This window comes from Canis lupus, chromosome 26 (assembly GCF_011100685.1).
Source record: "Canis lupus familiaris isolate Mischka breed German Shepherd chromosome 26, alternate assembly UU_Cfam_GSD_1.0, whole genome shotgun sequence".
Taxonomy (NCBI): domain Eukaryota; kingdom Metazoa; phylum Chordata; class Mammalia; order Carnivora; family Canidae; genus Canis; species Canis lupus.
This window is the reverse complement of record NC_049247.1, coordinates 33,986,108-35,139,540: the sequence shown is the minus strand read 5'-3', so window position 1 is coordinate 35,139,540 and position 1,153,433 is coordinate 33,986,108. Positions and strand designations below refer to the sequence as shown.

The window sequence follows — 1,153,433 nt, the reverse complement described above, 5'->3', positions numbered from 1 at the left end:
GAGGGTGGGTCATTGGGAATGATACCTATCTCTAAGTGAAAAAAAAATTTAGAAAATTAATACTTAACACTAATTATAAAAAAACACTAATTATAAATATTACTTATTTTTGTGGAAAATGGAGAGAAGAGGTGGATCACTGGGTAACACATTGTAAATAGCTACATTTCTTGCTAGGTAAAATTATAAATGACAGAAATGCTTACATCTGTGTAAATGCGAACAATCACTCTGTGGAGGCCAGGATGCTCATGACTACTGGAATTGTACAGAGGATAGTATTTGTGTGTGTGTGTGTGTGTGTGTGTGTGTGTGTGTGTGTGTTATTCCCTCTCTCAATTCAAGTTCAGCCAGGTTTGTCAGACACATTATGTACTTTCAAGCTATTTCATATCACAAGAGTATCAAAATGGGCCTATTTAGATATATTAATTTTTCCCTACCTCGCATTGATGTAAAATATTTGTTTTATAAGCTTACAAATGTTTTAATATTACAATATTTTCCCTGAATGAGGTTGCCAGATTTAGCAGGTGACAATCCAAGATGATATGTAAAATCTTAATTATTTCAGATGAAAAATGAGTAACTTTTTACTATGAGTATGTCCCAAATACTGCCTGGGGCATATTTACACTAAAATATCGTTGTTTATCTAAAATTCAAATATAACTAGACATATTCATTTTATATCTTATGACTCTAGTCCTGAGGCAAAGTGCGAAGAAATCATTCTTGGAAATCAGATAAATAACACACATTTGTTACTGAAGGGTAAACTGGCTAACTGAGGGTTTACTCTTTGATACACTATCCTGGGATTGATGATAAAAATTTGGGGCCTATCATATTATTTTTCTATTGCTGTAAAACACCTGACCAAATGTAATGGCTTGAAACAACACCTATTTTCTATATGTCAGAAGTCAGGGTGCAGCTATGCTGAGTGCTATGCCCAAGGTCTCACCCTCAGGGTTCCTTACACTAGAGACTCAAAGGTCATTCAGGTAATAGAATCTAGTTTCTTTGCAGGTGTAGGACTGAAATCCCCATTTCCTTGCTGACTATCAGTTGGGGACTGTCCTCAGCACTCTAAGTGATCTGTTATGGATCAGGTGTGATAGAACCAAAAACAGTATGAAAAGAAAACGGGAAACTTGCCAAGGCACGAAAGTGTATACGCACTCTTGAATGCATTCATTAGAACTACCTGTGCTTCCTCTTCCCCATTTGGAAGATGGACATAATGACTGCCTGTTTCCAAGGGCTGTTGTGAGGATTCATATGGATAAAGCAGTTAGAGCAATGTCTGGCACATAAGTAGTGTCATACAGATGCTGGCTATTACGAGGCCCAGGTGCACCATTAATTCTGGTTACGTAAGGATAGTAAATGACAAAGGAGTAGCAGAGTACACTAGAATAAATGATGGGAAGTTAAGGAAGTAACCATCCTGCATGTGCTAAATCCAGACACGCTTTCATTGAGTATAGACATAGCATATAGATATAGATGATATAGATAGATATAGATATAGATATAGATATAGATATAGATATAGATATAGATGTAGTATAGAGACAAAACACATGTGAAGACACACTAATCACCATTCCTGTAGCAGCTGCATCATAGAATACTCCCCATTATTTAAAACTATAATAATTTAGCACTAAAATCCTGACAAAGAACAGAGTAGTGTTGATCACTAGCTACAGTGGTTTTAAGAGGTGGTGTCGATGCAAACACAGCTTACATGTACTCATCCAGGCTTCCTTGTAGACATAAGGTGAGCAATTATTATTTTTGGGGGTGAGGTATCAGTGGAAATTTTAAATCATATAGAAATTTGTACATAAAGTAAAATTGTATCAATATGTTCCATCAGGACATTTCAGAGTAGTGGATTTCTGAGGCATGGAAGGCAGTCGTTCTGATGAATTGGTTCAATCCAAGTGTTTTGTTTGTTTGTTTGTTTGTTTGTTTATTTGGTTTTGTTTTTTTTTAAGATTTTATTTATTTATTTGACAGAGAGAGAGAGCCAAAGAGCATAAGCAGGGGGAGCAGCAGAGAGAGAAGAAGCAGACTCCACGCTGAGCAGGGGGCCCAATGCAGGGCTCAATCCCAGGACCCTATGGTCATGACCTGAGCCAAAGGCAGATGTTTAACCAACTAAGCCACCCAGGCGCCCCAATCCAAGTGGTTTTTAGCTTACACCAACTTCATAATAGGATAGTATTTACTAAGTACAGGTATGATGTGTAATTAGAAGTCTTGGTAAATGAAACAATGACATATTATTCTTAATACAATCTTAGTTATTTAGTAATAGCTGGGAGTTACTGCTTAATTGTGGAATTCACATAAACTTGCTAAAGACCTAATTCATCCAGCTGTCAAAAGCCCTAATAATGGTAGCATTAGGCAACTGGTCTGATTAATTTTAAGAAATATGTACATTTAACTGTAATTAGTATTTATAATTTCCCACTCGCAACCACTACCTGACAACTCGCTTAGAGCCTCAAAGAAGAGTAGAAGAGCTGTTCTCAGGCACTTACTCCAGTAGATGTGATCCTTATAAATAGAACATGCCAGAAGCCAGTCAGGGACCGTAAAAACAATCCCAATTAGTCATAGTTTCTGATGAAAATGGTTCAATCTTATTTTCCCTGTCTTTATTTCTATTATGTACACATGAAAAATGAAGTATTTCATAAACTGAAGAAATTTAAGGAATTAGAACAATGGATATTTCAAATTAAAGAGTCATGAGTACAATATTGGGTAAGAAACAAATTCTGGATCTCAGTTTTATCATGTGTCAAAGGATGTAATAATCCCTCCATCGCACCTTAGTGTGCAATATTTGACCTATGAAAATACGAGAGCTCTACTTATTTCAAGAATGCACAAGAATCTCACATTACCTTATACTGATTTTTATTTCAAGCTTGTTCAACACCCCAGTGATAGAAAAATTCTCTTAACTGCTTCTCCCACACACAATCGCTTTAAAATTTCACTTAAAAATTCTGGAAAATCAATAGTTGAAGTAACACTACCTTTGATGTTGTCTTGGGGCAACCTCAGTCCTCTAGACCATGACTCTGGACCCTGGAAAGTGGTTGTGAGCACTCAAACTCATGTCCACAGTTTTAACTTTTCCACCATTGATTTTTTAAGTGTGAGCCAGAGAACCAGTATTATGAAATTATTTGCCCTCAGGACAAAGAATAAAATGTAACCAAAGAACAAGGCCAATGTGTGAAAGGAAGTGGCGAGGCCTGGGAGTCCAGCTGCTATCACATCCATAGCTCACAATGGTTTTCTTGAATCATTTTATAGATGGAAATAATGCTCTGTAAATTGCTTATTCTATATAAGATGGCAATTATTTATCGGAGAGAAAACATGTAAGAGGATTAGTAGCATTATTAATATATATTCCCTGAGAACATCAAGGCTCTACTATAATGCATTTTCATTGAAAAGAGTTTAATAAAACAGTTAATATTTTTAAAACTTAATTTCACATCAGTGGAATAGATTCTTACCTAGAGAATGATAAGAGTAAATGGAGTATATGTTTAGATAGTCATTTCTCCAACGGGGTATATCTTTGGAAAGTCATTTATATACAGTATAATTATAAGGGCGTTGCTATTTTTTTTTAATTGACCCAAAAAGTTATGGATTAGAAAATTCAAATTTCAATTCTTATGAAGCCGAAATTGGGAGACAGAAAAAAATCTAGCAAGCTTGAAATAAGCATATAAATAGTAGACATCATTTTACAGTGAAATTAGATTTTCTTTTTCTAGAGGTGTTGTGAGGATGTGTGTGGATGCTGCAAGGAGTCTAGTGGCCAGGCACATGTTTCATATTGTTAAGTGAGAAACTCCCCTTGGCAGCAGCTGCCCACAAATGATGCTAGAAAGCTGATGATGGCAATGAGTTAGGTTAGGGTGGAAATCCTCATGATGGCCAGCCCGTCTCTCTGCTCCTAACATGCTCTGTCCCCCCGGGGTTCTAAAGAGAACAGAAAAAAATTGCTTCATGGAGAGTCCTTTTTACTGAATTCAAACTAAATATCCTAGAAATGGACAGAATTTCCCAGAAGGATATCAGTCTCTCAGCCTAGTGATGTGCTGAAGTTTATCTCTGAGAAGAAACCCACTGGCTTCCCTGAGCACCCCAGCCCATCCTGATCTCCCCCTTCTGTGAACATTGTAGCATTTTCTGATGTCTTACAGTGTGTACCGTGATTGTGTTTCTTTGTGAGCTATTACTTGTTCAAGTCGCAATGCTCTCCTGTTAAATGACCCAAGAAACAGCGTCTGTACGTGTGTGTGAGTGAGTTATGTGCATGCCAGATGGGTTTGTGAGCCTTCCAGGCCCTCTCTGAAAATGTCTCTTTATCACCTCAAGCCTGAGAGGCAGGGTGACAAAGGAGGAGTGCACACAAGGGTTTTTAGAAGACCTGAATTCCAGGAGAGATTCCTTCTACAGCACATCGTCCTCCATGCTTCCTTTCATGCACACCACCCCCTACTCACCAGACTTTGGTTTTACACCTATAAAGGAAAGATTTTCGACCAGATGCAATGAAGGTCCATTCTAGATCCAGCAGCACATGAGTTTCATCATCAAAGAGGTACCTGGAGGGCAAGGACATCGTTATGTTCCCTTTAGGTTTCCTCCAGGACATGATTCCCTGCCATGTGTGTCCTTTGGGGGCACCTTACATACTGGGGTCTGTAATGTCAGTAACACTGTGGGTAAATAGACACGGTTGCAAACAGTCTGTCTCTTTTATCATGATGCATCTCCTACAAAAGAAGCTGAATTCTGTTGGTTCTCCTCCATGTGGGGGCTCAAAGCAAGAGCAGATCCTTAACGAAGGAAATTGCTGGTAGATGTAAATGTCTTCCTTAGATTAAGAAGCTCCTTGATTGTAGCTGCTGACGCATAAGAATTGCAGGTTACTACAGAGCTGAGTCGTCTTTTCTACATCTTCAAAAGCTTATCTTGCCCCATTGCCCTGGAAAGTACTTCGCACAGAAATGTTACTCAATACATTTTTGCTGACTTGATTCTTGGCATTGATGGGTTGATAATGTTAGTACGGATAATGGAGAAAAATGATGAAGTCATTTTTATCCTGGTGGGAGGGCTCTAAATCCTCCAGTAGAGAACTATTTCAGATTTAGATACAGGGTTGATCTACAAGTATAAAGCTAGCAAGATGGATCTTGTTGTTTGTTGACTCCGCCAGTTTCCGTACTGTTAGGTCACACTGTGCATATGCAGCACAGTTAAGAGAGTAAAAGATTGGAAATCACAGCAAAATGTACTTTACTATGAACCACAGCAACCAGCTTCCCTGCATAGTGTTGAAGCACCACCTTTCCAACATTCAAGCCTATTAGCAGACCAAACAATGTCACGCATGTGAAACAAGTACAGTGTTTATAAGGATGACAGAGCATAGGATAGAAGGATACATTAACTATTTTCTAGATGGAATGTAAACTCTCACATTTAATAAAATTATGAAATGACCTAGTCTAGAATGCTTATAAGTATATAAAATATCTTAAATCCATGGAATACCAATTTTTGAGAATCTAAAAAGTTACTAATCTTATATAAACTGACTTTTTTTTTTCTTTCGTGAAGTAGGCAGTAAGAATTCTATTTTTATAGTGATTTTCCAGAGGTCTGCAAGATCTTGAAATGCCCTGGGAAATAATAAATATAAAATAAGCTTTTTTTTCCTCAAACTAAGTGAATGTCATTGAATGCTAAAGTTTTTGTGACTATCAAATCATAGATTATGTTTAATCAGATACTGATTATCTTCCATGAAAAAAAAAAAGGGAAAGTTGTTCTGAGAATATAATTTCCCATTTCAAGTTGCTTAATAGTAAAACAATGAAGTAAATTTGCAAATATTCCATAACGTTATTCTCAAATAAAACAAACATGTCAGATCATAGTAAATCTCATTATGTGATATGAAAGGGACCTGTAAATATTCTTCCTAAAGGAAAACTTTTAAAATGTCTTTTGTAGATTAAAGAAATTATTAAAAAATTAAGTATTTTCAGTGATATCTATTGTTTTCTTATATAGAGTTTGCATTTGCTATGAATGGCCCCTCCCACCACAAATCCCGACCTACTCAAGTTTCTTCCATTACTGCCCAAGACTTTGTATTTATGCCACAACTAATGGCTTGTTTTTTTGTTTTTTTAATTTCCTAAATACACTCCCTGCTTTCCAAATTCAGTGTATTTGCTTGTGTTGTTTACTCCACCCAGGACATCATGACTAATCAGTCAGTCAGAATCCTGTTGCTCTTCAAATATTCATATCCATCTTCACCATTTCACAAACATTTCTTAATCTCCCTGCCATTCCTTTTCCAAAATTATAATGGGGCTGTGTTCAAATCTCTCTCTCAGGAGGCATTTTTCAGAGTGAAAACATTTTATATATGCAACACTATGTAAATACTAATTTTTGGCTAATTAGAGAAGCATCTTGAAGTGCATTTCTAAGTGCATTAGAAAAAGAAAAGAGAGCAGCCCTGGTAGCCCAGCGGTTTAGCGCCGCTTGCAGCCCAGGGTGTGATCCTGGAGACCCGGGATCGAGTCCCACGTGGGGCTCTCTGCATGGAGCCTGCTTCTTCCTCTGCTTGTCTCTCTCTCTCTCTCTCTCTCTCATGAATAAATAAATAAAAATCTTAAAAAAAAGAAAAAGAAAATAATTTTACATATATATGTATATACTTGAGTATAGGGGCATCTGGGTGACTCAGTTGAGCATCCAACTCTTGGTTTCAGCTTAGGTCATGATCTCAGGGTTGTGAGATTGAGCCCTACATCAGGCTCCACACTCAACAGGGATTCTGCCTGAGATTCTCTCTCCCTCTCCCTCTGTTCCTTCCCTCTCTCCCTCTAATAAAAAAAAAAAAATCTTTTTAAAATAAGACGAGTATATATGGCTCAAGAGTTCTTTTTCACTTGAAGTCACATAGTGTTTTCCTATAACTTCTCCTGTTATCTGTGTCTGTCTTCTTTAAACAGAAAGGAGCTTTCAGTATTTGATGTCTTCTATATGCATGCAAACATACTGCTCAGTATTCTCCAAGTTTAAACCTCTTCAGTGTCTTCAACATCCTAGCTATTCATGTTGTTCAGATCATAGACCATTCTGGTTTTATTTCTTCATTTGATTTTATTGCCTTCAACATACAGGAGCCAAAAGAAGAAGGTCCCCTTCAGCCATGATCCTATCATCATAGGGTTGAGAAAGATTCTGAGCCTCCCTTGCTTGGAGAATGTACGTCTATTAGAGCTATCTGTGATGAAATTACTGGCTGGGGAATGAGGGGCGGTTCAACTGTGGGACTCCAATTGAACTTTCAGGGAACCAGAATCCTAAAGGCTTTTTAAAACATGATACTTTAAAAGTATTTTTCATAGTATTTATATTCCATCATACATATGATGTATATATATATATATATATTATATATTTATAAATAAATATATATATTTATGATCATTTTTCATTTTATAATCTCACAAAAATTCTGATGAAAATGTTAAGATAATGAAACAAACCCAAAAAAGGAGCTACTGCATGTATTGTAATAATATATAATTCTCATGTTCAAGTCAGAGAGCCATGCACTGAAAGAATCCAGAGGCCCAGGCCATCTGCAGCTATGTTGACTCCAGAACAATGAGATTGATTTTAGTACCAGAAGACAACATGTCATGAATAAATAAAGCATGTATAGATAAGACAGACAAGTTCCCGTCTATCAATTCCTACCTCAAACAGGAACTACTCCCTCAGAGACCCACCCACCTAGCTTTCTATAATCATCTAAGAGATCATGAATCTATATATCTGCTATTTGTATGGCATTTCATTGTTTACATATATACATATATATATGTATCATTATAAGCCTATGGATATGACAATGAAAGAATTATTATTCCATTTCGTAGGGGAAAAAAGATGGAGTTTCAGAAAGATTCATTGAATGACCCAGGAATAGACAGTGAATAACTGCCAAAAACCACGTGTTGTCTTCTTCCTAAATCATTTCTGAAGTTAATAGAAAAATGTACTTATTTACTTACCAGGAAGAGGGAAGTCATTTCAATTAATATATTAATATCATTAGTGGGGCAAGACATGAAGCATATTGAGTCTTGACTATATGAATGTTATAATGTTGATGGGATCAGAAAATGAGAAGAATAGAAATTCTGTGTCCTAATCCTATGATCATGACTTCAAATCAACATGCTCTAATTTAACGAGGGTAAGCTAATGTTAGCAACTTTAATATAAGCAAACATTGTTCAATACATTCGATATATATTGACTTCTCTACTAGCTTTGCCAGAACAAAAGGTAGCTTTGAAAAACCACATCTGAAACTATTTGAAACGCGAAGCTGATTGACCTTTGGAGATTATGAGCAGTAGATAATTGACTTCATAGTTGTGTTAAACAGTCAAAGTGCTTGGAAAATTTTTGTACTTGTTTTATGGAAATAGAGTTTGATTTAATTTTTTTTTCGATCACTTTGAATCCACAACAGCAGTGATTCATTTTGGAAGCACAAGACAACATATGTCATTAATAAGAAAAGCATGTGTAGACAAGGCAGTCAAATTTGTATCTACCTACTTTTATATCCCCAAGGAGATCCTTTGTTTTATTATTGAAAGGACAAGGGAACTTAAGAGTTTCTTTTCAAAAGAAATACTAAAGCAGGGCATTCCTGAGGAGGCAAAATGGAACCAGCAACAAGACCAACTAAGACAAGCAGCCTCGTTCACATATTTTCCTGAGGGCTGGGGATGTGTGTGTGTTTGTGTTTTAACTCATTTTGAATTGAGGCTTTGGTCTTGTTTCTTTGTATTTTTTGCTAGTACACTGAGTCAACAAAACATAGGGATGCTCCCCCCCCTTTTTTTTTTTTGCTCCCTTTTTATTTAGGGGAAATATGCTTTCTCTTTCCACTAGAGTTAAAAGAAGGGAAAAGGAAAAATATACATCTCCTTGTGCTAATGCACAGCTGGGGTTTATCCTGGTGGTCCATCCCGAGGCTACAGTTGTCATTTTAATCGGATGCATTCTGCTCTGAGCAATAAAAGGCAATTCTATATTACTCAGAAAATCTCTTACTTAATTACATTTTAATTAACTCAGAGATGCTGGAGAAAAGGTAGGACTTGATAATCAACTGATTTATTTTCCAAATAAAATTCATTTTCGAGAAATTATGTTTTCTGTTTTAGTTTTTCCCTGCTGGACATTTTAGAGTTTTAGATCTTCATATTGAAAATGAACTGAATTTCCTTGACTTAAGCAACCTTCCAAACTCTTTTAAAATTTAAATTTAATTTAAAATATACACAATTGATGATCACAATCTTTAAATGCTTTAGTATTTTAGCAATTGCTTAACAGTTGTGGGCAGAAATAAGAGAATTCTGTTCTTTTGTGATGTTGGTGGGAATAGGAATAAGAGTAACAGTCATACTGATGTAGGGGAGGAAAAATAATTTTCTCTCCACCCTTCTAGGTTCTTAGCTGAGACCACTTTGTAATAAAAAAGATTCACAAGAGAAAAACAGAACTTTATTAAACAGAAATTTAATAACATGTATACATGGGACATACCCAGGGGAACTGAGTGACTCCCAGAAATGGCTCAAGCCAACACCTTAAATACCATCTCCAACTAAAGACAAAAGACGTATGTGAGTATATTGGGGGGCGGGGATCGTTATGGAAGGTGACCAGGCAGAGCACAGTGAGCAGCATATGGTACATTTGTCCGTTGACTTCACCATTGATAAGAGTTTCCAGAGATTTAGCCATCTTCCTCTTCTTTACAAATAGTGATTTATTTCATAGGCATAACTGCCCCTTATAAAAGATACTTTCTTCTCAGTTTCAGAGCTCTCCTTCCTCTGATGTTCTTAGAAATAACCAGCTCAAGATAATCTTTATGCCAAAGAGACAAATTCCAGGGTGGCAAGTTCTCCTTCCATAATGACAGCAGACTCTAAAATACAATTCTATATTTAAATAAATCTGAATTTAATAAACCCTGGGGATGGAAGTTTTTATTTTAAGAGCTAATATAAGCTAGTGACCATATCTTATCTCTGATGGTGGACAATGGGGAAGTAGGAATTTTTTTATTAGTGTATTTCTATATTTTGACCCAGGGATTATTTCCTGTTTTAGGAAAATCTGTTTCCATGGAACAAAACTTAAAATCTTTTCCATGAGGAGGTGATGTGCTGTAGTAAGGGGGACATAGACATTAGTGTCAGAATAAGGTTGTTCCCAACATATATCCCTTTCTAGTCATGAATACAGATCTTCCTCCAAGGATGGGCTGACATCCCTATAAATACATTGTAAATTGAAAATACTGTTAATGCATTTAATATCTTAACCCACTGAGCATCATATCTTAGCCAAGCCAATCTTAAACATGTTCAGAACACATACATGAGTCTACAGTTGGGCAAAATAATCTAACACAAAGTCTATTTTATTTAAAAAAAAAACGTTAAATATCTCACATAGCTTATTGAATACTATATTGATGTGAAAACAGAATAGTTGTATCAGTATAGGATGGTGGGAAGTATATGCAGATGTTTACGTGGGGGCGTATGAGAAAACTTGCTAGCGAAAACTCCTAAAGTACTAAGTATTATCTCTGTTAATATTATGATTTGTAAATGTAGTTAATGACTTAAAACAACAGGCCCCAAATGGAGTTACCCATGTTAAACCCCAGCAAGACTCAATGTTTGAGGCAGTGAGTTGGGTTCTAACAAGGAGGCCTGCGTCCGTCAATGAGGAAGCCATGGCCAGCTATCAGGAAGGTCAACGGCCTGTCCTGGAAGCACTCCAAAGCAAAGCTATAAGAAACCGGATCAAACCAGACAGACCCTATGTGGCAGGTGCCATGACAGGAAACACCTGAGCAAAGAAGGAAGGGAAAACCTTGCTTCCAAGGAATCCCTGCCTCAAGAGCTGAATACTCCATCCCCTAGTTAACAACTGTTCACAAAAGAAACCTAACCCCCAGCGCATCAGCTCCAGAGCTGCCCCACCTCTCCCTTCCTCTCTCCCTCTCCCTACCTTTCTCTCCTCTCCCCCCACCCCATGTGCACGTTAATGAACTTCCCTGCTTCCATCACCTGTCCACTGTACTGTGTCTCAGTCCTTGAATTCTTTCCCATGGCAAGTTCGAGAGCCTTCCCTAACATCTTTAGGGCAGGCTCTGTGGAGGCCCCAGGACACAGGGTCTCCCCATCCTCCTGCAGGACTAATGACAGTTTCAAGCTCTCGCAGGAGTGGAATTTTAAACCAATCATTGTGGAATTTCCGGATCAGCACCAGTGAGGTAATCTGCTTGACAGACACTTTGGTCCCTTTTTTCTTTCCTTGGTGTCTTCCTAGCCCCACTGCTGTCTGCGCCCTTAAAAACCTTCCATTTTGTGCAGATTTTGGAGCTTTCTTCTGTTTGCTAGATGGGACGCTGTCTGATTCATGAATCGTTGAATAAAGCCAATTCTGTCTACATTTACTCAGTTGGATTTTGTTTTATTGTTATAAAACAAAACACTTAGATAAAATTGAATCATAAACCTGAATAAATAATACCAAACTATTGTATAACATTATTTTCCTTTTAAGGAGAGTCTTTTAGAAAAAAATCTTTTCAGCTTTGATGTCATCATAGCACAGATACATCACGCTCTTGGTCGTGAGTCGGAAAGCAACGAATATCATTAATCGTAGTCATTCCGATTTAATTTAATTCTAATTTAATGTAATTCTAATACTCATAGTACATTTATGAAGCATGTCTTTTGTTTCTGGTTAATCTTATATTCTCAAAGTTATTTTTTTCTAAGAAAAATACATGCCTTTAGGTTCATAATTAGAAAAAGAGTTTTCAGAGCTAAAGAGTTTGGGTTTCTTATTGTGGGATACGCAGCCAGGAGCAGACTCGTCCCCAGGTTACCCTTTCTCATCAATGCTGTGAAATTTGCTTAGCCACAGGTCTAGAAGGTGAAATGGAAATAAATGCGAGCTTTAAGTGCTCTTACCATATCCCTAACTTCAGACTGAATGAGTTTTCCTCTTAAGTATTTTCTTCCATCATTAAACATTTCTAAGCATTTTGTTTGACTCAAGAAGTGTCCTACTGCTCTGCCTACAGGGAGGATGGGGCACTCTAATTCCAGTTGAAAGCTGAGGTTTTCCTAAAGCCCAGTGTGCATTTTGCCCTTTGTTGAATCTGTGATTTAGCCGAATCTCCTAACAGACAATGCAGATGAGAGAAAGGGGGTTGTTTCTGGGAGTGGAAAAAAAATTTTGCTGTAATGATTTGGTTTGTTGCTTGGTTATAAAATATTGTAATGTCTTTCTTTCTTTTTTTTTTTTTTTTTTTAAATTTATGATAGTCACAGAGAGAGAGAGAGAGGCAGAGACATAGGCAGAGGGAGAAGCAGGCTCCATGCACCGGGAGCCCGATGTGGGATTTGATCCCAGGATCGCGCCCTGGGCCAAAGGCAGGCGCCAAACTGCTGCGCCACCCAGGGATCCCAAGTAATGTCTTTCTAAGATAAAGAATATATATAGTCCCCAGTCGGATGCAGTAGTGAAACAATTTAGTCAGTACACTATGAAAAAAAAAATAGCCCTTCACTTTAAATCCATAGAAAGTCTCAGGAAAATAATTAGCTTCTTGGTAAAACTTTAACATCTAAAATTAATAAACTTTAATGTCTATAAACCTAATGGCCGTTTTAAAATATAGATGTACACATTATTTTCCTAATTATTGTTCTTGAGATATTGTAATTGATAAGAAAAATATAAACATTTGATTGTTTAGATGACCAGGAATATACTTCTCACATACATTTGGTCTTCCTCCACAGTTCTTGGCTCAGAGCTCCCCAAGCCCCTGGAATTTATTAAGTACAAAGAGTGATTAAGGTGTCTTAACCTAAGGTGTCTTAGGTTATGTTAATGAAATGACTTTTGAGAAGCCTCTAGGGATGGAAGCCCAGTGGAGCCAACCCTGTGATTAGAGGTTTGGAAATTTCAGCCAGATCCCTTGACTTTCAAGGAGGATGGAGGGGCTAGAGATGAAGTTCAATCACCAATGACCAACAATTGTGTATTATTATTTCCTTTATACAATTTTATAGACTTTGGAAGAGCAGTGGTATAGCTGTGGTGAGTACAGGTAGAAATGAAAACAAACAAAAAATGTATATCTTTTTGGAATTGAACTACTTTTGATTGAATACATAGATATTTTTATGGCCACATAGTAAGATAGTGATGAAGTTTTGGAATGTGGGTGAGGTTTGGTGGGGTGAAGTCTGGAGCTGATGATCAAGAAATAATTCTTGAGACGTCTTTGGTGCAAAATGGTAGTTTTATTGAAGCCCAGACACAGGACCTGTAGGCAGGAAGAGCTGCTGCCCCAGGCCTGGGAGGGTGGCTGACTAAATACCTGGAAGTTGGGAGGGGTTTGAGGATAGTTCTCTAAGGAATTTTGGAATCGAGGTTTCCAGGACCTCGAGGGGCCTAGTTGTTGTTGGGAAAAGGTCACTTATTACCATCTACTAAAATCTTAGTCCCGAGACCCTTCAGTTGTACATCAATGGGCCATGTGCTTGGGGGACGATCGCCAACATGTATCTTGGGGGTTTAGAGATGAAGGAAATTTCTAAAGGAATTTTTACATGTTAAAGTAGATTCACAGGATCCTGGGGGTCAGGCTAAATTGACTTTGGCCCTTAGCAAAGTATGAACAGCTCCAGGCAGCTGAGTCCCTAGACGAATGTCCCTCTGCCTCTTTCAAGGACTTGTCAATGTGTTGCCCTGGGCTTGTGCTTTGTCCTCAGCTAACCCTCTGTTCCCCATCGATAGTACTTGAAAGAATGTTGTTAATTAAGCGGTTGAGTAATTTATGACTTTCTAAATACTGGTTACAAGGTTAATTTTAGAAAAATACTCTGGCTTCCCATCCCAACTGCCACATGGACCATTCAGGGAATTAAGGGTCCCAAATCCTATTCCAAGTAACTTCCACCAGCAGCCCTGTGATTCCTCCCTGCTATGAAGACCAAAAGAAAGAAAGAACCATAAATTCTGGATGCTCATGGGATGGCTACCCCCCACCCCCCGCTATGACAGTGATGATGCTGACCATCATATGACACACACCAGGCTCTATGTCAGGCTCTCCATGATTTAGGCCAGCAGCTCTGTGTGCTAACATGTGTCAGAACCAACCTGACACACTTCAGGCTGCTGAGGTCCACTCCAGAGAGATTCTTGTCATGGGGGGTCTGGGCTGCAGCCCGAGAACGTACATTTTCACACAGGTTTCTGGGTGATGCTCAGGCACCAACTCAGGGATTAGTAGGCTTTGAAGACTGTTAACCTCCACACACATGCAAAGTTAGGACGCGATGCCATTACTCTTACTTTACAGATGATGAATCTGAGCCGCAGAGTCATCAGTGAACAGGCTATCCTTCCTCTGTGATTCATGGAGAGACACCTGCCACTGTAATCTCTGAAACCACATAGTGAATTCAAAATGAGGTCAATGATGTCGAAATAGCTTAAAGCCAGTAAAAATCTTGGTCTAGAGAGAATTGGGACCGTTTGATGTATCTTGTTCCCGCTGTCCTCTAATGAAATCTCATTATCTGTTTAATTTGACCAGGGTAGATAACTCCTTGGCCCTTTAAGTAGAAAATAACCTCATTCTTAATAGCTTGTGGATGTGAATTAGCCAAGTGATTTCATTTTTGTAATTTCACCGTGAACAATACTCTGCTGAAAGGATGGGATAGAGCATTGGTTCTCTAAGGAAAGTACCTCTGGCAGGACTTTGACTAGTCTGACTGCTGGGATTCGCTCACAGGTTGGAAAACTCACTGATCGTTTCAGTCAGGGTCACGATTGTCAGCACACCCTTGGCCAGTCGATGACCGGGATTACGAAAGATATTGAGACACATTTATTTCTGAGTTAAGAGAAAGACATACTTTCATTACATTTAAACTTCTTGCATTTTAACTCCCACAGAGAAAATGAATTCCTATCAATCATATAGATTCTGGTTGGAAAAAAAAATAATTTCAGTGTAATTACATTTGTGCAATTTTAATCATCTATGTGATTATGGTTGAGTTGAATTTTGTAATTCAATTAGTTGATAAAGAACTCCCCCCACCCATAACCTGGCATATGAAAAATCACAATTTAGCCTTTAACAAAAGGCTTTATAAAGTAGATTAGGTAGAAACAAATTAATTGAAATTACAACAATCCACTTGTTCTATGAGTCTTTCAAGCACAAAACCTTTTACCAGGTTAGTAATGGATTTAACAAATTAAAATATTATTATTTTGATTTTGTACTAAAAAATTAAAGAATATACTTCTATGACATCTCCACGAAAAATATAAACGTTGATTTTTTTAGAGAGGTGATAATGTGAAAATCTGTTCTTTGGTTTTTATAGCTTGAAAACTTTTCATGTTATGGACCTAATGAGTCTTTTTTTTAAAGATTTTATTTACTTGAAGGAGAGAGAAAGAGAGAATGAGAATGAGCAGAGGGAGAGGAAAGGGGAGCAGGCGAGGAGAAGCAGACTCCCCTCTGACCAGGGAGCCGGATGTGGGGCTCCATCTCCAGACCTTGAGATCATTGACTTGAGCCAAGGGCACAGGCTTCACCCACTGAGCCACCCAGGGGCCCCCCATACTTAGTGAGTCTTAATCACGTAGTCGCACAAAGTTTAGCACTGGGTTCTTAAGCTATAAATTCATAATTTATTAGTGAATCACGAAGTCTCAGCTGTTTTGTGCAATGCAGTCCTCCTTGAAATCTGTAAGTTCCCATATACATAGATATATGTTGGACCTACGCTCCCTGCTAACCAGATTTCTAACACCCTGATGGATGCAGTCTCTGCTCCTTTCCAAGAGATAGGATATCATATTTGCCAAACACGTCTGTGTTAGTGAAGGTTGAGATTTTTTGCTGGAAGGTGAATAAATGCCCTTGAGAGAAAGGTACCCAGGTGTGTTCTCAGTCCCCTCCTTGCATATAATGCCTCAGTGAAACCTGAGAAAAATTTCTGCACAGAGCAGCTAGGGAGAAAAATGGTGATGTAGGCTGCTTGGAATACCTATCCCTCTCCAGAAGAAGCACCCCGACGCAAGCAGACACGGCAGGACTCCGGAAACAGGCAAAGGTTCTACAGCAACCAAGTGGACAATAAATTCAGAAAAAGGCATTGAAATATGGTGGGAAAGCTTTGTGGCTGTGGTGTTCCTGCTTACCCCACCTCAGCCCTCCTGGCCCAGCACTGGAGCTGCACCACATGGTCTGTGTCCCCCGGCCCTGCCTTGTGCCCCCGTCTGCAGGGAGCAGAGCAGAATTGACTTGCACTTCTTGTGTTTGCCTGAAGACTGATACAAGCTGATTGTCTCTGTTTTACCTATCGTGGAACTTCCCCAGGAGGAAAAACTGTGGGCCTTACCAGAAAACATCATTAAGGCAGATGAAAAACCCGCAGCTGTCTATGACAAAGGGTATAGTCCACACGTATAATAGGCAGCCCAGAGCTTGGGAGGAAAAGGTAAGGGACAGAGTTTCTTCCAGAAACTAGGTCACTCAAAAGCATTGAGGCATTGTCCTGAGGGCATTGTCAAAGCTAAGGCATGTCCCAGGCATGGTAGATGGCTAGAAAAGAAAGGAGAAAACCCTAAGCTCTCACAGAAATGTAAAATAAAGATTTACTCCTGTGTTTTCTCTACAAGTTTTATGTTGTAAAATCTTACAATGAAGTCTGTGAATAATTTTTTTAAGCGGACACCATGCCCAATATGGAGCCGCAACACAGGGCTTGAACTCATAGTCCTGAGATCAGGACCCAAGGTGAGATCAAGAGTCAGGTGCTTAACTGACTGAGCCCCCCAGGTGTCTCAAGTCTGTGAGTAATTTTAACTTTATTTTTGTCTATTCTCTGAGATAGGTGTCTGGTACTGAATTTAGGATTTTCTTAACATTTCCAACCTAGAGGTAGATGCGTCGTGTCTTAAAGTCAATGTCTGCACCGTCAGAATCAAACCTGTATATCTGCATTACCCTCGAGTTATGGTTTTCTCCAATGTGTGTCTTCTTTATTGAGTATATCAACCATCCTCATCCTGCCAGATTACATGGTGGAGTGGCAATGAGCTCTTTTCTCATTATTCTAATTCAGTTCGTTGCCAATTTATATGGAATCTGTTTGCAGCACCATGGAGACTCTTCTTTCCTCTGAATTCATGTCATTCTCCCAACTCAGATCTCCAAAAGTTCTTCCAGGAACCACTGCCATAATTCTGTGCCTGCCAAAGTCGCTGCAACTATTCAAATTCCGAGCTTAAAACTTTTCAATGTCTGTCTATAGAATAAAAATACATTTGTGTGGCATTCAGTGCTCCCTCTTTTTTTATAATTTCAGCTCACTTTTCCATCTTTCTTCTGTGCACTGAGCTAAATACTCCCCAATTTTCAGATGTTTTAACTACTCTACCACTAGAACTGAGATTTTTTTCATTTACATGGATTACTTCCTGTTACGCTTAACTCCTTTACTCTTTCCCGTAATTTCCAACACAGATGACACCTCACCTTTGAAAATTTTCCAGATCAATTTGGCTGAAACGTCTCTGTATCATTATTGTTTTTTAAATTTTTATTTACTTATTTATTTTGTCCATTTCTCTGTCCTTCATTATCTGAACATTCTGTGATACTAATCAGGGTGTGCTTTGCCAACTGCTTGTGTATGTTTTATGCCACTTACTACACACCACAACGTCCTTCAGAGATAGATCTATATACAAGTTACAATTTCCACCCCTATTTCCAAAGGTAGTATTTTAACATAATATGTTGATTGCACACTATGCATTAGGCAAAGAACAATTCTGTGTGCAGCAAATGGATGGTTCCTCAAAGATGAAATGACCAGACACATACCTTCATCATTTCAGTGACATTAGAAAAACACCCCAGCAGAAAGGGCTATGCTGTGAACATTATTGCTATTCCTACAGCTAAAGTCCTCTTCAATTACTTGTCCGCGCTGGTCACATTATCAAATGTTACATCTGCAGGTGGGGTGGTGCTGTTTGTAGGCTCATGTTGATTTTCACATGTAGGAAGTGCAGAGTCTCAGCTACATATCCGAGAGGAGACACATGTATACTACTAGGTTACAAACTAGTCATGGGAACAGCTTTATTGCTCTAACACTGGAATCAACGTTCTTTCAATCAAAATCTCTGATTTAGTCTTACAAGATGGCATGGGGTCTGTCTCTGTCTTTCCCCCTCTGTGTCTGGCTTGGTCTGGTCTAGTGCCAGTCACACTGGCCTCCATGGAGATTCCACAGGATGCCAAGAAAGCACCTGCCTCGGGGCATTGCCCTGGCTTTCATGTCGACAAGAGTGCTCTTTATTCAGATATTCTTTTTTTTTTTAATTTTTAAATATTTTTTAATTGAAGTTCAATTTGCCAACATATAGCATAACACCCAGTGCTCATCCCATCAAGTGCCCCCCTCAGTGCCTGTCTTCAGATATTCTTAGGGCTTACTTCCTTAGTCCTCTGTGTATGAACTTGAAAACTGTGTACATTTATCTAGATAGGACTCTCCTTCATCCTCTTCTCTGTTATGTTTTTTTTCATAGTTCTTATACTTAACTGACATCCTATAGCTTGCTTATTTCTTTAGTTTAATATATGTATTGTTTTCATTAAGGTATAACTGACATCTAGCATTGTATGGGTTTTGAGTCTATAACATGATTCTGTATCTGTGTCTGTTGTGAAATCCTGACCATGCTGAGTCTAGTCAGTACCCATCACCACACACAGTATTTTTTTTTTCACACACAGTATTTTTTTCTGTTTCTCTCCATGAGGATCCTAAGGATCCACCCTCTCAATGACTTTCAGATACACAGTATGATAGCATTAACCATAGTCGCTGTACTGTGGGTTATATCCCAGTGGCTGGTTTATTACAACTGGAGGTCTGTACCTTGACACCTTCACCTCTTTCCACCACCCCAAGCCCTGCCTCTGTCAACCACCAGTCTGTTCTCTGTATCTATGAGCATGGGTTTTTGTTTTGTTTTCTGTCATTCATTCTCTTGTCTATTTTCTTTATAGTTCTTATATCTAACTGGCATTATATCACGTATTATTTTTAACTTGTCGGCTTCTCTCTCTACACCAGAAGCTCCGTGAAGGAAAAGATGCTTCTCATGTCTGGAACAGTACCCATCACAATCCATCACCTGATTGTGTTCAATGTATTTGTTTGGAAAATGGATGGATGCCTGATGGTTTTCCTGTAAGTGGTCCTGTCACCGTGTGCTAGAGTGATTTTAGTTCATGCCAACCCAGCAGGGCATCATTGAGGAAATCAACAATTACTGAGAAGCATGAAAAGATTTCTTACAATACTTTCCAGATAACAAGATATTAATATGGGAAATAGTCTTCAAGGTACAAGCTCCCCTGGAAGGAAATAACTGTAAAACTTTTTCAAAGATAAGAAAGTATCCAAAAACCTAGTAGTGTGGATCTCATTAAGAGAAGTTAAACAAAAATTTAGGTAAAAAATTTCCTCTTACCGTAGTCTTCAGAAGACAAAATAAGGGAAGCAACGGAAGTCACAATGCCAGTGCTGTCACTAATCAGAGGCCAGCAGTCATGGGAAGAGAGAAGGCAGAGAAACACTCAGGTGGGCCTTGTCAAATTATCACTCACAGCTGGGACTGAATTTTATATTTTTATTTTATGTTTTAGCCACAGGTCAGTAGTGTTCAAAGGAAGAGGCAGATTTGAAGCTTAGCAGAGTCATGCAAACCCGGCCTCCCTTCTGGTCACCCCTAGACCCTTGGGATCGATCCTCCTTCTCTGGAGTCCAAGGATTAAGTCCAGCAAAGAGGGTGGAGTCCAGTCCTGTCTCTGAATGGGCAGCTGGCGCTAGGTCACGGGGAGAGAGCTGGCAATTCTAACCAGGGAGTTGGACAAACTAACCATCAAACAGCAGCCTAGGGAAGAAAGCCAATGAACAAAATAAGCATTGGGGGAGTGAGCACGGAATAATTAGGGTGGAACTGGCAGTTAAGGACACCTTATCCATCAGCCAGTATTCTGGATGAGCCACAGTGCAGATTGCATGGCTAGGAGCCCAGGTATAATGACTATTTCAGACCCCGGATAATAAGCTCTAATCAACCACTTGGGATAGAGCATAAACACTAAACTGCATGTTAGCGTTGGTCCCAGAGCACACAAGGTGAGATAGAATGGAGTTGGTAAAAATCCCTAGTAATACAGGAGATGCAGTGGATTGGTGGTTATTACTTCCATCTTTCTCAATGTGCAAACCCATTTCCAAATACTCTATTGATAGCATGTGCCAAATTTCTGCTTGTATTATATGTAAGAATGTATAGCAGTGGAAGATTATGTTAATAGGACATGTTTTCTGTGCAGTCTCAAGGACCTTATTATTGTTTAAAATGAATATTTGACTAATATTTGAGAGGAGTTACTTAGAAATGGTTGGAAATTTTCAGAGGAAAAAGTAACCACACCTCTTTGCTTCAGTACAGGAGCAGAGGGGAAGCAAATATCTAAATAATAATAAAAAAAATTGTTTAGTAAATCCCAAAACTCCAAAAAAATGTGGAATAATGAATTAGGTTGGATGTTTCTTCTCTCTTTGGCTTTCAAGGTTATCCTTATCTTTCATTATGTGACATTAACAACATTGACGTCCTTATGATAGCTTTTTCACTGAATAAGTGGGTGAGGGTTAAAATATAATATAAATAAATCTATTTAATACATAAATTGGAAGTATAAGCCGTAATAAAATTTTAAAAATAAATTAAAGATATCAGATGAGCCTGGCCAGTAAGTTAACAACATAAGATCTAAAATATAATAACTAGGATAAGAAATGTCAGCAGAAATGACTTTGTCATCTCAACAAATCAGGTTTATGTGACTGTCATTAACTTTTTTTTAAAGTCAGTCTTGGAAAAGGACACAAGGTGTGCTAAAATGACATATAACACAAAAATATGATTCTAAAAATGCAGAATCTAATGGGTATAAAAGAAAGAGGCAAATCTTCATAGTAGCTCCACGCCTGCCTGAACGGGAGTGAATTCCTAATTCCAGGAACATGAACAAAGCCAAGGAAGTTCCTGTCTACCTATCACGACATCACATGGAGATAAACCAAATGTGGTCAAATGGCATTTAACCAAATATGGTAAATTAGTGCTTCATCTGGAGGTCACTGTTGAGAGAGAAGAAACAAAAGATGGCATAATTTAAAAAGACACTGCAAAAATCAATTCAAAAAGTCAGGCTAAGGGATCCCTGGGTGGCGCAGTGGTTTAGCGCCTGCCTTTGGCCCAGGGCGCGATCCTGGAGCCCCTGGATCGAATCCCATATCGGGCTCCTGGTGCATGGAGCCTGCTTCTCCCTCTACCTATGTCTCTGCGCCTCTCTCTCTCTCTCTCTCTCTCTCTGTGTGACTATCATAAATAAATTAAAAAAAAAAAAAAAAGTCAGGCTAAAATGCTATTTAGAGATATATGCTTTCTATTTTTGTCATAATTGCTTGAGGGTTGGAGAACCGATGGATGATATAGTACAGGGAGTACACAGTAATGTAAGCAAAGTTCTAAAAACATCACAAATGCTGGAAATCATAAAAAGAAAAAAAATGCTGGAAATCAAAAGGTTGCTGCAAATTATAAATAAGAAGAGAATATAGCACAAAATGTCAACTATATTCTAAAAATTGTTGAATAACCATGAAAGGTAGATACCTATCATACTACCATAGGAAGTGGCTTAAGTCATTTCAATGTAAATATACACAATTGATCCAGAAAACAGAAAACCATTAACCTCCTGGCCCAACTCAAATAAAGCAACTTCTAATTGTACTAATTTAGCTAAAGCTAGAGAAAAGAAAACACAGTTTTGAAACTGCGTCATGCAAGTGATGGGTCTTTTTCAGGATTTGGTCAAGGAATAGCCTGGATTACACCATCATGTCTAGATGACGAAGAGCGATGGGCAACGTCCTGAAGGAGTGGGGGTTGAGGGATGCCGGGACTCCAAACAGAAACCAGAGCAGGGCGTGTATATTGGGCATCCATGTAATATGCTTGTGAAGAAGAACCAGCAAAGGGTAGTGGAAGATTCAGAATTTTAAGGAGGACGCAAAGGAAGAAAAATCTGTACAAAGTATACAGAAACTAAGTCGTTAAGAGGGAAGGCAAGAAAAGTATTTTTATGGAAGTAAAAAAAGGATATACAGAGGTCCAGGAATGTCAAGATATGTGCATATGACAACAATATATCAAGTAATATAAAGGCCATAGGATCTCTGGATAAAAATTTTATACTGTGTTCAGATGGCAATTAATATGCCCTTTAGGCCAGTACGAATGCATTCCTGAAAGCTCCCCCTGTGTGTTGCTCTCGTCTTTCCTTGTTTTTCTCTTGGATAACATTTACACAAAACACACACAAACATACACATGCATCAAGTAAATTTGAGAAATATTGAATAGTATATCCTGTACTGTGCAGCGTGCAGCCAATAACATCTGTGGCTATTTAAATTTATACTAATGCTAATTAAAGAGTATTAAAATTCAGTCCCTCAGTTGCACCAACCATTCCAGTGTTAACAGGCCTTGTGGCTGCTGCCGATCCCATTGGAGAGGGCAAATATAGACTATTTCCAACATCGCAGGGAGTTTTGTTGAACAATTCTGAGGAGCTGACAATGCATTTTATCATGTTAACCACTCTGTGCCGTGTACAAGACAAAGCAAAACAAGCAAACGATGAAATGTTATTCGGCCATAAAAACAAATGAGCTATCAATACAACCACATGCGTACGTCTCAAGATAATGACGCTGTGTGAAAGGAGTCATACAAAGGAGTAAATTTTGAATGATTCCATTCATATAAAACTCTAGAAAATACAAATCAACCCACAGTGACCACAAACAGTAGCGGCTACCTGTGGAGAGCAGCCGTGGGGAGAGATAGCAGGGGATAGGGTGGGCTGCATGTGTGTGCCCTCTCTTGATTCAAGTGATGGTTTTATGGGACACGTGGATGGTGCAATTCATAAAATGGCACATTTTAAGTACCCTGTTTAATGTCTGGCAGTCATATCTAAATAAAATTATTCTTAAGATACACATGGATTTGGGGAGATCAGTCTTGCAAATGGTGTAAAGAAAGCCAGGAAGAGGGAGTTCATCCCCGTGGCAGGGGCCAGTGGTGTTTCTTTGGAGGTGGGATGGAGGGATGAGAACACGGAGGAGATACTACATTGTGTAAAAGGTCCCAGAGAATATTTGATGGAAATGTTCTGTATCTTGGTCTGGGTGGGGAGCTACACGGGACTATATGTGTATAAAAAATTCATTCATGGTTTGCTTATATAAGATAAGCAAAGATATATAGGATAAGATAAGATATATCACAATAAGATATATCACAATAAACCAAGCCATGCAGAACTGGCCATACTATGGGTTGCAGAGAATGTGGGGTAACCAGTATTTTTAGAGAATAATGGTGAGGGTATAAATTGATATCATTAAAACTAATTGTCAATGTCTACCGGCCACATGACCAGACCATTCTACTTGTAAGCGTATTCCCAAGAGAAGTGCTTTCAGGTGTGTCCCCAGACACATGGGGAGAGTATCCATAACAGCCTGCTTCCTAATGGCCGAATAAGGAAACAATCCAAATGTTTGTTAATTGAAGAGCAGATAAAATAAATTGTGGTATATTCATGTCAATGGGATACTAGCCACCAATAAAAATGGGTGAGCTGATGAACAGAAATCTCACAGGGGAAGACATAGACATGGCCAACAAGCACATGAGAAAATGCTCCGCATCATTGGCCATCAGGGAAATACAAATCAAAACCACAATGAGATACCACCTCACACCAGTGAGGATGGGTAAAATTAACAAGGCAGGAAACCACAAATGTTGGAGAGGATGCGGAGAAAAGGGAACCCTCTTGCACTGTTGGTGGGAATGGGAACTGGGGCAGCCACTCTGGAAAACTGTGTGGAGGTTCCTCAAAGAGTTAAAAATAGACCTGCCCTATGACCCAGCAATTGCACTGCTGGAGATTTACCCCAAGGATACAGATGCAGTGAAACGCTGGGACACCCGCACCCCGATGTTTCTAGCAGCAATGTCCACAGCAGCCAAACTGTGGAAGGAGCCTCAGGGTCCATCGAAAGATGATGGATAAAGAAGCTGTGGTCTGTGTATACAATGGAATATTCCTCAGCCATTAGAAACGACAAATACCCACCATTTGCTTGGACGTGGATGGAACTGGAGGGTTTTATGCTGAGTCAAGTAAGTCAATCGGAGAAGAACAAACATTATATGGTCTCATTCATTTGGGGAATATAAAAAATAGTGAAAGGGAATAAAGGGGAAAGGAGAAAAAATGAGTGGGAAATATCAGAAAGGGAGACAGAACATTTCCTAACTCTGGGAAACGAACTAGGGGTGGTGGAAGGGGAGGTGGGCAGGGGATGGGGTGACTGGGTGATGGGCACTGAGAGGGCACTTGACGGGATGAGCACTGGGTGTTATGCTGTATGTTGGCAAATTGAACTCCAATAAAAAACAAAAAATGGGTGAGCTGGAGGTAAATGCACGACGGGTGGAGGTGTAACAGTTCCCAGGAGAATTGAGATATAGTAGAATGTCATGTGATGAAATGTACACAATACTCAACATCATCACACGTTACATAAGGTGAAAGAAGTCAGAAAATATATTAGGGTATACACCAGGGTAATGAGAGGTTCTGAAAGGCAGCCTCTAGAATCTTACTAACATCCTATTTGTTAATCTGAATGATGATGATGCCCATGTGTGTGCAGTTTTTTAGAAAATTTATTGTGCTGCACATTGATGGTTCTTGGACCTTTTTAAAGCATGTTTTAAATCACCAAAGTTTAAAATATTTGGTATTTGTTTTAGAATTCAATATTTTTTCCACACAATACAGATTAGTCAGACTCATAATGCAATTAGGAAATTGAGTTAAGGAATGCCTGGGTGACTCAGTGGTTGAAGGCTTGCCTTTGGCTCAGGGCGTGATCCTGGGTTCCTGGGATCAAGTCCGGCATTGGGATCCTTGCAGCGAGCCTGCTTCTTTTCCTTCTGCCTGTGTCTCTGCCACTCTCTCTACTCTCTCTCTCATGAATAAATAAATAAAATCTTAAAAAAAAAAAAGAAATGGACTTAAATGCTATTATGTTGCAAGACCCTGCAATGAAATTGTTCACATAGTTCTGTTCTGGACTGGACGTTTGTGTCCTTCTAAAGTTTATATGTTGACATCCCAAAAACACCCTGTGTGATAGTGTCAGGAGGTGGGGCCTTCGGAGGTGATGAGGTCATGAAGGGGGAGCCATAATACACGGGACTCGTGTCCTTCCAAAAAAAAAAAAACCCCAAACCCAGAAAGCCATCTAGTCCTTTCTCGGCCATGTGAGGACCCTTGAACAAAAGACAGCTGCCTGTGAGCCAAGCAGGGAGCCCTGACCAGACAGCGAATCTGCCAGCAGGTGCCTTAATCTTGGGCTTAACCTCCAGAGCTGTGAGGAATAAATGTCTGCTGCTTAAGCCTCCCATTACTTTTTATATTTTTTTGGTGATAGCCATGTGAGAAGGCTAAAACATGGTCTGATCTCCTGGAAGTTTAAGAGATGGAAGCAGCTTTTAATACAACTTATGGGAACTAATCTCTTTACTTTTAAATACGACTTTGCTGCTGCCCGAGCAGGCTAAGTCACAGATGATTAGCTGCAAAACTGGAGCTAGACACAACTCCTGCCTGGAATCCCAGGGGCTCTCTGTACACACCTGTGTGTCGACATTAACTCCTTGGAGGCTGGTATGAACATACAGGACGAATGGCAAACAGTGTTCACCTCCTGTGTTTTTTAAATGGATTCTGACAAAGCTGACCCAGTAGGGAACTGATTTCAGTATTTAACTTAGGACTTATATTGTACGCATTTTAGGCTTACGAATACTCAACAATATCCACAGCCATCAGTCACTAAAACCGTATTCTAGTTTTATTGGAATAACGTCTTCGAATTATCACCAAAAAAAAAATTGTGTATGAATCTGTAAAGCTTGTCATGGCTGGAAATCATTTAGTAAATAAATTTATAGTTCAACAAAACTGTGAGTACTTGTTACCTAGCAGAGCGTCATGCCAGGTGCTTGGGATACATGACGAGCGAACCGGGTGACACTGTGCTTGCCCTCCTACCGCTGGAAGAGTTGCTATCAGTTCAGGGATGCAACACAATCTCACACACGCAGAGACACAAACTAGGAAATTCTGTAAAGGGCATTTGGAGGGGGTACGACATGGGCAACAAGAAACGGGAGCTTACGAAACTTTGTGAAGGTAACAACTTATGTGTTATACCACCCAGAGTTAAAATGCATATGAAAAAAAAAAAAAAAAAAAAAAAAAATAAAATGCATATGAATATTCGCTTCATTTTCCTGCCACATGGTCATATAGGGAATGTACTGAAGAAGACTGTCACTTCTTTAAACCAGCTCTTCAAAATCCTTAACACCTAATCCTTAGTGTCAGCGTTAGAACACGACTGATTTTTCAGACTCTTATGCCTGATGCTTATAAAATTCCCTTAAAAATCAGCACCATTTACAAGGATGGTTTCCGTTACTACCCTTAATATTTCATCTTTTCTGCCAAGACTGAACTGCCTCACACTGTTACCCGATTGAATTTGCCTTATCTTTTAATAAATGCACACAATGTTTACTGTCTCATTCATCAAAACGTGTCAAACCGTATGTTATTAACTAATAAAAGGAAATCGCAATTGTCCTCAAATAGGTGTCCCAGACATTTAGAGTTTCCTTTATTTATTTATTTTTAAGATTTTATTTGTTCATGAGAGACAGAGAGAGACAGAGAAAAGCAGAGGGAGAAGTAGGCTCCTTGTTCCTGATGCAGGATTCGTTCCCAGGACCCTGGGATCATGATCTGAGCCAAGGGTAGATGCTCAACCTTTGAACCACCCAGAGATTCCTTTAAATCAAGGTTTTGAGTGTAAATGGAATGTCTCTCATCATGGCTTTGTGTTTCTTTTCAAATGCCCAAGTGAGACTCTTGTTTAGTTTTTAATACTTCCAAGGAGAGATATGATTCCAAATACATATTCCAATGAAATACTTGAGGGACTTTGTGTGAAACGCTTCTGTTCTATTCATGTATCAGTCAGTGAACAGAGAGAGACAGAGACAGTGGGCAGGGAGGGAGACAGAGAAGATGGTCCATTGCAAAAGAGAACAGATAGAAACCAGTTCCCATGATGTTTATGAACTAGAGCCTCAGAGATTAAAAATGAAATAAGGGCAGCCCCGGTGGCCCAGCAGTTTAGCGCTGCCTTCAGCCCGGGGTGTGATCCTGAAGACCCAGGATCGAGTCCCACGTCGGGGTCCCTGAATGGAGCCTGCTTCTCCCTCTGCCTGTCTCTCTGCCTCTCTCTGTCTGTCGTGAATAAATTTAAAAAAAAACTTAAAAAAATAAAAATAAAAATGAAATAAATATACAATATAATTCAAAATATGTCTATTACTTGGAAAATAGTTCAATAGGACAAGGACTTCAAAAGTCACTGGATGGATAGCAGGTCTATTAGATAAGGCAAGGGGCAGAAAATCAAGAGGCGGAACGTTATGTGAAAATCTGGAGGAAGAGGTGCTCTAGGCCGAGGGGTAGTAAACACAGCAACTCTCGGAAAGGAATAAATCCTCCCTGTTTACAATAGGAAAAGTCAAATTGTGCTAGGGAAGTATTGGGGGAGCATGGTAGAAAGTAAGTTTGAAACAATAAAGACACACGTAGGTTCTCATAAGGTGGTTGAGAACTTTGGGTCATATTGTAAATGGAGAGAATACCAGGGAAAGAGTTTGAGAAAAGGAAGGTGATAGGATCTTGTTTCTCTTCACAAAAGATCTCTGCGGCTGTGTGGGGGAAGAGGCTGCAGAAGAAGAATCCCAAACGGACCAAAACCACTTAGAAATCCATGCACTTTCCCAAGTTTACTGTGACTTGGACCATGTCGGTGAGAATGTTGAGAATTGGTCAGACGTGGGTGCATTTTGAAGTCAACCTCAACAGGACTTGCCTATGGGGTTACCTGTTCATTGTGAAAGAAAAAGAAACCCAGAGAGGGTCTTCTAGATTTGAGGTGGGAGGAACCAGAGGAAAGACGGTGCTTGGGATACATGATGAGCGAACTGGGTGACACTATACTTGCCCTCATACCACTGGAAGAGTTGCCATCAATTCAGGGATGCAACACAATCTCACACACACAGAGAGACACAAACTAGGAAATTCTGTAAAGGACAATTGGAAGGGTATGACATGGGCAACAAGAAACGGGGGCTTAAAAAACTTTGTAAAGGTGACAATTTATGTGCTGAGAGAACTTATACCACCCAGAGTAAAAATACATATGAATATTCACCTTGTTTGAAATGATATACATGAAAAATAATAAAACTAAATACATCACTGACGTCACCGGAGCCCAAGGCCCATCTCCTGAAATGGGGACAGAAAGGACATTGGGTTGTCTGCTTTGGTGAACGTTGACACGATGATTACGCACCAGAATAAAATGCTGTGCTTGCAGTTGGTATTGAAGTCAGACATCCAGGGGTGATGTTATCGTGCAGCTGTACCACGGTCTCAGTTTTCACGGGTGGTCTTTTTATTTGCGTTACTTGTGTTTTGTTTTGTTGTGCTTTTCTGGACAGAAGAAACCTAGATGGGAAACAAGAATAGATAGGTATTTCTTCTCTGGTGACTTCTGTGCTATCCAACTTCTTTCTACAAAAAAAAAAAAAAAAAAAAAAAAAATCATAGAAGACAATCATACTCAATTATATTAAAACAGAAGAAAGGGAAGAATCAAGAGTCAGGAATATGAATTTAGGAAAGACCCATGACATGTGCGCTACATTTTATCTTTAAAGAGCATTTCTCATGGTTAGCACTGGTGTATATTGAAAATAACATCTCTTCAAAGATATAGAAAACAGCATCATCTAGTCTATTATGCTTCATATTTTAAAGCTTTTGAAACACACTGAGTATATTTTACTACATGCTATTGAATCATCATCCTTGCTTGAAAAAAAAAAAGTCTAAAAATAGCAAAAAATCCCATCCACACAAGTCTAAAAATAGCAAAAAATCCCATCCACTCAAGTCTAAAAATAGCAAAAAATCCCATCCACTCAAGTCAAAAAATCCCATCCACTCAAAATGATCCCTTGGTTCCATAGAAATTAGGCTTCATGGTTCCATGACAATTAGGTTTTTGTTTTTTTTGTTTTGTTTTTTTGTTTTTGTTTTTGTTTTTGTTTTTGTAATCATTCCTTTATGTTACCAGCACCTAGCAGGAAGCAAACAGTTATTGAGCACTTACTGGGTTCTAGGTGCTTTATATATAATATGACCTTAAACATCCCCCCAAGTTTTTGGTGTGGATACTCCTTTACTCTTCTCATCCTCATTGCACAGAAGATGCACAGAGGCAAGACCCTCATCCACAATCACGCAGCTTGTGGTTACGGGTTGAATGAGTTGGCTGTAATTCTCATTCTGTAGTACATCACCGTGACACAGTATTTTGACCAGATTCTATTTAAGTAAATTAAGAATGACTGACGAGAGGCCAGATTTTTCTAGCATCAGCCAGATTATTAAGCCTGGAATAGTGGTTCCCTTTTCTCTGTGGTTCTGGGTTACACCCAGCCAAAGAGCAACTTATCCAAAAGGTTTGGAAAGTAGGATTCAAACAGAAATCTTTGTTTTCTGAAAGTTGTCATGCTTAGAGTTCATGACCGACAGAAGTTGAAGTGTTTCTATGGGTTCCAGCTCTTTCACCTCAACCAGAGCCCAAGGCCCACCAACAGGTGCTCCACTGCAGTCCCGAAGGCTTCCCCACACAGCTCTGTGGGTAGGGCCGGGCGTGCTCGCTTTGTCAGTTAGGATGCCTCTCTTAATTCAGCTCCTCCTTCCAGATGTTCCCTTCTCCAACTCTTCCCATAATTGAATAGGATCTCATTCCTATAATAAATCTCTTATCCTATTATTCATAGTGGTTATGCTTCTCTGATTTAACTCTGAGTAATATATCTGTCAAGATATATTTATCCAAGAAAAAATGAAGGTCTTCATCTTGTCCTCAAAGAAAATATTTTTCATTTCGAAACTATATTTACTAAATGAAGCAATCATTTTGGGAAAAAAAAAATCCAAAGGCAGAAAAAAAATCCATTTCTATATCTATGTAATGGCTACCCCTTGAGGAGTTTATCGGATGTTTATCACGTTTTATGAATGTTTCTGCATTAAGTGCTTTTAAGTACTCCTGTTGCTCAGTGGTAAAGGAAAAGTTCACAATGCGTAAGAGGAATGACTGCTCCTGACAAGCCCCCAAATTGTCACTAGAAAGCTTAAAATAGAAGACCATTGTAAGAGCCAGTAATAGTGCTGCCTGGTGACAGTAGCTACCCCTGCAGGGAGCGAAATACAACGTATAGACGTGTGGAATCACTGTGTGCTGCACACCTGAAACTAATGTCACATTGTGTGTCAACTATACTCAGATAAAAAAAAAAAAAAAAGGAAAGAAATGACACTCAAGCCATCTAAGAAAGAGTCAAGTTAGTAAACATGTGTCTGTCTGTGTTATCATTTAGGTTGTTTTTTTTCATAAAGATTTTATTTATCATTCATGAGAGACACAGGCAGAGGGAGAAGCAGGTCCCATGCAAGGAGCCAGATGCAGGACTTGATCCGGGGTCTTCAGGATCAGGCCCTGGATTGAAAGCGGCGCTAAACCACTGAACCACCGGGTCTGCCCGATATCTTTTAGGTTTATATATATTTACTACAGGGAGGACCTTGTCAAGAGCAATTATACAATAGTATTTATAGCAACATAACACCTCATTTGAAATGATATACCTGAAAAATAATAAAACTAAATATATGGCTGACGTCACTTTAAATTCCTTCCTTACAGATTCAAAATAGCATAAATTAGAATCACAATAGGAACTAATTAATAATCGTAAATAACTATAATAAGTATAAACATATACGGCAGTGTGACATGTATGTGTGTATATTTATATACGTGATGTATTTATAAACTTTAGTAACACGATATACGTTATTTTAAATATTCCTGCTGAAAATTATTTTGCATGTGTGTTAGTTTCATGTTATTGGCTATCGAGGCAAGAGGAGGACACCAACCCAAACCCATGAACAAAAATATGTCAGTTCTATGTTTGTTTTGATAAGAGTTAGGGGAGTTCTCAGGTTGGGCTGTGTTCTTTGTGTTCAACAGACTGTGGCTTGTAGTCGAATAGACTTGGAAAAGCAGAGTGAGCACAGCTCAGCAGGTGTCTTTAGAAACGGAAGGCTGCCTTGCTTTGGGGTTGCCAAGGTGGAGGAGGAAACCAAGTTGCTTGATGACAGCTTTCCTTTCAGAGTCATGTTCCACTAAATGTGATTTGGTTCATCGTGGGATAAAAAGTAAATGATTTGTCCTCTGCTATCAGGACTCTCCATTGCCAACCCAAGGAAGATATTTTTGTCTTCTGCCCATAAGAATAACTACACTAAAGTTATAAATTCTTATTTCTTTTTTTGCAGCTGTAAAAGTAGCTTCCATTCTGCAGTTCATTTTCGGTTTTGACCTAACGGTGGTGTTGGCACAGTGGGAAAGAGCTCCGAAGGTGTTCTCTGAATGTCTGGGTAAATTAACATTAAACCCTAGACTGAGACTGAGGAGCTCTCAAGTCGGTAACAGCCTCAAGCTCAGTTTGCTTCTGTAAAATAGGACAGGCTCGCAGTCACCAGGTCATCCTGTGCATTTGCTGAACATTCACTGTGGTGGAACTTCGTCCTCCAGGGCCACTGGACGTCCTCCAGGTCCCCGGTCTCCTCTCGTGCTTTACAGTCAACTCAGAAAATTAGGAGCAGACTGAGATGCAGACTCTGCTCCTCAGGGACCATTCTCCTTTCTAGCACTGAATCGTTTTTTTTTTTTTTTTTTCTTTTTTAAAAGATTTATTTATCAATAAATTTTAGAGATTGAGAGAGCATAGGTAGTCTGGGGGAGGAGCAGAGAGAGAGGGAGAATTTCAAGCAGACTCCCCACTGAGCTCAGAGCTGATGGGGCCCTAGATCCCAGGACCCAGACATCATGACCTGAGCCAAAATCAAGAGCCTGCTGCTTAACAGACTGAGCCATCCCGGCGCCCCCCAACTGAATCTTAAAATCTTAAAATCTTAAAATCTTAAAATCTTAAAATCTTAAAATCTTAAAATCATCTTACAATCTTAAAAAAATCTTAAAATCTTAAAATCTTAAAAAAATCTTAAAATCTTAAAAAAATCTTAAAATCTTCTTAAAATCTTAAAATCTTCTTAAAATCTTAAAATCTTCAAATCTGACCAAGAAGCTTTCTTCCTTGTGAGTATGCAATTCAGTTTTATTGGAGCACATAGAAGTATCCTAGTGGCCTGGTATCACTATTTCCATATATAGAGTCCTTGCTTAATAAGGACACGAATCAGCCTTCCCTATACCACTATTTATGTGATCTTTCTAAACCAAGACCGGCCACGCTTGACTCCAGCAGATTCCATGCCCTAGCACCAGGCTGTTTAGTTTTCAGTGGAAAAAAAAAAAAAAAATTGCGAGTAGAGCCCATTCTGCATCATGAACTCTTTTGCATTTTCTTTGAGCCTCAATATGCTTGTGCTCACTTTTTAAAGATACAAATGCCTCCTTATATGACATGGCGTCCAGACATGTCTGTGTCACGTAAAACAAACAAACCTGTTTTTCCCACTTCCCATCTTCCTTATCAAAGAGATAGAAAATACTCCCTTGATGAAATAGTTCTGCAAGGCATTGTCATGCAAACCACCTTTCCCTATGGATACCTCTTATTGCATTTTCAAGTCGACAAATGGCATAGGGTTTGCAACAAATGAAAGGCTCTGCGTTTCTTGCACATTCTTTCCATCTTCTCTATGATTTTCTATTTAGTTGCAACCCTATTGGGCCTTTCATTTGTTTTGAAAGGTGGTGAATTCGATTCCATAAATCTTAATCAAGTTAAAATTGCCCGAAAATGTAATTAAAGCAGTCTGAAAATGGCTGCGTCCAAAAGGCGTCTTTGTATAATGAGAACGGTAGTAAGTGGCCTATTCTCTGGTCTCAAACACTCCCCCAAAGATAAATTACAATATTTTGTGAAAGCCATCTTTTAATTACACGGCCGTCATTAATCACTGAGCAAACAATAGCTAACTGACAACTTAATAAAAATGCCTAATAGAAATTATTAAATCACTTGTATTATTCTTTTTTTTTTTTAATGTGAACTGTGGTAGTTTCCTGAGGCAGTGAATGTCCATGAAAAAAAAAAAAAACTTAATATTTGAAATTCTTGTAATTCTATTAATTACGACCTTCTTATCAGTGACCCACTTACATGCAGGTTACCAGGACTGGTGCCTCCTCCCCAGACTCCAAGACAGCTGAGGGTTGTATAGCACCCGCCGCTCTACAAGGTGTTTCTTCACTGCTGCTGCCTGGGCTTTTCTTTTCACTCCTAGAAATCTGGCCAATCCACGCACTGGCACACAAAATTATGATAAAAGATCTCCTGTAGAATTTTTGTGCATTTAATCCTCTGCTCGGATAATTGTTTGCATTTCTGTCTCCTTTAAGTACAATTTGAGTTGACCGATGGCACTTACATGACTTCATTTGTCTTTAAATCTGTTCAATGTGATTTGAGGGCAGGGGTTTTAGGTCCCAAGGTGTCAGCTCACTTCCTGAGGGGCTGGAGATGGGAGCCAGCAGCCACGCTTCCGTGCTGGAGGCTGGGGCAGGACTGGGTGCACACCAGGGTTCCCAGGAGCTTCCACAGCAGCTCCGCACAGTGACACTGGTCTGAGCCCCTGGACAGGACCGCTGGACTGCACTTGGCCCTGTGATGGGTGCCTGCAGCCACGGGGATGAAGCTTGTTGAGTTCTGTGAGTCCTTCCAGTGAATTGAACCTGAGGGCCACTTTTGTGAACTTGCCATACCTGCCAGTGGTGCCCTAAGTGCACGTGGTCTTGTGGGGATGCCTCCCCTAACTTTCCAGCTGGCTAACTCCTCTCCATGGTGAATTTGACCTTTTGCTTTCTTGCCGTACTCCTTGGCGCCTTAACAGAGTATGTGCTGATACATCTCAACTCACTATTTACCCATAACTTTCCTAACCTTTGACGCTTCCTGATGAAAGGACCCAGCCGTGGAGGCAGCACGTTAGGGAACTGCGTGGGAACCAAGTAGCCTACTGTGGCCTGAAGATGAAGCAGAGAGACGAAAGAGGTCAATCAGTCATTTTTCACAAACTAGATGAGAAGAAAAAAAAGTATTCAGGGAGTATGTAATGCAGAAACTGAAAGTGTACGAGAACGCATGTTTTATTTAGCACCTGAGCAAAGAAATGATTTGAATTCAAAACACTTCCATTCTGTTTGGAAAGCCCGGGTTAGAGACCTGGAGGTATGTGCTCCCAGGAAGAGCTGGTCCGCGGGGATTTAGACAAAGCACACAAACACTTTCCATATTCCAGGTTCAGAAATATAAGATCAGAGTTCATCAGTGAACAAAGAGTTTATAAAAGGGAAAGAGTATGTCCAATAAGAAGGATGTAAGAAGGAGGAAATTTTCGTCGACATGTATAAAAACAGAGATAACAGAGATATCATTAGTACTGGAAAGTGGAGAGAAAGGTCTCTGAGGAAAAAGAAGTCGAATATATCACACATATAGAACTTCTTTTAAACCGCAATGTGATGTAGAAATCCCATAAATAAATCATGTGATTTATTAAAAAAAAAAAAAGAAGTCGAATAAATCTTTAAATCAAGAGCAGAGGAACCCCCAACCAGTCTCCTTTATTCAGAAACTTACTCTCTGGGATGCCTTTGCCAATGAGTGACTAGTAACTCCTGCATCACTGGGAAGGCTTGTCTTTATGGAGCTACAGCATCAGGGCGTCAAGTAGCCGGGATGCTTTGGGAAGTTATAAAGACGTCCTCTGTTCCCACTCAGACATAATCTCTCACCATGGAGCCCACATTGTCTAATTGTTGACAAGCCACCATCTCAAGGGCACCTGTTGTCCCTCAAGCAAAAAAGAAAGCCACATATTTTTTGGGAATGGTAGTTACATTCCAAGCTCCCACTTTAAATGGGTCTTCACTAGACCCACACTCGAAGTCTGTGAGCTCCTATCCTTTTCCTTCCTCCTAGCAAATACAGAATAAACCTGAAAAGAAGTGAACTCATTATGCTGGTCCCTCTGAAGTGAAAAGAACAGCAGTACCACTCAAGCAGAAGCTGATTTTTCTACCTCGAGGCGGTTCTCTTCCTATTTTTCTATATTTCCTCTGAAGTCCAAGCATATGAATTGGCCCAAATTCTCCAGTTTAAGCCAACTCCCTGTTAAACTTGTAAGAAGTTCTGATCAGACCTGGGAAAACTCCCAGGAGTGAGGATTATATGCGTGGCCTTGACATCCTAACTACTTCCTGTTACGAAATTTACCTTAATTTTTTGCTTCTCACCAGCTTCATTACTAAGGGCTCCTGTAGAGGCTCTTCTCGTGGCAAAACTAAGTATAATCGCCTCCTTGAAGAATGACTCTTTCCTGATTTTGTGTGTAATGTAAGTGGGACAGGAAATAGGGAGTTCACACCAAGATTGTATTCATCTAAAATCTCATGGAACTGTAGTCTCATGGTGTCTAAGTGATTCCCACAGGTGAGAGCAGGAACTCCTTTTTTTTTTTCTTTTAAGATTTTATTTATTTATTCATGAGAGACACAAAATGAGAGAGAGAGAGAGAGAGAGGCAGAGACCCAGGCAGAGGGAGAAGCAGGCTCCATGCAGGGACCCTGATTTGGGACTCAAACCCGAGTCTCCAGGATCAGGCCCTGGGCTGAAGGCGGCGCTAAACTGCTGAGCCACCCGGGCTGCTCAGGACCTTTTGATAGAATGCATTAATAGTTTATTTCCCCACCTTTACTGACAAAATAATTGACAAATGATAATTGATAAATGGAATTGTAAGATATTTAAGGTGAACAGCATGATGATTTGACATGCATAGACATTGGGAAAGGGCTCCTTAGCATCAAGTTAGTTCATTCTTTCTTGCAAATTACATTGTGAGGGTTCTAGGAACCAAAGTATGAGCATCGGTGTAAGATGATAAGGTCTTGACTAACATTAGGGCATTTGATGCTAAGATTCAAGAAATAGTAATCATTTTAAAACCCAAAGGTTTATAGGGGTATAGGATTATCACGTGGTATTAAAAACCATATTGAAAAAAAATAAAAAATAAATAAATAAAATAAATAAAAACCGTACTGTACTCATTTTAATTTGTCATGAAGTAAAAATCAAAACTCCTAGAACTGATCTAGCACCAGGAAAATAATATTACTCGATAAATACAATAAATATTGATACGATAGTAGTAAATGTCTACTGGTAGGAGTGATGACAAATTTATGAATTACGTGAGATATTGTCTCCACCCCTAAGGAAAATCAAACATGATTGAGATTAGACCTAAAAACTGTACCTAAAACCAAGTTGTAAGTCACAGTGATAATGTTACCAGAGCACTTACTGTACACCAGGAATTAGTCTTGGGGCTGCAATTACATTATCTAATTGGTTACCACAACCAGTCCACGGGCTAGTATTACCCATAGTTTAGAGATGATTCACCTGAGGTAGAAAGAGGTTAACTTTCTCAAGGTTGCACAGCTGGTAGATAGCAGGCTGAGATTTAAGCCAGCAGTCTGGCTCAGGTCGCTATTCATTGTCTGAAAATTACAAGACGGTAAAATCATTGGCAGCAAAAAGCTAGAACAAAATAGAAGGAAGAGCATGCTTTTAGTGCCAAGAAAACCTAATTCTGAGTCTTGGCTTCACTATTTTTAACTGTGCGCCTTAAACTCACTGCACCTTTGTTCCATCATTCATAAAATTTTAACAGCTAACATTTCCTAGACACTTACTGGCACTGGTTTAAGCAATTTGTATGCATCATCACATCTCATACTTTTAATGAGACCGTGAGATAAAAGCTATTATTTCTTTTCCATTTTACAACTGGTAAGGAAACTGAGGTTTGAGGTAATGTAAGTGGTGGTCCCTCCACCTCAGGAAAGAGTATTATATTCTTTATTTACTATGCTATCAACACTAGTGCAATGTAGAGGCTCAAAACAATAGAAAGTATTATCTTTATTGTTATTTTTATATTACATTATACATGATTATAAATTCATACACAGAAATGTGGGATTTCTGTGTTGAGAGAGCAACTTGCCTGGGAGAAAGGGGTTGTGAGTCAGCCGTACATAAACCCACAATACATTTGACTTTGTGATGCAGCCTTTGATTAACCTCAAAACACTCCCAGTTCCAGACTCACCCTAGCTACACACCATGGCCACCATAGGCACCTGCTGATCAGGGACCTCACAGTCAGAGATGAAAGGGACGTGCCCCAGTTTTATTTATGAGGGATTGTGGGAGAATCTTGCTGTTACTGGAATGTATTGGCAGCCTCATTATGATCTCCTTGAAGCACCTCAAGAGTAGGATGGTAAGGGGTACCCACCCAGTGTGGGGGCTGGAAGGACTCGGGATAGGTGGAAAATGAGAAAGAGAGTCTTCCTCAAAAAAAGCTTCTTTCTCTCCTGTGACTTCTGCTCAGAAGAGGAAAATAGCTTACAAAATCCCATCCTTTGACTTGTTAACTATACAATGTACGTGTGTGCGTGTGCATGTTGACTTAGATGTGTGTCCAATTTGTTATAGCGGAATACGTTGCCTTACTTGCGGGGACACAGACTTTGGGAGTCCCATTGTAGCATGTCAGGAAGTGTGACTGAGGACGTCATTCTGTGAGGAAGCCAGGTCATGTGGAGAGAGCCCAGGTATGTGTCCTGGTGGACAGAGATACCATGAAGCAGCAGGCATGTGAGTGAGGTAGCCTCTAGATGGCACCACCTCCTCGTTTGGAGTCACCTGGAGCTGTTCAGATCTCAGCTGACATCCCCACATGGTGGAGCCAAGGATGGGTCCCATCTGAACTTCCTGAGCCACAGAATCTGTCAGCCACTGAGATGCAGGTTCATTTGTTACACAGCAGTAACAGCAATCGTTGATAGTCACGCGATGCCGGGGATGAGTAACCATCAGTAACAGACTTGGAGAGTTACCTCTTCATAGTCCCGAAGCACAAAGCTCAAAGGCACGGGTTGCTTGTTGGTTATAAATGTGCCATTTTGCAAAACTCAACCTCTGTTAATTAAACAAAAGAAAAAGAACATTCTTTGTCAATTTACCATTCTTCTTAAGCCCTTTCCAATCATAGACTATTCAAATCACAAACAAAAATACTCTTTGGGGGAGATTAAGCAATTGAAACATTCTCTCGTTAAAATGAAAATAAGACATCCACCTTTCCATATTCACCACATTGGAATTGTTAGGTATAAAGTGTTGAATTCAATGCCTTCTATACAGGGAACTCGCTTCTGCTTAGAAAATTCAATTAAACTCTTGAACTAAGATGTTTGTATTCTCAATCACAGCATAGCAGTTGTAACAGAATCCTAAGACTTGATCGAGCATTTATCTGACTCGTACCTTGCCAATGTTAATAACGTGCTGCGCTTCTATCTTCATTACCTTTAAACAGATAACACACTTGCCTACTTGACATTTTAAGCTGATTTCCATTGTTTTCAACATTTAGAGTTCAAAATCATGCGGTTTACCTCCAGAGAATTATTGAACCTTTGCAAAATCCAAACAGGATGGTACATTTCTCCCTAAATCAATATACAAAAATCCCAGTGCTCTGTGTATAGGATCAATTTAAGAACCATCTGCACCAATGAAGTGAGTAATGGTAACCGAAGATAAAGGTTTACTGATCCTTCTCGGTTACAACAAATCATAATTAGTGTCCATTTAAGTTTCATCTGTACATCCTCTTTGGTTAAATGTCTGTTCATTTCTGAGCTTTGTCTTGTGGAAAGCAAAGCACCACGTGTGATTCTACTGGGTTCCCTGCAAGACAGCACATTTGCAGATGCTCCATATTCCAGCAGCTGAGGCTGTCACAGTCAGAGCATTGTTGCCCTTTTCCTAAACAAAGAGAACAGTTGCACCGAAGAGATACATTCAGTTGTGAAAGACAGCAGATTATTTTATTTTCCACTTTGCCTCTTTTCGGGTAGTGGAAGACCTGTGAACTTGAAGTTGGCAGAGCCTCAGTACGACCCTGACTGCTGAAAATCTCAGGAAAGGTACGTGAGTGCTTGGAGCTTCTGTGGTCTCATCTGTGCAGGAGGATAAACAACACTGTCTTCGTTCTCATGTAGGTTAAAGTAAGAATGTTTGACATCGCATTACGTCTGGCCCTTGGGGAGAACCAAAAAAAAAAAAAAAAGACTACAATTCATCTCTTACCATGACATGTAAATCTAACTGTGGACAAACTCTGGGAAAGTACGATCTGTACTCTTAGATTCTAGTGGGTTCGTTGTACCGTGGAACTCAGCTGGGAGAGGGTGTGGGGTTTGAAACCCAGCCCAATCCCCTCCCAAGCCCTGTTCTCAGACTGGAGCTGCTTCTCCCAGAGGAGTTCACAACTTCTGCTAATCTCTTGAAAAGCACCATAAAGGCCAGCAGCGACACGAGTCCTGTGTTTCACAAGCTAATATCTCAAGCACAGATTCAGAGCGTGTCCCCGTGAAAAATTTCTTCAGCTTAAAATAATTTCATTACCAAAATAATTTGGGTTTTTGTTGTCATTGCTATTGTTTTGTGTTTTTTTTTCCCAAATAATTTGTTTTTAAACAATTGAGCATATGCTCCTCAAAAGTTAAGTCAGAATCGACTACTCACTCCCCCACTGCCATGAAATGACTAATTTTTTAAAATGTTATGCTACTGGAGATATATGATAATTTTAAACCATAAGTTAACCTTAGAAACCATTTTTAGAACAGGAAGTAATACTTAAAGAACTCCCACTCTAAATGTTATGAAATTAATGAGTTCACCTTTGCTACTCTAGGATTGATGCTAACTCGGGAATAAACTATTCTTTTTTTCCCTCCCTGAACCTATTCTGATTCTCCATATGTGGCCTCTTTAGCAATCAAGTACTGTCTATGTTTGATGTGCACTTTGATATTTATAATAGTTTTTTTTCCCTGGTTTTGAACCTGTTTTGACATTATGTTCCAGTTCCATGTATGGCTTACCTCTTCATACTTCTTGATCCATTTTTCTTTGTTCTGCAAAGAAATGGTGATACTTTTTATCTACCCCTGAAACTATTGCATCCTGAGCTATGACTTTCATTCCTTCATCAATGAATTGATAACTAAGTATGATTATATAGGCCCCTATCCTTGGAAGCAACAGGATTTATATTTTAAAACAGTTAAATAGATAAGGATCAAATTAAATGAAATTTCTGTACAGAGTTTTGGCTTGACTCAGGGAAACTTGACACCACTTAGAAATATATTACTTACATCTGTATTTAGTGGCAGTATTTGCCGACCCACTTGACTTTCTTAGTTTTAATCATATCTTAGTTTTAATCATATCACAGCTTCCTTTATGCCTTTGTTGGTGTTGACAGAATTAATCCATATACAATCCAGGTTTGGGATCTGGGTCCTATTCTAACAATCTTTGCCTTTTATGTGGAGTATTAGGGGCATTTATATTTAATATAGGTCTGTTTAATTCCATCATCTATTTTCTCATTATACCATCATGTAACTGTCACCTTTCCCCCTGCTTCCTATATTTTTAGGATCAATCGAATATTTTATATTCTGTTTTAGTTCCTCTACTTGACTTATCCTGTTTTGTAATCTTCATTAAAAAAATTATAACACATGGAAAGCCTGGGTGGCTCAGGGGTTGAGAGTCTGCCCTCAGCTCGGGGCATGATCCTGGGGTCCTGGGATCGAGTCCCACTTTGAGGTCTCTGCATGGAGCCTGCTTCTCCCTCTGCCTATGTCTCTCTCTCTCTCTGTGTCTCTCATCAATCAATCAATCAATCAATCTTAAAAAAATGATAACACTTAACACATTCCACAAAAAAAGATTTCAGAATTGTGCCTTCTATTTTCCTCTCCCCATACTTGGTGGTATTTTGTCATAGCTTTGACTTCAACATGTTACCAATGCCAAAACTATCAAGTATGCATTTAAAAGAAACTAAAACCAAAAATTTCCTTGTACATTTACACTTATATGTACTACATCTGGTTCTATACATTCTTTGGAATAGATCAGACTTTATTTTGTAACATTTTCTGTAGCCATAAAGCTTCTATTCACATTCTTTTATGTTCTGATTCCCACAGTTTTTCATAAGACTTGGGTCATTTTCATCTATGTTCCTTTCTTCATAAGATACGTTATTTCTTTACTTCACTCTACTTTTACATTTTTTTCTTCATCATTTTTTTTTCAATATTTTTAAAAAATATTACATTTTTAAGTAATTTCTACACTCAAGGTGGAGCTCAAACTCACAGCCTTGGGACCAAAAGTTGTGCACTCTACCAACTAAAACAAGGTGCCACATTCATCACTGGTTTTCAACAACTTAATTATGAGGTACTTTTGTGTGGCTTTCTTTTTATTTACATTTCTTTAATTTCATTGAAATTCTTGTATACTGGGGTTTTAGAGTTTTCCTCGGGTTTGTATACATTTAGTCTTTTTTTCTTCCAATGTTATTTCTACCCCTTAATTTCTAGCCTGTTCTTTTTCTCTCATTTCATGTATATATATATATGTATACTAAACCACTTGATGTCCCACAGGTACCTGGTCACATCTGAGTTATTTATCTTTCTCTATTTATGCGTCTCAGAATCTTTTTGTTATTCCCATTGTCTACCTTAGAAAAACCTTAACCAAGTATAAGGTAATATCGTAGGTTGAAGGGCTTGAAGAAAACTCTTATAAAATAGTGAATGTACTAGAAATTAACAAGGAATACATGAATCAAAAGCCTGGTGTAGGAATACCAATCCCCAGGAGGTAGAAAGTAGGAAAAAGAAATGGAACAAGTTTGAGGCTCAGGAAAATAGAAACTAATAATTCTTAAAAGCTGGAGGAAAAAAATGTCTACAGTTATTTCTCTGAAACCATTGTGTGATACAAAACCTATCCCTTATTCCTTTATGCTACTTATGCACAAGTTGCAAGTCCCCCAGTTATGTAATTATTTATTATTCTAATTGTCAATATTCATAAAGTCTTTTATTTTCCAAAATAAGCCGATGCTTCTTCAATCTTCCTGTGATATGTCACATGTTCTTATTTTTACTTTTTCCAAAACTTATCCTTGAAGTACTGGTGATGTTTCCTTAATCCACCCAGCAAATACTTAGGAGACCCTTCAGTGCTCTCTTCCCTTGAACACTCCTCGGTAGAGTTTTCTGTGGTGATTATTTGGAAACTGCTAGTCTACCTCATTCCATTGCTCTCTGCTGTCAGATTCAGCATTTGATAACGCCCTTCTGTCTTGACTAACCTCTGGGAGCTCTTTGACAGCAATTGGCATTCCCCCTCCTCTCTCCAATTCAGAGAATTCTTAAATTTCTCCCATCCTTGTCAACCTTCTTTTTTTTCCTGAGAATTTTCCATTTATTTCTTATTTTTAAATTTTAAATAAAAACTTTATATACTTAAGGTGTACATGATGATTCGACATACATATACATAGTGAAAAGTACTACTACAGCCAAGCTCATTAGCTTATCTATCTCCTTGAGTAGATACCATTTGTGTGTGTGTGTGTGTGTGTTACAGCACCTGTAATCTGCTCTCTTAGCAAATTTCCAGTATTCAACGTAATATTATTAACTATAGTCATCTGTATTAGCTATAGTATCACATCTGCATAGTTGTCCATCTTACCTAATTGCAACTTTGTGCCTGTGGGTCAACATCTCTCCATTTTCCCCAAGCCCAGGCCCTGGCAAACACCCTTCTACTCTCTGTTATAATGAGTTTGACTTTTTTAAGATTCTGCATAGAAGTGAGATCCTTAGTATTTGTATTTCTCTCTCTGGCTTATCTCACTTGTATAATGAAGGTTCATGCATGTTGTTGCACACGGCAAGTTTTCCCTTTTTCAGGGTTGAATAATACTCCATCGTATGTATATACCATTCCTGCATCAATGGACACTAAGGTATTTCTATATTTGGCTATTGTGAATAATGCTGCAATGAACAGGGGAGCACAGATATCTCTTCAAGACACTGATGTCATTTCTTCTGAGTATATACCCAGAAGAGGGATTGCTGGATCATATAGTAATTCTAGTTTTCATTTTTTGTGGAAACTTTATACTGTTTTTCACAGTGGCTGGACCAATTTACATTCTCACCAAAAGTAAGCAAAAATTCCTTTTTCTCCACATCTTTCCCAACATTAATTATATCTTAACATCTGACAATAGCCATCCTAATAAGTGTGATATGATCTTTCATTGTGGTTTTGATTTGCATTTCCCTGATGACTCGTGACATAAACTTTTTATGGACCTGTTGGCCGTTCATTCATATGCTATCTTTGGAAAAATATTTATTCAGGACCTTTCCTACTTTGCAATCAGGTTGCTTATTATTTGCTATTGAATTGTATGAGTTATTTATATATTTTAGATCATAACTCACTAAATATATGGTTTACGAATATTTTATTTCCCAATCTGTAGGCTGCCTTTTTATGTTTTTGGTTGTTTCATTTGTTGTGCAGAAGATTTTCAGTTTGACAGTCTCATTTGTTTGTTTCTTTGTTTGTTTGTTTGCCAGAGCTTTTGGAGTCATATACTCCCACCAAAAAGATAGACTGCCAAGGCCAACATCCAGGAAATTTTCCCCTATGTTTCCCTCTAGGTGTTATATGGTTTCAGGTCTTAAATGTAAGTCTTTAATTCATTTTGAGGTGGTTTTTATGTATGTTGTTAGATAAGGGTCCAGTTTCATTCTTTTGCATTTCGATCTATTGCCAGGTAGACTGAGAAAACCCCAGGCTCTGGGACCTCAACCCAGCCTGTTCTAAAAATGTCCCTGAAGGTTCTTGGTGGTGTCAGGAAGAAGATTTTACGGATAGACAAAATGGCATGACACAAGCAGGAAAATGTATTAAAGTGCAAGTATACTTTTAAGATATGGGAGAAGGTGAGAGAGAGAGAGAGAGAGAGAGAGAGATGCACCCCCTGAGGTTTGGGTTCTGTCTTTTATGGTCAGTTGTTAAATAGGAGATAGAATATTCATTACTTGAGGCAGGATTTCTTGGAAGAAGGTTTCCCTCTCTTCCTTATTTGATGAGGGGTTTCCTGTCATGGCACTTGCCATTTTGGGTCTGTCTGGTTTGATCTGGCTTGTTGTGGCTTTGTTTTTGAGTGCTGCCTGGACAGGCTGCTGACCTTCCTGATAGCTGGCTATGCCTTCCTCAGTGATGATGCAAGTCTCCTTGTTAGAACCTAATTCACTGCCTCTAACAGATTCCCAGCTTTGAATATAATGAAATCAGGAAGTTGAATGTAATATAATTAAAATAAAAAAATATGATGCCTCCAATTCTGTTCTTATTTCCCAATATTACTTTGGCCATGTTGGGTCTTTTGTGGCTTCATACAAATTTTGATATTCATTTTTCTATTTCTGTGAAAAATACCATTGGATTTTTGATAGGGATTACATTGAATCAATCTGTGTATTGCTTTAGGTAATACAAATATTTCAACAATATTAATTCTTTCAATCCATGAACACGATATAGTTTTCTCTTCATTTGTATCTTCTTTACTTTTTATCATCAACTTTCAACCTTCTCCTTTTCTTTTGTAGCAAATGTCTTTATTCAGTTCTCTTGTTTCAGAAAAGGAAGTTACCCCAAAGTCATATTTAACTTTATTGTATAAATGCAAACTAAATACCCTCCACCAAAAAAAAAGAGAAGAAAGGGGAGGAGGGAGAAAAGGAAAATCAAAGAAATACAACAACAACAACAACAACAACAACAAAAAAGAAATACAACAGTGTTTCAGTTACATGCACCTTGATGATCAGCAGATAATTCCATGGAGTGTGATGTAGTTGTCATAACTCTTGCCTTTGCACAGTCCATCTCTATTTGTATTTCCCTCTCATTCAAAGTATTTTACTACATTGATTTACAATCTATTTGTAGCTCTAGCATAGCAACTGAGCACCATTGAACAACTTTATTTGCTGCTCAATTGAAGAGAGCTCCACTGGACCGGTGCTAGAAGGAGAAAAAAACCCACAACAAATGGTTCTGAATTATTGAATATGTTGCCTTACAAACTGGCAATTCTAAGGGACTTTAAAAATAAATTTGGTCTACACAATTCTGTCCATTATTGTCTTTACAAAACAAATTTAGAATATGCCCCCCTAATAGGCTCTTATATATGTTTCTTACCTGGGCTCACCAGCTTAATCACTAAATCAGACTCTGCTGCAACTGGAGTTATTCTCCCAGACTTGTTACTTTTACATAAAAATAAATGATCCCAGTGGGTATCCACTTGAAGCAACAGGGATACAGTTCTCCCTGTCTAGGGTTAATGTCAAGAATTTGGAGCGCACCCTTTCAAAAGGAGCTCTTTTTTGTGTGTGTGTAGGTAAATTGTAAGCTTTGGAAAATTTACACCAGTATTTTATATTTCTTTAGGCACTTAGTCATTGAATCAATAGGCATTTAATCACGATCTGTTATCTGTTGGGCCTTTCTTTTGTGCTTAAGACATTATATAGTCCAGTAGATGAGTAAATGCTTATTGAGTGAACCACATATTCATTACTTCATCCCAACATTGAAAACCAATTATGGTATGCAGTAGTCAATAGATAGTCTATTTGAAAGAGAAAAAACACATTAATGAACACTGTTGGTTTCATGAAGGGTCAGAAAGGAAAAGAGTGTATGTAGTTAACAGACTGGACCCTGTTCTGAGAAAGTAATTCTATTTTCTGGGACCGTCCACAGTTACCTAACTTCTAGAACATGTCTACAAACTTTCTGAATAAATCAACTTCACAGTCAAAAGGTATAAAATAAACACTAAATTATGATAAAAAATTTTTGAGATTTTTTTTTAAGATTTTTTTATTTATTTGAGAGAGAATGAGCAAGGGAAAGGGGGAGAAGCTGCCCCCAACACGGGGCTCCATCTTAGGATCCTGAGATCATGATCTGAGCCGAAGGCAGATACTTCACTGACTGAGCCACCCTGGAGCCCCTGTGATAACATATTTAGATCACTATTTTCATCAGTGACATAGGGTGTATAAAATGTTCTTGAGAACATCACCTTTTTAAAACTTTCAGACATCGGGGAGCTCCAGCATAATATTGAAAATAAGTTATAAAGACCAAAACAAAGAGTGAATATTTGTGATTCAGAATAGATGACATTTTATAGGTCATTTTGTATAATACAATTCCTGTACTGTGGCTAATTTAAAAAAAAAATTGACATATGATTTCCAAGAGAATATTTAATTAGAGTAGGAATATAACTATTTGAAACACAGGAGTTATTTGGATGTGTCATATAGCCCTCAGACATTTGCTAACAAATGGCAAAACAGTGGGGAACAATGTTTTTCCAGGAAGACATGTTCAGATTGAACTCTGATAAAGTAATCGCTCTCTCTCCCAGGTGCCTCTGTCTGTGGCATGTTTAGGGCAGCCAGTCATCTTCTTTCAGGACGGAAGTTTAAGTCTGTTGTGAGGCTTTCAACCTTCCTAATCTAACAGAGTGAAACATTTGTTGAGGCTGCATAAAAACTGAAGTCTATAATATCAGATTCAATGGCCGCTGTTCAGGTGCACCATGATTATTGCACTAGCAAGAAAAACCTTACCTCCTGTATTCCCCTCAGCTTCATTCTGAAATACACAAATTACCTTTTTTTCTATAAGGGAATTGAAAGGTCAATAAGAATTTTGCCTGTACTGAGCTCTTTCTCCGTGATTGAGGGGGGGAATGTGATTTTCTGATACTCGATAAAGGCTTTAGTTAAAGGTTAAACACTCCTGTTAGCTAAATTTGGTTGAGGTGACCTTAGACTTTGATTCTCTATTGCACGAATATGATTATATTTTGTATGTTTTGAAAGGCACAAGCTAAAAGAAGTCAAAAGAGAAACTCCTCCGTGACATCCAATCTCACAAAGACCACAGGCTGCTTCTGTTTCTCTTGCCTGAGGATATACTGAACCTGCGTTCACTTCCCAGGACACGACTAGGCCATTCGTCTGATTATAAATATTGGTACAGTGTGCTGTGCTGAACCACCAGATCTGATCCTTTTAACACATACATCATCCCAGATTAGGTGAAACCAGACTCCATTTTTTAATGCTTTTAAAATTCGAGTCTCACCTTGGGGGTGGTGGGGAGTGCTGTTTATCCAGTTAGATCCTCCAGAATTGACATTGGCTCGTGAGGAATTCCTGGTCTTGTCTGATTTCAGTTGTAACCCTGTTCTCTAAACCCATTACAGTCGAATCTTATGACTTGCATGGATTCATCTTTTGGATATCTAATTATTCATCATTTCTCTATAAAAGTATATAAGATATTGAATAAGTATAAATTATTTTTAAAGATCAATATCATGGTATAGGAGACATTAGACAGGGTAAGACTAATTGTTTAAATTTTCCAACTTGGCTTAGATTCCTAATTCTGAAAATACTCTCTTTACCAGTTCAACTTAAAAGTACAAAAAAAACCCCCAAAACAGATGAAATACATTTCCAAATTTCATGTTAGCAAATAATTTAAAGCCTTTCTTCTGTTAAGAGTCAATTTCAAAGCATATTAATCTCATTTGTAGCTTCTAACATTTTCTACCCAGTGGATGGTGCCAGAGATCAGTGCTAGTTCTACTTACCAGCTCCTGGGTGCAGCCCAGAGTCAAATCTGTCACTTAAGATTATTTAGAAGCAGACAAATCTGGGCCCAACTGTAACGTAATTAAAGCTTTCCTTTCAGCCACCTCCAAATTCTCTTTCAGCACCCATCTCCCTATTTCTGGTTCATTACCCTCTCCTTCCTGGCATATGGTGCCATAGGGCAGCTCAGCCCTAGCCTCTTGAAGACACGAAGCCATTGCCTGGAAAACATACCTTTGGGCACTCTTTTCCACGGAATAAATAACTGCCTTAAGACATATTTTCAGGGGCATCTACGTGGCTCAGTCAATTAAGCGTCTGCCTTTCACTCAGGTCATGATCCTGGAATCCTGGGATCCAGCCCTTCATCTGGCTCCCTGCTCAGTGGGGAGTCTGCTGCTCGCTCTCCCTCTTCCCCTGTCTATGCCCCCGGCATGTGTTCTTTGTCACTCACTCTCAAATAAATAAATAAATAAATAAATAAATAAATAAATAGTTTTAAAAAAAAGACAAATTTTCAGGGATATGTTTTCTAAGAGGGCAATTTGCTGTACGATGAAATTTTTTTCTTATCTTTGTTAACAAGGGATTCATCAACTAATTATGCCTTCAATGAAAGTAATGATCCTCAACACATAGGCTTTTAGTATCACATACAGAACAACCTATGGGTGATTCCCACAAATCACATAACTTTGGTAGTAACCGAATCTATTTATGCTGTTGAGTGCTTCTCTTAAAGATGTTGGAGATCAAATCAAGTTCTATGATTCTACTAATTGCCATTCTAGTTCATAGGAAACCAAATTTATGGCATACTGGTTTGTCTAATAAATGATTGATTTTGTTCTACCATATATTGTGCTTCTCCGTGATGAAATTCTGCAGGGAACACTGAGCAGCTATCATGAAACTTCCTAGATTAACAGGTTAACTTTATTTTACTTCCAGTGAAAGGACTTTCTTCATCAATGGGACTATCGTGAAAAATAAATGGAGTGACAAGGCCAAGTAGAGAGGTCCTGCTCAGGCATTCCAAAAATCGAAAGAAGACAATTGAGAAAGGAGTGCTCCATCCACTTCCCAAACCACTCGGACTACTTCTGTGAACATTTGAAGCACAGAGAGCACCGAGGTGCACCTACAGCTGCTGAAGTGTGTGATGTCTAAATCTAATTGAATGTTTAAGGACATAGTTTTGAGCAACTACACAAGAATACATTTTTTTTTTTTACATTGAGCAGATCAACATTTTGACCAGAAGAAAGTGAGACTCATGATCTGAGAACATGTTCAGACCCTCAGCATGGGGACAGTGGCTTGTAATGGGACCTAGGACAAGAGCCAAACTCTGGTCACTCGGCAGCTACTCTAAGAGCTCTCTCTGCTGTCTGGTGATGGAGCACTTGCATATACCAGCAGTACCATGTCATAGTTCCCACTCCATTTCATTTATTTATAATAACATTAGTCATTAGCATCTATGAAATCTTCACTTTGTGACAGCCATTGTGCTAATTCATTTGCGTTTATCAAAGACTCTCAGGTTGCCTACTGGATACTTACATTAATATCAGTATGGCTCTTGCTAAAAATCCATTTTCTTATAGGCGTCCCAGATACCTTGCATGAGAATATATGGGCTACAAGCCAGTTCTTCATTTTAACATGTGTACCAGGTGATTCTTTTACACACTAAACTTTGAGGAACTTGGAAATATTAATTCATGAAATTACTACTTCGACAAAATGACATAGGTCGTATTATCCCTTTTTTATAAATAAGGAAACCTTTGAAGAGATAATGTAACTGAATTTAAATGATAAACACAAATACATTTAGTTATTTGAATATAAAAATAAGAACTCTAAATTTAAAAGGCTAATATTTAAATACTAATTATTTTTTCCAGTGTTTGTTTCTTTGACTTTCTGTGTGTGTTTTGCTCTATACTTTTTGTTGAACTAATAATATGTGATAGGGTATCATCGAAGGGATGATGAATCGAAGATATACAAGAGACACTGCACTTGGCCCCCTGGTCGGAGCTCACATTCCTCCTTCCCTTACTGGGGGAGAGCAAAAGCTGGTCCTCACATGTGGATAAGTTACCTATTTTTATGAGCCTGGAAATGAACCAAGTTGGGAAGGAAGGCCTGTCATGGGAATGAAAAAGCTTGAGCTAGGAGCCAGAGCTCAAATGCAGGAGACAAAGCAGCATTGGAGATAACAGATTGTTCTTTGACTTCGTATGCTAAGCTACCAGGAATATGGCAGCTCAAGTGGCAGTCGCATCTGTTGGCTGGAACACAAAAGGATCTTGCCATTTCTGATCTGTACCAGTCAACGCTGGGCAAGTGGCCGTATTAGAGATGCCTCTATCCAGGCAATTTAGATGATGAAAGAGCAAGTGAGACACCAGCTCTAAACCCAGGGGGATTTTCTAAAGTCCACAAAGGTACAGGCTTGATGGACACTTCTGAGGCCGTCTGCCGGGAGGCCTGGAACAAAGGGAGTGTGTCAACAGTAGCCCTTCCCTGGCAGAGGCTTCAGACCAGGGACTGAATCCTTTCATACATGTCATGGTGACTAGTTCACGGATAAAGAGTAATTATAGAAGGCTACAGTTATCAGGGCCTGGTGGCTGCTGAAACAGATTGAGCTCCAATGGAATAGTAAATAAAGTAATATTTGATAGCGTCCATTTGATGGCTTGCACCTATTTTGCCTGCTTTGTTCTCAGTCGTTGGACGCCGTCCATCCCTTAGGATCCAGAAGGTGAACAGCGGCCGCTAACATGCAACATCATCTTTTTGCTGACAAGCGGTAGAATTAAATAGAGAAGAAAGAATGCCTCAGTCAAACCACATGATTATTTTTGACTGAGGCATAAATTTAAATTCAGTAGACCTGGCAAAGAGTGGAAGCAGTGTTTCACTGTGGGTGTGCCTCTGACAGGAAGCGTTTGTTCATCTGGATGGAGGTGATAGTAGAGGGATTCTCTTCAGCACTAAACATGTGAGTTTAGTGAGTCAAATTTAGGCAGCTCAAGCTTTGGAAACGTGATGGCCTCCCCTTTTTTGCAATAATTGTGTATCTTAGGACGGAAATGTGAAATACAGATGACGCTTAATCTGTGTTCCGTTAAACGCATTTATCAAAACCGGTGTATCTCAATTTGGTAAATTAGTGTTAATGTTCAAAGAATTACCTTTTGCATTTGCCCAAATGCATAGCAGTGATAGAAAATAGACAGAGAAAATTTAAAAATACAGTCATGAGCAATAAAAGAATACCTTTACCAAGGATGAGACTGCAATAGCCTTTTTGTATTTTGAGTCCAAAGTGTCAGATATTAAAACCTACTATAGGGGCACCTGGGTGGCTCAGTGGTTAAACATCTGCCTTTGGCTCAGGTCATGATCCTGGGGTCCTGGGATCAAGTTCTGCATCAGTAGAACTTCCCGCAGGGAGCCTGCTTCTCCCTCTGTCTATGTCTCTGCCTCTCTTTGTGCCTCTCATGAATAAATAAGTAAAATATTTAAAAGTAAACACAGGGGCAGCCCCAGTGGTGCAGCGGTTTAGTGCTGCCTGCAACTCAGGGCATGATCCTGGAGACCCTGGATCGAATCCCACATCAGGCTCTCTGCATGGAGCCTGCTTCTCCCTCTGCCTGTGTCTCTGCCTCTCTCTCTCTCTCTCTATGAATAAATAAATAAAATCTTAAATAAATAAATAAATAAATAAATAAATAAATAAATGTAAACACAAAAGTTATTATAAACTTGTAATATTAAAATTTATTATAAATAAGCCAGGGTGCCTTTGGAAAGGTATAGACACATAAAATAAAAAAATCCAGTTTCAGACTCCAATATATGGGAGGTTTCACGTATCATACAAGAGACGTGTTGCTATCACTAATCTTCACCAACATCCAATGGTCTTTCTGTTGAAGTCACCACAAAGTCTTATATTTCTCTGCACTTCTGCTATGGGGTGGGCCCTTGCCAGTGGGTTATGACTGAGGATATTGAAGTGAGAAGTCCTTGGAGACTTCTGCAGTTCCTCCCTTCTCCAGCTGCAGCAATCATGGATGGGCCTCTCCATCAGTTTCTGAGGAACATCTATCTTGGGGAGCTACATGAAATCACAGAAACATTTATGTGGGTGAGAAATACAGTTCTCATCGTGTGAAAGCTCAAAGATTGAGGACTTCTTTGCTACCACGACATACCAGAGCCCCTCCTGCTAATACAAAAAGGCATGTTATTCAAATAATCGGTTTTATTCACGGTTAAATTTGAAGGGGATTGATCAAAAATTCGGACACACATGCATACACTCATAAATGTGTAGAGTTTGTAGAGGGCGCAAGGGCTGATACAGGGAGCAAGAACCCTGTGATGATTGTCCAGCTAAAGATTTTAAGAAAGATGATGCCTACAGTCCTGGGGGGTTTGCTTTAGAAAACATCTCTTTTTGTTCCACATCAGTGAAATCTTCCACGTTTGTGAGTGACTGGGCATGAAATCATAGGAAGGGTTAAACCTTATATGGGTGCCAAAATAATAAATATCAAAACAGTGCATGTTGAAGCAGGGGTCTATCTTCTGAAGCAGTTTAAGAAGGTTGAAATCCCCTTGGGTATTTGCAAGTGCAGAGGTCCCTGGATGTCTTCAGGCCACAGTAATGAGAGTTAGGGGAGAACTTCTGAATAGTTCTCGATCTTGAAAGACGGTCAAATTGTAGCTGGCAGTTAAGTTATTGAAATAGGATGGTTGAGAGGGAAGAGATTTTTGGGTTCTTAAGTGGTTGACTGTGGCAACACAGCGACTTGGCCAAAGACCTTGCCGTTCCGTTGCATTGCCTGGCCAGGGAAAGCAGAAAGGCAAGAGCGGACGGAGCCAGAGCATAATTGGTTTTCTTTTGCTAAGTGAGTGGTCATCCTAAGCTCACCATCTGTTCAAAGCGAATATTACAGTGGGGGTGTCAGGAGATCACAGTAGAATATGGCTCTGCCAGTTTCTTCGTGGATAATGGTATCTTGCATCGTGGATGAGGTCAAGTGCGAGTCTGCGCTTCCCATTCTTCTTTAGCTATGTCTCTCTGAGTTGTTCACACTTATGTTGGTACATCCCAATTTGGCTGTGTTAAAACTTACATTTCTATGGGACAGAAGTTATCAGGCCGATTTTTCAGGAAATAAGTCACATAACATGTCATTTCCAGTAAGTTTTTGATGGTCTCAGCTGAAAATGATCCTGAATCCAAAGAATTGTCTAAATAAAAAAAAAAAAAAAAGAAAGAAAGAAAGAAAAGAAAAGAAAAGAAAAGAAAAGAAAAGAAAAGAAATCAAGAAAGAAACTGGCAATGATGCTTTGGATTGAATTCCTGTGAAAAAACACATTAATCTGTCTTTGAAGTACAATTTATCATGGTTAAGGAAAACCACTTAGGTTATGTGGTTCTTGTCTTAATTTCAATTCATAAGAGAAGGAAAGAAAAGCACACATAGTTAATGATGTCTATTCATTTTTCACCTTAGTCGTGGGGTTTTCAAAGGAGACTCCCATAGCTATAAAAAGCTTTAGTGCCATACACTGGATCATCAGTGTGAAATAAACACTTTTTCTTTAACTGCTTTCACTGGAGGAAAACATATTGATCAGTGCCTATCAGTTTCCTTTGACGTGGAGTATGCTCTTTGTGTGGATAAATAAATCATTGATGTCTCTCACTTGTGCATGTTTAGGGGCTATTTTTCCCTTTCTGTTCTGTCGTGATCTGGCTTTTAAATGTGACCTGTCTGACTGAGGCTTGCTATGGATTTTCCAACATCATTCAAAAGTATCCATGATTTCAGAGAAACCGTATCTTGACACACTGGAAATCTTAAATAATTGCTAAACTCTAGTGTCTGCCTTTGACGGAAAAGAGGTTACTTTTGCAAATTGACTTATCCATCTGATTTTGTGTTTTGACACCACAGCAGGCAGAGAGTCATGTAAGGTTCAAATGTGTTTTTTTGTGAGAGATAAATTAGCAAGTATTTTTGTAATCTCAGTTATATATATATATATATATATATATATATATATATAATATTTTATTTATCTATTCATGAGAGGCAGGCAGAGACATAAGCAGAGAAGAAGCAGGCTCCAAGAGGGATCCCGGGATCCTGGGATCACTCCCTGAGCTGGAGGCAGATGCTCAACGACTGAGCCACCCAGGTGTCCCATCAGTAATATATTTAGAAATCTATTTCCATCTCACTTTTTAAAAAATGACCCAATAACATCCTATCTCTGACTGAAAAAAATATCCATTTACATTCATTTATGAATCAAGCATGGGAATCACTCCATTTGGGGTCACATGCAATGCCCACGCTTATCATCACTCACCCACTCTTCTAGATGGCATTGAACCAAAAGCTTTAAACTAAGTTTGCATTAGTTTTAATCTACTATTAACTGTGATCTATGCTTTTAATTTATGATGTTTCCCTATTTGCAAAATTCCAAATTCACATCCTTTTTTTTCCTTATAACCTTCCATTACTCACTCAACTAATAATTATACGATTGCTAATCATCTGTCATCCTGTGAATTAAGTACTCATTTTTATATTTATCTGTTTATTTAGAAAGATAATTAATGTAATTATCTCTATATATAATTAATATAACGATCTATATATAATTTAATATAAAGGTAGTTGAAAAGCAAACTTGGATGGGACATATATATTTATCTGATTAATCCACAACCCCCTTTTACTTGTTTAGAGGAACTGCATGTCTTAGGTTAATATTCTAAAAAATCACTTTGATAGTCATTGAGATCATATACATGAAGTTTCTATAAGATCAGATGTCTGTTTACCTTCATCTGTGACACTTCTGAAGTGAGTCAACTCCAGTGTCATAATAGGAATGTGGACTCAGGAGTCAGATGTTTGATATCTGATGTTCGTCGTTTGAAGACTGGATCTACCACCTATTATGTCCTTCTTCTGTGTTGACACAGCTAGTTTGCATCCCAGTTTCTTCCTTTATAATTATTATTAGGCAGACTATTTATCCTCCTTTCTGAATTAAGAAATAAGAATGCCCCCTCCCCCGAAGAATTTTAATAGTATTATGTTGTGATAATAAAATTTATCAGTGAGGCATTTTGAAGTGACCATTCCAGATGAAAAAAAAAATGATAATCTTTTCCTGGTGGGTTCAGCCATTTACAAGTATTGTACCAATGTGAAGAAAAAAAGAAAAGAAAAGAAAGAAAAGAAAAGAAAAGAAAAAAGAAAAGAAAAGAAAAGAAAAGAAAGAAAAGAAAAGAAAAGAAAAGAAAGAAAGAAAAGAAAAGAAAAGAAAGAAAAGAAAAGAAAGAGAAAAGAAAAGAAAAGAAAAGAAAAGAAAAGAAAAGAAAAAGAAAAAAGACGTGAGGCTTCAGATTTGTAGATTAAATACATAGATTGTAGATCTCCAAATGTTCAGGTGTTCAAAAAAGTATTACATTATGGAACAATAACCTATTTTTTTATTCTTAAAGATTTTATTTATTTATTTGAGAGAGAGAGAGAGAAGCAGGGGGAAGGAGAGGGAGAGGGACAAGCCAAGTCTGTGTTGAGTGCAGAGTCTGACCTGGGGATTGATCCCAGGACCCTGAGATCATAACCTGAGCTGAAATCAAGACTTTTGATTCCAATGCTTAACAACTGAGCCACTCAGGCACCCATAACCAACTTTTAAAACTAAATGTTCATAAGGATGGCTCAGTTTTAAAACGCTGCTAAGTTGAGCTGGAATTAAATTAGCCAATAGATAGTTTGATGACTAGGAGGAGGAAACCTCTTTTTAGAAGGCAAAAAGAAATGAAGAGACACAAGACAAATCTGAAAATAGCATTCAAACTAAATGGGGAGATAAGATGTATTAAAACAATAATAACAAGCAAATATTTACCAAACTAATGATTAAAAAGAAAAGAAATCTAACCACCATGTACATATATTTTTTAAAAAAGATTTTATTCATTTATTCATGAGAGACACAGAGAGAGAGAGAGAGAGAGACAGGCAGAGACACAGGCAGAGGAAGAAGCAGGCTCCATGCAGGACTCGATCCCAGATCGCCAGAATCAGGCCCTGGGCTGAAGGTGGCGCTAAACCGCTGAACCACCCTGGCTTCCCTGTCCATATATTTTAGACACATATTTTTATTTTATTTATATGTTTCCTTACATTATATTAATTTATGCATTTATATATTTATATGTTTATAAATGTATATATGTATCACTTTACATTATGGATGTGTATATTTATATTATATTGTATTATAAGTTTATTGTACTATTAATAATATTATGTATATCTGTACAATTATATATTATGTATATTATGTGATTATAATAATCATAATATATAATAGTAACACATAATATATGCAAACATACATTATGTTTTTATTTTAATGTATAAGTATATATTACTTATATAACTATATTATATCACTTTATACTTATTTGTAAATGTATATTTACATGTCACTTTATATTATACACATGCATATTTTTCTTTGACTCTCAAAAAATTTTTTGAAACTCAGAAGATTCATTGTGCTGTCTTCAAAAGAACATAAAGGTAGGCTGACCTGGATTCAAATTCTAGTTCTGCTGCTTGACAACTCTGTCTTACAGGAAGGTGCCTGCAAGACACGTGAGCTCAGTTTCCTTCCCTGGAAGGGGCTGGATAATCAAAACTCAGAGCTGCTGAGATACCCTAAATAGAACTGCATGGCTCATCAGAGCAATCCACTAAATCACCCCGACAGTGTGGCAGGTGCTGTGCTGGACTATGACCATCTCAGGACGAATGACCCATCGTGGAACATACAGTGTACTTAGGTCAGAAATTAAGCGTTAGTGAAAACAGCTTTCCCTGTGTTGCCCAGTAGAATTAGGAACCTTCATGGGTTATGGAAATCCTGCTGCCTTCCCTCGGAGTGCCACATGTCGTTGTCCGCAAGTGGAGCTGCTCCACAAACTTGGACCTCTGAGTTCTTCTGGTGAGTCGATCATCCCTTGAAGTCCCTCCAGAGTGTCTCAAAGTACATGCATGTGTGTGTGCATGCATCATGCTGTCTCTCCCAAATTTGGAGAAAATGCCCTCAGTAGCTCTTGAAGGATGCTATAGTAGACAGACAGACTGAAATGCATCTGTTTACAGTAGTAATGAACTTACTTAGGATCTGTCCTGGGAAATTTGGCACTCTTGGTTCCTATATCCAAATCTTCTGGAGGAGATCTTTGAACTGGGGCTGAAATGAAGGAGTGGGAATTGAGGCTGCCTGTAAGAGGGAGTGAAAATAATGGAATTCGTAGTAATCTGTCTTTACTGCAAATTAAAAATACATGTTGAATGATCAATGAATGCCAGATAGTGTGTCAAATACTGGAGATATAGTAAGAAAAAAAAAAACCCCAAAACCAAAACAACAACAAGACAAAAACACACTAAAAAATATCCTGTACTTTAAGGAAAATTACTTTAGGGAAAACAAGAGATAAGTCAGTAATTGCGATATCAAGTGAACAGTACTTTTATGGATTGACAACAGAGAATTTACACAATTGTGTATTTAGCGTGGAGCTGTGTGATCAGGCAAGAGTTTTTCACCTATATCTGGGCTCAAGGAGACTTCTGAGGGAAACACATGTGAGGACATGCATGTATGCTTAAGAGCAGGACAACTGGTGAGTGAACCACATTTTTAGTAGGGCCAGGTGCCTCTCTGCATCCTGGAATGTGTGATGAGTCACCTATAATTTTCGTTTTTCTAACATACTGACTCTTTAGGAGAAAAAAGCTTTCCCTCCCACTTTTATAACTTGCATTAGTCTTCTTTAATGATTTTCTCATTTACAAAAATTGCCTCTATAATAACCACTGCCCCTTATGAGATAATAGAAAAAAATATATATCTATGTATATCTGCCCCCCATTCCTGGCACAGAGCTCATAAGATGTTTGTATTATTTCCTAAGTGATTGGGATGTCTGATATAGAGCTCCTAAACCCCTGGGAATTTGCTGAGTTGTAGGAACATCTGTTTTAATGGGGAGACTCTTGGTGGGCTGCTGGTAGGGGCTGGCCATCAGAAAGAACAAGCCATAAGTAGAAGCTTGGAGGCTTCAACCCACTGCCCATCCTCCAGAAGGGGGAGAGGGCTGGCCATTTAGTTCATGATCGATCATGCATTCATGATGAAGCCTCCATAAAAATCCCCAACATACAAGGTTCAGAGAGCTTCTGGGTTGTGAATACACCAACATACTGGAAGGGTATGTCTCCAACTCCATGGGGACAGAGGCTCCCGAGCTTGGGACACTTCCATACCTCACCCACCATGTCTTTTCATCTGACCATTCATCTGTATCCTTTATTACATTGTTTACAATATACTGGTAAATGTAGGCAAGCACTTCCCTGATTTTGAGAACCATTCTAGCAAATTATTGATCTCAGAGAAGGGAGTCATGGGAAGCATGATTTATAGTTGGCCGATCAGAAGGAAAAGTAACAGCTTGGGGATTCCTGGGTGGCGCAGTGGTTTAGCGCCTGCCTTTGGCCCAGGGCGCGATCCTTGAGACCCAGGATCGAATCCCACGTCGGGCTCCTGGTGCATGGAGCCTGCTTCTCCCTCTGCCTATGTTTCTGCCTCTCTCTCTCTCTCTGTGTGACTATCATAAATAAATAAAAATTAAAAAAAAAAGAAATGTTTAAAAAAATAAAAAGAAAAGTAACAGCATTGGACTTGGAGTCTGAAATGGGAAAGTCTTGTGGGACTGGGCCTTCAACGTGTGGGACCTGGAGCCCACTCCAGGTAGATGGCATCAGAGCTGACCTGAAATGCGGAACACCCAGCTGGTGGCAAAGAGCCTCTAGGTGGGTGAGAAACCACACATCTGGTGTCAGGAGTGAAGTAGCAGTGTGAGCCCCCAGGAGAAATTCAGAGTTTTCCCATATGGCCCTGAAGCTCACCCCCCAAGGTGGTCTTCCCACAGGCTCTGTAGCCCTAAGTTCTTCAACTAGCTGGACAGGCTGAGCATACAAAGCCACTGCGTAATTATTGTCTCAATTTTATCTGGGCCTTTTATTAAAGTTCTATTTTTAAGCATCATTTCATTCTCTTTTATAGCTTTCCTTAATGCATCCAACAAGGAACCTTTGATTTACTACTGTGCTGTGCGTATGTGAATGTGCTGAAACACAGGTCAGATGCAGAGCATTGTTTAAAAGGTTCTCTTGTGCGCTAATGTACAGGCGTTAAGCATGAGGTAGCAGCGGAGATGCTACTCAGTGAAGAGAAATTGCTTTTACATGATTCAGAGCAGTAAATTCTTAAAACCCTCTACCCCTAAAATGATTAAATAAATGAGTTTTTCAAATGTTGAGTGAGACATCTTAACTCAGACCATTGCAGCAAACTCAAAACAAAATGCATTACTGCAAAAATCCAAAAAGTTAGCGAAGGAAGTGGAAATGTTCGACCAAATGGCCTCAAGCCTAACTATTATTTTTGTTTTACTTAAATGTTCCTCATACTTTAAAAAGCTATTATATTACCGGTACACATGTTCTAGTAATATCAGAGGTGTTTTATGGAGCGTGGGCTATTCCATATCACTACTGAAATTTCTACTCAGTTTAACACAGTCTGTCAGTGGCACAGGGGGTGGCCTCCTGCCAGGTGTAATGGACTTGTGTCTGACCCTGTTGCAACGCAACGACCACCGAATCCAGCCAGTTGTGTCTCCTACCAGATTCTCCGATCATCCTTCCCTCTCCTTTTCCGCTCCCATGCCCTGGTCCATGCTAGACTTATTTCTTGCCTGGCTTATGGAATAATTTCCAGACTGATGGCTACCACAACCCAGTGTAGAGCTGTGACTCAGTTTGCTAAATTTCTCTTTCATTTGCTTTTCCGGTGCTCATATTCCAGGCAAGGAATACCTGTGAGACGTTTCACTGGAAACTACATTTTCCCCCACCCTGTATGTGGTTACAGTTGACTGATTTCACTATGGAGTATGAAAGGATGAAAGTGAAGTCATAAAAGTATACTTAAAATTTGAATACTTAAAATTTTCTGAGCCTGGAGGCTTTACATCTACTATCTGTATGTGGGAGTTTACATATATCTGTGCTCTCTCTCTCTCTCAAATAAATAAATAAAGTCTTTTTTTAAAAAAGAGACCTCAGCCAAAATCAAGAGTCAGCTGACCAACTGACTGAGCCACCCAGGTGCCCCAAAACATTCAGTTTTTTATAAAATCAACTCTAGAGCTGAGAACTGTGCTTGCCTTTTGGAAAGTATTAGATTTCCTCCAAAAGCATAGATTCCGTTTTCCTTTATTTATCACAACAATTTTAAAGAATTTTGGGGGCAGATTTCTGTATATATTTTTAATATGTTCTTTTAAAGTTTGGATAGAGGGCAGCCCAGTGGTTTAGCGCCTCCTCTGGCCCAGGGTGTGATCCTGGAGACCCAGGATTGAGTCCTGCGTCAGGCTCCCTCTGTCTGTGTCTGCCTCTCTCTCTCTCTCTCTCTGTCTCGCATGAATAAATAAATAAAATCTTTAAAAAAATAAAGTTCGGCTAGATATTTTTCAGTATTAAATCAATCAATTAATTTTGAATTTCTAAATTGATTTCTAAATTTCTAAATTGACACCTAGGCTTTCCTGTGTATTTTTTTCAAAAATGAATTTTTATGTAAAAGTAGAAAATACTTAATAGTAACAACTTACTCTTAAGGAGTGGGACAGTAGGAAAGGAAGTAGGAAATGCCAACTGGAAGTCAGTTTTTCTTACTGAAACAAGAGTTCATGGAATTTTTAAGTATGAAATGATAATCTCAAATCGCTTATTCACATGCAAGACATACTTTCTTTGTATTTTCTTCAATTTCTTTACTGAAGATTAACCCTAAACTAAAAATATTTATTCTTTAGAAATCTGGAAAGTCTGCACAGTGCCTTATTTTTAAATACTAGAATAATTGAAATGGAAATTTCAAAAATATCACAGAAAATTTGAATACCTAGACAAATAACTATAGAGTCAAAGACTATAACTACCTCTCATTGATGAGGATGTTTTACTCCAAGGTAACAAATTGACATTCACAGTTATAGTCTCAAAATGTTGTATGGAAATGATATTGACATTAATAAGACCAAAGAAGACTGGAGAAGCACCATTAATTTTAACTATATAGGCAAGTGATTAGGTGGCCCACACTGGTGAGTACCCAAGGGAACTTCTATGTGATTATATAATATGTAATTTGTCCGGTTTATAACATGCCCACTTTCAAAGTAATTCTTTTAAATTAATAACTTTTCTAAGGAAGGTCCCTTCCTTGGGAGGCAATTTATTCATATTCTCTGGCAGATTTAATATTAATTTAATAAACTTACCTGTTTTTACAAAGGTGCCTTTTGGGAATAGAACATAGATCTTGCTAAAGCGAGGAAGAGTACAAATAGAAAATATTATTATCTGAATTACGCCAGGGAAGGCAGAAGTATGGCGAGGCAAGCCCTGAATGTCAGAAGTAGTCTAATGATGTCTAATACCGTGACAAAGTTGGGAAATGGGAGAAGATGTACAGTAAGAAATTAAGTACATTTTTCATTTGGGAGTAGCAGAAGGCAGCCTTTCACCATTATGTAGGGTGCTGTGTGTGTGTGTGTGTGTGTGTGTGAGAGAGAGAGAGAGAGAGAGAGAGAGAAACAGACCATATGGTATTTTTCACATTAAACGACTTAGCTATTCATTTAGCTCCTATTTTGCTGAGTCATGTTCACCTTGTGGTTGCTCCACATATGGAGAGCATGTCATCTGGAGAAGTTTAAGGAGCCAGTAGCTTTTACATTTGCTCTACCATAAGTCTACTTGGCTCTGCTTCTCTAAGAGTTGAACCCAGGGCCAAAGGAATATCCCATGCTCTACGTAAACACATATAAAACACATTCAAACAGGCAATTATGTGAACTGTAGCATTTTACTTATTTGCATCTTGCATCTCTTGACTTTTTTGTTTGCCTAATGCCACTGAGTGTTCTTGCCATCAGTTGATTTATTGCAGTACTATTTGTAGTATTTTTTAAGACTTCTATGATAAAGTACCACAGATGAGGTGGCTTAAGCACTCAAAATTTATTTTTTGCACAGTTGTGAGGGTAGAAGTCTAAACTCAGGATGTTGGCATGGCTACTTTCATTGTAAAGTTTCTCTCCTGTGGGTGACCATCTTATCATTGGGCCCTGGTGGGATGTGGCCTGTGTGCATGCACACTATCCATCTTAATCTCTGTCCGGAAGGACACCAGTTGTATTGGGTCAGGGTCACTCATATGACCTCATTTTAATTTAATTACTTCTTTAATGGATTTATCTCCAAGTGCAGTCACATCCTAAGGTATGGGGGTTTAGACCTATAACGTATAAATTTGGGGGAGGACAAAAAAATCTCAGCCTATAACATTATTTTCCAGTTTTTACTCATATGAATCAATTATGCACTCTCCTATGATTGAACTCTTTCAGGTGGCATCTTGGATCGATTTTTATGAATGTGGTATGAATTCAAGATATTTTGCTTCTGTGGGGAGACAATGACTTACAAGGGGTAGACCTCCTTAAAAAAATGTGTCTTCACACCCTGGCTTCCTTTTCCATTGTATCCCACTCCCTCCTTGTGGAATCAAGGCAGAAACTATTTTTTCAGTAAGATTTTAGGCAATTTGAATAGCATCTTAGTGTCATTCATGCTATGGATATCAATCAATATCTGGCCCAAATCTCTTGGATTGCTCATTCTGTGCAAAGCCAGTCACCATGCAACAAAAACATTCACATAACTATAGCGGGGTTTATGTGGAAAGGGACTGAGGTCTCTTGACTTGTGAGTAAACCTCCATAGTGGTTACTCCCTCCCCAGTCGAGCCTTCGGATGACCATAACCTCCTCTGACAGCTTTGGTGTAAGCACATGAAAGGTCTCCTTGCTAGAAAGATCCAGTAAAGACATTTCTGATTTCTGGGTCCAGGAAACTGTGAGAGAGTCATTTCATACGTGTATTTTTATGTGTATTTTTGTGCTTTATGTGCATTTTTGCCCCTTATTGACAACGGAACCAGTTTTGAATAACAAAATGTGATAGGAAGATTTTCCTTTATCTACTTGTTTTTAAACAATTAAACATTCCCCAAGTTTGTACTTCAAGTCATCACAAGTTATTCTTATTTTACATTTCCACTGAATACATTCATTATGATTTTTAAAAACCTCATAAGGGTTGTTACTGGTATATTTATCCATGAGAAAAGTCTGAGCAAATCAGAAAGAAGGAGCAAGATGGGAGTGGTAGAATGAAATATGGTACAGAGAAAAAGAGACGGGGTGGCAGAGAGAGGAGAGGGAGACCAAAAGAAAAGAGAGGGGGGCAGAGATATTTGAAAAAATGGAGAAGAAGAGGCAGAGAGAAAGGCAAATAGTCTCAAAATCAAGAAAACTGGATCAATGCATCCTGTCTTGACCTATGTTTAAATTACCTAAAATGAACCATAAAAATATATATGGAGTTCAAAAAATTATTACTTCCCAAGGGGGCTTTTTGCAATCTGGATCTCATCTGTAATTTTACAAAGGATGCAAAAAAAAAAAAAAACCCACAATTATTAATTTCAATTCTTTTTATTTTTTCTATTTTTAAGAAAGAGGGAGAGATTGAGAGACAGAGAGAGAAAGGAATTCTGATAAACTATTGATTTGTTCCCTGCATGAATTTGGGAGAGTATTACAGGCAGCAGTTCCCTTAGGACTCATCGGGTGAAAATCTTCAACTCAACGTAATCATTATCCTTTCATAGTTGAAGGAAAGACTGACTATGCCGTTAAACACCCTGTTTGCTGACTGAATCAATAATACATGTGCACAGAACTTGTACATAGCAAATGTGAAATAAATGCTGGTTTCTGTTCTTACCAACAGATACATTTTTCTATCTAAGCTATCAGTAACTAAATTTATGGGCAAAATGTATTATAGAATGTGTGGTTTAGGGGCACCTGGGTGCTCAGCCCATTGAGTTTCGGCTCAGGTTGTGATCTCAGGGTCCTGTGATCAAGCCCCGAGTTGGGCTTCATGCTCAGTGGGGAATCTGCTTGGGATTCTCTCTTCCCCCCACCCCCCAAATTAAATAAATAAATCTTCTTTTTTAAAAAAGAATGTGTGGTTTAAATGAAGTTAGAAGGTGTATCTCAATATATGCAAACTAAATCCATAGAGAAAAAAATGTACTATTAAATGTATCTCTAAGATGGGTGAATGCTGCTTGTTTTTTGCTGTTTAACCTGTGAAATAATGTAATAGGTAACATAATTATGATGTCAAAAAACAATTATTTTCCTTTACTTATTTATTTCCAACAAAAGAACCTAGGAATGTGTCTGAAATATGTAAAGATATTCAACCAAATGCCTTCTGAATGAAGAATTACATGTGTATATGTGTGTGTGTGCTTGTGCTTGTGTTGCATGTGTATGTGCGTGCACGTGTAACTACCAAAGAAGAGTAAGTGCCTCAGTTGGAGAAAAGGTGTCAAATTTTTTTAAGTACCTCTGGCTGCAACCATGTCACTAAAGGAAGTAAGCTCTCTATTCATGGCAGGTGTCTCTCACAGCCACTTCCCATCTCTCCCCTTTTCTGTCCCTAGGGGGACCCCGCATCAGTGTCCTTAACCATAATACATGGGCCAATGGGGATTCGAGGAGGCAGATTAATTTCTCTAATTGTCTTACAACTTGAGTGATCTACAACAAATACCAACGGTGGTACTAAGGTACTCACATCATGCAGCCAGGTGCCTCCTGGTTCAGTCTCCTCATCTTGAGAGCTCCTGCTACTGGATGCCGAGAGGTTTGCAGCTCTCGGGCAGTGCTGCTATGCATTTTGTGCAAGGGTTCAGGGCACAGTCATGGCTCTTGGTGGACCTATGGCTGCTGAGCTCTGTGTGCACAGTTAGGCTCAGAGGGGCTCCATTCAGAACCCTGTGTCTCTCATTGAGGGTTGAGGCTGGATTGGAGGCAGGAAGAGAGAGGGCCCTGAGAATGAGTCCATGTTATCATACAGTGGGGACTGTTATTTTCATATCATTACTTATTTATTTTTCACTTGTTCAAATTTGCCAAATCTGAAATAGATCCAGGGCTAGAACAGAGCCAATACAATGCTAATAGTAATTAAGATAACATCGATATTGTATTTCCACTGATTTCCACCTGGATTGTGTCCGAAAGAGCCACAGTGACAGCCTGCCTTCCTGTGTCCACTTGGTGATAGAAATGCTTTTCTCAGAAGAAATACATTGGGTTAACTCTTGCATTCTTAAGTGCAAAGACATCTACCTGTATTATTTATAACCAGGAACAATTACTGTTTGGGGAGACACTGCCCACTCATAAAAAGGTCTTCTTTAGCTGGTGACTTGTGAGGTACCTTATGGAAAGTAATTTCATTTTTGTATAAAATATTAATTCTGATAAAATTGTATTTCAGCTTCTCAATCTTTCAGCTATTAGTACCAAAATTTGAAAATCTCAGCCCCTTTGCTCCATATTCATTTGATTTGCATGATGTCGTGCAAATTAAGAAATCTCCTAGCACAGGGCAATTTCATGTGGAGGTCGTAGGCTGATATGCTGTTTTCTCCTTTGAGAACATTTTCTTGTACCCTAGTTTTTTTTTTTCTATAAAATGGAAATGCTTTTACATACAGCCTGTCACTTCATACTGATATTGAATAAATAACTAAGACATATCTGAATTTTTTTTTCTTTTTCTTCATAAGAAAAAGACAAACTGAAAAGGTGGGATTGTGTTGTTGCTGGTTTTCTGCATTACAATGATTGTGTATTCCTTAAGGTTATTGTTATTTAGATCTGTGATTTGATTTTTTTTCTTCATTTGCTTCAATATTCAAATCTAAGTTCTCCTATCTCAATAATAAAAGTCTTACTTGGCTTTTTATTTCTGCCTTTATAAGATCCTTATAAGTACATATCACACATCTTTTCAACAGAGGAAAACCTGCCTGTCATTCACACAGTCAGGATGGGAGGGAAATTTTTATATTACTGTCCAGACTATTTCACTGAGTCCAATTTCACAAGCCATTAACACTCTGAAAGGGAAAATTAATTTGAATGTCTATCATAGTCTAGAAAGGGGGTCAAAATATTGGGAAATATTATTCAGTTGACCTCTTAGAAAGGACAGACGATTGGAAGATGAATTCATATTTTTAATAAATAAGGTGGGGGATTTTCTCACTTAATTATTCATTAAAAATCTCAACAGTTTCCTCTTTGTCCTTGGTACAATACTAGAACAGATCCCAGGAAGCAGTAAACTAGCCGCACAGAGCTATGTCCTGAACTCAGAGATAAATGAGAGTATGCACGAAACGTGGAATGGGATTTGGGTAACTAGAAAGAAACTCAGGGAGCCGTGGAGTTGTGAACTCAGTGTCAAGAGTGTCTACAGACAAGATTCCCTGAATGTACATTGTTGACGATCGCATATTAAATGTATTAAACAAATAAGACGGGCACCTGGTGGGGGTGCTGCCCCTGCTGGTGGCCTTTGCTCAATAGCTATTAAAGCCAAATGTAAATTGTTGGCTTTTCCTCATCCTCCTCTTCCTCCTTCACCTTCCGTCCTCTAACCCTCTCTTACATATTCATCTTTTCAAAGCAGAGAAAGACTTTGTGGTAAAAAGAACAGAATCTATGATTCTCACATCAGAAGCCACAGATGTGGGATCCCATCTTAGAGGTGAGCGAGGAGGTCCCCATGTGAAGCCAGCAGCCTCTCGGGGTTCTTGCACAATGATCAGTGTCAGAACAAGAATGTGATAGCAAAGCTGACAGATTCCAAAGCCCAAACACTTCAGCACTACAACATACCCTGTTACTGGGAGATTGAAAGAGTTGGAATTGTTTCCAGGGGAGGAAGGTATTGTTACTTCTTCAGCAAGGAGTCCAGAAATGCTTTGCCTTTTAAACTAAATTTTGAGGGGTGCCTGTGTGGCTCTGTTGGCTGAGTGCTAGACTCTTGATTTTGGCTCAGGTCATGATCTTGGGGCCATGGGATCAAGCTCTCCAACCCCACCATCGTGCTCCACTCTCAGCATGGAGTCTACTTGAGAATCTCCTTCTCCATTTCACTCTGTTCCTCTTCTTGCTTCTCCAATCTCTCTCTCTCTCTCTCTCTCTCAAATAAATAAGTGTCCAAAAAAAAAAAAGACAACTAAATTTTGAAACTTTATAGAGGACCCTGAAAAAATGAGATACTTCAGGGAAAGTTATGGTTCAATACTTGAAATCCTATGACTTAGACCATTCCTTGCCCTTAAGTGTGAAAGAAAAAGCAAGGCCTGAAGAAGGCCCTGGGGTGTGCATGAGCCCTGCATTCTCCTCTGCATTTTTCACTTTTATTTTCCTGTTTATCCCTTCAGGAGAGGGGGACTTTGAGCAGCACTTGTTACCTACCAGTTCCCTGGGCCTGAGTGGATAGGAATGCTCTCCCCATTGTCCACTGTGTGATCTGCAGCTGCTGGGATAAAGTTCTGTCTTCTTATTAATGACTTACACAGATAACATCAATGGCATGAATTTCAGAGAATGTGAAGGCAACAGGAATAGATAAAATAATAGTTAATAAATCAGATACTCAAATACCTTAACAGTTGATTTATGGATAGAGTATACCAAGATTAGAAATAGAACAATATAGGGGATCCCTGGGTGGCTCAATGGTTTGGCACCTGCCTTTGGCCCAGGGCATGATCCTGGAGTCCCGGGATGGAGTCCTGTGTCGGGCTCCCGCATGGAGCCTGCTTCTCCCTCCTCTTGTGTCTCTGCCTCTCTCTCTCTCTCTTTCTCTCTCTCTCTCTCTGTCTATCATGAATAAATAAATGAAGAAATCTTTAAAAAAAAAAAGAAATAGAACAATATAACCAAAGTGACGTAGTTCTTCATTTTTGTCTCGTTAAATGAGCACAAAAGCACAAAATAATGTGGCAAGGCTTAGCAGGTGCTTGCATGAAAACTTAGAGGTTCTATATGATACAGCTATAGAAATTTCACCAGAAGAGATCATTTATTATAAATGTATACAGCTTCTGACATAGAGCCACCATTCAAAAAATAAATAAGTCTGAGCTCTGTGACTATCAGATAGGTAACACTTAGGCAAAATGAGTGTGCATTTGAAGAAATTAAATGCTGAGTACAGGGCAGTCACAATCCTGATGTATTGAGAGGCTGAGGCCAGCAAGAATGACTTCTGAAGGGGCTAATCTTTTTGATAAGACTCTCAAAATCTTGCCACACAGCAAATAGGGGGAAAATGAGTATGTCAAAAGGATGGAAATTGTGTACATTGAGTGACATTCAACCCAAACCTCTTGTTGTACAGGATACGCAATTGAGACCTGACCTCTTCTTCAGAAGGAAAGGAATTTTTCCTTTGGCCCTGTGTCTATGTGAACCGGGAACTCATTGTGAAAGTGTAGGTTGATATTTTAGAAATAGGGGTCAGACTGTGGTTGGTGGTGGACTGGGCTGACCCGGTAAGACGCCATGATCATCGTCACCATCATGGATGACACTGGGAGAAGCCAGAAATACGTGCACATCCTTGAGGCCTGACCATCTGCCTCTGTCCTATCAAACTCTAGGGGCAAGTCTGCCTCCCACCCCTCTCTTTCCCTCTCTGCCTGGTGGTCTACAAACTCTTATACCTGAACGCTTCCAGAGTAAACCATCTTGAGCAGCAGAAGAGCCAAAACCTTGACACAAAGCCTACACTGACCACAGAAGGGATCTCACGGTTGTGCGTGTTTCTAGGGGAGACACTGGCATGTGTTCCCTGATCATCTTGGGTCTGTAGATAAGGACCAGCGTGCTGTGTCCTCCATCTGCTCTCAAGCAGGACAGGGGGGTAGAAACGGAAACACCACCACCACTTGTTAAAAGCCTGCACGTACATACTGCTAATTCCTCTGTCAAAAACACTTGTGTTTACGCAGTTGCCAGTTCATGCTCACCCTCGACCTACGAGATCACTGGAAGGGGAGCGTCCATGGAAAGGACAAAAACACAAAAATGGATGGAATATTTTGGTGTGGTATTAGCGGACGTGTTTTATGGCTCCAAAACAAGTTATTTATTTATTTATTTATTTATTTATTTATTTATTTATTCATTCATTCATTCATTCATTCTTTCTTTCTTTATTTATTCTTTATTTATTTTTAAGATTTTATTTATTCATGAGAGACACAGAGAGAGAGAGGCAGAGACACGGGCAGAGGGAGAAGCAGGCTCCATGCAGGGACCCTGACGTGGGACTCGATCCTGGGTCTCCCAGATCACACCAAGAATACTTTTAATGAACAGAAGCGTCTTCACTTGAGGAGTTGACCCCAACTGACAGGCCGTTTGGCTCATTTCCATTAGGAGTAAGGTCCTCGTCTTCACAGCAATGAGAGCACAGGACAGAATGAGCCCCAGAGGCTGTGTTCATTTGAAGCAAGGGGGTGCTCTTGAATACAAGAGATGATCAATAGGCCAGCTCTTTTGCGTATGATACAGAAAAGAGGCCATCTGTGGATTTTAGCTTCTACACACAATTCAATTTAAATAAAATATTTTAATGGACATAAAGGTATGTATGGCATCTCCTGAGAACAAAAGGAAGCATCTAATTTAAGTCCTCTTGTTTCTCTTATTCTGTGGAATCGACCGTGTCGCAATTCGATGTACAGGTCTGGGCTTTCTTTCCAATGCCTCCTTCCCATGGGCTGTAACCCACCACAAGTGGAGTCTTCATTAATTACAAAGCATCACTCACCACAGGTTATTGCAAGGATAATATGGAAGGTCATATTTCCTCTGCTTTTTTTTTTTTCATATGACCAATATCTCCAGGGTGATATAAACTACAGATTTTGATGGGATTCTTGTTCTAAAATATTGTAATCAGTGAAATACTGTTCACACTTTCTGCAAAATTGTCTATTTGCCATTACATGCAAATGAAATCTATTTACATCCTTCGGTTCTCTTTCCATGGATTTTTATTGCGCTATTACTAACAATCAAAACGAAATGTTTATATTAACATTAATAGCTTGGATGATAGTTAGTACAACATATAATAATTTCTCTAGGTAAATTGCATTTTTTTTTTTCTGACTGCCTTAAAAAAAAAAGTCTGTGCCTGGGAGGAAAATTTGTTCCTGCAAAATAAGTTTTGGAATCAGAAAGTGTTTTCTTGCTAGTTTCTTTTCAGAGTCAATAGTGTTTTGTTATCTTTTAAAAATGAGTTATTTTCATTGTTTTTTTTTTTTTTTCATGTCAGGAAAAGTATCTGAGGAGAATTTCTGATAAAAGCTTGTTTATACGAGAGACATGTACATACACAGACATACCTAGAAGGAGAGGTGGTACTGTTTGCCCCCCACTCTGAGACCCAGAAATGTCTGGACAAATCTGTTGTGTGTTTGGGGTGGGTGGTCCCCAGCTCTTGGTTAACACGGAGGGATTTTCCTGGGCTGATGAGAGCAGCGTGGCCTGGGTGGCCTCAGGAAGTCATATCTGAACCTTTTGAAGAACAGAGTTACATGCGCATCCTGGAGGACCACTCTCTACGTGCCTCTTCTGGGAGGTATTATGGGACCTTTTTGTAACTCTGCTACTTAGTCAGATAACTGAGACCTAGAAAGTGATCAGTAGACATTTGTCACATGAGCACATTATTGAATGAGAGTTCATTAAATGAGCCGGCTGTATCCACAGTGACTGCCTTCGTCCTTGAAATGTTTCAGATGCTGCCCCAGTATGACTGGAATGTTGTTCAAGGAACTAAGCACCTGCCGGCTGCAACAGCAAGAATGTGCAATCTTCCAGTGTTGCCCAGGGAAGGAATTATGAACCGCTTCAGAGTGACACGGCCATGTGATCTACTGGTCTAGGTCTAGGGAGCTTGCCTGGTCAACAAGGGGGGGCCCTGGTGTTCTACAGCCTGGGCTTTCAGGGGGGGCCTCCATGAGCATCAGCACCTGTAGATCTTGTGAGACGCTGTGTCTTCCATTCTTGCTGGAAGCTAAAGAACAATCAAAACGTAACCACTGTGCACTGTAACCCACTGAGGCCTGCAGCACCATCTAGAAGGTACGTAGCTCTACCTTGAGGGCGACTTGGACGGCGTGATGCTCAGGCCCCAGAGCCCAGGAACACAGTCAGTGGAGGAGCCAAGAAAGTCTGCTCTGGTTTTCTCAAAGAATATAATAGAGATGCTAATTTACTTCATCTGCAGGTAAACCAAGCTGCAGGGTGGGAGTCAGGGTCACAGGGTCATAGTTCCAATGAGCTTTTCTTTCCTCTGTCTGCGAGACAAGCCTGTGCTTCATGCTAAGTGATGAGGGCAGTCCTACCAACTGTTGGGTCCCAAGGCACCGTGCTCTGCAGCGCTTTCCTGTCGACCCATGTGGGGAATGTGTTCAAATAATGGGCTCGGCAATCCCTTCCGACACCTGCCCCTTCCCACCTTGAAAGAATATCCCTTGGCAGAAAAGCTGGTGTGTGTGGGGAGAGCTCACTGTATTATCCTAGTCCGATGATCATGAGACTGTCATTCAAGGCCCATTTAGACCTTTTGGGCATCAGAACAGTATAAGTAGCAAATCTTGAACAGGTTCCTTGGTGTGGTTTGCAGCCACAGTTTTCCTCTCAGCAGGTCAAAAATGTGGAGGATTACTCCCCTTCGACATTTTGGTCCTAGAATCAATTTTATTTTTTAATAGTAGAGTAGACATACTTAGATTATAGATAAACACATTCTGAGATCTGAAGGGGAGCAAATATGAAAATGAGGTGCCAATTACTGTCCAGTGTTCAATAAAACCAGAAAAAGGTAACTGTATTAACAGTAATACATAACCATCACTGCAGAGGATTACATGCAACTGACCCTATTATGGTCCATCCGGGGCCCTAAGGAAGGCAGGTTTGAAAGAAGTCATTTACTGTGGGGTTTGGGGTTCAAGAGAAGGGTTAGGGGATGCAACAGAAAGTAGGTGATGTCTGAAGGATTCAGAAGGAGTCCTTCATTAGGCAGAAATGATAGGCAAGACTTTCCAGGCTGAATAGCTATTGAATGCATTAAAAAGAAAAAAAAAATGAAAAAGAATAGGAAAAATCAGGTATCATCCTGTGCGGGCTAGCTTTAAAAGGCTTATTCCGGATCCCAGTCCCCTTCAAAGCACCAGTGTCCTGACACACACTGCCATCTCCTCCCTGATGCTTATTTATAGGGCTGCAGTAGCGGGGCTGCAGTGTTTTGATGCAACAGAAATGCCTCTGCTGGAGGTGTTTCCTAAGCCATTAGGGGGCTGTGGAATGCGTTAGGAGGTAGTGTTCAAATGCTGCCAGGAAAACGACTTTCAGGATGCGGTCCAGGATCTTCCATAAAACCTGTTTTTCTCACACCTGCTTTGGTTTTGTTCTGTTTGGGTAAACGTGAAAAAGTGAGACCTGATACTCAGTTATCTGCACAACGCGTTCATGAGTAACTATGACACCCAGAGACTGCAGAAGGTTAATAGGGGAGAGATGGGATTTCCTATAGTGTAAAGCTGTCACTCTTTCAGGGTTCTTCCAATGTGGGAGCACTGTGACCTTAGCTCCCCCCCAGGCTTTAGGCACTGTGCCTAAAGAACCCGGGTCCCCCTAAGAGGAGTAATGTGTTTCCTGTCTTCTTCCCCCATCACTTCTCACTGGCCCCCACTGAGCTGTCCTGCTGGAGAGGGTGCAGCTGGAGCTCACGCTGAGATGCCAAACACCTCCCTTAGATGGCTAGAATGGCACCTGTCTCTCTTCCCCCCAGCTCTGTGGGGTTGGGGGTTGGGGGGATCCCCCCAACTGCAGCAAGGTACATGTGGATACTCACCTGGTAGGTATCTGTTTGCAGGCACTATGTCTTGCCTCTGGCTGTGCGGCTAGCACCCATCACTGCCTTTCTGCCTGGAATGTGACGTAGAATTCACAGCCAGGGAAAATGACCTTCCTGGGCATACGGTTCAGGGAGTGTTGGCAAATGTTTATGGTGTAAGCACCACCCCACAATCCAGATCCGGGGTATTTCCAATGCACCAGAGAATTGCTCAATGCCTCTCTTTCATCAGGCCTCTGCCTCTGCTCTTTAGTCTCTGACAACCACTGTCACGTCCCTGGACCACTGCCTCTCCCTGGGAACATCAGGTAAGTGGAGTCACACCGTGCAAATCCTCCTGGGTCTGACTTCTTCAAGCCACCGTGATGTTTTTGAGATCTACTCACTTTGTTGATCATGTGAGTTTTATGTGTTCACACATCTCATTTATTGACCGAATGGTATTCTGTTTAAGACTATTGGGATCCCTGGGTGGCACAGCAGTTTAGCGCCTGCCTTTGGCCCAGGGCGCGATCCTGGAGACCCGGGATCGAATCCCACATCGGGCTCTCGGTGCATGGAGCCTGCTTCTCCCTCTGCCTATGTCTCTGCCTCTCTCTCTCTCTCTCTCTCTCTCTGTGACTATCATAAATAAATAAAAAAATTAAAAAAAAAGACTATTGCACATTTCTTTACCCATCCACACCTTGGTGAACATTTTTCCCCCCAACACAAGTCTTTCTGTAGACATATATTGTTACTTTTCTTCAGTAAATAGCTAGGGTGGTTGGTTTGTATTATAAGCATCTTTTTTAAAAAAGATCTTATTTGTTTGAAAGAGAGAGAGAGAGCATGAGCAGGTGGGAGAGGGGCAGATGGGGAGGGAGAAGCAGACTCCCCATGGAGCAGGGAGCCCAACCGGGGCAATCCCAGGACCCTGAGATCATGACCTGAGCTGAAATCAAGAGTCAGATGCTTAAGTGACCGAGCCACTCAGGCGCCCTATTATTTATTTTCTTTAAAAAATTCGGCATAGTAGCCTTGCCATCCATCCGGGTCATGTTGTATAATATCTATGTTCTGTTCCATGGCTTGGATGTAGCACAGTCGAACCACTCACTCTTCGAAGGACACCTGAGTTGTCTCCAGTTTGAAACTATCCCAAAGGAAGCTGCTGGTAACATTCCTGTGGAGATTTATGTGAGATCGATTTTCACTTCTCTGCAATAAATGTTTCGGGAGCACAGTTTGCTGAGTCATATGAGTGGTTCCACACTCAGATTTTCCAAGAAAGTGCCAAACGGAACCCTAGATTCCCATTTTACATTCCCAGGAGGAAGGGATGGTGATCCCGTTTCCCCACATTCTCACCAACATGTGTTGTAATCATGACTTTTAATTCAACCTTTCTCATAGGAGTGCAGTCATTTCTAATTGTAGTCTTAAGGTCCATTTGTGTAGCGATATTGGACATCGTGTTTCTATGCTTGTCTGCCATTTGCTAAAATATCTGTTCCTGCCTGTTATATATTTTCTTTTTTTTTTAAAGATTTTATTTATTTATTCATGAGAGAGAAAGAGAGAGAGAGAGAGAGAGAGAGGCAGAGACACAGGCAGAGGGAGAAGCAGGCTCCATGCAGGGAGCCTAACGTGGGACTCAATCCCGGGTCTCCAGGATCACACCCTGGGCTGAAGACGGCGCTAAACCACTGGGCCACCCGGGCTGCCCTAGATTTTCTAATTAGATTTGTTTCCTGTCACATCGTGGGTGATCTGTTTATATCCTGGACATAAGTCCTGTATTGAATAAGTGGTTCAGAAATATTATCTCCCAGTCTATAGCTTGTCATTTCATTCTCTTTTTTTTTTTTTTAATATTTTATTTATTTATTTTTGACACAGAGAGAGAGAGAGAGCACACAAGCAGGGGGGAGCAGGAGAGGGAGAAACAGACGCCCCACCGAGCAGGGAGCCTGACGTGGGGCTCGAACCCAGGACCCTGAGATCATGACCTGAGCCAAAACCAACAGTCTAACACTTAACTGCCAACCGCCCTCCCCCCTCCGGGCACCCCTAGTTTTACATCTTAAATAAAAATATGAATCTGTGATCAATTGTGGATCAGTTTTTCTATTAGGTGTGAAGATTAAGTAGAATTGCTTCTTTTTTCTTTTTAACCTGTGGATGTTGAGTTTTTTTGTTGAAATTCTGTCTTTCTCTATGGAATACCTGTTTCACCTTAATGAAAAATCTTCTGGGCATATCTGAGTGGGTGTCCTCCCGGGTTCTCTACTCCATGCCATTGATCCACGAGTCTGTGCTGCCCCCATACCACTTTGTTTTTTTTTTATTTATTTATTTATTTATTTTTATTTTTTTCCACTTTGTATTAATTATTATAGTTACGTAAATAGTAAGCTTAACACTGGGAATATTTGTTTCATTGTCAAATTTATGAGCATTAACATTCATATTATGACACATTTATTCTTCTGATGACTATAAGACCTGTGGTAATATCTTCTGTTTCAATCCTTATGTTGGTGACTTGTGTCATTTCTCCTTTCCTATTTGTCAATTTTGCTAGAGTTTTATCAAGTAATAACTTTTTTTGAAGAACTAATCTTTTATTGATTTTCTGTTTTTTCAAAGTTCTACATTTCTGCTCTGCTTGTTACCTGTTTATTTTACTCTTCATTTTCTATTTTCTTCAGGTAGGAACTTAAATTATTGATTTGAGACTTCTCCTCTTTTCTAAAGTGAGCAGTTAATACTATAAAAGTTTTGCTTAGTATTATCTTCAATGCGATCCGTAAATTCTGATTTTTGTATTTCTGTTTTTGTCAGTGTCTGTTTCTTTAACATCTTTAAGGCCTTCTATTTGACCCATAGATTATTTAGAAATGTGTTGCTTCGTTTCCACGTGTTTGCACATTTTGCTATTCTCTTTCTGGTTTTGATTTTAGCTGTATTCTGTTATGGCAAGAAGATATGCTCTGTGTAATTTGAAATGTGTAAAATTTGTTGAAGTGTGTCTTATGACCGAGGATAATGTCTATTTTGGTGAATTTTCCACAGATGCTTGAGAAAATGTGTTTTCTGCTTCTGTTGGGTGGACAGTTCTATGTGTCACTTACATTTTGTTGTTGCTGGTGTTCGCAATTCTTCTACGACTTTGCTGACATTCTTTCTGCTAGTTCTATTCTTCACTGAAAGTGGGTGTTGAAATCTCTGACCGTAATTGTAGATTTGTCTATTCCTCCTTTCAAATACATCTATTTTTGTTTCAATAATTTTGAAGTTCAGAGTTCAGATTGCTATACCACTATTTCTTCTTGCTGGATTGATCCTTTATTATTATATTATGTCACTCTGCGTCTCTTGTAATTTTATTTTGAAGCCTACTAGATCGATATTCAAATACCCACTCTTGGTTTTTTGTCTACTAATTTTCACACAGTATATCTTTTTTTCATTCTTATCCATCCACCTACCTGTACCATCATGTTGAAGCGAGTATATAATGTGTATTTTTACATATTCCACTTTTTCCCTTTCCTATCAGAAATTCTAAGCTTTCTTGAGTTACCATTTCCTTTCCATTTTGAGAATTTCCTTTAGCCTTTCTTTAGCAATATGTCTGCTACTGGAAAATTCTCTTCACTTTCTATTACCCAAGAACTTCTGTGATTCCCTACTCATTCCTCAAAAACATTTGCATTAGTAAGCATCTGCAAGAATCATTTCATTTTTTTCAGCACTTGAAAAAAAGTTTTTTCTGGATCCAAGGTTTTAGATTAGAAATCTATTGACATTTAAGTGGATATTTCCCTGTAAGTAATGTGTTGCTTTTCTTTGGCTGCTTTCAAGATTTTTATTTTGCTATTAGTTTTCAGAAGTTTTAACTATTGTATCTCTTATTGCAAATTTCTTTAGGTTTATGTTCTGATTGGAGTTCTGTCATTTAATGTATATGTTTATGCCTTTTGTCAATTTTTGGAAAGGTTCAATCCATATTTCCTGAAACTCTTTCTCAACCCCACTCTTCCCCCTTCCCTCTGGGATGCTGATGATACAACATCAGATGTTTTGTCATTGTCCCACAGGCCCTCGACCCTCTTTTGCTTTCGGCTCTTGTGTTTGGTTCTTGTCTGTTTTTCAGACTGGATGATTGGTCTTTTTCTGTGTTCCAGCCCAGCAGCTCATCCCCATCATATTTATTCTGTCATTAACTTCATTCAGTGAGATTTTTTTTCTGTTATTTTATTTCCAGTTTTCTAATTATCATTTGGTCCTCTTTCATATCTTTTGTTTATTTGAAGAGGTTGTCAGTTGTTTATTTCTTTCAAAGACAGTTATCTGGGATCCCTGGGTGGCGCAGCGGTTTGGCGCCTGCCTTTGGCCCAGGGCGCGATCCTGGAGACCTGGGATCGAATCCCACATCGGGCTCCCGGTGCATGGAGCCTGCTTCTCCCTCTGCCTTTGTCTCTGCCTCTCTCTCTCTCTCTGTGACTATCATAAATAAATAAAAATTAAAAAAAAAAAGATTTCAAAGACAGTTATCTTTGATTAGTGAAGTACTTTTTTTTATGATTGTGTTTTAAATTCCTCCAAGATAATTCCCACATGTGATTCATTTCAGTGTTGCTTTCTGTTGGTTGGGTTTTCTAATTCATGTTATTATTTTCCTCATCTTTGGTGTGATAAATGATTTAGGATACTCCAGATCCTACTAAATCCCCATTTCAAGAGGTAGTCACTCTGATCAGATTGGCCTGTAGGCCCTGGATTAATTTTGTGGGCTACTGGTCTCCTGAAAATTTAGTTTTCAAAACCCTTACAATGATAATCTCATCTTTATCCTCAGGCTGCTACTAGGGTTCCCATGAGTTCCCTACTGGCTCCGTTCACAGGAGCAAATGGACATTGACAGGAGAGAACCCAGGCCTGTGGGCATGGAAATTTTATTCACAGGCCCCTGGGGCCAGGGGAGCTATTGCTGTCTCTACTGAAGCTACCTGCAGAGGCAGGAGGTCATTTCCAGGCTGTCCAATGCTGTTACCTGGGATGGAAGATGCCAAATTCATAGTATGGAGAGCTTTCCTCTCAATTCCCTGTCTACATCATCCACTGCCAGCAGGATTGTTGTTTAATCCACACTGGTGCTGTCCACAGGCGCAGAATATTTATAATGATGACTGAAACAAGAATAGCATTGTCATTAAAACCCAGAGAAGTAAAAATAATGCTCTATAGTCTCAGTGTTAATCAAGGCAAAATCCTAAGTTTCTTTTTTTTTTTTTTTAATTTTTATTTATTTATGATAGCCACACAGAGAGAGAGAGAGGCAGAGACACAGGCAGAGGGAGAAGCAGGCTCCATGCACCGGGGGCCCGATGTGGGATTCGATCCCGGGTCTCCAGGATCGCGCCCTGGGCCAAAGGCAGGCGCTAAACCGCTGCGCCACCCAGGGATCCCAAAATCCTAACTTTCTTTAACTTCAGTAATATAGTTTCCTATTGAACCACATGGTCTCCCTGGTATGGACAATGCACTACTAACATATGTCAACTCTCTGCGATGAATTCAGATGTTTTACATATGGTTAGACAGAATTTCATCTCATAGGTAAAACTAAAAATAATTATGGACAAGCTGAGAGAGCATCTGAAGAAATACCAATAAGTTCAATGATTTTTAAAACATCTCAAGATCTTAGTTCCTTGATATCCTCAATGAACTCTGAAAGGATTTGGAGGCCTACCATGAGCTTACAAATAGAATGTGAAAAATAGTCCCTTAAAGATTTTTTATTTTTATTTTTCAATTTTACATTATTTTTATTTTACTTTATTATTTTTATAATATGTGTTTGTAAACACATATTTAAAAAAGATTTTATTTATTTTTTTGATACAGAGAGAGAAAGAGCACAAGCAGGGGGAGGGTCAGGAAGAGAGGGAGAAGCAGACAGCTCGCTGAGCAGGGAGCCCACCATGGGGCTCGATCCCAAGACCCCAAGATCATGGCCTGAACTGAAGGCAGATGCTTCGTGGACTGAGTCACTCAGGCACCCCTCCATCTACAGTCTTGATTCCCCTTTAACTGTGGAAGGTATCATGTGCTGGAAACTGGGGTGTGGACATTTGGTGGTGGGCATTACTCTTCCTACCATAGATGCTTATTGGACAACCAAATGAAGCCACAATACAGTCATACATGCCTTTTATCTTACATACCATTATATTCTAAAAGAAATATATTAAGAAGCCAGATGGGAATGGAAGAGCAATAAGTTTTGCTGCTCTATAAAAGTGCAGAATTACCAAATCATCTCTCTTTAAGAAAAATAAATGAAAGCATCAAAAACTATAAAAGTTGGTTTTGGAAAAGGAATTATTGTAGGGCTGGGTGCCACCTAGGTGCCCCTGTAAATATACATTTTTATTCTATCCTCAAAGAGAAAGTAATCATGCACCCAACCCTACAATAGTTCCTTTTCAAAAACCCACTTTTAAATTTTTTGATGCTTTCATTTATTTTTTTTTTTAAGATTTTATTTATTTATTCATGAGGGATACAGAGAGAAAGACAGAGACATAGCCAGAGGGAGAAGCAGGCTCCATGCAGGGAGCCCGATGTGGGACTCAGATCCCAGGACTCCAGGATCATGCCCTGAGCCCAAGGCAGGTGCTCAACTGCTGAGCCACCCAGGTGTCCCAAACTTAAAAATCAAGCAAATGACTCATAGTAGTGAACAGAAAATCATTACATAACACAAAGTAAGAAATAACTAGAAATAAAAATAATGATAGCGTAAAAAAAGGAATTTTTCTATCTCCTGAGCTCTGATGCTGGAATAAATATGATAACCCTTTTCATTACCTTAAAGTTGGTTGAATTTGTACTTAGTTGCAGATATCTCATAACATGAGAGCTAAGTATTTGACAATGAAGTTTGTCCTCATAAATTTCTCATGTTTTATGGAAACTGCCTTGACTTTCTCTTAGTGAAATGCATGATTATAACAAGTCTGTGTAATATCAGGAAAGGAAAGTGTCCACCTGAGATAATTTATCGATAGGTACTAACACAGTAAAATACCAACCAAACAGATACAACCTCCAGAATTGGCCTCAGGAGAGACCAGACTCTGTTGAGGGGTTGGTGGTAAGGGTCATAAAATAAAAATGCCAGGAAAAATATGCATGTATATCATTACGGATTATGGTAGGTTTTATGAATTACATTGGTACATTTATGCTTTAGTGATTAACCGGTGGGACCTGGTCAGAAAAAGCTTCTTGGAAAAAGTTGGTATCTAACCTGTGACCTAAAGGATAAAGAGGCCTCATAGTGAACAGTTGAGAAAGAACAATCCTCATAGGTAATATGAATATAGAAGGTCCTTATTATGCAGAGCTTACCTTGACATTTGAGAAGAACTCAGAAAAGAACTGGTACAAACAGGTAAACAGGAGGTTGGCCAAGATTAGGCTGGAGATAAAACCAGAGTGAGATCACACGGTACTCTGTTCAGCCCAATGTATTGTACTATTATCACTAGTACAGCTGCAAGTCGCTCAAACCACTTGTGTTTGTTTGTGATGTAACCAAAACTGTATTTTTTAAAGATTATTCTGCTGGTTGTGAGTGAATGGATTTGTACATGAAAGTCTGAAAAGAAAACTTTACTTATTTATACGTATAAACAACACATTAAAATATACTATATAATACACCACACACACTGTATAATCTGTATTAATATACAACATATGCACTCAGGGGCCATTATGATTCTCCGTTGGAGAAGCAATGATTCTTTGGGTGATAACAGTTGAGATGAAGAGAAGAGACTGAATTCATGGGGTGTTTTAGAGGTAGATCTCAGGTATGCAGATCTAAGAGGTTATAATAACAAATGAAATATTTTTTCCCTCTAGATCTCCAATATATTTGAAATTAATTAAATGCCTGTTTGTGCAAAAATACAAAACAAATAAAACATGTGAAATTGTGGGGGCACGTGGGTGGCTCAGTGGTTGAGCGTCTGCCTTTGGCTCACGTGATTCCGGGGTCCTGGGATTGAGTCCCTCATCGGGCTCCCTGCAGGGAGGCTGCTTCTCCCTCTGCCTGTGTCTCTGCCTCTCTCTCTCTGTCTCTCATGAATAAGTAAATAAAATCTTTTTTAAAAAATGTGAAATTGTATTAAATTGCAGCAATTGACTTCATGTGTAAGAGATCAACGATGGCTCTACACATACCCGAAAGCTCAGACAAAAGGATATAACGAGGGACTATCCTTTTATTTTGTTGGGTGACACATTGACTTCTAATGCTCTGAAGATCAACTGATTTCAGTTTTATTCATTGTACATACAACTATTTTAAAAATAAATTCAGGCTTTATCCTTGAAGCTCTTTGGTTCTCTCTCATTTCCTTTCAGTCTGCTACTTCTTTGTATTTTTAATAACTAACTCAGGAACATTTTCTACTTTGGGTTGTCTAATACACGCTGTACAGTATAATACTGCGTTATTTGAAGAGAGCAATGTTACCCTGGTGACCCTAATATTCTGTAGCAGACACTGAGGAAAGTGAGAGAGTGAGGTGCCTTCACCAAAGACACCAAATTGGCTTTGCTGCAAGCTTAGCTGGCATTCCTTATATACTCTTCCTCTAATTGTGTCTTTATCTTCATAATACACAGCCAGGAAGAAATATGATTACAGAGTCAGAATGCATTTTTTAATTTTTTTTTAAAAAGGCATTAACCAGCACTACATCAGGTTAGTGATATTTTTTGTTGTCTCAAAAGTAGATACCAAAGAAAGTTGGCTACTTTTTATTACCTCACTGTCTAGATGACAAGGTATCTTCCCAGGGGTTTATTTGGAATCCAAGTTACTCATTTGTGGATACACCAAAAAATTACACTGATGTGAGAAAATTGATGTCTTTCCTACCTAAATCCCTATGCTGAAAGGATTATCTTGTCTTCTCCTATTATTATAATCGGTATAGATGGTCTGGGCAATTAAGATTATGTCATTGGAATGCAGGACTGATTAGAAATGAACACTATATTAAGCTCACAAACACATATGCAGAAACACACATTATCATAATCAGCCTCTTGGTCATCCTCTATGTCTAGAGGTGGTGTTTTGTATAATTGTTGAATTATGTCCATTTAAGTTATCTGATTACTTTCTTTTCTTCCAAAACCTTAACAAAAATCAAGTAAATAGACAGAAAAGAAAAATAATTCTCAGCTAACAGAAAAAAAAAAAAAAACCATTTTAAATGATTCTCTATGCATGGAGGAAACACAATGTCCTGGCAATGCAATGTCAAAATAAATTTTGTTCCTGCAAGATTACCATCTCGACCAAATATTTCCTGACCTTGATGTTGTCAGAGATATGAAGAGAGGAAGGCATTTTCCCTCTAGAGTCCTCTGTTTACTAAGTCTGAATGAAAAATAAAATTCAAAAAGAATTATTAAAATGGACCCACAGACTGTGGATGACTAAATTTTATGATATTTATAATAGAATTAAGACAAAATTTCAGTTGTGTATTATTCTCTTAATGTAAAAATAGTTTAAGACATAAAATATATATTAAGTATGTTATTTGGCCTTTCTTAGAGGATAATAAAAATGATAGTTTGTATATTAATATATATACTTTCCTTTCTACTCTGCATATCACCATAAAAAGAGTCATGTGTTTTGTTGCATATTTACTTAATTTTATAAAATGCAGCCCTGTCCTATTCCCAAATTACTTTTAAAGATTCTAGTCAGATTTTTGTTATAAACTCTCTAAATGTATTTTTTTTTCTCACAAGAGACTTGATTCTTTGCAACTTAAAACAAATTTTAATTTTAAAAAGTCAAAATGAGATTGTTAATGATTTATGAAGGAAAGATGTATTATCCTACAGTACAATTTTGAATTCTATTGCTTTCCAGTCCTATACAGAAATGAAAGAGAAATGAAAAGAAAAATGAAAGAGAAAAGATTATGTCTCATGTCTGTTTGAAATTCAAAAACTTTTATTCAATTCAGAGATGTATTAATGTTCTCTTTTAGAACTTAGGTACTTGAAAGGATGAGCCCCTTGCCAGCCTTTATCCCCATGTAAGTGGATCCTGGGACATGAGGTCTTCTGGGACACTCACACGTGGATCACCCCTGTAAGGCTTCTTCAGGCCACATGAGCATTGGAGGAGACAAACAATGACAGAATTTGCCTGTTGAAAGCCATTCTTTCACCAGACCAGAGTCTTGCATACTGTGGACAGCAACAAAAGAGGTCAAGATGGTGGTGATGGCACATCATTGCAAAGAAGGTAAAGCCTGCAGAGCAGGGAATGTATCCTTGGCACTGGCTATGGGAGAAGATTCTATGAGCCATGCATGTAAATTATATATCTGAATAATGGAATCTGTGCGATAGATGTCCACATTTTGCTGAGATGGATCATTAGGACCATTTGGTCAAACCACCTAAATCCTATTTCATATTTACCAACCAAAGTTCTAATTTGAACTTGAATCCTCCTTGAAATTTGACCACAAATATTTAAATGTATATCAACATTGATCAATTTGGAATTAATTGAAATATTAGCTTTTTAATATGGGTTGTTACTTATTAATAATACACGGGCATGTGGAGTGTCTGAGTTCGAATGTCTGTGTGTTTGCGTATGTGTCATGGACGGGCAAGTTATACATAACTTGCAGCCATGTGTATTGAGGAACACATAAGTGATTTAAATTGACAAGCATGGCTGTTCCTTTCCTTTCATTGGTAGAGAAGAAGTAACATATTTTCTCGCAAGTTTGGTGGCTGTTACCTCCCGCCATGGGCAAAACAGTGAATGTTGTATCGGTTCTAGGTGTCTTGTGAGAACCCAATGCTCTACAGATGGTAGGAGAAGTTATCCTATAGCGGGAAAGGAGAGTTTTGGTTTTCCACACTCTCACTGGCACTTGTCAGTGTTTTAAATATTACTTTTACTAAATGGTATTTAGTGGTATTTCCTTGTTTACATTTACAATTCTCTAATGACTAGGAACTATGAGCATCTTTTCATATGCTTCTTTGCCATCTGGTGAGGTCAACGTTGAGATCTTTTGCTTATTTTTTTCAAACTGCTTGCTTCTTGTTGTTCTTAAAGAGTTCTTTGTATATTTGGGGTATCATCCTTTATCATATTTGCATTGCAAGCATCTTCTCCTACACTGTAGTTTGTCTTTTCATCTGCTTCACATTAAATTTTTTTATCTTAATGCAATCCTAACTCATTGACTTATTTCCCGTAGATCTTACTTTTGGCCTTATATCTACAGTCATCCCCAAACCCAAAGCCACCTAGATTTTCTCTTATGTTATCTTTTAGGAGTTTTATGATTCTGTATTTTACATTTAGATCTATAAGCCAACTTGTGTTCATTTTCACTGAATGTATGAGATCTGTGTTTATATTCTTCTCTTTTTGAAAGTAGATGTCCAATGTTTCCAGGACCACTTGTTGAAAAGACAGGTCTTTATTGAATTGCCTTTGCTTGTTTAAGATTAGTTGACCATGATTGTTTGGGTCTCTTTGTGGGGCTTTCTTCTGTTGCTTTGATCTATTTGTCTATTCATTCATTAAGGACATGCTATTTTGATTACTGTCCTTGTATAGTAAATCTTGAAGTTGAGTAATGTCAGTTTGCTAACTTTGTTCTTCTTCAGTATCCTGCTGGCTACTCTGGGTCCTTATCTCTACATAAAACTTTGGAATCGGTTTGTTAATATTGATGATAAAATTTACTTATTTTGCTTGGCATTGTATTGAATCTATAGATTAAGTTGGAAATAATTGACATCTTTACAACACTGAGTCTTTTTATCCATGAACATGGAATATTTCCCCAGTTATTTAGATATTCTTTGATTTCTTTCATCAGAGTTTTTTAGTTTATCTCACCTTACATATTTATACTTTTGGATTTCTTTTCTTACTACTGTTGGTACTCAAGTAAACAATATTGAGCTTTTATTTTAAAATTTCAGATCCTTTTTTTTTTGTTGTTGTTGTTAATGAATCACTCTCTTGATGTACTGTTCAATAAATCTTGGCCAATCCAAAGTCACAAAGATTCTTTTCCTGTGTGCATTTAATTGTCTGTTCATCTTTGGGTTCTAGGTGAATGGACACTCTTATCACTATGTAGTGCTTCTATGGCCTCTATTAATATTTCTTTCTCTGAACTAGACTGATATTAATATAGCTATCTCATCCTCCTTTTGATTAGTATTTGCATGGTGTATCTTTTTCTTTTAATCTATATATTTCCTCGCGTTAAATGAGAGGTTTTTAAACCACTCAGTGGTAACGAGATAAATGCTCCAAAAAGATATCCAAAATATTGTAATACATTTTGCAAATGACAGTGTCTAAATGGTCACAAAGCATAAAACAGTGCTCAGCTTCAACTATTCATAAGGGAAATGCAATTAAAATCACAATGAGGTACCAGTGCACAACCACTAGAACCATTAAAACTTAAATGACTGGCAATACCAAATGTTGCCAAATGTTGCAAAGGATGTGGGACATGTCCTTCCCTCCAGAGCATTATTGTTAGAAGGATAAAATGTCAACTCTTTTGAAAAAAAAAAAAACAGTAATTTCTCATAAAACTAACCATAAACCTCTACTTATATTCACTTATTCCTTTTTATAAACATTTAAAAGAAATTTACAAGAATTCATAACAGACTTGTTCATAAAAAAAATAAGAAATTAAACAGCCCAGATATCCATCAATAAATAGAATGGTGACTTGAACCGCAGTATCTTTAATGGAATAATAGTCAATAAAAATGAACCAGCTACTCATATGCACAACAATGTGAATTAGTTTCAAAAATATTATGCTATATGGATAAGCTGTGTAAATAACATATGATTTACATAAAGTTCTGTAATGGCAAAACTAATTTAGGTTGGGAAATCATCAGAGCAGTGCTTGTTTTTGAGAGTGAGAAGAATTACCTGAGAAAAAGCATCTGTTAAATTTCTTGTGTCCTCATACACTGTTTACTTCTGAAGCTGATGACAGAAATGGTGACAGTGATTTGAGTCCATTTTAGAATCATGTTTCAAGGTCATGGAAATCTCATTGGAGCAATGACAGTGTATAAAAGAAGCTAAAAGACTGTTAAGATAATTAACTCCTTAAGAGTTTTTACAACTCTGAACACTTGGAAGGACCTGTTTTAGTCCTGAGTGTGGTGGGCAGAGCAATGGCTCCCCAATCTGCTCCATGTCCTAATCTCTGGAATCTGAGACTATGTCATCATCGCATAGGAAAAGAAAAACTTCACAGATGCACTTAAACTAAATGGGACGATTCACCCTGGATTGCCTGTGGGATCAGTGTAATGATAAGGATCCTATAGTCAGGAGATAGGAGGATCAGAGCTTTTATAGGTAGGAGAAATGTCAATGACAGCAAGGGGCTGGAGATAGGAGGAAGTTGCCATGAACCAAGCAATGCAGATGGCCCCTACAGCTGAAGAAAATGGTGAGACTGATGGGGAAGGTGGACTGCCCCATCTGTCTCCAAAAGGAACCAGCCTAGCTGACACCCTGACTTCAGCCTAGAAGGGCTAACTTTGAATTTCAGATATCCTGAACTATAAGATAATAAACTTGTGTTGGGTTAAGCCACCTAAATTTCTTAATTTGTTACAAAAACAGTAGAAACTTAATACATCTACCATATTTTTTATTTACTCTTTTAAACTCTGGCTATAAGGATGATATAGGTATGGAGGCTAGAAGAAAAAAACATTGGCATATTGAACATCTTGATTCTCTTATTTTCTTTGTTTCAAACAGATTCCTTTAGGCCAGTCAACCTTAGAATACTTAAAGCATAGAATTTTAGAGTGGAAGAAACATATAGACTACTTAAGTCACATTTTTCATTTTATCATTGAGGGAGTTGAAATCCAGACAGGTAAATTCACTTTTCAAAAAGATCCACAGAGGATCACCATAACTCAACAATTGGTGTTCTGAGGATTTAGATGTCCAATTGTTAGCATCTCTTAAGGAAAGAACAAAGACTAATGGATAATTCATTTGTATTCTACTTGAAAATTGCATTGTTTTCCTAATTTAGCCTAATAAATATATCTGAAAAATTGTAAAGATTGAATCAAATGGGAATTTTATTTTATTTTTTTAAAGATTTTATTTATTTATTCATGAGAAACAGAGAGAGAGAGAGAGAGAGAGAGAGAGAGAGAGGCAGAGACACAGGCAGAGGGAGAAGCAGGCTCCATGCAGGGAGCCCAACGTGGGACTGGATCCCGGATGTCCAGGATCATGCCCTGGGCTGAAGGTGGTGCTAAACTACTGAGCCACTGCCCCCAAATGGGAATTTTAAATTAAAGTATTAGATAAATTTTAAAACTGATGTCAGATTCTGTTTTTTTTTTTTTAATTTGTAAATGAAATTAATTTTCCTGTGAAAATAGACTGCCATATAACATTAGATAAATTTTTCTTGGGATTAGATGGACCTTTATTGATCTGATCATTACATTCCAATGAGTACAGCTGATACATTTTGGACTCTGAGGCCACTCCTCGTTCTGCTCTAAAATAAATGTCATCTATTTCTTCATGTGATGATACTAATTTTCAATATTAAAGATCTGGAAAGTTAGTAAGGGATATTTGTCACAAGTATGCCTTCTTTTTTGATATCTTTATGTTAATAAAAGATTTCTGTCATTTTCTGGTCAAATATTTTAATGCAAATACAACTGTGAAAGGCCATAACTTGGTTGACACTCTGAATGCTTTGCATTGTGAATGACCACTTCTTTAATTTGCTAAAAATGCTATGAAAAGCCCCTACATTTAATCTTTCACTGGCACATTTGGATAAATTGAAAGGAGTGAGCCTGAAGGAAATGTCAACTTTAGATCAAACAAAAAAGGATATTCCAACTTATTGTTGACAGAATGTCTCTAAACCCATTTAAGAGAAACTGTGTCAGCTCTCTGCAAATGCCAAACCTAATACTGGTATTTCCTGACAAGTGAAGAGTAGGTCTCATAAAATTGTCAACAACCAAACAAAATTCTATTTTCTCCAGTCCTCATCCTTCTCCTTCAAAGACTTTGTTTTTTATTTACATCTCTGTAAACTATCAGAAATATACATATATATACACATATGTGTGTGTGTGAGATAATGACACTTAGCTTGTGATTCCAGCAATAATAGTGTGTGTGTGTGTGTGTGTAGCCATATTGCAGGATTCACAAGTCTACAAAGTCAAAGCACAAAATAATGAGAGAAATGCTTAGAATATGTACGTTTGTTTGTGTTGCTTTATGAGTAATTGAAATTATGGTAAATTTTTCTTTTAAATATCAATGCCTGTGCCATTTGAATCAGGAAAACACATTCCTCAGTTACTTCTATATTTGATTGTGTGTAATGTGTTGTTGTACATTATGTGTGGTTAAGAGACACTAACATTAATGTTTTTGTGTAAAGTCTGGTTTTTAAATGCTGACCTAATTTTTTTATAAGATACTATTCTGGGCACATAAAATGTTTTGGACTGTAAAATTATACCAGAAGGCAGCCAAGTTGACACCTATAAAAATAAAATAATATCATATTCTTACTAAATTAGTTTTATAAATGTAATGTTATATGGCCAAGGCATAAAATGCTCTCTTATTATCCTTTAATAGAGCTAGCTAAATTATCTAATTTTTCCAGACCTAGAGGAATTAGTAATGATGAAATTGAGTAGCTATTTGTACAGGAAAATGTTCAACACACTTCCAGATCATTCAACAAGAATAACTAATTGTTATATTGTTTTTAAGGCTAGTGCACAATCTCTAAACATAACAGTCTCCTGTAGACTAATCTAATAAAAGGAAATAGCATTTTTGCCTTGGGCTGATATGTTTAATGGTATGCCATAATGACTAATGAAGATAGAAAACTTTTAATCTATTTATTAGTTCCCAAACATAATAAACTCATAAGAACTAGACTATAGATAGATTGGTAGTTTATTGATTCAAGGAAATGATTGCTTATTTAAATCTTGATAAGATAATCTCAGGCTCATCACTTCTTGTCACGTGTCCATAATTTGCAGCAGTAAAAGAATACTCTTAATGAAACTTGACAAGATTGTAACTTTAGCAGTTTAGTCGACATGACATAGATGTTGAAATTCTAATTATTTCTAATTAGCAAAATGGAGTTTTTGAAAATGGCAGTTAACAGTTTTCTAAATTCTTAGATGAGTCATGAGGCTTTCATAAATGTTACAATTACATATATTAAATCCCTTTATTAGTAAGGCAAATCACTATACATTATTATTTAAATATTTTTGTTTAAATGAGTTTTTTTTCCAACAAAGATTTCCTAAATGCTAAAATACTAAAATGATTTTTCTCTCTATGTGAATTTATTGTTTTCTATAACAAACAATTTTGTAAAATTGTCATTCTTATAAGTATATTCCATAGATTTGGAAAGAGTGATACTTCCCAAAGGTTCAAATTAAATCTCTCATTATAACTGTAATTATTTAAGTTTTATTTTTCTTAGTCACGATTTCTTTTAGAAAACTGCATTTGTCTTAGAAAAGTATTTATTTTGTTTTTCTTAATCAGTAGCAAAATTTAATATTATTTAGTTATTAAGAGAGTAAGAATAGATGTGTAGGGGCACCTGGGTCACTCAGTGGTTGAGCATCTGCCTTTGGCTCAGGGCATCATCCTGGGTCCTAGGATCAAGTCCCACATCGGGTCCCCCCAGGAGCCTGCTTCTCCCTCTGCCTGTGTTTCTGCCTCTCTCTGTGTGTCTCTCATAAATAAATAAAATGTTTTTTTTAAAAAGAATAGATTGTAATGCAAGATAAAATAATGATTATCATGAACATGTAGTCATTCAAATATAGGACAAAAATCTACATAAATAGAAAATATAAGGGAAAATAGGACAGGACGTCATTATTAAGTATGTAGGTGAAAAAAAGGAAATTAACTTCTTTTCCAATTATCAACCAAAACCTGCTTTTTAAAATTTGCTATTTATATATTTATTTACTGTTTCACAAGTCTCTTCCCAAAATGTATGCTTCAAGTAGTTTAGAAGCTTTCTTTACATACTGACTAAACCTAATAGGACAAAGTATCAAAATAGTTTGATCCAAATGCCCGATTTGAGCTCCCAGAGTGCAAACTTCATATAAGTGAAGACTTCCATGAATTTGTCAAGATCATAGGCACACAGCAATGCACCTTTTTTTTTTTAAAACTTAATTGGCAAATACAGTTTTAGAATTTGAGACAGTACAACTGGACTTTGTACTGAACATTTTTATATCAATTACTGTAAAACAACAATGATGCTCTACTTTCAGAATTGTTAAAGCAGACATTTGGGGATCCCTGGGTGGCTCAGTGGTTTAGCACCTGCCTTCGGCCCAGGACATGACCCTGGAGTCACTGGATCGGGTCCCACGTCGGGATCCCTGCAAGGAGCATGCTTCTCCCTCTGCCTCTGCCTGTGTCTCTGTCTCTCTCTGTCTCTCTGTCTCTCTCTGTCTCTCTGTCTCTCATTAATGAAATAAAATCTTCAAAAAAATAAATAAAGCGGACATTCTTCCATGAGCTTGATGCCAAAAAAGGGCACATTTCAGGCACAAACAGAATTACTAGGTATACACCAAGAGAGATCAAGGCCACTGCCTACAAGTGTTCTTGCTGGGAACTTCACATGGTCCCATCTCCCAGCTCTTTCCCCTTCTGAATTATAACCTGGCCAGTGTCTACCTTTTCCTTTGGGACTACACTTTTGGACATTGAGAACACATTCTTCAGCAGTCCTCTGAGTTTCTGCCTCCAATGGGCAACAGCTCATTCTATTGTGCTCCACAGAAGAAGAAGTGCAGGTGCACACTCTTAGCTGTGTTCTCTACATTTTGATGCTGTCTTCACTACTTTCTAAGCCATGACAGATATTGCAGGGACCATACCGAATTTAATCACATCTCTCAACTGGCATGCCCAATAGAGATTTCTTAACCAGCTGCTTGTCACTAGCTGCTTGTCACTAGCCACCCTGTGGATCTGGGGCTGCTGCAAGGGCCAAAAGAGATTAACGTCTTAAGATGAAATTGAAATCTACTCGCTGGACATTTGATCTAGGCCCAGTCTGAATTTAAACATATGGGTTGTTTTCTCTGGGCAATCTTAATCTTCATGGGCATCCATAATAGAATAACATAAACTGGGTGGGTTTAACAGCAGAAATTATTTCTCATAGTTCTGGGGGCTGGGAAGTCTGAGGTCAAGATGCCAGCTGATTCAGTTCCTGACAAGGCCTCTGGCTTGCAGATGGCTCCCTTTTCACTGGACCTTCACTTGATGGAGAGACAACCATAGACTCTCCACTGTTTCTTCAGAGGCTCCCATCCCATCATGTGGGGCTTACCCTCCTGACCTAATCACCTCCAAAAGGCTCTAGTTCCTCATATCATCATTTTGAGGGTTAAGGCCTCAAGATAGACATTTTGGAAAAACACAGTTTAGTCCATAGCACCATCTTTAACCATTCAAAATATGCCAAGAAAAAAAGTTATGCATGAATATAGTTGCATTTGATTTTGTATTTTTTCTTCACTATTTGATTTTTTCCCACTTTTTCTGGCTTTTTCTGTCTTGTGAGTACATAGTTATGGGCATGAAACTTGATGTGAAAGATTAATAGTTTTCTCTTGTCAGTAAGTTTTCTATAATGCATTCTCTTCAGCTTATATGCAATATTTTGGCTATAATCTTTGTTTCAGAGCATTTAGTTCTTGTGTCTGAGTTTTACATTTGTCTCTGTGTATATGTATTTATGCATGTTTGTGTGGGTTTGTTTGTGGGAAGGAGGAGTTTCTTTCTAATAGAAATAACTGAAGTTAAGTTTATAAAACTCAGATGAATCCATTTTTATCTATTCATTTCCATGAGATTGGTTTGAATATCTACTTTTACTACATATAAAAGATTCATTAGATAATCCACTAACCCATTTATGTGCAGAGCATAACTCTTTTCTCTCAGTAGGAAACATATAAAATTGGTTCCTCCATTTGAAAATGTTCTGTGCTTTTTTTAAATTAGCATTTCAAAAAAGTAATACATTATTAACCTTCTGTTTGAATGTAATATTTCCAAGTATTGCTATCTGTAGTGCTGCATTCTTCTTTTAAATTGAGTGACAAATTTCCCAACATTGAAACATTTTAATAAATATCACAGAATTTCAAGTCAGAAAATAGCATTTGCTTCCCAAATACTTAATTATGACAACGACTATGAAAAATACTTATAGAGTTTTAAATTGAGAGAATTACATCTCAGTTTTAATAAAATGTGTTACCTATCTTCTTTTTGAGACTATTTAAAGACAACTTTATTTATTTATTTGAGAAAGAGAGAGAGAGAGAGCACAATCAGGGAGAAGGGCAGAGGGGGAGGGAGAAACAGACTCCCCGCTGAGCAGGGAGCCTGATGCAGGGCCTGATCCCAGGACCCTGAGATCATGACCTGAGCCCAAGGCAGATGCTTCATTGACTGAGCCTCCCACATGCCCTTTGTTGCTATTTTAAACATACAAGTAATTTTTTTAGAATATTACTTTGGAAAGGATTTAACTTTTGGGTCTCAGTTTTACGATGTTATTTTAAACCTAATTAGCTAAAAATGTTCTCAACAATATAATCATAATTATTATAATGAGGGTGGTGTTATTGATGCATTTGTGTAAAGGATTTTCTGAATCTAAGAGAATAGTATAATACTATACAAGTGGGAGTTTTTTTGCATATTTTTTAACCATGGCTTATCATTAAGGTTTTAGCCATTTCAAACCCCTCAATTCTCCAATTAAACAATCGACTAAGACAATATTCGATTCTAAAGTCTAAGCATTGTGTTATATAGTCTTATTATCAACTTGCTTATACTGGGAATTATTTTCTAGAATCTTCTTCTTGTATGTTTCTGGTTGACTAGAAAAGGGACATGTGCAAGATTTGACAGGTCTTGCACTGAAGGTTTTTCTGATCAGGCACAGTGATGGACAGATGCAGAAGTGACTGTCCTTGTCCTGACCTTGGCCTTGCTAACCAATAGCAACTCCATGCACCATGGACACAAACCACCGGCTCTAGTAAAAGCAGGCTGAATAAAGATGAAAGCACTTGCTAAATCTTTGCAAAACCAACTTTCCCTTTGGACAATTCAACAGTTTCTCTGTGATTATCACTTTCTTTAGCTACAAAATAAGGATATTAAAACTACCATTTAATTACCTGGGCACTTGATGGGAACCATTTGATAAAGCAACTTGTATACTATTATCACAATAAAACACACATATTTAAATCCTCCGGTAGAATATGCTCCTAGGCATAATAAAGTCTTGCCTAAGTTGAGACTTCTTTTTAATTCAAGTTTTCCGACTTGTGTTATTTACATTAGGTTTTCTTCATTATTGAAGCTTGTTCTCTGACTTGAGGTATTTTGTCGGACTGACAACATAAGACCTTATGCCTGACATGCTTCCTACTATATTAGTCTCCAAAAGATAAAAGTGGAATGCAGCATTATTAACTTAAGGTGAGGTTTTGTTGGAGGACATGTGGACAAAGAAAGCCCACACATTGGTAATAATGATTGTTATAATATGATAATACGAAATAATAATTTTACGACAGTGATGTGTCCCTCTTAAGATATGTTGAAGCCCCTAACTCCTACTAGTTGTGTATGTGACCTTTTTGGAATGATGTCATTGGAGATGTAATCAAGTTAGAAGTCATATTGCGTGGGGGTGAGGCCCTGATCCAGTGACTGGTGTCTTTATATGAGAAAGATGAGGGATATTGACACACGGAGACATAGGTTGCCACCAGCCGGGGGGAACCTTTTATCACGACCTCTGGCAGCCACCAGAAACTAGGAAGAGGCAAGGAAGGACTCCTCCATGGAGCCTTTGGAGGGAGCATCACCCTGCTGACACCTTGATTTCAGACTTTGACTTCCAGAACTATTAGAGAATTAATTGCTGTTGTTTTTAGATACCAGATTTCTGGTAATTTTTTTACCATGGCCTTAGGAAACTCACACAGCCAGTTTTTGCAAAGAGCGCTCATTAAAGCATGAGATCAGCAGGATTTTAATATATTATTTCAGCAGAAAAAAAGATCTTGTAATCACACAAGTTTTCTATAGCCTGAGTTTTATTTATAAAGTTGACTGGATTTAATTTTGCAATATAGTACATGTGTATGTAAATTGTTAAGTTTATGTAGCATTTTCAAAGCCATTTGGAAAAGGAAGACAACTATAACATAGTATTTCCTATAATTAGGTATCTTTTAAATGATAAACTTCGGAACACACTACTATAAGCCAATCTGAATTCTCAACAGAAATTACACGAAAAAAGATTTCAACTTAATCAAGTAAGACTTATTCCAGAATTGCAAAAATCTTTTAGAAAATTGGGCAATATATTACTGATATAAATTAAATACTTGAGTAAAGTAAGCATCAACATCATAATCATAAATATAGTAATGAAATTTTGCAAAATACATTGCAGGTTGCTGTCCATAAATTCAGGAATAAGTGAATACTAATGGTAAAACACAAGGACTATTTCAGTAAGATCAGAAATATAACAAACTTCTTATGAATAATTTTACACCTTGCTAAATATTGATTTGAAAACTCTAGTCTATTTTATCACCAAAAACGTATTAAAGAGCTGTAATTATTTAAAATGAGGAGGTGAAGCCACATTGTGTGCAGGGAGTGCTGTCTCACTGGTTGAAAAATAATAAAATGGTATGTAGTCATTAAGATATTTGATACATTTTAATGATGTATTCAATTTATTTTTATATAATAAATGAAAAAGGATACAAGTGTTTGTAGTATGTAAGCAAATATGTAATATAGTATATGAAATGCAAGTTTTATATTAACAATATCTTAGGTGGAAAACTAGAAAAAAATCTCAAATATTTAATATTAATCTTTTTTATTGTTGAGTAGTGGTTATTTTAATTTTCTTCATTGTACAAGTTAGTATTTTTCAAATTCTTTACTTGGAATATGCACTAATTCTACATGTATGATTTATAAGAAATGACAAAAAATCCCCAAATGTAGAAATTATATTATTTTTCCATTTAAATGACACATATAAATGGAAATTATTTTCATTCAATCAAAACGAAGGATAACAGTTTTGTCTCATGCGAGCCCTGGGATTCTCCTTTTCTCCTTCCCTTTCTTCCTCTGCTCTTTGACCCTCTTCCTCCTCCTCTTGCTTTGTCTTCTTCCTTAAGAAATATTAATATGGAAAAAGATTTGCATGTGACTATTCTTTGAGTAATGTCAGTTATTCACATTGTCATTCAAATGTAGATTTTTAGATATTATTAAATTTATCCTCCAGTGCACTATGGAGAGATTCAGCTGGTTAGTTGCATCTGAGCTATTCAAGGGACAAGATGAAATTCTGCATAAAGCCTTATGGGATGCTCTCTTTCCAGTTTCATTCAACTTTCCCCTCTCTTTTCAGCTGTTTTCAGGATCTGGAAAAGAGGGAGGAAATGGCTGGGTATGTTCAGGCTTACAAGTGAATCTGGGCTCTGATGGCCACTGGGAGGTGACTGAGCCTGGCTCTCCCGCCTGGCAGTGATGGTGGAGGCTGTGGCTGAGGAGAGGCATCCTTGGGACTCATGGTGGCAGGGGCTGGGGAGGCAGCGATTCTGTGTAACCAGAATGACCATTCAGGAGGAGAGAGGTTTCACAAACACTGTAGAGCACAATTGTGCACCTAAGAAATGATGTTTAAATTCATGCAGAGAACTGCTTTAGGTTTTGCTTCTCCCCTGGGCTGGTCATCAAATGGGATAAAGGAATTTTCATGGCCAAGTACATGCTGCAATGATGTACTCGAGACCTGTTGTGATCAAGTGGACAGATACAGGAACAGCTGATCAAGACCTGAATGGGTTCTACTATTTAAACTTGGAGTACAGAAATGCTTATGCCTCTATAAGTGGACTTCTTTGACTTTCTAGATCCAAAACAATCTCAAATGCTCCTAGTCATGATACAAATAAGTTTCATTTTATTAACTTGTTGAGGCTTAGGGAGCTAAAAAAAGAAGTGGCAAAAGAAAGGTGGAATAAAACTAAAGAAAGCAGAAGTCAGAAATTAATAAAGATAAAAACTCACATAAATGGTATATAAAAGGAAAAAAAAACAGTAGACATATACTATAAATCCAAAAGTTCTTAGAAAAAAACAACAACAGGATAGTGTGATATTAATTAGCCTTATCAGATACTTGGATTAGAAATGAAAAAGGTTGATGATAATTAGAGAAAATTTTTAAATTGCAAGAGATCCATTTGTACAAATTTGATACATTTGTAGAGATTTTCTAAATTTGAAAATCTAGAGCAAAGCAATTTTTTTCTAGGAAAATGAAGCTTCCCCAAATGGAATATTGTAAGAAAAATAAGTATTCAGATTAACTGTGATACAAGAAATAGACAAAATTGTTAAATGCCAAATAACTCATCACCAGGAAAAGACCAGACTCAAATTGTTTTGTTTTTTTTTTTTAAAGATTAGATAATGCCAGTGCTACTTAACCATTCCAAACACAAATGACAATTTCCATTTTAAAAGATCAACGTTGTTCTCCAAAACTGATAAGATTACACAAAAATATAAAACTACTGCCAAGTTTCACTCATGAATATTGATGTAAATTAGCAAATATGATGATATTAGCAATAAAAAATCAAACCAGCAACACATTAAAAAATAATAAACCATGAAAAAAAAATCACATTTATTTCATGAATGCCATGGTGGTTCAATATTAAAAAATACATTCACGTAATCCACTTATTAGGAGAGCTAAGGTGAAAAATCTTGTAATTATCTCCTTAGATGACAAAAGGTATTTGACAGACTTTAACATCCACTTGTGTTAAATGTACTCAGTGAAACAGAAATTGATAAATCACATTTGTAACATAATTTATTTTCCTCTGCCAAAAAATCAGTTTTGAGGAACAACAGAAGAAGGGCCACTCTTTCTACTTCTATTTAACTTTGTGTTGGGTATATGAGCAAATTCAATTGAACGGGAGAAAGCCACTAGTTATAAGATGTGGAAAGAAAAAAGTACAACTATATCTTTTTTGCAGATCATGTAATTTTTATTTTTAGAAAGATGAAGAAAATGTATGGAAACGGTATTGAACACAAAATAATTTAACCATCTGGAAGCTTATGAAATAAACATGTAAAGACCAGATCTGCAATTTATAAAAACAAAAACTATTCAGGAAGAATAAAGTAGTAGGAATAATGTCAAAGACACTTCCCCCCTTTAACAAATAACAGCACACATTAAAAACAAACCCAAAACTTAATCAGACAAGGAAAAGACAACTGTTCTGCAGCACATCAAAGTAGATTGAAACAATTTGGAACTCACATTATGATCTTGCATAGGAGGATTCCTATCATAAAGATGTCATTGTTTTCCTAAAATAATTTAATTTAATACAATCCCAACACAATACAGCCACCTCCGCCCTCCCCACCCAAAATTAGATAAGGGAATTAACATGTTGATTTGGAAGAAAAACAAAAGAAGACTGGAAAAAGGTTAATCCTATCAGTAATAGAATTAGACATAAATATTTTATAATGAAAACCAATTTTTGTTGCTTGCAGTAATTAAACCAATTAGAATAAAATGTTTAAAAATGAAGAAAAACACATTGGAAATGTAGTTCCTGATAACATATTTCAAAGTAGTGGGAAAAGATGAGTTTTTGAATAAATGGTACAGAAATAACTGAATATCTATGAGCAAAAAGGCAAAATCTTTTCTGCTTTAATTGGGCTCCTCCTTAGTCTTGGAGCTTTTCGTCCTCATGCCTTTTGTTTGATTTGCCTTTTTTCTGTGTCAACTCAGTACCCAGCTCTGCTACAAAATCCCAATTTTATTAAATCAGTTGTCTGAGTCTATTGCTACTCTCAGTTGGGGATGTTACTATGAGAGAAAGTAGGCCCGAGTACACCTTGTCTTTCTCAGACGTTTAATGTTTGCATACCCTAAAATAACATGCTTTATTAACAAAGAACTTTGGGCTTAAATGAAGTGTCTCAGTTTCTGGATACTGTCTTCATGAGCCACGCTCTTTAATTTTACATTATGTTTTATTTAAACAGACCTGGTTGTCTTTGGTTGAAGAAACAAGAATATTTGGGACTTGTAAAATTTTGAATATAATTACACTTTTTTTTTTTTTAATGTCTTAGATATTTTCTCTTACTGCTGAGGGCCCCAGGAAGCACAGACTCCTTTATTCGTTAACAGATCTTACCCATCTATTGGATTATTTCAGTTGAAAAGAAGCCTCCTCTCTCAAGGCCAGCATTTCCCAATGTTTGCTTCCCTCCATTCTGATCCGAGATTCAATTTGTTCTGCAGGCAGTTATCTGTATGGTTCTCAAACCAGCAGGAGGCATCATTATGTTGCATTGAGTGAGACCTTAGCTATGTGCAAGAAAGTAATCGAACCCAGTGTTATTAAAATAAAATACAAAAGGGGCTTCAAAATTCCTCTCCTGACTCAATATAACAAGCTTAATAGATGATGCAAAAAGTACTTGTAATGCAGCAGCCCAGAGGGTCTTGTTCAGTAGTAATTAAATTTCATGAAAAGACTATTACCTCGTAAATTATAAGACTACACCAACATTGAGTGTTTTTGCTTTATTCTAACTCTGTGTCCTTTTGTTTAAAATATTTACAACAACATACTTTTCAGCAATTTTATGAAGACGTAGTAATGCCGCAGAAACTAAAATATACCAACCCTGAATAGAGTGAATTTTGTTAAATAACAGTAACACACAGTTCTAAAAACATACTCACACAGAACCTTGTCTCGCCATCAGTGACACTAGGAAGAAAGTAAAGTAACAAAAGAAATGATCAGTCATAGAGAGGAAATTAATTTTAAATAGTCATGTGTGATCCTGAAAAGTTTATCTTTAAAAGATAGAATGTTATGGTAAATGACTTTGTAGAAATCAACACATTAATGACTCAAAACCAACACTGCTGAATAACAAAAATCCAAGTGAATAAGTATGAAGATCTAATAGGCTTTATTCAATGATTTATATATTGGGCATCATCCCGTCTAGCAAATAGGAACTCTGAATAGCAGTACAAAACGGAAGGTTTAAAAACCTTTAAAAAAAAGGCAGAGTGGACAAGGAAGTCATAAATGAGAAGAAGGATTATTTCAGGCAAGGTGAACTTCCTCTGGGGGATGTAAGGATCTATCAGGCATATTACTCCAGGGGGGCTGACCAGGAATTGCAGACTGACCAGTTAAGATTATATTCCTGGGAAAGGTGGGATTTGTAATTAGATCAGGTCTGGTGACATGGATTTACCGAGCACGAGGAACTCTCTTTTGGGCATGTTGTTTTTTTTAAATAACATTCATATGCTAACTTTGACCTCTATGTAAACTTTGTGTCATTTTGAAAAAAGAAGAAGCCACACTCCAAAATGTCAGTACTAATTCTCTTGTTTTATTGGGTCACATGTAAAATTTTGACAACTTCAATGTCGAAGTCTTTTTTTTTTTTTTTTTTAGCATCGTGTATCAATTCTAAACTTCATCCAAGACTAAATACAACTCCCATCAGAAAACTCATTTTGACCAAACCACCATCAGCACCCCTGGAATCTCACTGTTGGGTGTTGTCTTTTCTAATCGCTAATGAAAACTTGTGATATGTTTTCATTTTTTATGTATATTCTTATTATCCTGATCTCCAAGGTGTGTTTCAATACTCTCTCACAATATTTGATATGACAATTAGAGATTAGGGTATATCAGAAACTGGGACAGTGCTCTCAAACACTTTAACCTAATTGACCTAACAATAAATACAAAATAAATATAAGAATGTAATATAAGTAACAAAAAAAAGGCAAAAAAAAATCATTCTTCTTAAGTGCACATGAACTATGTACCCAGATACTTCTAAATTATATACTAAATTTAAAAAGTATTGGACAGGAGAAGTTAGAATGTCACCTTTCTTAACAGAATGAGACAGTGCATGCATGGTCTGTAAGGAGAAGAACTTGCCGTAATTAGAGTGGGAGGTAGAAATCAAAGTTACAAGGAGATGCTACTTCACACCTATTAGAATTATTGTCATTAAAAAACCTGAAAACCCAAAATTGTGATTGGAATAGGAATTAATTTGCACTCTTCTAGCTTCCTGCTGAGAGTATAAAGTGGTAATAGCATTTTGGAGAATAACTGGGCATTTATTATAAATGTGCGTCTCCCTTGTGACTTAGCAATGCTGCTCCTAGTTATTTACCTCCCAGAAATGATTACATGGGTCCATTAAAAAGCTAGTAAAATAATATTTACAGGAGCTTTATTCATAATACTAAAAAAAAAACTTGAAATAAAATATCAATAGCGTAAACGTTTTAGCATAGTCATACATTGAGCACCACTCAATTCTAGTGCTGCAAAACTGATGCATACAACCAGAATAAATCTCAAAAACATTTCACTGCATAGTTGAAGACAGACAGGAAGGAATGCACACGGCATAACTCCATGTATATGGAACCTATGTTTATCTATCTTTTATCTATCTATCTATCATCTATCTATCTATCATCTATCTATCTATCATCTATTTATTTGTTGGAATCTTAGTTTAAAGAAATAGGAATATTTTTTACTTCATGGAGGATATGGATTGGCAGGAAAGAGACAAGAAAGAATTTGTTGAGTTGATAAAAATATTTTACCTTGAAAAGGATATGGGGATATTTGGAAGTATACATGTGTTCATAACTGTAAAATTGTACATTGAAGATTTATTTTTCTTCCATGTAATATTTTCCTCAATTAAAAAAATGATTAAAAAAAAAAAAAGCTTGGGGGATTGGGGGAGAGGAGAGCCAGTCCTGCAGAAAATTATGAAGTCAACAACACATGAAAAATGCCATATTGTTTGACTTTCTCTCTTTACTGAAATTCTATGAAACTGTTCCCATGTAGTAAAATTATAAAATGTAAGGTGTGCTTTCCTTTTTCTCAACTTTCAATATAAATGTATTTGTATTCTAAAATTATCAAAGAACAAGAAATGGGTTAAGTGTTACAAAGATGAAAAGAATAGGTCTCACTAATCACTATAGCAAGTATCTGGATGCCATCGATGGTAATGAAGCCAACACTTCTCACATTAAGATTCATATCTCTCTCATATTCATGAAGCATCTGGTCTAAAAGTTTTATGACCTACATGTGGCTTAGAATTAAATTTTCTTTAGGAAGTTTTTCCTAATAAAATTCATTTAAAAATATTAATTCATCTCAAGTCAATAACTTTGTAACTATTACCAATGTGTTTCCAACCGGTAAAATGGATGGACTCCCTATATTACAAACCAGAGCCTATTGTATCTTTATTTTTTTTCCCACTTAGATAAATATGTGATGAAAACAGGTGGCACAATCTACTTACTGGCATTTGGCACACTAGGTAAGAGATGAGAACTTTTGAGGGCTTTTGAAAGTAGGGGGCAATTTTCATTCTGGCACTTCGGGAATTAACCATGTGACTCCCATTAATTTTAACGGGAGGAGTGTGGATAATCCATGAACCATTAATGTATCCTGGAAAGGTTCACAATGGAGCAGCACAAAGTTGCACAGCACAGGTGTTTAATTGGTGATGGATATAATATCAGAGCTAAATGTGTTAAGACCAAAGAATAAAAAATCAATTACTTGCAAAGATAGTAAGGTCTGAAAAATAAAATGGTCGTGTTAAATGTGGCACAGATTTGAAATCTGTTACTAACGGAACCAGAGGTGACTATCAAGTGAAGCTAATCTGCATATCACTTGGTGGATTTGTCTATTTTCAGCATTTTGCCATATGTGTAATTTAATTTACATAATAATTAATTTTCACTACAATAAATTTTATAAAGCCAAAAAACCAAAAACACAACAAATTAAAAAAAAAAAAAAAACCCTCCCAAATTTCAATTTCGGATATTGGGCCTCAAAACTTCCATCACTATTATATCAACAATAAAATATTCCCCAAAACACATAGAAACATTCTTCAGGACTAAAATTACTTTCTATGGTGAATAAAATTTCTTTCTATGGTGCTCGATGAATGAGGTAGCAGGGCCAGGAATATTTGATATTGATACTTGATATGCTGGGCTCAGAAACCAGAGCTGCCAGACATTTATTAGGTTATCTTTCATTAGTCATATTTGTCCAATGGTCTTTCTCTCTTTTACAGTCAAAGGAATTCAGATATCAGCCAGTCATGTGAAAATACTTCCTAACTATGCCAGATAGAAACTTTTACTTAGTTGTGATTTTACAGCAGTGATAAGGTATATTACAGTGAATTTACCAATTTTTTAAAAGATTTTATTTATTTATTCATGAGAAACACAGAGAGAGGCAGAGACACAGGCAGAGGGAGAAACAGGCTCCCTGCAGGGAACCCGATGCGGGACTCGATCCCAGGACCCTGGGGTCACGCCTTGAGCCAAAGGCAGACTCTCAACCACTGAGCCACCCAGGCATCCTGAATTTACTAATTCCGAATTTGTTGCCTACACTGTCATGTGATGAACGGGGGAGAAACTTTTCAATTAAAGTAAATCTGACACACAACATTACAGTAGTTTTTGGTGCACAACACAGTGATTTTAGGAAACTCTATGCTACGTTATGCTCAACTCAAGTGTTGCGACAGTCTGTCATCATACAACAGTCACGACAACCTTGAGTCTATTCCCTTTGCTGCACCTTTTATCCATGTGACTTGCACATTCCATAACTGGGATCCTGTATCTCACACTCTGCTTCTCCTGTTTTGCATGCTCCCCACATCCTTCCCATTGGCAGCTATCAGTTTCATCTCTATATTTATAGATCTGGTTTTGCCTTTTTTGTTTATTTGTTTAGTTTTTTAGATTCCACATATAAATGAAATCACATGGTATTTTATCTTTCTCAGTCAGACTCATTTCACTTAGCACAATACCCTCTAGGTCCGTCCATGTTATCAAAATGGCAAGATCTCATTTTTTAATGAATATCATTATATATATATATATATATATATATATATATATATACACACACACATATATAAATACTCATTGATCTACTGATAGACACTTAGGTTGCTTCCATATCTTGGCTTTTGTAAATAATGCTGCAGTGAACATAGGGGTGTATCTTTTTGAATTAGTGTTTTCATTTTCTTTGGGTAAATGCATCAGACATCCTTGCCAATACTTCTTATTTACTTTGATTCTAGCCATTCTGATAGGTGTAAGGTCGTATATCATTATGGTTTTATTTGCATTTTCCTGATGTTTAGTGATGCTAAACATCTTTTCATGTAACTGTTGGCCATCTATATGTCTTCTTTGGAAAAATGTCTATTCAGGTCTTCAGCCAATTTTTAAATAAATTATTTTGGCTCTTTTGGTGTTGAAGTGTATAGAATTTTTTACATTTTGGATATTAACTTTTTATTTGATATATCACTTATAAATATCTTTTTCCTTTTAATAGCTACCCTTTTGTCTCATTGATAAACAAAGTGGGTTTAAGGAGAACATTATAAAGGCCAAATATGAAAAATCTACAACTAACATCATACCCCATGGTGAAAAATAGAACTTTTCCCCTAAGATCAGGAACATAATACTAGAAGTCCTAAACAGAACAATAAGATGAGAAAAGGAAATAAAAGTCATCTAAATTGGTAAGGAGGAAGTTAAAACTGTCACTATTTGCAAATGACATGATACTAATAAAACCCTAAATACTTCACTAGAAAAACGAATAAAATCAATGAATTCAGTAAAGTTGTAGAATATAAAATTAATATACAAAAAATGGCAGAGTTTCTATACACTAGTATTTATATGCTATAAAGTAGCAGAATGAAAAATTAAGGAAATAATTTTATCTCAGAATGTTTAAGATACACATATTATCACCCTCTTTGATCATAAAATAAAAGCTCATATAGAGTATGTTCTTCTATTGCATGACCTTTAAGTGAGTTTTTAAAATCATGTTTGCATCACTACAGAGACTATTTAACCACACAAGGCATAGCCATAAAATTTTGGTACAATTGTACCAAAAATAATAAAATCCCTAAAAACAAACTTAACCAGGGAAGTGAAAGACTCATACTCTGAAAACTATAAAACATTGCTGAAAGACATTGAAGATGAAAATATACAGTATATGGAAAGATACTCCACATGTATAGATTAAAAGAATTAATATTGTCAAAATGTCCACACTACTCAAAGTACTCTATGGATTCAGTGCAATTCCTAACAAAATACCAACAGCATTTTTCACAGAAATAAAACAAATAATCTTAAAATTTGTGTGGAACCACAAGAGACCCTGACGAACAAAAGCAATCTTGAGAAAAAAAAAGAAGAAAGATGCAAGTCACAATCCCAGATTTCAAGAATTACTACAAACCTGGAGTATTCAAAATAATATGGTACTGGCATAAAAATGGGACACAGAGATCAGTAGAACAGAATAGAGAGCCGAGAAATAAACCCACAATTATATCAATTAATCTGTTATAAAGGAGAAAGAACATGCAATGGGGGAAATACATACAATCTCTTCAATAAGTGATTTTGGGATAATAGGACAGTTGCAAACAAAACAATGAACCTGAACCATCGTCTAACAGCACACACCAAAATAAACTCAAAACAGACTAAGGCCCTAAATGTGAGACCTAAAAACATAAAAATGTTTTATGAGGGCACATCTAGTAATTTCTCTGGCATTGGCCATAGCAACATTTTTCTACATATGTTGCCTAAGAAAAGGGCAACAAAAGGAAAAATAAACTATTGGAACTACCTCAAACTGAAAAACCTTTGCTCAGCATGGAAACACTCTTTGCAGAATTTAAATGTGACCGCTTTATTTCCCTCATTTGTCTAAGTAGTCATAGTCATATATGACTTAATAACAAGAAAACAATCATAATCATTTAAAAAAACTTTGGATATACACAATATGTTTTGGGAATGTGGGATTTGATTTTCTGGAGCAAAGCTAATCTGATCAATTCATTCAAATATTTGTTTTTTCACTTTGAAATTTTTTTATGGCTACTATGCCTTACGTGGTCAAATAGTCTCTGTAGTGATGCAAACATGATTTTAAAATACTCACTTAAAGGTCATGCAACAGAAGAAAATATTCTATATGAGCTTTTATTTTATGAGAGAAGAGGGTGATAATATGTTTATTTTAAACAGTCTGAGAGATAGAAGATAAACAGTATTTGGCACGTGAGTGCTCAGTAACTCCCGGGTCCTCTTCTCTTTGTCACACTTTCTAGAGCGTTACGTAACAATCCCCTGGGAAGACTATAAACATCCGCATTAGGGTTTATATCCCAAATCCAAAGATTCTGATTCAGTGGGTCTGAAGTGGGAGCTGGGAAACTATAAGGTTAATACGTACCTCCCAATGTTACCCCGATGCAGGTGGTCTCTGGAGCACAATCTTAAAAATGTTGCCCTGGGAGGGGGATGCTGCCTTTATTTGGAAGCAAAATAAAAATCCATTTTAGTATGGATCCTAATCTAGTTGAGAGAAGTCCAATAGTCTCAAAGGCAGAAAGAAAAATAGACCTCGTAAAAGATCTATTTAAAATCTACTTCTAAAAAAAAAATAAAATAAAATAAAATAAAATCTACTCCTAAAAAAATAAAAAAATAAATAAAATAAAATAAAATAAAATAAAATAAAATCTACTTCTATAGCCAAGGCTATCCTCACTTTTCATTAATACAAACAGTATTTCACATCCTTCTTGTAGTCACCAATTCTGCAATTAATTAGAGACAATCACTTTATATCAGTTTGATAATCTCTTGTCTTTTGCTTATATTTTAGTATTGTGTCATGATTATAGGGACATAGTTAATTTCTAATCAAATGAAAACCAATTTATGTTTTATGATTTTCTGGCATAAACTGAGGACCTATAATTTTGTTTCTAAATATATGCTTAAGTGGAACTGTAATACCTGTGCTTCTATCAATGCCTTTTCAAGTAAAAATATTATACCACAGTGGTGTTCTTTGTTAAAGATTACTAATGAATTTTGCATGAATCAAATGCAAGTAAGTTGTGCGCAACTAGGGTTGTGCACATACACACACAGTCACACACTACAAATATACACACATTGAAGGAGAATTTTTAAATCATCCAAAATATATTTCATGAAAAGTATTTCCCTCGATTTTTAGCATTTATAAAAGTATAAAATTCTCATTTTCCTTTTTTCCCCCACTGTCTATTTTATATGCCTCTTTCTGAATGAACAAATTTATTAGGAAATTACAAGTCATAAAACGTTTGTGGTATCTTAACTTTCATTATAATTAGCATATCTAAGATAAAAATTTCACTACGGAGTATATGGTCTCTCAATAGAAAGGCAAACAAATAAACTGATGTTTATGTAAAATGTTACTTGACTTTTTTTTAATAAACTGAACAATCTGACTATAGAACATTTAACTTATCTTCACGTTTTAGAATATTTTAACACCGGTACAAATTCAAATTTCTTGGGAACTCTTAACACTCAAGTTTATCTTCAATTTCAAGAAGAATTTTATAGATAACCAACATGTATCCAGGTTGGAATAGTATTAAAAGTAGTTATACTAAATGAAAATGAGGGGGCTTAAATTATCTTGCTACTTTGACATGAGAAATGAGGAAGTTTTACATTTACCAAGAAAAAGAAAACTCAGATTCTTTTAAACAAAAATAAAATGAAAATCATTTTTGTCTATGTGTAACAAAATGTAGGGCTTGTTTACTATTATTTATGTTATCATTACACACTTAAATTTTCATGTTTTGATATAGAATTGATTGATCCATATTTCTGTAGAGCTCAGGGATTTATTCCCTACCCGTTCCCACTTTCTATACAAATCCTCCGACACATGACGACTTGTCTTGGCACAGGACTTCTAAAAATGGCTGAATTCAAGGATCTTGGCAAGTCTTGTTCACTGAAGCGTCCATAAAAATGTACAGAAATGATCAAAACAACCATTTAAAGTTTCTGAAAATTTGCCAAAGGTCATGTATTAAATAAAGAAGAATTTACACCCAATTATCTATTCATATTGATAAGGACAATGGGGGTCAGTGATTTTAGGGCCTGATGCTCCCCCTCCTCTCTGTGTTGCTGGAGCTCTACACTGGTGCTCTCCTGGCAGCTCCCACCCTGCTCCCCATGGCTCCAGGCCCCATGTCGTAACATCCTGTCCAGGCTGGACGTGGTTGACCACAAAGACTGGTATCTGTCACTAAGGGAATGGACTTTATAGAGGAGAGTGAGGAAGCCTGCACAGGGGAGTTGTTGAAAACAAGGGAGAGCAGGATGGTAAGACGCCTGGGAAGGCCAACTTCTCTTGGATATCAGCAAAGGCACACAAAATGGCAGTTCTATCAGAAACTCAACCGAGAGATCTGAAGAGCGAGACAGCTAAAGAGCAAACCTTCATAATCCCACTCATATCTAGTAGCCCAGGGTGGTGCTTGCACGCGTAAGATGATTGCTGTTGAGGAGCAAAGTGGCATGCATGCAAGCTGCTAATCCCTAGCTGAACCTGCAGCCAATTTAAGAACTCCCCCAACTCCACTGAAACGAAATCCACCGCTTATTAAAACAGCTTTGAATTCTTTGAGGAGCAGTGAGTTACTTTTTATTATTATTATTATATATATATTTTTTATGGAAAAGTTAAGGAGAAAGAGTGTATCACATTTGAAGTTCTCATTTTGTGTTGCTGACAACAATTTCTCAGAATCAGGAGACATTACTTGAACTCCAGGCTCTTTTGTGAATGGGGATCGTCTTGGAAGTCACCAGGGTCTGAGACAAGACCCACAACTTCTGGAAGCAATTAGATCTCATCACTCAAGGACCTTTCAATTTCTAACATGACGTGAGAATAAAGTTCTGCTCTTTCTGTTCCTTTGCATTTCACAAAAGTTCAACTTCCATGATTCCCTGATGCCTTTCACATAGTAGTATGGATACAAAAGCCTGGATGGGTTATTTCCCCTTTTGTTCTTTCAACATGACTCTGAAAAAGACGGTCTTGAATAAAGTTTACACCATTAATCTGACTAATTTTTTTTTTCCCTTCAGGTGACCTCTTTTTTTTTTAATTTTTAAAATTCTTTTTTTTAACATTAAAAAAAATATTTTATTTATTTATTCATGAGACACAGAGAGGCAGAGACACAGGCAGAGGGAGAAGCAGACTCCTTACAGGGAGCCCGATGTGGGAATCGATCCCAGGACCCCGGGATCACACCCTGAGCTAGAAGGCAGATGCTCAACCACTGACCCATCTAGGTGTCCCTAATTTTTAAAATTCTAAATTCCTATATAGTTAACATACAGTGTTATATTAGCCTCAGGTGTACAATATAACGCTTCAACACTTGTATACATTACTCAGGGCTCATCAAGATAAATGTACTATTAATTCCCTTCACCTGTTTCACCGACCCCCCCCACCTCCCCTCTGACAATCGTCAGTTTGCTCTTTATAGTCAAGAGTCTGTTTTTATAATTTGTCTCATTTTTTTTATTTCTTAAGTTCCACATATAAGTGAAACATATGGTATTTGTCTTCCTTTGACTCATTTCACTTAGTATCACATTCTAGATCCATCTATGTTGTTGCAAATAGCAAGATATTATTCTATTTTATGACCGAATGGTATAAACATATATATATATATGTACACACTAGTGTATACATCCACTCTCAAACCAGTCAAATCTGGTTAAAATCACACACCCAGTGATCCATCCAAAACCAAGGACTGCAGCCTAAATTCCAAATACCAGAGACTGAAATCTTCAGCCTTGCCTAGGGGAACACCTCAATCTTCGAACCTTTATTGTGTTGTTTTGTACAGGGCATTCTTTCCATGAATTTGTTGTGGTTATAAAACAATTAGAAAAAATTCTTACATTTGTATTTATTTTCTATTCCATACCTCTGCCTCATGTTTTTTCTCCTCAAAATCCATTCCTTAAAAAGAAAAAAAAAAAAAAATCCATTCCTTTCCAAATAAATCTGTTGGAGAAGTGAAAAAAAAATACACTCTCTTTTAAAGTACACGTTCACTGAAAACCGTGAACCGTGTTTATTCATTAACACATTTTTCAGAATAGATTTGATTATATATATATATATATATATATATATATATATATATATAATCTCACAACTCCTTTATCCATTCACCTACTAATGGACCCTTGGGTGGCTTCCATAATTTGCCGATCATACATAATGCTGCAATAAACGTAGGGGTGCATGTATCTTTTTGAATTAGTGTTTTCATATTTCATATTTTTGTGATAAGTAACCAGTAGGGGAATTACTGGACCAGGTGATAGATCTATTTTTAATATATTGAGGACCCTCCCCATAATGTTCTCCAGAGTGGCTGCACCAGTTTGCATTCCCGCCAACAGCGTACGAGGGTTCCTTTTTCCTAACATCCTCACCAACATCTGTTGTTTCTTTTGTTTTCGATTTTAGCCATTCCGACGGGTGTGAGGTGGCATCTCATTGTAGTTTTGGTCTGCATCTCCCTGATGATCAGTGATGTTGAGCATCTTTTCAGGTGTCTGTTGGCCATCTGGATACCTTGCTTGGAGAAATATCTGTTTATGTCTTCTGCCCATTTTTAACTGGATTATTTGGGGTTTATTTTTGCTTTTGTTTTTATTTCTGTTTGTTTTTTGGTGTTGTGTAAGTTCTTCACATATTTAACTTACTGATTCTTTATCAGATATGTTATTTTGCAAATATCCTCTCCCATTCCATAGGTTGCTTTTTAGTTTTGTTGTTTCCTTTGCCATGCAGTTTTTTTTTTTTATTTTAATGTCATTCCAGTAGTTTACTTTCCCTTTTTTTTCCTTGCCTCAAGAAACATATCCAGAAAAATATTGTCTTGGTTGATGTCAGAGAAGTTAGTGCCTGTGTTATCTTCCAGGATTTCTATGGTTTCAGGTCACATTTATAGTCTTACTCCATTTCGGGTTTATTTTGTGTACTGTGTAAGAAAGTGGTCCAGTTTCATTCCTTTGCACGCTGCTGTCTAGTTTTCCTAAGACCATTTGTAGAAGACACTGTCTTTTACCCATTGCATATTCTTGCCCCCTTTGTTGAAGATTAACTAACCATATAATCTTGGGTTCATTTCTGGGCTATTTTGCTCTATTGATCTATGTGTTTTTTTTTGGTTTGGTTTGTTTTTTGTTTTTTTGTTTTTTGTTTTGTTTTGTTTTTGCCAGTACCATACCGTTTTGATTACCATAGCTTTGTAGTATATTTTGAAACTTGGGATTGTAATTTCTACAATATTGTTCTTTTTCAAGAATGTTTTTGTTCTTTCAGGTCTTTTGTAATTCCACACAGATGCTAGGACTATTTGTTCTAGCTCTGTGAAAAAAGCTGTAATTACAAGCTTTTTATAAGAATAATTACACTTGTAATTGCAATTATAACAATTATAATTGTTTCTTAGTTATTTTCTGTTATTTCGTTATTAGAAATGCAATGGTTTTATGTGCTTTGATTTTGTATCCTGCAGCCTTACTGAATTCATTTATTGGCTCAAATAAGGTTTTTTTCTTTTGCTTTGTTTTTGTGGAGTCTTTAGGGTTTTCTATAGTATTATGTAATCTGCAGATATAAAAAGTTTTACTTCTTCCTTACAAACTTGAATGACTTTTATCTCTTTTTTGTCTGAATCTGTCTTCCTTCCTCCCTCCCTTCCTTCCTTCCTTCCTTCCTTCCTTCCTTCCTTCCTTCCTTCCTTCCTTCCTTCCTTCCTTCCTTTGTTCCTTCTTCCTTCTTTCCTTCCTTCCTTTTTCTGCTGCAGCTAGGGCTTCCAGTACTATGCTGAATAAAAGTGGTGAGAATGGATTTTCTTGTCTTTTTCCTGATCTTTAGGGGAAAGCTCTCAGTGTTTCCCCATTGAATATGATGTTAGTTATGGAGCTTTTATATATGACCTTTATTATATTGAGGTATGTTCCCTCTAAACCTACTTTTTTGTATGTTCCCTCCAAACCTACTTTTTTGAGGGTTTTTCCATGAATGAATGTTGTACTTTGTCAAATGCTTTTTATGCATTTATTGAAGTGATCATATGGTTTTTATCCTTTCTCTTGTTGATGTGATATATCTCACTGATTGATTTGTGCTTCTTGAACCAGTTATATCCAGGAATGAATCCCCTTGATTATGGTAAATAATTTTTAGAATGCATTAAATTTAATGTATTGTTGGAGTCAGTTTATTAATATTTTGTTGAAGATTTTTGCATCTCTGAAAAAAAAAAGATTTTTGCATCTCTGTTCATCAGAGATAATGGCCAATAGTTTTTTTGTTTTTTTGTTTTTTTTTATTTTTATTTTTTTGTGTGTGTGTGTAGTGTCATCTCATTTGGTATCAGGGTAATGCTGGTCTCATAGAATGAAGCTTTCCTTCCTTCCCCTTCTATTTTTTTAGAAAAATTTGAGAAAAATAAGTATTAAATCTTTAAATGTTTGGTAGAATTCACCTGTGAAGACTTCTCACATGGATTTTTGTTTGTTGGGAGGTTTGTTGTTGTTGTTGTTGTTACTAATTCAATTTCATTGCTGATAATTGGTCTATTCAAATTTTCTATTTCTTCTTGATTCAGTTTTGGTGAGTTATATGTTCTAGGAATTTATTGATTTCTTCTAGTTTGTCCAATTTATTGACATAATGTTTCATAGTATTCTCTCACAATACTTTGTATTTCTGTGGTGTTGGTTGCGTTTTCTCCTTTTTCATTAATTTTGTTTATTTGAGACCTCTTTGCTTTTTTTTTTTTTTTTTCCATAATGTTGACTAAAGTTTCATCAATTTTGTTGCTATTTTCGATGAACTAGCTCCTGGTTTCATTAATCTGTTCTATTGTTTTATTTTTTTTTTTCAGTTTTAATTTATATTATTTGTGCTCTAATCTTCATTATTTCTTTCCTTTCTTTTTCTAGCTCTTTTATGTGTAAATGTGGGTTGTTTATTTGAGATTTTGCTTGCTTCTTGAGGTAGGCCTATATTACTATAAATTTCCTCCCAGAACAGCTTTTGCTGCATCTGAAAGATTTTGGACTGTTGTGCTTTCATATTCATTTCTCTCCATTTAATTCTTTATTTCTTCTTTGATTTCTTGGTTACTTATTAATTGTTTCTTAGCTCATTATTTAACCCTCATGTATGCTCTGTCTAGATTTTTACTTTTGATTGATTTCTAGCTTCAATAGCATTTTCGTTAGAAAAAAATGCATGGTATATCTTCCATCCTTTTGATTTTGTTGATACTCATTTTTTAGCCTAATATGTGATCTCTTCGGGATGCACTTGAAAATAACGTGTCTTATGCTGTTTTGAATCTATTTGTTAGATCTATTGGGTCCAGTGTGTCAAAGCCATTTCCTTGTTGATTTTCTTTTTGGATTATTTGTCCATTGATGTAAGTGGTATATTAAAGTTTCCTACTATTATTGTATTATTATTGATTATTTCTTTTAACTCATTTTTAGATGCTTTATGTATTTGGATGCTTCAGTGATGGAAGCATAAGTATTTACAACTGCTATATATTTTGGTTGGAGTGTTCCTTTGGATTAAATAGTGTCCTTTTTTGTCTCTTGTTACAGTCTTTGTGGTAGCCTACTTTTCTGTATTGCTACCACAGCTCTCTTTTCACTTTCATTTGCATGATAAATGTTTTTCCATCCCTTTACTTTCAATCTGCAGCTGTCTTTAGATCTCAAATGTGTCTCTTGTAGGCAGCATATAGATGGGCCTTGCTTTTTTACCCATTCTCTTTATTTAGATTGAGTATTTAGTCCATCTACATTCAAAGTAATTATTGATAGGTATATACTTATTGGTATTTTGTTACTTGTTTTATGGTTGTTTCTGTAATTCTCATGTGTTCCTTACTTCTCTGGCTCTCTTCTTTCACAATTATTTGGCTTTCTTTAGTGATGTGTTTGGATTCCTTCTCTTTATTCTTTCATATCTATTACTGGTTTTTGATTTGTGGTTACATTATGTTTGTATATAACATTCTTCATATAACAGACTATATTAGGTTTATGGCCAATTAAGTTTAAGCCCATTCTTTCTTTAACTCCTCTCCCCATCCACATGTTTTAGGTAAATGGTTTCATACTTTACAGCCTTTTATTTCATGAATCCATTGAATGATTTTTAGAGATATGCTTAATTTTACTGCTTTTGTGCTCCTACTTTTTGTTACTTTTTATCATTTTTCTTTTCTACTCATAGAATCCTCTTTAATATTTCCTATAGGGCTGGGTTAATGGTGACAAATTCCTTTAACTTTTATTTGTCTGAGAAACTCTTTATTTTTTCTTCTATTCCAAATGATAGCCTTGCTGGATAGAGTATTCTTGGCCCAGATTTTTTTCTTTCAGCACTGTCAGTATATCATGCCACTCTCTTCTGACCTATAAAGTTTCTGCTGAAAAATCAGTTGATAGCCTTATGGGGTTTCCCTTGTGTGTAAATGTTTTCTTTTTTCTTGATGCTTTTAAAATTATTTCTTTATCCCTACTTTTTGCCAATTAAATTGCTAAGGTCCTTGGTGTTGACCTTCTTGGGTTGATTTTGTTGAGGCTTTTCTGTGCTTCTGGATCTGGAATTCTGTTCCTTTCCCCAGATTTTGGAAGTGTTCAACTATTAATTCTCGAAATAAATTTTCTACCCCCTTCCCTCTCTATTCTCCTTCTGAGATTCTAATGCAAATATTATTACATTTGGTGGGGTAGCTGAGTTTCCTGAGTATATTTTCATTTTTTAATTATGCTTTTGTCTTTAATCTTTTCAGCTTGATTGTTTTCTAATACTCTGTTCCCTGGGGCATTGATCTGTCCTTCTGCTTTTCCAGTCTACTTTTTATTCCCTCTAGTGTATTTTTAATATAAGTTACTGCATATGTCATCATTGATTGTTTCTGTTTTATGTGTTCTGTCTTTTTGTTCAGGGTCTCACTGAGGTTCTCCACCATTTTCTCAAGTCCAGTGAGTATCTTTATCACCATTACTTTAAATTTTCTATAAGGCATGCTACTTATCTCCATTCCACTTAGGTCTCTTCTGTGGTTTTGTCCTGTTTTATTTGGGAGCTTTTCTTCTGTGTCTTCAATTTGTCTAACTCTCTGTGTCTGTTTCTATGATAGGAGAGTCAGCTATGTCTCCTAATCTTGAAAGTAGTAGCCTAATGAAGAAGAGGTCCTTTAGTGCCCTGCAATGCACTGTCTCCTGTTTAGCAGAACCTGGCACTTTAGGAATTTCTCCTATGTGTGTTGGGCCTACCCTGCTATTATGAGCTGTTTTTGCCTTCAGTCCAGTTATCTTCAGTGGTTCTCTTTCCCTGTTGTGAGCAGTGTTTGGCCCCTGTGGTGTTAGTGGACCAGTCTGGGGTCACCTGGGCTTGAGCTGAATCAGACCACGTATTCCAGAGGTGCAGGAGCTTCAAACTGTAGGGTGTTTTACCTGTGCTGGTAACATGTGTTGGTGGCTGAGGACTGCAGTCAGACCAGATGTCTGTCCACAGACCATTGTTAGAGCCCTGGTCATTCTGGTATGTGTGGTTATCTTCCCCTTCACTCAGGGCAGGAGTCACTTGGAGTGAGGCTGGCCTCTGTTGTAACTGCTTGCACACTGCCAGACTTGTGCCTCCACTTTGGGTGGGCTCCTGATGAGGGCATATTAAAGGCGGCAGGTCCACAGGAGAAAGTATGGATAGTGGAATCATGATTTTAGTATGTTAGGTAGCAACAGTTAGCAGTGCACTGGTTCCTTCAGGTGTCCATGTGTCTAGACTGGGTGAGGGGAAGGAGGGAAATGATGCCTGCCAGCTCTTCTATTCCTGGAGGAGTCTTCCAAAGATTCCTAGCCCTCCAGCACACATTATGTGATTAATAAACATATCTCCCTCCTGTACACCTTGGGATTTTCTCAAACTGCTGTTTCTATGTTGTATCCCCATGGGCTGTTTGTTATGCTGAGTCTTTAAAGGTGAGGACTCAGGCTTTTGTGCCCTCCTGGCTGTCCAGAGTCAAGCCTGCTGATTTTTAAAATTCTATGTGTTAAGCCTTGGTGATTGTAAGAACTCTTGACATTCAGTTCCTCTGATTTTCAAAGCAAGTGTTATGGGGATTTGTCTTCCCTGTCTGGTCCCCATGCCTGGAGCGCTTAGTGTGAAGGTCTGTTCCTTTCCTCTTTTCATGCCCAATGCATCCCTCCCTCTTTCAGACAATCCCAACGACAGTTACTGCCTGCCTCTCTGCCCTTCCTATCTCTTCAATGTGGCGTCCTCTCTATATTTAGCTGGAGAGTCTGTCCTGCCAGTCTTCGGGTCATTTTCTGAATGATTTACACTGATGTGTGTGTTATTGGGTTGTAGCCATGGGACAACATGAGTTTTGGGTTCTCCTACTCCACCATCTTCCCTGGAAGTCTTCTCATTACACTCTTAACACTATTATCTGTGGATACTCAGATCCTTAAAATTAAATAATATCATAGGAGCACATACTTATGTAGCTTTATTTATTTATTTTTTTTTTCTTATGTGGTTTTATAGAATTTCTGCTTTTCTCTTTGGCTCTGGACTTGAGAAAAAAAAGAATGGCCAACCTACAAGATAAAATGCAGTTCCTTAAATTTTGGTATATGCAGTCTGCTCTTTCTGACAATTTATGAAAGTGGTGGACAGTGAATAGGACATCAAGCTTACTTACTTGACTTTAAACAAAAATTGGGGGCAGCCCTGGTGGCTCAGCGGTCTAGCACCACCTTCAGCCCAGGGCATGATCCTGGAGACCCAGGATCGAGTCCTATGTCAGGCTCCCTACATGGAGCCTGCTTCTCCCTCTGCCTGTGTCTCCACCTCTCTCTCTCTCCTCTCTGTGTTTCTCATAAATAAATAAATAAATAAAATCTTTAAAAAAGTAAATAAACAAAGATTGGTATTTTGATTACAGGATATTGGCCAAGACTTCTTGTAATTAAATAGAAATGATGCTAGAACAAGGTTAAAAGATGTTGGAAAGTGATAACATATAAATTAAGAATTCTCTAAAGAAAGATGTGTTTTCTTTATTAGAAGTCACTAGATATTTTGGGATAATCATTATGCTATCAATTCCAAATATATTTGAGAGTTTTGTTTGGTCAAATGCTGTGTACAAGAATGATTTTTTTTCACATATAGACATTAACAGTTAACACTGTCTTTATTTCATCTACACAAAACCTTGAATGTCAAATCTACTACTCTTTTTAAATATTGGCAAGTCACTTATTATAGAAATTTTTGTCATTATAATTGTACACCTTCACTTTGCACAGAAGATTTGTTCATGGAATGCTGTGAACTTTGAAATGAAAATGTGATTTTGGAACATGGGTTTAAAAATTACTAAGAAAACAACTCATGGAAATATAATCTATTCTTGATGTACTTTATCTTGTCACAATTGGCAGTCATGTAGGGATGTGCATCTGTTATGATGTATAAATCTATTCTGTATGGATGTGCATCTATTAAGCAATGACAGAGTTCTCATAGACTCAGGTTTATTTATCCTGTAATCACATATTTACCTTCATTACTATGTGGCCAAATTTCTGAGAATGAACTTTAATGCCATGTTTATCTGAAGTATGTGCAAATATTATTGTTTAGCTTGTATCCTAGAAATATATTTAGAGATAGGAATAGAAATTGGATAGAAGTGCACAAAATTAGCTGACCAAGGTTTCTTCAAATAGCTCATAAACATTTGAGGAGATAGCATTACTTATCCAGAGTAAGTAACAAACAATGATATAAAACATTATTTCATAAACTGTTAATTTAACAATTATAACGTGAATTAGCAGAGCCAAAAATTACTAAGATATACACGGAGGTATTTGGATACTTTCAACCCATGTTTTCTGCAATAACAAATTGCTTATCTCTGACTTACATTCTTGTTTCTGTCCAGTTATAAAAGAGTCTTTATCAGTAGTGTGGTTGACAGTGTATAATGATTTGGATGGAAATTAGGGTCTTTGGCATGAAATCTTCACCTCAGTACTGTAGACACATAAATCTCTAAGAAAATTTTGATGACAATTACTGTTGAGCTAAATTGACTCTTTAGTAAATGTTTATTCCCTTCTGCCTTATGTGTTTCTTATTAATAATCATCTTAAGATTTGTGATGTTTAATACGCTAAGAGATTCAGCCCAAGTGAATAATTACAAATGTCTTAACTCATATTGAATATAAATCTCTTTGGGGCAATCTGAGGAAAAAGAAACCATGCAAGTAAAGAAATAGAATTTGAATACTCAAAAACATAATATACGGAAAAATACATTTATTTTCTTACTTTTGATGATGATTGTCTTTGAAAATTATTTTATCTACATTGTCAAATTGTGGTATGATTTCAAGGATTATTCCACTTTATCAAATACTATTTTTTAAAAAGCAATTAGCATTATTTTTTAAAAGATGTGTGTATTTTAGAGAGAGAAAAAGAGTGTGGAAGGAAGGAGCAAAGGGAGAGAAAGTCCTAAGCAGACTCTGCACTGAGTGCAGAGCCAATACAGGGTTCAGACTCAGGACCCTGAGGTCAGGACGGTAGCCAAAAACAAGAGTCAGTCGCTCCACCAACTACACCACCTGATAGCGGAGTTAGTATCCAAACGATTGGCATTACTCACTGTAATAATTGCCCTTTTGTTAACTATGAAAGGGAAATTGCTAATAGAACTAGAATAAAAATAAATCCTTTTGTTAATTGTGAAAAAAAAAGGCTACTAGTAGAACCAGAGAGAAATTAAATACTAAAGTATCCATGTTTTCTCTTTCTTTTCCCCTCACTTTTGTCCATTAATTCAACATAGGCAAGCAATACAAATACCATTTTAACAAATATTCTATTCTGGTTACAAAAAGAAAGATAAATTAATAATCTAAATTGAATACACAATGGTCATTTTATCCACAGATATATCTTAGAGTATAATTAGTATGCAATTAATTATAGTCTTTTTAATATTTTAATATATAAAATAGAAAATTTAGGCCATCTAAAATTTCTTTGACGGATCTGATTTTGTAATACCCCTTCAAATGTGTCTCACACATTTCAATATAAGGTATTCTAATTTTCAAAAGTCAAGAGGTAAAACATATATACAATCGTGCCCTAATGCTGTCATATTATTTAACAAGAACACATGTTATAGATGCCGAATATGGTATGGGTATCATCTCAGGAACTGTATAATTTCCTCCTAGATAATTTGCTTCAATATAGTTAATTTACCACCAAATAAAACCTGCCAATGTCTTCATGTCACAAATACTTAGACTTCCTGAGGGTGTATTTAACTGTAAACTTAAGTGATCATCAGTTTCACTTAATAATGCTCTTTATTTAATAAAAATAAAATTCTTTCAAAACCACCACCAACAACAAAATAACCAGTTATTAGATTACATGTTGTCCTAGTGTCCTTAGGTTGCTATAACAAAATACCCCCGATGGGGTGGCTGAAACAACGGGCTATTAGTCTCTCATGCTTCTGGAGGCTGGGAAGTCCAAGATGAGGGTGCCAGTGTGATTGGGTTCCAGTGAAGGTCCTTTTCCTGACTTGCTAAAGACCACTTTTCTTCACATAGTGAAAGAGAGAGACAGATATCTTTATCTCTTCTTTTTTTTTTAATTTTTTAGTTTTTTATTTATTTATGATAGTCACAGAGAGAGAGAGAGAGAGAGAGAGAGAGAGGCAGAGACACAGGCAGAGGGAGAAGCAGGCTCCATGCACCGGGAGCCCGATGTGGGATTCGATCCCAGGTCTCCAGGATCGTGCCCTGGGCCAAAGGCAGGCGCTAAACTGCTGCACCACCCAGGGTTCCCTCTTTATCTCTTCTTAAAAGGACATTATGAGGATAAGCATCTTCATGACCTTATCTAAATCTAACTACCTCCCAAAAGTTTTATCCCTAAATACCATTACATTGGGTGTTGCGTCCTCAACATATTAATTTTGGAGACATATAAGTGTTCATTCCATAATGAATACTTTAAAGAGGTGGCATGTTTTTGAGCAATATTAAATATACATTCAGCATGTATTTATTATCACCTGTTAGAGTAGGATAAAATGAGATATATAAGAATTAACAACCACTAATCCATTTTCTGTCTCTCTATATAAAATAAGCAATTTTATATCAAAGTCTATACCTCATAGTGGAGTGCATGGCGGGATATATGAGTTTGACAGATATAGACAGGACTGAAAGTCATGGAGAGAGAGTTTAGACCAGGGGTTGGCAAACTTCCTATAAAAGGCCAGGTAGTAAATCTTCTAGATTTGAAGACCATATGGTCTCTGTCACAACTACTCAAGTTGGCCCTTGCAGCATAATAACAGTGAAATATGACATAAATTAGTAGGTATGGCTGTGTTCCAACAAAATTACATTTATAGAAACAGTCAGAGGGCCAGATTTGGCCCAGGGGACATAGTTTGCTGATATCAGCTTTAGACAAAAACTACCTCAGTAAGTGCAATGACCAGTTCTTATTACTCATAAAAGGAACAGTTATTCTAGTTTAACTGTGACTCATCTCTCCACTTTCAATTACATGTCCTTACAATAACCCCTGTGTTCACCAAATTGTGTTTCATACTCCAAAAGTACTCAGTACCTCTCTGTATCTTGGTTGGGCTAACAGAAAATTTTAGGATGGATTAAAGTTGGTTTTGCTTTTAGATAGAGGAGAAAAATAAGGGGGGGGGGTGAAATAGAAATAGAAAATGGAAATTTTATGACTGCTAGATCAAACTCTTGAGTGGCAAGAAAGCATATTAAACAGGAAATTCTATCTTACAAATCCAAATTTAATTAATTAAAGCCAAATCTAAAAAAATACATATGTAAGAACTATTTTGACTCACAATTTATCATTATGAAAGGAATTGAGATTTTTGCCAATCAAGGAAATGGAAGAACGATACTAATAAAGAATTAGGAATGTCAGCCAAGAAGTGGGACTATACTAGAACGACAATAAGGTTTGAGTAAAGAAGAACCAAGGCACACCCACATTGGCTGATACCCTGCCCATATGCGTTGTGGTAGTTGCCAATATATTCAAATGTTTTTTATACTCTTGGCAATAGAAAAAAATACTGCTTTTCCCCAATCTGTCAAGGTCCCTTTGTTGCTAAAACCTCCCTGCATTCTCTGTAAGAACCCCTTAACTCTCCATGACCCCTCAATCCAGGCTCACTGCGAAACAGGGGCTTAAGGATGCCAGCTCCAGCTCTCCATTCTGGGTCATTAACACAAACCCCTGGAGTGTATTGAACACCAGCCCTGATGCCACTAAGGCAAGTTTAAGTGTGGCTGTGCCTTAGGGATGTTCACTCACTCACCTGGCCAATGGGGGGTCATGGCTTGCAAAACAAAGGCCTGGTGTTAAGTAGAAAGCAGAATTTAGGAAAACAATCTGTGTAGACCAGTCCCAGAAATGGGATCACAGAGAGTAGCAGAAAGCCGGATGAAAAGTGGTAATACGTGTCTGCAGATGGGGGCCATCTAGACAACTCTTAAGGCTGCAGCCTGGGATTACCAATTGCTTCCTGGCTCCTGTGGGGTTGCTGATAAATATGGCACCTCATAAAGGGATGTGAAACTACATCTATCAAACCTACCAAGAGCCATTAGGTGCTTGTTCCCCAGGGAATATTAAATAACCGATACTTCTTTCCTTATCCATGAACTTCAGTCACCCTCTCCACCTCCCCCCTCACTCCCATTCCAGGGAGTCAGGATACTTTGGTTAAAATGATAAAAAGACCATCCTTCTGGGGGAATACAAAACCCAGAAATCATCCTCATCCAGAAAACCTAGAGAGGTGGTGCCATCCTCTCAACTGGATCCAGAAGCCAAGGTCTTGTAGACCACTGTACCATTTGGGTTTAGAGGCTTGCCTGCCATCACAATCTGGCCATCCCAGGACCTCGTGGGGGCATTTCCATGCAGGACGGAACCCACATCTTTATACACAGTGACTCTGATAAGCCACATTTTATTCATGGCATCCAGGGTTTGGCTGTGTTGATTACAGTAAGTGGTAATCTTGGCCTAGAATAATCCAGCCTGTGTAAAGGTTATGTCTGAGCGATGGTGGAGCAGCCAGGGCAAAATTCACAACCTTTACATACCTCGTATTTTTCTAAGCACACACAATTACTTATCTTGTCCTCATTTGTTTTGTGGTGATTCTAGTTTTTCCCTCAAAATACTCTTTGGGCAGAGAGGCTTGAAGCTTATTTTAAAGCCAAAAAGCTTTCACTATATCATTTCTTCCCGTGGTTGCTTGCACTCTTATGGAGACTGGTTTTCCTGTGCTCGGATGTACTGCTTTCATCAATCTCCTGGACCATAATCACACTTCATCTTGCTCCTTATGTCTGCCCTTCACTGCAAGCTACTTTCCTCCAAAAGTTAACTAAGTTTTCATATATATACACAATACAAGCAAAATGAATTATTTATGAGTTTGGATTGCCTAAGATTACAGCTATCCTAGGCAGTCATTGCGATCCTAAAATTATTAGGGAAAAAATTGATTTTATTCTTCAAATAGGCCCATGGCCTGGCTTTGGAAATGCATTCTTAGATCTCCAAGACCCTGTGAAAGTTCAATACATCACCAAGGAAATGACTCTCTGGTGTTTTATTTCAATGCATCACTGGTACCATGATTCTTTAATAATATATTGCCAGGTGTCACATATCAGAAGAACACTGCAGAGCACAGATGTCACTTTATTTATTTATTAGTGCTGTGTGTCACCGCAATGATGCTCAGGGTCATGAACCCAGATAGGATATTGTGCATCATTTTCATTATGGTAAGTAATATCCTTTATGCCAAGTTCAATATAACTAAGTTTGCCTGGGGGATCCTTAAAGAGTAATTGTGAGAATTTTGATGGGGAGGCAAACGTTGTTTGTCAAGCACCAAGCAGAAATTTTAACATAAATCTCACTTGAATTATTTGTAGATCTTATTTAAAATCCTATTCATATGTGGTAATTTATTAGATTTTTCGTGGTATATTTGATTATGAGTTATGACTTGCTTATTTTTTCATGATATCTGTTGATAACGTTTACTTTTTTGACTGAGGAGATTTTATATGCTGTGTAAATGACGTTTCTGTTCAATTGCTACTCTTCTCTTTTCTACCTGAAAAAATCAGATATTTTTTTCCTCCTAAGTTTGAAATGCAAAGTCTATGTTGTAAGACTTTCCTTGAAAAAAAAACACATTTAATTGATTTATACTATTTGTACAATAGCTTTTCTCTATTTAGTTATTTATTTACATTATTTCTACATCACTCTTTCCAAAAGACCAGTTTTCATCTTACATAGTCCTATAAAAACCTTCCTTAGAGAGAAAGAAGAAACCCTCATATTTCAATCTTCCACTGAGAAGATATTTTATGATATTTTTGTGGCCTCCTCCTGAGACCAATATAATTATTCCTATTCCATCAAAAGAGTGCTTAGAGAAGATATATACTCTCAAAAAATGATTGAAAGAAAAAAACCATTCAAGTAAAGAATATTGATTTTTTGAAAAGCAAGAGACATTCATTATTTTGAGAGTAGAACTCTCCCTGGTACTATTCCCACTCTGACATTAAATGAGTACATATTAAAATGATGAAGACAGTAATAATATAGTAGAAGAAAATGTCTTCTAATTGCTTCATATTAATATTAATGAAACAATAATTTCTTCCATTGAGACTCAGCATGACTCTGAACAGTGTTGCTCACACGGAGGTCCATATATTCACTATGATGAGGTACCCAATGGAAAAATCCTTCGTTCTCTTCCTCCTTGGCCCAATAGGAATGTGCTTGAGGCTTCATGAAGTTTCTCCATCTTTTTAAAAGATTGTGTGTATAAACGATGAATTCCATCTCTAATTTTGAATATTATATTACAGAACTGCATTATATATCACATTGCCCATATTTGTGTGCTTATGATCAAGCTTCTGTCAAGTGAGAGCCAGAAAACTGTCCACTGGGAACATAAAGCTTTTGAATAGTTCACATAGCATACACAGATGTGTAGGCACACAATTTAAAACAATAGAATGAGATAAAGTAACAGAGGTTTTTATAATTCTCCTACCTCAAAAGCCAGGCAAATACTCACAAAAATGGGAAACAGGGGTTTCAGATATTGGTGGTGGCAGGTGGTAGAACATTGTGATTCCTGAGATGAGGGAAATGGGAAAGCCCATAGAAAGCACCTGCTTTGGAGGTGATTTCTAGCATGAATCCCAGGAAATAGAGCCCAGAGAACTCAACATTCGTGATGAGTTGAGGAGACTGATTTCCAAGGAGCCAAAGAGCAGAGGAGTTGGAATGTGTGGAGAATTCTGGAGATCAGCAGGCAGCAGAGAAAGAGAGTTCCAGATCTGCATGAAGATACCAGCAGTATTTGGTTAAGCATTGAATTGTGTGTTGGCAGGAGGTATCTAAATATTCCAGGCAGGAAAAACCACAGAAAGGGATAAGTGGATCCTTTTCTGGCCGGCTGGCAATATTTTCTTTCCATAAGTCAGGGGATAAAGAACTTATAACACAAGAAGGCATCAGATAAAGTCCTCAGAAGTGTGTTGTCTAAGTAGGTTACAAGGTGGGTCCCTAACACAATTTAATAAAAGAAGCCTCACAGATGTCTAATTCCAACTCACTTAACTCTGTGCCAGAACAAAATGTAACACTCTGTAAAGGAGCACAACAAAATTAAGCAAACAACAATGTATAATTCACAATATCTGACATCTAAACACATATTATAATTCTTGCAAAAAAAAAAAAAACCTCAGAAAAATAAGACCAATAATTGGGAGACAATTGATAGAAAGAGATACAAAAATTGTAGAAATGATGGAACTAGCAAACAAAGGTATTCAAAGAACCAATCGAGTTTTTATAAATGACTTTATATGTTCAAGAATGTAGAGGGCATTGTGAACAATACATGGATAATGCCTTCCAAAAAAAATGCTAATATTGCAAATGAAAACTACAACACCTTAAAAAATTCACTGGCTAGAGATGAAAAGAATACTTCAGAAGCAACAGTTCATGAACTTGAAAACAGAGCAAAGGTCTTATCCAGAATAAAGAACAGAGAAATAAATCTTTAAACAATCAACAGAGCATCAGTATCATGCACCTAACACATATTTTTAGTGTCCCAGAAGAGGGAAGGCATTACAAATATATTTGAACTAATAACGAATGAATTTTTTCCAAACTTGGTGAAAATAAGAAGCTTACAACTAAAAGATGCTCCATGAATCAGGAGCAACATAAACTCCAGTACGGAATACCAGAATCAGAGCTCTGAAAACAAATGTTCAATACAAAACAGTTTAGAAAGGAAAAAAAAAATCTATATACACAGAGGAACAAAAAGAATGACAATAAAAATTTGCCCATCAGATATCATGGAATCAGAAGACAGTGGAGAACCACGTGTAAAATTCTGGAGAAAGAGCCAATTTATAATTTTTTTTTTACCCAGCAAAATTATCTTTAAAAATGAAGGTGAAATAAAGACTTTGTCAGACAGTAAAAGCAATACAAGACTCAGGTAATGAGGTAATATAGTGCCAGCAGACTCGTGCCCTATGCAGACTCAGTGTTATTAAGATGTCACTTCTATTAAGGTAAATCCAGGGCAAGCCTGACCCAAATCCCAGCAGTCTATTATGGTTCAAACTTTGCAGGTTGAATATAAAATCTCTATAGATCCCAAAGAGCTACACCAGCTGAAACAATTCCGAAAAGGTGTAGCCTAGTGTAGTCTGATTTCAGAATAGCTACAGAAATCCAGACAATTTTGTTTTGGCATACGTTTAAATATGTAAAGCAGCCGAACAGAAAAGAGGGTCTGTAAATAACCTCCAGTATATATTGCTACTTGGTATTTTTTTTTTATGAATGTCCAAGATATTGTGAGAAACAATAATCAAATGGTTTTGGACCATGTAGAAAACAACGAAACCTTATTTTCTCCATGTAAAACCTAATTAGGCATGGATCACAAATCTAAATGTAAAGGACCTGAAAATATAACACTTAAAAAGAGAAAGGATGTTTTTTCCTAATTGAGGTAGGAGTAACTTTCTTATGTACGGTACAGAATGAAGAAATCACCGGAAACAACAACCCATACAATACACCTCATCAAAATTTTAGAATTTGTTCTTAAAATGATACGCTGTGAAGAGTCAAGCCTTGTCATGAATGTAGATTATTTTTGCCAAATATACATCCAGTAAAGAATTGCTTCTAAGACATATAAAGGAACACATCCAAATCTTAAAAAGGCACAAATCCGATAAAAATGAGTAAATATTTGTTTTCATTTTACCAAAGAGTATTTTTAAATGACAGGTGAACACAGGAAAATTTGCACAGCACCATTTGTCACTAAAGAAATGAAATGAAAACCACAGTGTATTTTTCTACGCATGTACCAGAACGTCTAAAATGAAAAAAAAAAAAATGCCCTAAAAGTTGCGATCATGGGACAGGCTGAAGCCTCATATGTGCATAAAAGCTTCTTTCCTAGTTGCTGGAGAGGAAAGAATCTAGAAAGACAAGAAAAGGAACAGACCTCTGATACATGCAATAAAATGAATGAATCTCAAAACCGGTCGACGAGGTGAACAAACACATGCAAACCACTACACCTGCTCTGATTCCATTTGTATTAAATTCAAGCCAAGTCTAACTATAATGACAGAGAGCCAGGAGCGGGAGCAAAGAGGGGGCTTGACCGCAGAAGGGCACAGAGGACTTTCTGCCTGCATGACAACTGAAATATTATAGGATTGTTTTGGCGGTAAAAGAACTGGAAACATTATTCAAATTGTACTCTTCAAGTTGGTGAATTGTACTCTGTGCACCTTATACCTCCATAAACCTTAAATAAATCTTACTTTTCAAATAGCAGCATTGATTTACATTCTGAATTGGGACACGTCTTGAATCAATCACCTACTGAGATGTATCAATTTGCTATATTTTCTTACAAAGTTGTATTACATATGTATTAGGTCTTTTGCTCCCAAAACAAAATTTGGATTCAGCATTCATTTAATATATTTTCCACTGAGGCTACAGTTTAACAGTATATTGGTGGAAAATACACTTTTAGTGTTAATAAATGGCAGGTCCTAAAAATGGCAATTTCTTCTTAGTGGGATTTTGAAAAGTTCAAACCCTAACTTTTATTTTTCCCTAGCAAACAAAGACATAACATGATTAATTTTATGAGGTAGGGCAGAGATATGTAAACAGGATAAAGTATAATATCATTGAGAAAAGAAAAAAAGGTCAAACCAAAAAAAAATAATAAACCAACATGGTCCAAGTTTTTTTTTTTCTAATTTATATCCTAAAGCAATGATTTATTTCCAATTAAAAAAATCATCCATCATGCTAAAATATTGTTCTTAATTAGAATTTTACATGCCTTGGCACTTTTGTCTGTGATTAATTTGTAAAATTTATTTTGATCTTTTTTTTTTTTTAATTTTTATTTATTTATGATAGTCACAGAGAGAGAGAGAGGCACAGAGACACAGGCAGAGGGAGAAGCAGGCTCCATGCACCGGGAGCCCGACGTGGGATTAGATCCCGGGTCTCCAGGATCGCGCCCTGGGCCAAAGGCAGGCGCCAAACCGCTGCGCCACCCAGGGATCCCTATTTTGATCTTGTAGCTGAATAAGCGCTATGTATAAGATGTTGAAACTTAATTTATACATGTGGCATTAACACTAAAATCAATAAAATTTAAGTCACTATTGAGGGAACAATATATTTACATGTTGTTTATTTTTTTATTTTTTTAAAATATTTTATTTATTTATTCATAGACACAGAGAGAAAGAGGAAGAGACACAGGCAGAGGGAGAAGCAGGCTCCATGCAGGGAGCCAGATGTGGGACTCAATCTGGGGTCTCCAGGGTCACACCCCAGGCTGCAGGTGGTGCCAAACCGCTGCACCACCAGGGCTGCCCTATTTACATGTTGTTAAAATCACCCCTACACTGCTCAAGTTTGGGGCCATTGGGTTAAAAGAAGGATTAAAAATATATGATACACACACATATATAATTTACACATAAAATATATAAACAAATAATGCATTTTAATTGAAAAAAAATAGTACCTTGCATTATTTTGCTCTCAAAATTCATTTTGTAAGGGGGTGTTTCTTTGGCACTGTCCTGAAATAGATGCCGTGACCTTGAGCAAGACCCATATCTGAACTTTAGTCATTGGTAAAATAGAAATTATTATACCTTTTTCCCCGTGCGTGCTGATTTATTATAGCAACACACAGTTAGAAGTGGCCCATTCCTATACAACATCTGTAGAAAAGGTGTTCATTTCATGGATTCCATAGGTCATTTAGTGACAAATATGTAATAAATCAACCAACCTGGGAACAAAGAATACCTGCTTCTTGATTTTTTTTTTAAATTCTTTTGTTTTCATTATTGCGTTTTTGGCTATCTGACGTGGTGAAGATGATCATCAGCTTGCTAGTAGGAGCTCTTTGAAAAGAAGGAAAGCCATCTTACACAGATTTGCATCATTTACAAATTATTTAACTGGTAACTCTCTGGAAAAAACCAAGTCAGCTAGCCATTAGACAAGACTGGTTCTCCCTATCATTGCTATTATTTTTCCCTCTTTGAGAGAATCTCCTGTGCATCAGAATTTCAAAAATAAAATGACTACGTGAGGACACGTGGGTGGCTCAGTCGGTTAAGCGTCCAATACTTGGTTTCGGCTCAGGTCATGATCTCAGGGTCGTGAGATCAAGCCCCACATCAGGCTCTACATGCAGTGTGGAGTCTACTTCAGATTCTCTCTCCCCCTCCCTCCCACTGACTCTCCTCTCTCTCTCGCTCAGATAAAAAAAAATAAGATCTTTAAAAATAATGAAATAAATGACTACATCAATGTAAAAGTTCACATACAATGAATACACACACATGTTGTTTTATTACAAAGTGTTCTTCAAGGAAAAACATTCATTTTTTTTAATGATTTCGTTTCTGAATGGTCATGACAACCTATCATTGAGTACAGTTCATTTTGATATTTTGTTTTCTGGATTAATTGTTGCCTCTCCATAAACTGTAGTTAGCATACAGAATCTCTTCTTGATAATTTTACCAATTGTTAATGAAAGTAACAGATGCATGTCAGCAATTGCTTGACTGAAGGATTTAATATTTTCCCTCTCCATGACTTTTATTTATGACATACCAGCAGTACGGCATACAGCCAGACCGTTATACACCACCGTGACTTAGCTTTTCTGAGTTGTCACAAAAATAGCCATAAAAATCACTTTTAAAGCTGTTGCCCCTGTGATATTTCTGGATTGATTGTAATGACAAATTAATGCCTTCTCTTAAAGGAATATTTTCCCAAAGATTTCCCTCACACTTAATTTTTTGAGTGATCAGTAGGAAATTGGGCCATTTTTCATAAAATTTTGAGGAAAGATTGTAGATAACCCTTATATAAACATAGCATGATAGATGGTAGTCAGATAATATTGATGACTCACCTTCAGGAGGAAGTGTTGGAAAGTTGGTTTATGGCTTAATTTGATGGGAACGAAAGAGGAAGAGTAGCTATTTGCTTGAGTTCAAGATATCAAAACCAGAGAGGCAGGAAAAGCTCCAGTAAGACTTGAGCAGGTTATTTTTGTCATTTTTTAAAAGGCAAAAATAAAAATTAATCATGTAGAATGACAATTGTGTGCTCAGGATTATAGAAGTAAATATGCACGTTTGCATGTCTATGTATCTACAGCTCCTTAACCTTTATAAGATCAGTGAGTACAGCCGTATTTTAATCTTTTTATTATGAAAAATACAATCAAAGCCCCAAAGCAATTATGAGTAAAAAGAGAATAACGAGCACACAATCTTTCTCAAGATAATATAGGCACACCATCCTCGCCTGCAAAATTGATCATGATTTTAGGCTAATACTATATTTTAAACAAGCTAAAACAGTTCTTTTTTTCCAATCACACAGGTCTCTATCTCATTTCTGAGTTTTTAGTTCTGATTCATATTGTTTTCATAGCTTCTATCTTTTTTTTTTTTCCAGAGCTATCAGAATTCAGACATGAGAGAGAAAAAGAAATAATATATTTTAGGTTTGAAAATGAAATCATAAAAGTGCACGCACACACACACGATCAAATATACACCGTGTATAATTCCTTATACAAAATGCAAGTTGAAAGGAAGAAAATAAAGGTAAATCCAAAAGATATGAAGGGAGAGATAAGAAGGGCTTGAGAGAAATAAATACGTCCTAGTACCCTCGTCTAGAGAGAGCTGTTGTGCATCCTGTAGATGAGAAAAGGAGGGGGAACAGCATCCCTGTTCCAGAAACTTCCAGGGGCTGCCACACTTCCAGCTAAGAGAATGCAGGCTTCCTTTTTCCTAGCCACTTTGGACTTGGGAAAGCAGAGATGGATAAGGGGAATTTAGGATTTACATTTTCCATGGGTTAAAAAAACAAAATGTGTTTAAAATGTTGTGGACAGTTATGCTAATTCTGAAATCTTTCTGTTTTTTTTTTTAATATTTTATTTATTTATTTGAGAGAGAGAGAGAGAGAGAGGGAACACAAGCCAGGGAGAGAGGGAGAGGGAGACACAGACTCCCCCTGAGCAGGGAGCCCAATGCAGGACTCGACCCCAGGACCCTGAGATCATGACCTGAGCTGAAGGCAGACGCTTCACCGACTGAGCCACCCAGAGGCCCCTGAAATCATTCTTAACAAATAGACAGTATTTGGGATTTCCTCTCGGCTTCCGTCTGCATGAATCCCATTAGCCCTTAGTGTGAGCTTTACATGCACAGAAGCTAAATCCGGATTCAGAAGGGGTCTGGTTGTTCAGTATACACTGCCTCCCTTCCCCCATGTCCTGCTTTATGACCCCGTTGGTGGTCACCGGAGCTGTGGCCTGCTGTCCTCGCTCCTCCACTCTTCGTCTCTCTCTCTCTCTTTCTCTCTCTCTCTCGCCACATCTCCTTGCTCTCTGCATCCATCTGCAGCTCCAGTTCGGTCTCTCTCCTTGCTTCTGCTCCTTTCTCTATGACTTTTTTATACTTATTTTCCAAAAACAAAACAAAACAAAACAAAACTTTTTTTTTTTTTTGCATTTAAATAGGCCCCAAAGACATCCTACACTTTTTTTTTTTTTTAACCTCCGACTGTACCTAATTTTGATGGCTGTCTCTATCCCGAGCTAGCAATGAGACCTTAGCCAGGCTTTATAAAAATTGTTTAGAAAATTGGTCAACGTTCACTTTACAGGCTAGAATGAAATGCTCTAAGGGAAAGCATCTAACCTGGTTTCCTATATGATAAGGATTCGATGTATCTCACTTTCAACATTGGGGCTATGGTTTCCCCCGGTTCTGGCTGCAGGAGCATCTCCCTTGTCCACGCCGCTCCAGTAGCTCAGTAGTAGTGCTGAGCAATGCTCCCCAACGTCAAGCCATGGAAGGCACCCTCCGACCCCAGGGCAGAGCTTCAGTGAGATGGAGCAGGGACAAATGGGAGTGGACATGTCCACAAGGGCGTGAGCCACGTCTAAGGAGAAGCAGGTTTGAGTCCAGGAGGCAGCACCAGCAGCACACCTGTGTCTGGGGTGGCTGGAGAGTAAAGCTGATGAAGCCGGGAGCACATGCACCAGTCAGGGGTCCCCCAGTAGTCAGCCCCTCAGTCATGCGTCTTTGTTGACCGTCCCTTTACCTGCTGTCCCTTGCTCTCTGCCTCAGGGACTGGTGGCCCAGTCCTCCTTCCTTTGGCCCATCCCAGGGCTCCCAAGCCGACTTCTCTTTCCACTGGTTCATCACAGAAGACAACGTTCTATCTTCTCTCTGACTTTCCGATGGAAACATGTGTTCCTTTTGGACATGTCAAAGGTTGTATTTTCCTCTTCATGGCAACACCGTAGACGACAACGACCGAAGCCCTTTGCCAGGGTGGCATCCCAGGGACGCAGAGCCAAGAGCTGGCCGTCACACCCCGGTGTCAGGGCCTCAGACCTGGGACACATTAATGCAGTAGGAAGCATCTGGAGGCTCCTGAGAAATTCTTGCCAGAACTTGAATACCGGGAAGCGCACCATGGGAGAATGGTGAAGAACCCAGGGTTCATTATCGGAGAGATTTTGTTTGAGCTGAGTCTCCATTTATCAGATTGTGTGATTTTTGATGATAATAAATCCCCTGCATGCTCTGATGTCATGGGTGGGTGAACCACATCAGGCCCATGAAGTCATCACGCAGATTAAAACATTCGTGCACGGCCTTTAACATCGCGTCTGAACCATTGTTTAGTATGATTCATCATGAATATTCATTATGACTATTATTCATTATGACTATTCCCCCCCCCCAGTTTTAAATACTCACGTGAAGCCACTCTTCAGTCAAAGTCCCCAAAGTATTTTCTCTAACGATACTTTAGAAAAGTCCAATAGGACTACCCGCCTATTCCAGTGGTGATGACGTCAGACTGCCTTCCTGCCAATTGCTTTCAATAATTCATGTTCTCTCCATGTGGTCTCATGTCACAAGCACTTTGGGTGTCAATAAAATTGGTTTAGAAATGAGCTCCTCGTGCTGAAGCGACTGACAGATGCAGGGACATAGGGTTGGGTGTGACCGAGGGGAGGAGCTGGGGGGTTAAGATGTGTCACTCACTCTATCCATGGTGAGAACCGTCTTCTCTAGGCTACAGGTGGTGCCCCCTGGGTCCCTGGGTGCTGATGGGGAGTGATGGGCACCAGGCAGTGGGACCGCATAACAGGGCAATGTAGCTCTCTGCTGCCATTTGGGGGGAGCTGATTTTGTTGTCACGCTGGTGAAAGAAGGGCACAGAGTGTGGTTTTCAGGCAACATAGGTTGTGGGGGCAGCACGGGCCTGTAACTTTGCTGCCGCTCTGATTTAAGAGGACACTGTTCCGTCTCTTCATTCCATCGTAGGCCAAGGCCGCTCTGGGTACTCATCTTCCCATAACGTTCCCCTTGTGTCTGACTTCGTAGCTCTGTCCCCTGCCACCCTCTCCTCAGCAATGTCACCGCAGTTTAGATGACTTCACACAGCTCAGTGCAGACAATGCTACGCTCTCATTCAGACTGTTTTCAGGCTTCCAGAAGGAAATGCAGGTGGTTTGGCCTGGCATCCATGCTCCTACCCAATCTGCCAAAACCCAACCTGCCATACTTCCTTCCTTCCTTCTTTTTTTAAAAAAGGGTTTAATTATTCATCTGAGAGAGACAGAGAAAGACAGAGAGAAAGAGAGAGAGAGAGAGCACACAAGCCAGGGAAGGGGGCAGAGGAAGGGGGGAAAAGCAGATTCCCCGCTGAGCAGGGAGCCCAAGGTGGGGCTGGATCCCAGGACCCCAGGATCATGACACTTGAATGACAGCCACTCAGGCGTCCCGACCTGCTATACTCCTGTCCTCACTGCCTATCTGGATGTGACTAATCACACGCTCATGATTATTCTAAACACACCACTTAATTTCAGACCTTCACAGCCTCCCACCTGCAAACGGTGTCAAGCCGCCTCAAGATCACCATCTCCATCGAGGTGGCTCAGACTGCTCGTGGCAAAGGCCTCTCCTACCTCTCCCCACTGAGCGCCCGCATCTTAGAACACAGCACCAGACACCTGTCCTGTAGAAGCAAAACTGGTCCATTTCAGCCTCGACATTCCAGTTGATGGAGGCCCCTCGGGTGAGAGACCACAGCTGCCCCGTGTCCCCAGATCCGCCCGGCGGCCCAGCATGCTACTTGGCACCTATTAGGCTCTCCGACAAAATCACACACAAATTGCCACAAAGCTCACCGTTTAAAAATGAGACGTCAATTCAGATTATGTTCAGCTAAATCAATTTAAAATATTTACACATATGGAAGGGGATCAGCTGATAAAATTGTGTGATGGTGAATTCTGTGCTCAAATTGACTAACAGCTCCTCCCTGTCGGAGTAGAGCACTTCTGGGGCCCAAGGACTCTGCGGAGAGATTTTGATCAACTGGGGTGGGGGTGGAGGGGGGTGATTCTTGGTTATATTATCCTGAAATATCTAAAAATAGACATGTATGCTTCTATGGGAAAAAAAAAAAGTCTTCAAAAAAATGTTTATAGGCACGGAGTCTGATTGACCTCTTGATAATTATGTGCCCTGTTGAGAAATACGTTTTATTCTCGGAGTTTGATTTCACCTCTCTCCAACCTTAGTCAAAAGAAGTTTCTCTTACACACACAAAAATGTCTTGCTAATGAGATTTCAGTAAAATCAATACCATGGCACCCGGAATAACAAGAGAATATTCTTGAGGAGCCTGGGTGGCTCTGTGGGTTGAACATCTGACTCCTGATTGCGGCTCCTGTCCTGATCTCAAGGTCATGACATCGAGCTCCCCCTGCCCCCAGTGGCGAGTCTGTTTGGGCTTCTCTTGCTCTCTGCCCCCCACTCACATGCTCTCATGCTCTCCTTTGCTCTTTACAATAAATAAAACTTTTTTTTTTTAAGAGAATATTCTTTAATTTCCTAGGGACAGTTCTTATGAAATAAAGGCATATGAATTTTACTAAAATGCAGGAAGGAAGAAAATGACAGGAAAATGACACATTGTTTAATGTGTCACATATTTGTTAGTAATGGTGAATTACTGAAGTTTGCAAATTATATATATGTGTGTGTACACACACACAATTTAACAGATAAGAACCAGCATCATCAATAAATCACTTGTTTTGAATTTCAAGGGGGAAAATGGTCGTGTTTATGCACAAAGAATTGCAAAAATTCTCCACTTCTGCATAAAAACTGTGGAGAAATGCAGGTTTTTAAAAATTATTTACTTCCTTTCAGGAGACTATTAATTTATGCACAAATTACTAGAAAATTGCTGAGCACCTGCTTTATAGAGAGAATGATTTTATTTCTTTGGTGGATAATTGAAAGGATTGAAAATATCCTCCTCTTCTTACATGATTTATACAGAATGGGGAAGATAGAAAGTCACACAAAATAATATATTATAAATGTAAATAAATTGAATAAAATGTTATATATATATCATCTATCTATATAATTACATTTATGTGTATGTATGTATAAAATAAATATCATACCCAAGTCATCTGGGCTGCCCTGCTGAGCACCTACCCATGGTCAGCAATGAAAAAAAAAGAAGAAGAAGAAGAAAGAGAAGCAAGGGAAGGGAATTCAGTGTTTGTAACTCAATGTGTTTTTCTGGAAATGAACCATGGCTGCCTTTGGAATATTTTTAAAATTCCTTCTTCTAAAACAGGAGTTTTATTAGGGCTGTGATGAGCATTTAACTACTTTTATGTGGCTAACACCGAATATGGCAGTAGAAAATCGATAAACCTCTGCCGAATGAATAAATCTATTAATTAATGATTCCCCTTACTGGCCTTCCGTGTGTATTTAGGCTCAACCATTCCTCTTGCGTTGATCGCATTTGGCCTGGCCTGGTCAACACATAAATGTTGAGTTGGGATTCTGTTGCACCCAATTTTTCTCTTTTGTCATGTAGTAGATGAGACCCAATATGCATGTGGAGGGTTTCCGCCCAGAATGGAGGGTAGACAGATCTTTTATTCCTTTCTTATAACTGACCTATCACCTGCAAATATGGTGGGCGATGACCTCAGCAATAGTTTGACTTCCCTCTAGGACTTAGATTCTAGTCTAACCTGAAAATCTATATTTAATCATCAATTGTGGCTAATATGGGGACATAATCTCACTAGTGATTTATATTTTCCATCACTATAGCCATTCTTGTAAGATTGAATTAGGTGATCATTTATCAGAGCTTTCACTTCGGAGAAATAACCCAAATGACATGCTGCAACAGGTAGAAACATGCACATGCTTGCAATAGTGCATTCACTGCATTTTTATAGTATGTTAATACAGGTTCTCTTATTATTCTAAGCATCTCAGCGTAAGGTTCAAACCATTACCTTCCAAAATGATGCTTTAAAATAAAATATTGATTTTTAATGCATACTAATCACTGTGCTTTAAACAAGGTAGAAAGTGTTGTAGGAAACCCAAGGAAATATTTTTAAAAGTTTTACTTTTAAGTGTCTTAAACTGGAAACACAGACTAATCTAGGTGGCACAATAAACAAATCTTGCAAAACAACACATTGTGTTATGATAAAAATGATGAAAATTTTAAATCATTTTTTTATAGTTTTTACTTAAATTCCAGTTAGTGTACAATGCAGTGATTCAACACTTCTGTACATCACCCAGTGCTAATCAGGACAAGTGCACTCCTTAATCCTCATCGCTTATTTTCCCCATCCCCCCCACCGCCCTCCTGTCTGGTGTCCGTCAGCATGTTCTCCATCGTTAACAGTCTGTTTGTTGGTCTGCCTCTCTCTCTATTTTCCCCATTTTTCATTTCTTTTGTTTCTTAAATTTTGCATATGAGTGAAATCATAGGATATTTGTCTTTCTCCGACTGACTTATTTCATGTCGCATAATACACTCTAGCTCCTTCCATGTCGCTGCAAATGGCAAGATTTCATTCTTTTTATGGCTGGGTAATATTCCATTGTATAGATAGACCACATCTTCTTAATCCATCCAACAATTAATGGACATCTGGGCTCTTTCCATATTTTGGTTCTTGTGGACATTGCTGCTATGAACATTGGGGTGCATGTATCCCTATCACTTAGTATTTTGTATCCTTTGGGTAAATACCTACTGGTGCAATCACTGGGTCATAGAGTAGTTTTATTTTTAACTTTTATGAGGACGCCCCATACTGTTTTCCACCATGGCTGCACCAGTTTGCATTCCCACCAACAGTGCACAAGAGTCTTCCTTTCTCCCTATCTTTGCCAGCACCTGGTGTTTCTTGTGTGTTTTTTTTTTTTTTTTTTTTTTTATTTCAGCCACTCTGACAGGTGTGAGGTGATATCTCATTGTGGTTTTGATTTGTATCTCCCTGATGATGAGTGATGTTGATCATCTTTTCACGTGTCAGGTGTCCATCTGAGTGTCCTCTTTGGAAGAATATCTATTCATGTCTTCTCCCCATTTTTAAACTGGATTATTCATTTTTGGGAATATTGAGTTTTATAAGTTTTTTCTATATTTTGGACACTAACCCTTTATCAGATATGTCATTTACAATTATCTTCTCCCATTAATAGGAGACATATCTTAATAAAATAGGATACAACGAAGCTAATTTATAATTGCACCCCATGCTAACAAGGACAGTGACCTTTGTTCTTCCAGCATATCATGGGAGTCTGACATAGGAATGTCAAGTAAGTCTCTATAGAAAGAAATGATGTCAGATGCTGCTTAGCTGATGGGAAATGCTTTTTTTTAAAGATTTTATGTATTTATTCATGAGACAGAGAGAGAGAGAGAGAGAGGTGGAGGGAGAAGCAGGCTCCCTTTGGGGAGCCTGATGTGGGACTCAATCCTGGGATCTCGGCGTCATACCCTGGGCTGAAGGCAGATGCTCAACCACTGAGCCACCCAGGTGTCCCTGGGCACTATTTTCTAACCCATCTTCTCCTTTCCTTATGTCTCTTATGAAACTTTTTTTGAGTTAGATTCCCTCAGTAAACTACTCTTTACTGTCCTGCTGATATTTCCAGTTAATGAACTGAGAAATGGAAGAATTCTAGAATTAAGCAGAAATTAGATGACAGAACTCATTCTCTGTTTCCTTCATCTGGGATGCAAGTGTGATTCCTGGGGCTGCAGCAGCTATTTTGTCTCCACGAGTTAACCACACACACCTATACCACGGGAGGATGGAAAGATCCTGGGTTTGATTACATTGTTTATCCCCTGCATCAGTCCTAGATTGCCTACTCCCATGTTTCTCTTTTGTGAATTTTTTTTGATATTTTATTGCAAAAAGTACTATTATATAGTTTCTATCATGTGCAATTTAAAACATCAATTCACTATGATACGGATGAGCTGTGGTCAAAGGATGTGGGGAAGAAACTGAAACTAACGTGGTAAGGGAGAAAGTAGTCAGGATAGAATATTTCTATGTAATAGTAGTTTTTAAAAATATTTTTTCTGGCCTTATTAAAGCTCTTCTCATCTTGCTTATAGTGCCGTAATTAGTGTATGTGGCAAATAAACATTTTACTATTAAGTGTATCATTTTGGGAATAAAGCAAACAAACAAAGTGGGAAGACTTCTATTTTATTAAGCCAACTAAAAACAAAGCAAACACACAGTAAACGTTTACATTGAATTCTTCTTCCATATTGTAGAGAAAATAAAATCATTTTGAAAAAATCCAAGTTGATTGCCTGTTACTTTTTGTCTTATATTTTCTTTTCAGTTCTCTCATAGTTATAAAATTACAACCCACTTTTCTAGGAAACAGCCTAGATAATTTCATAGTGAAATTTATAAGTGAGAATAGACAACATGGAGAATGTTTATTGATTATGGTTTGTGGTAAAACTCAGTGATAGGAGCCTCCTGCTGTGTTGCGAGTATTAGAAGAAACTCTCAACTATTCAAGCTGTTTGTATTATAGAAGCTATCGAAGCTCACTCATACCCATGAACAGAGTCCTTAAATGATGCTTTTAAACATTTTGCCTAACTGGACTTTTTTTTATTATTTTGTTTATATTTTCTAGTACACATAGTAGGCAAAAAGATTTGTGGATTATATAAAAAAGAAAATTAAAAATACAAGAAAGGCATACGATAAACCTCATCGTCTTATAGTTTCAGACAATTAGAAAAGAGGCTTGAAAAGAACAAAGAACCCAAATGTAGTGTAATATACAGGATATTTTTGTCTTTGGATAGACTTTGAGGAAAATTATATCTCTTCTGCTTTTAGTTTCATGCTTCCTTGGAACCTAATAAAGAGAGAAAATCGTAACCAGTATTCTATGACTACATCTATCTCATTTAGCAACCACAATGATTCTACAAAGTGGATGTTTTGAAAATTATCCTCAGATAAGTAGAGTCTTCATTATCATGACAGGTACACAGTAGACTTAACAAAAATTACTTTACTAAACTCCTCCCAAGATATTCTTACCTTTTCTTTAGACCAAGACTAAAGCATACAGCAATAGGGTTAAGCTAAAGACGAAGAGATAAAGTTGACATTTAACATTTAAACATTTAACATTTAAACATTTAGACATTTAAATGGACATTTAAACACTAATTACTCAAATTAATTAAAACTACTATTGATATAGCTATTATCAAAAAGGCAAAACATAAATATTTGTGAGATTGTGGAGAAAAAGCACTGTTGGTAAATATGTCAACTGGTACAGCCACTATGTAAAACATTAGCGATCCCTCAATAAATTAAAAATAGAACTACCATATGATCCAGCAATCCTACTACTGGGTATACATCCAAAGGAAATGAAACTAGTATCTTGAAGAGATGTCTGTACATTATAATAGTCAAGGTATGGAAACCTAAGTCTCCATCAACAGATGAATGGATCAAGAAAAGATGCTATATATTTGCAACAACATGGATGAATTTTGAGGGCATTATGCTAAGTGAAATAAGCCAGATGGGGAAAGACCAATACCTATGAGTTTGTTGAGAGCAGACATGTTTAAGAGATTAACAGATAATACATGAGTAATTTTCAAGAAGACAAAAAGAAATTACTTCAGAAAATGTTAAAGAATAAGACATAAGAGATAAAGAAGAGATTTCATATAAGAGATGTTAAAGAAGAAGATTTCCAGGCAGAAGGAATATAATACTATATGGAAATTTGGATCTACACAGAGGAATGTAGGGAACCGAAAAGGTAAAAAATGAAAAAGAATGTAAAAAAGATCTTTTTCCTTATTTTTAATCATTAAAAAATAATTGACTGTTCAAAGCAGTGTTTACCAGTATAGCCCATTTCCCAAATCAGACTATGGTGCTAGAAGCAAAGATTTTTTTTTTTATACATTTTACATGATTGTAAAGATGAATACAAAAAAAAAAAACAGAATAAACATATCACATGCGTATGTGACTCACAAAGCCTAAAATATTCACTGTGTAGCTCATTTGAGAAAAAATTTTCTTATCTTTGACCTAAATCTAAAGTAAAAATGGTGGCAATGTATTGTAAGGCATACAAGGGACACATTATGACAGTGATAACACAATGAATAGGAGAGAGGAAATGGACACATAATATTGTGACTTTCCCACACTATACATAAAATAGTGTAATATTATTTGGACATAGATTGATTTGAGTTACATATGTATATCTAAAACCTTGGAATAAGCCAATAAATAAATAAGTAAATGAGTAAGTAAATGAATTAAATAACTAATGAGCAATAGTGGAGTTGAATTGGAATCACATATACCCAATCGTAAAAAAGGTAGGAAAGAATGACAAGAGCAAAGAATAGATGAAAAATTTTTTTTAAAAAGTTATCAAATGATATATTTAAATCCAACCATATCAATAATTTTATTACTATAGTTGGTCTGAAAACCCTGGTTATAAGTCAGATATTTTCATGTAAGATAAAACATATACTGTGTAAAAGATACTTTAACTATAAAGACATAGATAATTTAAAATTAAACGTTAGAAAAAGATATCCAGTGCTTACACTATATTAATACAGTTGGATTGCCTTTATTAATATAGCACAAATTAGAATTTAGAATTAGGAGTATCATTAAGAATAAAGAGAGGCAAAACATTGATAAATAGGTCAATTCACCAAGAAACTATACCAATCTTAAATGCATATGTACTAAATAATATATCTTAAAAATTCATAAAGCAAAACTGATAAACTGAAAAGAAAAATAGAAATAGAGAAAAAATATAAACTCCTTCAATATTTTTTACTTTAATTGGACTTGAAAGATAATGCATTGGATGTATGGTATTAAAGAAAAATATTATTAAAATAATTTTAAAAAATAATTTTATCTGCTAATATTTATGTGTTTTAATACAGTTATAGAAAACTTTATATCTGTGGCTAACAATATATCTCTATTTGACAATGTTTCATTAGAATAACTAAATAGTGCATTAGAACATATTCAGATTATTATATACAATAATCAATTTCTAGGGTGGTCTCTTCACTGGGTACTCAACTACCTTATACTGTAGTTAATTTACTATCAAAGAGATTATGGTTCAAAAGTACAGAAAACTGCTTCCCCCGTTACCTCAGTACTCTCCTAAATCCCTTCTGCGATTGAAATATTTTTACATGTTTCTATATAAACAAGTTCAAATGAGAGTGAGTGTATCATTTGAAACTTTTCCAAATGGGGTATGAAATTACTAGAATCAGATATTTTTATTGATTGTTTTCTTGTTGTTTTTTTGATTGGTTTATTTTTAAGAAGGTGAGTGAATGCAATAAATATGTTTGTTTTAACTTATTTAAAAAATTTTGTGAGTTTTAAAAAAAGAAAAGTGAAACAAGATACAGAAAATGTATTTGTAGCTGAGGTATGAGAGACACAAAGAAAACATAGATGGGAATATCAGATGAAGCTAGTAATAAAATTTAGCCCTCAAGGCACATGTCAGGAGATCCTGTAACTTTCACCATCTATAGGTCAGAATTGGGCTTTGTATTTCCTAGCTGCCCCAGAATAAAGAAAACACATTGATTTACAAGATCCACAGTGTAAAAACAAAAACTGAAATAAATAAATGAAAATATAACTTGTTCAGCAGAAGCAAAACTTACTTTTACTAAGAACTAAAATATATTTCCTTATTTCTTAGAGGATGCAATATAATTAGGAAACATAAGAATAGCATTCTAGTCATAAATACATAAACCAAAATCAAAAAGCTATTTTCCAGGGCCCTTGGGTGGCTTGTAGGGTTGAGCGTCTGCCTTTGGCCCAGGATGTGACCCTGGGGTCCTGGGATCGAGTCCTGCATAAGGCTCTCCACAAGGAGCCTGCTTCCCCCTCTGCCTGTGTCTCTGCCTCTCTCTCTGTCTCTTGTGAATAAATAAATAAAATCTTTAAAATAAGAAGGCTATTTGCCATTGTGCTCTTCAACACATATCTTTTATTTAAGAACAAAGCACAATTTCATAAATCCCATGAATAGGAAAGATAATATTTTTTTTTTCTGAATGTGGGCATCATGATCTGGTGTAATGCAAGGATACAAGGCAAACTACAAGAACGATGGATTTCATATCACATAGATAATCCATTTATTGATGACCTCAGTTTTGGTTAGCATTATCGAGTGCAGAATTTGTACCAAAGGGTTGCTAACAGATAGCAGGGAGCAACACTTTTTCAGTTTGCCAATTCATTAAAAGGAAAGCAGAATTAACATTTCCTAATGGAAATTGAAGACATCTTCCAAAATAAGAGTTCCTTCCACCTCCACTAAGGCGCAAAAGGAGAATGAATAAATAAAATTGTCAATAAAATGCTTGTTTTCCTTTACGAAAGCATATTTATTCTCTGCCAAACATTTTCACCTTTATAGAGAATTTTTTTAAAGATTTTATTTATTTATTCATGAGAGACACAGAGAGAGAGACAGAGAGTGGGACTCGATCCCGGGACCCTGGGGTCACACCCTGGGCCGAAGGCAGCGCTAAACCTCAGAGCCATCCTGGCAGCCCAGAGAAATTATCTTAACTAAGAAGACAATTGTTCAAAATTACAGGGAAATAGAAAGCACAATGGCAGCTTGGTTTCTTATTTTCTATTGACAAACACATTTAAAAATTGCCATACTTTCTTCCTGTCCAGAATGAGTATCCCCTTATAATTGCAATGTGGCAAGATGAAAGAGGTAAAGAAAAAACTCAAGAAGGAAAGAATGTTCCTGGAGGCGTTCTATCTAGAAGCCAGCTAGAGTCCCTGAAAGTCGTGTAAGTGTAACGTGCCAATACAAATCATGGTGGAAGGCCCTTCCAGGGCTCTGAATGAATAAGGCAAGACAGATCATGTGTTGCAAATGTGTTGTTGTTTCTTTGAGTTCAATCAACTTAACATGTATGTTTTCAAGGTTCTCTAGCCTCAAATTAGCAAGCAGCACTTCACTATTGATGTTGTATGAACATATTTTGCTTTGAGTGATTCGTTTTTCTGAAAATGGAATATGCAAAGCCAAGATCATGCTGTGTGAAGATATCTAGTTTATATTTTTAGCCAATCTGCACACCCAGAGAATATGAATGCTTGAACTCCCAAAACACACCTGAGTTGTATGAATATACCATGTTTCTTTTCTGCACCTGTATAGATTCCAACTAAACCATGCTGAGGAGGGATTATTGTATTTCCATGGTGCTTTTCCATGCATCCCTTGTCTTTGTGGAAATCGGGGATTCTGATCATCAGAAAGAGCTCATCCGTATGCTTAGGGTCAACCAAAGCACTGTGTTATCTGATGCAAAAAAAAATAGGGAATGTTTTCATTATGTTAAAGGAAATATGCTAGAGAAATGTAATGTTCCTATGAAAATATTAAAAATATTTAGATGCTAATTCACTGCCCGCCCTAAAAAATCTTTAATAAAAAAGTATCAGATTTCATTATTTTAAGTTATTTAGGCACTAAAGTTTCTGTAACATGGATTTTTTTTTTTTTTAAACCAAGGTACAACTAATTGACGGTGAAGTCCCCATTTGGCATTATGCTTCAGAAACACATGTAGTGGCTGACAGGAAACAATGGGTGTGTCCACAGTTTTTAGCATCATTTGATAAAAAATCTTATTAATATAGAGATATATTGTGTCAAGTAAATAATCATTTGTGCTTGTCTCTTAATCAAAAATACTGGGGGAAGATTGTTTTTATACTGCCCATCATTCTTGAACATACTGCCTGATGCCAGACACAAAGTAATTGTTCATTATATTTGTGTGCTGAAAAAATGGATTTATGACAATTTTTCTAACCAAACATCACACCTTAAGGAACATAATGAAGTATAGCAGATAAATACATGTTAGAAAGACAGATAAGGGAAGCCTAAGTGGCTCAGCAGTTGAGCATCTGCCTTTGGCTCAGGGTGTGGTCCTGGGATCCAGTCCCACGTCCGGCTCCCCACAGGGAGCCTGCTTCTCCCTCTGCCTGTGTCTCTGCCTCTCTTTCTGCGTTTCTCATGAATAAATTCATAAAATCTTGATTGACATGTATACACACGTGCATACAGATGTACTTTCATGCCTGTATACTATGTCACAAATCATATGTGCATAGATCCATGAATTTTGCAAAGTGAACAGATTGCTGCAAGCATGTAAATCAAGAAATAGAATCTTACAAGGGTCCAGAAGCTCTCTTACTTTCCTTTCAGTCATTTCCAAAAGTAATTTCTATTAAGACTTTACCTATAAACTAATGTTGCATGTTTTTGAGCTTTATATAAATGGAATCATATGGTTAGTACTATGGTGACATTGGCTTATTCCACTCAACATTATGTTTGTGAGAGCCATCCATATTATATGTAAAAATGCTTTTATTACATACATATTAAAACCTCAGCGCTAAAATAGTATTTTCCATTTTGTAGTTCCCACTTTCAATGGTGTCCTTTAGAGCAACAGAACTTGTAGAGTTTTTTTGGTTTTTTGTTTTTGTGGGTTTTTTATTGTTTTGTTTTGTTTGTTTTTAGAACTTGTAGTTAAATTAAATAGTTTGATTTATCATTATTTTTTCTTTATGTTAGTACGATTTGTGTCTTGCTTAGGAAATCTTTGCCTACCTCTGAGATTATGTCTACATTTTCCTACTTTTCCTCTAAAGCATTTTTATTTCTCCACTTCCATTTAGATTTATAATATATTAAGAATTATGTTTTGTACATAGTATAATAGAAATTCACAATTCCCCCCCCCCTTTGTGGACATAAAATTACCTATTAAAAAGACCTATATCTACCTATTAAAAAAGTGATTACCTATATCACCTATTAAAAAAGACCATAATGTCTCACTCTTATGCAATGCCATCTTTGTGTATATGTGGGTCTATTTCTGGACTGTTCTATTCTACTCTTCTATTTATCTATACTTGTACCAATAGCATGCTTTCTCAATTAATGCAGGTTTAAAGTGTCTCAGTATTCAATCTTACATCTATAATATCTATACTTATAAATGTCCAGATTTGTTGAACATAGTGTTTATAGTCACAGTTAAGTATATTACATTTTATCTGCATTTTTAATTTTTTATTTATAAATGAAAGCTAATGTGGTTTTAATTGGAATTCAAATATATCTATAGATAAATTGGGGAGAATTTCCATCTTGAAAATATTGTGTTATAAATCTCTTTGTCTATTTTACTTTATGTCTACAATCTTCTATTATTTTCAATTTCTGAATGGCCCATGTCAGTCTCAGAATTAGTGCAAATATTATTAGGAGAAATTCAGTGACAAGTGGCGCTCAGCTCTCTATTCCTCTAGTGTACTGAAATTTTAACTCACTAAAGTCTCTGATAGTTTCTCTCTCCATTCTGTAAGACTGGTGATAGTTCCATTGAGTTTCCCCACCTCTTATCAGATAACTATACTATGGAACATCCATACAATGGAATAATATTCATCTTTTTAAAAAATGAGCTGTGAAGCCATGAAATGACATGAAGGAACCTTACATGCATATTAGTAACTGAAAGAAACCAATATAAAAAAGCTTCATACTGTAAGATTCCAATCATACAACATTGTGGAAAAGGCAAAACTATGGAGACAGCAAAGGGATCAGTGATTGCCAGGGGTTGGGCAATGGATAAGAGGGATGAATAGATGCAGCCCAGAGAATGTTAGAGCAATGAAAATACTCTCTGCTATATTATAATGATAGACACATTTATTAAACATCTGTCCAAACTCATGGGATGCATGATACCAAGAACAAACTTTAAGGTACCACCTTCGGATGAGTAGGATGTGTCAATGAAGGTCCATGGACTGTAACAAATCCAGCCGTACTGGAAAGGTTATATGTGTGTGGGTCACGGAGTATATGGGAAATCTCTGTACTTTCCTTTCAGTTTTGCTCTGAACCTAAAATTCTCTTAAAAAATAAAGTCTTTATAAAACATTAATAAACCCTCAAAGAATACATAACAGAGCACTGCTTCTAGACAAGATGTGATTGCTAATCCTACCTAAGTATGATTTTTACTAACTGAATCGACATTACAATGATTCGATTCCACCTAAAAACATTCTTCCTGTTGCTACTCTTTTTCTCCTTTAAATACAGACCTCAAAGTTGCTAGTTGCTATGGTAAGACTAATTACTTTTAATGACTCAGAAAACCTGTGACAACCCTTGCTCTTAAATGTGACAGAGAAAAAAGAGCAGCTTCAATTCACTCCTTGCTTAGTACGTTCACTCTGAATACATTGTCTTTCCTCATATACAGCTTGAGCTCTGAGCCAGAGACGGATTGAAAGACATCCAGTCATCAGCGTGGGACTCCAAAGCGATAGAAACGTAACCAGTTCAAGCAAAAATAGAGGGAGGGAGGCCTTTTTCTCTGAACAGAACATAATTCATCATCACAAACCATCAGGAGCAATTTGTTCATGGGAAATCAATGCGGTCCTTAACCTTTCCTCTACACTCTGTCTCTCCCTGCAAACACAGTACTTGGGACTATGTGAAACTCAAGTGATAAAAACAAAGGAATTTTCACACTGGAGAAGGCACTAGCTCATTTAATTCAGGATCTTGTTTTTATAATACTGTTAGGGGTCAGTTTTGAGAAGTCTGTAATGATATTTTAGTAATTCTTATAGCAATTGAATTGCTTTGAGTAGGCTGCTTATGGCTTGGATAAGGATTTGTGGACTACTGTGTCCCTGGTCCCTAAAAAAATGCCTTATAAACTGTCACTCAAATATTTTTCATGACTAGAAGTTGAAACTGTAAGTACATTTTTATTCTAGCTTTAGTTTTCTTTTTGATAATTTTGCCTTTTGCCTCTAGAAAGCCCAGCCATGGACTGATGCATTCTGAAAATTGTAATTTTTAAAGAAAGGCAAATGACAAGTGGATAAATGCTATCTTGTTTACACAATGGAATACTATGCAGCCATAAGAATGAACAAATCATAGCTACAACTGACAATACAGATGAAATGCACAAGAGTAGATGAATAAATAGAGCCATATATAAATAAGTAATTATTCCATTTATATCATTCAAATGATTGGAATCATTAAAAATTATTCAAAATGATTAGGGTCTGATTCCATTTATATAACATAGACAGTGTGAAAGTCAAGGTAGTGGTACCTCGGGGTGAAAGGAAAGTGAGTAACGAATTCTGTGTTGCTAGTAATTTGGGTGCTGGTCATGTGAGAATGCAGCTAAGATGTACAATGATAATTGTTACCTTTTTGATGTAAAAGTCAAGAAGTTATTTAAATGTTTAGCATTTAAAATATGTTTAAAACAAGGCTATTTAATTTTGTATGGAAACAAGTTTGTTCTTACTACAATTGCTTTTTTAACAAAAAAACCCTAGAAGAAACAATACAGTCATGTCATCTGATTAAATTTATTATGTTCATATTAGAATTTAGCTCTAAATGAATTTGGAAACACTGATTTTGTCCATCATCTTCTGTGTTCATGCCAAGAAGACACCCTATACATTTCAGATTAATGAGAGGCAGCACATAGGTTGCAGGGAGCTCGTTTTCCTCTCCAGCTTTGCTGAGAATATTATTCTCCCAAGTAGTCACTTCCCCCCATCTCATTGCAGTCAGGGAGCTGAGTAGCAGAGCTACTGCTGGGTGGTGAGTTGTGTACACTGGCGAGTTGTGGGCTCTACAGTCATGCTCACCACAATATCCTACACTTGCTTGTTCAGTATGGTGGAAGGGCCTACGGTAAGTGCTCATGCAGTTTGTTTCCTGTCATTTGTTTTCAACACCAAAGACAAAATCATATGATGCAAATATATATTTTGCTTGATCTTCAAAGTGTCTTAAAGTAAGCGGAGGAAGTATTTTTAACATCTGGATTGTTCACACTTTAAAAAAATTAATATTTTTTATCTTTCTTGAACTAGCAGACATTTTGGCATCCCTAGGCCTATGTTCCCAGGAAGTAAAATGAGCTTAATGAGTAAACACCACCTCCTTGAGAAAGGGCATTGTGCATTTCAATTCAGGACATACCATCAACTCTCTTTTAACTTCCTAGCAGTGATGCCAAATATCAGTTGCCATTTTTCCTGAACAATTATTTTTTTTATAGAAGAAAAATATGTTTTATGACAAAATCCCTCTCACAAGCAGGAAAGTAAAATTTAGACTTAGAAGCTACATATTTCAGGGAGGTTTGGGGAGCACAGTCTGTGTTATTCCAAGTGAAGATGATTTTTAGAATTGAATATGCAAACAAAGACATCATTTATCTTAAACTCAGACTGTTTCACTCATTTGGAACGTGTGTGGCCCCTAGAGAAAGCCAGATTTAAAAATTTTCTCTGAAAAATATCTTATATACCTTGCAAGTGGTGCCCTTCCTCTAGCTCAAGTGAGTTTATAGAAAAGATGTATGTCGGGGAGAAAGAACAATCACAAAAAATGTGAATAGTGCCCTTGTAAAAAGATGAAAAATGAAGAAGGATCCAGAGCAGCCTGAGGAGACACTGAAAAAGCAATAGAAGCATATCCACAAATAACTATAGAGAACAGTTTTTGCCTACATTTGTCTTTAATAAAAAAAAAAAAAAGTCAAATGAAAAGACTGGTACGTATGAGTAGGATAAAATTACAAAATCCCCTGCAGGTATACACAAAGGAAGAGAAAAAGTGGGCATATAGATTTCCAAGAGTATGTCTCAGAAAGAGCAGTTCAGTTTCTGTATGCATGTAGGGTATGGCAAACATATGTCTTCAAACTTTACTTTGACCTAGAATTCCCACCCAGTGAAGATGGGGTCTGATCATCAGAAACATATCAGAGCTATAGACCCCGGGGCTCCTTATTGATCTTAATTAAAACAGTCTCAGACCTGCCCTAAATAGAAAAATGCTTGGGTTGGGCCCTGGGGACAGAGTTGTTATGTGAGGACCCAATGTTTATTTCCATGCCAGAACAACAAAAAAATACTTTTGGTATAGTGGCACCCCAAAGCCTGGCTGCAAATTGCTTTTCCACTTGTGTTTAAATAGAAGAATGAATCCAAAAGGAAAAAAAAAATAATCTGTTCTTCCCAATGAATAATTTAAGTTAAAATAATGTGAATGTTTATAACATCGTTTTCTGTGACAGTTGATTGTTTTGCATGCTTTATGCTGGTGTAAAGTTAAAACATCCCCAGAATTACAAAGAAAACACCCAGTAAACACTCTCTGCTTCCATGTAGGACTTTACATCTTCATTGATATTATTTTCAGCTATCTTGCATTAGATGGACAAAGAGTGGGGGCAGGCAGTGATGATGGAATACAGAGGACTTTGGTCTCCTGGGCACTTCTTCATCTAAATTCCAGTGAAGGTGGAAACAGTGACTTTTTACTGAGGGCAAAGCTTACCCACCAGATTAAAGCTTTCCTTGGTTAAAAAAAAAAAAAAAAAAAAAAAGAAGAGTCACAATGATAGTAGAGCCTAGGAAACAGTAACTTGCTTATTTTGTATAAAGTGTAAGGAGAATTACTCCTGAGACCAGTGGGAGAAGTGAATTAGATTCAAATTTGATCAAAAGAAAGCAATCCCACCATTCAAAGGTCATTCTATGCTGATGAACATTGGCAAAATCCTTTTAAATTAGCAGTAATCCCATTTGATTTCAAGACCTTATTTGGACTTACCTCCTGAAGCATTTCTGAATATAGGGTTAGGAATTGAGAGTTGACTTGTCAAAGCAAAAATTACACTGGATAAATTCAAACCAACAGGAAGCCTTTATTCAAGACTATTGCAACAGGGAGAGAGGCCAGAACTAGTATAAACTCAACTCCACTGGAGCAAAATGTAGTAGAGCTTTATGAACTGGGGTGAAGGGGAGATTATAGTCTGTCTGTGTTTGGTAATTGGCTATAGCCAAAGGAAAAGTAAACTTTTTCTTCTTGAGAGGAGGCCTTGTCACAGACTGGACCTAGGAATCTGCTGAAATCCCATAGGTCCTGGAAGGAGGGACCCTAATTTCCTTGATGATGACATACATTTCAGAGGAATGGCTCCTTTGTCCTTGAGAAAGACAGCCCCAGGTTGCAAGAGCCACAAGAGGCTTTTTAAAAAGATTTACATCTCAAAAGGCAGAGAAGGATTTACAATGACTGGTTTTCCAAAGTAAATGTTCTAAGAAAAGGGAGGTCAGTGTCCTGAAGTCAGGAAGACGCCTGAGATTTAGTCAAGCTCAGGGGAACATTAAGGCTACCTGGTCAGACTCCAGACTCCAGATCCCACTTCAATTCCACTTCTACTTTTATTTGTTCTATTTCCTTCTTAGATCCTTGCTATCATTTAATCTCATCATTTGTGTGAACATATCAAATATTAACACATCTGTCGCACATTTTTGAATGTTCAAAACAGTACCTAAGGGGCATGGGCTATAGTTCATGTTGTCAGAGTATCACAAACATGTTGGTAAAGCAAGATTTTCACAAATGTATTTGAAATTGAGCACTGGGTTCAGAGTCTTGGCTCTGAATATCACTAGGCACATGCCCTTGGATAGTCTAAGTCAGTATAGTTTTCAAGTCCACAAGAGAGTGCTAAAAAATAAAAATAAAAAAATAAAAAAAATAAAGTTAAATAAAAAATAGATAGTCCCCAAACCCTATCTCTTGGGAACTCTGGTGAATGGACCCTCCAGGTGTCACCCCTCCCCACCATGATCCCCACCTTCTGGAGTTCAGGCTTTTATGTAATTCCCTCCCCTTGGAACTCTATTTGCTCCTTGGTGAAGGAGGTGCATTTTGTCAAGGAACTTTGTAGCCTCTGGGTGCTGAGGGCAGCCTCCAGCAACGGAACTAGATTCTTATCTAGGGAACATCTTTTCACTCCTTGTGAGCCTTGTACTACCTTGCTGAATCTTAATTTACTCACCCATAAAATGCAGGAATGATTCCAAAACTCCCATTCAGATCAAGAGATCAGGACACTGCAAACACTTGAGAAGCTCATAGTTGGAAAGTTTAGAAGCAACACCTACCTCTTTTCTGTGGACAGATTAGTTGACGAAATTACTTAAATTTTTTTTTTTTTTTTTTTTTTTTACATTTCTCTATGCTACTAATGATATTTCATTTTCCTTGAATATTTGGTGCTATGGGATTTCTTTGATGCTTGACATTGTACTAGACACACAGAAAAGAAGTATTGCTTAAAACAAAAAAGGCAGATTGTAAATCACACCATTTGTTGCTATCCAAAATATGAAATGGAAGAGTATAATTAACATGATCATGTTTAAACATAATTAGGGAAATGATGGTGGAAGTTCAGAAGGTGATACTTCTCTTGTACCAAGAATAAGGAAATTATCTTCTCGAAATGTTTTATCAGAGTAGCAGACCCTCTTCAACTCTTAGATGATTCTGAAATCATGGAGTCTTTTACTGTCTATAAAAGTTATTCAAAATGTATTTGTTCCAGAAACTCCAAAAATATATATAAAAAAAAAATGTGTATCCTGTCCTAAGTTCAAGTCAGCATCGAAAACTCTGTATTATGAGTTTAAATAATTTATAAAGTTGTAAAAGCAAAACTATCCTGTTTTTAAGAAATTTATGTAATAAAATGCACATAACATATTGGTTTGATACTTCCAATTCAATTTAAAAAAATAAATGGTGGAACACCTGGGTGGCTCAGTGGTTGAGTATCTGCCTTTGGCTCAGGTCATGATCCTGGTATCCTGGGATCGAATCTTGCCTCAGGCTCCCTGTGAGGAGCCTGCTTCTCCCTCTGCCTATATCTCTGTGTGTCTCTCATGAGTAAATAAAATATTTAACAAAATAAGTGGAATGAGATATTTATTAGCAATTAAAAATGCTACATCATTTTCTTATTTTCCTGTACTCATAATTTTATTTCAGATTCTATCAATGATTTAACAACCTTTTAAATTTTAGAATAGTTTTAGATTTACAGAAAATTTAGAGAGATAGTACAGAGTCCCATGTTTCCCACTCAGAGTTTAACATATTACTAACATGTCCAGTGAGTAACATCTTACATTAGTAATAATGAACCAATACTGAGACATTATTTTTAGCTAAATTTGGTACCCTATTCAGGTTTTTTTAGTTTTTAATCTAATGACCTAGTGTTCCTTTTATAGTTTGGTATCCCGTCTTGAGTGCTGCATGACATTTGGTTGTTAAGTTCTGTTAGGGTTCTTTTGGCTGTGATAATTTCTAAGTCATTTTTTGCTCCTGATGATCTTAACAGTTTTGAGACACGCTGGTTGGATATTTTGTACAATGTCCCTCAATTTGGATTTGTCTAATGTTTTCCTCACATACACACACACACACAGAGATGGCTTTTTTTTTTTTTTTTTTTTCCTGGGAGGAAAGCCATTCTCATTGTGCCACATCAAGGTGCATAATAGCAAACTGGCTTCTTACTGTTGATAGTGACCTTGATCACCCACTGCAATTTTGTTGTATTTGTCCATAATAACGTATTCCTACACTGTACTTTTTGGAAAGTGGTCACGATTCATAGCCCACACTCAGGGACAGGGACAGGCACTATGCATGCATAGAAGCAATGGTCTGTAAGGGAACCTCAGCTGTTTCCATTCAATTTTGCTGTGCATCTAAAACTTCTTTAAAAAAATAAAATCCATTTTATTTTTCTACTTTATTTTTTTAAAGATTTGTTTATTTGGGAGACAGAGAAAGGGGGGGTGGTTAGAGGAAGATAATCTTCAAGCAGACTTCCCACTCTGCTTGGAGCCCCACTTGGGGCTCAATCTCACAACCTTGAGAACATAACCCATGAGATCAAGACTTGAGCTGAAACCAGAGCTGGATGCTTAACTAACTGATCCACCCAGGTGTCAAAAATCTATTTTTTTATTTTAAAAATTAATAGGACTCTACCCTACTGGAAGCAGCTTAAGACCTATTTGGAATATGTTACCCAAAGTGAAAATATTCACTTGGAGTTCTTCGTTAGATTTTTCCAAAAGAAAATATTTAGGAGTTGGTTAAATAAGGGAGAATCCTTATTTAAAACTTTAACTCTGAGAAAAGACAATGATCAGATAAGAAGCACTGAAATTATGACTTACATGGAATGGAAATCAAGGGATTTGAGGCGCATGAAGTATAGACAGGGAACTGGTAATGCTGGTCCACACATTTTCTTAAGATGTAATCTTGTCTTCTCATTTTCTAAATCACAAAGCCTTGAGAACTTTGAATCCAACCTCTCACATATTCTTTTTTTTTTCAACCTCTCACATATTCTTACAGTCATTGTTTTAACTGCCATTCTAACTTTAACCGATGTATTTTTAAAAATATGTATTTATTTGACAGAGAGAGCACATGTACTCATGGGTTGGGGGATGGCAGAGGGAGGGAGACAGAGACTCTGAAGCAGACTCCACCCCCAGCATGGATGGAGCCCCTACCCCTTGTAGGACTTGATCTGACAACCCCAAGATCATGACCTGTGCTGAAACCAGGGATCAGATGCTTATCCGACTGAGCCACCTACACATCCCTTAATTGATGCTTATTAAATTGCTAGGTTCTGCACTAGTAGTTGGCAACAAGATGATGAGAAAGAGACAATTCCAATCGTCAGCTAACAAGTGTTTGTTTCTCTTTTGCCCACACGCCATAGGGAAAAATGCATGCAGATACCTCGTGCCTTCCTCTTCCATCATTTCCGACCCTCTGAATTGGAATGCATTCAGTTCCCCATTGATCACCATCCAGTTAACCTTCATGCAATTAGTCCCAGCCATGCATGCTGTCATTCAGGAGGGGGCACCTGGAGGTATGTGTCTTTATGGGGTTGTCTCTCTTTTTCCTTTAAACCACCATACTGGAGGTCTGACGGACACAAAAAGCTTCACATGTGTAATGCATACAACTCAATGAGTTTGACAGTAAGCACACACTCATGAAACCATCACCACATCAAGGCTGTAAACTTATCCATCTCCTCCCAAAGATTTCCTGCCTCCTTTAGTTTTTTTAAATTTATTTCTTAAAATATTGTGTGTGTGTGTGTGTGTGTGTGTGTGTGTTAACAGTTCTGTATTGTGTAGTTAATTTACTAAGATGAGAGATCTTATGTTAAGTGCTCTTACCACAAAAGAAAAACAGGAACAACATGGGGCTCTCTCGTAATCAGAGGCTCTTCCGGGGAGCTGTCAGCATGACATGATGTGCAGCCTGGTTTGGATCCCAAATATGTAATGTGTTAACTTGCAAGTAACACCTGTTGTTTATTGCCTTATCACAGCAATCCTGCCAACTAAATACTACAGTAATTATCATTCCTACTTTACCCAGGAAGAAACTGAGGCAGAATAATTAAAAGGATGGTCTGAGATCTCTGAATTTTGGTTAGTTATGAATCTAAGCAGAGACCTATGGATTTTCAGTTCCATATTCACCATATTCACGTCACTGTTTCTGAGGGGTTATAATTACACTACCTACTTTTTCACCTTTGTTTTTATCTGGGGACATATATTTTTTGATAGGATCATCTTTGAAGTTAAATTCATGATCCAACAATGGTTGAGGACTCTAACTTTCAATGAATTAGCTTTTATCACCATGCTCAAAATGGCAGGATGGGGTATGAGACTTTTGCTTTTACAACCTTCTATCTTATGCCTCCCAGTATCTTCCTATTTTTAATTTCTTCTTTGCAATATAAAATTACATATATTTCCACATATATGGTTTCTTATGTTCATAATATACTCACATTGAATTTAGTTTTTGCTTCCAATCACCAACTGTGTGAGGTGCTTTAGACCAATGAGTAGTGCTTCATAATGAAATTCCCTTCTGGCTTAATTTTTCTACAGCTTTTATCTTTATAATTTATTTTAAATGAGTTCTTGGTTTCCATAAATAAGACTCCTTTCAGTGCCTCTAAAATTCCATCTTTCTTCTTAGTCCAAATGGTCCTTCTGTATTCTGTTTTCCACCTAAAATGATTCACATTTAGTTATCATACAGAAGAGGGAATCAATGGTGTGTGTGAATGGCAGAGAGCAGAGGTTGGAGGTGTATATATAGGTTTGAAAGTTTTATTCAGATCTCAATCCTAGATATACTTGTGATATGGCGTAGCTGTACTTTCAAAGGTTAAGTTTAGGGAAAAGGGATCTGTTTGTAATTTCTCATGGAAATTCTTTTAGATTAGTTTGCACATCATTGCCTTGAGCTCTATGGTTCAAACCCCAGCTTTATTGTCCCAGTTCTGTGTGTGCACTTTGCAGTATAAAAGTCTCCATCAATACACATTACAAGGATGAAATTTATAACAACCAGTAGGCTGTTACAATCACAGTAAGCTGGATCATCCAGCATATTTATTTAATAATAAAGAGCCCATGCATATCCTTTCCTGTGGAATTGGAAATTAAGCTTGTGTGATGATTTTTTGATACTCATAAAATAGCTTTACACTGGGATTTAAAAAATGTTTTACAAATACTAATCCTTGTAACACTTCAACAGATAAGGATTATAAATTGTACTTTCTGAGAGGAGCTAAGAGATCATCCATTGGTGCCCCAAATTGCCAGAACATGAAGCCAGCATAAGAAATAGATTTTCACTGCTCGCCACTCTCTGGTACTCATTCTAATCAATGGATGCCGTGCTCTCAGTAATGTCAGTCACCAGCCTGATTCAAAAACAAACCTTGAGAAAGTCGATGTTTCCCAGAAGAAAGGAAGATAATATATGAGAAATAAGCAATGAAATGTCCTCTCAAAGACACAGAAGTACACTGTTGTAGATTATTTTGAGAAATGTTTATTCTGTAGAGTGTTTAACAAATTACTTAACCAAAAAGTGTCTTCGAATTCATGGTTGTTAGTAACATGATTATCTTATTTTTCATATAATTATCGTAACAGTGAAGTGCACTGTATTCTTTGCTATCCCCCTGGAAGGAAGTCAAGATTCAAAGACATAAAATATGTCTCAGTTAGTATCTCAGTTAGTCGGTCGTGACCCCAAGATTTGAGGTCTTCACTCCATCATTCTGCCTTTCTAGGGGGAATAGCTATCATTTATTAATTTCTTTTAAAATCCTCAAGCACTCAGTATTTGTATGTTTACAATTTACAATCTCAAACTTGGTAGCTTACAGTGGATGGATAAAATCACAACTCGCATGCTATTCTCAGAAGCCTTCTAGAATTCAAAATGTAAGGCATGTAGTTAAACAGCAACACACTGCATGTCTGGGAATTCACCTCTGATGTTTTGTAACAGAGCAAAGTGAGTGACTGTTGAGAGACAAAGCACCTCCAAGTAAACAAAGCTGGTGTCATCAGAGACAGGAACTAAAAATCCATTAATGGTGCATATTGATGGGGCTTCTATCTGCCTTCATGCAGATTTAGAATTGAAGAGAAATTAGAAATATAATTTTGAGAAAAGGCAAGAAAACTACTGTAGGTATTGAAAATGGTGAAAATGAGAGTTTATTACAAAGCATGAAGAGCTTTTTGGAAAACTGAAATGAACAAGTTACTTTTAGGAGCAGCCATTCATATTTTATTTGGAAGTGTTTTGACAAAAAGACAAAGAAATATGTTCCTCTTAATAGGATTTGTGGGCATCAACGTATTGTAACATAAGTTAATTGCGAATGTTCATGTGGCATGCAGAACTCTCTCCTTCTGCTGAACATGCCCTTCATAATCCCTGGATCTATAGAGATGATGGTTTTACCCCCACGATTAGGTTATATTATATGGTCCAGTTGACCTTAAAATAGGGAGATTACCCAGGCTTATTTTAGTTACATAAAATAGAAAGTCATTCCCAGCTGGTCAAAAAATAGAAAGTCACTCTGACCTGGAAGAAAGCAAACATTCATGCCTATTGGGTTACATGAAAAAGGACATGAAAATGGCCCATGGAGGAGAGAGCAGCTGCTGGCAGACAGGCCAAGAAGGAGTCTCTATCCTATAACCCAAAGGAGGCAATTATATCATCATAACAAGGATTTTGGAAGTGGCTTTTTCCCCAAAGCCTCCAGAGGAGAGCTCAGTCCAGCTGAGATAGTTGTGTCAACCCCACAGTAATATCCGGAGCAGAGAATGCGGCCCTGCCTTTCTGGACTTCTGACCTGAGAACTGTGAGCTCAGACACAGGTTCTGTTTTAAACTTTGACGCTTGCGGTGACTTGTCATACAGAAACAGAAAAGTAAGGCAATTTCTGCTAATGAAACATATTACATTGCTTATAAAAAATATGGGCTTTTAGGGGTGCCTGGGTGGCTCAGTAAGTTGAACAACCAACTTGATTTCAGCTCAGGTCATGATCTTGGGGTACTGAGATGGAGCCTCATATTGGGCTCCATGATCAGTGGGGAGTCTGCTTGAGATTCTCTACCTCTCTCTCCACCCCTTCCCCTGCTGTCTCTCTCTTTCTAAAAACAAAACAAAAAAACCCACAAGAAAACAGGGATGCGTTTTAAATTTTTTGACTAAACACTCATTTGTCATCTAGAATGATTCATACCCTGGAGGGTGTGGATCCCTCAGTAGGTGATATCAGAAGTTTTTCATGTACAGATGTATATGATATACATGTTCAAATCTGATCACCTCGTCATTGTTAAAGATATATCTGAGTATTCCAATTAAATTTGATGTATTCTTTCTTATTTAACTGATTAACATAAATATTCATATTGGACTTGATAAACACAAAAATATGTTTGTATACATTAAACTTTGGTGCTTACCACAATGAATAACATTTATAATACACAGTTCATTCTAAAAAAAAAATGCTTGATTTACTCTCATTTGAGTTGCAACAAATACATTAGTTGAAATTTCTGAATGAATTTTAGCAATCCTTCTACAGTGTTATAAATCTATTTCAAAAAACATTGGTCAGCTGCAATTAAGACAATTTAGCATTTTTTAATTATGAAAGACTTTGCACTTATTATCAGAGGTAGACAAGAACAAAGAGTCTGCAACTTAATGTTTGCAGTTCCAAATAGTCTAGGGATTGCTGAAGACATCAGAAAACAAGTAAGCAACTGAAAGGTCGACCAGAAGTCCATATTTCTCAATGGCTGAACCTTAGTGTGGGAGCAATGAACACATGGAGGTCTGGAAAGCATACAATCTAAGATGATGGCAGCTCCACTCAAACTGGTTGTTGATGTACAGGAATGTATGATCTCATCTTGGGATTTTTCCAATTGAGACCAGAAACCTGGATCTTCAGGTGAAACTTCCTGTTTTTTAAAAGTACTCTATATGCCAAAACTCCATAAAGGGAAAAAAAAAAAAAAAAGATAGGAAAACTTGTCTTCAACTGCATATAGTATAGTATAGTTTATGAGTTGTGAATATGCCCTCTACTTTTCTGTGTTTTATATTCTGAAGAGTCTATTACAAAGAAATCCAGGTAATTGAGAGCAATAAATAACTGAGTTTGGCTAAAAAATAATCATCCCATATGAAAAGGTGACTTTTTGTCACTCTGCATGTATGTGGAAAACTGCATGAATTTAGATGCATTTTTCAAGATTCTTTTCAGAAGCAGCTATTTTGAATTAAATTTGCGTGATTTTATATGTTAAATGTAACACTGAGCTCTATTATACTGCAATTTACCATATTTCTAAAATATCTCAAACTTCTACAAGTACATTATTATGCTTCCATTTTTTCAGAATCAAAGCATTTGCTGTCTTTTGGGATACAGGGTACTTTTTGAATACAATGTCTTTTTCTTTCCTGTCAGGGTCTTAGAAATTTAGAACAGGAGTTAGAGTGAAAAACAAATATTCATGTGATCAGCCAACCTATAGATTATTTATAGATAATAAAATTATTATTAGCAAATATTTATTAATTTGGGGAAATAAGGATTCATAGGACAAAGAAGTTTTTCTAGGTCATCAAGGATCAGATATGATAAAAACTGAATGATATCATATTGTATTATATCATATGCGTTATATTACAATAGAAATAGTAATAATTACTAATAATAATGTAATAATATATTACAATAAATAATAGATGTATGTATTATCCACATAATAAAAATAATATATGGATATACTCACATAGCAATGTAATTTAAAATGTGGCAATTTTATTTGCTAAAAAGTTAAAGATAAGATGAAAATCTAGTGCACTAAGAATACATGACTATTTTAAGAGCTAGGCGGAGTTGCTCTCATAAATAAGGTAAAGAGAAAGACAAAAGGAAGAATCTTCAGAGTCTGAAAGAAATAAGAAATGGAAAGAGAAGACAGGAATGTTGATGTGTTATACTGCAGAAGTGTAAGAAGCCGGGAAGAGCTTGGCCAATCAAGGCAATGATTTTGGCCATCAGGAGCCCATAAGACATCTTGTCCAATATTGGGTTTTACAAGAGTCGTAATAATACATTCTCTTCTAAACTGGCGAATGCAGTTTTAGCTTGGCAGAAAGGCTGAGAAATTGGGAAAGGTTTGGCAGTAGACAAAGAAAAAATGAGATCAGGAGTCAAGAGTCTGTATTGTCAATAAAAGGGATTGTCTTGGACTCGTGTGGTGAAAACCTTCTAGAGAGTTGTAAATGTTGTTACTCCTCCATGTGATATTGTGTCATTCAGTGTAAGTGAAGTAAATGCTTCCTTGTACCCAACTAACCCCGCTGGCCCACATCTACCAACGAGTACAGGGAAGGGATCTGGCAGGAATGATAGTCTGGTGGGGGGTGCAGAGGATACGTGAGGGTGTGTGTGTGGGGGGGTGTAGATAGACATGCATTCACCAATTGTATTTCAGCCGTTCAATAATTTAGGTTTTGGATAAATTCTGCACTAGTGATATTTGTTGTAATTATGTAAATGAATGAACTCTTATAATAGCTAATTGATTGCAAGTCTTAGGAAGAGTAAAAGGTCACCTTACAATGGTTAAGTCTCAGTTTTTACATAATGGATAGGCATTATGTAAAATGGGAGGAGAGCATGTGGATCAGGATACTAGCAATCATTAGGCTAATCAATGGAAATAAAATAGCAGCTCTCTTGACACTTAACTCAGCATCATTAAAATTTACAGGTGAGATGGTTATTTGAATAGATATTGGTTGCAAATTAAATTTCAATCAAATTTAAAAGACACTAGATTCATATTGATAGTTGACTAAATTGGTCTTAAAAAAATCAATAAAATAACTACGAAACCTTCACTATAGAACAGAGTGACAAATGGAGATAAACTGTTGGGGATTTGGAGACAGGAATTAAAACTCAGATCTCAGTGAGTTTATTTAGCTAATTAGCACTTCTTTGAAACTGAAATTGAGGTCTTTATTTTCCTCATCGACATACTCCAGGGGTTTTGTTTGTTGGCATATTTTGTTTTGCTTTGTTTCACTGAATGTGTTTACTTGGAATGCAGGGGGATGAAGAAGCCCAGTGGAAGGTTCTGTGACAGCCTGAGTAGGATCTCAGCCATAATTGCAGCCTGAGCTATGTCACAGGAGGCTCATTGCATCTCCTACATAATTCCATTTAAAATTGATAACATGTTTTGCCCAAACATGGGGCTTTAGTTCTGTCAGAAAACACAGTTGACAAGTTTTGTTAGGAACCCACCTACCATCTCACGTAAAATGTAGCCATTGCCACATTTTTAAAAAAATATTTATTATTTATTTTAAAGAGAGAAAGATTGAGAGAGAGAGAGAGAGAGAGAGAGAGAACAAGAGTAGGATGAGGGGCAGAGGGTGATGGAGAAGCAGACTCCCCACTGAGGAGGGAGCCTGATGTGGGGACTAGATCCCAGGACCCTGACATCATGACCTGAGCCAAAACCAAGAGTCAAACCCTCACCAGACTACACCACCCAGGTGCCCCAATGGTGGCTATAGTTTTAAACAAACAAAAAATAACTTACCTGAGCAAAACTTTCTCATTTGAGGAAAGAGTAGAAAGTAGGTGCTGCCGTTTATTCAATTGTTGAAACACTTAGTAAAATTGAACAAAAATGATGAAACTATAGATAGAAATACATCATTGTTGGAGGGCTCTAACAAGATACTTGGTGTAGCTTCTGAGTGCCATTTGTCTTTTCTTAAATATCTGATATTTAAATTTGAGACAGGAAAACAGGAAGAATTCCAATCTTTCTCTAAATATTATTCTTTCAAAATGGTTTTAATTTCCACAAAATAAAAGCTGTAACTGTCTGAATATGTTGTTTTAGTATGAATCATAAGTCTATGAATACATGTGAACATTTGACCATAATTATTGTGTGCTTATAGCTTTCTGATATCTATTCACAGAAAAAGCAAAATGTGGATCAGTTTTTAATATCCTCTTATATGAACCAAAGAAAAAAACTGAGTTTTTACTAACAGGATCTGTTGTCTCAAGGCTAAAATAATGTTCCACAGTATTGGAATGCATGTGTTCCTTCACTCATATATGACATCCATGGAGATTTTCCAGTAAAAGAAACAGTAGTGTAGTGTGTGTGTATGATTTCTAAGGTCAACGATATACAAAAGTGTTAATGTCAGTAAAATTTATAATTTCAGTAATTCCATATATTTCCATTTTAAGAATATTACAGAATTTAGGACCATCGGGGTATCTCAGTTAGTTAAGGGTTAAGGGTCTGACTCTTGGTCTCGGGTCAGGTCATGATCTCAGGTTCATGAGAAAGAGCCCCTTGTTGAGCTCTGTGTTCAGGTGGAATCTGCTTGAATTTCCCTCTCTCCCTCTCCATCTGCCTCTGTCACTCATGTGTTCACTCTTTCTCTCTCTCTCTCAAATAAATAAATAAGTCTTTTTAAAAAAGAATATTATGGAATTTATTTAACCAAAACCATTATCTTTGGGTGTTGAGATTTCCCTCCCATTTATATCTAATTAATTGAAACAAGCATTTTTTTGTCTAAATAACTATGCCCGATCATAATTATTGTCCTTAGAACACACAAAAGTCAGTTGAGTAAAATTTCCTGACATCTCTAAAGCCTGTCATTAACATTTTTCTTTTTTTTTCCTTAAAATTCTCTTCTGGCTTTAAGTGAAGTCTTACCAGTTTGTGTCTAGCTGTAATGAATAATAGCACATTCTTCCCCACTCTCCTTCATTGAAGGAAAAGAAATAGCAATTTTAGTAGTAAGTAGAGATTAGGAGTCCATTGTCTCTGCTACTTGGACAGGGAAAAATTGTTACTGCATTTTCACATCCACAATTAGGAGTATATTTTGTGTTGGACTGGAATATATGTTCTTGAAGCCAGGGGTTATGTCGTGTTGTGCTTACAGCTACATTCCAGACTCTTGAGTGATGCCTAGTGTGTAATGTAGATGGTGCTCTCTCAATGATGCTTGAGAGGCAGGTGTGGGAGGCATGTAGATGCAGTCATCACATTGAAGGGGGCAGATTGCAGCTATGAGGAGAAGGCACACCTGGTGGGTGAGGTATGGGACAGGTGTATGAGACAGCTGGTGAGAAGCCAGCTAGTGGGAGAAGTCCCGTGATGAAACAGGCTCCCTGAGCACGGACCCAAGCAGGCTGGAGAGCCACAAAAGCTCCAAGTGGCCTGTACGCATCAATACGTCTCAGTCATGGTGAATGGTCCTCTGTAATGAAGAGGTCCTCTGCAGGTGCTCTACATTATCCACTGCCTCATGAGCGTCTAGAAAGTGGCACTCCAACACAAGGTACATGGTTCAATGGGAGCAGAACAAACACCTAAGATTGGCATGAGAGGTGACAGTCAGTAGATCAAAAATGACAGTCAGTAGCACATAAAAACATGGTGCTTTTTTCAACAAAGATCTTGAGCCGACTAGGATTTTGAGAAGGCAGCTTTAGTGATAGGCTTTGCTAATAATGTCTTCCACAACAGCAATCATTAAAAAAAAAAAAATCAAGTGGGATCTTTCTTTGAAATAACATTATGAGTGCAGCAGAGTCCTTAGACTCAACGCTAGCAGTGAACACTGTTGGCCAACTATTTCTGATTACGAAGAGCAGTACAAAACCAGTACACAAAGTTCTGGGGCAAGCAGAAATAGGATTCCTCCCAATTTTTAACTTTATTTTTTATTCCAAGACATGCTTATTACACTTGTGATTAGTATGATTCTATTAAACTGCATGTATCTGCTTTAACAAGCTGAATTGATGCTTTCCTCACATTAGTTGAGTCTATTTCTGTAGTGTTCATACATTGAGGCATGACAAGTACCTCCAAGTTCAGAGGAACACAGCAGTAGTGTTCCTTCTAGTGTTTACACATCAGTGGGTCAGCTGATGTGGCTCTTCTCACTGTGTTTCTCATTCTTCTGACAGGAGCAGCCACCCAGGGCATGTTATGGTCACTGTGATGAGAGATGCAAGAGAGCAAGTATATTTTGAGCCTGTGCTAAATGCACATCCAATAACAGCCCATTGACCAAAACAGGTCACCTAGCCAAGACCAACGGTCAATGAGACACAGGATCATTCTCTGCCCACAGGAGGAAAAAGAAGTAAGCAAATATTTACTGATGGATGTTCAAACTGTCCTAGTCACTCAGCCAGTTATACAAGCTACTTGCAATTACACAATTTAATTAAGTGTTGTGCAAACCAAGCATATGTAACACAAGAAAGAGAGTTGTTTTTAAAAATCCAATGATTGGTGTTGACTCAATAAAAATAAATGCCAAAAAAAAAAAAAAAGATTTTGTCAAATCGGATACAAATGACTTTATTGTAAAAATATATTGGGGAAATGGAGAGAAGAAAAAATGAAGTTCAAGATTTTTTTTTTTTAAGAACATATCAGAGAAGAGCATGAGTTGTGGGTGGGAAGGGGTAGAGGGAGAGGGAGAAGCCGACTCCCCACTGAGCAGGGAGGCTGATGTGGGGGGCTGGATCCCAGGACTCCAGGATCATGACCTGAGCTGAAGGCAGACCCTCAACCGACTGAGCCACCAGGTGCCCAAAGTTCTAGATGATTCTGCCCCCAGATTACTTTGGAATAATTTTTAACTTTTTAACTTCTCACTGCATGCTTAGAAATTGATTCATAATTGGTGAGTGACTCTAGTTAATATGAAGTCATGTAGCTCTCCAGCTGGGAATTTACAGCCCTGGAATGACCTCGGTTGGACATCAAATGGGGTGTGTGTGTGTGTGTTTAAATTTAAAACAAAATATTTAAAATATTTATGCATAGAGAGCTGTGATTTTCTAGATTAACATACTTTTTAATTAACTAAAAAAGTACTGGCCTTGATCATATGAGAAATAAGGACCTCCTGGTACTCAAAGTGGAGATTTAATCATTTAAAGGGGAAAAAAAAGAGCCAGATTTTAGCATGTTTACACCTTTAGCTAAGTATCAAATCTTCAGAAACTCACTTGACCCTTCTTCTCTTGAGGACAAGATGATTAAATTAGAAAAGCAGTTTCAAGTGAATAGAATTCCCAATGAGATTTGAGCACTTTGATCTCTTTATTACTCTGGGAACATTAGCAAAACAGCCCTTTATAAATGCCTCCTTTCACTTAGATCACCTTCTGATCAGTGTGTTCAAACAAAGGCACTGTTCAGAGAAATTAATCAAATCATGTCCTCACTCATGAGACCCTCATTTGCAACTGAAGCTTAAGACAATATGCTCCACTGCTTGAGTGGCTTTTGCTTACAGGTCATGAGTTCATGGACAGACTAGGGTTTTCGCCCTGGGAAAACCACCCAAGAGAAGTGTGTGTACTTAATTTCCAAATTGAATTTAAGCTTTAAAAATTGATCTAGATATATTTTCTTGGCTTTATTTTTAATGATTCCCCCCACCCCTACCTCCAGACCAAAATGCAATTCCTTCATTTTTTGTTTTCTCTATACTAATAATAACTGACACATTTGGTTAGGGTCATTTTCTGTGTTTTCAACACCGTCCTGCTTTTCTTTTCTTTTCTTTTTTTTAGAAGTGACCTCTTCAATTCTGTTTTTGTATCAAACTGCTTTAGTAGAATTGATCCTTTCGAACAAAAAGCTACCACATCTTCTTAGAAGTTTCCATTCTATTTCTTGTTAAATATCAAATTAAAGATGCGATTACTGTATTTCTCTAATGGTTTCCAAGCTAGCATTTTCCAAGCAAACCGAGTACTGTGAATCAATTCATTTCAGAGTCTCCAGTTTCTTTTCTTTGCTGATGGATGATATAAGATGATTCTACAATCCTTGAATCACTGCTTTTCTATACACTGTCAGCTGCATCTTCTTAAACACACAGTCTTAATTTCATCCAGAAATCTTTTATTGCTTTTCCTTGATGCTGCTAGTTAAATGCTTTGCAAACATACAGATTTACAGTACCACATGCTGGCTAAAAATAGATCTGCCATCATAAAGGAAGCCATCATAAAAGAAACCAATATCACGATGAGCTTAAACAGTTATGTCTACCATTTACTGTCTTATGTTGTCACAGAACCTGAGGTAAGGAAAGGATATTTACGATGAAACATTTATTGGCTGTTCACATACACATATATACTCTTTATCCTGACAAGAGTCTTTCTTAATGATCTTAAAATAGTTAACCACAATACCAAAGAGAAAGAAAAGATTTTTAAAAAGTCTTTGAAATATTTTTATTATCTTCCTGGAGTGAGTTTTACCAGCTTATTACTGCCTAGAATCGGCGAGGCATTTAAGATGTATCAGGAAATAATTGCGTTGGTCCCTCCTGCCCTGTAGCAAATCACTTTTGTTTATTTTTCTTTAAGATGTTTTTTTGGAAATCAGCACGGACAACTAAAATTATTGTAGAAACTCATGGCAATTCCCTTTTGAAATTGAATTCCTTAGAAGACTGTCAGGGAAGTAGAAAAATGAAATAGAATGGCTCTTATAGTTTGAATTTTCTAAATTTAGTTGATTATTGCTTCTTCCATGTGGCCTTTTAGATGGGGTAAGTGCTTACAAAAATACCCAGGCAAGAAAGTAAAATATTCAGCCTGACAAAACATAGGTCACTGCAGTGGTTTTTATTTTGTAAGCTAATGATTATGGTCATTATATTCAAAATTAGAATCATTGTATCCTTTTTTTAAGTAATAGAGCTTACAATGTATGAACTTAATAAGTGAGGTGCCTCCCATAAATTTTAAGATTAACTTTATATCATTTTTTCTCTGCTTTTTGATTCAATCTTTAAGTCCTGGAGAACAAACAGTCTTTTGTTCAAGATACTCAACTAAATTATTCTAATAAATAGTGAACAGTGGAAAAATCAATGGGCTGGACATCACCCATCAACTGGGTCCTATCTCAACCTAATACAGTCTGGCTGTATGAACCCTAGCAAATGCTTTCTTTTCTGATGTTTCATTGGGGACCATACTTTGATTTTTTTATTTTTTATTTCTTTGTATATTTTTTGTTGGAGTTCTATTTGCCAACATATAATACAACACCCAGTGCTCACCCCGTCAAGTGCCCCACTCAGTGCCCATCACCCAGTCACCCCGTCCTCCTGCCTACCTCCCCTTCCACTACCCCTTGTTCATTTCCCAGAGTTAGGAGTCTCTCATGTTTTGTCACCCTCTCGGATTTTTCCCGCTCATTTTCTCTCCTTTCCCCAATAATCCCTTTCACTATTTTTTATATTCCCTGAATGAATGAAACCATATGATGATTGTCCTTCCCTGATTGACTTACTTCACTCAGCATAATATCCTCCAGTTCCATCCACATCCAAGCAAATAGTAGGTATTTGTCATTTTTTGATGGAGACCACACTTTTAAAAGAGTTGAAATCCCAGATCTCTTTCAAATCTGAAATTTTTGGATTCTACTTGATGGCAAATAATCTCAAGAGATCTTCTCAGAAAAAAAAGGAAAAGACTCTCCTTAAAAAAATTCAGGCACTACAAGTGAAATAGCTGCCCTCTTTTTTTTTTTTTGATGCCAGTGTCAAGAAAAAGTCCTCTTACTTAATGTTTTACAAAATCAACCAATTATATGTTACTGACTGAAAAAGAAGAAGCATTTATAAAAAAAAATAATGTAAAACTCTTCTAATTAATCGGGGCATTACTGTCAAGGTTCAACCACATGAAAATGGTTGCATCTGGGTGTCAGCTGCGGGGGCCCTGTGTCAGCAGGGGGCACTCTAATACTGTTATGTTTTAGGTTTATTAACAATGGATTTAGGAAAACCCTCATTTTTAATTTGGTTGTGAAAATTAATATTTAAATCTGGCAAACCTCCAACTATGATGGTACCACCAGAGTGATCCTGTTTATTCAAAATGCCATTATAACATTAAAATCGTAGTGAAACTTGTCAACTATCTTCACAAAATTCATCTTTGGGATGATTCTATTGATTATCCAAAACCTCCATGAATCATAGGAATACATGTGTGTTAGTGTATGTGTGTGTGTGCGTGTATTTCCAATGTAAAGATGAAGAAACTGAGCTGCCAATGTGTTCTTATTCTTTCAAAATGGTCAGAGAAGCAAATTTACCTGCTCTAATTGGAACAATTTTTCACCATCTTTACCAGAATATTTTTCATAATCCTGCATACAACTTGTCCAACATCATTGAAGATATTGTTTTTCCAGAATAGTATTATTTAAACCTGAACACAGAAATATTAAATGTGTTTATTTCCATAAGCTAAAATCTTATATATCCAAATGTGCTACAGAGTAATCCGTCAGCAGGGATCCAGTGAATGCTAAGATAGCAAGATAGTCATTTCTTGTGCTTTTAAAACAATAACTGGCGTGTGAAAAATATGGCATGTCCAGTGCAACAGAAGGAAACAGGAAATCATTTGTGAAACTCTTCATTTCCTCTCCCTTATCCTAATCCTGAAAGATAATAATCTTTTGAAGTGTAACAAGTCCTATTTGGCCAACAACATGGCCTATCTCTTGTCTAAAGCATGGCTTCTCACATGTTAATATGAATGTCATTCACTTGGGGGTTATATTAGAATATAGATTCTGACTCAGTCTGAAATGAGACTTGCACATTGGATTTATATCACCATTGAAGGGCTGCTGCTGTCAGTGGACCATGCTTGGGTGACCCAAGGTGGTGCACCACGCTCTGCATGAGCCATAGAAACCTCCCGTGCTCCAAATCTTCACCCTCCTTTTCTTGCTGTCAGCTGAAAATGACCTTGGAAGCCAAGTGATTAAGGTGGGAAAGTTTTTCTTCCACAGCCTGAGTCTCTGACTGCCTGAGCACATTTCTTTCTTCTTCTTCTTCTCCTTCTTCTCCTTCTCCTTCTCCTTCTCCTTCTCCTTCTCCTTCTCCTTCTCCTTCTCCTTCTCCTCCTCCTCCTCCTCCTCCTCCTCCTCCTCCTCCTCCTCCTCCTCCTCCTCCTCCTCCTCCTCCTCCTCCTCCTCCTTCTTCTTCTTCTTCTTCTTCTTCTTCTTCTTCTTTTCTTTTTCTTCTTCTTTTTCTTCTTCTACTTCTTCTTCTTCTTTCTTTTTTTTTTGACTATAGTTGACACATGAAGTGACATTAGTTTCCGGTGGACAACACAGTGATTCAACATCTCTACATGTTATGTTATGCTCACCACAAGAGTAACTACCATACAACACTTATAATATCATTGACTCTTTTCTTTTCTGTATTATACCTTTTATTCCCATGATTTATTTACAGAAAGGAGTTTTTAAATAACTCAATATTAAATATTGAATTTATTGAGTGATTCAGTATTGAATTGAGTCATTATTGTGAGTGATTTATTTATTCCATAACTGGAAACCTACATCTTTAATGCTAATTGGGAAAAACCAGTTGGATTTATGTTTGAGAAATAAACTTTTATTGTGTTAAGCCACTGAAATTTGAGGTATATCTGTTATATCAGCTAACTTTATTTTGTTGATAAATGTATACTGATAGTATTTTGATAAAAGTCCATTCTATAAAGGTTTATGCTTGTTTGCTTTTGTGAGAAAGGTTATATGATAAATTCTAGGAGACTTCTTTTTACACAAAATGAAATAAAAATTTTAAACAATAAATATTACCAAATTGACATTTTAAAATACTGTATCAAATAATATATCTTTTTTTCAAATAATATATCTAAAAGGAAAAAAACACTCTACTTTCCAAAATCCTCACCTCCGTTAGATAATTCTGATGATTTGTGTGTATATGGTTTAAAAAAAACTTATAATCATGCTAAAAACTTATAAAATGTACATCTTAACCATTTTTAAGCATATAGCTCACTAAAAGTTAAGTATGTTCATTGTTTTACAACATATCTCCAAAATGTTTTGTGTGTGTGTGTATGTGTGTGTGTGTGTGTGTAAAACTGAAACTCTGTACCCATTAAATAATGCCCCATTTCCCCTCTTCCCAGCCCTTGGCAACCACCATTCTACTTTCTCTTTCTATCAATTTGACCATTTTAGATACCTCAAATAAGTTAGAATCACACAGTATTTGTCTTCTTTCTGACTGGCTTGTCTTACTTAGTATGTCTTCATGGTTCAGAAATGTTGTAGAATGTAACAGGATTTCCTTCCTTTTAAAGGCTAAATAATAATATTCTATGCTATACCACATCTGGGGTGCATATGTGTATGTGTGTGTATGATGTTTTTTTAAAGAGAGACAGAGAGAGAGAATGGGGGGAGGAGCAGAGGGAGAAGGATTGAGAATCTCAAGGAGGCACCACACCCAGTGCGGAGCCAGATGTGGAGCTCAATCTCAAGACCCTGAGATCATGACCTGAGCTGAAATCCAGAGTCACCCACTCAACTGACTGAACCACCGAGGTGCCCCAGGGGTCTATTTTTCATATTGCCTTAGAAATTTGCTAATTTTTCTGGTAATTTACATATTTCTGTTTTGTTCTCATTTTTAGCAATTTTTCTATTGGATATTTTGTGTTGGTTTGCATAAGCTCCATTATACTCCACTAATTCTTGCTCTTTAGATGTTGCATATTTATATTCATCATGACAGTTTAAATATGTAGTCGGACGTGGCGATATTTTCCATATGACTCCTGGACAACAGTTATTTTGGTTTTATATGTAGAAGAGAACTGGGCTCCATGATTTGATTTTTAAATGGACCCTGGAATTGGACATTACACTGCAGAAGAAATCTTAAGAGGCTATTCTAACCCTATGCTTTTCCCTAGCATCAATTTTAACACATGGGAACTCAATAAATACCCAATGCATTAAAATTTGAACCAATATAATGTATCATGAATTATATTTAGAAATTCCCAGTAACCATTTTATGGAACAGCCCACACACATTTTCCTAAGCATCAACTCTTTTTTACTTTGTCTCATGTTGAATACAGAATCTCCTTTAAATGAGAATTAGCTGCAAAGGGTTGGCTACTCTCTTTTTGTGAATTGTACATGCAGTCATCTTGAGGATAGCCTGCCTGCTTGGAGACTTTCTGCGTGTGATTTCTGAATCTCCATGTTGAACTTAAACCTACTTATCGTTGTTCTGTGCCTAAGCGGAAGAGAGGACATCTGGCCATCAGCCTCCATGTAATTAGCTCTCATATTAGAAGATTAGAAGGTTGAGCCTTTGCCTTCTGCTTATGTCAACCCATTAAAATCCACTCTATGTCTTCTTATCACAAAATTTTTAAAATGGCTAAGAACAAATTCTTCTTCCTATGGTGGTTTGATATACATAATAATGGGAGTAAGTGGTTAAGAATCAGGAAAGATCAGACCACAGAGGATTTTCTTTTATAGCTAAGCATAAATTCAGAAGCGAGAAATAAATTTCATCATCTGCCACAAGGCTCAAATTTCAATATGATGGAAATTCCAGATAAAAAAATATGTAAACTAAATTGGATTTACAATGTCTGAATATTTTTATAGGGGATAAGAGATGCGAATATCATCATTTCCAAACCTCTCTACTATACAACGTCAAGAAAGATTTCAAAACTCTCTGTTTTAAGGATGACTGAGATCCAGTTAGAAGTTAAAAAAAAAAAATTAAGGAAAGTCAGGTTGTCTGGCATTTGTAAAAATTAGAAGCAGAAACAGCCTTCATGTACCAAAAAGTTAAAGTTGCATTAGGCAGCCAATTAAGCCAGTCTGACATATATATATATATAACAAAAAAACACTAAAATCAAAATGAAATGAAAAATGTATTTAAATAAAGTGCTGCTCCAAATCTACACCACTCCACTGGTGGCCCACAAAATATTGGGTCACAGAGCTAGTTTGGTAGAAGGTTTTCTTAGGAAATGCACTGTTGCTCTTCTGGTTGGTTTGGGTCCCTGGGAAACACTGAGGTGGAGATTAGCATGCAGAAGTTCTAGTAGAAATGTTCTTCTGATCAGCATCTGTGGAAAGGTAGAAAGATTGGGCAGAGGATGAACTGGAACAGGGATGATGTTTATCTGAAAGTCTCAGCCAACCCCCAGTCCTGTGATGGGATAACCCTTCAAAGCTGCCCCAGATTGGGCAGACAGCGAAGCCTTTGCATTCCCATATGGATGAATTACTGGATGCTGGCTGATAATCTGAAGGGGGAGCAACTGCAGGTGAATTCCAAAAAGGGATGACAGCCAGGGGCTCTCTCAACAAAAAGTAAGGGGTATGCTCTGATGACAGTAACTACAGACATCCATCTTTGAGATTAAAAAAAAATCCAACAATATTTTATTCTTTTTTGATGTGTAATTGAGACCTGCATTTCCCAACAAGATTTTTTTATTATTTCTTTCAGAATTTACTCTGCTTCTTCACCTGAAGCATTTTGAAGAGAGATTATTGAAGATCAGTTAAAAAGAGACTGTTTTAGAAATCTAGATGAAGGCATTTGCATGACCTGGAAAAGCTGTCCAGACCGATGCTGGGAGGGTCCCTAGCACGAACTGGGATAGACATTCTCTGGTTTTCTTACCAGTCCTGGGATAACTCTTCCACCAGCCACCAAGCGGTGGCTCAAATCATCACCAGCTGACCTTATGCCTAATCTAGGCAATTTATAAATTTTGGCCTAGCTGGGTTGGACTACCACTTAATAGCCCTGTCTTTTTCCAGGTGACTTAAATTATTTGAGTTTCAGTGTTTTTATCCAGAAAGTGGGAATAATTATTCTTTTCTTATGGGAGTGACATGAATTCCATTTATTTATTTTTATTTTGAGAGAGAGAGAGAGAGAAAGAGAGAGAGAGAGAGAGAGAATGTGCACAATTGCAGGAGAGGGGCAAAGGGAGGGAATGAATCTCAAATAGACTCCCCAGTGAGTGTGGAACCCACCTTGGGCTTGATCTCACGACCCTGAGATCATGACCCTGAGATCATGACCTGAGTTGAAACCAAGAGTCAGACGCTTAATGGACTGAGCCACCCAGGTGCCCCCAAACTGAGGTGAATTTTAAAGGAAGTAACACATAGAACATGAGAGCAACAGGTGATAATAGCTTGTACTTTTTAAAGCCAAATAGCAGATGTGGTCTACATTTGACAGAGTCTATGTTTGATATTTTCTCTCTAGAGAGACTTCCATTTTCTTGGAGGGGAACCAATCTGAGACATTTTTTTTTAAAGTCCAAGATGATTCCGAACTACTTTTTTTAAAAAATGCATTAACATAATGTTAGTCTTATGACAGATCTGTGAGGCAGCTATTATTATCTTTTTTGTATAGATCAGAAAATGACACACATAAAGTTCAAGCAATTCTTTAACATTCACACTATTTGTTAGTGGTGGGTGGATCCAACCCAAGAAATTGGTGCCAGGGTGCACATGTTCAACCATGATACCATCTTATCTCTCCAAAAATAAATTCCACCCATTGCTAGGAGATGTGATTAATGCTAGTCACTTACTTCACATTAAATTTTATAAGTAGGCTAAAAAAATTAGTGTGCATGTATACAAAGGTGATAACATGACTTGATCATTCTTAATATGGAAACAAGTATGATTACAAGTATTTTCTTGCCATAATTTAATATTAGCTAGCAGCATAACCCACTTTATTTTTAAATTTTTTTGCAAGGTCTTTGCCACTTTATGACAAGGATAACCTTTCCTCCTGTTTTCAAGAACACATTCCTCACTTCCATCAGAGTCTTCATCAGAAGCACTCTGGATATCCATGTTTCTATCAACTGTCTCTTCGAGGTTTGGTGGACAGTTCCCAGTTTCTTCATGATCAATGGCTCCTAGGACTTCCTTGAATCCCACCCTTGAACTCCCTCAAACCACAGAGCAGAATTGAGGGGCAACAAACTCATGGTGCGGCAGGGCCTCAGGGCATGGTAGAGGGTACAGCCAGGAAGGTAGAGAGACCATCCTGAGCTCTAAAGAGGATGCCAGGTTATCATCTGCTTGGGTAGTGGTGGTGGAATTGGACAGCCCAATGGCTTAGAGGATAACCCACTTTATAACAAGGAAAAAATTGCCCCAGAAGGCATTAGTACGGTTGAGATCCATATCAAAATTATAATCGTATCATGCTTCATACCAATCTTATGTCATCTGAGCTGTTGTGTTTAGCATAATGTAAAAAAAAAAAAAAATCAACAGTAACAAAGGTATGTCCAAAATATGGAGACCAGGCAAGGAGGAGTCCAGAAGCCAGGTCCTTTAAGGACTAGCATGTAGAAAAAAATGAATGGATCTCCAAAATGACTTCAGTCTTATAAGAAATTTTTTAACTAGTGAAATTCGACATAGTATCATGAAAGGAGTGGCTTCCATGTTCCTGGCATGTCCAAGGCAAGGGGAGATCATCTTTATTCAGAAGCAGTATATGATGTGGAAAAGTTAATCCCATTAAGGCCCCCAACTAAGGCTTAAATCATCATCATTGGCTCTTCTAACTAGCCAATTCATGTCTAACTTACTCTTAACTCTATATTAAATAATACTGACATTCTAAGATAATTGTAAGAATAAGGAAATCTCAGGGCATGTGGGTGGCACAGATGGCCGTTGGGCATCTGACTCTTGGTTTCAGCTTGGGTCATGGTCTTGGGATCGTGAGATTGAGCCCGTGTAGCGCTCCATGCTTAGCACTGAGTCTGCTTGAGGTTCTCTCTCCCTCTTCCTCTGCTCCTCCCCATGCTGCCCGACGCACTCTCTCTCTCTCTCAAATAAATAAATCTTTTTTTTAAAGAAATCTCTCTCTCTCATTGTGTTCCAGGCACTGTGCTAGTGAACATGTATCTACTTGACATTTATTAATTGTAATTTTGAACTAGTAACTGCTCTCAACCATTAGTTCTTTATTTGCAAACTGGAAACAGTGGTAAAGCCCACAACTTATGGCACAATTTATATTCCTGCCAAGGTTCATCCAACCTTGTCCGTCTGAAAGGCAAATACTTCACCCTGTAATACCATCAGTTTATTTTGTTTCCTGGGTGAGCAGAGGCTTCATGAAACCATTTCTTTTAAAGATCTCCTTTTCTTGCATGTCCTTAAATCTTTACTAGTTGTGTCCCAGCGTCAGCCAAGGAAGCATGGTACAGAGATTAAGTGATTTTTCCAAACTAGCATGTATTTTTTTCTCTAATGATCTGTTATGTCCTTTCTTCAGTCTTTCACAGTACAGGATATTGCCAATGTCACATGTTACAGAAAAATTTGTAGTATTAAACCCTGGATGCCTGAGACATGATTCTACTTCTAAAAAGCACTGTCAAATAAATTGACTGAAGACAGGAGTATTTTCCATTTTACAGGAAGGAAAAGTTTTCCTCTTTTAGTTTCAGACTTAATTGGAAACTTAATGTGCTGTCACAATTTTATAAACAAATGATACAAATGATGAGCAGAAATCCAGAATTTCTCTATGGAAATGGCTCAGGAGCAGCAAATGATTTGGAATAAGCCTTGAAGCTGCACTCAGCTAATTCTCCTTGTGGAGTAGTAATGGTAGTGCTGATTAATTCTTGGAATAATGCATTCTTAGGAGTCATAAACAGAATAATTTTAAGAAAAGAGAATAAGATTGAAGAATAAATACGTCTCACTTTTTAAGGGCAAGCATTTGTTCTTGGGAAACATTTATCTTCATTTACATTTTAACATCTGTGTATATTGGGTGAGTGGTTATCTATTTTTTCATAATAAATCATTCTCCAAAAGAACACCCTAAAACAATAAAAATGTATTAACTCATGGTGGGTCATTTAGTCAAGAATTCAGGGATGCCTCAGAGTCTCTCATGAGGTTGTGGTCAAGATGGTGGCCAGGATTAGTCATCAGATGCTTTGACTCGGGCTGGATGGTCTACTTCCAAGATGACTCAGTTCCTTACAATATGGTAGCTGGCTTCCCCTAGAGCAAATTTTCCAAAGAAAGAGCAAGACAGAAGTCTTGATGTCTTTTATGGATCCTTTTAGGATGGTACATTCCATCAACTACACCATTTCCTTTAGTTTTGGACAATAGTCATTCCTATGTAATGTGGGAAAAAATGATGGGATGGTGAAAATACCAGGATGTAGTGATCAGCACATGCTTTCTGTGGGCTGGCTGCCACAAATGATTGCAAGGTAAATATTTCCCTGACTATAAGTCACAATCAAAATTAGTTCGAAAAACAAAATACGCAGCTTGTATAATCAGAAGACTTCGCTTTGAAAACCAATTCTTTAATCATGAGCAAATTATTTCACCTTTGAGGCTAATTTTCTTATCTTAAAAATGAGAATAAAAGTGTTTCCCTTTCTTTTTCTGCATTGATGATTGTACTGTTAATCAAGACTATGAATAAATGCTTTGTTATAGGTTAAAATTAGTTTGTTCCCTTATACTCTCCAGATTATTAGCAGTACTATTTATCCTTAAGTAAAATTTTAAGTAAAAGTATCACAAAGGACAAATGTTGGTTTTATTATTGCAATGAGGATTCAATAAAAAAAAAAACAAAACAGAAAATTTCTAATCTTAAGGATTGATAACATGTGAAAACTAATGCTATTCTTTCATCATGCATATCTCATCCTTTTTTTTTCTTCTTTATCCTACTGGGTTTTTCATATATTTAATGTTTGATTTTAGGGTCACCTGAGTGACATATCGATTAGGCATCTCCGTCTTGGCTTTGGCTCAGGTCATGAACTCAGGGTCATGAGATTGAGCCCTGCATCACAATCTACACTAAATGCAGAGTCTGCTTGAGAGTCTCTCTTCCCCTCTCTCACCACACACAATTTCTCTTTCACAAATGAATAAATATTTTTAAAAATGTATCTGATTTTATGTCCCAAATTTAAAAAAAATCTATTACTGAATTTGGACATATACTTCATGTGGGCTGTGATTAACACAGTAGTATCCAGAAGTAGAAGAAATATTTACTTTTGCACAGGCCACTGGTAAAAAGGAATATCCTCCTGTAGACATTTAGCTAGCTAAAATTTATCTATACTTTGTGACAAGAAGTATTAAAGTATAGAAAGAGAAAGGAAGAGATAATCATAAAGAATTTACATTGTGTGGACAATCACACCTGCCTTTCCCATCAGTGAACTCCTAATGCAGCATCTACTGTATTTTCTACAATTAACTTTAAATTTTAACATAGCCAGAGTATGTAAGTCAACCTTAATCAATCCCTAGGGAAAGGAAACACATGCACACTCTCAGAAAAAATTGAAATGAAATGAAATGAAGAATAAAATAGTGGGCACCTATTTCTAGAACATTGCCACTCAACAGGTAGTTAATAAATATTTGTTGGATAAATGAGTGAATAAGTATTCCCTTTGTCTCTCTTTACTAATACACCTTTTTGTATCTAAAGATATATATTAAGGGTATCTCTAATTTATGAAGGTTTTATTTCTTCTACTTTAAAATTGTCCTTTATTTTCCCCTCTGTGATGAACCTTCCTGGTTTGCAAATATGCCAGAGGTTGATTGACAGGAATTTTCCACCCTATAGAACAGTAATGTTCAAATGTTGGTGTGATAAGAAAAGAGAAGTCTGCTAAAATTACAAAATTTCAGTTGAAATTCCCCAAATGCCAACTCAGTAAGTTTGGAAAGGGACCCAGACATCAACAGAATAAACGACCAATCCGGATGATTTGGATACAGGTTTCATCTGATAATAGTTTGAGAGATACTTTGGGTTGATCACAAACTGGATATAAAAAGCACTGTCTCTGGGTGATAACCATTCCTATAGATTTTTAACTAGTAAAACTGCAGTGCATTTGCAGTTTGTTTTATGTGGGGTGGATTAAAAAAGAAAAGACAAATAATTTCTTTGTTTTCTGGTGCTTTATTGATCACTTATATTGATTTATGTTAAATAGCTATGTGATAATTAACAAAATAATTTCCAGTTCAGCGAGAAGTTTTTCTCTGTCTTGGCTGATTTTCAAGTATAAGTAAGATTTAAGTTCTACTTTTAAGAGTTAAACTTGCAGTTACCCCCAAATCTTGTTGTTTTAGAACTGGTAATTAAAATGCAGTCATTTATTTTCCAGAGAATTCCAATGATTAGTACAGATGAAACATACTCAGGTCAAGGCTGCTGTAACTACATTACCAATTCAGACTCTCATCTCAATTTATGTAACTCTTTGCAAAGTTATTATGTTCTATTTTTTTAGGCTAAATTCCCTTTTATTTGCAGCAGTAATTATTGTAACTGATCTTGACAGGAAGATGTAGATGAATCTCTCTGTTGGAAAAGACAATTTGTCATTCTTGGCATACACAGAATCTATCCTCCTGTCCAAAATCTATTCAACTGTACGAAAAAAAAAAAAAAAAAAACTGAACTACCATAGAAAGATAAAATAAATAACAATGTGACATAAGATAAAAGCAAGTTAAGGGAAAGACATGAGGTACAGTTCAGACCACTTTCCAATTTATGTCAAATTCCCTATTATTAACTTCTTGGCTTTCTTCAATAGAACTTCTTAAAAACGTGAGCACTACTGAATTCACTGCAGAACTACTGAATTTTAAAGTACAGAGCAAAGGTTTATGTCTAAAAATTGCACTAAGAATACAAAAATTAAAGATTGCATTAAAAATATGAATGTGCTTCCTCCTGGTTGTAGACATGAAGATAGTTCCCGCAAGGACAAATGAAGAACACTAAATGCTTACCTCTTAAACTAAATGCAGAAAAAAGTCCCCTTTAACTGAGATATGATGATAAATATATTTGAATTATTCAGATTTTCTCAGAAATATCCCACTTAACTGTGTTTAGATCCCACCTACAGAGGTCATCCTGGAATAGTCATTTTAGGTTTGGTTCCTCTGTTCTTCAGTGGAGGGACCATGCTGCTGGGTGGGAAATCAACTTTGTTAGCATCTATCGATCACACCTCATGCAGAAAGTATGAGTTTAATGCTGGCAAGGAAGAGGGAAACGCAGATGAGTGAACAGACCCTATAGTAAACAGTCTATTAAACTAAGTAGTACAACCAGAATCAACAATGAGTCTGTAGACTGCTGATTCTACACAAATAATTATAATTATATAGAGTTTCAGCAGAGTGTAACTCTTATCCTTATAATGAGAATTAGCTCGTTATAAATGAAGCCAAAAATAAATTGGTTCCATTCACATCATTGCAAATGGCAAGATGTCATTCTTTTCGATGGCTGAGTAATATTCCATCACACACACACACACACACACACACACACACATCTTCTTTATCCACCAATAGACATTGGGACTCTTCCCATAATTTGACTCTTGTGGACATTGCTGCTATAAACATTGGGGTGCAGAAGCCCCTTTGAATCACTATGTTTGTCTTCTTTGGATAAATCCCTAGTAGTGCAATTGCTGGATCACAGGGTAGTTCTACTTTGAACTTCTTGAGCAACCTCCATACTATTCTTCACAGTGGCTGTGCCAGTTTGCATTCCCACTAACAGTATAAGAGGGTTCCTCTTTTTCCACATCCTCACCAACATTTGTCGTTTCCTGACTTATTAATTTTAGCAATTCTGACTGGTGTCAGGTGGTATCTCATTGTGGTTTTGAATTTCATTTCCCTGATGATGAAGGATGTTGAGCATTTTTTCATGTTCTTGCTGACCATCTTGAGGTTGTCTTTGGAGAAATACCTGCTTATGTTTTCTGCCCATTTATTGACTGCATTTTTTTTTTATTTTTGGGGTGTTGAGTTTAATGAGTTCCTCATAGACTGGGTAATTGCCCTTAATTCTACCTATGGAAATAGGTTGCCTTTTAGTTTTGTCAACTATTTCCTTTGCTGTGCAGAAGCTTTATATCTTGATGAAGTCCCAATAATTCATTTTTGCTTTTGTTTCCCTTGTCTTTGGAGACATGTCTACTCAGGCTATGGCTGAGATCAAAGAGGTTGCTGCTTGTGGTCTCCTGTAGGATTTTGATGGATTTCTGTCTCACATTTAGGTCTCTCATCCAGCAGATATGTTCTTTGCAGTGGCCAGTGATTTGGGCGGTAACTGCCCCTTTTGGGGCTGCAGGCACTCCTGACCATTGCTAGTCCCTAGGAGGCAAACTGGAATCCCCCCACCATGCCTTTGAACAATTTGTAAGCACTGAATTCCTGGTATAAAATTCCTTTCTTCATGAATCCTGGAAGATTTATGTTTTCTGGAGCATACCCTTACACTGATTCTTGTAAACTGCTTTCTTTGCAGTAAGTTTATTTTTAAATTTATTTTTTTAAATATTTTATTTATTTATCCATGAGAGACACACAGAGAGAGGCAGAGACACAGACAGGGAGAGGCAGGAGCTTTCTGGGAGCCTGATGTGGGACTTGATCTCCAGACCCGAGATCATGCCCTGAGCATAAGGCAGATGCTCAACCACTGAGCCACCCAGGCATCTCCTTTGCAGTGAATTTAGGCATGTTTAAACTATGTTCAGATTCAATCAAATATTTCTTCATCTTCTTTTTTCTGTACAGTCTACTATACCAGAGTTACCTCAGACCCGAAAAGAACATGGTAAATGTTCATAACAAATGTTTGAGTGGTCCTTTTTTATAAATAAAATAACCTGAAGATGTCACTGAGTCAAAATAGAGAATGGTATTCAAATCAAAACCTTTATATTAGGGAAACAGTGTAAATGGACTTGCTCTTATTTGCAAAGTTTATAGAAGTTTTTGAAATATTGAAAGAAAAGATCTCTAAAGATAATAGGTAAATTTACTTATGTTTAGGTTAAATGGAAAGAATTCAATAGTAGATGTGCAGAATTATATTGGCCTTTAGGTATTATATCATAGGTCCTTTTGATCTGTTCTGCCAACAAAATGCTCCAATGATATTGTGTAAATTATATCTGAGTTCAGATGACACAGGAGAGTCACAAAGGGTAGCATATGCATGTGTCCTCAAGCAGAATCTGGAATTACATTTGATAGAAATATAAGTTAGACTTTAATACCTATTGTTTTTTGGATGGTCTTGCTTTTATTTATTTATTCTAACGCAAATGTGTACAACAGACAATATCACCTATACCCTAAAGAGGTTCAAATATTATTTCCCAATTGCCACTTTCTTATTCTGTGGCCTGACTCAGAAAAGCTCCAGCAAGCACATTTGCTCAGATGTTATAATGGTTAGGATACAAATTATTTGACAACTTGGTCCTATAGCTGTAGTAACATGGGTAGGCTCTGTTTCAGCCCATATCCCAGGATGTATAGCTCCATCAAACTAAGGAATGGCAGTAATATAAGAACATGTGTTGTAAATGGGGCAGTTTAGCAAAGCATTTAACGATAATTTTGCTGGAGATTGCAGTAAAGGGAACAAGAAGTTCACATCTCAGGCCCGCAGCACTCTCTCTTGTAAACATTTACAATGAGGTGATTAAAGGATCATTTGCTCTTTATGTCTACCATTCCACCATTTGAGGCTTTGTACACCAACTTTTAGCAGCAAATGATTATAGTTCAGAAGACAGCTACCTTTTATTTTCCGTGATGTATTTTCAAGGGAAGTGCTGAAGGTAATTTATCTATAGTGAATGCAAGAGTTGAGATTATTTGTTGGCTGGAAAACTAGATTACAGCTGCTAATCTGAAGTATGCATAATAAAGTGCAAAAGATCTTAATGCAAAAGAGCTTTCACCAAGTATACTAGAAACTGGATGTTGCTTTATTTAATGTTTAAAGAAATAGCTTCAGTTTCTGAGTTAAATGTAGAGTTTGCAATCATTTTCTAAAGCAAGAGAAAATTTAAGTATAAACCACAAAAACACATACTTAAAGGTGTGTTCATTATAAGTTTTAAATCGTTCTCTATGTAGATGAGTAGCACAATATAAACTATAAGAGGTAGCTAAATCTCTAGGATCTCAAAGCTTTAAGTAGTCATGTGTGATGAATACTTCTTTTTTTTTTTTTTTTAAATCAAAACAGTGACATTCAGAGTTGAATTCTAAGATGTGTGTCTATGTGTAGACACCCAGATTAGAAGTTAAGCCCCTTCCAAAGACAGTGCCCTGCTGGAATCAGAAGAGGAGGAAGGGGTGGAGAACCAAAAGGTTCTGTGGTTGAGGACGTAGTCCAGATTTATCAGATATAGAGTTGTCCTGTCTTTGGTGCCATTGTCCTGTCTTTTAAACACAGACCCATGGTTTTCATTCAGAAGAAAGAAAAAAAAAATACAGGGTGGCCTATCAGTAATAGTAGAAAAACTATGAAGCCCTCTTGCCTTAGAGTTCCTTTCTCTGAAAGTATTTGATAAACCTGTTTTAGGAGCTCACCTTTGAAGCCAAACCATATTTTGGTCCAAGTTTCTTCTTATGTATCTCCAGGTTGGCTGCTGGTGTCTCTCTTCAAAAGACTTCTTTCCAAAACATGAATAGTAATTATATAGCCATGGACTATCTTTTTAAAATATAAGAGTTTTATGAGGCTTTAACTGTTTGATTGGTTTATTTTTGGTAATTTTTTTCTCTAGTTCTTGAATTCTGTATTATTGTATTTTAATTTCTCATATTTTCTGCTCTTTCTCTCCAAATTCTCTTCTGGAATCTGTTTATGCAGAACAGCTCTAGTTTTCTAAAGGGGGTAGTGGTAGAGTCTCCTTCTTCTTGGGTTTCAGTGTTAAACAGATGATATACTTGTGCTTTTCCAACCTTGGGTTAGCTTCTTGTGAGACTTCTTCCTCTGAGATTTTAAAAATCTTCTGTATATGAGGATCCCTAGGTGGCTCAGCGGTTTAGCACCTGCCTTTGGCCCAGGGTGTGGTCCTGGAGTCCAGGAATCCAGTCCCACGTTGGACTCCCGGCTTGAGTCCTGCTTCTCCCTCTGCCTGTGTCTCTGCCTCTCTCTGTGTGTCTCTCATGAATAAATAAATAAAATATTTAAAACTAATCCTCTGTAGAATTCATATTTCCATCAAAATTCACATTTAAATTATTTTTATATTCTTTTCTCTGTTCCCAAATTGACTTGAAGATTTTCTGTTAGAATATTTCGAGCCCCTTTAGTGTTTGATTAAGCAGAGACACTTCCTTGAAGTGAATATTTTATCTTGTTTCTCTAAAAACTGTCCCTACAAAAAAAAATAAAAAAATACAAAACAAAAAAATAAAAAATAAAAAATAAAAACTGTCCCTACTCTTCAGTTGTCTAAAATCACATTATGAAGTTCTTTAATTCTTTTGACATGATTGGAAACATTTTCCAATTTACTGTTCATGAAGATGATAAATTCTTTTTATCATCAGAAGGAGTTCTGACAACAAAATAGTAATAATTACAGGCTCTCAGAAAATTCTGGAAAATCAGGCCCCATGCTTGGTGCTTAGGGTTATATTTTATACTTGTCACATATTACATTATATATTTTAATTAAAAAGAATTACATTTAAACATGTTTTGAGGCTTTGATCTCTCTTGGTCAACATTATCTCAAATGGTCACCTTCCTCCAATACATATAAACAATCTCTAGATATTTCCATTCCAAGATTATTATTCAGCTCTCTGTTAGCCTTATTTTTCTGCTGAGTATTATACCTCATTCATTAACATTGGCTTTCAGAAGTGTCCTTTGGGTTATTTCTTTGTTGGCCACAACTGGTCAGGGGGTCACTTTCTTCCTGTGAAGCCTGCCTCTAATTGTACTGTGGAGATTTGCTTGGGGCACAGAAGTGTTGTGCTTCTCATTTCTATGGTGTTTCAACTCTGGCTCCAGAGCTAGTGCAGCTGTCATGGTGGCCCTCATAGAAAATCAGATCAGGTTGTGAACAAGTGATAGGGAGGTGGCTGAGACATTAGAAATTCCACGGAAGCACCACAATAGCCAGGGTGGCAAAGGTTGGCCTGAAGCCTGAAACCATGACCTTCTTAAACTCAGCCATGTATGCCCAAAGACATGTAACCAGTAGACGCATCAATGTTGTTTCAATAATTCAGGGGCATCTGGATGGCTCAGTGGTTGAGCATCTGCCTTAGGCTCAGAGCATGATCCTGAGGTCCTGGACAGAGTCTCGCATCAGGCTCCTCATAGAGAGCCTGCTTCTCCCTCTGCCTATGTCTCTGCCTCTCTCTCTGTGTCTCTCAGGATTAAATAAATAAAATCTTTAAAAAAACTGTTTCAATAATTCAAAGGAAAGCTGGAAGGGGAAATAAACTAATTTTTAAAATAATGGAATAAGTATAAAGCAAGAAATAATATGGGGATCTAAATTCAAACATATAAATAATCACTCTAAATGCAAAGTATCTGAATCTACTAGTTAAAAAACAGACATTCTTAGATTGGATAATGAAGTAATACCTGACTATATGTAGTCTACAAGAACCTGATTTTATGTGTAATGAAAGAAGTAGGCTGCAAGAAGAGGAATGGGGGAAAATATGCCATCCAAACTCTAATTGAAGAGCTGGAGAGGCTCTATTAATATCTGACAATATTGACTTCAGAACAAAGAAAATCTTCAGTTATAAAGAATCATATTCTATTGTGATAAACGGATAAGTTTGCCAGGGAGACATAACAATCTTAAATAATTATGCAAATATAAACAGAGCTTCAAAATGTATTTAAAACTGAACATAAATGAAAGCAGCAATAGGATAATCCACAGTTGTAGCTGGAGACTTTAACACTCCTCTGTCAGTAATAGAACTAATAGACATAAAACCAGCAAGGATATATAAGAACTAAAAATACCATAAACCAACTGGATCTATTAGACATTTATAGAACCCTACACACACCAACAGCAAAATATTCTCAAGTGTTTCCGGAACATTTACCAAGTTGGATCATATCCTAGCCCATAAAACAAATGGTGAAAAATGTAGAACTGAAGTCATACAAAGTGTGTTTTCTGACTTTAATAGAAGTGAACTAGAAATAAATAACAGATCTCCAAACACTTTAAAATTAAACTGCACACTCCTATACAATACATTGATTGAAGACAGTCTTTAAAATAAATTTGAAAATACCTTTAACTGTACACAAATGAATATATAGTATATCAATTTTCGTGTGATAGAGTTAAAGCAGTAACTAGCAGGAAAGCCATTGCATTAAAATGCTTATACCAGAAAAAGAAAAAAATCAGAAGCAAATATATGAGGTAAGAAACTAGTAAAAGAAGAGAAAAATCAAGAAAGCTGAAAGAAGGAAATAAAAATAGGAGCTAAATGAATAAAATTGAAAACAGGAAAACAAGAAAATCAATGAAATAGAAAAGGTGATTTTTTTAAAAGATCAATAAAATTGATAAGCCTCTAGCAAGATTGACAAAGATAAAAGGAGAGAAGACACATGTTGAAACCCACCTATACCAAGGATAAAGAGTAACACTGTAAAAATCTCCGTGTACATGACTACAATAATTTACATGAAATCAGCAAAGTCTTTGAAAACTGCAAACTCACAAAACTCAACTACAAAATAGATATTCATTCTGAATAGTCTTATAATTTCTAAAAATATTAAATATGTAACCAACAAGTGGGTGGTAGGTTAACAGATCATCAGTACTGAAGATAGTAAATCAAACATGACCATTGCTTCTTGTTCAAGAATTCTTAGCCAATCCTTTCATTGCTGTATCAGATTAGTGGAAAAATAATAGACTAAAACTTGTATATATATGAGAGTTATAATTTTACATTAAAAAATATTCTTGAAGAACAAGTTTAATCATGAATATATTTAGAACCAAAGCAAGCTAATACAAGATTGTTAACAAAGGATAAAATACAAGATGGCCAGTTAAATGTGAATTTCTGATAAACAGTGATTTCTTTCAGGGTAAAAATGTCCCATGAGACATTTTGGACATACACCAAATAAAACCAGACGGGCAAAATCACATACTCCAAAAATTAAAAAGCATCTGCTTAAGAACAAAGCACTCATAGTACTTCACTCAACACTTTCAGGAAATCCACAATTTATAAATAATCTATCTAGAAAATGTTTTTTTTTTAAATAGATGAAATAAAGAAGAGTAATAGTACTTCCAAACACAGGTATCAGCTAATCTCAACATTGATGCTATTGCCACCAAGCATAAATCAGATACTGAAGAATAAAATGTCTTTAAGATGCTGAAGAAAGCATTACTGAGTAATAAAAATTACAAAGCAACCAAAAAGTGGCTATAAATCATTCTGCAATATCTGAAAACACGTGACAATATCCAACATCTACGGGCAATGTGCTGATATAGCAGAAGAGACGGCCAAGGCAGATAGTCACCTGTGGTGGTGCCCCCTTATGTGTGATTTTGCTTTCTAATGGTTTAAGTGACCTGCAGTCACATGGTCAACCGAGGACAAAAGCATAGGGTCCTCCTCATATTCTCAGGTTACTAGTGGTCTAACACTATTGATTCAGCCCTCTTCACAGCACTACGTGGCATCTTATCATGTCACATCATCACGAGAACAGTGAGGGCAGCACAAAAACCTATTTAGAGAGAGAGAGAGATCCCACTCAGTATGTCTCTATTCCAGTAGATTGTTGTAATTGTTCTATTTTATTATTATTGTTAATTTCTTACTGTGCCTAATTTCTAAATTAAACTTTATCATAGGTAAATATACATAGGAAAAAAAATATAGTACATATAGGATCTGGTACTATTTGTGATTTCAGGCATCCATTGGGGATCTTGGAATGTGTCCCTCATGGATAAGGGGGATTGCTGTTTTTTTTTTTTTTAACTGACTTATAATAAACCAGCTCTTATTGTTTCTAGTTCTTTGTGGTCACTCTCTATTTCCTACCATGGGTATTGCAAAAATGAAAGATTCTAAGGCTCTTCAATTTGTTCCTGGGAGAAAACAATCACTTAATAGCTCATGAGCTCTGTTTCTACATAGACGGTGTTGTCGATGGATAAGTTAGTTCGTGAGGCCTTGGTTCACTCTATTTCTCTGTAACTGGGATTAAGTTTATTATATACTTCTTAAATTGAAGTATCAATGTCGATGGGGGTAAGAGAGAACTTTCATGGTATCCAAAGGGTCATAGTAGCAAATGTGAGCAGCTCGTTAAAACGCTGAATGAATAAAGGACAGTCGTTGCACAAGTTCCCGGTGTGCCAATGTATAGGGTTGTTGAAGTTTTATCAGAAATATGAAATCAGGTAATGTTATTCAGAAAAAAAAAACATTATTCAAGTGTTAAAAGAATAATACCAAAGGTCATTTTTGTTTAAGTGGAAGGCTAAATTGTGTTCTAATATGATGAGTGTCCATTTGTTGAACATGGATGATTTAGTTTTCATTTTGATATAGTTTTCATTTTGTCTAATAGGAAAGTTAAAGTTTGGATGGGGAGCCTAATGTTTTTGACACAAGAAGTAACTGTCACTCAGTGCTATGACCAGATTCCCTCTTTCTCTACTTTTGTCCAATGAAGGACTCAGCTTCTCCTCCAAAAATGTGCTGAATATGATTATTCCTTATCGGCTTCAGGAATGTAAAATTATTCATTCGTTCAATCTAACAAATTTTTAGCCTCCTAATTCTTTCATCTGTGTTGATCATTCTGAGGTCTCAATAGATTTGTATGATAAGATACACACTGGGGATATTTTTAGTTTCAGAAAAAAAGGATGTGTATCAAAAGAGAGTCATCCTGCCACTGTTTTAAGCTCTGTCTTCAGGGACTCAGGACTGTGATTTATCCTTTTTTGCCCTTACAGGCACTCCGTAAAGGAGTCAGCAATACCAAGTTCCCCTGCAGCTGAATGACTTTGTATGTACTCACTGGCTTTACTAATTTATGAAATCACATTACACTACACTTGGATGGGGACAGAACTTGAAATTAGAAACTGTAAGTATAAGGAGAAATGTTATATATTTTTCATTAGTGTAACAGATTCTGATTGTTTTACCAGATTGACAGTAATCTTCATATTTATTCATTTGCTCATTTTTTAAAAGAAACCCTTTATTGACAAGGCATGATGCAAGGCCCAAGGTGTCCGTTGGTCAAGGTAGACAGACTCTCTTCCCTTGCTCAGGCTATTGGTAAAGGAATGATGTTTCTACAAGGAATGACAATTGGTTGGTATAAAAACCACAAGGGAAACATTACATTGTGTTATTATAGTATTTTGCTGGATCAGCTAACTGTGTCCAGGACTGAAGGAAGACTATTAGAGAGAGATGATACTTTAGTTAATACCTGAGGGATGTTGGACCCCTGGGCAGGCTAAGAAGAGGAAAGGAACACTCCAAGTGGAGGAAACAGAAATGTGTTCACAGCATCTAGGATTTGACAAATCTATATTTAGTCCATTTTTATTTTGTACTCCGTAAAATGGAAGAAGTTTAATTATTTTTCTAATAATCTTAAATTTATTTATTTATTTATTTATTTATTTATTTATTTATTTGGGGGTAGGGGTAGGGCCAGAGGGCAAGTGAATCTCAAGTAGACTCCATGCCCAGTAGGGAGTCTGACACAGGGCTTCATCTCATGACCCTGTGATTATGACCTGAGCCAAAAGCAAGAGTCAGTCCCTTAACTGATGGAGCCCAGATGGCCCTATTTTTCTAATAATAATTATAATAAAATGTCATGCTTTTATTGTCTTTAAGCAATTCCTAGACAAGATCTAGTAGTAGAAGATTAAAGGAGAGGCAGTTAATAACTAGGAGAAAACAATATATTAATCCCTATATCTATCTATCTATCTATCTATCTATCTATCTATCTATCTATCTATCTATTATCTATCTATCTATCTATCTATCTATCATCTATCTATCATCTATCTATCTATCTATCTATCTATCTATCTATCTATCTATCTTTTGTCTATCCATCTATCTCTATCATCAATCTGTCATCTATTAAGAAACACAGAGAGTTGAGCCTTAAGGAGGTTACTGATTCAGAAACCAATGAAGTCGATTCTAACCCGAGGGAAAAAATGTGAGGCTGGTAAACTTCACTTAAGGAAGATACAAGAGAAAACAAGCATGTGGAAGACATGGATCTGACAGGCATGAGTTTGGATCAGGTTGAATCAAGGAGATTCTCTTTCCTATGAAATTCTGAGCTGTGAACTTTGAAAAGTGACAGATCTAGAGGAGAAGAAAAGACCTGCTACACAAAAGACCTGTCAAGTGTGTTTGGATTTTTGCTTTGTTTTCTGAGTAAATTTTTCTTATTCTTCTTTGCCTATTTTTCTTAAATAAAGATCTAATTAGAATCTATTATGAGACATACCAAATGACAACTGAAATATGAAGATTTATGCATTTAGTCTGTAAGAGAGGGTGACAAGTTTATAAAAGAAGGCAACTTATAATGAAAGATATATTTTGTATTTTGATATGAGGGGGAAAGAGGGATGTTAAATTTCATTTAAAAAGTCTTCACCAGGGGAAGTCTGGGTGGCTCAGTGGTTTAGCGCTGCCTTCAGCCCAGGGAGTGACCCCGGGGTCCCGGGATCGAGTCCACATCGGGCTCCCTGCATGGAGCCTGCTTCTCCCTCTGCCTGTGTCTCTGCCTCTCTCTCTCTCTCTTTCTTTCTCTTTCTGTATCTCTCATGAACAAATAAATAAAATCTTAAAAAATAATAAAATAAAAAAAAAAGTCTTCACCTGTTTTATTCTTATGGTTTCTCTGATTCTTTTTCTTCTTTATGATTAGGGGATAACAATTGCTAGAAATGAAATATCTCTGCTTATTTTTGAATCTTCAGCTGAATATATTGTTCTGATTCATTCCCTGTATGCAGTTTTGGCTAAAGAAATCCAAGCACTACTTTGCCTCTAGGACTTACCGATTCACTGAAGAAATCATGCAAGTCAGAGTGACCTGGATGAATTATTTTCCTATGGAGAACCAGACCACCTCAAACTCCCTGAGATTTTTACTGGCATTTTCAACTCCTCCTGGAGCCAGTTTTCAAAGCAGAGGAATCACAATGTTATTCATTTTCAAATCGTTTTTCCTCCACCCAAATCTTTCAATAATGTGTGTTACTCTAGGTGACAAAATGGCTGGCTGCCAACACTTTCTTCAACAATTTAGAGTACAGTATTGTGTATTTTGGCCTTTGCTCAGATATTTATCTGGAATGCAAATGTACCTTCTCAATAGTTTTATTCTAGAATGATAAGACAATGATAACAGGGCAATGGTACACCTTGACAGCAGTGAGTCAGAGAATCTAAGGAAGGAAGGGCCCCTTGGGCTCTCCTCTGGGCCAGTTTCTTTTAACAATGAGCAGCTGAACACCCCAAACAACGGAAACAGGTGGCTTTCCATTGTATGTATGATACAGAGCCATCACACAAAATGCATGTTCCTACAACTCTTGGGAATCCAGAATTGTATGTCTTCATCAGGCAACCTGTCACCAAAAAGAACAATTCTGTTTGTACTCCAATCTTCAGACAGCATCTCTGCCTGATTTGGAAGACTTTGGGTTATTGGTAATACAGGACTGGGCCACCGGTCTTTGGCCACTTATCGAAGACAAATGGCATTCTTTGTGACTCCTCTCTTGTCGTTGGCTGCAGAGCTAACTGGTAAAGGGAAGAATCAGAATGGCAGTTCAGTAAAACAACAGAACACGGAAAAGATCTAAGTTGTACAATGAAGTGTTATTTTGCAGGGGACAGATGAGGGCATAAAATAATTAGATCTAGCATCTAATTCCTGTGACAAAGCTTGTAAAAAGAAGAGAAAACAGTGCATCGTAAATCCAGCCCTCTGCCACTGACTGGAGCAGAAGAGAACTTGGTACAATTCCATCTTTTTTAGTTACAAGGTTAAGAACGTAATCTTGTGAAAAACAGTTCTATAATCACGACTAAGCTTCAGTGTCTTTCAGATAAAGAGCTTTGGGTTGGAAAATTATAGAGCAGTTATAGAGCAGTTTTCTTAAGCAATCTTTATTTCCACTGTATTTATTTCTTTTAAGGATTTGGTTGGGGTTTTGAAAGAAGCTCTGAGATGTAAAACATTTAAATTGGGATCATTTAAAATTTCTAATTATATCAAAGGGGATCATAAATATAATAACACCCAGTGTAGGGGTGTGTGGGTGGCTCAGTTGATTAAGTGGATGACTCTTGATTTCGGCTCAGGTCATGATCTCAGGGGCCTGAGATCAAGCCTCACTTCAGCTCTGAGCAGAGCATAGAGCCTACTTAGTATTATCTCTCCTCTCTCCTGCTGCCCCTCCACCGCTACTCACATTTCCTCTCAAAAAATAAAACTAAAAAAACAACAAAAACAAAAAACAAAAAACAAAAAAAAACAAAACAAAAACAAACAAAAAACAATCAATATATATATAACTGCCAATTTACAATATAACTACCAATTTGAAAAATAATTTTCACCTAATCACGCTCACTGTTTAGGTGTAATTGCAAATATTTTGAGAGGGAATGTATCAATTTATGGAGACATAAAATTGAATTATCTTTGTGATTACATCTGGGTTGCCTGAAGCATTTTGCTCTTGTCGATTTATCTGTGTTTGGTTTAGTATTTTTGCTCCCAGCCTGAAGACATTGCCAGTCAAAATTCCAGAAAAGTCATTCCTGTTTCAAAATGTTGAAATCCCTTGAAGTTCTTTCCATTCTTAGACTGCTTATTCCATCTGTAATGGAAATCTCCTAATTTCATTCATTTCCATGATTTCATTTGCCGTTTAATAACTTCTGAATCTATACCTTCAACTCTTATATTAATTTGTTCCTAGTCTTGCATTAAAAAAAATATATCCTGAAACACCAACCTCATTGTCTTCTTTGTACGTAATTCAATGTTCATATATCATATATTCCATATGAGTGAAGGGCACTGCTGCCCCCCCCCCCCCAGTGGTACCAGGAGGGAAACCTGGAGCCATGTCTTAATCGTTCCTCTTCCTAACTGCCCATGTCCCATAGATGATTAAGTTCTGTAACACGTAACTCCCAAATGTTGTGAATCACTGCACTACTTTCCACCATCATCATTCTATCATATTTCAGATCGCCATTTTCTCCTACAGAAAACACCGCAATAGCTTTTTCACTGATCTTCCCCTCAATCCAGTTTCCATGCTGAAACAGAATTGTTTGCTCAAATCTGAACCTGCTCAAATAACCAACATTTTTCATCTTTCTCATCCTCAAATCTATGTTTCAAACACACTATTTTTTTTTTTAATTTCCTGAAAAAGCTTCTCTTGCCTCTAGGAACAGCTCCGCATAAAGCTGTTCCTCACATGCCGAATATTCTCTCCCTGTTTTCTAAAATACTTACTATTTTTTTTTAATCCTCTTTGGTAATTCCACCTACTAATTTTTTCCCATGTCTATTCCCCTACCCCAATTCTAGACTAGTACCCCTTCATTATTCATTTTTTGGCACCTTCTCAGCAACTTTCACTTCTCTTCCATATTTAGCAAAATCTATTGTAATTGTGTGATTACTTGGTTGAGTTCTCAGTAAAATCCTTTCACGGAGAGAACATGTCTACCTAACTATAGCACGCTCAATAACTAACACATAGTATCTAAAATATTTAGCACTCAGTAGGTGTTCGGCAGATATCAATAGAATGAGCGAATGAGCAGGTAAGTGAAAAAATAGTTAAATCAAAATGAGATTTGATTTTACTACAGAATAAAATGGTTGTGTTCTGAGCTTTAAGACATAGAGTCTCTTTAAAATTCAATCCCTAAGGATATAAGTCGTCCAATTCTTTAGTCCTTTGTTTCATTTGTTTCTTTTGGCTATCTTTGCTTTCAAGAAGGCAAGGAAATGGGTTCATCATTTGTCTTGCATAGTTGCCGCCAAGTATTTCTCCACTAAAAATCAAAGCCAGCTCTAAATCAAGGCAACAGCTAATCTTCTTCCTTAGCCTGATATCTCCACACAAACCTAATATACCTTTTTAAAATCAGTAGACTTTATCTTTAAAGCAGTTTCAGGTTTATGGAAAAATTTAATGGAAAGTATACAGAATTCACATTAAGTCCTTCACCAAGTTTTCCCTATATTATGCACATAACGCATTAGGGTGGCACATTTGTTTTATAATTGGGGAACCAATATTGATTCATTATTATTAACTTGAGTTAAGAGTTTGTTTACATTAGGGTTTGCTCTCTGTGCTGCACATTTCTATGGGTTGTGATGAGTGTATAAGGGCATGTAGCCGCCATATGTTACCAGACAGTATAGTTTCGCTACCCTGAACACCCCCTGTGCATCCTCCCTCATGCTTCCTGAGCCTTTAGCAACCACTGATCATTTTCCAGTTTTCATAGTTTTTCCTCTTACACAATTTCATGTAATAGGACTAATACAGTTCATGGTTTTTTCAGATTTTTTTTTTCCCTTTAGCAACATGCATTTGCATTTCCTCCATGTCTTTTCAAGGCTCTATGGCTATTAATAGCTGAATAATATTACATTGTATGGATGTAGGTCAATTTGCTTATTCATTTGTATATTGAAGGACATTGTGGTTGCTTCCAGACCTTGGCAATTATGAATAATGCTGCTATAAACTGTTCATGTTGTTGTGTGGACATAAGTTCTCAACTCACCTGAATAAATACCAAGGCGTATGACTACTGGGTCTTATGATAAGAGTATAGTTAGCTTTGCAAGTTGCTGTCAAACTGTCCTAAGAAGTGGCTGTACCATTGCTTTCCCACCATGAATGAATGAGAGATCTCGTTGCTTCACACCATCCTCAGCATTTGGTGTCTGCAGTGTTTTGGATATTGGCCATTCTAATAGGTGTGTAGTGATATTTCATTTTTTGGGGTTTAATTTGTAATTCCTTAATGCCATATGATGTTAATCATCTTTTCATATGTTCATTCGAAGTCTTTGTATCTTCTTTAGTGAGATGATATTCACATCTTTTGCCCATTTTTAAATGAAACTGTTTTCTTACTCTTGAGTTTTAAGACTTCTTTGTATATTTTGGAAACAAGGACTTCATCAGATACATGTTTTGCAAAGATTTATATCCCAGTCTTTGGCTTATGCTGCCATCCTCTTAAAGGTGTCTTTCACAGAATGAAAGTTTTTGATTGTAATGAAAAGTCTTATATTCATTCTTGTTTCAGGGATGATAACCTTTGGGGCTGTGCTTCTAAAAGGACATTATCAAACCCAATGTCACCAAGATTTTCTCCTATGTTAATCTTCTAGGAATTTTAAAATGTTGGATTCTTCCTTGAGGCTTATGATCCTTTTTGTTTTATTTTTTTGTGACCAGTATAAGATCTGTATCTAGATTCACTTTTTTTTTTTTTTTTGCATGTGAATATCTAAGTATTTCAACACCTTCCGTTGGAAAGACTAACTCTTTTCCATTGAATTGTCTTCATTCCTTTGATAAAGATCAATTGACTATATTGGTGTGAGTCTGTCTCTGGCTTTCTGTTCTGTTCCATTAATCTATTTTTCTACCCTTTCACCAGTACCACACTGTTTTGATTCCTGTAGCTTCATAGTAAGTCTTGAAATCATGTTGGTGTCAGTCCTCTGAATTTTTTCTCCTTTAATGTTATGTTGGCTCTTCTGGGTTTTTCACCTTTTCATATGACCTTTATTTTTAAGATTTTATTTATTTATTTCAGAGAGAGAGAGAGAGAGAGAGCAAGAATGAGTACAAGTGGAGAAGGGAGAGGGGCAGGGGGAGAAGGAGAAGCAGACTCCTGCTGAGCAGGAACCTGATGTGGGGCTCAACCCCAGGACCCTGGGATCATGACTTGAACTGAGGGCAGATGCTTAACTGTCTCAGCCACCCAGGTGCCCCTCATATCAACTTTAGAATCAGTTTGTTGATATCCACAAAATAACATGGATTTTGATTGGGATTGCACTGAGTCTATAGATCAAGTTGAAAAGAACTGACATCTTTACATGGAGTTGGTCTGATAGCTTGAATTCAATATTTTATTATATTTATGCCCTGCTTTCCCTTTCAGTAATAGAGTCATGTATGAGGGAATTATAGTATCGAGATAGGAAGGACTTTATTTTTTATTTATTTTTTATTGGTGTTCAATTTACTAACATACAGAATAACCCCCAGTGCCCGTCACCCATTCACTCCCACCCCCCGCCCTCCTCCCCTTCTACCACCCCTAGTTCGCTTCCCAGAGTTAGCAGTCTTTACGTTCTGTCTCCCTTTCTGATATTTCCCACACATTTCTTCCCCCTTCCCTTATATTCCCTTTCACTATTATTTATATTCCCCAAATGAATGAGAACATATAATGTTTGTCCTTCTCCGACTGGCTTACTTCACTCAGCATAATACCCTCCAGTTCCATCCACGTTGAAGCAAATGGTGGGTATTTGTCATTTCTAATAGCTGAGTAATATTCCATTGTATACATAAACCACATCTTCTTTATCCATTCATCTTTCATTGCACACCGAGGCTCCTTCCACAGTTTGGCTATCGTGGCCATTGCTGCTAGAAACATCGGGGTGCAGGTGTCCCGGCGTTTCATTGCATTTGTATCTTTGGGGTAAATCCCCAACAGTGCAATTGCTGGGTCGTAGGGCAGGTATATTTTTAACTGTTTGAGGAACCTCCACACAGTTTTCCAGAGTGGCTGCACCAGTTCACATTCCCACCAACAGTGTAAGAGGGTTCCCCTTTCTCCACATCCTCTCCAACATTTGTGGTCTCCTGCCTTGTTAATTTTCCCCATTCTCACTGGTGTGAGGTGGTATCTCATTGTGGTTTTGATTTGTATTTCCCTGATGGCAAGTGATGCAGAGCATTTTCTCATGTGCTTGTTGGCCATGTCTATGTCTTCCTCTGTGAGATTTCTGTTCATGTCTTTTGCCCATTTCATGATTGGATTGTTTGTTTCTTTGGTGTTGAGTTTGATAAGTTCTTTATAGATCTTGGAAACTAGCCCTTTATCTGATATGTCATTTGCAAATATCTTCTCCCATTCTGTAGGTTGTCTTTGAGTTTTGTTGACTGTATCCTTTGCTGTGCAAAAGCTTCTTATCTTGATGAAGTCCCAATAGTTCATTTTTGCTTTTGTTTCTTTTGCCAGGAAGGACTTTTTTAATGACTTAAAAAAATCAATGTTTAGGACAAATTTTGTAGAAAAATTTGAAGACAGTATAGAAGGTTTGCATAGTGAAATGTGAATTTTAATATAATGATAAAAAGAACATGTAATTTGATAAATACATGTAATTATGAGATCAATTTCTCTATACTTGTTTCAACAGTTTTAAAGTACTTGTTGACATTTTAAATTATATTTGTGTTGTCTTTATTTTTTTTTAATTTTTAAATTTTATTTATTCATGACAGACACAGATAGCAAGAGGGAGAGGCAGAGACACAGGCAGAGGGAGAAGCAAGCTCCATGCAGGGAGCCTGACATGGGGACTTGATCCCTGGTCTCCAGGATCACACCCTGGGCTGAAGGCAGCACTAAACCACTGGGCCACCGGGGCTGCCCTATATTTGTGTTATTATTAATTATTCTAACAGGAAACTTCATGTCCCTCCCCCATATATATATATGATATATTTATATATGTATAATATATATATATATATTTGATTAGCTCTTTTACTGATTTGGACCTTTTTTTAAAATTAAAAACACACATCTAACTAGATTGTATACAAAAGACTTCTTAGATTTTTTTAAAGATTTTTAAGTTATTTATTCATGACAGACACACAGAGAGGCAGAGACACAGGCAGAGGGAGAAACAGGACCCCTGGGGGGAGTGGGATGTGGGACTGGATCCCAGGACTCCGGGGTCACACCCTAAGCCAAAGGCAGAAGCTCAACCACTGAACTACCCAGGCCGCCCTACAAAAGACTTTTAATACTGGTTTGTTGTGAAGCACAAACTAAAGGGGAGTAAAAGATCAAATGGAAACATTGTCTTCTAATGGAGAAATCTTTATAGTCAAATGTTCTTTAAAGAGAAGTCCATAAAGTTTCAGCCTCCTAGATATAAAAGTAAATTCTCCTTCCAACAAATCTATACCTAGCTTTTTCTCAAAATTTTGCTGCCACTGGTGGTGAACCAAATTGCAATTACCTTTGATAAGATTTCTTTCAAAGTACTATAATATATGACACTGTAGTGAGTGGCAAACAAGGAAAACAGGATTTATTTTCCTTTACCTTGAAATAAATAACATTTTAATTTTCAATTTCAATTTTTTTTTTTAAATTTAGTAATTATCTTTGGTGATTCTTTATCCTGAGGCTTTGATGCATTTCGGTGTTTTCCCTCCTTTGTAATTAAACTTCCTGTGCATAAAAAAAAAAAAAAATACTTCTATTTTATGGGTAAGGTTTGCCATGCATTTAAATGACATATACGAGTAAGTGCTTTAATTCTCTGCAAATGTGGCTTGCTTTTATGGCAAATCTTTCTCATGTTATGTCCTTATCTAGGATTTCATCTCCCTGTATTATAGATTGGTGTGACAAGCAAATATTTTTTAATAAGTAATTGATTTTTTTTTCTCAGATTGGATGTGACTTTTAGACCCTTGGTCTTTTGTTGCATACCTCTTTGTCAATACCAAACAGGTATCAGCCCAGTACTAACTTAAGTTCCATACCATAGTGGAGGGATGTGTAAAGAAGCCCTTTGCAATTTGATGTCCAACTGACTTATTTATACCCAAGATAAACCATGGACTCCTGGGCTGGACATGGAAGCAGGAGGAGAGCAATAGATTTAAGAGGGACCATAGATGGGACCCAGTGTCATTCTTTATGGACTAATGCTTGAAGCCCATGAACATGAGAGTGTAGACAGATGCCTCCGAAGACCCTTCACTTCCCTTAATCCCTTTTCAACATTATGTGCTGTAAGCCCTCTTTGGATCTTAGTCACAAACGTAGGGAATGAGTGAGAATACAAAATTGACTGAATTTATTTATTTATTCACTCTGGTGAAATAAGAGTTATCAAAATTATAAAAAGGTTATTACAGAAATAAATTAAAATGATGATCTATAAAATGATGATCTATCATGATGAGCTTTCAATCAGTGCCTAAAGTTCACTTCCAAACACACCCATTAATTGGACTGATATTTATCCACTCCTTGGCCTGATGTTTGGATATTTCTGTAACCTGCCATGCTCTCTGCTCTGTATTTTCCCCCTTCTCAGATACACCGGGTCTTGATTAGCTTATGACATGTACGTCGTCCCTGCCTTTACGTTTATGCTCCTTGACTACCCTGCGTGACAACTCAATTGGGCATGTTCTTGGTGTTGCATGTGGAACATTAATCAAAAGCAATCAACCAACCATAGGAAAAACCCAGGGAAAGCAAGTGCCAAAGTGAATTTGGTACCTGTTCTTTCTTTATGTTATTAGTGGGTGTTTCAGAAACACACAGAAATTCACAAATGCAGATGGTTTAAAATATTCCAGAAATATTGAGTGCATTTAATGGATGTGGATTTCAGAGATGAATATGCTATATGGTTATAAATATAAATCTAATTTTATCCTTTTCTGTGTGCCTTCTTTATCCACGTTGGCATAGCATTGCCTGATCTGGCGTATGCCTCCCCCTCGGCCTACGTATCTCTGACTCCATGGTCTGTAGGCATCAGGTATCTCAGCCTTTTCTCCTCCTATCTCAAACATGCAAGTGTTAAGACACTTTCTTACACATATTTACTACTTATGATACACTTTGCAGCAATCCTCTGTATGGCTCTCTTATCCTACCTGAATCTGACACATAATTCCTTTACTCTGATCAGTTGATTTCCATAGCACTTATATGTTTTTAAAATTTACTTACGTATTATGTAATGATTGCTAGAATGCAAGCTCCATAGGATAGAGATTTTTATCTGCTTCATTTAGGGTTTTATTCCTAAGGGGGACTCAATAAATATTTCTAGAGCTGTAATTAATGACTTATGACTTTTTGTTATTATTAGCCTATTTATTGGTTTATTATATGCATTCCACCCTTAGAATTTAAGATCTTTAAGGAGATCTGTACCTCTCATAATAAATTTTAAGCCTATGGGATTTTGCCTGCCTTTTTTTCTATGTAGGCCCAGTGTTTATTTCACGTCTAACAAAGTAAAGACTCCGTGAGTATTTGTGAAATGAATTATTTCATTTTAATTGTAGTGAGCAATTTTTTTCAGTTCAATTTCAGAATTTATATTTTTCAACCCCTGTTCCCAGAAGGGACAACCCATGAATACTCACAGTTTATCTGAGAAATTAAAGTTCATTTTCTTAGCTTCTTCTGAAATGCTTCAATACGCCATAATCAGATATTTAAAACATGATAGCAATTCAGGCTGGCAAGGACACGTGTAGGTAGCTACTGGCACACTTCACAAAGAGAATGTAATTGGCACAATTATGAAAGAGGGCATTTAAAATCATGCACCTGAACTTACAATGTTTTTTCTTTTTTTTTTTTTCTTAAAGATTTTATTTATTTATTCGTGAGAGACACACAGAGAGAGGCAGGGACACAGGCAGAGGGAGAAACAGGCTCCCTGTGGGGAGCCCAATGCGGGACTCAATCCCAGGACCTGGGGATCACGCCCCGAGCCAAAGGCAGACACTCAACCACTAAGCCACCCAGCAGTCCCCTGAACTTACAATGTTAATACCCATGGTATTGGGGGATTTGATATCAAAATGATTCTACATCTTTAGTAATAGAGACAATTTCAATCAGTGCCTTAAGATTGTCTCAAAAGTAATATACCTGGCATCTACCTTAAGAAATCTCCTGATCCAAATATCCCAACTGGGGGCAGAGAGAGGAAAACAGAGGGAGAAAATGTACAATTTGTGGGGGTAAATAATCTTAAACATTTCAGTAGAATATGTTTATTAGGGCAGCCTGGGTGGCTCAGCGGTTTAGCGCCGCCTTCAGCCCAGAGTCTGATCCTGGAGATCTGGGATCAAGTCCTGCCTCCGGCTCCCTACATGGAAACTGCTTCTCCCCCTGCCTGTGTCTCTGCCTCTGTCTCTCTCGCTCTGTGTCTCTCATGAATAAATAAATAAAATCTTAAAAAAAATAATTTATTAATGAATGATTAGTAAATATAGCTATATAACTATAGTTATTATAGTTATATGTCATATAACTATTATATATAACAGCCTTAAATAATAACCTTATAATATAATTGTACTGAATTATCAAAAAAAAAAAGCTAAAATAAGATCTGTTGATTTTTTTAAAAAAAGTCTCAAAACAACTCTTATATTAGTACTTAGAGAAAAAATTGGCACTTAAATTGTGAATTTCAGTTATCTATATAATTCATTTCTCTGGAAAAACAATTTTACTAATGATTCTACTTAATTATTATATTCCTGTAAATAATCATGCTGGACTTCCATGCCCTTTCTCAAAACAAGACATAAGAATAATTAACTTTTACCAAAATTCCTCTGGTATTTTAACACTTGACTGAAATCATCTATCACTTTTTTTTATTGGAATAATAATGCTAAAAAAATAAACATACCTCATACCGACTCATTCCATTCTCTTTTGTACTAGTTCAAGAAGTACATCCTTATAACATATCATTAAAAATAATTCCTGCTGCTTTCAGCAACAGTCAGCCAGAAAATAGACAAGGAAGCCAACTTCACGTTGAGGGAAAAATGCTGTCTTCCCTGGGAGGAGCAGTGTAGACCCTGTCTTGGAGGTTACAGCTGCTAGAGCTAAACCATACTCTCTCTCCCCTCCAGACTATTCTTCATTTATTCCATCATAGTTCTCACAGTTCTCTACAACTAAGGAAAATGTCCAGTTGAAATAATTGACTAATATTTCTATTTCTTGAGCACCCACTGTGTGCGTACCATCTTAGTAATGATAACGACACTTACTATTAGACATTTGAAGAGAAACTTGTGTCATGAGGGCAAACTTATCTATGTTCTACCTTTGGAAAAAATATGAACACTACATTTTTTTCTAAATATCTATTTGCCATCAGTTTTATCAGTAGAGCATTTAACATTCAAGCTATGGCTCTGTTGTCTGTTTGCATGACATATGTATATGCCCATGTATCTACGTATTTCATATGCATTAAGCTCTAACTAGATCTAGGTAAGTCATTTAACACATGGTCTCTAAGCCCCCTTGATAAAGTAGCCCTGCCCACCAAGCCTCCCTGAGTCTTTCTAAAGAGTGTACTCTGTGGGTAAGAGCAGGTGTGGGAGTGGAGGCGGGGCCGTGCATCTCATGTAAAACCAAGGCCACTTCCTCTTGCCCTTGCACACCCTGCTTGGTTGCTGATATAAAATATAATTTTCCTTTTCCTGTGCCAGAATCCAGGCCATGCTGGGCGGCCCTTCATTAGAGGTCCCCCCACTTCCAAGAAACAGACTGTGAGTCTTACCACCCTGCTCTCTCCCGCCTTGAATAAGTGTGCAAACTAGGACCCAAGACAGAGTAGAGTGAGTTCATAAAGCAATTTCACACCATACTCAGGACAACTGAGTCATCTGGATAGCTAGACTTCTTGGCTGAGTTTATTTTGCACCAGATTCCTGTTTTTCCATGGGAATTTTTCTTTTTTTTTTTCCTTCCAACATCTTGCATTTCCTTCCTATGGTCGGGCTTTTTCCAGGGCCCCACTAAAGTCTTGGCGCCCATGTACTCGTGTCTTAGCTCTGACCTTTCACCTGACACCCATTCTCCAAAGTAAAGCGCACTGTAAAACAGCAGAGTCTAACCAGCTTTTAAATGTACATTTTATTCTAGTATTTATGATATAAAGATGACGTGGCTCTGAGGAAACTTTCCATTGATCAAATCTCCTATAGTCAAATGCTCTCTCGGTGTGCATTTCTGAAAGATAATTTTCTTCCAAATTATGTTTGACCATGTGTGAGAATATATGTCGTTCTGAAAAGCTATAATCTAGTGCAGACGTTAATACTAGGAACTCTTTTAATTTTTACTGTTTTTGAGTTCATCAACTCTAAGTGTTTTCAGTGTCAGCTGACTTTTTCTCAGTGGGATTATGTCACAATGACCTCACCTAGTAAGCAGTGGAAATGGCATTCCAACCTGGTCTCTGTGGATTTATAAGGAGCTGCCCTCTGACCCTCAGCACTGCCTTCTGTGACAGCCCGGGACTTCCAGAGCACACAGCGTCCATCAGAGATGACAGTGCAGGGCTGTCCCCCCTTCCTCGATGGTTGACACTTACTGGGAGCTAACTGTGGGCCAGATAGTGTTAAGTGGACACTGGAGTATCATTCAGGATAAATATAACCATCTATCCCTTTTGGAGTGTACATGTGCCGGCCAAGTTGAGACAACTTCTGAGTGACTGGGTGAGGGTTTGAATTCAGGCAGTCAGATTGCAGACATTTCCACCCTCCACCCACACCCCCCACTCTTCTGCAGTGAGTGAAACCCCAACACCTAATGCATACAGACAAATTGACTGGGTTTTACCTTTTTAATCAACTTTCATAGCAGGCCAAAACCAGAAAATATAGTGGCTTTAAAAGGTGAAACATTGTTTTTAGCAAATATTAACAATTAGAATTTGAGAATATGTTCGTATTTACATCAGTTTGCCCCAGATAGGAAATTTATCAAAAGAAACCTTCTTGGGATCCCTGGGTGGCTCAGCAGTTTGGTGCCTGCCTTTGGCCCAGGGCCTGATCCTGGAGTCCCTGGGATCCAGGCCCACGTCGGACTCCCTGCATGGAGCCTGCTTCTCCCTCTGCCTTTGTCTCTGCCTCTCTCTCTCTCTCTCTCTCTGTCTCATGAATAAATAAATAAAATCTTAAAAAAAAAAAAAAACCTTCTTTAGCTTTAAGTTGGAGTACTTTTTTTACTCAAACTTGTCAGGGAACATTGACAACCTTAACTACATGGCCTTGTTTGGGATCCATTAAAATTTCTTTAGGATGCTGGACCCAGGACAGGGTTATCTGGAACTGGAGCTTGATTAGCAAGCACCAAAGCTACTTACATTCACCTATCTTAATTTTCTTTCTGGACATTCATAATATGAAAATGTATTTCCATTTAGGCAAAGACAGCCATATATGGGATAGAGAGTGCTTTACTGAGAAACACACATACCGAATGATTTGTGCATTTTAAGTATTTCCTGAAACCGTCATGCAGGACTTGAAGGGTTTGGGAGGCCAAATGGGAAGCCCACAGACCCAGGTGCATCAGGGTCTCTCAGTTCTGACACTATGGACTTTTGGGCTGAAGAGCACTGTGTTACAGAGGGCTATCTACGCATTGCAGGGTAGTTAGGGAACTCTTGGCTTCCCACTCACTGGATGCCAATAGCATTTCTCTCTATGTTGTGGCAATGACGACCATCTCTAGACATTACCAAATATCTCCTGGGGCACAAAATCACCCCTGGTCAATAACCATTGATTTAAATATTCACATCTATACAATCATTCAGGAAACTATAATTAAAATTATCCCATTAAAAAAAAAAAGTAACAGGTTTGTGAGAGAAATTCCCTCGGAAAGTATTTGCCCTCAAATAAAAACCACAGTTGATTTTACTTAAAATAATTTTTATATGTGATATCGTGCTATTAAAAATATATAAAATCTAAAAATATATAAAATACACAGAATTTTTATGACAAAATTAGTACAAATGTAATTTTTATTCGTTTGAATTGGAACTTTTCTATCAAAGACATCATTTGTTTTATTATTATTGATTTATTATATATTTCCATCCTTCAAATAAATCAGGTTTCAATTTTGCTTCAATTTCTAAATAAAGAGTATATATATCATTTAGGGCATATACTTCTCAGTGAAGACATATCTATTTTAAGGAAGATATAAATCAAAGGACTCATCAGTTTACTTAAATATTGGAGAAATAGATCGTCCTAGGGAAGTCTTTATTTGAATGGATTTATTTTTATTTTTTTAAAATAATTTTATTTATTTATTCATCAGAGTGAGAGAGAGAGAGAGAGAGAGAGAGAGGCAGAGACACAGGCAGAGGGAGAAGCAGGCTCCGTGTAAGGAGCCAGACGCAGGACTCGATCCTGGGTCTCCAGGATCATGCCCTGGGCTGAAGGTGGGGCTAAACCCTGAGCTACCTCAGCTGCCCTATTTGAACGGATTTATTTTTTAAATTTTATTTATTTATTTATTTTTTATTTTTTATTTATTTAATTTATTTTTTATTGGTGTTCAATTTGCCAACATACAGAGTAACACCCAGTGCTCATTCCATCAAGTGCCCCCCTCAGTGCCCATCACCCAGTCACCCCCACCTCCCGCCCACCTCCCCTTCCACCACCCCTAGTTCGTTTCCCAGAGTTAGCAGTCTTTCATGTTCTGCCTCCCTTTCTGATATTTGAATGGATTTAAATGCAAACTATGTAATGTCTCATAGGTAAGGTGAACTCTCATCCCAACTGAGACCCTTGATATTCACTGGAAATTTGACCATGAGTATTTTAATATCCCTTTCCTCTACTAATTTTCTCCCCCTTAAGATTGATATAATGATACATTAATAGTCCCAAGGCTCTGGTTGATTTGATTCTCTGGTAAAAGTCACTTCACTTGTCTCTATAATCACACCTTCCTTTTGTGATCCAGTCGCCCTGAACCAGATCCTGTCCTGACCTTCAGCTCAAAGGACAAACTTGATTTCCCAATGTCACTTCATGTCCTGCCCTCACTATTGATGACCCCAGCTGGATACTCTTGCTCTTTATAAGGTTGATGTGAGATATTTCACATGATGTTTCTACCAAATGCATGTACTAAAGGCTCAGTATTGTAAGTAGGTAGAACAGAGTGTTTGTGGGGTTTGCAGAGTCATGTCAGGAATGGACGTTCCTCTATCACCGCTGCAGACAGATCATTAATGCTTAAATCACTGATACTACTGCTTGTGCAAGGTTTGACAAGAGGCCCTTAATACATGCTGCCGAAGTAGGAAATTTGCTCTTGTGGTTTACTTCTGTGTGTTTCCATTAACCAATGGATAATAAGCCTTTAAGGGCTGAAAGAGCCATATATTTACAAACAGAAATAGTCACCACATTTTTGTCATTTATCCACCACTCAACAGTATTTTTTTTCAACTTCTCTTTTTCCCCTCTACTTTATGCTATTAAAAATCATTAGTTTCTTGATCAATCCAGTGATCACTAACTTTCCCAAAATACACTACAGGACATGGTCTACAGTGTCTGTCACCAAACAGTGAAAAGATTGGTAATGAGTATATTTTATATAAATGAGCAGAAAGAAGCACACAAGAAGCCCTACACGTACACATATACAAGTTTTAAAATCTGTACTAGTTCACCAACCACAGGACGGAGCTTAGAAATGAGAGCAAGAGGCCTCGTTTTTAGATCTTACTGTTTTCCAGCAAATTAATGTTCATCCTCTACAGGATTGCTGCACACATTGTTCGTTTTCTTAAAATCCCTAATTCCTTTGTGCTGCTTAAAAATAAGTTCATAACATTCAGCTTTAATAGTTGTTTCCATAGTTGATGAACTACTTAGGCACTCTGACGTAAAATAGTATAGTATGTTATATTCTCTTTGACAGAATAGTTTCTCCATTAAAATGACCAAATTTATATATGACATTTTGCAACCTCAGTGAAGATTTCAGTGAGTACTTTGCTGGCTTTATACATTTTTTTTTTTTTTGGACTGGAAACAGACTGTTACGATACTAGTTTTTTCACAATTCATACAGGAAATTATATTAAAGCTTTTGGTTATTTAATTAGTCTATTACATAATAAGCTAATCCTTGACAGAGGGAAAAACGTGAAGGGCAGTCAGTACTCACTTGGAAGCCATCTCCTCGGCTAAATACGTGGAGTGCCTCTGCATGCATATTATTATAGTTGATAAGGAAATTAAGATAATTTAAGAGGGAAATTATGCACATTTAATGTAGGCTCCTGTTTAACACAGAAAACACCAAAAACTAAATTCCTTGAAGACCTGATGCTGCATTAAGTGATAATTTAGACATGACATAGCATAGAATAAAAGTGAAGTAGTGGCCTGACAATATATTTCATCAGACTTTGGCAAAGAGGAGCATGGAAGTGAGTCAAATTATCTCCAGTTGGAGGGTAAGACACAAGAGCAATGCTGTCAGTCTTTAGGTTTAGGGTGATGAGGTTGGGAGTTTTGGGCTGACATAAATAAAACCAAACAACCTGCAGCCACCAGTAAGTAGATCCTGGAAACAGCCTGCAGCCCACCCAGAACTCCACTCTTAGAACTCTTGTTACACTGACCTACGCCGCACCTGTATGGGAACTGTGGTGGGTAATGATGACCCCCTTTCACCAGCTTTAGGACATAGACTATTAAAGAGCTCAGACTTTAGTATATACATTTTCACTGCTTTCTAATAAAAGGCTTTATTTTAAAATATTTTATATTTTTCAATGATAAAAAAGAATAAGACTATGATTTAACCTGGTATCACACTGACATTTGGTCATGTAGCCTATTTACTATAATTTAAGGAGGGGTTGAGGAAAATAGTTTTCTAATCTAAGAAGAGACTATCCCTGCCTTTACTGTTAAACTCAATTACAAATGTTTTTCCTTAGCATAAAGTATATAGATGTACTGTGCTATTATTATCCATCCTGAAAGAGGCCACCCACTCAGCTTTGTAATTCACTTTGCCCATGATATTAATGTGGTATAGTAGTTTTTTTTTTTAAGATTTATTTATTTGGGAGAGAGAGTGAGAGAGTAGGGGGGAAGGGCAGAGGGAGAAAATCTCAAGCAGACTTTCCCACTGAGCTCAGAGTCCAATGTGGGGCTGGATCTCATGATCCTGAGATCATGACCTGAGCAGAAATAAAGAGTGGGATGCCCAACCAACTGATCCACTCGCACCCTTATATGGTGTAGTATGTTGAGAATATGGGAACTCAAGTCTGCCAGGCCTGGGTATAATCAGTAGCATCTCCCCCTTAATATGATATTTTAAAAGGTTCCTTCACTTTTCTCAGCTTCAGACTCTTCCTTGGTAAAGTAGAATTAATCCTACTTCTGGCTTTATTGTAAGAGCCACATGAGACTTTATATAAAGCACTCAGCACCCTAACTCAGTGAATGGCTATGATTATGAGTATATGATATCGCCACTATCATTGTTACTCTATTGCTACATATTTCGTAAGACAATATTTTTAAAACACAGGGTGGGAAAATATGATATCCTTTTGAAGTTTGATGAAACCTTTTTATTTATCCCTAGATCCCTTAAATTCACATAGAAATATGCAAAGTTTTAGAAAGTATTTAAATATGCCAAATCCTACTTGGTGTTTGCAATTAGGTCCATGGACATTAGGCTAAGAGACACTATGCAAGAGCTGGTTTGCCTAGAAAGTAAATGGAAGAGACATTGAGAGCTGTTTGTGACATTGAGCATGGAGACTAGGGCAGTGTGTAGATGCATGATGGATTCTGAATCAAATCAATATGGGTTCTAATCAAAGAGATATGATGAAATGGGAAGCCAGTATGAACATGCATTACATGAAATTTCATAACAGAAATTTCTTCTGGCCAGTGAACCACAGAAAACAAAGTCTGTCCTTGATCCAACATTACTTCCCACATAGCTCCTCAGCAGAGTATGTGCATAGAACCACAGCAGGAAAAGCAAAGCACCTCTCTGTTGTTACCCAAGACTTTGACCTCAAGAACCAGTAGTTCAATCTAGTGGGCTAAACTGGATTAGATTCTTTATCCACTTTTAGTTAGGCCTTTGTAGCCTGGTCCTACTGTATCTTTAGACATACAGAAAGGAGCTAGGAGGGAGGGAGGGGTAGTAAGAGGGAAGGGAGGAGAGGGGAAGAGAGAGTATTGACCTCCCTACCTTGATGCTAACTGTCTTAGGATGGAGACTGAAAGTTTCCTCAAATCAGGAAGAATCTGGACACCACTATTCCTGTGCATAGGGTAGCTCTAATTTTATAAGTTTTGTTTAGGTTATTAAAATTGTATGTTCATTTGAGGGGGGGAATGTTAAGGTGGCTTTATGTGTACAGTGCGTAAACGTGGAAAGAAGGCAAAGAGTCAGTATTAAGTGATGAGCTTTCTCTCTCCTGTAGAATGGGCTCTACTTGACTAAAAATGCCAGGAAAGGGTGTGGAAGGGGGGTGCAGTGGAGAATAGAGAAACATATGCCGATTTTTGAAATAATTTTAAAGTTCCACCTTTAGATACTTAGACACCATCAGTGTTCAAATTTACAATATCTCCTCCTTTGAGGGGCGGCATTTTGCCCTTGATTTTGATTCATTCTTTTATTTATTTTTTAAAAAGATTATTGATTTATTTATTCATGAGAGACAGAGAGAGAGAGAGAGAGAGAGAGAGACAGGCAGAGGGAGAAGCAGGTCCCATGCAGGCAGCCCGACGTAGGACTCAATCCCGGGTCTCCAGGATCAGGTCCTGGGCTGAAACCAGTGCTAAACCGCTGAGCCACCCAAGCTGCCTTGATTCATTCATTTGAAGCAACAGTGCTGGGATGGAGGTGTTGAGCAAAAGAAGAAAGTGTGAATCCCCCCAAAGGCAAGTTGATGTCATCTGCTTGTTTCCTAGTAGAGACTGTGGAAGCAATTAGCTTTGTGCATGAAAGACTAGAGGCACTATCACACACACTATGAAAATGTAACATAACATAAATTCATTATTTTATTAACAAATCCCAAAGCATCTCTTAGGAGACTTACACGTGGCAGGAACTCGGCAATGATATCTTTTTATAGTTGACATTTTGCTGTTGAGTTGACTTTTTCTGCATGTTTTCAGTATGAGAACCCAATGGAGTATGGCGGTCTGTGTATACCACGGGGCATATCCCCAAAACAAAGACAAAAAAAGTCACTGTAAAAGTTCATATTAAAAAGACCTTAAAAAAAAATAAATAAAAAATAAAAATAAAAAGACCTTATTTGTTGTCTAAAATCCCTGAGTAGAAGTTCATGACATCATCCTTTGACATCATTTGTGTGTTTTTGTGAAATATGTGTACTTACTTTGGGGAGTTCACTAGAGTAGAATCATTCTGAGAACAGTAACTACAGAACATGTCAGTATCCTTTCATGCTTATGATGGAAGATACTAAGGTATCATAAGCTCTTTCAGGAAACCATTTTCCCCAGTAATTAATGTTAATATATGACACAATTTCATTTCCAGGAATCTATTATAAAAACCAATCCATGAAATTCTTATACAAATACATGGCTGTATATCATGTGAAAATTCTCAGAGGCCAGAGGATGCTAATCATATCCTAATTCTTACCATTGGTCTTGACTGTAATATCATGGAAGGGGGGGGGGTTGTCAGATGTCAGAAAACAACTGACTATTTCTCCTATTTCTCAAAGAATTCTTACCACCTCTGGTGTTCCTTAAACTTTCCATAGTAAAACAAATTTGTTTCAGGTCATCTAACAGAAAACTCAAATAATAGTGGCTTATGTATAAAATATTGTTCTCCACCTAAAATATGCCCACAAGCCAATGGTGAAGGATATTGGCTCTTCGGCATCACAAAGGGTCCTACCTCTTTCTTGCTACCTTTTTTTAGGATAGATGCTAGAAATCCACCTATCGCATTCATAATGTACAATTTGTTTTACTGTTATAAGAGAATGCTCACAATAAGAGAGTTATAAAGATTTTTGAGATTCTTTATTATTCAGAATAAATGCTCAGAAGTGTAATTATTAGCTCTAAGAATTGGGTCCCCTAGTAAAGAAAAGTACCTACCTTTCATTAACTTTTTACATCTTTGAGAGTTAGCAAGCTATTTAATCACTGACATTCAGACAGGGAGATGAAAAATGACATTTAATTATTGCTGTACTCTGAATTAATTTAATTATTACTGGGCTTTGCAGGAGAAACTACTTTAATTCTAGCAGATGGTGTGGAAAGATCCTGTATAATATAATGCTTACAACCCCACCACATTGTTAATATGAGGGTAGCGCATACTTGTTCTGGTCCTGCTACGTTAAGAATTATTAATATCATATTTTTCAACACAAATGAAGGCAAAATAGTTTTGAATTCCCCAATTATATAACATATTTGAGAGATTAGTGAACTTATGGAAGTGTATTGAAGAAATATAAAAAACAACAGATATGTATTGAGAGTCTCTCTCAAAATCATTATAAGGCTACTGCAACAATTTGAAATCTAAATAAAAATTTGCATCTCCCTTAAAAAGGCAAATAATACAATTCAATGCATTGAGGATGAATGCAATCAACCTGAAGCACTAGAGGTATTTTAAAAAAACAGCCCTCAGGGCAATCAAAGACAATCTGATTAGTATTTGAACAATGAACTTTAAAATTTTCTCACGAACTGACTAAAATTCTCCCCTTTCTGCTCCCAGAGATCATTTGCAACATGGGGATTATGAAAGGAAGTATGAGTAAGTTCCTCACTTTTCCCCCATTTTTTTTCTTAAATTATGGATGAAAATGTCTTCCTTTGCTCTCCTATGAGATTTTATATTATGAATACCAATGTTTTCATAGTACTATTTAAATTTAAAATGCCATTCAAATTCTAGGTTCTATGATCATTTAAACAATAGAACTTTATTGGGTAACTGCAATCAAGCATAGTGGTTTTATTAAAATGCTGTTGTCTCATAATATTTTTATATCTGATCTACTTTTCTCTCTAATAACCAAAACTAGAATCTGTGAAAGTTAACCCGATGTAAATGAACTAGTAAACACATAGTTATAAAGCATTAAAAAAAAAAAAGACTTTCAGATAAGTCTTTATATGTTAACAGAAATTTTAACTTTTCTTTTTTTTTAATGGGGTATAAGGGCAGAGGGAGAAGGAGAGAGAGAATCTTAATCAAGCTCCACACCCAGTGCAGAGCCCCATGCAGGGCTTCATCTCATGACCCTGTAATCATGGCCTGAGCCAAAATCAAAGGTCAGACGCTTAACCAACTGAGCCACCCAGGCACCCCATATGTTAACAGAAATTTTGAAAGTGTGCCACGGCTGACATGAAATTTCAATAATGCAATAAAAATTGCGAACAATAATGTATAAATCATTTCATGTCTTCTAGATTTATTACAATACTAGTATTTTTTTAACAGACCCTAGAATTAATGAGATTTCTCCACAATTTACCATGAAAACTATTTATTATCACTATTAAAGCTCTAACCTAAAAATATTTTTCAAATTGACCTAAGAAAACTCATTTTAATCCTAGTACTGTGAGCATCTCTATGGTTCTTTTTCTCGTTTTTTTTTTGTTTGTTTTGTTTTTGTTTTTGTTTTTGCTCTGGCATCAGCTAAAGCACACCATGCTGTTGTAGAAAGTTTCAGCTAATAATTTTAAGGCATTCGATGTGTGACAAACACATAAAATGTGTGATAGTTTCCCCAGGAAAGAACATTGGCAAAAGCAACAGTGCAGTTGATAAAAATACTTCAATACATCCAGCAGTGAGTGTTGATATAAAGTATAAACCATTTGTAATCTGTTGTTAGGAATAAATACAGAAAAAATAAATCAGATCCCCTCATGCCGATTCCATGTGCCAATCGCATCGATTTCCATCCAACAGCACCACGGCAGAGAGCTCGGGATTCAGGCAGAGTGAGTTACATGAAGTAGGGATATTACTCTCGGAAGTGGGGGCCCCCATCTATCAGCAAAGCTGATGGTGACGTCCCTCCTGGCACCACTAGCAGAAGGGTGATCAGGACAAGTCAACTTCCCCCACTGCAGTTTAAGGAAAATGATTCAGAATACCTCCCAAAAGTTAAAATGAGAAGATAGCAAGGGTTTATTCTAGAAACAGAGAAACTGGACTAAATTACAATATAAAATAATTGTATTTTTTATAATTGGTAGAGCTAAGTCTTACAGGCAAAGGGTGTGTCATATTTGAGGTAACACGTTTTTAGATATTATTTTAAATGTCACCACTGCATTTTGCCCTTGTGAATAAGCCACTTTGCCTCGTGGGCTATTTTTGTGTTTTAAAGGGGGTGTGTGCATGTGTGTTATATGTTACAGGTGTTGTGTTATGGGACTTGCTATGTACTAGGTGCCTACTTTGTGTCGGGCTTTCACATTCACGTGCAGCACCATCTGCTAAATGGGCAGGATGGGGACTGCTGAAAGGTAAACTGAATATATTACAATTGTTGAGACTACATCTGAGCCAGGATGGATTTGAATTGAGCAGTGATTAGGAGCTGGGGGGAGACTTTTATGAAGAAAAAGCGGAAGCCAAGCAAAAAGAGACGTTACTGAGTGACTGTTACTCAAAGCCAAGCTGGCTGTTTGTGATTGGTTAGTCCCAAAGTTTCCATTTCGTGACCTCGAAGCATTTATAGGATTAGATCTCGGTTTGCCTACGTAGACCCCTGCAGCAGGAGAGCCACCTCAGTCTGGGGGCTGCCTTATTTAATTAATAACAATGTCTTTATCTCCATTTAACAGGGCTAGGGAGACACTGAGGATTAAACACATTCCATACTGCTAAGTCATCCTACTAGAAAGTGGCAGAGACATTACTTGTCAAACTAGAAATTCATATTTTTCCAAGCAAATACAAAGACAGTTAACGACTCCCCCAAGACACCATGAAAGTGATTGACAGGCAGGATTAGAATTCTGGGCTTTGGCTGCAAATTCAACGTGCAGAGCCAACACTGAATGATCTGAAATGTTTGTGCAGCAATAAGCCAATTTCCACAGTGGGACGGGGATACTTGGGCAGATGGACCCAAGTATTTCCTGCTCAGGTCACGAGATGGAGCACCGCGAGGGGCTCAGCACTCAGCCAGGAATCTGCTTCAGGATCTCTCTCTACCCTTCTGCCCCCACTCACACGTGCACATGCACACACACACTCTCTCTCTAATATAAATAAATAAATATTTTTAAAAAAAGAATGAGAAAAATTGTTAATCTTTTTGATTATTCAGTGATAGATATGAACATTTATTGTAAGGGGAAATTCTAAAATAAGAGAAAAACTTTAGTCATAAATATGTGCATCGCACTATTATTTCTGGAATAAAACCTGAATGTCTAATGATAAAGGGAAGAGCTTATTAACATGATGGGAGTCTCTGCAGACTTTCAGCTACTAAATTTGTCGGTGATGTAACAAGCAGCCTCCTCAATTATGTCCTTGGTGGGAACGCTGCCAGCCCCTTCCTCCACCCGCTATGCAAATCTTTGAAGAGGCTGCAAGGCGTGGATTGTGACAAACAACAGGGCAGAAAATTTCCCATATATTTTGTCATCTCATTCACACTTCTGTTCCCTCAATTTTCTCTGCCCTGCCCGCCTCTGCTCTTCCCTCCCTACCCGGCTAGTTCTAGCCAGCACACCTCCAAATGCAGTCTCCTATAAAGGATCACAATCAGAAGCATGGAAGCCTGTCCCTACAGATGCAGGAGGGACATTTGCAATTGTTGTGACCAAATATATGAATATTTATAAGGCTCATCACACATCTTATTATCTGGGAAGATTATACCAAAATAATATAGATTCATATGTTAATGCCTTAACCCCCATTATGACTGGATGTGGAGATCTGGCCTTTAAAGAAATTATTAATTTCACTGAATCATAAGGATGAAGCCCTAATCCAATGTGACCCTAATCCAATATGAATAGATGTGGAACTGATACCAGGGATGTTCAAGAACAGAGAAAGGGCCAGGTGAAGACACAGAAAGATGGTGGCCCCATCTACAAGCCAAGGAGAGAAGCCTCTGGAGAAATTGATCCTGACAGTACCTCAATCTGGGACTTGCAGTCTCTAGAAGTGTGAAATAAAATAAAGTTCCATTGTTTCAGCCAAAAAAAAAAAAAAAGCATTTTCAGTATGTACCTTTTCACGTTATTTCCATCACATAGTTGTGAATGATCTTGATTTAACGCTGAAAACCCTGTTAACAGCTTAAAGGTGTAGCATGGTCCTGTGTCTCTCCAAAGGAGTGAGTTAGAAGCACGGTTGCACTTCTGTCATTAAAACGAATAATTTGTAAAGGAAATTACAGATGACATGTGAACTTTCACAGAATGTCGGATGCTCGGTTTTCAAAACAAGAAGAATAGTAAATGGAACAAATGATTTTTTTTCCTTTCGTATTAAAATTCAAAATCTAGGGGCACTGAGTAGCTCAGTCATTTGAACGTCCGACTCTTGATCTCAGCTTAAATCTTGGTCTCAGGTTCCTGAGTTCAAGCTCTGCTTTGGGCTCCACACTGGGTATGGAGCCTCCTTCAAACAAACAAACAAACAAACAAAAAAAACAAACAAAGAAATACCCCAAATCTAAAAATCTGAGGTGATGGAGTTAATTTTTCTACCCATGATCTTGGAAAAAAGTGGCAGTTGTAAATAATATGAATCAACTTTATTCTTATTAAACATTCATATACACAAATTTAAAATATATAAAAACAAAGGAACTATTTTAAAAAGTGGAGGAAAACAGAGGCTAGGACTGATTTATTATTGAGAGGAAAATTTCATAAACACGAAAAGGACCAGTGATGGGTAATAAGATAACAAATATTGGCATGATTATTAAAGCAAATATCAGACTGGAAAACGTCTTTGGACCAATATCATAGATAAAGGTACACCTGTGAAGATCCTTATAGATGAATAAGAAATGTCCTATCACCCCATGCACATAAACAGACAATTCTTAGCAGAAGAGTTAAAATTACCAATATGGCATAAATTGTTCATTCTCATGAATTAAAAATATGTTTATAACATGATGCCAATTGTCTAGTATAGTTTGTGAACATAATAAATAAATGAATATAATTCAATAAGGAATAAGGAATGAATAACGGATATCCTATATGTTCCTGAGATATTAAAGATAGAGATACATGCCACCAGTTTTAAGGACTACAGTTTAAATATTTCTCATAAACAAAAACATTTACATAAAGCAGTATTTGGACCTAGAGTGTTAACATTTAACCGATATAGGGATGAAGAACAGGGACACCCGCAGATTCCTCTAGAGGTTTTTCTTAAAACAAATTTCTCAGAACCTCACTTCTAGCTTAAATTTTAAGGTTCGACAATTTTCCTATAAACGCAATGCATAGTATTTTATTTTATTTATTTTTTTAAAGATTTTATTTTTTATTTTTTTTTATTTTTATTTATTTATGATAGTCACACACACAGAGAGAGGCAGAGACACAGGCAGAGGGAGAAGCAGGCTCCATGCACCGGGAGCCCGACGTGGGATTCGATCCCGGGTCTTCAGGATCACGTCCTGGGCCAAAGGCAGGCGCCAAACCTCTGCGCCACCCAGGGATCCCAATGCATAGTATTTTAATCCAAACTGTATCCACAGTGAACCCACCAGCTACAGGATACATAAAATCTTTGGCCATCTTTATAAATCCCCTCAACCTGCTGTGCATGTAATTTTAGATTTATCAGGTTATTAAAATGATACGTTAGCTCATTTACCTCTTTGAGCCTCATCCTACTTTAATTAAACTCACTGCTTGCTCATATGCACACCCAGCCCCAAGCCGATCCGCCTGCATCTGTTACCTGCACAGAGTGCCCATGGGAAAGTGCTCACATCGCAAACTATGTTCTGCTTGGGTAAAAAACAAACAAACAAACAAACAAACAAAAACAAAAAAACACAGAAACTTATAAATGACAGCATAGCCCAGCAAAGAGTCAAACACTCAGCTGCCTACAACAGGATTGCTAATTTCTCTCTGTTTAATCTGGTCACCAAGCTCTGTATCCACAGACAGAATTTCCTGTCATTGAAGGTTTTCCTGAAGGCCCTAAGCAATTTCCTGTTCCAAGTCAGCTACTGAGTCACCAGAGTCGACAATAGTGCAGAACTGGGTGCGCACTCAGATGATTTATATACAGCTCCAGAAGGAAACGAGAACGGCATTGAACTTGATAATGGCCGATACAGAAAACCGTATGAATAGAAAAATGTGCACATTGTGTTCTTGCCCCACAGGAGAGAACCAAGATCTATTCTGAAGGCACGCAATTCCCATGTTCCTATATGAATGCTAGCAAGAGAGTCAGTGAGGAAGCTGCAATCAAGAACAATACCCCCCCAAAAAAAAAGAAAGAAAGAAAGAAAGAAAGAAAGAAAGAAAGAGAAAAAGAAAGAAAGAAAGAAAGAAGAAGAAGAAGAAGAAGAAGAAGAAGAAGAAGAAGAAAGAAAGAAAGAAAGAAAGAAAGAAAGAAAGAAAGAAAGAAAGAAAGAAAGAAAAAGAAAGAAAGAAGGAAAGAAAGAAAGAAAGGAAGAAAGAAAGAAAGAAAGAAAAAGAAAGAAAGAAAGAAAGAAAGAAAGAAAGAAAGAAAGAAAGAAAGAAAGAAAGAAAGAAAGAGTAAAACCATTTATATTAAAACATGAGACTAACTAGTGATGGTGCCTTTAAGAGGACTTGAGACTAACTCTCCATGTGCTCTGGTTTTGCTAATTCATTTGTTGTTCTATCATTGCTATCAACGAGTAAGACATTGGAAAAAGATGCGTAGTTGACGAGCACCGATGCAAATCATTTGAACTGGGAAATTGCAAAACAAATGGGTGGGTACAAAGAAAATCATGTTTAAAAATGGTATTAACATCAGAGCAAAGTGTGATGAATTTGATAACCCAATTCGGCAGCACAGTAATGAAGAGCTTAATTAAAAACAGATGTTGGAGGGAAGAACAAATGGCCTCGTGTGGTGGGCTCAACAGGATGTCCCTGTGGATCGATACGACCTTCCTCTCTCTTCTCTCTGTAAAACAGAGATTTTCTCGATGCTTCTGCAAATGCTCTCTGCTATTTTTCCTTGAGTCCCATCAGCAGCCAAGATGCAGCCAGGTGTCCAGGTATCAGGTCTCAGAAGACCGCCGGGCCAAGAGCATTTTCCTCTGCGTCAACTTTGCTGTGTCCTGCGTTTCTTCTTGTAGGGTGTCTCCCAACACATATTTGCCTGGCAGTCCTGACGGTGGCCTCCTTCTCTCCCTTCAAATTCTATTTTGTTCTCTGAAGTCCTAAGAGCACACCTGTTGCCTACCACCACCCACACCTGCCTTCCACCTCCCGGGGACCTGTGGGTAACTTTTCTTCTTGCTGCACATTCTCATTCACTAGAGGTTGACAAATTAATAGCAAACAAGGCACCATGCAGAAATCCCCTCCTGGGGGAAATATATATATTTATATATTTATAGATTATTTATATGTATATATGTTAAATATCTGCCATAGCCTTACAGAACCATCGTATATAGCTGATATTTTATTAAGGTTAATTCATGTTTCTTTTTATTCCCTTTTTTTTTAAAAGATTTTATTTATTCATGAGAGACACAGAGAGAGAGAGAGAGAGAGAGAGAGAGAGGCAGAGAGAGAAGCAGGCTCCATGCAGGGAGCCCGATGCAAGACTCGATCCCAGGACGCCGGGATCATGCCCTGGGCCGAAGGCAGGTGCTAAACCACTGAGCCACCCGGCATCCCCTCTATTCCCTCCTTTTTTTTTTTTTTAATAGCCAAAAAAAAAAATTGCCTTCCATATTCTCACTTCATTTATGCAGGACTTTTGTGTCCTTAATTACTTCTCCTTGACTTTGAATTTGGGGTTGTATATTTTGAAATGCTTGCTCTTTGGGTGTGTATATATGTGTTTTCTCACCTCTGCAATCACAAACTAACATCTTTCCACATTGTTTGAAAGGAAAACTTCTTTACTCCATGGTCCTCCCTAAATGAAATTCTCCAAATCAAGCTGATTGAACACACATACCTGTTTAAATTCAATATAATCTATCCCTGTTAAAGCCCTACTTGCTCCACAATTTGATTTTAGGTTTATTACAATATTGATTGCCCATACACCTGAGCTCCCTTTTACCTTCCATTTTTGTTAATTCTTTAATGCTTTCTTTGAACTCTATTTTCCAGTTGCTTCCACTTACTCCTCCAAACATGAACTGCTTCTATAAAGTTTTCTATTCCTGCATTTACATAACGACTTCTTGGCTATTTTGAGGGTGTAAATTCTGCTCACCTCAGTTTATTTTCTAAAGTTTGGTTCTTTTTACTCTATTTACAGAAGTTTTTGAACACATCTGATTTGAGACAAAAGAGTTATCTGTGATTCCCGGTTGTCAATCCAACATCGCGGCCACTCTCTTCTAAGTTTCCCTTCACTGGGAGGAAAAGGCATAATTATATTTTCCAAGACCTTTTGACTGTATGGCTGTGATTTTTTTTTTAAGATTTTATTTATTTATTCATGAGAGAGAGGCAGAGACACAGGCAGAGGGAGAAGCAGGCTTCCTTGGGGAGCCCGATGTGGGACTCGATCCCAGGACCCTGGGATCATGCCCTGAACCAAAGGCAGATGCTCAACCACTGAGCCACACAGCTGTCCCCATATGGTTGTGGTCTTAAATTTGTCAATAACAGGTGCTCTGTAGAGTTTGGAGGGCACAGGAGAAGGTAAAGCCATTTTTCTGTATAGGTCCTACAGCCATACGTAAGGCTCAGCTCTTCAGTAGAGATCTAGAATTCTCTAGATGCTAGTTCTGTAGTATATAATTTCAACCGCCTTTCCCCTATGCCTTGGAGTATATTCAACATACCTTTTTCCCCAATATATTTGTCCTCATATGATGTTTCTTCTCACTTGATAAAGGCAATACTTTCCTTTATGGATTGTGTAGGAACTCATCTTCTCCACTTCTCATGTTATTTTGGTCTATCTGAGCTTATTGTATTTGTAGTAAGATATGGTGAACCAACACTTTTTAAATCCTCTGTAGGGGACCCCTGGGTGGCTCAGCGGTTTAGCACCTGCCTTCAGCTCAGGGTGTGATCCTGGAGACCTGGGATCAAGTCCCACAACAGTCTCCCTGCTTGGAGCCTACTTCTCCCTCTGCCTGTGTCTCTGCCTCTCTCTGTGTATCTCTCATGAATAAATAAATGAAATATTTAAAAAAAATAAAATCCTCTCTATGCTTTTGTATGTAATATTCAAAGAAGGAAGAAAGAAGCTTCGAACTTGATGTGTGTTAGCAAAGACAGAGTGCAGACAAAATTTTAATTTTGATACTATGCACCAACATGTCTTTAAAATAGAGCAGGAAGGGGAGGAGTAGATCAGTCTGTTCGGAACAAGGAGACTTTGGAGAGAAAGGGAGATCTGCAGATTTGCTCATGGCAAGTAGATGATCTCAAACTATTCAGCCCATCTCACCTGTGAAGATGACATGAAACATACATTCATAGAGTGCCCTGTGGTTAGTGTGCTATGCTGAGCCATCAGGAATGGATGGAAACTTGTCTCCCAGTTGTGTGTGGACACAATTGTGGAGCTGCAAATAAATTTTGAATGAAAAATGATCCTGCTATCTGGAGAAATTATGCATACTTGACTATTTCTGATTATCTAAAAAGGGAAGAGTTCCTGCTTTTATGTATGTAAATACATTGGAAGGTAAGGCATTGGTTTATTCAAGCTAGACTTCTGTCTTCATATTTTCAGATTCCTTGCCATAACTTTGCCATGCAATTCAGATATTTTATATTTTTGTCTAGGGTTATAATGGCATTTGTGTATAACTAGAGACACATCAGATACTTTCTTTTTTTTTTAAGGATTTTATTTATTTATTTATTCATGAGAGACATGGAGAGAGAGAGAGAGGCAGAGACACAGGCAGAGGGAGAAGCAGGGTCCATGCAGGGAGCCCAATATGGGACTTGATCCTGGGTCTCCAGGATCACGCCCTGGGCCAAAGGCAGGCGCTAAACAGCTGAGCCACCCAGGGATCCCCCCAGATGCTTTCTCTGTAAAGAATGAGTTGCTTCTTCGGTTCCTTTGCCTAAATTGTAAAGCTATCCAAGGCAAGTCACAATAATTGTCCATTTAATTTGGCATTTTCTGGAACATTGGTTTCTAAAACAAAGCCTCTTCCAATTAAATTCAGTGGCATTTTTGTCCAAAACATTTTTGTAGGGAATTGGTTTCCTGCCATGGATCTGGGTCTTGCACCATTGGAATACATTAATCACAGATTCGGGCCAACCACCGCAGACCCACACAGTCCTCCCAGCACCCTCCCCACTTGGCTCTGCTCTTCTCAGCACAGGGTTTGATTCATATCATACCTTCCCACACAGAAAATGGTAATCTGAAAAGAATCTTAGAATATCAGCATAGTAGAATAAAAGGCCATGTACACACATACACACAGTTTTATATATATAAATAAGCCAAAGGAAATAGTCAATGTCTTATAGAAATGGTCTTCTTTTGACAATATTAAAGAAAATATCTATGCATCTCTCTCTCTCTTTTTTTTTATTTTGGTTATTGAGCGATATTACTTGATTAATGAGGAAGGTCAAAGCCTAAATTCTGTTTGGATAAGTTTATTTCAATTCTAGCTTTTCTTTTAATCATATAATAATGAAAGCCTGATTTACCTCTGCATTACTCTGTGTTGATACAAAATAATCAGTTACTTTTTTTTTTAATTTGGGAAACCAATGTAACAAACAAACATAATCTAATTAAAAATGAAATCAGTAGGGGCGCCTGGGTGGCTCACTGGTTGAGCATCTGCCTTTGGCTCAGGGCGTGATCCTGGCATCCTGGGATCGAGTCCCACATTGGGCCCCCCACAAGAGGTCTGCTTCTCCCCTTGCCTATATCTCTGCCCCTCTCTCTGTGTCTCTCATGAATAAATAAATAAAATCTTTAAAAAAAATGAAATCAGTAACTAAGACTCTGCAGGCCCCATCCCCAACCAGCACAAAAGCTTCTTGGCTTGACCAGAGTGTTACAAAAACACTAATTCAAAGGGATACAGGCACCTCTATGTTTATAGCAGCATTAATTACAAGAATCAGATTATAGAAACTGCCCAAGCATCCATCGACTAATAAATGGATAAAGATGATGTGGTGTATATGTATAATAGAATAATACTCAACTGTAAAACGTTGTAAAATCTTGCGATTCACAATGCCATGGTTGGAGGTAAAAAATATAATAAATGAAATAAGCCAGTCAGAAAAAGACAAATACCATATGATTTCATTCATATGTGGAATTTAAAAACAAAACAAATGAGGAAACAGGGAGAGAGAGTGAGAGACAAAGAATCTGTCTTTTAATCTGACAGAACACACTGATTGTCACCAGAGGGGAGGTAGGTGGGAGGTAGGGAAATGGGTGATGGGATTGAGGGAGAGAACTTGTCCTGATGAGCACAGTGTAATGTCTAGACATGTTCAATCACCATATTGTACACTTGAAACTAATATCACATGGTACGTTAACTGTACTGGATTTAAAATAAACTTTAATATATAGGGGTGCCTAGCTGGCTCAGTTAGAGTTTGTAAAGCATACAACCCTTGATCTCATAGTTGTGAGTTTTATCCCTGCGTTGAGAGTAGAGTTTACTTCAAAAAACAAAACAAAACAAAATCTTGACATTAAAAAACAACAACAACAACCCATAGATGTGCTACCTATAGAAAAGGTCAAAGATGCTTTTGCCAAAATTATTGACTTTGGTTACCATATAAAATATGTCTGTTAATGTGTATGCTCCTTCTAGCTGCGCAGGTAGACTTGTCTTCAAACACTGTCTTGGCAATTTATAGTTGTCCAACCTCACCTCTGGTCCACACAGACAAACCTCACAATGTTGCAACACCTTACGAGGATGAGAAAGCATGTCAGTACAAAAGCGGTGGCTATAATAATGTAAGAAATCTAAGATGTACCAAGATCTATAAAGAACTTGCCAAACTCAACCCCCAAGAAACAAACAATCCAGTCATGAAGTGGGCAGAGACATGAACAGACATTTCTCCAAAAAAGACATAGACATGGCCAACAAACACATGAAAAAATGCTCCTCATCATTTGCCATCAGGGAAATACAAATCAAAACCACAATAAGATAGCACCTCACACCAGTGAGAAAGGGGAAAATTAATAAGACAGGAAACAAGTGTTGGTGATGATGTGGGGAAAGGGGAAACCTCTTGCACTGTTGATGGGAACTCAGGCTGGGGCAGCCCTTCTGGAAACTGTGTTGGAGGGTCCTCAAGAAGTTAAAAATAGAGCTACCCTATGACCCAGCAATTGCACTACTGGAGATTTACCCCAAAGATACTGATGTAGTGAAACGATGGGACACCTGCACCCCGATGTTTCTAGCAGCAATGTCCACAATAGCCAGACTGTGGAAGGAGCCTCGGTGTCCATCGAGAGATGAATGGATAGAGAAGATGTGGCCTATATATCTGAGTGGGATATTACTCAGCCATCAGGAAGGACAAGTACCTACAATTTGCTTCAAGGTAGATAGAACTGGAGGGTATGATGCTGGGTGAAGTAAGTCAGTTGGAGAAGGACAATCATCATATGGTTTCACTCATATGTGCAGTGTAAGAAATAGTGAAAAGGATTATAAGGGAAAGGAGGGGAACTATGTGGGGAAAATTAGAGAGGGAGACAAACCATAAAAGACCCTGACTCAGGGAAATAAACAAAGGGTTGTGGAAGGGGTGGTGGGCAGGAGGACGGGGTAACTGGGTGATGGGTACTGAGGGGGCCCATGATGAGGTGAGCACCGGGTGTTATACTATATGTTGGCAGATTGAATTTAAATCGAAAAAAAAAAAAAAGAAATCTAAGATATAAGCTGTAAAAGATAAGAAATCATATATGTATCTGTGTAGTGACAGGATAAGTATTGCATCATTTTTAAAAATAAAGAGGGTCGTTGGTAGAATGGTGTCTCCTTCTCTAAGGTCTACTCACAATACCCTCTACCTCTGCTGTTAAATGAAGACAGTGGATTATGAATGAGGGGTATGGTGTTATACTCTGATTCTCTTCTTCTGTCAAACACATATATAATGTCACCTGAAATGGCATTTTTTCTGGATACTTCTGCATGATTTATTTTGTGGCTGCAATGGGTTTATTAGCTACATTGGGCAGAAGATATCTTAAAGGAACTGGTTATATTTTAAGAGATAAGAGGACAGTGATTAAAAGTCCACAAAATGTGGTATCAAATAAAAATATAAAAATTAACCATTTGCAACAGAATTTTGGCACACGACGTGAACAGATAATTCACAAAATGGTAGATAAAACAAAAATGTGACAAAACCCAGTGGTAGTGAAACTTCATGAAATAATATGTAAATTAGATCCCTGGTAAAATGAAAACTAGGAAGCCTCCCAAGAGTCTTTTTTTTTTTTTTTTTTTAATATACAGGACATGTCCTTATTTTTTTTTATTTTTATTTTTCTTAAAGATCTTACTCCAGAAGCATAGAGTGATAAAACACTTCACTTATCCCATGGAATTTGCCTTTTCAAAAATAATTTCCAGGGGCACCTGTGTGGTTCAGTGGTTGAATGCCTGCGTGTGGCTCAGGTCATGATCCTAGGGTCTTGGGAGCCTGCTTCTCCCTCTGCCTGTGTCTGCCTCTCTCTGTGTGAGTCTCTCATAAATAAATAAAAAAAATATTTTTAAAAAAAAGAATTTCTAGAAATTTCTATAGATCCCTTTATAAGAAAACCATTTTTCACCATAAACCAGAACAATTATACTTGGTTGTGAAATTGATGTCCTGTTTATATGTCCCCTTACTTTTTTGTCTGGTTATCTGTTTTAATTATAGCTTCTCTCAAGTCAGATTTTCCTTTTTTTCTTTTTTTCCTTAGGAAAAAATGTTTGCAGCCAAAATAAATACACTGACCAGGGAGTCTCAAACCAATTAACTGCCCTACTTAAGAAAATCCAGCTTAGTTTTTGCAGCTGAACCAGCAATAGAAATGATCTTATGATAAAATGAAATACAAATGGATAGATTATATGACCGCACGTAACTACATTAATTTTTTCATGATCTCTTGTGAGAATAGAGCACAGCAAGACTATATTTAATTAGACTAGAAGGTAGCATAACCCAGTGGGTTATATATGCATTAACTGAATCAAATGTTACTCTTAAGTATTATCTACACTTGTTTTAATGCCGAGGTTTTGGCTATGCGTCAGAGTGTATTCAATATCCATCGTGTGCCAGCAAACTCTGCGGTCTTCACACTTCATTATTGATAAGATAAGCACCATTTCAAAATATGTTGCAGCCTGTCTAAAGGAAAGGCACATAATAAGCCTAAATTTTGGCTTTAATTATCAATGTTGGCTGCCTACAGATTCACTAGGTCACAGTGACATTCTCAACTTACTTATCTTAGGAGGGTCCAATTCAGTGTCTTTTCTTCTTTCTAGAATTCTAAAGCCACAAGACTCACAATTATCCATGTATCTATCTGTGATTTAAACTGTAGAAGAGAAAAAAAAATAAAAATAAAAAAAAATAAACTGTTGAAGAAAAATTCCTCTGTATATTTAGATACATGTTATAGATTCAGCTGAGGTTTTCAATACCGATCGCATGAAACTTTTTTGACAATTCACTATGTCAGATGCAAAGGAGGCAAAGGGGTGAATTCATGGTTTCTATTCTTCATCTAGCAGATTCTTGGAGACAAAAGACCAGATGGATCCTGTAGCTAAATGGTGGCTTAATTCCACCCTCATTTCCTGGTTAAAGAGGCTTGTTACCAAAGGAGGTAGGAGAAACTTGGATGATCCAGGATCTTTGCCTGCAGTTCAGAAATCTGAAGGATCATAATTGCAAGAAAGTACTCTTTTTTTCATTCTTATTGTTTTATTTTTTTTAAGATTTATTTATTTATTTATGATAGACAGAGAGAGAGAGAGAGGCAGAGACACAGGAGGAGGGAGAAGCAGGCTCCATGCCGGGAGCCTGACGTGGGACTCGATTCCGGGTCTCCAGGATCGTGCCCTGGGCCAAAGGCAGGCTCTAAACCGCTGAGCCACCCAGCGATCCCCTATTGTTTCATTTTTTAAGGATTTATTTATTTATTTATTTGAGAGAGAGAAAGAGAGAGAGAGAGAGAGAATGAGCAGGACGGCAGAGGGAGAGGGAGAAAGAATCTCAAGTAGACCGTGCTGAGCCTGGAGCCTGACGTGGGGCTAGATCTCATGACCCTGAGACCGTGACCGGAGCCAAAACCCAAGAGTAGGACACTTAACTGGCTGAGCCACCCAGGTGCCCCAGGTATTGTTTTAAACCATTGAACTGAGACTCACGCCCTTATCAAGATCGCACTACAAAGGGACACCAGGCCTGCTGAGCCTTTTATGAGAGCTGTGCATGTGAAAGGGTAGAGTCTCTTTATCAAATGTCTTCATTAAACTGCTTACATTTCCAATAAATTTAATCTAGGATATCTTACTTTGGTGTGCAAACCATTCATTATTTTCATTTAAAAAACTGTCACTTAAAGAACTATTAGATGCAGTGGAGGCTATCCCAGGCAATTTCCTTCACTAAAGACCTGTTTTCATGGATTTAAAATCTGGCCTCAATTTTACACATCTTTACAGGGATTCACAAATGAAGCCCGTTAAATACATTTAATCCACAGCATTGTTTCACTGGCCGGTGAAAGGCTTCTTCACTCCTTCAGAGGGAGAGAAATCTATGGAATGGCAGTCTGTAGTTTCTAGGTTAGGTTTCGGACGAAGGAAGAGATCACACTTGCAGCTGGAGTGGGAGCAGTTTTTAAAACTAATGGATTCATCATCTCTTTCATGTGATAGTAAAGCAGCAGTTGTCCAAGACCCTTCCAGACTTCTGTCTTACGCTTTTGCTTCCATTACAACTGATTCTAAACTCTAAAGAATAACTTTATGCTCGATCACAAAGAAAATGCGTGACCGTGCAACATAGGGATGCCACTTGAGGAAAACGATCACAGCTACCGTAGGAGCTACCCTCAGGGCTTGCCTATGCTAGATAATTCTCTTTTAAACTATGCTTTCGATTTGCCTCTTGAGAAAGCAGGAGCAGCCTCTTCCTATAGAATGTGGTCAGTCAATGAAAGTGGACACGTTGCTTACCGGTAAGTTGGCACATAGGTTGAAAGTACTTTTCAACCTACTATCCGACGATTGTGAGGCTGTGGCCTTTGACTATCTGACATTGACAGATCAAGGGCCATCTTTCTGAGATCTAGCCAACTATGACAGTTCCTCTCCACGGCAGTTCCACTTTGTGCCTTCCCCCGCGCAGTCTGGCAAGGTTGTCTGAGGACTGTTTTTCTCAAGAATAAATCGATGGCATGTTGTTATCAATGTTTTCTTCTAGTTTCGTACTGCTCTATGCATCTAACATGGTGTCATAGAGTTAGTACGCGGGAGCATGCTTGATCTCCTCATTAAATCTAATTAAACATTTCCCTTCTTTTCATCATGACTGCTATCTTGCAACATGAGTGTATTAAGACTACTTCTTTCACTATTCCAACCATAGATGATAATGATCAGAAGCCCTAAGACACAGGATCCTCAGATGCCAAGTTATGCATATTAAGATGTTAGAGGCTTGTATCCACAGACCCTTTTAGACTACATCTTTAGAATTCGATGAGTTGATTTTCTGACATGCAGCCTCTCCGAGAAATGCAACTTTTTTTTTTATACAATTCAAGGAGTTGCCCACAGATAGCTCAGTCTTCAAATAAGGAAATCGAGTTGAGTCTGCCCCTGTAGCAAAAGTCTCTATCAACTTGACAAACACATAAAAAATCTTGAGTTCAAAGGATGACCCTATAGCAAATTCTTAAGAGTTTTTCTAGACATAGTTCCATCCTGGGTGTTAGCATATGAGAAGCCTGAATTATATCCACCACTACTTGGTTCAGAAGGCAACACTCAGGCCAGCTTCTGGCTGCGTGCGATGATGTATGCGCCGCCCCTTGGTCTTCTGCTGAAGCACATAGCTAATGGTAGCTGTCGATGATTCTTCTGGGAAATATCCATTTGTGGGTATCCCCAGACGTTTTTTTTTTTCTGCTGCCAATTTTAAGTCTCAATTATTTGCAATAAAAAGCCCCAATAAAGTTTTTAAACTCAAAGTGAATGCTGCGTGTAGGGCTATGAGCATGTTTATTTGAATCTCTGGATGAAATATCTTATAGGAAACAAAAATTTGCCATCAGCATAATTCCTATTCTGCATTCTCTTCATAATGAAAACAAAAGTTTTTAAAGCCATTTAAAGTGTAGTCTGGGAAGAAAGGAGATTACAAAAACGGTAATGGGTCTTTAAAAAAAAAGTTGAGTAAACAACATATGTAATTATTTTGCAGGGAAATGCAGCTAATTAAAACCAAAATTGTTCCTATTAGTATACACACCTGCTACTGCACAAACAGTCCGTTTCTTACCAAAGAATTTAATTCTGTAACAGAGCTGAATCCCAGTTCATTACTTTAAGGAATGTCCATTTTAAAAAAACATCTTTATTTATTTGAGAGAGAAAGAGAGAAGGAGGGAGAGTGAGAGGGAGAAGCAGACTCCTGGTGAGCATAGAGTCCAACATAGGGGTTGATCCCAGGACCCTGAGATCATGAGCCAAAGGCAGATGCTTAACTGGTTAGCCACCCCGGCACCCCTCCACTTTATTTTATCATTATTTTTTTAGATGGGGGAGGGCCTTAGGGAGAGGAAGAGAGAGATTCCAAGTAGGTTCTACACCCAATGCAGATCCTGATGTGGGGCTCCATCTCACAACCTCAAGATCTTGACCCTGAGCCAAAGCCAAGAGTCCAGTGCTTAACTGAGCCACCCAGAGGCCCCAAGGAATGTCCACTTTAAAATCCTGCCTTGGATTTACATTGCCTGGGCTGATGGCTGATCTCTTGGAGTCATCTGTACAGGGCACCAAAGGGAAAGCCTAATTTTATCACAATAGTTATCTCTGCAGACTTTACTGTTCTGGATGGGAAAGAAGTAAGAATCTATCTCTTCTCAAAATATTCAGAACTCAGTTATCTCTGCTCTCAGGTCACAGATTTTTCTTAAACACCTCAAAGCATAGACTTAGTATTTTAGTCAATGGAAGAGGAGAAGAAACCAATGGGCCTTTCCTTTTCTGAAGCAATAGTCTTTTGGCATTATATTTAGACATATTTTAAAGATCACTGCTCTCTTGAAATCATTACCATGTTAAATGAGCTTATGTTCTTGCCCTTGTCCATTGTTATGCCCTGTTTACACATATTTAAAACACTGATGTAAGTTGTGGCTAAATGCTCACAGCAGCGATAGGACAACAAAAATAACAAGTGTGAAGATGCATAAAACATGCATGTATCTACACAGGTCACTATACCAAGTAATTTAATTGCATGCATGTCCCTTTCCTTATTTTTTGTTTGCTTTTTGTCTATATGATCATATTCATTTTCATTCATTCCTATAAATGTCAAAGACTCACAAGAACATTTTTCAATTTATAGCCAATCCCTGGCATCAGTACTATTAATAATTTATTCCCTTTCATAATATATAACTAGAACATATATTGGATTTTTTATTATGTAGTAAACTACAAATAAAATAAAAATTACCCGTAATTTCACTGCCTATATATCCCTTAGTCACTTAAGCAGTAAGACCATATTATGTGGTTGGAAAACCTGAACAGTGTGAAAAGGCACAAAATAAAAATGAGAGCCTTCTACCTAGTTCCTTAATGTTATATAATCAAATTTGGATGGTTCTTCCCAGATTTAAATATGTACATATTAAATATGTATTTATAAATAATTAATATCTACTTACAAAGAGTTTATATGTTAAATATATACAAAAAGTTCTTTGCCTTAATAATAGCTTTTCTAAAATCAGCAAACAAAAACATACATAATTCATGTAATGACCGCAGAGTATTGTATAATTTTCATGGTGTATTATTAAGTTAAATAGTTGATTATTGATGGCCACTTTGTTTGTGTCCAGGCTTTTTACCGTAAAATTGCTGTGATGGCCACATTGTGAATGACCATGCAGTAGGTACCATTGTGACTGTCATTAAACCCTGGAAGAAATAAAAGTGCAGGCCTTCAGGTAGCTTTCCTGGCAACACTTATTTGTCTAGTGGAGCTTCCTTGCCTAGTGAAACTACAAAGCCAGGCAGTCCGTGTGCCAATCACAGGCTCTTACTGCTCATGTATTTCTAGTGGGCAAAGGTGGCTCTACTGGTAGCTTTGTTGTCCAGTATTTCAAGATGGACTCTGAGTTTTATAAGTTCCAGAGCTTTTTCCTAAGTAAAAATGTGTGTAATAAATATTAGTTTATGACTCAATAAATGCCATATAGCTCTTGTCTACCTGGAATAAAAAGAACGGATTCCTATAATTTTATGCTGAAAGGTGAGACTCCAGAAGCAAGATATCTTGTAACAGAGACATTAATGATGTTTTGGAAATCCAAATGTCAGTCTAGACCTGAGGATATAGAGTGCACATCCCTTAAAAACAAGATAGGAGGAACTATACTTGTGGGAGAAAAGATCTAAGGAAAGAGAGGGACAATCACGGATCTAGAGTGCATGGAGAAATATAAACAGTATGCTATCCCTACAGTGCAGAGTATGATAATAGAAAAGCCTTGTGGATGAGGGATAGATAATCATCTATCATCTTCATTTTACATCTTCTCATTTGGCACTGTGTGTGTGTGTGTGTGTGTGTGTGTGTGTATAAGGTATCTTGGAAAGGACGCTGAATTCCAGATGCAAGCTGGTAAAGAATAGAGGAATAAATACAGGAAGGTTTAGTGATACAAGTGAAATGGGATTTCTGCCACACAGGAAGTTGATGTTTTCAGAAGGGATAATGAGGATACCTCCCCGCCATGAAAACTTAAAGACATCTTATGGACAGTGTTAGATTTCCTACAGAACCTGAAAAAGGAGAACTCTTGACATTTATTTAATTACCTTAAGGCAAGTGTGCCTCTTCTGACATTGGGAATTAAAAAATGATTTAAGGGGCCGTCTAAGGAAAAGAGATCCGTCTAAGGAAATATAGCCAAAATGGGGTGGGGGAGTGGCATTTGGAGAAAATAGGACAGAGCAAAAAGGGCAGCTAAGCATTTCCCCCTTCACTTTCCTTTGTTAAAATTTTTGATATAGTTTCAGAACTATAAAATTTGCAAAAATAGTACAAAAAATTACTAGACACCTTGATCCAGATTCATCAAATGCTACCTAACAGTTAGCTACAACTTTTACCATAAAAACTTAATCATCCTGCTTTCTCTGTCCATAATTATCTATCTATCTATCTATCTATCTATCTATCTATCTATCTATCATCTATCATCTATCATCTATCATTTATCTATTGAGATATATATAATTTATATATGGTAATTACTTTTTTTCCTGAACTATTGAAGAGCAATTTACAGATAGGATACTCTTTCATTCCCCCAATTTTCCTTGTGTATTTCCTAAAACTAAGAAACTATTTTACATAATCATAGTATAATTATCAAATCAGAAACTTAACATTGATTCACTTCCACTATCTAATCCTGGGGGTAGCAAACTTATTTGCTTAGGGGTCAGGTGGTAATTATATTAGGCTTTGCGGGTCTTTGTTGCAGCTACTCATCTCCCTGTTGTATTTCAAAAGGAGCCAGAGAACATATGTGAATAACAACCCATGGCTGTGATCAATATAAATTCATTTTCAAAAACCAGTGGTAGGATGGCTTGGCTCATGGGCCATAATCTTCTGATCTCTGATCTAACACATTGATCTTACTCAGATATTCTTTATTGCCCATGGAATGTCCCTTACAGGAAAAGAAAGAAATCTTACTTTTGTAAATCTCAGACTTGGAATCAGTCATTTCTTTAGGAGAGCCTTCATTCCTTTTCGGAAAGAATAGTATTTGGAAATGAAGATATATGCCCAGGTACAGCCATTGCTGTTAGGTTTTTATGGCTTCTAGTTCCTCTTCATGAGCAGAGCGAGAAGCAGAGAACATACATGTACAGCATATACCCACATATATCGATACCTATCCCCACACATCTGTTTATGTATCTCTTCATGTATGTACGTACGTACGTATGTGTGTATCTGTCCATCTATCTGTCATCCGTCTTTCTTCTCTTGAGTTCACACTGACATATTTAATTCCAATCCAACATGGCAGGATTTACTCTGTCCTTTTTTCTTTACATAAGTGTAACTCTCAATAAGAAAAACCTGGCTGTCATTATCCATGACATTTTTACTTACTTGCTCAACCCTCAGATGGGCAAAACTAGTTTTAGCATTGCTGATACACATCCGAGGGAAAAAAAAAAAAACCCTAAAACTTAAATCTTAATATTTGATTAAAATTATTTTTGCCTTTATCCTAAGGGGATTACTCCAAACACTGCCTTGAAAGTTACCTGGGTTAGCCCTTGCCTTGCACTCCCTGTGGTATGTTTATATTCATTTGGTTCCATGATCACAGCTTTTAATTTCCTCCTATATTTGTTAGCTTGATTTATTTAGTTTTAGAATAAGTGAAACATTGCCATGATTCAAAAGTCAGTATGGTAACAGAAAGAATCAAGGGAGAATTCAACTCCTTTCCATTCTGGCCACTGCTTTCTTACTCATGCCCATGAACTGACCCATCTAGTTATTCCTTGGTTCATTGTTTCTCCCTTTCTTCTGCTCAAGTGAGCAGATGCTTGCACATTTATTTTTATTTTGTATTTCTTCTTTTCATGATAAAGGTGGAACAATATGGCAATTTATCATACTTTGCTTTCTACATTTAACAATACCACATGGAAATCATTCCACATAAGTTCACAGAGATCTACATCACTCTTTTTTTGTAGCAGCCTAGTACTCTAATTTTGGATGTGTCAAGTTGCTTCCCAGGTAGGAGCACTGAGATTGTTTCTGATGTTTTGTGATTACAATGAAGGCTCAAATGAAAAGCTTTCTGAACATGCATTTTGATAGTGCCAGAGATGCGACTTTAGGAAGATTCCTAGAAGTGGGATCATAGGGTCACTAGAGAAACGTACTACATCTTCTCTCCCTTTATCTCTCTAGACAGATATATTGCTTCTCCTCTTTAGCAGAGGTGGGACCAAATCCTCCTCTTCTACTTAATCTGTGCAGAGTTGGGCGTATAATAAGACCATAGTATATAACTGATAAATGGATAAAATTCTTCCGGGTATGGGAGATTTGTTGAGCAGTGAACCTACCCTGCCTCAGAATCCTGGCAAGGAGAAGTGGGTTGTAGGGGAAGCTCCGAAGGAAAACTAAGATGTGGGCCTCACAGACATGTGGCCAAAGGAGACAAAGCTTTCAAGTTGACTGGGCTCAGCTACGGGTTGCAAAGGGGGTTGTAAACAATATCCGGGCAGAGCCAGCAAACAAGGGATGGATGTCACCATTTTCAGTCCTGTTGGTGCCCACAGGAGCAACATCGGCCACGGAGTTTGTCAGATAAAAAATACCCTGCAGAAAAATAGCTACGAATTTAAATCCTTTGTAGAAACTGAACCTGGGCTTCAGAGAACACAACACAGCAGCTTATGTAAATTTCTGCCAATTAAATTGGCAAAAAAACCTATGAAAGTTGTTGAGTCCCATTGGATGGATTTTGTGCCCTTTTTTTTTTTTCCTAAAGAAAAAAATAATTAAGGTAGTAGGAAAATCAGTCTCCAAAGTAGGAAAATCTGTTACCTTTTCCCCAAAAGAAATGGACAGAATCATAATGCTCACACGGGCTCTCGTGCAGCAGAGGTGCATCGATTTAACACAGGCCTGTACCAGCTTAAAAAAAAATCTATTACAAGCTTCTCCCTTTCATTATTTTTCATTGCTTAGTTCCGATTCAGAAAAATGTGAATAATGCATAAGCTCAAATGCTCTCCCCATTATGGTGAGTAACTCCACAGTGAAGCTGCTGCTTGTGTTGGCAACTGCATATTGCTAAGAAATCTCTCTGAGACCTTGCACCACGTCTCCCTAATAAGATGCCTGTCCCTTTCTAAGGCCAATGCATGTGTTGTGAAATCCTGATGGTTTCATTTTCTAACACTTCGATTCATTTAAATACTCTCCTGTTAATTCTCTGATTTCCCTTGACAGTCTTTTTCCATAATAACATATTGCAAGTGCTACCGGCAGCCCTATCTTCTACAATTCTGAAACTGTATTAGGTACCCGTATGCTACCTGACGTAAGTGCCCCGTTTCCTGAACCCCCTTAAGGCCCCTGATGTAGCTGTTGTTACCTGCATTTTGCAGATATGGAAGTGGAGGCAGGTGAACTGGAGTTTCCCTGTGATGACAGCGTCCCCGTGTAACACCTAGGTGGACTTGCCTCTCCTTGTCCTTGTCGCATGACGACGCTGTTGGACTCACAGAGGTCTTTTGGCCAAGCCAGACGGTGAGGACAACTTGTGAGCATCACTCTTCCTACTGTCCTTATGGAAATGAAAAGATAGTCGTGTGCAAGAGGTACAAGTGACATCCTCTGCCTGCTGTTCGGCATTAAAAGTCCAGATTTAGAAAATTACCAAATATTTCATTTGTCTGTAGAGCTCACTTTTTCAATATTCCATTTTGTAGAAGCGTGTTGTTACTACGTTCATAGTACACACCAGGCCCTGAGCTATGCATTCTGTGTGATTTGTGCCCTTTTGCCTTGATTACTCCCAAACCCTGAGTGCGTCCAGGAGCCGCCTGCCCAGCGACAACACTTGGATGCCTAGCTGTCACTTCCAACTGTGCACATCATCCTTCCTGACAACCTATTTTCCTCCCCTCTCCTCCGTCTCGGATTTGTGCCCCAATGTGGCCTCACTGCTTGGGCCAATACCCTAGGGGTGGGACCGGATGGGGTATGTACGTTCCCTTGTCTCCTACGTTCAGTTTAGTGTTAAGTTCTGTGGATTCAAATCTCCAAAGTAGATCTTAAATCCAGTGGCTTCTCTCCATCTTTGTCACCCTAATTCAGGTCCAAGTAACTCTCTCTCTCTCTCTCTTTTAAGATTTTATTTATTTATTCATGAGAGACACAGAGAGAGAGAGAGGCAGAGACACAGGCAGAGGGAGAAGCAGGCTCCCCATGGGGAGCCCAATGTGGGACTCAATCCCAGGACCAAGGATCATGACCTGAGCCAAAGGTAGATGCTCAACCACTGCGCCACCTTTCTTACCTTATACTGCTGTCACCACTTCCAGCTTCTGTGCCTTCAGGCTGGATTCCTTCACCTCTACGTGGCCAGAGTGGTCTTCTGGAATCATCTGTCAGGTCACAGCCATCTCTTGCTTGAACTTCTTCCTACTTTTCCTAAGTGGAACCCCACGGTCCTTATCAGAGCCCCTGCCTGATTTCCCAGTTGGGTTTCCCTTGCTTGTTTTCCTCTACTCATAACATCCAACTCTTCATTCCTTCAATAGTCTAAGATTTTTTTTCTTGAGACAGAGACTTTTTATTTGCTCTTCTTTTGACTTGGAGCACTCCTCCTTCAAGCTTCTCACACAGAAGACGTTCTCCTACTTGTTCAATCATCACCTTCTCAGAAGGCTTTCCCTGGTGCCTCCTTCACTTACACTGTCGTATCACAGCATGTATCAATACATAGGCTAGAGGCCACCATCCTTATATTTCTTATTCACCTCTTTAGTGGCTCTCGCCATAAACCAGGATGCAAGCTAAAGACAGAAAGGTCTGTCCACCACATGTAGCGAGCAATAAATAGCTGTTCAATGTAGGAGTGAAGAGAAGCTCACAACACCTCTACGAGACGTGAATTATTGTAACCTCGCTTTGGGGGCCAAGAGAATCAAAGCTCAGAAGAACATCACAGGAAATTTCCGCAGATCATAAATCTAGTAAATGACAGTGCTGTGATTTAGACACAATTCTGCTGACTCTGCAGTCCAATCACTAATCATTTTAATCATGCGTCCTGCTTAAAATTATTCTGCTTCTAAATAAAGGACACTGGGCTGGCATTTTTCAGTCACCCTTATCCCGGGCTTGCACTTGACCTGCAAATGAGTTCCAGGAGGTAAGGAACATTATCCCGACGTAGCTCAACAAGCCCTTGGCACTACGTCTGTCATTGAGGGCATCAGTTAGTGTCTAGGGTGAGCCCGTGATGCCACCACGTCTCCTCCAGCTCAGTAGAAAGTTCTGGAATGGCCAATTTATTTTCCAGGTCATTACTAATCTGGGCAGCCTAGGCCTGCAGGTAGCTCTGATAGATCTACTTGTCACAATAATGAGTCACTTTCTTACAGTAGCACAGATTAGGGGGAGAGTGTTTTTCCACTAAATCACTAGGGAAACGATTTTCTGAAGATATACCATACATCATTTCGGGTTATAATAAATCTTATAACACCATAAAATACCATAGAATTTGCCTACTATGGAATTACATTTCTCCCTACACCCACCAAAGATAGAATAATTTGTCAACAAGGCCTCCACATAGAGTTTCTATTAAAATGGCTGTAACTTCCAGGATCATCAAGGAATTTTTATAACAACTCAAGGGAAATAATTTTTCTTCTGCAAGACATCCATTTGATTAATTTTCCCATACCTATCTTTAGATGGTTGTTGGGCAGTTTTCATGGAAAGGGTGAGAAGTTTCTAGCTATCTATCAATAAGTATATAATAAAAAAAATGAGTAAAAGTGTTGTTAAAAGTTTCCATGTCTAATTGTCACTATTACTGAAAGGAAGCATTCATGGTAGGTCAGGAGTCCCGGATTTATTCTATACTCTGCTGGCATAGTTGTCTCATCTTAGAAATGCAAGGCCGACAATAGAAACCGGATACCTATGCTATAAGGTGGTAGATAAGAACATGACTCTCTCAATGCAATATGCATTTTCCTTTCTTTTTTCAGCTGTGGTAGTGACTCTCCTGAATTGCAAAAGCTTTCTGGCTCCTGTGGCCCCTTTCGTGGACAGACTCTACCAAAATTTAGAGTGAAATATCGTGCAGTGGATTGTAATGGCCTATTTACCGGTCTCTGTCACCACTAGATGCTTAGTATCCAAGGCAGAGAGGTGTCTTGGCATGATTTAAGTCAATTGGCCTCACTTGGAATACCTGGCACCACCTCTGCGATCATTAGTCAGTGAAAGAACGAACACTTCCTCACCTCTCCCAATTTCTGATATATATGCATTTGGCAAGCAGCAACCATTAATGGATTCAAGTTTTAGGTAACCAAGTGAAAAGGGTTGTTGTTGGAAATTAACAGGGCAGACATGAGCTCACTGATACGCAGTCTCCATTATGGAGATCATCTTACTGCACATATGCAGGCTAATAGCTCAGGATTGCTGCTTCAGCAACGACAAGAACAACTTTATAGCCTACTCACCTTAAAGATTAAGTTTTAAACCCAAGGGAGGGACACCTGGGTGGCTCAGTGGTTGAACACCTGCCTTTGGCTCAGGTTGTGATGCCAGGGTCCTGGAATCGAGTCCTGCATTGGGCTCCCCACAGGGAGCTTGCTTCTCTTTCTGCCTATGTCCCTCCCTCTCTCCCTCTGCGTCTCTCATTAAGCATAAATAAAATCTTAAAAAAATACAAAACAAAACAAAAAATACTAAGGGAGCCAATGAGGCAGTGGATTCAGATATCTAAATCCAGTCATATTCCTCTTTTTACCTCATGAAAGAGGTAAAAAAAAGAGAAAGAGAGTCTCAGTTCAGGTTTTCGCAGAGCTAGATATTTTCTCACCACTAAAAGTAGTGTTCTCTGGAATATAAGTTTTGAAATGAGTGATCTTTCGCGATTACTTCATTAACTTAGCTGGAGCTAGAAAAGTGTAATATAAAAATAATTAGTGTTCGGCATTTTTAGTCTCTTCCATCAAAGTCTCTTCCATCAAAATCAAATCCAGGACAAACATTATATGGTCCCATTCATTTGGGGAATATAAAAAATAGTGAAAGGGAATAAAGGGCAAAGGAGAAAAAATGAGTGGGAAATATTAGGGAGGGAGACAGAACATGAGAGACTCCTAACTCTGGGAAACGAACTAGGGGTGGTGGAAGGGGAGGTGGGCGGGAGGTGGGGGTGACTGGGTGACGGGCACTGAGGTGGGCACTTGATGGGATGAGCACTGGGTGTTATTCTGTATGTTGGCAAATTGAACACCAATAAAAAATAAATTTATAAAAAAATACAAAAAGAAAAAGAAAAAAAATCATCAAATCCAGAAGAGCTGGGTAATGTGAACAAAAACGAATAAGAGACACACAGTGATGTCCCTCCATTTCACAAGCGAGCTAATTTATAGAAAACCGAAGGTGAATTTTTATTACTCAGAAATGTTTCATGATCACATCTGTAACAGAAGAGAACTTATCTCGTTAGTAAATAAAAATCACGGGATTGAAACCACTAAGTTCCTGGGCAAAAGGACACTGACAACTTCCCTCTTCCTTTGACACCCCTAAGAAAGCTAATAGCAATTTATGCATTGAAGTGTGTTTTAAGATATTACCTTGATTTAAGAAAATATATATTTTTAAGAGGACGATGCTGAGACGAATGATGTTTTATGACTGAGGGATGGACGTTTGTCCGTGGCTGGTAGGTCTAAGAAACGATGATGGGGAGTGGTCAGAGCTCATTCTCAGGCTCATGTCCTGAGGAGCTTCATCCTTAGCTTGCAGGCATCCTATTCCAGAGGCAGGTGATCGATATATGTGTGAAATGTTCCCTTCCCTTGCTGGCATCCCATTGTTGACGGGGCCGCCTGTAGTTAATGGAGATCGTAAGTGGCTGGCACTCTTCCTGCTGCTGACCTGGCTGTAAGTTTCTGGAAGGAAGTCAGAAGGGCCATGCCATCACCTGCCAATGAGCCCCCTTCTCCAACAGTCGGGCTGATAGGGCTGAGCTTAGTTTAGCACAGCACAAGTCTCTGTTTGGTTCCTTGGTTAAGGTTCTGTGCATATTGACCCATGACAAAGGGAGGTCTCCTATTTTGGCCCATATGTAGATGAGGACACTACAGTATTGAAAGGTCAACTACTGGCGGAACCGTAATTCAAGCCGTGGCCCTGGAGTCTGTGTTAAAACACTGCTCTCTGCCAGTAAGACTTTTATATGGTCATAAATTTCAGTAGAGAAAGTTCACTGGCTTCAGGAGGGTGGACACTAAGAAAACTCTGTAAGGATATGTGGGAAAATCGAGAGTTCTTTCTGCTTGTTTTGTATTTTTTTCCAATCAAATGAAGGAGCCAAACAAATACCCTGCAAGCCATCAGGTAAATAGAACTATAGCAGAATGAACTCTCCATGCTTTTTCCTCTCCTCCTCCTCCTCCTCCTCCTTCTTTCTCCTTCTCCTTCTCCTTCTCCTTCTCCTTCTCCTTCTCCTTCTCCTTCTCCTTCTCCTTCTCCTTCTCCTTCTTCTTCTTCTTAAACCGGGTTGCTCCATGTAGTTGACATCATCTATAATCCATAAGGTCTTGATCTATTTCCTGAGGGTAGGTTTCTACTTTGCGCAGGGCAGAGCCATGGATTGAATCAACACCCACAAGAATTGGGGAATGATGTTAATGGGGAAAATGTCTCTGTCCAGCAGTGTCCAAAACGGAAGCCGTGCTCCAGGATGCCTTAGCGACATCCAACACAGCCCTACTGATGACACTTTAAAGCCTCTCTTGCTCTGAGAATAATTTCCCTTCAATTATTTTTCCAGTCCCACAAGGCACAAAGGTATTGTCCCTTTAAATACAATTAGATGAATTTATTTTCACCATTTCTGTCAAGACTTATTTAAATGCCTTTTTCTCTTTTTGTTATTCGATGTCTTTGCCTACTGGTGACAATAGCATTGTGTGGTTTGTTTGAATAAGTTTCGTTTGAGCTGATTCACAGGACCCATACACCACACCCCCACCCCCGCACACGCACATACACACAGGCAGGCACACACAGAGGCTGCCCTTGTTCCAGCTTCAATTTCTCACGTAAGCTTATTCACAGCTTTTATGTGTTGAAATTAACGGCTTTTGGAAACACTCATCACGGGTAGTATTTTTTTTCTGTAATTAGTTTTCTTTTTTACTGCTTTAGTTTATCCATCCATAACTCTTCTATTTTAGGTCAAATAAACTAGCAGTTAGGTCTGGGACGACGTGGTTTATGATACTATATTTCTCTTATTCTGAATCTGCACTGACTAATTCATTTTTAGCTTCATCACTGTAGGGTGGGTTGGTTGCTCTCATTAACTTATGAGCCTCTAGGGCAAGGAAGGTGCTCTGTGCTCCACCACGGCTGGAAGCAAATGTCCTCTCCATTCCTTTCTGAACACTTAGGAGGCAATGGAAAAATGTTTCTGACAGATTTTATGTGAGTTTCCAAGGGCCAAACTAGGTAAGTTCTAACATCAGGATGATCATCTCACAGATAAATAATTCTGAAATGCCACCACAGGATGGGACCGCCATGTAACCAGGTCCTAACTTACTTTCCACAAAGATGTGGAAATCAATGATTGGTGTTATCACATCCAAGCTCTGCATATACCAACTTGCAATCCCCTTACTTAACTTCCACTCAGTAGATGATATCAAAGACAGGTGAGTGAGAAGGAGGGTTGTCCAGTGATAAAACTGCACACAGGTGTAGTCCATTGGCTTTGGAATTAGACTGCTTGGCTCTGACTTACCTGTGACCAGAATATTCCTTGGTCTCTGTTTTCTGATTTTCAGAACAGGGATAAGAAAGTTATCGAATTCATAGTATGTCTGTGATGATTAAAATAGATACTGAATCTGAGAAGCCTTAGTTCTCTGTCAGATAGGAAGGATGAACTCAGTAGGCATTGTACATGGCTTTATATTTTTCCCTTCTAAATAATAGAATTGAATAATATATGTTCCAATATGGTTTTGATTTCTTGGACTTTTTCATACTCTTGTATTAATAACTCATCCCTGGAATGACACGATCACAAATGACACTGGAGAATTTCTGGCTTAGACAGTTTTGTGCCTTTCAAAGGCTATCCTATGGGATAACAGACTATTTTATTTAAAACGACATATCCTTAATGAAAAAGAAAGTGTCTAGGTTGTTTGGAACTTAACTGCAGAAGGATGTGACTTATCAAAAGAGTCAAAATGCCCCCATTTTAAGGTCTGTCACTAACTACCTGTGTACTCCTGGGTGTATTGCTTATTAGATTAACTCTTCATTAGTAATGTGAGATCGTTTTGCTAGATGTACACCAGCTTAAATGAACTGCTGGGGTCCTGGCAGTTTCTGCTATCAAATCAGACTAAAGAATTCAAAAAACTCCAGATCAGAAGGGATCTTACTTTATCTAGTCCAAAGATAGAAAACCGGAATGCCTATAGAGCCATGTGGGTTATTAAGGTGAAGGAGAAACTATAACAATAGCTCGAATAACAGGGGAAATGGCAATTAGTAGTTAAGGCTGGGTACGGAGGAGAAAGCACTTTTATCTGTGGTTACCTGCAGACAAGAAAATTTGTCTAAAGGAGCCAGTAACTCCTTGGCTCTTATTTCTTCTTGCTGCAAACAACATAGTTCAATTTTGCCAGATTTTCTGATATTCAAGTACCAAGAGATATACTACGACATGCAAGAAATTAATATTTTCAGGCAAAATATTCTAAATGTTATATGGAGACAAATTTGTCTTTTTAAATACTATGTTACAGCCAAACAAAGAAACCTCGGGGCTCCACTGAGCCCCCAAACCACCCCCTTGCCACCTGCTCAAATACAGTTTCTCATTCAATGCTTGCATTCAGCCGCAGCATCCCTGAGAAGTGACAGGTAGATTTATGCCTGGACAACCTTACAGGTGCTGTGCTTCTTACTATTTTGGCCAACTCTTCCCATGTCTGGACAGTTGGTGGTAGAAAGTGGGGTGGGTTTTTTTGGTTTTTTTTGTTTGTTTGTTTGTTTGTTTTGCATTGTTTTTGCTAAAATATAGCCTCAATTACTCATATGTATTTATTTTGTTTCTTTCTCTCTCTCTCTCTTTTTTTTTTTTAGTTTTTATCTATTTATTTATTCATGAGAGACAGAGAGAGAGAGAGAGAGACGCAGAGACACAGGCAGAGGGAGAAGCAGGCTCCCTGTGTGTTTCTCTTAAACTCTAGTATGCTTACATTTTTTCTACTAAAGAAAGTTATCACATTTCTGCCCCCACGATAGTGCCTAAGTTTTTTCTTATTTTAATGATTTCATATACATTTAGAGTTTCTTCACCTTTCTGGTTGAAACTGCTGAACTGACAGACTGTATTTTACGAGTGTTCTCGCAGCTAACCACTGTGGTCTAGGTGTGTCCCACCAGCACAGAGCTGGAGGGCTATCTCATTACCACAGCACGGGAGCACATAAAATCCTCGTTGTTTCTGGAATGCCTTTGCTATTCAAATTAATTATTGCGACTATTATATGCACACTACTGTCCTCTTCATTTTGTGAATTTTCTTTATAACTTTCGCACTTGATCCCACCATGAGATACTTTCAGGTTCCTGTGGTCGGTAGAACTTGGTAGGGCTTAGCCTCAAAGAATACAATATCTCCCCCAAATTCAACAGTTTGTTTTGCCATTCCTTTATATTTTTTTAATAATGATTTATACATTTCGTGAGTGGTTTTGGTCATAGTTTTGGATGACGACGTAGATTATTTTCAAAGTTAAAGACATTTGGGACACCTGGGTGGCTCAGTCGGTTAAGCATCTGACTCTTGATTTCAGCTCAGGCCATGATGTCAGGGTTGTGAGATCCAACCCCACATCGGGCTCCATGCTCAGCAGGGGAGTCTGCTAGGGATTGTCTCTCCCCGCCCCCCCCAGCTCCTGCCTCCTCTATTCTCTCTCTCTCTCAAATAAATAAAAATAGATTTTTAGAAAAAGTTAAAGACACTTTTACAAAATCATTTTGTAATTTCCCTGTAAAACTGAAAATGATTTCAACTCTGCAGTGACAAAACAGTGCAGGCTCTGTTTGTTTGCTTGTTCAGCTCATTAGGAGTTTGGCATAGCTCCCATCATCTTAAGAAGTAGCGTAGAGTGTGTGTGAGATCCCAGATACAGAATCAGGGGTAATATTGAATCATGTGTCAAAGTCACAGTCTCGTCCTGCTCTAAACCAAGGCCAGTTTATGTTTGAGAAAAGGGCTCAGTGACCAACCTGAGAGTGGCCAATTACATGGGTGTCTAGACTCCACACTAGTTCCTTCCCACTGGTCTTTTATTTTATTCTATTATCTTTTTTTTTTTTCTGTCTTCAGATTTTATTTATTTATTCATGAGAAACACAAAGAGAGAGAGAGAGGCAAAGACAAACACAGGGAGAAGCAGGCTCCATGCAGGGAGCCTGATGCAAGACTCGATCTCAGAACTCCAGGATCACACCCTGAGCCAAAGGCAGACGCTCAATCGCTGAGCCACCCGGGCGTCCCTAATTATTTTATTTTTCTTTCTCATGTTCTCCATATTCTTCCTCTGTGGGAAACAATCTACGAGTCCCTGAGAACAGTTCTAGGTTCCATTTTCTGATTTACTAATAAGTCATTGTGGAAGAGACGATCACCCTACCAAGGACATAGGGATCCCTATGAACTGTAAGGTGGTGAGGTAATGCTACCCTGAGTGAGTCACATAACATGACATATTGAGCCCGTAGCCATGCATCATCTGCATCTTCCCTGCAGCTCTGTGTTGAGGGCCTAATGAGGTCGTTCAAGGGCATGAAGCTTTAGCTACAGCTTTGAGGGAAACACTGGGTGTTTCCCCTCTTATACTTCTGTGGGAAATAGCTGCTATGCTGACTGTTCATGTGAGTAAATTTTGAGTTTTACATAAATCCCATTATGGGGGGGGCAGGGAATAAAGACAGGGATTTGAGGCCCCCTCCCCAGTACCTGAGTTTACAAAAGAACAAGAAGGAGTGATAAACTTTTCCATGCAATCTCCAAAAGGAACAGATTCAAGGTAAGAGTCCTCTGTTTTAGTGGTAGGAACAGTAAGTCCGTGGATCAGTACCTCAACTCCCTGTCTACTCTTTCTTTACTGAATTTGTACGTGAGAGCACCTGGGTGGCTCAAGTGGTTGAGCTTCTGCCTTCAGCTCAGGTCACAGTCCCAGGGTCCTGGGATCGAGCCCCACATGGTCCAGCTGCTCAGTGGGGAGTCTGCTTCTCCCTCTCCCTCTGCTCCTCCCCCTGCTTGTGCTCTCTCTCTCTTTCTCTCTCTCATTCATGCTCTCAAATAATAAATAAAATCTTAAAAAAATAAATTTTGCATTTGAACTGGTTCTGAATCCAGTCCCTCAGGACTTCCATAGTCTCCTCACAGCTCTGCATCCAGCTATCCCAACCCGTTGTCTTCCTGTCTCATCTTTGCTGTTTCTTTACCCCACCAAACATTTCAGGAGAAAGTTGGATCTTTTTGCTAAGTGGGTTTATTTACACGGGGGAGCACACCCGGGAGACGCTGGTCCAAGGGCACACACTTCCAACTAGGGGACTGACTTCTGGGGATGCGAGGGGCAGTGTGGTGACACTGGTTACCAATATTGTATCGTGTCCTTGAAAGTTGCTGGCAGAGATCTGAAGCATTCTCATCCATGTTTAAAAAAAAAAGGGACTCTTCCATCTTGACTTCCTAAGATGTGTTTGTTGATTTATAGGTGAAGGTTTCCCTTTCTCCAGAGCTGCAGCTTCCAGTATTTACCATTGTTCTCAAATTCCCAAACCATTGGCTCTTTTTCTAAAGCTCCTCTCTGCCTTCATTCTTGTTTTGATTCATCCTGAGCCGCAGCAATTCTCTATTCTCTTGAATAGAATAAAACATGCTTTAAACTCTGTGGGGATTAGTTCTTTCCCCAACACCCCCCTCCCCCTCTTACAATGGAAGATGGTTTGTTTGGTCAGAGGCAGGTCCCAGTGACTCCACAAGGCAGGGCGCAGGTGTACCCGGGAGGGCTCAGATGCACACCTGGGAATTCACAGGAGCATCACACATCCCCCCAGGACGCAGGTGCACCCAGGAATCTGAAGGTGCGCCCCACATCCCCCCAGGACTCAGATGCACCCGGGAATCCAAAGGTGCGCCCCACATCCCCCCAGGATGCAGGTGCACCCAGGAATCCGAAGGTGCGCCCTGCATCCCCCCAAGACACAGGTCCATCCCTGCAGCTCTGTGGGGCTCACACTCAGCAGCCCCTGGCTGTCCATTTGGGACCCAGTTCTGGTTCCTCTGTTCAGTCTTGGTGCTTCCTGTGGGTCACGGGGCCCATTGGAATGTGGGGCGTCCAGCCGGGGTTTTGGGGAAGCAGAATCCTCCTTGTGAGCCCCCATGACCTAGGCTACCTCTTTAATGCCTTGAACTCACAGGGCTCTTACTTGCGAAACTGAAGGAAACGTAAAGTCCCAAGGCCCTTCTTAGTTTTCCGTTGCTGGGGAGTAACTTTTCCTGGCAAGAGCCTTTGAAAACCTTACTGACTGGTCATGTCACAGTCCCTGTCTTCCCAAGGGGACAGATGATTATCATCTGCTAATCATCATCACCCCCGATCCCTTCCTCTACACACGCTGGGAGAATGAAACTCAACCCAGTTTTCCAAACTCAGAACCCTCCTTCTAGCCTGGTCGCTACATCCTGGGTCCTAGTACTCAAAGGACTAGTCAGCAGATTACTGACTTATGAATTCCATAGTTTAGGTCTCGGTGGCATTGGACCTGTTTTCTTAAAAACAATAAACCTATATATTTCAAAATTTGAGTACGGCCACATTTCTGGTACATCTTCAAATAAGACAATAGACTACCAGTCAAACACAACTCGGTGGCATTAGTTATCGTCTGAATAACCGAAGTGGAAATCTGGAAAAGAGATTAAAAAGTGCCCCAAAGTGAGGGATTTGAAGTGAGGGGGAGTAAGGCGAGCTGGTGTATGGAAGGAGCAGGCCAGCGAGAGGCAGGTCAAACTTTAACCTACTAGTGATTACTCCGAGGCTTCCTCTGTTTATTGGCAGTTTGATGGCTCCCTTGAATCCGTTTTGCTAAAAAAAATCAAGGCCAATTGAAATGATTAGTGTTCCCCCCTTCTCCTTGTAGAAACAAAGGAAGACTTTCTGGGTTTTGAGCAGAAAAAAAAAGCTTTTCTCGCATTATTGACACCAGAGCAGCTGTAGGTCACAACTGAATGTTGGGGGTGACCCCTTTTGGGGCCATCTGCTGTGTTTTCTTCCTAAATCATCACTTTGGAAACAGCACTGTTGTTTCCTGCTCCTTACAGTGACCGTTGTGACGTGGAGAGAGGCCGACAGGGGCCGCACCTGTCATACCCCGTCCTTGGCGGTCTTCAGGGGTGTGACCTGGGCTCTACTGTGAAGACCTGATGCAACATCACCCAGGGATCCCTCAGCTTGTCTTTGTGGCCATGAGAGATGACGACGCAGACCCGAGCATCAGGAGTGGAAGTGGCAGGACATCGCTTCTGGGGAATCGAGCCACGCTGTTCTGCCTCAGTTGGAAAATGGACCAGGGGTCATGATAATGAGATCCCGCCATTCAGATCTGCCCTGGTGTCAATAATGGGAGAAACTGAGTCTTTACTGGGGTTGTCCTCTAGGCCTCTGAAGCATCACATTTGAACCATTATCATGACCCCTGGTTCCTCGGTGTTATTGTGTTTTCACTATTTATCTCCCTCTACATCTTCGATGGCATGTGACTTCCACTTTATGTCCCCATTGCCTTGTCCCACACGTGGTACCTGCAGGTGCACACACAGTGCATCCAAACACAAATACCAACACTTGCCTTGCACTTGCAACTGAGAGGTCTCAAGGCTACCAAATCCCGGGGCTGTAACATGCTCAATTATATCAGTCATTTGTAATGTCTGGCTTTATGATGAGCAGGTCAATAAATTGTAAGATGCTCTATTGTGGTGCTAATTTTATGTACAGTAAACTAATAAGGCAGCAGAGCTACCCACCTTTCATTGGAGCAGTTTCTGCAGGTAACAATTCCACTATTCTCTGGGGCCAGCCTGACAAATACAAATAATCTCCTCTTTAGAAATGGAGCCTCTTTACCCTCCAGGGCTCTGATAAATACTTCAGGGACCAGCTTCCCCATTTTAGGGCTAGATTTGAGATCAGCTGCAGGATTGCTTACAACTGCAATGAGACGTCAGGGGAAGGAGGTTTCAACGGGAAAGCCATCCGGGATGCGCCTAGAGGGCAAGTTTCATCATGGCCACTTTCTGCAATAAAATTAATATTTACCAGCAACCTGTGGAGTGCTATCAGCCATGACAAAAACAGTTAACTGCGACCATGGTGATTTCTGACTTGGCATCCACTTATTTGAAGAGTGTAAGTCAATGGGTGAGAAAGGAAAGTAGACTCGGTGGGGAAGAAAACAAAGTCCTTCTCACAGCTATGAGAAGACTGGAGCAAAAACCATCCCAGGGTTAAGATAGATGTACTCTTGGGGCTTTTTACCTTCCCTGCAAAACCAAACGTAGAACAATCCTGTGACATGCGCAATGATGGACTTGCACGGTTACTAGAAGAAGACATTTAGGGATGTCGATGGAAAACACTTCAGGTTCTAACATCAATCGTAATATCTAAAAGGAAAACAAAAGCGATGAATATAACTCACTACATGCAGCGCTACGTTATTTTAGAGGAGAAATCCATTAGTCACCCATGTGTGATCTCTCTTTTTAATGGCAAGCAAAAATTCCTTGGTGAATGGGGGGTGGAATTTCTTTCAATAGGTGGAAGTTTATTTTGAGAATATAAACAGAAGAAAAGGAAATTAATACATGTGTACCATCCTGCATCAATAGATACAGCTCTGAGGCTGGGAGAGCCTCTAAGTCAGGTGGAACCAAGAAATTCTTTCTTGAGAACCAGGTTATTTTTAAGGCTGTCCTCAGGGCAGAAGTATGCACTGGGGGAAGAAGAGGGGAATCAGGAATAGTATTCTGGAAAGGTTCTTGAGGAATGGAGGTAGTGAGACACCAGGGGCAGGGGCCCAAGGGCCTCTAGAGAGAAAAAGTGACTCGAGATTGATGAGGTGTACCCACTGTGGATGTCCTCACAGAGCTGGGTGTCATCACAGGGAAGAGCTCTATGCTGTCCTGCAGGCGAGGGAAACACAAAAGGAGCTTCCTCAAGATGATAATGACAGCTCACACATACACAATGTTTGCATCCCAAGAAATACCTCTTAACTCCCTTCTCATGGCAGACCTACATGGCAGGTGCCTCATTGATCCATTCATTCCATTTCATGGAAGAAAACAATTTCAGGTCTTCCCCCAAAGACAGAGATAATTAGTGACAGTGGAGATTCTAACCCCAAAATTCTGCACCAATGCCTCATAGCATCACCATGGGGCTGCTGGAGATCATCCATCCCTCCGGTGGTCGGCATCAGATGGAGATGGAGGGGTCAGATCTGAGTATCTTATTACACTGAAATCAGCTTAAAGCTCAAGGCAATCCACCTCCCACTCCACCGACCCTCCAAAGGAAACAGCCTTTCCAGGGAGAAAAACATCTTCTTCACCCTGAATGATGTAGGCCTACCATCTCCTCCACTAAGTTGCTGCTGCTCCTTGTCATGGTGAAGAAATTCTCCTTTAGACCCAAGAGCTGCTAGATTGAAAATAAAGTGTGGTTCAAGTCAGTGCAAAATAAACAAACAAAGAATGCAGGGTGCAAATCTAGCTAGAAATTCTTCTCAATAGAGTAGCATTGATTCCCTCTCCGGATGTAGAATTAAAAAATAATTGGCGGTCTTCTCATCATTTCTCCTTTTTGGGAGAATATGGGATTATTTATTCCCTTCTCTGCCACATGGAACATTCGACTTCAAAGACATAAGCACATTGTTCACCAGGTATATTAGGTCATGACTTTCTCCCTTTGAATACCAACAGCAACAGAACCATAAGGTGTCGTGTTCTCATTTTTATGTTCAGAATTCTGCTTTCCACCTTGATCTCAAAGACTTTCAAAATAATCTACGCCACTGGCCGGTTGCTCGGGTCCTTTTGGCTAATGTAGTTCCTCAAGAAAGGTGCTGTCTTCCTCTGCTTGCCACAACTTGGGACTTGGAGGCACTCAGGGGACCTTCAGCGGGTGAACGGGTAAATGGACAGTGGGATTTTAGCCAGCCCTAAAAGGAGATAGGCTACAAACCGATGACAGGATGTGGAAGAAACAAACTCCTATTGCTGAGGGAAGAAGCCTTCTGAAAGACTATGTACCATGGGAGTCCAGCCATGTGGCATTCTAGAAAAGGCACAGCTGTGGGCACAGGAAAAGGATGGGTTAGGGGTTGTGGGGGTTGGGAGGGAGGTATGGATGGGAAGGCAGGGCACAGAGGGTTTTTAGAGCATTAACATTGTCTCTGCAAGACACTTTATGATGAATACCTACCTGTCCATACGGGTGATGAAGTATAACCTCTAATCCCTAACGTTCTATCTGCCCCAGCCCCTAGGATGTACGACATCCCAGTGAACTGGGATGCACACCATGGACTCTGGCTGATTTTGACGTGTCAACGGAGGCCTGTCAACATTCACCATGAGCCTTCTGGTGATGGGGGTGGGGGGTGGGGGTAGGTAGCTGATGATGGGGGAGCAAGGAGCATCCAGAAAGATCTCTGCACCTGGTCTTCATTTTTGCTTTGAACCTTGAACTTCTCTAAAAAACAAAAGACTGATAAACACATTCCCAAAGTTCTGGTCTTTGTGAAGAGTGAGTGAAACCAAAAGAGCACTGACAGTGTGTGAACTGTTCCTGTGGAGGGTTAAACTGTAAACTGTAAAGATGCTCCTTTCAAAACTATTAGATAAGAAAGTCCCAGAAGTCTACGAGCTCTAGAAAGAGCAGACTCACAATTTGAAATGAATCCACTAATAGAATCAAGGGGTCATATATGTAGAAAGTTTGACATTAAGCAAATGTTAAGGTGCTAAAAATTATGTGGTAAATTTGACATTTGTTCAAGAGGTAAGCTAATTTTAGATTCATAGACTCTCCCGACAGGAAGTAAATTTAAAAGTCATCCTAGTCAAGCACTCCTCCTTTTTTTTTTTTTTTCCCTGCCATTACATCTGTAACACAGAGCTGTCAGATTTGATTTGAATGCCTCAGAAACTTGGAAATTCATTCCTCTTAAGGCAGATCCATCTTTGGACACCTCTAATTTATGGCAAAGTTTTAGTTTTATTGAGAGGAAAATGTATCTTGGTCCCCTTCTGTAGTGAAGACAAATTCCTCCAAATTATTCATTTCTATAATGCCTCCACTGTGCTTTACTTTTTATAACAAGGAAATCTGGGAGAGCAAGTTGATCATGAGACCACTTTAACACCCAATATTAAGTTTAAACTTTGACATTATTTCCAGGTGATGTGACTGTAAATTTTTTGCGTGTAAAATTTGTTGATTCCTTAATATAGCATATATGGCACACATGTTATTGTCAACATTATCCATTGCTAAGTTTTTAAATATACTGAGATACTCAAAATCAAAAGTGGTTCTTGCCTTTCTAGACCTTGGAGACCACTGCTTATACAAACTGCTTATGTGATTCATAACTCTCCAGTGTGTTCCTAAGAATGCGGCAAATCTTCTGCACTTGACATAGATATAAATACATGAGAAGCTATTTTTTTTGGTATTCTATGCCTAAAAATAATATTCATTTAATAATTTCACACATTTTAATTGATTTCCTGTTATGATTCTGGAAGATGAGGACAGCTATGAACAGAACAAATTCCTGTTCTTTCAGAATTTTCATCTGATCACTGAGCATCACAATATAAGCACATAAAATAAGTAAAACAATTACATAACAGAATTTCAAATATTGGTAAAATATATGAAGAAAAATATTCACAATGGAATAATGATATGTAGGGTTCATATAGTCAAGAAGATTTTTCTGAGGAGGAGACTCTTAAATGGTCTGGTAAAGAGTCAGCCCCGCTATGCCTCAAGTTAGAAGCCTCCTCACAAAGCATGGCAGTGAGAGCAAAGGCCCTGAGGCAAAAGTCAGTTTGGTCCATTCAAGAGGCAAAAGTCAGTTTGGTCCATTCAAGAAAGAAGCTAATAGGTCTGTTGAATGTTAATCAAGGGAGAAAATATTAAGACCTTACGATGGAGAGGTGAGTAGAAGGCCCCTCTAAGGGGGATAGGAAAACACAAAAAGCAGAGGGAGGTGGGATTGCATTGAGTTCTCTAGATGGGAATTTCTGGAAGAATGATGATGCCATTAGCTGGAATGGGAAGAAAAGGAACCAGCATGGTAGGGGATTGTGGGGAAGGGTGGTGGATAGGCTACATTTCATACAAATATAATTCATTTACCTGGGGGGTATACTAATGCTTATTGTGGATAGTCCAAGCATTGTGAACTCAGTTTAGTGGGATGTGACCAGGGCCTTTTAAATCAATCACAGTGCCGGATTTCAAGTTGTGCTACAAAGCTGTGATCGTCAAGACAGTGTGGTCCTGGCACAAAAACAGACACATAGATCAATGGAACAGAATAGAGAATCCAGAAATGGGCCTTCAACTCTATGGTGAGTATTAACTCGACAAAACAGGAAAGACTATCCACTGGAAAAAGGACACTCTCTTCGATAAATGGTGCTGGGAAAATTGGGCATCCACATGCAGAAGAATGAAACTAGACCACTCTCTTACACCATACACAAAGATAAACTCGAAATGGATGAAAGATCTAAATGTGAGACAAGAATCCATCCAAATCCTAGAGGAGAACACGGGCAACACCCTTTTTGAACTTGGCCACAGCAACTTCTTGCAAGATACATCCACGAAAACAAGAGAAACAAAAGCAAAAGAGAACTATTGGGACTTAATTAGGATAAAAAGCTTCTGCACAGCAAAAGAAATAGTCAACAAAACTAAAAGACAACCTAGAGAATGGGAGAAGATATTTGCAAATGATGTATCAGATAAAGGGCTAGTATCCAACATCTATAAAGAACTTATTAAACTCAACAGCAAGGAAACAAACAATCCAATCATGAAATGGGCAAAAGACAGGAGCAGAAATCTCACAGAGGAAGACACAGACATGGCCAACAAGCACATGAGAGAATGCTCCGCATCACTTGCCATCAGGGAAATACAAATCAAAACCACAATGAGATCCCACCTCACACCAGTGAGAATGGGGAAAATTAACAAGGAAGGAAACCACAAATGTTGGAGAGGATGTGGAGAAAAGGGAACCCTCCTGCACTGTTGGTGGGAATGGGAACTGGGGCAGCCACTCTGGAAAACTGTGTGGAGGTTCCTCAAAGAGTTAAAAATAGACCTGCCCTACGACCCAGCAATTGCACTGCCAGGGAATTACCCCAAAGATACAGATGCAGTGAAACGCCGGGACACCTGCACCCTGAGGTTTATAACAGCAATGTCCACAATAGCCAAACTGTGGAAGGAGCCTCAGTGTCCATCGAAAGATGATGGATAAAGAAGATGTGGTCTCTGTATACAATGGAATATTCCTCAGCCATTAGAAACGACGAATACCCACCATTTGCTTCAGCGTGGATGGACCTGGAGGGTATTATGCTGAGTGAAGTGAGTCAATCAGAGAAGGACAAACATTATATGGTCTCATTCATTTGGGGAATATAAGAAATAGTGGGGGGGAGATAGAGGGGGAAAGGAGAGAAAATGAGTGGGAAATATCAGAGAGGGTGATGGAACATGAGAGACTCTGAACTCTGGGAAACGAACTAGGGGTAGTGGAAAGGGAGGTGGGTGGAGGGTGGGGATGACTGGGTGACGGGCACTGAGCGGGGGCACTTGATGGGATGAGCACTGGGTGTTAGCTATATAGAACTCCAATAAAAAAATACACAAAAAAAAAGAAAACAGAAAAAAATAAATCAATTATATAGGATAGGATAAGAAATACATGATCTTATCACATGCAGTAAAGAGTAATTTTGTGAACTTTCTGTACCATATATGTTTTTGTCTCATATATATTTTATGTATCGTATTCATATTTACACATATAATGGATCACAATCTAAAGTATGTTCCTTATTGTGGATCACAGTTGAAGAAGTCTAGAAACCACTGACCTAGGAAGGTTTTAAAATAACGATGGGAAAAAGCCAATGTGGTGTCCCAGAGCCCCTTGTGCCTGAGAGGTAGACCAGAGGAGTCAGTGGCAAGTCAAGTAGGATGGAAACCTTGAGTCTGGAGTTGACTTTGTGGCATGCATGTGGGCTGACATGACCATCTGACACGAGCAAAACCACCCAACAATGGTAAGTCGTCTTCCCAAATCAGTGCCTCCCTCAGAGAAGAAAGTGGAAAGAATGGACTGTCTTATTAAAATGTTGACTTAAGCTTCATGCATGTCTATACTGAGGTGTCAGCCTGCTTAGAAAATGCTGCAATGGGACTTCTAATTTAAGCTTAGGAGGGAATCCCAAAGACAAATTTTATAGCAAATGTTGTGTAAGACCTGTGTGCTCTTATTGACATGAAAAGCCAAATATAGGTTACTCAGTGAACACGCTGTTCTCCATTAAGTGAATGCAAAGTTCCAGCAAGATGGGACCATAGTGGATCATTTAGAGAATACTGAGTTGGTGTCAGAAGGCCAGGGACACAGTATGAGTCCTCCCCACGGAACTTGGAACAGAGCAGGACCTGGAACTCCTGGCTCATTGTCTGAAATGTCCTCTGATGTTGACATTGTCTTGTTGGTGAAGGATTCTCTTCTGAGGTCACAGTGCTAAGTCACATCAGCTAGGTCACATCTCTAGCTATTAGAGATGACAAAGACTGGCCCAGTCAGTTTTCGTGCCTGCTTGTACACCACAGGGGACCACAGGCAACTTATCCTGAGACGGGGCTCCCGAGTTCTGCGGGCATGGAATTTATTCTTGGAATTTATTCAAACTTCCAGAGATCCTCACTTTCCTGATATTGAAAAGGTTAAAGAAATGGAATCAGTCTTGAGCTTGGGTCTGTGTAAGAATCCAACAAACGCACGATCAATCCAGCCATAAGATTATCTCCAAACTTCCAAGGCCTTTCTTAACATACTAATAGTTATTTCGTGAGACCTTTTCGCTAGTGCTCATTTGATGAGTCGGTGCTAACTGTGTAAGTCAGATTCTAAATCAAGTCTTTGGGATGACGACGTATTCCGGGAGGCTTGCAATCCATCCGAATCATTCATCCAGTTAATGCTCAAGTTATCAATTAACCACTATTGTCAGAACAGGTTAATTCAGCTGTAACTTCTGCTTTGACACTTAAAAACAGGGACATTTGCCCTAGGACCTCGATTCAGACATGGTGTTTTCCCCTAAATTCAACTTTCCAACTGTAGTCTGGACAGAAAAGGACAGTATCCAGGAAATCAGGAAAGAAGTATCAGATGCCATATGGCTCCAGCCCAACCTTCCAGCGCTCTGAAAAGTGAAATAATTTTCCAACTTAAATCTGTGTTACATGTTGTTTGTATGTATCAACTAGTCTAGTGGAAAATAAAGCCAAAATTCAATAAAACTTTGCTGAATGAGTACGTAAATAAATGAATGATTAAAAAATAAGTTCTAAGGTATCCACAGATAACTACTTACCTTATTAGGAATATAAACTTGAAGGAAAGTATTGAATGATATCTTCGGTTACTAAACTTCTGTACATCCCAGTTTCATCATCTGGAATGTGGGGATGGGATGAAACACGCTCCACTGCGCTCTTGCAGTGATACGCACCACCAACGTTTCTTTATCTTTTGTATCATACATCCATATATTCATGTTCCGTGACTAAGCTTCTAAGCATCCTACGCAGCAGGAGAGTTATTTTTAAGCACTTTAGTCCACTTAAGCTTCAAAACGTTGCATGTATATAAATGGGGAAACTGAGATATGTCCATAGCCTTAGAGCCGTGAGATTTGAACTCAGAACTTCTAGCTCTAGGACTAGGATTGTCTCCATTACACCACGTCACAGTCCCGTGGTGTTCCATTAATCATGCCGACGTCTGTGGCTGACAAATGCATATCACACAGCAAGGTGGAAGGAAAGTGAGACGGATTTGGAATGCATTCATTCATTCACTCATTCACTCATTCACCAAAAACTGGGTCTCCTAAGTGAAATGCACTGCTCTAGATGCTGAGGATAAAGCAGCAGTCAAGACCATATCCCTGATCTTATGGGTATTTCATCCGGGCCAGGGAGCTGGGAGAGAAGCACGCTTGATGAGCGTCAGAGGCAGCAGCACATCGTCTTGCTGGAACTCTGAGCAAGTTGGAGAACGCAGGAAGCAAGGCCAGGGCTGGGCCAGGTGGGCCGGGCTCTTGCACCCCCTCCAAAGCCCTTGGAACATACAAAATATGAAGAATATCCTTGGAGAGTTGAAGGAGGGATGCCGATGCATGATCTGACTTTACATTTTGAAAATACTTTTTTGTCTCTGCCTCTCTGTGTCTCTCATGAATAAATAAATAAAATCTAAAAAAATTTTTTTTTTTCTGACTGCAATAACCCTTTCTGATTCTCAAGTACTAAAAATGAAGACACAAGGCCACAACTGCTTCATGAGCGCTTAGAGTGTGTTTGGCTGCAGCCTAAGCACTCCACACGGAGTATCTAATTTAATCCCTGCCAAGGCACTGGGGCCTAGGGTGTGTGTTTATCCTCCGGGTGAAGAACTCCCTCCGCACCTGCATGGATGATGACTGGCCAAGGCGGGATCTGAAACCTGGCCTCCCTGATGCCAAAGTCAACCGCTGACAACTGTTCAGAGCCCTGTAGGCTGAGGAATAGCCCCTGCAATCTCACACACGTCAATCAACAAAAGTAAATATCCCAGTACAGCTAAGCACGTTTATGGTAAGGAAAGAACTGCGGTGAATATTCAATGAGCAAAAGGTCCAAGTTGTCTTCATTCCGGTGGAGCCTCTGTGAGATCTTCAACGACTTAATACAGCAGCACTGACAGGACACCGTGGCTTCCGAGTTAAAGACCTGGCACTTCTAGGAGCACTCATCCCCACAGCTTGTCCCCACGCTAGGTAGCCTGGCCTGTAGCACTTTTCCCCTGACTGTCAAGTCACAATAAACAGAAACTGTGTTGTCACTCGGTTGCTGACAGGTGGAGTGAGCACCGCGTGTTTATTTGCACGGTCGAGTGAGGGTGCAGGATCAGAACCAACGATCCATGGATGGGACGCCTGGGTGGCTCCGCAGTTGAGTGCCTTCGGCTCAGGGTCTTGGGATCGCGTCCTGCACTGGGCTCCCTGCAGGGAGCCTGCTTCTCCCTCTGCCTGTGTCTGCCTCTCTCTCTGTGGCTCTCATGAATAAATAAGTAAAATCTTAAAAAAAAAAAAAAAATCAATGACCCCATCTCACCCTCACCCTTAGAGCATCGCCAACCCAACTTGTGACACGTGAGCTCTGCCTATGGCCTCCGTTAGAAACCCAAATCACAGTGCTCAACCTCTCAGAATAGAGCCTGTATAGAGGACAACATAAGCACGCGTGCCGATAGCTGTAGCTGAATAAACTGTGCCTGAACCTTTTATGAAATGTGAAAGATTATCCGTGATAATAATCAGAGAAAAGTGGGAATACTTTTGAGCTCTTCACTATGAGTGCTAGCCATATAAAGCTGATAGACGTGGGAAGGTTCAATGCAAATGTGGGCTCTCTTTCTTACTACCAGCACCAAAAAAAAAATAATAATAATTAACCTGAAGTATGATTGTTTTAAGTACATTAACCATGGGTAACTGCTCTGTATGAGTGTTCAAGCTCGCGAATTAAAGATATTCTAGGATAAGAGATTTGTACAACTCTTCAGCGGGTTTAATGAGCACACGGGCCCTGGGGACCTGAGATTAGCAACTACAAACCTAGAAATGTTAATTGAAACTTAAATGAACTGTCTTTTGCCAAGGGCACAGGGTTTCCTACATGCTCACGTCGGCTGGCTGCCTTTGCTGCGCTAACTCCCACCTGCTGCCGTTGCTGGATGCGCGGTGCACCCGCCGCTGGCTTCTCTGTGTCTCTGCTCCAGCTTCTTTCTCCAGAGGACGGGAGCCGTGGCGACCCATAAGGATGCTGAGTCAATATTGATGCTGGTATCTTGAAAATCAGCATCCCAGGTAGGAAGACACTGGGTCACCTTTCCAACCCCATTGGCAGGACCAGATGTCAGGTCTTGGCACAAAGGCGGCTCTGCAAAGTCGGTCTTGAGTTCAAGCACACAAGGCCGCCTAGGCCTGTGGGTGTTCAGCTCTGCCAAAAGCCATCAAGCCTGTCACTTGTAGGGTGGTAGTCATCATGCTGGGCCGTCTAACATCATTTCATTCCACGTGAGTACCTTCTTCACCATCTCGGGCGTCAGTGTGGCCATTCATCAAATCATACTACAAAATCCGGGTACGTTTCTACACTGGCCCCCCTCAAATTTGTTTTGAAGCTCCGTATTGACCGCAGTGCATATTGAAGTGGAAATTTGTTAATGCATTTGATAGCAACTTGGAATTACTTTGGAACGCTTAGGACCCATTTTCTCTGCATCAGTCTCTTGGATTCCTGGGACCGCTGTGACAAATTACACAAATGGTGGCTTAGAACAACAGAAATTTATTCTTTCATGGTTTTTGAGAGCAGTCGTCTGAAATCGCTGTGTCAGCACAGTAGTTCCTTCTGGAGCTCTGAGAAGCATCTGCTCCATGCTTGCCTCCTGTTTTGGTGCTGCCTTCAACCTCTGTGCCCAAGCTTGTCGCCCCGTGGGGCCAGTCTATGCCCACTGCTGCGGAGCCTTCCTATTTTCCTCTCTTCTGTCCGTGTCTCTCCTTTGCCTAAAAGGACATTGGCATTGGATTCAGGACCCAACCAACTAATCCAGGAAGGTCTCACCTTGAGATCCTTAGTTACACCTGCAAAGGCTCTGTTTCCAGATAAGGTCACATTCATGGTCCTGGGGGGTTAGGACTTGGATGACTCTTCTTTGAGAGATAGCATCAAATGCACTACAATTTGCAGGGTAATAACAGTATAACTGATATATGGGCCTTAGGTGATTTCCTTTCAACATCTTTTTCGAAAATATTAGGGGGAAAAAAACTTTCATCGAGGGGCTAAGCGATCATTTTTATCAATACGCTACAACTACTTGGGACTTCCACAGTAGGATACAAGTGCTTCCGAGTCTCGTCAAATGTGTTTAGACATGATCTTCAAGAAAAGCGTGGTTTGGTTCATTTTGTTTTCTTGTTTGGCATATGTGCGTCTTTAAATTTGCTAGTATAATTATTCTTTAATTGTGCAAAAGCATCTCTCAAGAGGTCTTTACTCAACCTTTTTTTTTTTTTAAATAAAAGAGAGAATATGAGCAGGAAATAATATGGCCATAGCCATGGCAAAGGGGTAACTTCAATCTCGGCAATAATAAAACTAAACATAACACGTCCTAGAAGAAGCGAGATGGGAAAGATAGCTTGAAAAAGAGAGGCAACCGAGAAATACAAAGAGGAAGTGAAAATAAGTGATGGTTTCCAGTAATGAGAAATTTTTTTTTTTAATTTTTATTTATTTATGATAGTCACAGAGAGAGAGAGGCAGAGACACAGGCAGAGGGAGAAGGAGGCTCCATGCACCGGGAGCCCGATGTGGGATTCGATCCTGGGTCTCCAGGATCGCGCCCTGGGCCAAAGGCAGGCGCTAAACCGCTGCGCCACCCAGGGATCCCAGTAATGAGAAATTTAAATAGAGGAAGAAAAAAGCAAATGAACCGAAAGTATCCTCGTTATCCCTTCCCCATCACTTCACATCTTTGTGGCCTCACCTGATTCTGTGCTCTGCTCTGGCAACTAGCTCACAGAGGCTAGGCCAGGGGCTCCCGTGTTCCAGCGGGTATGTGCCCCTGGGAGTGTGCTCGGTGGCCACGCAGGAGCAAGCTGCAATTGTTGGGCAAGGAATGTCCTGGGGGACCGCCCTGGACAATGGGGAACAGGAATCAATTCAGAAAACCCATACCTCTCCCTTCCCTTGAGCAGATATTTCTGAGAAACTTATGATGAGCCTTAGGGAGGCCTTTCACGCAACAGATCAACTATAACTACTATAACTGTAACTAACTATGACTATAACTAACTATAACTACAGCTATGGCCAACTTAACAACACGATCCTCTATTGGCTGTTTTTTTTTTTTTTTTTTCCTATTGGCTGTTTCATTGCCCTGGTTTCACTCACGCTTCCAAGCATCAAATTCCCAGATTTCTGAAGAATAAACCCGTGTCTCAGGGTTTTGAAAACCCAGGCTAAAACAAATGCTATCTTTTTATCTGGTTCGTGAAATAAATGGTCGTTATTTTAAAATCATCTGCTTCCGGGGCACCTGGGGGGCTCAGTGGTTGAGCATCTGCCTTCAGCTCAGGTCATGATCCCGGGGTCCTGGGATTGAGTCCCACATTGGGTTCCCTGCTCAGTGGGGAGCCTACTTCTCCTTCTCCCTCTGGCCCACCCCCTGCTCAGACTCTCTCTCTCTTAAATAAATAAATCCACTTTAAAAAAATCAAAATAATCTCCTTCTATATTAAAATAAACCTAATTTTTAAAAGTAGCTTGTTGAGAAATTCATGCAGATAGAAATGATGAAGTTTTATAGCAGTTTAGTTTTGGTCCTGAGTAGAATAGTAACGACGATAACAAGTACGAGGTAATGAAGAGGCTATCATATCTTGTGTTCTTCGGATGGAGGTTCTTCTAGAAAACCCAAGTTCATGAAGGTTATATACCCTTAATTAAATGTTTACTCTCTTCTCCAACCACTTTTATCTTGATTGTTTACATTTGTCTTTAAGAGCTATTTATCTGTTCTTAACGACAGGAGAAAGAAGTGCAATAGGTAGCATGACAACAACTATGATGCTTTAGATTATGAGACAATCTATTTACATCACAGTGACTCAAACGTATTTTGTAGCAGGTGTTGTGCTGGATATTGAGAATTCAATGGTGAGTATGGCGCTGACAAGTGTCCTCGAGAAACGTGGTACTGTGGAGTGACAGGCAAGTAAATAAGACTCCGGAATGATGGGAAGAGAAACTAAATGGGATTGGGTGGCCTGAGGATTATTTCAGGGGATCCTTAGTCTCTAAAGTGAGAGGCAAAAATTCTGATGAGATTAATGTTTAAAAAAAAGGCATTGACACAATAAGCTAGATAAATGTCTTCTTATTAAGTTTTAATATACTCCCAGATAAGGCAATTAGCTTGGGTACTTAATTGTACCGAATTAAAATTCTCAAGGGTTCTAAGAACCATCACGTCAGATTTCACATGTAAATCAGAGCCCAGTAGGAGAGATAAGATTTGGCCTATTGAATTCTTGGGGAGTTGATGTTTCTCTAATCCTTTACTTATTTTTCTTGGCTTAATTACTTTCTCAGTGAACGTCTAACATTTTATTTCAAGGAGGATTATGCTTAAAAAAGACTGTCACCCATTTTTTATCCTTTCCCCTTTATTGCCTTTCACTATTTTTTATATTCCCCAAATGTATGAGACCATACAATGTTTGTCCTCCGATTGACTTATTTCACTCAGCACTTGATGTGATGAGCACTGGGTGTTATTCTATATGTTGGCAAATCAAACACCAATTAAAAAATAATAAAAAAAAAGACTGTCAGAACATGATGTGAAGTTTTAAGAAATCACATTAATTTCCCCTACATTGAATTGCTTATAAACAGTCTCTTCTCCATTTTTCTGTTTCCTTGTTTATAATAACTTCTCTACTTTTACAAAGTAGTCATTTTCTGTGAAAAAAAATTAATTCACACCACATATGAGTCTAATCTCTCCCTCATGAGTTTGATAATAGGCACTTGTTATTTGTACTTAAAATAATTGCTCCGTACAGTCTTTTTCCTAAGAAATTTGGAAGTTAGTCCTTTGAGGACGTCCATAAATACTTCTCTTGTAAGACCATAATTTTAAAGGGACTAACGTATTTTAGGTAACCGGCCTCTGCATAGCCTTTGGATCAGGGCAGACGATTGAACACTTAGTCTTCTTCTTATCTAGAAGGAAGAGGTAGAGCCAATTGGGTAACATCCTGGCGCCCATTGAGACTTGTCCTATTTGTTCATGGGTGTTGGGCCTCAGGGGCAGAGAACTCGCTTCCTCTCACACCTGCCAAAGCTTTTGGGACCATCCTTGGTTCCTGTCAACAGCTACACATCGAGCACTTCTCTCTCTCCCTATGTCCCCCCCACTCCTCCATACAACCCCCCTACCACTACCCCAGCTTCTTTGCCTAAAAGCAAGAAATCAAGGCATTCTTTGCTGCAAATTGTTCTCTTGTTAAGGTCACAAGAAGTAAAAATTCCAAGTTCAGCTTCAGGCCTAAGCCGGGTCCCACTAGTCAGTTTTTTTTCCAGCCAGAATCTGCACTGAGATTTATTGAGTGGCTCTATCTCTTACATAGTTTCAAGGCTGTGAATATGTTTTTGTTTTTGTTTTGTGACAGAACTCAGGAAGGAAGGATGCGTAAGGCTTAGGCCCTTGATGTCTAATGTGATGTGATAAAAGAAGTATACTCATTAATTTGGGAGAGAGGAACTGCACAATCAATCACACACAAAATACAAATTCACCCCTTATTGTGAATAATGGAGTTAATGAGATTATCAAAGCATAATCCGGAAGCTGAGGTTTTTAATCCCAGGCATCTACCTACAGAACAACAGAAGAACATGCCGGCGAATGCCCAGCTGGATTTAAGGGAGTTTTTCTCCAAAGTGGAATTTCTACTGAGCCTTGGAAAAAAATGGTCTCATGTAAGAGGACAATTGGGTTGAGGAAACTGGCTTGACTTCCATTTAAAATGCAAATCTAGCCCCTTCAAATGAAAGTTTGGCTGGTCTTGAAATATTGTAACTATGTAAGATATGATCTCAAAAAGACATACATGAAATATTATTAACATTTTTTAATTGGCTGATATTTAATTGACTCCTTGGAGAAAATGCCTGAAGTTCATGTCAAGAAATCTACTCCTCTACACTTGAATGCATTCAAAGTCTTCAATTAAATACCACTGATGAATCATGAACTAGCTCAAACTTAGTTTAAGTAATATAGAGTGGTCTAAGAGAATGTTCATTGTGCTGTGAGATTTCTAAGAAATTTATCGAGGGGGATTTTTTTTTTTTTAAGAGAGAGAGAGTGTGCAAGAGTAGGGGTGAGGAAGAGGGAGGGGCAATAGGAGAGTGAGAAGCTCATGCCAGTTCCAAGTCCAGTGCAGAGCCCCATGCAGGGCTCAATCTCACGACTCTGAACCCATGACCTGAACTGAAATCAAGAGTTAGATGCTTGATGAACTGAGGCAACCCATGCACCCCCACCCCCCCATGGAGAAATCTCATCCTCTAAAGTTTCATCTAGTGAAAAGTAGATATAAAAGTGCAATCTAAGTTTCTGGATTATAACATGATACTGTGCGTCTATCCCTGATGCATCAGTTATTTCTATTAGGGAAAAATATTTTCATTCGTTTCATAAAAAGTAATCATTGTGGATCAAGTGGCATAAAAAAAGTGCCACTTGTCATGAGTCATAAGAAATCAGGTGGTATCTAAAAGTAGGTTGTAAGAGCCCCACTTGAGTTGATACAAGATTGGGTCAGATGCATCGCTTGCCTGTCAGTGGGTTTGCTTCTTTTGAAGAGCGTTTGGAGGCACACGGGAATTAGAAAAAGCATGCAAGTTACTGTACTGTTCAGGGTTAGTTGACTTTGCCAAATGTTTTTGTGCAACAGCAAATATTCCTCATTCTTTCTCTTACTAAGTAAAAAAAGAAAAAAAAAATTTAGGATTCCAGAGGTTATCCCTTTATGATGGTAGTTCTCAACTTAGGCTGCATGTTAAAATCCCATGGAGAGGCTTTAACTGGAATGCTCAGCCCTCCCCCCAGATGGGGCGGATCAGAATCTCTGTACAGAGGACCAAAGCATCAGTCTTTTTTAGAGCTCCTTGATGAATCCCATGTGCATCCAGATCTGAAAACCACTCCTGAGAGTATGAGGACTTCTTCAATTGACAGTTATTTAGAACTTCTCAGCCCTGTGTCCAAGGAGTTTTTAAAAGATGGTTTTGCATCTTATCCTAAAAGTAGCACACAAATATTTCATACATATGTGGGGTTAGCTCTTAAAAATAAATGTAGACTAGTCCCCCTCATAGGAGTTTAAAAGAGGTTGCCTCCTCTCGATTCAAGACAAAGGGTTTCTGTATCTTTGAGAGGCAAAGGTATCTGCTTGCCCTCCCACATGTCTTGAGAACCCTGCTTCCTCTAACTCACTTCACACATGGCAGAGATTTGGGGGAGGATCACCGAAAGAAAGGGGGACCATGCAGAGGACCACCAAACAGAGGAACTCGGAAATGTGAGTAGCAACATGGGCTTTGGTGTGCGGTGTACTCTGACCTGGATGGTCTCTGCCTTCCCCTCTGTTTCCCTAAATTGTAGACATTTTTGCCTCTGACAGCCTTCCCTCCTTTCTAAGAACATCTACTAAGGACACTTGCAATTGTCCCTTTGGAAGCAGTACATGCTCCCCGGACTGGCCAGTCTTACAACCCTAGAGATGGCTTTCTCAAAGACCTGAGGACTCTGTCTTTGAAATGCGAGCACTGAAGGTGATATAAGCCTGATCTTCCAATCTCCAGGGGGGTCCCAGGAGCCCAGTGGGGTAATAAATTACAATTAACAGGCACAGCTGGCCCAATCACAGAGAAAAGCATCTACAAACTCAACAATGACTCCTGTGTTCCTTATGTCCCAGTGGGAGCTCCTGCTGCCCCCTGGCATCTTCAGTGTCCCTCCCCAGGCTCCCTCAGGCCTGAAAACCCTCCTGCTCTTTGTTTCACTGGAGTTGAGTTCAACCTCTGCCCTGTTGCAACTGTCTGGAACAGTCTTCCTCGCCGGCTTAACTTGTCTGGTGCAATTCATACTTTCACTACCTGGAGGCCACACCCGTTGTATCACTTCCTAGCAGCGAGGAACCAAGCAACGTGTTCCAGATCTCTAACCCTCCTTCAGCAAAATGAGGGGAGAAGTAAAGATAGTCGGAATTACGTTCCAGGGTCATGGGGAGGACAAAGTGGTTTCCATTCATGCTCTCATGATTTGACGTCACTCACACACTGTTCACAAGCCTGCCTTAGCATGTGGGGGCAAGCATGTGGGTCCTTGGAGTCAAATCTGGGTGGTATTGGTGGAGGAAGAGGAATAAGGCATGATCAGACACAGAGAACACATAAGGCTAGGTGTTGTCTGAGTTGGCACCATTGCTCCCAGTGGGGAGCAGCGAAACCTTCTCTTCTCCAACATGAGGCCCTGTCACTTGAAGTTAATTGCCTGTTCCTGTGTACAAAATGCCTCATGTCATCAACCATAAATGATTTGCTGGCTATTTAAGGCCCTGCCCCATTGAAATACATGGCTCCAGAAATGGAAAGTGACTGAAAATCTAGTTGTATTTTTAGTTGTAATGACGCTTGGAGATGTCCACGAGGAATCCCTGGTGCACAGGTCATGGGCAACTTGTGCGAGCACCTCCGTCACTCCCCATTCATGTGCATGTGGACAAGTCATGTAACTGCTCTCGATCTTGCACCCGGGTGGCTCAGTCAGTTAAGCATCCAACTCTTGATTTCAGCTCAGGTCATGATCTCAGGGTCCTGGGATCGAGCCCTGTGTGGGGCTCCCTGGTCAGCGTGGAATCTGCTTCTGTCTCTGCTTCTGCCCTTCTCCACTCACATTCTTTCTCTCTCTCTAAAACAAAACAAAACAAAACAAAAAATGTGCTATTTCAGTCCTCCTTTGCAATGTAATTGGATTGCAATAAATGGTATGTGACTATTATCTTGCAGCTTTGATTCTGTCTCTGTAGGGGACACTCACATCTTCTCAAAGGTTAGATGCAGAGCCATGTTCAAAAGCAAATCTTTTTTTAATTTTTTTAGTTTAAATAATTCATAAAATTCAGTCACACAAAATGTCCTTTGATTCTCCCTTCTTACTCTGGCCTATATTATTTTATAAGAATCACATTGTCTATTCCCAAAAGTTTGAGGTGTGTTGGTTTCTATGCCTCAGAAAACTTGGCTGGCTCTCCATCTCTTATTACTCTTCTGCTACGCTTCGCCTACTTGATCGGCATTTCCTATTGCTCTCATCAAAATCACTGAAGTATTTTATAGTGGTTCCTTTCAATTTGACAGTTTGTGCATCTAGTCAGATGATGAAATAAGATAATCTTCAAATTGACAATAGACAAAATATGAAATGCTATTTATTCAAACTGAACATATACACCACAAATATTAAACGTGTACACCATAGAGTTGGATCAATCTGGGATAACACCAACAAATTATCAATCTCCCACTTACATTTTTAATTTAGATATTTATTTGTTTAGTGCATATTGTGTTCCTGGGACTAAAACACTACAGTTCTTAAAATTCTTGTAGTGCTTTCATAGTAATGGAGAGGTAAAGCACAAAGACAGATAAAGGTCAAGTAATTATTCAACTGCTCTTATAGCGAGTGATAATAGGGACCTACCTGAGAGTCCAATGAAAGTCTGTAAAAGAAAGTCCAAGACCCATGTAGAACAAAAATTTCTTTGAGGAAATTATTTTTAAATTTCAAAAAAAAAAAAAAATTCAGAGCATGGTCATTACTCTTACACACACACACACACACACACACACTGATGTGTTTCAGTTTCTAAATTCAAATGTATGTTGAGGTTTTCTACATTCTTTTAAGTGTGAGAGACTCTGTGAGGGATATAAAAATATTCCTATATCCAAGGAACTTGTCTAATCCAAAAAGAAAGTTTCTTTGAGACATGTATCATTTCAAGAGAGTCTATTATGAAGAGTTAAATAGTACAGACAGGAAGTACAGTACTTTCTGGAAAAGACGGCCTCGTCTATGCTGGTGGTAATTACCTTACAGCAGGGAACGCAAGAGGAAGTGGCTGTGCAGAATCAGCTGCATGTTGATTTCTGGCCAGAATGGAGAAAAGATAACAAACAGTAGGAAAAGCTGGAGTAAAACTGTATTAGAATCAGCTATAGAGGGGCACCTGGGTGGCTCAGTCGGTGAAGCATCAACCTTTGGCTCAGGTCATGATCTCAGGGTCCTGAGCACATCGGGCTCCCTGCTCAGTGGGGAGTCTGCTTCTCCCTCTGCCTCTCCCCCTGCTCTCTGACTTCTCTCTCTCTCTCTCTCTCTCTCTCTCTCTAACAAATAAAATCTTTAAAGAAAAAAAATAGCTATGAAAGGAAATATTTCACAGAGGTTACTGATTGAAACAGTTACGCTATGAAATTGTATAGGCCTAATGATAAGTATCAACTTCTGTCTGTATATTTTGGGGAAAAATCAACACATCCTCAATCTGTTCTAAAATCATCATCCTGTAGTTTGACATTACAGTCAGGACATCAATGGGGAGGGAGCTTATGTGACAAACAGACGGGATATAGTTTTCCCAAGCAACCTATCTGTCGGTGTCTTTTGGACGTCGCATCAATAAGTTGATGTGCAAAAGGTGAAAATCGGCACCCCAAATAGCAAAGTGTGTGTTGAAGTTGCACAATGACTACCGCTTGAAATGCCAGGTTTGCCCTTTACCGAAAGTAGCATTTAGAAAATCACAGCTTTGAATAAACCTTTCATGCCTTGATTTTCATAAAATAGTTTCAAGCCTCAAACAAGGGTTCAGGCGTGTGTGGGAAGAGGCCATCGAGAGAAGCCATAGATAACTCAGGTCACCAGGGATGCAAAGGCCTTTCAATGTGAACCTGCCATTTACCGTTCTATTGGACAGAGGCAATTTTCTTTACTTAGGGTAATAGACAATGTTATGTCTTCCAGTGAAGTCTGAGAGGAGTTAAATTATCCTTATGATAATAAACCTATTTACTCTCCCTACTCCAATGTAATAAATCCAGTAAAGCAAGCAAAGGGACGTTTGCCACAAGGACATCCATTGTTTTCTGTGGTATCAGCATATGACCTTGCTACACGTACACCAGTATATGAGAAGAAAATCATTAAGAGTCTTAAGCACAGGCTCCTGTTTTCGTGCTTAAACTGGTTTTCTCTATCTGTGTCTATACACGTCACCTCTCTTCCTACTGAGATCATGAACTGTCCTTGCTTGGATTATAAAGCCTGTATGTAGGAAGCCATCCATTCTCACTGATTCGGGATGCTCTTCTGCCAAAAAGTTTGCCTGCATTTCCTAAATTATGCTATTCCCACTTTGACTCCTCTTTTCCATCATCATGGAAATACGTCGTAATTTCTCATATTGAAGTTTTCTTTAATTCTCCATTGACCACCCCCAAGTACACTGCCAGCAAATGCCCTATTTTTCTGTAACATTTCAGAGCTAAGGTCTCCAAAGAAATTCTCTGTATTCACTGTCTCCACGTTGTTTCCTTGCATTTCTTCCTTCGAGTGCTCTCTCCTCAGGCTTCTGTTTCAACCATTCCATTGAGATGGCTGTTCTCAAGGTTTCCACAAAACCATGGAAACATTCATATTTTATCTTACTCATCTAGCAGCAGCATTTGACACAACTGGTTTGTGAGATTTCAGGCCAGTGGCTCAGCCCCACTGAAAGAGAATTAGCCATAAGTTTAGGAAATGCACCCCCTTTCCCCATAACTTATTTTGAATTCTTTGTCAGGCAATGCGTACACCTCCATTTCTCCATTTCTTTGGCATTGGTTACTGGAAAATCACTGTGTTCCTTTGGTGGTGTCATTTTCCTCGATCTTTCATGTTACTTGAAGTCTTGTTTTGCTTTCTTCACATTTGTAGAACTGGTCACTTTCTCCACTTTCAACAGTCAACCTAATCTGGGATCCTGAGGCTCTCTTAGACATCTTACGTGGATTTGTCTACACCACACGTCTTGTGCCCTCTTGTGGCTGTGCGCAGGGGGTGGAGTGGGGGGGGGGCGTAATCCTTAAGAATCTCTCCCAATTCTGCAAAGCCAAGCCAGGGGCTGAGAGCCTCCATTGTGCTTTCCCTGGGGTGGTGCTCTGAAATGCCCAAGTTCTTGTGCTCACTCCCCATCCTGCAGATTGGCAGCTGGAGCCAGCTCTCTGTGCACATTTGTGAGCTATCAGCAAATGCTCATGCTGGCCACCTGCATGAGCATGTGCAGGGAGCGGGCCATAGAAGCCAAGGGAGTGGGGCATCTCAGGTGACACCTTGAGCCTCAGGGACACCTGTGGGACATTTGTAGGTGTCTGCAGTGAGGCGGAGGCAGGGCCCCCAGATGGCATCCACACAGTACTTAGAAGCATCCATGGCCGCTTCTTGATTTCCAAGTCCTGGCTCCCTGCTCTCATCCCGTTCCCAGGTCTTGTCCCTCTCCCTGTTGCTCAGCCATGCCTATCACCTCAGTATTCTGGGTGATGCAAGAAAGAAATTCCCTTTGTGGGCAGCACCTTACACAGCTGGGGAGTTGGCTACATTCATTATGGTCCCATTTTCCCCAGCCAGAGAAATCATGGCCTGAGGGCTCCTCTTGTGGATCTGACCTGAGCTGCACAAGGGAGGGGTCATCTTGGATAAGGTGATACTTCTTACGTACTTCAATGTCTGTTTTTTTTTTTTTTTTTTTTTTTTTTTTTTTTTTTTTTTATTCTCCAGTGGTGTGCTGGCACTTCTTTGCTGTATTCCCAGACTTCCACAAAGTCTGTGGGTGGCTGTCAAAATGGATGCTCCAATAGGGAGATGATGATAGAAATTCTTGTTCTGTCATCTTGTTCATAACTCCCACTTTTAAAGGTGAGCTGTGCCTGTGACTTCTCAAAGAGCAAAGAGTGCAAAGAGGGGTAGAAAAACCATCTTACTATGAAGAAACCTAATGGATGCTCCTTCCACTAGGTTAGCAAGGGCAACCCCAGAAGTAATAAATCATTTCCATAGTGTGTCTCCTTGATATGTATGATGATAATGGCTCTTTACCTCTGTGGTCTCCCTCTAATAACCCATAAATTCAGCAAAATCATGTGGGAACATTAGATAAATTTATATAGAAGGATATCCTACAATACACCTGAGGGGGACTCCTCAAACTGTGGAGGTCATCAGAAACAGGGGAACTCTGAGAAACTATCACAGCCAAAAGGACCCAAGGGAGAAATGACAACTAAATATAGAATGATATCCTGGATGGGATTCTGGAAGAGATAAAGTACATTGCTTAGTCAGAACTTAGGAAATCTGAATAAACTATGGACTTAACGATGCATCACTATTAGTTCATTAATTTTAGCAAATATATCACATATATGTGTTATTAAAAGAGGAATTGAGCGCAGAGATATAGGTGAACTCTGCAGTATCATCTCAATTTTTCTGTACCTCTAAAATTGTTCTAAAAAATAGTCTGTTACCAAAAAATCATTATATACAATTCACATTAAGCAGTAAGGAAAAAATTCTATGACTATCTCATTAGACACAATGAATTCAACACACATTCTTGATTAAAACCCATCATTAAATCAAGACTACAAAAGAACTTCCTTCGCCTATAAACCTCTAATCAGCAAAGTACAGCAAGAAAAAGAAAATCTGGCACATTTCCATGTTGGAAACAAAAAGTGACATTGTTTTTATTTTTATAAAAGGCCTTATGGAACCTATAAAGAAATCTAACAAAAAAGCTACTTAAACTAATCTAGGAGTTTAGTAAGGTTGCAGAATGCCAAATCGATACACAAACATTAATTTATATGCTAGCAATAATCAGAAATTGAAATTTAAAAATACCATTCACAGAAGCACCACACTTAGCAGTGAAGATACAGTGGTGACAAATGAGCACATAAAGGGATGCTTGATGCCGTTGGTCACAGGGGCAGGCACACTAAAAGCACAGTGAGGTGTGTAACCTTTGCACACATCCCAGGAAGGCTGAGTTTGACTCCACCAAGTATTGGGGAGGATGTGGGGCAGCTGGAACTATCATCAACTTGCGATGGTCATACAGAAAACTTAACACCTGCCCTATGCTCCAGCCATTCCACTCCCAAGTGCTTATTTACCCAGATGCCAGAAGGTAAGTGCCCATAAAAAGACTTAACATCAAAGCTCATGGCAGGTGCATCCGTAACAACCTAAATCAGGAAGTGACCTCGGTGTTTCCCGTCAGGTGAACAGGAAGCGGCCTGGATGTTCATTGTCAGGTGAGCAGGAAGTGGCCTGAATGTTCATTAACAGGTGAACAGGAAGTAGCTTAGGTGTTCACTGTCAGGAACAGGAAGTGACCTGGGTGCTCCCTGTCAGGTGAACAGGAAGTGACCTGGATGTTCATTGTCAGGTGAACAGGAAGTGGTCTGAATGTTCATTAACAGGTAAACAGGAAGTGGCCTGGGTGTTCACTCCCAGGAAGACAGGAAGTGGCCGGGATGTTCATTGTCAGGTGAACAGGAAGTGGCCTGAATGTTCATTGTCAGGTGAACAGGAAGTGGCCTGAATGTTCATTGTCAGGTGAACAGGAAGTGGCCTGGATGTTCACACTCTGGTGAACAGGAAGTGGCCTGAGTCTTCATTATCTGGAGAATGGGAAGTGGCCTGTATGTCCATTATCAGGAGAACAGGAAGCAGTCTGGGGTTCACTCTCAGGGTAACAGAAGAACAAACCGTGCTATATCCATATAATGAAACACTCGGCAATAAGAAAAGAAGGAGATATTGACATAAGAGTAACTTGTGTTATTCTCAAATAATAATGCTGAGTACAAGAAGTCAGACCAAAGAGAACAGGAAGTCTAGAAAATACAAACCAGTCTCTGGTTACTTGGGGATGAGGCATGGCGGTGGAAGACGGGTTACCACGGGGCACAATTTGGGGGTAATAGCCATACAATGACTGTGAGAGCTTTACAAATGTGTCAAAATGTATCAAAGTGTACAGTTTAATTTCTAAAACCCTTTTAAAATCTAATAATAGTATTTGTGGAGCAGAGTAAAAGCAAATAAAATCCCTCTCTTTAAAGACAAGATTAAGTTGAGCAGGCCAAAAGCAAATCTTGTGCAAGTGATTTCCATGAGTCTGTGTGCAATTCCATCCTCAGGATTGACTCCCAGCCTTGGCGAGACTATCTCCCTAAGATTCTTATGGTTATTTCTTGGTTCCATATGTGACTCTTCAAATGAGAAAATATTCATCACATGTAAACCTTTCCTGTAGTAGAGTTCTCAATGGAAATTAAACTGGCAAATATAATTTACATTTATGGGTTATTAATTAGCTCCGCAGTCAGAGTGTGCTTATTTTAAAAGGTTTGCTTAAAACAGTTAGTTTAGAAACCAAAATTAAAGATGCTAGCAGTGTATTTGTTTGCTTCACAGGGTTTTCTGGAACTGGACATCATCTCTTTGCAATGATTCCCCATCTGTGTTCAAGCAACGTAGAATTCAAAAAGTCCTTGGAGGCTAATAGGAGGACAGGGCTGGGTAAAGGGATCAACAGAGGCAATATCCAAACTCGGCCTGTATGACGTCACTAATAACAGAATCATCTTAATACAAGGAATCTTTCAACATGAACATATCTGAAAATAAACTATATGCTTATTATAATGAATACTGCTGTGTAGCTTTTTTTTAAAAGATTTTATTTATTTATTTAAGAGAGAGAGAGAAAGAGAGAGAGAGATCACAAGCAGAGGGAGCAGCAGGAAGATTGAGAGGAAGAAACAGGGTCCCACTGAGCAGGGAACCCATGTGGGATTTGATCCTAGGACCCCGGGATTGTGGCCTGAGCTGAAGGCAGATGCTTCACCGACTGAGCCCACCAGGAGCCCCTATAATATTTTCTTTTTTAAAAAATTTTTTAAATTTATTTTATTTATTCTTTTTTCCTATAATATTTTCTAAATGTGAAAAAGTGATTTGTTGTTGTAGTTGTTCAGCCAGATATTGGAGCCACAATATAATTACCTCGGTGAATTAGCTTGTCAGAGTATTTGGGGACACTTTCATTTTTTCCTGTAAAAGAACTTACCACCAACTCACATTAAGATGTTTTTGTGGCAGGAAGATTCAGAGATTTCTCTTATAACTTACATGTACAGTAGCATGATTCTGAGATAAAACTGATTAAAATTGAGACTGTAGGTACCGAGTACATTATGAACATTACAATATCATCAATTATGCTTGGATTTTTTCCACTGTTGAATAATAAAAAATAAAATCTGGCACAGAAAAAATTAAGCAGAATAAGAAATTACTCACTCTTGAAAATGAGAGTTTTATTAGTACATTTGTCATGGGTTTTTCTATTGTATCAGTGCTAGGCATTAAACTGTTAGTAAAAAGTTAATGAGAATTTAGTTACACTGAATTAAGTCTGTTGTTAAATGTGTTACACACTCTATAAAATATTATAAAGACCTCTCTGAACACCATGCTATAACCGGTTTTTCAGAGGTTAACCCACGCCATAAATATTTACCTTAATGGTTATTAGAGAACTAACCAATATTTTTAAAGCATTCAAAATGACTAAATGCTTCTTTTTGCAAAAAAGTATTGTGACTTTAGAAAAAATATTAACTTATTTAACTAAGGAATAATAAATAGCTGGAAATACATGCATTCTCCATAATAAAAATCCTATTTTTTCAGGGGGTGGGGGAGAAAGAAAAATGAATTGAATTCCCTGCTTCAAAACCTTTATTATTATTTGCTTTTTTTTAGCAATGCAGAATCCACAAATATGTAAAATGTCTGTCTTATCTTCTCATATTTTGTACTTACTCGATGAAGACAATATATTTTTTAAAAATTGTCCTATCTTTTATCCATTTTTTTCCATATCAAGCAACACCTTAAAGTAAATGTCAGAGAAAAGTAATATTTTCCCCTTAAATGACAAGACCTAACTACAGTCAAGGGTTTGCAGTGCTAAAGTATGCAGTAGGATATACAGCAGTATACAGTAGGCACTTCTAGCTAAAGAGCTGCGGAAGCCAAGCGGTGAATCGTGTGTAAAAAAGCAGCTTAAAATAGATGCTTAGAAAGGGTTTTATGCTAAATATTAGACTCAAAATTGATGCTTTTATGACTTTTCTACTAGTGTTGAAATTTAAATTCTAACCAGGAGATAATTTACCTTGAATCAAATGCACCTATAAAGCAATGACATTTTCAGCAAATAGTTAATTCTGGGGGAAAATGATGAATTTCTCTATCTCATGCCAAGATAATTTCAGATGATTTGTAACTAGAGCTTTGCAAAAAGAAGGGTTTTGTTGTGTAAAAATGTTGCTGTAATTTGATCACTTAAGTCACACTTTATGCTTGGCTATTGCTAAATGACACGCTCATTACGAACATTGTCAAGCATGTTGAAAAGTCTGTGGTTTTACTCTGTATCTATGGCAAGAATGTCAGATAAAAAAAAAAAATTGTCTACTTCTCTCAAAAAAGTTGAAGTCCCCAAACTAGGGTCACAAGACCCCAGGGCAGAGAGAGTGTGAACCAGTCACTACACAATGACGTTGAGTGTATTTTCCATGGAAACAATGAAGCAAAATAGACACACACTCCACGCTTCTTGATGATGGTCCTGGGTCCTGGGTCAGAAAGATTCATACTCAGATTCCTACCTGTTGACGGTCGGCATAAAGACAAAGTTTTGCATTTATTGAGGTAGTTAGAAATTCAGAGGACGTAAATATTCTCTGACAACTTATAAATAATGTCTTTTTAAACTTTTATAAGAAGCACATAATAAGCAAGAGCAGTTTTCTGAGAAAAATAAGTCTTCTTTCTCTATTTTTGAAGAAAAAAGAAAGGATGGAAGAAATCATTTGTGCATTGTTAAAAAATATAGTAAGACCCCACACTGTTTCTGTGAAAATCCTTCTGATGACTGCTGTGGACTTTTCTGTGCCCCCAAATCCATACAAATGGGTTTTAAAGCCCAAACCCATTTGTGGTGCTATTTGGAGGCAGGACCTTTGGAGCCCTCATGAATGGGATTCGCATCCTTGCAAGAATCCTGAGAAAGGTGCTCTTCCACCTTTTTGTGAGGACATAGTGAGGAGTCATCCATCAGCAAACTGGAAGATGGGCTTTACTAGAAATTAAATTAGTCTGCACCTGACCTTGAACTTCCCAGGCTCCAGAGCTTTGGGAAACGTGTTTCTCTTCCTAAGCCACCCAACCTATGGCATTTTTGCCAGAGTGGCCTGAACAAACCCAGCAACTTAAATTACTATCTTGATTTTAAATAGTAATGATTATATCGAAGCTGCGGCCCTTTTTGCAAAATATTGATGAGAAATACGTAGTATATATATATTTTTTCAACTCAATGGTAAAAAAAAAAAAAAACAAGCAATCAAGGAGATTTATCATACATGAGCACAAAGAAACACACTTCAGTTTTGCTTTCATGTCTGTGCTGATTAGCTACCAGGTGAATTCGTTGTTAAAACACCCGAATCTTGAGCGTTTTATATCCTCATCTCCTCTTACTGGCACAGAAGTGTTTTATAATCAAGAGCCTGATAAACAAAGCTTTCACAGGGCCCCCCTGATTGGTTTTATTGTTTCTCCTTAATTGAAGCTGATTGCATGCTTACAGGGGTATCTACAGCTCTTATTTTCAAAACAGATCTATTGAGGAATAGCTGAGAGAGAAAAAAAAAACGGGTGTAGTTAGTGTGAGTACGAGTTTAAGAGTTTGGAGATAACGCATGCATCTGTGATGACCCACGACCCCCCTCCCCCCAGTCAAGGCAACCAACAGAGCTATCACCTCCAAACCTTCCTCTGCCTTCCTGGGATTTCTGTGTGTCTGTGCACGTGCAGTAAGAACACTTGACGCTTCTGTTTTGTAATTTCCTTGATCAAAGGGGAAGGAGCATAATTGGGTTTACATCTCTCCTAAGAGAAATAAGATATAAGTTTTATTTCCACAGCTGCCTACCAGATGCCCGACCTTGGGCAAAATCCTTCATTTCTCTATCTTGTTTTCCATATCGCTAAATTGTGGACACTGATGGTATACTCTTGAATGAACTTTTGTGAGGATTAAGTAAAATAATCCTATAAGTGAGGTGCTTAAGTGCTGGCACATGCTTTAAAATGTCTTTTTTTTTTTTTTTTTTTTGGTCCTATGTGCCCCCATGGGTAAGCAAAGGGAAGTAATAGATCTGCTAACACACCCTCGAGGAGTGGCCCACCAAGGCACTATCAAATGATCTCTGAATCTGGGGCTGTTATTAAACCACAAATTAAGTAATTAAGCTGGGGGGAAGGGGAACAGACAGACCAAAGCAGAAGAAAAGACAACATAACACATTGTCCTACTTCCAGGCAAATGACAAGTAGTCTGTGTACATTTTTCTCCTTGATGGACAGGATCCTCCTCGGTGCTAATGTCATTAAAAAAAAAAAAAAAAGAAAGAAAAAGATGGAAGTGTTTCTGCTTCAATGACAACAATGTAAAAAGAATATAAACAGTTTTTACTTTGAAATGGATATTTTAGCTGTAACAATTACGCCTATTCGTGTCCGTGGCTCTTGAACTTGAAGAATGACCCTCGTGGGTTGAAGCACCACTGAGCTCTGAGCACTTAGGAAACTAGAACCACTTTCAAAAAATCATTATGAAGTATGCCCATAGTGCAGAAGGAATACATTTAAGAATTATCTAGCAAAAAAAAAAAAAAAAAGAAAAGAAAAAAAGAAAGAAAAAGAAAACAAAGAAAAAAAAAGAATCATTGTCCTTGCTGTGGGAAATGTGGTTAGGTGTTCTCGCTCACTGCTGTAATAATGATTCAAGTGTGTACTATTCTGTTTAATTTGGCTGACTTTGGAAAGTACTGCCTTGCAGAAAAACAGATGTCTCTTCGGGGAGTGCGTGAAATCACGTATTAAAGTTATCTATGGCTGCGGGACGCACCCGCTGATCTCTAAAAAGCGATTCAGACTTTTTGAATTTGTATACTACACTAAAATCGTATCTTTCAATATCATGGTACAACCACTGAACACAATGATTTTCCAGCCTCCTTCCAGCCATACCCGTGATGTTGTATATGGCGTTTATTTAAGTGATGCTGGTAAAGTGGGATGTTTTTTTCCCTTCTATTTTTTATTACAGTATCACATAAGGACAATAAAATTCATCTTTTTAACTTTATGGGCCATTGGGTTTTGATGAATGTGCATCCAAGAGACAGAATGGTGACATGGCTCTAGGTAGTTGACCTCCCTCGATCCCTGGCAGTGGCAACTACCTACCTGGTTTCTGTGGCTATAGTTTTGCCTTTGCAAGAATGTTCTATGAGTGCAATCCCACAACCTGTTAACTTTGCCATCATCACAGCACAGCCCATGTGAGATTTACTCATGTGGCTGCACATGACCGTGGTAGTTCATTCTTTCGGTTGCTCCTAGTATGCCCCTAGGTGAGAGACCACTTTTTGTTTTCTTCTCAATCGCTTACTTGACTCCATGTGTCTTCTTTGGTAAAGCAGTCAAGATTCGTGTCCATTTATTATTGGATGCTTGGCTTTCTTATTGAGTTTTTGAATGTTTTTTAAATATTCAGGATGCAAGTCCTTTATCATGTATGTGATCTGCAAATATTTTCTCTCGGTCTGTGGCTCAGGAGTCTCTTAGGAGCAGAAATTTTAATTTACGGTATATCGATCGCCCTGTTATCATATTTTCCTTGGAACCAATAAGCTTCCCGTTCCTTGTCATGGGACTGTGTGTATGTGTGTGTGTGTGTGTGTGTGTGTGTGTGTGTATTTACCTTAAAGCAGATACTTTGTAATTCTGCTTCAGTCTTCACTTCCCACTTGCACAGAGCCTCAAGATCAACCAAGAAGAGATCAACCTATTCTCGAGGAAGGATGTTCTCACTCCTTCCTCGAGAATAGAAAAAGCCATGAGCATGTGCAAAGTCTTATGTATGTGTGTGGCCTTCTAGAGTCCCCAGGACATATTGGAGCTTTTCAAAGCCCTTAAGGGACATCTCAATCCCAAAGTTTTCTATATTTTTTTTTTCGGGGGTGGGGGCAGCTTTCTGTTTGCTCCAAGTGTTATCACTGCCACAGGCTGCTGCAATATTAAGCAATTGCTTCCTACTGGTTTTGACAAATGCCCTCAGAGAAAAGGCCTTTGCACTGACTGATCTCTCAATTAAGTCAAATAAATATAAGCCATAAGATGAAGATTTCCAGGGACCTGCCAGACAGTTCCCTGAATAATGACAGTTCTCTGAAAATAATGCTTTTAAGGAGCTCCAAACCTATTTTGCTACCTCCAGTGGCTGCTAGGCTGCTGGTGTTCACCACGACTTAGCAGGCATTGGTTTTTATGAATGCCACAAAGCTTGAACAAGGGGATGGAAAGAGGGTCAGTGTTCTCACCAAGAGTAAACTATTTTATTTCATAGACATCTTTCTGATCATTACAAACCTTTGGTTATTGTCTGAGTTTTGAGAAAGTTTATTTTGACCATCCCCCCACACACACAGTTTTCTCACTGTTCTTATGGAGAAACAACGATTTAGAAGTTCTTAATCCACCACCCACACTGATGTTCCACATATGATTTCTTGTTTCAAGCATCTGAAAAATGCTTTTGTATTTCAGCTTTTTCTAACTTCATGGACTTGAAGGCAGTCCAGGTCTGCTTTCCAGGACCACGTCTCTTGGCCTTAATATAAAGTTATATAACGCTTACAACAACTGAATTTTTACATGAAAAACCTCCTGTGTTTCAGATGAAGCCTTTGGGGGAATCCTCAGATTCAAGCCACTCAGTGTCTTATCATCTGTAACTTTGATCTCTCAGGGCAGGTGGCCCACGGCTCAAAAAACTTGTGTTGGGGACAAGCCTGGCCACACAAACAAGGACATGTCTGCACACCAGCACAATGTACCTTTTTTTTTTTTTTTCAGTGTAGCTAACGGAGTTTACAGAAGTTTGCATACAAGTAAAAAATATAGATAAAAACAAACAAAAAAAACAAAAACAAAAACAAATATATATGTATAATTATCCCTTGAAAATATTTAAATAAATATAAGGAAAAATACTGTGCGATCTGAATTTTTGGTGCAGGGTATTTTTCTCTGTCACTACACAAAAACACACTTGACAACATACTGGCATGAAACAAAATGTTATTATCTCTCTTGATCCTGTGGGTTTACTGAGCATGTCTTGGTAGATCTTGCTTGGGTCTCAGGTGTAAGTGCTGTCATTTTCCACAGGAGATGAAGATGTCTGAAGGACTGAGTGAGCTGCACGTCTGGAATGGCTCAATACTGTGGTGGCCAGTTGAAGCTGGCCATGAGCTGTGCCCCCTCTCCTTCCCTTCCTCCCTTCCAACCCCCACCCCTGTAATCTATGCTTATGGTCTGGTCTTCTCACACCGTAGGAGCTTGGTTCCAATGGGAAGCATCAAGAGAGCCCCGGGTGGAAGTGTTAAGGCCTTATATGACCTCGACTTGTGAGTCTCAGGACATCACCTTCACCATAGCCTATCAGTCAGAAGGGTAGCCAAGTGCCAAGATGTGCAAGGCATAGGAAGAAATGTGCCATTCTCCCTGGTTGAAATGCAGGCTATCAGCTTTGAGAAAGGGTTGATACTCTCATACTCCCCTTTTACACAAAATCTCCCAGGGGTGGCTTTTTAAAGAATGCCTCAGTTTCTGGAGAGAGCAACAGAAAGAATGGTAGTATTGTTTACTGAAATACGGATTCCTAAATGAGCATCAGGATTTAAAGAGGGTGGGGCTAGAGAGAGTTGAAAGCTTGGTTTTGTTTAACTCTCCGTGTAGTCTAAGAGTATAACATGAAGATAGATCATATCTATTGACCTACTCTGGATTGAGCAATACATAGACTGTGAAGATATTTTTTTTTAAGTAGAAAAAATTGCAATTATTCAAGCATAACATTTGTAAGTAGTGCCTTTTGGAAAAGTTAATAGAATCTTTACACGAGTGGTAGGTGTGGAACCTCCCCGGCTCTGAAACTATTTAACCAGGAGAACAAAACGATTTCAGAAATGTCTCTGTAAAAGTGCACAGAGTGATTCATCTGGCTAACCACAACTTCCATGCCTGTTTAAGTCACACTCCCAATGGTGTGTTTTACTGCTCATTTTCAGTTTCTCTCCCGCATACTGTTTATCAGCTAGAGCCCATAGGCAAGTTTCGTAAACTCTTAGTGTTATTCTCACATCTATGAAAGAATAATAAGTAACTCACTTGTCTTTTTTCATTTTTGAGATTTAACGATAATTATAATACTAATACGATGATATTCTAATACCAAAATCACTTACCTCGACTTGAAAATTCTAGAAAATTTTGAAAAGTGAAAGTTCAGAAAGATGTATTTGACATCAAAGTCAAACATGAAATGACAAGACACTAATAAATATATGTCAAATACGGCATTTCTAGGAAGGACGTGTACATATATAATGTATTTATGTGTGGAGTTCTGTCCTAGACTGAACACTAAACTCACTATGTTGCTGTGTTATAGGTAATAGGTTAGAGCTAAACTTTATATGTAATACTTCTAAAAATCTCAATTACTAAATCCCCAATTACATCTGGTTCAACATTTTTAGAGAAGAGATTGGTCGTTTTATTACAGGGTACCTTTAATTATTTTTATTGTTTTTACTCTTCTTTCAATAGGAACAAACAAGAGGGTGATCTCAGTAGCAGCTGGTCGGTCTCGGGGGATGAGAATTTAGGCCCCAACTTTCATAAGGAATTAGGAGACAGGGCTTTCACCTCTGCTCAGGCTTCGGTGCCTCTTGGACAATGATGCCCAAAAGCATAACAGGCAAGACGATGTGGCTATGCAACATTATGATTTATTACCTATGCTAATTTGACCTGAAATAATGGAGGTAACAGGGTTCAGCAGAATTCAGATGATCTTTCAACATTCTGGTTCACCTGACCCTCTCTTATATAACCAATTTCTTCCTTGTATTTGCTTGGATTTTGCTACGGCACAAACAACTCTCTAACTTCCAGTCAGACCACACGTGGCTTCTGGGTTAGTTCCTGTTGTTCAAATTTCAGGCCTCCCTCCCCTCACTAAAAGTCTTAAAAAAAATGAAGGTTTTGCTTCCAAAGCCTCATGTGAGAACTACGCCCTTTATAGCACCTTCTTCCTCTCACTGGTGTGCTATCCTTCTTTTGTTCAACCTCCAACTCCACAGTCTTGGTGCCCTATATTCTTGCACTTATAAATGTACAAAAATTATTTGGTTTCTCCTTTCTGATACTGCTGTCTTGCCATAAATTTTTGATTTGTACACATTCTCCTGAATTCTAGTTTTACTTGTGATATTTCTCTTCTTAGTACTGGTACTATTACTTTCTTGACATTCAAATGAATCCTATTTGTTATCATAACAATATTTTTAATCAGGGCTCCTGGGTGGCAGAGTTGGTAAAGCATCTGCCTTCAGCTTAGGTCATGGTCTCAGGGTCCTGGGATCAAGGCCCAAGTCCGGCTCCCTGCTCAGTGGGGAGTCTGCTTCTCCCTTTTCCTCTACCTCTTCCTCTTGCTCGTGCGCTCTCTTTCTCTGTCAGATAAATAAATAAACTCTTTAAAAACTAATAACATTTTTAATCAGATGGCAAAATCTATGGAATTCAAGACTTCTTCTTCTTTTTTTTTTTTTACCTTTCAGGAACATTGCCAAATCCCATGAAAATGCACAAAAAATAAATAAATTAAAACCGTGATCTTAAATGGATTCCTGCTTTATAATAGATTCTAATCAGGCTAAATAGTTTCTAATTAGTCCTTAGGACAAATACTTTTTTAAAGTATAGAAGAAAAACTAGTGATAGATAACTTATGTTTATATACTTAATTGTCTTAGAATTGGGCAAATTGTGATTTAATTAATGTTCATAGTAAACTACAACTGTTCAATTCAGTTGACACACCATACTTGGAACACAAATCTGAGTACACCAAAGATAGAACCATTATACAGTATTTTAAAATGGGATCTACCATAAAAACACTGAAAATTACCATTACATGAGAAGAATATATCTGTTTAATGAAAATTTTAGTGTGATTTAAATATTTAAGGACAGATCCATTTATTACAAACAGGCCAAGGAAACTAAAACCAAAAACAATGCCCCAAAATGTTATGCTGCATGTAGAAATGGGCAGGTGTGAATACAATGAGCTTAGTGTTCTTATATGCTAGCTGAACATCTTAGAGAATTTGGTAGTTAGTCTGTGCATATGTAAAATCAGAAAATAAAATTTCTGGTTCTATGGTATCTAGTTAAGAAATCCTTATCAAGGGATATTTTTAAAAATATAACTCAAAAACATTGATATAATTTAAAGCATTAATATTGAATAATATCATTTCTTATTATAGATAATACAAAAGCTAATAATACAGTATCCTAATTTTATCTATCTAAGATAAAGTTTTGAAAATTAGTTTACAAAGTAATTGTCTTTCTTCTTTTCTTCTTTTTCTCTTTCTTTTTCTTCTTCCCACATGTTTTTATTACCCTACATCATTCTTTTTTTCTATTTAAACTTTATTTCTGATAAAAAATAATTTATTAGGGGACAATGACTTCTAAGCACTAATTTAAGTTTAGTTTCTTTTGAAAAATTTTATAAATTTTAGAATTTTATGTTTTTTGTCCATTGGCAAGTATTTATTGCAAGCTTCCATGGAGGTTTTTATATTTATCAAATGAGGGCTTTCTGTGACATCTGTTTATTTAATTAGGTGGCCTATTTTCTTTGCATTTGTAAGTAATTTATAACTAACTTCTAGGTGTAGTTACACAATGACTACCAAATTTAACACCAACTTCTACATGCAAAGTCGTACAATAAATCTCAATTCTAACTACCTGTGCAACATTTTACCATGGAATAATCTTCTGGGGTTTCAAAAAGTTGAGAGCTTCAGGCAAATATGTAGATTACTAGGAAGGAAGCCAGAAGTTCTTTAATCATGGGTTGCAAGACACCAAGACTGAAGACAGAAAGAAAAGAGAGGGAGAGGGAAAGAGAGAGAGAAATGGGGGGGGAGGGGAGCCCAACTATCTTCTATATTAAAAAATATTCACAAATTTTTCACCCCAAGAGGATAACTTGAAACAATCTTTTAAGTCTAATATTGATCAAAATATTAGAAAATATTTAGTTTCAGAGCAGAAAAGGTATTTTTTATGATGAATTCTAACCAGGATGGAATGATAGAAATTCTCAAGCACACTAGCCTCCTATTGCTTAAATTACAATCATGCAGAGCTGTCAGGGAAATTACACAAATCTTGTTACATCTCTAAGAAGATGCTTTGGCCAAGTTTCATTAGTTATTAGTTTATTTGTCCTGAAATATTTTTTCTTGATGATCAATCTCTAGACATGGCTGTCTTTACCAAAAAACAATAAAAGGTATTACTTCAATATGACGGACTTAGTGCATGTAATATGGCAGCTCTGGCTCCATGTGGTACAACCCTGCTATTTATAAAGTACTCTTTTGGTTTTTTGTTTATTTTTTACAAGTCACTGGTTAAGCATTGTAAAGAACTTTATAATCAGAAAAAAAAATTTTAAAGGTAAAAAAACATTTTTTTTTATAACAACAAAAAATTTGAGATTTTTATATTTTAGGGATGCTTCCTTTAGGTGTTATTTCACAAGTTATCAGAAGTTATTGATTCCTAAGTGGCTCCTACTATTCTTAATGCTTTCTCTCCTGATAGCTTCAATCAGAAGAATGCAAAAAAGATTATGTAGTAAGTGCATCATTTGAAGTATTTTTACTTCCTTAATTTGTTTTTCCATGAGCTCTTCAGCTCATGTGAATCTAGTCATAACTGATTTTTTTAAGTTGTACAGTAAAATGGGGACTGCTTTACAGCCAGAAGCAAACTGGTTAAAATGGAAAGGTTAAAACCCATCTATAACTAGCAAACAGTCTTTCTACATCAAGTATAGCTGCGTCTTTTGTATAGACAGCTTGTAGAACCACAAATAGAATCATAATTTTGTTTTAGCAATTATCCATAATAATTTTAAAAAAGATTTTATTTATTTATTCATGAGAGACACGGAGAGAGAGAGGCAGAGACACAGGCAGAGGGAGAAGCAGGCTCCCTGCAGGAAGCCTGATGTGGGACTTGATCTCGAGATCATGACGAGCCTAAGGCAGACCCTCAACCACTGAACCACCCAGGCACCCCTTATCCATAATAATTTAAAACCTAACTCTGAGTACTATTACTGTGCCAAATACGATGCCCCTAGTAAATCACATGCTATTTCATATACGTGTTACAACCACCTTAGAGTAGATCTTACATACACACGTTCAATAGAGTAAAAGTAAAATCAAAATGACTAAAATAAATGCTATAAGCTCTGAAAGTTACTGTGTGAATTGCCAAAAGTCATATAGAAAGGAAGTAGCAGATAAAGAATCAAAGCCAGGATTTCTATTCCACAGCCAAGTCTTTCAGGGGTTCCCAAATAGATAAGTGTTTCTGTTAGCATATGTTATTCATTAGATGTCTGACCTATAAGTATTTCAGAAGAAAATATCATGTATCATTTTCATGTCAGATTCAATTCACTTGAGTCACTCTCCTCCTTGAACCAGATATTCCCGATGTAAAAATAATATAACTAAGTTATTTCCCTAAGTCAGAAGAGGACACAGTTTTATAGTTAGGGTGGTACACACAATCTCTTTGAAAATCCCTGATGTATAAAGCCTAGCCTCACTTTGGGGACATTTTCCAATTATCTTTTGAGAAGTATAATCTGAAATACAGAGAAAATATTTCATTTAGTTATAAGACCATTTTACATAGTTATTTATTTCATTAGTGATTATTTTTTATTTATAAGAAAATGCAAACTTCTCTCAAATATAACCATGTCAGAAAATTACCTATTGACAATTTTTAAAAATAAAATATGAACATAATTCAGTACAGTGGTGTACAATGAGCCTGAGTCAAGGTGCATTTTTGACATCTGATGAGTTACTAAGACAACTTACAAACAGGATGTATCTGAAAGCAAAAAAATTCCTTGATCCACATAATTGTTCCTTTGGTAACAAGCTTGAATTGGTAGAACTGGACATGTCAGCAAGCACCCCAGTAGAGGGACACTCACCTCTGTGCTACTATGATACTTAGCATCAGAGTATAGAGATACAGGTTTCCTATGTTCCTGGCCTGGGAAATTCCACTGTGGAGCCTTCATTGCTCAACCAGGAGGCATTCATAGCAACTTAGTCATGTTGGGGGAAGAAACTTCTGTCTTCTGTGATCTGGCTTGTCTGGCAATACAGCTCACATCAACTGCTCCAGAAAAGAGAAATCATGACCTTGCCGGTCATTTCTCCTAATGTAAAAATGTGAAATTAATTACAAAACACGAGTTCCTTAAATAGTAAATCAGTTGCATTATTTTACAGTAATGCCATATTTCCTCCTAATTCGGGGTCAACTTTTAGTACTCCAAGAAAGAAGTGAGTGATACCACAGATGGTGGCTGGAATGAGAAAGGAAGCAGCAGCATATGTGGCCACATTGCATGGGTAGCAGCCACACATAAACCAGTCTATCGTTAATCAGTATTAACATTTGTTGGGTCAGCAACTCATGGATATGCTAGCAGTTTGAAAACCTCTTTTATCCTCTGGGCCCGAAGCTAGTTTTAAGTACCTGATAATCAGACTTGCTAACCTTGTTTCAGAAAGACATTCTCAAAAGCAGTACCTCCTTGAGTGAGATTTTGAGGAAAGATCTATGTAAGTTTAAGCCTAAAGGAGAGATATAATCTGATAGAAAAGTATTAGGAGGTGATTTATGTTGAAGGTAGAAATATTTACAGGAAGGGGGGAAGAAAAGCAGAAACTAAGAGTGAGAATGGAGTGACTGAAAAAAATCAATACATTTATTTCAAAATTAAAAGATAAATCCCTATTTAGGGACAGAAAATTTCTGTTTACATTGTAAACATTTGGACCTTTAAAAAAAATTGAGTAACAGATGGAATTCTTCATGGAAACAAAAGTGAAAATCTCACCAGAAATTCTTAACAACAGGGAGAAAAAAAGCTTAAAAACCAGTGTTAAGATACCTGGATTGCTATCTGTAAAGAAATAAAATTATTTCATTCTTCTACAGTAGACTCTACTTAAATTTCAAATAAATCAGAATTTTAAATGTAAGAGACTGACTCCATGCAAATATTAATGTTAAACATTTATGAACATCTATATAACATGATAGGAGAAAAAAAAACATGATAGGAGAAAAACATAGTCTGATTATAACTGTAATTCCAGGAACAGTAATGTTAATGCTTTACGTATACAATTCCTTTAAAGTTTATCCCATGGCAAAAAATACAGACTATAGCAGAGTAAGAGACAAATTAAAAAACTGAAGAAAATATTGGCAACTTATATGACAGAACAATGGCTTCTAACTAGGAAAAAAAAAAAAAAAAAAACCTCCAACCCCTAAATCCAAAAACCAAAACACAACTGGGCCAGAAACATGATTAGAGGGTTTTTCGAAAAATGAATGCAATGGGCCAATCATCACAAAAAGTGATGGATTTAATATGACAGCAAGTTACCATTTCTCATGCTCCTATGGCAAAAATACACAGAAGTTGGAAAATATCTTCTGTGACTGAGACACATGGCTCTTGTGGGAATGTGAAATGGAGCAAATCTTATACAGGGACTTTAGCAATATTGAGAAAGATTACCCTATGTCTTTCCCCTTTATATAAGCAACCCCATTTCCAGGAATCCATGTGCAAAAATATACTAGCAATTGTACAAAAACTATGTAAGTCAGGACATCCATTGCCACAGTATTTACAACAGTGAAAGACAGGAGGAAAACTGGTATTCCATAGGGAATTGCTTGAAAAAAAAAGTATAGTATGTCCCAACAATGGTGTGAAAAGTAATTAATATTATTTCTACATACTGCAAGGAGAGTATAGGTAGGGTATATTGTTTGGGGAAAAAGAAAGAAGGAGAGACAAGTTTATATAAAATGCCCTTGCTTATTTAAAAAGGAATAGGAGAACTACACTTTTGCAAGTATGTTAATAAATAGAAAAAGTTAAATTAAGAGCTGTGGAAATAATGCCATGTGAATGGGTTGCATAATTATAATGCAGAGATAAATACAATTTAAGAATGAAATCTAGACATTTTGGAATAAAAACATAATAAATGCTTTCATCTATGTATTGAGTTGTTGGCTTAACCATGTTGAGAAGGATTTTCTTCAAGAGATTTTAAAAAGCCATGAGTTAACTGTACTTTTACAGTAAGATATATCACAAAGACAGCTCAACTGCTTACATAAATAAGTAAATAACTAAGTGAGCAGGAGAAGAAAAAGATAAAGAGAAAGAAAGAAAAGAAGGAAGGAAGAAACGTAAGAAGGAAAGAGGAAGGAAGGCCTTCAACTGTTACTAGTGATATTATTTCAATTTCACTGGTGCTGTTGTTCTAATATCCCTATCTATATATGTGTGTGTGTTTCTATGTCTTTATTTAAAATAAAAAAAACCTCATAAGTATTCATGTTAAATGTAGTTCAAAATCAATATTTCGGCATAAGAAAAACCAAGAAAATAAAAGGCCATAAAGGGAGGTGCCTCAAATCATGGGGTCGGCAGTCCTGAATATCTGTGTAGGAAGGGAGAAGCTAAGGATGTCAGAGCAAGGCAGTACCTGGACAGAGAAAAAGCTGATCAAGGTGTCCAGATCATCCAAATGTTAAAAAAGTATTCTAGTTGAAATGTCACCAAGTTAGGGACATTGGATAAATGTTTTGGGTTTTCTTTGAAATCCCACGATACCCGTGTCCCAGTAGTAAGGATCGTATTCCAGAATTAAGAACTATGCTGGAGATGTAAGTGAACAAAGAAAAAAACTCACAAACAAACAAAACACCCATGGACAAAATAAGAAAGGGGATAGGATGTGCGACTCTTTTAGCTGAGAAGATTGGCAGTGAAGGTGACTTGGGGGCTAGGAGCTGGAATTACTTGAGGGTATCTCTCTTCACATCTAGTAGTTGCTGCTAGCTTTCCTGGACTTAAGCTGGAATTTGGGGGTGGAGCACTTACTCGTGGCCCTTCCATGTGTCCTGGGCTTCATAAAAGAAGAGAGGAACTCAGGGTTGTTGGATTGCCCACGTAATGGCTGAAGATGTCAAGTGATCTAATGAACGAGATGGAAGCTGACCTACCAGACCCACGTGTCCTTAGGTGAGTCTCCCAGAAAACAAGTGAGACACTCAATCTCTTTCTCTGACCTTGCCTCAGAAGTCAATCAGAATCAATCTGTCACATCCTTCCCCAATATAAGCAAGTCAAAGTCCTATCCAGACTCCAAGGAGAGGTCATGGGCCACATCTATCAATGGGAGAAGTCTCAAAGAGCTTAAGGATATGTCTAAACACTGTCCAGAAAAGCTAGACCAAAAGCCTCTACAGCTTTGTGGTGATCCAAGAGTCATTTCAGTACCTGCTAATAAAAAACAACATGTTTCAGGAAAGAGCATAGATTTTACAGTCTCTACAATGTATCATCCACAGTGCTCCATATACAATTAAGATAGCTCTGAATCATTTAGATGAACTTAGATAAAAAGTGACCCAGGTTTAATAGAAAACCCAGAAAATCTTTCTGGACTTAGCATAAATTAACTATAAAATATGTTTAAGAGCCTATAGGAAAATACAGATGTAATGAATGAATATATGAGGAGGATTAGAAAGTAAAGTAAAAACCGGGGGAAAAGAAGAAAACAGAAAAACTCTACTGAAATATACAATATCGGATATCGAAATTCACATGATGATCTACAGAGCAGATCTACAGGGAGAGATTGGTCAGCTGGAAGCCCCTGCAATAGAAAACACGCAGGCTGTAGGTCAAAGAAGAAAGGTATGAACATAGCAAACTTGGTGCTCAGCAGACGAGGAAAGTAAAAATAAATCAAGCGATTTTGAAGAAACAACTGTCATAAGTTTCTAATTTGGTTAAAAATATCAGCTATGTATTCAAGTACCAGGGTACAACCACAGTAAAAAAAATAAATAAACAAAAGGACGATTTTAAAAAGAAACTATGCCTACTGTTTCGGAAACAAATTACTGAAAACTCAAAGACAGGATCTGAAAACATTATTAAAATCAAGACAACAGGAGCAAAATTGAGTCACTTATGCTAAGTCCCAGGTCACTAAACCAAGATTTAATTTATGGAGTCAACCTCTCCCAGAAATGGAATCTTTAACCCATCAGCCAGGAGTCACCTGGTGACCACTTGGGTGGTCATCGGCCTGGTGGATCCCAGCCATTCCTGAAGGAAAGTCACCTGGCCACAGGTCACTTTTTTTTTTTTTTGTAATTTCCTTGTCTCTACTTCCCTCAGCTGTGAAAGTCTTTTATTTTGTGCAGCAACTTGGAGCTCCTTTTTATGTGCTAGATGGAGTGCTGCTCGACTCATGAATCATTGAGGAAAGCCGATAAGATCTTTAACATTTACTCAGTTGAATTTTGTTGTTCAACAGCACTCATTGAGGAAGGCAAGAGCAACAAGGTGAATGGCAGCTGCCTTTGATCCAGAAGCAATGGAGGCCTGTTACTGAACACACTGTCTCCGTTTCTGTCGCCTCCCTTCCTTGGCATAAATGTCTCATGTGAGTCTCTGTGTTTCCTTTTCAATTTATTCTAATATTTTTTGGAGCAGAAAGCCTAGATCTCCCTGAATGCTGAAGTTTATGGAACAGGGGTAACCCAGGAGCTCATGAAGGAGTTAGCTAAGTGGAATCCTGTTTGTTCTTGGCACCGTTTTTCCCCTTCTGACTCCCCTGAGTAGTTGGTTCATTGTAACAATTCTAGATCGGATTGATCGTAAACCCTGGGGGCATTATCTAAAATTGCAGATAGGAAAATCCACCTGTTCCCTGGGAGGAGGCACTAGACTCTAATGGTAGTTTGGATGGTTTTTCCAGGAATGAATTATGATGAATTGGTTTATAAAGACTGGCTAATTGTTGACAGGAAAGTCACAGAGCACCCAGCTGTATTTGGAAGGCATTCACAAAACTCAACAGATAAGGCTTGCGTTGTTATCCAAAGCCCTGGAGAGGGAGCATGGTATGCTGCTCGAGATGGGCAGGGTCAGGGGTCAGGGTGCCCAGGTCCCCGAGAGAGGGTAGGGATGGCGGTGGAGACCCGGTTAGGACCACCGTGGCCTATCCTGGGCTGCCAGAGCCTGGCATCAGACATCACCATCCAGACCCTGGACATCTCACCTTGAAACAAAACCAAATGCGTGCTCCCTTGGGGACTCACCAACCTTTCAAGGCAAGGAAGCTGGCAAATAAGGTAGGCATTTCCAAACAACGAAAGGCATGCAAGCACACAAATATGTCCTTCAGTACCGCATTTTTCTTATTGTCTTGCTCTCCCTATCCAGCTGGGGGAAGAGCTCAGCTCTCACTTTTCTCACTCCAAGCATGTGTTACCATTCCAGAAGATCTTACACGCGTGAGAGCACTCCTCCATTTAATGGGATAGTTTACACACCTCCTGATTTTCTCATGTCATGCTTCCTGTCAGCAAGGCCAGAGTCTTATCGAAAAGAAGGGAAAGGATCTTGGCTCCAGTGGACTTCAGCTGCATTTCCAACTCCAGTTTCATAGTCAACGATACTGTAGCCCACTCCTCAGTTCTGACTTATGACTCTTTTTACCTTGGGGGACGTGCGGGGGTGGCACTGAGTTTGTTTCCAGAGCTCTCCTTCCAGGAGCCTTCCACACAAGTTAAAATAATCCAGAGAGTATATATCCAAGTTTTCATCTGTGCAATCTCTGCATCTCTCCGGGGTGACACATATTATGTAGCCTTGCTCAAAAGCACATTTTTATTGTTTTTGCCCCAGGAAAGCATTTGGTTGCAACAATAGAAGCCTGTTCAAATTATGTAAAGGTGAATTTGGTGTTTGGAAATAGGTGACAAGGACAAGTGATGGAATGGGTCATGATAAGAGGGATGCTCTTGTGATCCAAGGTGGCATCTCATGCTTACATGGGTTCAGATAATTAGAAGGACTCAGACTCCACAGAACACATCCTTGAGAGACTTTAATAAAGGTGAAGGATGTGGTAAAGCAAAGGAATGGCAGGCACACATCTGGGCCGAGCACCTGCTAGGAGAGACTTAGTAGGTTTTGAGTCACACGAGACACACTTTGTGGATCATGAAACAGCAGTTATGTGCAAGAAATCTTGGTTTCAGGAGACACCAGGCATAAGTTTCCAACAGGACATATCAGGCCCCATTGGTTACATACCCAAGTCAGGTTTGTAACCAGTTACATGATATGCAAGCCATCAATTTACACATTGCTACATATCTGAGAATCTCTAGGAAATTTTTGAGGTTTAAATAGCACGATGAAAAATCACTAATTAACCCCCTGTGCTCTTGATTTGGTCAAGAGTGACCATCAATCTTTCTGGAGCTGGAAAAGAACTCTATTTTACACACAATTGCTTTCTTTCTTTGTCTCTTTCTATGGCAACCTCGTTTCCCTCATCTCTTCTTTAAATCTTCTGTTTTCACAGCCTCTGTGTGGACCTGGTCCAGGACTGTTACCAGTGCTGACCGTACTGGTCCAGTGCCCTTTAGCGTCATCTTAGAATTCCCATCTGAAGGACGGTTACTACTGGTTGCTGACCAGCAAATGGATGACTTGCCCTGGAGGTAGGTGTCCCCTGACAGCCCCCATGGCTTTGGTGGGTGGTCTGGATCACCAACACAAACGTATTTCCAAAAAAGTTCTGAAAATGTGCAGGCTCCTTTCCAAAATGCCATTGCATTTCAGTAACCCAGAAGAGTTGTTCACGAACTACTCTGTGGGGGTCAGGACAGAATTCAATGCCCAGAGTGAAATGACAAGTGATGTAAACCAGGTGAGCTCTGGTTTACTCAAGCCCCAATTGCAGTCAGAGAACTCCTCCGCTTGTATCTATTTAAAAAAAAAAAAAAAAAAAAAAAACTTTAAAAAATAAGTTTAAATTTCACCACATACCATGGAAATCCTTCTGAGATACTACATAAATCGTTTTGATAGATTAAAGCAAATTTGAAAAATTATATATCCTATTAATTAGAGATCTCATAGTACGAGGTTATAAATCAAGTCCTTAATTATTCGAGAAAATTGAAGTCAGTATCCCTGCCTTTGCAGTTTGCCCTGATAGACAAATATGTAACTCATTATGGACTGCCAATAAAATATATCTGCATTTATTATTAAAACGCATACTTAAGTTTATCTAAATGAGATTAACATGAGAAAAGTAAGAAAAATGGTTACTGATTAAGACTAACTCTGTTCCATTAGAAAAAAAGAATGAAACAGTATGGAAAATGCTATTCTTGAACCCATCCTCAAGCCCATCGCTTTAGAAAAGGGGAAGGATGTTATCTCATGATCCCGAGGTTTTATTGCTCTTCTACATAGCAGAAAAGAAAGCATTATCTAGAAAAGGTCAAATGAAATGGAAAGAATAAATCCCTTGTGGAATTCCAATGAAAGATACATTGATTATCCATAAAGGCAACTCATAATGGAGGACTTAAGACAAAAAGGTGTAAAAATTAGATGAAAATATGTCAGTTACCTGAGAAAACATGCACTACTCTTCTCTCCCCTTTGCCTGGAATTATAAAAAATGAGACATTCTGTGGCCCTATTGACATAAACTTAAAAACACGCAAATGACCCCCAAGTGTTAGAGGTCATAACAACGGTTACCTTCGTAGGAGAAGTGGTGGCAACAAGAGGCTGAACAAGGGAATTCTGAGTCAGTGGTAATACCCCTTCTTTTCTGGGTTGTGGCTACACTGGTATATTCACTGGGGAATTTCATCTAGCTCTGTGCTAACAATCTTTCCACTTCTTTGTATCTATACTATTTATCAAAAACAAAAGTTTGTTTTAAAAAAAAATGCCCCCAAATGGAAACTTTCAGCTGTTCATTTTTTATCCTGTTTCTCTTGACTCAAGAGACAGTAGAAGTTTTCCCAAGGTTTTCAGAAGCTCCAGACTCTGAAGTCTGCACAGGCTAGTGTAACACCCAACACACACACACACACACACACACACACACACACACCATTGTGTGTCCCAGGATGTGGTTTCAGAGTCCACAACAAGCGTACACTGAATGACTGTTTGCTCAAGGACCCAGTGCATGGATGTGCATCAGATGCCCTAGAAAGCTATTAGGCCAGGAAGCAACAAGTAGATTTAACACAAAGGACGTTGTCAAGAAAAAATAGAACAGTTTTAGTGAAGTGATAGTTTATAGTTTAAGAAGTGAATAGCAGGAGCACCTGGGTGGCTCAGTCAGTGAAGCGTCTGCCTGTAGCTCAGGTCATGACCTCCAGGTCCTGCAACTGAGCCCCACATCGGGCTCCCTGGTAGGTGGGGAGTCTGCTTCTCTCTCTCCCTCTGTCCTACCGTCCTGCTCATGTGTGCTCACTCTCTCCCTCTGTGTCTCTCTCTGTTTCTCAAATAAATAAACAAATTCTTAAAAAAAAAAAAAAAAAGAAATGAAATGAATACCAGGTGAAAAAAATCAGCCATTGGGAGCCAGGGCTGCTCTCAAGAAGAGCCCCCTCATCCTTTCCTCCTGTGAGAGCCTGGGGTCACGATCCAGGAAATTGGCCCTCCTCTGGCACCTGATCTTGGACTTCCAGCCTCCAGAATCCTGAGAGTGGCTGAACTTATAAGTCATAGCCTATAGGATATAGTCTATAGGATTTGCTATAGTAGCCTGACTAGACTATGATATCATCCCAATTAAGAAAAAGCTAAGGGGATTCCTTAGTGCACTTAGCTAAGGGTGGTGCAGTGGTTTGGCGCCTGCCTTTGGCCCAGGACGCGATCCTGGAGACGCGGGATCGAATCCCACATTGGGCTGCTGGTGCATGGAGCCTGCTTCTCTCTCTGCCTGTGTCTCTGCCTCTCTCTCTCTCTCTCTCTGTGACTATCGTAAATAAATTAAAAAAAAAAAAAAAAAAAAAGAAAAAGCTAAAAGGAAGAGACTGAGACTCCGAGCAGCTATGTGATGGTTCGCAGATCCTCAGGTGCCACTTATACCGAACCTGGCACACAGGGCCTGTTCAACAAATACTTGATAAATTCTAGATAAAACGAGTAAATATGATAGAGAAAGAGAATCGGAAGAAGGAAACTAGGACTCTTTGAATATAAAGTCCGTCCTCTTTCCCATGCCCTGCTTATGGTACATTTAGATTTTCCATATAACAGAAAGGAGATCTTTGAATCTTCAATCACGTACGTTAAAGTAAAAAGAAATTCTAAAATATCATCATATCATCGCCTCTTAAATCCCGTTAGCCTCCCGAATGTGCTAACGTTTGCTACGGAAGCGAAAAATCTCTTGTTCTTATAGTGTCTGTGTGATAAACTTAATCTACAGGCTAAATCTCAACCATAAGCTTCAATTAATACACACAAGACCGATTCTTTCGCCCTGAGTCCCACAGTAGAACAACTGGAGTTTAGATTTTGAATGAGATAAACAGCTTTATGAAAAGATAGAAGCTGGGATTATGACAGCTCAGCATTACTCATTAAATATTATAACGAGCATATGCTGTCTGCGTCTAACAAAGAGAGTAAGATAAGAAATAATCAGTTTTGGCTCCTGTGTAGTATTTTATCCACTTTCATCTTCTATAATTCATAAAGCTACTTGATAGCATTTTGGAGCTTATAGTCTTAAAATTATAACTGTTGTATAATTTAATTGCAAATAACTGGGCCATCTCATTTAAATTCTCATTACTTTGACATTTTCTAAACCCATGGAGTCCTTTGAGATTATCTTAGTTTGCCAGAAAATTATCAGACATAGTTTGGAACCATTATAAAAGTTTGAGAATCATTACCTTTGAGATTCTTTTTTTTTTTTTTTTTTGTTCAGTAAAATCACTGATGCTGAAAACTTTCAGCTGTTCATTTTTTATCAGTTTTTTTCTACCATTGATCTTAGCCCAGAAACTTGGATCCAAAGAACTGTCTGAACACTAGATTAAATATTTCTCAGAGAGAAAGAGGGACAGAGACAGAGAGAGAGAGGGGGACACAGAGACAGAGATGGAGGGGGCGGGAGAGAGAGATGCATTGTACTCAGCATAGCACAGACATGGTTAACTAACCTCAATTTAAATTGAGTTTTGTTGTTTGATAACTTTTTCTTCTTCAGGCTGGAGAAGTACTAAAGCTGCACTGATTATCTTAGCTCCCTTTAGTTACCAGGAGACAAAAGAATTAGAATACAAATGATTCCAAGGTGTTGACACGGGGAGGAGGAGACTTGTGACCAGGAGCAAACACAGGATTTTTAGCTTCATTTCTTGAAATGCATTCCCAGATGCTTCTTTTCAGGCACCAGATGATTGGATGTCAGCAGATAAACCACCTAACTCTCCTCTCCCCTGCTGAACACGGGTCGGCCCCTTTACTCACATATTACGTCGTCACAATCGGCTAAGACCCTCATCACAGAAACTTGTGCTGATATTCACACGTGTCCACAAAGTAGGTCGCACTTTGCGAGGCGACGTCGAAGTTAGGAAGTCACATGTTGCCTGTGGTGGAGCAGACACAGCTACACCCGGAGATGCCTCTTCAGCCTCCTCAGATGCCGAAATGTGTTTTTCTAATTGGTATGGTTGGCCACTTCCCGACGTGCAGCATTGAAGTGGGCAAGCTAGAATTCCTATCACATTTAAGAACAAAAGATCTGTTCTTTCCCACAACATATGTTGCTTTTATTGAAGAGATTCTCATTCCCTATCCTAAGTAAAAATTACATCTTGTCTATTAAATAAGGAACAAAGCTTCCTTACTGAGTATGACATTCTTGGCCTGACTTGCAAAACAATCAGATACATGTAAAGATAGAATTTAAAAATCGTGGAGAACAAAAATTCTGCTAAAATCTGAGAATATGGAAATTCCAGTAATATATTTCTTGAGATTAGTATGACTTTGATAACAAACTAGACAAAGATAGGAGGATACATTAGCAGGTTAATTTTATTTATAAATTAGGGACAAAACTCAAACAAAACCATGGTTAGCCAACTTCAAGTGTGTATTTTAAATATATATATTTATGTACATGATACATTATGCATTATGCATACATCCCATTATTATCTATATATTGACCAAGGCTTGCTTATCCACCAAACATAAGACTATTTTAACATTAGAAAATTTATTATTATAATTCACAAAATCATTTAACCAAAGAAGTAAAACAGTATGATAAGTGAAATACATTACCTAAGACACTGCCTGAATTTTCATAATTTATTTTGGAGTCAGTGTAATGAATTAAGAAAGATTCTGCTTATACTTTCATATTCACTTTTTATAGAACTTTTAGAAAAATAAGAATTTTTTAAAAAAGACTTTATTTATTCAAGACTTTATTTATTCACAGATAGAGAGAGGCAGAAGGAGAAGTAGGATCCATGCACGGAGCCTGACGTGGGACTTGATCCAGGGTCTCCAGGATCACACCCTGGGCTGAAGGTGGTGCTCAACCACTGAGCCACCCAGGCTCCCCCAAAAATAAGAATTTAAGAAAATGTCCATGATATGTACAAACTAGCTAATACAAAGCTACAGTAAACATCATTTTCAGCAGAGACAACCCTTAGAAACAGTTTCATTAAGATAAAAAAACAAGATACCGGCACCCATTATGGATGGTCTTGTTCGCTATATCATTTAAGAGATGGTCAAAATAATAAGGAAAAGAAGAAAGACAACGGGATCACCATCTGGAAGGGAGATATAACGGTATAATTATACCATCGTCAGTAACACTGTTATTTCCGTGTCAGTAACATTGGAAAATGCAAAATCTGTTAGTTTGGGAAATTCCCCTACACCATGGAAAAACCTTTCAGAAAATGAAATGGAAAAGATTTACAGTTCACATCAGCAACAACAACTTTAAAGTACCCAGGAACTGACTGAACCAAATATGCAAGTGTGTAATGGTGGAGAAAGTTTTCGCAATACCTTGTGAATGTGAAAATCCTCTCAGTCAACGGACGGATATGCCAAATTCATAAACTAGAAAATTTAAGAAGATAAAGATATTAATTCTCCTCAATGGGATTTCAATTGAACTTCAGCAGGTTTGGGCTGGGCCGGAGAACTAATTCAAAAGTTTACAGAATGGGTACGATCCTCCAGAAAGCAAGGTCATTGTGAGGAAGAAAAACTCATCTACCCTAAAAAGCACAACCTATTAAAAGTCTCAGGAGGTAAAATTTGTGACCAGACACTTGAAAATTAAACAAAACAGCTGGTCCTCCTGGGAGCTATGCTTCCCTGTGGGTAGAAATTCTTTAAAATCATGATGTAGAGAAATAGTACTTTTTTCAAGAGCGGGCCTTCAGCCCTCTCCAACGCACTCAACATCCCAGTATTTTACAGAAACTCCTTTTTCACCTAATCCAGCCCAAGTCACCCTGCGTTGCTTAAAATTAAGAATCCTGATGGACAAAATACCGCTAACCAATGCCGAATCCTACAAATTGACAAGAACAAGACAAACAGTTCTTTAAAGAAAATAAAATCTTGGAATTAACTATGAAGTTTTAAATTCAGTGCAGCAGATCCCTCTGCCTGTCAACCCAAGTTAGCCGAGACCATCTGTTTCACATCTTCCCCCGAGCTCACAAAATACACATAGAAAACAAATGGCTTTTCTTTCTTTTTCTTCATAAAGTGCAGCCACAGAGTTAATATGCCTCTGTGATTTCCTCTTTTCCTTTGGAATCAAATTACAGACCCTCAACCAAGCCTTTCCCCGACTTATGGATATTAAGGCTGCAGGGTGTTTTCCCCTTTTACTCCTTTTCTTTCTTTCTTTCTTTCTTTCTTTCTTTCTTTCTTTCTTTCTTTCTTTCTTTCTCTTTCTTTCTTTTCTTCTTTCTTTCTTCTTTCTTTTCCTTCTCTTCTTTCTCTTCTCTTCTCTTCTCTTCTCTTCTCTTCTCTTCTCTTCTCTTCTCTTCTCTTCTCCTCTCCTCTCCTCTCCTCTCCTCTCCTCTCCTCTCCTCTCCTCTCCCTTCTCTTTCCAGAGCAGTCTCAGGTTTATAGCAAAATTGAGAGGAAGGTACAGAGATTTCCCATATACCCCGGCCACACACACACATAGCCACCCCCGTTATCATTGCCCATCAAAATTTTTGTACATTTGTTATGTTGATGAACCTATATTGGAACGTCTTTATCACTCCAATCCATGGTTTACATTAGGGTTCCCTTTTAGTATTGTATGTTCTGAGTTTGAACAAATGTATAGTGATATGTATTCACCATTATAGTGTTTCTTTCTTCTCTCTGTAGGAAAGAGGTGGTAAAATTAGTGCTGCAATAAATATCCTGATATGGATACTAGAGGCTTTTAGAGTGTCTATCTTCAGAAATGGACTTGCTGTGTCATCCCAGTTAGTGAGACAAAGCAGAATGCATTAAAAAAAAAATCATAGTCTCCTACTGTCACTGATTGATATGACTTCATACACATGTTTTCCGTAAGAGGAGAAATATACATTTTAAGGTAAACTTTTAAAAAAATCTGGCTCTATTTCTAATTGTTTTCTCTTTTTCTAAAGATTTTATTTATTTATTCACGAGAAACACAGAGAGAGAAAGAGAGAGAGAGGCAGAGACACAGGCAGAAGGAGAAGCAGGCTCCATGCAGGGAGCCCGATGTGGGACTCGATCCCAGGGCTCCAGGATCACTCCCTAGGCCGAAGGCAGGCACTAAACCGCTGAGCCACACAGAGATCCCTGTATTTCTAATTTCTTAATGTGCAGGAAAGACATCCATTGATGCAGATAACATGGCACAGTGCTGGGTTTCCCACTAGAATTCCTGGTTCACCCTTGTGATCACCACACCCTGAAACCTCACCAGTCAGTGAAGAGCACTCAGGTGCTCCAGCGTCTGCAAGGTGATTTGCACTCTTGTCTTTACTAAATGTTGCAATGGCTCCCATTTTTACATTTTCAACAGCTTTTGTGCCACAAATAGCAATCAGACAATTCACTACTCAGAATAGATTCAACCTCATAAGGCCTCTGCATTCAAATGAGGGACCCCCCCCAGCCCTTCGGTGTGACACTTTACATCTAGAGGGTCAATTCTTCCCAGGCTCACTCATACATGCTCAAGTTTTCATTGTCTTTCAGTGTCTTCCTTTGTTTTTGTTTTTTTTTTTTAATTTTTATTTATTTATGATAGTCACAGAGAGAGAGAGAGAGAGAGAGAGAGAGAGAGGCAGAGGGAGAAGCAGGCTCCATGCACCGGAAGCCCGACGTGGGATTCGATCCTGGGTCTCCAGGATCGCGCCCTGGGCCAAAGGCAGGCGCCAAACCACTGTGCCACCCAGGGATCCCCCTTTGGGGTTTTATTTGAATCTCCTGCCTTCATTTCTTTCTTATAAAACCCATAGAGGCAGCACCACTTAAGACAGGTGCACTGTGCCCAGCATTGCTGATGGCATTTCAGATGGTTTGAGCAGCGTGTTTGTGCCTCCTGGGGCTCCCAGTGCTCTCAGGAACCCACGAGGAGGCCGGCGCTGTGGTGGGACAGCTCTGTCTCCAAGTATGTGTCCTGCTTTATTATCTGGTCCTGACATTCGTGCTTCTTCCAAGAAATGGGCTCAATCCGTCTCTGTCTTAACCTCTTTCCCTGAGATCAACACTAATTCAACGAGCCTCCTGAAGGGAGTAATGTCACCCCACAGCAATTGGTTTTACAGGTGTTTATGGGAACAATAAAACATGTTCCCTCCTCTTCCAGCCCTAATTGCAATGCAGCTTTCTACTTACCACAAATACATCTAGGTATGTCTTTTTGGGCTTCCCCAGAATACTAATACATTGGATAAGGATTTTATTGGAATAAAAATTTTATTTTTTGGTTGTTTAATTGGGTGATTGGTTACTTTACTCACAATGTTCCTAAAAACCTCTCAGCTATTTGATGTTGACAGTGAGGTCTTCATGGGCGAAATTTTCGACCTGCAGCACAACACCTATTTGACAATAATCATGCCGCTAAATTGGGTGGGCATAAGCATTTTTTGGTTAGAAGCTTTAGGAAAGAATCTTAGACTTATTTTTATATGAGTTTATCTGAAGTATAGTGTTCGAAGCCGACTTTTAATTTCATAAACAGCTTCATTCTGAGAACACAAATTCAGTAGGTGAAAAATGGTACGCATAAAGAGAGGCAAAGCAAAAGCATGCCACTTGACAAATTAGATGTGAATAATTGATCTCTCCATCTGACTTGCTAACTACAAGCTTGAATCATTTGGGAAAAAAATGTGGAGACTGAATACAGAAGTCTCACCAAAAGTCTCTTACGCAAAATTGCCATCAGCAAAGACAAAGGGAAGAAGGGAAGGAAAGAAAAGAAATAAAAGGAAGGGAAGGAGAGGGCGTTAAGAAAATGAAGACATAAAACCTAATTGGTGGTATCAATAGTGTCTGGTTCTCTTCTTTTTTTTGTTAATGTTTAGCTACCTCTTTACTGTTTTAACGTTGGTTAATGTGTCATTTCAGTTTTAATCTGCTTTCTAATCTTCTATCTGGCTCAGCTAATAATATTCATCCCCCTGTCTATATGAGCAAAATACACAAAAAGTGTAATTCAGGTAGTTTGTTGCTCATAATTGATTACTTTGGTGTCTCCAAAACCCCTTTGGTATTATATCTTCTTGCTTTAATACTTTGAATAATTACTATCAATTATTCATTTCACATTTTCTACTTAGTCATTGCCTTTGTTATTTCTATGTGGGATAAAGAAAAAATAATTATCAGCTACACAATATCTCCAAACGTTTGTTCATTTTTACCTACTTGAAATAGTGCTAACAAACTAAACCTCTTTGTATATAACTGCTTGTTGAAATGGAGCTTAGTGTCCATTCTATTCTTATTCTGTGATATGAGACTATATATGCAATGTGTGTATAATATAATATGAAATAGCTACCATATATACAGTATATATAGATACCACATCTTAACACTAGAGTAGTCTTCCCACACACTCCCATTTCCTTATTCATTTTTTAGACCCAGATGAAAATATCCCACTTGCATGTGACCTCCTGAAATGCTTCCTCCTGTTATTTGTCCCCTCCATTTTATTCCACAGCTTTGCACGCTAATATTTATACACTTTGTGGCACATAACTATGTCTCCTTCCCCACTACAAGATACTATCTTTTGGGTGACATCCTGTTTTAATCCAATTCAACCCCATGAATTCTCAGTCCCTAAGGTGTGAATATGAAGATGCATAATCCTTCACCAGGCGGAGATCACAGGCTTCAATTGAACGTGATGACTATTTGCATGATCTATGTCTTTTTTTTTTTTTAGGTAGATGGATGGTTTTAATTTCATTTTATTTTATTTTTTTAATAAATTTATTTTTATTGGTGTTCAATTTGCCAACATATAGAATAACACCCAGTGCTCATCCCATCAAGTGCCCCCCTCAGTGCCCGTCACCCAGTCACCTCACCCCCTACCCACCTCCCTTTCTACCACCCCTTGTTCGTTTCCCAGAGTTAGGAGTCTCTCATGTTCTGTCTCCCTCTCTGACATTTCCCACTCATTTTTCTCCTTTCCCCTTTATTCCCTTTCACTATTTTTTATATTCCCCAAATGAATGAGACCATATAATGTTTGTCCTTCTCCGATTGACTAATTTCATTCAGCATAATACCCTCTAGTTCCATCCACCACGTCGAAGCAAATGGTGGGTATTTGTCGTTTCTAATGGTTGAGTAATATGATCTATGTCTTGATTGCTGTTAGATGACATTTCAGAGCAGCATTTTAAAAATCCCCTCATGTTCTCAGGGCTTAGGAAGTATGCTGAATTATATTTTACTTGAATGAGATATTATCTAACTTAAAGAGGCTGTAATTGCCATGATGTTTCAGAATCATTTGTACAATACCATAGTATTTCCAAAGGTTTGGTTAAAGTTCTGGAAAAACAAAAAGAGAATATCATAGAGTTGATGGTATGTTGTTTTTGTAAAAAAATAAATAAATAAATTACCTATGCAGAATTAGAACTATATACATAAACTAAATTTATATTTTCCTTGAAGAACATTCTCTTCTACAAACATCCAGAAAAAAATACTATTAATTAAGCCCAGTAATGGAATGGATGCTATTTGTTCACTGAGGCATCCAGCTTGTGAGACAGCATGAGTTCTCATCATGTGTAGGGATTATCAAAGTAGAGTCGCTATTAAAGATAACTGTGAAAGGGACACCTGGGTGGCTCAGCAGTTGACTATCTGCCTTTGGCTCAGGGTGTGATCCTGGAATTCTGGATTGAGTCCCATTGGGTTTCCTGCATGCAGCCTGCTTCTCCCTCTGCCTACGTCTCTGCCTCTCTATTTCTCTCTATGACTCTCATGAATAAATAAACAAAATCTTAAAAAAAAAAAAGATGACTGTGAAAATGACAGCCATTTTTAAATTCTGACAGTTATGTAAATGGAAATCCGAGAGTTTTAAGCATGTTGTAAAATGGTACTCTTTGTTATCTTATTCTTGCTTTATACTGCTAATCTTTAACCAGGCAGAGATATTAGGTGTAAAAAAAAATATATAAGTGAAAAAAATTTAAAAACATAGGATCATTTAGAAAAATAGAAGAATAGATATAGCTAACTAAAAACTCTTTTCGAAAATAGAAGTTTAAATTAAGGACATTTCCCAATTGGAAGAAGGGACAAAATCATAGGCAATATAAAAGAAAAGGTTAGAAATAAATAAATTAAAATTACTAAAACTTAGAACAATATAATTTCAGAAAAAGAAGTAAATATAAATAATGAGAAACAGTTACTGAAACAAGAAAGAGAAATCTCCCTAATTTAAAAAGATGAAAATTTCAAGTTAAGGAAAAGAACATAATCTAATTATTTACAGAGGGAAAAAAGAAGATCACATACAAGGAAATAAGATTAATATTTTTCAATGATAAGAGTGGATGCAAATGACAATAGAATAAAATTGTATTTGTGACCCAATTTTTGTTTCTGTGACCCCAGAACAGTGACCTGTTCTCTTGGGATATCTCCCCTAACGATGCCAAACGGTCATTGAAGTTTAAGGTACAAGTACAGTTGAAAAGTTCAGAGGTAGATAAACAGACTGGCATAGAATTTTCAACATTTTGAGAATAGGAAGCTCAGGACCTAGAATTTTATATCCAGGCAAATTGGTCTTCAAATATTAATCATACATGTTAGTTAATGATATATAGTAATGATACACTCAGGCATACAAGGCCTCAGAAGGTTTGCCAAACACACTTCCATCAAAAATAGTTTTGGAGGGGGCACCTGGGTGGCTCAGTTGGTTAAGCATCCGACACAGTTTTGGCTCAGGTCATGATCTCAGGGGTGGGGGATTCAGCTCCAGGTAGGGCTCCACCCTCAGTAGAGAATCTACTTGAGATTTTCTCTCCCTCTCCTACCCTTCCCCTCTGCTCACACACTTGTGTGCTTTCTCTCTCTTTAGTAAAAAAACAAAATATTAATAAAACGGTCTTGTAGATGAGGCAAATATAGGAGATATTAGAGGAGATATATTAAATAAAATTGATCACATATCTTGGTAAAATATGTCTTAAAAATAGCTACAACCAAAGAAAGAGTTTGGAGGTAAACAAGGAGCCTTAAAGAAATTCTTGGTACCATCTCATATACTCTAGATACTGTGTACCTTCTCCCTTACCAAGCGCATAGCTCTGGTGTTGTACTATTATAGATCTCTGGATACTTAGCTCATGGAGACCCACAAACAACCCCAACACACTACAGTAAAAATACAAGAATTTAAGCCTTTTGTCCTTTTTGTACTATCCTTATGCTTACTGAAGTAACTGTCACACAGTGTTTAATATTTCTTTCATTGAAATGAAAGACTGACTCCCAGGAAGTGAAGTCATTTGTTTGCTTGGTTGGTTTTGTTCTACAGTCTTCTCTCTACTAAACAGCACTCAAGTGAAAATCTGATGTCACATTTTAAGGTTAATATATCTTTTTACAAACTCTTTAAAATTATCTACATAAATTTATGTTTATTAATTTGTGCAAAATAAGACTCTGTTTTAAACACATAATTCTAATTTAATTTGGAATGACTCATTATACCTCTAATTCCCTTTAGCTTTCCCATGCCAATAGGTTCATGAGTCTCCTCATAATGAGCTGCCAGCTTGTTTCATCAACGAAAATCTTCCATTATTGTACTTCCTGACTACAGTGACTGCTGTATTTTGGCAAAAACTCTGGTGCTTTTTCCCATACATTTTCAGTATGAATCATAGTCTCATCATTTTTTAATTTAATAGTGAGGCATCATAATAAATTAAAAATAACCATTCACCAGTAGGAGGTCTGCTATTTATACTTCTTGTGAAGGATATTCATTTCTTGACTACATGTAGAATTATTCTTTCTGGGATGCAAATAGAAAGGTATTTCTTCCACAGAATGGAATTTCAACTAATGTAGTTGATAATGGGAATTGGAATTATGAAGTATTTACATTTTTTGTAAAATTCTGAATTAAGCTAGCTAGTGGATGCTAATGTGATTTTAAGCGTATTTATTCTCAACATGACCCTAAATATCTGCATGATTAGCCTATAATCAACGGAATCTGTAGTTTCATTAGAATATGTTTGGTTTTCTCTGTGTGATTATTATAATTTGGTACAAATGTACCAAGAAAAGAAAAACAGGGGCAGCCTGGGTGGCTCAGTGGTTTAGCGCCTGCTTTCAGCCCAGGGTGTGATCCTGGAGACCTGGGATCGAGTCCCATGTCGGGCTCCCTACATGGAGCCTGCTCCTCCCTCTGCCTGTGTCTCTGCCTCTCTCACTCTCTCTCTCTCTCTGTCTCTCAATAATAAATAAATAAAATCTTTAAAAAAAAGAAAAAGGTATATTTCGAAACTCAGACTGTATCATTCTAACTTTTCAGCTATCATAGATCCCTCTCCTTATTCCTGCAAAATGACAATAGATTATTGTAAGTTGTTGGTTGGCTCTTCCATTCAAACCTAAGTTCTACATCTTATTTGTTCTGGAATCAAGAAGATCTCATAGGTTGTGTGGTTAAGTAGGAAAAATGAATGGAAGAAGACTTTTGCCTGAAATATCATCAAAGAATGGCTTCTGTTGATCTGCAATGTAATTCCATTCATATGACTCTGGGGTTAAAAAAAGCCATGGAAGCATCAAATTCCTGTAGGCTAGATAATTTGTAAATTGATTCCATGCGCTTCTCCACTATGTTATTTTGATATTGATAGATCATAGAAAATGACAGAGAAGAATAGATTTAGAAGTTATTGGCTAAATTAAAAAGCATTTAAATTATTTAAATTTTAAAATCTTTTAAAAACTACTCTTGGCTATTTATTTGATGAATTGATTAAATAGAATTTGCTTTTTTATCATAAATATGTCTTATTAACAATGAAATATTGTATTTTTTAAAAATATTTTATTTATTTATTTGAGAGAGAGAGAGAGAGAGTATGAGCAGGGAGAGGGACAGAGGAAGAGTGAGAAGCAAGCTCCCCGTTGAGCAGGGAGTCCCATGCAAAAGTGGCTCGATCCTAGGATCACCTAGCTCATGACCTGAGCCCAAGACACACTTAACCAAATGAGCCACATGGGTACTCCATGAAATAGTTATTTTAATAATAAAAATGTTCTTTATCAAGTATTTAATATGATACAAACATCACTTTTACCACTATAGCTATCAATATAGATAGAGGAGAATGAATAGTGCTCAGATATATTTCATTTCTCAGTATAATAGAAATTAAAGGTAGTTTGCAATGGGATAAAACTGAAATTCAATTGTAAACTTTGAATAATATATTTTGGCAGATGAACAATAGCAAAAATTAATATTCAAACTATTCACATATCTACAACGAAAAATCTAAGACCATAATTAATTATTATTTTAATAAGCTGGGGATGTGGTTGCAGGATATGGGAACAGAGACAGTCCACACTCAGTATGGAAGCAGAGGCTGGACTATTGAGGCAGCATAGATGAGTCTTGTGAGTAAAGATATAAGAAGTTTGGCCTAAGACCCATGAGGAGCTGTCAAAAGATTTTAACAGAAGGTTATTAGAATCAGCTGTGCCTGGATATCAGATTTCAAGTAGTTCATGCCAATGCTTAACTAAGTTAAACAGTTAAGCACCATTTCTGACAAATGCTATCTGTTTTATTTATCTCACAGGTATGGACTTCATCCCAGAAGGAGGTGAACAAAAAGGGGCAGGATATGGGAAGAGAAATTGAGCCTCTGTTTCTCCATCTAAAAATAAGTGACAAAATCAGTATCATTTTTACTGTGAATATCACTATTTTGACATACTGGTTTAAACTGAAGGAGGTTAATGTGGTTGTTAAAAAAATTTGAGTACTTTAAACAGATAATGAAAAACAAACTATTCAACTAAACCAACGCGTAAGTCAGGACAGTGGTTACCTTTGAGAGATCAGCAGTGATGTGAGGGATTTTCAGTGAGTTTCTGAGCTGTTGGCAACCGTGTGCTTCCATTTGGGGCTTGCTACCATATATGAAATATGGCATAAATGTCAAACATAAATAAGTGGAATCTTAGAGGCAAAAGAGAAATAAAAAATGAGCAAAAATATGTGTGGAGAGATATGCCTGAATTTTTTGTAAAAATGATGGAAGATATCTAGCAACAGATTTAAAGCACTGCATTTAAAAAGCACCAAAGCAGGGGGCAACTTGGTGAGTCAGTAGATTGGGCCTCCCATTCTTGATTTCAGCTCAAGTCACGATCTCAGGGTTGTGACATGGAGCCCTGGGTGTGGCCACACTCGACATGGAGTCTGCTTCTGCTTCACTCTCTCTCTTCCTCTGCAACACTCTCCCTCCCCTCGCACCTGTGTGCACGTTCTCCCTTAAAAAAATCATATAACATTAAATTAAAAAGGCACCAAAACAAGATAAATGTAGAAGAAACCAAATCTAAGCACATTGTGACCAATCTTGGAGACAAATCTTAAATAGAAAATTTATTGTTAAAAAAATGCATCAATAATATACCACCTGCTGACTTATAAACAATAACAATAGTAAGCAGAAGGCATAGGACTCATATTTGCAGATTACTTAAAAAAGTAATTACCAACTGTGCAGGAAAACATACCAAACTTGCGAGTGCTATGTTTAGAAAAGCCTCCTTCTAACGTTGCCCTTGGGTGGCATCTTGAAATGTGGTTTTCAGGACGTCTCAGTAATCAGTTAACTGGAAAGGTGTTTATCATGCCTAGTCTTTTTATGAAAACATTATGGCTTATGTGGAACAACTGCTCTCCTGGGAGTCTAGAATTTGGCATGTGCTAGACAGCAGGTGTCAATGGAACCAGCCCAATCAAAACGTTGAGTGTCAAGTCTCTTACAATCTTCACTGCACACAAAATCACACACATGTTGCTGCAATTTTGTTGCTAGGGAAGAGTGCACTCTGTGAATGCAAAGAAGAGAAAGAGCCAAGGAAGCCTGTACGTGGATTCCTCTACACTCTGGTCTTGTCTTTTGCCCTTATGATGGAGGTACATATCCTCACAGGCCATGGGGGTAAATCTCAGTGAGGAGTAGACCATATGCTGAGGTCATGACTCCTTCTAGAGCATCTTCAGGTGACAGGGTGGTCTTGGGGAACCTAACAGCCAAGAATCATATAGTTACTGAAATTATCTGTCAACATTTGAAATTAAAAGAAGGTCTGAATAAGGAAGTTTGAAGACAAAAGAAAAAAAAAACTCATTGTCACCAACAGGACGACATTACAAATACATTGAGCAGTATGCTTCTGTCAGAAACAAAATGATCTCAGATCATTGCTGGTGCAGGAGATAATACAAACTAGTTGAAATAGTAAATACGTCAGTGAGTTTAAATGAATAAATGATTCTATAGAACAGTAACATTGGATATATTCACATTGTAGAGAACAACAAAATATGTATTTAAGCACATAAACATACCTAAAGGGTCATACATAAGCATACACATGGTATCTATAATATGTAATTTGGGAGTCTGCAAAAGCAGTTAAGATATTCTACAATCAACGATTTTCCTGGGAAACAAAGAAGGTATCAAGGAAATACACTGACCAACCTTTAGTATAAACCAGGAAATAGGAAGATTATAATGGGTTAGCCAACAGAGGGGGAAAGTGGAATAATAAAAATAATTTAATCTTAAATAAAGAAGAGGAAAAATGGGGACACAAGAAAACAAAAAGAAAACAGTAAAAATGATTATAAGCATAAATTCATCAATAATTTTATTAAATCTGTTTTTTAAAGATTTTTATTTCTTTATTCATGAGAGACACACACACAGAGAGAGGCAGAGACACAGGCAGAGAGAGAAGCATGCTCCATGCAGGGAGCCCAATGTGGGACTCAATTCCGGGACTTAGAGATCAAGCCCTGAGTCGAAGGCAGACGCTCAACCACTGAGACACCCAGGCATCCCAATTTTGTTAAATCTAAAGAGAGAAGTAGACTACTCCAAATGAAAAGGACTTATCAAGCTGGATTTTTAAAAACTCACCTATCTCAATTCTAAGAGGACCTAAAATATGATGATATACTGGGGTTGACAGCATAAATTATGTAGATATAACATTATGAAAACATGAAAATTGGAAAACTAATATGGCTACATCAATATCAAAACATAATTTAAGGCAAAAACATTGCTTGACACAGAGACACTTAATATTGATAAAAATATTAATCTACTCATAAAATACAACATTTTTCTATGAGTGCATATATAATAGGTCTTGATACATAAAGCAAGAAATTGACAGGGTTGGGAGAAATATTAAAAACTATAATGAAAAATAATGTATTTCTCTTAGTAACTGATACAACAAGCAGGCAAATAATCTACAGCATAAAGTTTTGAATTGGAAACAAACAAATATACTCTGATTGACATGATACATCACCCAAAAACTTCAGAGAATATGTTTTTGGGGGCACATAGTACAGTTTAAGAACTATGTATATCCTAGGTCATAAAAAAATGTCTCATTTTAAGTGATGGAAGTAAACTGAGTCTGTTCTCTTGCAAAATAGAATTAAGGGAAATATCAACAACATCAAAAAAAATATAAACATCTCATATGTTTCTACAGAAGCAATTCACTTCTAGATAACCTGGACACCTTCTTTAAGCTGGAGATTAAAGAACAAATATGAATAACAATTAGATTAGATTTTAAACTGAATGATAATGAAAATAATGACAAAATTACCAATTGCATAGAAACCTGGGTATTTTGAGGGAAATTTACTGTTTGAATGCATTTATTGAAAAAAAGGATCCATCTAAAAATTTATAAACAACAGCCCATTAAAATAAAATAATTGGAATAAAGAAATAATTGACATAAATTAATATAATTGCAACAAATATAACCATTGATGTCATACACTGATTCTTTGGAAAGACTAGTAAAATTGACAAGCCCCTAATAAGATCAGTATAAAAAAAATTGCAAAATACCCACTGTGAGGAATAATAAAGGGTATAACAGATTCTGCAAACATCAAAGACATACTGAAGGAAAATGATTAAAAATCTTGTGCGGGTACGTTTGCAAATTGGATGGAATGAAATAGTCCATTGCTTAGAACTAGCACTAGGTCATCAGCACTGAGCCTGGTGCTGTGTGTCACTGTCTCTGGTCCCAGGTGGTGACAGAAGGCAAAAAGGGCTTTGAAGAAAGTGTCAGAAGAACCAGGGAGGAGAACCTCCCTGAGGAGATGCTATTGGAGGATGATAAAAGAACTTCCAACTTTCAGTGTTCCTGGGCTCTGCACCGCCCACCCACCCCCACCCCCCAGGATCCCAGGGATGCTACACTGGCACATTGACCAAGATTGGAATGACTCAGCATAACCTCAAAGGAGGCGCTCAATTTCTGCTCAGAACACACACTGTATGTCTGCCTCACTAAAGAAAATAACCAAAAAAGGAGTGCTCTGAGCACAAAAGATAAGAAAATGGAAGAAACTTCCCTGGTACCCATAAGATGAAAGCCATATTGCCCTGCATCTACTAGAAACTTAAAGTGTGTATCGTTCTGAACTGTTCTTAGTCTAGTAATTTGTAACTCTATATGTAAACAATGTGTATAATCCTGCACAGAATGTTCCTTCGGTGGAGCCTGTTCCCTGTAAAGATGGTCTGTCGCCATCCCGGAGCAACGGGGCTCAACTGGGCCCTTCCTTCCTTCTTCCTTCCTTCCTTCCTTCCTTCCTTCCTTCCTTCCTTCCTTCCTTCCTTCCTTCCTTCCTTCCTTCCTTCCTTCCTTCCTTCCTCCCTTCCTCCCTCCCTCCTTCCTTCTTTCCTTCCTTCCTTCCTTCCTTCCTTCCTTCCTTCCTTCCTTCCTTCTTTCCTTCCTTCCTTCCTTCCTTCCTTCCTTCCTCTTTTTCTTCTTTCTTTCCCTCTTTCTCTCTCTTGAATTTCTAAAAGGTTTGCTTATTTTGCCTGGACGAGGGTCAAAGAAAGGATTTCTTGCACTGTATTCATGGATGGTTTATGTCACCTGTTGCATGCAGTTTCATGGAAATTAGAAAAGGTATCTAATATTTTTTTTTATTTTTTTTATTTATTTATGATAGTCACAGAGAGAGAGAGAGAGAGAGGCAGAGACACAGGCAGAGGGAGAAGCAGGCTCCATGCACCAGGAGCCCGACGTGGGATTCGATCCCGGGTCTCCAGGATCGCGCCCTGGGCCAAAGGCAGGCGCCAAACCGCTGCGCCACCCAGGGATCCCTAGTAAAGGTATCTAAAGAGCTGGTTAGATCTACCCGAAAAGATTTCCAGGGAGAATCCGAGAAACCAATCTCCTTTAGGGATGTACCATAAGATATGAATAGAAATAAGCCAAATACATTATTTTTCAAGTAGAATGTAGAGGATTATATAAAGGATATATATAAAAACGTTCTGTTTTTAACAACAAACTATTTCCCATCCCCTGTTTCGCCAAACCCCAAATATCTTAGGTGAACAGAAAACTGAGGTCTCAGGACAAACTTGAGACCTTTGCTAAGACCTAAAAGAAATCTAAAGTGGCATCTACCAGGCTTTTAAGGCAAAGAAAAAGCCTTAAGGAGATTTTAAGGCTGTGCGGGTTGTAAGGACTTCAAAGACTTACAATGTCACAGTCTTTGGTAGCATCACTGGGAGCCCAAGAGAGAAAACTATCATCTCAAGGGCACTTGTCCAATAGAATGATTTTCCAATAAAATTCACAGTAAACCTATAAAAGTTTAAAATAATTTTATTGGTGCAAATGCCTTTGTATCAAAGGGTCAGATAGTGAACAACGAAAAGAAGACTTTGGACCTCATACCTTTTCTGAGCAAGAAATAGGCCGAGAAAGCAACTTTGTTGTAAAAACAAGGTATTGTTTATGGAAAGATACACCAACTGAGAGAGTGAAATCCAAACAGAATCAAGAACCACCCAGAACACAATCCTATAGACTAGGACTTCTCTTCTACCCAGGAACTGGCCAGATTTCAGTTGGCGTATCAAGCAGCCAGTGATGAGTGTGCACCTGCTGCCACACTGATGCAGACCTCGCGGGCCTTGCACTCCTGCTCTACTGTCTGGGTTGAGGATGGTGGGCGTCTACTTTATTCCATGGGTGATGGAACTTCTGATGCAAAGGTGTATGAAGAACACACCTGAGGAACCTCAACTAAACCCAGATGGATGTAAGTGAAGGGATCTCGGACCTTAAACTTGAATTTAGAGTCATAAGGGGACAAGATCTTTTAAGAGTTTCTGGACGAGTGAGCATAGTTTGTGTGGAAGGAATGGAGATCATTTGTGATCAGATGGTGAACTACAGCTGTTTGAAAGAAAGGCCGCAACATTTTTTTACTCTCTTCCCATTGAAAAGAGGGCTCAGGTTCCTTTAGCGTGAATCTGAGTGGATTTATTGTTATATTTTTATGGTATGGTAGATAGTAGGTACATGCCATGTAACTTCTGAGGTACAGCATACAAAAACAATGTGGCTTCCATCTTGCTCCCCAGTGATACCACATGGGATGTGTGACTATCAGCATTATGGAAATAAGCCCAAGGCCATGACAGAGGCAATGGGTTGATCTTTTTGTCAATAGTGCCAGCAGACTTCAACTTTTGGATCATCCCAGTCAAGATGCCAGATATGCTGGTGAAGGAGCTTCCAGATGATGCCAACCCCTACCTGTCAAAATGAAACCAATTTCACAAAACATCTATACTCAGTCTGAGATGCAATAGTTTATAGCTTAGGCCACTATTTCCTTTGGAAAACAGCAACAACAATAAACTCTGGTTAAATTTTGTCTCTATGTGAAAATGGTTCATTATTTCTAGAAATTGACATGTATGTATGTATCTCTGTATGTAGCTTTAGCTTTCTATTTAGTTATGATTTTTCTTTTCTTTTTACTTTATTTCAAACGAGTTAATTGAACAATTTTGAATGGCCACCTTTTTCTCAATAGCATATTAGGCCTTAAACTTTTGCATTGCTTTCTATGAAATATTCCTCAATTTGAGATCCACCCCCCCCCCCCCCCCCCCCCCCCCCCCCCCCCCCCCCCCCGCCAACAATGTGACTCCAATAAAACCTGTCCCTGGTATATATTTTAACCAACTCCGTGGAAAGAAGAGACAATTCCAAGAGAAAGCAGACTTGTACCTCTGATACTCAGGTCCACTGAACAACCTTAAACATACCCAGGCAATCATCAAATTCATCATCATGAATTTGGAATAAGATGGAGAACAAGGGGTGGCCGAGAAGATCAACATGCACCACGTCTCTTTTGTATCATTTTCCTTGTTACTTAGATGTGCTTGATTTCATTTTTCTGTTAATGATAAGCACTGATCATAACTCCAGGAGGACAGATGCTTTGTCTTAGAGCTCTCTTTCTAGAACCCCACACCTGGCACGTGGTTTATGGATTAATACTCAAGAGTAAGTGAATGACTGAATGAGGAAGTGAGTGAGTTAGTTAATTAAAAAACTTTGGGTCAGAAGCATTTCTCTATATTTGTAGCATCTACTGTAAACCCAAAGCAAGGTGTTTTCAATGATGTTTTCATAAAGGATACTCGACAAGTCTCTTTAATGCTTCCGTTTCCTTATTTGTAAACTAAAAAGGTGATTTTACTTAACGTTTCCTTGTAATCCCTGTTTGATGATTCCTTTCTTCTTTAATTGTATCCTGAGATAAGTCAGTTCTGTGAATAATCTGCAAGAAAATTATGTAGTATTCATATTTTTATGACATTTTACTTTGAGAAACTTTAAGAGGAACCCAGAAATATGCATTTTGTACAGGATTCCATTTTGTAATTTAATTTAATTTTTAAAAGATTTTTTTATTTATTTGATATATAAATATATATATTTATTTGACATATGCATACATAATATATATATATATATATATATATATATATATATATATATATATCACTTCATTCATTCCTTTACTCTTGAGTATTAATCAGTAAACCATGTGCCAGGTGAGAGAGAGAGAGAGAACACAAGCAGGAGAGGCAGAGGGAGAGGGAGAAGCAGGCTCCCCACTAAGCAGGGAGCTGAACGTAGGACTCAATTCCGGGACCCTGAGATCGCCTAAGCTGAAGGCAGATGCCAAACCAACTGAGCCACCCAGAGGACCCAGGAATCCATGTTTAATGTAAAGACCAAAAATAAAAAAAATAAAAAATAAAATAAAATAAAAATGTAAAGACCATCCTCTGACTATTCCTGGAGAAGCCCTGGGTATTATGTTCAGTGTTCAGCTCATTTGCCGCCCCCCCCCATACATTTTAAGGTCCTTCTGAGATGAACAACCTACTATAAATATGAGGTAAAGGTGAAAGAGTAGGAATGAGACTTGTATCACCATTGGATATTGGGAAAAGAGCAATCTCCCGGAAATTTTGCCTCGCATCTCCACAATAAAGAGTGAGAAGATGTTTCGATCTGGCCTCCAGGACAGTGAGAAATATCTACACAGAGACACCTGTAAATGGCAAAAAGTACTCAGTGCAAATACCCCACTCCCAGGGGTGATGCAGCTGTGTTTCCTACATTCTTCTTTCTATACCAGTCAGTGGCCAAAGACATTCCTGAAGGAGAGACCTATAGTGATTGTATTATTTTAAAGAATTCTGCTTGCCTAATAGAAAGTCTTGTGTCTCTTAGACCAACAAATATCTACTGTGAATCTTCTAATTTGCAGATGATTTTAGCTTCTCTGTCCAGGTTGAAACCAAAAAGACCCAGGTTAGCTCATCGTTCAGTCCACAGGAGGCATAAAAGCTCCAAGCTTGTCAGAGGGTCTGATAGTTACCGCTTTTCCTTCCCTGGGTTTATTCCTGCCGGTTTATTTGTGAATGCATAATCTAACACTGTGAATCCCAGTTGTCACAAAACAATTTGCAAAACTGCTTCATTGAAGATGTGTATGCCACTTGCCATAATCCTGCCTGACAGTGTGTGAAAAGATATACAAACCTAACAAGTCTCCTGATGGTGTGTCAATGTCCAAATGCAAAGGGATGGAAGACAAAAGCAGGCAATTACTTATTCACATTTCACGGGGTCAGCCGGGGCATAACTAGTTTCTTTAAAGAGGATTGTTATTTTCCCAGCCAGTCCAAGTGAAGTTAGACACGGAAATCCCGAGCGAGCTAGAGGTGCTCAGTGCTGACATGCATATTAGCTGAAAGGCTGGATGTGACCGTTATTTGGAAGAGTAAGGCTTTCATGAGATTTTAATTCCTGTAACACTAAGGAGAAAAGCATGAGCATGAAAAGATGTTAAAGAAGGGTGCCTGGGTGGCTCTGTCAGTTGAGCATCTGACTCCTGGTTTCAGCTCAGGTCGTGATCACGGGGTCATGGGATCAAGCCCCGTGTCCAGCTGCACACTCAGTGAGAAGTCTGCTTGTGTCCCTCCCTCTGCCCCTCCCCCTGCTGTGCTCTATAAATAAATAAATAAATAAATAAATAAATAAATAAATAAATATTTTTTTAAAAAAATAAAAGATGTTAAAAATAATATGAGAAGGACAATGAACTGGTCCAAACCATTACTTATCTAAAACTTTAATATATTGACTAACATTATTATTTTAAAGATGGTGATGGCTATTTAAAACACAGTAGTCTTTAACTGATGGAAGAATCAGTCAATAGACTTATCAACTGATGTCAATTAATAGACTCAGGTTTTTTGAAGTGGGTACAAGAAAACTTTTTTTTTTAAGATTTTATTTATTTATTCATGAGAGACACACAGAGAGAGGCAGAGACACAGGCAGAGGGAGAAGCAGGCTCCCTATAGGGAGCCCGATGTGGGACTCGATCCCCAAACTCCGGGATCACACCCTGAGCTGAAGGCAGATGCTCGACCACTGAGCCATCCAGGCATCCCAAGAAAATTTTTATATAGACTATATTTCTGTATATTCCTAATAAGTCTAAGGTTGACTTGGCATGGCACATCTACTGAGCACAAAAATCCGTCACCAATGTGCCTTGGCCAGATGACCAATGTGCCTTGGCCAGGTCTCTGTGATTAGGGATCCCTAGCTGAAAGCCTGGCTCAGATCTGGGGTTGCACCTGCTGGTACAGAGAGCCTGAGCTTCTCCTATGAACCAAGTTCTTATTCAAAAACTGCCTCCTCCATACTAGTCCAGGGCCATTTTGTCTATCAACATACTGAGTCAACTCAGATTCTGGAATCAGGCCACCTGCCCCCAAATCCTTCCTTTGCCACTTAGAAGATATGTAACCCTGAGTAAAAGATGTAACCTCTGTGTGCCTCTTTTACTTCACTCTTTTAACTACTTTGTCAAATAGAAATACTAACAGTAGCATTGTCATAGGGCCGCTGTAAAGACCACGTAATTTCATGCATAGCGGCTGGTAGTTGGCGCTACGTTGGGAAGGAGTAGCTGTTGAAGTTAGGGGTGACTTAGTTTACAAGCAACCACCATGATTAACCTTGAGGCTGTGGGGCCTGAGGTCTCAGAGAGGAAGAAAAAAGAGAGCCCAGAAGACTCATTGAAGAGCAGAGAGCAGGATCAGAGGAGGACAGTACCGTGCTAGCATGCCCCCAAAGCAGCGGTCATCTGCGATGCGCTTCCGATGATGGGAGCAAAGTGCTCCTGAGTGGGGATGGAATATAAGTAGGACGTGCCATCAGAAGAGGGGTGTCATGGAATAAAAATATGTAATGTTTTATGGCACGTGGATGATTTGCTGAAAGAAATGAGATAATGCATTTGTACATAAGCTATTGTGCTATAGGCTTTTTGTGGAGTCTTGGCCACTGTGTTCTGGCCCAGGGTGTTGAATCCAGGAAAACTTGAGCAGATACCCTAGGACCATAGTGAGGGAGTGTCAGGGGCCAGTCAGAGGCCCACCTTTTCTCCACCAGATACTTTAGTGAATATTTTTAAAGGAAATATGAAGCCTTTAAAGCTACAGCATTTCCTATGACAAGTGGGCTCCTCATCAGCCATGAATTTATTCTTGCCATGACAATAAACTGTACGGCTCAGAGGTTAGTGTGATTCTCTGTGTGAGAGGCCGATCATTCAAAAGTCGGTTGCTTATTTTTAATAAAATATGGGTTCGGTTGGATTGTTCTCAACCAAGAAAGTCTGGCACTTCATCAAGCATCCAGCATATTTTTGGCACTTTACCTATAAATCTATCCATCGGCACCGCCCAGGTGATGGATCCCAGTTGATAAATAAGCATGTTATTCAAGTTGAATGGATTTTGCAGTGTGATTGGTGAAGGTGAAAGTACTCTGATAAAAGAAAAAAATATGAAAGAGGACATAAATAGAATTTCTGCTCCTGAAAATGAAACCATAGGTGGATAGAAAACAAAACAGGGTGACTGTGTTTCTGAATTTCTTACAGGAAAGGCACTTAGTCACAGCAAATCGACATTAAAATTTTTATATTTTTTTGAAGTTCAGCTCATTTTTAAAATAAGGAGTCAATTACTGTGGTTATTAGCAACTCACAGAAACATAAGAATTTTGACTATTGGGAGTGAGTCCTGGGGGATGTAAGATCACATAACTCATTTGGAAACAGAATAGGAATGTGGAAACATAGCAAACCACAGGCAGATAAACCAGCCTATTGAAGACCCCTCAAAGTCAACTGGAAGCCTCTCTGAATATCAAAGTCAAGTTTTAAAAAGTCTCTTAACTGAATTTTTTTTCTTTGCCATACTTTAACGGTTAGTTTTCAGGAAGCCGTCTGGGGTGTAGAAAGCAAATGTATTTCTTGAAATCATAAGCATCCCTCATATTTTCTAGGGCATAACCCCCTTTTCGCCCTTGATGATCCCACTCCATGTCCCAGTCACCTGTGCCTGATGGCTGTACGCCCAGACCTCCCAGCCCTCCGGCCACCCCCAGCTCCCAGCCACTGCCAACCACTGGAGAGCTAAAAACCACGCACCACACCAGAAATGAGAACCTCACCCAAACATGGACTGTGAAATATTCTGGGTACACTCTGTGGATCCACTGATGGGCTATTTCCGCTGTCTCTGTACAGAATTCGCTCTCCCTAGTTTTTTTTTTTTTTTAGGTTAAAGATGGGATGTGCTTCTTGCCTGCTACTTCATCACCATGCTTAAAACTGACAGTCTTTAAAATAAACATTATCAAAAAAAAATAAATAAAATAAAATAAAATAAAATAAAATAAACATTATCATCTCCATTTCACAGTGTTAGGTACTTGGACCAAATTTTACTGGCTAGTAATGACAGGCCCTTGAATCAGTCCCGTGACAAAAAGCCAAGTTTTTCTACTAATTTATGAGGATAATTATGGTATGAAAAGGGAGCTGAGACAGGACCTGGAACATTTGAACTAATTAATTAATGGTGAACTCTAATATTCTTTTAAAATTTATTCAAGTACAACTCACTCTGTGATGTACCGATATATGGCACTGGATAAAATGACACAGTAATGTTAATTATTAAATATATTGATAAAATTACTTCATATTTCCAAGGCAGTGCATTTTGAATATCTTCTGTCTCACTAATAATAACTGGCCTTGAGTCACTAACTAGAGCATCTTTAAAGCAAAGATCCCTTCTCCTTCCATCATTATAACCCACTGGTCTCACTAAGAGAGATTAGAAACTGTGTTTTACAAATTTGTCATGAGGGTCAATAAATATTTAATGAGATCAGGCTCTGCTTTAAAGGGAATAAATAGTGTTTTGTTTTATTTTGTTTTGTTAGTTGTAAATTAGGCAATGCCTTTCCAGCAGGAGACCTTGAACTTGAATCAGAACCCAGATGGGTAGAGACTCTTATTTGTGCTTTTCAGGGAACATTCTGATCCCCTACTTCCCCATCCAAAGGGCTTGGCCAGATGTCCCAAAGAGCTCTGGGATTCAGAGCCATGGCAGATTTTTCCCAGCACCTCATTCCCTTTGAAGGATCTCATGAGACCGGGCACACAGAGTGTAACGGGTTGATGAGAGTGATTCAAATTGATGAGTTAGGGACAAACAGGGCTACATGGGGAGAAGTCGGTAGGGGGCCATGGAATCTAGCTCACAAAAATCCCCAAAATGCTGAAGTGCAAGGAAACCAGAGATAAGGAAACAAGCCAGACCATCCTGCCCTAGGTGTGGGTGGGCAGGGTGTCCTTTTTATGACAGTCTCTGAGACCAACAAAGAATAACCAGACCCCAAAGAAGGAAGCCATTAAAAATGTTATCATCAGTCATCACTCAATGGTGGTATCAATAGATATGTTAAAAGGATATAGGTTCCTTTGTTGGCTTTCAATAAAACACCAACTCTACAAGCCCCCAGGGGCAACCCTGTTGGGACCCCTCTCACCTCTGAGAGGTGTCCTCTGTATCCTCACTTTAAAAACTTATATGGCTTTACTCACTCTCCTTTGTCCAAGAGGTTCATTCTTTGACTCCCTGAGGCAAGAACCAAGCTCTCCGGGTATCACAGATAAGACTCCCTTAATAAATGCATTCCTAGGGATACACATCCTAAGGATGAACTGTGTTTGGTGGAATATAGACCTAATCCCATTAAAAATTTTAGAAACTAAGACTCCAGGAAATTAAACATATCACCCAAGCTCATACAGTGAAAGCAGAGCCCACAACTAGACCCTCGTCTTTCGACAACAGTTGATGTTCTTCTCTTTAGGCCACAGTGAATGATTTCTGTGTCTCTTGGGCTTATAAATAGCTATAGGCACATCTGTACAATAAATAAATAAATTCATTTCAAGTGCGTTATTAATCTGTTTTTAAGATTAGGATAAGATATGGTTTGATTTAAGCATGGAGAAAATTTCTTTAGCAAAGACAAAAAAATATATAAGGGGAAGTAAATATATTTAACACTTACATCTTTTAAATGGTATGATAAGAGCCCATCAGTAGAATCATAAGGTACACTGTACACCAGAATAGGTAGTTATAACACACATGACAAAGATTTAACATTCCTAACATACAGAATTCTTAACAAAAATTTATTTTTGGAAATAAGAGGAGAAACCTAACATAAAAATGAGCAAAGTATACAAGCAGGAATACTATAAATGAAGTAAGGTAATGTAATGTAACCAACCAGTGAGAATATGGAAAAATGCTCAATTTCATTAATAAAGAGGGAAATGTAATTTAAAACCATGAGATATTTTCATCTCCTATGAGACTGATAGAACTTTAGAAGTTTGATAAAATCAAATTTTGGGGGAATTAAAGAATTAGAATTTTCAGATGCTGCGGATGGGGAAATGGATGATGGACTCACCAAATAAACAAGTAAGGATAGTAAAAATATAAAGATAAAAGAACTTCTATTTTGTTACAGGAAGGGGTGGTCAGGCGTTTAACCAACAAAACGAAACAAAACAAAAAACAAAACAAAATCCAAAAAACAAAAACAAAAACAAAAAAACAAAAAAAATAATTTGCTATTGCAAACACATAAATCCACAAACTCCAAAAAGATAGGAATATTGGCATTTAATCATAGCACGTCCTGGTAAACATGCCAGTTTCTCTCTCAATGTGATTGTGCCTTTTGCTAGTATAGGAACAGTATTTTCATTTCATGTTTTTAAAGTTACTTTTTAAAAAAGATTTAACTAATTAATTAATGAGAAAGATGGAGAGAGCAAGTAGGGGGAGGAGCAGAGGGGAAAAAAAAGAGAGAATCTCAAGCAAACTCCCCTCTGATCGTGGAGCCCTACATGCCAGGGCTCAATCCCATGACCCTGAGATCATGACCTGAGCCAGAATCAAGAATAGGACGCTTGACCAACTGAGCCACGCAGCTGCCCCTCTAAGCTATTTTTCATAATTTATCTGCTTCTAATGGTGTGTTTAGCACCTTTCAAATTAGTCCTGCTAGATATTTCATTAAAGGCCATGTTCTTCTGTCTTCCACGTCATATAATAGTAAACAAATCTATTTCCAAAACACTGCTCCCTAGGGCACTCATTAACACTTTTGGTCTGAAGATAATTATGATGAATAAAATTATTAACAACTCTCCTCCTTTTATTTTGTATTCACATAGGCCAACATGAAGAACCTCAAGAATTCTGTTCACCACACTTAACGTAAAAGAAATATAAATATAAAAATACAAATAACACCATCAAGAGTTTTTTTCCTCGGAATATATACACACTTAATGGGAGACACTTTCCTCCTGAACGGAGATCCAGATCACGTTGGAGAAGAGAAGACACTGTTGAGGGCACATTGGCAAAATGGACTGGAAATCCACCATTTGTAACTTGTATCAATCTGCCCTCTCAGGTTCTGGGGAAAGTCGTTCACGCAGGGAGGTGTCTCACTGAAAGTACTTCATTCTGAAACCAAAAGACCTGAGGGTGAAACTAGGCAAATCCAAGGCCTCAAGGATCTTTACTCAGAGCCATTTCTCAGGGTTGTGTTTGCAGTGAGCAATCTCGAGGGATGCTCCTGAATCTTGGATTTCCTTTATCAACATCTACAACTGTGTCTGATTTGTTCTTGACTGAATTTGAAAATCCTAGGAATGTGTCACTCCACTGGCCATTCTAATTAACCCAATTGACAGAGGACAGAAACAAATATGTCATAAGCACTTAATTAAGGCAATTATCAACAGGATTCCAATAATTAGAAAGACAATCTTTGCCCAAAATTATGGTCCCCAGGGTACCAGACACAGCTAACAATTACTAAGTCCCACAAAGGATTAGTAGTTCTCAAGCCAGACAGCCACAATGCAGTCCAAGGCTCAGCTATTACTTAATGTGACCTGGGCAAAAAATTTTAGATTGACCTGCCAATCTTTGGGGCAATAAATGGGCCAAAATGAACCTCAATCTTAATGGAGGTAATATGTGTCCCCAGAGAAATACATGACCTAAAAGGGCTCAAATAACTCTGAGATTTGTTCTACGACTATGTTTGGACCACTATCTCATTGATTTGGGAAGGAATATGTGTATCATCTTCACAAAGTTAAGGCTTAATTCTCATGTTGGCTTTCAGAAAGAGCAGAATGACTCAGGACCCACTATGTTCACATGCAGTGTCTTGTTTTATGGCACGTGGGGAGGGTTGATGAGTCCAGCAGCAGGGACCTCCTAACTCCTGGGGTCAGGCCCCAGGAGCTCGGGACAATGTTCCTCCTCCATCACTGCAGTTGTTGGTGTGGCTCATTGTAGTGCCTATAATTTCACCTCTCCTATGATCACCTTTTATTTACACCCAAGCCTTTCAACCATGAGTGTCCAGTGCAAGAGGAACCATGTGTTTTTAATCCAGAGGTCTGGCTCCTTTGATCACCTTGCCACTTGGAGAGTATAAAACCAAGCTGGGCTGTGGTTCCTTTCACAGGTAGGAAAAACCAAGGCCAAGAATTATCAAAGCAAAAATCTCAAAATTTAAAGTAGGTTTATGCAAACTCCACCTCTTGTTCTGTTCATTATTCAGAAAGCAACCAAGAAGACATGACCGTTTTGTGAAGATAGGCGCAATTAGTGACCAAATTGGTCCTGAGGTATGTGAGGCAGGAAGAGGACAGGGAGGTAGAATTAGAAATATCCTTGAGTTCATTTATGAGGTTGCCACCCCCAATTGTGCAACAACTCCAGATGCGTTGGGTGGTAGGGAACACACAACGTCCATTGGATTCCTTTACTACTGGACAACCCTTGTGAGAAAGAAAGCTTGTCAGACTGAATGGTCCAGAACCAGGAACCTGACACAGAGGAGTTTCATAGCCTGTGACAGACTGACTGGGCTAGAGAAATAACCTGTAAAACTGTTAGTAGTGGAGACATCCCATTCATAGCCCCAAGAAGAGGTAAAAAAATATATGTATATAATATAACTGATTTATCCAGAATGAGTCATAGCAATGCCCCAAGGCAAGACAGATGGAGGAACTTTGGGCAGGAATCAAGCTTGACGTGTCCTGGTGGCTTCTCTACTGGAATCACAGCACTGATGGAAAAAAAAAAAATGAATGAGAGGATCTGGGATGAAATCCGCATTGTAAGAGAAAGTGATGTTAATTAAAGAAGAACGGGAAGAGTGGGAAGATGACAACATGGTCCCCGGTCCTTAGGTCCTTGGGCTTACCAACAGAAGGACTGTTAGCATATTCACTGATAACCTGAAGTTTGAATCCATGCCTTTGGATGAAATTTTTTCTCTCTCCCTTACTCATAACCTTTTCGTTAGGAATGCTCCTCCTCATCTTATACCTAAAACCTCTTAAGTGAACTCCTGGGTAAAGATCTTGCTAGGGGTTTTTTGTTTGTTTGTTTGTTTGTAAGTGGTTTCCCATTTGTCTGTGTGATAAGATGGAAATAGATTCTTTGGTGTTTGATGATCTAGCTCCTGCCTGACACACAGACTTATCCTACATTTTCTGACCCCTACCGCACTCCATTGCATTCCATTAAAATGTGAAATTGAATTACTGGTCGTTTTCTGAATATATAATTTAATTTTCTTCCATTTCTGGCCTTGGCACAAAATGGTCTTTTTGTTTCACTGGCATCCTCCTGTCCCCTTGTGGTCTCTCCTCCTCCCCCCACGGATGACAGAGACTTGTCTAATGGATCGTTTTCGGTTGTTCTTCAGGCATGTCCTTCTCTAAAGTCTTTCTTGGCTTCCAGAAACAATTTCTGCTACCTTTTTTGAGAGTGAAAGTAGATGCTCTTATTCACTGTGCTAGTACAAAATATGCAAATGGGTCCAGCAAGCCAGTGAGGCCGAGGTTGATTGCAGAAATTTGGAAAGCTGGTTAGGAGGCCATCACTACATGCCCGGTGGGAATCTGAAAATCCAATGAATCATTTTGATTCGTTTTGTTTTTATTTGTTTGTTTATTTTTTTCTGTAGGACCAGTTTATAAGACATCGCTGAAAATAACACTACTTGTACCCATTCTTGGCCAAGTATATAAATATTAATATACTGGACATAATTAGGCTAAATTAGTCCAGCAATTAAGATGATAGTGTATTCCTCATCTTTTTACCTATTTGTATTATATATTCTTTTTTTTTAACCTATTTGTAAGAGCTAGTTTCATTCATATAAAAAAAAAAATGTTCTCTAAATTCAGGCCCAAGCTTCAAGGGGAGAAAAAGTCTATGTTCTGAAGAAATAAAGAAATAGGTCTGCATTTACATATGCCATCATCAGCGAATAGCACAGCCACGGAGCTGTGAAAATTGCAGACCTTTACAACCCAGCATTTGATTAATGACTTAATTAAAGTGGGATTAATATAAATCTGTGGGCAAGACAGAGTGCTAGTGGAAGGAAGTAGGAAATATTCCGGCAATCTACTCTTCCAGCAATCACTGTAGGAAACGCTGATAACAGGGGAACAGCCAGTGCCTTAAACACTCGAAGGAAGTATCGATGTTTGTGAGCCACGCAGGAGAAAGCAGAGACGTACAGAAGTGAGATTTGAACCCCGACAACTTAGCCAATACATCATATAGCAGAATTTTTCTAAAGACCCTTAGGACAAATTTCTCTTGGGTCTTGGCAACAAGCAAAGCTGACTTCTCTCCAATAATTGTTTTTCAACTTTATGCACACTATGAATCTTGTAACTAATTCTACTTTCCCTTTTGGTCTGACAGCTGGGAGAGAGGAGGGCTCAACTTGTGGCTGGAATGATTCATGTCTAGGAGCATGGGGCGCGTAAGTCTAGGTGCGAACCTCACCACTGTGCTTCTCTCGTCTTTATTTCCCTTTGTCTCATTCTTTCAATCTTCCTCCACCTCTTGTAGTCTTTGCATTTTTTTAGATCCCCATGACACCTTTCTGTTTTGAAATGGGATGTAAAGACACAACATGTGGGAGATGGCCACAGCTGCGCTTGTCAGGCTTGCTTGCTTCCAGTAATGTTGTTCTCATGAGTTCAGTTTCTCCTCAAAATGGCCCCAGGACTGATTTCTTCTTTAGGAAAACTGAACCAGAGATTCAGTGATGTGACTGATATAAAATAGTGACAAAGAAATGACTAGAACCAAAGTTTATTCTTTAAGCCACAGTGGGGAACTGACTATGCACGCACTGGAAGATTGACTAGACAATGATGTGTTGGTAGCTTAGGACCCAAATTATTTCGGCACTAAAGTCAAAACTGAGGGTCTTTTGGATAAATCTGTCTTTTGGTGATAGCAAGGACCTATCCAAATCTAGTAATGCTCCTTAGATACTTGTTTCTGGCCTATGCTTCTTGCTCACCAAGCACGTTATAGCAGTTGTGATATCTCAGTTATACCCACTAGCATAAATAAGCCTTTAAGGGTTAGTTTGAAAAGGCATACAGTAGGGGATCCCTGGGTGGCTCAGCGGTTTAGCACCTGCCTTCGGCCCAGGGCGTGATCCTGGAGTCCCGGGATCGGATCCCACATTGGGCTCCCTGCATGGGGCCTGCTTTTCCCTCTGCCTGTGTCTCTGCCTCTCTCTCTGTGACTCTTATGAATAAATAATAAATAAATGGGCTCTGTGAAATTGCCTAGTGAACAAATTAGTCTTAAAGTTAAAAAAAAAAAAAAAGACATACAGTATATATGCCTTACTTTTAAAAGGCAAATATCTTTTTGTAGCAGGAATGCATGTGTTTGGTCTCTCCTTTGCCGCACCACCCAACAAATAACTGTCTTAATATTATACGCGTGAGTACTTGTCCCCCCCTGGAAAAAATACATGCGAACTGATGCTGATGGTGAGTTTAATAGTGTAAATAAAACTATGTGACATGTGAGAGACAATAAAATATTTGGATAAATATATTGTTTTATTTATATGAATTGTTTTATTTATATGAATTTAAATTTGTCTACGGGGATCCCTGGGTGGCGCAGCGGTTTAGCGCCTGCCTTTGGCCCAGGGCGTGATCCTGGAGACCCGGGATCGAATCCCACGTCAGGCTCCCGGTGCATGGAGCCTGCTTCTCCCTCTGCCTGTGTCTCTGCCTCTGTGTGTGTGTGTGTGTGTGTGTGTTTGTGTGTGTGTGTGACTATCATAAATAAATTAAAAAAAATAAAAATAAAAAAATAAATTTGTCTATGCAACTAAAGTGACTATGTAACTAAAGTAAAACAATTAAAATATATGACATGGGCTCATCCCATTTATATATAAATAAACACAATCTCTCTCTCTCTCTCTCTCTCTCTCTCTATATATATATATATATATATATATATATATATACAATCTCTATATACCTATCTCTGTCTCTATATGAAAGCTAGCTAAAATTTCATTTTCTCTCTTCATTGTCCTATGAATGGTATTTTTATAGGGTTTGAAAGATGAGAATTGTTTATAGAAGATGGCAGAGGGGAAGAAATCTGCTGGGAAGTAGGCAGCAAAGGGACACAGAATCACAGATATTGACATTTCAAGACCATCTTTTGTCAATATACTCCTTAATGTAAATCATGATGTTGAGATTAGGGCTACAGGGCCAGATTTTGATAAAAACCTCCTCTTTCACAACAAATTCAAAAGATCCATTGTTAATTCGGTGATTACTCTATGTGAAAGATGCGTTTGAGGTAAGTTTTTAGATATAAATGAAGTTTTGGATGAGATTTCTCAGTGGCCCCCTACACACATTCCCATGAAAGACTTGAATAACCTTCCTGTCACCCGGGCACTACTGCATGGTAGTCTTTTGACAGGTGCTTTTATTTTATTTTATTTTTTTAATTATACAGAAAATTATACTGAAACCCAAGTCCAGGGGAAAAATTCTAGAAATCTATTTTCTCTTTGAAGATCTATACCTGTAACTTAGACTATCTACCATGTGGACGAGATCAATAACATGTACACTGGCTTTTAGGTGGTAAAACACTAGAAGGCCTGTTTGTGAAGAAATATGCAAAGGAAGTTGTCTAATCTCTTGTTCTGTACATACAGCTTTACATATAGATTCAGATTAACAATCGATTTCTTCTCGTAGTTGAAGTGAGTGCTATTATCACCATATTCGAACGGAGGAGGCAAATAGTAAAATGACATGCCCAGAGTTACGCAGTGACAGGGCAAGGATCCACTCACTCAATGTCTTTCTCAACAGCTGTTGTTCACGCAGGGCATGTGGGCCCTGGAAATAAAGGCTACACAGACTTCTGTCTGTCGAGTGAACACTGGAATGGCAAAGGACCAGGAATTCTCTCTATATTCAATGGTTGTCTTAGCAAATTTGTTCTTCTCGATCTGATTGTTTCAGATGAAAGGCAACTGAAATTATTATATCATCAGCTGCATTATAAATTTATAATAAGGGAAATACAAGCCTATTCCATATAGTCAGAGAGGTGGATGGACAGATGGATAATTAGATATGGATACAAGTGTACAAATTGTAAATCTCTGAAATACCAGCCTCTATCATGTTAAAGTCGTAACGTGACTTCATGTCGACTCTGCTTTTTGATTTCTTTATTCTATTTATTCAATTTAGCATTTCCATGAATGTAACAGATTATATATAAACGCCTTCCTGCTTAAATGATTTTATATATTTTTTTAAAATAAACAGATAGCTAGTATTTTAGGAAAACTGAAGTGTCCATCCTTCTTAGAACTTGATGACTTGTATGCAGGACTGAAAGGTCTACAAAATGATGAGAGTCTCAAAGTACACTTCCTTCCTCTGCATTATTCTAAGATAAGAGTCTGCAGAGCTGGCTTTTCTTTGTACTTTCAAACTAAAATACTAAAAACATGTAAATGGGAAAATAGTTACTGATTTTTATCCCCACTTGACAGAATAATGAGAAACATTTTTTTTCAAATGGAAATTTATTTTTGAAACATTGTGTAGTGAGTAACAATGCATTTTAACTGAAAATTTCTGATTCATATTCCTCATACAGCAACGTAATATTTGTGAAGGAAAAAACAGGTGTTTGGTTAAAGAAATTGGGAAAGCAGTGAATGTGTTGATAATTTACCAAACTATAGACAAAGCTCAAATCTTCCATACATGTGCTTCACTTACCCTAAATTTAAAGTCGATTTCAATAAAAAAAAATAATAATAATAATAAATAATAATACCAAAATAACAAGTAAAGATTGTTCTAAAAGATCAAGGTTCACAAATGCAAAAATAAGAGAGAAAAAAGTAGAACAAAGGCATTCACATTATCATGTGAGTAGAGGGAGAAACTATCAATAAAAATAGAGGTCGTCAATATTATTTTGAACCTATCCCTCAGCCTATCGCTGTGTTTTTTGCAGGCACCAGGGGGCATCTGCCCTGAGAATAGAGTATTAGCACTTTCTGCCTATTTTACGAATTAATCGATGTGGCATACAGAAGCTCCACTTATGGGACGAGTGCAGAAAGTGGAGCAGAACAAGAGAAAAAGCAAAGCTCATGAAATAAAAGAAAGAAGAGGTCTTCCCTCAAGCATTAATATTCAATATTTTTTCCCGGCTCTATGATACACAAATGCAGCTAATGATATTTCCGTGGTGGCTATCATATCCCACGTGGAAGGACCACCTAGGATAAATAACATGTTGTAACCTCCCTATTAATAATGGGGCGTAAGAAAAAATAATAATCATGTGGCCTAAGAAACAAAACAAAACAAAACAAAACCCCAGCAATGTGATCTAATAACACGGATGGCATATCCCATATAAAATTCAAGGCAAACTTCTTTTTTTTTTTCTGGATTTAAAAAGATGCTTTTGGCTAACCAACAGTTAGGATGCTGTAACAACTTGCAGAGTCTATAATTAAGGAAAAATGAGAAGGCTGGGCCAAGACGTTCGCGTCTGTGAGCTGCAGGCCACAGAGGCACAAATGGTCCGTCACCAAAACTTTATTTTTTCATTCTCCCTCCCTCTGCCTTCCCTGCCCACCAGACCTTCTGAAGTCTGCAGGTTTTAGCATATTCCAGTCCTACCCCTTCGTTGTCACCTCAACAGCTGGGATCTCCTGTTTCTCTTCCCATGGGAAGCCAAAGGATTACAATCACTACGCCTACCTTGGAAAAATAACCACCAATTTCTTTATATGCATTTACATAGAAACATCATTTATATCAAGTATTTTTAAGTTTAAACTACCTGGACATCTCCCCTGGGTTCTACAATTTTAATCCTGAGTCAGAGTGTTCTAGGATAGTGAAAGTCCTAGCAAAGTAACTCCATCTGGTTGGATTCAGTTAGTTGGTACTGTTCTTGCTGCCGTGTAGACTTTACCTCAAAATATACTGACCAAGGGTTCGGTTGGGTTGTTCTGTGTAAATACTGATCATCTGTACCATCTCCACTCACTTAGGGACAGGTTAACTTCATAATTCTTTTGACTGAAACGGTCAACTTGAAATTGCTGAAATATGTCTACTACGAAGCCTATAATATTTTGACATTTCCTTACAAAAAGTTGAACCTTAAAATACAGTGACATCTCATATTATGGAGACATTACTCTTCCACCGACTTCAGATTTCTCAAACAGTGCTCAGATCCCCAAGAGCGATTCCCAAAAGCTTGAGAATCGCCCAACTTTTGTTTGAAGTTACATACTTGATCCCTGTCTTAGCTTTAAGGATTTTTCAGTAACAAGCAAAAAAAAAAAAAAAAAAACGAACAAAGACACAAACTTTCTCACCAGGAAATTCGAAGTACACTGGAAGATCAATTTTAGAGAGAGGCACAGTGACAAAATTAGTTAAATATCACAGCCTGAAATTGGAGAAAGAGAAAAAAAAATAGATAAAGCTCTTTGCACAGGGACCATCATGGGATGTTAGTTGAGATGACCCTCGGACATCAGGGAAATAGTAAATTATAGTTAGTGGCCTCTGACTGAGCAAGTAGGAAAATATGTGCGATCTAACTTCTATCCAAAATATGTTATACTAAAAACAATTGCTTTGGCGCAGTAAGGAGTAGGCCCTGGAGTTCAGTGGTATAGGTCATTATTGGCCAAAATTTAATATGCATACGAGCCACCTTGGGATCTTGTGAGAACGTGGATCTTGTGTAGCAGACCTGGGGGCGTGAGCAAGATTCTATATTTCTAACAAGCTAATGTTAGAATGCCATATTTCTTTCCAGTTAATGCTGGCAGTTTTTCCAGCAAGGGTATAGAAGGTATTGATTTCCCATAATGTCAGATAAATGAGATGTTCCTGCATTTGATCTCAAGTACTTTTTGAAACCTGAAATTAAAACACACTACTTCTATACGTTGGCAAGTTTATGTTACATACAGTTCATTCCCTTTGGAAATAAGGAAAGAGCATTATAATCAACTATTTTTAAACTGTGAAACATGTGAGATAGAAATTAATAACAGTGCATTTTTCAGTTTCTTTCAACCGTATAATAAGCATGCATGAGTGAATTTTATTGAAATCTGAACTTGGTCAATACTGTGCAAAATTTGAGGTGAACTCTATAGCATACGAAGTCATATTCAATAAAATTCTGAATTTTCTCCTAAATTATATTGTGTCATCCTTTTAACATCTGGAGAGTATGCAACACACAAGGCAAGTTTCTGGGAGTCTTCTTCTTCTTCTTCTTCTTTTTTTTTTTTTTTTTTTTTTTGGTTGGGGGGGAAGGATGCTTGGTTTTCATTTCGGTTAATTGTGAGACACTGTGCTTTGTTCCATGGTGAAAAATCAAGGCTGTGTTCTTTGATAAAAAGAAATGCCCAGGCAATCATTTTCTGGTTCTGCAGTTTATGCACATAAATATTATGGGTATTAAAATATTCTATAAATAAACTGTAGGGGGGGGAGTGATATACTGTAATACACTCAAAGCTGTGGATTTATACCTTCCGTAGGCATTTCACATATTATATAAATTCTTGACCCTGCCAAATTCCTTTACAAAATATTCATGACCAATGACATTAATGTGAGACTTCTCTGATCTTACTACATCCTCCAAACTGAAGTTGTGGTTCTAGATGCATTATTGCCTATTAGATCCTTTCCCACCTCAGGAAGCTTTTGCTGAAGGTGAGATTTCTGTGATGCTCCAAATTATTATTTAACTTCCTATGGCGAAACTAAATCACCTGCTACGTTTGGTGTGGATGGAGTGTTCATGAAGCGTGTGTGCACAGGGGTCAGGGTGAGGAGACATCGGGGAAATCACGAATGGCATTTATAAAAAAGATGTGATTTCACGTGTTCCTTCAAAGGGCCACGGATTTGTATGTAAAAACCTAAAAAAACTGTATATCGGACAATAAGGAAAATAGGCTCATGATTCTAAATAATTTACAGAAGATTCTCACATTTGCTATCACTTTGTAATTCTATCTTTCCTTTAAAAAATCAGGATGGTATAGACAGCAACTGTATAAACCCAATACCTGTAAAATCCTCTAATATAAATTTTTCCCTTATTTGTTTTTTTATGAAAAGTAAATTCACATGTACCAAAAAAAGTTCTGTGAAGCTAGAGATGAAGAGTAATCTAGGTTAATCGACAAAATATAAATGATTACTTAGTAAATTACTTCTTGTTTATTAAAATGAAAAAAAATCAAAACCCAACCAAACAGCTTGAACGATAAGTTTAAATGATAGGTTATTTAGGGACTTGAGAATCTGTCCAAAAAAGATTTTTCTGGGAAGAACAGTTCATTAATACAAAGGCGAGTGCAAATTCGTCTCTTGTCAAACTTTAAAGCATATGGTTCAAAGTTTTAGCTTGTGTGCCTGATATAAATTCCATACCTTTTTTTTTCTCAGTGACAATAAAAAGCACAGTTTATTAAAAACTGAAGTAAAAATCAAAATAACTTGTTAAAAACGCTGTCACAGTTTTGTCATTGGTATGTGGAGGTTGTTCCAGGGACCCATCCAAAGCTCCTCGTCGTCGGAGTGCGTGTGGTCGCCGTGGAATTGCAAAGGCTCCTTGATGTTCATAGTGTCACCCATGGGCACCTGTTCCCCTGGGCTTCTCAGCCTGGGCCCCAGCGGCTGCCCTGCAGGACTGTCGGCCCCCACGGGCCCGGGGGCAAACGTCACCAGAGTCGGCCTCGGGTTCATCTTCTCCGTGGAGAAGGGCCCCTTGGACAATGTGTTCAGGGGAACATTCTCTTCCTGTGTCACCGCCAGCCTGTCGAGTTTCTTAAAGTGCCTCCCCAGGCGGCCCGGGGAGGAAGCTTTCAGGGTGTCAGCGAGGCAGGCCCGGCGGGTCCTCACCACCGACCCGTTCTGGGCGATGTAGATGTTGCCATTGACGTGGCTGTGCACACTGGGGTGCTGCAGGCGGTTTGGCTGGCACTCAGGCGCACTGTCCTCCCCGGGGGAGCTGCCTTCATACCCACGATCCACCACCAGCTTGATCATTCTTTTTCTCGCCCACTGCCAAGGAAAAAGACACAAAGGAGTCACCATCTCAGGAATTGGTGGGGGGGGGGGGAGCAAAGGTCACAAGGCCTGGAAACCTCAAAGACATGGATAGGAAGCTATGGAAGGCTTAAAGAACTCAAGGGAGAGAGAGAGAGAGAGAGAGGCAACTCTTCATGAACATCAGATTCTTTCCTGCCAATGGTCAACTGGTTTTAGAGCCTACCTTCTTTTTCTTTTAATTTTTTTTTAAGATTTCATTTATTATGAGAGACACACGGAGAGAGAGAGGCAGAGACAGAGGCAGAGGGAGAGGTAGGCTCCTTGCAAGGAGTCCAATGTGGGACTCGATCCCGGATCCCGGGATCATGCCTGCCCTTCGGCCCGGAGCTGAAGGCAGACTCTCAACCACCCAGGCATCGCTAGAGCCTAACTTCTGAAGAAAGTTTGTTGCTCAGCTAAGAAGCAGACATATCAGGAAGCACGGGTGTTCTTTTTGATGAAATTACTGCTTTCCATGAAAAAAAAATTAAAAAAAATTTATATTTAAGTAAGGATCTGATCCAGTGTGTGACAGTTGCTCTACTCTTTGAGGAAGTTAAATTGAAGGGGGCGCACAGTATTAGGATATTATGTTCATACTAACACTTCCTTTTCCCAAATGTTAAAGATATTTTTTTTTTTACCCTACGTTATTTTAATTCCTAATTCATACTCCAGTATTAGCCAGACTTTTTGTATTGACTTCAAGTATCCTGATTTTCTGGATCATTTCACTTAAATATATGTGACCTAGAAAGAAAATACCTTCCCATCCCCAATAGTTTATCCAGTAATACACAGAAATGAATTATTGTCAACTTTCTTCTAGAATGCAATGGACATTGCCATAAATTTATAAGATTTTTACCAATCCACATTAGAAATGGCAAAGAGGAAAGGTTAACCGATGCTAGGTTACTCTCAAAATAGTATCACATTTTTAGAATATGTGAACTACCAACGTGTGGTACTAAGTAAGCCATTCTTTTTGATTTCCAGATCTATATTTCAAACTTAATATGTTTACTTACCCAGAAAAAAGTTTTGTAAACATTTAATTATATTCACTTTTTTTTTTTTCTAAATCCATCTTAACCTATATGCACCATGGAAAAGAAATAGTATAAATTTAATTTTTAAACTCCGTTTCATTTATCTCCTAATATTTGAAATGGCCATCTACAAACCTATCTGAACATGTTTGTGACTTTTTTTTTTTTATAATACTTTTGCCAAATGAAAGATACATATATGCAAAAGTAGAGTCTTCGAGATCTCATTTGTTGCAGGTTTGGTCCTGAGGATTTACTGTCTACAGATGAAATAACCGCCCCCCCCCCCCCATGCATTCATAAAATTCATTGCACTAGGCAGGACATCACTGGTGATATAATATTGCCAGACAGCATGAACAGAAACCCCACTAGGGAGTATTAAATTTTGATGAATTGCTGGTCTTGACAATTGCTAACTTAAGAAAGAGGAGTCTGTTCTGCCCTAATACAGTGTAGTGTGCAAGTCTGTTGTAGAGAATCTATGCTCACTTTAACAGCGTGCTTCCACTCTTAGGTCAGATAAAGATCAAGACCATGTTTCTCCCCTCAAGTGTCATTCCAGAAAGCACACAGAAGGCACTGCACACAAGAGGCTGGTCACTGCACACTCCCACCTCCTGGTCCCCGAATCAGAGTGCCGTGTTGTAGCCCTCAGAGCTGGTTCCTGGGGACCTCTCCCGGCGTGCGTCCCTGCTGTTGGCATAAGGGGGCACCTGAAAGCCCCAGGGGCCCCCAGACTGGCTCTCGCTGCTGCTGCTGCTGCTGCTGCCACTACTGCCCGGCTCAGACTCCTCCTCACTGTCCACACCTCGCTCTACCGAAGCAGACTCTGTGCTGGCCTCCTCGGTGGCCTCTAGAGCCACTGCCTCCTCCGCGGGGCCCAGCTCACTTTCCTCTCCTGCTGTTGGTTCCTCCTCCTCCTTCTCCTCTTCCACTGGGGGCTCTTCCTCTGGCTCTTCAGGAGGCCCCTTTTTTCTACTTTTGACTTCCTTGACCTCTTCCACAACGGGCCTTCTTCTGGCAAGAAAGATGTTTTTCCTGGCCTTCTCCCCTTCTGACTCTGTGGATTCTGACTCTTCTGACTCTGGAGTAGAGCTCTCCTCCTCCTCGGAGGGCGTCTCTGACTCAGACTCCTCTTCTGTGGTCTCTGACTCGCTGAACTCGGATTCCTCTTCACTGTACTCAGTGTAGTCACTGGAGGACTCCTCCTCAGACTCCACCGTGCTTTCCGTAGCCTCCTCCTGGTCCAGAGTGAGCTTTAAATAATCCTTCTCTGCCTCCTCAAGGCGTCTCTGCCACTCTTCCCCCTCTAGATCGGCGAGGGCCCTTCTGTCCGCTAGCCCTCGAACTTTCTTGAAAATCATTGGGAAGATCCTGGCTCTCTTCCATGTCGTGTATGTGGGCTCGGCTGGTGGCGGCTTCTCAATGGTGACAACTACTTCTTCCTCCTCACTAGGCTCTCTAATTTCAACTTTGGGCTTTTTAATTTTCTTTGCCTTTTCCTGAAAATCATGAAAATGCAATTGAACTGTAAGCTGGGGGATGGTTGTGAGGTGACCTTGTCCCACACAGGTCAAGCAGAGGTGACTCTGCAGGGTTCTAAGTAGTTTCAAAGAACAACCACACAGTTCTCCACCTGCTATTCCCACTGCATACAGTTGGAAAGTGATCACGAGAAAATATTTTATTTTGGCTTGTACATTAGAATACTAAAATCTAAGGCTTTGCCATTGTTTTCTTATTCTGAGTTTATTTTACATCTTAGATCAAAGGAGAAGGAAGCAATCATTGCCTCTCCTCTTCTCCCTCCCTACACTTTGATTAATAGTTTTATGTGTTTTCTTTAACAAAATCGTAATCAGGAGATTATGATACTTTAATTGACTAATTTCTGTGATATGTGGCTATATTCTTAATTTGGCACAGGGTAAAGCTATAGGGACATGTATTTGTTTTCATTTTTGTTTTGGATAAATGTTCCATGTAAATTTTACAGGCAAAGTATATAAATGACTCGTGAATTAAAACCTACATGACATAATTCTATTAAAATATTGGTGTCATATTCTGTTTCAGTCTGATAACTGTGCTTTTTCATGATTTTTAGGTACGCTGGACAATGTGGGAACCAAAGTAACCATTGTTTTGCAACATGATTTTTATGTGTTCCATTGTAATGTTACATTTATGAAGTGCCATTTAGGATTTTAGAAAATATAAACTTTATGGTGGCTTTATTCCAGATAGTTAGCATTTCAGAGAAGGAAATAAATTAAGCTTATACAACAATTAATTTCCTTCTATAAACAAGGCAGTGAAATGGCCCACGTTATAAATTTCTAAGGGAAGCAAGTACTAAGTGAATAGGATTTCTGATTTTTGACATTTTTTTGCAGCCTGCTATTCAAGTGGGGTTCAACATTATGGCATTACCTCTTCCTCCTCGTACTCCTCCTCCTCCTCGGCTTCACCAACTACCTCACCATACTCCTCTGGTCCAGCCGGTGGTAACAGGCGGCGACGGCTCCCATACTGCGGCATCTCATACCTGAAACAGAAACTTACAGCCTTCAACATGTTTCCATGTGGTCTTTGTAACCATGACTCATTTCTGTTTTCTTCGTTGTTTTCATCATTCCATCAACAGATATGTATATAGCACCTGTTGTGCTCCTTGTCAACTAGTCACAAAACCATAAGTAAGAACTCTAAGTTGATGGGCCAGTGGTTTTTACCACGATGGTACCCAGGGATAACAGTACAAAGAGTCAGGTTATTTCAGATTTAAGTTTGGGGAGAGACTAGGGTTTAGAGAGGGGCATATCCCACCTTAATTAGTTGAAGAATTTAGAACATGAAATAGGATCTTTGTAAACTAATAGCTTATTCAGAACAGAATGTCTCTAACTCTACACTGAAGATCTGCTTCAGACATGGTCTGGAATGGTATTTACATTCCTCTTCTGTATTTTTAGAAAGCAGTTAATATGTGTGTAGAGTGACCTGAAATGCTTATTACTGGCTTCTGAAAGATGGTTTCTTCTTAATTTCTCTTGGGCAAATCTTGAGGCTGACTAGTTAGATAAAATGTTAAAAATCTCACATGTGAGAAATGGTGAATTCAGGAATTGAGCAAATATGTTTGACTTCTATTTCTCATGTAAATAATTTTGAATCATTTTACTGCATCATTAGCGTTATAGTCGATATCACCATAGAACAGCAAACCAGAAATGAATACAGAAAGGTGGATAAAACTTGATTGAAACTAAAAGCAGATACGTAATTCTTTTCCAAAGATGAAACTGATGAAGTGGTATTTATAACGCAAATGCTAGTAATAATGATAACTCCTTATTATTCACAAAAATATTGATACCGGATAAAAAAAAATCTGAAGATGTACCCATGCTCATAACTGTAATAATCTTGTCCGTATTCCTGGCCAGGATCAATTCCAGACTCCATGGATAACTCCTATTGTTCAGAAAGAGAAATTGCATTTGAAAATAAATTCTTATCACATTTCAGGTCAAACGAATTCAGATTTATTTCCAGACCTAGATTCCCATGACTCTCAGAACGCTCCTGCCAAAAAACTTTAATTACAAGTGTTAGTCAGACATATTCAAAACTTCTTTTTCTGGCTATAACTATTTTACATGAAATAAAGTTATGTTTTTACAACTGAGGGGGTAAAAAAAAGTACATTTTTCTAATGGTGACTCTGTTAGAGATTACAGATGAGCTTATTCCTTGTTCTTGGGTAATTTTTATTTTTATTTTATTTATTTTATTTTCTTGGGTAATTTTTAAAACTATCAATAGACAGTTAATACTTCACTCTATTTTAACTTGTATTATTAATGGACTTTAGCCTTGAGAAAAATTACAAAGTTACCTTCAGCATTGTTTCACTTCCTGATAATAGCTTCATAGCATGCATAGCACTTTTATGCATCACATTTATTTTTATGAAAGGATCTGATGATAATCATTTATATGTTAATTAAATATGACATTAATGTGTGGTATCTCTCAAGGATGTTTACATTTTAAAATATACTGCTAGTTCTGGATTTAATTATTTAAAAAATTGTCAGGTTGGCAGCCCTTTCAAAGATTCCAGTTCTAAATTCTAAGTAATACTGATTTTTGTCAGTCTGTTCTTAAAGATATTTTTCCTGAGACACACAGATATAATTAGTTTCAAATAACTATTACATTCAATTTCAATATATTTTCATGTTTAATTATATTTTAACATTTCCAGGAGGCTGAACTGCAAAAGTGCATTAACCACATGAATTGTGCAATGACATAAAAGGGAGGGAGGAAAAAGTGTAGGTACCCCTAGGAAAATGGGTGGGTATTTATGCCTAAGATCACCATTATTTACATAAGAATTAATTTTGTTGGTCCAAAAAATTTTTTTTGTTGGTCCAGATTTAGTAACAAGTCAGGAAAAAAGTGTCTTCTGAAGGCACATGTGTCATTAAAAAGTGTGAAACCACAGCCTTCGTGGTGGGTATGGACAATGACCCTCCCTTTGCTTTGTCACTTTAAACAACTGATTTAGTTGCCAAAATTCTAATCAGAAAATGCTATCCAAAATCTGAATTTGGATTTCTCTTGAAAATTAAAAAGCTGGCAGCATTGGGCTCTATTTCTATGTCATGAATTTAGTTGGTGGCACTACTCCTTGCAGCGATCATGTTCTCTCCGGGCCACTGCCTGTCCTCTGGCACAATGTTTGCACCCATCGCCAAAGTTGGGTCTTCCTTGTGCTCTTCTTTCATATCTAATAACCTCCATTTGCTTCTATCACTTCCCTCCATACTTCTTCACATTCCTCCTCTCTGGTGACTTTACAGCTTACAAATACCATATGCCGAGGAATCCAATTTCAATGTTAGAACTGCTACAGTGTACCCACAAGATTGGCTCAAACAAACAGACAGGAAGATCAGCAGTACCATGTGTTAGCAGGGACATGGAGCAACTAGAACTCTCATACATTTTGGGGGAGATTATAAATCCACCAAATCCTTTGGAAAAATGGCAATAGTAAGAAAGTCAAATATATGCATATCTTTTCACAAAAATCCAATATAGTTTAGTTGATATGCTAAACATAAATGGGCACAACTGTGCACCACAGTACATCATTTGTGACAGCTGAAAGCTGGGGCCAATGCACAAGTCCATGAGATACACATGACTACCTCACACGGTAGCAGAGATGACACTCCCAGACAGAATGAGGAGCAAAACAAGTCAGGTACACATGAAACACATGATTCTATATAATCTTATTTATATAAACTTTTAAAATAGACCAACTAATGTGTGTCTTACAAGCTAGGCAAGAAGTTTTCAATCCATGATAGGTGTAACTTGGATAAACCTCATTGGCTACACTATGGCTACTGTGCAGTAAAAGTCTACATTTTGACAGAAGAAAATCCTGCCATTTGTGTCAGCCTGGGTGGGAACTGAGGATGTTACACTGGAGAAAACAAGCAAGACACAGAAAGGCAAATGTGGGATGGTATAAATTCTGTGTGGAATAAAAAAAAATACATAAAAATAAATAAAAAGTCAAATTCATAGAAATGGAGGTTAGAAAAGTAGTTGTCAGGGGCTAGGGATGAGGGAAGTAGGGAAAGCTGGTAAAAGGGTGCAAATCTTAACTACAAGATGAGAAAGTTCTGAAGACTGAATGTGTCACATGGTGACTGCAGTTGGTAACAATGAATGTGTAATTGAGATTTGGTAAAAAAGAGAAGTTAACTGTTCTTACCAAATAGCAAATCACCACAATGTAGACTTTAAATATCTTACAATTTTGTCAATTATACTTCAACAAAGCTGAAACTTTTGGATAGATAGATATAGATACAGATATGGATATGGAGAGATATAGCCTTAAAATACTTCTCTTAGGGGTTAAAATAGAAGCCTGGTGAATGGTTAAGGAAAGGAGAAATAATATCTTCATGTTGACAGGGAAAGGCTTGATTTCTGGAGACCAAGCTTTGTAAAAATTTATCTAGTTGTGCAGTATGATCTGTATACCTCTATGTCTGTAGTTCTAATTCAACAAAAAGTGTTTATTACAGAAAGGGGATGGGAAATGAGGTCAACAGAGGTCAGTAAGAATTGGGGCAAAGTTAAAGTTTAAATTTAAGTTATTCAAACTAAATGACTTTATATACGTGTGTGTGTGTGTGTGTGTGTGTGTGTTTCCATATTGGTAGGCTTAGACTTTTGAAGCATCTAAAACCCAATGTGATTATACTGGCTTAAAAGAAGTAAATTGATCTCAGAACTAATACTTTGAAACTGCTGGGCCAGTGTGTGCTTAATCTAAAATGGAGACTATGTATTATGAAAAGACCACCAAATGTTTCTGAAGTTGAATCCTAAATTTTCATCAATGGAAGAATGGATAAAGAAAATGCAGTATGTAAATATAGTGGAATATCAGTCAGGCCTTAAAAAGGAAGGCAGTTGTCACTATATGCAACAACGAGGATGCACGTGGAGGACATTACACCGGGTGAGATAAATTGGTCACAGTGGGACAAATGCTGCATGATTCTGTGGTGCAAAATATTGAAAATTATCAGTCTCAGAGAAGCAGGAAATATAATGATGTTGCTAGATGGTGGGGAGTGGGCAAAATTTCAGCTGGAATAAAGTTTCAGTTAAGCGGGATGGAAAATCACACTGTGTTATGATAGTTAACCACACTGCATTCTACACTTAAAATTTGTTAAAAGGGAAGAACTCAAATTAATGTGTTCTTACAATTAAAAACAAAAAAAAAACTATTTTGAAGTTGAAATTCAATAACTTTTAGCAATAATGAGGGTATTATGCTGAGTGATAGAAGTCAATCGGAGAAGGACAAACAGTGTATGTTCTCATTCATTTGGGGAATATAAATAATAGTGAAAGGGAATATAAGGGAAAGGAGAAGAAATGTGTGGGAAATATCAGAAAGGGAGACAGAACATGAAGACTCCTAACTCTGGGAAACGAACTAGGGGTGGTGGAAGGGGAGGAGGGTGGGGGGTGGGGGTGAGTGGGTGATGGGCACTGAGGGGGACACTTGATGGGATGAACACTGGGTGTTATTCTGTATGTTGGTAAATTGAACACCAATAAAAAATTAATTTATTAAAAAATAATGAAAACAAATATTTATAGAAACATAATGAAACTGAGCGGATTTCAGATGTTAAGAGTTAGAATCCAGTAATTTTCTTTACACATACTTATCTTTTTTTTTTTCCTAAAGGGAGAATAAAGCTCAGCTTGTGCTAGTTCTGATTATATATATATATACACACTGGCCTCAAAATGGCTTAAAAAATATTATAGAAGGATGGAAGCAACTGGGAAGGAATCCAGGGAACTTAATCTTTGATGCAATTAGTCACTCTGTAGTCTGAGCTGGGCAGAAAAAGACAGAGGATGGTAGAAAGGAATAACCTGAAAGGTCCCTCTGGGATTCTTGTTCCACCCATTACTGAAGGGCAGAGCATCAACTATTCAGAAAAATATAATAATCAATAAATGGAGGAAGCGCGTGGCAACCATTATGATCCCTAACTGGCCTGATCAGACAGGAATGTGGACCCTCTCTGCTCTCCACCCGTTTCCAGCTGCCACACATTTTTGCTGACCACACAGAGAAGCCAGGATTAATTTAGTATTTCACTGACGAAGAATAAACATGTATACTAATGCAAACAAAAGCAACATATTACTACCAGTTACGGAATTTCCTTCCTACCATGCTCCAGCTGCTGAGGTAGGAGCTTGTACACTAAATATTACCACCAAGATTTTATAGAAGATGAAAATGCTTCTCAGGAAGGTGCAGATCTTGGCTAACATCTTGCATGAGGAATTGGCATCTGGATTTTAAGTCTGATTTGTCTGATTCAATCATCTATGGAGATGCCTTCATAGAAATTTTTACTCAAATTTTATAAAATTTGGATATTCCTGTCACTCAACCTCCAAATTTTGGAGGGTAACTTCTCATCACAAAATGCCTCTCTTTAGCAAAGTTAAGATCCTGTTGTTAAAAAAAAAAGGGGGGGGGGATAAGAAGAATAGTTTTTAAGTAAAACTTATAGAATACTAAATCTGCCAAAAGAAAGAGACATTTAAAATTAACGTTATTTTTTAAAAGGGTAGAGAGTGTATGAGCATAATAAATATGAATTATAGGCATTTGTTGTATAATTCCGAATATCTTTTTCTCATTGTGGAAGAAAATGTCATAGGCACTTTGAAGTAGTAGACATGTGCCCAAGGGTAGTATATTTTATTTAAAGCACCTGAAATGATTAAAGACTATTTATCACGACCCAATTTCTACTTTTCCTTATTTCAGTCCCGATGCCAGCATTCCTTCCTCAAACATCGCCTAACCCAAAGCTCTCATCTCAGGAATGGTTCTGATGAATCCAGGTTCACCAAGACAAGAGACTCATCTGGTTCATGATTGGTCTCCTTCAATGATAGCTTGTTTTCAATAGGAGCAAAGGTCTTATTTGTCTAACTCCAAGAGAATGAGGCTGAAAATTTGGAATTTCAGCCCGCAGCAAGCAAGAGAAAAGAGACTTGCTTGCTTACTTATTTTATATATTTGTTTTCATTTTAAACCACCTCTTCTCTGTCTTGTAAAATTATGCCACGTGGGCAGCCACCCACTCTGCCTGAGTGTAAGATGAGCCTTAACGTGACATAAAATACCATGGAGACTCAGCGAGGTCGAAAAGAAAAAGAAAATTGATACCTCTGGTTTAAGAAGAGAAGGCCTCAGCAGTTGCTGTTGCTGCCAAAGGAAATTAAAACAGAAAAAAGGTTTAGAAAATAATTCAGGTGGAAAACGGAGATGATGATTGAAAAGAGAGAAAAAAAGGCCACAGCTTAAAACTGGTTACCTTGGGATTATGATTTATTAATCATGTGATAGCTACCGATATTTTGACGATTTATGGTAGAAAATGAAATAACAAATTCTTTGTTTCCATTTTATCATGGTTTTAATCAACATCAAAGTTAATTGCGTTTAATAAATAAAAACCCATAAATAACTTTTTGGTTCCAACTTCTCAGTACAAAAAGTTATTTATGATTTGAAAAGCACTTTAAGTGCCACGGGATCCTTTTGAACAAGTTTAACCTTGTTTTAAATTGCCCCTCTTTTTTTCTCCCCAATCGCATTCAATGTAATCAGGTTCATTTGTGAGGAGGGTAGAGCACATGACATAATGATACAGTCGCAACGTACACATCATCATATTTAAGAAACGTCCCTGATCTTTTTTTACCAAAACATGGATGGCTTACAGTGGAACATTGGGTGTGCTTCTGGAAATTCTTTTGTGATCAGGGAAATCACCCTTCCTTGGATTTTGCTGGCATCACTCCTTACTGCCTCTCAACCTTACTCATACTTATTTAAAGGGAACAAGGTCCCTACTGCTCTGTTTTCTGATAATTTAAACAGATGAGAACAAGAGACACAGTTCAAATTTTGGTTTATCCAAGAGTGGATAAACCACACGAATCTGAAGTGGGAATGGCATTGGGAATGTGGGCAGAGAAGTTCTGGGAGACAAGTTCACCAGCGGAGCAGCTGTTGGAAATGGCCAGGGAGAACAGCTATGTGGCTGAAGAGGTAGATTTTCCGTGACACGGCCTTGGCCCAGGTAAGGCATTCATGGAAAGGAGCGGAAGCTGAAGTTAGAGATAGTCTGATCCAATCTCTTAGCTATTATAATTGTCCCTGAAAACTGGTTATTCTTAAATGCATTCATCTTGCTTTCCAAAGATGTTAGGACTTGTGCATTCTCAACTAACGGCCAATGAGGTCGTGTGCTCATTTAACTCTCTTGACTGGGAAGCTGTCTGCCAAACTCTGCTAGGTTCTTGGTGGCATCACTGACAGCAGCACGTTCAGAGCAGCTAGCCAAATACCACGGGCCAGGATGAATGCCTACCATCTTCTCCGCAGACTGAGAATCAAATTAACACGATGGTGTGAGATTTCCCACAGTCTGGCTTTTTAAGATCTTAAGCTCTAATGTGTTAGGAAGGAGACTTGGACTGGTAAAAAGGAACAGAAGTCCCAGGTTTCTAAATTAGGTCTCTAGCCTTAGAAAAATAAGTTTGGGGGAATGTCACAATGCCGAGTAGAGGCAATTTAGGAAAAAAATAAATTCATCCTTGGAAAGGTGAGTATTTGTATTTGTTCACCCACTTAAAACCCCAGAACAAAACAGCAATAGGTCTAAAAGAGAGTAAACAGCATAGCATACTTATAAGTTTTATTGAAATAAAGGAAAATACCCTAGTTATGAAAGAATATAAATCAGTCCTGCCTGTAATGCAAATATTTTCCTAGTAAGCTTGATATAACACCATAAAGCCCTTACCTCTGATGCATAACCTCTCCTGCAAGGCAGAAACAAAGAAATCAGTATTAAACAACTTAGAGTTTCAGATCAAATAAAATTATAGATAAGGGTGTTTTTAAAAAATCTGAGAAAAAAGGAGAAGATAATTTTTACTAAAAATTGTCTCGTTGAGAAATACATTTTATCAGAAGAATCGAGGTTCCATGTCTGCATTACTGAGAACAATTATCAGCCCAGACTCTCGTGCCATATGAAAACTAAACTTTACATGGTCAATTTTATCTCAAGGGTGTTTAAAAGCACATTTGACACTGTTATTGCCAACTGGATTAAAAATATTCCATATCATCTCTAACCTAAACAAGTTTTGATAGATATTAGATACTTATTTGGGGGAAGAGATGTGTTTTATACATGAAGAGCATATCGGTACAGGATAAAAAATGATCTCAGTGACTAAAATATATTCTTCCAAGCATTTGTAAGATGTTTTTTTTTTCTGTCTGTTTGCATCAATTTATTCTAAAACTAATGAATGCAAAGTACTTGCTAGCCTTTAAGAGTCACTGACCTTACCAGATATGAGAGCTGAAGATTTTCATTTTCGTTTTCAATATTACATAAAGATCTATAAAGTTCATGGACTGTAAGTTGGGGAAATGTTCAACTGTACTTGAGAGGGGGAAAAAAAAGTCTAAAATGCTTTTTGCGTTAAATGTCACTAATTATAAAGATTTTTAATTTGTTATTTGCTAAACAGTTGACCTAAAGTCCTATATATTATGAACCAAGTATACAAAGCCGGTAACTGCTATAAAGAGGCACATACATAACTTTAAAGTCCAACAAAACAATCTCTGTAGCAAATTTCTTTAAAATATTACAAGGGCTTACGAAATAAGTCTACTTATCTGAACAAATCTTAAGTGGCTAAGGCATTGCTGATTGAAATGGTTGGTCATAATGGTACTAAAATGCTTACTTAATCCTGTTGGCAATTTGTTACTTGAAATGGTTCTTTAGTGAGTTTTGCTTCTATGGTTCTGCCAATAGTTATGAGAACAGTAATCCTTCTAAAGCATTTAGGAGTTTGTTAATTTGCATCTGAGATAGAGAAAGCTCATTCTCTGGTTTTAATAATGAGCATCGAGTCACATATGTGACGTGAAGTGTCAACCAAAGCTGGACTTCATTCTCCAGGATATTTAAGCTGACTTTTTTTTTTCATTAGTTGTATTTTCCCTAAATATGGAAAATAAAAGATCAAGAGATGAGCTACACTGTTTCCATTAACCTTTTTGTTATCTCTCATGTGATTATTTGTATTGTTTGTTTCAGCTTGAAGGCAGAAAGCAGCTTGAAGAAGGTTCACAACAGAATCAATATGCATCATTGTCTGTATGCTTTCGATTAACATGACTTCCTGGTGCTCTTTATAAGACCAATCGTATAATATTGATGCGTTTTTATGTAGATTATATCCAATGGGTATTAATTATTCATTTTACACCATTTGTATGCCCTAAGTTTACTTTTAACAGTAAGGAAATGTATGGTAACCTAATTTCGTCATTTAAAAAGATATCTAACAATTTCTTATTCTTCTTTCTAATTCTTTAATTAGAATATATTGAATGCAGAAGATACAAAATGATATTCTTTTTCTGGAGCTTGGTTGTCAGGTTGTGGGGACTCAAGATTCGAGAACAGGAATATCATGGCCTGTGTACTCAAAGAATATAGGTCTCATGAAGAAGGCATTCTAACTGACTTTTATGATGAAGAGAGATCTCTAAATAGAATGTGCAAGTAAAAAACTAGATATAAAACATGGGAATGGATGTTTCATTTGAAAAGTGTAAGATACTAATAAAATATTCAGGCTAAACAGATATTATAAAAATGTTACAGAAAGTATTATAAATTCAGTAAGGCTGTAGATACCTACATAAAATTGTTATTTGGAGTTTCTATAATATTTGTTTGAAATTAGAGAATACATTATCAAAGAATTTCTTTCACGTATTCAAAAAGCGGGTACAAAATAGCTTTAAAAAACACACAGTCATATTAAAGGCTTACACAATCATGAATAATACCTTGTCAGAGTCCGCCAAATAGCACAAGTTCTCATGCATATGACCAGCTGCCAACAAAAACTCCAACTGAAGTGTTTCAGTGAAAGAGAGAAAAAAATCATGTTCAAGAACCCCAAGAAGGAAATTACTCTTGATTTGGATGAAAAGAATCTGAAGCAGAGGAGCTAATGAAAATAATTAGATTTATAGGCTTTTTAAAAAAAAAAAATCTGATACTATCAATTCGGGGATGACAAACCAAATTCTTGAAGGAATATCACATAATGTAGGAGCTGAACAAAACCTTTGAAATGATGCACTACTAGACTCTGACCCTATATTAATATACTTACGATGGAAGTTATCAAGCAAGACTTTTGACTCTATTTTGAAATTGTGCTTTGTTTTTATGTGCAGACTTTTATCTTCTACAATATTAAAACTAATAGGTCACATAATTACACTTGTATTCAAAGTGGGGAATTCCAGTAAATAAAATGTATTCCGTGTGTTACATGGGAAAACAGCCTAATTACTTGTTGGTCAAGTGTAGCTTTCATTAAAGAGATAGGAACATAGCACTTAGCTGAGCTGATGCCTCCAAGAATTTAATTGAGTTGAGTTCTGAAAACAACTACAACATAAAATTTCTTTCTTAAGTATAAATTTTCATCACCTTTGCCTAACAAAGAGTAAAGGCCTATAAAAAACTGATGACTGTTCACTAGATATATTCCTTCTTGATTTCTATTTAAAAGGTTTAGATTTTATTTGTACGACTAAATTCGGATGATTTATCCAGAGTAACAAAAGGTAACTAGAAATGAAGCCAATATACTTCTCTAAAATTTTGGTAGGTAAACATTTTATATTAATGATAAACTTCATAAAAATATTTATAATTTTCATCAATCACATAATAAATTAACTCATACTAGATAAGCCTTTGTAGACATTTATTTAACCTCATTTTGATGAAACTGATGAGAATTTCTTTATTAAACTGGAGATAAATATTTTCTTTGAAGAACCTCCTGATAAAATTATAATTATGAGATGTTATCATCATAATGTGGTCAAGCAAAACTGAAGACCTCTTTAAACATCTGTGGGAACAACGAAATGTCTTACAAAAGCCAACAAGTCAAGATTTATTTTCATTATAAAGAAGAGAAGAGAAAGCACAATGAGAAATAGAATAAGACAGTTAATTGAAAAAGTAAAAGATTTTTCAAGTGTATAAGCATACTAGTAAGATAAAAGCAAGCCAGAGTAAAGACTGTTCTTGTAAGAAAACAGATGACTACATCTTGTAGCACCTGGGATTTATTTTGGAATATCATCATGTCTGTCAAATCCTACATTTCCGGTTACATAACATTTTTACTTTGGGAATGTTTAATCTTACCAGATACATAGGCTTCAAGGAAAGAACAGAACCTATAATAGCATTTTTTAGATTATTTTAACAGTTTGCTTTTTTTTTTTTTTTCCTGGAGCAGTAAAATAAAACTATGATCAAAACATCAATGTAGACATTACTGTATTAACATGCTAAGAAGCCATTGGTTAAAGCTGAATATCTAACCTTCTTGCCCACATATTCCCATTGAAAAATAGATTGAAATTACTTACTTTTTAAATAAATGCAGACAAATAATGCTACTTCGTAGTTAAGAAAATTATAAATCTATAATATGAGTTAGAAATGATGAGGTTAATAATCTTTAAAAGTAAAAAAATGAGGAAAAAAACAGCATTGCACTGAGTTTAGGGTAAAAGAATGGAATCTTCTTTAATGTTCGAATTTGCCTGCGCTCGAAAATTTTGGTCAACAGAAGAGTTGTCCAGTTAAGATAGGAAAAGCAGCATTACAGTGAAGTAGATTGACTGTGAGATTGGTTCTCCGTTTCCTCGGCAAAACTGTGCAAATTCCCCTGGGGTTGTTGAGACGTCACGTCCACATTTTCTCTCTCTGGAGGGCAACTTGTCTCTAGTTTCCAGCTGTGTGTTGCTGGAAAGTTTTTTTCTATTTGACTGTACATGTTAGCAACTGACTTTTCAAGGTCCGCTAAGTTTTTTATATGCTTGAGGATGCCCTTTGGTTGTTTCTGGGGGTCTGTGTCACACACGCTCGTGGATGCTGGTAGCTGTGCGACAGAGGGCTCCACGTCCTCGGTAGGTGTCACACTGACAGTGTGCTTCACAACTGGTACACAGACACACGTAGTGGATGGAGCCCAAGACGGAGGGGACAGAGGAGAAGGAAGAGGAGGGGATGGTGGGGGGAGGGAGGGAAGTGAAGGTAGAAGAGGTGATGGAGAAGAAGAGGGAGGAGAAGGTGGGGTGGAAAGTGGGAGAAATGGAGGTGGAGGAGGAAGAGGAGGAGGAGGAGGAGGAGGGGCAGGCGGAGGAGAGATGTTTGGTGGTTTGGGAAGGATTTCGAAAATGTTCCTTCCGGCTTCAACTGTCAACAGACATGTGGGCATCTCTCTCCTAAAAACCGGGGAATTTAAAATGCAGGGCATTGAAGGAGAAAGTTCCAAAGAACAGTCCGCGGGAGAGATGATGACATCAGGTTCTGCCTGGAGTTCCACAGTTCTCGAAACAGTTGTCAAAGTGGAGTAGGAGGAGTGAGACGAAGGAGAGAGAAATGAGGAGTCTGAAGACAGAGATTCCACATGCTGTGCTCCACGTGGGAGCAGGGGCTGGCCTGGCCTTGCTTCTCCTGTCTCGGGCACACTGGATTCTCCAGCTGCAGGCAGGGGGTTCCTACTACCTCTCTGGTTTGGAGGGGTTCCAGGGCTTTCCTTCCCACCTTCCGGCCTGCGGCTCCTCCGTGGCTCCAGCTCTAGGGTTTCTGGCCTCCTGGGAAGTTCCCACACTGGTCTCTGAGGGAAGCACACTGGCTGATGCCATATCCTCTGAAACATTTCCCTTGGGCCCCTCAGGGACTTACTCCTGGCTTGTGTTTTGGGCAAAAATGAGTCTATAAAATCTGTTCTTAGTAAAAAGTCGGAGTTTGTTGGTCTTGGATCTACAGCTTCCTTATAAAGAGTACTGTGGAGACTGAAGGCGTCCTCCTCAGACATCAGTGTGAACTTCCTTGCTGACTTGGGCTGGTTGTTCCTAAGGGATCCATCTACATGAGCCTGCTTGTGAGCCTCAATAGTGCTGGAAGGAAAAGGCATCACACTGTGTGGACTTTTCCTGTCTTCTGAGACTGACTTATCTCCCCTGCTTTGTTGGAAATGGTAGAGAAGGAAAAGACTTGAAAGAAAAGAAGATAATGAAATGTAAGGAAACAGGTCGTGACATAGCTTTCATGAGAAAGGTGTCTTTATGGTTCGCATTACTACTTCAAAATATAAAAGGCCAAATAACACTAATCTACTGAAGCAAGACATTACTTTCATGTCCCTGTTCTCAGAAAGACAGAGCAAGAAAAGCTTGAGAGCTGTGCGTAGCATGAGACATTTTTTTTCTTTCTTTTAGAAAATGCAACAATCTGTAGACTGTTTTTTGTTTTGTTTTGTTTTGTTTTGTTGTTTTTGTTTTTGTTTTTGTTTTCCAGTTAGTTTGATACAGCCAAGTATCCCTGGCCACACGTAACAGTTCTCTTATGTAGAAATCATGATTTTCCAAATTGCAAACCAGCATTTTGGCTAATGGTTTCCCATCCTTTGCTTTGGTTGAGGATGCTCAGAGCTGACTGGGGAGAAGGATCCTTAGCTGTATCTGATTCAGTACCATTATCTCTCATCTCAGTAATTCTGTCCTGGAGCTAAAGTACACTCTCATCTGAGGATAAAGCTTACAAGAGAATACAGAAAGGAGTTTTCTATTTCCCAGATTAGAGAATCAAAGTCTCCAAGGACAGGTGGGAGAATTTCTCACAGAGGTCAAAATCACAATTGAGGAATTGAATTTATGCTATAATCTTGAGATTATTTCCTTTTATTTTGGTTTTAAGCTTAATCAGTTTTAAAATGCAATAAACATTACAAATAAGAAGAGGGGCTGTTGGTATTTATTTTGAATGTGATCTGCATCAAATTTTGGTCAAGACTGACTTTAATGAAAAGATTTATGTTCAAAGAATGTAATTTTGATACCCCTGGATTTGCTCATACACTGACGCTGACTTAGGGTGGCCAGAGTGATAAATAAAATCTACTAAGTGAAGGGACATAAGCAAGTGTCTCCAATGAAAGCAGCGGGACCTTTCCCCAGGAAGGCTGGCTGGTTTTGATTAGTCTCTCATCAGACTTTGCTCTCAAGCTCAAACCGAGTAACATTTAATATTTACCAACACAGAAGGAATGAAATTAAAGGAAATACTGTGAATAAAAATTAAGTGACCACTTTGAAAAATCAGAATGACAGGGGAGGCAATAAAATGCCATATAAAGCCAAAGTTGTCATTGTGTCAGTTCACAAAGATACAAACTATGAAGGGAGACTCCTCACAGGTGGACTTGCGGTATCAGGCCCATCTAGATAATTTGGGAAGGATAGACAATTTTGATTAAACAGACAGCAAAGTCATTTTTTAGAAATGGACTTGGCACATTATTGGGTAATTTTTGAAATGGATTTGTTCTTGGTTTAATTTTTTGTTGGAAAGAACTGTGTATATAATGGAACTGCATCACTTTTGACTGAGAGATATCTTGAAATACTTTTAACAAATTAAAAGTGAGAATTTCGATACACTTCTTGGTAGGCACAGGTTTCCAAGATACCAAAAGGGAATGAGATACGGAAGATAGAAATTTCTTTTTAAAAGCAAACGACTCCATGGGAAAAGACGAAGATTACTATGTTCAGAGTAAAACTTAATCTATTCTCTTGTATCTTTTTTTCCCTAATGCCTTGTATTAGAATGATATTATTTACTTACTTATGCCTATGTATCCACAGGTGGGAAAGAGAAAACATGCGACAGAAAAAAAAAAAAAAAAAAAAAAAAAAAAAGAAGAAGAGTTTGAACTATAGTTAAATTGAGGTGATTAGGAAAATATTAACAGGAACTTGCTTTAAACATTTACTATGTATATCCAGAAAAGAAAATGCATGTTTTTATATTTTCTTTGTATTTACTCCTAAGGATGATATGTAATAATATTTCAGATAAAATCATCTGGCATTTATTTGGTTGTCTCATCACATAAAATAGCCAACTATCCATTTCCTATACATACCTAAAATTCACTTTCATTATACATGGCTGATTTCAATCCCAAAACAGGTATTTTAAATGAGATTCTAAGAATTGTTTCTATGTCCTAACTGAAAAATTAGTCACACTGATTTATAAAGAAGATATACAAATTGTCTACAAGAAAGTAAATATACGAGTACTATAATGACTGTCACAGAGCGATTGTTGAATCTGTATGAAGTTATGAATTAGATCATTAAGATTTTTTTCAAAATGACCTTTGATTTTTTTTTCTTTTAAATTTGATAATAATTCATTTGGAGTTAGTCCATTTTCTAGTAACTTATGTTCAGAATCCCTGTATATAAAGTTTTTAAATAGATAGGTTAAACATTTGTTAAAGATATTTAAATGTGCAGAACTCAAAACACTTCATTGAATACATATTAATTGCAAAATACTCTAAGTCTACCACAATTTTTTCAAATAAAAGTAGTCCTTAAGTGTTGCTATTTGAAAATGATCACATCAAACTATATTGATTCCAGATGATGTAATAGTATACTTTCTTTTGTTAAGTAAAAATGAATATATATCCCTCACTAATTTCAAGTGAAACAACTTTACACATAAGTCTTTTTTTGTCTTCTGAATATTTTTTGCTGGAGAGAAGTGGTTAATATGAAGAGAATCAAATCGTATTGGCTCAATTCCTGCATTCACCAGTAATTCAAAAAAAAGACCATCATTTTCAATTCATCAAAAGATTTAAAAACTATATTTAAAGCATGAATCCTGCATTATATCATTTTAAAAATAGAATCTCAAACACTAAACTCTCAAGCATTAAATTCAATGTTAGTGTTAAGATATGCAACATTAAAATGAGTTTTGACATTTTTAAAACTTCTTAACATCACCTTGTACGGTAGTATTAATATGGCAAATAATACTGATACATGTGTTTAAAACCAGTTTTCCCATGAAAAGGTAAATTTCATAATTTTTGCGGCTTGCTTTATTCCTACTAGTAAATGCTACAAATGTAACACAGTAAGTAATGTCTTTTCATCCTTCAACTCCACTAAATTCCAGTTAATAAAAGGTGTCTTTGATATAATTTAATTCAGTAATAATCAAAATTTTATACTATCCTTTGTTTGTTTTGCATTTCATGTCCAAAAACTGTTTAAAGCATCAGCAAGCTGAATAAGTCCGAAAGGAATCAGGCTATGTGGGTAGCGTTATGGAAACATCTGTGACATCTTTTCATGGCAATTTAAAAGTTTTCCAAATGTGTATGATTTAACGTTGCTTAGAGGTTCCAAATAGCATGGGAGCAATATTAAGCTATGACAGCAGTCTCTTTTAAGAGGAATATAATGAAAAGCATATTCTTTAAGTGGTTGGATATTTACTATTTAATTATTTATTTGGGTTTCAGATTTTCATGCAGATTTTAATCACTCTACCTTATGACATCCCAAGATAGTATCTTTAAAAAGTGTATGAGTTTAGACCACAATATTGGTTTTAAACTACCAAATAGGAGTTGGCTTTTGATACTAAATCAGGAATTACTAGTTTATGGTTATGCCTTATTTTTCCTTATTTCCTATGAGGAATAAAATAATCTTTCTCCTGAATGTGTTTTTAATTTGGGAGAAAAGACTATAACCTGCTTAATTGTGAAGGTTTGCAGATTAAAGCTCGTCATCTGCAATGTCACCTCCATTGCAGTACTTCTTTTCTCTTATTCAGTTTTTAATGTTGGCTTTTTTTTCTTCTCATGTTTTGGTTATTTTCTTTTTGTTTTGTTTTTGTTTTTTGTTTTGGTTATTTTCAATGCAACTTTTCCTTAGGTTCTCATCTTAACGATTTTGTGAGTCTCTCTCTCTTTTTTTCAAGAAACAAGTCGTAATTAGCGTGCATTCCCGCATCAGGTGGCAATGACATACTCACCCCCCAGCATCCTGCACACACACCTGCACACCTGTGTGTCAGCGGCTGCAGGGTACTTACATGGTGCTGTCCCCCAGCTCCTCGTACAGGTGCGCCCCGGGGGGCGGCGGGGGCGGCGGGGGTGCGGCCACAGGTGCAGGGGCGGGCGCGGCGGGCTTGGCCGCGGGCAAGGCCGACTGGATGCGCGCCGTCTTGGTGCACTCGGCTTGGCGGCTTTGGTAAGGCAAGGATGTTTTGGAAAACTCATTTTAGAAATTACACGCTGGCCAGTTAGCATAGGAACCCACCAAACACACCGTGAACACGAATATTCGGACTTAGAAATTGGTAAAATTACAGAGGCGGCCACGCAGAGTATCCTTCTGGTATACCCCCATCCCCTTCAGATCTTTTTTAAAAATATTTACCCTAAAATAATAGGTAGAACTCATAGAAATATCTGCAAGCTAAGTGAACTAGTCATAGTAGAGGTAGGGGGCAAACTATCTATAAAAATGGGATGGATGACTGGTGCTTATTGATGGGATCTCTTCCCCAGTGGGAGGCATGCTGCAGATGCCTGATGTTGAAGATACACAATTTTTCTTTATCATTCATCTTCCATCTGTTTAAAGAAAGCTATTTCATTTAAAATGATTTGGAACATTTTTGACATGACTTTGGAGGGGCTCTGCAGTTTACGGAGGGTTTCTGTCCTAAAGTGGAGAGATGCAGCTGGGTTTTGTTTCTTTGGATAGCCAGGACAGCTGTGATTCTTGCCCGGGAGCCTCCCTGCTCTTTCTGAATATCCTGGACACCAGCCGTTTAGCTCCTTCCTTCCTCAAAACCAAGATCTCAAAGTGTGCAAACTATCAGAGCAAACTGTCTTTTTCACATTTCTTCCCTTGCATCCCAGAGTGAGAAACCAGCTCGATTCCACATATCCAAAAAGCACAAGGGAATTTGAACTAAAAACTATACACACCCTGCAAATAGAAGACAGACAAATAGGTCTTGGTGGTGGGCAGGCTGACTGCTTTATCAGTAGTATCTGGGATTTTTCTTTTTATAGTATATAAAGTCATATACAAGATATTAATTATACTTACACTTTAAACCTGTTTTCGAAAAGCAATGAGTAAGAAAAAAAAGAGAGAAAGCTACATTAGAAGGACTGCATTCAAAATATTTTAACATCTGATATAGTCTAAATTATGAATAATTTACTGGTTAAACTCTTAATGACACACTAGGGAAACCAAGTATTTCAATTCAGAAAATAAGAATGAGGGAGCACCTTATTATGGCTGTCAACACCACACAAGCTGTGAAAACACTCATTACAGGGAGACAAAGAAATGAACTAAATGGAGGAAGAAAACCTGGATGGAAACATGGATAGATGAATTTGAACTCTGATAGAAAAATGGAATAGTGAGGATGATCTGATCTCAGTAATTGGCTTCTTGGCTTCCTGTGCCTGGAGGATGTTACAGGGATGAATCAGGCAGCAAGTCTGGACGAAGATTAAACCCTGAATATTGAACCAGACACTGGAATTGCAAGGTGACACTCCTGGCGTGGTGAATCCATGGCACTTTTTTTTCACTTCTGCCCCTTACTTTTCCATGTTCAATGAATTTCACAACCGAATGTTAATATGAATGAATAGCCATCCATTCTGGTCTAATTCACAAGCAGAGTATAAAAGTACGAAAGTTAGATCTTTTAAGTATTAGAATGTTACTTTGAAACATGAGCAGTGCAAAACTCATTTTGCTTCATTCTGTTAGTCTACAAAAAGCAGCAACTAAAATGGATTCATTGACTGTTGAGCTGATTACTGAACTTAATTGTTTAAAATAATTAAATCCATCTACAAAATGTTTAAAGGCTAAGCACCTTAGTGGTTTGTTAAATTTCAGACCACTGAGAGTATAACGTCCCGGATGCTTTAATTTTGATCCCTGCATTGTGTGCCAAATATAAGAAGTCTCCTCCTTGATGCTGTTGTGAGCAGGATTGCTTTGAGAAGTATGGCAATGAACAAGAGTAACTGTAGTGTAGATTATCTTTAACATGAAAATTAATACTGGCTTGATGGCTTAATAATTTAAAAGCATTTGCCCACTCTTAGGTTTGTTCATAGGCTTTAGATTTGGTGTATCAACTGATTTGTTATGGATACTTCAGATTCCGATATATCACACTAAATGTTGGATTTGCAACTTTGCTATTGCTTTTGTGATGAAAAATATTCCTATCGCATCTTCATACTGTTCAATAAGTTCAAATTCCTTGCCTTGTTGAATTCCAAAGAAAATTCTGTGTTAGAGAACAAAGAACAGTTTAAGAACACATAAGTGTTATTTCAGTGCTTTCCTTGTGGGAGTTTCAAATGAGAGGGACAGTTCTATGATCATTTCTTACTCTCTGTTCTGTCAAGTAATTTGTATGATTTACAATCACTGCCTGTTATTTATTTGCATTCTATGGCACCCTTAGGGCTAACCTCTCTTCTTAACTGATTCCACAACTGTTTCCACCAATCACGATCAATTGGGATATATTTTAAATGCCTAGTCCTCAAACACAAAGGCTCCCCAGGTTCCCCACACCTAGTGTCAAATAGAGAATAGCAATGAAATTCCTTCAAATACAAAGGCTAAAATTAGCTATGGTTACTTAACTCTTTTGAAGGATCTACATAAGACAAATTTCGATATTTTAAGTGGAGGTATTGGCCTGTAGGAACAATGAAAATGTAAGGCCTTCACAGCCAGGATATCCTGTCCTATGTTACAACATAGGTCCTAGTAGGATTATCCAGGAAGGAAGAAACCTCATGGAAAATCACAGATGGCATACTACGATTTTTAAATGATTTTACCAACACCGATCATTTACACAGATGCAAATTTAAAAGCCCGGATAAAATGCTGTTGTGACAGTGTACTTAGGTTGCACACCATCCTCTAGACGGGGCATATCTGCATGTGGCATTCCCCTGCAGATGACGCTTCCCTAAGATCCCTATTACTTTTTTTTTCCTGAGGCTCCAAACCTGATGAAGAGCATGAACACGGCCACAGGAGCTTACCTGATGGTCCCATCAGATGAGAACCGATCAGAAGAATGGGAACGCTGAGTAATTGGTGGAAAATGTTGGAAGTTTGTTTTATTTTCCCTTAAAGGAGGGCCATTTAATGCAAGGAGGATATAGCAGTCCTCAAAAGATACGCACCATTTCTGTCCTACAACTACAAAACCATGTCACTGGGGGTGGCCTTTTGATGAGGCTATGTTCCAATCGAAGAATACTTACTGTCTGTAGCTGACCAGAACGACCAAAATGGCAGGAATGCAGCAGAGGATGATGATGAAGGCAAGCGCCAGCAAGGCCCCTTCTGTGTAGCCCAGACTTTCTCCTCGCTTTTTAATGCTGGTCACTGCCTCTGGAGTCCGGATCTCCAAAATGCGTCCTCCTTCCCCATAATGCGGCTGAAAGTCTTTATTGATATCAAGTAGTTTGCCATCCAAAAATCTTTATTGTTGGATAAATAGTCAAATCAGTGACGTTAACATACAAAAAGTTTTTTTAAAGATAATTTTGTAGTGTCTTTTAGTATTTTCTTGAAAATATTTTTGTGAAATATGAAACATATTTCAAAGGATAATTTTATAATATCTTGTTATGATTTTTATTAAATGTTTAATATTTAAAAAATAAATTTGTCCTAACTTTTAACATTTTCTTTAATTGAAATACAAACTGAGTCAGTCTTATGAATATATAAAAATATATAAAAAGCAAGAGCAATAAAAAGCAACAAACGGCCACCTATCTACACGTATCAAAGATATTATTAATGACTCTTACCTAAATATGCTCACAGACTTGAAAAAAGTAATTATCAACATCATCAGACTTAATATCACTATGTTGAAATCACTTACGTTATTAAGTTATTTGGGTGAATAAGTATTCTAAATTACAGATAGCATAGGTGAACATTATATCGTGCATTGTGTCTGCTTGGGTCCCCAGAATAATCCTGCAGAACAGAACATTATAATGCTAGTTTGCTGCAGGCCATAAAGCTACACAGTTAGGGTCACAAATCTGAGACACCGACCCAGCCGTTAGGCTCAAAAGTCTCCATTTGTCTTATATGTGGATGCTCTGAGATCCCAAACCAAAATGACATTTTGTGGGCAAAAGGTGAACAAAGTAAAAGGTGTTTCCTGCCTAGAAAGAGAAGACGGTATAAATGACACAGATAGCAAATCACTCAGGAGGACAGGAATTAGGCAATTTAACCAAACAGTTCTTGCAAGCCTTTCCCCTAAATAACGTAGTTCCTACATTACGGGCATTATACTGGGGTAGAGGGGATAATTAAGGAATAACTGTTATTTAATTTTATTAGACTGAATGATTTTGTTACACGTAACTATTATTTTAGAAATCGATTGCATAATATAAATCACCACACTTACATTGAAGATGTGAAAAACACAAAGAAATGGGGAAGAGGAAATTTTAAATGGCCCCAAATTTCACCATCCTATGATAACAAAGAGCGCCACGCTCATGTATCTTACAGTCTGTTTTATCCCTTTTGACATTTACAATTTTAATTTTCTGACTGATCACGTTGACTTTCTATCCACTGCACAGGGTGCCTAGCTTCCTCACAGAAAAATTAAAGAGATAACAGATACCAGATACGAATTCCAGTGGCTTGTCTATTCGACATTGCATTTAAGAGACCCGATGGAGAAAAAAAAAAAAAAAAGAAAGAAAGACCCAATGGCTCAGATAACTGAATTTTAGTTTGAGGGGGAGCACATGTTTTTACTCAAGTTTTCATATGATAATGTAAGACAGGATTTTTGTCCTATTTCTTATTTTTTACAAATATTATTTTGTAGATATAAAATACACTTTTATAGCAACCTTCCTAAGTTATTTTTAGGCATGTTAAAAAATATAATAAAGATTTAACTGTTGTTTCCAAGTGCTAGGATTGAATGGTACAACATTTTGTTTGGATTATTTATCAGATAGAGTAAGAAGTTCCAGATAAAGTACAGATTAAGAGGTCATGTTGCAAGAAGACGCTATTAGAAACTAGGAAGAATCTAAAGTAGAGGAAGATGGTTAGTTTGGGGGAAAGAATCCACCCAAAGCCTGCGGGATCCTCTAGACGAACCACACATCTACAGGATTCTTGCATTTGACATCCTCCCACCCGGGGGAAGATTTGATAGTCTTGTTACACTACGAGAACTCCGTTATTTCCATATTTATTTTGGTTTATTTTCAACTTAGGTAAATGTCGTCACTGTTTCCTGGAAGAGTTGATTGCTTTGAACCCATACCTACTCTAGAATATCCTTCTTTTTGCTTTCTCCACACAGAAGAGTTTACCAAGGTAAAAATTCCTAAGACATAATAGGTTTCCTTAAAAAAAAAATTGTGGATTTGACTCCTATCACCTTTTACCATTTTATCGTGGATATGGGAGGTCTAAGGCTTATCTGATTTTTTGTTTCTTTATAATTGAGTCACTTTTGTGTTTCAATGGTATTAAAACATATTCAGATACTTTTCAATGGCACATGACAACATTTTCATTGATTTTGTCTGGGAAAGTAATGGAATCTTTTCATTATATTTTTGGTTTATGTTTCTGTGATAAGGACTACAGTGTTTTACCTCAGAGACACCCGACAATTGTCAGGTTGTATCTTCATTGTCTTTTAAATTTATTTTGATCTCTTTTATAATTTGTATCTTTTTTTTTTCTTTTCCTTAATGTGCTCTGCGGTTATGCATATACTTTATACTGTCCATTTGTTTTTCAGATGTTTTCTCTGAATTTCAGGCAAGTTTGGAGGTTTCCACCCTAAGGTGGAAAACGTGGCCTCAGACCTTTAGGCTTTTGTTTTATACTTTCTCTGATTTGGGGACAGAGCTAGCTTCCATGTGGATCTTGGGAATTTGAAAGAAGCTTTATAAGAACTTGGTATTCAGATTCTATTTTAAAGTATAAATGTGTTCTTATACACTGTATTATAAATGCAGTTTGTAGAGTATCCAGGATTTTCCTACCTTCTCCATTTCTCATTTGCCTTCTGGACAGACAATGTTAAACAGGCTGAATGTACAAAAAAGTGCATGAGCTAAAATTGTCTTTGCTTTTTTAAACAAATATTTAGTTAAGTTCTATTTTAAAGTAATATCGTCTGTTTCTGTTGAGGGTACAGAAAGCCATAAGAGCCTGTGGCTCCCATGCTGATGACAAAAAAGTCAAATAGATAATCATAAAATAACTTTTTTTTGCACATAAAATGCCAAATTCTAAACAGTGAGTTTCCTGCACAGGGAGAGACCATGCATTGTTTCACCTTTCACAGAACAAGGTAAAGGTGGCTGCCAAAAAAAAAAAAAAAAAAAGAAAGAAAGAAAGAAAGAAAGAAAGAAAGAAAGAAAGAAAAAGAAAAAGAAATGAGCTATTTTTTTTAAGGATTGTATTCATTCATTAGAGAGACAGAGAGAGAGAGAGAAAGAAAACACAAGTGGGGTACTAGACGCGCAGAGGAAGAAGCAGACTCCCTGCTGAGCAGGGAGCCTGATGTGGGGCTGGATCCTAGGATCCTGAGATCATGACCTGAGCTGAAGGCAGATGCTCAACAGACTGAGCCACCCTGGTGCCTGGAAGTGAGCTAAAATTTTCATAAATATTTAGAAGATAAATATGCACCAACATTTAACATCAGCATAAGAGACCCACGCACACAAGAGGGGCTGGCATTGTACTCCCTTGCAAACTGTTTTCCAAGGACCTCCATAAGGTAACCTAGAGACAAGGCCGGAGACAGAAGAGGCATCCCCTTCTAGTGCATGGTTACAGGGAGCAAGCAGCTCTGGCTGGGGCACCCTGCACTTCTCCCATCCTGTATCTCCTACAGAGCAAGGGCCTTAAGCCACAGAAGGAGGGGGGAGGAAGGATCCCAAGCCCTAGGGGTCAGGCTAAACCCACTCTTCTGCTTCTGGGGACAAGGTGTAAGCAAATACCCACCTTGGTGCCTCTCCACCCTGAGAGGGGAACCAAGCAGTAAGGGAGAGAGTCTGCCCTGAAGGGAGGATGCAGAGAGGCCCCCAGTGGCACAGGCTCCCAGGGCCTGCGAAGAGATAGCAGTGAAGCCAGACAAGACACAGCCCAGATGCTGGGACATCACACAGACTTTGATACAGCTCCGCTTAGTACTTCACAGAAGCCAGCAGAAAGCGACAAACATGCTTGAAGTGATGGGAAGTTCAATAAAGTGGAAGAAACAGTAAGAAGAACCAAATGGAAATGAAAGACTTTGTTTTAAAAAAAGAGAGAAAGATGAAGAGTTCCTTTAATGAGCACATCAACAGGCTAACAGATAAATCCGTGAACTTGAAACCAAGGCAACAGCAATTATCTGAGGTAAAGCACAAAGAGAGAAGAGGGCGAGAAGAGGAGGAGGACGAGGATAGGAAGCATCCAGAAACTTGGAAAAAAAAGAATTTTAATTAGAGTTCCAGAATGAGAAGCAAGAGAATATAGGTTCCAAGAAATATTTTAAAAGATGCGGTCTAAGGATATTCCAGAAATGGGAACAATGTTAAAAAATAATAATAAAAAAAACCTAAACCAAAATGCAGATTCAAGAAACTCGAAGAACCACAAGTAGAATGAAAGCAGGATAACGTAACGTATATTTACTGCAAAAAATCGAAGTGATTCAGATAACCGAAGACAACAAAAATCAAAATACTCATAACCTTACAAAACAAAATAAGTAATGTCATTTTAGTGATTCTAGTCTCCTCCGCATTTATAAACTTTAAAGTAACATTTTGAAATAGTTACATCGGTTTATAAAAGTCAAAGTGAACTCTTTGCGGAGAATATGTTGTTGTTTGTTTGTTCCTAATTCTTTGGCCAGAGAATTCCAACATCTCAGAAGCTTAGGTTTTAGGATCAAGGGAAGTTGAAAGAATAATCCTATTTCCATTGGTCTGGGCATTAAGGGATCATCTTAATGTTCTAGTATATTTGTTCAGTGTTAAAAACGAATAGTTTTCATAACTACAGGAGAGATAATATCGGTGCATTATGAGCCTTGGATTATGAAATATATCTCTATAAATTCATTATGGAATGTTTCAAGGAACCATTCTAGGGCTTAGATTATTATATTAATTAATAATTAATAGCATATTAGACTTCTATTATTATAGTGTCTTTCAGCTATTCGCTCAAGCTGCTAAGGGAAAGCTTTAATACTTCATGGTCGTTCCATCCTCTCATCAATACAGAAAATTTTGACTTATAGTTATTTTCTATTTTTCCCTTCTTTCCTGGCTATAATAGTTATTCAACTGAATTTCTATCCTTACTCTTTACAGTATAATCTAGGTTTGGGAAAACTTGTTTATTTTACTGTTTTAAAGGTTTTATTTATTCATTCATGAAAGACCAGAGAGAGGCAGAGGGAGAAGCAGGCTCCCTGCAGGGAGCCCGATGTGGGACTCGATCCCAGAACCCTGGGATCATGCCCTGAGCCAAAGGCAGATGCTCAACCACTGAGCCACCCAGGCATCCCAGGAAAACTTGTTTAGAATGAACAATGTTCATCTTGTACTTCCTATGCCAGTTGAAAACCAACTGGCTTCGGTTTGCAAACTGTTTCCCTCTAAAATGTTTACATGTCCAATTCTCTTTAAAGCTACACTAACAGCCTAAAGAAAACATGTTTTTATAGGTAGGAAAAACTCCCTACATTCAAACAACCTAACATCATATTTAAAAATAAGACCAATGTTTGTAAAAATACACCTTGTGTTTAAGATAAATGTTAATGACAGTTCAATAGAATATATGTAGTTTCTCAATGATTGTAAAATTAATACAATATGCAAAAGTTGGCTTGGTAGATCTAAAATGCTACTTCATTTGGAGGTTGGTTGTAGAATTTGAGAGGAAGTCACTACTCCGTCATCTCTACTTTCCACTGTGATTAACACACTATTTGCCTATGGGCCAAATGTCTATTAAATTTACGTTGATGAATAACATACTTAATAAATATGGCTCTTTTATAGTTAAATTGCTATTAAATCACTATCTCATTGTAGCTAAAATAGCAGCAGTGAAATTTTGTTGAAGAACAGCTTTAAATTCAGAACAGACTGAATTCAGAATGTGTGTTTTTTTTTTTTTTAAAGATTTTATTTATTTATTCATGAGAGACAGAGACAGAGACAGAGAGATGCAGACAGAAGCAAGCCCCATGCAGGGAGCCTGACGTGGGACTCGATCCTGGGTCTCCAGGATCATGCCCTGGGCTGAAGGCAGGTGCTAAACCGCTGAGCCACCCGGGTTGCCCAGAATGTATGTGTTTTAATAAATAAACGGGTAGATAGATATTTGCTAAATATGTAAATGCAGCCACATATGGAAATATATTTAAATTAGAATATGTATATATTTATTTAGTGCTCTTTAGTGTGTATATATATACATGTATAGACCAAGAAAAACTAACATCTGAAATTATGGATTCAGGTACATCTATATGCACCAATACCAATAAATATTTAGAATATATACATACATTTATATATCAATATATACTGTTTAAGTAAAAATATATTTCAATTTAAATAAGAATTGCAGTCCAACAGTCTGGTGGACACTAGGTGTCAGCAGAGCAAAGCTGAAACTAACAACAACAACAAAGCGCTCTAAGTGTTCTAAATAATTTGAGAGAGAGAGAATAAATAGCAGCGTTTTGCTGAGAATTCTGCATTTTCTTTATTTTTAGGATTCGTGACTCAATTATTCAAATTCACCAGAAATGAAATAAATAGATGGAAGGTACAGACTGAGGTGGAAGGGGTTGTCCCTTCTGTCCCCCACTGCCAAGTCAAGGGAGAAAAGGATACTAATTTTTGCTGATTCAATAAAACCTAGAGGCAAGCTAGATTTATTCTTAAAATTCATGCCTACCGACACTGTCACGGGCAAACTGCCACTTGCAGAAGGATTCAGTGCTTTCCCCCTTCTGATGGCTGGGGCGTGGGAGCAGGAGTACAGGTCATCTCTATGGTGTGAGGCCATCTCTAGGGACTGCATCTTGCTCATAATGGACCTTCTGACCTCCAAAGTCACTCTCGCCCATACCTGGGCCTGAACACCTGTAGGCATGAGGACCCTGGGTGCTATCTCTGGTTTTCCTGCTCACACTTCACTTTCAACAACAATTTGGTGGGTTTTAAACTTAAAGATCAAGATCATCTATAGGTGATATTGTCACCAGAAAGCTGTTAGAGACCATAAAACAACTTACTTAAAAAGCTCATTTCTGTCGATGGCTCTGTTGGTTTGGGGGTCGATTGCGTAGACAGTCAGGTCACATTTGGTGTAATCTTCTAGAGAAAAGGCATCCCCATGCCTGCGAGCACCAATGGACTCCACCACCACCTTGGCACCAGGGATTTGCTCCTGAACATAGCGATCCAAAATCCTATAAATCAAACAAAGTACAAACATGACATTCTGACGGGCTTCCTGGGGGAAAAAATCACTCTCAACTTGAAATGACATTTAGTAAATGAAAAATGATGACAGCCTGGTTTTTGCTAATGTTTACTGACTATGAACACTTGAAAAAAATTCTCTATATTTTTTCAGCATTTAACTTCCGATGATGCTAGAAACTGAATAAGGTAGAAAGAGGTCATCAACCATGTCCTGTTTGAATCTAGACTTTTTGAATTTATGATACCATTTGAGCTTTACATGTCTCATGGGAACTGCCAAGTATATTGTATAAATGGTGCGATTTACAGGAGCCACGGGTCTTAAGAACTCTTGAGTTCACGTGGTTGATGTTATAAATTCAACATTCCACCAGATTCTGCGAGACATGGCACATAGCTGTACATCAAGGTCCAGGACTAGGATACTTGTTTCCCTGAGGGTATGAAGACTCTTAGAGCTTGACAGCAATGAGAGAAGGCAGAGGTGGTTTGCAATGGCAGGTTTACCAGGTTAAGAGAAACATCGCATGCAAATCTCAGAAGCTATTTGGCTGAATACAAACAACTAAAAGACCTATCTTTTGGCATAGAATCAATGCTATTCAACAGAAAAGACAGAAACAATGTTAATCTATAGGTAATTTTCTGGAAAATACTTTTTTTTTTTCTGATTGCATGATTTGATTTTAATTGGAACTACAAGTTATTCCCACGTAAGTGTCTGTGGTCTCTATTGCCACAAATGACAATTTCCTTAATGTCTTTTCCTTATTAAAAACTTTATATTAAGTTCATATCTATATGTAGATTAACATCAGAATGTATATTATTAAATATTTATAGACATTCAAATGTAAATGAATTGATTTTAATAACTCTGCATGGCAAGTATTTTAAAATCCATCTATAGATTGGACGCTCCGTTTGGAGTCCCCCTTGTGAGGCCCTTTCCAAGGGGTGGGGGGCAAGAGGCACAATATCATCTAATGTCCTTTAATACTCCAGGAAATAGCTTTTACTTCAGAGGCCAACACTGACCTGCTTTCTGCTCTTTTAAAAAAAGTGTTGCTGTAAGGGGCTGGGTGCTTGGCCCTTGTCCGAAGAGCAGCACTGACACTGAGCCTTGGGAAGTGGCGGTGCCATTGGGGGCAGGTGTGTGGTGCCCACACCGGGGGACACGACCGATGGTAGTGAAGGGCTCTGTCTGTTTGCTTTTATTTTCTTTTTAGTTGTTTTGTCTGTTTGCTTTTAAGTGGATATGGACCAGCAGAGTCAAAGTCCCTTTCATTAAAGTACTATTCATTCTCTTCCTTTTCTCACCAGCTCACACCCACAGGTCTGTGTGCCTGACAGTATCTTTTCTGATGAGATCTTTGCTGAACAATGAAGAAAAGAAGAATGCATTTTTCCCAGAACCTGAAGAGAATGGCTGCAGGAGGAGACAAGAATGTGGAACAGTGTTCTGTCTGTGTTTTAGGATTCTTTTTCTGAGAGACTTATGCTCCCTTAACCAAAAAAAAAAAAAAAAAAAAAAAAAAAAAAAAAAAAAAGAAAGAAAGAAAGAGAGAGAAAGAGAGAGAGAGAGAGAGAAAGAAGAAAGAAAGAAAGAAAGAGAAAGAAAGAAGAAAGAAAGAAAGAAAGAAAGAAAGAAAGAAAGAAAGAAAAAAAAGAAAAAAAGAAAGAGAGAGAGAAAGAAAGAAAGGCAGGCCTGGGAATCAAACCCCATTACACTCTTGACAGTTCAGTTGGTACAGGCATGAATGATTGTGGTAAAGAGAACACAGATGTTTGGCTTCGGCTTTCCGCTCCTTTACTTATGAAATGCAAAATCTGAGACCAGTAAGAAGCCGCCAAAGGCTCAGTCTCCTTAACCACAAAATGAGGAATTCATCTGCCACGAAGGATGATTGTGTGCAATAAATGCACTAATGCTTGTTGTCAAATCTCCGCACAGTTTTGAGCACACAGTTGCTGCTCCATTAAAGATGATTATGCTTATTATTAATTTGGCTTAAATGTTTGCATTAATAAACTCCTCCCCAGCCTCTAATTCATTCAAGACATTTAATGATATTGTGGAATCGTAAAGAAAGCAGATTTCTCACCAGTAATATCAGTTCACAAATCAAAAACCAAATACGAGCACACTGTTAAATATATGGCAGAAGGTGGCTATCTGTCCCAGGACCGGATTTTAATAATTTATGACTGCTGCGGTGCATTTACACATTGATTAAGCATGTTCCAAGGAAATCGTTTATATGTGCATAAACCACGTTTCCCTACAATGCAGAAACCTGTCTATTGAGCTTGTGTTTTTTTTTTTTTTATGTATTTCTCGGAATATTGCAGAATCATGCATGACTAAGACTTCAAATGTGGAATGAAATATAGCTGTATTAATTCCTTTATCATGTCAGGGAATCATAAATTAATGAAGTCTAAATATGTGTTATGTCGTTTAAAACATGTAGCAGTGTCTTCTCCCTGAATTAATTCTTTTCTCTTAAAAATTAAGAGATCCTCCAAAATGAAATATCTCTTATGATAAAGAAAAAGGTATCCAAACGTGAACGCCTTCCTTATCTTTTCTAAGATAAATATATGTTAAATTAAATTTGAACTTTTTAAAACGGGAACATTTTTGGCTCTTTAGCCTTGCTCTTCAAATGTACATGGTTACACTGGTGCATCCTAAAGGTTTCCGAGCTCACGATTTTTTTTTTTTAAATATGGCTTTCTAGTCCCTTACTTTGAACTGCCTCATATAAATTAGTACCGATGTTTAAATTGCCTTTATGTTTATGTTTTGCTTTAAATTATTAGTACGTCAAACCAATTCATACATATGGTTTGGAACCAAGTGTCCTGAGAATTTACTACATGTAAATTCATTAAGAACAAATTATTTGCACACTACCATACAGACACATACGTATACAGAGAAAACGTTGTTTATGTGTAATATCTGTATTGTGCATTTCTCCCTATATCAAGGGAGATGTCTGCAACGATATTTATATAGTGTTACTAATGCTTAGGTCCGGGTGGTGTGATTTTGAGTGTGCCATAAAAAAGTTCATGAAAACTTTCCTCTTTATATTACATTACTTGAATTTCCTATAATGGGCATGAGAAAACCATGTAGTCATATTTTTAAAAACTCTTCAGCTTCCTATTTCCACTTCCCCAACTTCTTAAAAAAATCTTTTTTTTTTTAAATTTATTTATTTATTTGAAAGAGAGAGTGAGAGAAAGAAAAGGAGGAAGGGGGAGGGACAGAGAGCAGAGAGTGGGCGAACCTCAAGCAGACTCCGTGCTAAGCACGGAGCCCGACTCAGGCTTGATCTCACCACCCTGAGACCGCGACCTGAGCTGAAACCAACAGTCAGAAGCTTAACCAACTGTGCCACTCAGGTCCCCCCTCCCAAAAAAAAAAATATTTGCCTAAATTTTCAGAGTTTAAAAATGTAAAAGATTAAGTTGGAATCATGGTTTTTATTTTATTTATATATATATTTTTTGGAATCATAGTTTTTAAATAAATTTATAGCAACACTCAGGTAAGTGGTAAGTGGAAATTTTCATCCAATCATTCATTTATTTTCATTCTTTCATTCCATAGATATTTATTGAATGCACCCTCTGGTGCAGGCACTGTTCTAGACACATGGAATATATCAGTGAGCAAACCCATGATCTCCGACATCACAGAACTTGCTTTCTAACTGAGCAAGATAGACAAGATAATAAAATAATAGAATTGGTTAGGAAACGTCGCCATGTGAGCAGACTCCGAGGAGACAGTGAGTAAGGTGGACATTGCCGGCAGGAGCCTTCCAAGAAGAGGAAATGGCTAATGCCCCGTGTGAAGTGCCAGGTGTACAAGTGTGGCTGGAGCAGAGAAGGTAGGGGCAGATCACACAGGGCCTTGTAAAGGCTGGACGGGCGTTACCTTTTGTTCTGAGTAAAACCAGGATCCATTGCTGGAGTTTCAACATGGAAGTAATGTGTGCGGCCTTACATGTAACGGAAGCACACTGGCCGCTGGGTGGTGAACCATCTGCAGTGAGGCCAAGAGTAGAATGGGGGAAACAAGGTAGGAAAGACTTTACGGAGACGAAGAACTTACTACATGCCCAGTCAACTCAATAACTCAGAGGAAGAAAAGACACAACAGAATCCCTGATTATTAGCCACGCAAGAACCACATAGTCAAGTATTAATATCTACATATTATTAATATATAGATTAATTCATATTAATGAATATGAATATATGTCTGGCGACATATGCAAGAGGCATGAATCTTTTGAAACCAGATCAATACATGCAATGCTTAACTGCAGAAACACTTCCAGTAATTATCTAGTTGACCTAGAGAGGCTCTGACCTTTTCTGGTTGTTCATTTTGGAATAAGTCAATGTTTATGGATTATTCTTTGTTTAAAGAAAAGCATAAAGGAAAGACTAGAGCTCAGAGGTCAATTTCTGATGCTTAATTATTTCCCTTGAAGTGTCGACCTAGGCACAGAGGGCTCTTGAAAGAGGGTCCCACTTTTTTCAGAGAGCCGGCTGCTTCTTTCAGTTGCCTTTTGTATTGCACGTGGAGCACGGACCCCTTCTCTGCATCATCCTGTACCATCTGGGCTGTTTCCTTGCAAAGTCCAGTATTTCGTGTATGAGCAAAAGTTATGGTGGCAGTGGTATAACCAGAGTCTTACACGGCAGGCTATTAAAGCTGCCTGACACCTCAAGAAAACTGGGATTTATGCATAGCCACCAGGTACTATGTGATGATACAGTCTGCTGGTGCTTTAGGTCTACAATGTGGAGAAAAATGCACTCAACTGCAAAAATCAAAACAGCGAGAGAGAGGTATTTATTGAAATACGATATTCTGAGGGAGACCCCGCAGGCCTGTGGGTTTTCCACCGTGGCCCGCGCAGGTCTACCCCTGGCACATGAGCTGGGCCGTCCTGTTTTCCCCAGACTACTCACACAGTGGCTGCTTATCCCTAGAACAATCCTGTTCTCAAAATCAGCTGAACCTTAACCAGTCCTCTCCAGCTGACATCCTATAGGACATCCTGTCCTCTGTCCCCAGGGTCCTTGGGAGACTTCCATGCCTGGCACTTTCAAATAAGAGCTTCCATGAACAGTGCTCTGCTTTCCTCCCACAAATTTCGGTCACCTGCCCTCCCCCTCCCTCTGGTGTTTTATAGAAGAAAAGTTTCAGAGATGGGCTGATATCACATTTTAGGAAAAGAAATCTAGGGCTCTGTTTTAGATTGGAAGGGGATGGGGCCTCTGTTTTATAATGTCCTGATTGCCCAGTGGTTTCATACCTGCCATCAAGTGCACACTGTTTGGCATCTCTAAAGAAATAATACTATGTGGACACCGAACAAGGAAATACACTGGAGTATGTTGGCTACTTCCGTCCCTGGAAATAGGGAGGAGAGTTCAGACAACAGCCCCGTGTACAGGTGGCAGTGTTGGATTTTACGGCAGCTCTTTGCTCCTGGACAACAGCAAGACGTCCTCCAGCCAGCTGTGTTCCTGGAAGCCATTTGTTGCACAACCATCCTTCTCTAAGCCATGGGAGGGAAGCCAGGCACAGATCCTCCGAATTCCCATTCTTTGCCTCAGACATGATCAGCAGATGAACTGCTTTGTCCCAATGGATCAATCAAACAAACCAACAAACATTCTTGTTAACCAAATATCAGTTGAGCTTTGCGCCTCCCTTCAAGTTTCTGGATTCCGAACCATCTGCTCAGCCTCTAACAGTGGACAGGCCGCAAGGCCGCTCCCAGAATACCTGATGCTGGGGTAAGACATGCTCTGGCCTGGGTCCACAGACCTGTCACCCCATTGGCCTGCAGTGGTTTTTTCCTACCCTTGCTCATGCCCCCAATCAAAGAAAGGCTTTTTCTTCCAAACCCTTGTGTCCTGTGGAACCTCTGGGTCAGACCGTTCTAGTACAATGGTTCTCCTCCCTCGTCTCTTATGTCCTCTCTCTGCCCTTAGAACAGTCCTCAGAAATACAAGTTTCTCTTCCGAATCCAGATTTGTTTTCACTTGACACACAGGTAGACAGCTAAAGGAGATGGCTTCTCTCACTCCTCTGCAGTCTTATGCAATGAGTGCGTATTACCAGCCAAGGTGGGGGATATGCAAAGAATTTTTAGCAAACTACACTAGACTAATGATTACCCATGATCCCCTTTCCTGGACCCGCTAGGTCCGTGGTGAAACAGCCACGAGGCCCCACATTTCCAATTGCATTGGCTGCTTCTCTCTCAATTAAGACACACAGACTCGCATCAGCACTGCTTAATTATAATTGAAAACTGTTCGAACCAGCTAGTGTGTTCGAAACACACTAAGTTTCTTCTGCCACCAACAATGACAAACAATGATGCGCACGGCCTAAGCGAGCCCCCCGCCGCCCACTGTGGTCATGAGCCGTCATCCTATAGGCTGTGTCCTGATGGCACGTGGAAGCTCAGCTCTCTGAGGGCCAGTTATTTCCATGACAGACTGTGCTGTCCATACCACAAGACTCGTACTGAGTCCTCATCACATACACGAAAAGAAGGCATCGACGACAAAGGCATTATCACCCCCATGGCCCATTTGAACTTTGTTGGGTCTTGGCTGCAGGGCTTTCCTTTCTCCCCCTACAACCCTCCTGATCTCAGTGGAGGCATTAGCCTGGTGCCCACCACGCTCCTGTCCTGCCTCATCTTGCCCAAACAGGACTGCCGGGGACTCAGGCCAGGCCACTTTCTCTCTGGAGTTTGTTTCTGGAGTTGAAGATGACCCCGGAGTGTAAAATGGTTGGAACTCACTCACTGAGGACCTCTGTGCTCCTCAGCCTGATGTCACTCACAGGACTCGCTCCCGCAGTCCTTGCTTCCCAGGCCCTGCACCTGCCTTTGGTCTTGACCTTTCCTTAGTGGATGTTCCTTCCTCTTACAGACACTGTTAGCTCAATAGCTTCCAGCGCAGTTCCCTCCACGGCCTGAAGCCTCAGCCCACTGCCAAGGTGTACTGCAAAGGTGTACTGCACGTGTCTCATTTTCCTCGTCCTGGTCTAAGTCATCCTGCTAGCCTCTCTCTGTCATTTCACTAGCCCTTTAATTTGCTTTCTGCCTAAAGTTGCCAGGTTGCCCATTAGAGAGTTTCAAAAATAACATGCATTCTGGAAAAATGTGGTCATTTATATTTACCTTGACTCTAAGTTCTTGGGAGCAACACAGCAACTTCAAATACAAATAGTATAAACAGATGTATAGCAGAATAGTACTTTTTCTTAAATTTTATTTATTTATTCATTCATGAGAGACAGAGAGAGAGAGAGAGAGAGAGAGGCAGAGGGAGAAGCAGGCTCCATGCAGGGAGATTGACGTGGCACTCGATCCTGGGTCTCCAGGATCACACCCTGGGCTGAAGGCGGCGCTAAACTGCTGAGCCACCTGGGCTGCCCTGAATAGTATTTGATTATAACAAACTTTCTCCAAAGAAGGGATAGTCTTTGATCTTCTAAGAACCAAATATAGTGCAAATGAATTAATATAATAGTTACAGTCATTAAAACCTAAATTTTTATTTGGGGTTTATTGTTCTACTTTAGTTTAAAAGATCCGTTATGTACTCACAATACTTAGTAATATGTTACTAGGCCACCTCTAGACAAATTTTCAAAAACTGCAAAGTTCTAAATATAATTAATATGTACATTTTAGATGCATATAAATATACTTTGTATATTTAATACAATATGTATTTTTATATGCATATGTAATATGTATACATATACAATACAGGCATATAATATGTACTCCTATGTATTTATATAAAATAAATACCTATGTATTTGCCTAAAATATGTTTAAGTGTGTTATATATGTGTATTTGTATATAATTTGTTTTATACACATATAAATTTTTTGTGAAAATACATGTATATAAAACATTTTTTGCAACACCACATTAATTCATTAAAATTTAAACTAGTTTATAATTTAAACAGGTAAAAGTTTATTTAAATAGCTTTTTAAAATAATGTCGGGTAAATTAATACATTTTACGATAAATATTGAAAGGCATATTTAACTGATTTTTTTTTTTTTTTTTTTTGTATTGTGTGAATAGCTTTTTCCTTTAAATCGCGAATTGAAGTCACCGATCATGAACCGGCTCACTTAACTTATTCTCAAGCCAAGTTTTTTTGGTAGATGACCCTAAATTTTAATTTACAACATCACTTTATCCAGTTACCTATATGCACCTCTTCAGTGAGTTTCAACTAGACATTGCATCATAAAAAAATTAAGTGTGGAGGCTTACAGAAATAGCTTTGTAGCTGAAGTAGGTATTTACTCATGGTTGATTTACCTTTTAGTTTTTACACTAAAATTATTGCAGCAGTCATCTTCTCAATTACCCATTTGGGCGAAGAAGCCAACCTAAAGCTACCATTCCACGAAGAAAATTTGTGTGTGAGGGAGCAGCCCACGCCCAAGAAAGGATGCACTGGATTTTTTAATTCAGTTTCCCTCTTAAGAAGCCTTGTAAAGAGGGAGTGGTTAGGAACCCAGGCTGCTGCTGCCTTTGGTTGGAGATTCAAATTAAACCTCTACCACTTGCTATCTGTGTCTTTGTGGACATTACTACGTCTCAAAGCCTTAGGGAGCTCATCTGTACAACGGGGAAAGTAATCAGACCTGCCATAAAGCTATCTACGAGAAGTTAATTAGCATCCACTAAGGGCACAAAACCCGACAAGTTGGAAAGAGCACGCAGCAAAGATGAGTTTTTTGTTGTGGTCCTTACAGAAACTCCTCGCATTTTCTGATTGCAAACCCCATTCAGCCTTTTGATGAAGTAAATGGATTGCATTTAACTAGCAGCATCATAGGGACTCACCCCACATACTTGTCAGAGATTTGCAGAAGCCTGGCTAAAGCACCCCCAGGCACTACAGATGGCTGCAGGGACTCAACACAAGCTTTCCTGATATGCCTGTTAATACAGACCCTCAGAGACCCCACCCAGACCACTCCCAGGTAACATTTTAAGAACATGGGACACTTTGTACATCACACTCTGTACGTCCTATGATGTCCTTGGATACGGACATTCCCTTCCAATCTGGCATTTCACTCAGAAATGGTTTTGTCTTTACACCAGAAGTGTTGTTGTTTTCTGTTTTCAATTTTGTAACTTGTTTGTTTGTTTGTTTGTTTGTTTTTTCCTTGGTTTGGTTCTTTCACTCTGGCCCTAACACTATGAAAACCAAGTTCAGGACTCCTCTGGTGATTCTGTATGGCTTGGTCACATCATCCCTGTGATAGTCTCATTCTTGACTCTTATTTTTTTTTTTTTTTCTATTCTGTTTGCTTTATTTTAAGGCTCATGTTAATATATATTACTTTGTTTTATTGTATGCATCATTGTAAAATGCTTGAAATTCTCTTTGAATAGATGGAACATTAAAAATAATTGTATTTAGCATAGAATACAATTTAGATATAAATGAAAGTATCTAAAATCGCTGCTGATATAAATTGAATTTTCTTATCTAAACTTCGGTTAAAAAAAAACTTTGGTTGAATTTATTTTTCACGTTAAAAAAAAGCTGCACCATACCGAGAGGTAAATTGTGCACAAATTGGATAAAGTTAAGAGAAGAACCGTCTGTGTAATTAAGAGAATAGAGGAATTGGCTCTTGCTCATCAGATGTCGGAACTGAGTGGGTGCACAAGGAAATGATCTATTACCTTGTACCACAGGTTGGGTCTGATTATAAAAAATAATGAGCTGTTTGGGGCACCTGAGTGGCTCTGTCAGTTAAGTGTCCCACTCTTGATCTTAACTCAGGTCTTGATCTCAGGGTTGTGAGTTCAAGCCCCATGCTGGGCTCCACACTGGGTGTAGAGCCTACTTGAAAAAAAAAAAAAGTAAGCTGTTCTATTAGGTGAAATTTCTGCACCATGAAACTTAAAAGAATATGATAGAAAGAAGAATTTTGAAAGGAACAAATGCTCACTATGAATTTTGAAAAGCTTTATAAAGCAAAAGTGACTCATGTTTTAATGGAGTCACACATAATGATCTTTCACCCTACCTCCACATTCTACTTCTATTTGGTGCAAGCAAAATCTCTGAAAAGGAAAATGAACTGAATGGTGTGATATTTGGGAAAAGTAAAACAGAGGTTATGGCATTCTACTTGTTTCTACTTCTCTCTCCAGTCTCCCCAGTTGTTTTTCCAAAGATTTTTTGGATGAAAAGATAAGTACAATAGGAAGCTGGAAAATGCCTTTCTTCATTGATTTTGTGAATGGATTTTACTTTTGGAGTATAAAAAGCACTTTCCTCAAATCACAGGATAGACTATATAGCTCTGTATAAATTAACTTTGCCTTTTATTAACTGCCATTGAACTTTTTAAATTCACTTTAATACTGTGTTAATAAGTACCCATCTATCTATCATGTCACAAATCATAAGTTAAAATAAGAATACTAGAGCTAATATGCTGGTACCTTCATTATAATTGTCTTATAAATTAAATTGATTTCTCCCTCAATCAAAATCTAGTCTTCAAGCTTGCTATTTTCTTTCTTTCTTTCTTTCTTTCTTTCTTTCTTTCTTTCTTTCTTTCTTTCTTTTATTTATTTGAGAGAGAGAGAGAGAGAGAGCATGAAGGAGAGGGAGAAGCCTACTACCTGCTGAGCAGGGAGCATGATGCAGAACTCAGTCCCAGGACCCTGGGATCATGTCCTGAGCCAAAGGCAGACAACTGACTGAATCATACAGGTGCCCAGTTCAAATATTTCAAGCATTATTTTAAAATAAAAGTAAAATTAAAACATCCCCAATGGAGTTACAAGACATATTTTATTTGCTTTGGATTTTTTTCATAGTTTTCAAAGGTTTGAGAACAAAACAAAACAAAACAAAAAAAAAAGAAATGAAAAAAGAAAAAGAAAAAAAGAAAGAAAGAAAAAGAAAGAAAAGACAAAAGGAGAAAAAAATACTGATTCTGCCAAAATGTATCATGTAAATTTTACAATTAAGCCCATTTTTTTTGTAAATGCATATTGCTGAGAAAAATGGGAGAGTGGCACAATTATATATTTAAATTTTTCTAGATTACATGTACCAGATGGCAAATATTAACTGAGAAAGTCGATTTATTATCCCTCGGTACTTTTAATTTTTCCCAACAGGAACTAATATAGTTTTCACTATAAAGATTCTGAAATTTGTTAATGAACGAATGATGTGTATTCTGATCATTATAATACAAAACAAACCTATTGACAGCAGGACGCCAGCACACATCATTATTTACTGAATTACTATACAATGGAATCTTAAGAAAAAGTAAAGTCTAGTTGATAAGTCACTTGTTTTTGGTTAATTCTGCATGGAGGAAAATATACACATGACCCCTGAACACCACAGGTTTGAGCGGATCCACATATATATGGCATTTTTACAGGATAGTACCTTGAATGTACGTTTTCTTCTCTATGATTTTCTTACTAACATTTTCTTTTCTCTAAATTACTTCATCATAAGGATGTAGCATATAACACATATAACATATAAAATATGTGTTAATCAACTGTGTTTTTGGTAAAGCTTCAGTCAACAGCAGGCTATTAGTAGTTAAGTTTCTGGTGAGTCAAAAGTTATACGTGGACTTTCAACAGTACAGCATCCCCGAGCTCTAGGTTGTTTGGGGTCAACTGTATATGAATTTGGAAAATCCATGTGATATGAAATTTAAAAATTAAGAATTTACCCTAATATATCTGAAAGCTATTATCAGAAACAAAACACCAAGTCCTGTGAATTTGAGCCATTTTGACAGAAGTTTAATCTTTAATGTAAATAACTTATTCACATTGTGCTATGATGGCATACCTCCAAATATTAACTAAGAATTTAGACAAAATTGGGCATTGTAATGCTCACAAATAGGACACCTGAAGTGAGAGTCAAGGAGCAATCCTCTTTGTAACTATGATTCCATGTGTTTAGCTCAATACTGACATATTGAGGATAATTAAAAAATTTGCTATGACATGAAGTACAAACTGGACTTCAAATTTCTCTACTTTTCCACATTTCAAGGAATTAAGCATTAAAGATATTACTAGAATGTGCATGAGTAACAACATGAGACACTATTTTGTAAAAGTCTAATTGCATTCTGGGCTAGCTTCAATTCTGTAAAGAACTATGACTTCTTACCACAAATAGAAAGTAAGTATTTGCTCTCGCAAAAAAGAGATTACTTCTCCTTCTCTGCCAAAATAAAGCCCCAAACTGAGTATTTCAGAAAAAAAAAAAAAGCAGCTGAATTTGCTTCGTGTTGAAACAAAGAATCACCAAAGCTTTGAATAAAACCAAATCATACTTATGCTTTTTTTCAAGTAATAATGAATTATAAAAGTCATATTGAATATTAAGAAGTAGAATTTCATTTTATGTTAAGTTAGTGTTTTATTTTTATGCCCGGTTTCAGTTTTTATAGCTATTACATACCCATTATAGAAGATGTTGTTTTTGAGTTGTATATTAAGATGTCTATATTTCATTCTTTTAAAAATTAGATCATTTATGATGAGCTTCTGGTGATAACCTCCCCAGTTTCAAACACACAACCTTTTCCTAAGTACACTTAAAATCAGTGTGTGATTGCCAAGTGTGAACTTACACCAAGTTCATTCAAAATACAGCAGACAAGAAAGATGATGGGAAAAAAACAAATCTTGCTAAATAAAGTCAACGCTCACCAAGAACAGAATACCATGACTTTCTCACAGATCATGCTATCAAATTCTTCAGTGGCCAAATAAGAAAAATATTATTTTTATTTTTTCCATCAGCTCAGACCTCAAACCAAGGAGTCATTATTGCTTCTTGCTTTTGCTCACACATCTAATCCTTGACAAGTTTTAAAGGCTGTACCTGGAGAATATACCCTTGATCTAATCACCTCTCCTTGTGTCCACTGCTACCACCAGTCCAAACCACCAATGGCCTCTCCTTAGACCCCTGCTACAGACTCACAGCTGGTCACTCCATCTTCTACTCAACAACCTTTTAAAACTTAAGCTGGAACATTATTTCTCTGTGCAAAACTTACAGGCAGTGTAGGCCAAAAGAAATATAATGCAAAATATATATATATATAAATAAAAAATATATATAAATATATATATATATAATGCAAGTCACATGAAAATTCAAAAATTTTATTTTATTTTACTTTTTTAAAATTTTTATTTATTTATGATAGTCACACAGAGAGAGAGAGAGAGAGGCAGAGACACAGGCAGAGGGAGAAGCAGGCTCCATACACTGGGAGCCCGACATGGGATTCGATCCCGGGTCTCCAGGATCGCGCCCTGGGCCAAAGGCAGGCGCCAAACCACTGTGCCACCTAGGGATCCCAAAATTCAAAAAGTTTAGTACCCACATTAAAAGATTAAAAACAAAAATGGTGAGATGAATTTTAATATGTTTATTTCACTTAATATATCCAAAAATTATTATATCAACATATAATCCATCAAAAATATTCATGATATTGTCTCTCTTTTGTGTGTGTGGGGGGAGCACCAATTCTTTTAAATCGGGTGTGTATTTTTATACTTAGATCACCTTCCATTTGGACCTGCCACACCTTTCAAGGACTCAGATGCCTAGTGGCTACTATACTGGACCATCAGCTCTAAGGACTTTGTGTCTCATACAGAGTAAGACGTTAAATCCTCCAGCTGGCCTGTGAAATCCTATATACTCATTTCCTATCTCGATAGGACAGCCATGCTCCTACAGCTGGGTTTTCACATCAGCAGTATCCTCTCTCTGGGAAAACACTCTCCCCACATCACCCCCCACCTCCCTCATCAGAGTAGCCACATGGGTCTCTCTCTTAATGTCTTTCTGCTTAGACCTCAGCTGATAAGAAGGCTTCTCTCAAAAAAAAAAAAAAAAAAAAAAAAAAAAGAAAGAAAAAAGAAAGAAAGAAAAAAAGAAAAAAAAGAAGGCTTTTCCAGTCATCCCATATTAAATAGTACCTTTCTTCTATCATTTCATATTGCCACTTGTATTTTTGTTATTGCCCACATATTATATGTTATATATATAAATAATGTTATACTTTTGTAAATATTTTTAATAAAATTAATTAAATGTTTTAATTAAATAAATTAAATTTAAAAATAATTATTTTTATTTCCTGTTTTCCCCCAACAGAATGTAAGCTCCAGGGGAACAGAGACTTTGCTCTGTTCACTGTTACATCTCCAGTGCTTGTTTACAACCAGTAACTACTTTTTATTTAATGAATAAATTTCCAGCTTCACATATGAATATTAGGACTTAAAGAGTTTAATTGACTAGCCTGATACCTCCCAGCTGGTCACTGATGGGCCAGGCACTTGAGTCTAGGGTTCTCTGAACTCAAAAGGAATCCTGGGTAGGGGGGCAGTTAAGACATCACTTAGGAAGTTTACATGAGATGTTCCTCAAGGTGTTTTCTTAAAGGAATTTGAATAGAATAAATAAGTTTTTTTTTTCTTCTATCTGGAGAGTATAACACTCTAAATTATGACTTGGCAAGCATACAGGCTAAATTCAGACTATTATATGTTTTTGGAAATAAAGTTTTACTTACACTAGTACTGTCATTAAAATCATAAGTATTGTTTTTATTTATTTTTATTTACTTATTTTTATTTATTTATCTTTTTAATGATTTCATTTATTTATTTGTGAGAGACCCAGAGAGAGAAGCAGAGACACAGGCAAAGGGAGAAGCAGACTCCTCGCAGGAAGTCTGATGTGGGACTTGATCCCCAGACCGGATATCATGTCCTGAGCCAAAGGCAGATGCTTAACCACCCAGGCGTCCCAAAAGTATTGTTTTTAAATTACTGTTAACATTTAAAAACTATAATGGAGAAATAATGTAGTAAAAATGTAAATAATACTATAAAGATTGTTTTTAAATGTATTATTGGTCTACTATCATTAATATTTACAATATTAATGTCTGTCCTTTTATAAATGGTGTCCTGAACTCCCACCTCCAGCTCTAACTAAGGAGACCATAAGAATGATCCAAGCTAACGTATTTATTGATTTACCTTTCCATTTGACCTGTCCCTTCAAGGCCAGTCTTTATTACACTGATTTAAGAAAATATAAGTGCTAGCATATATTGTTTGCTGTTTCATAGGTTCTCTTTCCAAGAGGCTTCATAATTCTCCTCCTAGAAATGTACATCTTGGCTAGATTTCTAAGTATGTTTTGTAACCTTAATCCAAGGAGCTGTAAGTTACTTACACAGGTACATTTCAGATGCTGTATAAATATATCATGGAGATGGGCCCTTCTACATCAAATCAACGCCTACTTCAGTAAAATCCTACTATCACTGAATATTCATTTTGCATTTAGAAAGTAAGTGAAGTATTTGAGCAACTCTGTGACCTCAATGATCATCCCAATCTCTGCTGTACCACCCTGTTTCTAAAAAGTCCTTCAAGTATAGTTTTCAAAAATGCCATTTATGCAGATTCTTAAAGATTTACATTTTAGAATCCCACGCTTCTTTTACTCATTTGGGTTCCATGAAGAAGCAGAAGGAGAACAGAGACACGGATGCAAGCATTTCCTACCTTCTTCTTCAGACACTGTTGCCAGTGGTTTGCTAGTAGGTAGAGTTTTCCAATCCTTACCCTAGCAGTCATTTATCCCACTCCTTAATCTCAAGAATGTCTAAGTAAGAGAAACAAAAGGCCCAGGAAGAGATAAATCCTAAATTCCACCTAAATACTTCAGAACATAGACATGAAAGGCCACCTGTGAGCACAGATTCTCAATGGAACATGCTAAATACATTAATGCAATTTAAAAGAAATATGTTTCACCAGAAAGGCCCATTGGTTAATTCTATAAGCCCAAAATATCAAAAATGATAAAACAATTTTCAGCGCAGGGCCATTTATGCCAATTCCAGGGGAATGGGGAATAATCATCACCATCACTATGACAACACCCATTTAAAGGTGCTTTCTGTTTTCTGGGCATTGTATTCTCTGCCATCAAAGGATACAGATCCCCTCTGCGAAACCTTCTCCATCATGAAATGAATGTATTAGGCCATTACATTTTTCTTTTATCGACCCTCCCAGTTTGCACTGATTTTACCCGTACTGAGAAAACTGTGGATTTATGATCTGGCCTCACGTACAGGGCTGCCTACAGGAAGAAATAAAAGTGATGATCATATGAAATTCAGGTTCCCCACTTCGTAGGGTAAGGATGTTTCATGGGATACAGAAAATGGCTTTGGTGATGGTGTGACTTGCGATCTGAGAACGTCTACAGGGAATGGGGGTGTTGGTTAGCCTGGCCACTGGAGCAATGAACTCCTATAAACTGTCATTCTGGTGTCTACTTCCTTACATGTGTTTTTCTTCTTCCTCTGGCTGCTAAGGTGCTGAATCGTGTGGAATCAGATCTAACCGTTCTTATCACTACCACTCGCAGCTTCCAAATAGGAATCGGAAAAGCTACACATCTTATCAGTCCAATCATATGACGTTCCGGAAAAGGCAAAACTATGGAGACAGTAAAGGATCGGTGGTTGCCAGGGGAAGAGAGAAGGGAGAGATGAACAGGTGGAGAGAGGACTTGGAGAGCAGTGGATCTACTCTGTATGGATACTATAGTGATAGACAGATGTCATTACAAATTGGTTCGAACCCACAGAATGTATGCCACCAAGAGCAAACCTAATGTCAACTATGAATTTTGGGCGATTGCCATGTGTCAGTGTAGACTTGCTGCTTGTAACACACGTGCCAGCCTAGGGCCAGATTGATAGTGAGGGAAGGGGCCATATGGGAATTCTCCCTATATCTTCTGCTTAATTTTGCCGCTGCAAATATAAAATTGCTCTACAAATAAATTCTATTTTTTAAAGGGATCACAAATTTTTGTTATCTAAATTAACCCAGATTTTTAAAAATCTACGATAAGGAATCAGGTATGTGCCTGCTATGCTTACTGCACTAGCAAGTTCCAGCGTAATTCTTTCACAAAGCAACGAAGATGGTCATCATTGTTCTAATTTTCAAGATGAAGATGTGTGGCCCTAAGTGTTAAGTTTCTTGCTCAGAGGTCACACAGCTATAAGATTGCAACTTCTCTGTTTGAATCCATAATCTGAGCTCCATACTAAACTACCCTCTTTGGGTAGAATGGAAAACCTGGGATCTCTATCTCAATCCTCCTGACTGGGTCACTAATCTCATTTGTCAGAATATCTGTTATCCATTGAACAGGCACAATTCCTGTGGTCCTCAATGGACCCCTCATGGGGTCCTCAACAACCCCATGATATTAGCTTTATTATTTTTATGAACAGATAACTAGAAATGGTGATGCAGTCTGGGGAAGGGGACATTATTTGCCCCAGCTCGTGTTTCTAAACTAATGTTACAGAAGCCAAAGCCCCTTTCACAGGGATACATTTCTCTCAAGACTTGAAAGGCGCCTGGTTTTTCTCATTCAGATCTTCATTTCCACATAAGAGGGAAAAAAAATATAAACTCCTAAGGAATTATACTTCTTTGTTGTCATTTTTTTCAGCTTTCATAAATTTTGTTTCAGTATGAGAAAGGGGAATCATGATTCTACTTGTATAAAATTTTCATTCAATAAAGTGCTTTGGGTGCCCACTCTATAACTGGAATTATAACAATGAAAGATAGATTTCCTAACCTCATTAAGCTTGTACTTTGGTGGGAAATTGACATATAATGAAAATATTAGATAATACTGTGAAGAAAAATGGAGCAGAACAAAGGGCAAGAGGTTGATTATGGTTGTACCACCTTCTTGATGCTACAATCAGACAAAGCCTGCTTCCATGGATAACATTAAAGTGGCTCAGAGACAGGTGTGGTTCCTGATTTTCTCAGGTGTAATCAGCTATTATTTTAACAGACACTAAATGTGTATAAACCTATTTGCAGAAGTAGCTCAGACACTGCATAATTGATATTCCAAGCATAAACATTGAGAATGACTTTCTCCATAGGACACTGCCCATGACACGGAAAGGTTAAGTTGTGAAACAGCAAGAAATAATTGTTACAGAGCACATATGTTTTCATTACTGGAGAAGCACTCAAGCTTCCATCAGTGCTTTACCTGTTGTATTTGACACATAATTACAGAAAATTTAGCTGTCTGATATCTGAAGCTTCTTCTGGCAACTTGGAAATGAGGGATACTTTGCCAGAGAGAAGCAGTGATGATTGACCTCTGTCAGCCTGAACTCAAGGGGAGACACAAAATAAGTAAGCGCCCATATAAAAATTATGAAATGATGTCAGGCTAGGTTAGAAGAGCTCAGAGTGAGCTAGAAAGGCATTTTAATCATCCTCTATAGCATTCAGAATATTAGAGAACTGTAGCTTCATAAATAGTCACGACTTTGAGTCAACACTGACATGTTCGGTGTACACAGATCAAAAGGTACAACGTGGCATGTATTCAGGAATAATTCAAAATGTATATTGTTTAAAATTAGTCTTCATGGTTTTTGAAAGAATAAGCTTTAGCCACCTAGATACATCACTTTGAGAAATGGCATTCTCTGGACTAGCTGGGTCGCTGAGATAATGAGCTTTTTGAATAATTTGGGGCCGCAAAATCAAGATATATACTCTAATAATGAATGTTAGGATTTATTTCTTATATGCAGGGTTTTGAGGTTCTGTTGAGGCATTAGTCAAAGCATCCTGAATAATAACATCTTCACACATCTACTTTTCATACCTCCTTGAAGGCACTCTCGGAAGCTTCGCGTATATTAAATGAAGCCATCTGTTTCAGGAAAAGGGTAAGCTGAATTATTAAGATGGTGTTTTATAATATATGTTTGATCTGAACCTATAATGATTAAAAGGACCTAATCCCATAAAATTAGAGGCATATGAAAATAAATATATAAGAAACACAAAACCATTACTCTGTAAGATCTTCAATCTTTTTTTCCACCAGAGTCGGGGGCACGTTCGAAACGATGACCTGCATGTCCAGCTGATTGACCACGGAGACCTGGAGGGAGGAAAACCAGAACCCATTCAGAACCAGTTCTAGCACTTCTAGAACTAAAGCGTTGACATGTCCAGTTCTTCCCTACTATGCAGAGACCCCAGGCTTCCCCATTTTAATGTAGGAATAAATGACACTTTTAGTTACACAGTGTCTACTCCTTATTGGGGCAGGTGGAGACTGATGGACTATGGCTGTTGTCTAAGAAGTTCCAGGACCCTCAGTGACTTCCACTCTGCTTGGTTTGTGTGTCTTTGTTTTGTTGGTTATTTTCTAAGACATGGAAGAAGGTATGCAAACTTTCCTAATTGGGATATTTAAGGACACCCAAGATAATGGATAACACAGGTTTTACAATCTTGAGGGATCACTTATCCAGTGTGACTATGAAGTGGAGATATGACTAGTTAGAATAATTCATCCTATGGGGAATCATCATATATAGTCTTCATGTCTGCTTTAGTCAGGTCTATGTTTGTGTGAATAAAGAGATCACATTTACATATGGGACTAAAATGAGCTAATTTAGCAGCTGTTTACAAATCAATTCTATTCTGCTAACATTTACTGAATCCTTTCTTTAGAAAAACGGAAAAATAGTATCTATTCAGTGTGTATGACCTATCACGTATTTTTTTCCTCAATACTCTATAGTTTTTCACTCATTTAATTCTAAATACCACATATCAGTCAGTTATTATTACCATTCCACTTTTTATTTTGTTATTTTTATTTATTTATTTTTTAAAAGATTTACTTATTTGGGGAGGGAGCAGAAGGAGAAGGAGAGAATCTCAAACAGACTCCATGCTGAGCATGGAGTGGGATGCAGGGCTTCATCCCAGGATTCTGAAATCATGACCTGAGCCGAAATCAAGAGTCAAACACTCAACTGACTGAGCCACCCAGGTGCCCCCATTCCACTTTTTAAATAAATAATAAAAAAAAAACTAATAAAGAGACTTTTAATATCTTAGACCAGATTAAGTGCAGGCGAACTCAAGAATGTGTGTTCTTAACTATTAACCAATATGGAGATAGAAAATGTAAAGTTAAATCACATATTTTCATACACACACATTATACACAACTGAAAAATGTATAAATGCATATTCATCAGAAGCATGAACTGAATGTTCTGGATTAACATATTTAGCACCGCACATCTGAATATAATTTATACTAGGGGATAATTTCATATTGGCATGTATTTTTAATATAGGCTTTAGGTTCTTTACATAGGGTTTCCCATCAATACCCTATCAAAAGTCAAAAAGTCAAAGAGCTTCAAGGACCAGGCAAGTAGCTTAAATGGGGGAAGTAGCCAAAAGCAGAAAATGATAGTGAGAAATGGGAGTGTGACAAATCAGAGATCCCACAACTCATTTCTAATGAATATTGCCACCTGAGAGAAAAGGTCCAGATTTGCTGAATCTTTGTATTTTTCAAGAGAAGAAAACCAAAATATTACATGAAATATTTCAACTAAATAGAAATCTTTCAAACTATGTGTGAGTCTCATAATTTGTGCGAACAGACTATATTAAGCCAGGGGTCTGTCTGCTTTCCATGTAGACTCAAACAGGTCACACCGCCAGTTCCAATCCTGTACCTCTAGCTCACTATTGCCATCCAGGTCCATGTGTCCAAATTTCCCACAAACATGTACATTGATCCCGATTATGGCTTTAGAGGAAAAAAATAATCTGACTTCATTAGAAAAAGGGATTGACGCAATTTTTGTGTAACTTTGTCTTTTCTTATGGGTCCTGAGTAAAAAAAAGAGACGGAGGTAAAACTGAGGTATCAAAAATACATTCTGTTTACATTTGACCAGAATTTCTTTTTTAACCTGTCACCAGACCTCATCTTATGGCCTCTGGAGCCCCCAGAGGTGCCAGAACCATGGCCTCAAGACAAAGGATCCATCCTCCTGGACTGGTGCTGAATTGGTTCCTAATTCCACTCTCTGACTGAAAGGCTCCTGGGTGATGACATGGGTCATGGGTGGGCTGAGCAGTGGAGAACATCAACAGAATACTGGAGAAGGGAAGAAATGAACAAGGGTAGTTATTCCTCATATATGGTTCCTTCAATAGAGGGTTGCCATGGCCATCCATCCTGTAGGGTTGTCCACTCTGAATATAAGAGGTTCGGTAAGCGTTATCTCCCCCTGACTTCGTCAGGCCAGGAAGTTCTAACAGACCCTTGTCCCCATGATCCTCCACTATCTCTTATTTCCTTGCATCCACCCTCCATAAATTGGCCTTTCATGAAACCCTCTTCAAATTACCCAGTCAGCATATACATGAATTTCCTGCCAGATTCTTACTAATACAGATCCCCAAAGTACAAGCAGGTATCTGGAGTATGAAATAGAAAGAGGGTTCACTTTCCCAATCTTATATTAGATGTGAACAAACGTGAAGTGGGCAAGACACTACATAGGACAGGACAGGAGAGATTCAGTAGTCATAGAGGATGACCAAACTCGAGTCCTCAGACCATGGTGGTAGAAATAGGGTTTAATGAAAGAAATTTCCTAAACTGAGGATTCTAAGATAACTAAGAATTTTCAGAATTGGCATGGAACGGTGACTTCTGTGTACCTGCCACTTTTGCCCTCTTCAAATGCGAGTTCCTACTAGATATCCTGTTTCTTCTCCAGCATCTATAACAGGTGAATATATTTGTCAGATCGCTGGGCCACCAAAAATTCCTTCTGAACCTGGCAAAGAGGACAGAATGCAACAGCACAGCTGTGATCCAGGACTTTCTTCTAAATGTGGGGAAAGGAATGAAGTAGATGACCGATAATCAGAAATACAGACTGTGGCAGAGGCCGCTTAGCCGCTCACCAGCTGTTTCTACTTTCCTACTGAGAACCCAGTGAGAATGGATTTCTCAATCTCCTTTGTAGTTTAGTGGAGCCATGGGATGGAGCTCTGGCCAATTTAAAGCGGAAAGAAAGGGATATTCTTAAATCTTCCCCATGTGCAAACCTCCCTTTTCCTTCCCAGTCTCAATCTGAATAAATAAGCGATAAAAAATGTCAAAGACGCAAGATGGAAGGAGCTTGAGTCCCTAAATCTCCATTTTCTGGAATGCGATCAAAAATACCACCCAACCGTGTATATTCTTGTTGTGTCCCGTGAGAGAAAAATGACTTTGTTAGGTTAAGCCCTGAAATTCTTTGGGGTTTTTGGTTACAAAATCAGCCTACCATGACAAACACACAAGAATCTATTATGTATAAGTATTAGATTCTTACTAGATTGTAGGGCTATGGAAAACTAGAATGTTAGTTTTATGTGGATGCAGGGAAATGCTAGTATTTCCTTTTATATAGTTGTGTTTTGAAGGTTTAGAAGCTCATTTACAAGTAATCTTTTTGGAAAGAAGTCAATTGATGTGCTAGGGACTCTATTTGGGAGCAAAATTTGGCCTTGATGATAGTAATAACTCTATCATTTGTCTTTTAAGAACAGCTGGTACTTTCTCTTTATTCAGAAGGATAAAGTACTTACTTAAGATAATTTTTAATTTGCTAATGAGCTTTGAGGCCATATTCTACTGAACTAACAAAATGAATTAAGATTTAAAATCCTCCAGGGGTGCCACAGTTGTTCAGTCAGTCAAATGTCTGCCTTCAGCTCAGGTCATGATCTCAGGGTCTTGGGCTCAAGTCCCAACTCGGGCTCCCTACTCAGTGGGGAGTCCACTTCTCCATCTCCTGGGTCTCTCCATTGCTTGCATGTTCTCTCTCTCTCCAATAAATAAATAAAATATATTCTTAAAAAGATTTAACTTCCTCCAGAAAATATTAAGCTTAATATTACATACTAAGCTTACAATTTATCAAAAAGATTTTCTGATCTTAACAACTTTTGAAGACATACTTTTGCATTCTTAAGATAAAAAATAATGTAGTTAAAATTCTGATATAATAGATTTAATGTAACTTCAAAAGTATTTATCTCAGACTAACCTATAAATAGTTACTCTAAAATTTTAAAATTTCCTTCAAGTATAATATATGATTTATGGAGAACAAACACATTTTTCATCATGTCGACCAAGAGAATAAGCTAATATCATTTAAATTTTGATCTTTCAAATGCTACATCTCTGAATCTTGGCTTCATCTATCATCTGGAAAAAAAGGTATTTAAATGTTTAAATTCCTAGATTTTATTTAGGTTACTTTTCCAGAAGTCTTTATGCAAATATTTCTGGAAATATACATGTCAATTTATTATACCAACTATAATAATTCCACTTATAAGATTCTACTTTAAAAGATTTTTTTAAAAGCATATTTCTATTATTGTTGGAATCAATCTCTATAATGGATTAAAATTACAAGAGACAGTCTAAAGAAGCAAACAGTATTTGTGATGCAAAACGTTCTAAAACCAGAGGCTGCCAGTTTACATATTCTATTATTTCTAAGTCTTTTTAATTCTCCCTCATAAATTTCTTAGCTTTCCTTTTTTTCCCTTTCTGATTATCCCCATAGAGTTTAGACAGTGGTGTCCAATGGAAAAAAAAATAATGTAACTCACATATACATGCCAGATATATAATTTTAAATATTCTGGTACCCACAATAGAAAGATGAAAAATAGTGGAAGTCATTCAATAATACACTTATTCCAATATATTAATATATATTTATTCTCACACATAATTAATACAAAACAACATATTAAGGAGACATTTTTATATTTTTTATACCAAATCTTTGAAATTTTGAAAGTGTATATTTTATACACTTTATATAACACATCTGAATGTGACATAGCCACATGTCAAGGGCTCAGTGGCCACACAGGACAAATAACTCACACACTGGTCAGCGAAGCTCTAGAGGCCCTCACCATCTCCTTCTTAGACTGGTCACTGTGTCTCCTGAATAGTCTCTGGTGCAATATCATTTCTCTTGAAAAGGAAGAGGCAGCTTAATAATCTTTTTTTTAGAGAGCTTTGTATAGTCTTTGATACTACACAAAAACTCAAGTGGTAGTCTAAGATTAGTTTTGATGTGAAATTGAAAATTGGGTTCACTTCTGTTAAAACCCACTTCTCTATCTTGCACTTTGAATGGATCTTTACCCACAATGATATTTTAACATCATGTATCAGTCATTTGGAAAATACTGGTTCATTGAATAACGAAGATTTTTCAAATATTGACACATTACATTACACAATATCAAGAAAAAATCACATTCCTTAAAACGACCACCCATCTCATGGTCTTTAAGTAATGAGAAGCGGTCAGGCTTACAGTGGTGAGTGAATACAGGTTTCCAGTATTCTATTTTGTGCTGTCTCACTTTGTTCATTTTTGTTTAAATGCCTATCAAATATTCAAGTTCGAATAATCATATTTTATTTCTTTTTTTTCAAATAAAAAGCTATTCCTTAAAACACCCCAGGAAATTCAGCTTACATTGTGCTTTTCCTTGAGACTACCATCATACTTCCTTTTACAGCAGAAGTGCTTTTTGCATACTTCCCATTTCATTACAGAAAATTTGAAAAGGTGTTTAGTCAAGAGTGGGGATTTGTTAAAACTATTAAGTTTTACTACATGAGTAAGGGCACTCTTCAGGCTTTTTTTTTTTTTCCTCTTTGTGTATGACTATGAAGGATACAATGTGATGCGAATACAGTATAATAAAAACCAAAAAATGTCTTACCATTCTCACTAAAAGAGTTCTAAGCCTACTAAACCCTGAAATGATTTGTGAGATCCTCAGGATTCCAAGGACCATACTTCAAGAACTGCTAACCTACACTGTAAGAGAGAGGCCGTTCATACATTGAATAGGCATTGAGTGCCCATGATACGTCAGGCATTATTCTGGGCACTTGAGGTACATCAGGAATAAAACAAAATCAAACAGAAAAAAGAAACATCTTCATGGAGTTTTCATGGGGAAATATGAACATAAATATAGGTGCATTGTAAAGAGTTAACAATAAAGAGGTCTGAGGTGATACCATAGGCTGCAATACTAAACTGGATGATCTGAGCAGACTTCACTGTGAAATACATCCTTGCAAATATTTACAAGAGATGAGGGAGCTAGTCATGAACACGTTTGGGGAAAGAATATCCTACTCAGCAGCACTGCAAAATCCCTAAGGTGAGGACACGTCTGGCTGTTTAGAAAACAGTAAATTGGACAATATTATGGGGTCTGAGTGGGTTAGATGCGGAATAGTAGAAATTAGATCATTGAAGGCCTTCTAACTATAGAAAGTAGTCTTCTGAAATGACTTATTCTCTGAACGAACGGGGGAATATGACAAGATTTTGAGCAGGGAAATTACAAAACCTAGATTTCCTTTTAAGGGATGCTTTGGCTGTTAACACTGGACTTGAGTAGGGCAAGAGCAGGAAGTATGGGGGCAATTTAACAATTCAGGTGAAGTATGACGGTGGTTTCAACCACACTGTATCAGGACAAGTGTTGAGAATATGCAGATGGTGTATAGAAACCGTATGTAAACACAACAGTTTTTACTAAGGAATTCAATGTGTGGTTTAGGAGAGAAAAGAATCAAGAACTTTTTAGCCGAGGGAACTCAAAGATGACCTGATTATCAGTGAAATTGAGGCATTTGGAAGGACAACAGAGGGAAGAGATGTGATGAGGAGCAGGGGATCAGTTCAGGAAACATTGAATAGGTATCTTTGTTAGACATCCTGGTCTTCCTGTTGCATGGGCACATAAATATACAAATTTGCCCTTCAGAAATGAGCTTTGGGGCCAAGACATAAATGTGATATTTTTTAGAATGTTGATACCATTTTACAGTTCTGGTTACTGAATGAGTTCACCGAGTCAGTGGTATAGATAGAAAAGAATGTCTGTCGAAGAAACATCTATCTGAAAAGGTCAGAAGAAGAAAATGAATCAGCAAAGGAGACCGAGAAGGGATAGCACTGAGGTAAGAGATGAACAAGGGAGAATGGTGACCTGAAAGCCTCGTGAAGAATGATAAATAGTTAAGTGTTGCCGATGATCAAATATGATGTAGACTGGAACAACCACTGTGTTAGTGACACGGGAGTTGTGGAGGGTGGTGACATAGAAGTTCTTGGTAAGTGTTGGGAATGGATTTATAATTAGAGATAAGAGAGATTGCATGGTGAGAGATTAGAGTTCACTCTGGTAGCAAATTTTTTCTGGAATCAAGAGCATAGCAAGGGAGTGGCAGTGGATCCCTGGGTGGCTCAGTGGTTTAGCGCCGTCTTCAGCTCAGGGCATGATCCTGGAGTCCCGGGATCAAGTCCCACATAAGGCTTCCTGCATGGAGCCCGCTTCTCCCTCTGCCTGTGTCTCTGTCTCTCTGTATGTGTCTCTTGTGACTAAATAATAAAATCTTAAAAAAAAAAAAAAAAAGAAATGGAGTGGCAGTTGGAAGATTATGTATTTTTTTTTGAAGATAGGAAAAAAACATGGTTATAGGAATAATCAAATAAAAGGGAGACTGATATTGCTAATGAATAAGAAAAATGGGAGACTTGCTGAAACAATATCCTAGAGCTGGTGGGTAGGAAGTTATCTGTCATACAGGTGGAAGGAATGAGAGAAGCATAGAGAGCTCATCTCAATGAGCGGGAAAGAAGGCAAAGAATATATTGACAAAAATTCTGTTATGTAAGTAGATTGAGTGTTGAGGGTCATAGAAGTAGCCTTCTAAAAGCTTTGATTTTATTTTTCAGTAAAATAGAATGCCAATTAATTAGGCAACAGCAAGGGTGAGGGAATATTGGAGGAATGAATGGCAGGGGTCCTTCTAGGAGAGAAGTGTAGATGGAAGTATAGTGTGGTTACTGGACCACATAAGTGTCACTTGGGGGCTTTCATCACTAATCAAAAGCAAGAGTATACTTGGGGCATCTGAGTGTATCAGTAGGTTAAGGGTCTGCCTCGATTTCAGCTCAGGTCATGATCTCAGGGTTGTGAGATTGAGCCCTACATCAGGCTCTGTGCTCAGTGAGGAGTCTGCTTGGGATTCTCTTTCTCCCTCTCCCTCTTCCCTTCCCCTCTACTCTCTCTCTCTCAAATAAATAAATAAATAAATAAATAAATAAATAAATATTTTTTTTAAATAAATATTTTTAAACAAGAAAGTCAGACTATATAATTGCATGTTTTTGCAGACACATTAAGAGAGTGACTATAGGGCAGGAGACAGGAGAATGTTGGAATTAATTAGAGTCATGGATATGATGTTGGGAGAAAATAGATATGATGTTGGGAGAAAGGGAAAGGAAATTGAATTCTGATGTGACTGATTGGTTATGATACTCATTACCGTACCATAAAGCTAGTAAGCAGGAGAGGGACACTGAGTGGTATGGGGTCGTTAAACTATATTACGCCAAATAGTTCCTGGTGGAGACTCAGAGCACTGGTGCTAGTGGGACACATTCAGTATAACGTTCAGAGTGGGAGGTTTGAAATGGAGGCTACAGAGGGGATGCATTGACTGTTAACGGCAGAAATCACTGGTTTTCAGTGGTTGCAAGAGAGAGTGGGTAAAGCCATTCATTGCAGGAAAGGCATTCAAGGAACTGGAAATTCAGAATACGGGAGGAATCGTCTGTGTGTGTCATAAAGTTGCCCCAAATTGGGACAATGGAATTTCTGGAAATGGTAATAGCTACCAGAAACTAAAGTCCCTGAGTGTATTGGGGATGGATGCATGGTTTGGGAGATCACAGCAGTAATGTCAGGGAGGTGGTGAGTGATGGGGCAGACGGGGAGAATGAAGGCTGGCTTCTAGGGAGACGAAGGCCGTTTCTAGAAGCAGCCCTGTCGTGCACGAGGGTCCTCCTCTGGCAGCCTGTGATCTGCAGACCAGGACAAACAGAAGCAGAAAAGGAGGCAAACAAAGGCCCCTGCTCCAGAAGAGAGCCCGGGAAGCAGTATCCTCAGGGGAGAACCAGATTCTCCTTAAGCAAGAAGGTTTCATCCAAATTAAACATCTTACCTTCACTCACTCCTACTAAAGATTTCCCAATGCTTTCTCACTCTGTGTAGGAAGGAGGTCCGGTATCAGGGGAGCCACCTGCTGCAAGTCCAGCCTGCCTCTCATTCACTCTCCCAGCCTCCTCTGCCAGGCTGAGTAAACACCTGTTGTGTCTTCAGGCTGCCATCACTTCCTCTTCCAGCACATGCTCTTCCCTCCACATCAAACTCCTATTTCTCTCAACATCTCCCTTCTCTATTTTATTTTTATTTTTTTAAAGATTTTACTTATTCAGAGAGAGAGAGAGAGAGAGAGAGAGGCAGAGTCACAGGCAGAGGGAGAAGCAGGCTCCATGCAGAGAGCCCGATGTGGGACTCGATCCCAGGTCTCTAGGATCACACCCTGGGTTGCAGGCGGCGCTAAACCACTGTGCTACTGGGGCTGCCCATTTTGGGTAATTTTGAAGGTGCACTTTTTAATTTCCACACAATAGTTTACAGGGTCCAAATAAGAAACCCACAGACTTCACGCTGCTTATGTACATATTACACAGCTAATCTCTGTAGTTGTGTTTTATTTATGCTATTGTAGTATTTTAATTATACTTAGTGTGGTGACCTTATTGTCTGGCCTGATAGCACCACATCCTGCAGCCCTGAAATAACAGGAAGGGAAGAAGCAACATTATTTATATTAGGTTTACGGATCTTAATTTGATTAAAAATCTATGTCACCTTTAAAATCTTCTATATCTAGGCTTATTTATATTAGGTTTACAGATCTTAAATTGATTAAAAATCTATGTCACCTTTAAAATCTAAAAAAAAAAAAATAAAAAATAAAAAAAAATAAAATCTAATATATATCCAGGTTTCTATATCCAGGGAGCCTGCTTTTCCTTCTGCTTGTGTCTCTGCTTCTCTCTGTGTGTCTTTCATGAATAAATAAATAAAATCTTAAATAAAATAAAATAAAATAAAATAAAATAAAATAAAATAAAATAAAATATTGTATGTCAAAAGATTCTCAGCTTAGATTAGCTTTCATTTATTCTAGTGCAGCTTTCTTTCTCTACATGAGGACATCCTGGCCTTCATACCAACCACATTCGTGGTCATTGGTCTTCAGAATTTTCTAGTTAGAAGAAAAATATTTCATCTGTGATGTCTACATACATGAGAAGGTTAAATTCACTCAGAGAATTAACTGAGGGGAACTGTGAAAATGAAGATTTAATAAGGTGTAAATAGCAAAAGAAAAATTATACTTGATTCTGTGTTCATGTGACAAGTATATCCAGTAGCGATTATAACTTAATTTTTTACTAGATTCATGAAAATCCAAACAATCCATGCTTCCAAGTTGGCAGAAATTCCTTAGGATAGAAGCATTGGTATTGAATATCATGAATAAACAGCAATATCAAACTGCCTTTGGGAATATTGTACCACTGAGATTGTGTGTAGCCTGCGAAAAAGAAGAGAAAAGTGGTATTTCTTGACTGAAGCCAAACATAATGGAGTCAAGGATCATCCATGCTGTCATTGAGGATTTGGGTAAAATAAGGAAATTGCATCTATTAGAATATAAATTTGCTCCAAAACATTTCTTTTTGTTTTCTTAATCACAAAAGGTCTAAAAGGCATTTAAACAGTAATAACAATTTTCATACATTTTAATTCCTACAGCATAACTCTGGAGCATTAGAAAATCTTAAGTTGCTCAAGCCAATTCTATATATATATATATATATATATATATATATATATATATATATATGTCTTTTTTTTTTTTTTAAGCCAATTCTATATTAAAAATGAGATCTGCAGACCAGTAGAAATCCGGTGCTTGTAGAATTGCCTTCATGGTCATATATAAGAATGTATTATGATGTATTTCCCAAATGTCAAAAAATACGAGCACTTCCTCTAATCTGGACTTTTATCTACTTACCAGTACGTCTGCTTTGCCACTGAGTCCCTGCCCATAGTTGTCCGTGGCGATGACCTGGAACTTGAAGTAGGACCTCCTCATGTTGTGGAAGAGCATAGCAGTTTTTATGAGCCCGGTGTACGTTTCCACCACGAATCCTTCTTTGCCCTCTTTAATTGGTGGGATGATGAGTCGGTAGGCCATGGCACTATAGTTGCCAGTATCTTTGTCAGTAGCCTAGGAGGAAAACAACAACAACAACAAAAAACCCACAAGGTATAAATAAGCCAGAGAGAAATTACCTGTACTAGAGGGCTTATTTCTGTTTGTAAGACTGACATTCTTTGGTAATAATAACACAACACAACCCTCCTCAACGTCTATTGTTCTGGGTATTGTTATGTAGATCAACAGGCTTTGTGTCCACGGGGACCAATGGCTGTTATTAGAATGGTATTAACTACCCAACTGTGAATACAAAGGACACAGACTCTGTTATAATGTGAGTTCAGCCTGCAAAATAAGAATTTTGATTGGCATGTTTGATGGGTTCAGCTCTGGGCTGTGATCCAAATTGGTTTAAGGATGGGATGGATTGTTTACCTAGCTATTGCCTTGTGTAATAGGCATAGCATGTGATAGTGGTTTTGACCTCACCTGTTTCCCGGAGGAGAAAAAAATAAAATAATGCACTGAAAGATCTCATATGACAATAAAAGTTCAGAGCTTTTAACCAATAAATCTGGAGCTACGGAAGGAGATCCTAATTAGTTAATACCATGTCATAATCAGAGATTAGTTTACTAATCCAGGTTCTTTTTTAATGAATCTATATCCAATTCTCAGATTTGTTCTTAGTTGCAGGTACTCACGATCTACAGGTTAAAGTTTCTTAATATTTAGAATTTAAAAAGAGAAACAGTTGTTTAGTTTAGTTTTTTTTTTTCTTTTTTTTTTTAATGAAGCTGTGAGTATAATCTATTAGTTTGTCTCTATGGGTTCTACTTCGGAGCTTTTTCAGAATGCCAATTTGGGAATTATTTCATAGTGGCGTATTTGGAAGAGGAATGACGGATAGGAAAGTCTCAGTGAATCTATACCAGGCTACATAGATCTTATTCATGATACTGCATATGTATGTTTTATATTATTATTATTGTTGTTGTTATTATTATTATTATTATTATTATTATTATTATTATTTTCATTATCTGGTTATTCTTATTTTTACCAAAGATATTATTAAACATGTATCAAGCATTTTTGATTTTTCATTACAACACTAAGGATTCCAAAAAGCATCATCTTTTTTAATAAGAACTCTGAGGAATGTATCATTACAATCAGGTAAATTAGTGCTGTCCAACAGAACTCTCTGTGTTGATGGAAACGCTCTGTGTTCTGTCTGACACAGCAGCAACCAGCCACATACGGCTAGTCAACACTTGAAATGAGGCTAATGGGACTCAGAAATTGAAATTTGAATTCTAATTAAATTTCAAAAGCAAGGGCTACCTAGTAAGTGGTAAAGTTGGGATAGACATAATGATAATAATAGTAAATAACAGTGAATATATTAGATTTTATCAGAGAGATGGAATGCTATAGATTATAAACTGCTTATAGTACACTATACAGTTGAGAAGATGTTTAAAATGCTTTCATATTTGCTGTCATCTAATTGAAATATATAGTTTAATTATAATTTTTAACCTGAAAGTCAAGCAGTATGACAGTTAATTTGGAAACTCAATTACTTGTACATGTTATTAGCATCTTAATAAAACTTCAAATCTACATTTACTTCTTTTAAAGATATTTACTAATGCAAGTGGAATATATAACAATTCACCTTAACTCTCCAACTTTATTCTGTGTGTTGATACTGTGTTCCATCAATTTGAATGACCGTGCTCTATCTCTAAATAAATTAAGAGGGAAAAAAAAAAGAGCTTAACTATTAAGCTTCAAATTCTATATGTGTGCTTAACCATTGAAGACATTTCAGGGTAATTCTGACTTCCTGTCAAACAAGGTAATTTAAAGTAAAAAAAAAAAAAAAAAAAAAGCTATATTTAACTTTGTGATAAAATATTTCTTGAATTTTTCTAAGAAGTCAAAATTCTCAGCTTTAGAATAAGATGGGCTCCACTATCAGCTCAATTCTGTAGATGGTCTGCATGTTTCACAGAATGGCAGGGCCTAGTTCTGGCATTCAAGGGAAAGTAATTAGATTTCAACATTAGATCACATTATCACTAAAAGGAGAAGAACAAAGAAAAAGTAGTTATCAAAGTGTTTCTTTTTAAGCTTTGAACTCAGGGTTTTTATTTATTTAATAAAGGAAAGCACAAAAAATAAAAAGCACTTTCCCAGATAAAATTAAAATCAGAGTTTGAATCAAGTAATCAAAGACATTTCTTTTATATACTATAAGCAAATTTGGGACTAATGCCAAATAGGTCAGAGATCTGTTTAAGTATTATCTTTTAACTTATAATTAGCATGAGTGTTTCCACTGAAATAAATTTTTTACTGTAATTGCAAATGGCAGTGAGGTATAAAAATGTGCATAAAAATAGATCATAAGTGTACAGATCAATAAAATTTTGCAAGCTATACACCCATCCATGTGACTAGCACCTGCATCAAGAAATAAAGCACTACCAGCATCCCAGAATATTCTGTATGTCCTTGGAGCCATACCCACTCCCCACTGTGTTTATGTATAAATGAATTGATTAGTTATGCTTAATTTTTAACTGTATGTTGATGGGATTACACTGTATATTTTCCTTTCTGTCTGAATTCTTTTACTCAATTTTGTATTGTGAGTTTCTAAATCTTTGTATTTTTAAAATTTTTATACACATTTTGAATCATTTTACTTCATCTTTACTATAATACTATGAGATATATATATAATTATTCTCTATCTTACCTGTGAGACTCTGGTAGTTGCATATCTTATCCACTATGCTATCTCTATGCTTCAGGATTTGAATTCTAGTCATTCCAACTCTAGAATCTAAGTCAAATTCACCTCTCCCCGGCTCCCTTCCCAAGTATTTACAGCTACCAGTGCTTTTCTAAAAGGCCTGTGCTTTTTAGAAAATGTTTGAATTTTTCTAATTTGGGTATAGTTGACACACAATCGTGTATAACACAGCGATTCAACATCTCTATACATTATGCTCTGCTCACAAGTTACAAACCCTGTAACATGACACAATCACACTTAGAAAAGAAAAGGTGGCTACAAGAAAATCATCATGACTGCTTAGTCCATTAAGTTTCTTTGCACAGTTCTTACTGATTAACCTCCGATTTCAATAAACAAGTAATTTCACTGTCTAGTTTTCCTACTTTATTAAATTCAAGATTGCCTATTTTATCTTCACGGCTTAAGGTGCATTTTAAAACACACTGAGGTAAGAGGGAAGGGGACTCAGGAGACAAGTCCCTGTTTTGGGACAATTTTGGTTTTAGGTTGACTTCTAACCTGAAAGTCAGGTCACCAAAAAACAAAACAAAACAAAACAAAACAAAACAAAACAAACGAACAAACAAAAAAACAGGTCATAATAAGAATCACATGATCCGACTAATGGAAGATTACCAGACCCCAGTCCCTCTGGCAATAAAAGCCACAAAGCCTGGACCTTCTTAAAATTGCTCCATGTGGGTGATTCCACAACCCCAAAACAATAGAAAAATGAATTGCCCAGTAAGTCATAAGCCCAAAGTGAAACAGTAGACATTTCCCTATTTGGTTAGCTAATTTTTAAAAAATATATAAAACTCTTTGTTAGATGCAATGGGGTCCTCTTCCCCATCAAGGAGGAGAGATACTGCTTTGTGAAGTCTCTTCTTTCTCATTTCTATATTTAATGAATCTTGGTCCCATCCTCTAAACATCTTGCTCTTGAATTCTTTCTCACACAAAGCCACATCGCTCTTGGCAAAGCCCTCCCTCTCAGGACCTCTCAGGTATTCTGGCATCAATACCTTTCCTGAAGCAAATATTCATTTAATACAAGTTTGGATATGGGATTAGCAAGTACAACTCAGAACTATGTATTTTCTTTTATGATTTTTCACAGTGCATTTGGAGCAAATTGTCAAAAATGAGTTACAGGGTTTAAAAAAAATGTTTACTGGAGTTTTTTCCAAAAATATAAGACTACTTGTCATATATACATTTTCAATAATAATTTCAGTTTGATTTTCTATTTCTTTGAGTGGGCTTAATCCTCTTTAAATCTCAAAGACCTCATTTCAAAAAGCAGGCATTGATGATGGTTGCCAGGATCATCAGCATTCTTTCAAATCTCCCCCTCTCTCCCAACTACATCTAGTTGAATATAACAAGTTAAACAGCAAATGATAAACATTCCAATAGGCACTACAGTTAGAAGCGATATAAAGGATTTTCAAGTTCAATTTTTAATCTATTCAATTTTCAGCAAACACATGATTTCATATGGAAACCCGTATAAAAGATGTGACTGATCAAAGCTGGGTGTGTACATTAAAATCACACACTATAAACAAGCAAATGTTCCTTTATGAAGTTAATTAGAAGACACAGTATATTTAAATATACACCCAAAATACTGATAACAAAATTAAGAACACAATTTTAAATCTGGTTACAGATGTGAAAAGTGAGAGTTTCAGTACAGATTGTACTGCAACTATTTGCTTCGTACTTTTAATGGTTTTAAATTCACTTCTTCTGTGTGTGTGTGTGTGTGTGTTGTGCTTTAGAGGACACTCAATCAAAAGTTGGGTGTGATTTTGGAAAAAAATATAATCACTTTGAGTTTCAACTTTCCTTATTCACAAAATCAAAAAAAAGTATTGATCAACAAGCATTATTTTCAAGACAAATACATATATGTAAAAAAATACCCAAGTATAGTAAAACCATTATAATTTAATTTTTACCATAATATTCAAAAACTTTAATTTTTCATATCAACGAATATGCAAATTTAAGCAAAACATTAATTTAAACTTATTACTCCAGGCATGTTATTCTAAGATTGTAATTTCCTTAAAAAATCCATTAATCAATTTTTTCAAAATGTGTATACTTTGCTCTCCTCTTTCTTTTATCTTTTACATTTCTCTTTATTGCTTCCAGACCACTTCTGAGTCAACCTTGCAAAACCTCTTCCCCAACTGAAATCCACGCATCTATTATGTGGTACACACTCTACACTTTGTTGTTGCTGAATATAATGGGGCTTTGGTATCTGACTCTTGGTGTGCCTCTTCTACTTGGACTTTGTCCCCCTCTGTGAATGTCAGTGTTCATGTAGATGACACAATCAATGACCCATCTTTATATTCTCAGGCATGAATAACTGTCATTGACCTTTTTTTTTTTTTTTAAGATTTGATTTATTGATTCATGAGAGACACACAGAGACACAGGCAGAGGGAGAAGCAGGCTCCATGCAGGGAGCCTGATGTGGGACTCAATCCCAGGACCCTGGGATCATGCCCTGGGCTGTAGGCAGGCACTAAACTGCTGAGCCACCCAGGCGTCCCTGTCATTGATCTTTGAACTGTCTCATTGCATTGATTCTATCCTGTAAGCACACACTAGTCTTCTGACTTATAGAGATACTCCCCCAAAGGAAGCACACGATCTCCGGAAGTGTAAACTTTAAGGTATACATTTCTGACTGCAAACTCCCATCACTTCCTTATTCAATTAAGAATTCTTTGATACCAGGGAATTTTCAGTTCCACAAACACCTTTCCTGTTTTCATTACTTTGGGGCTTATGTCCCTTTCCCTTCCATCATGGATGTCACAGGGGTCATGCTGTTCTCACTGCTTTGCCTTTTCACAATACCTAGACCCTTCTCCTTTAGAACCAATATAACTGGAGCAGCCCGGGGGGCTCAGCGGTTTAGTGCCACCTTTAGTCCAGGGCGTGATCCTGGAGACCTGGGATTGAGTCCCACGCTGGGCTCCCTGCATGGAGTCTGCTGCTTCTCTTTCTGCCTGTGTCTCTGCCTCTCTGTCTCTCTCTGTGTCTCTCATGAATAAATAAACAAAATCTTTAAAAAAAAAGAAATATGTTTTAAAAAAAAGAACCAATGTAACTGCCAACTGATGACTGAGGAATTCTGAAGATTAGTCAGGTAGACTAGTGCTTCACACAGTATCTCAGTATCTTTCCCACTGAGTATGTTTTATTGAAACTACTTTATAGGTAAAGGAACCGAAGCACAGAGAGATTAGTCACTTTCTCGTAATCACAAAGACGGTTGATAGCACATGTCGGGAGGTCTCACTCTAAAACCTATACTGAAACTCCTATCCTCAGTATGTCATACTAAGCAGCAGGACTGGGACCCCAGTGAACACAGCACTAAGAGCTGCATAAAAGACATGTCAAGGAGATGAGAAGAAAATAATAGATATGCAGGCCAAAGCCCAAATGAAGGCAGGAATACAAAAATCTCAGCGCTGATGGTAATAACATTCAGAGGGTATTTTGCTGAACCAGGTGAACTTAAAACTTAATTCATGAGGTCATGAGTGGTTCTGAGAAGAGGAAGCAAGACCCTTCTTAGGATGATAAATCTTCACATTAAGGGCAATTGAGAAACTCACCTCTCCTTTCCAGCCACCACCACTGCCACCACCCCAAAACTGCAAGTAAACCTCTTGGCTTAAACCTTGATGTTTAGTGGAATGGGAAATAAACCTTCCTTGGGAATTAATCCAACCAACACAACCGCCCTCACTGGAGTCTGCAGCCATTATTCACACACTACCAATTTGCTCAATTCTAGGAGAAATCATAATATCCTGATTTTGAAAATGCAGTGGCCCTAAATTCTACCTGAATGAACAGAAAAACCAAAACTGAGAATTTGAGAAAAGTGACCTTTAACTAATAATGGCCTAGCCTCCTCACAGAAGCAAGTCCTTTTTCAAAAAAGCCCCCTCTAACTTATGCCTCAAATTATTCTAACAAACAAGTTCCAAGAAAGATAAAAAGTTAGAGTAAAACAATCGTCAAAATGAACAAGCAATAAAATATCATAAAAGGGAGCTTGTTGCAAAAAAAGCAAAGTCATAGTGCATAGGGAATTAGCAGGCACAAGAGTATAAAGCAAATATGTTCAATGTTTCAGTAAATAGAGTCTTAAAAATAAGAAAAAAAAAGAATGAGAATAGTTGAAAATAAATAAAAAGTATCTTCTGGAAATGATGAAATAATTGAAACAAAAAACCCAGAGATGAAGCTGTTAGCAGCCTAAGCATCGCTGATGAGAGAAATTAGTGAACTGAATGATAGGGATAGAAGAAATGATGCAGAATGCCTTACAGAGCCACAGAGATGAAAAATGTAAAAGCAAGTCTGAGATATAGTGTTTAGAGTCATCAAGTTTAGCAAACATCTCATCAGAGATTCAAGGAGAGCAGACAGGATAGAATTTTCCAGAACCGATAAAAGACAACTGTCGACAGATTGAAGCCCAATAACCTACCAATAGAATAAATACAAAGTGACCTACACAGAACATGCAACAGTGCCCCCCCCAACGGAAAGGGGAGTCATGGAAGGCCTTGGCACACTCAAGCGTGGCCTGGAAAGGTACCCACGGAAAGTTCTAGACTGTGCGCTTTGAGTGAAGGGCATGTGATTCCAGTGGGAAATCTAAGATTTAGGAAGAGGTGGAAAAAGCGAAGATAGTATTAAATGTCTGAAAAAGTCTACTTAAGCAATAACCGTAGTTATTGTGTGGCTAAAAAAAAATAGAGTAAAATATCCCAAAATAATAATCCATAAATATCAATGGGAGGGACTCAATTTAAGCATCCTAACATTCTGAAGAATATTCGGGATGGAGGGGACACTGGTATTTTTAGGTACGAATGTGTTATCATTTCTAAGGTAAACCCTATTCAATAAGAGCATCTAACTTCTCAAATACACTAAGTATACGTGCATGGAGCAAGGCAAGAGAAAACCAAAATAAAATGATAGAGGGCAAAATCTTATATCTGCAACTATCAGGAATGTAATTCAATCTTCTAAACAGGCCAGGTCGATCACATTGGATGGAATATAGTCTAGTCTGACATATAATATATCATCCCTAAAAGAAGAAAAGTGATTGGAAATGTAAGTCCAAATTGATTTATATTTTAATCTAGAACACATTTCTTTTCACATAGAAATTTACCTTTCTGGCATTTTGGGGAGAAATGCAGAAAGAACTGATATTTTTAAATGTTAATAATATTAGAAGTTAGTCTTGATGCGTTCTGTGTGGCTACGAACAAGTTCAAAAGGAAATTATTTGCCAAAGAGATCACTGATGAATGTGTAACCGTGGATAAAGCAAAACAGCTAAGTGGTTTTGTTTTTGTTTTTTTAATAAATCAACTGCTATGAATATAGCTTGCCTTACTTTCTAAAATAAATGGGAAAATGAGGAATATTCCTAAAAATATCCTAAGAAAGAGAAAAAAAGTAAGTAAAAATTACAGGATCCATCATTTTTAGATAGTGATAAGGGGACATCTAATAGGCTTGGTTAAACTAGCACTTAAAAATGAAAACTGGCTCATCAAGAAAACTATAACAGAATCAAATTTGCTAAAGAATCAATGTCACTTTGCTTAATTCCATCAGCTTCTTTTTTTTTTTTTTAATTTTTATTTTTCCATCAGCTTCTTTATCATCAAAGATATACCCTGGGATCCCGGGCACAGTCATTATTATCTGGAAGAGGTAACCCTGCAAGACTTGATTCGCAGACTTCTGGGAGTTTCTGTTAGTGAGCAAAATCAGGAAAGTTATGTCTAGAGTAGTTTTAGAAGAATGAGAATCAGAAATGAATATTATAATTATACCTGCTGTAATTATATTTCTAAATGAAAGCTAAGACACAGGAAGCCACTTATGCATTTCTACGACCTCATCTGGAAATTTTAATGCACACAGGTGCCCAACATTAAGAGAAAATCACCAAATAATTGCCTCTATCATACAGGGGTGTAGGTGAGCCCATTAATTTTGCTGCAGCTAAGTAACTGTTCCCCTCTGTTGCCTAAATGAATACTGTGGATACAGAAATATTAGTGGAATAATTAGTGAGGTCCTAAGAACTTCCAAAGCCCATTAAAGTCCAATAATGCTAACTTTTAACTTCAGCTTTCCAATTAGACCCCATTTTAACATTTAACAGCACTGAAGGCTCACTTTCCCCGAAATAGAGTGGAAGGTTTTTAAGAATGTCAGGGTAAAAATGGTCAAATCCCACATTTTCACCTACTGGAGTCAGTATGTCGAGCTGTGTTTGCCACGGGCAAAAAGGACAGATCTTCGGCTTCGTAAACTATTTTAACTTGGCTCTTGTATTTGCAGGAACTACAAAGAAATCTCCACTTTCAAGCACTTCAAGACAAGGCATGTGTCCAACATATGATGAAATATGAACGAGGAAATGAAAATGTCAGGTGGACTGCTCTCTTTACAAGTCTATTCAAGATGTATGCAAAGAAGCAGAAGAAGAGAGGGGAGAAGCATTTTATTTTTTATTTATTTTTTATTTTTTATTTATTTTTATTTATTTATTTATTTATTGTGGGGGGGGAGAGGCATTTTAAATAAGAAAGCTTAGTGCTTGGGTGTTTATCAGGATGCCAAAAAAGTGATCACTCCCCCACAACTCCTAGTTTTAATGTGTGCACTTACTTTTTGTAGAGTTAAGTAAGAATCTGATATTACATTGTATACATAAACCACATCTTCTAGAAACGACAAATACCCACCATTTGCTTCGACGTGGATGGACCTGGAGGGTATTATGCTGAGTGAAATAAGTCAATCGGAGAAGGACAAACATTATATGGTCTCATTCATTTGGGGAATATAAAAAATAGTGAAAGGGAATAAAGGGGAAAGGAGAAAAAATGAGTGGGAAATATCAGAAAGGGAGACAGAACATGAGAGACTCCAAACTCTGGGAAACGAACTAGGGGTGGTGGAAGGGAAGGTGGGTGGGGGGTAGGGGTGACTGGGTGACGGGCACTGAGGGGGGCACTTGATGGGATGAGCACTGGGTGTTATTCTATATGTTGGCAAATTGAACACCAATAAAAAATAAATTTATAAAAAAAAAGAATCTGATATAATTTGGAGATATTCTAATGAGTGTAATGCAGCTGGCTGTAGAAACAACAATTTAATAGTGGTCTGTTGACCCCTGCAACACCTTTCCAGGAGCTTTACTGTTGTTTTGTTATAGTTAGCGTCTGCCAAAGTTTACTCTTTTTTAACGATTTTATCGATTTTAGAGACAGACGAGAGAGCATGAGCAGGGGGAGGAGCAGAGGGAAAGGGAGAAAGAGACTCTCAAGCAGACTCCCCTGCTGAGCACAGGGGAGCCTGGGGTGGGCCAGGATCCCAGGCCCCCCGAGATCATGACCTGAGCCAAAATCAAGAGTCAGACGTGTAATTAACCCATCGAGCCACCCAGGAGCCCTGGCGAAATTTACTCTCAAAGGGTGGTGCCAAATATCACACGATAACACCCATTTGAAAAATCAAAGAAACTGAAAAACAGCAAAACCTTCTTTTTATCACTTTTACAGTTTTTCATTTACATCCCGAACTATGTTTTATCACAGAAGGCATGAGATTTAAACATCGGGAAGACTCGCATTTATGTGATAATCGTCCTTTCCTTGTAAAAGCTTCAGAAAATAAATATTACCTCAAAAAATAATTGCTTTGTCCTTTTCCTCATTATTGCTACGGTCATGACGGATCATATATTCCTCAGTGCTGTGAAGGGAACGCTAAAAAATTTGCCCCACCTTTTCATTCACATGGAAAAGAAAGGAATTATGCTCCATCCAGAGATGCAGTAACAATGGGAAACGTTCAATCCGAGAGATTGAGAGAGAGGAAGACTAGCTTTTCATGTTGATTCTGAATCCCAAATGTTCAGGACTTTTCACAAAAGCTCACTTATTATGGAAATATTTAAGAAATCTGTGCCTTTGCACTAATTCCGTAGTTAGGAGTTCAAGTCCTTCAGCATTCCAAGCAAATTGAATGACACACTCATCATTTCTAACTCTGTGTTCCTCCCCAGTGACATTAAAACCAACAACTACTCCAAACCAAATAGAGTTTCATATGTCCCCTGCTCCTGGCCCTCTCCGGGCTACCATGGTTGTCCCTCTGGCTGTGGTCTTCCTGCCTGGCAAGGGCCTCCACCTACACAGAAACTGAGCGAAAGATCTCAGCATCCATAATCTCATCCCTGGCCTCCTGACGTCCAGGACATCAGCAAGCCTTCGGCCTTGGACTCTGCAGGATGCCTCAGTGCAGAGACTATCTATCACGCGGACGCTGCCCAACGCAGGCTCTCCTGTCTCATTTTTCATTCCAGCAACAGCTGAAAAGCCATTCGAGAGCTTCCACCTGCCACAGGGGGACATTAAGACAAGTCCATGAAATATCCTGTCTGAGCCCAGTTCACCATTCCAACTTCTCACCCTACATTTAACTCTACTGATATTTCCCCCAAACTACACTACTTAGTTTTTTTTTAGAACAATCTATGTTGCTTTAGGATTCCAACCCTTTAGGATTCCAAAACTTTGTTTTAGGAGCAGTGTTTTCTAATTTAAAACATCTCTTGTGGGGCACCTGGGTGGCTCAGTGGTTGAGCATCTGCCTTTGGCCCAGGGCATGACCCCGTGGTGCTGGGATCGAGTCCTGCATAGGGCTCCCTGCATGGAGCTTGCTTCTCCCACTGCCTGTATCTCTGCCTCTCTCTGTGTTTCTCATTAATAAATAAATAAATATAATCTTTAAAAAATGAAAAGAAATGAAATAAAAATAAAGTAAAATAATAAAATAATAAAATAAAATAAAATAATAAAATAAAATAAAATAAAATAAAATAAAATAAAATAAAATAAAAAAAATAAAAAGTCTCTTGTGTACTAGGCCAAAGGATGTTCCCGCTTGGCCTATACTTGGTACACACACACACACACACACACACACACACGCACACACATTGAATATATATAATATTAAGCAACGTAGTCAACCCTCAGTTTAAAGGACTAGTGTTCTGAAGGCTGTCCTGACTCCAAACTAGGGGTAGTGCTACTTCCACCTGTATGCTCCTCATACTTATATCTTATATATCTTATATATATTTTACTAGAGCATTTACCCTGGCATATTATAATATTTGTGTGTCTCCATTACATATAAAATTTGTTTCTTAGTTTTCTTTTTTTTTAGTTTTCTTATAATATTTTATGTCACTTGATTTCCAGATTGATCACTAAAATGTATTTTGAAAACAAAAATGAAAATTTAAACTAGGATATATACATGTCTTCAAAAAAATCCTCTTGAATAGAAACTTTTTTTTTTTGTTTTGTTTTGTTTTTTTTAAAGCTTACTTTTGTTCCCGTCATTACACTATTTAAGACAGGGTGTCCTTTGTGCGTTGAATAATTTGGACCACCCTGCTTCATAAAAAGATTTGAGTGTCTTTTCATTTAAACATACTCATATGTAATTTTTACAATTTTAAAGCAAAGTTAATATTAAATAATGGCATTTTCATTATTGCAAAAAGGTTTAGAATATGAATAATGTATAAGAAGCCTATTTATCCTTCAATTATTAAGTTTTAGAGAAAATCCAGGGAACCAGAGAGCAGGGCATTTGCAAATTAAATCAGAATGCTGAATCTTCTTTGCATTCTCTCCGACAATGTTGGATTGCCCCCATCTAAGAAGAAAACAACAAGCACAAACAGAAAGCTTTACTACAAAAAAACAAACCTCTATCATTACTTTTTAAAGAGTAATGTCAAAGGAAAATAGAATTCAATTTATAAACCTTTTACTTTGGAAAATGAATGGAGAACTTTCAAAAATATATTGAATATAAAGTACTAAGATGAAACCAATGATTAGCAGAAGAAAAGCCTTGAGGACCAATAAGGTGACACTAATTATAAAGAAGTCTGTGTTTACAGAATGGTATGGTGCTATTTACCCATGGGACAATAAAATTTGTCTCCTTGACTATATGTAAAATGCAACATTTTAATATAAACAACACAACACATTCAACAAAAAGAGTTGCTCTCTGCAATGTCCCTCATTTAAATTGGAGGTATTTTAGAACCCTCCATCTCTTTATATATATATATATTTTTTTTTGAATTTTGTAACAATGTATTTTGTCTAACATCTGACAATTTTGCTAAGAAGAAATAGCTGTAACATTAAACTGAAATTCCTGATATTGTTTTTTTGTTGGATGAAATTCTAAAAAGAATTGGCCCCGGAACAATATGGTATAAAGCAGAGTGGCCAATATTACAATCCCATTTTGAGATAATATGATAGAATATTAGCATTGCCAATTGCTGATTTTTAGAAATATTGTTGTTTTTTGAGAACCATGGATGAGAATATAATAATTTAGGAATCTAATTTTGCAAAATTGCTTATGTGCTTTTGTTTTCCACTATGTTTTCCTGATTAAAAATTCCTAAATCATTCTTTCTTTTTTAATTCCAAAGTTGTTTTCATCTAATTATTCTCGCTCTGTGTTATTTGTAACGATGAAAAATTACAACAACTTAAATAGCCAACGGTCTTTTATAATGTGTCTAATATACAAAGTATTTGATTAATTCTTGGTTATTACAGAAATATCAGAAGATGTATATTAACAAAGACATACTGAAGACCCTATATTAGATCCACTTATAGTCATAACGAATATCTTTATATATGTATCATTTTATATTTTCTATATATACATAAGCTTTCCGTGAAGGGGATCATACCATCTGTATGGCATTATAACCTATTATTTGTAGTCGTTAACCAGTCAATATAGAATATTTTGTATTTCATACAAAAAGTATATTTCTATTTCAAACAACATAATAGTAAGAGTAGGATTTTAAAATATTGTAACAAACAAGTAATACTATTTTTAAAAATAGACATTTTAAAAAATTTTTATTTATTTTTAAATTTTTTAAATAAACATATTTTTTAAAGGACACATAAAGTCCATAAATTATTATAGACCCATCCCAAGGAACACCAACATTATTAAGCCTCGAACGATAGTTACTAGATGGTTTCTATACCTTGGCCATTGTAACTAATGTTGCAATAAACATAGGAGTGCCTATATATTTTTTAATAGGTGCTTTTGTTTTTGTTTGTGTGTGTGTGTGTGTGTGTGTATGTGTGTATGTGTGTGTGTGTGTAAATACCTAATAGTGCAATTGCTGGGTCATAGGGTAGTTCTGTTTTTTTAGAGTAGTTCTATTTTTAATTTTTTGAGGAGCCTCTGTACTGTTTTCCGCGGTTCCAGTTTGCATTCCCACCAACGGTGCATTGAGGGTTCCTTTTTCTCTGCATCTTTGCCAACACTGGTTGTCTTTTTGATTTGAGCCATTCTGACTGGTGTGAAGTGATATCTCATTACGGTTTTGATTTGCATTTTCCTGATGCTGAGTGATGTCGAGCATCCTTTCATGTGTCAGTTGACCATCTATATGTCGATAGACAAATGGGTAAGGGAGATGTGATACACACACACACACACACACACACACACACACACACACTGGATTAGCACAGCCTTAAAAAAGCGATGGGATTTTGGCATTTGCAACAGGACGGATGGACCCAGAGGGTGGTATGGTAAGTGAGGTAAGTCAAACTGGGAAAGATGAATACCATATAATTTCACTCATAGGCAGGATCTAAAAAAAAAAATGAATAATAAATTAAAAAAAAACAGAATCAGACCCATAAATACAGAGAACAAGCTGATGATTGCCAGAGGGGTGGGTGCAGGAAATATTGGTGAACGGGAAGGGGAGACATAGGCTTCTAGTTATGGGATGAATAAATCATGGGCATATAGTCACTGGTATGTAATAGCATCATGTAGTGGCAGATGGGAGCTACACAAGGGTGAGCACAGCACAATATATAGGAAAGTCGAATACTATGCTGCACACCTGAAGCTAATGTCATATTGTGTGTCAACTATACACAAATTAAAAAAAAAACACTTACTGGAAAATATTTATATTTGATAAAATGGCTAGTTTTTGTTTGTTTTCTTTTGGCCAAGAAATAGCATTGGCTAATCTGTTTCTAGCCTTGTTACCTTTGGCCAATCTGCTGTAATCTAAATAGTTCTTCAGCCAGTTGAGAACTAGCGTTGACAATGATTGGGATTATTAGATGCAGGTTGAATGTCAGCACTGAAAAACTGTAATGAATAAATGATCATATTCAAGAAAGACCTGGGAAAACATAAGGGATCATCAGAGTGTGCACCAAGTCTTCTGTATTGGGCTCAGGACTCTTAAAAATAGAGTATCATTTAACATTCTTAACTCTGGCGAGTAGAAAGAACAAGATCCCTTCTACAGAAGCCATTCCTGAAGTGTGTATGTGAGAGTATAGCTCTGCAAATGACCCAAAATCACACATTTGGGGAGCAGGACCTGGAATCCTTGACTTTAAGGTCCCTATAAGATTTGCCAGTAAACTGATTGTGTGGAGGGGCACCTGGGTGGCTCAGGGTTGAGCGTCTGCCTGTGACTCAGGGCAGGACCCCACGGTCCTGGGATCAAGTCCCACATCCCACTCCCTGCAGGGAGCCTGCTTCTCCTTCTGCCTCTGTCTCTGCCTCTCTCAGTGTGTCTCTTGTGAATAAATAAATAAAATCTTAAAAAAAAAAAAAAAACTGTGTGGAGGAAAGGATGCACTGCACTGAAGGCTATTCCCAGGGTCCTTGCTTCAGAGAGATGACACCTGTACCCACTAACAGATTTTCTTAAAAATTGAAATCTAGCATTTCTCCTTCCATCAGAATCAGTAGGAATTAAACAAAGACAAGCGGCTTTACCTGTGCATCTCTCTTGCAGGACAAAGCAGAACACAAACACTGGCAAAGAGTAGTTATCGTTTGTACCGTTTTCCTAGTGACGCTGCTCCGTTAAATGACACAGTAAGATAGAATTCAATGTTTTAATTGCATTTAGTACTAATGAGACCCTTATAAACATAGGTGAGATTACACATTTTCATTGTGTCCTGTTCCTTCCCTCATTAGTTATCCCTAATTTTCATGATGACTATTAACACAACATAACATTAATATGCTCAGGAGGTGCCAGAAAAGATTACGTGTCATGCTGTGATTCATTAAAGCCAGAGAAAGGACTCTTTCATTTTTCAACTTTTTAACAGATAATTCATTTTATAATCTTGAAAGATAAATTTTCTGAGGTTCAGAACATTCTATTAATACTTTTTCTTTGAAAAATGGCATTATTTCACCATATCTATCTACAAAGGGAGAATTTAAGGAATCTATTTAACATCCTTAAATTGCTGGCCTTTTCTGGTTAGTGATTATTATTATTATTATCATTATTATTATTATTATTTGGCTTCAGTGTCTTCTTTCTGAAAAAGTCTATTGAAGACATTTTACTGACTCCTTGATTATTTTCGTGTTTTATTTAAGAGAATTTCAAGAATGTTTTCCACTTGTCAGACATTAATTAATCACTAGAAGATAACCTCACCCAGTGTTATGGCTGGCTGTAGTGAGATAAGGACCCAAAACCCCAACACGGCCTTCTAAAAATACTCTTTTTTAAACTTTTCTCTGGATATGTTGATACTGGCACTGCCTGAGGGCTGAAATTTCCCCCTAGCTGTGCTATTAGGGGATATGAGGTCAGAACCTCACATCTACCTATGTGCAGATTATTTTTTTCTTAAAGTTGTTATGATTTCCTGAAAGGGAAATACCAAGCCATCGATAATTACCAGCAAAGAAAATATGTACAAAGATACTTCATAGCACAGGGTTGAGATAATACTGCTCACTTAAAGCATACAGATATGAAAAAAAAAGCATACAAATATGTCTCATAAATACCAATCTGATCATTGCCAATATAAGAACTACCACATTTAAACTACACAAGTTGATTTTTCTCAAGACAGCTTTTGTGACTATTCAGGGTCTTTTGTGGCTCCATACAAATATTTTGAATTATTTGATCTAGTTCTGTGAAAAATGCTTTTGGTATTTTGATAAGGATTGCATCGAGTCTGTAGATTGCTTTGGGTAGTATGGACATTAGAATGATATTGGTTTTTCAAATCCTTGAGAATGAAAAAAATCTTTCCATTTGTTTGTGTCATCTTCAATTCCTTTCATCAATATTTACAGTATTTGGAGGACAGTCCTGCTCCTCCTGGTTATGTTTGTGCTTAGATATGTTTTATTTCTTCTGGTGCAATTAGAAATGGGATTATTTTCTTAATTTCTCTTTCTGTTACCTCATTATTAGTGTATAGCAAAGCAATAGATTTGGGTACATGAATTGTGCATCCTACAACTTTTTAAAATTCGTTTGTCAGTTCTAATAGTTTCTTGGTGGCATGTTTAGAGTATCACAATCCCAGATTTTAAGATATACCTCAAAGCTATAGTGATCAAAACAAAATGGTACTGACACAAAAACAGGCACATAGATCAGTGGAACAGAAAAGAGAGCCTAGAAGTAAATCCATGATTATACGGTCAATTAATCTGTGACAAAGGAGGCAGAAACATACAGCGGGGAAAAGACAGTCCCTTCAATAAATGATGTTGGGAAAACTGGACAGCTGCATGCAAAAGAATGAAACTGGACCACTTTCTTACATCATAAGCAAAAATGAATTTAGAATGATTTAAAGACCCAAATGTGAAGCCTGAGACCATAAAGTTCTCAGAAGAAAACAGAGGTAGTAATTTCTTTAACATCAACGGTAGAAACATTTTTCCAGTTGTCTCCTGAGGCAAGGGAAACAAAAACAGAATTAAACTCTTGGTACTACACCAAAATACAAGCTTTTGCACAACAAGGGACATGATCAACAAAACAAAAATGTGATCTACTGAATGGGAGGAGATATTTGCAAATGATATATCCAATAAGGGCTTAATATCCAAAATATATAATTAACTTATACAATTCTACATCAAAAAAATCCAATTAAAGATGGGCAAAGGACTTGAATGGGCTTTTTTATAAAAGATTTTATTTATTTATTCATGAGAGATGACACACAGAGAGAGGAAGAGACACAGGCAGAGGGAGGAGCAGGCTCCCTGCAAAGAGCCTGATGTGGGACTTGATCCCAGGACCCTAGGATCATGACCTTGAGCCAAAGGCAGATGTTCAACTGCTGAGCCACCCAGGCATCCCTTGAATGGACATTTTTCAAAGAAGACATACAGATGGTCAACAGACACATGAAAAGATGCTCAACATCACTCATCATTAGAGAAATGCAAATCAAAACCATAATGAAATATCACCTTATAGCTATTGGAATAGCAAAAATTAAAAAAAAAAACAGATAAGACATAACAAGTATTGACAAGAATGTGGATAAAAGGAACACTTGTTGGTGGGAATGTAAATTGGTGTAGCCATTGTGGAAAACAGTAGGGAGGTTCCTCAAAGATTAACATGTAACTACCATATGATCCAGTAATTCCACTATTGGGTATTTACCCAAGGAAAACAAAATGCTAATTCAAAAAGATACATGTACTTCTATGTTTATTGCAGCATTATTTTCAAAAGTCAAGATATGGAAACAACCTGCGTGTCCATCAGTAGATGAGCGGATAAAGAAGAGGTATATATAAAGAACTCGTAAAACTCAATGTGCAAGGACACCTGGGTGGCTCAGCGGTTTAGTGCCTGCCTTCGGCCCAGGGCATGATCCCGGAGTCCCAGGATCGAGTCCCACATCAGGCTCCCTGCATGGAGACTGCTTCTCCCTCTGCCTGTGTTTCTGCCTCTCTCTCTCTCCCTCTGTGTGCCTCATGAATAAATAAATAAAATCTTAAAAAACTCAATGTGCAAAAAAAACCCCCAAATAATCCAATTAAAGAATGGGCAGAGGAAATGAATTAACATTTTTTCCAGAGAAGACATCCAGATGGCCAACAGATACATGGAAATGGAAAGATGCTCACCACCACTCATCAGGGAAACGCAGATCAAAACTGCAATGAAATATCACTTTATACCTGTCAGAATGGCTGAGATCAACGATACAAGGAACAACAGATGTTGGTGAGGGCGTGGAGAAAGGGGAACCCTCTTGCACTGTTGGTGGGAATGCAAAGTGGTGCAGCCACTGTGGAGATCCATATGGAGCTTCCTCAAAACTTTAAAAATAGAATTACCCTATGATCCACCAATTGCACTAGTAGGTATTTCCTCAAAGGACTCAAAAATACTGATTTGAAGGGATTCATGCACCCTGATGTTTACAGCAGCGTTATCTACAATATCCAGATTACGGAAAGAGCACAAATGTCTGTCGATTGATGAACGGATAAAGAAGATGTATAGATATGTACACACACACACACCCCATATATATATATATATATATATATATATATATATATATACACACACAATGGAATATTAGCCACAAAAAGAATGAAATCTTGCCATTTGCAACAACATGGAAATTGGAATGGAGCAAGAGAGTATAATACTAAGTGCAATAAGTCAGTGAGAGAAAGACAAATACCATAGGGTCTCACTCAAATGTGGAACTTCAGAAACAAAACAAATGAGCAAAGGAAGAAAGGGAAGAACAACAACAACAAAAATCAGACTCTTAAATACAGAGGACAGACTGGTGGTTGCCAGGAGGGAGGTGGATGGGGGATGGATGAAATAACTAAAGGGGATGTGCTCCAATAATGAAACAAAATGCAAGTGAAAAAAATTAAAAAGGATTATTTCTCAGTGGGATGATAGCTAGTGTATTACAAAGACTGGATATACCTAGTCATTACACAATGGAAGGAATTGTTCTTATATTAATTTTCAGTGTTTTTTTTTTTTATAACTATTCCTTATTCCATCCTTCAGATAAGAAGAAAAGTAAGTATGCTGTACTGATACTAAGGTGAGCTCTAGAAAGATAGGCCCACTATTATTTAGTTTCAAGGGCAGTGACGAAATATCCGGGTTTTCCATGGAATTGTGTTTTGACAACTTAACATGCACAACGCATGCTGAGCGGACAATATTGTGATTATTATTATCTTACAGGTCGAAAGAACCTACTCGGATAAAATAATTCACAGTGACAATGGATGTTTATGGAGAGATCTGTGTGAGCCAGGCACCGTACTCAGCGCTTTGCATGCATTTCTTATTTATATTCATGAGAAATTTGTTATATAGTCTTATAACTTGCAGCTCAGGAGTGGGTAAAAGATAGCAGTGCAGGGGCCCCTGGGGGGGCTCAGTCTGTCAAGCATCTGCCTTCAGCTCACGTCATGGTCTCAGAGTCCTGGGATCGAGTCCCACGTCATGCTCCACGCTCAGTGGGGAGTCTGCTTCTCCCTTTCCTCTGTCCCTACCCTCTGCCTGTGTTCTCTTTCTCAAATAAATGCATTTTTAAAATTCTTAAAAAAAAAAAAAAAAAAGAGGTAACAGTCCAGGTGTGTCTTCATCATGATGCTTTTGGAAAAGAGAGATTTAAACATAAAAACGTTGAAAACAATAAATAATAAAACTTTACCTTTATGGCCTTTATGTTTGGTATTAATTTACCTTATTTTTCATGCTCTTGGATTTAGCATATTCATAACATTGGATTAAATGTTAATCAATAGTGACTTAACGTGAAACTTGCCTAGTTCCCTTAGGGATTCCTGTCACCCAGAGGGAGCAGGGGCCAGCATTCATTTCCTGCCCACAGATGTTGTCTGGGTTTTTTATTTGTGTTTTTTTTTTTTTTTTTCTTCTTTTCTGAACCTTTCATCTCAGCTCCATCCCACAGTCTAATTTTGCTCTAACCCAAATCCACAAAGAACCTGTCCCTCAAAAACGGCTGCTCCTGTACCACCTGGTCAGGGCTCCTCGATGTTCTGAGCACATCACCAGGGCTTTCTAGGTCTGAAGGCACCCTGTTCTTTTCCTGGGATGCCTGTTCTTACTGAGTGCCTAAATCCTTCTTCCGTGACTTCAATCTCTTCCCTCTAGTTGATTCTTCCTACCTAGCTTGGATTCTTCATTTATGCCCAATATTGTAGAACAGCAGCCAGGCCTTGGCCTGTGCCCGTGTGCTTTGTGGGAACAGGGACTGGTCAATCTGTTTCCGATCTGTGGGCATGATCATAAAATTTTCAGGTCCATATCTCATCTCTTTGCCTTTATATTCTGGATTCTGGAACCTAGAACCAGATAGAACCATGTGCTTATTTGGTTGTGTTGTCCCCATCAACCCCATCCTCCACATCTAACCAACTCTACGTCACCATTAGCATTTCTCTGCCACCACCACAGATTACATAGTCACTCTTCCAAAATAGGCTTCCTTACTAGAAAATGTAAGAAAACTATATAGCATTGTTTCACTGAGCAATAAAAATAATTTTTTAAAAAATATTTTATTTACTTATTTGAGAGAGAAAGAAAACAAGCAAAGGCAGAGGGACAGGGAGAAGCAGACTCCCTGCTGAGCAGGGACCCTGATTCAGGACTCGATCCCAGGACCCTGAGATCATGACCTGAGCTGAAGGCAGATGCTTGATTGATTGAACCACCCAGGTGCCCCCCCAAAATAGAAAAAATTTAATTATTAACAGAGAAGTAACAAGAAAAATATAACCCCCCTTCTGTAAGAATTATTTTATTATACGTTGCAAGAATCGCTTAAAATGATTAGAAATCTAAGTAAATATCTTCCCTTTGTTTTTGCATTTTTAAATTTTAGTAACATTTTAATGAACTTTATTTTTTTCGAATTATATCTCTAGAGGTAGCCATCGTCCAGATCAAGAAATGGAGCATTATCAGTCTCCTCCCTGCAAAAAAAAAAAAAACTATTCTGATTTGATTAGTTCTTCCTGTTTTTTTGAATTTTATATAAATTGGCTTAGGAAATTTGCATTTTTGTCTAACTTCCTTTGCTCACATTATGTTTCTGAGACTCACTGGTGTTGCATGGGGCCATAGTTTATTCTTTTTCCCAGCTCTATAGGATTCCATTGTAGAAATATACTACAGTTGACGCATGTGGTGTTGCTGGACATCAATGTTGTTTTCAACTTTTTCAGCTTTTAGATGTTACAATAAGGAATGTATCTCTTATGAGCCTATGTATGCATTTCTGCCGTGTAGAAATTCTGAGTCGGGTTACGCATACGTTCACACTGAATAGAAAATGTCAAACTCTTTTTCAAAATGTTGTACGTCCCATCAGCAATATCTGTGAACTCTGGTTGCTGCAAAATTGGGCTTTATCTGTCTCTTCTTTTAGCCATTTTGATGAACAGAGGGTGGTCTCTTATGGTTTATTTTGTAATTCTCTATGAGTTAATAAAATTGAATCCCTCTTTATGTGTTTTCTGCCAATTTTTATATCCTCTTTATGCAGGGCCTATTCCAATCTTATTCCTATCTTTTTATCTTGGGCGTTTTGTTTTGTTTTGAATCATCATTTTGTTAGAGTTCTTTATATACTCTGGATTGGAGATCTTTGATATTAGTTTGTAACATATCTTGGGGGCTTTTGGCTTCAGGTGGTAATACAGTCTTTCAAATTACTATGAACCTCATTGACTTTGTGTTTTTATAGAATACTCAGATCATAAGAGGCCATGACTGCCTAAGGGAAAAAAAAAAACCTGGGAACACATAAAAAAAAGCAGTGTGAAAAATAAATCTGTTTACAAAAACTATCATGGTTACCTCATAAAGTTTCAGGATCTGCTTGGTGGGAATCTCTAGTTTACAGTTTTATTATTCCTATGCATTACAATGTTACACTGTTGGTGGGGATGCAAGCTGGGGCAGCCACTCTGGAAAACAGTAGGGAGGGTCCTTGGGAAGTTGAAAATAGAGCTACCCTATGACCCAGCAATTGCACTGCTGGGGATTTACCCCAAAGATACAGATGCAGTGAAACACCGGGACACCTGCACCCCAATGCAGGATGTCCTACAGCAGCAATGTCCACAATAGCCAAACTATGGAAGGAGCCTCGGTGTCCATCGAAAGATGATGGATAAAGAAGATGTGGTCTATGGAGACAGTGGAATATTCCTCAGCCATTAGAAATGACAAATATCCACCATTTACATGGATGTGGATGGAACTGGAGGGTATGATGCTGAGTGAAGTAAGTCACTTGGAGAAGGATGATCATCATATGGTTTCACTCATATGGGGAATATAAGAAATAGCGAAAGGGTTTATAGGGGAAAGGAGGGGAACTAAAAGGGAAATATCAGAGAGGGTGACAGCATATGAGAGACTCCTAACTCTGGGAAATGAACAAGGGGTGGTGGAAGGGGAGGTGGGCGGGGGGTTGGGGTGACTGGGTGATGGGCACTGAGGGGGGCATTTGATGGGATGAGCACTGGGTGTTATACCATATGTTGGCAGATTGAATTTAAATAAAAATATTGTTTGTGAACTCAGAAATTTCTGCGCCTGTTTTTGTTTTTTTTTTAAATTAAAGTGTTTTGGCACTTCTCAGATGTAAAATGACTTATGAACTAACCAAAGTAAATTATGTTCTCTTCATGTGCATAATGTTGCTTCAGGCTTGCTGGTTTTCATTAAGGAAAATTCATTAAAACTACTAGGAAGAGTCATCCATTTTTTATGACTTATTTGGATCTAAGTTTTCTTCATAATACATATTAAAAGAATCTAGTATTTTACTCCTTACTGTCAATATTAATAGGCAATTCAAAATTAAAATATATTTAAAGACATATGATTAAACTTTTTAAAAAAGATGATTTATCATTTTTGCTTTGATTGGCATTATAGGTCTTCCGTGTTGGGTCAGTATGACATAAAGTCAAATAGAGATTTAAGGACTTAAGGACATTTTCAGACAAAAGTCATTCTTATTTGTCTGAATTATCTGTGGAATTGTATTTGGAAATGCAGTCCTCACTTTTACAAGGACTCTGAGATTTTTTTTGGGGGGGGGGTTCTGAGATTTTTAAGCTGAGTGTCCACATTCCTACCAATGATGGAAGACATGTCCTTGGAATGTAATATAGGAGCAAACACACAGTCATCGCTGCCCTACGGCATATAAAATCTCCTACAAGAAAATGCAAGCTTGACTCAAAAGATGATATTCCACATCCACACCTTGGATTGTTATGCATTTAATCATCCGAAAGACACGCAGGCATTAAATACACTTCTAATCCCAGTAGAGTGTGATCCAACTTTGAAATATATGAGCCACCAATGAACTTGGGAAAGGCAAAAATGATTTGGCCATTCATTGAATAAAGAATTTTCTTTCCATGTATCACGTCCAATGGCTTAAGACCCCATACAAATTCTTCAGGCTCTCCACTTTCAGGGAAATTTCCAGTTATGAGAGCCACTTTTCTTTTTTTCTTCTTCTTTTTTTTTTTTTTTAAGATCTTATTTATTTGTCAGAGAGAGAGAGAGAGAGAGAGAAAGAGAGCACAAACAAGGGGAGCAGCAGAGGGAGAGGAGAAGCAGGCTCTCCACTGAGCAGGGAGCCTGATGTGGGGCTCAATCCCACAACCCTGGGATCATGACCTGAACAGAAGGCAGACATTACACAGACTGAGCCCCCCAGGTGCCCCGAGCACCACTTTTCATCTAGTTTTAAGGACCCAAAGCCTTCCTCATTCTTCAGACACTTACCGCGTGGAGAAAAATAGCTCCCTTTTATTTGAAGGGAGAAATCAAGACACTTTTTAATTAAGTCACATTCAAACCAAGAAGTGTAAATGTAGTTACTACCATGTGGATGGGAAGATTTTTAGATGTCCCTTCTGCGGTAATAGAAAGGCTGATTTGTATAGAGAAAGAGAAGAGAAAGAGAGTAAAAGTCATAAAAGCAAAATTATTTTATCTGGACATTCCATTTGCAGGAAAAAAAGACATGATCTTGCCCATTTATGCTAATAGTAATGGGACTATGATTTTATATTTGTTCATACGAATAAACACACATGCTAGGTATCAGAAACTGGCAATGACACATCACGTATCTCAACTTGTACAAGGGAAAAACTCAGGCTTAGACTCCCAGAAACAGAGTATTTAGTGATCGTTTGTTTGCGTATACTGCACAGATTTCCAAAATAGGAATGAGGTCATTTCTGAAACTCCATAAGGTATAACAGTTAAAGGGAAAGATGACAGAGAATAAATAAGCAGAGCATCTCAAAGAAACCAGAGAGAATGTTAGCATGCCACACGTGCATTGCATTCATCTTCTAAAATTACTAAAGATGAATCAAATATTTTACTTTTGGCTCCATCCAGCAGACAAACCAAAAAGAAGACATCATTCACTACAACATAATCCAAGATCACACTTCAGCTTAGCCAAAAGGCCTAGAAGCGATAATAATCCAAGATCACAGAAGAGAATTGTACCAGTTGTTACGAAAAAACAATTTTCTTGACAATTGGAGCCTCCATTGGGGTTAAATAAATGGAAAAGTATGAGGGATGCCTGAAATTAAAAAAAAAAAAAATTAAACCTAAGCTCCTAATTTTGGCAATAAGGGAGATTCCCAGGGAAATGAGAGGTACTGTTATTCTGGGTGTTGTAATCAGGCTCAAAAAAGTTTCAATGAAAGAGTATTTCTACTTATTTGAAAATTGATAATTCATTCACACAGTTCATGGGACATCTTGACTGAAAAGGCTAAAGACATGGCAATATGTAAAAACACACAAATGAAATTTTAAAGAAACACCTCTTACATCTCTCTTAGAGAGAGCGCCGACTTGGGAGAAAACGGTCATAAAATAATCCACCAGCTTCAAAGGGCACAAACCACAGAAACGGTGAGACATACACGGTGCTCTGGATTTCGGAATCAAGTCATCCTCACTATGGAGCTTTAATTGGAGCTCTCGAATATGACAGCTCTTTCAGGGCACTTGGCATCTTTTCCCGCCATGCCATCATCCCTTTTTTTTTTCTTAACAAATATTTTATTTATTCATGAGAGACACAGACAGAGAGGCAGAGACACAGGCAGAGGAGGAGAAGCAGGCTCCACACAAGGAGCCCGGTGTGGGACTCGATCCCGGGAATCTGGGATCAGGCCCTGAGCCAAAGGCAGATGCTCAACAGCTGAGCCACCTAAGCCATCATCCTACTACCAGAAATGGTTAAAGGCTTTAAAAGGCACCTAGTTCAAAGCAACATTTGCATGAGACAAGACAGGAGTGGCCAGGAGAGCTGAAGTGTGATGCCCCAGAGACTTCATTTCTGGGACCCAATCCAAGGGTTGTGGGCCCGGGGGTGCATCCTGGCTGCACACCTGACTCCCAGTATACCCTGGGAAGGTGACGTAGGGCTTCTGTGCCTTTGTGGTCTCATCTTTAAGTCGAGGATAATACAGCAACCTCGTGGAGCTTCCGAGGAGTAAGAGTGAGAAGTGCTTAGAGTACCTAGCATAGTGTAAACATAAGGCGCTGGTTGGCTATGGGTACACTGGTCTGGCCTAGCGCGAGGTGCCCCACTGGGGAGACACGCTAACCCCTCACCGACGGGCTGGGATTGCTTTCCAACAGGCCTGCACGAGCAGACACAGGGCTGGCGTCCAGGAGACTTGGAAGCACCGGCCTGACCACAGGCCAACATTCGCCCTTGACCTTGCCTCTCTCCTACTTCCACATGCTTGGCCCCCAAGGACGTCTGAATCACAAGATGCACACTTTGCCCTTGGCTTTTTTTTTTTTTTTCTCAACACCATCCTTCTGCTAACTCCTCTTGCCCGTCTCATGCTTCTTGAGAAAATGCAATAAAGAATTAAGGATTTGACAGGGAGAACCGTTTCTTTGCTGATGCTTTTTCAGAACCGTGTTTGCTTTTAGGCCATGGCTTTCTTAAATTTGGCTTCTCTAATGGCTCAAAGATGCCGCGTTCATAGAGTCTTCTTGACATCCAGGAGGCATCAAGTCAACACTTTAATTCAATCTTTCTGACACTGAGTTTTTCCCATCTGCAATTGGGAGAGAGAGGAACTTATTGAACTAAATTCTGGAAAGTATCCTAATAACTCAGAGGGTTCTTGATCATATTTAGCCCCTCCCTGCATTTGCATTAAGTCAGGCTCTCGGTGGCCATTAAAGAAGACATGCAGTAAACTTGGAAAAATTAGTTACTAAATCAAGTGGTGCTTCTCAGGCCAGATCTGATTAGTTAGCGTAATAGAGGGAATCACAATTCACAGAGGCCACGTCAATTCGAAAAGCAATTAGTCGCCTTGTTAATCGCCTCCTAATTTTTCATAGAAACTTAATACATTCTGTTATTTCTGCCATGATTTTACTCCTCACTTCCTAGGAGAAGCAGGGGATGTGGAAGTTATATATATATAACTTTTATATATATATAAATACCTTGAAAAACATAAACTGAACTGAATTCTGACTTCAGTGGTTATGGGCTGAGTGACACCTGGAAAGTCACTAAACCTTAGGAACTATTTCCCCCGACAACGCCATAGAGAATCATTGTGCCCACCGTAGATATAGGTGTTTTATTTGATTATTTATTTGCTTGTATTTGGTTAAATACATTTCACAGGCTAAAATATGAAGGGTTTCTCACAGTTCTCAGAAAAACAATAAAGAAAAAAAAAATGACAGGCTATTGTCACCAGTAAAGAGTTACTCATTGATCCACATCTTCCAAAGGACAACGAGGAACCAAAAAGTCCCTGTTCACAAGCCCAGCTTAGTCTTACTTAGCTCACACAGAAACTTTTAAATAATATGACAAATACTCGAGAATTTTTCAACTTTGTTTTTATTGGCTATATTGTTGCTCCCAAATAGGTTTTTTTTTTTTTTCTCCTGTATTCTGGACACTGCTTCTTTGACTTTAAAAAATATATATATATATGTTGCAAAATATTTGCTTTCAGCATATTGCTTTTCTTCTCTTCCTTTATAGTGTCTCTGTCGAGGAGGTGGGTTACATGGATGTAAATGAATTTATCAGTCATTTTTTGCCTTAGCACAGGGCATTTCAGGAAGTGATATTCAACTAATGGCCTCACCCCAAAGTTAAGGGCAGATCTGAATTTCCTGGGGGCTTTGCCAACACACAGGGTCTGGAGATTTCTGACACGAACCCCCTGGCGGCCGAGAGCGCTAGGGCCAGACCGACGGCTGCAGCCGGTAACCCATAGCGATGACCCTGGTTCAACACCAGGGCTAACCTAATCCATAAAAATAATCGGACCAACACAAATCTTTGCTTGGGAATCTGAAAGTCAGATCCCCACTCAACTCAACCTCAACGGGACGGATGTCACCGAGGAATCTTAGTTTGGGAAGAAAGAGTGGTCATTGTCTGCCAACAGTGGAGATGCCCTTCCTTTCCCTTTGCGATTTATCCCCTACTGAGTGGAAAAACCCATCACATAAAATTTACCATTTTAACCACTTTTCAGTGCACAGATCAGTTGCCTTAAGTACATTTACAGTAGTATGTGACTGTTACCACCATTCCCATCTACCATTTTTGTTTTTTGTCTTCCCACCTTGAAGCTCTGCAACCATTAAATGTGAACTCCCCATCCCACCCTCACCCCCCGACCCATGGGTCCAGGCAAACCACCATTCTCTTTGCTGTCTCTGCCAATTTGACTCTTCTTGGAACCTCATACAAGTGGGATGATTTGTGTCTGGCTGGTTTCACTCAGCCTATTGCCTTTGGGGTTTATTCATGACCCAGCCCAGGTCAACAATTCCTTCTTTTGGAAGACTGAGCCCTACTCCAGGTAGCTACTGTGAGTGATGCTGCTGCTATGAACACCCCCGTGCCTGTTGGCGATTCTGCCCTGGGCTCTCTTGGGTCTATACCACAGGTGATCCTTTTGGCTGATGTTAATTCCTGTATCAAAGGCTGGAGAGACAAATTACTATTGATTTTCTTACTCCCTGCCCCTGCAATGAAAATAACTGATTGCTTGTGACCAGTGGAAATCAATTTGATGGAACCAGTTGCGACCGAGACATCAACACGAAACCATAGTAAATGTAGATATTCCCAATTAATACTCTGTTCTGTGTCCTTTGGACACGACCACAGACATCCTTTGACATGACACGAATGTTCAAATTTTTGAACCAGAAACCTGATCTCTACATGGATGTATGAATAAAAGTCTTATTTATTTACTTTTTTTGTTGTTGTTGGTTTGTTTGTTTGTTTAGTTACTAAAATGCCAATTCTGCAAGGGCAGGAGACAGTCTGTTTGGTTCGCCTCTGTATTTTCAGCACATGCTAGGAACATACTATATATATATTTTTTTTTTTTAATGAACTTTGAAGCTGTCTCTAAGCATATTAGATACGCTACTGCAGAGCCTATACTCATGATTTTCTTATACTATCACTTATATCGCATAATTCGTTTCGAATAAATGCTCTCATCGTGTTATTTCTACCTTAACGTATTTTTAGCGACACCCTTAATCCACGCTTGGTGTTTTAAGCTAGTAAGTATGGTTTTACTCACTGGTATTTCAAAGTCTCCCCTTTCTTCGTCAGGTCTATACATGTGTATCCTATTCCCCTTCCCACATGTGACACAATTTTTTACATTTAAAATTCGTCATTACGCATTTCACGGTGAATCACACGAAATTAACTTGCACGTATAGTAGGCAAAATGCTGCTGCACCCCACAGTCACTGTCAGTGGTACGAGAGCCCCCTTCCCAGTCAGGGGGCTGCTTCCCTGTCCTGCTAGTGGTCTTTCCATCCAGCACCCGTGCTGGGCTGGCCCCGAGTCACCACTCTTTCCAATAAGAGTGAATTGAAAAGAATCGCTTAACTCACTTCCACTCTGATTAGATTTGGAAAAGAGAAGATTCCGGGCATTGAGGCTAAAAGCATCTCCCGAGAACGTGTCCACCAATTTAAGATTTATAACTCCCGTCACCCCAAGCTCCCTGCTCTCCATCTGTTCTGCAGACAGGCTGGGTGCTTTCTGCTCTGGGTTCCGGCTCCCCATTTCCTCTGGGGCCACACTCGGGCTCTGCCTCCTTGAAGCTTCACTGGGGAACATCCAACCACCCCTGAGCGCGATGCAGATCCTTCCAGTTCTTCGTGTTCTTTCACCCTTGAAAGGTCTCCTTCCTCCTGAATCCACATGGCAGTTTGTGCTTTGCTAACAGCATTGGTTATTACAGCCCAGACTTGCATCTGTACATCGTTACAGTCCTCTCTCTCCCTCCCTTTCTCTCCCTTTCCTCCCCCTTCCCCCCCTCCTTTAATCCCCCCCTTTCTCTCCCCATCTTCCCCTCTCCCCTCCCTTCTCTCTCTCTTCCCCTCTTTCTCTCCATCTCTCTCCCCCTCCTCCCCTCTCCCTTCCTCCTTCTCTCTCTCTCCCCCTCTCTCTCCCTCCCTTTCTCTCCCCATCTTCCCCTCTCCGCCTCCCTTCTCTCTCTCTCCATCTCTCTCCCCCTCCTTCCCTCTCCCCTCCCTCTTCTCTCTCTCTCTCCCCTCCTCCATTCTTCTTCTCTCACTCATGTGGAATATCACACTGCATAAAGCCAGCTTCCTGGAAAGAACCCCTAACCCGGCAAGAGTGCCCCCTGATATATCAAAGGCAGGGGTGTCCCTCAGGGTTCCCAGGAGTCCTGAAGAGGCAACCACACCCATCCTGTCCTCCTCACGGTTTAAGTCCATGTGTCCACCTGAAGCACCTGCCAGCACCCAGCTCCTTCCGCCCACGCAGGCCTTTGCCTACTACGTTGACCCAGATTCCCACTGCACTTCCACCATGAGACCTTCCCAGGGACCCCCTGGAGCCCACTGTCCATCATCAGCAACATCCCCTAAATATCCAGGCTTCTCTCAGCCTATGTCACCTTTCCCTCCTGATTCCTCACCCCAGGAGGCATGGCTTTCTGCAGCTGTCTCAGGCAGCGGCCCCCACACTTTACCAGCACAGAGCCTGGGGGCAGATGGGTGGCAGGTCTCTCTCGGTCTGAACGGAGGCTTCTGGAATGTCACTGCACCTCCTCTGCTCCCCTCTCCCAATCCCTCTGAAGTACATGCCATCATCAGATTATATCGCTCACCAAACAATCTCACTACCATCATCTATAGGCCTCTTGAAAAGCCCCCCGTGTTAATGGGATATTTTCAAATTTGGCTTCTCTCTCTTTCTCTCTCTCTCTCTCTCTTTTTTATCCTTTCCACTACAAGTGCTCTCTTTATCCTAAATGGTCATGTGAAAGTCCTCAGGGCAGTCCATTCCCAGCAGCATCTGACTTTTGATCACTCCCTCTCTTTCCAGTCTTGCTCTTTCCAGGGGGTGCACAGATTGCATCCTCCTGGCATTCCTGTGGCCTCAAGGCAGTCTCCTTTGAAGGATCCTCTCTCTCCCTGACTCTAAGTGGTGAGTGTCAGGGCTTAGTCTTTGACGTCTCTATCTACACCCGTAACCTCGGTGGTTTCATCCCGGATCATCATTTCTTCCCTGCATCTCCGTCAGCACCTGCAGCTGCCTTGCCATATTAAAGAAACCACCACACATAAAGTCTCCAGAAGTGAACTCTTGATTGGTACTGCCACAGTACCTGGGGGAGGGGTGGGGACCTGTTCGGAACAAAACATTGGGACCATTCTTGGTTTTCTCTAATGCCCCTCGTATGACCCATCGGTGAATCCTCTTGGCTGTCGTTGAGCCCCTCCTGACCATCGCTCCAGCCAACTCTCACACCTCTCCTGGAAAGTACTGCGTGGGGCACTGTGGCTGCTCTTGTCTGCGATCACTCTTAACCACCTCCACTCGAACCCTGCACAGCATCCTGAATGATCCTGTTATACCAGATTATGTCATGCCCCTGAACAAAAAACCATTCAAAGACTTCCTTTCCAACACATCTAGGATAAACCCCATATTCTAGTCCCGGGCTACATTTCCAATCTCATCTCCCACCAGTCTTCCAGCCATGCTCACCTCCAAGCTCCCTCTGGCTTTGGGGACTTGAGAGTGCAAGGAGCAGAACCTCCTTACCTAGGAACCCACAAGTCTTGCTCTTGACCACATGACTTGGTGTTGAATCCCTATGGATTTTACCCACCAGTTATTTGTTTCTTTCACTGGTTTGTATTACTTTGTTTTTGAACTGCTCCATGTCCAACTTTAAGAATAATCCATACGGTCAGTACTCCCAAAACATCTGCTGACTAAATGAACAGATGGAATCGATCAAGAGTTCATAGGACTAAAGCATAAAATAGGATACAAATCAGCTCCTTTGGAGTTGCTTTTCACTTGCGAATCCTAATGTGGCGTGGATATAATGTGACTGACAGGTTTGTGGCTCTCAGGGGTGATCCAGATCAGGAGCCAGTATCTGGCACTCTGAACGAGCTGTTCTGCAAGCACACTCCACACGTACCTTTGCTTGGTTGACTCCTCTTTCATGCTCAGTGTGCATAAGACGATAAAGCTACAGGTAAGGAGGGCTCTAATCACGGTTCTCCAGGTAACGAGAAAAGAAAGCCAACCAACCGCTCATGAATGCAGGTAGAGGCAACCAACAGCCGGATTTGCTCAGGGTAATTCAGCTGTCATGTGTGTATGTTAATAGCTATTCAGGAAAATACTTTTAAAAAACTTTTAGAAAAAAAAAAACTGTAATGAAGAGTCTGAAAGGCTCTAGCCTCTAAACTTTCTCCCCAACGCAATCCAGTATTTATCAATTTCTCAGTAACAAACCTATCGCAACTTTACGTACCCTAATGATTTACAAAATCTTTCAACATATTTGGTGATAACTAACTGGAGGCAAATGAAGAATGATCAACATTGGTCCTGGATATTGTGCTTTTTAAAAATTCTAAGTAGGTTTGTGATTTTTTTTTTCTGACATATCTGAGGGTATTTTTTTTTTAACGTTTAGTAAATTGTTAAAATTAGTAGTTTTATGTTTTACGTTTGTTCCGGATTTTGAATTTTAAAAAAATATTGCAGAAAAAATTATTTATTACATTATTTATTTTTTTACATTGTTTCTTCTATTAGAAAACAGTAATTTTTTATTTTATAACAGCCAGTAGATACTCTCTCACTTTTAAAATCTTTGGAGTTATCCTAAATTAAACCTATGAGAGGCATAAAAATCTACTGACAGCCATATGTTTTAGTGACTTCATATCTTATTCTGTATAAATTACCATAAGTAATTTTTCCTATTTTCGTAGTAAAAATAAACCATAAAAGTCGCACAATGTTCTCCTCATAATTAATCTGTATTTAGTTTGCCTAATTAAACTCGTGTATCTTGGAGTTTCAGACTTTTGTTTAAACAACATGAATAAGGACTCAGTCAATACAAACTACATGGTTACAGTTTATCTGCAGAGTCTGAGCTCTTTGTTTTAACTTTAGCTCGGTATCTTAATAAATTTTCTCGTACCTTAACTCTGAGCACAGAAGTAAACATTCTTGCATCTTCAGATACACCTCCAATGTAGAATTTTTTCTGAAACACTGGGGGATGATCATTTTCATCCTGAATCTCAATATACACTTTAGCCGTATTGCCTGGAGGATAAGAAATAATATATTTTTAATTGGTGGCTATTCACTAGAAAAAAATGCACTGGAGTAAATACTTATTACACTTTTTTTTTTCCCCTCTGAAACAATGGAAATGGCTTAAATCAGAAAGTCATTCCTGAATGGCATGTCTAATATCCCAAGGTCCACAGAGGACACGGATAATGATGCTTCTGGCATAATAACGTAAAGTTGTTGTTATTTCTTTTAATTACAATGTCTTGGTAATTCATTTTACTTGATTTAATAGGCACTCAAGTATTGTGTTCCCCTAATTTTAATGAACCAATTCAACTGTTCATTCTCACAAACAGTCATAAACACTACCAACTACGCCAAAGTGACACACATATATAAACTCCTTATGAAATAAGAGAAACTGCCATCAACTAAAAACAATACTTTTTCTTAAGTGTAAAACTAGCAACGATATTCTCTTACTTTAAAAGTGGGCAATATATATATATATATTTAATTTTAGGGTAAACAGTGGTTGGGGGAGGGACTTACTTCCACAAAGAGAAACCAAGTTTAATCATATGTTACAGGCTATCATTCACCCACTGAACAGCCGTAGCTGGAGAGATGACTGTGGTGTGACTCATCAACACCGGGTGTGTAATGTCTGCCAGCGAACTATGCCATAAAGACATTTCATCCCCAAATGTTAGAATCTCACATCATCATCCTTTTAACGAGAAATGTCGAGAAATGTAGCACCTGTCACTTGTCCACGAATGACTCTTTACAAATAATCCAATATGTAAAAATAACTCAGGGCCGCCTAGGGGACCCAGTCAGTGAAGCATCTGCCCTCAGCTCAGGTCATGATCCTGGGGTCCTGAGGTCAGGCCCCACATCAGGCTCCCTGCTCAGTGGGGAGTCAGCTCCTCCTTTCCCTCTGCTTCTCCCTTTGCTCATGTGCTCTCTCTCTGTCTCTCTCTGTGACTCTCTCTTCAATAAATAAAATCTGAAAAAAAAATGTTTAAAAATAACTTACAAACCAGAAAAAAGTGAGGACTAAGTGGGTAATCATTTTTTTAAAAGGTAGATTCAAATTATTATCTATATCTATATCTATATCTATATCTATATCTGTATCTATATTTGGATGTCTTACCCATGTGAACTTCCCTCTTATGTTTCAATTAGGACCAAATATAGGGCAATTGAGCTACAAATTATTTATCAGGGATACTCTAGATTTGTTGCTTCTTCATATCCCCAACTACAACTAATTAACACCGGTCTACGAGCACAGTAGGTACGTTGTGCATGTACAATATATCTGTGTGGATTAAATACCTGAAGGACTAACCTGCATTGTCTTAGAGAGAAGTGGGCTTTTCAGGGCTTTGCACTTGCCCTGAGAAAGGTCAGAGAGGTGAGGGAGTTGCTGTATCTGTGAGGTTTTAACACTATACCCTGCTGCTACCTACTGAGTTACCCTCTTCTGGTCTCTTCCTCACCACCCCTGAACTGGGAGAGTCAGAATCAAGAGGTGAGTGTGCTAGGGGGACGGAGAAGGTGCCAGCAGGGAAGCAGGGCTAATGGCAGAGTGCGTTCCCCATCCCGCAGCGCGGGGACCCGGAGCTGTGCCCTCTCGGCCACCAGCGGAGCTCATCCAAAAGGAGAACCACTTTCATCTTAGTAGCTGACCATTTTATGTCTGGAATCAAAGGACTTAACTGCTCTAAATTTAATATTTTTTGTAACAAAAGGAATTCTAAATTACAATATCACCTTTAAACTCTTTTTGTTGTTGTTGTTCTTAATGACATTAGTCATGGTCCCTGTTGGCAATCCTTGAAAAAGTAAAGGTGGATTTTACACTCACTGTAAAGGCATAGATTTATGCTCTGAAACTTACCTACTTTTCTCCTGACACTTTCTAAGATGATGACAGAAGGTTAAAGCCCAGGCACAGATGTATAATGCCGTCGGAAACAATCTGTGCTTTGGCAAACCTTTTAAAAAGCTAATATTTCCTTAGGTATTGGGAAAAATAATGTGAGAATCAGGGTTGTAATTTTAAGTGACAATTACATGCTAATAAAAGGATTACATGAGTACATTTTATAAATTCCAGAGACACTGCAGTAAAATCATTCTTTAAAGTATCAGTTTAGTTACTAACCTGTTACTACAAATCTCTAAAATTAACATCCTTGGAAACATCTAGATACATATGTACTTACACTAATGATATTTAATTGAGTGCAAATTTTCTGTGAAATAATTTATCCAACTTTAACAACTGGACTAAAGTTTTTCAAGGTTTCCTTTTATAAAATACTCATCCCACAAATATTATTACCACGTAAGATACCATGCTTCCGTATCAACTGTGCTTAAGTCCACATTTGTTGTGAGACTGGTACAGAGTTTAACCATCTTTCATTTGGTGCTTTAAATAAACCATAAAATAAATTGTGATAGTAATTCCATGCCATAAATTATATGAGGAGAGCAAGCACGATGATGGGAGAATAATAATCAGAGGACTGAAATACTGGTTTAAATTTTTCTTGCAATTTTCATCTGTCAGGTTTGGGCATCTTTGACTTACATAATAATAATAATAATAATAACAATAATAATAAATATACGTCTATGTAACATACCTACTTCTCTAAATTGTGGGTTTTTTTTTTTTTTTTGGTTGCTTTTCTTCTTACCTCTAACGTCTTTCCAACATGATACAGGTTAGTTTCTCCTCTTGACTTTTGAAATATTTGCCTAACAACCCTGCAGTTTAATACAATTGTACTGGAATTGGATCATAAATCTACGCTACTGAACTGCATAATTTCTAATTCATCTGCCCAAAAAAAGAAATGGAAAGAATATACTACAGATATTTTATATATACTCAGTATATAATGCTATCGAGTTCCATGGAAGTCTGTCTCATCTTGGGCTATTTTTACACCCAATAACTCTATCATCATCACTACCACCTTTCTGCATTTCACCTGCTGGAGTTTTGTACAATCACAATTTTATTTAATTTTATTACTTTATTTTTTTAAGGATTTTATTTTTCAGTAACCTCTACATCCAAAGTGGAACTCGACCCCACAACCCCGAGTTTGAGAGCAGATCTCCACTCACTGAGCCAGCCGGGTACCCCCCAAATTTTATTGAAATAGAAAAAACAAAAGCAGCACCAAAGAGTGGTGAATAGTATTAATAATTCCTTTATACATGTATAGGAATCTATTTAAATATATTTTTCATTCTAATCATGACTTTGTCCAAATTTAAAACCATCAACATAAACATTTTATTATTTCGACAGTTCCTTATTTCTCATTAGAAGTTGAACTTACACCCAGATTCATTGGTTCACATGGCCCTCCCATGTTTAGCCAAAATTCAACACTGGGAGCTAAAGGTTACTGGGCAGTTTGCAGCAGGCACTGTTCCCAGCTGCACAGGAGAATCCAATCCTATGAGATGGAACTATTATCGCAACTATTGTTATTGTCATCTTCGGATAGAAAACCAAAATGAGGATGCTTGGGTGGCTCAGTCGGTGAAGCATCTGCCTTAAGCTCAGGTCATGATGTCAGGGTCCTGGGGTCGAGTCCTACATCGGGCTCCCTGCTCAGCAGAGCATCTGCTCCTCGCTCTATCCTTCCCCCCTAGTTGTGTGAAAAGAAGTTTCATATTTGTTTGCAGGCAACACTTATTTATTCATTCATTCATTCATTCATTCATTCATTTATTTATTTATTTATTGCAAATAACACTTTAAAGATTATAATCACAAACTCCTTGCCTTTCTTCAATTTCTTACAAGGAGCCTCTCCATCTAGCAGGTACCGGCCATGCCCAAGATGCCCTCACAGAGTCCCCGCCGGTCACTTCATCCCTCTTTTGTTTCAGATCCACACAGTCCTCAACACTGTCCCTTTAGTCCAGTATTTGTGATTTGATTCCCCAATCAGGATAGGAAGTATCAGATGGCCTGTTCTCTATCACATTTCTATTGAACAAGCAAACACATAAATACATGAACTGATTAATAAATTTTAGTATTTTGCCTTTGCTGGTGATGACTCCAGTCCAGTCATCCCCCTCAGGATGCTAAGTTTTCTGAGTTCACAATCTGCTGTGTGAAACAGAGACCTCTCGTGTGCCTGGAATTTACCTAGACCCACTTTTCGAAATGTCCTCTAATGGTCAGGTGTCAAGTTGAGTCAGAAGTTTAAAGAATTACCTAAAGGATACAGTTCCTAAGGTATAAAATGAAGTGGGGAGGCTTGAGGATGAATCGGCAGGCATTTTGCCAAATTAAATAAGTCAGACAGACAGACCGACACTGTATGATCTCACTCACATATGCGATGGGGACAAGTAGAAATTATGGAAACAGACCAGACTGGCTGGAGAAGTGGGGAGGCATTGTTGGTCAAAGGGACAAATGTCAGTCACCAGAAGACTCAGTTCTGAGGCTCTCGAGTACCCCACGGGGACCACAGTTTATCATCCCGTCTTGTATATCTGCTGAGAGTAAATCTTAAATGTTGATTATGTTCTTAAATGAAAACATTTAAGATTTTCACGACACACATGCACATATGCACACGTGCCAGTGAGTTAATGGATGGTAACTACGTAAGCTGGTGGATGTGAGAACTAACTTGATTGTGGTAAATCATTTCACTATATCTCTATCTATCTATCTATCATCTATCTATCTATCTATCTATCTATCTATCTATCTATCATTTATCTATCATCTATCTATAAAATCACCGTATTGTACACCTTAACAATTGTATTGCCAATTATACCTGATAAAGCTGGAAAATAATTTGGATAGATCCAACCAAAGAATGTAAAACAAATACTGGGCAATTACAAAATAAATAAAATACACCTGGATAGTTTAATCCCTAGAGTGATGTTCACTTAGATTTTCTGCTTCATGGACACACAGTGTGTATAACACCATCGACTTCTTTGGCCTGCACGCTTTCACGACGCTTGTGTCATGGGGCTCTATCATGGTCTTCCACCAAATTTGGGTTTTGATTATTTCAGAAACCCAAGGCAGAAACTTGAACAACTCTGGGGCTAGTGCACTAACCAGATTTTTTGAGATGTATCGTCATGCCGGTAAATGGCTTATATATTCTCCAATGATTCTACTGTAGAGAACTCTCAAAATGCTTGGATTACCAGGCCTACTTCATTATTTTGCTGGTGCCAAAAAAAAAAAAAAAATTGATTTGTTCCTCATGATATCACTTGCAGCCACACACCTTTCTAAGCTGCTTTTCCATTGATACTGTTTTTGTATATGCTTTACTGACAAATTAATTCTTGAGAAGCACAGTGACTCCCACACAGTAGGTGTTCAATAAATGTTGATTTAGACTGGAATCACTACCACCCGCCTCACTCCCAGTAGCCAATTAAATAAAATGAATCGTTTTATTTTATCCCCATAAATGAAATGGGATAATATATTGCAGGCCCTTAGAAATCATAGTACCAAGCAAATGCCTGTTGCTGTTACAATTAAGGGTACCTCTCTTAAAGATAACAGATTTTTAAAAATATTGATATTAGGAAAATACTGACTCTGAAACTATCTCATAATTCTATGGGCTATTTGGAATGACTTTGAGGATTTATGGTATTTATATTATTGTCAATTTTCTCTGTGTTCCTTTGCCCTAGTTTATATACCAGATAAATGACTGGTTCTTTAGATAAAGTAGTGTTTAAGAACAAAAGGATCATCTGAGATAAGAACTTAATCTGATCTTACTAAGGGGTTTATGGATAGTTATTCATTTAAGAAAATAGGCTTTGATTTAAAAAAAAGCACAGAAGAAGTATGTTTTGGTATGTACATTAGATGGAATTTGCAGCAATACAATATATTTACATGCTCTTTAGAAAAACAAATTATTAAGTATGTTAGAGTGAGCAAAACCGCTGTTTTTTATTTCTCAGCTCTCTGCAAGAATCGTACTTAGTTGTATTTATACACACCATTTATTTTCAGTAGCTAGGCAGTGAGAGAGATTGAATCTTTTGAGGTTCATTTTAATAGTTCTGTAATTGAGCTTTGACGTTGATTTAATTAGCCTTTGCATGATTTTAATTGCTTGTATCTGAAACATACATTTTGTGTATGTGTTTGCCGAAAGGGGAGAATCCACAGTAAGGAAATAACCACGTGTAACCACCGACTTTAGAAACGGACACTCAGATTACTCTAATATATCCTTGTTTTGGGGCTAAGTCAAGAAAATGATGACATTGACAATTCTACAATGACAGTGATGGGAGATAATCAGAAGAGTAATATTCTCAATATCAACCGAAGTTTGACTTTGTATTCATATAACATATTTTCCCATTAGGAACATTTAATGAAGTTTCCCTGTAAACACCAACCAGAAAAACAGAAGCGAAGAATGCAATACTGTTTCTCTTCATTGGTATCGCTAGCATTTTGCGTTAATCCTGTGAGACCGAATTGATGCATTTAGAGGCTTTGCCAGGCAATGATTATGACTTTTAGCTCAGTCTGTTTCCAACAAGAATAAACAGAATAAGCATTACTTTAATTCATTTGTGTCTATTAAACTCCAACTCTCTCCGCAGAGCAGCTTAATAATACAGGCCCTATAAGGACTGCAAAAACTGCTGTAGTTGTGAGCCAGCAATAAATAAGCATCAGCTGTAGAGCCAGAGTCTGGGTCAAATCCCAATACTAATCCACGTACGCTGTGTGACCCTACACAGGTTACTGAGCTTCTCTGAACTACGGTTTCTCACCAGTAACACGACAGCAATCATACGGAGCCGACTAGATTAAATGAGCAAATACATGGTGGCCTCCTGATTCTCAGGGCGGAGAGGGGAAGTATTAGCAAATTGTTATTATCATCGGAAGGAGGAAGAGTACCAATGCCATGGAATTTAAAAGTAAGATTTCCTAGCACTGAATTAAGAAAGAAAATTGTTTTAATGGGCAGCCTGGGTGGCTCAGTGGTTTAACGCTGCCTTCAGCCCAGGGCGTGATCCTGGAGACCCGGGGTCAAGTCCCACGTCAGGCTCCCTGCATGGAGCCTGCTTCTCCCTCTGCCTGTGTCTCTGCCTCTCTCTCTCTCTCCCGTCTGTGTATTCTCATGAATAAATAAATAAAATCTTAAAAAAAAAAATAAAATTGTTTTCTTACGGGATATTATTGAGGGAATATCAAATAATGTATTAGGAAATACACTTTTTTTCCCCTGCAAATAGAAGAATTTAAGTAGTACTGAAATAATATTGGAAATATAGTAAAAGGGCCTCATTAAATATCCATACCTTCATTTACATGACAAGACTACAAACTTATGGAACTCATTTTGAAGGGCTCTCTTTGAGAAAAATACACAGTATTTGACGTAAAAATATTTTTGCTGACATTATGAGCTTAATATTAATCATTTTATCCCAAAATGTAGAACCATAGCTGAGAACAAATAGTTATGCTTGAGCAGACCATTAAATTAACTTTATATGCTTTTTTAACGTACAGTTAAAAAGTACACTTTAAGCCTAAAGCTGTTTTTTTAAAACTTTTATTTTTTTTTAAGGTTTATTTATGAGAGAGAGAGGAAGAGAGAGAGAGTGCACGAGTGAGCTGGGGGAGGGGCAGGGGGAGAGAGGGAGAGGGCAAATCTCAAGCCAACTCTCTGCAGAGTGCTGGGCCAACCCGGAGCCCCATCATCTCTCTGCTGCTCAACTGACTGAGCCCCCAAGCACCCTAATTAAAGCTGTTTTATTTACATAGAAGCAATGGCTGATAGATTTGGTAAAATATCTAACTAAAGAGAAAAAAACCAAGCCAACAAACAACAAAAAAATCCTGTGTCGGAAATGCAATTTCCTAAGCACTTGAAAAGTAAATTGACTGTAGTGAATAATGTCACATAGGCAGCCTTGAATACGTGACCCCAAACACACACACACGACCCCAAACACACACACACACACACACAACCAGGAAGAAATATGGTCTAGTCTTTCTGTGTCTAAACAGGTAAAGAAGAATCCGCCAAGAAGAAATTAATAAGCCAACTCCGTTTTACCATATTTTAATGGAAGAGAGAGAGAGGCGCATTCCGCCCCGTGGAATAGTTTCTCTGCACTAGCTGATTTCTTTCCAATATCTCTTTTAAAATCTCCTAAATGATCCATGAAATAGATGCTGTCATTTCTGCCTTTCAGATAAAGAAACTGGGACTGAAAGAGATGAAGTCAACTTCTGTACGGGAGAGCCAGACGTTCCTTCCAAGCATGGCTGGAATTCATGTCCATAACAAAAACAGAATTTCTAATAAAAAACCAGGTAACTCTCCTTGAGAGACTACAGATCGCCTCCCCCCACCCCATCCTGGGTTCTAGGATACAGGCCAGCAAATAGAAATGAAATGAAAGATTTCTGAATGAAAAGATAAGTCTGTTTTGGGGGCAGACCATTGCAGTCACCCCCTGTACAGTTGGTGAGAAGTCTAAGAATAATGGCCAATGATTTGAAGGAGTTACAAACGCGGGAGGGAGGGGGTATTGCTGAAAGAGGAGAAAGAGCGGGTTAAAAATAATATGCTAAAGTAGTCGATCCCAGCGCAGACATCGGCCTCTGCTCCTTATGCAGTAATAGGCACGTATTGCATTAGTTTCCTGCGGTCTCTGTAGTCAGTGCTCACACAACACAAGTGTATTAGATTATTATTATGGTTTTGTAGGTTGGGGTGGGTCCTCCTGGGTCAAAAGTAAGAGGTGGGCGGGTCCTCAATCCTCCCGGGGCTGTTTTCTTGCCCTTTCCTTCCCCAACTGCCTCCCTGCCTGCACTCCTTGGCTCCTGTCCCCTTTCATGTTCAAAGGCACCTACAGCCAAGCCAGGTGAGTCTTTCTCCACCTCCATTACCCTCACACCGATTTTACTTATAGGGACCCTTGTAATCGCATGGTGCTCAGATAATCCTGCACAAGCGATCCATCTTGGATCCTGAGCTGCTGATACTTCTGGGGACCCCTTTGCCCCATAAGGCAGCTTATCCACCTCTCTGAGGCGCAAGCCACGGGCATCTCTTGGTGGAGGAAGCATTCTTCAGCCTACAAGAGGTATACTGGTGCTTTTGTTAAAAAAAAAAAAAATGTAAAATTCAGGCAAGACACTGTATTTACGAAACAGGAAGGTTTTAGGATGCTGGCCAATGACAAATTCAAGAAAAGCAAAATGCTGGGATATTGCAAACACGGTAATAACTGTGGCTTTTTCCATTTACAAACAGCATTATTGGCTGCAGTCGTTAACAGAGGGACTGACCTGTGACTCCCCTGCCTTTGTATGACAAAGCCCCGACCCCAGATGTGACTGCATTTAGAGATATGGCCATTGTGAAGGTAATTAAGGTCACATGAGGTCAGGGGGAAGGGTCAGAGTCCTAGTAAGAGGAGACCAGAGAGCAGCACACTCTCCTTCCTTCCCCCCAACCCCATCTCTCTGTCTCTGTCCCTGCCCCTGTCTCTCCTCACCACCCCCTGTGAGGACACAGCAAGAAGGTGGCCATGTGTGAGCCCCGGGGGGTGGGGGGGGGAGGTGTCGCCAGAAACCAACGCTGATGTCACCTTGATCTTGGACCTCTAGCCTCCAGAACTGTGAGAAAATGCATTTCTCTTCTGTAAAGCCCCTGGTCTGTGGGATTTTGCTACGCGGGCCTGAGCACACTGGTACAAGGATGATGCTAACTCCTGAAAAGTTGTGACATTCCTGAGCTAAACGCTTTTCTGTGCATTACTTCAGTGTATCCCCATACTAACACTGGCATCGATTATCCACATTTTATCCATACAGATAATGGGCCTTGGAGGTTTTAGGGTTGCACGATCAGAAGACACGGAAGATTCAGACCCGAGCCCCTGATGACAAATATTCCTAACCATTTCCCTGTATGGCCTCCCTTCAGTGTGGGTGGTTTTAAAAACCTAATGTAATTCTTAAACCTCTCTTAGAGTTTGTGATTTATGGGGAGCTAGGACATTCTGGGTCAACTGGCAGAAGTTTTTAATTTATATTTAAGCAGACGTACATTTATGCCTAAAACCACAGGAAGAACTGGCAGTTTACTCAGCGATGTCTAAGGTTTTTCAAGTTTTTAGAACTGTCCCAGTGGCTGAGCATATAGTGATAGAATAGGGCAGGCAGGGAGAGCAAGGCTGCTTCTCAAAAGCATCAGGCAAATGGTTGGAAGACTACAGAGATAACCCGGTTTAAAACTAAATCTGCTTGGTGGAAGTGGTTCTACATATCCTTTGCTGAAAATATCCTTCACCCCTGCTTCATGGGAACTTCGGGCAAAGTAGAAACACCATGACTTCAAAATAGGAAATCTGGAGGCACCTGGGTGGCTCAGTCGGTTAAGATCCTGACGGTTGGTTCCGGCTCAGATCATGATCTGACCTGCAGGATCGAGCCCGAGTCAGGATCCATACTGGGTGTGGACTCTGCTTAAGATTCTCTCTCTCTCTCCCTTTGCCCCTTCCACCCCTGCTCAGTCATTCTGTCTCAAAAAAACAAAACGAAATTAAAAAAAAAAAAAAAAGAGAGAGAGAGAGAGGGAGGGAGAGAAAGAGAGAGAGAAATCTTTTTTCCACATACTGGAGTACTTTTTGAATGAATTTGGACATGAAAAAAAGCCCTGATTTTTGTTCATCTGTAACATTGTTGAAAACCAACAGGATTACTTTGGTCATGAAATGTTATAACAGACATGTGCTCATCATCACCATAAAAAGGTAAAGCAATAAAATTGTCGTCCATAAAAACTGAAAAGTGTTCTGGCCATAAATGCTATTTTTTAAAACATGTACATAGCAGGTAAATTCTGTATATACGAGTACTTACATATGCACCATACGCATATATCTGGATAGACATATGTGAAATAATAATAACCAATAAGTATGCATATTGGTTTCTGGCCCTGGCTCCTGACACAGAGCTCCTAAAACCCCATGTAAACAGGGGCCCTAGATGAATCTTTTCATCTGACACTTATGCTTTGACCCCCTTTCCCGACACCAAGCTCCTAAGGGAGACCTGATTTCCTGAGTAATGGGAGCATCTGACACCAGCTTCTAAACTCCTGGGGATTCCTGGGTGAAGGGGAATGTCTTCTGCTCTAGGGAGGGTGACTCCTGGTGGGCTCCAGGGTGGTGCGAGTCACCTAGAAGGCCCAGCGTCATGAGAAGCTGGGAGGCCTCAGGCCCACCACCTGTTCTCTGGGGAGGGCAAAGGGGCTGGAGATGGGATTGATGACGATCGTGCCTTTTACATGACCTGCTATTTTCAGTCGGCATCGGAGTAGAGGCAGACTCCTGGGGCCCAGCCTGACGTGTGGGGCCTGTTGTAACGCTGGCAGGTGTCAGAGTCGAACTGTGGGACATCCAGCTGGTGTGGAAGAGGATTGCATGAGTGGCAAACACACATATCTGGCATCAGGGGTGTTTAAAGTGTGGCAGGAGCATGAGAGAGAACGAGAAACACACACTTGGAGTGTGCTTTCCTCTGGTCTAGGGTGAGGATCCTGGCAAACTTACTTGATCAATATAATAAATCATTTAGAAAGAGGAAAAAAAATGACTTTACATCTTTAGCATCTACATCAGTAGCTGGATTTATCATTTTGGGGTAAATACAGCTTCGGAATTTTTTGTGAAAATTATGGATCACATCTCCATAAAAAGGACTAGCGGTTATCTGAGTAAAGATTTTGCATTTTACAGCAGTCCTCAGCTCCAGGGATCTCACATTAAGAGCAATAGCTGCTTCTAAATGCCACTTGGAAAACAAACTAGATTTTTCAGGAGAGTGGAAAGTGGTAAATAAATCATGATATGTGCACATGGTTGGATATTAAGCAACCAAACCACTAAAACGGTGTTTTCTGAAGGGTATTTAATGCCATAAAACTATTTTTGATATAACGCCAAGCAGAAATACAAAGTCCAAGATTCTAAACAGAGACTGCATGATCAAAATGTGCGTGTGTGCAGCCACAGAAGAAAAAACTGAAAAAAATATGGGCATTTTAAAAACACTCAGGAGTGTAGAATTATAGATTCTCTTCTATATATATTACATTTCATGTGGCAATCATACTTTTTATAATTAAGAGAAAGTTAATGCTAGGTACATTGAAAGGAGAAAGGGAAAAACAAATCATGAAAAACATAATGAAAACTCTTGAAAGAAACTTCACTGATTCCTTTGTAGGCCTTTCCCAAAATATCACGTCTCGTATCTAAAGAGCCTGGGGAGACGCCGTGTGCATCTCTACTTTTTCTGCACGGACAAGCTTTGGCAGATGCTAGTCAAGCATGTATTTTTCCCCTCAAATAAAATGAATTTGTTTACTTGTTTGCTTGTTTGTCTGTAAGATGATATTTCCCAGGCATAAGTGATTTACGCGTGAACACTTAACCAAAAAGCAATGAATAAAGAGAAAGGTGACCTTGCCCAACACAATCTAATTACTCTTTATCTGTAGATCTTGGCTTCACTCATTAGTCATCTGCTGCACAACATATTTAATAATTAGGCTTTTGCAGAAATTTTAGAAGCAATTTAACAACAACCATTTAGTGCAACAAACAGGCTAATTTTAGTCCTTAGAAAGTACTTAATGAATACTTGTCAGATAGGGGTTCTTGGTTCTTGCACCATGTCATTACGTGCAAGCATTATCTTTAATCTCTTCCAAAACTTCTCAGAGGAAAAATAACTTTTTGAAGCAACATATAAATGTAAACTTTCAGAGTTCAAGTAACCAGCTACTTAAACGTTCAAGCATCGGTCACAGTATAAATGGAAGTTAAATTTTCATTATGATAGAACAGGAAACCAACCTAGCGCTGTAACTCAAGTAACATGTCTCTCTTCAGTCAACCACATTTGGGTCCTAAATTGATTTTTGAAAAAGTAGAGTAGAATTTTTCTTTCTTTCTTTCTTTCTTTCTTTCTTTCTTTCTTTCTTTCTTTCTTTCTTTCTTTCTTTCTTTCTTTCTTTCTTTTTTTTTTTTTCTGCCCGGCATCCCTTCCTCCCTTATTTTGGACATGAGACTCCATTGTTTCCACTTTGAGTTACTACTACTATACCTCCCTCTGTCTTATACAAAGGAACTGTCATCCACTGCTCTACACTCCATTCTTGTTCAAGGGAACATGTCTCAACTCGGATTAATTAGCTCTCCCCTCAGTCTCTGGACCTTTGGGCTGATTGCCAGTTGCTTGAAGGTGTGTGACCCCAGGTGTCTTGATGGTACCTTCTCAAAAAAAGCAGTGTTTGAGTTTCTGGTGTTTTGTCCTTCCTCAGATCCTACTCAGCTTCTCCTTTGATTACGCAAGCCACCAAGTGCTCTTCTGATAATTTTGTTTTAGTATAAGTCAGTCAGAGGAGATTTCTTGCTTCTGACCAATTAGGAACAATCAATTTAGTCCACGTCAGAGAACGGTGACCATATCTTTCTAACTAAACGGAAAGGTTGGATTTTCTCTCTCTAGGTACCAAAAGACATTCTTAAACGCAAATCTTCCATTCAGTGTTGCAAAATTTAAGTATTAAATTTTAGCATATTTTCTCCTTTGTCATCATGGGCAATTACATTATTTCTACCACCCTTTTTGGGAAAACATTGTCCAGTGTTTTGTATATACATTATCTGGTTGTCAATCAAGATAAGGATATCCAAATCTAAAAATGCCAAAAGATGGCCTGACGACATTTCTAACATATCACAACCAACAATCACTGCTTATATGAAGAACTTTTAGAGAAATATGGAATTTGTCTATGTAATATAGTAGTAGGAGAATATAGAATGGTTACAGCACTTTTATGTGATTTCAGTGTCACTTAAACATATCACAGCTAGTAATAACAATAAAAACAATACTGATAATAATTACTATAACTTTTTTTATTGGGTGTTGCCAATGTTTTAATAAGTATTTTTTAGATATCACTTTGCTTAAAATTCTCAAATAGACATATTTCTTTTCATATAGTGTTGAAGATTCCAGAACTTAAAGATGCAAGTCAAGATCAGAGATGTATGGAACCCAGGCCTGTCTGATACCAAAGTCAAGGATTTTCTTTTTTTTTAGGATTTTATTTATTTATTCATGAGAGACACACAGAGAGAGGCAGAGACACAGGCAGAGGGAGAAGTAGGCTCAATACAGGGAGTCTGACGCAGGACTCGACTCTGGAGACCCCAGCATCACATCCTAAGCTCAACTGCTGAGCCACCCAGGCATCCCCAAAGTCAAGGATCTTAAATAATTCATCATACTAGACTTTTCAGTATCTGCCTTTTCTCTGCTGTTCTGTTAAGGTAATTTTCATTTTGAATGGTTTTACCGGTAAATTACCCTGTTATAACATTTTCCTTCAAAAGTATTTTTTTACAGAATTTCTCTCTACCTCTGATCCTTTATCCTCATGAGTATCTCAGCATTTGTGGAATATCATCTAATAGGAATCCTTCATAAACGAAATTGAGCTGCTGGACTAGTTAGAGTCTGTCTTGTGCATTTTAATAAAACATACATATAGCAATCTCTATTAGGGAATCTTGATGCAAGCATATGCCATAAATTAATAAGTGGAAACAGACTTTCAAAATTGAAAGTGACAACATTTAAAAAAATGATTTCCTTTGAATTGTTTGTCTGTAATTATTTTTAAGATACTGTGTAGGGAACTAATTAGGTACAAGATACCCAGACAGAGAAGGGACAAGATTGATGAATTGAACTCATAAAAGTTCCTGGGGATAAAGAATGAATTAGCCTTGGAAGAAGAATTGACTACTAGACTTGCATTTGAGTATGATTAAAAAGAATTTCAGGCTAAATTTATGTTTTTTATCTCTGGAACCTAGCATTTTTGGCACTGCCTTTTTAATGCACATAATACATAAATTAAACTGAAAGGCATGCCTCATAAATATATAAAACTAATAAAATCAGGGAAAGCTTTTGAATATACTAATTGTGTCGGTTATATAGATAAAACCAAGAAATCCTTTACTTTCTGTAATGTCCCTGTTTTCTTCCATAGACAAGTCTTCTCTTTTTATTCAACATTAACCATCATCACTGCATGGCCCAGCTAAGTGCCATCATCATAATTTCTTTAGCTGCCAATTTTCTTGAATATCCATGATGCTTGACATTTTCATCATCTGCTACCTTTCTTGAAACCCCTCTCTCCGTTGGATAACAGGCCATGATTACATACATTTTACCCCTCTCGTCTATGGTCTCTTCAATTGGCTGCTCTTTTCTCTCATTCACTAAATGAAGGGATTCCCTTCAACTCAGTGTTTCTATCCCTCACAGAGACAAGGGCAGAGGGCCCTGGGAATCATTAATTCTCTTCTTTGGGCAGATTAACAGGTAACCAGGTCATTGGATCTGTGTTGGGTCAATGGATCCCAAATGCCTCTCCTTGGTACAGCTGCTTGGCTTCATCAGCCCCCATGCTTTAGGGCTTGTTTCCTTGACCAGGAGGTCCACTGTTATGAGGTCAGAGAATTTTTCCTTTTCTTCATTTCCAAATTCTCTTTAAACATGCAGATTAGTACCATGACGAGTCCCCTGATTTTAGCTCCTCTTAGGAGTTCCCTGATTTTAGCTCCTCTTACGGTGTGTTCAAGTATGTACAGATGAAAGTTCTCTCTGTGGGTTACAGAAGGTAGAGAGGTGCTTTTTTTTTCCATTTGATGCTTTTCTGCCTAATTTTCCTAATTAAAACTCATTTACACTTATACCATGTGATGCTAGTGAGCCTTTGCATAACAATCCCTTGACTTAAGTAATCATTCCATATGACATCTTCCAAAATCTAGAAGCCAGGTCTTGAACATCCTTCAAAAGCTCAGTTCTTTATTTGCAACTACTTTCTAGACTCAATTTATGTTACCCAGGATCAAAAATATAAAATTATCCTTGATTTAATTCTTTCTCTTTATGGCCAGTCATCAAGTCCTATCAACTTCTCTCTTACATGTGTCCTACATTTTCCCCATCTCGCTGAGTGGTGGTGGCTACTTTTATATGCCAATTTTACTGAACAAAGAGAAGCCCAGAGAGAATGTAAAACAATTCTGAGTGTGTCTGTGAGGATATTTTGAGATTTGAATCAAAGACCGAGCAAAGAAGATCACCGGCACCAGTGCGGGTGGGCATCTTCCAATCTGTTGGGGGCCTGAACAGTAGAAAAAGATGGGGGAAGAAAGAATATGCTCTGGGCATGTCTTGGTCATCCATCTTCTTCAGACACTGGTTCTTGAGCTTCAGACTCAGACTGGAGCTTACACCATTACCAGTAGCTCTGTTGGTTCTCAGGCCTTTGGTTTTGGACTGAGACTCCATCACCAACTCCCCTGGGCCTCCAACCTCTGGACAGTTGATCATCGGGTTGCATAGTCTCCATAACTATGTGAGCTCATCCTTTATAACAAATCCTTTCTCTATATTTATACATGTATCTTAATCAGTTCTATATCTTTGGAGAACCCTAAGCGCGATACTGGTTCAGGCCTAGACTATTCTTTTAACATCCATTCTCTCTCTCTCCAAGCTATCCTACATGCTGAGTTAGCCTCTGTCACATTATTTCTCTGCCCCCCTCCCAAACAAACAAGCAAAGACTCCAAACATTTATTCTCTTCATCAGTATTTTAAATAGTTGTGAAAATGCACACACATAGACAAGCACACATGGATGCACACACACGCAGGGAATTTCCTGAATGTTCATATTCATATTTTGATTATTTCCAGATACCTGAATCCATGAGGGGCGGAAAAGCACAAAAAACATATCTTTAGACAAGTATCTCAAGTGATTGTCATCAGTTCATTCAAAGACCATATTTTTTAATAGCTTTATGATGTTTCTTTCATTTCTTCCTATTTCTGGTTTCATTAATTCTTTGTTAACCACTATGCTGCTCACTGTCCTCTGGACTCAGTTTATAAATTCCTTCCCCCAAGCTTTTCCTTCCAGTTTTCCTCCTCAATCCTCTGTTCTTCCCTCTTCTACCTGCCCTAACAGAAAGGATTAAGAGACAAAACCAGTTATTGCTTTAACTAAGTCTTCATTTCCCAGCTCGGTAAATGACTTAATCACAGTGATTGGATGCTCAAACCATGCATATCTATGCTTCTCTTATAACAATTAGCCACATACTTTTGTGTGTGTGTGTGTCACTACTTATTTTTATACTTATGCATCATGGTTTCCTCACTAAAATACAAACCCTTTGAAGACCACAATCTCACCTTGTAGATATTTATCCCTTACAGCATGTAGAAAAAACAAATATGTCTTTCAAGTACGCAACATATTTTTTTTTAATTTATAGTTTTATCATGACCCCTGTAGCAATAAGATAATGTTTCAGGGGCCATGTGGCAGGAAACATAATCATATTAGCTGTGTTTAAAAAAATAAAATGAGTATAGTTATTGCAAGTAAAGCAATAACTTAAAAATTATCAGTCTGTTTGAAATTATATATATATAATTATATATATGTCTACATCATGATATGTATATATTACTTTGAAAGTTTATATAATATATATAAATATATATTATATATATTATATATATTATAAATATATATATAAATATAAATATACCCCCTCACATATATAATTGCTTGGCTTCCTTTGTTTATATATATATATATAATATATATATAAATGTGTCTATTAATATAATTTAAGATACTATTCTGAAAAATAAGGTATACATCTTCCCTACATAATAAGCATTCTAGTCTAGGTTCTCATGTCTTTTATATAAATTATCTTGGCTACATGCTCTAATTATGAATACCAGCATCAGTCAAAAAGCAATAATAATTACAACAGGAAGCACAAAGCCTTACCAGTCCATGTCATGTAACCGAAGATAAGTGATAACTGATTCCAGGATCACAACAACACAGTGTTCTGTATTCCATGCTGTACATCTATTTACCATTTTCATTTTGGAATGCCCTAGGTTCTGTCATTTGGCCACATCTCTAGCATTTTATCATCACTTCATATGCTTAACTCATAAAGTGTCTTTGTGATACAAGTCATAATTGTTGAGAATAGTAATATTATGCTTCTATTAATAATTCCATCAACGTTGGCCAAAGTCAATCATGACAAGATCTAAGAAGAAAGTACAATGTGATTTTTAATACAAATAATAGGTGTTCAAAAGGTAAAGTTGAGCAACAGAAAACACAATAGTAAAAAAAAAAAAAAAAAAAAAAAAAAAAAAGAAAACACAATAGTGTTTCTTTGATAGACAGCATTACAGCATGGCATCAAATATAATTCACCAGGAAAATTCTCTGTCTCCCTGACAAAAAAGTATGCACTATTTTCCCATGAAATAGATTTCCTCCGGACTGTCATTCATACTACTCTTTCAGGATCCATCTCAAACTTCCTATTCTCTGAGTTTCTGTGGCAGAAGCTGAAGCACTACAGAATTGGATATCACCTCCTTACATTTGAGAACTCACAGACCTGCCATAGTTATTCCCCAGGTGACAGGGACACTGGGTGATTAAGGAAAGGTGAAAAACGAGACGAGTTTTACAATGAGCCTCAAAAAAGAATTAGGGATTTCTCTGGAGAACGATGGAGGGAATAGTGTAAACAAGAACAGCAAGTTGGACCAATTCCTTGAGATTAAGGGAAGATTCCTCCACTGATATGGAGACTGGGAAATGTAGTGACCTAGCAAATGCTGAGCAGTATGGAGAGACCCTTCCAGGTGAGCCAATGACAGCTACAGAAGGGTTATCCTGCTCACATTCCTTCTGTGTGGCACTTTTCCCCATATGCTTTTTATTTTTTAAACATAATGCTGAAATCTATTTTTGTCTAGTTTTTGTTGTTGTTGTTGTTGTTGTTGTTGTTGTTGTTTTTGTTTCTTCTAAAAATAATCCGTCATTACATTTGTCAGCTTGTTAAAGCTGGTCAAAGTAGAATATGTCACTAAGAGAAAAGAATGTACACTTTCCATTTGTGACAAGAGACAAAAATAAAACAAAATAAAATAACAGCTACCTAAATCTTCAGCTAAATATTAAAAAGACCTGTGCTTCCTTACTCTATAGAGAATAGCTGACGTCAATCACGTAACAACAGGGTGTGGAAGGCCAATGGCCAAATTCGTCAACAATATGAAGAATCAGCGTACTTAGCAGAAAAATTCTGATAATTTCTCCCATACTTTTAGTGGCTGAGATAAATTTTATGCTTATGTTATGCAGATAGTTGTTTCTGTTTTCTATTTCCGGAAATGATGTTTCTCTAATGTATATGACTTAAGAGATTTCACTTCTATGTGTAGTTTCACATGCATTTAACAGAGCTTAGTTGACCTCTGTGGCAATGGGAGTTTTTCTGAAAAAAAAAAAGGTATATAGTTTCTATTGCATAGTTTTGGGCCTCAATTATTAACCAAACGTATGTTGCTCTCAGAAGCAGAATATAAGGTTGCAAACATATTTGTGAATCAGTGAATGGGCTCCATCTGAATCTCAGTTTAAATTCTGCCTGAGAAGGCAAAGAAAAAATTAGATTATTAACTATTAATTAAACAGAAGTTTTCAATAATAAGGAAATTATATCGCCTGTCTTTAGGCCCTGGGGCTTAATCTTAGGTATAAGATAAAGAGAACAATTTTATGCATTCCTAGACTCTTAAATATTTTAGTTTTAATTGACCATGGAAATGATACAATATGTTTTCTTTATGGGGGTGCCCAGGTGGCTCAGTCAGTAAAGTGTCTGCCTTCAACTCAGGTCATGATCTCAGGGTCCTGGGATCGAGCCCCACATTGGGCTCCCTGCTCAGCAGAGAGTCTCCCTCTTCCTCTTCCCATGCTCCTGCTCTCCCTCTCTCTTTCTCAAAGAAATAAATAAAACCTTTAAAAAAATGTTTTCTTCATGGAATCTGATTTTTTCTTCCTAATACATGTGAAGAAATACGTATCATAATCTGTGCTCTCGTTTAGAAGTATTGATCACCGATCTTTGTCATTGGTTCAACACATCACTTTTGGGGTCAATGGAAGAACATTGCCTCGACACACTTGGTTTCTGAAATGGATTAATAAAATTTCATAAACACTTTTAAATCACATTTCCAAGCAAAGCTATTTTGCACAATTCAATTGTTTTCTCGGACAGATAAATTTTTGTTTCATTAAAAATGTAATTGTTTCAACTGTGTATTTATATAAGATGCCTAGAAGGTTAGAGACAAAAAAGGCAATAGAGGATATGATGGTATTAGCTTTTAGAAAATAGTCTCCAAGTTTTAAAGTAATAAAGTATAGGTGTAGTTTCTAAAGCATGGTTATATTTTCATAGAACAAATATAAGACTTTGACCATATCTGGGATTTTCGGACTGAAAAAACGAATGTGTGAGATGCTGCAATGTTGTCACCCACCTTATATGAGGAACGCCTTTAAGTCACTCAATCACGGATAAAGAGTCATTAGAGTTACTTGTCACAGACCTTCTGTTTGGAACCCGAAAAGCCAAGGAAATGAAATGTATTACAAGCTTGTACCCTACAGCAAACTATAAAATGAAATCAATAGCGTTTGAGTTGTTTTATCACTGGTTTAAGGTTTATCTTAATTGTCCTGTCATTTATTCTTGATTGAAAGGCTAGTTATTAAATCAAATCACCATAATCTATTTATAAAAAGCTGGGTTTTTTTTCTGCATTTGAAGATAATTATAATTTTACCATAAAAGAAAAATTGCATTGCACATTTTAAATGTGGAATTCCATAAATCAAACCATACAGCTATGAGCTAGCTATAAAGGTGCGTATTATTGCTTTTGCTCTATATCGAGATAAAAAAAAATGGTGATGACTTTGTGGCAGAAATATTGATATATGTTTCTGTGCAAGTTCTCCTGGACTCAGGGCCCTTGCGGTCTCTGGGAACCATGCTTTTCCATGCTGAAAACCTAGAAGACATTGAAGTGGTCTGGGGAGAACAGAGAACAATGACAGGCACAAAACAGGACTCTTGATTTGGAAGTAACATGAAAGACATTAATGCCTTCACACTTGTCTTTCACTCACAAAATCAAGATACACTTATTTGATCAATGTGAGTGCCAAGCAGAAAAATATGGATACCTGACAGAAGAGGGTTGGAGAAGGGAATAAAACCTGGGAACCTGGAGGATCAAAGAGTTTGTCATGTGGACTGAGAAATCACCCTCCAGAACTTTCCAGAAGCCCTACAACATGGCGCCCCAGGGCAGCTCCAGGCCCACTCTCAGGATCGAAGCCTTGTGCTGGCCCCATCTCATCTAACGCCTCCCTGAATCCTGGCAATGGAAAGGGAGCAGGTTTGTTACGATGTAGGGCCTCTGGGTGGCACATACGCTGCATGATGGGTGCTGTTCACCTCCTAGTGAGGTCCCTTCACCAACTGGCCTTCGTTTGCAGACGTGCTCATTTCCTGGATAAATCTCCACTGAGTACATGGTTGTGCTATGCCTTTTAGTTACTGGAAGACATCAATCCCCAAAACAGACAAAAATACCTACCCTCAAGTAGCTTAGATTCATCAGAAGTGTTTTAACTACATTCTGCTCTCCAGCTGTGCTCACATGGTGCGCCTTAATGTGGCCCTCGGAACACAAGGATAAAAGTCTACATTATCTTTTCTTTTTTAAATTAATTTTTAATTTTTTTTACATTATCTTTTTCTACTCTTCCTTTTATCCTGTTGATTTGAGGCTTTTTTTCCTGCTGCTGAATAAATGCTCAAGTTACCATGATATTAAAAAAAATTGGTTAACAGAAAGTACTATAATCATGGTTAAGTTAAAAATGTTCAATATATTAATCAGTATTTCCAATTTATTTTATTTTTATTTTTTTAAATTTTTTAGTACTTCCAATTTAATTTAAAGGTAAAAACTGCTCTTCCTTCCCATCTCAGGTGTATTCCTGAGAAGCCTGCTGCCTGGGGGGAGGAGGTTATAAAGAAGCTCCTTTTTTCTTGATCAATCAAGCTCCTCTCTGGATCCAGCAGCTGTTTTCCACACACAGGCTGCCATCCTCTGGCCCCTGAGGCTGAGGAGGAAAGGTAGGTAAGGGAGGCAGGGAAGTTCTGATGGACAGATCACTGTTGGGAAGTGGCCCGACACTCTTTGGACAGGACTATGCTCTGGGCCACAACTGCACTTGGGGTGGCTGTTTCACCTGCTTTTATCTCATTCCCTTAGTAGAAAGGCCGGCCTCTCTCCAGCTTTAATTTTTGCTTTTCTTCCTCATGCAGGTGCTCCTACTGCACATCCACAAAGGCTGGCATTCACCTGTGTCCCAAACCTAGACCTTGGGTGGTATTCACTGGCCCTCTGATGCAGGCTGGGCCTGACGTGGCCGTGGTTCCTCAGTGCTCCAGCCCCAGGAACCGCTTGTCAGCACCCCAGATCCCTCCAGCAGCTCCTGGATATGAATGCTCTGTGCCCCCCCACCCCCGAGACACAGCCACCCCAGTCTACTCGGTCCTAACATGACACCCGAGATAGAACAGTTTACGCTCTTTTCTGGGGATGGATGTTGGTGGAACAGAATGCAAACACCACTTGGCAACCTTTTCCTCCCAAAGGAATACCTCAGATAAGATCATTTCGAAACCTCCATTCACTTGATCTTTATTTTTATTTTTATTTTATTTTTATTTTTATTTTTATTTTTATTTTTTATTTTTATTTTTATTTATTTATTTATTTTTTATTTTTATTTTTTATTCTCCTTGGGAGTCAGAGTTCATAGAGTGGTGAACTGCGACCTGTAGGTTTTACCTTAAATACCTTTAACAACTTCTGCCTATTTCTCACACATCTCTTTGTTATTTTAGATCTATCATATCTTGGTGGTTTTTCTCAATTTCCAATTTAACTCTGGTTTTCTCATCCTTTCTAACCATCAGAAAGGGAGACAGAACATGGGAGACTCCTAACTCTGGGAAACGAACTAGGGGTGGTGGAAGGGGAGGAGGGCGGGGGGTGGGGGTGAATGGGTGACGGGCACTGAGGGGGGACTTGACGGGATGAGAACTGGGTGTTATTCTGTATGTTGGCAAACTGAACACCAATAAAAAATAAATTTATTGCTAAAAAAATAACATATGGGGATCCCTGGGTGGCGCAGCGGTTTGGCGCCTGCCTTTGGCCCAGGGCGCGATCCTGGAGACCCGGGATCGAATCCCACGTCGGGCTCCCGGTGCATGGAGCCTGCTTCTCCCTCTGCCTGTGTCTCTGCCTCTCTCTCTCTCTCTCTGTGACTATCATAAATAAAAAAAAAAAAAAAATTAAAAAAAAATAACATGTTCACTTGTAGTATTTGGAACTGTCCTTTCAAAGCTCTTCTGCTCATGCTTCTGGGTATGGCTTACAGGTCTATGCATTTGAGAAGACTTCTCCAATCATTGAGATGTCAGCTGCTTGCTCTTCTGTGAACACGTCACTGTGTCACCAGCAGCCACTACACCCCGTGACAGAGGAGTGCTTCATTGTCACCAGCTGCGAACGTGTCTGTCTGGCATTGAACAAAGGGATCTCGAAAGTAGCAGCTTCATCTCATTATCTTTATATCCTAAAATCCTATTACAATACCTGGCATATTATAAATGTTAAGAATCAATGTCAAGGCCGTGGAATGGCCTAGCGCTCAAAGGAAAACAAATCTCTGCAAGTCCTGGACTAGTCAGTGATATGCTAAGTCTAGAGCTTATTGAATAGGAAGGAAGGGAAAAAAAAAAAAAAGAGAGAGAGAGGAATCTATCATTCCATCACATTTTTATCTTGTTGGGATACATTTTTTCCACCTACTTTTATTTTAGCAGTAAGCTCAAGAACTAGGTAGGAGACCCATTCTCTTCATGTTTATTTTTCCATCCTGTGGAAAATTTACTCATTAAAAATGCTTTCCATTAATTTGGATTATTTTATTCATCATTCGTTCATTCTTTTGGTCATATGTTTAGTATAATTGCCCAATATGATTAATGGAGTTTAAAGATAAAAACAGTTAAGAAAGGCAAAATATATTCAGAAGCCCTATATGAGAAACCTAAAGCACATGAATGAAAACTTAATCCTAAACTTGGTAAGAGCTAACACAGTATGAAAACCTGAGAGGGTTACAGAGCTCTTGTTCTCTAAATTTCATCAACTGTGAAACAATTCCACCGATTCAACAATTATTTCTAATACCCTTGGGTTAAAATGTGTATTTAGAGAATTGAAGATGATTAAGGTGAAATGTAATATTCGAATCTTCCTGAATTGTCCTACAGATAGGAGGTCCTACAGATAGTCAAGGATTTGAATAGCCAAGTATTGGGGGCAGTATACCATGAGTCTTGCACCCCCAAGTGTCTTGCTGAGTGTGTCAAAATTGCACTGCTTGGACCTTTTTCTCTTACCAGGGACACAGAACTATTTATGCAGCAGCAGTTCTGAAAAGTGAGAAAATGTTTTGCAGAAATGCATCATGCAGTCCAGCAATTTCCCTGATCTCACTTTCTAGGAAGACAGCCAATGCTTGCTATAAACGTGGCAGAGTCTCTGAGCTCTGTGTCCCCTGCCCCCACTGTGGTGCAATCCACTCAGGGCACATCTTCCCTGGCCCTACACCTGCTGTGAGGTGTGGAGCTCAGGGACCCTGTTGCATGCTGAGTGCCACGCTGATACACCTGCTAATACTTTCCTTGTGAGTAAGGAGGCCCTTAGTCTCTGACCCAGGAGTCTCTCTTTAATCAGTGGCTATAGAACTAAATCGTTAACATGTACAGTTATTTTTGTGGGAGTCTCTTGCTTCTAGATCTCCTCACTATCACATTTATGTAATTAGGATAATATCCTAGCCATCAACCCAAAAACCCACAGATAATATCTCTAAGTAAATGTGGCAACAAGCTAACCTCCAAATCACAGAGTATGAGCACCTGGAGAAAACAACGGATGGAAACAAGATCTCTGTATTATTAGCAAGTATAAAAACAGCGACTGTTTTTAGGGACGTTGAGGAAAGGCTAAACATTACTGTTGCCCTGAGAGCCAGCAAGTCTCAAAGTTGCCAACATTAAGTGGAAAAATGACTCAGAAAATCTGAAAGTAATAGGCAAAACTCCACACTAAAGAGAGAGGAGAAACTCTAGCAGAATATAACCTGAGTAGGAGAGGCACAAGAGGACAGAGAGAGAGAGAGAGAGAGAGAGAGAGGTTGTCCAATGAAAGTGGGAGTGCAGAAAAAAGCATGCAGATTTCTAAAAGTAGGAAAATATTTCATTACTTTGTAAAAATAACTGAAAACATATTCTAGAGCTAGAAATGCTGTCTTAGCCCACCTTCCTTTTTGTAAGACTTTGGAAAAACTAATTTCACTGAAGCATGAAAAATAGAAAAGATGGTCAAAGCCCACAAGGTAAACAAAAACAAAACGGTGATCAAAACAACAGCTCTTAAAAAATAAAGGTATTTGAAAAAGAAATATGCAAACTGTATCTTAGTATGTCGAAACAAACTAGTTTGTAAAGAGAAGCTGTGAAAGAAAAACATATCGGAATTTAGAAAACTCATAAATTAAACATCTAAAAATCTAAATGCAATAAAGAATGATATAGATAATGAGATAGAAAGGGATACAATAGATGGGATATGATTCATTACTTGTGTAGTAGGAGTGTCCAATGATGAAAAGCAACTTAACAAAACAAAAAAATACAAAATTTAGAATTCAGGAAAATTTTTCTGAAACAAGGAGTTGAACACATATATTCTGTAAATGGGCAGAAAATGACTCACAATAGCCAAAATGGAGACACATTACAATACAACTACTGAACTTTAAAGAAAAAAAGAGTAAATTCTGTGAAAATTCAGAAATAAAACCCATACCCATTGGAAAAGAAAACGAGTTTGTCATTTTCCTTCTAGACAGTGATACTTTATGGGAGAAGAAAAAAACCAGAGCAGGATATTTAAGATAAGTAAAGAGAAAATATGAGTCAAGGCTTTTTTTTTTTTTTTTGGAAGATTTTATTTATGTATTTGAGAGAGAGAGAGAGAGAGAGAGATTGAGAGCACGAGTCAGGGGAAGGGGCAGAAGGAGAGGGAGAATCAGGTTCCCTACTGGGCATAGACCCAGACTCTGGGCTCCATCCCATGACCCAGGGATCATGGCCTGGAGCTGAAACCAAGAGTTGGACACTTAACCGACTGAGCCACCCAGAAATCCCAAAGCTTTTATATCTTGCCAAATTTATGTTCAATGTTCAGGTACACAGATAAACTGTCATTAATGCACAAAAATATAGGAAATGCTGTTCTTGTAAGCCTACTGTGTGGAGTCTACTAGAGGACAAACTGTAGACAACTAGATGACATTATCTTATTGATATTAACAGGAAGAGAACGGTATTTCTTCAAATGGGATGTGTGGGAAAAGGAAGTAGATGAAGCAGAAGTATTGCTCACAGTAGGAGATACACAAACAGTAGGGGAGGTGCCAAGTGCACTGTGTAAAGTAAAAATTAGAGAATAAAGTCAAACTCTGGCCCACAGATTGTTGCAGTGAGTAGAATTTTGTTGGAGCACAGCCATACCCATTGCTTCGTTGTTGAACAACCTGCCGTTTTGTTTACATATTGTCTCTCCCTTCTCAGCTACCACGGGACTGAGTAGTTCCACAGAGACCAAATGGCCCTTAAAACCAAAAGGAGTTGTGATCTCAGTGGTCGCATTTGGAGTCTGATAGTGAATCAATGCTTTACTTTGAAAACCAGAAAATAAAAGGGAAGAATCAAACTTTTGTTTTTTCCTGTCTTTCCTATAGGAGGAGAACCTCAGGGTAGTCACATATTTGATGTGGAAATGTTTCTTTTTATGAAAATATTTGCGTAAAGATACAGAAGAAATGGAAGGACGGAATCAATAGCTAGGACATGACTACCAGGGGTTGCGGCCAGCAGGAAGGGAGAGTCATAGGGACTGGTGTGCCTTGCTGAGAAAGCACTAAATATCACCTACAATTTATTTGTTTAAAAAACACACATACACACACACTAAATCTAACCAAGCCTCGGGCTCTAATTACCATTTTACAGAAAACAAAGAGATAGAGAACTATATGACGTGACCTCTTGGAGGCATGTTCATTAAAACCCAGGCTTCAGAAATCTCGCTTCTCAAACAAACAAACATTAAAGGAAATTAAAAGGTGTGGTGAGAGAGAAGCCTATATTTTAAAAGAACACTTGAAATACTTTTCAACCAATTGCAATATATAGACTTTATCAGGATTCTGATGGGAATAAATTTTTAATGTAATATTGACTGGACACTCAATGATATTGAAGGATTTTTATTAACTTTTGGGGAGTAATAATGATATTGTGATGAAGTCTTGAGCCCTTATCTTTAAGAAATACATATTGAGATATTTGCAGATGAAATATCGTGTTTCTGATGTGCTTCAAAATAATAAGGGAAGGAGCGGTTGAGAGCCCGTCCCAGGACTTGATAATGGTGAAGTTGGGTAGTTGACACTTGGAGGTTCATTATACTATTCTCTGGAATTTCACGTACATTTGAAACATCCATACTAAAAGAGTAGAATGTTCTAAAGACCGCTGGTTTCAAAAATGAATTCTGAAATTGTTCCGTTTTAATTATTAAATTGCTTTTAAATGTTAAATCCAGTTACAGCATAATTTAAAAACTCACTTTGAAAATGATTTCATTAACAAATTGTTGGCAAAGAGATTATAATAAAATACTTCTTCAATGAATCGCCTCTTTTGTTTATTGCCTCTGTTCATGTGACATATGGCGGAGCTGAAGACCATGGTGTAGCTAATTCTAAAGCAGGGATAAACATTTAGACAACTAATTAATTAACCTAATTTACATAATGGTTGTATTTTTGCGTAGCTAATGAACGAGGGATTGAGTAAAGGTCATTAACAGTCATTTATAAATGAAACTATGTTTTAAATACATGAGTTTGTATTTCGGACTCAAGAGGCGGGGATTAGTCATGAAATGGGAATAACAATAGTAAAAGCATCAGGGATTAAACAAACTAATGTTTAGCTTCTAGACTCCATGCATGTCTGAGAGGCCACTTCACAAATCTGCTAGCTGGCCTCAGCGCCCCATGCACACTTAGGCACACGCAAGTATACATGGGTTTACCAGCTAACCTTGCATTAGCCTTAGATTAGATTTCCATTCAAATAATGAGAACTAGTTACCTCATATTCACCCAGGAGTCAGCACCATGTCTTTATTCCTAGAAATTGGAGCTACTTCCTGAAAAATGCTAAGTTCTATGACCTAAATATTGAGCAGATTTTTCTTTCTAAATCTAACTTTTTTTTTTTCTTTTAAAGAAAGATGACAAATACAGTTTTGAAATAGCTCCCACGTTTCCCTCAGTTGCACTACGGTAGTTTGCATTATACAATTTAGAACTACTCTCACCTTTTGACTCCTGGTTGAGTCAATTCAATCGACAATGTGAAGCTCCCTCTATAGTTTGTTAAAATATAATTGCCCGCAGTTTAAAGATTTTAAGAACTCAAGAAACGGGCCTGCTAAGTTTTGAAACGATTTAATTGTGCAAGTGATGAATAATCATTGAAGATGACTGAATTCCCTTAATTCCAAAGGCATACAGTGTATAATCTGATTTTTTTTTTCCCAAATGACCTGGTGTGCCTTCTAAGCAACTGTGTAGCCTTCTATGCCATGTCAGTAGGTGATATAAATCAGTAAGTGAAATAAATATAAAGGAGTGATTACTTTTAGGATCATCAATTACTGCATTGGTAGAGAAATTTCTAGGGTACATCTTTTGCATAATCCATCCTCCTTGCTTTCCTTTCCACCCCCACCTGGGCTCTTTTGCTCTAGCTACACACCTGCACCCTCACCTGGGTTCTCACAAGCCCTTCATTTCCTCTCCTCCCCTTCTAAAATGCCAATGGATAGGGTGCTGGCATAGGATGTCCAGGAAGGGCCCGGGGGCTGAAGGAAACTGGGTCCCAGCCTGTTTCCCGCCTCATGCTCTCTCTGAGGCTCCATTCCACTAATAGTTAAATTAAATTTGGTCTTCTCGGGTCTTCTAGATTCTAAAAGAGTTGGTGTGATTATAAAAAGATGAACTGCCTGAAGTGCAGAGGAGTATTGCCTCAATGGATGGAAAAGAACTGCAGTTATCTCATTATCAGTAATATCTCCCAGGATCTCTGCTGGCTCCCTTCACAAATTGGCTTTTCTTGTTCTCGTGTGTCAGTAAACTATACGACACAGATGTCGGAGAAAGATTTTGGAGTCAAAAGATGCCAGCTTAAATCTCTGGGTTTTCATTTACCCACAGTGTCATTAAAAAAAAAAATCTCTTAACCTTTTCTTATCTTGTCTTTGTAAAATGGGAATAATAATTTTCACCTCCTAGAAATGGATGCGAATTAAATAATGCCACATACAAATTACAGTAAATGCTAGTCGCTCTTTTAAGAGGCATTGTTCTCTGTGCTAAGAAAATCCCTAGGTACAAGAGGCCACACAATATCCATTCCAGAGAAGTCACCAGAGCCTTCCGGTGGGATTAAGAATAGAGTTTGCTCTAACAATATTATAAACCAAGTTTGAAGACGCTGTGCTATTGCCTTGATATTTCAGGAGTATGAAATCGCTCCCCGCACGGTTCTCTATCAGCTGCTAAAATAGACACACAGTCAGCTCCGAGGACTCATGATCTCCCCATGTTCTCTACTGATCACTTCTAGACATATGTACTGCATTAGAACATGAGCAGAAAGTTCCACAAACTTCTCACAAAATGCTTAAGTGACATAACTTACTTTTCGAAGGAACTCGAAGATTGGCGAGGACCACTTCTAGGGAATCAGCCTGGACGCGAAGTACATAGCTGGTCCTGGTCTCATAGTCCAGGGGGGCATTCACATAGATGACACCCGTGATGTTGTTAATTCCAAACATATCTGTAATCAAAATACAGTTTTTTTTGGTCATTTCCTTCATGCTATAAGAAATAATTCTCTTTAAAAGGCATTGTGATTTTTTAAAAAGATTTTATTTATTTATTTATTCATGAGAGACATAGAGAGAGAGGCAGGGACACAGGCAGAGGAAGAAGCAGGCTCCCCTGTGGGGAGCCCAACGTGGGACTCGATCCCAGGACCCTAGGATCACGTGCTGAGTGGAAGACAGACGCTCAACCACTGAGCCACCCAGAGGCCCAAGCATTGTGATTCAAAAAACACTTCTTATAACAGGAGTAATTAATGCATGACAGTGACAGGATGCTGGCTTTTGGAAATGATGTTCCAACTCTTCAAATTATCTTCAGTGTATCCTCAGGTGAACGTCACCTTAATTTTCTGGTTATGTTGAGATTCTCCTGGAAAGCATCTGTCAATTAAGTTTGGGAAGCAGCGCATACTATATCCACCACGGTAGATTCAGATGGTCCTTTACATACTGAAAGGCATTAAAAGTTTGTGAAACTCAGAAAAAAAAAAAAAAAAAGTACGAAAAGTAAGATGAGGACTTGCTAGGGCAACAATTTCTAGGAATGGTTGGTCACTGGAATTCTTAAAAAGGGCCCTTATGATTTCATTGCAAATTGCTTAATAGCATTTATTTTACACTCATTCCCTTCCTAAATATCAAATATTGAATATTCATGTATTAATTACACGTATATTGACTATTTCTTGACCACTTGTGATGCTCCAGGCCAACCAATTTATCAAAAGGGAAAAACAAAGGATCACCAATGTGGATAATGGTGAGCAAAAGAATGGGTGAGAAATGCAGCTTGAACTTGTTCCCAGAAGCCAGCAAACTACCCTCTTCTCAGTGAATAGTGGTTGGTGGGCAAAACTCAATTTATTTGTTTACTGACACCTGTTAATTGTGTATCTAAGTCGAGCACTTGAGGAACCATATTGTACAGTGTATGGTGGGTTTTATCATTCATGTGGCCCTTGGGCACTCAAAATTATTTATGATCCTAAAATCTCTGTAGCGTTAGCATAGGTAGGACGTGCCGTATGCCATGGATGGTCCGGAATGGTGGGAAGAGACCCCTGTAGGCAAGAAGTATGACCACAAGCTGAAAGTATGATGCATTGATTTTGAAGAAATGTCATTAAAATATCCCTAAATGAGGGCAAGAGGAAAGCTTCCAGAATTGGATAGTTAGCATTTCCTTGGAGGTGGGGGATGGGGTCGGAGGGGGTAGGGATCTTGTTTGTTAGTATAACCACATTTTTAAATCAGACTGAGCACAAAGGTACCAATTGCTTTCAAGCTGGATAGGTTTTTATTGGCAAAAATGAGGGAAATAAAAATTCAATGTGAAAGGAATCCCAGATCCAAGTGTGTTAGTTTACGGTGAAGACACCAGTGGAATATCCACTCACCCTCTTCATTTCCTGCAACGATGGAGTACACAATGCTCTGGTTGATGGCCGCTGCAGAAATCACGCCCACCATGGTCCCTCTGGTTGCAAGCTCACTCACCGGAGGGGGTCTGCAAGTTTAAAGAAGAGGATTCATTTTTTTCTAGTTCATTCGTCATGAGGTAGAGTTTGGAACTTAATAGAATATGCTAGTTCAGGTGTGCATGCATTTGCTTGAATAATACCTTTTCTGAAGTTTTTAAGGAAGTGCCACAAGAAGATTCCAGCCCTAACTAACTGTGCTCACAATTATGCAAATGCTCCTGGTTGCAAATGACTTGTCACCTGTGTTATTTTTAATCTGAGATATAATTTAATTTCAGATACTATTTTGTTATCTGCCACACATCAGGCAAACTCCTTCCCACCTGTTTCTCTAAATTACTTTCTGAACTGAAAGCAGTAGAATTAGGATACACTTTGCTTCCTCAACTTGCTGAAAGTGAAATGCTGCTCTTGTGTTGCTGCCATCAGCGTAGTTAACCAATAGTTTCCAGATGACTCCTTTTAGTCTTTATTCTTGCTCTAGTGTGAAGCTCTAGCTGTATGAAGAGTACTTGAGCACATGGCATCGCAACACTCTCATTTTTCCTGAATTCAATGGTTTTGCTTACCTGTAGCCTTGTTATGCCCTCAGTCCTATGATATTTACTTAATTTCCAAGTTATATTTTCAACGACAAGTCTCATTCTCAACATCTTCACTTATTTTACAGTATTGGTTACTATAAAGAGGCTATCATAACTTTAATTGTAAGTTAAGGCCAATAATCTCACTTTTATAATATACAGTTATTATATTACCCAGATCCAACAGATTTAAAAAGAAAATAGTAAATAGTCCAGTCAATCTGTCTAGCGCATCCAACTTCTGCAAACTTCCACCTCTTTCCTCAAGCTAATAAGACAAACTCTACCATCATTTCCTCCACATGGCTTTTTATTTTAATATTTACTCTTCTAATATTGCTCCTCATTTGTATCTCCAACCTCAGTTCTTCCAGTCTGGATTACACAGTGCAATTGTATTGTGCCTTCACCGAAACCTTTTATAACAAATCCTGAACTACAAACATACAGTCTGGATAATTAATTACATACAACTCTTTATTTTTTTTATTATTATTTCTTTATTTTTTTAGATATTTTATTTATTTATTCATGAGAGACACGGAGAGAGAGGCAGAGACATATAGAGAGAAGTAGGTTCCCTGCGGGGACCCTGACATGGGATTCGGTCTCAGGACTCTAGCATCACAACCTGAGCCAAAGGCAGATGTTCAACCACTGAGCCACCCAGGTGCCCTAATACAACTCTTTATTAACATACCCAAATTGCTATGTTCTTTGCCATCATAGTCCATATGCTTGGCTAAGTTACTGAAATGTAAAGTGATCTATTGTACAGATGCTCTAGTGCCTAATGGTGGTCCATATATTCATTGCATGTTCAATACCTATTGTTTTGGCTAAAGAATAAGAACTAAAACATACAAATTTTAATGAAAATGATAAAGTAGTTATGTATGCATGCATGCGTGTATTTTGTTTCCCTGCATCATTTCGGCCTTCTTTTGTTACCGTGGATAACCACACCTCCTCCCTCCCCAGTCTACATGGTTTGAGTAAGGCTGTTCCAGTCCCCAGAATGTGTGGATAGACATAGTACCCATCTTTGGCCACTGAGGGTACTTTCCCTTCTTTGCTCACTGTTCATGTCTCATGGAACACCAATGAAAGCCTCAGCCAGAAATTTTATTTTAAGTACTAGAAAAATATGTTTCCAAGAATTTTACTATTGCTTGATGTTACCCTATGTGAACATTCTTGTTGATCATGATACCAACACAAATAAAAAAAAAAAAAACTAAAGGTTGGAAATAGGTCTCTATACATTGATTAATATTCTCAGTTCTCAGTGCTGCTGTATTTGAAGCTAGGTAAGTTCACCATTTCAGCTACTGAACCAAATTGTCTTTTCTTTCTCCTTTTTCTAGGATTGTTATCATTTCCCACCCAAAACATCCCCACTAATTGACAAGAACATGTTTAGATTAGAAAAGGATGGGTTTGCCTAGATAGACACTTCTAAAGTAAGATACTGGAGATGACAATTATATCCTATGACCAATTTATTTACACACTGTCATGGTGTCAGCCTAGTGGAATACAGGCTCCTTAGGTAAGCCTGAACAGAAAAGATAGTAGTCTATCACAAAGAGGAAGATGGTCACAAAAATGACTCTATGGTTGGTTTTGACGGATGGCTTTGATGATGAATAGATACATTTTTGTACAATATCTTAGATTATAGAGGAGACATTAAGACAATTTGCTGTTTGTCGCATTTCTCAGTGATTGACCAATCCTGATACTCCGACTCCCGTGCACTGCTCTCCTCTTGCATGGCGGCCAGACTGCAGCTTCCTTGTAAACAACAGAATACAGCACAGAAACCCGGGATGTCACCTCAGTGATGCTGCTACATACGACTGTATTCCTGCACGTTCCTTCTCGCCAGCAGACTCTAACCCTCTCCTTGCTAGGTTGAATGAAGGGGACCTCCGGGATTGTCCATATGGCAAGAAACTGATGGTGATGTCTGACCACCAGGCAGCAAGGAACTGAGGCCCCCAGCCCAACATCCCACTCATAACTGGGTTCTACCCTCAACCACACGAGCTTGGAGCAGACCCGTCTCCAGTCAAGCCTCAGATGAGACAGGAGCCCTGGCCAGCACCGTGATGCAAACCTGAGTGAAACAATGACCCAGAATGCAGGCAACTCATTTCTGACCTACAGAAACTTCAAGATGATATATGTGTTGCTTTCAGTCATTAAGTCTGTAAAAATATTATTTTGTGCAAGAGAGAACTGATACATGGCTTGAATGTTAGGAGCAATGAATTGTTAGCTTATGACAGATCAATATACCATACAAGTTAATTCTGATATAGGAAAACATGTTAGCCATATTCTGGGATCACCTCCATAAACTGAATTTCTTTTTGTGAAAACAAACATTGCTTAAATTGTTTACTTCTCTATCTTGTTACTGCTCACAAGAACTAATTTTTATGCTTCCCATAATTAATTTGTCTCTTGATCCTTATAATGTACAGAAATAGAAGGTCTGCAGCCAATGTACCTTCAGCTTTAACGTTAGAAAAATGTCACCATTTATCTCAAACTTTAAAAACTTCACTTTATGCATGTTTTTCTACAATTAGGATGGAAATGATCAATACTGAAAAAAAGTAACTGGCACAGTTTTAAAAGGAATTTAAATCCAATGCATACCACTGAAAGCACTTTAAATTCTATTTGTTAGTAAATGTTTAAAACAGTTTCACTTTCTAGAAAAAAACATCTCCTCATTAACCTTTGTGTTAATTGTTCCAACACACTCCTTTCTACCAGAAACAAAACATACTATAAAAATGCAATTTTCTCCTGGCTAGAACTAAATGAACCTCTATGATAATGAGCATTAGATTACAAAATTTCAATTCTTTTCTATTTATTGCAAGGCAGTACCCTTTTTATTTTTGTTTTATGCCCCGGCAAGTACCAGTTACATGATTGGGGCAAATTACTATTTCCTTAGGAGTCACATGTTACTTGAATGCAAAACAAAAGAGTTAGTGTCAGTCAGGAAGTGTAGACCTAGCTGATGGAGAGGACAGAAAGGTAAGGAAATGGAATGACATGGGCTGGGCATCAATGAAAAAGAAGGGTGGATAAGGACTCAGGTGGGCACTGTGTGCTCGATTGAATGAGGCCAGCTGCCAGCACAATGTGAGTTTAAAATGGGAAAAAAGGAAATTCAAATTTTTATGTGAATTATTTGAACTTTTATATTTTGGAAACCAGTGGAAATTTATTTTTTAAAGCATTATCTGACTTGGCTTGATCTATGGGCTGACACTTTATGATTTTTAGAATCCTGCCTGTAAGGTATTTTCTGGTCCTACCCCACTCTGAATCTGATGTCATGTGATTTATCATTATTTCCCCTTCTTTCCATGGAGTCCAGTCAAATGTACTGATTCATTTCAGAAGCAAAGAATTATGGCCAAAGAAAGGATTCCTCAGAACCTTTTTTTTAAAAAAAAAAATTTTTCTTGTTGTTCTTTCATATACTGGCTATTCATTCATTTTATAATAAACAATACATCAATAACCCTCTTCCAATTTAATTCTTTAAATTAATTTATTTCTTTAACCCTCTTCCAATTTACAATTTAACACCTCACTCAAAACAAATAGTTGTCTAGTGTCTGAAATTCAGGAATTCCGCTTTTTAAAGCTAGATTTACTGCCAATATAAATGGGAAAAAGCATTTTTTTACAAAAAAAAGAGCCAGTTGAATCAGATGGGGCTCAGGAGTGGAGCTTCATGGCTTTCCTATGGACTTTCACGGTCAAGAGAGCAGCTGGATCCCCCCCCCCCCCACCCGCAGGAAGACTGCTAAGAGTATGGTAACGATGATGGTTATGTCTTTAACAGATATGGACCTTGAAAACCAGGGAGACTCATGGTTTCATACTTACAAAATGCTGTCAGGAAGGGCCTTCATAGAGTCTTTCACAAAGCTTGATCCAAACTGGGTTTGAGGCCCATGTTTACTGACACACGCCCAACATTTTGGGCTCTATCGGCCATTTTATTTTTTATTTTTTAAAAGATTTTATTTATTTATTCATGAGAGAGAGAGGGGGAGAGACATAGGCAGAGGAAGAAGCAGGGTTCCTGTTGGAAGCCTTATGGGGACCTTGATCCCAGGACCCAGGGGTCATGACCGGAGATGAAGGCAGATGCTCAACCACTGAGCCACCCAGGTGTCCCTCTCTTGACCATTTTATTTAAAAAAAATTTTTTTTTAAAGACTTTTATTTATTCATGAGACACACACACACACACACACACACACACACACACAGGCAGAGACAGGCAGAGGGAGAAACAGGCTCCATGCAGGGAGCCCGATGTGAAACTCCATCCCGGGACCCCGGGGTCACGCCCTGGGCTGAAGGCAGGCACTAAACCACTGAGTCACCCAGGGATCCCCTCTATTGACCATTTTAAACAAAATCCCCAGATTTTGACTAAAATTCCAAAAATCACTTAAGGTAATTCTTAAACAAAGCCTAAATAACATTTCAACTGAGAAAACTAAACTCAATTATGATAGATATCACATTTACATTTTATTAAGTCATTAATCTTGCTATTTGCATTGGTTGTGCCTCTCCTAAATTGTACATGTAAAACAGCTGTATTATTATTATTATTATTATTTTGACGGCACATTTTGGTTTTTAGAGCACTGTGAGGTTCACAGAAAAATCGCACAGAAAATATAAAGCTCATATATGCACCACCCCAGGTTGCCCTATTATTGACATCTGGTATTAGTGTGGTGCATTCGTTAAAATTGATGAGCCAGTTGATGACACAAGGCCTCATTTTTGCTGTGTATGGTTCTATGGGTTTAAACCGATTTATAATATCATGTATCCACCATTATATTATCATGCAGAATAGTCTGGGTGACCTAAAATTCTCCTTTTCTTCAGTTATCCATCCCTCCTTCCCCCTGAAACTCTGGCAAGTACCCATCTTTTTCTTGTCTGTATCCTTTTGCCTTTTCCACACTGTCATGTGGTTGGAATCATACAGTATATAGTCTCTTTGGGACTGGCTTTTTATCAATATGTACTTAAGCTTCCCCTATGTCTTTTGATGGCTTTATACATTTTATTGCTCAATCACATTAGACTGTATGAATGTATGATGAACAGCTGCATTTTAGTAAGAAAATTGATCAAAATAACTCCAAACATGTTGTTTAGAAATAAATCTTTGCAGATAAAATGCGACCCAGAAAAGTTAACTGCTACATAATTTATATGCAAAATGCTTTCAACATAATTTTCTTATGGATTATAAATTAATTCATAGATATCTGTTTAACATTTCAAGTTTTTTTTCTGAAAATACAGATTACAATAAATCTGTCTCAATTAAACACATTTTAACATATCTGAATCATCTGAATAATGACTATACTAAAATAACAGACTTTGCAGTTCTCAAATGGTAGACCCCATTTTTACAGTATAAATATAGATGAAACAATTATTCTACAATTTAAAATCTACTTTTATTGTTGGGTTCAAGAAGTAACAATAAAAGTAAATGTTGTATGTGTCGCATAAAGCTCCTAATTATTTTAAATGCTGTGCAGCTTAGGATATAAAAGTGTTTGTAAATAGAAGCTATAAAATTTCACTGAGATTCAATCTGGCTCTATTGCTTTCTTTCTACTGAGAGACAAATCTAATTTATTTTGACATGTTTGAATTCAATATATTTGCAAATCAGTGTCAATTAAGGAACTGTTTTTATATCTACTATGAGGGAATTTAATGAAAATGGGAAGGAAAAAAAAAGCATTCACCAGAACTCCTATTATTTGTAACCTTGGAGCAATTGCATCAGAGTGATCAGATTTTACTTATTTAAACAAGAAAAGCAGTTTTAAAAAGACATGAATCAGGAGAGAAATGCCAGCTTTCCCAGAATTCTTAGGATGGATTGTAAATAAAAAATTTATAAAGGACCAAAGGGTTAGACACTGTACTTCTACAGCTTTTCCAAAGCATCCTTACTATTTTAAGAGTTTTGCTTCTTTTAAGATCCATGAATCGTCCTCATCTTGAAGACAAGAAACCTGATGCCCTGGATAGTAAACAATTTCTCAAGTCCAGAAAAATATCTGAAGCTAGATCTGCAACCTAGGGTGTATGTTCATTTGTTTCATTTATTATTTGCATTAATAGAGTTTATCTATTCTCGCTTAGTCATCGGCTCTCAACTTTATTAGAAGTACCTGAAGAACTTATTAATTTTTCAGATTTTTCTGGATTATGCTTAAAGATTCTGATTTAGTAGGACTATCACTTATAAATCATTTATAATCACTTATAAATCACTTATAAAATTCTGGCTCTTATATTTACTACCTATGTGACCTTGCAAAAGTTCTTAGCTTCCCTGTTCTTATTTCTTTATCTATAAAATGGGGACATCATTTACTTCAGAAGATGGTGGAGTATACTAAGGGACATAATGTGGACAAAAAGCTTTCATTAAACTTAGCATATACTAGTTGTTCCATAAATGATTGCTTTATCAATATACTACTTTATGGGTTACGCTTCTGGAAGTTTAGCATAAATATTATACGATAGACAAGTTTGTCTCATAGACAAGAGGAACAAAAAAATAAAGCTTGAATACTTTTTTTTTTAAATTTATGATAGTCACACAGAGGGAGAGAGAGAGAGGCAGAGACACAGGCAGAGGGAGAAGCAGGCTCCATGCACCGGGAGCCCGACATGGGATTCGATCCCGGGTCTCCAGGATTGCGCCCTGGGCCAAAGGCAGGCGCCAAACTGCTGCGCCACCCAGGGATCCCCAAAGCTTGAATACTTTTAAGTTGAGTACTTTTAAACAAAGAAAATAATCAACAACAAAAAAGGGCAACCTACTGAATGGGTAGAAATACTTGCAAATGATACATGCTTAAGGGGTTAATATTCAAAATGCATAAATAATTTGTACAAGTCAACATAAAAAGATAATTCATCTTAAAAATGAACGAAGAACAGACATTTTTCCAAAGAAGATGTACAATGGCCAATAAGTACATGGAAAGATGCTCAACATCATTCATTATTGGGGAAATGCAAATCCAAACCACAATGAGGGATCACCTTATACAAGTTGGGCCACCTTATACAAGAAATAACAACTGTTGGTAAGGATATGGGGGAAAAAAAGGAAGCCTCGTGCACTGTTGGTGGGAACGCAAGCTGGTGCATCCACCGTGGAAAAGAGTATGGAGGTTCCTCAAAATGTTAAAAGTAGAAATATCATATGGTCCAGTAACCCCGCTACTAGGTATTACAAAAGAAAATGAAAACACAAATTAAAAAAGACATGAGCATCCCTATGTTTATCACAATGTTATTTACAAACACTAAGATATGGAAGCCGTTTAGGTGTCCATCAATGATGAATGGATAAAAAAGATGTGGTCTATATACACAATGGAATATTCCCCATTCGTAAGAAAGAATGAAATCTTGCCCTTTGCAACAATGTGGATGGAGCTAGAGTGTATTATGCTAACTGAAATGAGTCAGACGGAGAGAGACAAATACCAAGTGATTTCACTATATGTGGAATCAAAACAAAACCAAGAAAAAACATAAATTTCAGACTCACAAACACAGAGAATAAAGTGGTGGTTGTCAGAGGAGAGGGATGCAGAGGTGGGCAAGATGGCCAGACGGGTTAAGAGGCCCCAACCTCCAGTCATAAAACAAATCACAGAGATGAGAGTATAGCACAGGGAATATAAGCAACAATACTGTATAATGTTGTGTGCTGACAGACGGTGACCACACTTATCATGGCGGCCACTGAGTGAGGTCAGAATTGGTACGTCAATTGAGGCCATGGTCCGTCAACTAGTCTTCCATAATGAGAAGAAGTAACTTTATCTAAAATGCTAACAAATACATACAAATGAAATATCTGTAGTTATACATATAACATATCCTTGTTCTTTGGTGCAAGTCTATGCCGAAGTGAGGCTTTAAAACTTGAGTATGTAATTGTTTACTGTGATAAAAATAACATGATGAAAATAAACATAGTAAGACTGTTACACATATTGATTATTGTAGGAGTCCCCAAAAAACTTGGTAACTGTTTATTTTTAGAGAGGGAGAAGCAGGAAGGGGCAGAGGGAGAGAGAGAATCTGAAGCAGACTCCCCTACTCAGCACGGAGCCTGATGTGAGGCTTAATCTCATGACCCTGAGATCATAACCTGAGCTGAAACCAAGAGTCAGACGCCTCACTGACTGGGCCATCCAAGTGCTCCCAAACATGGTGACTTTAAAAAATTGTCTTCAAAATTCTCTTTGTACTTGTATGGGGGCTACACAGTTTTATTCAGTACTTCTGACTAGAGAGCTTATTTCTACTACACTAGGCATTTTTACTTGCTATGTTGATTGGACCTCTGATGTTCTGGGTTTTCAGTTGATCTGGGAAGGGAAAAATAGGGCCTAATGGTACCAAAGAGAACCCAAAACCTCAGGCTTCATGTAGCCCCTTCCGGGGTTAATTAGTAAATGCAGTTATTTTATTCACTTTATCAGAGCTTCTACTGGGAAAGGAGAAGAAATGTAAGTGTACCTCGCCGAATAGTGAAACTGCCGTGCAAACATCCAGCCATTCTTTCTGAAGTCTTCTCAATATTCCAACAGTTTAAAGTCATAAAATGATAGACATAGATATCCCCTTCTCGGCAGATTAAATGACCTCACTGAATTCTATTAATATTTATATAATATCTCAATAAACTTATCTGCTAATGAATATATGAGAAAAATAGGAATACTTTTAATAAGTAATATTGCTCTAAGCTAATATTGTAGATTATGTCTTAAGCACTCAGAGTCTCCCTTCCTGGTTCTTAATCACAGAACAATTTTACATCTGAAGTGACGATAATACTTTTCCTCTTAACGATTTTTATAGCTTTAAATCTATAGATTTTTTCCCGTCTTCATTCAAAAATAATGGAGTAGGATTGGTATAGGTAGAGGTGGGCTCTGACTTAAAAAAAAAAAATCACTAAGTGATTAAAATCCAATGAGTTTATAGAAGTTCACTCACTCATTCATGGAGTGGAGTAGGATTGGTATAGGTAGAGGTGGGCTCTAACTTAAAAAAAAAAATCACTAAGTGATTTAAAATCCAGTGAGTTTATAGAGGTTCACTCACTCATTCAATAAATACCTATTGAATCTATATTCTGTGCCTGGCATCCACTAGGCAGTAAAGATAGAAAGACAAGAGAGAAGAGGTGGATTGCACATTCATTAAACGTATAGCCTTGCAGGCAAACGAGACAGTTGTGGGAATAATTATAGTAAAATGTGGTAAGTGCATTAATATCGGTTCCCTGATTATAAGTTCAGTGGTAGACATGGCGCTCACCATTCATATTTTATGTTCTTCCAATATTTATAAAGTAATTGATGGAATCAGGGGCTGTATGGTTTGATGGGATATGTTAGACCGGGCACATTCATTTCTGGCTGATCAATCTACACAATAAAAATAGTCACACACATACACACACACTCTTAGTAATTACCTCTGAGAAAACAGTTTTATGTTTTGGCTCATTTACCTACATAGGGGTAGCTCTTTCTCCTTTATAGATGGATTTATGCATTTGAACTTTTGAAAGCCATGACAGTAAATTTAAAACAGGACCTCTAAGGCTTCTATTTGTTATTTTCCATTGATTAGGTTCAATGGCTTTGGGATGAAATAGTCATATAAAGGTGAGAAATCACCATAGAATCTTGAAATCTATTAGGACACTCAAACAAATAACATCAAAAAGGAGAAAATAGTTCTTCTAGAGAGCATTTGATATTTCAATTTATTTCTACTTTGTTGGCTAAATGCACTACCTCAAATATATGACTAAATAATAAAATATAGACATAAAATAATGAAAATAGACATTCAAGGTCTTCCAGAATTTTTAGGACAGAAAGAAGTCATTTTTTTCCATTAAGCGTTATTCATACCTTAGAAAAAGAGTACACTAATGCCACCTGGGAAGAAGGGTGTATAGTCAGTATTCAATACCTTATCAGATAAATTCTTCACTATTTAGGAAGTGGGGGTACTCTGGTTTCATTTAGATTTTTGCTAAAGAAGTTGTAATATATACATTACTTCTAGACTTACTTTTTATTGGGATCAGGGTAACTATAAGCAAAATTCTTCACCCAGCACAATCATTTGATCATTAAGCCAAAGACAATGAAGAAATAAAAAGGGAAAAAGAGTTTTCTGGTTTTCTTTAAATATTTCAAATGATGAAACTTTATATTTTAGTTTTTTTTTTTAATATATATATTTTTTATTTACTTGAGAGACAGTGAGTGAGAGAGAGCATGAGCCGGTGCAGAGGGAGGGGGAGAAGCAGATTCCCTGGTGAGCACAGAGCCTAATGTGGGACTTGACCCCAGGACCTTGAGATCATGACCTAAGCTGAAAGGCACTTCACTGACTGAGTCACCCAGGTGTCCCAAAGACGAAACATTGTATGCATATTTAAAATAAAGCATTTAAAAAAAATAAAAAATAAAAAAATAAAGCATTTACTATAAAATATGTATCTGATCTCAGACTTGATTAATTTCTAAATTTTTTGTATTTGCTTTTTAAAAAAATTACAGACACCATCAACAAAATGAAAAGGCATTTATGGAAAGGGTGAAATATTTGCAAATCATATATCTAATAAGGGTTGATATCCAAAATATATTTTAAAACACTCAAAAAAAAAAAGAAATCCCCCAACTGATTAAATAGGCAGAAGGACTTTTGGGCAGAGTAGATTTATTTTCCAAAGAAGACATCCAGATGTTCAACAGACACATGAAAGGATTTTCAACACCAATCATCATCAGGGAAATGCAGATTAAAACCCCAGTGAGATGTCACCTCTCACTATTATCAGAAGATAAGAAATAACAGTGTCAGTGAGGACGTGGAGAAAGAAGATCCCTCATGCACTGTCGGTGGGAACACAAGCTGGTGGAGACATTGTGGGAAATAGTATGGAGGGTCCTCAAAAAAATCAAAAGCAGAATTACCATATGATCCACTAAGGCCTCATCTGGGATATATATATCCCATAGAAATCACTGTCTTGAAGAGTTATTTGTACCATATCCACTGCAGGACTGTTTATCATAGCCAGGATATGGAAATAGCCAACAAATGTCCACTGATGGATGAATGGATAAAGAAAAAGGTTATATAGATAAAATTCGGTCATAAAAAAGAAGGAAACCCTGCCATTTGCAACAACATGGATAGACCTAGAGGGTATTATGCTAAGTGAAATAAGTCATACAGGGAGGCACAAATACTGTATGATCTCTTATCTGTGGAGTCTTAAAAAAAATCCTAACTCACAGATACAGAAAATAGATTGGCGTTAAAACGGGTGAAAGGTTCAAATGGTACAAGCATCATTATAAGACAAGTTCTAGGTACGGGATACACAGTGTGGTGACTATAGTTGATAATATTGTATTTTATACTGGAAAGTTGTTAAGAGAATAGCACTTGAAAGTTCTCGTTACAAGAAAAAAAACTGTAACCATATGAGGTGGTGGATGTTAATTAAACTTATTGTCATCATTTCCTAATATATACATAGACCAAATCATTATGTCATGCACTTCAAATTAATACAGTGTTGTATGTCAATCATATCTCAGTAAACCTGAAAAAAAGATGTCTAGATTCCCCCCACCTACTTCTTTTACCCACCCCTAGTTATTAAACTTGGAAAAAAGTTTAAAAAGCCTGAGACGTTGTTTTGACAAACAAGACTTAGTGTCAGAATTTCTCCATAAATATAATAACTTATTATTTGGAATCCATTAGCGAAGGGTTGTAAACATCCATTTACCGAAAACAGATTCACTAAGCTTATTATACCTGCTGGCAACTTGATTTCCCTTCTTTCTTGAATAATACTTACTTGACACATTGAGAACAAAATATACAAATATAAATATAGATATATATGATAATCATGCAATCCTGGAAGTTATCCTGTAAAATTTGAGATGTTAAAGTCATCTTTTGTAATGTGACATTTCGTCCCATGAAATATTTTATGGGAGGAAGATATTTTACTTTTCTAATCCATCTATTCTCCCACTTTTTTTGCAGAAGAAGTCAAGAGACTCTTTGGTATGGTTAACAGATTAAAAACAGACAAAATGTCTGTAGTTTTTCCTCCCACCCAGAGGTGGAGTTTATGTTTCCTTCTCTTGTCTCTAGTCCTTCCTGTCATTGCTTTGACCAACAGAAATTAAAGAAAAATTAATGTGATGTCGTAGCTCTGTTGAAGGTAGAGCCCTGTGGCTTCAGCCACTGCACAGGAGCAAAGAGGACCTCTCTGAAGTGCCACGTGTCAAGTCCCAGTGTAACCCGTTTAAGTATGAAAACAGGCCATCCCAGCCACTCTGGCTGCAGGACAATGCCCAGGTGACACTGATCTGGACAAGTCACAGGATAGTCGGAAAATATAAATTGTTTTTGTCTTTAGTCATGAGCCTTGAGGAGAGAGAATAGATAAAGAGATTCATCCTTAGAAGCAGGGCTGCCAGAGTAAAATCCCAAATGCGTGGCACTGGCTGGGGTCTGGGGGTCAGGTGGTGACAGGAAAATGGGGTGGTCAAAGAGCTGGAGGATGGGTGAGCAAAGCATCGATGAGGGCTGTAGAGGGAATGATGGAAGGGTTACTCAAGGTTGGAAGGATGGCAACTTTTGTTGTATAGTTGCTAAACTCTCAGCAAAACTGCCGAGTGTAGATCCGTGGAAGAGGTGAACTTGGGAGCTAGCGAAGTGGCCGGTTGGGCCCAGGGGATTTGCGCCTCTCCTGTCCCCACCCATCTCGGCACCAAGGGCGGGTGTCTTCTGTTCACAGGGGCTTGAATCAAGAAGAGGGATGCTGTCCACTTTTGGACTTAGTTTAAATGATGTGACCCCAGGGATCCCTGGGTGGCGCAGCGGTTTAGCTCCTGCCTTTGGCCCAGGGTGCGATCCTGGAGACCCGGGATCGAATCCCACACCAGGCTCCCGGTGCATGGAGCCTGCTTCTCCCTCTGCCTGTGTCTCTGCCTCTCTCTCTCTCTCTCTGTGACTATCATAAATAAATAAATAAAAATTAAAAAAAAAAGAAAGAAAAACATCCTCTTTAAAAAAAAAAAAATGATGTGACCCTGAGCTACAACCATGATGCCATGGGCGGGATAAGACTTCTGTGGATCCTAAGAGCACCAGTGTTTGCTTGCTTCTTTGTGCGTGTTGGGGGGGAATGCAAATAATCGTGGATGGAAGACAGGTTATGTATGGCAAATTAAAAAACAGAAGCGGACTTTTTTCTGTTCTTTCAATTGGGAAGTGGAGTCTATTTTTCCCTCTGAAATTGGGTTGTCCCTGTGAATGGCCTTGATCAGTAGAAAGTGTGTGTGTGTGTGTGTGTGTGTCTATGGGAGTATATGTATATATGTGCAAGTGAGGGCCTTTGTGAGTGTATGTTTGTGGGTGTGTGTTTGTGCATGTGTGTGTGTGCATATTAGGGATGGGCAGTGGTGCTTTATGTGACTTTGAGCCTCAAGCTCAAGACACCCTGAGGCTTCCGCTCTGTCCTGAGGCTGCAGGGGAGCCACCTGGACGAGCCTCCAAAAGGGTGGAAGAGTCCATGAGGAGAGAGGCAGGGCTGTCTCCACCAGAATTTCAGCCACCGCCCCACTCCGCAGCCGAATGCGTGTTGGCCAAGACCGCCCTGAAATATCCCTCTGCCTGACTCTAGGTCCCTAACCTCTCTCTCCTTACTTTGGAGAACTCACACATGTCGTTGATTTCTCTGCCTCTAGGAATTATGAATTTCTTTAAAGGCCTCTTGCCAACTTCACAACCCTCAAGGAGCTGGGAGCCTCTGAAATGTAATCATCAGGGGCACCTGAGTGGCTCAATCAGTTGAGCGGCCAACTCTTGGTTTCAGCTCAGGCCATGATCTCAGGGTCACGGGGTCAAGCCCCATGTCCCATGTCGGACTCTGTGCTCAGCAGGGAGTCTGTTTGAGATTCTCTTTCCCTCTCCCTCTGCCCCTCCCCCTGCTTGTGTGCTCTCAATCTCTCTCTCTCTCTCTCTCTCAAATAAATAAATAAATCTTAAAAAAAAAAAAAAAGAAGAAGAAGAAGAGGAAGAAGAAAAAATGTGACCATCAGGGAAAACAGAGGCCCTATGGCCTTGAGGTTAGGGTCCAGACTTTGGTGGCAACTGTTCCAAGTTGTGAAGTCATGCGGATGGGAGAAAGATTTTGTTGTGGGTGGGGCTCATCAGCAAACACAAGTGGCCGGTCCTCGGCACCCAGGCTCATGACAGTTCTCCAGCCTTCGCTTCAGCAGAAGTGAGTTCAACACCGAATTCTGGCCTCGCTCCCCTCTTGCAATAGCCTCACACGAATTCTTCCTTGACTGTTTACATTCATTTGTCCTGTACATGTTGAGCTTTGACAGTCGCATAACTAACCGAGCCTAGGTGAGACCGGCCGACTCACAGAATCATGAGAAACAGCAAATTGCTCTTGTTTTAAGCTACTACATTTGGACAGGGAGTTCTGCAGCAGTTGATGATTGATGCGCATAAGAAGAAGCCCGCATTGAATACAATTCTGGTCATAAATATCCATCCAGGAGTCGCCAAGCATTTGCAGGAGCAAAGTACTGCATTTATAGGTTCCAAGGATCCTGTGACTCATTTCCTTGTGACAGTCCCCATTCGTGCCCATCGCCCTAGCTTAACTATCATAGGGTGTCCCTTTACTCTCATTAGTGCCCTGCTTTGGGTAATAAATCCCATGATCTTCACAACACTACACAGTCTGTGGATGTAGTTAAGGAGAACATGGAGCTCTCCCACTTAAGAAATCTACCTTCTATTTAGTGAGATGAAGTCTATACCTACTCAAGTTTAGTTCTTTCTGCTTTGAATTGCACATTTTGGGCAATTAATATACTAATCCCCGCTTTCCCTTACTCGCAATCGCCTGGTATATCTTCCCCATCATAGTGTATGTATATATGTGTGGTTTAATCTTAACTATGTTGTTTGATGGCACAGAACACATGTGAAAAGTTTTCCAGAAAAAAACCGGTATGAGAAGAGGCTGAGGCAAATAGCACAGCTGTTAAGTTCCAAAGCAGTCTGGAGATGAACGACTTCACCATTATAAATGTGCGATAAGAAAGCTGTGATTGCAAATCAACATTTAAATAGTGCAAAAAAAAAAATCTATTTTCCACTTAGAATGTGGAAGCAGAGCGATTTTCCATAAAACGCCTCTGGTCATATCTCCTGGTTAACACCGTGTTCAGATGCCCCTGTGATAAGGAGCAAAGTTGGTAACGGGGCCCATAGGAGCCTTCATAGTCTGACTCACCACTGACCAGTCTCCCCCAGAGTGCCCTGCGCTCTAGGCTAAGACTTTGATCTTAGGACATTCTGTAAGCACATGGTAAGCAATTTGACTCAGCGTGAGGCTCTTTTTATTTTCTTGCTCAGTAACAATGATCATTTGACTAATTTCTGCCTACCACGTAGATGATAAGATCTCTGAGGAGAGACCATGTACACTTTGTGCAGCATTATTATTTCTATGTGCTCAATACATATTCATGGACAGGATGAAGAGAATACACGCTGTTTTAATAGAACAGTCATTTTCATCTAATTTGTACGTATTTTCAATTTTTTGTTTACTCCAAAAGATTGTACATTTTAAAGATTTGTGCTTCAATTAAAAAAAAAGTTTGTTGAATAGAGGGATGCACAAAGATGCTGGATGGATTAGTAGAATTCCAGGAGAAAGAGCTTTAATTATTCTGCTGTACCTATTTCATCCTACTCTCAACTGAAATCACAGTGTGCAGAACATTCTAGAAACTTCTGCAGATAAGTCAACTATAGCATCAGTGAGATAGAAAGAGGCTTCACCAACAACTTTGTAAGGGGCCCTACTCTCGGCTGTGTTCATTGAACATTAGGAATTTCAATGTGTGGGATTGTATCTGCATGTGACAAGTTGAGGGAGTTATTTTGTTTAGGAAGATGGGGGAGTGATGAGAGCAAGAATAACAAAGCCATATCCAGTAATGAGATCTATGTAGTTTAAACATCACGTATAGATTTGAGGTATTATTTTTTAAACTAATGTTCAAACTGAGTAGAAATCCATTCTCCGCACTGCAACTAGAGTGATATTTCCCCAGGATTCTTTTTTTTTTTTTAATCAAGAAATTGGTGATGACCTATTAACCAATAATGGTAGAAAAATGGGCTTGTGATATTTTGGTTTGCTTAACATCTTCCTTTCCTTCCGCATATCAAAATTTGCTCTTCGACAATTTCTCCTTTCCACTTCCGTTGTTTTGATACCATGGTAATTGTGGGTCTTTCTTCCAATCAGAAGAGAAGCTTCTGTACCTCATCACTTGGGGGCAGCCACAAGAGTGCCATTGGTGTTGCCTCTTTTCTCATTGTGTATAAACTCCTGGAGAACAAGGCCTCCGTCTTAAAATCTTTGCACAGCCAACACCTGGGATAAGCCTATTAAATAATAATATCATGGCTATTTATTAAGCAGGTGCTCTGTACTAGGGTCTTTGTAAAGCTCTTTCCCTCACATATAAAGTAACTATGGTATCTCTAGGAAAGCTGGCCTCAGGGAGCTTCAGCAACTTACTCAAGTTCAACCAATGTCTGATATTCCACAGCCAGGATTCAAACCCTGGTACCTATAGTGTCGTTTTGCCTAAAGAAAGGTCTACATTAACAATTAATAAAATAGGGATCCCTAGGTGGCGCAGCGGTTTGGCGCCTGCCTTCGGCCTAGGGCGCGATCCTGGAGACCCGGGATCGAATCCCACATCGGGCTCCCAGTGCATGGAGCCTGCTTCTCCCTCTGCCTGTGTCTCTGCCTCTCTCTCTCTCTCTCTCTGTGACTATCATAAATAAATAAAAATTAAAAAAAAAACAATTAATAAAATAAAAATAATGTGTCCTATTATATGTTGGACTTGAACTAAAAACTTTCCAGAGATAAAATGCAACGAAAGAAGAATGGAATCTCTAATACTACTCTTTGTAAGGGAAAACTTGTTTCAAACTCTACACTGCTCACACTTGTGTCCTCTGTTGCTGGTAGACTGGCTTCACTCTGCTCTGCGAGCAGATGTCAGACTCTACCATAACCTTGAATACGTGAAGGAGAATTATACTCCAGGTGGATGTAGGGGGAGCCTGTGAAAGCTGTAATGAAGGATTGCCAGAGTCACTCTTTCAATAGACCCAAAATCTATTATCTTTGAGGCAAGATTTTAGTAGTGCCATAAAAAGACAGGAAATGTTATCTTCAGGTAAAGTCAACTCTCATATTGGACAATAAATCTAAATTAAACAGTAAACCACTAGAGCAAACAAGTAAGGCTATCTGCAAGTGGATTTATTTAATATTAATAGTTTTTTCTTTTTTTTCATTTTTTTGAAACCACGATGAATAGTTCTCCCTAAACTATTGTACTTACTGATTTAAAAAAAGAATCTCTTCTCAAAATCCCAAGTCCAAACTTGTGTGGTTTATGTAAGAATAATGGCAATGTTCTTCAATATAGGTAATTTTAATTCTCTTGAATAATGTGATGCTAACTAGAACTGCTCACTCACCATTTCCTTGGCCATTCTGATAACATTGTTTTCATTTTTTTATAGTATATAAAAATGGATTTCTGGAATTTAAATTATGCTTTCTCTCTGTTTTTGCATATCAGGAGATAGACTATTAATCCTTTTCCGTTCTTTATAAAATCTACTCTTTTTTATTCTTCAATAAGAGCCTCCTCAAACTTACTTTAAATATAAGTTGTATTTAAATTTTTGCATTGTCATTTGTCACAAGGTTAATTCAAGCTGATCAGCAGAGTATCAATTTTTTATTTTAATAAGGAAACTGAAAAGATGATTATTTTATTCAAGGTATTTGAATTTTTATAAGATGTCAAGATATTTATATGTGCAATATTCTTATTTTGGATTTACTATATTAAATTTGAATAATACTGGAAATTAAATATGACTCAATATTTTTCCAAGAGTTAGCAAATATCAACTTGTTCAAGAGGTTAATAAAAATACCTTAGCAACATTTGCCCCTTCTATTTGGTATACATACAAATATAAATTTTAAGTTTCTGTTTTTATGGAAATTACATTAAAAAATACACAAATCCCTAAAAATGAATATAAATGTGGCATTAAATCATGCAAAGTTTAATAATCAATGTTGATATACTTCCATTTTAAATGAATACCCAAAGTATGTCTATATTGATAGCATATTTGTTTGGAAAATTTGTAAATAATTGTCTTCGGTAAAATTTTTGATAAATTGTGTGAGGTATTGCATTTCCCACTCAAAATCAATATTCACATTTAGACTCCATGATCTATTCCAGACACGCTGACCTTTCCATGATATTTACCTCTAGAACCGAGGACAAGTGAGTCCCTGTGTGTTTAGTCCATCATCCTGGGATGAAGGTCAAATATTCTTCCAATGCTAACTCACTTGACATACAGGAGTCAATCTATTCTTAAGTAATATGTGTTTGAACTACTATTAGGATTTTGATATTTCTGTCTGGATTAAGTGAAAAACGTATAAAATGTATTTTCGGAATATGACACTATGACTGTTTTCCAGGAGATCCAAGTAGATAACTGACTCTTATCAGATATGGCCATTCAGTGGCAATGGGAGTGTGCCCCACAGATGTCCAATTATAGGCAGCACATTGACCAAGGTTCTTTTGTGGTCTGAAGTCTACCACTGTGTTTCTATGCAAGTCATGCTTCCTACGGGCTGCTTGCAGATCCTAACTGAGAAAAGCAGAGAGGTTAAGGTAGATCCCCTCCTGGGAGATTTTGAACTACCCTCACATCTGACTATGGTTTGAGGGCTCCTGGATCATCATGCAGAACTTATTTAAATGACACAGCAGTCTCTTCAATGGCACACTCACCTAGGATGTTCTACGCAAACCTCTCTCCCTCTTCTTTGCTTGGGGTAAGAATGAATGTGCTTTGAAGATTCTCTAGCCTTACTTGACTTTCTCCTCATTTCTCCCACCTCAGTATTTTCCCTAAAGAACTTGTTACATCTCATCTTGATGTCTAATTGTCAGAGGAAGAACTAAAACAAACACAGAACTAGGGGACTAAATTTTAAAAAGGAGTATTTGCATTCTAAGAGATATGAATTAAATTTAAAATATCCATGAGCATTTAGAAAAACATTTCTGGGGAAAATAATGACATTTAAAAGATGTTAATATAGAATTTTAATATAGGATAAAGTAAGTATTAACATACAGATATATTAAAGATGAATGAATTGAATAGGCTTAATATACATTAATTTACATAGAGACAATAAAGAAAATCTTGGGGGTTATAATTAGCCATTATTTAAATATTTTAACAAGATAGAGGAGTTTGTCACATGTTGTAATATATAATAAACTAGTATAAGAAACTGGATTTTTTTTTTAAGAAACTGGATTTAATGTATCTTTCAGATCAGCAACTCGATGGTTAATATCACTCTTTTTTTTCCCACCTTAATGGAAGATAAAGCCAAGTTCACAGAATTCTTTTTCTCAATATGAACAATCTTTGTCAAAAAAAAAAAAAAAAGAACAATCTTTGTCAAGATACCTGCTAATAATTGATAGAAGGGCATTATCTGTCACCTGTCTTAAGTTAGAAGTTTAGCTCAGTTTCAATTAAAGGGCAGCAGAATATGCCACTTCAAAATATAACCATAGGAGTTGAGGACACGTCACCTAAAATATGCCATTTTGGTATATTGATTATTTGAGCCATAAGCACTCAAAAATACCAAGTGCAGGAAGATGCTTTCTCTGAGCTCCCCTCATCTGCCTAAAGACAGTCCCTCCAAAAGGAACTCAGTTGCTAACGATTCCATCCCCAGGAGTTTCACTGACCAGGGAAATTAAGTGACCACAGGAGAGGACATCTGAAGGAGACACCACGTCCAGACAAACCTTACCACAATCATATCTGAAATCGATTCTTCTAAGAACCCAACTCATCCTCCCTAAAAACCACCTACTCTCCCCTGAGAGACCTAAATTCCCCCCTTTGCTGCCCCTGTTAAGAGGATATTTAACCCTGAATTCTAAAGCCACCATTTTGAGTTACTCACTTTTCCTGGTGTCTTCCATGTATCCATGAAGTATACATGTTATTAAACTTCTTTTTGTTTTCCTTTTGTTACTCTTTTATTACAGGGATCTCAGCTAAGAACTCAGAAGGGTAGAAGGGAAGTTAATTTTCTTCCCTGACACAGTTATGCTACTCGAAAGAGGAAGTGAATGCCAAAATTTATGAAGGCAGGGAGAGAAATGCATAGAATATAATTTAAAAGAGGTAAAATTAATTAAAATAATAATATCAGCATCAGGAATAACTTTGCAATATCCATAACTCCCTAAAGATTGAAGAGATGGGCTCCTTGCAACTGAAAAAGAGACTAGTCAACTTTGTGGCAGGGATATTAGAAAAAGCAAGTATTAAACTATTAGGCTTATTAAATGATTCCTTTAGTCTCTTTTGTCTATTACATGATATGACTTTGAAAATAGAATTCTTATTAATATTAACCCTTTTATTCTGCTTCCAATGCCAATCTGGCTGTGGGAAGTGGTTTAAATTAAGATACAAGATTGTATATGGATATAGAGATACTTAATCACCTGAAAAGTAATAACTCAAAAATAATCACTTACATGAGGTAGTAAGGGAAGCGCTAATAGTTGGACTTAATTCACTGAAAAAAAAATCCAGCTGAAGACATTTTTGAGAAGGGAGAGGTGTTTTAAAAACAAAGGATTAAGAGGTGCTGTAGACTCTTTAAGAAATTTGTTTCAAGGATAGGGAGAAGAATAAGAATGAAAAATGATGATTTGAGGGCTGTAAACTCAAAGACTGAAATTTCTAGTATTTCCTTGTCTGTCAGAAAGATAGACTGGAAAACCCACATGAACAGGATGATACATGAAAATGCAAATTTGTGAAACTGTGAAATTACGGGTTGTGTGTGCGCTTCTAAATAATACAAATGCTTGTTTATAGTTGTAGAAAGGAGTATTACACAGTCTGAGGAGCTACATACTTTTCTAAATTTTGAGAAGAACTCCGTGTTTTCTGGAAAATAGAAGTGTTCATCCAATGACAAGCAGATGAAGCAAATTGATGTCTTGATTCTCCATTTAACCTAATTAAATGACTCAAGGGGAACTTGAAGTGGGCATGAAATGAGCATAATAAGTGTTTCAAGTATTACAACCACCAAAGGGACCAGAGAGAAATAAGCACACAGTTACCTTAGGAAGTACCGTCAATCTGGCCATTGTAAAAGTACCCATATAACTGTATGGGGCAAATAACTTTCTCATTATGGGATTAATTACTTGAGGTCGGCCCATCAAGGAACAACTTCAGTTCACAGGATTTGAGGAAAACCAAAATTAAGTCTTCTTTCAACACACAGAAAGCATTCCAATATTGCAAATTATAAACGAGAAAAGAATGTGAGAAATTTGTCTTCTAGTCTTGAAAGCCTATGTTTGTTTGTTTTTTTTTCCCTTAATATAGAGTGGTTTTTGTGAAACCCTTGAGTAATTTTACACACTTCATTATTTCTTTTTCAAAGAACCATTAGGAGAAAGCGAGGAAGTTTCTAGGTAGGACTAGGAAACAAGAGACATAACCGAATATGTGAAAGGAGGGTTTTGTTTTTTGATAAACTGCACTTTCAACATTGGTTAGCTAACCTGCGAGTTATCCTTCATCAAAAATGTCACTGGAAGTCAAGGAGGCTTCTCTGTCAGTAAATATTAAAGGATTTGCTATGATGTTTGTTATTTGTTGCTTCCCACTTGTACTTTTATGATTTCAGAAAAGGCAATAGACCTATTTTTGCACTCGAGCAACCTGGCAATTACCAGTAGCTCGATATTTAAACGTTTTTAATTCTGTGGAGAGAATAATGGATTTTGTTTCTCAGTGTAGAACTGGCACATTGGAAAATGTTTTAATAAATAGTAAATGCCTCCTCTCACATCTCTTTGATGGTCTCTATAAAGTGAGTTGACAGCTCGTAACTCTCACACTCTGCCACAATGTTTTTTTTTTCCTTTTCCCCTTTTTTCCCTTTTCTTTTTCCTTGTAATTAAGACAATTACACTCCTCCGGAACATGGACAGAATAATGAATTATAATCAGGTAACCAAACGTCAGCTTAAAGTCCAGAAAGGTTTGGTTTCAAATATGTAATATTAACATTTGATATGCTGAAATCACTAGAAATAATTTAAAACATCCAAAAACAGCCATCTGAGATTTTCTTTGAATTCAAACAAAAAAAGGTACGCATTCTCTTTTCTTGCTACTTTAAGAAGAATCCAATCTATTTCACCAGTACATATTTAAAAACAGAAATGTTTCTGAACTATTCCATCATTGTTTCATGTACCCAATCTTGTATATTCCTAATAAAAACCAAGTCATCTTAAAATGACTGCAGTAATGAAAATCTGTAACTTGTCTAAAACTACACATTTAATGTAGTAATTCTCTACCAACACTATTTTCCCTTTTACCTCAGTAAGAGACGTGGAAGGGAGGTGCAGCTACGTAGCAAGAGAAGCATCTGTCTGCCCTTTCAGAGCTAGCTCTGGACATTTGCCTGGACTTTTGAGAAAGAATATGAGTGGAGGTAAAATTTGCAGGCCTTCCTCACTTGACTCCAGAAATCTCTGGATGTGGATTTCTTCTCTTTTTGCCTTTCCGGGGACTAAAATGGCAATCACTGGGATAATTCTGAAACACAATCTTGAGGATGGAAGACCCTAAATTGGCTTGGGTCCCTGATGGCAGCATGAAGAGCTACTACCAACCTGAAACACTCACTTTAGACTCCCATGTGAGCCAAAATGCATGGTTTCTTATTCATGAAACTATTCTAATACAAGGTTGTTGTCTGTTTATTTGTTTTAATAGAAGCATAACCTACCCTAACGAATCCTATTAGCCAACATTTAAAGATTTAATGATTCACTGTTCCAAACACAAGATAATTGGGTTACGGGAGGGGATCAGTTGAAGAATCCAGTTCGATATTCTACAATAAATGAATATTTTATCTTTAGAGTCTTTCTTCACACCTAGTCCTTTGTTGAAAATTAGTTTTTCATAAGGAACCCAAGAGTCAATATTGAAATGAAGGCATTCCTGAGACGTAGACGTAAACATGGTATGTACCTCGGCTTGCAGTGTCACTTACCTTGGATCACGGCTTTCCATCTGCAACCCATGAGCATCCTTTCCCTACCCTACCAGGGACAGAAATCTCGCTTATCATTTGGTGTCTCCCCCGAGAACTGATCACCTGAGAAAGTTTTTCCACCAGGAGCAATTCTGTAATGGAAGTAAAATGTTACCTCCACCCTGCCAGGGATTTTAGGCCACGTCTAAGTATTAAACTGACATTAAGTCAGAAGAGTAGTAGAAAACATACACATTTATATAAGTGTGCATGACATGAGAGCCCTCGTGAGGAAATGAAGACCCCTGCATGTGGCAAAACCCACATACTTCTGTAGTAGGATGAGCAAAGACAGGCAATTGTGGAAAAGTAAACTATGGAAGGAGGCTAAAGAGAGCTGTGAATTGTTTTAACAAGGCCTGTCTATATCACTTCTCTTGGCTTCGACCGCTCATTAAAGAATGTGTTTTTCTTCCTGGTACAGAGAGGGCATCCTTCATATGAGAGTTTATAGGTCCTGTTTTTGAGAAGGAAAGGGGAGATTAGAATGTCCTTCTTACAGCTGCTATTTTTTAAGCACTTTCAGCTCAAAATATTCTCTATGCCCAAGTGGCACATTCTGCTGCCTTTTGACTCCAGCACAAGGGAATCCAGGTCTGATAGCATCATTTAGCATCTCCGGGAGTTATGGGCATCCAGCCGAGGAAATAAGTGATTTTGGAGAAAAAAATATTTATATATATTTAGGGCATTCCCTAGTTAGGTGGCACTCTTCCAGTGTGTGATTCAGAGGCCCAGGCTCCTCTCATATTATATTTGTACAGTTGTCAACATATGGGTCCCAAGGGTCTCCACTTCACCCATCCATACGGGGCCATATGGGGAAAGGTTAAATCAGGCCGAGAAGCAGTGCAGGACAGACTGTTCCACATTTTATTGGCCAGAACTCAGCCCCAGGGCTCCACCGAGCAAGTGGGGCTGGGAAATGAAGTCTAGCTGGGTGTCCAGGAGAGCGAAGAAAGGACTGGGAGGCATCCAGACTCTGGTGTATACGTCAAAAACCTTCAAGGGCACGGAGAGGTGATTGATTATGATTAGCCCTAGACCTTTTATTTATTTTCAATAATTCATTCCATACTTTAGGTCAAATGTAAGCTTCCTTAAACATTTAAATTCAATTATTGGGACTTACTCAAAATAGTGTCTTCTGCTAATGTTTGATATGGCTTTTTTATTATTCAAGTTTTCTAAGAATCGGATAAAAAAGAAAACAATCTTGCTCAGTGCCCAAGTCTTGCTGCATTCATTATAGCAATTAAATCACTTCTTAGGACTTTCTTCATAAACCGTAGGATGCAACTAGATTACCTAATTGCCTTTATGTATCAGGGTAACAAATGGACGGGGATCGTCAAGGGCAGTATTTGCAAATGTTAGAAATGTTCTTCCAGAAGGTCAAAAATTCTTCCACATGCATTCATGTGACTCCTCTTAATTTTAGCACCAAGTAATTGGCAGGGTTTTTTTTTTTTTCTTCTTCTCTAAGTTAACAACTTTATTAATAGAATCTATTTGCAGCTAGTAGTTGGATGCAGAGAAGGTAAGAAACGGTAAATTATGCATTGAACAAAACATTTTTATTTTTAAAAGTGGCATAAATAAGGCAATTTAAAAAAGAAAGCTAAATGAGCAAAGCCCCGATGAGATCTATGACCTTGGCTTTACTGCCACAATATTTTAGCTAAAAGAGTTAACAAGCAATGTGCCGCGGAAGTCTGGAGGCACATTGCTATTAGTAGGAATGAGCTGCGGATGCAAGCTAGGAGAAAAGGGACACCATTTACTGAGCTTATTCAGAGGGACAGTGTTGGGCACCACCACCCCTTCCCTCTCTGGCGCCTCCAAGGAAGGCCTGGATGGGATGAGAACTCTGGAGGAACACACGTGGGCCTTTGGTTCAGAGGGATTTTTGGACCCACTCTGAATAGTAAGTACATCTTTTGTGAGCATCAAATCCAGCTAAGTTGGTGAGAAACACAGTGACTTTATGTGTCCACTTTGGTTCTTGAGAAGCCACGATGAACACATTCAGGGAAGGTCGCTAGAAGCAGAAGACTGCGCATCCCATAGCAAGGAACTGGAGTTCACAGTTGCCATGCCAACAAAAGAGGAAAGGATTGGTTAACTATGGACAGAGGAAGAAAATGGTCTTTCAAACGGACTGAATGAGGATTCTTCCTGTTTTAAATATGGTTTACATCTCAGTGGTTTACATATGTGTGCTATGTACTGCTTGGATATTGCAAAGGCAGCTTTCCTTGAAAGGTTTTATTTATTTATTTTAGAAAGACAGAGTAAAACACATGAGGTGGGAGAGGGGCAAAGGGAGAAAATCTGCAGCAGATCCCCTTTGAGCATAAAGCCCTACTTGGGCTTGATCCCACAACCCTGAGATCACTATCTCGAGATCATGACCAGAGCCGAAACCAAGAGTGTGACACTTAACCAAGTGATCCACCCAGGTGCCCAAGGCAGCTTTTTATAAAAGGAAAACACTACATGGTTCAGTGTGGTAAATGTTTCCAGACATCACTCGCCTCCTCTCCCAGGATCTTAGCCCTGGCTCTAACTTAACAATGCTTAGGTAGTTCTTAGAAATTATCAAAGCAAAAACAAAAACAAAAAACAAAAAACAAAAAAACCCAAAAATTATCAAAGCAATGAAAATCTAAATATTAGAATATGATCAAATATTCTATGAAATCTTCATTTTTCTTGAGCCTTAGATAGTATCATTATGTAATGCCTAATTTGTCTCTACGCAGACTAAACTATGAAAATATCCCAGAAATCAATACATCCTCCCATATTGTTTACTTCTATATGTACTAATTCTTTGGCATGGAACATGCCTTCCGTATTTTTGCAGAGTTGCTAAACCATATTTTCTTTTCAAGAAACGGCTTAAAACGATGTTGTTCATGTTTAGATCCAGTGAAACATTTCTCTAGCACACTTCCCCTGCACAGTGAGGTTCTATTATTGTGTCTTCGAATAGTATTGTTATTTTTCATTTGTGTAGTTTCCACTCATGGCTGTGAGCCCCTGGAGCACCATGCCTAGATGCTTTTTAATGCTATGTCCAAAATAAGTAAATAGTAAACATGTAGTATGTAGTGAGTCTCCTTCAAATGTTTGTGGGAAAACTATCTCTTATGGGTTCTCACATTCTAATACAAGAATATTCATGTTTTAACTCAAAACAGTATCATGAAAGAAAGATCTACTATATTTTCAGGAAACCATTATAAATCTTTCACTCATATGCATTCATGAAGCAAACATAAAATAAAATAAATTTAATTATTTTTTAAATAAATTCTTCACTTCCTAAGAATATCTGACTGCTTATGCATCTATGTATCTGCATGTCCCTCTATTTATTCATCTATCTATCTATCTATCTATCTATCTATCTATCTATCTATCATCATCTATCTACGTGCATGCTGTGTACTGAATTGTGTCCCCCTAAAAACCGATATTTTGAAGTCCTTAACCCTCAATGGCATGGTATTCAAAGATGAAGCCTTTGAGAGGTAATTAGGTTTAGATGAGGTCATGAGGGTGGGGCCCTAATCTTGGGATTGATGCCCTTTCAAGAAGAGGCAGCAGAGATCTTGCTTTCTCTCATTCTCCTCTGTGTGAGGACTCAACAAGGAGGCAGCCATCCACAAAGCCAGGAAGACGGCTCTCACCAGAACCCGACCATGCTGCCACCCTGACCTCAGACTTCCAGCCTCCAGAACTGTGAGAAAATAAACTTCTGTTTCAGCCACTCAGTCTGTGATATTTTGTTACAGAAACCCGACTTGAGACACTAGCTCTATAGCTATACATATAATATATATTATACACATAAACGTACACGTACATCCTTACTTTCTCTTCCCTGGTTATACAAAAAATATCATTTCAGATTCATGTCAAATTATGTATCTGGTAATAACAAGAAACTAAATATCTACTACTTCCCACTATTGGGATCATTAATAAGGTGCAGTTTAAACCCCAAAATATAATGTTGTATATTTCAAAGATTGCATTAGTTATTTTTAAAGATTTTATTTATTTCTTTTAGAGAGAGGAAAGAGAGTACAAGCAGGGTGAGGGAGAGGGACAAGCAGACTGTGTGCTGAGGATGAAGCCTGACAAGGGTCTAGATCTCATGACCCTGAGATCACAACTTGAGCCGAGATCGAGAGTCAAACGCTTAACGACCTGAGCTACCCAAGTGCCCCAACACGTTAATCATTTTTAAAGGATCCATTATTCACTAAACATTATTAAAACTGGTATTTTTAGGCTAAATTACTTTAACCATACTAACTTTTTAAATAAATGTAATACTATGCTAATTTAGAAAAAAAAACTTATAATTGGAAGGCCACTTCATTGATCAATTCATATTGAATTAGTCTGGAGGGCTCAAAACAAAGCAGCACAAAAAATCTTTACATATTACAAAAGCCAATAGGAATCAATACCTATATTCCTCTTGTGTGAAGCGTGGGATTTCTCCAGGATGTAAGACGAGAATTTTCACTGTAGCACTGCTGGACATCACAGGCTCACCATCGTCAAAAGCAACAACCACCAGCTTAAAAAGTAATAAAAAATCATGTTAAAGAATATTAATAAGAAGAAAATAAAGCATCATTTTTTAAATATAAAGCATCGTTTTTAATTATTGGTCTGCCTGGTCCAGGAGGGGGAGTGATGATCATTTCCTCGCTGTCTTCCAGGCAGTAGTCATTGTCTTAGGGTACGTTACATATATTCTCACCTACTCTTCACAACAGTCCCACCAGGTGGAGGTTTTATTTTCATTTCTGAGACAAGAAAACTCAAAGAAGTGGAGTTACTAACCCCATGATAGAGCACCCAGCAAAACAGGTGTAGGATACTACATCTCTCCAATGATTAAACAGATTTCTCTTCCACAGTCCCACTGGTGCCTACAGTAAAAACATGTGCCATTATGAGCACCGACACTTATTTAAAAAGTGTTAAATTCAGTCACATCAATAGCAAAAAGCTAATTAGCTTGCTTATAAAAAGAAATTAATTTTTCCAGCAAATTAATTGTCTGCAAGATTATAGGGCAGAAATACTTCACTCTGGAGGATAAAACTGTAAACCTTTATAGTTTAACACACTCAGATATATACTCTCTTAAAAGTATATAAAACCAAGTTCATACTGTATAGTAGAAGCTGTTCAAATGATGCTAACTGCAGAAAAAAGCTTTTGTTTGAAGACATCTCAAGTAATGATATTTATTACTACAATGTTGTTTACGGTTGATATTTTTTGGATAAAGTATATCATGTCAAGAATAATTCTTCTACTTAAGAAATGTTAAATATTTTCAATATTATGTGTTTCTCTGTAATGTGCATAATTTTGGATGCTACCGTCTACTAATTTAAACCAATTCAACCTAGACCATGAAACCATAACCAAGGATCATCCTTAGGCCCATGATTTATCTTTGGGTTAATACTTTACAAACAGAACAATTGCTCCCAACAGTGGTAAGCTTATGTGAGGCACAGTACTCACTGACCCTTAACAATGAGGGCATTTCCTCAATGCAGGGTCAAAGGCTTTATTCACAATGAAAAAAATATTCTAAGTAATTACAGAAAATGGAAACTCTAAAACATTTAATAAAATAGATTATTTATGAAAATAGTGAAAGATAGTAATATTTCAAATTTTCCTGAGGCATAATTTATCATGAATCCAGAAATTTGACCCAACAATACTGCCTCTCACTACTTATCTTAAGGAAAAAAAATCAGATAAGTGGCAAATGATATTTGCACAAGGAGTTTCACAAGCAAATATTATTATAACAAAAAATTAGAAAAAAGCTAATTATCCAACAACAAAGTATTAGACAAAAAAATAGTGCATTCACATACCAGAACATCATTCAGACATGAAAATAATATCATCAACCATATTTATTGTCATGGGCAAAATATTATTAAGATAAAAAGCAATATAATAATAAGATAATATTATTTTTGAACACATATATATGTATAGTTGCATTTTCATGGAATGTCATCATAAGAATAGATATTAAACTGGTAAATTCTAGTTATCTCCAAGATGTGAAATATCAAGTGTGTTTTTTATTTCTTTGCGCTAACCTGTACTTTCTAAGTGTCTATGTGGTAAAAACATACATTATTTTGTTTTGTTGTTGTTGTTATTGTTTTTTTTTTTTTTTTTTTTTTTTTTTTTTAGTTTTTAAAGCCTTTTTATTTAAGAGAGAGAGAGAGAGAGAGAAGCAAGGAAGGAAGGAAAGGAAGGACATACATTATTTTGTAATTTAAAAACCATTAAAAGGAGAAAAATGGAAATAAGTATGGTCATAGGTTAAAGTGTACGTTCAAATGTTCAATATCAAATAGATCACAGTAAGGGAAACACTACACTGACCTTAAAAATTGTTGTAGGCTCTTCATTAAGATTGACTCGAGTTATTACTCTTCCAGAATCTTCTTCTACGTCAAAAATACTGGCAGGATAAGGAAACTGGACATCATCCACTCTGTACCTCACACGACTTGCAGGTAATCCCTAAAGTGAAATTATATATTATTAATTCACTTTCACAGAATTAAAACAAAAGGTATATGGTGCCAAACCGGTCTATAAAATGCATGGCCTTTAGAAGTGAAAAATCATATTTAGCATTCACACCTCTAGGCTTCAAATGCAGCAGAATCTCTGTTTCTTTTGGATGACTCAATCTTAATCAACGAAGTATCTTCACTCCCTGTTATTGAAAATTATTTATGCGAAAGAATAAATTAATGGTTGTCGTGGGCATCTCCTCTTCCATTTTCCTTTAATTATAGGACTCTCACCTGACCTAAACACCATGTCTGCTGAAGAGTGGACCTTCTGTGACAATTATAAATTATATTCTTTAGTTGTGCTTATTTGAACTCTGACACTAAGAAAATGATGAAGCATGGAGGACTCTTGTAAAGTAGAGGGACGGGTATGAAAGTGGAGGAGACAGAAACTATTTACCATCTGCTCTTTGTTGTTAAACAGGCTAGGTTTTTTTTCATAAATAAATTAATCCTCACAACAATCCTCTAGGGTAACATTAGTAATGATGATGAGAGCAATAATAGTAAAATAATGAGAGCTAACATTTGTTGAATGCTTATTATGTCTAAGGACTATACTAAAGATGATACATGTATATGCTACTGCCCATTTTTTTTTATTTTTAGTTAATGAACTTGAGGCTTATAGGGAGTGAAAGGATGTTGCATTGCCCCAGATATAAACCAACATAAGTCTAGATATTTAAAAAATCATTTTCTTATGAGAAATAAATATTTGATATAGTTTTTAAAGACTACAATAAAAACAGTCAAAACTGCTGGACATCCTCAATTACATTAGGGTTTACATTGGTCGTATTTTGAATTACATAAAGTGTCACCAGAATTGCCTAATGTTTTCAGTGCGTAAGCCAGCTCTGGAATTCAAGTAAACAATTTAGGCACAGAGCTAGTATGTGGTAGATTTGACCACAAACTGGAACAGATACTACATGAACTACTAAATTTCTTGGAGGAAAACACTGCCAAGGCTCAATTCCGGGCACATCTACCTTTTCTACCTCTATTTTCAGCCTCTGCAATCTCGTCCAGTCTCATACCTCTAAACCACTTCTATTTGTTCATAACTCCCAATTAATTCAGGCTACATTCATCCTTTAAACACCACAGTAACATATACAATGATCAACTTAGATATTTTATTTTTAACTCAACGCATCCCAAACCAGCATCCTGATTTTTCTCTCCTACATGCATACATTCTCCACTTTAGGTCAATGGCCCCATCTTTTACCAAACTGGTCTTTCTGAAAGCCTAGGGATAGCCATTGACCCTTCTCTTTCTCTTGGTAACTGCAACTGGAATAACTCAATGAAAGCATGCCTAATGTGGATCATCCTCATCTCCTCTATCCACCTGTTTCCTCCAGTGGACTCTTTTTCCTACTAATTGACCTTCTACTTCTACTCTATTAAAATTATCTTTAAAAATGTAAACCTTCCCTGAAATGTAAAAATATAAACCATAAACTGAGGGGTTTCTACCTAAGATCAGGAATGAGACAAGGGGGTCCATTCTCACCACTTCTATTCAGTACAGCACTAGAAATCCCAGCCACAGCAATCAGACTAGAAAAATAAATAAAAAGGCAACTAAATTTGTGGAAGAAGTAGAACGCCTACTATCTACAAATGGCATGATATTATATATAGAACCCTAAAGACTCCACCAAAACAATTTATCATCAACTGATAAACGAATTAAGTGAGGTCTCAGGACACAGAGTCAATATGCAGAAATCCTTTGCATTTCTATACATTAATAATGAAATAACAGACACAGAAATTAAGAAAATAGCCCCATTTACATTTGCACCAAAAATAATAAAATACCTAGGAATAAACATAACCAAAGAGGTGAGAGACTTGTACTCTGAAAACTATAAAACACTGATGAAAGCAACTGTAGGTGACACAAACAAATGGAAAGTTATTCTATGCTCATGGATTGGGAGAATAAATATTGTCAAAATGGCCATACTACCAACAATCAACAAATTTCATGCAATCTCTCTCAAAATACCAGCAGTATTTTCCATAGATCTGGAGCAAACAATCATAAAGTGTGTATAGAACCAGAGAAGATCTAAATAGATAAAGCAATCTTGAAAAAGAAGAACAAAACCAGGGGCATTACAGAGCCAGATTACACAAAGCTCTAGGAATCAAAACAGTATGGTACTGCTACAAAAACAGACACATACATCAATAGAACAGAATGGAGGGCCCAGAAATAAACCAATGATTATGTGGTCAATTAATCTTTGAGTAAGGAAGTAAAAATATGCAATGGGAGGGTCACCTGAGTGGCTCAGCTGGTTAAGCATCTGACTCTTGGTTTTAGCTCAAGTCATGATCTCAGAGTCCTGGAAACGAGCCCAAGTTGGGGATCCATTCTCAGTGGGAAGTTGGCTTGAGGATTTCTCTCCCTCTTCCTCTGCCCCTCCCTCTGCTTGTGTGTTTTTTTCTCTCTTTCTCTCTCAAATAAATAAATCTTTGTTTTTTAAAAAGAATACGCAATGGGAAAGAGTCTCTTCAATGCATGGTATTGGGAAAACTGGACAGCAACGTGAAAAAGAATGCAAGTGGACCACTTTCTTATACCATATATAAGAATAAATTCAAAATGGACTTAAACATTTGTCCTCAAACCATAAAAATCCTAGAAGAGAGCACCGGCAGTAATTTCTCTGACATTGACTCTAGCAACATTTTTTCTACATGTGTCTCCCGAAGCAAGGGAAATAAAAGCAAAAATAAACTATTGGGATGCCATCAGAATACAAGCTTCTGCACAGCAACGGAAAGGATAAACAAAACTAAAAGACAACCTACTGAATGGGAGAAGATAATTGCAAAAAACATAAAGGGTTAGTTGGCATCCAAAATGTATCAAGAAGTTAAAGAACACCAAAAGCCTCAAATAATACCATTAAAAATGTGCAGAAGACATGAATACAGATGGCCAAGGCACACACAAAGATGCTCAACAACACTCAACATCAGGGAAGTGCAAATCAAAAACACAATGAGATATCTATCACCTGACACATGTCATAATGACCAAAACACCCACACACACACACACACACACACACACACACACACACACAAAACAGCAAATGTTGGTAAGGATGAGGAGAAAAAGGAGCCCTCCTGCACTGTTGGTGGGAATGCAAACTTATGCAGCCACTATGGAATACAGTGTGGAAGATTCTTCAAAAATTAAAACTTCCATTACTGGAATTACCAAAAAATATAAAACTAGTAACTCAAAAAGATATATGCACCCCTATGTTTATAGCAGGATAATTGCAATAGCCAAGATGCAGAAGCAGGTCAAGTGTCCACTGATTATTCCGCCACAAAAAGGCTGATGTATCCATAGGATATTATGCCATTTGTGACAACATGGATGAACCTAGAGGGTTTTCTGCTAAGTGAAATATGTCAGAATAAGAAACAGCAAGCACCATATGATGCAGTGGCCTGTGGAAACTGAAAAACAAAACATAAACAAAAAGCAGAATCAGACCCATAAATACAGAGAATGAACAGATGACTGCCAGAGGGAAGGCAGTGGGGGGGGGGGCAAAAGGGGTGAAAGGGCGCAGGAGAAACAGGCTTCTGGTTATAGACTAAGTCATGGGGATGAAGGCACAGCGTAGGGAATGTCATCGTTCTGAGAGTGTCACGTAGTGACAGATGGGAGCGACACTGGGGTGAACACAGCATAACCTATAAGGGTGACTCACTTGTCATACACCTGAGCTCATCTGACATTGTGTGTCAGATATGATCAAATTAAAAATGTTTAAAAATGATGATAATGACAGGGGTTGTTGGCGGTCCATTCGCGTGCTCTACTACATGATCAAATAATGTGCAATTCACGCATTCTCAGGTTTGTGCAGACAAGAAATCCAAGAGATGGTGTGAATAGTAACCATACCTTATAAAAAGGAAATCAAGGCTTTAAGAGTTAGCTCATTGCTGAATTTCCTCAGCTAGTACATTCCAGTGTTCTCACTCAAATGAAACATGACACATAAAACATAAGTCATTACCCATGAACCCAACTTGACATTTACCCTTGGTCTCCTCAAGGCAAGCGTCCTTCCCCATGAGATTGAACAGCCATAAGATTGAGCAAAGGTAACTTGGGAGACATGCTCTAGAATCGGAAGCCCTAGTAAATCCTGCCGTAGGGCCCTGCCCAGGAAGTTACCCCAGCACGTGTTCCATGAAGAGGAATGAAGGAAGAAAGGGCAAAATTACGGAACAAACTTTCAGGAACAGAATTCCCAAGTTTCTGTTAGATTCAGCACCCATCCCATCTATGGTATAACAAACTCTTCCATCAATCACAAATTAGTTATCCAGGAACTTAAAGCATGTTCCTTAGACTCAGCACACTCCCTTGACTCAAGTTGATGTATCCATAGTATATTTTTATTTACACCTTTACCTGATAAAAAGGAAAGAGAAAAAGGTTTAGTATTTCTGAAGGGTTATGTCTCACATGTGTAAAATACTTCCAAACTCTTTTTACCTAAATCCTACTTTATGCTTAAATAATTAAGCCACATATTAGGCAAAGGTAATTGCTTTGGGGAACGCTTCCATTAACATGCTTAGCATTGTCCCTAGGCCATGTATGACGTGAATCAGGTCAAATACGTGGATCCAAGAAGTCTTAAGTATTAGAATTAATACAGTTAATCTGGAAAACAATGTCATTGTAAAAATTCATAAATTCAACCATACTTAAAGAAGCCAGACCATTGTAAACTTTATCACTTCATGTTATTCATCATTACTATTTGTTAAACACCTAATGCTTGATTCCACTAAAAATTTGAGATCTGATCAAAGTTTTCTAATGGAGAAAATTCACTCAATTGTATTTTTAAAAATAAAATGAAATAGCTCACTGAGTTTATGAATTATATAGTTCAATAACTATCATATAAAATGATATATAGATATTCAAGCTATCAATTAGTAAATACCAATTTAAATATTAATATTAATTTTGGACCCCAACTATTTGGTGATTTTGATAAATATTAACTTACCAAATATTTTGTTTTTTCTTAAAATTTAAATTGTGCTAGAAATAGAGGGATCCCTGTTTATGCATACATTTTCCCAATAAGTTCCTGGTTTTCCAGTTGAATCCACTGATCATATTTATTTTTTACAGTAAACCAACTATAAAAACACACAGTTGAGATGAAAATATTTATTACTTTGCATTTTAATTCACAATAAGATAGCAGTACATACATTATGCTGTATCTGTGTATGCATTTATATGCGTATTAAGAGACATTTTTGGACCATCAATACTGAAGGAAGAGCTATCTTTTTATAAAAACGTCAATCTTTTAACATTTTATTACTTTGGCAATAGACTCTTTTTCTATGGCATTTCCAAATTATAATAAAGTCACTAACACTGCGAGCAATTTACAAAAACGATCTTCTTCAAGTTCATAGTAAATTAAAACTAGGCTATGGTTTGATTTATAAATGATAAGCAGATGACTTCTTGGTCCTGTACTCTGATCAAATGAATGTATTGGTCTTTATTTAGGACCAAAGAAGTCTTGCGAGGTTACCAGTTAGCCCCCTTGTCTTTAGGCAATACCACCACAAAGACATGGCATCCAGAGTTTGAAAAGGTTTTGGCAAAAGAAAGTTCATAAAAGTTGTTCAAACCAATGGTGGCATTTCAAGACTTGGATGATCTGAAAGGCTCTTCCTCATGGCCACCCTTGCTGAAAGCCAACCTGTTTGTACCTGCAGTGAGGGAACGACCTTTCCTTCTCCTCAAGGGACTAGAATTCTTCAGAGCTGTGAAGGCCAACGCTTTACCCCTAGCCTCACTTTGGCAGGATAGATCTAATTCTTTTCATATCATCTGAAAGATTCTTCCCTTGATTTTCTCTCCGTGTCCACACCTTTACTCATCATAGTTGTTTGGAAATGTATTACAACTGTAGGCTCAAAAGAATAAAACAAATTGTCTATGTCAAGAAATACTTGAGATAGCCATAGTGGAATCCATTTAATTTCATTATTTTTTTTTTATTTTAAAGATTTTATTTATTTATTTGAGAGAGAGAGAGCTAGCAGGAATGAGTAGGGGAAGATGGAGAGGGAAAGGGTGCGGCAAATTGCTCACTGAGCAGGGAACCTGATGTGAGGCTCGATCCCAGGACCCTGAGAGCATGACCTGAGCTGACGGCAGATGCTTCACCCACCGAACCACCCAGGCACCTCATTTAATTTTATTCTCTAGTCAACTAACTAAGCTATAGTGTCTCTTCCTTAGTACAGATATTTTAATATCATGAGGTGAAATGTATTTTGACATTCCAGGCAATGTAAAATTTTGGAAAGGGTCTATAACATAGACTATTTCTATAAATCATGTGGTCCAACATAATTTATAGAAAATTAGTGGGCAATCTCATATATGTATGCAATATCCCATAGAAAAAGAAGACTAAACAGTTTTGGAATTTGGCTCTATTTACCTAGCCACCACGTAGACATAGTGTCAAAAGAAAAAAAATTGCAAAAAAAAAAAAAAATACAGAACAAAACCAAAACAAGACATCAACATTAATTCAATAGGACAATGGTAAAATTCTTTGCAAATATTCTCTTCTCAGCAGGCTAGGATGGCAAAAATAAAGTATCCTGTCATTATGACTCTTGGAGTCTTTTGAAGGGTCAATACAATGGGTTCCTTCTTAAAATTTTATGGAAAGTGAGGACATGTGAGAAGCGTAGCAGGACAGCTTTTTTGCAGTCTCCTCACTTACTGTGACAGTGCTTTCTATAAATCCAGCTGACCTTATCTATCTATTGGAGCAAGAATGACTTCAGATAACCATGATTTTGGAAGACTAATGAGATGCCGGTACAGCAATCCTTCTTAATGTCACTTCCATTCACCACAAGAGCTTGAGATATATATATATTTTTTTCCTCAATTTTCAAGTAAGTGGCACATTCTCCTCTAGAGGGATATATTTCCCTAAACAAAATGTTCAAATAAAAAAAAAAACATGATATGAGCAGAAACTTAATCATTCAATGGATGCAGGAAACTTTGACGTGGCATCACAGAAACTATGGAAATTAAAAATTATATACATATAAATTTAAAAATTATATAAAATATCAGCAATCGAAGATGTTATCAATTATCTCTTTGCTCATACTTAGCAACTTGTTTTTATGTTATGTAGCATAGGAATTAATTCATTAGATGAGGGATTCATTCATTCATTCATTCATTCAACACATTTACTGACTAGACACAGCTGAGTTCTGAGGGTACCAGAAGAACACTGATTGGGAAGATAGAGTTCACCTCATATCCCTGCCTTCTTCATGATCATTGAAAGTAATTCAGCAAGAATGACCTCATTAAACACCAAGCTCACACATACCCCGATACTCCTCTGTTATTCACTCTGCGGCATCACACTCTGCGGCTAGTTCCTCCCAACATCCAGGTCCAGATGACCCCTCCTCTGCCTCTAACCCCTCACAAGCCATTTTAGTCAATCTTATTCTATTTTCTTTAGGCTAAGTATCCTTATCTGAATTTATGTTACATATTTACTCATTCGTGGATTTGCAGTATATCTCTGTCCTTTGATTATGAGCTCCGTTAGAGCAGATGATTTTTTTCTGCCTTGCCATTAAGAGATCAAAAAAAAAAAAACAAAACAAAAACAAAACAAAACAAAACAAAAACAGACTTGTTAAGTGAGTGCTTAAAATATGATCAATACTTATGCATATGTGTATTCTGAACTGACAGGATGCCCAAACCTAGGTCCCTCACTTACATGGTGGCAGTGACTGTAGGTGGGACACCCACTGTAGTTGAAAATGTACATCACCTGAGTCCCTACTCACAATGGCCATGTGCACATTTTTTGAGAGCAGAAAGGAAGTAGAGATTACATCAGTGATTTTTGTTTGGGGAAGACACTTCAGAAAAGAGATAATAATGGGCCTCTGAAAACAAAGCTCCCCAAAGTGGAAGATGGGAGGAGAATAAACATTCTTTCAGAAAAGATCCTCGAGTACAGTGTGTGTCAGAAATGAAAATATCATCATGACAAAATTTTTTTAAATTTTTTAATTTTTATTTTTTTTTTAAATTCTGGACTAGCTAAATATAAAGCATATCTTCCCTACTTCCCAGCGTCTGTTCTTATATTCTGTTACTCCTTTAATTATTTTGTAATACATCCTGTTGTTAAGCCAATCCTTTAAAATAATGACATAATCCTCTGGATTTCTCCAGTAAAAAATCCTCATATGGCCTATATTATTAAGATACAGATGATGTTTTCTTACACTAACTGCATTGCACAATGTGTCAAATCCGACTTACATTGTGGGTTAACCCATTGTTGAACAAGATTGAGATCCTTAGTAATATTTTTGGTGACTGTGAGGATCATAGTGACATAGGTAATTTTGTACATGGCTTGGAGGACCTCTAAGAATTTAGTTACCTTAGAAAGCAGCTAAATTGTTGGCATATTTTCAACTTAAAGCCCACTAATATCTGCTCAGAGATTCTCATCTATAGTTAATAGTTATCTCTCAGGATGAAGGCAGTGATGAGAAAGACAGATGTGCCTCTCTACTAAGGGGCCTCACAACAGTGTGTGGGCAGAGGGGCGGGGGACAAAAGGCACACGGATAAACACAATTGCCTACTAACATTTCTGATAAAAGCTATAAAGGAGACGTATGGGTGCTATGAACTGAAGGTGCTAGAACTAGACCACACGTCTTCAGGTTTATAATCAAGTAGACTTCCTACCTCACTGTAGGCACTTACATATGAACAGGATATGTGCCTTCAACATGTATTCTGGTTTACAGGGATCATTTGAGTATTATAGTGACAAGCTACGTGCCAAGATTTTGGATGTTTTATCTTAGACTCAAGAGAATGGAAATAGAGATGCATCATTATGAAGTGACATAAATTAGTCTATTTAAGCAAAATATTTTGCTAATTATTGGTAAAAAAAATTTTTCATTAAAATGTGCACATGTTTATGGGGGGGGGTTGTAGAGACCCAATTAGGATGGTGTTTTCGTGAAAACTTTATTCTCAAATTGTACACTGCCGTAAATGACACTAGAATTACTTCATGAGTCCATGTATTGGTATCCTAAGATTTATAAATGCAGAGGATATAAGCTCTGTACCGAACCAGAGGCAAAGTTTGGCAAGTTTGCCATCTCCCTGAAAGCAAGGAGGATGGGAGGAAGTATCAGTTTACATCTCCATGCCTGACAATGGCCAACTGCTTCCATTCTTCACCAAATCCAAGTACCAATTTAACAAAATGGTTTTATTACTCTTACATGGAAATGAGGTTTAAAGGAAGCAAAGTAACTGCAGTACAATATCATTTTTCCTGGTTAAACATAAATGCCAACCCTGCTGACATTAGTCAATAGCTTTGAAGGACTTGGGAGGTTTGCCAACCCTAATTGCCCTCAGGAAGGACACGATTTAATGACATCTATTAATAAATGAGTTAATTGATTTGTTTGTTCATGTATTAGGCTTCATTCCAAATATGATTTGAGGTAGTATGTGAACTTATTTAAATAGAGTGTGGTTTCCAAAATGTGAAAGGCATTTCAACATTGTAATGTCCTTTTATCTACTAAATTTGACTATGTAAGGCTCAATAAATATTAGTATGAGATAATACTACTGGAAGGGTGGTTTATTCAGCACATGGATAGCAATGTGGTGATACACTCTGAACCAGGCATGTTTTTTAGATGATGGGAACACGACAGACAAACAAAACAAAGCAAAACAAAACAAAAAAACAAAAAACAAAAAAAAACAAAAAACCTGGCATCATAATGCTGACACTAGATTTTTTTACATCCAAAAGTAACACATTTATGTACAACAACAGGGTAGGTATAATTGATCTGAAGAATCAATGTAAATTTATATCAAGAAAGTGGAACCTTAAGATTTCAATTATTTTATTAGTCCATTTTTACTTTTGACTTCCATTCTTATAGTGAGCATTAAACACAATATGTTTTGACTTAATGATGGTGAGAATATAAATAATTACTACAGAAGGTAGTAATTGCAGGTCTGTATGAAAGATGTTCCAAACTTGCAAACATAGGGAATTTCAATGAGCCTATAATGGAACAAAATAATTAAGTTCTTAATATCAGGGGATATCTTGATTTAGTAATTTTTCTTATATACATAATTATCAAGGAATTACTCATTCAGACCCACGTAATTTTCTTTGTAATAATGGCAATCACATTATATCAGGGAATACTAAACCTATTATTACCGTTATACACAAACATTAAGTAATTTGTTTTCAAGTATACAAAGATTTTTCTCCCTGAAGTGGTTTCCAAAATTCTTTTTCCCGATGTCTTCAAAAGCAACTAATCTGATTTATTTTGTAACAGTGTAATTCACAAAACCTCCCAAGTATGATTTAGCATTAGGGATTACTATAAAGTGGTTAGTATTGTTTTTTGCAATCATAATGACTTTTTTAGTGGATCTGACCGATGCTAAGGCATCTTTTTTATTTTATTTTATTTTATTTTATTTTATTTTATTTTATTTTATTATTTTATTTTATTATTTTATTTATTTTATTTTAATTTTTGCCTTCTGGCTTTTTAAAAAAACAATTTTATTGGAGTTCAATTTGCCAACATATAGCATAACACCCAGTGCTCACCTCGCCAAGTGCCCCCCTCAATGCCCATCACCAAGTCATCCCAACCCCTCGCCCCCTCCCTTTCCACTACCCCTTGTTTGTTTCCCAGAGTTAGGTGTCTCTCATGTTTTGTCACCCTCACTGACATTTTCACTCATTTTCTCTCCTTTCCCTTTATTCCCTTTCATTATTTTTTATGTTACCCAAATGAATGAGACCATATACTGTTTGTCCTTCTCCGATTGACTTACTTCACTCAGCATAATACCCTCCAGTTCCATCCACGTCAAAGCAAATGGCGGGTATTTGTCGTTTCTAATGGCTGAGGAATATTCTATCGTATAAATAGACCACATCTTCCTTATCCATTCATCTTCTAAGGCATCTTTAAATGACACTGGGAAAGTCAAACTCTCCGTGTGGTCCCTGAGGAGATGTATGCTTTTCTTTCTTCCTCTCCCCTCCCCGCTGTCTCACACCTGCAGTGACTACCACGTGTTGACAGCCTAGTGGGTCAACACTGTCCCAGCCATGTTCCTCGAGCAGATGTCACTGAGCTAATATAGAATGTGCATATAGTTCAGTTTCTACAGATGTGGTACCAACATACTTATTCAAGATCCTAAGAAGTGTCTGCTTCAGGGTTACTTGATTAAATCTTTTGAGAAATCTGTTTCTTAAAAGGAAACATAACTCAATCTCCTCAAGATGTCAAATGACTACCTATTCCTTGTAAGATTTCCTCATTTAGATACATTTTAGAAATTCCTAAAAATAATTGTGGGCACACATTCAACTTTCCTCACAAAAAACCAACTCACAAACCCAAAGGAAGTTAAAAATAGGGATGAACCCAAGTGAGAGCTAGAAATCAGTGATCCTGTCCACTCTGTCTTAAAATCTTCCCATTTTTCTTAGGATGAAACAAGAAATATTGTCATGGTCCTCATGGCCTACCAGACTCCATAGGTTCTGACTCAGGTTTACCTCCCCAGACTCCTGGCAATATTACCTCCTTTTGGTTTTTGAAAATTATTTTTCTTCCTCCGACTATTTAGGGTCAAATACTGACATATTATGTTGCATTGGAAACACCTCTTTGTCATTCAGATCTCAGCTTTCCAGAACATTCCTTGACCTTCCAGACAAAATCAGACTTCCTAACCTTGGAGCACCCTAAACATTTATTTCTTATAGCTTTTTTTATGGTTTGTCATTTCTACTTACTTGATATCCAACTCTTCAAGTTTGAAATTCTAAGGCAAGGAAGCATGATAATTTAAATCCTTAATACTTAATGCAGCACCCCTAATTAATATTGGATGCACACACATGCAATAAATATTGAAGGATTCTTATTTTGTTTGGAACATAAGGACAGAGATTTAAGTCAAACATAATCCACAGTTTATGAAACATTGTCATCAGCGGATCAATAGACATATTTACTTCTCATTTCCTTGTGTCCTTTTATCCTCACACTTCACTCCTACCTCCTTTTTCAAAGGCAACCATCTTAATGAATTTCTGGAATATTGTGTAACTAGACTATTGTGGTACATTGTACTATCGTTCAGTAAATATCCATTCCTTCTTCCTCCACTCCTGGTCCCATAGCTTCTTTCCTTGGTCATGGGACTTGCTTTGGTTAATGGAATGTGGAAGACTGAGACTCAAAACCAGCTGCTTGACATGTGACCATGTGGTTAGGCAAGTTGTCTTGCAGTCTTGTCCTTCATCGTACACAGAGCAGGCTAGCTTATTCATGGATCCCTGAAGAAAGAGGCATGTGGACCCAACTTGAGGCCAACCTCAGCTTGAAAGCAAGGTCAGCCAACACCTCAACTGCCTCAAACCTCTACATATAAGAATATGTCTTTGGTATAATGAACAAGTGGTATTCTGGTATTGTTCATTGTCCAAGCATTTTGGGAGGAAAACCTAGTTGTTCCATATTGCATGCATTTTGGGAGGAAAACCTAGTTGTTGCATATTGCATGCATTTTCCGCTTTTAATTTTAAATAATGGCATTATTTTATTTTTCTTACTATATTCCCTGAGTATCATGTCCTTATAATTTATTTTTGTTGCTATGTGCTCATAAAAATTCTGCTGTGCTAGAAGTTCTCCAGATCTTTCTTTCACTCTTAATAAAGATCATGGCTGTATGGGAACCTGCCTGATGGATCAGTAGGGATGATAACATTCCTGTCACAGAGATTGTCCTGATTGTTCTGAGTCTTTGACTTTGCAGTAAGGACAGCTTGGGGCTGGGGGGGGGGGGGTAGGCGTGAAGGGCCCTACATTATCATGTTGGGTGGAAGAGCCAGTTTGAAGCTACATGAGCAGTTGCATGCAGCTGTAATGTTAGTTGGTCTGATCCACCAGAATTCTGAGTACAGAAAACTCAGCTCTAGTACATCTATTGCAAACACATCCTCAGGAGAGATCAAGCTGGGAAAAAGTTGTCAGAGTGACAGGTCGGAGGCCCAGCTTCTTCTCCACTGCACCACACCTTACACATCCCCCAACCCATGCTCAACTTTTACAGGCTCTCCTTTACAGGCTGCCCCAGATCACAGATGAAAAGAAAAGAGAGAAAGTAACAGAATGCAAACAATAACTATAGAAGACAAATATCAGAGACTCAAAGCCTGAAAAAGACCAGAATAAATATAAAAATAGATAAAATTTGCTGACTATTTACTATATGGCAGGCACCATTTGCTCCACATAAATGCTATCATGTAACCTTCATACAGATCTGACAAAGTCAGTACTTTCTTAAAATTGTGTTGAGCATGTAATGTGAGATCTGCTTTTTAAATATATTTTTAAGTATAATTCAGTGTTGTTAATGGCAGTTTCAATGTTGTATAGCAGATCTCTAGAAGACCAACAACAAAAAACAGAACAAATAATCTGGTTAAAAAATGGACAAAGAACTTGAATAGAGATTTCTCCAAAGACGACAGATGGCCAACAGACACTTGAAAAGATGCTCAACATCACTCATCAGCAGGGAAATGCAAATCAAAAGCACAGGGAGATATCACCTCACACCAGTTAGGATGGCTCTTTTCAAAAAAAAAAATCCAGAAGATAACAAATGTTAGCAGGGATGTGGAAAAATTGGAACCCTTGTACACTGTTGGTAGGAATGCAAAATGGTGCAGCCACTATGGAAAACAGTATGGAAGTCTCTCAAAAAATTAAAAATAGGACTGCCCTACAATCCAGCAATCCTACTTCTAGGTATACATGCAGGAATTTTTTAATTGAAATCAGGATCTGAAAGTGATATTTGACTTCCATGTTTACTGAAGCATCATTCACAATGGCTAAGATGAGGAAAGAACCTAAAAGTCCATCAGCAGATGAGTGAAAAAAAAATGTGGTGTGTTTATATAATGGAATATCACCCAGCCTTAAAACATAATAAAACATAATAAAACCTTGTCATTTGTGACAACATAGATGAACCTTGAGGATATTATATGAAATAAACCAGTCACAGAAGTGCAAATACTGCATGGTTCTACTTATATGAGGAATCTAAAAGAGTCAAATTAATAGAAGTAAATAATATAATTGTAGTTGTTTGGGGAAGAGACAATAGACAGCTGTTGGTCATGGGCTATAAAGTTCAATAATGTTGTTTTGTCTTCATTTTACAAATTCGAGAACACAGGGAGACAGTGACAGTGAATTACCCACGGCCACAGGCTGGTCAGTAGGGGCTTTAGTAGGTGAGATCAGCCCATCACTCTAGGGCCCTTACACTACTGAAAACTATCCTGGGTGATGAACTCTATAAGTTTGCAGGCCGAAAGAGGGCATCATACACCCAACACGATTAATACAGACAAAAGAATTTCTCAACATATACTAGTGAAAACACTTACTTTTAAGAATAGAGAATCTTACAAGAAGAAGTAAAAAAAAAAAAAAAAAAAAAAAAAACCTCAAAATTAAGAAAATTACTATGGCTTCATGCTTGTACAGTGTTAAAAACCAGAAAATAGCGGGCCGTGGGTGGCTCAATATTTTGAGCAATGACTCTTGATTTGGGCTCAGGTCATGATCTCAGGGTCGTGAGATCGAGCTTTCCCAGCCCTTGTGAGGCTCCATTCCCACTGGGGAGTCTGCTTGAGATTCTCTCTCTCCCTTCCCCTCTGTCTCTCCTTCTCCCTAAATAAGTAAATACACAGAAAATAGTGGAAAGGCATATGTAAAGTTTTAAAAAGTAAATGTTTAAACTCAAGACAGTAATAGTCTGTCAAGTTGTATATGTATAAGCAAAAGACGCTTTCATACTTGGAACTCACAACATATGCATCCTTCTTAAAAAGTTGAAGACATAGAGGAGTGAACTACCAGAGGCAGCAAAGACGTTAAAAATGGATGCATGAGAACGTGGAAAGATTGGCATCAATCACACATAAGCTTAAATACCAAAATAAACATAGGCAGTTGTTATGTCTAGGAAGTATCATTAAAATGCCATGCATTTTCATATAGAACACACGTATGTAATTCTTCAAAAAAGATGTAATAAAAATAAATGGGGTCAAAGACAAAAAAGTGACCTATACATAAAAGTCATGGCCCCAAATAACTCAGACACATGACAAATAAAGGGGACAGGGCAGCCCAGGTGGTTTAGCCATTTAGCACTGCCTTCAGCCCAGGGCCTGATCCTGGAGACCCAGGATCGAGTCCCATATGGAGCCTGCTTCTCCCTCTGCCTGTGTCTCTGCTTCTCTCTCTCTCTGTCTCTCATGAATAAATAAATACAATCTTTAAAAAAAAAAAAAAAGGGACAGCCAGCTGTAGGCAAGCAGAGGCCAGGTTAGCATGGAGGTTCCTCATGAAGGTCTAATCCACAGAACTATGTAAGGTCCTCCACTCAGCTTCATTTCATTCACCTTGCTCTGTCTATAAATAAAGAAAAATAAAATAAAATAATAAAATAAAATAAAATAAAATAAAATAAAATAAAATAAAATAAAACAGTAAAATAAATAATAAAATAAAATAAAATAAATAAAATAAAATAAAATAAAAAATTCTTTACCTTTTAATTTCCTTCTCTGCATTGAAAACTTTTTTTCCTCTAAACCCCATCCCTTGCTGGTTTCTCTTCTCCACCAGTCTTTCTCTTTCTCTCTCCAGCCGCTGGCCCATCCCCAAAAGGGCATAACCTAAGGATTTATTTCCAAGGTTTTGTTTTATCTGATTATATTTTCCTTCTTGGAGAATGGGTTTATCACTCTGAGAGCCTCGACGGCAATCCAAGTGGCTCCCATTCTGCGTTGTTCCTTGCCACCCATCCCTGGCCCTCTCAACCCGGCCTGGCTTCACATGGAAGCAGCCTCTGCCCCTTCCAACCCGTGGTGTTGCTGACCCTGAGCAGGAATCCCGGCCCCTTCCTGCCATCTGCCTCCAGCCCCTCTCACACTAGGTGTTGTGCACTCCCTTGTTCGGTGAGCCTATGATTCTGAGCAAGAGTCAAGCTTCCTGCCCATCTTGGCACTGGGCTCCTACGCAGATTGGGTGAGGATGGCGTAGCCCTCTGGGCCTCCACACCTGGGGAGGGAATCAGAGTTCTCTCATTCTGTAGGTGCGGGGGGCACGTACGTGTTCTGAAATCATTTCAAATGTACCCTCTGCTAGTTTGATCTCATTAGAGAGATTAGATGATCACTAAAATGATCTCATTTTCTCCTTAGAACAGCTTTGTTCTCTGTCTACTTTATTTCTACCAACTAATATCACCAACGTCTTCATTACTGAGCCAGAAGTCCATGATTCACCTTTGATTTTTCCTTTATTACCTCTGTCATCCGCTTCCGGCCCCATCACTGTTAATTCTTCCATTTTAATGACTTTACATATTTCTGTTTGCTCCATTTCTTTTGTTCACCCTTTTTTTTTTTTCATGATTAAATGAAAGCAAAGCTGCTAACTAATCTTCTGGCTTTCATTATTTCATCCAATAAAGACCACATCTCAGAAGAAAGTCATTGTTCTAATATGCAGCTCTGATTTTGTCACTGCTTTTTGTAAGTCTTGAGTAAACTTCCATTTTTCTATATGATAAAATGGGTTTCATAAAACCGTATTTGCCACATTTCCTGTCTACAAATGAGTCTCTAAGACAACCCTGATGTTTTGGGGGCTATTCCCTTAGATAGCTAACATTTATTTAGTCAGACATATTCAAGTCATGGCACACAAATTCATGCACATAAGAGATATTTTTGACTCTGCAAGTGTTCAATACATTTCCTCTGGCCATTTCTTCTACCCTCACTAAAATGAATCTCTTATTCTTTTTAGTTGAATTCCTGTCTAGAGCAGATTCCAACTTCACTGGGACACAATCTGTCCCCCCATTCTCGACATAGCTGTAGCATTTCTTGGCATCTTTGACACACATGCTGCTATGGCTTTATCTCTGTCTGTCTTGCCATGTTCTTCATTGTTAAGTCCACAATAAACGTGTTCTGATTGACTCATGCATTCAGAAAATATTATGAGGTGTCTGTGTTGCACCAGGCACCTATTGGATTGTAGGTCTACTGTCGTTACATTGCCATTGTGTAGTGGGAGGTAAGGATCGTGTAGTGGGGATGGTGAGACCACGAGTTCCCAGTGGCTTGGCTCTGAGGGTGTTAAAGCCAAGAATCGCCATCATGAGAAGCAGGGACCCTATTTATTTATTTATTTATTTATTTATTTATTTATTTATTTTTACTTGGTTTTATTTTATTTTATTTTTTTATTGGTGTTCAATTTGCCAACGTATAGAATAACACCCAGTGCTCATCCCATCAAGTGCTCTCAGAGGGTCTCTTCATTTTCTCTGGCAAGAACTTCACAATAAAGCACATGATCTAAGTCTGAAGGGAGACCTGTGGGTGAGCTCCCAAGAAGGCCTGCTATATTTCACTCAATTGCCTTGGAAACCTTCTGTTCATGTCTACTAGGATCCTAACCCCAGGAGGTTTATTGTCTTCAAAAAAGTCACTGTCACATACCATTTGGGTGACACTTTTGTGAAGGCTAAAAATAAATAAGTAAAAAAAAACCCTAAATTTCACAGTTGTTACCATTTATAACAAAAGAAGCGTCCCTTTAGTCCTAGTAAAATGGCAGGTTTTTAATTAGAAGAGCAATATTTGCTTCTGAAACAGTTAAATCTAATATTGATCTCAAGTAATGCTAACAATGTAATTGTTCTTGAAAGGAATCAATAAGCCACAAAAAGAAAATGACACAGATTCTTAAAACATTAGATAAGCCTTTTCTAGACATTAATCATGTATAAACTTTCTCATAAAACCTTCCCTTTCCTACTCATTTACACTCTCAAATCTAATTATAGCTCATTGTCATTTTAAAGATCAAGTCCCCACTGTCTCAGTGTGTGCTTTCTTTCTAATTAAGTATTCGAGACCAGAGGGACCCAGGTTGGGGCTACATCAACTCAATTTGCACAAGCTGACATGCATCACAGAAACAGTTTTTGATAACTATTTCCCTGACAGCTTTGATGGGAGGGGAAAAGAAAAACACCCCCACTGAGCGGTGTGCACTCCCCCCTCCACCCGCCCCCGCAAGCTCCAGGGTCAGCCAACCTGGTTAGTAGGCACCGAGCATCAACAGCAGAGTTTTGCTACCTTGCTAGCAGTAATCTAAATCACTACAGCTTAAAGGCACAAGCCAGTATGTGGTGAGTGATGAAAATCAAATCATAGAGACGTCACTGGAAAATAACGCAGGGCACCCATGTTATATGGAGACAAAGATAGAGCCTCAAACTCCTGGCCCTGAAGAATTTTAACTCTTGCCCATGAAGCAAGCAAGCAAGCAAGCAGCAAATCAGGGATGCAGACAGTTCTTGCTTTTGTTCTACCCTCTGCTAGTAGACTGCCACAGAGTGACCAACTGGAGGGTTCATTATTTTGAGAAGATCACCATCATTCCTTGGCATTATTTGGTGACATCATGTCACTTTAATAAAATGGAAGGTAAAAAAATAAAATAAAATAAAATAAAATAAAATAAAATAATAAAATAAAATAAATAAAATAAAATAAAATAATAAAATAATAAAATAAAATAAAATAAAATGGAAGGTATGCCAATAAAAATGAAAAATAAAATAAAATAATGAAATAAAATAAAATAAAATAATAAAATAAAATAAAATAAAATGGAAGGTATGCCAATAAAAATGAAAATCTGACCACCTGTTTGCTCTCTAGAGACCCATGAAACCTGAATGAGGGAGAAGGATGTTAAAGCCCCTCGTGAAAACACTTTAAAAATAATTCCTCAGGCAGCTTGTGTAAACTCTGAGTGGCTGGTAGTGCTCTGAAAATCTCAGCAGAGAGAGAGAAAAAAATATCTCACAGTCATGATGATGGGCCTTCTCTAAAAATTATTTCCAAAACAATATAGTGAGAATACTTAACTGATTTTTAAAGTCAATTACTCTTGAGACCTTCTTGCAAGATCTCTTTTACGGAGCACATGCGTTTCAAAAATGAGTATCAAAACCCGAAAAAAAGAAGTCTTCGAAGTCAACAGTGCACTAATATAGGCAAAACAGAAAGTTTGTCACAATCGCTAATATTGAACATGCTCCAATTACTTTATTTATTTATTTTTTACTACTCTACTTTAAAAAGGAATCTTATCAATTCCTGAAATGTGTCAAGTGGAAAGAATAATATAACCACGAGGGAAAGGATCCTCCGTGGAAATGAGACAAATGTAGACTTCAATGATTTATGCCAACTTTTCTGCACCCACGTGCTCACCAGAGATACTATTTTGTCAGGCGCTCACCCTGCCTAGGGAGAGAACTCCAGCATCCTGGGGTTTGGCCTTCCAGCTTCTGGAAGAATAAAATATGCAAATGGAAATTACACTTGCAGTTTTGTTTTGTGAAAGTTTGGAGTGAGAGGTCTCTGGTGAGCAGAAAGAAAAGGTTAGCAATTTTTAATATCCAAAATGATCAGTCATTTCCTATTCACATCTCTGGTGAACTACATAATGCCAAAGCTGTCACAAAAGCGAGGCGGAAAATAAAGTCTTAACAGCTTTAATTCAGTGGGGAAAAAAAATATCCCTGGAAGGTTTTTTTTTTTTTATTTTATATATTTTTTTATTTTCTCCTCCTCCCTCTAGAGCACTTTAGTTTTGCACAACACGCATTTTATAATTCTTAATTTATATTCAGCAACGGTGTTCTCTCTGGCTTTGAGACCTTACCCAGTTCCTCCATCTGATACTTCAAAGGATTTTGTTTTTGCTATTTTTTAGGTTAAAATGGGTGGTTCTCCCTGCATTCAGAAGAAACATGATGTCTTAAAAAAGAGGTGGCCAGCCTCTCGAGGTGGAAATTACTACTGCTGAGTTACAGCAATGCCCACTCCAAGAGGGCGCAGAAGCTGGGCTCCATGGGGCTCACACATGACCCTCCTTCATCCTCACAACCCTCGAATGGCCAAGCTAGGGCTTACAGAGAAGCACAAGTTTTCCCGAGGTCACCAAGAACTAAATCTCTGAGTATCTGGCACACTTTGTCAATTCTGGAAAGCATAGAAATTGCTGTTAATTTATTCATTTATTCAATTATTTAACAAATGTTTCCTAACAGACCATGGAATCTCAAGCATAGCATTGGATGTGGAAAGGCAAACCGGAGTTCATTTGTGATTCCTGTCCTCAAGGACTTTCCCTTTCAATTTGAAAAAAAAAAAAAAAAAAAAAAAAAGACCATTATGTAAACAAAGTGTTTCCATGGATACTTAAGCACAGGAGCCCTGAATGGTATCTTCTAATTACTAAATGTTTATAATAGCGAAAAAGGAAAAAATACTCAGCAAGCTCATTCAAAAAATACATATTCTGGATTTATGGCACCGACATTAAGTAACAAAAGTAAAAATCAATCACAATCTTTTTGAAATTTGAGTACTGTGAAATTCTTGTTCTGAAAATTGTCATGGAATTGAGCTTTTATTTCTCATCAGTGCCAGTGTAGCTTGATTGCAACTCTTAATTTAAGGGATCCAGCTTGCAGGGATAACTGGAAAGCTCAGTGGAGAAAACTAGTTATGCTGAAGACTGCTGGTGTGTCAAGGATCAGCAACGGGTCTGATAAACCTGTCAGAATGGCTAAAATCAGCAACATAGAAGCAACAGGTGTTGGAGAGGATATGGAGAAAGGGGAATCCTCGTGCACTGTTGGTGGGAGTGCAATCAGGTGCAGCCATCTGGAAAACAGTATGGAGTTCCTCAAAAAGTTAAAAATAGAGCTACCCTACAATCTAGCAGTCACACTAGTGGGTATTTACTCAAAGAATACAAAGACGCTCATTCAGAAGGAAACATGCACCTTTATGTTTATAGCAGTTTTATTTATGATAGTCAAATTATGGAAGAGTCCGCAAATCCATCAACAGATGAATGGGTAAAGAACAAGTGGTATGTATACACAACGGAATATTACTCATCCAGGAAAAGAATGAGATCTTGCCATTGGCAACAACATGGATGGAGCTAGAGAATATAATCTCTATATATTTTATAAGTAAATTAAGCCCATCAGAGAAAGACAAATGCCATGTGATCTCACTCATCTGTGGGATTTAAGAAACAAGCAGAGGAAAGAGAGAGAGAAATCAGGAAACAGACTCTTAACTCTAGAGAACACACTGATGGTCAACAGGGGAGGTGGGGGGATGGGGGAAACACGTGAAGGGATGAAGGAGAGCACTTGTGATGAGCACTGAGCAATGTACAGAATTGGCGACTCACTATATGGTTCATCTGAATCTGATATAACACCGTATGTTAACTACACCGAACTTAAAATAAAAGACTTAATAAAAAAAAAAAAAGTCCGACAAAATACATATTCACTAACCAAAATAAATACCCTCAGGTTTTCAATGGAATGACCAGCATCTGCATTTCATCCTCTGAAAAGCCAGCATTAGATGTTAATTGTGTGAAACTACTACTGGGGATGCAAACCTAGGAATGTCTTAAAACAAATATGGAATTCGAACCTGGTAAATTTCCATGAAAGAACTTCAGGGTGTGAAAACAGGGTCTTTTCTCTAGATACTTAGATAAGGAACAGCATTTGTTTATGGAATAGCTAACAGACCAAGACAACTTCTCGCATCCGTAGGGTGATCTGAATATCAAGCCAGGTATCAAGGTGGCAAGTGCTGAAAGTAAAGTGAGGGTTTTGCCATCTGCCATAAGACGTGGAGGCCTGTCCCACGTAGGTGATCAGTGTACGTCTCGATTTTTAGTCTGTCATCATTGATTCCGTTCATCTTAACACTACCTTCGATTCTGTGCTAATATAAATTTCTTAGAAACACGAATAGTTTGGGGTGTCTGGGTGTTTCAGTTGGTTAAGCACCTGACTCCTGATTTAGGCTCAGGGTCGTGATCGTGGGATCGGATCGAGCCCTGGGTTGGGTTTCCCACTCAGCAAGGGTGTCTGCTTCTCTCCCTCTGTCCCTACCCCCACTTGTGCTCTTGAGGGCAAACTCACTCTCTCTCTCTCTCTCTCTCTTTCTCACACACACGCACACGCACACACTCAAATAAATAATCTTGAAAGAAATATGAGTATTTGAAGATACTGTACTTGTTTATACTCACTTAGTACAGTGAGTTATAATTTCTTTGTGCAGTTCTATTTTTTCCTCTAAGACTTTCAGGTCTGGAGAGCAAAACCTGCTTAGCACAATAATCAGTATAGACTTGGTGTTCAAAACACATGCCATGAATAGAATTGAAAGTGTATTCTTAATTTCAAAGTATTTTCTATCTCTGACTGTTTACTTAAAAAGCAGATGAAACACCAATTTCATGTTCACCACCTCTACTGGTATGTTCAAATGTATGAAATTTTGCCTATCACATTTCCCAAAATGCAATAAATCAGTTTCAAAGACATTTTAACACACTTGAGAAAAGGAGCTTCTGAGTGAAAGGTCATTGCTTTCATGTTAACATTATTATTTTTCAAGACCTTATAGTCACAAAAGACTTTATAGGGCCTGTCGCAGTTGAAGGTGAAAAATGTTATGATTGCCATTCACTTTTTTATTAAATAAACAGCATTACACAAAAACTATTTATATTAGCAATATGAACAGAACTCTTATATTACTTATAAAATTCAGGTCTTTTTTCTCTTTTCTTATTTTTCTAGAGTGGCTTGTTTAATATTTCTATTGTTTTTGTAGAATATATCAGGCACTGACTAATAGTGGGAGTTCACTCAAAAGTAAAATATTTAAATCTTCATCATTCAGCTATTAAGAGAATAATTAATATCTATAAAGCACTCAAATTATTCATAGAAAGCATTTTTAGGCAGGTACTGTTATTTCCATATGCTACTTCTAATACATTAAAATAATCACATTAAGGAAAATTTATCTCATTTCTGCTATAATAGTGTTTTCATTGAAAACCCTCTATTTGGGAAGGCAATCTGGGGTATCTCAAAGGAGGCAAAATTCTAGACAATAAAGACTGCATTAAATATGCCCTGAAAGCAATGTTAATAGTTTAGTTCACCAAAATTAACCCATTCAACGTATGAAGTCATCCGTTGGTCTACAGCTGGCTAACAAAACCGTCATTTGTGAATAAAGTGGAAAACGCGTAAGGATAAAACATAACCCAAGTAACCTAAGCCTACACTATCCTAAGAATCCAAATGATACCGATTCTAAATGCAGATACTGATTTCCACGCCTATGTATTACTAGTATGAGATAAATTGGCAAATAGCACATTTTGAATTCCAGCAACACAAAAAAGCATATGCTTAACTGTGTGTGTTCAGTGATAATCATGCAAAGAGTGTGTGTCCCCGTGAGCACGAAGGGGGAGCACACGAGATGCCCGGGTGAGGACTGGGTGACCTCAGACTCTGAATACGCTGCCCATTGAACTGGGCCATTTGTGAGCGTGCAAGGTTCTCTTCCCTACGGTTGAGAGTATTAACCATTGTCTTCCACTTACAGGGGGGTCTGCATCCTCGGCATAAACGGTTGTGATAGGTGTGCCCTTGACAGCATCCGGAGCCACCATCCCTTTGTAGATTCGTTTACTGAACACTGGAGGATAATCATTCATATCCTGTAAAACACAATTAAGAGTTTTAGAGCTTCCGGTGAGAGCAGGTGAGGGCCGCAGACGCTAGACTGGCTCCATCTCTTCCTATCACACAAGCCATTTGCCACTGTCAACCTGCCAGCCTCTCAAGTGCATTATCCTCCCTGCACAGTGGGGCCCGAGGGACCTCGCCGAGCTGCTCTCCAATATCGAGTGCAGGGGGATCAACTGAAGGCCACTCTGCTCCAGCAAATGCGCTGAAATGATGCCTTCTGGACACGGCAGTTGTGCTCGAAATTCTCCCCAGAAGATACTTCCAGGGGTAGGAGGTGGTTTTGAACTTTGGAAACGGGGATGCACAACTTTTATGAAACGTGCCCTTCCGTAAGACAGGTGTAAAAGATGGTGGCTTTTTGGGTTTGTTCTGCTGTTGTTCCTTTTCAAAAAAAAAAAAGCCCTTTAATGTTTCTGTTGCAACTGAAAATTCTGGAGATACTTAGCAAAATGGGATGATTAGCGCATTTCAAGTGCAAACTATGAAACAGCCTTTGATGCCATCATACATTTTCACAAATGTAAAGTGATTAAATAATGTTTTCCCTATAGCACAACGTCAAGAATGACACAGAGAATTAGATGTTCCCATAGCCAGAAAATAATGGTGATTTGCTGCAGGATTTTTTTCAAGTAACTCTAGAGGCATCTTTTGGGTTGTTGTTGTTACAAACCAGTGATGGAAGTGCATTGTTATTCCTGTAGTGTCACACTCTAAACAAGTATTTATCAAGTCCCTCCCTCTTCTCCTGCTCAGTACTAGGCACTGGGGCCACTCCAGAAAATGGTGGCCCTGACGTCATGGCACTGACCTGCCACCTGACAGGTAAAGATACGGATTCTGCAGATACATAGTGACTTTGCCTAAATTAATCTACTTACTTGGTGGAGCCAAACTAATAAATCTGGTCCCTGGAGAGCAAGACCATTTTTCCCCCTACCATTTTATCCTTTATGAAGAAATGTGTTATCTTTTTTTTTTCCTCAAAAATAATGCTTGTTAACATGGCTGATTCATATTTCTTAATTTTACTCATTTTAAAATAATTACTACATCCCCACATTATTTTGGGTACTTTGGGTCTAAAGTTGAATGTGTTAATTATCTTACTCCCCAGGTCATCTCTTTCTCACTTGCCATCAAAAACAAAAGAAAAAAATTATTCTACGTACTCTTTAATATTTGCTCTGATACAACCATTTCCCCGTACGACGTAAATTGGAAACCCACTAATTAACTGATCATAAACACCTCCTTTGGCAAAGAGGTCAGGATAATTATCTGTTACAGTCAAATAGCACTTGCTTTTATGTTCACAATAGAGTTGACATCTGAGTTGTAAATATGAGAAAACTTGCAGACTTTAATAAAAAAATAAGAGACCTTTAACTGTAAGCAAAACTAAAAAATACAATTTCCTCTGTTTTGATGTATTGTATTCATCACCTTCTATGAACAACAACCAAAAAGCTTCCTTTATAAATTATGACTCAGAATCTGAACACGTACATGAACCTGAAGGCTCTCGTTCTCCATAACGAGCGTGGTGTTGAGTATTGATCTTGAGGTTCCAGGCAGGGGGTAAATACGTAAAACATTTGCATGCATGCTTTCTCCTGCTCTTTTCAAGAGTGCCAATTAATGTAATGAGTGAATCTTGTAACTAAAGGGGTGGAAATCCTTTTGCACCCTAGGTGGGAACTTCTGAAGGTCAGAAAAGAAGGAGCCCAGCAACTGATTTTTTTCTTACACGAGATCCAAGGTCACATAAAATCGATATATTTAATGAATTTTCTTTTTTCTTCTTCTTCTTTTTTTTTTTTTTTTCATCTCAAAGGACACTTAAAACCTTCAAGGTATCAAACAATTTTGGATAATTTGATTCTTTGGAAAAAAAAAAAGCCATGTGATTTTCTAGTTATCATATAGCTGTTAACAGCCCTGAGTACGGGGTCCCCATTTCTTTCCCTATAGCAAAGTATTCACTAGATTCATCTTCCTTTTTTTTTAATTATTTATTTGAGAGAGAGAAAGAGAGCATGAGTGGGGGAGAGGCAGAGGGAGAAGGAGATGCCCCGCTGAGCAGGGAGCTTGATGCAGGACTCGATCCCAGGACCCTGAGATCATGACCCTCAGGTCATGCTGAAGGGAGATGCTTCACCAACTGAGCCCCCCAGGCACCCCCAGATTCACCTTCTAACTGCGTGCATAGTGGATTTTTTTTAATAATCTGGCCTCACAAACTGATTAGCCACAAACTTAAGGTTGTAGTACCTGGAGGCCTCCAAGGCCTGCTACTTCTTTCCTCCGCTCCCCACTGGCAGGACCAACAGTAAGTCAATGCTGCCAAGGTGGCAACATTCCCTTTATAGTACATTGTACTCGTTTTGGGGTTACAATCTTTTATTGTACCTAAGAAGCTCTTGCACAGTGCATTATTTCAGATGAGAAAATTTATTGAAATGCGATGCCAACAAGCATAATCAATAGTTCATTATATTTATGCTCCAGGGATGTCTGAAGAAAAATGGACATAAATCTGCTTCTGTGCAAATGCTCTGTTATGCAGCAAACGAAGAAGTTCACCCTCCAAACAGCAGCTCATTCTGTTGCCCATTTTCCACTAGAGGGTAGTATTGGCAAAAAAAGAAGCATATCCTCTTCTGTCCTCTTAACAATTTTATCATAAAGACCAATAATAGTTTGCTTTCTGTGGTTGTAGTTTTCGTTGGTCTGAACAGAAATTGCCATTCATGTTTCCAAAGAGTGCTCTAGATGTTAGCACGGTTCTCATCTAGGACAACGCTACGCCCCTCTTAGGGAAAAAAAAAAAAAAAAAAAGAAAAGAAAATTGTACTAGTTGATGTATAAGTTGTTTCCATCTATTAAGCAAATGAAAATGCACCTGAAGGTACAGTTTTCTAGAAACAAGAAAATAGGAGTTCCATTTATTTATTTTCTAAATGAAAGCCTAAGTTAACCAGAGGAACCATTTCCACTTGCAAGACCGCAGCACGCTTTGTAAATGAGCATCTCAGGGGAACAGGCCCTGGCTGGGGAGATTGCAAATTAATGACAGGTTTGCCACTAAATGTAGGGACGGAGGGGGTAAAGATTCTGATTTTTCTGGAATCACGGGTAAGAACTGTTCTTGAGAAGAGACTTTCTGCAGACAGAAGTGTATGAGATGTTTGTGCTCCGATCCTTTTTTTTTCTTTTTTTGTTTTTAAGGATGAAAATACAGTGAATGCCAGCCCCCATGGTCAGCTGTCATGCATGCCCTGTGAGGGACCCGGATGGGGCACCTGTGGCCAGGGTGGCTTCCACTGCTCAGCACTGGCACCTGGAGCTGTCTGCTGTCCATCCTCCAAAATGCTTTGAGGCCTGGGGAGCTGATGCCCGTCTTTCCCGGTGCCCCGAGCACCTGACTTCTTCTCTGCCTGTTCCCAGGTCCTCTTTCCACTGCTAGACACTTTCTTATGCATGTCCCAGCTGCTGTTTCCCCTGTTAGCTGCCTTCTGCTATTTCTTCCCTCTTGCAAACTTTCCTATTCTCTCTCTCTCTCTTTTTTTTTTTTTCCACAAACTTTCCTTCTCTTTTTGTCGTGTCTGACTTCTCTTCCCTCTCCTTCCGCAGAGGACCAAAAAGGCCCCGTCTCCAGCCAAACAAATCTTTTTTTTTTTTTTTTCCCCAAACAAATCTTTTCTTCTGTTTTGCATGGGGTTCTCCTAAGTACAAACTATAAACTGACTGCAATGTTTTATTTTTTTTCTTCCTTTTTTTGGATCAAAACCTGCACGGGAGGCTTCTTTCTTAGAGGTCCGAGTTTGGTTTCCTTTTGTTTTGGTTTTATACCCAAGTACTTAGTTATTCTGGATTTTTTTAGGGGGGCTGCGTACCCCTGATGTAGGTCATCAAAGCTGTGCTTTGCCACAGTAACAAAATGTACGCAGTGGCATTCAGGTTCACAAATACTGATGGAGCTCCCCCTGGGGATGTGCTTTAGATGTTGGGGATCCTGTTACCACCAAGAGAGGCACAGTTTCTGCTGCTACTGAACTGACAGGTAGGAGCAAAAAGCGGAAATTAAATACATAATGTAGGGTGCGATGACTTTTATGCAAGGAGTACGAGGATGCATGAGAGTGCCGAGTAAAGAGTTGCACTGAACTTCACAGAGGATGCATCTCTGTCTCCATCACTCATGCCCACCAGCAGGTGGGATCATCCTTCAAGGTCGATGGCTGCAGGAGGAGGAGGAGCACAGCACTGGGCGATCTTGATCAATCCACAGCGATAATATACAATTATCCCAGGGTGGGAATGGTAATGCAGGGAGAAGGGAGCTGAGGAGCTTAGGGGTGGGTCCCCAACCAGGAGGCAATGGGCAATTGAAAGCACACGTGCACATCCTGAGCTAGAGGCTTTGAGCCCATTCCCTGTAACTGTAACACCCACCTGGACTTTTCCCCGTGTTCACCATAATGACATTACGTGTGCTTTGTGTTTGCTGTGCATCAGGCATTACGCCAGGTGCATTCGATGTGTCATCTCGTTTAACGTGTCTGAAATATGTTAAGTCTTTTATTTCTATTTTGAATATAAAGAAATCAAAGCTTAGAGAGGTCAAGTTGCTCACGGTGAGGCAGCTAGCAAAGGGCAGACCCGTGACCACATGCTGGCATGTCAGACCCTGGAGGAGCCTTTCAGATATTTGCACATGAAGAGAAAGTTATCAGAAGATCATATATGTGTATGAAGATTGGAGTAGGACTTTCATTTAAAAAAATCCACACATAACTTTTTAAAGGTCTCTGTTCAAGAAACTTTACAATTTAACATTTTTTTAAAATTTATTTATTCATGAGAGACAGAGAGAGAGAGAGGGAGAGACACAGGCAGAGGGAGAAGTAGGCTCCATGCAGGGAGTCGACATGGGATTCGATCCCAGGACTCCAGGATCACACCCTGGGCAGGCAGGCGCCAAACCACTGAGCCACCCAGGGATCCCCTAATTTAACAATTCTTTCAAGTAGCTATTATATTTTTATCTTGGCAACCTGGTAAGCTTCTAAATGTTGCGTAACACAAATCTATTTCCCTGAAGATAATTTTCATAATTATTTATAAAGCTTTTTTTTTTTTTCTGGTTAAAAAAGAGAGACTTGTATCAGTTGAATTTGTACACTTAAAACAATAATTGACTCAATATTTAATCCTACAGCTATTTTCACTAAAACCTAAGGAAGTTTTCCCCGGGGCACCTGGTGGCTCAGCGGTTGAGCATCTGCCTTCGGCTCAGGGCGTGATCCTGGGGTCCTGGGATCGAGTCCCGCATCGGGCTCCCTGCATGGAGCCTGCTTCTCCCTCTGCCTGTGTCTCTGCCTCTCTCTCTTTCTCTCTGTGCATCTCTCATGAATAAATAAATAAAATCTTAAAAAAAAAGTTTTTCCCAAATTTCATTCTTTAGAAAACTAATCCTACCAGAAGCTTTATAAGCAAAATAGGATCCCTTAATCAACTATGGAAAATGTGGGCAATCGTTTTTTATTTTCCTGAGATTCACAGTGTGCATCAGCATATGAAGGGCTCCTGTATGAAGGCATCCAGTGGAGACATCTGTTCACCTCTGTGTGTCCCAGTATTTCCCAAATCCATTTGTCTTTGAAATTCTTTGTATATGAGACAACGATTACCATCTCAAGGAGCTCGTGCTGTGAAATATATGCTGAGCGGCCCCGAAGACAGTGCAATATTGAAGGCACAGACTGTAACTCTTTGGAATATTGTATGACTTTGGTGAATTACAGATTTCACACAATATATTGAGAATCCTGATGCATCAAGAGTGCCCCTCGTCTGTGGCAGCCAACTCATCAGGGATGCCCGGGGACAGGTGGCAGTGGGGGCGGTATCTGCCATCGACAGGGCTTTATCAGCATCTCCTGCCCCTGCTGGGAGGCAGTTCTGTTTTGGAGACTTCTGGCAAATGGGAGAATGTGACAGTCGCCGATGAGTAAATGAATGTAATTGTGAACACAAAGTAAGGCACCTTCCTGGGACTCCCAGGAACCAGTGAGAGATGTTCCAGGAGCCATGACGGAGACCCGCAGAAATGTGAATTATGACTGCTATGAGATACTACTGTTAACTCTGGGCAGGTACATTTTCATCTGTTTCCTCTAGTTTGGTTGTTGAGAGAAAAATATGCTCCATCTGAGCCATAAAACTCTAGAACAGCAGAGTACGAAGACACTTTACGAAATGATCTGACTCGGCCCCGTGGCACGCTCTTCCCGACACATTCACATTCTTGACGCTTGGCAGTGAATATATGAGAGAGAACATGCCAATATTCTTATCGATAATGCAGAATGTGATAATGCAGGAGAGAATAAAGGGTAATATTTGAAGGCCATAGTCCAAAACTAGTATTTTCTCCAGCTCAACCAACTCTCAGAGAAAAGTCAGCAAGTGGTAAAAAATAACGATCACTTGATTAGCCCATACTCTCCCTAGCTGGCCCCTTGGAATCCTCTTATTTATTTATTTATTTATTTATTTATTTATTTATTTATTTATTTTCAATTTTTCTCCCTCTAGAGGAGGAGAAGGAGGATGCCATAAATCTTGAACAGTCCACAGTTTCCTCTGACCAAATGAAACCCAGGACTCTACCAGTATGCTCACCATGGAGCATCCGTGGCACATCCCCACCTGTCAGGTGTCCACGGTGTGACAAATGCTGCCTTGGTACCAGGCATTGGGTTTCTATCTAGAAAAGCTATCTTCATTCCTATATTCCATGGGGATAGGGACATTTATCTTCCTCCTGGGGAGGAAACACCTCTCAAAGCTGAAAACTAGCTCCATCTTCCAAGGCTCACTGTATTTCTCAACAGCCTTGGCCCCTCCAGCTCTCCCTGCCCACATCTTCAGGTTGTGGCTTATCCTACAAGATAGACCTTTCCTTTCTGTGTATTTTCTACATTATATCACAACTCAGTTTGTAAGGACAGATTTTTCTCTGGATTATAGGTTTTAAACTGTATGGAATTTTATTTATATTCCTTGGAAATTTACTCATATGATCTAATTTACTATTATATATTCAGTTATTGGTGTATTTAATAAATGTACAGAGGAGAAGGCTTTTTGCTCTGCAACAATTCTGCAACAAAATACATATTATTTGTATGATCATCGTAGGTTTTTTTATTTATTTTTTTATTTTTTATTTTTTTTATTTTTTTGATCATCATAGGTTTTATTCTGAATCACTAAGAAAGCCCTCTGCAAGTGTCTGTGATAAAATTCTGCTTGCTTTCTACTGTAAAAATATCTTTCCTTCCAAATATCACTTCAGTTCTCCCATTCTCACTCCAATTATAAATAAGTTTGATGGACTAGATATTAAGCATTTGATTTTTTTTTCTTCTTCTTTTGAAAAGAAAATTATGTTTCTTCTCATTTTCAAAGAGAGATCTTCAAGACACTTTCCCTGTGGTGACTGTTTTGGGTAGAAATATCTCTCAGCAAATACTATGCAATTATGTTATCAGCAAAACAGCTTGTCATACTGCAAGTAAACAGAACAATAACAAAAAATCTGCATGCTTGGGAAAGACCTACATTTGTGGAGAGATGGGAATTATACTCCATCCTTCCCTTCGAAACAGACAAGCATGATATTTTTATGGGGCCCAATATTATGTAACAGTTTTAAAGCTCTTCTCTGTGATAATCTCACCATGAGTGATCCAAAGAAAGAAAAGCAAGTGCCACCCTGCATTTGGGGAAATGTCCTGCAAATCTTATTATGCTTATATCACCTTGAAAAAAGAAAGTGGCCTTGAACATGTCTAGAATTGGGGCACCTGGGTGGTGCAGTTGGTTACATGGACAACTCTTGGTTTCAGCTCATGTCATGACCTCAGGGTCTCGAGATCAAGTCCCATGATGGGCTCCACACTCAGCAGAGAGTCTGCTTGAGATCCTTTACCCCTCCCCTCTGTTCCTCCCCCCATGAACATTTGCATCCTCTCTTTCTCTCTCAAATAAATAAACTCTTTAAAAAAATCTATAATTGAAAGTTGATTAAATATAAATATAAATATATGATAAATTAGAAATAATTTAGTTTAGACCTGACCAATGAAAGTGTTTGACTTCTCTAAATAAGATAAAGCAACTGATACAACAAAAATTAGATCAACACCCTCCTATTTCTGAAGAAGGAACAAGTCCATCGATGTGCAAATCCTTTCCACATGTCGATGTGTTAGATGCTTAAATGATACCCACATATTAAAATAAAGGGGTGGTCAGGGGACATGAAATGCATTTTAAGAAACCGCAGTCCCAGATAGAGAATGAGAGTTATTTAGAGCACATTTTGCTTGATTAGGTGATATTTTTGGACCCAATCTGACTCCAATGACTTCTATAAAAAATATAAATAAATAAAAAATAAATAAATAAAAAAAAAACAACAAGCAAATCAATCTACACTGAATCCAGAGCAACAAACTCAGAGTCTGTGGTGGTTTATAACTCTCCATTATGAACCATATCCATCCTCAGAGACAAGGTCATCTCATTTGAGTATCCATCTGTGAGTCTGGGGAGAATGTGCGGAAGGTGATTAGTAACAAGTCTTTTCTTTCCTTACTATCCAAACAGTCAAAAAATGACTATTTTTCTATTCTAGATTACTTTTGTGGTCAATTCCACCAAGCCATAGTACTAGGCAAGTGTAGACCAGGTAAGATGGCCTAAGATTCCCCACCTGGTTCTGAATCATTCCGATATATTGTTGGTTCACTCAGGTCAGTCTCATCATAGCCTTCATTATCGTGTTCCTAAAGTGCTTCTTCTGTAAACAGATTTCTAAATTTCTAAATGTCATACTACAATAGTGTGGCAAAATAGTATTTTAAAATATGAATCAAAGCCCCTCAGGCATTGGTGATTGTGTGCTATCCCTTGATCCTTCTCCAATCTACCAACATCATTGTCTTGGGAAAGAGACACAGAAACTGAAATTCAGGTAACCCAAGGAAGGATTCTCTAATAGCTGAAATTTCTATCCCCAAAGAGGACTTAATGCTTAATAAAAATTTAACTCCATGAAATATCTAATTTCTTAAGCTAGAGATACACAATGAAAGAAGCAGGTAAAAAGCCATTTGGGGGCAACCTGGGTGGCTCAGTGGTTTAGCATCGCCTTCGGCCCAGGGTATGATCCTGGAGACCCGGGATCGAGTCCCACGTTGGGTTACCTGCATGGAGCCTGCTTCTCCCTCTGCCTGTGTCTCATGAATAAATAAATAAAATCTTAAAAACAAACAAACAAACAAACAAACAAACAAAAAAACAAAGCCATTGTGGATACCTGAGAAACAAGGAAGTCAAATTCTGATAAAACTCTCCAAATCTGATAATGGAAGGGACTGTCCCAAGGTAGTTTAGGGGAAACGGCAGGACCCCAGGGAAGAAATATCATGTGTGTACTTTCAGATAAGCTAGGTCAAGGGTGAAAAGACAGTGTAGTAATTTCTGTGTCCTTTTCTGATTGCAGGATTACCTATTAAACAACAAAACAGAATAAAAAACTAACACTCAGACCCAAAGATCTTATAGTTAGGGACATCAGAGCAATTACCTACATGATAAATAATGTCATGCTAATTGTATACTGGAACAGTCGTCTGTGTATTCATACCAGCATTTTATTGTTTAAGAAAGCCAGTAGTATGTATTAGCTATTTATCAGTTAAACTATCAAACAAAAATTCAAAACAGTGATTCTTATTCCACCTTGCCCACATTTCAGTAACCTACAAAAATGAACACAGTAAAAAAAAAAAAACATAAAACAAAACATAATAATAATAATAATAATAATAATAATAATAATAACTAACAATGAGGACAGTATAAACGTTGTCTATGACCTTGGGTAACTGATGACCTTGCATATATCTACTCCTCTACTTACAGCACCTTTAAGAATTGCAGCCATCCCCAGCACCTGACTTCCTTTCATTCTAAGCAAAAATCCATCTGCAGAAAAGCATTTGTGATGCCTTCTCCATGGAAAGAGGGTTCCTTGGGGAAGGAGCAGAGGAATCTGACAGTTTAGGACACAGCTCAGGTGACCTTTACACTAAAGTTTGGGAACTGATAAATCTCTTCTCGTATCTTCTTTCAAAAGTGTACCTTAAAAATAACTTGAATCCTTTCGAAGTTACCATGTTCTTTCAGGCCATCACCTGGCACAGGTTATGACAATGAATGAGATAAGAAATCTGGAGCACTAACAAAGTCCTCTTGGTCATAGACCCTGAACATGGCTGAGCCAGAGCGTGACCCCAATTCCATCTGATTCCAAAGCTGATTTCATTCCAGAATTTCCACTTACAAACTAAACTAATTAGCTCAGGGGCCTTAGGACTCTTACATTTTCAGTAATCTATTCTTTTTTTAAAATTTTTTTAAACTTGAGGGGTTTGGATGAAGTTATTATCCCTGTGCTGTGAGATTTGGACTAAATTGTAGTCTGGAGAAATCGTGACTAGATTAAAATCTCAGAGCTAAGGGAACATTGGGCAGCTACAGCGGTTAAATTCTTATTTAGAGTTTCATTCAGATTTATCCTTTGTACTTAATATGGTCATTTCTCAGGTCTTACACATTCTAAACTCCATGTTCTGGGTCTGGTACGACTGTGTTATTATGAATTGTTGCCCCCAGATATTTAGTATGGGACAAACTCAGAAGAGAGTACTTACCTTTACTATCACTGTGACAGTAGCAATGCCAGGTGGCATTGTTCCATAAATATCGAAGGCCTCCACGAGAAAAGTGATGCTTGCTTCCTGCTCTGGAAAGGACTCATAGTCCAAACTCCTTAAAAGGGAGAGTTCTCCTGTAAATGGGTGCAGTGCAAAAAAGTGCTTTACTTCTGGGCTTCGTATCCGATAAGACACATTTGCTCCAAGGTCGACATCTTTGGCCTGTAACGAGTTAAGCAGAAGGATGGTCGTATCAGAGGTGTTACCAAACCAGAGGAGCGCAAGGCTGATGGAAGTCACGAGTCAGTACCTAGGACAGTGGGACCTTAACGATGACCATAAGTCGTGCTTCAGAGAAAAGCATGTTTGTTAAGTAATTGACCAAAGAGAGGAAGGAGAGAATCAGAGACAGAGGAGACAGAGACCCATGGCATTTTGTCATTTTTAAAAAATCTTATTACTATATTTATTTTTCCTGGAAAAACACCAATTAAAAGAATCATACTACAGTAAAGAACTGAAGATTCATAAATTATTGTTTATTATTTCCTGCTAATTATATAACCTTGAAAAATAATATTTTAAATAAAAATGCATTTTACTGTGTTTTTCATAAACATGATAGATTGTTAAAGGAGTATAAGGAAACTGAGGGCATTTAAGTAATAACTTCTCCTTACAAGGATCCTATAATACATTTCTACTATAGTCCTTTCATTTAATTAACATTTATTGAGTAGTTATTATGCACAAGAAGCATACGATGAATCAAGACACAAAGCCTGCCCTCCAGGTTAATGTCCTCCCAAAACAAGAAGACATAAATACCAAAATAGAAGGAAAACAGGGACATGGCAGTGGAGAGGCATTCAGAATTGGGGGTGAAATGTTCTAGTTGTAGGTCTCATGGGACAGACCTGCAATGGTAGACCTGCAAAGTCAGCTCTGGTGGAAGAAATGGAATGGGGTGAGGGGAATGGGGAGATGAGCTGTGTTAGAACATTCATGCAGTAACACATGCACCTGCTACCTCAACTTTCGTCTTGGCTCCCTCCAGTCGTTACTGATGTCACAACCAGAAGATATCAGGAAAGCACAGATTTTATGGTGTCATTTTCCTATCTATAATCCTTCTTGTTTTTCATTCCATTGTGTGTTAACCCCAATATCTTGAATGTGGTGAGGAAACGCCATACAATTTCTAGCCTATTAGCTCCTCTCTATCTCCTTTTCTCCAGGATTTCAAGCAGGTATGTTCCAATGTCTTGAATAATATTTCTTCCTTTTTGCTATAGTAACTCTTATTTGCTCCTCAATTCACAATGTACAAAGCAACTACCTAAATCACAAGACCAGATTTCCAAACTCTCAAGATTAGGGTTAGGGTTCCTCCTATTGTCTCTGAGGCTCCTTGCTCTGAAAACCTCTATTGCACTTAGGGATTTATTTACTTGTCTGTTTTCCACACTAGACTGAGAACCCTGTGAAGGCAGGAAACCTGTCTTGTCCCCGTTGGAATCTCCAACGTCTAGCAGAGGAGTTAGCCCGCAATAAACACTGGAAATACATGTGTTTAATAAATGAATAGATGAACAGTAGAATAAATGGATAAATATGGCCCTTTCCCTGTTGGCATCTGCCTTTCTTAGATTATGTTTTTTGCCTAAATATTTATTGAGTTGAATTAAGAAAAAAACACAAGTTAAAAAGTCTACGCTAATAAAGTTCAAGTTGTGGTTGGCAGGTCAAGGAGGGACTAGAATCTTCCCCCCGCCCCCCAAAAAGCACCACCTGACTCAGAATTAAAAGGAGTGGTTGCTTAAAATGCAGATTGCTGAGCCAACCAAACCTACGGGATCAGAATATCCATAGCTTCTGGTAGTATTGCTGTTGAGGACTGAAAAAAGAGGCTTGGATGTGGGGACACTGTTCAAAAGGGGAGTCGGACCTATGGAAGGATGCCAGTTGTGCATTGAAAGTGAAAAAAATAATGGGTTCAGCAATGTCCCGTTTCTGTGAAATACAGAGAAAATTTCTATGTGTGTGTGTGTGTATATATAAATATTGCATTGCCAATGTACAATGGTTATTTACATATATGCAAATATGTATTTAAATATATGCATGGACATATATGCACAACCCTCATAATGCACATTTACATATATTAACTATGGAAACATTTATGTGAATATATAATGCATACATACATATGTCCATACCTGCATTAATGAATATTTATATATGTGTAAATATGGGAATATTTGAGTATATACATATATATGTGCACACAGCTGCATACACATGTATTTACATATATGTAAATATTGAAATATTTTATTTGATATTTTGTGAACACAAAGATAAATGTCACAGAACACACATAACAATTTAATACTAAGTACTCTGGAGGTACAAAGTGGGAGATTATATTGATTTTCTTTCTTTACAGACTATGGGATTCACTTTTTATAATAAGTATTTAACATTAATTTTGTAAATTAAAAAAATGTATGAAGATGTGTTATTTGATTTTTTGGAAATGTACCTCTTCTCTTCATTACTGGGGTATCCCTAAAGCAGGGATATAATTAGCAAAAATATAATACACAATATTTGAAAGATACTTCTATTATAAATTTACTCGTTTACCTGAAATTAGAACTTAACTGGGATGAGCTGTGTTTTTATCTGCAGCCTCACCCTAATGGCAGATCTTATAATGCGGAATTCAGGAAATTTATGCTTCCTGCACACACCTCTATCTGAAGGAAGGTGGTCCCAGCTGGCAGGTTCTCTTCCACGACGACAGTATACGTTGAATTGGTGAACACAGGACTGTTGTCATCAATATCCAGAACTTTGATTGCCAGTGTTAGAGTTGAGTGGCGAGGGTGTACCGCTCCATCGGTTGCCACAACGACAAGCTGGTAGGAGTCCCTGACTTCTCTGTTCAGCTTCACTGCTGTGTAAATACTCCCATTGGACGTGATGCGAAAGAGATTATTGAAGTTGCCCAAACTGTAGTGCACCTGCCCATTTATTCCAGCATCAGGGTCTGTTGCCTGAATAGAAATTAAACACAAAGCAATTCACAGAGTATGTTTAGTCATCCTTTTTTCACACTATATTTTGTTATCTTGCCCTGCTAGCAGGGGATAGTTGACAAATTACAGCATCTTTTCAATTGAATATTATTTTTTCTCTAGGGAGAAAACTTAAAAAAAATAATGATGAAGATTTGGCAAAGATATGGGACATGAAACGTAATCCCGTAATCCACTAGAGTTTAATTAATTATTCGTCATTCAAAATGACCATGACATAAATTGATAATATCACAGCAATAACAATATCGTATTATGTCAGAAAACTCACATTGTGAAAATTTTGGAGTTTCCCTCTACTATCATTCCTTTAACATTTTTTAATTCGAAATCAGGAAAAAAACATTTAGTTTTTAATTAATTTAACTTAATGCACTAGATGACAACATACCATGCTATAGTTTTTGTTCAAACACTTTATATATTAATTTTCATATATATTTTTTCAGGCACTATATATCTCAATTAATCCTCACCATGTTCTTATGAATAAATATAATTGTCCCATTTTGCAAGTGTGAGAACTGTGGCTTATGGAATTTAAAGCTCTTGCTTGGAGTTACATAAGAAATAAATATGCAGTGCCCCAGTTCTTGGTATGTATAAAGCAATCTGATACATTTTTGTGGAATTAATGAATGTTTGAATAAATAAACACATGAAACTGAGATTTAAAACCAAATCTGCTCCCAAACCCAAATGGGAGTAAAAGTATCCTAACTGCAAAGCACCTGCAAGAGTCTCATCCTTAATTTTGGAATACAATCTCCAAATGATAACTGAAAATTAATGATATTATAATAACATATTAACTAAACAATTTAAGTCACCTAAAAATCACTTTACATCAAATAAAATGTGTAAATTTTGAGTGAATAGTCAGTGTTATGAGAATTGATCTTATCCAAACCCAACAATGATATAAATTATGACTCTCATTATCAACTTGTGCATTTTGCATTAAATAATGTCATTGTCTTTTTCTTTTTCTTTTTTTTTTTTTTTTTGTCATTGTCTTTCAAAGAAACTAGAGTAAATCCTAGGAGCCATGAAGTCTTATATAATTCTACCCTAAACTGTTACTAAGGAAAGGAAGGAAAATAAGACACTTGACTGCACTATGATCTAGGCACACAATACAATCACCTACACTCCAGAAAGCCTGGAATGAAAGGAGGTGTATTTTAGCAGTCTTGATGCAGACGTGTATCTAGTTTTACAAACTCTGGCAAAGCACATCAGGGCACTGATGAATGTTTGAAATGGTAAAGTCCAAGATGTGGAAGTCATATTTGCAATTGTGCTCCTTTTCTATGTCATAATGCCAAACGTTCCAGTAGGTTTTGCCCCTTTGACTCATCAAAATACAAATGCCCAATGTTTAAGCCTGAGAACTGATGGAGGACAGATTGCTGGAAGCCCAAAGAGGAAGAAACACAGTGACCAAGTTGAAGACTTTCCATAGACATACATTCTTCCACATTGACATTGTGCCTAGCATTGTCCATACAAGTTATTGACAAATTAGTCTAGCTTCTCATTTAGAAGAAAAACCAAATGACAACACTAACCCCCTTGGTGTGGGGGGGAACCCTTACTTTTTGTCTGAAATCACTACATAAGTAAATAGAAAAAAAACATAATCTGATAATATAATATAAATAGGTCTTATTTCTTAACACCCACATTCCTGGAACATCCAGTGACTTTTCTGTCTGTGGGATTTCTTGAGATCACAAAATAAATCATTTATATAACCTGTAATTTAAATGATTCTTGTTCAAATTTTTTTATTCATCCATATAATGTAAGACGTATTACATATGGATTCAGTGTGACTTATGTGGCTATGTGTGTGCACACGTGTATATGCAGGTGTTGTGTACACATTGTTTTATATGCTGCTAGTTGCTTAGCTGATATCTCCAGTAGAATGCCTCATACATATCTGTGTTAGTTTTTTTATTGCTGCTGTAACAAATGACCACAAATTTAGCAGTTTACAGAACACAAGTTTTTATTGTATAGCTCTGTAAGTCAGAAGTTCAGCATGGGTCTCACAAGGTTAAAATCAAGGTACAGGCAAGGCTGTGTTTCTTTCTAGGGGCTGTAGGGGAAGCTCCCTTACTGGAGTTCCTTGCTCTTTGTAATGTTGACTAAATTCCTTGAGTTGTAGGATTGAGAGCCTCACCTCCTTTTTTGATTGTCATATGAAGACTATTCCCAGCTTCTAGAGGCCAGCCATAGTCTTGGCCCATGGCCATCTCTTCCATCTTTAAAGCCAGCAATGGTGGGTAGAGTCCTTCTCACACTGTGACCCTCTCCTTTTTCTTCTCCCATCTCATCCCCCTGACCCACTCTCTTGCCATCCTCTTCCACTTTCAAGGGCTTGCATGATTGCATTGTGTTTCACGTAGACAATCCAGAATCATCTTCCTATCATACGATCCTCAACCATAGTCACATCTACAATGTTCCTTTTCTCATGTAAGATAATATATTCATATATAGGGCATATTTGGGGGCCATTATTCTGTCTGGCTTGGAATCAGAAGTTGACGTGCCCCTGATTAAACTCTGGAATATTTACTTCTGTTTCCAAATCTTGTTCACCACCAACCTTCCCCATTTTAGTTAATGGTCCTTCTGTCAACATAACAGGTTATATAAGAAATAAAGTTAGAGGGCTTCCTGGGTGGAGAAGTTAGTTTTGCATCTGGCTCTTGATTTCAGTTCAGTCAGGTCATGATTTCAGGGCCATGAGACAGCCCTGTGTTGGGCTTTGCACTCAGTGGGGTGTCTGCTTGAGATACTCCCTCTTCCTCTGCCCCACCCCCACTTGTGCCCACTCTCTCTCAAATAAATAAATAAATCTTTATTTTTTTAAAGAAGAGCTCTCCACTTACTAAAAAAAAAAAAACAACAAAAGTAGATATTTCTGAAATCTCTTTTTATCTTCTCAATTATCCATTTACCTGGTTATTTGAGAAAAGTTTCTTTTTTTACTTTTTTAAAGATTTTATTTATTTATTCATAGAGACACACACACAGAGAGAGGCAGAGACATAGGCAGAGAGAGAAGCAGACTCCACGCAGGGAGCCTGACGTGGGACTCAATCCCAGGACTCCAGGATCATGCCCTGGGCTGAACGCAGATGCTCAACCCCTGAGCCACCCAGGCTTCCTGGGAAAAGGTTATTTAATACTATGTATGAAGCTCAGCTCCAAGCTGTAAGATACATATATATATTAAGTCCCAAAGCCCAAGACATAATGTCATTTATAGAATAACCCCTATCTACCCATAATATGGTGCTTCCATCCGTATATATATCTCAGTCCTAAACACCTTGGTCTGAGCCACCACCAACCACAGATTAGATCACTAAATTACTTGTTAATTCTTATCTCTCAGTTATATCTCTTCAGAAAGACCTTTCATGAAAGAGAAAATGATCTGACATCAGACTCTCCTGTTGTATATACCAAAAGCTCCATATACCTATCACTTATTCCCCTTTCGATAATTTTAAATTATATAGTTATCAGTGAGCTTATTTGTTTAAGAACTGGTTTCCCCTTTAGAACAAGGTAAGCCATATTGAGTACAGTCTGGGATTTTCTGTTTTCGCTGAATGCTCAATGCCTACTATAATGTCTGGTACACAGTAGGCATGCAATAAATACTCAAAATCATAAACAAATTTTATATATATATATATATATAACAAATATAAATGAATGCAATATATACTAACAAATATACTAACAAATATAAATGAATATAAATGAATAGCATTGCTATGTAGTAGCTGTTAGAATTATTAAATTTTATTCATTGTATAGTTATTGTTTGGTTTTTGAGTCTTGCTTTATTATCGTTTATGATTTTGGTTAAGAATTTGAAAACCGAACCTATGGACTTATTGGAATTGCATCTAGGGCTTTGATCACATTGATGGAAGTACTGATTCCATGTCTATGCTTAAAAACACCATTTTTTAGAAGAACACACTGGTATTTAATCATGACCCAAACAAACATATAACAAGTAAGTATTTTTGTACTTTTAGCATTTTGTGGAAGGACAGAGAGGGATTATGCAGGTTAAGATGGCAGATGACTCTTAATAAGAAGAAATTGCTATATTGTATATGTGCTGATGGGTCTCAGTGTTTCCAACATACTATTTTTTAGTGTCATTAAATTTGGTATATCACTTTTTCTCTCTAGGTCTCAGCTATCTCAACTCTAAAGTAAAGAGTAGTTTTGAATCCCTTTTCCTACCATTACACACGGAAGAGATGAGATTCACAAACATGGTACAGATTACCAATTATAACATGAACAAGATAAACTATAGCTACAGAAGGATTTCCTAGAGTTGCAATGCCACTTTTCCATTACGTTGAAGAAAATATTTGCAAATTTAAGCAAATGGACATGAGTATAGATTCAACTTAATAATTGCTATTGTAACAATGCAAATGTAGTACCTACATTGGTAGCAAGACTTCACAAATGATTGTAACAACTCATGCTTGCAAAGGGCTGGTGTACTAGACTGTGAGGACACTTGTTCTGACAAGGGACTGGGAGGTAAGAACAGACCTCCATTTCAGAAGGAACCACCTGCAGTGCTGGCATCATGACGGCAGCAAACTGCCACATTAACCATCTTTTCCCTTGGGTACTCCCCAATGCACATGGACTCAGAGAAGCGTTTTTATTAAAAAAGTTATTTAGGATTGTTGAATAGGAACTTCTTCCTCTCATGTTTCATCTTGCTAAGCAGAAGGACATTTTAGTAAGACAACTGCCCTGTCTCTTCCCTCTTCCAGTTAAGAGTGATGAATTGGGTAGGAAGAATTTGGGTCACTCTCTTCTTTAAGATCTGTTTGCAGAGACATCCTGTGGTTTGCCCATTTAGCCATATGAGCTCCTCCCCATGGAGACCAACAATTCCAGCCTCACCCAGACAAGAGGAGATGGGTGGGTGAGTTTAGCTGTAGTGTGCAGCATTATTCAACCCACCTGGCCTCCACACTAAGCCCCTTTCCCTCCAAAATCAGTGAAATCCATCTGCCAGAGGAGAGGAACCTGAGAAAGCTACAGGATGTTTGCTATTATTATCTTCAAATCCCACAGGTGTTTATAGCACAGTTTCCAAGTGAATTTCATAGCACACCTTTTTTCACTGCTGCTTGTTTAGCAGAATACTTACTAATATCTCAAATGGACATACAATTTGTTAAATACTGCTACAACTCACTGAGCAATGGCAAGAACAAGACTTCCCTTTAATAATCTGTGCATGAAAATTTTCACATAGTATTTCTCCTTTGCACTCTTTATTCTCTAGGACACACTTGAAAATGACTATGGTCATGACATATATTCTCAGCCACGTTGGGATTCTGAAAATGGACTATAGTGAAATAATAAATGGTAGAGAAAACCTAATCAAAAGAATATATGCTTTCAGCAGGACAGTGACAAGTTTTTTCAAATGGTAGAAATTGATAGAAAAGGCCATGGGGAGAGAAAGAAATATTGGGCTTCAGTCATGGCTTTGATAAAATAACTCTGGGTGTGAGTTTTCTTTATGATACATTTTATGGAATGTTAGGTAATGTCCCTTAGAATGCGGGTATTTTTTTTTCCCCCAGGGGAAAAAGTTAGAGGAAGTAAAGAAAGACAGGAACATCTGGGTTCAAATAAACAAATTTGGGCAAATGAGATTAAAGAAAATTTGAAATGTTTTATGACTTCATAATTCCTGATGTGTCATTACTATTTTAGTGAATGAGGTGACGTTCTCAAGGCAGACCCCTTAGACACCAGACTAAGAAATTCCAAGTGACAGAAAGGTCTCCTCCTTTCAACATATTGTCCAAACTACAGAAAGAAGCTGAGGGACCTCTGCCTGACATCTCCCCACCCCACCTTTTCAGCTTCCCTTACTATGCACTCTCCTGTACGAGCTCTCTGCTCAAGGCAAATCAATTCTCTACATTTTGACATTTCCCTCAAGGCTTGCCACAACAGTTCCTTGTTCACCTCTGAAATTCCAATCATCCACCCATTCTTCAAATCCCAACCTCAGGTCTTCCTCTTGTAGGAAAAGTCCCAGCATTTGGAGATCACATCACAGATCAAAATTATATCCTTGACAAAGGCCTCTTTGTATCACATTTACTTTAAACCCTAGTCCCACAACCACAGGCCCTTTCGGAAGGAACTTGTCTCATTACTCTTCATGTATTGGAGCTTTTGAAAACACAATAGGCTGACTTGTAGAAAGAAAAGATCCAAATACATATCCAATGGGTTGACTGAAAATAAATGTTGCGGGGGGCGTCCTCATAACTCAAAGTCAGCTGAAGTATAAAATGTGGGTAATATGTTCAGTAATAATCAGTGCCCCTCAGCCACCTCCCCCCACATACACGTTTTGACCCAATTTGCCAACAATTTAATTCACCGAATGTCTAGCTGCCATGAAAGGAGGTACACTTGATGCTTATGGAGCAAAAGACTAAAATTTCTAGGAAAATCCTCTAAAGACTGTAAGGTCACTGACACTCACATCTAATAGAGACAAAGGAACTAGAATGTTTATAAAATCTACTTCCTTCCTTTTCCGTCTCTTAATGCATGGAGGAGTATAAATAAGGTCATGCAAGTTAAGTGACACGAGCTGCCTAAGCCAAGTAGTTGCATTTATTTACTATTATAGATGAGTATGTAGATGTTAGACAAGATAACCAAACATAAAGTCCCTTATTATCAGCAGTACTGTCAGGAAGTTTGCACCGAGGTTTAATATCTAGCCAAGGAGCTCAGTGTGTGATACTATAATGAAACCATTTATCTTCCCAGAAATCAATTAAAAGTTAATTAAAATGGTTAATAAGAAAAATCACACATCTCCTCTTCTCTTGTACTACCTCAAAGCGAAGAACAGTAATAGCTGCGACTTTATAATCATCTGTCCACGGTTAACACATTTTGTGATATACCCCTTACCATGGGGCCTGATTTGCAGTTACTTTGTGAATGCCTATTGTTTGGGAAATTGGCTGATGATGCGAGGTCAAATAAAGACCTCACTAGATAAAACTTTGAATGTTTGCTAGAAAAACTTCTGGAAAGTCTTTAATCATCAAAATCAAAGTTAGGATAGAGTAACCAAGTACTTCCTTAAGAAAGAAATCAGATGATATATAAGAGCATCTACCAAATAGTTGTCAGGCACCATGGTGTAGCATACCACTTGAAAGTAGAGCTGAAAAATGCATCTTTTACACATTATATTCATCTGTTCTTTTCCTCATTATCTTTTTAGAGTGGCCTGCCGTGCATTCTATCACAACAATTGAAGAAGAAGCGCTACACTGGGGGCTACTAATTCTATGGAGACCTAAAAGCCTGCCTCTCACATGGCCAGAAAATCCTGGGACAAAGCCTCACAGGACAGTCTGAGATCTATAACCTCTTCCATCGAGAAGTCTCTGGATAGACTACTTGTGCATATTTTCAGTGATTAATTCTGATTTAAAATATGTTTTGTAATCATGCCCGTTAGGATTAATGTTTAGATATAAAATAGTTTGTTTATTCTCACAAAACTCAAGTCCATATGGAGAACATTGAGGACAAGAAGAAAACACAGCTATTAGAGAAGTGTGAACTCCCAATGTGGCACCTAATTAGCCCAGTGTGAAGCCGGGAGGGAGCTTAGTTCTACTTTCTGCTTGTCCTTTACAGCAATGAGGAGAGGATATGAGCTCCTTTCTCACCTACAGGTGGGAAACACAGAAGCTGTTGAACCGGGGGTCAGAAATAGTGGAGCAAGGCATCCTTAATGACATGACTAATGGAAATGCATTTTTTAAATCACCTAACAACTTCAAAAAGATATACGATATTTGTCTTTAATTCTTCCAGGAAGCTAAGGTATATCAAGGGCTGTGATTATCAGTGTAAAAAGAGACAAAAGTGAGTGAGTCAAGCTGTTGGTGAAATATTCCTCTCTCCATGCAGATGCTTTATATTCATTACTGAGCCATGGTGAAGAGACCAACTGTCTAGCAGGTAGCAAGTGTATGTGAGCTCAAATCACTAAAATCATAACCATAACGAATAATTTTTATAATCAAATATTGGAACTCTCAAGTACTGAATCCCTAAGAATCCGGAAAACCCATATATAAACTTATGATTTCTTACAGGCCTCGGCTCTGGGTTAGAAGCCAAACTTTTCTCAAACCCTCAAACCCTGTCACTTTGGGGAGTCAGTCACTATCAGCTTCCAACCTTCATCTTTGAAATAATGATGATGACGATGACAAATATCTATCTCACTGTCTCTCATGAGAGTGGAAGATACTTGCAGCATGCTTGGGTCATACTAAGTAATCAGTTAAAAATAGCATGGTGATGGCTACAGGTTTTTCAATATCTACTTAGAAACTATATTTAAAAAAAAACCTCCATTCTGTCCTAAGTTTCTATTTTTTTAGATATATTTATTTATTTGAGAGAGAGAGAGAGAGAGAGAGAACATGAGTAGGAGGAACAGAGGAGGAGGGAGAGGGAATCTCAAGTAGACTCCACAGGACATGGAGCTCAAAAGGGAGGCTCTATTTCATGAATCCAAGATAGCAATCTGAACAGAAACCGAATCAATGCTTCGCTAACTACACCACCCAGATGCCCCATCCTACAGTTCTTAAAGAATATTTTTTGGTAGGAAACATCAGTTTATTTTTATTTGGCTTATTTATACATTTCGTTTTCTTTGGAATCATATTTAATTTGGTATAGTGGGTATACTGGGTTCTATTAACATTGCTGTTTTCAACATTTTTTTTCTGACAATTTGTTGTCTGCAATAATTAAAGAATTCATATGTGAAAGATCATGAAGCCTGTCCGTAAACTGTTTTTAGTGCAATAAATACAAATAGAAGGAAACCTTACACGAACAGATGATAAATAGCGGAAAGGGAAGAGCGCTTTAGTTATTATAAACAAAAATGATGAATATTTAAGGATTTTCATGCATAAATTAAGGTAGTATTCTCACATGATAGAGGGATTTCTATGAAAATGTGTGTCTGATGACTTTATGGACACTGCCACATTGAGAAATGTTAGCAATGTCTGGCTTGAGAAAGCTTAGTTGCGTTTTTGTAAAAATCAAAACTACATTCCACGGGAAAGTAGAAGAGATGATAACTTTGAGTCGCATTTTAAAGTGATTTCACCACGGATTGGGAAACAAATGCATATGTCAATGGGTGACTCATCATAACCTGATCATAAGTTGTGAGGATTTAAAATCGTTATAGTGAGAGTTGAAAGGGGCATGAGAGTTATTTCACACTAAACATTTTCTTACTTGTCATTACTGCAGGCCATCCTTCCAAATCTGAAAAGATAAATTCTACCCAGAGAAATCAGTAAATAGTATTTCCCTGCATAAAAGATTTGACAGCTGCCCATATTTTTCTCCAAACCTATGTCTTTTTTAGGGTTTTTAAATTCTTTGCACTCTACCAAGGAGAAAAACCTCAATTAAACTATCTTTAAGGGCCCTGGAATGCCATTCCCTGGCCCCCCAGGCAGGACAGCTACCCAACCACTAAGATCGCCCGCTATTCCCTTTGTATTTAGCTCTGCAACATAATGCAGTTACCCGTTTTTCTCCTGCACTTCCCTGGCTACAACTTGAGGGCCTAAGAAATAATTGCTCATTGTGACTTTCTAATGCTTATTCTTCCTAAGTGGTCAACGGATATTTGCTGAATAAATGTCGAATTGAGGACTTCCTTTCATCCGGCAATACGTGCCTTTTTTGAAAGTTTTGTTGAATCTACCAAGAGCCAAAGCAACTACTACCAGTTACGGAGTAAATCACATTTTCTCTGAACACTCCAGGGTCTCATGCTAACCTTTCTGTACTTATCTCCTGTAACTTACCCTTTGATACCAACCGCACACTTTAGCTGAAATAGTTTACTTATTGTATATCAGCTTTCACACACTTCTGACACTCAATGGTCTGCTACCATTGATGCTTATTTCTTTTCTCCCCCTTTTTAAAAATTGAATTCAATTAATCAACATACAATGTATCATCAGTTTCAGCGGTGGAGCTGTGATTCATCAGTCATATATAATGCCCAGTGCTGATTGCATCAAGGGCCCTCTTTAGTGCTCATCAACTAGTTACCCCATCCCTACCCCCCCTGCAGTGACCCTCAGTTTGTTTCCTTTCCGTTTTTTTTTTTTTTAGATTTTATTTATTCATGAGAGACAGAGAGAGAGAGAGACAGAGAGAGAGGCAGAGACACAGTCAGAGGGAGAAGGAGGCTGCCTGCAGGGACCCCGATGTGGGACACGATCCCAGGACTCTGGGATCATGCCCTGGGCTGAAGGCAGGTTCTAAACAGCTGAGCCCCCCAGGGATCCCCCTCAGGGGACATTTCCTATGATTAAGGGTCTCTTATGGTCTGTCTTCCTCTCTGATTTTTGTCTTATTTTTTTTCTCTTTGCCCCTATTGTTTCCCCCTTTCCCCTCTGTTTTCTTAAATTCCACATATGAATGAGATCATATGATAATTGTCTCTCTCTGATTGACTTATTTGCTTAGCATAATACCCTCTAGTTCTATGTCGTTGCAAAAAGGCAAGACAATTGAAAATAGAGCCTCCGCACAACCTGGCACTTGTACTACTAGGTATTTACCCCAAAACTACATATGTAGTGATCCGAAGGGTCAGTGTTTATAGCAGCAAAGTCCACAACAGCCAAACTATGGCTAGAGCCCCAATGTTCATCGACAAATGAATGGAGACACATGTATCTCAGCCATAATTGATTATTTCTCACATATGCAGCATCAGTCCCGAATTCCTTGCAGCTCTATTCTGATGGTCTCCACTCTGGGAAAGAGGCAGAAGGAGCAGCCTTTATAGGAACATGCCATTCATGTGACCAAGGGGAAAAAAAAAAAAAGAGAGATGAGATAACCAAGCCACATCTCTCTATGCTTCTGGTTGAAAGTGGAACATATCACCTATACCCCCTCTTGGCTGGTCAAGACAAGCTTTGTATGGCAAGGCTGATGCCATGCTGGGGATGCACATGCTCTCACAGTGTGGCACAGAACAAACTGGGAAACAATAATATGGTTCACCATCCTCATTGTTCTTGAAACATACCAATCTCTCCTACTTTCCCTGATAGTTTTCTGTTTGTAAATCCTATATAATTCTTCAAAACCTGCCTCCAGGGTACTTATCCTCTTTTTGAGAAGCCTTTCCAACCAGGCTTCTGACCCCCCTTGCACCGAACACAAATCTACCTTTCTCTTCTTTATCTCTTTCTTTCTTTCTTTCTTTCTTTCTTTCTTTCTTTCTTTCTTTCTTTCTTTCTTTCTTTCTTTCTTTCTTTCTTTCTTTCTTTCTTTCTTTCTTTCTTTCTTTCTTCCTTCCTTCCTTCCTTCCTTCCTTCCTTCCTTCCTTCCAAAATTTATTTATTTGAGAAAGAGAGAGCGAGCACATGGTGTGGACAGTGGGCAAAAGGAGAAGAAGCAGCACAATTAGCAGACTCTGTGCTAATTGTGGAGCCAGACTGGAGCCCCACCCATGACCTGGAGACCATGACCAGAGTCAAAACTCAGAGTCAGCTGTGTAACTGATGATGCCACCCAGGTGCCCCAGCATGAACCACTTTATGTTGTTATTGATGCCTGTTGTTCAGTCAAACATGAAGCATAGAAGTAATTTGCCCACCCATCAATAATGGGAGGCACTGTGAGGGAAAAGACTCTGTAAACTCTGGCAAGGGAAGAAATGACCAGTTGGAAGCTGGAGCTTGGACAGAAATAAAGAAGAAAAGCAAAAAAAAAAAAAAAAAAAAAAAAAAAAAAAGAAGGAAAGAAAGAAAGAAAAGAAAAAGAGAGAGAGAAGAAAGAAAAGAAACTACAGAAAAACACTAGACAGGAAGCAAATGGAAATAAACTATCTTTCTAGAGTTGGGTGATATTTAATGCAAATGAACCAAATGTCAAATTAAGCCAGCCAGTTTAAGCAGTTACAACATAGCCCACAGCTCTCTTAATAATAGAATGTAAATTAACTCCAGGTGATTAAAAAGTAAGCATTAGGAAGAAGCATGTAGCCCTGTACTAAAAAATTTAAACATTCATTTTTCACAAAATGGTAAACACTCAGAGATTAGGACTTGGATGCTTCAGGAAAAGAGTTTCCTCACATTCATTTTCATACAACAAATATAAACAAAATAATGTTACATGTTCATTAGTGTCTTTATGTGGTTCTATAGTAATTGTAGGAGCCAAGGGCAGGTCACCCCGAGATGGGGCACTTGGGTAATATTGATTATTTTAAATAAATTTCTTAAGGAACAACTGGCGAGGACACTCAGGTCCTCCTCTCCCTTTGAAAGCAGGGAACAAATCTTTCTTATGAAAAATATTCCCTGTACTAAGAAGTAGAAAGACATCTTTATCACTATCAAGAGGGACTGTAAAGCCAAGAAAGCTGTAAAAACAACTCTCACTACATTTTTTATTACTCTACTATCTCTGCCTAAATTCTGCTTAGGATTCCCTCCTAATTAAAGCTCCCAAACACCTGTTTTCTTTATCCTACCCATTTTTCACAAATGTATTGTTCCTTTGAAAAGTATAAAACCTATTTTGGTCATTTATTTAGGTCTCAATTTCATTACTGGGCCTATATACACATGTAATAAAACTTGCTTTTTTTCTTTCTCCTGTTAAAATGTCTTAGGTAAATTTAATGGAAGAGCCTTGAAGAGTGGAGGAAGAAATTTTCCTTCTGTACAAGCTTTCACCTTTCTCAAATATATAGTCCTGGAAGGGGACATGAAGACCTGGGGCTTTTCGTATTTTTCCCTATTTCTTTGCATTGGGTAATTCTGCACTTTGTGTCTGTTGTGCATCACACCATTTTGTGCAATGGTGACAAGTTGTGTATCAGAATTAGATTTTGTTTTGTCATCCTCTAACTTCTATTCATCTAACATTTCAAGCTCATCTTTTCTCTGTGGGCAAACATATTCCAGGCCCTACACTGAGGATTTCACCTGACTAACCATGCTGCCTCTTGCCTGCTTAATTCTGGCTCCATATCCTCTCTCTACTTCCAGACCTGACCACCCTCAGCCCTCTCTCTGCCTCCCTCAGAAACACCTGAACATGCAGGCTCCTGAGCCCCACTGTACGCCCTTCACCATGGACCATGGACCTAACTGCTCCTCCACACAGTGTTACTACCAGAGACACACTGTGTATCTGTTTATGTATGTAGGTTTACCATCTGTGATAAATAACAAGAGTACATTTTTTTCCTCTCAATAACTTATTTTTTTTTCCCATTTTGGAGGTGATGTTGAGAATGAAGCTCCAGTCAACACAAAGGCCTCTGTAAATTCCTAAAATACCATAAATAAGCATTTTATTTTATTTTATTTTATTTTAATTTTTTATTTATTTATGATAGTCAGAGAGAGAGAGAGAGGCAGAGACACAGGAGGAGGGAGAAGCAGGCTCCATGCACCAGGAGCCAGACGTGGGATTCGATCCTGGGTCTCCAGGATCGCGCCCTGGGCTAAAGGCAGGCGCCAAACCGCTGCGCCACCCAGGGATCCCAAATAAGCATTTTAATATAAGTATTGGTCCTTGAGCACTCATTACATTACTTTCTACAACATATCCCTAAACTGTTCTGTAAAGAAATCTTTCAAGGCATCTCTGGAGATGTGGGCAATAGATACTTCTTAAGGAAGGAGGGAAGACAAAAATGTCACCTTATGGATTGCATTTTATATGATCATCTGCTTGGCTCAGGCATTTCTGTTTTCATTAGTGCTCGCCTAATCTGTCAGATTCTGACACAACATGCTACTTTCCTTTCTTTTATGCAAAGTCTTCTAAATTGCTTCCTCTATGCTTGTTGAGGATATAATATTTTCTTCTCAAATGTCTTTCTGATCCTCTTTATGAATCATACGTTTTAATTTTATTTTTGTCTGGCATTTTTTTTGGATTAAATATAAAGGTGCCCAAGGATTTCCCCAAAGAGGCAAGAATAATCTAATTCCTAAATACTGCCCTTCTGTCTGCTAAATAGTTTTTTGTTATTATGGTATGTTCTCTCGCAAATTATTTGCTCGTATTGGTGCTGGAAGAAAATCATTAATGGAAACTAGAGAAAATTGACAGTAAGTTTGGATTCTCTGTGAAATTCTCCATAATTTTATTTTCTGGAGAATAGTCAAATATTAGATTATCAGATGCAGATCTAAGACAAAAGAAATAAAAATGTCTAATAAATATGATATCCACCTAATGAGAGAAAAATATCACCTAATTCCCAAGGACTCTGAATAATGCCTTTCACTAGACACAAGCACACATTATTTCCCAAATAACAGATGTAAAATGAAAAGGCCTTTCTCCATTTTATATACATTGTCACAATCTTTTCCTATTCATCTACTCTGTGAATGCCCAATATAGGCTCTGATCCCATGGTTTTATTTTATCATTCATCATTCTTTGGGCTAGGCCCCGACTTTTGCCATCCTAATTATGTTCCATTCCCTGAATCTGGGATGTCACCAAATTGGTAGGTTTAGAAATGTATGTTTCCTATTCATTTCTCTGCCGAAAATGTATGGAAGTAACTGAAAATTACATTGTCTACTGTCTTATCTATCACATCCACTTAGAGTAAGGGACTAGAATGAGTTAGAAGGAATAACTCAGCTTTATTTACTCCCTTAGGGTAGCATTAACGTGCAGATGGACCAGAGAAGACACACAAAATGTACAATTGCCTTTTGAAGGAGAAATGTTTGAAATCAAGTTCTGCTGTGCCCTTCCTTCTCCAGCCACCTTCCTTCCATTGTGACTTTCAGAGCACAGCCCTGTGAGCTACTGATTGTATCAACCATCAGCAAGTGTTTTAGAATGAATACCCCACAGTGGGCATTGTGCAAGTTGCTAAGATAGTATTGGTGTTCACCTGGATATTAGAAATATTTATAGATTTTTAAAGGTTAGGAATTTATAAGAGATCCATATTTTATCAACATCCTTGGGTTTTTGCTTAAATGAGAGAAAATAAGCCTGATTGGAGATTTTACAAAAATAAAGGAAAACTTCAGGACATATTTCTTTTGCGTTAAGATAGTTTCAATATATCAAGAATAGTTTAATAGTAATTGGTTCAGTGGAAGGTTTTTTTTGAGAATAATGGGATTTATCTTATGAAATTATGTTGATGGCCAACAACAGTCTAGTCACTATGCTTAAGTGATATAAAAGAATCAGAAAAAAATAGTTAAAAATTGGAAGTGAAAATAAAGTATATTACTCTGAAAGCTGAAACTCTATAATCTATCTGCCAAGAACCTTTGCAGATAATAAAGAAGAAAGTTATTGACTCATTTCAAACTTAAAGTCTGAAGAATCTAAATGGAAACTGAAGGTATCGTCCAACATGACAAGTTGGAACCACTTTGATTTGGTTTGCCCAGAGGAAGCATTACTCTTACTACTTTCACGAAGACTGATCGCTTTTGACAGGAATCTGTCTGTGCGGACTTGGATGAGTATGATACTGAGGAGTCATAAAAACATTAGAGTAGACTGTAGGCTCAAAGGAGCTCCTCATAAAAATGTTCAGATAGAGGGAAAAAGACAGTGAAAAACAGACTGTATTTGCTATATAACCACATGGTGAATTATGATACCCACAGAGAATATTTCCAGTCCGGGTCTCAGAATCCCAATGAACTAATCCTTCTGAGATATCATAAACTAAATAGTGAGAAAACAAGCCAAAGAAATATTGCCTGTTTTTATTTATATATTTTGCAGTCTGTATCTAGATTAAAAAAAAAAAAGACAAAAATATCCTCCCATCTTTGATTCTTATAGGACTTGAGGAAAACCACTTCTATGGAAGGGTCTTTGTTGACAAATTTTGTTTCCAGGAAGTAATGAGAGGCAAATTAGTTGCAAATGGTTTTACTGGGGTTACCTTTAGGATAAATGCATGTGGAAAGCAGTGGAAGAAAGCAGAACGGGACTGAGAAAGAAATTCCACTATTAAGCAACACCAGTGCCGGCCTAGTCCCGAGGAGCCTGGAGTTAGGACTGCATGTTGGAGTTACTCTGAATGGCCAAACCTCCAGGTCCTCACGTTCAGCCACCAGTCAGGATGTGGGCTTCACTGGGAAGGATGTGACCTTGGGCAAAGCAGCTCTTTGTAGCTGAGTGATCCTTGAAGCAGCTGCTGCTGAACCATGTCTGCCTACATTGGAAGCTAGAACATTCCATCCTCCCTGAAGGGGCATCTGAGTCACCAGAATGAGCCTATATCTGTATGGCCTTTTTGTCACATCAGAGACTCTTTGGGGCACCTGAGTGGCTCAGTGGTTGAGCGTCTCCTTTCAGCCCAGGGCTTGATCTTGGGGTCCTGGGTTCGAGTCCTGCATCAGGCTCCCTGCATGGAGCCTGCTTCTCTCTCTGCCTGTGTCTCTGCCTTTCTTTCTGTGAGTCTCATGAACAAATAAATAAAATCTTAAAAAAAGAAAAGATTAAAGACTCCTTGTTTAACAGAATGTAATGAATCGCATACGTGCACATGTGCATACCTGGAGTCATTACGATATCACTTATTCATTGCTTTCAAATTAAATAATCATCTACAGAGTGATAGTATCTGTACAAAATCTGTAGTTTGATTGTTCTGACCTAAGCTAATGACAATCTACTCCTACCCCCTTGCCCAGAGATGTGACTCTTTTTTTTTTTTTCCTTTTGAATCTGGTACAGTGGTACAGTGAAACTCCTAGATGTGGTGAACTTTACATCTTTCTATATTTTAGTTCTTACAAACACTCAGTAAGACAATTATCATTGACCACATTTTACAAATAAGAATATTACAGAAAAACTAAGAAACATGTCCGGGGGTTCCTACAGCTAGCAAATAAGAGAACTTGAATTTGAATTTAGGACACTAATATGTGATCTGTTTGTGATCTTTCTTAAGGGGAGGGGGCTGCTATATTTGGTGTAGCATTACGAATTGCCCTAGCTTAATGATAGATTGGAGCCCAGAGGTAAGTGTTAAGATGATGTGCAAACAATTTAGAATCCACTGTGAAATACTTTACTGATTTTAATTTTTAAAATTAAGAGCCATATCACGGAAATCCTCCCCTTGGAAATTATTATTACACAGCATCTCAGAACTTACATGAATTCAGTGAGAGAAATAAAACCTTGGTTGCAGAAAACTCACATTCCTCCTTACCCTGCAGCCAGCTCATCTGAGATGATATTAGAGTGAAAAACAAAAACAAAAACAAAACAAAACTTTAGTAAAGTCAATGGAAGCCGTACCATAAAGTCCCGGGACAAACAGAATGCAGTGTGTCCAGTGCTATAAAATTTCATTGATTATTTTTAGACATAGAAGTAATCATTTCAAAATAAATCTACAGCTTGTCCAAATCTGCCCTCATCTTCTCCATTCTCCTGCTGCTGAGACATCAGGGCACACACTTCTCTCTGACATTCTCAGGGGCCATGTTCTCAGAACTATGTTGTGCCTCTTTCCAGAATCTTCCACATCCCTCTTTCTTGAATCTATCCACATCATCCTTCAAACCCGATGGAGAGTTTATCATTACAAAAGGAATAAAGAATAAAAAAAAATCATCAGTTCCTATAATGTCTTGTCTTGCTGCAATCCCTCCACATCTCAGACTTGTGGCGGAAATCAGAAGGTCAACATACATCATGTATCTGCACCACTTCACACATCCCTTCATGAGTTATTTACTGAGTTATTTATTGTCATGCCAAATTCTTTTTATCTATTTTTATTTTTTATTTTTATTTTTAGTGTTTGCATTTTCTTCTATTTGGAGCTGTCTTCTCAGTAATCCACTGATCCTTCAGTTCAGAGCACACACAGCGCCCCCTCACGGGGTCTTCAATATGCAGGAGGGCCCTGATTATACACATACAGAGTCCTCTCTCTGTTCCCCCACTGTGCTCTGAAGAATGTTGATGTTTGTAGCTAATGGTGTGTTCATGTACGTAGTGTCTGACACACTGTGACCTGAGAGGTCCAGGGGAGCAGACACCCTTGTATTTGTCCCTGCACTATGCTCCACACATAATAGACCCTTCATACATATTCAACCAATGAACAGATAAATGAAAGCTAGAAATGACCACAGCCACCAACTAAACTAGAAAATATATTGATGCAGTCTATATTAAGCAGAAAAACATACTGACAACGTGCTACCATTTCCTCCTTTATGATGTAAGACTCTCCCTCTTCAAAAGGAGGTGGTGCAAAATATAAATTAACCTATGATCAGAAACATTTGTAAATGCGTTTGTGTTGGGTGAGGAACAATATTCTGGTCATGACATTCTTGCACCTCCTGGATTATTATTTTAGCATCACACCAAATTCTTTAGAAAGAATGCCAAATGGCCTGAAAAATCCACTTTTTAAATTCCCAATTATTCTACTCTTCAGCTATTTTACAGTTCTCTCCCACTTACTTCTGTCAGAGATGCCATGACAGTAAAGTGGGAAAATAATTCAGGTTTTAAAGTGTTTTATACATGCTCCCTGCCTCAAATCACTGTTTGCAGTTAATCTGTAAATTTTGAAAAGGTAACCCTTAACCCAACTGATGGGGGTTAAAGCCAACTGATGGGGGTTGGAGTTGTTATATTACTCTGTATTCTTATTATCAGAGCTGTTACCTTAATCGATCTTTGATTTTACCAACATGTATTAAATATATAGTATTTTCCAGGTAATTTGCTTTGTGCTAAATATACAGAAGCATAAGATACGTTCCCTACTACTAGTTACTTAATTGTCCTTAAAGATGTCACAATTACTTATTTAAAAATAAAACTAAAATACAAAGTGTGTCCGATCTTTGCTATATTGTTACTAAATATGTTCTGTGAATAAAGTTGGATGTTAAATGCAAATATTAATGAAGCGCCACATGCCCATTTGACATGATTATGTAGATGTCTGTATATGTACATAGAAATTTAGGTACTTGATTAGTGCCTTCTAATTTAAAAGTTGCTTTTATGTTCATTATCTTTCTTCATCATCACATAAAAAAACTATAAAAAATTATTGTGATCACCTTCATGTCACAGAAAACTGATGTTATAAGAATTTAAATAAGTTTTCAATTTGTAGAGCTAGTAAGTAGCAGAACTAAACCTCCCTCTCAGACTTTTCCACTATAAAACTTGTGCCTTTCTTACTATATCAATTTTCCTCCCTGTCACTTTCTCTCTTGCTCTCTCTGTTCAGTATAGTAGCCTGCTAATTTCTACAAAAAAATTAATATACTAGGGAGGTTATGATACCATATTATACATGCCCTACAACCTACACTTCACGCCAATCTGCTCAGATTACCTAAAAGTAACTTCACTGAAAATGACAGAAGCATGAAAAAAAAAAAAAACAATTATAAACTTTACTTAACTAATAAGGTAATGAACACTAGTCTTAGATATAAAGTGAAATTAATCTTCATCAGTGTCAAAAAGAAAACAATCGCATCTAAAATAACCCAAGACAATCCTCTTCCTTGTCTGAGTTGATTTTACCTGAATAGACACTTGATAAAAGCATGGCCTGTCAGGATATACTACAAGGTTCAGAAAGATAATGGAAAAACATGACCTTCAGACTAACAGTCACATTTCAAACCTGGATTTTGAGTTCTACATAAAATTGTCAGTGATCCACATACAGCTTATATGTCTACCCACGTACAATGGCAGTTTTCATAAAAGCTGAGTGTGTCAGTATATGAAGATTTGGATGCAATTATTTGCTCTAAAACTTAAGCAATATTCTGTTGTTGCAGATCTCTTTTTAACCAGACCTTTTGGGATTTCATAGAAATCGAAGCAGGCAAGAAATCCATGGGAAGAGGCCTTGAGGTAGAAGTATGCACTTTATACTAAACATTGTTTGAAAATAGAAAGTCTTTGCTGGAGTATATGGAAAGGAAGAATAAACACCGAGGAGATGGAGACACAGAAAACCCTTTTTGCCTTGCAAGAAAGCACAGTATAAACAACGGATGTTTTCTCAGTGGAGCACTTTCCTAAAATACGTTTTTGTGCAGATACAGAGCAAAATAATGTTATTTTTAACATATTGTTATTTTAATGTTACTTTTATCAAACAAAACTAAATGAAAAAAATTAAACGTATATTTACATAAGCATTTAAATGCTGAGAGTTGAATTAAATTAGTTTCCATTTTCTGTGACCCCCATAGCACTTCATACACACTGGTCTCTGCACTTTTCACTGGGGGTTGTATATAATTATTTGCATTTGTACCTCTGTATCTAAAATAAATTCTGAAAGAGTGGAGAATACACTTTGTTCACAGCTATGCTGTAGCCTACAACTGAGTTTCCACCCCGGGATATATTAATTTAACTATTTTAAATAATGTTACATTTCCCCATTCCTATATCAGAAAGAATATATCAATGCATTAAAAATACAAAATAATTTTGGGTAGATTTAATTTGACTCCATCACACATGCTTTCATTCATTCATTTATCCTACATATTTATCGTCGCATTTGTGCTGGACAGTGTCTTGGTGGTTAAGACAGAAAAAGTATGTTTCCTAGATGAAGGAATGGTGATTTAGATTTGGAGCTGATGATGGATGACTCATCCTCACGTTGAACATCAAACCAGACAAGACTCTGATGGTAAGCAACAAGCTTCGTAGGTCATTAGAGACTTCTGCAACGTTGCCAGCCACTTTTACGAAGGCATAAAGGACATGCTTTTGAAATGTATGGATGATATGAAGCCCAGCAAAATGGTTCAAGCCATAAGTGGCTGAATCAAGACTGAGATAAATCTCAATATAGGTCTGAAAATCAAATGTGGAAGATATACTGCTGCCACTGCTACTACTACAATCACACTACCTCGCAGAGTTATTACAGTTGGGGGATTATAGGTTCTCTCCTTTAAGCCTTAGAGGACTCTATAACTGGACCAACTCTCTCCCTTTTGTAGATGAGGAAACATGAGTTTCAGGTAGATTAGATAATTTGTCCCAAGTCCTAGAGTTGCTAAGTGATACTGATAGAATTTGAACCTCAGACTGTCTAATGACATGCTCAGTGCTCTTATTCAGAATTTTAGGCTGCCTCCAATTAAGATAAGTACAGGCTCTTTAGGTAGCTCACACCTTGATGCAACTGATCCTGCTACTTGCCAGTTACATGGTTGTGGTGAATGTTTCACTTCTTGGAGTCTGCAGGTCAACTGATAATATTGTTAGTACCTACTGCACCAGATTTTGTGAGTGTTGACTAAGCTCATCCACTAGAAGCACTTGGCATGTTGCAATAAGTACATGTTAATAATGGTAGTATTATTTTTAAAATGTTTGCAATCAATGTTATATAATGAATGTAGCTGAATGTCCACAGATGTCTGTGGAATCCAGACAATTTCTCAAAAATCCATTTAGCACTTACGTATTGTCGCTTGCTTATTCTCAAGAAATCCTAACAAGGTCCCAGATATTCTTTTCATTTCTCATTTCAAAAGCTGACAGTCAGCCAAATACAGGAAAAAATAAAATTGTGGAAAATATGATGCTATTGTTCTAGAATAGCTACTTTTTTTTTCCTTTTTAAAAATGTATTTATTAGCGACAGAGAGAAAACATGAGCAAGGAGAGAGACAGAAGGAGAAGGAGAAGCAGATTCCCCCCTGAGCAGGGAGTCTGACAAGGGGCTCAATCCCAGGACCCTGAACTTAGTTCATGACCTTAGTTGAAGGTAGACTCTTCACTGACTGAGCCACCCAGGTGCTCCTAGGATATTTTCCCTGAATATTTTTATCTACAACATTTAAAGAAAAATAAAGATTGAAAGTACCAAGTGTCCACATTAAATCTGTGGAAGGTTTTACGTACTTGTGAATTATCCCTGAGCTCATGGGATTTGCAATTTCCAACTGAGTGACAATCAAAGAGAAAAATCAGAAAAACAAACTTGCTTAGAAAAGTCAACTAAATTTATGTAACCAGTGCTACTTTGTTGAACTGTGTTAATTCATTAATTTCTTCTTGTGAATGATGTCATTTCAATGCCTTAACACTGTTTTTTCAGCCTCTTTAGGACCAAGACTACCCGCCATTTTTAGTGAGATCAAAAATAGGATGTCATGTTGTCTAGGTATGCACAGTGCCACCTGAAATATATGTCCCGTTACGTAGAGGACAGTAGGGTCAAATAAATTCAAGATTTCCTAGGGGAAGGTAGATATTCTTATCTTTTTTGGAATTTTTTTAAAAACAATTTCTTGTTTAAAAGGACAAAGAAGAACCTGCTCATTGTGATATTATTACATTTCTATCATTTGTGTTCTTTTCAAGTAATCTACTACATTATTACTAACTATAGTTATACATCAGTTGTACATAAGATCTATGGAACTAACTCCTCTTCTAACTAAAAGTTTTCACCCTTTGGCCAACATTTCCCCATTTCCCCACCCTCTAGCCCCTGGAAAACACCATTCTACTCTCTACTTTCATGAGTTGATTTCTTTAGATTCTAGTTATGTGTGAGATCATACAATATTTGTCTTTCTGTGTGTGGCTTATTTCATGCAGCATAATGCCCTCCAAATTCACCCCCATTGTCAAAAATGTAAGGATTTTGTCGTTTTTAAAGGCTGAATAATATACCACTGTACATATATACCACCCTTTCTTTATACATTCATTGGTCCATGAACACTCAGATTGTTTTTATATCTTGGCTATTGTGAATAATGCTGCAGTGAACATGGCAGTGCAGATATCTTGTCAAGATGCTGGTTTCATTTCTTTTCTTTTTTTAATATTTATTTACTTATGAGAGAGAGGGAGAGGGAGGGAGAGAGAGAGAGAGAGGAAAGGCAGGTGGGGGCACGGTCAGAGGGTGAGAGAGAGAGAATCTCCAGTAGACTACCTGTGGAGCAGGGAGCCTGATGTAGGGCTCCATCTCATGACCCTGAGATCATGACTTGAGCCAAAGTCAAGAGTCCCAGACTTAACGAATTGAGCCACCCAGGCACCCCCGCTTTCTATTTTAATTTCCTCTCTCTACCACTATGCTGCCAATTCTTCAGCCCATGCCTCCTCCTTTCCTCCTACCAACATTAACCACTATTCAAAAGAAATGTCCTGCAAAGCAGAACTTGTTTAGTTCCATTTGATAAAAAACTCAATTAAATGAAAAGTGATGAAGCCATTCATAAGTAACCAATTTGGGGTAATTTAATTTCACTGTCTTATGGTTAATTTTTATCTGCAATGAAATGGCGAGAAGAATCTGGTGTTGATAAATTTCTCCAAATGTGCTTTTAGTAATCTCATCATTCTGCCAGTATCCCTTAACTATATTATTTTTTCCTGTATATTATGTTGCTTTTATGTCCCATGGACTCTTGACTGTATAACTAAATAATAAAGGAAGTCAAAGAAAGAGAAATGGATGATCCCCTAATGCATAGTTTTAGCTATAAAAATAATGGCCAGGTGGTAAACATCACAGCCAATTCCCAGCTTCCAAAGAAAAACAGTAAATTGTGCTCTGAAGGGACATGCATTTGAAGCTTGTTGGGCTACATGGTATGGCATCTTGTCCTTAATGTGCTGGAGCTGACTAGAGGCTACTTTGAATTTCCTATAAAATTTAAATCATTGTGTAATGAACCTAATGAGCTCAATAGCATTGACATCACATGCCGTTTTAAAGTATTTATTTTATGAGTAATAAACAAAAAGATTTCTCCCTTCATGCATCTTTACTAAATATCAAAAGTGAGTTATACATTATTTGGGGGAATCCTTTCAAAATGTATACATATATTAAGTGGTCATGTTGTATACTTCAAATATCATACAATTTTGTGACTAACACCTCAATAAAGGTGAAAAAAATGTGTCCTACAGAACCCTTCAGCTACGTGATAGTACAAACATTTAAACTATTACCTTTTCAATGGTTTGGTCAAGATTTGCTCTTTGTACATAACTTCTGGGTTTTAGAAACTCTCTTAGGTATTTTATGGTAATTTAAATTTTGAATTTTTTTTTTTTTTTGTAAAAATTCTTTGTATTACCCATGATGCCAATGTCAGGTTAGAGAGCTCCTGCAATCAATCAATCAATCAATCAATAAAAATTTTCTTTAAAAAATTAAATTAGTGGATATCGGTAGAAATAAAACATACAAGCAAAATCATACATTCCTTTGTATATAAATTAATTTCATCATTACAATCACATACTATGGCTCAAGCATAAAAAATAAATATAACCACCACAATGCAAGATTATATAACTGGGTTAACAGAATCAGATATAATTTAGATATCAAACACACAGTATACTATTAAGATGTATGAGAAGATTTTTACTGGGCACTAGAATGTGGGTAGGGTCCTTCTTTGTTATTGTAGTCAAAAGTATACTGAACTTAGAAATGAAAGATCTTGGTTTGAGCCCTCCTTCTAACATGCTAACTATATTGTCTTTATTCTCCTTCTCTTAATTCTTAAAATTAAAAGGTTGTTCTAGAATAGTTATTTGTTTTTTTTTAGAATAGTTATTTGAATGGTGCTTTCCACCTTTAAGATTTTATGCTTTTATAATTTATTTTAGTTGCTATACTTATATTATGCCAAGCTCATGATGATATAACTGATAGAAGATTTGTTCAAGGAACCACTGCAACTTTGAATAGATAAAAATGAGAGATATTGGTTTCTACTGCACAAGCAACAGTTTATGAAAAATATGACCAATACATATAAATGCATAAGTTCATTTAGGTAAACTATGCTTTTAAAAATGGACTTTTTAATTAATGGATGTATTAATTTCAGAGAGAGAGAGCATGCGCGCAAGCAGGAGGGGAAGAGGGAGAGAAAGAATCTCAAGCACACTGTATGCTAAAGATGGAGCTGAATGCAGGGCTCAATCTCAGGACCCTGGGATCATGACCTGACTGGAAAACCAGAGTAAGATGCTAAACTGACTGAGCCACCCAGGTGCCCCTATGAATAGACTTTTCTTCCCTCTTTAGCTGCTAGGAAACATCATAAAAGTAAGCGGGGCTTTCTTCTCTGAAAAGATCAGATTGAAACATGATGAATATATATGTGCAATTGAAAATAAGTATAAAAATACATTTAATGCAACCTTTTACATATTTATTTGGCTTAAGATCAGATTTTTATTTTTAAAGAATTTTTTCACCTCCTTTCTCATAAAATTTTTTTCTTTGCTTTGGAAGTGGATAGGATGAGATGTGAAGGTTTTCAACAAAGGCAGTGCAGTGTGGCAGAAAAATATAATTGGCTTTAGTAGCAGGAACATCCAAGTTCAAGTGGTATTTGAATCAATAAATAGATGTGTGAAAATGGTCAAGCCATAAAACTTCTAACCCCCTGTTACCTTATCTATAAAGTTAGCTAATATATTTTTTTAAAGTTAGCTAATATTTTGGTATAATTTCCCCTGCTGTATTATAAGAAAAAAGTTACTAATTAATATTCATTTATTCATCCACATTCATATTTTGCATTTTTTTCAATTGTGGTTCACAATGCAAATAGATGGTGAGGGTAGTAAAAATAACAAGACAATTTAAAGTATCAGCATTTTGGTGAATATTTTGCAGCAATATACTTTAAAATATGTAAATTTTCCTCTCTTGCATAATTATAGTAGGGGTTTCAAATTACATTCAACAATTCAAAAGTAGTATATGGACAATTGTATAAAATCATCTCTAATACTTTCTACAACCATGACTCTCAAGAAGGAAATACACTTTCCCCTCAGAGGAAAATATACTGATTTGCTATTGTTTAGGTTAAAAAATGATGGTTGCAAGAGTCTAGTCAAAAGATAATTATCAAACAGTTGTGTAACTAAAAGAAAAGCTATTCCTTTCTTTTCTTTGAAGAAGAAGAGAAGATATGGAGAAAAGCCAGAAAGATAGGCTTTGGGAGGGCTCTGTGTGGTGTGGGTGGAGAGAAGAATGGAAGACTACCTGTGCTCAGACATTCAACAGAATTTGAAGAACAATGTGTCTTTGGGTTTTTTTTAAGATCAAAAAAAATATTTTATTTATTTATTTATTTGAAAAAGAGAGAGAGAGTGAGAGAGCAAGTAGGGGGAGCAGCAAAGAAAGAGGGAGAAGCTGGCTCTCTACTGAGCAGTGAGACTGATGAAGGACTTGATCCCCAGACCCTGGGGTCATAACCTGAGCCAAAGGCAGATGCTTAACCAAGTAAGCCACCCAGGTGCCCCTGAAGAACATTTTTTTTAAACTTTTATTTATTTATGATAGTCACACAGAGAGAGAGAGAGAGAGAGGCACAGACACAGGCAGAGGGAGAAGCAGGCTCCATGCACCGGGAGCCCGATGTGGGATTCGATCCCAGGTCTCCAGGATCGCGCCCTGGGCCAAAGGCAGGTGATAAACCGCTGTGCCACCCAGGGATCCCAGAACATTTTTGAACAATAAAAGAAACTATTTGTATTTCCTAAATGCTCCCACCTCCTCTAACTAGCCTGGTCAAATAGAATCTCTGATGGAAAGTCTGTATAAGCAGATTTTAGTGTAAATTAAAATGGATTATCATAAACTGAATTATTGTTCTGATTTTCTACTTTCTCCCTGTTATTGACTATTTCTCCCCATTCCCTTCACCAAGTGACACTGCAGGAGCTCCCATTCAAGAAGATGTATGTTATATGCACATGTGTGGTTATGTGTGTAATTAGGTGTGGCCTCTTGTATTCTTGACCTTCATAAGGAAACATGTCCAAAGTAGGTGCTGGTGCTGAGTAAGACATTTGTGAAGCATGTTTCAACCTGAGCTGGACCCACACCTGTTGGGGGCCTGCTAAGATCAGTCAACCCAAGCTGACCTTCCCCTACCAACCCTTACCAACCTTTGCCATCTATTCCCTACCAACCCCACAACCCTTACCAGTCACTACCAACTCCTACTAATCCCTACCAACCTGAGGCCCAAGAGTGAGAGAAGTGACTATTCACATTGTGTGTCATGAAGAGATGATATTACTTGTTACATAGCATCACTGCAGCATTGATGACTGCTGCAAGGGTTAAATTTTACATATACAGGTTCAAGGTATAAAACAGAGAGCATTCACTGAAGTAGGAACTCAGAGATAGAATGGTCTTGTAAGGATATAACTTCCTCCAATTGGCCAACCCCAACCAGAAATCTTAGGTTCCATTCAATCTGATGTATATATCAAGAGGGCTAGGGACTCCAAATGACAAATGAAAAATATATTTATATATACATGTTATCTGTAGAAAAATAGGTCATTTATGTTAAAAAAAATTCTATTATTTGGTGTATCTTTGAAGTCTATCTGAGATCTATTTGTTATAGAAACAGTCCTAAATGATAATGCTCTTCTGTGGAAAGTATGAAGTCAATAAAAGATGGAAACACAAACTTGCATTATCTTTTCTCAAAGCAAGCCAAGATTTGCTAAAAGCAGTGTAGTTTTTTTGAAAAAGATAGATTGACATAGAGTGAATCAGAAATTCACTAAGCAAGAACTCGATGAACCATGTGTCTTTTTAATGTAGAGAATAAATATTTAGTAGTAGAAAAGAAAGGAAAAGAAAAAGAAGGAAAGAAGCAAAAGAAAAAAAAATATGTCTTCCTTCAGACACACAATGTAGGTAGTCCAATATGTAATCAGGAACTTAAAAAGTTGATAAATTCTTCAGTGAGGATCTCTGAAACCTTTATGAGTACATGAATCATATGGAGAGTCGGAGTGGTCTAGGCAGAGGTACAAGTGGAGAGTCCATTTATGGATTAATGCCATGTCCGTGTAGTTTGAGGTTTATCAGTCTATAGTTATTTACCAAAAAAATGGTGATTGTTAAGTGAAATAGAAGCATTAAAAAGGAAAATTAAGCTTAGGACCACCCAGTATCAACTCAGAGCATGAGGTAAAAGCCACATACTTCTACTGGATCATTAAAAGGAGCCTTTTACCTGTAGTTGAGGATGGAATGTACTCAAAATAACGCTTAAGATGTAATAATAAAGAAAGATGCATCCACAGCCCTGACACATCTTCCACTCCAACTCAAAGTACTTGGAAGCACTTCAAAACCTTAAACATCTTAATTTTCTGGGACTTCTGAATGAGACATTTATCATCTTTTTATTGCTATAAGGTAGCAGTCTGCCCTTCCCAGGAGATTATAAAATGACCCCATGTAAAGTAGGTGTCTCACGAGATAATGAACACCCTCCTCAAGATCTATCACTATCCACTTTCACTGCTTTTGTAACAATAACCAAGGTCAAGGTGCAGCAGAGCTAATTGTCCCTGCTATGGGAAGAATAAGATTATCTACCAAAAAGGACAGCAGGATATGGTTAACAACTACTGGTGGCATCTAGGGGAATATACCTGAGAATCAATCTTCCTTGTGCTGGGGTAAAGGGAGCAAATTACAGCTCTGAATGACAAGAGAGTTTCTTGATATATAAGGTGCTTAAAACTGTGGTAAGGACATCTGGAGCTGATCTTAACTCACTAGCAGGTTATTCCCTGATGCTCCAGAAAAAACAATGGCTTACAATGAACAAGGTATAAATTCTAGAACTGTCAGAGATTTGAAGAAGTGGTCAGAGACTCAAGGCTATGAGCATTTTAGTATAAGTTGTTAATGTGGGGTGAGAGAAGACACCACTTAACTTTGCTCCCCAGGAAGGCCTCCGTAACATCCCTTCCTTGAAGCAATGAAGAATGGCACACCTTGAGGTGCAATGGCATTACCAGGGTATTCACGGGTGGCTTTCCTCTGTAGGCCAAGGAGGGAGTACGTATCTTGCTGCTATGGAACTGCATTTCTTAGTGTCAGTGTGAACAGCAGAATTCTAGAATATGGGTTCTGAATCCAGGTGGCAGTACTCAAATGTCAGAGGCAGATGGAGGAAGTGTTTCATAACAATTAGCAAGGCTCGAATGGCAGCTGAACTGCTATGAAGCATAGGGATCGTGGTGCTTCTAAGGCAAGATAGTAGGGCAGCCAACAAGGGTAGTGCTTGATTTATAGAATCAAAAACTGCTGGGATGCCTGGGTGGCTCAGTGGTTGAGCATCTGCCTTCGGCTGGGGTCATGATCCCAGGGTCCCGGAACTGAGTCCCCACATCAGGCTCCCTGCATGGAGCCTGCTTCTCCCTCTGCCTGTGTCTCTGCATCTCTCAATCTCTCTCTCTGTGTGTCTCTCATGAATAAGTAAATAAAATCTTTATAAAAAAAAACTGCCAAAAGTAGGTGAACTCAAAGACTCATTTACTATGATCTATCTTCACAGTGATTAATGCATATTCTAAATGTGGTGTTAAATAACTAATTAAATTAAAGGGTATTAAACACCTGATTTATTGTCCATGAGATTCCACATGGCCATCATTTCAGGCCAAGGGGCTCATTTTATGGCAAAAGAGGTACAGTTATGTGCATATAACTATAGGGTCCTAGTTGGCCATAATGTACTGTACCATCCAACAAGGCTGGCCTGGTAGTATTGGAATAACTTCTTAAAGAAAAAGCTAAGGGCAGATTTGGGGATGAGTTTCCATAGGGCTAAGGCAGTGATGGCCATCATACAGCACTTTTCTTGATAGGGAAACAGGTGAAAAAAAAAAAAAAAAAGACCAGGTGAGAATGAGAGTCAGGGTTTGAGATATGAGTGGCCTCTATCACCATCATCTTGAGTGAACTACTTGGGGAATATATGATTCCTGTCCTTGCAAATTGAGGCTCAGAGGTCCTAATTTTTTTTTTAGGGACAGGAGTCATGCTTCCACTAAAGAGACAGACTAAGGTTTCCATTAAACCTACACTAACAGTTGACCAAGTGTTTTTAGTTCTTTTTTTTTTTTTTTTTTTAGATATTATTTTATCATGACAGACAGAGAGAGAGAGAGAGAGAGAGAGGCAGAGACACAGGCAGAGGGAGAAGCAGGCTCTATGCAGGGAGCCTGACGTGAGACTCAATCCCGGGTCTCCAGGATCATATCCCAGGCTGAAGGTGATGCCAAACTGCTGGGCCATCGAGGCTGCCTGTTTTTGGCTCTTTATGCTGGTAGACCAAAAGGTACAGAAGGGAGCTGTTACAGTTATAAAGAAAGTTAAGAACCTCTTAAAGAAAATGTGAGAGAGCTTGCTCTACCACACATCAAGACTTACTGGGTACAATGGGGATTTTAAAGGTATTAATTCTTCCAATCCATGAACATGGGATACCTTTCTTTATCTGGGTCCTCTTTTATTTCTTTCATCATTGTTTTGTAGTTTTCAGGACACAATTATTTCACCTCCTTGGCTAAGCTTATTGCTAAGGATTTTATCCTTTTGGATGCTGTTGTAAAGAGATTGTTTCCTCATTTTGCCTTTTCAGATAGTCCATTGTTAACATACAGAAATGTAATTGATTTTTGTATATTGTAACTTTGATCAATTTGTATGTTAATTCTAATATTTCTTTTCTGTGGAGTCTTTATGATTTTCTACATATAAGATTATGTCATCTGCAAACAGAGATAATTTTACTTCTTCTTTTACTGTTTGAATGCAATTTATTTTCTTTTGAGGTCTAATTGTTCTGGCTACAACTACCAGTACTATGGTGAATAGGAGAGCTGAGAGTGGGTATCCTTGCCTTGTTCCTGACCTTTTTAGAGCTAAGATTTCTGCTTTTTTCTCTTGAGTATGATGTTAGCTATGAGCTTTTTATTTATGGCCTTAATTAAATGGAGGCCCATTCTTTCTGGACCTGGTTTGTTTTTATCATAAAAAGATTTTGAATTTTATCCAATTATTTTTCTGTATGTATTGAGATGATTATGTAACTTTAATTATTCATCTGTTTATGTCGTGGATCACGTTATGTGTGTGTACGTTGAATTCCAGGGGCTCAGTCAAGGTATCATGGTTTATGATCCTACTAATGTGGTAATGAATTTTGGTATGCTGATATGTTGTTGGGGATTTTTGCATCTATATTCATTAGAGATATTGGCCTATAGTTTTCTTTCTTGTCATGTTTTTGACTGGCTTTGGTATAAGGACAATCCTGGCATAATAAAATGAGTTTTGACATTTTCTCTATTCTCCAACATTTTGGGAAGAGTTTAAGAAGGAATGGTATTAACTACTCCTGTAAATGTTTGGTGGAATTTGCCAATGAAGCCACTTGATCTTGGATTTACATTTGACAGGAGTTTTTTTGTTGCTGATTACTCTTTATTAATTATTAGATCATTCAGGTTTTATTTTTCTTTATGAGTCTTGGAATTTATCCATCTCTTCTAGGTTATCCAAATTGTTGGGATCCCTGGGTGGCGCAGCGGTTTGGTGCCTGCCTTTGGCCCGGGGCACGATCCTGGAGACCCGGAATCGAATCCCACATTGGGCTCCCAGTGCATGGAGCCTGCTTCTCCCTCTGCCTGTGTCTCTGCTTCTCTCTCTCTCTCTGTGTGTGACTATCATAAATAAATAAAAAATTAAAAAAAAAACAAAAACAAATTGTTGGCTTATGATTTTTCATAGTCTCATGACTTTTTGTATTTTTGTGGCATCAGTTGCAATGTTTCTTCTTATCTCTGATTTTGACTTTTCTTTTTTTCTTAGCTAAAAGTTTGTCAATATTTATCTTTTCAACAAAGTAACTTCTAGGATGTATCTTGCAAGAAGTTACTGTAGCCGAATTCATAAAGGGCCACAGTAACTTCTTGCAAGATACATCCAGGAAGGCAAAAGAAACAAAAGCAAAAATGAACTATTGGGACTTCATCAAGATAAGAAGCTTTTGCACAGCAAAGGATACAGTCCACAAAACTAAAAGACAACCTACAGAATGGGAGAAGATATTTGCAAATGACGTATCAGATAAAGGGCTAGTTTCCAAGATCTATAAAGAACTTATTAAACTCAACAGCAAAGAAACAATCCAATCATGAAATGGGCAAAAGACAGGAACAGAAATCTCACAGAGGAAGACATAGACATGGCCAACATGCACATGAGGAAATGCTCCGCATCACTAGCCATCAGGGAAATACAAATAGAAACCACAATGAGATACCACTCACACCAGTGAGAATGGGGAAAATTAACAAGGCAGGAAACCACAAATGTTGGAGAGGATGTGGAGAAAGGGGAACCCTCCTGCACTGTTAGTGGGAATGGGAACTGGGGCAGCCACTCTGGAAAACTGTGTGGAGGTTCCTCAAAGAGTTAAAAACAGATCTGCCCTATGATCCAGCAATTGCACTGCTGGAGATTTACCCCAAAGATACAGATGCAGTGAAAATCCGGGACATCTGCACCCCGGTGTTTTTAGCAGCAATGTCCCCAGTAGCCAAACTGTGGAAGGAGCCTCGATGTCCATCAAAAGCTGAATGGATAAAGAAGATGTGGTCTATGTATACAATGGAATATTCCTCAGCCATTAGAAATGACAAATACCCACCGTTTGCTTCAACGTGGATGGAACTGGAGGGTATTATGCTGAGTGAAATGAGTCAATCGGAGAAGGACAAACATTATATGGTCTCATTCATTTGGGGAATATAAATAATAGTGAAAGGGAATAGAGGGGAAGGGAGAAGAAGTGGGTAGGAAATATCAGAAAAGGAGACAGAACATGAAGACTCCTAACTCTGGGAAACGAACTAGGGGTGGTGGAAGGGGAGGAGGGTGGGGGTGGGGATGAATGGGTGACAGGCACTGAGGGGGCACTTGACGGGATGAGCACTGGGTGTTATTCTGTATGTTGGCAAATTGAACACCAATAAAAAATAAATTTATAAAAAAAATAAAAAAATAAAAATAAAAAATAAAAAAAAGAAACCTCAAAAAAAATAAAGATACTTCATGTCTGAAAATATTAAAAAGAAGTAACTTCTAGTTTCATTGATTTTTTTTTCTATAGTTATTATGTTCTCTGCTTGATTTATTTTTACTCTAATTTTTATTTCTTTCCTTGTGCTTACTCAGGGCTTTGTTTGTCTTCCCTTTTCTAGTTCCTTGAAGTGTAAAGTTATGTTGTATATTTGAGATCTTTCTTTTTTTAATTTAGACATTTGCCATAAACTTCCCTCTTAGTATGCTTTTTCTACACCCCTTAAGTTTGGATATGTTGTGTTTTTGCATTTGTCTTGAGCTATTTTCTACATTATTGTTTGCTTTCTTCTTTGATTCATTGGTTGCTCAGAATGTACTGTGTGATTTCCAGATATGTGTGAATTTTCCAGATTTTTTTTTCCTATTATCGATTTCTAATTTTATTCCACTCTTGTTGAAAAAGTACTTGGCATAATTTCAATCTTCTTGAATTTGTTAAGGCTTATTTTGTGACCTAATATGTGATCTCTCCTGGAGAATGTACCATGTCTCATTCAGGAGGTAGGTGTATTCTGTTCCTTTTGGGTAGATTATTCTGTCTGTATCTATCAGGCCAGTTGGTCTGCAGTGTTGCTCAACTCTGCTGTTTCCTTGTTGATTTTTCTGTAGATGTTCTATCTAGAATTGGCAGTGGTCTTTCAAGTCTCCTACTCTTACCTCACTGTCTAATTTTCACCATTTGCCTATATATTTGGATGCTCTGCTCTGTATGAATTTATATTTATAATCATTATATTATTCTAATGAGTTGAACATTTTATCATTCTATAATGACTGCTTTTGTCTCTCATGATAGATGAAACATTGATGAAAAAGACAAACATTGATGAAACAGATGAACATTAATGAAAAAGAAAATAAAGAAGACATAAGTAAATGGAATGACATCTCATGTTCATGAATTGGAAATGTTAATATTGTTAAAATGTCCATCCTGCCCAAAGCAATTAGAAATTCTATTAAATGTCTACCAAAATCCCATTGGCATTTTTTTTACAGAAGTTGAAAAATAGTTCTAAAATTATATGGAACCACAAAGACACTAAATAGCCAAAGCAGTCTTGGGGAAAAAAACAACAAAAACAGAGCTATCACAATTCCTGTTTTCAAGGTATATTGCAAAGATACTAAGCTAAAACAGAGTTGCTCTGGCATAAAAACAGGCAAATAGACCAATGTTACAGAGTAGAGAGGCCATAAAAAAAAAAAAAAATCCCTGCTTATACAGTTACCTGATCTTCAAAAAGAATGAAAAAGGCAATGGAGAAAGGCTAGTGTCCTCAACAAATGGTGTAGGGAAATTTGGATATCCACATGCAAAATAATGAAATAGAACCCTATATTACACCATATACAAAGATCAACTCAAAATGATGTAAAGACTTATAAAAGCTGAAACTGTTAATGCATCTATAAGAAAATATAAGGAAAATAATTGCCTACTAAATAAATATTTATGTAGAAGAAAATGAAATGAAAGTGGATTTGTCTGTGACATCACATGCAAAGATCAACTTCAGATGACAGACCGAATACAAATAACAAAATAAAGTTTTTCACAATATAGAAGAATGCCTTAAAGATCTAAGGATAGCAAGTCACAATTAAAAATAATGGCTAGGGTGGCTCAGTTGGTGAAGTGTCTAAGTCTTGATTTAAGTTCAAGTCATGATTGTAAGATTGAGCTCCACATTAGGCAGACACTGAGCATAGAGCCTGCTTGAGATTCTCTCTCTTTCTGTCCTTCTCCCTCTGCCCTTCCACACCCTGGTCACGCACAATCTCTCTGTCAAACAAACAAACAAACAAACAAACAAACAAATAAAACTCTTTTTATCAAAAGACTCTGTTCAGAGAGTGAAATACAAGCTCCATAGTTTGAGAAGATGTGTGAAATACATGTAACAAGGAGTGAGTCATAGATGGAACATATAAAGAGTCCTACAGATGAGAAAGAACAGGCAAGAAGAAAATCAATAGTAACCCAAAAGATCATTGGATATGGGATTCAAAAAGGTACTTGGGGAAAAAAAAATGGAAAATGGCAAGTAAACAGATGAAAAGATATTCAATCTCATTAGGAAAATGCTGATTAAGATTATAATGTGGCACCACTGAAACCACACCTCAGACTGGCTCAAATTAGAAAGATTGACACAGCAAAACTGCAGACAGGAATAATCAGTAACTCAGAGAATCATCACATTCATACGGAAAACAATTTGGGCTTTTCAGTAGAGTGAAGTATACTCATATTCATAACAGAGAAATTCAGGCACATGTGCACCGAGAAACATTATACAAAACTATTCACAGCAGCATTGATAACAGCAGCCTCGACCTGGAAGCCACTCCAATCCTCATCAATAGTAAGAATGTGAAAATGAGGTGTAGCACAGCCACATACTGTCAATCAAATACATGAATAAATAGGCCGAAAGTTGGCTCTAAAAAGATAAAGGGGAATAAAAGAGGGCAGATACTAAAGCATACATACTCTATAATTCTATTTATAGGCAATCAAAAAAAGACATAACTCAGCTGTGTTGTTTAATGGGTATTTATGGAGTTGGTTAATCTACAAGAGAAACCAAGGAACTAACCCCCACAGTTAACCGAAGGTGGAGGAGAGTATCACTGGGAGGGAGCACACATGGGGCTCTCTTGGTCATGGTCATATGCCCTGGCTGCACTTGCACATCTTTACTTTATAAAAACATTGTGCATATATGTTTTGATCACTTTCTAGCTATTACACATGATTCTTAAAGTTTAAAGCACAAGATTTGGTATTAATAAAAAGCTTCAGAAATAGTTGGAATCCTCCCTGTAAAACCAAAAGTTGATTTGCCGAGCTTCCTCCTGAGTTAGGCAGTAAAGTCGGTGTAAGTAATTGTAGTGAGCTATAACGTTTGTAGAGAAGGATAACTGAATCCAACTAGACTGAATAGGCCATGAATTTTCATCAGTCTATAAAACAGAAGTGCAATTTGTATTAAGTTGGATCTCATAAATAAGCAATGTAGCATTAAAAGGCGCAGCCAGATGAATGGAATGAGGGTTTGTGAGGCACAAATAGTCCATATTTCTTCTTAGACAAATATTAAATAATTTAAATAGAGTATATATTGTAAAGGGGTGGGTGGAAAATACAGCTCCAAGCATGTGACCGAACAGGCTGGTAGCGTATCTGTCACAGGGTTCCTGCGCATGATCTTCTTAGACCTACTGTTTCCCTGTCTCCATGTAGTAAAGATTTTGCCCTGTTAGAAATTCCACTTGTTCTCTGTATTTACATTGCTTTTTAAACGAATCCTATGTGTTCTATGCTACATGCTGAAATTCCAAAAGTAGACATGTATCCAGTAGCAAAACTTTGTCAAGATACTTTCTTTATGCACATGTGTGTGATACGCCACATATGTACTCGTACACGTTGACATCTATTATATCTCTTCTCTTTTTACAACACTATCTGAGTCTTCATTGAAAAAAAAATGTACCTTTAGATCATTTTAATCCATTACGTCTAGTTTAATTCAGCATCTTCTAAAAGGCAAATATTGGGCTGAGTAATAGATTTCTCAGATCAACATGACGTGTCTCTGCTTCCCGTAAACAGATAACTTCAATATACTTTGGTAAGTAATATCCAAAACGCATGCACAGTATAAATGGAACCATGAGGATGGGTCATGTAAGATACAGAAATGGTCAGGTGAGGTTTTCCAGAAGAGATTATGTTTGACCAGAATGCTCAAAGGTAATTGCTCTAGATAAAGAATGGAAAAAAGAAGAAATCAAGGCAGGGGCATGACCCTCTGGACTCGGGAGAGGACCCAAAGGACTCGGGAGAGGTACTGAGAACGCGTATTAGTAGCTGCAAGCAGGTTTGCACTGATGCAGGTAAAGCTGGAAAAGAGCAGTGGGGTGTGTGTGTGTGTGTGTGTGTGTGTGTGTGTGTTTCTTTGCTGTGCTGAGAGATGTCTCCTGTGGCGGAACTGTTGGCTAGAGACAGCATTCCAGCAGGTACACCAAGGATAATTAAGTGGTGTTAAGGCCAGCATCAGGATAATCCATTAAGTGAGAAAAATAGCAGCCAAGGAAACAAACTATAAAGATGTATTTTAATGTAGTGTGTCCTTTAAGGATAGCAGAAAAATAGACTCTGTTTTACTAAGAAAAAAACCAAAAAGACGTTGCGATGTGAATTTGGTGAGAAACAGCAAGAGCTGGACCGTAGTTGTCTGGAGGGAGAAGGAAGGAATCTGAGAAGACGAGAAATGTGTAAAATGATCAGGACTGGAGACGGGCTGGGTGTGGATAGTGGCGGTGGGGGGGAAGGGGGCCCAGGGCTCCCCAGCACCCGGCTTGCCATTGGGAAACCAAAGAGCAGCATCTGGGAGAGGAAGCCCTGTCCAGGGAAGGTGATGCTGAAGGTCGAGTGCTAAGAGGTTGAACAGGGGGCACCTGCAGGACACGTGGGTGCGCTAGTTTGACAGGTAAACATCTGTTCGAGGCTGCAGCTTCCAGGAGCAGGGGGGGCTAAGGACACAGCTGTGGGAGACACGAGCGTGCATGTGTGATAGAGACCATGCGTGTGGGAGCCAGGAGAGTGCCCCCAAATGAACGTGTAGCGTTGGAAGGACACCTGAGAAGCCCTTTGTGAGATGCAGTTAGTTTGGCAGGTGGTGGAAACTTCTATCACCGTGATCGTGGTGACGGAAACACGAGGATCCGTGTGTCCCAGCTCCAAACCTCACCAGACTGCATCCCTGAGTCGTGTGTGGTTCTTTGAAGGCCAACGGTACCCGGGAGAAACTAGAAAAGGAGTGTGATCATCCAGCAGAAAAAGAAAAGGTCTAAGAAGCAAACAGATACAGGAAAAGGTAGAAAGAACCAGACGTGCTACAATCGGAAACCAGGAGCCAACAGGGAGGGGAGGCCTCTGGGGGGGGGGAGACCCATTTCCAGTGTGGCAGCGAAGTTATTCAGATAATGATAGATTCAGCAATAAGGAGGTGACCACGATCATCCATTGCACATTTGGGATCATACAAGTGTGGATGTTTACACACACACACACACACACACACACATGCAGACACATGCACATGTATTTATCATGACCTCGGCCACTAAGATGAAAACTGCTCTAAGGATGGGCCCTCGGTAAATATTGTGAAAACACACGCAGAGAATGTTCTCATTCATTCATCAACTGCTGATTGAGTAGCTGAAAGATCACGAGCTTTCAAAAATATTCACAAAAAAAACAAAACCAAACAAAAAAAAAAATCACAAGCCCCAGGTAAATCTCCACGAAGAATATTTTTCGGTAGCAGCATTAAGATACATTGTCACCCGGTTTTCAAAGTGTGTGGGCTGCCTTCTTGGCCGAGTCCAGCGCCTGCGTGGCCTAGTGCGACTTGGCAAGAGAACCTGTGAAATTCCCCACCGGTGACCCACTTCAAAAAGAAGCATTAGGGTTTCAGGCCCTGTCGAATGCCATCCTGAGCTACAGAAAAATCAATAAAACACCCTAAAGCTCCCACCTCCGTTTCAGTTTTAGAGCCCCACATAGGGAGGCGACAAGTACATCCAGCAGAGACACACCCTGGGGGCTCAGATTTATCTTCCTTAATATTAAATTTCATAGTTAGCATCCCACCCCTTCTGAACGCTGAAGTTCACTAATGATTTGAAAACTGCTCTCAGGAAAAAAAAAAGAAAAAGAAAGAAAAAAAAAGAAAACTGCTCTCAGGGTTTATTTTATTTTATTTTATTTTATTTTATTTTATTGTATTGTATTGTATTGTATTTTTTTATTTTATTTTTTATATTTTTTATTTTTATTTTATTTTATTTTATTTTATTTTATTTTATTTTATTTTATTATTTTATTTTATTTATTTTATTTTATATTTTGCTCTCAGGGTTTAAGCGGAATTGCTACCACCTTACCGCAGCTGGCGTTCCGCACATAGGCCTCACGGGGGAAGGCACTTATGTTTCAGGTTAAATAAATTCAGCCTCTTTTGTTTTTAGAACTGGAAGGACATTTTGTTGACTCAGGGCTCTATCTCTGTTACTTAGAGCTAGAGGAGGTCAGTTCAGCATAAGGGTCTCTACAAGGCATTGATGGGGAGTTTGCAGGGAAGCAGCTCCCTCCATAGTGTAGACACTGCAAAGAACCCGGTTGAAACGTAAGAGGAAGTGTTGTCCCAAGTGTGCCTGCTCTGCCTCCGTGTGGGCTCTCCTGCCCAGGGCTGTTCTGAAAAACAGGACGAACTGGGATTTAAGGGGAGCTGTGGCTCCTAAGGAAGCCCTCCAGGGGACGCTGCAGGAAGCCTCCCCCCTCAATTTCCACTCACCCAGAACATGCAGTGAACGGCCTCCTGGGGCACCTGGGCCAAAGTAAAAACTTCTCACCCTCCCTCCTGCTATATTCTGTTAGACCATCACAGACGCTGTGCGGGAGACGGTGCTTCTGAACAGATGGCCCTTCATCTCCTCCTCACTCCCCATCCAGACTCAGGGTTGAATTTATTGGGCCTTGGTTGGGAAAAATAAATGGAAATGGCATGCACCATATTGAGCGGAGTGTCTCCATTCCCCGCTCGAGACCCGGGGTGTATGGTGGGATCAAAGTCGTGCACTTGACTTAGGCATCAGGACGGATCATTCCTAGCTGGTCTTCTGATTTCGGAAGACATGGGATCTGGGAGACACATCTGAGCAGTTTAGCATCTTAGCATTTTAAGACAAAAAGAGACATAATCCTAACAGAAGACTCCGCTTCCTTACCCTCAGCTATTTAACAGTAATATATGCACGCGTAAATTGTTTATATATATGTAGTGTGCATAAATATCCTCTACTGCATAATGTCTCTCTCCCTCCCTCCCTCTCCCCCTCCCTGTCCCTCTCCCTCTCCTTCTCCCTCTCTCTCTCTCTCTCACTACACCACCCCTCAAGTCTTCTGCTTCCTTGGGATCTGGGAGGACTGGGGATTTTGTGCAGCAGGTGTGAGGTCTCTTACACCTGAGACCCACTTGGAGATGAACTGTTGGCAGCTTGTGGCCCAGATTCAGAATGTGCATAAAGACCCTCTAGACGCAGCCTCCTGTGACACGTTGTAAAGGGCACTAAACAAGATTTTATGCGGGTGCGCCAAGTTGTCAAGTCTTCCATCAGCAGCTGTGTCATTAGGCCTCCCTGGCCTTTCCCATCAGAACTCAACATGTTTCTCATCAATTTTCTACAACTCCTCTGGACACATCTTCCATTACTGTCAAACTATTGACTTGTTCTCCAATTGCCTCTTCAGCTCAACTCTGTCCTCTGTCTCCTCTATCAGATGCCTGGCATCTTTCTTTTTTTCTTTCTCTTTTTTTCAACCTAGGATCTCACTTATTTGTCAAGATACTACAGATGAATACATTCTCCCATGAACCCCGACGCAGCTGACTTCGTCCTCCGTAGTGTTCCTCATCCTTTAGGAAATCATCCAGATGACACACACATTGGACACTTGATATAGAGATGGAGTCTGTTCTTACTCAATTTCCCAGGTTTCATTCTGCATCTGTTCTTTTCTCCCCAACAATGCTGCTGCTGCAAATGCTCTGAGAATTATGCAAATGGTTTCCAAAGTTAAGTGTAGTATATCATGCTTGTGTGTAGTGGGTTCTACGTTCAAAAATTACTGGTTGGTAGTTTATTTTTTAATATGCTGATAAAACTTCTTTGCTTGGCATAATCCATAAACATTGCTTTGGAAGTATTTCCTATTTAATAAAGTTTGCTACTACAGTCCTACTTTAATACACTAAAAGAAAGTGAGAAGTTCCTTCAGCATTTGAATGCAAATACTGGATTGTGCATGCTAAAACACCATTAGAACAAAAACTCCTTAAGTCAGTAACTCAAATTCAGTGCAATAACTAACCATACGTATCTTAGTTTTAAGTGTGTCCTAATCGTTTTTTGGTGACAATTAAAATTAAATTTTATAAGCAGAGCATGAGTCATTTAGTGAAATTAATGTATTATATAATTATCATTAGGTAGCAACAGGAGACCATTATGATGCATCAAAATTCCATTCTCTGAACATTACAAGTTCTCTGGAACTGTGCAGAATCAGTAGGATGCACCTGCTTTGCATGTTTTTCTGTTCCTTTGTACTTTCAAACTCATTTTAGTTTTTTATGAAAACACGCTATTGCCTAAAGACCAGGACAATTACTGCTTTGTCAAATTACAAATGCTAAGGTTAACATTTCAATTTTTAATGCTGAAACAAACTACAGAGACCATTTCTCATCTAATTTAAGAACTAGAAGACAAGAAACAACGTTAATGCTCTAATTCCTTCGAAGGCAGAGAACCACTAGGAAAAGTAACAATAATAAAAAGAAAGAAAAAGTAAAAATCATTAATAAGTAGTCATTATGTTAACATCTACTTACATATTATTAATTATATATCCAAATGGGTTTTCTCTTTCCTATGCTAAGTACATTAAGAGAAATGAAGAGGAAATTTTTCCTAAATGATTTCAATACCTGTTTATTTTAGCGGAATAGTTGGTAGATGTGACTACATTTTTCAGTTTTCATCAAAGTGGCAACTAGAGTGATAACTGTAATGGTATTTTTAAAAAGATATTTTATGTATTCATTTGAGAGAGAGAGAGAGAGAATAAGTGAAGAGGTGGGGCAGAGGCAGAGGGAGAAGCAGAATCACCATTGAACAGGGAGTCTGATGCAGGATTTGATCCCAGGACCCTGAGCTCATGACCTGAGCTGAAGGTAGACACTTAAGCACCTGAGTCACCCAGAAGCCCCCAATATTTAATCATCATCATTATTAGACTAATATAATAGTTCAGGCCTCTAGATCTGGCCTATTATAACTACCTTCTGAGCTGGCAATCTCCCATTACAATCCACTCAGGAGTAATCTTTATTGTAAAAATCTAGTGGTGCCTGAGACCTTCCAGAGGTCCCCCTCAGCACCTTCTCCAACACGCAGAGAGGAATTTTTACAACATGGCACATCCAATTTGCTGTAATATGACATGTCAAAGCCCTGTATCTGTTTTTATTCCTGCAATAATGTGCTGGAAATATTCCAACTCCTTCCAATTTTCTTCTCGCCAATATTCGTCCTTCATGAGCCAACTTCAGCACAATCCCCTTTCTTATGTTTTCTGCACGTGCTACTCAGATTTCACCACCTTGTTTTTGCTTGGTATAAGAGAAACTGTCAGTGCTTCATGTGTGTCTCTCAGAGCACATATACTTTCTGGCCGACTTCCATCTGCTGCTATCTGCAGTGTGACTAAATGCCCTTGAATCCAAATATAAGAGATCTGGCTGCTTGCCTGCACTTGGGGCAGAAAGTACCAAAAATGGCTCCTCCACAGCATCAGTGACCAAGAACTCTCAGGATTTCATGCATGAATTTGCCAGTTCCATCACTTCTCAAGATCGATAATTTTGGGACATATGTTTGCAGAATTTCCTAGATATGCTCTTGAAATTGGGCTTCAGTCTTCCTAATGACTAATTTAGTTGCTGTCCATTCATTGGCAGCTGTCTTTTTCCTTGAATTACTTCCTACTTTCCTATGAGTATCACTTGAACTTCTCAAAAATTATTTCTACCTCAGTCTTTTGTCTACAGGTCTTTTCTTGTAGAGTCCACAAGAAAACTTGTGACACTGCAGGTATTATTACACAGAGTTCTGGAGTTGAATGGCTTGCTGGCTACATGGCATCAAGACTCTGTGGCTTGTTGCAACAGCACAATGACCAATCCTCTCCCCTGTGGTGAGCTTGGGTGGCATAAAGGCATAAAGGGAATGTATGCTTCACAAAATATCTCTAGGATTTGAGAGGCAGAGGGACAATGATGATGATGATGACTATGGAGTTGTAAGTATTTTCAGAGCTCTGAGGGGGAAAAAAACCTGATGAGCTCACGTGACTGATGAGCTCATGTGATATGTCCAATCAACACCTCAGGCCATGGTATGAAAGTCAGAAGGTCTCTGCCTTTAACAACATTTAAAGAAACCCTCATCTTCGGTAGCCAGAGAGAACACTCTATTGAACACCAGACCTTTGTCTGACTGGAAGAGCAGCTGGCTTGTAGAGAACGCTTGCTTCAGAGCATCAACAAAACTCTTATTCAAGACTCAAGGCTTTAGTAGGGTAGTGGTGGGAGCCTGAAGTCTGCATTCACCTTCTAGCTGACCCAATCCTGTGAGACAAGGGTTCTTTCCTTGCCTGTAGCTCACAGAGATGCCTTATCTCAGGTAGATACTGTGAAATATATGTGCCTTTCTCAAAATCTGCCCTCAGATTATGGCTTCTAAACCATCAACCATGTTCAAAACCAAGGATGGCCCAACTGAGGAAATACTGCACTGCTATAAGAAAAATGGGATTATTCATCAAAGGAAGTACAGAAACTGGCTGATATACCCAGTATTAGAATCAGGAGAGCATGCTGGACAAGGAGTGTGTACAAATATAGGTACCAAGAAAATCCTAACTATATGTTTAGACAAATAATTTATGTCTAAACATCTATATTTTGAGGTATGCACTTACAAATTCACACATAATGGTAAAGCTAATTACATATATCTCTCTAAATACCTTATTACAATTCCAGAAAAAAAATATATATAAAATAAGAAAAGAATAGTCTCAAATGAATCAGTGTTTAAATCACCTAAGATTCATAAGATGCAAATTCACAAGCTTATAAATAAGTGAAATCCAGTGGACGCAAGGTGATTTGAAAAAACAAAACAAACAACAACAACAACAAAAAACTTGAGTATCTCATTCACTGATCACTACTGTATGTTGCATTAGCTCAATCTTTTTTCAAAATTAAAGTGTTAGAAACACAGTCACTTAAAAATACATTTAATAGATATAGTCCACTTACCCGTACTTGACCCACAAAGGCATTGGCTTCTTCTTCCACCACAGACAGATTTCTAGGAAGATAGGGGTCAAACACTGGAGCGTTGTCATTGACATCTGTCACCACAACATTTACAGTAGCAGTCGAGGTCTTAAAGAAGGAAAAAAAAAAGATTAAATGCGAAAGGAGTTATTTTCATTTTGATGTCAGCTAGTTGGTCATCTTGACATTTGTCTATCAGAAATACAGTGAGAACTTGCATCATTCCAACTAAAACCCAAAGCATCTCATTGCTATTCCTGCTCTTAGCTTTCCAAAAATGAATAATAATTAAAAAAAGACAAAGAAAAAAAGAGTAGGTTTGCAATATTTCAGCACCTCTCACTGATAGAGAAAGCAAATGATATTACAGGGCAACCATCTTCTTGAAAATGTCAAGTATTTCCTGGAGGCTTACTTTGAGAAAGTGATTTTACCTGTACCTTGTTCACATTTTATGGGTGGGCAAGCTTTTGTTTGTACACACATCTACTTCTTTTTCTCTGAAATGTAACATTTCTGTAGTTTATATCACATTTCACACTGTTTAAAAATAAAAATGGTACATTATAAAAAGGCACAGTGCATCAAATGGGTATTTTTAGGTAAGTAAACACTGTCAGAAAATACTACACTCACCATTTTCTGGGTTCACCTCTAAACCAAGACTTTGAGCACCGCATGTCACTATTTAAGTGGTTACCTTATGATTATGTAGCCCAAGGAAATAGTAAATAAGCAGGTCCACCTCCCAGTAGTATGTGCTACCTGGTTAAGAGGTAAATCCTCAGCCTGCTGCAACCAGAGACTATTACGTAGGTCAACGACTTTTGCACAATCAAGGAACATTGTTAGATGTGAGTCAAGCTGGAAACTGTTTACTCTAATCAAAGCCTGAGAGCAGCAGCTGCCCTGCACTGAGCTCTGTGATGGTGTGGGACAGATCACTGAAGCCTGGGGCCAGAATCAGAGAAAGAAAAGGCCCTTGGCTGGCAAAAGAAAAATCCATTATGCTACAATAGTAAAGATGTGACAAGATGTAAGGTAAAAGTAGGAGAAAAATGCAGGATGAAATAATTGCCCAACTTTTGTTAAAAACAAAACAAAACAAAACAAAAAAGAATGCCTGGGTGGCTCAGTCAGTTAAGAGTCTGGCTCAGGTGATGGGCTCTGGAGCCTGGGATTGAGCCCCACTTTGGGTGTGTGTGTGGGGTCCCTGCTTAGCAGGCAGTCTGCTTCTCCCCCGGCCCTCTGCCCCTCTCCTCTGCTCACGCTCTTTCTCTCTTTCTCTCTCTCAAATAAATAAACTCTTTAAAAATTAAAAAAAAAATAAAAAAAATACTGACAGAATTTATTCTAACTGTACATGATGTAGAGTGAAAGGCTAACATGCCGAGCAGCAACCCTTGGCTCAGAGAGAGTGAATCTGAGGAGCTCCTGTAGCCCTCATGGGATATAGGGCCAAATACTGTATTCCTAGAGAGCAAGGAGGCAAAGGCCTGGTAAATTCCCTGTCCTTCCTGTTGGGATCACTGCCATTCTGCATCTAGCAGTAACGGTGCATGGGGTCTAGATCTTGCCACACTCCAACTAAAACCCATAGCTCAAACTCCAATTGAATTAAGGTTGTCTGTCCCTATTTTAACAGAAGCAAAGTATATCCTCCTTTGAGCAATATGACTTTACCCCAAGCTTTTAAGGTTTTTCCACATGCAATATTCAGCAGTCATTCAAAAATCACCGTGCACAGCGGGGAATTCTTGGGCATTCATAATGGGTTCTTTCTCTATTTGGTGTATTGTCTACATTGGTGGGCTCATTCGGTGAAAATTCATACAGCCATTCAGTATCATTTGTACATTTTTTATATAAACCCCAATAAAAAAATAAAATAAATAAAAATAAATAAATAAACCCCAATAAAAATTTTATCTAAAGGCATGCCAAAGGGGTGTCTGGGTGGATCCATCAGTGAAGCATCTACCTTCCGCTCAGGTCATGATCCCAGGGTCCCTGCACCTGGCTCCCTGCTCAGTGGTGAATCAGCTCTCCCTTTCCCTCTGCCCTTACTCGTGTTCTCTCTTTCCCTATGAAATAATTAAATAAAATCTTTAAAAAAAAAATAAAAGCATGCCAAGGATGACCAGAATAGTGCTGTCTCATCAAAACTTGGGAACAGTCTAAATGCCCACCAGTAGGAGATGGTTTTATGAGCATAGCAAAATAATATATAGTACGGAGGATGAACAGAGCACCGTTACAAGTACCCACAGGGATGGGTTTCACAAACATAGGTTGAGTGTAAGAAGTGACACACAAAGAAGCACATGCTATAGGATTCCGAGTCTATGAATTTCAAAGATGGGCAAAACTTCTCCATTGTGCTAGAAGTCAGAAGTCACTTTGTGAAGAAGGTGGGCTGGAACCAGCATAGTCCTAAGTCCGGGTACTGGGGTGCTAAGTAATTCTTGTTTCTTGCCCTAAAGGAGGTGGGGGTAGTGATGACATAAATGTGTTCACAATGTGAAAATGTATTAAGCTGCACAAGTAAAGTTCCTACATTCCTTTGTGTGCATATCTTCATGAAACCATGTAATTTAAAAGATGCATGAGCACAAACCCACTTATATGTAGATATATATGGAGCTGTATGAATTCAAACATTACCTGATGAGATGAAATGCAGAAAATTTAATTTGCTCCTTTTAACTTGTATATAATTTCCACATTTCCTCCAATAGGGCTACATTGCTTTTATAATAAAAATCAGTGAAACAAATGTTATTTCTCTAAAAGTTGTGTAAGAGTTAAAACCAGTAAAAGGATGTTTTTACAGAAATAAGAGTTCTCCATTTGCCTGAGGGTCAATAAGACGTGGAAATTGATAGCCTGGAGTAAAAATCTGAGCAGTCACAGTAGAATTTGCTGACTTCCTTCAAGTGGCCTGATACTCTTTGTGCCGGCCTGTCCATATTTTCCTGTCACTCTACTATATAGGTTTTCATCATATTCTTTACAATCCTCATAGCTTGATGCTGTGATGTGGGATGTTTTCAGCCTGTTTTGGTGCTCAAAGACCATGGACGGGAGCTGAGTAATGCAGAAGAGAGCAGGGTCACCAAGTAATCTGCAAAGTTAAATGATGAGTGCATTGTTTTTGTATTAAGAGGGGCCAAAATCAAAAAAAAAAAAAACAAAAAAAAATAAAAATAAAAAAAAAAGAGGGGCCAAAATCTATGGACCATGTTGACATATTTTTCCACATCTTAGTGACCGTATATGACATGAGGCATACTCATGTCTCTTTTTACAGAAATATTAAGTAATAAACACACATAGAATAATTTCCAGTTTGTGTTTTTCCTGAAAAGTCATCCAAAGACCATTTGCAACAGAATCATTTGGTTAATCATTAAAAGTGCCCAGGCTACACATTAGACCTATTGACTCTATCATTTAAATCTATTGAAATAGTTGTAGATTTGTTGGTTGTAAAGCGCAATCTTGTAGATTTTTTTTGATTGGTTCAGAAAGATGGTGACAATGCTTCAATATGGATTTGTGCCCTATAGGATGTCTATGTATCTTATCAGGGACTGATTTTTGGTTGGTTAATGTTGAATACTTAGGACATCAGCTTAGGCCATTTTAAGTAAAATCTATAAAAAGAACAATACGTCAGCGAATACATGTTCACCATTAATTTTAAAAATCAATCTATATTATGCCAATTAAATAAAAAAGATAAGACACCAAACTAATAAACCTAATCAGTGCAAAGCTATCTTTCCCATTAAGGGAATTTGCCTTATTGCCTATTTTCTAAAAAGTTGTATCAACTTACAGTTCTACTAGCTGGAAGAACCTGCAGTTTAGTACTACATTTCATAAATTGTTATTTTGGGGATCATTATTTTAATTATAAAGTGTCATAGAGTTTATCATGGCTAAATCCTCACAATCCAATTAAATTCTCAACAATGCAAGCAGACATTTCTGTTGCAGCAAACAGTTTGAATACACATTTTCATAAACTGGTATGGTCTTGAAATAAAAACACTAATATGGCACCTTTGGTTTGGTATAGTATAAAAAATGTGAGATGTAGAGTCAAAGTAAAAAAAAATGCAAACATATGTACATTTATCTACACAAATCATTTTTTAGTTAATGAGAACTTTTTTTGAAAGTATTTCGTAATCTTCCTTAATTTTATATTATGGACTTTATTGAATCTCTTGAGCTAATTTCTTAAATTATTGAAAACCTGGGGTACCTGGATGGCTCAGTAGTTGAGCATCTGCCTTTAGCTATGGGTGTGATCCCGGGATCCTGGGATCCAGCCCTACATCAGGCTCCCTACGAGGAGCCTGCTTCTCCTTCTGCCTATGTCTGCACTTCTCTCTCTGTGACCCTCATGAATAAATAAATAAAAGCTTTTTAAAAATATTATTGAAAACCTGGTTTAAGAAGAAGTTATTTAGGGTGTTAAAAAATGTACTCAATCAGGCAGCCTGGGTGGCTCAGCAGTTTAGCGCCGCTTTCAGCCCAGGATGGGATCATGGAGACCCAGGATCGAGTCCCACGATGGGCTCCCTGCATGGAGCCTGCTTCTCCCTCTGCCTGTGTCTCTGCCTCTCTCTCTGTGTCTCTCATGAATAAATAAATAAAATCTTAAAAAAAATGTACTCATTCTCTAGTTACTGAAGATACAATTATGATGACTTTCCACTGATATAGATCTAAATGAAACTATCTACTCATAAACTGACAAACAGAAAAATGTGTGTAATATGTTATATAACTGAGACATAGAGAATGAAATGATGTAGTTTTTTTTTTTTTTTTTTTTGGTCAATTTGGAAATGCATCCATAGACACATACATATACAAAAAGACCCTTTAAACATTTTTATAAACATGTATGTTCAAACTGATGCTTATTAGCACATTTAATTCCTTCTGCTAAAAATGGAGTTTGGAGTCTGGAACAATGATGGTGTGTTGTTTAGAATCTGACCATCATTGTTTTCATCTAATAGGACAAGGAAAATATATATATTCTGTAACGGGCATTCTTTTTCGGCTATATTAATCCAAAACGTATATTCATAGATACAAATCATCCTGTGGCTACAATATCAAGAGCCAAGCACTTGATCGAGATCATAAAGTTCCTTTGATGACATAGACTGGGTGCCCTTCATACTAGGGAGGCTCACATGGAGGCTTCTTCCCCCTTTGAGAATGAAAGAATAGAAAATATCTCCCAGAAAAGCAGAACAGGGGATGGCTTCCTATTCTGGATTTTGGGGAAGGGAAAAGAAGGGGGCACAGAGAAGACAAGGAGGTGGGATGCAGATCTCCTTCCTTTCATCCCCTCCCCCAACTGTTCTGGGTCACACCTACAGAGAGGAGGCCTGGGAGAAGCACCTTGGGGAAAGTAGTTGATAGCTATTGAGAAAGTAAGAGAACTTCAGGTGAAACAGTGGCCGACTCTTGTGAAACATGGAAACCTCCAGAGAATTTCCATGGCAGTCCTATCTAATAGGACATGGCGGTGACTATGCAGCAGTGACAAAGACAGGTGGCCAAAGAGAGAAGCTTGGTTTCTCTGTGTGTGGCTCAGGAATTCTAGAGGCTAAGAGATCACTAATGTGAGAAGGCCTTGGGTGAGGACAAAGGACCCTGACGGTCGCAGTCAAGTTCTCGTCAATGCTAGGCAGCAACAGATACACCAAATACTCAAAGGAGTCATTAGGGCTCTGGGCAGAATTCAAAAGCCAGCAGTTGAGAGGCCAAACCAGACACACCAGACAAACAGAGACCGGCAGAGATGGAGAACATTCAAGCTGGGTACCCTCCTGCCAACATCAAGAACTAGTAAGCATACCCTGCACCTGTACAATTTTAGGATGAGGGTAGGCAAGAGAGGAAGAGCACTATTAGCAGCGTCACTGGTGATCATATGTTTACCTTGAAAAGAGTGTTTTAAACAGAAGAGGCTGGGATGTTGTTTCAAGAAGTTAAGTGTGACCTGACCCAGTCCAGGTACACATTAGTGTCTAGGCAGTAGAGTGCACTCAGGAAGATTAGATTAGGTATAAAAAAAAGATAAGCTTCGAACTCCATGTATATTTGAGTGCAGTGTGAGGAGAGTATATCCTTTATAAAAAATATATTGCAATAATATGTCATAAAATATAATTCATTTTATGTAATATAAACATAACAGAGACTAGTAGAACATCATAGATTATGTCACAATTAAAAAAAAAAACTTCTGGAAGATTTACTTCAAAAAACACTAAAATGTCAGTATTTTATCCTCCCTCAAAAAATGAGAAACATAAATCTATGGTTTTTGAAGAGAATGAACAAGTACCTCATTCTCTTTTAAAATTACACGGTCATTTTTTTTAATGAGTATACACCCAAATAAACCCACTGCAGTTTTGTTTTTTCAAAAAACTACCAATATAATTATTCTCTTCTAAAATTTTATTACATGGTCTATATTGAAATTCAGTTATTTGCATTTCACACACAATTCTTCTGGCATATATATTTTTTCCTTTTGCCAATGTTTCCTATAGTTTGATTAAATAGTTAAATGTTCAACTTCTAGATTCTAAATGCTTATTTATACTATCATGTTTAAAAGACATTCAGAGAATAATGCTAGTTAAAGACCCAAGCATAGATGCTAAGACTACTGACAATTTGAAATTATAAAACACCCCCGATATTCACTAAAAAAGCCATAATGGAGTAAGTCAAGCTAGGAATTCTAGAAAATTTTACAGGAGCAAAAACCGTGATATAATCAAGTCATCATCTATTTCAAGAAGGAAAACAATATTGCTGAACTCATGGAATCTGTTCAGAAATATTCACACTATAGAACGTCTTTGCATTTTGAGTAGGAATGTTTGCCTATTGGGAAATGACAACTGATAAATTTGTTTAAAAAAAAAAAAAGAAAGAGAAAATCCTGAGCACCCTCTGCATATTTACATCTTTCACTGTGATTTGCATATGCATATATTTTGCTGTGCTACTGGTTTATTGACAACCACAATCCATAAGCCCTACTTACTAGGTTAGTAATCTTTCAGCCTGGTGTAGATAATAAAAAATAAGAAGCATGATGCCAAGTGTGGTCTCTGGAAAAGCTCGAGTTCCAGGTAGAAAAGAGGGTGGACTCTCCTGGGATTCGTCTTTGCCCTCTGCTCTTGGCAATGGAGAATAGATGCCTAGAGTGGCATTAGTCATCAGAAACTCATTAGGTAACCATGAAGATGAAAACAAAATGGCAGAGCAGGAAAGAGACAGTGGTCATCCCTGATGAGTTGTTGAAGTCCTGTACACAAGCCCTTTCCTGTCCACCTCTATGTTTCCTTATATTTGAGACCAATAAATCCTGCTTCGGTTAAGCCCCTGCTGCTTGGCTTCCTCTTACCTCCAGCCATCTTCCTAAAGGCTCTTGCTACCAGTGATTGATGAAGGAGTTCAGAAAACAACACCCCAAAATATGCCTCTTTGGTATATTGACCCTTTTGAGTTAAAGGCCCTTGAAAAACAGCAAATGCAGGAAAAACACTCAGTCCTTCCTTCTTTTTCTTAAAAGCAGGACATTAAATTCCCACAGAAAGATGTACTCCCTGCATCAGAAGGAAGGTAACATTTTTATTATCAACAAGAGCAAGAAGTTGAGACAGAGAGAATTCTATACAAGCAGACCTTGTCCAAATAATTCACACCTCCCTTTAGCTTCCCGACAGAGCTTAGCTGCTTTTCCACACCCGCCTCTCTTCATTTAACCTCCTATTAGAGCAAGCAGGTTTCACCAATTCTTTGGGTTTTCGCTTCCTTATGGGGGCTCCCACATCCTGTAAAACTTAAATAAATTTGTGTGCTTTCCCCTCTTAATCTCTCTTTGTCACTTTTAATTTTTAGACCCAGTGAGGGACATTAAAGGGTCAAGGAAATTTTTTTCTACCCTGCTGATCAAACTATATCCATGAACATAATAAAGTTTGCCCACATTTTCCATGAAAATATTCCAATAAATTGTATTTTTAGTTCAGATTGGTTAGACTTAGTTTAGATTAGAAGTAAATAATGTTACAAAGAAGCCTCCGAAAAGATGTTGTGTGTGTATTCCTTCAAAAACGCATTTGGGAGCTATTATTATAAATAAGGTGAAATGTAGGTGCTTACAAATGCAAGTGCTATATAAAAGTTTCAAAGTCATTTCAGCTAAAATGTGAAAATATTGGAATAAAACATGGTAGAAGTTTTCTTAGGGAGTTTTCGACTATATTGATTTGCAAGAATTTCAAGTAAGTGTAAATAGCTATGAAAATATAAAGAGTATGAGTTTTTCTGTATTCATGGTAGACAAAGAAATCTCATTATTTATAATAATGAGATATTTAACTTGTTTAGGTTTTTCCTGCTACTATTGACAAAATTGATTTAGAAAAAGGAAAAAACCCAAGAGCATCAAGTAAAATGTCATCAACTTCGTCTACAAAACATTAGCAATGAGCAATAAATGTTAGCGTTCTTCTCCCCTAAAAACACAGTGTGGGGAAGGGTGGGAGAGGTGGTGTTTCCATGATGAAATTATCAAATCATATCTTCCCAAGCTGTTTCACACAAATTGCTGGTAATAATTTTGATTTAAGAAAAATACCTCCACCTGGGGTCTGTGCTCAGTAAGTACCTTTCTTGAAAACCACGATCATTAAGATTAAAAGGTTAATTTTCCATAATTCTACAAAGGACATAAGATTAAATGTATAGATAAGAAAAGCACATCACAACACGACACTCTACTGGTTGTATTATCATTTTCTCCTTCAGATACATGGAAGCCCATCCCTAAAATTATGTAAACAATGGAATTAGCTAAAGAAGCTTTTATTTGAAATCTAAACATCCCTTTCTCTACTGATATTCTCAATACAAACTTTAGAAAATGAAACATATTTATGGGGACACCTGGGTGGCTCAGTGATTGAGCATCTGCCTTTGGCTCAGAGTGTGATCCCAGGTGGTGGGGCTGAGTCCCACATCGGGCTCCCTGCATGGAGCCTGCTTCTCCCTCTGCCTGTGTCCCTGCCTTTTTCTACGTTTCTCATGAATAAATAAATAAAATCTTTAAAAAATAAAAATTTAAACATATTTATGTGAGAGGCTCAGAATTTTAAAGCTGAATGAGACCTTACTGATCATAGGATTGTAAATACCTGAGTAGTGGTGGGACCAGAAATGCTAAGTGACTTGGCCAAGGGGCCTGAAATTACCAAGAAAGTAACTGGGGGAAAAAAAAATGCTCTAGAAGAAATTAACCGAGAATTTAGTCTCAATTTTTGATGTGGTAAACCCATAATTAGTAGATTGAGACTATGCTGGATATCTTAATATACTCTATTTTTCACTTCTGTTCTCTTGCCTAAGAAATTATTGTTAAGGGCAGGTTTAAAGTGTCTTAGCTAATATCACTGCCATGAATCTCTGATTTGTAATGTGACATCTTCCAAAGCTGTGTATTAGGTTTCTTTTTTTTTTTTTAAAGATTTTATTTATTTATTCATGACAGAGAGAGACAGAGAGAGAGAGAGAGAGAGAGAGAGAGAGAGAGAGAGAGGCAGAGACACAGGCAGAGGGAGAAGCGGGCTCCATGCAGGGAGCCGGATGTGGGACTTGATCCCGGGACTCCAGGATCATGCCCTGGGCCGAAGGCAGGTGGCAAACCACTGGGCTACTGGGGTTGCCCAGTTTTCTTTTTTTTTTTTTTTATCTTAATGAATTTTTTTCTATCCTAATGACTGACCTGAGTGCTACTCATTTCTTTTCCTTTTCTAATAATACCTCTTCCTCCATACTAAATAATGGCTCCCCAGGACCCTCCTCATTATCTCCTAGGCAAGTTGCCAGTTAATCTTCCATGTGTCAAATTCTTCTCTTATTTTCTTCTTGAAAATAAAATGCCAACTTCTTTATATATACGTAACACAGGCATACTCCTAATCAGGAATGCTGCATATATAAAATTGATCTTGGTTTTATTTTTCTTTGTAAATCTAAGTACCTTCTAGTAGCCCCACTAGTGACTCAGATTTTTCTGCATATTTTATTTTCTACATGTAACTAACTGTTTTACCTAATGTTTGAGCAATGGCAAATGGCTTACTATGGACAGATCATCAAGTTTAATTAATCATCTTTATGTATTTTTCTAACTTTTACTTAGAGTAATAAAATTGTACAGGTAGCAAGCTTATATGTTTTTATATGATAAGATTTTCTGAGCAATCCTTCTCAAAGATATGCCTCCAGCAGATCAAACAGGTCATCTTAAGTCAAGCGGAGCCGTGTTGCTCTTTTAATTGAGTGAGCCTTGCCTATGCTCCTAAAGTGAATTTGAAACTACTTCCAGAGGACAGTGGGTTGGTCTATAAGCATGTGACTAAAGAAAAAAACTACTTTGTGTCATACAAGACATAAAAACCCAAAACCAAAACAATCTAAGGACCTGTTACCAACAATTGATATATCATAATGTTAAAAAAATTAGAACAGTAGTGGTTGTAAGCAAGTTGGTTTAAAGAATACAGTTCAATGATTTTAAAACACTCAGAATGACTAAACAGTTGATTTATTCTTAAAAGCGATTTTTAGGTGCAGAGAAAACAAAACTTATCCTCTTTGGTATGATGGGCCCATTTAAACCACTCCAATCAGCAAGGATTAGTCAGGATCCTGAATGCTGCTTACAAACAACGCGCAGAATCCATCAACGTGGCTTCCTAAGAGCTTCAATACATGTATCCACACACCTCTTCCAACCCCCTCAAAAAATGACATTAAAGGGAGCAGATTCCAAACAGAGGAAAACTGCCAGGACATATTTCTGAGTGCCATGCTCATGATGACCACCGTGGAATGCGTTTTAGACCGTTAGATTTCATTTTTTCCCATAAGTTGGGTAAGAATGCCAATGGCAGGTACATACTCTGTCAAGGTGAGAAGTTCCAACACTGTGACAGGTTCAGAGCATGGGTCCCACTCTTAAAAGAGCCCATTAGAGACAAGAGCACTTCTCCAAGTATTAAGGAGCTGCTCCGGGTGCAAAGGGATGACTTCCCAGACTCAGGATTGTGATGCGTTGTGATGCATCAGGCTATAAGGCTCTCTTGCTCCCACACCGTTCTTGCCACCTGTCCCCAGGCTGGGTACTCACCCCATCGGGCCTGCCATCCGAAGCAGTGACGATCAGGATGTAGCGATCGGTGCTCTCCCTGTCCAGGGCTTTCCCTAAGGTTAGAATCCCAGTACTAGTAACAAAGAAAACAAACAAACAGATGAGACACACAAAGATCCTAAGTCACAGGGAATCTTCCTCCCATTGGGAACTACTTTCCACAGGTTCTTCCCTGTCGGCAAATGTTGCCTGAATATTTAAGATGCAGGAATCTAGGATTCATGTGGAAAATTGAAAAAAAAAAAAAAAAAAAAAAGCTTTTAAGGCTGTTGAGCTTCTTAGCAACAATGAAAAACTGCCAAACTGAAGGAGATAACCCAGCTGATTCTCCAGGCTCCAAGAGAAAAATAAAACAGTGCTTGATTCATTACGGGAAGAAAGATATCTATCTTGTTTATGATTATTTCAAAGGTAAAAGACTCCATTAATCTTTTTAGCTGTTTCATATTCCTTTGAATCAAGGAATAGTTTCTTAGAACTCAAACTCATATATATCGACATTCCCATCCATTGCCACTTATGTGTCCATACTGGAAATGCAAACATCTGAATTCCACCTTTGACAAACACTAACAATTAACATCTATCTCATCCTTCTTTTCTCATTTTGAAACAATTGAGGCTCATTGTAGACAATCAGAAAATATGCAGTGGAATATTACAACTTTCACAGGTATTGGGATTATTTTTGTAATATTTGTTTTTATTCTCTATAATGATCATTTCTAAATATGTTGTTTTCCAGAGAGGAATCAGACTGCAGAGTTTACATTCTTTTTAAGAAAACATAATTTTATGAGCCTTCACTCTCTCATTTTAGGATTTATAAAAGCAAGTTTTTGTCAGATACACCAACAATTTTAGAGTTTAGTTGTTCCTTTGAAATTTAGATGCTTCTTAATTTTATTATGTATAATGGGAGATGAATAGCCTTTGGACAAATTCTCATAATTAGACTATTTTAATACTACTTCTTGCCCTTTCGCTGTTTAAAACAAATGCCTCCAAATATTTAAGACTTTATTCTGCAATGTAATTTGTTTTATAACAGTTTGGTCACTTACAATGTTCTTTAAAGCAAGTTCCACATTTATGTCTTAGATACTACAATCTGATGCTGTACTTGACATTTTAGTAAAGTCCTAACAAGCATCTATTGTAGAGGACAGGTTATATTAATATAATAAAACACGAAAATATTTATTCAATCATAAAACCAATCTATTTCTGAGTGATAGAAGGCTTTCACATTTTAATCCAAGTGTTTTATTGTTATAGTGGAATTTAAGCCATTCATACCACACATGGTAGTTGGGTAAAGAGAGTCAACACCAATGAATCAAAGTCAGAGTTACAGTTTTATTGTGTTATTGTTGATCAGATGGACTTGGAAAAGCTCTAAACATGTGGTATAACTATGAAAACTAAGTCCACTACTTGAACAGTTTTTAAATGTTTTGTCAAAATAACTGAAAATCAAGCCCCAGAGTAGTTCATAACAATGGCTTTTGGAGTAACTTTCCACAATGCAGGTAGTTCTTATAATCTCAATGTAAAATGACTTCAAGAGAAAACTAAGACATTTATTGCTTCTGAGATGTATTCACAAGCTGTTTAAGAAAAGGAAGGAGGGCACCAGGGTGGTTCAGTCGGTAAAGCGTCTCCCTTCGGCTCAGGTCATGATCCAGGGTCCTGGGATCGAGCCCCAGTTTGGACTCCCTGCTCAGTGGCAAGTCTGCTTCTCCATCTCCCTCTCCCTCTGTGATCTCTCTGGCTCTCGCTCTCTCTCAAACAAATAACATCTTGTTAAAAAATAGAAAAAAAAAAGAGAAAAGGAAGGAAACCTGAAAACCTAGCCATAGTACAATGAAAGAAAAAAGAAAACTGAGTTACTGCTTTCCATTTTCTCCCCTCAGTTTAAGGTTCAAACATCAATATTCTACTCCGTACATTAAACTAGAAAATCTCTAGAACCTTATACAGTATTCCCATATTATACATAAACAGCTAATTTTTAATTGTCAGGTGACTATTATGTAGATATCCCTTCTCTTGAGATGGTGTGTGCCTTGTGTCTCAGAACAGTAGGCAGTTGGACAGGATATTTGGGAGATGGAAAAGGAGAGAAAGAATAGGTCATATTTTGTGGGTTTTATAGACTAGTGGATGGGTACACACAAGCACACTTTCCTGAAATTTCTGAAATAACTAGCAAAGGTGAAATTTCTGAAATAACTACCAGCCGGCTGGAAGCTATAGAGCCGGACACCCTGGGCCGCCTTTATGAATGCAGGAATTCTTGTAAGTTCACATAATAAAAATACATAAGAATCGTACATCAATAATAGTGCTCCTTATATCTTACATGATTGAAAATATATCTCACAGGAGTCACATCAGTGGTCTTGAATACGGCGGTCAGGCTTCCCAGGGTGACACTCTGGTCCCCATTTCTAGTGGGAGCAGAACTATCCTTATTCATAAATAATTCTGTTTGCTGGTCTGGAGGAATAATGCATGCTGCTTGTCTTTATTTTGCCTAACTCAGAACTCACTGGATGCAGGGAAGCAGTTTGTTTTTGTTTTTGTTTTTGTTTTTGTTTTTGTTTTTCCTGGAACTCACTGGAAGGCGTGAAATAACCTGCAGTCACCTGAGGCAAAAGATTACAGTTGAGGTGTACCCTAGTGCACTGGAAGCCTGGAAGGAAAAGATGGGCAGAAAGTTTCTTGGGAAATCAGGGCATATAAAAGCACCCATGTATCCTTGGGAATGGAATAAAATTGAAAATCCAGAGATAAATCTATATATCTGTGGCCAATTGGTTTTAAACATGGATGCTGAGGTCATTCAATTGGGAAAGAATTGTCTCTTCCACAAATGGGGCAGGGGCAACTGGAGATGTACATGCGAAAGAATGAAATTGGGCTGTTTGACTACACCATCTACAGAAATTAATTCAAAATAGATCAACCATCTAAACCTAAGTACGGAGACCATGAGACTCTTAGGCAAAAAACTTGAGGATAAATCTTCATGATCTTGGATTTGACAACGGATTCTTAAATATGACACTAAAAGCATGAGCAGCAAAAGAAAAAAAATAGGTATACTAGATTTCACCAACATTAAGAATTTTTGGCATCATAAACAAAGTTGAAAAAAACCCTAGAAAATGGGAGAAACTATTTGCAAATCATATTTCTGATAAGAGACTGGCTCCCCAAATGTGCCAGGGACTCTTAAAACCCAATAACAAAAATACAAATGACCCAATTAAAACTTAGTCAAAGGACTTGAACAGATATTTCTCCGAAGAAGATAAATACATGACAAACAAGTCCAAGAAAATATTACTCAATGCCATTAGTAGTCACAGAAATAAAAATCAAAGCTACAATAAAATACCACTTTACATCCACTAGGATGGATATAATTAACAAAAGACAACAAATGGGAAAAAACCACGTTGACAAGGTTTACAGAACTGGAACCCGTGTACATGGCTGATGGAAACAGAAAGTGGTCCAGTCTCTGTGGAAAAGAGCCTGGCAGTTCCTCAAAAAGTAAACATAAAATGACAATATGACCCAGGAATTCCAATTATGCAAATATACGTGAAAGAATGGAAAACAGAATCTTGAATACATGCACATATGTGTTCACGGCCGCAGTAGTCAAGGAGCCAAGGCACCGGAAAACAGCCCAAATGTCCATCAATGTATGAATGGAGAAACAGATTGTATCATGCAAACAACGTGATAGTAGGCACGCATCAACAGGAATGAAGTATTGAGATTTGCTCAACGTGGCTGAACTTCCAAACATTGGGCTAAGTGAAAAATGTCTGACACGAAAGGCTCCATGTTACATTCTTCCATTTATATGAAAAATGGCAATTGGTCAACCCACAGAGACAGAACCTAAATTGGTGGTTGCCAGGGGTGAGAGGAGAGGTGACTGGGGAGCAGCTGCTTATTGGGTCAGGTCTCCCTTTGGAGGGATAAAGATACTCCGGAACTAGATCTAAGTGATAGTTGTACAACCCAGCGGGCCTTCTCAGTGCCACCGAGCTGTTCACTGTGAAATGGTTGATGTTACACCACGCGACTTTCACTTCAATCAAATTAATTGGATTACACGGAATTCTCTCACCAAACCTGAAGGCTATCTTTCTGAAAAGTACTGTACTGAACAAAATCAAGCTTTTTTAGACAATGGGGTGCTTTGCTTAACCCTAAAAATGGGTGTTCAGAAGTTGTTCAGGCCATGTAACTAAAACATGGTAGAGGGGGATCTCCTTCCACATAAGCCAGTCTGCTGGCACTTAAAATCTGATGCTCCAAGCAGTCATTTTTTTTCCCAAATTGCATGGTGGATTAGGAAATATTGGGGCAGCAACACTGTGGGCTGACAGAAATTACCCCACAGCTCTCGCGCTCTGTATCTGAGGCCTCCTTTAAACATTTTCAATATATTCCACCGGCTGTGATTTAATATCATTTATCCTTACAAGTGTCTTGAGTCTTTGAGAGATTTCCCGTGCTGCCGGTGGGCATCACATTACAGGCCTCACGATGATATTTAGAGGCTGGAGTATCCTTGAAGATGTGTGATGTGGTGTTTGGTGTGAAACAGTGATTGGCGGGGAGCAAACATAGGCCCCCACAGAAGAGGCCGGAGTTGGGCTGAGTTCAGAAGGTGGTGGCAGGAGCCACCGTGGTCCAGCGAAGGGCATGAGGAAGTGCTTCCATTCAGATGTGTATTTTGAGAGAAGGGGAGACAGAAAAGCAAGTGCATATCCTTTTCTTCAATGTTACGTAATCTTCAATGTAGTTGCAAAGTTCACACTGACTTGTCACAGATAATAAGCTTTAAAATCGGTGTCAAAATGAATTTAGTCATGTAGGGAAAAAAAATAAAATGCCAGTGAAGATAAAAAGAAAGCTTTTCCCCTAAAATTCTAATAAGGGCCAGATAGAACTTGGAGGTTCTTCTGCTTAGCGTTTTTGCCTCTCCGTGTTATACACGATTCCGTCTACAGAAAAGTCCTCACCTTCCTGCTATAACTGATGTAGATATTTGGCCATCACACTAGAAAGGAAGTGTTCTTTATATCTTGTTCAAATGCTTACTTATCTGTGAGTGTTTGATGAATAAATATTTGCTGGGTCACACGCAGCTCTCAACAAAGATACTATGAAAAGTTATTAAAATAATAGAATGCGTTACAGAACCTCACAGATCTGGTCATTTAACACGTGGTGAGGAATGACTCATTTATAGGAACAAATCATTTTCTTGAAAGAGTGAGTGAGTTTCTTTCGTGGCAATGTGACTAATCCAATACACTAATATGAGATAAAAATCCAGCATCTTGTAAATACATACTATCATTGAAATGATTGTTTATTACTACTGATTGTTTTAAGGGTTTATGAAAAAGTTTGGCCTATTTTTTTTTTTTGGCCTATTTTTATTTCAACAGAACGAGGTAGACTAATGGTAGGATTATGATGATTAGTGCTAAAATTTGTATCATAGCATAAAATAATATAGTATTTAAAGTGAACAATGAACATGTACTTTTTTTGTTGTTGTTTTGAGAAGGAAAGCGTAACCAGAAACATTATGTGTATAGATTATAGTGTCTGCTAAGGTAGACCATTCTTTCCTTTCTATTATTCTCTAAAGGGTACCTGAAGTATTCAAATTCTTAAAACTTACATAGAAGCAGTGGTGCAAATGTGCACAGGTAGCCCAGAAGTTTTGAGAGGGAAGGGATTAAAATTTCAATTTTTCCCACATTTTTCAAATGTGTGGAAATACATTGGTCATGGGCTCGGGTAGCCTGCAAATATATAACAACAGCAACAGCAATGAAGTGGCTGAAGTAAACTGACCATAGGATAGAAAGCACTGGACCCGCTGTCTGGGACCCCGAACCAAGGATGATCATTGAAAGAGACCCTGCGAAGGTCACAAGGACGTGCCCTGCTCTAGCTGTCCCGGAAGCATTTTGCACTTAAGGAGATTGGCCTTAAGTGTGTGTGAGTTGATGAAGGAGCTGTAGTGTTAGGAACTGGGGTCAGTGTAGACAACAAGGATGCCAGGTTGACATCTTTTATACCTTAAAGAACCTCTATGACCTAGTTAGGTGTTTCTTTGGTTTCAAAAACAGAGATGAGAGAAAAAAGGAGAGAAATCCTTGCTAGGGTATCACCACGAGGGGAGAATTTCTTTGGTAAAATTGGTGGCTCATCCAATTTCACAGCCAGTCATCGAAAATTGTTCAGACTCAGGGGGAAAAGCAGATAGACAGGAATGGAAATCCTTAATAGAGCATAGGGTTGGGCCTCCTGCTTGCTCTGGCAGGGGAGGTTCACTGCTGTCTTTTTCAAACACAACTTTATTAACATACAACTCACATAGGATCAAACTCAGCCATTTGGAGGGTGCCATTCAATGACTTTTGGTATATTCGTGGAGTTGTCGAATGTTACCACAATAAGTTCTGGAACACGTTCATCACTCTTAGCATCACCCAGTGGCAGTCACTCCCTGTTCGCTCCCACTCCCTAGCCCCAGGCGACCACTCGTCTACTTCCTTTGTCGCTATAGATTTGCCTGTTCTGGATGTTTCGCACAAACGGAATCATACCGTGTGTGGTCCTACGTGAATGACTTTCCACTCAGCATAATGTTTGCAAGGTCCATCCATGTTGTGACAGGTGTTGGGACGATGTTCTCCTTTATTGACAAGGTTCTCCATTGTATGGGCCGACATTCTGTTGACACACCCACGTCTATAGATGGACGTGGAATTGTTCCCATATGTTGCAAATAATCCCACCGTGTACACTCTTGTACCACTCTTTCTGGGGATGTATGTTTTCATTTCTTGAGTAGATACAGATAGAATTACCAGGTTATAGGGTAACTCTCCATCTCACAGTTAGAAGAAATCACACATTGTTCTCCAAAGAACACAGTGACCTTACTTCCCCTCAGAAATAGATGAGGACTCTGATATCTCACCCATGATTCTTTTTTTTTCCCTTCCTTTTTCATTACAGACATTCTAAGTAGGTGAGAAGCAGCATCTCGTGATTTTCATTTGCATTTTCCCAGATGGCTCGTGATCACAAGTGCATCTCCAGATGCTATTGGCCACGCATATCGCATCTTTGGAGAAATGTCTATTCAAATTCCTGTCCATTTTTTATTTGGATTATTTCTCCGTTTATTTTGGTGTTGTAATGGTTCTTTGCAAATTCTAGATATTTGTAGGTCCTTTATCATCTACATAATTTAAGCATATGTTCTCTCAGGCTGGGGTGGTCTTCACTTATTTGATACTGACCATTGAAGCATATATATTCCAAATTTTGAATGAGGCCCAACTTACCCGTCTTCTTATTAGTCACTGGGCTTTTGTGTCATATCTAGGGAAGCACTGCTTAGTTCCCATTTTGAAGATTTACTTCTGTATTTTCTCTTAGAAGTTACATACTCTAATCTCTGGTCTATGATCCACTTTAATTTTTGCTAATGCTGTGAGGCAAAGATCCAACTTCATTCCTTTGTACACAGCCCCAAATTTCATTTACTGTAAAGGTTATTCTTTCCTGGTTGGATTGTCTTGGCTGTTTTTTTTTGGGGGGGGGGCTTGAGTGACCACAAATGTTATAATCTGGTTATTTCTGGACTCTTAGCTTTATCATAGTGATCTATAATATACTCTTATACTCTTATACCAGTACCATGCAGTCATGATTGCTGTTAAAGTGTTCCTTTAAAAAAATTTATTTCTTTCAGGATGATTATAAATCATAGCTAACTTAGATTTGTATTTATCTATAGGAGAAAATTCTGAATAGTTAAGCCTTTCCATTTTTTTAAAAGATTCTATTTATTCATTAGAGACACAAAGAGAGGGAGAGACACAGGCAGAGGGAGAAGCAGGCTTTCTGTGGGAAGCCCAATGTGGGACTCGATCCCAGGATCCCGGGATCACGACCCGAGCCACAGGCAGATGTTCAACCACAGAGCCACCCAGATGCCTCAACCTTTCCATATTTTTAAATGGAAGTTTATTCATTTGTGAAATCAAAAAGTCTGAGCAGTACTGTTTCCAGGCAAACTAACTCATGGTTGGAACAACCTAGTCAACGTGAAATTACAGGTGTTCCTCCCAAGACCAGCGACCATCTATCGTTCCCTGGAATTGACATCATGCACACATGTTCCCGAGACGAAAGCAGTGTCTGATTCCTTTGTGAAAATTCTCACGTTATAATCATGGTCCACGTTGAGTTTTCCATTCTTTTAGGGAGGAGAGCCACTTGTGGCTGCTCAGAGTCAGAGTCCGAGACATAGGACCAGCCACAGGTGACCACGGCACTGGTACATGGCTCTTGCAGAAGGGAAGCCAGTGACCCCTCTGCAAACCTCAGCGCCTCCTTCAGGGGCTCTGGCCTTCCTCCTGGGGGTGACTGCTTTTCTCTCTGCCACCCTGGGAGGGGAGTAGAGCCACAGTGATAGAGACCCCCAAAGGCTGGGCAGGGACAGGTGATGCTTGTGTGCTAAGCTTTTTCAGAATACACCTACACGACTCAAAAGCCAAAGGGTAGACTTTGTTGGTACTTTAAATATGTCTGAATTATGCTTTGTCTTACAAAACTCTCTTTGAATGAACAATTTAGCGCCACATTACTCTCGGCAGAAAGGCCTTTGTTATTATGAGTACCTGGCAACTTTAAAGGGATCTAATTAATCCCAGTCTACAAATAAAGTGTTTCCACCTCAGTGGATTTTACCTAGTAAAAATGTTTAAAATAAGTAGTCTCCTGGGTAAGATTTCTGAATTCAGAATTATCCCCCGCCCCCAGATCTCATTAGCATTCTTAGAGAAAAATAAAAAAAGTAAAATAAAACTACAAACAGCTGAAAGCCTCTGATTAGAAGTCTGTTCCCCTGCTACCAGGAATAAATAAAATAAATGCTGAGATCATTTGTAACTTACGTTTCTGAAAGATTAAAAACTCGTTGAGGGTCTCCATTCTCAATGGCATACGTTATCGGGTCACCCTCTCGATCAGTTGCCTTCAGAGAGAAAACATGATTGAATTATCGAGTCATGGACACAGATCCTGGTTGGTACCCTGGAACACAGGAGCGGGAAACCAACAGCACAGAACATCCCCGAGACACCTGGACACACAAGGGATAAGAAGATGTGCCAACGGCAAGAGGTAAAATTCAGAATTTCCTATCACCCCAGCATGTCTGTCATTTCCTCTTCTCTGAAGGTGGTGACAGTGAGTAAGAGGAATATCGTCCTAATGTGCACATAATCTTACCTGGTGCAGAAATAGAGTGATGGTTCGTGTATTTAATTTTTACACGAGTGTATCTCTACAGTTAAAACAGATGTGTTAGACTCTGTGTCCATGTTTACAGGGTAAAGGCATTGTGTAGTCCACTGGTTCCCTTTTCTGCTGGGAATATGTCAAGTCAGGAGGCTTCATGGTTTAAGAATCCTGAATCTGGAGCCGGGGCACTTGAATTCGAAACTGGCTCCGTGTCTACACATGTGATTATTTTTCAACGTCTGAATTTGGAAATGAGAATGGTAACAACACAAAACAGTCAATCAACACTGAGAGGTTTAGCTGAAATGACTGGTGTCCAGGCACACAGGCCAACATCTGATGCGTTGAAGGTTTCCCATACATTCTTCTCTCTCCTTCACCCAAGTCAGAGGAGACCGGGCCAACAGCTTCTGACTTGGAGGTACACATTCCCAACCCTGCCTTTTCCTCTGAATTTCAGCATAACCTGTGGCCTCCTTGAGCACCCAGCTGGATGAGGGACAAGCATCCCCAACTGAAAATGTTCAAACCCCCAAATCCTGCTGTCTCTCCATCTTCCACCCTCAACATAACTGCAGGCTGGTGCTTTCAGGCTCCATCACATCATAGTGACCCCTGCACACCTCTGTTTGCTCAGCCTCATATCCTGACTGTTCATTCCTATTCTCCCGTGCGCCCCCCATCAGCAGATCCCACTGGGCCGACCCTTCAACCGTCTGCAGTTATGTGCTTATGTCTGAGCTCCATCCCTACCACATCTTCTCCATGGGCCACGGGAATAGCTGTCTTCCTGGTGGCCCTGCAGTCAAATTTAAGTGAGCAAGGTGACCACTTCCTTCAGGCCTACCTCTTATTCTTTTTGAGTCATGCTTTTGCATTATTACGGATACACAGTCACTAAAAGGCAATGAAATAGTAAACTACCCAGGGTAATACCTTGAAGCATTGCATTTATATCTAAATCTGACATTTTAAATTTCGTTGAATTCCTTATCGTAGAAATCTAAGATTTATAGAGTAAGAAACAAAATATTTTTTAAAACAGTCTCAATGGAATTGAGAGTAGATGCTTCATAAATATCAAGCGATATCATCCTCTTATTTTCTGTTCTTTGCCAGGCAAGTATTAGCCAAAAAGATGAAACAGAACTGCAAATAATGACACAGGGAACTTTCTGAAGAAACACAGAACTATGCTATGTTAGTGAGACAGGGAGATTGAAGGACTCCATAAAAATCTGTTTTTTGCTCATTTTCTGGCTTCTATTCTTCCTAGGACCTGCACCCCACCTTATACATGCCATGCAGGATGTCCTCCTTGTAAGGGACAAGGAATTAATGATTTCTTTGGACTTATCTAGCACAACATATAAAATCTAAGGAGTGACCGGGCAAGAAAGACCAGATGAGGTCATCCTGTGTATCTACCCGACCACCCCACTAGACATCTCAACCCCAAGACCCTTGGATCCAAGGAATGTGACTTATGGAGGACACCTGGGCACCTGTTCTTGCTCTGACCCATTCCTGAATACCCTAGAGGACACGACAAGCACACTAGACCCTGAATAAAGATGAGACTCTCTCTCCTTTCCTTTTTGTGTCTTCCAGACAGTCTGGACCTGCACTCTCTCTGTATCTTCAATAAACTCTGCTCTCACCTCCTGCTGGCTCGCATTTGTTTTCCATCCTGCGCACAGCCAGGGGCCCTGTTGGTTGGTCCCGTGGGAGCCCCTCTGGGTCCTCGGTCCTGGCCTACCTATGTCATTAAGAGACTGCCTGTTAGCACTGAAAAGCTCATACTACACTTTTTTTTTCTGTTTTTCTCTTTCAGTCATTTTTCCCTGTCATACTGTTATAGATATTACCAATTTCTTTTTGTTTGTTCGCTGGCATGTGGTAGTGGTTATTTTCTGAAAGATGGCTGATGGTCTTGTATTTTCATAAGAGCCAAAAGAACTGGATTCTGGAGCACGATAGCTCTGTGTAAATAATGCTAAGTCCAGATTAATGTTAACCTTTCTTCTAATGGATTGGATCTACTCTAATACTTGTTACTGTTGCTGTGGGATGAGAACACTGTGAACGCTGTGCCATCTTACGTATTTAAGTCATTATGTTGTTATGTTCCTAAAATAATGCGAGAGAAATTCCTAGAGGATTTTCAATTTTTCATCCACATTAATTACTTTCAATTCCTGAGATACCTTGAAACACTTCTTTCCGTTTTCTTTGGCCATTTAAATACTTCTGGTTTTTAAGAGATGGGAGGGGCAGGAATGGGCCTACTTCATTCTCACATGGGGTTGCACCCATATGGAAACTCGACTCAGGCCCAGGATTTGGAAGGAAATCCTTTTTTGATTGTTTTATTTCTTTCACTCTTTTAGCCAATCCTCTGTGGTTGTTTGAGGATCTGTGGCCAACGGTGTAGTAAGTAGTGAGGATTCATCATTTCTCAGTCAACCAAGGGAGGGGGAATGGTGCTATCTGGATTAGAGCTCTGAAATCTATCCACTACATGTGTTAGCACTTGTGTAAACACTGTGTGTCTCTACTTGTCGATATTGAAGGAGAGAAATTATTTCAAGTTTTAAAATTTATTTTAGAGAGAGACTACAAGTGGGGCAAGTGTGGAGGGAGAGGGAGACATGGAATCTCAAGCAGACTCCCCGCTGAGCACAGAGCCCCACGCAGGGCTTGATCTCAGGACCCAGATATCATGACCTTAGCCGAAATCAGGAGTCGAGCACTCAACTGATGAGCCACCCAGGTGGCCCCAGAAGAGAAACTGTTTAAAGGAAGAAATAACACATAAGGGCAATAACTAGAAAAATCAGAAAAAAAAAAGCAATGATTCTTTGAGTATCTAGATTTGATCATGTGAATATTTCTGACCTAAAATACATTTCTAAAAGCATTTTATAGCTTTTTTCCCAGGGTTGCCTGGATGGCTCAGTTGGTGATGTGTCTGCCTTCGGCTGAGGTCATGATCTCAGGGTCCTGGGATGGAGCCCCATGTTGGGGTCCCTGATCAGTGGAGAGTCTGCTTCTCCCTCTCCCTCTGCCCTTCCCCTGCTACTTATGTGCTCTCTATCTCTTAAATAAAATATTTAAAGGATAAAAACAATAAAAATATATAGTTTTTTTTTCTACATATGAGTCTAGCCAGTCATCTCTAAAAGATGGGAAGAAATTCAAATATGATCAAATCCTTGAGTTAGAATTTATTGACTCTTTACTGTGTGTCAGAAACAATATTTTCATCCTTGTCTTATTTATTTTTTTAAATATTTATTTTTATTTATTTATGACAGACATAGAGAGAGAGAGGGAGAGAGAGAGAGAGAGGCAGAGACACAGGCAGAGAGAGAAGCAGGCTCCACGCAGGGAGCCCGACGCGGAACTCGATCCCGGGACTCCAGGATCTGCCCTGGGCCAAAGGCAGGTGCGAAACCACTGAGCCACCCAGCGATCCCCTCGTTGTCTCATTTAAACCTCACAGTAACCATATAATAAATGGGAAACGCAAAGGACTTCAATTAGAGGAGTCTTTCTGTCACCACTCCAGTTACACTTCTCTATAATTTACTTAATTGAAAGATACATTTTTTTAAAAATTTGGAGATTATAGTAACTTTCATCTTAAAAAAGGGAGAGAGTAGTGTGAATGTGTTCCATAAGAGAAGAGAAAGGCATTTATCATCCTTTATGCAAATATAATTTCAATGCCTTTATTTCTGATCAGTCAAGTCCAATCTGAGCCCGCTGTGCAAGGTCTGCAAAAGTATGGGAGCAGGGGTCTTCTGGGGGCTTCCTGGGTGGGCTCCGGAGCCAGCCACCTGGGCTGCAGCCCTGGCTATACCCTCTCCTCCTAGGCAAGGTGTCTCAGCACAACATGAAGCTAAAAACAGTGTCAATAATGGTTATTAATCATCTGCACTGTGTTCATAAGCACTGGGGCTTCCACACACACAAAATTCTGTGAGCAACACAGACGAGAAATTCTCCCTTTGTGCAACTCACACCATAGTAGGGGGAGACAGAGACAAAGCAAAATAATTCATGAAACTAGAGCTTTCAGGTCTCTATAAGTGCTACTAATATCTAAAATAATCAGGGAGGACACTCAGGGAGGGACAGGGAGGGCTTGCAGTCCTATGTCGGTTGTCAGAAAGCTATCAGGAAAATGTGAAAATTTGCAAACATTTGTGGAGGGCGAGAGAGAGCAAGTCATGTGGGGAAGGGCATTTTGGGAGAGGGCACAGGGAAAGAACAGCTGGCTCCTGTTTTCTTTGGCCTCCAGTAAACAAGCTGAGGTTAAACACCTCAGGTTAAATAACTGAACGATGCTCACGTTGCACAGCTAGCAAGTGATGGAATTCAGTCACTGGTCTGGTGATAGAGGTTGAACAACACAATGAGCTACGATACAGCTAATTGTCCTTTATTTTTTGCTTGCAGGTCAAAGAATATCTTTACTTTTATTTTTTTTTTCTTTAATTTTATTTAAATTCAATTTGCCAACATAGAGTCTCTTTGAAGATCAAGGCCACCACTATTTCTAGTCTGCTCAACCAGATAACTTCGCTGCGTATAACTCAGGTCTCCCATTTGTCAGAAGTACCAATAGGGACACAAAGGTATTTATCTCAATAAGCGCGGTGCTTAGACACTGGAAAAAAAGGAATTTGGAAAAAGAAAACAAATCTTCTCTAAACTAATATTCCATTCGTGTTAAAGATGAATACAGCCATCAAATACCATCTGGTAGAGTGCACTTTATGCACACAGAATGATTCTGCACATTTCACAGGACATTAAGACAAAGTACCTGCCCCGAGGGGTTCTAAAATAGATAAAAATCAACAGATTTAGATGATCTTTTCTTTTTCTCACTTAGGCAAACGAGTTCTGATTTATGTCATTAAACTACTTGACAGCAAGAACTGAGGTTTTCAGTTCAATACAGCAGTTTTTCCAAAAAATGTGTATGTGGGCACTCCTGGTGTGAAACTGCTGGCCCTTTGACAAAATCTTAATGTTTATCAATCTCTTTTGATGAATAATTCAGGCTTTTCTTTTTTTTTTTTTTTTCAGGCTTTTCATGTCAAGAAGCGCTGTTTTGTCATTTACGATCCTGATATAAAATTTCCTTTTTTGAAATAAGTTCATTGACGTAAAAATGTCAGAGTATTCAATTTTCTAAAAAAAAAATAGTTTGATAAATAATATGCAGCGTAAAATAGCTAAACCTTGGAAATACAGCTAACGTAGAATGCTCCGGTGATTCACGAGCGCAACTTAAGACATTCCATCCTGTCCAGCCATTAACTGTATTTCTCACTGCCCTCATTCTCTCTTGAAACCATTTTGAACACGTTTCCAATTCTCCCAGGACTACTGTACTGAAACTGCTCCTTTAAATATCCCTAATAAATTCCATATTAGTAAAACCACTGATCAATTCACAGTTATTCTGTTGCTTGGTTTTGTTTGCTTGTTTTTAACATGATCTCTCAGTGGCATTAGACATAAGTGATCTCTCCCTTCCCTTTAATACACTTTTTTCCCCTAAGGCAACTTCAAGACCTGTCCTCTTTTGGGTCACCATTCCTGATCCTTCTCATTTCCTTGGCACCTTAAAATCAGTCTTTGGATGTCTTCTACATTAGCCCCCTTAAGAAGTTCATCCAACTTCAATATTCTAAGTAGAGCATAAATGCTCAAGACCCCGAATGTATATTTCTAGCCCAAATTTCTTCCCCCTACTCAGTAGCTTTAATTAGATGTCACAAGACATTTCAAGTTTAATATGTCTGAAACTGAATTATTCTTCCTCTGACATCCTTTTCATTCTGGCTAATGGAAATTCAATCCTGCCAGTGGCTCGGGCTTATCTCAGTAGCCACTCTTCACTTGTCTTCTGTCCCAAATCTAATCACCAACAAATCTTCTAGTGTCTACCCACGAAATATAACAAGGTGGAAACCTCTCTCATCATTTCCAGGAATACCACTCCAGGCTCATCTGGACTACTGATATAGCACCCTAACTAATTTGCTCAATTTCTCACATCCTCAAAAGAGAATCCATATGATCCTTTTAAATATTGTTTATTCGTGACACTGCTCTATGCAAATTCTTCCATTACTACACGATTTCACTGAGAGTAGATATCTCCACACATCTCTGGTTCCTGGGTGCCTTCATTTCTACAGATTTCCTCTTTTCTTACTCTGTTCCTGTTGCACTAGTGCTTCATTGTTCCCGAAACACACCAGTCAGGCCTCAACTTCAGAACACCAGATACCCACAGCGCTCATCTTCTCACCTTCTTTATTTTATTTATTTTTTTTTGCTAGTGTCACCTTAGCAAAATCATCACTGATCAAATTGTCATCCTCCATACATTCCTCTCCATTTTTCCTCATGTACATTTCCACATAGCATTTATTACCTCCTAAAATTTTATATAACTCACATATATTTTGTTAATTGTTCTTTTTCTTACTAGAATGTAAGAAAGATTGCTTGTCTGCTTTGTTACTTGTGTGCTTTAGTATTTACAGTTTGCGTTTGCCTTTGCATTTCCTGTGGCTGAGAGGGTAAGTTTAGTGAAAGGAATATAGGGATCCAGTTTTGTTTTGTACTTCAATCAACTATATTAAAAGACAAAAAAACAAAAGTACTTTGATTTTCATCTTACATACTCCACATTTGTCTTTCTCAGTGTCTTTCAGACTTAGAAAAGAGCTTGTGACAGAACACTGGTGCTCTTTTACTACTGCCTATTGGTGGCTACTATTAACTTCCAAGGATAATCTAATTATTGTAGAAAGATAGTTGGTTACTGTCAATTCTCAACACTCAAGATTTGGTAATAAACTGAATAGATATAATTCAGAAACAATATTTTTGATGCCAATATAGCTAAACAAAATGATTCTTGTTCAGTTTTAAATAAATTGAAGTGTGTGTGTGTGTGTGTGTGTGTGTGTGTGTGTGTGTTTTCAGGCCTATGGATATTTGAAGACCTACAAAACCCCTACTTAAACTGTTGCATATTAGTTCAAGGGTTTCTCAAGCCCTCCCTCACAGTCTATGTACTAGTTCCCAGACTTGAGCACATTAAAACTAGATTTTCAAAATAGTGGAGTTAATAGAGCCAGGCCAACTGAATGGAGTAAGTATGCAGCTAATGGTCTGACGGTACTGAGGGAAAAAGACAGAAAAATCTACTTTTAAAAAAGAACATAGGGATCAATAAACAGGGATCCATTAAGCCTCATATACCACAATACGATCTGTTGGTATAAATATAGAATCTAATTTAGAAACTAATAGTCACATTATCCTGTGCTCAGGAAGCCAAAAGATGTATTAGGAAACCATTATAAATAATATATTTAAAGTCAAGAATCAGGAATGATGTGTCATGTATGACAGTCCATCCTTACCTTTGAGAAAATTCTGATCCTTTATGATATTAATACTGAGAAAGAAATAATGTTCAGCATATATTGTTTTAAGCCTATACTTATTAAAAAAAGACCCCAGAACTAGTAAGATTGAGGGCATAGTCCTAATTATCTGACTTTTAACTATCTGAACTAGACTCTGTCACTGAACCTATACTCCTAAACATAACATGGGTGAATAACACTTGAAAAGTATAGTCTATATAGTTGATGTAGAACCAGATGGAGCAAAAGATATTTAGAAAGCTCTAGAATTCTACTCAAATAAAAAGTATTGTCTAAGGAATTGATTTAATTTGGTAGCTAAAAATCTTAAGCTTTAAAGCAAAATATAAAAGGTGAAATCTGCCACTTATTAGCTATGCAAATGATTAAACCTGTTTGTGTCTCAGTGACTCCATGTAGGATACTGAAATAGAAAGGCATCTAATTCAAGGTTGTCATGTTGATTCAACTTCAACACTACTAAAATAGTTCATATCTAGGATGCAGCTTAGTGCACAGCATACACTTAATAAATACAATTGGTATTAATATCAAGATGAAAATTGCATCATGCAGTTTTTAAAAAATCTGTAAAGTGTTTTTTGTTCAAATTTTTAAAATTTATTTTGAATTTTTTTTTTGAAAGGGAGGTGGGGGACAGAGGGAAAGATCTCAACCAGACTTCCTGCTGAGCATGGAGCCCCATGTGGGGCTCTGTCTCATGCTGTGAGATCATGACCTGAGCTGACACCAAGATTCAGACCCTCAACCAACTGAGCCACTCAGGCACCCTGTATAGTGTTTTTAAAGGTCAGTCATCAGTAGAACTCACTCCATGGAAGACTTGATAAAGTAACATATATGACATGTTACCAAACTCAGCAAGACATAACATTTAAAATGTAAACATAAAACATGACATTTCTCCCTGGTCACTTATGTATTGGCATGTTTAATCATAAGGCATCAGAAAGTGTGATATTGATTAGTTAGTAAGTTAATCCTGAAAGAGGAGGGATGGGCTTAGTAGGGGTGGGACATAAAGAAATGATAGGGAAAAAAAAGTCTCTCAACATTTGGAGACAGAAAGGACAAATTCAGTTAAATCCTTAATTCAGAACAAATAATACCCAATATGAATTATTATAAGTCAATAAACAGGACTAACATGTCAGGAAAACTTTCTTAAAACATATTTTGCAGTTGTACTTGCTTTTTAAACTGAACAAGAATAGAGCACATGAGGGGAATACTTCAGGGTTGGTCGACTTAAGAGCTCTGTAGACCCTCTCCCATGAAAACAACCATGACTAGTAAAAAACAGTTTAAAAAATTAAAGTCTGTAGAAGTCGTTCTAAGACCATACAGCAACAGGAGAAACATTTATTTAAAAAAAATCTACAAAATCTCAGTAAGAACAGCAAGAGTCTGTGGCATTTGAACAATAAGGTGTTTCCCCTCCAACTCTCAGCCAGCACAGCATGAGAAAAGCTCTACTTGTAACAGGTGTAGGCAGAATCATTGCCTCTTGCTCCCCTACAGCTCCAGTGTGAGACTATGGTACTTGCCCTGGAGGGACAGGCCAACAGCAAACATTTCTTATCCTCTGCCTGTCAATTCATGTTGCAGAAACCCACTGTCTGCCATCTGCTAATCCCTTCTCTGTCCATAATGGAATAAAATTAGAAACAAACAACATAAAGTCTCAAAATTCACAGCTATACAGAAATTAAGCATTGCACTCAGAAGCGGAGACAATAATATAAAGCAAATTAGAAAAAGCTTCAAAATGAATGAAAATTATTTTAAAAATCCACACAAAAATTTATGTAATAGTGCAAGGCAGCTCTTGGAGAAAAATGTATAGCTGTAAGCATCTGTATCTACAAAACAGGAGGTTTTCAGGTCAATAACTTTTCAACTAAGACAATAGAAAAAGATGAGTAAAATAAACTTAAAACAAGAAGAGGGAAATAAATAAAAGTTAAAGTGTAGATTAATGAAATAAAAAGAAACAATAGAGCAAAAATCAGTTAAACCAAAAGTTTATATTTTGAAGAGATCAATAAAACTGACAAACTTCTAGTCAGACAGATAAAGAAAAAAGGAGAAGTTTCAAATTACTAACATTAGAAACAAAAAAGGAGCTATCACTACTGGCCTCATAGCAATAGAGAAGATTTTAGGGAAATATGATGAAGAACTGTATCCCACCATATCAAATAACCTAGATGAAATGAACAAATCCCTAGCAGTGCACAAACTACCAAAACTGACTAAAGACAATAGAGAAAATCTGGGTACATGTATAATAAGTAAAAAGATGAAGTTAGTAATCTCAAAAACAAAATTAAAAAACTACATTAAAGGGATGCCTGGGTGGCTCAGCAGTTGAGCATCTGCCTTTGGCTCAGGGCATAGTCCTGGAGTCCCAGGATCGAGTCCCACATTGGGCTTCTTGCATGGAGCCTGCTTCTCCTTCTCCCTGTGTCTCTGCCTCTCTCTTTGTGTCTCTCATGAATAAATGAATAAAGTATTTTTTTAAAAGGCCCAAATAGCTTTACTAGTAAATTTTAGCAAACATTTAAATAATTGACACCATTTTCACAATCTCTTCTAAAATACAAAAGAGGAAACACTTCCCAATTATACGAGGCTTATATTACCCTCAAACCAAAACCAGACAGAGGAACCCCAAGAAAAGAATGCTGTAGGTCAATCTATTCAATGAACATAGAAGTAAAAATCCTTAACAAAGTACTAGCAATTCAAATTCAGCAATATATAGAAACAATTCTACATAATGACCTAATGTGATTTGTCACAGGTATGCAAAGTTATTTCAACATAAGAAACTTCAATTAATGTAATAAACAGATTTTTTTAAACAAAGGGAAAAAAAGGATCATTTAAGAAAAATCAGGAAAAGCATTTGAAAAAATCCAATACTACTTTGTGATAAAAATGCTTAATGAAGTAGGAATTTAAAGGAACTTCCTCAACTTGACAAGGGACAACTACACAAAACTCCCAACTAGCATCGTAGTGAAGTTGAAAGACTAACAGCTTCTCTAGTAGGGTCAGGAATAAGACAGAGATTTATCCTTAAAACTATTACAACATTCTACTGAAAGGTTTAGCAGAGTAATTAGGCAAGAAAAAGACATAAAAGTCATCTTGGAAAGGAAGAAGTAAAATTATCTCCATTTGCGGATGACATTATCTTTTAAATAGAAAATCTAAAGAACCCACTCAAAAACTATTAGACTAATAAATGAGTTCAGAAAGGATGCAGGATACAAGACCAATATAAAAATATCCATAGTATTACAATATATTCATGATGATCAATCAAAAATAAAATTAAGGAGGATAATTCCACTTCATACAGTTAAAAAATAAAATTCTTAGGAGTAAATTCAATGAGAAAAGTAGAAACATTGCAATCTGAAAATTACAAAACATTGTTAGAACTGCCTGATGTGGGGAGTCAGAGCCTGAGTGGGTGTTGGCGTCCTATCATGGAGCATCCCTATCCACGTGAGGCAAAGGGGGTTTCTCAGGATGCCTGGAATGGGATGGTAGAGCCCAGGGGAGGAAGCCGGGCTTCTGTGAGAGAGAGTGGTGGCCTGGGGTGGTTGCAAGGTCCAAAGAGGTTTTGCACGATCTGTGTGGGGTGCTGAGCTACAGGTCATGAGGCCATCTACACGGGAAGGGTGCTAGTAGGACATCAGTGTGCCGGGGACTCTAACGGCACAAGTGGAATGAAGAAGGCAACCATTTAGTGTATGGTGGTAGCAGCTGGTCCTGAGATGTGCTGAAGTCTGGGCTCAATACGGAGGGTGTTTCCATGGCCCTGTACAGCATGCCAGAGTCCACATGGGGTGGGGAGTGCATCTGTGCTGGGAGAAGAGGAGGGACAGGCAGGCATTTGGCACGAGAACATGGGTAGCCTGAAGAGGACATCAGCATGGGAGTCAACAGGAGACTGGTTACCTTCAGTAAGGAAATATACTAAGTGATGGGCACTGAGGGGGGCATTGGACAGGATGAGCACTGAGTGTTATACTATATGTTGGCAAATCAAACTTCAATAAAATTATATATATATATATATAATTTATATATATCCTTAGTATATATCCTTAGTATATTTCCTTTATATATATATAAAGGAAATACACTAAGGATAAAAGAGCCAGTTTTCTCATTGTGACATACTAGTGAACTAATACATACATACATATATATATATATATATATATACACATATATATTTCATAATATATACAAATGTATAATATGATATTGCATATAATAGGTACATGTTGGTATAGAGATGTATATGTAGGCATAAAATTAATATAAATGCAAATGAACATGCATGTATATATCATGCACATGTATGTGGCATGTGTAGAGACACGTGTGTCTGTTTGAGTACATGCAGGTGTACTCATACATCTATGCCCGTATATTGCCTAACTTTGGCCATTGAGAAGGCCTGGAAGCAGAGATAGCCAATAATCATGAACATTCTGTGCCCTCAGGTCTTGGTTCCTAAATGCCATCTGCCCCACTTAAAGAAACCAAAGCTTTTTAGAAAAACGGTTAGATCTGGAACAGGAATAAGAGAAGAATAAAGTGGATCTGGAACATGTTGCTGTGCTGGAAAATAGCTCGGGGCTCAAAATGTGACAGGGCCATGTGACAAGGACTTGTAAAGGACAGGCTGGCTCATCAAGACGAGTTCTGGGACAATTTGAGCATAAGGATATATAATGATTGTAATGGACAACAATCAACTGAAGAAGATAAATTTTTGAATTCATATTTGGTATTGATAAATAAGAATAAATACACAGGGGAGCAGAGATAGCTTTTCTTTTAGTTGAATGCCAACTAATCAATGTCAAAGAGGTGACAGCATCAGAAAATCATCATTTGGCAGCAATCATAATAATAATTCAGCCAAAGAACCTCAATAGATATTAAAAAAATAATGAGGGGAAATAAATAAGGGAAGGACATTTGCATAATCTCAAATCATCCACACACTTGAAGGCTGGGGCAATTTAGAACAGGTTACGCACCTTGTCACTGGAATGGGACCCAGGTAAACCATCTGTCATCTGATAGGAGGCAATGAGATTAACACAGCATCACCTCAGGGATACTCTTGCCGAAATATCAGGACTTAACCAGTCACGGAGAGACACCAACGAACCCAAATTGAAGGAAAATGTACAAAATAAGCAACCTGCAATCTTCAACAGCATGAAGGGAGAATTGCTGCAGATTGAGGAGAGAAACATGCTATCCTGCTTTGGGTCATTTTGCCAAAAAGGACGTTGCAAGCATAACCGGCAAAAATTGACTGGAGTCACAGGTCCAGACGGTAGTAATGCACCAAAGTCATGGCCTGATTTCGACAATGGGGTGGAGGTTACATAGGAGACCGCGCTGTTCATAGGGATTGGAGATCATACTTGGTGAATGCCCAGCATGCTGGTAACTTATTCTCAAACATCCTTGTTCAATTCTCATATTTTTTTTCTGTCAAGTCTTATAGCATTTCAAAAGCAAAATGAACATGAAACAAATATGTGTGCATGATGACAATGGTGAAATCACCTGTATGTGTATCACATATGTCCTTTACAACACACACACTCACATGATTTACACAATTGTGTGTGGCCAGGATGGGATGCACACCAGGGGGTTCAGGTGAGCTCTCCCATGAGGAAGGGCTGGGGAGTCACTGGGGTGGGGGAAGGAGGTGAGGAAGGGGAGGTGAGGCAAAAACAGGAAACAGAAAAGAAAGCTGCATAAAAAGGAAAGAGAGCGGGAGATGATTGCACTTATGAATATATACATATTAATTGTAAAAATAAAATTACATAAAGGAAGAGGAAGTGTAAACAGCTAGTGTTGGCATCAATCTGCAAATTTTTCTTCTTGACACACATAGGCGACTTCTGATTCAAATCACCCCACTCATGCTGGTTAAATTAGGAGAAGTGTAGCTGCAATCAAGCCTTGCTGCTCTTTGTAATCATTTGTTTATTGAAATCAAAATTATCTACTTTTATTTGAGGGTAGGTAGTGGGGAAAGCCTCTGTGGCAAAGCTGAGTTAATTTTTATTGCTAGGTAATTCCGCCTCTGTCTCTGAAATATGTTTTCTTCATTTGGAGCTTCTCTAAATAATAATTTAAAAAAAAAAGAATCTTTTTGTGTATGTGGAATGAGGTGAGTATGTGAATGAAGATCAAACAAATGAAGACTTTGTCCTTCACTTTCTTTTTCGAACTGCTACAGGATTTCGTGGATCCATGTAAAATAAAAAGAGTTCAAAGCTAGAACAAGAGACATGCAATTGAATTCTTCAGTTTTCTTAAGTAACTCTTCCGAAGCAAATATTGCTTGTCTTTTTATCTAAAAAACAAACAAACAAAAAAGTTTTCCATGCTCCAAACCAGCTAATTCCAGGCAGTTAAGTGGAGAATCACCACGGGCACTTCTCAGCATCAATTTGATTCCTGTTGTTTTTTCTCTAGACAACTGACACCTATTAGCTGTTTATCGAGTATACCTCAGAAGCACTGTTTCTGTTCTCCTCTAATTTATCAAAATCTCAGGGAAATAACTGCATTTGCATACTGAAGCTTTAATCAACAGTAGCTGACAGAGTGTGAAGCAATAAACAGCTTCAAGGCATGCAATAAACTGCGGTTTATTTACAGAACTGCACAGAGAATCCTTTATTGCCAGTTACTAAAGGTAATACTGATTACTGCTATTATAATACCAGGCACCACCAAAGAGTTGCTCAGTTGAAAGTAATTCTACATCCAAATCCACATTTCAAATTAATCTTTTTTTTTTCTTTTTAATCTAACTTTCAGGAAGAGCACAATGGTTTAATTCTGGTCAATTAAAACAAACGAAAACCCCAGAACTCTTTTTATCAAGTAGTTTAAAAATTCTAAACTTGTCTTTGAATCATAATAGTCCTTTGGCCTCAAGTAAATGAAAATCATCACTTTCATACTCTAGTAATAAACCTTTGTTGAAAGACCTTACATAAGAAAGAGATGACAAAAGCAGGGTTCCAAGGTTTCCACAAAATCTAGCTGAAAGAGGCTAAGGGGTGTCTGTGGACTCTCATCTAGAACACGAGGAAGAGTCCTCCCTCCATGGCTTTAGGAGACATGATAAGAATAAGAAGATTAAAGATTAGAAACCCAGCAGTAAATGGGAAATAAAGGTCGGTGTGAAGTGTCCCTTGCTCAGATCTCCAAAATAGGGCCCTATGGCTACATAGGCTCCCCCAGCGGTTGTCCGTAAAACTTCATTAAAGTTACAGATCTCACAGTTTCACTTATTGCCCCGGTGACCACCGCCCTGTGACCCAGGGCTTCATTAGAGCCTTGGAAACTGAGCCTGAAATTCCTCATCGCACCACCCTTCCCATGCGCCAGCATTCCTGTGTTTAGAAATGCATGGCAATAATTCACTTGGAAAGGCACGCAATTATTGGAAAGAGGGAAAAAAAAATCTCTGGAAAAATGCTAAACTATATTTTCTTAAAATTTGTTCTTCCTCTTCTGAATGAAGAGCTTATTCACCTGAGATAACGTTAACGATGAAAGAGTCAAGTCATTTTTAGAACTTTTGCTTTAATTTTCTTTTTCTTCTTCTTCTTTCTTCTTCTTCTTCTTCTTCTTCTTCTTCTTCTTCTTTCTTCTTTCTTCTTTCTTCTTCCTTCTTCTTCTTCTTCTTCTTCTTCTTCTTCTTCTTCTTCTTCTTCTTCTTCTTCTTCTTTCTTCTTCTTTTTGGATCTTTAGAGGGCTTATGTTATGTTTCATTGCTTGCGTCCCAGAAAACCTCCTACTTGTTCATTCCCCTTTACTTCATCTTGAGGCTGCAAGCCCCCAGATACCCATTTCAGATCGAATTAAGGATAAGATGGTTTTTATCATCTCTGTGTGATAAAACTCTGATATGCCTCCCAAATGCCCCTTCAAGGAAGTAAAGAAACTATTCCCCTATATGTCAGAAACGTCACCTACTGAGGCCCTTCATCTGTTGCTCCATTTGAAGAGAGCCATCATGTCAAGGCCAACCTGTTTTCTTTTTCTTTTCTTTCTTTCTTTCTTTCTTTCTTTCTTTCTTTCTTTCTTTCTTTCTTTCTTTCTTTTCTCTTTCTTCTTTCTTTCTTCTTTCTTTCTTTCTCTTTCTTTCTTTCTTTCTTTCTTTCTTTCTTTCTTTCTTTCTTTCTTTCTTTCTTTCTTTCTTTTCTCTTTCTTCTTTCTTTTTTTTTTTGCCAACCTGTTTTTTAAGGCAACCTGCATCTGACTCTTGCTTGCATACAGGTGTATGAAGGCCTGCCTCACTGTGCCGACCTTCCAACTCGAAAGGGCTCTCTTGACTCTAGAGCTTTCCACTATGGTCAGCTGAAGCTTACTTTCTACCTAAACTTAGTTCTGCTTTGCTTTCCTCACCTTTCCCACAGGAGTCAATTCCAAAAACACTCTTTAATAGACACCTGCAGCTGAATCTTCATCTCAAAGTCTCTTTCTCTGGAAACTCAACCTAAGACAGACACCTATCTATGTAGCAACCCCCCCTAAAAAAATTAGATCATACCGTCGGCCATGGGTTTAGAGTTTTAGGGCAGGGAGTTAAGGAGGAAATATGAATGAATCAGATGTATGAGCATTTAGCAACTTAAATCCAGGAGAACAATGAACTAATCTCAGGAGTGAATGTAAACAAAAGAAGAAGATGAAGAAGAAGGAGAAGAAGATGAAGATGAAGAAAAAGAAGAGGAGGAGGAAGAGGAGGAGGATGAGGAGGTGGTGGTGGTGGTGGTTAGGAGCTTGAACTGTGGAGCATTCCCACTTTTAAGAGTCGGGGCAGGGATCCCTGGGTGGCGCAGCGGTTTGGCACCTGCCTTTGGCCCAGGGCGCGATCCTGGAGACCCGGGATCGAATCCCACATCGGGCTCCCAGTGCATGGAGCCTGCTTCTCCCTCTGACTATGTCTCTGCCTCTCTCTCTCTCTCTCTGTGACTATCATAAATAAATAAAAAATTAAAAAAAAAAAAGAGTCGGGGCAATGATTAAAAACAACAAATACCCACCATTTGCTTCGACATGGATGGAACTGGAGGGTATTATGCTGAGTGAAATAAGTCAATCAGAGAAGGACAAACATTATATGGTCTCATTCATTTGGGGAATATAAATAATAGCAAAAGGGAATAAAGGGGAAAGGAGAAAAAATGAGAGGGAAATATCAGAAAGGGAGACAGAACATGAGAGACTCCAAACTCTGGAAAACGAACTAGGGGTGGTGGAAAGGGAGATGGGCGGGGTGGGTGGAGGTGACTGGGTGATGGGCACTGAGGGGGGCACTTGATGGGATGAGCACTGGGTGTTACGCTTATGTTGGTAAATTGAACTCCAATTTAAAAAATATGTAAAAAAAAAAAAAAAAAGTCGGGGCAATGAGGAGAAGTCATTAGAGTAGACTGAGATGGGATCAGCCAGGGAGGATGGGGAGCAACCCAGGACACACAAGGTGGTGTGCTGGAAATCAAACCAGTGAATTTCTGAATAAGAAAGGCATTCTCCACCCTATCACACCTTGCTGATGGGCAGGGAGATGGGGGAATTCACTGGGTAATGGAATAAGCACTAAGGCAAAAGAAAAGGCCCCATCCATGATGGAGAGAGCAGCAGGGAACATGACCAAGGCGCTCTCCAAGCCAGCCTGGCTATGTGATCGGAGTAGCTTCCACAGTGAAGGGAAGCACAGAGATGGGTAAGCAGCTGGGTAGGTTATGGGATCAAGGGCATTTTGTGTTGTTCACTTGTATTTAATTGGGAGACACCACTGAGGATTTTCACATCGCCGGAAATGGTCAGATAGAGCAGGAACCGTTCACGCTGTAGGAAAAGGTTAAAAGGGTGATTCTGGAGCAATGTCCTTGGAGCAGCCCAGAGTGGGTGGGATCTAGGAGAGTGCTTTCGGATCAGCGCAAAGCACTCACACTTGAAAGGTGCTGTGTTTTCATTTTTCACTGGGCCTTGCAAACGGCATAGCCAGTCCTGAGTGCTGCTCTAGTGTGGTCCAAGGTCACAGGGTCATTCCACAAAGTGGTTATTATGGATCATGACCATATAAGAAATTTGGAGCAAAATCCTCTAGAGTAGAATTTATAGTAGCTTAGGAAGAAAAAAAAAAAAAAAGAGTGATGTGACAGTGATTTTATATCTTTTGAACCCAATAGGGGAAAAAAAAATAATAAAAGCTTGTGCTTTTTGTCTCCTATTTCCTTTTTCTAGTCATTCATTTAGATGCATCCTCCATTTCGGAGGTTCTGAAGAAGCCCTGATCGAGTATGCAAGTGACAGCTTCAATAGACACAGGAGTGCTAATTTTTAATCACAGGAGTAAAAACAAAATGTACAAATGCAGGTGCAGAGAGATTGGTAGATGTGGTGACAAAAGGCTGTAAAAGTCTTCATCCACAGGTTTGATGAAAATATGGGGCAGGAGAAGTGCTCCAATAAGGCTCCTTTGCTTGCCGGGGAATCTCTGTCTCGGGTCTGCACACAAGCCACAGCTCATCATCTGTGTCCGTCTCTACAACCAGCCCCAGCTCTTCTGCTTTATGCTCGGTGATATCAGAAAAGACCACTTTATCTTACTAACTTATTTTTAAGCACTTATTTTTAAGAGAATTTGAGAATGTGGCTTTATTTCTTGCACCATGTCAAGAAGATCATTTCTCCCCACTTTTTATATGCCCTACTTCTCGTTAAGGCTGAGGCAGGAGTAAGCCTAAGTCCGCTAACACAGGCCCTTAAGTCATTTATCCCATATCTGTGTATATGAGAAGTAGATAGGATATGAGATAAAGTGGATAGCGTACAACTCCTCTGGGGCGAGAGCTCACATATTAACCTTTTATATTTCCTTCTTGAGGAAGGAAGGGTTGGGAGAAAAAAAATAATTTAGAAGCCACCTGTTTTAAATGCATCAGACCTCGGTTTCTCCTTTCCCTGCCCTCCCTGACACTTCCCTGGCTTTCTGCCTATGAGCATATTGTGGCCTATGGAGGATTTACAGGGGCCGAATTACTGTTTGAGAAGAGGAAGACACGTATATGAATAGAGGATAGATTTAAAAATAGGGTTTTCTCACTATTGACAGCTTTATATGCCTGTAGATGAAAAATCATTTCCTATAATATATATCCCATAATGTCAAGGGGATTAGACATTTTTTTTTGGAGGAGGGGGGGACTTAAGCCTATCCGAACACCTATTTTAAAGAAGAAGAATTTGCACTACAAATGAGATTTAATTTTTGCAAGAAGGAATTGCTTGGCATTGTGAGACATCTCCCTATCTCTCAAATTTATCTGTGTCAATCCATCCAGCCATCTCTTCTTCACCCCAAATACAAAGTATACATGGGAGCCAGATGACCAGTAGCAGTGGTGTGTTTCCAATTCCTTACGTGCGCCTACAGTGAGCTTATTCACCTGAGATAACGTTAACGATGAAAGAGCCACCTGAGATCTAGGGTAAGGAAAGACGAGAGGCAACTTGAACTGAAAATAAAGAGGAAAATAAATGAGACTTCCATTCCTCACTCTTATCAAAATCAGGGAAACCTAAATAGAGTGAGTTATAGATCGCTAAATTGAAGGGAAAGCAGTCATCTTTTTAGCACACTGTGCGGCATTAATCTATGCACTAACATGAAAGAATCGGAATGTGTTAAGAAAAGCTTCTTTGATGACAGAAGAGCAAATCTGCAAGTGACAGATCCAAAGCGATCCCCGTAATATAAATGACACTGCAGATCCTATGGCCCGGGGCTCATGATTCATGCACAGTGTACCTGCGCCAGCTTCGAGACATCCATGAATCATGAACTCTTATCATCTTCAGGGAAAAAAAGTATCCTGTTTTACAAGAAATATTCATCAAAAAAAAAAATAAAAAAGAAATAAAGAGAAGAAAGAACCCCCAAACCTTCTAGAACATTTGAAGGAAGTCAGAAAAACGAATTAGCACCTCCGACAGGACCTGTTAATGCAGAAGGGCATGCGATACAATGGCCTGCATTTCTTTCAAACTGTTCTGGAAATGGATCAATTCTGCATCAAATCAAGGCAGCAGGCATTTTTCTTCAGGACTAAAATTAATAATTCCTTGAGGCACATGGTTTAAATTTTACAGCTTTCAGAAACTATTAAAAAGGAGAAGAATGGATAAGGGTGCAAGGGAACTGCATGTGGCCAGCTGACCCGCCACTGCCTGACACTCCTCCTCAGGCACTTTCATTAGAAAAATGCACGTTTTTCCCTCAGGTAGGCAGACATGCAACGTCCAACTTCTCACACCTTTCTGTTTTCTCCCGTCATCTGTGTCCAAGTTGTCAACGGGCCACTGCAGCTCTGGGCACCAGGAGCCAGGAAAAGGAAAGAGACTCAAACTGCAAGAGCCAGCTCAGCTCAGGACACAAATTGGGAATGAGGGCGAAATTAGGTTTTCCAGCTTCGGTGGTCATTAACTCCATGCTACTATTATTATTTTTTTACATGCTATTATTTTTCACTTTTGTGCAGAAGCAAGAAGCGACCACAAGAAAATGAAATCAAGTCAGATCAAGCCGACCTTAAAAAGAAAAGAAGCATTTGCTCTGTGGGCGAATGAAGTGACTACAAGTCCGAGCAGCGCCGAGGGCCCCTGAACCTGTCGCCAGGAAGGGCAGAGCACTGACTATCGGGCTTGATTTGGGCTTGATTTGGGACCAGCACTCCCCAGCAGGCTTCTCCTGGACTTCGGAAAAGCGACTGCACTGCTTTGTTAAATATATAAAAGACCAGGAAGCTTTCAAATGCCTAGAGTAGTTCCTGGCTAACAGTGCCAATTACAATTAGATGTTGTGTTTCTTTTTTTTTTTTTTACTTAAGATTTTATTTATTTGTTCATGAGAGACACACAGAGAGAGGCAGAGACACAGGCAGAGGGAGAAGCAGGCTCCAAGCAGCCCAATGTGGGACTCGATCCCAGGACCCCGGGGGTCACGATCTGAGCCCAAGGCAGATGCTCAACCACTGAGCCACCCTGGTGTCCCTACAATTAGATATTGGTGACATTATTACTAATATGGATCTGTTAACCACCTGCCTCTTGGACTGCCAAAGTGTCACTTTGTCCTCTAAATTGCAAGTGATCACTTCTTCTTGATGGAACAACTAGTAAAACCATAAAGGGGGCGAATATCTTTGCAATGCGTCCATTCTCCTGTGTTCTTTGACAGTCCACTTTCCTAGTCATCAATCCAAATGCCTGGTACCTTCTTGCTCACCTTTAAAGCCCCAAATCTTCAGGTGAGTTAACAGAAAAACGATGGTAATGAACAGGAATGAGAATGATTACCATTCTGACACTGAGCTACACAATTTACACTATTTGTCTAATCTGGGCTTCCTTAACCCAAGACAATCATCTCCGTCTTGTTTCCCAAGCTCTTAAAATTATGCTTTCTGGTCTACACCTAAGGGCGAATTAGTCCGTTTTATTCAACTAATATTGATTGACACACAAATATTGACCTATTATACACACATAATACCTTGGTAACGAATGTTGCTTCTGTGTTCAGCCAACTCACGTGAGACCCAACTCACACAACAGATTATTCTGATGAAGTTTATTTATTTATTTATTTATTTATTTATTTATTTATTTTTGACGCAGTTTAAATTATCAAATGTAATATATGAATCTAATGTTGGGTCTTAGGATTGTGAAGATATGTATTATATCTTATCTCTTTTAGCGGTGCCATTAAACTTAATTTAAATATAATGGATGGGCACGATTATGTGCGCAAAGGTTGCTTTTTGGTTTTGGCTTGTTGTTTGTTGGTTTGTTTCTTTTTGAATGACTAGTCAGGGCATATGCAGAGCACAGCACAATTTTTTCCTTCTTCTGTAAAAAGACAGAAAAAATTTTGTACTTTGGGAGCTATAGCTGGTTGTCTGCATATCATTCTTTATTTTTTGTTGCCATTTCATTTGATTTGTCTATATTTTATCAACAAACCTTTAAAAATGTAAAAACGAAACAAAACATTCTCTGTTTACCAGCCAGCCAAACAGGTTGCTTTGCCCACAGGCTATGGTTCTTCACCCTATGCTGCACTCCACCCATTCCTCATTAAAAAATAAATAAATAAATAAATAAATAAATAAATAAATAAATAAATTTCAATAATGGCGATATGTCAAGTAAATTATTGTTTCCATTACCACCCGTTTTCAGAAATAAGTTCACATATTAATAAAATAGAGGCATGGTGGCAAAAATCGAGAGAAGGCAAAAGACATTCTAAATCAAGGAACAATTGCCAGCACTTGCGCTGCCCCAGTCCCTATTCTTCACTCCTCAAGGAACATGTGTGCAAGGAGGGGCATCCTTTACGCCATTCCCATGCATGTGTTTGTTAACCATTTTGTAACACGTACTTGAACTTTCTTTGGGGTGTCCTCACTGACAACAGGTAAATGGATCATTCGATTCCAAACTTGTTTATGATTAAGACTTGTTTTCTTACAGTCGGGCATAAACTTACAGCTGCTGACTAGAGATCTGAACTATTTCTACAAATGTAAAAGATACTAAGCGCCCCATCGTTAATGAGCCATGTTAGAAACAAGTGGAGGTGGATGCGGAGAAAAGGGAACCCTCTTACACTGTTGGTGGGAATGTGAACTGGTGCAGCCACTCTGGAAAACTGTGTGGAGGTTCCTCAAACAGTTAAAAATATACCTGCCCTACGACCCAGCAATTGCACTGTTGGGGATTTACCCCAAAGATACAAATGCAATGAAACGCCGGGACACCTGCACCCCGATGTTTATAGCAGCAATGGCCACGATAGCCAAACTGTGGAAGGAGCCTCGGTGTCCAACGAAAGATGATGGATAAAGAAGATGTGGTTTATGTATACAATGGAATATTACTCAGCTATTAGAAATGACAAATACCCACCATTTGCTTCAACGTGGATGGAACTGGAGGGTATTATGCTGAGTGAAGTAAGCCAGTCGGGAGAAGGACAAACATTATATGTTCTCATTCTTTTGGGGAATATAAATAATAGTGAAAGGGAATATAAGGGAAGGGGGAAGAAATGTGTGGGAAATATCAGAAAGGGAGACAGAACGTAAAGACTGCTAACTCTGGGAAACAAACTAGGGGTGGTAGAAGGGGAGGAGGGCGGGGGGTGGGGGTGAATGGGTGACGGGCACTGGGGGTTATTCTGTATGTTAGTAAATTGAACACCAATAAAAAATAAATTAAAAAAAAAAAAAGAAACAAGTGGAGGAGTGACGTGAGCCAAGGGCCAGAGCCCCTTGTCTTCAAAGCCAGACCCTGCAGACCTGCATCTCCACGTAACCTCTGAACTCTTTGCTTCCCATGTGCTTTCATTCTAAGTACAGAAGTTCATCTCTGCATTATCCTATGGCTGGTTTGAATAAGGAGTCTCCCGGGGAAGAAATTAAATGGTTTCATGTCTCCCAGGGCTGCCATCGAGCTGCTGTGTCGCTTGCTGCCATTTTCGTCCTACAGCCAACTTCCTCAGCTGTGTCTGGGTCTGTAAGTCAACAACTGCCATTTAGTAAGATGCTCTAAGTCTTACTAATATGACATCTTCCTTTTAATTTTAAAACCAACTTCATTTCTAGGCACTTCCAGTGAGTGTGATTTTTCTCATTCATATTCATCTTTCTTACTCTTGTTTCTCCTCTGATGCTGAGATAAGAGAGGCTACGGAGGGAAAATCACACTTCTTAGAGGGACTGACCATGGGGAGGTTGCGTAAGGCTCAGTCAGGCAGCAGCAGACCTCACGGTTACAGGGATGGACTGGATCTCAAGCGGCCATCCTAGGGACTGGTCGTGGCTGTGACATTCTGAGGTAACTCGTGCATCATGCTCGGTTGGTGGCCTTTGGTTGTACATCTTGTTGAGTGTACATGTGTCTCTTTCCCACATGCTACAGTCCTTCATTTTTACCTACACTTAGGAACCCCACCTCTGAGATCTAGGGCCCTGGGTGGGATCCATCTTACCTACAATGCAGGCAGCAGTCCATGCTTCCTTGCCAACTGCCCATTCCACCATGACACCTCTTTCCAGTGTCCTCCTCACAGAGTAGTTGCACTGACTCAAGTCCCAGCGTCCAGCCACTTAAAGAACCAGGTAATAATGTCCCCTTCTTCCTCTTGGATTTTCTTCTCTCAGTCTAAGACTAAGAGAAACACCAGACCAGCAACGACCAGAGCACCAAAAAAATGCCCTCTCCCCTATTTCTTTTTTAATTTTTTAAAAAATTTTATTTATTTATGATAGTCACACACACACACAGAGAGAGAGGCAGAGACACAGGCAGAGGGAGAAGCAGGCTCCATGCACTGGGAGCCCATGTGGGATTCGATTCCAGGTCTCCAGGATCGCGCCCTGGGCCAAAGGCAGGCACTAAACCACTGCGCCACCCAGGGATCCCTCTCCCCTATTTCTAAGGTAAAAGTCTCCAAAACCATATGGGGTCTCTCCTTCCTGTTTTATTGGATGGTATTCTACTAAGAACCAGGAATTCTTCCTCATTTGTAAAATTACAATGATAATAGCTCCCATTGCTTTGGGTTTTTATGAGAATCAAATGGGGAAATGCATGCTGAAGTTTTTTACTTATTTATTTTATTTATATGAAAGTTAGTAGGTGCATATATATTTATATACTTTAATGCTTTAAGTCAATATTTTGAAAACATTGGCAGTTCATCTCTAGGGAAAGTAAAACATCCCTGTTCCACTCACATCATCCTTTGCCAAGTAACCTGTGGAGCTATTTGCCTACAAGAAGATTATACATTCTTGACCTATTAACTCAAGAGTAGCCGATTTGAATTGCTCTGGCCAATGGAAAAAAAAATATGGTAGTTATTACATGCCTGACTCGTGGGTAACAACGAAGAACTGGGTTTTGTTTTGTTCTGTTGTGTTTCCCGCAGCAAACATTGCCCCCAGGAGATCCCTTGTCCTAGCCAGAGGCCACTTCATCAGCTGGATTATGGAGTGAAGACTGAGCACACTGCAGTCTCTGATGACTTCTGATGGCACTGACTGTGGGATTTGGCAACTTGAACCAAGCTATCCAAACTGATCTCAGCTTGACACTTAAAAGTATAATGTGCCCAATAAACACCCAAAAAATAAATAGCGTGGTTTCAAGAGACTGGAAGCTGGTGAGGAAACCTCCTGGAAGTGTTCAGTATGGGAATCGTGGTTGGCAGTGAAAACTCACTTAACAAAATGGTTGCCTGCAATAGCCTGGAAGGCAAGTGATGAACCAAAGAACTCACAGCTCTTGACATCAGAGTAGCCAGGGAGTTAGTGTGTGCCTCCCCCGGGGCGGATTACGCATCCTTGAGGTGAGGAGCTCAGGAGCAGCCTGCCTGGGTTTGGTGGAGGAACCGCAGGAAGTAGGGTCAGGTGTCACTTCTGGAAGAAGCAGTAAGATCCATATTGTGGTTTACTGTGCCTGTCTTTTCACTCTGTCAGAAGAACAACACTGATCCGCACAGAGGCTGCCCCTTCAGTGTGACACGGGTGAAATGATAGAGGATTGAGTGGGATCTGATCCATGGTAGATATACAGTCAGAGTGAGAAATCACCCTTCTCAGTCACAGATTGTTGGCATTCCAAGTCGGGCTGTGTGCAGAACATAACCTAGCTATCTGTAGAGGCGGGTGCCCCATTAAGCGCCATACACATGTTATCTATTATTATTTTTATACGAGCACCAGGGGAAAGGTGATAGGATGAAGGGATTTCAAAATGGGGGGGGGGGGTCCCTGGATGACTCAGTGGTTTAGCGCCTGCCTTCAGCCCAGGGGATGGTCCTAGAGTCCGGGGATCGAGTCCCACATTGGGCTCCCTGCATGGAGCCTGCCTCTCTCTCTTCCTGTGTCTCAGCCTCTCTCTTTCTTTCTCTGTCTTACATGAATAAATAAATAAAATCTTCAAAATGGTGTGGGGGGGTAGAGATGGAGGAGGCTGATGAAGTTAATACATTCTACTTAAGTCTTTGAAGAGACTGGCTTCACATCCAGTGGTGTGAAGGGTTAACAAGTAGCTATGAGTGTAGTGAAAGGTGCTGATTTGGTGCATCTGCTTATTTCTGTAGCAGAAATGTTCCCAGCATGGTTGATTTCAGAGTAACGATGAACATGATGGCACAGAGTGGGGACAGCTGGGCACAGGGGTCCCCGTGATCCCATGATCCCAGTGCACATTGGGGCACACACTTCTACTAGGTTTCACTGGCAAGTGGGGGTGATACACAGTCATGCTTTGGAGAAAGGTCTGACCAACTCTGGAAGAAAAAAAAAAAAGATGCCACCTCATGCCAACCCTGCTCAGCACAGGAAGTTTGGGAAAGCAGAGCTCTGGGTCACATCCTGCTCCACTGAATGCCATGGATGCAGGAGCCACTCAAGACAGCCTTAATAACCCGAGGAAAATCACAGCCTCCACAGCAGCTCCGAGACAAGAATGAAAGGAAAATGCTTTGAAGGGGCAGGGGAAGAGGAGAAATAAGGATTGTTTTCAGAGAAGAAACCACTTTGATCTCAGTCAAAACAGATCATTCTGAAGCCAGGCTGCTGTTACCTTGGAAAATATATTTCCCCACAAATCCTGTCTTTCTAAATTGAGCAGTGAGTCAGCAGTGGGCAGTGAGGCATGTGAAAGGGATGAGGACAGAGCCAGAGGTATCTCTGATGCGTTCTGTTATTAGAAGTCTCTGGGAGAGTAATTTGGTGGAAGCTTTTCAGCTTTTAGGTCACTAGTTTAAATTCAATCTCAGTTGATCATGAGCAGAAGTGAATGGCTGGTGGTTTATGAAAAAAGCCTTGATGATGACATCCTCATTCCCTCCCATAGAGACTGCCACTGCAATTGGCACCCTTTCTTCTGCTCCTACCAAAAGCAGAAAGGGTGAATAGAAATGTCATTTCACGTATTTGCTCAGCTTTTGCAGTAGAGAAATTTGAGATATGAAAAAGCCCAACTTTTTTTTCATCTTTAACTCACAGGTAGAGTTATTCTCCTATAATATGGTTCATGGACCTTCCTGAAATGAGACCTAGGGCCATCTTGTACGTAAGACCATGTTACCTCATAGAAAGTTAAATCTATGTGTACCTTTAACCTAGTTTCTAATGCTAAGTTCTTCTAAAACTGTGGAACAATAACAGCCCAAATATATGACATTGGATACAGTCAAGATACAGAACACTACCATCATCACGAGGATCCATTATAATGCCCTTTTCAGCCATACCTAATTCCTTCCTGCCCCTATTACCTCCCTCCACTAGGGGCAGCTAATCTGTCTTCATGTCTTTAATGTCATTAAAAAATGCTATGTAAATATGGAATCATTTATGTAACCTTTTGAGGTGGACTTTTTTAAAAAAAGAAAAAAAAAATCCCGAAACCAAAGTGCAGGTCCTGAGGAGGAATATACAATGGCATATTCGGAGGAGATATTTAAATGTGAAACACGTACAGTTTCTTAGGCTGAATCTCACTAATCTAGGATTTATTTACTTGTTCTTCTTGTTTAAACAAATCCATATTATATATATATATATTTTTTTCATTATTCCATTAAATGTACTTGTCTTCATATTTGGTTTTCAGAGACTCTGGGTTTCCTTTATTTTGTCCATTAAAATACTCCACATTTCCTTGTTGCTAATATGTCTACCTTTACATAATTTCGTTCCCCACATGTTTTAACGGTAAATGAACAACAGAAACAAAGTCTATAGCTATATGGGAAAAGCCACAAAATGGATAGTAGAGCAGAGCACAGAGGAGTATCAGGTCATGTAAGACAAAGCTCCGGGCAACCTCGGGGACTAGGAGGGATTTAAGGGAATGAGGCTAGTTTTGAAAATGATGAAAATTGAGTCAACTGATCTAGGCCTCATTCACTTTTCAGGAGGTTCACTTTCCACATCTGGAAAATAAGGCTGATGTGTCTCATTACATTTACATCCTTTCCAATTCAAACATTCGGTGCAATCTCCACTTGTAATGTACCTCATCAGGCTTTCAGGAAGAGGGTGTCTGCCTCCAAACGAGAGGTGATCAAGATGTAACTATGCTCGTGTCACCTCATTTGGTGGTAAAGATCGATTGTGGCATTTCTCTGGAGTCTCACATCAACATCTCTCCTAACCGTCAAGGCGAGCTTCCAGAACTCTCGTCTGGGGCTCAGGCTCAGCCATTCCCGTGTAACAACACCGACAGAAGGGGAGTTCCCTGTCCTCTAGACATCCACAGGTCAAGTGATGTATCGTGTGACGATGTTTACAGCAAGGGGCAGTTACCGACACCACACGTAGGCTGATTTGTAGATTCAGTTGAAGATACAGCCTTTTCTGGCCAAATGTGCTTTATCCACGAATATGTAAACAGTGAAAACCAAGCAACCATCCTGCAAGTAACTCACATGCCCATGAAACTGGAGCTGCAAACAGAAATATCAGCTAGACCTCCTCCCTTCACCTAAACGAATAAAGGAGGCCCAGCAATTACAAGATTCGCCCACAGCCTCAGAATGGAGTTGTCTGCCTCAGAATTAGGATGCCTACCGTCAGTCCGTGAACCCATAGCTATTTTCTCTATACAGCACTGCAGCAAAAGTAAATCCTGCTGGGCAAAGGAATCCGAGACAGAAAATAATAGTCAGCTGCAGACTCTTTGGGTGCAAAGCACAAAATATTCAAGTGCGTATTTCGAATCCTTTCATTTGCTCTTGTAATGATTGCAGCTAATCCCCGCCAGATAATGTTAGTCCTTCCGTTGTGGCAATCAATAGAATAGATTAGCTGAGGAAACCCTCCATCCATATTACCCCATTTTCCATTCCAAATGGAAATTTCCTTCACTAGGGTGCAAGCAGATGTGCGAACCCCCCCCCCAACATGTCCCCATGGACAAATACAGACCCATCAGCCTTCAAGGCTGTCCCCCTAGAGCTGCAGGTATATAGTAAGAAGCATACCTGTAGATTTAATAAAACAGCACCAATCCTCATGGCTTCGCTGATTTCAAGGCTGTACATCAACTGTGGGAAGCGAGGAGGGCTTTGATTATTGGGAGGAAGCACTTCAATGTACACGGTGCAGATGGAGTGCCTGCAGAGAAAGACGACAAAACAGGCCGGGTAAAAATCTTCATCACCTTTAATGACAGACTGCAGTCCGCATTCCGTCGTTGGGCTTCCAGTGGAGGACATTTTGAATTTTTAGAGAAAACTATAAAATAATTGAAAATGAAAGGATGGCAAAATAAAAGCTACCACCAAGACATCATGTTTCTATGAAATTATCTTAGTAAAAAGAGAAATGCCTCAGGGTACCGATTTTTCCTACTTAGGTTAATAGGGCGAATTAAAAAGGAATAGCTGTACAAATACAGCTAATAAATTAACAGGAGCCTTGACTCCTGACTTTACTTTTTAATGTCTTTCTAATAGCAAAAAGCATTCTATAAATATCCGGTAATATGAGCTGTCCTTGGGGCTCTCTTCCTATTAAACCAGCAGAGGGAGTATTGATTAAAATAACACACAAAACAAAGTACGGGCTGTGTTTTATTAGTTTTCTTGCTGACATCAATGGGTTCCCGTAAATGCACGTCAAGAGTCAGGCCCATAAAGTAATCATTGTATAAAATAGTTGCAAACAAAACTAAAGGTGTTTTTAAGTCTTGTTTGACAAATATACTATGAAAAGCTAGAAATTAGATTTACTTAAGCCTTACATTGGCAGGGAATTCTTTTTTTTTTTTTTTTTTTTGAAGGAAAAGAGGTGCTTCTGTAACTATAAAGACAAAAATACTAGCACTAACATAATCAACTTTTTTGGTATCTCTGAACTCTGAAATTCCTTTGTTCCACAAAAGCTAAAGAAGTAAGACATTCAAGGTTTATGGAGAAGCGACACTGGCTAAAATTATCGTAATGAGAAAGATGGAAGAAGATGCCACCACTACCGTTTGACTACGGAGTCAGCCTTCCGTCTTGGAGAACACACAGCCACTGTCTGTGCTGTATGCTTTGAACTTATTTTAACAAAATCACCCCTGTTTACTAAAAAGCACATTTGTTGTCATTTTTATTTGGGGTCTAGAATTTTCTTTTTTTTTTTAAAGATTTTATTGATTCATGTAAGACACGGAGAAGCAGAGACATAGTCAGAGGGAGAAGCAGGATCCCTGTGGGGAGCCTGACACAGGACTCGATTCCAGGGCCCTGGGATCACGACCTGAGCCGAAGGCAGATGTTCCACCCTAGTGCCCCTAGAATTTTCTTACAGTAGCCCAAAGTTCTCTTGGGGAACCTGGGTGGCTCAGTGGATTAAGCATCCAACTCTTGATTACGTCTCAGATCATGGTCTCAGGATCCTGAGGTCGAGCCCAAGTTAGACTTTGCCTGAACATAGAGCCCATTTCAGATTCTCTCCTTCTCCCTCTGCCCCTCCTCACCAGCTCACCTGCTCACTCTGTCTGTCTGTCTCTCTCTCTCTAAAAGAGATCAAGGTTCTTTTTATTAATTGCTTCCATTAAAATGCCTAAGTCCAAATTCTTCCTGGACATGCCCTCAGTAGATAAGATACCTACAGAATATAAGCACCTCAAAAAAGCCGCAGTGACTTAAAAATCATCCTTAATATTTATCACAATGTTGTTCCAAAATAATCTCATTTTAAGTTAAAGTCTTTACTTTTTAATCCTTTAGAATCAGCCAATGTATCTGTATTTATTCTGGCCTCTGGATTTATCACTGTACTGTTAAAATTAATCGATAAAATCAATCAAATTGTAATCGTTTTTCTTTTCAAAGAAAAAAAATATATATTACAACTGAGACTTGAAGAGTAAGATGTTTACGGTAGGTTAAAATGGTTGATGAAGTGTTACTTATATACTTGTAGGTATTAATCTCAGGATTATATGCAAAAAAAACATGGTGTGAAGAAAAATATCCACGTTACCGAATTTAATGTGCATTCCAGAGCCCCACTGTCCTCTTGTGGGAATGCAGGAGCTTCTGTTTGAAGTGGATCTGTTATATCCCAGCCAACGACCTCGCTTCAACAGTGTCCTCGAGATACATACTCGCCCTGATACTACCCTCATGACCCTGACTTCTTTTAACACCCGTTATTCATCAAGTCATTTAAACATTTTATAAATCTGTTCCTTTTTCTGGCCAGCACATTGTCTGTGCACAATAAACCTTACAGTGTCTACCCTCTGCCATATTGGTAATGACCCTGGCTGAGTGATGTTGTTCAACACAGGCCTGTAACCACACATTCCCAAGTTAGAATGTGGATGCTACCACTGTGTGATCCCGGACAAATTATTTCAGTTTTACCACTGCCATCTAAACAATGAAGATGATACTAACATCCAGGTTAGCCTAAGGGTTAGATAAGATTACATATATGTGTGCGTGCGCACGTGTACGTATGTGTATTGTGTAATATATGCTTATGTATGCATCTATAAAAACATTTATCCATTTTTTTTAAGATTTTATTTATTTATTCATGGGAGACACAGAGAGAGACAGAGAAGCAGAGACACAGGCAGAGGGAGAAGCAGGCTCCATGCAGGGAGCCTGACGCGGGACTCGATCCCGGGTCCCCAGGATCAGGCCCTGGGCGGAAGGCGGCGGTAAACTGCTGAGCCACCCGGACTGCCCAACATTTATCCATTATGATTGATAACTTCAACATAAGGAGTCTTATTTTTTTCTGTGGAATGGGGGTAAATAAGCTTACATATACCTTATTAATTTTCCTTATAATATTTTAAGCATTTTAATTGCATCTTTTCACTTTTCTAGGCTAAATACATATGGGCATGATACCCCGGTCGCCCCCCCACCCCAAGTGGGGTGTGGTAGTGTTCAGGTTAGGACATATTAGGTCAGAATCTTCTACTGTGGGACAGAAGAGTCTACATTTGCTCTGGATGGACAATATCCTGACACGCACTTGGGTTTGAAGACCACTGGCCCCGGAAGCTCTTGGCAACAAAACATGTGGACTCACCTGCTTTTTAAGTGAGCAGCCTGGGGGGTTCCTCTGTAAATCAGCCTAATGCTCTGTGACCCTGGGGGTAAGAGATTCCCTCACTGATGAACATTTTTCTTTGACCTAGAACACACTTCACCTCCATACTCAAACTTCTCTTTCAAAAAGTTAGGCCTTTCTTGCTTTTGACATTTTTTACCGTTTCTGCCTACTGGTCTGGAGGACTTTCTGATGTCTTCACCAGAACATGAGCCTCCTCCCACTCATGAAAGTCTGGTTCACACTAAGCTGATTGTACTCTGTGTGCTTCCGCATTCTTCCCCCTTTGGCTGTTTTCCCACAAGAGGACTAAACTACTTACACCCACGGTACCGCACAAAAGACCTCTACACCCAAAGAGCCTGGTGTGTCTGCTGCAGAGGAGACAACTTTAAAATGCAAGACAAAAAAAAAAAAAAAAAAAAAAAAAAAAACAAGACAAACAGAGACCCTCTACCCCTAGGCAGAGGACACACAGAACTTCCCGTGGTCCGACACCAGCTTCTCCTTCCCGCAACCTTATATCCTCCTTTCCTCTGCTCCTTTCCACAGAAATTCAAATGCTGAAGTTGCTAATTACACGTGTTTGTGGCCCCCCACCCCCACCTTGATCTTGGAGTTGTTTGAGAAAGAACATGTTTCAAGATCTAGCATTTTTCATCTTCAACTTCCTGGCACTTCCTACAATGGGTTGAAATAAGGACCTGCCTTCTTGAGGCTGACTGCCTTATAAAAAAAAGCATGAGAGACTCTTAACTCTGGGAAATAAAAAGGGGGTAGTGGAAGGGAGTTGGGTGGGGTGGAAGGGGTGCCTGGGTGATGGGCACCGAGGGGGGCACTTGATGGGATGAGCACTGGGTGTTATACTATATGTTGGCAAATCGAACTCCAATAAACAATATACAAAAAATAAAATAAAAAAATAAAATGAGATCTCCTTTTTCTCCCTGAAGTCAGCATGGTGTCAGAGTAAGCTTTTCTGAAGCTAAATACCAATAGTATTCACAATAAAATGATACCATTAGGGTTGTAATAAATACTAGTAATTCAACAGCATCAGTTAAGCACATAATAAAACAGGACAGTCACTAGATAAATAATATCATTTTATGTGAACATTTTGTATTAACATTTTATAGCTAGTCTTAAATGTAAAAAATAATCGAAGTTATATAATACAAATTTTATTTTGTAATATAGCTGGTGTGATGTAGATAAATCTCTATTTCTAAAAAAAAATGAAAATCATAAAGCTTTCTCTTTCTCATTTGGTAATGAAGGTCAAAGTAGAACACAAGGGTTGATGTGTTTTCTCGTGTAATCTTATGATTTTAGAAGACCCAAGAAACCATCTAATTTGACTCATTTTACTAAAGAGGATTAAAAAATCAGAAAGATTAAGTGACTGAATCAAGGTTAAAAAGTTAATTAGGAACTGCAGATAAGCCAAAAGGCCAGGCTTCTAAATTTAAGATCAGCCCACGCTTCCTCCCCCCCATTCTATAGGAACACATTTGGGAAGCAAATTGGAGATTTTTGACTTATCTGATGCGTGTGTGTTTCTGTGTGTGAGTAGAAGACATTCTGGTACAAAACTTCTTAATGAAGGATGTTATCTCATAAGAAATCACAAATTATTTCAAATCAATCATGGGCTTACAGTATGATACCACAATTAATTTTGATTTTACCATGAATGAGACTTCTTGGATATTTTTTTTTTTGTAAGACCAAAATAGAATTTGAATAAAGAAGAGGTTGGCAAGACAGAGTTATGAGGCTTTAACCTTGCAGAAGTATCTCCAAAGATATAAAGTCCGTTCATTTTGATATGGCGATAGCACTCAGTGGTAATGAGATGATGTTCCGGAGTGTTGACCATACAATCCGTCTTGTAATATTCTTTTGATGTGTCCACCTATGCTACTGGTATTCATTTGTTTCAACTGTGCCTTCCTTTTCCTTTGTCTCCCATCAACACTGTGCTAGAAAGGCTATATTTACAGTCCAATGTTCCCAGGTTCTATTTTCCTATTTTTGCCTATAGGTATCTATAGGAGGAAAGATTTCACATTTAAAAATTCTCAGGGGAAGTTACAGGGACAGAGTTTTAAGATGCAAAGATGTATTTAGGCTTAAAGGCAAGAGGACAATCCACACAGGGGAAACCACATGTGCAAATTCACAGGGCAATAAACAGGAAAACTCTAAGTTTTGTAGCACTAAAAAGAAGGGTGAAAACAGGGAAATGGTAGGAGTTGAGGCCTGAGAGGTAGCCAAGAGTCCAGGTCAGGCAGGGACTCATGCACTATACTTACTGACCTAAGCCTCATCTTGACGATAGTGGGGACTGGTTGAGAGACTTCGAACTGGTTAGTGATAGGCTCAAATGTGTCAAGTAACGCATGTTCTCACGACACACCATTCTTCATCAAGTGTCTCAGTCTTTCCTTTTATCACTCCCTCTTTTTGGATATCCCACTATCATCCCTGCAAAGTTAACCTTTATGGTAATCACCTACTATGGCATGTGGAGTCTTACCTTTTCCTCACCTCCATGTGAATACTCTGAGGGCACAGATCTCAGCCTACCGGTCTTATATTTCCAGGGCTTCCCCAAGAGGCTAAAAATTGTGAGAACTCAGTAAATTTTTATGAAAAGGAGTACTTCTATTTTCTTTTATTAATGTTAAATATATCATATTAAGTTTTTTAAAATAATAAAATCAGTGATTAGCATAATTTTATTGGAGAATGGACTACTTAACCTTGTATTGGTTACATAGAACCTTGGATTCCATGAAAAAAATATTGGGAATCAAAAAATGTATGCCATGCTATGCACCAATTATTTTATCATACTTATATTATGAGATATTTGGGGACAGGGCTGTCCTTCATTCTCCGTCTTTATAAATAAGTAATAGTTGTACTTTGTTCATATTAAAATAATAAATATTAATTTGATTTAATTCAATTCAATAAGTATAAGAAGACTTACATTCACCAGTTGACTGGACTAAATACTGACTGAGAATGCAGTTACTTAAAAAAAAAAAAATCTTTTTTTTTTTTTTCGTGATGACCATTTTAATCACAAAGTGTTAAAAAAATCTTTTGGTTTCTATCTGTCCTCTTATACTCATGAGAGACTACAACAAAACAGAACAGTGATTACAGACTCTCTCTCCGTTGACTCTCTAGCAATTTTACTTAATCAGAATAACAAATATATAAACAGTTAATTCATAAAGGCTTTATTTTGTGATTTTAACTTATGAATTAAAATTTCCAATCTGAACAAAAGAATAAAATGGAAAATTTCCATTGCTTTTTGTGTTATGATGTAAGTAGGTTCACACAGCACTGTTGCTGGCTGGGTCAATTTGTAAAATATATCATGGTCTGCACTTCCATGCTGATAATTTTCAAACAGCCTCTTCCTTTTAAAGGAAATAGTGAAAGCAAAACAGCACGACTCTTCGGTTCATTCATCAAGTCAATGTGAAGGCTTAATTTTCCTCCAGAAAATAGCAAATGTCACTGTCCTACGGGGAACGTGACGTTATCCCAGCAGGGAGAAAGGATGTATCCAGATTGTCCTCTCTGTAGGTCCCACTTGATATTTGACCAAACATTATAAGGTGATCTTTCAGTGCCCAAACCATTGTCTATAAGGAAGACAATGAAGCCAGGTCAACTAAATACTTAGTGTCACTGCAAAGACCTGTGATTCAGATTCTGAAGATGGCATTTTGTTTGCTGGAGTGGAATGCGATTTTACTTAAGTGAAATCCTCGTGCAGCGCTGATTACTGTAAGCAGCAGCTTATCCAGAAAAATCAGTGATAGGACTTGCAAATAGGAACTGAGTAAGAAGGAGATTATAAAATCTCACTCATTATATCATAAAATAGTTAAAAAGTCATCAATCATAACATACAAGTATATATAGATTACTGGATCCAAAAAGCATAGGGCTATCCTCAATGAAAATAAAAAGTCATAAAATAAACTGCTGGCTATTAAGGGACTTTAATAAGAGTTTAAATTGTAAAAACAAATTTTAATTCTTAAAATTACCATTATTAGTACTGATATTAAGCAATTGTAGGTTTTTGTTTTGTTTTGTTTGTTTGTTTGTTTGTTTTTACTCTAGAATAGTCATGACAAAATGTCATGGCTATAGGACAAGTGGATGATAAAATCTTAGAATCCAATAGTCCTAGTCCAGATGAAGGTTCTACAACTTGTTTACAGGGTGGATGGGAGTGTGCAAGGGCCATTACCCAAGTCAATTAATCTCTTTCAGCCTCAGATTTCTAGTCTGCAAAAATAGAGTAATGCAAAAGTCACAGTGTTGTCAGATTAGAAATTATGTATAGAGGGAAGCCCGGGTGGCTCAGTGGTTTAGCACCGCCGTCAGCTCAGGGTGTGATCCGGGAGACCCGGGATCAAGTCCCATCTCGGGCTCCCTGCATGGAGCCTGCTTCTCCCTCTGCCTGTGTCTCTGCCTCTCCCTCTCCCTCTCTCTCTCTCTCTGTGTGTCTCTCATGAATAAATAAATTTTTTTTAAAAGAAATTACATATAGAGAGTAGCCTGCATGATGTCTATGCATCCTCATTAAATAGTATCAACCATCTTTAACTCCCCTTCAGAATAACCCATTATGAATAAGGCTATTCTTTAAATCCATTCAAACTTTGACTCTAGGCCAATGTATAAAAGTATTCTACATTTCTTCTCAAGGAACGGCCCTTAACTATTTTCTGATGTGCAACCATATACATTGATTTGATTCTGGGTTATATGAACAATTGCCAAATCTGGCTAAATGTGTCCAAAATTCAGCTCACCTCCTTCACCCAAATGGCACACACCAACTTGATATCACGACCTTGTCACGCTATTTTTTTTTCTGATGATTCCATCACTCCACTTTCCAACATGCCTGGATCAAGCAATTAGTCCCTGGATTTTTCCAGTGGGGGATTCCTACATCACTTCCCTGCCTCCAGCTTTGGTTCCTCAAATCCATCTCCCAAAAGGACACCAGAGGGATTTCCTAGAAACCAAACTCATCTAACTCACTGTAAAGTCCTTCACGAATACCGTCTACAGACTGGATAATAAGTCCAAACTTCTTAAAGTAACAAATTAAATTTTCCATGAAATGACCCTTTACCTTTCTGCCCCTGCTAGAATGAGTTTACGCACTGGTAACACTGACTAGGCTGGTAATTACCCGTAATGACCAAGCTCTTTCAGACTTCTCAGGCTGTGCAAATAATGTGACATATTTTTTTTTTTAGCTGGTCAACCTTTACTCATTCTCTGGAACTCATCTGCTTGGGAGGCCTTCTAAGTACTCCCTCATTATAACAAGTGCCCTCCTCAATGCCCCAGAAAGCAGAGAAATTGGCTCAATCACACATCTACCATGCTGAACTGAATTTAATTATTTATAGTCCTACTTTAAACCCTTTACTGCAATTTTTTTTTTTTTTGGCCTGCACATGATGATACTGTGTTTATCTTTGTATTTCCATGTCACAGTAAGTGGTGGTTGTGTAATAAAGGTTTGGTTGGACTGAATAGAAACTTTTATTATCATAGGCATCTTTTTTCTAAAGATTTTATTTATTTATTCATGAGAGAGAGAGAGAGAGAGGCAGAGACACAGACAGAGGGAGAACTTGACGTGAGACTTGATCCCAGGACCCCGGGGTCACACCCTGGGCCAAAGGCAGGCGCTAAACTGCTGAGCCACCCAGGGATCCCTAGGCTTCTTTTTCTTAAACTTACTAGTGACAACATTAGACGGGATTCGTGTGTATTACGAAAGAAGGCAGAACAATTTCAAATCTGCCTTCTTGTTTCAGGGGCTCTTTAGAGTTATTTGAGTTTTATATTACAGTGTCTCATTTCTTGATTCATTTGTTTAAGAAACAGAAAAAAAAAGACATTCTTATGAACTTAGGAAAACAACAAAAACATGATATTTTTTTAAGAACCTAGGGCATTCCAGGAATTGTTGAGCTTCTGCAGACACAAGAGACAACTGGACCACAACTATTCTTGCCCTTGTGAACCAAAATTCCAGTGGGGAAGACTCAAGGCAGACAATAAACATCATACCCTAAATAATAGCTCATGGTGGTAAGTGCAGTGCCATAGAAGGATGGAAAGCCTGTTGCAGCTGCAAAAACTCTGTCTGAAAAGACTTCACAAAGTGATAGTTGGGTTGGGGCCAGAAGGACAGGAATCCATGGACAAATGGAAAGAGAAGTGATCCGGGCTGAGAAGGCAAGGTCAAGGTTGAAGGTCGAAGGTAGCTGCCAGCCTCAGGGATGAGAGGACGTAGTGTGAGGGCTGGAGTGGAGTAAGAGAAGCAGGGTGCAGCAGGAGATGATGTTACTAGGAAGAGGTGACACTAGGGAGTGTCCTGTGACTGGTGGCAGCAGGTGAACTGTGCTGGGCTCCACTGGCCTTTTCAGTGATTATATCTTTATTTATTTTTTTTTAAGATTGTATTTATTTGAGAGAGAGAGAAACAGGGAGAGAGAGACAGAGATAGTGACTGAGACAGTACAAGCAGGGAGGAGAGGGAGAAGCCGACTCCCCACTGAGCAGGGAGCCCGCTGCAGGACTCAGTCTCAGCACCCTGGGATCATGACCAGAACTAAAGGCAATGCCCAACCGATGGGGCCATCCAGTTGCCCCATGAGTTTGTCTTTCACATCAAGTCATATGTGAAACCCCAGGAACAAAAAGTAAGGGTGTTTCCTATGTTACCAAAATTTCTCAGGCCCCTGTACAGAGAAGGGACTGGAGGACAGAAGTTTTTAAGAAGAGGTTTCAACAGCTGGGACCACAGAGAAGCGTGGCGTGAATTGGGATGTCAATAACAAGAGAAGGGAATCATCGGTTTCTGTATGTGCTTTTAGGTCAGAGCTTAGATGCGTTGATCGATTGTACTTGGAGTTTGAGAGAAAGGGAGGCACTGAGAGTGGCTCCAGGGCTGTCTGGCCAGAGGAGCTGTGGGACTGGCCATAAGACACCAAGTGGCACAGGTGCCGCTGAAGTGAATGTAGGGCCGTCAGGAACCAAATCCCTCTGGAGGGACCTGCTGGTCTGTAAGGACAGTGGGAGATGAGTTTATAGGTTAGGTTAGAAGAGGAGATAATGGGAAAGGGGCCCACCATCTGTACAAGGGGAAGAAAGGAGGAAATATAGACAGCATGAGGATCAACAGGAGAACATGAGGGAGGAGGAGGGACAGTCCACTGATATCCCTGGGGAGCAGGAAGTCCTCCAACCACGTCTCCACAACCTAAGGTAAGAGAGAGGTGGAGTGTGGTGTGGGTGTAGGAGAGTGCACTCTAGGCGATGGCTAAACAGGGAATGACCCCCTCCCCCTCTCCCCGGTTGGGTTACAGTCCTCCTGTCAAATTGCCTGGCCCTGGTGTAGTTTTGAGACATGGCTCTATAAGGTTGATCTCTTTAAAATTTCTTACTCTTTGGGATCAGTTTTGATAAGCTGTATTTTCTAGAAAAATTATCCATTTCACTCATGTTTTCAGATTTTGCATATATTAAGTTGAAACTTTCAAAGTTTGCATATATTAAGGCCAAGTTGTCTGTTACGATTCTTTTCATTTCCTCTGTTTCTGTAGTATTTCCTTCTGAGAATTTATTGTTGTACTTTCTGCCTTTTTATTTATTTTTTATTATTATTTTTTTAAAGTAATTCTTTTTTTTTTAAGATTTTATTTATTCATGATAGACATAGAGAGAGGCAGGTTCCATGCAGGGAGCCCAACGTGGGACTCGATCCCGGGACTCCAGGATCACGCCCTGGGCCAAAGGCAGGTGCTGAACCGCTGAGCCACCCGGGGATCCCACTTTCTGCCTTTTTAAAGAAAAGATGTATTTATTTATCTTAGAGAGAGAGGGCAGGGAGGGGCAGAGGGAGAGGGAAAGAGAATCTCAAGCAGAGCCCAACATGGGGCTCAATCTTATGACCTGAAACCAAGAGCCAGATGCTGAACCAACTGAGCTACCCAGGTGCCACCTCCTTTTTTTTTTATTAAATAAACTGGTTTATGCTTTTAATTTTTATCTATTTTTTCAAAGAACAAAATTTGGATTTATTTATTGATTTTAGAGATGTTTAGTACTCATTCATACTTGTTATTACAATTGTTAATTCTTTCTTGCATTGTTTTTGTGGTTTTTATTTCTTTTACGAGGTGTCAGAAAATCTGCATGGCATCTTCATAAAAATCTCTCAAAAAGAGAAGAACAGACTAATTTCACAAAATAAAGGAGCAAACATAATCTAGCAGTTTAATTCAAGAATAAAACATCACAGCCTAGTGGCATTCACACCAAAAATGCAAAATAGATTGATTTAGGAACCGATCAAGATCAAGATCAATCATCATATGATTAGCTCAAGAAGGAAAGTCATTACTGTCTTCATAACGTGATGGATACTGTTGTCTTATTTTAAAATGCCAATAAAATTGGAATAAACACTTTCTTACCATAATTTTAAAAATTCTTTTAAAAAACATAAATCGATATAATAGGGAAATCTGGGAGACATTCCCACTTGAGTTAAAAACAAGGCAAGCAGGACACCTGGGTGGCTCAGGCAGTTAAGTGGCTGACTCTTGCTGTCAGCTCAGGTCATGATCTCAGGGTCAGGGGATGGAGCCCCGTTTCAGGCTCCATGCTCAGCAGCGAATCTGCTTGAGATTGTCCTTCTCTCTCTGCTCCTCTCCCAATACATGTGCTCTCCCTCTTTCTCTCAAATAAATAAATACATACGTACAAAAGAATTTTAAAAAAAAAAGACAAGTGTTTTTATTGAAATAATTAGCCAATGAAATTAAAGGAAAGAAAATGGAAAGAAAGATAACAAAATTTTCACTATTTATAAAATATAATCCCGGATAACACTGAAGAATTGAGGGGAAAACTAAAAAGATAATAAAATAATTAAAGAAGAAAGTGGGTTGAGATTAATAATAATAGCTTTCATAGATAAAATAACAACCGGACAAAAGAATAAAGAGAAAAGAGTCTATGGACAATAACAACAAAAGTCACAAAAACAGACCAACAAGGAAATGCACAGGACTCATATAAAGGAATGTTTTAAAAAATAAAAACTCCTGGGATCCCTGGGTGGCGCAGCGGTTTGGCGCCTGCCTTTGGCCCAGGGCGCGATCCTGGAGACCCAGGATCGAATCCCACGTCTGGCTCCTGGTGCATGGAGCCTGCTTCTCCCTCCTCCTGTGTCTCTGCCTCTCTCTCTCTCTCATGAATAAATAAATAAAATCTTTAAAAACAAAAACAAAACAAAAAAAACTCTTGCAGGACACATAAGAAAGAATGGGCAAATAAAGAAACAGAAAGTTCTCACATAGAGTCAACATCAAAAGCATATAATTTAACCCTAAGTAATTAATTTATGAATTTAATGTGTTCCTAATAAAAATATGGTTAAAAAGACCCCACTGTGCTAGCTTACATATAATCCAAAAAATGAACTGAAAGAGTAACCAGGACACTTTAAGGGAAAAGAGCATTGAGGTAGGTTAGCATCACCATATTATGAAGACAGTTTAAAACATTAACAACTAAATGTGTGACAACAGCTCATGAAAAGCTGGGTGAGTTAATGGGATAGAAGGGAAAGTCTCAAATCAAACTCAAAGAAACGAGAAAATGTATGATATAATTCACGTAACATCTCAAATCAATGAGAAAAGGATGAACTATCTAGCAGATTGTGTGGGAAAAATGGCAGAGCAGCCTAAAAAAAAAGTATTGCTGATGGATGATACCTCCTCCTGTAACCTAGGATAAATCCTAAATACAACAAAGATCTAAACCTACAGCATGGATCTATAAAATCACTCATAGCAAATATAAAATACCTGTGGCCTGGGCTTGATGTATCAATAGAAAGACGGGCAGAGATTAGGAACCAGGCTTTATAGGAAAAGTAACAGAATCAGCTCATAGGCGAACTGGTCAAACTTACTCTTAGGCAAATGGATAAAAAATAGATGTTATTTTTTTTACTTATCAGATTGGCAAAAATCCACAATTGATATGGCACACAGCTGGGGAGAGTGTAGGATCACCCACTGTCAGGCTTGACAGTTGGAAGAGGAAATTGTTAGGAGCCCCACGGAAGACCATTTGGCAGGTAGCACTGCGACCTACAGTCGCGTTTGCCCTCTGCTAAGTGAGCCTTTACTGGGGCCATACGTTTGCACATATTCAAAATGATGCTTGTTCAGTGTTATTTATTTCTTGTCAGTTAAACTGCAGTTAAAAGTCCATGGATAGTGTTTTTTTGTTTTTTGTTTTTTGTTTTTTGCACTAGTCCACCCATTTGAAAGAATACTATGTAGCTGGTAAAACCTAAAACCGTTTTGAAGGCATCATTCGGTATCACACTGAAGGAAACACCAGGGTGTGTTGTGAGCCGGGAGACAAACCCAGCAGGTGCCGCGTGAAGGACTATTCATTCCTACTTTCTTTAAATGCATACTGAAAATCTGGAAAGAAGCAAGAAATTAATAAAAAAATAAATAAAGATATCTCAGGTAGGGCCCGAAATAAATGCAGTTGTAATAGTGGGGAGAGTCCTTTGCTTTTTACTTCTGCACACCATGTACGTATATGTATATACGGGATACGGGATACATATAGATAGAGTTTATAGGTTAATGATCAATTCTATTCATAAATCCTATAGATAGAATATATATTTGTGTGTATGTATATATATATGTGTATATGCTTTGTATAGAGGAGATATATATAGATCCACATACTCATGTATATCTATCACCTATCATCTATCAATCATCTATCATCTATCAATCTATCATCTATTATGTATCATCTATATAGCTATCATCAATCAATCTATCTATCTATCTAATCTATCTATTTATGTATATATTTAAGTAATTAAATACATTTTACTCGCGGGACATTGCGAGGTGGCTTCGGACCCTAGACCTTTCCTGCGGCCGCTGTGGAGAGTGTAGGATCACCCACTGTCAGGCTTGACAGTTGGAAGAGGAAATTGTTAGGAGCCCCACGGAAGACCATTTGGCAGGTACCACTGCGACCTACAGTCGCGTTTGCCCTCCTCTACACCTCCAGCTGCCCTGGGACAGCCCTGCATCCCGCACACCTGTGCAAGCGTCTCACCTGTTTTGCGGGGTAAGCTGCTCCTTATTGTCCTTTCCCTACAACTTCTCGCCGTAAGAACGGAGGGTCCCCGGGACCCGGCCCCTCTCATTTTCTGCTCTAATCTCAATTACAGGATGCGCGGGATCAGAGGACCCGGCTGCCCTTCCTCAGGGGCAGGGTGCGGATTATGGGAGGGGGGAAAGAAGGGGGTAGGCGAGGGGGACCCCTGGGGGAGGTGCAGGAGAGCCCCAGGGGGTGTGCGGGGGAGCCCCGGGGTAGGTGCGGGGGAGCCCCAGGGGTGTGCGGGGGAGCCCCGGGGTAGGTGCGGGGGAGCCCCACGGGGGTGTGTGTGGGATCCCCGGGGGGAGGTGCGGGGATCCCCATGGGGGGAGGTGCAGGGGAGCCCCAGGAGGTGTGCAGGGGAGCCTGAGGGGGGAGGTGCAGGGGAGCCCCACTGGGTGTGTGCTGGGGAGCCCCGGGGGGGGGAGGTGCAGGGGAGCCCCATGGGAGGTGTGCAGGGGAGCCCGGGGGGGGAGGTGCAGGGGAGCCTCACGGGGGTTGTGCGGGAAGCCCTGGGGGGAGGTGTGGGGGAGCCCCGGGGGGAGGTGCGGGGGAGCCCCATAGGGGGTGTGCGGGGGAGCCTCGGGGGTGTGTGTGCGGGGTATCCCCGGGGGTGCCGGGGCCCTGGGGTGTGCAGGGGAGCCCCGGGGGGAGGTATGGGGTATCCCCGGGGGGTGCCGGGGCCCTGGGGTGTGCAGGGGAGCCCCGGGGGGAGGTATGGGGTATCCCCGGGGGGTGCCGGGGCCCTGGGGTGTGCAGGGGAGCCCCGGGGGGAGGTATGGGGTATCCCCGGGGGTGCCGGGGCCCTGGGGTGTACAGGGGAGCCCCGGGGGGAGGTATGGGGGAGCCCCGGGGGGTGCCGGGGCCCTGGGGTGTGCAGGGGAGCCCCGGGGGGAGGTATGGGGGAGCCCCGGGGGGTGCCGGGGCCCCGAGGGGTGCAGGGGAGCCCCGGGCGGGGGGCTGCAGGTGCGTTACCTCCTCTCGGCGGGAGGCGCGTTATCCGCGGCCTGGACGGTGAGCGCGTAGGTGCGGCCGACGGTGAGCGCCCGCCCCGGGGCCACGGTGACGAGCCCGCTGGTGCGGTTGATGGCGAAGTCGCCCTGGGCGCCCACCAGGATGTCGTACGTGATCTCCCCGTTGGGCCCCTCGTCCGCGTCCACGGCCGTGAGCTGGAACAGAAGCCCCGCGCGTCAGTGTACCCGGGAGACCCAGAGGCCTCGGTTGCAGGTCGAGACCGACTCTGCCGCAGGCCTTAGGTAGAGCCTACACGTGCTGCGTGTTTGGAGACGCATCCGCGGTCCAGCCGAGTCCGCCCTCCCGACGGAAGGACAGCAGGAGGCATCTCTGGGCCCACCTGCTCCGGCCGATTCAGAAGCGATCCCAGCAGGAAGGGTCATCTCCCCCTCACCCCCCCTTCTTATGAACGAGATAAAGGTTGGGTCCTGAAGACTGGCCTTATTTCAATGGACCACAGGGAAGAAGCGGAAAGCTCCGACAGCAAATCCAGTATCACTCTGGGAAAGTTAATTTTTCCCTCCACCTTAGCCCCTGTTCTGGACACACAAGCACATATTACTGCCCAGAGGCCGAGGAAACCCAGTGGGTGAGGTTGGTCTTTCTTAGGGGCACCCTCCCTCCTGCTCTGGCTCTTTAGGTCCCTAATGTTCTCCTTCCCCCTCTCAGAGACCTGCCTCTTGCGCCCTGTCACCCTTCTCAGTCACACTTCTCTTTAGGAAGGTGGAAAAGGCCGAGGTATCCTTTTTCCAAAACCAAAGAAATGCACCTCCAGTTGTAGAATAACTTATTAAAAAATTAGACTGTCAAGCCCAAGAAAGTTTTTTTTCTTTTTTTCTTTTTTTTCTTTGTTTTTGAGAAAACGGAATAAATTTCAGATGCCCTGCAGCAACCCCACATGATCAGTGTTAAGGCTAATTTGCAGGTGTTCATAGTCATTTTGAAACAGCTTTAGTTATGACTCTCTTTGGGTCATGATGTGTGAAAATGGAATGACCATTATTAATTCAATAAAGCAAAATAAAGTAAGAATTGTTTAATGTGTTAAATAAGGCTCCTTGACTTGCTGATAAATATAAATTTATGGGGGTGAGGGAGCAAAAAAATAAAAGATTCTAGTGGGAAATCTTATAATATGCATTTAACAGACATCCACAGAATTTTCTTTTTTCTTTTTCTTTTTTCTTTTAAGATTTTACTTATGAGAGAGATAAAGCAGAGCACAAACAAGGGAAGGGGTAGGAGAGGGAGTAGCAGACTCCCAGTTGAGCAGGGAACCTAGGAGCTCGATCTCCTGACCTGAGCAAAACCAAGAATCAGACCCTTAGTTGAATGAGCCACCCAGGTGCCCCCAAACATTCACAGAATTTTCTGTTTTCCTCATTCCAAAAGTGACGGATACGGAAGAAGAAAGGTGGCCTCATAAATTTTCACATAAGAAGAAAACAACTAATAAAGGATAATATATATTTTTTTCTGATAAAGAAAATAATTTTTTAGAAGATAATTTTAATAAGTAAATCTATAGAAAAAAACATTTTCTTATTTATTGATATTTTCATGTGTATTTCTAACCCCTAATTTTCGCTTTTATAAAGTAATCATTCTTTATCATTCACAGACCCCTTTGGGTGACCACTGGACACTCTGGTGTACCTTCTTAGATCAAAGGCAAGTGTGCACATACCTTGAAACTTGAATTCAATTTCAAGATCGCCATTTTAATTAATGGCCCATTCAGATGTTCATGCTCACCGTCCCTATAAGATGTATACAAAGTGCCTTACACACACCATCAGGTCTAGGGGGATAATCTGTGCATGTTCTGTTTCTATTTTTAGTATCAACTGCATTTAGAATGATAATGTGCATAGAAATAGTAGCTATGAAAATAATTGAGAGGAAAGAAGGGAATTTGAAAGATTGGCATTCAGTTAGTTCAGATTGGGTATTTGGGGGTGGACAGATGTGGTCGCCAGAAGGAAATGCATTTCTTAAAATGACTCTGGGACTTCCAGGAGGATGACAGACATGCTCCTAAAGGCAAAGGAGAAGGAAACTATTTGCAGAAACAGAACAGATGAATGATGTATATTTATGGAGAATGAGTCAAGCCAGACCAACTCAATTCTCTTTCGCATGTAGATAAAATTAGAAAATTAAGAGTGGGGGTAGCAGAGGAGATATCAATTTTGATTATAGTAAATCACTTAACATAATGTCTCAGGAAATCTTAATTAAAATTTAGCTCAAATTGGATTCAATATTAACATTCTTCCTGGGACTTAAATTGGTTAAAGGAATTTAATGATAAATGGCAATGCATCAAGTTAAGAAGTGTTGAGGAGCATGCTTTGGGGATGTAGGTATTATGGCTGGCCTTATTTAACATTTTCATGAACGATATTGGAAGGGAGGATAAACTGGATAATATGAAATTGAGAAAGGCAACCCATTTGGGAGGTGCTATAAATACTGGAGAGTACTGCAAACCGCAGGTGAGTAAAATAGTCCGCAGACTGCAGAGCCAAGCCAACCACAGATGAGCTGATAGATTTGGGGAACACCACCTCACCAGCTCCACGGAAACCAAAGGCAGGTAGAAAGTTTAACGAGTAAATCAAAAATCGGTTCCACATTTAGGCAATTTTATTTTATTTATTTATTTATTTATTTATTTATTTATTTATTTATTTATGCCTAGACAAATATATTTATTTATTTATTTATTTATTTATTTATTTATTTATTTATTAATGATTACATATATTTATTTGCAAATCTGCCTGCTGTTACCTAGGGCATATGGTCACAGGAGGGAGCAGTGTCAGTTCAAGATCCCCATGGGCCACTTAGCCATACAGGATGGATGCCATGCCAGTAATATCATGGAGTGGTTTCCCTAAACTTTTTAACAGCTGGTTATTTTTTTTTTCTCCCATTCCCACACATTTCTTCTCCCCATGTAGGCGATTTTAACAGATTGACACTATTTTCCAATCCCATAATACTAAACCAGAACACAATAGGCTAAATATCAACATACCTGAGTCCCCAGTGTGCATACAAAACTATGGTGAAGAAATTATTGGTCATCCAAGAGTTGAAACGGGAATGGAGACACTGCCTGAGTATCCAGAAATATGGCAATGTCCCCTGTGAAAGGCCCCAAAGCTGAGGAGTTTAACCTTACCCTCCCACAATTCCTTCCTCTCACTATTCCCATATACACCTGTTGCAGACATCCTGGGCCACTCCTCACTCCCACAATAAATAAAAATAAAATTGAATAAATGCATACAGCATTCTGATTTGTCCCTGTTCATCCCTTTTTAGGTCTGGCTGTGCTTTATGTCTCTCCTCAATCTCCTTCCTGTGTCTAAGAAATTGAAAAGTCATGATTTTATATAAAAGGACCAATATAACTAATGCTAGATCATAAAACAAAATGAAACAAAACCCCTTAGATTGGAGTATCACAAATGAAGCAAGGATTCAATAAAATTCATAGTTCATACAGAAAGAATCACCAGACTTAAGCAATAATCAAGTGTGAATGTGGTATTTTTATATGAATGATGGCTAAATTGACCATGACTAAGCATGTTGACCTGCTGGGTTTTTGGCTCCTCAGCATCTTGGGCTTTGCTTCTAGTAAGAGCCTCTCATGTTCCTTGGAGAGATAGATGCTCATCCCCTTCACAGCCCATGCTTGGTTCCAGCAAAAGCAAGGAGAGTCTGGCCTGGACACTGTCTGGTTTAAGAACTGGCAAGTTGTCCAAGTTGATTTAGTCAGAGTGACTCCTCGGACCCCGGGGAAGAGTGGCTCTTAATTATGAGAGCTAGATTGGTCAGTTTATATCTAACATTTGCTCATCTGTGTGCCTGCGTTGGGTCCTTCCAAGCCAGAGGACCATGAGAAGAAGACAATGCCAGGAAATGGGGACAGTCTCATTGAAGATACTGTTTCCAAATATGCCTGATACAAATGTACCACTGACTTTTTCTGATATAGGAACCAAAAATGTACTGTGTTTTATTTTTAAAAAGAAAAAGCTAGCTTAATTTGAAATTATGTATCTTCAAAATTGGAATCCCAAATATTATAGGAAAAGTTATGATGGATGATTCTCCTTGGCTTGCTTTGTGCCTGTTTGTTCTTCTAGGGGTCTTGTACTTTGAGGTTTTGGTACGTGGTGCCATGTGGTCATTAAGACATCAAATCATCCTTGATTCAGTGTATGATTATTCATTACGATGGCTAAATATCATGCTATGGAAGTGGTAGAGTTGCCCTCATTTAAAAACCATAATTAGCTATTTAACAAGTAATAAAAATATGTGTATATAGATAAATAACAAGTTTATATATTTCCCTGTAATAAAGCAATTGTTTTTTAAGCAAAGAAATTACCTAAATAAATCAAGCACTTTAAAACATATAAATTTCTTAGAATGTTCTCAATCTTTTTATTATTCATGTTAACTACTCAAATCAGGTAGACAAAGAAATAGATACAGATGCGTAAGTTTGGTGATATTTAGTACATGGTAAAATCGTGAATACTCATGTTTCGCTCTTTTTAAAATGATGTTCAATTTGCAAAGTAAAATCTAGATCGATGGCAGGTGGAAACATGCAAATATGAGTTTGGAAGAGTATGGGAAATTCTGTATCGTTTCCACAAGAGTGATGAAGTAAGCCAGCTGAGATCCCTTGGTGATAATAGGAATTAATTCCTAAACTTGATTTAGGGAAAATAATAATCTGGAGAAAAATACTCATTTCTAGATAATTATTGAGAGTCTACAATGGTGCCAGGCACTGTGGTAGGAACTGGGGGTAAGTTAAGGCTGGTAAATAAAAAGTGGACTCCACTTCTTCTCTTCTCCTTATGCCCCTCTCCCTCCTCCTCCTCTTTTTCCTCTTTCTCTTTCTTCTTCTCCTTCTCTTCCTTCTCCTCTCCTTCTCCTTCTCCTTCTCCTTCTCCTTCTCTTCTCCTTCTCCTTCTCCTTCTCTTCCTTCTCCTTCTTCTCCTTCTCTTCCTTCTCCTTCTTCTCCTTCTCCTTCATCTTCTTTTTGGAATTTACCATTAGAGAAGGAATATTATTAAGAACACGGAAACCTATATTGCTCTGTTGTGCAAGCACTAGTGAAAATGGACATAAGCAATAGTGAGCTGCATGGTAGGCATGGACGTCCCCAGGCCTGGGTCACATTCCAGCTTGCATTGAAAGATGGGTGCGTATTGGAGAATAGGGATTACACGCATTTCATCGCAAAGGGAAGGGCATGTGCCAGGACCCTGAGGAAAGGGAAATGGATAAAGGTCTCAGGGACACTCAATGGGGCAACTTGGATAGAGTAGCACATGATGAATCTGAGCAACAAGCAGAGGCATCAGGAAGGGTTTCAGGGGCTTTGATGACAAGTGAGTTGGAGACACAGTGTGTGACCACTCAATGCTGGCAGGATTTACTGGTATTCAGCATTTTATGTATAGTAGTCTCTGTACTCTTTTTTCCCTCCTTTTATTTATTATTTATTATTTTTTTTTTGAAAGAAGGAAAATCTGGAGACAGTGCCACAATTTTAGGGAAAAAGATTTCAGAAAATAGCAGTGGATTTATTTGATGGTTCTTATTTATAATAAAAATTACAATAGAACTGTGCTTGCCTCCAAAAAAATGGATTGAAACATTTCACACCTGACTTAGATAACAAAATGCATTTGAAGAAAGGGAAGCTTTGGTTCATGGTGTAGACCCCAATAGAATAATGAAGAATGAGCCGCCCTGCTTCCCGGGGTGCTCACAGATGACCAGCTCTACCACAGCCTTCTGCTGCTTAGCCATACAAAGTGTTTTGTTCTAGAAACTTCATTATCTGGGTATCTGCTTCAGTCCAGTGTCATCAATGACTAGGAGATAATCTACTAAGAGGGATTTCTTTGTATTCTAACTTCAGCCAGAGAGTATAGGGTGAGCATTGGTGCTGCGGTGGGGAATTCCTCAGGAAACATTGAGGAGACACTCTCTGCCCTTTCCAGAAGCTCAGATAGTGTCTGTGGCTTGCTTTTTTTGATTTTTGGTCAAGGCAGAAAACACCACACGGGGCTTGCAGACATTCACTTCTCTTTCCTAATGTATCATGATGACTCCTTCCATTTTGTATTTTGCATTTCATGTGGATTTTTTCTTTTCTGTTTTTTCCTCGGTCTATTTGTGAAAATATCAGAAGTGCATTTTTTGCAGGCTTGTGTAATAAGTTGCAGAATTATTTTTTTGCTAAACGATTTGTGATATTGCAATTCTCTTCAGACAGTACTTCCTTTGATTATTGTAATTCAACAGAACACAGATTCAGTGCCCTGACACAGCTGTTGTCCTATAATTTTTATGAGACACAGAGATGATGACTAGTATGAAATTTAAGGTCTTATAAAATGAATCCATTTGCATAGTAGAGCTATAAAGACATATGGAATTTTCCTTTGATAAAGGTAAATTATAATCCATCACTTAATATTGATTTGTGAAAATATTCACTTAAATTATTTCAATAAAAAGAAAAAAATATTTTCTTCTTGTTAATACAGTGCTTTTATTTAATTCATTGGTTTCTCTCTAATTCATCATAGATATCTCTATTTTAAAAATTCTGTCCTTTCCTTTATTCTATAAATGTGGTCCCATCTCTACACCTGTCTGTAACCGCTCTTTCAAACTGGCAAAGAGGGGCATTAGGAGGCAGGATTTTTGGTTCCAGTGGTATGAGGAGCCTAGACAATTCTTTTTCTCCAAAAGTAAAAATCTAAGCAAAACATGGGGTGCCTGGGTGGCTCAGTCAGTTGAGTGTCTAACTCTTGATTTTGGCTCAGGTCAGGATCTCAGGGTCATGAGATCTGCACTTAGAGGAGTATGCTTGAGATTCTCTCTTTCTCCCTCCCTCGTCCCCTGCCCCTTCCCCTGTTCACACACTCTCTCTCTTTCTCTCAAATAAATAAATAAATAAATAAATAAATAAATAAATCTAAGCACAATGATCAAAAACACCATTTAGGGCTCTAAGAGCTCACTGAAATGGACAAATTGAGAGAAACTGTTGCAACAATAAAGAGGAAAAAGTAAGAGTCAGTGGCCTTCTTGCTTGGTTATCACTCGACACCCCTGATGCCGCATGTACACTTGACACACGTTATAAAAGTAGGGCTGGCCGTGAAAAGCAGCAGATTTGCTTTAAGAGAGGACATACCGAATATGTTGTGAAGTTAATAAAAGAATCATCACAATGGGAATTGAATGGGGAACCACCTCAGCTCTGCCAATATGAGTTGTGGTCTCAGTTGCTGTAAGTAAACAAGCCAGAAATTCAGCAGAAAAAGACAGAAAATTAGAGTCAATAGAAGGGCTGGATAGGCTCTCCGCACATCTCCGAAACAACTGCCATGCATAGAAGAGAACTGGGGAAATATCCATGCCAACATGAAGGCCTGAGCACTGCCTTAACTTTCTGTGCTCACCCTAACCCACGTTCAGATCAACAGAAAGCATGTGAGAAGCCTATGGGCTTTGGTGCTTTTGCAAATCCCTGGCTGACATGAAGCCACATGGAAATAAAGGATCTAAGCAAAAATCATGCAGAGACATTAGGAATCACAAACTTAAGAGAAATAGGCTCATCAGATGAAGTCCAGATATGTTATTAAAAGATTCCATAGAGACAATACCAAAATCCAGAGGTACTATAATATAACACGAAAACAAACACAATAATTACAAAATAAATTGGAGATTGTTAAAGAAAAACTTATTATGACACTGGCTAAAATGGTAAGGAAGGTATGGTTCAGGCAGGACTTTTGTGATGGGTGTCAGGACTATTACAATAGGGGAAGAGAGAGTGTTCAATTCAGCTCCAAATGCAATAAAGGCAGTTGAGGATTCACAACAAACCAGCGGAAAATTATTAAGAGAAGACATCAAGGGTAGGGAGCTTCTCGTTAAATCAATTTAACAGGATTTTTGTGGAAGCCAGGCCACGGTGATCAGACATCAGGGGTGGGTGAGGAGCAATTTTCAGCCTAATTTCAGAAAGATGAAAAATATGTTCAGGGCAGCAAAAATACTCGTTTGATAAAAGGAAATAATGTATCATTTACGGCTGACTTCTTATTACAAACAATAGAGTCCAGTAGGCATCAGAATGACATATTTGAAGCATTGGGATGAAAAACAACTACCTGTCAACCAGGGATAATATATCTGGTGAAACAATCCTTCAAATTGAAGGTAAAATAAAGTCATTCAATTGCTTTACATAATACATCCATATTAATAAAACAAAGGACGTAACCACATAATAATCTCAATAAATACAGAAAAAGTAGTTGATAAAACTGAATGTCTATTTATGGAAAAAAAATGATTCAACAGACTAGAAATAGAGGGAGACTTCTTCAACCTGAAAAAACGTCAAAACAAAGGACAGCTAGTGTTGACTTGATGATGAGGGCAGAATGCTTTTCATCAGATTGGGAACATGAAAAGGATGCTCTCAGCAATTCTATTCAACATTTTACTGGATGTTCCAGACAGTGCAAAAAGTAGTAAAAGGTCAAATAGGGGATCTGATTGGTAACATGAAGTAAAAACTATACTTCTTTGAAGAGGATATGATTAATTATGTAGAAAATAATAAGTAATCTACAAAAAACAGTGAAAACTAGCCAATGATTGCCAAGGTTAAACAAAATCTGTTGTAATATATATATTACTGCTCAATAATCCAAAGATAAGATATTTCCATCCACAGTAGCTTAAAAATGACAAAATTACTAGCATGTGCAAAATGCACACACCAAAATCTACAGGATTGCTAAGATAAATGTAAAAGTACATGGAAAGGCAGTCCATGTTCATGGATTAACGGTTTCAATATTGTTAAGATGGAAATCCTCCACGATTTATATGATTCATAATTTCAATATAACCCCTACCAAGATCCTTATCAGGTTTTTTTTTGTAGTATTTGTCAAGTTAATCCTAAAAAAATTTTAAAGATTATTTATTTATTCATTCATGAGAAACACACAGAGAGAGAGGGAGGCAGAGACACAGGCAAAGGGAGAAACAGGCTCCATGCCGGGAGCCTGATGTAGGACTCGATCCTGGGTCTCCAGGATCACACCCTGAGCCGAAGGCAGTGCTAAACCGCTGAGCCACCCAGGCTGCCCAATCCTAAAATTTATATGGAAATATAAAGGACCTATAATAACCACAGTAATTTTAGAAGAATAAAATAATTTGAAAAGATTTACACTGTTTGATTTAAAATATACTATCATTCTCCAGTAATCAAGACAATGTGGTTTTAGCATAGTTATTAAAAACATCACTGAAATGCACAGCAATGACAAGTGTGTATTAGGTCATGTGAATTACGCTCAGTGATGCTCTCAAAAATTGCAAAGAAAATTTTAGCCACCTATAGAATCTTTACTCATCATTATACATTTTGCATTTCTACTGCATTGACAGGATACCATTCAGGGTGACCAGAACCCTTGTAATGGTTCATTCGTTGTTTTATGATTAGACATTCTTCTCTCTTCTGCCTCCCTTCCAACACACATTCCAAAGTTTAGGTTTTATAAACAAGGGTTTCAATCTTTCTCTTTTAAACCTTCATGTCCTGCTCTACACTCAGGTAATTGACTATCAGCAACATGCTACTCCATGACACCTTTTTAAACCTACTCCTTCTACCTGGGAATGGACAGGAGGGAAAGTTCTGGAAAACAAGGAAGCACACCAGCCTTGTAGAAGAAAAGTGGAGTATAATCAGCAAATCCTACTTTGGAAGAATGAGTCTATGTTAAGAGAATAATAAAAGGCAAATAAGGTGAGAATGTGGAATATGGAATGGGAATAAGCAAATATTTCAATGAAGGATGTCTTCTGTGAGAACATCTTCCGAAGAACATTTCAGAGCAAGAGTATAACCCTGTCAACTGCTCCTCTCAGATGTGATATTGAGTCATGGTGAATGTGAGAGGATGCCACTGCCTTCGGATTTTTCATGACGCCAAAGTATAAGACCTACCTGGGATCACTCGGAAATATAGTTCTCCATGGTCCCCTTGGTGAGGTTGGGGCAGATTGTGGTTCAATGATGTGTTGCCTCATGAGAGACAAATGCTTTCTGCACTACAGTGGTGCCCAGAAGTTTGTGCCAGTGAAGATTTATACCCAGGGGATGGTGTACAGTTATGATGCTAAAGCAGATAAAACCCAGAGTTGCCTGAGAGATAGTCTCTAATGCCAACCCTGGTAAGGGAAAATGCATGAAACCTGAGAACAATTTTTTTTGGGGGGGAGGGAGCTGAAATAATAACATGGCATTATTAATTGAAGCATGTTGTGTTTGACATTCAATCTCTTGGCCTCCAGTGTATAATATAATAAAGGGGCTTTGGTTCACTTCCGTAGTTAGATAAAAATGAAGCTTGAGGGGATATTGATCTCTTTGATAGAAAGATTATTTGGAAAGGCAATCTAAAACTCACCAGCTAGGTAATGACCACGGAGACAGATTTGTTGGAGGAAGAATTTAATTTATGTTTGAAAAACTTATGCAGTTGAATGTCTCTATCAGCATCAATAAAAAGTTAGAAGCAATAGAAGATGAAGGAAAGACATAACCTTTAAAAAATGTTAAAGAAATATCAGACAACTTAGGAAAAGGTATGGTTGGAAATGTATTTTGCAGAGGGAATTCCAACTCCTCTAAGGATAAAAGATATTCTGGAGCTTACCAGTGTTTTAATAAGTCTGCTTTTATGCACTAGGTATTATAGAAGTTGCTATAAGAAAAAGTTTCAGGAAAATGCCGATATACATAACAAAGGGATAAGTGCCGATGATTTAGAAGACATTAGAAGTTATATTTAGAGGTCGCAAGACTTCCCCTATGCTATTGCCATAAGAGTTATGATGTTACCTGCCCTGTACTTGAAACTAAAGAAACTTGGCGCTACAAGAGGTCTATTGGTTCTCAAGGTTGGCGGTCAGTCTGAACCTAAGAAGATGCCTGCTGATCTAGCAAAGAGGGCAATGCATACATTAGTCACGTCCAGATTATGCTCCCTGCAGCCTCAATCTGACCTGGAAATTCTTTGCAGCTAAAAAAGCTTCCAGGGCTGCTGGTCATCTCTCTTCTGTTCTGCACGCCCTAGACCAATCTAAGATGTCAGCCACCTCAATAGAGCAGGTATTTAGCAAAGGGATCTTTCAGGTGTATGATTCAGGAGGAGCTCTCAACACAACCAACACTACCATGATCATCAATTTTTTATGGACCACTCAAAGTATCGTCACTGGAGATGGGGCTCTCACTTAGGAGTTCCTCTTCCTGATAAAAAGTCAAAGGATAAAAAAGCAAAAACACTTTGAAAGTGTTTTTGTTTTATTTTTAACATTGTTCGAGAATTTGGAGAACTAGCTCCTCTTCTGAAGCAACTTCATAATCCTCTTGTAGAGGTTCATTGGGTCTCCTCCCTGAAACTATGAGACTGTAAACTGGAGCATTACATGCTTTCTAGCTGCTGCACTCTCTCACACTCACTTCTACTCTCATTTCCCTCCAAGAAAGATTTCCTCAAAGACGGCTTCCAGCAAATGTCATAGCCCAGGCTTTAACTCATCAGTTTGAGGGCTCAGTCGACTACATCCTCAAGGAGTCTTACATCATCTACCATGCCAAATCTAAATCACTCTGCTGTGCAGGATATGCCCTTAATTGAGATGTAAATGGATATATTTATTTATTTATTGACCTTCACTTGTGGCAGACACTGTGCTCTAAGGTGGTGAAGATACATACAGAAGAGTTTCTGTCAACTTGTGGTCTAGAAGAGGAGGCAGCAAAGAAGAGTATCTTTAATAGATGGACTAGTAGAGAAGGATGTGGAGACATTAAAACATGTGGAAATGCCTGCAGTGAAGAATAAAGTGATGCCTACTTGACTTTGTAAAAGCAAGGCAAACCTTTCAGCACCTGGTTCCCCCCTCTCCAATAGCATTCAGGGTGGTCTCGTTAGGGCCCCATGAAACCCCACACCTTCAGTTGTAGCTGACAACACTGCCAGACCCTTGCCTGTCTGAGTATGGATCACCTTGATAGGATCATGGGGTTCTCATCACCAAGGAAGCCTCCCTTGCCATCCAAGCCCTCATGGACTGTCCTCTCCACTCACGTTTTGATGAACACTAATCATTTTCTTACTCCATTCCATGTAATTTAAAAAATCAGAGACGCCTGGGTGGCTCAGTGGTTGAGCACCTGCCTTTGGCCCAGGGCGTGATCCTGGAGTCCCAGTATCGAGTCCCACATCAGGCTCCTGCATGGAGCCTGCTTCTTCCTCTGCCTGTGTCTCTGCCTCTCTCTCTGTGTGTGTCTCTCATGAATAAATAAATAAAATCTTTAAAAATAAATAAATAATAAATAAAAAATCAATAATGCTTTATGATATTTTTTGATTATTTCACTGTCAATAAGGATCATCCCTTTATATATATAATGCTTCTCAAGGGTTAGCACTGCATCTTATTTATCCTTTTTTTTGAAGCATCCAGCTTCAAACATGTACATAAAAATCTAAACACATTAAATTATACTTTGTCTAAGAATATACACATCTGGATGTGTTTGTAATATGCACCTACTGGAGGACCTTCTCAGTAATATTTTTGCTAGTTTTATTTGCCAAAATGAATGAGCAACTTTCCTAGGCTTTCAGGAAATGCCTCCTGCTCTGTTTGGAATATTGGCTTTTTTCTAAAATTCCCTGTCTTTGAAACATCTCAATATGCAAGCATTTTTCTTGTACGAAAATGGCTATGCTTTGACATCATAACATAATTTACTGCAAGAGGGAGTTGACAGGGAAGCAGATTTTTTTTTTTCTTAAACAGCAGCTAAAAAAAGTGAACAATCTTTGGTGATACACAGAAAAGAAAAATATATAAGATATATTACACATTTTGTTTCTTCTAGTTTTTCCTGGTTTCTTAATTTCAAATAAATTATCTAGTAAGCCAGCAATATCTAGAACTGTAACAGTGAGAAAGAACATTGTCAAAATTAAAACTGTCCAATGTAGATGATATTAAAACCAATCATATAAAATTAAAAGCTTTATAAAAAATGCAAGCACTTAAGCACCAGTTATTGAAATTGAGCACGGACAGTTTTCACCGTGTCAACCCAAAATCTGCTAAATACATATAAAAGCAAATTAATTTAATTGCCTTTCCAAATACATTTTCTTTGAAAAGCAGGATTTCTGAATATATCAGGGAAGAAGGGTGGTGACTGAAAAATAGTATAAAAGCCAAATGCAAGAATTATGTTTACTTATTTTTTATGTATACAAGTTCAAAATGCAGATGCTTATGATCACTCTATTGATATCATTAGTATTTTCCTCAAGTTTATCAAATGGGAAAACATCTACACAACATAGCTCTTAAGGTCTTAAGAGTTATTTAGATGTTAAAAAATTCATGTCTAATTGGATGATATGAGCCATATTTATCATCATGATAAAACAAAAATATTATATGCCTTTCTTTCCTATTACACTAGTAATTATTGAAAGTCAAAAACTTAATGTTAGTAGTTCCTTTATACCTTACGATTTACACAGCACTAGGCACTGTAGACACTCAACAGAGTGAATGATTTTTTTTTTTTTTGAGTGAATGATTTTTGAGTTAAGTGTGTTAGTTATTTACTTTTGCTTCTCCAAAAGCACGTGAATACCTTCTCATACCATGTTTTCAGCCAGACTGTTCAGTCTCTCAAGAGCCTCCATTGGAGAGATTCTTCTGGATAATCAAGCTAGGAAGCACTATATCCTAGGGATACGAATACACCTGCACTTTAGATGATTAATTTTTAAGTCACTTTAAACTGAAATACGGGTAATTTCCCAACACTCATACACAAATTAAAGAACACTTATTTCACCTGCACCCATTAGTTCCTTTATCCACTTGTTCATTAAACAAAAATTCATAAAAGATTTACTATATACCAGGTGCTGTTCCCCAATATTAAATACAAAGAGTTGTGAAACAAGACAGAAAATAGAGAAACTGACAAAGTCTACACTCCATTTGAGCTTAATTGAGCTTCTTAACTACTAGGAGACACACAATTAAAATTATAATAAATTTTGAAATATGCTATGAAGGAAGATTCAGGATGCTCCGGGATAACAGATGGCGTATAATTTAGGAAGGGGGTCCTGGAAGGCTTCTTTGAGGAGGTGACATTTAAACTGAGATCTTAGTGATGAAAAGCATGTGAACTGAGCAGACACATTAAAAGAGCAAGATAAAGGCACTTTGCAAGAAGGAAATTGGACAGTAATAGCAGACTGGTCATGCAGGGTAGTGACTGGGCCTTATTCTTATAGCCGTGGAAGATTGCTGAAAGCACCAGCACGGAAATTATTGCTTTACCCTCCAATTTACAAGAGTCCTGGGGCTGCTGAATGGAGACGCAGGAAAGAGGAGATACACATGGAGCCCAAAGGAGGGTAGTGCTTGGTCCCAACAAGAGCTGATGGCAGCTGACGGGAGGATGACTCAGTGAGAAGAGACTCCAGTAGATGCGCTCGGTTGGTACAGAAGGAGAAATCAGTGGACTTGGCAGTTGCTTGAGAGGAGAGGTCAGTGGGACTGTGTTAGGAGTAACTCTGGTTTCAACCTGAGCAACTACATGGAAGGTGTTGTTTTGTCACTGGTGGGAAGTGTCAGACCCATGAACAAACTACAGATGGTGTGACAGTGTTTCAAATTTACCACGAGCGAGCGACTGACATACATTCAGAATGCTTTCATTCTTTTTTTTTTTTAAATTTATTATTGTTTTTTTATATGCTTTCATTCTAATGCAAGTGGTTTTGGGTAAGAGATCGGATGGTCCTTGGTAACATTAAATTATTTCAAATATCAGAAATAAAGGAAAATTATGTAGAATGTAAAAATATACTTACATTTCTGTACAGTTTGCTCATCAAATCATTACCTGGGATTTGCTGAAATACTAAATTCCACCAGGACTTGAAATAAATATAACCCTCCCTCAGACTTGAGTCATGATAGTCTAAACCCTACTGCCCCACAGTGAACATTCATCATTTTACATAAAATAAATAGTCAAAAGGCCTCAAAATACTACGTGTTTTTTTTCCCTAATTTTGTTTATAATGCTGGAAATAATAAGAAGTAATCTTATTATATAATTTTACATGTAGTCTATGTGTCCTCCGCAGAGTACTAGCCAATACACAGGACACACAAGGATATACACAGATAAGGCAGTAAAGGTTATTAATAATCATAAGTGGTTTTATATAATCCATGAGAATAGTTTGATAATAATAACTAGATAACATTTATATGCAATGTATTTGCAAAGTGCACATTTTGTAACAGTACACAAAACTGATTTAATACTCAGAAAACCTTTGTGAAGCTGGTACTGTAGTTATGACCTTTTTGAGGATTAAAGAACCTTCGTAGAGATGACTAAGCTATTTGTCCAGAGTCACATCAAGGCACACAGCGGCTGAAGGGGAAACAGCTTGTCTCTGGATCCACATTCCATCATCCTTACCTTGGATTCAACGTCATCTCTGCCACTTCTACAGTTTGTGATTTTGGACCAACAATTTATCAGTGCATTAAGTCAAATTCTTTATAAAATTGGGGTGTGAACGAGAAATAGTTTCAGAGTTATTTCCAGCTGTACTGCCCCATGACCTATGACACAGCCTAAGTAAGAGAAGTGGATCAGTGTTGAGTGTCTTCCATCTGAAGAGCAGGAAAGGTGTAGCCTGGCTGCAGCCTGGAGTTAGGGAGAGACCCCCGGGGGTAATTCTGTATGACAGGGGGCGTTCTTAAGCCCAACAGAAGGCATTTCCAGAATGAGACTTTTTCTACACTGATGGAGAGAGTATTGAGGGGATAAATTCCACGGCTATTTGGTAAACCCCCACCACTGGAAGTGACTGTACCCAGCACTGGTGGTTAGACGACATTAAGAGTTCCCACCCTATGGGAATTTACAGGTCGGCAGGGTAGACAGACACCTAAGAGCTTAGTGCAATGCAGGGCATGGTAAAACGTGTGCCAGATAAGAGCTGCTCGCTGGATATGTGGGACGATGATAGAGGGAACAGTTACTTCTGATTTGCTAGGAAACTGAAGGCTTTATTTAAAAAGTAGCATTTGAGTGGTTGTTGAGGAATGAAAAAAAAGAGATATAATTTATTTATTTTTTTAAAGATGTATTTTTTGCATTTTGAGAGAGGCAGAGTGGGGGTAGGGTCAGAGGGAGAGGCAGAGAGAGAATCTCAAGCAGTCTACATGCCCATTGTGGAGCCCAATGTGGGGCTCGATCCCACGACCCATGAAATCATGACCTGAGCTGAAACCAAGAGCCGGACACTCAACAGACAGAGCCCTTTCAGCCATCCCACCCCCACTGCAAAGATATAATGCAGACCAAATCTTGAGACTTGAAAGAGATGTCAATAGGCACAGAGTGGGAAGGGATGCTCCCATGCTGCAGTTAAAGAAAAGGAATCTCAAAGTCGATTACGGGGAGGGACGTAACAGGAGGTGAAATAAGTATTTGAGGTATTACAGAGAGGTTCTTCAGGGCACCTGTAGAAATGGGGCCATTCCTCAGGTAAGGTTGCCAGGAGGATGAGGGCCTGTCCTGACAAGGGCTGTGGAGTACGCACCAGGGTCTGTGTGATGGGACATCTGTGGAAATGGGGTTGTGGTCAGAGTGCACTATGCAGCCCAGTTCCTGGCAGGGCACAGACATAGAAAAAGAAATGATACATCTGGAGGAAATAGTGATTTCAACACCTGGACAGTCACCTGGGTACTGGCAGGTAAAGGACGGGGATGAAAAACAGGATTCTGAGGATGCTGCTGCTAAAGTCTGTGGGGTCTTCGATTAACTGGGCCCTTCCCAACACAGCAGCCTCTGACGGAGACCGGATGCATCTATCTGTGTTGGATGAAAGATAATGGATTAGCTCATCTATGTTGGAGTACGTCCAGTTCAAAGTGCCTATCTGAAACCTGCACCGCCACATACAACAGATACTTGTGATGCCAGCTGGGTGTTCAGGTCGCTCCAGGGCATTTCACTTGGGGAGACATGAGTATACATAGAGGTAAATGGTAATGACTCAAAACATGGAAATACATGAAACAGAGAACGGCGTATTGATTTTTGGAGCATGTTAATACTTAAAAGAGAACAAGAAGTGAACCAAGGTCCAGCAACAAAGTCCCTTAGTCACCAGGGAGGTATGATCAGAACCAGTTTTCCATAAAATGGTACAGACCAGGGGTGCCTGAGTGGCTCAGTTGGCCAAGCATCTGCCTTTGGCTCAGGTCATGATCTCAGGGTCCTGGGATCGAGTCTGCACATAGGGCTCCCTGTTCAGCGGAGAGTCTGCTTCTCCCTTTGCCCGCCCCCTCCCCCATTCTCTCTCTCTGTCTTACCTATCTTTCAAATAAATAAATAAAATCTTTTAAAAAATGGTACAGATGAGAGTTCTACTACCTAGATAAAAAAGTGCGAAATGCTTTTGTGTTGGACAATTAAAGAGAGACTCATCAGATTTATGATTTTGTATGATTCTCATGGTTTGATGTGAGTAAAATAATAGAGTAATAATTAATAATATTAAAGTAATAAATTAATAAATTCTCTAAGTGTATCAAATTAAAGTGCCTAAATGTACCAGACTGGGACAGCAGCATGAGGTCTTGCCTGGGAGGAGTGTTACACCAGTACGTGGGGAGACCTCAGGGTGTTTGATTGATTGATTGATTGATTGATTGATTTTTACCTCAGGGTGTTTATAGGCCAAGAAGACAGAGTAAGTAGAGATGAGGACTTTGCTGCAGGGAAAGAAGTGGAAGGAAATGGATTATTAGTAGAGCCCAGGTGATGGTGAGGGGAGGGGGATGATTTTAAAGAAGTGAAGAGGAGTAAGACATGGGACAGAAGGTAGGGCATGAGAATGAGAAGAATGGAAGGAGGTGAGGTAAGAGTCCAACGACTCAGCTCCATGCAAGGCTCCCATCTTAATAATTAGGAATTCCAATCCGAGGTAGGAAATAGCGATAAGGTTAAAGATGAGTTTTCTCAAATCTGGCCATGCATTAGAGCTGCTTTGTTCTGTTAGGTAAAATCTCCCTATGTGGAGCTACTATAAGTAGCCAGATTGCTTAAAGAAAAACATGTCAAAAAAAAAAAAAAAAAAAGAAAAAAGAAAAACATGGCCTAATGGAAGCATCTCTATTTTCAAAGGCTGCTCAGGTAAATCTCTATTAAATTAGGATGAAGAACACTGATTTGGGGCATCTGGGGGACTCAGTTGGTGAAGCATCTGCCTTTGGCTTAGGTCATGATCACAGGGTCCTAGGATTGAGCCCCAAGTTGAGCTCCTTGCTAAGGGGTGAGTCTCCTTCTCTCTCTCCCTCTCTAAGTCTGTCAAATAAATAAATAAAAATCTTTGAAAAAGGAATACAGATTTATGAAAATTGTAAGAGTTTAAGTGCAACATTGATGGAGTGTGGACTGGGTTGTTAGCTATTGATATGAAAATCTACATCTTCAAAATATTAAAACTGTACATCAACATCTATGTCTTTTATATAGAGCAATTAGTTTTTTGAGAAAACCAGCAATGTGTGAAATAAGACGTAGGAAAATAGAGCATGATACCCATGAGCGTCAACCTGTAGGATTTCATTGATGGTGTACAAGTCAGTCTTTCATGCAAAAAATATACCAATAATCTGATTACATTTAATTTCCAGCTACGAAAGACACAGATGCTGTTTTAGGGCCCTGCCCCTCCTGGTGTCGCTCATGGACGTGTATACCACAACCATTCTGTTCCTACAGACAACACTCGGGCATGGGAGCTATAAAGTCAGAGGACCAATTAATAACCTGGTTACTCACATCTTTATGACCAACTTCTTACAGGCTCCTCCTTACAACTAGGGGGAGGACTCAAATGGTTGAGTATGTCCTTCCATCAGACCGAGAAAGGCTCGGGGCCACGTTGGAATGATAGATGAAAAATGATCCGATTAAAATATACTTAAAAAAAATTTAAAATAAATAAATAAATAAATAAATAAAATAAAATATACTTAAAATAGGGACGCCTGGGTGGCTCCGTGGTTGAGCATCTGCCTTTAGCTCAGGGTATGATCCCGGGGTCTTGGGATCAAGTCCCACATCAGGGGACTGCTTCTCCCTCTGCTTGTGTCTCTGCCTCTCTCTCTGTGTCTCTCGTGAATAAATAAATAAATAAATGAATCTTTAAAGAAATAAAATATCCTTAAAATCAGTTATCTGAGGCACTCTCTGCTGGAGAGTGCTTCCTGTCGCTTTGGCTTCTAATATTCTTACTATTTTTGACATAAGAATACTAACCAAAGTAAGCTAGGTGATCTTGGGGTCTGTGGGGAAAGGCAGGGCTGGTGAGGGCTGGGGTGGAGGCAACTCCGAACTTATTTCGTGGCTCTTACAAGGCAGGTGCTGGTCACAGTTCTAAATCATTTTGCTTTGTTGACCAACTTTTCTCTCAATGGGAAATCTATCTCTTTTTATTTCTAGGCCCTTGGAGGGTATTTTATAGGCACATCACTCTGTAACCACATAGTGGGAAAAAACATTTGAAATACTAATTATAAGGCTCCATTTCTTGGTGCTTAAATAATTTTTAAAAATAGAGCCATATAGATGCAAACAGCACTCTATCTTCATAATCTGCATGGTTCAGGGAGAGATATAAACTATGAATCTTTAAAGGCAAGGGGAGATTATTTTACAAAGAAATACATAAGGGAAATTAACTTTTGCAGGCTGAAAATGCCAGAAATAAGCTTTTGATCCCCCAAGGCAAACATTTTTTGAGGTACGGTTCCACCATATAATTGCTATCGTTTTCTTAGTTACACTTTCTAGTTCCCTGCTGGCTGTTTGTGTGTACGTGTGTGTGTGTGTGTGTGTGTATAAATACATAAACATACCTTTATTTTCAATTATGTTATTACAGAGATGAGAATCAGGTCTAATTAAATAAGAACATGACAAGGATTGTCATTCCTTTATCTGTATAAACTGTAATTTTGCTGCCTATGTAGTAAGTGCCTCGGTAAAGATAAATGTAGCTCTCTAGGTCAACCAATTGACCAGAAATAAAGTCCAATAGGGTTATGCCTTCTTGTTCATTTATATCTGCTTGTCTGTGAGTCACCCCCTGTCACCCCCTGCCATCCTCGAATAAACATTTATTAAGCCTCTACTATATTGAGTATGTACTATATGCTAGGCACCGTAGGTACGGATGCTGTGGATGCAGAAATAAACTAATTAGAGTTCTGCCCTCAAGACAAGTGGTTGAAAGGGTGGATTCCATTGGTGTGAGACATGCCACAAGCAAAGTAGGAATGAAACGTAGCGTGGCTTTTCCCCCACTACCCCATATGGCTGACAATGTTCACGCATGCAAGTACGTACAGGCAAATTTCCAGTCTTTGGATAACCTTTTTTAAAATCCTATCTGATGATATAATGCAATTATTAAATAATATATGGCATATAACTTAGTAATAATTTGGAGCTATTCAAATATTCTAAAGGCATAGAGACTCATAGCTTTCCTAGCCTGAAAGTAACTTAAAATTATTGAGTCTGACTCACAGATGTAGAGGATAATCTACGCCAGTGGTCTTTATATGACTGGACAACTGAAACTCTTGGGGTTTGTTTTTCTGTCAATAACCTACATATCGCTTGTAGAGCTTCCAATCCAGGAAAGCTGAAGTGAAAACTTGATAACTTGATTACATTTCTTTTTTTTTTTTTTTATTGCATTTCTAAACAGCTCCTTAGATAATTCTGAAGTACAGCCAGTTTGGAAAGGACTAGACTCAACTATTCTCCAGATTTCTAAAAAACCCTCAAGGAAGAATATTATGACTTCTGTATGACTTATACTCAAAATACATTTAAAAAAACATTTTTAAGATAATGTAACTAATGTAAATATACTAAATACACAGTGAATATTAAAAATAAGACAAATCAAGGAGAAAGATTTTGGCTGATTTCTGTGTTTTCAAAGACACTATTTACTCTGTCATTCTAATTTTCGTTGTTGAAACGATCTGTTTTTGTCCCAATAACCGCTAACAGGTTTATCCATCAATTTATTAAGGGAGGGATCCCTGGGTGGCGCAGCGGTTTAGCGCCTGCCTTTGGCCCAGGGCGCGATCCTGGAGGCCCGGGATCGAATCCCACATCGGGCTCCCGGTGCATGGAGCCTGCTTCTCCCTCTGCCTGTGTCTCTGCCTCTCTCTCTCTCTGTGTGACTATCATAAATAAAAAAAAAAAAATTATTAAGGGAGTCTTCTATCTTTATCAGCAAGGGAAATTTAATCCCTATTTACAGATGTTCAAGATAATTTGAAGTTTTATTTTATTTTATTTTTTTGATAATTTGAGGTTTTAAACTATATGTCTAATACCTGAAACTTCAGTAGGTTAAATATATTATTATATTAATTAATGGCATATATTGGATATATTAAATCTTAAAAAATCAAGTATTGACTGGTCGAGTAGCTATGTTGACATCTAATAATGAGTTAATTCTACTTTCAAGTGCATATAAATGCATTTTAATTTGAAAAGTTGACATCAAGCTAGAGCTTTCTAAGCTAAATTATGCCATCTCAAGAGTTTGAAGTTCATTTTCATTTCTTTAGCATTTGCTTGACCTATGTGCTGTAAAATGCCCATGGAAGTAACTGCTTTGCGTATATCCTCATCACACATAGGGGGGTTACCTGTATGACACTGTCGCCAGGGCTCATGTCGGTATAAACATAGACATCGTAGGATATTTCAGGGAAGGTTGGAGTGTTATCATTTGCATCCATCACTCGAATATTGACGATAACTGGCTCGCTCTCTTGCACACCATCAAATGCTGTTATCTTTGAGGATAGAAAAATACATGTAATTGAGAACTCAGTCATGCAAATACAAGCAGTGCAGAATTCAGTCTTATGATTTAAGACACTTCTTATATATAATTTCAGTTGGAATGGGTTCCAAAATGTTTTGTTGATAAGGAGATAAACCTACAACAGTACATATAAGCAAAGTATTTTAACGTGTTGAGAAGCAATTACAGAGGATTCTGGTTTATTTTTAATGAATTCAATTCTAAGCACATTTTAAATAAACAGATATATAAAAATGTCTTATAGGCTTGGAATGGGCCGGTAACATTGCTGATTCTTAGGAGTTAACTACTATTTAATTTTTTAAAGCTAATAGGAAAATATTCTTCACTTTTCCATATTTTGCATATGATGCCATAGATGCTTCTATAGCCACATGCTTGTATCACTCAAGAAAGTTGGTGCCTTAGAGGTGTAATGTATTTTTCTGGTACACAAAATGACATTTTTTTTAAATGACAATTTTTAAAGGATTTATTGCCGTTAGCTGATAGTGATGCCTTAATTACATCATTAACATTTTAGGAAGGCTTGACCAACCATATCAATGAATGCTATAACACCACCATCTCTGTTCTGAATGACTTCTGAAATCCACTCTGTATCTGTTTTAATTGTCATGTAGGGTTTCTGGAAGCTCTGGCCCTGCTGTGTTAGGTTCTTCAGAAAGAAATCCTATGTCCCACAATCTGTGTGTTCCCAATAGTTCATTTTTCTCTTATATCTGAATAAAATCTAGTTCAGAAATTTGGATAACAAAACCTTCTTTTTATCTGTATTCACCTCTCAACCTAAAGAGTCATTCATAGAGATAGATAGATGATAGATAGATAGATAGATAGATAGATAGATAGATAGATAGATATAGATGATAGATTTTTTTATTTTATGATAATTATTTACAATCACAGGTTTAATAATCTCTCCTCACCCTTTTTTTTTTTTTCTTGATTAACCTAAACTAGGATCTCTCCATCAGATGATTGTTTGTTTGGGGGGCATCCTGTGTATTATAAGATGGATAGCATCATCCTTGATGTATACCTCTCAGATGCCAATAGCAGCCCCTCACAGTAGTGATGGCCAAAATATCTGCAGACATTACCAAGTGTTGTGGGTTGGGTGCAGAGAAGTGGAGAACTCCTCGCCTAACTCAAGGACAAAATTGAAAATGGAATAACAAAACAAAACATATTAAATAAGATAAGAGGAAATAATTCTTTACTTATGGATTCTATTTGGTAATATCTCAATTTAAGTTAATTACAAGTGGATGGTGAAAAATGAAACTCTCATTTTCCTGTTTCCATCTTGAAAATGGTCTTTCTTCTGGAATAACACAGCTACAGAAACTTATAAAACAAAAGAAGGAAAAATACATGTGAAGAATTTTATCATTGAGATTCTCAATTCTCAATCACTTGAAAATATCGCATTTTTCCTCTTAGATCATTGACGTCTTCAGCTTAAACAGGTAACTCCTTCTATTACACACACACACACACACACACACGCACATAAATATGAAATCTTTTTACCGAAAAAGTGTATGTTTGCTGTTCTTCCCTGTCCACTGGCTGAAGTAAGGTGAGGTAGCGAGTGATGCCAGTCTGCGTGACGGTGAAGACTGATGTATAATCATTCAGAAAAAGGTGAAGCTCTGGGTCTTTTGTCTTTGAAAAAAAATGTCATTATTATTTAAAATGTTGAATAAATAATGCGGATATTAGTTCATTAACTGGAAATTAATTTTGTAAATCTATAACAAAACTATACATGACTGTAATTAGAATTTCCAAAGACAAGATAGGTTTCACTAGACATGTACTCATCTCTGAACTAAATTATGCAAAGACGATGACTCCTTTTGTGGAAAACATCATAGTGGAATAAGTACAAGTATAATTAATGTGAATAAAAGGAAAAGAATAGATAGCAATCCAACTGAACATATTCTTCTTTCTTATTTAATATCAATATTCTCCAGAAATTCATTCATTAATTGTGAATAAAAGGGATAGAATAGATAGCAATCCAACCGAACATATTATTTTTGCTTATTTAATATCACTATTCAAGAATCAATATTCTTCAGTAATAAGAAACAAATGCAAGAAAAGAACATTAGAGCCCAAAATTTTAGCTGTAGGATTGTTCAACTACTTCATTTGTAGTAATAAACTTCACATATGCATATCACTATTCTGTTCTCACATTTAATGTAAAATAGAAATAAAATTGGTTATGTATAATTCATTGCCTATAAATATCATGCTTGCTTCTTCTTATTTTTAATGCTGTAAAGACTCTCCAAAGGGAAACATAATGTTTATTTTAATTTAAAAATTTCAGATGATTAGATTGAAGATACATGAATTGGCTGCATTGTGTCTGATAAGAGTTCAGAAAAATGACACAGGCATAAAGAAGAAATGATTGCAAAAGTTCAAAACAGAGATGATTGACAAAGCACTGGAAACCCTTCCCAGTCTGACTGAAAGAGGAGACATTTATCTCTGCATTTTAGAGAAAGAACAAGGACATAAGTGGGGAGGCATGGGCTGGTGTCTGGTGGTGGGGTAAGAAGGCAGGTAGGCAAAGAAAAGAGCTGGAGTGAGAGAACTACAGATGAGGCTTTATGAAAACAACAGCAGCAGACATGACACAGGGAGGTGAGGTGTGTCTTTCAATTTTGGCAACTATCAAACTGTGCATTAAGAGGGATGGAGATACCAGTACAGATGATAGCTACTCATGTGCTGAGTGCAGCATAACGTTCAGAGAAGGCGAATCACTACATCACACACCTGAAACTCATGTCACAGTGCATGTCCATGAAACTCAAATGAAAATATATATATATATATATATATATATATATATATATATATATATATATCATGCTTAGGTTAGTGTGCAATGTAATTTCTTATAGATTACTTTTCTGAAATCAGGGGCTGAGAGCAGAGTATAGAGTCTGTTGTTAAGGGATAAAGACACGTTAATTTGATTTAAAAAACTTAGAACCCACATTTAAACAATTTCCATGTGAAAATGAGAAAGTTGAACTGTGTCCTACTATATTAAAAGGTGGGCATGATTTGATCCACGGATACTCTATTCTCTACATTTTTTGAAGACTCAATATGTGTATATTTCAAGTAACTTTGGGATGAATGGTTTCATTTGAACTGAACACAAGTTCTGGATTTGCAATATCTCATTAGGAGATAGGCACTTAGCTATGTTATTGTAGCTTCTATGTCCATAATTATTATTATTATTTTTTTAATATTTTATTTATTTATGACAGATACAGAGAGAGAGAGAGGCAGAGACACAGGCAGAGGGAGAAGCAGGCTCCATGCACCGGGAGCCCGATGTGGGATTCGATCCCGGGTGTCCAGGATCACACCCTGGGGCAAAGGCAGGCGCCAAACCGCTGCGCCACCCAGGGATCCCTATGTCCTTAATTATGATGTAAGTCCAGTATGTGCCACCTATTGATCCTGGAACAATAAAATTAATACTATATATAATAATTTCCATTGGTCTCTTTATTATAAAATAATCAAAGTCGTTAAGAGTTGTGAAAAGGCAGAGGCTTTACATGGATACTTTCAAATAGGAACCTCAGACTCCATGTCAATGTCGTGACCCCAATTTCTCAGCATGGCTAGGTGGTGGGGTGCTTTGATAATTAAGTATATTAGTTAATAAAAAGTTAAATTATTTATTTTAAAAAGTAGATTAAATGCAAATAATTCAATATATGATGAAACACATTTTGAGGTTTCTTCTCACTGTGTACTTTAAAGTCAATTGCAATAAAATCCAATGATCACTTTTAAATGATCAAAAAAGTGAGAATGCAGCTTCAATTAACAACAATAAAAAAAAAAGCTAAGTGTGAGTGTCTTTCATTTATTAGTGTTTATCTTTGACTTTACCAACAAAGGTAAAATCATGAGTCTGTTAAATTCATATATTTTTCCTATTCTCTGAATGTACCAACAGTGGTGCCAAAGAGAAGCTTCCTTTACTCAAATCTTCACACAACCAGTAATCCAAGATAAGCAAGATCAGTTATGTGACTTCGTATATCAAATATTGACTTCTTTCCCTTTATTCAAGACCTTTGGTCATTCTCTACTTTCTTCATAACTCATAGTCTCTCAATTTCCTTTCTTCCTTTCAACTGTAACCTTTGTTAGTAAATGTGTTAGGTCTATTCATCCGTATGCTCACCACGTGTTGTAGGCATTTTTTATTTAATGTCAGGAGTAAGACTGCAATGAATGTTGAGTTGTGAACCAGCATGTGCATACGTGATCCTGTACAATACGGTTGTATCACAAACAACACTGTTGGTTTCCCCAGTTTATCAAAGCCACAAGATTTTCACTGCCAAATGCTTCCCATTTGAAGATGACATACATACCAGGACTTCATAAAGAGACAGAAATATTAAATACCTTTCAATAACCTAACTGTCTCCACTTCAAGTCTTGTTGTAACTATTAGCTAGAGTCTAAAATAGCACTTTCCAGACATGCAGATGATTTTTTGTAAAAATACAACATAATACATAATGCTACGATTATCCATAGCATTTTACAGCCCATTCTAATCCACCCTGCTTAGTTAATCTGATTCAATTTTAACTTGTGACTATTATGAACACTACATGAAGTATCTTTTTAAAATCTATATATTGGATATGTAGATGCCATTGGTGAATATCTGGATATTTCTTTGAGGACAAGCATTTAAGGATGCAGATTTGGAAATACTCAGCCAGTTACTACTCGAGGCTTAATACCTTGGATTTATTTCTCAGGTGTTATTTTATTAGTTACTATTTATTTTAGTTTCAGGTGTGGCATGTTATGAGTGTAAATGGATAGATACATCTCTGGCTTACTATTCTGACAGAGATAGTAGATTTTATGTTGTCCTTATGTCTATAAATTTGTTTAAAAACATTGCTTTTTTTTTAAAATCAGTACATACATGGAAGGCTGAATAATAAATGTTCTTCTTCCATTTGACAAGTGGTAATGTTATTTTTATCTAAGGTATACATTCAGTACATACCATGAGTACCTCATTTCCTTAATTTGCATCTTATTTTCAGGGTAGGTAAAATAAACTCTGATATTCACTCATAGCACAGAAAAAAAATAAAGGCAAAAGTAAACGCATATGCAAATGCAAACATAAGCAAACGTGAATGTAAAATCAAAAATCAAAAAATCCCAACATATAGAAGAAATCCATTCAAATATAACAATCAATTGGATTTAAAGCCAATTTTGGAAAAAATAAATAAATAAAAATAAAAATAAAGCCAATTTCGGGTTTCCACCCGGAATCAAAATATTGTATCACACACATAAGTTTACATGCATCCTCGTATATATATGCATATAACACAGAAATGTGTGTATATGTGCACATAGATACGTAAGCATAGCTATGCATATACACATAAAGTGTAACAAGAAGTGACAAAAAATTAATCTCATCTGTCAATTTGAATTGGTTAGCAGTGGTTGTCTTCAGACAACCTTGTTCAGAAAGGTTCAGTTTCACACTTAGAATCTTTTAGACAGACTATAGTGATGAATTATTAACGTCTGTCATAGACTGAAAAAACACTTAACAATGGAATGATCTTAGTTAAAGTTCGCATGCATTTTGGATTCCACACAATTCTTTCTACTCTAACCAATAATACGAGGAACATAAATGTAAATTACATCCACACGCATCATGGATTTAAAGTATTTGTACTTGTCTTTATAAGTGATAACGAAGTAAATGTAGACAAGAAAAAGCGCTAGGAAATGAACCACAGCAATGCACAAAAGAGCAAACAGAAAATAAACACCTAGTACCTACAGGAACTCCACCCGGTGGAACCTATATGCAAATTTAACATTAAGACAAAAAAGAAAAAAAGTAAGCTTAAATGACCACAAACATACATATGGTGAACAGGTATACACTAGTAAGAAACAAACAAGGAACAACAACAGAATTTTCCAGTATGTGTAAATTAGTAACTTTCTCAAGGTGTATTTTTGTCTTCATATTCCGACATTATATGCATACAATAGCATGACAATATCTATAAGGCGTATAAGCACAGATTATCTTTAAGAATATATTGTTTATTAGACTCAAGGATACCTTATCTCCAAAACATGAGCACTTTATGCAGGGATGGGAACCCAGCGGGAATTATAAGTGACTCACTGCCTTTCTACAAGCCAAGTGGGTAACCTCTGTTGAGTACTATTTATTTATTTATTTATTTATTTATTTATTTATTTATTTATTATTTATAACCAGAATTCCAGAATCAACTTTTAGTAGTTTTGCTACTGAAAGCCTGGGGGATTCAGATATCCTCTTGAAAACCTTGGGCATATCTTGCTCTATAGATCTTCTGAGATATTTTGAGAGTATGAGCTAAAAGTATTGAAAAAATACACAAAAATGGGATTCACTTATATCTCTATGTATAATATATGTATCTACATGGTTTTTTTTAAGATTGTATTTGTTTGTTCATGAGAGACAGATACATAAGCAGAGGGAGAAGTAGGCTCCATGCTGCGAGCCTGATCTGGGACTTGATCCTGGACCCCAGGACCATGACCTGAGCCGAAGGCAAACACTCAACCACTGAGCCACCCAGGTGTCACTATATGTATCTATATGTTGATGTTTATATAACTATAGAAAAGAAAGACTAACACAGATATTTTTTACTTTTTTTTATTTTTTACTGTGACCCTTAAGATTCTTTCTGACTCAAAATCTACACCGTTAATAACACCACAACTCCCCAATCCCTGCCACTGTGTTTTAAAGCTTTGTCTTACTTTCCACTGAATTGAAGGAAGCAACACAACTAAAGTTTTGGGCAAATAATCCCAATCTGTTCTCTTCTTGGCATGTGCCCGGTGGCATAGCTATTTTGAAGCAACTCAAGAAACTGACTCCTGCGGTGCTGACCTCTCTTTTCACACCCGACACTGAACCTCTATTTCTGTTATAGGACCTTTATGTGGTGACATGTCTCTGCCTTTTTTCTTAAATCCTTTATCCCTATGCTGATTAATCTCACTAATCCTGACACTCGAAACAGCAAGAATTGACCATGTAGTAAAATTCTTGCCTGTGAACAGGGCCTTGGAGTTTCTTTTGTTAATAGAGATCTTTAAATAACCCAGCAATGAACATATTTTACCTTTTAAAAATAAACAGTACTTGGCCTGGAAAAGAGATGATTCAGAAGGACATCAATACATCTTGAAACATATTAATGACTCTTCTACTAATTTATTCTGCATGCTGGCAAATGGAAGTTGTAAGGAACACCGGGTGAGTTGCAAGGTTAGTTTCAACCCGGTGTGATGAAGAACTTTCTAGGAATTAATTGTTGAATGATGGAATGGGCCATATTGTGATACAGTTTAATCAATATCACTGGAAATTTTGATGCATATGTTCGATAAACTCATTCCTTTACTCATGCGTGAGTGCATGAGCTCATTAAATAATCACTAGAACCTACAAAGTTCTGGGAACCGAGTTAGATCCTCAGGATGCAAAAGCGATGAGCTCTTGGCTCTATCCTCCATCTGGGTTCAAAGAGGGACCAAGGCCCCTACGGTAACGTGAGCAGAGCAGTAGAGCAATGCATACTCAGGAGGCTACAAGTGGTTGCTATACAAGTCGTTGTGATACAAGTAGTTGCTGAAGGTTACAGTGAGGTGAGGAGTTTCAGGAAATGAGGTGTTAGGAATGGTCGGGCATCGAGCGACAGCCAGTCATGCTCTCCTGCAGGGACAGTGAAGTCACACAGGCATGTTAGGCAGATGTGGGAGGCAGACCCCATGAGCCTTGCACAGATCACTGCTAGTGGCTGGGTGAGAATGGGGCTCGAGTAAGAAAAATATATGAGGGAAAGGACATGAAGAGGCAATTCTAGTGGGGGACGAATAGGGTACAGCTAGTAAAGAGAAAAAGAGAGAGTCGGGGAATACTCAGAGGACAAAGCAGGAAGGATGAGAAGGACGTCGGCTATCACCAGCACACGGAAATCATCAACTCCTAGGTTTCAAGATTGAATGGTACAAAGAGGTCTTATGTCCATTCCTGGGAAGTGGGTTTTATGGGAACATTCCACATCATCTGTCAAGTTCGATTGAGCTATGTTTAATATTCTGTGGACTTGGGGCACCGGGGTGGCTCAGTGGTTGAGCATCTGCCTTTGGCTCAGGGCGTGATCCCAGGGTCCCAGCATCGAGGCCCACATCGGGCTCCCCACAGGGAGCCTGCTTCTCCCCCTGCCTGTGTCTCTGCCTCCCTCTCTGTGTCTCTCATGAATAAATAAAAAAAAAATCTTTTTAAAAATTTTTGTGGACTCGTTTACAGTATGGATACATAGAAGCTGTATCTGTTATTTAGAATCATTTATCAGTAGGAGATTCGAGATCCTGTTCCTTTCTAGACACTTCATGGCACTCACTGTAGCTAAAATTAGGAAGAGGATGGGCCTCAGTAAGAAACCAATGCCACATACACCTTGTTCATTGAAGTGAGTTTTGTGTGAGACGTGTGAAGGGCGCCACTGTCACGTGCATGGGGTCCCCACTCTGCCCATCTCCCAGCCCCAAGAGAAGGAGGAGGCCAAGGAGGCAACCTGTGCTCTCGTATAGCTTTTTGGATCATAGGTGATTGAGCAAAAGGGGCAACTGGTGAAGACGAGCCCATCGGTGTCATACAACTACAGCACAGTAGGGCCTAGAGTCAAACTGGGGGTGTCAGACTCCAAAGCACACACTCCCAAGAACCCCAGCAAGCTGGCCCACCCTGGAAACACTCAGGGCATCTAACGGGCTGACTGGAACAGTCAACTCTGACAGCACCATGCTGATAGTGTTTTCCCAAATGGTGGAACCCTCCCCACCTGCCTCCGAGACACCCTCTAAGTCCCAGCATCCTTTACAAAGTCTCCTAGAATCCATTCTTAAAGTCTTTAAAGTGGATGACAATCCAGAAAAGTTGGAATGTACACAAACAAGCATAGGTTTTAGGATGCCACCATTCACTAATATAAATACATCAAACAAAGTAATAATAATAATAATAATAATAATAGTAATGTAAATATATCAGCAAAATAATGATAATAATAATAATATAAATGCATCAAAGGAGTAAAAACACCTAAATTTTGCAATTCCAGAGAAACCACAGCTGCACTTTTTCTTCAGGATTTAGCCTTTGCTCACCACTCTGTTCAAGAGGGTACGACACAAACCGCTATGATTTTCCAAACTGACTAGTCACTGCTTAGAGTATGATTATGCATTCTCATTTAAAAAAATGAAATATAATCCACACCAAAATTTATGGGACTTCACCAGGCCTATAAAATACAGTAGCTGAGCTTCTATAAAACTTATTAAGGTGGCTCTGAATTTTCTAGCGAGGATTCAGTAAATGAAGACAATTCAGGGGACCCTGGCCCCCTAAGCCGAGATGGGAAATTGTGGATGGACATGCATTTTTCTGGAAGAGAGTCTGTAGCATTCATCAGCCCTTATCACCGTCAGACCATAGCAAACAGTTAGGGGCTTTCTAGTCTGGTGCTTAAAATCAAGGACTTTGTTTCCCATAGACCTTGGCTCAAGGACCAGCTCCACCATTTATGAATTCTGGGATCACAGGCCTTTAAAACAGCCTCAGTCTCCCCTTTTGCAATATGGGAAATTGCACCTATTTAATGTTTGCTGTGAGACTTAAGGGCATCGGTGCAAGATAAAGCAGTTACTATATTATCCGGCGGGTACTCAGAACTCAGTGACAGCCCCTGTGTAAAATGTGATGAGATGGAAGAGGAGAGACGAAGGAGGGCCGGGCGGGTGGGACGAGAGAAGACAGCAAGCGGAGGCACAAGGCATGTGGACAGAGGACAGTGCACACAGGGCTGTCCCGGCCTCTGCAGAGTGTCACACACTTTTTCCAGGAAGAGGGAAAAAAAAAGTCTGAAAGTTCCCTCTTAATTTACTGGATGGGATGACAAAGCTCCATGTAATGAGATTTGGGGGACACTCAAGAGCAGTGCTGCCCAATTTGACAGGTGAGGACTCACTCTTAGATTAATTAAGTCAAAGGAACGTTACGATCTGGTTCTCAGTCTCGTGTCCCGTCCAGCGCTCCCCGCAGAGGACAGCGTGGGTGCAGAGCCCTTCCACCCCCCAAGAGGTCTTATCCCACAGCATCAGGGGAGAGGGAGGAGATGCTGCAGCCGGACTTTTGCAAGACACAGAAATCAAACTCAGAGGAGGCTTGAAAGGGAAGAGATGCGGGGAATTTCTGTGCTGGGTCAATCAAGGGCACCTCTTTAGAGATGAGGACAGGCCTGGGGATCTGGTAACCTGGGCAACAGGACCCCAGCGGGACCCTTTTCTGCATGTGTTGGGGGGATCCCTTCCCACCCACAGGCGACAGGCCTCCCCCATGATGCCAGAAAACCTGGCTCCGGGGGTTCTAGAATCATCCCCACTGCTCTAACATGCAATGCCCAAGCCTTCTGGCTCCAATTCCTTGTTTGTCCTTCTCTGGAAGGGCTCTGACTGGCCTGCTGGAGATGTTCTTTCCTCCTTTCACAGCCACAGAGGGAGTGAAGAGGGGAAAGTGCTCTGACCCACCCACCCTGGACCACTTCCACTCACGGAGCTGGTGTCCATCCCACCCTCACGGGTGGGCAACCGTGTGTGCAGGGCACAGAGTCTGAGCATCCGCAGAAGTGTGAGAGGCTCAGCTGCCCCCAAGCGGGTTTTTCCTCGAATAACATAGCATCAGAGAAGTAGACCCATTGTGTAATGGCACGATTATTCCCTATCGGCCACTGTCTAAACACTTTTTAACTCACATTAATAAAAGCAAATGCCCTGCGGGTTTAGCAAACTCTAAATGAAACATTCATTTTCCTCCTTATACCCAGTATCTATAAACCAAAAAAAAAAAAAAAAAAAGGTCACTGAATCCAAACATACTTTTCTTTTAGTGTTCTTAAAGTAAAATGAAATTACACCACTAAGATTCTCATTTATAAGACTTATTCAAATAAAAAAAATGAAAAAAATATAAGACTTATTCACGGGGACTATGTGCTCTAGTCTACAGCTCATGTCACCATGTCTTTGCACAAGTTCATGTTGGCACAGATACAACGTAGACGGTTAACAAAACAAGAGCAAGGTTTATAGTGAACTTACATCTTCTATATCCTTGTCCAGAGCCACGATTCTCAGCGGGGTGGTCAGATTTAGACTGTCGGAGATGGTTGCTCCCACTGGGGCAGATTCCAGGATATAGCCTTGGTAACTGGGCATCGTGAAGTACGGGCTCTGGTTGTTCTCGTCCAGTATTTCGATATGTAGACTGGCGAAGGCAGGGAGCGGGTGACCATTGTCCTGTTCAGCCTAGGAAAGGGTTTTCACAAAAGTTAAAAAGTGGTATGTTATTGGGTCCTCCTGGAGCGGCACTGTTCATACTATATATGAGGATTCGCTCTTGAACTGGTGTCATTTCAGAAAGAAGAGATGCTTTATTTTTATTTTATTTTATTTATTTATTTATTTATTTTTAGAAGAGATGCTTTAGAGTGGAGGGGTTCAGAGCCCTTAGAAAGTGTAAATGAAAAAAAAAAAAAAAAAAGAAAAGAAAGCGTAAATGAAGAAGAGAAAGTCCAGAGAGGTTTCATCAAATTTTTGGTCTCCTGTCCTAAAACTTGTTTTTTTTGTCCTAAAACTTAACATAAATATATATATATATATACAAAAAATACTAATCACTGCAGTGAGTTACTGTATCTGCCATGGTATGTTGTTAGAAGAGATAACTGTGGGGCAACCACAGTGGCTAGCCAACCTAGGTGGCTCAGGGGTTGAGCATCGGCCTTTGGCCCAGGGCGTAATTCCGAGGTCCTGGGATCGAGTCCCTCATCGGGCTTCCTGCGTGGAGCCTGCTTCTCCCTCTGCCTGTGTCTCTGCCTCTCTCTCTATGTCTCTCATGAATAAATAAAAATAAATAAATAAATAAATAAATAAATAAATAAATAAATAAAAAGTTAACTGTGCTTTCATACAGGTAGACAGAAAACCAAGAAAAAAAAAGATATTTAGTAAATTGCTGATAAAATATATAAGTAAAACAGAAAAAGATTTATACTTAAGGCATTATACTTACTTTATTCTCCTCTGTGTCTTCTCTACATTAATGATCAAATCCCCAAATAATTCATAATTTCACATAAAGTTAACAGATTAAGGCCACATTTCTGCCCATGGAAAGTCCTCAAAAGCATCATATAAGGGACAAATACATTTCAATGAAATATTTTTAGTGGCTGAAGAATTTCGATTGTTATTTAATTATATTCAAGTAAAATTAGTATTTCATGTCCAGGAAATATGTCTGTTTTCTTTATTTTTTTTTCCTCTTCAGTTTATTTTTTCTTAATTTTTAAAAATTTTTAAAATATTTATTTATTTATTCGTGATAGACAGAGAGAGAGAGAGGCAGAGACACAGGCAGAGGGAGAAGCAGGCTCCATGCAGGGATCCCGATGTGGGACTCGATCCCGGGTCTCCAGGATCGCGCCCTGGGCCAAAGGCAGGAGCTAAACCGCTGCGCCACCCAGGGATCCCCTCCTCTTCAGTTTAAAAATTGATGGCAATTTATATTTCCAATGCATTTTCTTTCCATGACCAGACAGTCATTTTGGGAATTGGGAAACACCAACACTTGACTTTCTGTTTTATTAAGAAAATGTACCTTATTCTACAGCAACCCAAAAGTTTCACATAAGGGAAGATTTCATCACAATTGACTTCTAGAAAATTTCCTCCAAATGTTAGGAGAAACCTTGACACAATGCAATAGAATGCTTATCTATTGAAATAGATTCGAATTCCCTGCTGTCAATTTTTATTGATAAGTTTTTCCCACTAGCTGTATTTTGAAATCAAGTTCAAGTGCAAGTTAAATATTTTATATTCAGTACCAGGGTGCTTTCCTGGCTGAAATAGTAACATTTTGGCCATGAAAGTTTTTGAGTAGTTTGGAGAGGTATCTCTGATTTTTCATTCCAGAGGCAAAATCTTGGGCTTTCTAGAAGATAATTGCACACTTTCCTTTGATTGTAATTTAGCATTTTCACCAACTAAGAGGGTAAGTAACAAATCACAGTGATGTTTGGCAGTACTGGTAACTTCGGACCAAGAAAAACCACAATATTTTTTCACTTCATGTTATTATTCATGTCAAAGATATTCCGAAATATCATTTCTGGTAATCACCAATCCGAAATTATGGTCATCCATAAATATAACTGTAAAATTATGTTATTTAAAGCATTTTTGAAAACTACCTATTTTTTTATTTTTGTTTTTTAATATTCTTTTTTTTAAAGATTTTAATTTTTTATTCATGAGAGGCACAGAGAGAGAGAGAGAGGCAGAGACACAGGCAGAGGGAGAAGCAAGCTCCATGTGGGGATCCCGATGCAGGACTCGATCCGGGTCTCCAGGATCACATCCCGGGCTGAAAGTGGCACTAAACCGCTGAGCCACCAGGGCTGACCATTTTTTTTGATATTCTAATAACTACTGAACGCATTAGATTCTCTTTATCATGTCAGGCCATTTATTTTATGCATTTGAAGGGTTTTTTTTTTTTTTTTTTGCATTTGAGTTTTTTGTTTGTTTTTGATTTTTGTTTTTGTTTTTGTTTTTTTTGCATTTGAGTTTTGTTTTTGTTTGTTTGGTTTTTGTTTTTGTTTTTTGTTTTTGCATTTGAGTTTTCTTTGGGAACAATCTAATCTGCCAGGCACAAAATGTTTATGAGGCCCGCTCCACACTAAAAACAATCCTGAGATAATACGAAGCCTTTTCTGGAATTCTGTATTCTTCTCGCACATAAGCATACGTGCTCCTGGCACCATGGGTAGCTCCCTTCTGCATCCAGGGACTGTGATTAATTTGTGCTGAGCCAGGGACCCTCTTCCGCACACAGCAGGCTTCTTGCACGCAGCTGATTGGGGTGAGAGGTACAGTCTATGACCAGAAAATATTGCTTTTATACCGCATGGAACTAACCGGTCCGCATGGGGTTCCCACCTGGCAACTGTGACCTGGTGAAAGCAGTTCATACATGCAAGTCATCCTGAATAGGACCTTTTCTCTCTCTTTTTATTTGCTAATTATTCCAAAAGCCATCATGGCATATCCTGGGCATACCGGTGACATCATGAAAAGTCACAAAAATCCATACTTCGCCCCATCCTTCCCCCAGTGAACACACACAGACACACAATTCATGGGTGGCAAGGGGGGGAAACAAAGAGCTAACTCTCTTTTTATTTATTTATTTATTTATATTTTTATTTTTATTTATTTTTATATTTTTATTTTTATTTTTATTTTTATTTTTATTTTTATTTTTATTTTTATTTTTATTTATTTTTTTACAAAGAGCCAAATCTTATAACAGGGAAAGAAGCTTATGTTTTACATTCAGCTCAGAGCTTGTTACTTTTTATGGCCATCTGTGAAGCCAGGGAAAAACGTGCATTATTTGCATGATGAAAACAAAGTGGCCCAAAGAAAAGGAAATAAAACTCAAATTAGATCTAGGGGGAACAGTCCAATTCCATCTTTATTTAAACAGAACGTGTAAAGATCTGCTTTGACCCTCACATGAGTTCGTTGTTAATACAGCTGGTATTTTGGGGTTGCTACTATGGACTTCACCCAATTTCAGTGTTTCTGGTGCGTTCGCCACGAGTCTGTCTCCAACGTCCACATGCCTAACCTCGACCCTATTCTGGGTACCCCTCTCTAAATGCAAAAACATACACTTTTGTGCTGATGGAGAAGCAAAAGGATTAGTTTCAAGTTCAAGGCCACATCACCTGTAAGAAACAGCCAGAGAAGCACCCAACCTCAGGTGTCTTGATTTAGGAGAGGCTACCCAGGGAAATCCACCACATGTTTCTCTAATTCAGAGAATGCAAATGAACATCCAAGTGTAAGACGGATGGAAGAAATTAGTGGCAGGAAAGAATATTAATAACGTCGATACTCCAGATTAATTACACTTAAAATATGGCACTTAACACAAATTAATACTATTACCCTTGGTGCTCTGCGGGGAGACCATGCATCAAACCTGCCATCCGAACCTCTCTTCTTCTCTCCAATATGAATAGGAATTCTCAAAAAATCTGACTTATCCTGTCCCCCTGTAATCAGTAGTGAGTGCGATGAGAAGCACAAAGGAGCAGGTCAAGCGACACGAGGTGGTGTTTTTAAAAAACTCATTTAATCCCATAAAAATAACTTTATTTCTATCCACAGAGTAGTTCCAAGTTAATGTTTAACTTGTTAAACATTATATTTAAAAGCCAGGTTTTGTTTGGAGAATTTCTGGGCATGAGGCCCACTTTCAGTAATGCGACTGAAAGCCGAGAAAGCCAAAAGCATAAGAAAAATATACCATTTAGTCACTTCCGAGGGCAAAACACTGAAAGAGACAAACTACTCTGTTTTCAGCATTAAAACAAGCAAGTGTGGATAACCCCACAGCTCCCTGCACCAGAGGACGGAGAATCCGAACAACCCTTCCTGCCCGGCCAGGGGAGAGCGGCTTCACGGATCCCACCATCGTTGATAGGAACCCTTTCAAGCAGATAGAATGATCTGGGGGGAGAAAGGGAAAATTGGGGAGATCATGGGGACATTTAAACAAATTCTTGGAAAGAAGGAAGAAGTTATTTTCTCCTGGGCGCCCGGGAGTCTTGCGGTGCACCTGTAGAGCATACTGGTCCCATTCGCGGGGCCCCTTAGTGGATGGCCCTCCTCGCAGGTGGCCCCGAAGCCACCCCGGCCAGACTTTGCCCTGCCCTCCAACAGCTATCCTTGTCAACACCATCGGCTCCTGAAAGCAGGATTTATCTTCAGGCCTCACCCTGAGGCCTCTCTTCAGCATCTAAAGCTCTGTTCCCCACTTTTTCTTGGTCTGGTTTTACTGCCCCCCACACCCCACCCCACCCCCACCCCCACCCCCAGGAGGAAGGGCTTGGCTGCCTCCTCCTCCTCCTTGCACTCAGGTCCTGGAGGATCCCGACCCCATGTCCCTGCCTCAGAGATGTGGGTAACGTCACGACTCCCCCGGGACCTCCCCTGCCCACCCTGGCACCTCGGCCCACCCCTCACCTCTGCGAGGGGATGGGGAAACACGTCCCCCTCAGGGACCCACTGCACGGTTGTTGAGGATGCTCGGCGGCTCCTGCTGCCAGCTGCTGGGGCAGGGCTTGGGCCTCACTGCTAACCCGTGAGTGCACTTTATGGACTGGACACTGTAAACTAGAAGCAGGATTGAAATACTTGTCACCTCCCCCACGGTCACCGCCCTGACCCCACTACCACCATCTGTGACCTGAGGACTGTCACTTCTCTGTCCGCTTCCCCCTGGGCCAGAGGCCCACTCCCATAATGGAGCAGTGCTTTCACTAGGGAACAGCCAGGTGGGGTCACCTCTGTCACCAAAGCCTTCTAGGATGTCCATTCCTCCCCGGCCTCCATCGTGCCCCTGTTCTTCTCGCTCAGCATGCTCTGCGCCTCCTGGGCGCCACGCATTCAGGCCTTCATACCAAGGATGCCCCCCCCCCGCCCCAGCACACCTCTCCCAGGAGCACAGGCTGCTTCTCCACACCCATCAGAGGCGGACTCTAAAAACCCAGAAAGCCCCTGTGGCCCCCCAGGCTCCACGCACAACCCTTCCCCACCCCCCCACTGCCTTATCTCCACTTTTGAATGCGACTTGCAAGTAGACCCAAAGGAGACTCTTTGCTCTGAGGATTCTGCTGGAAGGCTAAATGTATACTTCCATTTTCTCTTTTTGATTAGAAATTACATTCATTAACTTTTTTTTTTTTTTTCCTAACTGGTTTAGATGGTTCAACTATATTTACTCAAGCTTTCAATCAATGAATTTATTTATTAGCATCAACAATATTACTAGTTTACAACTTTTAAACTCGCCTGCCTTGGGATTCAACAAAAGAGGACTTGGACTTTTATTTGAAAGCAAATGTTGGGGACGCCTGGGTGACTCAGCGGTTTGCCCCCGCCTTCAGCCCAGGGCATGATCCTGGAGACCTGGGATCGAGTCCCATGTCGGGCTCCCTGCATGGAGCCTGCTTCTCCCTCTGCCTGTGTCTCTGATTCTCTCTCTCTCTCATGAATAAATAAAAATAAAATATTAGGGATCCCTGGGTGGCGCAGCGGTTTAGCGCCTGCCTTTGGTCCAGGGCATGATCCTGGAGACCCGGGATCGAATCCCACATTGGGCTCCCAGTGCATGGAGCCTGCCTATGTCTCTGCCTCTCTCTCCTTCTCTCTCTGTGACTATCATAAATAAATAAAAATTAAAAAAAATAATAAAATAAAATAAAATATTTAAAAAAAAAGAGAAAGAAAAGAAAGCAAATGCTTATGAAAGTCCAAACACGAACACTGGGAAGCCTGGGTGGCTCAGTGGTTGAGGGTCTGCCTTAGGCTCAGGGCGTGAACCTGGGGTCCTGGGATCGAGTCCCACATTGAGGTCCTGTCAGGAAGCCTGCTTCTCCTTCTGCCTGTGTCTCTGCCTTTCTCTCTGTGTCTGTCATAAATAAATAACTAAAATCCTTGAAAAAAAATAGAAAAAAAGAAAGTTTGAACATATTCTTGACAACACATTGTTATTGAATTCTTTCACCAGGGGAAAATGTATGGCTGTGGAAGGTCTACCTTCTAGGTTAGCCACAGTATAACAGAACAAATCAAAATGAAACAAAAACAAAACAAAACAAAACAAAAAAAAAAAAACAAGAGGAAAGGTACATAACCCTATTATGATTCTGATACAAAATATGATACCTCAACGCAATTATAAAAACAATTTAAGAGGCGCCTGGGTGGCTCAGTCGGGTGAGTGTCAGACTCTTGATTTCGACTCAGGTCATGACCTCAGCCCCACACTGGGCTGCGTGCTCAGCAGGAAGTCTGCTTGTCCCTCTGCTCCTCCCCTGGCTTGAAGTCTCCCTCTATCTCTCTCAAATAAATTAGTAAATACAATCTAAAGAAAAAACTTAAAACAGACAAAAGTAATTTATATTATAACAATCACTCAGAGGAGGTTCTTGGGTGTGTGAGGGGAGCAGCCAGGAGAAGGTGGTGAGGCATCTGGGGTGATCCTAATATCCTTCTTTTGGTATATCTGAGTGCTTCAGTTTGTGGCAACTCACCAGTTTGTATGTTTTTTTTCAATAAAAAGGTCACTAAAGACCGCTATGAGGTTGCTTCTCCCAAAATGCACACATAGGCCAGCACCGCGGTGAACTAGTAAATTAGTTTATGACCACCAGTTATAGGAAGGTAGTGAACTAATATATACTAATTATATACTAATAGATACTAATGTATGGCCACTCGAGCACAAATGATGCAATTCAATACAGTCGGATCTAGGGAGTGACCTAAAAAGCCAACCTTATAAGGTATATTTAAGCATTGCAGACGCTTGCCTCTTCCGATACATCATTTCATTAAAGGCAGCCTCCAAAGTGGACTCAGCCTTTTGTGCTTTTCCATCCCTGTTACTCCAGGACCGTGGTTTCTAAAGCCCTCCCTGTGGGACGCCTCCGTGTCACCTGGGGTCGCTGTTAAGGCACATCCCTGGGGGCTCATGTCAGGCTTTCTGGCTCGTATTTATCTGTCTGCTTCCTTACTTATTATGTGAATGTTTCCCCACCTTGCCGGGTTCGGAATGATGTTACTACAGGGTTGGCTCTCATAGCTCTGGCCCTGGAAGGCAAACGGGTGTCGTGGGTCAGTGAGATCTGACTTTTCGGAAACAAGCGCATCCCGTGGCCTTGATCTACCAAGCGGCCCTCTGGGAACCAGTCAGGTCTGGCACTTTGTCTTTTCTTACTCAGGCTCCTAGGAAGCTGAGACACTAAATACAGCCGAGGTTGGACAGCTGAGGCCGACACTGCTCTGGCCTCGTATATGAGTCATTGCTAGTTTTTCAGCTTTAGGCAAAGTTTTCAATGTCAGTCGGACTGAGCAGTTGGAAATGAAAGTGGAGGGACCTCATGTGTACAAGGGACTTCACTGTGGGATCCTGCTCAGCTCACTTTTTTTTTTTTTTTAATTTATTTATTCATGAGAGACACAGGGAGAGGCATAGACACAGGCAGAGGGAGAAGCAGGCTCCCTGCAGGGAGCTCGATGTGGGACTCCATCCTGGGACCCCGGGGTCACACCCTGGGCCAAAGGCAGATGCTCAACACTGAGCCACCCAGGCGTCCCTTGCTCAGTTCACCGAAGCCCTCCCAAGTTTCTAGGGACAGCCTTAGAAACTGTCAATAGGCGGCATTTCCTTTCCATGTAAATACATTTTTCTTTTGAAATACCTCAGGGAGAGATGGCTGTGGCAAGCAGGTGTGCCCTGGGTCAGAGATTATATTAACATTACCAAGTAATTAATAATTAGAGATAAGCACATTCCCATTGCTTCTTGGCTCTTCTTATAAAATTACAGTGCCTTAAACCTAGAGAAAGGCTCCTTATTTAAACTTTAATATTCTTTTTTTTTAAGATTTTATTTATTCATGAGACACAGAGAGGCAGACATAGGCAGAGGGAGAACCAGGCTTCCTGTGGGGAGCCCCATGCAGGACTCGATCGCAGGACCCTGTGATCACAACCTGAGCTGAAGGCAGATGCTCAATCACTTGAGCATCCTTAAATTTTAATATTCTAACAAATTAAAGAATGCTTAAAGATTTTGACAGCAAGTGCCATTATAACATTACTAAAAATATTCAAGAACTTAAAAAAACACACCATAATTTGTCAGATAAAATAGATACAGACCAAAAATTTGTCTGTATACTATACAACTGATTTGTCTGTAATGTCCTAAAAATAGTGAAGAAGAAGGTTCTTGGTTGGAAATAAATAAGTTTTCTGTTTGACCAAATAATGTCTTCACTAAACAGAATAGAGACAATGCACACCCAACAAGGGTTCATAATATGACAACAAAATCATAGTGACACACTTCCCACCAAAGCGATATTTTTAATAAAGTGAAGCATATCGTACCCTTACTTGAAGACTATGCCTGTTCTGTTTATAATTTATTGCATTGAATCTTCAACATTCCTGGCTTTCAACAGCGAGGCTAGCCAGCGACAGAATTACGATGGTGAGGGAGTGGTCACTTTTCCCCCAAATGCTTCTAAAGGTTTTATCTGCCCTCCTTTGCCCTGCTGCCTGCCTCCCTGACCAGCCCATGCAAAGTTCTGATCCCATCCGCAATGAATTTCCTCCCAACCAGGACAAAACCCCCATGAAGTGCCCTACGTAAAAAAAAAAAAAAAAAAAGAATCAATCAAGCAATAAATACATAAATAAAGGAAAAAGTCCTACATGAATTGGTGGACTGGAAAAGTCTGTCTGGGAATATTTAAATTTCAAAAAAAATCATCAGTAGCCAAAACAACTGCTCTCAGAGTGGGTTACTTCTCAGAGCCTGGAAAACAGGGAGCGTGAAAGTTTCTAGTGTTGCACCCAGGAACCAGCTTATTCTTGAAAAAGAAAGAAAAAAAAAAAAAAAAAAAACCACATAGTGAGCCGACCTATTTAGCTTGCAAGTTTTTAGAGTGGATCTAAATCCTCCCTGCAACAACCCAGACCCTTATGAAGCTGCATTGGGAACGGTTGTGCAGGAGGCCGGCAGTAGCTGGCGCGCGCCAAGGTGAGGTATGCAAGGACTGCTCGGCCAGTGGCTTCGTTAGAACATTTTCCAGGAGTTGGATTTGCCGTCCCACTCCTACAATGACCTTTGCAGACAAGGGGGGCTTGCCAAAATCAGGACACTGTGACGAGATTGGATAAATTGCTTTTCTCCTGCGGGTCCCCGTGTAAAGGAGGAAGGAGTCCAAGAAAAATATCACCGCTGTGTGCCCTTGGTCAGCCTGCACATTCGGAGAGCCGCTATATTCACCTGCTGCACTCGGTTTCGGTGCCAACCAGTCGGGGTGAGACCTGAGACAAGAGGACCCGATACCTTCTTCCCTCCTATTAATGTCCCTCGCTGGCCTATTAGTCAACGCATTCAGCTTCGTACTTAGAAATTTTAGAAACGGGGCGACCGGGGGGATATATGGGAATACATTGTTCTTTGGACGAAACAACAAAAAATAATGCTTTTTTTTGTGTGTGTTAATCTGCTTTTTTTTTTTTTTTCCAAAAGAAAGGAATGTAGAGGATGAGCATGTATCAAATCGTGTTGGTGGATTTCTGATGGTGTGTTTTTCATTACGAAATCCACGGAGAGGTTGCTGTTTCATTATTACTAAGGACTAACGCCTGAAATTTCTGTGGGATAATTTCTCTAAAATGTAAAAAGCTTTTCGGTCTTTTTTTTTTTTTTTTTTTTAAGCTTTTCGGTCTTAATGGGATGGAACTCCTTGACCTAGAGATTCTGCTGCTGGGGCAAGTCGGGTGCCTTCTCCAGCGACCCGCTGAATGAGACGTGGGGCTCAGCTGGGCCTCACTCTCCAAGCAGGAATCCACTGGGACAGGGAGAGAGTATTTCCGACTGTGGCACCTGTCTTGCCACCTGCAGAGGGAATTGACAGCTCTGGGCTTTTCCATCCTAAACCTGGCTCCCTGGAGGCTCCTGCTCAGTCTTTCCTAAAGGGAGTATGCGTGCCTTTCTTCCTTACTTTTTTTTTTTTTTTCTTCCTTCCTCTTTATGTCTCTCTTTTCGGGTAGCCTGACGATACCCATAGGGAGGCCAAAAGGATGGCAACCTGCACTTGAGGGTCTCCTGCAGGGACTCAACTCATTTTTGTAGTTCTTTTTCATTTTTGCGGAAGGTGCCACCCTTTGTAGTAAGCTGAGATGTGATGACTGATGGCCTATGATGTGCAGCTCCATCTGTCTGTCCGCTCCCAGCACCTGTGATCTGTCAGGCCCCCGGAGTCCTCCGTGGGGCATTCAGGTGCTGGGCACATGGTCCAGTGTCCTGAAGGCAACGCCCACTCTTGCTTTAGGGACACCCTGTTGGCAACATGGGGAGGTGGGGAAGATGCGAGGGGACGTGGCTGAGGTTGGAAAGTCCATCTGTGTGAGAGGGTGACCTGAGACAGGGGACCCTGAGGATGGCCACAGGCAAGGGCCCCAGGAGACGTGCAGAGGCTACGTGGAGGGGACCTGACAGGGATGCACGGGGATGCACGGCAGCAGGTGCCCTGGGACCGGCATCCCTAGAGCTAGATGTCCCCAGCCTTTTTTTTTTTTTTTCTTTCTTTTTTTTTTTATGATTGAGAGCTTTATTTTCAATTTTGAATAGCAGGAAACAAAATCTGTAAAATCCTGAGAATTTGATTCAACATTCAATCTTCAAGTCACTGATTCTAATGTTAAATATAGGTGCTTTAATTTTACATTCACAAAACTAATTACAATATACTCTAATGAATTTTGTTAGGGTTTTCCTCTGTGTGTGTGTGTGTGTGTGTGTGTGTGTGTCAGAGAGTATAAACCTTCCTCTAATTCTTCTGTCCAACAGAGTCTCTACTTTCAGATGACTGTCGATGCCGAGGGGACAGCAGGAGCAGAAGGCTTTGGGCCTGCAAAGGTGTAGTTTGCTGCATCTGTGACGTGACCCAACTGCATGATGCGAGGATGTTACCCAGCCGGTAGGTGGAAATATGGATGTGGACATCAGGAGGGAAGTAAGTCTTGAAGGGTCCTCTGGCGATGTCCCCGAGGCGGGCGTGCATGCCTTCCTGTCCCTTGGACACCAGGCAAGGTGTCAGGCAGCCCGTAAGCACTCGGAAAGGACTTGGCCAACTGAAAACTAGCAAATGCCATATGCCTCTGAGTTTTCCCCCAAGTCCCCGTGAAGTAGAATATAATTGATATCATCGTCCACATGGCCCAGCACTCTCCAGCATCTTGGCATCAGAAATCGGCGTGTAGAGTAGCTGGTCTCTCACCCCCTGAGCATTTCCCGTCCTGTCAAAAGGCCAGAGCAAAGCACCTTTGCCAGGAAAACCATCACAACAGCACCTGTAATTAAGCTCACCACTGTCAACACCGTGGCTCAGGATCTGTATCAAAATATCTATTATTATTATTATTATTTATTATTATTATTATTATTTTAGAGGGAGTTTTTGTTTTTCAAATATAGTCATATGCAGCTTTAAACTCTGCCTTCACATAGGTCTGACCCTTTTTTTTTTTTTTCCCCCAGGAGCTGAATTGACTTGAGAAGTTTATTGCATCCTTATTCTGGACAGACACCCAAGATGAGGTTGTATCAGATGCCTGAACTTTCAGAAGTGTGTGTTTTATAAACAGCAAGGATGTAGGTGCACACACCCAGGTGCTTTAGAAGTCCGATCATGCCAGGGAGAAAAGCTTCACAACAGCTATCTCTCTGTCCTATACACGGAGGGGGGGGCGGCTTGGGCCACAGCGTAAAGAGGGATATTGCCATCTGCCCTACGGTAAAGGTCAGGAGAAAATAAATAGAAAAATTGAATGCAGAGCCATCAGAGCCACCACGGGGACAAGCAGGGTGCAGGGAGAAGCTTCCAGAGCAAGTGTCTTAGCATCTGAAGCATCAGTGAAGCATGCATGCTCATCGCCGATGCATCGATGTGAACTAGACTGTCCAGGGAGAAAAGAAGGGGTGATTCAGGAGGCTGGAGGCACGAGAGAAGACGGCAGATTGAGAGCAGGGCAGGTGCTTCCAGATGGCCTGGCAGGAAGTGTGCAGGGAGGCTGAGGAGGGCTCAGGTGACCAGGCCTGCGGTGTGGAGGGACAAGGACTCACAGCTTGGCCTGCAAGACGGTGTCCGCAGGCCGGTGGTAACCAGATAAAAACCAGGGAGACCGTGACACCAGCGTGTCCCTGAGCCTTGCTTTAGTTGTTAATCCACGGGATGTAGATAAAAACACAATTGTGCTTGAGCAACTGTGAGATGGTGAACTACTAATAATTTAACCATTGGATGTTTGTATTAGGTGCCCAGAGCATAAATATACCAACTAATAATATTTTTTTAAAATAATGCACTTAAAATAAGAGTTTTCTGGGCTTGGTTGTAGATACTCCATGCATGCACTAATTCATCATCACTCAGAAAATAAAATAGGAAAAAAAATAAAATAAAATAATAAAAAAAGAAAATAGTCTTTCATATTTCTATCTCCTCGTTGTTTTTTGCTTTGTAACTATGGTGATCACAAGACTTTCCATCCAAATGGGGACAGTTTTGAGAGCGAAAGAGATAGTTTGAATAATTATACAAAGACAACAGGCATGGATAGGAACCATCCTGGGCTAACCAAACATATGATTCTTATTCAAAACGTGTATTCCATTTTAAAAATTCTTAAGTGAGGGATCCCTGGGTGGCGCAGCGGTTTAGCGCCTGCCTTTGGCCCAGGGCGCGATCCTGGAGACCCGGGATCGAATCCCACGTCGGGCTCCCAGTGCATGGAGCCTGCTTCTCCCTCTGCCTGTGTCTCTCTGCCTCTCTCTCTCTGTGACTATCATGAATAAATAAAAATAAAATCTTTAAAAAAAAAAAAATAAATAAATAAATAAAAATTCTTAAGTGATTACAATCATTTAAAATTTGGGACGGTAAAAATAAATAAATAAATAAATAAATAAATAAATAAATAAATAAATAAATAAATATAAAAAAAGTAAATTTGGGACAGTGTTTTGAAGTGGAACATCCTTTCCTCTTTTAATTGGACTCATTTCGATCCTTTAATATTCTAATGTTAGTGGACTGCTCCATTTTGTTTTCCTAATTTCCCCTTTACATTTTGTCAGTATACTGAATAGATCCCTGGCTGAAATAGATGAAATAAAGATGATAAATCTCTTAACCATGACACCTAGCAGATGTTAAATGTACATATAGCTTTTTAAAGCAGAACTTTCAAAGATCGGGAGAAAACACTTCACTTTATTTTATTTTTCCTTAGCTCCTGAAACAGAAATTGGGATCAAATCCAATAAAAACTTTTATGGCCAATGAAAAATCAAGCGTTATTAAAATTTTTAAAAAAAGGAAGAAGTTGAAAGACTTACTACGGAAAACTGCCAGATTGTAGCATGTCAACGGATCCCTATACAAAGCCTCAATATTCAGCTATTATTCAAGCAGGTAGCACATAATTATTCCTATAGATTGATACCTTTGCTTATTATCCTCTTGACTGCACACAAAACACAGTAATTTGAATCTAATAATGTCTGTAAAAACTTCCATTAATAATATAAAGTGTTATTAAAACATAAAAAAAATTATCTATGGCCTGTTCCAATTGATTTCTGTTGCTGTAATTGATGGGCTGAGCTTCACTGTACCCAGGTACACCTGGACAACTAACTTTGAAAATAAAGGAAAATAATTGATTTCAGGTGTGAAATGAGGCAGTTTGGTGACCGTGCTTTGTCAGCTTTCCTAACTCCCACAGAGAGCCGCACCGCAGGGCTGCGTGTAGATCAACAGCAGACAATGGATATATATTTGCGAGTTTCATATAGTTCCGTGATAATTGAGATAGTCCATGCAAGGAGATAAATCTCATGCATGGCCCTTTTATACCAATGGTAAAAGGGGTCTGTCTTAGTTGAATGACTCCCAAACCCCTACTGAGTAAGATCCAAGGGGAAAAGCCACCTCACCTAAGGCCTTCCTCCTGGTCTGGCCCTATCCCTCGTTTCTCCATTAATTGCGTGTGCCTCCAGGCTTTCACTCTGCTCTTCCTGATGTTCGAACATACTTTCCACTTTTTCCATTGGCCAAACCCTTCTGATACACCAGCTTCTAGCTTGAGGTAATCTCCACAACATCTTCCCTGAGTCCCCAGATTAATTTCCATGTCCCGATTAATTACTTTTCACCTGTCTCCTATTAGAAACTGACAGGACATATTTGATTTATCAGCCTGTGGGACTCTCTACCCTCATAGACTACAAGTTCTTCAAAGACAGAGGATGACCCAATAATCTCATGACCCGGTAATGTGTAGTGTGATCGGTGCTCACAAAAGATGTCCTAATTCCAGCTAAAATTAAATGCATGTCGCATAGTATTGTTTGCAGTTGTACCGACCGTTAAACCAGATGACCATTTCCAAGCAACTGCATCTTGGTGAAGTGAAAAGAGTTATGGCCCTTGCTTAGATAAACCTAAGTTTCAGTCTCAGTTCTGTTGCTCATCAGTGGGGTAACTCCGAGCCAGGCCCTTACCCTAGTTGAGCTTTACTTTCCACATTCGTATTGATGAGCTTTATGAAGGGTATGGCTCTAATTCAATGAAAAATGTACTTAACTTATACAAGCTCAGTAAGCTTCCTCATCTTACTTCCTCTTATATTGGCACTTTTTAATTAAAAATATACCCTAGGGCTGCATTTCTATAGCTATTGTTCTGTATGTACAGCTATGAGAAAGTCATATCATACAGACCAGACCCACTCGATGTCTTGGTTTGGTTCCGTTCTATTATTTAGAGTGAGCTTCTCTAACCCTCATCTCTACTCCAAAAATTGCCATTATTCCTTCACTGTCCAGCTTAAATCTTCCCTGCCCAGCAAAGTCTATCAGAATTGATTGACAGATCATCCTGGTTTCCACAATACCTCTTAAGTGATTTTATTACAATGCAGTAGGTATTATTTAACTGCAATTGTAATGCCAAATGCATTCCCCTAGCTTTCAGAATTTCTCCAGTCTAGGATCATTTTTCAAAATAAAGAAAATAATGAGACATATATTAAAATAATTTTTGAACAGGCAGGATCTTTTCTTTTTATGTTAGAAATACAATATTTTAAAAATAATATGATATTAAAATAAAAACATGTATAAATTCATACACATTTAAAATATATTCATGACTTCAACCTTTGTGGTCAAGAATTGATTCCTTTTAGCAAGAAAAAAATTAAATGGTAGAAGATGTAGCAAAGTTACATTATGTAGCATTATATACATCTGACCCAAGCATTTATTACATATAAAAATACTCAGTATTTGAATCACATCATAATATAAACAGGTATATTAAAGAAAGTAACATAACTTAGTAAAACAGTTGCACTTCACTTTTTTAAACAAAAAACTGGCTAATTGCAGATTAATTTTAATTTTTATAACATAAAAGTGCCTATAATAGCCACTACAAGTTTCTTTGATCAGTACTTTACAAACACAAAGAAATAAGAAATGAGTTTAATTTACCTTAATAACCAAATCAAATTTCTGGTGAAAGTCTCTGTTTACTGGCTCCAGGAGACTAAGTTCTGCAGTCCTAGGATGCATTTGGAAAAATCGCGGGTAATCCTCAGGAGTCCCTGAAAGACATTGAGATTTCAGCACATAATTGAGAACAATGAGTAATATGTGTGTGTGCTATATCTATTTCCCTTCATTAACTGAAGAACAAAATCACAATTTCATTAGTAAATTAACTTTCAAAATTATGCAGTCTAAGGAAAGGAGACACAAATGTGGTATACAATTAATTAGCTTATGAGAAAGAAGACGGAAAATATTTCTTATTTGGATGATTCTCCAAATATCTTTTATTAGGAGAGTTCTTTAATTAATTTGAAACTTCACCACATGAAAAGAGATATTAAGTGTAGGGAGAGAAAATTTTGAAGTATAAAATTGTGTTTTAATGGTGCATAAATCTTAATTATAGCCTGCATGGTCTTTCACTGTATCTTGTAATAAACAAAGACTAGTAATTTGTACCAAATATTAAGCTGCTTGAAAATTAAAATGAACATATTCTGTTCCAGCTGGGCAAATATTTTTCTTAAGGCAAGAATCCAGCTAATTATATCAATTATATTAAATAAAAATATACTGATGATACTCTTAATGCCTAGAGAGAATATTTCTTAAGTACAGGCATTTTAGTGATTTGAAATACATTTCTTCCTGCAGAAATATTCTTCAGTTGCATTATCTTCTTTTGTATTATGTGATATTCTTTTTCTCAAATTGATGAATAAGTAGAAGTCAAATAGTATAACTATAAAGTATATGTATGCATTTGGCACAAAAATAACCATAAGAATAAAATAACTATTGCTTACAATAATTAAAGCCTACTGTATACTAAATGCTTTATGTTAATAATCATCAAGAAGTTTGTAAATAATTCCCATTTTACAGAGACGGACTTAGCAATTTCAAGATGTTAACTAATTTGTCCAAATCAAAAAGACAATATGACAGGACTTGCATTCAAATCCAGATTCTTGGAGCTAGATATAGCCAAAAAGGGATTAATTTCTATTCTTCCTCTGCTTCAACATTGAGACAAGAAGAGAAACTCTCCCGGGGCATTATGTGAGGAGAAAAAAAAAAAAAAAGTTTGCCAGTAAACTAGACTTGAAAATACAGAAATAGTCAAAATTGCACATGGCAATTTAGCATATGATAAAGTAGTCATCTCAAAACAGTAGGGGAAAATGGATTCTTGAATACTAGCATTTATCAAATAGAACAGCCATACAGAAAGTGATCAAATTGCATCCATTTTTTATACTAGAGTAAACCCCAAATGGAGAGGATATTCATATATAATAAACAATGAAACAATACAAGTGATAGCAATAGATGAAAACACAGATGAATTCTACTATAATGTGAGAGTGGGCATATCTCTCCTAACTATGGCTCAAAATCAAGAAGCAATCAGGGAATAGAGAGATAAATTTGATGACATTACAAAATGGCTTGGCAAGACACAATAAAAAAAGTAAAACCACAAGTGACAAGCTAGGGGAAATATTTGCAATTAACAACAGACACAAAATGTTCATATCCCTAACATATGTAGATTTACAAATTAGAAAAGAAAAAGATCAGCAACACATTAAAAAGAATGGGCTAGATAATGAAGAGTTCATAAAAAGAGAAAGAAACGACTCTTGACCATTTACAAGATGCTCACCTTTATACACAGAGGAAAAATTCAAATTAAAGCCACACTGCGATTCCATTTTATTTTATTTTATTATTTTATTTTATTTATTTATCAATGAGAGAACAGAGAGAGAGAGAGAGAGAGAGAGAGAGGCAGAGACACAGGCTGAGGGAGAAGCAAGTTCCATGAAGGGAGCCTGATGTGGGACTTGATCCCAGGTCTCCAGGATCAGCCTGGGCTGAAGGCGGCACTAAATCGCTGAGCCGCCAAGGTGCCCTCTGATTCCATTTTGTATTTATTAGATTAGCAATGGTCCAAAGTGGACACCATACTCTATTGGTAAGCCTGTGAGAAAATATGCACTTTCAGACATTTCTGGTATTTTTAAAAGAGTGCTATGAAACCTATCATGGTAATTTAGCATAGTCTATGAAAATGATGTATCAGGAGATTCTAAGAAGAAGGCAAAGTAGGAAGCCTCAGGAATCTCTCTCTTCATGTAGACAACAATTAGCAAAAATCTGTCTGATGTAACTATTTCAGAATTCTGGAGTCCATTGAAATCTTCCAACTTCCAGAGTAGTGTTTGGGCAGTAAAATATGATTAATTTCTATCAAGCACAGTAGTGGCTACCCATCCCCCATCCCTCTGCCACTTGGCAGGCAGCTGAGCATTCATTCCTGGAGAAACTTATACACAGCTGTTGGGAGCAAGGATGGGCAAAAAGGACCATGTCCTCAAATATCAGAGATCTGTGCTCTCACTGGAGATTGTTGATTCTGTTAACAGAGGTGTAGGCAACTATTCTTGTGACACACCACCTCCATTGGTGTAAGCCCCTCCACTTTGGCTGCAGTAATTTCCAAGAGACCTGAAGGGTCAGCATATTTTTCACCCTGGTCATTTTTCTCTTTGTTTTCCCTTTAGAAGCCAGGCATTAAAGACAAGACATCCTATATGGGGCTGGGGGCGGGGGGGAGACATACATACCCAGGGGAAGGAATAGGCTCAGAAATTACTTGAGAAGACCTTAAGTTTACATTTCAGACTAGTCCTTAGCACAGAAATAGACTACAACATTAAAAAAAATTCAGTCAACAAAAATAGAAACAAAAATCAGTAAACCCTGGAAAAGTGAAAAAATCTGATTTTTAGAGTTACCATATTTTATTAGATTCAAATGTCCAGTTTTAACAACAACAGAGTGTACAAAAAAAAACAGAAAGGTATGGCCCATTCAAAGGAAATAAACCAAATCAACAGATATTGCCCCTGAAAAAAAAACCTGGTTGATGACATACTAGAAGAAGATGCTAAAACAACTGTATTAAAGATGCTCAAAGAACTAAAAATAAGTGCAGAGAAAGTCAAGAAACTAATGTATGAAATGGAAAATGGAAATAACAATAAAGATAGAAAACCTAAAGAGAAACTATAAGAAATTCTGGAGCTGAAAAGGCCAATACTGAAATGAAAAGATTACTAGAGAATTTTAAAGACAGATTTAAGTAGGTAGAAGAAAGAAACAATAAACTTGAAGATAGGGTAATGGAAATTATTGAGTCTGAGTAAGGGGAAAAAAAAAAAAAAGATTAACAAAAAGTAACAGTGCCTGATTGACCTGCAGGGTACTAGTAAGACCAACATTTGCATTGTGGGAGTTTCAAAAGGAGAAAAGAGAGAAAGGGGTAGAGAAAATGTTTGAAAAAATAATGTCTGAAAACTACCAAAGTTTGATATCAGATATAGATATAGATCCAAAAAGCTCATTAAAATTAATGTAAGATGAATTAAGAGAGACTCACACCAAGACACTTCATCATTTAGCTCAAAAGACAAAGACAAGGAGAGAATCTTGAAAGCAGCTAGAGAGAAGTGACTCATCATATGCAAAGGGTGCTCAATAACTTTATCAGCCTTTTTGCTATCAGAAACATTGGAGGCCAGTGGACAGTGGCTCATGATAATCAAAGCGCTAAAAGAAAATAAAATGTTAGAAAAGAATTCTATAACTAGCAAAACTGTCCCTCTCAACTGACAGAGAATTTAAGACATTCCCAGGTGAAAGCTGAGGGAGTTCGTCATCACTAGACCATCTCTACAAGAAATATCCCTGGAGTCCTGTGGGTTACAGTGTGAGGACACCTGGCAATAACTTGAATAGTAGGGAGAAATAAAGTTTTCAGAAAATATAAGTATATGGGCAATTGTAAAAGATAGTATTATAGTAACAATGGTCTTTAACTCTACTTTGTGGTTTCTGCATAACTGAAGAGACTAAGAGATTTTTACAAATTACTGGTTTATGTTTTCAGGCACTCCATGGGCAAATATGTGACTTTGTTACACAAACAACCTAAAAAGGGTGAGGACAAGCTGGGGAAGCACGGAGTTTTGTGTGTTATTAAAGTTAAACTGTGAGAGTTTAGTTAGAATGTTATGACCTTAGGATTTCAATATAATTCCCACGATGAAGAAAACGAGTATAGAATATACACAAAATGAAATAAGAAAGGAATTTGAACACTACAAAAAAACCCACAACTAAACACAACAGAAGATAGTACCGAAGGCAATGAGGGATGAGAAAGCTGTAACATATGTGGAAAACAAGTAGCAACATGACCGAAGTCCCTTCTTATCAGAAATTACTTTAAATGTAAATTAATTACACTCTCCACTCAAAAACAAATGGTTTGGGCAGCCCGGGTGGCTCAGCAGTTTAGCACCACCTTCACTCCAGGATGTGATCCTGGAGACCTGGGATTGAGTCCCACGTCGGGCTCCCTGCATGGCGCCTGCTTCTCCCTCTGCCTGTGTCTCTGGCTCTCAATCTCTCTCTCTCTCTCTCTCTCTGTGTGTGTGTGTGTGTGTGTGTGTGTGTGTGTCTCATGAATAAATAAATAAAATCTTTAAAAAATGGATTAAAAAAAAACATGATCTGACTATATGCTATCTATAAGACACTCACGTTAGATTCCAAGACACAAATAAATTGATAATGAAAGGCTGACATATGGTATATCTTGAGGGTAACATGATAAATGAAATAAGCTAGTCGTAAAAAAGACAAACATTTCATGATATTAATTATATAAGGTAGTTAGTCACAGAGACAGTAGTTAGAATCTTGTATTCCAGCAGTTGTAGGAAAGAGGAGAATAGGGAATTATTGCTTCCTGGGCATAGAATTTCAGTTTGATAAAATGAATAAAGCTCTAGTAATAACTTTATGAATGTATTTAATATCACTAAAGTGTATGCTTATAAATGGTTAAGATGGTAAACTGCATGTATGTGTATTTTACTACAATAAAAATTGAAGAAGGGACACCCTGGTGGCTCAGTGGTTGAGCGTCTGCCTTCAGCTCAGGGTGTGATCCCTGGGTCCTGGGATCAAGTCCCGCATCAGGCTCCCCACAGGGAGCCTGCTTCTCCCTCTGCCTATGTCTCTGCCTTTCTCTGAATCTCAGAAAAAAAAAAATTCTTGGCAGGATGAGCACTGGGTGTTATGCTATATGTTGGCAAATTTAACTCCAATAAAAAATAAAATAAATAAAATTGAAGAAAATCATATTAGCATTTATTTTTGACCCAGAACGTCTATTTCAAGGATTTTTTTTTTTTTTTTGCATTTTAACAGTAAAAGATAAGTAATCACCTACATATACATCAATAGCAGTTTGGTTGAGTAAATGCTGATATATCCTCAAGTGGATAAGAATTGAAATGAAAAAAAAATGAATGTTGAATATCTTTACCTATTACTGTAGAGGTATCTTCAGTTATATTAAGTGAAAAAACTTGGAGAAAAGTGCATATAGTATTACTTTTAAGAAAGAAGAGCATATAAACATATAAATAAAAGGAAATATATATATGAGTGAATATAAATAAAATGATAAAATATAACACTAAAAAAGTGTTACATATGAGAGAGACAGAATGTGTTGAGGGAATAGGCAATGAAGCTAGATTAAATTAACTATATCACTGGTTTTTTTGAGTCATATAAATATTATATATCATTAGAAGACATTGAATATAAGGGCAGATTAAAATATTGAAATAAAGTAATCTAAATGTTTATTCAGTCGGTGTCATAAACACAGATAAAGATTATTCCAGATAATTTTAAGAGATAGCACCCTGATGTCACATTCACAGTGCAATGTAGTTCTAGAATAATAGAAATTACAAAACACCTGGTTCATGATATTCATATGGTTCATGTTAGTGTTGTTATTCGAAGATGGTCATGGATGTATTTTTCCAGAAGTTAAATGAATAAGTATGCGGTGTCTTAATTCTATCATTTTCAGTGTTAAAAGCAATTCTCATCATAGAAAACTGGATTGCTCTAGAAACTTAAGGAAATTTATGGCTATTCTCCAAGTTTTGATATTGCAGATATGTAGGAATTTATGATCAGCCTCAGTCAAATGTTACTGATGGATAAAGCTATAACTTCCTTTGGTAGAGCAAAAGCAATTATGATATACAACTTATCTCCAGATGATTTTCAATGAAAACCTTCAAATGACCCTTGGATGTTAACTACTTTGCAAAAGCCAGGCTATTACTGAAGTATAAAAATGTTTTCCAAGAACAGAAGTTCATGTCTAAGTTCAAGGACCCTACAGATTCACTTAATTTTCCCATTTAGGAAATGCAATACTCATTCCATTTAGCAAAGGTATACTTAATTCATCCCAAAAGTTTGCTCCTGGGTTTTCAGTTCAAGATGGTGACATAGGAAGACCCTGAACACAACTTCTCCAAGGAACACCCCAAATTACACCCATTAATAAAACAGTTGCTCCTGAAGGAGAATGGAGGGCTGACTGGATAGCTACTGAACATCCAGAAAGAGTGAACAGCAAGAGAGATGGAGACACGGTAAGGGAGGGAATCCCACCCCCTGTGTTGTGAATGGCAGGGAGGAGGCTCCCTGATGAGGGGCCTGGAATAGAACCCTCTGTCCTTGGGCACAGAAAGTTTAAAAGAGCAACTGGCACATAGAAGGGACAACACTAGAACTCCTCAGAGCACCAGAGGAGCCACCGGATGATCCCAGGTCAGAGAGCCTGGAGAATGACACAGTTCGCATTCCCACCACACCTTACAGGCCTAGACCAGAGCAGGGTCCAAATACCGTCACAGGTGGGTCCAGCTATCACAGTGAGCCTGTGACGTCAGAGAACCCAGCGTCCATAGGCCCACAACAGTGCTGGTCACACTGGAGCACAGAAAAAGAAGCCAGGGCTTACAAGGGCCGTGGAACTCTGGAAATGCTCTTTTCCTGTCCACCTTAAAAGTTCAGACTGGAAGAGGTCTGAAAGCCATAAGGGACAGGCTCAGGTGCCATAGTTAGTGGGTCTCAACACTGTCACTGAAAAGTCAAAAGCTTGCAACCTCAGCCAGCCTGGGTTCTGCAAACACACACCAGCCCCAGTCACACTAGGGCACAGAAAGAAAAGCATCACTTTAATAGTGCCAGGGACCTGAGGGAACATTCTCCCCCCCCCCCCCCAACCATTAAAGCTCAGACTGGAGCAGGGTCCAGCTCAACAGTGAGCTGGCAACTTCAGGGAGCCAGGGTCGACAAACCCACACCAGTCACCTTGGGATGCTAAACAGAAGAAACAAGCTGTGGCTTTGTGTTTGCTTGTTTAAAAATATATTATTATTATTATTATCATCATTATCGTTAATATCATTATTATTATTTTTACTTTTTAAAAATTGTCTTATTTTGTTTTTATTTCTTGTTTTTTTCTTTTTCTCATTTTTCTTTTTCATTTATTATTATATTTTTCTTTTATTATTATTTTTCCATTTTCTTTTTTTATTTAAATATTTTATTTAAAAAAATAAAGATTTTATTTATTTATTCATGAGAGAGAGAGGCAGAGACACAGGAAGAAGGAAAAGCAGGCTCCATGCAGGGAGCCCAATGTGTGCCTTGATCCTGGACTCCAGGATCCCACTCTGGGCTGAAGGCAGGCACCAAATCACTGAGCCACCCAGGGATTTCTCCCTTTTCTTTATTAAAAATATTTTATTTATTTCAGAGAAAGAGAGAGAGAGAGAGTACAAGCACGGGGAGAGGCAGGGGGAGAAGCAGACTACCTATTGAGCAGGGAACCCAAAGCGGGGCTCAATTCCAGGACTCTGGGATCATGGTCTAAGCCAAAGGCAGACGCTTAACTTACTAAGACACCCAGGCACCCCTCCATTTATTATTTTTGTAAAAAGCCATAGTTTAAGAGGATAACTTTCATTTACAACTATAGCTCCAACCAACCAGCAAAATTCACCAAGCATACACAATCTACACAGGGAACACTGTAGACAAGACCATTTGTTCAACTTTAGACAAGAAGTCATTTTGCCCAATCCATGGAAACACAAAAAGAAAGTCAAACAAAATGGGGAGGCATAATAATAGGCTTTAAAAGAAAGAACAAGGAAAAAGCCCTTAAATGAAAGAGAGATAAACAATATGCCTGATAAAGAATTTAAGTTAGCGATCATAAAGATACTCACTGGGTTACAGAAAAAAATTAATTAATTAATTAAAAATTTTAAAAAAAAGGAAGCACTCAGTGAGACCTTCAAAAAAGAGATAGTCATCTCTTTATGTCTTCCTCAATTTCTTTCAGAAGTGTTCTGTAGTTTTTAGAGTACAGATCCTTTACCTCTTTGGTTAGGTTTATTCCTAGGTATCTTATGCTTTTGGGTGCAATTGTAAATGGGATTGGCTCCTTAATTTCTCTTTCTTCAGTCTCATTGTTAGTGTCTAGAAATGCCACTGACTTCTGGGCATTGATTGTGTATCCTGCCACACTGCCAAATTGCTGTGTGAGTTCTAGCAATCTTGGGGTGGAGGCTTTTGGGTTTTCTACGTATAGTATCATGTCATCTGTGAAGAGGGAGAGTTTGACTTCTTCTTTGCCAATTGGAATGCCTTTTATTTCTTTTTGTTGCCTGATTGCTGAGGCTAGGACTTCCAGTACTATGTTGAATAGCAGTGGTGAGAGTGGACATCCCTGTCTTGTTCCTGATCTTAGGGGAAAGGCTCCCAGTGTTTCCCCATTGAGAATGATATTTGCTGTGGGCTTTTCGTAGATGGCTTTTAAGATGTTGAGGAATGTTCCCTCTATCCCTACACTCTGAAGAGTTTTGATCAGGAATGGATGCTGTATTTTGTCAAATGCTTTCTCTGCATCTATAGAGAGGATCATATGGTTCTTGCTTTTTCTCTTGTTGATATGATCTATCATATTGATTCCTTTACGAGTGTTGAAGCAGCCTTGCATCCTGGGGATAAACCCCACTTGGTCATGGTGAATAATCCTCTTAAAGTACTGTTGGATCCTATTGGCTAGTATCTTGAGAATTTTTGCATCCATGTTCTTCAGGGATATTGGTCTATAATTCTCCTTTTTGGTGGGGTCTTTGTCTGGCTTTGGGATCAAGGTACTGCTGGCTGGAGAACAGTGAAAATTAACAAGATAGGAAACAACAAATGTTGGTGAGGATATGGAGAAAAGGGAACCCTCTTGCACTGTTGGTGGGAATGTGAACTGGTACAGCCACTCTGGAAAACAGTGTGGAGGTTCCTCAAGAAGTTAAAAATAGATCTACCCTACAACCCAGTAATTGCACTACTACTGGGTATTTACCCCAAATATACTGATGTAGTGAAATGCCAGGACACCTGCACCCCAGCGTTCACAGCAGCAATGTCCACAATAGCCAAACTGTGGAAGGAGACATGATGTTCTTCGACAGATGAATGGATAGAGAAGATGTGGTCTATATATACAGTGAAATATTATTTAGCCATCAGAAAAGATGAATACCCACCATTTTCTTTGAGGTGGAGGGAACTGGGAAAATAAGTGAAATAAGTCAATCAGAGAAAGACAATAATAATATGATTTCACTCATACATGGAATATAAGAAATACTGAAAGAGATTTTAAGGGAAAGGAGGGGAATTGAGCGGGAAAAAATAGAGAGGGAAACAAACCATGAGAGAATCCTAACTCTAGGAAATGAACAAAGAGTTGTGGAGGGGAGGTGGGTAGGGGGATGAGGTACCTGGGTGACAGGCATTAGGAAGGTACATGATGGGATGACACTGGGGGTTATACTATATGATGGCAAATTCAATTTAATTATTTTTAGGTTTATTTATTTATTTATTTATTTTTATTTATTTTACATATATATTTTTTTAATTGGAGTTCAATTTGCCAACATATAAAATAACACCCAGTGCTCATTCCATCAAGTGCCCCCCTCAGTGCCTGTCACTCAGTCGCCCCCACCCCCTGTCCACCTCCCTTTCCACCACCCCTTGTTCGTTTCCCAGAGTTAGGAGTCTCTCATGTTCTGTCTCCCTCTCTGATATTTCCCACTCATTTTCTCTCCTTTCCCCTTTATTCTCTTTCACTATTTTTTACATTCCCCAAATGAATGAGACCATATGTTTGTCCTTCTCCGATTGACTTATTTCACTCAGCATAATACCCTCCAGTTCCATCCACGTCGAAGCAAATGGTGGGTATTTGTCGTTTCTAATGGCTGAGTAATATTCCATTGTATACATAGACCACAGCTTCTTTATCCATTCATCTTTTGATGGACACCAACGCTCCTTACACAGTTTGGCTATTGTGGACATTGCTGCTATAAACATCAGGTTGCAGGTGTCCTGACATTTCACTGCATCTATATCTGTATCTTAAAAATTTTAAAAAATAAAGAGATAGACAATATTAAAAAGAATAAATAGGAGTCAAAGAATATAACCTATAAAACAAAATAAAACACACTACAGGGAATCAACAGTAGATGAGAGGACACAGAAGAAAGTATCAGCCATCTTAAAGACAGGATAATGGAAAGCACACAAGCAAAACAGCAAAAAGAGAAAATAATTTTAAAAAATAAGGATGATTAAGAAATCTTTTGGACATTGAGTGACCAAACATTCACAGTATAAGAGCCTCAGAAAAAAAAAAAAAAAAAAAAAAAAAAAAAAAAGAGCCTCAGAAAAAGAAGAGAGAGAAAGGTGTAAAAACTTGATTTGAATAATAATTGAAAACTTCCCTAAGCTAGGAAGGGAAATAAACATTCAAGTCCAGGAAACACAGAGAGTTCCAAACACGATAAACTCAAAGAGATCCACACCACAGCACATAATAATTAAAGTGTCAAAGATAAAAGATAAAAGAGAGAATCTTAAAAACAGTGAGAGAGAAACACAGAAGTTAACCATAAGTTTATCAGCTGATTTTTCAGCAGAAAATTTGCGATGCATAGAGTGGCATGATATATTTGAAATGCTGAAAGAAAAAACCCTACAAACAAGAATACTTTACCCAGCAAGTTTATCACTCGGATTTGAAGGAGAGAGAAAGAGGTTCCCAGACAAATAACATATAAAGGAGTTTGTCGCCACTAAACCATCCTAACACAAAATGTTAAGGCCACTCATTTAAGTGGAAAAAAAAATAGCCACAATTAGACACAAGACAAGCATTAATAAAAAGATGTAAAATAGACAACATATGCATAAACTGTGGAGAAGGGATTTGATAGAGAAGGGAAAAATAAAGATTTTTTCTCTTTCTGTTTTATTTTCCTTTTCAGAATATATTTGAGCTTAAATAACCACCAAATTAATTTGGATGGCTATTTACTCACAATGTTATATGTGAACCTTATGAAAACCATAAACCTATAAAAATAAAGAGAAAAGAAAGCCAAGGAATCAGTATAGATATTAACTGATTTCAAAAGAGAGAGAGAGAGAGGAAGAGAAGAAGAAGAACAAATAAGAACTACAAAAAACCCAGAGAACAAATTTTTTAAACATCAGTAAACACATATTTATCAATAATTAGTCTAAATGTAAATGGTATAAGTGCTCCCATCAAAAGGCACAGGGTGATAGAATGGATAAACAAAACAAGACAAGACCCATCTATATACTGCACCTCTGACATAGACACATACATATTGAAAGTGAAGAGATGGAAAAACATTCACCAGGCAAATGGAAGGGAAAACATACAAACAAACAAAGCCAGGGTAGCAATACTTATGTCAGATAAAATAGACTTCGAAACAAAAACTGTAATGAGAGACAAGGATGGAAACTACCTAGTCATAAAGAGATCAATCCAACAAGAAGATACAACTGTGGATATCTACACTCAACACTCAGCACTCAATACATTAAGGCAGAGATTATCAGACATGAAGAGAGAAATTGATGGTAATACAGTAATAGTAGGGAACATTAACACCCCACTTACATGGACAGATAAATCATCCAGATGGAAAAATCAACAAGAAAACAGTGTCTTTGAATAACACATTGGACCAGACTCACAGATATAAACAGAACATTCCCTCCACAAACGTCTTTTTAAGCACACATAGAGCAATACCCAGAATAGATCACACATTAGATCACCATAAAACAAGCCTGAATAAATTCAAGAAGCTTGAAATAATACCATGCATCTTTCCCATCCACAATTTTTGAAACTAGAAATAAATCATAAGAAAATAATTGGGAAAAATACAAATATGTGGATACTAAACAACATGATACTAAACTACCAATGGGCCAAAGAAACAGCCAGAGAAGAAATTTTAAAAACATACATGGAAGCAAATGAAAATGAGGACTCAGTAGTCCAAAATCTCTGGGACACAGTGAACACAGTTGTAGGAGGGAATTATTTGTCAATACAGGCCTACCAGAAGAAACAAGAAGAACTTCAAATAAACAATCTAAATGTATACTTAAAGGAACTAGACAAGAACAAACAAAGCTCAAGGTGAGTAGAAGACCGTAAACAGTAAAATTCAGAGCAACAATAAATGAATAGAAAAAAAAAAAAAACAAGCAAGCAAGAAAAAAAAAATGAATGAAACTAGGAGCTTGTTCTTTGAAAATATAAACAAAATTGACAAACCTTTATCCAGACTCATTGAGAAATAAAGAGAAAGGACCCAAATAAGTACAACCAGAAATGACAGAATAGAAATAATAATTAACACCACAGAAATACAAAGGATTAGGGGCACCTGGGTGGTTCAGTTGGGTTAGTGTCCAACTCTTGGTTTTGGATCAGGTTGTGATCCCAGGATCATAAGATTGAGCCCTGTGTCAGGTTCTGTGCTCAAGCTCAGTGTCTGCTTAAGACTCTCTCTCTCTCTCTCTCTCTCTCTGTCTCTCTCCCCACCCTTCTCCCATAAAATAAATAAATAAACAACTAAATAAATAAATCTTATAAAAATAGAAATACAATGGATATAAGAGAATAATATGGAAAATTACTTGGCAACAAACTGGACCACCCAGGATAAATGCCTAGAAACATACAATCTTCTAAAACTGAAACAGGAAGAAATAGAAAATCTGACAGACTGATTAATTAAGTAATGAGATTGAATTAGTAATGAAAATAACTACCCAAAAATAAAAATCCAAGACCAGATGGATTCACAACTTAATTCTATGAGACATTTATACAAGAGTTAATACCCATTCTTCTTAAACTATTCCAAAAATAGTACAGGAGGGAAGCTTCCAATACATCCTATGGGGCCAGCATTACTCTGATACCAAAATCAGACAAAGACACCACAAAAAAAAGAAAATTTCAAGCCAATATCTCTGATGAACATAGAGACAGAAGTCCTAAAGAAGATATTATCAAATTGCAAGAATACATTGAAAAGATCATTCATCACAACTTGATAGGATTTATTCCTGGATTGCAAAAATGGTTCAATATTTGCAAATCAAACATCATACAACACATCAACAAAATAAATGATAAAAATCATATGATAATTTCAATAGATTCAGAAAAAGCAATTAACAATATTCAATATCCATTAATGATAAAAAATTATCAAGAAAATGGGGTTAGAGGGAACATACCTGAATGAAATAAAGGCCATATAAGAAAAACCCATAGCTAACATCACACCCAATGGTGAAAAACTGAGAGCTCTCCCTCTAAAGCAAAAGCAAGACAAGATGTCCATTTTCACCACTTTTATTCAATATAGTACTGGAAGTTTTTGTCACAATAGTTAGAAAAAAAGATAAGCATCCGTATTGGTAAATAAGTTAAACTATCACTATTTGTAGTTAGTATAATACTATGCATAGGAAACCCTAAAGACTTCAACAAAAATCTACTAGAAGTAATGAATGAATTCAGTAAAGTAGCAGGTATAAAAATAATAATCAGTAGTGTTTCTTTAGAATAACAATAAAGTTACAGGAAGAGAAAATTTTAAAAATCCACAAAATTTACCATCATATCAATAATAATAAATTATCTAGGAATACACTTAACCAAAAAGGTAAATGATCTGTATCCTGAAAACTGTGAAACACTGATGAAAGAATTTGAAGATGACACAAACAAATGGAAAGATATCCCATGCTTGTGGACTGGAAGAATTAATATTGTAAAAATGTTCATATCACCCAAAGTGATCTACAAATTCAATGCAATCCACATCAAACATCAAAAACATTTTTCACAATACTAGAACAAATAATACTAAAATTTGTAGGAAACCACAGAAGACTCTGAATAGCCAAACCAATTCTAAGAAAGAACAGACCTGGAGGTATCACAATTAAATATGCAATTACAACAGAGCTACAATAATCAAAACAGAATGGTCCTGGCACAAGAATAGAAAAATAGATCAACAGAACAGAATAGAGAGCCCAGAAATAAACCCATAATTTATATGGTCAATCAATCGTCAACAAAGGAGTCAACAATAAGCAATAGGGAAGAGACAGTCTTTTCAATAAATGGTGCTGTGAAAACTGGACAGCTACACATAAAAGGATGAAACTAGACTAGTTTCTAATATGTTACAGAAAAATAAACTCAAAATGGATTAAAGACTTACACATGAGATCTAAATCTTAAAAATCCTGAAGAGAACACAATAGTGTCTCTGGCATTAGCCATTGCAACATTTTTCTAGATAATGTCTACTAAGGTCAGGGAAATAAAAGCAAAAATAAACTGTTGGGACTACAGCAAATTAAAAAAAAAAATCTACACAGCAAAGGAAATAATCAACCAAACCAAACTAATGGCATCCTGATGAATGGAAGAAGGTATTTGCAAATAACATATCTGATAAAGGGTCAGTACCCAAAATATTTAAAGAACTTATAATACCCCAAACCAAGAAAACTAAAAATTCAATTAAAAAAAATAAGCAGAAGACATGAACAAATATCTCTTCAAAGAAGATAAATAGGTGGAGGTGGCCACCAGACTCATGAAATGGTGGTCAACATTTCAATATTATCATGATAAATGATATCCAACATCACTCATCATCAGGGAAAGACACAATGGAATATTACACAGCCACAAGAAAGGATGAGGTTGTGCCATTTGCAATAATATGGATGAACCTAGAGGGTATTTATGCAAAGTGAAATGAGTGAGACTGAGAAAGGCAAATACCATATGCTTCCACTCATAAGTGGAATAAAAAAATGGGTAAACAATCCCAAGGCAGAATCAGAAATGTAAATACAGAGAATAAGGTGATGGTTGGGGAGGGGGCAGTTGGGGGGCTAGGGTGGAGGCAGGGTAAAGTTGGACAAATAGGTGAAGAGGAGTAGGAGATATGGGCTTCCAGTTACAGAATTCGTAAGTCATGGAAATAAAAATCAGAGCATGAGCAATATGGTCACTGATGCTGTAATAGGAATGTAACAGGACAGATGGGAGTTATACTTGCAGTGAGCACCGCACAGGGTATAAACTTGTCAAATCGCTATGTTGTACTCTTGAAACTAATGTAACGTTGTATGTTAACCATACCCAAATTAAAAAAAAATAATAATAACCATAGATAAAAATGGAGACTGATCTGTTCTCATAAAAATAAATAAATAAATAAATAAATAAATAAATAAATAAAAATTTTCCTCTTTCCAAACATTTCTAAATCTCTGAGTTTTCTTCATTTAGTTCTTGTCTTAATTTTAATCTTGAGGCCAACTGTATTAAAAAGTCCATCCCCTTGATATTCAATTCACCTTTTAGTCTGTTTATATAACTAAAATTTTGTCAGCGATTTCAACTGTGTTTTCATCAATGTCTTAAAAGAACTTTTCAGAAAGATTCTATTTGTTTGTTTCTATTTATTTATTTATTTATTTATTTATTTATTTATTTGACAGAGCGAGAGAGAGAGAGAGCAGATGCAGGGAGATCTGCAGGCAGAGAAAGGGAGAAGCAGGGATCCCTGGGTGGCACAGCGGTTTGGCACCTGCCTTTGACCCAGGGCGTGATCCTGGAGACCTGGGATCAAATCCCATGTCGGGCTCCCAGTGCATGGAGCCTGCTTCTCCCTCTGCCTGTGCCTCTGCCTCCCTCTCTCTCTCTGTGTGACTATAGTAAATAAATAAAAGTTTAAAAAAAAAAAAAGGGAGAAGCAGACTCCTCACTGAACAGGGAGTCCCGTGTGGGACTCAATCCCAGGACCCTGAGCTCATGAGCTGAGCTGAAGGCAGACACTTTAGTGATGGCCAACCAGGTGCCCCAGCACATGTCTTTTTATATCAAATTTTATCCCTAGGTTCACATCTATATAATAAGATATTGCCTCTAATTTCTTTTTGTTCTTAACTGTTCACTTTAAATTTATCATTTTTTTGCCTTCTAATTCTCCCACTTTCTTTGTGGTTTTTTTGATATTTCTAACTGAAAACATTAAGCTCTCTTTGTCCCACTTCCACATCTGCTGAATCTCCTCAGGTCTAAATCCATTCTCCTTATCATTTCCTTTTTAAGCTCTTTCTGATGAACAAGAAATTCTATTTTCTTTTCCAAAATGTTGCCAAAAACTCTATAATCCACCCCCGCCTAAAAAAAAAAAAAAAAAAAAAAAAAAAAGTGAAATCTCAAATTCTCTTCTACTTGTCTCTCAAGAAAACCAAATTTACTCTATTAGTGGCCTATTTCTCAATTTAGGGAAATACTACAAAAATTTTCCTGGGTTATTTTCCTGATGCATTTTCATGGAAGTGCTTCTAAGAATACAGTTCTTGATCTACTCATGTGGGAAAGACCAAGATCCCACCCTATCTCCTGAATCAGAATCCCTGAAAAGCAAGGTCAAAAATATCTACCTTGGAAAATTTCTAAAGTTTGAGAAACACCATGTTATGGTATACAAAATGCCCATACCTGTTGTTTAAACATAAAAACAAATATAAAAATCGAGAACTAAATGTTTGTGATAGTACCACCAGTTTTTCTGACCATGCAGATTCAAATCCTCAAATTCCTCTCTTCTGATTCCCCATGTGGTGCCCATGTGACTCCTCCTTGCCAGTGTTCCTGCCAGTCTCTCCTGTGTCCTACTCTGCTTCCCCATCTATAGCCTTGTCCTCACATGCTTGTACCCCTCCAATAGCCCCCTAAGTCTTGTGACATTCCATCCATTTATACCAAGTACGGTAAATGTACTAAAAAATCACTTCAATCTCCCAGTCATGTAGACAAAATTTTACCTATCGTTTTTGTTAGTGATCCCCAAAGTGTGATTTTATTTACTGGTGTAAATTACGTACAATTAAGTGTACAAATAAATTTGACAGTTTTGCAGAATTGTATAGACTTATATAACCAATGCCCATATTAAAACTTTAATTTTGCCTTCATTTTGTCCAAAAATAATTTAAAAGTAACTATAATATTTAATATTCAAGGTGACACTTGCTGCTCTTGAAACGTGTGTAGGGACACAGGTAAGGAGTCTTGAGGGAGGCATGGAGACCATGTAGTGTGGACAGGAGGACAGAGGTACTTCCCCTTGTGCACACTGCAGGGGGTTTTGATTCCTATCTGTCCAGTTAAAGTGACCTGTATTTTGTAGCATTCATTTTTCACCAAACTAATTCAAAACTGAGTAACCAGCTGAGAAATATTTCCTTTTTTTAATGAAAGGTAACTTTATTTATTTATTTTTTTTATTGGAGTTCAATTTGCCAACATATAGCATAACACCCAGTGCTCATCCTGACAAGTGCCCCCCTCATTGTCCATTATCCAGTCACCCCAACCCCCCATCCACTTCCCCTTCCACTACCCTTTGTTCATTTCCCAGAGTTAGGTGTCTCTCATGTTTTGTCACCCTCACTGATATTTTCACTCATTTCTCTCCTTTCCCTTTATTCCCTTTCACTAATTTTTATATTCCCCAAATGAATTCCTCAAGTGAACCTGAGATCAAAGATAACACTGGTGGTGTATGCCAAAGTGAACACCAGGAAAGTGGCAGGATGCTCACTCCCAATGATCCTAGTACAAAGACTTACTAAGTCCTGTTATTAGGTTACATCATGAAGATCCAAGCAGAGCAAGTCAGTCTGGCAATTTTTAAGCAATTTGTAGAAGATCTGAACTGCAGACTTATGTCCAGTATAATTCATGATAATTAGTGCTCTGTGCAATTGTTGAGCATTGAAATTTTAACTAATGATAATGCATGCATATTTATTAAATATCAGAAGGCTTACTCAACTTGTTTTTAACTCAGGGGACAAGGTATGAAAAAGTATGTTTTCAATCCAACATGTGACTAACTTAAGCTAACATAAGCACAACAGATCAGAGATAGCTACAGATTTCATGCTTCCTGCCAAGAAACAGCATCTACTTTCCCTCTTCTAGAAGGAGGGCTAGACTCCTGCTTGATGTGTGACCCATGGTTGGTACTGGACATGATGTCATTCCAGCTTTGGGACTAAGTAGCCTTCACTTTTAGCTTCTTAGAGGTCAATGAGCAATGCTGTGAAGAAGGCTATAGAATAAGGTGAGGCCCAGGGGAGGGGAGGAGTGAGTAACCACCCTGTATGTCCATAGGCCTGTCTAGCTCCCAGCTGAATGCACATCATAGAGTAGCCTCAACTACACTGTGTGAAGCAGAAGACCTGACCTGTTGACCCCAATCAATGCACAGAAATATGAAAAATGCCAACTTGCTGCCATTTCAGGTCACTAGACTTTTGAGTGGTTTATTGTACAAGAACAGACAACCAGGCTGCTCGGGGGGTTCAGTGGTTTAGCGCTGCCTTCAGCCCAGGGCCTGATCCTGGAGACCCAGGATGGAGTCCCACATCGGGCTCCCTGCATGGAGCCTGCTTCTCCCTCTGCCTGTGTCTTGACTTCTCTCTCTCTGTCTCTCATGAATTAAAAAAAAAAAAAAAAAAAAAAAAAAACAGACAACAAAAGCACAACCTACTGTCTCTACAACCTCCCTTATGCTTACTCAGTTTATATTGTTTTCATAAATTTTGGCTCATTTCCACAAAGTTCTTGGCCTGAACTTTATCATTTTTCCCACTGGCTGTAATAGGTTAATGTAGAGTAACAGAGTAAACCAAGTATTGAGAAAGGTAAAGCCTTCCCATAAACCCCAGATCCTAATCTTTTGGGCGGCTACTTGAGAAAGAGACACACTTCTATTTGATTTAAGCTACTATGTGTTGGAGGTTCTTTAGAGAAGTACTTATGCTTGTACCTTTACTAATATGTGCCTCCCCACCCCACTACTATAGGTAACATGACTTATCTTTGGATTCAATCCATGCTCTCATTTTTAGCAGATCTATTTTCGTGAGTTCCAGTATCTGTAGGTTATTATTCTCCCCTGTGTGATCTCTATGGGGGACAGGACAAGAAGTTCAATGCACTTGAAATGAATAGTTTTCTGGAACAATTTCCAGGGGGAGCCATAAAACTATGAACGATACTGATACTCAATAGTATGACTCAGAGAGTAGGAGAAACATCTCCCAATAATGTGTTCCATAAAAATCAAACTTCTCACATGCTTCCGGAATAACAATAACGCTTCACAATACTCCAGTTTATTAGGTGGTAATAAGTTCCTGATGATAGAGAAGAATCACCCAACAAATCCAAACAGGAAAAGAAGAAAATTTCTGAATTAGTTGGAGGTTATTCAAAATTAGAATCAACCTCCTGGAACATAGGAAGGCCTGAGGGAAGAAAACTAAGAGACTGTGTGTGAGATTACTTAATGTTTGAAAGGCCAGTGTGTAAACAAGGATGCAGTTATAAGGTGTATGGCACTGGGAAAGCAAAAATATACAAGAAAAGTAAAAGCAAATAAATAAAAATTCTGGACTCTCCCTCCAGTATTTGTAAAATCTGCTTTAGACAAAAGAGGGAATTTGGGGCCCAGGACATGTTTTCATTCACTTTTCAACTTAAAATACATAGTCAAACCTAAATGTTCCTGATTGCTTTTCCAACATGAGTATCCTGTACACTTGAGCATAAAAATACTAATATTTAATAAGGCTTATCAGAGTTAAGGCGTGCTTGTAAAAAAATGTTTAAACCTAAGTTTTCTGAATTGGTGTCTCCATTCTTAAACCGTGTGTGACACCAACTCTTTAGTTGCTAGAATATTCATAATATTAGCATAAGTACCATACTTACTTTGGATATTAATGAGAGGTAGCTATTAATTATATTTTAATCTTTACATGTTGGTATGTAACATATATCTTATCTATATGCTATATTTCTTTTTTTGATATTTATTTATTTTATATATATATAGAGAGAGAGAGAATGAGAGAGAGGGAGTGTCTGCAAGTAGGGGGAGAGCTAGAAGGGAAGGAAGAGGAGGATCAGACTCCCCCAGAGTGCTGAGCCTGATGCAGGGCTTGACCTCATGACCATGAGATCATGAGCTGAGCTGAAACCAAGTCGGACCCTTAACCAACTGAGCCACCCAGGCGCCCCTGTATGTTATATTTAACACATATTACTTTCTCATACAGGAGGCACTCGGATAAGAGTACTCACCATTACAAAATAGTAATATTCCAAGTTCCTATTATAAACTAAAAGTTAGTAGACCTTATATTATTGGAAGTAAATACACATTCTGTTATCTTTGTTAATGATGGTGCAGAAATTGTCATAGAAATATCCCTTTGTCTCTTGTTTGAGCTCCTGACTTAAAGTTTATTTCATCTGATGTAAGTATTGCCACTCCTGCTCAGTTTATAATTGCCAGAAATACCTTCCCATCCCTTCGCTTTCAGCTCTCTAGTGTCCTTAGGCTTAAATGAGTCTCTCATTGGCAGCTTATAGTTGGTGGGTTTTTTTGTTTTTGTTTTTGTTTTTGTTTTTTGTTTTTTAATCCACTGAGACACTCTAGGTCTTTACAAAAATAAATTTATCTATTTATTTATTTATTTTTGTATATTTTTTTGTATATTTTTTTATTGGAGTTTAATTTGCAACATATAGTGTAAGACCCAGTGCTCATCCTGTCTTTTAATTGGAGACTTTAAACCACTTACTTACATCTGGAGTAATTATTGATGGGTAATCATCATTTTTAAATTTTTTAAAAAAGTTTTATTTATTTGAAATAGAGTGAGAGAGGAGAAAGATATATATATATATATATATATATATATATATATATATATATATATAACACAAATAGGGGGAGGTACAGAGGGAGAAGGAGAAGCAGACTCTCCGCTGAGCAGGAAGCCTGATGCAAGGCTCCAACCTAGGGATCCTGAGATGATGACCTGAGCCAAAGGCCGATGGTTCACCCACTGAGCCACTCAGGTGCCCTATCACCATTTTGTTAATATATGACCTGCAGCGCAGCCCAGTGATGAATCATCCTCAGAGCAGCAGACAGACTGTGACTTAGGACCCCGAGAGCTGGGCACAGCAGTGACTGCACCCTGGGGCAGGTCTCACTGTGGTGACAGCTCCAGCTGCAGATGAAGCTCCAGAGAGGAGACCCAACAGCAGGGTTCTGGGTAGCCCTGTTTGCAGGTTCAGCACTAGGGAGGACGGTAGGGTCCTCCCTCGCAAAGGCTGCAAATGCCCAGGGTGATGAGGTTTGCTGGGATTCCCCCGCTCTCCTGGTCCTATGATGTGGAGTCCCTCCAAGGGCACTGCTGTGCCACCAAACTGCCCCTAAAGCAGGTAAAGTACTCCCTGTGCTTTCTTACATAACCATTCTCAGTCTGTAGGCCCTGCAGAATTTCTGCTGTTTCATTGTTGTCCTCCAGAACTTTCCCAGAGCTATTTCCATCAGTCTGCCGTTATTTATTGTTTTGTTAAATTTGTGTGCAATGCAACTGTTGCCCTAGCCCTCCATCTGGCTAATATCGCCTCCCCTGTATTTTTACTTATTAAAAAAAGAAAAAAATCTTCCTTTCACTTGGTTGAAAATTTTATTGCTTCCCTTAAGTTTTGATCCTGTGGTTCTATGGTTTTCAAATTTAAACAGAATGAGCTCTAGTTTTTGAAACTTATCAAGATTTTCTTTGGATTTGGGACGCCTGGATGGCTCAGTGGTTGAGTGTCTGCCTTCAGCTCAGGGCCTGACCCCGGGATCCCAGGATCAAGTCCCACATCGGGCTCCTGACAGGGAGCCTCCTTCTCCCTTTGCCTGTGTCTCTGCCTCTCTCTGTCTCTCATAAATAAATAAATAAAATCTTAAAAAAAGAAAGATTTTCTTTGGGATTTAAACACAATTTAAAAAAATAAAAAATAAAAAAAAATAAACACAATTTTTAAGTAATTGTTTCTTGGGTTTTTCAAAGTAATTTGAAAAGAATATGTATTTCTTTTTTCTTTTTCTCTATTTTATAATCCTCTTAGTCACTAAATCACTATATGGTTATTTACTTTTTATCAACCTCATCTAAGTTCCAAGAAGGTCACTTTAAAATCTTTCACTATGATAATGGTTAAATAAAAATATCCCTGTATTTCTTTTTTTTTTTAAGATTTTATTTATTTATTTGATAGAAAGAGAAAGAGCATGAGCAGGGGAAGGGGTAGAGGCAGAATCAGACTCCTCAATTGAGGAGGGAGCCTGATGTGGGGCTCAGTATCAGGACCCTGAAATAAGGACCTGAGCTGAAAACAGATGCTTAATGCATTGAGCCACTCGGATTCCCCTAAATCTCTCTGTCTCTCATAGTGTTTGTTTTATATGTGTTTCAAAGACATGTCATTAGGTAAATTTATAGTTAATCAAGGGTTTGACTTTGTCAGATTTTGTTTCTGCATCTTTTGAAGAAATCATGGGTTTTCTAATCCCTTTTTGTCTATTAGCATCGAGTACTGCACTGACTTATTTGTAAATCAAACCAACCTTGCATTCCTGGGGCAAATTCTATTTGGTCACAGTGCATAGTCCTGTTTATAAAGCCACTGGATTCGATTTGCTGGTATTCAAATGAGAAATTCTATACCTATGTTCATGAGGAATATCATTGTATAACTTTCCATTCTCGTGATGTCCTTGGCTAGCTTTGTTATCAGGGTGATTCTGGCCTCACGGAATGAGTTAGATAGTATTCCCTGTTCTTTTATTTTTTGCAGGAGTTTCAGAATGAGAGGTGTTAAATCTTTTTCGTTGGTCAGGGCATCTGGTCTTGGGTTTTTCTTTGAGAAGTATTTATTTATTTATTTATTTATTTATTTATTTATTTATTTATTATTTTTATTATTATAGTTTTGGCTTGCTCACGTCCACAGTCTTGGTGTGAGAGACTGCATTGTTGATTAGATTTTCCTTTTTTAAAATTGGCATATTGAACTATAAATCTCCCTGTAAGTATCTCTTCATCTTTGTCCCATAAGCTTGGATGTGATGTGTTTTCATTTTTACTTATCTCTCTTAAATTTTTTTCTGACTTTCTTTGGCACTTTTCCTTTGAACCATTGGCTATTCAGCAATGTGTCGCTTAATTTTCACATATATGTGAGTTTGCAAAGTTTCTTTGTTAGTGAGTTCTGATTCCGTTCCATTGTGGTCAAAGAATATAGTTTGTATAATTCCAATCATTTTCAATTTGATGACACCTATTTTGTGGCCTAATATGTGGTCTATATTGAAGAATATTCCAGGTGTATTTTAGAAGAAAGGTCGATTCTGTGTTTTGAGTATTGTATGAATATCTCTAAGGTCTGCTCGGCTTGCAGTGCTGTTCAATTTTGTCCCTGCTCTCCCTCTATCTAGCTGTTTAATCCATTACTGACAGTAGGGTATTAGGGTCTCCAACTATCAGGCTTGAATGATCTATTTCCACCCTCAGCTTTGTCAGTTTTTCTTCATCTACTTTTGGGCTCTATTATTAGATGCATATATATAACTATTGTACCTTCTTAATGGATTGACTTATTGTTCTAAGATGTCCTTTTTTGTCTCATGTAAAAATATAATTGTATATTCTATTTCTGTAGATTATACTCATATTAGTAGTATTACTTTTAGTTACCATTCTTATGGGCTGCCTTTTCACATTCTTTTATATTCCAACTATTTATATATCCATATCTAAAGTTTGTCTCTTGCAGACAGTGTGTAGCTAGATCATGTTTTCCTTTCTTTTTTATCCATTCTGCTAATCTCTGCCTTTTAATCAGAATGGTTGGTTGACTTATATCAGTTGTGATTACTAAAAAGGTAGGATTTACATTTGCAATCTTGCTATTTGTCTTCTATATTTCCTGACTTTTCTGCTCCTCTATTAGTCTATAATTGATTTCTTTGTGATAAATAAATATTTGTAACATATAATGTTTAAATTCCCTTGTGTCTTTTCACATAAATCTTTAAATTGGTTAAGTAATATAAATATTTAATTTCTTTATAGTTATTGCAAATCCATATTTATACATCTCATATCCACCAATGTTGATATGCAAATATTGCTTCATATTATTTTCTTTATATCAGATAGAAAAGGAAGTTACTAGAAAAAAGCTACACCTGTGGTGTCTTTTATACTTACTTATGTAGTTGTTTTTACCACTAGTCTGGATTTCTTCACATAGAATCGAACTACTCCCTCTTATATTTTAACTTCAGCCTTAGTTTTCTCTACAGTATTTCTTATAGAGAAGGACTGTTACTGACAAACTCTCTCATATTCTTTTTCTGGGAATGTCTTATTTCTCATCCATTTTTTGAAAGATAGAGTTTGCATATTTAGAATTGTTGATGGGCTATTTTTTCTTTCAATACATTGAACATGTTACCCCATGTTTTCTGTTATCCATGGTTTCAGACAATACACCACGTTATAGTCGTATTGAGAATTAATATCCATGAGAAGCTGTCTTTTTGTTACTTTCAAATCCTTTATTTGTCTTTGCCATTTGATAATTTGATTGAGATGTGTCTGGATTTCTCTGAGTCTATACTTTGTGAAGATTCACTGAGCTTCTTAGATGTGTAGATTGGTTTCCTGAAATTTAGGATATTTTTAACCATTATTTATTAATTTATTATTTTGGCTCTTTCTTCTCTCCTGGGACTTCTCTTATGCATATTTTGGGATAGAAATAGTATCCTATATGTATCTGAGGCTCTCTTCACTTTTTTCACACTTTCTTTTTCTTTCTGCTTTTCAGATTTGATCATCTCAATTAATCACTCTTCAAATTGGTCATTCCTCTTCTTCCTCCTTGAATCTTCTATTAAATAGTGCTAATATTTTTTTTTGTTTCAGTTGTTATATTTTTCAATTCCAAAATTTCTAATTGGTTCTTTTTTTATAATTTCTGTTTCTTTGTTAATATTCTCTATTTTGTAAAATATCATTCCTGTATTTTTTTTTAAAGGAAATGAATATATTGCAGAGGTTTTTTTTTTTTTTAAGATTTTATTTATTTATGATAGTCACAGAGAGAGAGAGAGGGGCAGAGACACAGGCAGAGGGAGAAGCAGGCTCCATGCACCGGGAGCCTGACGTGGGATTCGATCCCGGGACTCCAGGATCACGCCCTGGGCCAAAGGCAGGCGCCAAACCGCTGCGCCACCCAGGGATCCCTCATTCCTGTATTTTAATGTAATTCTTCGCACATGGTTTTCTTTAAGCATATTTTAAATAGCCAATTGAATGTCTTTGATTTTTGTTTGTTCGTTTGTTTTGTTTTGTTTTGTTTCCCTAATTGAAAGTCTTTATAAGTGCAATATCTGGGCTTCCTCAGATATTGATTTATTTCCCTGTGTATCAATCATCTTTCCCTATTTATTTATAGTCTCATAACATTTGTTAAAAACTGGCATATCAAACAGTATTATGTAACAACATTGAAAATCAGATTTCATCCTTTCCCGTGGTCTATTGAAGATGCTGCTTGTTTTAGTCGTGCTCATTTGTTTTCTCAACTAATGATATCTGAACTAATAGTCTAAATTCTATATTTTTTCTGTGTGGAGCCACTGAAACATGAACTTAGTTTAGTGGTTAGTAAATAACTGGACAGAGACTTTTTACATTTTTGGAAGCAATAAATCTTCTAGTCTTTGTTGAGGAGCACTTTGTGCATATTGGATCACATTTTAGTCCTCAATCCTACTGTTTAAATTCCATCTTAGGCTTTGCATTCTGCTTTTCCAGAAACTCAAGGTAAGCCAGAGATGAAAACCTAAGGCATGCTCAGGTGTTTTTTCTGAGAATACACATAGCATTATTCTTACTGTTGTCTTGATAAGATTCCTAGAAATATATCAAAGCTTTATACAGACCCTCTGGATATCATTCTTAGCTTTCTTTTCAAGTTTACTGTTTAGTTGATTGCTTGCCCCAATTGTCATCTATACTTCAGGCAGCAACAAAGTAAAAACACTTGCCTGTAATTGTTTTTTTTTTTTTTTTTTTTTAAAGGTATTTTTTTTTTAATTTTTATTTATTTATGATAGTCACAGAGAGAGAGAGAGAGAGAGGCAGAGACACAGGCAGAGGGAGAAGCAGGCTCCATGCACCGGGAGCCCGATGTGGGATTCGATCCCGGGTCTCCAGGATCGCGCCCTGGGCCAAAGGCAGGCGCCAAACCGCTGCGCCACCCAGGGATCCCTACCTGTAATTGTTTTTGACAAACTTTTCTCCATTTCCCCTCCCACCACCAAACAAGGTTTTTTGTGCTGGGTGAAATCTGAGTCAGCTTTTTTTTTTTTTTTTTTTATAATTTTTATTTATTTATGATAGTCACACAGAGAGAGGAGAGAGGCTGAGACACAGACAGAGAGAGAAGCAGGCTCCATGCACCGGGAGCCCGACGTGGGATTCGATCCCGGGTCTCCAGGATCGCGCCCTGGGCCAAAGGCAGGCACCAAACCACTGCGCCACCCAGGGATCCCCTGAGTCAACTTTTTATGTGGGTTCTTCCAGAGAACCACCAGCAAGGTCATGTGATGATTCTTTGGAAATGAGGCTTTCAAAGACCTCCAGTTTTGTTCTGCTTCTTCCAATGACTGCCAAGTTGCTTTGAGAATGCAGGTTGTTATTTTTTAGTGCTATGGCTGAACTAAAGAGCAGGCAATGGGACTTAGACAATTAAAAAATTCAACTAAGCTAAAAAACAAACGTTATTACAAAGAGTCAGTTGTTTTTCTTGAATAGATATTCCCTGGGGTGTTGTAAGCCCTGGTTAATTCAGGAATTAATAATCAAAAAGCATGATTTAAAAAAACAGTTTTCCATTGTTTTTATGGAAGGGCAAATTTTCAGAAATCTTTACTTGACTATTTTCAATGACTTCACCTGGGATATGTCCTTAAATTATTAAAACTTTAATCTTAAATATACTATGACTTTATTATACTGAATATAATAAACTTAAAGTGATTCCTTAAATATGTAACTTAGTGTTTTTGAAATCGTAAGTATCAAAATAAAAATAATTCAGTTCATCAAAATTTATGTTGGTTTAATGGAAAATTTTAGTTTACCAGAGTTTTTTATTTGCACAAACCAGTTAGATTTTATAGTCACCTTTTTGTCCTTTAGTACATGCTCCAATTTAAACCTAAATTTCGGGATCCCTGGGTGGCGCAGCGGTTTGGCGCCTGCCTTTGGCCCAGGATGCGATCCTGGAGACCCGGGATCGAATCCCACATCGGGCTCCTGGTGCATGGAGCCTGCTTCTCCCTCTGCCTATGTCTCTGCCTCTCTCTCTCTCTCTGTGACTATCATAAATAAATAAAAAAAAAATTAAAAAAAAATTAAAATAAAATAAAATAAAATAAACCTAAATTTCATTTTCCTAATAGTAAAACATGAAAGGGGCATAGTATGGACTGAATATCAGAGTTTTACTAATTCCTCCCCCCCGCCCCCCCAAAAAAAAATCTACTTCCCACTTTGGGATAAAAAATTTCCATTTTAAAGCAGGAGTCAATTTTGAGGATTTTTTTCAATTATGAATTATTGATTTTGCTTATAGTTTGAATATCTTTCACTCAGATTATCCCTGCCAGTCCCATTCCCCACAGATACAGTGGTATAATTTTTCTTAGAGAAAACCAGTAGATACATCAGAGGAAATAATGGATCGAGGTGACATAGGGTCGAGTTGCTGGAGGTGATCAATAGTAGAAGCAGTAATTCCATCATTGATGATACTTACGGTAGGATGAGTGAAAGGATTGTTAATAGTCCTTAGATGGCCTGTTTACACACATAGGATCGATAACCTCACATTTCATAAGCAGACCACCAACAATGTGTGAGAGCAGGAGGAGAACTCTCCACATGGTCACTGGGTAAACTAGCTTTGAGGAACACACACATTCAGAATTATTTGGGTGGACTTAAGGAAAATTAAGAGTTCTGGAAAAGTAAGTATAATCAGAGCTGTGGAAATCTTGTTTTGTATGTTTGGTTTTGGTTTTTGTGTGCTTCTATTCTTACCAGTTTTATTTAACTTAGGGGACATAATTTTTCTTCCTAATGGCAATAACAAACAACATCAACTAACATTTATTGAGCACTAACTTTTTTCCAAGCACTATTAGATTTTTACCTGTATTAAATTAAATCCTCGGGCAGCCCAGGTGGCTCAGCAGTTTAGCGTCGCCTTTAGCCCAGGGTGTGATCCTGGAGACCCCGGATCGAGTCCCATATTAGGCTCCCAAATGGAGCCTGCTTCTCCCTCTGCCTGTGTCTCTGCCTCTCTCTCTCTCTCTCTCTCTCTCTCTGTCTCTTGGGAATAAATAAATAAAATATTTAATAAAAATAAATCCTCAAAATTATTTTATAGAGGGTCTGGTTTTTATCAATTCCATTTCAAAGAGGAGCAATCTGAGGCACAGAGATTAGTAACTCACCTTAGCATAATCATACAATTATGATTAGTAAGTTTTAAAGTGAGGATTTGAACATAGTTCATAATACCCATATAACACCCTGCTTTCAAAAAATGTAAGTAGTATGAAATTATATAATTTTATTTAACTTAGCTGTGAAAGCGAAATTAGTGCCAGTGCTTACATCTATTATTTAGGATTATCCATCATTTTACAGGTGGCTAATGATACAGAACATCAATTCATTATTCTGCTCTCATTACTATATTGGCTTCTCACTTCACTTAGAATACATGGTAAAGTAGATTGATAGTATACAAGATTCTGTATTTTCTGGCCTCCTCTTATTTTTCGCACCCTCTGTCTTTTCTTAAAAGATCTATTTACTTTTTTTTTTTTTTTTTTTTTATGATAGTCACAGAGAGAGAGAGAGAGAGAGAGAGGCAGAGACACAGGCAGAGGGAGAAGCAGGCTCCATGCACTGGGAGCCCGATGTGGGATTCGATCCCGGGTCTCCAGGATCGCGCCCTAGGCCGAAGGCAGGCGCCAAACCGCTGCGCCACCTAGGGATCCCCCTATTTACTTTTTAAGACAGAGAGAGAAAGAATGAAAGAGTGCAGATGCGGTAAGAGTGAGGGAAAGAGAATCTTAAGCAGGCTCTGTGCTGAGCATGGAGTTAGACTTGGGACTCTATCTCAAAATGCTGAGACCATGACCTGAGATGAAATCAAGAGTTGGATGCTTAACCAACTGCTCCACCCAGTCACTCTCACATCCTCTTTCTACTTTTCTCTCCAGTGTTACTGATATCCTTGATGCTTCTGAAACCAACAGGCAAACCCCAGCTTTTATCTCTGCCTAGAAACTATTCCCCCAGATATAAACATGGCTAACTCCATCAACTTCTGTGAGACTTTATTCAAACCTCACTTTGTCAATGAAGGATGCCCTGATCATCCTATTTAATACTACAATTCATACTGCAACACCCCTTCTGTACTTCTACACCCACTTATTCAGCTCTATGTTTCCCACAGTGTTGGCCACTCTCTATCATGTATAAAAATACATTTTATATTTATTGTTTGTTGCCTGTTTCTGCTGCCAGAGCACCAGCTCCACAAAGTGAAGAATCTATCTTCCTCCACAGAGTAGTTGCCTATTTATTGAATGAAAGAATAAATGTAATTTTTGAAAGTGAAAGAAACTCATGAATACCAATGGACTTCAGCCCACTTTAGGTAGCATGCTTCTCTACGATTATCTTTAGATTTCATCCTTTAGACTTTGCACATGCTATGTCATCCTTCTAGGTAATTTCTCTCTAGTTTTCTACATAGAAGCTTTGATCTTTCTGCTGAAATAACTGTAAGCAATTTTCTCAGAAATACCTAGAACTTTCCTTCCAAGATCCCATGTACCTTATTTCTGGTGCTTAAAACTACTTGTTTTAATTTATCTTTTGACATATTTCTAACCATAGACTCGACCCCTCTCTAACCTAGAGCATTCATCTCTCATCTTTGCATCTATGGTACCTACCACAGTGACTGACAAACTGTCAACTCTTCAGTTAATGAAATAAACAATGATTAATTCTTTTTATCTATACCAAGGACCTTACAGACTTAAAAGACTATTGCTTATGTTGATAAGGGCTTTTTAAAAATGTAATAGTCTAATATCTGCAACTGGCTTATGATATGAGTATAGTTCTAGAGACCAAAAGCTTGAAACAGAATCACTTGAACTTTCTTTACAGATTGCATTTCTAAATAGGATATAGCATCATATTTGGAAATCTGGCTAAGGCCTGTAGGCTGTTGTATTGTTATGTATATGTGCATACACATAGGCTGAAGGCTCAGGGATAAAAAGAGGTTGAGAGTAACGCTGAATTCCACTGAATAGTCAGTCATTCTGAAGCACACTTCAAAAGCAAGCCCTTCTTCATTAAGAGATGTATGATCTGTCTCACATGCATCTGTCTCTCTAGAGACTATAAACCATGCAAAGCAGCAACTTTCATATTTTAACAAAAGCAATGTGCGAAGAGTAGCATAAACAAACCCTCATCATTTTTTTCTTTGGCACAATTGTCAGTATATGCACAAGAATAAACTAGAAGAGCTCCTGTGAAACTTTTCAAGGAAAAATTAGCCAACAGTATAATGGATTGCATGCCCTTGGGTAATCATGATCCTTCTCCCATATGGTTCCAAAAACCTTTAATTAGTTCAGTCAAATATTTTCAGAATTATATAATTGTATTCAACCAATGGTAAAATACTAGTAGAGCAAACCGTTCAATTGATGTTTTTTTTTTTTTAATTTTTCTTAGAGAATCCTTAATGAGGTTAAAGAGAAAACTACCATTATATAGATTAATATTCATTTTTTGAAGTTGTTTCACTTTCTCAATAAAAATACTTCCCATGTTTTCTTCTACACGTTTCACTAAACTAATTCTAAGGGGATGTTATTTTTGAATTTATTTTTACATAAAAATAGTTTCCAATAAGATCAACTTTGTTATTAAAGGTGTTTCCTTTGATCTGAGACAAGTTTTTCAATGATTCTAGAATGATTCTAGAGGGCAGCCCGGGTGGCTCACTGGTTTAGGGCCTGCCTTTGTCCCAGGGTGTGATCCTGGAGTCCCAGGATGGAGTCCCACATCGGGCTCCCTGCGTGGAGCCTGCTTCTCCCTCTACCTGTGTCTCGGCCTCTCTGTCTCTCTGTGTCTCTCATGAATAAATAAATAAAATCCTTAAAAAAAATAGAATGATTCTAGAATGATTCTAGAATGGAGAGCGTAGAATGCTAGTAGATACAAACCAACAAGGATAGAGTAGAGGATTCCTGGTCTATCTGATGGTGGTTGAATATTGCGATCCTGGTCAACAGCTTGGATGGGCGGGGTAACAATGATGGGATTCAGTTCTTCCTGGAAAAAAAATTCAGAGAGTTTAGTTCAGCTTCATTATTAATGCCTCATGTAGAATTGACACTCGGATATTAGATATTATAGTTTGGACAGCTAGATAATATCTGAGTTAGTTCTTAAACTCAGGTTTCAAAATTTATAATTTAGCATATAAGACTAGTTAATTTTGAATCTGAAGAGGAAGCAGTGTGTCCTCTAGGTCAAAATGAAAAGACATAGTAAGTACATATTTAGAACTTTCTATCAGGAATTTCTCCTAATAAGAAAGTAAGGAAGAAAGTTATCAATAAAGTTTGAATCTTCCCTAGATAAACAAATCAGAAGAAATATGAAGCTATCACGTATCATTTTTTTTATCTTTGTCTTTGGACAAGATTTGTAAGAATATTTACATTCTTTTTCTTCCTAAGTCATGTTTTAAAGCTTTGCATAAATTAATTATATTAAAATTTTAAAACTTGATGCCTTAATTGAATAGAAATCAATGCCCTATCGATGCGAATTTCATACAGATAAAATTAATTATATATCACACATATATGTACATTTAACTTATAATCATGTGTAAGAATATGCATTTAAAATTGTAATGCATTTGTCTAAGTCAATGTTTCCAAATACAATGTCCAGAGGTATTCTGTTCTGCTATCAGGTTTGGGAAACACTTTTCTGTTAAGAACCAGATAATAAATATGTTTATGCTTTGCTGGACATAAAGTATCTGAGTCAGCTTATCTATTCTGCCATTGCAACACAAAAGCAACAAGTGGGCATGACTACATTGCAATAAAACTTTATTTATAAAAACAAATGGTGATGTAATTATAGGATGTAATTTGTTGACCCTTGTACTAAATTAGAAACTATTATTTAGGGACGCCTGGGTGGCTTAGTGGTTGGGCATCTGCCTTCGGCCCAGGGCCTGATCCTGGGGATCCGGGATCAAGTCCCACATCGGGCTCCCTGCATGGAGCCTGCTTCTCCCTCTGCCTGTGTCTCTGCCTCTCTCTCTCTCTCTCTCTCTCTGTCTCTCATGAATAAATAAATAAAATCTTAAAGAAAAGAAACTATATTTATAATAGGTTTGTTGAAAAAACTGATGTACACTCTGTACAGATAATCTTAGGATACATAGTCTTAAATAAATTTTCAAAAAGCTAATCTACTCGACTACAGGTCTTTTCAGAGGCTTATGTGCCAATTTGCATAATGACTGTACAAGAATGGGGTATATTTGTACATTTTCTAGAATCATCTATCAATCTCTTGAACTCTTACATTCCCTTAGAACAGAGATTGAGAAATAATTGCTTTAAGTCTCTACAATTCTCAGTCCAAATATAATAGTAATTCTAAAGGGAAATAATGTCTATTTCATTTTTTTTAAAGATTTTATTTATTTATAAAAAAAAAGATTTTATTTATTTATTCATGAGAAACACGGAGAGAGAGAGAGAGAAGCAGAGACACAGGCAGAGGGAGAAGCAGGCTCCACGCAGGGAAGTCCAACGTGGGACTCCATCCTGGGTCTTCAGGATCAAGCCCTGGCTGAAGGCGGCACTAAACCGCTGAGCCACCCGGGCTGCCCAATAATGTCTATTTCAATAACTGACTTCATATTCTAAGGAATCACTGCAATGTTACCTTATTTTATTTCTTCTCAAATGATAGAACCTTGAAACATATCATGTACTTTCAAATAAAATCAGTCATTTCTAATCTCAGCAGAAATGTATAGTGGTGGCATGCTAAAAATATGCAATGATACTAACCTGTGATGTATAATACTTAATTTCGATTAAGTTACCTTAAGTGATATTAAGCATTGGTACAGTACCAAAATATATTGCTACTGAACTTGCAATAATTAAAGATGATCATTGACCAATAATATGGAGCTCACATACATCTTAGGCCTCTGCCCATCCAATGGGCTCTAAGTAGACTGAATATTGTCATTATCTTCCTAAAAACAAAGAGCTCCTGATAGGAATAACTTTTGGATACTCTATTCACTTGTTCAAATGTGGATTCAAAACCATGAAGATGTCAAATCAATATTAAAATACCTCCATTAAATCCAGATGACTACTGCTTTGTTGTTGTTGTTCTTTACACACAATACGACACATTAAACACAACACTCTTCTTAAATTCTTCCCCTCGCTCCATTTCTGTCCCTTTTTCTCTGTTTTGTTCTATACTCCCCCACACCTCTCTCTCTCTCTCACTCACACAGACACACACACATCTTCTCAATTTCCATTTTACTTCCTCTGTAATCCTTTATTTCTCTGGAACTGAAAATCCAAAGCTCTTCAAAGTACGTATGTTTGAATGCAGGAGTTACGGGCTGATAGCTCATCCTAGACATTTTTCAGGGGAATCTGACTGTATCAGCTAGACACCACACAGCTAAGCTACTTCAGTTCTGGTTCAACTAGTAAATCTGTGCTAGCTTTTCCAAAAGTACAGTTCTTCTCAGACCTTGTGAAGGCATTTCATTTTCTGGCAATCCCATCATCCTCCCCATGTTAAGGGAAATATACTAAGGGATCCTAGGCTCCTGCTGTTTGAAATGACATACCTAAAATTAACAAAAATTGAATCTGAGCTCTTCTGGGAGAGTGTTAAATGTGAACAGATCACTTGAGAGTATCTCTGCTGAACACCCTCAGTCTGCTATGTCTGTGGAGCTGCTAAGTGACCAACATGTACCCAGTTTTAGTTTTGGTAATGAGTCACGTAGCTTAAAAATCCTCTTCCTGTACAATCTAAAGTTGTTGGAATGAGCCATGTGGTTTTAGTCATATTATTTAAAAATATGTGAACAATAGAGAAAACTAAATATAACATGATAAACAAAACCGAGAGAGAGGTACTAATAAAGTTGCTCATCTTTCATAGATGGTTATTAATAAATGTATGGTGAGAACTGAGGAAATAAAAATAAGCAAGAGTGCTATTTAGAATTATGTGCTGTTTAAAATCAGAATTAAAACTGGAAATAGCAAAATGTCAATATCTCAGGAGAGTGGCTTGAGAAGTGAAGGTAGGTGGGATGAAAGGTATTTATTTAAAGCCATTCAGTCCTCTTTCACTATGTGAAACTTTCACTATCTGAACTGCTTTTAATATTATAAATACATAAATTATACTACTGAGAATAAAATAAACCCTATTGGTGAAGGCTTCAATAAGTTTCTGGAAATTTGGGAGAGGCATAGCTGTCTTAAATAACTTGTTAGGACTGACTTTTGTGCTATAAAGACTAGCAACTTATCTTAAGAAAAACTATTTTTCTTTTTCTTTAAAGATTTATGTAATCCTTCGAGAGAGAGAGAGAGAGTAAGAGAAAGAATGAGCAGGGAGAGGGGAAAAGGAAAAAGGGAGAGACAATCTCCAGCAGACTCCCCGGTGAGTGAGGAGCCCCATGTGCGACTCGATCTCAGGATCCTGAGATCATGACCCGAGCTGAAATCAAGAGCCAAATGCTCAACCAAGTGAGCCACGCAAGTGCCTCAGAAAAATTATTTTTCTTATATTACCATTAATGAGTTTTTCAGAAAATCTAGGTTTAAATGAATTCTCAGATACAATTTCTAAGATTATCTCCCAAAGTAGATGGGGCTCTTTGAATCTTGAGAATTTTCATTCTAGCAACACATAACATTAAAGGATGTTGTGTTCTGGTCAGAATTATACTGTTAAAATGTTTAATATAATTTTTCATAAAGATAAGTAACATTTAAACCAGAGCAGGAAAATTATATATGCATTCATTAGAAACACCATGATAACATGAATCATTTTTTGAACTTTTCTCTTGCCAAAAATCTCTAAATTAGATGCAGTCAGGCATTGGAAGAGCATACAAATAAGCAAGAAAATCCCAGAGGGACGAAACTCCTTAGAGTAAGGAAGAATTTTATGGAAAAAAAACAAAACAAAACAAACACATGTCATCATTTACAAGGTTTGGCTAACAATATGCATTCATTTAGTACATTTTTGTCAATTTGTATGAAACTGAGTTACACAGGCTGGTAAGAGATCACTACTCTAAAGTGGACTCTAAGGGACAATCCAGCAGTAGCTACTGCCAAAACACCTTCCCCGGGTCTTGTGAAAAGGCACACACCTAGGAGATGCATTTCCTTTGAAGAAGCATGCTCTTCAAAAAATAGTAACTATTGCTCCTTATTTCTCTTCCCCCTTATTTCTCTTAGTTTCTAATTTTACTGTTGGATTTCAGATAAATTATGCTAAAGTAGAAATTCACCCACGGCTTAAATATGCTTGGGTGTCCTTAAGGAAAGGATGAAGAGGTTCCTCTATGATGGTTTAATTACTGGAATTAGTCTCCACCAAAATCTCCACTGGCTGATAGGCACACATATCTTATAACCCACAGCCTAGTGCGAACAGTTTACAACAACATATTTGCTTCATCAAGTTGAGTTCCAGGAGGTCATATAGAAAAGGCCCCCAAACACCCTGCCCCCAAAACACATCTGCTTTCTCTCAGTCTTATTTGTCTTTGAGAAAATCACGTGTCCTGAATTCTGTTCACGCCAATGGGCACACGCTGAAAGTGCACAGAGGAGCAGGCTCTCATTTCACTGCTGTGTGAATCAGCAGAGTTAAATTTCCTGACATATTTCCTAATGGTGATTCACCCTGAAAATGAATTCAGTCCATGTAATGAGATTCATGTCATGAGGATAATCATAGAAACTATTAAACAATAACAAAAAGGTCTGTCTCCAGTAGCAATGCTGTATGATTCTGTGATTATGAAACCCAAGCTTGTTGTATCAGGGACGCACGCTTCATATTCAGTAGCTGCACGGGAAAGGTGTCTTGTCTTATCAATAGATCTAAGAGAATGTTTTCATGTTCAACTGTTGAATTCTTTTGAGAAAATAACAGGAGGCAATTAGAGGGTTGGGGTAGGTGAGGGTTCGTTATTCCTTCCATGAGTTTCTGTCCCAGACATTGGATGTCTATGTGTAAATATATCTGTATCTATTTATATGCATAATAATTAGCAAACAATCACAAATGATTAAGGAACCTGTTCTTTAGATTTGTGGAAGCCCCAGCTCTTTGTTCTTTTAGGTGTTCAGATTATTACCTTGCATAAAAAGAAAAATACATTCAAGGGAAACACTGAGGTTTCAAAGGTAGGGTATGTTTACCATTTTAACCAGCATCAAACCAAGAAGCATCATAGTCTGCAGGACTGTAAGATTCAGCCTATTTCACCCCAAAGTTAAAGGCACACATAATTCATTTGGTTTCCAAATCTGTTTCCTGCATGGATAGAATGCCTTCACATAAATTTTAGCCAATCCTTACATCTTAAACAGTTTTCATGTCACCATTTATCATACAAGTCAATGGGGTAGTGAGTTTTGAAAATAAAAGCCTACATTTGACATTTAATAGCCTGATTAGTAAGGCTTTCAGCCTCAGTGGAGATACCGGTAACAAAAGTACTCTTTAAATCCTAAATATTCCTTAAAAATTGTAAATATTCTTCAACTCGGCATTTGAGTAATAGCTTCAAATGAGTAAGAGAACACATAATACCACACTGAAACAATCAGAGTATTTTAAATTAAATGGAGACATTATAAAAGTCTCCAAGGGTGGTCTGTAGGAAGACTTGCTCTGTTATACTGGAAAACCCAAGAAAGGGTAAGTAAGAAATAATATTCAAAAGGTAAACTGAGGGCAGCCCTGGTGGCTCAGCGGTTTAGCGCCGCCTGCAGCCCAGGGTGTGATCCTGGAGACCCGGGATCGAGTCCCACGTCGGGTTCCCGGTGCATGGAGCTTGCTTCTCCCTCTGCCTGCATCTCTGCCTCTCTCTGTGTGTCTCTCATGAATAAATAAATATAATCTTTAAAAAACAAAACAAAACAAAAAACAAAACAACAACAACAAAAAGAAACAAAAGGTAAACTGAGCTCAAAGTACCACATGTGTCTCTGGGTAAGACTCAGACTTGTATATTATCTTTTAATTATTAAAATTCTTAATTTGGACCTTCAAATGTTTTACCCTTCTATTTATAGAATACTAGATTCATCATTGTTCAGTTACATGGTCTATATTTTAATTAAATAATCTTATTGTATTAAGAAAGCAGATAATTATGTTAAAATAGCAAAAACTTCACCATCAACTATAAATATATTTAAGCACTGACAATTGATTTAAAATGTTACCAAACTATATAATACCTAACTATTGAATTTATTATTTAGTTTTAAATTACTGCTATTAATTTGTATGTGTTGTTTACACTTGAATACTTCCCTTTTCCAATATCCTTTAAAAAATGTCTAACACCAAATTTGTACTTTATATCTATTACACACTTCCTTTAGTGAAGAGATAAGGTTTAGAGGATATGAAAGAAAATTTGGTGGACGGTGTTATTCTTGTATTTTACTGTATATGCAGCATTGTCCCAGAAGCTTTTGAAAATTGTTAAATCAAATTGTTGTTTGTTTCTATATATTAATGATCTAGAAAGGAATGACAGATATGTTCACACATGCTCTCATACAAACGCATGCACACTTAACATGCTCCCTTAAGATGCCAAACCACCATTTCTACTTTTTCTTTGACTCGTTTTGCTTTGTTCAAGTGGCAGAAATACCAGATTGCTTGAAAAAAAGTGTAAGATATTTTGAAATGTCCTATTCTCTGTGAACATTAAAAAAAAATAAAAGGCAATATTAAGGTTGGTGGCAGGGGCCAAATAGATTACTTTAGACTTTCTATGGGGTCACAGAGGACACACAAGTGGGAGATTCCCATACAGCTTGGAAGTTTATATATCACAACACATGTAGTGTCTGGTTCTTTTCAGTTTTGATAATAATCATCCCTAGAATGGAAGAACAAAGAGCACAGCGAAAATACTCAGTCACGATCCAGGAAGAACACCAGCTTCTCCTGATTGCTGGAATTTTACGTCACTCATTAAAGGAAACAAGCAAAAACACCTTGCAGAGCTAATGCAAATGCTTTGTTGTATCGTTTTCAAGAGCAGACTTCATGACTGCTTCAATGTCAGGCTCTTTTTTATTCTAGTGTGTCTCTGAAAAAAAATTGAGATACATATTTATGTATATGCTGTGATGGAGTGCTGTATTGTGCATTTGAACGTCCTTGCAATTGCATATTTGACCTTCTTTACTAATATATACCTTGTTTTCAAAAACATTTCTTTGAATCTTTGCCTTTTAAATTTGCTTCTTGCTTAGACTTAAGAAATGTAGTTTGAGCTATTTTACAAAAATAATGAAATGTACGCTCAGAGATGTTGTCTACAAGGATTATTTGTTGCCGTATACAACCGGCCTTTTAAGAATAAACTTTGCATGGAAGTACTATCTATGACAGACTTTGATAAATCACAAACTCATAGCCTGATGAACTATCACAGTTATATTTAATTCTAAATACCACTGACATTAAGAAATAGAATATTGGGGATGCCTGGGTGGTTCTGCAGTTGAGTGTCTGCCTTTGGCTCAGGGAGTGATCCCAGTTCAGGTATCAAGTACCACATCAGGCTCTCTGTGGGGAGCCTGCTTCTCCCTCTGCCTATGCCTCTCCTCTCTTTGTGCAATAAATAAATAAATAAATAAATAAATAAATAAATAAATACACAAATACATAAATAAATATTTTTAAAAAATTAAATAGAATATGATCATTTTATCAGAAGCCCTGTATTCTCTATATTTTCTATCAATCGCTACTGCCACTTTCATCCTAAAAATGATTTACCTTCTAATATCATAGATTTAATTTTACTTGTTTTAAACTGTATACAAGTAGAATTATACAACATGATTTGACTGCTGACTTTTTTATTATTATGTCTTACATGGTATGCCTGCCTGCGAGAGTGACATAACATGCAGTGTCGACTCCGCACATTCAGTTTAACAGATGTACTGAGACAGACATCTCCAACTTTCTTTCCTCTTCACACTGGAGATGGTGTGCGTTGTTTCCAGCGCATGTGAGGAAGTGTTGTGCCCTTCTACATGTCTTCTGACACACAAATGCATCTGGATTAAATGTAAGAATACAACTGCTGGACACGCATGTGTTCCGATGAGCTAGGTCCCTGTCTCATGGCTTTCTAAGCTGGCCGTATCAGCTTACAGTCTATCATGAGTGAGCGCTCCCCAGCTTGCCTGACAGTTGGTAATCCCAGTTGTTTTAAAGGTTAGTCATTCTGGTAGGTAGGTATTGTCACCTCAGAGTGATTTGAACTGTTTTATGATGTGGGACATTTGTGAGGTGTTGGTTCATATCTTTTGTGCATTTTTCTATCGTTTTCTCCCTGGCTCATAAGAGCTTTTTATATACCACAGTGTAAGCCTTTGTAAACATGATATCCCACTCTATGACTTACATTTACACTCTATCAATGCTTTCGTGTTAAAGAAAAGTTCCTAATTTTAATATAGTCCCATTTATCACTTTCTCTTTTCATGTACACTTGGCTATTTCCTCTACCTGAACACATACTTTGACCCAAGGTAGAGGTGATAATTTCCCTTACGTATTTCTATATAGAGGATATCACACTCTTCCTTATTAAAATTTAGCAAACACTCATGTTAACTGTATGTCTGAGTTTCATTGCCTGTTGCTTTCCTGAGAGCCCAGAAAGTCTGTGTGGATAACAAGGGGACATATGTGTCGCACAGGCACTTCACAAGTGCTGAATAAAGGACTTCTCTGTTCTATATTATTAGAGTATTCTTGAGCCTCACACACCTAGACTTGCTCCCTGGGTTCCTGTAAGACATCAAATACACATACTGATGTTTTATGAGCATCTTTTTAGTACACCAAGATCTTATTTATGCTCATAAAGTTAGTGTACCCAGATAAATGGGGCGGCTATGAGAGTGGCTCAAAATACACAGATGTGGGATCAAAGTGCATCATGGAGACGGCCTTTTGGTGCAATAAACAGTCTCATAAACATTCCAATAGATTGAGTGGTGAGCTTCTGCATCCTATAGGAAAACATTCCAAACTTGATATATGAGTCCCAATGTCAGCTTTCAAGAAGTTAATCTCTCAGATCTTGAATCATAATTTTCACAGTGAGGTGAGCAGTATCTATATTCCATTAATTGGTATGAAGATTCGTGAAGGGATCTTATTATTATTTATATAAAAATAAAACAGTAAGTGCCATGCTTAGCAATGGATATAGTATTATTAAAATTAATTTATATTTAATTGTGTAATAATGGCATTAAAATTGACTCCAAGTTATAAGCAGAGGGATAGAGACAGATGGAATTTTTTTCATGTCAAGATGGAAGCTAATTTGACCATATCTTGCCTATTTTCTTCAAAACATGATGCTGACATGAATTTTGAAGGTTTTATTTAAAATTGCATAACTGATCAGATGTTTGAGGGAATCAAGGGGGTCTATCATTACCATTTAATCTTAAACCAATATTTAGATGCAAAACCTGTAAAGCAAATTAACTAATGTTTATACTTAACCGTAATTTTAAAATAGTGTATCAGAGAATTTGAATATTCACTTAAAATAAGCTGAATTTCACTTAATTAAATAGAAGCTTTGGTGAAGTTCTTTTCTATACACTCAGACACATTAGTCTTACATCCAATTTATAAACACATTCCCTACCCTTTGATTACAGAAATTTTGTGATAACTCTCTAATTTATTAATAAGCTCCTATGGAGAAGCTCACAGTCATCACGACTCAAAGTACATGTATACAGTTTCATTTAGAATTATTATTATTTTTTAATTTTTTTGAAGATTTTATTTATTTATTCATGAGAGACACACAGAGAGAGAGGAGCAGAGACACAGGCAGAGGGAGAAGCAGGCTCCACACAGGGAGCCCGACATGGGACTCGATCCCCGGTCTCTCGGATCACACCCTGAGCTGCAAGAGGATATATGTGTATGTGATGGAGGCTGGAAAGGGCAGTTAAAACAAATAAACAAACAATAATCTTTTTTTAACAAACAATAATCTATAGACAGAAGGATGATAGATTGATAGATAATGTAGGGATTTTGGGGGGAGAGTCATCAAAGTGCCTTAAAACATTATAGTTTAATTTTCATATGATTGGAAATGGAAAACTATAAGTAAATACAAAAAAAAAAATTCCTTGTGATGAGGAAAATCATCATAGAATATCTGGTAAGGACAAATACAAAGAAAAAATATTTTAAGCCCTGCAACCCAGCGAGAACCATTGCCAACATGTTGACATATTTTCTATCAGTGTTTGTCTCCTATGTATCTGTCATCTATCTTCTTACACACGGGATATTTTAGGGCTGCATGTATACATTTTATTGACTATTTTACCTCTCATTACTTCATAATCCTTGTTATGAGCCAGTGAATATGCTTCAAAAACACAATTTGCAATAATATGCAACCTGCACTAGCATTATGAATTAGGTTCTGTAGCTGTACACTTGAGTTGCTTATGTTGTGTTCATTACCGCTCTGTGTCTCTAATTGCATTCATGGGTTGGATTCTTGGATGTGGAATTTCTGGATCAAGGAAGTTCTCTGTACAAACAGCCAGATGGCTTTCCAGAAAGACTCTGATGTTTTATTTCTTCCTCAGCAGTGTATGAGTGTTTATAACAGCACATATTTGTCAGTACTGAGGGTGAGAGATGCCTAGAGGATTGCTAAATAAATGTGAGGTTTAATTTTGCATTTCTTTGGTTGCTAGCATAATTTATGTGATATATTTATCTCGGATTCTTCTGTTCGTTTACTTTGCCTAACTTCTTTTTTAATTTCGGTATTTTAAAATTTCATTTCCATGACATATGCACATAGAACAGAAATCAGCACTTTGTTCGTAGTCTTACAATTTTTTTTTTTTGTATGTTGTTTGCCTTTTAATGTTCTTGGTTTTTGACATCTAGAAGCATGGCATTTTTATGTTCCTGAATATCTCTCTCTCTTTTCCCTTTTGATTTCTGCTTAGTCTTTCACCATCTGAAAGTTATATAAATGCCGATATCTATTTATTTCAAGTATTATGGTAGCAACATTTTAAATTTAATGCTTCAATCTATCAAGAAAGTTGAATAGTAAGAACTTAATATTCATCAAACTGTGGCTGGAATTTTAACTTTTTTTAACAGAAGTAAAACTAGTTCTAAACACTCTGCTTTCACCCTTCTTCTCTGCCTTAAATGGACTTCTTCAGAAAGTTTAATCTGTTTCAAAAACCTAATAATCCTACATTTCTATTACATTATTTAAAAAAATCTTAATTTGTCCATGACTACAGTGATGGCTCCCTCTCATACAAGACCTTTGAAGTTCAGGATTGTTCGTGTGTGGGAAGTAGGCATTGAGAACACATATGGTGACTTACAATAAGCAATTATACCCAAACAATCTGGGCTTATAGAAAACTAGTAATGAACTTTGTAGAAATAAAGATGATAAAATTCCAAACAAGACAATACCATCTAATTGCATCTGATCTCTCTAATTTGTGACACTTCTACTTTCCAGTCCTGGACACACACACATACACATGAGATTGCTGCCCTTGTTAATAAAATTTGAGAACTGAAAATTACTATTACTATTTTTTAAAGATTTTATTAGTTTATGAGAGAGAGAGAGAGAGAGAGGCTGTAGGAGCAGGGGGAGGGGCAGTGGGAGAAGCTGGCTCCCCAATGAGCAAGGAACATGACTTGGCCCTTATCCTAGGTAATAGTTCCTTCCTTCCTTCATTTGTTTAACTCTCTGATAGAAATTTGCTTTCATCTTGAAATAAACATAGTAGGGATCCCTGGGTGGCCCAGCGGTTTGGCGCCTGCCTTTGGCCCAGGGCGCGATCCTGGAGACCCGGGATCGAATCCCACATCGGGCTCCCGGTGCATGGAGCCTGCTTCTCCCTCTGCCTGTGTCTCTGCCTCTCTCTCTTTCTCTCTCTGTGACTATAATAAATAAATAAAAATTAAAAAAAAAAGAAATAAACATAGTACACCAGGGGTGTTCCAAGTGTTAGTCTCTTGACCTTCACTGTGTTTCAGGATCTGAACATCTTCAATCTGCAAATGTAGCTGCCTTACAAAATTCTAATGGCTTATTCTTATTCTGATTCTTTCTAGGGTATTTTTGTTATTTATTGCCCATGCTCATTTCCCCCATTGTCTGTGTCAATACCAGGTAGTTCTATTTGCATGGTCACTTCCTGACCCCTGTGGACCCATTTGTGCTCTGGAAGATGTGACACAGGTGAAGGAGGCCCAGAGGGTGGGACACGAATCCCATGTTAACCAGGACCAGCCAGACCGAGTCCCACCCCTGGGGTCAGCTCTCTTCTGCAGGCTTCACCTTTTGCTGGCCCATAAAGTAAAGGAGTACCAGTGTTTTCAGTAGGTGGTTTGTAATTAACTGAGGGGTGCTTGTACAAGCCCCATTATGATGCTCCTAGCAAGTTCTAAGTAAGTACTAATAGTTATTGGTAAATTAATAATATTAATTTCTTCGATTTCTGCGTCTTTAGTCCTAACCCTTACTTGATGTCTTACACAGTGTAGATACTCAAATACTGTTCACTCAATGAGAATAACAGGTTTTTGGCTATTGGGTAAATTCTGAAAGTAGAAAAATTACAGGATGATGGAGCTGGTATTAGGAGAATCCTAAGAAAGAGATGATGTTAGGAAAAAAGAATGGTGATACATTTTACCGAGAGGTGGATTTCCTGGAGCAAAATTAATTTTAAATTCATAATTCACAGGGACGCATGGGTGGCTCAGCAGTTGAGCGTCTGCCTTTGGCTCAAGGTGTGACCCCAGGGTCCTGGGATCGAGTCCCACATTGGGTTCTCTGCAGTGAGCCTGCTTCTCTCTCTCTGTCCCTTTCTGTGTCTCTCATGAATAAATAAATAAATAATAAAATCTCAAAAAAATTCATAAGTCATAGCTGGAAACACTGAAGAGAGAAAATAGAATTAATTCAGCATTTTTAATATTAATTTTCAGATATTGATTAGTATAATAAGGTTCTAGCGCTTTATAAAGTTTGCACCACGTGAATTTCCTGAAAATATGAGGTGAGAAAGAGAAAGACTCATCGTTCGATAGATATAACCATCTTGTTATGTCTTGATGGAATTGGGTCTGCCTCAATTAACAGAATAAACACTTGCCAGAGCACGTATGATAGCAGGTATGGAATGGTTCCCATGCACTTTTGCCCCATTCCAATAGCCAGCTTCTGGAACACTGAGTATGAACTTCCCCAAATGAAACTGTAGGCAACATTTAAATCCCCAGAATAGGGAAGGACCCTGGAAGAATAGAGTTGTTTTTGTGGAAGCGCAAACTGAAATGCTTGGTTTTAATGTTTAGAAGAAGTGTGACCCAGGCTTGTTTGGAAACTTCTAGTTTGTCCTAGCCATGAAGGTTACTGCAACCTCAACAGGGGAGCGTAGAAAACTGGACGCTGATACCTGCGGGGCACTGTAGATGCTTCTTATGTCTTCCTCTTCAAATGGCATTCATGATATTTGCTACAGGGTCTCTGGGACCATCTGCCAAACCTTTCCATTTTTCTTCAGAAGTTCAATATAATAGTATTTTTTTCTTTCCTGGTCCCACTTTGGCAGCAAGGCGGTCTTGCACATAGAATGTGCTCATTTCCAACTAGGTAGACATTTTTCGAAGTGTGTGTAACATCACCCCTGCACGAGGATTGCTTGTTTAAAAAAAAAAAAAAAGTCTCAACTGTTGGGCCTGAGTCTGGAAAGTAAATACAGACATCATGTGTGAGGATGCTGGTAATCATTCAGGTCATCTGCATTTGGAAATACAACTCAGGACATTTTTGCGCACAACATAGATTTATGCAGATCACTTATGTCCTTCTAACCCTTTCTGACAATCTCTCCCAAATTTTGACCTTGGGCAACGCCTCACGTTCTGTGGTGAGCACTTGGTATTTCCTTTACAACCTTCCTGAAAACAACATTTCACACTGCATTTCAGCTCACATTCTTATGTAGGACTCCCGTAGGAATTCTGTTTATTCTTTTTCTTGAAAATATGATTATACTCTGGTGGTGAAATGTTTCCAAATATCAAAATGTAATGATAATAAGCCTAATTTCAGAATCCCATTGCTAAGTTTGTATCCCAAAATACCAATTGGAAGTATTCAAATTGGGAGAAGAGTATCGAAAGACATCTACGGACCCACAACTTAACAGAATTGTACACGATACTTTTCAACTTATAAGCTAGTTATAAGCTAGTAAACAAGCAAGCACAGCAACAAGTAGGCCGGTAATTCAAAATGGGGGAAAAGTGGAGTTTTAAATGGAAAAAAAAGGGCAGCCTGGGTGGCTCAGCAGTTTAGCACCTCCTTCAGCCCTGGGCCTGATCCTGGAGACCCGGGATTGAGTCCCACATCAGGCTCCCGGTGCATGGAGCCTGCTTCTTCCTCTGCCTGTGTCTCTGCCTCTCTTTCTGTCTCTCATGAATAAATAAATAAAATATTTTTAAAAAATGGAAAAAAAATCTGAACCATTCCACACTGATCTAATAAAGAACAAGGAAACTAATAAACCAGTCATTTAAGTGAAAGGGAAGCTAATGATCAGCTTTATTTACTTAGAAAATATCTGAGATTAGTTGTTCTAATCAATTGACTCAAAACTGCTTATAGAAAGAAAGTGAAAAGTAGAATCACTTTTATCAATATTTTATCTGTGACTGGTTCTGTTTAATTTTCACATCATTGTTGAGAAACCCATCAAAAACCTCGGGACAGTGCGCCTTGAGGAGGAATCTTGAGCCCTGTGATGCCCCCAACCAGTGGATGACCCACTGTCCCGGGCCCTCACTTGCCTGTCCACCTGTGCCTCCCTCCGTGTTTCTACCCACCCTTCCACACACTCAAGCATCTCTGGCTTTGTTTCCATTTTTTCCCCGAGAATTATTATTGCTGAAAACTTGACATATAATAATAAGAGTACTTTTTTTGGTGATGCAGATCCGTTCAAGAGGAGAACAAATTCTTTTCTCAGAGAAGATAAAATTTCACTTAACTGGGGTTCAACGTTCATGTTCTGTATCCTCAAACAGATTGCAAATGCCCATCTGTAGAACCCACCCTTTCTTCATGGGTCTAACAGAAACAAGCGTCAGTCCAGACTTGGCCCCGTGGGCCACAGTCTGCCAACCCAAGGAGTAATGCTTGAAGTCTGTATTCCGAAGCTTGGTGTGCAAAGGGTTTCCAACAGTTGGCTCCAACTCACTACCTCTCCGTATATATTTGTCACTGCTTCCACTCACACACTGCTCTACCCAAACAACAACAAAATGTTTACCACTCACCGTAAACCACCTCACTCCCTAACTCCACCTCCTTGTCCCTGCTGTGACCTCTTAATATCAAGAACGTTTGAGGATCGGGACGAAGGACACCACCTTCTTAAAGCTCTTCATGAACCTCTAGCTGGAGTCAATCTTTTCTTCCTCTGAATATTCACAGAACAGGCACTGCCTCTTTCTGATCACTTGGACATATACTATTCTTGCACTAGATGCTGAGATCCTTGAACACAGGTACGAGGTCTTGCTCGTTTCTGGGTCTCCCTGGGCATGGGCCTAGAGGGACGTTCCTCAGATGGCTGTGAACTCATGGATGAGCATGGAGGGAGAAGGACTCAGACCAGAGGCTTCCTGAGTTGCTTCCCCCTCTCCTGGCCCACTTTCAAGCCATGTCTCACCAGCTCCCTACCCCAAATCCCTTCTCTTTAACTGAACGCCATGGGCTCTGTTTCTTTCACTGGACCCTGGCAGATGTAATTAACCCAAGTAGAGCAGCAAACCATGAGAAGTAATGCACTCAGTCATCCATCAATGTACCGGGAAGGGCAGCACAAAGACCATGAAGCCCTAGAAGCCGGAAGTTAAACAGAAGCTTTCCACAAGTTTTGATCTTTCTCATTAAAATCTGTTAAACATTTTCATCCCCAGGGATTTTGCATTTGCTCTCTCTTTAGCCTCCTCCCTGACATATCAGGTCTCAAAGCCCCTTCCTGAGAGGAGCTTTCCCTGACCTCTCTGCCTATGAGCACTCCTTCGTTCGCTTGCATTCATCTTATTATTTGTCATGTTCTCCATGGTAGGTATCAGTGTCTGCATTTATCTTCTTCATTTAAATTTCCATTTTCTGTCTCTTGTATTAAAATGTAAGTTCCCTGAAGGCACATGATCACAATATCTATATCCTTAGCACTCAAAATATTGTCTCGCAATAAAAGTCTCTTTTATTCTCTCATTCCCTTTTTCTTTTCTCTCCTCCTCTAGTTCTGATACACAGATAGACAGATATACTATGGATCTATCTACAACTGATGGATTGATGCATTTTTTTGATTGATTCATTTTCTAAGTGATACCAGAGTGAGACAGGATTTCCTTTGTCAAGGAAAGAAATGTAAGATAAAATCAACTGATATTAAGGTATATCTAATAATTAAAAGTACATCCTGTAGGGTACTAACTTATACAGAATTATACAGAGGACAGAGGGTTGGGTAGTAACTATAAACCCTAGAAATGTGAATAGTACTTCACATTTCTGAAGAGTTTTACAGCCTAGCATATATTTTATTTCACTTGTGCCTCATAGGAGCAGTGTAATAGAAAGAGAATTATCCTTTTTGCTGTTCTTGCTGCTAATAGAAAGGCTAAATGACATCAAAAGCACAAATCCAGTGGTAATATAAAGCTCCTTAATGAAAAGGGAACTTGTGGAAATATTCCCTTCTTTTGTTTATTTTTCAGAAATATAGAGCTACTCTTAGTTGCACAAAGTAGGCCAAATGAGGTGCTAAAATAGGAAATCTGCCACTGTTACAATATGCATGACATCTGCTGGTATTTAACTGGGGGAAAGCATCACAGACCTATTTGCTAAAATAAGAAAATCTGTGGGTTTCTATGCGTATGTATGGGTAGAGGGCATGTGCAAATGCTTTCAGCATATTCTAGTAAATCAGTGGCATGGGATGAGATGTCACAAAAATATATTTAGCCTCTGATTTAAAATAGATTGTACAATAGAAGCATTTGTTGTCAAATAATACACATGCTGAAGTTATATAACATGGAAGAAATACATATTTTCTCATTTTATATGTACAGATAACTAATACAAGGATAGCTAAGAGCAGCCTCCATGTGCATCATTCTGTGCATCAGGCCGGCCCAGAACTGACCTATCAGATGTCATCTGTTCAGTGTTAAAAGCCTAGAGATGAAAAGAATCTCAGGTGTTTCACGTGTAAAAGATAATTGGTAAATTGGCACATTCACAGTCTGTCACTGATTCTTTTCTTTTCTGGGGACATCTCTCTGTGCTCTGATTTTTACCCAATATTCCAGAGCCACTCCACCAGTGATGAAAAAGTAGAGATGAGGTTGCTTAGATACAGCAAATCCTGGATAGCCGAGGGGAACTTGAAGGTCAAAGAGTGAATTAGATTGATGTCTTGTTCTTGTTTGAAAACAGAATTTATTTGTTTTGCTGACGGAGTAGGAGAATATGGAGAGTCAAGGAAGGGAAGATATATTATTTTTGCTGTAGGATGAAATTCACTAAGAAATAATAGATATCAGGAGAAGTACACTGAATATCATTATAGTAATAATCCATTTAGAAGAGAGGGACTATGAACCTACACATTTACTATTTCTTCTGCCAAATGGATCGAGTGACAGTTTCATTTGAGATGAATTCCCAGACTAACCTTCAGTATAAATGAGTGCTAAAGGGCAAGCAGAATTACATCATCACACTGCATTAAGGGCAGAGCCAGAAGCACAACGGGGCTAGGTCCTAAGTTCTCTCTCTATAGAAACAACTTGTGTGTATAAAGTTGAACAGCACAGGATTCTCTTTTTTTTTTTTTTTTTTTTTGAGACACTTATTTCTGTACTTGATTTCTTTTCTAATAAAAATAAAAACAATTTGATAAAAAATAAACACAATAATAATAACCAATATGACTAACATCCCCAAATTAAAAGGGAACATATTTTTCAATAACTGTAATAGCCATATTTCTCCAAAAATCTCATTTAGCAAATGTTTTAGAACACTAATTATATTGCAAGAGCTCACAACAGAAAACTTTGACATAAAACATTAAAAAAAAACCGATTTAATTTCCATTTAGCATTTCTGTTTATTTCTCCATAAAATAAGAAACACTTGCTAATATAAGCAAATCAAAATGACTCTTTTTCTTTTGCTATGTATCCTTTAAAAGTTTCTTATTCACTTTCAATCTTATAAAACGTATGCATTATAGAAAAGCTATTTGAGAAAATAGAGAATTGCTGTATTTGAGGACACAGTGACCTAGATGACTTTAAAAGTAATCTTTACCATAATGGAATGCCACAGAAGGGCTAAAAGTCTCACTTTTAGAGAATAATAAATTGCACTGCATTTAATAGGCCTTGACTAAATAGGCCACGGCCTTGGAAAGAAAATTACTCTCAACACCAGGGCTCTTGCCAGAACTGAATTCTCCCACTTGCCTCTGGCAGGTTTTCTGGAGCTGTGTCCTGAGGGGGTCAGAGTCAGGATGCATCTGGCGTGTGGGGGCAGCACAGAAATGTAAGAAGGTTTCATGAACAGGACAAGACCTCAAATCAGAGGAAGAGTGAAGGCAATCGATTCCAACCATGCCAGGTCAAGGAGAGCGGTAACCTGGCAAAGCCATGTGAGATACAGGTGGGCAGCAGAGGAGAAGATGGGGCAGGAAGCAAGGGAGGCTCATGGCATGAAGTCAGCAGAGTTCAGCAAGTTTTATTGTAAGTCTGATGACTCTTTCCACTGACAGGATGCACCACCATTCCAATAAACCAAGTTGGAAAGGGCATATGCATTGCTATAAATGCATTCTTCTCTGGATGCTTCCCGGAACCTACAGGAGTCTGTGGGATATGGACTCAAGTTTGCTCTAGAAACTCATTTTTCAGGTTCTATTCTTTATTCTCTACCATTTTCAGAAATCCCTAGGCCAATAGGGGTAAATAAATTAACCAACGATAAGTTTCACATCATTCCAAAGAAGATCAAGGAAAAGGAAATAATGATTATTTCTGCAAGAAGCATAAATATGACCTCAATCTAGTCTAAAATTAAAAAAAAAATTCTTAAGAATTGTAAGGATTAAGGGTTAAGATAGACTTTCCACGATAGTATGAACAGCATAGCTGTCAATTTCATGCCATGAGAAGCAAGGAAGAGGAAAAATTATTCATTCTGAAGAGTCATTTACTTACACAATGACAATGATAATAATTATAAGTAATATACAATCACAATAAGCTTTTAAATGAATATTAAAGAATAAAATATTTTAAACACAACGATTACTAGATTACCATATATTGCATTAACTTTATGTTAAAACTTATTATGCGTTTGTCACGATTATGATTTATGTCATGTCCATTCCTAGAAAATACAATAGGAAGCCTATTAACATTTTTTAATGTTTAATTTATATGCAGCGAAGGGTTACCGAATGAAGTTCACTTTATTGCAATTACTTTTAGCAGTTTTTTTTTTATTATTTAAGAGTATATTATGGATATTCAGATTTGCCATCATCATTGCCAATATCTGCCTTTTTTTACAGTTTAAAAAGAGTATGTTCTTTTCTTTATCTTAGCAAAATCAAATGAACTTCCAAAACATTCTTCATAATAGTTTTAGTGGACATCTCTGTCTGTATTCTTAGGTTCTTGTGTTTTTAAGTAGTTTAAGGTTTCATTGCCTTTCATCAACTCTTTGACAGTTAACCTAACAGTTTACTTATAAGCATTTTTATCTAAATATTGCCTATTTGTGGTCTTAGACTTTAAGAGACAAAAACAATCTACAAAATTAGGAAACAATTTAGAAAAAATATATAAGGAATTAGAATTCTAGAAGAAAATATAGATTGCTATGTACAAACATAAAATTTGGGAGATCTTATCCATAGCCAATGGATAAAACAGACAGTCAACAGCTATTTTAAAAGATGGCAATTTTTAATTATAAAAAGTTGAAACATTTGTATGAGAAAGATGTTATAACAACCAATCAATAAGTTATAGATTATGGAAAAATATTTTTGTCTACCAGAATAAAGCCTACTACTTACTAATATAAATTTAATAACAATAATAATACTATTTTAAATAGGTAAAAAAAGCAAATGACGAATTGGAAAATGGACAAAAATGAACGGATAAATCATGGATAAGTCATACAGCCTATGTATATCTTTTAAATGCTTAGATTCATTAGATTTTTGGGTATAATGGATGCAAGCACTAAAATGATGTATTAGATGTATGCCTGGGCAGATGTAGGGATTTTCTATAGATATTTCTTAAAAGGAAAAGCAGGATACTTAAAAATGTATATATAATAATTCTATTCTTAAGAAACATGTACACACATTACACTTTTTAGTATACGAGTGTAAGAATCAAATCCTAGAGTGCGTATCAGTCAGTATTAGAGAAAAGAAGAAAGAAGATAACAAAAGGAGGAAACATCCAGAAAAACAACTTCTGTAAATGAAACAGCAGGTAAGAGTCTGTGGGAAATTACCTGATTTTATGTATATAAATGCATAAATGGAAAAAAAAGTGACTATTGGTATGTGGTTGAATGTCAAGAAATTTTTGTTTCCCTCCCTGTAGATTTTATTTCCTTTCTTATAACTTGTAAAATTAATGATTAAAAAAACAGTAACATGGTTTTGAAATAGTTTCCACCCAGAAGGTTCCAAGTGTTTAAATTTCTACCCTAGTTAAGTTAAAGTCATTTATCAAACAAATCAAAGTCATCTACCCACTTTCCTGTTCCTGGGTCCTAAGAACCCATATGCCAGGGGCAATAATATACTTCCCTTCTCACAACCCTGGTCTTTGTTTAGCATCTTTGGGTAGAAAAGAAATTGGTCAAAAGGTGGTTCTTCTGTAATAGACAAGAGAGAAAGATGGAAACTTTGCATAGTCTAAGCCTCAGAAATGGACTGAGACCATTTTTACGTTGTGTATTGTGTTCAGCGTGGCATTTGACTTGTCAGAACAGCTCCTACATTCATCCTCCCAGGACGCTGGATGTGAGAACAAGGTCTACCCTGTTGAGGCATGAGTCAGGAAGACCACAGACTCACGTCTTTCAATGTTGCCAATCTGGTCAAAATGGAAAGAGATGAATATGGCAAGGGAAGCGAGCACCAATGCCGCCCTTCCTTCTGCTTTACCTGTAATTCTAATAAATACCCTGCATTAGTAAGTTAGTGCTTAGTGCTAGAGAAGATGAATAGCCAAATTTCTGTGGTCCAGCACAATACATGCTTCTTTGTCACTGAGAGAAAAGTTTAAGGTCTCACTTAGTGGCTGATGGAGACTCCCATTTCCTATTCATGGCTTCCCACATCGCCTGAGGGATGAGTGGAGGATATTATACAAGATGGTACAGAAAAGAGGGAGTTCAGACCCCAGAAACTCAGTCCTGATTTACTCCCTGAGTAATCATTTGTTGGATTCTGGTGTACTAATCACTGGGCTGGATGCCAGGATACAAGAGGAATCTCTAACATATGCCCCAGCTTCTCATCACATATGTTTTATTGAGTGGAAGAGTTAAGAACACCACTAATTGTGTCTTGTAGTCAAGGGAACTTTCATTGATTTCAGCTGTTCCTGAATTGATAGGATTTTTTTCCCCAAAAAATCATCAGAGGAAGAATACCTAGGATTTATTTTTGTTTTTTAAGAGAATATCCTTACCTGCCTTGGATAACAGACACTTTCATCTCTAATCTGCGTTAGCTACAACCCAGTATGTGACACTTTCTCTATTTCCAAAAATACTCAGAACATATCCCACACTAAAACCCAAGTATGTCTCAGTATTTTTTCTTTTCCTACCAAGTAAAGCCATCTCTCTCAATATCATAATCATGGCAAAGTGAGCCACTGGAAATGCAATTTAGAGTACAAGGAAGAAACATAATTAGTTCAAGTTGTTGTCAAGGTACACATGAACAGCCTTCAGCTGCAAAGGAGAAAAATTCAGATAAGTGAGACACTGAAAGGAAACACACCAATGTGTATTTTTAAGAAATAATATTATTAAAGGGTATGTGTTTTTATTGAACAAAAGCAACTGACCTTTTCCTAAACCTGACAGTTAGTGAGGCGTTCCAAAACAACTTTGTAGAGAACAGTGAACATGGTTTAATGAATCAGAGTGAAGAGGAAATAATGCATTTTATTCTAGCAATGATATCCTGGGCATTGAAATTAAAAAAAAAAAGATGAAATAAATTGCAGAGGTATCTGATCATAGAGTTTATTAAATTACTTTTTCTATATCAGACAGACTCTACAGAAAAGTCTCCACCAGAATCACTACGTTGGAAGCCCAATGAAATGCATTATGAAATATGATTCTTCACTTGGTATGCAGGCATAATCCCATGTGCAATTCAAGCAAAGTGAGGAATTCAATTGAAAGTTCCATTTGTTACAATTTGATGCTTGTGATTAAAGAACCATAAAATTTTTCTCTTTGACATTTCATTTTTTCTTCACAAAAGCAGTCTATCGCAATTTCTTTAGTTTTCTTTCCTCTTAACTATGATGTTATCTATAAATGTTGAATTTCTCCTTTTCAGGAATAGGGAACCCACAACCAACTATTTCTGGAGAACCGCTTGATTCCATGAAAAAAAAAAAAACAAGGCCCATAAATACATTAAAAATTCAAAGTGTTCTGTAGAGATTTTTAAGTGATATGTATAATAAATGATAAAATTATTATCATTATTATGATTGTGACCAAGAGTGTACCTATAACTTTAAAATATGTCACCTGCAGTGAATTACTGCACATTTTATCTCAGAAACGTTTGTTCTATCTATCTTTGAATTCTTTTAATCCCTTGGACTGAGTGGTAATAGAATAAACTAGTTTATCAGACAGTCATTTATCTTTGCTATTATATTCCTTACTAGATGCCTTTTCCATTGAGTGGGGGTTTTCTCTCCATCATCATACCCAATGCAGCAATCAACTCATTGCCCGGAGCATAGTAGAGATTTGATATCGTCTCTTAAATAAATGAACACATTCAGAATTTTGACAGCCATTATTCTTGATCTTCCCAAATAAACACTTCCCAAATTGTACCAACTATTTCATTTCTTTTTTTAAAGATTTACTTATTTGAGAGAGAGAGAATGAGTTTAGGGAGCAGGGAGGGGCAGAGGAAGAGGGAGAGAGCAAGAATCTCAAGCAGACTCCCAGTTGAGTGCAGAGTGCCACAGGGGGCTCAATCTCCGGACCCTGAGATCATGACCTAAACCGAAATCAAGAGCCAGAAGTGGAACTGACTGAGCCCACCCAGGCACCTCTGCCCAACTATTTTCCGAGTAGCGCTCAGAATTCTTTGGAAGAAAGTAGGGATCCGAGGGGATTCAAGCTATAAAGACACTGTTTCTTCCCCCAAAAAACTTCCATTGGAGTTTCTCTATTGTGGCCCCTTTTTAAAGGAGGTCTAGCAACAGCATAAATACTAATTCTATCAATTTGATGTCCCACAATTGTTTTAACTGATGTGTCATATAATCATGATAATATGTTCCACTCTATTGCTTTGTAAAAAAAATTAGTAAGATTTGACTTTATTCTCTTCTTTCTCCATAACTATTATTAACTCAATAAAGAGTATTTATCCTGGTTACCAGGATTACCAGGTTACCTGGTTATCAGGTGACCACTGAGTGCCAGGACCGTGTCAGCTACTTGGGTGACAAAAATAAACAACATAGGCCTTGCACTAATGAAAATTCCATTGTAATGAATTTCAGGAGTAACGTCAGAAAATAACAACCACAAGATAAACATATAGTATGTCAGGTGCTTGTGATGAAGGCCATTTCCTGGCTGATAGATGGCTGTGACCTTAAAGTGGGAGAGGGAGAAAAAGCTCTGGCCTTTCTTTTCTTTTCTTAAAAGCACGTAGCATAAGGGGGCCTCAGCATCTGAACCTAGACACCCACCAGGGGGCCCTCACTCCAAATGCCATCACACTGAGAGCTAGGGCTTCAGTTTGTAAATTTTGAGGGGACACAGTTTGGTCCATAGCACGTTTACTTTCAGTTTACACTGAAGCTAAGTGTGTGCCCCTTACAGTGGTTATTTACAACTTCTGACTACATTTCTTTTTTTAAATACTTCCTTTGGACAAGAAAATTTCCTTAATAAGATTTTATTGCAGGAGCATCTGGGTGGCTGTTGGTGAAGCATCTGCCTTCAGCTCAGGTCGAAATCTCAGGGTCCTGGGATCGAGCCCCACATCGGGCTCCCTGCTCAGGGGGAGCCTGCCTCTCCCTCTCTCTCTGCTGGTGGCTTCCCCCACTTGTGCTCTACCTCTCTCTGTCAAATAAATATCAAATCTTTCCTTAAAAAGATTTTACTCCATTGTCTACAGTCTTCAACCTCAATAATCAAGTAGAATAGAAATTATTTTCCAGTTATTCCTAAATTCTGACAGATGATCCTAAAAATAGTCATTTAAATATTAGTTTGTAAAGAAAGCAAATATACAATTTGATATAATTTCCTTTCGTTTACATTGACATCTTGATAATGGCTACATATATATATATATATATATATATAAAACTAAAAATATATATAAAGGTATTATATATATGAGCTAAAATATATATAATGGTATTATATATACATATATGAACTAAAATATATATATATAATGGTATTATATATATATGAACTAAAAATAATATATATATTTTAGTTCCAATAACTCACACTGTCAATAAGTGTATAAATTGGCTGTCTTTTGTATTTGCTTGTAAATATTATACATGATCAAAATGTTCATCATATTATATAGGAAAATAAGAATTGAAAATATTCATCAGAAAAAATAAATAAAAAGAAAATATTCATCAGTGAATCCCATCAAACAGCTAAATATCTTCTAAAAAATGAAGCACTGAGAATAGTCAGACAACTGATTTTAATTTGACCTTCTTTGATGACTGCTGCTATGATTTTATTCAACAAAAATATAATTATTTAGATTTCATTCACATTAACACATGGTTTTCTAACATACAGATATCAGATATCAATCAGATTCCCTTCTCCCCACTATAAGCACTGCATCGTTTTCCCTGAATATGAGATTTTATTTTTTTTTCATTTTTAAAAAAGCTTTAAAATTTTCCCTTTTTTAAAGATTTATTTGTTTATTTGAGAGAGAGAGAGAGAGAGAGAGAAAGAGCAGACAGGAGTCAGAAGGAAAATCTCAAGCAGACTCTGTACTTAGTGCGGAGCCTGACGTGGAGCCCCATTTCACAACCCTGAGATCATGACCTGAGTCAAGACCAAGAGTTGGAGGCTTAACCAGCTGAGCCACCCAGGCGTCATGTGATGTGACTTTTAGTTAGGTACTGGACTTAGGCAAATATCTTCTAACAGTTCCTTGTCTTTACATACTTAAACAATAGAGGACATATATAAAACACAAATGAATAAAATTTAAGGCTCTCACATTCACTGTTTGCTCTTAAATCATGGAAGAATTCAAACTACATGATTTTTATATTCTAAAACTTAATGAGCCAATCAGAAAAAGACAATTATCATATGATCTCTCTCAGAATTTAAGAAATAAAACAGAGGATCATAGGGGCAGGGAGGAAAAAAAAAAGGACGAAATCAGAGAGGGAGACAAACCACAAGAGACTCTTAACCATATGAAACAAACTGAATGTCACTGGAGGGGAGGGGGAAGGGGGTGGGGGGACTGGGTCACTGAGTGATGGGCATGAAGGAGGGCGTGTGATGTAATGAGCATTGGGTGTTGTATATAACAACATGATGAATCACTGACCTCTACCTCTGAAACCAATAATACATTATATCTTAATTAATCAAATTTAAATAAAATAAAAAGAATAAAACAAGTTTTTATATAAAATAGGCACAAAATATGTGCATTAAAACAAAACAAATGGAGATTTTTGATATTATCTGAATTTAAAAAAAAGTAAAATAGCTATTCTTGATGTATATAGTCATATGTGTTAATTGCATCTTAAAATTATCTTTATTTGGTACCATGTCCATGATATTTTCCAAAAAAATATGTTTTAATATACCCTAATTGTTATTAATTTTTCATAAAATTTTCAGCAATTGTCTTGATTGTAAAAAAAATAATTAGAAAGGGAAACTTAGAAAAATTTTATAAACAGATATTATAAATCTTTGTTTTAAAATATTCTGGGGTAAAAATAAAATAAAATAAAATATTCTGGGGTATTGGACAATAGAAATAAAGTCTTTTGCTCTGGCTCTGGCAGGTGCCCACCACATAATCTGATTATCATTCTTACAGCCAGATTGTACTATTCTTATTTCCAAGTAAGAAAGAAAACCTGCTACCAGACCTCCTACCCAGTAGCAAAGAAATGTGAATGATCATTTAAATTCATGCCTGCTGGTTTTTCATAGCATTTAGGCTCTAGGGACATTGAAGATAAAATTTTAATTTTGTTTACAGCTATCCACAGATATATTTTCTATTTATAGCTAACTCAGATTCAATTAGGTAGCCTATTATTTGATTAATTATATAGCTATCAAATTATTCAGGGCTCTCACTGTTTCAACAACAGTAGGATAATTCTCTTTCACTACCGTATATATGCAGGTATTTATGGTCTAAATTAATATTCTGACAATTGATGCCAAAATTAAAATGATTTCTATCAGATATGGTAATTTGATGGCAATGATACATTCCTAAAATAAAGTCAATGGGTAAGTTGTTATTATAAGAAATATTTCTCAAATGTAATCCTTTTAAAACTTAAAATATAATTTGTGGATGAAAGTAGGGAGCAGCATTTTGTTGACTATTTTAAGATAAATCCTGACTTTGGGACACTTGGGTGGCTCAGTTGGTGAAGTGTCTGCCTTGGGCTCAGGTCGTGAGCTCAGGGTCCTGGGATCGAGTCCTACATCGGGCTCCATGCTTCTCCCTCTCCCTCTATTCCTCTCATGTCCTTTCACTCTCTCTCAAATAGTTAAATGCAATCTTCAAAAAGTAGTATAGTTTTAAGAATCCAAGTCATATTAAGAAATACAAGACACATGGGTCAGAAAAGATATAATATGTCAGTATTCATAGGCAATAAACTTGTCTACCTGGAGATTATGAAATGATAAACTATTATGGCCAAAAAAGACAACAGCAAGTTTGATAAAAACTTCCTTTGAAATGCACAAGGTGACATCAGCAGGATGGCAGAGTCAGAGATGCCGGCCTTCATTTCCCCCACAAGAAACAACAGTTAGATGGGCATCCATGAGAAAAGTAGATTGGGGAAGGCTTGAGTGTCCGGGCAAGAGCCTCCAGCAACACAGTGGCACAAAATGCAGAGTATAACCGCATGGGAAGTGTGGGTGGAGAAACAGGCATAGCTGAGATGTCCGTGGCAGCCAGGAACAAGGACAAAGGGTGGGGTGGTCAGTATCAGCTATGTGGTGGGTAGGGGTCCTCATGGTCTATGCTGTGGAGGACCCTCAGAGCTCCCAACGGCCATAGATTCCCCATAGTGTCCAGCAGCATGAACCTCAATGGCCTGCTCTGCAGAGGACACCAACAGCCTACAGCTGAGGCAATCAATAGCCATCGCTGTTGAAGACCCCTGGGAAAGGAGTCGCTGTTGCCCCTCCCTTGGAAGGAGCTGCTGCTGCACTGTCTGGGGACCAGGGCTGCCTGCCTCCACCATCCTGTGCGTGCCTCTCACACCAGAGTTGTGGTTATTTCACATGTGCCTGCACTTCAGATGCTAACCCTGTGGTCCCTTTGTTCATGTCCATCCATACTCTAGTCCTCAACTTTGCAGCCCCTCTATGTGAACTGGTGCTCCATACTCCAGCCCTGCCACTGCTTCACATGCACCTGCATTTCAGGCATCAGAGCCAAAGCTGCTGTAGGCTAATCAGAGCTCCTACCCCCAGAGCCACTGTCATATCACACATGCCCAGGCTCCAGGCTTTGGCTTTGTGGCCATTCACCATGCACCCAAATCTTATGTATTATTGCTGCTGCAGGCTAGTCAGTACTCTGGACCCTGGAGTCATTGTCACTCTGTGAGCATCAGTCCTTGGTTCCAGGGTAGCTCTGCATGCACACATGCACATGTGTCTCAAGCACTAGACCTATCACTGCTGCAGGATAGCTGCTGTAACCTCATGGATATTGTAGTTCTGCAAGCGCTCATGATCTTGTCCCTCATTCTGGGGCAATTCTACAGGAAGCTCTCATCAGAAGCAGTGCCACCATCACTGAGGATGCCTGTAAGCTAGATTCCAAGCTTCAGAGCTAAGAAGGATCCTCTGGCCACATCATGCGCCTTGGGAGAAAAACAGATGATCACTAGCAGCCTTTGTCACCAAAGACCCCAACATCCCTCACTGCTGCCGGCACCTGCAGCCTTGGTCACTGAAGACCACTGTGATCTTCACAATGCAGACCTCAGCTGATGGAGATGCACAGACACCATGCTGCTGGACCTTTCTTAGAGATGGAACTGGAACTGGTACAATCTCACCACCAGTGCTCTCACCACCACCTACAGATGAAGGTCCTTCCCTTCCAAAACAGTCCATAAAGTCTGAAAGAGGGTATTGATCCATCATATATGCAGTTATCAGGACACCCGGGTGGCTCAGTGGTTGAGCGTTTGCCTTTGGCTCAGGTCATGATCCGGGTCCCGGGATCAAGTCCCACATCGGGCTCCCCACAGGGATCCTGCTTCTCCCTCTGTCTCTGCCCCGCCCCTCTCTCTCTCTCTGTCTCTTCATAAAAAAATAATAAAATATTTAAAAAAGGAATACAGAAATGCAGTTATCTATGCAAGACTACAAGAAACACAAAAATTCAAGAAAATATAACACCAGTAAAGAACACTGAAATAATTTTCCAATAACTGATTTCATAGAAATGGAAACCTATGAGTTGCTAGACAAATAATTCAAAATAATTAGCCTAAGGCATTTGTGTGAGCTCAAGAGAATATAGGTAACTCAACAAAATCAGGAAAACAATACACCATCAAAATGAGAAGTTCAACAGAGATAGAAATTATAAAAGGAACCAAATAGAAATTCTAGAGCTGAAGAATACAATGAATGAGATGAAACATACACTAGGGAACATCATGATGGACTTGACTAATCAGAAGAAAATCTGTAAACTCAAAGACAAATCTCTAATTATCCAATATGAGGAGAATAAGGAAAAGAATGAAAAAGAGTGAAGAAATATGTAGGGATTATGAGATATTATAAATCTAAAAAACATTTTCATCATAGAAGTCCGAGAAAGAAAAGAAGAAGAGAAAGAAGCAAAAAGATGTTAATTAGTAATATGAAAACATGAACATATAAATCTCACTGGTAAAGGTAAGTATATAGCTAAAATCAGAATATTCTCAAATTATAATGGTGATCTATAAATCACTTAACTAGCATAAAGGTTAAAAAGATAAAGCATTAGAAATAACTGGAGCACCTGGGTTGCTCAGTGGTTGAGCATCTGCCTTTGGCTCGGGACATGATACCGGGGTCCTGGGATCAAGTCCCACATCAGGCTTCCAGAAGGGAGCCTGCTTCTCCTTCTGCCTGTGTCTCTGCCTCTCTCTGTGTCTCTCATGAATGAATGAATGAATGAATGAATGAATGAATGAATGAATAAAATATTAAAACAAGAAATAACAGTTATAAGGACTTCTATATTGATATACAATATAGAAATTGTGACATCAAATGTAAATTGTGACATCAAAAACAAAATGTGATGGGAGAATTAAAAGGGTAAAGTTTTTTATATGATTGAAATTAATTTGTCAGTATGAAATACCCTTATAAGATATTTTATAGAAGTCTCATGGTAATCACAATGTAAAAACCTTTTATTTTTTTTAAAGATTTATTTATTTATTTATTTATTTATTTATTTATTTATTTATTTATTATTTAAAGATTTTATTTATTTATTCATAGAGACACAGAGAGAGAGAGGGGGGCAGAGGAACAGGCAGAGGGAGAAGCAGGCTCCATGCAGGGAGCCCGATGTGGGACTCAATCCAGGGTCCCCAGGATCACACCCCAGGCTGCAGGCGGCGCTAAACCGCTGCGCCACTGGGGCTGCCCTGTAAAAACCTTTTAAAAAGTAGATACGCAAAAGATAAAGAGAAAGGAGTAAAAAACAAACATATCACTATGGAAAATCATCAAATCACATAAAAGAAATAGCAATAGAGAAAGAACCAGAGGAACTGCAAAGCAGCCAAAAACCATGAAGAAGATGGCAATACCAAAGTCCTTACCTATCAATAATTATTGTAAATGTAAGTAGACTCAGTTTTCCAAATGAAAGACACAGAGTGGGTGAATGGATTAAAAAAAAAAAAAAAAAGACCCAACTATATATATCTATAGGAGGCTTGTGCTTCCTTTAGGGATGCATATAGGCTAAAAGTGAAGAGATAGAAAAGATACACCATGCAGATGGAACTAAAGATAGCAGAAGCAAGCTATACTTGGAGTAAACAGGCTTTAAGTCAAAAAAGTTAAGAAGAGACAACATGGGCACATAGACAGAGAGCCCCAAAATAAGCTCTACGTATATAGTCAATTAATCTTTAGCAAGGGAGCTAGGAACACCCAATAGGAAGGGGACAGTCTTCTTCAATAAGTGGTGTCTGGAAAACCGGACAGCTGCATACACAATGAAATAGGACACCTTATGTTGCCACCCACAAAAATGGACTCAAATTCGTTAAAAACTAAAATGTCAGACCTGACACTTAAAACTTATAGAAGGAAGCATAAAAGGGAAATTCGTTCACATGGATCTCCCCAGGAATTTTCGGATATGACAAACCAAAGCACAGGCAACAAAAGCAAAAATAGATTAGTAGGACTACATCAAACTAGAGGGGATCCCTGGGTGGCTCAGTGGTTTAGCGCCTGCCTTGAGCCCAGGACGTGATCCTGGAGTCCTAGGATCAAGTCCCTCATCGAGCTCCCTGCATGGAGCCTGCTTCTGTCTCTGCCTCTCTCTCTCTGTGTCTCTCTGTGTGTGTCTCTCATGGATAAATAAATAAAAAATCTTAAAAAAACAAACAAACAAACAAAAAAAAACAAAAACAAAACTAGAAGGCTTCTGCACGGGAAAGGAAACAACCCACAAAATGAAAACCCAACCTATGGAATGGGACAAAATATTTGCAGACTATACGTATGATAAGAGGGTAATATGTAAGATCTATAATGAACTCCTATAACTCAATAGCAAAAAGAACAAAGAAACAAAAAGCCATCTGATTAAAAATGAGCAAAATGGTATACAAATGCTATCAACTACCTGAAACATTGCTCAGTATTTTATTTATTTTTTTAAGATTTCATTTATTTATTCATGAGAGACAGAAAGAGGCAGAGACATAGGCAGAGGGAGAAGAAGGCTTCATGCAAGGAGCCTGATATGGGACTTGATCCCGGGTCTCGGGATCACGCTCTGAGCCAAAGGCAGATGCTCAACCACTGAGCCACCCGGGCGTCCCAAACATTGCTCAGTATTGCTCATCATCAGGGAAACGCAAATCAAATCCACCATGAGATATCACCTCACACTTGTTAGGACGGCTATTAGCTAGAAGACAGGTGATAACAAATGTCAATTTTTTGTGAGTATATGGAGAAAAGGGCACCCTGTACACTCTCGGTAGGAATACAGACTGGTACAGCTACTGTGAATAAAAGTAGGGAGTTTCCTTAAAAAATCAAAAACAGAGCTACCTTATGATCTGATAATCCCACTTCTGGGAATATATCCAAAGGAGGTGAAATCAGTATCCCAAAGAGATATCTGCACACCCATATTCATGGCCACATTATTCCCCATAGCCAAGATATGGAAACAATCTAAATGTCTATCTAGTGTGTTGACAGAGGAATAGATAAGGACAATGTAATAATCTATCTTACATAAAAATATAAAAGTATATAAAAGCATTTATATATATCTATATATATCTATGTTTATCTATTATACATGTATATATGAGCATAAAAGTATCTATATATAAAAATATAAAACTATCTATCTACATATAAGCAATCTCTTATATAGAAGTATCTATAGGGGATCCCTGGGTGGCTCTGCGGTTTAGTGCCTGCCTTTGGCCCAGGGAGTGATCCTGGAGTCCCGGGATCGAGTCACACGTCGGGCTCCCGGCATGGAGCCTGCTTCTCCCTCCTCCTGTGTCTCTGCCTCTCTCTCTCTCTCATAAATAAATAAATAAATAAATAAATAAATAAATAAATAAATCTTAAAAAAAGAAGTATCTATATAATGTAGTAATCTATCTTACATAAAAGTATAAAAAGTATCTATATATTTTAGTATCGCTAAAAATTAAGGAAATGCCATCATTTGTGACAGTGTGGCTGAAACTTGAGGGCATTAGGCTAAGTGAGGTGAGCCAGACAAAGACAAATACTGCACGGTGTCACTTACATGTGGACTCTAAAAACAATACAAACACCCCTGAGCAGAGAATAACACGGTAGCTTCCGAGGCGTGGGGGGCTTAGGGAAATGCTCATTTTAGACAATAAGCTTTCAGCTATGAGATGATAAGATCTGAGGATCTAATGTACAGCATGGTGATTTTAATTAATAATAATGTATTGCATGCTTGGAATTTTCTAAGAGTAACATAGTATGTGTCTTACCATCCCCTCGAAGGTAGCGATGTGAGGCAATCAATGAGGAATTAACTTGATTCTGGTGATTATTTCACAATGTATATGTAAATATAAAATTACCATGTTGAACACTTTAAACATACAGATACAATACAATTTTATCTATCAATTTTATCTCGATAAAACATATTTTTTAAATTTTTTTTTATTTATTTATGATAGTCACAGAGAGAGAGAGAGAGAGAGAGGCAGAGACACAGGCAGAGGGAGAAGCAGGCTCCATGCACCGGGAGCCCGATGTGGGATTCGATCCCGGGTCTCCAGGATCGTGCCCTGGGCCAAAGGCAGGCGCCAAACCGCTGCGCCACCCAGGGATCCCTAAAACATACTTTTTAAAGATAAAAAATAAACTTCACATACATTGCGCTTAGTATGTGTCAGAGCCTGGCTCAAGTGTTTTATACATGGTAACTCATTTAATGTTTCCCGAGACCTCATGGGGTAAATGGCACATTATTTCCTTCAGGAAACTAAAGCCCAGAGAGTTACTGACGTGTATGAGGTTAAAGTTAGCAAGTGGCACAGGTGGGTCAAATGCAAAGTCGATCTAGATTACGTGCTCATATACATGATGATATGCTATGTCTCTAGACACCATGAGTACACTTCATGAAATAAACTTGAGAAAAAAAATTAAGTGCATGGATTGAAAATGTTAGCTCATTTTCAATGAAATAAAGAATAAAGAATAAATAAATAAATAATTTATTTCCATCAAATTAATGTTAAAATGTGTTCAATACCATAAAAAAGTCTTAAGGATTTCTCAGGCTTATCCTAAAGTTAATGTGGAAGTAAATTCAGTAGTATTTCAAAGAGGAATAAAGAGCAGGGTGTGTGTCCCTTCTTAACACCAACCCTTATTGAAACTAAAGTGTTCTTAATGAAATTATGAATTTGACACAACACTAAGAAAAAAAGCCAAGGAAAATTTTAAAATGCTCGGAAACAAACAGAACTACATTAGGGAATTTGTGTTATCACAGAAGTGACACAAAGATCAGAAAGGAAATGAGAAAGTATGAGAGAGTTGGGGCAAGTGACTATTTGTGTGGAAAAAGTCAAGCTGGACCCTTACCTTACATAATACACAAAACTCAATTCCGACGGACTTAACACAATACAAAAAGTAAAACTTTAAAATGTGCATAGAAATACAGGGATCTATCTTTGTGGCATTGGACTAAAGAAGGCCTCTTAGGACAGAAAAAAATAAATAAATAAAAGCCATGAGAACAAAACATGGATACTTTAATGGTGTCAAATTTAAGACATCTTTCTGTGACATAACCCACAGCAAAGTGAAAAGGAAGCAGAGAGAGAGAGAGAGAGAGGTGGTGGAAAATGGATTTTGTGTCCAGAATACAAAAGAGAGTTCATGAAAGTGTTCCACTATCACGTTATAAGAGTTGTACAAATTAAGTTGCCAATAGAAGGCATGTATTCCCTTCATCTCGGCAACAATTAACAACCCTAAATAGCAGATGGCGGAGAGATTGTAAGTGAGGATACAGCCGTCGGGACACAGTCTGGCAGCATGTGCTACGTTTGCAGATGTACACACTCTGTGACCAAGGAATTCCACAATGGCGTGTCTACCTTAGAAGGATGCTAGCATGCGTGGACAGAGAATTTCTGTAAGAATGCATATTGCAACATCTCTCAATGCAGTGAAAGATTAAAAAAAAAAAGAAAAGAAACAAATACTTTTTTTTTAATTTTTTTTTTTTTTTTTTTTTTTTTATGATAGTCACAGAGAGAGGGAGAGAGAGAGAGAGGCAGAGACACAGGCAGAGGGAGAAGCAGGCTCCATGCACCGGGAGCCCGACGTGGGATTCGATCCCGGGTCTCCAGGATCGCGCCCTGGGCCAAAGGCAGGCGCCAAACTGCTGTGCCACCCAGGGATCCCCAAAAACTTTTAAATGATCCCAAAGAAAGAAAAGAACACATATGTTGGAACACATTCATACAGTGGAAATCAATAAGTTGGTAAACTGGAAAACATAAGGTTGAGTAGAGAAAGAAAGATTGCGGTGGACTTGTTAAGTATGTTATTTATCCAAATTAACAAAATGGAGATTGCTAGGTTTTTGTGGTCTGGTGGATGAATGGTGGATGTATAAATATTCAAAGGAAAAATACACATCAACTTCAAGACATTCCTGATCTCTCATAATTGGAAGTAGAAAGCAGGATTAAGCAGGAAGGGTGGTGGCTGCATGCATTTCCATGATTATTCTCATCATATTAAACTGATATGATTCAAAAGTTTAAGATCTGGTTGGGATTCGGCATGATTTTTTCTTTTTCCCTCCTACTTCTGCAAGCATGGAAGCCCAGGGGTGTTGTCCCTCTCCTCCTGGGGCTTGAATGAGTACGACACGTAGAAATGCTCCCTATCTGACCTGATATCGGGAAGCAGCACGAGTAAAAATAACCTTATTTTGAACCACTGAGATTTAGAATGATACTAAAATTCCTACCACAGACCCTAAAATATGTGGCATTGCTGTAATGGTCATTTGGTCAATGGCAAAGCAACCATCGTGGAGGCTGGAAGCATGGGGATCTCCGCCCTGCGGTGGCCAAATACCTGAGAAGACTTTCATCAGCGGGCGTATGGAAGGCAGCTAACATTCCTCATAAATTTGAGGGTCCAGTGGAAGGATCGCTAGATTTAGCAAATAAAAATGCAGTGTACCCAGTTAAGTTTGAATTTCAGATAAACGACAAATAATGTTGTTTAGTGTATGCCCCGTGCAATCAATATGAGACTAAATAATTATGCACACTTCTACTAAAGAAAAAAAATCTTGTTTATCTGAAATTCATACTTCTACTAAAGAAAAAAAAAATCTTGTTTATCTGAAATTCAAATTTGACTGGGGGTCCCATATTTTACCCGGGAACTTAATCAAGAGCAAAATTTGTAAAATAGAAATGTAACAGTCTCTGGTACTGTTAAATTTATTCAACCAGATTCTAGGGGTGGCCATAAGTCAGAGAGGGAACGGGCAAAAACACTAGTTGTTTGAGAAAACATGTTTTTTTTTTTTTTTTCTAATTCAGTGGGAGACCATTGAAAAATTTTGAACTGAGGTGTGACACAGTGGGGTTCAGTTTCCCAGGATCACATCAGTGGGTGTTTGAAAGCAAAAGTGGAGAAGGTACAGAGACAGCAGAGGCCAGCCAACTGAGATTCTGCAGGTAGAAGAGTGGTTTGGACCCAGGTAACAGTGGTTTGGGTGGGTCGATTCTGGAGGTGGGGTTGACCAGGTTTCACAAACATGTTTTGGAATGAGAGGAACGTACAGGAACCCAACATAACACCAAAGTTTAGGGCTTGAAGAGTAGGAAAGACAAAAATCTCTATTATCTGAGATTGAGAAAACTCTAGATATGTTGTATTTGAGATGCTCGTTAGATATCTGGATGGAAATAACACATAAAGAGTTGACTATATAGGTTTGGGTTCAGAAGGGAGGTTCAAATTGAAGACATAAAGGTCAGTATTGTAGGCATATACATGATAATATAATCAGATGTTAATAGAGATAAAATAATTTAAATTAATGAAATAAACACCAATACTTATGAAGCATTTGTTATGTATGGGTCTTTGATTTAAATTTTTAAAAATATTTTATTTATTCATTCATGAGAGACACACAGAGAGAGAAGAGGGCAGAGACCCCAGGCAGAGGGAGAAGCAGGCTTCATGCAGGGAGCCCGATGTGGGACTCGATCCCGGGACTCCAGGATCACGCCCTGGGCCAAATGTAGGTGCTAAACTGCTGAGCCACCCAGAGATCCCTGGTTTAAATGTTTTATATGGCAGATCACTTAATCCATATAACAACTCCATAATGTTGGTTCTACCATTATTACTTTAAGGCATCATATTAGGAAGTGGGACTCCACTTACATTCACCCCAAATCTGTGTTAGTTGTAATCGATCCGATCTCTGAGATTATTTTTAGCAACTGCTGAGGCAGTGAGTCCTGCAATAGTGCCTGGTATTGTAAATTTCCATCACATGTTGTAATTCTCTCATTATCCATGAACCCTTAATATCATCCTATAAAAAAAATTAGTCTTGATTAATTTATATTGTGGTACATATTTAAAGAGTCTCTTTAGGATATTGAAAGGGACAAATTTGCTCTTCTCCCCTCATACTTCATGGCCAACATGATAGTAAATTAGCAGCACAAGAGATCTCTGCACTGTCTTTAAATTGCAGAGAAAAACAGAAGTAAAATGGAGTCATCTGGCTTAAATAAAATGCATAATTGAGCCATCATCTTCATGGGGAACCTCCAAAGCGAAGCTGGGATGAAAGGGAGTTGAGCTCACTTGTCAGCTACAGCAGTACATTTTGGATTTAATTCCATATATATGTGTGGCTGAGGAGGCTGGCCACATGCTGGAGTGAATGAATCTCCATCTATGTACCTTGTCTCATGTCATTCTATTTGCTCAGAATGAATGTTCAAGACCCCTTTTCTATGTTATTTATTTACTTATTTTGTAAATATGTATTTATATAATTAATTTGAGAGAGAGAGAGAGAGAGCATGAGTGGAGGGGCAGAGGGAGAGAGGATTTCAAGCAGACTCTCTGCTGAGCATGGAGTTCAACGCCGGGCTCGAACTCATGACCATGAGATCATGACCTGAGCTGAAACCAAGAGTTGTATGTTTAACCAATTGCCCCTGTCAGGTCCCTTCTTTTCTACTTTTTTTTTTTTTCTTTTCTTTTTTTCTTTTCTACTTTAAACATTTTGCACAAAATTCCTAGTTTGAGATCCATTTCAATCTACTTCATGTATAGTTTTCTTTTTTTTTTAATTTTATTTACTTATGATAGTCATACAGAGAGAGAGAGAGGCAGAGACATAAGCAGAGGGAGAAGCAGGCTCCATGCACCGGGAGCCCGATGTGGGATTTGATCCCGGGTCTCGAGGATCGCGCCCTGGGCCAAAGGCAGGCGCCAAACTGCTGCACCACCCAGGGATCCCCATGTATAGTTTTCTGCACTCACTTGCCATATCTCCAGAATTAGACCTTTCTGTATTATATACATAGCAGGACACAACTTAGACCTTGATACTAAAACTTATTTAAATATATTCCCATTTTTTCTCTGCTGCGTGTTAGTGGATGGTAAAATGAACAAAACAAATAAAATTAATATTAAAACAAATATTGATATTCAGATATTAAGTGATCAATATAAGTATAATAAATAATAAGTAAATGGATGTTAAAAATAGCTAGATGTGCTAAGTTGGGAGGCTTTTTTCTAGAGCAAAATCTTATTATTTCAGTTTTAAATTCCATAACATAACAGGAGCGTGTTCTGTTGGTAAAGTCATTCCTTGTTTCATGACGAAATTAAGAACTACATATTGGTATCAAGATGACTCCAACTTCTAAATATGTTACTTAAATTCTCTCTCATTGCTCCAAACTGTATAGGTTTGTGCTTTTTTAATAATCAAATAACGTTGGAAAGTCACAATTGAAAAACAAAAAGATCCCATTTGTGGGAGGGCTTAGGGTAGAGAAGAGTGTTGATGAGTATCAGTTTTAGTCAGCCGGAAAACTATGGTACTAATTTAAGCTGACATTTCAGTTATTTGCCATCCCAAAATGGTAGAAGATACTTCCCATTGCTATAGGGATTTCTAGATATATTTCTAAAAGAAGTTGCGATACCTGCTGCCTTCTCAAATCTCCCTCACTTTGCCCATTAGCAGTTCCTTTTAATCATCCCTCCCCTTCCCAGAGCAGTATAAAAATATATAAAAATTAATTATGTGGAACTCACATCTATATAATTTTAACCATTTTATGCCTCACTTGTTTACAGTGACATTTATTTAAAACAATTATCAGGTGACTGCGTATGGTAGACATCTGATTTATCAAACATGGGGAGGAGAAAAAAGAAATGTAGGTCATTAAGCTTTCTATGGTGCTTCGAGTCTTTCCTAGAAATTATTAGCTCATCAAATCTGTTTTGACATAGCTGAGAGACATATCCCATTAAAATGGTATTAATGCAAGATCACTGCTGTCATTAAGCCATCACCTCACCCATTATACATTTATGGTGAAAATGTGTTCAAACTCCCCATTCCCTATCTTTTAATTATGATAAGGAATTTTGCAGATTAGAGACAGCTAATTCAAAATAATAAAAGCAAGGTCATCTAGAAGGTCACAGGATTTAGTATAACCCTCTACTTGATTTCCTTCAAAACACCTTTGCATTTTAGGGATGAAGTAAGATTGCCTAATGGTGTAGTTACTATATTTTTGTTAGAATACAATTAGCCACATTTCTAGCTTTTCTTTACTACTATAGAAGCTCAGTGGAATAAAAGACCTTTTCTCAACTGTGTCTCTAACCACAGCTGGACACCTCTAATCTAAGGGAGGGTGATCAGGTCTTTCCACATAACCTGTTCTCCACCGTCCCTACTGCCTTCACCAAGCCCTGATTTCTGAGCCATGCACAATCTCAACTCTTGATCTCCGATTGTCAACCTTCTTTCTTTTACTCCCAAGTGTTGGAATGAGTGATCTATGACAATGGCTTTATCCGCTCTACTTCTTGTTCTCTACCTCCAAACCTGCTGTCTTTACCTCAGAATTTTACTCTCAGTGGGCATATATTATCTTCATATAGATGGGTTCTTTCTTCCTACATCCCTTTTCATCCTTATATATTTATACTTCATAAAGTGCTCAGCTCTATGGATTATTTACTATCCCTCCTCAAGGGATTGTGATAGTCTGTTTGTGCAGACACTCCTGCTGGAAGGGGGTCTTTCATATTGACATGTTAAATCAAGTTATTGTCCTATTTCACCATTTCTGCTGGCCTAGAGATATAACGAATATAAGTAACCATGGTAGGTATCATAAACACCTTGTTTTTGAAAAATACAATGTTTGCCTAACTAAATCTTAGTACAACCCCAGGGGTTAAGCAAAGTATATATATTTTTTTAATTTAAACGCCTTTACTTAGGAACACCTGAGCGGCTCAGTGGTTGAGCGTCTGCCTTTGGCTCAGGTCGTCACCCCGGGGGTCCTGGGATCAAGTCCCACATCGGGCTCCCTGCATGGAACCTGCTTCTCTCTCTCCTATGTCTCTGCCTCTCTCTGTGTGTTTCTCATGAATGAAAAATTAAAATCTTAAAAAAAATGCCTTTGCTTAAATCAAGGGTAGTTTTTTTCTAACTTTAAAAAATATGTTTATAAATTATAGGGTGCTTCACGCGAATTTCTCCCTTGCCAATGTGGCAAGCTTCCCAAAACTTAAGTTAATTGTATGAAGGAACACAGGCTTGTTTTCAATAAGAAAAGAAGTTCTCAACCTACCTAAATGGATTGCTCTCAATTTGGAGAGAGAGGGCTAAATTTCTGATATTAGCAACAACTTTGTAAACTTTTTAAACAAATTACCTACAATATCTACTTCCATATTTTCCACAGTGTAAAAAAATACAATAAAAATTCCAGAAAAACTCACAATGAAAAGAAAGCCACCTGGAATCATCACTAAAAATGTATGAAAGCATAACAGAAAAGGTTTATGAATAGGGCAACCATTCTAATATAAGAAATAATGGAAACAGGGAAAGGAGGGAAACTGAATGGGGAAAAATTAGAGAGAGAGACAAACCATGAGAGACTCCTAACCCTGGGAAACAAAGGGTTGTGGCAGGGGAAGTGAGTGGGGGGATGGGGTAACTGGGGTAACTGGGTGACGGGTACTGAGGAGGGCATTTGATGGGATGAACGTACTACATGTTGACAAACTGAATTTTAAATAAATAAATAAATAAATAAATAAATAAATAAATAAGGCAACCATTCTATCTGGTTCTAAAACTTAATTTATGCTCTTCATTTTGGGCCAAACTTAATTAAATAAGAACAGAAGAACTGATTCTATTAATCTCCTCCATTGAACATCTGAAACACTATTCTAAAGTAAAATTATCATAGAATATTGTCCGAGAATGAACTTTACGTGGTCAATAACAACGAAAGTCATAACTAACCGTATTCAGATTGTGCAATGGAGCAGAATCTGCCTCTAGGAGAAGTTGACCTTTTGTTTTACAATTTGTTTTATAATACTCCTCAGTGTAGTATTTTTAAATCATATTTAGCTATACCAGGTGCCAAGACAACTGCACACCAGGAAGGATAATTTTAGTACTACCATCTATAAAAAAAGATTCATACATATAGAAGGAAGGCACTCTATAATTAAACTGTAACTCTTACCCATGCCAACATAGCATAACTATTATGTAATTGCAGATAACTATCAGGCCCTTTATTTATTTATTTATTTATTTATTTATTTATTTATTTTTTAGGCCCTTAATTTAAAGTAATATTGTAGCAAGGCATTAAATAAAACATCTAGTAACTCACCATAAATATTCTCTTGTCAAGGTAGTAAAGGTAATAACATCTGCCTGTGTCAGTCAAAGTAGAGTATAATTCCGTTATTCAAAGGTGTTGAAACCAAAGAGTCTTAAATAAGAGTTTAATTTCTGGAGCCAACCATAATATTTGGCTTTCTGGGCCGGTTCAGTGCTCTTGATATGCACTACTGGTAACCTTTGTTAAGTCAGACTTCTGTAGAACTGTTGTATCTGCTTCTTTTATCAGTGGTAACTTATCTAACTAGTCATTGATAACTAGACCTGTGGTTCTCAGCAGCACCTCAAAACCTACAGATTCTCAGGCCTCACTTCAGTACTACTGATTCAGAAACTCTAAGGGGGAGGCCAACAATCACCATCTTATTAAGTTTTCCAAATGATTCCAACACACATGAAAGTCTGAAAATCACTGGAAAATTAAGGTAACGAGTCTTTTGGCAAAAATAAATACTTTATCATTCTTGTGGTGAAATCTGGATTTTTTTGGACACTACTAAAAATGAAGTTAGAAGTCTGAACACTCTTTACCAAAGACAGAATCAAATGATTGTAGATCAGAGTAATGAAAGAATTCAGATATTTTATCAAGTTGTATCATGTTGATAGGCATATGATTTCTGTAATCAATGGTCAGTGCCTTTTGGAGGGAGAATAATGTGAAAAAATTCTTTTTGGATTTTTTTTTATTTAAATTCAATTTGCCAGCATATGGCACATCATTAGTTCATATGTCGTTTTCAATAATTCATCAGTTGCGTATAATACCCAGTTTTCATCACATCATGTACCTTCTTTCATGCCCATCACCCTGTTACCGTATCCCTCCCACCCATGCCCTTTCTGTGTGAGGTTGTGAAGAAAAAAAAAAAATCAAGAAAAATAAATTGAAAAGACAGATGAAATGATAGATCTGTTGGATAAAGTTAGAAGAAGTAGACCTCACTTAGAGAAAAATGTAGCAAAAGAAACTCTAGTGCTTACCATTAGAACCTGTGTGGAAGGCTCCAGAGATACTTGAATGTGATGCATAACCAGCAGTGGTTGATGGAGTAGAAAAACCAGAGCACTAGTTGTGCGGTATTTTGGAAGGCTACACCTTCATTCCATCACTGCCTGATGAGACTTCAGGAAAATAGGATTATTGAATGGAGGGAGTATTCCTTACACCTTTCACCTGTATCTTCTCACTTTTTACTCAGCCACCTTCTTTCATAATTCTTAGGCAATATAACTAACCTGAACTTCCCGCCCTTCTTGTAAGTTAATCACATTTGTTATTTAATTCAGATTTAATTCAGATTCAGGCTGTGTAGGCTGTGTAGAAAGCACAGGCACAGGCAGTTGTATGAAAATGAGGTCAGTGTGGGTAAGAGGAGGCTCAGAGTTCACATCTCACCAGCACTGAGATCATAAGATTGTTCTCAGAAATGGTTACACGTGTTGGTACAATAACAGCAGTAACGGTAAATAATCATCTCTTTGTATGTTCATTATAATAATCAAGAACATAGATGAAGAAAAGCAAGAAATGAAAAATACTGACCAAAACTCCTCTATACTACAATATTATATCAAAATCAAAACAAAGAACACGGCGTCTTCAGTGAGAAGAAATAGATTAAGTGATGCGCCTCATTGGATGCTTCCAGGGAAAGTGGGAGAGTGCATGGGTTAAGTAAAGAAATACCAAAATTAAAACCAAAATAACGGGTTTAAAATGATCTTTGATAAAATGGACCAAAATGAACAAGAGAGTAAGGGCAGTTAATCAAAGCTTGGAGGAGTACATGTGTGTAGGTGTATGTGTCTGTGTGTGGATGCCCCTCAGATGTTTTCTATCCCGTCCCACAAATAACTCCCTGACACCCAACTTATTTAACTTTCAGAAAAGTCCACACTAAACTGAAGAATGTAGACATGGTTCCCTCCCTGGGGTTGGTTGGCTCTGCTGCTATAGCAGAACTGACCTGTGGTAGAGCTGGCCACCATTCAAACTTGATGCCCAGGTACACAATCCCAGGAGCCTCATCCCACCTGAACATTCATGATACCAAATGTCATCTAAAACCCATTTTGCCTTGAAAGGGAAGTAGACAATCAGATATAGAGTCTCCAAGAGATCCAGTTTCCTGGTACATGGGGTAGCACATGCCTCTCTACCATCTCGACATTTCAGTAAAGCCAAAATGCTTGAGGCAAGTGATAAATAAAGCAAAGGATGCATAGTACTCATCAAATTCATACAAATTAAAATAGTTTTATGTTGCCAACAAGGTTTTAGTATGAAACAAAATGCTCTCAACAAATGTTACTCAAAATTCAAACAACACATATTTTCCAACAAATTTTCTTCAATAAACATTTATTGGGAACCAACTGCTTGCTTGGCCATACTCTACCTGTGGTTTGAGAAGTCAATCATCTATAAAGAATGTATTTCTTGGCTCCTAGACCCATGGTGTCTTTTTTTTTTTTTTAAGATTTTATTTATTTATTCATGACAGAAAGAGAGAGGCAGAGACACAGGCAGAGGAAGAAGCAGGCTCCATGCAGGGAGCCCGACGAGGGACTCGATCCCAGGACTCCAGGATCACGCCCTGGACCAAAGGGAGGAGCCAAACCTCTGAGCCACCTAGGGATCCCTGGTATTTTTTTCCCCTCATTTTCCCAAAAAGTCAGGTTTTACTTACTAACAAAGATAATTTATTGTAGCCTTTCAAAATACTGCATTTCAATGGCATCAGCGGATTCATCAAACGATGATGGGATCAACACAATAAGAACTGGAAAGGTTTAACTATCTTACAGTAGAAATTTATGCTCTCAGTCTTCTGAAAAATATGACTATTTGTGGTATGCGAAGGAAAAAAAGGAGTTTTAGATGTGAACCTCTACCATTATATTTTCTCATATTCTTTCTGTACGCTTCACAAACTGTCGGTTTCCTAAGGTCTTTGTTTAAAATATAGCTAAGATGGAAAACAAACTGATAGGATAAGGTCTGATGCAGATCAACATATTACAGGTTAAGTATTTCATTTGTGCCTCAAATCTCCAACCCTTCAGAACCTTTGGTGGTTGATGTTAAAAATAGTCCTTTTTCAAGGTTTGATACACACTTTCGGTAAAATTTACTGACTCTCAAAACGTTTCTTCGAGTTTTAATGAGCTATAACACCATCTATGCATTAACTAAAATTGTCACCAAAGCATGCTCTTGGCATCTGTAAACAATTAGACTTCTCTCTAGCTATTTATCAGGATTTCTTATAACATATGACAATTCTATTTTCTTTATTTGCTTGCTTTGTAGTACATGAGAATATATTAGAAGAATTAAAGTTCAACACAGTGTTGCTCATTTCTTTTTTTTCCTGCAAAGCTGAATTCCATTATTTAATTTCTCTAGTTGTTAATTGGATGAGTCTGGAATCCTTTCTAGGTGAATAGTCATGTTTCCCTCATCAGAGGGTCTTTTATACCTTCAAAAACTCCATTTAACCTATGTATATCTGTTTAAGTCTTTTTTTTTTAATTTTATTTTATGATAGTCACACAGAGAGAGAGAGAGAGAGAGAGAGAGAGAGAGAGAGAGAGGCAGAGACACAGGCAGAGGGAGAAGCAGGCTCCATGCACCGGGAGCCCGACGTGGGATTTGATCCCGGGTCTCCAGGATCGTGCCCTGGGCCAAAGGCAGGCGCCAAACCGTGCGCCACCCAGGGATCCCTGTTTAAGTCTTTTTAATGAAAATTCACTTTTTCCTATTTTTCTTGTTTTGGGATTAATCATGACATGATGTTTGAGGACTGAGGGTAAAGAAGGAGGTTTACAGGTCCTTCTGTTTTTTTTATTTTGTTTTGTTTTGTTTTGTTTTCATGCATTCTGACAAAATAAAGACCACTAATTTCCATGCCATTGGTTTCATTAACAGATATGAGTTCTTTCTGAATCTAAACAACACATGGATAGAAATTCAGGATTCAATTATATATATATATATATATATATATATATATATATGTATATATTTAAAGATTTTATTTATTTATTCATGAGAGACACAGGGAGAGAGAGAGGCAGAGACACAGGCAGAGAGAGAAGCAGGCCCCACACAGGGTCCCAATGTGGGACTCGATCCCGGGTCTCCAGGATCATGACTTGGGCCAAAGGCAGGCGCTGAACCACTGAGCCACCCAGGGATCCCCAGGTTTCAATTATATTTAAGATAATTGAGGTTCTCTCCACTTGGGGTAGACATACATACAATCTGTTCTGGCTAAGGATGGATTCTGGACACTGGTTAAAATGCCTAAGATTGGGATCCCTGGGTGGCGCAGCAGTTTGGCGCCTGCCTTTGGCCCAAGGCGCAATCCTGGAGACCCGGGATCAAGTCCCACATCAGGCTCCCGGTGCATGGAGCCTGCTTCTCCCTCTGCCTGTGTCTCTCCCTCTCTCTCTTTCTCTGTCTGTATGACTATCATAAATAAATTTTAAAAAATTAAAAAAAAATAAAAAATAAAATAAAATAAAAATAAAATGCCTAAGATTAAAAATTTTCCTTAGAGGTCATCCCTCCATATGCCTCTTCACATAATGGGGAGAACTGGAACCTGAAGTATTGTTTATGATATGAATTTTTGAATAGTTTGTAATGATGATGATGATGGTGATGTTGATGATGATGGTGATGATGTGTGTGTGTGTTTGAGAGAAAGAGAGAGAGAGACCTCTCCTCAAACCTACAGAAGTTGATGAATATTCCATTATGCAAGAATGCAAGTGTTATTGACAGAAGCTCTAATAACAAATAAAAGGGTGAGAATGGACTAACTAGTCTAAACTTCTCTGGTAAAATGTGAACATTGTTACTCATATTAAACTTGTTAAAGCAGATCAAGATGGTGAAAGATAAAACTCCACTAACTGAAAGGTATAATCACCAAAACCAAAAGTCAGCCTGCATAATTGATTGTTTTAGGACATGACTAAGCACACTCTTGGCATAATTCAAAGATGCTTACCTGAAAACAAGAATAAAAACAAACACACACTCATACTACTCATCTGAGAATTACACACCACATTTTTAATTACTCTATTGGATCTCAGGATTTCTGGATCACTGGTATTATTTTGACACAATAAAAATATAAATTCCTAACTTTAACTTCTACTATTAGTGATGATGGCATTGAGGTATGATTATCACTTCAAGATACACATTGCAACATATTCAGATAAAATGATGTGATATCAGAGATATGCTTCAAATCATGGGTGAGAGAAGGATGAGAGGGAATATGGTTGAACCAAGAACGCCCACAGATTGATAACTGAGTAATGACTTCATGGGGGTTCATGTTACCCTTCTCTGTTCTTGTATATTTGAAAGTTTCTGTATTAAAAAACACAAATCCTTAGGCCCCGTCCTGGACATACTGAATCAAAATTCCCTAGGGCAGAAGCCTCAAGCTCTCAGGTCTCACCCAAAACATATATAACCAGATTCTGGGGGTTGGGGATGCATATTAACAAACTCATTACATGACTCTATGACCCAGTTATAATGCTAATTGGTTGTGTCCAGAATATGAGTCTTCCATCATTCTTTTGCACAAAATCAACTTGAGTATTTCTTTAGGGACCATCATGAATACAGTCCCCTGTCTCAGAATGATTTCTTTGGAAACAGACTCAGGTGGATTGGTACATAGAGAATTTATAGGGGGATAAACCTGAAAAGGAATAAGGAAGCAGGATTGGGCAGAGTTAGGAATTGAGAAGCATTACCATCCAAGTGGACACAACAAAACCAGAAATCTCAAGGGGCTACTTTCTAAAATTTCACACATTCAGACCAGATGACTGGATTTTTGCCCCTTGTCCAGTCCTGTTGACAAGCCATTGAATGTGGTGCTCCCAGAAATGAGGTATGAGATTGGGGGAAGTGACTCTCCTTGAACAAAGGACGATCGCTGTCGAAGCACTCAGTAGCTAACACCTGGTGAAGGGGTAGTTAGGAAGGGGGGAATTCAGTACCTCTTTCCTGAAGGGGACACCAAGAAGATGATGCTTTATGGTATCCAATGTATCTAAGAGGAGCCCAAATATTTTTACTGGATTATTTTTTTCTGATCTTGCTTCATTTTTTTCTCATATGCCCTATTAAATCAACACAGCAATGCTGCAATGGCCATTACAACAGCCACATTGTGGTTTTGGGTTGTTTTTGTATTGCCCAAATTAAATACTAGTCTTCAGCTAAAATATAAAACCAATGTCTTTGAATTTCCTTCAAAATCAACACAACACACTGATTGTCTTAGCGACAGACTACCTGTAACTGCTCAGAGGGTGACAATTAGCAGTCTGGATTTACAAGTAATTGTTTTTGTGATTTACTTCAAGCTGATATTTACTGTTCAGATCCATGAACCCTGCTCTCTATTCATCCACTTCCATAAGTGTGGAATTGATTACTGCTTCAAGATAGTCAATGCCAGGTCTGTTATTTATGTGGGATCCATAGTTGTTAAGTGTTGTTGTATCCAGAAAAAGAAGTGTAACATATAAAAGCGTGCGTGATGTGTACTTCAGTTCTGTTACTACGGATTCTGAGTTTTTTTTTTTTTTTTTTTTTTTTTTCGGATTCTGAGTTTTAATGATTCTTTGTTGTGATCAGAAACTTTATATAACACGTCTCACACAAAGGAGGCATTCCACTCGTTGGCTCTTCCTCTGGCCTCAGGCCACTCTTTGAGAAAATATTACAAGTTATTTTTTTTTACAACTTATTTAACTTAAAAAGAGTAGACATTATTTTCCCCTGCTTAAATTTAATCCAGTTACATATAAGTAATAAAAAAAAAAAAAAGAAAAAAAATTGAATAATGTATTTGCCCTAGCTTCTATTCTACTCCGGTACTGAGGCTTGAGAGAAAAGTTCCTTTGGAACTAGCACAGCTCTTGGCTCAGAGCTGCTCTCACCACCTGCCTAGCAGGTGAGCAGCACAGCAGCAGGGCAATTACCCTTCAGAGACTTTCTTCTGGGTGACTTCTTGCTGTCCCTCCAATAGGAATCCCTTTATATGTTTTCTTTCCCCAGAGAAAAATGCCTCACTCTAGAATGATATAAATACAGATACAGATATAGATACAGATGTAGATATAGATGATGATATAGATATAGATATAGACAGAGATATAGAGAGAGAATCCCCTTATGCTCTTTTATCCCTAATAGGTGCGAGCACCTGAAACCCCTCTGCAGATTTCCTCGTGTAGTAACGCACTTCTATTTCCTAGTGAAAATAACGAGAACTCCAAATCTAGAGCAACAGAACTGAAAGTCGCATCACACATACTTTATACGACTAAATGTAATTTATAAGGACACAATGTGAGTTATCAATCTGGTATATACACTCCTTAAACAATATGTGGTATAAAATTGCTTCTGAACACAGAAAACATTTATAACTTAAGTGTTCAATCCAAGAAGTTCCTTATTTATGACACTGCATATCAAAGCAACCAGACTGAGAAATAAGCATTCTGAGTAGGAAGGGATGTTTAAAATAACTCTTGAACACAATGCATGCATGCCATGCTGATAAATGCAAACACTTTTATATGACCCTCAAATCAAATTAAAGAGACGCTTCCTGGCAGAGACATTCTTAAATCATTCTACATTTCCTCCTTTTTCTCTCATGTGAAAATGTCACCTTAAGAATAATTTTTTAGGAATGAGGGTTGTGTGTATGCGTGTGCTTTACTCCGAGTCTCTTTCAGATAAATCGTCTGCCAAGATTTTACCGACAATGGATTTAAAGTTCTTCGGGACAAAAAATAAAAAAAAAATAAATAAATAAATAAATAAAGTTCTTTGGGCATTTATTACAACTTTTTGACACTATCAGTGAAAATGTCTGCAGTACCTAAAATAATCATTCTTTGATTATCTTGATATAGAAGGTCTGTTTTCAATTTCATTAAGATGAAAACAGCTATCAAGTGTGTTACTTACTAACCGATACCATTGTCTCACCTTAAATCATCAACATTGCCACAAAACAGCTGCAAGCTTCAACAAATTCCCACTGAAAACACAACAGAGCTCTTATAAATTTTATTCACCTTTCTCTAGCAACTGGAAATGCACAAAACCCTACTATCAATCCATATGGATGTGTTGTTGTTTAAAGAAAATCTACCGCAGGGAGGGTTGTCAGGAAAGGTCTCTTTGAGGACGTGATACTTTTTTCCTGAAACCTGGATTTGATTGATGAGAACGTGTCAACCACTGGAAGGTCTGAAAGACGTGTTTTATAACGGAGTGAATGGCAGACTTTGGACATGAGAACTCAGAAGTTCCAGAAACAGGATAAAAGTCCTGGCACAAGAACAACAAAGACGGGGGAGTTAAATTATGTGTGGCCTTGTAAGGCATATTCCACCACTGGGATTTTATTCTCACCATAATCAGAAGTCATTGGAGTATTTTAAGCACAGACGTGACTTGAGTTGATTGATGCTTTTGAAAGATCACCCTGACTGCCAGGTGAAGGATGGGCTGTAGGAAGCGACGGCGGAAGCAGGGACTGGAGGTTACAGTGGCTTATGTGAGATTTCCTCGGAAGATTTTGAAGGCATATGACCTAACGTCATCCGGGGAGTCAATAAATCAGGTGTTTTTCCCATGATCTATTTTTCCTATTCCTTCCTTTGAGTGTCTTTGCAGATGATATTAGTAAATAAATTACAAGTCAGAAGGATGACTATTAGGCCACCTACAAATCAAAGGGGTCTCTGCTGTGGTAGCAGAGAAATAATATGCTTTCAGAAGAAGCCTTACCAAAAAGCCAGCTCCACACCCTTGATGTTTCTGAAAAATGAAGCTGTATGTGTAAAATTTTACAAGCTGTATTTATCACACTTCCTAGTATTATTTACTTAATTATTTTCCTGGTGACCTCACTGAGTTGAACTCCCTGTTTTATAGTCATCTTGTAGCCCCGCATACGTCTCAAGACAGTTTGAACTATTGAGCTACATTAGCATGCCCTTCATTATTAATTATTATCAAGAGGAACTAAATGAAGGGATATGTGACACAATGTTGATTTTGCTCATAAGAAAACATACCAGATGAAAATGTGCTTCTTAGAGGAGAAAAATTTTCACATAGGTATTTTTTAAACTCGTTTTCAAGTAATATTGATGCAAAATTCCAAAACAGAAAAAAAGATAAATAGGGGCGCCTGGGTGGCTCAGTTGGGTGTCTGACTCTCAGTTTCAGTTAAGATCATGATCTCAGGGTTGTAAGATTGAGCCCCGCATTGGGCTCTGCACTGAGCAGGGAGTCTGCTTCTCCCTCTGCCCCCTCCCCTTCTAGCATTCTCTCTATATATATTTAATCTTTAAAAAAGGGAGAGAGATACTAAATTTAGGTGCATTCAAAAAAATTTAGGTGCATTCATACAAAGACACACTATGCAGCTATTATTTTTACGCAGTCATTCATTAAGATATACTTCATGAAAATAAAAATCTCAATTCATTTCAATAAGTAAATATTTACTGATTGCCTTACATTTGAGGCACTGTTCTAGGAGTTTGGGTAACATAGAAAAGAAGATAGGCAAGGTCCTTTTCATAGAGTATGAAGAGTTTTGAGGAACCAGACAGACATTAATCAATCAAACAAATAAATGTCCAAAAATTTTCCACATAGAAAAGTGATTTGCAGAAAATAAAACAAGGTCACATCTTATTAAATCCATGGGGGAGGCAAGATACATTGTGTGGTCAGGGAAGGCTTCTCTGAGGAGGTGACATATGAGCTGAAACCAAATCACTAAAAGAGCCAGACACAGGACAATATCAGAAGAGAACATTCCAGAAAGAGGCAGAAAAGGGCACATGCCCCCACTGAAAGAGAATGACAGGATAGAGGAGAGAAAGAAGGCCAGGAAGCAGGTGGAGGGCTGCCATCAGGGATTGATGCCATCTCATTATGGACTGTGGGGGCTTATAAATAATAGGTATTTATTGCTCACAGTTCTAGAGGCTGGAGGCCCAAGAACAAGGCACTGCCCAGTCAGCGTCAGAACCATGTCGCGGCTCACAGATGGCTCCCTGTGTCCTTCCGTGTGAGAGGCAGGAAGGCTCTCTTGCAAAAGCACCCTAATCACATTCATGGTGGCTCTGCCCTGGACCCAATCACCTCTGAACAGCATCACACTGGTAAACAGGTTTGTTCATGTGAGTTTGGGGGTTTACGAGGATTCAGTCTACACAGCTGGTAATAAAAGGCTGGGAGGACTGTAATAAGCATGATAGGAAGACACTGACACAGTCATTTAGTGAGGAACTATCACAGCATCGAAGTAGGAAAGTGACATATCTGATGTCTTTTTTTCAAAAAAATACCATTATGACTAGATTTCAGGAAGATGTAACAGCTGACTGCCGTGGACTCTAGGCGAGAATTTGTCATGGTTTGATTGTGTATTTGCCTTACATGTGTGGGTTGACCCAGGATCTATTTCCCCTTCTTAATAGTATCTCTGTCTTAGAGAAATTACCTTTGCCTACTGGACACTTTCATCAGGGACTCTATTAGGGTTGTCCAGGGAAACAGAACAGGACAAAATATGGTGTTTGTGTGCACTTCTCTCCAGAAAGAGGGAGACAGGGACACCCGGGTGGCTCAGTGGTTAGCATCTGCCTTCGGCTTAGGGTGTGACCCTGGGGTCCTGGGATCAAGTCCCATGTCAGGCTCCCTGCATGGAGCCTGCTTCTCCCTTTGCTTGTGTCTCTACCTCTCTCTCTGTGTGTCTCTCATGAATCAATAAATAAAATTAAAAAAAAAAAGGAAGAGAGAGACATGGACAGAGAGACACAGAGAGATATTATACAGACATCTATGTCTACCTATTTATATATATTTATATATAGAAAGATTCATTTTATTTATTTTTAAAAATATTTTATTTATTTATTCATGAGAGAGAGAGAGAGAGAGAGAGAGAGAGGCAGAGACACAGGCAGAGGGAGAAGCAGGCTCCCTGCAGGGAGCCCGGTGTGGGACTCAATCCCAGCACTCCAGAATCAGGCCCTGGGCCGAAGGCGGCGCTAAACCACTGAGCCACCCAGGGCTTCCCCAGAGAGATTCATTTTAAGGAGGGGGTTTGTGCCACAATAGTGGAAGCTACCACGTCCAAAATATGCTGGGCAAGTCAGACAGCTGGAGATCCAGGGAATAGTATTACAGTTTGAAACCAAAGACACCTGCTGGCAAAATTCCCTCATCTTTGGGGAAAGTCAGTCTTTAATCCTAAAACCATCAACTGATTGGATGAGGCCCACGCATATTACAGAGGGTGATCTGTTTACTGGAAGTCTACTCATTTACATGTTAATCACCCGTGAAAAATGCCTTCAAAGCAACATCCAGACACATTTCACCAAGTATGTGGGTCCCATAGCTGAGCCAAGTTAACACATAAAAGTCACCATCACAGGCTCTATCCCTTCTAGACAAAGAGCGAGAATGTGGTTCAAGCTACATCAAGCAGGTGCTGTCTCCTCCAACTACACATCTGAGTATGGGGTCACAAAAGTCCCTCCTGTCCCCTAGTCAGACGCAAACCACACGATCTACCCACAACACACAGTTTTGTCTTGTGCTTTCCCATCTCCATTATAAACCCCTTTAAACAGGCCACCACGGGATTCTAGGAGGCGCCAGTGAATATCCCTCACATCACTTTGATAGGAGTCAGAGTCCTTGGGTTTGTTTGAAAACAACAACCACCACCCACAAACCTGAATTGCCATCAGCAGGCTCCAGATATTTGGAAAGGCATACATCAGATTACTAATGGACATCCCGGAAATCGATCTTTGAGGATTGCTGGGTTCCAATGTTTAATGTGTATAATAATAATAATAATAATAATAATAATAATAAAAATTCCTCACAATTTACAATTAGCCACCGGTCCTTTTAAAGTGAAAATAAATAATACAAAAATGTCTAAATTAGCATGTGTAACTAAAGCAGAATTTTAAATATTGTACAGAATGGACGTCCTATTTTTAATGGCAGCTGAAGACCAGAGGCACCTCTGCAGAACAGAAGGCTTTCGTGGGACAATTTGAAAGACTTTATTGAATCCATTGTTTTTGTATTCATAAAAGGAGCAGGATACTTGCTCCCCTGGTGCACTATTACGATCTGATCCATTGATATATTTTTGGCTCGCAGAATTACCTTGTGGCATTTTGCATCAGCCGCTGCCTCTTCCCAAAGCAATAATACACGACATAATTAATTCAGCACAAGTGGGGACTGTGCCAAATCTGTTTATTTAAAAAAATGAATCTACTGTTCTTCTCCATAAAGGTACTGAATTTTTTTTAAAGGACCGTACTGAATTACTTACGAATAACACAATCAGAACATACACAATTCAGTGTCTAAAGCTGGAATTTCACTTAAAAATAGCTAGACATTTAACAACTAGTGTGAATTAGCGACTTCCTCCCATGAGTCTCTGAGTAAAGACACAGCCCAGTAAAGGGAACTCCAGGGCAATGATCATATCAGGGGCTAATAACTAACTCCCTACTCTGCTAGGAACAAGTTAAGCGTGCTGCATGAATCTTCTTTTCTCACAGAACCCCCTATATTAGATATTATTGATGCCATTTTAGAGAGGACAAATTCAAACTGGGATTTAGAGATATTAAGGAGTGTTTGCAACAGCACGCAGGGTTCACACTGGACTCCAGGTTCTCACGGACTGTCCTACATCTGTAAACTGTCCCTCAGGGTCCCAGAAAAGACGTTCATGCAGTTATAGGCATCACACCCAAGGGGAATGCCACTGTCTCTTCTCTTTATCGCTTTTCCATAGGAAAACTCATCTCCAGTGTTCATTTAAAATACAATCTCTTCACCAAGAAGAGTCCGACTTCCCTTTTACTGAGACAAGAAGTGACTTTTTCCCTCTAACTGATGTGAATAATAAACTCAATCCCTCCTATTGTGTTTCATTAACTGTTCCAAATATTGGAAAATATCTTCACACTGTCTTATCCATGGAGATACAATCACAGTTGAGCCTCTTCAATGTAAATTTTGGCCAGTGATTAAAAGGACAATCGATTCTTTTGCTCACTTATAATTTCACGTGGCACGTTCAGAATTACCACAACGTGATGCCTTAGTCGATGTACTATTTGCTAAGTTCTAGTTTCTGTTTGTGTGTTTGGCTTTTAGCTAGTGTTTCTCCATTGGATCTGTAGCTTCTTTGATCATTTATGGGTGGTGGCGTGTGCGCGTGAGGCCGTTGGCGAGGGAATGGCCTGGTCGTGCTGCAGTACGTTCACTCTACATGTATTATTTATCATTGTCCCCTTCAACCTACTGTGACAGTCTCCTCATTAAAAGGTTATGGGAAGTTTGGCAGTTGCCAATTGTTTCTTAATCCATCAACATGTTGCCTTAGAAAGAGCTCTGCAGATCGTATTTTGAAAAACCGGCCTAAAGACTGAGAGGAGATACCATTTAATATTTGGAACGTTGCTGAAAGGAAAAGGAGATATTACGAACAATGTGCTGGGACAGTTATAAACTGGAACTCGCTATGGCAATGGAGAAATACGCTTACGTTACCTAGAGTACCTATTAGACTTGACGGATAATGACCAAGTACAGCTTGCCACTCTCTTCATATTTGAAAATACCGTAAGTGTGTTAAATATTTATATGTATTGTGGCTGATTTTTGGATAATATATACTGAAAAATACTTCTACACCCAAGTTCCACATCATCTACATTTATAAAACATACATATATGCTGTTTACATATGCATATTTTTTATAAAAACACTCCCATTGTGAGCAAAAAGGCAAGAGCCATGCTTGTTTATATTTTTATCTACTATCTCAGTGCATAGTATGTATTTATCAAAATTTTAATTGATGGATGAGTCCAATTGAACACTTACTGAAAAATTACTATGCAAAGCAGGTGCATGGCACACTAGGGTATAATGACCAATAGGAAATTAAAGATTGCATGGTCTAGTGAGAAAGAAATGGGCAGACAACTATGTAGCACACTACGAGTTTGGGATTTCCAATAGGAGTACATAGGAAGGTGGAAAGACTTAAATCTGGGGTCCCGGCACGTCCAATTAACTGAGATGAGCCTTGAATAACAAATATAAGCTTAGTATATAGAACAGAGTGGAGAGAAGAGAGGGTGGTTCTCAGAGAAGTTCAGAAGCGAAGCTCTGCATTGCTAGGCAGGTTGCGCTAGGCAAGTTACAAAACATGAGACTCGAAGTGTTGGATGTAAAATTACTCTAAGTGACATGCTAAAAGCTGTGGAGCCCATTTGGTCTAGGATGGAAATATTGAAGCTTTTTTATTTTAACAGTGAAAGATCAGATCAGAATTATATTTCAAAAACATAACGGCCTTCAGTGAGATGATGGTCAGGGGTCTAGAGTTAGGAGTATGCCTTTTTTTTAAAAAGAATTTATGTATTTATGTACGTATTTATTTATTTAATAGCATGAAAGCTGGGAAGGGACAGAGGCAGAAGGAGGGGGAAAGAATCTCAAGCAGGCTACCTGCCGAATGGGAAGCCTGATGCAGGCTCAATCCCATGACCGTGACTTGAGCCAAAATCAAGAGTCAGAGACTCAGGCAACTGAGCCACCCAGGCCCCCCATGGGTATGTCTTCCAAATTGTACTTTGGCAGTGAAACTAGGCATCACATATATATGAGTGACATCTCATAGACAGTGCGGAAGGGAACTGTGGCAACTGATCCAGTTTGGGATGGGGGCAGTAAAGTTAAGATCTGAATCCACAATGGTCCCAAGGGTGACAAGAGGTGACACAAGAGAAGAACAAATGCATTAAAAAGAGTGAGGAAAAAAAAATAAAAAAAAAAAAGAGTAATGAGGCATCTGTGGAAAACACAGGTAAAAATATCTATAAAAAGTGAGAAATGCAAGCTTGGAGGTCAGGAAAGATTCCAAGTCAGAAAACACCTCCACCACATACAGATCATCCCTATTTGAAGAAAAATAGAACCCCCCCCGGTAGAGGTTTGATGAATCTTAGTGAACACTATGGTGGAAAAAAAAATTAAGGGATAGAAGTCTGGAAAATTGCTAAGATTTAATAAGCAAATAATAATAATAATAATAATAATAATAATAAAGCAAATATATAGGTAAAAATTCAAGCAGAGAGGTTTAATTGGAAAAAAAAAAGTCATCAAAGATGTAGGAGATAAAACACAGGGCTATGAAGGGGAGGAGAAGAGCCAGTAGTTTCATAAAAGATGAGAGGAGGACATTCCTGGATCATTTAACGAGCATGGGTGGAGAGGAGGTTATCAATGTTGTACATCACTGCAGGTCACCGCCACTCCTGTAATAACTGGGAAAGCCTCCCTGGAAGGAGAGAGCATCATAAATACGGCGGAGGAGCTGGCTTTGACAGTTACGTCCAAACCAGTGTTCTCTGAGTCAATTATAGTACATGTGCTGTGGTTAGGCGGTCCTGGGGCCCAACTCAACTGGGATGAGGGAGCTCATTGCAGCGTGGATCCTAGCTACTGGATGGCTTTTCTCGCAAGCACTCACACTAAAATACTGGAATCTTCATGGCAAAATAAAGGGAGGTCACATCTAGTAAACACGTCAATATTATCATATTAATACTATGGTTTTCCTCTCTAGGGGCAAATTACTGAGCAAAATACAACCAACCAACCAAACAGTATCAATTGTTCAGTCATGAAAGAAAGTGTGAGCATCTGCTGTATCTTGATGCTTCAACAGAAAACAGAGAGAGTGGAGCTGTGGGTTCTATGCTCTCCAAATTCTATGGATCTTTTCCATAACACCAGAAAATTTCAACTAGATAGGCGTAATAGCAACTTCCTAGAGTCAGAAAGTAAGAATAAATCCACACACTATTGGAAGGCATTCATTGCATCTTTTTTTTTTTTTTTCATTCATTGAATCTTACTTATGTCCTCAATTAGCACACAGTCGATCATGTATTGGGGGCCAGTACATACTTATCAAATTAAAAAAATGAATAATAAGTAGCACAGAATTACATATTGCTTTATTATCCCCCGAAAATCAGATATATATTTGCAAATTCAATATAATATTCATCTTTGTGTTTGTGAAGACATTAATTTTTGCTGAAGACTATTTTCTGTTGTAGAAAAAATGTATAAAACCTTTATTAAATAAGTTCATTGTTAAACACGTGATTGTTTGTCTTTAATAAATAGCAGATTTTTATTTTTATTATATCCTGTTTCATGAGTTAAACAGTGTTCCAGATTTCCTTTTAAAAGTTTTTCTGAGCTCATAAATTCCGCATGCATTGTGGTGGAGCTAAGAACGGTTTTTCAAGTCAAGAATACCACTGAGGTAATTGGTGGAAAATTTCACATCAACACAGAAGGTGAGCAGGTGTCAAAGCTTTCAAAATTTGAAGAATTAGTTCAGAAAAGGATCAGCAAGTATGTAATTACAGTCATCATGTCTTGTTTAGCTGACATAAATGGTTAGTTCTCTCGCTCTGAAAAGCAAGATTTTATTTATTGAAACTTCCAGAAATTTTAGCAAAATAGGTAAAGGAAACTTTGGAAAAAATGATTTTTTTTAAAAATCGAAAGGACAGACATAAATGAAGCATTTTGAATATGAAACTGAAAATCGAGCTCCGGTTCTCAAACCTAGTGAGCCGAGGGGGATCCAGCGTGCAGAGAAGCATCAGAAAACCTGATGCCAGCACTCTGGCACAGTTCATTTTCCGACAATTGCCAGAAAAAGATTTCCTTCCCCAGATGCTCTTACAATGTGACTCTACACTCCTCGTATCAGAGGATGGTACCTACTATTAGCCCTTGAATCTGGCAGGGGTTTACCTAGAATAGAAGTGACGCTGCAGATTGCAAGGCCAGTTCCTAAAAGTTCTGCGTAATTCCCTTGGGAAGCTAGTTCTGGAACCCTACAGCCTCGGGGAGACCGCAGGGAGTGGGGGTGAAGCTCCAGCTCGCAAGCCTGGCTGGGGCTCCAGGCAACGATCAGAACCCACTTGTTAACAGAACCATCCTAACACCAGTACACAGGCCTCAGGTGAGGAGCCTCAGCAGAATGACAGGGTCCCCTCAAATCTGCCCAAACTGCAGCTTTTAGGAGCAAATTTAAAAAAATAGTAATTTGAGGCCACTGAGTTTTGATCATGCTTTTATGCAGCGATTGACAATCAGAACAAGTGCCTGATTTTGCAAGTAAATATATTTAGCATTTCTATATGGGAATAAAAATACACCCCTTATTAAAGAAATATTTGCCGTTAGTATTCAAATATGTAAAATTAAAGTTTTCCATTTCACAGAATGTAAAAGACAGAGTCGATCGGTTAAAAGGGATGATGAAGCATAAAGTTTGATCATTCTGGATTTTATAGCATAACATTCAAGATACATGATCTTACAAGAAAACAGATTTTCCTTATTAGTTGTAAGGTTATAAGAAAGTTACATGACCTCTGTATCTCAGAGATCTCATCTACCAAGTGGCCATGATAATGGCAGCTACACTCCAGGATTCCATGAGAGTTTACCCCGGTTCATGACAAACTGAACAATCTGTATAATCTTTAGTCACTAGAATCATTTGTTTTTATTTCCCCGAATCTGGAGCGTGGTCTCATCTATACGGTGAAACCACATAGGAGTGAGAGAGATGTTTAGTCTCCCCTCTGGAAGAGAGAGGAAGGGATGCTCTGAGATGCTTTATAAAGTCAAAATACCCTCTGCTTGTCAGGCAATGACCTGTCTCTTCTCACAGGCCATCAAGTACATTTTTTTTTTAAGATTTTATTTATTTATTCCTGAGAGACACACAGAGAGAGGCAGAGACACAGGCAGAGGGAGAAGGAGACTCCCTGTGGGGACCCCGATGCAGGACTTGATCCCAGGACTCTGGGATCACAAGCTGGTTCAGAGGCAGACACTCAACCACTGAGCCACCCAGGTGCCCCATCAAATACATTTAAAGTCACCACACTGAGCTACCGTCACCAGTCACTGTGTCACTATGTCCCTTCTCTTGAGACCTCTTTGGTATACAGCTATATACACTAACTCAACAATAAATCAATACTAAAAATATTTCCTTATAATTCCTTATAATTAAGTCTTTCAAAGAAAAAAAAATAAGGTTCACTATCATTAATAGTCTTTCCACAAAATCACATCACGACATATAACTTTAGGTGATCTACAACTATTTGTCGACACAATTGTCGACAACACGATGATCTACAACTATTTGTCAACACAACTGTCTATTGTGGACACAATGTCTACATTACCCTTTCTGTCCTCAAAATTACTCCCTTAGCTGAAAATGTATGTTATTTTCTTCATTAAATGAACATCATAACATTTATTCTTTTTTTTCCTCCCCCTTGCATTTTTTATTCAGATAAGCCAACTAGACCTACAGTTATTTATGTTGGAAGAGACAACAGTGAATCTCATCCGTGTAAGATCTATTAGATCTTAAAATAAGGTTCAGATGTGCAACATTGGATAAGAACTTATAGAAGTGCATAGAATGCAATGACATTTATATTCAGGAGAAGGAATTTATTTTTTTTGATACTTTAACCATCTCAAATATGGAGCGGATACTCCAAACCACAGCACTTACACATTTGAGGGAAAAAAAAAATCAAATATCTTCTCACAAATTCTGACATCATGAGCCACGTTACTAAAACCCAGAAAGCTAAATGTCACCCAGAGGAATAGTAAAAACATTCACCTCCTAGGAATATGGCTTCTCTAAAAGAGAATTGATATATATATATTAAATCTATATTATTTCATATTAATATATAATACAATATATTAATAATTAATTGTTCAATATATTATATATATAGATTACATGTACATATTTAATTTAATATATTATGCATGTATTTTATATATGTATTTTACATATATAATATATTAAATATGCATTACATATTATAAATATACTTTATTTATAAATATATAGATATTTATATATTCATATATTATATATTTATAATATAGATATATTTATATATTATATAAATATTTAATTTAATATATTATATAGATATTTTACATATATTAAATATGTATTATGTATTATGAATATATTATATATGTCTTTTAATATATTGTATATGTATTTTTTACTTTTAAGGGAGAAATTGATATTTTAGTTTAAGCAGGATATCTATTTGCCCTCTTCCAGGTACAAATATTCATTACCCAGGCAGGTCTGAGGTGTGAATTCCATGCTGACAGCAACATATAGCTCTATTAGAATCGTAAAACACAGAGGCAAAACAAAAACGAAAACAAAACAGAGGCAGAATCAAGTGTGCAAGATGCATATTCATGCCTTACTTTTCTGCTTCTTTAAAACAGATCTCTAAGGCATAGATATTTGCATTCAGGATTCACTAGCTTCCACCTCCAAATGGCCAAACGCAATCCCCAATAACACTGAAGGACACTAAGAGGCTGACAAGTACCCTGTTGACCTGTGTGTCTTCTGACTTAGGATTGTATGTGTGTTTACTTGGTGAATTTAAGGAAATGCTGAAGTTATTTCTTTGAATTTCCTAGACTACGTTGGCCACTGAACTCTGTTATGATTGATAGTTGGAAGAAAATAAAATAATCCATGTCAAACGAATGGCTGTTTCAAGAGGCACTTTGGATTTTGTAAATGATGCGGGGAGGCATGGTGGCCAAACTTGGCCATACTCTCTGAAAATGGTGTCAGACGTAAATACCTTTCAACACTCATATAGCCAATTTTGCTCTCCCCACCTAATGTGTCTGCAAAATATTTGAACAGGATCTCACTGAGGTTAAGGAGGTATCAGGCAAGGAGAAAGAATGTGAGCACATTTACCGGAGTTCTCAATTCAGGGATGGCAGCTTGGTAGGTGAGAGGGCGACAATCACGAGTGTTTGGCACGAGGACACAGGGAAGAAACATCGGACCCAAGTCATCGCCATCCAGAATATCCACGGTGAGAGTGGTGGTGGTGGTTCGTCGCTCATTCAGATTTTGTGCACGATCCTGTGAGAGACAAAAAAAAAGAAAAGAAAAGAAAAGAGAAGAGAAGAGGAGAGGAGAGGAGAGGAGAGGAGAGGAAGTATGGGAGAGATGATGATACTTACGCAAATATCATCCTCGCATCTCCGCTCCCTATCTCCGCACGCCTCCCTCCTCCGCCCTCCCCCTCCCTCCCCAGCCCCTCCACTCCCCTCCCCTCCCCCCCCTTCCCTCCCCCCCCCCCCCCCTCCCCCCCCCCCCCCTCCCCCCCTCCTCCCCCTCCCTCCCACCCTCCCCCCCCCCCCCTCCCCCTCCACGCCCCGAAAAGAAAAACAAAAGAAAAAGAAAAGAAAAGAAAAAAAAAGAAACAAACAAACAAAACAATGAGATGGACTTAACATTCCCTTCAGCTTGACTAGACCACAGACAAGTTTCTTCCCAATTATAGGTCCAGACCTCTCGTACTTACCTTATTTAAAGGTAAATACCTTATTTATACCTTATTTATGAAAGAGACAGACGGACTGAGAGAGAACGCACATGAGCAAGGGGAGGAGCAGATGGAGACACAGTCTCCCCACTAAGCAGGGAGCCCGATGTGAGGACTCAATCCCAGGGCCCTTGAGATCATGACCCGAGCCCAAGGCAGATGCTTCACCAACTGAGCCACGCAGGCATCCGAGCATTTACTTTAGAAAACTTGCAACTGTAAATCCTTTCTCTGCTCTTCGAGATGACAATCTTTCTCCAGCTCCAACATCTGTTGGTTTTACAATCCAGCACTTTCTCTAGGACCTGAGGGCCATCCCTTTGAAATGGAATCACCAAAGAAGAGCCCCAGTCCCTGTGCAGGACAGGAGCCTAATGTCCACAGGAAGCTTACTCCAAGTTGTGAAGCTCGCTCCCACCCTTGAGGTACAACATGATCTCACTCCTCCTGTAGGAGGCCAATGAGCAAACACAGCTGCCCGTGATTCCTGCACCCCACTCCCACCCCAGCTCTCTCTTTGTTTTCTAACGGTATTCCAAGCAACTTAAATTTTAGGAGCACCTGGGTGGCTCGATCAGTGAAGCACCTGCCTTTGGCTCAGGTCATGATCTCAGGGTCCTGGGATCGAGTCCCCACATTGGGCTCCCTGCTCAGCAAGGAGTCTGCTTCTCCCTCTGCCTCTCCCCCTGCTCATTCTCTCTCTCTCAAATAAATAAAATCTTTAAAAAAATAGAAAAATCTTTTCTTTTTTATTGAAGCAGAGTTGACATACACTGTGGTGTTAGTTTCCTATGTAGAATAGAGTGATTCAACATATAATGTTACTCTGCGCTCACCACACATGCCGCTACCATCTGTCACCAAACAGCACTTCTCTAAAATCATTGACTATATTCCTTATGCTGTGCCTTTTATTCCCACGGCTTATTAATTCCATAACCAGAAACTTGCGTCTCCCACTCCCCCTCGCCCATTTTGCCCATCCCCCACTCTTCTGGCAACCACCATTTTGTTAAAGAATCTTAATTGGCATGAATTCATGGATTTATGTTAAATCTTAAAAACCACGGCTGGCTTATCAAACCTACCACTTTAAAATTGTGATTGCTCAACCATGAAGTTTTACAAAAGACCAAATCAACCTAAGTTCATAAAAAAAAATATTAGATAAATGACAGTTTTTGATGTGGTATGGGTGTGGCAAAATGTTTTAATACCCAGAAGCACTATTTCTCCACTTGCGTGCCACCCAGTCTTACCCCATATCGATGTCATCACCAAGTCACTGTACTAGACAGGGGAGCATTCATCTTAACTCTTTTTTTTTTTAGTCTGTCCACAACAAATCTCCCTGTCCTCTGCTTCTTTGGGCCATTGTTACTACTCCATCCCATGGATCCAAGTGCATGAGGGTGGGTATATGTATAATCACCAAAATACATAATGTAGACTTTCATCTCACATTGTCACCAGCCAGATCCTAAGACCTCATCTTGACAGCCCACCTGCTTGTACTCACCGACCTTTCCCTGAGCTCTTTTCTCCAGCTTCTCTCTTAACTCAAATGGAAACCAGAAACCACCCTTCAAGTGATAAGACCTGCCCTGACAAGACCTGCAGCTGGCCCCAACCACCCCCACCAGTTTGAGCAGAACCCCCTGACTCGAACCTGTGTACGTGGACCATGGCATGACCTCTAGAAGGGCGGATGACTGCATTTACCTCATTTGAATACTAAAATCTCCCCACCCCAAGGAGGAGCACAAGCCCCATTCACACAATATACAGTGTGTGTGCAGACAGGTTTCCTTGAGGCTCCTGTGTCACCTCCTGCTGGCCTTTACATATGATGGCAAGGCACCCTGTGGACATATTCATCCTAACCCTAAATGAAAGGAACACAGCCACCCTTTGGAATTCATTCTCTGCAATCTCCTTATTTGCTTCAAATACAGTTTTCTTTGCGTGACAACTCACCTGGTGCAGTTTCTGACTCACCAAGGGGCCAACTCACATTGGTTTGGTTACAATATTGAGAGAAGACATTGCTTAAAAAGTCTTGATCTATAGAGTATGAGTTTTTACTTGGAAAAAAAAAATACTAAAGAAGCTTCTGTCAGGGAAGGAAAATAATTTTCTTTCCACCCTTCTAGCTTCTTGGCTGAGACCCCATATAATAGAAAATAGATTAGCAGGAAATAACCCCAAACAGTTGGGTTTTTTTTGTTTTTGTATACAGAGATACCAGGAAAACGGAATAACTCTCCCAAATGGCCCAAGCTATCACTTTAAATAGCATCTCCAGCCAAACCCTAGGAATATGTGGGGGGCAGGGGAGAGTCAGGTTTTCAAAGCACAGGAAATGCAGGAGTGGTGGTCCTGCAGATGCCTGTGAGAACTTCTCCAGATTTAGTCATGCCCTTGGGATGCCCTTGCAGGTGGAGACTTCTGTGCAAGTGCAAACCCCTCTTCCAACAGGGAAGTACCTAGTTTTCAGAGCTTCTCTGTTGTCTGCTGTTGTGAAAACATAATCAGCCCAACCTAATTCTTATGCCAGGGAGGCATATCTTGGGGTGACACATCCTGCTCCTCTTCACTTTTCTATAAACAGACAGATAGTGCTGGAAAATACCAACAGTCTCTCTACACCTGTGGAGATTCCCCACGATCTGTTGTTAGTATGTATGATATAACTTGAGGAGGGAGATGAAAGTAGGTCTCCTGCACATGGCACATTGCCAGCCCATGGAAGTCCTTAGTTCTTCTCCCAGTTTAGAACCAGATTTGATCTTAAAAATTCATCTTAAAACATAGCCCCCGGCAATTCAGATAACCGAAATGAAAAGAACCTTCCGCTTTTTCTAGTAAAAGGCCACTGCTCAAGACTGTTCTAGATAAAAGAAATAATATTCTAAATTGGGAGCAGTATAAATTAAACATAATTATCTGCATGAATATTTTATGTGATTTCCCAAAGTCTGTATTTCCATTCATTGCTATGTGAGAATCCAAGACATATTAGAAACTAACACCCCCCATTCCTTCCTTCCTTCCTTCCTTCCTTCCTTCCTTCCTTCCTTCCTTCCTTCCTTCCTTCCTTCCTTCCTCCCATGTTCATTCTTCATTTCTCTTATTTCCTTTATGGAATTAAGATCATTTAAGTGTTAAAAGTATTTAAAAATAAGACAGTATTTCATTGATTTAGAAACTAGGGGTATAGCTGGCAAGAAGAATAGATCTCTTTTAAAAGTTATTCAAGTGTCACTGTTTAATTTGTATTTTCTCTATGTGCATTATTATTTCACATGTCATTTACACATTTAAACATTAACTTACGTGAAGCCTTTAATTAGATCCTGTAAAAATAAGTCACTATTTAACGATTGCGAGCGAGCTGTGCAAGGAACTGCAGGTGGTACAAATAATCCTCCAGCATAAAAAGCCAAAATGCAGGAATTTAAAAGCATACATATTATCTTCCACATGGAATCAAGGAAGCCATAAGAAATATTCAGCCACCTGTGGGATTTGATCTAGCTGGAACTTTCTTCCAGTGTTTAACAGGTGACTCGGTCCCTGGATCCTTAGCATCTTTATTCAAAGCCTCCAATCCTCTGGCCCCAGATGATGGGAACACAATATCCAACCCTTGGGAGTCGTACTGTAACATGATGGCTGGCAGACCAGAGACACCCACTATCTTTGAATGAATTATTTAATATTTAATTATTTAAATAAGTAGAAATTTCTATCAATACATGGCAAGGAAGAACTAATTTCTTTTTAAGCATGTGGAACTTTAAGGATATTTACTTTCTTTCATCCCTGGCTCAGAGATCATTCATTCATTGTCGTAACCCGCACTTGTTTACAAAACACATTTTTATAAAACTGCAAATATTTAAATCACGATCACGTGAAGGCATGGAAACATCACTGCCAGATGATAAGGGCTTCGATCCCTTTATCCTAACCGAAGCCTTTCTTGCTGTAAAATAGATTAATTGCCCACTATTCCTTGATCGAACGAGATGAATGCTGATTTCTAACACATTCAGGATCTGCTCCCTATTTAGAAGTGTATTTAAGTTAAATATTGGTTGTCCGAGTGGGGCCAGGAATGGTGTGGACTCTACCAAATATTATGAAATTGTATGCATCTCGGTTTTAAAGTGAGTATAGAACAAGCATGCGGATTCTGATTTCCTGTTGAGCCATAGGAGCCTCAGAACAGAGACTTCCTACATTTATGTATTCACTATTCAAGTGGTTTGTAGCTTAAAAAAAATAAAAATAAAAAAAGGCTAGAAGCACCTACCAGACTGACTCATAGATACATACATTAAAGACTCTTTCATTACCTTATCAGGTATTTGCAGGAGAGAAAGAAAAAAAAATTGCAACATAATTAGAGTTGCCCTGAGTTTTCTGACCCTAACTCAGGTACCTAAGACCACAGAGGTCTTCGTTTTGCTTCCGTTCACCGATGATAGATGGACTTTCACTGACTAGAAATTTAGAACTTATCCTGGAGGAATTTGATTCTGTTAGATTCCTTTATTCAAAAGAGAAAAAAAAAGCAACAAGCCTGTGTAGACCTAAATAATTTTAGAATTTTTTTTTCTTGAAAATGTTTGTTGTTGTTGTTGTTGTTGTTGTTTGAGGCATTTACCTAATTTTCCTTAATTGTTACACACATACTAGCAGATAGAATAGCATAATAGGAAAAAACAAAAAAGAATAGCATAATAGTTTGCATCTTCACATGCTTTTTTTTTTAATTTTCTTTTTTCTTTTCTTTTTTTTTTTTTGCATCTTCACATGCTTATATGTCTTCATGACTGAACAGTTTATATTTGTTAGGCGTCAAGGACCATCTTCCTATTTCACTCCTATTCCCCAGAACACGCCCAAGAAATCGGCAGAACTAAAAACAAGAGGTGTACAACTTAGCGCTTCCTCCACAATCTGTAGGAAGTAGATGTGAGGGAAGGTCAGAGTGAGGGCTAGGTTTGAAAAGTTGTTTACATAAATTGATCTCTAAAAGTACACAAAGTGATTTTATTATATCCAAGCCCATATAATTAGAATGTTTACATAAGGTTTTGAATATTCATAGCATGATGAGAAAAGACAGATAAGAAATAAATAATATTTTTAGGAATTATAATATCTTGTTACAAAAGACAACTAGTGTCCCTTATGTATATTTTTGATATTTCAGAAAATATTAAAATTTGCCCTGTTATTGATAAGGCAACCTAGAAATTACTCTGGCTATGATTCTAAATTAAATGTAAATTTCTTCTTTCTGACAATTAATCAAGGACTCTTGAGGATCTAAGAATCTTAGTATTTCCCTCAGGATAACACTAATACAAAGGAGAGCTGGTTTTGAATAATATCTATGAATAAATAGATGAGGTTGATTCCTTGTGATTTAGGGTAATATGTCAAAATTGGAATTTGTGGTACAGACTTATATTGGAAATTTCAACAGAAGGAAAGCCCACCGATCTTTGTCCATCTCTGAACCATCTCTCTGAGAGAAGCAGCCCTGGTTTGTAGCATTTGTCACTTTCCAAACTCTAGGTACTACACCACTAGGTCACAAAGATGAGGTCACTGAATTCGGAGCTGGGAACAGACTCATAATCGGTCTTCAAGCAAATATGAGCCAGCTTTTCAGTTCCAACAACACACTGTTTTAAGTAAATTATGTGTCTACGATGTAGAGGCAACAAGTGATTCTTCACCATTTGTGGGAGCGTGATGTGTTGTCATACTTTTGAAAATGATATGGGGCAATTTACTAAAATTAAAAATCTATGCCTATACATGCATAGCCATGCATAATTTTTCTCATAGTAATTCCATTTTTAAATTATCAATTTTTAAAAAAGATTTTATCTATTTATTTATTTGAGAGATGGAGAGTATGAAGGGAGGGGGAGGCCAAGGAAGGGAGAGAATCTCAATGAGCCTCCCCTGGGCTCAGAGCCTGACATGGGGCTCGATCCCAGGACCCTGAGATCACAACCTGAGACCAAATCAAGAGTCCAAGGCTAAATGGACTGATCCACCCAGATGCCCCTAAACCATCCATTTTTAGACAATAAAGTGCCAGTACATAAGGACCTTAAAGAATACTGTAATGATACGAGAATATATTTCAAGCATTCGTCTTAAGTGTATTTGTGGTTGCTAGTTGGCTAATCTTCACAAGAACTCTGTGTGGGATGTTTTATTAATATCCTCATTTTACTAGGTAGGAAACTGATGTACAGCATATGCCCAAGGTCACACAGCTAGTCAATGGCAGCACTGACATTTAAATCCAGGCAATGTCGTTCTAGAATGAATGCTTTTGCCACAAAATTGCACCCACTGCCTCTTCGGAGGGTCATGAGGGTAGATATCATCCTATGCCAAAAAAAATCAAAACAAAACAAAACAAAAAATGGAAAGTATAGTTGAATAAATTATAATTCATCCTAATTTTGGTATATTCTAAAACCACTAGAAGAATATATCTCTGAAAGTTTTTAAAAACACAAAAAAGCTTATAATCTCCTGTATTTAACATTCACATTGTATACTGTATGATTCAAATTTATAAAAATTGTTATAGATAAATTAACCTTTTCTTTAATTTCTTGCCAATTCCATTCCTTCCTTTCGATGATTCATGCATAGGCTTCTATTTCATAATTTTAATTTTATCCCTGAAATGCTAAAAATTTAACACTCCCTCCGTCAGTTATGGGCAGTCTAGCAAATTGCATACAAATTGTTCCAGATGTCTTTATAAATAATTTAAATGGAATAGCAACTCAGATGTTTTAGCTTGCATTCCTTCTTTTTTTTTAAATACCTCATTTAAAAAAGCATCATAAAAACTAGTTTTCAAATATATTCCACAACAGTCGTACTTTTCCTTACATTTTATGAGAGATTCTAAGTCAGGCAAGGGAAACTGTATTCTTTCTTCTCATTTTCATTTTCATTTTCATTTTCATGGAAATAATATTTTATATTATTTTTTATTTTTTTTGATATAATATTTTATTTTTTTAATAATAAATTTATTTTTTATTGGTGTTCAATTTGCCAACATACAGAATAACACCCAGTGCTCATCCCGTCAAGTGCCCCCCTCAGTGCCCACCACCCAGTCACCCTCACCCCCCGCCCAGAAATAATATTTTAAAGAAGATTTCAGGGTTTTGAGGAGCTCTGAGATGCTCTCCCCGGTAGATGTTACTTTTTTTATATCTGCTGGACACCAAGACGCTGAATTGAAGTTGGGTGAGAGAGGACTTGGAAAGAGTTTCCTTGCAGACAAAGGAGGAATAGACTAACATGAGAAGAGTCCTAGTTTTGCTTCCTTTCCACCTGCTTACACTCAGCCTTGAAATGCAGTTGTGATGCTACGGCTGTAGTATTGACTAGCATCTGACAAATAAGACATTGGAAAAATAACCAAATTTCAGGAAACGGGCACAGTGCCTAAGGAGACAAGTAACCAGAGTCCTTGGTGAGGTACTTGAGTAGTCAAACCAATCCTTGATCTGCATAAATCTAAGGATTTTATTTAAAAAGTAATAAAAGTCTGCCTTATGTAAGCAACTGATTTTCCTGCTGTGCACACAACCAGGTTACGGTCACAGTAGCTGATGCCTAGTGAGCAACTATTCAAGAGATCACAGCCATGGGGGAAAAGGTTGCCAACTGGACAGTTTTTCTCTTCCTTTAGTGTACTCTGTAATCTCTTGGGCAGTTAATAAAAATGCAGGTACTCCATTTGTACCCTTTGAAATGTTTATTCAGAGGATCTGAGGCTGGGTCCGGGAATCTGCGGGTTTAATATATTCCCAAAGTGATTCTCCTGCTGATGTTACAGGCATCCCACTTTGAGAAACACTTTGGTGTGAGCCGAAGGCAAATTATTGAAGAGTGGGTATGATTCTGAATGAAGCAAACAGTGTGTAGAAACAATCCCCCTGCCCCATTCCATCCCCTTCCCCATCTAGAAGAATATAATATCTAAATTCTGCTGTGGGCAGCCCCCACCCACCTCTCCCCACCCAGTGGAGGCCATCACACCAACCACTCTCAGAGCACTTCTATAGTGTGGGTGAGGGCTTACTTCATAAGTTCCCAAGAGGGAAGCTAGGAAAATTGAATACTCACATTAGCTTGGATGATGACAAAGTACCGAGTCTTGTCTTCATAGTTGAGCCTCTTCCTTAACACTACATTTCCAGTCAACATGAGGGGAATTTCGAAGGTGTCATTGGATGTCTGAAAACAGGGAAAGGGAGAGTCAATTCCTTCGAATACAATATGAATTAGAGGATGCGGTGTTGCAGCTTTAGTCCCTTTGAAAGTCACAGAGAGCATGCTTACCATCTGAAAACGGAATACTGCCTGTGGGCTTCAGATTTAAGACTCTCATTTCTTTTTTTTTTTTTTTAATTTTTATTTATTTATGATAGTCACAGAGAGAGAGAGAGAGGCAGAGACACAGGCAGAGGGAGAAGCAAGCTCCATGCACCAGGAGCCCGATGTGGGATTCGATTCCGGGTCTCCAGGATCGCACCCTGGGCCAAAGGCAGGCGCCAAACCGCTGCGCCACCCAGGGATCCCTCTCATTTCTTTTTTTAAAGATTTATTTATTTGAGAGAGAGAATGGGGGAAGGGGCAGAGGCAGGGAATCTCCAGCAGACTTTCTGCTGAGCACAGAGCCAATGGGCACTTCATCCCAGGACCCCAAACCAAGATTTGGACGCTTAACCGACTGAATTATCCAAGCGCCCCAATATGCTCATAAAAAAAAAAAAAAAAAAAAAAAAAAAAAAAAACCTTTCCATGTTGATCAGTGGGTTCCACCAGAGTCATCTGATAATAACCAACTGTGACAATATCTCATGTGATTTTAGGGTTACCTCTCAATAGCCCTGGGATACTTCTAAATCAAAGTTCAGGTATTTGGAAATCCTCTCTGCTACCACCATTTGTTTGCACCAAAGAGTTCAAACATGGCAATTTGTGATTTCTATATAATATCCATTTTCAACATTGGTGTCAGGGAAGGAAGATTGGGGAAGGGGATGAAGGGGAATGGTGAATTGTACTTTGTTCAGTGAGCTCATACTTCATTACCCAGAGCAGGTCATTCTTCCAATTAAAAAAAAAAAAAAAAAAAAAAAAAAAAAAAAGGAAAAAAAGTGCATTCCTGGCATATCTCCAAAGACAGGAAGAACCAGACTATTTTGGAAGCCAGAAAAATAAATGCTTTTGCTTTAAATCTGGCCAATCAGTTCAGCATCTATTCATCCCTAAACTCATTCTGGGTTTATTTTAGATAAAATTCAATGAAAATGATGGCAAAAGAAAAGAAAAGGGGAAAAAAGAAAAGAAAGCTCAATTTTAACTATTCTGATTCTGCTCATGGGTTAAATGAAAGTGCTTTGTTTTAGTGATGAGTTTGCAACATTGGTAATTAAAATTTTATGATTTCAAATAGTAAAAATGTGTGTTTCTTCTTAATGTCACATCTAGTACAAATGTCCATCCATATTATAAAGAAAATACCAGTAGGGTAACAAAGATGCTAATAATACAAGTGACTATCTTCAATTTACTCTGCATTAAGACCAGAATAGGGAAGCCTCAGTGGCTCAGTAGTTGAGCATCTGCCTTCAGCTCAGGTTGTGATGTCGGGATCCTGGGATCGAGTCCCGCATTGGGCTCCCCACAGGGGAGCTTATCCCTCTGCCTATATCTTTGCCTCTTTGGGTCTCATATGAATAAACAAAATAAAATCTTAAAAAAAAAAAAGACCAGAATAGAAACTTCATCCCCTCTATTTTGTGTAAGTTTGTTAAAAAAAAAAAAAAAAAAAAAAAAAAAAACAAACTTTCAAAGCAGATCTGTTTATACAACATTCAAAATTGGGAGCAGCTTCTAGCCAATGGTCAGCTAGAAGCTAAGACCTCCTGGTCTTAAAATCATAAAGAAGTGAATTCTGACAGCAGTCTGAGTTTACTTGGAAGGAAGTTCTTCCTCAGTTGAGCCTCCATAAGAGAACTAATCTGTCTACATATCGATTGCAACCTTGTGAGAGCCTAAGCAGCGAGCTCTGCCAAGCTGAGTCTAGACTCTTAAGTCACAGAAGCTGCAAAAATCAGTGTGCACTGTTTTAAGACACTAAATTCATGATGGCTTGTTATACTGTAATAGATACCTAACATATCATGCTGACCCCTGAAACTTATCTCAAGGATCAGTGGTGGTGTATAGTAATGGTAATCGATATCTACTATGTCTGTGAGTCTTCAACCATAATAATTTCAGGGGATGTTATATTTTTATTTCTCTGATATATAGGAACACACAGACATGAGGGTATACTCCACAGACATGAGGGTATACTCACATATGTTCTTATTAGAAGGTTACCCTCTTTTTAAAAAAAAATACACAGATGAATAGACAACGTTTCAATAGTTTCTCCAAACTCTCCCTTCCTGACATAGATTTGAAATTTCAGTGTTTCTGGTTATAAACCAGCGCCAGGGGCAAACAAGCAGATAGCTCAGCACTGCAGATCCACAGCCATCGATCACATGAATGTATGCTGTTCTGTTGCTGTTAAAACTTTGAAATAATTATATCATTGTCGCCGATGCCCCATATTCAGGAAAAGTAGAATGGCTCAGAAGCATAAATGAGTATGCGTGCTAGTCTTCTAAAGATACATCAAAGAAAGAAACATATTGGGAATTAATTGATCTTTTATGTGGTTGATTATCTCCTACCTAACTTGGCCTTTCCACAAATAACACCTATAAACTCTGGACAAAATTAAAAAAAAAATAAAAGAATACTAGACATCCCTAGAGAGATAACCAAAGTAGACATATTCTGGGAAATATCACACACTTGATAGAAGAGACAACGTGAGTGAGTTTGTTGTTTTACTGTACTTAGTGCCCGGAGGGGCAGTTAAAATTCTGATAGAAAGTCTATCTGTGGGGATCCGTGGGTGTCTCAGTGGTTTGGTGCCTGCCTTCGGCTCGGGGCATGATCTTGGGGTCTCGGGATCGAGTCCCACATTGGGCTCCCTGCATGGAGCCTGCTTCTCCCTCTGCGTGTGTCTCTGCCTTTCTCTCTCTCTCTTTGTATCTCTCATGAATAAATAAATAATTTTTTTTAAAAGAAAGTCTATCTGGCTTGAAGAAGAATCAGAGCATAGATTTTGGGACAACCAATGCTGATGGAAGGGGGGTGGTGAACTAGAAAGAGACCTCAGGAAGGAAGAACACAAATGCCACGTATAAACTGTGTCCAAGGTGTGTGTGACCTCTAGACCACACCTGCATGAGGCCGACTAGAACAGGTGCACCTGTTCAATCTACACAGAATTGAGATGCGAGCTGCACCCAAGAGCTTCTAATTCAAGTCCAACAGTGTTCTCTGGTAAATTAAAAACAAACGTATGGACAAATCTTCTCAGAGGAATATAAGAGAAGGAAGTCTCTATGCAACAGAGCATTCCCAGTGTCCAGGAGGGAGTTCAAAACAACTTGACCCATCAGTGAGATCTCTTTTCAGATGGAAAGATCAGGGAAGACCAATGTTAGGATAAGCAGATAAGGATTTTTAAATCAGCTATTTTAACTATGTGTGTGCTCAAGGATGTGAATAATATGCTCACTGCAAGTGAGACCATGGAAAATACCAGCAAAGATATGGAATCTCTACAAATGTGGAGCATTTAGACCTGAGGATTATATTCACTGGGAAAACAAAACAAAAACAAAAACACTGGACAGGTTTATTTGGAAATTGGGACCCAAGTTGTCATATTTTTATTTCTTAGGAGAGAAGGGAAATCTAGGTCTGCATGTGAAATTTCCTAATTTTTAGATATTGTCTCAAAAATGATTTAAATTAATTGATGGCTGAAGGCATCTGGGTGGTTCAGTTGGTTAAGCTTCTGACTCTTGATTTTGGCTCAGGTCATGATCTCAGGGTCGTGGGATAGCGGTGCACGTGGGGCTCCACAGTCGGTGGGGAGTCTGCTTGAGATGCTCCCTCTCTCTCTCTGCCCCTTCTGCTCATGCTCTCTCTCTCTCTCTCTCTCAAATAAATAAATACATAAATAAATAAATAAATAAGTAAGTAAATAAATAAATAAATAAATAAATAAATAAATAAATAAATAAAATACATTCTCGAATTTGTGGCCAAACAAAATATCTGTGGGTGGAATGAAACTCGAGTTGGTTAATCTGGGATTTCTGCTAATGAATAATGTTGCATCAGTTGGAAAACAAACACACAAAATGAACAAAACATCCTGAGATTTTTAAGTAGAACCAACCCATCTCTGCTGTTATCATTCCATCCACGGTGGGACTAATTTGAAAGAAACCGTAATTGTGGCTGCAAAAGCCAGAGGAGGCCACATTTTCAGATTAAATATGTTTGTCGTCTACACAATTTTCTTTTGAAATTAAGAAAGTAGCAGACGAATAGCATGGTGCTTGTCATAGAAGCAGAGTTACTAGCATTTGAACAGTGACAGGTACAAACATCAGTAGGTAACCGAGGTTTTTATGTTAAATGTCCGTGATGGCTGAAGGTGGGTGCTCTCTGTAAGGACGTGGCTGGGTTAATGCTTTCTCTCCTGATACACCCTAAATTAGTTGCTCTCATGTTGTCTTATTCTTTTGCTTCATCACAATTAGGGGCATTCCCAGAGCAAGTCTTTATTTATTCCACAGAAGTGCTAGCTTGCTAGAGTACACTTTTCTTCTTCTGTAATTTGGACACTGCATGTGGCTGATTGGCTTATGCAATCGATAGGCCGTAAAAGGTACATATGATGTTTTATGCTAAGCCCACAAATTTTTGAAAGGGGGACACATTCTATTGCACAGGTGACAGGAAATTTCAACTTCACAAACTTCTAGAAGATCGTTCCTAAGGAATGCATTTTTGTCTCTTGTGACGCCTAAACCTTGGATAGGATTGTTTTTAATGCAATGCAATAAATAGTTCCCCAAAACTCATGGCCCGGCTGTCCTATACTTGCTGGGCATTTCAGTTTTTACAGCATGAAGAGTAAACATTAGGAAATGACCTTCACAAAATGTAAGCTAGAAACACGGCGTGCACATGCAATTAATTCTTTTAAAAAAACCTACATACCTACATAGTATAGAAGGCAACTGGTGCAGAAATGAAAGGCGCAGTCGGCTGTCGTTTCTGCTCTTAAGGAAAAGTATTTCTCTTGTCTTTTTGTCTTCTGCTCCTTCTTTACTCTTTTCCACTAGATTTTCTGTGCGACTCTTCCTCCTTATGGGCCCTCTCCTGTCCCACCCTCTTACTTCCCCATCTCTGTGTCTCCCAGCCTCTGCCTACAAGCATATGGAGACACATGTGGTGGGGGGCAGACAAATAAGCCAACCGAAACACCTCCAACTCTTCCTTAGACCCTGCTATGCCCGTGGGATTTTCTTTTTTTCCTTTTTTTTTTTTTTTTTTTTTTTTTTGTTCCCTGAATATTTTGAGAATTTTAATAAGTACTGAACTTTTATATCAGAACACCGTGGAGAGGCGCTTGGGTGGTTCAGTGGTTGAGCATCTGCCTTTGACTCAGGGTGTAATCCTGGGGTCCTGGGATCGAGTCTCACATCAGGTCCCTGCAGGGAGCCTGCCTCTCCCTCTACCTGTGTCTCTGCCTCTTTCTGTGTGTTGCTCATGAATAAGTAAATAAAAAAAAATATATAAATAAATAAATAAATAAATAAATATATAACACAAGTGGTTGAGAGACTATAGTTTTGAGATAATTCATAACAGCTGAATGACCACTACTAATGGGGCTTGAGGAGCTGAACATTGAATAACACGGGAAGTATCAGCTGAAGTAATCACTATTTTCATTCCTCGTGGGAATGTCACGTTGCAAGTAGTGTTGACATACCGGATCATCTGGATTGTATTGGATAACATATTCTATCTGTCCGTTTGGGCCATCATCTATGTCCGTAGCTCCATTGTCTCCCGAAAATCCGGTGAATATCGTGGTGCCAACTGGAGTGAGCTGAAAATAAAATAAAATAAAAACTGTCACCTCCCATTTCATCAACAGCACACCAGAAGTGTTCCAGCACAAGCCCAGCCTTTTGTGACACAAAGGAAGAAAGCAGGTCCACAGCGCTCTCTCTCTCTCTCTCTTTTTTTTTTGGGGGGGGGGGGCGGGGACAGGAGTTGGGAGGAAGATCACTTTGGGTATGTTATAGAGAAGGAATTAGGGGTGTTAGTTCAGAGGGCAAAACTCAAGCTAAGGAGACCAGTTAGGAGGCTGCAACGACCCAAGGGAGCAATGATAGCAAGACTAGGGAAATGGCATGTGTCTAAAGAAAAAATAAGTAACAGTAGACTAGAAGAATTAACAGGTCATATGCCAAGTAGCCATAAGCAACCAGAAAGATACAGCCATGAGTGCAAGCCCACCCATTGGGTTGGACCTTCTTGGAAACTGGGAGTGGTGGAGCCTACTGTGCTATACCTCCAAGGATACTTCGGTTGGACACTGCCGACTGCTTCTTTCAAGAGCTGGCCCTCGCCCCAGCTGGTAGCAGTAGACCTTTCCAGTAACTTTCACCTCATTCCTCCCTCACTTGGGTTGCTGGAACCTCAAGTAGGTTTCAAGACCAAGTGCAGATAAAAGTGTGGGTGAGGATCACAGAAGCGTTTCAAAAGAATCCTTGCAAAGCTGACATAGGCATTCCCGTAAAGGCCGAAATTTCCATCACTGTGGCCTTAGCTTTGGGTAAAAAATAGAAGGCCCTAACTCGGTGTGAGGCCCATTTGGACCAATTTATGACCATTAGCATCTTAGCCCCTGTGGAGAAAATGCACCTACTGTTCCTCCTTAAAAAAATAATAAAATAAAAAAAAATCCTGATGCATTAAGTTATTGACAAGCTAGAATTTAAACTGTATGAGGAAGTGAGCGTCTTTATTTTAAAATCAAAGAGCATTTCAGAGAGATCAATGAAATGATATGCTGCTGGAAGTCTTAGGAAGAGATGCTGGAGCCAGAGGTAGCCTGCCTGTCAGAGGAGGGAGAGGGCTGGGAGTTCCTTCTCCCTTTGCACAAGGCCACTGAGCGGTAGGTGCGGGCGAGATGGCCAGGTCTCTCCATTTTGGATTAAAATTAAAACTTAACACAGCATACCAGCCCGTGATGCGGCATTTGCCCTGCATATCTAGCTTTATTCATTGTTGCTCTCCACCAGAGCATCACTTTTATTTTCTCTAATGTGAAGGTCGGTCATTCACTGCAGAGTTTTCCTACATCCAGGGTTCCAGTCCTCAAGCTTTAGCTGGAATCCCACTCATTAGTTGCATTTCCAGTTAGGGATCGCCTTCTCCTAACCCATCCCTGACAAAGCGTTCCCTGTCTCACAACAGAATAAAGTGCCTTTTCTGGTTGTGCTTGCATCTTACACTTTTCTTCCTTAATCGCTGCATTGAACCACGAATAAATGGATTTTTGCCAATAAACGTAACCTCTCTGCCTCTATGGAGCAGAGGCTTTTCTTTTCTTTTCTTTTTTTTCTTTTCTTTTTTCTTTTCTTTTCTTTTCTTTTTTCTTTTCTCTTCTCTCTTTTTTTTTGATTTTTAGAGATATGCTATGTTAAGTTTTAAATGTGATTTTTTTCATGGAGAAATTGAAAGAGATTGAAAAAGAAAGAGTCGTCTCATTGACTCCTGTTTTCAGGGGGGTACAAATCCAAACCTCTACGGGGGTCCCCCAAATAATGTGAATGAGTGGAGCCAGCCTGATGCTCTCGAGGCCCAGCTGAGAGGCATATATTTTCTATGAAGTGGTGGCTGCTGCTTAGCCCCAGCAAAGTCTTGTCCTAATGGAACACAGTCTTGTAGGAGATACTCTAATGTTAAAAAGAAGCATCTTGGTTCTAAGGTTGGCCATAGATTTTAAAGACTTAAACTCTGAATTAACTGGGCCCAACAAAATATATGCATGAGGTACAACAACCACAGTATTTTGCAACTTCTGATTGAGAAAAAAATAATACAAATAAGATTAAAGAAACAAGCCATCGATACAAAGTCGTGGGCATTTACAAAGTCAGACTTCCTGGCAGGAGGGTCTAAAAGGAAACTCTGACTTCCAGCAGGTCCAACAGAACACAAAGAAGAGAAAGGTGATGGTCTGAGCAGCACATATGAGAACACGGACACATGGGGATGGCTCAGGGAAAATGTGACTGAAAGACTTCTAAACTGACATTTTTCTATCTTTTTAAATGTAAACCCTGTCCTAAAAGATATTGTGCTTTCTTAGAAAAAATCATCTCTTCTTACGTATATTTCCGTTTTTAAATTATGAAATTTAAAAAGAAAATAATTGTGTTGCAGGACTGATTTAAAAAGTCAAAAAGAATCAAAACAAAAACAAAAAGGAAACAGAAAGACTTCAACAGTAGGTGTGGGCAGATTTTGGAACTAGTATGTCCATGGCTACCATCTACCCACTGAGGGGACATACAGTCCTGGACTAGACTGGTTGTGGGGAGGGACCCTGAAGTCCCGAAGCCAAGGGCACAACACAGGTATGAAGGGGAAGGAGGAGAAAGTGGGAGAGCTGGGACCACAGGCCAGTGGGCTGGGGATGCTCCATGCGGCATGGGAAGGCTCAGGAGGAGGTCTGGGGAGGCTCAGGGGAGGGCTGGGGAGGCTCAGAGGAAGGCTGGGGAGCCTCAGGGGGAGGGCAGGGGAGGCTCAGGAGGAGGGCTGGCAGGCTCAGGGGAGGGCTGGGAGGCTCAGGGGAGGGCTGGGGAGGCTCAGGGGGCTTGGGGAGGCTCAGGAGGTATGGGGCCAGGGAGCAAGAGCATCACAGTGAGGAGCCAACATGTGCCCAGAGCAATCCCAGCATTCTGTATCTAACCCATTGTGCCAGCCCATTTATTTATTGTGCACCTAAAAGGTCCAGAGGTTATAACAAAGATTTGGTTTATATCAAATCACTATTACAAACACCAATTTTTTAACAATTTTTTTTAATTAAAAGAAGGCAACGTTTCAACACATTCAATAGCGCTTTGTCTGTCCATTATGCAACATTGGGGCTTAAGTTGTGATGACACATCACAGGTATTTCGAAGTAAGACAAATACACAAGAGAAAACCTGATGACTCTCTCACCTGACAGTGTAACAGTTTGTCTAGCATTCAACTGCGTTTTTACTACACGGTGACATTATTTTCTTTTGGAAATTTTAAATTATGTAGACAGGTTGACAGTTTTCTGCATGCTGGCTTAGCAATATAAATTCAATTTGATGAGATGTAAAGTTTGAAGTATTATTTAAATATGTAGGGGAAAAAAAACCAAATAACTAATCTTGCAATTGAGTCTCAAAATCCCAGATGCAAAGGAAACCTCCCTGATGATTTGGATAGTAATGGAATCGCAGTTGTTATAAGAAAAGAACTATTTTTAGTGAAGGAGAAAATAAAGCATAATATTCTCTACATCTCAACATTTTCTACGTTTCCCAGTCTTATTCAGGATTAAGTTTCTAAAAATAAATATTATATGACAGTATTTGGCTGGAAAAGATGATTTGAAGGATTTTACTTCTCACTAGGTGATATTTGCAAATCCAAAGACATATTTGCAAATTCAAAGACCCTAACCATGAAAAAGCTCTATATTTTTCTTCAGCTGTCCAAATGCTTTTGAAACTCATAAAAGGCAACATAAAAGCTATAGCGCCTTAATATATTATCATCAATGAATATTTTCCCTCTTCATCATCCACAAGTTTGTTTTATATTTAAAAATCACATTTATAAAGAGGTGTAATTTTTAATACACAGTCATTTAAAGTAAAGCAGACATTATATTTTTGGTTGCCCTTATAAACATGCACTTAGTGACAAAGCCCAACAAAAACCATTGTTGGACTACACGTAAAAGGATTTACTATGCATTTGTTTATGGTGGTAATTTAGGCTAATCCAAAAAAGTATTTCAATTTCCATCACTCTCATTTTAAGACTGAAGTTTATTTTGGGTGCCCCCAAGAGAATTTATGCGCCCACATATATTCTTACTATTCCTTGAAATTACAAGTAGAAATATGATGCTACAATAAATTCTATTAGTTTATATCTTTGAGTGGAAGATAAAAGAGAAACAATTGCCTAGTCATGGACAAAGAGAATCAATCTTGTCATTCCTATAATGATATCATAATAAAGGTTATGAACGATCTCTAAATAGGATTTTAAGCTCTTTCTTAAAAGGAGAATTTAGGTCCTTAAAAAAATAAATGGAAGGCATTATTCTAACAGCATTGGATTTCAGCGTTGTATTCCGCTCGGGTGCTGTCTCTCTTTATGGTTTCAGTAACAATTAGATTAAAGATTTTTTCCTCCAACTTTGAAAATGTGGCATTTAGTTGTTGACAGCAAAGGACTCAGGAGATATGCCTCGTTATTAGTTCAGCATTTACATCGACTAGTGAGCTCTGCTCTCTTCCGTAGTTGTTTGGGCCAACATCTTAAGCATAGATTTCTCCTACTTTCTTCAACTGCTAGAATAAGGAAACATCCCCACGAAGACATACACCAGGTAAAATGCAGCACTAGCCTGGGTCAGAAGTGGACTGCACTCATTTATCTGTGATCTTCCACTCATATGGTCCACCTGTTCAGAGACAGGCTAGGGCGAGGGATGTTTAAAGCTAATATAAGAGAAATAAATAAGCAAAAAGAAGACAAAGCAGTTTTAATCTTTATATGGAAAGTCTGGAGAGAGCAGAAAGGTCCCAAAGAAATCGCCCACACTAGATGCAAACAAGCAAAAGGGGGTGGGAACATGCAAAATGTCTTAAAAAAATAGTAGATTTCATTCATTTTCATCATATGTAAACCCACCAGAAGTAAGCACATATGTAGGTACACACGCATGTATGCACACTCACACTGCATAAATATAAATACACACAGATCAACATTTCTGGTTGTCAGTACAGGAGGCACGCCACCTTGGCACTTTGTGAATTTCTGGACACGACGTAGAGGTTGAAACATGACAGTCAGGCTGTTTGTTGTAAGACTGTGTTGCCCTATACATTCTAATTCACAGTTTTCAGGGCACATCGGCCATGAACATTTCAACAAGTCTCAGAAATACAAATTTGGTTTTCTGAAGGGCATTCTAATGCATGGGATGATTATCAGCTTGGGCAGCTGCCCGAGGGTGTCACTTACTTATTTAGTTCATGTCTCTTTCCACAAATGATTTTATACAGCTATTGGGAAATACAGAAAATGCATAGATACATGCAAATGTAAAAGTTAAAGAAAATCAAAGCAAGAAAATTCAGTATTTCAGCAAGATGCATAAGATAGATTAGAATACGAACGTGTGTGAAAAATGGACAATTCTCAGATAACTGTTTATATTCTTGTGATCCGTGGCTAACTGAAGTCACCAAAAAATTATGAACCATGCTCCAAAAAAGTGAAGATGTGTCCTCAGCTACAAGCTTATTTGCAATATTTCCCCACGGAAGCATTGTGTTCACGGCTTCATATAAATACAATTGATTCTCATTAGCCATGGTAATTATGTTGTGTGAAGTTACCATGAACACTGAATTAACAAATACTGAACCTCTGCTTCCAGAGAGAATCCAGGGTTATCACACCGCTGGGGGGAACACAAGCTTAGGAAACTGCCCGCCTTTGGTCACAACATTTTCATCAACCAATCAATATATAACCTTGTTTTATGTGTACTTCTGTTTAAAGACACCTTATTTAATATGTGCTTTTGATTCACTACCACTTAGCTCACAGCCAACAGCACTATAACTCACGCCTGAATAAAATGCACCTAACACATATATTCTCTCCGTAAGGTACAATCTGCCTTCTTGGGTTAGGAACACAGATGGCCACATTCTGCAGCGTGACACTGGGGGCAAAATCACCAACAAAAGTACAAAGATGTGAACAATGTGGCACTAACTAGACTGGAAAAAGGACACTTGTTTACCATAGGAGACATGGAACAAGTCGGCCAAGCACCATCTTGTTTGGCCTCAGTTGGAAGTGTGTACAGGGGGTGACTCAAAGTTTTCATCCCTCTGTACGTATCTGTGAATGACTGGGGAAGTTTGGCAGGTATTGAACCTGGGTTTATACATAAGTTTGAGCAAGTGGGCAAATTTGCAATTACAGAATCAGTAGACAATGAAGATCGGTTACACGTGACAAACAATACTAGTAATTCACGAGGGGTGTGGCTCAAAGACTCAATGGACCAGAAACAGACAGGATTGAGTCTCACCTCTGCTCCACTTAACTGTTTTCTGCTTGCCAAAGTTAAAATTGGGTTAAAGTGCTTACAAGAAACATGCTAGATCTATATATTGATAGTTTATTAAAGAACTAAATAAATGGAAATATATGCTCTATCAAGAAATTGGCATTATCAGCGGCAAACATGTCAATTCTTTATACATTTACCAATTTATGTGGAGATTCATAAGCTGACTCTAAAATTAATCTAAAAACGTCATGGGGTCAAGACTAGAAAGACTGTCTTAAAGAACTAAGTTGGAAGACTTACATGACCCGATTCCCTGACTTCAATATAAATCAAGACACTGTGGTATTGGCTTGAGAATAAACAAATATACCAGTAGGACAGCATATCCTGCCCAAAATCAATCCCCACAGATAGTCACCTGATGCATAGAAAAGGACCACACAACAGTGGATGTGAACTTACTGATTTTTTTTCTATACAAGGTGCTATGTTAATTAGAAATCTAGATAGAAAAGAATGATACCAATTCCTACTTGACAGCCTCCATAAAACTGAATCCCAGGTGGCCTTGCACAGTTGGAGGGAAGGTAAATTGGTGCAGCCACTGTGGAGAACAGTATGGAGGTTTCTAAAAGTACTAGAAATAGAACTACCATATATGATCCAGTAACTTCATTTGGGGGTATTTATCCAAAGGAAATGAAAGCACTAATTCGAAGAAATACATGCATCTCTATGGTCATCGCAGCATTGCAGCACAGTAGCCAAGACACAGGAGGTACAAATTTCCAGTTAAAAGATAAATAAATAAATCCTGGGAATGTAATGTACAGAGTGGTGACCATAGTTAATAATACTGTGCTATTTGAAAGCTTTTGAGAACCCTTCATTCTTTGGCTACTATTCAGCCCTTAGCGTCCCCCTCCGATAAAATTATTGCACGATCTTCTTGCAAGTCATCCCTGCCTTGGAAATGAGGCTTTAGAGATCATGATATATTTGATAACCTAGAGAATCTCCGCAAAGGAAATGGAGTGATGCATTCCTTACACCAGTTCACATTGTTGAGGACTTCAGCTTTTTCTCACAACGATTCAATTATGTTATCTCTGGGTCTATGATTATTTATTGAGAGCTTATTATAATTGTTCCTGTGACCATTAAGTTAGTTTTATATCAACTCATTAATAGAACATGTGTTTTATTCCAATATTTATCCAAATCAAATGTCTACGTGAAGTATCTTAAAACTTTCCAGAATTGCAAATAGCACACATTACAGATGTTTTTCATGTTCCCTTTAACATAATACAGTTTTTGCACCTGTGTGTTTTAATTATGAAAGCTAGAGTCACTTCTTCTGAAGAAATTATTATAGGCAAATCCTTGTATATAAGTATCTTCAAAATAATAATAATTAGAGTGATAAGCAGCTCTACTCTACTTAAAAACTAAAGAGTAATGAAGTTTAAATTGTATATGTGTGTATCTATATAAACAAATACACAGAGAATGTGTGCTTGTGTATGTATATATAAGTATATATTTAAATAAGAGATTACTAAATTTGAAGTTTGTTGAATATGTGAATCTTTTAAAACAGCTAAAAGATTGATTCTCATTGACATGTTTAAAGTAGAAAATATATTTTTGTGTGCTTCTTTCCTGTTCATTAATCTCCTTCTCCTTTTGCCTCTCTTACTGGTATTTCGCTTCCAGATGTGCCTAATTCCCTGGAGGAAGGAAACAAGGGAACTGAAGCTTCTGTGTGCTATAGATTACCTGCTACTGCTATTTTCCAAAGAAATTCTGTGATCGGGCATCGCTCTGAAGGTTTAGTGATTTTTATCAAGTTTCCAATACATGTACATTTCATATAGATAGATAGATACAGATATTTATGTTTATATATTGTAATATATATTTAATTTTAAAAATCACCGTATTGTATCAAGCAATTGTAAATAAAACACATATAAAATGTGTTAAAAATTCTTACCTAAAGATGAAATTTCACTGTTATGATTCATCATGGATGCCATTTGTGCTCTTAGATCTACTGAAATGACTGCTAAGAACAGATGTCCAAAAATGCATGTCTTAGTGAAGGGAGATGATACAGCCATGATGAAATGTGGAAGAAGAGCATCAAACTAAGTTTGATCAGGAAAGTGAACACTCAAATTGAATAGATTTTGAGATCATGTCATTTCACCATTGTGAGAAAACGCTGAGGTTGGTGTTGTTCCGCTAATTACTCCCAATTTACAATTTTACATTTTGCAGTTAATGTGTGAAGACGCTTTGGTTTTCAAATATAACTATTTCTAGAGCATAATTCTAAGGCAAAGTTGACTCACAAGACAAGATGGCCAGAACCTGTATTAAATACTTCAAATATATTATCACTTTTAATCCTTTAACACAACTTTATTATTTTTTTGTTGTTATACTTATTTTATGGTTGTGGAATCATAGGCAAGGAGCTTCTGCCTCGTGTTGTAATGCTACTGCTTGGTCGATCAGGATTGCAACCCTGATTGTTTGAAATCAAAGTAAAAACTCCCAGCCACTGTGAAATATATTATTTCAGAAATTTCATAACCTGCTATTAATAAGCTTTTGAGAAAAGGAGAAATGAAAGAGGAACTAAATACAATTTGTCACATATCAGAACTCAAGATATACAGATAATCTGAAATGATGCAATTTGGATGATGTATTTCATCAAAGATAAATTATATTTCACCCTAAGGAGAAATAATTTTGAGATATTTACAGAAAGACAAAGAACTTAAATTAAGCTAGTGTCTGCATTTTAGAAAACTCAAATTATTATTGCCATTGAAATAGGTAGATTCTCAGCAAGCAAATTATTCCATAAATTCTCAAATTTACCTTTTTAGTATGCTAACCTCTTCATTCGTGATCAAAACTTCATTGCTAGTTTATTGCTTCATGCCTGAGAAAGCACTCAAAAAATGCTCAAGGGGCAAAGAGAAGAAGAAAGAAAATATATTCAACCACAGAGATTTGCATTTTCACCCAAGGTTTTTCAACAAATCAATGCTTCACAAATCACTAATAAAAATGTTGGGTAAGGGTTTGAAGAGGCTACGATTACCAGTAATGGGACAAATTGGTATTGTGTGTCTTTCTTGTTATGTGCTATGGAAAACACATATTACCTTTGTGATATTCCTGAACAAAATTTATAATATACAGAAATATCAGGTAAGTACAAATTGTCCCACTCCTGAAAATTATTAAGGTCATTAAAGGCAAGGGAATACTAAGGACCTAAGTTTGAGACTACAAAGACACAGCAAATAAAGACAATGTTGGATCCTAGGTAGAGTCTTCAACCTACAGAGCATTTTATTGGGAAAATCAGCAAAAATCAAATGGGGTCTATAGATCTATACACGATATACATATATACACATAAGCGATATATACACACATCTATCTATATATTTATCAATCTATCATCTATGCATGTATCTATTTATCGATCTATCATCTATCTACCAGAAAGAAATTTTATCTTATCAGAATTCCTCAAAACTGTCAAGATTATCAAAAACAATAAAAGTAAAAAAAAAAAAAAATGCCACAGTCTAGAGAAGACTAAAGGGATATAATGCCTAAAAGTCATATGGTATCCTAGACTGGGTCCTGGAATAAGAATAAGGATATTAGGTAAAAACTAAGGGAATCCAAATAAATTATGGATTTAAGTTAATAAAAATATTTCACTGTTGGTTCCTTAGTTGTTTAAAAATGTACCATCCTAATAAAATCTGTTAACAAAAGGGGAAATTGAATGTGGGTTATCTAATGTTCCATTACTTCAACTAAAATGTTATTTAGGTATAAAGAGTTCTGATATTGTTTAAATAAATAATAGAAAATATAATGATTAAACTGGCCATTTGCATAATCACTTTCATTATAACAAAATCCAAGATCTGAGCATATCAGTTACTATAAGAAGAAAATATTTTTTAAAATAATAAAGCTTTGTTTATTTATATTACATTTAATTATTTTAAGATTATTTATTTATTCATTTATTTTTAGAGAGAGAGTGCAGAGCAGGGGAGGGATAGAGAGAAAGGGAGACAGAGAATCTTAAGCAGGCTCTACACCCAGCATAAAACCAATGTGGGGCTTGATCTTATGACCCCAAGGTCACAATCTGAGACCAAATCAAGTGTTGGGGGCTTAACCGGCTGAGCCATCCAGTTGCCCCTATTATAAAATTAAATTAATTAGTTAATTTTAATAAAAGTTCAGTATACATTTGAACAAACTCTCAGCCAAAAAATTAAGATAGATTTGAGTGAGAAAGAAGAAATAAATGGGTGAGCAAAAGATTCTCATACCTTTCTAAGGTTTAATTTGGCTGAGTTCGGCTTCTAGTTCCTGCTGATTGGTAAGGACATTAAAATGTTTTTAATCATTAACTTAAATCTTAACTAAATAAAACATTTTAGAACCCAATTTAAAAAAAAATTAATGAGCACATTAACCTAATGGGTATTTATTATTAAATGTCAGGAGAAATAAGTGTAATAGCATCTAATGTAAAATAAAATAAAATAAATAATATTTCATTGATTGTTAATATTATAATATTAATATATAATATTAATAAATAACACCTTAATAAAATTTATTTATTTATTTTAAATAAATAAAATAATTTATTTATTTTAATAAAATAAAATCCTAATTGAATCAGTATAGGATACCAGCTAATCTGAAATACTCTCAATTGTATATCAACTATTATACATGTAGTTGGACAAGATGGTCATCTTGATAGGCTTGCGATCATGTTACTTCCTATAATTCTTCATGAATTCATAGGCATTCTATAGAAAATGTATTATGTATATAGGATATAAAGATATCCTCTACATACAATCCAGATCTGATGTTATATCATCACTGTTCTATGATTTACATTTATAGCTATTAGTCATAAATAAGGAATTTTTACAGGGCATCTGTGTGGCTCAATTGGTTAAGCAAATGACTCTTGATTTCAGCTCAGGTCATGATCTCAGGGTCATGAGATCCACTGTCACATTGAGCTCTCTGCTAAATATGGAGTCTGCTCATCCCTCTTCCTCTTTTACCCTGCTCGTGCTTTCTCTCTCTCTTTCTCTCAAGTGAATAAATAATATCTTTAAAATATAAATCTGGGATCCCTGGGTGGCGCAGTGGTTTGGCGCCTGCCTTTGGCCCAGGGCGCGATCCTGGAGACCCGGGATCGAATCCCACTTCGGGCTCCCGGCATGGAGTCTTCTTCTCCCTCTGCCTGTGTCTCTGCCTCTCTCTCTCTCTGTGACTATCATAAATAAATAAATAAGTAAATAAATAAATAAATAAATAAATACCTTAAAACAAATGTTAAAATATAAATCTTTTACAGTGCCCCCTCATGATGCATTTAAAGGGAGTTTTCAAGGTTATTAGTCTCACCAAGCTTGAACAGAATGAAAAAAGAGAATCTCTGCTAAAGTTGAAAGATATCTCATAAGGAAAGTTCTCAATAAAATGAAGTTTAAAACTATATTTATTAGTTGCAATGTTACGTGGAATTTAGTCCTTTTTTATTATTATTCTACTATTTTCCCCATAGTTTAAGAAATATAAGTACTGGCAACATAATTAGAATGGGTATAAGGTAATGCAAATATTAACCTGAGAAAGGTGGTAAAAATACAATTTAATAAAACATTTCAGTAGAAATAAATGTTTTGTAGTGAAAATACTCAGGTGTATTTTTCTTTGAGAATTAAATTTGGGGAAGGGTGACTGGATGTACATGGGATGCTGGATATAATTAGGAAGTTGGCCATCACCATTCCGACCGCTCCATGAGCACACAGAATGTCCCCAGATCTGTAGGCTTCATTTTGCAATCTCTGTATCCTTTAATCCTCAGTAACTATCCCAAGGACACTATTATTTCTTGCATCGAGGAAACCAAGCCTATTAGAATTACTCAGTTTTCTGGGATTATGCAGTAGGAAGCGGCCATCCTGAATCACCACCTAGCTTGTGGCTACTCAAAGAGCCACACTCGGTCATCCTTAACATCCTACAAGCACACCATTTTACTGACCTGGGAACCAAGTTGGTCATTCAGACCCAACAAGCAAGGGAAACTTTTTTTTCAAGTTAGTCATAATACTATTCATTTTATTGGCTGTACTTACTCCTTACCCTTTCTGGAAACCTTCTTTTAAGACATGAGGAAGGAATATAAATTTTCAAAATTGCGTGGCGTTTTCTGGACGTATCTGAGTTCATCATTCTTTTGCCTGGTGCATTTGTGCCGTGTGGTGATCAAACACTCCGCTTTGGAGTCAGGTTGCCTTGGTTTCTGGCTTAAAGCTGCCTCTCACTACCTGTTAGTTAATATATGGTTCTCTCGTTCTGCACTTTCAGCAGCACATACCTGATATGAGTCCACATGTAGGCACAGGGAAGTCTCATTTGAGAAGCTTCACATGGAAAACATTTAGCATTCATAAATATACTTAATAAATGACAATTGTCATGAATTATCTGGTAGAATGATAGAATTAATCTACCATGATCACTGTAATCTATCCTTATCCTATCCGATATCAGGACAGATGATGCCACCAAATTGGCAAGATCTATGTAGAAAATCTTACTGTGAACAGATTTTGGATAAGAAAATAAATTTAAAATTGACCTGGTGTGAAGTTATTTCTTAATGAGTGTGCCTAATAATACAAAAAAGTAAAAAGAACTAAAATTATTGTAAATCCAAACATTATAGACATTTAAGCTGTTAACCAGGACATGATTTGCAATGCACTATAAGGTCAATAATTACGAAACAACTTGATTATTCCTTAAACCTAAGGTAATTTCAACTGCAAACCTTCGCTTTCCTAAATTGCAAGTGACATTTTAAATGTAGATTTATGAAACATCCTTCAAAGTTTCCTATTATTAATAACTTAGAGAACTTGATCAAACACAGATTTATTAAATTGACATGATGCTCTTGGGACCCTTGTCATAGAGCCTCATAAAGCTGTGCATGCGGGAAAATCTTGTAGAGGGAAGAAAAGGGACATTTGGTCAAAGGGGAATCATTGATATTACTTAATCAATATGACATTAGTTTTTCTGGGACATGACAAGTAGGGTAAATATTCTTAAGTTGTATATGAGGGCACCTGGGTGGCTCACTGGGTGAAGCATCTGCCTTCAGCTCAAGTCATGATCTCAGGGTCCTGCCATCAAGTCCCATATCAGGCTCCCTGCTCAGCAGGGAATCGGCTTCTTCCTCTGACCCTCCCCCTATTTGTGCTCTCTCACTCTCTCAAATAAATAAATAAAATCTTTAAAAAATTTTCTCAAGTGGTATAATAGACATAACTGAATAAATACATACTTTCCCCGTAGAGTTCTGTAAAAAGAGCAATAATTCACAAAACTATGTGTTTTCACCCAAAAGCTAGGTAAAAAATATATATATATAACTCTCATAGTTCATATTTACCAAAAAAAAAACCCCTGAGTTTCTATTGTTGTCATCACTAGTGTGTAACTTACATAATTTATCACAATAATCCGGAAAGCTCTTTTTTTGTTTCTTTAAAAACCTTACCCCAAGTGATCGAGTCCCACATAGGCCTTCCTGTGGGAGCCTGCTTCTCCCTCTGCTTCTGCCTCATTCTGTGTATCTCATGAATAAATAAATAAAATCTTTAAATAGATAGATAGATGATAGATAGATAGATAGATAGATAGATAGATAGATAGATAGATGATAGAATTGAAACTCCATTTTGGTAGGTGCTATGAACAAGTCATCCGTATTAAAATTCATTTTGTTTGTTGTTTATTTTAAAAAAAAAACTTAAAAAAATATCGACCTTGTCCCCAGGAAACTTGTTTTTTATTTTATTTTATTTTTTATTTTTTTATTTTTTTTTATTTTATTTTTTTCCCCCAGGAAACTTGTTAAGCTCACTTTTAGCTGCAATAATTTATATGTAAATATTGTTGGTTTCTACATATGCAGTAATGCCACTTGTAAATAATGAGAGCTTTATATGTCATTATCTAAACAATATGAGAAATTTCTAGTTTGTGTCTGTTGTTTTCATTAATTTTAAGCTCAATTGCATGGTGATTAGAAAGCCTAGTCTATAATTTCAGTCATTTGCAATATGTCGACACTTCCTCTACAGCATTTGGTAAATTCTCGTTAAGTATTCTGTGTGCTTGAAAGGTGGAGCTTTCCTGCAACACTGCTCCTTCTCTAAGAACCTACCAGGTTGAGTTTGCTGACTTCACTCTCCAAAGCTTCTCACTGTTATTTTTCCCTCCCTCTCTTGTCAGTGAATGCGAGCGGTTTTACATTGCTTACTGCTGCCCTAACAAATTGTCATGAATGCAGAGTCTTAAAATACTTTCAGATAATTTGTTTTGTATACTTTAGTTATCTCTCGGAACAGTCAGAAGTCAGAGAGGCTCACCAAACAAAAACAAAAACAAAAACAAAAAACAAACAAACATTAAAAAACAAACAAACAAACAAACAAACAAACAAACAAACAACAATTTTCTCCAGGGCTGGATCCCTTTCTGGAGATGCTGGGAATGAATTCACTTCCAAGTTCATTCAGGTAATGGGCTGGACATCATTATTTTTAACCCCCCCACCCCCACCACCGTAGGGACCTGATTCCCTGCTAGTAAATGGCTTCCTTCTTTGCTCTTGGAATGTGTTCCCTGGCTCGTGCCTCCATTCACCCTCAAAGCCTGCACAGAAGGGCTGGGTCTTTGTCACCCTCAATGCTCTTTGATCTCCTCTTCTGCTTCATATTGCCTGCTTTCTCTTCCCTGGACTCTCAGACTCTAGCCAGAGAAAGTTATATTCTTTTAAGGGCTCAGGTGATTCAGTTGGATCCACCAGGATAATCCTGGGTAATCTACCTCTATTTTTTTTTTTTTAAGATTTTATTTATTTATTTGAGAGAGAAAGAGCACAAGTAGGGGGAGCGGGAGAGGGAGAAGCAGACTCCCCAATGCAGGACTCGATCCCAGGACACCAAGATCATGACCTGAGCCAAGGGCATACACTTCACTGACTGAACCACCCCGGTACTCCCGGAATAATCTCTCAATTACCTTCTGTAACGAATCATACCTGCAAAGTTCTTTTGCAGGGATTAGCAAATGGGCAACTTGGGAGGCTATTAATTCTGGCCCCTTCAGGTTTTAAAACATCCCTCTATGATAATGGATTTTTCTCTTTCTCCTTTAATTTTTTCAATACTTAATATTTCTGAGGCCACGTTATTAAGTGTCGTTGAATTCATAATTGCTCTAACTTTCTGGCAAATTGAATCTTTATCACGAGGAAACGTTCCTTTTGTTCTCCACCAATGTCTTTTACCATAATGTCCTTTTTGTCTGATAATAGTACAGCTACCACAGCTTTTGCATAACTGACTACATGTTCTACTTCCATCTCTTAATATTTAAGATTTCTGAGTCCTTATGTTTAACTGAGTTGCATGTCAATTGCCTACAAATGGCTTTATTTTTTCTAATTTAGTCTGAAAAACTCTTGTCTTTCATTTTGATCATTTTCTCCTTTACTTTTGATGTTATTTTTTGGACAGGATGGTTTAAATCTACTCTTTACCAAGTGTTTATATTTTATTCTGCTTCTTCTGTGTTCCTGTTTGTCACTTTGCCTTACTTTGATGAATTAATGTATATATTATTCATTATTCTATTCACTTTGTAGGCAATGAAGACCTTAAAATGCATTTTTTAGACATTTCCGGGCTTATAACTTCAGTGTTCTTCAGTGATCTTATTATATAATTATAATTATATTATTATATATATATATCACAAAGAAAATATTATTTATCAGTTAATATTTACTTAGATTTAGTCATATATATTCACATTTTCCTTTTTCTTAATTTTTCCTTATTAGCTCTTAGATGCCTTCAAATAGATTCATTCACTCACTTAGTTTCATTGTGTTTATTTATGTGTTCATTTGCTTGTTTGTTCGTATTTGCTGAATTCTTATAGGTATATCTTCAAGAGAGCCATTGGGCCTAATTATCTAGTCTACCTCAATCAGAAGAGAGACTTTGCTCTTTTGTATGACTGGATATAATGAAGATTGTGTGAATCCAAACCTCCCCAGATAACCATGCAGGACTATCTCTGTGCAGTAAACCTTTCCCCATAACCACACGGTATTAGCCCTGCACCCAGGGCAACAACAGTCACAGCTCAATCATGTGGAAACTTGCTGAAGTAGGTTAAACAGGAGGAAAAAGAGAGGAAATGTAAAATCTTTGTATTTTTATGTGTTTTTACAGTCTAGCACTGCAAATGTGTCTCCTCCTCCATATAATTCTCTTAATAACATTTTCTTTAGCTTACTTTATTGTAAGAATACTGTAATAATACATATTACATACAAAATATATGTTGACTATGTTATCAGTAAGGCTTCCAGTCAACAATAGGATGTTAGTAGTTAATTTCTTTTTAAGATATATTTCTTTATGAGAGAGAGAGAGAGAGAGAGAGAGAGAGAGAGAGGAGTGACAAGCAAAGGGAGAAAGAGAATCTCCATGCCCAGCACAGAGCCCAATGTGGAGCTCGATCCTATGACCCTGAGATCACTACCTGCCCTGAGATCAAGAGTCAGACATTTACCTGACTGAGCCCCCCAGGTGCTCCTAGTATGTGAAACTGTCTTATTAACAAACTCAAGTATCCTGTGTCCTGAAACTCACTACTGCTCCATGTCTGTTTCCCTTGAAGTCAACACCTTAAAAAGCAGTTCATAGTCACTATCCCTCTATCCTTACTTCCAATGTGCCTCTTAATTTAACACAGTCTGATTTATACTTTTGCTAATTTACTGAACTAGGGCTTGAATTTTTAAATTCAATGCACTCTCCTTTTAGGACAACACTGCCTTATTTTCTTGCTACTCCTCTGCTCTGTTTTCTGTTGAATTGCTTTTCTTTTGCTCATCTCCTTACTTTTCAAACTACCTTGGGCTCTACCCTCAGGAATCTATGGATCCCTGTGAAAATCTAATACATGCTGCAACTTCTCTTCCTGAAAATTGCATATGCACGGGTATAGCTACAATTTGACAGATGATTTGTTTTTCCATAACTCCCTACCTACATCACGTCCTATAAGGTCAAAGGAAACTAATCGCCTCACTTGGGCAGTCTTTGTTTCAGCTTACTTATTTTTGATTCACAAGCCTTTTCTTTTTAAGATTTATTTATTATTTGAGAGAGAGAGAGAGAGAGTATGAGAGTGAGTTGGGGCAGGAGCAGAGGGAGAAAGAGATGGAGAGACGTTTCAAGCAAATTCCCCACTGAGCATGGAGCCCAATAGGGAGCTCAATCTCAAGACACTGAGATCAGGACCTGAGGTGAAATCAAGAGCAGGATGCCCAACCTCCTGACCCACCCAGGTGCCCCAATTCACAAATCTTTATGTTTTTCATGGACCTTTCAAGATCCAAAGACATTCCATGCTAGGTTGCTACACATGAATTTATCTCACAGATACTAGAATTCACCAAATCCTCCCCAACTGAAACCTTCTTTCTCTAAGTACTCGTGTCTAATACATTTTCTGAGTAGCATCAGTTCTGGCTATATTCTCAGCCAGAATTTCAGAATCAAACCTATACAACATGTGTGGTATCTATATCTCTTTTCTTCTACTCTTTACAGTCAATCAGCCCTCCTTTCCCAAGAACCTGTCTACCTAGATGCTCTTCCTGCCTACCCTGTTGGTCCATGCCAGTTCAAGATATTTTGCCTTGTGTCTCCCTGGCTCACCTCTTCCAAGCTTTCTCCATTAAGCTATAGGACAATGCATATAGGTACAGCTGATGTGCTGGTATCAGCTTAAGCCTCTCCCTGGTTCCTTAGTGCCTAGAGCTCCTCTTTGTGACTGGTGGTGCCTTTCAGAATCTGGCCCCTAACTGCCCTTCATTGTCACCTTTATCACCTTCTCTCATTCTGTCCTTCCTCATTTTAAGCTTTTCTACAGAACTCCTTAGAGTGAAGTGTGTGGTGGTTCAGGAAAATAAGGTCTACTGAATTAAACAAAATGTAAGTAATAATTGGAACTGTTTACCAAATAAATTCAAAACACCATCAGGAGACAAGAGTATTGGTAAAAGACATAAACTATATCTCTAAGGTCACAATATAAATATTGTGATAACACAGCAGCATCAGATTTTATTTAACATACTTTTTTTTTTCAATAAAGGCCATGTTGTGAATATTTCCAGCTTTGTGGGTTATACTGGTTCAGTTGCAGCTGTCACCAGCTGGACCCCAAGACCTCACCTTGGCTGCCCACCTGCTTGTACTCACCAACCTTTGTCCCACATTTTTCCCTGAGTTCTTCTCTCCAGCTTCTCTCTTAATTCAGACCAATGGAAACTGGAAACCACCCTCAAGTGAGCAACTGCCCTGACAAGACCTGCAGCTGACCCCGGCCACCCAGACCAGTTTGAGCAAAACCCCACTCATGCCTGTGCAGATGGACCATGGCATGACCTCAAGAATAACTGATGACCTCAGAATTATTAGAATGATTACCTCATTCTAATCCTAAAATCTCCACCCAAGGAGGAGCACAAATGTCATTAACTAACATACAAAGCACATGTAGGCACGTTTCCTTAACACGTATGCCCAACCTCACGCCTACCTCTACATGTGGTGAGCAGGCTCCTCTGTCTAAATATTCTCCTAACCCTAAAATAAAGAAACTTGAGGAGTCACAGCTTTGGAAGTTTTCGCCTGATCTCCTTACTTACTGCACTGAGGTGTACGTTGTGTGACCCCTCACCTGGTGCAGTTTCTGACTCACCACGGAGCCAGGTCACACTGGTTCTGTTATACGACTGCTCAGCTCTGCTCCTGACACATCAAAAATACATGATGAATGGCCATGGTTGTATTGTAATAAAATTTTACTTATGGACACTGAAATTGCATGGGCCATATGAAAACTGGCAGTGGTAGGCCAAATTTTACCTGTGAGTTATAGTTTACCTAAAAAAAAGAATCTCAAAGGGTTGTCCTGATATCATTCAACACTGATTAGATACAAACAAAAAAAGCAGGGGTGCCTGGGTGGCTCAGTCCATGAAGCATCTGCCTTCAGCTCAGGTCATGACCTCAGGATCCTGGGATCGAGCCCCACATTGGACTCCCTGCTCAGCGGGGAGTCTGCTTCTCCCTCTCCCTCTATGCTCCCCTCTCTCAAATAAACAAATAAAATCTAAAAAAAATAAAATAATAAAATCTAAAAAACAAAAACACCAAAAAAGCAGATCTTTGAACCTAAAAGTCTTCACTTCAACAAAATATCTTATGTTAAGACACCATTCTTAGGAATTTGTACATTCTATAGGCAAAGCATAACCTTGTTATGAACATTTCAGAAATCATGAATTTTTAAAATTCACCCATAGTTTAGAGCTCTAACTCAACGACTTTTGTCCTCACAGTAGGCAATGTTATCACACATACAACCTTTATATTTTAAAAGTAAAATCTGAGCAGAGATGTCAGTATGAAATCTATTAGAAGCAAGAGCCTTAACCCTAAAGTATTTAGTGGAATAGAAAAACATAAAACAAATATTTGTTGTATTTGTTTAAGGAGATTATTTAAGAAACCACAAAAGGCGAGGTAATAAAAATGCTTTAAGGAATGGATATAGGATTAAATCATTACAATAAATATAGCAAGAAAATAACAAAGTAAGCCAATACACTTTGTTCATAATTTTCAGAAACTGCATATATTTCTGTTATTGATATTTGAGACTAGTAACTGATCTAACCAAGTAATGAAATAAAACTGTAAAATAGTAAAGCATAATTAACCCAAACAACAGAGACTGAAATACAAAGAAAGGCATATTTTTTTAGAAAGGGCAACATCTGAACTAAGTCCTTCTCCTTCAGAAACTGTAAGATTACAATTAGTCTCAATTTGGGTAAAAGGATAGAAAATGTCACTGCATTCAAGCTCCCTGCCTAATACAATGAAATCATGCACACCTTTTAATCTATCACAAACTACAAAACATTTTGCCTTCAGCATATTTTCAAAGCAAAGTAAAAGAAAATCTAAGCTATCTAAGGAAAAAGCAGAAAAATGAATATTACAAGGTTAAAATGCCTCAAAGTTTAAATTCCTTCTTTCCCTCTCTCCCTCCCTTTGTTCCCTCCTTCCTTCCAAGAGACCATAAACCACCTCCCTATCGAGAGATTGCAAAGGAGCATTTTTCCAGAAACTGCCAACAAATTATCTTTAATAAAACACATCATGTCACAGCAGCAAAGTGCATTTAAGATGATATTTAAGGTGATAAAAATAACAAATTAGTATTGACTAAACAAAGCACACCAACTGTGAAGAGATCATTAGAGACCGGGACAAATATAACCTCTATATAATTTTAAGATTATTTCCTCTCAGGCTTACATGTCTGCCTTGACTTGCCTTTGTTTGCTTTTTATGTCAAAAGTAATTTTGGGGGACGAGTCGCATGTGTTATTAAAGACATCATGGCCAGAATATATTTATCTTAAAAGATTGCTTAAGAATGATCAGCTACAATTAGGATCTGCAAGCTGGTCTTCAACTAGACTAATTACTTAATGATACAATTGCGCACAATTAATTGAGAATCTCCAATTACCCAGAGAGAAATACTTGGCAATGTCTGATGTCCTGCTCACAAACAAGGAATTATAAACTTGCTGTAATTCTTGCCCGGTGGTTAGGTACAGGCATTCACAGTTTGGTAAATTCTTGACACACAAGTAAAAGAACATGTTTACAAAGAACAAAAAAAGACTGGCATTTAATGCATCTTTAAAGGAATTAAAATAGGCTCATAAATTATAACATTTTATTTAGCAGTCCCCACTTTGATAGTAATACAAAATATTTGAATAGCATATCCTCTTTTTACTAATTTTCTCCATTTGCAGATATTGTTCACTCCACTTTTCTTAAAAATGTCATAAAATGTTTTACCGGCATAAGCTTATAACAAATAAAATAAGGGGACACCCGAGTGGCTCATCTCCGTTGGCTCAGGGCACAATCCTGAGGTCCTGGGATCGAGTCCCCGCAGGGAGCCTGTTTCTTCCTCTGCCTATGTCACTGCTTCTCTCTCTGTGTCTTTCATAAATCAATCATAAATAAAACCTAAAAATAAAAAAAATTAAAACAACAACAATCCACTATAACATAGGATCTAAGCAAAAAGGAAGTGGGGAACAGAAGGACAGATCTGTAACTTGGGACAGGTGGGATTTTTCCTTCCGTGAATGGTATCCATTCAACGTAGGAAGCTCCTTGCTGAGCATGAAAACTGAGGCATAGGAAAGATCTACTTCCAAACACTAATCTAACCTACACAAAGCTAAACCGTGGGACATTTTCTTAACCTCAGGATTCTTAATCTGGGATGTTTGGTAGCCTTCCACACTGAGTCTTTGTAACAGAAATAGCGTGGCTTACAGCCCTAAAACACCTCCCATGTGGCCCTTTATGGAAGATCTGCTAACCTTTTGTCTAGAACACAGTACATAATTCCAGTGACGTATTTGCTGCTGGTGCAAACCTGTGATGGTCAGGCTATGATTCTTCCTTTTCCCAGGTCAACTATTTTTATAAACTTCAGTTGTGTGTGTGTGTGTGTGTATGTGTGTGTATACACTCAAACTCAAAAATGGGGTATACAACATATAAAATATATCTGATTTTTAAACTTCACATGATGCTTAGAAAAAGAATTGCATATAAAAAATATAAAATATACTGATTGTGATGATGATATTATGATATGATAGCAGAAGTATATCCCTTATATTTATTTTTAAAGTCAGCTACATGAAAGTGGTGATAATTTAGCAAAAGTTGTTTATTAAAAAAAAGTTGTCTATTAATAAGTGGTCAAGAAATTATTGAACCTGGGACTTGAGTTTTATGTCCAACCCTGTGACCAGTTCGCTGCGTAACGCAGCCAATCTTTGTTATCCTCCAGGTCTCCGTTATCTCCTGGTGAATAAAGACAGTGAGTCATCAGAACTTTAATTTTGGAAACCTCTTTCATAAATCTGTGGTAATGACTTTATACCTGTCTTTTGGATTTTAATGAGGTGTAAAATATTTTGACATCAACAATCTATTAAACTGTGAACTATTTTTAAAAATGTCTGAGAAGCTTTTAGATCCTTCTAGTCTTAACTGCGTTAACTGTATGTCTTGTACCGAAAGGAGAAACCTCATGAAAACTATCTCACAATCTTGCATGGAGTAAAATCTATTTAATGTAATTTAACTTAATTTTACAGAGAGCCAGGCAGCATTGTAGTCACAGGAGACAGAGATCCATATATATTTATATATTTTATATATGAAAGACTTATATGCTATATATATATATGAGTGAATATATACACACATTTAAACACATATGTACACATATATGTACACATCATTGCCATGCACATGTGTATATATAATATATATTATATATAAGCCATATATTATATATATATTCATATATTATATATATATGCTTAGTTACACTAAGAGTTATCGAAGATCTACTCAAATAAATGAAGGATAAGAAAAATAGCTACATTTCATTTTTTTCTTGTGATTATATTTTTTGGTTTAAAGAAACTTCAACTCCTTCCAAGAAAATAAATATAAAGGAGTTTGAGCAAAATCAAATGGGAGGGTGGGATACGACGACCATGGGTTAGACATGTTCTCAGAATCAAGCCACAGAAGGTACCGCCATAGTGTCCTAGTGGTAGGACTACCTCAGTTGACTCTAGGGACATGTATGAGAGAGAAGCGAACATGGATGGCTTTGCAAAGAGACCTGGGCTTCTCCAAATAACGTGTAAGAGAAGAGGTTCAACTCTTCTATGAATTTGTGTCACTCTCACTGCTGCTTATCCAGATGTTGTAGACGTGTAGAGTCTGGATGGACCGACGTCAGTGAATGTGAGCAGTCATGGGTGACTATGGAAATAGGTCTTTTGTTCAACTTTAACAGATGAATAAAAATTGGAGCCTTGCAAGGTCCAGAGGACCCAGTTAGACGTACAATGCATGGTGTGAGCAAAGCCCTAGAAATGGAAATGTTTCCGAGACGTGCAGAAATTAACCTGGATAGTGATGCATGAAGAGAGAGGACCTCCATGCCAAGAACACTGAGGAAAGGTCAGATTATGGAAGGCCTTGAAAGTCAGCCAGTGGAGACAAGATGACCTTTTTCCAGAAAATAATGAGAAATTTTACACAATTTCTGAATAGGGGAATGATAAGTTTAAAATAGTACTTGAAAAGGTTATTTTTCAGCAAGGTGCCAAAGGGAGGGGGGGCAGGCGCCAAAGTAGTCAGATCACACAGAGCACTCTGAAATCCAAACCGAACATTGTAAATTAATTCACAAAAAATGAATTAAAGGTGTGGCTCCAGGAATTGTTACATGTGGTGCAAGAGTGGGCTATCGGGGATCTGATATCAGCTTATTCACAGAGGAGGTTAGCACTCAGACCAACGAAGCAAAATCTCACTCAAAGAGTATACTTGAGATGCGAAAATAATTAATCATGTGACATGGTTAATTACATTAAGTAGCATCTGTCTGTTTTAGCAGGAACCTGTTAAATAAAAGCAGCTCAGAAGAATTAACACTGACGGGTAAACCTGTCCCAATAACCTTAACAGAAGAGTTCATGGCTTTTTTCTTTCTTTCTTTTTTTTTTTTTTTTTTTTTGTAATTCAATCTACAAAGGCTCATGTTATAAGAAACATCATTTATTTTTTACTAATAGAATATTGAGATGAATAAGATACTTTTTTAAAGAAGAAGATACATTTTAAATAATATGAAAAAAGCTAGTGTGTAGAGGTTAAAGGCTCCATGCTGTTTCTAATGCCCCAAGTACACATTTCCTCCTATAAAACAAGTACATCCTTTTTCAGGTTAAAACAACGTCTTGGGTGTGTGTGTGTGTGTTAAAAATAACCTGTGAATATATATGGACTATTAAAAACTTGGTTCATTTTTCATGTGTCTAAAGCATGTATAATAGGTGATACCAGAGATACATTGGAAATATTTTCTTAGTGGAATAACAAAAAATTAGCTGAGTAGCTTTTTTTTTTTTTATTAATAACATAAACAGGGTTTTCTGGCCCATGGATTTTTGTCTCAAAGGAAAAATAAAAGAAAGCAAAACAACAAAAAAACACGTTCTAATGAATCTGTGATACTTGCATTTAAAAAAAAATTAATCAGTATAAGAATTGAGTTGTGATTTTTATTTAAATATTTGCATTTGCTAGAACTTGTTTTTAAAATCAAGGAAATAACTTGGGGCTCCTGGGTGGCTCAGCTGGCAAAGCATCAGCCTTCAGTTCAGGTCATGCTCTCAGGGTCCTGGTATCCAGTCCCTCTCCATGGGGAGCCTGCTTCTCCCTCTCCCTCTGCCACCCCCCACCACTTGTGCTCTCTCTCTTACTCTCAAATACATAAATAAAATGTTCAAAAAAATAAATAAAAATAAAATTAAGGAAATCTTTTAAATTGAAAGAATATCAAATAGATTCTCCCTTCCGGTATTTCACTGCTGCCACCCCCTCAGAGATATGGGAAACAATCAGCAAGTTACAATGCAAATAAATAGCTCCTGTTGAACCTCAGTAAGCATATGTATGGATTCAAGCATGAAATTATCCGAGATGATGGAAAATACCACTATGTTGGTCATTTAATAATTATTTATAATTTATAATTAAGCAAAGCAGATGTTGCCAATAGCAAAATAAATTCTTGAAATCTTACCAGAAGTAACCAAAATCCTATTTCTCCTAAAGCATCATGTCTTAACATGATTTTTGTGTGTGTGTGCGTGTGTGATATTTTTCAATAGCCAAGCCAATTATTGTGGAGCATCACCTGAAAGCGTGTGTAGCATGCAGGGAGTCAGATACATCAATAAAGAGGGTAGAAGGCAAGAGGCGCTGGAAACTGACCTCGTTCACGGTGGCGTAGTAACTGTCATGTTTGAACGTGGGCGAGTTGTCATTCCTGTCCCTCACCACAATTCGAACTTCATGGTAGATCACAGTGCCCACCTTCTTGTTGATGCACTGGACTTGCACCACGATGGAGTGTATGTTCATCGGGGGCTGTAGAACAGAAGCACATCTTTTTTTTTAAGAAAAGCATTGAAATGGAAGCTTCTCAATTACAGTCACAGCACAATTGTTTCATAAAATATTATTTTAAAGTAAGAATAATCTGGATCTGGGTGGCCCCGTGGGTGAGCATCTGCCTTGGGCTCAGGTCATGACCCTGGGATCCTGGGATCGAGTCCCACATGGGGCCCCCCACAGGGAACCCACTTCTTCTCCCTCTGTCTGTGTCTCTGCCTCTCCCTCTCTGTGTCTCTCATGAATAAATAAATAAAATCTTTTAAAATTTTTAAAAATACTTAAAAATAGAACAAGAATAATCTGTAAAGATTGATACCTTTTCCCTATTTTAAAAACAAGAGAAGGCAATTGTGATTATTTTACTGTTCAGTTCTGTGTCTCAAAATATAGATGTCTGGAGTATGTCCACCATCAGAGGGCAGCTGATGAGAATAATCACAAAACCAGTGCAGAGATCTAAGGATTGAACAAATTCTGTCCCTCCAAAAGTTAAAAAAGCAATGATATGAACTTGCATTCTGTAAAAACAATGTATTAATGATAAAATCCTTGGGGATGAGGTGTTGCATCACATTTGTGCTCATTTACACTTTTGTTAAAATAGATGTTTATATCGGATACAAATTAAAATACAATCCAAAAATAAAATAAAATAATAGAATAAAATAAAATAAAATAAAAAATAAAATAAAATAAAATAGAATAAAATCCAAAGGAGAGAATCCATTCACAATCCAAACAACCTTATTCATTTTATACATGTAAATGCTGATTTTGCTAATCTTTTTCTCTCCAAATATACAACTATTACACACACACACACACACACACACAGTGAATCATCCCATATTTGTAAATACAGAGTTATGACAGCTTTTTGGTGTATACTATGATGCTCTATTATGTGATTTAACAGACTCCATTATGAGTCTATGGCATAATTCGTTTTAGTAGAAACTTATGGTGAAATGTTGTATGCTGTCCACTTTTGTCACTAGAAACCATATTTCAATAAATATTCTGCACATAAATTTGTGCCCGCTGGCCCCCTTTTCAATGACAAATTCTTGAAAGCGAAGGGTGTCATCCAAAGGGCACTTATTAACTCAGGTTGCATGGCCAAGAGCTTTCAGAACTGGGATGCAAACTTACATCTCTTTGACCTTTGAGTCAAAGTGTTTAACTCTATAAAGTACTCCTTTGTAATTTTAAAGTCTTTTTCGACCTTACACAATTTTCCCTCTAAATACATCATTTTATCAGAACGACCGTGTTCTGACCACCCATCTGAAGGACGAGGCCTCCAGTCTGCTCTCTCCTTCCAACTTCTCCCCTCACTGTTTATTTTTCTTTATTATATTTCTCACCCGCCCCTTTGCATTTTACACAGTTGACAGATTTATTTCAGTCTGCATCCCTTCCCTGGGCTGGAAGGTCCAGGAGGCCTGGCGTGTTGTTTGGTCATGACCAAAGCTCTCTGCCCAGTAACTATATGGTGCCTGGAGTACATCTATGCACCCCCCATGTCTCACACTATGTGTCTTCCGGCCCATTACAGTGACCTGCTAACCATCTACTTTGTGCACAATCTTTCAATGCACAGTTGGCTCCTCTCTAAAAACTGGGAGAAGAAAAAACACCGATTTGATCACTGTAAGCATCACACGAGGTTGCCCTGTGCCAGGCACATCTAGCAGATGTGACTTTTTTTTTATTTAAAAAAAGTTAAATTCCCAAGAAAGCAAATTACATGGAGTTTTTAAAATACAAACTGACACTTTTGGATTATGAAATAATTATTAGATATTTTATTGAAACCGGTTTAAAGATATAGCAGTGATCCCTGGAAGCTAGGATGAGATCATTAAAATGTCACATGACACATCTCTAAATGAGGAGAATGCTACAGAGACCGTATCTACACTGAAAGAAATTTGTTTAATCTCAAGATATTCTTTTTTACAGCCAGTAAAGGAAAAGGCATTTTAATTTACTTCTACCTGACTGAATAAATGTACCTAGAGAGAATAAATTTAAGAATCATTAACATCCAGGAAGGTACCTGGTTAGGGCCGTATAGCTCTGTGTTCTAATATATACCCCATTTCTTTTTTAATTATTGACATAAATGAAGGCATTAAAGTCCTGTGTATAAAATCTGTGGAGTCACAATGCTCAGAACAATATGTCATATATTTAATGACAAAAGGCAAAATTCAAAATCATTTTAATAAGTCAGGCAAACAGCTTATATAATGATACGATTTTACAATGACAAATTTAGATCACCTTATTGGCAGCAGGCAAAAAAAAAAAAATAATTGCCCAAGTATAATCTATGGCTATAAACATTAATGTGAAAATATAATTGTGAAATTTTGATAAACGAAAGGGGTCTACACTCCCATATAAATGTAAGTGGAGTGCCAGAGCAGTAATACAAACTTCATATTCATTAATTGTATCAGATGCTATAGTCAGCACCATTTTATGGGTAGATAGGATATGAAGTCTGAACATCTCGAGGATGTGTGATAGAAATTGAGGATATTTAAGCTAAAAAATGCAGGATGACATCTTGCTCCAGACATCTGAATGGTTGTTTTGAAAAGATCTATTAGCTTATTCACTACAATCTCAGAGAACAGAATAACAACAATGAATGAAAAATATCACAAAGCATTTTTTTCTTCAATATAAGTAGAGGCCTTTGTATTAATCCAGAGCAGCACAGATAAAATGGACCATCATATAAAACAAGCCCATCACCAAAAACCTACAACCCTGAGGCAAGGAGATCAGTTAAAAAGATTGGGTCTCTCCATTTTTACTATCAGTCTTAAGGTGTTTTCTTGAATAGGTTTTTAAGGAAAGTCCTACATATTTCAATTTTAAAGTAAAAAATAAATAAATAAATAAATAAATAAATAAATAAATAATCCACAAAACAAAAACATACCACGAAGTCAAAAAACAAAACAGAAATGCTTGTACTGTTAGCCCTTGGCACCCCTTAGAAGACAGGTGAATTGAGTTCTTCTAAAGCTATCTATCTTCTAAATATTACAAGAGACCTATAAAACCATTTCTTCTCAACTTCTAATGCTATCTTGAGTGGTTGTGCGGTCGCACTGGGACGGAGAGGTCACAATCTTTGTAAGTAGGGAATCAAATGCTCTGTGCACTGAGCCTCTGCTTAGTCCTGTGACATGCCCATAAATTAGAAATAACCAGGTCACTGGGAACTCTTGCCACTCTCAACTTCAGCTCCCCATGCAACTGTGAGTAGCATGGATAGGCCTTAGCTTGCAATAAATTCCAACTGTAATGGATTGGGTTGAAGGCCAGAATTCCCTGTGGCTCATATATAACACACGTTGTAATCTCGGCTTGGAATAGATTCTATTCTGCTGTATAAGAAGGTCATAAATATATCAAGTGGAGTTCTACAAGTCAGTAAGAATTTAGGGACTACAAAATGCTTAGGAATCTGTTAGGGAAATTTGGGGTTATCTTTCATAATTGGTGGCAAAAATAAGGCCTGCCAATTTTATTTTCCCTAATCCTCTTAAATTGATTCATACATAAAGAAGAAGAAGAAAAAAAAAAAAAAACCTAAACAAAACTGTGTGTAAATTATTTTGGGCTAATTACTTAAAACAACTACCATTCATATATATCTAGACATGCCAACTATTCTCCCGATTCGAAAATGAATGTGTAACATAATATGCGAATGCATATTTGTATGTTAGTGTTATGCATATCAAGGTTGCGGGAATGATACATAGCAACAGTTGATGGAGGTTATCTCTGAATATCTGAGAGTATGAATATCTGAGACTAGAAAGCTAAGGAAAGAAAGATTTCCAACAAATATGTATGAATTTCATAATTTGAATGAAGACAAAAATTAAAAATTTTATTATGAGGCTTTTCAGATAATCACTTAGGATTTAACATGCAACATAAAGTTTTTATAAGAAATTTACTGATGTGAGGAGGGTTTGCAGAGTTGATGATGACATTCATCCTCAATCCCAGCAGAAGTGAGTTTTCTCTAGATACCATGTTATCTGGAGGGCTTACTGACTTAAAGAGAAAACAAACTTTTAGCAAACCTGTATAAGACTTGATTTTATTTTTCCTAAGGCAAAGGCCAACTTTATTCAATCCTCACAGGACTGAAAGGATTTTGTCATGATTTCTCTTCCTGTGTACTTACTAACTTTACAAAATCAAAAATCTTCATGATTTCACAGATCAACTGGGAGACTGGGAAGGAAGTAAGGCACAGCATGCTGTAGAAATTAGTTCTAAATAATGAAATAAACCTAAAGGATATGGCTGGCCAGAGTTAGAAGTGTCTCTCACAAATTAAAGTTTTATAATAAGTGGTATATTGATAGAAGTTGCCTAAAGAGGAAAGTACCTACTTGAAAATCTAATTAGGATAATGTAATATTTAGATAAATTTTCATAATCAACTATTAAGGATATTCAGTTTATTTCATCGCATTCTAAGTTCAAAATTCACTGTGGTTTGGGATTAATATGGTGCAGTCCTAGTGCAGTAACCAAATCCTATAAAACTGATATGACATGAACATAAGTAACTATAAAGCAAGTCAAAGAGTTTTGAAGGCTTAAGAGTTAAGAGCAAGGAGTTATATACCAGTGTCCCATTAAGAAATATTTTACGTAGACAGTGGCATTTAAGGCAGGTCTTGGTAGTAGGTGACATTCAATTGATGGTAGAGGATAAAGCCAGTTTCTTTATTTTTTTAAGACTTTATTTATTTGAGAGAGAGAGAGAGAGAGAGCATAAGCAGGGGGAGTGATAGACTTCCTACTGAGCAGGGAGCCAATGAGGGGCTCAACTCCAGGACCCTGGTATCATGACCTGAGCCAAAGGCAGATACCTCACAGACTGAGCCACCCAGGTGCCCTGGATAAAGGTGGTTTCTAAGCATAGACTTAAAAGAGCACCAAGGAGGGGCTCCTGGCTGGTGCAGATGGTTAAGCCTCCACTTTTGATTTCAGCTCAGGTCTGATCTCAGGGTCCTGGGATCGAGCCCCACATCAGGCTCTGCTCTCAGCAGCAAGTCAGCTTGAGTTTCTCTCCCTCTGTTCCTCTTCTCTATCTCAAATAAGTCAATCTTAAAAAATAAATAAATAAAAGAGAATAATTAAAAAGAAAAATAAAAGAGTACCAGGCAAGGTCTGAGCACAATGAAGATGTGTCTACTGACCAAGGTTGGAATTGTGTTTCAGACACTGAATGTAAAACGGGTTAAAACATGACATGTGGTGAGAGGGCTATTAGGAGATTGTCTCAAAGTCCAAGCAAGGACCAAGAGGCTCATAGTCCATGTATGCTATTGGCCACAGAGATAAAAGCAGGCAGCCCTGGGGGGTCATAGACACTGGCCCAGGTGGGAGTCAATGCTCTCTGTGCAGCTGCCAAATTAGTCTGAAAGATGGGAAGGTAGGATGTTTGGGATTTCCATGCACATGATTATTCTCTGTTCAAAGCTTTTAAAATGTTGCCCAGAGTTTTGAGGTAAACATAATAGGACTGTGATGGAATCATATTTCTCTTTCTATTATTGTCTTAATTATCAATGTCATTATGACCATTACTATTTCATGCCCAAAAGTGACGAGGGAATATCGGCCATGTGAAACATACATTTGGATGTCAAACATCTTATGTGATGTTGCTTCATTACTGAAACTTACTTTTTCATGCCGGAACATATTTTGATAGTTTTCTCACTCATGACTCTTCATTTTACACCTTCACATTGTCTCTCTGCCTCTCTCTTTTTCTTTTTTTTTTATTTTTTTTTAATTTTTATTTATTTATGATAGTCACAGAGAGAGAGAGAGAGGCAGAGACACAGGCAGAGGGAGAAGCAGGCTCCATGCACCGGGAGCCCGACGTGGGACTCGATCCCGGGTCTCCAGGATCGCGCCCTGGGCCAAAGGCAGGCGCTAAACCACTGCGCCACCCAGGGATCCCTCTCTCTCTTTTTCATGAAAGAAATGTATAGAAGTTCAGTAAACAGAAATAAAAATAAGGAATAAAAAATAATGACCATCAAGGCAAGACTTACGGTCTAACCTTGAAAATTGTCAAAAGGTCCTATGTCTACAATGTCATACAGAAGTTTTCTAATTGAATGCAATCATGGGAGGGTTGAGAAATTTTACATTTTATTTTTATCCTCAGAAATTTTCATAAAGATCATTTTTTTATTTCCTCATTTTTAAACATTTAATCTTAAAAATATGTATTCATTGATATTAAGTTTTCTTTTAGTTCTGTGTGGCCGTAATTGTTCAAATGTTTCCTTTAAGATTTAGTTTATGGCTTCCATGAACAAAGTACAGAAAACATGATTTAGAATTCCTTCTCTGGAAAACACACTTTCCCCAACCACTACAGAAAGAACAGATGGACCTGAACAGGGATCTACTGAGTGGACATGCCCCTCTTTCCTGTCTCTAACTGAGCTAAGCCAGTGAGTAATTTAGGAGCTCTCTCTCGTTAATGAGACAAGGCACAGTGACTGTGATCAGCCTGCATTGAAAGCTTACAGGGAACTAGTGCAATGGGTTGGACATCAATGTGACCAAAGCCACGTAAAACCAAAGTAAGGGGACAAAATTAGAAGTACACAGAGGAATCTGATCTGCAGGAAGAATAAAACACAACATATACAGAAAGAAATGTACAGCTTAGAGATCATGTGGTCTAAGAACAAGTAGTTTCTTCTGTCCCTGATAAACTTATGATTTTGCTAGAATCAAATTATTTTTCATTTCTGTGATGTTGATATGCTTAATATTCTTCACCCATTGACTCAAGCTTATTTGATGGCATTTTTGTGCCTTTCCTTATAAGCCAAAGAACTTTGATAAAATCAGAATATTCCTATGCAATGGTCTGATTGCTTTGTCCCTCCAAAACTCACACGTGGAAATCCAATAAGATGGTATTAGAAGATAGGGCCTCCGGCTGACTGGCCAATATGTTTCAATGCAGAAAATATTCAACTATAAGCATGATTTGAAAATGTACTGCTTCAAAAAGGCAAACATACCTTTATTATGCTGTGTATAAAATATTTTTTTGGGAGAAGAAGGTAAGAGGCAGAAATTCTAACACCCGTTGAGTTTCATCAACCACTTTCTTATTTTCCCTTAGCAACATGAATCAAGTGATTAGGTGATGAAATTAATACCCTTAAAAAGAGGCCTCAGAGGGCATCCTTGTCCTTTTCTACCATGTGAGAATATAAGAAGTCTGCAACCTGGAGAGGACCTTCCCCTGACCTTGCTGGCATCCTGGTTTCATCCATTCAGCCTCTGGAACTACAAGAAATAAATTCCTGTTGTTTCTAAGCCATCCAGTCCCTGGTATTTTATTATAGCAGCCCAAATGGTCTAAGACATGTCAAAAAGCATCATTGTATTTGAAAAGCTCAGTGGAAAAAATTCCACTAACAAAAAATTTCCAGAGCAATTTTCACCTAAGAAGTACTAAAATAAATTCTACCCTGGTGAACGTAATATGGAGTTTTGGCAGTTGTTCATAGGGTCAAAACCCTGACTGTTGGCCCTCTTTTGCTATTCAGATAATCCACATTTTTTGTTATGATTCATTATGCTCATAAAATGACCAACTCAAAGAATGTTGGCATCCACCTAGAGAACTGCCTGTCAAGAAACTAATAGAATGCAGAGGTAGGTATAGTTATATTAGAAAAAAAAGAAAAGACTTCAAAACACAGACTGTAATAAGAGACAAGGGACATTACATAATGATAATGAGGTCATCCAACAAGAGGATGTAACATCTGTACACATTTATGCACACAGCAAAGGAGCCACTAAATATATAAAGTAAATATTAACAGACCTAAGGGGAGAAATAGACAGCAATGCAATAATAGTGGGGAACTTTAATGCCCCACCTACATCAATGCATAGATCATTCGGACAGAAAATCTATAAGGAAGCATCGCCTTGAACAACACATTAGACCAGATGGACTTAGACACATACAGAGCATTCTATCCAAAAGCAGGAGGACATACTTCTCAAGTGTGCGTGGAGAATTCTCCATGACAGATCAGAAGCTAGGCCACAAAACTTGTCTTCATAAATAAGAATTTTGAAATCCTATCAAGCGCCTTTCCCAACCACAATGGTATGACACCAGAAACCAAATATAAGAAGAAAACCAGAAAATTCACAAACACATGGAGATTACGCTACATGTTGCTGAACAACCAATGGGCCAAAGAAAAACTAAAAAGAGAAATAAAAAGAAATACCTTGACACAACTGAAAATTGACACACAGTGTACCCAAACTTACAAGATGCAGGAAAAGCAATTCTCAAAAGGAAGATCAGAGGGGTAAATGTCTACATCAAGAGACCAGAAAAAAATCTCAAATAGTCTAACTTTACACTCAAGGAACTAGAAAAAGAAGAACACATAAGACCCAAAGTGAGTACAAGAGAGAAAATAACAAAGATTGGATCTGAAGTAAATGAAATAGATACTAAAAGAGACAACAAAAAAGGTCAATAAAACTAAAAGCTTTCTTTAAAACTTTATTTATTTATTTATTTTTATTTATTTATTTATTTATTTATTTATTTATCACAGAGAAAGAGAGCACAAGCACAAGCAGGGGCAAAGGGAGAGGCAGAAGCAGAAGCAGAAGCAGACTCCTCACTGAGCAGGGAGCCTGACACGGGGCTCGATCCCAGGACCCTGAGATCACGACCTGAGCCGAAGGCACACGCTTCACTGACTGAGCCATCCAGGAGCCCAAACTGAAAGCTTTCTTTGAAAAGATTAAGAAAATGGACCAATCTTTAGCTGGACTCACCAAGAACAGCAACAAAAAAGAGGACTCCGATAAATACAATTAGAAACATGGAGGGGACGTCACACCTGATACCTCAGAAATACAGAGGATCATAAGAGATTACTATGAATAATTATATGTCAACAAATTGTACAGTCTGGAAGAAATGGACAAACTCCTAGAGACACAAGCAAGACTAAATCTTGAAGAAACAGGAAATCTGAATAGATCAGTTACTAGTAAGGAGGGAGAAACAGTCATCAGAAGCCTCCTAACAAAGAAAAGCCCAGAACCAGGTGGCTCCACTGGTCCATCCCACCAAATATTCAAAGTCGAATGAATACCAACCCTTCTCAAACTCTTCCAAACACAGAAGAGGGAACTCTTCTAAACCCACTGTATGTGGCCAGCATTACCCTGAGAGCAAAACGAGCCAAAGGCACCACAAGAAAAAAAGCCACCAAGAGTTGTAAGCAGACCTGACATCCAAAATAGGAGATTGTTTTGAAAAATAATCCTGGGCAGCCCGGGGGGCCAAGCGGTTTAGCGCTGCCTTCGGCCTAGGGTGTGACCCTGGAGACCCGGGATCGAGTCCCACATCGGGCTCCCTGCATGGAGCCTGCTTCTCCCTCTGCCTGTGTCTCTGCCCCCCCCCATCTCTAATGAATAAATAAGTAAAACATTTTTTTTTTAAAGAAAAATAATCCTGATTTATTCATCCAGCAAAACACTACACAGCCATTAAAAAGGATGATGTGTACGTTCATTCACATGGAAGGATGTATATGACAAATTACAAAGCAGCCTGAAAAGGGGTGTCTGGGTGGTTTAGCCTGTTCAACAACCAACTCTTGGTTTCAGCTCAGGTTGTGATTTCAGAGTCCTGAGATGGAGCCCCGTGTGGAGGTCTGCCCTCAGCAGGGAGCCTGCTTGAGATTCTCTCCCTCTCCCTCTCCCCCTCCCCTGCACATGCTTGCTCTCTCAAATAAATAGGTAAATCTTTAAAAAAAACTTTTTAAACAGTATGATATAAAGACACATGCTAACACATATATGTGCTTAAAAAATATACAGCAGGATAAATATTAAATCTAGATAAAGAAATTCTAAGTCTAAATTTGTTCCTTAGAGGGAAAAACCATATATATACATATGCTTTTTCTTTTCTTTTTTTTAAAGATTTTATTTATTTATTCATGAGAGACACACGGAGAGAAGCAGAGACACAGACAGAGGGAAAAGCAGTCTCCCTGAAAGGAGCCCGATGTGGGACTCAATCCTAGGACCCCAGGATCACCAACTGAGCTGAAGGCAGATGCTCAACCACTGAGCCACCCAGGTGTCCCTGCTTTTTCTTTTTTCTTTTTTTTTTTTTTTCTGATATGTCTACCATAAGCATATATTATTTTACAATTAAATAAAATTAAAATTTCCAATTGTGATTAGATTCGGACTAAAAGCACTGATTTGCCATGCTCCTTTCCTAGTAGCAATAGTCTATGCTTCACACACAACAGAAGGGTGATGGGTTAAGAATTTTCAGAATAAAAGCCTTTAGACTTTGATGAATAAAGCTCTAAGAGCATTGCGGCATCAGAGACAGCAATTCACAGGAATTTAAAAAATTCAAAGGTTAATGTAGGACATGGTAAACTGCACCAAAGTAAGAGGTTATATTGAGATTTATTTTTTTCCCAGGCACAAGGAGATCACTTTCTATTAAGGGAAATATGGCCGGCATCTAATCGCTAGGGAAAACATTAAGACTACAGCAAGTTACTCCAGTAGGACGGGATAGAAAAGTACATATGAGGTAAATTATCATTTCTTCCCTTGGTTCTATTTACAATGACTGATTTTTGAGATGCAAGATTCTCTAACAATCTGAGAGTAAAAAAGGTAGGAAGATACTTTACCCAAGGCAAGATTGGTAACCTGGGGCCTGTATAAGCTTCGTAGCTAGTGAAACTCTTGAATCTGATGGCGTGTAATTTATTTATGTGCAAATAAACTTTTTCTTGAGAAGTAAGTTCATATATTTGATCAGAATCCTGACTAAGGGCTCCCCTTCCCCAAAATGAAGACTTACCAATAAACCCATCAAGCAAAGAGCGAATTTCAGCCTAGTGTCATTATTTCCTTGACTCCTGGAAATTTACTACTGGTAAAAGGCAATAGGGTGAGCCTCTGAGGAAGTATTTCTCAAGGGTGCAATTCATTCCTGGTATGTTATAAAGATTTGACAGTTTCTTTACATCAAATTGTTTCTTCCCCGGGATCCCTGGGTGGCGCAGCGGTTTAGCGCCTGCCTTTGGCCCAGGGCGCGATCCTGGAGACCCGGGATCGAATCCCACGTCGGGCTCCCGGTGCATGTAGCCTGCTTCTTCCTCTGCCTATGTCTCTGCCTCTCTCTCTTTCTCTCTGTGACTATCAAAAAAATAAATAAATAAATAAATAAATAAATAAATAAATAAATAAAATTAAAAAAAAATTTGTTTCTTCCCCTTTTACTGTTACACTCTCACTCAATGGCCCCTTCACCAGCTAGCAAGTCCACACCACACACTGTGTGTGGTGTTACTCATATTCATCCTTTGCTTCCTACTTCTTCTATGCTACTCCTTTTACTATGCTGATAGCTAGCTTCTAACTCTTTGCTTAAATCCAGCTCACACATTTATCCAAGAAGAGTTCCCTGACACCAAAACCCAACTAATCGGCACCATGGCTTCCTAGTTAACTAGCTGAGTGGACTTAGACTTTCTTCACCTAAACAGAGTACCCTAGAGCAGCAGGCTAGTAAAATATACCACCACCACCACCACCACCACCACCACCACCACCACCACATACAACAATAAAAAAAACCAAGCAAACAAAAACCATGGAAGGCTAACATAAGATAGACAACCTTTTGTTTGCTTCATATTTATAGATTTTCCTCTTCAATATTCACTTCACAACTAATAGTCTTTAGATGTCCTCATCCACAGCATCTTTAGCTGATTCAGGTGGGTGTCTGCTGAAAACACTAATTTACAAAGTATCTTGCCAAGTTTAACGTGAACATAGCATTGTTAATCCAAAAGAACATTTTGAGTAGAAGAAAATTAGTTTTGATTATTGTGTTAAACACACTCACACACACACAAAACAGCTCAGATGATTCTTTAAATGATACTTGTGTACATTTTTTGCAATTATTACTTTTAAGTCAAACCATGTTAAGGGTATTCCCATGGCACTGTTTCAGTTTAGCTAATGTCCAATGAATGCTGCCCTTATCAGAAATTAAATAATAATGATGATAATAATAATAATACCAAAGAAGTAGATATTTATCTTTAAAAGACAATTTTTTGTAAGAAATTAAAATAATATTTTAGTTTGAGACACAGAACACTGTATATTTATACTAAAGGATGTCCTTCAGAATAGAGTTGCATTGGAAAACCACTGAAATCAACTCAAGTCTTTCAGAAGTGAGACATCCAACAGCTTTGGTAATTTGGCTGTCCTTCATGATAGGATACCTAGGTTAGACCACTTTAATTAAGACTTAGGTCACGTGCCACCGCTGGGCTTGCACGTTGCCGAGAAACTCATGTTCACCTTCTTTTAATGTCTTTATAGGTCTACCAGCACCCACCACAAACTCATCCATCAGCCAAGAGTAGCTCCTCTACTCTTCCCATCAAACTCGAAGAGACACCGAGCTGCATTTCCAGACGCTGCCATGGACCTCACCAAGCTTCTCTTACTCTTCCCACTTCACCACCCCCCTTATTGGGGGGCACTCTACCCTCAACGTGTTCCTGGATGTTGGAGGGATATACCATGGCTCTCTCAGACTCAGATGGTCCCTTCCCTCCTTATTCTTCCTTCAAGGAGTTAAAAAAAAATTTTGTGGATAAGCACAGAAAATGTCAAATTATATAAAGAAAAGTTGGGAGATCATATCAACACATGCGTGCATTATTAAACCCATAATAAGGTTGTGATGTGGGGACAAAGGGAAAAAAAAAAAAAAGTCACTAACGTCTCTATCCAGAACTCGGCCCGTGCTGTTCAGGAAAAGCATTTGTTTGACAGGGTCCAGCAACACCCAGTAATCCACGTTGTCCTTTAAGGAAAGTTCGATGGTGGGATCTGGTCCTCCCGCAGTCCCTTTGATGAGCATGTTATCCACCAGAATCGTACCTGCAGGCCAAAGACAGTCATTTGAACACATATGCCACTCGTAGGGATTCTTTAATAAGATCACAGGCTTAAACCCCAGCCGACTGGCAAATCTGTTTTCCAGCAAATACACCCAACGTTCTATCTGGCATTGATAAAGAAAATGCCCTGTCTCTGCAAGGCGAAAATAACCTTTATTCCACTATTTATAAATGATGAGCTTGGGAGAGGAAGGTGGCAGGAGGACATTCAACCACTTGGTGAGTTTCATCATCTATTGCCTCTTCCCCTTTTGACAACTCCAATCTGTTCCCCTCCCCGACCATCACTCCTCACAGGGGTTATCACTGGGTTTCACCCCGAACAAAAGGAAATGCCTGAGACACAGAGACCGATACTTTGGTTCACTCAATAAGACTTCTGATATGAAAAGAGATACCCTGGAAATAAGAGAAAGGAAGAAACGGAAGACATAAAGAAGTAGCAAGGTCTCCCATGGTGAGAACTGCTTCTTTCTCCTTTTATCTTAGAGCAAATCCATAAAACATAAATCTTAATGTGAAAGACAAGCCAGTGTGCAGACCCACGGCACACTTCACTCTTCTTGCAGGCACGTCCAGGCCACTTGACCAGAACAACACACTATTCCAGTGTTAACAACTTGGTGCTTGCTCACGTACTGTCTTCTCAGCAGGCTGAATTGGGGCTGTCCGTTTGAATGAGTTGAAAAGACAGCACATCTCTAATCTTTCCTATTTTGTTAAAGATTCCATGCATTTTGCAAGTTGGATGCAAACAGCACTGATGCAATTCAAGTCTCATTCCCCACCCCCCCCCCCCCCTTACAGCAACAATCCTTCTGCCAAACAATAATGCACTATAGCTTAGGGCAATCATTCTCAGCCGATCCATTTTATTAAAATTATGGCATCCAGAAGAGATGTGGCTATGCAAATAAAAATGTACCCTCCTAAAGACATTAGAATAAATGGCATATATCTACAGAACTCATTGCCTTAGGATAGCATACAAGAATATATAGATAATCCATAAATATAAATCTAGCTTGAATAATAATTTAGAATGTATCTGCCGCGTTTTCTTAAGGCATGGTTTGGCCTAAATGTTATATCATTGCATAGTTACAAAAACAGGGGGGGTCTCTTTGGAAGATTTTTCTCAGTAAATGAGTAGTAATTAATAATATTAAAAGCTATACTATTTTTCCTTATAATATTATTATCAATGAGCTTCATCTGCTTAGGGAATATTGAAAGGAACCATCCTTCTTTTGTAACAATAAATCTGAATAAGGTTTAAACACACACTCTCACACACACATTTCTAAATGGCAGATTATTTCCTTCTACTTTTTTTTCACATACTAGTACACATCCATGTAAATATGGAGTGAAACGGATCCTTCTATTTTTAAATGAAATGACAAATAGATTCCCTACAGATAATACATCCAAAAGCACAGTCAGAAAACACTGGCTTTTTCTGACCTAGGAATATGTTCAAGGCCTGAGTCGTTTACAAATGCTTCACACAATTAACCTTCGAAATATTATTTAGCAAGTAACTCAACATGTAATTCAGAAATTAAATGGGATTCTATTTCCTGAAATAGAAAAAAAAAATACAGACATGTACAGTAGTAGGTCGGCTAACATAGGGTTTATGCCTCGACTCAGCCGTGCATCACAGCAGGAGCAGCAGGCTTCCCATGACACACGGACACACCACACATGCGGACACATGGACATACCATGTAGATACACGGCGGGAGGGGCAGTGAGCTCCCCTCTATGGTCCAAATGGATTTGAACCAGAGGAAGTCACAGTCATTATCTTAACGACAATTAAAGTGGTGAAACTGAAACCATGTATCTGGACTTCTACTTTGTTGGATGATTTTTAATTTTCATGGAGAAGATCTAACTGCGTTTTCCTGCTCCCTCCTCAGCTCTGTGTTTTTCCATGACTGGGATTCAGCAATAACCATTTCCAGGGTAACGTGCTGAAAAAGGAAGAGCTTCCCTTTTCTTTCGCCAGAGTACACCCTCACATTGCTAAAATCTCTCTGAACTTTCAGAAGCCATGTTACCTCAGGCCTAAAGTTTGGAGATGAGAGACAATAGAGTACAGTTGAGGAAGATGTAAAGAGTGCGATTTTTTAAAGAAGGAAGAGGAAGAAGAGCAGGAAATGTCACTCTAGCCTCCTTGGAGAGCCCCGTCTTCCATCCTCCCTCCAGCAGAACAGGTGACATCCAGTTGAGGCCAATGCAGAGTCTATCTGCAACCCAGCAGTGGGGACAGCATTTCTTTTGGATCCCGGGTTTCCAGGTGGGGCAGCCCATGTCCCAACAACACTGGGCATTTGGGGAGAGCACAGTGTCTTGCAAGCTTTCTCCTTTTTCCAGTAAAATCTTCTCTTTGACCTGTTCCATATGAGGTTGAAAATCCATTTCCATACCCAACTCCATTTGTATATAATATAAAGACACAGATACATGAAAAATGAAAGGATAGGATACACGATGCAATGCTAATAAGAAAGCTGGATGACTATGTTATTACCAGAGAGCAAACCAGAACAAAGAGTATTATGAGAGGTGAAGAAACATATTTCATAAAATAAAGGGATCAATTAATCAACCGATGTCAACCCGAAAGAAACCCATCTTGCAGAAGGCGGTACCAAAGACGCAATTCCTCTTATGTGAAAATTTCCTTTTGTCATGTTAAAAAATGGCTGCAGTCAGGAAAAAAATAAATTAAACTTAATTGATACTCATGTCACTGAAGTTAAGAGAGGCCCGGCAGTGGAAATGATGGAGTCCACTCCTGGATCTACCAGTTACCGACCACGTGAAAGTGGGTAGACTATTCGACCTCACTCACCTGCATTTTCCCTTGCCTACAAAATCAGGACCAAAGCAGAACAAACATTTCTGTAACACCATGTGTATGGACCTGAAAAATAATATGTGTTCTTCTATCCAGTACACTAACCAAAACAAAAATAGTCTTAAAATAGAAAGAAAGAAAGAAAGAAAGAAAGAAAGAAAGAAAGAAAGAAAGAAAGAAAGAAAGAAAAATACATACATACTAGAACAGTTAAATATTTTCACCAGGCATCATAGTCAATATTTTCCAGCCTTAAACATTTGGGCTTGTGGCTCTTCCTTCAAAGAGTAGGTATCTACAGGTGCCTGGGTAGCTCAGTCAGTTAAGTGTCTGAGTCTTGATTTTGGCTCAGGTCCTGATCTCAGGGTCATGAGATCGAGCCCCATGTGGGGCTCCACACTCAGCTCAGTGAGGAGTCTGCTTGAAGATACCCTCTCTCCCTCTCCCTCCACCTCTTCCCCTATGCCTTTGCACTCTCGCTTGCCCTTTCTCCAAAATAAATAACTAAGTCTTAAAAGGGTAGGTATTGAGGGTGATTTGCTTCCAAATAGATGCATTTTTTTTCATCAAAATTTAAAAATTGATTATCCAGTAGTTAGCTATCTTCATTAATCTCTTATTTTATGTCAGAGAAATAACTCTGCAATAGTTTCACCTGTACCCACAGCTCCTCCAGGTGGACATATTATCTATCAATTGTAGACACTAATGCGGAGGCTCTACTTGCACTCAATAAGGGGGCTGCGCTAGATTTTCAGCTTTTCTTTTATGATCTTCTTAAGTAGCTAAGTCTTAGCTTTTAATTTAAAAAAAAGCTTTCTTGGAATATTTCAAGACATAAGTATGCTGTAAAATAACTTATGAATCAGGACAATTTCCTCATTATACTGATGCCTTTCCCTACTCAGCAGTGTGCATAAGGTAAGTGGCATCAAAGAAGCAACCTGTTAGGTTGCTCTAATGGCTGAACTAGACGACGTATGTGAAGTACTGATTGCAGTCCCTGGTGCGGAATAAAGACTTGAAACATTTAAGTTATGGTTACTGTTGTTGATGTCATTAAAATTTTTGAAAGAGAAATCACCTGAAGCTAAATAAAGCAAGATGAGTTATTTTACGTCCCAGGATTCTTTACAAAGCCAGTCTACTGTTCATTTCCCAAACTTAGGGTGCTCGTATTTGGTCAATACCTAGCCATGGTGGAAGTCTGGGAGAGTTTATAGGGACTCAAAGATCTGAGTCCCAAGTAATCATTCTAGGAAGTTAGAAGGCAGAGAGAGAATGCTTTCTGTAGACCAAAGCATAGAGAGAACCTCTGATATCCAACTTATGGGCCATCTGTCCAGGCCCACCAATACTAGGGGGTCCGCTCTTTCCATTTCCTAACCTCAGACGACTCTGGTAGAAACTCAGATTAGATTTGATGATAAAAAAGTTCTTACTTAACAAAGTCATACTAGTAGCAATCATTAGACTGAATACTTTCTACTCATCCCAGCACACATGTGGTTCTATAGGAACTAAAAATAGACACACATTATAGGAACTAAATATGTATATATAGTTATGTAGTATGTATAGTATGTATATGTGTACACACATAAAACTAAATATAAATATATATTACCTTTATACTACATTTATATTTACAATATCATTTTATATTACATTACATATTATATTTATAGGAAGTGCATATATTTATCTATACTGTATATTGTATAGATAAAAATTAGATATTTACTGTTTTTGCTCCGAAAGTCATCTGCTTCTTTAAACAGGCAGTTATAACACAAATGAATTACTCTCTAAAAATGCTGTGGAGGTGGCCGTTGGGGGGGGGTGGGGAGGTCCATCACATTCCTAATTAACCTAATTCAACAAAGTTGAAAACGTAAGTTCTACAGGGAGAGAGTAATTGACTGTTTGGGTTCATTCCAAACATTAAAATAAAGAAAATCACTCTACTAGTGTTGCTATAAAATAATTATTCAAAGGTATATGACCAGTATGGATTGCATAAAATCTCTTGCAACAGTCTTTCCCCAGTTTAATCCAGTTGGCAAAATGCTCAGCTGCATCATCTAGCCAGAAGAATCCACTGCATGTTACTCCCTGCAAATGAAAACATAAACAAAGCTCCCAAATGCACATTATTTGACTAAAACAAATTTGAAGATAAAAAAAAAAGAAGGAAAACGTAGTTATCTCTAGTTTTTCAGTGAGGTTAACCAGTACGTATGGCCATGACATTGAGTAAAAACTAGATTTCAAGATTAAGAGGCTAAGCAAAATTTCTCATGCTCAAATCTTCTTTGTCAAAACTTTCCAGGACTCTCTTACAAGTAAAGTAAAAACCCATTTTGATTTTTCACATTTCTTGGTTTACATTTATATAAACTATACATTCCAGCTAAGCATATGTCCTTAATAAAGCCAGATCACTCCTTGGTATGCTCCTACAGGGAAAGAAATACAGGCGTATCCAACAGCTTCATGGAAAATGTAAATTTTGACTGGGCTCCCTTTGAATAGTAAGGATGTATTTATTATATACATGCAGTATCTGCTAAAGTTGGAAAATGACCCTAATCCAGTCAACAGTGGTAAGACAAAAAAATCGTGCAAAAATTACAGGTATACTGCTTTGCAAAATGACACCGGTCTTTACAAAGTATACTTTATTTACTTCAAAAGAAAAAAAAAATCACAAAATGCACAGCTTTGCCCGAGGGCACTTCACTTACATTATCTGAGTAACAATACCTTTTACTTTCTTGTGATTTTTACTTCACGATGTTTGAGAGGGGGTCTCTCAAGCATGGACCAGACATACAAGTATAAAACTTCAAAATTAAGAGTTTTTTTTTTCCTTCTATCTTTAATTTTTCCCTTAGAAATTGATATAAATGGCTTCCATTTAGATAATCCCTAGTATGTGTGTTCTATTGGGAGTAAAGTATTAAGCAAATGCACATGAATTATACAGTTTGGTGTAGAAGTCATGTTTATTTTGTTTATATGTCCCTTACCCAACTCAAAATAGGATCAAATCAAAATTTTAGAACCAGAAGAAAGCCTTCCCTTCCTTCATCACACAGCCATGAGGAAAACGAAGCTGATCACAAGCACCAGAACTGACCCAGTCAGTGTAGCTAAAACACACATATTCAAGACTAGACCTCAGCTTTACTACTTCACAATGTAGATATCCTTTCTCTCTTTTTAAAAAAATATTTTATTTATTTATTCATGAAAGACACACAGAGAGAGTCAGAGACACAGGCAGAGGGAGAAGCAGCCTCCCTGCAGGGAGCCTGATGCGGAACTCGATCCTGAGACTCCAGGATCATACCCTGAGCCAAAGGCAGATGCTCAACTGCTGAGCCACCCAGGTGTCCCAGTAGATCTCCTTTTTCCAAGCCTTGCTATTACACTGAAAATATAAAAACCTTGAAAAAAATAAGCATGAAATGATGAAAGCCTTGTTAGTTTGTAGATCACGGGAAACTGACACAAAAACACTGTAGATACATAAGTTCATGATTTTGAATTCTGTACTCCATCATTTTCTTGACAAAATCTGAAAGGTTAAAATGGAAACAGCTCTAAAGTAAGATATAGGGAGAAACTGGAGCCCCTGGGTGGCTCAGTCGGTTGCATGTCTGACTCTTGGTTTTGGCTCAGGTCCTGATCTTGTGGGTTCTGGGATTGAGCCCAGCATCAGGCTCCATGCTCAGCTCAGCAGAGAGTCCGCTTGAGATTCTCTCCCTTTGCTCCTCCTACCACTCAAACATGTGCGTGCCTCTCTCTATATCAAATAGATATGTTATAAAGAAGATATAGGGAGAATAGTACAATGTAATTATCAATGACCTGACCCTAGAACTCATTTTCCCAGATGGCAGCTAGGTATAGATATATGTATACATAGAGGTACAGTCTTTGACCCTATAGCTCACCACTCAGAAGAGAATAGATAGTTGGCTTTAAGGACAGCCCAATACATCTTCAGCTCAGACTGGGAGTATTAGCGTAGGGAAGTGAACACACTAACCCAGAGTCCCTTGGAACATGATGGCACCTCTTCCCCAGTGTGATGTGGGGAAGAATCTTGACCACAGAAGGTGGAGCCTGAGCCTCCCAGAAGCTGGAAAGTCTCCATGGTGGATAGACTCTGAAGGTGACCCCTGGGATGCTTGCCTCGCCGCTTGACGTGAGTCCCTCCCCTTGAGTGTGGGTGGGACCTGTGACTTGCTTCTAACCAAAGAATACAGCAAAGAGGATGGGAAGTTATGTTCACACGGACATTATATGGTGACATTACATGAGATCCCAATGACTGTCGTGTTGAGTCTCTGTCTCTTTCCCTTCCTAATTCTGACAAATCAATTAGCCATACTGTGAGGGCCACTTGACAAGGAACTCTGGCGGCCTGTAGAGGCACAGGGTGGCCTCAGCTGACAGCCAGCCAGACACAGAAGACTTCACAAGGAAGGGGATGTTGCCAGCGGAGTGAGCCTCAGTGAGCCTAGAAGCAGATGCCCCCCCTTGTCGCATCTCAGTGAGACTGTAGCCCTGACAGCTCAACTACAGTGTTGTGAGGCCCTAAGCAGAGGGCTTAGACCCCTGTGCTTGGACCCCTGGCCCACGGAACCTGTGAAATAATAATAATAAATGTCTGTTGTTGCAAAACACTGTTGGTTTTACTAATATTATATACCAACAGGTAAGTAATACAGCTCTAAAGCCAAAAGAATCTACATTCAAAATCACGGCCTCACTAACACTCTGATTTTAGGCTAGTTTCCTAGATTCTTGTAATTAGCAATATGCATTATTAATATACACTAATTAATACAGATTACCATGAGGAATAAATAATATGCAAAGCAGAGGCACATTTTTACTCAATGAATAATACTTTTCATCCCATTGTCACTGGGAGTTTATATAGAATGAAGCGTAGAAAGGGGTTACTCGTTCTGTTCATTTAATTGGAAACATTAGCCAGGATGTTTTCAAATAAAATATCACTTTTTTTTTCTTTAAAAAAAAAAAAAAAAAGGAGAAGACCATGCAGATGCAAAACAGAAAATAAAAGGGGGAGGAGGGGACCATAGTTATCACAGAGGATGTTTCCTGGGGTGAAAGCCATTTCTTCCTGGCAAAAATAAACATGAAGAAGGTAACAAGCAAGGGAGGTCACATTACTCAAGGTCACAATGCGCACCAACACCTGCTTACCATATCAGCTGGGCTCAGTGATTAAACATAGACTAAGAGAACTACAATATACTCAATCCATGGGCATATTAAAATGGTAAAGGTTCATACTCTTGGAATTCTGCAAGATTTTCTTATTTTCAGACCATCTGATGGATGCAGTTGATGAAACAGACCACACGGTTTTTAAAATTAACAATCAGGTTAGTTTAAACCCAGATCTCCCATGTTTCCCACCCCTGGAAATAAGGCGGATGCTAATTAGGCAGCTGCTGCTCACACGCAAAAAAAGTCTATTTGGCTGAAATTAGTGAAACCAAACTCTTTAAAGACACTGTTTCGTGTATGAAAGATTGAGTGATCTAAAAGAGAAAAAAGCTAAGAGGTTCTTGAAGAGGCTGAACCTTTCAACCTGGGCTCCATTAGAATCTCTTAGAAAAACCTGAATCCTGATTGTTCTCTGACTCCAGCAATAAATCAAATCTCTAACAAGATAAGGATCTCATTTTTTTATTTATTATTATTATTATTATTTTTTTTTTTTACCAAAACTTCACTTCAGGATGGGAATTTGCTTTCTTTAGTGAAGCTGAAGCTGCAGGAAATTTTCACTATTGTTAAATGTGTGATTTAAAATAAACAGGACTTCAATGATTAAACAGTTCAATCCCATATATTTATCAGTGGGATCCATCACACTGGAAGAATGACAGCCACTTAGGAAACACTCTGTTGGGGGTGTTTCTCTATCCCTTTAGATGTTTGAAGAGTTTATACAAATTTGTAAATATAATTTAAAATGTTTACAGGAGTTCGATTATTAAAGGTGACACAGAGAGGGGCTCCTGGATGGCTGTGGGTTAAGCATCTGCTTCAGCTCAGGTCATGATCTCAGGGTCGTGGGTTTGAGTCCTACGTTGGGCTCTCTGCTCAGCGGGGTGTCTGCTTCTCCCTCTCCCTCTGCCCTTCTCACCTCATGCCCGCTGGTGCACTCACATCTACGCTCTCTTTCTCAAATAAATAAGATCTTTTCAAAAAACGACAGAGAATTAATGGTGTAAAGGAATTAAGTCTGTTAAACTTACAAATTAATAGATCATTAGTCAATAACAAAGTAAGGGATTTTTTCTCTCTCTTTTTTTTTTTTTTTTTACTAGTTTTCTATATTTATTACAGGGATGATACAATTGATAACCTGAGTTTAATATAATTAATTGAACTTAAGGCCAAAAACAATTTTGATTTTAAATTTACCACTTCAAAAATTTTAGATAAAACCAAAGGAGTTTCCCATGTAGACACTCCTCTCGGTAAAATGATAATAATAAAAATAAAAATAAAAATAAAAATAAAAATAAAAATAAAAATAAAAATAAAAATAAAAATAAAAATAAAAATAAAAATAAAAATAAAAATAAAAATAAAAATAAAAAAAAACTGTAAGCAAAAGCACCTCACTTAAAAGGGACTGCAGGAAGTGTTACTTAAGAGAAAGGAGATGGTAAACAAAACAGGGAAAGAATTAACGGTCCTAATGAAACAATGGATTCATCTTCCAACAACTGATTTTTCTGTATTTTCTGAGTTTCTGGTTGTTCCAACATGGATTTGTATTCGGGGTAGCAAGATAGGTCCTATCATAGTGTTCTCTCATGTCTCACTTCAGATTTCACTCACAGTAAGTATTCAAAATATTTTATCACATAGACCAGTTTGCACAATAGCAATGCTGTTTTCCAGTAATTCTGGGAGGATCCTGGGGGTCATAACTCTAAAGTTACATCCGTTTCCTCACCTTCAAAATCAGTCAAAGAAACATGCTGTAAACAATTAGGTGAGAGCTGCTTTAATGAGGAATTGGACTAAAGCAGAGACCATGAGGGATTTTACAAACGCACTAAATGTCAATTGGAAAGATGTCCCAGAAAAATATTTTACTTCAATCGGTAATTGGCCCCTGGAAGCCATGAATTAACTGGAAGACATATTTGGTACATTATGTAATCAAGAATAATTTGCTTTTTTATATAAAAGGAGATGCATGTGAAGATAGTGAAGTTTGTCATTTTTTTGTCATAATGTCTCTGCAATAAAAACTAAAAAAGCTCCATTGAACTTTATTATTCAAGAGCCACACCCAAATGTTAAAAGCTTTCTAGAAAAGACAACTTCTTAAAGTGCTTTCTTCAACATTATACTAAATAACAGATTTTTAAAAAATCTATAGCAGGTATAGGACGATAGGCTCATTATATGAGAAGCTAACCAAACTCAGCAAATTTAATTTAATAGGCTTTATAACTACTAATGGAAATACACTTTCTAAGTCTTATCCCTTTTACAGAGTATTATTTCCATTTTTTTTAAATCAAATAAAAAAACAAAGTAAATAAGCTTCTTTCAGATACTTTTAACAGGTAATTTTAATTGCTTAGTTTCTATGATGAAATTCAGAGGAAAGTATTTTATGGATTGAAGAAGCTATTTTAAAGCCTTGCAACAGTGCATTTCCAGAATCTGTGTTAATTTGGCACTTTTTTATTTAGAGGAGAGGACGTCTGCTGAACTTGATGCAGATTAACCAGAGATCCACTTGAAAGCGATTGTCTACTTTTTATATTTAGTTTACTAGCACTCAAATAAAATTAAAGCTGTGCACACTTAAGACTACAACACAACTATTAACTTGCATTTGAATCTCTTAATAACCTAATATTAATTGATACCCAAGAAATTAGTCTTCCTTGCATAGAAAAGCTACCCATGGGCAGCCCTGGTGGCACAGCGGTTTAGCGCGGCCTGCAGCCCAGGGTGTGATCATGGAGACCTGGGATCGAGTCCCACATCGGGCTCCCTGCATGGAGCCTGCTTCTATCTCTATGTCTCTGTCTCTCTCTGTGTCTCTCATGAATAAATAAATAAAATCTTAAAAAAAAAGAAAAGAAAAGTGACCCTTCTATTAAAAAAGAAAAGTAAACAACATCCAGGTCGCTAAATATCAAAGGGTAAAATAATTCATCTGTAACTTAAAATTTTTATTTCACCAATTAGTACGTTTACCAGGATTTATCAGGATCCTTGCACAGTGTCATGGTACGGATTGTAGGCAGCTTCGAGTTTTTTAAAACAAAGATTTTATTTATTTATTCATGAGAGACACACAGAGAGAGAAAGAGAAAGAGAGAGACAGAGAGAGAGAGAGAGAGAGGCAGAGACACAGGCAGAGGGAGAAGCAGGCTCCATGCAGGGAGCCCGACTGGAACTCGATCCCAGGACCCCGGGGTCACACCCTGAGCTGAAGGCTGACACTCAACCACTTAGCCACCCAGGTGACCCCAACAGCTTAGCTATAAAAGAAGCTTCTCTGGGCGGCTAAGGTGAGCAAGTCTTTTTGGAAGAAAGCTGGCCAGAGCCATGTGTGCTCCCAGGGACCTGGTTGTGCAAGCTCTTGTCTACAAGGTGGTTAAGAGGGGGCACCAGGCCTCTCTCACTACCACACCTGCTCACAGACCCTGTGGCTGGGGTGAGGAGAGCAGAGAAGACTCCTGGGGTCCAACAGTGGAGCTTTCCTTAGGGAGCCCCGGCAGCCTGGAGAGGCTGGGTGCGCCAGCTCCCTGAGTGGTGTCTTAGCTGCTAGCTCCTTGGCTGAAATGCAGACGCCTACCGCAATCTGCAAGTGAGCGTGAGCCCTTGCTTCCTGGGGCAGGGTGCTCCTGCCATGCACCCCACACCCACCTCTCCCTCCTTCTTACCCTTACCTCTACTGCTCTAGAAAGAGAAAGCTAAATAAATAATAAATTAATTAATTAATTAATTAATAATGAATGAATGAATGAATAAATAAATAAATAATAAATTTTTTAAGAAGGAAGACAAAGCTCCCCTCTGCAGAACCGAGGGCCTCTGCCCTGCGTGGAACTCCCTGAAGAGCTGTGCAGCCCCCACCGGGCCTCTGCTAAACAACCTGCTCCACGTTCCTCTAAAAGTGTGTCTGAAGTCAGTGGGCCCCACTTGCAGTGAAGACAGAAAAGCTAACGAGGCAGGGGTCTGAGCCAAACCCCAGGAACCACTGTGGGAACGTGTAATTTAAATGACGTGCTATCTTCTCTTGGTATGCGTGTTTGTAAAGTGCTAAAGAAAAAAAAAATAAAGTCGGATGCCTGAGGTTTCCAGGGTGCAAGCCGTGTCTGCAGGTGGGCAAATCAACAGGCCCGGCCTCCGTGGCTCTATCACGATGCTCTCACATGCTTGCCAGCAGGTGCCACCGAAACCCTGGCAGCTTCTGGATCTTCTTGGTGAGTATTGTCTGGGGGGCCTTGGGGGTGAATTGACCGTGGGGGTCAGTCCTCAGGCAGCCGAGGGAAATCGTGTCCCACCAAGTAGAGGACTGTGTGTTTCTGGCCAGACTTTGTGACTCCTGCTAAGGGCGGACCTGCTTACCCGCAGGCCCAAGCGGCCTATCTGAGTTGTTTTCCTCGCTCAATAGTTCACAAGCCCAAGTGGTTGTAACGGATGGCCCTGGATGTGCTGGGAGGACTGATTTGTTTATTTTTTTTTTATTTTTATTTTTTAACTAAGATGAATGAAAGAAATGCCTTTACCAAAAACACATTTTGGGAACTGGTTCAGTGTCTACGCACTGGAAGTAAGATGACGCTAGACACTTAAGGTACAACCCAAAGACTGTGGTTGGAAGAAGAGCAAATCTGGGAGCGGGGAGGCCCTTCACCTCCAACAAATGGCAAGAAGGAGCAGGATGGTGGGCGCAGGGGTCCAGGTGGGTGTAGGGCCAGCTCTGGGGCAGGTCCCTTGACAGAGGTCCTTGAGCCTTTGGAGTGTCCCATGGGGACATGGGCTGATACACAGCTGAGCGTGTACGGACGGGGCGTGCATTTCCTTGCAGGCATCTTGCCCATCATTCCCAGATTTGGAAAGTTTTCATGAACTAGGGCCTAAAGCTTCCAAACCTTTTCTTTGTATGTAAGTCGATGTCCATGAAGAGATCCCATCAAGGAAACGGTTAGAATAAACAAGGATAGAGCTGATAACGGAGGGGCTTGTTCTCACCAAAGCGAATCAGCCACACTTTTTGGAATTAAAATATTTTTTATAAGTGCTACGTTTACTCAAATTATATTATTTAGTTCTCAGAGGGTCCTTGCCTACTGCTCTTTCGGTCCCACCACAGCCCAGCTGCCTACATGGGTTTCCTGATCCCGCCCCCCCCGCCGTTTGTAAGACTTCTATATGGGATATACGTGGGGTCATCCTCCTTCGTAAAACTAGTACGAACCGTTTTGGTCCTCACTTCTTTAGGATCATTTCCACCACCTGCATTTGGTTAACGATTACAGTCTCATTCAGAAGTGTGTCTTTTCATGATGAAGAAGTCCAGTAAACCATCTTCATCATCGGATTTTTGAGGTTACGGACGAAACACTTCATTCCCCAAACTTAGCTAATAATGTTCACGCGATAGCGAAGGGAGGCTTTATGTAATCATTTGACTCATTATGAACCTAGCGATACAAAAGGTATCTTCTCTGCATTCTGGAACATTCTGGAATGGTGGTTGGCAAATTGACGTCTTACTGTTGCCTACGGTCACAGAGTCCCACTTCACAAGTCCCAGCGCAGGAACACCCCACTGGTCTGTTACCCCAACCCCTCGGCCACTAACCCAAGTCCACGGTCACACACGTAGTTGTCTCAGCAAATTGCTACAATTTCTAACGGCTGATTCACAAGCTCTGTGGGAATCGAGTCAGAACCGTGAGGAGCACTTGGAGTCGACCTGGCCCGGCTGCCTCGGAGCCCAGAACGGGATGGAGACAAATGGAGAGTGTGGGTCCCATCGGCTGCGGTGTCATCGCACGCACTCCCTGAGGGTTGGTCACTACTAGTGCTGGCACAGCAAACAAGGGACAAGGAGAGGCAAAAGTAGGGCAAAACACAGCTGCCCCAATCCCAGAGGTGGCCAGGAGGCCAAAGGGGTTCACTCCCCGACTCGCTGCATCCTCTGCGCGCACCTTCCCCAAACACCTGCACTGAATGGGGTTGACCTGGTAGGAGGACACAAAGCTCCATCTGGGCAGGACCTGTGGCCTTGGCCGTCTTGTTTCGTGGTCGGCCACACTTTCCCACTGCCGGGCCTTTGGGGCTGGGGAGAACCATGGGACATTTTGATAAATCTCTTGGGTTCCTACTTGGTCCATTCACCTCCCGTGTCCTTCCTCAACCTGCCTGAGGGCATCAAGGCTAATTATCCCCAGTTAATACAGAGAACACTTGCTCAGACAAGAGCTTCACCAGCTTGAGTTCACAAAAAGCTAGGGAGCCATCCAAGCCCCCAGTGCAGCCGAACCATGACTCGGTTTCCTGATGGACACATCCATCCTCGGGTCATAGGAACTCAAATTCTACCCAGCCCAACGTCTCGGGGCACAGAGCAAAAATGTCCTGATCTCTGTTCCTAACGCATAGCCACCTACCACAGGAGAACAAGACAGCCTCACAGAACATCATCTCAAAGCTAGCCCTAATCTAAGGATTCCGGGGCGTCCCTCCATCCGAGCTAGCCAGTGGATTCTGGGTGGGGGAACGTGGTGGTAACACCAATGAATTATTCTGTGGATGTGAGCTTTTTGCTATGCTCCTCGGCTTTACAATAAATACCCTGGCTGGGCACAAGGCTGTGTTGCCACCATAAAATGGTAAAGACATTGGAAAAGGTATCGTCTGCGCCTACGGATGGGGATTCGGGCAGAAGCCCTGCAGGCAGGTGATGCCAAATCCACACCGAGCAATGTGCTGTCTTGTCTGTGATAAAAGAGGGTCTGTGTCCCTGGACATCCAGCCAGCTCCCCTGGGCAATGATACCCTATTCGTGAGTCAGATGTGGTCTCTCTCACCAGCGCAACGGACATTTAGCAATAGGGGAAACCAGGTCAGCCTTAGGACGCCACTGGTGGAGCCTATGCATAATCCGATTCTTGTCACTATGGTCACTTTCCACAGAATCATTTTCTTGCTCCTCCTGAGATCAGAAAACTACATTTCATGGCAGCACTTTCACTGCCGTCCCTAAATCTACAGGGAACAGTATGGAGAGCTCGCCAAGGGAGCTGGGTACTTACTCCCTTTCCTGATACAGTTGTCAAGCCTTGTTGCAGTGTAGGCCCCCTGGGGACCCTTGAAGTTTATGAATAAAGGGGATCTTATCAGGTCATATATAAGAATAAGCCCATTTCACTTTCCTATCACCCTGAGCCTTTAAATTCCTCTGAAGTAGTGGTTCTCAACTTTAATAGGAATATTCTAGAGATCTTGTTAGAATTATCAATTCTGATTTAGCAGATATGTTTAGTATCTATAGCGGGTAGGGTCTTGTTGGTGCTGTTGGTGCTTGCTTGCATATCCCACTTGGAATAACGAAGGTTTATCACAGTGGCTCCCAGGGAACAGTGTGCAGACAATGGGTTTTGCATGGCAACCTTTTAGAAACCTATATTTGTGCCTCCGCTCCAGACTAGCATGTTATAGACCTGAAGGGTAGGCCTTAGGGATCTGTTTTAGGAGTCACCCGTGTCATTCTGATCCTTGTTAATGATCGAGAACCTCTCTTGTATAACAGCCTGGTGAAGTTTTGACATGTTGACCTCATCGAGTATAAGCTGCCATTGAAGACCGGCTTCTATTACCCAATCCGGCAGACTCTTAACACCACTTGTCAGTGTGCTAGACAACACGCTACACACTGCATCCAGGGTGAGTGCGCTCCTAAAAAGGAATCGGCCCCAGTAAGTTTTACATTTCATTTTTCATTGTCTGACACCTTCTGAATTCACTCCCGTACACGCTTCCTAGCTCCCTGCCAATAGGGCTTGACAGTGTCCTGCACCTGTTTTGGGGTACAGGCTACCTTGTGATGGAGCTCATCTTACTTCTCTTTGAGCTGCCTGGAACTAGCACTTCTTGTGGGCCTAGAGGCAATGACGAGGGGTAGAGGTGGATTCTGAGAAGAATCAGCAGCAGCTCGTGAAGAGATTGTCTAAGTACAGACAGTGTAAGGCTGTTAAGAAGAGGAGGGCTGGCTCCCTGGGGTCTACAGAGAGGGGAAGGGTTTACCTTCACTGCCCAAAGGGGCCTGAGGAATTCAGAGGCTCCATGTTCTCAGTCTTTCCATTTTCCCATCTCATATCTCCTCGTCTCTCTTATTCCCATTCAATACCACTTTGTTGGCTCGAGAGACCTGGGCATGTTGGGAATCGAAGCGGCCCTGTGTCTCCAAAACATGTACGATTACAAAGAGATGTAAGGTTCCTTCAAAATTGCCATGAAGACTTTCTGCTTCTCCACATGTATTCTTACGGTATTTCACGGCTTCACATTTTCCCCATGTATATATTCAAGAGTTGTCCAGAGAAACCAAATGCAATTATAATTACTACTGTTGCCATAGTGATTAAATGCTTCAGCCACTTGATTGCCCAAAACTCTACAGCTGCTTGTCATCCGAGGCTACTACAGGTGCTAATTTGAATAATTGCCATGCCATCCTTGGCATGGATGAGCCATATGCTGTTTGGAGCTCCCAGCCCCAGGAATGGAGATTATCCCTGACTTCTCAAATATATGCACAATGCAATCCAAGCATCTCATTTCCAATTTCTTTTCTCCTGGGGATAATTCAAGCACCAATTACTGTATTAGTCGGCATACTAGCAGGAAGAAGATCTCACACTCAAATTAGGCTAATCGAATGTGGATTTAGCAAAGGACTCCTTGACAGAGGTGTGGGCAGGTACCGGGAGACTACAAGGGGTAATGTCATACACTCAAAAAAAAACAAAAAAAAACAAAAAAAAAACAAACAACAACAACAACAACAACAAAAAAAAAACAAAGGATCTGCAAAGAAAAAAATCACCAGAAAACAAAACAAAACAGACTCCCAAAGGTGAATGTAAGAGTCACACTTGGAGAGAAAGGCACGCAGCCTGAGGAGGAGCCAAGGAGACATATATTCGGCACTTACTCTTGGCTCTTCCTCCATTTCTTGCCCATTGGTGGCAGCCAACAGAAATCCAGAGGGCTCAGGAGCCTTTGGATGTGACCCATATCACAGCTTGCAGGGGAAGACCGGGTGTGAAGGGCAAATGTCTATGTCCACACACTCGTCTCCTTCATAGCAAGGACATCTCTCCTAGATACATCTTGTTGAAAGAATCTAAGAGCAGTTAATTATAGAACATAGATTCCAGCAGAAATAGGAAGGGATTTGTGAGATAAAATCTGAACGCTAGGCTTACAACAGTGAGGACTAGTACAAGGCATGACAAAGCTGGGGGGGGGGGGTCTGACATTAGTTGCCATTTGCTCCGTGTGTCTGTGTAAAATCATCTCTGATTGTCTCATTTGCATTGTATCTGCTTTGCTCCCACTTCCTTCTCCCCACTATCAGAACAGCAAGTGCCTTTTTAAACCCAGTTTAAGAAAAAAAAAAAGAATTTATTAGACTCTATAATGAACAAGATTCTGTTATGAGCACACACACAAAAAGACTCACAAGTTTAGATCCTACTGACCGTACTTGTGAGATTATACAGTCCTATAACATTTTGCTCTAACGTGCCATATATATAAAAACAAAAGCTCATTAGCTCATTAGGTTCTTCTATAAGAATGTACAATATTCTGGGGCGCCTGGGTGGCTTAGTCAGTAAGTGTCTGGCTTTGACGCAGGTCAGATCTCAGGGTCCTGGGATCGAGCCCTGCTCAGTGGGGAGTCTGCTTCTCCCTCTCCCTCTGCCCTGCCCCACCCTCAGTAGGGCAATGGGCTCACCTTTCTAGAGAATAAGTTAAATGTACCCTCCTTTGGATGGAATCCGTTTGCTGACCACAACGGGGAATACACTTCACCTTAGGGAATCCTTCTCCTCAGCCTTAGGCAAATCCCTCCACAACATGACCATGTGGCCCCGTAAAGGCCACTTGCTCTCATAGCTGATGAAAATGGCAATAATCTAATGAGAGTGCACTCAAAACGGAATGTCCATTGTATGGCATGCTTGTGTTCATTACTGGAGAATTTTCACCTCACAGAGTAACTCCTCAAGAGGAGAGCTCATATCTGTCCTTATGCGCTTTTGAACATATTCCTGGGAGGTTTTATCCCCATGTTCCCCCAAAACCGCTCTTGTCTAGGATACAACGGCCTCCCTTGTTGTTGAATTCTGGAGTCAGTCCTCAACTTTCTACCTCATTTACCAACAACACTTCTCACAATCACATTCTCCTCCGTATTACCCTTTTACCCACCTTTTAGAATACCATACATTCATTTGGGGAATATAAAAAATAGTGAAAGGGAATAAAGGGGAAAGGAGAGAAAATGAGTGGGAAATATCAGTGAGGGAGAAAACATGAGAGACCCCTAACTCTGGGAAACGAACAAGGGGTAGTGGAAGGGGACGTGGGCAGGGGGTTGGGGGGACTGGGTGACGGGCACTGAGGGGGGCACTTGACGGTGAGCACTGGGTGTTATACTATATGTTGACAAATTGAACACCAATAAAAAATATACAAAAAAAAGAAATTAATAGACTCACTTCTATATCACTGTTCGTCTACTCTCAGCCTCTCCTACTTGCTCATCTTTTCTTTCCTTATGTATCTTCTTTCTTTCTGATGGTCTCATTCAATGCCATCTCCACCCTCAATTCATGATTCCCAAATTTATATCTCTAGTCCTGCTGTCATTCGGGGCCAAGGATACACATCCTAACTGCCTTCTCCACATCTCCACTCAGATGACTGCTAAGCAAATCCAATGGAGATCCGATTGAAATGAGCTCTGGATCCTTCCAGGCACTTCCAGGCATTCTCCTCTTGTTGTCTTTCTCACATGAGTCATGGGAGACTCCTTTCTCCAATTTTTCCAGATAGAATCGTTGTTAGTCATTGTTGACTCAATGTCCCTCATGTCTCACGTCCAGTTTGTGAGAAAATACTAATATATATAAAATATGTCCAGATTTGATTTTTTTATTCCCTTTATTGTTACCGACTTGGTTTATGTCAATATTATCTATTGCCTAGAGTATTGCAATAAATTCCTAGATAATCTTTCTGTTTTAGACCTTATCCTGTTTCAGTCCATTCTCAGCACAACATAAAACATAAGTCAGCTTAAAACTCCCTAGTGGCTCCCATGTCTCAGAAAATAAAACAAAGCCTTCTGTGGTTCTAACATGACTGGTTTAATTTTGTCCTTTCAACCACTGGCCTACAAGCTACTTCTCCAATACATGAAGCACGCTCCCAAATTAGCACCTTGCTCTTGGGTCCTCTACCCAGACCCTCCTTCTCTAGGAAGATACAACCACATACACACCATATAACAAAATACACACAACATACTGATGTGTGGAACATTCCTGTTCCCTCCAGCAAGTTTTGTTTTTCCTCCTGGGCGAATTCCTCCATGATTCACTAGGAATTATGGTTTTCATAAGTAATGAATTTATTTTAAACATATAGACACTTTGAAATTTGTGGCTGACAATATTTATCTTTTTACCAATTATCAGAAAGCTTAGATATAGGAGCATATCTCATCACTAAGAGGTGACTATATTACCATAATACACATTTCCTCAGCCTCAAGTTTTATTTCATCTTATCACATCTTTATTTTTTTTTAATTTTTACCTCAATTCTCATTTATGCTATTATGTGATATTTTATACATTTAAATATCTACCAAAAGAACAAGTGTGATGCAGATACATAGATAGAATTAGGCATATGCTTCGATTCTTGTTGTTCTGTTGTTGTTGTTGTGGCTATGGACCAGGTACGCAAATCAGCCTTTTCGAAAAGCAGAATCATGATAAGTACTGAACTATTAAAACAGCTTCTCAAATACTGCCATGTGTCAAAGCCATCCTATGGTTTTAACCACTCTAAGAATTATTACTCAGTACCGCAAGGTGGATCTTGTACCAGCCTGGATTTCTATTAGAACCGTCCCTCCCCATAAGCTCCATATGCACCAGAAGACAGTTACTAAAACTCATTGTATTTGGGAGACAATAATTTGACTTCAGGTTTAGATGGAAGATAAATTCCTGCTCATGTGCATCAGAGGGCATATTTGCATGCCCGTGTGTGTGTCAGTGCGTGTGCATAACAGAGAGACAGGTATGGGGAAAATTATATTTGGGTCTTTAGAAAAATGAACATGTGCACACACCCACTCACATGTATTATTAGAAACAAATTTAAATGCACAAACAGCCTTTTCTGTCTGAAATGCGGAGTTCAACATGGGATAAATTTAACAGTGAGGAATGCTTTCCTCCCACGTCTTCACCGTGTCCGATATTCACGGAATCCTCTGGGCATGGGGCACAGGGTTAGCAATCAGAGAGCTCTGTCCTTGAATGATGAGCTTGAGTGCCAGAAAGAAAAGTCTGTTACATTTCATGAAGTTGCAGTTTAAATATAAAGCTCATGTGTCCTGCTTTTGAAGAAATTCGTTCTAGAGGACAGCAAACAGAAGCTTATATGCACAGATGTGTGGGACAGCACCGATGCAATCATATCACGTAATGAGCTACGGGGTTAGGAGGGACTGATGGCCTTTGAGACAGTAGCTCATGCCATTCATTCTTGGGACAAGTTTATTCCATGTGATAACTTCTGTATCCTCTCACCAGACTCACTGCAACTTGGTCATAGCCATGCTCAAAGATTCCCAAGGCAATATTTTAATATTTACAAAACAATTCCAAAAATACCAATTTTGTGGTATACATGACACTAAAGGTTGTCCAGTTGTAGGCATATTCAACTAATTTTGTCTGGAAGTTGGTTTACATAATGCTCGATGTCTACTAGTAATTATATGAGGAGAAAAATCAATGAAATGAATGGCAGACGTACCTACTAAACCAGATTTTCATTTCTTTGTTAGCTTTCTTTATGGGAGGAGCACACGGGACCCAGAAACTACTAAGTAAAAGTCGCTACTAGGGACTACTCATGTTATACAATAATTTATGATCCTAACCCTCAGGCTAAGCATGTTTTGCTTGAACAATGATCCCAATACAGCAAAAGACGAGAAGACCATGTAACAGATGTTCAGAACTAATTGTACATGCTAAGTGCTTCTGTCTCATTCCCTTCGGGGATATTCAATGATGATCACTCCTCCATTCCTCTTAAGTTCTACATATTTTTCTCATCTTGTGTCTCCTCTTAACATTTGAGACGTGGATGAATGCCATTGCCATCGCTGCCGTCACTGGGCCCCATGGGTTGTATCACATCCCATTCCATCTTTAAACCTCTTCTTGACCTTTGGGGTAAGGAACCCACCCAATACTGGAAAACCCTAATAGGAAGGATTTCCTTCTATCTAAGGCTTAACCTATTTATACTTGAACGTGCTAGGTTTTAAGTAGAACACATTATGAGAATTCAGGAGTCACAGCTGACATACATACAAGCAGACATGCAGGTGGCAGGGAGTGCTGACAAAGGAAGAAATCTAAACCAAAAAAAAAAAAAAAAAAGGTTTTTTTCATAACACAAAGGACAATAAGATGTGGATGTCACATGATGTGGCCAAGAAGGGCATGGCGAGACATGAATGGAGTTCTCACTTCCTTAAGATAATAGCGATTATTCATGGATATGTTGCTAATCTCACTTTAACCTCAAAAGTTTTGACGAGGCAGATATGTTACCTTACTGTGTAAAGGAGGAAACAGCTGCAGGCTAAAAATGAAGGCAAGGTTTTTTTCTTTTCTCTAAGAACTTACCCATTTTATAAATATATTACTCTTCTCCACCTCTGTAATCTCCTAGGTTCCCCCAAATTGACTTTTTTTTTAATACAAAATATAATGACACAGTATGTGAAGTCATTTCTCTTACTCCTATTTCCTTATAAAACATAATGAGATGTCTATCAAAAAACTTGCATTGTTGCAAAATGAGGAAGCTTCTCATCCAGCCGGGGTACAGCAAAGGAAAGTGCATTACACACAAGGAAGGATGGCTCCTTCCTTGATAGTTTTATCATCAGAATGTGACTGAGATTCTTAACATAATTTTTAGTTCCGAGAGTAATTTAATTAATTTCAGATATTTGGGTCGTTTCCACTTGAATTTAGGTTCAGACACTCTGCGAGTGTGTATATTGAAAATCCATATAAAATCAGCTCTAATCAAACCAGAACTATGAGGTCTTGTCATTTTTGTAAGTAAAAGCTGACAACATATAAGCTTAACGAATGGGACAATTTAGCAGTCCCCCAGTCGTTACGCTATAGAAACTGAAATACCTGTCATTTGGACTACCGTGTTGGGTGGTGGCAGTTTCTTTCTCAGGGCTATCTCTGGTGAGATGGATATAATGCCAGCAGGTACTATCAAGGTCTTAGCACATAACACATTATTGGCTGGGGGAGACACTCGCTCAGGAACTCAATGGTCAGCCAATGAAAACCAGCGAAACGGTCAGGACTACACAAAATCAAATACACAATGAGAATATCAGATTTGTTGGTGAATGTAGGAGAAAGAGATACAGGAAGATATATCGCTCAGATCACTCAGCATCAACTTATTTTTCAAGCTTTATTTCTTTCACAGATATTCCCGTTCACAAACTTCCTATATGAAACTGAAGGGCCTTCCTGTTACCTTTAAATTATAATCTGCATTTTCTCATCTCTAGACCTCAAAACAATATTCTATTCACATGTATCTATTTTGATACAAATCAGTGTCCTCTCTTCATCAAGCTTTATTTATCCCATGTTTTCAGTGTAAAAATCTCCCTCATCCCCTTGAAGAGAAAACACAAATAGACATATTAACACAATTCTTAATGCTCTTAGGGCATAGAAACCTGTAGATATTAATGCACACATCATTGCAACTTCTAGGTTGCCCAATTTTGATGTGCAAGGCTATTCTAGAATATGTTTCGTACTCATCATGTCACTTAGAATTACATTAGTACAGTTTGGCTTAGTGTATGTTTTAGGATGGAATAAAGGAAAGAAGGGAGGGACAGAGAGGGAGAGAGGGAGAAGAGAAGGAGGACGGGAGAGGAAGGAAATAGAAGAAAGAAAGAGTGATTAAAAAAAGGGAAATGGAAATATGGATAAGCAAGTCTGGATCCTAGATACACCCTACTTCTGTAATTAGAACATAACTGCAATTAGAACCACACACAACAACAATACATGAACAGATTTCAAAGAAAACTAAGGGGCCCCCGGGGGGCTCAGTTGGTTACATGTCTGCCTTCAGCTTAGGTCATGATCTCAGGGTCCTGGGATCAAGCCCCTCACAGGCTCCCCACTCACTGAGGAGTCTGCTTCTCCTCTCCCTCTGCCCCTCCCCCTGTTATCTCTCACTCTGCCAAATAAATAAATATATCTTAAATAAAAGAAAATTAAAAATACATAATCATTTTGACTTAATTATAGCCTGTGTAGAAAGAAAGTCTGGTGTTAAGGCATTGCTGCCGTAAGAGCACTGGGCGGCTCAGTTAAATGTCTGCCTTCCGTTCAAGTCATGATCTCAGGGTCCTGGGATCGAGCTCCACACATCAGGATCCCCACTAAGCAGGGACTCTGCTTCTCCTCCTCCCTCTGCTGCTCTCTCTACTTGGTCTCTCTCTCTCTAATATAAATCAATAAAATCTTTAAAAAAGAGAGAGAATTACTGCCATAAATTACATAAATTGCAATTATCTTCACGTTCTTGTTATTACATATGATATCCCAATATATATCATATTACATGATCTGTAGATTTCCTAGAAGAGACACATAAGTAAAAGGGGAAAAACTGCTTTTAAGTTCATGTGAATATTGTACACATGTAGACATATATGAAGATATGGTTTATGCAAAGTATACTCACAATTTGTTTTTCTATCTTGGAATAATATCTGAATACCCCATTTTTAACATATTTAGTCATGCTTATGATATGATTTATTAAGTCCTATAAGGTTAGTTCACACCTTTTTGCATATAAATGTTCAACATATGATTGTAAATGGATTGTATGAAAGTGTGCACGTGCTTGCGTGTGTAAACCTGCGCATGAGTGTTGAGAGGAGTCAATTTCAAACAAAGTTCTTACTGAACTAATATGTATATTTAGTATTTTCCTGCAAAAAAAACATTGCTTTAACACACAGTTCACATTTTATTCTCTCTTCAGCTTTGTTGTTTCCTTTTTTCTTTTTTGATGCATTTCATTATAATTCATTTTTTGAAGATTTTATTTATTTATTTAGAGAGAGCATGCACAAGCAGGGGGAGAGGCAGAGAGAGGGAGTACCAAACAGACTCCATGCTGAGCATTGAGCTTGATGGGGGCTCAATCCCAGGACCCTGATGGTCAACCAGCCAAGCCACCCAGGCGCCCCCATTATAATTCTTGAAGCCACTTTTCTGTTAGAAGTTCACATGAAATATGGAAGGGAATGCGGCCTTAAAATTCTTGGAAATTAGCATGCAGATGCCAAGTAGGAAAAGGCAGAGACATATCTTGAAATATTTTCATGTCAAACACAGATGGATCTCAACAAAATGTAAGTACTAAGGGACACTCCTGTAAAGATGGTGATCAGAGCTCAAAATATGATTTTAAGTAAGAGGATTTGAATCCAAGTACGGATATGACAAGCCTCCTTTCCAGTATGTTCTTTCCAAATATCTCCATAGTGAAAAACACTCCTACAAATAAAAGCTGAAGGAGAAAGATCGATGCACTATCCTTCTTTGTCTCGTTATTTTTAAGTGCATGTTAGGTCATTTTATTCTGCAATATCATGTGCATCTTTGCACTCCTCCATAATTGCTTATGAATCACAAAGAGAAGTCAAACTGACCAAGATGGCCTTAATATTCCTGTTCCCCCCAGGGGGACAACACTTTGGCAGGTTTCTTCCTGACTCGAGGACATGACTTTTTCTCCTCAACCATTAACTTTAGAAATCTTCCAACTTTCAAGTCCTCCTCTGTCAATTTGAGATGTGAATTTTCTCCAGCCTCTTGTTGGGTTTCCGACTCAAGAATGTGGATCTCAACAGCTATCACCTCGAAATGTAACCCTCAAGAAAGACAGCACCCCATCTCTCAGTCTCTGTAGGAAAATAAGAACCTAACTCCCCAGAACAACACTTAGCAGACACAAAAGACCCAAATACATGGGCCAGTATCCCCCTGCTTCAATGCTTTTGCAGTAGTGTTGAGCCCAGTGTAAAAACTCTTGTCCTTTGCTTCAAAAGAGTTGAGTTCACTTTCTCTTCCCTATTGCAGCAGTCTTGAATAAAGTCTTCCTGGACTGTTTAACTCTGTATAGTACCATTTTCCTCTGATAAAAACTTAGTGAGTAAAGACTTATTTTGGGATCAGCTTCCATTTTGGATTCCATTTTCATATTATTAAAAAATATATAAAAGTAAGCTAAAATTCAAATATATATTTCTGTAAACATTATATACATCAAACCTGGCATTTGTGTGAAAGTGCCAAAGTGTGAAAAATCATAGTAACAGTTTTTGTGTTTATAGAGTTTACCGAGTTATAGAGTTTTTGTGTTTATAGAGTGTTTATATAGTTTTGTGTTTATAGAGTTTTTGTACCGGATATGATAATGTTCCTAGAGTAAAAATTTCTTGTAGATTGGCCTGAAGGTACTTGTACAAAACAGAAATTTTAGTTACTGTTACAAGCATTTTAGATTTTTTACATTTAAGATAATCTGTTTGAAAGTCATTGTACAAAATTCCCTAGGTTCTGAAAAGGTAAGGGCAGGCTTCACAGTGACCCGCTACAATGATCTGTTGCTCCTTCTATTTCAAACACTCAACTGAGTCAGAGTTTACAAAATCAATCTGAATTTCTAAGTTGCTCATAAGTATGAGTTTTTGTATTACTGAAACTGTCTATATCCATTGCTTACTAGAAATAATTTTTGAGGCTTAGCTCAGGCAGAAATTAGATGGTGAGATTTTTTTGGTAATGATTTCAGTGTCAGATTTATTCCTACATAATTTGCTTTATTTTGACTCCAATAACCAGATTGTACACATAGAGAGTAATCAAAATTAAATTTTAAATGTATTCCTAAAAAGAGAAAGAATGCTTATGATTTCTAAATTGTGTTTTCAGTTTTTTTTATAACTTCAACACAGAAATACTATCAAAGCAAATCTGTAAATGATTCACACCATCTTCCAGCACTTGAGTTATGTCACATGAGCCAGAACTGTGAAAGCACAGCTCCCCCCGCCCTGCATCTCAATATAAACACCCATCAGTCAAGAAGTAGGCCCATCGGGGATAATGATTAAAATTCCCATATCTGTCAATTTTGTGAACAATATGATTTTGTCAACAATAGTCAATATATGATAGTCTAGGTGTAAAATGGGCAATGATAAAATCCATTCAAATGAGGTACTTTTAGAAAAGGTCAAGAGCACTTAGATGACAGGAAGTTCTGAGAGCTGGAAATGAGGATTTGAAGGGAAAAGGATGCTAATGTGTGGTGGTTCCAACCTCTCAAGGGCGAGGTATCAGACTGATGGCACTTGCCCCAGGCTTGCTGAGAGGGGGTTCCAGGAGATCTCTGAGAACTGAATTAGTGGGGGTCAAAGGAATTAGCTGACTGGTGTCTGACTAGTGGTTGATAATTTTTATGGTTAGGGTAAAGGTCTAGATGAAGGGCTTGGGCAAGACATTAAAGGCTGCTGTTGGGAGGTTAATGGGGCATTTCAACTGGAGATGGCTCTGTAAGTAAGTATTTCCCAGCACCAGATGGGGGCCACCCAGAGAGTGAGAATGAAATGATCTTAGGTCCAGCACAAGAGAGACACCAAGAGGAATGAGATGCCGGGCTTGCACAGCCCTATCCACAGCAAGAGGAACAGTGAACACCCAGATGCAGTGCACCAGTTTGATCATGGAACCATCCAAAGTGGGGAGCCTCCAAAGAACCTACCAAAATGGTTCCCAGAATGGTTCCCATAGGTAGCCAAAACCAGCCCAGGGTAATATGGCAGTAGGAGCCTTCCTTCCTTGGTATGTCTGCTGCCTCTCAGAGAGTCAAATATGGACAGGTGAAAAACAGTACTTAGCAAGCTAGAGGAATAGGTGGAGAAGAAAAAAGCAAAGAGACAACAAAGTGTCAAACCCCACAGTCCAAGGCAACCAGGAAGAATCAGGCCCCCAAAAGGGATATTCATGAAGGAAATAATAAAGGTGATTTCCATCAAAACTTTCTTTCAAGTCCTATATGTATAATATATTTAATTAAAAAAAAGACTTTATTTATTCATGAGAGACACACACACACAGAGGCAGAGACACAGGCAGAGAGAGAAGCAGGTTCCATGCAGGGAACCCAACATGGGACTGGATCCCAAGTCTCCAGGATCAGGCCCTGGGCTGAAGGTAGCACTAAACCACTGAGCCACCCGGGCTGCCCCTATAATATATTTCAAATAGGAGTATTTGTTGGATTAAACAACAGTACTAGCAGAAAGATCTAGAGAAAGGACTATGAATGTAATGACCAATAAAAGCCAGCAATTCTTCAATCCAAAAGGCAAAATGGGCCCAGATTTGACAATATTTTCCCACTCGAAAGCTTTATGATGAACATTATGAAAATGGAAAATACATTCCTACTCCACTAACAAATATGGATACAGCCCTTTCTGCTAGCTTTTGTTTTTTTGATTTTCATGATACTAGCCCTAATTATTTCACTATGAATTTCACCATCAATTGATGGCTATAAGAGTCTTATACTTCCATCGTGTCATGTACATCATACAAGTCATCCTCGGTTAAATCAAACGTTTGGTCCATATACAATTAGGCTATGAATATGCATCATAAATTAATATTCTGAATACTATGTACTCTTCCAGTTCCCTCACTAAGGCTACAGTATGAGTCGACTATAATTTGTTATTCTTGCACAGTGAAAATTAATTAAAATTATTTATTCATCATCAAAGTGTCATTCCCATGACAAAGACTAGATGAAAACAAACAATCAAAATTAACTCTGAGTCCATATTTCTTCCAGGCATCAGCCCGCAAAATATTACTGAAAAGAGAGAGAGAAAGAGAGAGAGAGAATGTTTCATACAAATAAAAGTGGATTGGATTCCCTCGCTGATTTTTATGGAGACCATATATTTTTCATACAGGTTATAGTGAATGCAATGTCTATACACACTGAACCATTGTTAATGAGAATCCAGTGCTTAAAAGTACTCAATGAGTTTTCCTGAAGGACGTATGTACTGGAAACATTTGATAATTAAAAAGTTACACATGTTTAGTCATATTTGTGAAAAATAGAAGGGAAACAGTAAAGTTCTTTTAATTCTTGGAGGTGTGTCAAGGCTCTCACAGATTCCTCTCACCTCTATTCTATGCTAAAGACTTGCTTTGTATGAAATAAATTAAACTCTGATGGCCACTCCCCTGGAAGGTTTTTCAGTGTCTGTGTTACAGAATTATAGAATAATGATGACTTGATCATCACCCTACCAAGAAACATTGCATATGAACTTTGGGGGAAAATGAGAGATTTGTGGCAAGAAAAATAAGGAAGTCAGTCACTGTATATTCAGGAAGAAAAATATTTTTAATTATGTTTCCAGTATTTCAACAAAATCATAAAACCAAAAATGCAAGAAGTAGCAGTATAGAAAATAATTCCCTATCCTACTAACAAAGAGGAAAACAAAATGCTAAAGCTGTTGCTGCTTTTAATAGCATCAACACCACAAAATACCTAGGAATCAATGGAAAGAATATGTTTAATACCTATTAATAAATAAATAAAATATGAATGAGAGAATATATGAATGTAAAAATTGGAGGGATATACCATGTTAATGGATTGAAAGACTCAAAAATGCTAACTTTTTCTCAAATTAATCAATACATTCAATCCCATACCCATAAATAACCCAGGAATTGTGAAGAAACTGGAGTTCATTCTATATAATTCATATAAAATTTCAAGGTGTCAACTATATCTAAGATCAAGTAGAATACCAACTACATTGGAAGCTGCAATTCTAAATATTAGTGTGCATTCTAAAGCTACAATAATCAGGACAGCATGGCACGTGCAATGGATGACAGATCGTCAATTAGAACAAAATAGAGTCTAGAAAGCGACTCACACATAAAAGATTCACAATGCTGAACCAGTTGAATCTGTGGTATTTAAAATAAATGAAATGAGACTACTACTTCACAAAAGTAAAAACAAACAAACAAACAAAAAACCAGACAGATTACAGACATAAATGTGAAAGATAAAAGAATACTTCTAGAAGAGGCCTTAAGAGAATATTTTCAAGATCTTGGGAGAAGAACTTCCTGAACAGAAAACAAAATGCACTAAATCAAAGCAAGAGATAGAGAAATTGCCCTCAATTAAAATTAAGAATTCAACCAAAGTTGATAATGCTATCACAAGATAGCATTATGAAAATTAAGAAACTAAACCAGTGCATGGAATGATGCTGACAAAGTCTTACATCCAGAATAGATAAAGAATTAAAATTCAATAACAAAAATGAAAGAATAAAAGAAAGAACAACAAAAACATGTAGTTAACAAAATGTGAAAAAGACCTTAACAGGCATGTCACAAAGGAGGATATTTAAATCGTCAATAAACATACAGAAAGATATTCTGCCCCTTTTTTAAATCACAGAAATGCAAATTAAATTCATAATAATATAATACAAGCATGTATCAAAATGGCTAACATGAAAAGACTGCCCATAGCAAGTACAGGCAAGAACGGCCTGCTTATATATCACTAAGGGGAGTGTAAATTTGTAAAATTATTCTGAGAAACAGTTTGACATTAAGTACTACACTTGAACACGGCCAAATCTGGTGACACATATATTTTATTGCTAGGTATATACCCAACCAAAAAATGAGTGGCACGTACACCAAACGTCCTGTACAAGAATGTTCATAGTGGCTTTATTTATACATCTTCAGAATTGGAAACAACTTGAATATCCATCCATGATAGGATGGATATATTCATTTTTTTATAATCATACAGGGGAATGTACATGGCAAAGAATTGAATGTAGACCTACACACATTAACATATATAAATTTCACAAAAATAATTTTGAGCAAAAGAAGCCAGGCGCAGAGAACCCATACAGAGTTACTACATCGATGGGACACAGCTGTAATCAGAGATCAGGTCAGTGGCTACTTGTGGAGGCAGGAATGAGCATCTTGGGAGGGATGTAAGCAGGGCTTTTGCAACTTCCTGACATGGGTGGTGGTTACAAAATTATATACATTTCATGAGAACTCCCGAGTTTTATGCATGTGCTCATATGCAGGCTAAGATTCAGTAAATTTTTTTAAAGTTAAGATGAGTTTTGAAAAAGGAAAAATGAATGTCTTGTATCTGCTGTTGCCAAGTTACCACAAATAATATGCAATTTAGTTCAATAAATGGTGATGTGATGATATTTGAAATAACATTGCCCTGAACAGTAAGTCATATTTTATACCACAATTATAGGATGAGAAAACAATTTATGTGGTTAAAGTGTTACAAAGTTAAAAATGGATTTGGATATAAGTGGATAATCAAAGAAGGGGAGAAGAGGCAAAAATGCATAGAGTACAACAAATTTATTCCTGACTATATCACTGAATTTTTAGGGAGTGATCATGTAGCCAGGGGTTAATTTATTTCCTAATTTCATCCTCACTCAAAACCTTGAAGAGAATAGGTGTTCAATATGTATTTGCTGACTGAATTTCACAAGTAACAAGTCTCAATTCAGCCTGAGTCCCTGCTCACCAACAATGCTGGAAGCCCAGCATACGTGATGCTTCTGCCTCCAACTCCATCCCTGCTCATCAGGGACAGAGACATGACATGGGCCGTCCTGATAGTGGCCTTTACAGAAAAAATGGGACACTTCTGATTTCTACCAGGAGCATGTACCTTAGTGAAGCTCATGCTTCCTGTAGTATCACAGCTGCCAGCATGGACTCTTCCTCCATTAACTTCAGCATGGACTCTTCCTAATTAACTTCAAGCCCAGGCTGATTGCTTCCTAATATTTTATTTCATGAAGACCTTTCATGTCAAATTAGTCAAATCCACTTGAGAATCAGCTCATTCAACTCCTGTTCTCCCATCTTAGAGGGCTCTGGGCCTCCAGATCACACCAACAGGGCAAAAGGTGATTTAGGAAACCCCACTGTGTGTGTGTGTAGTGGGACAGCTTCTCAAGGACAGGGAAAACTTAAAATCTCATGGGGACCATAACAGTCACTGGGAAATGAAGAACTGACAAGGTCTGTTCCTACTTTCAGTTTTGAGTGTAGTGGTTGAGGGAATGCCTCAGGATTTCACCGCGAAGAAGAATTGTTTTGCAGTGTTTCTCAGAGAAAGATGATCATATACGATTGACTTTAAAAGCAGGGCTCTAATGTCCTAATTGGTTTCGGCTCAAATTATTAACAATCCATTCCTTCAATCCACATACAGAGTCAGTTTTTAGTACACAACATTGCCTTCGAAGTACTGAGCTAGAACATTCTCAATGCTGCCATCAGGAGTGCTCAGATATGCCTTTACCTGAGAACAGGAACCAAAGAAATATAAACAAAGAGTTGTGACCAAAAAGAAACAAAACTAAAATCTGAATAGTTATAAAATAATACTGATAAATCTCTAGTAAGGAAGATTTAAAAATAAACAAAACATAAACTACTAATATCATAAGTGAAGGAGAGGATATTACTAGAACTTCTACAAACATTAAAAGCATAATAAGAGACAGTCATGAGAACTTTCTGCCAATATATGTGACTTAAACAACACAATTTACCAAAGAAAGACAAAACAGGAAATCTGAAGAACTCCATATTTATCAAAGAAATTGAATTGTTTTTAATTTTTTCAATTTAAATTTAATTCAATTGATATATACTGTAGTATTAGTTTCAGGGGTACAAATTTGTTATTTATCAGTTGCATAAAATACCCAGGACTCATCACATCAAGTAAGAAATTGAATTTGTCAGCTAAAACTACGCCAGAAAGAAAACTCCAAGTCTGGAGGACTTTGCTGGCTAATTCTATTAAATAGTAAGATAGAATTCTTCATGTGTTAAGAAAGAATCCTAAAAAAAAAAAAAAAAAAAAAAAAAAAAAAAAAGAATCCTAAACAAACTCTTACAAAAAAAGGGAGGTGCAGGACACATACCTCATCTTGTGTTATGATACCAGACCTGACAAAGATACAGCAAGGAGAGATACATAGGCTAACATCCGCGTTACTTTAAACACAAAGATATTTAAAAATAAAATCACTAGGAAAAATCTTAGCAGATCACATCTGGCAAAATAGAAAATGGATAATACACCGTGGACCAGTTGTTTTTATACCAGTGATGGACAATTAGTTTAACCACTAAAATAAATCAAAACCTATTAACAGAAAACAACAACACAAACAACATAGAAAATTCATTTATCAAAATTAGACACCCATTAGCATTAAAAAAAATTCAACAAAGAAGGTAACTTCCTTATTCTGATAAGCAGCACTTTAAAGATTCATTTTTAAGATTTGATTGATTGATTGATTGATTGAAAAATAGAGAGCTCGAGCAGGAAGAGGAGCAAAGGGAGAGAGAATCTTAAGCAGGATGTGCTGCTCAAGATGCCCGACCCAGGGCTGGATTCCAAATCCCTGAGATCACGACCTGAATGAAACTAAGAGTTGGATACTTAACCAACTGAGCCACCCAAGTGTCACCAAAACATGTTAAAAACAAAACAACTTAACACCTACAAGGTAGCTAGAGCCTCCAGTCTTGTCATTCTACTCAGCATCGTGGCTAGGAATCCTCCCCGGCATAAAAATGCAAAGAACAAAAGACATTAGATTTAACATGGAAGAAGTCGATTCTTGTATGATTATTTATATGTAAAACCTTACAGAATCATCAAAATAACTACTAGAATTTATAAGAGTATTTTTTTTTATTGAATTTATAAGAGTATTAATCATGGTCTCAACACACAAGGTAAATGCTCAAAAATGTCACCAACAATGTCACTACCAAATGTAGCTGAAATCAAGTCATAGAGATCTACACAAATAGGGTGATATGCCATGTTCATAGTTTGGAAAATGCGATATTCTTAAGATGGCAATTTAACCCATGCCTTTATAGATTCAATGAAATCTCAATTGTAATCTCAGCAAGATTTTTATAGAAATTAATAAACTGACTCAAACATTTTTATGGGAATGCAAATGACCTAGAATAGACAAAACAGTCTTGACAAGGACGATTAAGGCTGGAGACTTTGGACTATCTGACTTTAGTATGTACCATAAAGCTGCATAGGAGAGACTGGCAAAAGGAGAAGATAAATGAATCACTGGAATGGACTAGACTGAGGATTGCCCAACTTTGTTAATGGCCAGATATTAAATATTCTAGGCTTTGTGTGCCTAAAATATTAGATATGTTATTACTTCTTTTTTTTAATTTGATAACACTTTAAATATGTATTAACTCGTTATTAGTTTGAGGCCATGAGTCATAGTTTGGCAATCCTTGGAAAAGAGGAAGGAGACCTACAGTTGCCTTTCCACAAATACTTCAATGGAATTTATTTAGCGGAGCAAAGACAATCTTTCAGTGAGTGGCTGGAACAACTGATATCCATAAGAAATAATTTAACCTCAATTCCTACTTCCTACCAAATACAAAAATGGATATCAGAAAGATCAAGTTCTAAGTATAAGGACCAAAACTATGAAGCACTTAGAGGAAAATATCTTTACAGCGTGAATTAAGAGAACAATTTTTAGGCAGGACACATTGGTAACAAGAAATGAAACTATAGACCTTTCTCAAAATTTAAAATTTTGTTCTTCAAATGACATCTCTACTAAACCATATACTAGAAGGAAATATTTGCAAAAACATATCTAACAAAAAAAGTGTATCTGGAATATATTAAGAAGAAAAATCCTACAACTAAACAATATGAAAACAACTTCTTATTTATTTTTATTTTTTACAAGATTTTATTTATTTATTTATTTATTTGAGAGAGACAGACAGTAGGGGAAGAGCAGAGGGAGAGGATCTCAAGCAGACTCCCCACTGAGCAGGGAGCCCAACTTGGGGCTCAGTCCCAAGACTCTGAGATCACGACTTGAGTCAAAGCCAAGAGTCAGACACTCAACCAACCGAGCCACCCATGTGCCCTGAAAATAGTTTTCTAAATGGGTGAAAGATCTGAAAGAAATTTCATGAAGGAAGATGCATGAGTGGCTAATACCTAAATGAAGTGATCCAACATCCATTGATATGAAATTCTTAATCTACAGCGATAGAATGTGCATCTGTGGTTACTTGGGAAAGGGTGTGGGAATGACAAAGGGGCCCTGAGAACTCTTGAGAGTAATGCAGATGTTCTATACCTTGATGGTGCTGCTAGTCACCCAGGTGTATATATCACAAAATATTGTATAGGTAATTCTTGTTCATTTTTCTTTCCTAAATCTTACGGTAGCTTCCGAATTTAAAAATTTTATTGTATTTTATCTTATCTTTTATCTTGTCTTATCTTTGAGTAGATCCCTTAGTATACTTAGAAACATTCCTAGTTATGTTTAAAAATAACCGATTGTTATTTTTAACATGATTGTTTCCTCTATGTATAGAGATTTACCATGAGAGGTTTTAAAGATGTTTACAAGATGACAGTCTTTTTCCACGCCAGTTGAATTTCTTCTCTTAAAAGTACTATCATAGTGTGGAGCATCACAAACACTACATATATAGTGACAAACTGATAATTTCATTCCAAATCATAAGAACGATTATATATCATTCCTATGAAATGATGCTGATATCATCTGATGTAAAAACAATGGTCATACATTCAACATTAATAACCTGTGAAATGAATATCACACGGTCCAAAATTATTTTGAAAAAGGAATCTGTTATTTCCACGAATGTAGACACTGTTGCATAACCTGGACTCTATTTAGGTTGCCGTGGACGGGACAGATGGCAGCACACCATCCAGTGACACATGTGCACAAGCTCATATGGTATTTATTCAAACTCCCTCCTTTGCACACGTTCCTGAAATGCAAAAACTGAGAAGCAAAAACTATACCTCAAAGATTCAGTCGTAGCTCAGATTCTGCAGGTGGTTAGGTTGCTCCGACAAGACGCTTTTTGCATGAGACATTGTTCAGACTGGATTATATGGGGAGAAGCAGGTGGCAGGCAGGCATGTGCATTTGCAGGTCTGGATCACAGCAGAAACATGTGGCTCTGGAGTTAGCAACCTTGGAGGCAGCTCTCTGACTGCACAACTCTGAATCATTAAGGCAGAAATTCCTAGGACAGTCCTGTGATGCTGCAATTGTGTAACTTGTTCTTAAAGGTCAAAGCAGGGCCTACCGGTTCTGCTCTTTCAATTGTAATATGTGAGCTATTTACATCACTTAATAAATCCCTTTTGTAAAAAATTAAATTAAATTAAAAATAAGTAAGTAAGTAAGTAAGTAAATAAATAAATAAATAAATAAATGAATGAATGAAAATCCCTTTTGTTAAAAGAAGCCAGGGCAGCCTCAGCTTTTTCCTAACCAAGGTCCCGACCAATACTGAAGCCTTCCCATAAAATTCCCTGGAGGATGAGTACCTACAGATAAAAGGTTCTTCCCCCAGGAACCTAAGCTATGAAACAGTCATAATCCTGGCAAAGCACCTGATTCCCAGGAGTCGCTGGCCCCTATTCTGTACTTTCCCAACCTCACGCTCAAAATACTACAATAGTTTTTAGTGCGACGACCACTCACATGTTCAACTTGCTTTCTTAGTTTTACTGAAACCCCCGCCAATCTCATGCCCAGTTTTGTCCACCCCTTGTGAGAATCCCACAACCTCAATCCTCCTGCATAAAGAGTTATGTTAAATTAGAATTTAGACAGAATCCTATCTATTGAAGCAGTCAGGAGAAAAGGGATGGGTTGATAAAAATACCAAAAAGCCAGCTCCCTCTGAGAGCCTGGGAAGGAATGAGTCTGATGAAGAATTTTCTACCTGCATATAGAGTTCTTGCTTCGATGCACACAATCCTGAGGGGAAAACAGGGCTCGTCTCTCCTTTTTGATGGCTTAAAGCACATCACAGCTCTCTGACTTGCCTTTCTTAACAAAACAAGTCCAGATGCAGAATGATCATGGCTTTGAATTCGGCCATGACTTTTCATTTATTTCTTTTAGACTTTACTTGACTGTGAGGCTCTGGGAAGTACAGTTCAAAGGCAATCATGTGTTCAAAGAAAATACTTAGCTGGAAATATTCTAAGAGAAACCGATGGATTTAATCATTCTTGTAGGTATTATAAAGGCTTTTGAAAAGCTTGCATTTATGTAAATAATTGCACAGAAACACCTTTCTTTGGAATAAATTATTCAGAGTCCTGTTTTATCTATTTCCAAATAGTCTGTTCCCTTTTTGATGAAACTCCCCATATACAAAATTTCTGCAGAAAAATGGAAACAGAAGGCCTCCTGAAGATACAATAATATGATTACCTTTACTTGCAAGCCCCGAGGCTCCTGCAAGTTAGCCTAAATGTAAATTTTAGCGAGGGTTCTATGAGAAATGCAAAGGCAACAGTCACTTTCAAAAGTGACAGTCCCACTGTGAGCAAAAGAGAGAAGATAATGAGTCTGGCTGAGCTGGTGTTGTTGAAACAGGGCTCTGATTTGCTGCTCAACAGTTGACTCTGCAGGCTTCAATTATAGGAATAGCTGGAGTAGCACCGCTCTCCAGTACAACTGGTAGACTTGCAAAGAAATGATATGTAGAGTCCAAGTGCGTGTGTGCGTGTGTGTATGGATGTGCATGCACTATGGAAAACTTTGGAAAGTTATTCAAAGGAAAAACTCGTGGTCTTAGCACAAAGTGCGTGATCTAGACTGATCCATGATGTCTACATGGGTCGGGGGCGGGGGGGCATTGTCAATAGAATATTTAACCATAGACATGCCTGAATTCCAATTATATATGGAGCCCATTACACTTACGACCTGATGCACTAGACTTTTACCTTTTGGCAGATTGTAAACACCGGTTTCCAATAAACACACTGGATCAGAATCATTCCGGTCACACAATCAAAACTGAAGGAGATGCAAGTGACAACTATGGTAGCAGTGATCTTTTCAAATACAACAAACAGACCGGTACAACTGTACACCATAGTATAAAAAATCTTGGTTAAGTCCTGAAGATCCAGAATTAGACTGTTGGCTTTGAGTCGCAACCCATTTATCTACTCATAATATGTGCTTCAGTGTGGGTATATGTACACAAACATATAATATGCACACATGTACATGCTTCTGTGTTGGCAGACGTATGCACACACATACATACTTAAAACTAAAGTCCAATTCCAATCCTCTCACCAGGCAGACTTTGTTCGCCACACAGATTTCTTCTTGACTTTTCTCCAAAATAGAGCCAGCCATTGTACATGTTGTTCCACTTCTAATTCCTTCATTTGCTTTTGTTTTTGGATCCTTCAATGGGGCAAACGGGATGGATGTCTGAACTCTTTTCATTAGACTCATTGTTTTACTTGGTCAGATGTTGTTTGTTTTCCTCAACTCAACCCTGTGAGTTCAAGAATTTTTGTGTGAATCCCTGTTTTATATTATGAAAATGCTCCTCCACCTTGCCAAATTTCTGACTCAAGATCCTCTGTTCAGTAGTGTGTTTCTCCCTTCTGACTCAATAGAGTTGCCTTCTGATAAATACGACCCAACCCTGTACAGTTATTTCTCCCCAACCGTCAATTCCCTTTAAGTAGAATTTGACTAAAAATGCTTTATCCTGCTGGGGATAATCAGCAGAAGTGGCAATTGGGGGATGAATACAGAAAAAAAAATAGTAAAAGCAGATGGCAGACCAGAAGTGCAAATTTTTACCATAAAGCCACGGAAGAGGAGAAGGAATTCGAGGTAGAGTAAATATAGAAATGCCCTCTTTGCACCTGTTAGGAGGGAAAGAGTAATTAATGGTGCATTCCCCAGGTGCAAAGACTCTGACACTTTGAAGTTATTACTCTAGGACCCTAAGGGAATAAGAGGTTCAAGTGAACCATCTGAAGTTATAAAAGAAAAGGCATTGATTGAATAGAATGTGACCAGAAAAAAAAAAAAAAAAGAAAAAAAAAAAAAGAATGTGACCAGAAGGCATAAACTCATTGTGTATGTTGTTTATATGGAAATCCTGAGAAGTTGCTAGCAAACATAGGTGATAGCTATACAGAAAATAATTGTAGAAAAGGTGTGGAATTAAGACAGGTATAGCATTTATTTCATATTTTATTTACTCAATATGTTGCCCATAACACTTCATTCCAGAAAAACACCAAACCAAAACATAAAAAAATAGTGCCCCTCATAGATTTCTCTGCACCCTACTCTTATGGAACTTGTACTCTGTGAGAGATGCCGAAGAGATCTCAGTCAAGCTGAAGCCTCTAGGGCAGTTAGCCGAGGATTTGGAGGAAGGATGCTTCTGGCAGAGGGAAGGCTCTTGTAAAACTCCTAAGGCAAGAATGAGCCCAAGATGTTGGAGGAACAGCAGAAAAAGCCCATTCTGCTGGAGAAAAGTGAACCAGGGGTAGAGTTAATGGAATGGGAATGGATTGGCGGATTTTCCTATGGGAATGAGTGACATGAGCCCATATAAGAGAGGGCTGGGGGGTGGGGGCTGGATGTCTGTTCTTCAGAGCTTGATCTGGCTGCTGTGCAGACAGCAGAGTCCAGAGGAGCAGGGGTTGGGGGGTGGCTGAGCAGAGAGAGGCGCTAGGACACCACTGCCCACCCATAAGCAAGGAACAATCCCATCCTGCACCCTAGCCACAGCAGATGGAGAATCCAGGCAGTTCTCACCATAGTTGACTGGTTTTGCGAAAATTCTCAGCATGGGCAGAAAACCAGTGCTTTTCTTTCCCTAATAGACATTATATACATAAATGTTTTCAAATGAACACTGCTCATATTCTGCTGGGGGATGGAAGTTTCCTTCGGAAGCCTCCAAGATAGCGCCATATATGTGATCGTGGGACACCAGCCACATGGAAGGTAAGGCACCTTGCTTCTCCTGCCACCTTATGACTCTACCCTGTAGGGCTCAGCCATTTCAGTGAGTTAATTTGGGGCTTTGCTTCACTGAATAACTGTGTCATCTGTTGTTAAATATTATATCTGTAGCGATTACTATGGAAGCTTTGAACACCAATATCATATGGAAAAGGAAACAAAATTCTTGTTTTTTTAACTTAAAAAAATCAGATGGCTATTTCAAAAAGCATATGCTGAAATATGATGAGAAGCTTTAAACTGGATGAAAACATAGTGAAATATTTATGAACAGTCTCTGTAGCTTTCCAATACTGTAATAAGAAATCAATATTTGGATTCTGGCTGGAGTTTGCCTCTAAAAATTAATACAAAGAATAGCTTAATATCTTTATTTAGGCATTAGTGTATATTAAAATACTAGAGTATATCAAATAAATTCCATTACATTTACTATTTAACTTCCATGAGGATATTATAAAATGAATTTAGTGAGAAAATATTCCTATAAAATACAAAGAAGTGCACCGTTAGGTTATTAGTGTCAAATGCCTGCAAACACACCTACCCTAATTTTTGACCTAGGAAATTGAAGCTTCAATGATTTGAATTAGAGGCTACATGTTCCTTTTTAACATTATTATTCTTAAATCTGAATTAACACAGACATGGGAATGAGAAATGAATCAGCTATATTTTAATAGTAAAACAAAGCAAAACTTTATTTTGCCGTTAAACTTAGTACACCTATGGTAGGATGCTCCATACTGCATCAAGCTCTTATTTTCAGAGAAGCTCCCAGAATTATGAATGGTTCTGCAGCTTGGGATTTGCCAAAGTGCTTTTCCCACAGTTGCAAGAGCATGGAGATAAGGGAAGGGAAGCCATACACATAATTTGACTCCCGTCACCATACTGGCTAAGAGTGGGTTTCTGGAGCCACGCCGCCCAGCGATGAACCCTAGCTTTGTCACTTGCTAGCTATGTCCTTGTCAGCAACTTGCCTCTTCTGTGTCTCCATTTCCTCATCTGTAAAATGGGCATGACCATGTGACCTAATGCATAATGTAGTGAGCAGAAATTGAATTAATACATGTGAAGTTCTTAGAAGGACGCATGATAGATGCCCAGTAAATTATTGTTCATTGTCAGTTATGTGACAGCTACTCCACACACAACATTGGTTAACGAAACAAAAACAATTTAGAGCATAGCTTATCAATAGCGGCATCACTGGCAGTTTGGGCCCAACGGTTTCTTTACTACAAGGGGGCTGTTTGCATGGTAGGATACCAGTCTGCCCCTTTCCAGATTTCTGGCCATCACAAATGGCTCTAGACACTGCCAGATATCCCCTACAAAGTTCAACGAGCCCTGGCTGAGAGCAAGGATTGACAGTCACCACCCAAAGATCCCGTCAAACACTCCAACTGAATTTTATGAGCCTTACCAAATGAGCACAAGCTCAACTTTCTAGACCTGATTTCGCCACTGCCAGTTAGAGTAGCAGAGACTCCAAGTTCTGCAAATCCTGCACAGGTGCTAGTAGTCTCCAGTATCACAAGTGTTTACATTGTGCATCCTATTTGTACCAACAGTAGACATTTTCGTTAAATGATAGTAGGGCACAATTAACACCTGTAAGAAATGTAGAGCACAGATTCCACTTGCCCAATTTCCTCTTTCTCAGTCCCGTTTTACTTGTAAGAGTCCTCTGTTTGGCCTCACATCTCCTTACAGCCATTTTTCTGCAAAGTCTGAGGTCTCTTGTATATATATTTGCTAAAGAGGTGGCCTGTAACTCTTCCAAGTTTCTGTAAGACAACCGGCAGCAGGTCGCATTTTTTTTTTTGTAGTGTCTTATTTAACAGGTGATATTTGCAAAAAAATGAGGATTTGAGTCACCCAGGTTGGATGCCACTCTGACCCCAGATCACTAAGGAGACACCGGACTCATTTCCTTCTCTTGGTTACCAAATTAGCTGAGAATTCCCTGCTAAGGGAAGGGGAAAAGTGGTTCAGTATTCACCTAATACTATTCCCTTAGTCCTACCACTATTCCCTTGGAATGAATTAGGGCTCTGACATCAATATAACTTGCTAACACCAGTGGGTAAGAGGAGAGAGAAGGCTAGAGTGGGAAGAAGCAGAGAAATGTTTGGGGAGAGCTAAAAAGAGAGGATCGTGTGGATGGAGGGTGGTAGGAAGGGAATGGGCCACCCATAATGACTTTGGCCCTAGGGAAGTGGTCACACAGTCTGAGCCCATTGGAACGTTTGAAGCAAACAGACCAGAGTGGGTGCTCAGTTGATAGTGTGATAGTCTCTACCCAAGGGAGCAAGTCTACTCCACCATTAGGGAAGGACATGTCTATGGTCTGTCCTCTTTGGCAGCAGAGGGATCACTGTGCTTTAGGAGCCCTGATGGAGGGTGAGAGATAGAATCAACGTAGACTTGAACGAGTGACCGGCCCATGAGGAGCTCCTTCAAGCACGCAGGGGAGGTGCTTCCACATTTCAGGCACTGGATGTACAAACACATAGAGGGCCTGACAGAGGTTCCGCTCTCGTGGTCTTATCCAGGACTGTGAAACTGGAATTTGCGATTCCGCTTTCAGCAAGGGTGTGTTTCACAGTCTCAAAATGTTCCACTTTTGAATTATGTAATGAATGGACAGCACCATCTTTACAGCACATGGACATCCCTAAATGTCTTCATCAGAGTTGTGCTAAAGCACATAAGTCAAAGCAAGGTCCTATCCGTGCCACGTGACCTTGCCTTCTGGTTACAACTTGGCAAAACAGGAATGGAAGCCTGATGCAGAGGGAAGTGAATAATAGAGAAGACATTTTCTCAACCACTTGACTCAGGAGACAGGATGTTCTTGTGTGTGACTTGTGCGCAGTTAAACCGGGATCCACCAGTTGGGACCATACTGAGGGGGAGTCACTACCAGAAGCTCCACAGAGGAGTCATGCCTCAGACAGGATGTGGCATGATAGAGACCAGAGACCATGTAGACTCAGAAATAGGGAGACATGAGCATCTATCTAACGATTTTCCACTTTCTAGGTGTCTAAGACATTCTTTTATCCTTTCAGTTGACACCCACCCCCCCTTGCTTTACTAAGGCCAACCCACTCAGTTTCTATCTCTTGCAAGGAAATGCTATCTAAGACATCTCCACTTCCTATGATGGCTTAAATCGTGTTCTGCATGTGATGTCTCCAAACCAGGAAGGACACCAGGTCTACAATGACGGTCTCCCTTTCAAGAGTCATACGCTGAGCCACCGCTTCTCTCCACTTGGGTTTGGCAACCCAGGACATGGATTCTTATTTTTATAATTATATCAGAGTAACTTTACATTAGGTATGCAGTCTCTAATTCACCCCCACACCCTCCCCCGTCTTGTGTGTCAGCTCTCTGGTGGTCGGAAGACATTGACTTTGAAATCACTTTTCCTATTTTACGGTGATTCTTTTATGTTCAGTATCCAAACATAGCTGCTTTCAGATACTTTAACTTGATAAAACAAAGGAAGCAATTACAGAGAATTTATGGTATTGGTTTTTCCACATGACCCAACCAACCATACAAGGAACAAAAAAGCGACCCTTGCTTGGCGTTTAAACATGACAGCTCCGTGCCCTGTGCTTTGCTTAACTTAATATTAGACTAATAGTAGGTTTGAGAAAGTTCCATTTTTAAATTTAATAATCTTTTGAGTATAAGGTTGGATTTTCTATCGAACTAGTATTTTTGTAAAATTAGACCTCTGTCGCTATAGGATCTCATCAACTTGGGTGTTCACACAATAGATTGACCATTATATCCCATGGTTGTCAAATGTTCTTTTCATTTTGTTTTTTCTGTCTCAAATAAGCTACACTCCTTCTTCTTCTCTCTTATTTCTAAGGGGATGCCAAATTAAGCCACTTATGAAAACACAGTCTCAGACCACTTAAAAATTATTTTTGTAACATAAATACTGAATTGTATTTTTCTCTTTTTTCTTTCACAATAAAACTGGTGATAATTATAAATTTTTTTTTTAATTTTTATTTATTTATGATAGTCACAGAGAGAGAGAGAGAGAGAGAGGCAGAGACATAGGCAGAGGGAGAAGCAGGCTCCATGCACCGGGAGCCTGATGTGGGATTCGATCCCGGGTCTCCAGGATCGCGCCCTGGGCCAAAGGCAGGCGCCAAACCGCTACACCACCCAGGGATCCCAAAACTGGTGATAATTATAATGCCTTTTACTTCCCACAAGTAATTCAATAGACTGAAACTACATAAGTGTATACATTTCTGCAAATTTTTTTCTGCCTTGGTAAAAGCTAGAGGGAAAATCCTCCAAGTAAGTCAGCATACATTTTTCCTCCTTCTACATTGAATTGTCATCTGGAGCTATCATTCCCTTTCTATAAGAGACACAAAAGTGGAAAACTGATTATTTGAAGAATAAACTCATTACAATAAAACAAAAACAGACAAACTCAACATGGAGGTATTAGCTAATGGTTGCTGTGGAAAGCGATAAAAGAACAGTTACTTTAGCAGACGGTGTGATGGGCCACTCGGACACCCTCTTCCAATGGTTTCTATCCAAGAAGGATTTGGGCACATCCTTCTCACAATTGTGGAACCTATCAGATGTTGGCTGTTCGTATCTGTACTCTTCTCTAAGAACTGTCCTGAGGCCAGCTAAGAGAAACTAACCCATCCTGGGTTTTGCTTCCTACAGGAGCATAGCCCTTGGCCCATGACTGGCTACTGTAGGAATACAAACAAATACCCTTTTACAACTCTGATGGGTTTCTGGTGGGACTCACTTAGGACTTGGTGTGGGGTTGCCAGATTAAAACACAGCATTCCCAGGTGAATTTGAATTTCAGATAAACAACAAATAATTTTTAAATATTTATTTATTTTGGGGGGGAGAGGGGAAAGGGAGAGAGAAGATCTCAAGCAGACTCTGCACAGAGCCCAGAGCCTGATGCAGGGCTCAATCTCTTAAGCCTGAGATCCTGACCTGAGCCAAAACCAAGAATCACACTTGTAACTGACTGAGCCACCCAGGTACCCCAGCAAGTAATTTTTAAATATAGTATGCCCCATGAAATATGGAAATTACTTATGCTAAACATTGTTAGTTTTCTATCTAAAATCTAAATTCAACTGTGCATCCTGTTTTTTGTTTTGCTTTGTTTTTGCAGACCTAGCGGCCTTACTGAGTTGCATCCACATTGCTGGTGAGCATCTTTCTCTGTCTGGCTCATCCTTTCTCACCTCCTTACAGGTGCCTATTCCAAGAGCATTCCAGTAAACATGTTGCACATATCCACCTCAGAGCTACTTCTTAAAAAAAAAAAATTATTTATTTATGCATGCGAAACACAGAGAGAGAGAGAGAGAGAGGCAGAGACAAAGTCAGAGGGAGGAGCAGGCTCCATCCAGGGAGCCCAATGTGGGACTCTATCCTGGGACTCCAGGATCACACCCTGGGCCCGAAGGCAGGTGCTAAACTGCTGAAGCACCCAGGGATCCCCTTCTCAGAGCTATTTCAAAGGAATTCAGTGTAAGATAGAAATATCTTCCAAGACAGCCCAAAGATACTTTCATACATGTATTTATATTGATAACATCTGTATTTTAATAGTTTTAATTACACCTTCTTACACCTGAGTGAGTTTAACTCATCAAATTTTATTTCTCCTTTCTTAAAAATAGTGTAAAAATTGGACTAATAAAAACAGTGGGTGTTTGGTGGCACCCATACATCTGCCCCTAACACATGTGGATCAGACTGTGCTACTTACCCAGGATCAGCCTCTAAGAACTTCCCTCTCTAGATCAAAATTCTGGACTTACCAATAAGTGAAACAGATCTCTCTCTCTCTCTCTTTCTCTCTCTCATTCTCCCCCCACCCCACCCCCACACACAGACCAAGTCCTAATTTTCTCCCATGGTTTTTTTTTTTTATTTATTTATTTTTATTTTTTTTCTCCCATGTTTTATTCTTTCAGTCAAAGATTAAAAAAAAAAAAAACATTCTTCTTGTTAACCACTGCAAACAATTGGTATTGCTTGGCTGTTGTGGCTAGAACCCTGGAGAACACGTCCAATTTTTATTAAGACAAAAATCAACGATTTGGTCAATGAAAAAACAAAGCCAATGAACAATTAAAACTACTCTCAAAAGAAGCAGTGGATCTAGAAGAAGGACCAGAGAGAAACAATTCATGCATTTATCTGCTGTCCCTCTACTTCTTAAAATTTATATGCCTTTATTTCCATTTTGAAAGCTCTTTAATATTTCTCAATGATTTTAGGGTTAAGGGTAAGATCTTCACCATGGACTACAAATTCTTGAGTAAATCATGTCACTTCTTTCCTATGCTCCAGCTCTGTACCATACATCTCTTGGCCCCCTATGTCCCAGCCATACCAGCCTTTATAACAGATTTTCACACCTCATGAAGCTTTCAGCCATGATGCCAGCTGCCTGGGATCTGCATGTCCTGCTCTTCTTCTTCTGTTTATTTTTATTTACCTTTTTGTTCTCAATTAAAATGTCCCTTCTTGTAAGGAAGCTTCTCCACATGACCTAGGTTAAGTTCTTTCTCCTAGCACCACCAGGACTTCTCAGCATTGGGAGTAGCCATCGTGTTGCCTGAACTATACATAAGCTACAAAGGATAGGTACCAAAGTAGGTGCTCAAGAAGTACCTACCAAAATCTTGCCATTTGTAATGACATAGATGGAGCTGGAGAGTGTAATACTAAGAGAAGTAAGTCAGAGAAAGACAAATACCACATGATATTTCACTTCTATGTGGAATTAAGAAATATAACAAATGATAAAATGTAAAGAGAGAGAGAGAGAGAGAGAGAGAGAGGCAAACGAAGAAACAGACTCTTGACTCCAGAGAACATGCTGATGGTCAGCAGAGGTGGCGGGGGATGATGGGGGAAACAGGTGATGGGGATGAAAGAGGGAACTTGTTGCGATGAGCACGGGGTGATGTATGGAAGTGCTGCATCACCATATTACACACCTAAAATTAATATTACAAGGTATGTTAACTACCTGGAGTTTCAATAAAAAAATTAAACAAAAAACAAAGGATTAAAAAAGAAGAAATATCTACTGAAAGCCTGCAGCATTCATTTTAGACCTCTACTGTGGGTCTCATTAACCCTAAGTAACATGCACCTCTCCCAAGTTCATTTTTCTGACTTTCTAACCTGAGGCAAACCAGAAGCTGCAAACAGACACAAACCTGAAAGAGGATATTAGAATGAGGTAGAGCAGCTACAGTGATGGAAACAAAAGTCGGTCATAAAAATGAACAAGAACTCATCTCAGAAAGAATATATGTCCTTTATTTAATGGGGGTTGTTGTTGACTGAAGGTTTTAAGTTTTATTTATTTATTTATTTATTTATTTATTTATTTATTTGCAAATTTAATTGAGGAAAGTGAAGCCAGCCTGGCTTATAATGAAGTTAGATATTGTAACAAAAGCTGAAGCAGTGACCTTTGTAAACAATGTGTGATGGTTTACTACTCAGCGTATTTTACTCATGAAGAAAATTTAAACATCTGATAAAGGGAATCTATAGAAAAACATAGAGCTTAGCAGCATGCTTCTCTGAAATATTAAAGTTAAGGCATACATGTCAATGTGAAATGATTTGAGAAATTTTAGTCCAAGGGCTATTACAGATCTGGGAATTCTTTTTTTTTTTTTTTTTTGGAAATTAATTTTTTTAAAGATTTTATTTATTTATTTATTCATGAGAGATACAAGAGAGAGCGAGGCAGAGACACAGGCAGAAGGAGAGGCAGGCTCCATGCAGGGAGCCCGATGCAGGACTCCATCCTAGGACCCCAGGATCATGCCCTGGGCTGAAGGCAGGCACTAAACTGCTGAGTCACTCAAGGATCCCTAAATCTGGAAATTTTTTTTTTTTTTTTTTTTTTTTTTTAGATCTGGAAATTCTTAAGGGAATCTTTAAAATTTCAAACACACAAAGCAGTTTATTTAATTCATTTTTAGGTATGTTTTTCACCTTTATGCTAGTTCTGACTTTCTTTAACCTGTACATCAAATATGCTATAACGAAAAAAAGGGAAAGCTCAAATACATTTTGCTTCCCAAACATAAAAAAAGTGTATTTAGTACTTACTAAGCTTTAGATAATATCCATGGTGCTTATCACACATGTCTTTAGGACTAAACAGATAACCCATTACAAACCCAAGGTTCAAAATTTCTTATCATTTTTGGAAAAAAAAATGTATGGTTGTCTAATACTTTAAGATATTACACGAAGTGCACATTCTATCTCTTGTGACCACCCCAACCCTGGTTTGTGCTAGAAGCAATGTGTTTCTACTTTATCCACACAGAATGGCTATTAAAACTGGACCAGAGAACAATAATGTCAAAACCCATCAAGTCCTGATTTAAGACATGGAAGATTTTAATAAGACTTCCCTTCCCCTTCCTGGCTAGAAAACATGGCTCCCAAATTGAGGAGGGAAGCCCTAAAAAAAGAACTTTGTTGTTCCTGGAAAAACTCATGCATCTATTAGCAATCACAAAACTGTATAACCTTCTTTTGGAAGAAGATCTTTTCATTCTCTTTCACTGGAACTGAGAGTGTACAAAGCTATTCATACCCTACAGAGTTGACAGGCACCCAAAGCAAAGGGCATAGGAATTTCTCAATGAGAACAACCCAAACTGTCACACATCATCCCAAGAGCATCCAGCCAAGGTGATGAACAAAATCACCTGCAGGCTGTGCTGTGGACGCACACCTTACCTCTCAGATCAGATGGGGAGGTGGCTACAAACATGAACCACCACCTCAATAAACTCAGTGGTTCTGTTTCAGCAAAGCCCTCACTGGTCCATGAAACAAACTTTCTGTCTTTTGCCTTGAACAAAAAACAATTTTAAAAATGCCAGACAGGGCAGCCTGGATGGCTCAGCGGTTTAGCACCGCCTTCGGCCTAGGGTGTGATCCTGGAGACCCAGGATCCAGTCCCACATCAGGCTCCCCGCAGGGAGCCTGCTTCTCCCTCTGCCTGTGTTTCTGCCTCTCTCTGTCTCTGTGTCTCTCATGAATAAATAAATAAAATCTTTAAAAAAAAAATGCCAGACATTGAAAAGAAAAACCACCCAAACAATAAATTCCAAAACGTCGGAACATATCTAGCAACTCTGTATATTATCAGATACCTTAACGTCCTAAGTGGCCTACAAGTGGCTTCTTGGGAGGGCAAAGAAGGAAAAACTTCTGTTTCAGATGCTAATGTTTAGATCATGTTTATTTACCAAATATACAACATTCCCCCCTTATCCTGAGCAGGTCACTTAATGATTTATGTCGATTCCTGCTTGAAACCATGAAAGGTCTTGGGGCTTTTTGGACTCAATTGTATGCCTAGTTAAAATCATGCCTAATTTGGTGTCACAGGAATTTCTGGTGAGAAGAAGTCAGAGCTGAAAGGGTTTGAATAGTAAAAGCCAATGGGAAGATTGATTTCTATTTATAATATAATTAATCAAGATTGATTTATAATATAATCTCTGCACAGATGTAGGCTTCCTTTTCCAAAAGTGACAAGAGGACACATGACACAGATACAGTTTAAGGGGTACTTAACTGTATACTGATACTTTTCTAAGCAACCTCACGTGGACTAACTCCACACTGAAACTGACCTACTTTTTTTTTTTTTTTTTGGTGACCTACTCTTCACTGCATTTTCACACGAGTCAACTGATGAACACAGACCCAAAGAAAGTGAACAAAAACTATTTCAAGAAAGACTGATGGGGTCCGAGTCTGAAAAGGGCCTCGGAATCCTCAACATGGAGCTTAAAGTAAGTGTTATGAAAAGAGTAGTCTCATGGAGGCAAAAATCTATTTATCAAAGCTATCTTAGCAATGTCTGTCCTTGACTCAGGTCATGGTCCCGGGGTCCTGGGATCAAGTCCTGCATCAGGCTCCTTGCTCAGCAGGGAGTCTGCTTCTCTCTCTCCCTCTTCCCCTCCTCCTGCTCCTGCTCTCTCTCTCTGCCAAATAAATAAATAAAATCATTTTAAGAAAACACAAAACTACTTTAATTATGTATTCTTTTTTTCAAATGTGCTTTATCAGGGATCCCTGGATGGTTCAGCGGTTTATTGCCTGCCTTTGGCCCAGGGCGTTATCCTGGAGTCCTGAGATTGAGTCCCATGTCGGGCTCCCTGCATGGAGCCTGCTTCTCCCTCTGCCTGTGTCTCTGCCTCTCTCTCTCTCTCTCTCTCTCTCTCTCTGTGTCTCTCATGAATAAATAAATAAAATCTAAACAATAAATAAAAATAAAATTAAATGTGTTTTATCATTGATATCCTAATATCTGAAACATTTAATCTGTGGGGTTCTTCCTCAATTTGACCAACTAGGACATTTTGAGTCTTGGGGTGATAGAAATACAGATCTGAAGCCCCTGAATTAATGACTATAGGAACATAGGGCATGGGAAAAAACAACTGTCAAAATTATCCAAAAAAAGATGTTTTATATATAATATAAACCTGTTTCTTAGTCTTAGATTGCCTTCTGTTGTCCATGCCACATCTTCCTACACACTCCCCTTGAACAAAGCAACGTGATGGTAGTCTGACTTGTGTTGAACTGGCTTCTTAGGAAAATTTAAGAATAGACTGAGATTTAACTAGTCTTCATGTAATTGCTATAAATTTTCATACTTACATGTCCTTAGGTCTAATTAGGAATATTCGGTAGGTCTATATTTTAATATAAGTCAGTTAAGATAGTTTATTAGAAATCTGGTAAATGACACTTTTCATTACAATGCACTCCTTAATAATTATTCCAATATTGTATAATCACAGACAATGAATTTACCACCTCAGTATAAAAGTAGCTCACAAATTAACACATTGGCTAGTGAATGAAAAAAATAGTCCCCTATTCAAGAAGGCCTAAAATGAGGTTTAAGCACTTATTTATTATCTGGAAATAAGCTTTGATTCCAGATCCAAGACCGACTCTCTTGTAGAGGTGAGCGGTCACACTGGGCTTGGAGGGCCAGTTACATGGAAGTAGCCAGCAGACCACAAGACGATTAAAATTTGCTGCTTATTTTTATAAAATGTATGATCAAGGAAAAATGAAAAACATTTGAGTCTGTCTAGAACCAGAAAATATGCCACAAGTTCCAAATTCTAAAAAAGATAAGACTGTGGGTTGTTTGCTGGTGTGGCTTTGGGTATAGTCATGATTGTTGTGGAAAGTCACCGGTAAAGACATTTCTCTTTTTCTCTCTCTCTCTCTCTTTATTTTTTTCTTCTGAGGTAGATTTCTCAGATGTTTCGTCCCAGCACGCCTCACAAATCCACACGTGCTATCTGCTTAGGTTTGCATGTGGGCTACTTGGTTAGGGTCTCAGCAGACACACTCCGATGGGTCTGAGATAAAGATCATGGAGAGGGAAGCTGGTGGGGTGAGCACCAGGGATGAGTGACAGCTGGAGGGGAGATGCCTTACCATTGCCTAATGTCTTTTAACTTGAAAAATCCTAAAATATGTCAATTATGCACTTCTAAGAACTTTGGTGGTCTGCTCAGGAGGGAAGCTTCCCACGTATAGATAAAGACATACAGAGAAGGGTGGAAGGAGACAGAATAAGGAACAGGCTTTCATTGATTTGTCTTTTTCTTTTTTCTTTCTTTTTCTTTTTTTTCTTTTTTTTTAGCAAACCCAGGGAGCAGACAAGGAGCACTGGAAAAGGTACGGCTTTATTACCATTGTTTTGGGGAGAGCATTGTTTTCACGTTATCTTACTGAACAGCCACCGAAGCGAATGTCCTGCCTTGATTTGCTTTCTCTTTTGCACTTGCAGACACCCCAGCTACGTGCCCACTTCCAGTTTTCAGACAATTTGTCTTCTGCTCAAGGGACCCAAAGTTCCCCTGCACGTCTACTTACCTGTTTAGTAAGTAATTTAATCGTAACCCCACAGATAATTTCAGGACAATTCTTGGGTTGCTTCATTGATAAAAAGCAACAGAGGGAAGAAAAACGAATAAAGCTGCAGAGAATTAGGTCGCCTCCCTCATCAGAACACGTTGGATCTCCTTGTGAACCACATATGTTCATATTTGGAACAGAAACAGAGTTTAACTTATTTTCTTTTAAAAGTTATTGTGTTCTCTCTATAATTAATTTGGAAATAACAATTAACAAGTTCTGTATCTATTCCCTTAACTCAACAGAAGAAATAAATTTTGCAGTTGGGGGGGTGGGGGCACTTATCTCCCAACACACAGTTCCATTCTATAAACCATGACAACTTTAATTAACAGGAGCAAAACACAACTGCGTGCATCTACACCCATGCAGGCACACACATGTCAGACAAATATAACGTCCTGATTCGGAAAATAAAGAGTAGGTCTAAGAAAAATGGAGGGTTGTTTCAGCTTGGACAGATGAATGGAATAAAAGTCCTATTCAAACCCATGGTTGAGGGTACTCTATGCTGTTCCATTTTCTCATTAGCTTTCCCTCAGAAAGCAGGTGTCTTACGGATTTAGATCCTAATTGTTTGCCATATATTAGAAGGAAACTCAGAATGTTCTTTTACCATACATATTGGAATATATATATATATCCTCTATATCCTATATATATCCTATATATCCTCTTTCTGCATATATATCCTATATATACATATATGTGTGTGTGTCTGTGTCTGTGTGTGTATACGGGGGGGGGGGAGAGATTTTCCCTAGTATATGAGATTGTCCCTAATATATGAGAAAGAAGATAAAGAAACTTTCAAATAATTTATCAACAAGTATTTGAAAAAGAAACCCGACTACAGGAGCCAGTGGGTTCTGGTGGAAATCTGCAGAATTTCTAGCCGCAGGCTTATGGGCCAGTCTGCATTCCCCCGTGTAGAATGAGCTGGCTGTGTTCCTCCCCCCTCGCTGCCTGCAAACACCCTCACCAGGACCTCTTCCCTGGCCAATCTCCAGCTACCCAGTAATTTTCGAGAGGTTTTCCGACATTTTTAGTCACGCAAACACATTTAATTGGGGTAAATTTGACTTATTTTCACGTTTTAACACGTTTAGTTGAATGCGAATCCGAGCATTCTCCATCCCCAGTGCTCACTCCAGCTCAGAACTCACAGGCAACAGGAGGAGCAGTGGTCAGCTCTGTCCCCCGCACCCCCCTTGGGTGCCCCACTGTCCTTTTGTTGTTCAAGACCCCTCAGGTTATAGCACGGGGATCACAGCAAGAGGAATGACAAGAAAAGGGCAGAAGTCTCCCTGAATAATGTGAGCTTTGCTCTTTGGAGAGGCAGACCCCCAGGCGCTGGGTCGCAGAGTGCACCCCTGAGTTCTTTGGAACTCCATCCCTACCTGGAAAATACCTAACCTGGATGATTTGTGCTGCTGACTTCCCACAACTGCCCGCCTGTAGAGACGAGCGGAGGGTTCAAGGCTCTTACATCTCCCGTGGCATCTACTTGGCCTCCGGGATTTGTTCATTCAGAATGGGAGAGTGTAGTCTTGGGGACTACAGCTTGTCCCCCCTGCCCCACCATCACGACCTGCTTCCAAGGGCAGGTAGCCCTCAGGATTTGGAAGGCAAGAACCAGAGACCAGGACTGATCTGGCCACGTTCAGCTTCATCCCCAACCTCTCGAGGACACGCACCAAATATCCCAAAACTCCCTCATCATGTATGGTTCCACTGTCCCACAGGAGACCTGTATGTGTCCCCAGTGCAACAGGAGAGGCCGCTCTCATACTGTCCTTGAAACTCTCTCCGATTTCCTTGAATTCCACAGGGCGGATATGCAAGCTCGGTCCTAAAGCAATCCCACTCAGGCAGAGGATACACTTTCCCGAAGATTCCTCCCTGAATGTCTCGTCCTCTCTTTGTGTAAGATCATCGCTGACTGAGGTGAGTGAAAGTTGAGGAATCAGAAGGTACCCGGCTGCTTTTTACTAAACCCTGCCCAGACCTGCCCCTTCTTTAGAACCTGGGAGTAACCATCACTTGCTGGGATCAAGCAAAAATTCTGAGACATGAGAAAACATCCCATACATCTCCTACAAAAATTATCAATTAAAGATAGAAAAAATAAGTACGCCTGGGTGGCTCAGTGGTTGAGCATCTGTCTTCAGCTCAGGGTGTGATCCCGGGGTCCTGGGATCGAGTCCCACATTAGGCTCCCCTCAGGGACCCTGCTTCTCCCTCTGCCTATGTCTCTGCCTCTTTCTGCGTGTCATGAATAAATGACTAAATCTTTAAAAAATAAATATAGAAAAAATAGATCAATTATAGAAGGAGTTACTATCAACTCTTAGATCACAGTAGTGTTACAGTCAGTTAACATCAGGACATACAAAAATTAAACATAACCTCGGTTTGGAATAGGGGCCTGAACAAAACTGAAGATGTTTCGGAATGAAGCGGGAAGAACTCGAAGAAGCAAAAAAGAAAAATCAGCAAAACTATTGAGATTCAAACACAACGGGCTTCAAGGGTTGCTGTGGCTGTGAAGAAGGAGGCTATCATATCATGGGGCTCTGTCAATAAAAGCAAGCAAATCGAGAACAGTCGTGCTCTGTCTTAGGGCCGTCTCCCATGTGGTGAGGGACTTTGATAAGACACTGCTCTTTACTCCAGCACAGAAAGTGTTGGCTTATCCCCACCCAAGTGGATGTTCCTGATGCTACATTGACATACGTCCCCCTGCATTGTGGCCAATAACTCTTGTTTATAGACAACCTCTTTAAAGGTTTAAGAGAAGGAGGATGACATCCACTGGGAAACAATGGGGGAGAAATGCCCATGCTGGACTTTGAATTTTATGGATGCTACCCTCAGACTCGATCCTCAATGAAATATTCTTGGAAAACGCTCTTTAGCTGTTGTGTCTCAAATGCTCTCATCCTCTCTGTCCCACAGAAAGCCATTAACATTTCGCTCAGGTGGATTCTAGATTCTTCCCAAAAGTAATAAGTTGGCTGTAAGTCTCTCAAAAAACAAACAAACAAAAAGGAATGCAAATCACTTTCTAATGTGAATGCTACTTTTTTTTTTTTTTTTAATATATACTGTGAAAATATTCTGCTTGGAGTAGGCATTCTATGGGTAATTGGACAGGGGGGGAAATTTAGTATATGAACTATAAATAAATGTGTCCTTAAATTTTCTCATAAATGTTTTCTATGCTGCACCGTAAAATCTGATATCTTTGTAAAGTCTTGGTTGCTCTGAAAGATGAAAGTAAGGGGTGATTTGGGCCGGGGGAAGAATGGGTGCGGGATGCTGGCGATCGAATGCCTACTGTTCATTCAAAGCATATAGATCAGCAGCCAGATGTGACTGCAAGTTGGCTGATTTTTCATTGACAACAAAAACGATGCTGTACTCTATGAACGGAGGTTTGTTACACCCGTAATAAGCAAAAGGAAGATGAAGGCCCTTGCCTTTTATCCCTATGCAAATAGGCTATTTGCAGGTGGCTTTCCGACGGGAGGTAAAATATCATTAAAAAAAACTGGGTCACGTTTTCCTCTGCTTAAAATTAAGAGCTTCAGGAAAACCTCCTTAAACTTGATTATGCTATTTTGAGGTAAATTGAATACTAAATCACTTACCCTTTAATACTTCAGATGCTATAAAATTTCTTCCCCTTTTACTCGACCGATTTTTAGGAAATTCTACATGATTCTAGATATATTCCTCGAGCATCTATTTCTCTGATGTGGTATCAGATTTTTCTTTTTGATGATTCCCTTCTTTAATTTAGAGAATCAAATTCCTAGAATCACATAGAACATTTAATTTAAAATGCTTTTCTTGCATCATGCTTTTCCCCCTAAATTGCCTTTATATAGGTCAGCTGTTTAAAAATTTCCCACTTTTATAAATATTTATGATCACTACTTATCATTGTCTATACTTTTTGTTTATCAATCTATTCAATAAATAATAAATAATCACACTTTGAGAAAATAAAGAAACAGTCACAACAGTATTCTATACAAGAACAAAAACATAATAAAAGGAAGTTTTTAGTGAAAAAAAAAAGAAAACACACAGGATCAGAATAACAAGACCATTGCAAAATTTCCTACTATGATATTAATTCTCCAAGTGGCCTTAGGTGTCCCACTCCTACTCCCTTCTCTCTCTTTTTTTTTTTTTTAATTTTATTTATTCACAAGGGACACATAGAGAGAGAGACAGAGACAGAGACACAGGCAGAGGGAGAAGCAGGCTCCTCACAGGGAGCCCGACGTGGGACTCGATCCTGGGTCTCCAGGATCAGGCCCTGGGCTGAAGGCGGTGCTAAACCCCTGAGCCACCCGGGCTGCCCCTACTCCCTTCCTTTAAGCTCTCCTTTATTACTTGTATGAAGAGGTTCTCCCAGGGAGCACTCAAGCTCTCATAGCTGTGACCACAGAATTAAGCAGGCATATCATGAAATGTGTTTGAATTCTACTGGAAACATTTTGAAATATCAATTAATCATCTAACAATGCACGACTGTCTGATCATTTTCTGAGGCAGGCCTAAGCTCTCAATCTCCTTTCACGCCCCTATCTTTCCCAAGACTGACTCAGGCATGAGGGTTGGCAAAGGAAATTAACGTGCAATAATTCAGATTTTCTCATTCATGAGTCACTTCAGCAGGACAAAGGACACTGAAGGTATTTTTATCACAATGCTTCTTCCATTATACCCCAACTCACAACTAATTCAACCAAATCATGAGAAGAGCAGCACTGCTGTTTTTAAGAAATTAAAGGCATAAGAACTATCATTAAACTAACATGTCCTTTATGTACAGTGAGAATATCCATAAGTCAGCTCTTCTGGCCTCTGGACAGTCTTCTAGAGTCAGTGATTCCCATGCTTTTGGTGGATTCTGGCTTTTTCTGTGACAAGCAGCTATGGGTGAGCCCTAGGCGTATTGCTTAAGGCCTGGCACTGTGACTCACCGTTCACTGGCTGGAACATTTTCAACGAGGTATTAACATACAGGATTCAGGGAGATAAACTAAGCAAAAAAGACCTGGTATCAATAGATGTTTGCTGATTCTGAATGGATAACTGTAGAGTTCCCTGTCTTCACAAACTTGAAACAATGGTCTACTCAATCTATATTTATTGACTTCCCGGCATATATTTTAATGAAGTAAAACCACTGCAGACACTACTATGGTGATAAGAAATAATGATCAATAGTGATCGAGGGACAGGGGGACCTAGAGACACGGTAGCAGAAGCAGATTTATTGATTGAAGTCATAAGCTTCAAGCAGAAGATGACTGATGCTTAAAAGAACATGGAATGGGTTTAGGAGAGAAACATACACTCCTCTCTATCTGCCCTCACCATCAAAGGAATTAATGCCAGGATAAATACATAAGAGATATTAATCTATCATGGAACATTTATAAAAATAATGATTTCTCAGGACACAGTAAAAATATCCAAACTAAGAAGTAGAGAAGGGTTGCCATGGATCGGATATTATATTTTCCTGCATGTCTGTTTCAAGGCTATATCCCACTTTATGGCCATGTACTTAGGTATATTATTCTTCTAGCAGACACACATGGGGTGTGGTATTTGGTGTGGTATCAAGGTAGTCAAGGGGTAGGGGAGGGGGAATCTAGGTTCTTTGATCTTGAGCTTTGGCTATAGTGGACTTGGAATCTTTAAAATCTTGAAGAAAAATAATGCATGCAATGGTTTGGAAAATCTCGGTTATATAGTATTTAGAAGATGCAGGTCACTTTTGGGGGGGGGCAGTATTTTTATTTTTTTATTAAAAATACTTTAAAGATAATTTGTTTATAGAAAGGAATAGCAAAAACCCACTTCTGGAAGAGGGAGTTTTTGCCTAATTGTGTAAATAGTTTGCTTCCTTCAGAATGGAGTTATATCTCTGCAGATTGCTCTGTTTTATAAAAACAAAATATTTGGGGTGGCTGGGTATCTCAGCTGGTTGAGCATCCAACTCATGGTCTTAGCTCTGGTCATGATCTCAGGGTCACAAGATGGAACTCCATCTTAGGCTCTTTGCTCAGTGGGGAGTCTGCTTCTCTGTCTCTCCCTTTGTCCCTCCCCCTGCTTGTGTTCTCTCTCTTTGAAATAAATAAATAAATCTTTCCAAGGGAAAGAAACAAGAAAAACAAAATCTTGTTTTTTGTTTTTTGATTAAAGTATTGGAGGCCTAAACAATATTGAAAAACACAAACTTAATGTCTGTCCTCATGGAGTTTACACATCTACTAGGAGATTGGACATTAAGCAGAATCGCACAGTTGTTTAATTTACTGTGCAAGTACTAGGAGGAGAAGGGCATCTCAGTTTTCTGGCTTTTTCTTCACTATCAAACTTATGGGGAAAAGTACTATCTGGACGGGTTTCGAGCTGCACTGGGTTGCCTGTAACCAACTCATCTCTTCTAACGTCTAAGTTTCTATTTCCTTTGAAATGCCAGGGATATCTCTGCCTCTGCAGGGACATGTTCTGGAATGTTTTGGCCACAGATTCCAGGTGATGTCAGGCTAGCAATAGGCTTTACTATGAGATGTGCCTAGAGAAGAGCTTTATAGCAGTTTTTAGTGATTTTTTTTCAGGTTTGAGAAATACTTGAAATCCTTGGTAGGAACTTCCCTATAATTCTTCAAGTTTTCAATAAAACAGTAGCATTTATTTTTCCTTGTTGCACCCATACAGACCTTCCAGTCATTAGTTAAGCCTGAAAATCCCTACACTCAATACCTCGACTGGGAATATTTTTCTGACATAATCTTGCCTGCCATCCCAGCTCTAAGATATTTTTATACTCATCTTCCAAAGTCTCTTGGAAAATGAGAGTTCTTCAGGTTCAATGGTGGAGCAAAACAGAGAATAAAGATTTTTTTGAAGATTTTATTTATTTATTTGAGAGAGAGACTGTGTGTGTGCACATGAGCAGTGGGGGAGAGGAAGAGGGAGAGGGAGAAGCAAACTCCTCACTAACCAGGGAACCCAAATCAGGGCTCGATCCCAGGAATGCAAGTCCATGACCTGAGCCAGAAGCACCCTTAGAGGACTAACATTTAATGACATGTATGTGCCAGGAATGTAGGAGATACTAACTTACTGGTCACGTAACTCACACAGATTCATTCATGTCACAGCCAAAGCGCTTTATGAATAATTATCATTAAACCCCTTTAATGGAAGAGGAAGCTGAGATGAAAGTGGGAGATAAACCAACTCTTGTATAGAAAACTCAAGAATTCAACTTCCTTCTGTCTGACCACCATGCATTTTTTTTTTTTAAGATCCTTTCAATTCTCTCTTGCTTCTTATTTTCTTATCAAATCCATTGGTTTTCCTATGGGTCTATGCCTCTCTACTGACTCCTTGACTTTTATTTCAATAATCCCTGTATTACCTTCTTGTTTATTTCCATTCAAGTGTTTATTGAGAGTCCTAATTATCCTGACTGCTCTGATCTGTCATTCGCCATTTTCTCTTGCACCCAACTCTGGATTTTCTTCTACAATTTTGTAGCTGTGTTACAGGGTTGCTGTGTCTTAACCACCTCTCCAGATAGAAGGGGCTCGTGTCTGCCAAGTACACACGTACATCTTAAAAACCTTCTCCTCAACTTTATGCATATAGCATAATATTGCATATGCATATATGCATATGCATAATATGCATAACTATATGCATAATAGCACTCTGAGAAGATCACAACTCACAACTAATTCAACCTACCCACATAACTCAGTAGCACTGTACAGTGAGAAGGAAGCAGGGTAATATTTATATGGTCATTCTTTCTCTCAGTAAAATCTTCACTCATAAAGCATATACCTGGATGAATTCCTGTGGTAAAAATTAAAAATAAACCCCAAAACAGAAAATACAATGAAAAAGGCCACCTATCCATTTTAAGCATGGCCCCTCCCACCCCAGCCCTGGAGGCTGTGCCCTGGGTAGCCCAGGGAGCTCTGTCTACACACCTTGTGACAATAGTTGCACCTCCTGGAATGCCATCTGCCATCAGGTCTTTGCAGATGCACACACAGATGATCTTGGCTCCCAAATAAAACTTAGTACGAATTTAATATTTTTCTTTGAAAGACCGTTTTCTGGGTATTTTCATTTTATCTTCCTTTAGATAGGAGTATTCCTTCAGATAGGAGTATTCTCTAACTGGTGTCACGCTATCTACATTGTTCTGAAACATATTATTTTTATTTATTATTTACTTATTTTTAAAGACCTATTTATATGTTTTGGAGAGAGGGAGAGGGAGAGAGAGAATCCCAAGCAGACTCCCTCCTGAGCCTGGAGCCCCAGGCAGGGCTAGATCCCAGAACCCTGAGATCAAGACCTGAGCCAAAATCAAGAGTTGGATACTTAACTGACTCAGCCACTCAGGTGCCCCTGAAATCGGACTGTTTTAGTGTTATACAATGTCTACTGAGCAAGCACATGATAGACTGCCCATACTCTCTCCCAAACCTAACATGGACTCCAACATTAGGCACAGAAGTCTGTCATCTTGTTAAATTTTTAGCCACTCATCTAAGTCATGTATCCACTCTTCCCTTAATCATCTATTAATCTTTCATTCATTTGATAGGACAGTGAGCTCAGGATGTGCCAGTGAAAACATGTGGATATTGGTCTAAGTGTGGTGGCTGATATTCAACAGGACAATTCTATTTTCTTTCCTAAATTCAGGTGGTGAGTTAGCCCCTGGTGTATTTTCCATCAGCAACGTCCTCCATGCATAGTGACATGCAAGCAGCATTCTTGACCATATTGCATACCTATCTTCACATGGCAACAGATGTCTGTATTTACTCTGACAAAAGGTATGTAGCTTTCTTTCCCAAGTGGTCAAGGAAAAGATTCCTTCCCTGCTGTTTCCATTGAGATGTTTCTCCTTTCCTCAACTGTCAGTTGTCTACTGTGCCCCATGGATTCCTTCTTTCCATGTCTCAGGAGGACTCTCACTCTGGTATTTCTCCTCTCTAGGTCAATCTGAGTCAAGGACTTTGGCCTTTGACTTGTCAATTGTCAATCGTTTCATTTGCAGGATTTTTTTCCTCCAGTTTACTTCCTTCTTTCTTCTTCCCTGCCTTCCTCTCCCCCTTCCTCCCTCCCTTCTTTTCTTCTGCTTGTCTTTATTTTTCTCCACACATGATGTGAAAGTCCAAGTTGAAACTTACCCATCTTTCATATTTCCCCTCACCCTTTATTCATATGCTAACTTGGATCTTAAAGGGAGTGTAAGGGACAGTAGTGGACAACATACTTTAGGATCGATCATACTCAGGAAAATATTATCATCAATTCTGACAGCAAAACATCTCATCTCATTCCCAGTCCAACATACCATGATTACTGAAGTTGAGTAAAGCTAACCCTTCTCTTCCTCTTTGGTTTTCCTTATAAACACAGTCTCCAACAATACCTCCTATTTTCCTGTGACATTAAACCATCACGTAGCTGAATGTTTATATGCTCTCACTTTCTGGCAGTGTTCTTAGGGACTTTTCTGTCTTCTTCTTTCACCAAAGTCTTAAGCCTCATGCAGCTGGGGTCCATTATCTGACTTCTAGGATGACTTTGTCTAACCTTATGTTCTTTCTCAGGCTTCTCTCTAAAATTCTTTTCTTGTGTTCCTCACCTCCATTGAACTTATGCCATATCTCTTCTCTGTGTCTATCTTTACAAGCAGGAAGCTGCATTCCAATCTCAACACTTTATTATTATTACTTATGCCTTCCAATTGTATGTAATACAATGATCTCTCCTTTTTTTTTGGAATTCACTCTTTCCTTGAGACCTAGAGCAAAAACAATGTCCTCTCATCTGCCTTAAATGAAAAGCCTTCATTTGTTTATTCTTGATCCTTCTTAGGTCCAATATTTCAATAAATAGAGTGATACATAAAACATTAGGAATAATGATTCTACATAAGGTAAAACATCAGTTTTTGGCTACTTCCTAGCTACATTTTTCTTCTACAGGAAATATCTTTTATTAAGGGCTTGACTACAAACTACACATCAATACCCTCAGAATCTACTTTTCAAACTGATATTGAGCTACATTCTTTCACACTCCAATATATCCTAAACTTTTTTTTTGTTGTGCCTCATGATCATTATTTATAAAACCAGACTATTCATCTTCCTCTAAACTTTTCCTTTTGCCACTTTCAAGATCCTTCAAAAGATATCACTGTTTTAATTACTTGAAACTCATTTAACTTTTTTCTCTTCTTTGTTCCACTATTTCCTATTATCCCAGGTTTGTGATTCTTCCCCTTAACTTTTTACAGAGCTGAGAGGATCCAAACTCATTGGACAATCATTTGCCATTTGAATAAGTTAGAAGCATATAAAGACATATAGACAGCTTATAAAGGTCCAAATGTTAGTAATAGTCTAGGAAACAGATTTGAAATATAAATATTAATTATTTTAACATTAAAAATACAGATAATATTTGCTAAAGTATTTTAGGCTTGAACTCTTGGTTACTCAGATTTAATCAAATAAATTATAGAGGGATAGTAAATAAATATTTCACATGAATTTTTCATGAATTTTGATTTGACAAGAAACACTGTAAAAACAAAACCACTATTTTTAAAAAGATTTTTACTTATTTATTCATGAAAGACACACAGAGAGAGAGAGAGAGAAGCAGAGACACAGGCAGAGGGAGAGGCAGACTCCATGCAGGGAGCTTGATGTGGGACTCAATCCCGGGACTCCAGGATCATGCCCTGGGACAAAGGCAGGGACTAAACCTCTGAGCCACCCAAAACCACTATTTTGTGTTCATCACCTGATAGGGAAAGATAGACCCTTAAGTTAAAACATTCAGAAAGCACATTACTCAGTTTTTTTTCTACAGATATTCCATATATAGTAATTAATTAGAATATTGAATCAGGTACAAGATCTTTTTCATCCTTGAGAAAATTAGATTTTATTCAGTTTTGTAATGTTAAAGGATATCCTCTCTAATATAGAGATAATTTATCTAATCTTCAAAGAACACTGTCTTTTCCATTACTCATGAGAATTGGGCTACATGGGAAGTATGCATAATTAAAACATACAGTTGGTTATTTCTCCTTATAAGACTGGCATCCAGCCTCCTCAACTTAACATCAACTCTGGGCTGAAACAGATAATAATGCATTCGGAAACATCCTTCTGGGTTAATTGTCTCATCTATGGTTTAAGCTGCTATGAAGTGTCCAGAGGAAGGCAGTCAGAGGGGGGAAGAGAAGAAGCCAAGATCTACAGTGCCTGTTAATCACGCCTTAGACAATTGATCATTGTATTACTGTCTCAAGCCCTCTGAAGTGTTGCCAATATCACAGAATCATTTGCATGCCTGTAACCAAACATTCAATCTTTAAATTTTTGTGTTGAGGGAACAGAGCGGTTTTAGAGCAAATGAATAGAGTCACCACCACCTGTCCAAAATTAAGAAAAATCTAACAGGAAATAAAGTTCCGAGGTTCTTATGATAAATAATAATCAGAATCTTAGGGACTCCTAAATAAGACAAACCTAAAAAAATTAACAACTGAGCTTATTGTTATTAAAGCTGTAAGTTACAACAATATTATGTCTGTATGCTGACTGTAATCCTCTCCAATCTTCAGCAACAAGCGAGATCGTAACCATCTTTTTACGCTTCCCAAACTTTCCTCTTCAAAAGGCTGGAAGATGCCTTATATTAGCACTTACACTTTCAGTGAACCAAGCTGATTTCTCACCCTCCTGAATTGCTCACTGAATGGTGCTTATTCTCTCTGGCACAGTGTGGAGTGACCAAGCATCTAGAGTCCATGCTGTCTTTCTCCTTTCCCACATTGACTAACCTTCCTCTGTTGCAACACTGACTGACAACAACCTTCAAGCCCTCCTGCCCCTTCCCCCTTGCCTCACATCTAGGCAAGCAATGAGAAAACCCAGGGTCTCCCTCTCTGAACCATGATGCGGGAGCCTATCCCTTAACCACTTTAATACCAGGACCACATACTCTTTGATGTGCCACTTTTCACTGAAACTGAATATTTTCCATTAAAGAATCCTTTTGATGTTTACTATGTAATACCATATGAATAATAACCTAATTTCATATCTATTGTTTCCTGAGAGTCATTGACCTTGACATCCCTAAATTCCTAGGTGTAGCAGGGGGAGTGGCAGTGCCCAGCATCCTGCAAGTAAAATAAATAAAACACTCAGACACACACATACACACACACACACACACACACACACAGAAACCTAGCATAATGTTTCCTTACTGTAAAGGTTTCTTGCTTTTTCTTGGCAAGTATGTAGAATCTACAAAAGTGTGTCACCTACTTGACCTATGCTTTCTAATAAGGAAGGAGGCATGCTATTTCCTTGGTGTTGAGAGTCTTGAAGCCTAGATCCTCTCAAGATTTGAGTAGATGTTACAGATAACAAGATGCAAAAAGCTCATGTGGAAAAAAGAGAAGAAAACCTCCAGGGGCAAACATTCTATTTTTTTAAGGTTTTATTTATTTATATATTCATGAAAGACACACAGAGAGAGAGAGAGAGAGAGAGAGAGAGAGGCAGAGACACAGAGGGAGAAGCAGGCCTCATGCAGGGACCCCGAAGTGGGACTCGATCCTGGGACTCCAAGATCACGCCCTGGGCTGAAGGCAGGTGCTAAAACACTGAGCCACCCAGGGATCCCCAAACATTCCATTTTTATATGCAAGTGTGAAGCAGTAGATGACCAACCCTTTCTCTATCAAAAAAGTTCCTTGGCTTCCAATCAGGTGATATGCCATTGCAGGGAGGCACTGGAGATAGGACTGACTAGTTGAAAGGTTCTCTGACATGAGTGGGTGATAGGCATGAAGGAGGGCATGTGATGTGATGAGCACTGGGTGTTACATGCAACTGATGAATCACCGAACCCTACATCTAAAACTAATAATGTTCAATATGTTGGCTAATTGAATTTAATTTTTTTAAAAAGAGTGTTATTTTAAAATTTCTTTCCGGTTTCTTTTTTTTTTTTTCTTTTATTTTCTTTCTGTATCCTTTTGTTTTGGTTCTAACCTATAAGATTTATCTTCTAAATGAAGCCGTTTAGACAACTACCTACTAAGAACACTTATAGGTAATCATAACCAACTTATAAAGTTATGAAGAAAGTTAAAGAACTTTGCTCAGATCTATGGGGATATGCATCAAAGGGATCTTAATAGTTTCAATAAAAAAGAAATCCTAGAGAGTCTATGATGTTTATTTCCATCATATCCACATTCAAAGGAAAACAAAATAAACTCAAATCATCCACATATTTAATCACATTTTGTTTTATAACTTTCTGTAAACAAAATACCTCTTGGACCTATTCTAAGCAATACAATTAAACAAGATGCATTCCCAACTTGTCAGTGGCTTCACTAGCTAATGAAGAAAGATGAGCAATCCAATGTGAAGCTCTCCTTGAGTGAATATAAAAAATCTTATCAATAAACTTAAATTATTCAAGATACCTAAATTCACCTAATACCTCAAAAACCTGGAATTCTTATATTCATCATCTGCACAATGCTCACATACACAAATATAATTTAAACATTATTTCTAACACTGTAAAATTTGTTCTTATTTATCTTTCTATTGCTAAGATCCCACCGGCTTTGTAAAAATATACAAGAAAAACAGCATTAAATCAGCTGTGATAAAAATCACCTTTTTCTATTTATCGCCACCATTGGCATTTATTGGCACTTGGGAACTATTTATAACCTCATACTCTTACTGCTAACATCAATTATTATGTAAATAGCTGAAATTTTTACTGACTTTATAAATAATGCATGAAAGTCTATAGACTTCAACAACTAGTGCGCATTATCTTTTTTGTGGCTTATAAATGCAGAATACGGAATAAGGTATAGCTTGGATGAGTCTGAACAACAGATGTTTCTGTTTTATGGATTCTGGTCAAATGATTTGGAAAGAGTTTTATTTATACTATTAACATCTGTGTTTTGGAAAGTTAAACCAGAAATTATTTTGCCACTTTCCCCAATAGGTTGGGATCTAGGTAACTCTACTAAATTGACTTTCAATGGAACTGATGAGGATGCTAGAAGTGCTCAAAAGAAGTTTGATTAGCTCTTCTACACGTAGATTTTTAACCCATCTGTACCTTTGTTTAGGAGTCCAATAGTCTTACTCTGAAGCTCTGTGATACAAACACAAATATATCACTTAGAAGTTATCTTTAGATTTGTTTAGTTTAAATATCTCTAGTAGACTTTATGAAGGCTTTCAACAGAAATGTTCCCCTTCACATGATATCCAGTTAGAAATCAATTCTGCAACTTACTCATAGGTCCATAGCAAGCCTGCTCAGGGTAATTCATGGCAGGGTAATTCATGGGTAATTCAGGGTAATTCGTGGATCCTGGTATTTAAGAATAACTATCACGGGGCACCTGGGTCGCTCAGTTGGTTAAGCATCTGCCTTCGGCTCAGGTCATGATCCTGGAGTCCCAGGATCGAGCCACCTGTCAACTCCTTGCTCCAAGGGGAGTTTCTCCCTCTCCCTCCACCCCTCCCTCCTGCTTGTGCTCTCTCTCTCTCTGTCAAATAAATAAAGTCCTTAAAAAAAAGTAGAATAACTATCACATACACCTTTAAGAATTTTCCTTTCCAGACCAGATATCCTCACTTCCTTCAAGCGATCATTAGATTGCTTAATTTCAAGAGCTCCAAATTAAGCAGAACCCATCTTACTAATTGCCATCATAACATAAAATACTTGTATACCATTTTTTCTTCAAAACCTCACAGTTCAATTTTGACATCCAGTTTTGAAGCATATATTGACTTGACAGAAAGACAAAGTCAGGCTTAACACTCTTCTTTCATTAAAATAAGCAAAACCTGCAAGTTTTATATATATTTTAGTGGAAGAAGACATCTAGGCATATACTGTTGACTCTCATCTTTCAGCCAAAGAAAATACATAAGTAACTTCAACATATGCCCCTATAAAATGCTTCTCCTTCATCTTATACTTGAATTATCAAAATGTTGAGTTTATATACAGAATTTCACGTTTACCTTTGTCTTCTTAGATTTAGCAAACTCTATCACCTAGACATTGGCTTTTTCTGTTTCTTCTGTGATGATTAATAAAATTAGACTCACAATTTATCATAATAAATGAATTAATCAGCTATATCTTAGAGAGCTTATATATATTCCTAAGATTGCATGATTAAGAATTTACTAGAAATAAAGTGAGTTGCCCAAATTTCCTCCACTTCCTACCTTTTCCTTCACTTTTTATCTTCCATTCTAGGATTCATTCACAGAAATCCTTCAGATAGTTGAATGGATTTTCCTGGAGTCCCTGCAATAGCTCTTGTTATAGAAGCAATAAGGCTATGAAAGGGTCAGGATTTTTCAGGGGTTCAATTATTTTCTTGAAACTCAACATAGAAATAAGGAAAGAGATGAGATTGGACACTAGGCCTGGCTTTTTTTTTTCTTTTTCATCATAACTAGATAGTAGCACATACCACATGTACACATTTAATGGTGGGCCACGTTCAATAGTGTTTCTCAAAGTTCATGTCCATCCAGAACCTCAGACTGTGACCTTCTTTGAAAGTAGATTTTTGACAATGTTTTTAGTTAAGGAGGAGCTTTACTGGGGCAGGATTGGCCCTAAATCTCATGGTTGGTGTTTTTGTAAGAGGAAGGAAAGGACAATTCAAACACAAAGACACAGATACACACAGGGGAGAAAGTCAGGGGAAGATGGGGGCAGCAACTGGAGGCATTGGGAGCCAGGAGATGCTCAGAACAGGTGAGAAGATTCCTCCCCCGAAGCCCAGAGGCTTCTTGACCCTGCTGACAGTGTGATGTCAGATTTCTCCCCTCGAGAACTGTAAGAGAATGGAATGTCTGTTGTTTTAAGCCACTGATTTTATGGTGACTTATCACAGAACCCCTAAAAAATTCATAGAGATGGTGTTATTCTTTCCTAACCATTGATCTTAAAGAGCTCATGTCTGTGTAGATGTGTATGTGTCTGTATGTCAACATATATACAAATATAAATATATTTAACATTTTTGTAAATACATGTATATACATACAATTAATTTTTGAATTACTAAAGTTTTCAAGTGAAATCTCAATTAATAAGGCCAAATACAATGACCACACACAATAATATTCATTCTTTATTATGTAAGATAATGATACTACTTTATATTTTTGGATTATAAAAAGTCCCTATGGGTAATTAAATAAAAACTTTCCCAACAATAGCATACTACTAAATGTGTTATAGCTTTCAAACATTATGAGGCATTTCTTTTTTGAACTTACTCATCTTATTATGATTTATATAAAATGTAGGATTTTACTGTTATTAATGTATATACTGCCCACTTCTGTATTCAACATTATTAAAATCTAGGTTTCTCTTTGTAAGATTTTATTTATTTATTTATTTATTTATTTATTTATTTATTTATTTAGAGTATGAGCATGAGTAGGGGTGGAAGGGCAGAAGGAGAGGGAGAAACTCAGTGGGGAGTTTGACATGGTGCTCAACCCCTGCACCCCAGAATCATGACCTGAGCTGAAGGCAGTTGCTTAACCGAGACACCCAGGCATCCCTAAGTTTTAATTTTAATATGTACTTTTGTCTGCATATAAAACATATAAGTTTGTATTTAGAACTTGGAATTCTCAAATACCCAAATTGCAGAGGAGAAAACAGCACACGATAACATCTTGAAATATTTAATAAAGGTGATGTATCATATTTAATATAATGTATTCAGAATTCAATTAAACTAAAATTTAAGGGATACTTGCATAGGTTACTGCTTCAAATTATTTTTAAAGTCATGTACATCCATAGACATACATGTACACATGTGGTTCAATATGGTGCTTTATTCTTAGCCTATCATTTCCAGGTTACAAAGAGTTAAAAAGAACACATATTCATATTGAAATGAAACTCTCCTGTTTTCTAAAAAGAAACCAAACAAACACAATTCTAAGTGTAAAGAGAGCTATTACAATACATTAACCTTCTTTTGTCTTCTGACTCTTTCATCCAACACCTTCGGAGGGTATCTTGGCTACATTTCATTAGCATTAAAATATTTTATTGTATTTTGACAATTTTTGTCCATATCTTTTCAATTTTTATTTCTTAAGGATGCATTTCAGGTCAAGGTAAGAATAATGAAGTATAAATCAGCCTTGCAAACACTCTTATAAATCGTGAATCTGGCAGCTAATTCAGACAACAATATTGTGCATGGCACAAAACGATCTATTGCAGATGACTGATCTCAACTCCAACTGTCAAAGTGACAAGAAAATGAGCCATCAAAGTCAGCCTCCCTCCGAGATGTATATGCTATTTTACTGACAAACAGAAACAACTAAACAATGAGTAATATTAAGAGACTGATACCCATAATGTAATGTAATGGACAACAGCTTAGCACTTAGGACATTATCTCCTTTCTGTTACCTCAGAATGCTTTGTTCCTCAGCTAACCTTTGAGTCCTCTTTTCCCTTCAAAAGGACATGAACTTGGTTGAACCAGGGAGCTCTCCTTAGCCTGCTCATCCCATTCCTGTGTTGTACCATTGCAAAATATCCCGTCTTACAATCACAGTGTTATCAGATCACTCCCCAATGTGGGGACCACCTGCTGTTACATTCCCCTCAGGTTTAGAGAAAACTGGTTTATCAAAAAAAAAAAAATCTTTTTCTTCTGGTAAATAAAAGCTAATTCGCAATGTGTTTCGATGGAAAAAAAATGTAGGCATAAAAGTTAGACAACTACTTCTCAAATTGCTACACAGCATTTAAAAAATATACTTACAATTTAATGATAAATCATAGTTGTAAGCACATAAAATGAAATAGTATCAAAATGCTAATTAAGAGCACAGAAGTGTGTGCTATGGGGGAAAATGTAATACCAAAGTTCTCACTTTACGAAGTCTATAAAACCTATGTGTTGAGTTTCTACTATGCATTCAGCACTGTTTTATGCATGAGCATAATGCAATATTCCTGTCTCAAGGCGAGCAGTTTGGGCTGTACGCAGGATGTTACCGTATATCAACAGGCACTGAATGGAACCGAAATTCACACTCCGTTTTCATGAAGGCGTGCTTGTAATAGCTTCCGCCAAATGAGACTTTAGTCTGACAACAGTATGTGTGCTTCTTCTGTGTGTTTTATGGATCTCTATTATTTAAACGATGTGTCTTCCCATATGCATGTCTCTTATTGGAGTTGTAGATTCTGTTCTTCTTTACTTTTGCATACCCAAATTTTATTGCTAGCTCTGTAGGCGCCTTTTTTACCAGTCAGTGTTGGGCATGAAGGCGGGTCCAACAGCAGCCCTTACTCCCCAATGACCTTCCTCCACACTACCATAAAAGTTACCATTTTTAAACATCCCAAATGTGTGAGAATTTAATAATTCCATGTTGCCATTGGCACTAAGATTAAATATCTTTCCTGATATTTACTTGAATGTAATACACATCCTCTCACATCATTACTCAACCTCATCACCCAGCCATTTCCATGGGCATTCTCAGCTCCCTGTCTTCTTGTGACTTTTCCTCCCCCTGCCAGGGCTGCCTCTGACTTGGACTCAGCGTTAGACAGCTGGTTCAAATGTCATCTCTGCACCCAGAGTGAATCCATTACCTAATACTTCATATAAACACTTTTATCATGGATTATCTCGTGTTTTTAAATATTCATTTACAGGTAGCACATACTCTTTGATGAAAGGCCTCCCTCTGACTCCCATCAAGACATACTTCAGTTCCTGAATTCAACAGGGAGCGTTGCCTCGTGGTTAGGACAACACATTCTAAAGCCAAGACTCCTGCCTTTGAATCCTAGAGCCAGGCACCGATGAGCTGACCTTGGGCAGCCTACTTAACTTTTCAGCATCTTAGTTTACTCAATGACATACTCACATGCTTTGTTAGGTTATTGTGAGGAATAAATACATCACTTGGTATATGTAAAGATCTTAGAACCAAGACTGAGATGTAGTCGGTGTTACATGAGGATTATCATTGGTGACAAAGGGCAACGGACAGCATAAATAGGAGGGAAAGAAAACTAATTGATGTTATTCCTATTCAAAAATAATTCTTTGATAAGTAACCATAGGTTTCTAGTATCAGAAGGATTTCACACAAAACCTCCAATCCTGAGATGAAGCCCTCCCTCATGGACTGTTGCTTGGAATGTAAATGGGTGCAGCCACTATGGGAACCAGAATGGGGATTCTCCCCAAAATTAAAAATAGAGCTACAATGCAATCTAGGATCGCCACTACTGGGTAGTTACCCAAAGAAAACAAAGCCACTTGACTTTATTTCCAAGGTTGGATGTCTATTTATCTCTGTAGCATCTATCTATCTATCATCATCTATCTATATCTACTTATCCATGTATCGATCGATCTAAACATGAGTGGCCTAATTACATTTAAAAATAAAACAAAACAAAAACGATAAGGGAATGCTTACCAGGAAGACAGAGAGAGTGAACAGTTAACAAAGATGCTTCAGTAAGCTAAGCGAAGAAAGAAAATCTAAGTGCAAGGGTAAGAGGCTGAGGCTATCAGACAAGGTTCATAAACTAACAAATCCTGACTGACAGCAAGAATTCTGGCTTCATCCTTTTACCTTTTCTCGCCTCCGTACTACTCTTGGACAACAATCACACTGTTACTTTTCTCAGCAATATTCTCCCCTTGCCTTTTTAGTCAATCATATGTTCCGTTTCTTCCAAAAACACTTCCTAGGCTCTCCAATTTTGAATTAGTATTTCTTTCTTTAAACTGCTATAGCAATTATTGCCTATACTGTCACTTGGCAATTACTCATATGACGCCCTGTAACAATGTCTATTATGTCAACTGCTATTCAAATCTACTTTTTGATTTTCTGAAATTATTTGAAAAATAGATTATACTCTTGACACATAATAGGCATTTAACAAATGGCTGACTCATTGATGTGAGTATAAGCTGGAATTTTAAATTTTATCTTTTTAGAAATACTTTTGTTTGCTATGGAATATGGTTTCCTACATATTAATGATAAGAACATGAGGCATGATAAAAGAGCCACGTCTACAATTAATCTCTGAAACAGTGATTCAAGTATAACCCATTATTTCCCTACATCAGAAATTAAAGGACTTAATTTCATAAGTTAAAAGATGTATTTTGATAAACACTGCAAAACATTTCTCTTAAAATTAATGCAGTACATTTTCTAACATCTTTTCCTCAAAAAAGTAGTTATGTGGTTGCTTGTTGCATAATACTTAACCATGGCATGGAAAACAGAACAGGGCCTTCATAGGACCATCTGATTTATGAGAGCAAAAGTAATCTTTCAGCATTGTCAGTGAAGTTGTGTTTATCGCTTTCCAATAGAAAGACAGAGGGAAGAAAATAGGGCAACCTCTTAAGGTATGAAAGGTATGAATAAGCTCTAACACAAGTGTGGCCTCATACATCTCTTATAAATATCTTGTAAAAATATTATTTAAAATGATTAAAATATCAACCATTTTCTTACAAATCTGAAATAAATTTTAAGATAGTATATATATTTCCCTCATTGCAAAAAATATATTTTCCTTATTTTCTAATAGACTAAATTCTGGAATGTATAAACATACTTTTCCTAAACTGCATAACTTCAAACAACTGCAACAACAAGGTATCTGATTGCTGTTACACAAATACAAAAAAAAAAAATTTATTTTGATTTTTTTTCTTTAATCAGTAGTCACTTTGTGTCAGGTTTATTCAGTTTTCCCCTAATTTTTGTCACCTTCAAAAGCTGGCAATTCCAGTGAGGGTTGACAAAGTTGACAAGATGTTGTAGTTCACATATCCACTCCATTCATTCATAATCTCTAACCAGAAAGCCACTGTGTTAGAAATAAATAAGTAAAGCTCCATGCAGGAGACACAAGACTTTCCTTTAATAAATGATTATTGTTATGTGTTATGCGCATCAGAACCCAAAAGAGCTTTGCATTCTAGAGAGAGAATACAGAAGAAACAGAACCAGAAAAGTAAAAGTTAAAAATGTGCAGGTCAGGGACAGCAGTGGGTAGAGTCCATTGTAGTCAGGAAAGACATGGGTTCTGAGAAGCCTCCAGAAGGAGGTAATGACTGACCACAGTCTTGGGGGACAGAAAAGAGAATGAAAAGGAGCAGACAGGCATTCCAGGGTGGCACACGGGAAGAGGCATGGAAAAAGAATGACCAGTTGGTGAGATATGTCATATAAATAGAAGGGTGTAAAAGTTATTTGCTCCGTTAAAAAAAAAAAAAAAAAAAAAAAAAAAAAAAAAAAAAGAAGGCTCTCAGAGGGAAGCAAACTGTTGGTAGAGAAATATGGGGAATTCAGTAGTTGTGTGTGGAGTTTTCACTGGAACACGCAGGACAGTTGCATTCTACGTGAGATGTGGCTCTTGTCGTGCAGGATCCTATAGGTCAGTGCACGTGATGGCCTTAAGAATGGTCAAAGGCCAGAACATTGTAAGAAGCACCATTAGTTTAAACAGAATGAGAGGAAAACGTATGCAAATCCTGATTGAAATTTGTCTAGACATTTATCAAAGATATCTTTTGAGAGGAGGAGGTTCTAAGACAGTATAATCGTCATAAGCGAAAACTTCTTTTTAAGGAGCTATTTGGAACCATCTCAAGTGAAAACACAGCCAATGAAGCATTCACAGAGATCAAGCCTTGAGGGGAAAGATATTTCAAGGACTTGCAGGCCTTGGAAATGCTGTATTAAGTGATGATAAAAGAAGTTGGAGAGAACTCAAATGGTCATTCCACCTGAGAAGACAGTGGGTTTTCTCTCTGTCCCTCTCTTTCTTTTTCTGCTAAGAACAGAATGACTTAGATGCAAGTTATACTTCTATTCTGTTGTTGGCCTTCAGTTCTCACTCAAGCATCTGGCAAAATAAGTGCTTGATTTATTTGCCTGCACATTTAATATTCAAATAACACATTCTTCAATATTCTAGAAGCCTTGGGATTATCAAGGTACTATTGAAAGTAATAGGACAATCAATTGAAAGGGCATCTTTAAATATTTTGTCACTAGTGCATTGTTTTATCACCTCCAAGTATACACAGAATGCATACCTCAACCTTGCATAAAAACATGAAAAGAGGTCTCTAAATTTACAGGAAATCTATAAACACAAAATTCGAACTAATCATTTTTCTGTACATATGAGTCTAATTATCTCAAATTCTATTGGTGTTCCAAGATATTAGATACTCGGTTATGTAAAAAGTGTTTATAAATATCATCATAAAGTTGACCAAATAGGTAAGTAGTCACAATGATCTGCAAGCCAGCAAGACGATATAATGAGTACATAAGCCTTTCAAGCAAATAAAACCTAAAGGAAGATCTTTGCCAAAGTAAATTTATCATAAACGCAAATACAAAGAAACGAAACTCATTTCTCTGTTCAAACTGCAAGGAATTTGGCAACCATGAATACGCCACTTGTATTGCTTATGAAAAATGTACAAGAAACATCTGCTGAACATATTCACGTAGATGATGTCCTGATTTCTCAAGTACAAGAGAGCGTAGGAATAAAAACACATGTTTAGAGAAATAGCAGAGATTGGATTCTTAGAAGTGGGGAAAAAATTCTCAAATCAATCTGTTTCACAGATAGGGAAAAATTGGATCCAAAAAGATGAGGTGATTTGCCACAAGTCCCCGTGTAGACTTTCAGGGTTGGAACAAGAACCAGGGTTTCTGGAACTGAGGACTACGTGAAAGACCCTGGGGCAAGCCTCTCCCAGGTCACAGAGTAAGTTAGTGCAGTTGTGCATACAATCACTAAGCCCTCAAAAACAAATAAATATACCATTTTCCTGGGGCAGGAAGGGCCGAGCACATAACAGGTTCTCAGGACAGTCTGCTGCTGAATTGACAAAAATCTAAAGGGATGAACACTGGGTATTATATGTTGGCAAATCGAACTTCAGTTAAAAAATATATTAAATAAATAAATAAATAAATAAATAATAAATAAAATCATGATCACTGTAAAAATAAATAAATAAATAAATAAATAAATAAATAAATAAATAAATGCAAAAAGGAAGAATGTTCCAAGGTAGAGCCATGGCTAAAAAAGACAACAACTATCTACAGATATTTCTTCCATAGTCCAGAAGTATGGTATTTATTAACAAAACAAAACATAAATACTGCTCAAGCTACAAATGACTAAAATGCATATGACTAAAACGTCGGCGGCATTCTTTTTTTTTTTAATTTAAATTCAATTTTTTTAATTTAAATTCAATTTAATTAGCATATAGTATATTATTCGTTTCAGAGGTAGAGTTCAGTGATTTCAACAGTTGCATAAAACACCCAGTGCTCATCACAGCAGGTGTCCTCCTTCATGCCCATGACCCAGTTACCCTGTCCTCCCACCCCCCTCCCCTCCAGTAATCCTCAGTGTGTTTCCTAGAGTTAAGAGTCTCTTATGGTTTTTCTCCCTCTCTGATTTCATCTTGTTTTATTTCCTTACATTCCCCCATGTTCAACTGTTTTATTTCACTTCATATAATACACTGTTGTCCCATCTACATCCTTGCAAATGGCAAAATCTCATTGCTTTTGATGGCTGAGTAACACTCCATTGTGTATATAGACCACATCTTCTTTTTCTGTTCATCTGTCGATGAACATCTGGGCTCTTTCCAAAGTTTAGCTACTGTGGGCATTGATGCTATGAACACTGGGGTGCAGGTGTCCCTTCGAGTCACTATGTTTGCATCCTTGGGGTAAATACCTAATAGTATAATTACTAGGTCATAGGGTAACTCTATTTTTCACTCTTTGAGGAACCTCCATGCTGTTTCTCAAGTGGCTGCACCAGTTTGCATTCCACCAACAGTGTAATTGAGTTTGCCTTTCTCCATATCCTCTCTGGCATTCTTTATTATGAAATAAATTGCAGAACAGTGTATGTTGATTTTGTTAGAGTCCTCAGTTTCTTTACCAGTGAAATAAATAAAAGTCTAAAAATACAGTTTAATTTATTTTTCCAAATACATATCCTCTTTTAAATGGAAGGCTGTATGAAATTAAGCTTATGCTGGTGCATTTTCACAAGTTCAAATAGCCTAAAAATTATTCTTCTCTAATTTTTTTTTAATATGTTGGTTACACTTGGATTAGAGTATTTTGTTTTATACCATACTTTATTTTTCAAGTATTTGGCATAATTGTTATTAAGCTTTATCATGCAGATTTAAGCTGTATTGCAGCAACCAAGTCAGCTCTGAATCACTGATTCTACTCATTTAATATTTCAAAAATAATCAATGCCAATGATTATTGCACTACATGGAAGTTGCAAAAAATTATTAACTACTCACCATCTCTTTTAATTAGAATCTAAACTTCATTTAAAGCATGACCAGCCATGGAAGTTTATCTCCTCATTTTGTCAGAGTTTTGACTATGTATGTTTGGACAACTGATTTAATATCCTTTAATAATATCTTTATCTTGAAAATGCTTATAACAATTCTACCTGAAAATTACTTACATATATGAACAGATAATGCATATCAAACAACCAGCAAAGTGTCTGCACGTAGTAGATACTCAATAAATCTCCACTCATTTGCATTTCACTCTGTTGGACGTACAGAGACATTCAAACAACATACCAATTATACAATCTTCTTCTGAAATAAATCTTACTTATGCATACTTAGCTAAGCAAAATGTAAGTCAATCAGCTAAACCAGAAATCAGTGTAATTTATTATCATTCTCATCGCTCCGGAGGAGAAACGTCTTCTCAACAACTGGCGTCTGTGAAATCTGTGTACACAGCTGCAGGTAAAGACAATTATTACTGTCAGGGAATGCCACGGGAATCATTTCAAAAGTGGTAATAAACCTCACTGATTTAGCTGCACGCTCTCTGTCAGGCAGTCTCCGCAAGGCCAGGCCTGCACACGGCGTCTACACCCACAGGGGTAGCATTGGTAGGGTGGTTCCAGGCTCTGTGCTAAAGGCTTTTACACCCATTCACCTTGTCTTTTATGTTCTCTCATAACACTGCAAAGAGGCTATTTTTCCTGCTGAGCAAATGACGTGCCCCAAGTCCTGGTCTGAGATAAAAAGGGGCAGAACCGGATTTCAAACTAGGCAAACTGAGTCCTCACCACCTATGCCAGATGGCCCGTCATGCTGTGACATCCATGACTGTGGTGCTGGACCCGTGACCTTATGTCTGTTCCATTCTTCTCCCTCATCTCCACTTCATCATCAAGTCCTAAACATGCATTAAATTCGTGAAGCAATCGAGTCCTTCCGAAAAACTTAGTTTTGGGTATCATGGTACAGTTTCATAGATTTCTGTACTTTTATTGCTGTAGGTGACCATACATGGGGTCAAGTTGAAAGAGCCAAACCCCCTTGTGACCCTTATAATTCCAGTATTTTACAAGAGCCTAAAGATACTGACATTTATTGACCCAGCGTTCCCCACCTCTCACCTGAAGCTACCCAGACCACCAGCTTCTTTGTTTGTAGTGAGGCGCCTGCTTGTCTCACTTTGATGAGACATCTCGATTGGCAGGCCCATGTAAATTTGCAAATATTCTTGGAAGAATAAAATAAAAATTTTAAGGTCTCTGGTCTGCAGAGAGGAAATAATTAAAACATGTCTTAAGGAGAAAAGCTTGAAAACTAGCAAGCTAGTAAATCCCAAAAGTTACATGCCCAAAGTTGCAACCTGAGCCAGGAGCAGCAACATCCAATCTGTTTTTGTTTTGTTTGTTTGTTTTGTCTGTTTTGTTTTGTTTTAAAGAAAAGAAAGATGTTAAAAGCCTCTATTGCCAAGGTTAAAATGTAGAGTGCCCTCATTCCGTTAAGCCGAATCTTGCTAAGAACAGGAATTTCAGCTTCTAAAGGAAGTGACCTAAACCTCATACTTAACGTAAAAAGCAAGCATCTGCCTGATCTTAGGAGCACACAGCCAATCATTAAGATCAGAGCTGACTGCCCACGCCCGAGTTCCATCATCCCACCCCTTTCTCTCCAAGAGTGAAGCTAACAAGCAATTTAAAAACAATTGAAGAATTAAATCCTCGTTGGTAGCACCATTTTCCTTTTCTGTCCCCGCCTTCAACAGAGCAGCTCCATTAATATAGCTATTGCAAAAAAACAAAAAAAACAAAAAAAAAAAAAAAAAGAAAGAAAGAAAAAAGCTGCACAAATGGCTTTTAAAATGAAATGGCGGCATATTGTGTTGCTTGGGATAGCAGTCAAGTCTAGAGGCAAAATAGAAATAACAGATGCACCATAAATTCAGAGTTCTGTGTGTCGTCCTGGAACCCAGGCTCCCAAGCGAGCACAGCGTGCTCCACCTGAGGAAAGATGGTAAGAGCCCTGATCATACAAGCAACAGAAACGAGGAGAGAGCAACACTGGAATCCTGATGCGGTGATAAATTTTGAAAAGAAATTGTATGCTAATTGGATTTCTTATTAAAACTTCAATCAAAGAAAAATTTCTTCCAAATCAGCATAGGCCTCTAGAATGTTTTTTTGCACTGTGAGGTTTGAAGATCCCTTTTAATTGAGTGAATGTCCTAGTTGGGACCTAATTACATTCTATCCGAAAGCTGTTCCTAGAGGTGCTTTGTTATTTTGTGGGTGCCTGAGTGGTGTCGCTGGTCTGGTTTTGGGAGCAGCATACGTAGGACACATTACAATTCTGATTGGAAATTAGAGGTGGAGGCCTGATCTATTGAATGAACAATTCGACGTCATGTTTCTAATGATGTCAGGACAGGCAGCGAGGCTCTAGTAGCATCCCCGGAGTCCAGCTAGGAGGAAGCATCACCCACCTCGTTCTGGGGAGGGTCAAGGTCCCTGGGGCAGCGCTGCTCAAGACGCAGGGGGTCAGTACTGGAAACCCCTGAACCAAAATCGTAGGAAAAACCAGGAAACACTGCTTACAACCCCACGTTCATCTGAATGTGGTGAACATTCAGCCTCCTGATTAACAATTGTGGTTAAAAGAGACCCACCCCGGGAAGCACTGTGCTCCCCCTTCTCTGGGCGCACCTGCTGTCACATCTGGAAATGGTACCTTTTGCTCAAATAAACTTCCTTGCTTGTGTCATGCATCCGCTGGACTGGGGGTATGTCCCGAATTATTTCTGGGGACAAGACCATCCTGAAGATGCCTGGGGTCGCACAGCCTGGGCTTCCCCAGTTCCCTGGCAAGTGACACAGGCTTCACAAATTGCCTAATTTATGAGTGACACATCATACAATCCACTAAACAATTCTGGATTGTCCCAGAAGGAATTCTTTCCACAGCAATAGCTTATTTATTACATGAAAACGTGAAGGAATGCCCTGTCCCCACAGAAGATAACAAGAAAGTAAAACCGAAAAGACATCTACACCAGACATTTTTGGGTAAAACTACTGGTTCTGTCTACCTGTCCCCTCCCTGCTCATGTTCTTTGACATATTACTGGGCACATCCCTTCCGTAACATTTTCCTGACTTCTCTTCATGAACAGAAAAAGTAACCTCACCCATCTCTAACAGAGAAAAGGATCTGAGAGAAAATGAAAGAAAGAAAGAAGAAAGAAAGAAGAAAGAAAGAAAGAAAGAAAGAAAGAAAGAAAGAAAGAAAGAGAAAGAAAGAAAGAAAGAAAGAAAGAAAGAAAGAAAGAAAGAAAGAAAGAAAGAAAGAAAGAAAGAAAGAACCCTCTCAATTCCTTAAACACACAGCAAGCATTTTCTTAGACCTGTGGGAATAAATGATGTAATATACTTTCTATACCCACACCATGATCTCAACCACTCCCACTTGCAGAATCAGTAGTCTCCAAGACAATTTTCTTGAGTTACCATTTTCAAGGGTTTGGCTCTAGGTATGTCGGGGTCCTGACTCCCAATTGTTTGGTATTTGGAGGGGAGGATCTTTGGCAGGTAACTAAGTCATGAGAGTAGAGCCCCCATTATCTGTCTCTCCTAAGGGCAGGGGATCAGTATCCTTCTAGGAAGAGACACAGAGAGATGGTCTCTCTCATGGCCACAGAAGCCTACGGTGAGAGGGTGGCTGTCCACAAGCCAGGAAGTGGATGCTCACAAGACACCAGATTTTCTGGTTGCCTTGGTCTGGGACTTCACAGCCTCCAGAACCACGAGAAATAAATGTTTGTGGTCTAAGCCCCAGTCTGTGGTCTTTATGTTATGGTAGTCCAAGCTGAGACAGTGGGTGTGAAATTCTTAGGCTCAAAATAAAGATGTGAACCACTCACTAGTGGCCAGAATGAAAGTCACTGTGAAAATAAATTCTAGGGGATCCCTGGGTGGCTCAGGGGTTTGGTGCCTGCCTTTGGCTCAGGGCATGATACTGGAGTCCCAGGAGAGAGTCCCACATGGGGCTCCTTGCATGGAGCCTGCTTCTCCCTCTGCCTATGCCTCTCTGCCTCTCTCTCTCTCTCTCTCTCTCTCTCTGTGTGTGTGTCTCCTGAATAAATAATAAAATCTTAAAAAAAAAGAAAAGAAACTCTAAGAGCAAAATTACCAAGTCCACATACTATTGTAAAGCACAGGCTTTTTGCTATTTTTTTTCTCAGGATTATGTGTGTTTCCTGGGCTTTGCAGGGTGGTTCTTCTTGATGTGGTGTTGGCTACATCACTCTTAACAACATTCCGATGGGAGCTCAGCTAGGTCGACCCACAAGATCTGATCCTGACTGCCATTCGTGCACTGTAATGGCAGGTGTTGATGATTATTAATAACAGCAAATTTTAAATTAACTGCATAATTAAATCCTCATTCACAGCACTGAGCTGTTGTTTTCAGTCTATGTGAGTGGCTTGAGTGGAAAGGTAAGATTGGGCCACTAGGAGATACTAAATACTCAAGAAGCTTGTGCACACCCAAAAACTCAGTGGACACCTGTGAGTGCCAAAGAGGTTCTACGGCAATAGCTGACATGAACAAAACCCAAAGCGGTCTTGGGAGATTGTGACATATTAATTAGTCCAATAGAGGACCCATCGTCTTACCTAAATCAAAGATCCTAAACTAAATCAAAGTGTTTTTACCATGTATATCCAAACAGAATCTCTTCAAAATATACAAAGAGAAAGAAGTTGTATCCCAAGATAAAACATGTCACACTTGCCAAATATTGAGCCTTACCAGAGACAAAGACTTAATGAATGCACATTGATGATGAATATTTTTGGTTGTAATCACACAGAATTATCAAACCTAAGTAGAGGAGCTAGGTATGTCACATTATTCTTAAGTGTAAAAGTCTTTCATAACATGTTCTAAGACAAAAAATATTGTTCAGCAACTTACTAGAGTAAAAAATAAAATTAAAATCTAATAATTATAATTATTCTGCAGACAGGCATTTTTTCCCAAAGAAATATAAAAAAATATTAGCTGCCTTATAGGAAATGTGTATTTGTTATAAACATTAACAAATACTACTCTGTGATTTTCAACTCTTTTCAACTGAGAGCATAGAAATTGTATAGTGGAATTAGAGCTCTATGTGTGTTTATTTGGGAATCAACTTTTTTTTTGCAAATAAATGTCTATGCTCTTTCCTACTCTAATAATCTAGGAATCTATAACTTGATAATAAATTCATATTTTAGTATTACAGAATTTCTGAATTTAAAGAAACTTCAAGGATTCTTACCCATTCATTCAATACTTGATTTTCTTATTACAAATAAAATACCATACTCATGTAGTTCACGCTTGAGCCAAGTTAATATTGGCCTAAATATTTTTTAAAGAAACCTTTTATCACACAAATTCTATTGCATATTTTTCTCTGACATATATTCACAAAATTTGTCTGGCTTCACTGTCAATTGTTTAATTTCAAATTATATGAAAATTAACCATCAATAATAGCGATTTGCTTCAGTTAACCATATATTTATATCAGGAGATGTTGGTCATTTTAAAGTATATTGTAAAATTGTAATTGACAAAATACTAAAAATATACTTAAAATGAAAATAATACAACTAATCATACACATTTACTATTATGATTATGTACATTTGTGTGCCAAAAATGGCAGCTTGCTGTAATAGCTACTTTTTAACTGGATGCTCATTAACCTAGAGCCTATTCTAAGAGCTGCTCTATTTTGAATGATTGTTTCATCTAGAGAGATAAAAAATCTTATGTTAACAATGGTAATTTCTGGATGATGAGACTTTATGCAATTTTATTGTGTTTCCTATCTTTTCAACAGTACCGAAGCCCTTCTAAGCAAAACAGTCCTTTTACAGAGTATGCCTTACTGGGAAGAAACTGATGTTTGGAAATACAGCCCCTTTGAGTTTCAACATACGATAAAAATGTGGCAGTCACTCGAACTTCTAACACTTACTAAAGAAAAAAGCTACTTAAAATTTTGTTTTTTTTGATTGAAAAATCTAACTCTACATTGTTGTTGTTGTTGTTGTTGTTGTTTTCTTTTAAGTTAAGAAGTCATTCCCAGAAGAGTCTCATTCAAAGTTGAAGCACTGTCTTAAGTAAAAAAGAAAAGAAAAATGTTGAAAAAGGGAGGTGGATTATCAAATATATCCTATGAACAGATGTTACATTCTAGAGATATGAATGCAAGAAGAGGTAGAAATTGATACCCCAATTAAATTATGAGTATCCTGAAAATTAGCATAATTTCTTATAAAAAGGAGTACTTCTACAAGCTTATTATGAGTAGATAAGCAGAGAGTGTATTTATTCAGATGCACCCCACTGGCATCCCTGGAGTAATGCATGACATTTAATATCCACTATGACTCCAAAGTTATAATAAGAATACAAACCACCCACGAAGAAAAAAAATCAACATTACACAATTCCAATAACCCGTGTTGAGACTCTACATATATTCTGGAGCACAAAGCAAATTTCAGGTTGGTAGAAATGTACACAGTATGCTCTAATTTTACTTTTCATCTCTAGTTTTTCTATGCTTATATATAAAAAAATTAAAACAAATTTATAGCATAATTATTTTCTGAAATTAAGTACAAATGCATACTTAAAACAATTTCAATAAACAAACAGAAGCAAAACTTTCTGCTGAATTCCCAAAGCAATGGCACATTTTCAGTGGGCATGTGTGATGTTATGTAATTAACATCTAACAAATAAGTTAAATGGGAGTAAGGCTTATGAAAATACAAGCATCAAAGTATACCTATATTAAAATCATAGAGTGCAATTTATAATAGTCGTAGATGTGGAATGCTTATGGGACTATCTCCTTGGAGTTCCAGCTGACATGAGATACAGATGTGAACTTAACAGAACTCCCTCCAGAAGCCAATCAGAAGGAATAAAAAGATCTAATCTATGAGAACAAAGGGATCTGGAAAGAGATATTCAAGATTGAGAGATGTCAACAAAATCAATAAAGATGGGCAGATAATAACAAGTGTTTAGATAATCCAGTGGAACTAAAAGGATTGAAACCAAATAGCTACTGGGACAGAGTCAAGAAAAAGAAGCACTATTTCCACCCCAATTTCTCAGAAAGGTCTCAGAGACAGAAAGCCCTAGAAAAGGCTACACATTGTCAGTAGACAATGTGGGTGAGCTTGGGATTGAAAAGAAAAGGATTTAACTGAAACAACTGGAAGGAGAGTGAGAACAAAATTGTCTTCCCTAAAGCACAGTCAGCTGACTATAGATCCCCCATTCCTAGCTCCCCCCACCACACAGAGACTAGCAGTAAGTATATAGGGTAGAGGAAAGAAGAACAAAGCAGTTGGTAAGGAGGTGAAGGTCGTGAAGTGTAGCAACATATGGAGCCTCAAAATATGGCAGTGGGAGTTCAGCCATGGCACCCCCTAATATGCCACATTGGTAGAGTGATTATTGTGAGTCATACACACTTGAAAAACAGCATATGCAGGCAGAAGTTTTCACTGAGCTCCCATTATCTGCCTAAACACAGGTCCTCTGACAGGGGCTGGATTGTCATGGATCCCCTTCCCAAGAGTTTTATCACCAAGGAGGACTGACTCTTATTACAGGAGAAGACAGCTGAAGAAGAGACACCCACACAAACTTTGTCCCATCTGTTCTTCTGAGGGCCTTTCGTCTTCCTTAAAGCACATTTACTCTCCCTTAAGAGGCCTATGTCCTCCCTCCCTCTTCCCTACTAAGAATCCATTTAAGCCTGAATTCTGAGCCACTTTGGAGAGTTACTCATTTTTCTCTGAGTAACTCCCATATACACATGAGGTACACATGCTAATAAACTTCTATCTGCTTTTATCTTGATAATCTGATGCTTATTATGGGGATTGTAGCGAAAAACTCAAAAAAGGTAGAGGTAGAATTATTCTTCCTCCCCTATCATGGACCCTGTGGACAGAAACTTAGTAAACATCCACTGTGTGTCTTGAGCTTATAACAAGAAAGCTGTATTATTATTCACAATTCACAAAAGCTCAGGGAGGTTACATAACTTGCCTGAGATTACACAGCTGCTGTGCATAAGACCCAACTGTGCTTCTGCAAAATTGTATTATTTTCTGACATGCCTTCCATGCTGTATGGCCATGCTCCACACTTCTTGATGAAACAGAAACAAAATGGTGAGTCCATCTGGGCATTCAAAGAAATGAACACCATGGCTATCTGTAAGCAGAAGGTCTGAGTTTATGTGGGACAGTGTGAGCTTGTCAGGAAGTAGAACTTCACATGCTCACCTGGTTCTCCAAACATTTGAGAGCCAGAACAAAAAATGTAAGCATAGCAGGGATACAGCTTGGATCGTGGCTGGCAGGGTGATGGCATAAAAATGTTCAAGCATAAAAAATTAATTAATTAATTAATTAATTAAATTTAATGTGATTTAATTTAAAAAATGTCCAAGCATAAATTGTTAGGCAGGTGCCAGTGTAGAATAATGCTAAGCAGGTACATATTCACCAGCTATCAGAAACATGCATGGCAGAGAGTCAAGGCAGGAACGCGGGCAGATTAATAAAAGACATCAGTGCTCCAAAACCATAGAGAGAATCTGATAATCAAAAATGATCTTGTTTTCTCCAGCATCATCATCTAAATTCCGGCATGGGGGAGAAAGTGTTAGTGGAAGGAAAATCCTATGAGGATTCTAGTACATGATTATTGAGTCTGGAAAATAGTCAACAGCATAGGTGTGTGTGTAGAAGCAGCATTTACAATAACCACAGGATTCATCTGGGAGCAAGGGAATTTGGAAGGGGCATGTGGGAAGAGGTACATCCCAGAGGTCACATATGGACAGCAGACAAGTTACACTCGTGGAATTCTGAGCGAGTCTTCTTTCTAAATGGAGAGGACTGGGTATGAAATTTTAGTTGTCTTCACATTGCAGGGATTTGTGAAGTTTCTTTTTCAGAAGCTTCCACCAGGTTGTGTCAACACCTAATACCCTTCACCATTTTGTGACTTAGTTACTTAATTAAACTCCCAGAGGATGGGATCATCCCTGGGTGGCTCAACAGTTTAGCACCTGCCTTCGGCCCAGGGCGTGATCCTGGAGTCCCGGGATCGAATCCCATGTCAGGCTCCCTGCATGGAGCCTGCTTCTCCCTCTGCCTGTGTCTCTGCCTCTCTCTCTCTCTCTCTCTCTGTGTGAGTCTCTCATGAATGAATAAATAAAAATTCAAATAAATAAATAAATAAATAAATAAATAAACTGCCAGAGGGCACAGAAGTGAAGAGTCCCAGTAGGATCGCATTTTGGCAGAAGGGGAACAGCTCCACAAGCAAAATGTAATATGTACCAGAAGAAGAAGGTAGGGCTGCAGAGAAGCTGATGTCGGCAAAGAAAGCAAACAGAAAACAAAATGAAATGAATCCTACACCTTGGTTACCTGGTGTTTTTCCATTATTTTTCCTACATTTTCTTTTTTTTTTTTTTTTTCCTACATTTTCTTTTGAGAGGTACCTTTCTAATTCTAAAACTGTGGGGAAGGGCCTGAGCCATTGATGGTTTTAGTTTTTGCTTTATGCCAGGTACTCTAAAAATATTTTCCAGTTTACCCCTATCAAATACATAAATACTATGAATGTGTTTTGACAGTTAAGAAAATTGGCATTTGATTATTCAATGACATAGCTGGTGATTTACAGAGCTCAGACACAAACTTGTGTCTGACCTATCTCGAGTCTTAGATGATTTCCCCTTCTGTCCAAAGCCTGGCTGCAGTTTTTCGTTTCTGCGGTTGTTTAACATTTTCTATAATCTTCAGAAATGTCTCCCTGCTCCATTAAGGAGCAAAAATAGCTTATGCAGCCCAAAATTGCAATTTTGGTCCCGCAATGGAACCCAACAAGTGATGCCAGCTCCTAAAACTGAACAGAAAGGCGGTAATAATTTTTCTTTTTTTTAGAGAGGGAGGGAGAAAAAAATCTCTATCGTGCAAACAGAGCATAAGTGTCATTTTTGCAAATTGTTTGACAGTGCCTGTGTAGAGAGGCACTGAAGTATCCTTTTTTGAGCATGAAGCAAGGAGATTGCTTTTCCTTCTCATACTCACAAGGGACTCACTCAAACACCTAACAGAGCTTTTGAAACTTTAATGCATTCATAATGGAATTCCCCAGTTAGAGTGCTTCCACTTATCCGGGTGGAGGGTCCAGCTGGAGCCTCTACAAATACACCTCCTATTTTTTTTTTTTCTTAATAGTGCTCATATGAATTGGAAGATTCTTCAAAGGAAAGCTGGGATATCTCAACTGGGAAACCTGAAAGTAGTAGCAGGTCAGGAAGCCACAGAGAAGACATGGGAACAATAGCCATGAGTGAGACTTATGGCTCAGTAATGAAGTGAGGTTAAGAAGCATGAAGTAGAATCAATTCCAGATCCTCAGACAAGGAAGGAAGGGCTACTTTTAACCTTGGGATAAATTTAAAGGCAATACAAGTATAACAAACTCACAACCAGGAATTAAAGGGCAGTGTAGGGATTTAGAAAAAAAAATAATTTAAAACAAAGAAAAACACGTATACCTCTCAATGTTAGCAGTCTCTAAATTCCAAGAAGTCTTAAGAGTGCTAACTTCATCCACAACCAACGGACGCACCGCTGTTTGGAACATCCCGTAAAGCACCAAACACTTGTATGTGGACACTCAAAGAACATTTCATGATAGCAATAATAGTAATAATAATAATAATAATAATAATAATAATAATAATGTGTAAAGATATTAGTTCTCAGGCCAAACATCTGATATACAAGTCGAAACAAGGGAAAGCAAGACTCCTCCTTGTGAAGAGACCCCTGAATGTCATGGTTATCAGATGAGGCTGAAATTGAGATAAAATGGTGAGATTTCACAAGAGGAGACTTATCTCCTCTCATAAATTTTGGTCAGAATATCTACATTTGGAATCAAGCAGAGGTGACTCCTGCCAACAACACTAGTCAAAACTTTCTAAACAACAGTCAGAATTTGGTGAAGTAATAAAATCATTTTTTTATTGCTATGCCAGAATCTTTAATTTTCTGTTACCCTTGGAAACCAAAGGGCCCCATTAACTGAAAATGTGTTCACAGAAATTATAAAATATGTTATTTGGGAGTCTAGCTCCTCCCCAAAAAAAGAGGTTCCTAAACCTCTGTCCAAAAATGGAACGTCTTTTAATTGGCGGTATACTAGAATAGGGCCCAGGGTGAATGTTGAGAAAGAAGCAGCAAGTGAGGTCGATTATACCTAATATTTAGAGGGGAAAGGGAAGTAAAATTGCATACTGCTGGGTACATTTCATATTTATCTCTTTCTAAAAGAAGAATGTTGTCTCTATCTTGAGAAAAAGCAAAAGAACGAGCCAGTTCTACTCATTCTGTTTTTCTATTTTTCATGGAGCTAGTTGCTAGCCAGTTGCTGACTTCACCTGTGGTATATTCACGTCAATTCACGCCAAGAAACAAGTTGAAGAACTCAGGCAGAAGGAAACAGAAGCGATGGAATTGCTATTTTACCTTTCTACAAACCATGAGTTTTATTAACCATTTATTTTTCAAAAGTCCAGTTCTCAGAAGGGAACATCCATATGAGTGTGCGCAATTCACATTCGGTTCTGAAACAAGACTGCCCATAAATTTGGAAGAAAAACAGATTCTTGACGTACGCCCTGGCAACCAGAACCTTGACATAATTTTGAAAACTCTCAAAGTAGAATGACATTTTAAAGTCTTACAGGGGAATGGCCAAAAGGTTGGGACGAAGACAAAGCCATGAGAGGAAGACATTTACATTCAATCAATCTATCATAACCATGCCAACTCTAAAGTCTAGTCAGTGCCTAGCACCTTGGGTGGACTTGGTGACCTGTGATCCCCTTGAGTGGTCGGACCAACCAGGTGGTTAGTGATGTGAATCCACAATGCAGAATGAGCAGCCATATCGACATTTTACTATTTTACCATACCTTTTTTTTTTTTTACTAAATCAATTAAACTAACATACTCACAAATAGAATCATAAAAATAAATAATAAATAAATAAATAAATAAATAAACTAATAAATAAAAAAAGTGTTCAAATTGATTAGAATTCTGACAAACATTTTTATATTAATAGAATGTAATTCTGAGCTAATATTAAATCAAGTTAAGTATCTTGGGATACCTGGATTGATTTCAACTAAAGCAGACTAGTAAAATATGATTTTAATATATTTCCCTTGATTCTTATTTTTACACATTATAGAGGAGCTATGTTTTAGGCTGTATTTGCAAGTATGGCCATGTTTGCTGTATTAATGGGTTGTAAAAAGAATACACCTGGCTATGGGGCATGCTATTATTAGTACCTGTTAGCTTTGCAGATGCGTCAGACAGACCTAATCCCATTTAACTCTCCAAAGTAGAAGACAGTAACCCAACATCATGTTAATATGGGTGGTGGAAAATATATTAGGTTTAGTAGCGGCAGATAAGAACTGTATATGCAAAGAAAGAAAATGTGCTTTTGTTTACTAAAAGAGAGTATTTTTATCCTAAATGTCTGATGTTTTCAGAATGTGAAATACAACATGAATTTTGAAACTTGAATTAAAATAGAAAGTTGTAGGTTTGGGACGCCTGGGTGGCTCAGTGGTTGAGCATCTGCCTTTGGCTCAGGGCGTGATCCTGGAGTCCCAGGATCGAGTCCCATGTTGGGCTCCCTGCATGGAGTCTGCTTCTCCCTTTGCCTGTATCTCTGCCTCTCTCTGTGTGTCTCTCATGAATAAATAAATAAAATCTTAAAAAAAAGAAAGTTGTAGGTTTTTGGAAAGAGAATTTAAATATACTATAATCTCTTCAAATAATAAGTCTCATGGGGAAAAATAGCAGAGGAATTTGTTAACATTTTGCCAACACCGGATCCATTTTTGTTGGTCTGTTAAGATTAAAAATATTAAAGAAACTTGTAATTTTTTTTTACTGCCAAATATCAACAATGCAAACTGAGATGCTCTTTCTTTCTATCAAAATCACTTGATCTTGGACTATTCAGTCTGATTTTTACAGGAAATAAGAAGAGGGTATTCTTGACTCCCCATGTAATCCACTCAGAGAGGAGGGATTCTATAGCTCACTAGAAAAACTTGCAATGTGTTGTGCAGACTTTGTCACCCCCTGGATTATTCCTTCACTTCTGAAAGAGCTAAGACACCTTAAAATTGCCTTCCTATTTTGTGTATTTAACTTGTTCCGTTATCACTTGATCCATAGGTAGTTGAGCTAGACCTTCCATTGTTCTCCCACAGTGATGGTCCTATCTTAATCCAGTGAATAAATCTTCTCCAATAGCTCTTTTGATGTTGTCTTTCCAAGATTAGGTCCTGCATTTTAGAAAATACAATGTTCAGGGTGTTTTCTATACCTGATGCTATTTTTTTTGTGATATCTCAGGTGTCCACAGGGAAATCACAAATGCTCTTTTGCTCTATATAAAGAAAAAAGGCCACAAATAATTATACTCGTCTGCTATGTTCCTCATTCCTTACACAGTTCAACACTAGTGTGAGTGTTACAGAATAAGACTTGTCAAATTAAAGCTTCTCCTAAAATAATTTTGTTCGGGTAAAATGTATAAATATATATTTCCAGAGTCTATAATCTCTGAAATGCATACATTACACATACACACATATTTGATAGATACATACATATAAAGAATGTACAAATTCCAGAGACTATACATTTTGGAGATTTATAAATATCCGTACTGTGTGTGTGTGTGTGTGTGTGTGTGTATGTGTGTTTTAAGATTTCATTTATTTATTTGAGAGAGAGGGAGAAAGCAAGCAGGGGGGAGCAGCGGATGGAGAGGGAGAAGCAGACTCCCCACTGAGCAGGGAGCCCGATATGGGACTCGATCCCAGAACCCTAAGATCATGACCTTAGTCGAAGGCAGACTCTTCACCAACTGAGCCACACAGGTGCCCCTTACTCTGTATTCTTAACATTATTACAGATTCTTGGGCAACCTTGGTGGCTCAGCAGTTTAGCACCGCCTTCAGCCTAGGGTGTGATCCTGGAGACCCGGGATCAAGTCTCGCTTCGGGCTCCCTCCATGGAGCCTGCTTCTCCCTCTGCCTGTGTCTCTGCCTCTGTGTGTGTGTGTGTGTGTGTGTCTCATGAATAAATAAATAAAATCTTAAAAAAACATTATTACAAATTCTTATGAATACGCATTATACTCCAATAGATTGTATTGTACTCCATTCCAGTACATTTCGTCCTCTACTAATTCATTCTGTCCCCAAGAGGTGAGCTTCGCTTTCTTTCCATGCTTACCTAAAACCCTATTCTAAAACATGGGCTGGCAATGCAATGTTCAGCAAAGGGCCATTTCAGGACCTCACCGAACGACCAGGAAAGAGAAATGCTAGAAACCAGACTGAAAGAGCACAGAGCTAACTGTCAGAAGTTTCTCATTTGACTCCTGAAGAGAATGAAAAGCTTAGAGAAGGGAGATCAAGATTTGGAATGGCCCCTTGTGAACATGGGTATTTTCTCAGACATCCTTCACCTTTATTGGCTTCACGGGCCTTAAGTATCAGTTGCGGAGAATAGCATCCCAGGTAATCCACATAAAACATTCACTTGAATATCTTTGGCATTGATAAAAAATAAATGAATTCTAAACCTTATCCTAAAAAGGAAATTTAAAATGGGGGAGCGTGAGATCACATCTCAGCTACTCTGGCATGTTAGGACTATCTATACTTAATTTTGGAGATGCCTTGAGTGGTCAGGACAAGAGAAACAGCCCTGACTGTTAATATAAACCACCAAGACGTGGGCATCTTTATACCTGCGGGTCTACTTTCCGCATATGAGCTCTTTAAAGGTTAACAGATATGTCTTTCCACTTGACGTTGAAGATGTAACAACAAGAGCATTTGCATTGTACCACAGAGCAGTGTCCGCTATGGAGTGTATACAGCTGCCTTGGGCCAGATCTGCTGACTCAGAAAGTCTGCAGCCTGGTATCTCCATAGGTCGCCACCACAGAATGCAAAGACTCGCACTCATTGAAAGACTGGTAACGCTGACTGAAGACTTCTTACAGAGAACTCTTTGCCATTTTTTTTTTTCTGGCTTTACGAAACAAATTTAGTGTATTATGACTCAAAATCAGGAGAGCATATTTTACCCAGATGCTCCAAAGAAGACAGCTGGGGAAGAAGCGTCCCAGTGCTCAAGGATTGCCTGGGATTCCAGATGGTTTGCCTTCAACAACTCTGAATGGGAGTTTATTTTCAGCCAATTCTGGCCGGACATATTTCCTCTGTGATGACGGTTGTGTTCTTTATCAAAGTGTGAGCTTCAGAAAACACATGCACGTGTAAAAGGAGGCAGCTCTGGACACGCAGGCTCTTCTCTGGAGGTAAGTCTAGCAAAATTAGCTAGCCGCACTCGAATTTCAAAATGGTAGCAGTTAAAACATCACTTTGAAGTCAGCAGGGGAAAAAAAATGTATATTTTAGGACCTGTTCAAAACTGGAGATGAAATTTTAGCAGTTATTCTGTAGATACTGAACCACTGTGTCAGGCGCTTCATATATTTGAAAATTCTTAACAAAATCTCCTGGACAAGCATGATGTCTACATGGTAGTTCAACAAAAGCCTAAGACATGTATGTGTGCTAGTTCATACCCTTAGCAACTGGTAAATTCAGGATTTAAACTCTTTATTTTTTCAAAGTTCTTAGCTCTTCCTCCCACAATCCATAGCTTGCTTGCTTTCTTTCTTTCTTTCTTTCTTTCTTTCTTTCTTTCTTTCTTAAGTTAAGCTACTATCTACTAATCCTTCCATGTGTTATGCTTACAGAGCACATACTTATAAAGTAATACATTCTTAAGAGGTTAGGAGAAGAAGGCTATTGCGTGCCTTTTACTGCTAGGGAAAAATATGCAAAGCAGTGGTGACAATTTCTTGTAGTTGCAACAAGGCGTAACCGTTTTATTTTTTATTTTTCAGTTGCAAGAGTAACACAGAGAGGATTCAACAGCAGCGTTCTGTTAGCAATTGGCTTTTACCAGTTTAGAACCAGTTTTGCTTTAAAAAAATTCTCTTTCTTAAAGACTCTTAGTGTCCACGTACTCATTTGAAAATACTTGAACCTCAAAGTCCAGTTCATTGAATGTGATTACGCTCACCTGCAAAACCCAAATGGACCCTGGCATAATTTTTATAATGTTCTCTGAAAAGCCAAGAGGTTGGGTTTTGCACTTACTCCTAGGGCTATGTGTTTAAAGTGTCCCTACTTGCCCATTACTAATGTCTCTGCAAAATGAGGAATGAACAGATCTCACTGAGAAATCACTTGCAACTGGCTGAGAATCTAGTTTTACGCATCTGAAAGGGGTTAGTTAGAAGAGTACATAATGCAACCCAAGCGAATGTCACACATGTCCCCATCATCAAAGTTAGTGATATGTCATGTCTTGTTCTGCCACATATAGTGTCGCGGTGCCTTGATAACTACTGTTTCTGTTTCCCATCAGGACTCGGGTAGTTACCACAACAGCCAAGCTGTGTGTCTCAAGTACAATATAAAACCTCAGTTGAACCCTATTTCCCGGGAGTCGCTTACAATGTCAGTCTCACACAGAGCTCCTGAATCATGCAAGAGGCAAGATGTGTCCGCGGGAACAGACCCTCATCTCTACTCACGTTGAAGCAGGAGGTAACAAAACCTCCCCCCGTCCCCTGGGGCCGTGTGCTGAGCATTCCAGCATCAGAGACACTTGGCTGTCGTTGAGGCACACGCGATGACTTGGGAGGCCTCAGTAAGTCATTTCCCAACTGTGCTTGTGTTGAATAAAATGTACAAAACGATTGTACAGAAAAAGGGGTGGTGGGCTGCAAACACTACTGTCTGGCCATCCAGCATCATCTAGCATCTGACTAGCTGGGAGAAGGGAAAGGCATCCTACAGGGATCCACTGTGGCACCCGGACTCACACCTACTGTGCGTGATCCGCATCCTGCACGCTAGCACCTTATCTTCACTGAGCTCACATAGGACATATGGACCTGGAAGCCCTGGGCAGCGTTTTCTACATGAGGAGAGAATGGAGAGATCTCTTTTTGTCTCTGAAGCGAATTTTAAAAGTGTGTCTAGGGGAGAACAACTGCAAAGAGAAAACTGGTCTGGGATGGATGGCAATGATGAACCTCACCTGATCCTTGATCCCGGGAGAGAGTGGCAGTTAAGGAACTCATTTCGCTTTGTGTTCCAGGGGATGGTTTTACTGCAAAGACTCCGACTCTGCCCTTCCCCGTGACTCAGCTATGAACCATCCCTAGTTTATCCATGTCAAGGCCAGACACACACCCTCCAAATGCATCTTCTCCGATCATACACGATGAGCTGTTGCACTGTTGCATCCCTATTGATCAATTGGAACAAAAGGCTTGGTAATAAAACTTTACATTTTTCTCCTTCTTCCAGACCCCTGAGCTCTGACCCATCTTCAGGCTGTTTCCACACAAAACCCCTCCTGAGAATAAACAGGCATCAGGTAAAACTCTCTCTGACCTACTATCCAATCCTGCCATCCTTTCATCCCACTTCCAACACTCTTCAGATAAAAATCTGACTTTTTTTTTTTTTTAACTAACCCTCTGAGCCTTGCAGATTTTACCACCAGAGCATGCTCCCTGTTCCAATACATCTTTCTTCTTCTTGCAAAAATCTTTTTGAATAACATCTCTCCTTCCTAAGTCCAGATTTCTTTTCTGTTTGACGGAGTGAGGGCTTCAGCCGAGGAAGAGCAGAGGCAAAGGGAGGATGAGAATGAAAGGGGATGTCCTGGTGGTGCAGATTCCACGGTTGAGTTCCTGAAGCCCTGGTTCCTCAAGTCCTTTATCTACATGACCTACAACTTTGGACTTTCATGGAGTCCACAAACCAGCGCCTTTTACCTCCATCAGTCACTCACTCCTCTTTGCAGCGGTCTGCTTCCTTTGGCAATCCTGGCAATATTTTGTATTTCTGAAGTCCTAAAATTTCCAGAATTTTAATGTCATGGATAGAAATTCCTGTTGTTCTAACAGAAAGTATGGAAGTCAATGGTGGCGGGGGCGGGGGGGAGGTAACAGCAGTCAGAGATCTCTAGAAAGGGATGTCTCTTGCACTTTCCATGTACGTATTAAAATATAGAAACGTGGGATCCCCGGGTGGCTCAGCGGTTTGGAGCCTGCCTTCGGCCCAGGGTGTGATTCTGGAGTCCTGGGATCAAATCCCACATCGGGCTTCCTGCATGGAGCCTGCTTCTCCCTCTGCCTGTGTCTCTGCCTCTCTCTCTCTCTCTGTGTCTCTCATGAATAAATAAATAAAATATTAAATAAAATAATAAAATAAAATAAAATAAATATAGAAATGTGTCTGTTTAAAAACCCCCAAAAAATAATAAAAAAAATAAAATAAAAACCCATCTACAAAAATGCAAATATATGTGGATATAAATGATAATTCGTGTGAGGTAGTATTATAGAGAAAGAAGGGCATGTCCTTTGTAGTAATGCAAATACGGGTTTAAATCCCAGCTGTGTGTTCTTTCCTAAGATAGCTTCTGCGTCTGTAAGAAGGGAATATAATTCCTTTCTTATTAGATCCCAGTGATGATTAAATGAGATAATGTTGAAATGGTTTGCACGGGACTTGGCCCATAATAGGCACTGAATAAATAATATGTGTTATGATCATTAACATTCCTTCATAAATTGAGGAGTAGCATTCAGAAGCAAGAGAGTATATTATTATTTCTCAGAGGAAAAAGAAATTGCACATTGTAATCAGTTCCTCCCATGGAGATAATAAGAGTTGTAGAGAAGACAAATGCGGAGCTTTTGTTTTTCCCATTCATCACTCACTGGAACCTTGACATCACCTCTGATATCTTTCTCTGGAACCTTGACATCACCTCTGATATCTTTCTCTGGAACCTTGACATCACCTCTGATATCTTTCTCTGGAACCTTGACATCACCTCTGATATCTTTCTCATTAACCACGTCTGAGTGATCTGCCCTCCATTCAGTATTTACTGTATCCAGTGAGGTCTATGTCCAAAACTTTTATTTAACGTGTCACTCTTTTGGGTCAGTCTCACATTATCTGTGTCTCATCTGGATTTTCAATAGTCTCCTACTTGGTCCTTTACAAATTAGCCTTTTCTTCCACACATCCCATCGAATGGGCTCTCCTCTTAGCAAGCGATCTGTGACTCTCCCCCTGTTATCTTAACAAAATTACTGCAGAAATCTTAACCATGGGATTCTGGTTCAGATAAGGGTAAAATTATGGGCTTTGAGTGCAATAAAAATACAACATTAGATTTCGGGTCATTGTCTCTGACAAAGGAGGTGAGAGGGGAGCGTTGTGCTCCATGTTGGAGAAGAAGTTTGCATAAAGATGTATCAAGAGCTGGAGGGGTGGGAGCTCCGGCAGGTGCTGCCACCGGCCTCCTCAACATAGAGCCTCCTTCTCCTCCTCACTAGTATTTCTTTGATTTGCCTGGAGAGAGGCAATATTGTAGTTGAAAATTAAATTTCCTGGATTCTCGTGCACCTGAGCTCCCACCTGATTCTGGACAATGAGTCTTCAGAGGAAGTAGGCGAGGGCGAGTCGTGGTTTTGGTTTTATTACCTAGGTAGTACTCTTCCCATTTTGTCATTCCTTCTTCCTCACAATGCCCAGATGTGGTGGTGCTTTCAGATTAGTGACTACCTACTGAGCACGAAGACAAAGATCATGCGTGACATGACGGATAGCACAGTAGAAGGAAGAAAGGAGGCCAAGACATTTGTGATATCACGAGGCCACTACACCAGCCCCGAGCTACCCTCCTCCAGAATTCTCCTACCTGTTGAAAGATAATCCTTGATTTTATGGAGTCATTTTTTCTGGATGTTTTCTGTTAGTGAGTTATGAAAACACCAAGGGATACTCGAATGATTCTCTTCAGCTTTTTGGAAGCAGACTCGTAAATCCAGAGAACAAACTGATGGTTTTTCCAAAGAGGGTGTGTAGGATGGTCAGGATGGGTAAAGGGGAGCGGGAGATACTGGCTTCCAGAGGGAAGGAGTGAGTCATGGGGAGGAGAGACACAGTGTAGAGAACGAGAGTCAATGGTATTGGAACAGCATTGCATGGTGACACTTGTGCAGAGGACCAAACGAGGTAGAGAGAAGTTGAATCCCCATGACATACACATAATGTCACATTGCATCACAACTGTACTCAAATTAAAAAAAAAATAAAAAAATAGACAAATAAAAATAATAATTATTCTCATCTTTCCTCCAACCTTTCTATCAAGCTCAGCCCTGAATACCATGATGATGGAATTTTAAAATTTATGAGCTCATCTCAGGCTCTCAATACTTCTGTATCTTTCTTTCTTAAAATGTCACTTAACAGAAAATTTCAAATATAAACAAAAACATACAAGAGCAGCAAATGCTATAATATGTTCCTATTTATCTTCACAATGATCATCTCCTGGCTCCTGTCATTTTATCGGTCACTTCACCTCCTCTGCTCCATTCTCACGACTGGATTTATTTTTTTAGCAAATCAGAAATGGTTTATCTTAAAAGTGCAAGTTGGAATAAAGTATTATTTTATTCAGAGGAATGTTTACGTTAGCAATGAACATATTAGCAAGGAACACTTAGAGCAATTAACCCCGAAATCATTCACAGGGCAGGGAGGGAATCCGGCATAAGATGATCCCCCCTCCCCAAAAGAAGCTTCCATTTGGTGCAGGCGAAAATCAAAGCAAGTAGGGTTATAATGGAAGAATTGTACATTGGCTCTCTAAGGGTTTAGGGGTGAAAAAGTCTTGAGAATAGTGAGACGCTGCAAAGGAAGGATGCTCAGGAGAGATTAAAAACACCTCTGCTAACCGAGAGTGTTTTGTTAACAATTCACAACTAATAAAGGCCATATCATTTCTTCTAAAGTGATAATTGTTTTGCACAGTGTTTAACCAACAAACGTGCAAAAAAAAAAAATCTCATCATCCAGCCTGATGCCAAAGTCGTTACGCTCTTTCCATTTTTTTGATCTACACCGTATATTTTATAAACATAGTCAATGGCAGATGAGTAGGAAGGCCCCTTGTGTTTCACATCCTGCCTCCCCCTTCTCTATTTTTCTGTTTTCCGTGTCTTCCTGAATACGGTGCTTTTCAACACCTTCTCTAGAAAGAGCCAATGTTACGAAACGTGTATATTTCTCCATGATAAAACACTGCATATTCAAATATGTAAGCACAACCTGATCTAAAAAAAAAAATGAGCAATGATGGATGAAGTAGGTGAAGGGGAGCAAGAGGGACAAACTCCCAGTTATAAAATGAATAAGTCATATGAATAAGGGGATATAGTCTATGATATCATAATAACGTTCTGTGGTGACAGATGCGATGAGCACTGGGCAATGTAGAATTATTGCTCTATTTTCTGTAATACAATGTCGTACAGTGATTATACTTCAGTAATAATTTAAAAAATATGATCTGTTTGATTTTTAACAAACAGAATCTATTCATCTATGACTCGGTTTTCTAATATATGGGCATCCAGAGGTAAGCAAATGTTTATATTTTCCAGTTTCTGCACACACACATGCCCATCTAATTTTACACAAACTGGAGTACACAGATCGTTTTTCTTAATGTGATCTTTTAACCGTTTTCTCTCCCTCTCCCTTCCCCTCTTTCTACTCTCCTTCCTTTCCCCTTTATCTCATCTCCTCTCTCCTTGATGAACAACAGCAAGTTTGGAATCGAGATGCTTCACTTCAAATCTTGGGTCCCGCACGTATGTAGTCTAGAGCAAGATGACTACTCCCCTGCTTGCAAAATGAGGGTGAGAGTCGTCACTATAAGGCTGTTGTATTAAGATTTTCCCTAAAGCCGGAGTATTAATAGACTGCCTCACAGATGATTTAAGCCATGTGAGCGGATAATAACTGCCTGCTGCTCACCTGTCCAGCTCTTACATGTTTTACCTACATCGCAGTATCCTACCAGAGTGGCCTTCTGACTGTTCCTTAAATGGGCCAAGCTTTTTCTCAGAGCCTTAGCACTGGCTACCTCTCTGTTTGGCATTTTACCATGTACTCATTTATGCATTTTTTTCCTCCTCTTGACCAGTAAAATATAAGCTCTAAGAGACTGGGAATCTGGGTTCTCCTGTTCCACACTGTGTCTCTATTCGCTAATGTCAAGTAGGAGACGGTGTTTCTCATTTCACATATACTTGTTGAATGATTCCATTTTGTATTTAGCCCCCAAGTAACCCATAAAGATGGATATTATTTCCTCATTTTTATAAATAATGAAAGTGGAGCTAAATGCTTTCTTTAAAGTTACAGTAGGCTGTGGAATTGGGCTTGAATCCAATTTTTCTTTCTGTGTGTCAAGTGTCCTTTCCACCGTTCCTTAAACGTTATTTATCTTTTTAATATTCACATATCCAGCCTCTTCAATGAGATTGTAAATCTGTTCAAATCATGCATTTTACTGTCTCTAGTTTTTATAACAATGCTTAGCTCACAGTAAGTACCCAATAAGCATTTGTTGAAAGAGAGCAATGATTCTCTCTTTCATGGGTTTATGCTTTTGCCTCCTCTATGTTATACATAAAATGACTTTTTCTAAGCTTATTATAAAACCTTACATGTTTGTTTAGTTGCTTGTGGTTAGAATTAATTTGGCGACAGGTATGCGGGGCATGTCGATGGCACTCTTAGGAGACCTTGATGGCTTCTGAACCTTAATCTGAGGAGCAGAGGGAGGAATCCTGGGCAAGGAAATGAGTCAGGAGACAATGGGAAGGGAACGCAGTTCATGTTACAGCTATCTGGGAGCAGGAGACAGCCGTGGCTTGCACAGTAAGAGAAACTAGGGCAGGTGCTATGCGGGGCCCATGACGATCCAGGGAAATTAGGTGGAATGTTTCAGCCAGAAACATCAAGAATAGAAAGAGCATGGAGAGAATTTTTAAAATCTAGAAAGGAAATGCTTGGAATGCACTTGGCTCAGATAGATGTACTGAGTGAGACCACATCAGGAGATCTCCGAGACTCTCCTCCCAAGACTCGCTCTACGGAGCATGCACTCTTAAACCACCAGGCTGGCACAACTACGGTTTGTGTCACACGTGGCACTGACAGTGGACTCCATTTTATATTTAAGGCAGGAGAGAAATGAAGGAGAACAGTGCAGAACGAGAGGTCCTATGGCTGCGAACACAGTCCGGGTCCTCATCACTTACCCCTGTGATCAACACTGCATCCCACTCACTGGTCCCCTGACTCCAGAGGCTAATCCACAGTCTCTAGAATTGTTCTGGTTCTTGCAAAGTGGCCATCCCACTCCATCGTTACAGTCCTCTTCCAGGCTCCTGGTGAAGAGCGGTCAGATCTTGGGCTCATCACATTTGTCTGGGGCCACTCCCGTATCTGTGACCATCCCCTAACTTGAAAATGCACACTACCATTCAGGAAGCTTGTACTAATGGGCGTCCCCAGGTCTTAGGTCCAGAGATTCAAATTCTCTAGTCTAGGATGGGATCTAGCCATTTATTTTTTAGCACATTGTGGATATGTGCTAAGATGAAAGAGAGAGAAGGCTGCTTGGTGAGTCATGCGACCATGGGAATGAAGATGCCTTTAAGATAAAAAGATCTATTTCTACCCCTTGCTGTTTTCCTAAATAGCTACCACTCTTTTTAGCCATTGTCTTAAAACCATGGAGTTGTGAGAACCCAGTACCTTCAGATTGAGAAGATGTCACCACATTCTGAAATGGGTTGCTCTAAGAAAATCCTTCTTATCTCTCCCTTATCCAAAATTATATCAAGAAAACCACATATAGATTCCAAAGTTCATATATATATTATATATTTATATTATATATATTTCAGTTCCTCACATTTTTATGATCGATTCTTTCTTCTCTCTATATTTTTAAGATCAGTTAATAAAATACTTGTTTTGTACTTTAAAAATATATCTACTGAATATTTGTTGACGTATTCATTTGTTTCCAAATGTTGTGGTATCTTGGCACCTATTCACAATCATTAGAATAAAAACAGGAACTTCTATGCACTTGTTTATTCATTAAAAAAATTTTTTAAAACCCTCCTATCCTTGAAAAAGTATTGCTTCAGAATACTGATGAGTTAATAATTGTGCAAAAACTGGAAGGAAGGAAGGGAGGGGTATTTCCCTTGTTGGTTAAGTACAAAACCTCTTCCTCATACATGACTGGCAAATCCTCACATACTACCCACACAGATCTTCACCACATGCCTCTACGTCCACCCTCCAAGTACTATCTAGTTTGACCATACAAATATCCTTCAAGTGACATAAAGCAGTTTCTTTGCATACTAAGAACAGAATGTCATTCTGTGGATTGAAATTATTTTGAAGGCGTCTCAAAAATTGTGAACGTTGACCTAATTAAAATGAAACTAAGATAGGATTCTCAGCAATATGGGAGGTCTTCCTTCTCTTACAGTAGTAATGTGATTGAACATAACCATTGCTTAATGATAATAGCAATTAGTTAAAAAGCATATTTGGACTAGTGTTTGGAAGAATTTTGCTGACACTAAATACCAACGTGTAGCTCAGAGCATTAGGCATTTCCATCTTGCACTGTCTGTTGTATTATTTGCTGTGTCAAATGCACCACTCATGGGTCAAGTCAGCTCTTTTAAGGATTCAAGAAATCACTTTGCAGGAGAGAATTGCATCTGAGCCACTTGGATATTTGAGAGAAGAGTGGGATATAATACATTGCTTTTTTCTCAATCCAAATAAAACATATTGGAATACGCCAAACGGCTTAATATAATTTCTATAAAGCATTGTTTTGGTGAGTAATTCAAAGGGACTGATTACACTGGATATCCCAAGTTCAAAATTCTGAGATGAGCTGTTTTTTGAGATATTAAATGGAAATAAAATCATTTCTATATTACACGAAAATTTATGTGAGGACATACTGATGTTTGGTTTTTTAAAAAATTGTAATAATATATCCCAAAATGTATGGAATGCTTGACCTTATATCTAGAAAGTAATTTTTAACATATAACTGGAACTCTATAAATGGCCATTTATCTGCCCTAAAGTTTACAGGTTGAAGATTAATACTTTTATGCCCAGTAGAATAATAAAGTAGAGACACTCAACGTATTTTTCAATTGACTAAACTGTGAGTTGGGACTGAATTGCTTGCAAAAGCTGGACTAGGAAAAATCTGCATGTGAGTAAAGTGAACGTAAAATATACAGCCAATTATTAGCTCATCGGTATTCTGCCACAATACTTTTCAAGGTTGAAGGATACTTTAAAAAAAAATGAATAAACAAGTGCACTGAAGTTCCTGTTTTTATTCTAATGATTGTGTATATAGGTGCCAGGATATCACAACATTTGGAAACAAATAAATATGTAGACATAAATTTAGTAGACAGATTTTAAAGCCCAAAACATGTTTTTTATTAACTGATCTTAAAATAATAATAATAACATAGAAGCAAAGCACTGGTTATTTCCAAACACCCAGAGGCACTTTCCTCACAAGGCCATAATTCTAATGCATGACTTTAGGCTCCCTTTAATAATTACATGACTAATAAACTATTTCCTTTCCTCATGCATATATAAAGAAAAATACCAGTTGTTCCATATGAGAACATTTCAGAGTATTATTGGATGCATTTGTTTTGCCTTTTGCATTTGCAAAGTACTTTAATAATCGCACATTATTTGGGTATCCCAGTGTGCTTACCTAGAGGTATGTCTCTTGCTTTTCCATTTTGCAGACTTCCATTTAAGTAATAACAGTAAAATGCCATTATTTCTGATTTTATATATATATGATATATGTAGTCTATATATAATAGATATGCAGATAAAGAATATATGGATATATAGACATAGATATAGCTATATAAAGATAAAGTATTTTAAATATGTGTGTATATACATTGTAATAGATACAATGCATTTAATACTTTTACATTTTTTCTTAAAGGTTTTTTTGTTTTGTTTTTGAGAAAGTGAGGGCACACCAGCTGGGGTAGGGGCAGAGAGCGAGGGAGAGAGACTCTTAAGCAGAGGAGTCAGCAGCAGGGCCTGCTCTCACAACTCTAAGATCATGATCTGGGCCAAAATCAAGAGTCAGATGTTTAACTGACTGAGCCACTCAGGTGTCCCACTTCTAGATTTTTTTTTCCTTTTTTTAAGGTTTTATTTATTTATTCATGAGAGACATAGAGAGAGAGTCAAAGACATAGGCAGAGGGAGAAGTAAGTTCCATGGAGGGAGCCCGATGTGGGACTGGATCTCGGACGCTGGGATCACGCCCTGAGCCTAAGGCAGATGCTCAACTGCTGAGCCACCCAGGTATCCCTCGACATTTTTTTTTCTTAATAATATGTTATTTTATGAGCACTGCTTTGACAAAGGTACATGGTATGGAAAAATGAGAAGCTGACAATACTGCCAAGTGCATGTATTAGGTGTTCTTTATATTTATAAGGCATATAATAAATTGGCATGCATTTTGCTCATATGTTTCCTCCTCTCAGCTCCTTCATGTGGATATAGAATTGTTCCCATTTTATAGGTGAAGATGTTGAGGCACAAAGTAAGAAAGCTCCTGAGGAAGATAAGCCAGAGGAAGAGCCAGTATTGGGATGTGACAATGCGCCTCTAGAGTCTGGTGTTTAAAACACCACGTTAACCACCTGTGGTGGCAACTAATATCGTTTCCACCTGTCAAAGTCCCTTCCTCTCTGGAGGCCTCCGGTTCATCCTAGGAAAACTTAGGTAGTCATGCCGCAACTTTAGGACACAAACACTCGGTCTAGAGGAACAGTGGTTGTCTTACTGCTGGAAGTAGTAGCGCTGGACACAGCTGTTTCCACTCACCAAGCACCTACCATCTCCCAGGAGGATGATGGGAAGTTAGTTCATCTAATGCTCTTCACAATTATCCCCAATAAATAGCATATCTCCAGTGATATAACCGGGAGGATTAACTGTCAGAAAGATTAAAGAATTTCCCCCCACACCCTGCTGCTAGGAAACAGAACACCTGGAATTAAACCCCTACTGTATCTGAGTTAAAGAATCATCCTTCTTCCAGGGGTGGGTCCAGTGAAGAGCTAGTGTCATCACAAGTATGTCTATAGTACAGTTTTGTCATCTCTGGGAGCTGCACGGTGCACTGGATCCCCAGGACTCATTATGGGCAAGTTGCAGGTTCGTACCCTTAAACAACATCTCCCCCATTACCACACTCTCACCCCCTCCTTTTAAATGCCTGGTGACAAAGTATCTGTTCATGTTCGGTTTTTAAAGATTCCTCATACAAGTTTTTAAAGATTCCTCATACAAGTGATACAAGATTCCTCATATAGTATTTGTCTTTCTCTGATTGACTTAACTCACTTAGCATAATGTTCTCAAGGTCCAGCCATGTTATTGCAGATGGCAGGACTTCCTTTTTCCTCAAGGTTGAATAGCATTTAAATGTATATATACATATGTGTGTACATATGTACACACACACATATATGTAATATATACCATATACTATACATTACATCTTTATCCATTCATCTGGTGACAGACGCTTAGATCATTTCCATATCTTAGCTACCATGAATAATATGGCAATAAACATGAAACTGCATATATGTTCAATAATCTCTTTTTAGGGATCCCTGGGTGGCGCAGCGGTTTGGTGCCTGCTTTTGGCCCAGGGCGCGATCCTGGAGACCTGGGATCGAGTCCCACATCGGGCTCCCGGTGCATGGAGCCTGCTTCTCCCTCTGCCTCTCTCTCTCTCTCTCTCTCTGTGTGTGTGACTATCATAAAATAACAATAATAATAATAATAATAATTTAAAAAATAATAATAATCTCTTTTTACTTCCTCTGTCTGGTTAGATATCCAGAAGAAAGATATCTGGGTAATATATGCGATAGTTCTATTTTAATTTTTTGAGGAACCTCCATACTGCTCCCCACTCCCCACAGTAGCTGAACCACTTTGTCATCCCAACAAGAGTGCACAAAGTTTCCCTTTTTTCACATCCTTGCCAACACTTGTCTCTGCTTGATCCTAGCCACGCTGACAGGTGTGAGGTGATAGCTCATTGTGGTTTTGATTTGTACTTCCTGATGATGAGTGATATTGGGCCTCTTTTCATGTAGCTGTTGGACATTTGTTTGTCTTCTTTGGAAAAATGTCTATTCAGGCCCTCTGCCCATTTTTAAAAATCAGATTTTTTTTTTTTTTTTTTTTTTGGTTATTGACTTGTATGAGTTCTTTATAAATTTTGGATATCAATTCCTTATCCAAGACAAGGTTTACAAATACTTTCTCCCATTCGGTTAGGTTGCCTATTCATTTTGGTGACTATTTCTTTTGTTGTACAGAAGCCTTTTTTAAAAGATTTATTTATTTATGAGAGAGAGAGAGAGAGCACAGAGGGAGAAGGAGAAGCAAACTCCTCGCTGAGCAGGCCGCCTGACAGGGTGTTCGATCCCAGGACCCTGAGATCATGACCAGAGCCAAAGGCAGATGGTTCACCGACTGAGTCACCCAAGTGCTCCTTTGTGCAAAAGCTTTTAAAGTTGATGAAGTCTCACTTCTTTTTTTTTTCTTTTGTTGTTTGTGCTTTTGATATCATATCCAAACAAACAAAGAAAAACACTGCCAAGGCCAAAGATGCATGGCACCAGAGGAACTTCTTCCCTATGCATCCTCCAGGGAATTATATGACGTCAGGTCTTACATTTGTTTTTGGTCAATTTCAAGTTAATTGCTGTGAGGAGTGTAAGACAAGAGTCCAATTCCATTCTTCTGCATGTAACTGTCCAGTTTTCCCAACACAACGTGTTGAAGAGACTATCGATTCCCCCATTGGATGTATTTGGTTCCCTTATCAGTTGATGATATATTTGAGGGTTTAATTCTGGGCTCTCTATTCTGTTCCACTGATCGATGTCTCTATTTTTATACCAATATCATACTATTTTAATTGCTTTTAAATTGTTTTATTTACTATAGCTTTATAGTGTAGTTTGAAATCAGGATGTGCGATACCTCTGGTTTTGTTCTTTCTTATGGCTGCTTGGACGGTCTGCGGTCTTTTGTGGTTCCATACAAGTTTTAGGATTGTTTTTGCCATTTCTGTGAAAAATGCCCATGGAACTTTGATAGGGATTGCACTGAACCTATAGATTCAGTGGATAGAATGGATATTTTAACAATATTAATTCTTCTAATCCATGAACACAGGATACCTTTTCACTTGTTTGGGTCTTTGATTTCTTTTAGCACAGACGTAGTCTACATCGTGCAGATTTTTCACTTCCTGGTTATGTTTATTTATGGATATGTTACTGTTAGTGATGATATTATGAATGGGGCAGGGTTATTTCCTCTCAAGATTCTTCGTTAGTATATACAAATACAGTTGAATTCTGTGTATTTATTTTTATATCCTGCAACTTTACTGAATTCATTGATTATATCCAATGCCTCTTTTTTAAACAGATTCTTTGGAATTTGAATATACAAAACTGTATATTCAAAAACTTTTGAATATACAAAACAATATACAGTTTTGTATATTCAAATAATATACAAATTGACAAATAATGCCAATTTTATTTCTTTTCTGATTTGGATGCCTATCATTTTGTTTGTGTTGTTTTGTTTTGCCTGATTGCTCTAGCTAGAACTCCCAGTACTACGTTGAATAATAGTGGTGAGAATGGGCACCCTTGTCTTATTTCTGATCATTGAGGAAAGTTTTCGATTTCCCTCCATTAAGTATAATATTAACTGTGGGTTTGTTGTAGATGTGCGTTATTGTGCTGAGGTACATTCCTTCTGTACCTAATTGTTGAGAGTTTTTATCATAAAAAGATTTTGTATTTTGTCAAATGCTTCTATTGAGATGACCATATGATGTTTATCTTTCATTCTATTAATGTGATGTATCACATTTATTGGTTTGTACATGTTGAACCATCCTTGCATCCCAGGGACAAATCCCACTTGGTCATGGTGTGTAATCCTTTCAATGAGTTATTGAATTTAGTTTGTTAATATTTTGTTGACAATTTTTGCATCTATATTCATCAGAGATATTGGTCTATAGTTTTTGTTTTGTTTTGTTTTTTGTCTTGTAGTCCCATTGTCTGGCCTTGCTATTAGGGTCATGCTGGCCTCACAGAAAGAGTTTGCAAGTGTCCCTCCTCTTTAATATTTTAAAAGTTTGAGAAAAATTGGGATTGATTCTTCTTTAAACGTTTGGTAAAATTCCCCAGTGAATTCCCCAGTGAAATTCCCCATCTGGTCCTGAGGGTTTCTGTGTTGAGAAGTTTTTAATTACTAATTTAATATCCTTTGTTTTTATTGCTCTGTTCAGACTTACTTTCTTCCTGATTCTGTTGGTAGAATGTCTGATTCTAGAAAATTACCCATTTCTTCTAGGTTATCTATTTGTTGGTGTATAATTTATTCATAGTATTCACTTATGATTCTTTGTATCTCTATAATGCCAGTATCTTCTAGCATTTCTGATTTTATTTGGACTGTCACTCTCTTTTCCTTAATCTCATTAAAAATCTGCTGATTTTTTGAGGGCACCCAGGTGGCCTAGTTGGTGAAGCATCTGCCTTCGGCTCAGGTCATGATCTCAGGGTCCCGGGATTGAGGCCCACATTAGGCTCCACGCTCAGTGGAGAGGCTACTTCTCCCTTTCTCTCTTCCTCTCCATCCTTTGTGCTCATTCTCTCTCTCTCTCTCTCTCTCTAATAAATAAATAAAATCTTTAAAATAATTTGCCAATTTTGTTTTTCTTTTTGAAAAACCAGCTCTTAGGGTTGGTGATTTTTCTCTATATTGTTTTCCCTCTATTCTTTAGTTGATTCCTTGTGCTAACTTTGAGCTACTTTGTTCTTTCTCTAGTGCCTTGAGGTGCAGAGTTAGATTTTGTGATTTTTCTGATGTTTTTATGGTATAGGTTAAACTCTAAAATTCCTTATCAGAAAGGATTTACACAGTGTCCCATCAGGTTTAGATAATTATGGATTCCCAGTTATAGGGAAGGTAATGGAAGGGTTACGGGCAGTTAAGTTAAGGAATTTAAGGGAAGGGACAAGTGTAATGAGGGAAGGGACAGGGTAGAGAGTAGGGAGGGGAGGGTATGGATGTCGGGCGGGGGATGGAGTGAGGGAGGGAGTGGAGGTAGGCTTCTTCTTCTTCTTCTTCTTTCTTCTTTATTTCTTTCTTTCTTATTTCTTCTTTCTTTTCTTTATTCTTTTTCCTTCCTTCCTTCCTTCCTTCCTTCCTTCCTTCCTTCCTTCCTTCCTTCCTTTCTTGGTATTTTTTTTAAATTTTCTTTTTAATTCCTTTGTTGACCTCTTGTTTACAATTGTATTTCTTTAGTCTCCATATGCTTGTACAAGTTCTAGCTTTCCTTCTGTGATAGACTTATTTTCATACCACTGCAGTATGGAAAAGATGCTTGATCTGATTTCAATCTTCTCAAATTTGCAAGGCATATTTTGTATCCTATCATCTGATCTTTCCTTGAGAATGTATAATATGCACTTAACAAGAATGTGCATCCTACTACTGCTGGAAGGAACATTCTAAAGATGTATTTTGGCCCGTGTGGTCTAATGTGTGTTCAAGTCCATTGTTTCCTTGTTGATTTTCTGTCTGGTGTATCCACTGTTGAAAGCAGAGTATTGAAATCCCCTACCGTTATTGTATTGTCCATTTCTCTCTTCATTTTTGTTAGTATTTGCTTAATATATTTAAGTGCTCCAATGTTGGGTGCATGTGTATTTATGACTGCTATAGCTTCTTTTTTAAAAAAGATTTTATTTATTTATTCATCAGAGAGAGAGAGAGAGAATGGCAGAGACACAGGCAGAAGGAGAAGCAGGCTCCATGCAGGGAGCCTGACGTGGGACTCAATCTAGGGTCTCCAGGATCACAACCTGGGCTGAAGGCGGCGCTAAACTGCTGAGCCACCAGGGCTGCCCTTGCTATATCTTCTTAATGGATTAATCTCTTTATCATCTTTGGCTTAAAGTTTAAATTGTGTCCAATATAAGTATTAGCTATCTTGCTTTCTTTTGGTTTCTACTTGTAGGGAATATCTTTTTCCATACATTTACCTTGCGTCAATGTGTTATCTTGAGGCTGAAATAGATCTGTTGTAGGCAACATACAGTTGGACCTTGTATTTTATCCATCCAGCCACTCTGTCCCTTTGATTGGCAAATTCGATCAATTTCATGTAATAATTATTGATATTTAAGGACAAACTAAAGACATCTTATTGTTTCATGGATTTTTTTTTTTACATGGATGTTTTGTATGTCCAATGTTTCTTTTTTTTTTTCCCTCTGTTTTATGCCTATCTTTGTAGATTGGTTATTTTCTGTTATAGTGTGCTGTTCCCTCTTCTTTGTCTTTTGGATCTACTCTAGTTTTTTGCTTTGTGGTTATAATGGAATCTACATAAAACATCTTACAGATAATTTAGTCCATTTTGAGCTGATAGCAACTTATCTCTGATCACTTATAAAGGATCCAGCCTTTTACTCCTCCCTGTTATATTACTTACATCACAATTCACCTCTTTTAATGCTGAGTATTTTTTTCAACAATTTATGCTACCTATAATTCTTTTTACTTCTTTTCCTTTAACCTTTATATTTAGTTGTGTGGTTAATATACTGTCCTAATACAGAGTTTTCCTAAGTCTCAGTGTATATTTTCACTTTTATCTCTGAGTTTGTACTTTCATATCACTTTCATGTCACTGATTAGCATCTTTTCATTGCAGCTTGAAGAATTCTTTCAGCATATATTGCATGGCTAGTCTAATGGTGGTGAACTTCCCCAGTTTTTGTTTGGGGAAGTCTTTATTTCTCCTTTGTAAATGAAGGACAACTATGCAACATAAAATACCTTGACTAACATTTTTTTCCCCAACATTTTGAATGTGCCATTCCTCTCTCCTGTCCTATAGTTTCTTTTGGAAAATCTGCTGATAGCCTAGAGGGTTCTGTGTAGGTCCTATTCCCTTTTTCCCTGATCACCTTCAAGATTCTTTCTTCATCACTATGTACTGAAAATTTCATTATACTGTGTTTTTGAGAAAAAACATTGAGATAATAGGTGTTCTGGCAGCTTCATGGACTTGCATGTCCAAATCTTTCCCCAGGTTTGGTAAGTGTCAGCTTTTATTGCTTTATTCTTTCTTTCTTTTCTTTATTCTTTTCTTTCTTTTTTGGTCATTATTTCTTTAAATAGACTCTGCCCCCTTCTTCCTCTCTTTCTCTAGAGTCCTAATTATTCTAATATTTGTTATTCTTTGGATTTTGGCATTCTTATAGGCTTTCTTTGGTATTTTTGAATCTTATTTCCTGGGGCAGTCCCGGTGGCTCAGTGGTTTAGCGCTGCCTTCGGCCCAGGGTGTGATCCTGGAGACCCAGTATCGAGTCCCATGTCAGGCTCCCTGCATGGAACCTGCTTCTCCCTCTGCCTGTGTCTCTGCCTCTCTCTCTCTCTCTCTCTCACTATGAATAAATAAATAAAATCTTAAAAATATATAAATTATTTCCCTTTTCTCTTACATATTATTTCAAATTTCCTATCCTATAAGTTACTTATTCTTCCTTCTGTCCAGTCCACCCAGATACTGATGCTCTGTTTTACTCTTCATCTCATTTGCTGAATTCTTCAGTTCAGGATCAGGATTTGTCTGGTTCTCTCTCTACCTCTCTTTTATTATCTCAATTTCTTTGGTAATGAACTCATTTTATCCATATATTTTACTACAGATTTCATTATATTATCTTTCTGATTTTTCTTGTACCTCACTGCTTTTCTTCAAAATTGCTACTTTAAATTCTTTATCAGTCACATTGCAATACTCTGTGCCTTTGAGCTTGGTGGTTGGAGAATTACTATTTTCTTTCTGTGATGCCATATTACCCTGATTTTTCACATTGCTGGGGTTGATGCCTGTCTGCTCTCATATTTGAAGCAGCTGATACTGCTTTAACTTTTTGCCCATGGCCTTCAGCAGATGCAGTGTTACATACTCTGGTGGTGTTCTTAGGTGAGCTTTTGTTTTTGTTTTGCTTTCTGTCTTTGCAAAAGTATATCTACTCCATTCTTCTTGTTCCCTCTTGTGGGCAGACTTTTAAGATTTTATATCTTTGGTTCTTCTAGTTTACCCAGCTGGCTATTAGAAACCTCTCCTTTGAATCCAGAAGATGGGGCTATAGCTCAAGTTTGTAGTTTGTCCTTGCCCACCAACCTTGGCCTGTGGCCTGTTTTCTCGATGTCCTTCCTGTTCACTGGGGCTCACTTTTGTGGGTCCACTTGAGAGCACATACAAGGAACCAACAGCACAGTGGAGGAGGTGTTGGTTTAGCATGGGTGTTTTGGGGTTCCTGCAGACCCAATAGAAAGAAATCTGGGGGTGGAACTCCCAGAGGCTTGTGGGTGCACTGTTTGCTGAACACAATCCCTATGCCACCACCTGAAATTCTTTTTTTTTTTTTTTTAAGATTTTATTTATTTATTTGAAAGAAAGAGAGAGAGCATGGCTGGCGGGGGTGAGGTGGGGAGACAAAGAAGCAGGCTCCCTGCTGAGGCCCAAGACCCCAGGTTCATAATCTGAGTCCTAGGCAGATGTTTAATCCACTGAGCCACCCAGGTGCTCCACACCATGTGAAATTTCATCTGCCTCTTTTTCAATATCTTCCTTCCTCCAGTGGAGAGCTCCCTCTATATACTCCAGGAGCTGGAGGGGAGAAGTGGGCTTCTCCAGCCACATTCTGCTGGAGCTGGAGCAGCTGGGTTGTCACTTGCTGGTTTCCTTTTCCCTCTGTGGGAGAGATCACCTCCACTGGACCTACCAGCCTCTTTCAGTGTCTCCTTGAAGGAGAGGTGGATCCGGGAAGGTTTTTCTTACTGACTCTGCTACAATCAATTTTTTTTCTTCCTTCCTTTCCTCCTCGTCTTCCTCCTCCTCCTCCTCCTCCTCCTCCTTTTTTTTTTTTTTTTTTTTCTTTTTCTCTCCAGTGATATGCTGGAGTCTCCCTTTGGGAAGACTAAGCTTCTATAGAGTCTCCCTTGTGCATGACTGCCAGCCCAGGACTGAACTCACTCCATTTTTTCCCCATAACAGGGAGAGGGCCTAGGCAGTAGTTTCTGACTCCACTGGTTCCACAGCCTGTGAGGGATTTGTCTGTACCTCACTGCCTGCACTGGTGGGTGAGGTTTTTCATTTTATACATGTTAACATTCTCTTATTTTTAAATATCAACACAACTATTTTCTAAGCCCAAAAGAAATGAGTCTCATCATTGGAGACATGCTCATGCAGGCAAAAAAGAACATTTGAAATTAAAAAGGAGAGAATATCCATCCTTATATGTGAACAGTGAATTGTGATTAGTGGTTGATTATTTTGAAAAATCTTAATGATAATAATGCTCTCAACTCTCCTAAATGGACAGGTAAGTGCCATTTAACTTTGATGGAAGCTGGTGTTTGGGGGATTCATGTTAATGATCCACTCAGTCAAAAATCAGAGTTGTTGTTTTTTTTTTTTAATGCCTGCAGGCATTTTGCTGCATTCTGGCATCATAGCAAAGAATCAAAGCAGATACACTCTTTGTTCTCATGAAACTTGCAATCTACTATAAGTGATCCTAATATTCCCCCTTTTGAGATAAAAGGTACTGTGGGTTGTTGTCAGAAAAATATTAGCCACAGGCTGACACGTTTCTCTTTCATGCTGTAGTTCCCCCAGCACATGGATTTATATTAACAATCTAACCAAATTCTTTTTTTTTTTTTTTAAATTTATTTATTTACGATAGTGACACTCAGAGAGAGAGAGAGAGAGGCAGAGACACAGGCAGAGAGAGAAGCAGGCTCCATGCACCGGGAGCCCGACGTGGGATTCGATCCCTGGTCTCCAGGATCGCGCCCTGAGCCAAAGGCAGGCGCCAAACCGCTGCGCCACCCAGGGATCCCAATCTAACCAAATTCTATGTATTTACAGGGGATTCTCCTGGTTTCCCAACCAGTGGGTTACTATAAATATAATTATATGCCTTACTCACATGTTAAAACTCACACAAGACATTTCCCTCTCCTATACCAGGAGTATTTGTGCCATTCCCTTATGTCTATGTCGCAGTATGAAGAAAGGCCATCTTCCCAGAGCCTAATTTTAGCTAGTAGTCAATAATTTAAACACTAAAATTTCAGTTAAAGATGGACATACTATAGGAAGGAATGCTAATTCATGTTAGTACCTCAAATACAACCTAATATCTCAAAATATTAATTTAAGCAGCATGCTTTTATAAAACTAAAGCCCAAAAGATGATATATGAAGCTTTCTAAAAAAAAAACAAACAAAAAGAAAAAACTATAAGAATGTTTATAGTTTTTTATAGTTTCCTATCAATGTTTCATTCATTCACAATGCTAAAGTAAGGATTTCTAATCTAGAAATGCATAATGTGGGCACCTAAATTGGGATTATATGGGAAGATAAAAAATGATCCCTTAATTCAATTCCAAATTGCTGATATTTAGTTTCCTCCAAGTCAGATATCATTTTAGTTGTTTTGCCTCAACTTAAAAAAAAAAAAAAAAGCAAGAAGTAGCATTAGGAAAAGAAAGAAAAGGATGGAGAAACACAATATTTTGTGAGGCTTAGCTGGCATTTTGAAACAAATTGAAATCAAATAATTAATTACTTCTCTTCTGGGACTCACCACAGATTTCCAAAAAACAAATGGATTTAAGTGACAAGAGCCTGTTCATCGTGGGACATCATTTTAGAGATATCAAGACTCGAGGTATCAAAAGAATATTCAAATAATAGAAATAAAACATTCATTTTCATAATTGCTACTTGTCACAGCATGGAAACCTGGTAGAGGTATTAACTGCTCATTAGAAACATAAAAAACAGAAGAAACAGCCTTGCTTATAACAGTGCTGCATAGAGCTTATGTACTACAAAGAAATCTTAAACTGACTGTTTCTAAGATTCCAGACAAAGTCTCGAGGGTAGCAACTAAATTATTCATTTTATTTTTAATTTGTTTTGAATTCATTTATAACCTTTAGTCTGTTGCCAGTAAGAGCTCTTACATTGCTAAATAAACACTTTGAAGGATAGTAAATGAACCCTGTAGAGAAACTTGGGAGGATAATTTGCTTTGCACACCTCGACTGGTAGCTCTTCCTTTCCTAGGTAAAACCATTTTAAGAAGTAATCCCCTTAACAAAACACATGTGCAAAAATTCAAATACCTGTTTTGTAGATTTGTAAATTTGCAAAAGCAATCAAACAAGAAGAAAAATACTCGCAAAAGCAAGACCAGGGAAAAGAAGATTGTCTTGGAAAGAGTGTTGTTTCCAGCTTGTCCTGAGTTAAGAAGGAATGTTCAGTGCTAAGCAGCTAGCACTTGAGACCTAAGAATTAAGAATTACTGGATGGCAAAATGTGGAACCTAGAAAATAAATATAAGAAATGATACCGCACCCACCCCCAAAAAACAAACAAACCAAACCAAAAAAAAAAAAAAAAACAAAATCCAAAAACAACAGAAACAATAAACCAAAGAAATAAAAACAAAAACAATCCCAAAACCAAAAAAACTTGCTTCGGTCACCAGTGGCAATTACTGTGAGCAGATTAACAAGAAAGCACCTTTATTGTATTAGCATATCTACACGTTCTGTTTAATAATCTTATATGTAATTCAACCATGCTGAATCTAGCATAATGAGGCATAGCTGTGACGATCCCCCAAATCTTTTATGATTGAAGACAACTAAGAGATTCATTTTTTTTATTTGTTCTAAGGAATAAACTATGTACCATTTGCTTAAACTGCGTCCTGTGATACAGATCTAAAGACTAGCTCTAGTGCATCCTTCACAGTCTTAGGAAGTAGCTCTCGATGAAGGGATACTGAGCCCTTTCATGCTCACTAATCCACATAGCACACTTACAAGCACATGTAATTCCAGTTAGAAATACACGACATTTGAACATTTGTCTTGAAAACTGCCATCGGGGTTATTTTAAGTCTAAGAAATGTCTCGTATCATCCAGGTTACTGTTTCATAACCTCCACAATGTCCATTGCTCTATCCAGAAATCAGAGTACTTACCACTTCAGATTCCCAAGTCCTAACAGAGAAGAAAGCCCAAAGCCCTGCTGTCTCAGTAACAATCAATAATCTAGTGGCCAATATTTGATCATAAGGAACGGAAGAAATCAAAGGACCATGCATGACTCAGGGAAATTTAGGAAGAAAAGTCTTTGGGGTGCAATTAAGCCTAAGGAGAGCTCCCATGTGGAAGAACAGATGTGGACATTTTTAGAAGGGCTCTGGCAGACAATATCCCCAGGAATTAAACTTTGGTGCTTCTTCTCTCCTAAAGTTCCTAAATAATTTCCATCAGTGACTCACTCCCTGATTAAATTAAAATCATGTAACCTAAGTGTGAAGAGTGCCTTGGAGACACAGAGAAAATCCAAAGCTAAGTCCCCTTCTGGATGGTGCTTCTCCCATGTAGAAGAACCTGTCTTTTACATCATCCTAACTCAATTTTCTCAACTTTGTTGCCTAAATTAAAAGTCCAGATATCAGTGGCCACACACAGGTGTGTTTTGTTTGGCTTATAAAGGCAAACAAAATTTAAATGAGAATGACATCTTAAATATACAGAATTCCCTATTCTTCTGACAAAAATTAAAAAAATTAAAAAAATTTAAAAATGGAGGGTCTTCTTTTCTGCATGGGTACAAGTGAATAGAAACTGATACACTTCCCCTCCTCGTTCTTACCGGCCACCCCTGGCCCATGGCCTGAATTCCAATAGTCTAGGCAAATAAAATCAATACCATCTTCTGCCATTTGCCTAATGTCTTAGAAATTAGACACTCTATAGAAAAAAAAGGCTCATGATAACAGCATCATTTGGGATTGTGTTTGTATGAGTATGACACAATTCAATTCTATATAATTCAGATTTATTAAACATGTGATTAAAATAAAGGATTTAAACAACAAGGAAAAATACAATTAGAATAGATTTTTTTTCCTTAAAGGTACTTTTCACCTCCTTAGAGCCCAGGGGTTATTTTCCACTAATCTTCTCATCATTGTTAATAACATTAGCATTCTGAAATTTAAACAGTAAATGATGGGCTGCTAGCTTTCACAGAGTTGCCTTCCTCATACCAAGTGTCCTGGCTTGCTGGCCTTTCTGAAGTCCACCTACTTTGTGCATTTCTCCCACCCTCTGTTTTAAGGTCCTTCCAGCAACCCCACTGCATATCCGGTGCTAGTCAACAAACAAGCAAAGAAAGATCATTAATGGGCTGCAATGTACGATTTAATGTCAATAGAATTCTAGCTAACTTGAGGAAATAAGTAACAACCTATTTCCTTAATGCTTAGTAACTTTTCTATTTACTTATCATTTCACGGTTACATATACAGGAGGTTTGCAGCTGCTGACCTTTTAGAAAATGACTCTAGCACAAATGAAAAGAAGTAGGATGCATCATTGCATAGATAGCTTCACCAGAAATGAGCAGAGCCAAATTGTTTTCTCTTATGACAGTTGTCTGATAGGCACAATAAAAAGAGGATTAAAATACATGAGGAATTGGACATGATTTTTTTTTTTTTTTTTACATCAACATAGGTCTGACATTGGCAAATGCATTTTGGATAGTTTTCATTGAACTCTTTCATAATTTATGGAAAAAAATCTCTTTCCTCATATCTGGGTACATCTTACACTGGAAATAGCTAAGAATGACTTGATGAAGACTGGAGAAAGGAAACAATAAGATGACAATAAAGAAATCCGTGACCATGACTTCGATCCTATGCAACATTTACCAGCAATCTAGCCAGACAACCACTAATGTCATATAAAATATATAATGTCTTTGGCAGTTAAGAATCAAGTTAGAATGTTATAAATTATAGAACAAAAAAAAAATATTTTCCTATTTATCCAGAAAACACAAAAGTGCCATATTTGGCTAAAATCGATTGCTTGATGTCATCATTGATCATACTTCATAACTCCATAGAAACTATTAGTCTTACTTCAAGATTTGATAAGCTCATGCAGTCATCTGTTAATTTACCCTAATCTTTGCAGAATTTCTATCATTGCTACAGTTGCTATGTTTCATAGTATACAGTATGTAATTGGCTGCAAAAACTCATATTTTCTTTTGTTTTATTTTTTTTTATTTCTAAAGATTTTATTTATTTATTCATGAGAGACACAGAGAGAGGCAGAGACATAGGCAGAGGGAGAAGCAGACTCCCTGCAGGGAGCCCTATGTGGGACCCAATCCTAGGACCCCGGGATCATGACCTGAGCAAAGGCAGACGTGCAACCACTGAGCCACCAAAGCATCCCTCTTTTGCTTGTTTTAAGTGTACCTTTTAATTTTTCCATAGTTCAGACATAGAATTATCCTGGGATCTGGTGATGAAGACATCAAAGAAAGAGATAAACACCGCTTACATTAGCAATGAGACCACAGTGCACAAAAGAGATGGGGTAAAATGCCTACATAAAGTGGTGGTTTAAAACAAACATTTCAAACTAGCTCTCTCATAAGACATAATCACTAAATTCTTCCCTTGTTTTCATGAGTAAACCTCTATACAATTTTTCAAAACGTAATATCTTAGAAGGCATCTTGTAATTCAGATTTTTTTAATATGTACGTGATTTACGTAGGCAATACTCAGTTATTATGTCCCTTATCCAAATTAACCAAATAGTTATTTATCATAGAACTGAGAGAGAGACAGAGACAGAGACAGAGACAGAGACAGAGACAGACAGGAACAGTGAGACAGATAATTAAATCTAGGGACATATAAAACCACCGTTCTAGTTTTGGCACTCTGAAATAAGCCAAGGAAAGGCCCGGCTAAGAATTGCAATGTTTAACAACATTTCTTTAAATATTTACACAAGCCAAGGAATCTATGAAAACAATTATTGAAACATCTTGCATCTACTAGGCAGTCCCAGGAGTCATGGCTTCTAGGGAGTCTCTCGCTTTTCCTGAAAAGAACACAGTCATCCCAGCTGCCTGACACCTGCCATCTAGGTTCCTCAGTAGGTTCTCTCTCTCGTGAATATCTCCTGCAGTCTCACATCTGTGGTTCTCTTCAGCTTCTACCGTGGGCTATTCTATAAAGAGTCTACTCTTTTTCTTCTGATCGTAAAAACCTTCAGCCAGTTTAGATTCTTTTGTTTTTTATAGAATGAAAAAGAATGAGTAAAAATAGATAAAATGGGTGGTTCTGGACACTTGAATGTCAAAGATTTTCATCACATCACACTTGGTTTAAACTTTGGGAATTTTCATTAAAACATGTTAGTTACTCGAAGATTTTTTTTTCTGTCCATGAGTGCAAGACCTCTTTTACTAGTCATGTGTGCAATTCCACTTGGGATCGTTTGGAGGTGTGCAGGGTGGAGTCTGACTAATTCTTTCCTATTAACTAAAGTATATGTAATTGACAGTCATAAGGGGAAAAAAACCCATCAACATATAAATATAACCTCCTCTTCCTCCAAGTCTAGTAGTTTGGGAAATGGAAGGAAAAGAATTCTGAGGAACTTGAATACCCCCCTACCATAACTGTTTCAAGTGAAGGACCAATCTCTCCATCCCTTCCATCCCTCCCCTAACTACATACTTGGACTAAAGCAGTTCTGGGGAAGGAGCAACCAACTAAAGTCATCACTCCTGTGTTTTACCTCCTCTACCTTCCAGGAAGCATGTAGGGATCTATAAAATCCTCAACCTCACTAATACCCTGGCTGTGGAATGTTCCCTGAGAACCAAAAGGGAACTTCCTCATTAAGTCATCTGTGGCTTTCTTTGTTGGCTGCTACTTTCAAACTCTAGAGACCTAGACCATTTTATTACACTATACCCCAAAATAAATTCAAAGTGGATTAAAGACCTAAATATGAGACCCAAAACCATAAAATTCCTAGAAAAGAACACAGGCAATAATTTCTCTGACATCCTCTGTGGCAACATATTTCTAGATATGTCTTCTAAACCAAGGGAACTAAAAGCAAAAATAAAGTATTGGGACTACATCAAAAGGAAAACCTTCTACACATGAAGGAAATAATCAAAAAAAAAAAAAAAAACAGAAAACCTACTGAATGAGAGAAGATATTTGTAAATAATATATCCAATACAGTGTAGTATCCAAAATACTTAAAAAATCCAATTAAAAAATAGGCAGAAGATATAAGCAGACATTTATCCCAAGAAGGCATCCAGATGGCCAACACACACATGAAAAGATGGTCACCATAATTCATCATCAGGGAAATGCAAACTAAAACCACAATAAGGTATCAGCTGATATGCATCAGAATAGCTAAAATAAACACACACACGTGCGCGTGCACACACACACACACACACACAAGAAACAACAGATGTTGGCGAGGGTGTGGAGGAAAAGGAACCCTCATGCACTATTGGTGGGGATTAAAACTGATGCAGCCATAGTAGGAAACGGTATGGGGATTGCTCAAAAAATGAAAAATAGAATTACCATGTGATTCAGCACGTGGATTAATATTTCACTATTGACTCTCTACCCAAAGAATACCAAAATGTTAATTCAAAAAGACAAATGCACCTGTGTGTTTACTGCATAGTTCAAATACAGAAGTAACCCAAGTGTGCCCTGATGGATGACATAAAGATGTGGTATACATACAATGGGATATTTCTCAGCCATAAAAAAATGATGGATCTAGAGAGTTTAATGCTAAGTGAAATAAGTCAGAGAAAGATAAATACCATATGATTTCACTCATGTGGAATTTAGGAAACCAACAAGCAAACAAAAGAAACAAAAAAAATCACTCTTATTTGTAGAGAACACACTGATGGTTGGCAGAGGGAAAGAGGCTGCGAGGATGGGTTAAATTGATGGTGGGAATTAACATTATTTTGATGAGTCCTGAGTAATGTATAAAAGAGCTAAATATCCCCTGAATCTAATATAACTATATGTTAATTATACTATTTTTAAATTATTTTTTTTAAAAAGCACCCCTCCATGTCTTTTATGGTTTAACAGCTCTTTCCTTTTCACACTGAATTTGTCTGGATATACCAGTTTATCCATTCACTTACTAAAGGACACCTAGGTCACTTCCAAGTTTCAGAAATCAGAGATAAAGTTGTTATAAACAACCACCTGTAGGCTTTTGTGTGGACATAAGTTTTCCAGAAGGGATTTTTAGATACTTTCATTTTACTGAACAAGAGACTACGTCCTAGGTCTGTTTCTCTGTATGTGTTCTCCTCTCTAAATGTAATTACACACTGAAAAGTTTCTACATACGGGCTCGTGAGTCTTCAGGTGGTTGGTCAGGAGCCACTGTGTGTCTATTTATGTGTTGACTTTCCATCCTTAAAACATAAGCTGATTTTCCAACAGTTTTGAAGAAAATGAACTCCTGGTTCAGATCACGGGTGAGATAACGAATCTGTTATCAGTATGCTATTGAGAATAATGATCAAAGAGGGGAAGCATCTAATAGGGCCCAGACTCACAAAGAAGTTTATGGATCTCCACCGGTTACAGTTTTAATTCTTTCACATATACATGTCTATGCAGATGCATTTAGCATAAATGCTAAGTATTTGAATGTACACATTTACAAAGAGGAAGTGTTCCCATCCCATAGAGTCTAAAAATTATGAATTATGTAGATGAGTGTGACAAATAACGGACATTATATAAATGTACTACAATATAAGAAAATGAAGTATAATTAAAAAAAAAAAAAAACCTAAGCTATTGGGCAGCCCTGAGTGGCTCAGTGGTTTAGTGCCACCTTCAGCCCAGGGTGTGGTCCTGGAGACCCAGGATCGAGTCCCACATCAGGCTCACTGCATGGAGCCTGCTTCTCCCTCTGCCTGTGTCTCTGCCTCTCTCTCTCTCTCTCTGCGTCTCTCATGAATAAATAAATAAAATCTTAAAAAAAAACCTAAGCTATTAAAAGCTGTACTTTAGTGGGTGATCTACTTTAGTAGATTATTTACCTATAGACATCAATAAAGTAAACCAAAGGCAAGTTGACATGCAATGAACTTACTATCTTGGCTTAATAAAGGATTTGCTCTGCCTTATTTTTTTTTTTTTTACGATTTTGCTTATTTTATTTGAGAGAGAGAGAAAGCACACAAGTGGTGGGGAGGGGCAGAGGGAGAAGGAGACAGAGAGAATCTCAAGCAGACTCCATATTGAGTGTAGAGCCTGATGGGGGGGCTCTAATTCATGACTCTGAGATCATGACCTGATCCAAAACCAAGAGTTGGATGATTAACCAATGGAGCCACCTAGGCACTCCTCTGCCTTTCTTTTAAGAAGTCCCAGAACCTTTAAAATTGATGTGTATTTTATTGGTAAAATTAATATCCCCCTTTATTACAACCAATTAAAAGATTCAGAGAAAGAGAAATTAAGAGCGTTTAAGAGCAGGGTCAGAATTAACTGTCTTATTGGAAGTTTCATAGATTGCTTGAAGAAAAATATGAAACACATTTTCATGCATTGCTTCCTTCGGATTTTCAAGACAAGGATGACTGCACACTACATTATAATCTCTGGCAGAGGTTCACTTGATCATCATATTTTTAGAAACTTAATGTAAAATAAAAATGCAAACATTTAGTCTCTAGACAAGTATTTATATTTCTCAACTCAAACGAATTTGGCAGGATGCTGAGGAGTTGGCAGTTTCTACAAAATATGCCAATTAAAGAACACAACGTTACTACACTGTATCATGTCACATTCTTCTAAAACACAAATATTGAACGTTTACCACATGCACCATAAAGCACTCTATGGCATATCTCTGCAGAGCTCCTGGTCCTTTGAAAAGTGGGATGCATCATAACAAGGAGGTAAAATATCATCATTACTGTGGATATTATCACCTGTTTGGCAAAACAAGCCTTGTATAGCATCACATACTAAAACAAAATTATTTAGCAAGAACTGTTTTAGTTTAACTCTACTTATAGGTTCAAGTTAAGTCGTGAACAATAAAGAAACTAAAATAGAGAGTGTGGCCTTCAATCATTTTTTATTTTCTTTTTAGTCTCTGCTTAAAAATTCAAACTATCTTCCTTATAGAACATTTAGAAAATACAGATTTGTTTTTGAAATATAGATTTGTATTTGAAAAATAGTTAATGATAGATAAACCACAATTTTCTACATGTGGGACAGAAAATTTTCTGTATTTTTTTCATTTTCTGTAGACCCACATGAAATTTACTTCCAATTTATCCAAATGCTTCATAATAACTTGTTAACTGTATATGCTTTCATGCTCAGTGAAGACTGGCTTTTTTAAAAAAGATTTTATTGGGCAGCCCGTGTGGCTCAGTGGTTTAGCGCTGCCTTCAGCCCAGGGTGTGATCCTGGAGACCTGGGATTGAGTCCCACGTCAGGCTCCCTGCATGGAGCCTTCTTCTCCCTCTGCCTGTGTCTCTGCCTCATGCTCACTCTCTCTCTCATAAATAAATAAAATCTTTAAAAAAAAAAAAAGATTTTATTTATTTGTTTGTTTGGGAGAGAGCACTTGAGAGAGTGAGCATGGGGTGAAGAAGGGCAGAATGAGAAGCAGACTCCCTGCTGAGTGGGGAGCCTGGCAGTGGGGCTCAATCCCAGGATCCTGATATCACGACCTGAGCTGAAGGCTTAATAGACTGAGCCACCCAGGCACCCTTACCTCGCTCTTTAAAAAATAATGAGAACACCCAAGTTTTTGTGATTTTTTTTAATGTTGCTAAAATTTATTATAGATAACTAATTTTGTTTAAACAGAGGCCACAATGCTATGGACATTTTTGTCTGATTCCAAAGCATATGCAGGAAGAAAAAAAAAAAAAGCCAACTCTTCTAAGGAGTAAAGGAATGCCTCTAAACACTGCACAATAAAGGTATCACATATGTCATACAAGCCTTCAAAATATATGTAGGTTAAATTCCAGGAAAAAAAAATAACATTCTCTAATAATCTGCTTGATGTCATTTCTTTTAAAATTATATATATATACACACACATATATATGTATAAATATAATTGTATAACTTTTATATATCTTATAAATTTTATATATAATATATATTATATATTTATATATAAATATATAATAATATATATTATATATTTATATATAAATTAATATTATATACTAATTATTTGTATTTTATATAAGTATATATTATATATAATTTATATAACTATATATTATATATGTATATATAATACATATAAATTATATATTATGTATAATTTATTTGTATTTTATAAATTTTTATGTATTTTATGAATTTTATATATCATATAAAACTCTAAGACAGACTCTTTCAAACAGATGGAAAGCACAAATGGAACAGACCCAATGGAAGGTCCATTACAGAATTCATAGACAAACTGAGCCTTAGAGCACACTCGCACACTTAGAGTATTTTGAAGTAGAAACAAGGAGTCCAGAGATACCATTTACTGCAGCCTAACAGAAGAGAAGAATCTGTGAACGCTTTCACATTAAAGATAAAAGAGGCTAGGAGAGAGTTGTAGAACAAAACACCAATTGTATTTATTTTGGTTTTGATAAGGAAAAGGACTTCTTGAAGAATGTAATATGGATTCGGTATTAGTTGCTAATTATGCCAGACAACCTGAACCAACACTCGAGCTTCTTCCTCTGCTCTCAGGCCTTTTGTCAGGTTCTCTGTTCCCAAGAATTTTCAGTTTTCCCGTCAACCACCCCCAAATCACCATGCCTAGGGGCTATGGGGCTTAATCCTCACCAGGTTGCCACCAGTGTAGGCTGGTGGTGGAAGGCTTACCTTCAGTCCGCTTCTTCTGGAGGAATGCAGTGTGTCCTACTCAGGTGACTAGATGTTTGCATGAGAGTCAACTCAACCTATTGACAAAGAACAGCCCCCGCCATATCTGGATGTACTCCTGGACTGACCCTGGGTATAATATTCCTTTTACAATCAAGAGCAAACAACCTTTCTAGTCACGGAGAAGGTTCTTGTTTATTATCCAGGTAAAGCATTTCCAGCATATGGCCTAATTTAAACTCCAACAGGGAAGACGTTAAGGGAGTACTCTTTGTGTATTTGGGTTTCAGCCTTCACTTCCACACGTAACAGATCTAGGATTAAAAGGAGAAATCCCTCTCAGCCAAGTCGCTGGGAAAACACGAAGCTCACTTACCATTCCGACTCTCTTCATCGATAGCAACTATGGTCGCTGGCGGTCCTCCCCTAGCTAGTTTGCAATCTAAAGAGAGAAAACAACCAAAGGTAAGAAGGAACGACCACAGGGACTCACCCTGAGATGAAATTCATTGAGATACGTGTTGATGCTTAAAAAAGCAAAATCCAAAATCCTACCATCAAATCAATATGAATCATTACTTTACTTTGAATATTTTTTTTAACCTAAAGACATGTTCATGAGAACCACAAAGATTCCTTACAATGTCATAACACAATCACTTTGTACACCACAAAACTACTCGAATCTTACTGAGAAAACACCAGCACAGACCACTGGAGAGCAGAGGTCCTTCAGGACAGAGATAATGGGATGGTAATTTAACCCAAAGAAATAACATAAAGGAATGATTAACAAGGATAAATTGTAATTAAAGCTTCACAACAGAAACAAACATAATTGGACTTTAATTGTGATAAAGGGTCTAATTAAAGGGAGTGAATAGAATTTTAATAATGTTCTAAAGAGAATAAAACAAAGACAGACAAGCAATGTTCATGAGGTTGTTTGGCATTTTTATTTTTGTCATCTTACCCTCATATTGCCAGTCTGGAGTCAAAAGTATAGAGTCATCAATGGAAGCAGATCAGAAAAATGGAAGAAAGAAAGGAAGAAAGAATATATGTATATATTTAGTGTGGATTGAAAGATATAAATAGCACTATATAACAACAGATACATCACATAATGACTTGTGGAAAAGAAATACATAGAAACCTTCTATCAGATTTTCCCATCCTAATGTCATATTAACAATTAACTTGATAATATACGTCATTAGCGTCTCCAAACTTTATTATGGATAGACTTGAAAATACTATAAAGCCCATTTATATGTTTCCTGTGAAAAGGTAAATACAAAATCCTTGTGAACAGTCTATCATCCCTCGGCCGAACGAGCCTTAAGGATAGTGCCTGCCAATTGCTGCTAATACCTTGTCAAGAATCTCATGATGATGAACATATAAATAGTACAATGAGCTATAGTATTCATAATAATTAACCTGTGAAGGCTTGGCCTGCGAGATGTCAAATGTACACTTCTGAGGCATAAAGTGACCCCCAAGGAGGTATCCTCAGTGAGCCTGATGGGGTCGTGTGATGCAGCTCCATGTCCATGGCACACTCCCTGCGGCTGCAGCATAAACCAGATTTGCTTAAAGCCACCCAGATACGTGTATAATTTGGAAGATCCCAAGTTTATTTATTCATGCATTCATTTGTTCATTCACTCATTCGAATCCTATTTATTATGCACAGGTACATGAACAATAAAGCCTTTGGAAAACACTGTTCTATACTGTAAGGAACATGCTCTCTCATGGGAAGCTTAATCTCAGAGATCTCCGGGGTTTTTCTTTGCATCCTTATCAATATTCAAGGAATTCCAAGTCACAACATTTTTAGATCTAAAATATCTCATACTCTTTACACTCCTCCTCCTTCCTCTACCCCCAACACATATTTTTTGTCACCCTTACTCTTGCAATGATTCCCTCACCACCTCCCAGAAGCTTTGTTATCACTCTGTTTTCATCTTTTTTTTTTTTTTTTTTTTAGATTTTATGTATTTATTCATGGGTGACACAGAAAGAGGCAGAGACATAGGCAGAGGGAGAAGCAGGCTCCCAGCGGGACTCAGGGACTCCATCCCAGGACCCTGGGATCAGGACCTGAGCCAAAGGCAGATGCTCAACCATTGAGCCACCCAGATGCCCCCATGTTCATCTATTCATCCCATGAGAATTACTTCCATGCTCCCAAATCAAAGGTAGAATAATGGTACTTTTCTGCACAAAACCTTGTATATTTCCTTTGGAGTAAAGGAAACTTTCATAGGATACCATTTAAAGCTCTTCAAATCTAAATGGTTTAAGATAATGTTTCAAAAGATGTCGGGTGTCAACACGGTTTACATACAATTAGGCTTGTGGCCTTTGAGGTATATCAGAGCCCTCACTCTTGCTGAGCCATACTTTATATGTTTAGGGAAGTTCTGTTACCTGAATTCATTTCTACCTCTCTTCTGCCCAGCAAAGCTCTGCAACTATTGGTAAATTGAGATTTCTCCTATTTCATCGAACTTGCCCACATCCCCATTCAGAATCTGTCTTTCACTTCATGTTATCGCAATATTTTTTTTCATCTAGTTTTGTAGCCCTCTATACATTCGAGCATTAGTCATCCACTTAGTCAGATTTTTTTAGATGAATTACTCTGTGCTGAACATGGGAATACAAAATCAACAGCTCCGCTCTTTAAGGGTCTCAGGTGAAAAAGGTTAGAGACCAGCTACAACAAAGATGCATAAACAACCACACGGGTGTCGTACAATGCGGTCTATGTGGAGGCAATTCCTTAATCAGTTCACTGATGCCATAAATGATTAAAAGCAAAAAGAGACAATGCATGGGGAGAGTGGAAATGGGATATGCAAACAGGTAGAGGCCATTTGTGCAGAAGACAATAAAGGAAACCTGACCGGTTCTTACCAGAAGCAGTTCTCGCATTACCAAACATCTCTCCTCTTTGTCCTTTAGAGAGTAGTTACTTTTCCAGACTATTCCTTCACCAGTTGGGTATCATTAAATGTGTGCATACCCTTTCTCTGCTCATCTAAGCCAAGTGTGACTCCCCACCTCCCAGCCCCCTCCCTAACCCCCTCGCCCCTCCACGTGGTCCATGCTTTAGCCGCCACCAACCCAACTCATGTTTGCGGTGCCATCTGCTCAAATGCCTTTCCTCCTCTTTCTCTCTGGCTTGACTTCTTTTTTTTTTTTTTTTTAATTTTTTTTTATTTATTTATGATAGTTAGAGAGAGAGAGGGAGGCAGAGACACAGGCAGAGGGAGAAGCAGGCTCCATGCACCAGGAGCCCGATGTGGGATTCGATCCCGGGTCTCCGGGATCACGCCCTGGGCCAAAGGCAGGCGCCAAACCGCTGCGCCACCCAGGGATCCCTCTGGCTTGACTTCTATTTCTCTTTTCAAAAACCTGGCATCTCTCTTCCAGAAAATCTTCCTTGTCTTTAGTCTAGATCAAAATAATGCCTCTCACTGTATTCCTCGGTGCACACTATGTTCCACTGGGTAAATGACACCACTGTACAGATGGGTGTGTCTTCCTCACAAGAACTCTTTCAGACCAAATTGCCATCATATTCATCTTAGAACATTAGTAACCATCATATTTATCACACGCAATCTTAGCAACCAATTCTTAAGAGATGGTCTTAACAGAATGTGGTTGATTTTTCCTGAACTGCAGTCTCCCCAGCTAGAAACTCTCATTTGAACATCTTCCTTGAGAGCTGCCCAGAAGTCTCCCTTCTCACTGCGTCCTCACCAATGTAGAGGCTCAGCTGTGGTTCCTCCCATTCAGCTTGCATCAGGAGACTTTCCCTAAGTTTTCCTCTTCCAGCAGCCTCCACGTTCCTCCAACCCCAGTAAGATATTCTCATATCTAACAAATACTTTATTTATTTGAGATCAAACCCAAAGTGATCTAATTTTTTAAAGACTGACAACGTTAATGAAGAGAGATTAGTCAGATATCTAAAAATAATCCATTAATAACATTGTTCACAGCAGCTAAAATGTTTGTTTTGGAATGATGCGTTCATGAAAGTGTGATTAATTAGTTTTGAAATGTACAAAAATATTTTCATTAATGAAGTATATTCAGACTTGTCTTGAAAAGAAAATAGTTTTGGATGGGATAGTCAGGGTTGTGCGGTGTATGCAAAATTTCCAAATGGGCATCAAAATGAAGACTAGAAAGCAGATTGGGGGCTGGATGATAGTGTTCTCTACGGCCTGTGGATAATTTGTCTGCCACATGAAAAGCAGGTTAGCTGATGACTCTTGAACCTTGGAAATGGACTTCCCTAATCTATTTAATTTCATCCTTGACTGTCCTGGTTAAATCACAAATTCATTGTTTTTCATGCCTCAAATTTCTAACCTCTCAGGCCCCTACCTGATTCCCATAACCAATTTATTGTGAAATGCAGGCTATGAATACAAATGCCTGGGTGATATATTTCCGCCAATTCGTCATCAAGCTAAAAATAAGTCATTTATTTTTAAATAATGTCATGCAACAAGTTGGATTTAAGACCTAAAAAGTAGTAGTAGAAAAATACATAATGCTTTGGTTTCAAAGGCACTAAATCTGTGATACGCTGGTCCTATTCCAGCCTGGAGCTCAGAGCATGCCACAGATGGGTCGCAGAAAGGCAATAATCCCAAATTGTCCAAACATCCTCATGCCTTGCCACGGAGTTATAAGAGGCAGGGAAATCCCATTTCCACCTTAGCCTATTTTCAAAATGTCTTTTTGGGGATCCCTAGGTGGCTCAGCAGTTTGTCACCTGCCTTCAGCCCAGGGCGTGATCCTGCTGTCCCAGGATCAAGTCCCACATCAGGCTCCCTGCATGAAGCCTGCTTCTTCCTCTGCCTGTGTCTCTGTCTCTCTCTCTGTTTCTCTCTCTGTGTGTCTCTCATGAATAAATAAATAAAATATTTTTTAAAAAGTCCTTTTAAGGCCAATCAATGTGTTTTCAATAAAATTTCAATACAACTTCATTACTTCTTGGTTTTGGTGTATATTTATACATCATTGCCATGATTGTATCATTCACTTGCCTATTGTATTTACCGTAGAGCTCTCTTCTGAGATTGAGTCCTACTTCCGGGAGATACCTATACTTGCAATTTGAAAAGTGCCCTAAATGTACTGCTATCCTGAGCCCAAACCTGGCCTCTTCCATTTGCATTGCTTCAATGACTAGCATACTTCTGGATCACGCTCTACAGACCAGAAACCAGGCAGCCAGCTTTGAGCCTACCCATTTCGCTCATGTGCCTGGACTGAGTCCATCAACAAGTCTTTTTTTTTATTTTTATTTTTATTTACTTATGATAGTCACACACAGAGAGAGAGAGAGAGAGAGAGAGAGAGAGAGAGAGAGAGGCAGAGACATAGGGAGAGGGAGAAGCAGGCTCCATGCACCGGGAGCCCGACGTGGGATTTGATCCCGAGTCTCCAGGATCGCGCCCTGGGCCAAAGGCAGGCGCCAAACCACTGCGCCACCCAGGGATCCCCATCAACAAGTCTTGAATTTTAATTCTTACAGAAAAAAAAATAAAAGTGTAAAGAAACTTTTCATATCTCCCTACTGCGTCAGTCTCCAGTATCAAAACACTGATCCAATCTCTTGCTAATCAAACAGGTTTGGCTAACTACGTTCCCTATGGGCAATCAGCCCCTGCTCTTTAATTTTTTATCTTTATCCACAGTGATCTTTTATAAGGAAAAACGTCCTGCTTACCTTTTCATGATTTGCCATTGCTTGTAGGTTAAAACTTTTTTTTTTTTTTTTTAATGCCCTCCCTACAATCCTCTGCATGACCCACCAGGTCCTGTGTGATATGGCCTCCCCTCCTCTCCTGCCTCATCTGTTTCTATGCCTTCACTTTGCTTTCAACATTCCAGACAGATTTGTTTCTTGTCCTTAATCATTCTATGCTCCATCCTGAGCTACCTCAAGACCTTTCCATATTGCAGTATTTCTTGTTTCTAATCTTTACTCTCAGCCCATCATTCACGTGCATATCCGTTAGATTTTGGTGCATGCCTTACTTCCTCAAAGAAACCATTTCTAACCCTCAGGTTCCCTGATATATACTCTCATAACTCTGCCTTCTTCTACCAGTTTATGAATATCTTATTCCTCACTGACAGATCTTCTATTCCCCAAGAGTGCATCCCCAGGGCAAATTTTCTAGAACATAATTGAGTCTCAGCAATCTTTTATTGAATGCAGGGATTTATGGCTTCAGCCAAATTTACAAAACTTAAAAAAAAAAAAAAACCTTCTATAACTTAATCTTTTTTTTTCTTTTTTAATATTTGAAATATCATTCTCATATATAAGTAATGGGGAAGGAATGAACAAGAAATTAATTGACTAAAGACAGGTTCATTAATGGTACCTCCGTAGAAGTGCATAAGGGGACAGGAAGTGCCACCTCAGGATACCCCACTTGGGCATGAAGAGGTGAAAGCAACGGAGACCCAGAAGAGTCAGGAAAGGCTTTTTACCTTCCTTTCAACAATATAAAAGAATTTAGAAAGGACCTATACCAGGATAGTAAGGCCTATATAGACTTATTATCAGAGATAACTTTTTCATTTAAAAGACTTATCTGCATGTCAAAGCAAACATTGTTTATCAAAAATTTCTTCGTCACATTATCCTGTTAATTTATTCCCCCTCTTTGAGGTCCCAAACCCCTGTCCCTTTCTTTAGTCTAGGATAGCAGATATATAAGCCTCAACTTCCTGGCTGCCTTTGAGTCTCATATCTTTGTAATTAATTTCTGTTTTTTATTTTGTAATTTTATTAAAAGGGGTCTCAGTCAAAAACCTAGAGAGGGAGAGGTAAAATGGCTTCCCCTTCCATATGTGAAAGTCTACCAATAAGGTAAAGAAAGTGATAGGCCAGTTTTGTAGGATTTTGAGATTCTGTAGGATTTATCATGGAAGACGATGGATAGGTTAACATAATAGAGAAAGAGGAGTAATGGAAAGAGAAGATAGGGGAAGACTTTCAGTTGCCTCCAACTGATTATAATTTCTGTTAGAATTCTATATGCCAACCATCCAGTTGCCTTCACTGAGGAACAATCATGGAGCGAGATTATGCCAATATCCTAATAATAGCAAGATATGTTCCAAGGTCCTTCATGACTTAGTCAAATTGCACATGAAGAGATAAAACTCAAAGACCTCAGACTCCAGATATTTATAATATCAAAAACCACAAGTACTTTTGTGTCACCTTAGAATTTTCACACAGCTACTTCCTTACCAGCCGCCTATGCTTATCAGTGAATTATTCTATCATCTAGCAGAGTATTTGACATATTGTAATCACTCAATATATTTGAGGTGCTATGGACTATCCTCTTTCATGGAAAATGGATAGAAGAAATAACCCATTAAATTCTTAGTATTAGTCATTTCAACTCTTTTGGGGGAGTGTTTTCTGATGTTAAAACAATTGATTCCTAATATAGTAAAGGTTAACAGCACATGCTTTGGAGTTAGAAAAATATAATTTCAAATTCTAACTTTGGTCTTAAATAGTAACTTAGTGTGGAACAGATTATTAACTTTGGTACCTCAGTTTACATAAATAGGAATATCAGTAAGTATCACCACCTCATAGATTTATGACAGCAAGGATACATGAAATAACTTATGGTAATTGCTTAAAATAAGTGCCTGGCAAAACGTACTGGCAAAATTGATACACCTTTAATCATTATAGTATCATTATTTCAGCAGCAATATATTTGGAAACTCATTCCTATTCTTTCCCTCTAATCAAACAACAGTTGAGAATCTCCTGGCTTCCCCTAAATATTCAGAGAGGCCTGGTCTTACTGGTATACGTTATCATGAAGTACATTCTCATTAAGGATAAAAGTAGTCATATGAAATGTCACAATTTTACGGACAGAAATATGCTAGAATCCTTATCCCAGCTATCAGTGTAGATACACTGGCCTAAATTAAATTTACTGGAGGCACACAGGATCCTTGAGCCCAGGGTTGAGAATGTAAAAGGTGCTCACAGTCATCCACTGGTTCCACGGTAGTTCTGAAATACCCTGGTGTCCAAATAATCATGCAGAAAGGTCAGGAAAGAGTTTCAGATTTCCTGAAACCTCTATTGTGCTCAAAGTTCCTCTGCTATCAATTTGGATATCAAAATTCATCTGGATTCTCTCATTTAGAAGCTTGTATTTGTACATGTAAGACACGCACGCGCGCACACACACACACACACACACACTGAATCAGTTGCTTAGTTCCAAGCAACCTGGCCTCTCATTCAAAGGGGCTCTGTGCTCTCTTTAAATTTCATGTTGCACAAATATTTTACTTCCAATTTGCTCATCGCAAACAGTGGCAGAGGGACTATTCTCATCTTTTCGGTTGATCTTTGGAACATTCATTTCCAGGAAAATACACATAAGTGTAATTTCTGAAGACAGGAAGTCCTTGCTTTACATTTGGATGCTCTCATCCCAAAGAAAAGGGGTTTGACACTGAGACTTACAAGATCAATGGGACCACACTCTAAGCTGTGTTGTCTCAAATGTCCCAAATGGGAGTCAACAAAAATGAGGACTTGGTTATGACTGACAAAAAACAGAAGGAACTGAGTAAACTCAAGGGCATGGTGAGTACATCATTTCCAACTCAAGAATAGGATATACTCTCAGGATTACTCTGTCAGCATTACCATTTAGAAATTCAGATTTTACCATGGAGGAAGCAAGACATATTTTATGATGCCCTAGTGTCACTATTAATTGGGTTATGTAATTTGGTTAAGATGTTCCAACAGCATGGTCTGGTAATGCCCACTGAAGTCATTAACGAGTTTCGCTCTCCATCACTGCTTTCATTAGGACAATTTACCATAGAGACCATGGCTCCCTCAGCCACTGTTTCCTCCTGAAATTACTTCACTTCATCGTAATCGGTCTATCAAGAGCAGTCCCCAAATGCATGGCTGGCATTTGGTGAGAGAGAGAAACCCAGTCTTATTCAGAAGGTAAAGGATCTAAGTCATCGAAATAAAAACAAGCCAGGGGCTGTATGAAATGGGCAGGACAGAAATTGTCAGTCCAAGTCTGGTCAGAAGATCAAATAAATATTTCAGGGTTATTTTTTTCACTGGGAATATGTCTATACTTGATTATTGTATAACCTTATGTAAATACATTGTCAAACATGTTAGTCTTTGTATGCAAATGTGAATTCCTTACATAATTCACACTATATGAGTTAGGAACTCTTTGGGTTTTTCTTCCATTGATGGCAGCACCTTTCCCTTAACTTGTGTGAGTTTCCAGTGACGACCATGACCACATTTGGGGAATTTGGGATAAATGGAATAGTTCTTGGTCCAAGATGTAATGTGTGACACCACATTTGGGAAGAAGCAGCCAGTGTTGTGGCTCTGGACGTGGCCTTGGGGGACAGACTGTCTGGGGTCAATACTTGCTAGCTTTTAGCACCTTGGAAAAGCACATAAATGCTCTGTAGCCCACTTGCATTATCTGTAAACAGAAGATGTGCTACAGTAAGGTTTCTGGACACAGAAATGCTTTAAAAGTGACTGCTAGGTAAACTCTATTCTAACCAAATGAGACAACGAGATGCAAAATTTGTATATCTATGTTGGCAAATTGAACACCAATAAAAAATAAATTTATTAAAAAAAGTAAAAAAAAATCCTCAACTACTGAAAAAATAATTTGTATATCTCTAAATATAAAAAAATGACTTTTACATATATTTTTCAAGTATGTAAGTAGCGGTTTCTTACGTTTTGCAACCTTTACAAGAAAGTCATATTCTACCAGCGATCAAAATAGGCTTGGGATGTGTTAGCATTTTTGATGTGCATTTAAGATACCGGAACACAGTAAATTTTAATGATATGCCTTCAGATTGTTAAGGATATATAGTGATAATAAATCATGCAAAGGATTTCCTTTTTAAAATTATCTGAGGGATGCTTATAACTAAAATAAAAAGTCTCTTTTAATTCTTTAATATACAGCAAATTGTGTATCCCTCTAAAAGTTCTTTGCAAGACCTTGCTGTTGCTCTAAAACCTTCCTGAAAGGCATTTTCTGTTGAGTAGCTTGTTTTACCGTATTATCCAATTTGTCTTTAGGTTTTATAATTGAAATATAAAGGAGGAAGGAAGGAATAAGGGTTTGTGTCAATGAGGAAAACAAAATTATTCAAGAAGCCCTTCATGAAAAGCAGTTAAAGAGTTTATATCCATGTTGTATCTGAAAGCTAATTTATTTTATTTTCTAATTATTCTTAATGAGGTAGTTCAGAGGAAATTCTCAATCATGATTCTTACTAAGATACTCAGCAAGGTCAAAAGATTAAAACTGCACATCAACATCGCTGCTTCAAATGGCATTCCCAAACAGAGAGATTCTTAATAAGTCTTTGTTTACAGCCTGCTTGCCTCTTTGAGTCAAATTCCCGGCCACAAGCCAATTACGAGGACCTACGCTGCCAGTAAAAAGGCAAACTGTGGATTAAATCAGAGAGACAACATTTTAAGCATTTAATTACTTACAACACTAAACACTACATCCATGTTAACATCACATCTGTTTTCCTCTTTTTTACCCCCAGCTTTCCTGAGATGCTATTGACATAGAACTTGCGCAACTTTAAGGTGTACAATGCGATGGCCTGATCCGTGTCTTGTTTATGGAGTGGTTGCCAGAGTAAGGTTTTAGTTAGCATCTCCAGACCCTTGCATCGTCTCATTTTCTCTGAGTGTGTCGTAATAACACAACACTTAAGCTGCACTCTCTAGAAAAACTTTCAGTGTAGACTACAGAATTATTAATTATAATCACCACGTTGTACATTGGAGCCTCAGAAACTACTCACCTTTGGGCTGGAAGATCTCATCCTTTGACCAACATCGCTCATGGTGCCCACACCGCAGATCCTGGCAACCACATTCTGCTCTGTATCTAGGAGTTTGGCTAATTTAGATTCCATAGCCAAGTGAGGAAATGCAATATTTCTCTTATTTTGTCATATTTCACTTAGCATAATGACCTCAAAGTCCATCATTTTGTTGCAAAAAGAAGGATTCCCTTCTTTTTTAATGGCTGGATAATAGTCTGATCAATAATAAAAATATTCCCCATTTTCTTCATCCATTCATCTGTTAGTGGACACACGTTATTCCCAACTCTCACCCCTTGTGAATAATTCTGTAGTGAACGTGGGGGTGCGGGTATCTCTTTGATGGTGTTTCCTTCAGATACATGCCCAGAATGTGGTGGCTAGATCATACGATAGTTCCATTTTCATTCTTTTGAGAAACTTCCATGTTTTCCACAGTAGTTACACCCAGTTACATCCCCATCAATGATACACAAGGGTTCCCTTTCCCTACATCCACACCTAAAACTTGTTATCTCCTGTTTTCGTTTTTTCATTTGTTTGCTTGCTTTTAATAATAGTCATTCTGACAAGTGTGAGGTGATGATATCATCATGGTTTTGATGTGCATTTCCCTGATTACAAGTGATGTTGAGCAACTCTTTGTGAGCCTCTTGGACATCTGGATGTCATTTAAAAAAAATCTATTCATGTCCTCTGACCATTTGATTGTTCTTTTGGCATCAGATTGTGTGAGTTCCTCATATATTTTGGTTATTAATCCCTTATCAGAAAGACAGTTTGCAAATATTTTTTTCCCAGTCTATAGGTTAATTTGCATTTTGCTTTTTCCTTTTTAGTTTGATATAGTCCCACTACTTTTTTTTTTTTTTTTTTTTTTTTTTTTGCTTTGTTGCTTGCATTTTTGGTGTCGTATCTAAAAAATCATTGCCAAGACCATGGTCAAGAACTTTTGCTCATTTTTTCTTCTAAGTAGTCTTACAGTTTTGGGTCTTACATTAAAGTCTTTAATCCAAAAAATAAAAAATAAAAAAAATAAAGTCTTTAATCCATTTCAAGTTAATTTCTAGGAGTTATGTAAGATAGGGATCCAATTTTGTTCTTTTACAAGTAAATAGTTTTATAAGCACTGTTTATTGATAAAAAATATCCTTTTTCCCATTAGTATTCTTGACTCTGCTGTCAAATGTGAATTGTGTCGGTTAATTTCTGGGCTCTTGTTCTGTACCATTGGTCTAAGTCTCTGTTTTTTTTTTATGCCACAGCTATATGGTTTTGATTATTATGGATTTTTAATAAAGATAGAAATCAGAGAATATGGTGCCTCCAGTTTTCTTCTTTCTCAGAACTACTTTATCTATTTGGGGTCTTTTGTGTTTCCAAAAAAAATTGAGGATTTTTTTTTCTATTTCTGTGAAAGATGCTCTTGGAATTTTTATAGGGATTGCATTGAATATATAAATGACTTTGGGTAGTATGGACATTTTAGTATTATTTTTTCTAATCTGTGAACACGGAATATCTTCCCATTTATTTGTATCTTCTTCAATTTCTTTCATCAATATCATATAATTTGTAGTGTACAGGTCTTTCACTCCCTTGGTTAAATTTATTCCTAGGTGTTTTATCATTGTTGATCATATTGTAAATGGAATTGTTTTGTCTTTTTAAGATAGTCCATCATTGGTGTATAGAAACAAAACTGATTTGTTATGTTGATATTGTATTCTACAATGTACTGAATTTATTAGTTCTAAAGGTTTTTGGGGGAGTCTTTAGGTTTTTCTTATATAAGATCTTATCATCTGCAAACAGACACTTTTTCTTCTACCTTTCTGGTTTGAATGCCTTTTATTTTTGTTCTTGCCTAATTCCTCTGATTGAGATTTCCAATATTACTTTGAATAAAAATGGTGATAGTGGGCACTTTGTCTTGATCCTGATCTTAGGTTATAAGTTTTCAGTTTTTCACTATTGACCATGATGTTAGCTATGGGCTTGTTGTATATGGCTTTTATTATATTGAGATACATTCCTTTTATCTCTTTGTTGAGATTTCTTTATCATAAATGAATACTGAGTTTTATTAATTGCTTTTTCAGCATCTACTGAGTCAATTATTTGATTTTTATCTCTCATTTTATTAATGTGGTCTATCACATTTATTGATTATGTTGAAACATCCTGCATCCTGGGAACAAATCCCACTTGATCATGGTGTGTGGTCCTTCTAATATGCTGTTCATTTAAGTTTGCTAATATTTTATTGAGAAATCTTGTGTCTATATTCATGAGGGATAATGGCCTATAGTGTCCAGTTCTCATAATGTCCTTATCTAGCTTTGTAACAGGATAGTGATGACTTCATAAAATGAACTCAGTAGTGTTCCTTCCTCTTTAATTTTCTGGAACAGTTTGCGAAGGGTTGGCATTAATTTTTTCTTTAAATATTTTGTGGATTCACAATGAAACTCTCTGGTCCCAGGCTTTTCTTGATTGGAAGGTTTTGGTTACTGATTCAGTCTCCTTACTCATTTTTGATATGTTCAGAGTTTCTATTTCTTCATGATTCAGTCTTATTAGGCTATATATTTCTAGGAATTTATCCATTTCTTCTAGATTATCCAGTTCATTTGTGTATAATTATTCATAATAATCTCATGAACTTTTAATCTCATGGTGTTTTAATGTACGCTCTCATTTATGAGTTTCTTCACTTGTCTTTTTTCTTAGTCTAGCAAAAACAAAAATAATGTTTGTCAGTTTTGTTTACCTTTTCAAAAAACAGCACAGCTCTTAGTTTCATTGACCTATTCTATTTTTTATCTCTCCTCTAATTAAATTATTTCTGCTCTGATCTTTGCTATTTCCTTTCTTTGACTAACTTTAGACTTAGTTTCTCTTCTCTGATCCCTAGAAATGTATATAGTTAGGTTGTTTACTTGTGATATCTTTTTTCTTAATGTAAGCAGTTTTTTTGCTTATTGTTTGTTTGCTACAATCCTCCCTATTAGCACCACTTTTGCTGTTTCTGATAAATATTGGTATACCGTGTATCCATTTTCATTTATTTTTAGATTAAAAAGATTCATTTTTTTGACTTCCTTTTTTGTCCATTGGTGTTCAGGTGTGTGTTTAATTTTCACACATTTTGAATTTTCTAGTTTTCCTTCTATTATTGATTTCTAGTTTTATACCACTGTGGTCACAAAACAAATACTTGGTATGATTTAAATCTTATTACATTGCTGTGTGACCTAACAAATGACCTCACTTGGAGAACGTTCCTTGTGCACTGGAGAAGAATGTGCATTCTGCTGCTGTTGGATGGAATGTTCTGTGTCTGTTAGCTCCATTGGATGTAAGGTGTGGTTAACTTCAACATTTCCTTATTGTTATCCTGTCTGGACCATCCTAGTGTTCAAAATGGACTATTAAAGTCCTCCGTTATTATATTGTTGTCTATCATTTCCTTCAGATCTTTTCATATTTGCTTAATATATTCAGGTGCTCTGATATTGGGTGCATATAGCATTGTTGTAACTCCTCATTGAATTTACCTCTTTCTTCATCAGATAATGATCTTGTTTCTTATAACAGCTTTTGACTTAAAGTCTACTTGGTTTGATGTAAGAATAGTAACTCATACTCTCTTTTGGTCTCCATATGCATGGAATATCCTTTTCCATCCCTTTCTGATATATATATGTCCTTGAAGCTAAAGTGCGTTTCTTGCAGGCAGCATATAGATGGGTTTTGTGTTTTAAAAATATTTTATTTATTTATTTATTTATTTATTTATTTATTTATTTATTCATGAGAGACACAGACAGAGAGAGAGGCAGAGACATAGGTAGTGAGAGAAGCAGGCTCCATGCAGGGAGCCCGATGAGGGACTCGATCCCAGGACTCCAGGATCACACCCTGGGCTGAAGGCAGACACTCAACCACTGAGCCACCCAGACGTCCCGATGGGTCTTGTTTTTTAAAACCCTTGATAAATATGACCTTTGATTGGAGAATTCAATCAATTCTCCTTTAAAGTAATTATTGATAGGTATGGACTTACTGAACCCGTTTTATTTTTTCCTGGCTGTTTTGCATCCTTCTTGCTCCTTTCTTCTTCTTTTGTTCTTTCTAGTGAACTGGTAACTTCCATTTGATATTTGATTCTTTTTTTTTTTTTTTTTTCTCTCTCTCTTTCTCTCTGGCTTGGTAGATCTAGGGGCACTTTTTAAGTATCATGGGGCTTACATAGAACATCTCATAGATATATCAGTCTATTTTAAGGTGATAATAATTAAACTTTAATTGCATACAACAACTCTACACTCTTACTGACACCCCCCATAATTTTTATTTTTGGTATAACAATTTACCTCTTTTTATATTGCATGCCCACAACTAATTATTATAACTATAGTTATTTTTAATATTATTGTCCTTTAACCTTTACACTAGAGTTAAGTGGTTAACACAGCACCATATTATAGTATTAGAATATCCTTGATTATTCATGACCCTATGACTTTGCATTGGTATTTATTCATTTGAAGGAGTAAGGATCCCTTCTAGTCCTTACAGACTGGCTTTGGCAGGAAAAGCCTTTCACCAGTCAACCCATCCAGAGACTCTGGTGGCATCCGTGGTCAAGCTTGCCATTGGAGTCCTTGGATGGGCAGATGTGGTTCCTAGGTAAGCAGGTGGGCAGGCCTGGTACTTTGGTATATGGGGATCAGCCTTGTGCCTGGGTCTTCAAGGATGAGCAGGAGCACGGGTTTATAGAGACCAACCAGTGACAAGTTACTACTGGTGAAAGCATAGCATCTAGATGCCCAGGGTCTAGTCCAGTTTTGGGTTTGGCCAGGAATCTGATTTCATGGGAGCTAGCTTGAGGGCTGAGATAATAGGGTCTGGTCTGGCTCCATGGTGAGCCTAAAGCCTGTTCTATGGGGCTAGCCTGCAAGTTGGTTCAGTGGGGACCTGTGTGGTGCTACAGTACACTGGCAGTCTGTTCCCCAGGAGCTTGTCTGGATTCTAGGTCGACAGAGGTTGGCTGAGCACTGGGGTGTGATGAAAGTTTGAGTCTGTAGAACTCAGCCTGATGTTTGTGGGTTGCCAAACTTGTGCCTGGATTTGTAGGGGCTAATGGATAGCATGGTGCCACAGGAAGTGCAAAAGGCCAGGGTAAGCTAAGAAGCTCAGTTTATCAAGGCTTCTGGAAGCTTGCCATGGCTGTGGGAGCCAGCTGGCATCAGTGTGGTCTCGGAGCCTCATGTATATTTTCCAGGTGTAGCATACTTCAGCATGAAGCTGGTCCATTAGATTTATAATATCCACTGTGTTGGAGTAAATATCCTACTTAAGTGAAATAATATGAACTTATTTCTAGGCCCCCAGAAGAGTGTGACAATGTTGAACTTTTTTTTTTTTTTAAGACTTATTTATGTAGTTGAGAGAAAGAGAGAGAACAAGCAGAGACTGAGGCAGAGGGAGAGGGAGAAACTCAAGCAGACTCCCCGCTGAGAGCAGAAGCCATGTGGGGCTCTATCTCACCACCCTGAGATCATGACCTGAGCCAAAACCAAGAGTCAGATGCCTAATAGACGGAGTCACCCAGGAGCCTCAATATTGAACTTTCTGCGTCATCATCTAGGATATAACTATTCTATACATGAAGCACAGAGGTTGTTAAAGGAAGTAGAGAAAAGTATTTGGTTTCATCATCTGGCCTGGAAAGTTCCCAAATTTGAATACACATAGGTAAGAGGAAATTCAGAAATGTTTTCCTTTGCTTTATTTCCCCTATGTCCAAATGCTAGGGACAAAGCTGATCAGAGGCTCCATTATCAAAGAAGAAGGCCTGAATGGTGAGAGGTTGGAGCTGAGAGTTATAGAAGATCGTAAAAAAGTAACAAACCCACAAGACGGTCATGAGCAACTTCTCCACGTGCTTTCCTTGCTTGCCTTCACAGAGCTTCTTCAGGTAGACTCCCACCCATAGTAACACGATGTGCTTAGGGCCACACAGCCAAAAGTCATTCCAGAGGGAAGCTGAACAGAGAACCACAAGCTCCAGATGCATCTATGGTCTCTTCATCACGTCGCAATGAATACCAAGTGTCAGAGGGGTAACATCTCTGCTTGTTGACTATTCTTAAAATGATCTTCCTTCATTTAACAAATAAGCCCTTTCAGATTCATCAGCCTTGCAGATTGATATCAAAAACAAGTCAGGGTCATAATATGATCTGACATTTCTTGGGCAGAGAGACAACTTTTGTTGGCAAGTTTGGCAGAAGGCAGTGTGGCCGTAGGTTGAAACATGCATGTGTGCATTTCCAATTAATTCCTCCAAGAAAAGTAAGGTGGGGCTATGATTTTGCACATATACATAAGAGCAAAATCCTACTATTGATAATCTTTCTTTAGCTTGGAAGTTTTCTTTAGAATTCTCTAAAACTGAAAATAACAAAGTATTGAAGAGAAGTATTTTACCCCCTTGGCATTTGGAGATGATATTTTTGACAGCTTGCTATCCACCTGTACAACATACGATGAAGGGAGCTTTATGTCCTGCAGAGCTTACCACTCACAGGTTCATTTTTTGACAATCCTCTGTACAGACGCCTGTGGTTCTGAAGATCTGTTGCTATTTAAGAGACCTTCTCAAGGGCAGGACTCCGTATTTTATTTCTCTGTGTTTGCTCATATCACACATTTTGCCAACAGTGAGTCTGAAGAACATTTTCTAGTTATAACTGTCCACCTTGTTGCTTTCTAAGCTCCATGTTTTTTTATCTTATGATTGGCCCCCTCTTCCTAGCTTTGCATGTCTAATAGGGCACACATGGCAATTTTTTATAAGAGGGCAAAACAACAAAGAGCAGAAATTAATCTTTTCTCAATTTCTGTTACATTAAGGGAATTTTACTATATCTCTCCTCAAATTAGTTTACTTGAAAATGGCAATGGACTGCTTTGCCTTCTGTTAGATTTTTTTTTCCCATTAACTTTGGTAATATCCCTATCATCAAGAGGTCTTTTTGTACGTTTTTTTTTTTTTTTTTTTTTTTTTTTTTTTTTACTTCAATGATCATAGTCAGAGTCAAGAACCAGAGAATGAAATAAACATAGTCCCCAAGATCCCAAATGTCTATGCACTAAAGATCGTGAACTTGGTAAGTAGAGAAAGCTCAGGAGCTTCGATCAGAATCAAACCTACATTTTCATAATCTTAAAATAATATTTATTTTCTTCTTAAAAAAATCCACAATGGATTAAAAATATGAATAAAATTAGAGAATGTGTGAGAAAAAAGAGACATGTGTAGAAGAAGGCATAATTTCCCTGTGACAGCAGGGGCAGAGAGAGTAAAAGTCATTGAAAGTCTGTACAAGAACTCTCCAAGCATAATCATCTGGAGCAAATAATGTTCTCCTGTGTGCTCTGCACTGAAGGAGCTTCGGTACAGCTTTGTGGCACGTTGTACTAATTAATAGTTATGTTAATGACATTATCTCATCCTCATACTATTTAATTTACACCAACACTTTAAATAATGGAAAAGCACACTATATATTGCAGAAGGATTTACATCCATGGGGCTTACAATAAAAACAAATCTAAATTAAAATGAAGTGATATTTTGGTTCTGTCCAATTGTAAAAAAAAAAAAAAAAAAAGGAAATATTAAAAGGATAATAGAGTTGGTTAAAAAAGTCAGGAAATGCAAATTACTAGATGATTTGGGGGAGCTATACTCTGTTTTTATAAAGAAAGGAGATAAAAAGGCAAGATTTTTAAGAAAAGTGCCCTTTGACAGGGAAACTTTACTCTGGGGAATATCCTCATATGGAAATAATCAGGCAAGTATACACTGCTGCTAGAAGTGCAAAGGATAGTAAAACCCGATACAGTTGTGCTACGTCGTTGTGATTCGGGTGTACTCTACAGAGATGGCAGATACTGCAGATGTGCCCAGCCACTCAGGCCCCCCTCTAGCATGAGATTTTTGTACCACAGAGACTGTGAAGCTTGAAACAGGACTTCCTAGATTCCTTTGTAGGGAGGCTTTGCCTGGTAACCTGCCGAAGAGAGCCCACTCTGATGACACATGGGAGAAAGAGAAGGTGTGGTGAGCCAGGAGCCCAGATTTCACACGTGAGAAGCATGTGCTTCTTCCAGGGCAGTGGTGTGAGATACACCAGCATGAGGCACAGGTCCCCTAGGTGCCAGGGTGGGTGGTGTGCCACTGGGGATTCTAGTACTGAGTTTCCCGGTCTTAGGTGGGTGTGTCTCTGTCTTCCTTGATCTTGCCTCTGTAGAGCCCAAGCTGAGTTTTCTGACCCTTGCAAGTCACCAGACACAAGCCAATCCAACTCCCAACCAAACAGGCTACTTGAATTCTGTGGTTCGTACTATAAAATCTGACCACTTGAAATCACCCCTCAGAGAATAGATTCATGTCATTGAAGAAATTATCATCCTATGTTACGTGGACTTATGTAAAACTTTCAATAAAAGTCTAATAAATCATCATTATTATCACTGTCAATTATTAGTGCTTTCCTATTGCTTAAAACTTCCTAAATTGCTCATGTATTGCACTTATAAGAAAAATTGAGATAAATACAATTTGGAATATAAAATACAGAACTGCCCTTATCTAGAAAAATACTTATAATGGGCACCTGGGTGGCCCAGTCGGTAACACATCTGCCTTTGTCTCAGGTCCTCATCTCAGGGTCCTGGGATCGAGCCCCACGTTGGGCTCCCTGCTCAGCAGGGAGTCGGATTCTCCCTCTCCCTCTGCCTGCCTTTCCCCCTGCTCATGCTTTCTCTTTTGCTCTCTCAAAAGAAATAAAATCTTTTAAAAACAAGAAGAAAAGGAAAAAATACTTATAAAAAATATCGCAAAGATTCTAAATAGACTAAATGACCCTATAAACAATATAAAATATAGGATGTTTTAATGCACTGAAATTAGTTTTATTAGAACACACTTAGCTTTAAAAGTCCATAACAAAATGCCTTCTTGTCACCCTGCAACCTTGAAGACCCCCAGAACCTGCCATTCTACCTGCTATATGTGGAGTGACAGTTACTCCCTAAGGCCTCCTTCAACTCAGCATGATCCTCATCAATTCAGGTGGAAATCTGGTGCAGGGCACTGATGACCATGGTAGAGACAGATAAAAATCTCAAAGGGTCCATGACTTCTAGTTCACTTGGGCCACTGAGCTAGAGCCGTGCCCCCTCCCCTCCATGATCTTGTCCTGATGTGGTTGGAAAGCTGTAGGCAGGAGGCTCACACTCAGATCAGATGGTAGGCAAGTCCACACCAGGGAGGAGCCACCAGCCACTCGGTAACTGTTGGCACTCACTGCGTTCCAAACACTCCAACTCTCCTTTCTCCACATCTGCCCTATTTTTCTTCCATTTACTCTATAGTGAGATATGTCCCGCTATGAATAAAACAAGGTAATGATATTTTTGAAAAACAAATAAAACAGTCGAGCATGCAGTTTAACATGACATTTAACACTACTTTATGTTTCTCAAGCAAAATGTTTTATTTACGCAGCAAGCCATCCTGCCATCCATCTCCTGTCACTACGCTTTGTTTACTGATACTTTGTTTTTCCTCTTTAAAAATGTCAAGTGTATCAGATACACAAAAAGGGGCACCTAATATATTTGTAGGGTTTTAAAATCAATAATATTACAATAAAATGAATATTTATGTCCAGACCACCCACGATAATATAAAAGATTACTAGTATGTCATAAATCTTCTGTGTGCCTTGTGGTATAATTTTACATGTTTTTGTACTTTGTATAATAGAATTATATTGCATGTATTCAGCAACTTGTCTCTTTCTCTGCAATATTATCTTTTGAGATTAGTCCTTACAGACGCATGTACCTTCATAGACTTGACACTATAGAGTACTCCATTGTATAACTGGACTGCACTCCACACACCCATGCTCCTACTGGGGGGACTATTATTGCGATGAGATTGTGTGTGTGTGTGTCTGTGTGTGTATGTGCTATGAATAAAGCACATTATGGCATATTTCCCTTGGTGAATAATCATCATTATTATTATTTTAGATTTTATTTATTTACTCACGAGAGACACACAGAGAGATGTAGAGACCTAGGCAGAGGGAGAAGTAGGCCCCCAACGGGGAGCCAGATGCAGGACTAGATCCCAGGACCCCCGGGATCATGACATGAGCTGAAGGCAGACGCTCAACCACGAAACCACCCAGGTGTCCCTCTTGGCGAATAATTAGAACAATATTTTAGGGCACATTCTTTGGAACATAAATGTCAGGTCATAAGTACGGTATATACTTAAATTTACAAAGTAATTTCAAGTTGTTTTCCTAACTTGCTGTACCATTTTCATGGTTATCAGTAATTTCAGAGTTCCTCTTTATCTTCAGCTTCCATAACATTTGATATTTGATATTTGTCATTTTGACTGTTGTGACATAGTATTTCATGTGCTCACATTTACATTTTTTCTTACTACTTGGTAACTTCTAATGTTTAATGAGTATGAGCATCTCTTCCATGAAATGCTCATTCAATTTTCTATTGTATTGCTTATCTTTCTTTTTTAATTAATGTATTCTGGTAACAAATCAATATAGTTACACGTGTTGAAAATATATTTTTCTGGTTTATGGAATGCGCTACCATCTTCTTTTGGGTATTTCAAGAAAGATTCTTATTTTTAATGTATCATCCTTATACATTTTTTTCTTTTTGTGGCTGATTTAAGAAAACCTTCTTGGTCATAAAAACCTGATGATATTTTTCTAAAGTTTCCTCAGTTTTATATTTGTGTCTTCCACACATAACTCACGAATATTTTTGGACATGATTGTTTTAATTCTTTAATAAATGCTGAAGAACCATTTTCAATTTCTATGTGAAAAATCAACTATCTTAGAACCATTTATGAAAGATTTAGTCCATCCCAATTAATCTGCAAAACCATCCTGTTTATACTTCTATTTGTTCGTGGTACCTGTGTAAATTAGTTCTTACACCTCACATTTGGGTTCTTTGATTTCTTTAGTCTCTTCCTATACTATATCCATTGCTTTGTTCACTACAGCTTTAAAAACGAGCATCCATAACTGGCAGGAAAAATACACTCATGTTAGTCTTAGTCTTTAGGAGTTTTTTTTTTTTTTTTTTTTTTTAAGATCTTATTTATTTATTCATGAGAGAGAAGCACAAACACAGGCAGAGGGAGAAGCAGGCTCCATGCTGGGAGCCCGACATGGGACTGGATTCCAAGTCTCCAGGATCACACCCTGGGCAGAAAGCAGCACTAAACCGCTGAGCCACCAGGGCTGCCCATCCTTAGGAGTTTCTTGATGAACCTCTATCTTCCCAGCCCCGCCCATGTAATATATTTAAGCATCAGGTAGTCAAGTTCCAGAGAAAACAACTTAGGAATGTGGATCGGAATTGCAATTTATTTGTAGATCGCTTTTTACTTTGATGCTAATCATTCCCAGACCTTGTTATGCCAATGGCAAAAGTCAAGGTAAGAAGTCAAGCCTCTGTCTGACTTGTGTGCCTAATGCTGTTTCTTAGGTGAAATCATTGAATGACATTGTCAGCTCTCTGTCATCCCTAAAACTTAAGTGACATTTTTTAAAAAAGGTTTTACTTATTTGTTCATGAGGTACACAGAGAGAGAGGCAGAGCCATAGACAGAGGGAGAACCAGGCTCCCTGTGGGGAACTAGATGCAGGACTTGATCCCAGGACCCCAGGATCACAATCTCAGGCAAAGGCATTGTTAATCCATTAAGGTCATTGAAATACAATGATGAAGAACACAGCCTCTAGTAGGGTTTGCTTGGGTTTGAATCCTAGCTGATGGCTCAGGCTTGTCATTTACACTTTCTGGTTTTCAGCTTTCTTATTGTCAAAAGGGGATAACAAGAATATTTACCTCATAGAGTTGCTGCCGGGAGTAAAGGATGTCATTGTAAAGCAGGTGGACAATATCTGGCACATAGTAAGTGCCATGTAATTATTATCTATTCAAAATCATCAAATAGGATTGTGAGAGCTGCCATCAGCAGATCATGTATGTCTACATTACTCAGGTAAGAGTGCATGACAATGACAAACCTATTGTCAGGGAACCGTTATCCACGTCTTTATTGTAAATCAATAAATAACTTCACTGTTGTTTATCTTTCTTTATTTTTATTTTTTTGTTGTTTATCTTTCTATGAAATTCCTATAGATCAATTTATTGGAGATAAAAGCCTATTCCTCCAATCAAACAATTCACTTATCAAACAATAGTTGATTGGTTCCAAATATTGACCTCACAATGCCCACTAGTCCTAAAATATCATATCAACTTTTCCCAATCTCAATAGCATCATTTCAGCCCAGACCTGCTACTTTATAAATATCCCATCCTGACTTACCCTTCTGAGACAGTGGTAAAAAATTCTTTCAAGGTGATGTTTTCTCTGATTACTATACATTCTAATAAATTTAGGTATGCATTAGCATTGCTAACAGATTATCTGGTGATTTTGTGAGATCAACACCCTGGAAGTATGACTCTGGTCCACTGGAGATAAACTCCCTACTGTGGCCCAAGACCCTTGACTTCGAAATACCATGCTTTCTGGGGATTTCTTGAGGGAACTGTCTCATGCTGACTGTGGAGTATAAATATTGATATGGAATCTGAACTTTGATTTGTTTTCATCAAGTTCCCAAATGCTAATATTATTTTCTCTACTGGGGAATAGGATCTACTTTAGAGCATCTTGTGTAATCTGATCAGGTTTGAAAATTGTAATGCTTGATGGAAATCTGTCTTATTACTGACATTACTCACTGATAAATTGACTTCTACTGTCAGCCCCACAGGATACAAGTTCAGAAGACTCTTTCTCAGACTGGTATCCTTCAGGCAAACTTTACCTGGGGTCACTTTTCAAAAGCTTGCATGAATATTCCTAGGTCTTACCTTGTTTAGTCTGTGAGAATCTGGTTCTGTACAAAATCTACTATGAAAAGTTTCGGTTCACCAAGAATCTCAGGCTATTGGGTCAGGGGTTTAAAAAAAAAAAAACAACCATGAACTTGAGGACCCAAGAAACAACATCCAAAATCGAGACTTGCAATGCTCTATTGCCAGATTCTCATGGTGTTGGCACATTCTAAATCTAATGTTTTGTCTTTGGCCATTGGATTCTGGCTCTGTACACATTTACACCACAAAACTAATTTATGTGACTATCTTTAACAAGGACAACCAAAAGGGGACCTCTGCAAACTTTTGATGTGAACAAGCATGTGAACTTGGGAGGTGTCGTATGGAGACCTCCATCATATCGTATGGAGCTGAAGCTCTATCACAACTTGAACTCAGGGTCCTTTCCCTGCCCTTCATCTTCTTCTCTTTGTTCCTCAATTTCTTCCTCTTTTACCCCCTCTCCTGAACTGATCCTCGTACCTTCTGGCCAGCTTAAGATTCATAAATTTCAAATGCTTCTTCACATCAAATCCCCTTTGGAAATGGCCAAGCCCTGATGGGTTATTTTTAGACTTTGTCTCAGTCTGAACCATCACTGTGCAAGACTTTTTCAAAGTCTAGACAAAATTCAGAGAAACTGACTGAGGAATTTAGATTCTTTCCCACAACATGTACTCTAAGGATCCCAGATTTGGAGAAATGTTTCATAAGATAGTAAGAAAATTAGGTGTTAAAAAATATCACAGGAAAAAATGTATTCAGGATAATGCCAGAGTTCCTGAGACATCCTAAATTTTATGGAAAATCAGAAGTATATAGGAATTCCATCTGGAGTAGAGAAAATAGTTTAAAGTCTACCCCAAAGATTTTTCTGTGAAAATAAATTAGACTTTCATCCAGTCGTAACAGAAATGGTGAGTCCACTGGGAATTTGAAGAAAAGACTCTTTAACATCTTTAGAAAAGAGTAGGGAGTAGATCTTGAAAGAGATGGAACCTGGGCTTTCTCTCCTGCCTTGTCATGAGGAGACTGAAGCCATGGTGAGGGTGTGCAAAACACAGGGGACCTGGAATGGGACGGCGCCACTGATAGACAGATCTCCAGGGCCTCCCTGAACACTTTGATGCAGCTTTAAACAAAAGCAGAACTTGACTCAGAATAAATAGCCTTACAAATAAAACAACTAGGTATTTCCACCCAATTCATCAAGCACCAGAGGAGGAAGCCTCCTTAATAAAGACATTGTAGATAGTATAAACACAAAAAAATACTTTAAAAAAGACAGTTATCCTATACTAGCTGTAAAAATAAAGGAAAACGAAGAGGATGTAATTAGCTAAGTTGGTGCTGGCTGGAGGGCTAATTACATACTTGATTCCCCATTCTATTCTAAAGTCAAAATGAAAGATTATCTAAATAATAAAAGCCAATTTTGAAGTTTTTGATTGGCTCAGACACAGAGATTTAACTCACAAACCCTGCTGCACTCAGACACGTCTGCCTCAGAGTTGACAAAGGATTTTGAATGGATATCTGCAAAGACCCACAGACACTCCCCCTTCTACCCTCAGACCTTTAAAATTACTTCCTCCCTTATGACCACACATCTATTCATTCAATGGGTAGAGACTGTACTATGAAAATGGAATTACCCATTTAAATGCTTTCCAGAGGACCTTTCTCTGGAGTTCCCTTGAGATCATCTATTCATAATCAGAGGAGACCTAATTTGGACAATGGCTTACTAGTAGCTTTCTGTCTAAACCAAGCCCAAATTGAGTTGCTCCAGAAGGCTTCTAGTATTTATGGCAAAAGATAAGCTAGTGATACTCCAGAATGATTGAAGAAGGACCCATTGCTTTCTGAATGACCCATCGAAATCTCTCTCTACATTGACCCCTACCATCGAAAGCAAAAGGAGGACAAAAGCCAGCAGTTATGGATGCATCTAGAAGGTATTATGTTCAGTGAAATAACTCAGAGAAAGAAAGACAAATAGCATATGCTTTCATTTATATGTATAATTAAAACACAAAATAAAGGGACAGAAAACAACAACAGAAAAACCAAACAGACTCTTAAATCAAGAGAACAAACGTGGTTGCCAGATGGGAGGTGGGTGGAAGAACAGGTGAAATGGGTGATGGAGATTAACTTCTAGTTACAAAACATGTAAGTCATGGGGATGAAAAGTACAGCATAGAGAATATAGTCAATAATATTGCAATAACTTTGGTGACAGGTAGTTACTAGACTTATCATGGTGATCTTTTCGTAATGCACATAGGTGTCAAGTCACTATGCTGTACACCTGAAGTTAAAATAATATTTATGTCAAGTATTTGTCAAAAAAGTAAACTGCAGAAAAAGCCTAATAGAGAAAGAATTCAATATACCTTGCACCAGTTCTTGAAACAATCTTCCCCCATTCAATAAATCTAATGGACTGGGGTGCCCATTTGTTCAAGACTTTGGGATCATGAATAAAACATTCATTTTTATTTCTCCATGGCCAACAAATCTTATATTATTTTGATTGCCATGCCACCTGAGGTCATACATTTTTTCATTCTAAATCCACATTCTGTTTTCCTATTGTCCCTTTAGATCAAGAAAGTAAACACTTGTTAGTCTTTCCCTGGGAAAATCAATAATATACCTTCACAATTTTAGCCCAGAGCACCCTCCTACTCTTGACAGGTCCTCAGCCAGAACTGAAGGACCGTGAATCTCTCCGTGATTGTACCCTTATCCAATATGCAGGCAAAGTTTGGATATATTCTAAATGAAGGCAAAAGCTTTGAGACTGGCTCTACTATTCATAGCTGAAAAGCATATAAAGTTTCCAAAGAAATATTACAATTTCGTTAGAAGAAAATGTACAGTCTAGGAAATAATTGATCCGGGGGAATACATATGCCACTCTTAAGACACTACAAACCTCTGGAACTTTTCTAGGACTGTTGATGGACACTGAAGTTGTTAACCTACCCTGTCTCTTGTGTACAATGCTACAATAAATACGGAAATGCAATTTTTTAAGGGCTTTGTAAAAAAGAAGTTTATTTTTGGATCTCATAGGTTACTTCATGCAATAATAGGTTCCCAACATTTCTGAAAATTCCCCACCTACAAGATTTAATTTAGTCTTGATAACTGAACCTCTTACCTGGATTTCTAACATAATCAGTGTGTGTGTGTGTGTGTGTGTGTGTGCGCGCACGCACGTGCCTATGCCAATGCATGTGATCTAAAGTTAACTGTATGGCCTTCCTAATTATCTTGATTTTTTGTTCTAACCAATTTGTTAGATGGGTGACCTGCACGATCCATTGGTGTTCTGACTTCACCTTGGCAGAACCTTTGAAACACAATTATTTACTACAACCTTTCCCTACAGTTAGTGGCAAAAGCCTACGGCTGCACAATGCTTGATGTTTGATGTTTGTTTTTGTTTCCTTTTTCTGAAAATGTGTATTTCTCAGCAGGCAGGTTTTCTTTCTATGAACTTTCATGAATTCTCCTCTTTCTACCCATCACTGAGACATTGAAAATCTTGCTACTCTACTCCCCTTTAAGAAGAGGAATTCCATGATTATCCATGTCTATCCAAATCTGACTTTGCTTTGACTAATCTGGGATAAAATCGCCCCGGTGGCAGAATGACTCCCATTAACCTGAGTCTGTCAATTAGCACGTTCAGAGAGAGGATACAGGTGTCTCTTTGGAATAGCCCAAATTTGACCTTAGCAGAAATTAAAAGCAATCAATAGCTTAATGAATTTCTTAAGAAGGTGGATGTCATAAAGGTGGAATCTCATAAAAAAAGTTCATGTATAATTCTGATTAGTTTTCTTCCGTCTTTAAACCACGCCATGGCTCAGAATTGGTCAAAGTCACTGGGCAGTAACAATAAGGACAAAGAACTCATCATCATCTGACAATTCTGTAATCCTGGGCAGGTGATGCTTCCAAACAGAGCAGTCCTAGAAATAACATCAATTGCTCAGGAAAAGGAAGCACTTCAGAAGAATGTTCTACTCATATTCTTACATATATTTCTAATGTCTTTTATGTTACTAAGAGATAATTTTTAAACATTAAAAACAAAATTCGATTATTTGGCTAATAGCTCCACATCTCCCATTTTAAGCCAGATATTCTTGGCACCTGGGTTAGAATGTAAAATAATCTGATCGTAATTTTCTTTTGGCATCTATCGTACTTCAGCATTCACGTGTTTATCTCTGTGGTCTTAAATGTTCCTATGTGGCCATGGCGTCATATATGATCCAACAAATGAACAGAAAAGTGTCAAAAGAACAGAAAAATCTAAGATACATGGAATAGAAATGTCCCATGCCCAAAACCTGATATACAATCATGATCCTTCAAATAGCAGTGTGGATCTTGACTGATCCTTTATCCAGATGAGAGTTGTTTATCCCCCACCTTAGGATGAACCACAAGAGAAGTGTGAGAAATATGAGAACATCGATGTCAACATGACCTAATTTGTTGGTAATTAGTTTTGATTCAAAAACAAAACAAAACAAAAATTCCATGGGAAGATAAGATCATAATTCAATAAAGTACTATTTCCCTCGGGAAATATCCAAAGATCAATATTTTTTTGGAGACAGCACTCTGCTCATCTGAATAAATAGCTTCTTTATCAAACAACAGTTTAATTATCAAGGCCTCCTGACCATATTCACCACTTAAATATTATATCATGAAATTAGCCCAGTCTCAGCTACTGAGATCATCATCATCACCTGAGCTGAAACCAAGAGTCAGATGCTCAACCAACTCTTCCACCCAGACACCGGAGATGTTGTTGGTAAACTTTCCTTTACTTCTATTGCAGAAACTTCCAATACATGCAGATTATCTTAGCACAGTATTTTCTTCAAAGTAAACACAAACAACTGCTATTTTATTTCTATTATTTTCACTGCTAGCATCATGGTATATCTCTATCTTTTACTGTTGTGGGAAAATGTGAGAAAAAAATAACCTGTGTATATTCTGTTCACTAAATCTATGGTGTTCGTCTCTTCTATATATTGTTCCAAAGACTCACCCCACACCGTTACTTCCTTTTCGATTATTTTCTCATATGCTACTTTACATAAGCTTAACTGTTTTCATCTGCTTCTTCATTCCATTTCTTTTTCCTTTAATTTTCACTATCTATAACACAGATTGTACGAGAGATTTACATTCTAAAACAAGAATAAAGCTGAGCACAGGACCTGACACATTTTAAGTTCTCAGTAACGGTCCTCATTATTTTGCAGCTGTTCCTGTGAGGCTAAAGGATAATGTATTTAAAGCTCCTAGAAGGTACTCTCTTAAAAATAGCTATTAATCTTGTTATTGAGCCCTACTGGGCCAACGGCCTCTGTGTAAATGAAACCACTTGCGGAGGTCAGGTTTTCAAAACATTTCACAAAATTCCAATGATATATCCTCAGTAAGAACAAGTCATAGCTCTTAAAATGCCAAGTACGAGGCAATGAGTATATGCTTGTGTATGTGGTCTAATTATTACTCTGAAGATAAATTACAGAGACTGTATTTTCTGAATCCCTTTTAGAGTATGAAATATAAAAACTAAAATTTTATTTCCCACCAAAAGCCCTTAGTGACCAAGCAAACATCAATTTGGTCCAACAGTGAATGTCCTCGAAGACCACTGATGAGAAATGCCACTTTCTATGTACTTATTTTATTTTATTTTTTAAATTTATTCATGAGAGAGAGAGAGAGAGAGAGAGAGAGACAAAGGCAGAGGGAGAAGCAGGCTCCCTGCAGGGAGCCTGATGTGGGACCCGATCCAGGACCCCGGGATCATGACATGAGCCAAAGGCAGACACACTTAACCACTGAGCCAACCAGGCATCCCTCTATGTACATATTTTAATGATGAGGTTTTCTTGAAAACAAAACAAGCATGTTTTAGACAGAATTAGTTTCTGGCTTTAGAGATGACTGGTTTAAATGAGAATTATGTTCCTGTTGCAATAAGTTTACTCAACAACTTAATTTGTCTTAAAAGGGGAAAAAGGGCATTTACTCTCTCCTCTCATGCTGTTACAACAAAGTAAGTTAATTCTATAAGTAAATTTTGTCACACTATACAATGCTACATGTGTGATATTATTTATGTCAAAATGTCCATTGAAAAAAGAAATCCATTTATGTGACCTGGTATGTTGTAGCCTTTAAATAAGTGCATTACTCGGGGATCCCTGGGTGGCTTATCGGTTTAGTGCCTGCCTTTGGTCCAGGGTGTGGTCCTGGGATCTGGGATCGAGTCCCGTGTCGGGCTCCCGGCATGAGGCCTGCTTCTCCCTCTGCCTATGTCTCTGCTCCCCAACCATGTCTATCATGAATAAATAATAAAATCTAAATAAATAAATAAATAAATAAATAAATAAATAAATAAATAAATAATGCATTACTAAAAAAATAAATAAGTGCATTACTATATTTGAGCTAGAAATCGATTGCCTGGAGCTTTCAGAATTTGGGCTGAGTCATCACATAACAGTTATGGAAGTGACCTCTGGGCCTTTGCTCTGGTTCCTCTGCAAACAGTCCTCATGTCTGCTCATAAAGTATTTTTTAATTTTTTTAATTTTTATTTTTTATAAAGTATTTTTTGCACATGATGACCTGAGGATTAATCCACATCAGAAAACAATTTAATTAGTGTAATAATTTTCTCTCCAAATTCTTAAGTCTGATTATTTTTTTTTCTATTCCTTGGCTTAGATGGGGATTTCTTAAAGTGAGTGTTCTTGAGTGTTTTAGATGATACTTTGCAAAGTATACAGATATGTGAAATCATTGCATAATATGAAAATATTTCCCTATTGATGGATGTGTAGGTGGTTTCCAATTTTTCACTAAAACAATGCTGCAAAGAATACTTTTTTATATATTATAGTCTGTGATGATATATAAGATTCTTAGCGTTGGGTTCTTAAAAAAAATATATATATATAGGTATAAATGTTTTACAATCTTCCAAATAGCCCTCCCAAAAGGCTGCACGTATTTACTTTTTCACAAATCATGTGTGAAGTTATCATCTATATTCTCATAGTTCTCATAAATAGAAACATCTCTTTGCTTTATAGTTTTCACTTTTTTCTGCTATGAAGAAAATGTGTTCTTATTGCTAGAAAAGAATATGCTTTGCATACGTGTCTTAAACGTGTACATGTTATGATACTGATAAAATCATCCTTCTCTCTTTTATCCCCCAAATCATCAAGGGATGTTGTATTTTAAAAGGATCGATTCACATGAGCTTCCATTAAAAACCTTAGATGGCTCACCTGTGTTCCTGCCAGCTAGTTACTATAATGGAGAATAAGTCCATTACCCTCCGCACAGTGAATTCAAACAGGTTACTGCTAGAATTGCTTTCTCCCTCACTGACGATGTGAGCACGGTAAATGAACTTAAATGGTTACAAGTAAGAAGATGGAAGTAAATAGCCTACGACAAGCCAAGATTTATGAAAGAAGAAATAAAAACACTTAAAAATCTTACTGAAAACTGGGGATCCCTGGGTGGCTCAGCGGTTTAATGCCTGCCTTCGGCCCAGGGTGTGATCCTGGGGTCCTGGGATTGAGTCCCGCTCCTGACATGGAGCCTGCTTCTCCCTCTGCCTGTGTCTCTGCCTGTCTCTCTCTCTGTGTCTCTCATGAATAAATAAATAAAATCTTAAAAAATATATATATGTATGAGGATATACACACATGCATACATGTAACATATACAGTTTTATATAAATATAAATCTCTACATATAACTCTCAAAATATATATAAAATATATAATTCATCTACTACATACATGTAATAGAGGCATAACTATATGTGTAATATGTATATGAATGCATATGCATATGTGTGCATACACACACGTATACACACAGAGAATTAACTGAATGATTTCAGGATAAAAACAATACAAGGCCTTTTTCAGTTCCGGTAGGTCAGTATCCTCCTCACTGATATGAAGTTGTTTATGCGAATTGCAGAAAAGTGATACTTAGAACCCCAAAGGTAAGTTTGGATCCAGGCTTTTTAAAGAACAATATGGAAGAGTGTAATTTGTGTATTCATTTATTCCTGTATCAGAGAGAAGAGATTAATGAATTAGGTCTCTGTGGATTCAGAAACTCATTTTTGAGCTTGAAGCTGTTTACTAAAATTAACAAACGATATGGGAAAGAAAATACATGTGCTACCAAGATGGATTTAAATAAGGCAATTTACATTTTAGTTCCCAGTCTGATCCCTCTTTTATCACTGGCATACATCTTTAAATGAAAACACAAACACTTTTTTAAACCCATATTATGGCCCAGGGTTTCAAGAGAGTCCAGTTTCCGCCAAGGCCCTCGTGCTGGAGGCAGGCTCATGGACCCACTGTCCTCTGGCCCAGGCTGCTTCAGCTTTCCGACCACTTCTATCCTGGTGGGTTTGCCATTGAACAAGATTACACCACGTGTAATAGCAGCAGCATCTGCGTCCGCCAGGTGTCACTGCCAGCAGATCCAAATGCAAAGCCACTTGGAGGACGGTGTTACTTTTTCAGCCAAAGAAAATACTCAGGCCAAGGAGACATTAGGCTGCCTGACAGCCCAAGTTGTCTTCTGAGTTGGCAACAGAGCACCAGATTACTGCAATAGTGTAGACAAAGTCTCAGACAAATTTCTCTAGAAATCACTGTAGGCAGGTGTCATTCCATCCCTGGAATGTAGCTGTATTGGCAATACGTCTGGAAAGACAGAGGGGCAGCTCCCAGAGCCCGGGACAGTGCCTGCCACACTGGGCCTCCAGTCTGGGATTTGAGCACGTGGTGCCAGGAGCCACCTCCTGTTCTGGCTCTGAGCGTGGCAGCGGCAAAATCAGCACAGCTCTCCCAGAGCCAAACACTCTACAAACTCAACCATCACCCTGAGACATTAAAAGTATGAGAGCCTTTTGTTTCTCTGGTCAGTGTTGAGGGAAAACACATGGTTGCCTAGTTACTTAATAGGAAAATAAAATAAAACAAATAAAAGCAAAGCAAAACAAATGAAAAACCCCAAGAGAGGCTTCACTGGCTTATTCTCGAGAGCACGGAGAGTTAATGGCACAGAGAGCACAGGAGTACTGTAGCCTAAATTCTTAATTAATTAATGCTGACTCACTCCTCATAAAACACTCACAGTAATTTTTATAGATTTATTATTTTTCCACATGCTGTTGAAGCCAACAGCATTATCACCAAACTCTTAAAGCCTGCTAAGTTTGTATCTATTCATTCCAAATGGTTGTTTTGTTTTGTTTTTTAAGATTTATTTCTTTATTTGAAAGAGAGTGAGCATGAGCAAGGGTAGAGGGAGAGGGAGAGAGAGAGACCCTCAAGCAGACTCCCATTGACCACAGAGCCTGACATTGGACTTGATCCCATGACCCTGAGATCATGACCTGAGCCAAAACCCAGAGCCAGTCGCTTAACCGACTGAGCCATTCAGACACCCCCCAAATGGTTTTATATCTGAAAAGACCCCTAACAGAGATCAAATTGAGTCATACTTTTTTTTTTTTTTTCATCTGAAAGAACTAGAATACCCACCTTAAGGTAACAGAGAAGGATTCAAAGTATGGCTAAATAATAATTGTGGTAAAATTGGCACAACTTTTACATTAACCGAATTGTATTACAATTGCGCCATCTTAAAAATAGCTAAAGACAACCTTTTTGAAAGCTATTTCTACGTTTACCTTTAGTGTAACAGATGGAGCCTATTTTGAGTAAAATGTTTTGACTAAAATGATAATGAACTTTACCTTATGATAATTATTTTTTTAAAGAAGATTTTATTTATTCATGAGAGAGACAATGAGAGAGGCAGAGACACAGGCAGAGGAAGAATCAGGCTCCCTGCGGGGAGCCCTATGTGGAACTCTATCTCGGGACGCCAGGGCTGAAGGCAGTTGCTCAACTTCTGAGCCACCTGGGTGTCTTGTGATAATTATTAAAATAAAATAACTATAATCCAACGTACCCCTGATACTTAGCAGTTCCATTTGCATACCAAGGTTGTGACACCCAATGTGAAATTAGGAGGCCAATCTTTTGATTCAATTATTTATTTACCAAGAAATCCAGATATCAGGGCACCTCGGTGACTCAATGGTTGAGCATCTACCTTTGGCTCAAGTCATGATCCCAGGGTCCTGGGATCGAGTCCTACATTGGGCTCCCCACAGGGAGTCTGCTTCTCCCTCTGCCTGTGACTCTGCCTCTCTCTGAATGTCTCCCATGAATAAATATATAAATTCTTTTAAAAAAAGAAATCCAGATGTTAATATAACCTAGGAGATGAATATTCAGTACACCTTAGGGCAAGATTAGCAAATATCCCATTAGTTACCTCATTGATAAACTGGGAACACATTTCTATCTCTTTAGGTTGTTAAAGAATAAGTTAAGAACACGTATGGAAAGACCGTGGCATAGAACCAAGTACAAAGGAAACACCGCACACCCAGTGTTTATGTCACACTAGTACACATGCTGGTTATTAATACATATTTTCAAAAAAAAAGTAATACATATTTTCAAAAATGTGGATGTTGCATGTTAACAGACATGCCACATATTTGGAAGAAAAAACTACACAAATGCCAGAGAAAGAACACATACTCCCTCATCAATGCTGTCACAATAAAGGATACTCTGAACAGAAAAACTTGAGATATCTATTCCTCTAACACAAGTGGATGTACTAGGCTGGCAAAATTGCAAAAACCCAAACTATCGTCAGCATTAAACTCAGTTTACTCACTCTGATTCCAATTGCTGTTTGTGAGTTGAAATTTCACTTCCAGTTTGCATGTTCCGACAGGGAGAAGATGTGTCACCTAATAGATTCAAACACTCCAGCCCTTTGTCCCTCGTGTTTCTCACTAGAAGTAACAAACAGTCCTGTTGTCACAGGGCTCGGTCTAGAGAGGGTTTGGCCAGTGTGAGCCCATCGTCGTCCAGCCACTCCAGGGATGCAGATGGAAATTCCAGGTCTAGATCTGAGGATCAGCTCTGGCACATGCTTTCCCCAGCCCAGGGCTTCTGTTCATCGAGGCCTGGCCTGGACACCCTCTCTAGGAAGCAGCCACCGTCACGGCCTGGACACCCTCTCTAGGAAGCAGCCACCGTCACACCCAATCTCTCTCTCTCTCTCTCCAATTGTTCTGAGTCTAGAGGTTGAAAAAATGTTTAACAGGAACTGAGCATCAGGATGGACATACTGAAGATTTCTAGACGATGACGATGATGGTGATGATTTGTGATGGTAAAACGGAAGAGCACGCTGGCTGGGAAGGGGCACGATGCTACTTTCTGGAAGAATGAAAGCATTTTATTCCTTGTCTGAAGTAGTATTTTCATGGGTGTATGCAATTGCCGAAACTCACGACATCGAAAGCTTAACTTCCTTGTGTTTTATTCATGTAAATTGTAACTCAGTAGGTTCATTCAGGAGAAATCTCTACAGTACGTCTTATGCATAAATAACATGGTTTGTGAAAATCTAAATAAAAGCCATGTCATTTGTGGCATAATTGTTCTTACTAAAAATAGCACTTTTGAAAAAAGCCGTTGAATTTTATTGTGTGATGCTCATTTCATGTTTTTATCAGTGGTTTTAATTCTTCCAAACCATTATTAAGTGGTCATATTTTAATTATCATAAAACCAAAGGATAATTTGTCTTTTCAAAGGGCAAGTCTTAAACATCCTACAGTAGCATAAGGCCTTGTATCTACGCTCAAGCACTCTGTGGTCTATAATCAAGGACTATAATGTTGAAACTGATATTTCACTGTTGCAGAATTTCCTAATTACTCCCCCCAGAAAAGATCTTTATACTTTACTTATACATATAGTTCTAGAGGCGATAATAAGGAAACCAAAGTGGGTTAAGATGTGTAAGTAATTTGATTAAGATGTCAAGAGGCAACCAACAGAGCGTGGAGAGTTGTAGAGTTGTGCCATGGAAGGCACTCCCGCTGCGCTATCTCCTCTCACAGAAAGAGAAGCCTGCGTCCTGCATGGTTCCTACATCTGCTGAAACAACTCTGAGCGACTCTGGGTTGTTAAAATTATCTCTGTGACACATGCTTATGTGAACACATAGCACACTTGGAAGACATAGAGCCTTGTGCCCACTTAGAAAGCTAAATTATAGCAGGGAGTCTGTTTCTCTCTCTGCCCTGCCCATGTTCTCTCTCTCTCTCTCTCCCTCTCTCTCTCTCTCTCTCTCTCTCCCCCCCCCAAGTAAATAAATAAAATCTTAAATAAAAAAAGAAATCTAAATTATATATCACAGGGAGATGACTAATTTGTACACAGGTTGATACACAAGATGCTGTGTTACAATTTTTTATTATTGGGATCCCTGGGTGGCGCAGTGGTTTAGCGCCTGCCTTTGGCCCAGGGCGCGATCCTAGAGACCCGGGATCGAATCCCACGTCAGGCTCCCGGTGCATGGAGCCTGCTTCTCCCTCTGCCTGTGTCTCTGCCTCTCTCTCTCTCTCTCTCTGTGACTATCATAAATAAATAAAAATTAAAAAAAAAAAACAATTTTTTATTATTATTATTATTATTTTTTATTTATTTATGATAGTCACACAGAGAGAGAGAGGCAGAGACACAGGCAGAGGGAGAAGCAGGCTCCATGAACCGGGAGCCTGACGTGGGATTTGATCCCAGGTCTCCAGGATCGCGCCCTGGGCCAAAGGCAGGCGCTAAACCGCTGTCCCATCCAGGGATCCCCTGTGTTACAATTTAAACACATATTTTCAAAACTCAGCTTTTTAAAAATTTTCCTTTCTCTCTCAACCCTTGGCTTCAGCCATTTCACTGGTAATTTAAACACAACTCCCACTTTCCGTCTCAGTCTAGCCCTTGCTACTTCCTTTGCCTAAAAAGCTTTCCGTCCTTGTCAAAAATAGCCCATCATCCACACTGTCAGGTCTTACCTTCCTTTTTTTTTTTTTTTGTAGTTTCAAGGTTTTATTTAAATTCCAGTTAGATAACATAAAGTGTAATATTAGTTTCAGGTATACAGTACAGTGATTCCACACTTCCAGCAGGTGCTCTCCTTCATCCCCATCACCTAGTTCACCATCCTTCCACCCATGCCCCCTCTGGCGACCACCAATGTGTTCTCTAGAGTTAAGAGTCTGCTTTATGGTTCACCACTTTTCCCCCCATGTTCATTTGTTTTCTTTCTTAATTCCACATTTGAGTGAAACACATGGTATTTGTCTTTCTCCAAATTATTTTGCTTAGCGTGATACTCTAGTTCCATCCACATCATTTCAAGTGGTAAGATTTCTTTCTTTCTTTTTCTTCTTCTTTTTTGTTCTATCGTAGTTTTTCGGGCTTCTGGATCTTCATTGAGGGAGGGATGAGGTAGGAGGCGGAGCGAGGAGTCAGTGTGAAGGAAGGAGGAGTAATCCTTCCTTCTTCCTTCTTCTCCTTCCTTTCTTCCGTCGTCTTCCTTCCTTACTTCCTTCTTCCTTCTTCTTCCTCTTTCAATTCCTCTCTCTCTCTCTCTTTTTATGGCTGAGTAATTTCTGTTGTCTCTATATACCACATCTTCTTTATCCATCCGTTTAAGGACATTTGGGCACTTTCCATAATTTGGCTATTGTTGATAACGCTGCTACAAACATTGGGGTGCAGGTGCCCCTTTTTGTACACTATATTTTTGTATTTGTTGGGTAAATACCTAGTAATACAGTTGCTGGATCGTAGGGTAGTTCTTTTTTAAACTTTTTGAGGAAGCCCCATATTATTTTCCACAGTGGCTGCACCATGGCATTCTCACCAACAGTGCACGAGGGTTCCCCTTTCTCCACATCCCCACCAACACCTGTTGTTTCTTGTGTTACTGATTTTAGCCATTCTGACAGGTGTCAGGTGATATCTCATTGTGGTTTTGATTTGTATTTCTCTGCTGATGAGTGATGTTAAGCAGTTTTCAATTTATCTGTTGGCCATCTGGATGTCTTCTTTGGAAAAATGTCTATTCATGCTTTCTGCCCATTTCTAAACTGGATTATTCATTTTTTCAGTGTGGAGTTTGATAAGTTCTTCATAGATTTTGGATATAGCCCTTTATCAGATATGTCATTTGCAAATATCTTCTCCCATTCTTAAGTTTGCCTTTTAGTTTTGTTGATTGTTCCCTTCAGCGTGCAGAAGAATTTGGTCTTGATGATGTCCCAATAGTTCACTTTTGCTTTTGCTTCCTTTGTCTCAGGAGACAAGTCTCATAAGAAGTTGCTTCAGCCAAGGTTAAAGTGGTTGCTGCCTGTGTTCTCCTCTACAATTTTGATGGTTTCAGGTCTCACATTTAGGTTTTTCATCCATTTTGTGGGTCCATTTCTGGCTTCTCTATTCTGTTTCATTGATCTATGTGTCTGTTTTTGTGCCAGGACCCTATTGTCTTGATGACTATGACTCTATAATATAACTTGAAAACTGGGATTGTGATGCTTCCAGCTTTGATTTTCCTTTTAAAGACTCTTTTGTCTATTCAGGGTCTTTTGTCTATTCAGGGTCCATACAAATTTTAGGATTTTTTGTTCTAGCTCTGTGAAAAACGCTGGTGGTATTTTGATAGGATTACATCCAATGTGTGCATTGCTTTTGATAGTATAGACATATTAACAATGTTCTTCCAACCCATGGAAAGTTTTTCTATTTTTTTGTGCCTTCAATTTCATATATATATATATATATATATATATATATATATATATAGAGAGAGAGAGAGAGAGAGAGAGAGAGAGAGTTCAGAGTATAGACCTTTTACCTCTTTGGTTAGGTTTATTCCAAGGTATCTTACGGTTTTTGGTGCCATTGTAAATGGGATTAGTTCCTTGATTTCTCTTTCCAGTGTTTTATTATTGGTGTTTAGCAACGCAACAGATTTCTGTACATTGATTTTATATCCTGCAACTTACTGAATTCATATATCAGTTCTAGCAATTTTTTTGGTGGACATTTTTGGGTATCCTACATAGAGTATCATTCCTCAACATCATAAAGGCCATATACAAAAGATCCACAGCTAATAACATCTCCAATGGGGAAAACCTGAAAGCTTTTCCTTTATGATCAGGAACAAGACAGGGATGTTCCCTCTCATAATTGTTATCCCATGTAATACTGGAAGTCCCAGCCTCAGCAATCAGAGAACAAACAGAATTAAAAGGCATCCAGATTGGCAAAGAAGAAATCAAACTTTCACTATTTGCAGATGGCATGTTCCCCTCCTCCTTTTAAATTTTATACTATATAACACTGCCTCACATAATATTTTCAAAAGGTAGAATTTTAGACCTATAAATTTAGTAAAAATCTTCAACTTAAAGCACGTTTTGTTTACTTATTTTTATTAGGATATTGTTAGTAAATAGTGAAGTGCATTGATTTTAAATATTATCGGTTTACAGTTTTGACAAATGTGCACACCTGTGAAACTAACCTCACTGGAAAGATATAGAGCATATCCATCATCCCAGAAGGTCCCCTCATGCTCTTGGGTCAATAGCTCCCCGACTCACAGAGACATGCCACTCATCTGACTGATTTCCTCTTAGATAATCCCATCTGTTGTACAACTTCATACAAATGGAATTTAGTTTGTTCAGTGCATTATGTTTATGTTACATGTATGTTTTGTTAGTACTATTTTCAATTTTAATTCAAACGATCTAGAAAAGCAAATGTGATGTTTTTAAACTGATGATTATCATACTAAACTATATAACTCAGCTGTTAGTGCAGAATTAAAATCTGCATAAACTTCATGAAACATTTAAAACAGTTTGCCTCTTGCAATTTTATATTTTGTAATACATCATTTCTTTTATCTTCATGTGGGACTCAGATTTGAAATCTGGGTTTCAAAGAATAACCTGTAAACAGATTACTCTAACATAATTTTAAATTTATTTTTAAAAAGATAAAATAAATAAATAGGTTTTTAACTTTGACATAGTCATGATGTTTATAGAAAACAATTAATTTTAGCATATCTTAACCTGTGTGTGTATCTTGTACATGTGTATACACACACACATGTATGAGGTTCAGTTGAATAATATGTATGTCTCAAAATTTTTACATTAAAATATATATACAAAAATACCAAAAAACAAAAATTATATTGTGAAGAAAAACTATACAACGATATTCATGCATGATAGGCCATTCAGTTATCTGTGGTTTTTAATCTCATTTTCATTTGATCTTGCTTGATGGTCATGAAAATTTTCATTTGTCAATTTTCAAAAGAAAATCTTATGTCACAAAAGTCCCTAAAATCAACATTTCTTGAATATTTGTAAAAGAACGGAGGTATTTATTTCTCCAAAACATTACTATCAATAGCACACAAGGATGATTATTATTGTAATTGATTTACTTTAAAGTGTTCCATTCCAGGAAGCAGATTTTGGGGAAGTTGGAACTGGGGTAGATGATTATGTCAAGATAAATTTTTAGTGTAGTGTTTACAAAAGGAAATACAGCATTGGGTTTTGGGAATTTCCAGACTAAATTAGAAGCCAACATGAGGTCTATAGGTCTCACTGCAATGATTTCTACTCACTGGAGCCAACAAGATGCTAGTGACCCTGGAATAAGAAATCTTAAAAAAAAAGTAAGGAGAGAGTTAGGCCCTGAGATAATTTATCACACGCTAGAGCCGTTTAGTGTTTCTAGCTGAAGACATTAAGATACATACAAATCTTGCTATCAAATTTCTTGTAGTTGGTGGCCTCAATTCGAACCAGGAGTCTAACACTTGGGATTGGAGATGAAAGCCCAGCAAAACTAGTCTCTCATGAACAATAGAATCTCTTTACCAATTAAAAAAGGGTCTCTTTATGCCTATGTGGGTACCTCGGTATCCCAGGAAAGGGGAATGGTGTGAGAAGTTAAATCCATAGACACAATGGAGCAATTGCAAGTAGCAATGAGTAGTGCTGCATGCAGCCATATCAGAGCCTGAGGCCAAAGGAAACATATGTGTTTCCATGTACGTGTTTAATGTGACATTTAATGGTTATTTTTTGAGGACATTAATGGCTGAAAAAAATAATGAAAATTGCAAAATAGGGTATTAAAACATAAAATATTATTTTTTTAAGATTTTTATTTATTTGACAGAGAGAAAGCAAGCATGAGTGGAGTGAGGGGCAAAGGAAGTGAGAGAAGTAGATTCCCTGCTGAGCAGGGGACCCAACACGGGGCTTGATCCCAGGACCCTGAGATCACGACCTGAGCCAAAGGCAGATGCTTAACTCACTGAATCACCCAGCCACCTCTACAATATTATTTTTAAGATAAAGTATTATTCTATTCCACAGTATGAATATATTATAATTTTACTTTCCTGGCTTTCATGAAAGAAAACTCATCAGTACTATTTTCAAAATGTGTACCTCTGCTTATCTCATTTTCAATTGAGAGAACTACTATGTTTGACAATTTCTCTTGACCAAGATCTTAAATAACTATTAACTTCAATGCATTGATCCTTGTTTAATATTTTGATAATCTATTTCTTGTAGGATTTTACATCCCTTTTTAAAAGTTTTAAATATCACATTAAAATATCACTTATCTTGGTTATTGAATTTCACTAGCATCCCTTACATTTGTCTCCTGAAGTAAGGGTCTCACTGGTCTCCTCCCAATCCCAGCCATGGTTTGGACGTTTGATCATGGCTTGTGGGTGCCTATGGTAGAGATGGAGGGTATTGGAATAAAATCAAGGAACGGAGAGCCTAATGTTCTCATTACCTGTGAAGATGGTAAAGGTACCACCAGGATGAAGGGAGAGTTTGAGGTCAAGAACATGACCTTTGAACTAGAACTCTGAATGAGGGGCCAGTATTGGGAAGTTGACAGGTGCAGGTACCCAGAGATGAGGGGACGTGGGGTTGAAAAAAGCAAGGATTTTTGCAGGTGGATAGAGGACCTGGATGCCAGGTTGACCTCCTGCCTCTGAGAAAGATAATAATCAGAGTTTGAAAGAGCTGCAGAGAAATGTTTCCCTGAGGGAAAGTACAATTACAGTAAATACAATGGGTTTTCTGTTAAATATGTCAGTGTCTGATAAATGCCATCATTACAAGCAATGCAGAGGATTAATACACTACCTTCACAATACCTTCATTAAAATCCAATTATAACACCTGGAAAGGCAACGTACTACCCATTAGCATGTACAGGTTTAGTGAGCTAGATTCAACTAAAAAAAAAAAAAAATCTTGAAATGGGAAATCGTGGAAGCTCTGAAAAATTAGCTTTTCAGAGGCTGAGAAAGAAATTGGGATTCATGAATGGCCAGGTGCAATGAGGTGGGATAGGCTTTGTACGAATGGGAAGGGATAGTTTAACTACATGCCTGCTTCACATTTTTCACATTTTCCTAGGTCTGCCTCAAAAATTGCTGTAGTATTACCTCAGAGAGACATTCTTATGCTCTGGACCCATGTACCAATTTTAAAAATCAAAGGTCTGAAAGTTTCCAGAGTGAATAATGGCAGACTTGGGAGCAGATAGGAAAACCGGGTGTGAGCTGAAGAACAGTGGTTAAGGATAAAGGGGTTGGGATGACGTAGAGCTGGTCTCAGGCGGTTCTGAAACCTATTACTTGGGGGGAATTTGTACAAGTTACTTCCACTCCTAAAACTTCTCTCAGTGATTGATGAATCATTGCTGCATAGTAATACTGTTTAGGTTCATTATAAGAATTAAATGAGGGCAGCCCAGGTGGCTCAGCAGCTTAGCACCACCTTCAGCTCAGGGTGTGATCCTGGAGACCCCGGATCGACTCCCATGTCGGCTCCCCACAGGGAGCCTGCTTCTCTGCCTCTCTCTCTCTGTGTGTCTCTCATGAATAAATAAATAAAATCTTTAAAAAAATAAGAATTAAATGAGCTAATGTCATGTCTGCCATCTAGGAAGGAGTAATATATGCATTCATTTACTGTCAATTATTCATTGAGTAACTACTACATGTTAAAATAAAGGTTAAACACGCCAAGCCAAAACTTGCTCTTTTGGCATTGACAGTTTACCAGCTATTAGCTCTAATTAGTAATAGTATTAGTAACATCAAATACTAGGAGAATCCCAAAGAGCGGACTCTATCTTATAGTTTATCTTCCAGAAACAGAAGACCAGCATTAATCCTAATCTCTGCAGAGTAGATGAAAGGATTCATTTTGCTACTTTAAGAAATTTCCAAATGAAGTAAATGGAAAGGGGAGCAAAAAGAGGGGAATATAAAAGAAAGTTCAGTCCTGCTGCAAATACTTCACCTTGTCAAGTTTTCTTTCACCATGAATATGCTGGGCACCTGGGTGGCTCAGTGGTTGAGCGTCTGCCTTTGGCTCGGGTCAGGATCCTGGGATCGAATCCCACATCTGGCTCCCCGCAGGGACCCTGCTTCTCCCTCTGCCTATGTCTCTGCCTCTCTCCCTCTCTGTGTCTCTCATGCATAAGTAAATAAAATCTGTAAAAATATATATGAATATGCTTAGAGGTTACACATTCTGCCTATGGAAACATATCAAATGTTTTGGGGACGAGGACAGTGATCACAGTAGGCACACCCAAATGGAATCCATTCTGCTGCTGATTCAAGTATTATTACAGAGAGTTCTACTTCCTTTATAACATAATAGATTAATGAGTTTTACCCTCTGGTCTGTAGGAAATGTTCTAAAAATTCAGTGGAAAAAAAAAAAAAAAAACAAGTTAGAACAGATAAACAGGGAAGTAAAAGAGAAAAAGAAGTGATCACTTTATTGTAATGCTCGCATTTCCTGCACATGGGATTAGATCCAACCAAGTTAGAAGAGGCAGGTAAAAATGCAACTCCAGTGCTAGTTTTGTGCTCTAGAAGAAATCACATACCTTTTCCAAGTTTTAATTTTCTATTTAATCCTACTACTTGTTTTATATATATATATATATATATATAACAAAACACTGATATATAAAAATATATATAAAAAGTAGAATGTGAGGTTGTAAGTATAATCTTTGATTCGATATATATATATATATACATTTATATGTGTATGAAATTATATATATAAATAATTTCCCCCAACTTTAGAAAGATTGAAAATTGAGGATCCTGACCCATATTCTTGCCAAATGTCCTCTCAAAAGAAATCTTGACTCACACACTCCAAATTTAAGAATTTGCATTAAAAAAGAATATGCTCTCGCTTTAATTATCTTGATTTCTTTCAAGATTTTAATGAAACCTGTTTAAAATGAGTGCTGAGCTGAATCTACAAGTTAGGTTTCTTCTCTCTTCTATCATCAAACACACAGATTTAGAAGGAAAAGGAAAGAAGTGTAGGTAATGATGTAGGAAAAGATATTAGGTTCGAAGCCAATGGCCATGAAAGAATTCTTCAGATGTCTTTGGTACAAAAGAAGGTGATTTTACTAAAGCATGAGGACAGGACATGTGGGGAGAAAGAGCTGCCCTGGGGTCATGAGGTGGCCCATTATATACTTTCAAGTTGGGAGAGTGTTAAGGAGAGCATAAGTCTCTAAGGAATTTTGGAAGCAAGGTATCAAGAACCTTCAGGTGGGTTCTATTGTTCCAGGAAGGTCATTTATTAAAAAAAAAAAAAAAAAAAAAAAGGAAGGTCATTTATTACCATCTAATAAAACCTGAGTCATGAGACCCTTCAGGTGTATATCAGTGGGTCATGTGCGTGGGGGATGATCGCCAACACGTTTCCTTAGAGAAATTCTAAAGGAATTTTTATATGTTAAAGTAGATTTACAGGATCCTAGAGATTGGGCTAGGATTGCCTGTAGCCCTCAGCAAAGTGTCCACACAGAGGCAGCTGAGCCTGTAGAGGAAGGTCCCTCTGCCTATTTCAAGGACGTGTCAGTGGGCTGTAGGCAGTAAAGGACATTTCATAATTTCTCTTCTGCCTTTGTTTCCCACATCAGGTAACAGTAATTTGATGCTCATAAAGATGCAGTAGTTAGTACTAATATCTTCTCTATAAAACAAAGCATGTAATTTGGATATTACCAGTTGCGCCATTTCCCTGCAGGCGATTTCTGATTCCTGAGCCATTTGCTCAAAAGTAGGTTTTAGTTCTTAGCACCTCATAGGGAATTTCTCTAAATTAAATACAAAGGCATGGGGCAGCCTGGGTGCTTCAGTGGTTTAGCGCCGCCTTCAGCCCAGGGCATGATCCTGGAGACCCAGTATTGAGTCCCATGTTGGCCTCCCTGCAGGGAGCCTGCTTCTCCCTCTGTCTGTGTCTCTGCCTCTTTCTCTGTGTCTCTCATGAATAAATAAATAAAATCTTTTAAAAAATTACAAAGGCATGTACATACCCTGTAAACAATTACAGATACTTCACTAATGTCTAGGTCAGTATCTGGGTCACAGCATCTGTCAGGTGGCCTTCTCTTTACAGCATTCTCTGACTCCGTACTGCCCTAACCACATGTTACTCTGGTCTAGGATCCAAGGAGGAAACAGGGTCCTGCTAACAGTAGCTTCATGTATGTGTGGTATCATCCTTTTTAGTGGTGCCTACCTATAGACAGATCCTTACCAAATAGGTAATTTCTTTATTAAAATCATCTAAATTTCCCTGTTTTGTTATTTAATTTCTTTCTTTTTTTTAATTTTCATTTATTTATGATAGTCATACAGAGAGAGAGTGAGAGGCAGAGACACAGGCAGAGGGAGAAGCAGGCTCCATGCAGGGAGCCCGATGTGGAACTCAGTCCCAGGTCTCCAGGGTCACGCCCTGGGCTGCAGGCAGACGCCCAACCGCTGAGCCACCCAGGTGCCCAAGATCTAAAATTCTAAGTAACTTGGTTATATTTATTTTACTTATCTTCTTTTGCTGAAGTAGAATTGCTTTTCCATTTGTTTGAAATGAAATGTCAATGTAACTATACCTTTTAGGCAGTTTTTTTGGTATAAAACTTTCTGTTAAATATAATACTTTCTGTTGGCTCCTGTGGATATTATTGATTTTAAATGCATTATATAAACTGGCCATGAACATAAGTACACTATAATGAAAGGATGTGTTGCTAGTAGCTATCTGATGCTCTTTAATTTTTTGAAACAAAAGTCTATCACCTCTCTTCATGAGTTAGAACTACAGAACATATGGTTTGGGTACCAAATGGCCCAGTTCTTATAAAAATCATAATTGGTTACTTGGATTCCTCTTTTGGTTAGGCACTAGGTTTAAAGCCGGAACTTGAGGAAATGAATATTGAGCTAGTACAAAAATATTGGACAGGTGGCATCTTCCTTCAAAGGTGAGATTATGTCCTACAGATGATAATCGGTCCCTTAAACTTGTGGGAAGTGAAAAGAAAGATGAATAAAGCCTCCCACTGCCATGCTTCAGGGCAAGGCCTTCTTGGTCTATCATCTATCTTACATTTGTTTGAGGAATAATCTTTGTTAATGTCATGAAGTTATCAAAGAGAAGAATTATAACATGATTTGTAGGTTATCACAGTGCTTTTCCTATGATTTTTCAAGGAGAGAGAATTCAATCAGACTCATCAATCTCAGAAAATGTCACATCCAGATACTTAAAAAAAAAAAAAAAAAACTTAGAATCTGATCAAAACATTATGGTCCACATCATTCTAAAAAAATATGGTGTAACAGATCAGGCTGTTTTCCACACACATTTCAGTTCTGTTAGTGATCAGTGTGATTACCATATCTTAGACCTCTCTCCTTTTCCACTTCAGTCTCTCAAATCAAAACCTTAAATCATAGCCTTTTGACCTAAGGTGTTGTGCACATCAAATATTTGGTTCAATCAAGAATAATATTCATTTTAAAGATTCCAGCCATTCTTGCAAGTAATATTTTTGAATATCCACTCTATGTCAAGAATTTGGCAAAAAATATATTAGTAGTCCTGTCCCGAGGAGTGTACAATCTAATAGAGTTGATTAAATTATTTTCCTCCTGGAAATTTCGATGCAAAGATGAAAAAAATGTCTGGATTGATGTCTCAAAACCTGGGAGATTGAGACACAACTATAGTAGAAGTTGACAGAAATAGAGGACCTGGAGGGTCTGAAGAAAAAATTTAATTTTCTTGACTTGTCTTCCTTGGCCCACCCTGTTCCAAGACTTCAATGCTTTTAAGATTAATGTGAAGGCAAGTTAATATACAAATGTCAACAGTTCTCTAGTCAGAAACTCAGTGTTCAAAAAGAGCCTTGAGGTATCCTCTGATCATAAAATGTTGTGTTGGAGAGAATGTAGGAAAAAAAATGTCTAGTTTAAGTGATCATATATCATTACTCTATGAAAACCAAGAACTCTGAAATTATAGAGATGAAGTTCAAGGCTAGTCATTCCTACAATGATTTATCATCATCAGGGTCCAGTTACTGGTTTAAAGCCCTTCCAGGAACCATCCCACAGTCCAGTGACCCAGCATTCACGAATCCTGGCTCAGTCTTGGCTTCAGGGCCTCTCCTCCAGGTACCTTCCTCACTCAGAGAAGCCCCACAGGTGAAGAGATTCTTCAATGTCCGGCTTCCAGGACAATTCCTCTTCTACCAATATTCTAGTAGTTTACCCAGAGGTCTGATTGAGACCTTCTGAAGAGCATGTGATTACATCAGATTAAGACATATTAAGTTAAAATAAACCAAAATTATGCAACACTGATTCATGTATTACTTTGGCAGATTTATGGACACTTTGGAATGTTTTATACTTGATCACAGTGGTTCCCGAACTTAGTGCATATTTGAATCATTTGAGGAGCCTTTTAAAAGTATTACTTTGTATACTCCTTTTATATTTTCTGAAGTGCTTTCTGAACTGCTAAAGTAAACTTGGGCATGTGTTTCTTGAAAAATCTCTATGGGGAGTTTTTATACCCCACAAGGATTGACAGCCATTGGTCTTAAGCTACTGGTCTTAAATCATCCTTTATTCCGATTAATGTGGTGCCATCAATTATTTCTATTAATGTGAGTATCATGTTTGGTAAAGAAACTACTCTCCCCAACTTTCTGATATTTAGGAATTGGATTAAATGCTCTGCATTTTTATTTAAAGGAACTCTTATTGAACTATTAACCTTACAGGAAATGGTAAAGGGGATGATTTTAGTAAATTATTTTAATGAATAGTCTCCTGAGATTTAAGAATTAATCCCCTTGGTTAAAAATAATAGTAATAAACTTGAATAGATATTTGTCCAAAGAAAACATACAGATGACCAACAGATAAATAAAAAAGATACTCAACATCACCCATCATCAGGGAGATGCAAATCAAAACTATAATGAGATATCACTTCAGTTGCCAGAATGGCTAAAATCAGCAACACAAGAAACAACAGGTGTTGGTAAGATTTGGAGACAGGGGAACCCTCTTACTCTATTGGTGGGAATGCAAACTGGTACGGACACTGTGGGAAATGATATGGAGATTCCTCAAAAACTTAAAAAAAGAACTACCCTAGGATCTAGCAATTGTGCCACTAGATATTTACCCAAAGAATACAAAAGCATTAAAGACTATATTATGCTAAGCAAAATAAGTCAGAGAAAGACAAATTCTATATGATTGCACTCATATGTGGATTTTTTAAAGATTTTATTTATTTATTCATGACACACACACACACACACACAGCCAGAGACACAGGCATAGGGAGAAGCAGGCTCCAAGCAGGCAACCTGACAAGGGACTTGATCCCGGGTCTCCAGGATCACACACCCTGGGCTGAAGGTGGCACTAAACCGCTGAGCCACCCAGGCTGCCCTCATATGTGGAATTTAAGAAAGAAAACAAATGAGCAGGGGACTAAAAGGATAGAGAGGCAAACCAACAAGCAGATTCTTCACTACAGAGAAGAAACTGATGGTTACCAGAGGGGAGGTGGGGAGGGGATTGAGTGATGGGGATGAAGGAGTGCACTTGTTGATGAGCACAGGATATATATGGAAGTGTTGAATCACTATGTCATACACTAGAAACTAATATTTCGCTGTATTTTAACTAACTGGAATTTAAATAAAAATTCAAAGCAAAAAATTATAATAAGAATAGTAACTGTAGTATGTTCAAATCAAGAAACTATTCCGTCTTCCAAATTGGTCAGCTGTTGTCAGTTTTTGGGTCAGAAAGAAAAAAAATAATAAGACAGTTGTGTAGCTCCTTAGTTGTTGAAGCCTAATGGGGAACAGTTAAACCCTTCCATAAGAACTTAATCTAAAACATTTTTTTAGGTCCGATTTACCCTTCCCTGTTCTCTACAGAATTGAATTGCATAACTGATTTGGAAATACTTAAATGAGAACTTCAATTAGTGCCCAAAGTGGAATGGCCATAGTAAATCCATTTGTGTAGTAAATTCCATTCCTCTTTTGGAAAATATCAATGTGATTTTTCTTCTGTTGACAAAAGATCCTGATCAAAGATGAAACAAGTATTTATAATGATTTGAAATTTTAACTATTTTACATTTTGCTTTGGAGCTATGTAAGTGTAAGCTTCCCAAATAAGTAGCCAACAAACTCAATCCTAAGAAATAAATACATCTGTGTAAAATAAAATTCTAGCATTTGTAATCTTAAGGAGCTACATTTTATGTTTGAGATAGTACTCATGAAAATTCTAGTCATGAGAATTATAACACTGGAATAAACCTTACTCTTAAACATTTCTTGGGTTGAAAGTACAGATCTTCCTTAATTTACAATGGGATCATGTCCCAATAGATGCATCCTGAGTTGAAAATACTGTAAGTTGAAATGTACTTAATACACCTAATACATCAAATATCATAGGTTAGCTTAGTCTACTTTAAACATACTCAGAACACTACACTAGCCTACAGTTGGGCAAAATCATCTAACATGGAGCCTATTTTATTATTATAAATGTTGAATATCTCATGTAATTTATTGAATGCTGTACTGAAAGTGGAAAACAGATTAGTTGTATCAGCTGTTGACCTTCATAATTGTGTGGCTGCCTGGGAGTTCCACACCCCGGATCACAAGACATTGTCCTATGGCAAATCACTAGCCCAGGAAAAGATCAAATTCCAAATTCAAAGTACAGTTTACACTGAATGCATGTTACTTTTGGATCATTGTAAGGTTGAAAAATTATTAAGTTGAACCATTGTAAGTTGGGAATCACCTGTAGTAAAGAATGCCTTTCTCTGGGCTCTTCCTTGTGGTACAAATGTCCTACTATAAAATAGTTAGATATATTTATGCCAAATATCTGCCTCTAAAAACTGTGCCATTAAAGAAGATACTCTATCATTCTTATTTTATTACCTATGCATACATTTATTTTGTCAATTACACAAACATTCAACACATTGGTACTAACACTACACTGATTGAATAATAGATGGACCTACACAGACACTCATGCAAGTCCTTACAGAGTGTGAATTCTACTGAAGGAGAAAGACAAGTGACCTAATAAAAAATTAATAATTTTATACATTGCGGATAGTTGGAAAATTTAGCATCAAGCCAACTCATTAAGAATAGTACAGGGGGGTGACTGATTCTTCAGGGGGGTTTGAGGTCGGAAAGCAGGAGATGCGGAAGGTTTCAGAACATCCATGATTCAGCTGAGACCTGATCTATGAATCAAATTCACCACGCACCAGGAAGCCAACATTTTCAGACATGACCAGGTGGATGAATGAATGGAGGCATGGAAGAATGACAAAGTGACCCTGATTGAAAGATTCAGTTACAAGGTTTAGGGAAATTTGCATTTTATCCTGTAACCTTGAGGAAACAATGAGAGCTTAAGAAAGGATATGTTAATGTTGAGCAACAGGCAATATGCCAAAGAGAGTTATCAGAAGCTGCAGGGCTGCACATGGACCCCACATCTCATCATCTTGCCTCTGCCCACTCTAAGGGTAGCCTTGCTGCTGATACACTAGATTTACCAAGTAGACTTATTGCTATTCTGCAGTTGAAAGAAATGTTGATGGCTCTTAGAGCCTAATTCTGTGTGAATATATATATATATATTCTATCAATATTCTATCATATTCTATCATATTATATCATATATATATATATATATATACTAGAATGCTGATCTAATTGAAAAATATAGGACAGAAACAATGAAGTCCCTAAGTCTTATCCTAACCAATTTCAGCACAGGTGCCCAGGGACTTCTGGCCTGTATCACAGTCACACTTTTCCACAAACCTGTTTTGTTAGTATAAAAATACTAGGCAATATTTATGGAGTAAAATGCACTTGGGAGCTTTATTAGCTGCTCTATACTTATTTATTTATTCATTTGTTTAACAGCACCAAATTGTAATCACCCAAGATCTCCCTCGTACACGATGTACAGAGATATCTTATTATTTTTTCCTTTAGGTGAATCATAAAAGTCCTAAAATAGAAAAGAATAGGGGAAAGTGACATTTATAGAGCACCGGTCATGATACAGAAAACAACATATTTGAAAAAACTAATGTAAAATTATTGCATTTTATTTTATTTTTGGCTACCAACTCTGTGCAAAGAGAGTTGTTAAGGAGTAATTTTTGAACTATTTGAAAGAAATTGATTAGATGTTTCTCATTTTTGAAGTGGGCCTCAGAAGACAAAAGAAGAACAATGGTTCTAATAATTGAAGATACATTATGAAATGTGAGAAGTGCAATGGTCCCTTCTGAGTCCCATGTTCCTGTTCTCAACTGGTTTCCTCTATGTACAGCTCTACTCCACTGTCTTGATGTCTGACTCAGGAAACTGAGTACAAAAAAAAGCCTTATCTGGTGAATTCTTCCTAAATACAATGTTTTTATGAAGTCACTAACCTTCATGGATTCTTGAAGATCTACAGCTACATGCATTTTCAGGAGTAATCTAATCTAGTTTATATATCGATTCATTCACTCAATACAAGTTTATTGAGTGCCTACTACTCCAACCCTTATGGATAAAGTTCTAGGGGAAAACACCAGCTTCAATGGAGCTTGTATTCTTTTCTTGTCTTGAAACCTAAAATAGTTTGGGGTCATCTCTACTGCCATTATTTGGTCCTTTCATGTTTTTTTTTTTTTTCCCATTCTCTCCACTGTTTAGAAAATGAACGTTAATAAAACAAGTAACTAAAGCAAACTCCAAAATACCACAGTATCCTTAGATTATTCACATAAGTTATCTCAGAAGGAAAAAAAAAATAAACCTGTGAAAATGTGATATCAAATGTTTACTATCAAGAAGAATTTTGTCTAGATTTGTTAGATGAAAAAGCTAAAACCAAACCAAACGAAAACAAAACACCTCAATTGAAACAATGGAAATCTCTCCAGAGGACATAGCAAGGTCTATTTACAACCCTGAAGGCTTTAAAGTTTGTTTGTTTGTTTGTTTATTTATGTATTTTGCAAAATATATCCCCTTATAAAACAACTCCAGGACAGCATTGTGAAAGCTAGTGTCTGTGTTTTGGGATATGGTGTTTTGGGACAACTGGAATTAAATATATGGGTTCTATTTAGGGATATTAAAAATATCATGTGATTTAAAAATCTATTTCTATATCCTCTTAAAATATGGGATCTTTGTTTCATATACAAGGAGATAAATCTAGTGAACATTTATTCTTTTGTTCAAAGATTCCTTGATAATTGTATTTTTATCATTGTGCTTTAAAAACTAACATCTTTGGGGCCACCTGGGTGGCTCAGTTTGCTGTGTCTGACTCAGTTTCAGCTCAGGTCATGATCTCAGGGTCCTGGGATCCAGCCTCACATCAGGCTCTGTGTTCAGCAGGAGTCTGCTTGAGATTCTCTCTTCCTTTCTCTCTGACCCTGCCTCCACTCATATTCTGTCTCTAAAATAAATAAATAAATCCCTTTAAAAAAAAAAAAAACTGACATCTTTGAAGTCAAATATTTCTTTACATCTAAATTATGCCATTTATGTTCATTGTGATACAGGGCATTCATATTATCTTGGTTTCATCATCTGTGCAGTGAGTTATCTATGTAATACAAGATATACTATATTGATCTTGGGATTGACATATACATGTATATACATGTACAGTACCTGGTAGACTACAAACCACCAAAAAATACATGATAAATTAACAAACCTTATTACTTAGGGTAGTTTCCAAACATTTTTCTACACATTTCACTATTAGTAACATTTGTTAGTGTTATTTTTAAGGGTTTTATTTTGAAAATGTAAACTTTCTATTCTTTTTGTTGTTGTTGTTAAGATTTATTTATTTATTTGAGAGAGAGAGACAAAAAGAGAGAACAGGCACAAGTGTGCATGCACAAGCAGGGGGAGAGGCAGAGGGGGGACAAGATAGAATCTCCGAACAGACTTGCCACTGAGCGCAAAGTCCCATGCAGGGCCTTGTCCCAGGACTTGAGCCAAAATTAAGAGTAGAATACTGAACCAACTAAGCCACCCAGGAGCCTCTAAACTTTCTGTTTTGGGGCAGCCCGGTGGCTCAGCAGTTTAGTGCCACCTTCAGTCCAATGCCTGATCCTGGAGAACTGGAATCGAGTCCCATGTTAGGCTCCCTGAATGGAGCTTTTCCCCCCTCTACCCTCCATTTTTTTTTTTTCTGTTTCCTACATTTTTAAAGAAAAGGGGAATGCTTACTATTAAAGGCACATCCTAACGATCATGTAAAAACACTATTCTACTTACATCAAAGTTGTTAAATTCCCTTTAATCATCTGATTATTTCATTGAATCTGTGATTGATAAAAGGTGCAGCTTCAATGACATTAGGTGTGAAATGATTAAGTAGTAAACCTAGACCCACAAAGTATCTTAGGTCACAACCAGGGTGTTACTTTTCTCGTCATAATCATACATACCCTTTAAAAAAAAAAATTTACTGAGAGAGAGATGTGAGCAAGCATGGGAGAGAGAGTACAAGCAGACAGGAGGGGCAGAGGGAGAAGCAGACTCCCTGTGGAGCAGGGAGCCTCACAAGGGGCTGGATCCCTGGACCCTGAGATCATGAGCTGAAGGCAGACACTTCACCAACTGAGCTCCCCCAGCCCCATACATATTCTTTTAATCATGCTTTTTCTTACAGAAAAGAAAAATGTGCACACAAAATAGTATTTCTATTTACTGTTTATATAATAAAAATCAAATTTTAAGATGTATGCCACTCAAGAAATAGAATACTGTAGGTATCTAAGAATCCTTCACCTACTACATCCTGGAGTACCTTGAATTTCATGCTCTTCATTACTTATGCCATCTACAATCTACATCTATGATATATGCATTTCTAAACACTATGTGGGCTAATTTTTCCTTTAAAAACGTATATAGGGATGCCTGGGTGGCTTAACAGTTGAGCATCTGCCTGCCTTTAGCTCAGGGCCTGGGATCGAGTCCCATATCGGACTTCCTGCTTCTCCCTCTGCCTATGTCTCTGCCTCTCTCCCTCTCTCTCTCTCTCTCTCTCTGTCGTTTATGAATAAATAAAATCTTTAAAAAAATTAAAAATTAAAATGCATATAAATGAAGTCATGCTTTTGATAAATCAAACAGAACAAATACTCTGGCATGTAATATTTGATCCATATAATAATTAACAATTTTGATCCAATGGGCATAACATATAGAATATTTTACCAAATAACTGAAAAATCCAGATGTTTTCTAAAATTCCTTTTGTTTACTTTCATTGTGTTACTTGGATAATTGCATTTTTCCTCTGTGCTACTTTATTAATTGGAATACTGGGGTTTTTTGTTACCTTTTCACACTCAGGTCAAAGTTAAAGATACTTCATAGTTACAGCGTGGGTGTGAGCATATAGATAATACTAGAATGAACAGAGAGAGGTGCATACTAACAAGGGATATTGCAATTGATCACTGTTTTATTCTTTGGCCTACAGATGGGAAAGGTTAAATGCAGAACTGAGGATATAAAAGTCATCCAAACGTACAGAAATTCCAACATGTAGTAGGTGAGATCATAAGCCCTCAAGAATTACCTAAAAAAAAAAAAAAGTCCATATGCTAATCAACTATATAACTTGCTTCATTTATCAACCTCATCTACAAGTCTTTAAGGGAAAGAACTTGATTTTATTGTCTGCTATCACAGTGACGATGTGTGAAAATAGACACTCCCTCAGGTATATGCAACACCTGCACAGTATCTCTCCAAAGGTGAATCTACTTAGCTACAACCATACTTGAAGTTAAAATGGTAGACAAAAAAGTACTGCCTAACTGTAAGTACCTATTTTATCATTTTAAATTAAGACTAAACTAAAAGGTCAATAGGAAGATATTTGATCATAAGATATATTACACCATATGTGCTTTCATTTAGGGTATAAAGATATACAAATAACCATAAAGACAGAACTTTTAGAATAGAAAGAAAAAAGGCTTCTACTTTTAATTGAGAATATGTCAGTCCCCTCATTATGACTGCATAAGAAATGATTTAGAAACAATCACTTCTATCAAAAAAAATTGCAAACACACTTAATAGCATTCTATCAACATTTAGGTATATGAAGCAAGACTTAACGATTCTACAATATGTTAAATTTATCCCTTACATCTGTTTTCATGAGAAATATTTTATCTACAATAAGATATTTATGTATCTTATTTTCTTGTACCATTTAGCTGTCTTTCCCTGCTTCAGTAATTTGTAGACTTTCTCTTTATTCTTCCTGAATTCATGTCTCTTTGGATGCTTTTCTTACATCACCTTTTCTGATTTCCCTGCCCCAGACAGTATCTAACCTCCCATGCTCCATCTCCCTGCTTATGTGGGGCTGTAGCTGTGATGGCAAACACCCTTGGGTAGTGACTGGAAATACTTTAAAACCATGGCTGTAAATAAAAGGGATCTATTCAAATGTTCATTAGCAATGAGAGCCTACTCATATAAAGAAAAAAATAGCTATTTTTAGATAATAAATAGAAAAGCACAAGAAAAAAAAGGGAAATGTTAGGAACAGTTACAAATACAAGAATGCATTGAAAAAATATCAGCTTTGCCTCTATTATATGAAAATCTAATTAGCATATATATATATATATTTACATCATCAAAATATAGAATATACCAACTTGCACACCTACAAACATCCCAAGAACATTATGCAAATACACTGCAATCTGAGGTCTGCTTGAAGAAAGCCACTGTTTTGGAACTCTAGATATATGGGTTCTATAAGTCCCCTGAGAAGCTGCAAATGACCCACAGAAGTTGGCTGCCCTAAAGGTTTTGTTCAAATAAGTCACCCAATGTATACCCCAACTGTGAGCTAAACTACTCTAATTGGGACATCAATCCTTTTCTTTTTTTATTATTATTATTATTGGGACGTCAATCCTGTGAGGATTTCTAGCTCCTGATTTTGGTACTCCCAATATAACCATTTGTTATGAATTTCCATTTTCCCAGTAAGAGAGACAGACATCTCTAGTTTATTTAGGGAGCTGAATATTTTAAAACTCAGCCTTTATTAAACTTTTGAACAAAAGTTCTAAACAGGCTATCCTTCGTTGAGTGGCTGACCCCTTACAAGAGAATGAGGGAAGTTTCCTTACAGTAACTAAAGCTAACCCTCAGAGCAGATGTTAATAAGTTGATAAAGAAAATAAATGTTCATGTTTTTACTTGCCCTCTTTAATAACAACCTGACGGCTTCGTTCTCCTAGAATCAGCATCATTAGTCCTCCCAGCGATATGTATTTTTAAAAAGCAATTTTAAAACATGAACATACCAAATGTGTACAATTACCAGTGAGAACTTTTCCACCCATTGGATCTATCAGCTTAACAGATAACAGACAAGAGCTGCAACCAGCTTCAGCGGGTTCCCAGAGGCAAGCTCTTGCTTTCTGCTGATTAGCTCCATTCAATTATGTCCTCTTAATTGTTCATGTGCTAAAGCGCATTAAAGAAAAAAATAATATAGCTTTCCTGTGGGTAGAGCACTTGAGATTTGAAAAATAGGCACTTCATCTCTGCCTCAAAGGCACAAATTAGTTAATCTGATGATACGTAGAAAAGCCCAACGGATTTGTGCAGAGATAGTCCTGTCCTATGAGGGGAGAATAGGATTAATAAAATTGATTGCTAACTCAACTCAGAAATCAAATTACTCCCAGTTTTTCCTTAAAGGCAATTTTCAGGAAAATTAGACCCAGTTTTACAGTATTTATTATGTTCACACGGGTCATATAATTTTCATTTAGAAAGTGTCAGTCTTTGCTGTTCCCTCACACGCAAGAAGGGGGGACGCATGGAGAAGGTGAAATCTAGACATTCCTGACAATAAATTTTGACAAAGTAAGAAAAAAAAAATGTGTCACACTGATAGAGCTGTCCTATCAGAAGAGAAACTGAATTTCATTCATTTAAAATTGCTTGACGAAAAAATAATAAAATAAAATAAAATAAAGTAAAATAAAATAAAATAAAATAATAAAATAAAATAAATAAATAAAATAATCAAATAAAATAATAAAATAAAATAAAATAATAAAATAAAATAAAATAATAAAATAAAATAAATAAAATAAAATAAAATAAAATAAAATAAATAAAATAAAATAAAATAAAATAAAATAAAATAAAATAAAATAAAATAAAATAAAATAAAATAATTGCTTGGCAGAGAAGGGGGGACTCACTATGTTCTCAGCCTCATGGTGGACAATGAGGATATGGTGGTGCCTGAACTCAAAGGGCTCCAGTTCCCTAGAGCAGAAATAACCCAGATAACTAACACATCCTGGATATTTACTCTCTCTATATATATCACATATATATAATATAAACATAAACATGTTTGTAGGTGTGCAAGTTGGTATATATCACATATATATAATATAAACATATATCACATATATATAATATAAACATATTATATATATCACATATTTATAATATAAACATATATATAATATAAACATATAATATAAACATTATAAACATTTATAATGATATAAATCATATCATATATCTGATATATATCTTATCATACATATATATATATCTGGTATATATCACATATTATATATAAATATATTATATCATACATATGTATCTGGTATATATATCACATATATATAATATAAACATATGGATATGTTATAAACATATCTGTTTATAACATATCTCAGATATATTTATCTCCGAGAAAATATATATGTTTATTATTATTATTATTATTATTATTATTATTATTATTTTGAGTATAAAGTTTTTCAAGTACTCAGGGCCAACATTATGAAAATGGCTTAAACACTCCTGTCAGCCAAATATCCTCTTTGAATAATCTTCCCCAAGAAAGTTAATTATATATTCTATAATGGTAACAGTGAAAAGCCCTACAACATTAGATGCTGTCTGACTCTAAGGTATATTTACTGGCCTGTTACAGATTCTGATTTGTTAAAGGCAGAGAAAGCACAATAAAACTAGTTTTGCCTACTTTAGGAGATTGTTGTAAGAATCTGATGAGTTAATTTGCATGAAAATGCTTTCACCCTGTAGAGCCATACAGTATCAGGGTGTGACTACCTGGTTTGAAAAATAACTAAAACAAAACTAAAAAAAAAAAAAAAAACAGAAACAAAACTTTAAAAAAAAACAAAAAAACAACAATTTCCTCTTACTACATTTGGGAAAATAACTAAAAACTCAGAGAATAATATCTATAGGCATGCATAGTTGGTAAATATTCAATGATATAACCAGTGGTATTTTTTAATTTCTCTGATACAGGGAAATATATATATATTCATATATATTCATACATATATATCTACATATTGGATTCTTCTCTATTTCAAGCCAGCTACAGGGCAGATGCCTAAAAGCTCTAGAACCCAGATGTTTTGTATGGTGGGTAAAATAATGGTCTCCCAAATAGGCAAAAGACATGGATAGACATTTTTCCAAAGAAGACATCCAGATGGCTAACAGACACATGAAAAGATGCTCGACATCACTCATCATCGGGAAATTACAAATCAAAACTACAGTGAGATATCATTTCACATCAGTCAGAATGGCTAAAATCAACAACATAAGAATAACAAGTGTTGGCCAAGATGTGGAGAAAGGGGAACCCTCATACACTGTTGGTGGGAATGCAAACTGGTACAGTCACTGTGGAAAACAGTATGGAGGGTCCTCAAAAAGTTAAAAGATAGATCTACCCTATGATCCAGCAATTGCACTACTTGGCATTAACCTAAGATATAAAAACACTTATTCAAAGGATACATCTGATGCTTATAGAAGCATTATCAACAATAGCCAAATTATGGAAAGAGCTCAAGTATCCATTGATTGATGAATGGATAAAGAAGAAAGAAGATGTGGTGTGTGTATGTATATATAATAATATAATTAATATAATATAACATAATATAATATAATATAATATAATATAATAATATAATATAATAATATAATATGTATATGTAATGCAATATTACTCGGCCTTCAAAAAGAATGAAATCTTGTCATTTGCAACAACATGGATGGAGCTAAAGTGTATCATGCTAAGAGAAATAATAGAGAGAGACAGATAAGACAAGAGAAAGACAAATACCATATGATTTCACTCATCTGTGGAAGAAACAAAACAGATGAACATGTGGGAAAAGAGAGAGGTAAAACATTAAGCAGATTCTTAACTATAGAGAACACGGGGCCGGTGAGGGAGGGAGGAGTGATGGGTTAAACAGGTGATGGGGGTTAAGGAGGGCACTTGTCATGATGAGCACTGGGCAATGTATGTAACTGATGAATCGCTAAATCCTATTCCTGAAACTAATATTGCATTGTATGTTAAGTAATTGGAATTTAAATAAAAATTTGGAAGAACAAAGATTTAAAATGGTTTGCTAATTATATTGAACTTTGTGAAATGAAAATGAAATTTTTTCTCATAATTGACAAAGACTGCTTATATGTTACACCATACTAAAGATGAACGTATAAAAATTACTATAGGAATTGAAATTTGAGTTATTTGACAAAAAAGAAAGACGAAAGAAAGAAGGAAGAAAGAAAGAAAGAAGGAAGAAAGAAAGAAAGAAAGAAAGAAAGAAGAAGAAAGAAAGAAAGAAAGAAAGAAAGAAAGAAAGAAAGAAAGAAAGAAAAGAAAAGAAAGAAAAGAAAAAAAAGAAAAGAAAAAAAAAAAAAAGAAAAGAAAGAAAGAAAAGAAAAGAAAAAAAGAAAAGAAAAGAAAAGAAAAGAAAAGAAAAGAAAAGAAAAGAAAAGAAAAGAAAAGAAAGAAAAGAAAAAAAAGAGAAGTCTCTGAAATATCCACACCTTAATCCCTGGCACCAGTGAATGTGTAGCAAGGCTACACATAGCAAGGCTACCTTGTTTTGCAGGTGTGATTAAGGTTAACAACTTTGAGATGGGAGACCATCCTGGATTATCTATGGGTGGAGGGTGGTGGCAACTAATCACAAAAGTCTTTGAAAGTACCAAGACTTTCTTGGCTGTCACCAGAGAGGGAGATATTATTGCAGAAGAATAGCCAGGAAAATCCAACATTGCTGGCTTTGGAAATGGAGCAAGGGGGCCTGGAGCCAAGGAATGCAGGTGGCCTCTAGAAACTGGAAGAGCCAGGAAAACAGATTCTCCCTTAGAGTCTCCAGAAAGGAACACGGACTTTATAACATCTTAATGTTAGCCCCCGAAACCTGTGTCAAACATGTGACTGACCGGACCCTCAAATAACACACTTGACTTATTGTGTGTCACTAAATTTGTGGTAATTTACTATAGCAGCAATGGATGAGTAATATGGCTAGAGAATGTATTTTGTTAAGATTTTATTTATTTATTTATATTTATTTATTTATTTATTTATTTATTTATGAGCAAGAGAGAGAGAGGGAGAAGGGGAGAGAGACAGCACAGGCAAGGGGCAGGGGTCAGGGGTAGAGGGAGAAGCAGAATTCCCCGCTGACCAGGGAGCCAGACATGGGGATCGATCCCAGGACCCCAAGATCCTGACCTGAACCAAATGAAGATACTTAATCAACTGAGCCACCTCAGGCACCTTGAGGATATTTTTTAAAGAAATGACATAAACACACAATATGCCACAATCTGATATATATATTTAAAAAAAGACAAAAATTCAAATGGAACTTACAGTTGTTCTTTGTTAAGTATTTGAGATATTTGAATTCTTTTGTTTTAAAGATTTATTTATTTAATTTAGAGGGAGGGGGAGGGGAGAGGGAGAGAGAGAAACCCAAGCAGACTCCACACTGAGTGCAGAACTTGACTCAGGGCTCGATCTTACAACCCTGAGATCATGACCTGATCATGACCTGAGCAAAACCAAGTCAGATGCCTAGCCGATTGAGCCACCTGGGCACCCAAGAAATTTGAATTATTTTAAAATGCTAATATGTTATCCGCAAAACAAACATGAAGAAACCAATAGTTGTCCAGTCATCATTCACCTGAAAGCAACGTTTTAAACATCTCATTGTATCCTCATTAAAAAACAACTTCAGGATGTGTCAGTCTGTGCAAATGACACCCAACACAGCCCAGCCTCATGAGAACTCAACTTATGTCTAACAGCAGATGCTCCTCAGAATGCATGACAGCAATGGATGTGCAAACAAGAGAGCTTTGGCCTGAACTGGAGACTACCCCAAAGAGAATCAATCCTCATGGCAGCATTTTATACGTGTGGACACAGCAGGAAATATACAGTGTAGGTGACAATGCATAGATATTTTCTTCCATTGATAGGAAGGTTGATGACTAGTGTCAACAGTGATATTCAGGTTATCGATGTGGAAGTTAAAATTAAATAAAAGCACAGAAAGAAAAGTAGTTGTTTAATTTTGCAGTTCATGTTTCTTTTTTTTAATTTTTAATTTTTAATTTTCTGTTAATTTTATTAATGCTGCAAATATTTTCTTTTATTTTAGCTTTTTTAAATGGAAATTCAATTAGCTAACGTAATGCATCGTTAGTTTCAGATGTGGTTTTCAATAGTTCATCAGTTGCACATAACACTCAGTGCTCATCACGTTGTGTGCGCAGTTCATATTTCTTTGGGGATTTATTCTCATATCAGCATCTCTCTTGCTCAGAAGAAAACAGAAGGAAATGGAAGACAAAATGGTGTGGTACCTGTGAGCTGCCTTAGACATGGACGCAAAGGGTCGGGGTCAAGATGATGGGGACAGGCCAGAGTTTAGATCGGAGGGAGAAAAATGAAGAATGCCCTCCAACAGAATCAGCAATCAAGACCCTCAGTATGGAAAAGGGACCAGAAATCAGGTGAGTGGAGAAGTCAAGTGACCTCCTTCTGTTCAAAATGAGGCAGGGGACACCGACAGATTGTCGGATGGATGGTCAGAACTCAAGGGGAGGTCACATCAGAAACCAAGAGTACAAGACAGTCTCTAAGGGAAGGAAGAGAGGAACAGTGATGTGTGAGAAGATCCTTAACAAGCTCTGTTTTCCGTTTCTAACTGGTCTGAAGCTCTCCTTCCACAGTTCCTGGGGCTCCTCACACTAAGGCCAAATGGCACGTGGTTCCAAACCTATAAAAAGTCAGTGAATTAAACAACAAAAAAGAGAGAGATTATAACAGAGAGAGACAGATATTAAGATAGTATTAGGGTCTTTCAGTTGTTCAGCTTATCTGTATTTTTAAGATTTAGTGCGATTTTTAAAAATGAAAATGATGTTGAAAATGCCTGAAAATAAGTTTTTTTAAATGTTTTCATTTCACAAACACTTTTACATACACTAAATAAAATATATGATGGGATGGAACTGATCTAGTCACAAAATAATTACAGGATTTAATTACAGAATTTCGGTGGACGGCATGTAATATACCACGGATGGGATGTAACTACCTGGTTTATCTGAATTTAATGGTTTTCCTGGTTGAGGATCCTTGGGCAAACTTCCTGCTTCTCCCTGTTCCCCTGCCCTCACCAAATACACAACAGTGTGTGAAATTATGAAATACAGAAAAGCACGAGTGAGCAGCATAAGAATGGGAAAGCATACGAGAACGGCAGGCCCCTGTTCCCGAAGACCCCTGAAATCCCAGCATATGTTTACTTTTTGTAAAAACCAACTTGTGTGCATGCACCGTTTATTGTAGTTTCAGAGTCAGTAAAAATAACCTTGATCCTTAGTGTTAGAATTGCTTTAGCATAAAAATATTTTGCATTCAGTAAGGAAATACGATGGGCTAGAGAGTAACAGCTTTTCACATTTATATTATTTTAATACATATATTAGAATTAATATGAGAAAATCTCAAAAAATCAATAGTAACTTTAAAAAGTTTATACTGCCTAAGGAAAAGAATCCTTCCTAAATCTGGTATTTAGGGATGAAGGCCAGACACCACTAACCACTTTACTTCTGCGCTTCACGCGTCTCCTTGGAAACGCTAGGCTCATGCCATTTTGGTTTCTGAGAGAAGACTTGCAAAATGACTGGAATTTTCAAAACACAAATTTTAACTGGAAATATTTTATCTTTGGCAAAGAATATAACCGTGATAGAGCTAAAAAAAAAAAAAAAAAAAAAAGACAGACAAGCACAGTTCTGGTCTTCTGGCCTAGGCGGGGCTCTCTGTGTACAACTTCAATCACAATAAGAGGAGAGGCCATGGATAAAATGATGCCATCTAGTCGGATTGGGAAGCCAAGTGTTTAAATTCTCTTAAAAATCCAGCTTCTGGGTTCCCTGGGTGGCGCAGCGGTTTAGCGCCTGCCTTTGGCCCAGGGCGCGATCCTGGAGACCCGGGATCGAATCCCATATCGGGCTCCCGGTGCATGGAGCCTGCTTCTCCCTCTGCCTGTGTCTCCGCCTCTCTCTCTCTCTCTCTCTCTCTCTCTCTCTGTGACTATCATAAATAAATAAAAATTAAAAAAAAAAAATCCAGCTTCCACCTTGAATTAAATGAAGGGATGACTTCTTTAGTGTGGTGCAACCGTTTATTTCTACAGTTGTGGATTTCCATCCCGACAATGACAAAAACCCACATTAAAACCCTAGGTAGAGATTTAAAAAGTCAATATGTTGAAGCAATATAATCATACCCAAACTTTGAGATTTTGTACTCAATCCACAAGGCTTATGTGAGCAAAACATTGTTAGAACCCAGATGAACAATAATAATGTATTAGAAGCATGTGAATAATGTTGCCCTCAAAGGTACGATAAACAATTATTCTCTGTGAAACAAAACATTGACTGTGACAATTATTAAAACTCTTGCCACTGCACTCTCAGTATATTCAACATTATTAAAACATTTGGAAAATATAAATTGGCACTTCTGTTTTTGTTCATTTTTAAAAAATGAAAATTGTCGGTAATGTGTGACCTGAAGGCAGATATCCATTATCATAGTCAAACATCATAAAGTAAACTTCAAATGTTATGGATTCTACATAAATTACTCTGGAACAACAACAAAGAGGCTCATAAACTTGCACACGAGCAGAGAAATATTTCTTAAGGAAAAATTGTATGTTTAAGACATTCCACGCTAATGTCTCAGGAAAAGGCATTTTTAGCATACTGCTCCATTACCTATGCTTCATAAAGAATGCATTTATCTAATTTAATTTAGCTGAGAACAGATTCTCAGCAGTGCAATTTGTATTTTGAGAACATCACTTAAGAAACATAGCTTGCAATGTATGGCGGTTCCATGAAGAATAATCTGTAAACAAAATCTCCATCTATCAACAAAGGCCATTAAAGGCCATAAAATAACCCATCCTTGACTGATTAATGCTGCTACTAAAAGAAATTTCAGGCTATTAACATCCAGAAAATATACTGCGAGTGTGGTTGTGTTTATTGTATAAATCACATGGTTATGCACGCGGGTATAAAGCAATGTGCTTTCTTAACCGCCACCCCCCTCCCCAATTATTTTAACATTTTTGTAAGGAAGACACTTTGAAGAATACTGAATATTTATAGAAAGTAAATAACTCTATTTGCTCCCTAGAGAAAATGTGTGTAAAGACAAGAGCTATTTATGATTTATTAGATAGGTACATTTGGGTTGACACATCTTAGGGAGTTCTATTATGTTCATATACTTGTGCCATTAAAGTAATTCCTTTAAAGGTTGTCTCAAAAAATTCATTTTCATTTGTATTTGTCGGTAGTTCCATCAGTGACCCTGAGCTTGTGTCAGGGGTAAAATCACGGCAGAAATTATTAGTTATTGCCTATATGCTTATCCTATTACATTAGTTTTCCCCATGTCCTTCGGGGCCACTCCTCCTCCTTCTAGGAAACGTGCTCAAGCTTGGTCAGATCACAGCTCCAGAAGCTGATGGGGCTCTACGGGAAGATCCTGAGTCTCTCAAAGAACCTCTTCAGCAATGCTATGAAATTGCTCTTAACCCTTCAAAGCTTCTGGCTTTATGTTTGGCCTCTGATTTTAACTCTCCCTCTCAAAGTTGTTTTCCAAACACTTGGAAACTCAAAAATATATATTTTTTTATACTGAGTGTATAGCAAAAGGACTGTGTAAACATTTTACTGACATGACTTCCTTCTATATGTATACTAATCCCATGACAAACGTGCATTGTAGCCATTTCACAATTAAAAACTTAAATGTAAATTCAACAGGTGGGCAGCCCCGGTGGCTCAGCGGTTTAGTGCTGCCTTCAGTCCACGGCGTGATCCTGGAGACCCGGGATCGAGTCCCACATGGGGCTCCCTGCATGGAGCCTGTATCTCCCTCTGCCTGTGTCTCTGCCTCTCTCTCTCTCACTGTCTCTCATGAATAAATAAATAAAATCTTTAAAAAAAATTTTCAACAGGCTAACTTTTGCAAGGTCACAAAGCTATTATCTTGCAGAGTATGATTCAAACACAAGTCTGTGTTGATTGAAGCCTATACTGTTAACTGTCAAGTTGTCCTACCCTCAGTGTCAGCCCCTGTGGCTAAGAGCACTCCCAGGCTTTCCTTGCCCTCTCTTGGCAAAACATTCCCAGATAGCCTACTCAATCTTTCCACTATTCTGCCCACTGAGTAGGGTTATATTTTGCTCCGTTGGGTCTTTTGGGCTTTATTTTATTTTATTTTTTTAAGATTCAATTTATTTAGAGCATGAATGGGAGGGGTAGAGGGAAAAATCTCAAGCAGACTCCTCCCTGAGCACAGGGACATGAGGTTCCATCTCATGACCCTGAGATCATGACCTGAGCCAAAACCAAGAGTGGGTCACTCAACTGACTAGCCACCCAGGTGCCCCTTCTGGGCTTCTTACAATAAGAAAGATGATGAGAAAAGAAGAGTGACAGGAGAATGAGGGGCCTTGGGTTTGGGGTCTGAGAGAAGCTTTCTGAAGGTGACCTGGACCAAAGAGACCCAGTGAATGACAATGAACTGGAAAGGCACATTCCTGGACAAGGTATGTAGTGCTTGAGAAGTACAAGCAAAGGACATGACTTTTGTTTGTTTTCCTTTTCATTTTCTTTCATTTTGTTTCTAAATCCTGTCACTGATGTTTGTGGTCTTTAAATAGCAATGTTGCTCTAGGATGGAACAACACAGGTGCACGACTTCTGTAGATTTTTGTAAGTATAATTTTATCAAAATATCTAAATGGGATAAATAACCACAGATATAAGACATAGACAACCAATGTGAAGGACAGTGCACAAAAGCCAAAATGAAACGAACACAGTATCACATTGTTTCTTACGTTGAAGAGGTGAAAATTCGATTTTGAATATTTGTGATCCTCGTTTTGTCATTTTCCGTGTTTTGTTTTGATTTCAAGTTTGTATTTAAATTCTAGTTACTTAACATATACGGTAAAATTGGTTTCAGGAGCAGAATTCAGTGATTCATCACTTAGACACAACACCCAGTGCTCATCACAATAGGTGCTCTTAATGCCCATATCCTATCCAGCCCATCCCTACCCAGCTCCTTCCATCAACCCCAAGTTTGTTCTCTACCATTAACTGTCTCCTGGGGCACTGGGGTGGTTCCGTCAATTAACATCAGACTCTTGATTTCGCTCAGGTCGTATTACAGTTGTGTGCATATGATTTTAACTATATATTAGTATAACAAGAAATGGCTCTTGAAATTCCCCAAATGTAACAGTAAAAATCCTGAGCCATCACTAGCCCAGAAGGACTGTGAGGTCAGAAGGGATTTTGAGTTTTACTACCTGTATGTAGATCATTCAAGGATTTCTCAACTTCCTGCTAGTAGCAAATCTATGCCACTTTGCTGGTTCTAAGAACTTTTTAAAATAGATGTAAAGAGTACGGGAAATGTTGAAAGTTTTCATTCATCTTTAAGGTGTTTGTATTAAGGCAATATTTATCTTCAAAGGAATTTACACACCTTAAATTTTAATGGTTGGCAAAGTCAGAACTTTATTCTTTTGGAAGTTTTAAACCACTTAAATCTGACTAATTTTCTTAATTAAAAGAATCACAAAACAATGATTTCATATGACAATTTTGCTTGCTCTATTGGACCCAAATACTAAAGCTTCAAACAAAATAAGTACTGATAAGGTCCTCGGTCACTAACATGAATATGCTGTCAGGGTGCCCTTCTCATTCCTCTGCTTCTGTGCTCTCCTGACTTTTTGTACACTGGTCCACAGAAGCTGCCACCAGGAGGCCACGTCTCACTGCAGACCACAGGGGCAGGGCCAAGGTTTGGGATCAGAGTCCACCACTCCTCTCTGGGTACTGACTGGTCCTACCCCTTCCTGAACCTGTGTCCCCTCCTCACTGAAGAAGAAGTCACCATGTTGAAGAGCTGTAGTGAGGACCAATGAGAAACTGTGCATACATGTCTTAGGCTAATGCCAAGCTTATAATAGGTACTAGGCAAATGGTGACTGTTTTTGCTCCTGCCCACTTGAGCTTGGATATTAATGTATTTATTTGCTATTGGGTGCTGGGCAGGCATTTCTCCGTTCACACAGTTTGCTAAGTATTCCTCATGCTTGGTCATGGTATGGATAAAAGCACACTGGAGGGTAGCTATCCCCCATAACAGAACAAGCACACTGGGTGAGTGATTAGATAATATGAATTAGATGAAAATAAACACCCACTGAGTAAGCAGTAGAGTGATATGAACTGAGCACATTAAATGGAAAATAGGAAGTGATGATTTTTGTTGGGGGCCAGAACATAGCTGCTCTGTACATGCCACACGTTCCATGTGGAAGTATGCTTGACAGATTCTTTTAACATGTGCTCCTTTAACTAAAGAGAAATACATGGAAATTATGGAACAGGACAAGAACCAGAAGTAGGACATTTAAACGACAAGCTAACAGATTGAGAAATATGACCATGAAAATCATTTGAAAAAAAATAGATTTATGCCACATATAATATTGATAAAAAGTTTTAAACCACAATGTGATTAATCATTGAAACCCATATGTGCATCTATTCTAAGTCAGGTACTAATAGTTAGCCCCGCGCATGGTCCACAGAGATGAATCTGGCATAATCTGCATCTGCATCAAAACAGCAAAGATCTGCATACGGCTAAGAGGGAAAACACATAAACCGAAACTTGCAAACTCAGATGCCGACAGGTAACAAAATGGGGGAAGTATTTCAGGTTTATAAAATAAACACATAAAATATTGTTACATTCATAAAAAAATGATCTCCTCCCATATCCTTGAAATGCGCATTTTCTGTCCAATTTTATGGTCTATGATTTTTTTATAGTAATGGGAGTACAGAAAGAAGCTTCTCAAATATGAAAAAAAAATATTTCCAATGAGAAATGGTCATAGATATGTAGCCTCTGTGTCAGAGAAATTACAAGGAGTGGTACTGGTAGCAGTACTGGTAAACCACATATATCACTCTGTTTAAAGCAGGTGGCTTCTACTCAGAAATTATTGCCATATACTACTGCAGGCTCAGCATTATCAAATTATATATTTATAGAGAGGAAATAAATCTAGAGTGTGTGTGTGTGTGTGTGTGTGTATGCACGCACAAGGCTTTAACAGTTGGTTCAGTTTAGACACAAACACTGAGTAGGCAAAAAATTTAAAAACGTAGCATAAAAAAATATTCTAAAACTACATCTGTGGGTGGAATCGACTTTCAGCCTTCCAGTATTTGAACCTGAATTAAAGGAATCCTAATAGAAAAAAGAATTGTGAGAGAGAGAGAGAGGAAAACAAAACAAAGCAAAACAAAACAAAACAAAACAAAACAAAACAATGACAACCTCATTTTACTCATTTACTCATTTAAAAATGAGTAAAATCATAGAAGCTCCTTGGGGAGGCCTTACAATTTAATATGTTTAGGATTATTTGAACAGATTTGTTCCAAGTAGGTCCTGATTTTTCAGAGTAGGTGAATGAATTTGCAATGTTGGAATCACCTGTATTTATGAAAATACATGTTCGTGGGCACCATTGCAGATTTACAAAACAGTATTTTTGACTGGACACAGAAATCTGGATTTTTAAATAGGGAATTTAATTAATTTTAATACAAATTATGTGTCTGAATTATGCCACCGAATTCACATCTCCTCAAATATGATGCATAGACAGGCCAGCAAGAACATTTGTTTACTTACAGGTCCTGATCCCCCTGAAGATGTACAAGAACCTGTAGGGACAGGACCCAAGGGATCTGTATTTGTAACAAGTTTAACTACATGATCTTCAGGTGTGTTTGGATGCATAAAGCCTATTTTCTATAGCATTAAAGCATTTATTCTCAATTTTAATGTGCCGTGGATGCTTATTTCAATTAACAAAATTCGTCATTTCAAAGTATATCTTTTCTTTGTAAAATGGCATTTCTAGACCTATAATTTGTTTAAGTTCATCATAAAAGAGAAAACCTAGTTGATTCTAATGATTCTAATAAATCATTATTGCAAATTCAGTTTCATTGCAACTTTAAAAACAGGGGTATTTATTAAAGTCCATGAATGACTTGAGAGTATTAGCACAATTATTTCTAGTGTCATGGTAGCCACTGAACAACTCACAAATAAAATGTTGGATCCTCAAGATGACATATTTAGCAATTTCTTAATTACCTAACCTATATGTGACCTGCTTTTCAATAATAGTAAGTTTGTGTTTAAGAAACTATCTTACTCAGAAATAAATCATATTAATATAAACAGAACCTACACTTTACCCTTTACTATACATGTGGAAAATGACTACATCACAGGTCCATATAGCTAAAACTTTGTGACATGGTACCTGGAATTCATCTAAATGAGAAAATGAGAGATTATAAATCTATATAGTAATAAGCAATGAAGTATACAATGTGACTTATCATTATTATTCATAATAAAGCAGAATCAAGATAAAATGAAAATGAACTGAATAGCAAGGAGAATAATAACATTTTTCACAGAACTAGAAGAAATAATCCTAAAATCTGTATGGATGCTCAAAACACCAAAAAAGGGGGGGGGGGCAGTCTTGAGAAAGATGAGCAAAACTGGACATATCACAATCCCAGACTTCAAGATACACTACAGAGCTGCAGTAATCAAAACCACATGGTGCTAACACAACAAATAGACATATAGATCAACCAAACAGAATAGAGAATCCAAAAATAATCTGTGATTATATGGTCAAATAATCTATGACAAAGGAATCCAGAATATACCATGGAAAAAAGACCTAATCAATGGTAGAAGGTATTTGCAAATGATATATCCAATAGGGGTTAATATCTAAAATATATAAGAAACTTACATAGCTCAACATCAAAAATACAAATAATCTAAAAAACTGGCAGAGGATATTAAGAGCTATTTTTCCCAAAAGACATCCAGATGGTCAACATACACATGAAAAGATGCTCAATATCACTCATCATCAGAGAAATCCAAACCAAAGCTTCAATGAGTTATCACCTCATACCTGTCAGAATGACTAACAATCAAAAACAACAACAGGGATCCCTGGGTGGCGCAGCGGTTTGGCGCCTGCCTTTGGCCCAGGGCGTGATCCTGGAGACCCAGGATCGAATCCCACGTCGGGCTCCCGGTGCATGGAGCCTGCTTCTCCCTCTGCCTATGTCTCTGCCTCTCTCTCTCTCTCTGTGACTATCATAAATAAATAAAAATAAAAAAAAAAAAAAAAAAACAACAACAAAACCAAAAACACACCAAAAAGAAACACCAAACAAAAACAAAAAGAAAAACCAGTAAATAATGTGTTGGTGAGGATGTGGAGAAAAAGGTACCCTCATCCACTGTTAGTGGGAATGCAAACTGGTGCAGCCACTGTGGAAAACAGTCTGGAGGTTCCTCAAAGAATTCAAAATAAAAATATGGCATGGTCCAGTCATTCTACTACTGGCTCTTTACTCAAGCAAATACAAACACTAATTTGGAAAATATACATGTACCCTAATTTTATTGCAGCCTTATTTACAATAAACAAGATATGGAAGCAACCCAAGTAAGTATCCTTTGGTAGATGGATGGATAAAGAAGATGTGGAATATAACTCTTTCATTAAAAAAAAAAAAAAAATGAAGTCTTGCCATTTGTGACAATTTGGATGGCTCGAGAGGGTACTATGTTAAGTGAAATAAATAAAAGAAAGACAAATATCATACGATTTCTCTTGAATGTGGAATCTAAAAACTAAAACAAATGAACAAACAAAAAACAGAAACAAACTCATAAATAAAACCTGGTGGTTGCCAGAGGGGAGCAGGTAGGGAATGAATGGAATAGATGAAGATGAAAAATAGGTAGAAGGTTCTAGTTATAAACTAAATAAGTGGGGCAGCCCAGGTGGCTCAGTGGTGTAGCGCCGCTTTCAGCCCAGGGCCTGATCCTGGAGACCTGGGATTGAGTCCTGTGTCAGGCTCCCTGCATGGAGCCTGCTTCTCCCTCTGCCTGTGTCTCTGCCTCTCTCTCTCTTTCTCTGTGTCTCTCATGAATAAATAAATAAAATCTTAAAAAAAAAAAAACTAAATAAGTCACGGGGATGAAAAGTACACTGTACGGAATATAGTCAATGATATTGTACTGATGCTGTACAGTGGCAGATGGTAGTTACACTTACCGTGTTGTAAACCTGAAACTAATGTAACGCTGTATGGCACATGTACTTCAAAAGCAAAAACAATGAAAATAAGATAAAAATAAAGTAAAAATAGAATTTAAGGTATATCAAGAGAAGGAAGAGGATAAGGAGCTAGAAGAAAGGCTATAGGTCATCCAAACAGGCATCCGAAATGAGTGTTCCTTTTGAGGTTTTTGGTAGCACCAAACAGGTCAGAAGTTCATCTACAGTAGGAACAATTTCCTAGTATAAATATATTCTAAGTTCCTGTCATTTTTGCACTATATGAGGACAGGTAACATACATTTAGTATCTCTAGTTTTGCTGTAGGCTAATTATTTATATGCACATAATACATGTGAGATTGAAATGTATTTATCAATCCAACCGCATGAGCATCTGTTTGGCTGGGTCAGTGAACACACACATTCTTCCTAAAGTGATATTCAGGCTCTAACAATAGCTCCATTGGGTTCGCTCTTTCCTTGTTCGGTGCATTTCCTGTATGCCAATAGTCACAGCCGGCCAGCCTCACGCTAGGACATACACTGAGGGGCAGAGGCAGGGAAATATTTCAAGTGAACTCATTAATGACGAAGAAGGAAGAAATGTTTATAAAGTTGTTTATTTTTCAATCAACCAAATGGCTGTGAGCCCCAAATAAGAATGCAAGCGGGGTACTTAACATGATATCTGGCATAGAGTAAGAGATCAGCAAATGCGGCACTATGAATGCAGTGATTATAATTTATGGTATGTCATTGTCTCTCCTCTACGTAAGCAAACACATGTGTTCTAATAACAGGTATTACCCACTTGAGCATGTGTGTGGATGCACCCAGATATGGGCTGGGTGAAATCATGAGCTGCCACATGTGACCTATTTCTACATTTAGAATAAGTAGCTGTGTTGAAATGTTATGAAAGAATGTGCTTTAAAAAAAAAAAAAAAAGACCCAGCTCTTTGGTGTTGAAATAACTATACTATGAAGAATTATAAATGAGTGTATACACAGAGGTCGCTTTATATGGAGGTATCAGTAACTTTATTCTATATGAAAAAAAATCTGTAGATAAAAGGGAAAAGGATAAAACGGAACTTCATGGAAATACCAAAGTATCAAATGGAAATGTTCATTAAAAAGAAATATGTAATATGAAATTTTAATTTTTAAATATCTTTTTTTTTTTTTTGAGAGAGAGAGAGAGAGACAGAGAGCTCACAAGCAGAGAGAGGGGAAGAGGGAGAGGGAGAGAGAATCTCAAGCAGGCTCTGCATTCCACAGAAAGCCTGACGAGGGGCTTGATCTCATGACTCTGAGATCATGACCTGAGCCAAAATTCAAGAGTCAGATGCTAACTTACTGAGCCACCAAAGTGCCCCTTTAGTATGAAATTCATAAAACTGATCATTTGGTTCATGACGTTAATTATTTCTAACTAATGAAATCTTCTCGTTAAAGAAAGAAAAGAAAGCTAAGCATAAATCTTCAATATTAATAGTTAAGAATCTAGAACATTTTCACATTTCATTTTATAGGTTTAATTCACTTAAAACACATATAATGCCTAAGTGATAATGGTTAAAAATAAAATCATCTCTGGGAGAAAATTGACAAGGATACTAGGATCGGCCCTGCCTCCTCAGAATCTACTGCTTTAAAAAGACATAAAATAAGAATTCCTCACCTCTCTTGCATGGCAGACTGCTAATTAGTATCTGTCTATAAGAACCAAAACCTTTTAAATAATTTAAAGAAAGGAGGGGTGATATTCATTGATTGGGATAAGAGAAGCAATGGAAGACAACACAGGTGGGTTCCCAGTGGCATTGAGAGAAGTCTTGAAGGTTGAGGAATTTAACACAATCATTGCACCTGGTAAAACTGATGAGAATACACTTTGCCCCTTCTGTGTCCATCCCCGTGGACTCTTGGAGCCCATGGCTCATGCTTCAGCAAATCCGGGGAGTGGGGAAAGCACAGGGGAAGGGATTCTGAGCAGAGGCGTTGGTTTCCACCAAACAGCGACTTCAAAATGAGGATCCAGCAGGCAACCCTACCGTTATACCCCACTTTTAAGTAAATTATTACATTTAATTCTCTGGACTGTCACAATTTATGCTCTTCTTCTTGGAGCCTTTGCTGCATGGACCGAGTTTACAATATCCCTCTAGTTCACACTGGTACTCCTCTCCAGGTCTAACGTGCATCCTTCTAAGCCATGACAGGTCTTCTAAGAGCAGGTTTGCTGATGGTGTGATCTAGGACAGGATTAGGCAAATGACAGCTCCCTGGACAAATCCAGACCACTGCCTGATTTTTGCATGGCCAATAAAATAAAAATAGTTTTTACATTTTCACATAGTTGGGGGAAAAAAATCAAAGCAAGACTAATATTTCTTGGCAAGTGAATTAAAATTCTAATTTCATGTCAGAAAGGGAGACAGAACATGAAGACTCCTAACTCTGGGAAACGAACTAGGGGTGCTGGAAGGGGAGGGGGGCGGGGGGTGGGGGTGACTGGGTGACGGGCACTGAGGGGGGCACTTGACGGGATGAACACTGGGTGTTGTTCTGTATGTTGGCAAATTGAACACCAATAAAAAATAAATTTATTATTAAAAAAGAAAGAGGAAAGAAAGAAAGAAAGAAGAAAGAAAGAAAGAAAGAAAGAAAGAAAGAAAGAAAGAAAGAAAGAAAGAAGAAAAGAAAGAAAGAAAGAAAGAAAGAAAGAAAGAAAGAAAGAAAGAAAGAAGAAAGAAAGAAAGAAAGAAAGAAAGAAAGAAAGAAAGAAAGAAAGAAAGAAAGAAAGAAAGAAAAATTTTTTAAAAATTCTAATTTCAATATTCATAGTCTTGTACACTCCTTCATGCAGAGCTGATAGTTTTCATGCTACAAGGGGAGGGTGAGTCACTGCAGCAGAGACCATCTAGCTTGCAAAGCCTAAGTGATTTACTGTGATCTTTACAGAAAATGTTTGCTGACCTCTGCTATAGGAAAATTATTTTGGATATACATAGATTTAAAAATATGGTGGAGGGAATCATACTCTGAGCCTATGACATAATTATATTATTATTAATATTTGAGAGAGAGAGACAGATTGGGGGAAGGGTCAGAGGGAGAAACAGAGTCCCAAGCAGGCTCCACACTCAGCGCAGACTCACAGAGCCTGACAGGGAGCTTGGGTCTCATGACCCTGAGATCATGAACTGAGCTGAAGTCAACAGTTAGACACTGAACTGACTGAGACACCCAGGCTGCCCGTATGTTATAATTATAGAGCAATGGAAAAATCATGCAGAAAATTCTGATAAAATACCCATCTTATTATTTTTTAATCACAGGTCATATAGGAAAAATCTGATACAATGGATTTATTCTAGTAGGTGGATATAAGATGGTAAAATGATTCTGTTATTTCTAGTCTTATAAATGAAACTGAGCCCAAACACAGTTTGGGGGGAAATGACCAGGTAAAACATGTAAAATGATCATGTAAAATATAGGTTGCATTTTATTTTATTTTATTTTATTTTATTTTATTTTATTTTATTTTATTTTATTTATTTTATTTTATTTTTTATTTATTTTATTTTATATTTTATGTTATTTTATTTATTTTATTTATTTTATTTTATTTTATTATTTTATTTTATTTTATTATTATTATTTTTTTTTAGGTTGCATTTTAAAACTGATTCTTTTTTTACTCTTCTGTGAAGGTCAGGGATACTAAATACTCCAGATCACCTTCAGTAAGAAGACTGCATCAGCATATTTAAATCTTTGAATTCCATTACTTTCTGCTTTCTTGGGAAAGCTAAAAACCACATTTTATGGTAGATACCACTGGAAAATTGAGTCAAAAATCGGTCTTATTAATATATAAATACAACAGTCATAACAGCACAGCATAGCTTTTAAAACCGTAACATTATATTATCTGTTTGTTTATATATTTCCTACATATGCTGTAGGATTACTTGTATTTTGAATAGAATTATGCCTTCAAGAGAAAGAGGCAGTCTGTACTAATTCCAGTGCCATACTAAGGGAAATATTATCCATACAATGTTTCTATTATTCCCCTCTATTAAAAATCTATTCATTAAACAATCTGCCATGCTTTCCTTAAAAAAAAGAAAGATCTAGTACTAATTTTATCATAAAAGAATAAAAATGTCAATCTCTGAATACTCAATAAAGAGAAAAATACATCCTTTCTTTAAAAAACATCAAAATAGCAGATTTAATTATGTCCCCAAAGGTTTACTGTGTATGTAAAGAAAACTATTATTTATTTTAAATGATATAGCTGAGTTCATTTTAAATAAACCCTGAGAACATAAATCTGATTCATTCATAAGAGCTGAATTTGAGTGTATTTATGTAACAAAAGCAACATTTATCTTAAAAGGGATTAATGCACTATTTCAAGTAAATGAACAAGTATTCGTTAGTGACCTTCCAAACATTGTGCTAGTAGCAATAATTACTATTATTAATAAAATGCATCCTTCAGTGTATATTGACTGGTTCAATTTACTAAATATGCTGATTTTTACATACCTCTCCAAGATTATTTTGTAGGGAAAGTCTACTTTGCATGAGAAAATCAAGATGATATGCAGGATAACTACATTTAGAAGGACTTCACAAAATATGAGATTTGTAGGGACCCATTTTTCTGAATTCTCTCATCCACCTAAAGCCAGACATTTTGTGCAGATCATCTCATCTTCTTTATCCAGACGATGGAAAATATCTGATATCTTTTATTCCCTTTGCATGTGAACACTCAGTAACTATCCATTTTTCATTTTTAATCTATATATATATTTTTTTTTTCTTTTCAGTAGTGTAATATTTCTGCTTTCTCCCCATTCATCTTTTCCACCCAAATCCCAATCTGCTCTGAGCAATCTCAACCTTGCTTGGCTGGAAACACCCATCTGATAAGAAAGACAGGATAGTCAATCAATGATGAGCCACACATAAAATTTAATACAAACTAAAATGTATGGGGGTGAAAAGAGAGGGGAAGGGACATCCCTGAGGGAAACGAAGGGAACCAGACCTGTGATGGGGGTGCAGCCATGGGGCAGGGAATTAGAGAAAGAGATAGGTTGGCAGAGTCCACTGCTGCCCAGGGAGGGACAGGAGCTCTTGTCTTCATATTGCCTGAGGGCACCTACCCATCAAGACCAATGCTGGCTGTGCCTGCTGGAGGGTGGGTGGGGGGAAGGGGAGGTCCCAGGCCACTACATGTCCCATGTCCTCAGCTTTTCTGTCTCTGAAGGGAAGCCTGCAGCTCCAGGGGAATAGAGTGCCACCGAGAACTTACTGATGCCCAGGACTTGGAAAGATCAATGATCACTGACAAGACTTTCATCTGTGTTTTCCACGGGTCCTGAGCAACAGAACCTACTGGGTAGGTTGGTATCACGGTGCTTCAAATCCTTCCATCACTCCAAGTCCAACTGTCTACTGTCAGTGTGATCTGAGTCTCTGTGCTCTTCCCCCGTTACAGGCTCAGGACTTGACCTCCTGGCTGTTTCCTCTACAGTATCTCTCTCCACCCCTGCCTCCACCAGGGCCTCCCACAACCTCATCCCCATGGTCTCCTTCAAAGCAGTTTCCTGATTCTCAGCCTCCCAAGACTTGATGAAACTTGCTTACCACCCTCAGATACATTTTCTTCAAACATCACACAGTTTTTCAGGTTAGTTCTCCTCCTGAATACCTTCTGGATTCCCATTAGCTCAGAATAAAGTCCAGTCTCATCAGTCTCATTATTCACAGTTGGGTTCGATTGATTTTACATTCCCTGTCTGACTTTGCAGTAGTCTGTTCTAGGTGGACCAGTTTCTACTTTGTGTTGACTTCTTACCTATCATTGCTGATTGCAGCCCTACCCTTCAAAGTAAATGCCATCCACTGCAGTAAAACACAAGTCCCAGGATGTTCACCGGCCTTGCACTCTGCGGGGGTTTTGGTGGTAAAGCTCTGCACACATCCATCGTGCCCCATTTATACAAGTTATCTCATGTATAACTTTAGGGAAATAGTTATATTTGCATTTTTTTTACTCTATTTTACACTGTTTTGGGAAAAGATACATTGAGCTTTTACTGATGTTTTAGCAGGAATAAAAACAACACTAAATAATCACAGGGAAAATTATGCCCCTTTAAATCACATAGAATATACTTATAAATGTAGAAGAGAATCTTAAAAATAGGGAGTCTATTACACACTAAAAAATCCTTATTTCCCAAGAAAAGTGGTATTTAGTAATTCATAATTAAAATGCTTAAACAAAATATAAATATTTTACTTTGCTAAACTTCACTTTGTAAAACTCAAATGGATTCCAAATTGTAATTGAATGGATGTACTGGATAATATTTTTAGGTTGAAATAGAATTTTTAAATCGTCTAGCCTTAAATTATATTTAATAGATGTGGTTAAAAAAAAACTGTAACCACAGAGAATCTTATTATGTGAACATGAGTCTACTCTTTTTTGGTTTTTGTTTGTTTAGTGCCAATACTTATGGAACACATTTGCAAGCAACCAGAGAGAGGTGCTTGTTGTGGCTTGCAGTAGAATATTAAGGGTTTCAGAGTAAGATGCACCTTCCTTTGTATCTTGGCTGTCTCAAATGATAAGCCTGGATTACAGAGTCTCCATAAGCCTCGGGTGTTTACAAAATTTTAATCAGAATTACATATTCATGAATGTGAAGAGTCTAGTAAAAAATCTGGACAATAGTAATTTATGATCATTCATAAGCCCTATTATCTTTGGATTTCTACCTACTACATTATATGACAGGATCCAAAAGATATATGTGTTTACCTGCTGAATGAATAAATTGGTGAATTAATGAATAATTAGAAGGATTCAAAGTATATATCTGGCTATTAAAGAATTAGTAAAATGTAAAGTTCATAAAGAGTCCATAATTCCTTAATGATTGTTATAACACTTTCAAAAATTGGCCTTATGAAGTGTTGTGGTGTAGACAATACTAATTTTATTCTCATTTACCATTGCCTAGCCTATATTTGAAAAATTATGTAGGTATATTATACAGGGGTGTGTGTGTGTGTGTTTTCTTTCACAGACCTAGACTAGTTTAATATTTTTAATATGTATTAAATTTTACTTCTAAAAATTAATAATTATAACCTGAGTTTGAGTGGAAGATCTAAGTTGAATAGTGACCAAATAGGTGGGGCACATCTTAGCAGCTTTTAAATTAACTCTTTTGTAGAGAAACAATTTGAAATTACAAATTAAAATTATTAGCTGCCATATGCATGCATCCTAGTTACCAAGTCTTTGGACTTTCCTTAATATAATTGAGAGATACATATTTTCACAGATTAATGGAATTTTGCCCTAATCTTTGAAGGGGGTTATGATTGGAAAAGCAGAGATTAAAGAGTTTTGCCTAGAAAGCAACACATTTTCCTAATATATGGAGAAGTCTGACATTGGGTAGATTGTAGATATAAAAGAAATGTCCTCCTTTTTAACCTACGTGGTCTCTTTGTGACAACTTTCCACATTGAATATACGCCATTATATACACTACCTTTGATCAGAAACTCACAAACCAGTTGGCAAGGTTAAACAGTTCACTCTCTGCCTCCTCTTGCATGCAATTAGGGCCACCTTTCGCCTTTTTCCAAGTAGCAATAGAGGCTCTTCCTGAGAGGATGTTAGGAGCTGATGGCCAGCATGTTGGAAGAAAGTGAAGAGAACATTCCACTGGCACGAACAGGATGGCACATGTTTTTGCCACCTCCACAGCATGTTGCTGGTTAAACATACTAATTTCTCCTTTAGGGGCCCAATATTTCACAAAGATTCCTCAATTATGGCAAAGCGAGTTTTATCATCAGTATTTTTTCATGGAAGTCAGCCTCTGTCTTTGAGTATTCTTTTCTTCTAATGCTGACCTTGGCCAGACAAAAAGAGAAGGGATACAGAGTTGGATGGAAATATAATAAATCCAGAATGTTACAAACATCAACTGTCATTTGTAGGGAAAAGAAATCATCAAGACCTGGGAAAGAAATCAACCAATAGAAAAGGTTGACACAAAAGATACGTGCAGGGGAACTCCTTCATCTTTGGTTTTAGTCTTGTATTTCAGTGACACATTAGCAACACATTTTTATGAGAACATTCGCTGTGTCATTTTCTCACAGACATGCTTCAGGCAAACTAAAATCAACTTTGATTAATTATTATTGTTTGTTATCTGTACTCAATGTTTGCAATGTCATAAAGTGTGTCTAAAAAATAAAACTGGGGATTTGATATCTGTGCAGTTTTCTCTCAGAGGAATGAGTGAAAAGATAAACTCTGAGTTTAAATGATTTATTTTTCTTCTTGTTTATGTACTGGAAGAGGGATATTTTTAAACGGTGAAAAAGAACATTGCTTCTTGGCGCCTGGGTGGCTCAGTCGGTTGAGCATCTGACTCTTGATTTCAGCTCAGCTTATGATCTCAGGGTCATGGGATCGAGTCCCACACCGGGCTCAGTGCTCAGCTTGGAGTGTGCTGGAGATTATCACCCTCTCCCTTTGCCTCTGCTATTCCCCTGGTTGTATTCTCTCTCTCTCTTTCTCTCTCTGTCTCTCTCTCTCTCTTTGATAAATACATAAAATCTTACAAAGAAAAGAAAAAACAAAGTTTCTAGAATATTGCTTCTGGAATCAAGGAAAATATTTAGGCATTGAGATATTTTTAAACACACATATAGTCTCATCTCACCATTAACTCATTCAACACATTCTTAGTGGGATACTTGTGGATGCGCAATTGATCTAAACCATGGAATGAGACTCAGGCTGAGTTTTAGATAGAAGTGAAAGTGGATTTAATGGCCATGTTGTCAAGCCTGAATACTGAATGCCTTGAGAAAAAGGATCAGTCTAAAAAATCACGTCCAGGAGGGCAGAGTGGTAACAAGAACTGAATCCATGTTGAAGGGTCAGTTAGAGAGGACAGGTACAAATAATAAGCAATTTCACAATTCCAACCCTAGAGATATTAGCTCAAACAGATGGAAGACATCTTTTATGGAAGGCTAATAGCCAAGCCATCAGGCAAAATAAGTAGTCCTTAAAGCCACACTAGGTTACAGAGTAAACTTCCTACAACATACCCATCTATAAAGATAAATATGACCCAGTTCCTGGCTTAAAGGTTTGGATAGTCCATTTGGGAAAACAGATGAGTTATCTGGTATAATAAATGTTATGTTGCTTTCAAGGCAAAGTAGGCAGATGGAGCAGAGAGTCAGTAAATCTGCAAGGAATGGAGACAAAGGAAAACTTCTAGGAAAAGACTCCGGAGCTGTTGTTTTGTTTTATTTTAAAGACTTTATATATTTATTTAAGAGAGAGTGAAAGAAAGAGCACGAATGAGGGGAAGGAAAGAGGGAGAAGCAGACTCCCCACGGAGCAGGGAGCCCAGTGTGGGACTCAATCCCAGGTCCCTGGGATCATGACCTGAGCTGAAGGCAGATGTTTACTGACTGAGCCACCCAGCTGCCCCTTGAGATGTTTTTTTACAGATGAACAAGATGCTGGACAAACGCTACGAAAGACATCGAGGCATCATATGTATGTTTTCTTTGAGTAACTTTTGTATGTTAATGAGGTTAACTTTGAGTAGGTGAGTTTGAACATGGAATACTTCATAGACCAGGCTCATAGATTTAACCATTTTTAAATTCCTTTTTTTTAGTGTCTATTTTTCAGAAGGAGTACTCTAAGAAAACAGTAAAGTTTTATGAGGCAGTGAGACCACCTAGGAGACTGCTGTGCTTGTCACAATAATAGAACATGGAGTCTTAACCAAATAGCAAAGCTCGTAGGAAGGAACTGATGAAATAAATAGCTAACAATCAATCAGATCTACTAATCAACAGAACTAATATGTAGAATAGGAGGCAGGATATCCAAGTTGCTTCTTGGCTTACACAATTAGAAAGGTGAATAAATAAAGGAATGTAGCGGGATGATGGCTATTATAATTTTAGAGATGGGATTGAATATCTATTGGACAATCAAATGGTCAAAACCAGGATGAAATAATCCTGCATTAAAAAAAGAAACAAAACTAATCCACTTAAATCATAAAGACTTTCAGTAGATTATTAATTTTGGTTGTATTCCTGGAATTTTCATTATATGCCTGCAATTTTTTGTTAGATTCTATAATTTATTTTGACTTAAAGGGAACAATAACTATCACTAAAGTGAATGAATTCTATCATATTACCTGTTCTGGGAAAACAAGTAAAAATATAATGCACTATACTACTTTATTGATTATTTACATGTGCAATTAATCACAGAAAAATTATATGGTCAATAGTTATTCAAACAACCTTCAGTAAAGCTGAATTTTAACATCCTAAAATAATTATAAAAGCACATCTATTAAATTCAAGCTAAGAGGGGTATAGAATTATATCCATTTTTGATAGTGGTTTGCTACTAGCTGCCACAGAATCCTTATTGGTTTTCTCCCATCTATCACAGCATCATGTATGAACTGTGGATGACTAGAAATTACTATTTCTGATTTCAGTAAATGAGCCCTAGCCACACCAGCCCTTAAAAGCAGGCCTTTAAGTCTGCATGCTAAAGTGATAAAGAGAAAGTAGCAAGTGGAAGTTCCTTTCAAGGATTCATATATATTTTCTTTTTTAAAAAAATAGATTTTATTTATTTATTCATGAGAGACACAGAGAGAGAGGCAGACACAGGCAGAGGAAGAAGCAGTCTCCCTGTGGGAACCCTGATGCTGGACTCGATTCCAGGACCCCAGGATCATGCCCTGAGCCAAAGGCAGATGCTCGACCACTGAGCCACCCAGGTGCCCTATATTTTCTTCTTACATACAGATAGATTCGTTCAACATGAATCCTCTGATTATTCTATTCATTTCTCCTCATGTATTCTAAATAAGCCAGTTTAAAACAAAATCGTTATTTTTGTTTTCTTCATCACTTATATTCTATCTAATTGGATGTGTGCCATTTTATTATTAATTTTGTTTAATATTACTGAGGGGAAATGTCAATCCATCTTTTTTTTTTTTCAGTGAGAAACAATGCTGTATTTTGGGCTCTTAAAACCAAGCATCTTGTCTCTAAAACACTAAACCGCATGGGTTGGCCCTCATGAGTTAAAATGTTAGCCACATTAAGAATCCATGTTCTTAATCAGGATGAAGATGAGATATTTTGGTTTCTAATAAAATTTCAGCTAACATTTGTGTGTGTTACACTTAAATATTAAAAAGAAAACCTCATAGAAATAATTTAAAAGGATATAAAGGAAGAAATGCAACAGCCCTACATTAAAGGGTTTGAAATATTTCAAGCATTGGCATCCTTATTCTTAAATCTTCCATTCCAAGGGAAAATATAAGCATTTGCACTATACCCAAGATTGGATCAAAAAAGTAGACATAAGCTTATTAATCACTTATCTGAAATTTCCATATAACAAAATATGCCATAGACTGTAAATTCAGACCTGGATTTTGCCTCAAGAGGATTGGGAGTGTATTTTTTTAAGAATTTTTTTTTAAGACTTTATTTATTTATTTATGAGAGGCACACAGAGAAAGAGGCAGAAACACAGGCAGAGGGAGAAGGAGGCTCCCTTCAAGGAGCCAGATGTGGGACTCGATCCCAGGACCTTGGGATCACACCCTGGGACAAAGGCAGATGCTCAACCACTGAGCTACCCAGGTGTCCCAGGAGTGTATGTTTCAAGGAAAAATATTTATACATTTTTTGGGAGCTGTACATGTTATAGGTCAAACTAGGATAGACAGTGAACAGGCTACAGGAATATAAAAAGGAAGTAGGGAATGGAAAGTATATTCTCACTTGCTCAAGTGAAATTATAGCTGAGAATCTCTGGTTACCAGACTAACACCTGAGCTTTGGTTCCAAATTGGTTTTGCTCTAACACTATAATGAGTATGGAGATTGTAGAAGGTCCAGGAAATGAGGTAAGTTCCTGTGGAAGGAGTTATGTTATATTTTGATTAAATGCAGCAACCTGAAGAAGGGAGCAAGGAGGAACCTGAAGGTCAGAGAGCCACATAAGAAGTGGAAGAGTGTCCATTGAGTACTTTCTCCTAGATTTCTTGGTTTTTAGGCATATTGTTCTGTGAGAGGCAAAGAATACTGCATTCTAGATAGAACTTGAACTCTTTTCCTTGTAAAATTTGGATTATTTTCAGAAGTTGGTCTCATCATCCCTTAAAGAGATTTGCTTGATCCTGAAGCCTGGTGAATTTGTTCTATAAAAAAAAAAAAAAAAAAAAAAAAAAAAGGAAGCAAGCAAGGAAGTGTTGCCCAAGAGTGAAGAAGTCTAGTTGTTGACCACACTGTTTGTCTAGCTCAGGGAGAGAAGGGAGATAGTGTATCATGGGGTAGGGCACGTCTTCATCCAAGGAGGAGGCTGGAGAGAACTCAGAGCAACTTTCATGGAGAACACCTTGACCCTGTTAGAAGAGGACAATCCAGCAAAAGGCAGAGCAAGGAAACCAACTAGCACAAATTCTTCTTGTCCAGTCATATATGACGCATTGAGGGAAATGGGGCTCTCTGTGCATAGTTCCAGAAAATAAGGAGTATCTATAAACCAGTTGTCTCTAACCTGATGAATATACTCACTGTGCAGAGATTCCCCCACAACCAACATGCAGATCATTAAAACCGACTCTTGGTCATAAAAGGAGTGTAGGCACGTAGAGAGATTTTATGAAAATCAATAAACAAGGCAGCCAGAACTGTCCACGAGTCCATGCATCCCCTGAAGTCCCAAGACGCCCACACTCAGCAATGATGCCTCTGCCTCGTCCTCTGGCCACTCCTCAGCTTCACAAATACAACTTCCAAGTTCAGTTCCCTTACGTAAGTGGCCAAAAGACCGAGCCTAATTCACAGGGCTCCTCATGCCTATATGCTTGCATTGTACGTGTGCATTATTCGTATCAAGGACAAAAGCAACATTGTAATTCAAGGGGATGAGACTTTTTATAAGTGAAATTAGGAGATCTTGACATCATTTTATATCCTTAAGAATGTTCTTTTGTGGGGAGGAGGGCAGAGGGAGAGAGAGAATCTCAAACAGGCTCCACACCCAGTGCGGAGCCCAACATGAGGCTTAATCTTACGACCCTGAGATCTTGACCCCAGCTAAAATCAAGTCAGATGCTTAACTTAACTGAGCCACCCCGGTGCCCCTCCTTAACAATGTTCTTTATATAATCTGTCAGTATCACAAATAAAAACATTAAAAAAAAAAGATTAAAATTTCAAAATGTTCTTTCATTGGTGTCAACAGCAGTTCCATTTTGTTACAGATATGGAAAATGAAGAATATTTTACTTATTTATTTTTTGATGGTTATATAAGTTCCTGGACTTACTGCATTTTATCCAAAATTACACATTTTTATGTGGAAAATGCAGAGTTATTTATTTGTTCATCTGGGTGGCAGCTGTGATTTTGGTGTATGAATGAGGGCTCTGTAAATTTTCTTTAAAAAGGATGAGAATTGGGGATCCCTGGGTGGCTCAGTGGTTTAGCACCTGCCTTCAGCCCAGGGTGTGACCCTGAGGTCCCGGGATTGAGTCTCACATTGGGCTCCTGCATGGAGCCTGCTTCTCCCTCTTCCTGTGTCTCTGCCTCTGTCTCTCATGAATAAATAAAAAATAAAAAAATAAAAAATAAATAAAAAGTTTGAGAATAATGGAAAGCAAAATTGAATTCAGAAAAAGAGATGAAGAAAATGTATATATTTTCTTTTAACTTTGGTAATTAAAACAGTTAATTTGAAAGATGCCTGTACATACATGCTGTCTCCCAACTGCTTCAGCTAGGAGTATGCTAAACAAACATTTAAACCTCATGAAATTTAAAAGACACATGATTAAGCTTCTTTACATTCATGAAACTATAGCTTATTGTACTCTACAGTTTTAAAATAACATAAAATATCTGGCATTACTTCTTTGGATAGCAAGCCCAAAATGGAGTTCTGATTTGAGTTTTGTTTTTTTAAGGTAGATTCCCTGGTAGCCTCTTTAGGCAGATAAAGATTTCCATTCATGTGCTAACCAACCAACTCATAATGCAAGATGTTATCATTCACCAAAATTTTATGTTCATATTTTTTCCTTACTAAAAAATAACACATACATAAGTATGCCTAAACAATATGTTGTTTAGTATTGTTTCTTTTCTTTTTTTTTTTAATAATTTTTATTTATTTATGATAGTCACAGAGGGAGAGAGACAGGCAGAGACATAGGCAGAGGGAGAAGCAGGCTCCATGCACCGGGAGCCTGATGTGGGATTCGATCCTGGGTCTCCAGGATCGCGCCCTGGGCCAAAGGCAGGCGCCAAACCACTGCGCCACCCAGGGATCCCTCTTTTCAAAATGTATAAAAACAATCTCATTTTATAAATAAAAAATCATTCTGGGACTTGCTTTCCTGACTCACGGTCAGGAATAGCTCGTATAAATACACGAATTTAAGAAACTCCTATAAAATACAGTTAAATAGTTGAAATTTGATTTAATAATTCAAGTAATAAAAAGATAGCTGCAGACAAAAAAAAAATAGTTATAGAATCTGTATTTCATGGCTCCCCATCCATCATTCAGTTGCCTGTGCCTCTCCATGTACTGAGAAATTTTCTAACCCTTTGCTTACCAATACCATTTCTATGTGGTATTGGTTAGAGCTCCATTACGTAAGTGGAATAAATAATAATATAATCACTATTAATTTAATCACATATAACACATTAAGCATTATGCTGAGGGTGCTGCAAAAAATTAAACATTTAATAAAAATTCATCAGTTAGGATAGGTAAAGATATGCTGTGGTAACAAACAAAAAGAAATAAAACAGGCTCAACGCAACAAGACATATATATACTCTTGTTCATTCTCCACATCTGAATGGTTCTGCTATTGAAGCTGCTCTGAAAAGCAATTTGGCAGAAGGGAATAATGAGACAGTCTGCAGATGGAAGGAAATGTGGTGAACGATACACTGGCACTTGCATTTTTTCTTTCAGAGGTGATTTTCATTAAATTCCCTTTTTATCACAAATATCACGGTTGGACATCATTTAAAGAAAACGAAAACAGAAGACCTGCAGAAGTACAATCCTGTAATGTGCCTGGATGGAAAACTAGAAGTATTCAGTATCAAGTCTAATAGCTGACCTCCCTCAAGAAAACATTCTGAGAGACTCATTATCAATATTTGTGAAAGAAGGTGAGATAAAGTACAATTAATCAATATAAAATCATTAATCCAGTAATTCTTGGAATGATATGAATCTATTTCCAAAGCCCTTTCCTCTATTGTTAACATTTTAATTGGATCTTAAATGTAGTTTATTAATCATAAATCAGTTTATTAATGCCCTATTTAATACTTTTTTTAATAATCAGTTTATTAGAGCCTATCATCATTACATCATCATTACCAAGTGAATGGAGCTCTTCTTACAAAGTATGTATTCTAGAATGTAATGACCATTACCAAGTTGCCCAACACAAGAACTCCAATAGTATGGACACCGCACACCTGCACCTCTCTAGCGGCCCACCCCTCCACTCCACTCCAGGAGGGAATCTCTCTCCCAGATGCCACTCAAGGGCTAACCTTACAGGCAGACCTTGCTGAGGACAGCACTCTCAGGTTTCGGTGCACCATACAACTAAATTGCATTTAACCTGGATATATCACATTTTCCCTCTCATTGGAAATTCACAAACATCATGAATGATGTTGACAAACCATGGAGCTATCTTAAACAAATATATTTTCAAGAAACCACACATCTTGGGGCACCTAGGTGGCTCAGCATTTGAGCCTCTGTCTGCCTTTGGCTCAGGGCGTGACCCCGGGTTCCTGGGATCAAGTCCCACATCAGGCTTCCCGCAGGGAGCCTGCTTTTCTCTCTGCCTGTGTCTCTGCAACTCTCTGTGAGTCTCTCATGAATAAATAAGCAAAAGCTTAAAAAAAGGGGAAAAAAAGCCACGTGTCTTAAAAACACAGCATGCTTTAAGACTTTAGGTTGAGTCTCTGAAATGTACACAACAGAAAGAAAGATGGGCAAAATTGACAGGAGAGTGCCAGGTCACAGCCTAGTGTCACTTTTCTTCTTTTTAAAATTAATACTTGGAATGATAGAAAAATCCAAAGACGCCCAAGTCTACACAATATAATATTTTAAAAGCCTTTAATTTGATAAGACACATAAGTCTGAAATTACTATAGTCCTATTGTTTCCTAATAATAGGAAAGAGGGACAGGTGTTTTGCTGGTTTACCCAAAATCATGTAAAGGAAAACTGTGACTATGTTGAGACATATGATGGTGAAATATATGTAGACAGGATTTCAGTAAACTGTGGTTCTTTTGAGTATATGGAAGTCCTACAAATCTTCCCATCATAGCATATGCTACTTCCTTGTTCTGAGCTCTGTTTCTTCCTCCATCACTTATTTCTGCCTCTGCTTATCCTACTCCTATTCAAAGCTCAACTCAGAACTGTTCTTTAAGAACAAAAAGAAATCAATCAATCAATTGATCAATAAAAAACATAACACAGCTGACTCCATAATGATTTAGTTAGCGATTCTGTTTACCCATAATATGCTTTGGCAGCTTTGGCAGCTTTGGCAGCTTTGGCAGCTTTGGCAGCTTTGGCAGCTTTATGCGTTTTCTTTTCTGTCTGTGCCCCTACCAGTGCTGTAAAATCCTAAAGGGATGTGCTAATTTTCTATGGCTGTTGTAACAAATCGCCACGGACTACACAGCTCAGAACAGACAGTTCTGTAAGACATAAGCCTCACTAGCCTAAAATCAAGGTGTGGGCAGGGCTGTGTTCTTTTCCTGCCAGGGTCTACAGCAAAATATACTTGCTTGTCTTTCGAGCTTCTAGAAGCTTTCCACTTTCCTTGGCTCGCGGTCCTTTCTCTATCCTTAACAGTAGTGACAGCCAGATAATTTCTTCTCAGAGCACATCACTCTCACTTCCACACTCACAGTTCCCTCCCATGCAGAATTAAACTGTTTCAGTTTTCCACTTTTAAGCCCTATTGATTACATTGAGTCCCCTGCATAATCCAGCATAATCCCTTTATGCTGAAGTCAGATGAGTAACTTAATTTTACCTGAAATCTTAATTGTCCTTTGCCACGTAATGTAATATACTTATAGGTTCTGGGAACTAGGATGTGGAATCTTTGGGGAGCTATTACTCTGTTTACCCCTAGGGGAGATAATGATTATCTGGTGTGTGTCATGAGGTCAATACCTGTGGTATTGAAACAATCAAATTTCAGGATATATGTAGCTCATTTTATTCAGCACCGTGGACAGAAGCTTTTTGTTTGTTTTTGTGTCTCCCCCTTCCCCCCCCCCCCCACCCATCTGCAGCAGGTGAGGACCTACTCCATGGACAATATCCAGGTCAATTTGGCTAACTAGTTTATTACAAATATCTCCTACCAAAGAGTTATTTTCAATTCTTCTGTTCATGTAACAGATAAGGAAACTATATCCCAGATAGGGAAAAGTGATATTTTTCAAGATCATTCAGCATAGGTCTTCTCAAATCTTAGCCTTGTCAATTCTGGATATCCCTTTGGCAAAATAGTCTTATAAAAGTGGTCTCCGTTATTGATCGTCTGCTCTCAAAGTCACTTGAGGGGATCACTTCAGCTCTGAGATTACCAGGAAGCACTGTGCCTCACCATTGTCTATGCTATGATTTCATCTCAGTGTTTCTAAATTTGCAACTCTTCAAGCATCACAATGATATTTTATGGAGGAGATATTTGCAAATGACATACAGAACAAGGGCTAGTATCCAAAATCTATACAGAACTTATCAAACTCAGCAACAACAAATCTAGTCAAGAAATGAGCAAAAGTGGGCAGCCCGGTGGCTCAGTGGTTTAGCACTGCCTTCAGTCCAGGGCCTGATCCTGGAGACCCGGAATCAAGTCCCACATCAGCCTCCCTGTATGAAGCCTGCTTTTCCCTCTGCCTGTGTCTCTGCCTCTCTCTCTCTCTCTCTCTCTCTCATAAATAAATAAAATCTTAAAAAAAAAAGAAAGAAATGAGCAAAAGACATGAACAGACATTTCTCCAAAGAAGACATCCATTGGCTTACAGATGCATGAAAAAATGTTTAACATCACTCATCATCAGGGAAATACAAATCAAGACCATAATGAGAGACCCCCTTACACCAGTCACAACGATTAAAATGAATAACTCAGGAAACAACAGATGTTGGCAAAGGTATGGAGAAAGGGGAGCCCTATTACACTGCTGGCGAGAATGTGAACTGGTGTAGCCACTCTGGAACAGTATGGAGTTTCCTCAAAGAGTTAAAAATAGAGCTACCCTACAAACCAGCAATTGCACTTCTAGGTATTTACATCCAAAGGATACAAATACAGTGATTCAAAGGGGTACCTGTACTCAATGTTTATAGCAGTAACGTCCACAATAGCCAAACTATGGAAAGAGTCTAGATGTCCATTGACTGATGAATGGATAAAGAAGATGTGGTATATATATTCAATGGAATATGACTCAACCATCAGAAAGGATGACATCTTGCCATTTTCAACAACATGAATGGAACTAGATGGTATTATACTAAGCAAAATAACTGAATCAGAGAAAGAGAATATACGATTTCACTAATATGTGGGATTTAAGAAACAGAACAGAGGATCATAGGGAAAGGGAGGGGGAAAATAAAATAAGGCAAAATCAGAGAGGGAGACAAACCCTAGGATACTCTTAACTATAGGAAACAAACTGAGGTCGCTGGAGGGGAGAGAGGTGGGGGGATGGGGTAACTGGGTGATGGACATTAAGGAGGGCATGTGATATAATGAGCACTGGGTATTATATGCAACTGATGAATCCCTAAATTCTACCCCTGAAACTAATTATATACTGTACGATAATTGAATTGAATTTAAATTTTAAAAAGTGGTATTTTATTTACAGAAGTCCTTAATATCCTGATGTCACTCTAGTTCTTCATAGAAGTAGGGGGACTACTTCATTCCTCTACTGTGTGTTACATTTTATAACTTGAACAACACAATAGATCTACTTAAACTCTGGGAATATAGGGTCTCTCACACACACATAAAAATATTTTTAGTTTCTTATGACCATATGTTTTAGACATATGTTTATGAGACTGGGCTGGTGTACAAAATTCAGGGGGAAACTATGCATTTCACCTTTATATTTTTACTATCATCAAATGAATTTGTTCAGAAAAGGAGGCTATGGTCTACCAAATAACTGACAGATTTATAAATAAGATTATTCTTTCAAAACTCAAATTTGGACTGTGGAGTAAGAAATCTTTCCCAGGAATCTCTGCACATTGTTAATATATTCAGAGCATAGATGGTTATCTTCACTAAAGGCATTTAGTAATAATTAAAATCCTAATGTTCTCAGGTAAAATTTTACCCAGACAGGAACGGTAGAGAAAACAGGGAAAATAAGATGACTAATGGGATTAGGATGGTGCTCAGCTTCAGTTCTTCATACCTGTATCCCCATAACATAACACTTCTGCCCTTTAGCCCTCATGTCCCTTAAGGAGGACAAACACTGCTAGGGAGTATTACTTTTAATCTTTCCAAATTAACAGTTGTATTTCATGTTTTCATATTGAATTACACGTGGGTGTGGAAATAATGCATGATCATTTTCCTTACACTTAATTTTTTAAAAATTGCATATATGCACATTTATTAATAAATTAAAAATCCTATTTTTGTTTTATATAATGCAGTCACCACAAAATCTAAAATCATTTTTAATTTCTATAGTTTGTAATATGATTTATAGGAATTCAGACAAACATGATTTCAAAGAATGAGTCTATGAAGAAGAATACATATATTATTTGGACTTAGATTCCTAAAATCTTATTTGGTCAACAGATTAAGAGTTAAAAGGTATTTATTGAAGCAAAATCTAAATTTGCTCATTTTATATTATTAAAAAGGAAGTAAAAGGTCTAAAATCTCTAACTTTTTAGAGAAACATTCTTCATTCTAGAATGCTAGATTGACATTCTATTATTTCTCCATTATTTTGACTTTAATTATTTTAACAAATTAAACAAAACATCAATGTCTATCTTTCTTGGGAAAAATTATGTTTCTTATTTTGTAGTAATATCCAATATATAATTGTTATCTTAGCAATTACATGTTTTATTTTTTTTTAAGATTTTATTTATTTATTCATGAGAGACACAGAGAGAGAGAGAGAGAGAGAGGCAGGGACATAGGCAGAGGGAGAAGGAGGCTCCATGCAGAGAGCCTGACACAGGAGTTGATCCTGGGTCTCCAGGATCATGCCTTAGGCTGAAGTCAGAGCTAAACCACTAAGCCACTTGGGCTGCCCAACATGTTTTAATATATAATTGTCATTTTATCAAATGTATATTGGACATTCCTATAAAGAAAAGCAAATTCATTAACTTGTTACCACATTAAGTAAAGGATCAGAGAGTAATAAAAATTAAACGTATTTTTCTTTCAACACAAAACAAAACCAGAATAATTGTACATTTGATAATTTTCTCCCACCTTGGTGATCTTTTAAGAAAAATCAGGGCAAAACATTCAAAATACTTACTGTTATCGTGGCAAAAATTCAACATCATTCTGAATCGACTACTTGCTCTTTCCAACTCAATTTGCCCTCAATTAAACTCATGATATCCCTGCTAATTGTGGTCCTTTTAGTTTCTGTGTCAGTGAATAGCCCTGTTCTCAAGACGGCTTATCCCAACTTTGCCTCCCTTTACTCCCCTCACTCCCTCCTGGTTTTTAATAAATCACACATCATATGTGATTTATTATCACATATTTATTAAAAATATTTTAATTTATTAAAAATCACATCACACATCATATGTGATTTATTATCACATATTTATTAAAAATAAATTTTATATTTATATTTTAAATATAAAATATTTATTTTATTTTAATTACAAAAATATAAATAGACACACATAACTACCACTGTCTCCTGCTTAGACTATCCAAGGACCTGTATCTTGCCTGTGGGGTTAATATTCTCTACCAATCCTATGGGAATCCATTCTTCTCACTATATCTAGCGATCTGTATTAGAACAAATGGGATCACGTTGTCACACTGTTCCTTTCACTCCTGCTCCTGCTTTTACAACTCCAATGGTTTCACTTACTAGTAAAACTAAAATGATCACTGTTAACCATCAACAAACCCAGGTCCCTGCCTACCTCCTCAGCTTCATTAGCATTTGATTTACACTGGCCTTCATTCAGACACTAAGTCATACCCTGCTTACTTCTGATCATGGGGCCTCACATGTTATTCCCTCCTTCTGGAATGAACTTGCCCCAACACTTGGCATATAGTAGCAATCCTATAAAAGTGTGTTGGATAAATACATAATTAAATAAATGAATACTGATGAAAGTGATTAGTAACTCAGATATATTACATAGGATCTAGCAGATATTCAATGAGTTATAGAAATTATAGAAAAAAATATTCACTAGCAGAGATACAGTGATACATAGACAACTTATTTCTCTGACTAGAACAATCATGATCATGTCCTAAACCAGGATAATCATAATGGCTCAGTTTAGAGGTAGCAGTTCATTTCTCGTGTTCTTAATTCCATATATATATTTTGAATCCATTAAAACTAAACAAAAAGCTAAAAATGCATATCTGGCAATACATAACCCAAATGTTTTTTCTATAAAAGTATCAGCCTTTACTAAAGTGACTTTGACCCAAGGTCATTCCTTGTAAACATCTCCTGTAACCTTCCAATGTGAAAGAGAAGAAGGAATGGTGATAAAGTTTGATAAACCTATTCTGACATATGAGTTTTCTTTTCATTTATTTTAAGAGCATCTCTTCAAATAACTTTTTATATCAAACCTGTTCAAAATTATTTCCAAATCTCAAACCTGAAAGAATGTTCACAAAATACTTAAGAAATATATTTTAGAAGGGCCAGCAAAGATATTACCTTTCCTTCTACTTTTATATAATGAAGTTCTACAATAGAATTGTAGAATTGATCAGCATAATTTGCTAATATATTCCAATCAAGGTGTTGCCAGACTTCTGCATTATGAGAAGAAAGTCTTATTTTGAGATTCTTTGAAGTTAGAATATAATTTTCCTTTTGTGCATACTTTTGAAATTCACTTGCTCCTATATATCTTTCATTAAAGAATTATTTATTTATTTATTTATTTATTTATTATTTTAATTTATTTATTTAGACTTTTTTTTCCCCATTAGAGCAATATGTCTTTGTAGTTTGGTATAGATTCAAAAAAAAAAAAAAAAACTCCATTTAAAATATGGGTATAGGGGTCTTCCTCCTGACTGGTCTTTTGTGTGTTCTCAGATCTGCCAAAGCAAGATGTCTTCAGGAAATGCCAGAAGTGAGTCCCCTTGTCCCCAGCTGCAAAGTCAATGCCATTACACCAAATTGTCAGTTTCTGACTACAAAGGAAAATATGCTGTGTTCTTTCACTCTCTTGAGTTCATCTTTCTGTGACCCATAGAGATCAGTGTTTTCAGTGACAGAGCAGAAGGATTTAAGAAACTCAACCATCCCGTCAGGTGGCTGGGTGGCTCAGTCAGTGAAGTGTCTACCTTCGGCTCAAGTCATGATCTCAAGGTCTTAGGATCGAGTCCCACATTGGGCTCCCTGCTTAGCAGGAAGTCTGTTTCTCCCTCAGTTTTTCCCTCTGCTCATGCTCTCTCTGTCTCTCTCTCAAAGAAATAAATAAAATCTCAAAAAAAATAAAAAATAAAAAATAAAAGAAGAAACTCAACTGCCAATTGATTGATATTTCTGTAGATTCCTATTTCTGTTCACCTGGTATGGATCCACACACCCAAGAAACAAAGAGGACTGGGATCCATGAACACTCCCTTCCTATCACACCCCAAGCATACTATCGCTCAGGATTATGGAGTCTTAAGGCTGATGAAGGTACCTCGTGCATCTTTATCATTGAAGATAAAGGTATCTTTCAGCAGATCTCTGAAAACCTCCCTGGTGGCCACTCTGTGGATGAGACTCAGACTCGTTCAGTTTCCTGATAAGCATGAGGAAGTATGCCCAGTGGGCTACAAGCCTGGCTGTAATGCCTTCAAGCCTGCTGTCCAGAAGAGCAAAGGATATTTCTCTAAGCAGAAGTGAGCAGTGGCCCATGTTAGGGCCGGACTGCAGTGGGAGACCATGAAAAATCTCTTTTGTACTATTGTCATCTTCAAACACAATATTTCAGACTCAGTGCAAATGTGGTGTGGGACAGGACAGGCCTTTCCTGCAGGGGCCGAGGAAACCAGCTTTTCTTCCTCTGGAGAGAACCCCCTGAGTTGTGCTATGGGGCAGGCCAACTGATGTGCCCAGTAGTGGAGCATCACTGCTCATCTTTGTTTCTATTAAACTTGAGTGAAGGGAAAAAAATTAAAGAAAAAAAATATGGGGACACCTGGGTGGCCCAGCAGTTGAGCATCTGCCTTTAGCTCAGAGTGTGATCCTGGAGTCCCAGGATTGAGTCCCACATCGGGGTCCTTGCAAGGAGCCTGCCTCTCCCTCTGCCTGTGTCTCTGCCTCTCTCTCTCTCTCTCTCTCTCCCTCTGTGTCTCTCATGAATAAATAAATATTTTAAAAATAAGAAATAAAATATGGTATATGAATCACATAGGCATAAAATTCTGAATGAGATTCAGTTATTTCCAAAGCTTATTGAATATGATTTTCATAGTCTAAGTTATTGATTTTTTAAAAAATATATTATTATTTACCAAAACATGTCAGAAATCTTAAATTGCAATATTGCATATCACACTGTATTTTGCAAGGTCAACCAGAAGTACTAGTACTCGACATTTCCCTGTCTTGGGGGATGTTCTTGAACATCTTCTGTTTTCGAAGTGCTTTTGCATAAGTTTCTAGTTATTACTTTTTTTGAAAATTTATTTATTTGAGAGACACACAGAGAGAGAGAGGATGCAGGGAGAGGCAGAGGGAGAGAATCTTCAAGAAGATTTTCTGTGGAGCCTGACACAGGGCTCGGTCCCATGACCCTAAGATCACAAAACTAAGAGTTGGACATTAAACCCACTGAAACACCCAGGTGCACCAGTCTCTAGTTATTCTTATTAACAATTCCATCATTAGCCAGTTGTTACTTCAAGTAATCTCCAGTGATGGGACAGGAGTAATAGAAAATGCAGAATTAAAGAGTTTCTTTGCAAGGCTGTTTGTAGGATGTCTCTTAATATCAGCATGAGCACCACACTTGGAAAACTCATGAAGACTTCAGTAAATAGAAGCTGATTTTTATATGGCCTGAATACATAAGTCAGTCTCTCTGTGTTTTTTTTTTTTTTAATGTCAGGGAATGAAGGAGTTAATATTATACAACAAACAGAAGTACATGATAATTTTCTTCAAACATGCTTGTGGAGATCTGCTCCCAAAATGCACATTTAAACTGGCTGAGAAAAGGGACTTCTGCTGTTGGGGTTGGTGGAGACGAATGTGGACTGCCTGTGCTGGCTCGGGTCCAGTGTCAGCAGTTCCCCAGGCAGTCATCCTGCTAGTGGTTATTGTGTGTGTTTTTCTTTATCCTGAGAATATATCTCACTTTACATATTTAAATAAACTCCCATGGAATTGATAATTTATCTAATGCTATTTGGCAAAGGTCCTAGTTTGAATTTAAATCTTGCAAATTTAGAGATTAAATTGAAAATGTTTTCAAACTTCATTATCATTGATAACGAAATTGGATGGCATCTCCTCTAAAGTGCTCATCTGATAATATAAAGAAACTTTAGAAGTATTGCAGTGTGTGTGCGCGCGCTCTGGGAATTTTTTTTCTTTTTCTCTAAAATGCTATCCTAATTCCTTTCTGCAATAATGAAATGGAAAGTCCAGTTAAGATTACCTTCTTAATGTAGACCAAACTGTTAGAAATATGAAGTGACTGAAACCAAGAAGGTGCTTGTTGTACTTTCTAGAATTTAAGTTATTTAAAAGGAGGGAGAAAGATAACAAGAGTAGAGTGAGTGCTATAGAGAGAGAAAGAGAATGAGAGAAAGATGGCAAAGAAGCAGGAAACAGAACAAATAGGAATGGAAGAAAGGGTTGTGGGAATTAGGGGGAAAATGCAAAGAAGAAAGTGATTAGAGAACCACCTCACATCTCACATGAGTGAAGAAAGAGTAGTAAGAAGGAACAAAAGGAAGTTCCCAAATACACAAAGGGACTAATCAAAATTGACACAATTGAAGGAGGTAGAGAAAATAAGACAAATATGGAGAAGGTACAGATAACCAAATATGTACTGAGTTTCCCTATTATACCAGGGGCCATAATAAGTTTAGCTGAGAAATTCACAGGCTGGATAAGCAAAAAATCCTACAGAGAAGTATAGTACCCAGAAAGAAGTATGAAGAAGGCATATGGTCGTTCTAAGGAAGGTGAGGTCCATTGAAGATGGAGTAGGTGATTGCATGTGTGTGTGTAAATGTTTACAGGCAAAGGGAATCTAAATAAATACTGAATAATGATGAGAGTAAGTCTACCTTACTTTAACTTGAAAATGGTAATAATTGGGCAACCCGGGTGGCTCAGCGGTTTAGCGCCATCTTCAGCCCAGGGGGTGATCTTGGAGACCCGTTATGGAGTCCCATGTCAGGCTCCCTGCATGGAGCCTGCTTCTCCCTCTGCCTGTGTCTCTGCCTCTCTCTCTCTCTGTGTGTGTGTGTGTGTCTCTCGTGAATAAATAAATAAAATCTTTAAAAAAAAGAAAATGGTAATAATTATTGTAACATACCAAAGCCCTTGTATTCATCACTGCCCATATGCTGAGATGCATATAAGCAGTTCATATGCACAACTTCAGTGGATCCTACCAGCAAACTATTCAGGGCTGCATTACCTCTGTTTAACAGCTGGAGATCTGGGTTTTAGTGAGGTTGCATAACTCATCAAAATGCATACATTGATTGTGCCAGGATTTGAAGAAGGTCGGACTCCCAAGCCCATGCTTCAACCACCGTGCCACAGAGAACCTTCCATCTCCACGCGCCATCAATAGTATCATCTGTTCATCCTCCCGTGTTCCCCTTTGCTTCAACTGCATACACAATGTATAAAATATAACAGGTTTGAATCTAAGGCAGCTCGTCCCTCATTTTCCAAATCACTCAAAACTACCTCATTCTAAAAATCTTTCTGGACTCACTACAGCTGACACAGGCTTTGACACATTTCTACGAATGCCATCCTTTTAATGCCAGCCCTTCATGGCCTACAGTATATTGATGTAGCTGTGTGATCCGTTTGTTCCTTGCACTGATGTTTCATATGAACGAGGCTGCAGCATTCATGAGGCCAAAATTTGTACCTTATTGATATTTGCATCTCCAGAACGTAGCAAGAAGCTGGCACACCGGAGATGTTATATATATATATATATATATATATATATATATATATATATATATATATAGAGAGAGAGAGAGAGAGAGAGAGAGAAATATAAATATAAAGAAATATAAATATAAATATATATATATATTGAATAAATGGACAATAGGGATTAATCATGGCTCCATAATTATCCAGGGTTCCATTAACCAGGGTCTATATTATGCAACTTTCATGAGTCCTGTAGAACTCTGTCCTAAAGCCATGGAATACAGTAGGTAAGACTGTGCCAGCCTGTGCCATGCTGCTTGAAGTACGATCAGGACTCTTAGATGTAAGGTGATCTGAACCAAGAGACCTTGATATCTGTAAAGCTTCAATTTACTCATCTGGAAAACAGGAGCAATAATAGGATTTTTCTCATGGGGAATTTAGACAAGATTAAATAAATTGAATAGGAGAATATATACTTTGTGTAACGTTCCTTTTTTTTTCTTTTTGGTCTACTGGAAATCTTGTCTTCCCAGAGGGTCTTTTTTCTATAGCACTGCCATCCTATTTTTTTTAAAGATTTATTTATTTATTTATTTGTTTATTTATTTATTTATTTATGATAGACATAGAGAGAGAGAGAGAGAGAGAGAGAAGCAGGCTCCATGCCGGGAGCCCAACGTGGGACTCGATCCTGGCTCTCCAGGATCGCACCCTGAGCCAAAGGCAGGCGCTAAACCGCTGAGCCACCCAGGGATCCCCTGTCATCCTATTTTAAAATACATATACATATACATATACATATACATATACATATACATATATTATGTGCATTATACATAAATATGCAACATGCGTAGAGTGTGCAGTATGGATACAGAGTCTGGCACTGCAAGTGCCGGAAATCACTTAGCGGCAATTATTAGAAATCTGATGTGCAAAAAAATTTTAAAGATTTACAAAATAAGTAAAAAAAAAGAAATTTGATGTGCACATATTAGATGTTGCATATGCTCACTCTACCTGAATAGATGAATGGATGAATGAAAATAATGATCGGAATTCATTATTAATATTTCTTTTAAACACTGTGTTCTCTTCCCTGTGGGGATATCATCAAAGTGTATCCTGTGCCCAGCAGACCAATGGTGGCCCAATCATGGACACATCCAGTGTGGACGATGGAGCTAGCATGGACTTGTTCACACATGATCTCACACTCTGTCTGAAGAGCTCTCATCAGTATTCCAACTGCTCAACAGAGACACTTAATAAACTCAGAGTAGCTGGACAGTTGTCACTGAACTGTCTAATTGAGTGGCCCTGAGGGGCAGTATAGGGTCTTACATGAGCAGGAAAGATTAGCAGCATGAGCTGGGCTACTGATACGGGAATAAACACCCCCGTGTGATCTGCCAATGTTGTGAACAAATGCCCAGAAGGGCGGCTGATAATTAGAGAAAAGAAAGGGAGGAAGTGTACGAAAGGAAGGATGGGTTCAGTTTGAGTTTTCCACAGACTTTTCTAAATGACACACTATGATGGGATAAATGCCAGCTGAATCTTTAAGAAATCTTTAAAATCTGTTAAAATTACACACACGTGCACACACACACACAGAGCTTACCTAATCTGCTTACCCAACAGAATGAAAGAAAAAAAAAAAAAAGTAGCTACATGCAGCATCTCCCTCCCAGGGGTATTTATTGATTGTTTTTGTCTCTGTGTCAATGTTGAGCAATGCCATATAAATCAAACTCTCACTAAGTATGCTTCTGAACTGCTGTTTGAACTCCAGCTGCTATTCTCAACCTCAGCAACGTGCCCTATGTTGGTAAAAGAGATATTTCATCACCTATTTTTCTTCTAATTTCAATGCTTACTTATTCCAATCACTACTAATTGGGTCATTCGGTCGAGGGATGAGGAAAACAAAGTAAATGAGACATTGTCTTCAGCAATTTATAATCTCAACATAAAACACACGTTGTATGATGTGTTGGAATATAAAGGGGAAGAGAGGTATTATTTTTCTCAGCTTGATTGAGTATAATTGACAAAAATTGTACATATTTAAGGCAAACAGTGCGATGTCTGGACACTTACGTGTTGCAAAGTGATTACCATAATCAACCAAATTAACACATCCATCATCCTGCACAGTGATCTTACTTACATATTTATGTATTTACTTGGCTGTGTATTTATGTATCGATGCATGTGTCTATTTATTTCGCTGTGCTGAGACCCTTCAATACCTACTTTCTCAGCAAATTTCACACACACACTACGGTGTTAGTAACTATCCCCTGAACTTATTCTTCTGTAACTGGATGTATACACCCTCTGACTAACCTCTCCTCGTTTAATTTTGATTGAGTGTCATGAGTAATCGCATCACAGAATAATGAACAAGTTAGCATGATGGAACACACAGAATTTGAATAAAATCTGGAAGGGAAGACTAGATTCTGATGTCCTAATAAGACAGCCCAGTGGATGGTTGGTTGTTGCACATGGAGCTGAGGCACCAGGTCTGGTTTGGGCTTTGTCGCCTGCTAGTTACACCTCACTAGGAGGGCAAGTTCACCTCTCCCTGGTGCTTCAGACTCCTGACCCATGGTGGGGTGTAAGGGCAGAGAAATGATCTATGGTGGTTTATATCTTCTCCACCCTGGGGGCATCTTCTAAAAATCAAATTAATAAAATGTATATGGAGACTTGGTTAGCAAATGCTAAATAAATGTTAGCAGTTATCATGAAGAGAGGCTGTTTACACATAAAACAAATATCGATACGATTCCTGATGTCAAAGAACTTGTTGAACAAAGCAGGAACGATGTGTAGACAGTATATAGGGACACCACCGAATTGTGTCTGAGGACGCCCTGAATACAGTCAACTGCAAAAACATGAGCATTACAAACAATCGAGAAATAGCTCCCAAGTGTCTCTGTCTCTGTCTGTCTGTCTCTCCTCCTCTCACACACACATTGAAACAAACACAGAGACAGAAGACGTGGTCAGCTGGAGGCCCATGAAGGGGACGAGCTTATAAATGAGCCCAGGCTAGATAACGATCGCAAACGAGCATATGTTGTTTCGTTACCTTCAGAGATTTTAACGCCTACTATCTCCTAAATGAGATCATTAAACAGCATGCACCATCCCTGGTGTTGTGCAGAGATTCATCTGGAAACCAAACCCCCAACTCGCTGTTTTACACAGCTTTCTGAAATTACCTATGTTCCTCAAGTTCCTTAACCTGAAAACTAAAAACTAAAAAAAAAAAAAAAAAAAAAAAACCAAACACTAAAATAAATAAATAAATAAATACAAAACAAAAACTAAAAACTAAAAAAAAAAATTTAAAAATCTGTCCTGCATGGAGTTTCTTACAATATCTATGCCAAATTCCTCAGCAACTTTTCCATTTATACTCTCCCAAAACACAGACATTGCACATGATTCTGATGTTCTATAGATCACGTTGTATATTGATTATCACTGTCATTATTATACTTGGATGAAGAGATGCCTTTGGTTTTGTTTAAAGATCATTCATTCATTCATTCATTCAACAGAAAGAGTGAGCAGGAGGGTGGGAGGAGCAGGGGGAGAGGGAGAGGCAGACTCCCCGCGGAGCAAAGAGCCCCATGCAGGACTTGATCCCAGGACCCTGAGATCATGACCTAAGCCAAAGGCAGATGTTTCACCGCCTGAGCCCCCCAGGCACCCCGAGACTGCCTTTTTTTGATCCCTTACTGTCTTTTCTAGAGTTGATATGCAATAAAATGTTAACTAAATAAGTGAATCTGTATAGGTGGGCACAGCCAGAGTGACAGTATGTGCAGAGGGTGTTGGGGGAGATGGAACAGAAGTTGGATAGACAATGACTGCACTGCAAACAATACCAACATTCATTTATTAAAAAAATAGGCCTCCTTATGGAAACATAAACAAGAGGAGGAAAATGTCAAAATCGCAGTAAAGTAAGAGGGGGGATACTCACCGGGAAGGCTGAGGAGCCTGGTATGCAATCAGAAAAAGTCAGTACAAAGAACCTCCGAGAAAAACAAAGTTGTAAGGATGGTGGATCAATAGTGCTGCTTGCTGAAATGCTAGAAAATTACAGGATTTGTCCAAGGAGGTGGTCATTGGAAGCTTTAGAGTGTACAGTTTTAGTAGAGTTGTGAGAAAAAGCAAATTGCAGAGCTTAAGGGAATTGGTGGAGAAGTGGTGGTAACGGGGACAGAGATTCCCAGGAAAAGACCCAGCTGAGAAAAGCCACTCCACCACGAGCTGCGTGAGTCACTGATGACCCGGAGCCGGGCAAGACCACAATGACATTTTTTCTCAATTTCAAATGTCTATTAAGGATATTTAAAATGAGCTCTGCCTTTCAGGCAATCAGGGTATGAGTATTTTATTTTTCAGGGGATCGAGGTTTTCAGGTTGTCAGAATCACAGAGGTAAGCATTGGCCTTGCAGTTACCATTGCTTTCATTTGCATTGTTTGGAAGGCGAGTTAGACCTTTCCCCTTCTTTTTCCCCCAATATCCACAGGACACATGAGGGCATCTGCAGTACCAGGGCTGAGCTATTCCAAGTTATCTTGCAAATAATGTGTGTGTATGTATTGGAGAGAGAGAGAGAGAGAGAGAGAGAGAGAGCACTCGGGTGAGCAGAAAGAGAATCTTCTAAGTATAATTATTGGGCTTCTGTTTATCAGGGCTCCTTTTTTCTGGCTCCTTAGCCCTCTGGCCTTCCAGAATATACACACGGGCTTCAAGTGAGCCGATTACTAGAGTCTACAAAAGCCCCAGAAGTAATCCTTCCAGGCACAAGGTCAGAGCTTAGACTCTCTATCTGAACTTGCTCACCAAAACCTTGTTGCTGAAGCAAACAATGCAAAAAGGTGTGTTTCCAACTTTTACTGTAAGACAACATCCCAGGGTGGAAGGGGCGGTGGTGTTTAACAAGGACCCATAGGATAACTCGTCATCAGCAAACAGACAAGAAATGCACGTGTGGGTCTAAGCGAAAAGGAGGACACAGCTAAGCTTTCATCCCAGAACGGGAAGAGATGCTGCCAGATGGAATAACTGACAGGGACAGATGAGAAAGATGCTTGCAACATATTAAGATCAAAACTTGCGTAACGATGCATGCTCTGGTTTTAGTTTTGTCTAAAATGTGTATCATCTATATACAGGGGTGTGTGTGTGTGTGTGTGTGCAGACACACATGAACTGGCTGTTTCTCTCAATGAACGTTGCCTTAAGAAATCATATTTAGGGGCCGCCTGGGAGGCTCCATCGGTAAAGTGAATGCCTTCAGCTCAGGTCGTGATCTCAGGGTCCTGGGATCAAGTCCCCACATCGGGCTCCCTGCTCAGCACGGCCTCTGCTTCTCCCTCTCCCTCTGCCCCTCCCCTGCTTGTACGCGCATGTGCTCTCTCTTTTTTAAGAAATCAATAAAATATATATATATTTTAAAAAAAGAAATCATATTTAAATGAAGGATGAAGATGTTTCACAGACAACATAGCTCATCCGAAATGACTTAGTGTTCAGCAATCATCTTTAGTTTAATTTGATTATAACTGAGAGACCCTCAAGAGAAACTGTTGCACAGTACTATGTCCAGAGAAGGAGAATGTCAGGAAGAAGATAATGTACAAAAATAAATAAATAAATAAATACACAAACAAATAAATAAAAATAAAAGAAGATAATGTGCATTACACTTAGAAATAGCATACTCAAAAAAAAAAAAAAGAAGGAAGGAAGGAAGGAAGGAAGGAAGGAAGGAAGGAAGGAAGGAAGGAAGAAAGAAAGAAAGAAAGAAAGAAAGAAAGAAAGAAAGAAAGAAAGAAAGAAAGAAAGAAAAAGAAAGAAAGAGCATACTCAGAGGCTATGGATTTTTGAGAGATTTCTGGCAAGATCCTGGGGAGACAGTGACAGTCCTGCCACAGCCTGTGGGTTGGGGTAGGGAGAGAGCTGCAGCAGGGCCCTCCTCAGGGTCTGGAAAAGCCTGGGAATGGGAGCCTTTGAGACCATCCCTCCACTCTGGCACAGCTGTTCCGTGTGCTGAAGCAACGCTCTTCTCCAGGAGGCACCTCAAGTGGGGACCCAGCTTGCTGGGAAACCCAAGATTTTCAGCTCATGTGATAGCGAGAATCTGCTTATCATTCTCTTATCACCATTGTGATCAATAGGCCATTCTTTTAGTTAGCCTACATAGCATAAGCCAATGAAACTCTACTTCATGAGCCCTGGATGTGCTGATTAAAATCGGAGCGGTTCCAGGCTTGGCCTCAGACCTCTGATGGTCACACTTCTACCTGACTGGCATGCAGATCCCTTCACTGGCCTTCCACAGATCGCCTAACAGCAAGCATGGAAATGAGCCTGGAAATGGTCCTCAAACTTCACTCAGTTTCTCTCCAAGGAGAGAAGACAGTCATTAATGCTTCTCCGAAAGGGACACCCGGGTGGCTCAGTGGTTGAGCGTCTGCCTTGGGCTCAGGGCATGATCCTGGGGTCCTGGGATGCAGTCTCACATCGGGCTCCCCGCAGGGAGCCTGCTTCTCCCTCTGCCTGTGTCTCTGCTTCTCTCTCTGTGTCTCTCATGAATAAATAAGTAAAAGCTTAAAAACAAAACTCAGAAGGAAGTGTCATTTAACCAAGTCTTCAAGGTGTCTGGTGAATTTGGAGAGACACTAGAAAAGAGCGTACCTGCAAGCACACGGACACAAAGTATTTATTTATAAATAATTATGTAAAAATAAATACATAAATACATAAATATATAGACAAACAAATAAATAAATATGTAGGTTTATAAAAAAGAAGTATGATTATTTATAAGTGATGAGAAGTAATAATAGCAATTAAAGACCAACGGTTGAACACTAGCCATATACCAGATGCTACGCTAAACTTTATATCTGAGTTCCAAGACTCAGTGTTATTAATAACTAATCAGGAAGTGCCGTGACTTGATGGGCATTTGACCAAGGCCCCTTCTTGTGGCTGCTATGGCCGTGCACCACATGGCAGTCCCCCCACAGCACAGGCATGTGCTCGTTATATAATAGCTCGAGGGCAAGGCAGGTTGTTGGCTTCCAGGCCAAAAGCTTGAGCAGCCAGCTAGAACTCTTGCTTTAATAAACTCAAACTGGCTTTCTGAGTGTGCTCACACTTAGTGACTCTCTCCTTCTGTAGACAGACAGACACAGAGGAATACACACCCCACTGGTACACACACCTTCTTTTATTTATTTATTTATTTATTTATTTATTTATTTATTTATTTATTTAATGATAGTCACAGAGAGAGAGAGAGAGAGATGCAGAGACACAGGCAGAGGGAGAAGCAGGCTCCATGCACCGGGAGCCCGACGTGGGATTCGATCCCTGGTCTCCAGGATCACGCCCTGGGTCAAAGGCAGGCGCTAAACCGCTGCGCCACCCAGGGATCCCGTACACACACCTTCTAAGACTCCTCTAACACTTTGGCTCAAACTTAGTCATCATGTTGCAGTATATAGTTTGTTTTTCTTTTTCCTTTTTTTTTAAGATTTTATTTATTTATTCATGACAGACACAGAAAGAGACAGAGAGGCAGAGACAGGCAGAGGGAGAAGCAGGCTCCATGCAGGGAGCCCGACGTGGGACTCGATCCCAGGGTCTCCAGGATCACACCCCGGACCAAAGACGGCACCAAACTGCTGGGCCATCAGGGCTGCCCTAGTTTGTTTTTCAAACAAACTTTTTTTTCCTATCTGATTATGGCATTGATATATATTTAATATGGATAATTTGAAAATGCAGAGGAAATCATAAAACATAAAATGAAACATGTCCGTTACCCATATGTCATTTTCTCATTCTTGCTCTCTCTCTCTCTCTCTCTCTCTCTCTCTCGTTCAGGATTCATTCACTCATGAATTCAAAATCAAAACAAAATAAACAAACCTTGCGCACAACTTGGCTTATTTACTTCCCTATGAATAGCCTGTTAGAACAAGAGACATCTTTTATAGATCTTTTTCCCCACACCACACACTACTAGCAGATGGTCCTGCTTCTTCTGCTTCTCAGTGGCACCTCGACCCCCATAATCAATGTGGGAACAGGGCACATGTTCCCATTCCAATAAACTTGTTAGGACTGGTAATGCATTAAATTGCAAGCCAAAGTATCAATTCCAATGCTGTCTATGGGTAGAAAGAGGCCATTAACAGAAAACATATTGTGTTCTTTTATTTTCTATCAGCTAAATTCTTACTTTTAACATTTAACATGATGCAATCAATCTCTCTGACTCTATTAATGCTAGCTTAGATTTAGTCACCAAACGAATGAAGGGTCCATTACGGAATAGACTATCTATTAATTCTGTTACTGAATCGAAAAACTTCCCCCAGCAATTTGAGTGAAAAGTATGAAAAGACTCAAGACTTACCCAAAGTTTTCAAGTGAAAACAAATTGTTAGCAAAGTATTTTAAATGATAATTATACATCCTATTTTTCTTAGAAGCAGTTCTGCACATTTGGCTAAAACTAGAATATTTTATTTCAGGATAACTCCCTTATACCTAAAAAGAAAAAAAAAAAAGCATAGGAAAAGCATAGGAAAGTTTTCTTAACTAAAAGTGTAGAAGAATCCTATTATTTCATATTAAAAACAAAACAAAACAAAGCTAGGCCTTTATCCTAATAGACTGCTATCCTAAAAGCCTTAGGGTAGCATTATTTTTTTTCTTTATTTTTCTCTATTTGAAGCTCCTAACTGTGTACACAATCAGTTGTCAACTACCATAATGGGCTAACCCAACCAGCAGGTTATCTCTGGCAAAGTATTCTTTTCACTTTTGGCTTTTTCTCACAGGTTTCTATGATGTGTATGGCATCATCATTGTCTTCCTTCCATCGAACCTGATATACCTGCATCCCCAAGCATTTGGATTAAAAACAAATTGCTTCGAGCAATTCTGATTACAATCCCAGTTTAGTGCTTTTTGTGTGCTAGCCGGACATTTCTGAGTTCTGATCTATCCCTTCATAGTATGGGCTCCCAATTGCGTATGGGATTAAAAACAGCAACTGTAATAATGATTTTCAGCCACAAATAACTGAACAACTGGAGAGAAGTGATGGCACAGAGTCTCAAATTATGGAAGGTCAGAGAAAAATAAAGACCTGGGGGAGGGCAGGAGTCCCTAAAAAACAGAACATGACCTTAGCGCTCGGACACAGTGCAGGAAGCACATATGGAAGGGATGCTGGAAATCACAACACAGAAGTTATGTTTCTAGGGCCCAGCTCCATCCCCTCCATCTCCCTGAATGAGTCATCTAGGGGAGAATGGCCCAGCAGGTGTCTGACTAGGGTGGCAGGGGGCCATCCGCAGGGCAGCCCTCCTGCACACTGGCCTGTGGCAGGTGTGAAGCTGCCTCCTGCTTCAGAAAGTAGACTAGAGGGTGGCTAGCAGTTACCCGATCTTATTTTGGAGGTTACGTGAGCACATTTAGAAAGAGCAAGGGCGATAATGAGCTTATTAAGGAAACCAATCTATAGCATTCCAGGTTAAACCAGGAGTCATTCCTCTGATACCCTGAATTACATTGCTAAAAAGTACAGGGCCACGTCTAATGGGAGCAAGGACAGCGAACTCTCCCCCACACAGTGTGAACATAAATATGAATGAAAATAGAATGCCTTGTGATATAAAGAACTATCAATACAGATTTGTCATCTATTCCTGGAGCAAACTATTTTTTTTTAAAGCCTTTTAATAGAAAGTCATGCGCTTCTAAGTTTCTTTGATTTTTATTTTTGCTTCAAGGTAGCAGTTACCCTCTTTATTTATTAGGTTATTTATTTATTTATTTATTTATTTATTTATTTATTTATTTATTTATTTATTTTTGCGGTGGAGATTCGCAATCGCCAGGAACAGCAGTGATACAAACATTGCGTTCAGACACACTTACAGGAGGCAATGCACTAACGAGCAAAACTTTTCTAGGAATTAGGCTATTGACTGTATGAAAATAGTCGCTGCCGCAAATTACTCTGCAAGTCTCAACAGAGACTCCTCTAGCTATGGAGGACCAAGGATATACTAATATGGGTGCAATTTGATTATTGTTTGGGAGAAAAATCAATTCATCTGTCTCCAGACCATTCAAGCTAGCCAAGCACAACATACAAAATAATATCAACCCCGTTCTTTGCCGCCACGGAGTGCAACCAGATAACAGGGCAACAAGGGTGAAGAAGTGGCCGCTTGCCTGTGGCTGTGGATTCTGAATGCTGAACAAATGTTGGGTAAAAACAATGGAAAGAAAACTAAAACAAAACTCAGTTTTCTACAGTGGAAACATTTGTCCATTTCTTCCTTCTATTAAACATTATATGTATATATAATATTATATAATACATAATATAATATATATAATGATATATATCATTATGTGATATTCAAAGACAGATCCCTCTAATATTCAAATATCTGGAACAGGAACATTCAGGACCCTGCAGACAGAATGTGTTAAATGACCCATTATGATCTTGCTGACTAACATATCGATCTAAAGGGACCAATTAACTGTTAGGAAATAACTTACAAACCCTAATGTCAAATCTCTTACCATTTTTTTTTTTTTTTACTCTTTCCAAATAAAAGTGTGCTGGGTGAAATAACACAATACACAGTTAAAAAAGAGATGAGAGAAATCACCTAAAGCATTTACATTTGACCTTTTTGGAGATCGTTTCTCATACGACATTATGGTATATTTTATATTCTTAAACTTTATCTGAGACCGTTGCTTGTGTCTATTCAAGGGTTAATAAACCGAATTTAATGTTGTTGGGTTTTTTTCCTTAGCAATTACACACACTTGATCAGTGATAATGAGTAAATGTTCAATGAGAGACCTTGCACTGTTATTTTCTACTGAACCACAATCTTTATTAAGAAGCAAGGTGCATCGGACGCCAATTTTGTAGGATTATTTTGATTAAGGTAAATCATTGCACACAGCTACTAATCTTTCAAAATGAACTACAAATTAGCATCATTTATTTCTGTCTTGTGCTTCATTTTGCATTTAATAATAGAAACCCTGGGTAAGTGTCAGTGTCAGACCAAAAGTAGACTTACCATCATCATACTGGCCGAAGCAGAGGGCGAAGAGCGCTCCGAGGATAATCCCTGAAGCTAGCCATTTCCAGAGATAACACTGTTGTAACATCTTCTGTCCAATTCCACTTGAGGCTGATCTGAAATAACAGGAGGGAGAAGGAAATATGTGACAAGTCCTGTGATAGGTAAACACAACGGTCGCAGCACAGAGAAGCCTGTGAAGGTAATGACCTGCGCCACGCTACCTACTCGCGAAGTCACACACCTGTTTAGCGCCCTGCAACTCTTTACCCACATAAACTCGCAGACAAATGATCCCTAAAGAAAGAAATATTTTCTGTTGCTTACTCCGTAAGCAAGGAAGTTGAGAACCTAACATACTGAGGATAACAGAACCACACCCTTTTCAAAACTGAGACCCTGTGAGTGCATCACACGTTGAACAGTTTAAGTTGCTAACATTTATGCTGTCTACAGCATAGTTCAATGATAAAGTGTGCATTTGTATTATTTTTACAAGTTTATTTATGTATTTATTTGAGAAGGTGCACAGGTAGCTGAAAGGGCAGGGAGAGAGGATCTCAAGCAGACCCCCACCACGCTGAGCGTGGAGCCGGAGGCCGGGCTCGATGACATAACCCCGAGACCATGACCTGAGCTGAAACCCACTGCCTGAGCCACTCGGGCACCCCCAGGGTATGTTGTTTTATGACAAATTATGCTGGTGAGCTACATTTAGTATCTACGTGAAAATCTCAACAGACATTTGTCCTCCACAATCAAATAGAACAACTCTTCATTACAATTCTAATTGCTTTCTAGCAACAGCCGGGGAAATAGGCCATGCCAGGTAAGGCCAATGACACAGCATCCATTTCTACTGTATCTGTCCTCCCTTAGGAGGACATCTGGATGAATTTCGTTTTCATCTCTTTATTTTTCTTTGGAATCTCCCAGCAAGTAAAGAAACAAAGGGAGATATCAGTGGCCACCAAAAAGTCCTATTGAAAGAAAGATGTGCCAAGCTTCTGTGTAAGAGGAAGGAATTATTCACACGGAGTTGCTCAAAATACCCTGGTTATAGATCACAGTAGAACACGGACGTGACGGTACTTCTCTAATCCAGCAGTTCTACACTCAAATGCCTTCGGGGACAAGATGACAAAAGGGAAAAGCGAATGACCATAATGGGACAAGCGGGATGGTGAGGCTGGATGGGGTGTAGGCTTTGTCTGCAGAGACCGGCTAGTGCCAATGTCTGTCAACGGCTGCCAGGTGGGAATGCAAACCAGTGTTGCCAGGTCTTCTAAGTTTCCAGAATATCATAAAAATCAAAATTTCCCGGTGAGGTTGCTTAGTGCTTAGAGGAGTGTCCAACCCTCTTTATAACCAAGTGCTTCTGGCAGGCCATGCTGTTCTCTGGGGGCCTTCACTTTACCACTCCTGCCCTGGATTCTCTTTCCTTAGACTTCTTGTGGTCAGGCTCATCAGAATGTACCAAGGAAATATTCTTTTTTTAAGATTTTAATTTATTTATTTACTCATGAGAGACACAGAGAGAGAGGCAGAGACACAGGCAGAGGGAGAAGCAGGCTCTACGCAGGGAGCCCGATGTGGGACTCGATCCCAGGACCCTGGGGTCACACCCTGAGCCGAAGGCAGATGCTCAACCACGGAGCCACCCAGTCATCCCCCAAAGAACTATTCTAATTCCAACTTCACATATTTTATTTCATCCATCTTTCTCTTATTTTTCTGTTTTATAAAGTTTTTTTTTTGCACAAAAGCATATATTAGTATACACAATGTATTTTAAACTTGCATTAAAAGTACAAGCTCGGGATCCCTGGGTGGCGCAGCGGTTTGGCGCCTGCCTTTGGCCCAGGGCGCGATCCTGGAGACTCGGGATCGAATCCCACATCAGGCTCCCGGTGCATGGAGCCTGCTTCTCCCTCTGCCTGTGTCTCTGCCTCTCTCTCTCTCTCTGTGACTATCATAAATAAATAAATAAATAAATAAATTAAAAAAAAAAAAAAAAAAAAAAAAAGTACAAGCTCATTTTTTTTAGACTCAGAAGATGCGTAGTCCTTAAATTTCAAAGGTCACTGCAGTAGATCTCACATATTTTAGAATAGAAGCTCCTCTGCTGTGTCCTTATCTAAACCAGAGAAACAAAAAGGAACCTTGTTTTTACCTCGCCCTCACACATTTTTTCCCCCTTCCTGGCAATAGACTCGGTCTCTGCTTTTATAACTTGTAGGCATAGATAGCCCAAAGAGAGCCCAGTATTAGATATAAGAGAACATAAAAACCATGCTCACTGGGCAGTCCTAGTGGCCAAGTGGTTTAGCGCCGCCTTCATCCCAGGTCGTGATCCCAGAGACCCCGGATCGTGTCCCACGTCGGGCTCCCTGCATTGAGCCTGCTTCTCCCTCTGCCTGTGTCTCTGCCCCTCTCTCCCTCATGAATAAATAAATAAAATCTTAAAAAACAAAAACAAAAACAAAAAACAACCATGCTCACAACTGGCCAGTGCTAGCACATATAAGAGCAATGGGTTAGAGTTACAAATTCAAGTTTTTCTTTAGAAATTCAAGCTATTCAATTTACCAGTGACAGGATTTTGAGCAAATTAGACAGCATCTCTGATTTACTGTCCACATTGTCAACATGAAGATAAAACAGTGCCTACCCTGAAGTTTATCTTGATTAAATGAGTGCATAGCTATTATTGCATGATGAGTGCATCAAACAGAGTGAGACTAGTATAAGTATTTCTGACTCAGCATCTGTGGATATACTTTCTCAATCTGGCTTTAGGATAACCTGTAAGGTATGTGTTACTATCTCCCTTCTGTGGAGGAAAGGTCATGTTCACCGCCTTCAAGTTACAAACTGGTGTGTGATTGAAGAGGTGGTCTGGGTGGGTGGTGAGTTTGATGCCTATGCTCATTGCAGTAAAGAAAAGGACTAGACAATTTCCACAAGAACACATGGCTCAGAAGGTTTCAAGGGATATGGGGGCCTCTTCCCAAGCCTGGATAAAGCCCTACTAAGAGCTATACAAATGATAGCTCCAATTTTTTTTTTTTCTAAAAAAGAAAAAAAAATGTTATAGCATTAAGAAACAGAACACAGTATCTAAAGTTAAAATTATATGTGTATATATATATATATATACACACACACACATAGAGAGAAAATACTTAAAGAATATTTATTTTAAAAAAATATTTATTAAGAAACATTTAAAGGACACACAATACTATCTTCCCAAAAAACAAAATGGCAATGTTGTGTTTCTTTGTGGGTCCTTAATCAACCAACTTGACTTCCTTCTTACTGGCTTAGCTTTAGTATTATGTTCTCACAAGTGTGCCATTTTCTTTTGTTTTTTACTTAAAGTATTTGGTTCCATTTAACAGCCTTCAAGATGAAAACCACCAGATGGTTCATAATTTTAAAATTGCTAAAGCCACTGCATTATTCTATCTCCAGAAATAGAATCTCCTGATATGTGATCCTGTATATGGTTAATGGAGAATCATACTTACACTTTTGAAAACATCACAATAAAAGCTGGCACAAGAATTCATTTATTTCTTAGCACCTGGAGCAATAAGAATATTTGGGAGAGTATATTGTTTTAAATGATGAAAAGATGGCAACTTTTCTATTTTTTTTTTACTACCTAATTTATATGTTTACCATTTGCATGGCAATTTTAATCATTTCAATGGGCTCAACATTTATATCACCTGAAAGAACGTTATGACTCATCATGTCACCCTGATGTCCTAAGACATAGTACACATATTGACTGGATAAGAAAATCCTGATTTCTAAATAAAGATATAAGGAGAAGATGCCTCCTGGAAAGAGGCTACAGTTCTACAAACAAAAGATGAAGGACTCAAATGTTTAATAAACTTATTGTGCCAGTCAGCTGACAGGCTCTACTGTCATCAAGTTAGTTATAATAGATCAAATGCTTTATTTTATATGTTTTAACTTTTTAAATTATTTAATTTATTATTTATTTATTTATTTATTTGAAAGAGAGAGAGAGAGCACAAACAGGGGAAGAAGGAGAAACATACTCCCTGCTGAGGATAGAGCCTGACTCGGGACTCGATCCCAAGATCATGACCTGAGCTGAAGTTAGACACTTCACCAACTGAGCCACCCAGATGCCCCAAATATTTTAATCAAAATAACATTCTCATTATTAGTTGTACAATATGTAAAATTGTGGGCAAAGTTCTCATAGGAGATGGAACCCCAAATCTTGTTAGATAACAGTAGGTAAATGAAAGGTATTTCAAACAACATCACAGATGTGGTGTAGTATCTTTACTATAAATTCCATATCAAACTATGCCATGTTGTCTGGGTACAAATCTTCCCTCCAGATGTCCTTGGCCAAGAATGTTATGCTGTAGCAATCTAGAACATGCCCATTCTATAAAAGGGAATTAACTTACCTATAATTAAGCTCATTATACTTGCCTTTCGGGAGATAATTTAACTGGTAAAGTCAACACTGGTACACCTAATAGAGTCCTGTTTTTGCTACAGTGTTTTGGAAATAGACAAAATATACAAAATAAATGTACACAACTCAATACCTCCAAAATAAATAATAATAATCCAATGAAAAATGAACAGGGCACTTGAACAGACACTATCTAAAAGAGACATACAGATGGCCAAAAGACACATGAAACAGTGTTCAACATTAGTATTCAGTAAACACAAATCAAAATAACAATGGACTATCATTTCACACCTATCAGAATGGTCAAAATCAAAAAGATAAAAAATAATAAGCTGGCTCAGTCGGTAAAGCATGTGACTCTTGATGTCAGGGTCATGAGTTCGAGCTCCATGTTGGGCATAGGATTTACATAAGAAAAAAAGAGTTTAAAAAAAAGAAAGAAATAGCAAGTGGTTGGTGAGGATGCAGAGAAAAGGGAACCTCATTCACTGTTGGTGGGAATGTAAATTTGTGCAGCCATTGTGGAAAATAATATGGCAATTCCTCAAAAAATTAAAAATAGAAATACCGTATGATCCACTATTGGATATTTACTCAAAGGAAACAAAAACACTAATTCAGAAAGATATATAGACCCTTATGTTTACTGCAGCGTTATTTACAATACCCAGTGTATGGAAAAAGCTCAAGTGTCCACTGATAGATGAATAAATTAAAAAGATGGTATGTATACAGTGAAAAGTTACACAGCAATATGAAAGAATGAGATGATGCCATTTGTGACAGAAGAAAGCTAAGTGGATGTTATGCTTAGTGAAGTTAAGAAGAGAAAGACAAATGCCATTATGATTTCACTTATATGTGGAACCTATAAAACAAAACGGACTTCTAAATACAGAGAACAAACTGGTGTTTGCCAGAGGGGAGGCGGGGGAGGGGGAATGGACAAAATAGATGAAGAAGAGGTAAAAACTTCTAGCAATAAAATGAGTAAGTCAAGGAGATGGAAAGTGCAGCATAGGGATTATAGTCAATATATTGAAATAATATTGTACAGTGACAGATGATGACACCTACTGTGGTGAGCACTGATGGGGTAACATATAGCACTGTTCAATCCATACGTTGTACACCTGAAACTAACATAACATTGTATGTGAATGGTTCTTCAATAAAAATGGAAATAAGTTACTGACAAATATAATCAGCCTATTTAATTTCCATTTAAAAATTGTTTGTGGTGCTAAATTGGGCTCCCTGCTCAAAATGGAGTCTGCCAGAGCATGAAAGACTCCTAACTCTAGGAAACGAACTAAGGTTGGTGGAAGGGGAGGTGGGCGGGGGGTGGGGGTGACTGGGTGACGGGCACTGAGGGGGGCACTTGACGGGATGAGCACTGGGTGTTATTCTATATGTTGGCAAATTGAACACCAATAAAAAATAAATTTATATACATAAATTTATATATAAAAAACAAGAATCGAGTCTGCTTCTACCTCTACCCTCCACTCCTTCTGCTCTCTCGCTCACTCTTTCTGTATCTCAAGTAAATAAATAAAATATTTTTAAAAAATTTTACCCAACTAGGAAAGCCAATACTCTGTCAGTGGCATGTGTAAAGCATATATTACTAATCTAGCCATACAGTTAGTTTGATCAAATGTGAATAAGTAAAATTTTTAAAGGGAAAGTGGATTTCAATGCTCATATTGTTATTATATTGAGTATTCTTTTTAGTGTTTATATGCACATTTACTCAATACGAATTTACTGTATATTTAAAGTATGTCAGAAATTCTGCTTCTGCAGAATTGGCTTATTAGAAATAAGCCAATTTAGCTTCCTCACAATGACATTGCTATTGAGCAAGCACCATATTGCATATTTTTTTTTTGCTTAATATATCATTTCAAGATACTTCAATAAAATGATTCTTAAATTAGGGAAATATTAAATTTAATTTCCAATTTGAAGTGATTTCCTTTTAATCTGTGTTTTCTGAACTATCATGTAAATACTGGTCTTAGACATAAATATACTTCCCATGATTTCTTAGAAAAATAACAGGAAAACAAGCTTAGTTTGAAGGGGCAAGCACTCTGAAATAGAAAAGCCCAAGCGTTATTTTATCTATAGAGTATTTAAATTACAACCAGGTACATTTAAAGCCTGTGTCTCTGCCTCTCTCTTCGCTCTCTCTGAATGAATAAATAAATAAATCTTAAAAAAAAAATTAAAAAATAAAACCAAATTTTAAAGCTCAGGAAAGTGCATGCATGATTTTCAAGGAAAACTTGAAGAGTTCCGGGTTATGCCATTCACTGGCATAGGAAACAGATTATGGATAACATTTTTATTTGACAAGAGTTAAATGTCCCAAGAAACACACATTAATAAATCAGTTGTTATTTTCTTAGAGAAAACACAATTCAAAGATACCAGAGTAGATCACCAGAGATCAAAATGGAAAGTATGACAATGTCAGTGACTTTTTTGAGGTATTATAAGAAAAAGTCCTGGCTTTGGGATGGGAGAGATTCAAGATGCATTTCTAGCCCTATCATTGCTTTGCAATAGGAATGGTAAAACAATGAAAACTTGTGAGACTTAGAGTAAAATTAGGACGACAAAATCTATTTTAAGATTTAGAGACCCTTGGGTGGCCAACTCTCAACCAACTTGATTTCAGCTCAGGTCATGATCTCCGGGTGGGGGTGTGTGGGATTGAGCCCCGTGTGGATCTGCTGGTGATTCTCTCTCTTCCTCTCCCTCTGCCCCTCCACCTCTAAATAAATAAATAAATCTTTAAGTAAACAAATAAATAAAATCCATTTTATTGTTCTGTAAAAACATGAACATGTGATGATACAAAAATTAATAAGATTAGTACTAAAGAATATTCATTTTAAAAATGTACTGCATAAATGTTTATTAAGTGCTGATTTTGGGCAATGCATTTTTTAAAAAATATTTTTATTTATTTATTCATGAGAGACACAGAGAGAGGCAGAGACAGAGGCAGAGGGAGAAGCAAGCTCCATGCAGAGAGCCTGATGTGAGACTCGATCCTGGGACCCCAGGATCATGCCCTGAGCCAAAGGCAGATGCTCAACCACTGAGCCACCCAGGCGTCATGGGCAGTGCATTTTAGAGGATGCAGAGACCACAGCAGTATGTAAAAAAAAAAAAAAAAAAAAAAAAAAGGGTGAATTAATAAACGCATCAATAAAGTTGCATGTGCAGTCTTCAACCTAACAGGGTGTGGAAGTTACACCCTAAAATGTCCCCACTATAAATCCTGCACTTGTGTGATTCCCTTCTACAAATGACAGTAAAATCTGTGACTTGCTTCCAACTAATAGAATATGGAAGAGGTAGTAAGATGTCATCCCCTAGATGCAGTTAAATTCTAGAAGACTTGGCCTTAGGGGGATGCTTTCCATTTGAGCTTGAAGATGCAAATATTCACGCTGTAAATATTCACATCCCTATGGAGAGGAACTCATTCCCAGGAACCATAGGTACCTCTTGAATCTAATGGTAGCCTGAAGACAACAACCCTCAATCACACAACTAAGAGTAAATGAATTCCAGCAACACTCTAAGTAAGTTTGTAGGGGTACTTCCCTAATCAACCCTACAGATAAGGATTGCAGATCAACAGGCAAATGATTGCAGCCTTGTAGGACACTGAGCAGAGGTCCCAGCTGGGCTGTGGCTGAACTTCTCAACCCCAGAAGTCATTAGATAACCAGTACAGGTTGTTTTAAGCCACCAAGTGTGTGGTAATTCACACACTGCAGTAGAGAATACAAGGGAGGATCTGATGAAAAATGTATGAACGTAAAATGCCAATCAGTTGAGTGTTTGTTCGAATCTTCAGACTATGGGTATTTATGGAATTGAGGATGGGAATGGAAATGCCGCACACCACAAACGGGAGAGTGTTTTTGTACCATTCAGTGGTTGTAGCTTCAGTGAAACGACACATATGAGGAACATAATCCCCAGCAACATGATACAACAACTGTGCATTCCTGTAAGTGTTGCTTCTGGTCGAGTGTTCATGAAGCCTCATGGATAAGACAGCTTTCCTGCCATTCACTAGCATTTCCTGAGATAACACTAAGGAATAAAGGGTCAAAAATAGTTGATTCTAACTACCTTAATCTATTTTGGAGGCTCTTGAGTTAAGTCCTTACAAGTTTAAAGCATTAACAAACTAACCAGAATGGTATAACTATATTTTTAAAAGATTTTTCCTTTAACTGCCAATCTTTAGAGTAAGATATATATTGAATTGCATTTATGTTACCAGCATAATAACAATTATAATAAGTATAAATCAATGTGTAGGTAAAAATGCAGGAAGAACAAGTATGTCCCATTGTGCTAGACTTGCCGAACACCATTACAAAAAGTTATACAATAAAACACGCAAATCAGTATTGTGTTCTGAACTATGGAAACTTGACTGAACAACCTATTTGCCTTTAAAAAATGAAGGTAATATTTTGTTTAGATAAGTGAGATTGAAAATTTGTTTATTAAATGTAACTGTACTAAAAGTCAGAAAGTACAAAATTAAAATAATTCTTAATATATAGAAAATTACATTCTATAATAGAAATTATAGTTTGAGGGGATCCCTGGGTGGCTCAGAGGTTTGGCGCCTGCCTTCGTCTCGGGGTGTGATCCTGGAGACCTGGGATCGAGTCCCACATCAGGCTCCCTGCATGGAGCCTGCTTCTCCCTCTGCCTGTGTCTCTGCCTCTCTCTCTCTCTCTCTGTCTCTCATGAATAAATAGATAAAATCTTTAATAAAAAAAAATAAATTATATTTTGAAAACAAATGTAATGTAAACTTGAAAGTGATGAGATTATAATTATTTTAGATATGATCAGTTATACATAAAATTCATTTTTCCTGATAAATCTTTCTTTTTCCTCTCTCTTTCCTTAACTGAAAAAAAAATTGTCCTAGAATTCAATCATATTATTTTACTAACTTTTGCCATAACTAAGATTTGGTTGAAAACATGGTTTTAAATAATAGTCTTTGCCACCCCAGTCTTAATCAGTGGTGGAAGAACGGTCTCAGAACTGTTTGTGTCAATTGGCTATTTAAGTTTAATAGTAAAACACTGGTTAATGATAACAATGATTCGTAAAACCTTCAGAAGGAAAGGAGAATGTTTTGTGGACCATGGACCATTTGTTTTGTGTGTGTGTGTGTGTGTGTGTGTGTGGCAGTTTTAAGTTATTAGTTTTAAAATCAGTACTTTTTAACGGAAACAACTTGACCAAAAATCTGTCACAGAATTTTGAGACCCATTAAAACAAAAGTTTAATGAGAAAAAATAAAACAATAAAATAAAATAAAATAAAATGAAAATAAATAAATAAATAAATAAATAAATAAATAAATAAATAAATAAATGTCTTTTAGGTAAGTGACAGATTAAGGATAAAAGATTCATAACCGTTCTGATTTTAAGAAATAACTGCAAGTATTAGATGACATCGCAAAAGCCATCTTTACAGTTTTTATTTGTTCTTTTAAAACCATATGCATTAAGACCATGGGTGATCAACTAATAAAGCACATCATTTTTCTTATATATAGTTGGTGAAAATATCAAGCATCATTTGTATTTACTTCATTATTCAGATGTATAGGATAGATACTAGAGTGACACTGGGAAACAGAATTTCTAATTAATAAAGTATTCTGTGTACTATGTAGTTTCAATATATCCTTTATACAATTTATCTTTAACTTTTATTTAATGTGATTAGATTAGAAGACTTGCATTTTAACCAATTTGGCAAGTGAGATGTAATTAAACTCATTTTCAATTACCCCTCTTCATATCTTAAGAGACTTAGAAAACTGGAGCCTTTTCTAGGCTTTATTTATAGTTTACATTTTATAGTTCACATATTTATGTACATGCTAACATAAAATTGTTTACCATGTCAATGCAAGTACAGAAACTATACCGCACATAGCATTTTGTACTGTCTTTGTAGAATTTTTTAGGTAAGGTCTTCAGCAAACTGAATTAGAACTACTTCATTTATGATAATTTTAAAATTGGAAAATTCTGTTAAGAACGAAATGTGTATGCCTGATGCTGATAAAAAATGCCAATAAAGATGAATATTTTGAGTATGACAGTAGTATTACTAAAATTATTGGACATATTCTTCTAATTTTGACAAACAAATGGTAGATGGTTCTGTTTAATTTCACTTTGCTCTTCTAGTTTGTACTAATAAATTATAAGTGAAATTTATAGCCTAAAGTATTTGCAGAAAAATCATCTCAAAAACAATAACAGTTGTTCAAAAAATCATTTAATAGGAAAAGGCATATAAATAACTGTTTTTTTGTTTTTATTTTATTTTATTGTATTTATTTATTCATGAGAGACAGAGAGAGAGAGAGAGAGAGAGAGAGGCAGAGACACAGGCAGAGGGAGAAGCAGGCTCCATGCAGGGAGCCTGACGTGGAACTCGATCCCGGGACTCCAGGATCACACCCTGGGCCAAAGGCAGGCTCTTAACCGCTGAGCCACCCAGGGATCCCCCAATAACTGTTTTTTTAAGAAATATTTTAAGCTTTGATTTTATGCAATTATTTTTAACTTTTTATCTTAAAATGTATATGATTGAAGACATGTTCAATCTTCTCAACTGGCAAAAGTGTGAAGATGGGTAATTTGATTTAGAGAAACAAGCCTCTCATTCATGCTAAATATCCATCAAGGTCATTATGATCTTTCTTAAAGAGACTATAATTCTAATGTAATACCAAGTTTTATTTGAACATACAGAAGTTTTTGTAAGCGACAATTTTGCTAGAAAAACAATCATGATAAAATTTTATATCTAAATTTATGCAATTTACATGTGGCTGAAAGAGCTGAAAAGAGCTATAAGATTAAATATGTCTCAAATATTCAGACATTTTCAAATCAGAGCATTAAACTGAGAATTAAAAATTTAAATATTTAGTAGATATTTAACTATTGTGCTGAAAACAAAATGAATACAAATTAAATTATGAAAAAAACCCAACAAATCAAATTATGACTATGAAATGACTTTGTAAAGAAGAAATAATATTGTAGTTTTGATCAATCAATGCAATGTAAATTCATTAATGCTGATTAAGATATTGTAGTAGAGTTTTTCAGTTGACATCATTTTAGAAATAGGTTTGAAATTAAAATCTATTTCAGTCAAAACATCATAAAAGATAGTATGTAGTATAAGAAAAGAGTAAAGATGGCTCTTCAACAGGAGTGCGGATGGAGCATCCCTCCACACTCAACATGAAATATTTCACGAATAATATACAACTTCCACAGGGCCTTGAAGTCTAATAAGATCTAGATCAGAAAAGGGAAGGGGGTAAAATCACTCAGATAAGAGAAACAAGGTTAAAAAATAGAGGACAAAGAATTAGGAAAACAAAAATCAGTTCCCTAGGATAGAGTCTACATAGTAGACTAGCAGGTGACAAACTCCAAAGTATACATTACTAATCAAATCATATGGAACCAGAAAATCTAGGCTAATAAAGTGGGTTTTTTTTTCTTTATTTAGAGAGAGAGAGAGAGAGAGAGAGAGAGAGAATAAACAGGGAGGGAGGAAAAGAAGGAAACAGAATATCAAGCAGATTCCACACTCAGCATGGAGCCCCATATGGAATTTAATCTCATGATCCTGAAATCATCATCTGAGCTGAAATCAAGAGTCTAAGGCTGACTCAGTTGAGCCACCCAGATGCCCCTAAGCTAAAAAGATTTTTTGTGGTGTGTTTGCTGGAGGGATTGTTAGGGGAGGGAGTGAGGTGAGGGAGGGCTGAGGTATGGGAGGGAGGGGGGAGGGAGGTAGTGGAAGGAGGAAGGAAGAAGGACTTAAGTAGCGGGCGGGAGTCTTTTTTTCTGAGGGAGGGGTTTATTTCTTCGATTTCTTTTTTCTTTCTTTTTCTTTGTCTGTTTTCTCTTTCTTTTTTCTTCTTTCTTCTTCTTTCTTTCTTTCTCTTTCTTTTTCTTCTTCTTCTTTTCTTTCTTTTTTAGTAATAGTGACCTACTGACATGTTTTAAAAAGAAGAGGATACGCAAATTCACTTGGTAGAAATATGTAGAATGTACTAAAAGGATGAATGCTGAGTAACAGATGACTAAATGCTATCAAATGCTATAATTATTCCAGTTATGTCCTCTATTTAAATGCATATGGATATAAATACATATTAGCAGAGTTACCTGATATTTGCAGGACACATGATTAAAACCAAAAGGTCATTAGCTGGTCTTAGACCATTCCTTATAAAAGACAACAAGTGTTATGATTGTAAAATCCTGACCTATCTATCAATAGTAACTCAATACAACTAATACATTCTTTATGATTGAAGAGAAAATACAATTTAGTTTCCTCTTATTAATACTGGTTATGTTTCATGAGTAATAAAATAAACATCCTCCCATGTCTGAGCACACACATATTAGCAGAGTTATCTTTAATCTACAATAATGTCTATTTTTAACATGGATCTTCATAGAAAAACTCACTAAAATAAGTGTGTATAAACCACATGTTATTTTAATATTTTTGTTGAAATGGCAAAGGTAATGGAAAATGATATAAATAAGTACCTCCTTTAAGAATTTCAGAAAGCAAAAAAGGCTCAAGCAACGAATATATGGAAATGTGAGTTGGAGCTTTTTTTCCTACTTAATTAGCATTCATGTCCAATTAAACAATAATCACTTTATAAAGTAATGCTTTTCCCCTAAGAATTATTTTTGTAGTTCAAAGGTTCAAGTTTTTAACTACTACTCATAAAGCATGCAGAATAACTTTAAAAACTATGAAAAGTCTCCTATTTTACATGACTCAGGAAGATATTTCTCTTAGAAAAATATCATTAAAGAGTACTAAAATTCATGCAAATTGAAGGCTGGAAAGGCTCCCCCCACCCACCTCATTTTCCAGTTTCAGAGGTGGGTGCATAAATCAGCATCAGGAATCATTTGTGGATGAAAGGAAGTAGAAGTCTTAAGATTGGAAACTTATTGATGTGATGCCCATAGGCAAAGACAGAATCAGATATTATGGGTAATTTTGAGTTGCAATTTTAATGATGATAAGGATAGTGTGAAAGGGGGTATCCAACAGGAAACAAATCCCATCTCTCTGTCCATACCCACCAATCCAACATACATTGCCAAAGTATATTCTGCTAATAGTTTGTAAGCAATGGGTGTATGAAGAGTAAAAAATAATAATAATAATCAATTATATCTGTGGTGGGATGAAAATGTGTGTTAAGTTGTAGAAAAGAGAAGCTGGAAAGAAGATGTGAGCATGAGTGCGTATGTGCGCGCGTGTGTGTGTGTATGCTTGTGCACACTATGCAGTAGACTGCATGTACTATGAAGACTAAGTAGCCACAATATTAAATTGTTTTATTTATTTTTAAAGATTTACTTATTATTTTTCAGAGAGAGAGAGAGAGAGAGCAGAGGGAGGGGCAGAGGAAGAGGGAGAGAGAGTCCCAAACAGGCTCCCTGCTGTGCATGACAAGCTCAATGTCATACCTTGAGATCATGATCTGAGCTGAAATCCAGAGTGGGACTCTTAACTGACTGCACCACACAGTCAACCTCTATGTTAAATTGTTTTAATTAGAATACTTTTAACATTTGATGTTGGGCAAAAAATTATAACTGTGCTGTCCAGCCCATAGTGCAACAATTTGAAACTCAAGCTTTAGAGTGTATCATGGAGCGTCAGTTCCATAATCACAGCTTCCTCTGTATATTTAAGACCACAGTACTGTCATCATGCCCCACAAAGCCTCTTTTCGTAGTCACAGTATTTGAGAATTATAACACTGTAGAGTGTCTTTCTGCCTGGAAAAATCTATCTCTGTAATATAAGCGATAGCTATAAAGATGATGTGCCGGGATGCACAATCTTCCAGGTGGAAACTTTAGTACTGCTATTCTCAAGATTTTTTCAAAAGGAATTTTCAGAAATGTCATGTAGTTACTTAAAAAAGCAATACATCTATATAATACATATATATGGTAGCAAAAGTTTTCTTAGATGCACATCTACCTTACCCAAGTCAGTTTGCCTTTAGGGCATAGTCATCATCACTGCATTTTATTTTTACCATTGCAAATTTAACTTTTGCTCAAGTATTGATTTATGCTCTAAATTTTGTAATCATGTAATAAGCTATTTTAAAAAATCACACAGGGGTGCATGGGCAGCTCCATCAGCTAAGCATCTCACTCTTGTTTTTGGCTCAGGTAATGATCTTGGGGTCATGGGGTCAAGCCCCCCATGGGTTTCCATGCTCAGTAGGGAGTCTGCTTCTCTCCTTCTCCCTCTACCCCTCTTCACCCCCTCCACTCTCACTCTCGCTCTTGCTCTCAATCTCAATCTCTAAAACAAATGCACACATATTAAAAAATAAATAAAAATCACACTAAATTCTAGGTTGAACATATACTGATGATATTTACCTATTTTTTTTATTATTATTTTTAAGGTTCAAGGATGGTTCTAAATAATATTATCTTTACATTTTTTATTGCACTACAGTTGACAGAATTCCAGGTGTACAACATAGTGATTCAAAAATTACATGTATTACAAAATGCTCATGGCAAGTGTAGTTGCCATCCATAACCATACAAGTGATTACAATATTATTGACAATATTTCTTATACTGTACTCTTCAACCCCATGATTTATTTGTAACTGGAAGTTTGAATCTCATAACCCCCATCACCTATTTCAGCCATTCCTCCTACCCTGTGGCCCTCCCTCATCAAGCACCAGTTTATGCTCTGCATCTATGTGTCTATTTCTGGTTGTGGTTGTTATTCATTCATTTGCCTTGTTTTCTTAGATTCTATATATGAGTGAAATCATATGATATTTGTCTTTTCCTGCCTGTTTTATCCCATATAACATAATACCCTCTAGGGCCATCCATATGGTTCTAGACAATTTTTTAAACCAGCGTTTGGTATTTGGCATTTCAACTTCCAGTGAGAGCCTGTATGTGATTCTAAGTTCATACATATTGTTCCACCATCCATTAAGGGGAAAAAGAAAGAGAGAGAGAGAGAGAGAGAGAGAGAGAAGGAAGAGAAAAAGAAAAAAATAATCAAATTGCTGTGATCTCTTGTTCTCTACAGTTTTATTTTCTTCAATAAACTGATTTAAAAGTAAGCCTTCCAAATACGTTTGAATGTTATCAGATTTCCTAAGATTATCATGTATAAAACCATAAAGATGAAAAGAGATGACATATATAGTATCATATTTGGAGAACATATAACTTTTGGGGAGTAAAAGAATGTCTAAATATAGTAATAGTAGCGTATTATTCCTAAATATAGGAAATAATAACAATATAAGTAGTAGTATGAGTAGAACGATAAAGCCCTGAAGGTATAGTTATAGATTCTAGAAACATCTGCATACCACTCCTGTCCCATATGTGAATTTCAAAACATATGATAAAAAATATATGATAGAATAGAATTTGCTAATACAATCTAAAATATTAGATACATATCACTGTACTGGAGAGAAAAAAAAAAAAGGGCTTTTATATCGAGATGCTTACCAAAAGAGACTTCACACCAACAAATGCACTAGCAAAACATGCTATTTCATGAAGCATTGCTAATTAAACTGTGAAATTCCGCATACAGAGATTAGCCTCTAAATATCACTTTTCTTGAAAACACATTAGAAGTACACTGATTTTAATACTTTGAGTTAGAACTAAAATTGTATCATATGCTATCTTCTCCCAGCCAAGTAATACATACAGAGCAAAAGCTATTCTAACTGTCATATTAAACACCTTTAAGTGTGGCTGATGACTATTATTTTCTTGTAATCTCATTCTGAACGGAGCTTTCTTAGCAACAGCAATTATAGAGGAGGTAGGAGTCTGGTGATAGTCATTTGTTTGTAGAAAAAACAAAGGAAACTAATAAGAATGAAAATACTTAGTCTAATAAGAAAAGTTTTATTTAAGCTTCTTTATTGAAGTAAAATACTACCACAAATTGAAATGAATCCTCATTGGTTATTTTAAAGATATTATTGCTACTTTAATTTCTTTAAAAAAATAATAATAATTTCCCAGTAACTTGTAAACTTCTGAATCTGGGATATAACAATAATTTTTGCAGATATGTCATATTTGATGGTTTAAGAACTTTTTTTTTTTTAGATTTTATTTATTTATTCATGAGAGACACAGAGAGAGAGAGGCAGAGGCACAGGCAGAGGGAGAAGCAGGCTCCTCACAGGGAGCCCGATGTGGGACTCGATCCCGGATCCGGGGATCATGACCTGAGGCAAAGGCAGGTGCCCAACCGCTGAGCCATCTAGGGATCCCTTAAGAACATTTTTATAAAATATCTACGTGTTTATTTGTGTCAATGATATATTAACATATATGTGTTAAAATATATCTAATCCAAACATATATGATTGAGCTTTGATTAGACACATTCACTTTTCAGATTTCGCTCATTTGTGCCAGCAAGGTAAAGTTTTCTTCCCCAGGAAAACAGTGATAAGTTATCTATTTCTCCTGCATAGTGTGGCAAATGTAGTGGTAGGAGATGAATGAAAATAAAAAGAAGCCCCTAACAAAACAGAAATAAAAGATCAATAATTCAGCAGTGCGTCTGTAGAGATGCTCTTCGGGGTCACTGTTTGGGGTTATTTTTCCTCCCTTCCACCCTGAAATTCTACAACTTAAAAACATAGCTGAAGCGTATTAAGTATTCTCTGTAAGTATTAAAAATACAATGGCCGGACATATTTGTCTTTTTTTTAACCTTTTCACCTTGTTTGAAAAGTATGATTTAACAAGGCCTTTACAGAGCTTGAATTTTAGTAAGAGAAGACAAAAGCACAAACCTAATGTAGGCAGTGTTAGCACTTGAAGACGGATGTGGGGCTTGGGGTAGTGGGAGAGTGGCTCGTTAAGTAGTATATGCTCAGGGAAGGCTCTTTGATAAAGTGACATTTGAACTGAGACCTGAATAGAGCAGGGGACTTTTCAGAGAACCCATCCCTGGGAAGCAGGAATACACATTTCAAAGGCTCTGAGTTGGGAGCAAGCCAGGCCTGGCCAAGAAAAAGCAAATGGTTCAATTTAACTGCAGCACGATTGAGAGGGAGCCAGGAGGAAATGAGATGAGAGAAGTAGCCAACTCAGGGGGCTTGCAGAGTGAGGGTGCCACTTACTGGGGTGTGTTAGGTGGAAGGAAAAACAGATTCAGAGCGGATAACAAGAGTTTGGTTGGAAAGTTAAAGGATGACATATCTAGGAGACCACGAAGTAAAGACATCCTACAGCCTGGTATCAAGGAGTTTGGAAGTCAGCAAGATACAAAGTGGACCTTCCTGGAATAATCAGGGAACTGAGTCTTTATGGGGTGAGTATAAAGGGAGAAGAAATGAGGCTTGCAAATAGTTTGTGGTCAGAAAAATAAGGGGTGAAAAAAAATAAAAAGAAAAATAAAAAAGAAAAAAAAAGAAAAATAAGGGGTGGGGGTTCTAGCTAAAGCACCTCAGAAAAAGTGAGGCAACTGTAAAGGCCAGTAAAAAATAAGTTTCCAAAATGGTGAGTATGTGAACGTGTCAAGCACTACTGATAGGCCAAAAAAGATAAGCACTAGGGGTGCCTGGGGGGCTCAGTCAGTTAAGCATCTGCCTTCAGCTCAGGTCATGATCTGGGTGTCCTGGGATCAAGTCCTTCATCAGGCTCCCTGCTCATCTCTCCTCTCTCTCTCTCTCTCTCTCTCTCATAAATAAATACATACATAAATACATAAATAAAATCTTTTTTAAAAAAGAAAAATCTTTTAAAAATAAAAAGATAAAGACTGAGAGTTGGCCACGTGAGTTTGAAGCAAAATATGGGTCACCGGGCACCTTCAGGAGAGCAGTGGAACAGAAGCCTTCCTAGAGATTAAAAAAAAAAAAAAAAAAAAAATAGAGTTTAGACCATTCGCTGGTGTTTTTCCTGCACAAGTGAGCAAAATGGGGGCCAAGAAGAGAGTGGGGTTTTGTGTAGAGTGCATGTTTGTGTGCTTGAGGATAGGGCATTATGATGGGAATAATCCACGGGAGAGCAAGAGAGAGTGTGGGCACGACTACAGGAGAGAAGTCCTCGGGCGGGTACCAGGGACTGAATCCTGGTGGACACACATTATTTCTGGAGAGAATGCACAGGATATGTGGAAGTTGGGGGATGAGAAAGGTGTGCTGGAGGTTTGAGGGAAAAAGGAAGGCATAAAGTACTCATTTGGAAAATAAGAGCACAAATTAATGAGGAAATAATTACTACACAGGGATGACAGGCCCCTTGCATTTCACGTATTTATCTGTTTCTCGCCACCTTTAGCTATGCGGATGCAGGGTTAGAGTAAGCAAAATAGTACCCACTTCTTTTGTTCATATTTATGTATAATGCACTATAAAATAATTTTAAATGTTTCCTATTAAATCAAAAAATTTGATTATCATCATAAATAAATAAAAATTTAAAAAAAATTAAAAAAAAATTAAGGATCCCTGGGTGGTGCAGCGGTTTGGCACCTGCCTTTGGCCCGGGGCATGATCCTGGAGACCCGGGATCGAATCCCACGTCAGGCTCCCGGTACATGGAGCCTGCTTCTCCCTCTGCCTGTGTCTCTGCCTCTCTCTCTCTCTCTCTCTCTCTCTCTGTGACTATCATAAATAAATAAAAATTAAAAAAAATTAAAAAAAAATTTGATTATCATAATTGAATTTTAAACAAAAATTTTCAGCAGTGGCAGTTATTCAACACGCTCGAGTAGGCAGCAAATAATGAAACTGTTCTTCCTCTTGTATTATACGAATCACCACTCCGGCCTGAACTACTGGACTAGACCTAGGTTCTTTGAAAACTGACGTGAGGTATGGCTTCTATTCATCAGCATAGGCTCCTAATAACTTTAGAATTGTTTATTTATACTATGAACATTTATTACATGCTTCTCACAGACAAGGGATTGGGAAGCATTCAAAACAAACTCTATTATCAAGTTTCAGATACAACTACAATAATTCAAATATTTTTATTTTTTTAAGATTTTATTTATTTATTCGCTTGACAGAGAGACAAAAAGAGCACAAGCAGGAGGAGAAGCAGCAGAGGGAGAGGGAGAAACAGGCCCCCCTGGTAACCAGGGAGCCTGATGTGGGGCTCGATCCCAGGACCCTGAGATCATGACCTGAGCCGAAGGCAGATGCTTCACCGACTGAGCCACCTGGGAGCCCTTACATTTTATTTCTAAATCCTTTTCTGGGCACTTTAAACCAATGCTGTCTTTTACTCTCTATATCAGATTTATAAAAATAAAATAAGTGTTTTCATCTCTTTGTGAACAAGGCAGGAGCTGAGATGGAGAGGTCAGGTGGCCTCGCCAAGATCACACATTGGACATGAGATGCATGTCTGGAGTGAGGTCTTCAAATCTATGCCTCCCGTCTCTTCACAGCACTGTGAAGGCCAAGATGTCTCAGGTACAGCATATATAACAATTAAAAGTCTGGGACAAGTGTCTGACTAATCTAACTTGCACTCTGACTCTGCCCGCTACCTGCTACATCACCTTGGGAAAGTTCTTGAGCCTTTCAAAGCCTCAGTTTTCCCTTTGTGACACGTTAAAGTGATGATTAGAAAGACAGTCTAGGAAGAGGTATTGATTACACCATAGCACAAGACAGAGTTTCAGTGTCATAAAAACAAAAACATGTAGGACTTTCCAATGTATAAGAGGAAGGTTATTTATATCTGGAACAGAATTCAGATCTTTTAGGAACCTTGCACCTGAGAGGAGCCTTGGAAGGCTCCCCAATATTTAGATGAGTGAAAATATAAGTTGTTATTTACAAAAGCTCTTTGTGAGGAATATAGGCATAAAATCACTTTTAAATTTTAATTGCTATCATATTTTAGGCAATAGGTTTTTCCACCACATCATGGGTTCTTTCACTGGGATCCACAAATTTATTTTTTAATGTTTGTATTGAGTTGAACAGTAGCCCCCCAAAAAAGCTATGTCCAAGTCCTAACCTGCAGAACATGTGGACAGGACCTTAACTTTGCAAGAGAGTCTTTGCAGATTTAATTATGTTCAGGATCTTGAGATGAGATGATCCTGGATCGACTGTGCGTGGTCCCTAAATCCAATGATATTCACCCTAGAAGCGTCGCAAGCACAGCACACAGACAGAGGGCAAGGAGGACCTGTAAAGATGGAGACGGTGATTGGAAGGTCATGGTCATAAGCCCAGGAGCCCGTGGAGCTGCCAAAAGCTGGAGGGGGCAGAGATGGATTCTCACCTAGAGCCTCCAGAGGGATCCTGGCCCTGACACCACCTGCTCAGATTACGCACATCCACTGTTTTAAGCCTCTGAGATCCTAGTTATCTGTTGTGGCGGCTCTGGGAAACTAAAATAGTGCTTGAACTGGATATATTAGCAATGTGTTTTGCTTGTTATTTTCAAAATTATTTTAATAAGATAAGTCTCATATTACAGTGTTAAAAGATTTCATTTTTTTTAAAGATTTTATTTCTAACAGGAAATCAGGATGCTATTTTGTGGTGTAAGATAAGGTACTTACTGTTTTTTGTGTTATAACGAATATATTAGTTTCTTATTGATAGGAATTAAAGAAAACCACCCTATTACTAGACATCTGGGCATCTTTGATTGTTTAAGAAAGGCCTGGGGGGCCTGGGTAGCTCAGTCAGTTGAACCTAGATTTCAGCTCAGGTCATAATCTCGGGTTATGGAGATGGAGCCCTGCCTCTTGCTCCACACTGGGCATGGAGGCTGCTTGGGATTCTCTCTCCCCCTCTCCCTCCGCCCTCCTCCCCCACCACACATGTTCTCTCTTTCTCTCAAACAAACAAACAAACAAACAAAAAACAACAAGAAACAGGCCTAGAATAAGTTGAGAAATGTGAAATGGAAACATATGACCAAAAAAACGGGCTCTCCAATGTCAAACATGGTGGTATAACAGGTCCCTTGGCAATGTAGGGATGAAATCAATGAAAGAGACAGAACACATTATACCTGTTCATCCTGAAAATAAATTAGACAGGGAAGATTTTTTTTTGTATTAAATATATTGTTTTGAAAAAGTTCTAAACACACTAAACTTGGTCTAAATCTAAAGCTTAACTTTGAAGCATCATTAAAGAATCTAAGTAATGGAAAGATGGGGGCCCTGGGTGGCTCAGTCGGTTGAGTGGACAACTCTTCGTTTGGGCTCAGGTCACGATCTCAGGGTTGTGAGATCAAGCCCTACCTCTGACTCCACACTAAACAGGAAGTCTGCCTGAGATTATCCTTCTCCCTCTCCCCCTACCCCCCTCACACATTCTCTCTATAAAATAAGTAGATACATCTTTAAAAAAAATAGCAAATAAAAAGATGGGAAGCGATCAAGTGACACGCAAAGAAATATTCAAGTTAGTCGGCAGCTTACAAGAGGGAAAGAGAAGAGGGGATCTGCTATAGGATTACAGATATCGCCTGGTATTTTGAAGTGTGGCTTGGAGGAAGAGTTAATGTTGTTTCCTTTTAGTATTCATAAAAATAAATGTACAATGCTTTTCAATAAGTTCATCAAAAAAGACATTGGGGAATCCTCGTTTGGAAATCCTTAAAGATAGCCAACACATTTTCTTTCTTTTTTTTTTCTTTCTTTCTTTATTTTTTATTGGAGTTCAATTTGCCAACAAATTGAAGCATAACACTCAGTGCTCATCCCATCAAGTGCCCACCTCAGTGTCTGTCACCCAGTCACACCCACACCCCGCCCACCTTCCCTTCCACCACCCCTTGTTCGTTTCCCAGAGTTAGGAGTCTCTCCTGTTCTGTCTCCCTTTCTGGTATTTCCCACTCATTTTTTTCTCCTTTCCCCTTTATTCCCTTTCACTATTATTTATATTCCCCAAATGAATGAGACCATATAATGTTTGTCCTTCTCCGATTGACTTATTTCACTCAGCATAATACCCTCCAGTTCCATCCAGTCAACACATTTTCAAATAGGCAGAAAGTATCCGTACTGAGCAAAACTTAACGAAAGGCACAAACTTTTGGTAGGAACCTCTGTATGGTCCAAGAGCCATTGTACGGGGAAGTTTTTCTGGTTTTGCTTCTTTGGTGAAGAAATAAATCCCCTATTACCGTGAAACGTCGTTTTCTGCTAACCTCAGGAGCTCCACCAACTATATGTGAAGGGATGGTAAGTCCTCTCCTAATGTGAAGGTCAGCACCAGGATTCTGAACCTCCTCCTCCTCAAGACACTTTCCCAGGAAAAGAGACCTGATAATGCTCCTCTCTGCATTCAGCAGTTAGTGGATTTTCTGAAGGATGTTTTGAAGCAAGTGACTAAATTTCAAGAACTTATCAAGAATTAATTGATATGCTGGAACACAATATAGAAAAGCCCTTTGTAGGAAGAATTTGATAGGAATGATTTAATGACTCGACATACGGTTGTTCTGTTCAGGAGTGTGAGCATGTAGGAAAATATGAAATTATGTCATAAACACAAACCAAGAAGCCACTCTTAAGAGAAAGTATTATTTGCTCCAATGCTGGAGAAAGTATTTCTGCAGACTGGGGCTCAGCGACATAAGTGAATCGATATCTCTGAAGTAATCTTCCTCCTTGTTCAGATGACAGATGTTAAGATGAAAATAATAATGTTGGGGAACAAGATGTCAATGGTATTGATTATGTAGTCTTTCCCAATCAAAGAAAATTATGTGACAAAAATGCAACTAGAAGACTCTAATGTTTTTTTGTTTAAAAAAAAAAAAGTCTTCTGACAGAGATGGTTACAGGACTTTAGATTTCTTATGCTGCACAAACTTTTGTTAATTGATGTCTTTGGTCACACATGGTCGTTTAAAAGGAGAATCATGAAAACTAGGGTATGACAAATGCATGAGCATGAGCCACTGTCATGCCAAAAACATGACCAAATTTTAAATTCTTATTTTTTTCAAAAAGTCGTTCTATTGCAAATTATTAGTAATCAAAATCAAAATTTACTTTTTAAAAATATGTGGAGCTTGAATTTATTTTCAGTAAAGAGACATAAGTGTTCTCAATAAAACAATTGAAAGGACATGATAAAGTACAACACAACTTTATATTCTGTTTGAGGAAAGTAAGTTCCCAATTTCAAAGTACAATAGAATATGTTGTGTTCAACATTTCTTATAAATGGACTTAAGAAAAGTATACAGGAGAGCCTGCAAATTTTTTCAGTAAGTCACCAGAAAGTGTTCATTGCTCATCAGGTTTCTAAATCTCTGGTCTACAAGACCTTTCTTGATGACAAATGGAAATACTCTTTCAGAATTCTGAATAAACTATTTGTTTTTTATAGGATGGCCATAGGGTAGGGAATCCTGGTATCCAGGACTGGCAATCTTTTTCAGAAGTATCACAGAAAAAAAAAAAAAAAAAAACAGCAAGCACATTATTTTTTATCCTGTTAGAACAATAAAAACACAAAATGCAATACCATTTCCAAATATAAATTTGCACAGAGAAAAACATACATTGACTGAATTTGCTTCTGACGTGAATGATGCTAAATCTAAAGGCATTGCAAGATTTACTCCTTTTTTGTTACAGTAGCTACAATTAGGAGATAGTGACTTTCCCTGGAAGTTAGCATATCTAATTTCAAGGCCAACTATACAAATACTATGACAACAAAAATCAGTTTCCCTTTGGATATGTTCTTGACAAGTTAGTGTTTTATAACAGGAATATTATTTCTCAGTGGACCTGTTATGAAGATAAACTTGATTGCATTTTCTCAGTAAAAGAAACTTAATATGGTAGAAATATCAATATTCATGAACATACATCTCTCCCTTCCTTCCTAGGAAAATGGTATTATTTGCTTCCTATATTTGTCAGGATCATGAAAGCCATTTGGGACTATGAGAGTAAGTGATATATGTTATTTTTGTACAAAGTAGGTAAGAAGTCCCAGATCAGCTATCTAGCTTCTCTCTCCCCACGGATGGTAATAACGGATAGTGTATTATATTCAGATTTAAGATAAAATCCAGGCTGATTTCCTGAATCACTAGATGGAAATAAGGATACCGTGGATGCAGGACACAGGGAAGACCTCATATGTGTTAGACATAAAGTTCTGTGGTTTTAAGTAATTGTGATTTCGGGATTATTTGTTAATAATCCCCTAAGCATACACATGCGTGGACACACATGCGTGGACACACATATATAGAGAAGACTTATGATACATACACACACAGTCTCTACCTACCTACCTATCTAGACGCACACACACACACACACACACACACAATACACACCCTAATATAACATTAATGAGAAAAATACATAATAAAACCAGAAGATACTATTTCTAATGTATCAGATTGCCAAAGATAAAAATTTGGTAATTTATGTTAGATTAAGTATAGGGAAACAAACACTCTCTCATAATTGCTAATGTAAATGTAAATGCTACAACTTCTACCAGAAGTAATTTGGTTAGATAGATTATATTTTTTTTTCATATATAATGATATATATCATTATATATTATATATATTATATATTATAATATATTACTAATTATGTCAATATTAATTATGTATCTTATATATACATGTGTTACATTAAGTAGCAATTCTTCATTTTATTTTATTTTAGCAATTCAGTATATCTGTAGGGATATACTCAAATATACCTCCAAATGACTTTGTATGAAGTCTGAGGATAGATACTGAGATATACTATGTAATATCAAGAAATGGGAAATAATCAGAATATACAACAATAAGGAATAGATGACAGGTAGATGGAATTGTATAGTATTAATCGATTATATCATATTTATCTATTTTTTTAAAAATATTTATGTATTTATTTCAAAGAGAGGGAGAGAAAGAGCAGTGGGAGAGGCAGAGAGAGAGGGGGAATCTCAAGCAGACTTTGCTGAGCACAGAGCCCCACACAAGGCTGATCTCACAGCCTGGATCTGAAACCAAGGGTCGGCCCTTAACCAACACCACCACCAGGCATCTCTCTATGTATCTTTTAAAAATCGTATTTATACATTCAAATGGAAAGATTTTCAAAGATATGTTAAGGAGGCAAGAAAATACTTTGTTTAATAAAACCTAGATGTTTATGTTGAATCTGCAAAGTCTTAATGTTTTCTAGAAAGAAATTCGAACAGCACCTATATGCCCCATTTGATAAAACATACATAAATATGTATTTTCATGATTTATATAACACTCTGAGATATTCCACTCAAAATCAAAAAATAATTTCCTTTAATTTATCTCTTATCCAGACAGGCTGAAACTGTTACAAAAGCCAGGAATTAATCAGTTAAAGGAAAACCACTTTCATATCCCAATGTTGTGTGTATATCCTCTGAATAGAAGCCATTTAACACTTAACCATGATAATAAGATAAGCTGATTTTACTTTTTATTTTAACTGGTATGCATGGAGATATATAAGAAAAAGTAGCTTCGGAATATGTCAAATTTAGGGGCACCTGGGTGGCTCAGTGATTGAATGTCTGCCCTCAGTTCAGGTCCTGATCCTGGGGTCCTGGGATCAAGTCCCACATCTGGTTCCCTGCAGGAAGCCTGCTTCTCCCCCTGCCTATCTCTCTCTCTCTCTCTCTCTCTGTCTTTCATGAATAAATAAATAAAATCTATAAAAAAGGAATATGAAAAATTTATTACAATTAAATTGTAATAAACACATTTAAATCTGCTTTTCTATATGTAGGGAATACTCAGAAGGTAGGGAACACATTCATGTCACTATCACCTGGATATTTAAATCTTCAGTTTACATTTTCTCTATAGAAAATATACAGTAGCTATAATTTATATCTTATCCCCAATTCAAATAATTTTCCCAGTGCACTCCCTTTGAAAGTAAAGAATATAAAAGGATGGGATGCCAGTATCCCTTTAAACAGAGAAATAGAACAAAGATTCATCTTATCTCTGTAAGAGGTATTTGAGTAAACAGTTCAGCAATTCCCTCATCATGTTCTTATACTTAAATTTATGTTATGTTTTAACAAAAAATATGTTAACGTTAAATTCTTCAACATGAAACAACAGAGCATCTAAGAAAAGCTAGAGAACACGTCTGCCATCCATGATATGCCCGCACTGCTTGTCATGCTGGGATAGGCACTCGGGTCTCGTTGTTTGCTCCTCAGTCTCCCAGTCTCCCTGCCTCCAGCTTTTCCCACTATTCACCCCCCATTCAATCTGTTCTCAAATTTCTGTGGTTTCTACTTTCAAATACACCTTGGCCTCCTCCTCTTCACTCCATCCCCAAAGAAGCCATTGTGAACATGTGTGTGTGTGTACATAAGTGTAAAAAACATACATTTCATGACCATAGATATATATAATATGCAACAATATATAACTACTTGATTATATATATTTATATAATATTATATATATAATTTTTCTATTTATTGCTGTTCCTTCTCTAATTTTGTATGGAAATCCAAATCCAAGAGAATAAGGTATCTAATTTTAATAGGAACCCAGGGATGACAAATTTTAGAAAACTAAAACAGTCTACTATGAATTGGACCATTGTTATGCACATATGGACTTTTTATTGGAAAGAAAAAGTTAACAGGATTTTTAATACTTTGGCAGGTTTGGGGACATATTATCGAAAAATATAATGTAATAAGTTTTGCTTTAAATTGTTATTTTTAAGGAAACACTAGTAGGGAATGCTTTCCTGAATTATTTTCAACTATATTTTTTTTAGCAAAAATAAGTCTTTATAGTGTCAAAAATGACTTCTTTCTGCTTTTAGAAAATTTAATTCACATCAGCATTTTTTTAAATAGCTACAGTTTTTTAAACTCTGTAATATTAGATTCAATCTAATATTTATAATATTTACTTTTAGAAATTGAAGTCATATTAACCTTTGTGGTATATATCATGATGCGATGAACAACTTTGCACATTGTTTTTACAATTTGGGATGGGATTCTACAATAGAAAGCAGACTTTCTTTTTAGATCCTGGATAATGTAATTATATAATCAGATACTTCAAATTACAAGTAATTCCAATTAGAAGTGTTAGTTAGATAGCAAGGCATCTCTTAAGTTAATTTTCAGCAAAAGTTAAACAATTAAAAATTCTATTATTAAAAATGATAATATTACTCATAAATTTATACCAAGGAAAATGAAAAGCCCCCACACCCATTTGGGAGTCATTTTGAAGTATTTTCAATGATTTTACAAACGATTAAAATCTGTCAATTTTAGATAAAGTTAATAAAAGAATAGAATATACCTTGTTTTACATTATTTTAAAAAAACAAATGAATAAAAATCACATAGAGTGCTAGGATTTTATTCAGACTGTTAAAATTAGTTTAAAATTGCCATAAACGATGATAACATTGTAAGTCTCAAATTGTGAGGATTACTGTCTGTTTTTCCTGCTTTATTCTCAATTATTCTATAACTAACTAGAGCCATGCCACTAATAATTTTCACTGTGACTTTTTTTTTTTTTTTTTTTTTTAAGATTTACTCATTTTAGAGAGAAAAAGAGCATGAGTGGGAGGAGCAGAGGAAGAAGAGGGAGACAATCTCAAGTAGCCACACCTGGATCTCAAGGCTCCTCATCCCAGGAGCCTGAGATCATGACCTGAGCCAAAACCAAGAGTCACTTAAGTGACTGAGCACCCAGGGTCCCTCCACTGTAACTTCAAATGAGAGCTATTTCAATTTGTTGTGTCAACTCTGTGATACGCATGCACCTCATGTATCATCTTAGAAAAAAAATCCCCATATTATTAGATTCCTCAAATCACATTCCAAGTAGACTGAGCAATGACCACACTAAAGATTACATCAAGTTTTGGTATTTTCACACTAAAATGATAAAATCTTTAATTCAGGAAACTACTTTTGAAGTAAAGGTAGTTTGATTAGTTTAAGATTGTTATTTAATTGAGCGTGAATCTTTTGAATGTCTCACCTCTAGGAATTTACTGTCTTAGACTAGGTTTGAACACTTTAGACAATTGGAGGAAAATATAAGTACCTGAAATCTAATGCTAAAAATCTGATTAAGGTTAGTAGTTAATTTTTTTTTCAAAGTAAAAGTATGTGAAACACTCCCCACGTCTCCATGATGAATGTCCACGTGGACAGACAACAAATAAAACCAAGTCACTGCCATCAGTGAGCTCACAGCCTGAAGAACTCATAAGATCAAGGGTTGATTTTTCCTTTCTCCTTGCCACTCTGTGATTTATTTATATCTATTTAGTGCTTTTCTTACCATATTGAAATCAATATTCTCTATGTTCTATAGATAGAGTGCTACCAGCATAGAGGTGTAAATGATTAATACTTTCTGAGTAAGAATATCAAATCATACAGGAAGTAATATTTACAGTGGACTTGAAGGATCAAAAGATATATGCAGGGAAGGGAAGAAGAATGAATTTCCAGGTCAAGTGGAATGAATAATCAGAGGGACCTGGTTGTGAAAGAACATAGCATTCAATGAGGAAATGTTCATGGTTTATCCATGGCTAGGAGCATAAGGGTGGATGCCGGTGGGGACTGGGTATGGATTCCAATGCCAATGAGTGCCAATTGTGTTTGGAAGGGAACAGGGATCCAATGGAGGATTAAAATCAGAAAACTCTCAGATATGGCAATGTGGATAGCAGACTAATATTAATTTTACCTCTGAGGTTTCAATTCAATTGAATTGTCAGCACAATAAAGACATGATTTTAAGATGGAAGATAAATGGGGAAGGAGCAAAACGATGGAAAGGATAGACTTCAAAGTCATAAAACTTGTGCCTGAGTCCCAGAACTGCTTTCGTCACTCAGGTAGGCTTGGTCAAACTCCTTACTCCTCTAAGCCTCAACTTTACTTGTTGAGAGTAGGGCCCATCATACTAAACCAAGAGGCCCGCCTCCCTGTTAACACGCCCTCACTAACACAAGGTGGTTCAATCTGACTCTCACTAAACACTGAACAAAATGTGTAATGAACTTTCATCATGCTCGCACAAGCAGATTTACGGCATGAATTTCAGAATCCGGAGTTTTAGAACAGGGGGTGAAGGCGACCCCTGTATTGTCCAAGGGTGCACACTCGTGAACAATACACAAGACTTCACTGTGTGTGGCAGGGTGCTCAGACAAGCCCATTTGCACAGCCTCTCTCTCCTGTCCTCACTTAGAAAACGAGGGAGTGTGATATCAGAGTCGTTCGTTAGTGGTGATGCAGAGATAACCTAGTCCTCATTGCAGTTTCTAGTCCAACTCAAGAGCTGCACCAGTTGAACTCCAAAAACAGCGCCTCTAAATCAACTACAAAAAGCAAGAGCTTTTTCAGTAAGAAGATTTCATGAGGAAAATTTGAGCAGTAGCAGGCGGTCTCTCCATACAGGAAAGAACCGAGGCTTGCACTTCTTTGTGGCCACTGTGAATGAGGAAATCTAGAAGATATTGGTCACTGTTTGTATTAAAAGCATGTCTAAAGATGCAATAAACTTGATGGATTTTTTTTTAACATCAGATGACTTGGAAAAAACATCTCAGGCTGCTTAAAAATTCCAGTGTTAAAAAAAAAAAAAAAATTCCAGTGTTCGGAGAGTAATTCTGTATTTTTATAGCTACCAGATTGAGTTTCTGCTTTCTCAGGAGTTTCCAAAATATCTTTCTTCTCCTCTAATCACATTTAGGGTTTTGTTGTTGGTTGGTTTTTACTACATTGTATAGGCAAGGTTTCAACAACCTCAAAAGTAAAAGTCCTGCTATATTAGTATTTATATTTCTTTACCTACCTACATAATAGATTTAAATGGCTATAAATATCTCATTTTTAAAGTATTTGACCTAATTGATATTAATATAAGCAATTCCACAAATACATATGGGAAATGTTGTATTATTCATTTAAAACATTCAAATACAAAGCCGTCTTTTTTAGCTATGGTAATTGCAAAAGTCCCAGAAGCTAAGAGCTTAAGTATTCTGTAAAGTGTTCATAAAAACTGTTGGTCTCTAAACCAATAATTCATTATTAACTCATGAGTGTTCATATACACTAGGAGACAAATATTAGATCAAAAGCTATATTTTGCTTATAGTCCTTTTCCTTATTAATTCATTAGACACGAAAGCACTTTTCATGAGTTAGCAATCAGGGGATGAAGAAAGAATTGGGAAAATAAATATATTTGGAATATCCCTGACATTTTTACCATCATTGACCTATTTATAAAATAACAACATTAATTAATGATGTCCACCCCAAAAGAAAAAAAAAAAAAACACTAAATACCAGGTGCCATGGCCATGTTAGGCACAGAGCACATAGCAGTGAAGATATAATCTTGCCTTAGAGCTGTTCTTTACTAAACACACAGGCAAATTATAATATAAGAGTGCATGTGTAATAATACACATAGTTACAAGACCCTTGGGTACTGGCGGGAATGTAACCAAACTCTTCTGGATGGGGCGAGGCGGTAGGTGGAGCTTTCACAGAATATGTGGTGTTGGCGCATATTCTTGAAAGATGAGTGAAGGGTCATCAGACACGTACGAACACTTCTGTCATGGGTCATAGGCCATGCAAAAACACAGATGTACGAAGAGCACAGGATGATCAGGAAACAGTCCAAGTTTCACTGGACTTTAGGATATTCGGGTGTGAGCAGATTTGAAGAATAGGTTGAGGCCAGAACGTAGTAGATGGATTAGAGACTATAGTTACTGGGAAATTTCTCAAAACACTAAATTAATTTTTTTAAACTGTGCCAAGCCAGCTGCCGTCTCATGAAGTAGCCTTATGCAAAGCCCCACATGGCAAGGAAGGATGCTTGCCCTAAAGCAGTGAAGGAGCCTGGAGGCAGATTATCTGAGGCCTGCCAACAGTCACTTGGGTGAGCTTGGACACAGAATTTACCCCAGTGACACAATGAACAGCTTGACGGTGATGTTATTTGGAACCCTGAGCCAGAATCAGGCAGTTAGGCTACTCCTAGGACTCTCAGCCATGGGATATTGACAAAAATATGGTTGTTTTTTTTCAGGCTGCTGTGTTTGGGGTAATGGCAAAACATCATTAATACACAGTTAAGATTAAATGCATGGTCAAAACCAGTCATGAAGGAGTTCATTCACTCACGGTACTGGGTACTGAAAGTTGTTTTTTGTTTGTTTGTTTGTTTTTGTTTTGCGTGTGTTTGTGTGTGTACATGCCCAGGTGTGTGCACACACATACCTGAAGTTAATGAGGGAATAGTGTCGGGAGATGGTGGTGGGGTCTAATATCTCAGGCACTTGGCCAGAGTCTTAGAAATCTGCATAACTAGCTGTTAGAAGTGTCTAAACCATTAATCACCATTATCATCATCATCATCAATCAATCAACTGAAGTTCTCCAGTTCTCCCAAAATCATTGACTAACATTTTTTTTTAATTTTATTTATTTATTTGAGAGAGACGGCACAAGCAAGGGAATGGGGTAGAGGGAGAGGGAGAAGTAGACCCCGTTCTGAGCAGGGAGCCCGACACGGGAGATCCCAGGACCCTGGGATCATGACCTGAGCCAAAGGCAGACGCTTAAACAGACTGGGCCCCCCAGGTGCCCCTATCCTTGACTAACTTTTAAAATCACCAATAATGTTCGAAGCTTTGCTTATGACCTAGTTTCTCTAGAAAAGCAAGTACTGCAACAGGTACATAAGATATTACCCTTTATAGAATCTGATAACTGGTTTCATGGGATAGTCAGGGAGGAAAATGCTTGGTTTTTCCCTCCAGTTTCTGCCCATGAAGAAGAGGAGATCTGAACAGGTGGGGTGGGGTCTATGCTCATGGTTTGCAATGGTCTCGAGAGAGGTGGTATGGTGGCCATGCAAAAACAGAATGATTCACACCCTTGTGCACCAGGTTCATAATGGTGCACAGCGGAAGGAGAGAGGGAAGCCTGTTTTGCTAATCAAATTTTATTAACACAAGATTCTTTTTTTTTTTTTTAACACAAGATTCTTAACAGACATTTCAGATATAAATACCCATGCATCCTTGCATCTTTGTTAAAAAAGGAGTCACTTCAGTATCTAGATTTGTACCGATGTCTCTGAAAACACTATATCCTTGTTTTAATGCTTTATTTTATTTGTGCTTAGGAGCAGTCTTCAAATAATCCTGTTCATGAAAAAGAGTCAATGAGTAGTGATCTACTGTATATTTCCTTGGTGTGTGACTTTTTAGATCAGGTTGGTAGAGTCTATAGCCACTAGAAGCTTTCAGAGCATGAAATTCTCCTGATGTAACTCTTCAACCGGAAAAACCTTTAGCTGGGAACCCATTGCATTCTGCAATTCCCCTTCAATAGCACAACCTCGTATTAAACTATTATAAACCTCTGACAAATTGTCAGCCCGAATGATCTTTGGCATCGATTTATTAATTGTGAAATCTTTCTGCAGCTGGAGCTGGGGAGTATCCTCCTGGGTGTGGAGGTGAGTGCGCTGAAGTGGCATCTAATGACAACATGGCACTTTTCAAACCACAGGATCATCTAAATTTGTGTACTTTATGGACACTGACCACATGAACATAATTCTTCAAGGAAATTGGATTTCTGAACAAGAAATTTCTTTATACCCTGCCTATCATTCTTACGTGAGACTTAGATACACAGTTTGACAACGTGGAGGGTATACCCGTAGCTTCTGCAGGCTTTCTACTTGTGGGGTAAAGCCATTTAGAAATTCAGCTTTCCTGATTTTACAACCCTTTTTGGAGGAAAAACAGAGAAGCCACCAAATTAAAAAAAAAAAATAGAAATTGCAGTCCCTCACATGTTAAGAGCATAGAGGTAATTATTGTAGCCATTTTACAGGAAAAGAGGATTATAGTTTGAAATCCATATGAAATTCAAGGTAATATTTAATTATAACTATATTTCAGAATGGATAATTTAAAATATCTCCAATAATTTTTATTTGTTCTCAAATTACTTGCTGCTGTGAGAGAAATAACAATGAATAATTTTAAAGCATGATTCATAGTGTCTTTAGGCTTTATTATCTTCTACTGCATACACCGAACTGAAATTGTAGACTGCTTTCTTCATTTAGATCAAGGTCACAGAAGGAATATATTTCTTGTAAAGGAATATATTTCTAATTATTATCTGTGCATCTGTTTACAAAGCTAAATATGTGTGTATACATACGTTCACACAGTGAAGATAATATGTACATATATGAAGTAAAAAAGTAGTGAAAAATTCAATCTTTCCATGGAACCCATCACTGCTTTTTTAACTCATCAACAGTACGCCCTTGTTTCCAGCAGTATCTCAATCCTACTAAAATTCAGAGATTCAAACCATCTCCTATGGCTTAAACTCTAAAATTCAAAATAACTCCTCTGCAATGTAAGTTTTGATTTCCTCTCAAGTCAGATGCTTTGTGGATGAAATCTAATTGGGTTAGACACTCATCTTACTCTGATTTAACTTTTGCTGAGTCAGCTCATGCATAGAAAACAGCCTGCAAATAAGAAATGGTTAAAACTCGTGATTTCAGTAACAGAAGATATAGAAGTACAGCTTCTGTAATTTCTAAACGAAAGCACGTGCCTAAGCTACTCTTAGAATTAAAATGGAGTAATTCCAAACATCCCTGATGAAGAACTCAAAATAATAAGTTCATCAATCAGGTAAGAACTCCAATCTCAAGGACGGCAGGAGGAAAATATAAAGTGGTCTACCAAAGATTAAATGAGATGATGATGCCACATGCTTAACATAAACACAGACACAGAGTAAGTACTCAAGGGAATGAAAGTCACTCTTATCCTGACATTGCTCCTTAGCTCTTATAGTTCAGAAAGAATTATAATCTTGACAACTGAGGTTGATTTTGTCTCTTTCTTGATAGTTTACACCTTGCTTTATATAAGTAAGTGAGCTCTCGATAGGAAGCCTGCAATTCAAATTCCAGAAGATTCCACGTTGTAACAACACTGTACGTTAGTTAATTCTATCTTTAAAAATCCATGATCAAAAAAAAAAAAAAAAGCTCATGATCACATGCTAAATTGGTGGCATTTTCTGAGATCTGAGTTTCTTAATCTTTCGATGAGAAACTCTTTCCTGAGCCCATCAGATAAAAACAGTAGCAAGACCTTCGGCGGCATTGGACTGTTGATTCTCCAACTTGGTTTCTGAAGGAAAAATAGGTGTAAAAGCATTTTCCTTGACCCGTCACTTAACTTTCAGGGAAATCTCTGTTTTTTTATAGGACTTGCCTTTTTCTAAAAAAAGTATGGGGAGACAAAAAGTATATAAAGTTGAGATTGAGAATTTCCCAGATCAGGGGCACCTGGGTCATTCAGTGGTTGAGCATCTGCCTTCGGCCCAGGGTGTGACCACGGGGTCCTGGGATCGAGTCCCACATCGGGCTCCCTTCATGGAGCCTGCTTCTCCCTCTGCCTGTGTCTCTGCCTCTCTCTGCATGTCTTTCATGAATAAATAAATAAAATCTTAAGAGAGAGAGAGAAAATTTCCCAGATCAGAGTCTTGGGTGGAGGGGTTTCATGTCCACCAGAACAGAAGACAATGCTAAGGTCATTCCGGGGGGCAAACCCTCACACGCCAGTAACTGACAGACGGCCTGCACTGTTTATAAAATAAAACATCTATACTTATCAGAGATGGCACAACCGAGGCAAGAAAATAGAGCTCTCCTCCAAGGAACACGTTTGAGAGTATGAATTTAAATTTAGTGAGGCCTAAACTTCAGTACAGGATTTTCCTTTCTCAGTAACATAAGCTCACCCATTTTCAGCCGTCTCACTTAGAAAATTGGGAGTGATTCCAACAGTTCAGGAGTTAAAATTAAATAATAGACATAAATATTTTAGCACATAATAAACTCAATAAAAATTAACTTTTGTGTTAATATTATTATGATACGCTTTGAGACTACAAGTTAAAAAAAATGGTCTGAATAGAAATGACAACACCATAGTCCATTTTAGATGGATTGGTTCCACTTAAAAGAACATATGGACACAAATAAATATCAAGATGTACTACAAGGATGTCAAATAATAACTGTAAGGTGTAAAATACAACATGGCCAATATCAAAAGTGAATGTGACAAAATAACATTCAATTTTTAGCCCACATTTTCAGAAAATATCTTTGATGTTTAGAAAAATCTGTGGCATAAATGAGCCAATACTTTAAATGAATTCTCAAAATAAATTAATAAATCTGCTATGTCACTTGAACTAAGTACTATAAACGGGGCACAGTCTCCATCCCAAAGCAAGGACAGTGGACTGAGGAGAAATATTCTCAAAGCTAATAAATGAAAAAGAAATTAATCAAATAGTCCAAAATAATAAAACAAGTATCATGTACAACAAGCTGTATAATTTTCAAATAGGTTATACTGACAATAAATGCTATGGAGTAGTTTGAAGATAAAGCAAGTTATAGGAACATATCGTCTTTATTAATTAGCAATAAAAAATTAGAAAAATGTTAAAATTAAATATATATATATATTTTTTTTTTTAAATCTGCTCTGGATGTCAGAGAAAAGGCAAGTAGGAAAATGGTATTGGAAGCTGAAATCTAAACCTTCCCATTACTCACTTCTTACATAACAGTAACGATTCCTGATAAATATTTTAGTATTTCAATTTTGACACTAAATTTGTACTTTAAATCTACCTCAGCACGGTCATTTCTTATGATTTTTGTTTTGTTTTGTTTTTTTTACTATTCCAAGTACTTTTAGCTAGTTACATAAAATGATCTTTTTTTTTCACCCACCTTTCCTGTCAAGCAATTGTCTTGCAGGATACAGAGGGCATTGCTGGTTTGTTTGTTGTTGTTGTTATTGTGATTTTACTGTAATTATTACATAAGATGAGACTTTTTGATAGATAATAATTGGCAACCATGTTATTAAACAGGATTAAAACTGTAAATTACCCAAAATTTTAGAATTAGCTTTTGTTATTATCTATGTGCTCTTGAAAGCTTTAAAAATATATAGTTTTGGCTTTGTAATAACATCATGCCAAATATTCTGCTTTAAAACTCTTTTTATTCACATAACATGACCTATTATATCTAAGTTTATGCATCTACAGGTATATCCATAGATCAATTTAAATCTTCAAGAGTGATGAAAGTATATGATTCTATTGAGAATGCAACTTACTTTATTTAACTCATTATATTAGATGATTATGTTGTTTCTAATTTTCCACTATGTAGAATGCTATGAATATGGAAATGTACATATTTGAACATGGGATTTTCTGTAGAACTGTTTATGTTTATTCATGTTCGTCTCATTTATAACTTCCCGCAATCTATTAAAAAAGCAATGAAGGAAGAGAAAGAAAGAAAGTAAAGTGTTCTTACGTAAACATCCTCTTCCATTTACTGGTCACTTCTTATTCTGTACCACACTTAGATACAATTTAGGCCACTTGCTAACTTCTCTATCGAGTAGCATTCTAAACCTCTCCTTATCTTTGGCAGAGAGACTCCTAAATCAATACTTATCTGGGAAGAAAGCCTTAATATGGGAAAAGTGATGCTTAAAAGTCATGAAGCAATCAAGGGCGAAAACAGGTCCATGTTAATCTGGAATCATCACTCCTTCACCCAATCTAGTCACAGCCACCTAGAGAAAGGGAAAGGCATCCAAATGGAGAGATGCAATGAAATCGAATTTACATTAATTTGGCTAGAAAGCACACCTAGATAGATTTCACGGCCTGGAGGAAAAAAAAACAAATCTGAAAACTAAGGAGGAAGAGCTTATTTGAAGGGCTGAGATGAAGTAAAATACGAATGAGTTTCTTGAAACACTTAAAAGATGACTCATAGGTCTGATGACGTGGAACCACCCAAGGAAAATTAGAGGAACATGTTTTGTACATTTTGGCAGGATGTGTCCTTAGGTTCTACCATTTTTGTCAAATCTGGCCAGTGCTATACAGATTCTGCATCTAGAAGGATTTTAAGGGAGTGTCTTGCTGAGCAGAAACAAAATCCATAATTTGCTGTATCTGCCAGGGGAAAGAGAGAGAGATGAGATATTTGTCATCCATGAGGCTCAGCAAGCATCTTCAAATGTGATGCTGGCCAGAACTTGGTTTAAATCTTCTCCATGTGATTTAAAAGCTATGTAATTTTGATCAATTATGCTATATCCTCTCCAATTCTTTATTCTCAATTTTGTCACTTGTAAAATGAAGACAATAATGGCTACTCTGAGTAGCTACCATGCATTCCGAGAGCAGAGATAAATAAATGTTCTAGCATGGTGCCTGGCACGGGGCAGCCAACATTTCCCAAGAACCTTCTAGAATCATTCCTTTCACAACACTGAGCCATCTTTTCTCTTGTGTACAGAGAGTACTCACTCTGGCTGCTGCATGTGTCACGTGTGTAAAACTTTCCTATTGAACCTACTTTTGATAATTATGTTGATTTTCCCAGGGCCTCAGAGAAGGACCTCTTGGTTAATAAGGTAACCAGGAAATTCCTTTTCCCATTAACAAAGGAAAGTCAATATTCATCATCAGATTAGTGTGTTCATAAAAGTAAGATCCTCCTTCCCAGAAGTGAGGAGTACGCCTACCCACAACTTGTTTCTCTTCTTAGAATAAAGATCTAATGTCCGAAGTGGTATTAGCATTTTGGACAAAACACTAAAAAATAAGCTTCGGACAGTATAATACATTCATATGATATTTCAGGATCTGTTTCAATGATGTGACTATATTTAAAAGGTGAGGATACTTTCTAACAGATTTGACAATTTTGAAATATAACCCACCTGTAAAAGAAAAAAAAAAAAAGTACTATATATCCTCATCTAGTCATTAGTTCCTGTGTCGCCGAAGGAAAGATGTGCCACCTTTTGGGATAAAAGTGATCAAAGTGCTATGACCTGGATGTCCAGCAAATTTTGTCATTAAAGTCCTCCCTTAAAGGAATATAAGAAATAGAAACAGGGACGCCTGCGTGGCTCAGCGGTTGAGCCTCTGCCTTTGACTCAGGGTGCGATCCTGGAGTCGCAGGATCCAGGCCCACATCAAGCTCCCTACATGGAGCCTGGTTCTCCCTCTGTCTGTGTCTCTGCCTCTCTGTGTGTCTCTCATGAATGAATAAATAAAATCTTAAAAAAAAAAAAAGAATCAGCAACAAGAAGCATAAAGAAAACAATGTCTGCATGTGTTCCACGTGGTTGGTGAGCGATCTTCCTGCATCTTGGTAACGTTCACTGCACTCTCATCTCACCACTGAAACTGGAGGTCAGTAGTTCTTGCACATCTAGTTTGTGGCCAACAGTAGAGCAGGTGAGGATGGGATTGGAAGAGGATGGGAAAGAGCTAGTCCTAGAAACCACAATAGCTGCATATGATTCTCGTCATACTATAACTTTATCCAGTATAACTTATACTGAATGGTAGGGAAAATCAGCCAATCAATCAATCAATCAATCAATGTGTGTGTCTATCTATGTACACATAAATATAAATTATTAATGTTCTAATAACATACCTGGAGTTTTATACAATTTAACATCATAATGGAGATACCCATTAATTTCTCTGTCTTTTGAAATTTTATAAATATTTTTTTACTGGTAAATTCAGTATTTATATAGTTGAAGACAAGCAAACAGCATGAAGATACAAAAATCACTTTGCCATAATGAGTATTTTGTACATATTTTTATTTTTATAGGTTACTTCTAATTATATTCTTTCAACTACTGCTCAATAATATCCTTAAATAGTTCATTAAAATTCCATTTGAGTTTCATGAGGAAAACAAGACACTGAAGCTTTTTCTCTGTGAAGGCATGTCCACCTTTAATCTTGTTTTTAATGCCTATATATACTATTTCATCTAAAACTTTCATTATACTCCATTTGGACATTATGGTTTGTTCTAAACTCACTATCATTTCTCTTTCCATTGTTTGGCTCTGAGATTATTATTTTCCCACAAAGCCCATATTCTATTACAGAGATAGAAACCAAACCCTAGAGAATCAATGAAAATCCAGATGGTAATAATTCCTATAAGGGAAATAGGGACACTGACACCAAGGGGGTCCGGAGGGTTACTTTATATAGTCGCTCCTCCTTTTATGCAAAGTAGGTATGCAGGGAAGTGTACAGACCAATCTTTTGAAGACTGGATATCAGGAAGCGTTGAGTGGATACAGGGAAGTTTGGAGATGAGAGGATACAGTAGTGAACAAGTTTGTACTGGGTACCAAACAACAACATTAAAACTGTTCTGGGAGTAATGGATGTGGGATTAATGGAAAGAGTAAAGATATGAATGAGAATGTTTTGCTTGAAATCGAAAGGTTTAGGGCTTGAAATCCTAGGTGGATAATGGCGTCATTTTTTAAAGACAGGGATGACTACGTCTATCGAGTACCACTGTGATGCGTGTCCTTAGTCCTAACTATCGGGGTCGCAGTGGCATTTTCTTTAGACAGACTCTTACTGAGTTTATCAGTACCAATTCTATATTCATTTTACACATTGCATGGTTCCCCTCATCAACATTGCTATCAATTTAAATTCATATCACTACATATCACTGTAGGTGGTAATGTTGGTTTCATTGGACCCTAAAAGTATTTCAAACCATTTAAATGTGGCATACTTTAATCATAGCATAGGGGACAGTTAAGTTTATGTCAACTCGACCGCGCTAAGAGATCCCAGTCAGTGGGTAAAACGTTTTTGTGGGGTGTATGTGTGAGGGTGTCTCTGGAAGAGATGAGCATGTGACCAGTAGACTGAGTAAAGTCTGGAGACAATGCCCAGTGGACATAATCCAATCCTTCGGGGGCCTGAAGGGAGGGGGAAGATAGAAGAAGGGCGAATCTGTGCTATATCCGTTCAGCTGAGACGTCCATCCCCTGCCCTCAGACACCAACACTCCTGGTTCTCAGGTCTCTGGACTCAGTCTGCGACTTACACCACTGACTTTCATGGCTCCCCCAGCTTGCAGACAGTGGTTCATGGGATTCCTTGGCTTCCAGAACCTTGTGAGCCAATTCTTACAATAAATCTCCTCTTCTATCCATCTGTCTCTACCTATCTATCCATCCATTGATCCATCCATCCATCCATCCATCCATCCATCCATCCATCCAGTTGGTTGTTTCTCTAAAGAACTATACTACAGCATACTTAGCAAAAAATGTATAAATTTTAGAGTACAGATCAGTAAGTTAACACAGCATGAACATACTTGTGAAAACACCACAGAGGTAAAGAAAAATAATATTAGCCCACCAGACACCCATCACGTCTCCTCCCTATTGGCTTCCCATGGCATACAATAGTTATCTTCTTTTTTTATGTTATGTTGTGGAAATGATACAAAACATTATTTTGTGTTGCTCAACATTTGCTAGTGAGATCAACCCATACTCTTGCAGGAGTATGTAGAGCATTTCTTTCGCTGTACTGTGATCTGAGGTGATACCACGGTCCACTTTAACTGGGGTCTCACTTTCCCGTGGGCAATCACAGTCAGGAAGCAGATGACCCCACTTCTAGAATATTGCCAGATGGCTATTAGTCACGTGATGCTACATCTGAATACCTACATTGTTCTGCTCACTTCATTACTATCATTTCACATTTGTTATCGATATTTTATCATCTCACCTCATCACAAAAAGAAGGGGAAGTAGAGTGCAATAAAGTATTTTGAGAGACCACATCCACAAAACTTCCCCTAGATTATTTTATCTGTCCTATTCTATTATTAGTTATTGTTAATCTCTTATTGTGCTTAATTTATAAATTAAACTTTATCATAGGTATGTAGATATAGGAAGAAAAACAGCATTTAGAGGGCTCAGTAGTATCTTTGATTTCAGGCATCCAAGGGGGTCTTGGACTGTACCCCTTACCAATAAAGGCAGACTAGTGTGTATTCTTTACTTACCATAATTGATTCATTTATTCTACTATTGATGGTTACTTAAGTTATTACCAGGTTGAGGCTATTTCAACAATAATGCTAAGAATATACTGATATTTTGGTTCTGTTATGGCGACTATCTTCCTAGAAGTGAAATATCAAGATCCTGGGATGTGCATCAATTTATATTTTGAAGATAATGTCAACCCATTCTTTCAAGTGAATTTACACTTTTACACTGGAAGCAGTCTTTGAAAATCCTGAATTCTTCTCACCCTTGCACTTATTTTGTGTTCCTTTTCTTTCAAGTTTAGACCTTCTCACAGGTGTGTATGGTACCCAAGTTGAAGTTGTAATTTGCATTTTCCTCATAGACTTGGGCTCCTTTTCTTAAGTTTACAGCCCATTAGAAATGTGCCCTCATGAGGCTGTAGCTGGAGTCTCCACTCCTCTAGTTGTCTCCAATTTTTCTCTTGAGGTGTTGGAGTGCCCCATATATGCCTTACACTAGCACTTTTTACAAATCTATACTTCCACTCTATGAATTGTCTTTTCACAATCTTCATTATATATTTTGATGAGCATCTTTAATTTTAATATAGAACAACCTATGTACCTTTTCTTTGTTTCTTTTTTTTTAAGATTTATTTATTCATGAGAGGCACAGAGAGAGGCAGAGCAGATGAAGAAGCAGGATCCTCAAAGGGAGCCCGATGTGGGACTCGATCCCAGGACCCCAGGATCACAACCTGAACCAAAGGCAGATGCTCAACCACTGAGCTACCCAGGTGTCCCTCTATCTACATTTTCATAATGGTTAGTGCTGTTATTTCAGAATTAAGAAATCATTCTTTGACCAAGTTTTGGAGGATGCACTCCCATGGTACCTTCCAGAGTCCACATGGAGACTGTACCCCAGCAGGACTTGATTTGTGTGTGACATGAGGAAGGGAGCTGTGGACAGCAAGATACATCATACAGCACATTGAATTTCCTTGCAAACGCAAAAGCTGATGTTAAAGTCTAGGGGCTTGGGGAGTATAGTTTATTAGAGGAATGAAACAATGAGTAATGGCTAAAACTGAGTTTAAAGCAGGAGTGTAGAGAGATGAAACTGAAGAGATAATGACGACTTGATTAAGGTTTATTAATAATAATAAATTTGCAATATTAAAATAAATTATATTACGTAGGTCTGCTACTTTTGAGGATAAGTGAGGCTTGATTCCTTTCAGAGACAGTAATAAGTGAAAGAATAATGAATAAGAGAGATTTATGTAGAACTCTGGCTTAAAATGCCTAAGTCTTATTTAAAATAAAAATCCACAGGTTTTTAAAATAAATTCATTCTGAACAGCAACGCTTTATCAATTATTGTAACAATGAAATGATTAAACATCAAGCTTTGATACTTGAGGGTTTTTAACATTTTTTAAATGCCCTCAAAGAGGAGCAAATTGCTAAGGTAACAGGTAGATGCTCACATACACTTAGGGTAAAAACCTTTTAAAGAATTTGTCTCCAAAGAATTTTTTTTAAGTAAAAAAACATTTTAAGAAACAAAATGTATTTGTTTCCACCAAACATTTTATGGTTTTGGAGCTTAACAGAAGAATAACTACTTTTTCTGTAGAAACTTACAAGGTTAAGTGTCCAAATGATTTTTTAAATATAGTGATACTGAATTTTAATGGGTCTTGTGCACAATCAATTATGACATTTATAACATTCCCACTTGCTGATAATGAAAAAGAAAAAGAAAGGATAAAAATTTGTCCAAAGTGTACCAAGATGCAAAACTACTCGTAGTCACATCACTTCCTGAAGTCATCCACACACATATTTGAGAACGCGGGGTTATAATATCAGATATTAGAAACTTTTCAAAAATTCACGAACCAGTCTCAGATTTCAGCCATACTGAACAATATCGATTTATTTTTATAAAAGAACCAAGTTAGTAAATATGTATTTAGTCAAAATCTCCATTAGTGACTTTGAAGAACACATACATAATAGTATCAAACTTAGTGCCCGTCCTCCAGGAACTAGTAGTCTAACTGAAACAGGTACTATCTCTATACATGAAAGTTAAACAGGAATCTAATGATTAAACCCAGGGTCATTACTGGAATTTAGACGGCACTGATATCTTGCAGAAATATGTGATACGCAGACCTGATCTCAAGAGAGACAATGCCTTAGATGGTAGGAGAGGATAATATAAAATGTTGGAATTATTGCCATGGTTCCGAATTCTATAGGTTTTACCCAGCATCCCTAGGGAGCATGCTGGCATTTGAGGCTCGATTCTTAGGGGATGGAAAATCAGAGGATATATATATGAGACCTTAGAATAAAGAAAGCAGACAATCCTGCTAAGAACATAGAACCAAGCTCATGATGTTATACATACCTGCTTCTTTGAAGCAATTCTAAAAGGGTTTCAATATGTTTATAATAAGAAATATGGAGCCCTGTGGCTGTACCTGGCACACGCCTAACCGCTGATCTCTGTAGGTGATGAATGGAATTGGACATGGAGCTATCCACTTAAGCTATTGACCTAAGAGCTATTTCAGGTGGCAGGCTAGCCTGGTTGGCCCCAAAGCAGGAGCAGAGAACTTGTTAAGTAAGACGGTTGGTGGGATTTGTTGCCAGCAAACTCCAGTGAGAGCACCTCCCCTACGCTAAATAAATGGTGCATCAGATAGCAGTACCTCAGTACCATAGATCCCAATGTTCTTGCCCTTATGGCCTTAGGAAGAAGGGTTTAAATATATCATATCCTGGTATAGCTCTTATTGGAAGTGAATTCCTGGTATACAAACTAGTCACAGTTTGAATCAAGTATAGAGACCAAGACTCCATCCTCAGAAGTTGCATAAATAACAGGAGAATCAATGAATGAATGGATGATGAATGTCTGAAAGCAGATGAGAAAGAGTAGGGTATGGATTTATGATCATTGGAGACGTCAAGCCTAACTCCTTTATCTATGACTTTATTTCCAAAACTGCAAGATTATTTTGTTAATGTCCAAACCTGAGACAAGGTTCTGATTCTGCTTTCTTGAAAAATTTTGGCAATTTCATTTCAACAAATATGCTTTACCATCTACGTCTGCCAGACATGATGTTCAATGATGAGCCTATAGAGATGAAAACCCCACTTGCTCTACCAGAAAGGATTTTTCAATCTAAAGGTAAAAAGAAACCCATACACAGATAATTCTGAGAAAGGAAAGAGGTGACACAAGGTGACACAAAGTCAGCCCAGTCAACTAGATTGAGAATGTCCTTTTGGAGGACACAATATCTAACATAAACTCACATGTATGTAATGAGTTTGCTAAGTAAATGTTAGGGACTAGTATGTTTCAGGCAAAGGGGGAAATAAGTAAATGTTGGAAATCGCAAAACACAGACATGCTCTATATTATTTTAAACATACGCACCGAGTTGGGGAGTGCTGGGAAATAATGCCAGGGAAGCCGGCCAGGACCATGATACAAAGGACACGTTGTATGTCATGTGGATGATGCCAGCAGGGCCGCAGGCATGCTCCACTGAAGGGAAATAAGGCCAATTCCATATTGCAGACTAATATGGTAACAGGGAAGAGAGTGGATTCAGAACTAGAAGACCTAGAGCAACAGGATGTGGCTTATATTTGCTACGCAGTTTCCATCCAGTGAAGCAAACATGCCCAGGTTAGCTTATGGCCAACATGCTGAATCTAACAGAGTAGTTTTCACTGAGATCACATAATATATAACTTACGGAATGGCATAAATATCACCTGTGAAAGTCTACATAAAGCTCAGAAAAGTCTCAGGTTGAAATGCTGAAAAGAGCTCACAATGAGTCTATAAATACTGAAAAACAGATTGTTGCCCTCATGGTTGTGTTTCGACCAAATTTCTAGCTTTTTGCTCCCCACTTAATGTGATGAACTAGAGTAAAATGTGTGAGAGAAAGACAGACAGACAGACCGACAAGGGAATCTGTGATATGCCACCTTCATTCTTGGAGAGGAAGTTCCTTGGACAAGAATGTGCCTTGGGAAGAAACTTGTGTATGTATCGAGAAGAGTTGCTTATTTTTTTATTTATTTATTTATTTATTTATTTATTTATTTATTTATTTATTTATATTTAATTTATTTATTCATAAGAGACACAGGGAGAAGTAGAGACACAGGCAGAGGGACAAGCAGGCTCCCTGAGGGGAGCCCTATGTGGGTCTCAATCCCAGGACCTCGGGGTCACTCCCTGAGCCAAAGGCAGATTCTCAACCATTGAGCCACCCAGGTGTCCCCAAGAAGAATCGTTTACTTGGTGCCAACTTCTAAGTGCTTCAGAGAATTAATCAACATTGTAAAAATTAACTTTTTTTTTTTTTTTTTTTTGCAAATAAAGCATGAGAAAGGAAGACCATGATTATGATACGAATATAGAAACGTCAGCAGCTTTGGAATAAAGTAGTTCGGTGATATTTTGGATAAATGATTGGCTACTTATATTTTTTAGTATAATAAGATAATGGTGATGGTATACCTTTTTCGTTTTTAATATTTAACTAGAGTAAGGGGCACCCATGTTTAAAAAAATGTGGTTCTAAAGTAATTTGAGGGAGGTTTCAGATGTAAAAATACTTCTCCTTCCCACATTGATACACCTACCTGCTGGTCATTCTTACTGCCTCTATTTTCTGACACTGCACCAGGTCTGTGAACGTTGTTGGTAAGAGTTTTAATTTCTCTCTTCTTTATCTTTGTCTGTAATAAGCATTGTGCGTGAGTGTCCAGACTGGTCCGGGCTCTTATTTTACTAAATCTCACAGTATTGGCTTCCTGCAAGGCTCCTCACTGTCCCCCACCCCACCCAAGACACCTCCCTGGGGACCCCACCACCTCAGGATAGTCAGCTCTGGCCCCTGGAGGCCAGAATAAGGCGTGGGCACAGGTGTGCAAGACCTCACCTTCCTCCCTGCGGTGCTGGGATAAATCTTATAACTCTTCCCCCAGGTAAGGAGCTGAAATAATTCCCACGGTCGCTGAAGACACAGAAATGCAATCTCTAAAGCAAACATGTTTTTGCCATTTCCTAGGGAAAAGGAAGAGGCTTCCATTTCTATCTCAGGAGCTACGTAGGCATCATACTGTGACGTGCCCTGATGGGAGGAAAGGGTAATTCTGGATTGACTGTAAGATGTGCTTGTGGATTTTTGCCTTAGATTTTCACAATCATTGATTATCTTCTTTCATTTTAAAGGGGGAGGGAGGGCAAAAGGCAAAGGATGCCTCATATCTAAGTTATCCTTCTCTCTAACTGGAAAATGGAGAATGTCTCCAACAGTGAATGATCTTTGCAAATAAATTCCTCACACTGTCTGAAATTTAATCATATTGTAGAAACAGCTTATTGTGGGGCACCTGGGTGGCTCAGCAGTTGAGCATCTGCCTTTGACTCCAGCCGAGATCCCGGGGTCCTAGGATCGAGTCCCGCATCGGACTCCCTGTAGGGAGCCTGCTTCTCCCTCCGCCTGTGTCTCTGCCTCTCTCTGTGTGTCTCTCATGAATAAATAAACAAAATCTTAAAAAAAAAAAAAAGGAACAGCTTATTTACTCATTTGTTTGTTTCCTTCTTTGTTGTAAATAAAGACTGTCATGCTTGGTCCAATTTCCTGCACTGATTCTGGGGTAGATTGAGGAGAATGGGAAATAAACCTACTCCATGCATTATCACATTGTTTAATCTTCTAAAATATGTTTTATTTCCCGTATGATGGATATCACAATGGTATTCATAACAATTATGATGCAAAAATCACAGTATATGCCATCTATTATTGCCCTGTGGATTACATGACAAAAGAGCCCCCACCAAAGTGCCTACCACAAGGAAGGACTCAAGAAGCCTTAGCAATTACTAGCAATCCCTAATTATATATCTTGCATAAAATAGCAATTCACAAAAATATTGGCATGATCCCACCACACAAAAGCCTGAGCAATCCTTCTTGCCCTGGTTGTACTAATTCCAATCGATGCTGTCTGTCCCCATCCAGAGGAGGACCATGAGAGGATTGGTTATAAAACTGGTAAATGAAACATCAGTTACCCAGTGACAAGAGCTCGCCTCTAAGGGTTACAAACACTGACAAATCAATAAAAAGCGCTGGAAACGCATTGTGATAGATGCTGCTAGTTTCAAAATTAATCATGTTTAGTTTAATCTCATTCAATAACGGCGATTTGCTCCTCAATGTTAGTTACCTTTGTTGGCAAAACAATCCTCTCTTAAGACTCTCCTACCCATCATTCAGAGCTTCCGAATAGCAGGATATTAAGTCATTAGTAGCAGGTTCATTATCTGTGGGCTGCTGTGGAAAATAAGAGCCTCTATAAAGGCCATAGACAAGAGTTCAGCCTGTTTGTGTCAGAAGGATTCTGAATTATAGTTCCTCCTTGCTCCTGCTTCCATCCTGCCCTAAGTTTTGCCACAGAGTGTGAGAGGCAGACCAGAAGTGTTTCTCTAATTGGTGTTGGCAAAACGTACTTAATGTAGACCCAAATGAAGCTTTCATTTATTTGAGCAAGGGCAAAAATAAAAAAATAAAATAAAAATAAATAAAAAATAAAAACACAAAGCAGAAAGTTTTGATCTCATTTCTGTTCTTAGTGTAATAAGTGGATTTTTCAAGTTTTTTCAATCTACTGCCTCATTATCTTCATTTCGTATTGTATGATGAGCAGTAAGATGAATGTTTAAATTCTGTTCCAAACTGGGATCGCCTTGGGAAAACTAGAATATTGAATCACCTGCATGTGAGGAACATCATTCCTGTGTTCGAGAAGCGTGCAGCCCTAAACTCAGAAATGCCTTAGGATTCCTTGAATATTCACATCCCTGACCCCCCCGATTATTGTATCTGCTATACAGATAAGAGACACCTGTCATCACAAGTCAGGCTATTGACATACTGAGCCTCAACAGTAGTCAAGACGAGTTCCACTCATTAATCTGTCCCTCAAAGAAAACGCCTTTATTTTAACACTCCGGGTCATTGCAGACATTTTATTGAAGCACCATTAAGGAGCCCCTGATACGATTTATTTTCAATAGTGATAGTGTGACTTGGTCCAGTGACATTCCCTTCCACACATTTAATCTGACAAACTCGTACATTTGACACTTGGAAACAAGTGAACATCATTATCGAAATGGAATAAATTCTCAGCACGAGTCTCTAGAACTCATATGTCCTCTACAAGGTTTGGACAGTCATTTCCAGGGCAGTACAATAAAGTAAAACAGGAAGTCTCTCAGCTATTACATGGATGAAAACTAAAGAACCTAATAATTTTGAGTGGGTATAAAACCTCAGAGTCTAATTTATTCCAACATTACACTAAAAAATTCACGTCTGTAATATCAAGCCTCTCTGCATATAAATGTCCAGAGATGTCAAAAGAAAGTCTAGTTAAAAATAAAAGCTTTAATTAATTATGTACTTTAACCCTAATTTGAAACCAAATCTATATTATTGTGTTTTTTTTTAACATTAGTTCTAATGTCTGTAGCTATGCAGTAAGAGTTTACTCAATTTTTAAAATTCCAACCTTCAGGAATTGGGAACAACCACATTTATAATAAAAAGTATCTTCTTTTCATGTATAATACCTTCTGTTTTGAGAATCATTTCTCACAGTTTAATTTCCAGGTCTTTCATTATTAACTGTTTAGATCTGTATGATGTTTAATTGGTTCCAGCTTTTCTGTCCTTGATTATAAAAGCATGTATTAAACATTGCTGAATTTTGAAATACCTAGAGATATTTCCTTTTTAGGTTCCGTCAAGGTAATTGGGTCTTCTGAGGCACTCCCAAATTTGAATGTTGAGAGAGAATTTTTTTTTTTCCTTTCTAAGATATTACGAAATCATCTAATATGTTTTCCACTAGTCTTCAATTTGCTACATAGGCTTTAGTGAAGATAAAGAAAATGCATTGTGTATGCATAACCCAGAAACTGCCAGGAGGAAGATAGAAAAGAGTTGGAATCTTTTTTTTTTTAAATGAGAGGGGGAGGGGTAGTGGGAGAGAGTGGGGGACAGTCCCAGGCAGGCTCCACGCCCAGCTTGGAGCCCAACATGGGGCTCAGTCTCACAGCCCTGAGGTCATGACCTGAGCTGAAATCAAAAGTCAGATGCCTAACCGACTGAGCCACCCAGGGGCCCCAAGAGCTAGAAAGTTTGTTGAGCATTTAGGCTCACAGGAGAGATCTATATCCCACATTCAAACAGTAATAGAGGCATATAAAGAAATTCTGATGAAAGAAACCATGATGGGGACAAGATGCACCTGTGAAAGGCTTGTGATGGGCAGAGATGCTTTGAGAAAGTTCAAGTACAATCTCAGGTTTACAATGGAGGGGAGAACTCCACAGGTCAGTTCAAATCCTGGACAAGGGAGTTGGTAGGTGGAGCCCGATCCATGACGGGGAGAGGTTTCCCTTGGGTTTTTGAGTTGCAGAACTAAGGGATCAGTGACTTGGCATCCCTACAGTTGAAGACAGTAACACTGGGAATGAGGACTGGAGGCTCTGAAACACGGTAAGGTGGTGAGAAAGGAGATTAGTACTAGTTAACCAACTGGTTGGTATAGGTGTAAACTAAAACTACGCAAAACCAATCATCAGTTATATTCCATGAAGACTCATTCTTTAATTTTACTTAAAATAATCACAAAATGGATAGTTTAGATGAACTTTGAACCTCACTACATAGAAAAGTAGATATTAGCACTCTATGCTTAAAACAGACCCCTGATAGATGTTGGATCGAAGACGGTGGCATGGATGAAACTTAATAAAGAGAACTTTTAATTCCTCGTGCAAAATTTAAGATTATCTCGCAATGGCCTTATATAGTGGGCAATACAAATCACCAGCAGCAAGGCAGAGGCATTGGAACTTTTCTTCGATGCACTGGGGTAAAATTGGAGCAGCTGTTTGCCTAAGGTTTATTTTATAGAATTCATTAAACTTAGCATGTGCGCTTAGACGTAGCTGTGTATAACTGAATGAGGCTGAATCACATTTCAAAAATAACAAAGGGGATAATTTAAAGTTGTTTCCATTTAAAAGTCCACACTGAAGAAAAAATTCAACACAATCAATTTCAAAACTAGTCAGAGTTTTGTCATTCTGCAGCTTTGCACTGTGGACGGAAGCAGACTAGCCTGTTTGGCCTAAACAAGACAGGTACCGGGTGAAAACGGTATTCCCCTGTGTAGAGCAGCCTAGTAAGTATTGCTCAGATTGCTAAAGCATGCTAATCTTTCCTATCTGGTTTTCTGTGGCCTTCTTGAAACTCAAGAAGTGACAGTTTAAATACAATCTAGATTGATGAACTATTCAGAATTCTACAGACCATGGAAGATTTTAGAAGCCAGTATATATTTTAACTCATGAATATAACTAGTGTCTGTGCAAAGTATCAATGCTCCTAAAGACTTTATTATGAAACACTTAAATGTGTCTTGATAAAGCCTAAGGACTTCTGAATGTATTTGGCCACATACCTATTAGGTTTATTCTATTCTGTAAGTAGGTTATTGATACATTGAGAAACTAACTAAAACAATTACCAAATTTCATTCCCCAGATTCAGAAAAACAAGGCATATTAAGTTTATCAAAAAAAATTAAAGCCTTTCCCAACCAACTCCAATTTGACTTTTGACTTGATGAACTTTAGGCTAAAATGTTGTATTTGGGTTTCAGACAAACCAAACAGCTCCTCTTAATTCCATGTCTGATGCTTGTCGGTGAAGCCATGTGGCACATGGTAAACACCATAGAGGCTATGAGGCCAACAGGCTGATGGAAGTTACTTGACCACCCTGAGCTTCAATTGTCTCATTAGAAATACTGACCCCTTAGCAGCCCTTTTATTAGCCGGTTATATTTATTTCCTTTCACAAACTCACAGATACACACCCTTAGAAAGAAGTATGTCAGACAACTGAAAATGGGACACAGCACAGTAATCAGAGTAGGAGATCTCGTTTTGAGGAAGGTATCAGGTGTCAGGTATCCTGTGAGGTGAATGGTCTACCACAGACATCACCAGTTTCTGTAAATAGATTCTCCAGTAAAAACCAAAGTGCAGCTTTTCTGGTGCTGTCAAGGTGAGCAGAGAATCAGATAAGTACATGAAATAACAGCACTGAGAGCACATGCTCAGGTGGTACTTATGTCCAATGTATTATATACTGGCTCGTATAGGTACACATCATACACATATGTCCTGCAAAATACTCTGTCTATATCCTCAGAAAGACTCACCAGAGTCGTTTCGAAAAATCCTTAATCACTGAATTTAAGAATGTTGTGATCTAATTCCAGTATGGAAATCATAACTTTTGAAAAGATACATTTGGCTGAGTAAGTTTTTCCAAAAAACATAATAGGATGATCACGTAGGCTTCTCAAATAACCTAAGAAATTTATTCATTTCATAATAACATGGCTCCGGTAACATGCTATAAGATTTAGGAAATTAAACTCAAGCCCTTGCCTAAAAGGGTTAAAATTTAAGGCCATCACTTGACATCCCTTCATATTTCATAGTTGTCCTTCTATCATTCCCAAACCATGAGTATGTACATCTTCATATTTTCTGTTCACTTAATTTTACATTTTTGTAATTTCTATGCCATAATGTAAACAAATACATTCAAGTCCAAAAAATGTTAATATCATCTCATGTAGTATTCTTTTCTATTCAGTTTTTGAGAAGAAGACTTTTTTTTTTTAATAAAGGTAAAATCTTAATGTCATCATGAGTAAGCTAATACAAATTACTAGGCATATGCTTGTTAATAAAAACATTTTTGAGATTGGTAATCCCTACCATTTTCCCCCCAGGTCTGTCGCTGAACCAAAAATACACCAGGAAATAAATACAGTGAATCTCACAAGGACAACGAATGTATCCCCTTCAACAGACCATTTTATCCCCAGTACAATGCTTGATTTGAATTTGAATTAAAATAATTATCTTTTCAAAGGTAACTTTATGAACCATTTGAATAGTGTTGGCTTTCCTATTCATTAATAAGTTACTGTCAGCTGTAGAGAGCAATGTCCCTGCACTGAAAGACTATGGGTAAAATTTGAATGGCTCAACAGAATATACAAAAAAATACAAACTGATATACAAAAATATATTTATAACATAGTTATGCATATAACTTTCCTTCTTAAAATGGTTACTGAAGCAGAACCTACCCCCTGAAAACCGGCCAGGTATAAGGATAATGCTTTGGACCAAATCCTGTGTACACAAGCCTTGTACTATCTATGCTTGATGGAGGAAGTAAGTCTTATCTCAATGAAAGAGCTATCAAATGCACAGAGAAGACAACATGAAATAGCCTGAGAGATCTCATCCTAAGTGAAAGATGAAAGATGGAGGAGTAGGAGGAGGATCTCAGTTTTGTCTCGTCGCATGGATACAACTAGATAAAGCCCACATCAGTATAAATAACCCAAAAACCAACCCGAAGACTAGCATAACAGGTCATATCAAAAAAGACAGGAAGACCAGAGACATGGTCAGGAGCCAAATAGACCCATGGAAGTATCGACAGAGGCAGCAATGCCTCAGGCATGGAGATGGAAGAGGGGCAGACCCCACACAAGGTACCCCAGGCATGGAGGGCCTACACCCAGATGAATCCCTGTAATATCTGGCTCTGAAAACCAGAAGGGCTTAACTTCACAAGTCCATACAGTCAGTTGGATGTAATACCTGTAACTTTAAAAATCAGCAAGCTAGCCTCTGCGATAGCCAGAGGATGATAGGAGACTGAGTCCTTGCCCCTGAAGAGAGCACAAAAATAAAAACAAAAACAAACACAAACAAACAAAAAACAGCCCGGCTAAGGTACAGCCCAGAAGCAGCAGTTTGAAAGACACCTGTATAGTATGGAGATTTGTCTGTTAATCTTAGGTCCTATACTAAAGAGTCAGTTACCTTTGGGAGACTTCTCCAAGAACAAAGGAACAGGTGGATGTCATTTCCCTCCCCTCTCCACCCCCAGCCTAGATATAATGAAACCAGTGCAACAGAAACACTCTCCACCTAGCTTGCTAACAGTGTGCTCCACCCCCATGCTCTCCCACAGACCTGTGCCATCCAAACCAGCTACAAGTCCCCTTCACAGCAAACCAGCACACATCTTGATAAAACCATGGGCCTTCCTTCGCATACTCCTGTGGCCCTGTACCACTCCTGCGCCAAGAAGAGGGGAGGATAGCCACACATCAGTTCTACTGTGGCCCAGCAGTGGGCTAGGTGCAGACATCTGGTCTGACTTCAGTCTCTGCCCACCAACAAAACCTTCTCAAGGGACAACACAGGAATAGCACCCTTCAGTTTTGTGCTACTGCATCTCTGGTCCACACCTGGTCTGACTCGCCTAAAACCAAAGTAACCTCAGACAAGTCCTCTAAAATCACACAGAACAAACACTGCCCACAAGAGCCAAAGACAGCCACTCTCCACAACTGTGCTAGTGGCAAAAGTGGCTAAGTCACAACAATAGGGCAGATGCAGCACACACCAGAGACACCCCTGAAGTGCCATATTCTGGTGAACTAGGGACACTGTACTACAGAGCACTACAGGGCCTCTTCTTCATAAGGCCACTACTTTTAAGTGTAGGAGACATAGACAACTTTCTAACACAGAAAGAGACTCAAGGAATTATACAAAAGGAAGAGACAGAGAAATATGTCCCAAATGAAAGAACAAGACAAAACCATAGCAAGAGACTGGAATAAAATAGAGATGAGTAATAAGCCTGACACAAAATTAAAAAAAAAAAAAAAAAGTTAAAAAGATACTCACTGGACTTGAAAAAAGAGTGGAAGACCTCAATGAGACCCTTAAAGAGATAGAAAACATAAAAAAGAATCAGTCAGAAATGAAGAACTCCATAACCAAAATTAAAAATACAGCAGAAGGAATAAATAGTAGACTAAAGGAAGCAAAAGAATGGATCAGTTACCCAGAGAGTGTTACAGAAAGCAGTCAAACTGAGATGCCTGGGTGGCTCAGTAAGTTGAGTACCACACTCTTGATTTTGGCTCAGGTTATGATCTTGGGGTTCTGGGATTAAGCCCTACATCAGGCTCCCTGCTCAGTGTGGAGTCGGCTTCTCCCTCTCCCTCTGATTCTCCCCTCATTATATATATATATATATATATATATATATATATATATATATATATATACCTTTGAAAAATGAAAGCCACAAACTAAACAGGAAAGAGAAAAAATAATGATAAAAATTTAAAATAGATTATTTAGGGAATGAGCAAAAGATCAAGTGTAATAACATACAAACCATAAGGATCCCAGAAAAAGGAGAGAGAGAAGGGGGCAGAAAATTTATTTAAAGAAATAATAGAGTCTGGAGAAGAAAACAGAAATCCAGATTGAGGAGGCATACATATTCCCCCAATAAAATCAAACCAAGAAGGTCCACACCAAGACATATAGTTATTAAAACGGCAAAAGGTAGTGATAAGAAAGATTTTTAAGAGCAATAAGAGAAAAGAAGACAGTTACATACAAGGGGAACTCCCCCGCCCTCCCGAATGTTCTCAGTTGCTTTTTTAAGCAGAAACATTGCAGGCCAGAAAGGAGTGGCATATATATTCAAAGGACTGAAAGAAAAAAAAAAAAAAAAGTCAGCCAAAAATACTCTATCCAGCAAAGCTATCATTCAGAATAGAAGGAGAAAGAAATCATTTCCCCGAGAAACAAAAGTTTCAATAGTAATATAATGATAGTGGGGGACTTTAACAACTCACTTACATCAATGGACAAATAATACAAGCATATAATAAATAAGGAAACAGTGGGCTTGAATGACATATTGGACCAATTGCATTTAAAAGATATATTCAGAACATTTCATCCTAAACCAGCAAAATAGGCATTATTTTCAAGTGTACATGGAACATTCTCCAAAACAGTTCACCAATTAAAAAAGAATGAAGTTATATCATTCATCTATTCTGACCACAGTGCTATGAAACTAGAAATCGAGCACAAGAAAAAATATAGAAAGAACACAAATACATGGGAGATTTAAAAAACATGCTACTACACAATGAATAGGTCAACCAAGAAATCAAAGAGGAAATAGAAAATGACATGGAAACAAACAAAAATGAAAACACAACAGTCCAAAATCTTTGGTATACAGCAAAAGCAGTTCTAAGAGGGAATTTTATAGCAACACAGGCCTTCTACAAAAATCTCAAACAACCTAAACATACACCTAAAGAATCTAGAAAAAGAAAAACAAACACAATGGAAAACCAGCAGAAGGAAGAAAATAATAAATATGAGAACAGAAATAAAATATATGGAAACTACTACTACTACTACTAGAACAGATCAATGAAATTAGGAGGTGGTTTTTTGAAGAGATCATCAAAATTGATAAATTTCAAGCAGACTAATTCAAAATAAAAAATAAGAGAGAGAGAGAGAGAGAGAGGACACAAAATCAAAACCAAAAAAGGTGAAATAACAGCACAGAAATACAGAGGGTTGTAAAAGGAAATTATGAAAAGTTATGTACTAACAAACTGGACAACCTAGAAGAAATGGATATATTCCTAGAAACATATAACTTCCCAAAACTGAATAAGGAACAAATAGACAATTTGAATCGACTAATTATCAGCAATTAAATTAAATCAGTAATCAAAAAATCCCAACAAACTAAAGTCCAGGACCAGATTTAAAGAGGAGTAAATGTCCATTCTCCCCAAACTGTTCCAAAAAATAGAAAAGGGAGGGAAACTTCTAGATTCATTCCTTGAGGTCAGACCCTGATACTAAACCTAGATAAAGGCTCCACTTAAAAGAGAGAACTACATACCAATATCCCTGATGAACATGGATGCAAAAATTTTCAACAAAATACTGCCAACTGAATCCAATAATCCATTTTACAAAATCATTCACCACAATCAAGTCGGATTTACTCCTGGGTTGTAAGGGTGGTTCAATATTTGCAAATCAATCAACATGATACATCACCTCAGTAAGAAAAAGTATAAAAACAATACGACCATTTCAATAGACACAGAAAAAACATTTGACAAAGTACAACATCCATTCATGATAAAAACCCTCAACAAAGAGGTTTAGAGGAAAAAAAAAAAAAAGAGGTTTAGAGGAAACACACCTCAGTATAATAAAGCCAACATCATACTCACTGGTGAAAAACTGAGAGCTTTTCCCCTAATGTCAGGAACCAAACAAGGATGTCCACTTTCAACACTGTTATTCAACACAGTCCAGGAAGTCCTACCCACAGTAATCAGACAATAAAAAGAAATAAAATGCATCCAAATCAGCATGGAAGAAGTAAAACTTGCATTACTTGCAGATACTATAATAGAAAACCCTGAAGACTATACCAAAAAGCTACTATAACTGATAAATGAATCCAATAAGTTCACAGGATACAAAATCAATGTAATAAATGAATCCAATAAGGTCACAGGATACAAAATCAATGTACAGAAATCTGTCCCATTTCTACACATTAACAATAAAACATCAGAAAGAGAAATTAAGAGAATAATCTCATTTACAGTTGCCCCTAAAATAATGAAATACCTAGAAATAAACTTAACCAAGGAAGTAAAAGACCTGTACTCTGAAAACTGTAGAATACTAATGAAAGAAATTGAAGAGGATACAAACAAATGAAAGACATCCATGCTCATGAATGGGAAGAACAAATATTGTTAAAATGTCTATAATACCCAAGTGATCTACAGACTTGACCAATCCCTATTAAAATACTAAAAGCATTTTTCACAGAACTAGAACAACAGCAACAAAAAAAATCCGAAAATTTGTATTGAATCACAAAAGACCTGGAATAGCCAAAGCCATCTTGGAAAAGAAAAACAGAACTGAGGTATCACAATTCCAGACTTCAGTTATATTTCAAAGATGTAGTAATCAAAACTGTATGGTACTGGCACAACATAGGCACATAGATCAGTGGAATATAACAGAAAGCCCAGAAATAAACCCACAATTGTATAGTAAATTAATCAACAAAAGAGGCAAGAATACCCAATGTGAAAAAAAAAAATGTCTCTTCAATAAATAGGCATTAGAAAAACAGGACAGCTACATTCAAAAGAATGAAACTGGACCACATTCATACACCACACACACACACACACACACACACACACACACACCCTCAAATATGAGACCTGAAACCATAAAAATCCTTGAAGAGAGATCACACAGTTATTTCTCTGACATCAACCACTTCAATATTTTTCTAGATACGTTTCCGGAGGCAACAGATCAAAAGCAAAAATAAATTACTGGGACTATATCAAAAAACTTCGTCACAGCAAAGGAAACCATCAACAAAACTAAAAGGCAGCCTATGGGATAGGAGAAGATATTTGCAAATAATATGTCTGATAAAAGGTTACATATTTCCAAAATATGTAAAGAACTTCTGCAACTCAACACACACACACAAACACACACACACACACACACACTCACACAGGTAATCTAATTAAAAATAGACAGAAGACTTCCAGATTGCCAACAGACACATGAAAAGATTCTCAACGTCACTCATCAAAGGGAAATGTAAATCAAAACCACGATGAGGTATCACCTCACATCCCTCAGAATGGCAAAAAAAAAAAAAAAAAAAAAAAAAGGCAAGAAACAACAAGTGTTGGCAAGGATGTGGAGAAAAAGGGATCCTCCTGCACTCTTGGTAGGAATGCAAATGGTACAGCCACTGTGGAAAACACTATGGGGGTTACCAAAAAAAAATTAAAAATAGAACTACCCTAGGATCCATTGGCTATTTACCCAAAGAACCTGAAAACACTAATTCAAGGGACATATGCACTCCTATGTTTACAGGATTATCTGCAATAATCAAATTATGGAAGCAGCCCAAATGTTCATCAACAGAATGAATGGATAAAGAAGATGTGATATTTGTATATATTATGCCATAATACAGTCTTAAAAAAGAAGGAAATCTTGCTATTTGCACTATGGAAGGATCTAGAGCATATAATGTTAAGTGAAATATGTCAGTCAGAGAAAGACAAATACACTCATGTGGAATTTAGGAAACAAAACAAACAAAGAAAAAAAGAGACAAAATAAAGGCTCTTAACTATAGAGAACAACTGGTGGTTACCAGAGGGGAAATAGGGGGGTTGCATGAAATAGGTGAAGGATCAAGCAAATTTATTGTAATGATCGCTGAGCAATGTGTAGGATTATAGAATCATCATATTGTACATCTGAAAGTAATGCAACACTGTATGTTAATTATGTTGAAATCAAATAAATAAATATTAAAAGTAAATTAAAAATACAGAAAGAATGCAAGAGATATTTCAAAAAAGTACTAAAAGCCAATAGACAGAATTAGAACTACAAGAAAACAAAATGGTTTCTGAAATAAATGACTCAATAGGAGAGAGACGCAAGATAGAACATGAACAAAAAATGCTATCCATCCATCCATCCATCCATCCATCCATCCATCCATCCATCTATCCTTCCATTCATCCATCCACCCCGGCCCACCTATCCTTCATGCATCCATCCATTCATTTATCTATGCTTCCATCCATCCATCTAATCATTCATTCAGGCAACCATCCATCCATCCCTTCATCTATCTATCCTTCCTCCCATTTATCCATTTACCTATCTATTTATCCATCCATCCATCCATCCATCCATCCATCCATCCATATGCTCAGTAGCTCCAAACACAACTCTTGGTGTTCATGAGTGATTTTGAAAAACAGATGATAATAATAATGAATACTACTATTTTGGCTATTTCTTTTTTTCTCTAAGTTTATTTATTTATAATGTCTACATCTAACATGGGGCTGGAACTCGTGACCCCGCAATCAAGAGTCACATGCTCCACCACCTGAGCCAACTAGATGCCCCTGGTTTGACCATTTTTAACAAAAAACTCCTATGAATGAATATTACTTATTTGCAAGCATGTATTTAAATTACAGTAGAACGTTAAGGCACTGCCAGGCTGAAGAACATGGAAGAGAATGCTCCTGTTCTTAGATAATGAATAAAGGTCTAAATTATAAAGTGATGAGCTGGATGAATTATGAGAAAGTAATGGGTTTAAGTTTCATTGATTCAAAGTTATGATTGAGCAGCTCATTTCTCTGATGTAAGCAGAAATGTAATTAAAAAGGAACTGCAACTCATTAAAAAAAAAAAAAAAAGTCTACAGCCTGTACATCACTCTGAGTCAGTTAGGAACTTACTGAGGAACTTGATAATTCTATTTTTACCGGGTTTTTGTTGTTGTTGTTGTTGTTCTGTTTTGTTTTGCTTTTAGCACCAAACTGCAGTCTCAGGCTGAAATGAGGATGAATTAGCAGCATCCATGTGAGCAGCTGAGCTGAATAACAGTTGGCAGTAATGAGGAGCCCAGAAGGCAGCCTGGCATTCTGGGGAGCAGCACATCAGGCCTCACTTAGGGTGACAACTACTCCTGTGCACGGATGGTTGTCACTGGACAGCACACGAGCCGAATGGAAATCTGTCTGGCCTAGTGTGGGCGACAGTAATGAGCGCCATCAAGCAAACCTCCTCCTTCTTAACAAGGTTTTGTCCAAGTTGCAGAGAGTGTTCTAGTTGATTTACGTATTAACTCTTCTTTTTCTTATGTGGGGTTGGGGGTGGATGGTGGCTGTAAAAGCCTTTAATTCCCCTTCCTGGAAAATGGTCTATAAACTCGGAAATATTTAATAAGAAAGTAAATTCTACGGAACTTAATCTTCCAAGAAGATAAATTTTATTATAAATACTCATTAAAAAGATAAGCATATAGATTTATACAATGAGCTGGATTCTATAGGTCATGCCTCAAAACAAGTCTCAGTATTGTTATTATGCTCTGGGGGTGGGAGTGCATGCGTGTGTTGGGACAGGGAGTGAATTCCTGACAGGTGAACCTCGGTGTCTCAGGCAGGTGAGTGTCCAACTCTTGATCTCAGCTCAGGTCTCAATCTCACGCTCCCATCCTGGACTTACCATGGCCGCTACCTGAACTGTATCTTTTGTGTTCTTCATCCCTCTCTTCCTAGCAAAAGCCAGCCTATCATTTCATACTTAATGAAGTTCACCTTCTTAACAACACCCTTCATCTATCCTTCCACCCATCTATCCATTCACTTATCCATCCATCCATCCATCCATCCATCCATCCATCTATATGCTCAGTAGCTCCAAACACAACTCTTGGTGTTCATGAGTCATTTTGAAAAACAGACGATAATAATAATGAATACTACTATTTTGGCCATTTCTTTTTTTCTTTAAGCTCATTTATTTATAATGTCTACATCTAAATGGGGCTGGAACTTGTGATTCTGCAATCAAGAGTCACATGCTCCACCCCTGAGCCAACTAGATGCCCCTGGTTTGACCATTTTTAACAAAAAATTCCTATGAATGAATATTACTTACTTGCAAGCATGTATTTAAATTACAGTAGAAAGTTAAGGCATTGCCAGGCTGAAGACAGTTTTCTTTCCTTGAACTTGCATCCTATGTATGTACTTACAAGGAAAGGTCACATGGTTTTTGGGGGGAGTCATGAATATCTGAATATAACACACCTTTTCTTACTAGTGTTCAAGGTCCTTAAAGGAGGTCTCAGTCTTTCCCCAGAAGCAGATCCTGAGGCTTGTGCCCCACTGTTCTTTTCAAAGTACAACCCCAGAGAAGCAGGATTGGGAGGGTAGGGAGAGGAGAAGACAGGGAAGGGGGCAGAGCCAGGGTTACAGGATATTACTGAGCAGGTGTCTGCAGGTGTTATGGGCCATGGGTCACTGGGTTTTGAAGGACTGTCATCAGAGAGGTTGAATAAATGTTTCCCAGGGAGATAAAGTCACAGGCAAGCTCCTATTCCCACCGATGGAAGGGAACATTAACTCCCTGTGCAAGTCAGCCGCATTACATGGGTGCCAAGAGGGTCCCAAGGTGCCCCATGCCTCCGTGGCAACAGTGAAGCCCCTGAGGCGACCCCCGGTCATGCATTGCCCCCAGAAGGGCTGGAGATGAGAGACATGCTGCCCTGTGGCCACCGGGCCCCGAGGCAGTACCCGAGAGCCCTCTGGGTTAGTATATGGACATCATAAAGCTGGAACCAGGAGCTGGAGCCCATCTTTGACACACACTCTGTATTACAAGAGTATTTTATACATCACAGTCATTAAAGTACTTAGCGAGTAAATAACAGAGTTGAAGAAGTATAATGGAAAGTTCAAAGTGAATGTCACATTAGAAGTGAACAGTTCTGACAAAAGTGAAATAAAATACAATGAGCACAATAGGTTAATCATTTTGAAATGTTTAAGACTGGAAAGAGTTCTCGTTTGCTGCTATTGTTAAGTACGAAGTTATGTAAATCACTTGTACTGGGCTTTGTTAATGAGTTAAAGTCAGGGCAGCTTTCAAATCCTACTTGTGGTGACAATAGGTGTGTGATCTCATGTATTCCATCTGTGATGGGAGGAATGAATGTGATGACATCTAAGCTTCTTCCTAAACTTTGAAACTGATGCGCTTAAGATCCTCTGTCGATGGAAAAGACGTAAACGTTTACTTAACAGATACTGTTCAGCACAAATCTCATGCTTAGGCACCTGTCATGTTGCCAGCAAGACACAGCAGTGAACACAAGAGACTTTAGGTCCCACCATCTTGGAGCTTAAATCCTAGTGTGCAGGGTCGTAAAGCAAAATAAGAGTGTGGTGTGTCAGAGGCCATCAGTTCAGAGCAGCTAAAGTCAAGGTGTATGATCAGTAGGCCAGAGGGCGAATGAGCTGAACAGGGTGACCAGCGCCAGCCTCTCTGGAGTGGGTAGTGAAGGGTTCAGGCTTGGGAATAATGCAGGAGCAATGTCCTCGCCAGAGTGGACAGCGCCAGGGTCCTGACGGCGGTGGGGGCCGCGTGTGCTGGGACCATGATAGAGAACTCAGGAGCTCGAGCCAAGTTGCAGAGATGCAGCCAACTTGGGCCCTGCACCAACGAGCGAGTCAAGGGGAGGTTAGGGCGTGCAGCACCCCCAGGGCATGGAAAGAATTTGGCTTTTATTCCAAATGAGATGGAGAGTCACTGAGGATCTAGAGCACTGAAGCCAAGTGGTTTGGCTTTCAAAGGCTCGGTTGGGCTGCTGTGTGGTAACAGATTACAGCGGGGTGAGGAACTGAACAGAGGCACGGAAGGAAACAGTTTCTAGAAGATACCTCTGACAACGATGCTCAAAAAATTAGTAACAGCTAAAACGACTGTAACGCGTCTGGATCTTTTAATTTAGGTTTTTTACAATGTGGTCCTCAGAGAGACTAAAAGTTCTACCTTCCCAAAGTCCACTAGAAGCCCAGATCCCTTTCTGCAGCAATCCAGAGGTAAAATCCCGCTATCACAGACACGTAACATTTGGCGCCATGGAAAGTGATAAGAAGAAAATAAAAAAGAAAGATATAAATAGGGCCATGTATCTTTTGTATTGGTCACTGAAAAAAAAAATTCATTGCGAGTATGCTTCACAATGTCATGAGATCATCAATGTCCCCATCAGCAGAGGAAAGGTCACACAAAAGTGAAAGAGGACACTTCAGAAGAGGGGAAGGTGTAATCATTGTTGTATCCCTTCTCTATTGCTGCCGTAACAAATTGTGACAAAACTGGTGGCTTCTCCCGTGATTCTTCTGAAGGTAGAATTTGAAAAATGCATCTCCTTTGACTAAAATCACCACGTTGGCAGGGCTGTGTTCCTTCCACAGGCATAAGAGGAGACCTGTTCCTTGCCTTTCCATGTCCTAGAGTCTGGCCACCTTCCTAGGTGCATGTTTCCTATGATCCTCAAAACCAGCAATGGCCGGTGTGTGCCACCTGGCATGATGTCTTCTGTGTCTCCCTCCCATCATAAAGGGTGCTTATGATCCACCTTGGACCCACCTCAATAGTCCAGAATAATCTCCCCATCTCAAGGACATAGGATGAGCAACTTTAATTCCTGCCTGCCATATGCCATCACATATTCTGAGGTTCTGGGATTAGGACTCTGGCATCTTCTGGGGGCCCTTCACTCTGCCTACACCAATGCTGGGTAGATTGAAGGTGATGATGCCAGATAAATCTCTCCCTTGCACCATAGGCTTTTGTCAAACTCGATTTGAACATATGTCCTAGGCTATATGGCACATTTCAAAACTTTCCCATTTAACTATTTTATCTTATGAAGCCATCACATCTTTCCAGACGACAACAGATAACAGCCATGTTACCATATTACCACATTTCTCTGTGTGATTTTGAGAGGAGGTATCTGTGCAGACTTTCTGATACCTGTTTAATCTTGGTTATCCCTGGAATGCATGCATTTTATTTTTCAGAAGGTGACTAGAGAAACTGTGAGCAGAGAACATAAAGATAGTTAGGATGTGCCTACTCATTACCACTGACATGATGAACTGATAAAAGCCCCCACTTAAGAGGGATGATGAGGCTAACTCCAGACTGAACAAGCCACACTTGGAAAATATTCTAACATACTGACCATTGAATGGTGAAGACTCAGCCATGTGGAAGGCCATGGGAAAAGGCTAGCTGCATATATTCCTAGAAAGTTGGTTTGGCTTTTTTTTTTTTTTCCATTAAGAGACTGTAGATTTCCACTGCAGATTTCCATATTCAGAGTGACAGACACTGGCTAAAAATATTAGGTCTGAGGAGACAGTCCTTCTTCTGGAGCATATGCTTTCCTCAGATACTTGAATTTAAGGCCCCCTTTCTAGATAGGAGAGAAATGCCATCATGCTTTTGGATGGCAGCTCTGGATTATGTAAGAAGGGTACTTCTTTCCCTTTATTTTTCAGCAAACACCGTCATCTTCCAGTAATTTTCCAAAATGACCAACATAAGGGGAAAGAGACAAGGCACCTGCTACATGTCTAGACCTTTTAGAAAACATGGAGTTTGCTTCTTTGGCCACATATATGCAAATCTACAGGAAAGGTGAGGTCTACAATAGAAGGGAATGGGCACTGTTCAAGAAGGAATGCCCCACACATGTTACGGTGAGAAAATTGAAAGAGTCCACAGTGTCACCCGGCATGCCGTTGGCATAGTTGTGAACAAACAAGGTAAGGGCAAGATTCCTGCCAAGAGAATGAATATAAGTGTTGAGTATATTAAGTGCTCGAAGAGCCAAGGTATCTTCCTGAAGCATGTGAAGGAATATAATCAGAGAAAGAAGGAAGCCAAAGAGAAAGGCACTTGGGTTCAACTGAATCACCAGCCTGCTCCACCCAGGGAAGCACACTTTGGAAGAACCAATGAAAAGGAGCCTGTGCTGCTGGAACCCATTCTCATTGGATTCGTGGTATGGTAAGGGTAAAATAATTAAATATCCGAGGATTGTAAAAAAAATAAAAATTAAATTAAATTAAATTAAATTAAAAATCTACCTCTTTCACAAGTGACGCATTACCCAGTACTGGGCTTTTCTAGAGATGTAAGGATTTATGTTCTTTGAAAAGAACCATATTGCATGCTGAATTTTAAATGTCTGTATGTTGAAATTTTCATCACTGCCTTACAATCTACAGCATAATTTTTGTTGAAAGTTACAGAGTTGCCTCGATTCTCACTGTATTTGCAGAAAGAATGGGTTAGGTGTCCACCACTTGGTTGAAATGCTTCACAAAATGCTGTGTCGGCATGAAAGGAGCCAGAGGGTATGACCTGCAGGATGAGTACCCTGCAGAAAAGGGGCTAGAGGTGCAGATCTGGGGTCAGATTTCGGGGCAGATACATATCCCTAGAAATCTCTAGACACCTCATAAATGATTGAATTCTTACATATAATCACATAAAATTGGGGTCAAGCTTTTTACTCAGGCAATTGGGGAAAACATGATTTTTAGACCAGGGAACCCCAAGACATAAGTGCTGGATACATGAGGAGAAGGTGTAATAAATACTCTGAATGAACTTAAAAAGTTTATTTAGGGTTTGTCTTGCAAGCCGACCCTGTCCCCCACATGTGGTTATATGAGTTAGTGGCGTGCTGCTACAGATTTGCATTTTGTTCGAAGTTCCCATTTGGAAAGCCACATTTGGTGCATACCAATAGAAGAAGATGACAAAACAGGACAAAAAAAAGAGTTTGTAGATGATGAAGCAGCACACAGGGCCACTGAGTCACCCATTGATAAGCATATCCTAGCACCCTACAGTATAGGCACCAGTAACTGTAAATCACCACCAGCTGGAAGCAAAAGGAGCATAGAGATGAACTTCTCCTTTTCAACATAATATACAGGTAACAGTAGTATAACAAGTGCTGTGCTGTGCTCCTAAATACTGCAAGTGACGTGGTGCATGCTGAAATTTCTCTTTGCCCTCATGTGTTGGGTTGTAAAATATTTGATGTAAAAAGAGAAAGCCAAAGAAAGTAAAATTAAATTGCTTTAAAGGAAGGAACTTCTTTCATAAACCACCAAGCATACACACACACACATAAAACACACGCTGGCAGTGGCAGGCAGCTTCTGAAAGGGCTCTCAGTGATGTCCTCCCCCTGATATTCATAGACTGTCCACTCCCCATGATTGTGGATTTGAGATTAATCATCTTGAGATGAAGTCCTTCTGAGACTAGACAGAGAAGAGCATGACTTTTTTCTTGCTCCCTGTGGGGTCTTACCCTCTTACTTTCTCTGTTGCGAGCTGCTTTATGGAGAAGATCCATGGAACAGACCATGTGGAAAGCCCCTGGCCAATAGCCATTAAGGAAGGGACGGGGCCCTCCCTCCAAGAGTCCAGGAAAAACAGCCCCACCAGTGACCTAGGAAGTGTCCACTCACTCCCTAGGTGAACTTCAGGATCACTGGGGCCCCCATGGAGATCATGCCTGAGCTTTGTGAACCATTCACTCCCGGGAACCCTGCTAAGCACAGTCTGGACTTCTGACCTACAGAAACTGTGAGATAATAAATGGTTGTTGTTTTAGTGACTAAGATTTGGAATCACTTAGTAAATAGAAATGTATAACTAATACACAAGAATACCCAGACACACAAGAGAAAATACATTTTTAGGGTGAAAATAGCCCTAGATGTTGGAATGACAGGTGGCTGCCATAAACTATTCAAGTTCAACGTATCATTTGACTGCAGTGTGAATATCATAAAGTGTCTTCTCCTTCAAATAGAAAACTAGACTATTGCACAAATGCATACAGTGTATTTAAGAAAGTCATAGAAAACAGGTTATGGGAAGTATTAAAAGATTCAAAGTCAGAATTTATATTTTAAAGAGAATGTCAAGGATTCCAAACACACACACAGCTCCTCTCGGTGTAATTATTACTCTTAATACTATATTATAAAAAGTTCTGAGTAACAAATCTGTGGCAGATCTAAGCCCATACATTTCAAAGACACATTTTGGTTTTGCTTACAAATGTTCCCTCTGTACTGTTGCCAACAAATTGCAAAGGCCCCTCTTCTTAAAAAAAAAAAAAAAAAAAAAAAAAAAATTTAATTCCACCACTAACTGAATTTTAGAAGTAAAAATTCCTTCATGACATGAAATTATGTTAATTTTTGAATACAAACTCCCCCCTCCTATTTTGTTAATCAGCACTTCATGAGAAGGGGGAAAATCAAGTCTTTCGAAGGCAATTGTACCTCAATGATTCAAATCAACTCACCAGGCTGATGACTGGCAGACAATAAAAAAAATAATAATAAATTGTCCTATCAAAGTTGAGTTGATTACTACTTACTACCTACCTGTGTTCTTCTAAGATTTTATAAATTGCCTGTGATTGGCGCTCAGATGAAATTAGCTTGCTGATTACCTGTAACCATAGGAAACACTATTCAAAAGAGAAGTAAAACAGAAACCAGCCCTTTATATGCAGAGTGAAAGAAATGAAAAAAAAAAAAAAAAAAAAAAAAAAGAGAAGAAAGTGATCTATTCAGGAGTGTTGCGCAAAATTGACATAAAAGAATCGACGAGAATATAATGTCTCTCATAAGGGCGAAGGAGTTGTCTGTTGAAGTCGGCATGTGTCTGTTGCTGAGTGATGGACAGATGCTCTACTTTCACAACACACTAAATCTGGCACTGAACTCGGATCAGACTGGCAGGGGTTTCTGGCTGGATTCCATATCGTGCCATTACTTCCTGGGATTTTCATGTTCTAGGCAGGTTTAGAAACTTGTGGGTTTATTTAAGTTAAAATAAGACTGTGTTTAGAAAAGTACAGAGGGGACATGAGCAGAACCTACTGATTTAGAAACTGGTTAATATACACGAACAAGATATAAAATCATTCTGCAGTGAAGGCCCAAGTATCGTCCACACATTTCTTGAATAGCTTCTAAGTGTCTAGGAGGTTTAATCACTAGTTACAATATTGTTGAGTGAGCCAGAAATTACAGAAAGGAAGATATTTTTTATGGGATATTTTCTTGGAGCTGTAGCAGGGGAGCAGGAATCTGAGGTAATAGCAATATAATTGATTGGAAGAGTAGTCAGAACATCCTGTCCCCTGAACAGTGAGAGAAGGAGCTCCAAATTCACTAAATGCTCCCCTTTAACCTCTTCACAATTATGTCACCATTAAAAATCTTTAAAACAAAAAAATCATGTCGCCATTACTTTTTCACATTTCAAAACATGCCCCAATGGCCATGTTTTAGATTCTTTCACATTTTCGGCTTTAAAATGGCCTCTTGGCACCTTGACCTCACACCATAAACTAGTAAACTATGCCACACAGAAAGATACTTAATTCTGGGAATATTTCATGGCATCCGGTAATTTCCAGTCACGGAGACGACTGCACTGCTCAACCCCTGGGAATAGCAATGCTAGAAACCAAGGGTCTCAAGCTACCCTTGACAGCTTCAGCTTCTCTGGCCCATATGCCACCGTAGCCCATGTGCCCCATTCCCATGTGTCCACCAACGTCAATGACTATAGTTTGCCCCAGGAGTGGAGGGTTTATTCCACATTTTCCTTCATTCTGGTGCATCATTTGGGAGGAACAAGTTATGACAAGAGCACCAATAGCCAATCACGAAATTTAGCACATACTCTGAGCTGCACATCAAGATGACACGCCTGACCCTCATAATCACACCTCAAATGTGCAAGTTAAGAAGATTGAATAAACTGTAAAGATTCAATAAAGATGAATCACTTCCCTAAAGTCATACAATCAGTAAGTAGGATCACTGTAATGTGACTCCACATCTTTCTGACTCCAAAATGTTTCGTTCAAACTGAACTACCACCAAAAAGATCCACATTCATGTAACATTACTCTTCAATGTCCTGGATGGACCTCGTGGTTAATTTGGTAAAAATCCATTGCCCAGAGACTCTCTGATTTACTCTCTTCCAAAATGTCTATCTATATTATACATCAACCATTGTTTGGGAATAACTGTGGCTGGTCCAACGCATTTCTGTTCCCTCCTATTAAGATTTACCTGTCACCCACCTGTCCAGCTTACAATGAAGACCATGTTCTTATCGAACAGGAAGTCCCTGGGGCCTCATCTCATTTTCTTATCCCTGTACACTCACCGCACCAATATACTAAGAACAGCCTTAGTTTGTGGGAATAGTTAAGTTTAAATGACTCTCATTTATTTATTGAACTCAAAGTCCCGCTATTATCATTTACATTATTATTTCTAGAGAATGTAAGAATTCACTTACAGAAGAACAATATAATCTCTGTGTTGTCCATTTATTGCTAATACTGGAAATATAATTTGCAGAAGCACAGCCAGGATCATAGCACAGATAATAGGCCTCTGAAATTCCGTGTTCCAAATGCCTTTCCCGGCAGCAACGGGATACATACGCAGTTATTTGTGTACTATCCATTGAAAGTATGTAAGACGAGTTGTGTGTCTCTCGCAAGAGAGGAGCTCTGGTGCGGTTCCTATTGAAAAAAAAAATTCTGTATATCAAATAATCGATTAATTCGACACTGGGGACCATGGAGACATCTACAAACTAGTTGAGAGGCACACAGATACTTCAGCATCCAGGAGTCTCATAAGTGTCCTAAGGAGTTATAGGCATGGGAGCAACTTCAGTTCAATTATTTTTCCCTTGCGCATGCTGCCTTAGTACTTATGTTCAACGTTCTTTGTTTTGATATTAGGTTGAAAATTATCTTGCGCTCTTACGTGGCAAGTCTTAGGCACAGAGCTATTGTCATGTTTGGCCAGATAAGTCTCTGTCATGGGGGATGTCCTACGCATTGTAGAAAGCTCAACAGCATCCCTACCCTTTCTCTACCTGCTGATGACACCCCCTTTCCCAGCTGTGACAACCAAAAATGTCTTCAGACGGGGCCCGAATGTCCCCTTTTAGGCAGGATCATTGTTGGTGAAGAACCGCTAATCTAAAAAGGTTTGCTGCTATGTCTCATGTACAAATAAAATATATTTTTTAAAGATTTTATTTATTCTTGAGAGACACAGAGAGAGAGGCAGACTCCAAGGCAGAGGGAGAAGCAGGCTCCATGCAAGGAGCCCGATGTGGGACTCGATCCTATGTCTTCAGCATCGCACTCTGGGCCGAAGGCAGGTGCCAAACCGCTGAGCCACCCAGGCATCCCACAAATAAAATATTAATCCTAGAGATCACAGCATGTTTGCATGTGGGTACTTCCTGGGTCATGGGTCCCCAAGATCACACGCAGGTTCGACGACTCACGAGGAGGACTCACGGAGCTCAGGATATAGGCGCATTCACAGCTATGATTTATTTCATTGAGAGATTACAAAGCAAAATCAGCAAAGGGAAGATAGAACAAAGTTCAGAGGAAACCAGGTACAAGTCCTTTGGAGTCACACAGATGCAGGTGATTCCTCCAGCAAGGAGTTATAACAACACCTGACATTTTGTCCATCAAAGGAGCTCATTAGATACTTAATGCTCACTACGTACGTAGCGTGTATGAAAGTTCCAGACTCTGAGACAGGAACCAGGTGTGTAGCCAAATCCACCTTTTTTATACAATTTACGTACCATGAACCATGCTTATCAGTTAGCGATGATAGGAATTTTCAAGAAATCCAAGTTCCCCAATGCTGGCCCGGATTCCACCTTGCAAGCACATCATCCTAAGCGTAGTCTCAACCTTGCTCTGCTAACTCTTTCTACACCCTTCCCTACACACAGTCCTGTGAAACTGCATTTCAGGCACCCCAAGACTTCCAGAATGAGTCAGTTTAACTATTAAGTCATCAATCTAAACTGTTTTCCGTAAGAATTCATGAAACTTCTTTACTTAGACTTTCTGTTCCTAGGGATTCTTAGCCCTAAATCGAGGGGGGGGGGGGGGATGTTCCAGGCAATGAAATATAATCACAGATTTTAGGATTAAATGGAAGATTGTAGCTAATTTAATTTTGCCACCCTTGACATGCATTTCCAGAAATCTCCAAATAATTCAATATGCCCCAGAGGAGTCCATTTTCAGTGAAGAGAACATGGTGCATGGCAATGTTCTGATCGTATAATTTTCAAACACAATCACTCAGAAAATGAGGTTACTTTAAGTCTAGACCACGTGAACAACCCTTTCCTGCCAAGAAGCCTATGCCATTTTTAAAGATAAAATCACTCAGTGATTACATTTTTTAAATAGTTGAGCAGTCTACTGTCCTTCAATCCAGGCAAAGTGCTCTGGATTAATTGGATGGTTTGCAAAAAGTAGCTTCATATGATTTTTTTTAAGAACAGAATAAGCCTCTCTTTACGTGGTAATGAATGGTGAAACCCCTCCTACCATCACAGGACCCTCTTTATAAACCCACCCTGAGGGTTAGTTTAGGTTTTATTCTTGCAGTATTTTTTTTAATATTTTATTTTTTATTTATTCGGGAAAGAGAGAGAGAGAGAGAGAGGCAGAGCTACAGGCAGAGGGAGACGATGGCTCCACGCAGGAAGCCCGACGTAGGACTAGATCCTGAGCCAAAGGCAGATGCTCAACCGCTGAGCCACCCAGGCATCTCTTACTCTTGCAGTATTGTTGGCCACCAACCCTCCTCTCTTCGGAGTACAGTCTTCAAGAACAATCCTTGCTCCTTTCTCTCACCTTGGTCTCCCCAGAATCTTGCACAGTCTGTGTCAAATAGAATCTAACAAATGTTTTCTTTTCTTTTTTTTTAATAAGGCTGTTGGGGGGCACAGCCCAGAGTCCATGTATCCTCAGGGTATTTTAGGTCAGTAGTTTAAAGGCAAACATAATTTTAGAAACAAGTATAATAAGGACAAAAGAGAATTCCTTATAGGATTTGTTTCCTGCACTGTGAGGTGCGTTAAGAACGAGTTCCAGAGGGACCCTGATACCATTCTAAAGATCCTGAACAGGCTGAACAGGGCTCGGGAAAGCCTTCAGTTGTGCCAGACACCTCTGACATAAACAGGCATAAGCGTCTCCCACAGTGGGCCAGAAAAACATTATCTTCGGTGCTTGCAAGGATTGGAAAGCATGCATCAGATGGAGCACTTTGCTCTGAAATGCTGTCCTCATTCCCTGTACTGTGCGTATTTCTGGTTAGACAGAGAAGATGCATTGGGCCCAGGCCCCAGTCAGGAGTCTGTGCATCATTCCTTCTAACTCTCCCTCTGGGTTGTGATAGCTACTTTTGTTTCCTTGTGAACAGCTGTACCTTAAGCGAACTATCCTGTACCCCTATTTTCCAAAAGGTGAAAAGGGCTCAGCAAATGGTGGTGTCTGAAAGTTAGCGTAATACACCTGCTAGGTGCGAGTGCTCCAGGGAGTAAGGACCAGTTAGACGTGCCAGTGAGAGCATCCTTCTGACTCCAGGCCAAACTTCTGCAGCATGCAAAGCGGCTTCAGTAACTACTCAAATAACTTTTTATTTAAGACATTTAGGTTAAATGTAATATTTTTGTGACAACACGGACCCAAAGTTCATAATGATGATAATTTATAGGCACTGCTACTTTTAGAACCAAGAAAAAAAAATACATTATAAAACAGTTGCCTTTTAAATAAACTGTTTCCTGGATCCTAAATGATGATAAAAGTTCACCTTAAGGAACCTATTAGAAGAATCCAAAACTTTATTCTTTGGCCTGATTACCGGAAGATAATTTATATTTGAAATATTTTCATAGCATTTCCAGTTCCTTTTGTAAAATCCAGAACTCCACTTACTCATTTTAATGGCTATATTTTTTTTGGAAGTTCTTCAAATTGGCTCCATACATTCTTCTTAGAGAGAAACAGAAATCATCCAGTTACTTCCCTCTGAGTGCTTTTGCTTATTATTCACTTTTATTGTACCTTTAAGCAGAGATCACACAGGTCAAGGCAATTGACAAAATTAAATGTTGATAGCAGAATTGGAAGTTTAAAAACCTAGGCGTCTTTTTTTGTTTGTTTGTTTGTTTTTGAGTAAATGAGGGAGACTATGGGCTCTGGAGTAATACAGACCTGGGTCTGAATCCTGATTTTGCCACTATCTGGACTAATTATTTTGAGCATCTTTTTTTTTTTTTTTTTTTTTTTTAACTTCTTAGTTTCCTCACACACTAAAAGGGGTGTGTGTGTATGTGCGCACGCCTGTGTTTGGAGTGCAGGATGTTAGTGCTCTCATTAGAAACAAATATTATCATGGTTCCTACTACCCAGACAGATGCAGCCCCTCCCTCTCTTACTTTCATAGCTCCATCCCTCTCTTCTTCCTCTTTTTTGGTCTCCCTTTCTTTTAGGGTAATTTAAAATACAGTTGGAGAAATTAATCAGGATTAAAAAAAAAAGTTAAAGTCAGGGTAAATAACTATAGTCGCTATTGCTTTTTCTCTTTAAGCACTCTGGTCAACCAATAAAAGGTAGCAGTCCAGGGACACCTGGTGGCTCAGCGGTTGAGCATCTGTCTTTGACTCAGGGAGTGATCCCAGAGTGCCAGGATCGAGTCCCATGTAGGGCTTCCTGCATGGAGCCTGCTTCTCCCTTGCCTGTGTCTCTGCCTCTCTCACTGTGTCTTTCATAAATAAATAAAATCTTAAAAAAAAAAAAAAAAGGTAGCAGTCCTAATGAATAGAGATTAATTAGAGCAAACACTTGGTAGTAAGAGTATAAAAAGAACTAATTTCCACTGGGATGGATCAAATCATTAAAAAAAAAATGAGTTCACTGTGATATATAATCCATCTTCAAGTTTTCGTTTCTTTGTTTTTTTTTTTTTTAACAACTTTTTAAAGCAATATCTATACCTTAAATGGGGCTTGAATTTACAACCCTGAGATCAAGAGTGTGCATGCTCTATTGACTGTGCCAGCCGGGTGCTCCCAAGTTTTTTTTTATTCATTTATTTCTAAATTATTTTTTAAATTTTGCCTTCAATTTGTTTGAAAACAACATTTTAGGGGAGCCCGGGTGGCTCAGCAGTTTAGCGTCGCCTTCACCCAGGGCCTGATGCTGGAGACCTGGGATCAAGTTCCACATCAGGCTCCCTGCATGGAGCTTGCTTCTGCCTCTCTCTCTCTCTCTCTCTCTGTCTTTCATGAATAATAAATAAATAAATAAATAAATAAATAAATAAATAAATAAAATTTTTTAGGGACAATTAAAACATCATTTTTTATGAATTACCATTTTCTAATGTTATCTTAAATCAATGATAAACATTTTCTACCCTTAATGCAAATTGCATACTATTATATTCAGAATAAAGTACAAATACATAAGTAAAATTGTTTAGTAAAAATAATATTACAAGCTTATATTTATTTCATAGCCGATAATATCTAATTTTTAGCCATTTACATAAGAAAAGATTGTTTGAGAATTGCCAGGAGCAAACTCAATGATACCTAAAATTCAAAATTCCTAACTCAGACATCACCACCAACAACAAAGGTTTAGTCATTTCTCAGGGTTTTTTTTTTTTTTTAAGATTTTATTTATTTATTCATGAGGGACACAGAGAGAGAGAGAGAGAGAGACAGAGACAGAGACACAGGCAGAGGGAGAAGTAGGCTCCATGCAGGGAGCCCAACGTGGGACTCGATCCCCGGTCTCCAGGATCAGGCCCTGGGCTGAAGGCGGCGCTAAACTGCTGAGCCACTGGGGCTGCCCCAATTCTCAATTTTATTGATGGTAGATATACCTAGTGTACACTTGCCTAGAAATTCCACCTCTGCATGCAATGCCAACAATGGTTAGGAAAATGTATAACCTAATAATAAACAAATATGACGTAAAACCACCCTCAAATAATAACAAGAGTGTTAATAACGTTCCGTGGTCATACAGTCTCTATTAAATACTCTACTAAGTACTTTTGAACACTATGAATATTAACATTAAAATATATTTAAATCAGATAGAATAATGTATCTAATTACAAAGTATCATTCAGAATTAGTAGGAAGTACTCCAGGGATAAGCACTCTACAGAGTAGTTCACTTATTCTTTACAACCTTGACAGATAAGAATTATACAATATGAATTATATAATATGTAGTATTAGAATTATATAATATGTAGAACTATATAATATGCAGCAACACTAAAGAATCAAAACTTGAGGCTTTGAGTGGTTGAAATTGTGCCTGCTTGGTAAGCGGGACAGAATTCATAATGAGGTTTGTGTAATTCTAAGTCCATGATTGCTCTGGTATATCTTGCTGCTGCTCAAACAGGTGTGCTTTTAAAATTGCTTATAAAATATGCACAAACAGATGGCACCTGTTAAACATATAATGGACAATAATGCCCTGATATTTTCAAATATTCAAGGGTATCCAGCACAGAGAGAAAGAGTGAGAGCGGGCTTTGAAATTTGTAATGTAACATAGTGCACCTCGTTAGAACCTTAAAAAACGGTCTAGTCTAATACTAGGTTAGAGAGCACTTGGACAAAGGGCATGAAGTGGTTTAACCAATCTACTACTTACAAAATGTCAAAGTCCAGACTTGACACCAGTCTCATCAGTCCCTTTCTAGAGCTTTCTATATTCTATCATGAAGGCAGATTTATTGGGAAACCAACTAGGGGTGGTGGAAGGGGAGGTGGAAGGGGGGTAGGGGTGACTGGGTGGCGGGCACTGAGGGGGGCACTTGATGGGATGAGCACTGGGTATTATTCTATATGTTGGCAAATTGAACACCAATAAAAAATAAATTTATATTAAAAAAGCAAAAATAAAGATGAGAACAAAAGACTGTTTGACTTTCCTAAAAAAATAAAAATAAAAATAAACAAATAAACAAGTAAAAATAAATAAATAAATAAATATAAAAAATAAAGAAAATAAAAATTGATTGTGACCAAAAAAAGGCAGATTTATAGTGTTTACAGTGCTTCTTTTCACAATCTAAAAGTTTAACAATATGGATTCTTAATAATAAACATGAAAAATATGTTCAGAGCTATTCAGGATCTTTATCATCTCCATAGTATTAGCAAAAGCTCTTAAAACATGATAACTTTAGTTAGTAATAGTTTAGATATAAATCATTTTGCTTAGAAATCTTTCCCAATACTTTTAGGAAGGATATAATGGTATTTTTCTAGTTAGTAGTATAAAGAAAGCAATATCTTGTACCAATAAGTCTCACGGTCCTGTTTCAAAATCAATAGTTCATAAAATGCCTAGAGAAAGCCTGTGTTATTATGAAACTATTATTCAAAATATTTTATTCAGGTAAATAAAAATCAAAGTACATTGCTAGTCTTATTTGTTTCACAAACCACATCTGTATCGCCAGAAATATGTACAGTCCCTAACAACTGTTGCAGAAGTGGTGTAAGGCTAATGCCATTTTAAACATCTTGCAGAATGAAGCGATGTTTCCTATGTGTCATATAAATCCTTTTTGCTTTATTGTCTTTATGGGATGTATAAATCCCCGAATGACTACACTGAACTGGCTAATTCTGCTACATTCTTTGATGTCTTATAGGCTCCTAAAACAATAGTGTCAATGTATCTTCAGGATTTGTAAGCAATGAAAATGTCATATGGCCAACTGACAGGACAGCACTGGTGTCCTGCGGGTTTATCAGCAGTCATGAGGGATTCGCATTCATTCAAACTCTCCCACCTATGGTCCTTGACAATCAACAGTGTAGACGAAATCATGAACGAGGAGGGTGCATGATCTGAACACATAAAACAAAGTGAAAGTTGGTGATTTGTATAGAAATAAGCCCACCATGGGGTTCAAAGAAATTAGTAACAAAGTCACACGGAAAGAGGAAAAGAAGGAAGAGTCTTCAGAAATGCATCGCATAAATAGACTCACAATCTAATTCTCTGACAAAGATTAGATGTTTATCCAGTAGCCATATATTGCCTGCCTAGTATTTATCACCTCACAGAGATACAGAGAAGGAAAGGGTTACCCACCTAAAAATACCCCCTCCACGTAAAATATGTAGAGTACATGTAATACAGATACATCTAGCACCAGAGGACGTTGGTTAGTATGGGTTAATAAAAAGAAGATGTGGATTTAAAAAAAAATACTTGAATTACATTCTCAAGTCAACTACTTATTTGATCTTACCAAGTCACTTAATCTCCGTCTTCAATTTCTGTTTAGCCACAATTTAAGAATATGTCTTTCCTTCCCACTGTGCTATTTTAAGGATGGAACGTTACGGTATATGTAAAAGCTCTTTGAAACGCAAGAGGCAATAAACTAATACACTTCAGACTAAGAGGTTGAAATGCTCTCACTTGGTAGCATGTCCCCGAGCAGAGAAATGTGACCTTGGCACCACAGAGTGCTGGCTCTTTGTCCTAAATCTGGTTGTACTTTTAGTTTGCTGCCCAGACTTTTCACTACAGACTTTTAAGCAGAGAGGCAGACCAGGTAATTTCCTAGCATTCAAACGTCTTTAAAATGGAATCTTTACATTCTTCCCATCAAAATCACCAGGAAATTACTCTTTATAAAACTCTAGTTTGAGTGACAACCTAGTGGACTGAGAGAGCGCCATCAACACACACTGAACGGACGATGATGCATTATTGCTATTTTTGGTAAATCTTGTTTGGCAAAGTCTAGATGTCCTCTTCCTTTCTGTAGCTTGCAATATACACTAAAAACACACAACATCACATCAGACTAAATAGAATTTGAGCCAAGGATGCTGAAGATGTAGTCAAAATTAAAACCTTATTAACTCTTGGTAGATGAAAGCAATATACCCCATTAATATGATACCCATCATATAATTTCAATTAAGGATAATTTTATCTCAGTTTTTTTTCTTGGTAATCAAAAACAGATATTTACCAGAGAGAAATTCTAAGTAAGAAACTTGACATTGATATACATGGCACGGCATTTAGCTATTATCAATTTATCCAATTTTAAGAGGTTACATTTGGCAGATTTGTTTTAGATTCCGATTCAACGAGGGTACTCCATATGGATATTCAGTTCTTTTCAGAATGCTTGACTTCAAACAAAGAAACAAAATCATCAATGGAGATAACAATTGCAGTGCATTGCTGTTCACACAATAATTGGATTATTATTAATGTGCCAGGAAAAATATTACAGTCAATTCACCTAAGTCTGTTCTTCTCAGATTTAAGCTATAATCTTTCAAATAGTTTATTAATTAATTAGTGATCTGTCTTGTTTATTCGTGCTTGTAGTTTTTCTTTATGCAGAAAGCGATGTGAAAAAGAAATCGTAGGTTCCTCAGATCTGCCACAGGTTGAGGACAAGTCAAAGGAAGAAAGAAATGAAAGAAAAGCGAATGAGCAACTAAAAATCTATAGCCTTGTGGGACAAATGCGTTCTTAGAAAAAAAAGATAATAATGGATTTGGTGGAGCAGTAAAGGGCTTAATTAGAACTTCAATGCAACCCATCTGATGAACCAATGGTTTTTCCCTATGCGTATGTAAGTAGATATTAAGCATTTTAACTATTTTTGAGTTATTCTTTCATACTTGGCGTTGTGAAATTTACATTAATAAAAAATAAAATTCCATAAATAGGAGGGAGGAACATTTTAATGTGTTTAGTATCCAGACTTCTTTTTTCTTTTGTTTGAAGACAAAGCATGTTTGGTAAGTGTTGGCTTTAATAAGCAACTCACATTCAGCAGAATTACCATAAAGTCTCAATAAACAGGATGGCGATGTCCTTCAGCTAATGCAAGGGATGCGTGAGAAGCATGACGCACAACTCTGAATGTTCTCCTGGGCGGGGGCGATTTCAGTTGCTGTGGGAGTGTTGTAGGATAGTAGGTGGAGGGCAGTTTGAAACTGTTTCTACTAGACTTTCATGTGTATGTTAGGGTGTCGGCAATGGAGATGCATGTATCACCTGTTGCTTTCCTGTAGCCTAGCATCCTTCTCCCTCTCTATATATATTTTTTACTTTAATTGATTTTTCTCTGGGGAATCCCTTTCCCTGTCCTCTTTGTGGTAGTCACAGCGTCATATGTACCACCAAGGACAACCAAGAAATCTAAATAAGACCAAAGAATGGGGACATGCCCTGAAGTTTTTTTTTTTTTTTTTTTTTTTTTTTTTTTTAGTAATGCATGCCAGGGCAGGAAAGTCCTCCTTTCCTTAGTAAATATGGTCATGAGTTTAAGTGTTGGGTAATCAGGAGCCTTAAATAAACCTGAGGATATGAGAAGGACCGAGAATCAAAGCCCAACATCACTGGACATGCCCCCAAAAAGACATCCAGAAAGAAGTCTGTCTGAGTCCCCAATATAGCCATGCCTGAGGAAGTCCCAGGGACACGGTTTACTGCTTTTACTTCTTTGAGCTGCTTTTCTTTTTCTTATAACCAAAGGAGCCCTGACATACTAATCGAGTAGAATATTGATGAGGACACGTATGAAAAATAAAAATATGAATATATGGGGTTCCTGGTGGCTCAGTCGATCAAGTGTCTGACTCTTGGTTTTTGGCTCAGGTTGTGTGATCTCAGGGTCTTGGGATTGAGCCCCGTGACAGGCTCTGTGCTCAGTGTGAAGTCTGGGATCCTTCTTTCCCTTTTCCTCTGCCCCTCCACCCCCCCCAAATAAATTTTAAAAACCATGAATATGCCTTTTATACGAACTTAATAGAAAATTTTAAATTATAGATGCTATACTACATAGCCCATTAAATGTAACAAATGTTTCCTCAAATTAACATTCCTCAGAGTGTAAATATGCCAAATCACTCCAGTCTGAGTATCTTCATATATTAATGTCGACCTTTCTTTTATACTTAAATTGTGGGTGCTCAACTCCTTTATTTAAAGGAAGCAGAACCAGATCAATAGAATGCTCAGTAGCTTCAGATAGTAGAGAAGTCCGAGTGGCATCATTACAAAGGAAATCCAAATAAAAACCTAAAGATCAAATTTTTGGCTTGACTTTTGAACTGTCTCTTGTCCATAAAAAATGCATTTTTATTTATTTTTTTAATCTAGTAAATATTAGATTCTGTAAGTTGTTTTTTTTTTTTGTTTTTTTTTTGTTTTTTTTTTTTTTTTTTCCTTCTTCAGTAGAGCATTTCCTAGCTCTACTGTTTCTCTGCATGAGTTTATCCTTTCAAGGTTCCTGACTTGTGCCTGGGTGTTCTTTCATCCTGGCCTCCTCTGGGGCTGGCTTCCTCTGCCCTCTCATTTCTGGTCTCCCGCTGACCTCCTCTCCTCTCATCTCCTTGCGCATCCCTTCCTCTGCCTGACCTTCCCCATTTACTGCGACCCCCTACCCTCCCTTTCCTCCCCCACCTTACTTCTTATCAGCACCCTTCTTTACAAACAGGAAAAATAATCACTTGATATGATAAGCTGGATTTTAAGATGGCATTAGAAGGGTATTACTATCTTCATCTTTACAATGAGGAATATGATCTTCAATATTCAAGCCAAGTCATTTCCAGAACTGCTCAGTTCCACTCAAGCACATACCTGAATTTTTCTTCAGGTTGCAAGATGTGAGTTCTTAAAATTTTCTGTGAATGTAGCAATAAAGCAGAACACAGAATTCAAAATAGGAACAATTTCATAATAGTATGAATTTGCTTCATTATAATGGTATGTGAAAGAAGGAAGATCAAGGCCTTTCGTAAAATATATAAATCCTACAGAAATTTCCATTTCCATGCTTGCTTTTGATATTTGCATAAATTCTGGAACCATATATGCCTCCATTCTCCTGTATTAATTTAGAAAATATCAAGGCCATGCGTAGGAACAGCATTGGGCATCATGTGTCTCTTAGCAGGATGCTTTGTTTAATCTCCATGAATGAAGAAGTAGACAACACACCAATGAAAATGGACATTCATCTTCAAGCCATATGAAGACATATGTCATGATGGTTTGTATTATACCCACCAACATTCTGGTAGATCCTAAAGTTCACCCCAGGGAATAGGTTTATGCTTAGTTTCCATCATCTGTCCCACACGTACATCATTTTGAAGTTGAATTAGCTGAAGTTATGGGTGCCTCCGTGTAGCTACATTCCAGAGTGATGCTTACACTACTATTCCCAAGCAAAAGCAGCCTTACAGGGATGGATAAGTATTTTCTCCTCTGCTCCTGCTTCAGAAGGAAAAGCTCTCTGGAATGTGGGGCAGGAAAGAATAATCCTCCTCACATGAGTGGGATAAGTAAGGGTAGCAAATTTACACTGAGCTCAGGAGTTAGCGAAACAAACAGACACTTTCATATGCTTTCAGAGCATATTTACTAAAAACACGTCCCTCACAAATCCAGCGAAGCTTGCCTGTATTTACTTTCAGGAGGTTTCATGAGTACATACTTATAAAGTTTTTCTTTCCCTGTACTTATAAATTTTTGAATATTTTGACCACAATTTGTGAAGCAGAAAGCACTACATTATACAATTTATCAAGGCAACAATACCTTCACCTGTTTTCTCAAAATATCCTTTACAAATGACCAAAGTAAATAACTGACCTTATTTTTCTGTGAGTTGATCTTGCTAGTTCTTTGAAGTTCTACATACCATTGCCTCTTTTAAAAACTGTTTTAAAACAGATGAGAAGATAGATAAATAGATGATAGATAGAGATGATACATATTATAGATAGATGATAGATAGATAGATAGATAGATAGATAGATAGATAGATAGACGATAGATACATATTCTCCCCACAATCAATAACCTCGCTGAAGAGAGGAACGTCTCTTCACACACAGACCACCCTGTGCCTATCTCATGTGTTAACACTTTGGATGATGAGAAGAGCAGAAGTGGGTACTAAGTATTTTATTCAAATTATCTCAGATCCCAGTGTAAATTAGTAAGTACCCATGCAATTCACAGGCTGCTGCCACAGCCTCTGTTTTAATAGGAGCATTTGATGATGTTGGCACTCTTGATCATTTTCTGTCTTTGAAGTTACTGAATTCAATGATCCATCCTTTGTGTTTATTCATCAGGATGGTGAACATCATAAACAATTTACGATGTTCAGAATTGAATGTTGAGTTTAGACAGCAGAAGAATGCAAAGTTCGGTAAAATTGATGAGCATAAGGCTCATGTATCTATTCTCTCTTTGTTAATAGATGTTCTCTTTCTCAGACAGAGTGGAAGTGGTGGAAGAAGGTAGGGGACTACCTGAGTTCAAATTTATGAATGCTAAGATAGAATCAAAGGATGCCTTTATCATGTGTAGACACCTAACACCAAAATAGTTCATAAAATATAGTGAGACTTTGGACTTAAATAACTGGTGGTTCAAAGGAAGAAAAGCTGGATTCAGAGCCCTGGACAATGTCACTAGGAGCCTGTATCCCTATTTCTCATCCCTATTTCTTTGGCTTCCTCTGTGATGCCTTAGTTTCTAGGCTGGCCTCCCATAATGGTGGCAACAATGATTGTTACAAACTCTTACCTCCTAAATTCCTGACCTCCTGTCAATGGCCTTCCCCAAGAAAAGAACTTCTTTCCAGGCATTTCCAGTAAAATCTTAAGATTGATTTTTGCCTAGCTTGGGTCATGTTTATGACATATTAACTAGTCACAGTTATTAGGGAACAGAATGACCTTGGTAATATACTCAACTCTGCAACTAGAGCAAGGTTTCGAAACCAAAAGATTAAGATTGGTCTCCAAAGTAAAGCCAGGTGACGGGCACTGGGGGTTATTCTGTATGTTAGTATATTGAACACCAATAAAAAATAAATTAAAAAAAAAAAAAAAAAACAAAGTAAAGCCAGCATTTTTTTTTTACCAAAATAATGGAAGAAGGATTCTGGTCAGCCAAAACCAACTGGTTTCTATAGTTAAAATGCAAGCATTACAAGAGAAATCCTTAATATAGAATAGGAACATTCTTCCTAACCAATTGGAGCACTCAAGGGAAGAGAGAATGGTAAAAGTTAAGAAAACCAAAGGTCAGGCAGTGATAACTATGTATAAACATAGCATTGAATAAATAAATAAATATATATATATTTATACTTCTACTTATATTTATATTTATATTAACTTACATATTTATATAACCTAATGCTAGTCCAAATACAGTGTTCACAGCACTGATGGCAGGTCTTCGCTCTGGTTGATAGACCAGTCGTCTTACTAGTAAAGTGAGAAATCATGTACACTCTCACTAATTCAACCTTGAATCACATTCGACCTACTTCTGACTTGCAGCATACTGTCAGAGGCATATATAATCATAATCATATAGAAAGAATATAACAGAGTGAAATTTTTATAGCTCATTGTTTTTAACTTACTAAAATGCTAATTAGAATGAAAATCCATGTTGAAAACGTATTTACATGCAAATTAACTTCAAGAAAAAATATTGCTAGAGATATTGGCAAAAAAAAAAAAAACCCACAAGACTACAACTATTGTACATTCAGAAAAAAAAGGCGGGGGGGCAACACAAGAATTTGCTCTGGGCTGGGTTGAATATGGTTAGTAGTAGGATGGTCCTTTGAAGAAAAAGTTAGGCTAAGATTTCTTGAGGAATTATCTGATGATAATGAAGATATCAAAATGGGATTCAGGACACATTACCCTGAAATATGGGCACATGGACTATTTTAAGCTGAAAGGATGTGAGAAAACGTGGAGGTGGGAAGGTCACTCTATCTCCCCCTGCTCTTCTATCTTGAAAAAGCTCACAAAACCTTATGAGACACGTCCTGTCAGTATAGGATCATTCTTTTTCTGAAGACAAAGGTATCCTGAAAAAAAATCCAAACAAATAGGTCTTGCTATGTTTCTCCAAGTTTGACACGCTTACGCCAATGCTCCCGGACCCGTATCACAGTTTTCCATACTCCATCAGACCTAGCATAGCCAAAATACTCAGCTCTGTTTACTTAGGCCTTTGTTTCCTTCTGATCCCATGTCAAATAAAACTTACATTAAATACATTTGTTAGCTTTTTTCCAGTTAATCTGTCTTTGCCAGCTTCCCAGACGAAAGCCAGGGACCCAAAGAGGGTTCAAGAAAATGTTTTCCTCCCCTGTATCACAATCCAAGAATCAATATTTCTAATTGTTGTGGCATAGCTGATGGATAATTCGATAAAAGAAAAACAAACAAAAACCTCCTTGAACTGTCAAATCAAACATCATACTGTTGAGACCACATATATGGGTTTGATAATTAAACCATCCTAATAGTTAAAATGTTCATCTGAGAGTAAGTATTTATGGAAGTCTTGAGCCCTGTCACTAGCATTTAAGAAACCAGAACCATGCAAACTACTGTTTTTTGTAATGGAACAAGAATATTTTTTTCAATTGCATCCACACATTAGAGCTGTTTAGACATGTTGCAATGGAATGAAATGCAATTGTCAAATGCACATTTTAAACAGAGGATAGTTGCCAACGTTGTTGTCATCTTGAAATAATCTCTTATTTGCTCAGTGCTTTTAGAACACAGGTTTGTGTCACCATTTAAGTTGATCGTAGCAACTTGCAGTGAATCCCTGATGACTTGTCATGATTAGAAATTCAACTGAGGTACACACCGCAGACCATCTGTGAGAGGACATTATTTCATCCGGCCCTCAGGGAAGAGGGGGGTTTGTTTTGAGGAAGGGCCCACCCTGGCTTTTTGTGAAAGCTGGAGAGGGCCAGGTGGTTGGTGCAGATAAATACAAAGAAAAACACTGAAGGAGAAGACCCCAGGGCTTTGTCAGCCAACCTCTGCAATGCTGCTGTGCACTAGGACAGGTGGTAGGCACTGCGATCTGGGTGTCATGTATGTGTACACAAGGGACGCCACCCCTCTTCTGCAGCTCAGATTCCACAAGACAATAAAAACACAAATGCACAGACGTCAGGAAGTTTCAGAGTTCAATAAAGGCATGGAATCTTCATGAAATACTACCATGAGACCCTGTCTCTCCTCAAGTGATTGCTATCCACAGAAAGAGTTCGTGGGAGTGACATTTATGTTAATACATAATATTAAGCCTTTTACAAAGTGTCCAGAGAAACCCACCAACTGGAAGGTGGCCTATTAACTATGCGCATGTGATCTAGTGGGCCCAATTTTTGAAAGTGAAAACAGGGATTTTTCCATCAATCTGAAGAAGAATGAGAACCTCTACCAAGATTCCCTTGTCCTGCGCTCAATACATACCGACCACAGCAAACCAGAGTGGAAAATATGGCAAAGGAAAATAAATATATGATCTTTTAGTGGTTTCTAAGCATTTCATGCACTTGAAGACCCATAGTATTTAGGTTTTTTCCAGGCACAGACAAGTCAAACATGACTCACCAAGTGACCTGGCCCTTCCAGATACAGAGCTCTTGGGATCAAGAAGAGATGCAGCACTGTGCTATGTTAAGTCGACTGGCAAGCTGTTTTGATCTAGTTCCCTCCAGAATTGAACACACCCCCTAAAGGATAAGGACTTCTATGAACCACTGTCACCTGTTTGGCAAGGAAGAACTTTTAAAATTAGAAAGGAGGAAAGGATTGGAGATGATAATCATGGATGGAAGGATAAATCCCAAACAATGTGAAGAAAAAAGAAGTGGAACAAATTTCGTGAGAGCAGAATTGTCTATTCCTTTTTTTGTTTTTCTAACTGCTGTGTCCCCACTGCTGAGAGCTGTGTTTGTACACAGTAAGTACTGAATGGTACTTACGTATGTATGTATGTATGTATGTATTTAAAGATTTTATTTATTTATTTATTCATGAGAGACAGAGAGAGAGAGAGAGAGAGAGAGAGGCAGAGACACAGGCAGAGGGAGAAGCAGGCTCCATGCAGGAAGCCCGACGCGGGACTTGATCCCGGGACTCCAGGATCACGCCCTGGGCTGAAGGCAGGCGCTAAACCACTGAGCCACTCAGGGGTTCCCCCAGAATGGTCCTATTGAAGGCCTGAACAAAATTTTTAAAATGGAAAATAATATGTATTAGACAAAATTACCAAGTGACCTTCCACGATGTGCCGTTCTCTGTGCAAACTACTTTATACAGACTGGCCTGCGTAATCACCATGAAATCTTCTGAGAAGGGTGATACTGTCGTCATTTGATAGAAAAGAAACTATACTCAGGTATGTTGAGTAAGTTGTCCAAAGCCAAGCTGACTTCAAAGTACAGACTCTTGCCTCTTTGGCTGACATAACCCCCAGAAAGTACCAATCCTGAGAAAATATCATCAACAAAAATGCACAATTTCAAAGAAGACAGGAGAAGGCCATGTCCACATTGCCTGCCATGCTTCACATGGCAAGGAGATCCCAATCTCCACTCCAAGGATTTATGACCTCACGCTAAGTATTTCATGCTCTGGTGTCTAAATAGTGATACAAGAGTCATTACCTTTTCCCTGCCATGGTTTGTGCAGTGGTTTTGCGTGAAATAGAGTCTGAACACCCTGTATATCTCCTGGTTGAAGGAAAATAGTCATGTTATATATCTGGGAATAAAAGAAAAAATTATATCAACAATAAAAATAGAGAATAAAAATGAGTAATATCTTACAGTTTCTGTTGCTAGAAAAAAATATGCAAAAAAATATGCAAAAATGCAAAATGAACAGATGAAAGATAGAGATGAAGTAGAGGGAAGGAAATGTGTGGTGAGGGAGGACTGATCAATTAATCTGTCTATCGTCTACCTACCTACCTACCTACCTATTATGTATCTGTCTGTCTGTCTGCCTATTGAGCTATCTCAATGTAATAGAATAAGGTAAAGGAAGAATTTCATTTTGAGAGCGCTGCATTCTGTGCAATAGTCTATACTTTTATACTTTTAAAGAGTTAGAATACACTGTATGGAATTCTCTTCTGATTTAACTCTGCTTTAAAGTATTCCAAGCTTTGCTACTTTTTAAAAGACATTACTAGTGAATTTATAAATCAATAGTGTTAGCATCTTGTCAAGCATAAAAGCTAAGTATAAATTCCTATTACGCGGGTCAATGCGATTAATTCAAACTATGTCACTAATCAAGAAAAAAAAAAAGATGTCCCTCTGTACAAATGAATCATACAGTGATAAAACTTTTCATGCATTATAGATAGACTGTCAGAAGTCAAAGAAAGAACTTCGCTTTTGTTTTCTGGGGGTGAAGTCCATGATAGTCTTTTATTAAGAAAAAGTGGGCAGCCCTGGTGGCTCAGCAGTTTAGCGCTGCCTTCAGCCCAGGGAGTGATCCTGGAGATCTGGGATCGAGTCCCACATCGGGATCCCTGCAAGGAGCCTGCTTCTCCCTCTGCCTGTGTCTCTGCCTCTCTATCTGTGTATCTCTTGAAAAAAAGAAAGAAAGAAAGAAAGAAAAGAAAGAAAGAAAGAAAGAAAGAAAGAAAGAAAGAAAGAAGAAAAAAAGAAAGAAAGAAAGAAAGAAAGAAAGAAAGAAAGAAAGAAAGAAAGAAAGAAGAAAAGAAAGAAAGAAAGAAAGAAAGAAAGAAAGAAAGAAAGAAAGAAAGAAAGAAAGAAAGAAAGAAAGAAAGAAAATCTTTAAAAATAGCAACAAAAACGTTGGATTTACTCACCGAAGAAAGTAACATGAATCAAAACATTTCTGTGCTTAATTTAGCGGACAGGCAAATTGGCAAGAAGTGATAGGGACTCCGGTCTCTTAGTATGTTTATGTGATGTCACCCCAAGTGATCTATAACGACTCTGCTTTCATCTATTCACAGGTATGACCCAGCAGCTGTCCCTCTCTCTCAGTATTGTCACCTGACTCCCTCTGCCCTGTCATACTCATTAGCGTGTATCCCACATCCCTGGCCTTTATTCCCATGGAAACCCCCATAGGATTCATTCACAGTGACCTCCACACTCACCTCTAACTTTTCCACCAGCTCTCTGTGCTCTCTTTTGTATTTGTCTTCCCTCTTTCACACATGAACCCCTTCTAATTGGTCTCTCCTCTCTCCCACACTCTTGAATGGGTACTGCGACAACCAGATTACTAAAGCCAATGGCCAGTTCTCCATACTCAGCTCACTCTTACTCAACTATTAGAAATGTTTGATACAGCTGATTACTGTACACCAAAAAAAGACTATTTTCTTTCTATCTTACACCGAAGGAAAAATAGTCTTTATTGTACTTCTAGGTTCAACACCCTCCAGGAACTTCCTTCTGCCTAACTTCTTAGTCTCCCTCCCTCTCTTTATAATACCAACTAGTCCTATGACTTGAAATCCCATTAATAATCTAAAATTCACCAGGTTATATTTCCAATCTAAACCTGAATTGCACACTCATACTCACATACTGAATTGCACACTCATACTCACATACTCAGTTCACACTCTAACCCTCATTTCCATTTGGATGTCCAAGAGAGATCCCATTTATGTCCCAAACTGAATTTCTCCTCATTTCCTTCAAACTAGAGCTTTCTATCTTCACCCTTTACTCCATGGCAATACCTTTATC

The 1,153,433-nt window shown here is 38.1% G+C and overlaps 1 protein-coding gene, 4 long non-coding RNA genes and 1 pseudogene across 10 annotated transcripts; 3 read left to right on the top strand and 3 right to left on the bottom strand.

Moving 5' to 3' along the window:
• Positions 1–243,416: 243,416 nt before the first annotated feature.
• Positions 243,417–269,478, bottom strand: LOC111092629. 5 transcript variants are annotated; one of them, XR_005379516.1, is made up of 4 exons: positions 269,211–269,478; positions 246,489–246,616; positions 245,978–246,161; positions 243,417–243,807 (listed from the first exon to the last, which is right to left on the bottom strand). It is a non-coding gene; the product is annotated as an uncharacterized LOC111092629 (long non-coding RNA). The 5 variants fall into 5 exon arrangements; XR_005379515.1 differs by lacking the exon at positions 245,978–246,161; XR_005379518.1 differs by lacking the exon at positions 245,978–246,161 and having other exon boundaries at positions 269,250–269,478.
• A 176-nt stretch (positions 269,479–269,654) lies between these two features.
• LOC111092630 lies at positions 269,655–270,754 on the top strand. Its single transcript, XR_005379519.1, has 2 exons — positions 269,655–269,791; positions 270,520–270,754. It is a non-coding gene; the product is annotated as an uncharacterized LOC111092630 (long non-coding RNA).
• A 13,376-nt stretch (positions 270,755–284,130) lies between these two features.
• On the bottom strand, positions 284,131–293,787 carry LOC111092635. The gene is made up of 2 exons (XR_005379512.1): positions 293,503–293,787; positions 284,131–290,275 (listed from the first exon to the last, which is right to left on the bottom strand). It is a non-coding gene; the product is annotated as an uncharacterized LOC111092635 (long non-coding RNA).
• On the top strand, positions 287,807–305,083 carry LOC111092636. Its single transcript, XR_005379513.1, has 3 exons — positions 287,807–287,939; positions 289,872–290,010; positions 304,702–305,083. It is a non-coding gene; the product is annotated as an uncharacterized LOC111092636 (long non-coding RNA).
• A 21,727-nt stretch (positions 305,084–326,810) lies between these two features.
• Positions 326,811–1,064,783, bottom strand: PCDH15 (protocadherin related 15). 2 transcript variants are annotated; one of them, XM_038576025.1, is made up of 36 exons: positions 1,064,671–1,064,783; positions 954,976–955,041; positions 831,121–831,281; positions 818,010–818,165; positions 792,439–792,558; positions 786,633–786,743; positions 777,803–777,973; positions 716,171–716,279; positions 684,417–684,529; positions 668,294–668,500; positions 658,529–658,663; positions 656,811–656,960; positions 634,800–634,993; positions 619,457–619,589; positions 590,461–590,540; positions 581,417–581,510; positions 570,145–570,273; positions 525,655–525,960; positions 522,893–523,117; positions 511,952–512,068; positions 487,890–488,030; positions 485,921–486,033; positions 457,233–457,342; positions 455,646–455,786; positions 425,482–425,609; positions 391,905–392,120; positions 380,872–380,960; positions 361,594–361,770; positions 354,527–354,745; positions 352,311–352,319; positions 351,283–351,435; positions 342,037–342,055; positions 340,392–340,430; positions 334,980–335,050; positions 334,007–334,121; positions 326,811–330,491 (listed from the first exon to the last, which is right to left on the bottom strand). In XM_038576025.1, the coding sequence occupies exons 1-36, from the start codon at positions 1,064,759–1,064,761 to the stop codon at positions 329,940–329,942; spliced, it is 5,160 nt and encodes a 1,719-aa protein (XP_038431953.1). In that variant the 5' UTR covers positions 1,064,762–1,064,783; the 3' UTR covers positions 326,811–329,939. The 2 variants fall into 2 exon arrangements, with proteins under 2 accessions (XP_038431953.1, XP_038431952.1); XM_038576024.1 differs by lacking the exons at positions 326,811–330,491; positions 334,007–334,121; positions 334,980–335,050; positions 340,392–340,430; positions 342,037–342,055 and adding an exon at positions 345,275–347,366.
• On the top strand, positions 1,049,466–1,050,254 carry LOC102157360 (annotated as a pseudogene).
• Positions 1,064,784–1,153,433: the final 88,650 nt, after the last annotated feature.

Bases quoted from the DNA above. Each gene is read 5' to 3' on its own strand.
- PCDH15 (XM_038576024.1), bottom strand. From the start codon at position 1,064,761: ATGTTACAACAGTGTTATCTCTGGAAATGGCTAGCTTCAGGGATTATC. The intron at 658,664-668,293 runs GTAAGTTCACTA...TTTTTTTCAAAG, and splicing joins TGGACAAGGATATAGAAGAT to ACAAAAGACCCAGAGCTTCA. The intron at 590,541-619,456 runs GTATGCTTCTTA...TTCTCTCTGAAG, and splicing joins CTGTTTTATTAAATCTACAG to GCAACTGATCGAGAGGGTGA.